The sequence below is a fragment of the Periophthalmus magnuspinnatus genome, chromosome 4 (assembly GCF_009829125.3).
Source record: "Periophthalmus magnuspinnatus isolate fPerMag1 chromosome 4, fPerMag1.2.pri, whole genome shotgun sequence".
Lineage (NCBI taxonomy): Eukaryota > Metazoa > Chordata > Actinopteri > Gobiiformes > Gobiidae > Periophthalmus > Periophthalmus magnuspinnatus.
The window spans coordinates 25,945,600-27,084,479 of record NC_047129.1 but is presented as its reverse complement, the minus strand read 5'-3'; the positions used below and the strand labels follow the sequence as shown (position 1 = coordinate 27,084,479).

The 1,138,880-nt window shown below is 39.1% G+C and overlaps 5 protein-coding genes across 12 annotated transcripts; 3 read left to right on the top strand and 2 right to left on the bottom strand.

Moving 5' to 3' along the window:
* The first annotated feature begins 33,403 nt into the window (after positions 1-33,403).
* Positions 33,404-137,357, top strand: mcf2l2 (MCF.2 cell line derived transforming sequence-like 2). Its single transcript, XM_055221591.1, has 34 exons — positions 33,404-33,429; positions 43,525-43,608; positions 49,260-49,374; positions 49,905-49,995; positions 50,112-50,225; positions 50,589-50,705; positions 51,693-51,842; positions 52,388-52,512; positions 55,088-55,202; positions 55,709-55,828; positions 56,412-56,603; positions 57,257-57,448; positions 57,921-58,104; positions 59,208-59,314; positions 62,904-62,992; positions 83,632-83,698; positions 85,726-85,841; positions 89,361-89,430; positions 90,885-90,977; positions 91,297-91,389; positions 92,519-92,641; positions 98,555-98,635; positions 99,188-99,328; positions 102,844-102,936; positions 105,452-105,530; positions 110,969-111,017; positions 111,573-111,670; positions 118,811-118,897; positions 121,017-121,115; positions 124,016-124,087; positions 125,799-125,903; positions 126,578-126,687; positions 129,054-129,169; positions 136,906-137,357. Coding segments are annotated over exons 1-34 (3,513 nt in total). The 5' UTR covers position 33,404; the 3' UTR covers positions 136,907-137,357.
* b3gnt5a (UDP-GlcNAc:betaGal beta-1,3-N-acetylglucosaminyltransferase 5a) lies at positions 65,124-75,914 on the bottom strand. Its single transcript, XM_033965422.2, has 2 exons — positions 75,764-75,914; positions 65,124-66,589 (listed from the first exon to the last, which is right to left on the bottom strand). The coding sequence occupies exon 2, from the start codon at positions 66,354-66,356 to the stop codon at positions 65,211-65,213; it is 1,146 nt and encodes a 381-aa protein (XP_033821313.1). The 5' UTR covers positions 66,357-66,589; positions 75,764-75,914; the 3' UTR covers positions 65,124-65,210.
* A 13,202-nt stretch (positions 137,358-150,559) lies between the features above and the next one.
* ect2 (epithelial cell transforming 2) lies at positions 150,560-217,047 on the top strand. 4 transcript variants are annotated; one of them, XM_055221590.1, is made up of 25 exons: positions 150,560-150,910; positions 152,735-152,901; positions 153,493-153,575; positions 163,991-164,083; positions 167,308-167,490; positions 169,111-169,200; positions 169,404-169,511; positions 171,795-171,868; positions 172,114-172,244; positions 173,608-173,723; positions 175,045-175,107; positions 177,138-177,363; positions 180,143-180,267; positions 184,434-184,553; positions 184,629-184,697; positions 185,250-185,360; positions 186,557-186,653; positions 186,801-186,882; positions 187,953-188,031; positions 188,107-188,226; positions 190,194-190,332; positions 192,930-193,084; positions 203,619-203,726; positions 206,405-206,539; positions 215,692-217,047. In XM_055221590.1, the coding sequence occupies exons 2-25, from the start codon at positions 152,769-152,771 to the stop codon at positions 215,782-215,784; spliced, it is 2,733 nt and encodes a 910-aa protein (XP_055077565.1). In that variant the 5' UTR covers positions 150,560-150,910; positions 152,735-152,768; the 3' UTR covers positions 215,785-217,047. The 4 variants fall into 4 exon arrangements, with proteins under 4 accessions (XP_055077565.1, XP_055077563.1, XP_055077564.1 ...); XM_055221588.1 differs by lacking the exon at positions 150,560-150,910 and adding an exon at positions 207,925-208,438 and having other exon boundaries at positions 152,739-152,901; positions 215,692-215,772; XM_055221589.1 differs by lacking the exons at positions 150,560-150,910; positions 163,991-164,083 and adding an exon at positions 207,925-208,438 and having other exon boundaries at positions 152,739-152,901; positions 215,692-215,772.
* Positions 217,048-443,624: 226,577 nt separating this feature from the next.
* On the bottom strand, positions 443,625-444,626 carry arl11 (ADP-ribosylation factor-like 11). The gene is made up of 2 exons (XM_033965436.2): positions 444,601-444,626; positions 443,625-444,270 (listed from the first exon to the last, which is right to left on the bottom strand). Exon 2 carries the CDS (start codon positions 444,193-444,195, stop codon positions 443,674-443,676), a length of 522 nt encoding a protein of 173 aa, XP_033821327.1. The 5' UTR covers positions 444,196-444,270; positions 444,601-444,626; the 3' UTR covers positions 443,625-443,673.
* Positions 444,627-525,619: 80,993 nt separating this feature from the next.
* nlgn1 (neuroligin 1) lies at positions 525,620-1,006,677 on the top strand. 5 transcript variants are annotated; one of them, XM_055221276.1, is made up of 12 exons: positions 527,581-527,911; positions 654,834-654,849; positions 673,143-673,172; positions 682,969-682,982; positions 686,565-686,717; positions 984,088-984,273; positions 987,687-987,953; positions 990,959-991,320; positions 994,030-994,190; positions 1,001,692-1,001,848; positions 1,004,435-1,004,512; positions 1,006,081-1,006,677. In XM_055221276.1, exons 1-12 carry the CDS (start codon positions 527,806-527,808, stop codon positions 1,006,675-1,006,677), a joined length of 2,127 nt encoding a protein of 708 aa, XP_055077251.1. In that variant the 5' UTR covers positions 527,581-527,805. The 5 variants fall into 5 exon arrangements, with proteins under 5 accessions (XP_055077248.1, XP_055077250.1, XP_055077251.1 ...); XM_055221278.1 differs by lacking the exons at positions 654,834-654,849; positions 673,143-673,172; positions 682,969-682,982 and adding exons at positions 547,961-547,975; positions 561,272-561,301; positions 592,809-592,823 and having other exon boundaries at positions 527,587-527,911; XM_055221273.1 differs by lacking the exons at positions 654,834-654,849; positions 673,143-673,172; positions 682,969-682,982 and adding an exon at positions 525,620-525,688 and having other exon boundaries at positions 527,560-527,911.
* Positions 1,006,678-1,138,880: the final 132,203 nt, after the last annotated feature.

Sequence of the window (1,138,880 nt, the reverse complement as noted above, 5' to 3'; positions counted from 1 at the left end):
GTAAAACATTTTAAATATGTCTGAAACAATACCTGATTTGCAAGATATATCTAGTACCAATATGTAATTTATTTTATCTTATCGACACATAGCAAAAGAAAAAAAAAACATACAATATGGACTTGATGGGCTGTAAAATGAATCACATTTAAATCAAAATAGTGCTTATAATGGGTGAAATAATTGGTAACTCATAAAGCATTTCATTATTTATCCAAAGCAAACCCCAAACTCATCAATCTCATCTTTTCACAACCTACTAACTGTGTATTTTCTGTAACACATGTGATTGTTGTATTAGTTTAGCAGTTCTTGTTTCAATTTTCTCTAATTGTGACTTCAAATATTGCTCTGTTCAGTTACAGATGTTATAATTGCAAAAACAATGAATTTACTGAGGAAATAGAGGAGATTTATATGGAAAAAGAGAAGGATGCTGGTTGGAAACATGGTGGCTAGTGATGCGGTGGTCCCATTGAGTGATTGGATTGAACGCATTTTATACAAAACCCTCCAAAATATTGTCCTTAAAACATCACTATCATATTACATCATATTAGGTTGATAATGTCTCTACAGGCCAAGTGATTGTGATTCTAATTTTTGCTATAATCAAGCAGTCGTCGTCGTCTTCTCTCAATCATTGAACTGAATCCTGACATTAAAACAAAAAAACCCGCAGTATTTAACCAGGTGAACTAGATATTTGTCACCCCTTTAATAAAATCCCTCCATATTAGTAAAACCCAAAATGGTGACGCAGTCTCCATCTTCCTCGTGCATTTCCTCTTTCTCTCCTTCCTTTTCCTGGAAGTGGGTTAATGTGCCACGCTAGAGACGAGAGCGCCGCGTCTTTATACAGCGAGACTAGAGGGGGGTGTGTCGCCATGGAAACTGAGCTCATCTTTAACCAATCAGAACCCGGATAATTGATTTATCGGCAGCAGGAAGGGTGTCTGCAGCATCAGCAACTATGCAGTGTGTGTGGAGGTGAAACAGAGGCTTGTAAGGAGTGCAGAATGTCGTAGCAATCTGTTTTGATATTATGATGTAGGTAGGATGACACGTTTATAGTTGGAGTAACCACATAAAGGTCCCATATTATTGTCATATTTGTGAGATTTAAGCCATGTTATAATGGTGTTCCCTCCTAAATACAGACCTAGAGCTGTGTTTTGTTTCGTTCACACATGTTTGAGTAACCCTTTATTATTAGTTTGTCTACATCCCCAAAGCTTAAAATGCTCTGTTCCACCTTGTGATGTCATGTACCAGTAATTTTCAAGTTAACGTCTACATTTTAGCTTTTGTTCAGTAGCGATTGGCAATTTCAGGGCTGATTTTGTAAGAATGACTCAAAACAGGTATGTTTTTGATGAGGAAACAACATTATAAAAGATCAGAAAATAGCGTCATATAGGCCCTTTAAGGTTTATTTTCAGTGTGAAAACATATAAAGGCAGGGTTGACTTGATCAACATTGATACAAATTATTAATGGAGAGAAGTACTTGTTTGCCCTGTCATTTAGAGCAGTGGTCCCCAACCACCGGGCCGTGGACCGGTACCGGTCCGTGGATCAATTGGTACCGGGCCACCGGCCGTCCAAGAAATAATTAATTATTTCCGTTGTATTTATTATCTGAGTCTGAACAATCGTTTATTTTTGAAAAATCTTTTATTTTGAAAAATGACCGGATTCTCTCGGTTACATTTCCGTCACTTGAGCGCCGACAACTTAACCACTTAGAGTTCCGACGGCCCGCGCGCGTATTGCGTAATTTTACGCAGCAGTTTTGCGTTTTAAACATGACGAAACGGACAAAACAAAGGAAGTACGCGACCGAGGACACTGTGGATGTTTGTACAAGTTAAACTAGAGGCATCTTGGACCTGGAGCGGTTCATGGAACCGAGTGAAGATCTCATGGTGGACTGAGGAGCAGAGGACCTTATGTTTTGATGGACTGGATGCTGTTCCTGATCGGTAAGCGTGGTTTATTCTGCTATTGTGGGTCAAATGTGTATCATGTGTAATCATTAGCATTAGCTAATGCCAATCTGCGCCCCAAAGTGTATAAATGCTCAGCAGACAAACTTAAAGTGATTCTGACACCTGTGGGTAAAACTATAGGGTGTTACCTTTACAAAGACCCCAAACTTGTGCATTTAGTGGTGATTATTTTAATTTGGAGAGGTCAGAACAAAGGCAATTTCACCAAAATGACCCGGAATGCTAAGGGGTTTTTAACCCACAAATTAGCAAAATGAGTAAACCCCCCCCCCGGTCCACGGTAAAATTTTCAAGCGTTGGCCGGTCCGCGGTGATAAAAAGGTTGGGGACCACTGATTTAGAGTACACAAATGACACAAAAAGAACATGAAAACACAACACAGACCTTACCTTCTTGATGTGAGGCGAGTGTGCTATCCACTTAAACACTATGCTACTATTTGTCTGTACCATAGAGTATCAGTAAAGGTCATTCATCTTATACTTATCATGAAATATGGGAAATACGGTTTGGGTTTGACATGTAACAAGGCTGGCTGACATGTACTTTGCTCATTAATTCTTCAGAATTTTGCAAGGTTTTTCAGCCCCGAGTGATTTTTTCCTTTATTTTCTCCAATACAGACGGACCATGCGTGTCCCTGTTCACCGGTGACCAGACTCACATCTTTGTAAAGTAGTGAAGAAGTGTATATTCTGGATCCCTGGCAACCTTTCCCCTGCAATTTGTATTTAAATATATTTTTTGCTTCAGGAAGTTGTATCCATATATATATATATATATATATATATATATATATATCCCCAGTGCCCGGTATGTAGAACTGTCACGATAATTACAATATCGACTTGTCGTTCTATATATTAAAGCTGGAACAATATGTTTTTTGTGGGTCAGTATCTATTGTGTGTACATTTTCTTTGTACTACTGAGAAATTTGTGGTTATTTTGTGGCTTTATGATTAGATTTAAGCTGTAAAATGTTGAATAAATAACTTCTATGACTCATTAAAGATGCAAACTAAGTACTAAATGAAGTGTTTTATTCAGCTGTTTATTTATTGCAGCTCATTATTTTTAAGAAAATTGCACATTAAGAATAGCTTTTATGGTTTAAATCCGCTCTTTGGTTATTGTGTCAGTGGTATAAATTATCATCAATATTATCGTTTATCGTGTATATTTATGTCAGCAATATATCGAACTTTGAAATCGAAATTTGTTAGCATGACAGGCCTGCAAGTATCGAAAATGCTGTGTTTATTTACTGTCATTTATGTTTATTTATTTTGACTACTACACATCAGTTGCAAAGTGTTTCTTAAAACTAAATTCTACCAGTTTAAATAATGAGGGCAATTGAAATGTACAGTAATTGGTTAAGATTTTTGTACTGTAATGTGTAGATACAAGAATGCTGAATTGTTTTGTGGCTGTGAACTATCGATCGAACTTGAAACTGATCTTCCACGCTTGGTATCTTTTTGGTATTGTGTAGCATTTGTATTGAAAGGGAAGTCTGGAAGTCCCTGCTTAGACTGCTGCCCCTCTGACCCAGTCCCAGCCCCAGATAAGCAGAAGAAAATGGATGGATGGATGTACTGCAGATCACATATTGCAGTAGTCGTCCAGCAGGGAGCTCACTTGTTCACACATTTTTGACATTATAGCCAAAGAGCCTTTCAAACAACTACTGAATGCTTGGTTCCCTCTTCAAAAATGTATGCAGGTCATGGCCTTAGTCAGTGGCAGAATTGATCCTTATCGAAAATCCTTGAACATTGACTGATGATGATTCTTCCTGTGTTTGTGCATAATTGTAGCAAAGCTTTGACTGGCACATAGACGTTAAGTGTCCTCAGATCTGACCTTGGATCTGTGTGGTTTATATAGACATCTCCCAGAATCTTAATGCACATGAACTACTAAAAAAAATGCAGTATTGTTTAATTCAGCCCCTTGCAAATCATGTTCAGTGAAAATAGCAAGATGTCAGAGAAAGTCCTAAATAGTAGTACTGTGGTGATGTCATCCTGTGTCATCCTCTTATCCTCCAGGCTTAGTGGCTTAGTGACACTGTCTAAATACATATTTCATAAGTAGAGCTGAACGATATGATGCTAAAAAAAATAGAATCGTGATCTCATCCCTGTGACAATCTGCTTTTTTTGGTTAAATTGTCATATTGTGAGTCACTATTTCTCTATTTAATGAAGCTGTACGCTCAAACAAACACTTTTTCCCGCCCACTTCTCCTATTGGTGGGGCTCTGTAAGGCTCGGAGTGAGTGACAGGTGGATGTAACCAATCACAGTGAAGCGTAAAGTGTCATAAAATTGTGATATTCATTTTTTTTCATAAGCACTGAAAGATTTTTACATTTTATATGATGCGAGTTATTTTTACATTTTGAGATTTGGTTCACGAGTTGTCTGTGTGCTCCTCTTTAACCGTGTGAGTTGTCATATCCCACACCTAAAACCACTTTGTAATAAACCCTTAAGAGCTTTATGCAATGTAACGTAATGATGTGTTCTCAGTATTTGACAGTCAGGGTCATATTGCAGTTTGTAGACCAGTTGATGCACATGTTCCAACTCAAGGGGACATATTATGCAAAATAGACCTTCATCACTTTTTTTTTTACCATATTATAATGCTTTTTAATACATTTTATATTGATGGATTCATGTATGAGTTGTAGTATTTCCTGCATTTGAGCCTTGAGGTAAAAAAAAAGTAATAATTGCGTATTTGAGGGGCGAGATGTGTCGTATTAGATGTATGTACCATATGTTTACGGGTCTTTCATCCACCTACACCAAACTGTTACTCTTACTTAAACATCAGCCTGTCCAGGGACGATAGGTGGAAATGAGTATTTTTGCTATAACCTGGCATCAAACATCTTTCCTGTTTTTTTTTTTTTTGAGGTCAGTGTATTGTTGTGCACTGCCCCCGTCCAAATAAAAGCATAGCATACCATACCATGTTATAGTTTAATACTAAATACCTGGAAAATGTATGAAAACATGTCTTATTTAACTTGGATGGGGTATTAACAGCTAACACATGACATTTAGGTCGCTATTACCTTTTTAAAAAAATTACCTCACCTTTGTTTGGAAAAAAAATATTCCGCAAAAAAGCATATTAACATTTATAATAAGATTCATTTTAGTTTTTGTCGCTTTGCTCCCCTTGCTAAGTCTCTCCCCCTTCAAAGCGCTATCGCAACACGTTCGTTAATGAAACTCCTGCACATTACATCAGATTTGTGGAGTTGTAGTGTATTGTTTTGCATCATACTTTTGTTTATTTCTGGAAAATTGTCATGCGGGAGCATGGGTGACGTCGGCTTTTCGGCTGAACTTTGTGTAGGATTGTACTGCTATTCATAAGGAGGGTTTGAATAGGGCACAGGAGAGATTTCTAAGCATGGAGGACATTTAAAACCTCTTCAAGCATATTTTTGATGAGGGAACAAATAGCGATTGCATTTACTAGTTTGCTGTTTGTTGCTGGAGGTCATTCGAGCACTGAAATGACTGCGGTGATGTCATCCCGTGTCACTCTTCATCCTCTTACGGGTTACACAGAAGTTGCGTCCGCAGCGTTTTCCCACTCTACTGTAAAATTGTCCATATTTCTATAAAACCCTATCATAGTATGACCTTGAGCCACCTATCCTGTCCTCTTTGTGTTTCTATAGGAAGTGCGTTGGCCTACTCCACTGTCATATAACCTTTATTCAAAAGTAGGTCAAAGTTCAAACGTACGGTAGCGTAGCTTTGATAAAAAGGCCAAAACCTGAAGAATAAAAGGCGTTTGAATGTTATCTGCGTGTATGTAGTCATCATCCGGACGGACACTGCAGCGAAGGGGCAGGGGGCAACCATTTTGAAGTGGTAAGGTCCAATGCATTATAGATGTGAGGAAGAGAGGGATGGAAAGAGAAGGGATGCAGAGGGAGAGAGAGAGGGCGCAGGGAGAGAGAGAGAAAGAAGGATAGAGGATAGAGGGAGCGACAGGGAAAGAGATGGGGGAGAGAGACAGGGTTACGGTAAATTACACAGAAGCCGCCGCTCTGATGTCACCGCCTCCAAAGGGGAACCTGCGTGAGTCATGAGCAGAAGGGGATTATGGGTAATAAGAAACAACAGGGATTCCAGAAAGGTGTGAGAGAGAGCATGAACTAGAGTCTAAGTATTGTCACGTATAACAATTTATATTAGTTGTCCAGTAATCCACTAGATACACTGCAAGGTGCTTATACTTGCATACAGTGTTTTCCAAAAGGGCCAAAAGTCTGATACTTGGAGTCTTGGAGAGGTTTTCACACCAGTTTGCTCTTCATCTCATTACACAGTGTGCTTCATCACCGTGGAAGCAGGTGTAAATGCAGTGCTATTTATAAATGTAGTCGTGAACATGAAGTCTTTTTCTTTCTGACCCTTTTCTTCATCTGAACAACTTTATTTTTCATATACTGCTGTGATCAAAGTTTTATCAATATCACTTTTGTTTTCTTTTTTTAGATTGTTTTAAAATAGACCTGTGTTGTTGTTCTCACTCAGTTTGGGGCTTTGGTAGCACAGCTAGTTAGTTAGAAGATCTATTGTGCTTGTCTCTGTGCTATAGCTATAATCTATGACACTCGTGGATCATGATGTTATAAATGTACAATTTAAGTTGCAATATTAATCTAAAACAATTTAAGAAAAGAATCAAAAGCTGACCTCTTTGTTAGAAATCTGCTTTACCCAATGGGAGCTGACATCACCGTAAACGTCATCACAACAAAGAGTCGACATCTCCCATGAATAGCACCAGATTATTCTAGCGAGCAGTCGATTTTTTTTTTCATTTGTACCAAAATGACTACACAATGCAGCTGAATACTTCACATATCACAGATTAAGAAAATAAAATTGGAAAAAAAAGTAATTACAGAGCAGTGGGTGTATTCCGGTAGTGGTGAAAACAGGGATTAAATATGGTAATTGCGTCTTGAAAATAAGCAATTAAACATTACCAAAATATGCACAAATCACTCCAAAAAACACCTTTGATGATGTAAATGAGAAAGGGAAACAACTATAACACGGTTCAAAGTTCTGAAAAGTCGATTTTTGCATAAAAAGTCTGCTTTAAAGTGCATTGAAAAAAAATATTGGGGATTATTGCACATAGTTGAAAGGTATTGAGCTAATTAAAATGGATAAAAAGTAAAGCTCCCTTAATACATTCGTAATACGTTAGCGGCTTGAATCCTGTTCCCGGCATTAACAAATATGTTCAGATCCACTGACACGTAGGTTGGAGGTTCTGTCTTAGCTCCCACAGGTAAATACTGTTGTTGTGACACTTGATAGACACCTGCTTTGTCCCCAGTATTTGCGTACATTAGTGTATGACTGTGTGAATGGGTGAGTGGTTCCATCATGTAAAATGCTTTGAGTGCCCATAGAGCTAGAAAAGTGATCAATCTTTTGTCATTTTCAAATATACCTATGCACATAGTTATATTAATAGCTGTAATTAAGACCAAATTATCTGTAGTCTTGCCCAAACAAGTTTTGTATAAATATATTAGATTTTTGGGAAAATTTGTGATAAACCAGATATCTTTCTGACAAATGCAAGCTGGGCATTGAATGTATTAGGTCAGCTTTACTTTTTATCCATTTTAATCAACTTAGCATGTACCTTTCAAATAACTGCAATAAATAAATAAAAGAAAGAAATACATAATAATCACTTGCAATAGAAACAGCTTTTTCCATGTGCTCTACCATATCCATTCTAACAGAGGTATCAGGTGCAGTGTAAGCTAATTTCCCTGTCCCTCGCTGGTTAACTGTTCCCAGGCCAGTGCTGGGTAAAAAAAAAAAATCGATGAATGGAGCGTGGAGAGCCTTCGTCATCTGTAATGCGGTTAAGAGGATTAGCACAGAGCGCCCTGACAATCCACACAATTATACACAGACAAATGTGCTCAAGGTTTTTTTTTCTTCTAACTCTGAGCTGTGAACCGGTGGAGAACAAGAGTGGGATCTTGGCATGTAGCTAATAGCTCCAACATGGACACATCACAGGCCGGCATATTTCCCACAAATGTGCTCAAGATGTTCAATATAAAGAATGCATTTGTTGGTGGTACAATGAGGAGAGTGTAGAAAAACATGTTATTTTAAAGTATTTATGGTCTTGTTTAGACTTGTAAGTGATGTGGTGGTGATGGTGGTTTGGACTCAGTCAGCACATATGAAAACCTGTGGTGGTTGAACAGGTGGAGACTATTAGGAATTTAAAATATTTGTTAGTAATAATGTTATTTTAACAGCCACATCGAATCAATGACATCTGCAGCTTTTTACCCCCTAAAAAATAGTTTAAAAAAATCAAAGGTACACTGTCTAAATCAGACTTAGAGAGACTTGTCCATGCATTTGTCTCCAGGAGGTTAAACTACTGTAACCTCCTGCTCACTGGCCTCTCCAAACGAGGGTTAAGACAGCTGTAGTACATCCAGAACACTGCTGCTCGGAGCCTGACTAGAACCAGGAAGTACGAGCACATAAGTCCAGTGCTCAGGTCTGTGCACTGGCTCCTGTGGCTCAGAGACTTTAAAGCAGCTCTGGTTGTGAACAAGTCTCTACATGGGCCAGCACCAAAGTACATCTCCCACATGTTAGTCCCACATGCACCATCTCACACTCTGAGGACTTCAGGGACTGGCCTCCTGCTGGTCCCAGAGTCAGGACTAAACATGGGGAATCAGTGTTTCAGTTTTATGGAGCTAAAACCTGGAACAGTCTTCCTGAAGATGTGAGACAGGCCTCTACTTTGACAACATTTAAATCCAGGCTCAAAACTATTCTGTTTAGCTGTGCATACGACTGAAAGGTTTTTATTCTTTTAATGTTAATTCCATGATGATTATTTATGTTTTTTAATTTGTTTGTATTGTTTTAATGCTTTTCTTATTCTGTAAAGCACTTTGAATTACTGTGTGTAATACTGATCACATATTAAGATGAATATCTCATGATCTTTGCAAAAATGTAACTTTGATCTGCGAGAAGTTTGTTTTGGTATCAGATGAAATATGATACTGATATTCAAAGCCCAAGTACAACTATTAGGTCTGTAAAAGCTGAATTGATGCATTTTTACTGTAATTTCTATTTAAATATTCAGATTCAAAGTAAAGTTGATCTACTGTAGATTAGACGTCGATGTTGGTCATATTTATGGCAAAATGTCTCCATTAGTGATACCGATTATACCAATAACCCATAATCTGAAAATGTGCTTCATCAATAACTGATAAAGTAAATCCGATAATACATACATAATGAAAGTGATTTTTGAAACGTGAAACTTTTTAATAACTTAATTGTTTTTGTTATTAGGCCTAAATGTGACTAAAGCAGACCATATAATACATATAAAAACTTAAAAAATATGACCTTTATAAATAATAATAACACATAATAATAGTAACAGTAACTTCCTATGTCCTGGTGATGTTTCATATAGGCCTGTATTAAGTCTTCTTGCAACTTTGTAAATGCTGTTTTATGTTTTTATAGTATTATTAACCATATGCTTCAGATAAATCATATTCTGTCTGTGGGTTTCTGTGCGATTTATGCAACAGAGAGAGAAAGGGGCGGGTCGGCAGTGCTGTGACTGCTCCTTTAACATGAGATAGATTCTGAGTGACACAAGCTCAAAGCAGCCACTGTGTATTACGAATATAAACGGTGAGTAAAAATTTAGCGGACAGAAGCAGATATAGACAGTCCTGTACAAAGTCTGTCTACACTCACCTGTTAGTGAAACGTGTCTGCATGACCCACGTGTTTGTCTGAGGGATAAAACTTTGGAAAAAATGACTGAATCAGTGAATTCTGAGCTTGTAATAATTGGATCAGATTATGAGTGGAAATGTTAATTATTGGAATGATCGGTGCGACGTCATACTTGCCTTTATTGCCCGATAATTATCTACGACTGTTATTATCCTTAGTCTCCATGATGACCCATAGATTCTTATGTAAGTGACAAACAGCAGAAGAATATGAGACCTGGAGGTGCCCTGTTCTAAAGGTGTATTCCGTTCTAATAATAGGAGCTCCAGGCCCTGCTCCTGAACACAGACCGATGACAGATGTTTTCCTTCGAGCTACAGTTACATCACACTCACAGAACACTCAGAGGATCAAACAGGAGCTACCCCCAAAGACACGTCTGCACCACCAGACACTGTTAGGATCTGAGAGGTTTATGAAAAGGTAACAAGAATAGATAGAATATCAAGTCAATTTTATGGTAAATAATTGTAAACTATCAATCAAGTGTATAAAATATTGTAGTGTGAGCTTTTGTGGTTAATTTAAAAATGGACATAAAATGCATCCAGTTTGCCTATACTGACTTTTAATTGTGCTTTTGGTGAACTTGCCATTTGTTAGACACTTTAAAGCAAGGGTCAGTTAACTTTAGAGTTCATCAATTGCCATAAACCCTAAAAAAATCTTTTTAGGTGCCTACGGATGACTGAGGGATTATACAGGCATATTGTATGTTCATAGAGTACTCAATCTGAGTTGTGGAAATGGTCAGAATTGAGTTCTTTGATATGGGCTTAAAACTGTGGACACTGATCTTTCAAAGTGGTTAAGGTGTTCTGTGTAGTTGAACAAGATTTGTCTTATCCAGGTTAGGGATGGTTATTTGCGATTTCGGTGAGGATTTTCACAGAGATCAGTATAAATGTTTTGCAGATATTTGACACCAATATCTTTGCCCATGTATCATTCCCAGTTTGTTCTCCGTGCTTCTGTAAAGGATTTTATATTTGATAATGCTTATTTTACTATTTTATCAAAGTATATTTCAGTGTATTCTTACTGTGCAAACTGTAATTTTCAAATGTTCTTCTTTCTGTCATGTAAAAATGCACCCATCCGTTTCCAGTGACGACAGGTGCGAGACACGTTTCTCAGAAATGATGCTTGTTTAACTGTATGTAACCTCCCATTTGTACATGTGAGAGTCAAAGTCAATCAAAGAAAGTTTAGGGAAGTGGCTCTTCGGTAGTCTGGGACGAGCTGTAACGAGCGCCACTAACCCTTGCTGCAAGTTAAACTAGTATCTAACTTCTGTGTTTTATTCTCTTGTCTAGATGAATAGTTAGAGGAAGTTCTGACAAAGTGCCCATCGATTATTAATAATAACTGTGATTTTCTGACAGCTTCCCCTTTTTTTTTTTTTGAGCAGACTTGTAAGTGAAAATATTAATTTATATCCCAGATAAATACATTTTGTACATCGGCCACAACAGCAAGATGTTTATCTAATATTGGTATCTGCTCAAAAAATCCATATGAAACCCCAGCAGATATATTGTATAAGCAGCTCTTAATGTAAGAATGAGAACACTGTGTGCACTGTCTGCATCTAATTCTAAAGTGTTTTGTCCTCTGATAATCAGGACGTGCACAGGCATTATCATGCTAGTGGTGTTAGCAAAACTTTGATCCTTTGTGAAATAAATGTAAACAGCGGTAAGTGGTTCACATTTTGAAGACAGGAAATATCAGATACAGTTCAGTCTGGAGAAGATTGCAAGTGATTTCTGGGCGTAAACAGGATTAACTTAACCCTCTGGTAGCCTTTGTGTTTGATTAGGTAAAAAGCAAAAAAAAAAAAGCATAATATGTCCTCTTTAAAACAATTTTCCTTTTTGTTCAGCTTCACCTAAACCCCTTAGACCTATTATGCAAAATCAACTTTCTATCATGTTATAGTTCTTTTCCATTCTCATTTAGCCTCTCAAAGTTTTTTTTGGAGTGATTTGAGCAAGTTTGAGCAATCTTTAATCGCTTTTTTTCAAGACACCATATTACCAATCAACCCCATCACCGCCACCGGCATACAGCCAGTGCTCGTTACTTTCTTCAATTTAATTTTCTTAATTGATAATGCGTGTAGATTTTGGCAGCATCGTGTAGTCATTTTTAGTACAAATGACAAAAATATCCCATACTCACTAGTGTGATCTGCATCTGTCCATAGGAGGTGCCGATAGCTGCACAGGCCTCTGTAGTTTTTCTAAAGTTTTGCAGTTTGCTAAAGCGGAAATCAGTGGACTTGTTTCTTTTATTAAGTTGTTATAATTTGCACATTTTAAATCACAATATTCATCTATAGCATAATGATTGGGTTTCATAGATTATGTTTATATAGCAGACACAAGCACAATATGTCTTCCTTAAACTAAACCCTGCAAACCCCTGAAAAATTGACTTCATTTATAATGTGTTTAACCGCTATAGCTGATGCCTCCTGTAGCCTCTGTGGTGGAACATTCCTGTCTCCTGCAGTAAATCTGTGTTGTGATGTCCGCCGCTGCTGTATTCGGAATAAACTGCTCTTTGTTGTGATGACGTCCGAGCTCCATTCTCCACACTTCCTCTTCCTGTCCCAAACCGCACTGAAGGGAGGAGGAGGGGGGTAGGTACTGCATGGGAGGGGTAGGGGGTGGAAAGAGTTTGTCTTTTTGGTGTCACCTGGGCACAAGTCCAACTGAGTCCAACAAAACAACAACAGAACAATGGACGCTGCTGGTTCAATGCCATGGGTGAACTCTTGTCTGACCTCTTTCTAGTGTAATACTCAGAGCTCAGAACGATCAGAAGTCTGGGTCAAGTGTGGCTCTGCAGCGGGTATGAAAATAGTTGAGTTTCAAGATTAACATTAAAGGCCCTGTACTGTCTTTCCCCAGTACAGATATAATGTATCAGCAGCTCTTGAGGTCAAAATTAGAGAAGTGTCTAATTAGAAAGTGTTTTATTGTCCGTGAATCAGGAAGTGCTGCTTGTTGTGACAGTAAACTCCACTCTGGGCTCTGAAAGTGGTGAAAAGCGCTTATAACCTCATCGTGGTGAATAATTATGATGTAAGGAATGGGCTCGGAAGATGAGAAATACGTATGAACCAGTTATTTTTCACTTTTTTTTTAGTTTAATTACTTTTATGACAGTGAGTTTTTAGCATGCACAATATGGGGGAAGTGTAATGTCCACAACTTACCAGTGGGCGGCAGCGGCTTCTTCACCAACCCAAATGTCTGTGGTTCGAACTCTTCTCTGATGGGTCTTTAAGCAACCACGCACCTTGCTTAGAGTAAGTGTGGTGTGTTCGAGAGGCCGATGGCGTAGATCGTCAGCCTCGCTTTGGTCCACGTAGGCCAGGGCAGCTGTGGCTACTTCGATGACCTGCACCTGTAGCTTTCTTCTATTTACCAAACATGATGCTGTTGATCTCTTTTCAAGTTGAATGAGTCTGTCACACTAAATCCTGTAAGTTCGCCACTTTCAGGTGGTTTCAGGTCTGTCTTTCCTCAGTATTTTACACGTTTATGGAGTTGTTGCGCATGACTGAAAGTTAGGCCTGTTACGATATATTGACACAGAGAAATACTGCGATAAATGATAATATTGAAACTACTTTATGCCATGTCACTGATACATTAACAATAATGCAAGATAAACCATTTTTTTTAATAGGCGGTATCATTAAAAGGCCTGACCTGCAACATATTATGTACGATTATTGGTCAGTAAGTAGCCATAGAAGTCACTTATTCAGCTTTTTACAGCTCAAAAGTAATTGTATTGCAACAAAAATACCTCAAATCTCCCAACTTTTACAAAGAAAATATAGTATTTATCGTGAATAAACTGTTAGCCCCGCCTACTTAGTCCCTTTTCATACTCTGATGTTGAACCATGACAGAAAAACAACTGTCAAGGATCACATGGTTCTCATCTGGTTGGATACTTTTGTCTGTGTTTGACAATTATCTGGCCCTGACGATTCCTTTATGTTTTATATAAATAGCTGTTTTTACAAATACTATATGAAGTCAAGCCATTTTCCTTGTATAAATGTAGAAAAATTCAAATCTCTCAATTGGACAAAAAGTTGTAAGAGGGAAGACGTTTCGCTGCTCATCCAGGGGGACACTTTTTGTCCAGTTGACAGGTTTGATTTTTTCTTTTACTATGGATCATACCTACGACTGAGGGATTACACAGACCGTTCCAAATATTAGAATTTTCAGAACTGACAATAACGTTGAGCTGAAATGTTTTAAGCTTGAAAACAAAGTCTTAAGTACATAAAGTATTTGTTGTTCATATCAGCTGTCTTCCATCTAAAATGTTCCGATTCATATTCACAAAAACGTGGCTATACAGTACTGTGTTTCCCTACAGCGAGTACTCTGTCGAAGGATATCCTAGAATGGTAAACCTCATTAGTGAAGACGACAGCTGTTCCTTCAGTTGTGGCTTTATTATCATTAATTATTCAGACAGCACAGACAGACCAGATATCACAGCGTTCACCCCCCTCCTTTCTTTCACTCTTTCTGTTTCCCATTCCCTTTTTTCTCTCCATCTTTCTCCCCTCTTTCTTCTCTTTGTCTCACACTGTAATGTTGTTGATGTTAATGCAAAAGGGAAACTCGGTGACGCAGCCAGACCCCAGTGACTTAAACACATGATGCAACAGGACCCCTCCCAGCAGCTGAAAACACTACATCAGTACTGACCAAGAGTTAGTTATTCATTTCATAAAATCTTTTTTGGCATAAGATATAATTTATTTTATAATTTATGTCACAGAAAAAACAAATAAGTACACTGTTGTAGCGACTGACAGGGGGACCAAAGAGACAGAACTCGGGGAATAGTTTAACAATGTTTATTTTACAGTTTTTAAATGTGTGAATGAAGGTAGATTGATCAGGGAGTTGAGAGCGGGTTTATTTGCAGTAGTCCAGGAGTAGATCAGAGATGAGGTGAGCTGGGTCAGAAAGTGTGAGGTTTGTACCGATCGTGGAGAGCTGGGTCGGAGACAGAGGAGCTGAGCGGGTCCAGGGAGCGGGATCTGAGGAGGAGCAAAAATATCCAACTTAGAAATGACTGGAAAAATGCAAAAACAAGAGACTGAGCTGAGCAAAGCTGTACCACTGTGGATACGAGGGTGATCTGGCGCTGAGTGTCAGGTCCTGGCTCCCTTTGTCCTCCCCAGGTGCAGCTTGATTAGCAATTAAACAGCACAAAACACAAGGCAGACTGGGATCTCGACATGTGCACAAATCGAAAAGGAAATCATTTTTTGGACTTGGTGTCTTTGTGATCCCTCAGTCATCCAGGTGTGATTCATAGTAACTGAAGAACTAAAGACACGACTAGGATTGACAGCAAGATGTCTTCCCTCAAAAAAAACGTTTGTCCAGTTCATATAAATTTCTTTTACTATAACTATTGTTGGAGTTAACACGTAATAATATAGAGGCCATTGCAACAGTCTTAGAAGTAGTAGCAGTAATAGGCCTAGGTTAGAAATTCTATAGGCATAAAATAAATATGGCAAGACGAGATTTCAACAATATTTTACATAGTTTTTTAAAAAGTTCTTACAGCAAACTTCAGTTATGTAATACTGAGGACCTACACCCTGTTGTCTGAAACTCCACCTAAATAGTTATATGTTTTACTGCGTTAGTCTGACGTTTATGTGTAGGCCTGTCACAGTAATTACTATATCAACTTAGCGTTCAATAGTAAAAGATGAAGTATGGATCAGACCTGGACGACTGAGGGATTGCACAGACATCTTAGCGTTCAATATATTATGAATGGAACAATCATTTTTTGAGAGTCAGTTTTTATTGTGGGTACTTTTTTTTTGTAGTATTGGGACATTTTTGGTTATTTTCTTTTTTTTATGATAAGATTTGAGCTGTAGAAGGTTGAATTATGAACTAAAATTACACAAAATAATCGTTTATCGTCTATATTGACTTCAGCAATATATCACATTTCAAAATTTGTTGCCGTGACAGGCCTACATGTATGTGGTGAATCCGTCTACTGAATCTGCACAGGGAAATGTATGGAAGTGTAGACTCTGATGCCAGTGTTCATATCTCTATACAGAAAATACTATTGGACAATGTATTAGAGACTCGTTTATCAATCACGGTGTGTGGATGTTTTCAAAGAAGCTTAAAGTAATAGAGAAAGTTGTGTGTATATGTTATTAGACGAATTGTATTATACGATTACTAAACACAAACCCTGCATACTTAGGCTGAGTTGTTCTCTTAAACAGAAAACACTCTGTTCCACCTTGTGATGTCATGTGGTAAAACAGGCTCCACTGTGTTTTTAAACTCCATACACCTTCACTAGAATCACTTCAGTAATTTCAGCCCTGGAACTGCCAATCTCTACGGAACAAAGGGTAAAAAGCATCTGTTAACTTGAAAACTACCACTACATGACATCACAAGGTGGAACAGAGCATTTTGAGCTTTGGAGATGTAGACAGACTAATAATGTTTGAGGGCGTAACAGCATTATGACATACCTTAAAGCTCACAGGGGTTAATTTTGTGTAATATAGGACCTTTAATATGATATACATGTTAATTTCTTATAGTGCTAACTTGCTGTAAATTGTTAATGTGTAATTCCGCAAACAAAATTTTCTCTTAATAATTGTTTAAATAGAATATATAAAATAAATATCCAAATAAAAGATAATTTTGAGGGAATATAGAAAGGTAGGTAAACACCAACCTTAAGTAGGCTGCAGTAGTGGCCACTTTATTAGGTACAAGGCCGGTCTTTTTCATGTATGTTTGTATATTGGTTGTTATTGATTCAAACCAGACTCTATTGTGTTGCATTTAGTGTCGAAAAAGTGTGTGGTTAATTATAGTTCTTGACTGTAAATAGCCGAGTAAGAGGATTTAGTGGAGACAATGAAAACAGACAGGAGCAGACAGAGTCCTGCTGCGTTTCCTCATTTACTTTATTATAATAATCTGTGTACACGTGAGCGGCGGGTGTACTATGGGTCAAGGCTTCTGAATAGATTGTAGTACAGGGGCTAGTGAATTGGAAGACTTTTACGTCAGCTGCCCTTCTTGTTGCAAAAAAAAAAACACTTTATCGTGACTTTTTGCATTAGTGAGAGTGTGTGATATGACACTCTGGATCATATTAACAGAATTCAAGAATACTCCAGAAAAGCATAGTGACTCAGATGGTAGAGAAGTAGTCGCTAACCAGATGTTTGGCAGTTTTGAAACAGCATCCCAGCTGCTATCAGAGAGTCTCACATTAAACACATTACAAATAAAGTTTTGAGTTGTTTTTTTTTACTCTAATGTCGTAATGTGTTTGTTATTTTGTTTGTAACTGAATGTGGATGGAAGTGGAAGTGGAAAGTAGGCAATGGGCTAATTTTGGCGTAATTACATTTTATATTCATTCTTCCTTTAAATAAATCCGATTGTCCAGTAATTAGGAAGTGCACTGTTAGCACGTTAGTATTACTGCGATGGCAAAACTCTGCTCTGGTTTCTAAAAGTTGTGAAAAGCACTTATAAACTCATTTCAGGGAATCATTTGGATGTTCTGAAGTGAGGAATAAGTTTGGACCACCGTAAACCGTCTAAAATAAACCAGTTTTTCATGTTTTTAGGAGAGTACAAAATCAGATACAGCGTCTTGTCTTTAATACTGCTGTTGGCGTTATAATTGTTTTCCCTTCTCTTTTACCCACTTGAAGTTGTTTTCAGAGTAATTCAATGTTCAATAGCCTCTTAAGTACTATTTTTAGTATTTGCAAGTACAAGATTTAAAATTCTTTGGCATTTGGGTAGATTCCTGGGAGTTTTCAAAGGGCCTCTCACGTGCCTCTCTTTTCATTTCTCCAAGCTACAGTTATAAGGTTATTTTGGAGGCGGAGTCACGGGAAGGCAGTGGTCTAAGGAGGGGAGGATGCAGAGGAAGTGCCCAGCCAGAAGGAGCTTGGTGTGGGGCAGGATAGGGCACGCAGAGGACCCTCCTCTCCAGACGGGGAGTACTGTAAAGGGACAGCAGCGGCGGGGTTATGGTGCCCGGGACAAAACTTTAGAGAGAGGATATTGGACCGCATACGAGCATGGGGTCTGTTATATGTAAGTCATGTCAGATTTGTATACTTTTTTATGGTTTTATTTGTTTTTCATTTGAGAGCTTGTGCAATAACGAAAAATAAAGATTGTTTTCTAACTGTCAGTGATCAGCTTGGGTCTTTTTGATGGAAAGGTCTATAGCCAATCCTCTGTCAGGGAAAGTGTGTGGTTTGGAGCAGAGTTTTTAAAGAATTTGGAGGAAGAAATTTGAAATGTTTTTGTTTTAAATGGCAATTATTAGAGGTCTGTCTTCTGTATATAAAATAGAATAAAACAGCAATCAGTATGAGGAAAATATTGGCATTATTCATATTCAGCTCAGCTCTATAACTGTGATTTGCTTAGGATATATTTTGCTTTTTGGGTTTATTGCAAAATGGTTTTATTCTTAGGCTCTGGTAACTCAACGTGAGGAGCTTATCAAAAAATATAAACATAAACAAGATAAAAAGAATAAATAGCCTTGTTGTTAATAAATTAAAACATTAGATGCACTATAAATTAAATTGCAGGTATTTTTTGTATTGGTATATATCTTCAAAAACATGCATTCCTATTGTGAGTTTACTTGCCTCTCTACAGATCTGACTTGTAACTTGATTTGGTGACGTCACCTGCACGTCTCCATGGAGATGTTAAATGCTTTATTGTTGAATATTCCAGACAAAGCAATAATGAGAAAACTTGCATAGTACATCTTCAAAATGGATAACTATGATCTTAAAGGTTAGTTTTATTTATGTCTCATTTAGAAACACAGTTAGTGCAGAACATTTGTTGAACATATTTTCATTTTACAAACAGATGAGAGGTTGAGGAGTGTCAGAACATTTTGCAAACTTGTTCAGTTTACACATAAACAACAAGTTCTTTCCGATGATGACAACATTTAGGAAAAAAAGCATGTAATTCCCACTTTGCTCTCAGCTTTTTTTTAACAGCCTATAACTGTTAGGTACATGGGCAAAACAAAAAAAAACAAAAACATTTACCTTGCTGTGACATTAGCGTGTTGTACTGGCTGATTTAATGATAGGCTGAACAGTATTGGCTCTGCTCCAGAAGTGTTTCAAATGAGAGGGTTCAGCACTGAAAGAATTCCACTTTAAATGTCATTCAGTGTTAGAGTGAGATCACTGGGTCTGGCCTGGTTGGAAACAGGAAGTATGTCAAACGCATGTTAAATATAATATAGTACACAAAGGGATGAGCAAAGTTATAATTGAAATGTGCTTGTGAGTGTATTGAGGTTCAATTATCACTTATGGATAGTGAAATGAAAGGAAACATTGCAAAAATATCAGCCTATGTATTAAGAAAACAAAAAAGTCAATACTAAAACTAGATTTGAGCAGGTATTGATACTGACAAAAATCACAGAAATAAAAAGGAAGAAATTGGACCATTCCTGAGCAGTTAGACTGGTCTTGATCTACAGTATAACTAAGACCACATGGTAATATTAGATGCTTTTATTTTGTTTTGAAAATGACTTTGCTATTGTACTGCTGTCACTCCAAATCATTGATGTGGTGATAAAATCAAAACTGGGAACTAAGCCTTTCTTGAATTTTGATATTGTAACTATATATAGCTCTTAAACAAAATTCCGTTCCCTTTGTATGGTCGTCTTTATAGATGTTTTATATATGTACTAATTCTGCATACTTACAAAGCAATGATTTTAATATTATCTTAGACAATGGATATCGCTCTTCTCTACGAACCTCTTTAAGTGTAAAACATTAAAATGAAGCTAATCAGACTTTTTTAAACTATTTTCTCACATGTCCAGAGAACAGCTCCAGGATTAAGCTGTATACAAAACATTGTATTTGCAATCCTCAGCGAAATATGTCTTCTGCATTTGACCCATCCTTAATAAGCCGTGTTTGCACTGTTGTTATGATGTTGTATATATCTACCTCTAAGTATTTTATTTTTAAACATATCTTTTTTAACTTTATGCATGCCCTTATTTGTACTTATTCAGTGTTTTTATGTTGCACTTTATCACCAAAGAGAGTTCCTAGTTAGTGAGCTGTGTTCATTGACAATGGCAATAAAAAGTCTTCTAATTCTGATTCTGATTCCATCCTTCAATCCCTAAATTCCCTAATTCCGTCCCCAAATCCCTAAATTCATAGTTAGGATTACATATCCTACTGTGTACATGAGTAAATTAATATAGACACAGGGAAAACAGGCAAACTCCACTTAGAAAAGAAGCACTAGGCAGGTCTGGGAATTGAACACAATGCCTTCTTGCTTTTGTGCTATTATGCTACCTATGCCACTACGGTGCAGTTTCTTATCTTGTTTACTTCCTGTTGTTAAGTCAAAGATTACCTTGCTGTTATCCAACCAACCTAGACACAGAGAGAACATGCAGACTTCAGATAGAAAAGCACCAGGCAGATGTGGGAATCGAACCGAATACCTTCTTGCTTTGTGCTGTTATGCTCTCTATGTCACTTCTATCTTGTTAAATTCCTGTTGTTAAGCCACAGTTTACCTAACTGTTAGCCTACTGTGCCAACGCCACATGAAAGTCTGGGAATAAAACCCATTACCCTCTCGCTTTGTGCCACAACACTCACTATACCACTGTACTACAATTTCTCTTTCATCTTGTTTACTTCCTGTTGTTAAGTCAAAGATTACCTTGCTGTTATCCAACCAACATAGACACAGAGAGAACATGCAGACTATAGATAGAAAAACACCAGGCAGATCTGGGAATTGAACCCAATACCTTCTTGCTTTGTGCTATTACGCTCCCTATGCCACTACGCTGCTATTTCTTATCTTGCTCGTATTAAATTCCTGTTGTTAAGTCAAAATTAACCTAACTGTTATCCTACTGTGCAAACTTCACATGAAAGTCTGGGAATCAAACCCGTTACCCTCTCGCTTTGTGCCACAACACTCACTATACCACTGTAATACAATTCCTCTTTCATCATGTTTACTTCCTGCTGTTAGCTCACATGCAGAGTGAGAGTTGCCGTATGCTAACGTGTGCTAATTGGCTTAACCGCTAACTCCAGATTATGACGCTGCAGTGAAAGCTCGTGTCTGCGCTGCCTCGTTTATCTCTCAGGTTGTCGTTAGCGTCTGAGTAAGGAAATATCATGGACGCTATCCGCCGTTTGACGTTACCCAGCCGCTGTCCCCGCTGCGGGCAATACATTCGGGCCTATAACACCGTCCGTATCTCCACCAGCGAAATGGAATCGTATTACCACCTGCTGGGAGCGTGTCAGCTGACGACAAATCCAATAAGTAGGTGGATGACATGAACATCAACTCGGCCTTAAAGTCGGAAATATCTGACCTTAAAGCAGAAATATATGTGTTATACTAGTTTTATAAGTGTTTAGTTTTTAGTTCGTTCATTCATTTTTATTTTAATGTACTGAGATCAGTGGACAAAGGCACAGTTGGTGTTTGGTCTGAAGGTTGGGGGTTCGAATCCCGCTCTCGACATAAACATCATTGGTTGAACTTTCAGATCCACTGACCCACAAGTTGGCGGTGCGATTCTAGCTCCTACAGATGAACGCTGTCGTTGTGTCCTTTGGCAAGACACTTAACCTGTCTTCACACACCTGTACACTGTTGTATGAATGTGTTTGCGAATGGTGGGAGTGGTTCTTTGATGTAAAGTGCTTTGACTGCCTAGAAAATGGAAAAACGCTATATAAAAACGTGAATGTTTACTATTTAAATCGCCGTATAATTGGTTTGCAGGTGTTATCGCTTTACCTGAATTGTTCCACAGTACGGCATTAATCGTATCTATCTTGCTTTTATTCAACTACGGCTTATTACTACATAAAAACATACTGAAATCACACATTGTTACTGTGAGCGGACATGCTTCTTCCTTGATCAGACATGTAAATCTCCATTCTGTAACTTTCTAGACAGCGTATTTACCTCCAAATTCTCCATGGAGACAAGCAGGAATATTACAGTTTAAATTATCTGAATGAAAGTGGTGGTGAAGAACTTTTTTATAATGGGGTTTGAGATGTGGTTTGAGGATGATTAGGTCAAACATTGTGGCTTTTATAAACATATATATTGTACAGTTGATTAACAATAGGAAAAATGGCTGCTTCTTCCACCTGTACATGTCATATCCTAATATCTAAAAACGAAAAAGCTAAAAAAATATACCAATATTCCACAGTAGACATTACATTGTTGCTATGGGTGTTGTCTCAGTGAGAATAAGGAACATAACATCGTATTTCCGGATAATATGTCTAGGAAGGGAGGTGCAGTAAACGAAAACGACCTGTCAGTGGAGCCGTGGGCAGTACCAGTGATACATGACATACATACATTGATTTTTATCTTGGCTTCGCATGGACTAACGTCTTCAGTGTAAACACATCCAGAAGCATTGCCATTTGAGAGAGGTCGACACTAATCCCATGCATTTCACAACATGTTTGAATAAAGCTTTACTGGGATAGCTTAGCAAATTTTATACACAATAAAAGTTGATATTTTTAATTCACAAATGACTTGCTGCGTTTCCGATTTGATTATCATGATGCATTTTGAAATCATGGGTTTCAGCCTCTGGTTATTTGAAACATTTTATATAATTACTTTCATCATTCATTGCCATTAAAGTGGATCTATTATGCAAAATTTACTTTCTAGAACCATGTTACAGTTGTTTCACCATCTAATTTTCCTTCTTGAAGTATTTAAAGATTACTCAAACATGCCTGAATCACTTTATCCTCCTGTGTTCAAAACATCATTGCTCCAATCAACCCCCATGTTAACTGCTACCGGTGTACACCCACTGGTCTGTACTTAAATTTGTTCTCCAATTTTATTTTCTTAATCTGTGATACGCATAGGGCTCAGCAGCGCCGCATCATTTTGGTACAAATACTTGCTAACGTGACGTGCAGCTATCCATAGGAGGGCGGCTCGTCGTTGTGATGACTTTTGCGGCGATGTCAGTTCCCATTGGTCAGCGGACTTGTTTCTTTTATTACGTTGTTTGTGATAGAAAATGTGCAAATAGATCATAGATTATAACTGTGCAGCAGACACAAACACAGCAGATCTTCTTTAACGTCGCAGTCCTGCAGAATCAATATAGTTCCCATTTGCAGAGGTAACCACGGTCATTCTGTTTTGTCACTGACCGCCCCAGAAATCTTTTTAAAGTCCTTGCGTTGGAGAAGGGGTATTCCCAGTCCCTAAACCAATACTTAGGTGTCATTTAAACTTTGACGTTTTACATTTGTAACAGTGCGAAGTGTTGACTTGAAGACTCGACTACATGTGTCTAACGGCTATTATGTGCAGGCTGTGTCATTAGACATCCTCTGATTGTCTTCGGTCTCTGGCGCCTGTTTCCTGGACACTTCACCCCCCCCCCCACCCCCACCCTTTCTCTCTCTCTCTCTCCCCTCTCCGGCGTCCTCCCCTCCTTCACACCCCTCCTCCGCTCCGGTCCGGTCCTTGAGGAATGACCAAAAATAACTACCTTTGTACAGTGTTATAGTATAGTTTCCTCCATGCATGTATTGAATGTATTGGGACTGACTTGATAATTGTTACCAAGGGGCTGGTCAATGTTATGTAATGTACACAGGAGGGATGCACGATAATATCTGTCATGATAATTATCGGACAGTATGGGCAATTATGATGTCGATAATAACATTTTTCACCGATAATTTATTCTGATAATTAAAAGCCGGAAATACATTGATTCAGCCGCTTTTCCTCTGAGATTTTCTCCCTCAGAATGCTGGTATACAGTATGTAGTTCATTAATTGCAAGGAGAAAATGTCATGTTTTTTTTAGATTGTTGACCTGAAAGGCACTGTACCTGATTTTTACCTCCTTAAAAAGACAGAACTATGATTTTAAAGAGTCAGCAGTGGTCCAAAGTTATTCATCGATCCATCTATTTTCTTCCACTTATCCGGGGCCGGGTCACGGGGGCAGCAGTCTAAGCAGGGACTCCCAGACTTCCCGCACCCTAGACACGTCCTCCAGCTCCTCCGGTGGGACCCCAAGGCGTTCCCAGGCCAGCCGAGAGACATAATCCCTATAGCGTGTCCTGGGTCTGGGTGGGACATGCCTGGAACACCTCCTAAGTTGTTCATCACTTTCCGTATACGTTCTAAGCATCTGAAATATTCACCACAATGAGTTTATAAGTGTTTTTCACAACTTTCAGAGGCTAGAGCATAGTTCTGCTGTCAAACAACTACTAGCATGCAGCGTGGTTCTCGGACGATAAAAACACTTTATAATTAGATACAAACCATCTACACCAACCTCATTTTGACCCTTAAATTATACTAGTCTAACGTTTTACTATTTTAATTAAGTTATAATATTGTATTTGCATTTATTAAAGTAAACCAGCACGTTCAGGTCATGTTAAGGTCTTTTGAAAACTCGGCATACTCTATCCCACTTTGTGATGTCGTCAGGTGGTAATACTGAAGTGCTTATTTGTACCACACTCAAAGATTATTTAAGCACTTTTTTCTTTGTGAAGGAAAAGTTAATATTTTGTTTGCGCTAAAAATGTGATGGTTGAACGGACTTAAATTACAAGCCTCTGCAGATTTTGGTTATTTTTACGCATCTTCAAGGTGATTTGGCAGTCGGTCGATGGCACGGTTTACCACAGGAATGAGAAGAATGCGCCAATATCCTGTTTGGCCGGTGTTCCTCCCTCATACTGTCTGCCCCTCTGATCCAGGTCCGCTCCGGGGTTGCCAGATTTTCAGAGAGCAACAAGTGACCAAGCCTTGAGAAAAAAACCCAAAAAAACAAGCAAGACCCGAGCTCTATAAAAAGAAGCACCAAACAGAAGCAACGAGTTAAACGAGTGCTAATGAGATGCGCATATTTAACATCAATAAGCGATTTAAAACACATAAAACACATAACATATTTAGACTAACATGTTACCCTTTGTTTTGAAAATGCTACATTCACCAAAAGCAACGTATTCATATGTTTAATTATTTTTGTTTTTGACAACCTGCTTGCTTTCCCTGCTAACTCACACCCCCTTCTGAGCTCTATTACATTACAATTGGCTAATGAAACTACTGCATCAGGTTTGTGAAGTTGTAGTGTATCGTTTTGTCGCATGTTTTTGCATATTTATGGGGAATTATTGTGTTGGAGCATGGGTGACGTAAGCTTGTGGACTAAATGTAAAGAGGGTTTGAATAGGGCCCAGGAGAGAGCAGTAAAATACTCAAACATGCATGCATTTAAAACCTTTTCAGGCAGGTTTTTGATGAGAGAACAACTTTATACCATGGTAGAAATCTGACTGTAGTCTGTGTTTGTCTGTATTTCCGTCACCATAGGCTGTATAGGGTTATTTCTGTGTCTTTTATCATGAAACAGAACAGAAAAAGGATCCAAATTTCATGTTGTGAAAGTGTCAATCAGCAGCAAAACCCAACAAACTGCAACTCTCAAAATTTCCAAGCGCAAAAACAGCCCAATCCCAAAGTCGCTATAAAGACCCAGACTTGGCAACTATGGTCCGCTCCGGGTCTGGGAGGGTCTGGACTCCGGGCTGTAGGAGGCTGTTTACAGGAGCTGTGCCCAGATGTTACCAGTCACTATGTCAGGCATGTCCTGGGGAATCCCTGTGTGGGAGGGTGAGAGATTAGCCACTGTTTGTGACACTGAGATGAAAAAATGTAATTCTGTATGCTGCAAAATGTATGTGTTTGTTTTTTCTTTTACATGTTATATTTTTACTAATCAAAAACATACTGGGTTTTGTGTCATTTGAGATGGTTTGAGTAAAGAGTAAAGGAAAGGATGGATGTTTGCAGAGGAATTTGTGGTAAATAATTACATTCTTTGGAATTTGCTTATTGTGATAGTTAATATTCCCATTAATTTTGCTGTCATTTTGTGGTTTGATACGCAAGTCGGGACTCGAACAAGCAACTCTAGGATCCGAAGGCTTTTCCACTGTACTACTGCTTACTTGAAACATCCTGGACTGTTGGAGCTGTTGGTTTCAAGTTGGCTTCTCTGCTCACCGTCAGCTGTGAAGAACATGGCAAGCTCAGTATGCCGTTTGCATGCTAGTAGTTGTTAACATATCCTTCCTGAGCAGGATTCAGACCCCAGTCTTCATTGTGTAGACTCAATGCAATGCCCATTATACCACCAGAGCAAAGGAATGACTTACCTTTAACAGAATGAACATTTAAACCAAGATAAACCTTTAGTTGTCACACAAAGGAGAAATTACAGTGTTGCAATGCAAAGTTCAAGAATAGTAGTAAAATAAGAGCATAGTATGTGTGGTGTCAAAATGTGCTCTATGAATGTTATGAAAAGTTCTGGTTAAAATATTTGAAAGCAGTGAATTATAGGGAACGTTTTAAAGGATTTGAAAAAGTTTAAAGGTCCCATACTACAGCTTTAAGCCATGTTAGAATGTTGTCACCTCCTCAAAAAACATACCTGGAGTTGTGTTTTGTTTCATTCACACATGTTTGAGTAACACTGCATTATTAGTCTGTTTACATCTCCAAATCTCAAAATGCTCCACTTTCTGATGTCATGAAGCTCCTTTTACCTTTTGTTCAGATCCAGGCTGATTTCTGTTTGAGAGAAGAACTCAGTCTAAATATGCTGAGTTAAACATGTGTGAATGAAACAAAACACGACTCCAGGTCTGTTTTTGATGAGGAAACAACATTATAACATAGATCAGAAAACAGTGTAATATGGCCCTTTAAATAAGAGTTAAAGCTTTAAATAATCATATTTATACAGATATGACCCTAAGCAATCTTATAATATGCCTATGAATTAATGACTGGCCCTTTCATTTCCTGTGTAGTTCATCTGTATCCTTCTTTTCCGTGCTCTGTCTATTCTCAGGTATTTCGCTCCATCACGCTTAAAGGGAAGCGATTTACTCATTGGAGTGTGTTTAATCCCTTGTGTAACATTATGCTCTGGTATTCCATACATTTCTATTCTCTGAAGCCATAAATCTCTATATTTTTGTTTGCTCTGCAGTCAATCAGTGGTTTAGGGAGGAGACTTGTTCAGGTCATACCAGGTTGCTATCTTGAGTTCATTCTTGTTATGGATCCAAATTTTGTTCCTACTCATTTTTGCATAGTCAGTTTGTTTGAGAAAACCTGGACTTTTATTCTGGAATCTATCAAGTAAACATGAAAAAGAACAAAACATTTAATGGTATAGTTTGATTCATTTGAAAGGAGAACGTAATTATTTTCCATTTGGCTCTGGCTCTTGGGTTTGCGTTCAGTAAAAGTAGGTAGTGTCAGGGTATGTTGCCTGCATTCTTACAGTTTTATAAGAGGTACTACACTCAACTGAACCTGTGGAGTCTCAGTTCCTGCATATAGAGGACAGACACAGTATTTCTCATTCTCATTATATGCACAGGTGATTCACTCACTGAGCTGCAGAGGCCGCACTGACACTGATTCATGATTGGCTGCCGGTGCTGGAGGTTTGTTGGTGAGTCCTATTGTTTCTATCCAAACATCATAGGCGTGGGAGAAAGCTGAAGGTTACACTCCTATTATTATTATTAGAACCAAAACACAAAATGAATATTGTTTTTTTTGTTTTTTATCAGGAAGTCAAATTGAGATTGCATCTCATTTACAAGGGAGTCCTAAGTATACACTTAAACAATACAACAATTAAATGCATAGTAACAGGTACTTTAAAATATTTACTGAACCTGTGGTCCACAGGCTTCAGTTAAAACACTTGGCTCTCCTTAGTAAATCAAAACTACAATTGTTATCAGTAAAAGCAGTATTTGATATTCAAATGCCTTGATAAATGTTGAATGAAGTATAAGTAGTGAAGTACTGTACTTAAGTAGAATTTTTAGGTATCTGTACTTTATGTAAGTCAATTTTACAGTGGGTACTTTTTACTTTTACTTTACTACATATGAGAGTAGGTATCTGTACTTTCTACTTTCTACTATTTTTTTAACTGAACTGAAAAGTAAAAAGTACTTTTCATATGATTTGAGGGTTTATTTTTACCATTTCGTGGTAACATTCTGACTAAAGTTTTCAAGGTTAGTCTTCAGCTTTGAACAAACAAAATAAATACACAAAAATCATATGAAAAATGAAGAAATGGATTTGTGTTGCTACTGTTCTGTTACACAAATTAACAACACTTGTGTGAAATACTTTTACTCTTAAAATACATTTGTAAATGGGCACATACATACTTTTACTTATGTAAAAATAAAAGTATCACATGAAAACATCTGCTTGAGTAACTTTTTACCTTTTTACATTACCTGTAGTTTTATGTAAGTAACATGTTAACATGTCTACCTCATGTCTGGGAACACACATAGGTCATGTTTTGAAATTAAAAATACAAATTCGACATAAAAGAATAAGATAAAAGATAAAATGTTGACAAAGATAAAAGGCTCACTGTAGCTTTAAGACTTGATATTACTGAAAAGGCACTTTACGCACAGGGTTTGTGTGGGTCCTGTGTTCAGTCACATGGGAGGCCTCCTCTGTGTGTGTGACCTCAGATGACCTGGATTTGGGCTCAGTCACCTGCTGTTCCTCAGGCTGCACTCCTCACTGTGAACATTGACTTCTACAGGCTGGATTTAAACACATAAGATGGCACTTATAAACAGCAAAGTCATCTCAACGTTTCCAAATTTCTATTGAAACTACACAGTTTATCCTTATTGAGTTAAATATGTCATGTTTTTATGCACTGAGTCATTGGTTTTACATGATTTGTTAAGCCATTCTACTGTCCAGCTAGGTTTCACAGGAAAATTACTTAGCATTAATATTGAGTTTTGCAGACGGAACTCATTTATTTTATTTACTATTAATGCATAATGGTGCACTAGTAGTTTTTGAGCTGCTATATTCTGTTTAAGTTCTGACTCCATGTTTTTCCCATGACAGCGCCGTGGAGTTTGTACCTGAACATATTTTGCAGTTTTAGTTAGTACTGTTATATTAATCCTGATAATGTCTGTATTCGACCTATCTTCAGCTGTAAATGACCACTCTAGAGTCTTTGTTACAGTGTGTTGGACTAAGCCTGTGAGTTATGTAAGAGTGTGTTGTGAGTGGGAGTTCTGTGCAACCTCTTCGATCCCACGCACATTAACACTTGTGGACTTGGTCTTATTAAGCCTTATTACATGTAATTTCCTCCAGTAACACTCTCACTGAAGTACCTTTTTTATAGTAACATGTGTTTGGACTAGATGGGTTTGACTTTTTGCTGGGGGTGAATTAATCTTCAGAACACAGCTCTGTGGAAATCCTGTATTTTTATGAAAAATCTTAAACTTTAAAACTCCAACAAACAACAAAAACTCCAATAAACAAAAAAAATCCCCTATTATTTTAGTTGCACTGGTGCGCCATTAGCATGCTAGTTGTTGTTAGCATAACGATGACAATGAAACTCCCCTTTGCCTCCAAAAGTTGGGAAAAGCATTTAGAAACTTATCACTGTGATGAATTTTAAATGCTAATGTGTTACGAAAGCGAGGAATGATTTTGGACTGCGTTTAATCTCCTGACAATAAATGTGTAATTGTTGTCATCTTTTAGACAATGTGCAGTGCTTGGGAAAAGTTTGAAGTTACATTTTCTTATATCTAGGGCAGAACAATTTGGGAAACAAAGTGAACTGCATTTTTTTCTAACAAGCATTGTGATTACCGGTAGATCTTTTTTTAAATGTTTTTATAATATTATTCTTCTCAAAGTTCACATTTTAAATGCTTCAAGAGGAAGAGGAAAAGGACAAACTAATACAAGAATCACATTTCAGAGCATGTTTCTGCAGATTTAAACTACACGGTTAGTAGTTTTTACGCAGAATAAGACAGGATATATGCTTATGGAGGAAATTATGGTACTTCAAAAACTTTCCAATTTGCTCGTTGTGTCGTTTTCAAATTACCACTTCAGTCCAATTGTGATTAAAGGCGGTGTACCTGATTTTACCTGATTATCTGACAGTAAAACGCTTTAAAAGTATATGACTTATTCTGACCTTAAGAGCTGCTTATACAACATATCTGTAATGCGACAAATTTTGCTCAAATACATGGAAAAAAATCTGGTATAGGACCTTTTAATCTTAGATCTATTGAACAGTTCCCACACTGTTACTTTTCCATTGTGTTTGATGACAGAAATGTGACCTTATTGTACTTACTTGATCCCAATCCCTACTTTTGCCTTTCTTCACATTGTGGCCTATGTTTTCATACAGAGCCGTACAATGGACCCAACAATAACACACCCATGGGAACGCCGCACTGTTTACACACTTGTAGGAAATCGCTCGCAAATGCAGGCGGCCATCTTGATATAGTCTTTGTGGTTAAAACAATATGTGGGGATGTGCACGTGAATGCTGTGTACATAGAGCCATGTGTTTCCATGTTTGTCTGGGCAAGTGCACACGTGTGGGATTGCTGTGTTTGCATTGTTCTTAGTGTAAATCTAAAAGGGAGGCGTTGGGGTATAACTTGGCGAGGTTCACAAGGACGTTTTTTGCTTGTTTTTCAGATTTAGGAGTTAGAATTACGGTGTAAACTAGTGAACCTCAATCATTCTTAGTAAACTATATGTAAGTTACTATGTAAGTCTTTGTTCATGATGTATTAAAGTTGGACTAAACACCTAAACTCCGCCCACAACCACAATAGAGCTGCTAATTTGGGCAGTACCTGGAGGAATAAAGAAGAGAGTAGCCGTGTCCTAATTCGACAAATGCAGCCGAAAATGTGCCCTGCGTTTCCATGGAGATCGAAGCAGGCATCTGAGCACACTTTGCACACTTATATATCCCATCATGCACCATGCGTTACTTCTTCTATGGGAGAAACAAGGTATATTTTCTTTAAATTATATAATACTAGCTACAATTGGGAAAAAGTCACCTAGAACACTATCTTTGCCTATTGTTATTCAAAGAGAAAGATTAATTCCTTACTTCATTCAGTCTAAACCGATATAAACAGCTGTAACGACAACACCTTGACTCTTTTTCAATAAAGTAATAAAGAATTAAAAATAAAACTGTAATTTTTTCAGTGTCCATTTTACACCTTTAGGTCATTAGTCAACAGCTTTCACGGTTGCTAGGCGACGTAACGTAAGCACACAGACAGCAGTTGAAGTATGCTCCGCAGCGTAAGACTGTCCCATTTCGGCACAATGACGGCTGCACGGAGGAGTACCCTTCGTCGGCCGGTTACTTCGAACGGTACTTCGCAGTGTGCATTTGTCGAATTGGGACACGGCCAAAGAGGGGAAAGGAGGGGCGGGCTCTAGGGGTATAAGGAACAGTGTGATTGGTCTAACAGGTTTCCGCACTTCAGACTGCAGCCAGGTGTTTGTAATCAGACACACCTGGCTGTAATCAGGACAGTCTTTTGTGATGTCACTAACTACTAGAGAGTGCAGAGGCCACGAAAGCAGCACAAACATGTTTAGTTTTTGACCAGAAAGCTGCAAATTGACCAAGTTTGCGCTAAAGTTACCAACAAATGACTAGGAACAGTAGATAATAATATTGTGCGTGATAAAGTAGTACCGCTAATTCAAAAGCTAACACCGTGACACAGGTTAATCAGCTACTCAAAATAACTAAAATCTGAAACTTTGGTGATTGAATCCATCTACCCCAATTACAATATCAATGTCATAATATTTTTCAGTTTTTCCCAAAGTATGTGATTTTTTTTTAAAGCTGTTGGTCAATTTGTATAGATATTCACCCACTGACGAAAGGGTTAGTAGTTTGATCCCAGAGAAGGTTTGTGGAGATGCAAGCCCGCAAATGTAGCCCTACAAACATGTCAGAGTTTCCCATGTTGAACTGTGTGTGCCCACTTTGCATCTGGACTCGTAGAATCTTGGTTTAAATCACTGCCAGACAGAACACACATCTGTGTCCAGTCACTTCTGCCCACTCTGCCTACGCCTGCAGTGTGTCTGTGAGCTCTCTCTCTTCTCCTCCTATCTCTCTTTCTCTTTCCCTCTCTCCCTATTTCTCAGTTTTTCCCTTTATCTCGCCCTCTATGTCTCTGCCTCTCTTTTTAACACCCTTTCTTTCTCCATCTCTCTCCCTCTTCCTGTCTCCTCTCCTTTCACCCCTCTCTTTTTTCCAACCTTCTTTGCTTCTTCTATCCTTCTGTCTTTCTCACCCCTCTCTCTCACCCTTACTGCCTTGCTACTATCCCTTCTCCCTCCCATTTTCTCTCCCCTTTTATCCTTCCCCCTCATTCCCTCTCTCTGTTCTCTCTCTCTACCCTTACCTATCTCTCCTTTTGTCTCTCTTGCCCCCTTACTCTTTCTCTGTCCCTACTCCTCCTCCTCCTCTCTTTCCCTCCCACTTTTACCCCGCCCCTCTTTCTCTCTCTCCCTCTCCCTGCTCTTCCCTCTCTGTCTTTCCCTTTCTTTCACTCCCTCTAATGTCTGCCTCTCTTCTTCTCTTCCCCCTCTATCTCCTTCTCTCTCCTCCTCTCCTTTCACTCCCCTCTCCCTTTCCCAACCTTTTTTGCCACTCCCCCTCTCTCTCACCCTTCTCTCTCTTTTTCTCTACTGCCCCCTGTGTCTTGCTCTCTCCCTCTCTACTCCCCCTCCTCTCTTTTCCTCCCCCTTTTACCCCATCCTCTCTTGTGTCTCTCTCCCCCCTCTCTACTCCGCACCTATCCCTCCCTCTCTCCGCTGTTCCCTCTCTGTCTTTCCCTCTTTCTTTCAGTCCGTCCTCTCTCTTTTGCACCCTCTCCTTTTCTTACCCCCTCTCTCCACCTCTCTACCTTCTTTTCCCCACCTTTTTCACCACTCCCGCTCTCTGTCACCCTTCTTCCTCCCATTTCCTTTCCTCTTATCCTCCCCTCTTATTCCCTCTCTCTACCTTTACCCCTCTCTTTCTGCTCTCTCCGTCTTTCCCTCCCTCCACTTCTCTCTACCTCCCACTCTCCCTCTCTCCGTTTGTGGGCTGTGTGCACAACAGAGCAGCTCTTCACCAGCCTCTGGAAGGAAAACGTTACCACAACAGTCTCAAAGCTGTGGTCTCTCTCACGACAGACGCACAGACTGAGCAGCGGTGAGAGGGACGGCTTGTTTTGGGTTTGTCGTTTACGGGATGGCTCGTTTCAGCGCGGACTCTTATCGCTCCTGTTCTCTGTTATTGGATGTAGCAGACTTGTCGCTCTTCCGGATTGGTTGCACATATGTCAGGACTTTGTGAGCGGCGCCGGACCTAGCAGTGATGAAGAGCGTCAAGCATGTTATAGGTACGCTGTTGACAATAAAGCTAGCAAGTTTTAACCATGTACTTAAAGCGACAGTATGTAATTTTTTAGCCAACAATAGACTGTTTCTTCATTTTGGCTGTGTCATTGCAGTGAAAAACATAGAAAAAGCATGTGTTCTTACTGTGAACAGGCTTGCATCTCCACAAACCTGACTTGTATATGCTCTGGAGGCTACTTCATTTGCTCTTTTGGATCTTAAGTTAAGAAAAATAAGTTAAGAAGAAGAAAAATAAGTTAAGAAAAATATTTGTTAGCTATAGAAACAGTTTGTGTATTGTTAATATCTGCATGGGATCAAACCATGAAGCCTTTGGTCAGTGGGTGAACATCTATTCAAAACCGATACTGAACTGCTTTAGAATTTCACATAGTTTTGAAAAAATGGAAAAGTATTATGTTTATAGTACATGTTCAAACAAGTGCCATATTGCAATTGACCATTAACTGACCAAGTTTTTATTTAAAATATATAAAAAACAAAAAAAACAAAACATGCGTCCTTACTTTGAGCGGGCTTGCATCTCCACAAACCTGACTTGTATTTACACTGGAGGCTACTTCATTTGCTCTTTTGGATTTTGAATAAGTTTAGAAAAATATTTGTAAGCTATAGAAACAGTTTGTGTATTGTCAGTATCTGCATGGGATCAAACCATGAACCCTTTGGTCAGTGGGTGAACGTCTCTGCAAATTGATAAAGTGCTTTACAATTTCACATAATAAAAAAAAAAAAAAAAGTTTTACGTATATAAGATGTTTTCAAACAAGTACTGTATTGGAAATGGGAGTGTAAGCAAGTTTTTATTTAAAACATTGAAAAACATGCGTCTTTACTTTGAGCGGGCTTGCATCTCCACAGACCTGACTCTTCTTTAGCCTGGAGGATGGCCCCCTTTTGCTTATTTCCGTAGAATTTTTCCTTTGGCTTTAATATTCCACACTACAGCATAAAACCTTTCTATTTCGATGGCAAATGTTTTCCAGAGTGTGGTTTTAACTTTATTTCCATAGCAACGTGCAGGTGATGGGCCACCTCCAGAAAGTTACACACTGAACATTTAAAGCTAATTGCTAAATGATAGATCAATTGCTAAAATAATTAAGATACATTAAGGTGCTTTTCTAGTGGGAAGTTCCGTTTAATGTTATCAATCTCCATGGAAACAAGAAAGTGCCTGGTCAGATCTGTGGAGAGACGACCCCGCTCACACAACAAATGTATTTTGAGCAATAAAGACATTCACAATGAAGCAAAACAGATACATTTAATGCCATACTGAAGTGAGACACTGAAGACAAACAGGCCACAGACTCCACCAGAAAGTTCCACAGTGCACCTTTTAAACGGGTTGTTAAGTTAATAGATATAGCGTTCCTTTCTGCGTATGTGAGTAATACAGCAGTGGAATAATACCCAGTGTAGTTGAATGCCTCTTCTAGCTTAATGAATCACTCCCATTAAGAGAAGTTTATACAGACATCCAATTAGAGTTTAAAGAATATTATTTGAATTATACGGAACAAATGTATTTACCAGATTTTGTGAAATTACCTTACAGATGTTGCATTGTGCGTAGGCCTGTCTCGATAATTACAATATCGACTTATCGTTCAATGTATGACAAATGGAACAATTATTTTTAAGTGTCAATATTTAGCATGGATACTTTTTGCTACTACTGTACTATTATTTTTTTGTACTTTTCTGACAATTTCAGCTGGACAGGGTTGAATTAAAAACTTGTATGACTCACTGAGTGTTTCATTGATAGATTTCAGTTCGTGTTCATAACAATACTGCACATGTAGGGTCATTTTTGGGGTGAAATCCTGCTTTAGGGTGATCGTGTCAATGGCATATTATCATTTATTGTCTATATTTTCTTCACTAATATATGTTCTTCAAAATATATTATGTTATATGACAATTCTTGCTTCTTACTAAGTAGAAGTTTGATCTTATGCTTACAAAGAGATATAGTTAATCTTTACTATTTACCAGTCTTATTAAAAACATGCAGTCTCTTCTCATTTAGGAATTATTAGCAACAAATAAATGAACTATCACAGCCAAACTGCTTGTTCTGGTCTCACGTTAGTATTGTATTGACTTAGCACTACTAAATAATGCATCGCTTGAAAATTGTGCGTTAACAAAAAGGCTCAAGTGTCAGTCAGCGAGACAAAAACAACATTTGTCGTACATTTTTAAAATCATTTATAGACTGCTTATCTTAAAGGTGCACTATGTAACTTTAATGGAGTGTCAGTTACAGTGATATTGCTTTACCTGGAATGTTCCAATCTATGGTATTAAAACTGTGTATCTTGCATTTAGTGTTTCTATAGCTACTGTACATTCATTTTGTCCTGTTACCGGGTTCGTTTCATCGCAGATCTGACCTGTAACTTGTCCTCATGGTGTGACCCGCTTGTTTTCACGGAGATAGATAAATTCAATGCCATACTTCCAGGTAAAACATCTCCATAGTAACAAGCAAGTGGCAGAAAAGTTACATAGTGTACGTACGTAGTGTAGTAGTAGTTTAAAGTCCTATATTACGCAAAATTGACTCTTGTGAGCTGTAAGCCATGTTAGAATGTTGTTACGTCATCAAAAAAATGTGTTTTGTTTCATTCACACATGTTTGAGTAACACACATTATTAGTCAAAGCTCAAAATGCTCTGTTCCACCTTGTGATGTCATAACGCAGTACTTTTCAACAGTTAGATTTTGCTTTTTGTTCAGTAGAGATTGGAAATTCCTGTGCAGAAATGATCCAAATGATTTTAGTGAAGATGTATAGAGTTTTAAAACACAATGGAGCACTTCCTGTATTACCACATGATGACATCACAAGGTGGAACAGAGTGTTTTCTGTTTGAGGGAAGAACTCAGCCTAAATACGAAGAGTTTGTGTATTAAACATGTGTGAATGAAACAAAACACAACTCCAGGTATGTTTTTGATGAGGAAACATTATAACGTAGATCAGAAAATAGTGTAATATGAGCCCTTTAAATTTCAGGGGTGTCAAACTCAATTTCACCGAGGGCCACATCAGCAAAATGCCCTCAAATTTGCATAGATGAAAAAAATATAACTGTGTAACTGCGTATCTCCTGATAAACTGACATTTTAAGACAGTAACACATTGTAATTTACCTTGTCATGGGCCACATAAAATGACGTAGCGGGCAACATTTGGTCCCCGGGCCTTGAGTGTGACACATGTGCCTTTTAATAGTTCATAGCATTATTGGATCAAGTGCAGTGTAAAATTGTGGTTTTAGTCTTAAAGCTTACTCCAAAACAAAGAAATCGGGGTCAAATATGCAGTTAATCCAGGCCTGACGATAGCGAATGTATTTTGTATAAATATTATTGTTAAAGATCCTATCGTGTTTTCAAAGCACTGGCCAAAGTTTTAGCTATAAACCACATCATACGCTGCTTTTATTTGCAATTTAACTTGTAATATGTTATCTTTGTTTCTAATAAAAGCCAAAGTTAGATGTTTCGCTGCTCGTCCAAGCCGCTTCTTCAGTTCGTTGTGTTTATAGTTAGGCCAGTGTAGGAATGTGAATTAATCAAATCGTTATTGAAGTTTGAGATTAGATAATTTGTAAAATGCTTTTTAATGGAGTGGTTTACAGCCAAAGCTCTGTCAGTAAAAGCATATGGTTTGGAGCAGAGTTCAGACGTGCGTGTTTGTGTGTGAAATGGCAGGGATTCGAAGTCTATTGGGGAGGGGAACTGAAGCTAGCTAGATGCACTGCTCCGTCTGAAGCTCTGTTACTCAAGTTAGAGCTTTAATCTTTTGTTTTAACACAATCTGACAAACTGGAACCACAAAAGTTGATCTGATTTTGTACTTTTAAACAGGTCGCCAATGGTTTTTCAGTTACTTCGACCTTTTTCTGTATAAGCCAGTGAGTACTACCTTACCCCACAAACTTTCCAAGCGTCACCGTCTAACACTTTTGATCTAGGATTAAATTGGGATTATATAAAGTCAAGAGCACGCTAACCTAAATCATAAATGAAGTCTTGTCCAAATGAAATGGACGTGCATATGATATTTATTTTTTACTAATTATTCATTTGTTTGATGGGTTACTATTGTGGTAAATATTTGTTGTAGTTTTCGTCTATTATTGTGTATTATTATGTACATTAGGGAAGTTTTGGCCCTTGTTTTGTTTGCAGTTATGGAATTACCTCTTATGCCGATGTTTAACCAGTAAGTAATATTATTAAAAAATATGTTTTATATTTCTTTGCAAAAAAGTTTTTAAAGGAACTGTAAGATTTTTGTATTAAAATCCAGAAACATGACCTAACATTGTACCGAGATACGAGGTAGACATTCAGAACAAATTGCATTTACTGATGATAATTGTAGTGCTGATTTTATCTAAATTATAAAAAAAAAAACTACATTGGACTTGATTGTTTATGTAATAATTTAGTGTTTTGGGTTACACTCATCTATCCAATCAGAAAAGCCTCACAAGAGTCTCTCATTTGGGTTGCCAGATTTGATACTGAAATCCAGCTGGTTTAAAATGACTCTCCATGCTCTGAATCGTCTCTACTTAAACCCCAGCAGCTGCAGCCAATCATTAATCAGTGCTAGTGCGGCCTCTGCAGCTCAGTGAGTAAATTCTTGAGGTTCTGAACTCTCACATGAGGCTTGTTCATAAACAGAAAATGAGAAAAACGTATATGTGTCCTCTGTCTGCAGGTTAAGACACTGGCAACCCAGGGTCAGTTGTGATTGTAGTATTTTAAAATAACTGTACTGCTGCATAACACCATCCTTTTAAATCTAGTATGTTAACTACAATTTTGTGAAATGTGTAGTATAACTTAAAATAAACAAAATACAATAGAGCTAGTACTACCAATACTGGATTTTATGGCTTTATTTACAGTCTGATGTGGTTTAATGTCATTTCCCTGTGAATTAACCAGCTGACACTCAACTTCTCACAAGACTCCATATAAGTTTTATGTCAGTCACTTGGCTTAGACACTGTTTTGAATGTGTTCCTTGAGCGTAAAGGCCTTGTACATTGAGTTCTTTGTTGCTTTTCTATGAAGCAGTATTTCCAGCCTCAGGGACAGGAGCTCATAAAAGAGTCCATTGGATGAGATTTCAGTCATGACGAGCTAAAGCCCAAAACAGTCATACAGCATGCGTTTTTGACAATACGGCATTAGGTGTATTTGAGTTGCATTGTATATTCAATTATAGGCATTTTCTTGGTGCAAATAATGCCTTGTAAAACTTGTAACTCCACAGATCTGACCTGTAACTTGGCCTGGTTCTATCACCTGCTTGCCTCCATGGATGTTTAATGCTTGCTTTGCCAGTCAGAGCCACGCGCTTTGATAAAATTACAAAGCTGAGGGTTTGAAACAGTATCCTGTCTTCCTGATTTCAGAGGGCGTGATTGACAGGTGGATTAACCAATCAGAGAGATGCATGCTCCATTTAGGTCAAAATAAACATGGCGGTTTAGGGGGGAAAAACACAGATGAAAAGATCAACAATCAATTAAGGAAACTGTTATTTATCTCAGGCAAAATAAGTTACATATTTTATTTTATTTTGAATTATACAAGAATTTTCAAGATGATAAAGGTCTGTCTATCTAATCTGTGTTTTACATTTGAGCGACACGTGCTACAAATTAGCGGCTGCGGTTGGATCGTCCCAAGTTACGACATTGGTTTATTACGCTCTATGATCCGATTTCAGACCCGGAATGTAAAAGAGACTTGCTGGTCAGGCAAGTTTAATGCCATACTGTGCAACATTCCAGGCAAAAGTAATAACATCTGCATGGAGACAAGCATGTAACAGGGAAAGTTGCATAACGCAGCTTTAAGAAGTGATGTTTCTGTGTTTATATGTTGTTCATTTGTGCAAAAAAGTGTATGAAACTGAATTGGTCTTTAAACTACCAGAGAAGGAGACAAAGGCGAATTTAAAAGCTGGTGTAAATACTCAAACAAAATAATTCAAATTAGTCAAAATCAAACAGAACGTGATAAAAAACACATCTTTTTTATAGCATTTTTTCCCTTTGCTTGTTCTTTGCTGTAATTCCAACTGAACTATTTTCACCGCTTATGTTTTTAAGTGCTAATGGCTTTTCCATATGTTGCTGGCGGTCTCCTGTTCCACCTCCCTCTGCGCTGAACTGGGTCTGACCACTACTACCTGAATATTTTCCTGTGTGATTTATGGATGTGTTTAGAGACTTTGAAAATCACACGTTCATTTGGTTTTGTAATATTATAATCTGACCATAAACACATTTGCAAAGACTGAATGTTTACTGTTTACACATAACGCGGTGTCAAGATTTCAGTGTTTGCATATCGTGCTGTGACAGAGATAAGAGGTTTGGGTTGTCCTGTTACTATGGCGTTGGTTGACCTTGTTTTTATAATGAAAGCCGAAATTGTGGGTGGTTTCATATAAAAACAGTCAAGCTTTGTGCAGTTATGTTGCAGGAAAATGTGACTATATATTTGTATCTTATTGTTGGTTTTATTGGTTTTAAGAAGTTCAAGCTGATTCAATAAATTATCACATTTTAGGTTCTTCATAACTTGACTCGTTTAATCTTTAGCTGATGTTCTTTTTATGTGAAGTTTTGTCTAATTACAGTGGTTTCCAAAGTTTTTCTAGTGGTCTACCCCCTGAGACTTACTTACTACCGCAACACGCTTGAAGAAAATGTCTTTTGACTCTGAACACGTTCTTTTAGTTAAAATATTGAGCTATATATAGAATTATGTCAAAACTGTTGCATCACGTTTACGCCTGGGGGATCCAAAAATCAAAAGATCTAATGAAGACAAGATGGGATTTTCTTTTTTCCCAAAACTATCCTCACGTACCCTGCAGTTTGGGAGCCACTAGTCTAAAACATTCTGCTTAATACTTACTTTTGTGGAGAATTGTAACAGGCAAACGGAGGAACAACTTTTATAAAATGAATAGCTTCTTTCATAGTCTGTGTTTGGTATGAAATTTAAGAAAATGTAAAAGCACAATTAATTAAAGGGGCGCTTCCTTGTCGTTATAATGGATTTACTAAAATTATTTGCAATCATGATTTTAAGGGGCCCTGTTACACTATTTTCTGATCTATGTCATGTTGTTTCCTCATCAAAACAGTATCTGGAGTTGTGTTATACTCCACACGTTTAACACACAATCGCAAATTTAGACTGAGTTCTTCTCTCAAACATAAAACCCTCTGTTCCACCTTGTGATGTCACTCCACTGGGTTTTTAAACTCACTTTCGCTAGAATAATTTGGATGATTTCAACCCTGAAATTGCCAGTCTCTACTGAACTAAATGTAAAAGGTAGCTGTTAACTACCACTCTGTGACATCACAAGGTGGAACTGAGCATTTTGAGCTTTGGAGATGTAGACAGACTAATAATAAAGATTTACTCGAACATGTGTGAATGAAAAAAAACACAAATCTGGGTGTCTTTTGAGGGGGTAACAACATTATAACATGGCTCAACCTCTTGAGACCGGGTGTCCTCATCTGTGAGCAACACATTTTGGGTTGTTTAGGCCACAGTGCAAATCTTTAGAAGAACAGCAACAAGAACATGTTCAATTTTGAATATTTCTAAGAGTTTAAAATATTTTTTTTTTATTTGTATGTTGTTTTTTATTTTATTTTTTATTGTATTTTCATTAATTATTATTTATTATTTTTTATTATTATTTTTTTATTTTTTTATTTAAAGGCATATGTCTTCCTGCACCTGTCAGCAGCACAAATGAGACACATTGATCCTAGAGGCACAATTGTTTCTCATTTTGTTTTTTACACAAAATGTATGTGTTCAAGCACTTAATAGTTTTTGCAAATAAAGTCCTGCAAGAGCTCGGGTCTCAGGAGGTTAAAGCTCACAACTGTCTATTTTGCATAATAACGAACCTTTAAACAGTGATCATTCAGGACATAATAAGAACTAAAAATGGCAATCATGAGAATTTTTTTATGCAAAATTGAATCTATCCATCTATCTAATTCTATCCATACCAGATACATTTGAGATCTGTTGGAGCTTAGAATAAAAGTAAATAAAGGATTGAACATTTTTGACAGTTTTTATCAATAATGGTTCATCGCAATCTAAGAGTTACATGCACTAATATCTCCAGTGTGTCTTGAGTGGTTAGTCAGCAGACTCCACTCCGAAGACAGACTGTATTGTTCCCGTGTTCAGGCCCTGTGAACCTTAACCTTTGACCCCTGCAGCATCAGCATAATTTAGCCTGTCTGTCCTGCTTCTTCCCCTGCACAGAGGGAGACTTGTTCCTTGTAAAATGAAGCGGAGGAAGGTCAGAGCCTCTAGGCCTAAACTTACCCCTACCCATATATGAACCACTATGCAGTCTATTGAGGCTTGTATTGTATGGGCACGTACATTCAATCATATAAAAGGCATGTGTTGTGAAAAGGGATAGTTTCCGAGTGGGAATTCCCATAGAAACATATGTTATGGTCAAAACAGTGCATATAATGAAACGTATTATACAGAAGTGGGTCAGAAATGGACCACATAATACAAAACATACACAAAACCCATTTATTATTTACGACAGCTGGACATTTAACAGCGCAGTTTACAAGCTGAATACAAGTAAGCGTGGGCCGTATGGATACTTTGGGTTTTAGAATAAAGTAGCGCACGTTTCTGACAACACGCTCTTAAAATGTTTTGAAAGGCTGGTCCAGGGCTGTAATAGGACTATTTCAGGTCCAAATTGTGACTAAACCAGCTAATAACATAGGATTACAACGTCGCTGCACTAGTACTAAATAATAATGATAATAATAATAATGCATTAGATTTATGCACTGCTCTTTTGGACACTCAGAGACATTTTAAACTGCCTTATTAATTAGCTCCATATTTGATGGGGGTAAGGTGCTATCCCAGTCTACCCCAGGGCAGCTGTGTGACAGAAGTGATGCTACCAATCGGCTACTGAGGTCTTTCAAACTCGATTTTGATCCTAAGGAATAGACTCGATACTCAATACCAATTCTGATAACATGATGATAATGAAAAATGCTCGTATTTACACAGTAGAATGTGATTTTCAGCATTAAGTCGCAGTATTTTCTACTTTCTTCGATTAACCATGTGGCCTTATATCTGCGTAATCTCTCAGTTGTCCATACATGTTCCATAGTGGTACAGGAGCGTAAAAGACTTTATGTCTGTGTCTAATTTAGTATCAATTAATACCTGATTTTTGATACTTTTGGCAACCCTACAATCTGCACCATCCAACCACCACAAACGCTCATGCACATATCACATTTATACACGTCCCACTGTGCTGGTGGTTGAATTTAAGCCTAGAGATGTCCGCGAGAAAAATCTACAGATGCCAATCACTGTCTGGACTCCTGGATTAGTTTAATGCCGTACTATGGAATATTCCAGTCAAAGCAGTATATTACCATAGAGACAATCAGGTGGCCATCATAAAAATGTAAACACTGCACCTTTTAGTAAGATTTTCAGTCATTTCTTACCATTTGACATGCCTTTAAAATTTCAGCTGTTTAGACTGAATTAGTGGAAGAATTTCCTGTGGAAACAGAACAGCTGGTGTTTCACTGGTGAAAGTTTGGTTCAGGCCAAATGGAAAAGTTTATTGTAGAGACATTGTCAGTTACATCATGGTTGGTGGTAGAGTTTGGTAAGGGAGACAACATGTGTTTTGTATTTGGAAGTAGGACTGAGCAATATGAAAAATAAATCCTTATAATATTATGACTTATTATTTAAAATTGATTATTATTATTTGTTTTTGTCCAACAAATCCTTAGTTATGTTGTGTCATTTTACACTTCATGCAACTTGAATTATGAATTATGCATGAATTAGATGTGAATGGTTTGGTTGTGGCCACAGAGTTCAGATCAGCACTTGACTTCATTATCTAAGTATATTTGGTATATGTCGATATCTACACACTGACCCGTGTGTGTTTCCTGTTTTGCAGACGAGATCATGCAGCAGGAGATCCGGCCGCTGTTGGCTGTGGACATCATCGAGCAGCTCCATCGACAGTTCGCCGTCCTCTCAGGTAAATACACACGGTAATGTTTTTATACATAAGATATTAATAAGCAGTAGTTACATGTTTCTAAGCGTATCTAAAATGTTACTAATAAATCAATAACAGTATCCACATGTGTGTAGTGGGAATAATGTTTCTCAAACTATGGCAAATACATGAAATAAATAAATGAATAGATTGCACATAGTTATTTATACGCTGTCCACAAATGTCTACAAAAACGACCAACAAACACAATACTTTAGTAAATTATTTAAAAGCCATTAATAAGATAAAGGACCCTTATTAAAGTGATACTAAACACTACGGCTTCCTGTCCCGTCGCCATTTTGAAATCAGTCGTAAACATAAATCTGTTTTGTTGTCTATACCTTTAACCGCTCAAGCTGAAATTGAATTGCTTTTCTTTAGCTACTGTGCATTATTAATGTTGTTGTTATTCTGTTTATGTCCTGTAAAGTGATCTTAGGCCCTTATAAATAAAACAAATTATTATTATTAGGCCCAAGCGTCACAACTGCTGCAGCATCCTTTTTTAACACCAACCAACAACAAACTGTACATGTTTTCTGTTCACAGTTTAGTAAAACACTAGCAAAAAGTCTATTTTAGAATGTTAAAATTACTTATTAGTTCTTTAAAAAGGAGGTATTTCACTTCTATGGGGTATTAACTGCAAGACGTAACATATTGAGATCACCAAGTTACCTTTTATTGTTTTAAAAATGCTACATTACACTGTATATTACACCAAGTTCTCACACTATACTTGTTGAAGACTTGACACGATTTCATCAAATTATTTAAAGGAGATTATTAAATTGAGAATTAGGTCTCATTAGCTGGCTTGCCAAGTGTTAACAGCATTATTACTGGATTAATCTACACTTAGTAAGAGGAGAAATTATGCTAAACACTGGAATTGTTGTGCATCATCGTTGTGTGAAATACTTTTTGACATATAGCCAAAAAAAGCTACATTTTAAAGGTCCTATATTACGTAAAATTGACTCATGTGAGCATTTAGCCATGTCAGAATGTTACCTCCTCAAAAATATACCTGCATTATTGAGCTGTCTACATCTCCAAAGCTCAAAATGATCTGTTCCACCTTGTGATGTCATGAAGCTCCTTTTTACCTTTTGTTTTGTAGAAATCATCATCAAATCCATTCCCACTCTGAAATAATCCAATTGATTCTAGTGAAGATGTGTGGAGTTTAAAAAACACAATGGAGCACTTCCTGTATTACCACATGACATCACAAGGTGGAACAGATCATTTTCTGCTTGAAGAAAGAGCCTAAATGGGCAGGGTTTGTGTGTTTTATACATGTGTGAATGAAACAAAACACAACTCCGGGTAAGTTTGTTATGAGGAAACATAATTATCACATAGATCAGAAAATAGTGTAACATGGGCCATTTTTAAAGCTGTATTAAAACTTGTGGTTGACCAGACAATACAATTCGCAGTTTAACTAAAATTAGCAGAAAGCCATGCACAGTCACGAGCTTTTGCCCACATTTCTCCCTTTGGCGAGTTTACAGTTTTAGTAGCACTCTCTGAGGAGCTCTACAAACACAACTCAGCGAGACTCTAACTGCATCACAACATCTGCTGCATTCATTATTCAAGAAGGAAGTGAGTCACAGTGGTACAGTCAAGGTGAATTGGTTAAAGGTGTACTGTGCAACTTTTCTGGTGGAGTGCACTTTTAACTAAACGATTTAACAGTTACACACAGAAATGTAGCTGTGTTAACTGGCATGAACATCGTATTTACCACTAACTAACAGCAAACCTTTCATGATTTTTGTTCGCAATTTAGTAAAACAGTGGCAAATAGTCGATTTAAAAAAGTTAAAATGACTTGTTAGTTCCTTAAAGAGGAATTATTTTACTTCTGCTTTTACTTTTGGGGTTTTTTAACCGCTAACACATAACATATTTAGATCACCATGTTGTCTTTTATTGTTTTGAAAAGGCTATATTCCCCAAAAACGTATTCATATATTTCCCTCTCCCTTTGCTCTCGGTGTTAAGTCACTCCCCCTTCAGAGCACTGTCCCATTACAAATGAATCTACTGTAGATCGCATCAGGTTTGTGAAGTTGTTGTGTACAGTTTTGTATCATGTTTTTGTATATTTATAGAGAATTGTCACATTGGAGCGTGGATGACGTAGGGTTGTGGGTTGAGCATTGGACTGAATCTTACAGCTAAATGTAAGGAGGGTTTGAATAGTGCAGGGAGAGATCGCTAAATTACTCAAACATGCATGGATGACGTCTAAAACCTCTTCTTTTTGATGAGAGAATGACTTTATAACATGGCAGAAAGCTGAAAAAAAAACCTAGGAAGTATAGTGGCAGCTTGTCTGCTTTAAATAGGGATCTTTTCCTTCTGGAGCAAAAAATACTCCAATAAAAGTAAAAGTACCACATGAAAAAATTTACTGAAATCAAGGTTTTCAAGTACCCGTTTAAAAATGTACTTAAAGAGTAAAATGTAAAAGTATTTCACGCATATTTTGAGATCTAATAAAGCTTCAAATGTAGTGATTATGATAAAGATTTGTGCTCAGAAACGATTAAATCAGTCGTTTTTTCCCGTTTTTATTTGTATACAGTATTTTTGTTTGCTCAAATTATAAACATGTTAAAAATAAACCTCTCAGCCTTTTCAGCAAGTCTCAAACAACAATGAAAAGTAATGTTACTTTTCAGTAGAACGTACAGATACCTGCTCTTAAATGTCGTGAAGTAAAAGTAAAAAGTCTCCACTTTAAATCTACTTAAGAGTCATCCCCCGCTGTACTTACAGTCATCAGGCCTCTCACAGTCTCCAGCGGTGCCCTCAGACTTTCCACATGTGCGCTGGGTGTCAGGAGCTCTGTGGTTCGTCTGGCATGTTTCTCATTCTTCTCTGACACACAAATAACAACTCTCTCCAAAATCTCTTCCTCAGCATTACTTTGGCGCTGTTATGTAAGTTATTAAGTGCCAACTCCAGGGTATTTATAGACTATCAGCAAACGTCTGACATCAAGCAGTAAATGGTGGCACAGTGGTTGACTTTTACCACACAACAAGAAGGTCCCAGGTTCTAGTCCTGACTGGGTTTTACTGGGAGGAGTTTGTGTATTATCCTTCAGGGTTCCTACTAAACTAAAACATTCACAAACTACAACTTTTTAGGTCAAACCGAACTCAAGATGTGTGTATGGGTCACTGAGTCCTGCACAGTTTGCCCCAGCAGGGTTGATGATTGATGGATGGGTCAAATGCAGACGACAACATTTCCTACAATAAAATCTTCCTTGTCTTATCTAATAGGAGTCAGGATTAAACCACTTTTAAACACTTAATTCATGGACTAAACCAGGTCTTTAAAACATTTCTGTTGGTAGGTTCACTTTCTCCATGGAGATGTTACACTTCACTGCAGATGTTTTATTTGCTAAACATATATTCATGACTAAAATATCTTGATAAAAATGCATTCTTACCATCAGCTCGCTCACCTTTTCACAGATCTAACATGTAACTCGTCATACTGTGGAATAGGGGCGACAGTGGCTCAGTTTGTAGACCGTTCGTCCACTGATCTGAAAGGTTGGCGGTTTGAATCCCACTCTCGACTGAAAAACATCATTGGTAGAGCGGTCAGATTGGCGCTGCGATTCAACACAGATGATAACTGTTATTCTGTCCTTGGGCAAGACTCTTAACTCTCTCCGCCTCCAGAGTCTACATGTGAATTGTTCCTTGATGTAAAGCGCTTTGAGTGTCGTGAAGGTGGAAAAGCGCTATAAATGTGACCATTTACCATCTTCCAGGCAAAGCAATAACATTAATTTGGACTAAAATAGGTCTATAAAGTGACAAAAACCATAACTAAACCAGGTCTAAATCACTATTATACACTGTCCATTCGTTTTACAAGTTTGGTTTTATATTTCCCTGCATTCCTTTGTGGCTGTGGCTAATGCAGCAGTCTTGTAGGAGTCCTGTTCTGCGCTGTGTCGGGCAAATACATTCCATAGTTTTTGACCTTTGTGGGACACGTGTAGGTTAATCTGATTGTGAAGCTATTTATGTACGTCAGCGCTTTTACACATTTAAAAAGGTCATTATAGGCCAATATATGAGGACAGGTTAATGCAGTTTGTAAAGGATTCATGTCAGTTTGTGTATTCTGTTATATCTGACTTATAATATCGAGTGTCTAGAGTGTCTTTAGTCTTTTGATGCAACCACTACTACTGCATGTTTGCTTCTGTTTTAACAAAATTAAATCTTCATTGGTATGTGCACTGTGGACATGAAACGATCAAAAGGCGTCCCCTGTGTGAGAGCTGCTGTTGTGGTTCACTGCTGCCATCTTGTGACGCTTTTGTGTAAGCTGTTTTCATATTATAGGAGAGGTAATTACAGTTAGTTACAGTTAAATGAATGAAAGGCTTTTACTGTTATTTGGTCATTGTGTCAGTAGTAATAATGAATATTCCAACTGCAAGATCCATTCAATTCTGTCAACTGGGCAAAAGTTTTAGAGTGAAAACGGTTTGCTGCTCACTGTCTCCCTCTATCTGAAAGGAGGAGATAACTACACTGAGACCAACACATTTTTGTTTACAGTTTCTGCTTGTAAACTGTGCCTGAGTCATATTTTGCATAATCGTTCAAGCCCCTAATGGGTTCTGTCACATATTAGTTGTTCCTCTTGTTTTCCTTGTTTTGATTCAGGTCTTAAAGGAGTTAAATTAAACCTAAATCAAAACAAGAAAAACAGCCAACAGTAGCGAGAGCCAGAATTGATAGTTGACACTCTGTATTCTAATCTTTACTGCGGAAACTTGACCTCCGTCACAACCACCTGTATCTCTTGTGTTGTCAGCTCTTGATTAGCTCTTGTTGATTAGAGACGGACCGTTTAGGGCCCAAAGCCTCAATCTTATGCGTTGAGATATGCCCAGTGGCCTTGTGCTACTTTGACTAGTCCAAACTGGTTTTCCTGTTACGATTGTTCTAATGGTATAAATATCCTGTATGTATGTTTACTTGACAGCTGCGGGTTAGAGTTACGTTGCTTCAATAAACTAGACTCTTTGATTCAACACAACTTCTTAGTTTATTTTATATTTTACATGTTTTTGCTCTTAGAAAATTCCACAGCAGGGTTAATGTGGCTTAGTTACACCTTTTGAGAAGCAGTAATTCCCAAAAGAAGCGCTAACAACGAAGTACAATGACAGCAAAAATAGTAAATAAAAATATGAGACCAACATAAAGAACTGAGCGACATCATAAATTATGTCAAAATCTCTTCTTATCTCATTCACGTGGACAGAATCTCGTATCTCATATCTCGTGTCGTCTTGTAGAAGTCACGTCCAACCTCTGTTAAACTCAAACATGTGATATTGTGACATCCTATATAAAAGTATAAACAAAACAAGCGTACATTTAAGCTCAAATAAAGAAATAAAAGAAAATCACTAGCAATACATGTTTTTCAAATGTATATTCCCACTCTAACTAGTATATTTTTACTTTTTTGCAATTATTTTAATATGTTTGCCATACAGTTAAATGAGAGAAGTACCACATATAAAAATATAAAGTTTTGTTTAACATCAAATTGTGTTGCAGGAGGAAGAGGGAAGGACGGCGCTCCGATCATCACCTTCCCGGAGTACTCAGGCTTCAGCGAGGTCCCGGACGAAGACTTCCTCAATGTGGTCACCTACCTGACCAGCATACCCAGGTGACCTAACCACAGCGACTGAAGCAACATTTCATCTAAGGGACAAACTAAAACACAATCACTCATTTCATTACTTGACATGTTGTTTCTATGAGCGAATAGCATTCCCTCTATGTTCTGCTCATAATCCTAAAAGCAAAATGTGTCTCGTCCCAGTACAGATGAGTTGTATAAGCAGATCTTGTGGTTAAAGTATGTGTAGTGTCTGCATCTAATTATAAACCGGTTTATTGTCCAATAATCAGGAAGTGTGCATTACCACGCTTAGTTGTTTTTAGCATTACCGTTACAGCAAGACTCAAGGCTCTTGTCTCTGAAAGTTGTGAAAAGCACTTATGAACTCATCACAGTGAAACATTAGGGTGCACAGAATACATAAGGTAAGTGAGGAATAACTTTGGACCATATAGCTGCTCTTGTGACGTATACGAGTACATAAGTTTAATTGATGTGGTTTTAACATAAATGTGTCTACTGTATTTGAAGCTCCCTGTCAGCCTCATAATCTGTCCTGTCTCTTCTCGGTTCAGTCTGGATGCTGCGAGTATCGGCTTCATCATCATCATCGACCGCAGGAAGGACAAATGGAGCGCGGTCAAGGCCTCTCTCAACAGGATTGCTGTGAGTTTCCTCTATACTCACCAAATTTACTTTCATATTTAATCAAAGTACATGTCATAACTGAATACTGACCACTTAATGCTTGCTCAGTACATTTCTCTTTTTTCTTTTTCCAGGGAGCGTTCCCAGGAAATCTGCAGCTGGTGTTGGTGCTCAGACCCTCCAGGTTTTTCCAAAGAGCCATCGCCGACATCGGAATCAAACTGCACAAAGATGATTTTAAGATGAAGGTAATGCTGAAGGACAGATTCAGTTTGCAGTGCATTTGAAAATCTGAAGACTTTCTGCACCGTTAATGCAAGAATCAGTAAAATTTCAAAACATGTTTGTAAAGGTCCACTCCAAACTATGTTATAATTTAATAATCAATTGTTTAAAATTGACCCATATCACTTAAAACTGTAATTATACATGCATCACAAGACGAGGACAACACGCAGATATACTTTTTTTAATCATAAAATGGTCCTAAAGTCTTATTCAAAAAATATTATTTCGTTGTTGATATGTTGTATCTAAAGTCAGAGTATGAAAATATATTTTAAAAGTTCCACTTTATTGTACCATTTTATATATTTGTGTTATGTTTTCAGATTGTAATGCTGAACTCAGTGTCGGACCTGCATAACTATGTGGACAGAACACAGCTGACCCGAGAGCTGGGAGGGCATCTGGACTACTGCCACAGCCAATGGATACACCACAGGACGGTGAGGAACACACAACATTTTTTATTACATTTTACTGTAACCAACCAAACTGGAGAGCACTTTACCCCTCCAAGCCTCTTCCACTTAAAGTTTAAGTTAAAGGTTAGTTAGTTGTTCATCTATTTTATTTAGTGGAACTTTGTTGAATATGTTACATTGCATATTGTTTTTGGGTAATACTTGCTAATGTTTTTAAGGGAGTTATATTTTGCAACATCACTTCACTTTTATGAGCTTTTTAAGAGCCCACACTACACTATTTTCTGATCTATGTTATGTTGTTTCCTCCTCAAAAATAGACCTGGAGTTGTGTTTTGTTTCTTTCACACATGTTTAACACACAAACCTGCATATTTAAACTGAGTTTCTCTCTCAAACAGAAGACACTCCGTTCCACCTTGTGATGTCATGTCGTAAAACAAGAAATGCTCCTCTGTGTTTTTAAATTCTTTAAATTCTAAACAACTTCACTGGAATTATTTGGATGATTTCAGCCCTGAAATTGCCAATCTCTGAACAAAAGGTAAAACTAACAGACTAATAATAAAGAGTTACTCAAACATGTGTGAATGAAACAAAACATAGCTCCAGGTCTGTTTTTGGGAAGGTAACAACATCATCATTAGATTACACACAATTATATTTGAGCAATTCATGCATATTTCTTAATGTAATAACCTACTGATACACGGCTAGCAACAGAGAATCAGCGGTGGCATTTTGAACAGGAAGTGAACTGGTCCGTTTCAGTTGTTGTGGTTTGTGGTTTCAGATCGATACAGCATTTTACAATGAAGAAGAAAATAATATAATAATCAACTCTGTATGTTATCATTTATCACATTAAAAACAGTCTGTATGCTTTAACGAGGAATGGAACTTGTGATTATGCTTTTCTATCAACTATGCTGCACTTCATGTGGTCTGGTCTTACACTGATCTCACGCCAATGTCATATTCCGCTGTGTTGTGCTTGTTTCTGTCCAGGCCATAGAGAATTTTGCAGTGACGGTGAAAAGCACGGCCCAGATGCTGCAGAGTTTTGGCACAAATCTGGCAGAAACAGAGCTGCCCAACGACGTCCAATGCACCAAAGACATGCTGCTGTCTCACACTGACAAGCACAACAATCTCAAGGTATTCACCTACTGACGATACGCCAACAATATGAGATACTTTGAGGGACGGGCATTCTTGATATCCAGCAATATATTCACAGAAGTTCAAATGACAATAGAAGAGCAATGAAGCTAAAGAACATACGAATAAAAACATTAAGAATACACCAAATGATACTATATTCCAGTTAAAGACAACATGTAATTTTTTAACTTTATGATTTTTAGCCTTGCATTAGCTTTTAAAAATACTGATATCTTGTTGTTTTGTTTATTAAATGGGATATACATGACAAAAGAGCAGAAATCTTGGACTGCCTCAAATGTCTTCTGAGACTAAAACAGACAATGGAAAGCTACTATCAATAACAAGTTAGTTACTTATTAGACTTAGGGGATTCCCAGACTTTCCTCAATCCAGGCGCTTCCTCCAGCTCCTCCAGTGGGACCCCAAGGCGAGAGACATAGCCCCTCCAGCGTGTCCTGAGTCTACCCTGGGGCCTTAATTGTATTTTCTAATTCTTTCATTGTATAGCAATCAGACATTTCCTCTGTGTTTTCCAGGATGAGCTGAAGCTGGCTCTGAAGCAGGGCACCACACTGTTGGGCTGTATAAAAGAACAAGCCGGGAAGTCCGAGTGCCGCAAACTCAACCCAGACGAGATGGAGAACCAGACTACGGTGGAGAGGTAACAGTGAACTTAAAGTCATAAAAGAAAGCATTTTATAGAGTTTTGATAGGAAAGAAACTATGACTGAGTTTGAAACATATTAAGTAAGACAGCAGGTACAGCTTGTTTATCGAAAAAGTTTTCTAAAGGTTTTCAATTTCACACCACTTTTTTCATAACAAAATATGTTGAGCTGAAAATTGTCAAATTTAGGTGAGAAATGTAGTTCTAGAATTCTTACGTTACTAGTGAAGCACAGATCTTTCCACTGGTCATTTAACAGAGACACTTGAGCGAAATCGCCACACACAGAGAGAGCAGAAGCAAAATGCCAAAAGCTACCAGAAAAACCCTTCCAGCAAAGGCCGAAACAAGAGGGTTTCCAGTGCCCTCAGCCTCTCCAGATAAGGACATGGACCACTACAAGATCCAGCTGAAGAAGTTGGAAGATGAGAATACTGCACTGAAAAGGGACGTCACTGCTGAGATACAACTACGCAAATCCGTGGAGGATGAGCGAGATGTTCTCAAACTTAAGGTGGCCGCTCTAGAGAAAGATCTGGAGAAGGTGAAAGAAATCCAAGTGGCAGAGAGAAACGCCTTCAGTGTGGTCATCAAGAAGACTAAACTGGCATATGACAAGGTTGTCCATGAGAGGGACGAGTTCTCTCAAAGTCTTCAAGTCGTCCCCAAGCTTGAAGTGTCTCTGCAAAAGTCTGAGCGAGAAAAGCAGCGACTCCAACAAGAGATGGAAGACCTGAGAAGGTTCCATCATGAGGAACTGCAAAAGATTAAACAACAGACACTTGGTTTGGTGGAGATATCAGAGAACCTGGAACCTGAAATGAGACTGAAGGATGAACGTGAGCAAGCCTTAATGCAGCAAGTTGCTCAGCTGAAGTTTGAAATTCAGCAAATGACTGAACAAGAAGCCTGCAAAGAGACAGAGACCAAAAAATCTACTCTGAAAGAATCCATCAAGGATCTCAAGGACGTCATGCAGGAGATGGACTTCCAGTTACAAGCCTCCACGGAGAAGGTGGAGCAGAAGGTGCAGGAGACAAGAGCACTGGAAAATAAAGCTGCAGATCTGGAGGTGATGATGGACCAGATGAAGACTGAAGAAATCCAGAGGTCCACTGTCTGGGAGCAGGAGATGTGTGTTTTGAAAAAAGAGAACGTTGCATTGGTGGAGAAGGTCCATGTTTTGGACCAGATGAGACGTGAAGAAGCTGAGAGGTCCACAGCTTTGGGGCAGGACATGGATGTTCTTTTGGAGGAGCTCAGAGCAGAGCGTGAGGCTAACATACTGCTTTCAGAGAAGATTCAACTCCTGGAGCAGAAGAAAAAGAACAAGTGGTACAGGAGGCTGTTTTCATGCTCCACATAGACCTCCACCACCCATCGCTTTCATTAGCATTTCATCCATCCATCCATCCATTTTCTTCGGCTTATCCGGGGCCGGGTCGCGGGGGCAGCAGTCTAAGCAGGGACTCCCAGACTTCCCTCACCCCAGACATGTCCTCCAACTCCTCCGGTGGAACCCCAAGGCGTTCCCAGGCCAGCCGAGAGACATAGTCCCTCCAGCGTGTCCTGGGTCTTCCCCGGGGCCTCCTCCCGGTGGGACATGCCCAGAACACCTCCCTAGGGAGGCGTCCAGGAGGCATCCTGAGCAGATGCCCGAGCCACCTCAGCTGGCAGCGGCTCTACTCCGAGCTCCTCCCGTGTGACTGAGCTCCTCACCCTATCCCTAAGGGTGCGCCCGGCCACCCTGCGGAGGAAACACATTTCGGCCGCTTATATCCGCGATCTTGTCCTTTCGGTCATTACCCAGAGCTCATGACCATAGGTGAGGGTAGGAACGTAGATTGACCGGTAAATCGAGAGCTTCGCCTTTCGGCTCAGCTCCTTCTTCACCACAACGGACCAATACAGCAACCGCATCACTGCAGACGCTGCACCGATCTGCCTGTCAATCTCACGCTCCATCCTTCCCTCACTCGTGAACAAGACCCCGAGATACTTGAACTCCTCCACTTGAGGCAGAGACTCTCCACCCACCCGGAGAGAGCAAACCACCTTTTTCCGGTCGAGAACCATGGCCTCAGATTTGGAGGAGCTGATTCTCATCCCAGCCGCTTCACACTCGGCTGCAAACCGGCCCAAACTGAAGAAGCCATCAGGACCACATCATCTGCAAACAGCAGAGATGAGATCCTGTGTTTCCCGAACCAGGGACAGGTCAGCCAGTTTAATTACAGATGACGGCTTTAAAGGTGCATATCATGTAACTTTTTTAGTGGAGGGTATAACACCTGTTTATCTCCAGAGAAGTAGGTTGGCCTTGAATGTTCCACAGTATTGCTCTTACCCATCTCCATGGAGACAGATATGTTGTGGAATACAATAAACCACTCTTGTCTAGATGGAAAAAGTATTTGGATCGATTCTCCAGATGACAATAATATTTTACAACATGTATCCAACTGGAATTGAAATATCACTTTTTTTTAAACTTCATATTTCAATTGTGTGTATCTTCAAAAACACCTCTCCTCATGTGTGTGACTGAGTTGCGGTTTGGTTGTTGCAGACTGCTGGCTCAGTTGGATGAGACGGAGAATGCCTTTGAACAGTTTTGGTGCAAACATCATCTGAAATTGGAGCAATGTCTGCAGCTCCGGCACTTTGAGCAGGACTTCAGAGAGGTACCACTCAACTTAACATGTGCCAGGGGTCATTTTGACAAGACATTTCAATTTAGTCTCATGATTTTTAGTTTTAGTCTAAATTTATAAAAAAAAAAAAAAAAAAGGTTTAGTCTAGTTTTAACTAGTGTGAATTTCAACTATGATAAACTATACGGCATTATTTCATACAACATATTCAGACGTGTTCTTGGACATTGAGTTTGTTTGGTTTGAGAATTGAATAGAATTGAAAAGTGAATCTATCAGTACTTTTAGTCGATGAAAATATGTACTTTTTGTCACAGCTTTAGCAGATAAAATTGCACACAACTTTAGTAATAGTTTTAGTCATTAGGAGTACTATTTGTAAAGTCTCTTTTTAGTGTTAGTAAGCAAAAACATTGACAAAACTGTGACAATGTATTTTAGTCAATGAAATGAACACTGCTATAGACCCTCCTGTCATTGAGAGGGGCCATACATTTGTTTTTAGTGTGGTTTCAAACCCTGCTCTCCTCTTACAGGTGAAAGTGTCTCTGGACAGTCTGCTGGTGAGCCTGAGTGAGCTGCCGGACACTGGGGACTGTGTGGCCCGAGTGGAGCAGCTACTCAAGGAGCTCAAGGCTCTGGAGGAGAAGGCTCAGGTCAGTCGCACACAAGAGAAACACTGCAGCTGTGTCACCAACAATTTAACTCACAAAGTTAAACACATTGCGGAAAATGTGGAGGAATTAATATTTTTTTTATATTGTTATTCATAGTCCCTAATCCACAAATAAGAGTAGATTATGTCATTGTACTTAACAAAAGTTTACAATACTTCATCAGCTATGATAAAGACATGTGAATGACAAGTAATATATTCTTACTTGGATTAAAACATATTCTTTTCATTACAGTAGATTTGACTTGTCAAGTAAAATTATCTACCATACTCAGAAGACTTAAATCAAGTACTCAAAATAATATTCAGATCACCTGAATTTGGTTTTGAGTATCTTTTATGCCTTGATAAGTGAAAAGTTTCTACAGTACATAATTCAAGTCATTTTAACCCAGGTAGATATTATTACACACATGCCTTTAAAACCTCATGTGTCAAAATGAAACTAATTTTACCAGTATCGGTTGGCCCTCTAAATCTCTTTTTCCACAACAGACCCAAACTATATAATTCCCCCCCTTTGTAATAAACTTGACCCTGACCATTGACCTTCTCCTTCCCAGGTGTCTCTGGAGAAGGCCCAGCTCCACGCGCAGCATGGGGACCAGCTCATCCAAAGCGACCACTACGCCGTAGACTCCATCAGGCCCAAATGTGTGGAGCTGAGGAGGGTCTGCGACGACTTCAGCAACGAGAACCAGAGGAAACAGGAAGTGCTCACCAAGTCCCTCCAGATACTGCAGGGCATAGATAAGGTCAGTGCGCTTGTTATTCCAGGGATTTAGCTTATACCATTTTAATTACGTTTTATTTTACACATCACAACTGAAGCTGGGATGCTATTTAACGTCATATACTGTCATATATTGAAGACACGTTAAATTGTAGAGAACCTTTCTGCTATAAAACTAATCCTGTTCTGCTTTCTAAATAGATAATAGTTTCAAGAACCAAATAAAAAATGTAAACCAGCAATTGTTATCACTAAAATCAGTATTGCATTATATGGCCCAAGCCTGTCTGTGTGGAGTTTGCGTCTATCTCCCTATGTCTGGATTTGTGTCCTCCGGGTACTCCAGTTTCCCCAACAACCCAAAACATGCCAGTAGGTCAAATCCTCCAGCTAAGATTGGTAGAGCGTTTGTTCACTGATCCGAACGTTGGTGTTTCTTGACATAAACATCACTGGTTGAGAGGTCCTTATGTCCTTGAACATGGCACTTAACCCACCTCGCCCCATGTGTGTCTGAATGGGTGAGTGATTCCTTGATGTAAAGTACTTTGAGTGCCTCGAAGGTGGAAAAGCGCTATATAAAATGTGACCATGTGTCACCAAGATCTGGAGATGGGTTGCACTGCTCTTTACAGGTTACCCCCAAAATGTACCATGCTGTTTGTTGTTGTCCAGGTTAACCAATGGTGTGAGTCGGGGATCTACCTGCTGGCCTCTCAGGCTGTGGACAAGTGCCAGTCTCAGGAGGGAGCAGAGTCTGCGCTCAGTGACATCGAGAACTTTCTGGATTCAGCTCAGAAGAACCAACTGACAGAACTGAGGAACCTGCACAACCAGAATGAGCTGGTGCTGTCCGAGGACCTTAAGGTGGGACTGTGTTTGTGTGATCGTGGAGAGAGTCCTATAGCGCTGTCTCTGGCATTATAATGTGGTATTGAAGAGAAATGTTTTTAATGTGCTTTTTTTTAGAAGTAGTACCTAGATGTAAACAAAAAAGGAAGACAATTCTAAAGAAACTTGTCTCCATTGATTCCTGGTTTGAGCCCAGTTTAATCCAGATGGTAGATTTGGTTTGGTCTTGTTCTAGTCCTAGTTTAGTCTATAATTAATCCTAGTTTAGTCCCAGTTTTCACATTAAGTAAGTGTGAAGACATCCTAAACTGGAACTAAATCTGGAACCTAGACAAGGATAAACCAAAGCTAGAACAAGACCAAGCAAAGTATGACAATCAGGACTAAACTGGGTTAAAACCTAGACAAAACAAACACATGTGCCTAGAAAAGCACTAAAGGATCATTTTTCTGTGCTGTGTTTAACTTCTATTTGTGCCCCCTATAGGTCAGTGTGCTGAAGGCTCTGAAGCGCCTGGAGGACGTGCAGGAGATGTTTGAGAAGAGGAACGTGAGTTTGAAGAGACTATCTGCCAAACAGACCAGACCAGTGCAGCCCGTAGCCCCCAGACCAGAGTCCTCCCCCAAGAGACCCTCCCTCAAGAACACACGCAGCACTGGAGGGCAGCAGCGTATGTGCAACTCACTCCTTTTATGGAAAAAAACACACACGCATTCAATAGTACGCATAAGTGAATAAAATAACATTCATGAAGTATGTAAACAAATACAAATACTACTGTGAAGAGGACAGTTTAGTATCTGTTGTGTGGCAACCATTTTAGTGCAGATTTAGTTATTCTTTAAAGATACATCAAATTAACATGTCTATAATAATATTTTTAACACTTTAGTTTTGGGACCACATATTAATCGTATCATAAAGCACTTTGTCTGTGCTTTATAATACGATGTTTATCCAGATATGATCCATAGTAAAAGAAAAATTAAATGGGACAAAAATAAAGTCCATCTTTGAACAGGAATAGGGGCCTTAGACATCATTTATCTCCTATTTATAACTCCATCCTCAGACTTTAATCAAAACAAGGAAAACAACAGTGCTAGTCAGTATGATAATAGGAGCAGCAAAATGTCTACACTCACAAACTTTTGTCCGGTTGACGGAATTAAAATTTTCTTTTACTATATTACAATTTGCTTATTAAGATCATAGTGTAACAAGAATCGAATAAAGTACTTGCTGCTAGTTAGACATTAATATGTGGTATAATAAAATCTATATACACTACCAGTCAAAAGTTTGGACACACCCCCTCATTCATTGTTGTTTTTCCTTGTGTTTACTACTTTCTACATTGCATTTACATATGGAAGACATCAGTTATATGAAGCAGGATTTATGGAAGTATGTTGCAAAAAAAGAAACTGACCCTTGGCCTTCTCTCAATTAACTTATTGAAGTCACCTGAACTGGTTTAATTTCACAGCTGTGCCTTGTCAGAGTCAAGAAATGCCAAAAGTATAAACCAGGGTCCAAAGCAAAGAGTGTCTATTTTTACATATTTTATATCTAAAACAAGGTTTGAGCTATTTTGAGTTAATTTTTGTTTATGACCATGTGTGTCTATTTATAATTTTGATGCTTTCAGTGAGAATCTACAGTGTAAATAATGGAAATAAAGAAGAAAAATACATGATAAAGTGTGTCCAAACTTTTGACTGGTATTATAAGGCGTTTGTTTTTAGCATAAATCTTTTGTTTTCATTGCAGCTCTTGCCCGCCGTTTGTCTGATAACTCCAATAATGGCAAACCCCCAGTAGACAATGATCCCAACAAGAAGAAGAACATACGCAAAGCTGCCAAAGGAGGCATCAAGGTACATATTCTGATCTATGTTTGCAGACTTGCTCATAGACGGGTGTGTTACAGCAAATTGGTTCCCTTATATTATACGTTTAGGTTTATGCCTTGATCTATTAAGGCAAAGAGGGGAAAAAATCTATACATTCACAAATTCATAAATGAGAGATAGTAGAGTATTTACAAGTAGTAGTTTTAATAGAGATGCAGGCCTGACTGAGGATGCATCTGAGTTTTAAAGGGTGCAAAGACAATGATTTTCTATTAAATGTCTTTATTTTACCTGCCTCCAATGAGGGTGCAAACACTTTTAAGTGACGTTGCAATGAACTCTCTTGCACCTCTGTAAACCCAGACCTTTGTCTTGCTAATCAAATCATGTGATTTGTGAGATACACTGAAGCAACAGTAGTAAAAGGTTTAATAGTGGTGGTAGTAGTTCTAGACACAATGATAGGAGAAGAAATTTGCTACTTCTTTTTCACATATTGGATAGAAAAGCCCTAATATTGATGGAGCTTGGACCCAGTAGGGGGCTTATTTTAACGTGATTGAACAAGTGAGTTACATTATTCCAGTCAGGTTTATTCCCAACTTTTTTTAGCATCTAATTTAGTATCTGGCAACCCCAAAAGTAAGGAGCTCATTCTACTTTCTGATTGTATAATGATTTTGAGAACCAAATCAAAAACTGGAAACAACTTTAGGATTATCTTTTGTTTTTTCTATAATTGGAAATCATGATAAATAAAAACCTAACCTAAACCTAATAAATCAATATTTAAACTCAAGATGTTTACTTTATATCCCATGGCACACGTAGGCAATAGTTATAAAATATTAAGATTCACCTTACATATACTAGGCCTATCTTTGAACCTGAGCAGTGATACTATTATGTGCTAGTCAGTGTGTGAGCTTCATAGGTTGACAGGGTGGCCTCATATTTCACTGTCCCAGGACAAAAGACCAGAGCGGCCCTCTCACCTTTCACTGTGTCGGGTTTCTACTCTCACTTCAACTAAACAGTCGCTCCAAAACCAAAGCATTCTGTGTTTGGTTAAAGTAAAACGGTGCAGTGCCCCATGACAAAATACAACATCAATCATTTCATACACACAATAACTACTCTTTCAAGCCCTGTGCCCAGTTTTCCCCATGTATTTCAACTATATTTGTCTTGTCACAGTACAGATATATTGTATAAACAGCTCTTAGGGTCAGTGCAAGCCTGCTTTGTACTGCCTGCATCTAATTATAAAGCGCTTTATAATAATAATCAGGTAGTCTGCGGTTAGTATGCTATTTGTTGTTAATATTACTGTGGAACAAAAAGCTGCTCTGGTCTCTGACAGTTGTAAAAAGCGCTTATAAATTCATCACAGTGAATAATTAGGATGTTCGTAATGCATACTAAGTGAGGAATGACTTTGGACCAATGCAAACTGTTTAAAACTAACGAGTTTGGGGTTTTTTTGTTTTATTTTTTCCATGTAAAAATCAAGTATAGCGTCTTTAAATGTGTTATATGTTTTTTCAAGAAAAGCATTCAATCTGAAGACAGAACAAGCTCCTCACTTTGGGTTTCCAGATCCTATAATTAAATCCAGTTTGCAATAACCTAAAAGGGCTCTCAGTATATGACACATTTTGCATTTAAAGCCCCACTGCGTAACATTTCCAAATAAAAAATACTGTCAGGATTTTGCATAGCACCACATCTTTAAGTCAGAGGTACAATTTCTTAAAAAGTTTACTGTTATCACTACTACCCACATTTTTACTTAAATGAATAGATTATGTTTATTTTGACGTTTTCACAGTATAAATATTAGTAGTAATAGTAATAACTGGCGTCAGTCCAACATCCTGTTATTGGACACAGACAATTGTTATCAGCAAACATCATTGAGTGAACAGTGCAAACAGATCCATTGTAAACCTGCACAGTTTATAGTGTTGTCTTATTAACTATTAACCTATGGCAGACTGATATGCAAAAAAATTAGTTCATTGTCATGGTTCCCAGAGCAATAAAATCCCTTTCTGTGAAAAAGCTGTCCAAGGTCCATTTTTTAAATTTTTCCATTATGCAAATAAGTAGATGATCATGCCTATACTACGCACGCAACCATCTGTCGTCTAATTAAACTGGCCTCACATTTGTACTTACTACCACATTTAGTGTTGTGCTGTGTAAATATTGTTTTTAAATATCCTACTGGTATAACCCTCAGATGATATAAATGAGAATATAAGCACTATGAATCGAAAAACCCATACTGAATCAGGACTAAACCAGGACTAAACCAGGACTAAACCAGGACTAAACCAGGACTAAACCAGGACTAAACCAGGACTAAACCAGGACTAAACCAGGACTAAATAAGTAAATCAGGACTAAATTCAATGTGTCTAAATTCAATGTGTATCACGATTAGACGGTTAAACGGCTATTGTGTTTTTTCAGGTCACAATTTAATAGACTAAAAACGAATAATTTTGTCACAATTTTAAAATAATTTAATGAAGTAATTTCCATTTAATCTACTCTCCAGAAAAGTAAACCTAAATGTGTAGTGCTTTTGTAATCGAACAGTTTGTTACATTTACTTTACAATGTACCGAGCAACATGAATAAAATTATTTGTCGGTTATTTGATGATGGTGTCGATAATTATGAATAATCACAAAATTATGTTGTTTCTTCTCACAATAATTTTAACACTAAAATTTGATATTATAACCCAATGCACAAAGGACTAACAATCTGGACCAATACCTGGTCCAAAACAGAAAAAGACCAGACCTAACCAGGTTTAAACTAGAACCAGGACTACGCCAGGGACTGATTAGAGTATCAGCCGACTGGACGTTGGTTGTCAAAGTGTCTGTGGACAGGTGCACTATGTAACTTTTCTTGTTGGGTGTACTGTCCATGGAAATATATTATTATATATTATTATTGTCTGGCCTAGAATGTATGGCACTGTCCTTATCTATGTTGCATTTATTCAATTACTGGTGTTTTTAGTGCTCAGAAATATATTGGAACTGTATTGAACTGTGAATGCGGACTCCTCTCCACAGATCTGACCTTTGGCTTGATATGTCAGGTGATATATGCCACCAGCTCATCTCCATGGCGATAGTAAATTTAATGCCAGATTGTGTAATACTCTAGGCAACGCAGCAGTATACCCGTGGAGACAAGGTGGTGGATCTTAAATGAGGAAAGCGTACATTTAGGACATCTGCAACTGTAATAGTAAAATTGAAATCGCAGTTTGAATGGACGTAACTAGCAAATCACAAAAGATGCAATTTTTGAACAAAAATGTATCCTGTATCCTTATTCTGCATAAAAACTGCTAACCCTGTAGTTTAGATCTGTACAAACATGTTCTGAAAAGTGATTGTACTAGTTCCTCAGTTCATATTTCAGTTTTTGTCAATTATTTTTGACAAACATGAACTGTTATTCAAACATTAATCATAAATCTAATCGCAGTACTTGACAGAAAAATTGCAATTTGATATTTTTCCCTAATCCCTGGTAAAAATCCATTCAACCTGTCTTCCCTTTTCTTTTCTGTGCGTTGTAGATTGAGGTGATGCACGAGGGCAGCCAGGGCGGATCCACCCAACTGGTCCTGACCAATGAGACGGAGGAGAGTCTGTCCAACCGACGCAGGTGAGGTCAAAGGTCAAACTCCTGGGGTGTATTTAGGCTGGGGTTCTTTGAAAGTGCTGTCGAGTGAATTGCTGGGTTTCAGATGACAACAGAGAATGTTCTGTAGTGTTGAAAGGCGACGTTACAACATGGCTTAAAGCTCCAGTGAGACAATTTTGTGGAATATAAGACCTTTAAACCTACAAAAAAAAAATGAATCCACTCCATATGCACTCTATTAATTTATTAATTAATTCTACTGCAGTATTATCCCACCCATTTAGGCTCACAGTTTAATCTTTAAATAAACCTCCTAATGCTAATATTTGCTTTTGGAACGTCAATTGAAAACAGGCTTTTATGACTCTACAGTGAATGACTCAACTATTCTGTCATCAGTTCCACAATATTTACTGTCTACATGACGTCAAAATGAGTGTTATGTGCTGAGCATATGAAAAATATGATGAGCGTGAGACATGTGTTAGCAGAAAAAAAGACAGGGGATGTTTTATCATTTTAACAAGAATTAGATTACACTAGATGATTTTTTTTGCCATATAATAAAGGCTATCATTCCCAAAGGTCTATTACAATAAGTTATTTTGAGGAGTTGATTAGAAAATACCAGTAATATAGCACTTCCTTTACAGTTATGTGACCACACCCCATCCCAACAACGCATTTAACCTCGGAAGGACAGGTTTGGGAATGATTCACAATATCTAGGATCTGTGCAGTAATTTAACCTTTTTTGGACTATTATGTTGGTTAATCTTTGTTACAGTACTGCCCGAGTTACAGGTCAGATCTATGGAGAGGTCTCGCTCAGATTGCATGTTTGTTTTGTTTGTTTTTTCTTTGGAATAAACACCTGCAGTTAAGTAAATGCAAGACAGATTCCTTTCACACCGGCATCTCAAGTTCCTGTCATTTAAATAAGAAGCCATACCAACTTGAGAATGCCTGATCTCGTCTGATTTCAGAAGTCTGCTTATCTTCTGAAATCAGACGAGATCAGGCATTCTAGGCCTCATTAGTACGTGACAGTGGGGCAGCTGTGGATCTAGTCTAGTGTATACTGCCCTTGCATCCTTGGGCAAGACACTTGTACACTGATGTATGAATGAAAGTGGGTTTATGAGAGAAAATGCTGGACGACTCGTGTACATCATGAATGCGTATTAGCTTTTTTTTCTGATCTGCCTCAAAAAAAAAAACAAGCCGACCCACCCGGCCCAAAGAAATGGGTTCAAATGTTGGAACCCGACCTTAACCCATTAAAACGAACGTGTTGCGTGCCACTGCAGCTGGTATCGTATCAGCAGTGAAGCACCTTGCAAAGTTTTTTTCATGCATAATGTGTTAAAAATCCCAGTTTGTTTTAGAGTTTACATTCAATTGGACTATGTAGGACCCATTTAAAACAGCTTATGCGCTCACTGGATATACTGTAGATCGAAGCTTTAGGACAGTTTGGAACTAAAGCAGCCTGGACCATGGAGCGAGGAGCTTACCTGACGTCTCCATCCAGGTGAAGAGCTTTGTCTTTATGATCCGTAACTTACCTTGTTCACGCTGGAGCATCATTTGTGTAGTTTCAATGTGCAGAGGACACCGTGCCATTTCGTCTCTCACTCTTTTCATTTGGCATTAATTGCAAAAGAATAAAGTTTCCTTGTTTGTTAATCAGAGCTACAGAATATGCTTTAGGTGAGGTTTATTGTGGTGGCCCAACCCACCCGCACCCTTTTTATTTCTCATTGAATTATCTGACCCGTCCGAACCTGAGTATTATTAATTACTTCCACCAAATAAGTAAATAATAATTGTTTTGGGCAATATAATGTTCCCTTGCTTACTGTGAAGTAGCCTTCTAAAAATGCATTCTTGAAATTGTGTGGTCTGATGCACAATGCAGGACCAATAACTAGAGGCAAAAAGAATAAATCATTCCTATTTAGGTGAGAATCAAATTTCAACATTTGAACATTTTGAGCCAAAAACAAATACTACAATTTTACCTTGAAGATTTGATTTTGATCTGATATAAAACGTACAACTACATTTTTGTCTTAAAATGGTAATAATTTTTCCATTGTTGCTGCAAAACGTAATTTCCTGCGATCAATGAAAAACAAACAGTCTGCTTAAATGTCATGTTCATTTTATTCCAAAACTTGCATGTTATATTTACACTGAGGACACCGCATGACGCTTTAGCTAGCCCCCTTGCTTCTTATGTAAACGTAAATGCCCCCATGCAACCGTATGTATTTTGTAAATGTGGTACACACAGCAGAGCTATCTTCACAGCCGTACAGTACAAGTTCATTAGAAAACCTTCAGACATTTTATCCACATTCGGATCCGTCGCCTCTTTCCAAAGCACCCTCACGTCGTCTGCGTGTCCATGTGAAGTTATCATATTCGCGTAAATGCACGGATGATACCTCGTCGTACCCTCACCCGAAAAGTACACGTAATCCTGGGGGGTAACTCCAATAGCTTGCGCGCACATCCCCATGAAAACGTCGTCGATGTGCATGGAAGAGTTTAAGAGCTGCGAAACTTGGTGAATTTTTGCCGCAACATCTCCAGAAACTACATAACCCGCCCCGGCTGTGTAGTCCGGATACGAGGGCCACGGATACATCTCCACCGGGACGTGATATTTGCTCACCTTGCGTCTGACTGGAGGAGCACCCCTGTGTACATGCCCCACCCAAAAGTTTGTCACCTGCTTTTGCTCCAACTTCCTCAAATACCGGACCATATTCGGCATGTGGACGAAAATATCGTCATCGGCGGACATGACAAACTTGGCTTTCGGGCAGTGCTTGACCGCCCAATGGAACTGCATGATCAACTTGATGGTTAAGTTATGAAATGTGTCCATAAAGTTCTGTTGAATGATGTCTTTGTAGATCTGATTTTCATTTTCGATTTGCTTTTGGCTCGTCTTTCTTTGAGATTTATCTGGATGCACTCCGAGAACAAACATAATTTTTACATTCGCATTCAATTTCTTTCCAACACTGTCCATGTTGCCCCAAGTTTCCCTGATGTCGCGCCGCCGATCGACATTCTGCGGAGGCGATTTCACGAACAAAAGCAATAGGATATCATCACTGCCGCTACATTTTTCCAATTGGTTTATAATGTACGGATGAAAAGGTGGATTTATGGAATTTCCTTTGAGCGTGTTCGAAGAGTTGAGGAAGTTGTAACTGTTGACCAGGTAGCGGTAAGAATAGGAGCGGACATGGCTCACGACGTGATGGTCCAACTCCTCCCAGTAGAGCATGACGACGCAGAAAACCAAACCAGTGGTCAGCAAGCGAGCGAACTGGATTTTATGAATGCGTCGAAGATTCATGTACATGGTGGGAACAAATATGAACAATAATTAATAAAGTTGTCAAGTCCAGTCCGCTTCTGTTGGTCTCCTAAATAATCCAGGTGTGGTGCAAGGGATGGATAAGAATGGTAGGTCCCTCATAGTGGGAAAAACTGCACACGAATGGGATTATTGCAAGCGGATGTTAGCAGTGTCCCTCGTCCATCTTGGTAGTAAAGTAGTGGTTGGTGAGTCTATGAACTTGTGTGGTCAGACGCCTGAAAAAGACAGAAAAAAGAAAAAATATTAAAGGAATTGTACGTAAGATTTTGATTCTAAATTCCATAAAAATGAGACATGTTCAAATCGTTTAGCTTTTACTGATAATAATTGTAATGTGGATTTATTCTTAAACACAAAAAACATGATGACCAAGCTTTTTGCCTGAATAATAAGAATAATTTTGTATTTTGGTTTTCACGATGAGTATCCATTCAGAAAGCAGAAAATGCTGAAATTCAAAAACCTAAAAGGACTCTCTCTGATCTGAATCTTCTTTACCTAAACCTTGTACCCTACTAAATTATAAGGATGGAGTGAAATTTGATCCACGAGAACAAAACTAAACTTTGGAATAGTGTATAAAATTAATCAGTAATAGGGCATTAGAAGTCTTGTGCCTGATCTTGAAAGTTATGTTCTTTATTATATTATCACCACAAATAATTAGAGTTCAGAAATATTGTTTTCATATTTGGTATATTTGACTATACAAACAAAAGATAGCAACAGCATATTGAAATAAAAAAGCTCTATAAGGTCACCTGCTGTTTGCTTAATGTCAACAAGCTAAATATTTGTATAAATGAAAAGTGATTCCAAGTTCCAAGAAATGTGAATGCTTTCAATTTCTAGAAAATTGCAATAGATTCAGCTAAAACAATGCAAAACTGACAGTGAAATATTCCTAAGTAATCGTATAATATGCAGCAATTTTATATAATACTTTTACATTCAGAAATGAGATATAAGTCCTGACAGCTGGTTATTTGTAGTCGCTAAAAACAGGTACAAAAAGTAAACATTTGAGATTTTAAATGGCTTCCTTGTGTTGGCCTTTCTAAGTTTGCTTTGCGACATATCAAACAAAAAGACTTTACTTTTATTTATATCTCTAAAATCAGCTCTTAACCTCTACTTAATGGCCCGAATATTTTCATTTGTTTTCAGGGTTTGACTTGAAAAACATACAACTGAAACCACAAGTCAACATAGACTATATAAAAAGACATAGACTTTTCCCCCACTGTCTGACATGAAATCAGACTAAACTTTTACTGTTTTAGGTCAATTAAGATTACCAAAATTATTTCTATTTGCTAAATGCCAGAATAATGAGAGGAGGATTTTTTTTAATTTTTTTTTACATTTTTGTGTTAATTTTTTCGAAGTCAGAAGTTTTCATACATTTTATTAGTATTTTGTACTGTTGCCTGTGTGTATTCTAAACTGTATGACTTGGGTCAAACATTTTGGATTTCCTTCTACAAGCTTCTCACAATAGTTGGCAGGAGTTTTGGCCCATTCCTCCTGACAGAACTGGTGTAACTGAGCCAAGTTTGTAGGTTGCCTTGCTCACACATGCCTTTTCAGGTCGTCCCATGCATTTTCAATAGGACTGAGATCAGGGCTTTGTGATGGCCACTCCAAAACAATGGCTTTGTTATCCTTAAGCCACTTTGTAACCATTTTGGCTGTATGCTTCAGGTCTTTGTCCATTTGGAAGACCCATTTGTGCCCAAGCTTTAACGTTCTGGCTGATGTCTTGAGATTTTACGTCAGTATTTTCACATAAAGTCCTGTCCTCATGATCCCATCTATTTTGTGAAGTGCACCAGTCCCTCCTGCAACAAAACAACCCCACAACATGATGCCGCCACCCCTGTATTTCTAAGTTGGGATGGTGTTCTCAGCCTCGCAAGCTCTCCACTTTTTCCTCCAAATGTTATGATGCTCATTATGGCCAAACAGTTCAGTTTTAGTTTCGTCCGACCACAGGACATGTCTCCATAAATGAAGGTCTTCGTCGTCCCCTTGTGCCTCCTGTTTTCCCTCACTGATCATAATTTTGTATATATCAGGAGTGTTTTGCTTATAGCCAAATACTTTACATGCTAACTTTGCACTTTCATTTTAATTAGATGAGAACGTTTATTGTGGTTGCCTAAATATGGCACTAGAACTCCTACTAATGGTCAAATAACTGCACGATATCCCAGATCAAACTTAAAAAGCACAGTTCTGTATAGAGCAATATCCATTTGGAATTGTGTTCCTATTGAAATTCACTCAAAGAACTTTATATCAAGGGACCACTCACCCATTCACACACACATTCATAAACCAATAAATGTCTTGCCTAAGGACACAACAACAGCATTGATCTGTGGGAGCAGGAATTGCAACGCCAACCTGTAGACCAGTGGATCTGACCGCTTTACCAATGATGTTTATGTCGAGAGCAGGATTTGAATCTACCTTCTACCAACTGAGCTCCATAATGGATTTATAGTTACTCGCATGTTTGAAAACTGTCATTATGATCACCTATTCATAAAATATCCCTGGATGTTTTTTTAAAATTAGAAAAGTGCAGTTCTTCTGGTGGTTCTGGTTTACAAATCGATCCCTAGCCCAGTAGTTGATCAGAAACCAAACAGCTCATTACAAACTAAAGGTTCAATATTTGCACAAGAGCCACATCTGAACTTTCCTTCCGCTATTTAATCAAACACAACTCGAACTTTGAAATGACGCTAAGCCAACATTTTATCCGTCACCAAAAGTGCGATACGAGCGCACAATTAAATCCTATTGTTTTTTGCTCTGCCCGAAGAAGAGATTACGGTTGATATAGCCAAAGCAAAGCACGTTAGAGTTGTCAAAAGTATCGAAATCAGATATTAATCGATGCTAAAACTATATTGAAACTAGATACTCTTTTGAGCAATAAAAAGTCACATCCACCAGACAGAAATGAACCTTTCTGAGTAGCTTTAGAATGATCTTGTGCTGTATCAGAACAAGTATCAGACCACATAGACCAGTCGATCGAGTTTGAAATTTTAGTATCATGGCAACACTTGAGAAAATATCTTCAGTACCGATTTTGGACCAAGACGCACAGTCAAAAAACAACCTCTCCCACGGGACCAGAGCCTAAGCTATTCACAAAAGTTTACTACTGTTGTAAATGTCCATAAAAGGAAAGGACATGTCACAGTTATGGAGTGGAAAGAGGAACAGATTGTATTTGTTTAACAGATAAGATTAATAGTCAAATTTTCCAATTGGGGAAAAAGTGTTCAATAGGTCACATTGATACTGTTAAAAAATGGATGTAAGATTTAAAATTCCATAAAAATGACCTGTCTGTTTCCCCAGTTACGAGGTAAACGTTCAAATGTTCAAATCAAATATAGCTTTTAGTGGTAACAATTCTAATGCTGATTTATTCTGAATTACAAAAAACGTGAAGTCCCATTTATTTATGTTATAATTAGTTTTGGTGTTTTTTGGTTCTCAAGACAATTATCCAATCAGAAAGCAGAATGAGCCTCACACGAGTCTCTCATTTAGGTTGAGAGTCTCAATGTTGAAATCTAGTTGGTTTAACCCTAAAAAGACTCTCTGACCTGAATCGTCACTACCTAAACCCCGGCACATGCATCCAATCACTACTTGGCTTGTACATGTATTTGTCTTTTATTTGTAGGTTAAGACACTGGGAACCCATGTTTAGTTTTGAGAGTAGTACCTTTTTTTAAAACAGTAAAAGTACAGGGCTATATATAGTTCCTACATCGGATACAACTAATCTGCTGTGTTTTAGAGATAAAGTCAATTTTGTCCAGATATAGGTAGAAGTTATCTGTCTTAGAACTCACTGCTACTTTCTGTATTTTTGTACTTTTCTTCTCAACCTTTTTCTGCAGACTCCTCCCTAACTAACGTCAAACTCTGATAAATATTTACCACATATGCTATCAAACCAAAGGCATAATTAGGAAATCATTAAACCTCCGTAAGTGTTAGGGTTCTACAATAAAATGCTGCTTCACCCCAAAAATGTGGAATGGTTTTAAATTTACTTTTAGATTTCCAAACTGATTTGTTACAAAATTGCATCTGTAGATCGTGTTGACTATCCAAAGCCTGCTTCCTGTGTCACTGTGTTTGCTTACAGCTTTAGTTGTGAAGTGAATGCTGTTGTCCACTCAGCACAATGACTCACAATGACATGGCTTTAGAGCGACACAGATGCAGCTGATCTGCACTGCCGACAAAGACACAGCTAATGCCATGGCGTACCGAAAAACAGGGATGGACAAGCTATCCATTGGGGCTGTAGTCAACTAAAGAAATTCTTGGAAAAAGCTCTCAAAACTATTATGTATCTCTATGTTATGGGGTTTTAGGTCTTTTAGCCTGCACTGTGCACTGTTGTCACTTTTCAAGATGAAGATGTGTATATGTGTGAATGAATGAGCTCACTGCCAAACAAAATGTATCTGTTGGTACCAATAAATTAACCTTGAACCTTGTAGTTGACCCAAACTGTATTCACAAGACTACAACTGCATGAGACTCCATGCAAAAACAACTATTTATGCAAAGTTTCAGCTAGCTCGGTCACTCTCAGTCACTCTCGGTCACTTTTTGCTGTTGTCTCATGTAAATCCTTATAATCTAAATAAAAGCGTTTAGTTGACACCATCAAACGATTACGACAACCCTGCTGGCCATGGATTTGAACATCTCAATATTGATAAACGCTTGGTTATTGGCCCAAACTACGATATAAAACAGTGTATCCTGCTGGCTGAAAAAATTACGTATGGGACAGTCAATAAAACAAATAATTTTCTTTATTTTTGTCTTTATTTTATTTAATGTAATTTTGTTTTATTATTATTATTATTATTATTATTATTATTATTATTATTACCATTATTATTTTTTATTAAATTATTTTAATTATTTATTTATTTTTACAATAATCACAGTTAAATTTTAACACCAACATTCAGTTCACGGCACACATTTGTGAGAGACTAACTATGACTAAGACAAAGACTAACACAAAGACCACAAACATTTGACTAACCGTGTGAAACGACAAAGGACACATAACCAGTGACGTGTTTTAGACTTCACTTTTGAGTTGGTAGATTATTTTTAGACACTGTTTCACTTGTGGCCACCTCTTCCACCTTTGTGCTAAAATATGTGTTGCATGTGGCATTTCACAAGAGTCAGCAAAGGCCCACCTCACATCTCATCTGTCAATATGCGTACATGCACATTTTAAGCAAAACTATGTAACTACACTAGTGGAGAATATGCCAGCTTCATGTCTCCACGGAGATGTTATTGCTTTGTCTAAAATATTCCACAGTATGGCATTAGGTTTAAAAGGGCTCTTAGGTTTAATTTCTGGATTTCAGCATTGAAACTGGCAACCCAAAAGAGACACTCATGCGAGGCTCATTCTGCTTTCTGATTGGATAATTGTCTTGAGAACCAAAACGGCAAATTATGAATAAATTATAAACAACAATTTGAACGTCATGTCCAATAAAATCAGCATTACAAAAGCTAAAAGTAAAAGCTGTATTTGATCTGAACATGTTTACCTTGTATCTGGGGACACATATAGGCCATATTTATGAATTTAAAGTCTAAATGTTATGGTTCTTTTATGCCATACTGTAGTAGTCGTAGAGAAGTTACATAGTGCACCTTTAAATTACCATATTCTCTTGTCTCATTTATGCTATGATGACATTTTGGTCAAGCATTGTGAAACCCCATTTTGTCTTTCACAGTGCATTTTGCCGTATATGTTTTTATGCAATGGACAGCTTGAATAATTAACATTAATGTGGTGAATAGTCGACATTAATGGAGTCCAAATACCTGGACCTTTGGATCACGAGCTCAGTTTATGCCATAGCTAAACACTGACTAATGCTGGAGCAGCTTAACACAATAGGTTATACTTACAACATAAAATTTGGTGTCATAATTTGAGATGGAAGGGGTGTATTTGTGGGTTTTAGTTACATTAGCTATTTTATGTTATGGACGCCATTTTGAAGACTTTTGGACATTCAGAAGATAGAAATTTAGTTAATTGCATCGTTAATGTGTATTTTTTCATAATTTAGAAATAATTTTTGAAAGAAATAACTAAACATGAACAATATTTAAAGATTGGGTCCAAAAACTCGCCATAATAAAGGTCCTGTATTCGATTTTTTCCCCCGTGTTTATTGTTTAAGCAGCTCTTGAGGTCAAAATAAGTCTGCAGCGTGTTGTCTGTGTCTTTTGTTAAAGCTTTTTTATGAAGAATCAGTAAGTACGCGGTTAGGATGCTAGTTATCGTTAACTTTTGTGTTTGTTTTGTGCTTATAAACTCATCACGGTGAATAATTAAGATGCTCTGAATGGTTAAATTAACTGAGGGACACGTTTGAACCACTGCAAACCATTTAAAATGAACTAGATCTGTTTTTCAAGTTTTAAGATCATAAAAAGTACTGAATAATTGCTAATATTAAGCAACAATTTTATTTAAAAACTTGATTGTGTATTGTGTGTATAGATTTTATTTAGTTACTTCTCTTTTTTTATCTGCAAAACTAGAGAAGTGGTTATTATAATTTTGTTGCTTGTGAAATACAGTTTTGCTCATTTCAGAAAAAACTGACGTTTGACTAATGCTTCCTTTCTAAATTTACTACTGAGTATTCTTTTTTCACATTGGCATAACATTTTCCCCATCTATTTGACTAAAGTGTGTCTAGGACTATGCAAACATGTGTGAATGAAACCATGGAACATTTCTGGCAAAGCAACAACATCTTTATGTCTTTGCCTCTTCAATTGATAGTTTAAGCTATTATTGGTTTGCATCCCTCTGTATTTCATGAAACAACAACTTATTATTTTGTTCGGCCGTTGAAACATATTGAGAAAAAACTATAAAATATAACAAAATATGAAAAGTTGATAAAACACATGGGAGCCTAATTGACTACATGGTAGGGTTGACAAAAGTATTTAAAATCAGATACTAATTGATTCTAAAACTAGTACTGAAGCTATCTACTCATTTGAGCAAGTATCAGAACAAGTATAAGACACATAGACTAGTACACGCCCATGGACCACTATGGAACCTACTGCACGACTGAGGGAGTACACAGATATAAAACCACATGGTAATGGAAAAGAAAGTACCTTAGTATAGAAGTTCCTTAGTATGGAAATCAAGTTTGAAAGTGTATCATTTTGACAACACTACTACATGTTCCTACATACAATTATTTTTAAATTGAAAATTCACCTGACATTGCAATGTCAGCGGGTTGTGTTATGTTTTGCAAAGGGTAGTATTTTGACATAAATATTTCAGTTGAGCTTCATAGTCTGTAGTCATTCTGTGTACACTGGAAACAGTCAGTGTTTCCCCTGGGCTCACTGGTTTACCGGGGGTGTGGCCGTGGCCGTGTACATGCAGGAGGAAGATATATGCCCGTAGATTTAGCATTATTGGAAATATTATTTAATGATCATTTAAGGGGCTGAAATTTGGGCCTTTTAATTCAGTGAACTTCTAGTTGTTTGTGCTGTGTTTCTGAATTAAACTAAAGTCACACTGGAGGAGCTGCTCCACCTGACCTCCACTCACTGTTTTACACAGCCTGACCATCCACGAGCCTAATTCATGCACAGCTCGATTTATGTGTCAAATAAATCATGCTAACAGCTTTATCTAAACTGCTTTGGCTTTCATTTTGCCTACTTTAAGTGCCAATAAGCATTAATATGCATTTTATTATCATCTACAAACTCTAGTGTAACTTACTCCTGAGTTGGGGCAGGTTCTGTATCTCTCTGTTGAGTTTGCTGTGGAAACAGTCTTTCCTGAGCAGACGCCCAAAACATGTTGCAAGAGCATCTTTGAGCGGAACAGTAAGTGAAGTACCCCATGCACAAAGTCCTCAGGCTCGTCTCACTTGTGCGTTTAAACTTTCAGATTGGAGTGTGCATACATCGCGCCAAAGCACCACGCAGCCACACACAGGGGTCACAGCCGAAGCTCCTCGTCAACCCAATATATGCTCCAAGTGTATTTTTCCTACAAGAGGCTCATGTAGTGAGGCGGTTTTCAGTCAAAATACATATAGCTTTTATTGACTGAGTGTGATTCGGGCATGAGTGAAGCCGACTTTGGCACAGCATACAACCCGGGCCAGATCACTTTAAATGACGGGCAGGATTAGGCCGGCAAAGCATGGGGTAAAATCCTGAGTGGAATTCTATCAATATAATAGTTTCTTAATGAGTAGTGGAACTCTCATTTTGATTCTAGGCAATTAGCGCCACATAATTTGATTGGCAGGGCACTGTTGTCCATATAATAGTAGGAGAAAAACTGGTAGTGATAGTTTCTTTGTTTATAAGCAAATGGAAGCTCCAACTAAGTACCTAATTTACTTTGAAATTATATGGCTTTTTGCTCCCATAATGCAATCTGGGTTTAGAGGTGAACATTACTGATAGAGGACAGTGTTCCTCATTAAGGGCGTGTTGGAGCTAGCGCTGCCACTAATGATTATTTTAGTAGTCAATTAGCAAGCAATTATTTTGTAGTGCCTGTGAGATATGCCTTAAGAGTCATAATCTGTTGTCTGAAGATTTTTAGATACAATATTATATTTATAAATAACAAGTATTTTTAATGAAAATCTCACATTGGAAATTCTTGTAGTCTTTTTGATAAAACATCTGCAGAATCCAGATCATGAATATCTAATTAGTAACGGGCTGAATGGACACAAGTGAGTTTGCTTGTCTTGATTTAAATAGATAAAGACTTGAGAATAGTTTAACTTGTTATCTGCAAATTGACACGTGTATGTTTTTATTTCATGTTTCAACTGTAACAAGACAGCATACATAACTCTATTTGTTCATTTATAAAAGCTGGAGTTTGGCAAATTGAGCTTAACAAGTGAAATTATTGTATTCAAAGTGATAAACAAATAATAAAATGTACTTTCTATACAGCTACAACTTGGAAACAACTTTTACTGTGTGTTAAGAGGTGGTCTTAGTCCTAGCCCGGTCCATCTTGGTCCATCTTTTAATCCCGATTTGGTCTTTCCATGGTTCAGTGCAAGTTTAAAATTAGAGCAATACATTTCTTCTATATCCCTCTGAGTTCCTTATTTGGTAATACTGTGCTGCTTGTGCTTTAAACTTTTGTAAATACTTATCCAGACAAATCACAACGCTACAATCCAACGTTTTAGAAAATTAATAGGTCTTAGTAGTAACCTGACCCCCTTTTACCCCAAATTAAAGTTTAAAATAAGTCTTACCTTTATATTCACATGGTTCGCCTTTCCACGTGTACGCTATGCCGTTGTGTTTACTCCGAAATGTTGGGTTACACTGGCGCTCTTGTGTTTCATAGAAGCTCTTAGGGGAAAAAACTGTTGCTGCGTCGATGCCTGTTAAGCTGTGACTGTCAGTGAGTGAGCGAGTGAAATGAGAGTGATACACCAGAGCGAAGTGGAGGGGGGGCGTTAACCACGGGGGCGGGACAGAGATGGAGGGGGGAGGGGTGTAAGACTGGCTCCTCCTGCCCTTCACTGAGGATAAGAGTTTACACATGTGATTGGAAGTAGTAGCTGTAGTAGTAGTGGAATAGTAGGAGTAGTAGTAGCTGTAGTTGTTGTTGCTTTTGTATAAGAGATAAATAAACGAGTAGTTGTACTTGTAGTGTGTAATTGTGAAGGAACAGATTGCAGACCAGGTATAAAGTTAAATGAAGTTTATCTGATGTATGAATGAAGTTACAGACAGCAGACACATGCAGTACATTCAAGGGACTTTTTCCAGTACTTATAGCCTGAGAAAGATACTATATATATCTATAGAAGGACTTAACTCATTTTACATACTGTCCGTACAAGGTCGTACATGGATACACCGTTAGCTGTTCGCAGGAAGTTTGAATACGTCGCTAAAAGATGCTTCCCGTCACTGAAAAGATGTAGTACAATGGCTTCTTGTCAACCTGAAGAGCTCTGTCATGTGACCAAAGTAGCAGGTTCCAGTGTAAACATCTTAAAGTATCTGTCACGTTTTTACTGAGAAACAAGTTTACTTCAATGTTTGTAACACACAGTATTTAACACAAAGTTGAAAAGGAAAACAAATACAACAAAAATCATGTAGCAGTAGTAGTAGTAGTAGCAGTAGTAGTAGTAGATAGTAGTAGTAATACTTGTAGGTTGGCCTCTTTCATTATCTGATGAGGTACAAATTTATAGTATAGTACAAAAGAAGTAAAAGTACCGTAATACAAGTAGGAACTGTAGTAGTAAAAGTAGAAAATATAACCACTAATATTTACACAGAATAACAGAGATGGAAGTAGTTGGTTTCAAAAAAATAAACTCACCCTGCTTAGTAGTAGTAGTAGCAGTAGTTGTAGTAGCAGTAGTAGTAGAAGTAGTAGATAATAGTAGATAGAACAACAGAGATTGGACTAGTTGGTTTAAAAAAATACTCACCGTGGTTAGTAGTAGTTTTAGTAGTAGTGGTAGTAGTAGTAATAGTAGTTGTTGTTGTAGTACCATTTTTATTTAGTTGCGAGCTGCATTTTGCCCGTACATATATTTTGTAACACTGTATTGTCCATCTCTATATTCTTATACTGAAAAACTCACATCTCTCCATCTCCACACAGCCCACGATTTTCTTCTTTTTCCAGGAAAATGTGAGCGTGTCCACATGTTGGTCAGGTTTTCCTTTAGAATGAGTCACGACTCTACACATGGTATGAGAAAGTCAAAGGCAAAAGTTATGGGATGCTTTATACGTGCAGCTACCGGAAAAGTATTTAGTTCAATAATTAAACCTCTGAATACATTCCCTGAGAAAATATACTTCTACACTTGTTTGTTACTTATGTTTGTGTGTAAAGGTTTAAAGTGATTAAATGCTTTTGGGGGTAAATACACGTCCTTTTTTTGTCTGAGTACTACTTTAAAAAGGGAGTATTTTGCTTCTTTGGGGTATTAACTGCAAACACATAACATATTTAGATCACCATGTTACTTTTTGTTGTTTTGAAAATGCTATATTAACCAAAAACAACATATTACCGTATATAAGTTTTAGTTTTGGTGTTGACGCTCTGAATGCACCCTCTCTTTGCTCCCCACGCTAAATCACTCCCCCTTCAGAGCACAACACAATCGACATCAGAATCAGAAGACTTTTATTGCCATTGTCAGTATTTATATAGCTATTATAAATACAAATAAGGGCATGCATAAAGTTAAAAAAGATATGCTTAAAAATAAAAGTCATAGTCAAGTAGATATATACAATACATGCATTTTGCTAATGAAACTACGGGACGTCGCAACTACTTGACATCGCATTTGTTTGTCAAGTTGTTGTGTAAAGTGTTTGTGTCACACTTTTATATATTTACGCAGGATTGTTGTGTGGGAGGACGGGTGACGTAGGCTTGTGCTCTGAGCATTTCTAACCTATTAAAGTGTGCACAGATGACATCTAAGACCTCTCCAGACACGTTTTTGATGAGGGAACTATGATATAACATGACAGAAGGTTACACAAATCAGATTTTGCATATTGTCTCCTCTTTAATGGCAAAAAACACCAAAATGCTGTTTTATGAAGGTTATGCCATCAATGGGAAGAAATTGTTCTTGAGTTCTTCCCTGATAAGGTATGGATGGAATGTGAGACGTGCGCATGGCAATTATTTCTTACTAAAATTTAATTAAAAGTGCACCGTGCAACTTTTCTCATGGGAAGTCTGCTAAGATTTCATTGCCATGTCTGGATTGTACGGCATAAAAAATTTATATATATCATTTATATTTATTCAGTTATTGCAAAAAAATAAAAATAAAAAATAAAATAAAAAGGAAAACATGAGCGTCTCCTTTCCATAGACCTGACCTATTTAATGCCATACTTTGAAACAATCTGGTTAAGCAATGTCATCTTCATGGAGACAAGAAAAGGTACATAGTGCACCTTTAAATAAATACTATATTTTAGATATGGTTTTGTATTAGTCTTTTTCTCCATAGTTTAAAAGAAACCAAGCCCCCCAAAGTGCTTCACAGTGCATAAATCATTCACTCTGTGTCACTGCTGGTTGGCTACTGTAGGTGAAGTGTCTTGCCTAAGGACACAACAGCAGTTTTTCCATTTAAATTTAACATAAAATATGCTCTTCAACTGTGTAACGGTAAGAAAACTACTACTGAATGTAAATCAGACTAGTTTTTCCAGTGCTTACAGCCAAACTGTCTAACTCAATTACATCTCCCCACAAGAATAGAGACGGTGTGAAGCGCAGAGGAAAGAGGACCTCCTCTTTCAGACATGCGCATGTGTGGCATGGACACTCCACACCACTCCTTAATGAGGAGACACAAGTCAGCCTGTGCTAAACACTCCCAGCTTTAATCACATTAAGAGAAATGCTTTTACTCTTAGTCACCAACTCTTGTGGTCTGGTCCTCGCAGCAGCATATTTATAACATTTAAATTGCTTCCACGGGTGCAATTTTTTCTGCTAAACAAGGTGTAGTTGTTGCTGGTTAGCTTCGCCATCAGTAACTTGTGAAGGATTTTGTTGACATACCCACTCCAGCCACAAGAGGTCAGAAAAATTGTTACAGATTATAGCTGTAAAGCTGACATCTGCATGTTTATTTCATTTATTTTTTATTACCAGGACATGGCAAACTTGAAACCTGTCCCCCGTCCCTCCTCACTTCAGCCTCATCCCTTCACCCTCCTCCCTTCTTCTCCCTCCTCCCTTCTTCACCCTCCTCCCTTCACACTCCTCCCTTCACCTAGACTCACTTGTGCTTCTGTCAGACCATGGAACATTCTCAGACGCAGTGATGTAGATAGAATCTTGTGGTGAGACGAAAAGCAGAGCTGGGTCGACCAATATAATCACAAACGATAACTTTAATGAAGCGTAAAGAAACACCTAATTAATAATGAAGAAGATCATTAAAGGACACATATGAAAATTAGCCTTTTTTTTTTAGCTTTTATCCATGTTTTATCCATGCTGCGTCCTCATAAAAAAAACATACATTTAACTGTATTGTGCTTAATTTACACTTGTTTGATTAATCTGGTTGTTTTTTGTGAGAACTCAAAACGCTCCATTTCCATTTTGCTTGGATTGTTGCGTCACTGGTAAAAATCTAGACTTCTCTTCTTGTAAGGTTTAAAAAATCAGTCACGGTCTACATGAAAATAATGTAGTGAAAGAAAATCATAATCTTATCTCTTTTTTTTCCCACCTTTTTTGCCAACCATAAACTTCATACAACTGAGTATTTTTGAATCTACTCCTGAAATGACTTCCCGTACCTCATCCATTGTGAAAAGCTGTACTGATTCTGGATAGTGGCAGATCTGTGCTGCTTTTGTCAAATTATAGAAACCTGTAGATTTGCCCGTTTTTTTTATGGGATCATAAAAATGCGTGTTCAGTATCATTTAACCATTCTGGTTCTCTATATGGAGGCGCAATAAAGATAAGAGGGTGGGCATTTTCTGTAAATGTACTTTCCAGACACAAGGAAGTATTGTAGAATTACTTCCTGAATTTACCCAGTCCCCCATATACTTTGCTTACTTTGTAATCAGTGACATATGAAAGATTCTGCTGCTGTTCGTTAAAATAACCTGTAGCTGTCCATACAAGGGGGAAGTGGGGACGGAGCTGGAAACAGAAAAGAACAAAAAGACCGTTTCAGATCAGTTTTGGGATTTAAAACGGCCAAAACGTCAAATAATGATTGATGGATGTCCTAGATTATAAACTATATAGCAGATAAAACATAATACGTGTTTGTTTGAAGTATATTTGACCAGTGGTGGAAGAAGTACTAGTTTTGTTTCTTAAGTAAAAGTACAGATACTGGCGCAAACAAATACTCAAGTAAAAGTAAAAGTATCACATGAAAAAAATCAAATTACGTAAAAGTGTTGAAGTACCCATTTAAAAATATACTTAAAGTAAAAAGTAAAAGTATTCTGTGCTGATTTTGAGGTCTATAATAAAGTTTCAAATGTAGTGATTTTCTTAAAGATTTGTGCTGATTTTGGTTTGGTTTTTTTTCTGGCTGTTTTTTGTTTTTTTGGTTTTTTTTGTACATTTTTGTTTGCTCAAATTATGAAGTTAATCAACTTTTCAGCAGGTTTTAAACAGTAATAAAAAATACCTTTACTTTTCAGTCCTGTTCAAAATGTAATGGAGTAGAAAGTACAGATACTTGCTCTCAAATACCTACAAATTTTACTTCAGTACAGTACTTTACGACATTTACGTCATTACGTTCCATCACTGCATTTGACAAATTCATATATATTTATAATTATGACTTGGTTTGGTGGGACAGTACCTGAAGTAAGAAGTTGTAAAATACAGGAAGTAGCACTGATCAGGAAGGAAATATATACACAAGGAAGGTGTTTTTCTGACAGTTTAAACACTGATTTAACAAAAAAAGTATTGTGCAATTTAGAGCTTCGAATTAATGGTTTGGTCCTTGCTATGTAATATACCTCTGCGTCGTATCTGCTGCCCGTGTCACACCATGAAGCAAAATTATAAATGTTTCCAGAATTGCAAAACAAAAAAATAGGCTCGTCAAAATGAGTAAAAGTTTTAATCTAATGATATTAACTGTTGTAGAGAAATGAGTATTCTAACCTGTCATATACACTTTAAGTAGTATTTAACTTCTCTTTTGGCTTTGAAGTGGTGAAGTTTAGAAAAAGGGATATGATTAAAGAAGAGGAAAGGTTTTTGTTTGAGATTGTGGTTGCGAAAGTGGTCACGTCTATGGTTTTGTTAAGTTCAGGATTTTGGAGTTGGATACTAATTTAGGAAGGAAGCGTTAATGAAATGTCAGCTATTCTGAAATGAGCAAAACACCGTTTAAAACACTGCAAATTTAGGCTGAGTTCTTCTCTCAAACAGGAAACACTCTGCTCCACTTTGTGATGTCATGCAGTAACACAGGAAGTGCTCCATTGTGTTTTTCAACTCCACACACCTTCATTAGAATCATTTGGATAATTTCAGCGCTGGAATTGCCCATCTCTACTGAACTAAAGGTAGAAAGTCCCTGTTAAGTTGAAAAATACCACTTCATGACATCACAAGTTGGAACAGAGCTTTGGAGATGTAGACAGACTAGTAGTAAAGAGTTATTTAAACATGTGTGACTGAAAAAAAAACACAACTCCTGGTATGTTTTTGATGAGGTAACAGCGTTATAACATGGCTTAAAGCTCACAAGAGTTAATTTTGCGTAATATAGGACCTTTCCAAAAGCACTACTTGCATTTTCCTGCACAAACAGGATTGAGACGAGACGCGGTGATGTAAACATGCACTTTCACATTCAGGGCATTCTAACGCTACAGCAGACGCACAGGAAGCAAACCGGAGACGGGACAGAGTTTATGTAAATGAGGCGTGAGTGACAGGTGGAATTACCCAATCAGAGAGAGGTGTTAAGTTTCAGGAGGAGATATGAGGCTATGTGCGCACAGATCAATACACAATCTAGTATATAGGATTTTTTGAGCCAATATGATATCTGTTAATCGTCTTGCCGCTTTGTCTTGCCACTAAAGTTGTCACAAAAAATTTCTAACTCGATTTCGATGCTACGAAATTCACTCAATACTCAATACTGATTATGATACCTGAGTAGTATCTTAGTAATAGAATGTTTCAAATGCAAATAGTCCTGTCCCTATAATTACTACATCGACTTATCATTCAGTATGAAAGCTGAAACAATATATTTTGGGCCTCAATATTTATCGTGAGTACTTTTCTGTGCAAAAGTGTGGAGATTTGGGGTATTTTAGATGCAATACGATAAGATTTCAGATGTGGACGGGTGAATAAGTCCTTTTATGGCTAAGTATTGGTACATTCTGATATTTTTTTGTTGCAGCTCATGTTTTTTTAATGAAATTGTTTATTTAAAATGGTTCACTGGGATTATTTACATCTTAATTAGTGTCATAACGTAGTTTCAATATTATCGTTTATTTCTCTGTGGTGATATATCGTGCTTCAGAATTTGTTATCGTGACAGGTCCATATACAAAATAATAGTACTTTCTTTATCTGAGCATGAGGTTTTATATTCATCTGATAAAACTCAAAATTATACTGTTCAGGAAAGATAAAAATGTGTCCACTTAATGTGATTTTTTTGGAGTATCGATACTAGTTTTGATATTAGTTTTAGTATCGATTCGTATCTGATTTTCCATATTTTTGACAACCCTAAGGCCCACAAATTGATGTAAAGTTGTAATACTACTATACTAAACTATAACAACACTAATTATATTTCTATTGTATAAAATAATTAGTTGCATGTTTGTGTAAACTCCAGACATACTATAAGTCTAATATCTTTTTACATTTGAGGCCTACTTCAAAAGAATTAAGTACTTCAAGGTCAAACAATTCATAGATGTATCCAAAAGATTCACAGTTACTATTTAGTTGTGGAGTGTGTTCATGTCACAAATCTTTTCATTTTGTCTTTAAACTAATAGTAAGCCACAACAATAGAAATCACTTTATTTTCAAGAATCAGATAGCAAAAAAAAAAAAGAACTTTTGTATTTTTAGATAAAATGTAGCACCAAAATCACATTGTTCCTCCTTTATTTCCTTTTTTACTCTTTAGTCGATGCAGCTTAGGAAAAAAAATCAGCGAGGTCATTGATATAGTATGATCTGGATTTCTGGGAAAGCTCTCAGATATTACTACTACTACTACTACTACTACTACACCCGCGTATGGACTATCCTCACAATCTACGCTCTTAGAAAACAATACTATTATTTTCGTTGCCACAGCCCACTATCGATGTTGTGGTCATTATACTGCATATGGTCCATTTAGAAGCTTTTCCCAGTGAAATCTAATGACAGTGTTTTTGTTGACATTTATGTGAAGTACTTTGGTCAGCTGAAGATGTTTAAATCTGCTACATAAGTGAATATATGACTCCACTTCCTGCACAAGTCCAAAGCTGTTATGGTTTATGAGGGTTTGAGCAGATCCTTTCATTATCAAATCATTGAAAATTATAAATATTTAATCGTCGTAATGTTGTTTTTCAGACACATCATGACGGAGCTGATAGAGACGGAGAGGCTGTATGTGGAGGAGCTTCAGAGCATCATGGAGGTAAAGGCACAACAATCCTGCTCCCGTTTTTCTGTTTTCTTGGCTTATGTCCTGGATAGATTGTAATAATATAACGTCACAACATTTTAGAATCAATTTTTTTTTTTTTTTTTTTTTTTATTGAGCTGCAGGTTAGAATTCTCTGGTAGAATTTGCATTTCATTCAAAATACACATTATGTTCTGTTTTATGGTTGAAATGTCTGTAAATACTGAGCCTATTCACATGAAACAAAAACTGGCTCAAAGGTGAATGTTTGGTCTGATTTGAATAGACAGAACTGAACTTATTTTTTCCACATAACGTGAAAGTTTCTCAGAAAGTGGTGCCATTATTCGACTCCAAAGATGCAGTCGTTTTCAACTAAAGTAACTTCAGTTTATGGAGCAAATCCTAAATGATAACATTCAGCATTTATAGATCATATATATTTATACTTTCATATACATATACTTTCAAAAACAGTAAATATCCCATAGTTATATCGATACTTTGCAGCTGATGTCATCAACATTCCCTGGGAGTGTGATGCTAACTGTATGCACTGCTCAGTCTGAAGTTCTGTTCAAGTTTAGCTTTATTTTAGCACAATCTGACCAGAAGGAGCTCACTTGGCTGGAACTACACCAGGTGAGATGATTTGTGCTGTTAAACATGCCTCTTTCATATTACATTAAGGTCAGGAGCTAGCTAGCATTAGCCAACTGTTTGTCAGGTCGTCACTCTCACCTTTTTGTTGAAAATTAAACTTCTAAATAGGACCACCAACGCTCATTTTAACCACAGGCTTCTTCATTTTGTATATTTTAATCTTAAAACGTTTTTGACAGTGTTTGCTAATGTTTGCACTGTGTCACCATAGTAACTGCTGAACATTCTACCACAGACATACATATAGAACACCGCCAGCGTGATGTTGTAAGTTTTGTCTAGTTGAAGCTGCTATTATCTCACCATAAGGAGGAAGTATGCATTTGAATTTATCTAACTATATCCTAGCTCTCATAGACAATCTGACGTAGCGTTAATATTCACTTCACTAAATGTTCAGCTTTTTTTAGATGGAGAAGTGAAAGACGAGCAGACAGTCAACGCTCAAGGCAATTCTAATGCTGCTTACAACCTGTGCTGCTGCTTATAACTTCCGTGTTGGCAATTGATAAAATACTTATTATTAGATCTGATGCAGCGGAGGAAATTAATTTACAAGAATGACGTTGGCTATCCCAGCTATGACATAATAATTCTACACTGTCAACTTAACCTTTTAAACACCTCCTTAAACACCATATTTTCACCCATCCTCATCTAGCGTCTTTTAATTGTATTTTTTCCAAACCAAAACATTTACTCAAAAGTATACTTTATCCAAAATACTTATTTGAAAGGTTAGAAAATATGCAAGTTGAGCATAGACGTCTGTGTAATCCCTCAGTCGTCCAGTCCATGTCTGATCCATAGTAAAAAACAAAGTTAAATCTGTCAACTGGACAAAACGTTGTAGGAGTGAAGAACTTTTCTGAGGTTTTTCCCAGTTCACCAGTTGTGTAAGGAATAGTTACACTTTTCCTTCTAGGTTCAGATTCCCTGTTGTCCTGTTTTTTAGCTCTCTTAGATCTATTGAAGGCCCATTGTGGAGTACAGATAACTCCAATTTACCTTTGTGTTTTGTTTTTTTAATTATAAAGTTAAGAACAGACAATGCTACTGCTGTTATAAAATATTTTCTATAATCAAATGGTCAAATTCAAATTGCATTAGCTGAGACATACTCCATTGTAAACACTTCAGATTCACTACAGTTGATTGACTGGACTTAACTGATACTGATAACTGAATATATTTTATCATTTAAAAAGGGAGGATCTATCTACTTTAAGTCTCTGCACCAATATCAAGAAATGAAATAATAAATAAAAACAACATAAATCTGTGCCTGTGCGTCTCTAGATAAAGCTACTCCTTCAGTTCATTGTAAACACATTCAACTTTTTAGGTTTAATAGCTCACCATGTTTTTGTGTTCAGGGTTACTACTCAGAACTGGACAACTCGGAGCTGAGCCACCTCATCCCCCCATCGCTGGAGAACAAGAGAGACGTGCTGTTTGGAAACCTGCCCGAGATCTATGAATTTCACAACAAGTACGTTTTTTTGCAGTTTATATAAGGGATCGCAGAGTTCCTTACAATTTCATACAATAAGCAGATGACAAAAACAATTCCTATTATACAAAACAGTACTGAGATAATGTGTTTATTACAGGTTAAAGGTGCAGTATGTCACTTTTCTAAACGGGGTTGTGCCTCTTGCTTGCCTCCATGCTTGATGATGTTGTTTTTGCCTCCAAATTACACGTGTTTGAGATAATGACGGGCTCACCTCTTTACAGATCTGACCTGTAACTTGCCTGCTGCTTTCCATGGAGATAGATAAGTTAAATGCCTTACTGTGGAACATTCCAGGCAATAACAATCTCCATGGCATTCTCCACCAGAAAAGTTACATATATTCTCTTGAGTCACAAAAAGTTTAAGGTTTAAATTCATGCTGGAAATTTAACTTTGTTTGATTTTTTTTTTTTTTTTGTGTGTAGTTCTGTTTGTGATAAAAACTGGAGATGTACCAGAAGTTTACATGCACGATATAAAAAGACACATATGTTTGTTTTGTTTTTTTTTTCTCACTGTCGAACATGAACTCAGACTAAACCTTTCCTGTTTTAGGTCAATTGGGATTACCAAAATTATTTCTATTTGCTAAATGCCAGAATAATGAGAGAAGGATTTTTAAGACAATTTTTCATTACTTTTTTCCAAGTCAGAAGTTATATACATTAGATTACTATGGCTTACTATGGCTTTCAACCATTTGGGAAACCCCAGACGATGAAGTCATGTCTTTGGAAGCTTCTGAAGGCACCCCAGAACCACACTGCTTCTTCGTGTAACATCATGGGAAAATCAAATGATCAACCAAGCTTTTAGGAAGAGAACTGTGGAGAAGTACAGAAGTCTGGATTTATCCTTGGGACAGTTTCGAGATGCCTGAATGGGAATGTTGTCGACTTCTGACTTGGAAGAAAGTAATAAAAGATTGTCTAAAAAATCCTTCTCTCATTTTTCTGGCATTTCGCAAATAGAAATAAATTTGGTAATCCTAATTGACCTAAAACAGGAAAAGTTGAGTCTCAGTCTTGTGCGCATGTGTCAAACTCAAGTCCCACGGGCAAAATGTGGCCCGCCATGTCACTTTATGTGGCCCGTGACAAGGTAAATTAAAAGGTATGACTGTCTTAAAATATGAGTTTATCAGGAGATACACAGATACAGACATTTTTTCATATCCATGCAAATTCATATGCAATATTTGTAACTTGAATAAATAATATATATAGAAATGGTTAATTAACAAGATAAAAAAATAGTTATATTTACTTTACATTACATTTGGTTATATTTAGTTACATTTATACTGTCTTACATTCACCCCTGGCCCTTTGAGACCAACCATTTTGCTGATGTGGCCCTCTGTGAAAATGAGTCTGACACCCCTGATCTAGTGTATGTAAACATAGTTTCAGCTGTTTTAACCTATTGTTTAACAAATTCTAAAGTTGGCCATAGGGCAACAGGACATACATTGGTTTCTTGTACAGTAAATATTATGATCTGTACTGGTAATAGTAGTAAAACTGGTTTCTCCTCCGACTCTCTTTCACTTTACCTGTATGATGTTACATGTCACTGAGGCAACTCCAGTATTAACGTAGTTCAAGAGAATATTATGACTGGGTTTTAAATGGCATCACACTGTTCTATCGGCCAATAACATCAAATACAGATGGGGGCTGTTAAAATGAATATTGTTGAAATACAGATTTTTGTTACAATACAAATTAAAGAAGTATTGTGCTTGTGGCTGCTATATATAAACTGACAGCTGTGCATCATTATGTTGTAATTTGTACATTTTTAAATCGCCATATTCCGGGAGATGACAACGCCCTAAATGTCATCACAGCAGAGTTCGCAGCTGTAATTTTTGTGGTGAATCAGGGCAGTGACCCTCAAATCTCCAAACTAGAGAAGTGGCTACAGCTGTTCCCAGGATGGATACATGCTCTGCTCTGAACAGGACACTTTTATAGCACATTACATAATAGTACCTTAAGTACCACTCCTGCCGTCATATAACAGTAAACTTCCTCATATTTACAAAGCCAAGATAAGCTGTAACATTTATTATGAAATCGGAATGTACTTACTGTATCTCCAGTGTCCAAATAAAATTATAAACTCCTCCAGAATTGCACATTTTGGGAAAGATTAGAAAGATTTTGATCAAAATCTTAAAGGGCCTATATCAAACTATTTTAAGATCTACGTTATAATGCTATTTCCTCATCACAAACATGCCTGGAGTTGCCACTACATGACATCACAAGGTGGAACAGAGCATTTAGAGCTATCCAGATATACACAGACTAATGATAAATATGTCTGATTAAAACACAAAAAAGATGTGTTTGAGGAGGTAACAACATTATAACATGGCTTAACGCTGAGTGACATTTTGCTTAGGGTAGGGCCTTGGAATACAATCCACAAATTATAAATGAAAAGAATAGATAAGGATAGATAAAAATAGGACAGCTTTATAGCATATGACATAATACTATTTACAAAGCCATAAAGATTAGGTCAGATTGGTTTGTTATCAGAAACATGCTGGTCTGTAGTGATTACACTTTCATTAAATTTCAATTTCATTAAAACTTCTTGATTTGTGAAACATTTTTTAAAATAAATTTTCGAAGTTTCAGCTTTTTGCAGAGAGAGATATCCATTATAATGCCATTTTTTTAACAAGATATGTCAAGTTGTGAATAAAATTTGAGAATTACAGTAAGAGCTCTAAAAAGGAATACCTCAATATATGTTAAATGTACACAAGGATGTTTGTTTAAGAATATAGGGGTGAACTTATGTCCGATGTCCAACCAGGAAGTGAAGTTATAAACCTCAAAAAAAATGTATGTTTTAGGGAAAAAGAATCATAAAGGGACTATATTACGCTATTTTCTGATCTGTTATAATGTTGTTTCCTCATCACAAACAGACCTGGAGTTATGTTTTGTTTCATTCACACATGTTTAACACACAAACTCTGCATATTTAGGCATATAAGTTCTTCTCTCAAACATGCTGTTCCACCTTGTGATGTCACGTGGCAATACAGGAAGTGCTTCACAGTGTTTTTAAACTCCATACACTTTCACTCGAATCATTTGGATGATTTCAGCTCTCGAATGGCTGATTACTATTTAACAAAAGGTAAAGGCTGTGAAAATTAAAATAAGAGAACAAACCACAACTGCAGGTGTGTTTTTGACAAGCCGACAGAATTAAGACATGGCTTAAAACTCACAAGAATTAATTTTGTATAATACGGGACCTTTTAAATACATTTGTTTTAACTATACATTTTTAAACAAATCTAACCTGTCATATCCACTTTGAATATTGCAAAAATATCCTCTCATATTATGACACTGACATCTTTGTAAATGCTGAACCATTCAAAACAAACTGAATTCTCCATTAGGAAATAAATCTTGTAAATTTGTTTTGAGTTGTTTGTTGTTTTGCTTTGACCTACAGGACGTTTCGAGGGGAGCTGGAGAACTGTGCCGAGAAACCTGAGCTTGTGGGAACCTGTTTTCTCAAAAGAGTAAGTAACAGAGAGATCCAGCACACAAAAACTACTCCTGGTAATTATATACTGCACCAGGAATATGGGGACTAGCTGCAAAAATAACAAAAGTGTATTGCCTTTTCAGACTTGATGATATGTATTTGTGATGGGTTGTCCTGTCTTTTATAAATTGCTGCCATTGTCTTGTGTTTTGTGCTGGGATAGGGATAGGTTTCAAAAGAACTGAGGTTAAAAGAACTGTGTGTGGCCTGCACTGTTTTTAAGGTATTACAATCACTATTGAACCTGGGTTGCCAGTGCCTTAACCTGCAAATAAAGGACACATACATGTTTTTCTCATTGTCAGTACAACTACAGGCCTCATGTGAATCTCAGAACCTCCAGAATTCACTCACTGAGCTGCAGAGGCGGCACTAGCACTGATTAATGATTGGCTGCAGGTGTTGAGGTTTAGGTAGTGACTATTCATCCGAGAGAGTCCTTTTAGGTTTAAACCAACTGTATTTCAGCATCGGAAGCGACCCAAATGAGAGGCTTGTGTGGTGCTCATTCTGCCTTCTGATTAGATCATTTTCACCAAATAATAACATAAACAACTTGGCCACCATGTCCAGTGTTTTTGAAGGTGTTTATTTGCTACAGTTGTATAATTTAAAATTCCATATTTGTGACGAGTCTGGAACATTATTTAATCAAAAAGAACACATTCCCAGTCCATATACAGAAGTATAGTTTAAATGTCTTGTATATCACAGATTACCTCTGTCACTGTTGTGGATGTGTGTTTTCAGATTTGGTTTGCAAGTTTGGATTTTGCATTGTCCAGATCTGAAGAGATCTGGACAACCTCTTAGACAACCTCTTAGATTATTTTGTCGTTTCTATATAGGAAATAATAGTGGACATTCCTATTATTTGCAAATGGAATTACTACTATTATGAATCATCATCCATGCATGTTTGAGTATTTTAGAGTTTTCTTTCTTATACGGACCCTCCTTACGGTGTAAGATTCTGTCCAGTGCTCATACCACAAGTTTATGCCATCGATTCTCCCACACAATAATTCTCCATAAATATACAAAAACATGATATAAAACTGTACACATCAACTTTACAAACCTGATGCAATGTGCAGCTTGATTAGCAGTATGTACGGCGAATGTAATGTGATAGCGCTCTGAAGGGGAAGTGACTTAGCACATAGACCAAAGTTAGGACAGACTCAGAGCCTCAAAAATGAGAGTGAAACTTACAAAATATGTAATATATTTTTTTCACAGCAATAAAAGGTAACGCGTTGATCTAAATATGTTGTTCGTTTGCCGTTAATACCCCATAGAAATACCCCAATCTTTAAGCAAATGCGGGAAACTTGTCTTATAGTTTTTGAATTTTAGCTAGCATAAATAAACAATGATATTGTTAAGTTTTCTGATTGTATAAGTAACTTTTGTTTATTTTCACAGAAAGAGGAGTTGAAAGTGTATGAGAAATACTGTCAGAACAAACCACGGTCTGAGGTGCTCTGGAGACAGTGTGGAGATTCACTCTTCTTCCAGGTAATAAATTCAAGTTTGATCTTTTGGTTTATTTAAATATTCTATTTGGGATGTAGAAAAAGCACTTTTGTTCACCATATCCTTGGTATTGAATGTACATTATTCCAGTGATTCTCAAACTTTTCACACGAAATGCCACGAAAGAAAAAAGATCTAAACCAGAAGTTATCCAAAGGAGGACAGAAAAGTGGATAAAATGAACTCTAAATTAGGCAAACCCACAAAGTGCAGAGCTGCTTAAGTGCCACCTGAAGGAGCTCATGTCCCACATTTTCATAAACACTACATAATCCTAAAATATTTTGTCTCTGTATTTCAGGAATGCCAGAAGAAACTGGACCACAAACTGTCTCTAGACGCCTACCTCCTGAAGCCTGTGCAGAGGATCACCAAGTACCAACTCATGCTCAAGGCAAGAACAGGGCCTTTTACATTTTGAATAGGTTTTTTAAGGTGCTGTACCTGGTTTTACTGTCTTAAAAACGGAGTGTGTTCATTTTAAACAGTTTTCAGTGGTCCAAAGTTATCTCTCACCTAATTTTCTCTGTGGTTTTCTCAACTTGCAGAGATGAACTTTCCAGGGTGGCATTCGTGTGTCATGGTAATGCTAACAACAACTAGCATGCTAACAAAAGCAGACTTTCTAGTTTGGGGAGGATAAAAAGCTGTATAAATATATGCACACAGCTCACAGTGGTCTCATTTTGACCCTAAGAACTGCTTTTATAATATATTTGTACTGGTGCAAAACAAATTTTTGAAAAAGGTTGTTTATCTCCTTTACTATATTTTATTTTATTTTATTTTATTTTTTTATTTTTATTTCTATTCTATTCTATTCTATTTATTTTTAATTTTAATTTTATTTATTAATTTTATTAATAAATTATTTTTTATTTTTTTTATTAATCTTATTAATTAATTTATTTTTTGTTAACCTTTATCTCTCACACCTGTTTATATCATATCAATCCTCTGAGTTACCATAAATTTACTTTTTAATTTTAAATCCTACTTACTTTTCTTGCATTCACTTAACTTCAATCCTTCTGTCTTTTTCACTTCAATACTTGTGTCCTTTTTTATTTTATATTCTTTTATTTAAAGTGGCTGTACCGAGTTGTTTTCTAGTCAAGAAAATGCAATTTATTTTTATCTTTATTCAGATTTATTGTAAAAGCAGCTCTGTACTGTCTGCATCTAAGTATAATTAAGAGTGTTATCCTCTGAGAATCAGTAAGTGTGCTGTTAGCATGCTAATGCTTTTTAGCTCCGTTCTGGCCTTTAAAAGTTGTGCAAAGTGCTAATACATTTATGGCGGTGTGTAATTAGAATGCTAGGAATGCGTTACTTGGACTGGCTGTCAGGAAAAGGAATGTGTTAGGAATATGAGGAATAACTTGGGACCTCTGCAAACTGTTTAAAATGAACTTGCTCTGTTTGTCGTTTTTAGCACAGTAAGCATTTGGTTGAGTCCATAACCTAGTGCACTGACTAATCTTGTGTTGTTTTTGCTTTTGTCCCTGGGTATTGTCTTGCAGGAGATGCTGAAATGCAGTAAAGGAGAGGGCTGTGCTGAGCTGGAGGAGGCTCTGGCCACAGTGTTGGACATCATCAAGTCTGTCAATGATTCAATGCATCAGATCGCCATCACTGGATATGAGGTCCGTGTAAATGTGATACTAGCTTGGTATATATTGTACTGAGTTATTTGCAGATCTCAGAGTGTGCCTGTGACATAGACTGTATATGTAAATAGACATAGCTAACCTGCTAGCCCCGCATTACAAATAGGAAGTGATCATGGGCGCGCTTCTGGCTCCATCAACTCTGGCTCCAATTCTGTTTGTATTGAAAAACTGGTGCCTTCTCTCTTAAATTCTTGCTGTCAGGCTCATCATTTTGGTCTTAAATTGATATTATTAACCTGCTCTACATGATCCTGGCATTTATATTTCACTATTGTATCCGTAAATCAAGATATGAACATTAATAACATGGAACTCTGCTCCATATTTGTCCCTGTAACCAGCCTCGAAGAGCTTCAGTTGATTGGATCCGAATGCTAAGGGTGACATCACACAGTTTATGGCCTGTGCGTACACAAACATGGTCAGTAAAAACTAGATGGCTAGAATAATCAGATATCCCAAAAATGAGATCAGATTTTTGTTATGTGTTTACATCATAAGAGAAACCTGATTATCAAAAACACCTGGTGACATGGGTCAGATAATCAATGGATTTTTAGAGCAACTGCTGTTTTTGAAGAAAAAGTGCAATTAATTTAAAATAACTCTTTTGATCTTTCTCATTTTTGCTTTCATTTTTGTTAGTTTTCCCTTTTTTGCATAATTTCTCTTGCCAAACCCAGCACATGCCAATTAGAGAAAAAAACTATTACCCACATCAGATGTAGCTGTTTGCATTTACGTGTCTATGTTCACATTTACACCAAATCTGATTATTATCTGAATTTTGGATATTTGAGATTATTTAAATGACATGCAAACCATGAAGTCTGGTCTTGGTAATCAGAGGACCCATGAACAAAAAGACATTAGATTTTGCTGTTAAGATTTCATTATAACAATTTGATAATATTGTGATTCCAATTAGATTTGCAAAATTCTGATTTAAAACAAAAAAGTACAGATTTTAATCACCCAAAAAAATGCATCCTCTGCAATTTAGTAACCACAGAAATTGAAATTGAAATTATAAACTGGTGAACCATAGAGAACAACTGGTTTTGAAATGATTCCAGTCAAATAAGGAACAATATTTAAAAAGGAAATGTTATATGATATATTAAAAAGGATTATACATATTAATAATATATTATATGATTTAAAAGGATTATACAGGATGTGGCTAATAGTACACATAGTCCTAGTCAAATATTCTCCATGCTCCAAATACAAACAGGACAGTTGAGGTCGGTGCTACTGTTTGATGTTCAGTCGTTGCATGCAGTGTAGATAATGTTTGTTTTTGTTTTTTTAATTGTGGTTTGAGGTTTAAGGTTTCTTAACAGACTAATTGAACCATGACATCGGCACAGCAACCAAAAGTCACATACAAAAGCAGTCAAGCCTTAATAACAGCGCATTATCAAGTTATCAAATGCACAGTTACAAGATCAATAAAAGGTATCAACTCTTAACTAAACAAAAAATATCAGATAATTACACTACATCTCCTTATCAAAGTCCCTCATCCACAAGGAGCACACAAACGTCGCATTCTCAAAAAATTGGGGGATTTATGGAAACTCCTCGACCACGGCCTCTAAAGGGACAGAGAAGGTGATGGGACCCAAGCAGGGGAACTTACAGTGTCAAAGGGGGGGCAACAGTGTAACTATTGGACCTGCAGGTGTTTAGGTGGGGTAGGGTCAGAGACAGTTGGCAAGGACTGTCCTTTTGAGGTTCTCACACTCTTAACTACCCAGTCCATCACATTGCATCCCCACTTTGCATCCTCTAAATGGCAAATGTACCTCTCCTATTCTCTCAAAGATTCTTGAAGGTCCAACCCAGGTACTGTCCAGTTTTTAGTATCTGCGCTGTGTCAGCTTTTCCCGGAGGCACACCGCAAATAAAAATCCAGTAGACTCAAGTAGATCCATAAACCAGGTTCTTTATTTCGACACAGGCATCATTCAAACTGATTCGACACAATCTCCTAATTTTACATCTCCAGAATGGGCTCTATATACTAGTAGCACACGTCACATTCTCTTAATAATTAGCTTGGAATATACAGACATGTACATGTTATCTGGGTTCACTGAAGACAAAGTCAGCATGCTGATCTGGTCTTTCTTAAGAAACACACGTCTTGCACGTCTTGGTCCAAAATGCACATAGCATAGCACTTCCACGTCCATGTATGTTCAAAGTACATTATGACATAATCGTGTCACACTGGCTCCCACAAAAACATACAGGTCAAAGTATAATATATCAAGTATAATAATATCATGTTACATGAAACATTAATCCCACTGCTGCTTCTGCTGAGAGCTATACACCCAGACCTGGTCCCCCACTTCAAAAAGGGCATCTTTTGGAGTGAACATTATAATTCCTCTTTTGTCTGGCTCCTGCACTTGCAAGCTGGTTCCTGGCAAACTCATGGGCAAATTCCAGTTGATATTTAAGTTTCTGAGCTTCCTCGGTACTGGAGGAACAGCTGCAGCGTCTGGTGGTCTCCCCATCATCATCTCAGCTGGAGTCTGGATCTCCCTTCCAAGCCGGAGGAGAGCAAGGGAACAGGCGGTAGAGCTGTAAGTCATGAGGACAAATGGCCGATGTGTGGCCCAGTCTCGCTGATGTTTGGTTGTGACAATAGCAAAACTGTTGAGCCAGGGTACGGTTGAATCTTTTGCCATCACTTTGTAGGTGTAGAGGGGTTGTGTGGGCCTTCTTGAACCCTAGCTTTTCATACATAGCTGCAAAAATGCGTGACTCAAAATTTTACCCTTGGTTCGTGGGTATTGTTTCTGGGACCGCAAACCTACTGAACATCACTTCAGGCCACAGTGAAGTTGTCCATCACAGTGAGGACGTAGCAGTTACTGTTCTCTGTCAAAAGGAAAGGACTAAGATCAATCCCTACTTTTTCCATGGGGCAGCCAGTTGGACACTGCTGGAGCCCCTTGTGAGATCTGCATTGTTTACCGAGGTGGCAGTAGTCCTTCACATCCCTCCGCTGTTGGCCGCAGTAGAAGCCTTGCCGCATATGGAGGAGTGTCATTGTCATCTCAAAATGTTCTGTGTCCACAGCTCCATGACAGGCAGCGAGAACAGTCTCTCGTAGTGACCGTGGAACTACAATCTGTCGTGCTGTGTCCCTGGTTTATGTACCAACGTGAAGTCATAGGCCTGCAGGTCCTTGATCCAGCGTGACAGCTCCTTAAAAGGCATGAGCCACTGTAGGCCTGAGTCGTCTGTTCTGACTGTGAAATGGGAGGTCCCTCAGATAACACTTGAAATTGCACCAGGAGCTCTGGTCTAGTGACATAGTAAACTTCTCCGCTTCCCCAATTGTGACTGTAGTTCCTTCTTGAAACAAGCAAGAGTGCAGACAAGGGCCCAGACTGAGCTCACACTAAACTCACATTGATGCCAGAGAGAGATAACATTCTTAAGCCTAATACCAGACTTCAATTAGTCAACTCTTTAGTGACTTATTAACTGCTTTAGGTTCAGCATACAAGCTACAGCAGGTTAATAACTAACATCTCACCACAATGTATGTTTTAGTAAAACGCTTATTTTTTCACAAAGCCAGAAAAAAAATCCATCCATGGTACAATGTCATTATTCAGGCTTTTTAACGAAGACATATTATGCATTTGTTCTGGTACTTACTGAACTTTAGTAGATCATGATTTTACACTTCATGTAAATCAAGTCATGTGTGTTGATTGTAAACTGCACCATTGTTCTAAAATGACCTCCTGTTCCTGTTTAAAAGAGCAGAACTGATTCACCGTATCAAGAAGTACATGGTCATTTACATATTTTTATTTTTAAAAACGGTTAAGTGACATTATACAACTCTACATGTATCACTTTTTGAATGCAACTAAATACAGAGCTGTGGGTGGAGATAGGGGGTAGGTGAAAATGGGAATTTACACTCAAGCCTCAAACATGTATGAGTGAATTAAAATACTTCTCTGCATGTTAATGATAAGGGAGTACTGTTATGACATGGTTAAAAGTTGATGTAGCATAATATGTCTCCTTTAAACTATTTTCTGCATTTAATTCTTTTTTTTACTTTATTTTTATTAGGGCTTTTATAAGTATTTTAGAACAGAAAGAACAGCAGAGCACAAAAACAATACAGAGCATCCAGGACAGGGTACAGAAACAATGCACAGTTATTCCATTAATATGATCATATATCTAGTTTTTCAATATAACAAGTCCATTTCTCCCAATATCTTTTACATCTGTCAGCAGAAAGTCTCAGTGAAAAGGTCAGTCTCTCCATGTCATAGATCTCGGTGACAACTTGAATCCAGTCAGTGAGTGTAGGTGCGTCCTTCTTCGCTCCAGCTAGTAGTATTGACAAAAGATATTTATCGGATCTTAGCGTCCCATGTGGAAGGTTACTCAAGTAGACTTCAGTGAATCCCCATGTCAAGCCAGGCCCAAACATATCCTGGATTACTCTTTTCACCGATGACCAGTAGTGGGCGATCTTGTCACAGTTCCAAAAGATATGGAAATGTCCAGCCCTGTCATTGCCACAGTCTCTCCAACATTGTGCTTTGTCTGGGTCATTACAATGTTTGCTCCTAATATAAGGTGTTACAAAAAAACGCACCGTATTTTTCCACATAGATTCCCTCCAAAGACCTGAACTTGAGGTAGTCATAGTAGTTTTGCAGATATTTGACCAGTCATCCTCTGATATTTTAACCCCAGCTTCCTTTTCTGATGCCTCTTTGGCCATCTTCTCTTTCATTTACTCACATACAAACGTGAAAATGCCTCTACCATGTAGCGTGAGTGTCAACTATCAGAAATAAAAATACGGAATGCAAATGAAAGACTTTGCACCGGGATGTTCATTCATACGTCCAGATGCCCTCCCATGCACGTATTCCCTGCAGCAGAGCACAACCCACCCCTCGCCCTCTCCCTATATCAGTCCAGCCTGATGCTACTCTACAGTTTGGTTTGATGTAAATTTGTAGCTGTGGAGTCTTAATGGATTTCCTCACATTCTTGTCTGTCCTTTCTGTCATGAACTCCATTTCATTTCTTAACAAACATTATCTATTTGTGCCGCTTTGGTTAGGTAATCGAGTTAGTTGCCAGTACTATCAGACCTCTCACTCAGCATGGAGCCAGATGGCAGGAGAGGGGGACAGTGGCATTGGATCAAGCCCACTCTTTGATTGGCAGATCGGGTTTGTGATAGAGCAGAGGAGACACATGCTTCACATGTTTGGACCTGTTCTCTTGGCAGCAGCAGTCAGAGGAACTTTGTATTAATTTAGAAATAGGAAGAAGGAGCAAAAAAAGACTTCAATTCAAATCAATTTACATTTTTTTTGCGAAGTCAGTTTCATTGACTTCTCAAAAAATACAGTTCTGCTTTCCAACTACGGAACTCTTGCCTGTTTTACATGACGGTTGGCAGCCCTCATCTATCCGTAAACATAGACTTTATCACACTGAGGTGGAGCCTGATATTTTCTTAAACAAACTTTCATCATAGCCACAACTGATCATGGGCACCATCGCACAGCATGTTTGTGTGTTTTAATGATATCTATATGATTTAAATTCCCCACATCATGTAAATGTGACACCCCACAATCTTGGACAAAAATCATGCAGTGGTCACCAGGCCGTAGACTAACATAGTGTGCAAGAACTCCACCTGCTGGGTTTTTGAGGAATGACATACTGATGTTGGTTAACTGCCCAGTAAATGCAATTTGAGCAAAATGAAAAATGGTAAATTATTATTAAACTAAGTAATTCAATGTAATTATGAATACCAGGGTTAAATATGTGTGTGCGTGTGTGTATTGTTGTGTTTGACAGGGAAACCTGAGTGAGCTGGGGAAGCTGCTAATGCAAGGATCCTTCAACGTGTGGACGGACCACAAGAAGGGACACAGCAAGGTAACATCTACTTTACTCGATGTTATATGGACTATTTTTCATGTGTCTGCTATTTGAAAAAACAGGTCTGGCATGTTACCAGCATGCTCCATGGAAACAGACATTTAAACCCACACTTACGGACCTCTCTCCATGGACACAGATTAGTTGTATGCCCTATTGTGGAAGATTATAGTCAAAGGAACAACATTTTCATGGAAACAGGCCAAACAAGAGTCAGTTTTGTGGAAATGCAAGCTCGCTCAGAGTGAGAATGTATTTTTATGTGTTTTTGAGTGCAATAAAAACAAGTCTATTTTTTAGTTAGTTAGTAAAAATGTTACATACGAGGCTTTAAGTGAGCATTGGCAAGGTTTTTTTTTTTTTTTTTTTTTTGCAAAATCTTAAATATAATTACATGAACTATACTACACTAAAATATGTAGTCTAACCTGCCAGTAGGTAAATTCCCCAGCTCTATAGGGACAATAAAGTTTGCCTTATATGCACTTTAAGTAATGATTTTGAAAGCCGTATCCAATTCAAACTAAAGAGTGTTTTGTGGATTTGCAGGTGAAGGACTTGGCACGGTTCAAGCCCATGCAGAGGCACCTGTTCCTGTACGACAAGACTCTGCTGTTCTGTAAGAAGAGAGAGGAGACCAGCGAGGGCCACGAGAAGAGCCCCTCCTACAGCTTCAAACACTCACTCAAGGTCAGGACTAAACACACTGGAATATAGGGTTGTCAAAAGTATAGAAAATCAGATACTTATCAATAGTATAAAGAGTAACGAAACTAGATACTCATTTGAGCAGATATGGATACAAAAAAGTCACATTCACAGGACACAAATGAACCTTTCCTGAATAGCTTTAGAATGATCTTGAGCTGTATCTGAAAAAGTATAAGAAAAAATAGACTATTATACGCCCCTGGACCACTATGGGACCTACCTGGACGACTGAGGGATTACACCGATATAAATGGTAATATGAAAGAAAGTACTATGATTTAATATTGAAAGTCACATTCTATTGTCTAAAGAAAGAGTGTTTTTTATTATTATCGTGGTATCGGAACTGGCTTTGAGTATCGAGTCTACTCCTTAGTATCAAAGTCGAATTTGAAATCTTTGTATCATGACGACACTACTGCAGTCTCACTTAGGCTGTTGTTGTTGTGACCACTGACAAAACAGACTTAGCTATAGGTCTGTCGTGATGAAGAACCTTTGTGAATCGTGATACATTGCTAAAAAAAAAAGTTGCTTGTTGCGGTTTATTTATTTACTTTTACTTCTTAATAATAATCTCTGTGGATGTGTGATCTGTCAGTTGTCCAGCTAAGTTCCATTGCAAAAAGAAATTGTCTTTCTACTGGACAAATGTTTTTTGGAGGGAGGGGAAAAAAGTTTCGTCTAGTTGATATAATTAAATTTTCTTCTTTTCAATTCTTATCATATTATATATTTTTTTTTTACACAAGGTTGTGACTGGAGGCCCAAACATAAAATACAGGAACAAAGACTAAAACCAGTATCCAAACTAGATATTCAAAAACTAATTTTAACTGAAAAAAAAAATGTTATACCAGGGACAACAAACTACACAAGTATGATATAGTAGTGTACTATTGAAGAAATTATGATTACTATTAAATTAAAACATATCCGTGTTATATAAAACAAGTTTAGCAGCAATGTTTCTGTCAGTCGACCCCGGGGCAGAGGTAGCTCCAGAAACAGCAAACCAACTGTGTGAAGAGTGAATGAATACTGGACTAAGACTAACTAAATACAACTAATGCCTCATTGCCATATGAATTAAAGGCATTGGTTTAGCCGTTGTAGCGTGTGCTCAAACTGAACCTGCTGTCAAAGAGCAGTACACTGACAGAGAAAAACAAGGGGAAGTTAAGATGACAAATTTTGATGGACATACGTTTCCTCTTACCGTAAACAAAGCGTTTTCAGTAAAAGCATGTTTAAAGGAACTATGTCTAGCCTGTGCTCTAATTCTCATTCTCAGTATATGGTCAGGCCATGTCTTATGTGAAAGCTCAAAACCTCCAGAATTCACTCACTGAGCTGCAAAGGCTGCACTAGCACTGATTAATGATTGGCTGCAGATGTTGCGGTCTAGATAGTAATGATTCAGATCAGAGAGAGCCCTTTTACGTTTAAACTGACTAGATTTCAGCATTGAAATTGGCAATCGAAATGAGATCATGTAAAGCTCATTCTGGTTTCTGATTGGATCATTTTTTAAGAACCAAAACACCAAATTATAACATAAACAACTTGGCCACTATGTCCAATTTTTATTTTATTTTTTTAAAATTAAATCTATATTTGATTTTTCTATCAGGAGACACAGGTCATATTTATGGAATTTAAAATCAAAACCTCACATATGCTACACGTTCCTCTGTGCAGTATGTAACATTTACTCTGTTAAAGTGACAAACACAATCTAAATGGCAGTTTTTACTAAGGCAGATAATCTTCTCATAATGCAAAATCTTAAACACTTTAAAATCTAAAATCTTTTTTCAATCTATTGGCCCAGAGTAGCTGAAACGCGCTTTAATAAACATTTAGTGTGCCTCATCTAATCGCAGAGCCACAAATGGGAGAAGATTTGGTCTCCTTTTGTCTCTCTCCCTCTGCCTATCGTCTCTGTATTTGAGTATTTCATTTCTATTTCTGGACTAGAACATGAGCTGCTTTTCAATTTGTGCCAAAAGCACGTTTGTGTGGTACATGTCTCTGCACATGCTCTTTGAATGTGTGTGTTACACCTGTAATGCACAAATTTACACATATTAGAGTGAAATCTGGCATTGCTCTCTGGTCTATTTTTGAATGGTTATATATTTTACATAAAACAATTTCTTTATAAATCTCAAAATGTGTGAACGGAATCAGGACAACATGCTTTCCTACATCAAAGTACTGAATCAGGTTAGTAATTACTTAATTAAAGGTGCACTATGTAACTTTTCTGGTGGAGGATCCGCCACCTTCTTGCCTCCATGAAGTTATAACTTTGCTCTGAGTTTTCAACAAAATTACAAAAACTTGTTTCCAATTTCCAATGTAAATAGTAAAATAGATACAATTAGTTTAATAGAAGTTTAATGCCATACTTTGGAAATTTAATGGCAAACTGTGGACCATACCAGGCAAGAAACAGTACCATCTCCATGGAGACAAGTAGGTTGTAGAAGTTCCACCATAAAAGTTAAACAGTGCACTTTTAATAAACATTGTTCTAGTTCTAAGCCTGAATCATTCTTAATAAACTATTATTTGTGTTTTTATAAATATGCTTCATGCTTTATTAAGCCTTTATTAAGCCTTTATTAGGCCTTTACTAAGCCTTTATTAAGGGTTAGTCATCATAAAGTGGTACTAAGTATTTTGAGTAAACTTATATCATAGGCTCATTGTTGGAGTAAAGTTATAATTTAAACCAATCAAGCTTGTACAGAAGTATTACAAACAAGTTTTAGTTCCTTCATATTTTGTTACTTCCTTTTTTGCATATATATTATAAAATAGTGGGTGTAGTGAAAGCGAGTCCAAATGGTGACCTGAACATGACCTGAGAACAAAAGTGTGCACATAGGTGATATTATTGTGAACGTTAAACTTAACAGTAAAACGGCACTCTATTGCCTCCTAGTGGTTTGGTGGATGTATTAATTTGTGAAGGTATTGTATTTGTTGATCTAATACTACAGTCAATAAGCTCTCATCCCAAAGCCATTTATTAAAGGTTTTGCAGGCAGTGCACAGTGCTCTGATTTACTCACAAAATACTTCTTTTTACTGTACACTGGGGAGAAAAACAACATTTTACATGTAATTTACACTTGAAAAATAAGATGGAGTCTCCTGGAAACAAGTGTGTACCCTCCACCTGAAAAGTTGCACAGTGACTTTTATTAAAATTGGAAAACATAAAATAAAGAACATAATTAAAACAAAATTAAAATTAATTAAAATAAAGCCTATCCAATTATTTTTATATGTAGAATATTTCTTTGTGGCAGTGTTTTAATATATATTATACCTCAAAATCTGCATTAGCGTGAGCATTCAGACACAAATATCCCTCTTTCTAAACTATATTTGTAACTATCTTTTGTTTTGCGATAACAAGATTATTGCAATATTTGAACATATGCACAATAAGATCTGTGTGTATGTGTGTACTTGTGCAGATGAGCTCTGTGGGCATCACCGAGAACGTCAAAGGAGACATGAAGAAGTTTGAGGTCTGGTTCAACGGTCGAGAAGAAGTCTACATCATCCAGGTATTTTCTGCACAACTGGACACTGAATATTTAAAAAACACATGACAGGTTTTCATGTTTTTATAATTATAACTTGGTTTGGTGGGAAAGTACATGTAGTAAATATTTATCATAGTTTTACATCAGTTAAGTACAGTGGTGGATGAAGTACTCAGTTTTGTTAATTAAGTAAAAGTACAGATACAGAGGTAAAAAGTTGCTCTGGTAAAAGTATCACATTAAAAAATATAATTAAGTAAAAATATTTAGGTACTCATTTAAAAATGTACTTTAAGAGTAAAAAGTAAAAGTATTTCATTCTAGTGTTAATTTGTTCAATGTAATGCTATGTATTAAAAATTATAGATATTTTTGTCAACAGCAATGCAAATCAATTTCTCATTGTCTCTTTTTTTTTTTTTTTTTTTTGCTTAAATTCGAGTCTTGAACTTGAAAACTTTAGTCAGGATGTTACCATGAATATGATAAAAATAACCCCTCAAATCATATGAAAAGTACTTTTTACTTTTACAGTTAAAAAATGTAGTGAAGTAGAAAGTACAGATACGGCTCTAACATGTAATGAAGTAAAAATAAAAAGTCTACACTGTAAAATGTACTTAAGTAAAATACAGATACCTAAATATTCTGGTAACTGCAGTACTTTACAACTTTTTTGGGAAGAAGTTCTGAAGAAAAGCACAAAAATACAGGAAGTAGCAGTGAGTGTCATCAACATAGAAAATGACATCCAAAAATGAATGTGAGCACTTTGGTCAGCTGAAGTTGTTTTAATTGTGCTATATATATATATAACAAAAATACAATTTAAATACAATTTAAAACAAATGTAACTTTGTATACAATATAAGCCTCTACATGAAAAAAAAAACATTTCTATTAGACACCATTTCTATAATTTCATTAACCTGTCTTTATGGACCTATTGGGGAGCGATTAAACCATCATCAGTGTGTTATGTGAATAGCTTTTCCAACCATTGGAGCAACAAAATCATGTTGTGTGTCACGTGTGCAATTTATGGCTTTTTTTTTCAAAGGTTTTTTTTTTTTCTGAACTGTTTCATCCACTGCAGCTTAATTTCTCCCGGTTGTCTACAGTGTTTTATCTGTCCACATGATGGCAGTGTTGCACCATGCTTTTCTGTTTAAACCACTTTCTATTTGTAAAAGCAATAGTTCTCCTCTCTCTCTTTCTCTCTCACTCTGTCTCCGTCCCTCTTTCTCTCTCTCTCTCTGTTTTTTTCACCTTCCCCATGTTCTTCCCTTTTATCTCGATCTTACCTTCTCTCTCTCCTCTGTTTGTCCATCTCCATCCTATCTTCCTATCTACCTCTCTCCCATCCCTTCTGGCTTGGTCATTCAGTCCCTTTTGTGTTGCTCTCTTCTTCTTTCCCTCCTTTATTTATTTTCTCTCTGTCTTTCACTCCCGCTACTTTCTCGCTCTCTTTTTCCCTCCCCCCCTCTCTCTATCTATCTCACTCACTCTGTGTCTTTCACTGTCTCTCTCCTGTCTCAGCCCACGTATGTCCCTCTTACCTTCTTTCTTCCTCTCTCTCTCCCGCTCTGTTCTTTCTTCAGTTTACCTCTCCAACCCTCTCCCTCTCTTTCTCTTGCTCTCTTACTCTCTCTTTCTGTCGCTCTCTCTCTTCTGCTTGCACTGGCTGAAGTCTACGCTTTTAGGCTGTGTCATCCCTCTGTTTTTTTCCCTCTTCTTGCTTTCACTGTCTCTCTTTCTGTGTTTATTGCATTCACCCCACTTCCCTCTTTCTTTCCCTCCTCTCTCTCTCTTTCTTTTTCTCTCCCCCGTCTTTCGTTCAGTATGCATTCACTCTAGTATGTATTTTCGGGCGATCTCGAAGGATTGTCTTTTCCTCTCTCTATATATATTTTCTTCTCTTTCCCCCATGCCTCTTCTCCTTCTGTCTCTTTCCTTCCTTCCCTCTCTCCTCCCCTCTCTTCTCCTCCTCTCTCATTCTATATGCTCTTACTGCATTGCTTTGTGTGTGTGTGTGTGTCTGCATAGAAGTATCTTCCCTCTCTCTCTCTCTTCCCTCATCTCTCTCTCTTTCCCTCCTTCCTTCTCTCTCTCCCTCCCTGTGTATCTCTCTACCTTGTTCTCCCTCCTTCTCTCTCTCCTTCCCTTTATCTCTCTCCTTCCCTTTATCTCTCTCTTTCACCCTTCCGTTCTATACAGTGTATGTCTTTAAGCTGTGCCAACCCTGTCTCTTTCTCTTTTCCTCTTTCTCTCTCGCCCTATCCCTCTCTCCTCTCTCTTTCCTTTCACTCTCTCACTCTCCCTCGCTCTCTTCATCCCTCTCTTCTATCCGTCTTTCCTTCTATATGCCCTGATTGTATTGTATTGTGTATATATTGTGTATGTCTGTAGTTTCCCACCATGGACGTGACCCACCTCTCTCCTTCTCTCTCATTCTCTTTCTCCTTCTCTCCCTCCCTCTCCTCCCCTCTTTCCTTCTACATCCCCTGATCGTATTGTATTCTGCATATGCCCGTAGGCTCCCTCCATGGACGTGAAGAACATGTGGGTGTCAGAAATACGCAAAGTCCTTCAGGGCCAACTCGAGGCATGCCGAGGTAAACAGCACCTATATATGTTGTGTATCCATTACATAAGCACAACTATTGCACAATAACTGCAAACCTCACAATGCATTTTAATATTTAATACGAGCACATGAAGTTTTCTGGAGACAACTGCAGAATATCGTAAACTTGTACACGGAATGTTAATTACAACTACCTGTATTATCTGCGGATTAGCTCTGTGTGTGTGGAAATATTTGAGAAACATGTAGCTTGAAACGTAATATACTAAGGCGATTATTCATATTTGAAAGACAAAATCATGATCCTTTTGTTTTTTTCATTATTTGAGAGAAATTGCATGTAAGATTTTGATTTGAAATTTTGTAAACCTGACTTATCTGTGTTCCTAAATACAAAGTAAACATTTTAAAATCAAATCGCTTTTACACGGACAATTCTAATGGTGATTCTAATGTTATTTACAAAAACATTTGACATGATGGACAAGTTTTTGTTTTTATGTTACAATTTGGTGTTTTGCTTCTCAAGACGATTACAAAATCAAAAGCAAAATGAGCCTCACATGTGTCTCTCATTTGTGTTGCCAGTTTCAATGCAAAAAATCCAGTTGTTTTAAACCTAAAATGCCTCTCTCTGATCTGAATCGTCACTACCTAAACCCCAGCCCCTGCAGTGAAAGCATGATTTTTACTTTACTCTTAAACCTTGTGTTGAATACTTTGTGTCTTAAGCATTGAGGTGAACTTGTTTCTCTGTAAGAATGCGACACGTAGTTATTTTAAGACATCTTCACTAGAACCAGCTGCTTCGATCGCATGATACTGGTATTCCTTTTAAAGTTGAGAGGTCTTATAATACATCTTTTTAGTGACTATAAGAATCTGTTAGTGACATATTCTACCTCTCTGTGAACAGCTAACTATACATAGCTTTGTGACCTTGTACGGACAGTATGTAAAATGAGTTAAGTCCTCCTGTCTTCTATAGATAGTACCTTTATGGAGCTTTAAGTACTGGAAAACTCCCCTGAAATACAACGCATGTGCCTGCTGTCCGTAACTTCATTCATCTGATCAGATAAACTTGTTTCAACTCTCTACCTGGTCTGCAATCTCTTCCATCACGATTACATGCAGCCAATCTTTAAACAGTGCTAGTGCAGCCTTTGCACTTCAGTGAGATCCTTTAATCGGTAACAGTAGCATTTGCATTGCATAAAAACAATATCACATTTAACATGCTAAGCAATTTCATTATTTTCCTCAATCACAAATTCACGTTTTGTTTTATGGATTTGAGTTTTGGGAGCCAGAAAGTCTTTGAAAAAGTCATCCTACCATTTATATTTAGTCTTGAATCTCCCAGAATGCATTGTTTTGTAAATCTAGTACCTGTTTTGCCTTCTGACGTGGTATAATCTTGATTTAATAGTCTTTAATTTAGCTGTTCTCCTTAATTTTTCCAATTTCTGTCCTCAATCATACCACACTTTCTTCTCAATCTTCCCAGAATGCTTTGCTCTGTTCTCTTTCGACTCGACTCTTTGTTCATTCTGCAGTGGTCTGGGTGGGTGGGCCAGGGCGCTGCGGTGGTCGTGGCTGGCTGCTCCTCTGACAGAGTGAGGGAGTAAGGGGGAGTAGGGAGAGAGTACTGGGGCTCTTGTCAGCTCTCCTCTGCACTGTACTGAACTAACAAGGCTCAGACAGACAGGTAAATTGGACTGGGACAATGGAGAGGGGAGAAACTAGAAGTGATGGAGGGGGAGAGGCAGGTTAAACTCAGCTAACACCGGGGCATGTCAGATTGACTTCCTTAAAGCCGTCAGAAAGTACAGGTGAATGGGAAGGAACATAGTACAAAGTCAAATCAAAAATACAAACTGAACAGAATAAAGAACAGTGTCGAGTTTGTTTGATAAATTTGATGGAGTAAAAACGTCACTTTTTGACCCTGAACTTCACGAAACATGCGATTTGAAATAGATAGAAACCCTGCACAGTTTTAAAGTCGATAAATCGTTGCTCGTTTTAGGTATTTCTGCTGTTAAATTGCATTCATTACTGCTGTGTGCTTACATTAACGTCATCTGGGCTTGTTCCTCATTACCTAATTTAATTATTTTCACGCTACCAGTAGATGACGAGCTTCACCAGATGAGAATATGAAGAGCACTGACGCTGTGAAATGATGTCTGTTTTTAGTTAAGCTAAGCTAAATCATGCAATTCCATAGCAAAGTTATTCAATATATTTAAAGTCAATAAAGACACAAAAAATAATGCATAGTTTATGTTCTTTAAATTGCACTATGTAACTTTTTGGTGGATTTTTTTTCCACAATATGGCATGAAATGTGCACTAATACATTTTTGGGATGTGTTTGTCTGTTTGGGGAGAACAGGGGGGTGGGTCTGCCTCTGTGGCGATGTTATTGCTGTGACACCACCACAAACTCAAGGCAGGTCTGGGAGTTCATCAGGGTCATCACAAACTATAAGAGGAAGTCACCACCTCCCTCAGCCGACTGTGTCACCTAAGCTGAGGACCTAAACATCTTATGCGCGCTTTGACAGGGAGAACACCAACCCTGTCCTACCCTCCTTCCCTCTACTGCCTCTACCTCAGTCCTGAGCGCACGTGAGGTGAGATGTGCCGGCGCAACATCAGGAAAGCAGCCGGATCAGACAGAGTAGTGGGTCGGGTGCTTGAAACACTGTGCAATGGAGCTGGCGGACATCCTTGCCTCCATTTCCATACTTGGCTGCCCGAGTCATGGGTCCTCATCTGCAACAAAGTGACCACAATAGTCCCCGTCCCTAAGCAGTCCAGCGTCACATGCCTACACGACTACAGAGCTGTGGCACTCATCTCCATCTCTGCCAAAGAGAGGCGGGTCATCAAACATATCAAAGCTGCAATACCACCATCACTTGACCAATGCCAGTTTGCAGATAAGGAGAACAGGTTACTGGAGCACCTGGAGGATAAGAACACCTATACACGGCTCCTCTTTGTGGACGAAAATTTGGCTTTAAACACCATCCGGCCATACAAACTCCAGTCCATGTTACACCCTCTAGTACTAAACACCACACTGTAATTGGATTGTGGAGTTTTTAACTGCAGACAGAGTGTCACAGACTGTTTATACATGACTGCTTTGCCTCTTTCTCCTCTAATTTCATTGTCAAATTCATCACCACAGTGCTTGAGTCACAGCAATAACCTGGTCCTAAACATTAAGAAGACGAAGGAGAGTATTGTGGACAGCTACCAGCCTCTCTCTATCTGCACTGAGGTGGTAAAGAGGGTGACCAACTTTAAATTCCTGGCGGTGACCATGGCTGAGGACCTGTCCTGGGGCATTCACGCTGCCTCAGCTACTATCTGAGGAAACTGAGAAGCACCAACATCCCCAGACCACTGACAGTGAACTTCTACAACTGTGCCATCAGTAGAGTTCTGACATCTGGACTGAGTGTGGTTCTCCAGCTGCACTAAGGCCGACCAGCAGGCACTCCAGCGGGTGGTGAAAACTGCAGGAAAAATCATTGGAACAACTTTCCCAGAGATAAGCACCATCTGCAACATTGTCTGAGGAGAATGCACAAATTCCTGCGCAACCGGTACCACCCTGCTCATCACCTTTTCCACCTGCTGCCTCTCCTGGTGTCCAGGAGGCTCCTCTTGATGTGAAGAGAAAGCTCATGACCGGAGGTGAAAGTAGGAACATATAAATTTTGCTCCATCCTTCTCTCACTCATGAACAAGCCCCCGAGATACTCTTCCACTTGAGGCAGGGACTCGGAGAGGGCAAGCCACTGTTTTTCAAACCATGGCCTTGGATTTGGAGGAGGTGATTCTCATCCTGCAAAGTGCAGTGGACAATAACCACATCCCCCATATACAATAAAACTGAACTGGAGTTTGCATTATTGAATAATGATATAAAATACTCCACATATGTGACTGTCCCTGCTCATGCCCTTTATGCTAATGCTAATGCACTGTTACTGTTTTACATATGTTCTGCACTGATGTCATTATTTTGCTGCTCTTTACTCTGGGGTTATTTATGGGTGTATTGGATGAGCTCTTGCAGCTTTTGTATTGCACTTTACATCAAAACTATACAGTGTTGCTCTTTATGTAATTTTGTTGTTTTCTATGACGATGACAGTAAAATTTTGAATCTTAGGAAACACATGTTTTCTGAGTTGTACAGTTCAAGCCAAGTAAGTCATCAGTATATAAGCTGTAGCATGCAATTTATAGTTGCACTAAAACCACTCATACTGTTGGTGATACATCGACAAACCTTTTCTTGTATCAACAAATATTTTGTACAGCAAAGTACACGCAAAGTGGGTAAAATGTTATACCCAGGGACACAATGGCAGTATTTGTGAGATTTGAATTTGGTTGATAGGTAAATACTTATATATTTGGCTTTTCTATTCAAAGTAAATACACATGTCTGATACTGTATAATGCATATAATCATTGGCAAAATTGTGCATCTGAATTATTTTCCATATTTTAATAAAAAAAAAAAACATCTCTACGCATCTAATTCACTACACCAATAATAATGACACAATGTTTATTTTATACCAGCCTGCTCTCCTCACCGTGCAGAAAGTAGCATTATACAGCATTATAAAAACCCATTATTTAGATACAGTCTGGTGTGTATAGTGCTCTACCTCCACTGCTTCCCATTCAAATGTGTCTTATTTCATTTTATAGAGCAACAAAGTGCTTTTTATCCGACTAATAAAAGACGTTTACAGAGCAGACGCAGCAGTTTGGGGGAGTTTGGGAGAAATCAAACAGAGATGGAGTGGGCTGGGAACCTGCTGTGGAAAAATGGACCAGAGCTTAAAGAATGGTGTAAAGATGGAAAGGAAAAAAGCAGAGTTTGTAAACTGACACAATATTATGGCAAATAAACAAGTCTGTGCAAATATATTCACCATATCACAGTATTTGTGCGTAACAAAGACAAAGGAGTTGTATTTTGTTTCATTCAGACTTGTTTCATTAATCCACCAGTCCAAAATGGTTTTCTCTAAGCGCACAAAAATGCTCCGCTTGCATATGGCCAGTTTTGTTGCATCATAGATAAACTCTGGACTGAAACCATCCTGACTTATTCAAATTGTGTTCACAGTGGATAAGGATTTCAATAGTTTAGTTTCTAAATGTTAATTCCTGTTACTGACAGCAGAGGGAGCTCCAGTGCTTAAAAGCCTTGTGGGAAAGAGCGATGATGTTTATAAAGTAAATCATAATTTTTCATCAAACTCATGTATAGTTGGATAATATCAAGTTACTTTTACTTGAATAACATTTTGAATAAACTGTACTAGGGCTAGTGAACACCAGCTTTGCAACAGATTTGGTTGTTTCCTGAATGTTAAATGAAATAGCATTTTTTTTTAAATATATGTTGTATTTTCACAGAGGCAAATCACCAAAAATTCTCAGACAACATCTACGGAGGCCCCATCAGGTAGGAATCCCTCAGTCCATGCCCATCACTGACACTTAGTGATTGACTATTTACAACAGGGATGTCAAACTCATTTTCATAGAGGGCCACATCAACAAAATGGTCAATGGCTCAAAGGGCCAGATGTAACTGTAAAATAAATGTAACCAAATGTAATGTAAAATAAAAGCAAGGACTTTTTAATCTTGTTAATTAACCGTTTCTATATTCAAGTTCCACATTTGGCCCACAGACCTTGAGTTTGACACATGTGATTTACAAGATAATATCAAAAAAGAACATCTGTCTATTGAGAAACAACTGCAAAAAGTATTGAAAAAGGCCTACAGACATATTTAAGCACCTTTTAATACAATGCAACAATATTATCTGATTAATTTCGCTTTGTCTTTGTTCATATTTTTAAGGATAATTAAAGGTAGTTATTATAAAGTGCTACCAATTATTGTTGCCCGGGGAAACAAAACAAAAGAGTCAGATATTGATTTTTGTCATCATCATTGTCTCTGCTTACACTCTATACATTTAAATATCTCACTGCTGTTGTTTTTACAGAAATGTGAAGAAGATGGCTCTGAGGCAGTCCGATTCGTCCAGTCCAGAGAGCGGCTTTAGGAGGACCAACCCCAGTCCCAACACCAGGCAAAAGAGAGGTACGTCAACATGTGTTTCTAATTTGCAGAGGTCGAAGTTAAAAGAAGGTGGTGCTCTTGTGTAGCGAAAACTCCAGAAGAATTTATAGACAAAAACAAGCAAACTTACTATTTTACTTACAGTTATATCAGTTCTGTATTCAAAAAATTGTGATGACTAGAGCTAAAACGGTGCACAAAACCACAAATCCTGAACCAGTACAGTTTTTACTTCTTATACTTCAGTGAAAAACTCCAAGCATGAAATCACTGGTGTTAGGGCTGGTTCCAAAAGTGCAAAAATATGCACTTAACTTATATTATTTAAAATGTGTGTGTCAGCTGGGATTGTTTTTGCTGGACTAGACAGTAAATAAAATCAAAGATAGCCCTTGTGTGCGTGAGTTGTGCGTTTGTGTGGTGTTAAAGGTGTTACTATTGCTAAAAGAGGTCAGAGTGGAAAAGTATATGCATCAAATTTTAAGCACAATTTTGCTATTTCAGTTACTTTTTCGCTTTTTGACCTGGTTTTGATGTGGTGTGTCGTAGCACGGTGCGTTTTATTTGACCATTTTAATAAAGCGTAGTTCAATAGTTAAAGTGAAATACCTGTATAGAAATTTATATTTTGTATACTTAAAATTGCAAAATTGATCTAAAAAGTGACGCATTTCTGGACCATCTTGTCTTGACGGTATTGAGCTGTGGATTTATTTATTTATTTTTCAAAAGGCTGTTGAATCCCATTTGTTTCACCATAAAAAATAATTTAAAAAAGAAGCAGTGAGCATGTATGGAGTGTCTGTAAAAATAGCGATTATGGGAGTAATGACGTCTTGAGTGCAGGAGAATAACAATTACTCAAACATGCATAAATCACTCTAACTACAACTTCAAGAGGGGAAATGAGAAGCGGAAACAAGTATAACACGGTTGAAAGCTCTTCATCGTCCATTTTGATTATGTTTCCTTTAGGGCCGTAGACCTTTAGCCGTTTAGCCAAAAAACTAGTTGATGGTGTCCTACTTCACCAAAATTTGTATTAGGCGATTAATCTTTTTATTTAGATCATAAGGATTTATACGGGGCAACAGCAGAAAGAATAAGTTAGCGTGTGAGTTAGCTGAAGATTTGGTATTTCTTTGGTATTTATATGTAAAAATGCAGATTAAACTCATGATTCACAAATTGAATCTATCTTTATGTAATTACGTTGTTTCCTAGGGCTTTTTTCTGGATAAATAGCTGTTTTTGCATGAACGTCCGTGCAGGTGTAGTCTTGTGAATGCAGTTTGGGTCAGATACACAGAGATACGTAATAGTTTTGAGAGGTTTTGCCACGTGCCCTTTTTAGTCGAGGTAATGATTGGCAGGATATGTCACAGGTTCCCCCAGCGACCTTAAAGAATAAGTCAAATGCAGATGTCACTTTCTCTACCTTATTCAGGACAGCTGAAGTAGCCGCTGGCCCAAAGATTGTCGCCAAGTACACTATGTTCCTCTGTACCTTTTCTTTCTTTCTTTCTCTGCATCGATTCCTCTCATCCGCCCGTCTTTCTCTCCCTGTTCGATTTGTTGTGATGGTCTAAGCTGCTCTAATGAACGGTTTGGGGGCGGCCAGTGAAGACAGAGGAACAATTGAGCAGGTTCAGTTACAGCTCTGTACTAAGAGGAGGGCTTTTATCTCTTTCTGTCTGGACTACAGTGAGGAGGAAAGGAGGGGGCTGTTTTTCCTCTGCATAGAAGACAGTATGGGTTCAATTCAGTTACCATTTATTTAACATGTTTTGCTGAGTATCATAGCAACCAAAGAGCCAATCCGGAGCGAGGATGTTGAAGGTAACGCCCCTTTCTTCAGGCCTAAATGACAGGCAGTTATGGAGAGAGGGGCGACGTTTTTTCAATAGAAAGTGAATTGGAACCAAAGTCGATGAAAGCCGGAAGCTCGCCCATCCTCACTTCCTGTTTGGAACGCCACGGCTAGTAGGTTAGCTATGTTCATTTATATATATATATACTCTTTCTTTCTATCTCTCTATCTATATATTTATCCAGCAACCCCCATTTTTTTCTGTTTTTTTTCTCTCTCGCTCTTCTTCTCTCTTCTATCTTTGTGTCCTTGCTCCCTCTCGTTCCTCATTTTACTCTCACCCTCTCTCTTCACACTTTCTCTCTCCCTCGTCTTTCATTCTGTCTTCTCTCTCTCATCCCTTTCTCTCTCCTGGTCTGTTTTTCTCCCTCCCCCTCTCTTCACACACTCTCATCTCCCCTTACTCTTTCTCTCTGTTTGTCTCCTCTCATCTTTCTTTCTCTCCATTGCTTCTCTCTCTCCCTCTCTATTCTATCATTCCATCCTCACTTTCATCTCATTACCTCCCTTACTTCCTCCTATCTGTCTAAATACAGGATCACTCTCTCTTTCTCTCTGTCTTTCTCCTCTTTTTATCCACTTCTACTTGACTCTACACCTACTGCCTCTCTTTTATTCCTCTCTTCTCATCACCTCCTTTACTTCTATCTGTCTACAGTATCTCTCTCTTTCTTTCTCTCTGTCTTTCTCCTCTTTTTATCCACTTTTACTTCACTCCACACCTACTACCTGCTCTTTCTCTCCTCTCTCTTCTCATCACCTCTATTCTATCTGTTTACAGTATTTCTCTCTCTTTCTATCTGTCTTCTGTTTATCCACTTCTACTTGACTCTACACCTCCTGCCTCTCTCTTTCTCTCTTCTCTCATCTCATCACCTCCCTTACTTCTATCTGTCTACAGTATTTATCTCTCTTTCTCCACTTTTTTATCAATTTTTACTTCACTCTACTCTCTCTAGCCTCTCTCTTTCTCTCCTCTCTCATCTCATCACCTCCCTTTCTTACTCCTCTCTATATATCTTTCTAACTGTACATATCTCTCCTCCTTCCCCTTCCTCTCCCCTCCCTTTTCCTCCCTAAACTCTCCCTTTCTCTCTTTCTTTTCTCTCTTTCTCACCTCATCACGCCCCTTTCTGCCTCTTATCTATATATCTGTTTGGCTACGGTATGTCTCTCTGTCTTTCTGTGCTCTTTATCCATCTCCTCATCCCTCTTTCCCCTCTCTGTCTAAATCCCCATTGATCCCTCTCTGACCACTCTGTCTGAGCTGAGTCCTACAGTGTATCACAGATGTAGCGTTCACAGATATGACGTTTATTGATTGAGTTAGCGTACGCGGTCGGCTCCTGTCACTGTCCGTTAGCGCTGTCCCTGCGACTGCTGCTGTACGAGGGCTGATTAGCACGTTCAAAAGTGTCAGTTTCACACCCGCGAGACGTGCTCATATCCACCTGTCATGTATAAAACTGCATTCAGCTGGTTATTTACACTTAAGACATGAAAAATTATACATATGAAATAGCCCTACATGTCATTTTACTGTCTTAAAAAACACAAATAGTTCATTTTAAACGGTTGGCAGTGGTGAAAAGTTATTCCTCAGTTTACTAACGTATAGCAGGCATCCCAATGATACGCTGCAGTTAGTTTATAAGTGCTTTTTGCAACTTTCACAGGCCAGAGTGGAGTTTTGCTGTCGCGGTAATGCTGACAATAGCTGGCATGCTAACAGCGCACATCCTGGTTCGCAGACGATAACATTTTATAATTAGGTGCAGACAGTACACAGTAGTCTCATTTTCACCCTAAGGTAGGACATTTTTTGTTTTATTAGATGAAACTTTAGATACAGCCTCTATAAGTAAGTGTTTTAACAACAACTAGCATGCTAACAGTGCACCTCCTGGTTCGTAGACGATAAAATACTTCATAATTAGTTGCAGGCAGTACACAGTGATCTCATTTTCACCCTAAGACCTGATTTTAAAATATATCTGTACAGGGGGAGGACATTTTTCTGTTTTATTAGATGAAACTTTGGATACAGCCTCTTTAAATAAGTGTTTTAACAACAGCTAGCATGCTAACTGTGCACATCCTGGTTCGCAGACGATAACACTTCATAAGTAGATGCAGGCAGTACACAGTGGTCTCATTTTCACCGTAAGGTAGGAAATTTTTTTCTTTTATTAGATGAAACTTCAGGTACAGCTTCTACAAATAAGTGTTTTGACAGAAGCTAGCATGCTAACAGCGCACGTCCTGGTTCGCAAATGATAAAATATTTTAGAATTAAGTGCAGGCAGTAAACAGTGGTCTCATTTTCACCCTAAGAGCTGATTTTACAATTTATCTGTACTGAGGTAGGACTGTTTTTTTGTTTTATTAGATGATACTTTGGATACAGCCTCTTTAAATAAGTGTTTTAACAGTAGCTAGCATGCTAACAGCACACTTCCTGGTTCGCCGACGATAAAACACTTCATAACTAGATGTAGGCAGTACACAGTGGTTTTATTTCAATCCTGAGAGCTGCTTTTACAATATATCTGTATTGGGGCAGGACATTCTTTGTTTTATTAGATGATACTTTGGGTACGGTCTCTTTTAATTAATGTTTTAACGACAGCTAGCATGCAAACAGTGCACATCCTGGTTCACAGATGATAAAACACTTCATAATTAGATGCAGGCAGTACACAGTGGTCTCATTTCACCCCTGACAGCTATTACAATATATCTGTACTAAGGCAGGACATTTTTTTTCTTTTATTACATGAAACTTCGTATACAGCCGCTTTAAATAAATGTTTTAATAAGTTGTATTCAGATGGAGGGCCAATATAAATAGAGAAGAAAATAATTTTGAATATTCACACCCAGAAATCCAGTTTATTTAAGATTGTGTCCATAAATTTGCCAACATAATTGTGTGGCTTAAAGTACTTTCGACTGACAGATTTATTTAGGCAGTGTTGGGCATGAAAATAATATTATTGAAGTAGAAGTACAATGTTGTGGCTCCTGAAATTTGTTAAAAAATATATTTGGGGAAACTACTGCACAACTAAGATTATATTATAAGTGTAACTGTCAGAAAGTAACATTTGATTTATAGTTTGAAGTTGATGTAATTGAAATAATTTAATATATTCAGCATAAATCTTTTGTGATCTGTAGTTATAAATTTACTCACAGTACGAAAAGGCTTTACTTAAGCAAGAGTAGTACTGTTACACTGTAAAATGCAGTACTTAAATAGGAGCAGTGGTGGAACATAAGGAAGGAAAAGTAGTAAATTAAAGTACTGTACTTAAGTAAAAACTGTAGGTATCTATACTTTACTTAAGTGCATTTTAAAGTGGATACGTTTTACTTTAAAATGCACTTAAGTAAAGTAAATTCACTACATTTCAGAGCAGGTATCTGTACTTTCTACTCCACTACATTTTTAGAACTGAAAAGTAAAAGTATACTCATGGTTGTATGAGACCTGCTAAAAAGTCTGAGGGGTTTATTTTTATCCAGGTCATAGTTTGAGCAAATAAAAATGTACAAATAAAAAATTGAATTGTTTCTGTTGAAGTATATACAGCACAAATCTTTAGACAGATCAGTGAAGCCTTATAAGACCTCAAACTCTACGCAAAAATACTTTTACTTTTTACTCTTTAAGTACATTTTTAAACAGTTACTTGAATACTTTTACTTAAGCATTTTATTTTTGCTCTGTTGTTTGTCCTTCTACTTAAGAAACAAAATTGAACACACCACTGTACAGGAGTAAACATATTGGGTCTGGAAACCACTCACTGAAGTACAGTTTTATAAAAGTACTACCCATCTCTGTATTTAAGTCAACTCCTCACAAGCGGCTGAGCATTCGTCCTCATGAGTTGTATAAAACCTGCTCACCCTGCAGTTTACACCTCTACACAAACATATTCTGAAGTGCACGTGAATGTTGTATTATTTAAAGCTTCATTTCTATCTTCTCTCAAATGTTTACGCCGGTGGACGTGTTAAAATGTCTACTATGCAAACTCAATCTTGAGAATTTTCGAGAAAACTGCAAGCAGATCCAAAATCTTTCTGACTATAAAAGTAGACTAGCATTTCTCTGTGTTTGTACATCTTCCTTGAACGTGCTGTCAGAAGAGATTGTATTCCAGCTGAGAGCACATAGTTTGACTCTGGGTCTCTAACCTACAGCCAGAGGAAGTGCTATTTTTAGATCGAAAGGTGACATCACTGTTGCCATAGTGACATAGTCTAAACCTGAAATGTAAAGTAAAGGTGTGGCATTTGACTTTGCAGTTTTACAAAATGAGCTGAAGCCGTAAGTTGCATCTAAACTGCTTTTTCAATAACTACATAAATATACTTCAGCGTTAATGTGTACTTTCTCGATGGAAAATAGCATTAAACACATCCGTACATCGTATAAATAACAAATACTTTATCTAGTACTTGCTTAGCGTTAGATGACACTGGACTGCGTTTTGTAGTACCATAAGTTAAAGGTGTGCGTGATGTTAGAATGTTGTTACCTCCTCAAAAACATGGAGTTGTGTTTTGTTTCATTCACATGTTTGAGTAACACTTTGTCTACATCTCCAAAGTTCAAAATGCTCTGTTCCACCTTGTGATGTCATGAAGTGGTAGTTTTCATGTTAACAGCTACTTTTTACTTTTTCTTCTGTAGAAATTGGCCATTCCAGGGTTGAAATTATCCAAAAGGTTCTACTGAAGGTGCGTGGAGTTTAAAAACATCTGGAGCACTTCCTGTTTTACCACATGACATCACAAGGTGGAACAGAGTGTATTCATTTTGAAAGAAGGACTCTAAGCCTAAATATGCAGGGTTTGTGTTAAACATGTGTGAATGAAACAAAACACAACTCCAGGTATGTTTTTAGGTGGTAACAACATTCTAACATTATTATTTATTTATTTATTTATTTATTTATTCGGTCATTACATTCAAATCAAACATTATTCAACTTGTATAAGGTTGTACATAATATTTCTATCATGACTTAAAGGGTTTAGGCTGAAGTAAAAAAAAGAAAAACTTATAATGCCTAACCCATTTTAATAATAACGCACAAGAATTCAAAGAAAACAAAAGCAGCAACATGAATTAGAAAATAGTGTAATATAGTCCTTTAAATATTTTTGCATTAAATTCGTCTTATCTTTAAAGGAACGCTACACCTCCTTCATTTCTAGCTGCTCGTGTCTCTACTGAACTCTTTGTACTAACTGTGGCTCGTCTCACTTCCTGTCAGCTGACCCCTCTGTGAGCCAATCAGCTGCTAACGCTCGGAAACGCTTCAGCTTACAGGGGCTGTCCAATCGGAGGTCGCTCCCTGCAGGTAACGGCTAAACCCCCCCCATTCAAATCAGTGTGGCCCATCCTCGCTCTCTCTGTGTCATTGTCAAGTCTCCATGTTACGTCTTTGTTTATGTTTCATTGTTCAAGGTCATTTTATACAGCAGTGTTTGTCCCTAATGTTTGTCTTGTTTTCTAGGAATTTAATCATGCAATAATAGCATAACAAGGTGGATTTACGGATTATTTTTGGTAAAGCAATGAGTCGGTTACCTGGTGCAGAAAGATTCTCAGAAAAGCAAACCAGAGCTAGCATTAGCCACCAAACTATGACAAAACCAGGGCTGTTTTGGCGACTTATAACCGCTCGACCACACGTGAGTAACGCCAGAGTCTTATAAGAAAACATGACCACACGCTGAAATTAGCACACATGCTAGTGATCGATAATAAACATTTCTTAAATCTGGACAAATCACATCCATCAAAAAATATAGTGACCTACAATAGTCTGGCAATGATTTTTATTTTTATTTTTATTTCATTAAGCTCTACAAATTTGACTGAATGCTACAGTATGTAACATTTTACCAAAAAAAAAGACTACATAAAAGCAGGATTTTTCATTTTGGTTGTGTTTATTCTCCTCATTCCGTCCCGTCCTCTTTTACCGTAAATGCTCCTAAACCATGCTGTCTTTGTGGTGGGACTTTACCTTGTAATCCCATTCATTTCAATTGAGAATTCAGAAAAAGTTTTGCCGCTGAAAAATGATATAAAGTAGATTGATTTGTGTAAAAGGTTCTATGTTGTTCATGTGACCAACAAGTCAACACTGCACCGACTCTCTTGGAAGCTTTAAAACGTATTTCTAGTCTATATAGAACTTATTTACTGCCAAGAACCAAGGCAAAATAATACAACTTGAATAGCGATGCTACATAATAACTTGAGTTGCACTGAACAATTTTTCCTTGACGGCTTTTAAGAGGAGGAGGTCCGTTTAAACCTGACTGTTATTTGGCCTAGAGGAGGAGGAAATGATGTTCCTTTGGCTCTAATATTCCCCAAATGGCATAAAACATATTTATCACCATGGACAATGTTCTGAAGTAAAGTTTTAATTCGATTTCCACGGAATCATGAAGGTGATGTGCCTCCAGATAGTTACATACTGTGCATTTAAATTAATGGACTTTTTATAGTGGAGCTTCAAATGTATAAACAACTATTTGTCTTCACACCCTTAACATCAAATTTGATCTTTTTATTTTGCTGCTCTATTAAAATGAATGGGATAGAACTCTTGGGCGAATGTTCCACCTTTGTTCCACCTCTCCGTCCCATCTGTCCGTTATATCTACTGAGAGACGATAGCGAATTGCAAATATCTCCTCTCCTCTGTGATCCTTCTCATCATCTTACAATCTGAAGAAACTGAGGAAACAAGGAGACGAGGAAACAGGACTAGAACTCTGTCAGGGAAAGGCGAGCTGTCGAGACTTCCACTCCTCGCTCTTCTCCGGTCACTAGATGGCAGTGTTGCGGGTTGCTTGGCTGCCCCCTGGCTCGCGTCCCCGGTGTTGCGGTGAGTTGCGTCAGTGCTTTTGTCTTAGTGGCGCCCGGCTGAGTGACGGCTGACAGTCTGACATCGCTCTGAAGGCACTGCTCCGCACGGCTCAGAAACAGCGACTTCAAACATATCCCCAGACACGGGCGGAGAGGACACATGGGCGCGCGCCAGGCATAGGAAGCGGAGTTAGGAATATAAAGGGGCACTATGTAACTTTTCTGGTGGAGTAACTGCCACCTGCTTGTATCAGTGTTAAGTATCTCCATAAAAGATACAAAGGTCAAGTTAGTGGTTAGATCTTTGAAGAAGCATCCCGAGACTGTGTAGTTTACTTTATTCAATCAAATCCATGTCATTTGTCAGTGTCATTTACTGTGTTTTTTTGTCATTTTTGTTTTATCCATTGAAAAACAATTAATGTTATGCAACTATCGCTCCATCTCCGTTTCATGTTCTCTTGTAAAATACATATTAATGCTTCTTGTGTACCTTTCTACTAATCACTGCCATGATTTTTCTACCTGCCTCCTCCACCTTCAATGCCCCGTCCCTCCCTTCTCTTCTCCTGGCTCTCCCTTCTGTCCCGTAGAGCCCACAGTTAAAGAGACAGAGGTCCCACGTCGTTTCTCCCTCACCTCCTCTTTAGCCACTTCCACTTCCTCCACTTTCGCCGCTCGACGAAACAAAGGTATCTCTTCAGTTATTTACTTTGAAATAACTACACTCAAAAAATTACTTAAGATTTATAGTAGCTCACTTTGGACAATTAGAACAGGACCAAAGCAAAATAATCAAAATAATGGGTATTAAACCAGTAGTGAGGATTATTTTTAGTAGCATCTATCCATGTTTGCTGATGTTTTCAAGCGTCTTGTCTCAAAAGTTACAGTTAAACTTGAACTTTAACGGTACTTCTTGTGTACTTCACGATTTCAAACAATACTAGCAACAGCACATAATAACGCAATACATATTTTGTAAAACCACTACATGCACAATTGATACTTTTCAGCTGATCTCATCAACATTCCCTAAAGGGGGGTTAAGCTAACTAGAGGCACTGCTCTGTCTGAAGCTCTGTTACCCAAAATTAGACTTTAATCATTTTTTTAATTTTTATTTTTTTAATCAAGAACAGATAAGTAATCAAAACCGTGAATACTGTGCTAGTTCACTTTTTCCAAATTCACTAGCCAAACTAATCTATACTCATTTGTAGTAAGTATTGATATTGTACAAGTAGGTATAAGCAAAAAATAAATACTGATGCTGCAATTTTGTTTCGTGAAAAAATTATATTCATTGCAATATATTTATTTATCCATATTTTGTCATAAAGTAACTTAGAGCTTCGAAGCAAGTAGCCACATATTAAATTGGTCAGATCTGGTGTAAAGAAACGCACCGGATTTCTTCTGGTTGTTTATTTTCTGAACACAAGGTCTACTGTAGCTCGTCACCCACTTCAAAACAAGAGCAAAACAGCAGTAGTCTCAACTCACTAGAACCAGTCTCCAAAAACCAGACCAGGAACTGACGATTAGAACTTTCATGTCAACTTGCCGGCAAAGCAAAACAAAAGCAGTAAAAACAGAACGACTTCATTTTAAACAGTTTGCAGTGGTCCAAAGTTACTCCTCACTTACCTTATGCACTCAGAGCATCCTAATTATTCACCACGATGAGTTTATAACCGCTTTTCGCAACTTTCAGAGACCTGCAGTGACGTAAAGCTAACAAGAACTAGCATGCTACAACACGCACTTCTTCATTACCGGACCATAAAATGTCCGTGTAATCCCTCAGTTGTCCAGGTGTGATCCATAGTAAAAGCTAAAAGTTAAATCTGTCAATCGAAACAAAAAGTTATCAGAGTGAAGACGTTTCGCCGCTCATCAAATCTGACCAGAATCTAAGCAGCGTCTTGGATGAGCAGCGAAACGTCCTCACTCTTACGACTTTTTGCCTGATTGACAGATTTAACTTTTAGCTTTTACTACAGACAATAAAATGTTTTCTAACTAGACACAGACAGCACGCATCTGACTTATTTTGACAGGACAAACTTTTCCAGGACAAAATGGGCGCAGGACTTTTAAAAAATCGAGACGTATATGTTATTAACCAGTTGTCTATCACTTTGCAGCAGAAACGGTGTATGTAGCTATTTCGCCTTCACGCACATTTAGCCTGTGTTGAAATGTATGAGATGCATAGAGAAAGCCAAGTCGTCTCTGCGAATCAAAAGCGTGTTAAGGCTACAAAGTGCACATACGCTCTTTCATAACGGAAGGATGAGGTAATAATAGTTTGTGAAAAGATGACATTTGGGGTGACATTCAGGGAGCAGTACAAAAGCAGTTTAGCTCATGAATACAGATGTGCAGTGTTAAGAGCCACGCAGGGCCACGGCGTGATTAAAACCACCGCTCTCCAACTCTTATTTCGTTTATTTACAATCTTCAAAAGGAAAACCACAGCTCTGTATCTATACATGCGATCAAATGCTAAAGAACTTTGGCACTTGTCAGCCTGTCTGGTGAAAAGTTTTGAAAGTTAGATAAAACTTTAGTGGAAAAATAAACTTCTAGCCTGGCAAAAATTCTGCAGTTTATAGACAGCAAATCTAACATGTTTTAACAACTTTCTATAGCTCTGTGTACAACTCGCTGAAATGTTGAAAATGTTCTTAAAGGTGGGGAGTTCAGAACCTCTTTGTCTCCTTGGAAATGTTATCGCTTTGCTGAAATATTCCACAGTATGGCATTAGACGGGTCCTTTTTGCGTGTGAATGGGGTCACCTGTCCAGAGAGCTGACCTGTAACTCGGCTTAGGTTGTGCATCCGCTTTTCTTCATGGAGATAGATTGTAGGTTTAATACCGCACTACGGGACATTACAGGCAAAGCAATTACATCTCCATGGAGACAGACCAGAAATGAAGAAGCGGCTTGGATGAGCAGCGAAACGTCTTCACTCCTACGTTTTGTCCATTTTATTTAATTTTTTTGTGACTTAATGCAACGTTAATTACTCCATTATATCATCAAACATAATAAATGGTTTAAGTAGATACGTTTTTAATTAAAAAAAACATAATTTCCTTTGTGTTTTCATGTTCTACAAGTGATATCTAGAAGGAAATACTTTGTTTTTGCATTTAAATAGATTTGGCTTTGAAAAAAGTGCTGTTTTGTCAAGCCTCGACGAACCTCTTCATATATTTTTATATTTTTTTGCAGATTAATTATTCAAACAAACCATAGTACTGAATAGAGTCCTTTGTCTGCTACATATACAAATCACTGTATACAAATTAAATCTTATTATCACAGCGTACAATAGACCAAACCATACAATACAATCAACATATTCAACTTCTCGGCTAATATCTTTCCCCAACCCACTCATTATCATCAGAAGTTGAATCACGTCTCCGTTTTTCTAACTTTAGCCACAGTTTGAATAAGTCGCTGAGCAAAGGTCGCTATGAACACAGGAGCTGACATTTGCCTAGTATTTCTCCTCCAAGTCCTTTTTCATTTGCATTAAACTGATGATAAAAAAACACTGCACTGTCCTTGGTCAGGTCCGCTCTCCGCCAGTGTAAAGAGCAAGAGGCACGAGATTAAGAGCGACCCCACACCTTTCGGTTACGAAGGTATAGCCATCGGACGCATGCTAATTGTGATGCTAATTGTGAACTGGCTTGACAGTATTTGTTTTGGTACTTAGCTGTCAATTAGATGTGTGATTTATGCATGCATGTATGTATATTTATTCACATATATCAAACTATGAATGGAATTTATCAAACAATTAGCATGTTCATTTAGCGTGGGTGTAAATTAGCATCCAAGCTATAACCTGGAACTAGCATCTCTCTCTGTAAATGTTGTTTTTGTGCATAGATGTCTTCACCATACAGATGATTTTGCTGTTGTGCCGAGTCCCCGCCCATTTTTAGGTGAAAACATCCCGCTTCATTAGAATGGCGGTAAATATTGTATAAATGGTCAAATCTTTTCTACTTTTTGGCGTAAAATATCAAGAACCGACCATCGGAACCATGGGAAAACAGCCGCTCTTGAAATCACTGCCCATGAACGATAAACTGGATGTTTTAGAGAAAATAGGCTAACAGCTGATTAGTGGAATACAAACTCGTTCATCCATTTAATCACTAGTTTCTTAATGTCTAATAAGCGACGTAAATATGCGACTGTGTGTTTGATTATTGGATCCTAAATAAAGACCCACCTGGCCCAAGTTAACTGTAGCTTATGATAAACGAACCCACAGAAACTAACAGAAATCACTAAACTGTACAATGTAGACTGCAAATATTTCATTTAACTGTAAGAAATCAACAATATAAATACAAAATAAATACAGGACCTTAAGTTACATCCAAAAATAACACAATACAAACAAAATGTTCCTGGTGCAAATAGACTGGCTGTTTATTTTATGAGAAAAACCAATAAAACTTAGCACATAGCACTCTTAAGAATATACAAATCATAATCATTTAATGTATTTATATTTTGATTGCCAGGTCATTTATTCTAAAACATGAGAATAAGCAAGTGTTATGTAATGAAATATGATTAGCATTGGGGTCCGGTCGGTCGTTTAAAATGTTTACCGTACTTTGCGGGTCCTTTGTGTCCCTTCTATCATTGACTACACTATATAAATCAAAATTGTAGTTTTTGGGCGATAATTTGAAGTTGTCATTTCAGCGTACAGTAAACGTTTTTTGTTTTCACCCAAAAAAGGGCCTTTTCACAGCACAGGAAGTGACACATGGCTGAAGACATCTATTATCCCTGTAGCCCTGCATATAAAACCATACCATATCCTGTCATTTGTGAAAAAATATACAGTATACAACATATACAGATAAACTATATAGTAGCATAAATCACGGGTGGGACGACTGCAAGATTCCAGTGGCGAAAGTGACAAAAGTCCTAGCTTAATTGTATTTTTTTTAATATTTTTTTCTCGTGTTTGGCATGCTACAGAGTGGGCATGGTGGTGTTTTTAGTCTGCTCTGTTTCGTGTTGTGTAGCATGGATTTGTTTTCTTGCATGATGATTTGCTCAGTTGGTTCAATCTCACGCTAATATATTGCTGCTATTGCCACCTTAATTGAGTAAGACATTTCACGGCCCATGAATGTGTGAGTGTCATTCTCATAAGTGGTCGTCAGAGAGAACTATATGTTTCATTTGTTTGTTCACATCATAATTTCTTTGATTGTTTTTGGCTTGGTTGTGGCATGATCTTGTGTTGTCTTGTGCATTTTGGATGTGACATAAGCTGTAAATAGACGCTTAAACGGGAGGTTGGTTGGTTTTGTTCAGACACGCTGCGCGGTGCTATGGCTTCAGTGAGGAAAAGGCAAAGCATCATCAGTGATACAGGGGCAGGAGCTCCGAATACTGTCCCCAGATCTACCTCCCAACCAGGTAATGCAGGTTTCAATGGTTTTACAGGTCTCTGCAGTGTTGTTTATTTCTTTATTTATTGTGATAAAACATTTTTTCTTCAGTAAAAAGACCAAAACTATCACTTTTACAACCTCATTTTTAAAAGATGTTTCATTCTCTTCCTATAGAACGCTTTGTTGAGGTGCACATCATCTGCATAATCTATAGAAATATAAAGTTAAAACCATACTTTGGAACATTCTCCATGAACGTAGATGGATTTTATACTATACTGTAATATGATTTTATTTATTTATCTTTATTTATACATGGAGAGCCCAATGAGAGCACTCAGACGCTCCTTTTCATAGACGCCCTGTTCAATTACAGAAAAAATCCAAACAAAACAAGTAAGTACATAAGACCTTAAGTTATAGGCAGAAACAACATTTCCATGGAAACAGGCAGGTGCAGACCTCCTACAGGCGAAGTAAGAGCCAGGATTGTTGAGATACAAGCCCACTCACAGGATGAATATGTTTTTAAGAGAAAAAAACAAACAACAAAAGCAACATGATATAATTTTACTCTTTTTTTGGGGGGGGGTGGTACGTTTACGGCTTTGTGACCTTTCAACCATTTTGGGACATTTTAGATTGCTTGATACTTTATAAAATCCTATTAAACTTCCCATATTCTCTGTGTCTCTCCAGGCTGGACGCAGCGTCGTCTCCCCTCCATGGACACAGAGGACTTTGAGACCATCCCGTCCAGCGCAGAGGAATCGTCCAACTCTTCAGAGGAGGATGGCAACAACAAGAACGTGAGGCCATATATCCTACAACATGTGCTTTATTCAGGCATTAGTTATTACAAATATGTTAGTTATCGACAAAATCGAAAATATCTAAACGTTCAAACATCAAATATGAATTGTGACACAAAAAGTGTCTTGACTCTAACACAAAAGAGCAGAAAAATCACATATTTTTTTTAAATAAAGTACATATCTTGCATAGATCCTCCACCTCTGTCTATAACTTAAAATAATATTTGGATTGGAAAAAAGATTATTCAGCCCAGATTTTTCTATAAATACGCCTTACATGAGGACAAAGCAGTTTAAATAACCTTAAAAACAGTAGGTGCATGATTGCTTGTTAGCATTGTAAATGGTAAATGTGTATAAACTTTAAAAACGCAGAAATATTTGGTAGGAATCATGCAAACATCAGGTATATTAAACGATAGCACTTTTATTTAGCAAGTTAGTGGCAACTAGTCCACAATTCTTTCACGTTTTAGTCCCTTATCACAAGCAATATCCCTAAAACAAAATAAAAACACACTTATTTCTTGCACTACTCTTTTGTTCTTTCCGCTGAATAGGGCAGTACCACAACCCAACCTGCATGTCCTACATACAACTCCACTTTACACCTATAGTTAACGGCGTATATGATATTAATACATTCATTACTGACATTCGGGAAGTTCACATTGTCATAGTTAGAAATGCAATCCGACCTGACCCGTTCCACTGGAGTTAGCTCGCCCCATTAATCATCACATCCTCGCATCAGTCAGTGTCCGGAGGCTCTAAGTGTCTACGCACGTCCACTCGCTCCCATTGTCCCTCAACGGCTCCCCCTACCCCACGGACGAGCCCTCTGCTGGTTAATTACTTCCCACGGACGCACATCTCATTAGCGGTCCGCACTGACGACTTGACATTTAAGAAGCGAGGGATGAGAGAGGAGATGAGGGGGAGAAAGAAGGAGAGCGCGGGGTCTTTCTGCGGCTATTAAGATACGTGTCATGTAGCAGCCACTGGAACGCGGAAGAGAGCGAATCAAAGTCGTTTTGTTTTGTATCGGTATTAGAGATATTAATTGTTTGTGAAGGGGGCATATGCGGTTGTTGCAATGTCAGAAAAACAAGATGCTAAGGGAGAGTTTTGCTTGGGCATAGACAGGAAAACGTAGGAATACTTGGTAGATTTGCAGTTTACGGAGCAGTGTGTGAAAAGGTGAGGTGAAATAGCTTCGTAACTAATGGTTGTAATAAATGTGGATCGAGAAACATTCAAATTGGGAACTCGGTGACTCAGATTGTAGAGCGGGCACTAGTTAATAATAAAATCCAAACTAATCATGTATTGAAAGTAATTTAGTCATCAATAAAAAGAGGTTGCTTTAACAATTTGATTTTAAAACATTGTGTTAGCTGTAAGAATATGTTTTATGACCCTGAGAGAGCGTCGTTTAAAAAGACACAGGGAGCATGTAAATATGTTTTTTGTAATGATGAAGCTTTTTTATCTGGCCTCGAGTGACTTATTTTTTTCTTTATCTCGGGCGACAGTAGCTCAGTTGGTAGAGTGTTTGTCCACTGATCCGAAGGTTGGCGGTTCGCTCTCCAGCTCTCGGTATAAATATCATTGGTAGAGGTCTGTGTAATCTCTCAGTCGTCCAGATCTGGTCCATCGTAAAAGCCGAAGTTAAATCTGTCAACCGGACAAAAAGTTGCAGGAGTGAAGACGTTTCGCTTCTCGTTCTTCACTTCTGGTCAGATTGGTGGTGGACACTGCCTTCATCATCATTGGTAAAGCTGTCAGACCCATTGACTCACAGGTTGGCGGTGCGATTCCAGCTCCCACAGATGAATACTGTCGTTGTGTCCTTGATTCAACCTACCTTAAGTGTCTGCGTACACTGATGTATAAATGTGTGTGTGAACTGGTGAGCGACTCCTTGACGTAAAGCGATTTGAGTGTCTAGAAGGTGGAAAAGCGCTTTATATTCACAGGCCTTTCACAATCCAAATGACTGACCCATTCATTTAAAAAAAAGTAATTCTGTAAAATAATTGATTAGCAAAATAATTGTAAATTGCAGCTCAGTCAACCCATTGGCAGCTGTAACTTCAGAAGTATCTTACCACCATTACTTAATCAGCAGCCTAGTAGAACGTTTTAAGAATTACTACAGATTTCCTCAAATTCACCAGTAATTGACGAATAGGACCTTCAAATCAACTCGTCGGTGTAGCAAACAAGTGTCACATACAAAAGCAGTGACGTTAATAATAAAACATAAACAGTTACAAGAACAACAAAAGGTGTCAACTCTGAACTGAACTGAATACTGTGCCGTTCTGATATGTGTCCGTTGTGCGTCCACTCCTCAGGGGGACAGCAGTCGTTATCGCGTCCAGCTGACCTACGAGTCCCGTGACCCCCGCGACCTCTCTCTGGAGTCTGGGGAGATGGTGCAGTTCCTGGAGGAGGCTGAGAACGGACAGTGGTCAGTTACATTTTAGTGTCACTTCTGGCTACACTTTACGTTACAATTATGCCTTTTTTTCTGCCATCTTTCAAAAATCCCAAACTATATTAATTCTAGTTTAAATTACAGACTTTAAACCCAATTTTCTGTATATAGATTTTGTATTTTCTGTATATTGTTTTCCAATCTCTTCCTCTTCTTAGTCACGTTTACCGGTACTTTTTCATCATAGCTTCACGCAGGTCAACATAAAGTGCGTCGCTTTTACTAATTTGTCATTAAAGCTGCACAGTGACACTTTTCTTGTGAAGAGTCTCCCATCTGCCCGTCTTCATGTAGATGTAATTGCTTTGCCTGGAATGATCCACAGCACGGCATTAACGCATTATTAGAGCATTTTTTTTTCATATCAGCCGTTTTATTGCTTAAAAATACCTTGAAAAAAACATGTATTCTTACTGTTTTTTCATGGAGACGAGTTTAATACTTTGGTGTGAATCGTTCTAGGTTGATTAAAAATGGCTCCATAGAGACAAGTAAATGCTCTCTACCAGAAAAGTTACACGGTGCAGCATTAACACCACTTCATAAACTTTTCTAGGTCCATTTCAAAGTATTGTTCTCCTTCACTTTCTTCACAGTTAAATCAAACAACTAGTACAACTGAATACGCCAAATACATCCATTAATTTAGATGTTAAAATAAGCTTGTATCCCAAAACTACGGTGTCCAGCAGGGTCACAAAACAGACTTGAAAGCAGGCCCCAATGAAAGCATGTGAGTTCAATGACATTAGAACCGATATTCTTCCACACACAGCCCTTTTAGTTAAATTGTTTATGACCAAATAAAGCACTTCCCTGTATTCATAAACAACATCAAACATCACATCTCTCTCTCTCTCTTTGACCAGAGACGGAAATACGAACTCCGCGATCGCTTTCCCCCCGAGATTAAAGCCCAAATTTGAATAAAAATTTAATCCTCCCCACCACTACAAAACGTGCCACTAATAGTCCATTCTCAAATCAAGGTCGGCACTTTGAAAATACGCTCTCTTTAGATGAATAATGAATACCTTTTATTTTACTCTACACATCTAATCATTTAAAGTGTTTTTTTGGGTGTTTTTTTTAATGTAAGGCGGAATACAATGTTTTTTGAGGTCGCTGAATTTCGGCAGTCGCTAATGCCGTCTTGGATAAAAGCGCTTTGAATATTCTCATTTTTCATCTGCTCATGCATTTTTCAAAGCTAAAGAAACATCTCCTGTCTCTAGCTTCTATGGGTTTTTTGCAGCTAAAAGGCCCGTCTCCCTCCACGCTTGAACAAAATGAAGAATTTATAAACCCCCGTCCCTTTTTTGTAGGATCAAAGTTATCTCGCAACTTTTGGAACTTTCCGGGCTCGATGGCGAAGGTTGCGACGGGATTTTGGGCATGTCCAAAATGATTTTACTGCTTGGTTTGGTTGTGTATGCGTGTATTTACAAGTTGTTGTTTTTTTTTCCAGAAACAGCTGCCTGGACTAGGCAAAGAAAGTATATATAACTCATTTAACATGCTACGAAAAGGGCTCATTGCCAACAATAGATCACAAAACAATGCATTTCTATAATATAAAATGTGCTGTAAAAACATAAAAAAAATTGTTTGTGATCCAAAGTTATTCCTCACGTTCCAAACATCTTCATAATTCACCACAATGAGTTTATAAGCACTTTTCACAACCTTCAGAGGCCAAAGCGGATTTTGGTAAAGCTTTTAATAACTAGCGTGATAACATGCACTTGCTGAATATTGAATAGTAAAAAAAAACAATTTTATAATTAGATGCAGGCAGAACACATTTTATTTTGATGTCAAGAGCTACTTATACAATATATTTGTAATGGGGCAAGACAAATTTTGATCAAATACGTGGGAAAAACTGCCTTTAACACATGGTCATACTAGTTCTATAATTCAAGACCATATTATATATATTATTCTTAATTTATACAGTATTGATACATGTTCTAGTCTAATAATCTAGTTTCAGTACTCGTTTTATTATCACCAATTTTTGCTGGTAAAAGGCCTATCCCCATCCACACTTGAACAAAAACTCTGTCCCTTTTTGTCGGATCAAAGTTATCTCACAACTTTTAGAACTTTCCAGGGCAGACAGCGAAGGTTGCGACGCCATTTTTGGCATGTCCGAATCGATTTTACCGCCCGGTTTGGTTCTGTATGGATGTATTTACAAGTCTTTTTTTTTTTCTCGTAAACGAGCACGTCCCCCAGAGAAGCTGCCAGGACCAGATTTAGATTTCCATTTCACACTCGTCTCTCAGCGCGCGCTCTCTTCTCGTGTAGTGTATTGGTAATGATAGCACACCCAGACACTAACAGCCAGCGCAAAGTCACAAGATGGCAGAAATGTGGTATAAAAGGGGATTATAAAGCAATGTACTTGTGAAGTTGTTAAAAAAGTACCCAAAAGCCTGGACCCACGTGTCTGCTGGTGCTTTTTTTTTTTTTTTTTTTTTTTATAATTTGTAGTTCTTAAAAGGGGAAGCTGAAACGTGGTCTATTGGAACAAAGAATACATATAAGCGTTAAAGGTGTATGTAACTTTTCTGGTGCAGGGTCTTGTCTCCATGGAGTGCTAATTGTTTGTCTGGAGTGTTATACAGTGTGGAATTAAACATTATCCATCTTGCATGAAATTACACTACAAAACATGCATCCTTGCCAAGAGCAGGATTGCCTCTCCATAGATCAAACCTTTGGAACATTCTGTAGTAGGTGACAGACCCTCCTCCAGAAAAGTTACACAGTGCCCCTTTTAAAAACATTAGAAAAAGAAAGTTACTATAGACAGTTAAGTGTGCACATTTTGGGTAAACAAACTCATATTTTTCCATACAATTTAGTAGTTAACAGCCTAAAATTTATACTAAGCTAGCTGTAAAAAGCATATATTTAAAAACACATAAATATATATACAGATAACACAATGCGTAGGAAAAGAACAATAAAACACCAACATATCCTGTTTAGTTGCTATTAAATGCCAGGGAGAAGAGGTGGGTTTTTAGTCTAGTCTAAAACTGCTTTAAGTATCATTAAAACACAATATTTGCACACATTATTTACTAGTGTTAACCTTTAAACCTCTGGGTGGGTTTTCTACAGTCATTCCCATTGCAAAACAGTAGCAAGCTTATCCTCCAGCTTGGTACTCTTGGGTTAAGATCCTGGCTCGGAGCAGGGTATTCAGGCCATAGTCATATAGTAAAAATACTCTGTTGTTTCTTTACTTGAAAATCTTTTTTGATAGGTGGTGTTGGAGTTAGGACATCCGAGACATGCATGTGCAGGTACCTCGATATAGATCAGACAAATCCCCAAACTGTTACCCCACCAACTATTTTGCCCTATAGTTACCATAGTAGTTGTCCTCTTGCAACCTATAGTCCCTAAAGATTTCAGATACCCTTTTACAAACAGGCATGATTATTATCCCAGACGCTTATATTGTAGTAGAAATAGAAGGTGATACTGTCTTTCAATATAAAATGTTTCTCTGTACGTTTCATCCCATATTTTGTTTATTTTTCCAGCGGTATTGTACAGAATGAAATGAATTGAATGGGTCCTGGGGCTTTTCTCTTGCAGTTCTCTTAGAAAAGTCTGTTTGTGTTTGTCGTATTGTGCTTTTTAGGCATATAAATATAATATTGTGATAATAATAATAATAATAATAATAATAATAATAATAATAATAATAATAATAATAATAATAAAAAAAACTGTAAAAAAAATACAATACACACCCAGAAGATAAAATACAAAACAGAAATACAAAGAAAAAAATGCACACATAAAAATAGAAGACAATTTATAAAAAGACATGACGATAAAAGTGAGTTTAAGACGTGATTTAAAAGATGATACTGATGGTGCAAGCCTCATCTCCTCAGGCAGGTCATTTCAAATCCAAGATGCCCGGACCAAGAAGGTTCCATCACCCTTCGTCCGGAGCCTCGACTTTGGAACAGCCAACACGGGCCTGCCTGAGGATCTAAGTCTGCAGGAGGGCTCGAATGGGGTTAAAAGTTCTGAAATGTAATTTGGTGCAAGACCTAAACAAGCCTTAAAAGCGATCAGTAAAATGTAAAATGCACAGGCGGCCATCTTGTATGCCAGTTCATCACGTGTACTGTGCATCCAGTGAAGAATGTGTTTGATGTTCTAGGCTAGTGAAGAGTCTTAGGACAGAGGAAACAGGACTGGTGCCGTCTAGTATCCTCCAAACAGCATCTGAAGGAGGTCACTCTCTTTCTCTCTCCCCTCTCCCGTCTGTACAGCTCGCCCTAACCACTGCAGTGCGCGCTCTGCTCTGCCACTAACTTACCCTTTCACAAACGTATTCCTCCTCCCTCTTTCTACACACTTCTACTACAATCTGTTGAATCCCAGTTCATTTTTTCGCAGCGCAGAGAGCATCGGTTTGTCAGAAGCACTTCCTTTGCCCAGATGGAAGAGACTTAAACCACATCTGTAGCCATTATCAACGTTATATTAACAGACACATATTATGCAAACTTTTTGAGCCTTTAACAATGTCCTTAACGTAGTATTTTTCTTTCATTAATAAAAGGTCTTGCTCTGAGCCCCAGGAATCACTTTGTTACAGAACACATGTAGAGACCCTGTGTTCGGAGTTGCATATGTGGCTAGTTGTGTGTGTGTGTGTGTGTTTTTTTTTTTTTTTCGTGGTCCATTCCCACTGCTGCCAGATGACAATATAAGGCGCCGATCTGATGGAACATGATTTGAGTTTTCTATGCATAGCCATCATTTAAAGGTAGAAAACATGAGATTCCAAAGCAAAGGTACTCAAGAGCATGTTTAAAGGCCAAAAACTGTATAGACAATGCATAATATGTGTCCATTTAATTTTTATTTTTAGATTCTTGTTAATTATAGGAATCTACAAAATATGTTAGTGTTTAGGAGGAATCTACTAAAATATATTAGTGTTTAGGAGGAGGGAGTAGGAAGCAGTTTTGCAAAGGGCCACATTCTCATCCCTCTGCGTTTCACACACTGCCCCCTAGGGACTGGGAGGGAGGGTTTGTGCATAAAAGTTGGAGCAGAACTTCACAGTTTTGCTTGTGAACTCAAACGTTACTGCACGAGTTTATCACTATGGGGAATGTTTCTTATTACCCATGATCCTCTTGGATTTAAAAGTGGTTATTATTTTCTAATACATTTCAAGCCACGCCTACTTTTGATAAACGTCTAAGTCTTTTTCTGTTTCACAAAATGACTGATGAATAATTGCTCCCATTTAGTGTTAGTAGTGTCTTTCTTACAAGTATGAAAGTATAAGGGTAATTTCACTCTACAATTGTACTCCCGGATGTAGGCCCGGATAATGGAAATAATAGAGATGGAATGGCTGCAACGAGCAAATCTCAAAGGCTGAACTTAATCGAAAATAGAAAATGCTTTGTAGAGAACCCTATGCAATCTCTAAAAACCTGCTAACCCTGTATTTTAGTCCTTAATAGAGATAGACTGATACAGGCCGATATTTGCACTTTTTAACAAATCGGCTGTCGACCTTAAATCTCTCATAGAGGCCGATATGTATAACCAGGTGCCTTTAAGAGCTTTATTTGAACACTCTGTAGTAAAACAGTTTTGTGGATGAGTTTGTCGTCATTTCAAACACGTAATTTAGGGAAAAACCAGCCGTGCATATCGGCCCAAAAATATCAGACTTTTATCAGCCATTGGTTTCTCTGGATTCTAAACAATCGATATTAGCATCAGCCATGAAAAAAAACAAATTGGTCGATCTCTAATACTTTTCAGAAATGTTCTCAAATGCATGTGATTCTCGCTTCTATACGCACTGAGTTGATGCTATGCTTGGGTCCACCCCCTTTAAACCAGTTGCTTTTGAAACACATAAGGAATGAAACATATATTATGGTCTTGCCCACACGATAAACCACTTAATTTTCTCTGATACTTCTGCATTAAGCATTGATACATTTAGCATTTGGTTTGCCCCCATAGTCAGATCCTTCTCCAGTCTATATGCGCACTGATTGCCCGTATGTCTCCACCTCCTCATACCCCTCCTCCCCCTCCTCCCCCTCCCCAGGCCTGCTCTTTAAGGCTGTGTTATTGGCATGCACTCCTGGCTGTACATGCCCCGTCAAAGCCACTGTATTTAAGCCACTGACAGTCAAAAGGAGTGTTACATCATAATTATAGCATGGAGATTACAAAACTAACTAACTAATCTAACTACAAAACTTACACCAAAAGCAGATTATATTGAAAACAACCTTATGTTTTGGGTCTGTTATGTAAAAAGTGTTTACTGATTGCAGGACTTAATAGCATAATCAAAGCATCGTAATAGCTTAGAAATAGCATAGCAACAAAATATTAGTTTTTATGGAAATTACACGCATCTGTCGACTATATGTCATGGCAATACGACTGATTCTAACTCGGTAATGTTGGTAATCGTTTGGAAACAAGGTGTCAGAATGCATTTAAAGGTGCACTACGTAACTTTCGATTGGAGGGAATGCCGCAGGACACGTCTTTCCCTGGAATTTTCCTCAATATGGCATAAAACTTTACAGAAGGTCTTATTGCTCACAAATATCTTGAAAAATAGTAACATTTTTGTAAGCTGGGTCACCATTCCACAGATCATACCTGTATCTTGGGTTATTTGGACCCTCCTCCAGGGAAGTTACATAGTGTGCATTTAAACCTATCCAAGTTTCATCAGTTAGATTATTTCACTTATTCCAGATGATTCTACTCTTCATCAATTGTGTTAAGCCCTTTGTAAGTAATTATGTAAAATTGTCAATAACATTTTAGTTTCTAGCCTTGCTCACCCCCAGTTTTACAACAAAGCAATAACAGCGCAGCAGCGAGGCGTACGTGAAGGACTCGACTCGCATTTTAACCAGTCGGGACGATCTACACCAGCAATGTCATACACTCATCCAATAAGCGTAATTATGTGTCGCTCAAATTAGGTTGGAGTTCAAATTTTGCAGCATCAATGGAGCATCTCCAGGCTGTTCACCGCGGGAAGGACGGGAAATAAGCATGTGGTGTCAAAATAAAGTTCTGATGCCCTTTCAAAATATGGTCTCTAAAACCGCTATAGTCGTGTAAACACCGTGTGTCGCATCCAGGACCTCGGGGAATGACTCGCGATGCTCTACGAGAAGTTTATAGCCACGAGGGATGAATATAATACACTTAACAATGTCAAACGGGAGCTTTACAAGGACGACTTATGAAGGAAAAGGCGCATGGCGTGCAGACAAGTAGCCTAATTAATGCAAGCACCGCAGCCACGGCTTGTTATTGTCATGCAAAGCACCGTTCCTCCTATCAAATTTTATATAGTTTTAAAACATAATTCATCAGATCAACAATGAATATGAAAGCAATATAAAACAGCTGATGTTTAAATGTGAGAATATACAGAGGCTAGGATTGCAGAAGCAGCTCTGATTCCTCTGGTATAAATTTTACGCTTTAAAAATATGCAAGTTTGCCGCTTTACTCACCTTACATTTCCCTGAGTCTATTAAAATTCCAGGTTACTCCACTCCATTTGACTATCAGTGGTTTAAATGTAGCTTTTTGCACTAAACCCCACCATAACCATCTTATTTTAACTAAGTCATGATTGTTTATGTATTTTCCAGATATCTTCAGTGACCTGTGCACGGCCGCGCTCTCGGACTCAGACGAGAATGAAGCAAGCACATGGGGAGACATTTCTGAGGGACGCTGAGAAACCTCCATGTTTGTAGTTTGTTTGTTTTTTCTATTGGACTACAAGACACTGATGTAGCATTATAAAGACTTAGCCACAACCCCAAAAGGCTGGATTTTACACACTGAAACTTAACTATTGAGTAACCTGCACTTGAAAACAATTACCACCTGTTAATATTAAGGACTATTTGGGAATTTTTTTCTTCCTGAAAACCAAGCTGGAATGTCTGCTGCCTGAAAGACCTTTTGCATCGTCTTTCCTCACAAGATTAGTCTTCACTTTCTACTTTTTATCTGCCTGTTTTTGTGGATTAAAAATGGAGAACTTGGCAGAAGCTTTGACACAAAATAATATTCTTTCTCACTGATGTTATTTAAAATCTATAATCCCTTCAAACTTCACTGCGAATATCATGATTGAACAGAATCACGCAACAGAAAATGCAAAGTCTTGGTTGAATTGTTAATGTAGTTAAGGAGAAGTAAGTCAGTTATATATTAAGAATTACCTACTACTTCCGACGTTAGCCAAGTTTGTATTGTAGTGGTTTGGCAGAGACCCGGTCAGGATGGATTAATTAATAATTTTGAGAACATTTTACTATATTTTTTATTCAAAAGATAGAATATTTGCATTGAAATGGTTAACTGCCACAATTTATTTATTACTCTGAATCATGTGTAAAGAGAATTCACGCTGAAAAATTTAAAGGTTTGTCAGACTCATAGATAAATAATTAAACAAAACAAGTTATTTTGTCAAAATAGTTAACCATTTCAGAAAGATCGTTCAAATATTTTTCACCTTTTCAAACAATTATACCAATGTGCACCAAACTACAGTCTGAAAAACTGTGTTACTTTTGCAAAAATCTTGTTCATATCATATCCAAATATCACATGTACTTAGTCTTAACTACAATGTCAAAAAAACTATGTTCATTCATTGTTATGTTACTATACTACATTAACAAATATCCCTTGTTGTTTGGATTAGCTTAGCCTCGTTTCCAAAGGGGCAGCCTGGGCCGATTGTAATGGAAACGCTCCCCTAACCCCAACTGTCCCGTGCCAAAGCGACCCCAAGTGAACCGTGCCAGTGGAAAAGAGCCTCTTGTCTCATTCGTCTATTTCTATAAATGGGATACAGTTGGGCATAGCTACCACAAATGCTGGATTTTAAAGGGACTTATACAAATCTTTTTTTTCAGAGGATACCATTTTTTTATTTTTGCAACCTCTTCCCACTGCTCTACTCTCCCTCTGTATTTCCTTTTACTCCAGATAAATCTTTTTTTCTCCCACACACGTCTCAATTTCAGATAATGCTGCGCTGCTCCTGTGAAGTGGCTCTAATTGCTGGGTTTGCACCAAGCTCTGAGCCCAATATCTGGCCGAGCAGATAGTGTTTATCAGCTTCATCTGTACAAGGAGGATCGGAGCGAGATAGGAAACATGAGAGGAACCGCGGAGATGAGGAAATACAAGGGAGATAAGGTGAGAAGTGAGCTACGAAAACTGCATTACTTACATGTAGTAGAGATATAGTGGAATCTATTTATATTTGTGCCCTTGACAAATATTAACAAAAAGCCTGTGTACAAAATATACACATTAAAGGTACAGTAAGTGACTTCCTGGAGGTGCCACCTTTATGATTGTATGGAAATAGTAAGTTAAAACCATACCTCGGAACATTCTCGTTGCAGATAGATATGTTTATGCCATATTGTTTAAGATTATAGCCTAAGGAATGTTTCAATGGCCAAATAAGAGTCAGGTTTCTGGAGATGCAAGCCCGCTCACTGTAAGGACGTATGTTTTTTAGTGCAATAAACACAACCAAGGAGTTTTAAATGACCAAATAATGTACCTTTGTCAGTAAAAAGGAGTGGACTGGAGTAACTGAAGTAGTAAAAAAAAGTAAACCTATATTTTTTCTGTACAATGTTCAACAATACACAATTTTTATTCTTCCACCAAGAGGCTAAACCCTCGCCGTAGCTGTTATAATAGGAACACTATCATACTCACAGTGATAAATGGTACGTTCCCTTTCTCAGATCTCTGCCCAAATAGATTTTTCTCTTGTTCCTCGGCCAATTACTGACTCAACACACCTACAGGAAATACAACAAAAGCAAACTCTTTGTTTTAACATTGCCCACTCAACAAAGCAACTTGAACATTGCCCACTTCAACTGAGCATAATGTTAAATAATGAGTGCATGAAGAGAGATTACAAATACATCGTCTTGACTGAAGAATCTCTTTTGACCAATGGACCACATATTTGAATAAAAATGTAATGTATGGCTTAGTGTTGTGAGCGCAGACTGTATAAAGAAGTGGACTAAGTGAGTGTGACGTCACCCATAGCACTCGGCTACAGTCAAATACAACGTTATATGAGCGAATTTGGGGCCAAGTTTCATATTTGGAATTCCGACCACGAGTATCATAGCAACCGAAGAGCCAATCAGGAGCGAGGCTGTTGGTTTAGCAGAGAACGGACGCCTAGCAACGCTGTCAATTAGTGTGAATGACCTCCAGGAAAGAAGGCTCCTGATTTGTCTGTTATTAATGTTCATATCTATGATTTATGGACACTACAGCAAAATAAAAACACCAAGATCGTGTAGAGCGACGAACATTTTAAGATCAAAATGACAGCAGCAGTTACAGAGAGAGTCGAGTCCAATTAAATTTTAGGATGGTGAAAATAGTGAGATTCAAAAAGGCATAAATGTTTCATGGAAGAATAAAATTTACTGAATTTTATCCAAGAAATTATCAGACTTAACAGCCATAGCCCCAAATTAAAATCATTCAAAAATTGCAAGCAAAATTGTTGAGTTTATATGCGCATTTGATTTATTTATATCAAAATCAGCTAATGTTCGATGGCATCATTTTGAAAAATATGATGTCACAGTTCAATTCACAAAACAAGAGCTGGGACAAGACAAATTGTGCTTAAATACAAGAGAAGAAAACCAGATCCAGAGCCTTTAAAATCATCCAACATGTATAAAGTAAGATTAACAGAAAATGCTACAATCTTTCTCATATTTGACCCCATAATCTGATGCACACTCACTAATTCCATATTCAACTGGACACACAATCAGATTACAACACAACACAACAAAACCCATTCCAATTCCTCCATTATTTCGCTTCACTCTCACATTACAAACAACCATGCATGCGTTTTTATTTAAGACCTGACAGCGTATGAGGCTCTCTGCATGATTTGTGTCACTGACGCCACATTTGCTAACATTCTTTTAAGCTAATGACTTCTAAATGAGCTTCCGGCAGAACAGACACGCGCCGCTATCAATCACCAGCGATGTCTTTTGGGGGCGATACGCTTTTTGTATACGAGAAGAGAGAGAAAAAGAAAAGGAAAGAAGGAGCGAGAGAAGCGGGCATAAAATGACTTGGGATGTAAATTAGGAACATTGCTTGGATGAATTGAATGCCCAAGATGTAAATCACGTTGCGACATGCTATGTTATACTAGCCGCATTCTGTTTTTCTAATAGGATTGCCTCGCTTTGTGCTAGCATTTCACAGTCTTTTTTTGATTTGCTAGCGTAAACTACAAACCGTGCAGGCTCGATCATAAAGACAGCGGAGATGCATTCAAGTGCACGCCAAGATTATTGAGTATAACTGCGGTATTGGTGGTTTTCAGATTCTAGGATGTGTCGTGTGATGATATCAGACGTCCAGATGGGGGGTAAGAGCCAGTTTTGCCTATTGATTATATTGTACTTTGCCATGAAATATCCCATAGACGTTGAATTTGATCATTTCTATTTGTGAGGAGACCCAAGAACTCACTGTGTTACAACAAAAATCGACATTTTAACACAATTCATTTGAGCATTTTAGCCCCCATCTGTATTAAATATGACAGGCTTATAGAAAGTTGTGATGACCCCTGAAACCCAGCAGTTGGTTGACAAAAAGTTATGTCTTGAAAGAAGAAACTATATAAGGAGCTAGCAACTACTATCTAGCTTAACATTCTATGATAAATACAGCTATAACTTTTATGTCAACAATTATTATTTTTCTTTTACCCATTGAGATTTTAAAGACATGTATGTCAGAAATAGAAATCCACCCGCCCACTACCACATTTCAAACAGAGCTGCTAACTTGGGTGTAAATGGAGGACAAAAGTTAGCAAAGTAATGAGGGAGGAGGTGGAGGTGCGGGGTCTGGAGGTATAAGAAACAGTGTGATTGGTTTAACAGGTGTCCACACTTCAAACTCCGCCCCTGCAGCTAGGTATTTGTAATCAGAAACACCTCGCTTTGATCGAGGAAGTCCTGTGTGATGTCACCAGCTACGTGAAATTGCAGAGACAAACTTAGATTTAGGTGTTTTTGACCAGAACGCTGCAAATTTACGTCGTTTGCCTCTAAAATTGACAAAACATGACTAGGAACAGTAGACAATGCTATGAAAAACACCATATACGTAGTTTAGTATCGAAAAAAAAGATGATTTAGTTTAGTTCCACTTTAATAATGCCAGTTTTTTTGTGATGAAACGTCTTTTTGGCATCAGAGTCTGTACAATCCAGATAACAATTATTCAAATTAGTCACAATTATTCTGCTTAATTGCTGCAGCTCTATTGCTAAACGTCTTTTTTTCTAATAGGATTGTCTGGCTTTGTGCTGGCATTTCACAGTCTTTTTTTTATTATTTGCTCGCGTAAACTACACATCATGCAGACTCTATCTTAAAGACAGCGGCGGCGCATTCAAGTGCACGCCAGGACTGTAATGCGTGGAACGGACACAATATCAGATGCCATCCACGTTTATGCCAAATGACTCAGCGAGCTAGCGACGGAAAGGGAGAGCGGCGCAGATCTTATCCCAGCTCACTGCGTCGGATTTGGGTGCCCTGATGGTGTATTCATTCATGCACAGCTACGGATTGTATTATGTGGAAATAGGGCCTTTACTTTGGTTCCACTACATTGACAAGAGTATGTTTGATTCATATGGTTTTACACTTACATCTGCTTTTTAAATACTAGCTGTCAATCTCTATTTGAGAAACAGAAGTAACACAATATTTCTTTTTAAATAATGTTGAAAATGTAGTTTGTTTGTTTTTCTGGGGCACTGAATGCATTTTTTGGTGAAGGGCACACTACCGTTTGTCTCCATGGAGGTTTTTATTACTATGACTTGAATGTTCCACACTAGTACTATTATTACAGGTTTGTTTTTGCACAGGAATGTATTGAAAAGCATACGTTCTTACTTTGGGTGGGGTCGCCTCAGCACAGATCTGGTTTTTAACTTGTCGTGGCAGCACCATAAGTAAGCAACAAAGTGATCTATTCGAAAAGGTTAAACTTAATGATGTCTACATGGAGGCATTGTTCCAAAAACTCATCTAAACTTAGCCAAGACTAAAATAAACTTATACTTCTCTCTCTTAAAAGTCCACTCTTTTTTTACTGACAATGGTTCCACTTCATATTTCTTTCTTTTACCACAAAAATGCAAAGTTGGGGGGAAAAATTGACATACTAGATTTGTTTAATAGTTTTGTGTTTCAAAGCAAATATTTAGATTTTAAGTTAATCCGCACAAAATATTTCATAGAACACAGGTAACACATTTAGTTAACATCAATGTTTTTTCCCAGTGATATTTGGGATCATTTAAAACATTCATTAAGTTTTTCTTTCAGAAGCACAGTTTGTAATGTTCCTTTGTTCTTTCGTGACTTCTTTGTGGTGGCAAATGTCCGAAGCCCTTTTTTTTTGTGATTTTTCAGGGAAACACTAACACTAACCTAACTCTCACCATCTTGTAACACAAAATAACTGAAGTTTGAACTGTTCTTATATGTGTAAATATGTTCCTCACAGTATTATCATTATTGACATATTTGTATTTTTATTGTACATATATGATTGTGTAACTGCTGTATTGGTTGTGTACATTTCTACTGACAATGGGTATGTCTTGAAAGAGGAGATTACACAAGGGGCTGGCAACTATTGACTTAAGACTGAATCCATCTGGAAAATGAACTGCAAATAGGGCTGCAACATTTTTATTATTATTATTTTTTTTTTTAAATTCGTTTAGGAAAGCAATTGTATTTTAAAAACATATTTATAACAAGACAAAATATTCTGACTGAAGAATTGTTACAGAAAATATCTCAAATCAAGGTTATTATTGGTTTAAAAATAAAATAAAAAAGACTAATCCTAATTTCTTAGTCATTTTGTTCTAATAACGTTGCTGTTTTTGTTATGAAACATCTTTTCCTCTCTCATTTTTTGATTAAAATTGAGATTCGGTATTGATTATTCTGAATAACTGTTGCAACCCTAATGCTAAACAACAAGAAATATATGGAAACTATTCAAATTTACTTTGGGATATGGTTCAAATATGCAATATATATACTTAGAAGTAACCATGCAGTCAGTATTTAACAACCAAGAACTGAAAAATGTATTGTGCTTCTTTGGTCATAAAATTTTAAAGTCGGCCATTTTAATCTCAAAACAGTGAATCGTCTCTTTAATAAGACAGTTGCCGGTCTTACTCATTCAGCTCCTGTGTATAAAAACTATATAACACAACATTGTACATAATATTGTTGCAGGCAAACAATGAGATTAACAAGATGGCCGTATGACATTGAAATGAACGTTTTTGTATGAATGGTAAAGGGATGTAAAAGTGAATGGAATTAGAAACTTGCAGAAGGTTGTCAAGTTTATCATGTTGGCTAAGGAACCATAGAAAATAAACTTGGTATTAAACGTGCACTTAAATTGTGTAAATAGTGCATGGGTTTCCACGATTTTTAGGCTCTGACCTCTGATGACCTTTGAGTGCCTTTTGCTAGTTTATTTCCCCCGTAATATAATATATGACTGAACACACTCCCAAAAACACCATGTTGACTTTAAACGAATATGTAATCTGTTTCTACTTAATAATTCCATGTTAATCAAAGCAAATACGTTGAACTTAAAGGTGCTGTACCTGATTTTTGCCGTCTTAGAGCTGGTTCATTTTTAACGGTTTGCACTGGTCCAAAGTTATTCCTCACGTACCTTATGAATTCTGAGGATCCTAATTATTAATTACAATGAGTTTATAAGAGCTTTTCACAACTTTCAGAGGCCAAAGCTGAGTTTTGCCTTCACGGTAATGCCAAAAACAACTAGCATGCTAACCGTGCACTTGGTTATCGGACAGTCAACTGCTATAAGTACACAGCGTAATTATTTTGACCTCAAGAGCTGCTAATGTGATATATCTGTACTGGGGTAAGACAAATTTTGCTCTGATACATTGAAAAAATCAGGTGCAGCTCTTTTAATCTACTTAAAATCTAAATGTTAAATTAACTAAAAAAAACACATAATAAATAAGTTAAGTTACATAATGCATTTATTTAGAGTCAACAAATCTTTTTTCAGTGTAAAATGCTATAGATTAGCAGTTAGCCTCAGGGCCATCTACACTAATTATCCATGTCAAACGTTGCTATCCTTCCCACATATATTGTACAGTTGTCTCTTGTATCTGAAGTCCTAATATTGTATGTTTGTAAAGACATATTTCTATTGCGCCGCTCCTGCTGCAATCAAATTGCCATTTAAAGAGAATGTATGAAGTTTGTATAAAGTCCATGTTTTATTGTTATGTACATTTATGAATTGTGATAATATGCTCTGACAATATCTGCTTTGGCTCCTGTGTTTTATTACAAATTCTTATTATATGTAGTTTAAAGGGCCTATATTATGCTAATTATATCTATGTTATAATGTTGTTTTCTCATCAAAAACAGACCTGGAGTTGTGTTTTGTTTTATTTAGACGTTTAACACACAAGTCCTGCATATTTAGTTATTTTCTCTCACGGAAAACCCTCAGTTCCTCCTTGTGATCTCATTAAGTAGTGATACAGGAAGTGTTTTTAAACTCCATGCACCTTCACTAGAATCATTTGGATAATTTCAACCCTGGAAGTGCCTATTTTATACTGAACCAAAGGTAAAAGGTCATTGTTAATTTTAAAACTAACCCTAATCTGGTGCACAAGATACAAACACAATAAATAGCAAAAAGGAAGATAATTAGTTTATTACTCACCTTAAAGAGATGATGTTTAATCCATTCATGTCGCATTTATCCATGTCCTTCCAGTTGCCAGTATTTTCTCCATGTCATCCAGTCCACAAAGCATTGATAATAATCCAGTTTGAAGAATCGTTTTATAAAAAAAAAAAAAAAAAAAGGTGAGAGTAGTTCCTGTCATGTGTTATGGTTGCATAAATCCAGGCAGCGTGGACCGGAGGGTGAAGCTGCTGCAGATTTGCGATAGTAGACAAAATACTACTTCCTGTGTGTCTGCAGCTTTCTGTCTGTGCAAAACATTAAGCTACATTTTAAGAAATAGCAAACATTTAACTTACATCTAATTTATAAGTGCAATGCTCTGATCGCTTTGAACAGACAAAATAAGTCACTTTACTCTAGACAGGAAACAGCTGATGTAAGTGTGCTAGCTTTGATAGCTCACAACCTTTAGCTTGTAGTGTGCGGTCTCTTTGCTGCAGTCTTTGCACTTGGAGGATCTGAAGATTTTAAGTCTTATACCATTCTCCTCATGTCTGTGGTGTGAGCTTCGTTTCAGACTCAAAAATCTTGTAGTGTGTGACAGGCTCTAGGTTCTGTTTAGTCCTGGTTGTGGTTTAGTTCTACAGTGGCTTTGGATCTTGCTAACTCTCCACGCGTACTTGTCATAAGCATAAGTCATAAGCATTTTGAGTTTTCCTTATATTACTGTTTGTCTCCTGGAAGCATTCACCATTCTATAGAGCTACTACAACACAAATAAAATATATGTATCCCTGGTCTGCTGCCCATTTACTGATCCTCAGGCCACATAAATGAAGAATGAAGAATGTGTCTCTCACGCAATGCTCAGAGGTGGTGACGAATGAAAAGATGCGGTAAGTAAGATTCTTGTTGACACTGACACAACACTACAGGGGGAAGCTGAAAAACTGCCAGTAGAGGCTATAATCTATAGCACGGGTGCCTAAAGTGTGGCCAGTGGGTAAACTGTCTTGCCCAAGGACACAAACAGGAGCATCCAAGAGGGAATCAATCCACCAATCTGCAGGTTCTATAGATCTATTGCAAGATTTAACAAGATTTAAAAGTGACCAATCAGATCGCTTATGTTTTCTTATTACCACTTCTGTTTACCAAGGTGATATTCACAGTTGCAATATCTCATAACTGAAAAATAACTGCCTTCTGGCTACACATTTGTTCAAGAAAGAGTTAAGTCTAGCTGTCCAGGTCAATGTTACAAACTCTGAAACTGTCAAGAGTCAAGAATGTGGCTCAGGTACAAAGTATTTTTCAAACGTCAGAGCAGAGCAGCATTTTTCAAACGTCAGAGCAGAGTCTGTTTCAGTTTCTGTGTATCCCCCCTGAGCGTGCATGTGAAGTCTCTTTCTGTGACCGTGCACATGAACTCCCTGTGAGCGTGCATGTGAACTCTCTATGAGCATGCACGTGAACTCTCTTTCTTTGACCGTGTGTGTGCATTGTCTATGGGCACACATGAACTCCCTTCTGTGTGAGCATGCACGTGAACTCTCTCCCTGTGAGTGTGCACGTGAACTCCCTCCCTGTGAATGTGCACGTGAACTCTCTACCTGTAAGCGTGCACGTGAACCCCCTGAAAGCATGCACGTGAACTCCCTCCTTGTGAATGTGCATGTGAACTCTCTCCCTGTGAGCGTGCACGTGAACCCTGTCCCTGTGAGTGTGCATGTGAACCCCCTGAAAGCATGCACGTGAACTCCTTGTGAGCGTGCACGTTAACTCCCTCCCTGTGAGCGTGCACATGAACTCTGTCCCCGTAAACGTGCACATAAACCCCCTGTGAGCGTGCATGTGAACTCTCTCCCTTTGACCGTGCGTGTGTCTATGGGCCCACACGTGAACTCCCCTTGAGCACGCCCATGAACTCCCTGTGAGCGCGGACGTGAACTCCCTCCCTTTGAGCGTGCACGTTTACAAAGGTGACTCTTTTGTTGTTGGGAGAAACATCAGTGGAGTCGGTTGCATCATGGTCTTCAAAGTAACATAAGTGTAAAATGAGAATGAGAATTAGCCCCAATGACGTCTCAAAGTCAAATGTAAGCAGTTTAAATGGACTTTAATAGAGACGGGATTAAACAGCTGTATTTGCATAAAGCTACGACAAATCCACAAGACAACTTTTCACAAACTTCACATGTAACAACCTTTTTCTGCTGGATGTGGCGCAACAAATAGTCTGATTCATTCAAGAACAAACCTGTTTTAAATTAGCACCTTTCAAATTCATAATCTAAGGGCAAACGTAGGTCACTGATTGCTAATATCTAGATTTTATTTCAATTTGGTTGCACACACACATCACATGCAACCTGCTTGACTACATGAAAATCTTACATCTTTGTCCAAAATGTTCCATAGTATGACATTTAATTTATATATCAAGCAGGTCATGCCAAGTTACAGGTCACATTTGTGGAAAGGGCACTGAGTTTACAATAGAAATCCATGTTTTTCAAAGTATTTTTGACAGAAAAACACTTGAAATTGGGTAAGTTCAGACTAATGGGAACATTCCAAGAAAAGCACAAATACATCCATGAAACAAACAAACCCTTCTCCAGAACAACAAACAACCTCTTTCAACTCTAGTTCCATTTAAAGCACTAACATTTTACCATACTAAACATCTTTTTTTAAGTCCTTGTGATGGTTAAAGACATTTTCGGGATGTTTGAAGTGTTTGTCCTGTGTCTCTGTTGCCTCTGGGCGGAGAACCAGCTTTGCGGTATGACGGACACAACCCAAAGACAGTTCCCCGGGGAGACCTATATGTTTTTGTGAAGAGAAAAAAACAAAAGGAAAGAAAAACTGCTTTTGAGTCTATTCCCTGACAGTGTATTCTCATAAGGGACCTGCAGGGGGAGCTCTATCGCTGAAAGTTACTTAGTTCTGCAATACAAAAATGCTGATTTATTTCTCCAAACTCTGCTTCAAATCACATGCTTTTACTGCCACACTGACTGCAGACCTGTCCATTAAAAACCCATAGCTTATCATGGAAAATTTAAAACGAATTAATCACAAATCTATTAAAACTTAATATATTACTCCACTTGACTGTACAGAACTAGATTTTAGGATAACACTCATTGTCTCTGTAGATCATAACACACTCTCTAAAGACCCCTCCTCCTCACTGTGGCTTGTTAAACTCACAGATCCTCCAGTAGAAAGAGAGAGGCTGGTGTCTGGCCCCGAGCGGCTGCCGTTGAGTGCATGATGTTTGGGGGAAAACAGTCACTTCCCTCCCCGTTCTCGGAGCCCTCTTTGGTCTTTCGCGCACGAGCCGCTGGAAAACACGTTCAAAGCGCCTTTATAGTGAGAGATCCACCAGCCTGCTGTATTATTCATGCTCACATACAGGTCTATAACAGCTAAATTACAGGCTTGCAGCAGAGGGAGGGCGCAGGTATGGACACTATGAATATACGATAATGCGAAACAATTATAGTCTTATATAAAAGTCTTTGAAGAGGAAGTATTACAGTTATATTATGTATATATAGATCACAGCGTTACCTTTTATTGTTTTGAAAACCCTATATTCGCCGAAAACAACATACTCCTATCAGTGTGCATCCAGCTAATGAAACTTCTGCACATCGCATCAGGTTTGTGAAGTTGTAGTGTATTGTTTTGCATCATGTTTTTGTATGTTTATGGAGAATTGTCATGCAGGAGAATGGGTGATGTCGTCTTGTGGGTTGAGGATTAGACAGAATCATCCTGCTGACCGATACTTAAACATGCATGGATGACATCTTAAACCTCTTCAGGCATGTTTTTGATGAGGGAGCAACGTTAAAACATGGTAGAATGCTCTAAAAGGTTGATTTTGCGTAATACTCCCTCTTTAAGGAAAATGTGATATACAAAAACAGGCATAGATCATTATTTTGCTTTGTTCACTGTAAACCACAATATTAATCTAAACTGGTTTAAAACTGGCTTAGCGTTAGACATTTTTGAATTCTACATGGAAGACCTGGAGTCTGAATTTGTTTATCATAAGAAAGAACAGATCAGTGGGCAGTGTAGGTGAAAACACACATTTTCTGAGCACTAAAGCCTCAAATACAGGACAATACAGGATGCAGGATTATTCAAACATGCATTAATCAATCTAAATACAAGTAAGCAAATGATGAGAGAACACTGTTATAACATGGTTCAAAAGTTTAATGTAAAACATATTTTCTACTTCTCCATAATCCCATGGTTCTTCATGTGGACAGTATTTGTCAAAGTCCTGAAATCAGTCCCACTTTTCAAGATAAATTCTGGATTAGGGTTAAAAGTACAGCTGAGCAGTTTAACAAAACAAAAAAAAAAGTAATTAAAATTTTTTTCCCCTGATATGATTCTTTCAAAAAGAAAATACAAATACTGTTAAGTATTGATTTAATTAACATAAACAAGACATTTGAGACATTTAACACAAACAATACATACACATCAATACACAAATATATTGTAATACAGTACAATACTTAGATTAGACGATGTAACAGAATATCAAAATACATTTTAATGCAGGTAGTCAGCATTCATACTGTATACACTGCAAACCGTAATTGTAATCATTACAAGAGAAATGTTAGTAAATTTACTAAAAATTCAGTAAAACAGGTTGGCTACACGTTGTGGAGTCATATCATAGTTTTTGAAAAAAGAAGATATTTAAATGAGCATATGTAAGAACAAAAATAACTTAATTTTCATTCAGTGTTACTCTAACTTATTATAGGCATCCATGAGGACCAGATCAGGACTAGACCAGGACTAAACCATGGATAAACTAGGACTAAACCAGGATTAAACTAGAACTAGACTAGGACTAAACCCAGACTGAACCAAAACTAGACCAGAACTAAATAGACAAAGACTAAACAAGGACTGAACCCGGATTATAGACTAAAGGACTAAACCAGGACTAGAATTAGACCAGGGCTAGACCAGGACTAAACCCAGACTGAACCAAGACTATACCAAGGATTAAACCAGGACTAGGACTAGACCTGGATTAAACCAGATCTAAACCAATACTAAACCAGAAATAGACCAGGACTAAACTGGGGTTAAACTAGGATACAATGTATTCTTCCCATCACTGCCTATTACTGAACAAAAATACCCTAATTTCCATTTGCCCTCTACGTTCCCACGTTTTGTCAGCACTGACGATATATTTATTGCCTCCTCACAAAATAAATCAAACACTACTTGCATTATTCTCATTCTGCAAAAGTCACACACACACACCCACTTCAGACACACACACGGCGCTGCATTGTGATTTGAATGAACGGACCAATGAGAGCGCACGTCGGGCTCGCGCTGAACGTCTCCTTTGACGTTGACCAATCAGCGCGCAGGGCTCTTGTTTGCCTTGCTTTTTGAATTGAGTCGCCGCAGCACTGCATTGACATCTCCGCGGAGCAAATATCTGTCAACAAAGTTACCAAGATCCGCTTTTTTGGCTTTCGATCGGGGTTTAACTTTAGCGATGCTGTCACACGGGACCGCGGATTAATCGGAGCGGAGATGGCGGTAGATTTTTGAGGGATTTTGCAACGAAAATCTTGCTCGCGTTGGGAATTTACCTGTTAAGTGTTAGCTTAGCCGAGTTAGCCCCAGTGCTAGTTTACGTTGACTGGGGAGGAGACACATTTTTCTTCGTTAAATATCTCCGTTTTTTTCTCTATAAAGGGGGGATAACCTGTATACGTTTGGGTAAGTTGGTATTTTGTGTTTTCTTATATTGTATGCATACATAATAATCTTCAACTTTTGAGTGTAAAAAGCTTAAACTCATGACGTTTTCTAAAGGGAATGTAGCTTGACTGTCTAAAATAACATCCAACTAAACCCGTGGATAACTTGAAATTGCATTGTAGGCAATCTAAATTAACAATCTGATGTGATGGAAAAGGAGTTTTAGAAATAGTACTCCAGATTCCTTCTTTCTTGCAACATAAAAGTGGGTCAAAATGTTATTTGCTCACGTGTGCTATCTTTGTGCAACAGTCTGCATTCCAGTGGTGAAACTATTTTGTAGCCAGCCCTCTAACTTGGATACCTCAACGCACACATCATTTTACACTGTCAGAGTTATTGCTTGCATATTCTAATTGGCTAATTTTGTGCTGTTTCTATTTAACAACTCATTTGACCTAAAAGCTCTTTCAAACACAATATTGTTCAAGTAAGAGTTTTAGTCAGATGAAGGAATCATAAGATACATTAAGTTGAAATGCAGATAAACATTACCACTATGTAACTTTTCTGGTCAGCCATCTGCTTGTCTCCTTGGAAATGTGTTGCTTTAGTGGGAATGTATCGCTTGTCCATCTCCATGGAGACAAACAGTAAACAACACCAGGCCTAGTTTCGGGGCATATCTGTGGAGAGACAGGCCTGCTCTGAGTAAGAATTATGTTTTTAATTGTATTTTTTTGGACAGCTAAACAACTTGTAATTGAATAAAAGCAAGATGGATCAGTTTAATGCCATATTGTACAGCATTCCAGGCAAAGCTTTAACATTATTCTGTAGATCATTGAGCATGTGCCAGATCCCCAACAGGAAAGTTACATAATCCACCTTTTAAGTTAATGGTGGTATAGTTTATTCATTGTACTATTACACTTGGAGTTAATGCCTTTATCTGCCTTATCTTAAATCAGGAAAATCATTTAATTTGTTGTACAATAAATGGTACACAAACAAATTTTAAAGTGCTTTACAGAACAAGAAAATAATAAAATCACAATACAAAAAAATGCAAACAAAAATAATTATTTTAAAATGAAGAGAAGAGTGGAGATAAAATATTTTCAGTCATATACACGGCTAAGTAAGTACTGGTAAAAGCTGATAGCAATTTGTATGTATGTTGTGTGGGTATTTATTTCAAAACAGACGTTGCAACATGTGAATGTCCCCAAGTTCAGATTTTTATTGGTAGTCCCCTTGCCAGACTTGAGATTTGTGATTTCTGTTTTGATAATAAGACTCAGTTCTAAATTCACATTTTAAACACACCAGAAGAATGGATAAAAATACTAAATATGAACTGACAAACTAATTAAAAAAATCACATTTCAGAACATGTCTAAACTACAGAGTTAGCGGTTTTATGCAGAATGAAACAGGATATTTTGATGTTTGTGGGGAAATTATGGTACAAAAATTTCAGCCTTTGCAATTTGCTAGTTGTGCCCATTCGAATAGCATTTTCAATTCCATAACGATTAATCTTGCAGCCCTATTGCCAGATGTGAAAATGGCATCTTAATAGTCAATACGATACAAAGCAAAGCATATATACTGCATTCTAAAGCAAGCACATTAGTTGTGCTGTTGCATGGACTTCTTTTCTCCCTTCTCAAACTTTCTCCGTCGACTCAGGGTTGTCTGGGTTCACATACAGGTGTATTGTCAACCCGCTGCAGTGCTTGTATTTGAAGTGCTCTGACAGATGTCGCCCTTCTTCTCTCCCTCTCCTCTGTCTCCTCTGCGCGGTGTGCTGTGTCTCTCCCCTGTAACTTTTGATAGCTTGGACAGTTGGGAGCAGGCCGGGGTTGGAGCCATGGCTGACAGCAGTATCGTGACGTTGGGGATGGCCCGCAGTCTGCTGGTGGATTCTTCTGTGTATGACTCGCGAATCGCTGAAACCACCAGGGATCATGCCTTTCTGGGCATGGCCTGTGAAGACGCGGAAGGTCAGTTTGAGAATTCAGTAGATGATCTGCAACCAGTATTATTATTATTATTATTATTATTATTTTTTTTTAGAGTTAAATGGTCAACCCACGTTTACTGCGTCAGTATTGTACTTAATTCGGTTTGTTGTATAAATCTATACAAACGCACTAATTGATACTAAAATCCCAGTTTTTAATCATTCTAAAGTAGATATCTTGTTTGTAGTTGTCAAAAGTATCAGATACTAATTGAAACTCATTGAATACTCATTTGAGCAGGTGTTGATACTTAAGTCACATTGACAGGGCAGAAATGAACCTTTCCTGAATAGCTTTAAAATGATCTTGAGCTGTATCAGAACAAGTATAAGACACATAGACTAGTGTATGACCATGGACCACTATGAAATCTATAATATAAAAGAAAGTACTATGATTTAATGTTGAGAATTCCTTTTTTTTTTTTTTTTTTTATCAGTATTGAATATCCCTTAGTCTATCCCTTAGTATTTAAATCAAGTTTGAAATTTTGGTATCGTGACAATACTAATCTGACTCATAGGCCCACATTTCCTCTCTCACCCTGTACTCCTTTTGTGTGGTTTTCAGAGATGCTTCTTCCTAAAGTGGAGACCAGGGTAGTTCTGGTGGGAGAAGCTGGGAGGAACGCAGTGCTGGTCAAAGCCGTGCAGGTAAAGCCCTCTCTATTGCTCTGCTCCGCTCTGTAGTGCTCCGCTGTGCTCTGCTGTGATCTGCTGTGCTCTGCTGCTTCCCATTACCAAGACCTGTGTGTGCCCCGGGCCTCTGAGTGATGTGGCCGAAATACTGACACTGATACTGGGCACGCACTGAGATGAAACGATCCGGGTTTTCTACAAATGTCTGGTCTGAACGTGTACAACAAGGCTGAACAAATAATATAAACCTTTACAAATACTTGCTTATTGGATTTTATAGTTACATTTGTGCATGAACATAAAGCCTTTTTTTAACTAGGGAATAATGTAAGCTGCCAGCAGTCGACAACAAAACTGCCATCTAACCATCAACAAATAAAAAATTACACTTACATTTAGGGTTAGTAGGTACAATTTCTTTAATAGTAAGAGTTGGTAGACATGTCACAAGCATAAATAACATAACGGCACAGTGATTGAATTGTGAGCACCTCACAGCAACAAGGTCCTGAGTAAAACTTATTTAGCTGGGGGGTGGGTTTCCTCTGAGTACTCTGGGTTCGCAGTGCAACCTAAATCAAGGCATAACAGGACAACCGATCAAATTTCAAATATTATATTAAGAACAGACCCTTGAGATGCATCATCTCTTTTTCGAGTTGTAGAGATGGGTCCCCTGGTGCGCCACTGCACTACAAATAAAGTATACATTAGCATAGAATTGCAAAATATTGCAAACTTGTCATCAATAGTGGGCCTGTTGGGGATGTCACAATATCAGAGTTTAGGCAAGGCAAGTTTATTTGTATAGCACAACTCTTACACAAAATAATTCACAGTACTTTATAGAATAAAAACTACATTAAAATCGCAATACAAACAAATAAAAACATAAATAATTGTCATAAAAATAATGTTAAAGAGAAGAGTGTAGAATAAAAACCTTTCAGTCATTTAGTCTTTTAATAAGAATAATCTTCTTTGGAGTGTCATTTGAAATAATACAAATTTTGTATTCTAAAATGATCTTATGATTATATTGTGGCGTATATAATCACAGTTGCAATTAATTATTATTTTTTGTTTCCTACATAATGAGCAATCCTTTTACAACAAAGCCTAACCCCAACTAATAATCCCTTATTTTTATGTCTAAAACCCTCTGATTTACATTCAAAGTTGCTATGTTTCTTGTTATGTTCTCCTGGCTTCTGTCAGAAAAAGCCATCTATTTATTTACATGGGGCCCCGGTAACGCCGGTCCGGGCGACGTAGCTTGCCTTGATTGAACACTCGTCATAAGGGGCTTCTGGGTGGGTGGTGAGTCTCTGCCCCAAGTGGAGGAGTTCAAGTATCTCAGGGTCTTGTTCACGAGTGAGGGAAGGATGAGATTGACAGGCGGATCGGTGCAGCGTCTGCAGTGATGCGGTCCCTGTATCGGTCCGTTGTGGTGAAGAAGGAGCTGAGCCGGAAGGCGAAGCTCTCAATTTACCGGTCAATCTACGTTCCTACCCTCACCTATGGTCATGAGCTCTGGGTAATGACCGAAAGGACAAGATCGCGGATACAAGCGGCCGAAATGGGTTTCCTCCACAGAGTGGCCGGGCACACCCTTAGGGATAGGGTGAGGAGCTCGGTCACATGGGAGGAGCTCGGAGTAGAGCCACTGCTCCTACATGTCGAGAGGAGCCAGCTGAGGTGGCTCGGGCATCTGGTCAGGATGCCTCCTGGACGCCTCCCTAGGGAGGTGTTCTGGGCATGTCCCACTGGGAGGAGGCCCCGGGGAAGACCCAGGACACACTGGAGGGACTATGTCTCTCGGCTGGCCTGGGAACGCCTTGTGATCCCACCGGAGGAGCTGGAGGACGTGTCTGGGGTGAGGGAAGTCTGGGAGTCCCTGCTTAGACTGCTGCCCCTGCGACCCGGCTCTGGATAAGCGGAAGAAAATGAATGGATGGATAGGGCATTTTCAATTCTCATACCTACGTGCTTTGAACTATTCAATTAGTGTAACTTTGATTGCATTTCTAATTGTGGAGACAGCTTGCCAATCTGAAAATGTGTGTGGTAATTAATATGTTGTGATTGGAAGAGAGAGTTTCTTTCTATCTTCTAATACACACCTGTGGTTGGCTGTGCAGATAAAGCAGGCTAAGAAATGTACCAGCAGCCACATTGCTATATTTAGCTTTAAGCTCACCCTTCACAACATGGAGCATATAGTGTAGTTTTTGTATCGGAGCGAGTGAGTTTTCTTAAAGGATGTCTTGGGGATTGTCAGTTGTACAGAACCCACGCAGAGCACAGGTTTCACCTTGGAAAAGATGTGCAGAAATCTAGTAATGTTATTCTTGTAAACTTTAATGTTCCTGCATAAATGTGTTGCTTTAGTTGCGACTAGAGCAGTGGTTATCAAACTGCAATAGGAGTTAGATAAATTCAGAGCCTGTTTTGGTCTGGTAGCTAAAGCCCACCACATACTACAAGATAATTTCCCCGAGCCCTGATTTTCTTCTTCCTGACTTTCGGAAGGTGTGACCCAACCTTGGATCTTCGTATTTGATTTTTAATCCGCTGCGTGGTGTGCAATTCTGAGCTACCCTTTCATATCGTAACAACAGAACCTTATTTGTAACATCCAATAAAACAAAGGGTCAGGGGCAGATGAAGTGTCGAACACAGAGGCACAAAATACAAACTTAAGAAGTGGCTAAAATGATTAGGGGACTTTATTACTCATCTCTCCTGAAGTTGTGAAGCGAACCTTCAGCATTCTCATAAATATTAGCCATTAGAATTTGTCCACTGTTTGTCGTAAATAATGACAAACAGTCCACAAAACTGTGCTATTAATACAATTTGATACATTGTTCAAAAGTGAAAAGGCAAGAGTAGATCCCCACACAGCGAGGATCAGGGTGAAATTGTTGCAGATTAGCAACCGTAAACACGAGTCTACTTCCAGTTTAGTTTATCGCCAGCCTTCTGTGCATTAAAAGCTTTTATCTGAACTATTGCTCTATATTTCACAAATAATAATAATACAGTTTTTATTTCCATCTAAAGTGCAGTGCTCTGATATTTGGAACACTTAAGCGAGTTGTTTTACTGTAGACAGGAAACAGCTAATGCAAGGTGCGCTATAGTTTTGATGGCTCACAACTTTTAGTTTGTGGTTGTGGTGGACTGTTTGAGGCAGTGTTGCGCTTGGGAGATTGTAAGATTTAATGTCATACGATTTTTCTCATGTTTGCGGTGTGCGTTTTTTGTTGCACATTTGAAAAACGTTTAAGGTTGAAACATTCTGTAGTGCAGGGGGCTTTAGTTATGTGCGCTTATGGACAGAGTTTGTCGTGCTTTATTTCATTACTAAGGAACACACTTGAAAATGACACTCTATTGTAGTATTGTTGAGTATCAACATGCTTTTTTCTTTTATATTACCAGTGTTGGGAATAGGTGTGTCATGATAATTACCATGTTGACGCATCGTTCAACATATGAAAGCTGGAACAGTATGTTTTGTGGATCACTATGTATCATATGTACATTTTCTTTGTAAAAGATACAATACATACAATAAGATTTGAGCTGTAGAGGGTTGAATAACTAACTTCTATGGTTAATTGTGTTCATTCTGCCATTTATTTGCTGCAGCTCAGGCCTTTTGAATGACAGTGTCTGTTAAAAAATGGTTTACTGGGATTATCTTGTTTTGTCAGTGGCATAAAGTTATTTCAATATTATCACTTATCACAGTATATCTCTGTTGCTATTTAATGCGCTTCAAAATTTGTTATCGTGACAGGCCTAGTCAAAAAGCAACTGAATGCGCTGAGAGAAATTAATGAAAGAAATTGATGAAAGAACAAAGAATTTTGACCATTTTATTTTTTTTGATTTAAAACAAACAGGAAATTAATTAAAAAGTTTTTTTTGTTTTTTTTCTATTATTAATTTGCAATTTTTCTGACAAGCATTGCCATTACAAATTAAATTTGTGATTTTGTGAAATAAGACTGCATATTTAGTTATTTTTGGAGTAAATTATGGTACTTAAAACTGCAGCCTTTGCGATTTGGTCATTGCATCCATTCTGATTTAAATGAATTGCAGCCCTACATTTATCATATAAAATAGTCAAATCCTGAAAGTCTGAACTCTGCTCCAAACCACATGCTTTTACTGACAGATGATTGGCTGTGGACCTCTTGATCAAAAACACCCAAAGCTGATCACTGACGATTACAAATCACTGAATCTTCATCTTTATTAAAATTCGAATAAGTGTGTGGAACTGTTTTTGGTTTTTTTGAGGTGGTAGTTTGAAAGCCAAATATGTTCTGAGGCGGTGCTTGGGTAGAAGATTTTGCGAATGGGATATACTTTGATTTCGAGCCTCATTACACCTGTTCCATTCGCTTTTGGCATTTCTGACTTTGCAAAAAGAACCCTTTGTTTGCTTTGTTTGTTTTTGAGAGAGGAAATCATTCTGAATTTTTCCATCATTGCTTCAAATCTAGTGTACTTGGGACGCATTATTTAACTATCTATTTGTAAACAAAACATTAATTCAGCTGCTAATGTGACAATTACCATTTGCTCCATTGGCTGTTAGACTCTGATGCATTTTTTTATTCATTTTTTTTACCCCAGTACATTTTGTCAATTGTAAATATTCACTTCACAGTCCAGTAAACACTGAGAGGGCACAGATGTTGAGCATAATCATGGGTGTGTGTTACAAATGACTCCAATCAATGTTTAAAGGAAACCTCTTAAACCGTATTTTTAAAGGTCAACTTCAACATCAAACAATCTGGTCTGATATGATTTTTCCTCTGCTGACACAGACGTCTGATATTTGTCTCGCTCCTATGGCAGATTACTGATATTTTTATATTGATTTTATAGCAAGGTCTACAAATTGTTGAAAAGTGATTATTTAATTTGTGAACTTTACATCAAAGTCGTTTGTGTAAAGATACAGCCACATCTTAAGCTTCATCTCTCTTCTTTTACCATTTGAACCTGCTGAGAAGATATATCTGATGTACTGACACCTAATAATCTAGGAACACCCTCCAATCACTCATACCGATATATCGACCATCTCTAGTCTTATACCAATCCTGAAATAGCTCAAACCTATTCAAAAACTCACAAGGAAAGATCTAATTCTACCTATTTATGTATTTTTTCAGTAGTAATGGTGTATCTAGTCTCAGTACTAGCTTTAGGATTGATTATTATCTGGATATTAGCGGCTTATTTCTTTCATGGAACGACTTGAGGCTTTAACTGGAATTAGTTTCCGCTTGAGCCACGTTCATGGAATATCCCCATCAATGCTGTCCCTGAAATACGTTTATGAGCGAGGGAGGAGGGAGGGGTCGAGGGCAGTGTGGCGTATTGTACGAACACATTTAACCAAGCAAAGTGATATTTACGCTGAGAAGCAAACCAGGGCCCTGTTTTGTCATAACTACATGTAGATTGACAGAAAGACATGATAAAACGTTTGGGACTCAGGAGGCGGGGCTCTTCACAGCTGGGCCCTACACAACTTGAGTAGTGATCCTTATACTCACAACCATAAAAGGAAGACACATTATTTAGGAATATATTTGTATCTGGTTGGTAAGTACATTGATTCCAAGATTGGATTCAAGATGAGGTCATGCTACTTTCTCATGCAGGAGAGTAAACTGTCAACTCGCTCTTGCCAAGTTTCAAGTCTGGTCTGCTCTTAAAACAACATCTGTTTGGCTGTCTACATCATCTCCTGTGTGAAACTGGCATCAAGACTGGCAGTTCAGTAAGAAGAAGAGCAAGCTGCGTTTTCAATTAATTTTTTTATAGCCTAAAATCACAATAGCAGTCACCTCGCAGTCTGTTGTGTCTGTAGGATTCCCCAAAGTCTTGATAATCAGATACTAATCAATATTAAAACTAGTATCGAAACTAGATACTCCACTGAGCGTGTATGAGTACTAATAAAGTCACATTCACAGGATAGAAATCAACCTTTTCTGAACAGCTTTAGAATTCAAATGAGTATAAGATGACTATAATATCACAGTTGTCCAGGTATAATCCATAGCAAGAGAAAAATTCAATTCTGTCAACTGGACAAAAGTTTAGAGTGAAGAAGTTTTGCCGCTCCACAAAGCTGCTTCTTCAGTTTTGGTCAGATTGCTGGTGGACACTGCCTTAGATCTATCTGAAGGAAGGAGCTAACCTGTTGAACCTGAGTCATATTCTGCATCACCAGGCCCCTAATGGTTAAGCTCACACCTATTAGCATACTACCTGTCACTATGGTTTTCCTTGTTTTGAGTTAAGTCTGAAGATGGAGTTGTAAATAGAAGATAAATGAATATCTAAGGCCCCCGTTCCTGTTCAAAGATGGATTGTCTTTCCTAACAAAATTGCCTCTTTAACCACTCTCAAACCACTTTTCTTTGGCTAAGATCTGTACCTCACTATCTTCAAAGGAGTGGTTAGTGGCTTTGAGATGGAAGTGTACGGCAGACTCTTAATCCCTCTCTGCTAGCTGTGTAACCATTCCCTACACAGCTGGTGTGTATGAAAAGCTTCAGAGGATTTTCAGACAGCATGAAATCCCGGTCTATTTCAAACCTACAAACACTTTAAGACAGAAACTGGTTCACCCAAAGGACAAAACCCTGAGCCACAAACGAAGCAATGTGGTCTATTCAGTGTAGTGAAGAGTGCAGTGAGTTATATTGGAGAAACAAAACAGCCACTCTAAGAGACTGTACAAACACGCCGTTGTAAGAGCAGCTCGGGACCCCAATCTGCTGTACATCTCCATTTCAAAGCTACTAACCACTCCTTTGAAGATGGTGAGCTACAGGTCTTAGCCAAAGAAAAGAGATGGTTTGAGAGGCGAGTTAAAGACCATCCATCTTTGAACCGGAATGGGGAGCTTATACATCATTTATCTCCTATTTATAACTCCATTCTCAGACCTAAATCAAAACAAGGAAAACAGTAGTGATTGTTAGTATGCTAATAGGTGAGCATCCTAATTAATCACAGCAATCAGTTTATAAGCGCTTTTCACAACTTTCAGACCAGAGCAGAGTAAAAGCTAACAACAACTAGCATGCTAACTGTGCACTTCCTTGCTATTGTACTATAAAATTCTTTCCAACTGAATACAGACGACACATGGCAGAGCTATTTTGACCGCAAGAACTGCTTATACAATATATATGTGCAGCGATACTACACATTTTGCTCAAATACATGGGGAAAAATTGGGTACAAATCCTTTTTAAACAGTTTGCAGTGGTCTAAAGTTTTTCCTCACTTACCATAGCCATCCCTACAATCCTAATTATTCAGTATGATCACTTTATAAGCACTTTTCACAACTCTCTGAGACCATTGCAGACTTTTACCGTGACAGTAAAGCTAACAGCTAGTATGATAATGTTCACATCCTGCTTATCTGGCAATCAAATGCTTTCTAATTAGATGCACATCCCTTTGAAGATGTGTGTTGTTTTCACTGCTTGATCTGAGAAAAATACTGCTAAGGCCTTTAAAATAGCTATTCCTACCAAAATCACACTTAATAGCGTCCAGAAATATTTTAATTTGAGTTCCTTGTTTTTTATTCTACCATTAGTACAAGCATCGCAAAATTAGCATGGGCGATCTCCATTTCACTACACAGCATTTTTGTTTAATTGGCTTATACATTTTTAATCAGGTACATTCTTAGCTGCGACTTACTGAATATCATTTGGATTATTTTTGTTTCAAACTAGTCTATTTCGCTTTGCTATAATGTGCACTTACAGGCCAAGAACATGACTGGCTTAAAGAAGACATGCTTTTTCAGGTAATTCGTCTTAAACTATAAGATATTTAGAACATTTTTTGAATTTTTGTCATTATAGACCCCAATATTAATCAAAATTGACTTAACACGAAACATGCCCTTTGACTTCCATAACCCATAGTCCAGATTTTTTGAATATTGACAAGTACAGAGCTGTGGGAAGAGATAGGGGGTAGGTGAAAACATAAATTATCCGAGCACGCCAGCCTCAAATGTAGAAACAATACAGGATTACTCAAAACTGCATGAATCAATCGAAATACAACTTTGAATAAATTCATGATGGAGATCCAAAAACTCATAATTGTTGATTTTACAGTATTTCCCATTTTAATAAGCTTATTGTAAGTCAAATTTCAATTCTGATTATAATGTCTGTATAATTAAAGTTTTTTTTAAAAATTGCTCCTAAAGAAAAATTGTCCCCTGCATTTGACCCATCCTTCAATGCTGTGCTGTGGCAACCCGTCAGGAGCATTGGACCCGCCTCTATATATTGAGTTAGACTTGGTCAGGATTACATTACTGGAAAATTAGCATAGTATTGTTGGGTGACTACTAGGAGGAAACTCAACCAAACACGGAAAGGCCAGACCTTGGAATTGAACCCCAGACCTTTTTGATCTTGTGAGAAGTTGCCTGATATTCGCTCACTGTGCCATTTAAAAAGCAACAATCTTTATGGACAATCTGCCATATTACAATTCAATTTTATGCTGCTCTGTTGTCCACGCCTGCTGTGTTTTTGGTATTGCATTGGCTCTAGCAATATACTCTGCAGTGACCTCATGCTGGGGGTGTTCTGCATGTATGTCTGACGGAATATTTAGCAGTCTCCATGGCAACACAGTGCGCACACACATTAGCAAACAGCCAAAAAGGTTTTGAGATGGTATGAAAATAGGGGAAAAAATAGAAAATTTATTTAAACATCATATTTTCAGGAGCCTGCGATCAATATGAGTGTTCATTATCCTGTTTAGGTGTTTGATTTTCGACAAAAAAGTGATTAACTGAACTGTTGGCTAACGCTAGCTTGTGACTAACTTTATGTGAGAGAGACTTGTTTAATGCAACAAATCAGCTCCCCTGCTGTAGTTCTAACTATAAGTCAGCTTTTTATGGTCAGATTGTGTTAAAACAAAGCTCAGATTAAAGTCTAACTTGAGTAACAGAACTTCAGACAGAGCAGAGCCTCAAGTTAGCATCACATCCCCAAGGAATATTGATGACATCAGCTGCAAAGTATCAATTTTAAATGCGGAGTGCTTGCTTGTACAGTCCTGTTAAAACTATGGACGTTGAGAAACTGTAAGGCAAGCTACATAAAGGCCTTAAACAAATGAGACGTCTGCTTCCACACACAGGTGTTGACAGCTTGTCGGAGTGCACATATTTGTTTTGTATATTTATGCACCTGACAGCGTGATCTGCCTCCTCGCTCAGCACAGCTTCGAGTGTGTGCATGATGTGCGGATGGAGCCCTGTGAAGGTGATTTGGGGGCGTTGCTCTCCTTTCCCTAAGTGCGGTTACTCTTCCTCCCCCCCGTGTCGACCATGGGCCCTGCCACTCTGAAAGCATCCTGCTAAAATATCTGTCTGTGCATGTCAATCTGTCGGCCTGGTATAGCAGAGGATCATATATATGAATAACAATAATGCCACCGAATATAACAAAACCGCTAGTTCTGTTTATGTTTTAATAAGTACTAGTAAATACGTCAACTGTTGTATTACAAAACCAGCTACAGAATGAGAAGACGTCTCATGATCAAACTTTAATGTTACGATTATTGTCACAATTATTGTCAAAAACTATTGCAGTTATTTACAAGAATTGGCGCAGAGACCAAACAGTGAAAAAAAGAAAATCGATTTATATTGCTGCAGTAGGAGCTCGTCCCGGAAAATTTTCATCGTAAACAAATGAAACTTAGCCTTAAAAAACAGATCATGTCAGGATAGGTAAAAATGTTTTTATGGCCCCGCCCTAACCCCTACAGGAAGTCGGCCATATTGGATCAAACCCGGCATTGATAAAATCACACATCGTAATTTTTTGACATCTCCAACAGTTTTTAATAAAAAACATTTCAAACTTCACCAAAAGACACACGACCCATGTGCAATAAAAGATTATCAATTGATTTTAAATAGAAAGTTGAGCATGTTAAGGGTGATTGTACATTGAACTTTGTGAGTGAAGATATAAAAAGCTGGTGCTTGATGTAGGCAATTTGAACATTTAAGGTTAAGATGTTTTAAAATGTGAAGTAGCACATGCCATGTAATGACATCATGAGGTGGATCAGTGTTTTAAGCTTTGAAGAAAAAGACAAAATACGTATTGCTCAAGTAAGTGGAACAAAACAAATGCAGTATGTTTTTAATGAGTCCTTTTTAAAGAGAAAACATCAGGATGATACAGACATTTTTGATGCTGACAGCTTTCTTTTACAGGTCTTTCTAAACTTTGCCATCTGCAGCCTGGATCCTGATGCCATTCTTTGATTACACTGTGTGACATTGACTTGTTGCTGGTTGCTTTTTCCAGGCCGTCCGAATTATGGAGGTACCAGTGGTAAAGATAAGAGATGTGGACACGGGGGCAGACGAGAAAATGATGATAAAATCTATTGTCAATATGGTACAGTAGAACGTGTGTGTCTAAATGTGTCTGGGGTTATAATTCACTTGTCCTGTCCGCTCGAGCACTGTGCATGGCCCATCTGTAGTGATTTGTGTTGTGATTTCAATGTAATTAATCAAACTTAATATGGGGAGCACACTAGGGCTGAACGATTTTCTGAAATATGGCAAAGTTGAAATTGTCAGACAAATTTTGTGATAGGTTTTTGATTTGTGATTGAGACGCAGTTCTTAGTGCAGATTTTGCTAGACTAATTCAAAAATCGCATGCTTTTTGGGCAGGATTGTAGAGATCTAGCAGGGTTAGCAGGTTATAGAGACTTGTCATCTGCTTTCACAAAGGTTATTATCAAACACAAAAACAGAACTGAAATTGAATAAATGAAAGGGATTGTTACAAGGATGGTCAAAAGTATCGATCAGATGCTAACCTATATTATATTCGAACTAGTATTGAAACTGGATACTCATTTGAACAAGTATCAATACTAAAAATGTCTCCTCACAATCACATTCTGTTGTCTAAATTAAGTGTTTGTTTTGTTTTTTTAATTATAGTGGTATCGGAATCAGTATAGAGTATTAAGTCTATTCTTTAGTATCGATATCCAGTTTGAAATTGTTGTTTTGTGACAGCACTGATAGGCTTACATCTGGTATTATACTAATTTTAATATCAATCAAGACAATTCTAAAACAAGGAAATGACCAAATTTGGCCTATTATGTTTTTTTCCAGTATCAACCCTTGATACTAATAGATACTTGACATTTGAGAACAATGTATTGCCACATTAAATAATTGCTGCTTTTGGGATTTGCTAATTACGACAAATTGATTTAAATTTCGATTTTCGTTCAGCCCTAGTCCACACTAACGGACTTGCCTTCAAATGTCACTGTGTTGGACAGATTTTCTATAAATTTTTATGGTCCTTTTAAAATGGTGTACTACTTTAAGTGCCAGTTAAATACAGCAGAGTTCATCTTCTTGGCAATGGAATGAAAAGGTTCTGGATTATAAGAGGATTCTGCAATTTGAAAGCCACATTATGGTACATTATGGGAGGATTATGTATCTGATGAAAAGCTTATGGCTGTTAATGGGATCATAAACTTAATGCATACCAATTGCAGTTGCATTGAAATAATATAAGTGATTAAAGATTATTATTGCACAAGTGAATAAGCATTAATCAATGTAACGATAATTTGTGTCTTTTTATACTGATCCACTATTAAAGGCGCTGTACCTAATTTTTACTCACTCAAAAACGTAAAAAACAAAACTAGTTAATAGTTTAATGGTTTGCTGTGGTCAAAAGTTATTCCTCTCTTACCTTATGCATTTCAAACGTCCCAATTATTTACCACAAATGTTCACAACTTTCAGAGAACACAGAGGAGTTTTGCCATCATTGCCAAAACTAAGAACAACCAGCATGCTAACGCGCACTTCCCAATTGTCAGTATTGAAAAACAAAATGCTTTCTAATTAGATGCAGACAGTACCCAGCAGACTCATTTTGACCTCAAGAGCTGCTTATACAATATGACGATAAATTTTGCTTAAATACATGGGGGAAAAATCAGGTACAGGCCTTTTTAACATTTTGGAAACATGCAAGTACTCTTACAGATGACCATGAGAATGTTTAGTGCGGTTTAGTGGTTAATTTCGGATGATTATCGCACAGGAAATGGGAGAACGGTCTCATCTTCTCAAATTGGCAAAAAGTATATAACAATACTAAAAGGGCATGAATCATAAATGGTTTAAACCCTAAAAACATGAGTGTACCTGTTTCCAAAATGTAGTAAGCAGTGTGTGTTTTATAACAGATGGCATGCTAAAATGTACTGACGCACTGTTTTTTTCAGTTCTAGGATTTCTGTTTATTTTCTTTGATGAGCAACAAAATGCAGCCAAGTACCCTTTTAACCCTTTTAAGAGTCCGTTTGAGTCTGTTATCTCGAAATGTTACTGAGTTGCAACAAGCTCATAGTCCATTTCCTTCTGTACAATGCAGACATTTGTATACAGACAACAGGAAGTGGGTATACACACTTCTGTACTACAGTTACAGTTTGCACTTTTTAAAATTCAAAACGTGCATTTTCATGAACTAGCCACACCCCTAAATAAATGTGACGTCAACTTAGGGATCCAATGCCAGAATGGACTTTACTATAACAAAACAAAATATGAATTTCTATTGGCTCAGAAGGGAGTTAATATGCAGACATTGTCCTAAAATGAATAACTAAAAACTAAATTGAACTATTCACACAGCTAATGTGCTCTCTATTCTTAATGCAAAAAGTCAAATTCCAGGTAGTATTTATTTGTTCATCCTAATTTCCTATGCTATTGAGGTTCTTTGAAATAAGTTAATATGCAGACATTGTACGAGTGCAATAAACACCTCACTGTCCTAACCTGAATAATAATTTGCTCTAAAAATGAAATGGAAATATTCTCAGGACTAGTATACGCTCTGTGATTCACTGAAAAATATTTGTAATACCGAAAATGTATTTATTTAATTAAAATTTCTGTTCCATTGATGTTATTTGAAAACAGTTAATGGTACACTGTGTAACTTTTCTGGTGGAGGATGTTACGCCATCTGTTTAGCTCCATGAAAAAAAAGTTTAAAAAGTCCCATTTGACAGGGTTATAAGTCAGATCTGTGGTGAGGCAACCCTGCTTACAGTAAGATTGCATGTTTTTCGAGATATTTTTAAGCGACAAAAACTTTTATTAAACACATGCTAGACAATATGTTTAAAACTCTACTGTGGAACATGGCATTTTATAAACTGTTTCTAAAGTGCTACACTGACAGAAAACGACAAATCACAAAAGGTGTAAATAACTGATCCTACTAGTCCTAAAACAGTAAACCAGTGGAAAAAAAAGTTTAGTTTTTTTAGTTCACTTATTTATTGCAAACACTGAACCACTCCGCTCAAGGAAAAAGTCAAAAGCCAATAAGTAATCTCCATGGAGACAAGTAGGTAGCAAACCCTTTATCAGAAAAGTTATGTAGTTCCTGTTTATTTATATTCACCACCTTGTGCTAACATGAATAATAAAGTTGACTAAAAATGAGTTATCCTACCCTAACACACTGGTACTTCTCCTCTCTGTACTGTTGTTGTTTTGCACATTAGTCGTCCGTGCCCTGCTGGATAACTCCTCTTCATTTCTTTGTTGCAGGACATCAATGCCCCCTGCATAATGACCGACAGCGTCCAGGAGTTCGGGGACGGCGAGAACGCGGACTTCGAGACAGTTTTCGTCTTGTCGCACTTTGATTCCCCAGACTACACGTACCTCTACAAACAGGACAACCGCATCGTGGGCCCCCCCGTGGTGATGCATTGTGCCGCCAAAGACGAAGTATGTTATTTATTCACAGCAGGGTCCAGCCAGACTCAATTTACAAAACAAATAATACCAGCGAGACCACACAACTATTTGATTATGCATAGGAAAAGTTGTAACGAGTAGGAAGGTGTAGCTTTGGTTTAGTGTAAACATGAGAACTAAAATACAGAAGCAGTCACAAGGCTGCATTTGATAAAAGCCAAGTTTGTGTTTTTGAAACTTATCAGCATTGGAAAATAGGCGTGACATGATGATTACAATATCGATTTATCGTTCAAAATATGAAAGCTGGAACTATATATTTTGGGGCTCTATATTTATTGTCTGCAGACATTTTGGCCATTTTTATGTAATACAATAAGATTTGAGCTTTAGAGGGAGTGTGTTGGTGTAAATAACTTCTATGGCTAATTATTGGTTCATTCTGCCATTTATTTGTTGCAGCTTATGTCTTTTATATTTAAAATATATTTACTGGGATTATCTTCCTTTGTGTCAGTGGCATAAAGTAGTTTCAATATTATCGTTTATCGCAATATTTCCATGTACCAATATATCGTACTTCAAAATTAGCTTTTGTGACAGGACTGCTGCAAAGCTTCATGTCATGGAAAATCCTGAACATTGATATCAGATACTGATATCAGATACATCGATCCAGAAAAAATTTTCTAGATTGGGTAGATCGGTTGCATGATTTCAGTTTGATATCTTGGTTGAGCCTTTAATTGAATGCAGTAAGACTATTTACTCAATTTCTCTAATTTCTAATGAAGTCTCTCTTAAGTACTCTTAACCCTATAGTGGAGGATGCTGTCGTCGCTGATAGAGCGCGGTTGTGGACTTTCCGTTACCGTAACTCCGCAACCAATTTGCTCTCGTGTAAATTCAAACTGCGTCTCAAAGCAGAGGCAAGGGGCTCTGTAATCTGCCTCCGTTGTCCCTCGAAGGTGACCAATCAGAGCGCAGATGTCGCAGGGATTTTCCCAGTCACTTATCCGATGCATCAAAGAAAAAATACAGATGGATGTAAAATAGAGGTAGCTGTGTGTAAAAATGCAGTACATTCTGATACTTCCTTTAACATGATTTTTATGGCTAAAAAAAGAATAAAAGTGTAGGCGAGCTACACTGGTCTATAGTGTGCTCAGTCCTTAAAGGGTTAACCTGATGGAGTTTGTTCACTGAATGAGATGAACGTTCTGTATTATATTTGTCCATTGCTGCTAATTTGGAACGTCAGGTTTGAGCTAAAGTCTGGTAATCACAAATCGCAAAAAAAATCACTAATTATGGATAATTAAGAGGGCGTCAGTTGGTACCAACCCATGGACCCCATTTAGACAACACAGCAAACTAACAGCTGAGATTTCTGAACTTATGTGCATCTGGAGTTCTTATTTTATTTTAGTTTTCATGAAATAAATGGTTTTTTTTTCCATATCGGTTTATATAGCTGTATTTGATCAGTATTGGAACTGAAAAGGCTGGCTCGGAGCATCCCTAATTTAAATTATGACCAGAATATTGTGGCAAACAAATAGTGCGTTTTTTTACAGAACTAATGCAAGAACTTGAAATGTTTAGTAGATGAATGATACTACTTAAATCTTTTTCCTCTTCTTCCCTCAGCCTCTGCCTTTTTCGTGCCGCCCGCTCTACTCCACCACGATGCTCAACCTGTCGCTGTGTTTCACCGGCTTCAGGAACAAGGAGGAAATGGTCAGTGCACTCAAGCATCAGGTCTCTAATAACATTGGAAAAGAGCCCAGACCCAAAGCCGCCGTAATGGGAAAATGATGTTCTTTAGAAAATAAGTTATCCCCACATTGCCTTTAAAATTGGATGACAAAAGACTTTGATAATGCAGAATGTTGTTAGATTCGATCCAAAAAAATGAACAGTTTCTGTTATATTTCTCGCAGAAAAACTTGGTGAATCTGGTGCATCACATGGGAGGAACTATCCGGAAGGACTTCAGCACCAAGGTCACCCATCTGATTGCCTACTCCACACATGGGGAGAAGTACAGGGTGAGCAGGATATTTTTTATTATATTTTTTTTATACATGGTTTGGTATACTAAAATAATTTAAGAGACCACCAAGCAATGCAATAATTTAAAATGGCAGTCATTTTATATCATCTTATAGTCATTTTATATCATCTTAGTCATTTGAGGTTAATTAGGTCTTAATTAGGTCTGCGTTGATTATAATTTAGATTTTTATGTACAAAAGTGGTATAGAATTTGTTTTGTGCTTTGACAGTTTCAGCTACACTCTATTATAATCTGCAAACATTTATTTCAATTCAAATTACAACAATTATTAATAATGCAACCACTTTTTTGCTCATACTTTATAATTTCACCTTCTCTTGTGCCATTTTTCTGTACGCACATAATTAGATTTGACGTTTTTAATCCTTTTGATGCTGTTGTTTACTCTCAGCACCCCACACAATACAAAACAAACCCTCCCATAGATCTCCTTAGCCTAGCATCACCATACCAAATGCCAAGCCCTGATTCAGTTCACAGCGTTGCGTCATCCCGTTCATTTCCCATCAGACTTGTCATCGGCGTTCCCTCCCCTCCACCTGGCCTTTTTACTGCTCAAAGCCTTCTCTCCTGTCACGGTTTTGTTCTGCTGAGGAAGTACAAGTGAGGAAAGTTTGTCACAGGCGGAGAGCTCTGTTTTCCATTTGAAAGCAGCACGCTAAACTAAAAAAAAAAAACAGACAGAAGCTATTCTCCAACCAAGCCCCACACGCTTGGTTTTAAATTGCGCCTAGAGTAGAAACTGTTTGTACCTCGGCGGCAAAGTACAAAATAAGGCAGAATTATTTGTGAAAAAATATCCAATTGCAATTTTTTCTGACAAGCATTGTGATTGGATTTATGATTTGTTTTAATAGAAGGAATCTGTTCAAAGTTCACATTTTACACGCAAAAGAATTGACAAAAAAGCCAGAAATATGACCTGACAAATTAAAGGCGGTGTACCGGGAAACGTGAAAATGGAGCTGGTTTGCAGTGCTCCCAAGTTTTTCCTTGGTTACGTTATTCATTCTGGACACGCTAATTATCCACAGCCATGAGTTTATAAGCGGTGGAGTTATACTGTGATGGTTAAGCTAACTACAACTAGCATGCTAACCACACTTCCTGATTAACAGACAATAAAATGGCTTCTTATTAGATGCAGATGTATTTCGATCTTAAGAGCTGCTTATACGATATATTACTGGGGAAAAGATATAGAGGAAAAAACCTGCTACAAGATCTTTTAACTCAAGATTTGCATTTCAGAACATGTTTGTGCAGATGTAAACTACTGGGTTGGCAGTTTTTTATGCAGAATAATTTTTTGGGAGGAAAAATGTATGGACATTTATGGTTCTTCAAAAAAAAAATACTGTCTTTGGAGTTTGATTTTGTACTAGAGATGCCTCATTAATCACCTACAAATCAAAATCGTAATTTAAAGAACGCAATTAGCAACTCGCAGCTTTGCACTGCCTGAACAAAATATGCAAGAAAAAAAAAAATCATTATTACATCTTGATAATTGTTGTTAATTGATCTATTTTGGGCTAGTGGATTTCTATTGACTTGTATTATGACACGTCTGGGGCTTTTTGGATTAAAAGACTTGGGCAGACTGCCATTATCTAATTTGCCCACACTGCTAGAGATAAACAAGTAGCTTTTTAGTGGGAAAATCCTTCTGGTGCTTTGGTGTTCGTTTTTGAAGACCTATAAAATATCAATTTTGTTTACTAAACTAACTAATGGCAACTGTTTCAGAATTAAGGCTTGATGATATCCGAAAAATCTATTAATCCTCACAAATATGTTTTTAGGATGAATTTGCTGAACATAAAGTTGAAATTTTTCTGATAATTGGCAAATATGTAAAGTCTTTAGTCAGTATTTGTAAGAAAGCATGTGGTTTGGAGCAGAGTTCAGACCTGACAGGATTGGCTGTGGACTTCTCTATTAAAAAGACCCAAGATGATCATTGGCAGAAATTACTGAATCAAATCTCAATTAAACTTTGATTGATTGCACAGCCCTATTCAGAATTGTATTGTTTGTTTGGCCATCTCTGTAATGCAAAACATCCCAAACTAAAACTGTATAAAATATAACTCTTTCAGAAGAGAAGTCCGAAATTGAGGCATATTGTTTGTTAGCCAGAAATTGGTTTAAAAAGTAGTTAAGACAGCTGCATGATAAAATTAGAAAAAAAAGGTTGATCAGGCTACATAATTGATCATTTATTTCACATTTGTCTGGTGCTCTGTTACAGCTGGCAGTTTGCATGGGGACGCCTATCCTCACACCAAACTGGATTCTCAAGGCCTGGGAGAGAAGAGATGACGTGTAAGTAAAATCATCATTGACAATTGTCATTGACAATCAGACTGTATTAACAAAGAACTTACAAACCAGATGACAACTTTTGGAAACACTCAAATAAATTGTTTCCCATTGTTTTATTTTTTATGTATTTTTATTTTATACTTTTGTTTATACTTCGGTTTTATTTTAATTTAATCTTGAATGCATACATTTTTATTTTTTTTTGCAATAACTATTGATCGATTGTCTGGTCTTTGGGTGCCCAGGACCTTCCACGCTGGAGACGAGGAGTTCCGGACTGAGTACAAAGTCCCTCCGTTTCAGGACTGTATTCTGAGTTTTCTGGGTTTCTCAGATGAAGAAAAGGCCAACATGGAGGAGCGCACACTGAAACACGGTCTGTAATTTAACTTGTTTTACAACATCCAATGCAGTTTTAAGGTTTATTACATTATTACAGCCCACAAAAAATTGATTGAATAATATGAACCTTAAACATAAAGCAAACATATTGCATTAGTGAGGGGGAAAAAACACTAGATAGTTTTGAGCAAAGAACATCAAATGATTAATAATAAGGGAAATCATGATTTATTTAAAGCACAGTTGTCGATAATTTGCCTTGAGAGAAGGTCGGGCATCAGCGTATCTAAATGAAGAAAACAAACATGAAATGAAAGTAGACGACGTATCTCACAGTAGAGTACGTTTAGACAACTGCTGCTCTCTGCTGTACTCGGGTACAATCGATGAGCAACTTTTCCACTCACGGAAACTTGGACACATTTAAGAGTTACTGTTATTTAGGGATGCAACAGTTATTTGGAATATTCATGGCTAGTCGACTATTAAAATAATCGTAATTGTTCTCTGATCTCTACAGACTCTAAAACAGGGGTCTCCAACCTGTAGCTTGGGAGCTACTAATAACTTTCCATCACCTCCCAAGTAGCTCACTAAGGGATTTCTGAACTACCTGTACTTAATTTTTTGCGACCGCTAAAATTATTAGCTCTCTAGCATATTGTTTTGTAAAAGTAGCTCACCGGAGAAAAAAACACCCCTTCTCTAAAACATATATGAAAATACAGCAGCATTATTCAATCAAAATTGCAAATGTATATAAAAAATACAGATTTTATCAATAATACAGTTTAAGTGTAGGTGTTCTATATCTAGAAGCCTTCAGTCACAGTATTTCAGCCTTTTTTGTTTAAAAGTGTATCAAGTGTCAACTACTAAAATAATTGTTAGTTGTTGCAGCCATAATGATCTACATTACTCTATTACAGATTTTGTAATTGTCTAGAGCAATAATTGTAATTGTAAATGAAATTTAAATAATTACATAGTGATAACTTATTGTATACACTAGAGCTTGGTACATAGTAAATTAAGAGCTTAATGTGACTTGTTATCAAACCAAAAGTAGTCATTTGGTTGACACTCTGTGATACCAAATCACATAGCGTATTATCCGGCTGATGTACCTAAGAACTTGCCTGTGATGACCTTATCCTCATCAAAGTGAAAAATACCCCGATGTAGACATAAGAGCACGCATTATCCCCTCTAGATTACCGTGGGTCCTTGTCTCCATCACCGTGGGATTAAGCCTGATTATGAATCTCACATAAAAGCCTACCCTGGGAGCCAAATTAAACCTGTACATGTCAAGCAGAGATAACCACCTCCCTGTGTGCCAGATAAAGGTTATTCTGTAAATATATGTAGGTGTGTAATGTGTCTATGTCACTTAGGTGGCACCTACCTGGAGGTGGGGAGCGAGCGCTGTACTCACATGGTGGTGGAGGAGAACTCTGTGAAAGAACTGCCCTTTGCTCCAAACAAAAAGCTATATGTCGTCAAGCAAGAGGTGGGTTAGCAGCACCGCAGTGTATTTTTAAAACTACTCTTGAGTTATGTATGTTCAATTAACTGTGCAATGAAGTGTGATGAAGCTGGTTTTGGCACAATTGCTGGGTTTCGGATAACATCACAACACTTTATAGGCAAATAATTTATACAGATCATTTTTATAGTGCTGATAAAAACACTATGACTATATATGACCATGAGTCACATTTTGTCAATTCACCTTTTAGATATTTCAGGGCAAAGTAATGTGGTATCAGTGGGAAAAACTGGCTGTTGTCCCCATCTGGGAGTATATTGTCATCGTATTCTAGAAAAAAAATTATGCCCAATGTTTCAGAAAAATAGCACAGATAGCCGTAGGGTTGAAAGAGGTGCTCTGAATCCATCTTAAAAATGTAGGAAAAAAAGTACCCGTTTATTTGCAACAGCTTTCAGTCGTTCAAAGTTTTACCTGTACATTTGTGTTGAAAATAGTACAATATGTAAAGTTATACTACAAACAGTGCCCGTGTGTTTACAGCAGCCTAAATATCCCTTTATAAAGATTATATTTGTTTTTTTATATATAGTAGCAAAATATCTGCTGCCTACAATTGTTTTATCTACGTGTTTAGACCCCTGAGGTGCGCTGAGGTACTTTTAAATATTTTAATCTGACTTGTAAAACAGCCCTTCAAGTCTCTTTTACAAACACAAATGGACAAGGTGTTGAGAGCGTGTTCATAATGCTGTCAAATGCGAGTCACCAATAGCTGAGCACAAAACACAACAACAAAAAACTAATGGGGTCACTTCTTCACAGAACTGACCTGTAACATGACCCGGCGGCATGACAGTTGTGTTTAATCTGTCATACTGTGGAACATTTAAGGCAAAGGAATAACATCCTTGGAGACAAGAAGGTGACGGACCCTCCACCAGAAACGTACATAGAGCACCTTTAATGATAACATGCACAACGCGCCAGGTCATCAGAATCCTACTCCAAATAATGAATGTTTTGTGCTACCCCAAATGGCCCTGGATTTCTGGATCAATGCTTTCTCCCATGCTCTAGCTCTTGTCAGCGCGCGGTCGATATAAGATTTCCTCCTCCACCGGATGAATAATTTGAACCTAGCTGTCGGAGTGGTTTAGCTGTGCTCATAACCCCGCAATCAATAAGCCCCCTTTCTTTATTCTGCCAAGTTTAGTTGATTTTCAAAGAGCGACGACGCCGTTATTCTACCGGGAAGCGTTTTCTCTCATTTCGTCCTAATCCAGTTTGTGTGTAAAATAAATCCAAAATGTGTTTTTTTTTTTTTCTCTTTCTGTGGCAGTGGTTCTGGGGCAGTATACAGATGGATGCCCGAGCTGGAGAGTCCATGTATCTCTATGAGAAGGTGAGTGTGGGTTAGGCCTGCTTAATATATCACAAACTGCTATTTGATTTGCTGCAATTATCACAAGCTGCAGTTATTTAGCAAGTACAGTGCCATTTGTAAAGATATCCTGTCTTTTTATCGTGGAAGTTTAGATCTCTCCAAACTTGTCCTGAAATGTATGGGATTCTTTTATTAGTTTCAGTTATTTTTCAGTTTTATCTCAAATATTAATACTCTTGGAGTTGTTTACCATGTGCACTCTGGGTTTGTAAAAAGTAGGATTCTGTTTAGTCTAATCTCAGTTGGCTGTGCGCAGAACACAGCTCAGTAACCTCACAGTTAGCTACTTCTTCCTGTCTAATTGTATCTCTGTGGGGCTTTGGCCGAGTCGTGCTAAAACGAATACATAATTAATGATCAGGCGGTGGACAGTAAGTTGTTGGTGGATATCAGTGACAACATTAAATACTAAACGAATGAGGTGAAAACGTCTTTGGAGGACACTTCTGTGTTTTAGAAAAGGAGATGTTTGTCTAAATGCTAACGCTAATTTTGAGGCATAATAAAACGGGCACAAACTGATGTAATCTACCAATAAAAACAGATAGTCTTCACTTAAATTTTTATTTTAATAGGTTATTTTATATTTTATGCTTTTAATAAAAGTTAGCATTATCGTTGAAGCACAGTGAGCTAGCTAGCATTCTGCTGTGCACAAAACCTATTAGTTTTTTTTTCCAGCCCTAGTGCAGCTATGTTCAACAGAGTAATGTAATCTCATGCAATCAACTAGTTCAACTAAATAAGATTCAAATGGCTAATGACCATAACCCACATTATTTGTTAATAGTACATGGTTACCAATAGGGCTGTCACAGTAACCACAATATTGCGGTACTGTGGTATGATCAATCATGCCGCACAAGGGCTCAAGTAACCACGCTAACTGCATTTTGCATTTTAATGAGACTCCACGCACCTGCACACAGGTAATTTTACCATTCAGCTAAGAACCAATTTATATTTACGTGGCTCTAGGCTCTGGAGACGATGCAAATATGTATCAGAGGACAGTGGTTAGAGAGGAAAAGGTGCCTTTTTTTAAAGAAAAGCTAAACTCTAGCCCTTAAATCAGAGGGCTCGAATCTCGAGAAACGGGTTTACCATGAGTGTATGGGCTCTGCATGTTTCTTGCTGACGAAGCGGCAGACTTGAATGCAAATTCACTCATCGGGCAGCACTAAAACCATAGACTGTATAAAACCACATGAAGTTTGGCTCAGTACTTGATAATCTGCGCTCAGCCCGCAGAGCTGATAAGTGTCCACAAGCACTTTGTCCCACATGAGTTTACCACAGGGCAATGTTATAACATAATGATATATCCTCGTAATTGTTTTCTAAAAGTACATTTAATGAACAGAAGTGGCTGTGTATGACGCATGCATACGTGCACGTATGTCACTCATGCCTGGCTGTTTTATATTGCTATTTTCAAATACAACGCCAAATTTAGTTGTTTTAATATGTGCTATATCACATACACCGTGGTGCTGAGGCATGTAAGTTACTGCAAGGGAAATTCTTTAACTGCTTAGTTACCAAAGTATTTACCTTGATTTTTGTTTCTCTCATAAAATTATAAAGGATATAAGATGAAGGTGAACTTGATTCCTATCACAAATCTGATTCAGCCTGACTGAATACATTTTCATCTGCAGATCTATACTTTAAGTGAAATTATAAAAACAGTGTTTCCCTCAGGGTTATGGTGAGACTATGATTGCACAGGCAATCCAAATATGCCCGACTATTCAAGCACTTTTTGCTTCTACTATACAAAAAATGAGTGATTAAAGATGAAATGAAGTTATTTCTATGCTATAGCCTACTATATATTTATACAACAAACAAAGTATTTCCTTAACACTAGTTTATTTTGGCCCCCTATGAATTCAAATTAATTCAAGAGTTTACGTTTTTGGGGTATGCGCCTAAAAACTACTGCTCTAAAGTATTACCATTATTTTCTATGACTTTTCCATCAGAACGACAGCCCCGCCATGAAGAAGGCAGTGTCTCTCCTCTCCCTCACCACACCCACCAGTAACAGGAAGCGGCGGCGGCTCAAAGACACTCTGGCCCAGCTGACCAAAGAGACGGAGATCTCGCCCTTCCCTCCTCCCCGAAAGCGGGCATCTGCAGAGCACTCGCTGTCAATGGGCTCCCTGCTCGACATCTCCAACACCCCTGACACCTGCAAGAACCTGGCAGGTAACAGCAGACGCGGAGAAACTAGGGCTGCACAACAATGTAAAAGAAAACCTTTTTTTCAAAATCGAGCTTTTTACAAAAATCATCTTTTTTATTTTTACATTTATGAAGGACATTCCAAATGATTTGAAGGTGTCAAACTCTCCCATTCTTTAAAATCCCCTTGGAAAAAAATTGACAAAAGTGGCATTTATTCTGAAAGAAGAAAAAAAACTATTTGTGTTGAAACTCTACTTTAGCATCTAAAATTACCTAGTTTCTTCTCTCACTCTGATGTTGCACCATGACAAAGAAACTGATTTTCATGAATAATACATTTTATTCAGGGGCTTGACAAAAATCTATTTGTTTGAAAAAAGAAATTTAAAGTTTAACTAGAAGAAAATCTTGCCTTTTAAAATGTATTCATGGGTTCCACCTTCCTGAAGCCAATTTTTTTACTCATTTTTTTTCCCCATTTAAAAGATGTATGCTGTCTTAAATTTTTTATTGCTATGGCAACATTCCTAATTCCAAAACACATTTAGATTATTTATCTAAATAATATCAGTATTTTATTTGGTGATGATAGTTGAAGAGTATTTCTGTAAAACAAAGGTTTCTAATATTGTGCAGCCCTAATAAAGTCACACATCTTCTTCAAACGGAGATTAAATGACTGAAATGTTGGTTGCAGAAAGCAGAGTCAGGGTAAGATCAGACAGCACAGGAGATGGGGCAGTGACCAGGAGAAAGGTGAGGGGGTGCTCTACCAACCACAGGAAGAGGAGTAGGACAGAAAGGGAGCAGAGGAGAGCCAGGTCTTGCCTCAGTACCTTCCAACAAACAGCCAACGAGGAGGAGCCCACAGCCAATGAAGGTCAGGGAGTGAAAGGCAAACTACTCTGAAATAATAGTTTAAATAAGGTAAGAACAAATAGATCTGAGAAACAAATCAACATAATCATTACAGTTGTGGTGGGAGCACCAAATCGCAAAAGCTGCAATTATCTTTTAGTCTGAGTCTGAATTTTCATTACAAGCCTGTCCCATTATTGCCCCAATAGTATATATTTGTACATTATTTGGGAACTTAAAGTGCATTTGACAGTTTAATATATTTTTTCAATGATTCTTTTGTTTGGTGGGATAGTACCTGAGGAAAATATTTATCATAATGCTGCATCAGTTTAGTTGCAGTTTGTGAAGAAAAGCAGAAAATGAAAAGTTGGATAATACAGGAACTAGAAGTCAACTGTCACCAACTCTGTTATATCCAGGCATTTTTCTGACATTTTAAACATTCATATAACAAAATAAATAGTCATTTGTTTTTATTGAAATCGTCAATGAAATCATAACTATTGTGTAATTTAGACACATTTTGGTCCTTGTTAACATTATGGTTGCTAGGTAACATACCTCTACATATGTCATATCTGCTGCACATGTTCAGCTTCACCAAAAATTGCAAAACTAGAAAAGACTAGGCAAATCTAGGCATCTTTAAAAAATAAAAATTAAAAAAAGATTTATGACAAAAACTTTTCTGAAGGAATGGCAGGCGGAAGTTGTTATGAATTATGCAATCTCTGTAAAGTGTGTTATGTGCTTATGTGGTTCAGAGAAATCTACTTGAGTCTCTTACTTTTCATATGGCTAATAGATATTTGCAAAGAATAATATTTATGTTTTAAGAACTTCAGAACTGAGTGAACAGGAAATTGGTCTGTAAGATTTACTTTAAATTAAGACTAATCCTACAAAAGTTTTACTATATTTAAATAAAGCAGGAAATAAAACTCATTTGGAACGATGGGATTTTATGTAAAGGAAAAAACAAAAAACAAAACAAATGTTGGAGCCATTATGTTGGCTGAATAATAATAAGTAAACCAAAATAAAGAATGTGACTTTATTTAAGTTGCGTGTTTAGTTGGCTTGAAATATGAATTTACTTATAAAATTTTAGAATGCTAATGAAACCTATTAAAATGTCTGTCATAATTTTAGATGCAGCATAAGGGCCAATGTAATTCTAGTAACTCTTAAGAAATATCCAAATGTATGAACTCTGACCTGTCCTCTCCTCTCCATTTTAAACTATAAGAATTCTAGTATGTCTTGATGTCACCTGAATGCAGCCTACTCCAAAAGGTTTACTTAAACTCACATGGAAAGTTACTACATTGACTGACATTAATTTAAACTGACTTATTGGAACCAGTTCTTTTTGTTCTGTTATGTTAAACGGGGTATTACCATGTTATATCATTGTTCCCTCTTCAAAAATGTCGCTGAAGAGGTTTTATAAGCCATCCATGCATGTTTGACTAATTTTGTGATCTCTCCCTTTCCTGTCTCCTATTCAAATCGGTTACGGTTAGCATACTTTTTTTTTTGCGCATTTTTTTTTTTTAATCATACATTTGTACAGTTTTATTAGTGAAATGCATGCCAATTGTGTTCCGAAGGGGGTGTGAGTTAGCATGGAGAACAAAGAGAGGGGGAGCTCAGAGCATCAGAACCAAAAGTGATGTGTTGTTTTCGGTGAATATAGCATTTACAAAGCAATAAAAGGTAACATGGTGATCCTAAATGTGTTGTCAGCTAATACACAATAGAAGTGTAATACCCCCTCTTAAACTGAACACAGTTAGAGACTTATAAAACTGAAAATTGTATTAAATTGCTTTAATTTACTCCAAATCCTTTTTATCTAGGATTAAGACGACAGCGGAGGAATCTACTCTCGTGTCTGCTAACGCTTGTTTTTCCCCTGTCGGTCTGGCTCCTATAGAGAGTTCAAAGCCTTCGAAGAGCTCCACTCCTCTGGTGTCGAAGCAGTCAGCGCGGTGGCAGGTCTCCAAAGAGCTGTACCAGACGGAGAGCAACTACGTGGACATCCTCAGCACCATCCTCCAGGTACCAGTCATCTCTGCCCCATTCCTCCCTCTGTCTTTGCCCCTGACAACCACCCCGCTCATTAAAACTAACTATTTACCCTGGATACGACTCATGGGACGTTTAGTTACAACAGGAAAGGCATAAAGCAAGTGTTAAAGGCGCTGTACCAGGTTTTTACTGTCTTAACAATGTGAAAAATAGAACTAGTTCATTTACCTTATGCATTGCAATCATCCTAATGATTCCATGGGACATTATGAGCGTGCTTCACATTTTTCAGACGACGAGAGTGGAGTTTACAGTGACAGTAAAGTTGGCAAAATGCACTTCCTGATTATCGGACAGTAAAACGCGTTATAATTGGATTCAGACAGAAGACAAGAGCTGCTTATACAATATATCTGCACTGGGGTGAGATGAATTTTGCTCATTAACATGGAAAAAGAATTTGGTAGAGGAAAGTTTAGTGGTTGGTGATAATGAGGAAACAATATCTATGTTTAGTTGTTTTTTTGGAATGGATTGTAGTTTCACTGTCTGCCCAGAATGTGCTAAAACGTCCCTGTATATGTTATGGCGCTCACGTTAAATGAAACCCAAAAGTGCAGGTATATATGGTTGTTTATAAGATTACACCGCAAGTTTTGTTCTTATTGGTTCTTATAGACTGTACACTGCAGCAACAAATAAACTAATAACTATTGTTTTTGTGTTATCTCAGTGATAATCCTCAGGCGTTATGTGGATTGCATCAGAAATTGTTCTTTTACATACCATGGTTGAGGTTCAACTATTGCACAAAATAAAAAACAAACTTACAGCCAGGAAAGAACTAGATTGCAATTCTGTTGTCGCGGCTAAGACAGTGAACTGATCAGCCATAACATCAATACAACGTTTAAATTATTCGTCACCAAACGAACCTGTTGGAACCAGTTCTTTTAGTTTCAAGGCCTTTTGTAAATTATTCAAAGTGTTAAAGGTGCAGAATAGTGAAATGCTACTTGCTACCAGTTTCTGTGCACACTTTGTACAGAAATGAACATTGAAATTGCAAATAATACTGTCAATCTGTTCTTTGTTGAATACATGCACAAAGATGTAGAGGGAGCAGACCCATAATTCCTATTTAAATAAACTTGTACCAGTGGCTTACCCTGGGAGTGTCCAGAGGTGCACAGGTGACACACTCCTCGTTACCAGTGACCCGTCCAAGGTTCAAATTTTAAATATGTCATACTCTGATTGGGAAAATGGTATATGTCAAGTTTGTTTTATTTATTTTTGAAGTACAACCACCTTTTTATCTCACTTTTTAAAAATATGCACTATGTAACTTTTCTGATGGAGTGTCTGTTCCTTGTCTGACTCCTGCATGGAATACTTGAAATGTTCCATAGTATAGCATTATCAGGTAGTTTATATGCATTTATTCAAATACAGGTGTTTTATTGCCTTGAAAAACATGCCTTTTTAAAACAAGCACCTTTTCACAGATCTGAGCTGTAACCTCTTTTTTCACCACGCTGTTAGATAGTTTTAAAGCATTAATGTGGAAAAATCCAGACAAACCAATAGCATCTCCATGGAAACAGTTGAAAAGTTACTTTTTTAATAATTTACTTTTTAAAATGATGCGATCAATGGTCCAATTTCTATCCAGAGTAACTTTTTTTCAATTTGATCTTGTAACCTATACAAAAAACATCTTGCAGTATTTGAAAGCCCTCATCAAAGGAAGTACCTCTATCACTGGCACTTTTCTACAGGTAGCTAGCCGCCTCCGCTTGTAGCTAACACAGTCTTCCTCCTCCTCTTCACGCTCTCTCGTTGCCCCTGACAGCGCTGTAGTCATTAAAAGTGTGCACGCTTATCACCCGGTCCCAGCACAGAGTCGGACAGCGAACCAGCCAGGGAGAAAATGACCTGCCTGACCGTTTTCACCGCCCTCCAAAAATATAACTTCTCTCTTCTCTGCTATCTGCTTTTTTTCCCTTCTGATTTCTCCATTTTATCTGGCTACTTTTTTATACTAGCCTCTGCTGTTTTTGTGAGCTCAAGATTTTCACATAGTTTTTTAGGGATGATCATAGCTACCCACCAGTCGACAGCCAACCCTACCCTCTGCATGTTTTTGTGCCGTATCATCTGACACTATGTACTACTCCGCTACATCCATAAACTGCACTATTCTGGACGTCCTCTAGGTCTCCCGTCTGGTAGCTCTAACCTTAGCGTAATAGCATCCTTCTGCCCATAAATTCACAATGGACTTGGGCTGTCATCGACTAAAGAAATTCATGGTTGACCAATGGCCTGTCTCGCCGATCGATTGGCCAACTAAAAAGGGGGCGTGGCAAAAGCTCTCAAGCTACTCATGAGCTTTTGCAAAACAGCTATTTATACAGAAAAGTACTTGAGACTAATAAACCACACTCTCGGCATACGCGGTGCCACAGTGGGGCAACAGTGGCTCTAGTGGAAATTGTTGTTGTGTCCTTGGGCAAGACACTTAACCCACCTTCTTGTAAGAATAAGGTGTGTGTGTTTAGTAGCTTATCACCGAGTGTGGAGTGAATGAATAATAACATTAGACCTGACATGATAATTACTATATCAGTTTATCATTCAGTACATGATATACGGAAGAATAAGAATACATTTTAGGGGTCAATATTTATCCTGGGTACTTTTTCTTTGTACAAGTAAGGAACTTTTTGGTGTATTTCTGTTCTATAATCAGACTTGAGATGTAGAGGGTTGAATAAATAACTTGACTCGTATATAAACTGACTAGAAAAGTATTTTTTCTATTAATTTATTGCAGCTAATTTTTTCAAGAATAGTTTTTAGGTATAATGCTGTCTATATTGTCGTATCGCTTTTCAAAATTTCATATCGTGACAGGCCTAAATTACATGTTATTTTCTTTGATCATTCTAAAAAAGAACTATATAATCCAATGCAATACTATTGGCCCAAGCTAGTAATTAACATGCACTTCAGTCCGATCTAAACTCCTCCCCTCTTTAACATTTTATTGATTGACTACAGCAACAATAATAACTGTAATTGTAATTTGAATTAGCTGTCAACTGTTCAAAGAATGAATCTCGATTACATGTACAAATTGAATGCACTTGTACCTTTCCACTTGTATCACATCTCTGATAAATAGACAAAACATACTCCACATTTCATCAGTTTCTCTGCATTTTAGTCACACTGATGCACCTTCTCTCTAAGCAAATAAGAAAATAATTCAGTGCGGTGCAGCCTTGCTTTGAATCCAGATGAGAGTTTTTGAAACCTTTCTGCGAAGTGGCTAGGTGTATGCCACAAGATGCAGTAATATTATCCCGCACTCAAAGATTATGTTGTTGGAGGACCGAACTTGTTATTATATTGCAACAACAGCTGGGCAAGTACTATTTTTCCTCAAGAGTACTGGAAAAATGTTTATTCTAGGCAGATGGTCCACATACATAAAGCTCTCCTATATTTTTAGTGTTCTCACAATACTAAAATTCCAAACTCCATTTCGATACTAAGGAAAAGGCTCTATACTCAATACTGATTTTGATACCACAATGAAGATAAAATGGCTTCTTTTGACATAAAATAAATGTTACCACCTGATCTTATACTAATACTAACCTCTCGAAATATTTTAAGAAAAGGTCCAGTTTTGTTCTGTGTATATTTTTAGTATACTTCTTCAAATGAGTATCTAGTTTCCATTTCACTCAGTATTGTTAAGCCATAAGGTTGTCAAAAATTTCGATACCCAGATACTTTTTAGTGAAGTGAATTTCAGTTTCTTCCATGTAAGTTAAAGGCGTGAAAGCTGTGAAAAACTACTCAATTTTAAGCATTTTGCAGTGGTCAAAGTGCAAAGTTATTCCTCACTTACCTTATGGATTCTGAGCATTCTAATTATTCACAGCGATGAGTTTATAAGGGCGTTTCACAACTTTCAGAGGCCAGAGCGGAGAGGCAGTCACGGTAGTGCTAACAACTGGCATGCTAACAATGCGCTTCCTTATTATCGGTCAGTTAAATGCTTTATAATTAGATGCAGACTTATTTTGACCTCAAGACTGTACTGGGGCAAGACATATTTTACTCAAATACATGAAAAAATCTGATGCAGGGCTTTTAATATATTTTCTTTTCCACTTCAGCTCTTCAAGATTCCACTGGAAAAGGAGGGGCAAGTAGGAGGGCCCATCCTGGCACAAGAGGAACTCAAGACCATATTTGGTAGCATCCCGGATATATATGAAGTTCATAAGAGGATAAAGGTATGTGTAATATCTGTTCATATTAATTTCACATAAGGACAATCTTCTGAAATATAATTGACTGATGTTTTACAGAGTGACTTGGAGGACCTCCTGACAGATTGGTCGGAGGACAACAGTGTGGGAGATATTATTCTCAAATATGTGAGTTCAAGTTCAATGCATTTGTTAACAATAGTGTATTTATTTAAGAGGACAGAGAACATTAACAAGGGGGTATTTAGGGATGCACTGATCCAATACTGGCATCTGGTGATTCAGCCATTACTCTGGTTGGACCTGTAAGTTGATGTAATATGGTCATAGTTGGCCCAGAAAGTTTATACAAAGTTATTCTGTAGTTACTTGAGAGATAAACATAACCTAAATGCTGCATTTAGATCAGTTTTGTCAGAAGATTTTTCCTTTAAACAAAAAATAAAGTTTCAGTCTCTCCTCCCATATTGGGTGATATCGGGTGTCGGCAGATACTTAAAGGTACAGTACTGGAATCTGTATTGGAACTGAAAAAACTGGATTGGTGCATCTCTAGGGGTACTACTCTTCTGCGGGTTATTAATTGCCAACACACAACACCAAGACCATGCACCTTTGAACTGTTACAGCACTTAATCCCATGTTCCACTTTGTATTATGGTATTATACACATTACGGTTTATAATGTGTTGTGACGAGTACATTTGCTCTTGTTTTCAGTCCAAAGACCTGGTGAGGACCTATCCACCTTTTGTCAACTTCTTTGAAATGAGCAAAGAAACTATCGTGCGGTGTGAGAAACAGAAGCCACGTTTCCACGCTTTTCTCAAGGTATGTTCCATCTGCCATGTGGTGCTGTAACCTTTTGTAACCACAGAGCTGATTCTTCCTCCATATGACCAGACCAGAACTGGACCAGGATGTCAAATAAAACTTAACCCAGACTAAGGACTAAATCAGGTTTAGACCAGGAGTTTAACCGAGATGAGGAGTAAATCATTTTCAAATGAAAACTAAATCAGGACTTTACAACTGCAACTGTACCCAAACAGCAGCAAGAGATTAAAAAAAAAAAAAAAAGTCACTGTTCTGGCAAATAGCAGATAAATTAAACTAGGAAACAAGTTTCCCAAAGTACCTCTGTGAAACTATAGCTTCTCTTATCCATTATTTAAATCTAAACAACATTTTTATGAGTATAACTTTGTAGGCCTATTACAAGCTACAAAGTATTTTACAATGGCATGAAACTGCTTTTTATTAGAAGAAACTACAATAAATGTAAAGTTCAACTGAATTCAAAATAAGTAAGATATGCATGTTCAGTGGGAAAAGTTATGAATCAGCGTCATTATAATTGATGTTTAGCGAATTATATTGATGTTTACCTCGCATCTGGGGATTGGTTTATGAAATTTTAAATCAAAATCTTCCATACAGTTCCTTTAACATTTGAGAAAAAAAATCGAAATATAAACTGGTAAAGTAAGAATCTCATGCATTTCAGAATGTTTGCAGATGTTTAAAAACAAAAGGGGTAGCAGTTTAAAAAAAATTAAAAATAAGGACAGGATATGTTATTGTTTACAGCGGACATTCTAATACCCAAATACGTGCGATTTGACTTGATTTTGACCTAATTTTTGCTATAATCTGCAGCCCTACATTAGAGAATTTGAGATTGAATAAATTATGTACGAATTGTGCGATACAAATAAACCTTGCTATGGTACAAAGTAATTCAAAGTGCTTTACAGAATAGGAAAGACATTAAAATCACAATACAAATCAAATTAAACATAAATAATAATAATCTGATAATAAACTCAACACTAAAAGAGAAGAGTGCAGAATAAAAGCCTTTCGGTCATATGCACAGCTAAACAGAACAGTTTGAGCCCAGATTGTCACTTTCATTGTCACAGACGAGGCCTGTCTCACATCTTCAGGAAGACATCCAGATTTTAGTTGCATAAAACTAAAACGCTGAGTCCCCTCGTTTCATCGTGTTTTCATTTTCTTGACAGATAAACCAGGCCAAACCAGAGTGTGGCAGACAGACATTAGTCGAGCTTCTCATTCGACCTGTGCAGAGGCTGCCCAGTGTTGCTCTGCTCCTGAACGGTAACACTTATTTCTTTTTCAATAGCTCAGACAAATTAATCTCTTGTCTTAATTACATTGCCTCTTGCATTCCTCCTATCTCTCTTGTTTCATAATTTGTCAGAATAAAAGTTTTATTCAATCTCGGTGTCCTTCCAAACTTTGCAGACATAAAGAAGCACACGTCCGATGACAACCCTGACAAGATAACATTGGAGAAGGCCATCGAGTCTCTGAAAGAAGTCATGACGTGAGTGGATTTGACCTACACGTTTGTTATTCCTGACCTTAAAATTGCGATAGTAGCCTATTCTTTTTATAGTAATGTATCATTTTCAAAAGTTGACAATGGAGTTTTGAATGGATGGGCACTATATAAATTGCAGTTGTTTTTAATACACCGATCTGATACTGGTTTCGATCAGTTCAGCCGATAACAGCCAGAAAACATTTATTTATACAAAGCTATCCTGTAGATGCTTGTGGGATAAATAACAGCTACATAATATTTGAATCAGTTTTGTCTGATACTTAGGGTTATGGTATAGAATCGAAATCGGTATCGGAACTAAAAAAGCTGGATTAGTGCGTCCCTAGACATATTATGCAAAATAGGAAAATAATCTTGCTTTGCTTTTGGTGTGCTCTGAAAATCTGTTTTTCTACTGATTCTTTGGAGAATTCAGACTTCAGGTCATTACACAAATGTTCAAAAATGTCGCCAAGACTTTTTTCAAAACTAAAGACACTGTAAATGAATATCAACTGCTTGCTAAGGTGAAATGACACTATGAAGAAATATGGCCACCAGCAGAGAATTAGTTCCACAGTTTTGAAAAGCAAGTCAGTTTGTTCTATTTGTTTCGTTTCTCCATCACTGTACCATAATGTGGTCCTTATAGATCCTTTTTTATGTATTCTTATTAGTAAATAGGCAGAAAAAAAGAAAATAATAATGCCTTAGGCTTAAATAGTGCTTTTCCAGTTGCTCAAAGTCGTTTTACAGTTATGTGCATTATTCTTTCACTGCACATGGTGGTGAGTTACTGTTGTAGCCGCAGCTGCCCTGGGGTCGAGTGCCAGAGTGTCTCCAACCACCTCCAACATTCACACACCCCACATTCATAGTAGGCAAGTTGGATGAAGTGTCTTGACATACTACACAACAACGTTTTTTTGGGTTTTTTTTGCTAGGCACAGCCCTGCTTAGCTTCTGATGAGATAAAAAAAAAAATTTGATTCTTAATGATGGTAACTATCAATACTGCTCTATCTGTCCACTTACATGGATTTCAAAAAGCTGCATTTTGTTTCTTTTAGACACATTAACGAGGACAAGAGAAAAACTGAAGGCCAAAAGCAAATCTTTGATGTGGTGTATGAAGTTGACGGGTGCCCTGTAAGTACCACGTAATGGCTTTTTACGCAACCTTTGAATCAGACATAAGTATAACATTTTATTGTCCTTTTTTAGGCCAATTTGCTGTCCTCGCATCGCAGTCTGGTCTATAGGGTTGAGACTATTGCTCTGGGAGACCAGCCATGTGACCGCGGGGAAAACGTCACGCTGTTCCTCTTCAATGACTGCTTGGAGGTGAGGACACAAAATGGAACAATTTGCACACATGTGGGAAACTGCAAAAAAGCTGTAATTTAAAGGTGCATTTTGTAAGGTCTGCCACCTGATTGTCTCCATGGAGATGTTATTGCTTTGCATGGAATTGTCCTTAGTATAGCATTAAACTTATCCAACTTACTTTGATTCAATTATGGGTAATTTTATGAGTGGCTTTTTTCCATATTCAAAATGTAATGCCATTCTGTGGGACATTGCAGGCAAAGCAATATCAACTAGCAGTGCACCGTTTTTAAGCAATAGATTAAAAAAATTATTATCATGTAGTACCCAGTGAAAAAAACCATTGTTTAATCTATGCAATGAAAGTCTTAGTTTCTTCTCTTGACAATGAATAGTACTGTGGCCTATACTAAAATTACATGTACTGTACTATAATACAATTACTCCCTCTGAAAACACATTCTGAAATGATTGCCATTCTTGTCTATTAGTTCATATATTTGTCTTGAATCTTAAAGAAACTGAATGTAAGATTGTGATTTTAAATCCCATAAACATAACCTATACAAGGTAGACGTGTTCAAATCAAATGTAGCTTTTACTGGTAAGAATTCTAATGTCAGAGTCCATCATCTCATTTTTAGATGAGCTTCTTGTGTGTTGGGTCCACTGTTGCTGACACAGGCAGAGAAAGCATTTAACAGAGCGGAATGAAAGATCCGAGCATTTATCAGGAAAGAGCGCGTGGGTGGGTGGTCCTGCTGAATCAGACGTGTCAAAGCACCCCTAATGAGAGCCAGTCACACACACACACATCTCCACTATCCACGTGTGTGCTTCTAATTGTACACACAGTCCATGTTAATGTGCATTGTTAATAGAACATGGCCTTGTTTAATATCGATCGGCTCGTACAACAACGCTGAATATAATCACTCGCACCGGCCTTTGACTTATTGTGCAGCATCTTAGTGTGCAGTATGGCTTTATTAGGAAGCTATGAGAAAGTATGATGTGCTATTGCAATACAGTCGATATTTGAATTAATTGTTACATTAAATGTTTCTGTGGGCTATATATTTAAACACTTGGTGAAACTGCTTTAACTATATACAACATCTTTATTTAGTTGTTAGAGATGCAAAACTTAAGACACAAATTTGCCATTGTATTGTGAAGTCTGGACATACAAGGGACAGTGTGATTGGTCGAACAAATATCCACACTTGTAAGTCCTGTGTGATGTCACCACATACTTGAAATCAGCAGCCACTAATGGCAGCACACACGTTTTTGACAGTTTTTTTAACACAAAGTTGCAAAATGACCTGCAATTAAAACACCATATACAGAGTTGAGTAGCTACAATTTGATTTTAGTTTTTAGTTCCACTTAAACAATTGAAAAAGCTAAATTGCAGGATACGAAAAGACGAGACCTTTTTACATTGTGAGACATTTGAAAACTTGCTGATCTAGTATCAAATGAATGTTTCAGGATTAATATTTATACTAAACCCACAATTTGAGCCAAAAATTGAGTAAAATAAAAGGGGTCTCTATAAATATGCAGATGATTTGCCACCTGGAGAAAGTTACATGTTCAAAAATGACTACAGTTTTGCTTCTTAACAAAATGTTCTTATTAAATTCTTGCATGAAAACATTATCAGGGTCAGTAAACTATAGAAATAATCATGTTAAATGTTCACGTTAAAGATTACATGACTATTAACCCCGTAAGCACTTGAGCTTTAAGCAGAGGTCGCAAAATATTTAAGTCACTTTCTGTCCAGTTCTAAAAACACTATCCCTGCGTCTGCTCTTTCCCTCTTCTCCTAATTAGCCTTCATTAATGAGCTGCTCCATTGACGAATTGCCAGGTTAACTAATGACGTCCCCGGTCCCACAGCTAAACCGCGCGTCCCGTCTGCTCACAAAGCCTCACGCACTCTGCCTCTCTCTCCGTGTCTGTATTTATAGATCGCACGGAAGCGCCACAAAGTCATCAATACGTTCAAGAGTCCTCTGGGACAGACCCGACCCCCGCCTCCGCTAAAGCACATCGCCCTCATGCCCCTGTCCCAGATCAGGAGAGTGCTGGACCTGCAGGACACAGAGGGTAAGACGCACGGACTCAAAAATGGTGGATGGGAGGGTGAAGGTGACTGTTGAGTTGGGTTGGTTTAGAAAATGTACGTTTGTTTAGGCCTGTTACCCCTGGAACAATATTTTTTTGGGGGGGGCAGTATATTGTGTGTACATTTTCTTTGCGATATTGAGAAGTTGTTGGTATATTTTGGGCATTACGATAAGATTTAAGCCATGAAACGTTGACTTAATAAGTTCTATGACTCATTACAGATGCGGACTAAGTACTAAAGTGTTTCATTCTGTTATTTGTTTATTGCAACTCATGATTTTTTTTTATAATATTGTACATATTATAAAAAATCTGTACAAATCTGCTCTTTGGTTATTGCGTCATTGGTATAAATTAGTTTCAGTGTTATCAGTTTAGCTATATTATCGTGACAGGCCTACACTTGTTATTTTTATTTTATTACATGTTCTAATCAGTAGCTTCAACAGTATTGCGTTCTACTTGGGATGTGCAATTTTACCTGAAAATAAATGTGATGAATGCCCCCTACCCAGACCTACTCTTACATAGAACTCTTAACTGTCAACTTTTACATCTTAACTTTTCATTTGAAGTTGATGATTTCAAACAAGTGCAATGGAACCTCGGGGAAATAAAACCTCTTCTAAAAAAATGTCTTCTACACCAGTCAATCCACTTTAAACTTGTTTTTTTAGCTAAAGATGTTTTGTCCCAGTTGCACTTCTCTACTGAAAACCCTATCAACCAATACCAATGCAGAAATAAGTGGGTGGTTTTTTAGGTTTTTTTTTTACTTTTCCTGTAATTATGGAAGTTTGTTGTATCTATTTAAAAGTTCCAGAGTTTATTTAGCTTTAAACATTTAATTAACAAATAAGGCTAGTTAATAAGCCTAACCTTGAAGTTTAATACATACACAAACAAACATATCCACATTCCTAGTACCAGACAATGGAGAGAACAAAGGGCCTTCAAAATCTGTAGCATTTGACTGAAGAAAATTTTGATTGTACTGCAGCTTTCACAAAGTCAAACTAAAATTTGTGAAACTACAAACTGATGCTATTTTTTTTTTATCCTTACTGAACAGTTGCACTAACTAAATAAAACAAATTTCATCCAATCTGAGAATTTACTGAACCATTCCACGTTTTTCTGGACTGGATTTTAAGTTATAATTTCTCTAGTTAGCAGTTTTGTAATACCCGTAATAGTTTCTTTACTGCTGATACTTTATTGTAAAGCACCCCGAAAATCTCCACTCTCCGTTGCAGCATCTCGCAGTGTTTAAAACTATTTATCTGTGTAGCCGGTGGTATTTCTGATGACCGCACAGAGGAATAAAAGTCCACGTTCTTCCTGTTTTTCTTTTGTGCGATTGGAGAGGGGACAATGGCCTGATAAATGCTTGCATCTGCTGCTCTGGGAACGTCTGTGATAAATGTTCCTTAAACGCACCACCAAAGTATATTTGTCTCCCATGTTTTTTCTCTGCACCGCCTCTGTCCTCCGCGATCGCCCATCTGTTTCTTTTCTTCCGTGCGCTTTGTCCCACCTCACATCCGCGCCGTAATGTGTTCATGCTTTTATCGTTTCTCAGACGTGTAGTTGTGCCTCCATCAGTTTAAACCAGTTGCTTTAATATTGTCTCTCTCCTTTCTTTTTCTGGCCTGTCTATCTGCTCCTCTCATTCTTTCTCACTTCTCCCTGTCCTTCTCTCCATCTTCCTTTCTTGATCTTTGTCTTCCTTTATTTTGGTCTCTCAATCTATCCATCTATCTTCTCCCCTCCTTTTTCTTGATCTACCTTTTTCTGTTCTCTCCCTCAAACTCCCTTCCTCCTCTATGTATATGTCTCTCTGCCCTTCTCTTTCTTTCTCTCAAACTCCCTTCCTTCCTCCTCTGTCTGTATATGTCTCTCTGCCCTTCTTTCTCAAACTCTCTCCCTTTCTCCTCTCTGTCTGTATATCTCTCTACCCTTCTCTTTCTCTCTCTCAAACTCTCTTCCTTTCTCCTCTCTGTATATCTCTCTACCCTTCTTTCTTTCTCTCAAACTCCCTTCCTTCCTCCTCTGTCTGTGTATGTCTCTCTGCCCTTCTTTCTCAAACTCTCTTCCTTCCTCCTCTCTGTATATGTCTCTCTGCCCTTTTCTTTCTCTTTCTCAAACTATATTCCTTCCTCCTCTCTGTATATGTCTCTCTGCCCTTTTCTTACTCTCTCTCAAACTCTCGTCCTCCCTCCTCTGTCTGTATGTCTCTCTGCCCTTCTCTTTCTCAAACTCTTTCTTCCTCCTCTCTGTATATCTCTCTGCCCTTCTCTTTCTCAAACTCTCTTCCTCCCTCCGCCATCTGTATATCTCTCTGCCCTTCTCTTTTTCAAACTCTCTTCCTTCCTCCTCTGTCTGTATATCTCTCTGCCCTTCTCTTTTTCAAACTCTCTTCCTTCCTCCTCTCTGTATATCTCTCTGCCCTTCTCTTTTTCAAACTCTCTTCCTTCCTCCTCTGTCTGTATATCTCTCTGCCCTTCTCTTTCTGTCTCTCAAACTCTCTTCCTCCTTGCTTCTGTCCCTCTCTCTCTGTATGTCTCCGTTTGCAGACTGTGTGAGCGCCTTCGCCCTGGTGGTGCGCCCTCCCACAGAACAGGAGAACTTGTTGTTTAGTTTCCAGCTGACCGGGGAGGACACGGTTAAAAGTGCCTGGCTGAGGACGCTCTGCCGCCAAGTCGCCAACACCATCTGCAAGACTGATGCGGTGAGAACACACGCGTTTATGGATACGTTATGAAAATGGTAAATTAAATCAAATCTGTTCTGTTTGCCTTTTATAATTGTGTTGGGAAAACATTACAAAATCAGATAAAGTCCATTGGAATAGTACAATCGTATATAGTAGAGCGGAGGTGGCCAAATGCAGCCCTCTGGAAAGAAAACTGTTGGGCTTAAGCCTTCCACAGAATTGTCTTAAATCTTGACTACATACTCATTTGAGCAAGTATCGATGCTAAAAAAAAAAAAGTCATATTCATAGGACAGAAATAAACCTTTCCTGAATAGCTTTAGAGTGATCTTGATCTGTGTGAGAACAAGTATATGACCACATAGACTAATATACAGCCATGGACCACTATGGAACCTACCTGGACGACTGAGGGTCACCCAGAGATAAGACCGAATTCCTATTACATACTGTGGCTTTAAATTCGCAGTAAGAAAGTATTATCTATGCACTGATCCAGCTTTAGTTTTGATATTGATACCAACATTGATACACTGTTCATTTCAACTATCTGCAAATACTTAAAGTCAGATACCATGTAGGAATGGAAAATGGTGCTTATTTTCTTAAAACACCTTATTATACAAGAGATGCAACTGCATTATGAAACTGCTGTTTAGTCTTCACTGAACAGCTTCTTATGAATATAAATGTTCAAACATCATGAGATGTTCTAGGCCAAAAACAGCCTGTAAATGGTTTTATTACATCCAATTAAAGGCCCAACATGGAACCAATACCTAATCCAGCTAAGTTTTCAGTATTAGCACCAATATTTGATACCTGTATCAGTGCATCCCTATTATGTAACTTTTGAGCCACAAAATAGACTAAGTTTTTTTGGTTGTGTTTCTTATCCTAAAAACATAGAAAAAGCGCTTTAGATGCGTCCGACTCTGAGTGGACTTGCATCTCAACAAACCTGACTCTTGTTTGTCCTGGAAGAAGGTTCTGTTCTTGCTTATTCCCATGGAGAATTTTCCGAAGTACGGTTTTAACTTTCTATTTCCATGGAATCATGTGGGTGACCTGCTAACCCCAGAAAGTTACATAGCGTACCTTAAAGCAGTGCTTCCCAACAGGGTACGGGGACCCCTGGGGCTCTGTGAGCACTTGCCGGGGGATATTGGATGAGTTTAAATTTAAACGGAAGAAGGAATTTAATGCTATTTGAATGTAAAATCTTTGATGTACATTTACCATGTGAGTTTACCATCCATGTTAAGAATAATTTTTGTAAGTTAATTTTATTAAAAAATAAAAATATAATTGGCAATGTACTAGTAAACAGATTTATAATTAATTTATAGGGAGCACTCAGATTGTGAAACAACAGTTAGAGGGTTCTCGACAGAAAAGGTTGGGAGCCATTGCCTTAAAGTACTAGGATCATAACCTCAATAATAAACATTACACTGTGATACAGACCTAGAATTAGTGCACCAGCTCCCAAGCCTTATTCATGGTCAAGCGGCTTTGTTGTGTGTCATGTGCAATGCATCTGAATCATTTTGTGCATTGACCACCGTCTATGGCCCTCTGCTTCAAATATGTGTCATTATATGGCTGAAAATCTGTGGTTCAAATCCTGCTTCCAGCAAATGCACAGGCAGATTTAAGTACAGATGCTGTTGTAGTGTCCTTGGGCACCCACCAGCACTTATGTTCTCTAACCCATTTCCTGTGTCATTTTGATGTAATAAATGCTTTGTTTTAGTCTTTCACCTCATGGCATGTTTGGAGCCTGTATATAGACCAGTTAGTGATTATTCGATTACTAAATTAGTTGACAGTTACTCCAATAATCGATTAATAGCGATTAATCATTTAACTTGATGCAGCCCTAAAGCAAAGCATTCTAACCAAATGGGCCTTTCAGTGCCACAAAATCATCCTCAACAAAATCCAGCAAATGGATTTAAGTTCAACAATGGCTTACTCAAGTACTCAAGTGTAGTACTTAAAAATCATTATGTAAATGATTGCACCATAATTGTACATCCTCCTTGGTAATAGCCATGTTATTATTACAATGTTCTGGAAAAGATTAAAATTAGCTGTTAACACTAAATTGTACCGGATGAACTCGATACAAAGGAATGGAACATGATGATCAAAAACACTTTCTTTAGACAATAGAATTTAACTTTCAACATAAAATCGTAGTACTTTCTCTTATTTTACCATGTGGTCTTATATCTGTGTGTCTCTCAGTTGCCCAGGTAGGTTCCATAGTGGTCCATGGGCGTATACTACTATGATTTTTGATACTTTTGACAACCCTGGTACGATTATATTATATCTTTGTACTATTATTCCATCCATACTCTAGGTCAGTATAATAGTTTTTCACTTTTCATTAATATTTATATATATATATAGAGAGAGAATGTTGTTGTTTTTTAACACAAATCTCTTACCAGCACACTTTGTTCCAGTGGTAAAAAAGCATGACAGATTGCATATTCTCTCCAACCTGTCATTCTAAGCTGTTGAACATTTAGGCAAGAATATTCTTTTGCTGTGCATATGGTGTCTGACAACCATGCAAAGCTTTAGAGCCATATCTTACTGCTTTTGTTGGCAGCATTTGTAGCACAGTGTTTAAACAAATAATGGCATTTCTGTATACTATCTGAGGATGACAAAATATAGAGAGCAGTGTGCATTTTTAAAGGTACGCTTTTTTTACCCCCCAACTTTCACAAACATAACCTGCATCCCCAGATACAAGGTAGACCTGCTCATTTATTTTTTATTACAAAAAACATTAGGCATAGTGGCTGATTTTCATTTCATGTTTTAGAGGCAGCCTTGAAGTTTTTTGGGGTTTTTTTGGGTTGCCATTTTCAATGTCTTAATCCTGTTGGTTTAAACCTAAAAGGACTCTGATCTACCGGTAAATCGTCTCTACTTAAACACTTTAATCAGTGCTAGTACAGCCTCTGCCTGTCCATATACTGAGAATGAGAAAAACATTACAATACTTTTACCAATTTCACAATAATATGTATCATAACAATATATTAGTCATCTTGAATATCGCTGTATTACTCCATCGTTTGTGTTCCTGTAGTACTCTTGATAAACACTTTATACAGGTTGAATGGGACAACACTGTCATTTAATAAGTCACAGACATTTGTTTACTATTCACATTTCTTTAGCCTTGGGGTTAGCATTAGCTATTTGTTTACATATGAATATGAGTTAATTCAGCTGGAACACTGAGATCGGAACTCGTACTGGGACTGGGAAATATCCGACCTCCCAGTTGCCTGAAACGCACCATTAGCTTTCAATACCTTTTGAATCCTAGTAAGAAGATAGAACAGTCCTTCACTTGACAGTTACATTATATAAACCAACCCATCTTTAAACCCTCCTCTTCTTCACATGTTAAAAATGAAATTCACAAAATGAACCCAAAAAAAAGCAATTATATACTATTAATTAAACATGGTGACATACAATAAAATATTAAAACGTGAAAAATGAATCAAAATATTTTAAAAAGACATTATAAAACAAATAAATACAAAGGATTTTTTAATATACACATGAAGGACAACTTAAACGTGACATAGGGTACACCATTCATAATACAACTTTACTATCATTGTTCATCCTTGGTACTGAACAAATCTGTATGGCAAAATCTATACGTAACAAAGGGTGAACAGGTCTCATTTATCTCGGGCCTGGTCTTGTATGAGTCACTTGTTGTGTTTGGTGTTGTGACATAGCGTACAGAGGCTGACAGCCGAGAGTGAGAAAGAGGAGGAGGGAGAGCGTGGTCCTCTGTCACCTCTCAGCTGTTACCTCCTGATCACAAACAGACAAGTGAAAAGCAGCTCTAGAGAGAGTCTTGTATCTATGTTTGAACTTAAGTTTTGTATGACAGAGTTAAACTTATAGAAATATATTTTTTGGGGGATATGAAAAATAGATGGAAAAAGCCAAGCGTATGAGCTGTCCTGAGCGTATTGGCCTCAGCATTTCGCACTTGCTTTAGCGGTCTGCTCAGAGGTGAGACTAGAGAGCGACTGAGTTTTTCTTTTTCTTTTAGTTGTCAATTAAAACAGATGAAAGAATACTGAAGTCACTTAAATTACTGTGTTAATAATGAGAAGAGAGAACACATTAGAGGGGATCATAGACTGTATACAGGAGTGGACTAAGTGACGTCACCCTTAGCGTTCAGCTCCTCCAAATGAAGCTCATCGAGGCTAAAGGTCAAAGGGGCAAATTTGGAGCCACGTTTCGAGTGTCATAGCAACCAAAAAGCCAATCCGGAGCAAGGCTGTTCAAGATAACGTCCCTTGCCATCTGCATTCTCAGGGAGCAGCAGCAGCGCTGTCAATCAAACTTTTTGCTAACGCTAGCAGGAGCAACCTTGGGGAAAGAAGGCGCCCGATTTGTGTCTAATTAACGTTCATATCTTTATTAACGGAGAAGTAGTGAAATAAAAACGCCGAGATCATGTAGAGCGGGATACTACGAACATTTTAAGGTCTGAATGACGAGCCTGACAGCAGCAGTTATGGAGAAAGGGCCAACAGTTTTTCAGCGTAAAGTGAATTGAAGCCAGTCGATGGAGCTTCCTACTTGGAAAACAGAGGCTAGCAGGTTAGCTATGTCCATTTATATATATATACAGTTTATGGAGGGGGTGCAAAGAGGATCTGTCGGGTGCACCGCCACACCCAAGAAAAGTTTTAAGCCTCACTGGACAAAATTTTAGGCGTCGTGTTGGTCGCACTCTGGAGCCCTGTTAACCTTATGTACAGTTGGTGTTTCAGACCATCCTTTCCCCTGGAGACTTTACATTAAATGCCTGTGATATTGGAAAGCATTACTCCAGCCCACACAGACATCTAATTATGTGTGCACCGTTTGTGAAATCAGTTTGCTCCAGCATAGATTATTTCAGAGTTTTACTGAGTGTGTCACGTACCAAAGGCCATTCCTGCAGAAAACTATTTATTTCACACAACCTTATGTAAATGCATGAAAGTCAAGTTTTGCAGCATTTTGTAACTTTTTTATATATACGTTAAGTTTCAAATGTATGTTATGCTGAAAGGCCCATATGATGCTATTTTGTGATCTATGTGGTAATGTAGTTTCCTCATCAAAAACATACACGAGTTGCTTTTTGTTTCATTCACACATGTTTAACACATAAACCCTGCATATTTAGGCTGAGTTCTTCTCTCAAGCTGAAAACACTTCTTGTGATGTCATGTGGTAATACAGGAAGTGCTCCACTGTGTTTTTAAACTCCATACACCTTCAATAGAATCATTTTGATTATTTCAACCTGGGAATTGCCAATCTCTACTGAATAAAATGTAGCAGTAGTTTTCAAGATAACAGCTACGTTTTACATCATAAGGTGGAACAGAGCATTTTCAGCTTTGGAGATGTGGACAGCCTAATAATGCAACATATTTAACAGACAATGCACTGTTCTTGACAATTGTATCTCAAAGTTGCCTTGAACTGCATTATTCATCATTCACTTCCCATAGTAGGTGGTGATAAACTACCACTGATGCCACAAGCCTGCCAGAGTCAGTCAGTCAGTCTCTCAGTCCACCAATAATCACACAGCTCATTGTTTTATCTTGATCTTTGAGTGGTGTTGGATAAAGAGTCTTGTTACCAGTAATGTACAAACATCAGCATAGTAACAAAAGATATTTACCCATTTATCCTTAGTTCAACACTACTTCCCTACAGGAATTTCTAATCTAAAACTTCATCTGATATTTCAAGAGAAAAATATTCACTGGAATAAATTACTTTAACTACATACACTTTAAAAACGCTATAAAAAAGTAAAACTCCACTTTATACTCAAGCAGTGGTGTCATAGTTGACCAAAATTTGTCTTAGTCAATTAATTATTTTAATTAGATTATATAAGGATTTATATGGGACACAGCTGAAGCTTTTTTTTTTTACGTTTAATCTGTATTTATATGTATACATTGTTACTAAGTACGTTTTTCTGCATCAGTAGTTGATTTTGCATGAACCTTACATTCAGTTGTCTTCTGTGCACAATTTTAGATTGGATACATAATAATTTTGAGAGCTTTTGCCACGCCCCTTTTTTAGTTGCATAATTGATCAGCAGGACGTATCTTCAGTCAACTCCAGCCCTAAAGTGAATGAATAATGACTACAGTGCAGCACATTGAGAGCCTTTGACAAGCCTGTAAAGTGCATTACAAGAGCAAGGCATTATTTTCAGTGAATGAGTATTTTTTTTTGTCAAACAAGTAGAAGACAATAAGACTAAATGGAGGCAGATGGTTCCCTCTCGCAACTACACAAAAGCTGATCGGAAAAAAAATCACAATCACTGATCACACAATCCTAGATGCAAATGCACTGGCACATTTAGTATGTCCCAGAGCAGCTGGCCGCATGCAGCAGGGGGCGCTGTTGGCCTCTCTTCTCCTGGCGCCACAGCTGCATGGCTAATGGCGTTTTTCAGTGGGTCAGCGCTGCGGTGTGAATACCAAGCACCACGCAGACAGGAGCGCTTGTTAAAGAGAGGAGAGGAGAGGAGAGGGGGAGATAAAGATAGGGAAAGAGATGTATAAGGAGGGGAGGAGGAGTGAAAGATGAACGAAGGAGGGAGAGCTGAGAAAGAGGGACACACAAGGAGAGAAAGGGACTGATAATAAGATAGATGTAGCTATAAGGATATGGAGGGGTGAAACAGGGGGAGGAGAGGGGGGAGATAAAGAAGGAAAAATGGAGGGAAGGAGGAAAAATTGAGGGGCATACAAAGGCAGAGGAAGGGAAAGGGACAGAAAAATTGTATATAAAGATGTAGGGAGATAGAAAGGGGAAGAGAAAATGAGGGAGATTGAAGGGTGAGAGACCGTGAAAGATGGCAGGGAGAGAGGGAGAGAGAAAAGAATACAGGTAGATGGACGTATAGAAGGGAGGAGCTAAGAAGGCGAGAGGAAGGGAAGAGAAAAATGTTAGATGAGCATATGGGGAGACTGAAGAGAAAACCTTAAAGACATAAAATGGAGAGAAGGAAAAAGTAAGGAGGAGAGAACAAGAGTGAAAAATGGAGGAAGGAGGGAGAAAAAGTAATGGAAAATATCAGATATAAGGATGGATGGGGAGGAAAGAAGGAGGATGGAAGGGTGAGAAAGCCTGAAAGAAAGACTGAGGGGAGAGAAAGAAAAGGCATGAAGGATGGAAGAAGAGAGAATTAAGAGGGGCACAAAATGTTAGATATAAGGATGAAAGAAAGACTGAAGAGGGAGAGAAACAGAAGGTAAGGAGAGAACAACAGGAGTGAAAGAAGGAAGAAGGGACAGAAAATGTTAAATATAAAGCAGTAGGGAAAGATAGAGAGGAGATCGAAGGGCAAGAGAGTCTGAGAGGACAAGAGGAGTGAACGATAGAGGAAGAGGGAAGGATTGAGACGAACACCAAATGAGAGAAAGGAACAGGAAATGTTAGATATAAGCATCTAAATGGATGGAAAGAGAGAGGTTTTGGACGGGTGAGAGAGCCTGAATAAAAGAGTTATGGGGAGAGAAAGAAAAGGCAAGGAAGGGAGAACAAGAGAAAGACAGGAAGATGGAGGAAAGAGGGAGAAGTGAGAAGGAAAGAAACAAAATGTTGGAGATAAGCATATAAGGGGGTTGAAAAGAGGGAAAGAAAAAAATGGAGGGCCCTGAAAGACAGACTGAAGGGGGCAGAGAAAGAAAATGTTAGGAGAGAGAATTGAGGGAAACACTGAGGGAGAGGAAGATGTAAAGATGTGGCGGGGGTGAAAAGAGGGAAACGAGAGAAAGGAGGAAGATGGAGCCTGAAATAAAGACTGAGAGAGGGAGAGACTAAAAGGGAGACTGCAAAACTAAAGGGAGGTAGTGAACAGACTAGACCAAATGAGCGAAGAGGAGCCGACAAATGAAGAGTTCTCCTACCGCCCCTGCTGCTCCTTGACAGGTGCACACCACACACGGCTGTGGGATCTCATTACAGCAGGTTACGTACCATTCATGTCAGGCTCGTGATGCAAGCGCTCGGCCCACACAATGTAGCTCTGCCAATTCGGACAAGGTTTTTACATTTGTTAGGGCTTTATTCCACCTGCTATTTCTGGGCATGTTATAGAGAGATGATACGGATGGGGTTGCCATGGTTTTTGAGGGTTACTTGGCCTTAATGGCGTCTAGTTTGGAGTTAATGGTGCGCTGGGGAACTTTTTTCGGGTGGAGGGTCTGCCTGCTGCTTGTGTCTTGCCTGATCAGCCGGTGCCTTTTACATTGTTTAAATTCAGAAAGGTCTGGAATCGGACCATGGAGCGTCATTAACCATTGTTCTAACTTTAAAGGTCCTTTATTACCTAAAATTAACTCTTCTGAGCTTTAAGCCATGTCCGAATGCTGTTATCTCATCAAAACATACCTGGAGTTGTCTTTTATTATTAGTCTGTCTTCATCTCCAAAGCTCAAAACGCTCTGCTCCATCTTGTGAAGTCATGTAGTGGTAGTTTTCAACAGCTTCCTTTTACCTTTAGTTCAGTAGATATTGGTAATTCCAGGGCTTGAAATTATCCAAATGATTCTAGTGAAGGTGCATGTAGTTTAAAAACACAGTGGAGCACTTCCTGTATTATCACATGACATCACAAGGTGGAACAGAGTGTTTTCAGTTGAACAGTAGAACTCAATCTAAATAATAAATGTGTGATTGAAACAAAACACAACTCCAGGTTTGTTTGTGATGAGGAAACAACATTATTACATAGATCAGAAAATAGCGTAATATGCGTCCTTAAAATGGTCCAATCACAATCTGCTAATTTATGTCTCCTGTCTCTCAAATTTCCTCCAGAAAATTGTCATATCTTTGTAAAGTTTGTTAAAGACTGTGGTTATTGCTTTACCTGGAAATATCCACATTATGAGAATTAAGTCTACATCTTTCTTTTCATGGTTTAAAAATGTACTTGGCCCTGTGGTGTCACCTGCTTGACGCCGTTGAGCTGGATACATTTAATGCCATACTGTGGAACGTTTCAGACAATCACATCGCTATGGAGACAAGCAGGTGGTGTACCATTTACCAGGAATGCTACACAGGGCACCTGTAAATAATGGTAATCTTAAATTGTTAGCATTTTATCGTATTTTTTTATTTTTTGCTGTCCAAAATAAGAGATACTTTTTTGCTTGTTGCGTAAAACCATAGCATGAATTTAAATTGCAGTTTGGACTTAAGTACAATTCGTCTTTGTATCATTATATTGCCTTTAAGAGGGAGCTTCAGCATGTGCTTCTTTTGAGAGTCCATGCATCACTGTGATTGGTTAATACCCCCTGTCACTAACTCAGAGCAATACATAAGCTGACCAATAGGAGGAGCAGGTGTAGAAAAGTGTCAGTGTTTGAACATAGAACAACATCTAACAGAAGCCCTTGAGTATATGCTTTGTTGTTAGAGATCAATTGTTGTGAAGTGAGTCACTGTATAATACTTCATTGATGGGCTGAACAATACTATAAACTTAAACCATTCAATTGAACAAAACCTTGTATAAAACCCACCAGAGGATGAGAGGTTAGATGGAAAACTAAACTAAATGGCAGCGTAGACTATTCATTTCAATAAAATATAGTCTAACATAATTCCTTTCACCAAAAAATTGTTGGGTTTTTTTTGTTTTTTTTTTTGTGAGATTGATAATGTTACTTCCTGACGTGGTTGGTGCTAGATAGCCTGGCAACCACAGCTACGAGATCAATTCCGTCCCTTAGGACCACAGTAACTCGTTAGCTTGTGTTGCTATGAACAGGCCTAAAATGTTCCTCACCTTAACATAATTCTGCTACTGAACCAAACTCTGCCTAACCATAACCTTAACCCTCACCAGTTTCCCACAAAAAGAAATGTCCCATGTTCCTAAACGTCATCACCTTGAGATCGCCCCTCTTTCCCTAGCATTAGCCATATGACGTACATAGAGGTACTTCCATGTTACCTAGCAAACATAACGCTAACAAGGGCCAAAACTTGTCAAAATTACACAGTCGTTATGATTTCACTATTTAAATGGATAGCACAATTTTTAGTTTGTTAAATCAATGTTTAATCTGCCAGAAAAATGTGTTCCTTGGTCATAAATTGTCCCTCCATTTTGGATGGAATTTTCACTTTTCTTGACATACGTAGAGGTATTCAGTTTTCAAATTGACCGTTACTGCTACTTCCTGTATTTTTGTACTTTTTAACTTTTGTTCCCTCCACAAACTGCCTCGAGAAACTATGATAAAAATGTACCAGATACTATCCCACCAAAACCAAGTAGTGGATATGAAAACAAAAAAAAAAACTAAAAAATACACTCTTTTAAAATAGCCAGGTCCAGTGGTTTGTGCTTTGAAACCTGTAGCAGTGTATTTATAAATGCATATCTCATCTTGATGTTTATCGCTTATTGGAGTCCCTAATTTGTGCTAACCAGGAGGACCTGATTCAGAGCACAGATCCCGACTCTCTCCAGGTCAGCACCAAGGACATGGACAGCACTCTGAGTAAAGCCTCCCGGGCCATCAAGAAGACCTCCAAGAAGGTAACAGCAGGGCACCCGCATTTCAAAACACTCCAAATGTTTACCCGGCTACATGCTTAACTGCACTAACTTTTCACCAACAAATTTCTGAAATCAAACCTAAACTGCTCTACTTTTTACATCTTAAATAAATTAGGTGCTGTACCTGAGTTTTACTGTTTTAAAAATGTGAAAATCTGAACTATATTACTTTAAATATGGTAGCGGTTGAAAGGTATTCCTCACTTCCATGTACTTCACACAACTTTCAGACCCCAGAGCAGTAATGCTAACAAATATTAATATGCTAACAGTGCACATCCTGATTCTTAGAGGATACATTTCTTTATAATAAAATGTAGTCTGCAAACACCAGTCTCATTTCTATCCTAAGATCTACTCAACTACAGCTATGTGGAAAAAATTGGGTACAGCCTCTTAAATGTGTTTTTTTTAATTTTTTTTTATTTAACTTGTGTGTGGGGCTGTTTGCAAAATATATTGGTTTGTGTATTAAATGCATTAAACAAGCACAAAACTCCACACTGAGGTGAAGCAATTAGTGCTGCTTTGGTACACCTTCATTGCCAATATTTATCCAGGTGTTATTTCGCTGTATAAGCAAATGTAACGGCCGTGTGGGACGCTTTTGGCAGGTTGTGCTAAATGCACAGTAGTGATTCTGTAGTAAGCTGCTCAGTCAAACATCTATTCAATCACACATTACTATGATGTCTTATTTTATCAAAAGTCATGCTAAAAGACATTTTAAAAAACTTAAATCAGTCCCCTGCTAAGTGCTTGAGTACCCTTGGAAAACTCAGGTGTAGACTAAAAGAATGGCTACTCCAGTAAAAATTGAAAGGTACCCAACCCTATTGAATAGTACTGCAGTACTTGAATGATACCTGGTTTTCGGTACCAGTATCTGAATTTCATTTCAGTACCTTTTTATTGTCATCCTTATCTATAATAGTAAAACAAAAATAACTGTAAAGTCCAAATTTCACTTGAATATAAACTATATCTGGTCAAACTCTTTTCATTATTCTTTTGTGGTGACTCTTTTTAGTGCCAGTTTTACCTTTTTTTTCTTCTTACATCGTAAATAAAAAACAGGCACATTTCAACTATCACAAATGCTCTTGACATTTTGAACACACTAAAAACATGTGTGATTGTGAATAAGATGCAGATCACGCCTGAAGTTATTGGGTGGTACAATCAGTGTGGTAGCATCAACATCAAATGGTCATATAATATTTTTATTGAATGTATATTTAATAAATGTGAGCTCATTTCTCATTCTTTCACTTGCAAACAGCTCTTTGAACACTATGAATCTCTTTGATTTTTTTTTTTATCTCATGCAATACCCTCAAGTGCTCAATATGTCTGTCTCTGATTCTTTAGTTATACATTTTTTCTTTTCATTTTTATTACAAAATGGTGTATTGTGTATTCTACTTACCTTAAAGGTGCTGTACCTGAGTCTTAAAAAACGTGAAAAACAAAAACTAATTCATTTCAGATAGTTTGCAGTGGTCCAAAGTTATTCCTCACTTAACTTATGCATCCTGAACATCCCAATTATTCACCGCGATGACTTTATAAGCACTTTTCATAACTGTCAGAGTCTAGAGCGGCTTTTTGCTGTCACGGTAATGCTAACTAGCATGCTAATGGTACACTTGCTGATTATCAGACAGTTAAAAGACAATTTGATGCAGACACCATACAATAGCAAAATTTGTCTTGCCCCAATAAATTTATAAACTAAATGGGGTGAAGTCTGGTACAAGCTCTTTAATTAACCATAGCGGCCCTTGTGCATTCTACTTACCATTAAAGGTGCACTATGTAACTTGATGGAGGGTCTGCCACCTGCTTGTCTCCATGAAGATGTTATTTTCTTGCCTGAAATGTTCGACAGCATGATATTAAACTTATCTATCTCCATGGAGACAAACAGGAGATGCCACCGGGCCAAGTTACAGGTCAGACTGTAAGAAGAATGTACAGGCAGTAAAGCCGTTGTAAATGAATAAACGCATGATATATGTTGGATGTCATACTGTGGATTGGATCGATATTATCTCCATGGAGACAAGCATTTGGTGTACTCTCCACAGTTACTTAATGCACATTTTTAAAGATGGGGTATTTTACTTCTATGGGGATTAACTGCTAACACATATTTATATCACCATTTTACCTTTTATTGTTTTGAAAGTGCTTTATTTGCCTAAAATCACACATTGAGCTTTAAAAATTAAACTTGTAAGATAAGTTAGAGTCTTCCCTCCCTTTGCTCTCCCTGTTAAGTCACTCCCCCTTCAGAGCTCTATCACAACACTATCAGTGCGCATCCTGCTCATGAAAGCGCCAGGTTTGTCAAGTTGCTGTGTACAGTTTTGTATCCTGCTTTTGTGTACTTGTGGAGAATTGTTGTGGAGCATGGGTGACTTAGGCATTGCACAGAATCTTACAATTAACTGTAAGGAGGTGTTTCAAATAGAGCCCAAGAGCGATCGCTAATACTCAACCATCCATTGATGACGTCTAAAACCTCTTCAGGGATGTTTTTGATGTGGGAGTAACGTTGGAATATGGTAGAAAGCTAAAAAAAAAATAGATTCTGCATAATACCCCCTCTTTAATGTATGTTTCATTCCGTACATATACTCTCTCTCTCGTAGGTAACGCGAGCTTTCTCATTCACCAAGACTCCGAAACGCGTGATCCAGAGAGCTTTTATGGCCAACAATACTCCTGATGAGAAGGGCCATAGGCTGAGCTGTGAGAACCGCATCGGCAGCAGCGCCACGCTCGCTGTAAGTACTCCACTCCCTGCTACCAGAAGGTTACATGAGGACACAAGCACTCGATAGCAATCAGACAGGAGATGTATAGGGGTTGCACAATGCATAACAACTATATAATATTGCTGTTGTAGCTATGGGTTTCAGATTCCTGTTATATTTCTCATTCAAAAGATAGCTGAATAGAGTAGAATATAGTATTTAGTTTTAAATTGTTTATGACTCTGGTAACAATTTGAATTTTTCATCAGTGTGAAAACCATGGATATGTAGAAATGAGGAGATTCAATAATGTGGCTAATTGCTAAATACTAGATCTCATTGGCTGTTGTTTTTAATTAAATTCGTCCGTACAAAATCCCTTTTAAGCCAATTTCAGTATTGCATAATGTAGATTTGATGTTTAGTGAAGAATAAGTAACTTAAATGTGAGAAAGCTGTACATCTGCTTTTTTTGTAGAATGAAATAGCTTATTAAATACACAGCTTCAGTCATATAGATCAGTGTTTCCCAACCAGGGGTACTAGGACCACTTCTGATGATTTACAATTTTAAAACATGAAAAAGAATTGCATTTTATGTATTTATTTTTTTACAGAGACTCTACAAGCAAAACAAAAATCCCTTCTATTTTTTAGTATCTATTATGACAAAATGAAGCAAGAAATTTAAACCTGGCTCCATCTATTTTTGAGATTCAAACGTCCCAAATTTTACACATAAAATTACTTATTTTTAGATGAAAAGTTTTCAAGATGAAGACCTTGTAATATTTAGTTCCTTACATTTATGCAAATAAGCTACAGCAGAAGCAAATAGATATCAGTACATTTTATATTTTCTCCTGTGCACCTATTCATCTTTAACAAAAAATTTAAGGTGTCATTAAAACAAGACAATATATTTGGCAATAAATGACAATATGCTACTGCGGTGAACAGATTAATTTCCCTAATACGCGAGTTAGGAGGTACTTGAGACAAAAAAAAGTTTGGGAATCACTGATGTGTGACAGCTGCAATGCTCTGAACATTCCTAACCTTCTTGATCCTAAAATATAAAATTATACAACTCATTTGTCTTTAGTTAATGCCACTTTTGATGAAGATTCATGATTTTACAGATCTACAAAACAGCTCGTGTGTGTAAAATGACTATATAAAATGTAATGTCCAATAACATGTAGTGAACAATTAATCAATGCATCTCTAGTTACATTACAGGACTTTACTGTAGCTGTGGCGTGTCTCCTATGTGATCCTTAATTTCCCCTTTTCCTACTAAAAATGCAAATCCTACTTCATTGTTATAAATCACATGTCCAGGCTAAGCAGTGTGTGTCCTGTGTGTCCTGTGTGTGTGCGTGTGTGTATGTGTGTTTTATCCTGTGCTCCAGATGTCCCGCTCCACCTCTACGTTCAGTCTGAGCAGCGACTCCTCTAAGGGCGGTGCCGTGGTGCAACGTTCCAACTCCCTGGACCACCCCCCCCTCCGAGCGCGCGTCTATGTGCGCACGCCATGCAGCCCCAACCCCAACCAGGTGTCCCAAAGTCCCCGAGCCGATAAAGCCCCCCTCAGTCCGGGCTTCTACCCCCGAACCATGTCCCACAATAACTCAACATCCATCCTGCACGCACCGCTATCCGCCCTGTCTCCCTCTGGTCCCGTTTCCGCTTCCACTCCTTCTGCCAGAAATCCCAACCAGGTCCAAGCCAAACCGGGCCAGGCAAAACCGGCAAAGTATCCGTGCTGGCAAATCCCGTCCGCGGGGTTTAAAGCTACAAATGACGCTAACAACTCCCAAGCTAGTTCTGCCGTGTCGTGCGGGGAGGTGCCGGTGGAGCAGCGCAGGTCTGTGCTCCCCAGTCCTCGTAAGGAGACCCTCCTCTAGACCGGCCCGGGACCCTGATGTGAGCAAAGCTTTAGTCTGTCCACTAAGGGTGCACTGCTGTCGTTCACGTTAATCCCACTAGTTTTCTTTGTGTTGTCTCTGTGAAGTCTTTTTAACTTACTTTAAAATCAACTCATCTTTTGTCATGTTTAACGTTGTTCTCATTGCGGGGAGCTAGTTTGAGTAAGAGATCTAGATATAAAAAAGTATACATTTAATTTTATACACTTATGATGTCCAATATAATGGGTAAAAATGTAAATTGGTATTAAATACAACAGTGTGGGTTTTCTGAAACAAGAATATACGTCAGAATACCACGATAAAGCAGCATTTTAATATTTTGACACAGCAAGATCAAGACCAAAACAAAGCTTAATTATTATAACAAAAAAACGTACTACTTCACTGAAATACAACGTTGGCAATTGTATTTACTTTCCAGGAATATGGCTGTATGATTCTAAATGATATTGCCAATTTTGCAGCCATACTGTTCTTTTTTTATTTTCTTAAGCTTACTCAGACTCGCTCTCCACACAGGGACCACTAATCATGTAGCAGGTTGTGACAATATAAAACAAAAGGTTAGAGCACAGACCTGGAATATCAAAAGACCCCCAGAGTCACTGATCCTCTCGGGGTGATACGAGGACCTTGAATATTGTCACATCCCTACAACTGCTCGACTAATCAAAACAACCATGAATAATCCTCAGATATTCAGTGGTTTAGATGTGATGTAACTAGGACCTGATGGTAGCGGGAGTTGAAGGGAAATCTTTGGGTCATAATTGTGAGTGTTTGATGGTGGCCGGACACTTGGTGATGATTTAAACACTGGAGTTTGACTGGTGCAAATGGGGACGATGGAGTTTATCTTAAAAAGTGACTGATTTGTTAAAATCTCACATGACTGAATTGTTCCCACACTTTATGAAACGCTGATATTTGACAATTGAATTACTTCTCAAAAAAAATCAGAACGAGATGGGGATAAATAGATGGAGAGATAGATAGAGAGATGCAGAGATAGATAGAGTGATGGAGAGATAGATAGAGAGATGGAGAGATAGAGAGATGGAGAGATAGAGAGATAGAGAGATGGAGAGATAGAGAGAGAGATGGAGAGATAGATAGAGAGATGGAGAGATAGAGAGATGGAGAGATAGAGAGATGGAGATATATAGATAGATATAGATGGAGAGATAGAGAGGGATAGATAGAGATATAGATATAGATAGAGAGATGGATAGAGATAGATGGAGAGATATATAGATGGAGAGAGATAGATAGTCACACAGATATCGATAGAGAGAGAGAGATAGATGGCGAGATATAGAGAGATCGATAGATAGAGAGATATAGATAGATAAAGAGATATAGAGAGAAAGATCATCTCAAAAAAATAACAAAAATTGTATTTTTATTTTATTTTATTTCTGGTTGAGTGTCTACTGCGTGCTTGTATCCATGGAGATGTTCTTGTTTTGCCTTGCATACACAAGTAGGCGACTCAGCCAGTGCGAGTTACAGGTCAGATCTGTGGAGAGGTGACAGTTTCCCATCGTTTCCAAAAATTAAATAAATGCATACACTATTGGTGAATGTAAAGTTGTACTGTGAAGAATGTCAGGCAAGAGCTTCATTTCTTGGCAGACTCTCTGTGAGAAAAGTTTAATAGTGTGGTACCATTTTTTTTTTTTTTTATTTAAAGGCAAAGTGTGTGGTTCCATTGTGTTCATGTTACGGTGCAGGTTTAACTAATGCTACGGCAAGTCAAAGGGAGAATGAAATACCTGTGCTAAATGTGAAGTCGTAGTCCGCTGTGAGCGTGGGCTGGTTTACACTGGCACAACCCCGTCCAATGGAAATGTCAATGTATTCACACAGGAGCGGGCAAACTCTGACGCTCTTATGCGAGGTGGCAGGTCGACCCGAGCCACACAGAACAGAGCAGAATGACCCACCTCCCATCAGCCATTTAACCGCAGCTCATCAGGCTGTCCACGATAGAGCAAAGAGGTTAGGGCTACGCTATGGATTTGGAGTCTGTCAGAAAAGTACGCAACAGCTGCTCAATTATTTTAAAATATTGTGATTATTTGAGTTATGTTATTATTATTTTTTTCTATAGTGAATCAGCTGTTCAAAATTTAAAAAGGTGTTGATTAGACCTCGCTTTGTTAATGGCTTTTTTCCAGGTTTTGAGAGGCACAACGAGCGTCTATTCATAATACATTAACAGAATTGAATAGTTTTTGTCTCTATTACACACAAAAACGCATTTGAGTAATTGTAAGTAGGAGTGAAATTGGATTTATTACACAGCCCAAGATCACATGTAGTGCCCGTGCTATGCTAAAACATTCAGCAACCGATCTGTCATGTCCGCCAAAATGATAGGATTTCTAGAGTTGTCAGATTATTGAAATGACATGTGAATAATTTAAAAAAAAGATTTGATTTGATTTTCCATACTCATGCAAGGGATTACACCAAAAAAGGCAAACAAGCAAAGCCAAAATGTTAATACGACAATTATATTTGATTATTGGCATGTGTCAAAATGTTTTTCAATTATCTGATTACTCCAGTTTCAGATTTTTCCAGTCGTTCACGCACGTCAAAAACATACCTTTAGTAGAAACTGTCATAATGTACTTTATAATAGCTCACACATCAGAAATACATCTTAACTTTTTTATACCTTTGCGTTTGACAGCAGCACGTCCGTGTCACGCCTGGTCTAAAAGCCAATCTCGGTTGCGCCCTCTGGTGAAGAAAATGACTAACAAGCCGCCTACTCCCCATTATGTGTGAGCGGGTAAACACACGAATGCTGTGACAGGCCCTAACCCAACCACGCACCAGCTAAACACCCCGACATGATTGGAGTATGTGCCATAGTTGGGCTCTCAGTTAAGAGAGATTTCTGTGGAGTAGGAGATGTTGATGGAAAAATTATGTAATCACTGTTTTGCATTTGCAACAGAAAGTAAAAGCAATATGCAAATGTGCAGCATTAACATGAGGTGTGAAGTACTTGAGCAGCTAGCTACAGCTCAAATGAAGCTCAGTATGTCTCCATGGATTTAAGTGCAGATTTGTCAAGTAGTAACAGAGGTTTTAAAGGTGGTTATCTGGATTTGGTTTAAGGTCAAAGTTGTCAAATGTTTCAAGTTGTTACTGCGAAGGAGTATTGGTTTGTTGACTTAAGATCTATGAAGAGAGAAAAAAAAAACTTGAGTTGAGCTCCTCCTACTTGGATTTGGTGGAAAAACAAACAAAAAAACAACATCTTGGCAAGTCTTGTTTTGCAAGTTGGTCAACAGCGCCAAGAGAGAGAGAGAGAGAGAGATACCTTTAGAGAACAATGGAGCAGAGCAGGCACGTTTAATGGGTTAAACTCCTCCCATGAGTGTAGCATAGACCAGCTTTGCCTTCACAATTACATCTCTGAATTGCCATCACGCCATGTTGATCTTTCACTATGCAACTTTGTACGGTGGGGGGCCGCTACTTGTTTCCATGGAGATGTTATTGCTTTACTTGGAATGTTCCAATAGTTTAACATATCTGTCTTACATATATTAAATTACATGTGTTTTTATTGGTGGGGTCACTTCTCTGTAGACCTGAAATGAAACTTAACCTGATGGCATCACCTGCTTGTCTCCATGGAGATAACTTCAATGCCATGCTGCGGGAACATTACAGTCAAACCAATCACTTCTCCATGGAGACAAGTTGATTGAAGACCTTCCACCAGAAAAGCTATATAATGGTCTTTTTAAACCCTGTCCAGATGAGTACTTTTGGGACTTGTTACTTTGCACGTCTCCCGGATGGATGAAGGAGTACATTGGCAAATTTAGCGACGTAGCGTTAGCATGTGTATGATCGCAGACTTGTACAGTGTAGCATTAGCGTGTGTGAGTGCAGACTTGTACAATGTAGTGTTAGCATGTGAGTGCAGACTTGTACAACGTAGCATTAGCGTGTGTGAGTGCAGACTTGTACAGTGTAGCATTAGCGTGTGTGAGTGCAGACTTGTACAGTGTAGCATTAGCGTGTGTGAGTGCAGACTTGTACAGTGTTGTGTTAGCATGTGAGTGCAGACTTGTACAACGTAGTGTTAGCATGTGTGTGATTGCAGACTTGTACAGTGTAGCATTAGCGTGTGTGAGTGCAGACTTGTACAATGTAGTGTTAGCATGTGAGTGCAGACTTGTACAACGTAGTGTTAGCATGTGTGTGAGTGCAGACTTGTACAGTGTAGCATTAGCGTGTGTGAGTGCAGACTTGTACAGTGTTGTGTTAGCATGTGAGTGCAGACTTGTACAACGTAGTGTTAGCATGTGTGTGATTGCAGACTTGTACAGTGTAGCATTAGCGTGTGTGAGTGCAGACTTGTACAATGTAGTGTTAGCATGTGAGTGCAGACTTGTACAACGTAGTGTTAGCATGTGTGTGATTGCAGACTTGTACAGTGTAGCCTTAGAATGTGTTTGAGCGCAGACTTGTACAGTGCATAGTTAGCATACATCTGTCACAGCCTGTTAGCCGCGGCGTCTCCTTAGGTTTGATATAAGGCTGAAGCAGGAACAGAGCGGCTGTCACGGCGCAGTGATCAGACCCTCTTTATCTCCTCCAATAAAACCACATCTGGGTAAAGTTTAGTGTAGGCAAGCATTAAATCAGTATAATGTGGTATGTCTCTGTTGGACCTGTGCCGGGAAGACAAATATAGAAGCAGGATTTTATTACATTTGCATAAATATTATAATACTTTACCACTATTTCTTTTATATTCCTTTCTTTTATATTCTCTAAGATGCTTTTCTAAGTAAATGTATTAGCTTAATTTGAGCACAAGGACCCATCCCCCAATTGTGAGCGCCGATCTTAGTCAGGAGTTGAGAATTTTTGAGTGTAACGAATTCTGCCTTTTTTGTATGATTTTTGAGGACCATAGGTTTTATTGGACAGGACTAAAGTTAGTGTGAAAGGGCGTAAAGAGTGGGCTGAGACATACGGATACCGGTAATTGTCAGAACCTGAAATTGATCTCACAAGGCTGAGACAGTATATGTGCTGCAGCCACGGTCATTAGGTTATTCAGCTGTAGCACCTAACATTTTTCTGATGGAAGGTCTGCTCGTCTCCATGGAGATGTTTTTTTGCTTTGCTTGAAATGTCTCACAGCTTGGCATCAAAGGGCACATATTACATTTGAGCTTCTAACCATGTTATATTGTTGTCCCCTCATAAAAAAAACATGCGTACCTGGAGTTGTATTCTGCTGCACTCCATTTTCCTTGACCACTCAAAATTCTCTGTTTGCATTTTACCCATATTGTTGCAGCATAGCTAAAAATCTGTACCTCTCCTGCAGTTAAGTCCATAAACTGTCACTGGACTTGTGGACTCGTTTACAACAAACTCCTTACTCTACTGGCAGAGTCACATTGCCTACTGGCTTCATCTGTTTTTTTTTTTGTTTTTTTTTGTTTTTTTTCCTTCATTCCAAAGACGAGCCCTTTTAGAATGTATGTTTATCAAGGCTTTTCCCCCCCTATAATCATGCATCATACTGTGGAACATTCCAGCAATAACATCTCCATGGAGACGAGATGGAGGCAAAATACAGCACCAGAAAAGTTTCTTTTTTTAAACTCACGCCAACTACCCTTGAAAAGTGCAGGACTTAAGCTGTGTGAGTAAACCTCCAGTGCAGGTTTTGTGTGTCTGGCAGAGGTGTGCTGTCTCCATTAGCTCACTGCACTGTTTGGCTAGGCCGGCACCGCTAACAGCCTTTGTCTTTGTGTAATTAAACTGAGGCTGAGCGAGTGGACTGACCTTTTGTCCTCGCCTTCAAACTCCTCGCAGGAGAAGAGCACTAGCGTGACACCGACGTAGCACGCACCGGAACACAGGAGCCGCCAGTGTGGAACAGAGTTAAGCGGCTGAGAGGAGATGCTTAATGCTTGGTTCATTATTCACCATTGAACTTTTGATGCTCACTGTGTCAAAACGTCCACATTACAATAGGCAAAAACAATCGCATTTACATAGATTTATATGCAGTTTAGGTCAAGCCCTGTTTGTATGCAGTACTACTGTAGTATTTTTGCTAAATAGTGGCTAGTTTTTAGTTTTGTGGTTAGTCTAAATGGAAATTATAAAGTGGTCAGGCTGGTAAATTGTCAACCAAATCTCAATCAAGATTGAGATTCAGTCATGTTGATTATCAGCTTCAACCAATAGAGTTCAGACTTAAGGGGAAGAAATTTGACTATATGCTGTTAAATTGTTAAATTGCAATGATTGAAACTATTTGTGAAATCAATTATAAAAGTTATTTTTGTCTTTTGAAAAAATCTATATGATATTTGCACTTTTTAACATATCTGTTTTGTTTTGGCCGACCTGCTGCTTAGAGTACACAAAAACTTAACACTTTATTGTGAAGAGATAACTGTGCAAAACATGACTACACAGCTTTTTTAAATGTTTGCTGTTAAAAAGGACTATGGTTAAGTTTTTGGTACATTTAAATTACACAATTTGAGGAAAATAATCAATATTGGCCCAAATATATCGGCAGATCTTATTGACCATCGGTTTCTCTGGATTCTAAACAATCGGCATCAGTCATGGAAAAAAAACATAATGGTTGATCTCTGTCCATGTCCCTCAGCCCGATCAAGGGGCAAATTGTTAATTGTTGGCCAAAATGATAATCCAACATTTTGCCAGGTTGTTTGTGTTTCTGTGAAGTCCTAACAAACCTCATATTTGATTGGCGCCGCCACACTGATGAAGTTATAGTTTTTTTGTTTTGTTTTGGGGTTTTTTGTTTGTTTTTTTTGTGGTGTGGGTACATCAGGTAATGACTTTTGTGAAAGTCCCAAAGTATATTTGAAAGGTAGAAAGCTGCTCTGAAAATATAAAATATTACAGTTTGTGTCAAAATGATCTTTGTATCATTTATAAAAAGTAACTCCATTGTGAATAAATAATTCAATGTTTTTAAAAGCCAGTCAAAAATCAAATTCATGTTTAAATTCTGACCTCAATCATATTAACTTTTACAATTTTATTTTGCGTTTAAAATTTTCAAATGCAATTCAGTGTGGGAACTTTGAATCTCTATTCCTTTTTCTCTCTCTCCTTTGAAACAGATTTTGGACAAAGCATAATTCATACTTTTTGTGTAGTTATTTTATATTAAATTTGATCTTTTTCTTCTCATTGTTTTTGTTTTAGGCTCGTCACCATTCCCCGTCTATGGTCCATCTACCTTCTATGTTCGAGAGGAGGTACCACACATTTAGCCGATCCAGCACGCACTTGATCTGAACCAATAAAAAACTTGGAGGACTTGACAAACTTATCCAAAATGCAACATAAGGACTACAGAAAACTTCGCTTCTGCACAGGCGAACAACACACTGAAATATCGCTGTATATGGAGTTGAACTATGTGCCACACAGGGACGTTTGTACAGGTGGGCCTATGCGACTGGAATGGTACGGCATCAAGTTATCACGCCCCGTATGTGTAAATATTACTTCTTATTTTTGAAAATGAAGGATATTTGTTAAAGCACTACGTACATTTTTTTTAGGTAGACTGTCCGAAATCACCTTTTCTTCGTAGAGATGTTGTTTTACCTGGAATGTTCCACAAAATGGCAAAAAAAACCTTGTCAGTCTCTATGGAAGAAGGAGGTGATTATAGAGTTAAGTCTGATGCCACTTCCGGGTCCATCAGCTGATTAAAAACAATGAACATCTCACTTTAAAGAGAGACTGCAGTCGACTAAAACTAACGAGGTTATAAGTATGGATGTAAACCTAACGCCTAAGGACTGTTACAGAAACATTGCCATTTTCCATAACTCTTATTTGGGCAATTCTGAATTACTGTTATTGAGGTTCCTTCAAAAAAAGTTCATCTTTGTCTGGATGCTATGGGAACTAATCTCTGGGTGACTTTTTTGGAACTAGTCAGTAGTTACAGATCTGTATTGTTTTGGTAAAAAGGCCACAAACGTTTTGGAAGATCTGGAGTTGCGTATGGCCTTTTCACATTGGCTTTCTCGTTTTTATGTAGCCTGGTGAGAGAGAGCTCCGTATATTATAACTGACATTTATACTTGTTTTAATGTAGGTCTAGTCTTTATATATTATTCATAATATGTTTATTGTGATTAACCCACTGTCTTAAAGTAGTGTCCAGCTTTTATAAAGCTCATATTTAAAGTGATGGTCCAAGTATCTTTATGGTAGAGGTGAATAGTTTTACTGTGGCTTTAGTCTGGAGAGTGCAGTAGCCAACTGTGTGTGTGCGCTGTCGTTAGAAACATAAAAACACATTTATGGTAACGCACAGTCAGATCGTTTTCTATTTTGTAATTGTGAAATAAATCTGTCAATACATATATACTGTACATTCAAAATGGTCACTGCTGTATTTGTGCAATGCAACTTTTGTCTGTCAGACCTTAAACTCCTGTGTGTGTAACATCACTGTAGGGCAGTATTTAAAGGTAATGTTACTGGTCAGATCTGTGGGGAGGCAAGCATCCGCACTGAATTTTTTTTTAATCAAACACGAAATGTAAGATAAACAAGTGCCATAATGTGGAAACTTCAAAACCAGCCATTAGCCTCTCCATGGAAACAAAGAAGTGGCACACCCCCTACCAGAAAAGTTACGCAGTGCACCATTAATAATCATTTTTCATCACTGATTACAAAACTTGTCACATAAAACACAATTATTACAATAAGCAAGATATTAGCTATTGTTTAATATTGATGATATGACAAAAATGATGATCTGGTCCTTGTGACAATCTTGTGTTTTGATCATATCTCTCCTGTTATTGGTCAGCCTCCCTTATGCTCTGAATGACTGACAGGCGGAGTTAACCTATCACAGTGAAGTGTGAACTCCCAGTAGAAGAATACACTTGTAGTTACCTCCTTACACACAGTATTAAGCTACATTGTGATAATATTGAAATCTATGCTTTGATACCACAATAAGCAAAAAGTAAAGAGTTTTTATTCCAAATATTATGAATAAAATGACTGAAGATAAGGATTACCTGTGCTAAACACTTAAATACCTAATGTTGTCTAACTTGCAACTAGCATCACAATTGTTAACATGCGATTGCCCATTTCGTGTTTAGCTTTAACATATCTGGTCTGCTGCTTAAAGGGCCCATATTACACTTTTTTTTTTTTAAATCAAAAACATTCCTGGAGTTTTGTTTTGTTTCATTCACTCATGTTTAACACACAAGTCCTGCAAATTTAGGCTGAGTTCTTCTCTCAAACGAAAAATACTCTTCCTGTTCCGCCTTGTGATGTCATGTCCACTGTGTTTTTAAACTCCACACACCTTTACGAGAATCATTTGGATAATTTCAGATCTGGAATTGCCAATCTCTACTGTTTCAAAAGGTAAAAACTAGCTGTTAACTTGAAAACTACAGCTACTTGACATCACAAGTTGGAACAGAGCGTTTTGAGGTTTGGAGATGTAGACAGACTAATAATAAACACCACTCCGGGTTTGTTTTTGATGAGGTAACAACATTCTAACATGACTTAAAGCTCAAGAGTAAATTTTGTGTAATATCAGACCTTTAAAAATGATCAAATGTGCCTTTTACGGACTATAGCCACACTTGAAACTTTACTGTTAACAAATACAATTGAATTTGTTTTGGTTCTAGCATCTCTCCGTCCACGTCACTCTCTTTGCCATCTTTTAAAAGGGATCCTGCTTATCTTTTCAATTCTTAATGTTGTTTTTCCTTTGCTATTTATGTATTTCCATTTTTACGTCTGCTTTCCTCCTCTGTATGTTGTTTTTATGTTATTAAATGCACTTAAAACATGTATGATTTTTTTTTTTTTTTTTTATCACAAAAAATGTCAGACGTAGGTGTAGGCGAAACAACTTTTGTGTGAAAATAAAAGGTTTTGTTTCAAATTTTCAGAGGTTTTTTCGCTTCATTCGCTCCGGTTAGTTCAAGTGGAGAATGAGCGTGGACCTGCTATTACTATAAAAGTTACACTCAAGGTTGTCAGTTATGGTTTGAAAAGAATGTGGATAAAGCCGACACGTCACGTATACCTCCATTATTTGAATAGAACTTTTCTATTAGTGCTACGGGGGATCATAAAACCATGGTGACTGACTAATGTAAAAGTGACGCCTGAATATTTTTAATTGTCTTCAAATGTGAAATAACGGTGAACTCTAACATTTGTAGTGATCCGCCACCTGCTTGTCTCCATGGAGATTATATTGCTTTGCCTGGAATCTTCTGCAGTATGGCTATAATAATAATAATAATAATAATAATAATAATAATAATAATGATGATGCATTTTATTTATAAGTGCCTTTCAAAACACCCAAGGACACTGGACCAGATAAAATTAGATAAAAAACGTACAAATATAATAAAACATGACAAAAAACTGATTAACATGTCTGTCTCCATGAAAACAAGCATCTGTGTAGAGGCGACCTCACTCACAGCAAAAATGTTTTATCTATTTAAAAAACACTAATTGAAATAATGCAAAAATAGATAAAGTGGAACATTCCCAGCAAAGCGATATCTCCATAGACGAGCAGGTGGCAGACACTCTAGAAGTTTTAAGGATTACTAGTCATTTAATCACATCTACTAATTAAAATTTGATTTCTTGTGTTGTGATGACACCTAAAATGACATCGACCTTAAGGACAAATGAGAATCAATTCTGTGGTTTGGGGATGGAGTCTATAAGTGCATTTCCACCCATATATTCATCCAATGTTCGCATCAGAAAAGCACATAATAAATGCAACTTTACCCTCGTTTCTATCAAAGCATTGGAGCATATACGGTGCCGCACTGATGGAACGAGTTATGAAGCCATCCACAGAATAGATTATAGAATATCCTGAGTGAAGCTGTGAGTGTTGCCTATGTGTGCGTGGCATAATGTGTTGCGTTCTACACATTAATCTGGAAAAGCTCTCACTGAAGGCAAAAGAAAAGCAGACATCTTCCGGTCTACAAAAGCACTTCCCTCTGTGTATTTTTCACAAACATAATGGACTGTATTTTCTAACGTAGGCCCAAGTCGCCATGTTTTTTCTGGTTTTCTCGGTACTTCACCTTCTGCCCAAACTGCAAAGCTGCTCCGTAATTCGTCTGTGTCACTGGTGAGTCGGCAAAGCAAAGCAATTACCCAAATACATTTAAAAGTATGTCATGTACTGTATGTAAATGTTTTCAGGCAAGTTGAACATAAATTAATATGAAAAAGCTATGACAATCTAAGAAATCGTAGTAATATAATGAATGGGCAGTGTTCAATGTTAACGCTCTAGTTTGGCTAAATGAACAACTTCGGTCAGTTCTTCTAACCTCCACATAAACAAACTTTGCCTGAGAGAAAGTCCTGCCATGTATTGATAATTCATCCATTAGCCGTCCTCAGCTGCGTGTGATTGGTGCATATTCTGAGCGCCGGAGTGGAGCGTGGGACTTGTGAAACGTCATTAGCATAGCACTTTGAAGACAACTCCTCTGTACTTTATTTGATCAGAGTTGGTTCAGAATTTCTCCGATATTTTCCCACTAACCCCTTTGCATAGCCCCCATTTTGAATTCACTTTTGCGGGCTAGTCTGTTAGATCTGAGGTGACCAAACTAAAATCAAGAAACCAGCGGGTGTTTATTTAGTAAGAGTGTTGGGATTTGATAAAGTAAGACAGCTTTTTAAAAGGCCTGTATCTGATTTTTTTACACATGTATTTGTGCAAAATATGTCAAAATACATCAGTTTACTGTCTGCATTCAATTAATAAAGCGTTTTTTATTGTCGCAGGAATCAGAAAGTGCGCAGATAGCATGCTAGATGTTGTTAGCATTACCGTGACACAAACTCTGCTCTTGCCTCTGAAAGTCGTGCTTAGAAACTCATCATGGTAAATAACTAGGATGCTCAAAGTGCGTAACCAAATCATTTTAGGTGAACTAGTTCTGTTTTTCCACATTTATAAAAGAATACAAATCTGGTACAGTGAATTTAATGTGAAAATGTAAAAAGTTCTATCAACATGTAATTACAAAATTCCTCGTTGTCATGAGTTCAGTGGTATTTTGTGTGGGTAAAATGTCTTCTCAAGGAACAACAACTGCCTGTGTCCATATTCTTCTGGACTAGAGCCTGCAAATTTGAGGGTTCATGAGTAGAGGCCAGAAGTGGGAAGAGTAGCCTAAAATACCAAACTTCATGTATTAAGTTATTGAAGCTGATTTGATGTTGACAACAAATTTCAGTTTTGTTTATTGTCTTAAGAAGATGGGTTCCCCCCCCTCTGTATAAAAAGGGGGACCGGAGGGTGTGTTCCAATTACAGGGGAATCACACTCCTCAGCCTTCCCGGTAAGGTCTATTCCAGGGTGCTGGAGAGGAGAATCCGACCGATAGTCGAACCTCGGATTCAGGAAGAGCAGTGTGGTTTTCGTCCTGGTCGTGGAACACTGGACCAGCTCTATACTCTCCATCGGGTCCTCGAGGGCTCATGGGAGTATGCCCAACCAGTCCACATGTGTTTTGTGGATCTGGAGAAGGCATTCGACCGTGTCCCTCGTGGTGTCCTTTGGGGGGTGCTCTGGGAGTATGGGGTCCGGGGCTCTTTGCTAAGGGCTGTCCGGTCCCTGTATGACCGGAGCAGGAGCTGTGTTCGCATTGCCGGCAGTAAGTCAGACCTGTTCCCAGTGCATGTTGGACTCCGCCAGGGCTGCCCTTTGTCACCGGTTCTGTTCATTATATTTATGGACAGAATTTCTAGGCGCAGTCAGGGGCCGGAGGGGGCCTGGTTTGGGAACCACAGGATTTCATCTCTGCTGTTTGCAGATGATGTTGTCCTGATGGCTTCTTCGAGCCAGGACCTGCAGCAGGCACTGGGGCGGTTTGCAGCCGAGTGTGAAGCGGCTGGGATGAGAATCAGCTCCTCCAAATCCGAGGCCATGGTTCTCGACCGGAAAAAGGTGGTTTGCTCTCTCCGGGTGGGTGGTGAGTCTCTGCCCCAAGTGGAGGAGTTCAAGTACAAGGACAAGATCGCGGATACAAGCGGCTGAAATGGGCTTCCTCCGCAGAGTGGCCGGGCGCACCCTTAGGGATAGGGTGAGGAGCTCGGTCACACGGGAGGAGCTCGGAGTAGAGCCGCTGCTCCTACACGTTGAGAGGAACCAGCTGAGGTGGCTCGGGCATCTGCTCAGGATGCCTCCTGGACGCCTCCCTAGGGAGGTGTTCTGGGCATGTCCCACCGGGAGGAGGCCCCGGGGAAGACCCAGGACACGCTGGAGGGACTATGTCTCTCGGCTGGCCTGGGAACGCCTTGGGGTCCCACCGGAGGAGCTGGAGGACGTGTCCGGGGTGAGGGAAGTCTGGGAGTCCCTGCTTAGACTGCTGCCCCCGCGACCCGGCCCCGGATAAGCGGAAGAAAATGGATGGAAATGGATGGATTATTGTCTTAAGTCATTTTAGTTGGTTAAAAAAGGAGGTATTATGCAAAATTGTCTTATTAAAGCTTACGCTACCTGGCCAAAAAAGTCGCCACCAAAAAAAAAGGTCAAAAAGGCATTAATTTTTCCCCCAAGATGTTGGATGATGTTGATGATGGTCGAGTCTGACGCTGCACAAAGCTTCTCCAGCACATCCCAAAGATTCTCAATCTAAGGTCTGGACTCTGTGGTGGACAATCCATGTGTGAAAATGATGTCTCATGCTCCTGAACCACTCTGTCACAATTTGAGCCCGATGAATCCTGGCATTGTCATCTTGGAATATACCCGTGTCATCAGGGAAGAAAAAATCTATTGATGGAATAACCTGGTCATTCAGTATATTCAGGTGTCAGCTGATCTCATTCTTTGAGCACAGACTGTTGCTGAACCTAGACCTGACCAACTGCAGGAAGCTCGTACCTATTTGCTTAGTTAAATCCAGGTGGTGTCTTTTTTTTTTTTTGCCAGTCTATAACATTGTTTCCTTATCAAAAACATGCCTCACGAGGTTTAAGAGGTTTAATCATCCATGCATGTTTCAGTAATTTAGCGATCTCTCCTGAGCTCTATTTTAGCTGCAATTCCGTCCAACGCTCACCCTACGAGCCTTTTCTATAAATATACAAAAGCAGGACACAAAACTATACACCGCAACTCCACAAACCTGACGCGAAGTTGCAGTAGATTCATTAACTGAATCCAGGCTGATTTTGTTGCGATAGTGCTCTGAAGGCGTTAGTGACTTAGCACAGCGAGCAAAGGAGGGGAGACTTTGTTGTTTTCTGCAAATACAGCATTTTCAAACCAATAATAGCTAACATGGTGATCTAAATATGTTACGTGTTAGCAGTTAATACCCCGTAGAATGTAAATCCGTCTATTATATTGTATAGTTTTGTTTTTCCGTGTTTTTAAGACGGATAAAATCAGGTACAGCGCCTTTTAAACGTCCCTTCCATTTTCCGCATCGCCCGTAGCTGTTACAAATGCCACATATTATCCAAATGAGATGAAAATAAAACACAGGTGGGCCTACCTCGTGCAACAGTTTGCTCACCTTTGACCTATCTGAAAGCATTTAGCTGTAATTTGAATCCACAAGTACTTCAACACCTGTCTATTTGGCCTCGTCAGCATCGCCCTAACCCTACCGCCCCGCGCAAGCTATATCCATTAGTATTGCTGTGATGACCGCCCTGCTTTGTGCTTGTCCTCTCCGGCTCTTCAAAGCTAGGGGACCCTCCTGTGTGTTGCGTATGAAGCGTGGAGAGACGAAGCGGAGGAAGAAGGGGAGGAGGAGGAGAGGAGCCTAGGGCAAAGCCGGTCTGGGGAATAGCCACAATAAAGATGTTCCTTTTTACTGAGCGGCGGTGTGCTTTCATAGTTGCCTTTGTGAAGACTTCAAAGTTGGCTGTGACGGGTCTTTAGCTGTGTAGCCAAAGAGAGGTTGAAAGGAGAGAAAGAGGGATGGAGGGAGGGAGAGGTGGACAGCAGGTGCAGAGGACAAGCTAAATGGGCAGTATGGAGACTAGAGGGCACTGGAGGAACATCAGTGTAATTTACTAACAGATGTCTTTGTGTTGTGAGATGTGAAGGAGTAGCCAAAAAAAAAAACGGTACTTGAGTAAGAGCGCGGTTACGTGAGATACCGGCTCGTCGATGTCTGATCTCGTCTCATCTTAAAAGTTAAGCAAGGTCGAGGCTGGTTAATAATGCGATGGGAGACTGCTGGGAGGACGAGAGCCACACAGGGGCAGCAGTGGCTCTAGTGGAAACTTTTGTCGTGTTTTTAGGAAAGACACTTCACCCCCATTTCGTGTTACGAGTGTAGTTAGTGATTGGTGGTCAGCGGGGCAGATTGGCAACCTCGCTTCTGTTAGTCTGACCCAGGACAGCTGTGGCTACACTTCCGCCGAGTATTGAGTGAATGAATGAGTCGTAAAGTGTCTAAAAAGTGCTACGTACGACATTGGACGATTGGCACAACCTGGGAAACTCAAAATATTTGTCATGGAACGGATTACCACGTACAACAGACTCCAAAAGGACAAATTTGACAAGATATGGGAGAAATGGAAATCTTTTATTCTGCTTAGACGACCAGAATTCGTCTGATCCTGTGACTGTTGGTTATGTGACGTAATCGTACACCCACTTTGTCTTTTTGTTTCTTTTGTTTATCGATTGAATGTTATGTGTCGGTCATTTTTTTATGTTTCTCAAGTAAAACTCTAGAAAAAATGTATATTATTATTGATTGCATTATTTTTTATTATTAAGTAGAAGTAAAAAGACATAATCGGATCACATTTACTTGCAAAAAGAAAGTGTCCACCTGCTTTTAAAGGTGCACTATGTAACTTTTCTACTGGACGTTATGCCACCTGCTCATCTCTGGAAATGTTTTTGCACGGTATTGCGTCGCATATTTATCTCCCTAAAGACAAGCAGGTGATGCGTCCAGGTCAGTTTACAGATCAGATTTGTGGAGAGGGGTCACTTTATTAACGCTTGCAATTGAATATAAGCACAGTATAAGTGTAATGCCATATTAAGGAACATTCCAATCCAATCCAAAAGCAGTAACATCTTCATGGAGACAAGCAGGTGGCGGAAAAGTTACGTAGGCAAGGAATCATCTGGTCTAATTACTGTCAGGTCTAGTTTATAGAAACGCAGGATGCAGTGTGCCGCTGTGGTCGCCGCTGAGTGGACGGGGGGACAGCGGTGGAGGGGAGTGGACTCGGAGCAGAGATACGCAAACAGACGCAAAAAGTGCTGACGGCAAGTTCAAGGTCGAGTTTATTTATAAAGCACATTTACAAACAGCCATCATTGCCCCAAAGTGCTGCACAAGATCAGTAATGGCACATCTATTTCATAATAAATACGAAAATAATAAAACTATTGCTAACTTGTGGTAAAAAAAAAGTGCATCTTTAACAAATATTTGAAGTCGTCTACACAAGTTGCCCTTCTAATAGTGAGAAAATTCCAGAGTTTGGGACCTGCAATGGACAACGCTCTGTCTCCAAACTCTGAATAGTGTGTGCAAAAACAGCATTTCTGAAAATTTGTATTGCCGTCACATCCCGCTGAGGGTGTTCTACATTCATATTTATTTATTAGCAAACACTGCCAAAAAAGTTTAAAGATGGTCTGAAAAATCACAAAAAGATACTAAATGTATTTAACTACACATTTTTAGGACCATGTGATTAATAAAAGTGTTCATCGTCCTGTTTAAGTGTTTGATTTTCAGGTGAGAGAGACTAAAAGACAAATAACAGACTGTAATTTTATGTGTGGGAGACTTGTTAAATCATCTTATCTGTTGTAGTTCCAGTGAAATCGGCTCTTTCTGGTCAGACTGCGTTAAAGTAAAGCTTCGATTAAAGTCTAACTAAGCCACAGACAGAGCAGAGCCTACAGTTAGCATCACATCCCCAGGGAGTGTTGATGGCTTCATTTGACAAAGTTCATATTTGTTACTTTGCAGCTGATGCCATGTTCCTCTTTCCGGAAACAGTACGGAAAAATCCAACTCGACACACTGCGCCAACGCCTCGCAAAGGTGTCATTACAAACGCTGTGACATCCAGGAGCTCGACACAATGTGCTGTAATCAAAGGTAAAGATGGTTATTCTCAGACATTTTTAGTCATTCTGAATCATATGGAGTTTTCAAATGTTTTCAAATCACAGACTGTATATATAAATGGACATAGCTAACCGCTTTACAATGGAAAACTGTCGCCTCTCTCTCCATAATCGCTTGTCAGACTTGTCATTTTGATCATAACATGTTCGTATTGTCCTGCTCTACATGATCCTGCTATTTTTATTTCGCCATTATGTCCGTAAGTCAAGATATAAACATGAATAACAGACAAATCAGGCGCCTTCTTTCCTTGAGGTCGGTCCCGCTAGAATTAGCAACAGGTTTGCTAAGCCCCCGCTCCCTGCTAAACCAACATCCTCTCTTCAGATTGGCTCTTTGGTTGCTATGATACCTTATAACTATCGCTATGGGTGACCTCACACTCACTTAGTCCACTTCTGTATACAGTTGTCTCTCCGTATATCGCGGCTCACCTTTTGCAGTCTTATGATTTGTTTTAGTGCAATTTTACATGCTTTTTTTACAGTGTATGAACATGCATTGTGTCCTGCTTCCTGATTGGCTAAGGGACTGTAGACCATTGTCCATCAGTCTTCTCCGTGCCGTGGCTCTGGATCGCAGTGTGACTCTGAAGTGCTGTACGTTTGCAAGTTTTCTCCCCGACAAAACCCACAATGTCGATGAAACGTTCTGCACCGACAAAGACGCCTACGAAGGTTTGAACTTTGAGAGTGTTTAAACGAGAGAGAAATGTGAGAAAATGTTAACGGCTGTGTGAGAAAAGTGTATAAAGTGTGTGGTGAGGGGTTTTACATCCAAAAACATATAGAATAATCGTAAAAGATAAAACTGACTACTTTGCGGATTTCGCCTATTGCGGGTTATTTTTAGACCGTAAACGAGGGACTAACTTTTCTTCACAAACAGCCGTCTGACTTTATAACATGAAAATCTATCGTACGCCTTTGCACTGAACTTAACGAGAGAAAGACATATTTATCTATCCATCCCTGTATACAGTACAGCGTCATCAAGGTAAACATGTATATATCCATGTTTAGGTCTCTTCCTGTTCCTGTGAGCCAGCTAGACTATGGATGACCTTCTGAGCGTCAATACCGGGCTCTGACGCAGCTCGCAGATATCGACCGCTCTGATTGGCTCTCGCTCTCTTTCAAGCCCCCTCAAACGCTTGGATTTTTAATTGGTTCAATGCACTGTTCTTTCACATGTACATGCTACCGGTGGAAGGAAAAAAAAAAAAAAGATATTCATGCGTTTCACCTTCTTCCGCTTTTTTCCCGACTCAATAGGTATAATCAAGTTTTAAGTTGTTAGTCGCTGTGGTAACAGTTGCTATGGATTCATGTGACGACGTTCTATAAGGGCTGTTATACTGTGTTAATCACATGTGCACATTACATTCTGGAGGGATTTTTAGGAAAGCCTTAAAGAACATTCCCTCATCAAAAACACGCCTGAAGTGGTTTTATATTTCATTCATGCATGTTTGAGTAATATAGCGATCTCTCCTGGGCCCTAATCGAACCCTGCATTGCAATTTTCCATCAATATACAAAAGCATGGTACAAAGCAATACACTACAACTTCACAAACCTGGTGCGACGTGTAGTAGTTTCATTAGCGGAATTGTGGTAGTGCTCTAAAGGGGGGATCACTTGGCGTAGAGAGCAAAGGTAGGGGTGACTTAGACCATCAAAAACAAAAGCAATAAACATGTTAATATGTTATTTTTGGTGAATATAGCATTTTCAAACAATAAAAGGTAACACAGTGATCTAAATATGTAATGTGTTAGCAGCTAATACCCCAGTAGAAATGTAAAACCCCCGCTTTAAGGTGTAGTTGTTATAAAGTGTAATAAAAAAAATACCTCATTTCCAGATATATATGCACATCATTGTAAACTACAAAACAAATATATCCGTTCTAAGATGTCTCAATTAATTTCAACTTGTTACCTACAAATCTTTTTACCCCTCCTCTTCCCCCTCCTCTGCATCTGCCCCTTCTGTCCCTTTAATTGCCTCTTCAGTCACACACCCCCATTACTCACCTGTCCACTGTCCCTCATCACTACATTAAATGGATTATTCGCTCCCCCTGCTGGCAAACATACATTTTACATCCTCAGAAAAATACAGTACTTTATAAAAACTACCTTAATTAATCTAAAAGCATAAACAAAGAATGGATGGTTAGATGTTTTAGTATTAATTAAGTAGTTACTAAGCATGAATAATTAATAAACTATTGGTTCATAATGAATTAAGTCTTTTTTCATGCTTTTATAAAACTATTGCCAAAAATACCTCATTACTTGATGTTGTTTCCATATTGATACTTTGCAGTGACACCACACTGGGGTTGCCCTGCATGTATGTCTATTGTGGAATGTTCAGCAGTTTCCATGGTAACAAAAAGTTTGAAAAAAATACAAAGCTCAGATTAAAGTCTAATTTGAGCTTCAGACAGAGCAGTGCTTCCAGTTAGCTCCACATCCTTAGTGAATTTTGATGATATCAGCTGCAGTACAGTACATGCACATTATTTTAAAGGCACATTGTGTAACTTTCCGGAGGCGTCACGTGCATGATTCCAAATAGAAAATTAAAACCATACTTAGGAACATTCTCAAGTTTTATGTCATGCTGTGGGAGATTATAGCCAAAGAAACAACATTTTAATGGAGATAAGCAGGTGGAGAACCCCCTTCAGGCCGAATTAGAGTCAGGTTTGTGGAGAGGCAAGCCCACTCCCAGTGAAGATGCATGTTTATGTTTTTCAGTTCAATAAAAACTTCCAAAATCCCCCAAAAACGTGGCTAAAAGGTTACATACTGTGGCTTTACCTCGCTTTATGACGCATGAACAAGATTATACCCAAAGAAACTACATTTTAATGGAGATAAGCAGGTGGAGAATCCCCTTCAGGCCGAATTAGAGTCAGGTTTGTGGAGAGGCAAGCCCACTCCCAGTGAAGATGCATGTTTATGTTTTTCAGTTCAATAAAAACTTCCAAAATCCCCCAAAAAACGTGGCTAAAAGGTTACATACTGTGGCTTTACCTCGCTTTATGACGCATGAACAAGATTATACCCAAAGAAACTACATTTTAATGGAGATAAGCAGGTGGAGAATCCCCTTCAGGCCGAATTAGAGTCAGGTTTGTGGAGAGGCAAGCCCACTCCCAGTGAAGATGCATGTTTATGTTTTTCAGTTCAATAAAAACTTCCAAAATCCCCCAAAAAACGTGGCTAAAAGGTTACATACTGTGGCTTTACCTCGCTTTATGACGCATGAACAAGATTATACCCAAAGAAACAATATTTTAATGGAGACAAGCAGGTGGAGAATCCCCTTCAGGCCGAATTAGAGTCAGGTTTGTGGAGAGGCAAGCCCACTCCCAGTGAAGATGCATGTTTATGCTTTTCAGTTCAATAAAAACTTCCAAAATAAAAAAAAAACGTGGCTAAAAGGTTACATACTGTGACTTTACCTCGCTTTATGATGCATGAACAAAGACTCAATTCATTTTGAACAAACAAATTCAGTAACTACTTGATTAGAGTCAGTAGTAACGGTCATAATTACTAAGCCTGAATCGTTCTTAAAACTATTCGTCCATTAAGAATTAAGTCTTTGTTCATGCTTTATTAAGACTAATTAAGGTGAAAAATGTGACCTATACATCTTTGGTACAACCCCCCCTCCTCCGTCCCTCTCTCCCTCCTCTACATCTGCCCCTTCTGTCCCTTTAATTGCCTCTTCTGTCCACACACCCACCATTACTCACCTGTCTACTGGCCCGGTGGCATTTCCATTGTCTCCTCGTACACTGTCACCGGCACAGCGAGCACTACCCGGATCAATGCTCGCACTCCCGACAACTGCAGTCTCTCAAACCCTTTCAGATAACACTTCATTACAAAGAGCTATTTCTCCAACATCTTTAAACTTTAAACAAGCCTTGAACGACAATATTGAGGGGGTCGAGGAGTGAGTGAAGGAATGCCGATCAATGTCCCAAATGAAGAAAAATGGCGGCTGGGACTCGGAGTGCTTATGAAGACTTAAGCAGAGGAGAACGCCATCGACTTTTCGCTAAGCACAAGGTTTGTTTACAGCGCGGGAAGATAAAGGGGGGTGCGCGTACATGAATTGGGTGACGTGGTGTGACGTGTGGGTCATATGGTTCGTTGGTATATCGGTGTCAAAAGCAATTCAGTGGATTTTTTTTTCCACATTATGTTGATATCTTAAAAAATCCATGCATCCATCCATTTTTTTCCGCTTATCTGGGGCTGGGTCGCAAGGGCAGCAGTCTAAACAGGGACTCTCAGACTTCCCTCACCCCGGACACGTCCTCCAGCTCCACCGTTGGGACCTCAAGGCGCTCCCAGGCCAGCCAAGAGATATAGTCCCTCCAGCAACCTAAAAAAAGTCTCAGGAAAAATTTAAATTTTTTTTCTTTTTTCAATTTGACAACAGTAACTTTACTTAAACTTCTGGATCTTGCGACTGATTAACAAAAATACTTAGACATCTGCAGCCCACCGACCTCGCAAAGGGGTGTGGTTTTGCGTACCATGTGACCACTCTGACCAATCAGAGCGAAAGTAGCTAGAGCAGAGCAGAGCGAGCCGAAGTTAAAGATTAAAAAGCTGTTTTTAAGACAAGTTTATGATCTAAAAACGGTAAAAGCTTATGAAATTGTGAATACTTTAGGTCCCTGTGAGCCAAACACGAGGAGTTTGTTTTAATGTGCAAAATGTTTTCTGGACTAGAGAGGATTTTTCCGCTGCAATAAGAACAGATTGGCCACTAAACCAAACTCGCAAAAGGTCTAGGCTAAATCTAGTTATTATAATAGATCCATGGATGGCAGTGACTCAATGCATGTAACTTTTTATGCAGGGTCCTCCAACTGTTCTGGATTGTTACATCGTATGACATTAAACTCAACTATCCCCATGGAAACAGCAAGAAAATGGTTCCTCGTACATGAATAGGGAGTGATTTAAGAAGCCCCTGCATTTACCTGTGCCCATCTGTTGAATGTTGAAAGCTATACCTCTGTTAGGCTAAACATCAACAGGCCAGATCTGCGGAGAGGCGACCCCGCTCACAGCTTTTCAAAGTACTTCTGAAAATAAAACTCTTGTAATTGAATGAATGCAAGATGGTTAGATTTGACACATACATATGACAGCAAGTTGAAACAAAACAGCTTTTTTTTAATAACAAAAAACATGTCAGAATCAGCTTCCTCTCACCATTTCTTTTGAGCGTGCCATAGAAAAAAAACAAGATGGAGGCTGCCAGACGCGGAGGAGAGTGTGAGGAAACATAGTTGTTAGAGCGTTCCTCTCTATAGCTCTCAGTCCGACAGCTCCATTCAAGTGCACTTCCTCCGAGCGTGACCTTTTCGCACCTGCACACGAGCTAAAAGCAAGCGCCCGATGGAGGGTGGGGTGGAGAGGGGGAGAGGTAATGGTGTGGAGTGCTCTGTGATTTTAGGGAGAAGTAGTCGAGAGTGCGGTGCTGGTGACCCCTAAAAAGCATGTGTTTTTAGTAGTCCATATGTGATGTAAGGTGAGCGTATGTCCTGTTTGTGATGGACTGGAATAGGCTTGTCAAAAGTAGCAAAAATCTGATACTAATCGATGCTAAAACGAGTATCGAGACATATATTTTTTGAGCGGGCATCGATAAAAAAAAATAACCTTTCCTGAATTGCTTTAGATCACATGTCAAACTCAAGGCCCCCGGGCTAAACGTGGCCCCCCATGTCATTTTATGTGGCCCACAACAAGATAAATGAAAAGGTTTAGCTGTCTTAAAATGTCATTTTATCAGGAGATAGTTATACAGCCGTATTTTTACATCTATGGAAATGTATATGTAATATTTGTAACTTGAATAAAAAATAAATACAGACAGTTATTGAACAAGTTTAAAAAGTAGTTGCATTTATTTTACATGTGGCCCTTTGAGAGAGATCATTTTGCTGATGCTCTCGGTAAAAATGTGTTTGACACCCTTGCTTTAGATTGATCTTGAGCTGTATCAGAACAAGTATAAGACACAGACAAATATACCTAATATACCTACCTGGACGACTGATACGACACAGATATATGACCGTACGGTAATAAAACATAAAAAAGTACTACCATTTAATGTTGAAAGTCACATTCTATTGTCTAAATACAGAGAGTTCTTCATTATCATTGTGGTATCAGAATCAGTATTGAGTATCGAGTCTATTCCTTAGTATCGAAATCAAGCTTAAAATCTTAGTATCATGATAACCCTACTCCATGGAGACGAGCAGGTTACATACTGCACTTTTTAGAGAGGTATTTGCTGTGTCCTCCAGACTTTGTTACTGTCTGAACGTTGTTTGTGCATTAGGCCTCTTAGCATTGCGTTTTGAATGTTTTTTTCAAGCAACTATGATAAAATATATAATAAAATTGTAGTTGCACTTCATTTCTTGGTGCTTTACTGTTCTTTTCCTATGTATTGTATTATCTGTGTATTTGTTTTTTGTTTAGTTTTATGTGAAGCACTTCTGACATCTGAAGCTGTCTTTAAATGTGCTATATAAATAAACTTGAAATGTGTACTTAACTTTATTTTGTGGGCCTTGCCAATATCTGCCACAACTGCAAGACAAGAATTGTATATCAATATTGACTGAGAACAATCCATATTAGAACATCCCAAATTCTTTCCATTTAGATAAGCCTCGTTTCCATATGGCTGGTATGGGGTACAAAGCAGACCGCTGGAGGTACTACTTTCGAAAGGGGTCTGCTGTGGTGCTAGTTACACCCATACAGAGTCATTGGAGGACCAGCAGCACTGCGGTTTCCTCCAGCTGAGTTGTGTTTCCATGCTCCAGCTATGTCAATCGATCCATGCTCTAGGTCCAAGGCTCTGCTACGTGAACAACCGACGTCACCTCAGTAGAACTAATAATAACGACTGTTGATCTGTGTTGATGCTCCTGTAGCACTCATCTTTTTATATCTGTCCAGTGCCTCATGGTGGTGCAAGTCTGTGGGCGTGTCTTGCTAAACTCTGTGTCACGCCCAAAAGTGGCCTGGGCCGTTTGTAAGGCTGAGGGTGGTCCCCAACTTTTCCATGCTAAGGCGTCCCCAAGAGAACCATGCCAGTGGAAATGAGGCTGTATTATCTATTATATGACGAAAAGATTCACTATGAAACTTTTCTGGAGCAGGTAACTCCACTTATTTGTCACTATGGAGATGTTATCGCTTTGCCTAGAGTGTTTGACAAAACCCCTTTCACAGTAAGAATGCGTGTTATTGTTAGCCATAATAAAAACACCGCAAGTTCAATGACATTTCTGGAAAAATGATGGCAAGCAGGTGGCAGAAAAGTTACATAGTGCACTTTTAAATAATTCCAGTCTACACTATTTATAAATTGGGACCATCCAAATTCTGATTCCACCAGCACAGGGAGGACTGCATTCACATAGCAACAACAACAACAACAACAATAGCACAGTACGCGTCTTAACTTCCTTTGTCCCAGTCCGGAGCCGGCTGGTCATGTGACACAAACAGGAAGTGACAGGGCCTGGTTTGTGTAAATACAATCTGTCAGGACGCGAATTACCGCAGGACACCTTTTGTACCTGGACAACGCGTCTCTACAGTCCCAAATATTCAGTTCTTTTTACCATTCCGCTCACATCTCCCCTGCTCCAATCTCCTTTTGGGTAATTGCCTGGTCCTAAACTTACCCGGGCGAGAGAGGAGGGCTGGTGAGTCTTTTGTGTTGAGGAGAGAGAGGGAGAGAGAGAGTTGATTGTTCACAAATAAGACTGCATCCAGAGAGCGGAGATAAGGAGCTATGTCCAAGGCTGAGAGGAGGAGAGAGGGGGAACGAGGGAGGGAGGGGGGAAGGAAGAAGGAGAAAATGAGAGAGGGGAAGGATTGTAGAGAGAGAAGTATGTTGTGTTGTAAATTTGAATACAACGATACTTACAAAATAAGATATGCTGAATAGACTCTTCAATTTGGGTTGCCGGATATTACAACTAAAACTAGTTAACCTGCAATAAAGAGTTGTGCAGTTCGGTGGGACAAAACAATGTGAAGTTGATGTATAAATGAGACAAAAACAGTTAGAGTTTATAGAACATTTGAATGTGTTTTCTTTTTCTTCCAAGCTAGACTTAAAAACACACATTTTACGCACAGATTCGTGTTCATGGTTGGATGGGACGAGACACAATTCGCACAAGACGAGATTGGGTCCACGAGAACGAGACACGAAGAGATTTTGACAATTTAAACTTAACATATTTGAGCTATGCAGTTTATAATTTTGGCCTTTCAATGTTTGATGTATTTTATATTTTTCTGTCTATGATGCGCTGCTTTTTGGATTCACAGTTTCTTAAGAGATTAACACTTCAGCATGAGTCATTTTTGTCCAATCCAAATGTAAACACATGGATAAAGTCTCAAGAGATCATTTTTCTCATAATCTTGTGTTATGAGATCTTATAACTAATCATCCTTATTTCTTATTATCACTGTCAGCAAACAATTTATTGACTCGTGACTCAAATCAGACTCTTCCTACTCAGATGTGGATTTGAACCTGACAAGTTATTTTGAAGTGGCTGAACACAGCAAGAAGGTTTGGTTCGATCCCCGGGTCGCCCAGGCCTTTCTGTGTGGAGTTTTGCATGTTTCTCCCCGTGTCTGGATGGGTTTCCTCCGGGTACTCCGGTTTCCCCCATCAACCAAAACATGAACGCCCTTCGAGACAACTGTTGTTGTGATTTTGGGCGTTACAAAAATAAATGAATTGAATTGAAGTCACACCTTTCAAGTCTTTACACTGTCAGCCTCTGTTTACAAGTTCTTCTTAAATGGACTGTGACACAAACTCGGGTTGAGATCAAGTGTGTCCAAACCTTTTTCACCGTGGGCCACATTAAAACAGATTGGAAATAGAGGGACACAGACTTGTGGTCAGTACAGTGGGTATTTCGTAAGAATGCAGTTTATATAGAGTATAGCCATAGTTTATCATACCTGTAATAAGGCTTAGACCATATACATTTTAGGTCTGGTACCACAATGTTGTTTGTTATTGAAGCTTTAGTGATGGAATTCCAGACAACTTCTTGTAAAAAGTACTGCCTATGGTCATTTGGGCCAATTCAGACAGCAGTGGGAGGAGAGACTCAGTTAAAAAATTTATGTGAAACTTATAAAACATGTTAATATGTTGTTTTCAGCGAATATAGCATTTTAAACCTTTTTAAGCACTCGTACTTGCGCCGAGAGCCCTGGGGACTTGACACAGAGTCGACTTAGACTAATCCTAAGTGATTTGGACTCAAACATTGAACACAGGAGCGTGACTTGGACTTGACTTTAACACTGGATTTGTAGTGCATGTTTACACCAGCAGGAGCACAGGTTCAGTCCCATAGGCCTCTCCTGTACCTGCTGTGTGTTGCCTCAGCACGGGAAGATCCGGAGCCTTGCATCAGCCTTTTAATCCGCTCATTAATGAAACATGAAGCTCGCGGAATTATAATCATTGTTTAGCTACTGGAAAGCACTGCGGGCACAATTCATCTTTTTCACATGCCAATAGAGCACTAGTGCCAGCCGGGGCCGCCTCGCTCCGTCTCAACACTCAATAAAGGCTAATGCAAATTTATGCAGCGCTCAGACGAATGCGCGAGCGTTCTGCTGACCCAATCTGCACCGGACAGTCCCATGGGAGGAGCCAGAGTAAGCAGACAGGAGTCGATGCACCTGACAGTCCCACAGGAGGAGCCAGAGACCTGAAGACAGGAGCAGATCCACCTGACAGTCCTACAGGAAGAGCCAGAGTCTGAAGACAGGAGCCGATACACCTGACAGTCCAAGTATTAATCAAGTAGCAATAAACGTATGGTGCCTGAAATCTACTCTGAGAATAATAATTGTACTATTTCTTTTGTCTATGTCTTTTTCCTTTAAAGCAATCTTCAAGACAGCTTGTAATTCTTTACAATTGTTTTGTGAAAAGCTCGAGTGAAACTGGAAAAACAAACCGAAATAAATGTACATTCGCTTTGTAATATAAAAATAAATGCATCAGAAAAGCTAAGCTAACTCCGCAAACTGATACTTTAATGAGTCACACTACGTTTTTGTGATTTTTCATCTGCTAATTAGGTCATTAATACTTAGAAAATTTATTTTAAGTCTCCAAATACACATGAAAATTACAGCTATTGCTTTTGTAGGTGTAGTTTTGGACATCAACAAGCAGCCTTATTCTAACAGGCTTTATCTGACTGAATTCTGCTTCTGTTACCCATAATGCATTGTGATCACTTCCTGGGGCCTTCAAAATAAAACTCAATTAAAGCAAAATTAGAGTGCATAGTGATTATTTTTAACAACATGGCTGTCTTTAGCATGAAATAGTAACAAATGAATTATGATGTATCTATTACTAAATTATTACGAACCTTTACTGAAACTGACTTTTTACTCAACAATAATCGTATTAAAAAGTTGCTTAAAAGTACCCAACCTCAGCTTAGAAGTGAATTATTAAACACTGGGAGTTATTTTTTGGCAAGGAGCTGTTAGGATTGCATCACACCAAAGGCCAGTAGTGTTACATTTATATGAGTGCAAGGAAAATACTGGAAATTCGCAGGCTTTGTGGTGTTTATTGGAGTTTTGTTTTTTTTTAATCTCAAGTAAAAGTACAGTTACTTGACTAATCATACTCTCATTTTCCACCAAAACAGTCAAAGAACCACTAACCCATTCACACATATATTCATACACTAATGTACATGGACTACGCATACAGTGGGGGCGAGGAAGGGGGGTTAAGTGTCTTGCCCAAGGACACAACAACAGCATTCATCTTTGGGAGCAGCCAACATTCGGATCAGAAGACAAACGCTCTACCAACTGAGCTACTGTCCCTCGAAATGAATGTACTGCTGCCGAAACTGTACGTGAGTAAAAATAAAAAGTACACATGAAAAATACTACTCAGAGCACTGGTTGCAAGCGACTTTTTAATGCAAGATCAAGGTTTTATACAAGATTTTACCAATAAACTTGTACAGTACTCAGTAACTTATGATTACAATCACGTGGTCAGTATTATACTCAATTACAAGTACAAGTGTAGGTTTAATAATCCACTCAAAAAGTACTAAATCTACTCAATTACAGTAAGTAGTGAGTATTTGTTGTTAGTTATTTCCCACCCCTGGTTTTGATGCATATAAGCTGAATTGTGTATTTCAGCCAATTAAACTGTTTTACCCCTTATACTGCTGCATTAAAATAATTAGCATTTAACCATTCTACACGTAAACACTATTCATCAAGGCTTCTTCAATGAACACTTTGTATAACAGATGACTGTACTGTGCCATTAACATATTCTTGGTATGTTGTACTAAAGAGTCTCATTTAAAGCACATTATCCCTGAGTGCTCCTGCCTTTTCCCATAATGGTTTCCTATAGGATTATTATGTGGAACAGGAGTGATTAACAGTCACAGTTAATTAATATTTCTCTCTCTTTTTTTATTCTGTTGATAAAAAGCAGGAATTGTTGTCAGGTGGGAATCTGATTGGATGAAGATCTGGACCAGGAAGTGAATAGGTGTCTTCTAAATGGTCAGATTAAGGGAATAGTTCTCTGTAGACTTTGGGTTTACGCCAGGAGTCTCAAACTCGTGGCCCCGGGACCAATTGCAGCCCACGAGACAATATTTTGTGGCCCTCAGGACAAAATTTAATGTTAGTGTGGCGTTACCAAGTTGCGTGTAGAAGGTTCCACCAAATTGGTAAAACCCAAACACACATATCACTCGCGCTGTGTACTCCTGTCACAAAAGATTCAACAAATAACAATGTATATCCATAAAATCCACAAGAATTGGCATATTTCCTCATGTACGTTGAAAACAGCTTCACCCAGACTCTGCCTCCTGCGGCTCCCTGGTAATTTGAGTTTGAAGGCCCTGGTTTACATCTCATCGATAACACAAAACAGTCAAAAAACTTTTTAATTATTAAGCTTATTTTTAGTTTATTGTTACTTGTCACTGTGGGTTTTATTGCTTTGCCTGAAATGTTCCACAGTATGGCATTAAACATGTCTATTTTGCATATATTCAATTACACATGTAGTTATTGCACAAAAATACATTAAAAGCATTCATTCACCTCTCCACAGACCTGACTGTTCATGCGCAAAACACAAAGGACACACATTTCCACGGAGACTAGCAGATAGCTCTCCACCAGAAAGTTACATAATGCAGCTTTAAAACACAACAAAAATGTGAATGTTAAGGTGCTGCACCTGATTTTTTTACTGTCTTAAAAATGTGAAAAACACAAATTTTAAACGGTTTGCAGTGGTCCAAAGTTATTCCCCGCTTATTAATGCATTCTGATCACCTTGATGAGTTTATAAGCTCTTTTCTCAACTCTTAAAGACTAGAGTGGAGTTTTTCGCTGATGGTAAAGCTAACAACAACTAGCATGCTAACTTTGCGCCCTTCCTGATTACACAAAGGACTTATTTTGACATCAAGACCTGCTTATACAATATATCTGTACTGGGGAAAGACAAATTTTGCTCAAATACTTAAGAAAAATACACCTTTACACCTAAAAGTCAAACAGTGTGATGAGTACAAACAAAATTGAGGACATTTTTACAAATTACAATTTAAAAAAACTACAAATCTCTGCCAAATAAAGACCCTATTATTTTGCTGACATCTTTATATATTTTACACAAGGGAATAGTGTCAAAATGTGTAACAAAATGCTATTAACAAAAGTCATCCATCCTCTGTTTGCACTATTTTTGTTTTATAAATATTCAAACGTACAAAGCGCCCAGGTCAACATCACAACACTACGTCATGTCAACTGCTGGTCAAAAGAATTCATAAATATGTAATACGCAAATAAAGACAGGATGATAAATATTCAGTGGGTTTTCAAATGTCTTGGACGATAGAGCTGCAAAGGCACAAAGAACAGCTCGGAAAACACAAAGTTAAATTAACATAAAAATAACAACTGTTGAAAATAGCTGTAATGTTTTAAACTGGAATTATTTTATATTTGATTTTGGCAAGGGCAAGGTAAGGCAAGTTTATTTGCTTAGCACAATTCGTACACAAAGTAATTCAAAGTGCTTTACAGAACAAGAAAGACATTAAAAGCACAACACGACAAATCAAAAGATAAATAATCATTATAAAATTAACATTAAAACAGAAGTGTGCAGAATAAAAACCTTTCAGTCGCATGCACAGCTAAACAGAAATGTTTTGAGACTGGATTTAAACATTGTCAAAGTAGAGGCCTGTCTCACATCTCCAGGTTTTAGCTGCATAAAACTGAAACGCTGATTTCTCATGTTTAGTCCTGACTGTGGGAGCAGCAGGAGGCCGGTCCCTGCTTGTTGCTGCGTATGAACTGGCCTAACGGCAGCATGTAGAGATTGAACAACAGGGGTCCCAGGATTGACCCCTGGGGCACCCCACAGTTCAGGGACATTTTATCTAAGACACATTTTCCAATTTCAATTTTGAATGTATTATTTTCAGTAGTTATTTTTCTTGTTTCAAACCAAATGATCTTTCCAATATTATTTTACTCTTTTTAAAGGCCCTATTACTTTGCTGACATCTTTATGTATTTACGCAAGGGAATCTGTCAAAATATGTAACAAAATCCAGTTTAAATTGTTCCAAGATTGTTGCATCACAGGTACAAACAATTTTCCACAAATCAATACCAGACCCTTAACTTGTCAGGACATGTTTGTGATTAACTAAGATTAGTTTTTCCACATGGTAATTCTCTCTGATGCCTGTAGATGGAGCTCAATACCAGATTCCAATTGGGGGAGAGTCCAAGATTGAAAATACCACTTCTTAAACATGGTAATTATTTTAAGTTCTAAAACATGAGATGCTAAAACAAAGGTATAAAGCGTTTAAAAAATTGAGTCCCACAAATTTATAAATGTAATTCATCCAAACTACTTAAATCATCATCATTCCACATTTCCAGTCATTTTAACATTTTTTCATACAGAGATAATAACTAAAATCAAGTAATAGCATAAAGTTAAGTGTATTAAAGGCTCTGTACCTGATTTTTAATGTCTTCAAAATGTGACAACTAGTTCATTTTAAACAGTTTGCAGTGATCCAAAGTTATTCCTCACTCACCATATTCATTCCTACCATCCACCCCCAGCATCCTAACTGCTCATTTCCTGATTTTCTGAGAATAAAACTATTTTTTTTAGATGCAGACAGAACACAGCTGTCTCATTTTGACCTAAAAGGGTAAAACTAATTTTGCTCAACTACAACAGAGCAGAAACGACATCAGGTGCAGCCCCTTTAATGTAATAAATATTTTTCATTACCACCTGACTCTCCTGCGGTTGTAGTACGTCTCACCCACGACACACAAACCATATCAACCATGAATATGATACTGGAAGAATGGTTTTGCTGGGACTAGATTTATTTAAAGAGGAGTTATTCTACTTCTGTGGGGTATTAACTGCACAACTAACACACAACCTATTTAAACCACCATGTTACCTTTTAATGTTTTGAAAATATCTCAATTCTCTTTGCTCCCCATGCTAAGAATGCAAGAAAATGAAGTTCATTTTGGCAAAAGACAAAAAAACATATCACCACAATCTTATGTTTCATTTTAAAAGAGTTCAACTTGGGATGAACAATTCTGGACAAATATCAAATAGCAATTTTACATATTTACGCTTACGACAAGATGTGCAATTTATGTTTCCGTTCCAAGCTTCAGTTCAGAAAGCGCACATTAAAAAATCCATTTGAGAGAGAGTGAAATATAAACCGCTAATTAAATGCAACAAAACAGAACAAAACATGCATTAAAGAACATTTTGTGATTTTATAGAAACCACAATATTAAAAGGTTTGTTTCTCAATAAAATGAGATAGAGTTTCACTGTTTGCAGAGAACAATATGCTGCTTAAAAGTACGCTAGAACTTTTCAGAGAGTCGACCACCTGCTTGTCTCCATGGAGATGATATTAGTTTGCCTGGGCTGTTCAATAACGTTACTTGGCCTGGTGGCATTACCTGCTTGCCTCTGTCGAAATTACAATGTGGAATTTTCCAAGCAGAGCATCTCTATGGGAAAAAACATAGACTTTATGTATAAATGGATGTAGCTAACCTGCTAGCCGCCACGTTCCAAATAGGAAGTGATCATGGGCGCATTTCTGGCTTCATTCACTCTGGCGCCAATTCATTTTGCATTGAAAAATTGTCACCTCTCCCTCTGTAACTGCTGCAGTGAGCCTCGACATTTTGGGCTTAAAATGTTCGTGATTGAAAGTGTTGCTAAGTGCCCGCTCTGTGCTAAACGGGCGGGAAGGGGCGTTACCTTCATCAGCCTCACTCTGGATTGGCTTTTTGGTTGCTATGATACTCCAAATATTGAACTCTGCTCCAAATTTTCCTCTATAATCTCTAGCCTCGATGAGCTTCTTTTGACTGGAGCCAAACACTATGGTTGACATCACACTCCCTCCAGTCCACTTCTTTATACAGTCTATGGTGATGTCACTTCCGGGTCCATCAGCCAAGTGAAAACTATGAACGTTCTTACAATTTGCTCAGTTTTTAGCAACAACACATCACATCACGCTAAAAAGATATTGCAGTTGTTTAAAGCGAACAAGGTTAAATGCATGGATCTATTGTTATAACTGTGACGGAAAGTGCGCTAGGAAGGTTGAGGTAAGAATCTAGGCTAGGCTAAGCTAGCATTAGCGGTGGCCGGCATTTAGTGACATATACACACTGGTAATCCTATGTTATGCTAGAATTTTACTACATTATTTACATTTTTGATACAATCTGTGGTTAAACATACAGTTTATAAAGATAATTGTCTCTGACTTGATGAATAAGGAACAAAATAAAGGTTAAAAAATAAAAATAAAAAAAATGGACCCGGAAGTGACATCATCTATAGTTAAATGAACAACATTTCCATGGCAACAAGTAGAGAGAGACCCTCCTCCAGACCAAATACGAGTTAGGTTTGTGAAGATGCAATCTTGCTTATACTAAGGATGCATGATTTTTTTTTTTTTTTTCAGTGCAAAAAACACAACCAAATTAAAAAAGAAAAAAAGCAACAAAAAAACCCATGCAACTTGCGACTAAAAAGTTATATACTATCTCTTAAATTGGGACATTTTTTTGCCGTATTTATTTGCAATGAACCCTGCTACCTTATATACACCTGGTTATTCATCTGACACCCAGGCACTTTCACACAACGTTAGCTTAACGCACGTAGCTCCCCTCGCGCCGCTTTAGCCATAGCCGTTAGCCGCGATGTTAGCCTGCTCCTCTGGTTCACACTGTACCGTCCTGACAGCACCGTGCCACATGTAGCCTACATTATAGACTTCCACAGCACAGAGAAGGCTGAGCTAGCAGTGCTAATTAGCTCGTACAGCACCACGCTAACTCCACGCCGGTTTGACAGGGGCCCAATGGGAATCAATGAACTAAGACTGAAAATAGTTACTTGCACTTTTGTTCTAGTTCGTTAGGAAAGTGTGAAAATATATCCAGTGTGATTTGATTATTCTGTTTTTATGGATACAAGGCAAGTTTTTTGTCAGTACTTTAGATATTTGGACTAGTTTGGTGCTATATTTATGACTGAATTATTTTTGTCTAATTTTGGGGTTAAAAAAATAGGCTGGACAAAGATGGAAACCAATATACAGTATGTTAAAGGTGCACTGTGTAGCTTTTCTGCTGGCTAGTCTTGTCTCCATGGAGACGTACTTGCTTTGCTTGAAAGTAGAGAGAGAGGTAAAGGCAGGATGGACAGAATGAGTGTGAAAGGAGGAAAGACGAGGAGAGAGGATGAGAGAAAGGGAGGAGAGAGAAGGAGAGAGGGGTAGAGAGTAGGAGAGAAAATACTGTATATAGGGAGGAGAAAGAAAGAGAAAGAGGAAAGAGTGTAAGAGGAAGAGAAGAATGGAGCAAGAAGAGAGAGAAGACATGCAGAGAAAGAAAGGAAAGAATAGACAAGCCCCTTCGTCTCACAGCTACAAGACCGCTGGAGTTTGCATGTTCAGTTCTTGTAAAAACATGAGCACGTTCCATAGGTCAAATCCTCCAGCTGACACAGTCCTGACCAAGGCTGTACTGTCCAAAGCGTGTACCACATATGTACTGCATGTGTACCGCATATGTACTGCATGTGTACCGCATATGTACTGCGTATACAAAGGGGTTGGACACGTGTACAAAGACACGTGTACACTGCTCATACATGACAGTTTGACATTACATTTATATGAGGTTAATTGCTCCGATGTTCAGAGAAGTGTGAACTGTCAGAGACGACAGAGTAATAAGACCATTAGGATGAAGGAGGACACAGATGGAACACTACTATTACAACTACTTCTACTACTGCTTTTACAACTACTGCGACTGTTACTACTGCTTTTACTACTACTGCAAGTGCTACTGTTTACTATTACTGGTGGTGCTGCTGCTACTACTTACTATGAATACTTGCTACATCTGCTGCTACTACTACAACAACTCTTAATACTACTACTACTACTACTACAACAACTCTTAATACTACTACTACTACTACTACAACAACTCTTAATACTACTACTACTACTACAACAACTCTTAATACTACTACTACTACAACAACAACAACTCTTAATACTACTACTACTACAACAACTCTTAATACTACTACTACTACTACTACTACTACTACTACTACTACAACAACAACAACAACTCTTAATACTACTACAACTCTTATTACTAATACTACTACTTCTACTACTCTTACTACTACTGCTGCTACTGCCACTACTACTAGTAGTACAACTACTAATCTTACTAGTACTTCTACTACTGCTACTGCTCCTACTACTACTACTGCTACTATTTCTATTGCTGATACTATTATTATATTTCCTATTAATGCAAAGTCTTTCATTCTTACTGTGAGCGGGATCGTCCCTCCTCAAATACTCAAGTTAAATGCCATATTGTGGAACATTCCAGGCAACGCAACAACATCTCCATGGCAACACGCTAGTACTTCCAGCACCAGAAAAGTGATTATTTCCTATTGTAGAACTGAGTGTTGAGTATTTTCATTCTTGTGTTGAGTTTCAGTAAGTTGACTTTTTCCCCGCTCATCCTAATGAGTAATGAGTCTGACAAACGGCCCCAGACCACACGGCGCTTTCAGTTCCTGTTCCTCGTGTTTCTGAGCAAAAATACAACAATAGTGCAGCAGAGTTCATCGCAGACTGGATCAATAATAGAAGGAACAAATACTAGAAAGTCCTCTCACATCTGCTCTACGGAGAACAAAATATCACCTTTATAGCACCTTTGTTTTGTTAGATGGTGTAAAAGTTTAATCTGCTACAAAAATTGGATGTAATTTTCAGTGTTAATGACATAGAGGTATTCCACTTTAGAACTTGACACTACTTTGTGTTTCAACTTTTTCCCCACAAACTGCCACTTAACTGATGTAAAACTATGATAAATATTTACCATAAGTACTATCCCACCAAGCCAAGTCATAATTAGACATGAAAACCGGGCTTTATCATACCCTCTTTTGGTTTGTGTAATCACTAGCAATACTCCAAGCTCAAACTGAACCTGCAGCCCCTCAGTAAGTAAAAATATTCCATGTATCTCAAGGTATTTCTTTAGCAGTAAATCACCTGCTATTGATAAAGGCATTTGAAGATATACTGTGGTACATTTACACAGAAGCAGTCAGGTAGAAGTACAAAGTAGTGGTCCCAGAAATTAGTCAAGTACGAGTAAAAAAGTATCTGGGGAAAAAATACTACTCAAGTAACAGTAACTTTTGGGGTGGAACATATGATTTATAATTTAAAGTGAAAGTAATTTGAAGGACAAAACAAAACTAAATAATCTACCGAAAAAGGAAATACAAAAAGAAGAAAAATTAAATAATATCTGAAGAAGCAGAGACAGAAACACAAATGTTCAAATGATTTCAACATAAACATAAAACATAAAGCTCATAAAGTCACTAGCGGAGTTATTTAGAGTAGGAAGAGTAATCAAAACGTTTACTCAAGTCACAGTATTGTTACATCAATGAAAATATATTACTCAAATAGGAGTAAAAGTATGCTGCTAGAAAAGCACTCTATTTCTTGAAAAAGTTAATGTATCTGACTGCTCCACATCTCTGAGCCTAGTGCATCTTTAATGTGTAATGTGAACAAATGATATGTGTGTTACCTGGAGTACTGCAGTACTCTGTCTGACTCACTCTGCTCCAGTCTCTGTCCCGGACAGTTCATTCAGGAGGTCGGCCTGGAGCCCCTGCAGCTGAACACACAAACTCATGGTTCATTTAAACTTAGGCTGCGTTATCACCTTTACACAAACCAGCCCTGGTTAATGTTTAAAGTACTACTGCTACTGAAAGGAACTGCTAACGCTTGCAGTGAAATATGAATACTTTAAGACCAAAATGGCAAGCCTTACAAACACAATAGCAAAATAAAAACACCTGGAGAATGTAGAGTGGGTTAATACAATCACTGACCAAACAACAAACACCAAAAAGACGAGTCTGACAGCAGCAGTTACTGAGAGAGGGGCAACGGTTTTTCAATAGAAAGTCAATTGGAACCAGAGTCGATGGAGCCGGAAACGCGCATATGATCACTTCCTATTTGAAACACGACGCTAGCAGGTTAGCTATGTCCATTTATATATACAGTCTATGGACTAGACCCCAACCAAACAAACAAGGCAACACTGACAAGTTAAGGAGACATAAATCTGACATATAAACAGTGTAGTCATTCTGCTTCGATAGTAAGAGGAGACACTCAATAAAATCCGCTCGTTTGAAGATTGAACCCCAAACCCCCACACTATATGGCAGAAGCACTAACTCACTCCACCATCCTTTGTGACCAGTTGATTTGGACGCTGTGTATTTGTCTCAAACGCAGAAAACGCACTGAAAACAAGCCTTTAGGTTTCCTCCCTGCCTCTCTTCTTGCTATTTAATAATTCACCACGTTCAGAATCCAAAAAGACTTAAATGTCCCAGAGAAATGTCAAACTGAGGGGAGAAAATAGCCAAAGCCCAGTGTCAGTGTGGGCCGGTACACCTGTCAATTCATTATACTACGCTCCGTCAGACTGACCACTGCGCGGGTCAGGTACTGCAGAGGGACACTGCTGTTTGTTCAGTGTCACGCCGACATTTTCAGCATCGGAATAGACTCAACGTGCTCCAAACAGTGATGGAAGAAGTACTCTATATTGACACTTAAGTAAAAGTACAGATACGAGAGCAAAAAAGAAAAAAATAACAGTCACGTAAAAGTATCACATGCAAAAATCTAGTATCAAGTATTAAAGTATTTAAAAATATACGTAAAGAGTAAAAAGTAAAAGTATTTTGCACATATTTGGAGATCTAATAAAGCTTCAAATGTAGTTGTTTTGATAAAGATTTGAGCTGTATTTTGTTAACAGAAACTACTGAATAAGTTGTTTTTTTCTGCCTGTGTTTATTTGTATATTTGTTTGCTCAGATTATGAACGCGTTAAAATTAAACCTCTCAGACTTTTCAGCAGATCAAACTATAATAAAAAAATACTTTCATTTTTCAGTTCAGTTAAAAAATATAGTAGAGTAAAAAGTTCAAATACCTTCGCTCAAATGTAATGAAATAAAAGTTAAAAAAAATAAAAAATTTACTTAAAATACACTTAAGTATAAATTTTAGGTATCTGTACTTTACTTAATTACAGCACTTTATGATGTCTGTGTAATCCCTCAGTCGTCCAGGTCTGAGATTATGACATAATCTCTCACAGGTCAATGATTCTATCCTCAAACCCAAAGCAAACAAAAAGAAACAAAGAGAACAATAGGAGGACCATTACAGGTTGAATAGGGTCGTGTGTTTGTGTATGAATGTTAATATTGGTATATCTATGCTGGCCAAAATACACGTTCAGGACATAAACATCATTTTAATCAGGGGCAAATCTAGATTTTATTTTGTATTTTTTTCCCACTGGTGAAGCCCAAGAGTCGTGAGGTGATCATTATGGAATTTAACATTTAAATGTCATATTTTTGTGAATGAATATTTTTAAACACTATTTTTTCCACTATTTTGTCATAACTCAGCGCAATATTATAAGTAAAATTGAACATAAGTTATTAAAGCACTTAAAGGATGATTTCAGCCCAGGAATTACCAAGCTCTTCTGAACAAAAGGTAAAAAGGAGCTGTTAACTTGAAAACCAGTACTAGATGACATCACAAGGTGGAACAGAGCATTTTGAGCTTTGGAGATCGAGACAGACTGATAATACAGGAATACTCAAAGTCCAGGTGTGGTTTTGATGAGGTAACAATGTTCTAAACTACCTTAAAACTCACGTCAAGAGTTAATTTTGTGTAATATAGGACCTTTGAAAATACTTCAAGCCACTGTACCTGTTTTTTACAGTCTTATAAAAGGTAAAAAAAACCCAGAACTTATCCAAACTTTCCTTATGCATTCCTCGCATCCAGAGCCAGAGCAAAGTTTTACCATCATGACGCTGCTAACAACAACAACTAGCATGCTAACAGTGCATCAGCCTTAGTTCCAGAGTCACGGTAGATAAAATGGTTTAGAATGAGACGCAGGCAACACACCTTAAAGCAGACCTATTATGCAAACTGTTATGACTTTTAGAGAGCTTTTAACCACGTTGTAGTTTTTCCCATTCGCATTTACTGAAGTTGAAGCTGTATCTGGAGTGAGTTGTGCAAGTTTGAGCAATTTTCAGTCTATTTTTCCCGTTTTCACCGCCACCGACGTACGCCCACTGCTCTGTACTTACTTCATTCTTCAGTTTTTTTTAAGCGATAATACGCGCAGGATTCGACAGAGTTGCGTAGCTTTTTTGGTCCAAATGAAAAAAAAAATCAACAGCTTGCCAGTGTAATCTGTAGCTGTCCATAGGGGGCGCCAAACCTTTGTCGTGATGATGTTTATGTCGAGGTCCGCTGCCTTTGGACACTGCAGTTTTCAGCGTTCTTGTTCCTGTCTTTCTTTTTTCTTTTTGAGTCGTTTAAGATGAAAATTGCTATTTAAAACGTGCAAATTGTAACATAATGATCCACGGGTGTCGTAGATTATAACTATAAAAAGAAATACTAAGCTCAAATGAGATAATATCGACGTGAACACAAACGAGGTTCCTAAGATAAATCTAAAAAGTCAAAACAACTTGATTTACTATTTGAAATTCAACAAATTTTGACATTTTTTGTGCTTGTTCTCCACTAATTCAGCCCATATTTAATAACCCAAAAGGACTGAGCCGAGCTGTTTTTCTGCCACCTGTAATCTCGCAAAATTGAGTTGATTTGAAACAAAGAGCAGACCAGAGGCAGGCGAGGTGACACAAACTTCTTACTTTGTTTGAAAATGTTATTGAAATTCAACAAAAAAAGGTGTTCAGAGACTTTTTACATAAATGAAAAAGCAGGCGCTGATAAATACTTCAGTGAGGGGAAAAAAAAACAGCATAAAACACAGAGGCAACCTACTGTTTCCTGAAAGACTGATGGTTAAATTGCAAGCGTCTTTAGCTTTTTCTATATAATAATGTTTGCTCCACTTTGCTTCCATTTGATCAACTATATGTAAGATTTTGAGTCAAACGTAAGAAGAAACTGAAGAAACATAAATCATTATTTGACAAAAATCTTAATCAAAAACCCCCCAAAAAACGTTCCATCTTAAATCTGGTAATGGTTTTCCACTAGATTAATGTGCAGACACAATGAGCTTACATGTATTTTTCAGCTGGGAATTGAACCCCTGACTATACACACTGAAACATTTATGATAAGAAGGTGCAGAGGTGTATTAAAGGTGACCTATGTAACTTTTCGGGTAGATGGTCCACTACTTTCTTGGCTCTATGCAGATGTTATGGCTTTGCTTGGAATTTTAAACTCTATTACATTAAACTCGTCTATCTCCACGGAGACAAGCAGAAGATTTCACAATAAAAGCCTGTGATTTAATAAATACTTGACAGATACAGTATGTTTAATGTCATACTGTGGAACATTCCAGGAAAAAGACAGAACATCTTCAAGCGGCCGAAATATGTTTCCTCCGTAGGGTGGCTGGACGCTCCCTTAGAGATACAGTGAGGAGCACGGTCACACGGGAGGAGCTCGGAGTAGAGACGCTGCTCCTCCATGTTGAGAGGAGTCAGCTGAGGTGGCTCGGGCATTTGTTCAGGATGCATTCTGGATGTCTAGGGAGGTGTTCTGGGCACATCCCATCCACCAAGAGGAGGCCCTGGGGAAGACCTAAGACATCCTAAACGGGACTATGTCTCTCGGTTGGCCTGGGAACACCTTGGGGTCCCACTGGAGGAGCTGGAGGACGTGTCTGGGGTGAGGGAAGTGTGGGAGTCCCTGCTCTCTGCAGACTGCTGCCCCCACAACCTGGCTCTCAATAGACGGGAGAAAATGGAAGGATGCTCATGGAGACAAGATCCTATATTACGCAAAATTGACTCTTGTGAGCTTTAAGTCATTGTGTAATATTGTTAACTTTTCAAACGCATACCCAGAGTTGTGTTTTGTTTCATTCACACATGTTTGAGTAACGTCTATCTACATCTTCAAAGCTCAAAAGCGTAATATGGGCTGTTTAAAACACGCATTCGAGCAAGGCCGTAGTTGAGTGGGTATTGAACCAACAACCTTCGCATTGAGCACTTAACCTACTGAGCCACCACTACTACCGTCATAAACCTACATTTCACCTTCTTTTCAAAAAGCCAGCAGTCGTGTGAATAAAAGTGTAAATGACTTTCTATCTCACTCCTTCGCTGTTGCATGTTTGGCTCAGAGTTGCCCCAGTGCATTTTGGGTAAACTTGTGCTGACGGAAAAAACAAGATGGCGGCCGGATGGAGTGTATTTGGCTCTCGTCTGGTTTGCTGCTTCAGTGGAGGGTGTCATTAAGGGTGGCCGTGGACACCCATCTGAACCAGGTCTGTTCACTTGTCTCTCTCTCCTCTTTTCGCTCTCTCTTCCATTCTTCCCTTTCTCTCTTTCATTCTTCACTTTCTTTCTCTCCACCTCTCTTTCCCTCCACTGTCTCTTTTTCTCTGACTCTTCCACCCCTCTCTCCATATATATATATATACTATGTTTTTCTCTCTCTGTCTCTCTTTGTCTCCCTCCCTCTCTCCCACCCCTCGCTCTGTCTCCTCTCTCCCTCCTACTCTTCTCTCTCTCTTCCAATTCACAGCTATTTCTCTCTCTTTTGTGAACCTGATCCTTGGTTCTATCCTCCTTTTGCACAGAAGAGGAGGTGTTACCCGGACGAGTGGAGCAAAAACCAGGTCGGCTTTTTCACAATTACCAGTTTAAAAGTTTAGGGATGAATTCTAAATCGAGGTTTCAACCAACTCAAAATGTTTAATATAGGCCTATCCATGGATTTCAGAATAAAAAAATAAAAAAATAGTACCATTGCCATAGCGATTAACAGATTAAAACAAAATACACCTCAAAATGTTGCCTATAACTGGAAGCTTATCAACTTATACTGAATGTCTCCATGAAGATCCATCCATCCGTCCATCCATTTTCTTCCGCTTATCCGGGGCCGGGTCGCGGGGGCAGCAGTCTAAGCAGGGACTCCCAGACTTCCTTCACCCCAGACATGTCCTCCAACTCCTCCGGTGGGACCCCAAGGCGTTCCCAGGCCAGCTGAGAGACATAGTCCCTCTTGGGTGTGTACAGATGCCCGAGCCACCTGAGCTGGCTCCTCTCGACGTGTAAGAGCAGCGACTCTACTCCGAGCTCCTCATCCCATCCTTAAGGGTGCGCCGCCCGGGCCACCCTGCGGAGTAAACCCCACTGAAAGGCAAAGCTCTCGATTTACCGGTCAGTCTACCTACCCCTCACCTCTGGTCATGAGCTTTGGATAATGACGGAAAGAACAAGATCTCGGACACAAGTGGATGAAAATTATTTGTTAAAGTAAATATTTAAAAAGTACATACATGTTCTAATTGTGTAATAGTGAAAAATGTCTTCACATAGCTTTGGCTTTGCTGCTAATTATCTATTTCAACATGCTTTGTTACCAACTATTGCCAGCAGGGGGCAACGGACATGAAACCAGATGTTCTTGTGGAAGTGCTGCAAATTTTTATTTTATTTTAGTTTATTTTAATTTATTTTATTTTATTTTAGTTCATTTTAGTTCAGTTTAGTGTAGTTTAGTTGTTTTAGTTTATTTTAGTTTATTTTATATATTTTATTTAAGTATTTATTTATTTATTTTTTTAATTATTATTATTTTTTTTTTACATAAACCATGCCAAAAATTAAAATAAAAGATGTCCACAATTATTTGAAAAAGCCTAAAAAGTGCAGACTTAACAGTGTGCCAGCTTGGTGAAATTACAAAAAGAACAGTTCCATTATTACATTTGGCAAGTTTGTAAGTTTGTTTTTTTTAACTTAATATAATATGCAAAATACCTTGTTTCCATAAGTCCATAACATGAGCATCTGTATTGTTTTGCCCACACTGTTGACTCCACAGCTGTCGTCTGTACCAGAGGAACAACACGGATTTGAATAGAGTTAGTGAAAGGTGATCAGAGGCGATGGAACTGCACGCTCTTATGTTTCCATACAAACTTTCTCTACACTAATAAACCAAACCATATGTCATCTGTCACATTCACTTTACATTTACAAGAATAATCTGCATGATAAAGGAATAATGTAGCCTGCGTGCTTAAAGTTGAAAGATTTATTGTGCCCTTAATGTAAAAAAGTAACATTCCGTATTTGAAAATGAACACAGTGGGAGCAGAAATGGACTGTAGAAGTTGAACAAAAATAAATGTACCATAATGGCTTACAAGTTTTTTTGTCAAAGTCATCTAAAAATTGTCAGGATTGTCACTTTGACTGACTCATCCTCGGCGTATCTCACTGTAGTTTTACTGTTCTAATGCACAAACTTTCTGTATCTTCACTTTTGCAGAGAAGTTGGATCTTTTTTATTTTTACAAAACTTTCAAAAAGGAGCCTCACTCTTGTATATATTCACGTACCATTTCTTATAGTTGTGTTATTGTAATGGTGCGTTAGTCTCTCAGTCTGTCGCGTGTGAGCATGTGCGTGCCCATGTTTGTATGTGTAGTGTCTCATCCGTACACACACGACTGATACTGTGCAGTGCCATCACACTGGAGGGGGGGGGGTTTCCATGCATGTCTATAGCAGAATTTAATTACAATGGTGACACACATTTGCAAACACAGGCAAAAAAGCTGAAAAACTTGGGTTTAAATGAAGAGCCTGTGATCATTATAAGTGCTCATGGGCCAGTTTAGGTGTTTGACGTTCAGGTGAGAGTAACTAACTGAAAAACTGGTTAATGCTAGTGTATGACTGTAATTTTATGTGAGAGGGACTTTGTTATCAGGACAAATCACATCACCTGTTGTGGTTCCAGCAGTGCAGATTGTGGTTTTATTAGGTTATTATTAAGGTTATTGTGATTATTCAGATCACAATATTATTATGAGAGCTAATAAAATATAATCATGACAATATTAGAAACATTATTAATAATTTTCATTTCATTATATTAATTTCAAAAAAGTCCAATTAATGTAAAGTGCTTTGTTATCTGGCTGTTTATGTCACCTCAGAAAGTTTGATTTAATTAAACAGGTCACATACCGTAACAACAGAACTGAAATTATGAACTTCATTGTTGTTCGGTCATGGTGTCAATAATCATCAAATCGTGTTTTGTTTTTTTCTCTCAATAATCGTGATGCTAAAAATGATATTGTGACTTCACATTAAAACAAAGCTCACATTAAAGCTCTGGTGGAGGGTACGTCACCTGCTCGTCTCATAAAACATTTCTTATCCTGGAATGTCCCACTGTATGGTTTATTTAATTAAATTATTCAATGAAAACCATTTTAAAATACAAAAAAAAATAAAAAAAAATAAATAAAAAAATAATAATAATAAAAAAAAAAAAACAAAACAAACAATCTACTCAATAAAGGAAAGATTTGGCCCCTTAAACATGTTTTTTTTTTAATTTATTATTGTTTTTTTTTTTTCTTTTTTGTTATAGCTTCACACTGTAGCACTTTGAGATTTGCTTTCAAATATATACAGTGCATTATGAATAAAATGTATTATTATTATTATAAGATGCATTTAAACTTTATTGTTTTTTACTCATTTTAATTCAAGAAAAGCTGAGCAATGGTTTAACTTTACACTTATCTACCACATCCAAGCTTCTGTATCAAAGCATAAATTCACAGCCCATGTGTGTGTCTGTGGAGGTAACCTCACCATTTCCCTGTCCCGCAGTGGACTGCTGCTGCTGTTTGTGCTGGGGCGTAGGGGGCGTTGCTGAGTTGGGCCTGGCGGTGCAAAAGGATCTGAGCCTGTTCCATTCTGAGTCCCATTTGATCCAACAGAGAGGAATACTGCAGCCGCTCCATCAGCCCAAAGCCAGGGGTCAACCCTGACTGTGACACAACATGGAGAAGGTTAAGAGCAAAGTTTAAAATGCCAGAGTTTCATGTTGTTCTGTGCTTGGTGTGTGTATGTTTGGTGGGATAATGTCTGTGGTGTATCCTCGTTTTACACCAATCAAGTGGCTGTAAATAAAGTCATGACAATGTAGAAGCCCACTCTTGCAGAATTATATTGCATTTCATCCTATAGCAAGTGGAGGTGGGAAAAATAATTGCCTTTTAGATGCATTCTGATAAAACAATTCTGAATCAGTGCAGACCTGCCAGCAGTGCTATGGCAGACTGCTGCTGCTTCCCTCATCCCTGTCGCCAGAGCTCCATTGTGCTCAGTGACCCACGGGGATATCGCTCTGTTCAGGATTTGTCTGAAGCTTTGTTTTTCATTCACATTTGAGTTTTCAGCAAAAGACGCTCAAACGCAACACCGCGAGCTGCAGCATTCTGTTGTTTGTAGTGTAAACGTTTTTCTGCGTCCGAGATGGAGACAGCTTGATGTTACCCACTCGAAAAGCAGCTTCAGAGCAAAATGTGCAGATAAACTGTTCTAAACTAACTTCACACTCTGTTCCTGTAGAGGACAGAGGTGTGTGGGCTGATGTTTCTCTTATAAGTCTGCAGAGAAACTAAATAGATAGCATTATGCGCTGCTAACGGCTACTATGTGGTCGATGTGCTGTTACAACACTGCTACACTAATCCCTGTCACAGAAAACAATGCAATTAGTCATTTAAAGAAATTGTGTTAAAGTCATCCTGCAGTTGTGCACAAAAGTATCCACTAATTTGATATGAATGGTAAAAAGTAAAGTCAAACAAGATGTATTGATGCATCATTTCTGCATCGGCTCATGAGCCACAGAATCATAATCAAATGGAATCGTGAGACACCCATAGATTCCCACCCCTAACAGCAAGCAGTGATTTTATTTTCCAAGAGGTGGTATTACACTTCTATGTGGTATTAACTGCTAAAACATAACATATTTAGATCTCCATGTTTAGATCACATCACTTTTTGTTGATTTATAAATGCTATATCTGCCAAAAACAACATATTAAAAAGTTTCAAGATGTCATTGCTTCGATCTACCCCTTTTTTCATCTCCAGTGGTCCACACCCACTGCTCTGTTCTCTAATTTTATTTTCTTAATCAGTGATACATGTAGGATTCAGCAGCAGTGTGTAGTCACTTTGGTAGAAATGAAAAAAAAAAAATCCACTACTAGTTAGCGTGATGTGCAACTATCCGTAAGATAGAATGACAGCTGCACGGCAGTTTGTTGTGATGACGTTTCCAGTTTTCCGCAGTCCCCAGACGCCATAAGAATCACAAACTCTTATGGATAACTGTACATATACATAGTTAGCAGCACATCTTTTTTCATTTGGACCAAAATAACTACGTGGTGCTACCAAATCCTACATGTATTAAAAAAAACAAAACAGAGCTGTGGACGTGTACTAGAGAAAATGGGGATAAAATTAACTGTATTCAAGACGTCATTGCTTCAATCTGCTATATTCCAAAAATCAACATCGTAAAATGTTTAATGAGTTTCATTTTTGACGCCCCACTTGAGATTAAGCCCAATAGCCGACGCGCTAAAACGTGCAGATACCATCCCGATAGCTTTCTCTAATATTGTTGTTATGTAATAATCTTTTTCGCAGTGTTGGCACCACCTCAAACTTCAAAACTGTTAATTCAGATTTGGCCCTGTACCTGTGAACATAAGAAAAATCTGTTTGTGGATGGCACTACTTTCTGTCAGAAGAGAGAGAGTGTGAAGTGCGTGTGTGATGGCTCTATTGCACTTGCTAGTTGTTTTGGTGAGCGAGGCCAATGGAGACGCGGGCTTTTAAATCCCACTTGGTTTCACTGAGAGGCGGTGACACATACTCACAGCCTGACTCATGCAATAAGAAGCACTGTGCAGGCTGTTGGGAGCGCTTAAATGGACAGAAAAGCTTATGTAATGCGGCACATTAGCGGTGAAATGAGTGAGACAAAAGAGTGTAGCTGTAAGTTTTGCGTATCATGGATTGTGGGTGGTTGATTAAGTAAGAATACTGGTCTTAGATTGTAAAAGAAAAAGTACAGACGCAGTTGGATCAAGTTTGCAACAGCTGCATAGTACAAAAAAACAGTTAAGGCACAAAAAAGTCGCCACCTGGATTTAACGAAGCAAATAGGTTGTGGTTGCTGCAGTTGGTCAGGTCTAGGTTAAGCAGACTACCTGAATATACTGAATGACCAGGTTATTCCATCAATGGATTTTTTCTTCCCTGATGACACGGGTATATTCCAAGATGACAATGCCAGGATTCATCAGGCTCAAATTGTGAAAGAGTGGTTCAGGAGCATGAGACATCATTTTCACACATGGATTGTCCACCACAGAGTCCAGACCTTAACCCCATTGAGAATCTTTGGGATGTGCTGGAGAAGCTTTGTGCAGCGGTCAGACTCGACCATCATCAATGCAACATCTTAGTGAAAAATTAACGCAACACTGGATGGAAATGGTTGTACTGATGCTGCTATTGTATATATTTTCTACATCTAAGTATTTTATTTTTAAGCATATCTTTTTTAACTTTGTGCATGCCCTTATTTGTATTTGTTCAGTGTGTTTTTATGTTGCACTTTATCACCGCAGTAAGTTCCTAGTTTGTGAGCTGTGTTCACTGACGATGGCAATAAAAGTCTTCTGATTCTGATTCTGAAATAAATCTTGTGACATTGCAGAAGCTTATCAAAACAATGCCACAGCGAATATGTGACGTAATCAAAGCTAAAGGCGGTCCAATGAGATATTAGCACGTCACCTTTTTTTTTGGTAGCGACGTTTTTTCTTCGGCGAGGCAGTGTATTTCCTGTACTCGATTCCTTTCCATACACTTGAGAAGCATCTGTCTTGCTCCAGTACAGATATATTGTTATTGTTATGTGATATATTGTTGTCCAATATTCAGGAATTGCGTGGTTAGCATGTTGTTATCATTACCGTGATGGAAAAACTTTGCTCCGTCTTCTGAAAGTTGCGAAAAGCTGGCGTAAACTCAGCTGGTGATTAATTAGGATGCTCAGAGTGCTCGGAATTTGGACCTCTGCAAACCAATTGAAATGAATAAGCAGTTTTTTCACTTTTTAGACAATAAAAATCCGCTTCAGCGCCTTTAACTACTGATAATCTGTAATGCTATTCATGCACTATTTCCCACTAGGATGCTATCTCCGCGTTCTGTATTTAAAATCAACAGAACAATTTGTTTTCTTTCATAAATTTGCTGCAAACATACCACCACCAGGAAACAGAAGTATTATTGTTGAAAAAGTATTGTTCCCCCATTGCAAAAAACAAAAAGCTACAAAACTGTGACGCACTTCTGAATGTGTCTAGTAGAATTTGCCTTTTAACTGTGTATTTCAGTGTTTTACCCAGGTTGAATGACTGGTCGTATCCACATGAAACAAAAGCTGGCACAGAGTTCAAAGTGTTTTCTGTTAGCACAAATTAACAAAGACATACCTTTTATTCACAAAAGATTCAAACATTCAGGCACAATTGCTTTCACTTCAAAGGGCTTTAAACTGCAAGGTTAATACGGTAATTTTGAAAACTCAATCGTTATGCAAGATCGAATTTTTGGAGCGTTCTACCGTGTTATAACCTTCATTTATCAAAAACATGTGTGGAGTGGTTTTAAATGTCATCCGTGTATGTTTGAATCATCTAGCAATCTCTCCCAGGCACTATTCAAACCCAAATATACAAAAGCATGATACAAAAAATACACTACAACTTCACAATCCTGATGTGATCGGACGCTCATTGTGTCATTGCGATATTTAACTTAGCGCAGGGAGCGAGAAAAGGAGGAACTCATAGCATCAAAAAGCCAAACTGAAACTTATAAAACATATGAATCTGTTGTTTTTGGCAAATATAGCATTTTCAAAACAATAAACGCGGTGATTTAAATGTTATGTATTAGCAGTTAACATTTGTGCCATTTCTGTGTGTTACCCGTCATTTGTTTGTTCATAAATGAAACCTATAACAAAACCACACGATTCAAATCTTCCCAACTTCGCTGTATGCTCTAGGGGGCGCTGCTCTGCTCGTCCCCGCCCGGTTTGAGAGAATGGAGCGCAGTTTGAGCCTTGTGTTGTTCTTTTTTGGGGCTGTAAAGACAAGACTGTGGCAAGAGCTGTGGAAACCATGGACTTCAGAGCCAGTTAAATGGTAGAAAACTGTCTGGCAGCGGGAGGCGGACAGATGGAGACTGCAGGAGAACACGCTAACAAGACTAGAATTATACACTGGGTTAGGGCGAGCAGTGCATCGTGCAAAACTGTGAGGTGTAAATACAAGAAGATTACACAGAGAACAGCAAACACAATCGTCTTTACTACAGTTAAAGACGACCTGTTGGGCTTGTGTCTGCTATACAGTTATAAGCCATGACACCCGTGGATCATTATGTTGTAATTTGCACATTTTAAATCGCAACATTCATCAAAATCTACTCAATAAAAGAAAGAAGTCCGCTTAGTTCTGTGTTAGAAAGTTGTGGTGCCCAATGGGACATGACATCGTCGTAAACATCATCACGACAAAGTGCCGCGTGCTGTCGGTCTCTTATCGATAGCTGCAGATTTTTTTTCATTCGTACCAAAATGACCATGCGACGCTGCTGAACCCTGTATGTATCACCGTGTAAGAAGTACGAGGATAACGAAGTAAGTACAGGGCATGTCGGTGGCTGGGAAAACAGGTGTTGATTGGCAATGGCGTCTTGGAAATAAGTGATTAAAGATTGCTAAAACATGCACGAATCATCCCAAATACAACTTCGGGTGAATAAATGGTGAGGGAAAACAACTGTAACATAATTAAAAGATCAAAAAAGTAAATTTTACGTTATAGGTCTCCTTTAAAGGACAATAATAAACAACAGCGACCTCTTAGATCACATTTGTCAAACTTAAGGCCCACAGGCTAAATGAGGCCCTCCACATCATTTTATGTGGACCTCGACAGGGTAAATTAAAAGGTATGATGGTCTTAAAATGTCATTTTATCAGGAGATACGTAGATATTTTTACATCTAGGCAAATACATATACAATATTTGTAACTTGAATAAATAATAAATATAGAAACAGTTAATTAACAAGTTAAAAAGGTAGTTTGATTTATTTTACATCTTGCCATTTGAGGTCAGCCATTTTGCTGATGTGGCCCTTGGTGAAAATGTGACACGCCTGTCTTAGATGTTCGGCATTTTGTTACGGGGCAGGACTAGTGCCCCATTTCCCAAAGCCCTAAATTTAACCAACTTAACTGTTCCTAAACCTAACTCTAATTCTAATCCTAACTTTTTTCTTTTGTTTGTGTACTTAGAGTAATATCCTTGGACATTATGAGTGTTTTATGGTGTCAGTCTGCCCGAAGACAGGCTGCAATAAAATAGCTAACGATCCATGGGTTTCAGAATTATGACAAATTAGGATAACTTCCATAGCGATTAACTATTTAAAACTAAACATTATGTCTTTTGAATGGGCAAAAGTCCTCAAAATGTTGCATATAACTGGAAGCTAAAACTCATGAATAGTTATTGAAAGAATAAATGCAAATCGACCTTGAGAAAGCGCAGGCAAAATATATACGTACGCTCTTCCATTACAGTTAATATCTGAATAATGTATTGCTAATATTTACCCCATTTTAGATACGACACGTGTTGGAATTACATGTTGACCCAGAGCCAACCGGAGCGCTTCACACAAACAAACTTCTGATAGCACAACAAATTATTATTTATGAATTTAACTCAGCGTTTCAAAAATGACAAGTACAATATGTCGCCTCGAACTTTCGGTGTCAAATTACGGAATAGCAATTAACGTCACAGAGGGTGGTCACCGCGGATCAAACGACTTTTCCAACGCTTTACGCAAACTTATAAGGAAAAAAAAACAGTTACATTAAAGCAGTAAAAGCCCCAAATCACCTACAAACCCATTTAGTACAGCAATATGACTAAACACAGAAACTTTGAAACACGTACAAGACATGTTTTAGTTGTTAGAACATTTCTTATATTTACTCTGGATGCTAATGACACATTTTAATCATTTATTGCAACAACAACTGGCAGTAAAGATTGGAACTTCTAACATTTATGATTTTTGAGCAGTTAATTTATATTTATATTAGTAACGAGATACAATATGAGGGCAGGTGGCGGTAGAAAATGTGAAAAATAATGTTTCTTGAAGGTCGGAACTCAGATCTCAGAATAACGTAAAAGTAAAAAATTGGATGCCCGTTTCAGTTTTGAAGTTGGAAAAACAATGACCAGTATAGTATATTACAGTAAAGACTCAATAAAGTAGATTCGGAAAGTGTGCAAATCGGCCAAAAAGAGAATCTAATGAAGTGAATTTAATGACCTGGACATTGTTACGACATAACAGTAAATAAAGCAACGTTTGAGAGTGAATCAGGGTTTTGTTGACATTAGCTCCGTCCATAAGTTTGGAACGTAAAGCAGCAAAACAGCATTTTTATAAACTGCAGCGGCACAAAGGTTGTACAGAACCAGGTTGACATAAGCAGGTGGACAGGAGGGAGCAACTAAAGGCAAAATAACACAAGTGCCATTAATATTTTAACTGTCAGGTTACATTGGACCACCGTGTTGGATTTTCTAACATGGGTTTTGAAATGTTCTCTGACTTTCCAAGTAGAAATTACGAGATTGCACCGCGTTCCCATCGTCATGTACATATTGGAACTCGGAAAAGACAAACTTCCAGGACCGCTGAATGCACCGTTACAGCCAAAAGAACAGCATTTCCATGAAAACAGACAAAAGGGAGTCAAATTAGAGTCAGGTTTGTGGAGAAGCCCGCTCACAGTAAGGATGCAGGCTTTTTTTTTTGTTTTTTAATACAATAAACACAACCAATATTAATAAACATGTTTTTATTTTAGTCTATTTTTGGCTAAATACTGCTATATACTTAGGTTTCACATCTGCCATCTACTGGTTAAAAAAAAATCTATCTACCTACCTTCGAGCGGACATAGAGCGTAACCAAAGCTTTTTTTTAAGACGACAGATGTATTTTGAGCTCAGAAAAAGTTTATGATTTGAAAACAGGTAAAAATCAACTAAAAATTCGACCTTTGCGAAAGCTGTAGGTGCACTGTCAGCCAAACACGAGCAGTTCTTTAAGCTAGCAATACTCTATCTGGTTATTTTAATAGATCCTTGTTTCAAACTCACCTGTGTTCTCTGCTCTTCTTCTGTCAGACCAAAGCTGGCGCACTATCAGACTGCAGTAACATAGACAGCATCTTGTGGTGATATGTGAGAATACAACACAGTCGGCTAATTACAGGTAACTTTAATTGCAGCAAATGAATTACCCCCTTGTCCCATTTCTCAGACCACAAGTCCTTGGTTACAAATTCAGCACTTTACCTTCACCTTCAAACCCCATTTTGACAGAATTCCTGCGTGGTCAACCCTCAACCCTCGCACGACTGTCCCATAGCAGTAATTACAGGACAACCAGCCTCCTCTGTGGGATACCTGTCTGCCCCACACAAGCTCTCTATTTGGGTTTGTAGGACGCCCCATCCCCCTGTTCCGTGGTGCCACCTGACTCTGGGCTGTGGAGGTCAAATAGAGTCTAAATGACACTCACCGAGAGGGGGGTCCCAGGGGTCTCAGAATGTGGTGCGATACCGAGGGGGTGTGATGAGAGAAGGAGGACAATGGGGATGGTCATTAAAGAATCGTAGCCATAACCTTCAGATATTAAACAACCGACTAATGCGTTTGTACTAAAGGCGCTGTACCTGTTAATGTCTTAAAGAAAAAAACAAAAAAAACATGGCTAGTTCATTTTAAAAGGTTTGCAAGTTTTTCCTCACTTATTTTGGTCATTCTTACCATTGTAATTATTCACGGTGATGAGTTTACAAGCGCTTTTCACCAGAGTGGATTTTTACTGTCGAACAATGAACAACAACAAGCATGCTAATGTGCACTTCCTGATTGTCGTACACCAACATGATAGATGCAGACAGTACACAACACTTATTTTGACCTCAAGAGCTGCTTATGTAATATATCTGTATTAGAACAAGATCATTTTTGCTAAAACACTTTTACTGTTACCTTGAATAATTATATGAATAAATTGTTCTTCCAAAAGAGGATTTACCACACTATTAATTCCTTTTTAAATTTTTTTTTTTCTGTTCCACTACAAATGTCAAAAGCTTAGTTTTATAATTGAGTATTCTTTAGAAATATTACAATCTGAAAAAAATTGTGTTTGCTGAAATTTTGTCCCCTTAAAACAGACGTATTATGCAAAATCTAGTTTTATATTTATTTCTCAAAGTTGTATTTTGAGTAATCCATGTATGCATGAGTAATCTGGTAATGCCTGAGTAATCTGAGTTATTAGAGTAAAGTCTTTGTTGTGATGACGTTTACGCCGACGTTGGATCCCACTGAACACCGTAGTTTTCCAGCACAGTCAGTGGTCAAGTCAGTGCTCTTGTTTCTTTTATTAAGTCGTTTTAGATCAATATTGTCCATTGCCCTTTCTTTTCACCCTTTACACTGCAGACTTCAGACACAACACGGACAGTTGCGTCCTGCAGAAGTTCTCTGATGACTCTGCCATCATTGGTCTAATCAAGGATGATGACGATGTACAGAGTACAGAGGGTACAGAGGACTAACACAGGACTTTGTGGACTGGTGTCAGCAGAACCACCTCATCATCAATGCAGAGAAGACCAAGGAGATGGTGGTGGACTTCCGCAGACGCCACTCTACTGCCCCCTCAGTGAACATCCAGGGAAGGGACATTGAGAGAGTGGACTCATACAAGTCCCTGGGTGTTCATCTGAACAACAAACTGGACTGGACTCACAACACAGATGCACTGTACAGGAAGGGCCAGAGCAGGCTCTATCTCCTGAGAAGACTCAGGTCTTTTGGAATGAGAGGACCACTCCTGAAGACCTTCTATGACCCTGTGGTGGCATCAGCCATCCTGTACGGTGTGGTCTGCTGGAACAGCAGCATCACAGAGAGGGAGAGGAAGAAGCTGGACAAGGTCATCAATAAGTCCAGCTCTGTCCTGGGCTGTTCTCTGGACTCAGTGTAGGAGGTGGGGGACAGGAGGCTCCTGGCTAAGGTCATTTCTATGCTGGGCCATGAGTCTCACCCCCTGCAGGACGCTCTGTCTGCCCTGGAGAGCAGCTTCAGTGACAGACTGATTCACCCTCGCTGTGTGAAGGAGAGGTTTCACAGGTCTTTCCTTCCTGCTGCTTTCAGACTGTACAATGAACACTGTTAACACTGAACATGTGTCATTCAACCACACCTATGTCACAAGTCACTTTACGGAGATGTTACATTAGAGTCTATTTTTAGTTTATTTTTTAAGTCTAGTTTTTTAATTATTTAATTATCTATTGTCTTGTTTTATTGCATGTACCACTTTCCTTCTGTTCTCTAACTGTGCGGTGCAATATTGGAACTTCCCCACTGTGGGACTAATAAAGACATATCTTAATCTTAATCTTGTGATTTTAAATGTCAAAATTACAACATAATGATCCACGGGTGTCATAGATTATAAGTATAGCAGACACAAGCAGAACAGGTCTTCTTCTTTAGGTTTAAAGTTCAAACCAATCCTACAAAATCTTGATAAAAGTGTACAGACTATATTAAGGAACAAGAATATTATGATTAACTCCAACAAAAAACATCCAGTATAACCTTATAACTCTATCCTTATAATTACATTTTACTCCTACTAATATTTTTGTTCCTCTTTTTGGCTTAGTTAGGTAGTATATTTTCATTAGTCCTATAACCCCCCCGTCTCTCTGGCCATTCAATCCTTATACGAAGTGTTAACTACGGCTTCACATTGGCTAAAATTAAATATACGAGCGCTGATTGAAAATGATGTGGGTCATTTAGAGCTATTAGCGACCACAGGCTAACGGCAGAACGCAGTGATGACAATACTGCAGATCCCCATTAGCGACTGTGCTAAGTGTCCCATCCACTAAAAACAATCTACCACAGAGCCCTAATGCTAATGCTAACTGGCTTTATTCAAATGGACTATTCGTTTAACACACTGTATAATGGATTTAAAGCATTTACAGCAAAGAAGGTAATATCTACTTGGATTGAGCGTTCATTTTGATGAGTTTTTATCGACATAAACTAAACACAAGAGTAATTAGTGATACCTATAGTAGGGCTGGGCGATATGGACAAAAATGTATATCTAGATTTCATTTTTTCATAGCTCTGTATATACCATCCTTTCCATAATGGCTGATGATTAAAATATTTAAAAAAAAGTAAATGTGAGACTTGTTTTGGTGATACCTATTCTTGATTTAAAAAATGCAACATAAAATAATGATTATGCACAACAACAGTTGCCCTCAGTTATGGCCTATTAGAGCTGGACATAATCATTTTAATTTGTTTACAACAGCAAATACGTCTAATTGGTCAGCTTCTCATTCTCTCAGGTTTTTATTCTGCACTCTTCTCTTTTAATGTTAATTTTATGATAATTATTTGTGATTATTTTTGTTTTGATTTGTTGTAGGCAAGGCAAGTTTATTTGTATAGCACAATTCGTACACAAGGTAATTCAAAGTGCTTTACAGAATAAGAAAGACATTAAAATCACACAGATCAAAACATAAATAATCACAAATAATCATCATAAAATTGCCATTAAAAGAGAAGAGTGCAGAATAAAAACCTTTCAGTCGTATGCACAGCTGAACAGAACTGTTTTGAGTCTGGAATTTAAACATTGTCAAAGTAGAGGCCTGTCTCACATCTTCAGTAAGACTGTTGCCGGTTTTAGCTGCATAAAACTTAAACGCTGATTCCCCATGTTTAGCCCTGACTCTTGTATTGTGATTTGTAAAGCACTTTGAATTACTTATACAAATAAACTCACCTTGCCTTACCTTATGACTTTTATTTTTAACTGTGGCAAAAGGCAAACCTTGTCTCCATGGAGATGTTATTACTCTGCCAGGTATGTTTTACCTTTACCTTTGTTGCATTTATTTGACAGATGCTCAAAAATACATAAAAAACCTGCATTCTTAGTGTAAGCGGGCTCGCCTCTCCACAGATCTGGTCTGGGGTCGTCACCTGCATTTCTTCAGGGAGATAACGTTTATACCATACTATTGTACATTAAACAAAGCAATATCATCTCCATGGAGACAAGCAGGTATAAAAAAATAAAATAAAATATGTACAACAAGCTAGAAAAATAAAGCTAATAAAAATGATAAAATAAAAATTGATCATAAATATTCTATGTAAAAATACATTTCACTGCACTGCCTAAAGGTGCTATATTCATGGGACTGTTGCCATAGCGATTAAAACAATATCACACTGACTCCTTAAAATGTAAGGCAGAAACCCATCGAGGCATAAGAGATCGATATTTATAAAAGGCTGGAATTATGCATGACTGAGCTGTGAAAGGCATTTAGAAGAACGCAATCAATTTTTACAGGCCTATAGGTTTATTGACTGAGTCGCATATAACTTATAGAATATATCCATTAAACTATTTTCACATAAATAAACAGACGCACAAAAAGCCATTAGATTACAGCCCACACCCCTGTAATAAAGAAATACATGAAATATCAGAATCTATAATGACTCTATATTAACCTTATTCCGCCCCGCCCACTTTTTCTTTTAACTGCTCCAAATCGTGCTCTTTGTAGCTGCACTTTGGGTTTATTGAGAATGCTAATCATTTAAATGGAGAATCAGGGAACAGTTTCACCTCACAAATCTGATATAAAGTAGATTGATTTGTGTAAAATGTTCAGTCTTCATGTGCAATAACACTGTCAACACTGCACCGATTCTCTGGGAGGCTTTAAAACTGCTCTGAAGTCCATAAAGAACTTACTTGCTGTTAAGTTGAGCAGCTCCATGCAAAATAATACAACCCAAATGACGATGGCGGCGCCCACAGCAACTTCCGTAATAAAGGGAGTAGGTGAATGCAGTTAAAGAGGCCGTTTTCAGCCGGAGCTCTCCAAGGTGCTGAAATAGCCACGATCCCCATGGAATCTGGGAAAAAGTTTTCACTTGGTGTTGCAAATGTGTGAAGTAAACAGGGATATTTTTTTTTCAAAGTGTCTGCGTTTGGATCAGGAGTCACGTCAAATTGAGATTATTGTTATACATTTGACCCTAACACTGCTCTCAGTCTCAGCCGTCAGTGAAATGAGTTAAGTTCAATTACATAGCTACTATAATTAACTTGTATTTATGACTAACTAACTAACTAACAAACAAATAACATACATACACACATACATACATACACACACACACATACATACACACACATACACCCACCCACACACGCACACACACGAACACACACATTGTTTTACTATCTCAATAATATAAAATTTGCCTGCAATTGTTGTGGTTAATAATCCAGAAAAATGCAGAAATATCAGTCCAATGAGGTTCATCTGTTCTTCTGTTACTACACCTACTACCCACTACTACTCCTACTACTCTTACAACTATACTTACTAAGTCCTACTACATGTACTGCTACTACACGTACTACTACACCTACTACATGTACTACTTAAAAAAATAAAAATCTGCAACATCCACCCTTCCCATCATCCTGAACACTCACACAATCACAGAACCACCACATTCAAACCAGGGAATGATGTGGGCTCAGTGTCTTGCCTAAAGACACAATGGCAGAACTTGGTCCGAGCTAAAATAAAACCTCTGAGTCATAAAGGTTAAATCAGTTTACGCAGGGATGGAAGTAAAATTCTTATTCTATCTGTTCCAATGTATTTTCATAAACATATTGGGACTGGTGTTGGATCAATATTACAACATTTACTGCAGTACTTTGGTATCGGATGAAAAAAAAAAAAAATCAGTGGTATTCTCATTCATTAGCTTGTAACAGCATAAGAACAAACCTCAGTACTCGAGCTTGTCCTATTAGCCTCTCAGACCTCTACAATAACCCGGGCCTATTCAATATTTCATTCCCCATTTGTTCCTGCTACTTTTTAATGAGACTACTTATTGAAATTCATGTAAAAGGTCCGGCGCCGCGGCTCTAATTGACTGAAATATTTGGGCGTGCTCTTGTTCGCGCCACGTATGCATTTGGAGATGATTGAGATTCTGAGAGCGTCGCCGGGGGCAACCGAAAAAAGCGAGCGCGCACTTGTATTGTTAACCCCGGTGTGCTAAGGGACATGTAAGCGGAGCACGGGCTAGCATACCACACGCCGGGAACCAAAGGGATAGCTAAACGTATTCTGAGTCATGCACAAGGATTACGACGATATTTATTTTGTTTGATGTGGGTGGACAAAGTAAAGGTAAAAGGTAAAAGTACAGAAGTATTTGGTCAACATACTGCTGAAGTAAATGAGTTTTGTCAGTTATAGACTTACTCCTGGGAAGATTTATCTAGAATTACAAAATACACACTTCTTCAATACTTTAGAAAGATGTGAGTCTGGTCACCGGTCTCCCCAAGTGATTGACAGGTGGATTAGCAAATCAGGGACAAGCATGGTCCATCTACATCAAAACAAATATGGATGCTTATGGGAAAATATATAACAAACGACTGAAAAACATCACGGATTTGAGGTGAGAGAAATGTGATTTTGGTTAAAATTATGTGTGACCAATGAGGTGCTTGGTTTCAGATGCATCACTGAAATAAACAAATCTGATTGGACGAACATGTTTTAGGTTCTAGCTTGAGACGCGATAGAAGATGTGGTGAAAATATGACTGAAAAATATTTAAAAATGCAGAGAGATATCAGTCTGGATTTACTAAAAAGTGCACAATGTAACTTTCAATCAATCAGCTTTATTTATCCTCTAGAGCACATGTGTCAAACTCAAGGCCCGGGGACAAAATGTGTCCCGCCTGGTCATTTTATGTGGCCCATGACCAGGTAAATTAAAATGTACGACTGTATCTCCTGATAAACTGACATTTTAAGACACAGTTACAGTCATATTTTTTACATCTACATCATTTTGCTGATGTGGCCCTCGGTGAAATTGAGTTTGACACCTCTTCTTTAGAGACACTATTTCAATTAAGGGTCTGCGGGTGCTTGTCTCCGTGGAGATGTTATTGCTTTGCCTGGAATGTTTCACATAATGGCAATAAACCAAGCATTTATTCAATTACAGGTGCTTTTATGAACATGCATTGTCACTGTGCAGGGCTGTCTCTACACAGATCTGAACGGTAACTTTTCCAGGTAGCTTCGCCTGCATTTTATTTCCAAAGTAAGGACATCTCTATAGAAACAAGCAGGTGACAGATACTACACCATAAAAGTTACATAGAGCAAATATTAGTGAAAAGGACTCAAAAAGAACTCAGGAGGTAACTACACTGTCTGGCCCAAAAAAAAAAGGTCACCTGCCCAAAAAAACCAAACATTTGGAACAACACTCTAATATTTTGTTGTTCCGCCTTTAGCTTTGATTATGTCACACATTCGCTATTGCATTGTTTCGATTTCGCTTCTACAATGTCACAAGATTTATTTCCATCCAGCGTTGCATTAATTTTACTTATATACGCTACACCTGGTGATGTTTTCTAGGGAGGCTCTGGTGTTACTCGTGTGTAGTCGAATGGTTCACAGTTACCAAAAGAGCCCTGGTTTTTCATAGTTTGTGTTGTTTGGAGGCTAACGCTAAGTCCCCCCCATTAAAAATGCATTGGAGCTAATGTCTCTGTAGACCCTCAGTCGTCCAGATCTGATCCATAGCAATTGTCCATTATCCGTTTGACAAATTTGAACTTCGTCTTTTACCATTGGAGCTAATGTATACACGTGTACCAGCCTATGGAATGTTGGACAGTCTAAGTATATTTTCTTCTAAAAGTTGCTGAGGTACATTTACCCGTTACTCCTCCAGGCAGACCCCCGCCAGTTCACACATCGTCACAGTGGTGTCGTAAGCTTCCATTCAGCGACACATTTGCCCTGTGAGGAGCGGGTCAGGGCGACTCCTTCCATTGTACCAGGCGGAGAGAATTAGCCTTAAGTGCAGCGTACCACGGGGCCGCCTGCGATGTGAGCGCAATGGCTGACAATATCACAAATGGTTTGACTCGTGAGTTCAGGTTTGTCTATTATTCGCACAAAAGCACATTTGACACAATACCTACTTTTGTAAAATATGGCAATTTCCTTAAATATAACAAGAAAAAAAGGTTAAGCTGGAGTTGGGTGATATATATAGTCTGCAACTGCTATTCTCTGAGCCAGGTTTGCAAAAAATGTGATAATCTAATACCTAAAACTTGAATTACGCTCTACATTGAAGTCATTTTTCATTATCATTGTAGCCACAGCTGTCCTGGGGTAGACGGACGAAAGCGAGGCTGCTAATCGTCACCAATGGCCACTACAAAGCAACACTCACGCACACACCAAAATCACGTTGGACGAGCTGAGTGAAGTGTCTTGCCCTGGGACGCAACAACAGCACGCAGCGTTAATCACAGTGGGATTTAAATTGCCAGCTGAGCCACTCTTTCAGACTCCATGGTAACGTTTAGATGATGAAGCTCCAAAAGAGAAACCAAAGCCCATTTCACACATGCAACCTGACCCGAGAATTTACCTGCATTTTGCCAGAACCATGTCAAGTGTGGACAAAGCCAGAACTAATTACTCTGCGTTTTTGATCTGGCAATTTCCCAGGTAAATTTCTGAGAATATGCAAAGAAGACTTATGTATGAATAAAGTCCTTCCTTGGTCATGAGCCTAGTTTCTTTGGTTACGAGTTTAGTTTCCGGGTAACACTAAGTAACAGGATGAATACATATTTGGAGTCGACACACACCTGCAAGAGTAGGCCACAAGGGGGAGCCATGTTTCTCAGCGAACTCTTCTTTCTGCTTGGTCTTGAATCTGGCACTGATGCAGTACTTCTGCACATCACTAGGGGGACTAGAGAGCCAGTCTGTGGTCTGGGGCAAGATATGGAGGATCTGGAGAAGAAGACAGGACAAGTATGTAATTTATTAAGTTTATTTTATTGTAGTGCTTGGAATAGTTGTCAGATATCATACTTTTACTCCTACTTGAGTTATATATTTGACAGTACTCTTAATATTTAGTTACTTCCCGCTCTGAGTAAGTCTACAAGTGACAAAAGCTTCATGTAAACATTAGTTTCTTGGATCGCTGCTTCAAAAACTAACATATTTTTTCTCATTTTTGTGGTGCATATTTATTCTAAACTTGTGCATTTTACTGTCTTAAAACTGAACTAATTCATTTTAAACATTTTGCAGTGGTCCACAGTTACCCCCCCCCCCCCCCCACACACACACACACTTACCTTATGCATTCTGAACATCCTAATTATTCACGCCGATGAGTTTATAAGCATTTTTCACAACTCTCAGACTGTTTTATTAACTGTTTTGTTTCTACTCAATTCATTTTGGACCAATTTCTACTTCTACTTGAGCATTTAGAGGCAATGGAATAATGACTTCATTGTAGTTTTTGGTGACTCTGCCGACCACACTGCCAATTAGGCTAAAATGTCTAAGCGCACAAGGCCAATATGAAATGAATGGATAAAAAAAACTTGCCCAAATTTTCACAGTATACTTAAATTCAAGCTGTTTATTGCAGAACTAGTAAAAACCACAGCCATGAAAACAACATTTATTAAAAGCTGAAAAGTTAGGGTCCCCAAAGTAAAGCATGTTTATTCGGGTCTAATCGCATCACAAACCCTTAGTACTGCACTAACAAGAACCAAAATCTATTTAAAGTTAGACACAAGCTAAAGTTTTCTACAATTTGGATTAGTTCAAAAACTGATTTTTCCCCATGTTTTTGAGCAAAAATTTGTCACGACCCTGTAAAGATATATTGTATAAGCAGCTGTACAGTATGTAATTAGAAAGAGCTTTATTCTCTGGTAATCAGGAAGTGCACGTTAGCATGCTAGTTATTGTTAGCTTTACGGTCATAGTCCTGTTTCATTACTTATCCATTTGTTGTCTCTCATTCGCCGACTGATGGAGCAAGAGGAGGTTGTTTGACACAGGATATGCTCCGGGTCTGTCCGAGGGTCAAAATGCTCACCGACAGTTTGGTAGTTCTATCCCCGCCTCTCACATTGCATATTGCTGTTGTTAGGCAAGACACGTCAGGGACAAAAACAAAAAACCTAAACAAACTTGTGCTTAACTTGTGCTATATGGAAAAAAATAATATTTGATACCATGCAACACCATTTTGGAGAGTCTAGACAAAGAGCACAGAGGGGTCCTGCTCCCTCAGCGTCTGGGCAGTTTGGAAACGTTCTTCTGGTGTTGGTTCTGCAGTGAAGGAAGTGTACAGCAAGACCAAACATGGATTCCTGTGTGAGCTTTAAGCCACGTTAGACAGTTGTTACCTCATACAACAAATACATACCCGGAGTTGTGTTTTGTTTCATTCACACGTGTTGAGTTCAGTTATTACTCTCTCTGTATCTCCAAAGCGACCTTTTACCTAAAATTCAGTATAGATCAGCAATTCCAGGTATTAAATTATCCAAATGATTCCAATGAAGGTGAATGGAGTTTAAAAACACAGTGGAGCACTTCCTGTATTACCACATGACATCACAAGGTGGAACAGTGAGAAAAGAACACAGGATGAATATGTAGGATTTGTGTGTTAAACGTGTGAATGAAACAAAACACAATTTCAGGTATGTTACACTGAAGACTGTTGAAGCTGTGGCCCAGTATGTAGTAATGAGCTAATGTTCTCTTTTAAAGGAGCACTGTGTAATCAATCTTGCTACACAGAATAATGGGCTCTTTTTAAATTAGTTTGTTTAGTAGGATAGAACCTGCAGTAAATATTGATCAAAATACAGGTTAAGATGCACTTGATGGTCTCTATAAGAAAGTTTGTCCTCTGCATTTGAGCCATCCTTCAAATCCACTGGGACAACCTGTCAGGAGCAGTGGGCCACAGTGCAGCTCTTAGGGATCTTCACACATCATGAGCGAGGCCTGGTCAGGACCATAGACTGTATAAAGAAGTGGACTAAGTGACTGTGATGTCACCCATAGTGCTCAGCTCCAGTCACATGAAGCTCATTGAGGCTAGAGCAGTTATGTGGCGAATTCAGAGCCAAGTTCCATATTCGGAATTCCAACCGCAAGTATTATAGCAACCAAAGAGCTAATTGGAGTGAAACCGTTGAAGGTAACGCCCCTTCCCATCGGCCCTGCTGGTTTAACAGGGAGCAGGCAGCAACCCTGTCAATCAAACCTGTAGCTGACGTTAGCCTCGGGGAAAGAAGGTGCCTGATGCATGAGCTAGCGCGTTAGCCATGTCCATTTATATATACAGATGGTCAGGACTAATTTTGCTGGAGGATTTTACCTATTCTGCATGTTTTGGGTTGAGAAAGGTCCCATGCCGCCTATGAGTCTAACCCAGAACATTCTTGCTGCGGGGCACGACACGGTTATAAAAGGTGTTGCATATATTTGTATTTATAAAATTATAAGTATTATGTAAATAAGACATGCTTTGACCCTGTTTATGGTTGCTATAGGCGTATACTATCAGTCAAAAGTTTGGACACACCATATTTTTTCTTTATGTTTATTACTTTCTGCATTTTAGAAACATACGGAAGACATCAAATATACGAAACAAGATATATGGAATTATGTACCAAACAAAAAAGTGAAATAACTCTACTAAATATTTTTGGATATTTTATATTTGCTACTGCTCATGTCCAACTAGGAAGTAAAATTATACACTTCAGCAAATTTTGTTTATAGTTTATAATTTTACTTCCTGGTTGGACATGGGCAGCAGATATGATATACTGTATTTTACTGTAATTTCATTCCTGTTACCTAGCAACCATAACATGAAGAAGGACCAATACTTTTACAATAGTTATGATTAGCCACATAAAAATGAAGGACAAGGACAAGAAATGTTTAAACTATGAGAAAAATGCGCTCCTTCACTCTGCACTTTGGATGAAATTTGCCGTGTTGATGACATACTGTAGGTAGAGTTTTTATGTTGTAAAACTCACTGCTACTTCCTGTATTTTTGTACTTTTCTTCTTAACTTTTCTTCCACTAAATGCCACGTAACTGACATAAGACTATGATGCACATTTACCACATGTACTATCATCCCACCAAACCACGTCATAATTAGAAAAACATGAAAACCTGAAATCATATGGGTTTGGTCCTTACATCTCTGATCTGCAGTGTTTAAGCGTCTGTAGGAGATTTTCTAACAATAGGCCCACAGTGCTGGCTCTTCTCACTGTAGTCTTCTCTAATTAGCACACATCTCCTTCCTGTGAGCAGATGAAAGCCCTGATAATGTCTTCAACACCGTACCCACAGAGAATACAAACTTTACAACAAGACTGTCCAAGAAGTAATGGAGTTTGAACTTTGTGAGAACTTTAATGTCAACGCTTTTATTTGTACTATAGAGTCTGTTTAGCGTAGCAGCTTCACAAATAAACTCCACGTAGACCTTGGGAAGGAAGTTATGTTGTCATTATACTACATTTTCAAGTCGATTTCCATACTAAGGAACAGACTTGATATTTGATAACGATTCTAATACTCTTAATTTAAGCAATACAATGTCATTTTCAACATTAAATCATAATGATCTGGTGCAGCTTGCTATCTACTGGCTGCAGAGGGGCATGCTACAACAAAAACAATTAAACTACATAATGAGTTACATGTAATTAGCACACAGCAGTGATGAATGCAATTTGGAGGCAGAAATGCTTAAACTATGGTTGTGGACTTCAAAAATTGTGCAGGGTCTCTACCTATGACATCACAATCCCAGAAATTTCAAATGTAGTGTTTTGTGAGGCTCAGAGACAAAGGAAAAAAAGGTAACATGTTTATTTTTTTCAAAGTTCATTTTGAATAATAAAGTGTTCTTTAACAAAATAAAGGTGGTGCTGTCCATTTTTATTTGTCAGCTAATTACAATCCTTTGTATGTTTTTGCGTGCAGTCTAACCTTTCATATGCACTTTAAGCACAGGAAAAGCAAAGTACTTGAAAGGCAGTTGTTTCTTTACAGTAGTGCACTTGAGAGTTAAAAATACCTTCCTCAGTGGCGTGTGTTTAGACGTAAGCACATGTTTGTCGTGTTTCTAAAGGACTTGTTCAATGCTAATGGGAAGTAAGAAGAGTTTTACTGCAGATAGAATAAAAACAGGTTTCGTTTGCACCACATTTGGAAGTTTCTTTAAAGGTGCACTGTGAGGGTTTGCATATATTCTTTTTGATTGACAGCTGCCGTAGTGAGTTGAGTGCAGCTCTCATGACAAAATGTCCAGCCCTCAAGTAAACAAAGTGGTAAAATATGAAATGTGAGCGGAGAAGGAGCATGACTGAAAGTATGTGGCTCATACACGGAGTGAGGAGCAGAGGAGCAGAGGAGAAAAACACGAATGTCCTCCCTGAAAGAGGCAGAGGTGATACTTTATATCAACTATAAAAGTGCATTTTTTTGTTTTGTGTAGTTTTATTTTATTTTGTTTTTTGTTTGTTTTTTATGAAAAAAAGAGCATTCCAGTTCATTACTGTTCATTCATTTCATTTCATTTTCATCATTAAATATTATACCTCAAAATTATATTTTTCAAAGTTCTTTTAAACACTTGAAATAAAAAAAATAAAAAAAGTATTTCCCCAAAACCTAGGGAAATACAATTGAATAATTAAACACACAAACTTACTATATCATAACTGTAACAATTTGATCCATTTTAAGTTCATTTATAAAAATGTGTTAGTCAATCTGACCTAGATGTAAAATACATTTATATTAATGGTTAAATATATTGATATAATAATATAAATAAACATGGACAACAATCAAAAAGTTCCCATTGCGGTAATGAAATACATATTATGGTGATGAACATCAACGTCTTAGTAATGAACTCATAAAATGTATTCATACAAGTACTATTTTCATCATCCACAGATCATTTTTAAATTATGCAATAGTTTTAAACTATTAAACTAGCTTTACCCTCTTCAGTGCAGCAGTGGCCGACCAAATAAATTTACTTCAAAATAAATAAAAAGTCATGAGCATTAGACATAAGGGATAATGTTATTATGGGTCTCACAACAATTGTGCACCTTTTTCCACAGCGTCAATATGGTCTGAAGGCTTCTAAATCCAGTTTTTATTATCTTGATCCAAGTGTTCATCCTTATATCTTAATCAATGCAAAGGGGTTGTACCTGATAATGAGGCAAAAGCCCTCTGCTCATCTTTATGCTAAAATTATGTGGAGACCATAGAGCACAGTGGTGGTAATTGAAACTATTTGCTGTATACAGATTTCCAGTAGATGGGGCAGCTTGGTCCTATAAAGCAGTGTTATATCCTCCAGCAGTGTCTTTCTCATCATTGTCAATGCTTTGAAGATACAGTTTTGCTTAAAAATAGATTCCTTCACTCCCGTCTTAAACATCACTGCTGGTTTAAAGTCTGTTCCACACTATATTCAACCAAATGACTTGTAGCTTTAAGGTCTGTGCATTGCAGGTATCACTGGTTCCATTCATTCCTGGATAGCATAATTCTTCTAATGTTTGGCCATCGTACTCATAGAGAAACACTTGTGGATTCTTGTGTCCCACAGGGAACCGTACTCGGGCCGTTACTGTTTTAAATTTTTTATAAATGATCTTCCTTTACACAGCCCAGGCACTACTGTCTGCCTATTTGCTGATGATTGTTTGTCTGGTTTACAAACAGATTCTTTCCAGCACATAACACGACCTCCATGCCTTGCAGATGTGGTCCCATAAATGATGTCTGCGTTTTAATTCAGCGAAATGTACGATAATACGCTCTCTTCACCAAGTAAGTGCCTGTACACATTAGGAGTGATTTACTTTGGGAGACACAAGTTAATGCAGAGTCACAAAGGAAAGCAGCACCCTGAACTTTATCGGCAAGAATCTGAAGCACCGTCCCCCAGAGGCCAAGAGCATCGCCTATAACTCGCTAGAACACAGCACCCTCAAATACAGCACTACCATTTGAGATCCTCATCTATCAAAGGAGTATCCGACTATCAGAGTTAACTTGAAAGAGTTCAAAGAAGGGCAGCATGCTTTGTAACTTCCGACTATGAACCAAAAAGCAGTGTAACATCTATGCGCCAACATTTTTGATGGAAAACTCTCGAAAACATCAACAACTTGTCTTGACACATGGAATTACCAGCCAACTTGTATCAGGGCCGTCCACCTCACTCCAGATTTGATTATGCATACAAGTAAAGTACCTTAAAGAAGATATATTGTGCTTTTGTCTGGTATATTGTTAACCTAAGACACCAGACAGTATTGATCTAAAACAATTGAATAAAACAAAGAAGTGCAATGATTTCCTGGTTGAAAAATGACAGTGCTCAATCAGGCATTACGTTCTCCTGTGGATAGCTGCAGATCATGTTAGCAAGCAGCAATTTTTTAATAAATTGTGCCAAAATGGCTACGCAATGCTGCTGAATCCTACATGGATCACCGATTAAGGAAATAAAACTGGACAAGGGAGTAACTACAGAGCAGTGGTGCTGAAAACGAGGGTAGATTGGAGCAAATGCAGGAGGATAAAGATTACTCAAACATGCACGAATCACTCTAAATGCAACTTTGAGCAGGTAAATGAGAAGGAGAAACAACATGGTTAAAAGCTCTGAAAAGTCGATTTTGCAGAATATGTCTCAATGTGACCCAATATCATTATGTCCCAATACGACCCAGTATAAAAACTCTTTTTCCAGCATTGTCCCATAATGGAATCAACTACCAACAGAAGTAGTTTTAAGTTTAAATGTCACACACTCTCTTCTTTCATTGATATATCCATTTAGAGTTTGCTGTTTAAGCACTCAGAAGTAGAACCAGATGGTAGCGGAAACATCTGAAAAACATTGTCCAGAATGATGACCGTTGCCAATGTCCTGACTCAACAACACCAGTCCTGTTTCAGTCCCCTCCCCTTCTCACTGCAGTATAAATTCAGTATTCAAGTCTTCAAAATTGATAAAACCGCTTTGATAAGAGTAAAAATATATGCATGCTTTCAAATCCTTGTGTTGCATTTATATGGAATTCTGGGTAATGGGTAAAAAATAGTGATAATCATCCATTTTTACTGTCTTTTATAGGAAATACTATCACTTCTCATTACCAAAACATCCAATATCATTGCCGTAACACACTTCTCTTTCGTCTGGCAATGAAGATTTTGTGTTAAATGGCATAAAAAACTAACATGAAAAGGCTTATAAAACAGTAACTCGGACATTTCTTGTACTGTCCTTAGAAGACACTCTTTTAAAGTTCATCAATGACGGCAAGAAGGTTAGTTATATCCATCACATATACAGTCTATGATCAAAACTACAGCGCACCTCGCCTCAGCTGTTTCCTGTCTAAAGTAAAACGACTCGCTTTAAGCTCTAAAGTGTTCCAAAGTCAGAACTGTGATTGTTATTTGTGAAATATGGAGCGATACACAGGAAGTAGCGTCGTGTTTAGCACCGTTTTGTGGACTGGGTGTCGTTATTTGCAGAGGACTCATTCTAATGGACAATATGGATGAGAATGAAGCAGTTTCACTTTACAGCTTTACGAAAGGTGAGTAATAAAATCCCATAATTATTTTCGTTTCTTCCGGAGCGGCTCTGTGTCTGTCTGCCTGTGTTGCTCTGGTCATATTTAGTGGTTACGATCTGACATATAAGTCGCTCTGACACCACACATGAGGAATGCAGCGGATTAAAAACTGCACACAAAGATCCAAAGTCACGCCTCTTTGTCAGAGAGAAGCAAATCAGGACCTAAACTGGGCAAATTATCCTGTAGAGTGTTGGGGGCTTTACAGTAATGACTCTCAAATGTGGGAAAAGTAAGATGTGCAGAACAGAATATTAGTTAGAAATGTTATGTACAACCTTATACAAGTTGAATAATGTTTGATTTGAATGTAATGTCCGAATAAATAAAAAATAAAGTTAAAAATAAATAAATAAATAAATAAATAACTTTCCTTCATTTATGATTAAAAAAAAAAAAAATTATTTAGATTTTTTTATTTTTTTATTTAACTATTATTATTGTATATGTCTGAACAGTTTTTGTAATAAATTTTAACAATATATTTAAAGCTAGAGTGGGGTAAATTTATTATGTGTTTGTCTCCAGCAGGGGTGTCAAACTATTTTTCTCCGAGGGCCACATCAACAAAATAATTGCTCTCAAAGGGACAGATTTAACTGTAAGATAAATGTCACTACATTTTAATCTCGTTAATTAACCGTTTCTATATTTTTTGCTTATTCAAGTTACAAATATTGCATATGGATTTGCATAGATATGAAAAAATGGCTGTGTAACTGTGTATTTAATGATAAACTGACATTTTAAGACAGTCATACCTTTTAATTTACTTTATCGTGGGCCACATAAAATGACATGGCGAGCCGCATTTGGCCCACGGGCCTTGAGTTTGACACATGTGGTCTACAGTGTTGAAATGTCATAATTATTTTATTTTATAAGAAAAATAGTGAAATACAGTATCCTGACGTGTTACGGTAATGACATTTCAAAGTCATGTGGAAAAAAAAAATGTGAAAAAAAAGTATTCAAAATTAGTTTTGACCATTATTTTTGACACTGTGTAAAGATTAGAAAATGTTGTAAAATCATGTGTATTTTGTGTAGCATTTCCAGTATATTATAGTGAGAATGAGACACGCAGGTAGACGACTAACTCCCCTGTAAACACAAAACTAAAACTCCACATGGGACGTTAAACCGAGGTTACATGAGGTAACTTTGGTTTTATGAGCACACGGGCTCAGGTCGGGTCAGGCTGGATTTTTTTTGGGCCCAATGTCAACCACCTCAGTCAGACTGTACCCGTCCCAGCTGCGACTCCTGTGAATGTGACATTTACGGTCACCGCCTCTAAAGCCACGTGTTCATGCGATAACTATTCATTTATTAAGAGGAAAGTCTGCGGTCGGCTCCGGCGTCCGGCAAAAATAGACTCCCAACGGACAGGGACAAGAGCGCCTCCACCGGCACCACCCGACTCTAGGAACAAGGGGCGAAAGAGAGAAAGAGGGAGAGTAAGAGGCGAAGAACATGAAAGAGGGAGAAAGGAATTGAAAGTAAGACAGAGATAGACAGAGAAAGGAAAAGAGAGTGAGGAGGGAGTGAAAGAGAAGAGAGGAAGTGAAGGGAAAGAGGCATTGAGTGGGGAGAAAGAAATAGGGAGAAGAGAAAGGAAGAGAGGGAGAGAGAGTAAACGATGAATAGAAGAATGGAGCATAAGAGGGAGGAAGAGAAGATGGGGAGAGGATGGAGAGAGAAAGGGAGGAGGGAAGGGAGGAAGACAGGGAGGGAAAGAGAGAAAAAGAGAATTGCGAGAAGGGAGATTGAGAGTCGGGAAAAAGGGGAAAAAGAGACAAAGGAGAGTGTAAGAGACAAAGAATGTGAAAGAGGGAGAAAGAAATTAAAAGTAAGAGAGGGATAGACAGAGAAAGGAAAAGAGAGTGAGAGCGGTGGGGAGAGTGAAAAAGAATAGACTGAAAGAGAAACGAAGTGAAAGGAAAGAGGGATTGAGCGGGGAGGGAGAAGGAAAAGGAAGAGAGTAAAACATGGATAGAAGAATGGAGGATAAGAGGAAGGGAGAGAAGACGGGGAGAGGGGGAGGAAGAAGAGAGAGTAGGGTTGAGGGAAGGGAGGAAGAGAGCGAGGGACAGAAACACGAGCGCTGCATCTAGTTCCAACTAAGTCATTTCTTTGTGGTCAGATTGTGTTAAAATAAAGCTCAGATTAAAGTCTAACTCGAGAAAAGTGCAGTGTCTTCCGTTCGCTTCGCCCCCACAGGGAACGCCGACTTGAGCTGAGAGGTATCAATTCCTCTTTTCTATTGGATATGAAACCCGCGCTCTGTAAATATATTGACCGCGTCCTTTATGTCCCGTCCGCAGTCCTCCACATGTCCCATTCTGCAGCGTGGGCAAACCCGGCCTGCCCTCGCGGCTTCATTATAAAGCCTTTAGCGGAGCATATGCCAGCGCCGGAGGTCACTAAACGCCCGTGATTGATTGGACGAGGAGGTGTCCAGATGAACCAATAGTCACTCAGGGCTCGCAGCGGTCCGCCCCGCGCCATCTGTCCACTCACCTGCCAATAGAGCCGGAGCCCAGACGTGATCCTGTGCTCGGGACAGGGCCGGAGACGGTACAGCCAGAGCACACCTGGAAAAAGAGAGTGAGAGAGTGAGGGGGGTGGAGAAGAGAAGAGAAGAGACTGAAAGAGAGAGGGAGTGAAGGGAAGAGGGATTGAGCGGGGAGGGAGAAAGAGGGAGAAGCGAAAGGAAGAGAAGGAGAGAGAGAGACTGAGTAAAACATGGATAGAAGAATGGAGGGTAAGAGGGAAGGAGAGAAGACAGGGGGAGAAAGAGGGTAGACTAGCATCAAGGGAATGGAGGAAGAAAGTGAGGGAAAGAGAGAATAGCAAGAAAGTAGGTTTGAGAATTGTGAAAAACGGGCGAAAGAGAGAGAGTAAGAGACAAAGAATATGAAAGACAGAGAGGGATAGACAGAGAAAGGAAAAGAGAGTGAGAGAGTGAAGGTAAGAGGGGTGAGAGGGGTGAAAAAGAGACTGAAAGAGAGAGGAAGTGAAGGGAAAGAGGGATTGAGTGGGGAGAGAGAAAGAGGGAGAAGCGAAAGGAAGAGAAGGAGAGAGAGACTGAGTAAAAGATGGGTAGAAGAATGGAGGGTAAGAGGGAGGGAGAGAAGACAGGGGAGAGAGAGAGAAAGAGGGGAGAGTAGCATCAAGGGAAGGGAGGAAGAAAGTGAGGGAAAGAGAATTGAAAGAAAATAGGTTTGAAAATTGTGAAAAACGGGCAAGAGAGAGAAAGAGACAAAGAATATGAACGACAGAGAAAGGAAAGACAGGAATAGGCAGAGAAAGAAAAAGAGAGTGAGGGTAAGGGGGGGTGAGAGGAGTGAAAAAGAGACTGAAAAGGAGAGGAAATGAAGGGAAAGAGGGTTTGAGTGGAGGAGGGAAAGGAAGAGAGGGAGAGAGAGAGAGTAAAAGATGGATAGAAGAATGGAGGGTAAGAGGGAGGGAGAGAAGACAGTGGAGAGGGTGGAGAGAGAAAGGGGGAGAAAGAGGGGAGAGTAGGATCGAGGGAAGGGAGGAAGGAGAGAGCGGGAAAGGGAGAGAATTGGGAGAAAGTAGGGTTGAGAGTCAGGAAAAGGGGACGGAAGTAAGAGGCAAAGAATGTGAAAGAGGGAGAAAGGAATTGAAAGTAGGAGAGAGAGATAGACAGAGAGAGGGAGGGGGGGTGAGAGAAAGAGAGTGGAATGCAGAGTAGGAGGAATAGGGATAAACAGGGTGAGAGAGAAAGGGAGAGAAGAAGGGAGAAAGAGAGGGAGAGAGAGGAAAGGGGAGCGAAGCGAGAAGGGGGTGTGATAAAGAGATAGATAGCAGGAAGGGGTAATGAGAAAGAGAGAGAAAGAGGGAGTAGAAGGTGGGTGAAGGAAATAGAGGGATAGAGAGAGAGAGGGAGGGAGGAGTCACAATGGGTGGTCAGTTCATTGGGAATAAGGTGTGTTTTGTAAAGCGCTTTTTGGAAAAACTACAAAACCAAATTTGTAGCACCTTATGTTGTCAAAGTACTTCAATTTATCAATCTGAGGCTTGTATATGTGGATGCTACTACTACTAATACTGCAAAGAACCTGAATACAAAGGATCTGGACATATAGTACATCATGGAGTTCTTTTCTTCAGTATTTTTTAGCTCATGACTGATCAAGGGGCCGTGCACTCCTCGCCACCTGGGCTTTGCCTCGCTGTTCACTCAACATAAGTGCACACATAGGGCAGGATTAGAAAGGCCACAGATGCCGATAATGCAGATCGACCACTTAATCCTTCTGGTCCTCACGGGGGCTCGGATCGAAGCTTTGTTCCCAAATAGGGGCAGGGGGTGGGGGAATATGAAGGGAGGAGGGAAAGACAAGTGAATGTAAGATAATGAAGGTAGAAGATGAAAACATAGACTGTATAAAGAAGTGGACGAAGGGAGTGAGACGTCACCCATAGCGTTCGGCTCCAGTCAAATGAAGCGAATTTGGAGTTCCATATTTGGATTTCCGACTGCGAGTATCATAGCAACCAAAGAGCCAATCAGGAATGACGCTGTTAAAGGTAACGCCCTCTTTCTCCTAGCAACGGTGTCAATCAAACCTCTTACTAACGCTAGCGGGAGTGATCTCGGGGAAAGAACACACCTGATTTGTCTGTTATTAATGTTCATATCTTGACTCATGGACACAAAAGCAGAAAAAAAGACCAGGATCATGTTAAAGCGGGTTAATACGAACATTTTAAGACCAAAATGACGAGTCTGACAGCAGCAGTTATGGAGAGAGGGGCGAGATGTTATAATAATAAGGATTCTGGTCAAAGTTCACATTTTAAACTCATAAAGAATTGATAAAAAGGAGTGAGACAGCAATTTTTGAAGTAACATACAGTAATTTCCTCCACAAACGAAATATCCTAATTGCGTCTATGCAAATTGTGATTTTCGTTCAATTGCGTTTACCCATTTCGCTGAAGAAGTAGTTAAGTAGTTCGGCTGCATAAGTTATAGGGAAGTATGAATAAAAACAAAGGAGTGAGAGACAAGTAAATATTTAAAAGTGCAAATGAAACGTACGACTACTCATTTCACTAAGAAGTAGTTTAAAGTCATTATGTATGATTTTGCTAAATATCTTGCTTAACTTTCCATAATTGGGCACTTTTTGTGATTTTTATAATTTCACTTCCTGGTAGGACATGAGTTGCAGATGTTTTTTTTTTTTTTTTTTCACGAGCTGCAGATGTGACATACACTATCCGTCAAAAGTTTTAACACACTTTTTTATGTATTTTTCTTACAGCAAACAAAAAATAAACTCAAAATGTAAAAAAATATATTCCCAACTGTGAAGTGAAAACCATTTAATGTGAATTCCTCATAAATATAAGTGAGAGAAGGCCAAGGGTTTGCAGCACTGTCCACAAAGCAAAGGGTGGCTACTTTGAGGATTTGAATATAAAATACAAAAAAAAAAAAAAAAAGGGTTATTTAACTTTTGTTCTTCGCTACATAATTCCATATATCCTGCATCTTATATTTGATGTCTTCCGTGTGTATAGACAATGTAGAAAGTATTAAACAAAGGAAAAAAAAAAAAAATCTGTTAATGTACGTCATAAAGGGAACGATAGAACTTTGAGCGGTAATGAAACCTCCGACCTTGGTTAATGGACAAGTGCATTTTGAAAAGCATTTCAATAATGTATTTCGTTATCAACCTTTAGTAAACACTGGCAAATTGGAAAAAGAATTTAACCTTGGACCTTCTAGTTGTGAGGCAGCTAAGCAACTGAGGGATTAAACAGACGTCATAGGGGAATATTAATACAACTGGAGGACGGAGAAAAGCTCAAAAATGCATATGACAGACAAGATGGACAAGGCTGTTTCAGAAAAAAGTAGTTTACGGAATGATATGTGATTTTGCAAAACGGCTTTCCTAGTTTTAAATTTGGCTTTATGGACTGCAGACGTGAGATATGTAAAGGTAATAACATTTGCTAACTGCCCGTGACCTGTGTTGGTGCCATTTTGTTTTGTTTTTTAAACCTGCAGATATTTTCATCCCGTGTTGATGACGTACAGACGATTTTCATGCACAGTTTGAAAAAAAGAGCGCCTTAAATTAAAACTCCAAAAACCTCCGTGTACCATCTTTCTGAGTAAATATCTAATTTTCCAACATGAAAACCTGCGACTTATATTCAAGTACGGCTTATATATGTACAAAATGTATTTTCTTTTCAAATTGAGTTTGTCCGGCTTATATTAAGGTGCGCGCAAGAGTCCGAAATTTACGGTACTATCATTTAAAGTTGAAAATTACACTCTATTGTGTAAAGAAAGAGTGTTTTTTTTGTTATCATCGTGGAATATTAAGTAGCTATTGTGGTGTTTCAAATGACGTCACATTATATTGACCAATTATGTTTAATATAGACGAGGGCAGCTAAAATTAATATGGTCCAAATGCAGATTTTCGTTATAATACAGTGAGTTCTTGGGTCTAGTCACTAATAGAAATGATCAGGTTCAACATTTGTGCCTTTGCCTTTTGAATACTTCATGACAAAGTACAATGTTGTCAATAGGAAAATCTGGCTCTAACGTCCATCTGAGAGTAAGACGTCATCATGGTCCAGAATGTAAAAACCCCCATTAAAGTCTGTTCATTAGTATTGAAATAGAGTTTGAAATTTCAGTATCATAACAGCACTATTCTCCCACACAGCAACGGCTGATACGACTTTGGTCAGAATTAGTATTTTAAACCAACCCATTTTCAGAAAAAGGATTTTGAAATTTTCTGGTGTCAAATGCTGACGGAGATAAAAATGTACCTCTGGCTACACTCTTTGACTTGCATTAGCATTTCACAGGATTTGTTTGACTTTTTTTCCAAAAGGAGAAACACACAATGGGAGGATAAATAGTTGTAGATAAAAGCAGCTGACAGATAAAGCAGACAATGAAGCAGCCTTCTTCACAAAACTCACAAAACTATTTTTATATTGTGGAAAAACGTTCCAAAAGTTTTCACAGTTCTTATGTGTCGAAAGAAAATGTGCCTATTGTGTTCATAAACAAAAGGGAAATGGATTGCAGTATATGAAAACTATCACATTATTTAGTTTAGTATTTAGTCCGTGTTGTTTTCAAAGAGCCATTTTTTCCCATGTATTTCAGCAAAATTTGTCTTGGTCTATTGCATAAGCAGCTCATGACGTCAAAATAAGTCTGCTGTGTACTGTCAGCATCTAATTATAAAGCTTTTTGTTGTCTGAGAATCAGGAAGTGTGCAGTTAGCATGCTAGTTGTTAGCATTACAGTGATTGCAAACTCCGCTCCGTCCTCCCAAAGTTGTGAAGAGCAATTCTAACGTCATCGCAGTGAATAATTAGGATGCTCAGGATGCAAAGTAATAGTAGGGATGAACTGCTTATATTTTTCAAGGTTTTAGACAATAAAAATCAGATACAATGTCGTTAAGGTCAAAGGTCATGTTTTTGGACAAATAACAACATCACAGCTTATCACAAATTATTTTATGACCTAAAATTGTTCAGAACAGTTCCCATAATACAAAATTAAAAGAAAATGGCTACAGAAGCTCAGTGCTGGAACATTAAACATAAACTGTTTCTCAGTTTTGCTTCTTGGAGATTGTGTACTTTAAAGGGCTCATATTACACCATTTTCTGATTTGTTATAATGTTTCCTCATCAAAAACATACCTGGAGTTTTTTTTTGTTTCATTCACACATTTTTGACTTACAAGCCATATTAAGTCTGAGTTCTTCTCTCAAACGGAAAACACTCTGTTCCACCTTGTGATGTCATGTGGTGATAAAGGAAGTGCTCCACTGTGTTTTTAAAATGAGAGACGTCACTTTACTAGAATCATTTGGATGATTTCAGCACACAATTACCAATCTCTACTGAACTAAACGTAAAAAGTAGCTGTTAACTACCACTGCATGACATCACAAGGTGGAACAGAGCATTTTGAGCTTTGGAGACGCAGACAAACTGATAATAAAGGATTAGTCAGACGTGTGAATGAAACAAAACCCAACCTCGGGTATGTTTTTCATGAGGTAAGACACAATCCTTTTTGTGTAATGTAGGACCTTTAAATCCCTAGATATGAACTTGCTCTGTGTGTTTTATCAGGAATGCATAGGAGGCAATATTTAATTTACAGCCTTAAAATTAGGACTGGGAACGTCAATATTTAAGCTATTATGTGACACTAATTCCACCTTTAGTTAATTTGTACTGATAGAAAAGATCCAGTCCAGAAAAGATAAAAAAAAAAATCCAAAAGGTCCAGTCTCCATCCTGATGTTAGCTGGACCCTATAAAGTTGTTACGTGTGTTGTCACTTCTGGCAGCTTTTTAGCAAAAAAGGAAGAAAAAAACAAAACAAAACTAAGCTAGAAATCAGCCGTGAAGTCTCAGTTGAACCTGGAATCTGTGAACTCAGAAATATCTCAATAATTCTTCTCACTTCGAAAAGAAATGTATATCCTACCATAGAACTGTGAGCTGCCTTTCATCTCTATATTCTTTCTTCCAAAGGTCTTTTTATTCGGCAGTAAGAAATCAATTAAGTGTATTATACTTAAATTGTATAACTTTTTTCAAATAACATGACAAAATTAACAAAATTACCTCACCCACACACATAAAACAACAAACTACAGACCAGCTGCACAAAACAGAAATGAGACATACATATACTAGTGATGTTAATAATAATAATAAAAAATAAAATAAAATAAATAAATAAATAATAATAGTGAAAAAGGGGAAATAATGTAAATAATAATAATTAATAATAGTAGAATATATTTTTAAAAACTGTGTAATAATCTCAGATAATAATCTCTACAGCAACAGTTGAAGGTTTCTCAAAAAAAATCTAAGAAAGGGCGTCATAGTTTAAAAAATTTGGTTCCTCATCTGCGAACAGTGTATCAAATTTTTTCCAAATCCGTATAAGACATTATATTTGTTATCCATTGTCATTGTGCATGTGAGGGAGATGCAGAGTCTTTCCACTTAAATAAAACAGCTTGTTTAGCAATAAAAAGTGCAAAGGTTTAGTTTAGTTTAGTTTGGAGTTTGGTAACTTTCATCTCTATATTAAAAATAAACAATCTCAAGCACAAGCAGGTGACACCGAGAAGAGTTACAGGTCAGATCTGTGGATAAATCTCCAACAAGTGGCCGACCCCCCAACAGAAAAGTTACTCTGTGCATCTTTAACAATTTCTTTCCAGCGCTGTACCCTTTTACCCACCTTTACCTCGCCACGACCTCAGCAGCCCCTCCCCTCGCTGCCTGCCACTCCACAGCTGCTTCAGGGAGGCACATTCACGACGCTCCTCAATATTGTTTGGCTAAAAAGATATTTCCGTTGGGACAGGATTGAGCCGGTCTCGGATTCGGGACACGGGAGGAGGGAGGAAAAGCGTGCAACATTATGGAAATGTAAGCTCGCAATAATGGTGTTCTCTCGTCAGAAAAAGCCCAGCAGCGAAGGCCGTAAATCCACAACAAAAGCTTTCCTCCTCTCTCTTTATCAACTCACGACTCACAGGCAGAACGCTGTGAAGTGGCGCTCTCCAAAAGTGACTGCTACAGGGCACAGGCACCACCAAAAAAAAAAAAAAAGCAGACGCAGCAGAAATAGTGAGTCTCATATTTACTTCAATGCGGTGATTTAAGGGAGCTGGTCTGAACAGTTAAATTTGAATGGGAGTTTATTTATAATGGTCTTTATTGTGGAATGGGGCTGTAAATCAAAAAATTGAGGAAAGTCTTGAGCTAAAGTGCTATTTTTCTGAGCTTTTAAAGTGGGTCTAAACGCCTAAAATCCTCCCACAACCACATTTCAAATAGTGCTGCTAACTGAGGCAGTACTTGGCGGACTAAAGGGGACAGTGAGGGGAAAGGAGAGGTTGTTTTTGGAGGTATGAGGACCACTGTGATTGATCTAACAGGTATCTACGTGTCAAACTCTGCCCCTTTAGCCAGGTGTTTGTAATCAGAAACACCTGTCTGTACTCAGGGCAGTCATGCGTAATGTCACATAGTACTCGAAATAGCAGTTTTTGACTGTTTTTGACCAAAAAGCTGCAAATTTACCTAGTATGCACTAAAATTTACCCCAAAAGAGGGAGTAGGACCTGGAGATATACCATTAAAACACCATATACACAGTGTAGTAGCAAAAAAAAAGTTGATTTCCACTTTAAGGTAATTTTAAAGATGCACTGTGTAACCTTACGCCACCTGTTTGAGATGCAGAGGTGATATTGCCCAGAATGTTCATCAGTATTGAACTAATTTATCTTACATTACATGTGTTTAGTTTAGTTTTTTTTGCTCAAAACAATGCGATTAATCCAATGACAACAATAAAAAACTAAACGTTCTCCATGGAGCTTGTTTTTTTGGGCGTCAGAAGCTCAGTTGGTAGAGCGTTTGTCCACTGATCAGAAGATTGGCGGTTCAAATCCCGCTCTCAACATCATAAACACCATTAGTAGAGCGTCTGCGTACACTGGCGTCTGAATGCGTGTGTGAATCGGTGGCTAGTTCGTTGATGTAAAGCGTTTTGAGTGCCTTGAAGGTAGAAAACCGCTATATAAAACTGTGACCATTTTTCATTTCTGTGCCATATTGTGGCAGTTCCAGACAAAGCAATAATATCTCTTTGGAGAGACGCAAGTATATTAGGGAAATTTGTTCTGTGCATTAAATTGTTCAATGCTGCTGGGGCAACATGTCAGTAGCAGTCAAGTGTATAAACAAATATTTGTGTAGAGAAATACTGTCATTGTAAATCTGCTCAGGAAAGGTCCAATTTTGTCCTGTTTTGTTCAGTATTGATACGTGCTGAAATTAGTCTCAACCCTACATTGAAAAATTGTCACCTCTCTCTGTAACCCGCTCTACATGACCCCGGTATTTTTATTTTGCTATTCTGTCCGTAAACGAGGACACGAACATTAATAACAGACGAATCAGGCGCCTTCTTTCCCTGACGTCACTCCCGCTAGCGTTAGCAACAGGTTTGATTGACAGCGTTGCTAAGCCCCTGCTCCGTGGTAAATGAGCAGTGCGGGCGGGAAGGGGCGTTATCGTCATCAACCTCGCTCTGGATTGGCTCTTTGGTTGCTATGATACTCACGGTTGGAATATATATGCTGCAAACTCGCCCCTGTAACTGCTAGCCTCACAGTTTATGATTAAAACACAGTACTTTTTTAGATTACTATCGGATCTTATATCTGTGTAATCACTCAGTTGGCATAGTAGTCAGGTATAGTGATCCATGGGCGTATACTAGTCTATGTTGTCTTATACTTGTGTGGTATTACGAGTGGGTGACAAAGTAAATAAACCAGCAACTCCACCAGGTTTAACCCAGAACATAAATAAGCTAAATAACTTAACATTTATTTAAAATAGTGAAACGCTTCTGATTGTTATAATTTCATTGGCTATAAAAGGCGTTCAGTTTTAAGACAAGACAGCAGGACGCACTGCGGGGTGTTGCTGACTCAAACCCCATAACTGCTTCAAAACTGGCGATCGTGCTCAGTCAGTGATATCAGCTCGGCCAGGCCATGACACACCGTGACGTGTCTAAATTCGATAGTTGCGCCCATGTCAAAACGGGACAGGCCTGTGCCACGGAGCGTACGTCAACCGCTGTGCTTACGTTGCATCGCTTACGTTACGTCGCCTAGCAACTGTGATGGCTGCTGACTTTTGACTAATGAAATAATTACAGTTTTACTTTTAATTATTTGTTGTTCAGTTGAAGAAGAGTCAAGGTGTCATCGTCGCAGGCATTTAATTCTGTTTAGATTGAATGAATTAAGGAATTAATCTTCCCCTTTGAATATCAATAGACAAATATAACAATATAGGTGATCTCTTCCCAATTGTATCTAGTATTACATAACTTTAAGAAAATATATACCTTGTTTCTCCCGTAGAAGAAGTCACGTGCGGCGCGTGATGGGATACAGAAGTGCGTGAAGTCTGCTCGGACGCACGGATTCACATTTGTTGGCCGCGTTCATCGGGTGCATGAAATGGGACAGTCCTTGTCGCACCGGAAGTGACGTAAGTGTCCTTCAAATGCAGCCGATTAAGCGTGCATTTGTCGGCTGAAGAACAAAGACAGGCCCTCAGCTTCACCTCTGGACTTCCATCATGGAGGACAACACAGCAAGAGACCAAAGACTGCTGGGAAACCTTTATAGTTTTTGCTCCACTGCCACCTGCTGGTTACTCCACAAAGTCCACCCTGCTACACTTGTTCTGACAGAGCTCAAGATCATTCCAAAAAATGCATTTCGGCTCAAATGAGTATCTAGTTCTCAATACTAATTTCAGTATCAATATCTGATTTTTGATACTTTTGGCAACCCTACCATTTATATAAATTATTCTGTATATGCTCCAGAACTTAGAATTCATCCAGTGCTGTCTTTGTGGCACGGGCATATTGAATATTTTATATATTTCAATAGCTTTGTGCGTTTTGCCTAGTGTAAGAAAAACAATAGAGGCAGCAAACAAAGACAAGCAGATAGACTTGCACCATTATACATCCGGTCATTCAATTTCCCTCACCTTTTACAACCATTTCCATCCTCAAATATAGCCAGGAACCATATAAGCCATGTAATATAATGCAATAAGTACTATTTCAATTTCAGACAGCTATGCGTGGTCTAAAAAAACAATGACTATAGTAAAGACTGAATCTACAAATTACAAATCATTAAATAGCTTACCTTCGAACCTTGAAAATATGTTCAATACCTTCAATACTGCCTATACTTACACTGCCCCATATAAATAAAACAACAGGATGTAAAGATGGACTGTTTCCATGGAGATGAGTGTTATTGCTTTGTTGAGAATGTTCCTCATAAATGCATTAAACACATCTATCTCGCATCTTTTCAATTACAGCTGTTTGTACTGGTAAAAGATTATAATGATGTTGAAATGTGATGTTATATTAAGGAGGATGTACTACAGAAAATGGAGCTTTATAAAATTTGACATTGTTATAACATCAAAAACAGGCCTGAAGAGGTTTTAAATGTGCATGTTTCTGTATATTAGCGTTTTCTCTCAGACTGTTTTTGAACCCTCCTTACAGTAAGCTCTTTGTAAGATTCGGTCCAATGCTCATCCCACAAGCTTACGTCAACAACAATTCTCCATAAATATACAAAAACATTAGATATAAGGCAGTGTCCAACAGCAATCTAACCAGAACTGAAGAAGAGCAGCGAAACATCTTCACTCCTACAACTTTTTGCCCAGTTAACAGAATTACCTTCAGCTTTTACATATAAAAACATAATACAAAACTGTACACAGCAACTTCACAAACCCGCTGATTGTGTAGCGATAGCGCTCTGAAGGGGGAGTGACTTGTGCAGAAAGTAAACGGAGGACGTCCCCAAACAAAAGCTTATAAAATATGTTGTTTTCGGCAAATATAGCACTTTCAAAACAATAAACGGCAACATGGTGATCCTAAATATGCTATGTGTTAGCAGTTAAAACCGCTGTAAAGTAAAAGTATTGATCAGTAGTTTGTCCGTGCTCTCCTGTCTAATGCCGTAAAGCAGGGTTGTCAAACTCAAATTCAGGGAGGGCCAAAATTAAAAACTGGAACTAAGTCGTGGGCCAAAGTAAGTATTAATTTAAACATTTCAACACATCTGCATGTTTTTTTGAGAAGGAGTGTATTAAATTTGATTGAGGTGACAGGTACCAGATGCTAATGAGTATCAACAGAAGTGGTGGGGGGGCGATGCCAACACATTTGCAAAGCATTCTGGGATTTGTAGTATTAGAGGTGCATGCTCTATACTGACGTGGCAGCCGGTGGGTCAGCTCTGATATATATTTGATATGATCTTGCGGGCCAAATATAATTATGTCAAGGGCCTGAGTTTGACGTGTCTGCCGTAAAGCGATCGTTAGGTCTGATCTGAAAGCGCATTTGTTTTGTTAAATGTTTCTTCTTCAAAAACAACCAAAAAGCACTTCTTATTTTTTGAGCACTGGACTTTAATCTGAGGTGAGAGAAATGTTATTTAATTGAAAATAATGGGTGTCCAATGAGCTCCTGTGACTCACATCCGTCGCTGTTTGACGCTTGAGACCTTTTTGTACTTCAACCATGATGTGTAACCAAATTCTTATCTAGAGTACAGTTGTCTCCATACTGAAGAATAACTAAGGAACGCGTACTTAATACTAATTTCAACACTGCAATAAAAAAATCAAACATCTTCTTTCTTTAGACAATAAACAATAGAATTTCAGCACAAACTTCCAGTAGCACCGGTCTGTAAACTTGAAAAAGCCCAAATCACTGGAAACTTCTAAAACTCACTCCCCAAAATAATTGATTAATAATTTAGACGCTCTTTCATTGCTGTTGGAGACGAGTAGAACTAAGCTATCAAATTTGCTTTATCTCACCACCCACTAAAAGAAATCCATACCAGATTTTAAAAATGCCTGGGTCATAAGTGCACGAGCTCAAGGAGGCCCGGGATTGGGGCTGTGCCAGAAATCAAAAGATCGATAAATCGTCAATCTCGATAATAAGGCAGACGCATTTTAATCAACAGGTCTACAGTCAGTCGTGTGCCAGTGAGAGCCTGTGGTACTGAAGGCCACGCTCGTGTTCAGGAGAATGTAAATCTACACAATTTGTCTAAAAGTCCAGTGCTTTTTCCATCCTGCCTCTGTGTGTGTGCCGTGCCATCCGCCCTCGTTCCCTCTCTCTTTCTCCTCTCTTACTCTCCTCTGGTGCTTCATTATAATCCAAGTTACGGAAAGCCAACGACTATTCTCACCATTTATGAGTGAAACTTAACACCTAATTTAGCGCACAGACATGGCACGTGTGTGTAGTGATCCTGACATCCTGCTCTCTGTACCCGAAGTCCACCAATAAGATGGAAGAAAATCAAATGGACAAGCTTACTGGCCGACACCGGAAAAAAAATCCTGGTGGTAGGTTCTGAGTTAGCACATTTCAGGTTTCAGACCAATGATTTCTTCCTGATTTGTAGGATTTTTGTAATTTTTTTGGTTTTCAATGTTCATGCTATCAATCATTAATCAACTCTGGAGACATTCCCTGGTGTTTTTTCCAATAGCTGTTAGCATTAGCCTTGTTGTGTCATTGTTGAGAACCTTTTATTGTAGGAGATTGGCTTCACTATTTATTTGTGTATCATAAAATGTTCAATTTGATGTAACTCTGAGTAGCGTGGGCTCGCCAAGTGTTCGAGTTGTAGAAATTTGGGAAGAGAAACATGGATCAAAACATTGGGAATTGGGACACCCTGCACAGTTGCACATGTATTGGGACAGGGCCATAGAAGTTTGCGTCTATGAATATCTATAATCTTTACCCATTCAAAACATATACTATTTTGATTTGAACTGCATTATTGCTATAACAGAAAGCCCATATCTGAAATCATGAATAAAAACAAGTAGAAATGGGATTTAAGATAATTCATGAGCATTATTATTCTGTTTAGATTCGAAATTATCCTTAATACTGGGGAATATACAGTGAAAAGTACCATTGGAAAGGTACACAGCCCAAAATGGAAGTGTAATTACGCACAAGTGTATACAAATGTAGACAAACACTTATATCTGATACCCAGCACTTCCTTGGCTACTGTTTTTGTGACTGTACAGAGTGTTTTCTGTTTGAGAGAAGAATTCTGGGTATGTTTTTGATGAGGGAATTTATAACTTAGCGCAATATGGGCCCTTTAACAGTCCATAAAGACATTTTAAGACAATTTATTTGCAATACGCTTTCACTAAAAGCTTAAGTCTTTCATAAACAGCAAAATCTCCAGCTGTCAGTCATAACTTATGTCATTTGAATCATGTTTGTTTGTATTCACCTTATCCCGGAAGTTACCGTGGGCAGTGCCATCGTCATTTGGGTTGTATTATTTTGTATGGAGCTGCCGATCATGACAGAAAATAAGTTCTATAGGGACTACAGAGCTGTTTTAAAGCTTCCCAGAGAATGGGTGCAGTGTTGACTTGTTGTTGCACATAATCATTAAACATCTGATATAAACCAACCAACTTTATGTAATATTTTAGCGCCAAAAATTCCCCAAATTCTCCATTGAAAGGAACAGGATTTTCATTTAACCAGAAGTGCTGCTACAAAGAAAGCGTGGTTTCGTTGCTTTTAGGGAAAAATTGGATGGGACGGTATAGGGTCAATAGTATTTGTCTGACCTGTGTGTGTGCTGCAAAGCATTGTGGGTCTTCTTGCTCCTGAAAAAGGCCTCCATCAGACGGCTGTGGATGTAAACCAGCACCAGGTTCAGCTCTGGTTCTGGTTTTGTCAGTTACAGTTGGACTTTAGATGTTATATCCCAATCTGTGTATCCATTTCACCATCCTCCAACTATTTTAACAATATAACGCTATGAAATGTTGTATTAAGTGTATTAAGCCCAGTCTCAGTTGTATAATTATCTAAAATGCACACAAATCAGACTGAAAAACACATTGTCTAATTAGAAAACCATGTGTTATCTTGTCATTCTTCCTCCTGGCTCCTATAACTCTGTACATGTTTTGAGTATCACTTGATGTTCAAAACAGAATAAAAAAAAACAAAAGAAATGTGTGAAATAAATGTTTCAATCTGTTAATTGGGTTAAATTTTAAACAGCAGGACTTACTCAGTTGTATAATGAGATAAAAGGCACATGAATCACTTTGAAAAACACATGCTCTAATTACACAGGGAGTTATAAATCAGTGCTACTCACCTGCAGAGCGTTGAGCAGACATCTGACCGTCACTGCATATTTCTTTGACCTGCAGTACCTCTGAGCGTCCTGTAGGAGAAAAAAATCAACCGGCAGTCCAAAGGCGGCAGGAAGTCCAGGCCTGGTTCTGGTTTAGATCTGGGTTTGGCCTTACCCGGAGAGCTTTTACTTTGAACCGGCAGCATTTCCAAGCTGAACACATGGCTAGTCTCCACTCTGACGAGCTCCAGGGCAGAGACGCGCTGGTTGGATTTGCGTTGAGGAGGTGGAGGTTTGGTACGTGGTTGCTGTGGTTGAACAGAAGCAGGTCTCTTCCAAAGTCGACTGGTGAGGCAGTCCTTCTCTGGGGGGTAGATGGTGACCCGGGACAATGTTGACTTTGGCACATACTGTTCATACTGGACCTAGGAACAGGAAAGTTAGATTAAGAGTAGAACCATTTTGGAAATTAAAGGAACTGTCTGCAGCCTGCTCTCTTACTGTTTTAAAATCTTACTACAGTCACAACTATCCCACATGTGAAAGGTCAGAACCTCCAGAAATCACTCACTGAGCTGCAGATGCTGGGGTTTAGGTAGTGGTGATTCAGATCAGAGGCATTTTAGGTTCAAACCAAAATGGATTTTAGCATTGTTATCAGTAAAAGCTTTTGGGGACGAACATATTTGGGGACAGGCATAGGTCAAGTTTATGAAATTTTAAATCAAAATTTTGCTGTTCTTTTATATACATTTTCTGACATATAGGGATTACTAGATGTGTAGTAGTACTCAGTTACATTTACTTGTGTAACCTTGTGTAACCTTTAAAAGAAATTGTACTTCTTTAGACGTCATACTTTTACTCTACCTCCAGACAGTTACTCTTAGTTGAGTAGCAGTTTCCACAACACTTAACTCTTACTTATTTACCACCTTGGATGAAAAATATTCTTGTCAACTGCAAACAGCTCAAAAAAGAAATAAAGAAAGAAAGTTTACACATAACATAAATAAAGTAAGGCATTAGCTGCTTTTCCGTCCGTATAAAATGTGTATATTTCCAAAATTCACATCAGAAAAACGTATAACAAAATGTGTCTTTGTCCCTGTTTCCATCCAAGCGTTTGGACACATAACTGGGTGTTGGTTACCTGGTTATGAAAGCTGCTGTCTTCTGAGTCATGACACAGGTAATCCAACAGAGGGCGCACTGTGCACATTCTGATTGGTTTGCCCTTTCCATTTTACATTGGAAAACTGTTGCCCCTCTCTCCGTAAATACTGCTGCCAGGCTCGTCATTTTTGCCTTAAAATGTTCAGATTGACCTGCTCTACATGATCCTGGTATTTTTATTTCACTATTGTGTCCCTCCCGCTAGCATTAGCAACAGGTTTGATTGACAGAGACACAATTTCTCTGCTATTTAGCCGTTAGCTGTAACTGTTATAATGTTATGGATATGTTTTACCACTAAGCCAAAGTTTCCTGCCTCAATCTTTACCAAAGTACTGCAGTAAAGTTGAAAAAGAACGATCGCTGAAGTCCTACTACACTTTTAATCCTAGACAACCATAAACTTTCCCCGAGTTACTCTACTAATGAAGATTAGACAGCGCTTAGACTCTCTGGGCAAGTTATTAGTTAGCCAACATCTTTTGTTTTTTAGCCTGAACTTAAAGCGTTGTGCAATGAAGTTTGTTTAGCTGTGTTTCTCTGGAGGATTTTGGGCAAACAACAACCAGCATGATGGGATTATTTTGGCTTTGTTCAACACCTGTGTGCACAACGGTCCAGTGCAGGTATGTAGTCCGACAGTCCGACGGTCAGATGGGTTTTTATATTCGCTACGTGAGTTTATGCAGCTAAATGCCTTTCCACTTTCCAAAATCTGCTTTAACTGTTACGCGCTTAAATCAAAGTCCACCTGAAGCGAGTGAATAAACTTTTATGAGAAATATGGATTCTAAAGGGCGTCAAACAGGGTCTAATTTTGCGTTTTCACCTCCCGTTACTTACGCAAACCTTCAAAATGCGCATTAAAAATAACATGATGGAAATGCAACTATTAACTCATGGATTAACAAGTTTATCCATGAGTTCCCGAATGATAAAGACTTAGCATCCTTGCCATAGTGATTGATTATTTAGAAAAGAAAACCCTTTTGAATGGAAAAAAGACTTCAGCATATTGTAAATAACTTGGATAAGTATTCTGTGTATGAAACTATATATTCAATTACTTGAATAATTACAATGCATACATGGAGCGTAAATAAATAAAAACAATCTTCCAACAACACTCTCCTTTGACTCTTGTTCTAAGTGTTTGTTGAGAAAAATTCAAACCACTCCACTGCGGCTTTAACGTAAACATTCTTTTTGAGCCGTGGTGTATTTAAGGACCGTTTCTTTGTCCTTTTATTGAAATTTCATCAGAGACGAAGGTGAAATATGTCGAATTTTATATCAATGTATTTTCCTGTAGTGTGTACTTAAATCTCTTTTGTGTTGATGTAAAATATACATTCAGAACATGCAGCCTACGGGTTAAAGGAGGTCTATCAAATCACATAACCAAGGTTATAATTTAGTGTGGTTCATCCATGTTTAAGTCATCTTTATACTCCTGTATTTCAAGGCGTCATTGCTCCAATCTACCCCCGTTTTCACCACCATCAGTACACGGCCACTGCTCTGTACATACTTTAGCACATGGCTAAAATGGATCTACTAAAATAACTGGATAGAGTATTGCTCGCTTAAAGCTGTCTCAAGTTGGATTAGTGGTCACTCATTGGTACTACAACTAAAAAATCCCTCCTGCCTGTGGTGATTTTTACCTATTTTTAGATCATAAACTTCTTCTGATCTCAAAATACGTTTGTCTTAAAATGCTTTTTAATCCTACGCTCTATGTCTGCTCTAGCTAAGCTCAAGTGCTGATTGGTTAGAGCAGTCATGTGGTACAACATGGACGAGCATGTGAGTAATGCAAATGCGTCCAACTGTTGTGAATGAGCCACAGGTTTAGAACATGTCCCTGAAGCGCCCCAGAAGCATAAACCTTATAATTTGTAATTTATTTAATATTCCCTTGCCTCCTTCGTGGCCGCTCCGCTCACTCTTGTCACGCAAAGTCTCATGGGGTGTAGCTCAACTGCTCATGGTCCTTGGGCAGTGCAAGACCGGATGTGACTCACCGCTGAAGGCCAAACTCAGGACATGCTCCATTGAGCGCGACCCATTGACCCCAATGGTCGGCCATGTTTAGACCCCCGGGCTGAGCTGACTGCGTGGTCCGGCCCAGTGTGGCTCTTTGTTGTGATGATGTCAGCTCTTATTGGGCACCACAATTTTCCAACTCAACTTGTTTCTCTTAAGTTGTTTTAGATCAATATTGTGATTTAAATGTCCAAAAGATTCATAGATTTTAACTATAGCAGAAAAACCACAGTTTTAACAGCTCTCCACAGAATAATTTGACCATTTTTGGACTAAAGCAATATTTAGCAAATTTTGAAAGTAAAAATAGAAACAATTAACAATTACGTTAAGAACTTTTTACATTACGTTAAGAACTTTTTATGACTCTCATATTAGTTATAATTGTATTTTGATGCATTTGCTCATGTTAAGTCGTGAGGATTCAGATGAGAGAGAGTCCCTTTAGGTTTACGCTAAATGGATTTCAGCAATGAAACTGGCAACACAAATGAGAGACTCAGGTGAGGCTCATTTTGCTTTATGATTGGATAATCATCTTGAGAACTAACCATCAAATAAAAACTAAAAAAAAACAACATATATATAATTCAGTACAGTAATCAGTAAATATGAACAGAACATATTTACCTCGTATCTGGGGACAAAAAATAAACATAACGTTGATGAAATTTTAAATACAAATGCTACCTATGCTTCCTTTAATGTCTATATTTTACACTTTTCTTCAAACTTGAATTATGCCCTTACTTGTGGATAAATCTGTTGAACATTACAGTTGGATCAATATTTAATAAAGTTTATGTTTTTACAATCCCTTCTCTTTTATCCCTATAGCATCAGGATCATTGTTCTTGGTGTTGTGTAGTATCAATTTCATCACTCTGAACCCAATAAATACTATAAAACACAAGGAAGTACAATTATGTGTGTGTGATGTAAAGCGAACAGGACAGATACGATCAGTTTTGAAGAGAGACTTGGTAAGAGGCTTTGTGCGGTAGCCCGGATGGTCAAATTTCAGCAGTGTGTGTGAAACAAGCATCTCTCGCGTCACATTAGCGTGTTGGACGTGTTATTTAGAGTCAGCGTGGTTGACTCTGGCGTTTACCGGACAGTAGGGACGGACGGGACGGGGGGGAGGACAGGGGCAGCTGGACGGTTACGCACAGGACTGAGAAAAACAACACTCAAATAGGACACCTCCACAACAGCTGTGCACAGATGTTCAACTCCACAGGCAGCGGAGGTGGAGAGCGAGAGAAAGAGGAGGAGTGAAGAGGAGGAGAGAGAGAAGACAGAGGGAAGGAGATGACGGAGAGAGAGGACAAGTGAGACAAACCCGTGTTAGTTTTGTTAAAGGTCCCGTATTACGCCAAACTGACTCTCATGAGGTTTAAGCTGTGTTATAATGTTGTTATTTCCTCAAAAGCACAGCTGGAGTTATGTTTTGTTTCATTCACACATGTTTGAGTAATCTTTTATTATTAGTCCACAGCTCGAAATGCTCCGTTCCACCTTGTGATGTCACGAAGCGGTAGTTTTCAAGTTAACCTTTTACCTTTTGGTCAGAATAGATGGGGAATTTCAGGGCTGAAAGTATCCAAATGATTCTAGTGAAGGTGTGTGGAGTTTAAAAACACAATTGAGCACTTCCTGTATTACCACATGATGACATCACAAGGTGGAATAGAGTTGAGAGAAAGACACAGCCAGGGTTTGTGTGTTAAACGTGTGAATAAATGAAGTCGAAACGTGTCCAGGTCGTACATCTTCTCTTAGCTATATTGCCTGGTATAGCTAAACAATTAAATGTGTAATACAATGAACTTTTTATCAAACAATCAAACAACTTTATTTATCTCTTAAGGTCAGGTTTTCAGACACACCAATGCAGATTTGGTTACTGAAGCTTGCGGGATTGCTTCGCTCAATAACTGCGTTTCCATCCATATAAAATGTGCACAGTATTTTCTGAACTATAAGTTGCGCTTTTTTCATAGTTTGGTCGAGGGTCAGATGCGATTTATATGTGAAATATATGTTTTTTTCTACATTATTATGCATTTTTGGCTGGTGTGACTTATATTCTGGAAAATACGGCATATTTCCAAAATTCACATCAGAAAAATCTTACTTTGAACCTGTTTCCATCGAAAACTGGGTGTTGGTTACCTGGTTATGGCAACTACGGTCTTCTGAGTCATGAGTCTGAGATAATCCAACAGAGGGCGCACCATGTACATTCTGATTACCCGTTTGCTGTACATGTTTTTGTCGTGTCTAAGCATTAGCTGTTACTTTAAACTATAATAAGGAACGCTGTACATGTTTCAAGCTAAAGCTAAAACCTGCTGCCTCAATCTTCGCCAAAGTACTGCCCTGAAGTTGAAAAAGAACCATCGCTGAAGTCCTGCTACACTTTTAATCCTGGACAACCATAAACTTTTCCCTGAGTTACTCTACTAATGAAGATTAGACAGCGCTTAGGCTATGTGTCTCTGGGCAAGTTATTAGTTAGCCAACATTTTTTTGTTTCTAGCCTGAACTTAAAGCATTGTGAGGTGCAATGAAGTTTGTTCAGTTGTGTTTCTCTGGAGGATTTTGGGCAAACAACAACAACCAGCATGATGGGATTATTTTGGCTTTGTTCAACACCTGTACGCACAACGGTCCAGTGCAGGTATGTAGTCCGACAGTCCGACGGTCACATGGGTTTTTATATTCGCTACGTGAGTTTATGCGGCTAAATTAATGTCCACCTGAAGCGAGCAAATAAACTCCTTTTACTTACACGAATCTTCAAAATGTACATTCAAAATAACGCCACTATTGATTCTGCAGAAATCCGCAGTCTTTTTCAGTCCCTTGTGATATTTTTCTTTTCGTTTTTTTCCTCGTAAGCTGCCATATTGGTTAGATATGGACGACCGTGTGTGTCTGTGATTGGCTAATCCTCCCGTCAGTCACGCCCATCATCTGAACTCTGAGAGATTCACTAAAAGTATTGGAGAAGTGTGTATTCTGGATCCCAGGCAAATGAAGACAATAAAACCTGTAACAATGCCACACCATGGACCAATCCAGGCGAAACAAAAACATCTCCATCAGAAAAGTTACATGGTGAACCTTTATGGTAAGACAAACCTTTCTGTACCCAAGTGTCCTATACATGTTTTTGGATATTATAAACTTCTCTACACATGGTAACGCCTTGAGATGTTATCCAACGATTGTCTGATTACTTTAGATAACTTTCCAATTAGCTCAGACTGCACTTAAAATAAGATAAGCTGTCTGGTGTTTTTAATATCCCACCGTGTCCCAAATAAAAAATAAAAATAAAAAGTTCTTCCACACAAACGCCTCTTTCTTCAGGCCTTGCATTACTTCCCTCCTCATTCATCTGCTCATATCGTCCTCTTATCGCAGACACAACAGCTCCATGGCCGTTCGCTCATAACCCCAGGCCCGTATTGAGATGACACTGTTGGTAAATGGCCTGTTCCCCCTGCAGCAGACACTGGGATGGCTGCGGGACAGTAGCTAATGTGGATCTTAAAAGCTTTAGCTGGAGTATAGATCACTGTAAAGCCCTGTTCTCCTGACGTATGCCTCCCCGAACGGCACTTATTTTGGAGCCGAAATATCTGTCTCGACGTGCACGCTCCATGGACCGCAGACTGGCAGCATGTTTAGGACAATAAAAGGACGATACGATTATAAGTGGGAAACAAAATGGAGGGCTGTGCTTCAGATATTGGGCTAATATCTTGTGTATTGGAATTGTTTCGGTGATGAGAGACGTCTGTGTTATGTCTCAGTCGTCGAGGTATGCTTGATCTTGAAAACTGAATTGTCTAAATTGGAACAAGCTATTTTTTTAAGAGAAGTCTATTAAACTCTCCTAAGGTGTGAACAGTTTTCTGAGTCATACTTCGTCCATGCCCCTAATTGGTCATCTAAAGCAAAACAAATAATAGGGCTAATCAGACTATGCGAATAGGAGTTGATTAAATGATCCAACTAGGGTGTGTTAGTTTCAGTGCACGGCTAATCAGAGTATGCTAATAGGAGTTGATTAAATGATCCAACTAGGGTGTGTTAGTTTCAGTGTACGGTTAATCAAAGTTTGCGAATAGGAGTTGATTAAATGATCCAACTAGGGTGTGTTCATTTCAGTGTACGGCTAATTAGAGTTTGCGAATAGGAGTTGATTAAATGATCCAACTAGGGTGTGTTCATTTCAGTGTACAGCTAATCAGAGTTTGCTAATAGGAGTTAATTAAATGATATGTTTGGTAATGAAGGTGTAAAGCTAACTAGATGCACTGCTCTGTGTGAAGCTCTGTGACTTAATCTGACAAGAAAGTACAGATTTAGCTGTTAAAAAGTCTCTGAAATAACATTACTGTCACAAGCTAGCATTAGCCAACAGTCACACTCTTTTTTGTTGAAAATCAAACAGCCAAAGAACAAATGTTGTATTGATCACAGACTTCAATACATTAAAATGATCATGTCATTACTGTTATCATAGTTTTGTTAAGTTTTTGTGTTTTAACCAGATTTGAAATTGTCAACAACAAGAGGTTTGACAGAAAGACATTCATTGTAAGTTTTAGGTGTATAGAAATGAAATGCCGATTCCTCATGTTTAGTCCTGACTCTGAGCCCCAGCAGTAGGCCAGTCCCTGAGGTCCTCAATGTGACAGATGGTTCATATGAAGGAGAATTTCTCTGGTGCCAAGGCAAAGAGAGACTCGGCCTCATCTGCTAGTTAGTCCCAGGGCAGCTGCGGCCAAAGGTTAAAGGTAGGGGTTAGCAATATGGCGATAAAGATGTAAATGTGATCTCACGATGATCTGCTTTTTATGTTATTATGCTTTTTTTTGATTGTTCAATGCAGCTCTTGGTCTCCATCATGCTCTGATCTGAATGGCAGGTGGTTATAGCCAGTGATCAGTGAAGAATAAACTTTCAGAAACAGCAGATAGCTCTATAACCTCTTACAGTATATATATATCGCTCCCTCCTAGTTAAAGTTGAAACTCATCCAGCTGAAGTGATATAATAACATTCACCGCAAGAACAATTACTGGCATCTCCGAGACATTATAACAACAGTTTTTAGACAAACAAGAAGCAAGTGTAATCTGTTGTTTTGTGTTTACTAAATTAACATTAGCACCTCATCCTCCACTGAAAAGGTCTCTGACTGTGCCTCTCTTTTGTATTAAAAATATCACTTGGAATTCAAAACAAACCCAACTGCCTTTCCAAAACACCTACATGCAAATCTCCAAAATGCATTTTAATGAATTACTTTAGGCTACTTCATATCAACACGCCAACACCCTTTTGATAATTAGTGGAAATAACATTTAAACAGTATAGAAGTGGGTGTACAAAAGTGTTCCGCGCAAAGTTGTAAATAGCTACGACTACGTGGACCTCAACAGCATTAGAAAGATCATTCGCACTCCCACAGTCGTTCTCTATGGGCAGTTTGGATTCACCGGTTCAAATTAAGCACATTAAAGGGCATATACCAGGTTAGATTACTCATTTCAGTAAAGCGAAGTAACAGTTACATTTTTTTCCATGTATTTCAGCAAAGTTTGTCTTGCATTAGTACAGATAGATTGTATAAGCAGCTCTTGACGTCAAAATATGTCAGCTGTGTCTGTTTTACTGTCATGAAGTGCACGGTTAGCATGCTAGTTGCTTTACTGCGGTGGTAAAACTCTGTGGTAAAGCTCTGTCCTCTGAAAGTTGTGAATAGTGCTTATAATCTCGCAATGAATAATCAGGGTACTTGGAATGCATAAGGCAAGTGAGGGATAACTGGACCCCTGCAAAGTGTTTAAGACAGTAAAATCAGGTACAGCACCTTTAACATAATTATCTTTAGATTAAAAAATAAATAAATAAATCTTGTGTAGTGTTTTTCTAATTACATTTTTTTCCCCCCTTGTATTTTTTCCTATAGCGCACAAAAATCTAATGAATAATCAAGGGGATGTCATCTGGGGTCAAAGCCTCGTTAAAAGTCATTGTTGAGTGTATAAACCTTTTGGAGTTTTATTTTACATAATAATTAGTGTTTAAAAGTGGCATCTGAGTTCAACGGTTATCCAGTTTTCATTTGAGATTTCTGAACTTGTGCGCATAAACGTCTAAAAACATCCCCTGTTACGTGTGACTAGTGAGGAGACCAGATAAATGACTTAAATATCTTGAAATAAACATTTTACATTCTTATATGGGGATTTGCTTCACCATTCAGTTGTGATCGAGTCATAACAGCGGACAGAGACAGAGAATTTTGCGTCTATGAATCTATGGGCAGCAGATATGACATGCATAGAGTTAAGTCCATATCTGTTACCTAGCAACAAGAGTACAAACAAGTCTAAATGACACAATATATTACAAAATCTTTATCGTTATTTATTTATACAGAGGGACAAAATGAGAACACTTGGGCTCTCTTTGTCATGGGCGCCCTGTTTCAAATACAATACAAACTGAAAAAAAAAACAACAATCTAAAACAAATAAGTCCATATAAAACATCAAAAACAACTGCAGGTGTGAGTATAAAAGTTTGTTATCAGATTATTAAATTGCAACTGTGTCACCAACGTGTCCAGTTTTGCTTTTCCTTGGAGTGTATTCCATTTTTCTGAAGCAAAACGACTAAAACCCTCTTTCTCGTCTCAGTTCTGGTGCGGCTCGTCCTTAACCTTATGCGGTCATGTGATCTGGTGTTAAATGTTCAGGTATCAATGTTTAAAAAGCAGGTGAGGTATTCTGGCAGTTTTTGAAGTAATCTCGTATAGATAAACTTCATACAGTGCTGTTCTCTTCTAACAAACACTGATTACCAACCTACTTTTTCATAGAGAAACAGTGATGAGTTACAAATCCATCACCTGTAATAAAACGAAGGATCTAAGTCTGCACGTATAGTACCACATCCCCATAATCCAACATGGAGAGGAAGGCTGCTTGTACTATTTCTTTTCTGTAACTCACTGGGATACAGCATTTGTTTCTGTAATAAAATGATAATGTAGATTTTAAACTGTTACATAATTCTGAGGTATGTTTTTTTTTTTTTTTATAATACGTTTTCATCAAGCCAAAATCCAAGATATTTATAAGTGCTGACTCTTTCAATGCATGTACTATTTAGTGTATAAAGATTTGTAGCTTATTTATTAAAAAAACAAATGACAACACCTTTATTTTGTTAAATGAATGTTTCGACTTCCTTGTGCGTACTTATCCCTGTATTTCGGATGTAATTTTTGGTTTTTATGACGTACATAGAGGTGTTTAATTTTAGAACTAACCACTACTTCCTGTATATTTTTGTACTTTTCTTCTCACCCACAGGTACTATCCCACTAAATGTAGTAATCATTACAAAAACATGAAACCCACATGGACTTTAATACATGCGCTTTTGATTATATTACTAATGCTTCCATGGGATTTGACTGGAAATGTATATTGTGTGTACCATGTTTTCTCATTTCCTCTGTACATTTAGATAATTATTCAAACATACATAATTACAAACAGTGTAATGGCACTGGGGTGTGAATCTGCATTTCAAAGCCCATAGGAGCAGGTTCAGCAGAAAGTGGCATGGATGAAGTACTGGTAATGGTAGTACTGGTCACTAGTTCAGGTGAGTGATTACATAGAGGGAAATGAGCTACCTAGGGACCAGCGTGTTGCAATTGGAATGGTGAAAACTGTCTCTAGGGGGCAGTATTTCAAATGGTTGATACACAAAAAGTAATTATATCATACATTATAGACCCTTCCGGTGTTCGTAAACAGGACATGTGCGTTCCATCGGTTGGTACTGGTCCATACATCAGCTCCAATGCATTTTTAGTAGAGTTTTTTTTTACCATAAACCACCAGACATCGCAAACTATAATGAACCCGGGCTGTTTTAGCGACTGACGACCACTCGCCCACACGTGAGTAACACCGGAGCCGGATTAGAAAACACTCCCATGTCTAGCACTGTTTTGCGTAGCTTGTTAATGTTAGCGATTAGTGCGGAAATTAGCATGCATACTAACGATCGCATAGTAAAGAACGTTATGGTGGACAATAAAACGCCAAAAAATATAGCAGGGGACAACCGTTTGACAATGGAATTTTTGTTTTATTTCATCAAACATCACAAATTGGTAGAGTGCGCATCTTCTCTATCTGTAGGTCAGTGGTATGAATCCCTGCTCCTGACATAACCTGGCTGCCCCTTTAGCCAGGTGTTTGTAATCAGAAACAGCTCAGAGCAGTCATGTGTAATGTCACATAGTACTTGAAATGACAGTTTTTGACCAAAAAGCTGCAAATTACCTAGTATGCACTAAAATTGACCAAAAAAACAGGAGTAGAACCCATAGATGTACCATTAAAACACCATATACACAGTTTAGTAGCCAAAAAAAGTTGATTTTAACTTTAAGGTAATTTTAAAGATGCACTGTGTAACCTTATGCCACCTGTTTAAGAGGCAGAGGTGAGATTACCTGGAATGTTCATCAGTATAGAACTAATTTATCTTGCATTTATTGAATTAAATGTGCTTAGTTTAGTTTTTTTGCTCAAAACAATGCGATTAATCCAATGACAACAGTAAAAAAAACTAAACTTTCTCCATGGAGCTTGTTTTTTGGGCGACAGAAGCTCAGTTGGTAGAGCGTTTGTCCACTGATCAGAAGATTGGCAGTTCGAATCCCACTCTCGACATAAACTTCATTGGTGGAGCGGTCAGATCCAGTGATCCACAGGTTGGTGGTGCAATTCTAGGTCCCACAGATGAATATTATTGTCGTGTACTTGGGCAAGACACTTAACTCACCTGTCCCCAGTGTGTCTGTGTACACTGATGTATGAATGTGTGTGTTAACGGGTGAGTGGTCCCTTGAAAAGTGGTTCCCTGCATACATTAATGAACTTTAGACACGAGCTGGAAGTTATATATTGGCTGTCCTCGTTGGCAAATGTAACAAACATATAAACAACAATAATTTGTCTGTGCTGTCTACAAACGCCAATATGCATGTTTTTATTTTGCTGCCTCATTAAAATGAATGGGACAGAATGTTACTATCAGTGCCAAGGATCTATACATTATTGGATAGATTTTTATTCTCAAGAAAACACAGTAATCAATCAGGGGTGTCAGTAACAATGAAATGGAACAAAGCGTATTGTTATCTCACTGCTGGTTAGAACAACAGCACAGCCATCAGCATTCTGGCCTCACAACGAGAAGGTCTTAGGTTTGACACTCAGGTCAGGTGCGGATTTTCTGTGCAGAGTTTAGACTTCAGATCAGATCTAAAAAATATCCAACGCACGTACTGTCCAAATCTGACCTGGGCCCAGTCATTCCCTGTATGTCACGGTTGCCGCAATGTAACGGACTTTCTACACCAAATATGGCAGAAGACGTTCCAGAGGAAACACTTCGAAGGAATGTCTCGTCTCATCACCAACCGAAACAACAGAGCGGAGAGAGAGGCTTAGAAGAGGCTTTCCTGTCATGTCTCTACAATTCACCTTGCTCCCCCTGGAGGCTGGTGTGATGCTGCAGTACACAGAGGACACAGAGGAGAGACACTTTTGTCCTGAGGTCTGTTATACCCCTCAAACTGCCCTGACATTGGATCTAATGACTATAATTGTTGAGCTGCACTGAGCCTTTTGTTTGAACTTTTCTGTTATTGTTTTTACTCCCTGCACAGACATAGACCTGGAGATACATTATTTACATTTTTTTTTATGTTACGTGTGGAGTTTTAGTGACAGAATAAGCACGCCCGATGGAGCTCCATGCGACCACGTGTTAGTGTTCAACCTGTGTGTCTCCGGTACCAGAAGCACTTGTCCCCACTCGTTGGCCCACATTATCTCTCCCCCTCACCTCGTCTTTTCGCTCTTTCAGGGAGGGCATCCATGTCTCTCTCCTCTTCTCCTCTGCTTTGTGTAACAGCCTGCACTTTCATTCATGCTCCTTCCCTCACGTTGCATCATTGACCACTTTTTTTTTTACTTGGGAGCTTGACATTTTGTCTTGAGAGAAAAATATAACACTGTGGTGGCTGCGCTCATCGTGCTGGGGCAGCTGTCACTCATGCTCGGAGAGTGTAGCCTACCTGATAGCAGAGGAACACATGTAGCTCTGCGCCCTAGACTCAAGCTGGGCCCGTGCCAATCTAAACTCTAATGGAGGTGCCATGTTTTATTAAATTTTTCTACGTTGGTAGGAACGGCTCAGTCTTGAACAGGATCCCAACACAATGACTTACTGTATAATGTTGCAGAGTCGCAGGTGCAAGTGAATGGTGTCCGCCATATTTTGACGTACAACGTTTGAAATGTTCTGGCCACTCCTCCCCCGGGTGGTGCAGAGTAGGCGGTTGGTCACCTAAGAAGTATATAGGAGGAGGAAGAACAGATGTAAAGAGACAGCATGAGAACCAGCTCCCACCTACAGTTTTCCCCGCTTTACCATAACATACACAAATGGTCTGAAAGGGTCTATATAATACTCACATTTAACTGAGCAACTTTTTATAGAAATTGTACTTTTCGGAGTACTTTTCTAGCAGCATACTTTTACTTGTAATATTTTAATTGAAGTAACAGTACTCTTTCTTTAGTAAAGGTTTTAGTTATCGTATTTTCAGGACTATACGCTGCTCCGGAGTATAAGTCACACCAGCGAAAAAAGGCGAAGAAAAACATATATAAGTCGCACTGGACTATGGGAAATTTATTTTACAAAATCCGAAACCAAAAACCGTCATTTTATCTTTAAAGGCAAATTATAATAAGAACATTAAAATAGAAAACAACAGGCTGAATAGTAGTACAGCACGCTAACATAACACATTAATATTTATTCAGCTACATGAAGCATAGACAGAACTGAATACATGTCTGGTATGTTTACATAATCTATTAACAGTTAATCAGATAATATGTAACGTGCTGGCTTGCAGGTACACAAGCCTAGAGTGCCCTCGCACAGGAGTCAGTGTGACAATAACAAAGATATGAAATTATATATTTTAATCATTTCGCATATAAGTTGCATCTGAGTATAAGTCACACCCCCGGACAACTATGAAAAAAGTGTGACTTCCAGTCCAGAAAATACTCTTTCCAACAAGTGACCAAAGCTTTATTCTGACACTATTACATTTCAACATTTGTGTTTCTTGCACCGCTCCTGGAATAATTTTAAAAACGCTAGATTTTGTTGTGTTTTGTTGCATTTAAATTGCATTAACTTCACATTATAAATCACATGTTGTGTCCAGGTAGTTACTCTTTAAGTTACTCACACTCGATTAGTAGTTTTTCCAAGTACTTTCTTACTCTTGCTTAAAGATTTCTTGGACAACTACTTGAGTACTTGAGTAATATTAACTTGAAGTAACGGTATTCATACTTAAGAATAATTCATGGCTACTCTACCCATCTAGCATAAACCTTACAAAGCTGTGAAAGGTAGTGAATGTATCTTGGCTTATTTTCACACAATGGGAGGTTTGTTTTACAGAGACTTAACTGCAGAAGGACCTGTAGCCCCTGGTGTGGTAAAACTACTGCAGAGGAGTGATGAATGGTACATCTCAGACAAAGGTGGGTGGCCTCTGTTTAGTTTGTGTTATGTAACTGCACTAAGGATTTGCCTCTAAATACACTACTACTGCTGAATAAACTCACTAAATGAACACGTCAGCTGTATAAATAATAATGCAACACAAGACCTGGTTTAGTCCAAATTTAATCCCAGATTAGTCCTGGTTTAGTTCTGTTTAAGAACTGGTTTAGTCCTGGTTTACCCCTAATTAATTTGTGTTTAACTAGTGGTTTAGTCCTGGTTTATTTCTGTTTAAGTACTGGTTTAGTCCTGTTTTAGTTCTATTTAAATACTGATTTAGTCCTTGTTTAATCCTGGTTTAGTTGTATTTAAGCACTGTTTTAGTCCTGGTTTAGTCCTTGTTTAGTTCTACTTAAGTACTGGTTTAGTCCTGGTTTAGTCCTAGTTTATTTTTGTTTAAGTACTAGTTTAGCACTGGTTTAGCCCTGGTTTAGTTCTATTTAAGTACTGGTTCAGTCCTTTTCAAGTACTGGTTTAGTTCTATTTAAGAACTGGTTTAGTCCTTGTTTAGTTCTGTTCAAGTACTAGTTTAGTCCTGGTTTAGTTCTATTCAAGTACTAGTTTAGTCCTGGTTTAGTCTTGGTTTAGTTCTATTCAAGTACTGGTTTAGTCCTGGTTTAGTTCTATTCAAGTACTGGTTTAGTCCTGGTTTAGTTCTATTCATGTACTGGTTTAGCCCTGGTTTAGTTCTATTCAAGTACTGGTTTAGTCCTGGTTTAGTTCTATTCAAGTACTGGTTTAGTCCTGGTTTAGTTCTATTCAAGTACTGGTTTAGTCCTGGTTTAGTTCTATTCAAGTAATGGTTTAGTCCTGGTTTAGTTCTATTCAAGTACTGGTTTAGTCCTGGTTTAGTCCTGGTTTAGTCCTGGTTTAGTTCTATTCATGTACTGGTTTAGCCCTGGTTTAGTTCTATTCAAGTACTGGTTTAGTCCTGGTTTAGTTCTATTCAAGTACTGGTTTAGTCCTGGTTTAGTTCTATTCAAGTACTGGTTTAGTCCTGGTTTAGTTCTATTCAAGTACTGGTTTAGTCCTGGTTTAGTCCTGGTTTAGTTCTATTTAAGTATTGGTTTAGTCCTGGTTTAGTCCTGGTTTAGTTCTATTTAAGTATTGGTTTAGTCCTGGTTTAGTTCTGGTTTAGTCATGGTTTAGTCCTGGTTTAGTTCTATTTAAGTATTGGTTTAGTCCTGGTTTAGTCCTGGTTTAGTTCTATTCAAGTAATGGTTTAGTCCTGGTTTAGTTCTATTTAAGTATTGGTTTAGTCCTGGTTTAGTTCTATTTAAGTATTGGTTTAGTCCTGGTTTAGTCCTGGTTTAGTTCTATTTAAGTATTGGTTAAGTCCTTCTATGGCATTGTTTTAACTTCTTGTTGTGAAACACTTTGTGACTACCTCGTCTGGGAAAGGTGCTGTATAAATAAACTTGCTAAATAAACTGCTTGCTGCATTAAACTTAACTGTCTCCATCAAGAGAAGCAGGTGGCACATCCAGGTCAGTGACAGGTCAGATCTGTGGAGAGGATCCTCCATGAGAAATGTTATACAGTGCACTAAAGCAGACCTAAGTCATATTTGTACCTTATTAAATATCCTTGTAAGTCCCTGTGATGGTTAAATGTATTTTGGGGTGACTGTTCGATCCACATGTCGTCTCTGTGTGGAAAACCAGTCCTGCAATATGGCCGACGTGACCAAAAGGTAGTTCTTCTGGGAAACTCTTACTGTTTTAATATTTGGCAATGTTAAATATTATACTGCCTTATTTCAATATAAAATAAAAAGCACTTTTGAGTCTGTTCCCTGGGAGTGTATTCTCATAAAGGAGCTACAGGGGGAGCTCTATCATTCAAAGTGACTTTGTTCTGCCTTAAATTAAGTCCTGCCATTGTCCCAGGCTAATCTAAAACATATTTGAGTTTTATTTTGGTATTATGAATAGAATTTACAACAACAACAACAACAACTACTACTATTACCTCTACTACTACTGTTACCACGGCTAATAAAAAAAAATAAAAAAATAAAAAAATAAATAAATTAATAATAATAATAATAATAATAATAATAATAATAATAATAATAATAATGACTTGAATCCAGTATAGTTGTGTTTCACTCAAAAAAAAAAAAAAAAAAAAAAAAAAGATTTAAGACAGTATTACAGCTTGGAACTATAACTAAGCTCATATTAGTACCATGGACAGCTCCTGTGGAAATGCTTGTTTTATCCTGGCCAGGGCATGTCTTCAGTCACCTTTTACACTCTGCCTGCAGATGTACCAGCTGCTAAGTCATGCGAACAGTTCAACATGGTAAGACATAACATACTTCACCCACTCACCCATGAACTATTACATACAGCGACATCTTTGAGAGAAACTGGACTGGATCACATAGATGAGCTAACCTAAACCTGTGTATTTAAGTCATTATTGAAGGGGAAATGTTAGGCAGAGACAACTTTAATTAACTCTGTGACCAACAGTGAATGGCTTGGCTGTACACACACTTGTCTTAGACTGGAATGTTCCACAATATGGCATTTATCCCTGTAAAACCCATCACTGTACACTCTATGAAAAAGCAGGTTGTCCATGTACATGTTTTTATTTTTTCTTATTTGTATTTTTCTGTAATTGAATAAGGGGGCCATAAACACAGATAAATGAAATGATAAATGAAAATCTGCTTCTTGCAACAGTGATATGACACAGTAGATTCCTATACGTTCTGCAGTTAATGACCCTGTTTATAATATGAAGTAGTTTTAAATCAGTATTGGAGTTAACAACGAACAAAATGTAAAACTGAAATCTATGTTTGTTATGGTTCAATACTAACTGCCTCAAAGATATCATAATGTGCCTCCTGGTCTGTACCATAGACTGTATAAAGAAGTGGACTAAGTGAATGTGACGTCACGAATGAAGCTCATCGAGGCTAACGGCTATAGGGGCCAATTTGGAGGCAACTTCCATATTAGGAATTCCAACCGTGAGTATCATAGCAACCAAAGAGCCAATCCAGATCCAGAGTGAGGCTGATAGAGGTAAGACTCCTCCCTGCTCTCCGCTTAGCAACGCTGTCAATCAAACCTGTTGCTAACGCTAGCGGGAAAGAAGCTGCCTCATTTGTCTGTAATTAATGTTCATATCTTGATTTACAGATACAATAGTGAAATAAAAACACCAGGAGTATGGACCATGTAGAGTGGGTTAATGCAAACACTTTAAGACCAAAATATCAAGGCTCACTGCAGAAGGTACAGAGAGAGAAGTGACACTTTTTCAATGTAAAGTGAATTGCAGCCAGAGTTGATGGATTGCCCCAGTACAGACATATTGTACACGCAGCTCTTGGGCTCAGAAAAAAGTCTGCCGAGTGCTGCAGCTGATTAGAAAGAATTTTATTATCAGATGATCAAGAAGTACATGTTGGCATGACAGTTATTTTTAGCTTTACCACTACAAAACAAAAGTTACATAGCGCAACTTTAAATGATGAAGTTTTTAAATCAATTGTAATACTCCTTATGTTTTGTACTGTATATTTATGTGTTGCTGGGCAGGAATGAATGTATTTCTTGGTCAAGTGTATAGCAGATTATATTCAGTGGTGGAATATAACAAAGTAAAAGTAGTAAATAGTGTACAAAAAAAAAAAAAAATAGGTATCTGTACTTTACTTTTTACTTTTACTTCACTACATTTGAGAGAAGGTATCTGTACTTTCTACTTCACTACACTTTCACGTTTTACTCTTTAAGTACATTTCAAAACAGGTGCTTACGTAAAAGTATTAAGGTAAATTCTTTCATACAATAGTGTTTTTGCTCCGGTATTTATACTTTTACTTAATTAACCAAATCGAGTACTTCTTCCACCCCTGATTACAGTATATAATTTTACATAGACAAAATAAAAATTCCAAATGAAGGCTAATTCTACTGCATGTTGCTATGACACATCTCTTCTAAATTCGTCTATTCACTGCAGAACACAATTAAACCAATCATTCCTCTGTCTCGTAATTACTACCAATTTAAATCAATAATCCCACCGTGATTCAGCATATTCCAGTAATGCCCCCAGTTCCTCCCAGCCAGTGTTTCTTTCAGTGCTGCGCTGGAGCCGTAAGAACTTATTTGCTCAAACATGTGTATAAATAACCTTGATAATTGCTGAGGTGAAATTCTCAGCTAACAAACAGTCTGAGTCACTGTGTCTTTTGTTATCCCTGAGTTTGCGTAAGCAGTGAATAATGTGCGGGGAGGGTTGTATTCTCAAACAAAGACCTCAGAATGGAGTGTGAAATGCACGTGTTGAATGAATATAACTCAAGACAATATCAGAGGTAGCCTGTTTTAATTTAGAGCAGGCCTAATATCACTTAATATATTGACTTTTCAGAACTTTTGAATGTGTTATAGTTGTTTCCTCTTCTCATTTAACCTCCCGAAGTTGTTTTTGGAGTGATTTGTGCATGTTTGAGCTGTCTCTAATGGCTTATTTTTTGAAGACGTCCCATTGCCGATCAATCCCTGTACTTACTCTGTTCTTCAGTTTGACTTTCTTAATTAGAGATACACGTAGGATTCGACAGGGAGGCATAGTCATTTTGGTACAAATGAAGAAAAATCTGCTACACAGCTCTCTGCTGTGATGACGTTAGCAGTGATGTCAGCTCCCATTGGACACCGTAGTCTTCATCGTGGAAGTCAAGTCGTTTTAGATGAATTTTGAGATTTAAAATGTGCAAATTATAACGATCCACAGGTATCATAGTTTAAACCTCTATAGCAGAATATGTTCTTTAAATGTGGTCAATGCTGGACTGTATCAAACAATTAAATAAAAAGCAACAAAAACAACAACTAAAAAGAGAAATACAGATTAATTTAAGATGATAAAACCTTTCTTTGTCGTACAATGAGGGAAAGTAAAGTACAAAAACAATAATAGGGCTGCGATGAACTATTATTTTGGTAATCACGTTTATTCGTTCAATTAATTGATTAGTGGTTTACAAAACAGAATTACTAAATTTGACCTAGACGCCGTGTGAGGAAATCCTGCTGGGAGTTTCTTTTCAGATGAATCAAAAATACTACATTTGATCATTCATTTTGATGTAAGAAATGCTCCGTTTTGGTTCTAAAACCTCTTCTCTTCTCTGATTATTCATACTAAATTGACTGGCGATTACTCCAATAATAATCGTAGTCTGATAATAATAATAGTTTGATAATAGTTTGATTTGATTAATTGATTATCTTATTGCAGCTCTAAACAGCGGTAAAAGAAAGGATCCAAAATGGCAAGAATAAGAATTAAGATTGTGAATAGAATAACATTTTCAACATACCAAAATGACATTACAGATCTGCCATGTGGACAAAAGTGAACTATTCAAGTGTAAAGCAGAAAATGTGAGCAAATATAACATCCTGAAAGTTTAGTTTGCTGGTCTTATCTGACACATCATGAAAACGGCAGGTGACTAGCAGCAAAAACGGGTCACAGTACATACATCTCACTATAATGAAACTGTCTAACAAAAAATATCTACAGATTAATAATGTAAATGAAGACAAAATGAACGCTACTAAAGTAAAGGTGGAAAATCCTGGTTTATGAGTGTATGTCTCTATGGAAAAATGTGTAGTTTATATTTTTTATGTAATGCACTGACAAATGTAAATAACACATGTTCCTGGTGACAGACTCATTTTTATGGGCGACAGTAGCTCAGTTGGTAGAGTGATTGTCCACTGATGCACAATTTGACGGTGCGATTCCAGCTCCCACGCATAAATGTTGTTGTTGTGTCCTTGGGCAAGACACTTAACCCCACCTCACCCCCAGTGTCTGTGTAGTATGTGAATGGATGAGTGTTTCCTTGATATAAAGCCTTGAAGGTGGAATAGCGCTTATATAGAAATGTGACCAATTACCATATGTTTATTCACTTTGTCACATTAAGAAATTTGATTCTTGTGAGTTTTAAACCATGTTATAATGTTACCTCATCAAAAACATACATAAAGTTGTGTTTTGTTTCATTCATGTTTGAGCAACCCTTTATTATTAGTCTGCCTACTTCTCCACAGCTCAAAATGCTCTGTTCCACCTTGTGATGTCATGAAGTGGTAGTTTTCATGTTAAGAGCTACCTTTTGTTCAGTAGAGATTGGCAATTCCAGCGCTGAAATGATCCAAATGATTCTAGTGAAGGTGTGTGGAGTTTAAAAACACAGCGGAGCACTTCCTGTATTACCATATGACATCACAAGGTGGAACAGAGTGTTTTCTATTTGAGAGAAAAACTCTAAACATTATAACATGGAGCAGAAAATAGCGTAACATGGGGCCTTTAAAAATACAATCACAATGAAAAGTGTTTAGCTAAAGTTAAAATATGATTCAATATTTAAACGAAGTGAACGAAAACAACTGAATGAAACCAAACAAAAGAACAGTTTTGTGGCTTTGTCGAGAAAAGATAACCAGAAATCCACATGTCACCTTGATACACAATGAACTACAGACAGTGACAAAAAACAAAAATGTGCTTGTAATTAAGAATCAAGTTGGCGTTTATCAAAAAGCTGATAAAATACAAAACTAGTGCTGGTCGGAGTTGTCTCTTGTTTGTTCTATCATTAGCAGCTCCTCACAGTAGGTCTCGCATGTCTGATTATTAATATACTTTAGCACTGCTCCTGTCTGTTCACACCGCGCCTCACCAGCTCCCCCCGTGCGAGAGCCGGGAACGCACACTCATTCACACTCCCTTCACACATCACTTCCACTCAGACGCTAACTTTACACGACCTTATCTCACCTACGCATTGGCGGCTGATTGACTTTGCATCATCTCTACTACTTTAAAGCGGGGGTGTTAGGCAAAATTGACTTTTTGGAAGTTTCTAGCTTTCTTCTTGTTTGCGTAATGGCTCAGTCGTCCAGGTTTGATCGATAGTAAAAGCAAATTCAACACAGCCACTCCGTAAGAGAATGTACCTTCACAAGAGCAGTTCAGGACCACAATCAGCTGTTAATCTCCATCTGAAAGACACTAACCACTCCTTTGAAGATAGTGGGGTACAGATATTAACCAAAGAAAATAAATAGTTTGAGAGGGAAGTTAAAGAGCAAACAGAAACTGCAAACAAATAGGTGTGTTAGTATCAGTTTAAAAGTCCTATATTGCGCAAAATTGACTCCTGCGAGTGTTTAGTTATGTTATAATGTTGTTACCTGCTTAAAAACATACCTGGTGTTGTGTTTTATTTCATTCACACACATCTCCAAAACTCAAAATGCTCTGTTCCACCTTGTGATGTCACGAAGCAGTAGTTTTCAAGTTAACAGCTCCTTTAACTTTAGTTCAGCAGATTGGCAATTGCAGAGCAGAAATTATCCAAATGACTCTAGTGAAGGTGAAGTGTTTTCTGTTTGAGAGAAGAACACAGCATAAATATGCAGAGTTTGTGTGTTAAACATCTATAAATGAAACAAAACACAACTCCAGGTAAGTTTTTGATGAGGAAACAACATTATAATTACATCAGAAAAGACCTTAATATGGGGCCTAATTATGTTGTCAAGTATTTTCAGTCGTAAAATCATAACAGCTGTGTAAATTAGATGAGGTTTGGCATTACAGTTGCTAGGTAACAGTTATGGAATTACCTCTACTTACTGTATGTCACATCTGCTACCGACGCCCAACCAGGCAGACATAAGCAAAGACATAAGAGTCATAAAAATGCTACAACCAAGGAAAATTAGATAAACCCATTAGCAAAATCCAAAATATATTTACGTTAACTATTTCAAATCATCAAATCAATAACATCTGCAGCTTTTTGCCATATAAAAAACATCAAAAATCAAAAGTATACTGTCAAAACCAGACTTAGAGAGACTTATCCATGCATTTGTCCCCTGTAGGTTAGACAACTGTAACGTCCTGCTCACTGGCCCCTACAAACGAGCGTTAAAACAGCTGCAGTACATCCAGAACACTGCTGCTCGGGTCCTGACTAGAACCAGGAAGTACTTCACACATGCGTCCTGTGCTCAGGTCTCTGCACTGGCTCCTGTGGCTCAGAGAATAGACTTTAAAGCAGCTCTGGTTGTGAACAAGTTTCTCCATGGACCAGCACCAAAGTACATCTCCCACATGTTAGTCCCACATGAACCATCTCACACACTGACGACTTCAGGGACCGGCCTCCTGCTGGTGCCCAGAGTCAGGACTAAACATGAGGAATCAGCGTTTCAATTTTATGCAGCTAAAACCTGGAACAGTTTCCTGAAGATGTGAGACAGACCTCTACTTTGACAATGTTTAAATCCAGGCTCAAAACAGTTCAGTTTAGCTGTGCATACGACTGAAACACAGTGATTATTTATGTTTTGATTTGTTGCATTGTGATTTTAATGTATTTCTTATTCTGTAAAGCACTTTGAATTAGCTTTTCGTGACACATAAACCTGCCGTGCTTATATTACAGTGCAGACCGACACAGTCCTGCGTTGGATGATGCTACAAACTCAAACAGAATTTTTATGCCCACTGCCTTTTTTTTTCCAGTGAAAACAGCAACACAAAACTGGTCAAACATAGACTCCCCAGAAGAAGATAGTGAGTGGGAGTTTTGCAGCAACACTAAGCTCTTGTCCATGTAATTAAACTCTAAGTGAACCAGTGCGGATATCGCCTATGATAGTTCTGGCTTCAAAACAATTTTTAAAAGTAAGTCCGTTTGGAATTATACTGCGTTCCAATTTCGACCTCAGATTGTTCCAGTGAATATAACTCATTATGTAAACATTATGGTGACTACGCTCACTTTTCTCATAGAATTTACGAAAAAATTTTGCATTAAAAGTTCAAAAGCTTGCTCGGGGATAGGCGGCTACGTGGTTATTAACGACTGCAACTTTTTCTGAAACTTTATAAACGGCAAAATTATGAACATTTTGCAGAATCTTGTTTGAAATGTGTTTTTTGGACTTTAAACAATGGCGTTATGGATGTTAGTTAGCATGTAGCTGATTAGCCTCTGAGTTCTTAGTCTTATACCATCATGTGATCTTGTATTAAATGTTTCCATATCACTGATTAATAAATGGGATATTCAGACAGTCTATGAAGTAATCCCTTATAAATACATTTCATACAGTGATGTTCTCTTCTCACAGATAGTGATGGCCAACCTACTTTTTCATAGAGTGTACAGTCATGGGTTTTAAATTCATCACCTGAAAGAGTGAAAGAGTTTATCTAAAGCACATGTGTCAAACTCAAGGCCTGTGGGCCAAATGCAGCCCGACACATAATTTTATGTGGCCCGCGGCAAAGAAAATTAAAAGGTTTTATCGGGAGACACAGTTACACAGACATTTTTTCATATCTATGCAAATCCATATGCAGTATTTGTAACTTGAACAAGTAATAAATATAGAAATGGTTAATTAACAAGATTAAAAAGTAGTTGCATTTATTTTACATTACATTTGATTACATTTAGTTACATTTATTTTACAGTTACATCCGGTCCTTTGAGAGCAGCCATTTTGTTGATGTGGCCCGTCTGTGAAAATGACTTTGACACCACTGATCTAAAGGTTTCAAAGTAGAGGCTGAAGTCTGCAGGTATATTATGTCGTCATAGTCCAGTACAGACAGAAAGGTTGCTTGAACAATTAGAATTTCTCTTCTTATCAGCATAATACACACATATGAAATAACAGCATGTAGTTGTGACTTTAAAAAAACAATGCCACGATTGTAAAATGCCACAATCATCCATCTCAGAGTTCACAACTAGGAATTACCAGTACAATCTGCATTACGGGTGTAATGAGCTTCTCAAAGTAAAGAGCATTCCCAGTTTGGTAATGGTCACATGGTTTCATTTAATTGTTTTCCCATTATGAAATTCTAAATAAAATGTCGCACTACGATAATAATTGTTTAAAAAATGTTATTGAGATTAATTTCGCGCTCTTACTTGTGTCGCCTGCTCTGCTTCTGTGCTGAGTCTTATATGAGTTTGCCGTTAATCAGAGTATAACTGCATCAAAATTGAAGAGAAAAAGATTTGGTTCTTTAAAAAAAAAAAGAGATGCGAAATAACCACTCAAAAGAGATGACTTGTTCGCAAACGTCAGATCACTCCGCGGTGGTACAGTGACCCAGAAGTACATGAGTGTGTCTCCTCACCTCATTCACCGCAGTGTTTTTTATGAAGCGACTGGTTGCTTCAGTGATATTGAAACGCAAAAGGACAAACTTCCCTATGGAGCTAAAAACATATACTTTAACTTAATTAAAAAGATGTTTGTGTAATCCCTCAATCGTCCAGGTATGATCCATAGTGAAAGAAAAAATGTAACCTCTTCTTCAGTTCTGAGAAGCAGCTTGGATGAGCAGACAGCTGTATTTATTTATTTACTTATTTGATAGTTTGATGTACATTAGACGTGTAACATAAAACAACATTGATATCCAAGGCTCATTTGCGATGTCCGTCCCTAGAAGAGCTTTTATGAAAGGCAAAAAAAAAAAAAACCCACACAGGATTCACTTTATGACTTAATTATATACAAAGGCAAATGCTGATGATGACATGTCTGAGTATTCTTAAAGACACATTTAAGTTTATGTTTAAAATCAGCCCAGTCAAGGTCCAGTTTCAGCTCAGGAAAGAAGAATCCCAGAGTTTAGCGCCCTGGATGGATCAGTTTTAAATGATAAAACCTAATAATATTTTCAAAGTTAAGAAAGTGTGATGTCTGCGATATCTAACAACAGTGTGTTCTAACAGGTTTCTTGTTTAATATTTTGATGGCACTACTGTAAATCATTCTCAGTGGCTTAATTATAGACGGTGTTTCCTGTGACCAGTGACCAATAACTGATTTAGGAATTGCGATGTGACTTTCAGTGCCCAGAAGCAGTATTACACATTATTACTACAGCTCTATTTCTTTTTTTTTTTTGACAATACTTATCGAGATTGTGGTGATTTATGGCCAGGTTATAAATCCAAAATTGTGCAGAGAAGCGGTGGACAGTGGTACAAGTGCGGTGCAGGAGAGGTCCGGATCATTGCAGCGGGGTCATGTGAGTGCAGCCTGTGTGACGCTAAGCTCCAGGCTCATTTCATCATTAGTGCAGTGGGCACCAGAGGGGCACTGAGGGGGATTACTGCCCCATGCACTGGCCAGTGGGCTTTGTCTGTGTCTGAGGGAGAGAGGGAGCGTGAGGGGGAAGGGTAGACAAAGGAAGAGAGAGAGATTTTAGATGTTTAGACCTGTGACGTTGGTTCCAAAATTTGATTGTACAGAATAGACTTGATACTCAATATCATAGACTATAAAAAGAAGTGAACTAAGGTTTTGCGATGTCACCCATTGTGTTAAGCTCCAGTCAAATGAAGCTCATCAAGGCTAGCAGTTATGAGAGCGAATTGGGAGCTGGAAAGAGCCAATCCAGAGCGAGGTTGCCCCATCCCACCCATACCTCTGATTTAGCAGGGAGCGGGTGCTGTCAATCAAACCTGTTGCTGTTGTTGCGCAAAGAAGGCGCCGGATTTGTTTGTTATTAAGGTTCATATATTGATTTACAGACACAAGCAATAATAGAATAAGAATAAAAATACCAGGATCATGTAGAGCGACTTAATATGAACATTTTAAGACCAAAATGACGAGACTGACAGCAGCAGTTACAGAGAGAGGGGCCACAGTTTTTCAATAGAAAGTGAATTGGAGCCAGTTAATGGAGCTGAAGCCACTTCCTATTTGGAAAGGGGCAGCTACCAGGTTAGTTATGTCCATTTATGTATATACAGTATACGCTCAATAGCAATTTTGATACCACTAGTCCTGTCTCTATAATTACAATATGGACTTATCGTTCATTATATAAAAGCTGGAGCAATATGTTTTGGGGCTCAGTATTTATAGTGTGAACAATTTCTTTTTGATAGTGAGAGATTTTTGCCATGTTTATGTAATACGATAAGAAATAAGTAACTTCTATCGGTAATTAATAGTTGGTTCTGCTATTTATCTGTTGCAGCCTACACCGTTTAATGATACAGTACATTTAAAATGGTTTCCTGGGATGATCCAGCTTTGTGTCAGTGGCATAAAGTAGCTTCAGTGTTATCATTTATGGCAAGATTTCTCTGGAGCAATATATCGTGCTTCAAAACACTCTTTAGACAATAGAATGTGATTTTCAACATTAAATCACATTTGTAATCGCTCAGTCGTCCAGGTAAGTAGTAGTATATCTGGTCTTATACACATACACAGCCCAAAATCATTCTAAAGCTACTCAGAGAAGGTTTGTTTCCGTCCTTTGAATGTGACTTTTAGCATCAATACTTGCTCAAAAGAGTATCTAGTAGTTTCAATACTGATTTTCAATATTTTTGACACCTCTAGCTCGTACATTGTAATGAATTCGTAGCATGTCTTTGCGTGCCAACTTATATTTATTAATAAAAGGGAAAGTTACTGTGTGAATGAATTGGGCTGAGTTTGACTGAGATCAGAAGATTGGGATTCGACTGCTGGAGCTGGTGTAGTAAGTAAGAGGCAGGAATTATGTTGGGTACTGGCACCGTATATTGAAGTGAATAGTACAACATAATATTTACAGAAACAAAAATAACAAACCACAAAATAGTAATATAATAATAATGAAACAATAATGAAACCCCCGAATATTTACAGTCTGCAGATTTGATAGGTAAGTGCACTTTAAGTTCTAGTTGGTTGAGATGAGTTAGTAGCGACAGAAGGAAGAAAATGAAAAGAAGTACTCCATACGGGTGACGTCCACTTATTACTGACTTTCCAATGTTTGAGTGTATGAGTTCTTTGCGTAGTATCCGTTTGTATTGTTCATTGGAATAGTGTCCATTGGCTTTGATCACAGTTACAAAGTCAGCAAAAGATTGAAAGAGTGGGGGGGCAGGCTGTGTCAGCCTCCTACCAGACCCGTAGGGTGAGATGATGAAGATGTACGTTCCGGTCTTAGCTCGCCATCCTAATCAAGAACACCTGGCCTGCATTTGAATAAACATGATTACTTAAGTGACTTGAATAAAATCAAATGTCTAAAGTAATTAACCTGAGCTAGGTTACATTGCTCAATTCCATTGTGTACACGGATTCATTTACCATTCAAAATACAATTGCAATTAAATAATCTCCAAACAAGGTGCAGTGTTAACCTTGCAGGTTTTCACATGAATACATTTAAAACCATTTAGCAATAATTGAGTCTTAAATTACTGGCATAATATTGAATAATCAATTGACAAGAAAGTGCTAAATGCTCCAAAAAGGCATTACATATGGTTTACAATAAGCACAAACAAGAAACCAGCGTTAGCCCGAGCATGCTAATGCTAAGCTAGTTAGCTTAGCGTCGGATGCTAACAGCGCGTTACATTCATTCAAAACTCACCAATTCCTCAGTTTAACATCGCATGATGGCGGCAACGGACTCCCCACAGACCGGAGGTTAGCTCTACAATATTAAAAGTGGACTACTTAGTTTGTTGAAGCTTACAAAACACAGAAAGAGCGAATGTTGTTAATTGTTTGAGACTAACCTTTTCACAGCTGCCTCGGTAGCTTCCCCCACAGCTCTGACTGGGAAGCTGCCGGCACAGATTGAAAAAGGTGCTCTGTGTGCTGTGATTGGCCGACGCGGGTCACGTAATTAGGGGTGCGGTTACGTAAGGCACGTATGAGACACGGAGGGCAGGAATAAATATATAAATGCAGCCTTTATATAAACAAGATTTAACGGCAGATCAAAGCAGGAGTTTAATAAAACTTTTTTAATAAGACAGAATTTCAACCTGGGTTACAAATTCATCCGTCTTTAAGGAATGATTATGGTAAAAAACCTTGAGGAAAAACCACATTGAAGTATCGCTCCTGTGTCATGGACAAACTGGTCCACTTCCAGGGCTATAGATGTGTCCAGTATTGAATAGCTGCATCTAACCTGCTCAACTGAAAGCTCTTTTACGTTGACCTGAATGACCCTTATTTACATTTTGGTTGCTAGATAAAAGCATAATAATAGAGCACAGTGTGAAATAAAAACCCCAGGATCATGTAGAGCGGGTTAATATGAACATTTTAAGACCAAAATGACGACGCTCACTGCAACAGAGATGTCCATTTATACATACAGTCTGTGGTTAATGCGTTGTTTTCGGCGAATATATCATTTTCAAAACAACAAAAGGTAACACGATGATCTAAATATGTAAATATGCATCAGCAGTTAATACCCCATAGGTGAAAAATCCCCCCTTTTTAAACAAAACACATTTTAGCTAACATTTCCCAAACTAGCATCGTATTATCCAGTCTTCTATGTATCCTCCTCAAATGGAAGCCGCGTCTCCAAATTGCAAAAGTCAAACCCAAACAAAACAAATAAAAGTGTCCCCGACTGTAGCAAACATTCATTAATTCCGAGATAAGGCCCCACGTTGCAAAAGTTACAATCAGCCCGGCAAATGTGCACCAAATAAATGCGTTCTCTCAGGTCCCATAAATCATGCTGCCTCTCCCTTTAAATGAAGTGAGGAGATTGAACAAACAACAGTAATCTCCCACCAAATTCATTATAATGGATGTAATTTGGGCTCTGTGTATTGATATGATTATGATAACAAATTGAGAGCTTATTTTCACATTTTTCAATATAACAGCTCATAAAGGATCATTTCCGGTTACATTCACCTTAAAGCGACGAGTTGTCTTTCCCAGAGCAGTTTCATTATGGTCAAAACTGGAATGTAACTTAAGCTGTCTTTTGTTTATTTCTGTAGATGGATGAAAAGGGTCTATAGCGAGTAGGTTATTTGCAGGATTGGAATGTAACAAAGTGAAAGTAAGGAAGTACTACAGTATATACAGTGGTCCGTCATTTATTGTGGGGGTTATGTTCTAAAAATAACCAGCAATAGGCGAAATCGAAGTAGTCAGCTTTATTTTTTTTACCATTATTCTATATGTTTTAAGGCTGTTGAACCCCTCACCACACACTTTATACACTTTTCTCACACAGGCATTAACGTTTTCTCACATTTCGCTCTCGTTTAAACACTCTCAAAGTTCAAACCTTCGTCGGTGCCTTTGTCGGTGCAGAACGTTTCATCGACATTGTGGGTTTTGTCCGGGAGAAAACACATTGCAAACGTACAGCACTTCAGAGTCACACTGCGATCCATTTATGTGAATTAGGCTGAACACATTCTGTACTGTACAGGAGACACGGCACGGAGGAGACTGATGGACAATGGTCTACAGTCCCTTAACCAATCAGGACGCAGAACACAATGCACGTTCATACGAAGTAAAAAAAAAATAAAAAATTGCACACAAAAAAATCCGCAAAACAGCGAGACCACGAAAGGTGAACCGCGATATAGTGAGGAAGAACTGTATATTATAAATTTTAGGTATTTGTACTTCAATTAGGTACAGGCGCAGGTATTTATACTTTCTATTCCACTAAATTTTTGAACAGTACCGAAAAGTAAATGTCTCTTTTAAATGTTTTTTTTTAGTATTGTTTGAGACCTGCTGAAAAAACTGAGTGGTTTATTTTTAACATTTTTATATACAGAAATAAAAACAGCTAGGAAAAAACTTCAAGTAAATTTTTTAATGGATACCTTAATAGTTTTACTTAAGTACATGTTTTCATGTTCAATTTTTACTTGAGTATTTTTTGCTCTGGTATCTGTACTTTTACTGAAGTAACACAATTGAGTGGAAGAATATGAATGTCTATATGAATTTAACATCTAACACTGTACAATATGACAAAGAGATGCACTAATCCATAACCATGTTTTGTATTCCAAAAATGATATTATTGTGATATTTAGATTTTTTTTTTTTGGCACAGTAATTTTAATATACTTTTTTTTTTGGCACAATGGATATAACAATAACAAAACAAGAACAACTCATGTCTTACCTAATACGGAAAATCATGAATAAAATCTGTCGTTTTGTCCATTTTACTTTCCAAAAACAGTACATTTCCTTAAAATGAAGAACTTTGTTGTTGCAATTTTTCTTTTTCTTACAATGTTGTTTATTGTTTCAGCCAATATTCTTATATTGATATTTACGTGATGTATACTTTGCAGCCCTAGCTATATCCATATGGTTTTTGGGATAAAAAAAAACAAAAAACCCTCTACCAACATTTCTTTATTGTGTGTAGAGTTGAAGAGAATCAGGTGAATTAAATTTAAAAAAGAGGGCATGAGGGAGGGCTGTTCACAATTTAAAAGGGCATCATGAAACTTTTCTAATGGATCTGCCATTTTCTTCTCTCCAGAGTTGTTATCACTTTGCTTGGATCGTTCTTCTGTGTATTGTTCTATTTATGTATATCTGCTATGTCTGCTAACTTTGGGCGGCTTGTATTTTAAATGTGCCATATAAATAAAATTGAAAACTGAAAACTGTATGGCATTAAAAACTATAAATCTCCATGGCGACAAAGTGATGCCGCTAGACCAAGTTCCAGGTCAGATCTGTGGAGAAATTTTGAGCAATAAAAACACATTCACCCCATTGAGAATCTTTGGGATGTGCTGGAGAAGCTTTGAGCAGCGGCCAGACTCGACCATCATCAATGCAACATCTTGGTGAAAAATTAATGCAAAACTGGATGGAAATAAATCTTGTGACATTGCAGAAACTTATGGAAACAATACCACAGCGAATACGTGCCATAATCAAAGCTAAAGGCAGTCCAATAAAATATTAGAGTGTGTGAACATTGGTGGAGACTTTTTTTTGGTCATATACAGTCTATACTCTACCCTTAAAGTAAAGTTGAACTGGTTAACAAAGGCCTGGTCACATGTTTGACAGATAATGACTGTAGATGCAACAAGGACAGGGCTTATTCTGCAAACAATCTTCCAAAATACTCAACACGTTTGTTATCAGTTGGAGCTCGTTTTCGGTCATACAACAAAGTTAATCTTTGTCCCTGTCTCACTGTGAGACCTACGACCCACGGATTTGAACCAATTTCCTCACAATAAGAAATATTTCATTGCAGACAGACAAAATCATGCAGTGGACACGCAGCTTGAGGACAGTGTTTGTTATTTTTTTGGCTGTATAATGTTTGAAGGTCCCATATTACATTATTTTCTGATCTATGTTATAATAATAATAATAATAATAATAATAATAATAATAATGCATTTTATTTATAAGTGCCTTTCAAAACACCCAAGGACACTGAACAAGATAAAAATTAGATAAAAACATACAAATACAATAAAACATGACAAAAAACTGATTGATAAAAGATGTGTGAGATAGGACAGTCTGAACAGGTGAGTTTTGAGTCTGGATTTGAAGAGTGGAAGAGAGTCTAAGTTGCGGAGATCAGGAGGGAGATGCTGTTTCCTCATGAAAGATATACTTGCAATGTTGTTGGTTTTTTCATTCACATAACTCCAGGTATGTTTTGAGGTGGTAGCAGTATTATAACATTGCTTAAAGCTCAAAATAATCAAATTTTGTGTAATATAGGACCTTAAAGAGGACATTATACGCTCTTTTCTGTGTGAAATTTAACTTAAGGACAATACTCAAACGCATGAATCACTCAAAATATATCTCTGAATAAACATATGACACGAGAATAAAAGTGACAAATCATTAACATTCATAAACATGTTAAAAGTTTACAAAAAGTCGCCCTATATGAGAACTGCAAACCATTCTAGTACCAATATACAAAAGGACACGTATTCTTTTACCATAAATCTTTGCTCTATAAAGCCAACAGCAGACCCCATGCATGTGTTTCCCTAATTACCACGGAGACAGACCATCGTCAACCACCACTTGTCCCTGCGTCCCTCCATCTGAATGCACTCATTAGACAGCGCCGCATGTTGAAGAAAAATTACTACATTTTAGGTTCCCCTTTCCTGATTATATAACTGTGCCTTTAGTCAATCAGGAACTCATTATAGAGACAGTGAGGTGCTTCTTCTGCTCCCTAATCAGACGAGAACAAGCTTAACTGAGCCGCAACCCAAATATAAGCAGCGGGATCTGTGCTTACGGTTCACTTTTACAGTCAACAAAAGTCAAGTTTGGGCTAAAGTTTGGTTTTGATGAGCTTAGCAGTTACGGCGTTTAAACATGTTATTTAGCTCTCTCATCAAATCCAGGTCAGGAGTGGTGTTTTGTTTCACAGTGAAGCTCAAATTTCTGCAGAATCGCTCAAATTTGTTCATAAGTGACAGGTGACCAATGAGCTCCTTAGTTTCACATGTGTCACTAAAATCAACAAATCTGATTGGACGATCATGTTTGGTTCTGACTCAAGACGTGATGCCCAGACCGACATCCTTCGGTATTAAACATATACAGAGATATCATTTAGGAAGGATAGTGTGGATAGAAAGAATAGAGCTGTAGAGGTTTGAATTGATCATTTCTACGACTCATTAAAGATATAAACTAACTATTATATCTGCTGGTGGTTTTCAGAATCTAAAATGTGAGGAGATGAGTCTAAAGCAACAGTTTTTGTTAGGAACAGGACATCTTTGAACAGGAATGGATTATCTCCTATTCATTACTCCATCTTCAGACCTAAATCTAAACAAGGAAAACAACAGGGTTAGCCAGAATGCTAACAGGCGTGAGAGCACCCATTAAGGACCTGAATGATTATGCTAAATATGACCCAGGCACAGTTCACAGTGTAGCTCATTAGACCTGACCACCAAACAGAAACTATAAACAATAGGTGTGTTAGTTTCAGTGCAGTTAGCTCCTCCCTTCAGACAGATATAAGGCAGTGTCCACCAGTAATCTGACCAGAACTGAAGGAGCAGCTTAGATGAGCCGCAAAACGTCTTCACTCTTACAATGATTTGTCCAGTTGACAGATTTAAACTTGGTCTTTTGCTGTGGATTAGACCTGGACGACAGAGGGATTACACAGACATCTTCACTCAAATAACTTTTTGTCCAGTTGACAGATTGGAATCTTTCTTTTTGTATAGTTTCAATATTACCATTTTTATTGTTTACATTTCTTCAGCCATATGTATCTCACATTAAAATGTGCTACTGTAACGTCTACACAATAATGTAATAACTTTATGAGCCCATAACATCTTGCTGATAATGTTAAGTCTTAATGAGAGGTTATTACATTATTGGCCATTATCACATTATTGGTTTCTAGTCTCAGTGTAAATTGTGTGAACTGGCCAAAAGGCAGACTCGTGTCAAATGTGGTGGAGTTGAATAGTACTTCTGTTGCCACAGCTGCCCTGTGACTGTTATTGCCATTGGCTTATTGGCTTTGTGTTTTAGTGCTAAATGTGCTTTTTGTGTGAAGTCTCCCTCTCTCCAGTAATCAGGCCTCCTCCGTCTGTACAAACAACAGCAGCAATAATGAGCTCTGCTTTAGTTTCAAAAGTGAGAGCTCCTGCCTGTGAGAGAAGACTGAGCGCAGCAAGCTCCCAACACTAACATTACATAACCTCTGCTGTTCAAGGGAATAATAGAACTTTTTTTCTGTGGGACGCCAAGGGCTGGTGTGAGCTTTATGTGAATCCCATGCAAAAGGCTTATATTCTCAAAGTATTTGGGTTTGAGATGTCATCACATAAAAAGTTAAATAATAATAATGCCATACTCAGGCTGCACCCGGCTCAGCTGCGACTCCAGTGTTGGAGTGGTTTTGTGGTAATGTGACAATCAGAGTGCTGCTCCATGTGCTCATGCCATAACTATTTATTTATTTATTTATTATTAAGGGAAAAGACTTGCGGTCGGCTCTGTCGTCTGGCACATATAGACCCCTAACGAAAGAATACCACTGGCAAAACTGCACTGAGCTCCTCTTGTTACTTTGAATCATTTGGAATACTTGTGGCCACAAGACCGGAGCTGCACCGTCTGAGCCTGGTTTAAGTCATTCTATCCACACAGACGGTGCTAACCTGCTTCTATAGTGACAGCCTGCCTGTTTGCACTGACCATCAACAATCACTCACATCCCACACATCACATCCAACATAGAAGCTTGAAATGTTTTACCCAAGGACACAGCAATGGACCAGCGATGTCTCTGAACCTGTGGCGTTTCGGTTAGAGGGCGGATGCTCTACCCATTAAGCCATCACTGCAAAGTATGCACAGTCTAGTATGAACTAAAGACGCCAGAGAAATAGAAGACCATATGAAAAAAAACTACACGGTTTAGTAGCAAAAAAGCTTGATTTAGTGTTTAGTTCCATGTTAAAGCCTAATCCTGCTGAGTATCTGTGGCACTTTTGTCACTGTTCCCTTTTAAGTCACACGGTTTATTTAACAGAACAGATGCAGGCGTGAAAGGGGTTTAAGAGTGGTGAGAGACATACTGCCTGAAATAAATCTCTCTTTCTGGTGTTGTTTGTCCTTGCCATTACCCTTGCGATTTTAACAGTTATCAGAGCTGTATTTTGCCTCATATTTGATTAGCCTACCTCGCTGCAGTTTGCACGTAGCGGAGGCAGCAGGCTGTGTTGACGCTCTCATCTTTCAGCAGTCACAGATAAAACCACCAGTGAGACTAATTCCTTTAGAACAGAATGATTACACTGTGAAGGTGCCAAGTCGCAAATATACTGAAGCACTATATCTCACATACAGTTTACGAATTTATCAAGCTGACAATCACAACATAATGTCCCAAGATATACAAGAAGCAGAGCTGATTTAGATTTTAAATAAGCGTTAAAGGACACATAACATGCATTTATTTATTTTTTGAGGATTCAGCCTTGTTATATTCTTGTTATTTGTTGTGTTTTGCTTCATTCACTCGTTTTATTAATCCGTTAATTTAAAGTCGTCTTCCCTGAGCACTCAAAAATGCTCAGTTTGTATTTTGCCTGGATTGTTACGTCACAGGGAAAAATCCGGACTTCTTCGGTGCAGTTTTTAAGCCCATAAATCATCACCAAACTCTAGTCTAGTCACGTCTAAGTCAAATTGTGGTAATAACAAACGCATGGTTATATTAGCATAGTATTCACGTTTCCGAAGAACTTCATTTGTTTATTTTTCCATTCTTCATTCCCGTCGCTGACACCAGAGGAGCTCTAATGCCAAAATGCCTGATTAGAAATGGAGCTGTAGTTTATTAAGTGTTTTTTTTTTTTTCAAATTAATACTTTTTTTTATTTTAAAGACCCTATACCCACCCTTTTTTCCCCTTGTATTTGTGCAAAATCTGTCTTACCCTAGTACAGATGCATTGTATTAGCAGCTCTTGAGGTTAAAATAAGTCGACTACTTGCTGTCTGCATCTTATAAGAAAGCATTTTATTGTCAGATAATCACAAAGTACGCGTTAGCATGCCAGTTGTTGTTAGTTTAAGCATCATGGCAAAACCCTGCACTGGTAAAAAGTGCTTATAAACTCATTGCGGTAGATAATTGGATGCTCAGAATGCATAAGGTAAGCGAGGAATAACTTTGGACCACTGCAAAACGTTTAAATTGAACTAGTTTTTCACATTTTAAAGACAGACCTTTTGCTGGGCTAATGACAATACATTCTGTAAACACATTTGGTATTTTATTGCACACTGCTTCAAAATCGTGGGTCAAGTTGTTTGCTCTTATAAAATCAATAACCTTGTACAAAAATACATTAAAGCTTTCCTCAAACTGTCTGACCACGCCATACTAAATAATATTTGATAGCAGCACCTGGTCTGAGCAGAGGCTTGTAAAGTAGCACTAGTCTAGAATGAAAATCTTCTCCGGGGAAATAAAATTCTTAGTAGGAGCCGAGACGTGTCCTTGTATTTAACAGACATGGACCATACAATTTCAATACGCTTTTGTGTCCGAAAATGATGTTAATTCCCATTTCGACAAGACACGTTCTAGTCTAATTTAAAAGGAAATGAGAGTCATTTATCCAAAAGTATGGACTTTTATGGATTTTAAAGAAAAAATAATGTCCAAGGGTGACATTCTACAGTGTGATTAGACATGGTAAGTTTAATTGTAGAGCTCCATTTCTGCACAAAGTAATTCAACATGATTTACAGAATAAGAAATATGCACCTAAGCAGCATAATGTTATAATAATCATAAATAACATCAAAATTAAAAGTTACAGTAAGAAAAGTGCATTCCTCCGCACGATGGAAGGATGATGTTAAAAAATAGACCTTTGCACCAGCATTCGTTAGCATCCAAAAAGCGTTATCATCCAAACAACACAAACTGAAAAACCAGAGCTGTTTTGGTGACTGACAACCACTCGACCGCACTTGAGTAACACCCATAGACTGTATAAAAAAGTGGACTAAATGAGTGTGACGTCACCCACAGCGTTCAGCTCCAGTCAAATGAAGCTCGTCGAGGCCAGTAGTTATCGGGGGTGAATTTGGAGCCGAGTTTCATATTTGGAAATCCGATCGCAAGTATCATAGCAACCAAAGAACCAATCCAGAGCGAGGTTGTTGCAGGTAACGCGCCTTCCCGTCTGCACCACTGGCTGTCAATCAAACCTGTTTCTGCAGCGGTGTGCCCTTGAGGAAAGAAAGTGCCTGATTTCTCTGTTATTAATCTTCATATCTTGATTCACAGACACAATAGTGAAATAATGTTAACACCAGGGCCTCGTTAGGAAACATTTTGGGGTTGTGCCTTCAAATATTCACGTTGCTTGCAAGACGCTTAATACTGTTTAAGCTGGAAGAAAGCAGCTTCACGATGTTTTAAACGTTGGGTGGAAGAAGTCATGTCTTATTTAAAGCTTAAACACTTGAGATGTACTGTAAACGGATCAGTTCAAAACTATCAAAAAGACCTGGCAGCGATTACTCCTTTATTTTGCATCTGAACTAAGCGCATAGCCCACTTATTTCACCTTATAATTTTCTCTTAAATTCCCCATTATTTATATATATATTGTATTATTAGTTGTACTAGTATTAGTTTTTTATTGATTTATTGTCTTCTATTTATACCTGTACTTATGGTACTGTATTCATTATTTTGTATCTGATCTTGATATTGATTTATATTTATCTTCCTTTTTTTTTAAAGTGCCTGCTGTCCTGTTGTGCTTTTGTGTAATGTTTATATATGTTCAAAATTAATAAAAAGTAAAAGAATTGAATAATACAAACAGTCATAAGGAACAAGCAACATTCATACCTAAGACACGAAATGAAGATTTGGTCCAATGTCATATTTTTTGTGTGACTTGTCTTGAATTCACACTGAAGGAATTTGGCTGCTCCTTGTGTCTCATCACTGAAGATTATGGGGCCTTGGATGTGAAGGCTCGGGCGCTGTAGATCTTCTTGTAAAGACTGGAGGGATTTTATTTCACTTTAGTGTTCTGATCACCAGCTCGTTTGTTGTGCTGGACTTGAACAGTTTGGACTATAACCCCCGGAGCGTGCGAGGAATAAACCTGCCAAACATGAACCTGGAGGTTTCTCTTCTGAAATCTGCGCTTCAGAAACATGTTCCTCCTCGAACAGATTCTGGATGTCTACTAACATTTCACGATAGTCTGACGGCACTTCCTCCTTCACCTGTTCCTCAACCGCTGTGATCTAAAGATTATTGTCCTCCTTATGTTGCTTACTATTCGTCTCAGCTTCCGAGGCTTTTCCTTCCAGGTGAATGGTCTGAGTGCTTCCTCTACATTGGCTGCAGTGGGAGGAGCTTCGCACGTTCAACAAAAACGTGCACAATAGGCTTCTCTTAATCCCAGCAGGACTATCTGAGAGGAATCTGCAGACCTCCACCCAGAGAACTCAACCCACAGACCTCCAGATGGACCCTCACGTGACTTACTTCCATCCACAGGTCCCTAAAAGCAAACAAACTGTGTCCACGTCAAAACACCGCCAAAGTCCACTGTTTCCTTCCCTCTGTTTCACACTAAAGACAAGCCCAAACCCTTTTCCTAACTTTTGCCATTACAGATTTGTGCCTAATCTCAACCAGACACAGCCTACGGCAACACATGCTATTTATGGCCTTATATGTAAGCCCCTATTGACAGTTAAATATCATTTTTTTGCTTGTGACAACATGTATTAAACTGCAAAATTTCCTCACACAAGCAGAGTGGAGCAGAGACAACAGAAGATAGTTAATTTCAAACTAGAAATGAAATCCATTGGTGATTAAAAGGCTTTGAAATGCTTCGCTCTAAACTATTTGAAAAGAGCTTTATCGCGTTTAAACCTTTAATAGACAATGGACTGAGGCAACAACTGATAGAAAGTGTAACTAAGTCGTTTATAAACTAAACTCATGAAAAATGGGGAGGGACATTGTCGGTGGAGGTGCGTCCTGGTAGAAACCGGGATAGGGTCGTCTGGGTGGAGGTCTGCAGCTAGACTCTGTACTATTTTGGTTAAAACAGATCATTAAAAATATATATGACTCCTGATGGACCCAGAGCACTAGGTCCAGTTAATATGTGAGATGGACCTTCACCGTGTTCAGCAGAGTTTCTAAGTCTGCTTCTTTATAGCGACTTTGGCCTTCTTTTTTTGGAAAGTCACTTGCAAATTTTCACAGTTGCAGATTCCATTTTTTGGGCTTTTTCCTGAGCAGCAGTTTCACGTCATAAAATAATTTTTTTTTTGCTCCTTTTCAGGTCTATTTCACGATAATAGACCTAGTAAAGAGTGAAATATAGGCTGTAAAGCAGATTTTTTTTTTTTTTTTTTACCTATATTTCTGGGGCTGGTGTCGTTTGCTCTTGGTGTTTTTTTTTTTGCAAAGGCTTGTGTTTTTCAGACAAACATTTGAATTTCATCTCATGGATCGCATCATTTTGGTCTTTGGTTGAGCCACAAGATCAATTTAAATCGCAATTGGAATAACCACAATTGACAGATCACTGCTCTTTATTACGTCTTTTTTTCCAGGCTCATAACGGTTCTGTTTAGCTGTGCATACGACTGAAAGGTTTTTATTCTCCACTCTTCTCTTTTAATACTAATTTTATGATGCTTAGTTGTGGTTATTTATGTTTTAATTTGTTGTATTGTGATTTTAATGCCATTCTTATTATGTAAAGCACTTTCAATTACTTTATGTACAAATTGTGCTATACAAATAAACTTTCCTTGCCGTGCGTGTAATTTAGATCTGTAAAAATAAGTCTAAACTCCTCCTGTACAGTTTTTTTAAGTCCATAATAATAATAATAAAACATTTAACCAATCATTTTTAATTATGCTACTCCTCTAAAATATTTTTTCTTTTTTTTCTTTTTATTTTTTTAATTTTGCTGGATTGTTACATCATAGGTAAAAGTATAGATGCCTTATATACAGTTTAAGTCCATAAGTCAAGAATAAAACATTGAATCGGTCATTTTTAATTATGCAACTCCTCTAAAATAAAAATGTATATATATTTTTAGTTGTGGTTATTTATGTTTTAATTTGTTGTATTATGTAAAGCACTTTCAATTACTTTATGTACAAATTGTGCTATACAAATAAACTTTCCTTGCCGTGCGTGTAGTTTAGATCTGTAAAAATGCGTCCTGAAATGTGATTCTTGTTTTCTTTATGCAAACCTAATCACGATCACAATGCTTGTCAGAAAAAAATCACAATTAGATATTTTCAAATCGTTCAGCCCTAGTCTTTGATATGAACCACTTCCGTCATGTCCCCGCGGAAAAACCAAAGTCACAATCGGAATGGCTGCAAAACTTCCAATAGGCAAATCTCAAAGGCTGTAATTACTGGTGTTGCTTTATTTCCTCTGCGAACAACAAAATACCCCGTCTCTATGGAGTCTTAAAACGAGCTAACCCTGCTTTTTTATATACAAACTGTGTCAACTATTTCCACGCTTTTTCCTGTATTTGGACTCTGATAGTCTCCCCCGTTTATGACCGGGATTCAGAGGTTATACACCATTACGAATTCACGGAGTAGACACATCCACACGCGCCAAGTTAATGGTTCGTGCATAACGTCGGAAAAGTTGTAAATTCAATATAGATACGACATAAAAGCCGCTCCACCTGCGCATCACTCTCTTTGAAAAGTATACATTTCAGACCATTTCTCCGCCTCTCAACCTAATCCGAACCTAATCACATTTAGACATTATGGAGGCGAGTTCAACACAGGTTTTTCTCTGTAAGTTTAGAAATGTGAAGGGAAAACATGATAAGAAATGTGATCCGTTGGTGCTAAAAGCTTGGATTATAGAGTTATTGAGCAGAGAGAGGGAGACAGGGGGAAAAAAAGAGAAGTGAGAGAAGAGAGAGAAAGTAATGGGCCAGACTGAGGCCTCACCACTTCCATTAGACAATGATCTAATAGAGGACAACTATACATGTTTATTACAGAAAGTACTGATGCAGGACGCCAGACTGTGAGGAAATACGCGCATTTTGTTGCTATTTTGCAGCTGTGTGTATTTATTGAAGCCCATTTTTTTCCAGATTTTTTTGTTTTTTTGATAAGAAAGCACAATTTCAACAAGTTAAATGCTCAGTATTTGCATTAAACGTATTTATTTGAGCAAAAACTTAACGCCGCTCTCTCCTCTCCTCTTGTTTCAGCTCTGCTTCGCCTCAGCTCCCACAGCAGTGGCAGAAACAGGATAGTGAGGCTGAGCAGACGCTTCGGAAACCCCCATCCCACAAACTTAAAGCACATAAGCAAAATGCACTTTTATGAGTTTTTTAACCATGTTATACTTTGTTTCTTCATCAAGATCATCCCTCGACTTGTATTTTGCTTCATTCACGCTTGCTTGGTGAATCCCGTTTAGTAAGTCTGCTCCGTCTTAGCACACTTTCTTTTTTTTTTTTTCTCTCGCAGGATTGTTACTTCATAGGTAAAAGTCTAGAGGACTCCTGTACAGGTTTTTAAGTCCATAAGTCAAGAATAAAACATTTAACCAATCATTTTTAATTATGCCACTGCTCTAAAATAAAAAATTATGTATTTTTAATTTTATTTTCCTGGATTGTTACATCACAGGTAAAAGTCTAAACACCTCCTGTACAGTTTTTTTAAGTCCATAAGTCAAGAATAAAACATTTAACCAATCATTTTTAATTATGTCACTCCTCTAAAATAAAAATAAAAAATATATATATTTTGCTGGATTGTTATGTCATAGGTAAAAGTATAGCTGCCTCCTTTACAGTTTTTTAAGTCCATAAGTCAAGAATAAAACATTTAACCAATCATTTTTAATTATGCCACTTCTCTAAAATAAAAATGTATATATTTTTATTTTATTTTGCTGGATTGTTACGTCATAGGTAAAAGTCTAAACGCATTCTGTACAGTTTTTTCAGTCATAAGTCAAGAATAAAACATTTAACCAATAATTTTTAATTATGCCACTCCTCTAAAAGACCACCGTCCTGGCATTAAATTAGATCGTCTTGTCTAACATTTCACTGCCATAATTTGCTCGATAATTCAGGAGCTAGCAGCTACCCTGTCTAACCAGAGACAATGACGCGCAATCCAATAAGAGGTGGGTGGGTGGAGGTGAGTAGATTGATAGGTCCAAGAACATAGAGCAAGCCCGTAACTCTTGGGTGTTAATTGGCAGCGCGGATACGGCAGGGAGAGGAGAGGGTATTTCGTGGGATCATAAACAGTTTACGGTCGCTAGGACACGAGTCACCATTGATCTGTATGAGGAGGCATGGTGCAGAGGGATACAGGAGCATGTGGTAGCAGTAGCATCGCTCCAGGACTATAAATATGAGTATACATATGTACGGCCATATGCAGGGAGGGTATGTGCGTCGTCAACTTATACATTTTATTATTGTATATTTTATGATGCTTTTACAACTGGAGCCTTGTTAAAGTTATGCTACTCCTGATTGGGGCAGGGCAAAACGGTGAGGCAGCTGGGAGAGCAGTAGGTGAGAGTGCTGCATTTAAAATTCAAGGTAAGAATCTAAATATTAAAGCAATGACGTGTAACTTTCTAGAGGTGGCAAGTCAAGGAGATAGATATGTTTCAGGCCAAATAAGTGTCAGATTTGTGGAGATGCAAGCCCGCTACCATAAAGATGCATGTTTTTATAGGTTTTTCAGTGCAATAATTACATCAGAAATAAAAATGTAAACATGAAAAATTACACAGTGGGGCTTTAAATGTGCATTCACTGATAAATCAAGGTGCTGTTTTTCATGCCACTGCAATATATTAGTTGAATTGAATCGAAAACAGAACATCGAAAAAGTGAAAACCACCAAAACATCTAATGCTTATGTAGTCTATATGTGAAACACGATAAAACGCCTGTAGCTGGATTGGTGGACGCTCCCGTATACAGCAGGTGAACAGTGTAATCATAGGAAGACCTCAGTATTGCAGTGCTTGTGGTCCAGGCTTCATCTGGTCACTGTTGTGTGGATATGCTCTGTTTTCCATCAGTCTTGGTAAAAATGGAGGGATCCAACAACATAAAAACTTAATACCTCTACAAAGAATACACTGTACTTTACTGTGCAGTTTTTTCTTCATCTGTCTTTAGCATTATTGTACCATTCAAAGTAACATTTTAGATGTCTGTTTTTTAAAGTTCTAAATGGGCTTACCTTTCCACCCTTAATGGAAACTGAAAAAACAAGTTTCCATTAGGACAACAAATGAAATTGAGTGATTATGTATAATTCTTTGTTGCTTCTGTTTGCTCACAGTTCACAGAGTGAAATTTCTGCCAAAAAATACATTACAATAAAGGCATTTATTTTATTAGGCCTGAGCACCAGAAGCTGGCAAAGGGCCTGTTAGTATCGTAAGGCACTGACGGGAAGTGAAGTGCCCGTCAGTGAACAGGGACCACCATGATGTAGGAATGTGCAGGTGCTTTCTGAAAATGTATAGTATATTATATAAAATTTAAAAAAAACGGGAACATTGTTTTTGCATCAGAATATTATTAGGCCTGAACCCCTACAGGATCCAGGGCCTGCTTTGCCTGTGCACTCGTCACTGTCATCTGTCTTGTCACCCCCAGCATTAAAAGCAATGTCCAAGCTCCACAGCCATGAGACATGCATGTTTGTCATTGCTAATATGTAATAGTCAGCATTCAATCTTGCACCTCACAATTGGCAGTGGGTGTAATATAAAGATGTAAATTCCCCTGCAGGGGGCGAAGTAGGTTCAGGTAAGAGCCAATCTATATGTAAAGTTGTTTTTATATTGTTTAAATTTTGTCTAACGTGGATTCTTACTATTAACAGGCTTACCTGCTGACCTGTAACATGGCCATGTGGAGGGTACACCACCTGTTGTCTCTGAAACAATAAATGATAAACAAATAAAAAATAGATTTGAAAAACATGAAAAATGTTTGGATATTTTTAGATTTTTTTTTTTTTTTAACGTAAATTATAACCACTTGAAACACAAATGAGATCTTGTTGAGCTGATCCTGTCTGGTTATGACACCTGCTCAAAAGTCTGGGCTGGTAAACAAAATACCAAGCAGCCATGATATTGAAAAAAAAAGTACACCTTGGTAAGTGCATCGATCAAGTCTAGAAATCTGATAATTTGAATATTTGTAGTATATGATGTTCCTTATTCCCTTATTCCTTATAGAAAAAGCTAAACTTACTGCAACCTGCTGAAAACCGATGCTGGTGTCACATCCGAACACGAACTGTGACCACCACTGCAATAACCTATCTTTATATTAATCCAACCATAATCCTGGTTTACCTGCACAAATCCCCCTCCATATGTGAGAGATTAGGGTGAACTTTAAGGATAGGGTCAAGGCAGTGGCTTTGGATACGGTCCTTGATTTCAGATTATAAAACGACCCCTTTTGCTTTCACTGCAGAAAATTGAATTTGGATTAAGATTAGAATCAGTCAGTTTCGTTGTCAGACGTGGGGTCTCATAAACATATAATCTTTTTGAGTCTGTGGTTCAATTTGTGGTGAAGAGTAGAGTTAGTAGAAATTAAGTGCGTAGCTGTAGCCTTGAAGCAAAATGTATTAAGCAGGAAGGTCAAAAACAAAGTACAATACAATAATACAAAAACATCACTCTTTCTTTTTGCTCTTCAGTGCTTGAGGACTCATTTCTTTCACAGAGGAGGGTGGAGTAGACAAAAATTGTACTTAAGAGTAATGTTACTTCGAAATAATATTACTTAAGTAGAAGTAAAAAGTAGTAATCCAAGTAATTACTCAATAAGATAAGTATTTGGGAAATGTACAGCTCAAGTAAGAGTAACTTAAAGCATCTGATTTATAATTTCAAGACATTGTAATTGGAAGGACAAAACATTACATAAAGTGCAAAATCACTTTTTTTTTCAAAGGATAGACACAAAAATGTGAAAAAAATAAACCATATCTTAAGGAACGGTGTAAGAATCACAAATGTCCAACCATTTCATATCATCAACATGAAGCTTTTGTCACTTGTAGATTTACTCACAGTGGGAAGAGTAACTAAAACTTTTACTCAAGAAAAAGTACTGTTACTTCAATGTAAATATTACTCAAGTAGAAGTAAAAGCATGTTGCTAGAAAAGTACTCTGTAAAGTACATTTTCTCAAAAAATTTACTCAAGTCCACATTTCTTTTACGCTATGAAGGATCTACTCTTGTGCGTGATGGTCACCTGTAGATCTCACAGTAAGGCAGGGACAACATTTAAACTTAAAACTTTATCTCTCAATTTTCCTTCTATGTATTAACTTTTAAAACTAACATATTAAACTAATTATGATGACTTTACCTCATAAAACCTAGAGCCAGAGAAGCCATTTCTGACCATGTGAACCACCGCAAATTGTACATGTGTGGTGTTTTATCATTTTAAACTCCTAATGTCTTGTAGTATGACATCAGATTTTTTAATAAGATGAGTTTATTTGATGCCCAACAAATACACACACTTTTGATCCACAATTTAGACGTTTTTGTCCAGATAGGGAAAGGTTCTTTGCATTTGACCCATCCTTCAGTATTGATGGATTGCAGAGCACTTCAGCAGGATGGCACAGCAGTTAGCTTCACAGAAAAAAAGGCCCCGGTTTTGACTCTGAGTTGGGAGTTGTGGAGCATTTCTGTGTGGAGTTTGCATGTTCTCCCTGTGTCTGCTCCAGTTTCTTTAATAAACATGCACAATAGGATCACCTGGAAATGCAAAATTCCAAATCTTAGTGGGACTTTCCTAGTTTTCCTGCTCTTGAATGCTAACTCCATCCTTCTGATTTTGGTCAGGAGTAGTTAGCTGGAGGATTAGTGATAGTTCTCCAAGAAACCACATAAATGCTTCACATGGACTAAGGCAACAATGACAGCTTCTACATTATTTGAAAGAAATCTGCCATGAACTTCACCGAATATCACCCCTGGGATTGGTTCTTTCTAGTTAGCAATGATGATTGTTTTGTTTCTCAAATGACTCTGAAGGTGCTCAGGACACTCAGGGCTAAAACAAATAAATAAAAAAATGCATATGTGAATTAATTTAACTGAAAATTGGTTTGTATAGGGCACATCTGGCAATACTTCAAGGCTGGTTAGAGGTCCTATATTACACAAAATGGATTCTTGCAAGCTTTAAGCCATGTTAGAAAGTTATTACCTCTTCAAAAACATACCTGGAGTTGTGTTTTGTTTCCTTTGCACATGTTTGAATAAAGCACTTCCTGTATTACCACACAACACCGCAGGTGCTTTCCGTTTCAGAGAAGAACACAGCCTAAATATGCAAAGGCCATCATTGTAACATAGATCACAAAATATCGTAATATGGGCCATTTTTTAAAAAGTTGATCGTTTTGTCAATTAAATGTACAGCTATTTTTGTCGAATCATAAAAGCTAAACAAACGGAAGAAACTAGAAGAGGGGACTAGATCAAGCGCTAACTCAAACACACGAGACTGAACGGTAGACCTGTGATCCCGGAGAGTTTCTGGACAAGTATTTGATTATAAAAACGCATGCGGCACTGTTGATTAATGGGTTGGCATTTGGGCGAAGCAAAACTGAGCGGCACAAATGAGTTGTTGCATTGGCAATTAGCTCTCGATGAAAGGCGCGGCGCTTTGATATGGCACTGTTTGTCTGTATGACCCAGATCTGGAACGCACTTGTAAATTTCAAAGTCCAATCTGTGTAGACTGAGTGAAATGCCAGGGCAGACGGGAGACTCCTCGGAGCCATTTTGTTTGCGTTGTTAATCAGTTACGGGCTGATGCTTTTAATTAATATCGCGTGCACACATTCACAATCTCCTCTTCCCACTCCTGCTCGTCTGCCTCTGTGCCAAACATGTCTAATTCAAGCAGAAAGTTGAAACTAGCCAGGAAACTACAGAGCTCCTATAGAGAGAACAGTTGGAGTTGTACTAATGAGTGTAAAAGTAGGAGCAAGTCGTATACATGGTACCATAGCAACACTTCATAATAACTACAAATAATTAGCCTAAATAAACATGAAGACTTGATTCATAATGGAAAAATAGTTTATTGAGAATGATTCAGGCTTCATTCATGCCCTAACTCCTTAATTAAAGACATAGATTTTTACTGTCTTATAAGTGTAAGAAACGGAACTAGTTCATTTTAAATGGTTTGCAGTGGTCCAAAGTTATTTCTCACTTACCTAATGTATTCTGAGCATTCTAATTATTAACACACAAAACTTTTTACAACTTTCAGAGGCCAGAGTAGTAATGCTAAAAATGGGCATGCAAACAGCTCCTGATTCTTGGAGGATAAATAGCTTTAGAATCACACAGTGGTCTCATTTTGACCCTAAGAGCTGCTTTTACAATATATCTGCACTGAGGAAAACACAAAGAAATTGAAAAAACAAACAAACAAAAAAACAACTTCCTATTTGGAACCTGGAGGTAACAGGTTAGTTATTACTGTTTATATATACAGTTTATTATACATGAGATTTTATGTCCAGTTTCAGTTTTACTGTTACTGAACTTCTACTGTATTTATTTATTTTTCATTTTCTTCCGCTTTATCAGGGACCCGGATGTGGAGGCATCTGTCTGAGTAGGCACCAGAGACCTTGTGACCACAGCTATGAGCAGCCACATAGATAGAGGGCTCCCCCAGATGTTCTCAACAGACTCTCAGGGTCTTGGGTTTGCCAGGTGTGTCTGGCTTCCTCCTCTGCCAGTGGAGAGGACCAGGTGCTGATCAGTTGACAGCTCAGCCCCTCTTTTCATCCAAGTATCAAAAACATGTGGCCAAAGGTCAGATGACACAACGACAAAGTTAATAATTTATCTCTGGCCTAGGGTGTCCTGCTGCACCGATGGCGCAGGGATGCAACCCTCTTGTTCACTGGGTTGAACTCCAGCACTTGGCGGCTGAGCTATGGGGCAATAAGTGAACCCACACCAGCTCACCACCTCTCCTGACAGACAATACCAGAGAAGTGGAGAGTCCAACCCATCTCGAGCTGTTGGGAACCAGATCCGAAGCTATGCATGTAGGTGAGCCCGACTATATCTAGCCGGTACCTCTCAACCTCCTGCACGAGCTACTTTTGTAATATCAAATATTATTTAAAAATAACTACTACATCTGGAGTTCAATTTCATTTTATATATTGTAATTAAGCTGTAGAATAATTGCTCTGGCGGTGCTGCACTGCACCTTTCACTTGTCTTTGATTTGTTCAAATTAGCCCATATTTAATTGACTGTAAAACGTTTTCCTAATTAAACAGGCTAATTTCTGTTGACTTTAGATTATATTTAAACATTTTTCCAAGCTAAACACCAGTGATTGATAGCCTATTTGACATTTGAGCAGATGCAGTAGTTTGAGTGGTGCAGGCAGCAGGTGAAAGTAGAGTGAATGAGAGCTGACAGGATAATTATGCCAAATGATACTTTAAGATGTTAACTTCTCACTTATGGCTGAGCTTGTGTGCACAGCTGCCACCTCATTCCCCAGCACACCTGAGCCCTGGCACCGAGCAGAGAACAGCTACTGGAAGTGCTGTACGGAGGGAAGCTAACAATCTTAACAAATCTGTTTGATATCTATCAATATGTAAATAAATCAAACAAGCAGGGTTTATTTTGTCAACTAAAATATTTCCGTATATTGAAACATATTTTACTTTAATAATAAAAGCTAAATATACATTAATGAAAGGAGATAAGATCAAACCTACTTCTTCAATACTTTACGAAGATGTGAGTCTGGTCATCTGATCTTCCCGAGTTCAGATGGGCATGATTGACAGGTGGATTAACCGATCAACGACATGCATGAAAAAGAAAAAGAGCTGGTTATGAGCCATGCAAATGGAAGGCAAAAACCATCACAGAGGACTGAAAAACAATGCGCTTTTCTGCAAAATCAGTGAGCTAAGCACATAAATCTAATTTAATCTGAGGAGAGATAAATGCTCTTTTATTCAAAATTATGGGTGACCAATGAGATCCTTCATTTCACATGCTTCACTGAAAAAAACAAACAAATCAAATTTAAAAATACAGAGAGACATCATTCCGGCAACCACATCTGACCATAAACAAACTCAATGTCCAAGGAAGACGACTACATGTCCCAGGAAGCAACGCAAAACAAGTTTTCATACCTAAAAATCAAAGTTATATGGATTTAGTTGACCAAATTCCCATAATTTTTTGTCAAAACCACCTAAACTGTATTTTAAAAGACTTTAAACGATTAAAACTAAACTAATAAAAGGTTAAAACTAAGCTAAACTAACTAGTTAAAATGTCTAACTGCTGTCTGCGTTGTCAGTTTGAATAACAGTAAAAAAAACAACAACAAAAACAAACCACTTAGCCTAGATGTGTCACTTGTTTGTCTTGGCGCTAGGTGCGTTTAAAGACATACTGTTCATTCCAGACAAAGCAATAACATCTCACTGGACAGACACATCCTTCACCAGAAAAGTTACACAATGCATCTTTAATCATCAGCCAGTTGCTTGTTACTCGTCCATATTATGAACCATGCAGTAGATTCATCCTATACGACACAGCGAATTCTTGAGCAAGACACGACCTGACTAAAGTGCTCATTTTAACTCGTTATGTGTGTTCGTCCATTGACCACAGAACAGAACAAGATGCATTTTAGTGGGTGGTCCTTAGGGAAAGCTGCTGAGCTTGACTTGTTCCGGCTGACAACGTGATCCCGTGTGCGCGTGGGTGGCACTGTACGAGGGGTCAGACAAATAGCTCCGCGCGTATGTATCCAGCGTAGCTATACCGCGGATATGTGCATACTTAATGTGATTGGTAATATACTATAATAAGCCATGAGCAGGCGAGCGAAACCGAGCGGGCTCCGAGGCATTGATCACTGCCAAGGATTCCCACGTGGATTCAACACCGACCAGAGATTGTGTGTATATATATATATGGTTAGTATGTGTGAGAGCGCATGGGGCATAGGGGACACGAGGCTAAAGTTAATTATCAGAGAGCTTTCTGCGAATGCGAGTGGGTGCTGGGGTGGGGGCGGTGGGTGTGATCGGAGTAAATGGAGCTCGGTAACGTTGCAGTTTATTTCAATGTACTCACCTGCCTGTCTCCTCGGTGATAGATGCGTTTAACGTGACAGGTTGCGCTGCTAATTTAATTAAAACATACTTAGTGTCATTTTATTTAAATAACAGATATATCATTTAACTGTCCGATAATGAGGAAGTGTATTTTTTAGCATGTTAGTCGTTTACTGTGATTGGTCTGTTGAAGTTGTGAAAAGAGCTTATAAACTCATCGCAGTGAATAATTAGGATGCTCGGTATGAATAAAGTAAGTGAGGATTAATGTTCAGATGGGTGTGACTGACAGGTGGATTACCCAGTCAAGGATACACATGGTTCACCTTTATCGCAACAAATATGGCTGCTTACGAAGAAAAAAGAGAGGAATTTAATGCCACAGGTGACGGAAAAACATTGCATATCACTACAGTATCAATGAGTGAATAACTAAAGTCTAATTTAATCTGAGGTGAGAGAAATGCTATTTTATTCAAAATGACAGGTGACCAATGAGCTCCTTTGTTTCACATACGTCACTGAAAAACCTTATTGCATGATTTACTGTTACGTTTAAGCTGCGATGAAGGGCATGGGGACCAGATTCATGTCCTACTGTATACAAAATATAAAGAAGTATCATTCTGGACCAGCTCATCTACTTTAAAGAAACTATATTACGCAAAATTATAATGTTGTTACCTCATAAAAAACACACCTGGAGTTGTGTTTTGTTTAATCACACATGTTTGAGTAATTCTGCATTATTAGTCTGTCTACATCACCAAAGCTCAAAATGCTCTGTTCCACCTTGTGATGTCACGAAGCGGTAGTTTAAGTTAACCACTACCTTTTACCTTCAGTTCAGTAGCAAATGGTAATTCCAGGGCTGAAATGATCCAAATGATTCTAGTGAAGGTGTATGGAGTTTAAAAACACAGTGGAGCACCTCCTGTATCACCACATGACATCACAAGGTGGGACGGAACTCAGCCTAAATGTGCAGGATTTGTGTGTTAAACCTGTGTGAATGAAACAAAACACAACTCCAGGTCTGTTTGTGATGAGGAAACATTATAACATAGATTAGAAAATAGTGTAATATGGCCCTTTAATGTCATAATCATTAACGTTCAAGACAAAGTAGTAACATCTCCCCAAATAGACAGTTGAATGAACCTGTATTAGAAAAGTTACATAGTGCAGCTTTTGTCATCACCAAACTGCTAAACGGTGTGGGTGGAGGGTCTTATATGAGCGCAGTACAGGCTGTGCTTATTTATATTCCTGGCCTGTACACTCACGCTCTTTCTCTCTGTTTCTCATTTACACACAAATGTAGCGGCACATACGCGCTTATGCAAACTCTAGTCTTACTTGTGCAAATGAGTGGGCCCTAATTGAATTCGGGTGCTCCCACCTGAGGGGACGGTTAAGGCGCTTTGATTTTGTTTATTACTGCCTGAATCTGACACGTGTCCATATGGCACGTGCAGTGTATGCCAAGTGGTGTGGATAGGCTTATTTAACCAGTTCCTCACAGTTTTTTCCCCCCAAATTTAGCAAGTAAAGAATGTTTAAGGTATAGACTGTATAAAGACGTGGATGAAGGTAGTATGACACCACCCATAGGATTCGGCTTCAGCCAAAGCTTGTTGAGGCTAGCGGGTACAAGTGTGAATTTGGAGCTGATTTCCATATTTGGAATTCCGATCACGAGTACCATAGCAACCAAAGAGCCAATCCAAAGTGAGGCTGTTGAAGGTACTGCCCGCTCCGCTAGTTTAGCAGGGAGAGGGCACTTAGCAACGCTGTCAATCAAACCTGTTGCTAACGAAATTGGGAGTGACCTTAGAGAAAGAAGATGCCTGATTTGTCTGTTATTTATGTTCATATCTTAATTTACAGACACAATAGTATAATAAAAATACCAGGATCATGGAGAGCGGGTTAATAAAAACATTTTAAGACCAAAATGACGAGCCTGACAGCAGCAGTTACACATAGAGGGGCAACAGTATTTCAATAGAAAGTGAATTGGAGCCAGAGTCGATGGAGCAGGAAGTGCGCCCACGATCACTTTCTATTTGGAACGTAGCGGCTAGCAGGTTAGCAATGTCCATTTATATATACAGCCTATGTTTTAAGGAAATACACATCACAAATGACTGATTACTGATCTATGAACCACGTTTTAAGTTGTACATAATCATAATAACAAGTAGAAGTTGCCTAGTGTCAGTATTTCTAAAATTGTTAGAGTTGACAAATGGTTAAAAACATTTCACTAAAGTTTTTTTTGTATTTCATAGTCACATTTAGCAAGTAAGTTCGTTCAAGGGAGTGCAGCTTACAACAGACAGACTGCAGGTCTCTAGCGTAGTATTAGTATTTCTAAAATTGTATCATTGGATTTGCCATAGAGCTTAAAGGAACCATATGTAAGATTTAGGTTTTAAATTTCATAATCTCTCACTCTTGCTCTTCTCCTTCCCTACTCTTTCTTTCCATTCTCTATTTCTGTCATGTTCTCTTCCCTCTCTCTTTCCCCTTGCATACTTCCCTCTTTCTCTCCTTTCTCTTAGACTCCTCACCCTTCTCTCCTCCCTCTATTCTATCCCTCCTCTGATTTCTGGTCTCTAGCTTGGTATTAGTATTTCTAAAATTGTATCATTGGGGGTGTCAAATGGCTTAAAGGAACCATACGGGCCATAAGTACAGTGGTCCCTCTTTTATCGTGGGAGTTACGTTCTAAAAATAACCCACAATAAGCGAAATCCGCAGTCGTCAGCTTTATTTTTTACAATTATTCTATATGTTTTGCAGCTGTAAAACCCCTCACCAGACACTTTATACACTTTTCTCACACAGGCATTTGAGAACACATTCCATACTGTACAGGAGACACGGCACGGAGGAGACTGATTGACAATGGTCTACAGTCCTTTAGCCAATCAGGACACAGAACACAATGCACGATCATAAACTGCAAAAAAAGCACGCAGAATTGGACAAAAAAAATCCACGAAACAGTGAGAACACGAAAGGTGAACTGTGATATAGTGAGGAACAACTGTATTCCTCTTCCTGGCAACAACTGTAATGCTGATGTACATTATGGCCAAGTTGTTTATGTCATAATTTGGTGAGAAAGTGAAAAACTTGTATGTCCTACATGCAGGTTAAAGCAATAGCAACCCAGGTTCAGTTGTGATTGTAGTACCTTTTAAAAAAATCCTTAAAATGACAGGAGGCAACAGTAGCTCAGTTGGGAGTGTTTGTCCAATGATGCGAAGATTGGCGGTTCGAATCCTGCTCTCGACATAAACATCATTAGTTGATCCACTCACCCACAGGTTGGCAGTGCAATTCCAGCTCCCACAGATGAATGCTGTCGTTGGGTCTGTGTACACTGGTGTATGAACGTGTGTGTGAATGGGTGAGTGGTTCCTTGATGTAAAGCGCTTTGAACGTGGAAGAGCGCCATACAAAAATGTGACCATATTTACCATAGATATGCATAAAGAAAATATGAGAGTAAAACAACATGCAAAAGTCACGGGACATTTAAGTATAAAAATAAATACAGCATTTGATTTGACACTTAGATACGGTTCATTTATTTACCTTTATTTAAACAGGGAGATCCGATGAGAGCACTCAATATACAGAAAAAATACAAACAAAAAACAAATAAATATATAAGTCCATTTAAAGGAATTCATTTATACATAAACGAGTTGGGCGAAGGGTCCAAGGACACGCTGATAGACAAGCACAGGTCAGAGCGTGGACTGAACCAACGATGTGCGGAATGGAGGATGAATGCCCTAACCACTATAACACACATCAGATATTTCAATATTCTCAAGAATGCTTAACTCTGCTGTGTAAAAGACTTCACGGAGTATAAAAAACACACGCACACATCCACCCACACAGCTGATAACATGAATGAATAATACTGAGCCTTCCAGTACCAGTTAAAACAGATTTTTAGTGCTGCAAGATTAAACGCAATCGAATCGAAATTGCGATTAGAATGAATGCAATTAGTAAATCTCACAGCCTGCTATTTATGAAGTTCCATAATTTCCTTGACAAATTTTTGACAAACAAAATATTTGGTGTTATTCTGCATTAAAAAAACGCTAATACTGTAGTTTCGATGTATACAAGCATGTTCTGAAATGTGATTCTTGTATTCAGTTGATATTTCAGTCTACAGACTTGGGAAACAGTTCAAGGGTTTATTTGCAGATACAGGAATGTGAATGAAGGTAGAGCAGACATTTTGGAGCGGTGTTGTGTGTCGCAGGGTCAGAGGCTGGGGTGCTCGTACCGGACATGGAGAGCTGGGTCGGAGACGGAGGTGCAGAGTGGCTCCAAGGAGTGGGATCACAGCGGATACACGGATGAAGAAACTGGAACATGGCATGAAGGACGACCCGTGGAAATACCAGGAGATGACAAGAAAATACTGGAAGATTAGATCTGGCTCTGACTGTCGGTTCTCGGTCCTTTTATTGTCATGTGCAGCTTGATTGCTTGATCCGAAGCAGGTCTGCGGAGGTGGTGCCAGAGTCTCCGCCCAGCTCCAGGCACAGACATGGAAGGGAGGAAGGGAAGACAGCACAGAAAAAAAAAACAACCCAAATCCTGGCAATGTGTTTAAAATGTGAACTTTGAACAGAATACTATAACTAGTCTAGTCACATTTGTTTTGCCAAATCGTTCAATTCTATCCCTAGATTCCAGTGCTTTACCAGTGCAAACTCTCCCTTCACTCTCTCTCTCACGTGCACTAGTGTTGTCACGATACATAAATTTCAAACGCAATCATGATACTAAGATACTAAGATGCTCAATGATACTAAAAAACCTCTTTATTCAGGCAATAGAATACCATTTTCAACATTAAATTGTAGTACTTTGATGACGCTGTGTTTATTTTGAGCACTGGTCTAGGATACTTTTTCATATTTGTACAAGAAAGAAAAAAAAGAAGTTATGAACACACTTTTAATGTATCGTACATACACAAAATGTCTTTAAACTAAAGTCTCTTTGCCCGAAAGTGAGTGGGATGAAGTGATACTTATTTATTCCCACCCCCGTGTTATGCATGAAAAATAGTATGCTTCCTGTACGTGTATTATAAAGTCACACAAATTAATATTCACAAAGATTTAAATGTACATATCTAAGACAAAGCAGTTATAAATACAGCGTAAAAAACGTTCTTTTCTATTCCCTCGTGGTCTTATATCTGTGTAATCCCTCAGTCGGTCCCATAGTGGTCCACGGGCGTGTACTGGTTTATGTGGTCTTATACTTGTTCAGCTCAAGATCATTCAAAAACTATTCAGGAAAAGTTGATTTCTGCCCTGTGAATGTGACTTTTTCAGTATTGATACCTGCTCAAATGAGTATCTAGTTTCAATACTAGTTTTAACATCAATTAATATGAGATTTTCATTACTTTTGACAACCCAACAGTCTAACAAACCCTTGCAAACTCTCTCGATCGCCTGGGAAGTTGCTTCACACCTCCTCTCTCTCTCTCTCTCACTTGGCTGCACTGATATGACTCGTAAAAATAGTTCCTCTCTGGACTCTCGTTGGGCCCCCTGCGGTCGGCCCCTCTCCCCTCTTCACAAAGGCGTCTGATGGAGAGCTGGCATTCCTCCGTAGGGCCGTGCTGGCTGTACTCCTCTTCTCCGCCGTCTTGTGCTGAGCGGTCGAGACTCGCTCTGCAACTTTAATGGAGCTTTGACGAGTGACGCCAGCCAGTCCGAGTGACGGCCCCCTCTCCTCACGCAACCCTCGTTTTAGTCCCTCTCTTCCCTCTGTGTGCTCTCTCTTCTAAGTCCCCGTGTTCCCTTCTCTCTCCTCTTTTTCTCTCCAGTCTCTACCCTCCTCTTCTTCCTTTCACTCTCTCTTTCCCCTTCTGGTCTTCCCTCTTTCTCTCTTATCCCTCTCTCCTCTCTCTCTCTACTCCCTCTCCTCTTCCTCCCTCCTTCTTCTCTCTTAATCTCTCTCCTCTTCCTCCCTCTCTCTCCCACTGTCCCTCACTCACTCCTCTCCTCTCTTTTCTGTCCCCCCTCTCCTCACTCCTCTTAGACCCCATCTTTTTCTCCTCTCCTCCTCCCTCTCTTCTCTTCAATCTCCCCATCCCTCCTCTTACTCACTCCTCCTCTTTCTCTCTCTTCTCCCTCTCGCTCGCTCCTATCCCTCCTCACTTTCTCCCCTCTCTTCTTTCTCTCTCCTCTTTCTCCTCTCCCTTACTTACTCCTTATCTCCTCTTCCTCCCTCTCACTCACTCTGGTCTCTCTCCAATTCTCTCTCTCACACACTCACTCCTTCTCTCCTCACCCCCCATCTTTTTCTCCCCTCCTCTCCTCATCCTCCCTCTCTCCTCTTACTCACTCATTCTCTTTCTTTCTCACTCCTCACTCTCTCCCTTTCTCCCTATCTCCTACTCTTTCCCTCCCTTTCTCACTCCTTCTCTCCTTTTCCTCCTCATTCCTCTTAGCCCCCTCATCTTTCTCTCTTCTCCATCTCTCTCCATCTCATCTTCCTCCCTCTCTATCCCTCTCTCACTCCTTCTCTCCTCTCTTTTCTGCCTCGTCGAGGAGAGAGAAGGGGAGAGAGTGAGGAGGGATAAGAGAGACAGAAGGAAGGAGTGAGTAAGAGGAGGGGAGAGTGGAGAGAATAGACAGAGGAGGGGAGGAGAAAAAGATGGAGTGGTGAGGAAAACCACTCCATCTTTTTCTCCTCCCCTCCTCTGTCTATCCTCTCCCCTCTTAGCCTCCTTAGCTTTTTCTCCTCTCCTCCTCCCTCCTCTCCATCCCCCTTCTCCCTCCATCTCTCCACTCCCCCTCTTCTTCCTCCTTCTTACTCGCTCCTTCACTTTCTCTCTCCTCTTTCTCACTCATCCTCTCCCCTCTCTCCTCTTCCTCCTCACTCCTCTTAGCCCCCTCATCTTTTCCTCCTCCCCTCCTCCCTCCTGTCCATCCTCCTCCTCATCCATCCTCCCTCTTACTCACTCCCCCTTCTCTTTCTCTCTCCTCTCCCTCCTCACTCTCTCCCCTCTCTCCTACTCTCTCCTCTTTCTTACTCATCCTCTCCCCTCTCTCCTCTTAGCCCCCTCATCTTTTCCTCCTCCCCTCCTTCCCTCCTCTCCATCCTCCTCCTCCATCCTCCCTCTTACTCACTCCCCCTTCTCTTTCTCTCTCTTCTCCCTCCTCACTCTCTCCCCTCTCTCCTACTGTCTCTTTCTCTCTCCTCTTTCTTACTCATCCTCTCCCCTCTCTCCTCTTGGCCCCCTCATCTTTTCCTCCTCCCCTCCTCCCTCCTGTCCATCCTCCTCCTCATCCTCCTCATCCATCCTCCCTCTTACTCACTCCCCCTTCTCTTTCTCTCTCCTCTCCCTCCTCACTCTCTCCCCTCTCTCCTCTTTCTTACTCATCCTCTCCCCTCTCTCCTCTTGGCCCCCTCATCTTTTCCTCCTCCCCTCCTCCCTCCTGTCCATCCTCCTCCTCATCCTCCTCATCCATCCTCCCTCTTACTCACTCCCCCTTCTCTTTCTCTCTCCTCTCCCTCCTCACTCTCTCCCCTCTCTCCTCTTTCTTACTCATCCTCTCCCCTCTCTCCTCTTGGCCCCCTCATCTTTTCCTCATCCCCTCCTCCCTCCTGTCCATCCACCTCCTCATCCTCCTCATCCATCCTCCCTCTTACTCACTCCCCCTTCTCTTTCTCTCTCCTCTCCCTCCTCACTCTCTCCCCTCTCTCCTCTTTCTTAATCATCCTCTCCCCTCTCTCCTCATCTTTCCTCCTCCTCCCTCCTCTCCATCCTCCTCCTCCTCCCTCCGTCTCTCCTCTGTGGTGCTGCTGACAGCTGATAAATGTTGCATGGCTCTTGCTCAACAGAATCTGCTCCTAATCCTGTGGTCTGGTCGGACACTGTTGGTTCAGAGGCTGTTCCTGTGTCACCTGCAGAGGCCCAGACTCAGACAGAACACAGTTTTATACTTGTGTCTGTAACAGGGTTTATATTATTATAGTTTATCCTTGTCACAACTTACATCTGTGTATTGACCTTATAGTCTGGGATATATAGACCCTTCCAGTGTTTGTATTTCATAAAAACCAGGACTGACGACATCATGTGAGTAACACCAGAGCCTCGCTAGAAAAAATTACCATGTGCGTCACTGTTTAACGTAGTTTATCTGGTTCCTATAGCTCTCATAAACCCCTCGATAGACTGCCAATATTCACATGTTATGACTCACTGTTTCACATTATTGAGAAGGTGTTCTCGATTGACTTGACCTGGTAAAATATTTAATGAATAAATAAATAAATATGCATGAATTTTCAAAAGCTTGCACAGCTCATGGATCTATTAAAATAACTGGATAGGACATTGCTAGATTTGACCTGTCTTAGTGGCCACAGAGGTTGGGTTTTGTGTCATAAACATTTTCTCTGCTTAAAAATCCTTCAGTTGTCTTAAAAACAGCTCTGCTTCCGTTGTAAGTTCTCTCTAGGTACTCTCGCCCTGACGAATCACGTGGTCCGTTTCTTTGTGTGGTCAAAGAGGACTACTGCGCATGATTGGTGGACAGGACAGCCACCGGACCAGCCTGTATAAAGAAGTGGACTAAGAGAGTGTAAGTGTGAGAGACAATCCGGAGTCAGACTGCAACGCTGTCCATCAAACCTGTTGCTAACTCACGTGGCAGCGACCTCGGGGAAAGAAGGCACCTGATTTGTCTTTTTTTTGGTCATATCTTGAGTTATAAACACAATAGCGAAATAAAAATACCAGGATCATGTAGAGCGGGTCAATACGAACATTTTAAGATCAAAATGACAAGCCTGACAGCAGCAGTTACAGAGACAGTTTTCTGATGTAAAGTGAATTGGAGCCAAAGTTGATGAAGCCGGAAGTGCACCCATGCTCACTTCCTGTCTGGAACGCAGCGGCTAGCAGGTTAGCTATGTCCATTTATACATAAAGTCTATGGACGCACCTAGCCGCAGCTTTTAACGCCAATGCCTCTTATTTCTCAGTGCCGCTTTTATAATATTTTGCTCACTTCGAATAAAGTAGAGTACCGAATATTTTAAACACATATAAAAACATAACAACAAAAAAGACTTAAATAAATAAAGGATTCCATTATTGAAACATACCAGCCTATTTTTTACTTACGTTTTATTTTAGAATATCATCCAACAAAATTCTCATCGTTAATACACAAGAACTGTTGAGAGCAGGTTTTTCTCAACTATTTACCAGACAACACATTCACACACTGTTTGTCTAGTTGCCTTTGTGTCCTCTACAGAAAAAAACCCCGAAGTTATATATTTATACTGTCAACAAGCCAAGCTACAGAATTTAAACCCAACACGACAACCTTATAATCAAAAGAGCCAGTCAGTTTCTCAACACACACACACACAAAAAGGCTAAAATAAACTCAGGTAAGTGCAGAGAGGAAATAAGTAGATTTGGTACAAGCATCACTTCTCAGTTACACAAAAAGTTGCTCATAATTTCTGTTTTAGTTCTCAAGCTAATTATCTAATCCAAAAACATGATGAGCTTCTGCGATCTTGTCAGATCAAGGCCCTGCTAAGCAACGAAGGGCCTTGTTAGTACTTGGATGGGAAACCGCGGGGAAAAATCAGGTGCCACAGTGGTGTTGTTGTTGTTGTTGTTGCGTTCTTAGGCACACACACCACTTTCATACTAAGCAATGTGGGCGAAGTGTCTTGCCTGAGTGTTGGTAGTGGTCGGAGGGGCTGATGGTGCAGATCGGTTGCCTTGCTTCCGTCAGTCTACGCTACGGCAGCTGTGGCTAGAATATTACCGTACCACCACAGAGTATGGAGTGAGTTCATGAGTGGTGGTGTCACTGAGGAGGCTGTTCACGTTAACCTCGCAATCAGCTGAGTTCAGGATCACGGTGAATCTCCCTCCTGCAGCACAAACTCAGAGTTATCCGTACCCTACAACACAGAGCTCAAATGGTTCCCACAAACACAGAGGGAAAAGTGAAGGAGGAGCAACACCTGGACAAAGCCCTCTCTGCTTGGGGCTATCCAAAATGGGCCGTCAATAGATCTAAGAGAGCTAAAAAACAGGATAATATGGAATCTGAACCGAGAAGGAGAAGCGTAACTATTCCTTACACAGCGGGTGTGTCTGAAAAACAGAACATTTTCAGACAGTTTAAGATTCCAGTCTGTTTCAAGCATAAACACACTTTAAGACAGAAACTGGTTCACCCAAAGGACAAAACCCTGAGCCATAAACAACGTAATGTATCTACTCCATTCAGTGTAGTGAAGAGTGCAATGGGCATTACATTGGAGAAATAAACAGCCACTCCATAAGAGGATGTACCAACACCGGCGTACATGCTGTACATCTACATCTCAAAGCCACTAACCACTCCTTTGAAGATAGTGAAGTTCAGATCTTAGCCAGAGAAAAGAAAGGGTTTGAGAGTTGAGTTAAAGAAGCTATTTTTGTTAGGAAAGACAATCCTTTCTTGAACAGGAATGGGAGCCTTAGACATAATCTCTCCCCCATCTATAGCTCCATCCTCAGACCCAAAGCAAACAAAGGAAACAAAGAGAACGAGCCAGTAGGACCATTAAAGGTTGAATGGAGACCATTAAGGCTGAAGCTGGAGATAATAGCTGTTTACAGTTGCAGTCTAGTTAGCCCCTCCCCTCTGGCCAGAACTGAAGAAGCGGCTTAAATGAGCAACAAAACATCTTCAGTCCTACAGTGTTTTGTCCAGCTGACGGATTTGACTTTGGCTTTTACTACTTGATGGTGTCTAATTTTACTTAAGTCCATATTATGTGTAATTATTTCGAAAATGTATTCTTAGTCTGTATGGGTGGCCTTTGAGAAGACAATGTATATCAATTCTTGACATTTATTTGCTAATTTAATTCACTGAGTAATTTAGGCAACGTTCAAAGGTTAAATATTAAAAAATAAAATGAATAATGAGGCACTATGTAACTGTTTTTACTGCTGAAAAATAGACTAAATTAGCTTTAAAAATAAGCAAAAATTATAGACCAAATGAAACATAAGAATTTAAAACAAGCTATTCCAATCGTTTTAAAAGTGATATGTAGGATCGTTCTTAAAGGTATAGTATGTAACTTTCTGGAGCTGACACGTTCCTGCACTGCCATGAAAATAGAAAGTTAAAACCACATGGAGACAAATACGTTTTATACCATACTGTGGAAGATTATAGCCAAAGGACCATTTCCATGGAAACAAGGAGGAGGAGGCCGTCCTCCAGGCCAAATAAAATTGTTGGACACATTAACGCAGAGAAGATGCACGACACTTGAGGGCTGCGGCTCGCGGTGAATAAGTTTTACACGTGCTGCTGTGTCGCCGCTCCCATTACACACATTGTCACTGCTCTCTCCACAGAGTGTTGAGACGCACACAGACAACACATTTTAAACTGAAACACCAGGGGCATAGTTGGGAGCACTCTACATACGTGCTCTACCACCTTGATTACTTGAGTACTTGATTGCTACACTTTCTTTGACTGACCAGCCCGTCCCTTCTGCATGCTGTTCAAATCCACGTCTTTGTAAAGTTTCATCAAAGCATGTGGTTCTGGCTGACCAGGTAAACATTTTATATGACTAGCTTAAAGCAATTTATGTAACAAAATCACTTAGCTTTTAGCCCCTCTCTATCCCTTAGTCTTGAGTGGGTCCTGGTCCTACAAACTTGAACTCTATCAGTGAATGGATGCGCCTTCATCCTGGACTGTGATTCTCCTCAAGGTTTCTCTTTTCCCACCTTTTTTTTTGTTTTGTTTTTTTGCTTTTTTCCTTGCAGAGAATGAGGGTCTAAGGACAGGGGATGATCTGGGACAGTTATCCATTTGCTTGTTTTCTGTTATTGACCAATGTCTGTTTCACTGTTGATTTTCTAACTTTCAAAGGTTAAATAAATTCTCATAAATTAAATTCTCAATAAATTCTTCAGCCCTAAGAGGCAACCGCTGTGTGATTTTGAGCTTTACAATAATAAACTGAATTAAATAAACTCAATGGGAAGTGTTGCAAACTTGTTTACAGCATTTTAACCCTTGTGTGTTCCTCCCAGTAGTGTTACGTAAGTTCCTCTGGGCTTTTTTTTTTTTTTTTTTTTTTTTTTTTTTTTAATAATTTGGGGTTTATTTTCAGCCTGACTTCAGACTAATGTACTGATACCAAATGTATATTTTTATTTTAATTACTTTTGGCTAATAGGCCTTTTTAGTAAACTCTTGCAACTCTTAATTTCCATCACTGTACTGTGTTTGTCAAGTACAGTGGTGAAAATTAAGTTGATCTGAGTTATAAGAGAAACAAATTGGGGTCAATTTGAACTTCAGCGTAACTTTTTTTCAGACAATTCTTATTATACAATCAACATTTGTTTTTTGTTTTTTTTAATAGAAATCATCAAAATGAACAAGTGGCCTAATTTTCAACCCATTTGATGAAGAAATGACCGAGTTTTGCTGTGACAGAGTTGCTTTAGGGGTCATAAATTACCCCAGGACAACACAAGGGCTTTAAAAGACCTATTTTGTATTTTCCCATTAGATTTTCAACATAAAATGTCTTCAAATTTTTATCATTTGGATGGACTGTCCTCTCACACTAAAGAGCCTGCTGTGAAAGCTTTTTTCGATGTGCGCTGCATGCATGTCAACGGGCCATACGACCTACGCCCCAAACCCATTTCGCCGCTGCACCTCGTCTACCGCGGCTGAACCCATGTGCAACAAAAAAAAAACAACCTAAAACATCAAAATCTCCCATTGGTATAATTGAAAGAGTCTACCGAACGTTCAACACACAAAACAGGAAGGAAAACCAAACAAAAAAAGAGGTTAAAATAAACTTCACAGGCGAGTCAGAGGAGACAGGTAAGCGCAGAGAGGAAATGGGAAGATGCGATACAAGCAACACTTTGAATACGAATGTGTGAGTGGAAGAATGGAGTGACTGCGCAGCGTAGGTAGATCAAAAGTGCTTCACCTGCAGCGCCTGGCCAATTAAATCTGAAATTGTGACTCCAGAAAAATCCCGGGGTCCGATTTAATTTGAACTTTTGAACCAATTTGGACCGGAGTTTTTGCGCAGCCGCGGGGTTCCTAATCATTCACGCTGGTCTTCTAATTATATGTCTCGGCAGGATCTAGTCTCGGCTGTTACAGAGTCGAAGGGAGGTTGGGGAAATTGCTTGTATGTGTGACGCAAGGTACAAATGTAATACTGCGTTTCTTGTGTTGTTTTGGGGATAAAATGGAAAACGGATGCACAGTTTGACCCGAAATCTTAGCTAAAAGCGACTTGACGGTGTCGAATTTTTCATGCGTCCGTATTATGTGCATTTTTTATTTTTTTAATTATGTTTTCTTAGTCTGTATGGGTAGTGCTTCAGGAGGCAATGTGCATTAATTCTTGACAATGATTTGCTAATTTAATTCATCAGTAACCACTTGTAACCACTTGTACTGCTCAAAATGCACTAAAATGGCTTTAAAAATAACCCAAAAATTTGAGACGTAACGAAACATAACAAGAATTAAAAACAAGTTATTCCTGTCATTTTAAAAGTGGTATGTAGGATCGTTCTTAAAGGTGCATTATGTCACTTTTTGGAGCTAGCACGTCTCCTGCACCGCCGTGAAAATAGAAAGCTAAAACCCCATGGGGATAGATACGTTTTATGCCATATGCCATACTGTGGAAGATTATAGCCGAAGAACCATTTCCATGGAAACAAGCAGGAGGAGGCCGTCCTCCAGGCCAAATAAAATTGAAGTGAAGATACGAGCCCGTTCACAGTAAGGCCGCAAGTTTATCTAGGTTTTTCAGAGTAATAGAATCAACCATGCTTTTAATTTAATCGATTCTTTGGTTAAAAAGTTCCATGCTTTGGCTTTAACATATGCTGTCTACCTATCTAGATCTTCAGATATAAGGCAATGTTCAAATAAAGTGTTATGTTTTGTGTTTTAGTTCTCATTATACAATCGGAAATCAGAATGAGCTGCTCACTTTGGGTTGCCAGATGAAACAAACAAAACACAAAAAAAGCAGAAAAAACTGTAATAATAACACAAAATGACTCTCTATATGATGAGTATAGTACAGTAGATGAAAGCTACTGGTGCCTAAGGTTCAGCTGTGATTGTGTTGACATTTTTAAACCAGTGTGAGAGCATGTTATGTATCACTTTTTAAAGGTGCTGCATTCACCTCTATGATTATAAGCGTTTTCCACACCTCTCCAAGATCACTGTGGAGTTTTGTTATGATGGGAAAGCTAACAACAACTTGGACTTATTTTGGCCTCAAGAGCAAGACAACAAGACAAATTTTGCTCAAATACATGGGAAAAATTGGATACATGAGGCGTAAAGCAAAAACTCTAGAAAGAATAAATAGAATGTGATTTTCAACATTAAATAATAGTACTTTCTTTTATATTACCATGTGGTTACCTGGCCAGTCAGAACCACACGCTTGGAGAAAACTCTACAAAGATGAGTGGGTCTGGAACTGTATCCCGTCTCGCTGATTTCAGACAGCGTGATTGACAGGCGGATTAAGAGAGACGCATGGTCCGTTTGTGTCAAAAACTAACTTTGCTGCTCAAACAGAAAAATCCAAAAACAAACATAAACAGAGATATGGCGCAGCTTTTTGCAGAATCAAAAATCGGAGCATCAAACTCTTTTTTCACGCAGGTAAAGTAAGGTACATATTTTGTTTTGAATGATACGTTTCGCATTTGAGAAACATGTGATACAAATGAGCGACTGTGGTTGGACCGTCTCAAGTTAAGACAGAGGATTTTCACCCTCTGTTGTCCATTTCCAGGCTGGTCCGGCAAACCATGTGGTGTTACATCTGTGTAATCCCTCGGTCGTCCAGGTAGGTTCCATAGCGGTCCATGGGTGTACTTGTCTATGTGGTCTTGTACTTGTTCTGATACAGCTCAAGATCATTCTAAAGTTATTGTCGTATTGACTGACAGGGGGACCAAAGATTCAGAACTCGGGTGAAAAGTTCAACAAAGTTTATTTACAGAGAATATAATGCAAATAAAGGTAGATGGATCAGACAGTTGAGAGCAGGGTTGTTTGCAATAGTTTTTGAGCAGGTCGCGGGCAGCGGGGTCAGAGACGAGGAAGTCCGTACCGGTCGAGGTGAACTGGGTCGGAAGGTGTGAGGTTTGTGCCAGTCGTGGAAAGCTGGGTCGGAGTCAGAGGAGCTGAGCGGGTCCAGGGAGCGGGATCTGGCGAGGAACAAAAAACATCCAACTGAGTGTTGAGTAAAAAACGTGAGCTGTACCACTGTGGATATGCAGGCGATCTGGCGCTGAGTGTCAGGTCCATGGTCCCTTTGTCCACCCCAGGATCAGTTGCAGGGGTACATGGGAGGAGCCAGAATCTCCGCCCAGCTCCAGGCTCTGATACAGAAGGGAGGGGGAGAACAGCACAAGAAAGACAGGACAGACTGGGATCTTGACAGTTATTCAGGAAAGGTTCATTTCTATCCTGCGAATGTGACTTTTTTAGTATTGATACTTACTCAACTACTCAGATTTTCGATCCTTTTGAGAAACCTACTTCCAAAAACGCCTACTGACAGAATAATCCCATCAGTGAGAAGCAGTGGCTATTGTATCCGCGGAACACTCTTGTCTAATTCTTTACTCACTCATTTGGAGAAGAAATGTGCGCTCCGTAAGTGTCTTCACTGAAGAGTCTCAGCAGGCTCCAGTCAAGCAGCAGACTCGTTAGATTCGAGTCATAACTTGTGCAAAGTGGATGGCTAAATGAATAAAACAACATGTGGCAGATAGGAGCGAGCTGTTAACGCGCTGCGGCGGCCATCACAGCGCCATTATCCTGGACGCTTCCTCGCTCGCCCGCCTCTTTACGACCGGGACACCTCACTAGAGCCCATACTGGTTTGTACAGCAACCAAAGAGCCAGAGAAGACACCCCTCATTAACCCTCAACAAATCAGACCGCAGAGGAGGATCCAACGGTTAGTTTAGTTTATTAGATTACGAAAACAAGTTGATATCACTGTATGCCTTAACTATATTTTCATTCAGGTAGATTAGACTTTCATTTCAACGACTGCAGTCCTTGGATTAAAAATGCATTATGGTGCTGACTGCAAAGACAAATTTACTGAAGCCCAATTGAAGAGAATTTCATCAAGGTCAGGAAGATCAGTGTCTCGTCTGTCAGTTTGTGCCAAAAGCTGTAATGATATCTCTCCTTCGCGCCAAATACAACGGTGCAATCAGGTTTGTTTATTTCAGTGACACATGTCAAATGAAGGAGGTCATTGGTCACCCATTATTTAGAACAAAACGTCACCTCAGATCAACAGAGAACAGTGCGTTTCTCATTGATTCTGCTGATATTTTCCTTTCTGTTTTCCTTGACGAGACTTACATCTTTGCAAAGTTTTGGAGAAGTTTGTATTAGGAATCAGAGGCAATAGTCATACAGTCAGTTTTGCCCATTTATGTGATATCCATAGATTGTATAATGCAAGTTTATTGAAGATTAATAGCGGCTAATCTGCAACCAGGGACCATATTTGGAAATCCAAGTGCGAAACCAAAGAGCCAATCAGGAGCAAGGCTGTTGAAGAGACCCACCTCCTGCCAAACCATCGGTGCAGACGCTTAGCAACACGGCTGGCAATCAACCTGTTGCTAGCGCTAGTGGGATAAGGAATGGGAGCAGACACCGGATTAATCTGTTATTAATGTTCATATGTTAATTTAGAGACAAACTACCAAAATAAAACAACAAGATCATGTAGAGCAGGTTAATACGAACATGTTAAGGTTGGAATGACAAGTCTGATAGCAGCAGTTACAGACAGAGAAGCGACGATTTTCAATAAAAGGTTGAAGGAACTACTTGGCAACCTGGCGGCTAGCTCGTTAGCTATTTATGTTAAATAATTACATCATGTACGTTTATTTACAAAAGCCTCCTTGCACAGTTTAACCACCAGTGCCACCTGTTGTTAAAAAATGGTGTTGCATTGTTGGAACATTTTAGTAGCTTATAGGGCAAATGCAAGGACACACTGGGACATAGAGACTCGCCGTTACCTTTACGTGACTGGGGAGTTGAATCGTTGAGAATGAGCCTTTAGGGGGATGAGAGACAATGCTCCATATTTATGCAAACCTGTTTTTAGAGACCTGAGTTCTGGACTGGTGACATGATGCTGTGGAAATAAAGACTTAGACGCGGAAAATGACTGAAAACACACTGAGGACGTTGGGGCAGGTCCATAGTGGCGAGAACTAGGGATGCACCGATTCAGCTTTTTTGGTTCCGATACCAATTCCAATACTATAGCTTTAAATATCTGCCAATCCCTGATTAACCGATACCAGTGCAGGGATTGAAAACAGCATTTACTTCTACAAATAATATAAGACAAGACAGATCCAAGTGTGGTATGTAGCTGTTTTTTTCACAAGTAACTACTGAACAACTTTGTATAAATAAAAGATCTAACATAATGACACTTTCTGAGCCTTCCAGTGTCAGATTGGTACATCCCTATCTACAGCTGTTTACGCTTTTACTTGTTACTTTAAAGATTCAACTTTTTACCGATCGCTGTTCCTTTTTGACGGCTGCTATGTTATTTTATGTTTTGTTATGTTCTGTAAAAATTTTGTGCAGCTAATAGAACTGATAATGGTTTTGGTGAATACACTAAACTAGAAAATGGAGCCGCACCGTAGTGTTCATCATAATTATCAGGTACCATTTTCACCGACGTGTTGTGGTAAACAATGCACTTTACACTTTCACACAAAGAGCCCTGGGGCCTCGCGGCTACACTCATGGGACATCAGAAATGGTCTAAAAATAACACTGCAAATAGGGACCTGGCTGTCACAGTACTGGCCATAATGGAGCAGATTTGTATTGCACTTCATACACTTCTCAAAGTAGTGTTGGATTTAGTCAGTCTCACATTGGTAAGGCTGTGGATGACACATACCTGTAAATGTGAGCCTATATGGACTCGGATGGAAAGCTGCTCATGACACTAACAAACCGAAACCGAGGATTTTTTTGTTTTTTTGTACCAAATTAACTACGGCACGCTGACAAAACCTGCATGCATCAACAATTAAGAAAATAAAATTGGAGAACAAAGTAAATACAATCCAGTGAGGCGTGTACCGGTGGCGTCGAAACCGAGGGTAGATTGGAGCGGATGATGTCGTGAATACAGGAGAATAAAGATTACTCAAACACACAGTATATGAATCACTCAAAATTACACTTCACGAGGGGAGATGAGAAGGGGAACCGACTATAACATGATTAAAAGCGATTAAGAGTCGATTGCATAATAGGTCTCCTTCAGTACAAATTACAACCAAGACCGTTTGAAGTGTTGGAGGAAATTGCAAAAGATTATGATTTGATCCAATATGGCCGACTTCCTGTAAGGTTTAGGTTGGGGTCATACTATATTTTTCAACCTGCCCTGACCTGACTTATAGTTTAATTTCTTTACGTTGAAAGTTTTCCAGGCTGAGCTCCTATTTTAGCAATGTAAATCGATTTTTGAGGAGGCGCTACTAAGCTGTCTGTCAGTATTTTTTATCTTGGGGTCTTCACTCAAAATTAGAGCTCACTGAACTCTAAATTTTACAAGTACAATCGGGCTCTTGCACATTCATGCTCAGGCCCTAATTAATGCTATAATTACCAAAATACCCAGGCGACCTCTTCTCTTTTTAATAACGGCACACCATAAATCAGTGGTGGCAGTTTCTTTGTAGACATACCATCGTGCATGCATTATTATGTCTTTACCATATGTTGGAGCAGTCTGTAGGCGGCCTCATAAATCACAGCACATTTAGCTAGCGTCTGTCAGCGCAATTGACTCCGCTAGTGCTCCCATAATGCACTTGTGTGTGGAGCTGGCGTGGATCAGAAAAGGTGTCGACATAGGAGCAGATGACAGTAACCGCGGCGAGAGTGATGTCTTCTTCAGGAAAGCAATAAGAAGTCTCATCATACGTGTGATTCTGACTTTTAATGCTGTTTTTTTCTTGATCTGTGTTGTAGTTTTATAAATAGAACCTGCATGGAGTTTGATGGCTTGGGATTCAGATTGGTTCTTTCTAGGGCTGAATAATTTGATGAAAACTATTGAGTGATAAATATTGCGATGTTGTGACTGCGATTAGATTTGCAATTTATATTTTAATAAGATTGTGTTTAAAGTTCACATTTTAAGCACATTCAGAACTGATAAAAAGCCTGAACTGAAAAACTAATACAAGAATCACATTTAAGGACATGTTTGTACAGATCTAAACTACAGATTTAAAGTTTTTTTTGCAGAATAACACAGGATATTTTGTTGTTTGTGGAGGAAATTATGTTACTTAAACCTAAAATTGCAGCCTTTTTGACTAGCGTTTTCATTCAAATTGCAATTTTCGAATTTCGAGTCGATTTTAATTAATTCTGTAGTCATAATCTGTGTCAAACTCAGAGCCGTCCAATCAGGTTTGTTTATTTCAGTGATGCGTGCGAAACAGGTAAGCTCATTCGTCATTTCTTATTCAAAACATTAACAACTTAAGTGCCACAACGTCTGGGGGTTCAAAGATACGGACTCGGAGTAAAGGTTTAACAGAGTTTATTATGTGAATGCTGGTCGGAGGTGCAGGTGCAAGGTGGGTCCAAGAAATGGGATCTGGCGAAAAATGAGAAAAACAAACTAAGTACTTCAAACATAACCAAAAACAGACTGAGCCTAGCAAAACTGTACCACGGAGGATACACCGACGATCTGGCAGCGTGTGCGGAAATCCTCAGTCCCTTTGTACTGCAGAGGTTGCATCTTGATTGCTGATCGGCTGCAGGTGTGTAGAGGGTGGTGCCAGAATCTCTGCCCAGCTCCAGGCACAGATACAGACGGGACGGGGGAGATAGCACAGAAACACAGGGAAAACTCAAATCCAGACAGACACTAAGTTTTTTATGGTTGAAATGTCACTGGACAAATGGCAGAATCACAAAGTTAAAATACATAGTTGCAGTGTTATTTTTAAACAATGACTAAAAAAAACTCAGCTCAGCATTCGCTCACCAACACAAAAGTTGATGACAGCAAATACTGCCTTTGTGTCCTTGGGCAAGACACTTCACCAACCTCATCTTTGTGTGAATGGAGCGTGTGTGAGAGAGGCAGCTTCCTTCAGTGTACCTCAGGGCAGCTGTGGGACAGCTTACCATCTCCAGGTTTGTATGTCATCATCATCATGCTCATTATACTCACAATCAGGACATTTATACCATACTGTTTTGGAAAGGTACATTTCCATGGAAACAAACCAAATCAGGTTTGTGGAAACGCAAGCTCGCTCACAGTAATGACCAGAAGCAATTCTAAGCCTCCAAGTTCAGGGGTGCTTTCTTATCCTTCTCGCTCCATTTATATGAGTCCATGTCTTTAGATCAGTTGTTCTCAAACTATGAGGTGTTTGAGTCAGGTTATTCTTTGTAGTCTATGGCCTATGGTTTGGTCCTCTTCAGTCCTTCCTATAGGTTAAACGTTACTAATACCACTCCAATTCTACTGCGTTAAACTATATTCTAAACTAAAAATAAACTCTCCTTTTCTCTCTCTCTCTCTGTCACTGTTCTATAGTTGTTTTTCCTGTGGCTGAACTTGCTTGAATGAAAATGTGTGAATAGACTGGTGTTACTATCATCTGCCTTGGGTTTTCATTATGGCATTTGTGTCTTAACTGGATTCTCACTTTTCCCTTAATCACTATGTTTTGATGTTAAGTCATTTTCTTTGCCTCTTTATGCTGTGAATAGGCAGTAGGTTTAATACGTTATCTTATTGAAATATACCTAAAATATAAGGCAGGATATTAGCATCACATTTCACTTTGCTTATTCTTTACAATAGAATACAAATTTATACATTGTCTATGTAGCCTATATTTTCCAATATATTATATTGTTTTCTGTGACAGGCATAAACGACTAATAGCAGTTGACGGCAGAACACTTGACATTCTTAGTAAAGTGACTTACATTGCCTGTAGATCTGGCTGTGAATCCCATTTTTCTCCTTGGTCTAATCCAGACTGTAGTCTGTCATGAGTCACACTTTTGTGCCAAAAGCCTGATTTCATAATTTAACGGGGTAATAAACTATTCAAATGTTTTCTGTTGCAGGAGCAGATCCAAAAGGCTGTTTACAAAAGCTAGTACGTTCCCTGCTGGTGCATGTGCGCAACATGATTCTGACCAATCAGGGAGAAAGGCGGGTCTTAGAGAAAGAGCTGCAAAACACGTGTTTCAACACAAATACTGAAGTTTGACTCCTCTCAGACTAAGAAAACAGGCAGATTAATAAAACCTCTTAATTTGACAGCCATAATTTCAGGGATGCTGCAAAGGGTCTAGACTCGTCCCTGGTAATGACACATGTTTTTCCATAATTTTCACTGCAATAAAAAAAAAAAAAAACATACTTATTTTTTAGTCTATTTTTTGGCTAAAGGTTACACTGTGGCACATTAGAGTAAGAAAGTTAGGTTAGAAGGTCATAATCTTTTGGAGTTTACAGCGCCTTTTGTGAAGCTGCACTTGCACTTGGGCTTTCTCAGAATCCATGGACAAAGTTAAAAGGCTAACCACGACTAGTGTCCTCACAATACAAACGTTTCAAACTCAATTTTGACACTAAGGAGTTGACTCAATACCAATTATGATATGACAATGAAGATAAAAACTGAACTGAATGTAATTTTCAACACAAAATAATAATAGTGCTATCTTTATGTTACCACCTTATACTAGTTCTGATAAAGCTCAAACAAATACTAAAACTGTTTAGCTTTTGACTTGATTTGCAGTATCAATTTTTGGTCAACCCTAATCCAGACTCAACAAAATTCACAAAAAAGCCTCTCTCAAAACTCTGAGTCTTTCCCTGAGATGTTATGTGGGCTGTGTGCAGTGGCGTGCATCTCCTCTTGGTACATAACATAGTGTTCACCAGGCACTTTACCTGCACAGGTCGGTCAAATGACTCATAAATAAAAGCATCAGAGGGAAGATGACCAAGAACGCTGGCACAGAATGACCTCGGGTAAGTGCTCAAAATGTGAAACTGAGTCAAATCAGACACTATCAATGAAATGAGAGTGAAATGAGAGGACAGAAATGTAAGCTCCAAATACGCCGTCAATGTTCCATCACGATATACAAGATTGGTTTCCATTTTTAGGGGAGTGGGTGAATTAAAATGTTGTATTGGCTGAAAACAAGATATTAAAAAGTTTCAGAAGTTTCAGTTTTGTTTTTGATACTCTGAGTCCCTCCTTTCCTGCCCTTCAGAGTGCAATCACAGCGCAATCAGTGTGTAACTACTGCACATCACGCCAGGTTTGTGAAGTTGTATTGTTTTGTATCCTACTCTTGTATGTTTATGAAAAATGGGTGTGCAGAAACATGAGTGGCATAAGCTTGTGGGCTGAGTCTCGGACAGGATCGTACTGCTAACTGTTCAAATAGCGTCATAGAAAAGCTCCAAAAAGCCAATTTTGAATAATACGACCTGTTACGACCTTGCCCTGCGCTCCCTGGTGTATACTTATCCGTGTGCTTTTGTTGCATACGCAAAAACGCTGCCGGTGATCATTTCTCCTGAGTGGTGGACCAGTTCTGCGCTCCTCCTGGGTTGTCTCTGGTTCCTCATCTGGTGTTTGGCGTATCGCTCTCCCAAGCCACCAATCCGCGGTGTCTACCTGCCAGCGCCACCCGTGATAAAAGTGGCGTATACCTGCACATCGACACGGCTGGATCATAGTGAACAGCTCGGCTTCGCGTGATGTGTCTCTGTGCTAACGTTAACCTTTGTAATTTAGTCTGATTTTAGTTTTTGAACTTGTCGAGCCTCCTTTTGTTGTTATTTTGTTTACAGTGTTCAGCCACATTTACATAAATATTCGATCGCAGTGTGACTCTGAAGTGCTGTATGTTTGCAAGTTTTCTCCCCGACAAAACCCACAATGTCGATGAAACGTTCTGCACCGACAAAGACACCGATGAAGGTTTGAACTCTGAGAGTGTTTAAACGAGAGAGAAATGTGAGAAAATGTTAACGCCTGTGTGAGAAAAGTGTATAAATTGTGTGGTGAGGCGTTTTACAGCTTCAAAACATATAGAATAACTGTAAAAAATAAAGCTGACTACTTTGCGGATTTCGCCTATTGCGGGTTATTTTTAAACATAAGCCCCATGATCAACGAGGGACCACTGTATTGTACATTTATCACTTTATGTCAGATGTATAACTTGTATGAGCTACTTATTATTCACCCGTTTACCATCTGGATTGTGTGTTACTTCCTTTCATCCCTAGGCACAGTTTGTAACACCCTCTTTATATGCTTTTTTTCTCGTAAAATTAACTTATTTTGTTTGATTTAGGAGTAAGGGCAGTGCGACACACAATGGTTCCTCAGTATATCGATACAGAGGTTAGTTTCATGCACTAGGGGCTTTACAGATTTACTATGTGCACTCGGCACTGAAGAGTTCGGACACGGTGAAAAGTTTGGACACACTTTTTCAATTCATTTTTCTTTGTTCTGTCCATGATTATTTACATTGTAGATTCTCACTGAAGGCGTCAAAACCTCTGAGTATGGAGTCGACGAATAATGAGCGATTTGAGAGGCTTCGACAAGTCTGTAAAGCACATCACCTTACGGGACCCCAGCAAACCCCCTTGACCTTCTGCATGGGCATGACCGGAACCAATAACCAGTTGATTCATGGGCGAACACTCAACTCACTACACCACCATGACGCCATACAAAATGACTAATTACTCCATCGTTACCACTATCAGCTCCCGATTTCCTCTTCGTAAAGTTAATCCCGATATGAAAGCCAGGTTACGTGTTTCATATCAGCGGGCAGCAGCGGAGACAAAGACGGGAAACCGGAGTGATCTTTGTTGCATAATTCAACAATGCGATGTGAACTATGAAGGCACACGTTTGAAGCGCTTGCCTCTCCTGGAGCTGCAGGTCGAGAGATGGGCCCTGATTAGAGCCGTGTCCTCAGGCGTCGAAGCGTCCTCTGAACAAGTGCCCCCCCTGCTGCTGCGCCACGTCTCTGACACGGGCTGATGTATGCTTTATGTAACCCAGAGTTCACATGCACGGGTAAGAAATGACAGTTTGAGGAATCTGGGTCAAAGTTTTGAGGAAAGTCAGACGAGTTCAAAGTCAGTTGCTATTACGATATTAAAAGAAAACATTATAACGTCATATGATCAGGAAAAAAACGGGCATATTGATCAAAAGATTGCGGTCTGGCATGAGGTTTGGCATGAACAGTTTCAATTCCCTAGGGACTGATGGAAGAAAGGTCGGACTAGAGAAAGAAAACTACTCGCCAGTGGTGTAGTAGTTTAAGGCTTTGGACGTAATGTGCGGTTCGTGGTTCGCCATGACCATTTAGTGAATGTCTCTCTCTCTCTCTCTCCCCCATTTCACACTACAGCTGTTCTGTTTAATTAAAAATACATGGGAGATAACAAGTTAACAAAGATAAGTTAATGGATTAATTGCAACTAATCGCTTATTGACATAATCATCTAGTTTAGTAATCGAATAATTGCCAATTGGTCTTTAAATAGACTCCAAACATGACATGAGCTGAGAGAAGAAGTTTTATGACTCAAACCGAGCAGTATTTACATGAAAATTACATGACAAATCAATATATTTTGTCTGTGTAATACCTCAATCGACCAATAGTAGAAAAGGTAAAAAAGGAGTGTTTTGAACCATCTGAAAGTCATTTGAATCTGTCTGCAAATAAACTCCATCTGGATGTCCTCAAGCAGCCTCCCTTCCCCTTTATCTATGTAAAATTTTGTTAAAAAAAACATATTCATGGTGAGCCTTTCACATTCTCAACCACTAATTGAGTAAATGAAAGAATAATTGCTAGATGAATTGATTACCAAAATAATCATGAGTTGCAGCCCTAATTAGAGACTCTCGATGCATTTAGTGTAATTAGGCGTAGACAACTGAGCGAGGCAAACTTCAAAAGACTTGTAGATTATTATTTTATGTTGTTCATTATTGTCACTAAGCAACATTCTTCAGGCCTATGTGCGTGACCCGGAGTGAGTCTCTATTTTAAAAGAGCCGTGACCTGGGATAGGGGGTAGATAATAGGAGCACAGGGTGAATTCTCTGAGCTCTCAAGCCTCAAATGTAGACAAGTTATATTTTGCAGCTGATGTCATCAACTTTTTATGAGGGGGTGAAGCTAACGTAAGGCACTGCTCTGTCTGAAGCTGTTACTCAAATTAGACTTTAATCAGAGCGTTGTTTTAAAACAGTTGAACTAAATAACTGACTTAGGAACTACAACAGCTGATCTGATTTTGCACTGTTAAACAAGTCCCTCTCAAAACACTAGCTAGCATTAGCCAACAGTTGTTCAGTTACTCACTCGCACCGTTTTTGTTGGAAATCAAACACCTAAACAAGACCATTGTCAAGATCCCAGTCTGCCCTGTGTTTTGTGCTGTTTTCCCCCTCCCTTTTGTGTCAGAGCCTGGAGCTGGGCGGAGATTCAGGCTCCTCCCATCCACACCTGCAACTAATCCATAATCAAGCTGCACCTGGGGAGGACAAAGGAACCGAGGACCTGACACTCAGCGGGAGATTGTCCAAGTATCCTCAGTGGTACCGCTCTCATTCATGCCTTTTGTACTGAGTTGGATATCTTTGTTCCTCACCAGATCCCGCTCCCTGAACCTGCACCGCTCCTCCGTCTCCGACCCAGCTCTCCACGACTGGCACGAACCTCTCGCCCTCCGTTTCAGTTCACCTCGACTACTGCCGAAGACGACTGCACACGACCCCACCCTCAACTGTCTTCTCCATCAACCTTCATTTGCATAAGATTATCTGTAAAAGAACATTGTTAAACTGTTCACCTGTGTTCTGAGTAGTATTGTTAGTGTTTTTTGGTATTTTTTCTTGATTTTTCAGAATGCGTTTGCCTGAAAAAGTTCGCATTGTCTCACTAATGCCAACTGCTGAGACATACACGCAAACCCCCACAGCGTGACGTCAATGCGAAGTACCAATAGGTTTACGGAAACATAAGAATCAATGGAAATATTAGCAACTCTCACTAAGCTAATAATGATGAAAAAAAACAAAACAATAAAAAAGCCAGTTAAAACTCTATTATACACCATATGCCTACTTGTTTAGCATCTCTGCACCAACGCTTTGTGCACTCTCGGATTCCGCTCGCAAGCTTTTGATGGATGACTTCGATCTGCCGGGGAGCACACAGTATCCCAGTCATTTCACGTGTATCAGAACATCTAACAGCGAAACACAACTACCCACAATGCATTTGCTTCACACAAAATCGCCGGCTATTATAATCCTGTACTTGCTAACACTCCTCCGTTCTCATTTTGCGTGTAGGAGGGACAAGAGTGTTGGCATAAACGCATTTTCTCTTAGTTTAATCGCTCCCCGAGAGGAAGTAAGTACATCGGAGCTGGTAATGCGCGGCCAGTGGAGCGGTGTTAAAGCCTGGGTATATGCATTGTAAATGGGTGAGAAGAGAGCGCATTATGGTAAACATTATGGTGACAGTAGTTTTGAGTGGTTACTGTAAGTGCTGTAATGTGATTGGGGGGGTTAACGGGCGTACATAATAGATGCGTATGGATTGGATGAATAAAAGAAATGGTTGGGTGTCATCAAAATGGTGGCGGTTTGTAGCAGGGCACTTTGCATAATGCGTAGTAGGGTTGGGACTGCTGATATAACAAGTATGTGAATGTCTTTTTATATTTTTTACGTTTTAAACTAGCACCAAAGTACATCTCTGACATGTTAGTGCCGCGTGGACCATCTCGCAGTTTGAGGACTTCAGGGACCGGCCTCCTGCTGGTGCCCAGAGTCAGGACTAAACATGAGGAATCAGCGTTTCAGTTTTATGCAGCTAAAACCTGGAACAGTTAACTGAACTTGTGAGACAGGCCTCTACTTTGACAATGTTTAAATCCAGGCTCAAAATGGTTCTGTTTAGCTGTGAATATGACTAAAAAGTTTTTATTCTGCACTCTTCTCGTTTAACGCTAATTGTATGATGATTATTTATGTTTTGATTTGTTGTATTGTGATTTTAATGTCTTTCTTATTCTGTAAAGCACTTTGAATTACTTGCCTTGTCTGGAAGTCTGGTGAGTGAAGTAATTTATTTACAGTTAATGTTACTCAGAAAAGTACAGGTGGCACAAGGAATGGTTACAAGTCCGTGTAGTGTAGATGTTTGGACATGACATTCAGGTTAATGCATTTGGAAGGACAAAACATTAGACTACCAAAGATACTAAATTATTTCTAAAGAGTGATGCAAGAAAAACAAATGTTCAAATAATTTAAAGCAACACTGCAACACTTTCTAGAGGTTGCACGTCAGCTGCTTGATTCCATGTAAAATAGAATGTTAAAGCAGACCTATTATGCAAAACTGACTTTTGAGAGCTTTTAACCATGTTATACTTGTTTCCCTTCATGATTTTCTCACCTGAAGTTGTTTTTACAGGTGATTCATGCATTTTTGAGCAATCTTTAATCGCTAAGTAAAGACGCCATATTGCCGATCAATCTATGTTTTCGCTGGAATGGTACACTCCCGCTGTTCTGTAGTTACTTCGGTCTTCAATTTTATTTTCGTAATCGTGATTTGTGTCAGATTCGGCAGCATTGCGTCGTCATTTTGGTACAAATGGAAAAAAAAAATTCTGCTAGTCGCTTGTGTGATCTGTAGCTATCCATAGGAGGAGCCGACAGCTGCACGGCGCTTTGTTGTGATGACATTTACGGCGTTGTCAGAACTCTGCTTGTTTCTTTTATTATGTTGTTTTAGATAAATATTGCAATTTAAAACATCCAAATTATAACATAATGATCCACGGGTGTCAGAGATTATAACTATACAGCAGAAACAAACACAATAGATCTTTTTTAAAACCATACTTCAGGACATTCTCCATGGAGATACATATACATTTTATGTCGTACTGTGGAATATTATAGAAAAAGGAACAACATTTTCCATTGAAACAGGAGTAGGCTCTTCTCCAGGCCAGATACTAGTCAGTTTTGTGGAGATGCAAGCGCGTTAACAGTATGAACATGATTTTGTATGTTTTCACTGCAATTAAACATCCAAAATGAAACGCAAAAACCACACACACTTTTATTTTTATGAATTTTGGGCTAAAAAGTTACATAGTTGGGCTTTAATATTGCCAGCATAACGCTTTTGCCACTTGTAGATTTCGAGTGGAAGCGTAATCAAAACTTTTATTCAAGTAAGAGTACTGATACACTGTAAATTGGAGCAAAAGTATGGAATGGATGGATGGATGTTTTTTCATTGTTTGCTTCGCCACTGAAAATAAATAATAATTATAACACGGGAATTCTTCTGACAAACAAGAGTCTACTGACCAACAAGCATTCCCATATTAGCAAGCTCATTCCACTTTCATTTTGGACTTGTCACTCCACATTCACACGAAATCAGTTGGGAGACCGCAGGGAATAAGACATCTTGCTACCTGCTGTTAGCTTTGAAGCAAAACTGTCAAACCATCTTTTCAGCATAACGCCCCTAAAAAAGGACACTTGACAAGCTTGACAATATCTGTGCTTGAAATTTCAACAGAAAGTCCTCTTCATCAGTTCTGAGCCTGGCCTGTTGCGTTTGGTGTACTCGGGGGGATTGTGGACAAAGTCTGTTTACTTTGACTCCGTGGAAGTTTCAGGGTCAGCCATTAATATGCCTAAAAGTAGTTTAGCCGCGGGTGAGGAATATTGAAGTGAGATGCAACAAAAGCGAGCCCAGATAAGCTCACGCCAAGGACAAGCAGAATGCGGCGCGTATGGTGCACCTGCCCCACCGTAAACCGCTAGATTATCTGTAAATGCCACATTGACAAAACGCTCATAACCGATCCATATTTCGCTGTAGGGACACTGCGATGGACACGCCATTAAAAGGACATGTACCTGTCATGATGTCAGTTTTCCCTGTCCTCCCGTGCTCTCTCCCCCTCCCCTACCTGTGTGTCTGGAGCTGGGTGGAGTGCCTGACTCCTCCCGTGCACACCTGGGGTGCATCAGCCTAATCACCACCACCTGCTGCTGAGTACAAGAAGGCTTGGCAGTCTACACTCGGTGCCAGACCGTCCGCGTGTAAAACATTCCTGCCTCTACTCGCCCAGCTCCTGCCGCCACGTTCCAGTCCCGGTATCGCTTCCAGCTCGTCTTGTCTCCTGCTCGTCTCGTCTCCTGCTCGTCTCGTCTCCAGCTCGTCTCGTCTCCTGCTCGTCTCGTCTCCTGCTCGTCTCGTCTCCTGCTCGTCTCGTCTCCTGTCCGGTCCTGGTCTCTGGTTTGTCACCCGCTCCCCGCTCTGGTCTTCGTCTGCTCCGCCCGCCCTGGTACCGCACCTGCTTCTATCCCCGTCCTGGTCCTGTCCTGCCCGCCTCTACCTGCACCGCACCCGCCTGACCCGTCTCCCGCTCCCCGGTTCCTGTACCTGCTCTTGTGACCTGTTTAAGACTGCATTTTCACCGCTGTAAATAAACACTGTTAAAACTGCTCTGGTCTGCATCCTTTGGTCCTATCCGCACCGTTACGACAGAACGGTCTGGCCACTATGGACCAAGCAGGCTCAGATCCGGACCAGACGCGCCGCCTCACGCACTCTCACCCCGAGGCGGTGCTGGGTCAGCACGAACAATCCATTCGAACTCTATTGGAGCTAAATCAGACATTGTCCCAGCAGGTGGCACAGCTTAACCACCAGGTGGCCGCGCTCCTCGTCACCCCGCCTGCTGCAGCTGGAGCGCCACCATGCCTCCCGGAGCCGAGAGGCACGGATCCGGAGCCGTATGCTGGACAACCTCACCTCTGTCGCGGATTCCTGTTCCAGTGCGAGTTCATGTTCCAGCAATGCCCTTCTCGTTTCAGCTCGGGGGCCACCAAGATCCGATATATATGTGGATTACTCCGGGGCAGAGCTCTCCAGTGGGCAGAGGCGCGCCTAATGAAGACGTCTGTGGATAGCCTGGATTTTAATGAATTTGTGTCCACGTTTAAGCTGGTGTTTGACCACCCGCACTACCAGGACAATGCTGCCTCCCGGTTATTGACTCTCAGCCAGGGCTCCAGGACGGTAGCGGATTATTCCATTGAATTCTGGACACATGCGGCGGAGCTGGACTGGACGGACAGCGCGCTGCGGGCTGTGTTTGTGCGGGGCCTGAACGAGACTTTGAAAGATGAATTGGTTTCCCGGGACGAACCCCCCGACCTGCGGACCCTCATCTCCCTCACTCACCGTATAGACAACCGCCTACAGGCTCGTCGCCGAGAGAGACGCCGGTCACCGGCCCCGCCGGAGCCACGCGCTGCCCCGCCCCCGCCGGATGAGCCCATGCAACTCAACAGGACCCTTGTGTCGGCCGAGGAGCGTCAACGGAGGCGTCGTCTGGCCGGGGCTTGCCTCTACTGCGGTGAGCGCGGACATTATGTGGTCACTTGCCCAGTTCGGCCAAAAGGGGGGGCCCACCAGTAGCGCTGGGAGTACTGGTGGGCGAGCAACACATCCTGGACTCTTCTAATAGACTGCGGCTCAGCGCCACCCTGTGCGTTCGCACAGAGACCTTATGCGTTTCCGCCCTTATCGACTCCGGGGCTGAGAGGGACTTTATTGATGCCCAAGTCGCGGAGCAGCTCGGGGTCTACCTGGAGCCCCTCGAACGCCCCTTAAATGCCCAGGGGCTCAATGGACGTTTTCTGGGGCACATCACTCACATCACAGAACCTGTCACCGTGATTCTGTCCGGCAACCACCAAGAGAACCGTCAGTTTCATGTCCTGTCCTCCTCCGCTTCTCCTCTGGTCCTTGGTTACCCCTGGCTACGCGCCCACAACCCTGTTTTCGATTGGGCCAGGGGCGGAGTTTCGGGCTGGAGTCCCGATTGCCACGCCAAGTGCCTTCGGTCCGCCCTCCCTCCGGCCGGGAGGTCCGTTCCTGTCGCTGATCCGTCCCCAGACACCCCCAATCTGTCCTCGGTGCCTGCTGAATATCACGACCTGGGGGAGGTTTTTAGCAAGAGCAAGGCCCTCTCTTTACCGCCCCACCGCCCATATGACTGCGCCATTGACCTCCTGCCGGGTGCCCCACTACCATCTAGCAGGCTATATAACCTGTCTAAACCTGAACGCGAGTCAATGGAGGACTATATCCGTGGGTCCCTGGCTGCCGGAATCATCCGCCCGTCCACTTCACCCGTGGGAGCGGGGTTCTTCTTTGTGGCTAAGAAGGACAAATCCCTGCGGCCTTGCATTGATTACCGGGGTCTGAACAATATAACTGTAAAGAATAAATACCCGCTTCCCTTACTGGACTCGGCATTTACGCCCCTCCACGGTGCGACCATCTTCTCCAAGTTGGATTTGCGGAATGCGTACCACCTGGTGCGCATCAGGGAGGGAGACGAATGGAAGACGGCCTTCAAGACACCCCTGGGACATTTCGAATACTTGGTTATGCCCTTCGGTCTCACCAACGCCCCTGCCGTATTCCAAGCCCTCATCAACGATGTGCTCCGTGATTTCCTTAACCGATTCGTCTTTGTTTACTTGGATGACATCTTGATTTTCTCGCGGTCCCCCCAGGAGCATCACCAGCACGTTCGCCAGGTTCTCCAGCGCCTCCTCGAGAATAAACTGTTCGTGAAAGCTGAGAAATGCGAGTTTCACGCAGAGGAGGTCAGCTTTTTGGGCTTCATTGTGGGGCGGGGCCAAGTAAGAGCTGATCCTGAAAAGATCCAGGCTGTCACTGAGTGGCCCGTTCCTACCAGCCGGAGACAGCTCCAGAGATTTATCGGCTTTGCCAATTTTTATAGACGTTTCATCCGGGATTTTAGTAGGGTTATCTCGCCCTTAACTAAACTCACCTCTCCTGCTTTGCAGTTTGCCTGGTCTCCTGAGGCGCAGACAGCCTTCGAGAAGCTTAAGAGACTATTTACCTCCGCTCCCATCCTGCACCAGCCCGACCCTTCACGGCAATTCATCGTGGAGGTCGACGCCTCCGACTCGGGAGTGGGGGCCGTGCTTTCGCAGAGGTTCGACCCCCACAACCGCCTCTGTCCCTGCGCCTTCTTTTCCCGGCGATTGTCCTCGGCCGAGGTCAATTATGACGTGGGGGATCGGGAGCTCCTTGCCGTAAAGCTGGCCTTGGAGGAGTGGCGCCACTGGCTCGAAGGGGCGGAGCAACCATTCATCGTCTGGACCGACCATAAAAACTTGGAGTACATCCAGTCCGCCAGGCGCCTCAATCCCCGTCAAGCTCGTTGGTCCCTCTTCTTCAGCCGCTTCAACTTTCTCCTCACCTACCGCCCCGGATCTCGGAACATCAAACCAGATGCCCTCTCCCGCCAGTTCGCCCTGGAGGATAGCCCGGTCACCGCAGAAACAATTATCCCCTCCTCGTGTGTGGTGGCCGCGGTCCATTGGGATATCGAGGACACCGTCCGAGAGGCCCAGACCAACGACCCCGACCCAGGTAACGGCCCTCCAGATAAACTGTTTGTTCCCGATTCTGTCCGGTCTCAGGTGCTCCAGTGGGTCCATGCCTCCCGTTTCGCCTGCCATCCTGGTGCCGGTCGCTCTCTCTCCCTCCTCAGGAGACGCTTCTGGTGGCCCACGATGGACACAGACACCCGGGCTTATGTCGCCGCCTGCCAGGTATGTGCTCGGGCCAAGGCCTCCCACTCACCCCCTTCTGGTCTCTTGCATCCTCTCCCAGTTCCTCGTCGCCCTTGGTCCCACATCGCCTTGGACTTCGTGACGGGCCTTCCCCCTTCCCAGGGGAACACGGTGGTTCTCACCATTGTGGACCGCTTCTCCAAGGCCGCCCATTTCGTTGCCCTGCCTAAGCTCCCCACAGCCAAAGAAACTGCCGACCAGCTGACCAGTCATGTCTTCCGACTCCACGGCATCCCGGTGGACATCGTGTCCGACAGAGGGACCCAATTCACCTCTCAGGTATGGCGGTCTTTCTGCAACAGTTTGGGGGCCACGGTTAGCCTCACGTCCGGGTTCCATCCACAATCTAATGGGCAGACGGAGCGGGCCAACCAAGACCTGGAGTCGGCCCTACGGTGCACAGCCTCCGCCAACCCCGCGACCTGGAGTACTCACCTGCCCTGGATAGAGTACGCTCACAACTCCCTCGTGAGTTCCGCCACTGGTATGTCTCCCTTCGAGGCATCGCTGGGATATCAACCCCCTCTCTTTCCCACGGAGGAGAGGGACCTCGCCGTCCCGTCTGTTCAGCGCCATCTCCAGCGCTGTCGCCGGATCTGGAAGAAGGCCAGGGCGGCCCTTCTTCGGGCTGGAGCGCGCACTAAGGCGACGGCCGATCGCCACCGTGTCCCGGCGCCCGTATACCAACCTGGCCAGATGGTTTGGCTCTCCGCCAAGACGGTCCCGCTGAAGACGGACTCCCGTAAGCTGTCCCCCCGATTCCTGGGACCGTTTAAGATCATGAGGATCATAAATCCATCGGCGGTGCGCCTCCAGTTACCCCCGTCTCTCCGGATTCATCCGACCTTTCACGTCTCCCAGGTTAAACCAGTCCGGACCAGCGACCTGTGCCCTCCGGCCGATCCCCCACCGCCCGCCCGAGTCATTGACGGCCACCCGGCGTTCACCGTCCGCCGCCTGATTGACGTTCGTCGCCGTGGTAGGGGCCTCCAGTACCTCGTCGATTGGGAGGGTTACGGTCCGGAGGAGCGATCCTGGGTGCCCAGGGCACGCATTCTGGATCCCGACATGGTGAGAGACTTCCACCGCGCTCATCCTGACAAGCCTGGGGGTCCACCAGGAGGTGGACCTTAGGGGGGGGGTACTGTCATGATGTCAGTTTTCCCTGTCCTCCCGTGCTCTCTCCCCCTCCCCTACCTGTGTGTCTGGAGCTGGGTGGAGTGCCTGACTCCTCCCGTGCACACCTGGGGTGCATCAGCCTAATCACCACCACCTGCTGCTGAGTACAAGAAGGCTTGGCAGTCTACACTCGGTGCCAGACCGTCCGCGTGTAAAACATTCCTGCCTCTACTCGCCCAGCTCCTGCCGCCACGTTCCAGTCCCGGTATCGCTTCCAGCTCGTCTTGTCTCCTGCTCGTCTCGTCTCCTGCTCGTCTCGTCTCCAGCTCGTCTCGTCTCCTGCTCGTCTCGTCTCCTGCTCGTCTCGTCTCCTGCTCGTCTCGTCTCCTGTCCGGTCCTGGTCTCTGGTTTGTCACCCGCTCCCCGCTCTGGTCTTCGTCTGCTCCGCCCGCCCTGGTACCGCACCTGCTTCTATCCCCGTCCTGGTCCTGTCCTGCCCGCCTCTACCTGCACCGCACCCGCCTGACCCGTCTCCCGCTCCCCGGTTCCTGTACCTGCTCTTGTGACCTGTTTAAGACTGCATTTTCACCGCTGTAAATAAACACTGTTAAAACTGCTCTGGTCTGCATCCTTTGGTCCTATCCGCACCGTTACGACAGTACCTGATTTTTTTTTCCCCATGTCTTGACCCAGCACAGATATAGTGTATGAGCAGCTCTTGAGGTCAAAATAAGTCAGCTTTGTACAGTCTGTATCTAATTATATAGTGTTTTTTTGAACGATAATCAGGGAAAGTTGTGAGAAGTGCTTATAAACTCATTGTGGTGAATTATTGGTTGCTCTGAATGCGTAAGGTAAGTGAGGAATAACTTTGGAATACTGCAAACTTTAAAATAAACTAGTTCTCTTTTTCATGTTTTTAAGACTCAGGTGGAGCAGCTTTAAATGTATGCAAAATTGTAGCCTTGATATTCTGCTGGAAGAGGATGGCATACCGTGTTATAGGGTGAATCTAAAGCAGGGGTGTCCATACAACGGACCGGGGGACAAATACAGCCCTCAGGCCTCCTTCTGGACTGGCCCAAATAATCATAAGCAGTACTTTCTACCGCAGATTTAAGTCATTCTATAATCTTAACCTCAATAACATTCCATTGTGATACGGACCTAAAATGTGTGCTCCAACTCTTATTAAATACTTCCATCTGATCAGCTGTCTGTACTGACCATTGCTCTTTAGCCATCCACTTTGATGTTTCAATAAGCAGTCCTCCATGAAAAAAGTTTGGCCTGATTTAAAGGTAGCAGCGTAGAGATTCAGCAGAGGTTATTAGCAGGGTCAGTCTGGAAAATCAGAGGCCTGACACTTCAAGGTTTCATTTTTCGGCTTCTTGATTTTTTTGATAGCACCGTCTGGCTGATTTGATGATTTTTTATTTTTTTTCTATAAGGAGAATCAATATACTGAGTGCAAGGCAATCGTCCATTTTTGTTGAATTGAAGGGCCTATACCTGTCTGGGGCAAAGGTTTCAGAAAGGACTGTTAGCCCTGCCCACTTAAAGCTTCCATCACTACATTTATACTTTCAACCTTTTCTAATGTCATATCTGTTTTCTGTTAAATAACCAGCAAAGGGCACGCAAGTTAGAGTCTTCTACCAAAAAGTTTTTAAATGACATTTGTTGGAAAAGAGTCAAGTCCATGACTGTGTAATGGCCCATATTACGCATTATTGGGGCTTTTGAAGGGAGACTGTATTCAACTGACTTTTATGAGCTATTAATCATGTTAAAATGGTTTCCACTCATTAGCTCAAGTGATTCATGCCTGTTTGAGTAATCCTGTATTGCATAGAAAAGTTATATTTTCACCTACCCCCCCCCAACATCCCGGTACTTATGACCACTGCCTTTTTGGAAAAATAAAGTACTTGCTACATGAAATGCCAGTATGACGAGGCAGACCAGCAGGGAATCAGCTCTTCAGTTTAGAACAGTAAGTCAATGTTTCTTTTATTTAGTATTTTTAACTCTTCGGTCAAGTATAGGATATATTCCCTTGCCTGGGATCTAGAATACACACATCTTCAATACTTTACGAAGATGTGAGTCTGGGCACCAGTGAATCTCTCTGGTTTCAAATGGGTGTGATTGACAGGTGGATTAGCCAATCAGGGACAAGCATGGTCTGACTATATCTATAAAAAATATCACAGGGGGCTGAAAAACATCATGGATTTCTGCAGAATCAATGAGCGAAGCACTAAACTCTGTTAATCTGAGTTTCTTTGATTCACATGTGTCACGTTTGACCAGACTTGAGATGCAATGGAGGGTTTGGGGACCAGACTGATATCAATCTGTATAAAAAAAAAAAAAAACACAGACAGATATCATTCTTTTTTTATTTTATCAACCACACATCCTTGTGCACTTAAGCACCCCATCCACTTCCTGATGCACACTCCAGTGAAGTGTGTAGAGACTAGGGGTCACACTGAAGAATGAAATGATCAGAAGAAGTCTAGTGAAGTTAAATGACCTTGCATAACACGGACATGACACCAAGCTGACATGAACGGGAGGGAGACGGATTAAACATGCAAGATGAGTGAAACATGAAAGAAACAAATCACAACCTCCAGTTTGTTTAATGGGAAAACAGTATAAACCCCCATTTAAAGCAAAAAAAAAAAAAAAAAAGTAACTTCAATCAAAGAGCAGTAAATAAATGCTCTAAAACGCCAAAACTTCCTCACAGTTAAACCAGCCATGTCTAACTTTATAGTCAAAAACTAGACTCAAGTAAAAGCGTGTTTTTTGTTTATTTTGGATATTTTTTATTGCACTAAAAAAGAAAAAAAACTGCATGCTTCCTGTGAGTGTACTTGCAAACCTGACTCTCATTTGTCCTAGAAACAAGCATAATCTTTCACAGTATGGCATAAAAAGTAACATATCTCTGTGGAGAATACTCAGAAGTATGATGTAGCAAAGGTTTCCGAGGTAGTCCATCTGTTTTTTGTAATCATAGATGACTACCTCTGAAACCTTCGCTACACTGAACGAATGAGGAATTTCACACTAAAATCAGAAGTATGGTTACAACTTTCTATTTCTATTTAAGCAGGTGATGTGCCCACTCCAAAAAGTTACACAGTGTTACAAAAAAAAAAAAAACGATGCTGTAAAGAGGATGTGTAAATGCGTAGTGTGGCAGCTCATGAAAATAAATGAACATATTGTAAATGGAGATTTTGCTGACATCTTTCCTAACACAGGGATGTGTACTTGACCTGCTCAGCTGCACTCTCTTGTTCATGCATGTTTCCTGTATGAATATGTGTGTGCGAGAGAGAAAGGTTAAATGAATCTATGCATTTGGTAGATCAACTGATGTTTTTTTATTTATTTTTTTTTTTTTCATGGTCAGTGCTGATACCAATTGTGTAGAATCCAGAGCAACATAAGCTGTGTGGATATATTTGGTCCCATATGTGGTGCCGATTTTGATCATCTTCCCCAAATTATGTAAATTACCTTTACTACAAACTCAGTCACAAACCTGGTTTACTACAAACTGGGTAAGAGCTGTGTAGTCACATTTTGTACGGTGTCCAAATTTTGATTTACAAGTCGACACCTCCAATTTATACTTAAAGGGCCCATATTACACTATTTTGTAATCTGTTGTAATGTTGTTTCCTCATCACAAACAGACCTGGAGTTGTGTTTTGTTTCATTCACGCATGTTTAACACAAAAATCCGGCATATTTAAACTGAGTTCTTCTCTCAAACTGAAAACACTCTGTTCCACCTTGTGATGTCATCTTGTGGTAATACAGGAAGTGCTCCACTGTGTTTATAAAATCTTGGCTGATTTCAGCACTGGAAATGCCAATCTCTACTGAACCAAATGTAAAACGTAGCTGGCGTACTTAAAACTCCCACTTCATGACATCACAAGGTGGCACGGAGCATTTTGAGCTTTGGAGATGTAGACAGGCTGATAATAAAGAGTTACTCAAACATGTGTGAATGAAACAAAACACAACTCCAGGCATGGGTTTGAGGAGGTAACAGCGTTATAACCTCGCTAAAACCAATTTTACATATAAGACCTTTAAGGTAAAATCACTACTGTTAAATTTTATGTTTCAGATTATTATCAACAAGCTCAGATTCAGCCCTCACTTATAACTTTCCTGGAGCAATTTGTTTATTGTAAATCGGATAAAACAGTCACCTCTCCAAATTCTCTCGCTCTGTCTGAACTTTTTCTTGAAGGAGGGAATGGTGAATATTCGTTAATTTACTTTGATGTAATTACAACAGAAAACCTGTTTGGTCCTGCAAATCTAATGGAGCCTAATGTGTCTCATGACCTAAACAGGATTTGTGCTCCAGTAGCTCTGTGTGTGTGTGTGTGTGTGTGTGTGTGTGTGTGTGTGTGTGTGTGTGTGTGTGGGGGTGGGGGTGTGTGTGTGTGTGTGTGTGTGTGTGGGGGTGTGTGTGTGTGTGTGTGTGTGTGTGTGGGGGTGTGTGTGTGTGTGTGTGTGTGTGTGATTTAGTTGTACCTGCTACATTTAATTCCATTACACACTTTATTACATCCCCAGCAGCGACATTTGTCATATTGAATCAAATTAGACGTGCCTCTTAGCCTTGTTTAGCCCAATCGTAATACAATACAAAATAGTTCTCATTTATCAGCCTTGCGGTGGGAGGAGAGCGTATTTGGGGGCGCAGAAAAGAAAAGTTAAATCAAAATGGTGATTTGAGACAACACAAATATCAAAAAAACTCTACGAGCATGTTATGAAATTTATGAGATCAGTTCAGTTTATCAGTTCATGTTTCAGTCTTTTCTGAAATGTTAATGTCCCTGGGGTTGTTTACAATGAGCACAAAATCCTTTAAAAAAATATTGCAAACAACTTTTTTTCATGTAGCTCTGGCCAGGAATAGGATGAAAGAGTAGAGTGTCATCTAAAAAAAAAAAAATAATAATAATAATACATACATACATACATACAATTACAAGTCAGTCAGTCAAACTTCTGAAAACTTTGTTCACTCACAAAACAAGTTAATGCATCACAATATAGTAACTCTCGAAATAGTGCAAAGCAATAACAATAACTCAACGTTGTTCAAACGTTAATGTCCAGATTCACAATATCTCCCAGCCTTGTTTAGTTGTAAACACGTGAAAGAAACACGTAAAGCCTCACTTTTTTAGTTCATTCCTCATTCACGAATCTGTCGAATTCTTCCTCTTCAGTGTCTGAGCTGAACAGTTGGTCGAGCTCATTCAAAGTGCACGATTCTGTCTCGTCAAAATCGCCATTATCCGTGTCGCTGCTGTTGTCTTAACAGTTCAGTGACAATTCCTGCCTTCGTGAGCTCGGACCACAGTTGAGACTGATATATCAGCCCAGGCATCCACAATCCATTGGCAGATTGTGGCGTATGTCGCCCGGCGCTGTCTCCCCGTTATCCCTATAGCGTCGGATCCTATCGTTGCCGTTAGACTTGCGGTTGCGGACTTTCCAGCAGCGTAACTCCACGCTCAATCGTGCTCTCATGTAAATTCAAACGGCGTTTCAAAGCGGAGGCATTACGGTAATCTACCTGTTGTCCTGAAGGTGACGAATGAGAGCGCGGGGCTGCGGGGATTTTCCCAGTCATTTATTCGATGCGTAAAAGAAAAAATACGGATGGATGTGTAGAATAGAAGTAGTTGTGTGAAAAAATGCACTAAATTCTGATACATCGTTTAACATGATTTTTGTGGCTAAAAAAGAATAAAAGTGTAGGTCTAGGTAATACTAGGCTATACTGGCCCATAGTGTGCTCAGTCCTTAAAGGGTTATTACCGCTATTACTTCGGAGACGCCTCCTGACTACGGGTGTCATAATTGACCAATATTGATCCATATATAAGGCGCATCGGATTATAAGGAGCACTGTGGGTTTTAGAGAAAATTAAAGGCTTTTAGGTGCGCCTTATAGTGCGGAAAATACGGTATTATGCAAAAACATACCTGAAGTTGTATTTTGTTTCATTCACACTTGTATTGATGAAACAAGTGTGAATGAAACACATGTTTCATCAATACAAGTGTGAATGAAACAAGTGTGAATGAAACAAGTGTTTCATTCACACTTGTTTCATCAATACATTAATCCAAAGTTTTCTTCTCTGAGCACTCAAAAATGTTCCATATGCACTTTGACCAAATTGTTATGTCACAGGTAAAAATCAAGTTTTTAGAAACAGGTAAAAATCAGTCCAACCCCTCTCAAGAAGTTGGGTTCCAGAGCCCAAGCTGTGCGTGGAGGTGAGGCCGACTATATCTAGCCGGTAACGCTCAACCTCCCGCACAAGCTCTGGCTCTTTCCCCCCCAGCGAGGTGACATTCCATGTCCCCAGAGCTAGTCTCCATGTCCGGAGAGCTGGTCGTCGAGGTCCCCGCCTTCGACTGCTGCCCAGATCTCTCTGCACCCGCCCCTCATGGCTCCTCTTGCAGGTGGTGGGTCCACGGGAGGACGGCCCCATGTTGTTTCTTCGGGCTGGGCCCGGCCGGGCCCCGTGGGGAAAGGCCCGGCCACCAGGCGCTCGCTGCCGAGCACCCACCCCAGGCCTGGCTCCAGGGTGGGGCCCCGGTAACACCAGTCCGGGCGACGTAAACGGCCTTGTTGTTTTTTTCTTCATGATGGGCTTCTGAACCGTTCTTAGTCAGACCCGTCTCCCAGGACCTGTTTGCCATGGGTGACCCTACCAGGGGCATGAAGCCCCCGACAACATAGCTCCCAGGATCATTCGGGTGCTCAAACCCCTCCACCATGTTAAGGTGGCGGTTCGGGGAGTTGAGTTGAGGTGGCTCGGGCATCTGCTCAGGATGCCTCCTGGACGCCTCCCTAGGGAGGTGTTCTGGGCATGTCCCACCGGGACGAGGCCCCGGGGAAGACCCAGGACACGCTGGAGGGACTATGTCTCTCGGCTGGCCTGGGAACGCCTTGGGGTCCCACCGGAGGAGCTAGAGGACGTGTCCGGGGTGAGGGAAGTCTGGGAGTCCCTGCTTAGACTGTTGCCCCCGCAACCCGGCCCCGGATAAGCGGAGGAAAATGGATGGATGGTAAAAATCAGTTTTTTTAAGCCATTAATTAAGGCAAGTTCTATCTATCTATCTATCTATCTATCTATCCTTCTTTTCTAACCTGAGCTAACCTTGTAGCTACTGATAGTTGAATGTAGATTGTCGTAACGGCTAGAGCGGGTGCGGACCAAGGAATGCAGACTCGGTGTTTGACAGTGTTTATTTACAGTTTGTGCTAAAACAGTTTTCAATAGTTCGTTTAACACACGGGCAAATTCAAAGCCACTTAAATTTGTATGACACCATTTATAAACAAAAGAGTTTCCAAAGTTCTGCAGACAAAAAAAAAACAAATAAATTAATTTTTTTTAAAATACAAAAACAAAACAGGTATACATCCTCAGTTTGACCTTAATGGTCTTGAAACAACTCCCTGACAAATCCAGACTGATATCACTGTATGTTTTATACTGAGGGTCTGGTCCCCACTCCCTTCATCATGCTTCGACTTCACCTAAACATGATCGTCCAATCAGATTCGTTTATGACACTTGAAACAAAGGAGCTCATTGGTTACCTGTCATTTACAAACCAAATGGCATTTATCTCACCTCAGAGGTTAGTCCTTCGCTCACTGATTCTGCAGGAATTATTAATGATTTTCAGTCCTTTGTGATATTTTTTCCATTGTTTTTTCCTCGTAAGCTGCCATATTTGTTTTGATATTTGCAGACCATATGAGTCCCTGATTGGCTAATTCACCTGTCAATCACGCCCATCTGAATTCGGGGAGATTCATGGGTGTCCAGACTCACATTTTTGTAAAGTATTGGAGACGTGTGTATTCTGGATTCATCGTATGTCAAATCTACTGCTCATGTCCAACTAGAAAAAGTTAAATTAAAATAAATCTGAAGAGAAAACTGGGCTTTTTTCAGCAAATTCTTAAATATAATCATGTTAACAATGGTAAGTGGTGTTTTTCCTCCTGCAAGATGCTCAACACGTTTCCATCAAGGAACAACTCATTCACACACACACTCTTGCACCAGTGTATGCAAAAACTGGGGGCGAGGTGGGTTAAGTGTCTTGCCCAAGGACACACAACAGCATTCATCTGTGGGCGCGTACACCAAGAGTGAGATTTGAACCGCAAACCTTCTGATCAGTGGACAAACTATTCGAGGCTTTCTATCTATGGATTCATGCAGGTGGCTACATCGCGCTATAGGTTGAACCACACTGTTGAATTTAAAACACAGCAGCACAAACTCGATACAGCTAAAGTTTCAGGCGGCAGCGGGATGGAAGTTTAATATGAGACGCACCACATCTTGTAATGGAGTAGAGCGCAGAATGTGAACATCTCCGAGCTGAGCCATTTCCTTGGCTGTTATTAGAGTTCGCACACTCTGTAATAGAAAGGATCGCTCGTGACAGCTACTAATCTGTCAGAGCTCCTCCAGCCTACAACCAACAGAGCGCTCCAATACCAAAGATAACTCCACTTTCTCTGTGCTGTGGTCGATGCGCATGTTGTATAGATACATTAGCTAGAATATAAACAAAATAATGCGTTTGTAGGTAACTCTATGTAGCCTGCGCCCTTTCTGTTTTAAAAAATGGGGTTGCCAATGATTTATCCTACATATAGTGTAGTATGTGGAAAGGCCATACCTTCAGAACCTCCAGAACTCACTCATTAATGTTTGGCTGCAGGTGCTGGGGTTTAGACAGTGACGATTCAGATCAGAGAGAGTCCTTTTATCCATGCATTCGTCTCCAGTAGGTTAGACAACTGTAACGTCCTGCTGACTGGCCTCTCCAAACGAGCCTTAACACAGCTGCAGTACATCCAGAACACTGCTGCTCGGGTCCTGACTAGAATCAGGAAGTACTTCACACATGCGTCCTGTGCTCAGGTCTCTGCACTGGCTCCTGTGGCTCAGAGAATAGACTTTAAAGCAGCTCTGGTTGTGAACAAGTCTCTCCATGGACCAGCACCAAAGTACATCTCCCACATGTTAGTCCCACATGAACCATCTCACACTCTGAGGACTTCAGGGACCGGCCTTCTGCTGGTGCCCAGAGTCAGGACTAAACATGGAGAATCCGTTTTTTTCAGTTTTATGCAGCTAAAACCTAAAACAATCTTCCTGAAGATGTGAGACAGGCCTTGACTTTGACAATGTTTAAATCCAGGCTCAAAACAGTTCTGTTTCACTGTGCATATGAATGAAAAGTTTTTATTCTGCACTTTTCTCTTTTAATGTTAATTTCATGATGATTATTTATGTTTTGATTTGTGTGATTTCAATGTCCTTCTTATTCCAAACAACTTTTTATTTAAACCAACTGAATTTCACCATTGAAACTGGCAACCCAAACGTGAGACTCATTCTGCTTTTGATTGAATATTCATCTTGGAAAAACAAAACACCAAATTATAACATGAATAAATGGTACAGAACGTCCAGTGATTCTGTATGAATAATTCAGCATCAAAATCATTATTATTATCAGGAAAATCTCACATCTAGGGACACAGATCCATAGCTATTTTTTACCATTTAGTTAGTTCCATGTTGCTTTTTATTATCGTCAGCGAATTAGTAACTACACTGTTAGCATGCTAGTTTTTTTTAGCGTTATTGTGGCGGCAAAACTCTGCTCTAGTCCCTGAAAACTAAAAAAAAAGAGGTTTTAACATCACTCATCGCAGCGAATAGGAGGATAGATGGATGCATTAGCAAAGAGAGGTATAACTTTGGACTTCTACGTATCGTTTAAAATTAATCAAAATCAAGCACAGTGTCTTTAATATAGTGCTTTACTGTATTGTTGAATCACTGTGTCACAAGAAGAAGTTGTTAAAGCCAATTTGTTTTAACCCAGTTTAGATTTAAAAATATTGCCGTCACCACAGTCATGATTATATTTATGGAAAATGGATTTTTTACTAAAACCATGGTACCTTTACACACTTCTACCTTTAGATTAACAGTGAAAAAGTGAAATCCCAGAGACAGAAATGTTGAAATGGAAGCAAACTCTTAAGAACTCTTCAGAAAAGCCAGTTTCATCGACGACCACTTTTTTCTGAAGACCTTGATCTAATAATACATCTGGTGCATTGGGTTATTGTAGAGCAGCGTTTGACACGTTGATCTTTGTCTGGAGTTTTTTAAGAACATGATTTGATTGTGGATGTTGTAGCAAGATACTTTCTTTTGTGTTGCCTCACTATTCTCCTCATTTGCTTTATACACAGAATGAAGCTTTATAACACTCCGGGAACGTTAGTCTCATGTTGAAAACCGAAAATGTTTTGAGACTCCACGCTGCTAGAGCCCCTTTTTTATGTTTGTCAATAAAGGCACTTCACCTGATTTTTACCGTCTAAAAACCTGTGAAAAACCAAACTAGTTCATTATAAACAGTTCACAGTGGTTCTGAACATCGTAATTAGTCACGAGAGATCAGTGCGGAGTTTTGCTGTGATGGTAAAGCTACAACAGTTAGCATACGAGCACGCACTTCCTGATTACAGTACAATAAAATGCTTTCTAGTTAGATGCAGACAGTAGCAGATTTATTTGAACCTCAAGTGCTGTTTACAGATTATATCTGTACTGAGATGGGGGTTGTGCGTTGTGAAGACCCTGAACGTACGAGTTATTTCATTCATTACAGAGAGATTGCACTGTAGTACCAAGGAAACCTCCCTCACAGCCCTTAAATCATCGAAGGTTATAATACTCCCTACAATGGAAGCAGGGTCAGACATGGATAATACTACACCAGTGCGTTGAGTCAGAAGCAGTGAGTGACTGTAATGCAGCAGATACACGTCGTGAGCTGGGTTTGGTCAGGACTGACTTTGATGGAGGATTTTACCTGTGGAAAAACATGTCATGGAGATGCATAGAGCTACTATCGGTAGGTAGATAATACTAAGGAATAGACGCGATACTTGATACTGATTCCAATACCATGATAGACAGAGAGATAGATAGATAGTATTATCTATCTACCTATCTATCTAAGGAATAGACTTGATACTTGATACTGATCATTACTACGATAGATGGCTGGATGGCTGGATGATAGATAGAAAGATAGACAGATAGACAATACTAACGGATAGACTCGATACTTGATACCAATTCCAATACCATTATAGATAGACAGATTGATAGGTAGATAGATAATACTAAGGCATAGACTCAATACTTGATACTGATTCCATTACTACGATAGATGGATGGATGGATGGATGGATGGATGATAGATAGATGGACAATACTAACGAATAGCCTCGATACTTGATACCGGTTCCAATACCACGACGATGAAACACCATTCACTTACACCAGGGGTGTCAAACACATTTTCACCGAGCACCACATCAGCAAAATGGCTGCTTTCAAAGGGCCAGAAAATAAATGTAACTACTTTTTAAAAATGTGAATTAATTGTTTCTGTATTCATTACTTATTCAAGTTACAAATAGTACATATACATTTGCAAAGATGTAAAAAATGTGGTTGTGTAACTGCATGTTTCCTGATAAAATGACAATATAAGACCATTATACTTTTTAATTTACCCTGTCGGGGGCCACATAAAATGATGTGGAGGGCCACATTTAGCCCACAGGCCTTGAGTTTGACACATGTGACTTACACTACTTATTTAGACAACAGAATGTCTTTTCCGCATTAAATCATAGATAGATAGATGGGATGGATGGTAGATAGACAATACTAAGGAATAGACTCCATACTTGATCCCGATTCCAATACCACGATGATGAAACACTATTTACTTACACTGTTTATTTAGACAACAGAATGTCGTTCCCACATTAAATCGTGGTACTTTCTTTTATCTTCCCATGTGGCCTCATATCTGTGTAATCCCTCAGTCGTCCAGTAGGGTCCATAGAGGTCCTTGGTCCATGGGCGTGTACAAGTCTATGAGGTCTGTACTTGATACAGCTCAAGATCATTCAAAACTATTCAGGAAAGGTTCATTTCTCCTGTGAATATGGCTTTTTTTTTATTTATTTTTTTTTTAGCATCGATAGTATTGATTAGTGTCTATTTTTGATGACTAGCTTCTATGAATAATACTTGCCCAAGACACTCAAGACCAAGACTACATGCTTTTACACAGACATAAAGTTTGTGTATTATAGATAGACAGACAGACAGATAGATAGATAAATGGACGGACAGACAGACGGATGGATAGATAGATGGATGATAGATAGACATACAGACAGACAGGTAGATAGATGGATGATTGATATGTAGATAGATAGACGGATGGACGGACAGACAGACAGAGACAGATGAATGATAGATAGATAGACAGATAGACAGACAGGTAGATAGATGGATGATTGATATATAGATAGATGGACGGACGGACGGACAGAGACAGATGAATGATAGACAGATAGACAGACAGACATATAGATGGATGATTGACAGATGGATGCATGGATGATAGACAGAGACAGATAGATAGATAGATAGATGGATAGATAGATAGATAGATATGGGTAAAAAATGCATATTACAGAAGTATGAGCAAGTAAAGGTAACATGGTAAAAGACGTTTTATATTTCATTCCCATCGTTTCATAACAGATGATGAATTTAAAACCCATCACTGTGCACTCTATGAAAAAGTAGGTTGGACGTTGCTGTCTGTCAGAAGAAAACAACACTGTATGTATTTATAAGGGACTGCGACGATAGACTTTAATCCAAGAACTTTTAATACATGATTGTCTACATCTAATAACTGGCTGCACCAGAACTGAAATGGGGAGAAAAAAAGCTTCACAAAAATGGAATATATTTCAAGGACATGCAATAGTGGATACATTGATGCTGTAAATGCAGTTTCTGGTGATCAACAATTACACTCACACCTGCTCCTGTTTTTAATGTTTTAAATGTACTTTTGCCGTTATTTGCTTTGTTGTTTTTTTGTATTTTTCTGTCTTTGACTAGGACGCCCATGAAAAGGAGCGTCAGAGCATTGTCATTGGACTCTTCCTGTATGAATAAAGATATATGAAATGAAAAATGCTGAATATATTCGAGAGGTGATATCTATGACACTGCATTTGCGAGACAGGTGCAGTAAATGATCGTCTGTGATTGGACCTGTTAGATAAACATTTAATCTGGTCTTATCAGTTCACCGATATTGACTTTCAGTATTTGCTAACAGAAGCTGCTATTTATTCCATCCATTTTTCATAAGCGCGAAACATCTTGCTCATTTATAACTTTCAAAAGTAGCGCGGCACTGGTTCTGTTTTCATTTGAACTTAACATTATACCCTTACCTTTTGTATTTCCATTTTCTAAGGGGTTGACATTTGGCTTTCGGTTTCATTTGACACTGAGACTGAATGGGAGCGTTCGGTGTCATATGCCGCTATAATCCACGCATATCAAAAGCCCTTTCGCTGTGTTATTATTGTTGCGCACTGAGCAATATTCTCCTTGTGACCCCGGCATTTCCTACACAGCAAAGGCTTTGAACTGTCCACGCAACCGGCCCAGCGAATGATCACAAAACAGGCTTTCAAGAGGCGCCACGGAGCGATTCTTTTCAAAAAAAATAAAAGCTGCACTGTGCACATTGTGAGATAGCTGGGTTCAATCATAGCTACAGAAATGAGACCAGAGGAGGTAACTGGAAAGTAACTTGGATAATTAGGTGAAAATGGGCCAAAAAAGCACATAAACCAGAACCTGCGCGTGCCTACTGAGCGTGAAAGAGATAAGACTATAAAATGTGATCTTTGGGTGTTGTGCAAAAGTGCTACACAAATGTTAGGAATTACTAAAGGTTCCACATTACTGTTATTATTTTCTGATCTGTGTTATAATGTTTTCTCAGCACAAACAGACCTGGAGTTGTGTTTTATTTCATTCACTTACACATGTTTAACACACAAACCCTGCATATTTAGGCTGAGTTCTTCTCTCAAATCATAACAAAATAGAATTATTTGGATCATTTCAGCCTTGGAATTGACCATTTCTAGTGAATAAAAGGTGAAAGGTAGCTGTTAACTACCACTTAATGACATCATAATGTGGAACAGAGCATTTTGAGCTTTGGAGATGTAGACAGACTAATAATAAATGGTTACTCAAACATAGTAAATGACCAAATTCAAACCTGTCAACTGGACAAAAAGTTGTTGACAGCTGACAGATTTGAAATTTTCTTTTACTATGGATCATACCTGGACGACTGAGGGATTACACAGACGTTACTCCGGGTATGGTTTCGACTTAACATCATTATAACATGGCTTAAAGCTCACAGAAGTCAAGTTTGTTTAATGTAGGACTATTTAAGTTTAGAAAAAAAAGTGCACTACACGTGGCGCTATAATGTCAAAAAATGGACCTGTGACTTTGTATTGAATGAATGAGCGCCCTTTGTTTTCAGTCTATGATGCTGCTTCACACTTAAAGAGTTGAATGCGTTTCATGCTAAATCAGGTTGTTTGGATCTTTCTACCATGTTGTTTTCTCATTTAAAACATGCCTGAAGTGCAATCATTAGCAGTAGGATTCTGTCCAACGCTCAGCCCTTAAGCCGCGTCATCCATGCTCACAGTCATTTTCCATAAATATACAAAGGCAGGATGCAAATAATACTGTACAACTTCACAAACCTGACAAGATGTGCTGTAGTTTCATTAGCGAAATTCATGCTGAGTGTAATGCGATAGCACTCAGAAGGGGGAGTGACTTTACCACGTGGAGCAAAGACTCAAGAGAATCAAAAATGAAACAAACAAATTTTAAAACACAATATATTGTTTTAAGGTTGTTTTAGGTAACGATTTAAATATGTTGTGTTTGGAATTAATACGCCAGAGAAGTGTAATGCCCTTTAAGATTTCATTCAAGCTTTAGTCTGCTGTACTTTTTTCTATACAGTGCAGTGGCAAAATTCTTGTACATAGCGCACTGCCGCCTCCTGGTGAATGGTGGTACTGTACCCTTAGCTAGTTCAGTTTGTTTGACAGTACTGTACTCAAATGTGCGCTCAAACCAGACCGATAACATCATGAGCACTGAGGACAGGGGGCGCTCTGGGACAGTCTTCTATTTGCTTCTTTCCTGTGATTGTTGTTTCATGGTTTGATTTTCTAACTTTAAGAGGGGGGTACTTCTATGGGGTATTAACTGCTAACAAAACATATTTAGATCACCAAGTTTCCTTTTACCGTTTCAGAAATGCTATACTGTATTTGGACTTTCCCCCTTCCTTTGCTCCCCTTGCAAAGTCACTCCCCCTTCAGAGCGCTTTCACAACACAATCAACGTTTATCTGCTAATGAAGCTACTGCGCCAGGTTTGTCAAGTTGCTGTGTACAGTTTTGTATCATGTTTTTGTGTATTTATGGAGAATTATTGTGTGGGGAGCATGGGTGACGTAGGGTTGTGAGCTGAACACTGCACAGAGTCTTACAGCTGATCAAAAGGAGGGTTCGAATAGGGTCTGGAGGAGATCGATAAATAATTGAAACATGCATGGATGACATCTAAAACCTCTTAAGGCATTTTGATGAGGGAACAATATTTTAGCATGATAAAAAGCTAAAAAAAAAAATCGATTTTGCAATACCCTGCGATGCCATTACAAAAATAAATTGGACTAACTTAAACTTCATATCTATCATATGCACTTTAAAGATGGACTGTGCAACTTTTCTGTTGGAGGATCCACCATGAGACGACTTCTATTTACCTGGAATATTCCTCAGTTAAGGTGTTAAACTTATCTCCATGGAGACGAGCAGGTGACTCCTCCCCCAGGCCCATTTACAGATCACACCTGTGCAGACGTGACCCCACTCACAGTCACAACACCTGGTTTAAAATGTATTTCTTTGCAATAAAAACACCAGTAATTAAAGCACCAGTACGTACGTTTTAGCCAAAATATAGACATGCATTTTCATTTAGTTTTTTATTTGTTTTATTTTTTACTGCACTGAGCTCTGAAACTGTGAAAACCTCAAAAGTTACATAATGCAGACTACATGATTACACAATAATTACGTTTCATTTCACCCAAGGAGCATTTGACAGCGACGCCGGCCTCTTGGTGATGATTGGATATTGGACAGTTATAATTGATTGATTGGTTGTAATCATGCGAGGCTGTAGATTTGATGAAGTAGCACTTATAGAATTGGCCAGCTGGTTAAATACAACACTCACAATAATCATTTACCTGTAGGGAGCTGATATTGTTTGCATTGAGCTGTGTATTTTTACTTTTGAGCTGTATATTTGTACTTTAGTGGATTTTTAATATTAAGAAGAGGTTCTATATTGCACTTTTATGGGGTATTAACTGCTAACACATCAACGAAAACAACCTATTAATGATGATGATTTATAAGTTTCAGTTTTGTTTTTGAGTCCTCCCTTCGCTCTCTACGCTAATTCACTCCCCCTTCAGAGCGCTATCACAACACAATTGGCATGCATTTCGCTTATGAAACTTATGAAACATCAGGTTTGTGAAGTTGTAGTGTATTGTTTTGTATCATGTACCTGGGAGAGATCACTAGATTATCTCAAACCGTTCATGGACGACATATATTCAGGCGTTTTTTTTGATGAAGGAACATTATAACATCGTCTAGGCCTACCTCCACTTTAAATAAAAAGGGCATGCCACTTTCAAATGAGTTATTTCTTTATGTTTTGTAATCTTTTAAAAACAGAGTTCAACAAGCGCCATTGTTTAGCCAAAATGGTACTTCAATATGCGTAAAGGAGACGTTCTTTTTCTTTGTCTTTTTGTTAGTACTCACAGACACCTTTGCCTGGCTGTGTCACACTTTCCTTTTTATAACTGAAAATGTAAACGAAAAAACATCCTAGAGCAAGTGCATTTCTGAAGAATTAATAAAGCCTTGGATTTATAGTTTATTGACTCATTTCTTAGCCACTCTTTGAGGTAACGTTGGTGGGTGCTTCTGTTGCCATGATTGCCCCGGGGCTGGCTGATGGAAATGTGGCTGCCCATATAAACTAAACAGGATTCATCAAAGGAGCGTCAATGTTTAGTTTATTCTTTGTTGTTTATCTTAATATCCTATTTATCTTTATAGCTGCTGCTTCTTTCCATCTGTTGTCCTTGAGCAGGTGAACACACACTGACAATACACTTTATATTATTATGACATTACAATACTAACTTAGCTCATCTTAATTTTAGTAAAATGCAATAAAATGCCACTACTACAAAAACATAATGGTGTCCTACAAATATTAAAAATGGTTTTGTTTCAGTTTTTACAATGAATTTTATAAAAGTACAAATTGACTGAGAGGAAGCATGAATGAAGCTAAATACAACTTCAAGTGTGTTTTTGAGGAGGGAGCGATATTAGCGAAGTCACTGACAGTTGAAAAAATTCATAACTCTTTTGTCTGTAAATATTTTTCTTTTATTTTTTCAGAGCATTTAGAGCGACCCTTCTGACATTAACATGAGCAAATATATCACAGAGGAACGAGCCCTCATTGTACAGTGGTACTTTGAGTCACATGGGTCAGATTCACAAACCCAGCGGTGTCACGTCAACATTTTAATACCAGAGATGCCCCGAGCGTAAACGCCATTAAAGGAATAATAAGTGGTTTTCAAAGACAGGGGGCAATATGTGATCTCCACAGACCTGACTAGTCCTGATTTCTTCCTGTGGGGCGATCTTAAAAAGAAAAGGTGTTTGTGAATAAACATAAGACAATGAACGACTTAAAACGTAATATCGAGGATCAAATAAGAGCCATAAGAGCAGAAATGCTTTCAAATGTTATGTAAAGTGTGTTGGATCGGGCGATTCAGTGAGATTAGGTCATTTTTACTTCCCCTAGTTTAAGTAGTGATAAGTTCAAGTGTAAGTGAACAATTATAACCGTATGTATTACCAAAACTCTTGGAAGGTTCAGTTTACCTACTGCTAAAATTTGGTGAGTTTAACTTAAGAATTATAGGAGCTACTGAAGTTTTGAAAGTGTCAGTGACTTTTGGACCACCCTGTATAATGTGGTTAATGGATGAAACTACAGGCAAAACTCTTTTTTTTTCTCTCTTTGGTCAATTTGGTCTCTTAGCAAACAAGTGTTCACGTGTAAACAACACAATTGTCCACTCTGGCCCGTACGATGTTAAAGTAGCACTTACTGTACATACACCAAACATTCTAAACTTATACTTAATATGATTTTGACAGAAGGATTTTTTGATATCTAATTCCAAGTCCGATTTAGTCACGTTTTAATTATAATTTTTAGGCAATTTTTCAGTCAAATTTTGTTTACTCAAATATTAAATTAGACATCCAACCTCCCCTCTGTACATTTTTTTGTATCAAATATGACAACAAAAAAATGCAAGCAGTTTAAACCTGGCTCTTTCCATGTTTTCAAAGTCTGAATAAGGTTATATTTGGTCATTTTTACACATAAAATGCCTTATTTATTCATGAAAACCTTACACGATGAAACACTTGTAGTAAATTTTTTCTTTTCTTCTGTAGCTTATATAAGTAAGCTACAGAAGAAGTTTCAAATTGATATCTCTAACTTAAGACTTTTTCCTTTCCCCTGCGGTAAAAGCTTTTAAATTGTTCATCGCTATGGCAACGGTCTTAGATTCTCATCATTCTCAAACCCATGGATATGTAAAATGTCATATTGTAACTCCTACTCTGTGTGATTTTCTCCACGAGCTGCTTACATCTCCTCTCAAATATCCTCCCAGTAGTTTAGAATCGAATCTACAACTTCTTTCACCTCGCAGAGTTCGGCGGTTGAGTCTGCAGAAGGCAACATTCTCAGTTTCTCAGTTTTTGTCTTCTGTTTTTGTGGGGGTTTTTTTCCTCAGATATCAACATGTTTGTTTTGACATGAATCTGAAAACCACCAATTGGTTTGTTTGCCATTCATGTCGAACTCGCACTGATTTAAAATGCAGTCCCAGACGACAACTGTCTTTGTTGGAAAACCATCTTGGCTATTAATGTATGTCAGTATCACACAAATATTAAAGTTAAAGATAAAAGATACTGTCATAAGATTGTAATTTTAATGTAAATCTCAAAACTAAACATTCTATCTCCCTATTAAGTCATTAAAGGCCCTGTATCCAATTTTTTCCATCTATTTAAAGGTCCTAAATTACGCAAAATTGACTCTTGTGAGCTTTAAGTCACGTTGTAATGTTGTTATCATAAAAAACACACCTGGAGTTGTTTTTTTTCATTCACACATGCTTCAGTAGTCCTAAATTATTAGTCTGTCCACATCTCCAAACCTCAAAATGCTCTGTTCCACCTTGTGATGTCATGAAGTGGTATTTTCATAACAGATATCTTTTTTTTTACCTTTTGTTCAGTAGAGATGTCAATTCCAGGGCTGAAATCATCCAAATTATTCTAGTGGAGATGTATGGAGTTAAAAAAAAAAAAAACAGTGGAGGACTTCCTGCATTACCACATGATGACATCACAAGGTGGCACAGAGTGTTTTCAGCTTGAGAGAAGACCTCAGACTAAATATGCAGGGTTTGTGTGTTAAAAATGTGAATGAAACAAAACACAACTCGACGTATGTTTATGATGGGGAAACAGCATTATAACATAGATCAGAAAATGGCACAATATGGGCCCTTTAAATAATTCTTGGAGCAGTAGCACGGGATCCCCCCTCCATTCAGCGCACTAAGCCCTCTTATTATACCTTTAATGATGGCTAACCGGGTCACTATACCGCTATTCCCAAAGGATTTATTTAAACCCCCTTCTACGATACACAATGCGTCTGGATTGGGGCAGCGCTGGATATTTTCCGCCGCAGTATTATATCACAGGAGCTTAGCCTTTCCGTTTGGCACCCGAACACAATTGGCAGGATTTCGTATTTGTCTGCTTTAGAACAATGAGTCTTGTCAACAAACGCGCGCTCTCTTCAGCCAATTGCCCCTGTTTTAAGGATAAGACGTCTTTCTATCGCTCAAACGGGCAGAAGCAGAAGCGGCGTCTCCTGGCCCACTTCCTGGTCGGAACATCACAGGCAGACATGATGGAGTGAACATTAACAAATGAGTGTTGCGAGGTGGCTGTAATGGGATTTGAGGATCAGACTTGGATGAAGTGCGGGCGACGGAAGAACACCTTGAAATATGTAGTGGAGAAATGTGCCTGTGTTATTTGGGTACGTGTGTATTCTGTCAAAAAATGTGGTCGATTGTGTTTTTCTTTCTCTAATCCCTATTGCAACTGTGCTTTTAGGGTTATGTACATGGGATATCACAACACTCTAGTGCAAAACCTGGCAAATCCAAAATGATATCTCACTAAACCGTGCCTTTTTTTTGAGGTATATGTAATAAAGTAGGTTGATTTGTGTAAAAAACAACAGGTCAACACTGTACTGATTCTCTGGGAGGCTTTAAAATGGCTTTTCTAGTCCGTGTAGAACTTATTTACTGTCAAGATCAGCAGCTTCATGCAAAACTTCAGGAATAAACAGTGGTCCCTTGTTTATCGTGGGGGTTACGTTCTAAAAATAACTCTCAAGAGGCGAAATCCGCGAAGTAGAAAGCTATTTTTAAACCCCTCACCACACAGTTTATACACTTTTCTCACACAGGCATTAACATTTTCTCACATTTCTCTCTTGTTTAAACACTCTCAAAGTTCAAACCTTCGTAGATAAAAAACAAATAAGCACAGTATTATAGAATGATACCAAATACTAATACTGTACTATAACAAATTCAATCTTAAAGACCAACCTACGAGTTTGGACACATAAGAAATTATTAATAGTGACTCACGCTTATTTCACTGTTCCTCTGACTGCGCCTCTTCGTCCTGGTGCTGCTCTGCCGAAATGTCTCGTAATGTTCTTTTTCCTGCAGTCACTGATCCTCAAAGCTAAAGCAGACTCCATCCGCACGATGGTCTTGCTGCGGGCAGTTACACCCCTTTTTGCCCCTTGTTAAAACTTATTGCTGCGGTCGTCTTTATGTTATTTTCCTTCTTCTTTATGTGACAAACCGAAGATTAAATTATTGCGTAATTGCGCCCTACAGCCGTGTAACTTCTACCTTCCCTTAGAATGTCTAGAAGTCCAACTTTTTCTGCGAATATTAAGTGAACTGTGATAAAGCGAGAGACCACTGTACACAGCGATAGCAGTCTCCAAACATGATCGTGCAATCAGATTTGTTTCTTTTTAGTGACACGTGTGACAGAAAGGAGCGCATTGGTCACTCATCATTTTGAATAAAACAACATTTCTCTCAGCTCAGATTAACAGTTTAATGCTTTTCTCAGTAATTTTGCAGAAATCTGAGATGTTTTTTAACTTCCTTGGGACTTTTTTTTCCCTTTCTTTGCGCTCATAAGCAGTCATATTTGTTTTGGATCACATCCATCTGAACTCGGGGAGATTCACAGATGACCAGAAGCAAAAAGTCGTAAAATATTGAAGAAGTTTGTGTTCTGGATCTCAGGCAAAAACTGAGCTGGAGGACAGGCCAGAATTCTTTGATCAAATTTGTTGTTAAATGATGAAAATGTAGAAATAATTACAATGCCTACCTACAAACAAAAACTGGCACAAAGGTCAATAAATTTGGCTTTTTTTTTTTTTTTTTTTTTTTTTTACTATTTTCAGTTATTATTTTTTAAAAACAAGTGACTCATTCAGTTCTACCTGAGCCACTTGCACTCAACGCATTATTCACCATTAGTCCACCTTAATGCACAGTTTATAATGTAGTCCTCTTACTCCTAATGGATCAAGTCCCCTTTAAAGAAATACACAATAGCTCCCACTGAAGTATTCTTATGTGTGACTCAGATTACTTCTATCTACTCTAATATGTCATCAAATAATATGTGAAATACAGCACAGTGCTTTGTGATCTGACTATAGTGTTATAAGGCTAATGTATCATCCTTTCTGGGTCACTTGTGTAATAAAAGGAGAGAAAAATGAGATGATGATATTAAACTACGTGACCCTGGCTATACATGAAGAAATGTTTTGAAATGTTTTGTAGTTTTCAGTGGTGGAAATTAACAAAAGTACAGGAATAAAAATACTGTACTTAAGTATGATTTCCTGTACTTTACTCACTAAAATTTAAAGTGGAAACCTTTTACGTTTACTTTTACATTTGAGAGCAGGTATCTGTGCTTTCTACTCCACTGTATTTTTTAACGAGAGAAAAGCAAAAGTATTTTCTTAACAGTCTGACACATGCTGAAATGGCTGAGCGATTATTTAGCACATTCATAGTTTGAGCAAACAAAAATCTACAAATAAAAAGAGCTAGAAAAAAAACAAAACAAGAAATCTTTTCAGTTGTCAGTTTCAACAAAATGTATCACAATTCTTAATCAACATCACTGCATTTGACACTTCAAGTCTGTCAGACATACATTGACTTTTTACTCTTAAACTTCATTTTTGACTAACAGCAGTGGCCAGCGGTAGTTTCATTGTCCAGGGCGGATCACGTGTCTCACATACATTGAAAAGCGGAATGCGTAAAGTTTCACAAGGTTTTTGCATAAATTTACATAAATATAGTCACTAACTCACAACCAAAGAAAAAGACGACCCTGGGACTAAAAGGCAGAAGGTTCCTTTGACATATCCCTGCTGTCTTTCTTGAAAAATACAATAAAGTGTGAGAAATTGGACACTGCATGTATCACTTTTCCCCCTAGGTTGATTTTGTACTGGACGTTGTTCTCATGTCAGCTCATTTCGCTGTTAAAGAAACTCTCATTGGCTGTAGCGTTGGCATTTTTACTCACTCGCAGTCTTCCTCAGAGACATGATGTTGCTGTGACGTGTCTGCTCATCTGATTTAAACAGGTTTTGGCTCTGTCTTCCTACCAGACAACAGCCAGCTCTGCAGTCTAATGCTGTCTCAGGTGTGTGAGAGTAAAAAGGCCCCATCGTCTTGGTTTATTGTCCCGTGGGGCTGTTTCCACATTTTGATTGCCTCCTTAATCCAGTCATGATGTTTGTTGTCTTCTGTCCCAGTCCATAATGTGGTTCTCTGATTTACAATGGTCAGAAATAGTAAAGGTATTCAATTTTTTTAACTGCTACTTCCAGTGTTTTTGTACTTTTCTTCTCAGCGTTTTTTCCAATTAACTGCCACTTGACTGATCTAACACTACGATAAATATTTACCCCACGTACTATCCCACCAAACAAAGTCATAATCAGAGGAACATGGAAACACACTGTAAAGGAATAATAAGAAAAATGCACACACGTGTATCTTGGGGGTACGATTGAGACCTCTGTGCGGCAGTATGTCCGGTCTTCTGCAGTCTGCTCCACAGTGTCTCCTCTCTGCAGACTGCTCCTGTGGGCACATGTAGGAGTGTTTAACCCGCCAAAGGGCAGCCCTGCAGCCAAACACAGACAGACTCTGTGCCAGCAGCAACAGCCTGTCCAACTGACTTTCACAATATAGCTGTTACATAAAGCTGCTGCACCTGTCTTAAAAATGTGAAAAACAAACCTAGTTCATTTTAAACTGTTTGCAGTGGTCCAGAGTTATTCCTCAGTTACTTTATGGATTCTGACATACGAATTAGACCAGAGAGGAGTTTCGCCATCCCGGTGAAGCTAACTAGAAAGCTACGGCACACTTCCTGATCATCAAATAATAACCCTTTATCGATAGATCATTAGATGCAGAGGGCATATTTTGATGTAAAGAGCTGCTTATGTAATATATCTGTAGTAAGACAAGACACATGGGAAAAAATGTGGGGATCATTACTTTATAAAACACATCTGCAGCATTTGTTTTCCCCATGTATCACATTAAGGGGCTGTATCTGCTTTTCTCTTGAAGTAGAGTAAAATATATTTTTCAAAGTGAGAAAGTAAGGACTATTGGACTATTGACAGTTAAACTTTTAGTCATTCACAATTGAAAACTGTAAAAGGCTCTTCAACAAATAAAGGTTAGCAGGTCAAGATGAACATTTTAAAACCAAAAATGATGAGCATTACAGCAGCATTTACGGAGAGAGGGGTTTTCTAATGTAAAGTGAATTGGAGCCAGAGTCGATGGAGCCGGATGGAGCTTCCAGCAGGTTAGATATGTCCATTTTATATACAGTCTATGTATTTGACAAGTCCTTCAGTAGCGCTTTGGTAACGTGTCAGGAGCAGTGGGACCCATCTCCAGATCTTGAGCTAAGCTTGGTCAGAGTTAGGGTTGGGGTTACTAACTAAGTCAAGTCAAATTTCTTTACAAAGCACATTTAAAAACAACCACAGCTGCTCAAAATGCTGCACAAAGGCAAAATAAAGTGCAATCTTGTAAAACAAAACATGCAAAAACACAATAAAACAATACAAATACAATACAATACAATACCATAGCTGGAAGGATGTTACCTACTGTGTATGTTTAAGTTAATGGTTTGAAGAGGAAACCCACCTACTTTCAAACTCACTGAAAGCCCCAATCTGACCAAGAACTGAACTCAGTACCTTCTTTCTGTGAGGAGTGAGTGTTCGCTGCTCAGCCACAGTGCAGCTCAGCCAGCGTGTAAAATATGCATTTATGAAATTGATGGATTATGTTTTGTTTCATGCTGTTAATCCATTGCTGACCATGATGGCATGTTGGGTTATTATAATTATTTCAGGGGTCATTTCATGCTGTTAGCTTAACCTGAGAGCCCTGGAATGATCTTTACAAATATGAACATACAGTATACATAGGTGACTGGACATTGTACTAATACTTACCAACATTACTCATATTACTTAAAAATCAGCAATACATCCTTAAAAACGGAGGTATTACACATCTACTTGTACGTTACATATTAAAATCACCTTGTTACCTTAAAAAGTTGAATAAGTTTCAGTTTGTTTTTGTCCATCCTCCCTTTGCTCTCCATGCTAAGTCACTCCACCTTCAGAGCGCTATCACAACACAATCAGCTTGCGTCCGACTAATGAAACTACTGCACATTGCATCAGGTTTGAGAAGCTGTAGTGCATTTTTTTGCATCCCGCTCTTGTATATTTACGAAAAATGGCCATGTGGGACTATGTGGGACGTAGGTTGTGGAATGAGCATTGGACAAAAATGTTTCGCTAACCGTAAGAAGGGTTTGAATAATGCACGGGAGGCATCGCTTTATTACTCAAACATGAATGAATGACATATAAAAGCTATTCAAGCACGTTTTTGATGAGGGAACAACGTTTTAGAATGGTAGAAAGCTCCCAAAGTAGTTTTATCATAATAAGCCCCCTCTTTAAGATACCTAATATGATAGATTTGAGTAAGTCTGCTGCATCTGCTGTGCAAGGTAAACTCTACCTCTAGGTCCCTCGACGCAGAGTAGATTATGCCAATAGGATTTCTGTGATATGTGTATTAATCTAGAGGAATATTCATTTATCCAGGCTGCATTCTTCACTGCTAATGTACTCCCAGCTGTAAATACCTGGAGGATAGCAGTGGATAAATAATGTAGTAGTGATAGATGCATCTTGCTTCGGCCCTCCTCCTCCTCCTCTCCTCTTCTTCCTCCTCTCCGTGCTGTGCTTTTGTCACGTTATGATGAACTCACAGCATATGTTTCGGCATGTATACTGGCTGGGTGACGCGCCGACTCTTGTAAGGTGCTCTCCCTGGGCAGAACAGCTGTATAGCAATTACGCGCTGCACTCGGGTCAAGCGCTAAGTCTCCGCTCGGCAGCCGTACGACTCGCTCTGATTAAAAATACATCACCAAGCAGAGTTTAGATAGAGATATATGAAGGGAACGCTTCTATATGGGCCTTACAAAGTGCTCTTGGACAAGCAGGAGTTTGTAAGGCAAAGAAGATAAATGTACTGTTGTGGGCTGTGGGTTGGGTAATGCAATGTTAATGTTTTATACAGACTGGGGTGGTAGTAAGAAGTAAGTGTACTACAGTATATAGTAGTGAACGGTCTTTTGTTTCTATGCAAGAGGAAAGAGAATTGCATCAAGGCACAGGCCACTCTTTTAAAACAAGGTTGGGTTAATGGTCCACTATGTAACTTTTCTAGTGGTGTGTCTGTCACCAGGGAGATGTCACAGTATGGTATTAGAACTATCTACCTTGCGTTTATTCAGTTACAAGTGGTTTTATTGCTCAGTTCACACCTGTAACTTGACCTGAGGGTGAAACCTGCTCTTCTCAATGGAGACAGATCAGTTTAATGTCATACTGTGGAACTTTCCAGGCAAAGCAATAATGTTACACAGTGCAACCTTACTGCTTTGCCTGGAATGTTCCACAGTATGGTATTAAACTTCTCTACCTTGCGTTTGTTCGGTTACAGGTGGTTTTATTGCTCAAAAATGCCTCGGAAAGCATGTATTCTTGCTGTAAGTTGGATTGCCTCTCCACAGTTCAGACCTGTAACTTGACCTGAGGGTGAAACCTGTGCTTCACAGTGGAGACAGATCAGTTTAATGTCATGCTGTGGAACTTTCCAGGCGAAGCAACAATGTTACACAATGCAACTTTAGCAGCTTTAACAGAGCGCAATCCACCAATGACATGATGATTTTGATCCATGTTATAATGTTGTTTCCTCATCAAAACCACATCTGGAGTTGTTTTTTGTTTCATTCATACTTTTTAGTATCAACACCTGTTCAAATAAGTATCTAGTCTTGTTACTAGTTTTGGTATTGATTTCCGATGCTTTTGAGAACTGTACTGCAAACTTTACTGACATGTTTGTAGCGCAAGAGCAGGAGAGGAACCGGGACAGCACCCAGAGACCACCAGGGGGCGCTGTTTGTAAAAGGCTATTGTGTCTGAACACTAGACACTTCCCCCAGTGTGTGTCAATGTGCTCCATATTTAAGGTGAGTTCTTCTCTCAAACAGAAAACACTCTGTTCCACCTTGTGATGTCATGTTTTAATACAGGAAGTGCTCCACTGCGTTTTACACCTTCACTGGAATTGTTTCATTTTTATGATTTCAGCCCTGGAATTGCCCATCTCTACTGAACTAAAGGTAAAAGGTAAAAACTGAAACTTCACTTTGGGTCATATAGTTGGGTCATAATTGTGAAGAGCTATCATAGTGGTATACATGTATTACCTGTTTTATACACGTACATGGCACATTCCACTCCTGAGATCTCCCTATAATGTATATTTATGTGTACTTGTATTATTTTAACTTACCTTGTGTCTCATTTCTCTTCACTTCCTCGTCCATGTCTGTTTCCCATCCTGTGTGCTTGCTAGCCCTGCCCAACGCGTCTTAAAATAATCATCTGAACGGATATTTCTGAGAGATAATTTCCCCCAAAAACGGCAATTTTATTTTTTATCAACATCACCCATGCCAACTCTGCAAACTCTGAAGCTGACAATTCTCTTCTTCTAAGGTTTGCAGAGAGAGTCCGGGTCGTAGCACGGTTGACTCCATCTGACCCCATCCACAAACTCTACTCTCATAAGGGCTGAGTGAAGCTTGAAAAAGTCTTCAAAGCAACACAAGAAGATGCAATACTTTGAACCAAAACACAGCGTCTGATAGTTATTTTCCACTACATTTAGCGTCTGCCACGGTTCAGAGAATGACCTTTACTTTTACATTTTGTTCAGTTTGTGACTAATGATGTTTTTATAAGTGTTTTTATTGTTTTATTCCAGGAGATCTTGTTTGGTCAAATTCTTTGCAAGGTCATGTAGGCTGGGCATCGGTTTTTACTCTATGAGCGTGATCGACAGGTGGATTAGCCAATCAGAGACGTGCATTGTCTATCTGTATCAAAACCAATATGGCTGCTTCCGAGGAAAAACTAAACGACTCTGCAGACTGAAAAATATCAAGGATTTCTGCAGAATCAATGAGTGCAGCATTAAACTGAGAGAACTTTGTTGATGGATGACCCGTGAGCGCCTTCGTTTTGCATGTGGCACTGACACAAAATAATAATAATTTAAAAGTATCTCTGAGTTCAGCCTGAAACGCCAAAGAGGAGGTGATGATTGATTTCTCAGAATTTGATTTCTCACTATAAGCTGTTAATGAAAGACCAGTCTTTTTTGCATCCTCTCCGCTGATGCTGCCTGTGAACGGAGCGTCTTCCTGTCCCCACACAAATAAGCCTAGAAGCACTCACAAATCACACACATAAATCCACTTGCACAAACCCAAAAAACCCATAATAATTGCTGGGCTACTGTTTACAGACATGCTTCCCGCACACAGACTCACTCCTCTTATGTTCAAGTACCGTGGACAAGTTTTGTCACAATACAAAATATCAATGCTAAGAAATTGGCTTCTTACTCTTCTTTCTTCTCATCTTTTTAAAATAAAAATTACCATGTGGTCTTACTAGTTTTTATAAAGTTAGACAAAACTAAGACTGTCCAATTTTAGTCAGTAGAAGTATCAGTACCTGTTTGAATGAGTGTCTAGTGTTGTTACTAGTTTTGCTATTGATTTTCGATGCTTTTGAGAACTGTACTGTGGACTTTGCTGACAAGTTTGTAGCGCAAGAGCAGGAAAAGAACCGGAACAGCACCTAGAGCCCACCCGGGGGCGCTGTTTGTAAAAGGCCATTGTGTCTGAAGACCAGATACTGAAGACCACCTGTGTGTGAGTGTGACTGCCGATTTAACCGTGCGCCAGTGCATTAGGAACATTTGTTTGCTTTACAACGGCTTTGAATGGCTTTTGTCAAAAAGAATCCCCCAGAACATGTGTAGTACGGAAAATGTGTTAAGTGTTTCAAAAATGGATGTAACAAGGAGCGATTACATGATACTTGTAGATTTTGGGTGAACTGGTTTGTCCACGGAGGAATAGTGTTTTAGATTAAGCTAAGGCAGTGTTTTTTTCTTGTCAAAGAGTAAATCTGAGATCATCGGAAACCCCGGCTTTATGTTTTGTGGGTCCTCAGACATCTACATTTGTCTGATATTCTAACTAGAAAAGCACAGCCAAGTGTTATGTTTATTTTCAGATTTTTTTTTTTTCCTACCTGAACCACTCCTGTTGCATGATTTCACTGGATTGTATTTACCTTTTATCATTTTAAAACACATGCCAAAAAATGATTTATAACAAAATGGTGGCATTATTAGCTAAAGATGACATAAGAAAGGCAATTTGTGATTTGAATAAAAAATACTCTTTAAAGTAAAATACTCTTCTATCATGATCCCAGCCTGTCCCTGTGTTTCTGTGCTGTCTCTCCTCCTCCCCTGTGTTCTTGTCCGGACACTACACTACACTGCACACCTGCAGCCCATGAGCAATCAAGCCTGCATCTTGGAAGTACAAAGGGACTGAGGATCCTACACATGCCGCCAGATCGTCCCTGTATCCTTTGTGGTACAGTTCCACTTGGTTCAGACTAGTTTTTGTGCTTAAGTTCTCAGTACTCAGCTGTTTTTTTCTCTTTTTTTTGCCAGATCCTTGGAATTACCCTGCACCTCCGCCTCTGATCCAGCTCTCCACAACCGGTACAAACACCTCAGCCTCCGACCGAGCTCTCCACAACCGGTACAAACACCTCAGCCTCCGACCCAGCTTCCTACGACTGGTTCGAAGACGTCAGCTCACTATCTGCTCTGTCAACCTACATTCACATTTTCCTTGTTTGCAATAAACTCTGTCAAACTTTTCCCTCGTGTCTGAATCTTTGATCCCCCAGACATTGCCACTGCTTCATTGGTCCTTTAAGGGAAATTTGTCCTCTGCTTTTGACCTGCAACCTGTCAGGAACAATGGACCCATCTCCAGATCTTGAGCTAGTCTTGCTCAGGACTAACTTAGCCTGTAGGAAAGCAGATGCAGAGAAACATGCAACTCTGCTAACATAAAGGTTTTGGCGGCATAAGAGTCAAACCTAAAACCTTCTTGCTGTGAGGCAAAAGTGCCATCCACTGAGCCACTGTTCCACCTGTATTCTCCATCCAGAAGCCTTTAGTGATCATATTATCTTTAGCTGAATTATTAAAAAATCATTATACAACAGAAATAATCATCTGACAAGCCAACCAACAGAAAAATTAGGTGGAACTTAATTAAGTGGAATTAAGTATTGAGTGGAACTAAACGCTGAATCCACTTTCTTTTTTTGCTACGAAACTACTAATAGCATTATCTACTGTTCCTAGTCATATTTTTTGGGCAATTTTAGCGTGAACTAAGCAAATCTCAAAAACATCTAAGTCTAAGTGCACGCTGCCTCCAGTGGCCTCTGCGATTTCCAGTAGTTGGTGACATCACACAGCACTGCCCAGGTGTTTCTGATGACAAACACCTTCCTGCAGGGGCGGCGTTTGAAGTGTGGATAATTGTTAGACCAATCACACTGTTCCTTATACCTCCAAACCCCGCCCCTCCTCCACTCTCGCTCTTTTCTTCAGTCCACAGACACGACCCAGTTTAGCATCTCTATTTGAAATGTGGTTGCGGGAGGAGTTTAGGCGTTTAGTCCCACTTTAATCTGACCAGAACAATTAGTTGCAGGCTTAGTAGTAACAGTGGTGCAGTAAACAGGGCTTGAACAGCAGCCCGGGGCATTCGGCTCCTTACCTACTATTGAATCACAAATGCCTGGTCCATTTGATTTGCTCTGTCACTTTCCATTGCGTCTCTGAGAGTTCAGTCGTGCTTTCTGCCCATCTCAATACACCGCTCACTTTCTCTGTTCTTTACTGTTCCAGAGAGTCATTGTTGCTATAGAGATTATCTGTAATGACATTTGCAGTGTATTTTATTATAAGAAGAAATAAAATATGGGTTAGAGAGAAGTATTTTTTTTTCTGGATCTTTTTTTCACAGAACATATTGTATGTTTTGGATCAAATAAATCCTTTTAATTAAGATAAAGGAGTAAATAAAGGCATTATCAGACGAGTAAGTGTGAGTCTTCATGTACAAGAGAAGAGAAATCAGACATGCAACGGCAGCTTTTCTGATGGAGGACGTGTCACCTGCTGTCATGGAAACTAGATAGATAGATCTGGGCCAAGATACAGGTCAGATCTGTGGAGAGTCAGAATAGATGAACCCCAAATAGGTTGAATTCAGGTGGGATCACATTTAAGAAACCCAAAACATACACAATAATAAGGTCATTCTTTCGTTCTTTCTTTCTTTGTCGGGAACCTTGTACAAATTCATTAATCTAACAAAAGAAGAGGTGATTTGTACCAGATTTAGCTACTGCTACTTTCCATGCTCGGTCCCTGTGCAGGTGAACACACATTAAAATACATTTCATTACAATTACATTATAAGACAAACAGTTCATCATTGACATTAGCAGTAAAATACAATAAATGTCCCCATGTCCAATACAGTATGTTTCCTACAGTCCAACCAGGTTTTTACAGTGAGACAGAACAGTACAAATTAACTAAACTGGTGTGGACACGTTCAAATTTCTAGTAAAATTATTCAAATCTACAGACAATTTCAGACTGTCTGGAGCTGATTCCACTGTCTGATGGTTTGAAATGAAAAGGCGACTGAAATCTATGGTGGAATTTGCTGTTTAACTGTCAGATTGCAGATGTTTGTCCTTGTTTATGTTAATATCTCTGTAATTACTGTCCATGTGAAACAAAAACCGAAACAAAACCTTGGAAACAAAGGCTGTCGACGTGAAACAAAACTAGCATCAAGTTCTACGTCTTCTCTGTCAGCGGCGTGGTGCCATTGCCAACTCACTGCTTGGCTGACGTCATTTCCGGGTGAGGTCATTCTGTTTTGCGAGTTGTATATCTAGCGTATCTAGCGTCTCTCTCCTGAAATTGTTAATCCACGAATCTTTACAATTTTAAAAAGCAGTTTCTAACATCTACACTAGTGCCTGAATACTTCGCTAAACCACCGAAGTTTCATTCAGCATCTATTGCTCCGCACTTCGTGGATTAATCCCCTCTATCTCTCGGTTCAGCCTGAACTAGCCTAGCCGACTAGCATCATGGCTAAACCTTCCCCCTCTTCTCTCGCTTTTCCCTGCCCTGGTTGCCATATGTGGAGTGATGACCCTGGCTTATTTGATGATGATAGGGACAGTTGCGTTAAGTGTAGTGTAGTGGCAGTCCTGCAGGCCAGGGTCTCAGAGTTAGAAACGCGGATCCGCTCATTGGAGGCTCTGACCCCGAGTTACAGTCAGGTAGCAGCAGTAGGGACCGCGGACCGCAGTAGCTTTAGCGTAACTAGTGAGACTAGCCCCCCAGCGCAACCCGTGCAGCCGGGATCAGACCAGGACAGGTTTGTGACGGTTAGAAGAAAGCGTAGGACAGGCCAGGGACACAGGGCTGAGAATAGGACTGTAGCAGACCAGGGACACAGGGTTGAGAGTAGAGAGCTCCCCGTCCAGAACAGGTTTGCTCCCCTGAACTGGACCCGGGACACTTTAGTCATAGGGAGCTCCATAGTCAGGGACGTGGAACTGCCTGCAGCTTCCACGCGGTGTTACCCTGGAGCCAGACTGGGTGACATCGAGGGGAATCTTAGGCTTTTAAAGAAAAGTAAGAATAGGTACCGCCGGATCGTTATACACGCGGGGGGTAACGATACTCGCCGCGGTCAGTCAGAGGTGGTTAAGTTACAGATAGCTGCAGTCTGTCAATTGGCTAAGTCGATGTCGGAGTCCGTGTACTTCTCTGGCCCCCTCCCAACCTATACCAATTGTGAAATGTACAGCCGCTTTTCAGCAGTCAACCAGTGGTTGACCAATTGGTGCCCGCAGAATGGTGTCGTCTTCATAGATAATTGGAGGGCATTTGAGGGGAAGCCTAGGCTTATACGTAGAGACGGCATCCATCCCACGCAGGCTGGCTCCGCCCTGTTAGCTCAGAATATGATTGCTAGTCTAGATTGACCAGGTAAGACTAGCACGCAGAATAGCTCAGGGAAGCACAGTGACAGTGATAGTGACGTTAGGGAGCAGTTTAGACCAGTGAAGCACAACTCAGTCAGAGGGAACAGCTCCAAACAGACAGAGACTGTGTGTGCCCCACGTACAAAAAGCACAAATAAAACACCCCTAAACTCTGACAAGGAAGCTGTCAGATCTCATAACTTAACAAAAATAAATAAATGTGCCGCGAATAAACAAAATGATAAGTGTGTAAAATGTGGACTGCTAAACATCAGGTCTCTTTCCTCCAAATCTCTTTTAATAAATGAACTAATTGGCAACCTTAATATTGATCTGTTAGCCCTAACTGAAACATGGCTTCAGGAAAATGATTATGTTAGACTAAACGAATCTACACCATCAAGTCACATGAACTTTCAGAGTGCCCGGAGCACAGGTCGAGGTGGTGGTGTGGCCGTCATCTCTCATTCTAGTCTAATTCTCAGCCCCAAACCCAACTATACTTACCTCTCCTTTGAAAGCCTCGCACTCTCCATTACGTGCCCCAATTGGAAAAACCAAAAAGCTGTTATATTTATAATAATTTATCGACCTCCTGGTCCATATGCCGACTTCCTGACAGAGTTTTCTGATTTCATCTCAAGTTTAGTCTTGAACTGGGAAAGGATTGTTATAGTCGGAGATTTTAACATTCATGTAGATAACGGCAGTGATTGCCTCAGTAATGCTTTTGGTGCACTCCTGGATGGGATCGGTTTCACCCAGAGTGTGAATAAGCCGACTCACTGTCACAATCACACTCTAGATCTCGTTCTAACCTATGGTATTGAGATTAATGATCTAATTGTCCTTCCTCAAAACCCTATACTCTCTGACCATTTCTTAATTACCTTTCAATTTATACTAAAAGACTATCCAGCCCCACAGAAAAAAACTATAATGAAAAGAACATTATCAGATAAATCGGTTACAGAGTTTAAAGAAATTATTGAGCCATTACTGAAAGATATGTCATGTGACAATGGCAATAATTTTAATCCAATTGTCACTGATCGATTGGTTGACAGAACAATGCTCACCTTAAAATCTGCTCTCGATGTTGTAGCTCCGCTAAAACAGAAAAGCATTAAACCAAGACCTCCGGCTCCATGGTACACGTTACAGCTCAGGACACTCAAACAACATGTAAGACGCACAGAGAAGCTTTGGCGCCGCTCGCGCTCTGAGCAGTCTCTGAAGGCATGGAAGCTCTGCCTGCTCACTTATAAGGCCGCTCTGCGGAAAGCCCGAACTAGATACTATTCAAATCTAATAGAAGTAAACAAAAATAACCCCAGATTTTTGTTCAGCACTGTAGCCAGGCTGACAAACTCCCACACTGCTAATGAGTCTCTTATCCCCTCGAACATTAGTTGTGATGACTTTCTTCACTTCTTTGATTACAAAATCACAACCATTAGAGACAAAATTAACAAAGCTACTCCAAAAATCAGCTCTGAGCAAATCCAGTCTGTAATGCCAATATCCCATATGGACCCTCTAATAATATTAGATAAATTTACTCCTGTTGATGAGGTGGAGATTACCTCAGTCATCATGTCGTCAAAACCATCAACCTGTTTGCTCGACCCTATTCCAATCAGACTCCTCAAAGAAGCCCTCCCCCTAATAATAGATTCCATCCATAACATATTAAATATGTCGTTAGAAAATGGCTACGTTCCTCAGTCCTTTAAGTATGCTGTGATTAAACCCCTTTTGAAAAAACCTAACCTAAATCCTGATGAATTAGTCAACTATAGACCTATCTCTAATCTTCCCTTCCTCTCAAAAATTCTAGAACGAGTTGTGGTGAAACAGCTCTGCCGCCACCTGCAGGACAATAATATATTTGAAAAATTTCAATCTGGATTCAGAGCTCACCACAGCACAGAGACTGCACTGCTTAAAGTAACAAATGATTTACTACTAGCTGCTGATAACGGGCTGGCTTCAGTCCTGGTCCTACTGGACCTCAGTGCAGCGTTTGACACCATTGATCACAACATTCTACTGCAGAGGTTAGAATGTGACATTGGAATCAGAGGGACCGCCCTCAAATGGTTTAAATCCTATCTATCAGATAGGTACCAGTTTGTTAGTATAAACCAGAGCACCTCTCCCTGTTCTAAAGTAGCCTGTGGTGTTCCACAAGGATCTGTGCTTGGTCCAATCCTATTTACTCTGTATATGTTGCCATTGGGTAACATTATCAGAAAACATGGCATTAATTTTCACTGCTACGCTGATGACACTCAGCTGTACTTATCAATGAAACCAAATCAGACTGATCAAATAGATAAACTCAGTGCCTGTGTGAAGGACATCAAAACCTGGATGACCTTGAATTACCTGCTCTTAAATCCTGAAAAAACAGAGGTCATTGTCGTTGGTCCCAAAGGTCAAAGAGATTCTCTGTCAGACCAGATATTCTCACTCGACAATGTGAATATAGCTTCTAGCCCTACTGTAAAAAATCTTGGAGTCCTATTTGATCAAAATCTCTCATTCACAGCCCATATAAACCTAGCTTGTAAAACCGCATACTTTCACCTGCGAAATATAACTAAAATTAGAAATATTTTACCTAAAAACGATGCTGAAAAACTCATCCATGCATTTGTTACTTCCAGACTTGATTACTGTAATTCCCTGCTTGCCGCCTGCCCCAAAAGTACTATAAGGAGCCTCCAGTTGGTCCAAAATGCAGCGGCCAGAGTCCTAACAGGAACTAAAAGAAGAGACCACATCAGTCCTGTACTAAAATATCTGCACTGGCTTCCTGTCGAGCTTAGAATCAAATTCAAAGTCCTCCTCCTGACATACAAAGCCCTAAACGGTATGGCCCCATCCTATCTGCAAGATGCTATTGTCCCGTACCAGCCAAACAGAGCACTCCGCTCTCAGAATGCAGGACTATTAGTGGTTCCTAGAGTGTCCAAAAGTACAGTGGGAGGGAGAGCATTCAGTTACCAAGCTCCTGTGCTATGGAATCAACTCCCTGCTGATGTTAAACAGGCCCCCACAGTCTCTGTATTTAAGACTAGGCTTAAAACCTTCCTCTTCGGTATAGCGTATGACCAGGTTACTTAGTGAGGGAGTTAGGGTTATTAAAACCCGGGATAAGATAAGCTGCAGTAGGAGTAACTAGCTGGGGGAAGTATGGCAACCTGAGCACTATCCTCTACTTTGCCCTATTTTCTCATCAGCAATGCTATTCACATGTTGTCCCCTGTCCCACTCCCCCTGTGGAGTGTATCTCTTTCAGATGCCCCGATGACAGTTGGACCTCCTCCTTGCCTGGCTCTCCTCCTCCTCGCCCGGCTCTCCTCCTCCTCGTCTGGTCTCCTGGCCGATTTCTTATGTTGTCTGATTTTTCCTGTTGTGTCTGATTTTTCCTGTTGTGTCTGATTTTTCTTGTTGTGTCTGATTCTTCCTGTTGTTTTGTTTTTTGTGTCTTGGCGGCACGGTGACTGAGTGCCATCACTCATGTCTCACAGCAAGAAGGTTGGTTCGATCCCCGGGTCACCAGGCCTTTCTGTGTGGAGTTTTTCATGTTTCTCCCCGTGTCTGGATGGGTTTCCTCCGGGTACTCCGGTTTCCCCCATCAACCAAAACATGAACGCCCTTCGAGACAACTGTTGTTGTGATTTTGGGCGTTACAAAAATAAATGAATTGAATTGAATTGAATTGAATTGCTCAAAAACATCAATAACCAGCGTGACGGAGATCGGATTAGTCTGCGTTCTGCCAGGTTAATTATTCAACCCCAAAGATGCGATTGTGGATCGTAACTTTGAATCTTTCTTTCACAAACATTACATTTCCTATAGAGTTATGCAGAATTTCGACAATATGACTGTGACCTACTCTATGGAGCTCGGGGTAGCACGTCAAAAACTGCATTGTTTATTAAATATTAAATTATGAAAAGCTGTCATCCCTCAGTGTCATGAACTTTAGCGCTGGCAGCTGGATGATGTGGTGTAAATGGCAGGGGGCACTATTATTCTGTCTGACTCAGCTCAATATTACAGTCAAATGAGTATGTGCCAGCAGCGTGTATATGTAAATGTATATGGTGGAACATGAGGGGTGGGCACCTGCTGCACTGTCACACTGTTATAAGAGCAGGTTTTCATTAATGGGCAGGGAACTTAAATGAAATTACAAGATTCTTAAAAAAAGGTCCTTATTATGTTGCAAAATATACATACTTTGAAAATATATTAACTCAACCATTGAGATTGTGTTTTACTTTTTTTTAAATTCAGTTTCGCTGCAACTTTCCTTTTAGCAGCTTAATAAAATTATCATAAACTTTAATTAACTGACATCTGCATGATTAGTAAACTAAAGACGCAAATAAACATCGGTACTTTGCATTATGAGTTGGGCCAATTTAATCCGTTTTCCCGTGTAATATAAAGGTCCACCATTTTTCCCTGGATATGTTGCTGCTTTACCTGGAATGTTCAACTGTAATAAATTAAACTTGTCCATCAACATGGAGACAATCAATAAATCAATCAATCAAACTTTATTTGTATAGCACTTTACAACAGCAAAAACTGAACCAAAGTGCTTTTCAAGTGCATTAAAATGTAAAAACAACAACAAAAATTATATATACAAATCAACAAACAATAAAAACAGTCATTAGGAGACAAGCAAGTTTATTAGTAAGATCTATGAAGAGGTGACCCCGCTCACAGTAAAAATGTATGTTTTAAGGAATATTTTTAGCCACAAAAAATGTATGCTATGTGTTTAATGTCATACTGTGTTAAATATTTGAGGCATAGTGGACTTTTTGGAGCTTTCTACCATGTCATAATGTTCCCTCTTAAAAAAAAAAAAATCCCTCCTTACAGATAGTAGTATGATTCTGCACAATAATTCTCCACAAATATACAAAAGCATGATACAAAACAATACACTACAACTTCACAAACCTGATGCGATGTGCAGTAGTTTCATTAGCAAAATGTGACAGCGCTCTGAAACAAAAAAAAGTTAAGTTTAATACATTGTTTTTGGTGAATATAGCATTTTCAAAACAAAAAGAGGTAACATGGTCTTCTATGTAATGTGTTTGTGTAATTAATACCCCATAGAAGTGGAATACTCCCTCTTTAACATCCTCAGATAAAGTGAAATGGAAGGTGATCATGTTCTGTATGTACAGAACATGACTAGGACTAAGGCAATTACTTTACTTTCCATTAGCATTAGCCCTTTCATTACTCTTTCCAAATCCGTCTCTGTGTTTTTTTTCCCTTTTTTAATCAAAGCCAGTCTTCAGGTTGTCTCCACATTAGGCTCACGACACAAATGAGTTGTTCCGGGTGACAAATGACATGATTGCGTCACCTTTAGTGATTGTTGTCCATGAAAATCACCTCAACTCTGACGGCTTGGATTCAAATTACGCCACGCTCCGGGCGTCAGCGCTCTGAAGGAGACTGATTATCCTTCATGGACTATGTTTGTCTGCTCCAATTAGCCATGCCATTATTCCCGCACTCAGCCGGATAGAGAAACGCGGTGCAGATGCTAACTCAGGTATGCTAGCTTTAGCGCCCCCAGCTCCATAATTACGCTCTAATTGGGCCGCAGAAGAAAAGCAGCACGGGCACTGTTCCTGGCTCTGCTCTTTCAAGTGCTAATGGATTATTTATCTCGAGTTCGGACCAAATCCTAGCTCTGAGCGGAGTAACCAGCTGGGACCTGCGAATTCAAGTCGTTGCTAATTCAGATGGATTTAATACCACTATTAAAGGTTGCTCACCGGGCAGAGCTTTTTCTCTTTATAATTGTCCTCAGTTTATTACAAAAGAGTCAGGTAATTTGATATGAATTCAAAGGTGCTGCTCAGAGAGAGCTGTCATGTAGGACCAAAGCCCACTGCAAAATGGTATTAGATTATTCCTATAAAACATATTTTCCTTTTCTTTATTCAGATTTTGGGAAAAAAAAAAACAATTATATTTTATTATAATTATTATTATATTATTTTAGTCAATGTATTTAACTAAATAAATCAATTTACTCATTTGGCTTGTTCTGTAATAAAGCTTGTTATATGTTGCAAAAACTGGAGTAGCCCTAAAATTACAGTATGTAACTTTCTGGAGGTGTTGTGTGTCCATGGAGACAGCTTTTCCATGGAAACGAGCATGAGGCTCTCCTCCAAGTCAAATCAGTCAGGTCTGTAGAGATGCCAGTCCGCTCACAGTAAGTAAAGTATTGCAAACAAAAAAAAAAAAACCTTTTATTTTAGTACTTCTTTTTTTGGCAAAATTGTAATGGAGTACTCTACATGGTAAAGACAAAACAACATTAAACAAAATGTTTAATGCTGCTTATGAATGCATGTGAGGTCTGTGTGGTTTTTGTTATGATGCTGAGAAGCCTCTGTATTTCTTAGTGACTCAGTATTTTGAGAAGAAAACTATTTCAGAAGTTGCTTACAGTAGTTAAAAAACTTAAGCTTAATGTTCACTTGGCAAAAATGACAGCAATGTATCTCTTTTGTTGTGAACGTTTCTTTCATTTCCACCAATCAAACACTCCTGACAACTCGGACAGTTCACGCTGCTTCCAGAAATCTCATTTCTCCAATTTGAGCGATCGTCTTGATGCAGTAACACAGTGTTCATGTGAATTTTTTACTCAGAAAGCTGTTTATGTGGTTTACCCAATACCACATAAAAGTGTTATTGGTACTGCAGCATGTCTGTTTAAGGAGGATGTTCAGTAGTTACACACTGATGACGACACAATGCACACATCATTTCCAAGAACCTGTGATCAATATGAGCATCTGTGGCCACCTTCAACAAATGGTGAGTGTGACAGAAAAACATTTGTTTAGCTTGTGTGTTACTTGAAAGAAATTTTCCTTAACAGTTTAAAATGTTGTACCTTCAACTAAATCATTTCTTTATGGTCTGAGTTTCAGTGTCATACAGAGCAGTTCCTCCTGCTAGCTTAACCTCCATAGAGAATGTTGATAACATCAGCTATCAAGTATCAATTACTTCTGGCTCTTTTAAAGTTCTTTTTGATAAATCACTTTAACATTTCCAGACTGACACTTTAATAAAGGCTCCATGTGTATCCAGGGCTACCCTGAGGCAGAGTGGAGTGTGATCAGTGATCACCAAACACACATTCACTAAAGTGATGATTGTTCTGCTCAATGACACAACAACAAACTGTTTCAGGATGAGTGAAAAATTTTCCCTGGCAAATCCAAAATGACATCTCTCTGTATTTTTTATACAGACTGATATCAGTCTGGTCCCCATGTCCTCTGTTGTGTCTCAAGTCCGCTCAAACAGGATCATGCAATCAGATTTGTTTTTTTGTTTTTCTTTTCAGTGACAGATGTGAAACGAAGGCACTCATTGATCACCTATGATTTACAAATAAAATCAAGTGTATCTCACCTCAGATTAACATAGTTCTGATTCTGCAGAAAACATTTTTCAGCCCCCTGTGATATTTTCTTCCTTTATTTTTTCCGATACGGCAGACCATGCATGTCTCCGATTGACTAATCCACCTGTCAATCACTCCCATGAAAGCAGGAATTCACCGGTGACCAGACTCACATCTTTATAAAGTATTGAAGAAGTGTGTATTATGGATCCCAGGCAATGAAAAACTAAGACCATTACCGTAAAAATTTCCATCTTTTGAACTGTGAATAGTCCTGAGAACGTTGCCGATAACAGGAAGTTGAAACCCATGAATTACACTGCCATCCCAGTTTTAGGTTCATGTGAAACCAGTGCCCCTTTGGACTCACCCCTTTAAACTTAAGTACTATGGTTTTATATGACACGCATTCACAGCCCTGTATTTCTCTTCAGGTCTTTATTCTCAGTCCACTGCCTTCACTAAGCCCGGGCATATTCCTGTGTGAATGTATAGAGCACGTACCTGAGGACAGCACGCCGCAAACGGAGCAACTTTAAACCACAGCGCAAGGTCAACAAGTGGAAGCGCCTCAGGGCTTACAAGAGTCCCGGCTTATTACTGCGGAGGAGAGCCGAAGAGGGGCTGGAGATAAGAACAAACGAGTGCGGAGTGAGGAACGGAATACTGCAGCGGAGAAGAAGAGAGAGAGGGAGGAGAAATCAGGACAGAGCACCCCGCACGCCTCCAAAAGCGAACAGACAATTTATCAGTTTGGATAAAGCTGCTTCAATTAAGTACAAATGACAAGGAAAAAGAGTGGAAAGTCTAGAGGGAGGAGGAAGGTGAGTGTTGCGTCGCTAATCGGGAACAATTCGTCATTTGGTAGCAAGGTCAAGACGCGGGAGCCGGCGAGTCGCGTAAAATCCGCTGAGCTTTCGGCAGCTAACGTCTTTTTCGGCTCGCCATCAAACTCTATCTCCAAACAAAAGGACGCGGAGAGCACATTTGTTGTCCTTGCAAGGCCCAGAGTAAACAGCCAGCGCCTTCAGGGCTGATTTAAATTCACACCTTCGCACAGCTCTGTCTCTGCGGCCGGGGAGGAGAAAACACAATCTGTTACTGCGCTTTTTGGCACAAGATTAAAACCGGACCACGCCAGCCTCCACAAATACCAAGGTTCGCCTCGAGTGTAAAAGGAGGTTTTATCGTAACAGAGGCAGTAGTAAATGTTGCTTTGTCAGCCAAACTGAACAACAAAGCCAAGTAACCAGTAATATTTATAGTGCGTTTAGCCCATATAGCGCTTTGCCAGACGTTTTACTATTTCATATATTATTCATTCACTCCTTTTTGAGACTAAAACTACTATCAAAAGTACACAGTCAAACAAGTATCTTTACTGAATAAAATCATACAAATCTAGGACAAAATTTGAACTTTCTGGAATAGTTTTAGCGTGCTCTTGATCTTTATCAGAAGTACAACATGAGGGCCACATGATAACCTCAAGGTAGGTACTTTAACATTTTATTCAAATTCATGGTTTTATCAAGACTTTTCATAAGTTGCAAGAGAAAATGTAATTTTGTAAACTGGACAAAAGTTTGAAGAGTGAATATACATTTTGCCACGCATCCAAGTAGCTTCTTCAGTTCTGACAGGATTTCTCAGTATCAAAAACGAGTTCAAAATTTTAGTATCATGACAATACTCCTAACACATTAATAAGTATTCATAAATAGGCGGAGAGAGAGAAGAAGTGTCTTGCTCAAGGACACATTGTCAGGTTGTACTGGTCAGAGCTACTGGGACTTGAGCCACATTTCATCTCTCTCTCAGCTTGGTAACAAACGTGAAAACTTTTGTACACTACAGTCAATTAGCAAGAGCAATGAGCTGACATGAGAATTTACACAGTCCAATACCATTTCAGAATGAAGGAAAAAAAATAACAATTGCTGTGTCTGATTTCCTACTCTAACTAATACTAATCTACTAATTTTGTGGGATCTATAAAAGAATGACTCTGGGTCAACTTTTTCTTAATACATTTCCGTCAGTTTATGCAGAACCTTTTGACACTTTACACATGCAGCTTTTCATTCTTGAAATGCATTAAAATACTAAAAATACTTTTGAAACCTCATAATTTCCTCAAATTTCCCGGCCAGTCAAAAGTGTTGGAAACACACATTTGACACCATATTGACAGTGGTGAAATAGCGGTAATGACACTGAGTTAAATTATATCATATACAATGTTTTATCATAAAACTAATCAGATTAATAATGAGTGGCCTTTACCTGGCACAGGTGTCAGCCACAAACTGTGCACGTTCTCCCACTTAAAAAGATGAGAGAGACTGTAGAACTGTAGATTGCAGTTGAATTGAAAGATATTGTGGTGAATAAAATATTTTTCATATAAAATGAGAAAAAATATGCCTTTTCCAAAGTTTTGATTCCCACACCACATAAATCTTATGTGGTGTGGGAAGAACAGTTTTCAATTTCACACCAGTTTTTGAACAAAATATGTTGAACTGAAAATTGTCAAATTTAGGTGAAAAATCACAAATATTTCTGCCAAGCAGAGTACAGCCGTCGCCTAGCAACCCCATCCCTTTTTCAGACAGTTACATTCCAAGATCAGTAGCTCATGATGCCTACGTTCACCATGGTAACTGTACGCATCATGTAGGCACGTAGTTCTAGAATTCTTACGTTACTAGTGAAGCACAGATCTTTCCACGGGTCATTTAACAGAGACACTTGAGCGAAATCGCCACACACAGAGAGAGCAGAAGCAAAATGCTGAAAGCTACCAGAAAAACCCATCCAGCAAAGGCCGAAAACGCCAGAAAGGAGGAAACCAATGTACCTGTCAAAAGTGATGAGAAGTACCACTGGTACAGTAAAGAGTACAGCCGCACAAGAGGGTTTCCAGTGCCCTCAGCTTCTCCAGATAAGGACATGGACCACTACAAGATCCAGCTGAAGAAGTTGGAAGATGAGAATACTGCACTGAAAAGGGAAGTCACTGCTGAGATACAACTACGCAAATCCGTGGAGGATGAGCGAGATGTTCTCAAACTTAAGGTGGCCGCTCTAGAGAAAGATCTGGAGAAGGTGAAAGAAATCCAAGTGGCAGAGAGAAACGCCTTCAGTGTGGTCATCGAGAAGACTAAACTGGCGTATGACAAGGTTGTCCATGAGAGGGACGAGTTCTCTCAAAGTCTTCAAGTCGTCCCCAAGCTTGAAGTGTCTCTGCAAAAGTCTGAGCGAGAAAAGCAGCGACTCCAACAAGAGATGGAAGACCTGAGAAGGTTCCATCATGAGGAACTGCAAAAGATTAAACAACAGACACTTGGTTTGGTGGAGATATCAGAGAACCTGGAACCTGAAATGAGACTGAAGGATGAACGTGAGCAAGCCTTAATGCAGCAAGTTGCTCAGCTGAAGTTTGAAATTCAGCAAATGACTGAACAAGAGGCCTACAAAAATATGGAGTGGGAGACCGAAAAATCTACTCTGAAAGAATCCATCAAGGATCTCAAGGACGTCATGCAAGAGATGGACTTCCAGTTACAAGCCTCCATGGAGAAGGTGGAGCAGAAGGTGCAGGAGACAAGAGCACTGGAAAATAAAGCTGCAGATCTGGAGGTGATGATGGACCAGATGAAGACTGAAGAAATCCACTGGTCCACTGTCTGGGAGCAGGAGATGTGTGCTTTGAAAAAAGAGAACGTTGCATTGCATTGGTGGAGAAGGTCCATGTTTTGGGCCAGATGAGACGTGAAGAAGCTGAGAGGTCCACAGCTTTGGGGCAGGACATGGATGTTCTTTTGGAGGAGCTCAGAGCAGAGCGTGAGGCTAACATACTGCTTTCAGAGAAGGTTCAACTCCTGGAGCAGAAGAAAAAGAACAAGTGGTACAGGAGGCTGTTTTCACGCTCCACATAGACCTCCACCACCCATCGCTTTCATTAGCATTTCAATAAAGCAAAAATAAAAAGAACTAAGTGTTTATGACTTTTTTGTATAATATATTTAATAAACGGGTATTGACTTAAAGCTACCATCTGCAAGTTGGTACAATATCAGTCAGAAGTAATGTAGATAGCATCTAGTGGTGATATGTGAGAATACAGGGACAGGTCAGACAGTCTAATTACAGATGGTGACTTTAAAGGTGAACTATGTAACTTTTTTAGTGGAGGGTATAACACCTGTTTATCTCTAGAGAAGTAGGTTGGCCTTGAATGTTCCACAGTATTGCCCTTGCCCATCTCCATTGAGACAAATATATTGTGGAATACAATAAACCATTCTTATCTAGAAAAAAGTATTTATAATGATTCTCCAGATACCAATAATATTTTACAATCCAACTGGAATTGAAATATTGTGTTCTGCGTCCTGATTGGCTGAGGGACTGTAGACCATTGTCCATCAGTCTCCTCTGTGCCGTGTCCCCTGTACTGTACAGAATGTGTTCAGCCATATTGACATAAATGTTGGACCACAGTGTGACTCTGAAGTGCTGTATGTTTGCAAGTTTTCTCCCCGACAAAATCCACAGTGTCGATGAAACGTTCTGCACCGACAAAGGCGCCTACGAAGGTTAGAACTTTGAGAGTGTTTAAACAAAAGGGAAATGTGAGAAAATGCCTGTTTGAGAAAAGTGTATAAAGTGTGTGGTGAGGCCTTAAAACATATGTAATAATTGTAAAAAAAAAATAAATAAATAAATAAATAAAGCTGACTACTTTGCGGATTTCACCTATTGCAGGTTATTTTTAGAACCTTATCAATGTAGCTGCTAGCCGTTTAGCTGCAGAAATCCACTTCTCTTGTCAGCCTGGAGTTTTCTAAATCTGGTAAAAGGCTTAGGCTTTTCCTATTCTTGATAATGTGTACATCTTGGTGCACAACAACAATCCACAATCTCTGAAACTACAATGAAGTTTGTTAAATACAGCCAACATGGTTCATTTCTATGGGAATTGCAGCTGCCAGTGTGGAGGTGCATGCTGGGATTGCACGACGACAACTGCAGGAGTTTGACCCTGTGTTACATTTTTAACCTGATGCGATGGGTGACGCTGATCTGTCAGATGCCGCCCCCCATCTGTCAAGCCCATTATAAAAAATGGTGCATTGCAATGTTTTAGATGGACTTCCTTCCCTCTTTTCAGAATAAAACAAAAGTTAAGTTTGTATCTATAGTTCTATAAATCCCAGGTGACTGCCACTGTAATGTTCTAGCGAGCAGAAGAGATGAAACAGGTTAGCGAATATCATAGTTGCGGATGCTGGAAGCCAAAAAGTCAAAGCGTACCGACAGCCTCCTTTTGTAGTAACACCACACGCGCTCCCTGTAATGATTCAAAGATGACCTTTGTGATTTGGTAGTATGTGGTGGCCTCTGGGTCCTGTTCTGGCTGGGTGCTCTGCTTTGCTCTGTGCTGCTGTTTGTTTCTGCTCCAGTGCTCTGCCTTATGCCACGCTCCATTACCTCCACACACTCTATTCTCACAAAACTTCCAAATCTGACGGACTCTTGTTTCAGGCCCGGTCTGATCAGTCTCCTGTACTCACTTCCCGGTCACTGTCGCCATTACATTGTGCTGAGGGATGATAGAGGAGCTGGTGGTGTCGACTGTTGGGTGGGTCCAAAACAAAACATGATGTCACTTTACAAATGCAGGGAAAACTTCATCCAAGGCTTTTAGAGAGGTGTGTTTGTATGTCGGTGCTAATTTATTGCTAATATTGGAGTCTAATGAATATTGAAATAATGCCACAAGATGAAATAATCTACATCTACAAATAATCGGGTTGTCTTTACTGCAAATTTAATAAAAGTTGGCAAGTTTGATACTAAGGAATAGACTCGATACTCAATACCAATGAAAACAACTCTTTCTTTAGACAATAGAATGTGATTTTCGGCGTTATAGTACTTTTTTAATATTCCCATGTGGTCTTCTATCTGTGTAATCCCTCAGTGGTCCAGGTCGGTTCCGTAATGGTCCATGGGCGTATACTAGTCCATGTGGTTTTATACTTTTTCTGATACAGCTCAAAATCAAGCTATTCATCAAAGATTAATTTCTGACCTATGAGTGTGACTTTTTGGTTTTGTTTTGGTTGCTGCTCAAATGAGTATCTAGTTTTGATACTAGTTTTAGAAACGATTAGCATCCGATTTTTGATATTTTGACAAGCTACGACACACAAAGACGTACTTTTGTAAAAGCAGAAGTGTCCTCCGGTAAAGTTTTCCTGCATTTGTGTAGTGTTTAACATATTTATTGATTTTAATGCAACCCGAGAAAAAACTCAGACATTACACGTTAGAGCGGAAATGGTCGTGCTGACTGTCCCTCTGACCAGAACTAACTGGGTACCATTATGCACAAAGCCAATTGTGTCACTGTTCATTTTTACACATAGGCTTGTCCGGATAACACATTTTTAAAGCACGATATATTGCTGCAGAGAAATATTGCGATAAACGATGATATTGAAACTACTACTTTTGTGCCACTGATTCAATAACACAAGATAGTCCTAATAGAGTTGTTCCTCACTCACTTTTGCGGCCTCGCTTTTTCTCAGATTTCTTTTTGTGCAATTATTTATGCTTTATTTATGAACGTGCATTGTGTTCTGCATCTTTATTGGCTAAGGGACTGTAGACCATTGTCCATCAGTCTCCTCTGTGCCGTGTCTCCATGTACATTACAGAATGTGTTCAGCCAAATTTACAGAAATGTTCGATCGCAGTGTGACTCTGAAATGTTGTACGTTTGCAAGTTTTCTCCGTGACAAAACCCACAATGTCGATGAAACGTTCCTCCACCGACAAAGGCATCTATGAAGGTTTGAACTTTGAGAGTGTTTAAACAAGAGATGCCTGTGTGAGAAAAGTGTATAAAGTGTGTGGTGAGGGGGTTTACGGCCTTAAAACATGTATAATAATTGTAAAAAATAAAGCTGACTACAACAAGAGACCACTGTAAAGCAATTTTTAAATAAATAGCATCATTAAAAGGCCTGAGTTGTAACAAATAAATAGCAGAATGAACCAATAATCAGCCACAAAAGTTACGTATTCAACCTAATGCAGCTCAAACGACAAAAATCTCCCCAGTGCTGCAAAGAAAATGTACACAAGATAGATACTAAGTCCCAGCTTTTATGTATTGAACGATAACTCAATATAGTAATTATCATGACGGACATATTTACACGCTTATTGCTATTGGCTATGACTTCTGATTCCACATTGTTTTATTAATATTGACAATCCTCCATGCATCAATAAAGTCTACTTCGTCCTCTTCCTTGCTGGGGAAACTGGAGCACTGTCTTCCTCTGCGTTTTTGCTTTTCCGTGTGTTGTTTTATTGTGTTGCACCTCTGCTGGTGACGCAGGGTCATGACACTGGGGATGTACATTTTGTTTCATGCGGTTATAAATCAAATGAGATCCAGAGCGTAGTGAAAATTGTTGAGAAAACCACTGCTTATCAGATGACAACACTGCTGCGGGATGGATTTAGAGAGAGAATAAGCAGCGATGAGTAATACACCAAAGTAAAGGTTATGTGGTATTAAAGTGAGTGGGGTTTAACCTAGTTTCAATTCTTTTGGCTTCCACTTTTATTGAATTGTACCGTGACTCAGCTCGCTAACACCTGGATCCTGTCAACTCAATTAAAGGGGTTGTGTTCTGTATAATGGGTTTTAATGAGTTATTAACCCTGTTATCACGGTGTCCACTCATCATTAGTTTACTCAGAGTTGTACTTCGATTGATTCTTGTCTGTGTGAGGAATCCTGTATTGTCCTGCTCAGAAAATCAGTTTTCACCACTCCTTATCTCCACCTACTTCTTTATACTTACTTTGTCTTCTTTATGTCTTTTCAAAAAGATTAAAAAGTTCAGTTTTGCCAATGTTGACGATGTATTGACCTTTTCAGACAATGGTTAAGACAATGTACGTGACTTTTATTGTCTTAAAAACGTGAAAACAGAACTACTTCATACTTCAACGTGATTCCTTCAATTCAGTTTATTTCTGTAAAGCCCAAACACAAGAGCAGTGACCTCTTAAGGCTGAACATGATCATTGATTTAACCAAAAGAAAGTCAGAAAATCCAACAGTAAAACAGACATTGGTCAATAACACACAGACAGACTTACCTCATACATTCTGAGCTTCCCAATTATTCACAGCGTTTCGTAGGTCAGAGCCGACTCGAAGCGGAGTTCAAGGTCAAAATATATCTACTGTGTTCATCCTCAGACCCAAAGCAAACAAAGGAAACAAAGAGTACAATAGAGCTAGCCAAGGTACCAATAGGCATAGTCCCTTCAGATCGAAATAAGGCAGTGTCCACTAGTAATCGCACCAGAACTGAAGAAGCAGCTTGGATGAGCAGCGAAACGTCTTCACTCCTTCAACTTTTTGTCCAGTTGACAGATTTAACTTTGGCTTTTACTATTTACAGTGGTTACTTTTTACTTTTACTTCACTACAATTGAGAGCAGGTGTCTGTACTTTCTACTCTACTACATTTTTGACCTGGTCTGAAGAGTTAAAGTAAAGTACAAAGTAAAGTAAAAAGTACTTTTCATCTGATTTGAGGGGTTATTTTTACCGTGTTTCTCTGGACCAGAGTAAAGTTTCGAGTTCAACCTTCAGCTTTGAGCAAGAAAAAATAAATACACAAAATTAGTATGAAAAAGTAAGAAATTGATTTGTATTACTACTGTTGATCAAAATATGTATCATTTTAAAATCAAAATCACTACATTTACCACTGTGTGAAATACGTTACTTTTTATTCTTAAAGTACATTTTCAAACAGACGCTTATATACTTTTACTTAAGTAGATTTTTTCATGTGATACTTTTACCAGAGTAACTTTTTGCCTCTGTATCTGTACTTCTACTTAAGTACTTCATCCACCACTGGCATCTAATTATAAAGCACTTTATTCTCCGATATTAAGAAAGTGTGCCGTTGCATGCTAGTTGTTGTTAGCTTTACTGTGATGGCAAAACTCTCAATGAAAATTTGTGAAAAGCATTTATAATCCCATTGCTGCGAATAATTAGGATGCTCGGAATAACTGAACCACTGAAAACTGCTCAGACATGGAGGTGTGCGCAGTTGTAGATCAGCATTTCTACACTGTTCTTCTTTCTTTGTCCTTGAAAACCTCTTTTTATCTGATACCAGAATAGACCACTTTTAGTCTTATTCGCTTGAGTTCCGACAGGCAGTAGGTGTGTCCGTACCTAGACCGGATAACGCCGCGAGGAACCACGGAGTTGTCTTCATAAATAGAAAACGAACGTTACAAGCACTTTTCTCTTTGAAGTACCAACTCTTTTTCCAATTCGTTTTGCAGAGCGTAATGTAAAAAGTGACTTACTTTTCGGCCGAATCAAATGTATTATTTTCTTGATGAGGCAAGCCACTTCTGCAGATGACTTTCTATTCCTACACATGTGCGTACCTTTATTGTAGTCCACCGTGCATAACTAATTGTTGCCGTCAGCACACGCAGAAATACAGGGCTTCAATCACAAATGGAAGCGTTTTCATTTCTTTTCATTTGGTGCTGGATTAAAGCTGACCTATTTTGGGCTAATGGAGCGGTGTTGAACAAGAGAACGAGGACACGCTGGAGGTACGGCCATCGAACATCTATAGGACTTCTACAGGCCGCTGCTGGTAAGAACGTCAACATTAACTGATTAAGCAATATGCAATTAACTGAATAATCTTGAACCGGTCATAATCTAATCATACAAAATAGAGAAGTGAATCTTTTTTCTGGCTGTCACGTTGACTTTTTCATTCCAAAAGTTTGATTTCATAACGCTGTTGACATGATAAGTGAAAGCTTTTGTCATTTTTGGTCGTAAATGTTGGTGTTTTTTTCTTCTTGCAATAATTGGATATTGCAAAATCCCATTTGGTCAGCTGAGAATAAAAAGGTTTTGTTTGCTTTGCTAAGGTGGACTGCCTTAAAGCTACCATTTGTAATTAGATTGGGCAACCTGGCCTTGTTGTATTGTCACACTTCATTACTATCGTATCTACGTCGCTGCAGTCTGATAATGTGTCGGCTTTGGTCTGACAGAAGAAGACCACAGAGCACAGGTGAGTTTGAACAACGGCCAGGTGAGGGGACGGGGAACAGGTTTCACATCTACTGGTAACAAAAAAAAAAACAAATCAATGTCAATGTCAACATTCCTGTAAAAAAGAACACTAAGAGAGGTAGGAACAGATTAAAGTTGTGGGTTTAACTTTATTTGAGCTTTACCATGTTATAATGTTCCCTCATCAAAAACATGCCTGAATAGGTTTTACATGTCATCAGTGCATTTTTGAGTAATTTAGCGATCTCTCCCGCCCTATTCGGACCCTCCATATGGTTCGCTGTAAGATTCTGTCCAAAGCTCTCATGTGGCAGTTCTCCTTTAATATACAAAGGAGTGACACAAAACAATACACCACAACTTCACAAACCTGACGCGATGTACAGTAGTTTCATTAGCAGAATGCTCACTAAATGTCATGTGTAACGTGTAAATATCTACTTCCTCCTTTCTCGTTTTAAAAATGAAATACAATCGTTTCCACTGTAATGATGAAGTTAACTGCACCAAGAAATCATTGCATTCAAATATCTGCTTAAAACCCAGATGAAAAATGGTTTATTTCGTTTTCGTCTGAAGGGGATTTATTTAATGAATAATAAAAAAAATAAATAAATAAATAAAAAACTAAATGAATTTCTGGACTGATTTATAAAAGTCTATTGACAGTTTCCAATCCTGAAGTTACTATGTCCAAATATTTGCTTAAAATTGAGCTAAGAGGAATTTCTGTGTTGTATGAAACAAGAGGATTTAGTTTCAACAACAAAAAATATATTACATTTTGGATTGATTTAGAGGTCGTGTATGGATTCTTGTGAACTTTAAGCCATGTTATAATGCTGGTAACTCAATTCAAAAACATACCTGGAGTTGTGTTTTGTTTCATTCACATCTCCAAAGCTCAAAATGTTCTGTTCCACCTTGTGATGTCATAGTAGTTTTCAAGTTAACCGCTACTTTTCAGCTTGTGTTCAGTAGAGATTGTCAATTCCACGGCTAAAATGATCCAAATGATTCTCGTGAAGGTGTATAGCATTTAAAAACACATCACATCACAAAGTATTTTCCGTTTAAGAGAAAAATTCAGCCTAAATATGTAGGATTTGTGTGTTAAACATGTGTCAATGAAACAAAAACACAACTCCAGGTCTGTTTGTGATGAGGAAACAACATTATAACATAGATCAGAAAGTAGCGTAATATGAGCGCTTTAATGAGTGGTAATTTTCTGCGTTTGACGTCACGAGAACAACACGTGCATTCCAAATATCGTACGCACACATGGAACATTAATCTTTCAATAAACTGAATACTAGATCAAATGTCACCTGCTCCGTAGAGTCGGCGTCTCGGTTTTGTGACTTTAGGCTTTGTGCTCTACCTCCCACTCGGGAACTTTTCAAGCGCATCTTGTAGAGGCACTTTTTTCAAACAAAACTTTCTTTGAGTCAAAAATAGAACTCAAACATTACTATGTGAACTTAAAAAACGGCGAGATGTATGCCGCTTGTGCTGCTCTTCTGCTACAAACCCATGAATCCCAATGAAAGCCACTTCCTCTGTCATATGCAAATGCAACGAGGTGGAATCTGGAGTTGGAGAGCACCCTGATGTTTACTGCATTTGAAAGTATAATGTAAATATGTATTCCACAGACAGACACTGCATGGGCTGTGGCGGGTAATCAGTTATATTTAGTACGTTGAATTTAAATCTTAAGAAACAGTACTCTTACTTGAGTAGATGCTTTGGTCACTCATGATGTCATAAGTAATCAACATTTGTGGTTATTTATGTCACAATATGAGAAGTCCTAAAAGATAATCGTGAATGTTTTAAAAGTAATAATTAGTGGGTTTATTTTGATCCCATGTCCAGAGTGCTGTCAAGAAAAAAATATGTTTCTATGTATGTGGCCATCTTTGCTCGTCCAGAAGACTTCCCTCTGTATTCAACATTACAGCTACAGGTTTTGGCGTTTACCTCTTTTGTTGCAAGATGCCGTCTCCTCTTACATTGGAAATCAAAAAATTCCCCATCCAGCACTCAGTGAATTAATAAGGTTATGTCCTTTTTGAAAGTGGAGAAGATTAGATATTCCAAGAAGGATATTGTAAACAAATTCTATAGAAAGTGGCAACCATTTATTGACTTTTTTTAAACTGTCTAAGCCAACCTTCACCCCCCCCTTTTTTTTTCATTGTTATTATTATTATTCACATTTTATTTATGATTTCTTTTTTTATTATTCATTGTGTGATGTTCTTCTTATTTATCTATTTACTCAAGATTTGTGTGATTAACTTACTTACTTTTGTATTATTATTTCCTTTTTTTTTTTTTTACATTTTAGTTCTTGTGTTATATATATATATATATAAGGTGTGTATGCACTTGTTGTCTAGATGACAGTATAATATTTATCTGCACATCAATAAAAATATGAAACAGAAAAGTAATAATTAGTTTACATAATCAAAGTTAAACTGAAGTTGAATTTTCGCCTGTTTGCATCATGTTATGTGTATGTGTTAATGTTATCTTTTTATTTAGAATGGTTGATTTCATACAGAATATTGCACATTGTTATAAAACATTTTCAAAAGTTAAAAGTGCACCAATTAAAAATTTTGGTCGGAGGGAAAGTTCCGCAGGACATTACACCCAACATGCGTCTGATTACAGGGGTTTTGAGCTAACATCATAAACATGCATACTGTCAGTGGGCTGGGCTCTCCGCAGATCTGACCAGTACTTGGCAAGGTGGCACTGTCTCCATGAAGGAAGTAAATAAGAAGAAAGAAGCTTTTGTATTTTAACCTCTCATTTCAAGTAAAACAAAAACCTTTTCTTTCTTATTTATGTCCATTGGCATTTAAATGTATTCTAATGAAGACGATAAAAACAACAACTCAATTTAAAGAAAGCATATTATGTAAAATCAACTTTTTAGAGCTTTCTACCGTGTTATAGCGTTTCTCATCAAACACATGCCTGAAGAGGTATGAGGTGTCATTTATGCATGTTTGGGTAATATTTGGCACTTCTTATGGCAACACCTAATTAATTATTATTATAAAAGCCAAAGCTAAATCTGTCAACTGGATCAGACCTGGACAACTGAGGGATTAAAAAGACATTATTATTATTATTATTATTATTATTATTATTATTATTATTACTACTACTAATAATGTATTTATTTATTTTTTCCCCCATTTACATCCTATATACCTTCTTTTCTCACTTACAGATAACTTGTACTAGCATTCTCCTCTGCTGTTCTCACCTTACCTGCTTCAAAATCACATAAATATCACACACACACAACACAAACTTGTGACATACAACTGTAAATAGATCTGTAAATCTACAAACCATGGCATGGCATGTTATAACTTGATATGTCTTGGTTTGTCTTATCACCACTTGTCACAACTATATATTCCACTCTGGTCACTATGTTTGTCTGTCTTGCAATAGATAATAAAAAAAAAAACTCCTTATGGCACTTTTTTCAACTGCAATCCCACATGACACAAATTAGGCCTGTGTCTCACATTTCACTATCAGCAGCAAAAACTTCATTTCCATCAGCAGACGTTTAGAGCACTCAGTCACTGTCTTCTTCTGCTCTTTTAAGTGTCTGTCGCTGTGTTGGGGCATGTGTCAATAGTATGTGTTTTGATACAGGAGAAAGGCGAGAAGGCCCTGTATAGATTATAACACGACTGCTCAGACTCACCTCCGCTCTGAGCTTGTACAGCCATCAACTCCTCTCTTTATTCTGAAGTGATCCTGAAGCTTAGACAAATTCCCATGACGTTTATTCATATTAAGGATCCGCTTATATGACGACGTAAAACATCCCATGATTGTCAAAATAAACCTGCTTCATTTAGACAAGGCAAGGCACAATTCGTACACAAAGTAATCCAAAATCATAATACAAACAAATCAAAACATGAATAGTTATTGTACAACATTAAAAAAGAAGAGTGCAGGATAAAAACCTTTCAGTCATATGCAAAGCTAAACAGAACCGTTTTGAGAATGGATTTAAACATTGTCAAATACCCACTGCAGAATGAAAAAACTCACAATGCACGTGCTCAAACTGCGCAAACGGCAATCTGTCCAGTCCAGTGTTATATTTATTGCTTTGGTTCCCAGATTTGAGCAAAACATTGGCCAAAATGCTGCAGAATACAGGAATTAAGTTGTCTTGTTCAAACAGGGAGCGGAGCAATGTAAGAGAAAGAAAAAGCTACATATTTTTCCAAAAAGATGTACCTCATTTTCACACTTTGTTCCACTTAAACTGAGCTGCTGTCCCATGTTTGGTTGATGTCCATCTGGTCATCTTAGTAGAAGCTTGTCCAGGACTCAACCCACAAGCGTACAGTACATCACCCATGCTCCCACCGTGCAATTTTCCATAAATATACAAAAGAATGATTCAAAAAATTACACTACAACTTCACAAACCTGATGCGATGCGGGACTGAAGACATTTTAATAGGTTGTTTTCAGCAAATATAGTATTTTCAAAACAAAACAAAGGCATAACGGCGATTTAAATACAGTATGTCAAGTGTTAGCTGTTAATACCACATAGAAGTGTAATACCCCGCTTTAAACTTACTTAAGATAATGAGTTTTGCGTCATATCCTTACCTGAGTAGACCTTTAGCGTCCCCTGCCCCCTCTGTACATGCATATTCCACTATGCACAGACGGGCAGACAGGGCTTGTTACATCTGCTGCTCTGGACAGCTGTGGCGGGGCACCTGGTTGGATTTGGCCGGTGCAGAGGTACTGACCTAGATAGTGCTGCGCTGAAGAGGCTGCTCACATCTGGCCCTGGTTTATCCTCAATCTGAGCGGCTCTAGTCACTTTGACGGACAGGAGGAAAAAAAACGTGTACAAATACTGCGGTATGAGTAGAAAGTACAAGGTCGCGGATGGGTGAAACTGGTCACAGCATGTTAAGATGTGGAGACTGCGGGATATAATGCATCTATGGAATACTAATTTGGAATCTCAGTGTTCCCATACAGTATTACTACACTATAAGGAAAAGGATTGACTGGGATTTTTTGTTTTTGTATCATCTCCCAGCACAAATGTTCTGTATTAAGACGAAAATATAACGATTATGATCCGTATTTAATGTTAAAGCTACACTAAGTAACGTTTCTAGCGGAGAGTCTGTCACCTGCTTGTCTCCATGGCAATATTACTGTATTGCTTGGAATGTCTCAAAGTATATTTCACAGTATTATTTTGTCTTTTGCTATGGATCAGACCTGGACAACTGAGGGATCACACAGATGTCCCACAGTATAGCATTAAAGTAATCTACTGTATCTTGTATTTATTTAATAACAGGCTTACAAAAATACATAGAAAACATGCATTATTACTGTGCGTGGGGGTGTCTCTCCGCAAATCTGACTTTTAATTTGAGCTGGTTGCGTTTCCTGCTCGTGTCCGTGGAGATAGATAGGTTTAATGCCGTGCTATGTAACATTCTAAGCAAATAAATAACATTGCTATGAAGACGAGCAGGTAGCAGAAAAATGATATGGTGCACTTTTAATATTTTGTTTGCGTGTGTGTGAGTTGTTAAAAATATACTTTAAAATCACATTACATTTTTTTTTAATGGCATTTTATATGTATTTGATTTGATATGCGTCTTCAAAATGGATTACATGATAGAAACAGTTTTTTTGTCTCTATTCCAAACAACAGCTGTTCAGAATAGGGACTTTCTATCCTCTGGCTCGGCTCCTACTGTACTTTTAATGCAAAAGTATTTAAAGGTCCCATGTTACGCTGTTTTCTGATCTATGTTATAATGTTTCCTAATCAAAAACAGACCTGGAGTTGTGTTTTGTTTCATTCACACATGTTTAACACACAAATCCTGCATATTTAGGCTGAGTTCTTCTCTAAAACTCCCACTTCATGACATCACAAGGTGGAACAGAGCAGTTTGAGCTTTGGAGATGTGCAAACTAATAATAAAGTTACTCAAACATGTGTGAATGAAACAAAACACAACTCCAGGTATGTTTTTGAGGAGGTAACGGCATTTTAACATGGCGTAAAGCTCAAAAGAGTCAATTTTGTGTAATATAGATCCTTTAAAATCACATTATACTTACACTTTGTATCTTATACTTTGAGGTATTTTGTATGTATTTCATTTTACATGTGCTTTCAAATGAATTACATGATAGAAACAGTACAACAGCTGTTCAGAATAGGGACTTTCCATCCTCTGGCTCTGCACCTTTAATGTAAAAGTATTTAAGCCACATTGAATCGCTCGATCCATGGCCCTTTAAACAAACCATCTTTATTCCCCTTGTTTACAGATGCTCTCGCTTCCACTCCGCCAGTCAGTCGCAGCTCGCTCAGTGTGGCGTCGCGGTCAATACGTTTCCCGTCCGTGGCCCGGCTGCTGATTGATTGATCAATTGTAGTTAAGGACAGTTTGGTTGCAATGGCGCTGACAAATAACTGCTATTATCACATCGGCGACGCACGGGTCCTCTCCTTCGCTGACTGGATCTCATCAAACAGACGCATCAGTTACCTTCCTCCTCCTCTCTTCTTTTTTTCTATGAGTACATGTTGCATACACTACCAGTCAAAAATGTCATTCAGTGTGTTTTTCTTGTTTACCACTTTCTACATTTTATATACAGACATAAAGATGCATGGATTTAGCAAAGAAAAAGGGTTAAATAACTCAACTATATAAGTATTTTTTATATTTTCTGTGCAAATCCTCAAAGTACTCCCCCTTTGCTTTGTTGACGGTGCTGCAAACCCCTTGGCCTTCTCCCACTGAGCTTTAGGATGAAGTCTTCTGTAATGATTAAAAAAACAGGAAGTACGAGCGCACAAGTCCTGTCCTCAGGTCTCTGCACTGGCTTCCTGTGGTTCTCCCTGGTCTAGCACCAAAGTACATCTCTGACATGTTAGTGCCACATGAACCATCTCACACTCTGAGGACTTCAGGGACCGGCCTCCTGCTGGTGCCCAGAGTCAAGTCTAAACATGGAGAATCGGCGTTTCAGTTTTATGCAGCTAAAAACTGAAACTGTCTTCTTTAACGTGTGAGACAGTCCTCTACTTCGATAATGTTTAAATCCAGGCTCAAAACGGTTCTGTTTAGCTGTGCATACGACTGAAAGGTTTTTACTCTGCACTCTTCTCTTTTAATGTATATTTTATGATGTTTATTTATGTTTTGATTTGTTGTATTGTGATTTTAATGTCTTTCTTATTCTGTAAAGCACTTTGGATTACTTTGTGTACGAATTGTGCTATACAAATAAACTTTGCCTTGCCTAAAAGAAAATTTTAATTCTGTCAAGTTTTTATTTATTTCTTTAATCCAGTTGACAGAATTGAATTTATCTTTTACTCTGGATCATACCTGGATGACTGAAGTATTACACAGCTGTCTCCTGTAATGGTTTTCACTTCACAGCTGTGTCTTGTCAGTGTCAAGAAATGTAAAAAGTGCAAAGCAGGATTCAAAACAAAGTGTTGTCATTTGCAAAAAAGTGTAATCTAAGTTATGTTGAGTTTACTTTTTGTTTACTATACTATTACTATTAGTACTACACACTATTCCATATGTGTTCATTCATAGTTTTGATGCCTTCAGTTAAAATCTAAAATGGAAATAATCATGGAAATAAAGAAGAAATATAAATGAAAAAAGTGTGTCCAACCTTTTGACTGGTAGTGTACATGCGGTCAGATTTATAGTATTCAGTCAAATACTATTAAAAGGGACTGTTTTTCTGCCTGAACAGTTGAGAAGAAGGAAATGAGAAATTGAGATAGTGATTTCCGTTAATCTATTTGCAGAAATGTAGGAAGACTGTAACAGGAATTGTGCACACAGAGTTTTAATGACATGGGTTAAACCACACAAGGCTGAGACAGTGGGTTTGTTTACATGCACGCTAAACATCTGATCTCACCATTATCTGATTTCAATAACATCTGATGTGCCCACGCTATATGTACTGCGGTTGCCTGTTGCTCCTATACGTTGTCCTTGTAGCATTGTAGGATGGGTCAAATGCAGAGGACAAATAACCTCGATTTAATAATAATAATAATAATAATACATTGGTGTTTTGTAATGCTTATTCAGAGTCACTTTACAATTTTGTGCATTATTCATTCACTCTGCACTGGGGGCGGTAAGCTAACGTTAAGGTAGGTTCATAGACTGTATATATAAATGGACATAGCTAACGCACTAGCCGCTACGTTCCACATAGGAAGTGATCATGGGTGAACTTACATTACATTTACATTAGAAAACTGTCACTCCTTTATCTGAAACTATTGCAGAGAGCCTCATCATTTTGGTTTTAAAATGTTTGTATTAACCCGCTCTAAACGATCCTGGTATTTTTATTTCGCTATCGTGTCTGTAAATGACAATATGAACATTAATAACAGACAAATCATGTGCTTTCTTTTCTTTCGTTAGTATTAGCTAGAAGTTTAAATGACAGTGTTGCTATGGCTGACATCATACTCACTTAAACTACTTCTTTACACAGTCTATGGGTACGTTAAAGTTTATTCTGCTGATCCCTCGTAAGAGAAATTCATTCTCTGCTTTTGAGTCATGCTTCAACCAAGTGCTTACGGGCAACCATTCAAGAGCGATGAGTTAATGCCACACAGCGCTCGGGGTCGTATCTCTATGATCTTGATCTAGTTTTGGTCAAGGCTACCGTAGCTGGAGGATTTTACATGATGTGCATGCTTTGGTTGTTATTGTAGCCACAGCTGAACAAGAACAGACTGACAACTTCCGCGTTTGACCCTTCCCACCACCAACATTCACACACACACACACACACACACCAACATTTATACCAGGCAATGTGAGTGAAGTGTCTTGCCTAAGGATACAGTAAAAGTTTTGCCTCTGGTGCCTGACTGTAGCACCTTCCCAGCGATCTCCCATCCAAGTACTAATGTGGCCGCGCTTTGCTTAGCTTCTGAGATCTTACAAGATTCGTCCACAAACTTGCACGGCTAACGATTGTGTGTTAGAAACTGCTTTAGAATTGAAAACATACAAAAGTTCAACTGGTTCATCTATATTTGCGTGTTCACCCATCATCTCCACATTTTTATTTCACAACAGCAGCTGCAACATCCCAGGTCCTAAAAAAACAAAACAAGCCAGTCCCTTTCCTCATAATCCCAATGTGTTTTTGTCCATTTTTGTCCTGCTCAATTCCCCGTGATGCGCTAACAGAATTCGGAGGTTAGATCAGTTCCTAGCCCCATTTTGCCACAGCCAGAGCCCTCAGACGACAGAGATGAATGGGAGTATATGAGCCCACACTGGTCCTCTCTGCTGGAGTCCCCCCAAACCACCACAGGCTACACCCAGACAGGGAGCTGATGCAAGCGGCAGAGTGGTTATCATTAAGGGTAGTGTCATTTCCCGGCTCCCAAGGTCAGACGGGGACAAACAGACATGAGCGCTTGTGACTAATGGCCTCACAGCGGTGGCTTGAGACTAAATGGTGTCACTTCTAATGTAACACAGTTAATGGGAGCAAAGCAAGAGATACTTTGACAACATAATCACACTCAAAGCAGGCTGTGCAAATGCATTACCATTACTAATAAAAGTTTCTCTGATTGGCTAATCTGCATGTCAATCACGTCCATTAGAAGACCCAGCTGGCATCTAAGTCAGTGTAGAAATGGAAAAAAAAGGCGTTAGGAACCAAGAAAAGTAAATGTTTATTAGTATACATTTATTGGGTTCCCTGATATAATGAATCATACAATAAGACAGCTGTGTTATGCTTTGAAAAGAGGTCAAAGGAGAGGCTGAGGTGGCTGATTGTCTTGCTGCTGTGGTTGTGGTGGACAAGAAGCGGAGAATGGGTGGTTAGAAACAGCAGTAGGACGGTAAAGAGGAGAGAGAGTGCATCTATTGCTGGGTTTCAGACGTCATCACAACGTTCTATTGGCCGTTTATATTTAAAACAGGTGAAGGCAGCTAAAATTAATATTGTTAAAATGCGTAATACAATGGAATCAGTCGTGGATTTCAGGTTTCTGCAACGTTTTAAGGAATTTCCCAATCCAAAAGTTATCCAAAGACTACATATTTTGTTTTAAAATTGGTAATAATTATGCCCACCGTCCTAATTCCTCATCATTCTGAAACCCATGGGCCCAAACTAGGCCTTGCACCCAATCTGAGAGTGTGACATCATCACACCACCAACATAAGTGGTTTTAGAGGTGATTTGCTGAGAGGCAAAGGTGGAGCAGTGACATTGGCTGACAGGAAGTGTAAATCATACAGACAGACCCAGACAGATCAAAACATACAGTATTTAAGAAAGGGCCACAGGAGCACTGAGGTAAAGGTTCAAAGCTGTTTATTATTTTCTTACCTTCTGGTGTTAAGTTGTTAAGTTTGAAAGCTGTTGGAAGAAAAACCCTTATCAAACCCTGTGCCCAAAAAAACAAAACAAAAAACAAAGTAACAAAGGAAAAAGACCATGGTGAGCCGGCCAACGTAAAATAAAGATGGTGCACGGGGCAGGCCAACCCTGTACAGCACACCGCTGTCCCTAAACTTGTAAACTGATCCATCTCAATCGAGACAAGCAACTGACACCACCAGCCCAAGTTACAGGTCAGATCTATGGAGAAATGACTCTGCTGGCAGTGTTTTGAACAATAAAAACTAACTATAATTGGATAAGTGCAAGATAAGCTTAATGCCGCAGTGTGGAACATTCTAGAAAAAAGAATAATATCTCTAAGACGAGCAAGTGGTGGACACCCCATTTGAAAAGTTGCATATAGTGGCGAGGTCATTCATTACCTGGCCTTACAATCAATATGTAAGAATGTTTGTTTCTGGTGTAAGTGTCAAAGACCAAGAGACTGAAACATGAAGTCAGAAGGGTTTTAATGAGTTCCACACAGGTAAAGTGAACAATGAAGCGACGGACTCTCCGGAAAGGATAGGCGGAGAGTCCTGAGATGTGCCTCCTGACAGCTTTTATAGGATCCCCCAATGTGTGTGTGTGTCAGTGTGGGTCGGTGTGAGGAGGGTCCTTCTTCTAATCCGCACGGCGTCTTCACAAGGCTTACGTTGGTCTGCACAACATCTTCATGAGTTCCCAGGCATTCCATAGGTCTACACCCCCCTGTTGTGCACATGTCATTTACCTTAGCGTTAGTAAATCAAGATACCAGTTTGATGTAGTGCTGCACTGCTAGAAAATACCTTACAAATACAACACAACACCATACAACCACAAAACTTTACAAAGACGAGTGGGTCTGGAAATGTATTCTGTCCCAGGGGGTGTGACTGACAGGTGGATAAACCAATCGAAGAGACGCTTGGTCCATTTGTGTAAAAAAAAACAAACAAAAAAAACAACAACACAAGGTAAACACAGAGTACTAAGAAACAACATGGATTTCTGCCACTTTAACATTCACAGCACAAAACAGTTTATTTATCTCAAGTAAAATAAGTGATATTTAAGACCAAGCTCCGAACCTGGGGAGACAGAGCCTTCTCCATCGCTGCCCCCACCCTCTGGAACACTCTACCACAACAACTCCGACACTGCACTGACCTCACCACCTTCAAAAAACACCTAAAGACTCACCTGTTTAAAGCTGCTTTTAATATTTAATTATTATGAGTATTGATTTTAAATGTTTGTATCTTTGTACTTTTTTAAATTGTTTTTCTATGTAAAGTGTCTTTGAGTGTTTTGAAAAGCGCTATATAAATAAAATGTATTGTTATTATTATTATATTTTGTTCTGAATGATGACATGTCTTCTGCATTTGAAAGACAAGTGCTGCAAATTAGCTAGGACGGAGATTTGTCACGCTCTATGGACCAGAACGCAGAAGGGACTGGCTGATCAGGCGAGCGAGGTCAGGGTTGGATTGAGTGGGCAACGCATATTATTATTACGATATTTTTACACAGTGCAGTCTCCGAACTTGGGCCATGTTAAAGTTTCATAAAAATAATAAATGGCCACACAGGGTTCAAGTTTCCCTCCCACACTTACCCACACCGTATACTGCCTTATGTGCGGATTACCAGAAAATATTTACTCAAGTGTGTTTTTTGGACATTGCAGTTGAACCAAATAAAGTCGATATGTTATAGGCTTTCCACTATTATCTGGAGGCTACGGCTTACATCTGTGGAGTCGGAACATTTCCCAAAGGCCCCGTGAACCACAGCCAGTCTGCAGATAGTCATCTTGACTCAGGAGCGGCCCGCCAGCACAACATGTATTATTCATTCATATGTGAGTTACAGAGTGTGTGCCTGTGGTCCGATCCGTAGAGCAAAGCAACACAGATTTAATCTATCTACGTGTGATGGGTAAAGTCCTCCAAACTCTGAGAGATAGTGCTGCATTCAAAAAGTGTGGAAAATGTAGGTTAAACGGAGCATGGTTTGGAGTATAAAACTACTGTTGCGATTTATTGATACTCTGCAGCTGATGCCATCAACATTTCCTAAGGGGTGAAGCTAACTAGAGGTACTGTTCTGTCTGAAGATGCGTTACTCAAGTTAGACTTTAATCTGAGCTTTGTTTTAACGCAAACTGACAATAATGAAATCATGCTGTACTGCTAAACAAGTCTCTATCAAATTCATGAATCTATTAAAATAATGGGGTATTGCGAGCTCAGACCTGTCTCGAATTGGATTAGTGGCCACTCTTGGGTACTGCAGCAAAAGAAATACCCCCGAACCCACAAAGCGTTTTTCCCATAGAGCACAATGTAAACACAGGGAGCTACAGCTTTTTTGCTTTGCTTTTTTATGTATTTAAATATGTGCATGGTGGATATGTTGAATGCCAGACTGTGGAATATTTAGGCAACTCAAAAACATCTCCTTGAAATGAGAACTTCCACCAAAAAGTTACACAGTGTACCTTTAATTATCTTAAGGGACCTATATTACATGATTTTCTGATTTATGTTATAATGTTTCCTCATCACAAACAGACATGGAGCTGTGTTTCGTTTCATTCGCACATGTTTAACACACAAACCCGGCATATTTAGGCTGAGTTTTTCCTCTGAAAACAGAAAAAAAACACTCTGTTCCACCTTGTGATGTCATCATGTGGTGATACAGGAAGTGCTCCACTGTGTTTGTAAACTCCATACACCTTCACTAGTACAATTTGGATGATTTCAGGCCAATCTTTACTGAACTAAAGGTTAAAAGGCAGCTGTTAACTTGAAAACTACCACTTTATGACATCACAAGGTGGAACAGAGCATTTTGAGCTTTTGGAGATGTAGACAGACTGATAATACAGAGTTTCTCAAACATGTGTGAATGAAACAAAACACAACTTCAGGTATGTTTTTGATGAGATAACAACATTCTAACAAGGCTTAAAGCTCACAAGAGTCAGTTTTGAATAATATAGCACCTTTAATCTTAAATGATTGAACAAATATAAAGATGATATAGATTTGACAACAAGTATTTTATTACAGAAATAAAACCAGATATGACAACGTTTATATTGTTTGACATTACTACGCAAGCTGTCAACTGGGAAATTATATGGACAGTTTTAATAATGTCAACGCAGGCCACACTGAGCACTGAGCACACTTTTAGCAATTTAAGGAAAAAAAAAAATCTTACTTTACAGACTGAAAATTTCTTGTTTAGAATTAGAAAAAACACACACACACACACACACAACAAACTAATCACAAACATCTATCAACAAATTAAAACAAATTACAAGAAACAAAATAGGTCTACCTTTTCAAAACTCTAGAAACACTTTATTTTAACTCAAGTTTTTTTATTTTTTTGTTTGCTTTTTTTGTAGTCCAGTGATGTCCTTATCTATCCTCAGTTCTTCTTGATCATTTTGTTGACCGAGGTAAAGGCCTGGCTTAGCCCGAGCCCCTTCTCCGCAGAACAGGCTTGGATCTGCCAGTCTCGGTCTTCCAGTTTGGGCAAGTTGAGCTGGTCCGAAATCTCCCTTATACTCATCGAATTCGGCTTGTCTTTTTTATTAGCCAAAACCATAAGCGGCAATCCTTCGACTTTATCTTCACTCAAAAAACGCTTAAGAGCCTTGGCGGCTTCTGGTAACCTCTCCTTATCCGTACTGTCCACCACGAAAACCAACGCCTGGACATCATCAATGTAGTACTTCCAGTTTTTCCTCAACGTCCTCTGTCCGCCAACGTCCCATAAGGTGAGACTGTTCTTCTTGTCCAAATCTATCGATCCCACATTAAATCCAATAGTAGGGGAGGTCGCCATTGGGTGTCCGGTGAGGAGATAGGACAGTAGAGTGGTCTTTCCTGCAGAATCCAACCCCAGGATGAGGACTTGTGGGGTTCGATGGCTGTTTCTTGCTCCCATAGTGACTTGTAGTTTTTGCCCGGCGGTGTCAGAAGCAGGAATGAAAAAGCGTCATGTGACTAAAGCAGGGAGGAGCTGTCCAATAGGGAGGCAGCGGCAGTACAGGTTAGACAAGTCAGCATGCATTCCACTCTCGCTAAACATTAACAAATACATGTAGAGACACACACACTTATCTACAGGTGCTGAGTTTCAGTTGGTTGGGTTCATGTTAAAGGATTTGTAACGTAGCTAGTCCATTACACAGGCCTAAGCTTAACACTTACAGGTAAAAAGGACAAAAAGAAGTTTAAAATATTTATTGATTGAAGTGTGAGCAGTTAAAAATTGGCCTGTAACAAAAGACATAAGTATAAATGTGTCGGCTAATTGATTTTAAATTGAATTGTTTGCATTTTGACTTACCCATGCTGTCTGCCATCTTAGGTGTTCCGCCCAAATGAGTCCCCAGGGAGCAGGACCATCTTAAGAAGGTTCCAGGGCAGACAACTGTGTGCTGAGGAAAAGGAGTGTCAAAATATTTTAGCTTATTGTATCTTGTTTGCTCTATTTTATAACAGATTGCATTGAATAAAGATTTACACAGTTTTGCTAAAGATAAGTTTTAACAATATTATTAGATTTGCTGAAACTTACCTGTGGTGCAGTGTGGCCACAACCAATTAAGGGACGTGTTCTATAAAAGAAGCCAAACTCAGTCTACTCAACGAGGATGTTACTGCCACACTGCCACACTGATTTTAAATTTTGCTGTTACTTTTTTGTGCATATTTTTCAAGTTGAAAATAAATGCACTGGGCAAATCGTCTCAGCTCTGCTCTGTTCCTCGTCAAAACCGCTAAAGGTGCTATACAGGCGATTGCAGGAATGTATGTAAGATTATGATTTAAAATGTAATAAACTTGACTTATCTGTGTTCCCAGATAAGAAGTAAATATATTCAAATCAAATATAGCATTAACTGATAAAAATGTTAATAATGATTTATTCTTGATTGCAAAAACTATGAATATAATATGGAATATCTCATTAATTTGTTATAATTTGGCGTTTTGGCTCTGCTTTTTGGTTGGATAATCTCACGAGTCTCTCGTTTGTGTTGACAGTTTCAATTAGACTGTATAAAGAAGTGAACTAAGGGAGTGGGTTAGGGTTAGTCAAATAAATGTCATGGAGGCTAGGAGTTATAGAGGTGAATATGGAGTCTACTTCCATATTTGGAATTCCGACCACGAGTATCATAGCAACCAAAGAGCCAATCCAGGGAGAAGCTGTTGGGCTGATTTAGCAGGGAGTGGAGGTTTAGCAATGCTGTCAATCAAACTTGTTACTAGAGCTAGCGGGATTAATTTAGGGGAGAGAAGGTGCCTGATTTGTCCGTTATTTATGTTCATATCTTGATTTATGAACACAATAGTGAAATTTAAAAAAAATACCAGGATCACATAGCGCAGGGGTGTCAAACTCAATTTCACCGAGGGCCACATCAGCAAAATGGTTGCCCTCAAATTTGCATAGATGTAAAAAATATGACTGTAACTGCACATCTCCTGATAAACTGACATTTTAAGACAGTCATACATTTTAATTTACCTCGTCGCCACATTAAATAAAATAACGGGCCATATATGGACCCGGGGCCTTGAGTTTGACGGATGTGATGTAGCGGGTTAATACCGACATTTTAAGACCAAAAAGACAACTCTGAGACCAGCAGTTAAGAGGGCAACAGTTTCACAATACAAAGTGAACTGAAGCCAGAGCTGATCACTTCCTATTTCGAATGCTGTGACTAGCAGGTTAGCTATGTCCATTTATATATACAGACTACGGTTTCATCGCTGAAGTCTAGTTGGTTCAAACCTAAAATGCCTCTCTCTGAACTGAATCATCACTTCCTAAACCCCAGCACCTGCAGCCAATCGTTAATCAGTGCTAGTGCGGCCTCTGCAGCTCAGTGAGTGGATTCTGGAGGTTCTGAGCTTTATGAGGTGTGTGTCCTCTATCTGCAGGTTAAGGTACTGACGACTCAGATTCAGTTGTTAGTATTTTCAGAAAACTGATGGAACAGGAGGCAAGATTTCCACTTATACACACTTATAATAACTACACTTGAATTAACCTTAAGAAAAAGCTTTAATTAACACCCTAAAACAAACTTATGACTCTATCCACTCAGTTTATAGACGATGTGTTTATGAATTAAGTCTTCCAGCTCCATTTCCAAAACCAACACGAACATTTTTGTTATCAGCGGAGAACGTCACTGCTCTGCACTTTCCACCTTGTCACGTCAGATTCAGATTCCCATGCGGGTTCAATTCCTGCTCTGTCCAACATTTACTACTGCTGTGTTCTTGGGCAAAAACACTTCAACCACATTCCCTTTGTTAACGCGGTGAGTAAGTGATTGGCGGGCTGTCAGTTGGCTTCAGGGCAGCTAAAGCCATAATATGTTACCTCCTCCCCGTGTGAATGAATAATGACTTAATGCTTTGAGGAACTTGTCAGTCTCGTTAAGTGCAATTACATTCCTATTATTACAACACACTTATAATGTACAGCTTGAAGTGGTTAAGAACAGTATGGAATTGATGTAGTTTGCCTGCACATTTCTGTTATTTTATTAAAGCAGTACAGTGTAACTTTCTGGTGGTGGGTATGCATGACTTTATTGAGACAGAAACAGCATGCAAAGTTTAGGCAAAGTTAACAATCAGGTTTGTGGAGAGGCAAGCCCACTCACCCTAAGAAGGTTTGTTTTTCGAGGTAGTTTAGAGACATTCGTAATGAAGTAAATTGGTTTCTTTTAGTCCTCCTTGGTCTGTGATTGAATAATGGCACTACTTTTTAGTTTCAATTGTAAAAGAACAAAAAACAAACAAAAAAACTAACCAACTAGATTTTAGTTTTGGAACTGGCAACCCAAATGAAAGACTCATTCTGTTTTTTGATTGGATAAATGTCTTGAGAATCAAAACGCCAAATTATAACAAAACGAACTTGTCCGTCGTGTATAATTCTTAACAATTAACAATAAAGCAGCATTAGAATTGTTATCCGTAAAAGCTTTATTTGATTTGAACTTGTTATGCTTATGGAATTTAAAATCTAAATCTGTCGTAACAACTGACAGGGGGACCAAAGATTCAGAACTCTTAGAACAGTTTAACAATGTTTATTTACAGATTGTAATGTGCAAATGAAGGTAGATGGATCAGACAGTTGAGAGTGGGGGTGTTTGCAGTAGTCCTTGAGCGGGTCGTGGGCAGCGTGGTCAGAGACGAGGTGATCCGTAGCGGTCGAAGTGAACTGGGTCGTAGGGTGTGAGGTTTGTACCGGTCGTGGAGAGCTGGGTCGGAGGCAGAGGAGCTGAGCGTGATCTGACGAGGAGCAAAAAACATCCAAGTTAGAGAAAAGTAACAAATGCAAAACATGAGACTGAGCCAAGCAGAGATGTAGCACTGTGTATACGCGGACGATCTGGCGTTGAGTGTCTGGTCCTTGGTCGCTTTGTCCTCCTCAGGTGCAGCTTCATTAGAAATTAGTTGCAGGTGTGGATGGGGAGGAGCCTGAATCTCCACCCAGCTCCAAGCTCTGACACAGAAGGGAAGGGGAAAACAGCACAAAACACAAAGCAGACTGGGATCTTAACAAAATCTTACTCAAGCTTTCTTAGATAAACAACAACTTCCAACTGTATTTCCAAAATCCACAGTTAAGCATTTTCGTTATCAGTGGAGAACATCACAGCTTTGCACTTTCCACCCTGTCACATCAGATTCACATGTAACACTGGGCTTCCCGTCAGCGCGCTAATGTCATGCTAATAGTCTGCCAGTGCGTTAACACCGTCACGATGTTAACACTGTTAGTTTAGGATTAGCGGATTTGTTTATACTCTTCACATCATTACATTATCTTTGGCAAACACTTTCTGTTACCTCATCCTAAACAGACTAAGCCCTCAGGAAACTAGTTCTTTAAAATCGTAAATGTCATGATAAAAGTTACATTCTGTACATATACCAGGGCTTAACAGAGGCGCACACATCAAACACAGATAGATTTCAATTAAAGGTGTACTATTTAACTTTTCTGGTGGGATTTCTGGTTTTCACTTTCACTTTCGCTCGTTTCCATGGAGAGGTTATTGCTTTGTGTGGGATCTTCCATAATATGATATCAAACTTATCTCAATTTTGTTCAATTACATGTAGTGCCACTAAAAATACCTTGGAAAAAAACATGCATTCTTACTGTCAACGCTAGCATTGAAGTTGGTTAGCTAAAAGACAATAAAGCACTGAAATAATCCAGATGTACTGACTTCAGAAACACGGAGGAGCACTTCCTGGATTGACACCCAATTACATCATGACATAAGCGAAACTAAGTGTTTTAAGCTCTGGAGAAGAATATGCAAGATTACCTTTCTGTGCGGAGTTTGGATGTTTCTCCCTGTAACTGGTGGGTGCTCCGTTTTTGTAGCATCAACCCAAAAATGCACAAAATCCTCCAGCTAAGGTCCTGACCGAGGCTAGCTCAAGATCTGGAAATGGATCCTTAAGTAATGTACGGCAGCCGCTTATTGCTCCTGACAGGTTGCCCCAGCGGCACTTGTTTAAAGGCTGGATCAAATGCAGAGAATTAATTTTCCTTCCTTGAGGGGACTAATAGAGGATACCTTACTGTTACTTTCAAACACTGGCTAATACATAGTTCCTCAATCTGTTAAGTATCATTTTTTGTGTGTAGGCAGCACGGTGGCTGAGTGGCAACGCTCATGCCTCACAGCAAGAAGGTTTGGTTCGATCCCCGGGTCGCCCAGGCCTTTCTGTGTGGAGTTTTGCATGTTTCTCCCCGTGTCTGGATGGGTTTCCTCCGGGTACTCCGGTTTCCCCCATCAACCAAAACATGAACGCCCTTCGAGACAACTGTTGTTGTGATTTTGGGCGTTACAAAAATAAAATGAATTGAATTGAATTGAAGTGAATGTGAATGTGAGTGATGTTTTTGCACATAACTAGAAATTTGGGGTTTAGGTCTTTAGTCGTTTAGTCGAGTAAATGGTCGACAGTGTCTTGTTTGACCAAAATTTGTATTGATCCTATTCAACCACGCCCACTTTTACCTATAAATGCTCCGAACTGCAACTTTCAACGGCGAATTCGGGAAAAGTTTCACAAAAATATAAAATAAAGTTGTGTTGATTTGTGTAAAATGTTCTATGTTCATGCTCTACAACAAGTCAACACCTCACTGATTCTCTGGGAGGCTTTGCTGTCAAAATCGCCAGCCCGATACAAAATAATACAACCCAAATGCGCGCACGGCAACTCCCAGAATAAGGTGAATAAGTCGACTAATCAGTTTTTTTAGATTACAAGGACTTATATGCCCCGAGATTCTTGTTCACGAGTGAGGGAAGGATGGAGCGTGAGATTGACAGGCGGATCGGTGCAGCGTCTGCAGTGATGCGGTCGCTGTATCGGTCCGTTGTGGTAAAGAAGGAGCTGAGCCGGAAGGCGAAGCTCTCGATTTACCGGTCAATCTACGATCCTACCCTCACCTATGGTCATGAGCTTTGGGTAATGACCGAAAGGACAAAATTGCGGATACAAGCGGCTGAAATGGGCTTCCTCCGCAGAGTGGCCGGGCGCACCCTTAGGGATAGGGTGAGGAGCTCGGTCACACGGGAGGAGCTCGGAGTAGAGCCGCTGCTCCTACACGTTGAGAGGAACCAGCTGAGGTGGCTCGGGCATCTGCTCAGGATGCCTCCTGGACGCCTCCCTAGGGAGGTGTTCTGGGCATGTCCCACCGGGAGGAGGCCCCGGGGAAGACCCAGGACACGCTGGAGGGACTATGTCTCTCGGCTGGCCTGGGAACGCCTTGGGGTCCCACCGGAGGAGCTGGAGGACGTGTCCGGGGTGAGGGAAGTCTGGGAGTCCCTGCTTAGACTGCTGCCCCCGCGACCCGGCCCCGGATAAGCGGAAGAAAATGGATGGATGGATGGATGGACTTATATGCAGATAGGTGAAGTTCGTGAGTGAGTTAGCTGAAGATTTGGCATTTATAACATTAGTTTTTTGGTATTTACATGTAAAAAGGCAGATTTTCATGATTCACAAACCCATGATTCACAAGTCTTTATATAGATACATAGTGTCCTAGTACTTTTTTCTGCATAAATAGTCATTTTTTGCATGAACTTCGGTGCAGATATAGTCTTGTGAGCGCAGTTTGGTCAGAGCTATAGAGGAATAGTTTTGAGACCTTTTTAGTCCATGGACATGTCTTAAATCAACCACGAATTTCTTTAGTCGGCTACAGCCCTACTACAAACTAGAAACTTGGAACAGAAATCACACTTCCTTCTCCCAACCCGTCTGCCCATTCTGTCTTTGGTAAACCATTGAACTCGTTACTCTCCACCTCTTTGAATATACACAATTAACATGATTGAAGTGGTCAAAAAATCAAGTCCACTTACTCCTCAAGTACCACGTAATAGCTACTGTATAATGCACATAATCTAGCGTAAATCTAATTGCCTACATGTGTCCATCTAATGCCGCTGAGAGCTGTGTGAACAATGATCGCTCTTGGCTTGGAGTAAGGGGGATTTAGTTTCCAGACAGACAGGAGGTTAATCCACAGGGCATTGCGCAAATCAAATTATTCAATCGAGTTATTTTTTTTCTTCCCCCCTTGTGTAAACGTCACAGTAGCTTGGTTGGAGTGGAGCGGGAGGGCTAGTTAGCCGCGAGATTAGCCTGCTCCTCTCTGCAGACGTGCTCTCCAGGGCGGTTGGGGGGCGGGGGGGTTGGAGTCTAAGGGGGTGTCCGGTCCCTGGGTGATTGGCACAAGAAAGTTGAATATTTCAGCAGTGTGTTCAAAGGCCACGGTCATGTTTTAGTCATGCTGAACAGTGTTGCACATTTGGGAGTGTATGTGGCCTTGGAAGAAACGAGGGAGGGAGTGCATTGGTGAAAACAAAATAAAACTGAACGCTGTTGATTGTGTAAAGGTTTTTGAGCGTGAATATTGGGCTGTTAGATTAAAGGCAATGGAATCGAAATTGCAATTTGAATGGACAAAATTAGCAAAGATGCAATTTTTTTAGTACAATAACTTTAGCAAACAACATAATATTCTATCTTATTCTGTACAAAAACTGCTAACCCTGTAGTTGATATTTGTACAAACATGTTCTGTACAAAAATGCAATTATTTTATTAGTTTGTCAGTTCATATTTCAGTATTTTGACATTTGTGTTTAAAATTGGAACTTTAAACAGAATCCTATGACTAAAACTAAAATTACAAATCAAGTCACGATCGCAATGCCTGTCAGAAAAACCACAATCAGATATTTTCCCTAAATCGTTCAGTTCTAAATGAATCTTTCAGCACTCATCCGAATAGATTCTTCAGTTCTGACAGGGTTCTGGCAAATCACTGCCTTATATCTGTTTGAAGGGAAGAGCGAACCACACTGAAACTAACACACCCTAGTAGTTTACAGTGAGGAGTGTCTGTTATTTTCCATTGAACAACCCTAAGGTGTGAACAGACACCTGAGTCTCATATTTTACATAATTGTTCATGTATGACTCATGTGACAGTTCACACTTTAGTACTGCATTAAACTTAACTTTCTAAATGTAGATGTGGAGGTTGTGCTGCCAAGCCAAAGTACAAATCAGATCTGTGGAAAGGTGACCAGGTTTGACGGGCCAGATTAACCCCTGCACACACTAACCCCGGGATATAGTTTGATCAAGACTAGAGTATACCCAAGGATAAAATGTCTTAGGCCAAACTATATCCCTCTATTTGTATCATGCCTTGTTAATCAACCCTAATGAAGTCTAAATGTTTGTATTTATTCAATGTTTTTCTAATGAGGACGTAAAAAACACTAAAATGCAACACTAAAACATTTGAGATTAAGTTATACTTGTTCACTGATGTTATGAAGAGAGGTACAAATTTAAAATGAGTCTGTTATGTCTAGAAGCATTTCGGCGTAAATACTAAAATAATAAAATGACTATTAAAATCATTATTTGTTTAACCTTAACATACTCTAATGCATTTTTTTGCTGAGTGGGAGAACATACACACCCTAGTTGTTTACAGTAAGTAGTATCTGTTATTTGTCCAGTCCGTTAACTACCTGTCATGATGTGTGTATTTCTGTTCCTGTTTTGCCTCCCTGTGTGCTCTCCCCCCTCCCTCACCTGCCTGAACCTGGAGCAGGGCGGAACTTTCGGCTCCTCCCGTGCGCACCTGTGCCCCATCAGGGTAATCACCACCACCTGGATAAGAGAAGCGGGGAGAAGACACTCGGTGCCAGATCGTCCGCGTGTTCAACATTCCTGCTCTTCTGCTTGTTCCAGCTCCGGTACTGTCCACCCTTTGCCGTCGCCTCCTGTCCTGTCTGGGTTTCCGGCTTGCTTCCCGTCTCCTGCCCTGGCTCCCACTCTCTGGATTACTCCTGCTCGGCCCTCCGCGGTCCCGTGCCTGGTCCTGTCATGCTCCGGCCCTGGCTTTCCCGCTCTGCACCGCGCCGCCTGGTCTGCCTCCCGTTCCCTGCTTCCCGAGTGTGTTAAATGAACTATTAAAACCTGAGTTTCACCTCTTTGTAAATAAACACTGTAAATCTGCCCCGAGTCTGCACGTCTTTGGTCCTCCTAACCCCATCCGTTACGACACTACCCTAAGGTGTGAACTGACACCTGAGTCATACTTTGCATAATTGTTCATGTATGACTCAGGTGAGTTCACACCTTAGTAGGGCATTAAACTTAACCGTCTAAATGTAGAGTTGCAGGTTGTGCTGTCAAAGGGACTGTGCTGTGGAAAGGTGACCAGGTTTAATGGGCCAGATAAACCCCAGGTATAGTTTGACCTAGGCTAGAGTATATTTGTTTAACCCTAGTGTGCCCTAATGCATTTTGGCCATAACTATTGTGTAGCATGAGCTTTGTTGTTGCAATACTTTCATGCTTGCTTTTGTTGCTTTTGTCATTAAATTCCATTGATTGCTTTGCTGAGGTTTGCTGTGAATGTTATGACACTTATTTTTTACACACACACACACAAATCAAGCAACACACACTAATGGAGTGAGAAAACATGTCCATATCAAATATTACCTTTACTCATCAAAATTGTGATGTTGATTTATTCAAATAAACATTATCATGCAAAAGTAGTTCATGTTTTGTGTCACCTAATCCTAGGCCTAAAACCAGTTTGCAGTTGCTATGATGTGTCCTCAGGATGTCAGTTTATATCCCAGGTTCAGTTTTAACTTCATTGCCATTTTAAACTACTAGGAGCCTGAATTTGAACCATTTTACTTCCAGAAAAAAAGTTACCTGGGTGTATAGTCTGAATTGGGGGGCTATGATTTGGCCTAGATCATAATGTAATAAAGCCAAGGTAGACATGTTTAATGCCATACTGTGCAACATTCCAGGCAAAGCGCTAACATCTCCAAGGAGACATACACGTGAAACCCCCACTCGAAAAGTTACATAGAGCACTCTTAAATCAGTTTGGCGATGAACTTGGGGAATGAGCGATACAGGCCAAAAATAATTAATAGTTTCGGACTACTTTTTTTTCCATACGAGAAGCGTGAGATTGATTGCGCAGGTCATTTGCTACGATAACAGAGGTTTATGAACACAGTTATCTGGTCTGATCGTTCTAAGCCTCGTAAATATGAACACACAGATTTAATTACACTGATAATTGCTGCTGGTCCAACAAGAGCAAGGCGAGTGATTAGAATGGAAATGTGAGACAGGCAAACAGGAGACAGAGCTGGAGAGAGTCTGTGAAATGCTATCAGTATGAAGTAACACAATTTGCGCTCCACATTACAACCAGTGTAGACAATATGCTACTGTTTACTTCTAAGTGGACATATTAGTGGTGGACTAGTGGTAGAATCACTGTGTTTAACTGTCAACGGGCAGATGTTTTGCCCTGGATAATGACTTTTTTGTGTGGAGTTTGCATGTTCTCCTTGTTTCCTTTGGGCACTTTGGTTTCATCCATCAATCCAAAACGTGTACAAAAGGTCAAATCCTCCAGCTAAGGTACTCCTGATCAAGACTACCTCAAGATCTGGATATACGTAGGTCCGACTACTTCTGACAGGTTGCTCCAGTGGCGTTGAAGAGTCAAATTTTTACTTTTGGGGGACAATAAAGGCTATGAACTCAAGATGAGCAGCGAAACGTCTTCACTCCTACAACGATTTGTCCAGTTGACAGATTTAAACTTCGTCTATTGCAATAAAGGCTACGCTTAACCTTAATATCTTCGTAATGACTTTGGCGGACAACAAGAACATCCACGCCAACATCTCTAGTTGAACAAACGAACTAAGCAAACATTATTATTATTACCATGTCATACATTAGCCCCAATGCGTTTTTAATGGGGGAGTTAGCGTTAGCCGGCAAACGTCACAAGTTATGGAAAACCAGGGCTGTTTAGGCGACTGACGACAACTCGACCACACGTGAGTAACATCAGAGCGTTATTAGAAATCCTTACCACGTGTTGCACTTTTTGCATATTTTATTGACATAGTGATTACCGCAGAAGTTTCGATGATAGCGGTTATAGTTAATGTCTAACTTCCAGCTCCATTTTCTAAAAAAACATTCATTAGCCAAATGCTTGTTGCGTTTTTCAATCAGCATTCATCTCAACAATGGCTCAGTGGTTAGAGCGAAGGTCCCCCAGCAGGTCATTGTGTCCTTAGGCAAGACACTTCACCCACGTCGCCAAGTTGTGACTGCAAAAGTAGCTTACCACCAACGAATGTGGAGTGAATGAACAATACAATATAACGCACTTCTGATGTTTTGAAATGCATCTCCTTTGTAAATATCTCTTAACAAGTGACAACTTTTGAATAAGAGTGCATTTTTTCAGTGGCAGTTGCATAAATTTCACTAATTGGAGTAATATTTATGGAGCTTGAAGATGCAAATTTCATTGTCAAAACTGTTGTGACCCGCTATATTTCTGGTGCGATTCGTTGAAATGTTTATTACGCGGTTGTTAGTATTCATGTCAGTGGCAAATGTGACAAACAATCAACCATTAGTCTGTGTTGTCTACAAGCTACAAAATAATAGTTTTTATTTGGCTTCCTCATTAAAATGAATGGGACAGAACATTTACATTGGTCCCAATCTGTAGTGTTGCCGTGATACTACGTTTTCAAACTCGATTTTGACACTAAGGAATAGACTCGATACTTGATACTGATGTTCCAATACCACAATGACAATTAAAAACACTCTTTCTTTAGACAATAAAATGTGATTTACAACATTAAATACTAGTACTTTCTTTAATATTACCATGCGGCCTTCTAAAAACTCTAAAGCTATTCAAAAAAAGTTAATTTCTGTCCTGTGAATATGACTTTTTAAATGTAGTACCTGCTCAAATGAGTATCTAGCTTCGATATTAGTTTTAGTATCGATCACTATCTGAGTTTTGGTACTTTTTTCTATGCGTGCGACTATTCTAAACGTATCTCTATGGTCTATACTATTCTCCCCTTTACATTTCTTTACAGACAGCTGCACCTAAGTTTAAAAAGTGTTTTCGAGTTGCTTTGTTCTGTTCCTTTTACCGTGCTGCCGCGAAGAACCAGAGTCTAGACAAGATTAAATATGTGTGCAGACTTTTGCTTTGACTCATAACTCACGTCTGATAAAGCATTAGTACAAAGAGTTCACAACCTCATTAAAAGCATTTAAATGAGTGTCCTCTCCTGCCCTACGTGTCTCAAGACAGTCTCACACAGAAAAACACTATGTGTAAGTAGATAGCGCATTTGGATTAGTTGAACCGTAATATTGTTGTAATGAGCAGTCCAAATGAACGAGAATACAAACGCAACTGAATCTGGGATGCCATTGTTGTTTCAGATGACATCACAACATCTATAGGCCATTAATAACAACACAGACGGAAGCAGAGTTTTGTGGTAATATACTGTAGAGAGTTCTGGGGTCTAGTCATTAAAAGAATGAATCAGTTTAGCCATTTGTGAATATACCTTGGAGATATTACTTCTGAGAATACAATGTAATTAGGGGTGTTACTGTCTTATAAGGTTTGAAGAACAGAACTGGTTCGTTTTAAATGGTTTGCAGTGGTCCAAAGTTATTCCTCCTTATCTTATGCATTCAGAACATCCTAATTATTCACCACAATGAGTTTATAAGTGCATTGTCACAAACTATACAACTAGCACAGTCTGAAATGCATCGGCATCATTTAAATCGTAATTTCGCTCCCTTCAGAAAGACAGGCAGTGTGGTAATAAAGGCTTTTGAAATATTGTACGTTTTGAGTGCCTCAGTTTTTTTTCTTTTCTTTTCAACTATGCAACTAGCATGCTAACGACACTTTCTTTATTTTAATGGTGTAATGTGCTTTGTTGACCTATTTGTATGATGTTTATTGTTTTTTATCTTGTTTTTAATGTTGTACAGCTTTGGTCATCTTTGGTTGTTGGAAGGTGCTATAGAAGTAAAGTCTGATTGATTGATTGATTATCGAACAATGAAACGCTTTATAATTAGATGCAGTCATACACAGTGGACATATTTTGACCTCAAGAGCTGCTTATACATCATATCTGTACTAAGGAAAGACAAATTTTGCTCAAATACATGAGAAAATATCAGGTATTCAAGGCAATTTAACATCTTATCTGTATTACTTTTAAATGCAATGTGTCATGATGCATGCATTTCTACCTCCTGTGTTGTTTCCCTGTGTGCTTTCCCCCTCCCTCACCTGCCTGAACCTGGAGCTGGGCAGAGTTCCTGGCTCCTCCCATGCGCACCTGCATCCTATCAGCGCAATCAACACCACCTGCCGTGGATAAGAGGAGCCAGGACCAGACACTCGGTGCCAGATCATCCGTGTGTCAAACGTGACCATTCCTGCTCTGTTTTTGTACTCTCTTGTTACCTTTTTGATGCTGACTGGATTTTTACTTCACTCAGATTCCTGCTCCCTGGACCGTCCCAGCTCCTCTGCCTCTGGCTCTGCTCCTGACCCCGTGTTCCTGCTCCGGTATTGTCTGTTTTGTCTCCACCACTTTGTCTCGTCCTGGACCCCGGCTTGCACCCCGCTTCCCGCTCTGGTTCCCACTCCCTGCCTCCATTGCCCCTGGCTCCGTCCCGGTACTGGTTACTCCCTGTTCCTGTCCCTGCTCTCCGTGACGCATTCCCGGACTCTGGCTCGCACCCGGCTCCTCGCCCCTCGCCGGTCTAATCAATACTTGTCTGTTAATTCACAAACTGTAAATAAACACTGTAAACTTGCTCAGAGTTCTGCACCTTTTTGGTCCCACCTGCACCAGCATACGACACAATGCTATGTAGACTGCATGTAAACCGGATGCCCTTCCAATCCCAACATTGCTACTTTACTGAAATGGTAATACTGCTTCACTTCTACATTTGCTACTTTGTCGACCTTCCAATATTTAAGTTTTACCTATATTCCCCAAAAGCACAGAATGCAAAACTTTTCAATTCTCCAACATTATCGCTGTGTTTCAAGACTCCTGAGGTACGCGCCATCGTTTTAACAATGTTTGTGTAGCAAACAAATAACGCTGTCCTTCAACTAAAAGGCTCCGTGCTTTGTCTAAACTGTCACATGCATGTCTACAGCAGCTGCGGACACTTTTCAGCACTTAGGCATGGATTCTGAGAAGTAACTATGACTCATACGACGAGGCCAAAAATGAAAATATCAAAAACAAATTGTGTATGTCCAAAGTGTTAACAGTGTTTGCAATTGTGTCGAATAAAATGCATGTAATAGACAGTGATTATGTTTACATCCGCACCAAAAATCTAATCGTTTTCTGATGCAACCTGTAATTTGGCCTGGCGAAGTCCCGTGCTGGTCTCCATGAACACAGATAATGCCATATTGTGGAACATTACCAGCAAAACAAGAACATCTCCATGGATCAGGTGGCTGTTGGGTTTCCATATCAGAAGTTACATAGCGTACCTTGAGCAAAATAGTTATTGTTAAGCTCCAAGTGGATTGTTTATTCGTCTACCTGCCTATATAGTTATTAAAATGCACTACAGGAGAAATGTCCAAAGTTCGGTGACATATGGGTCTTTTTATGGCCGGGATTGAGAGCCGGGCTACTGGGGTCGTTCCGCTTCACACCACATACATATTTCCTATGGTCTGCATATCAATTCTATCTGACCTATTTCTGATGTCTGAACGCAAAGCTCAAGTTTGACAAAAATATCAAGGAATTTTCCACTACAGAAATACCCACCAAAATTTGATATATGCTTTGAATATTTTAGTTTCCTGCAGTTTTCTGTGTCAGCAGTAGATATAGGAGGAGCCAGTAGATTCGACTAGCTGTATTTTCCACACTATTCCTCACGAACCCGTCAAGACCTGGTAACCTGTCAGGAGCAGTGAGCCGCACATCTGCAGATCTTAAGCTATATTCAAAATCAGGGGAATCAAGGTTAGGTTTTAAACTGGTGTAAGATATTTGCCCATTTTAAAGTCTGATTTCTCGTTCCATGAGCTTAAGAGGCATGGACTAAGTAGCATTTCTTGCAAATGATGTGTGGGATCAGATTCTGTTTGGTCATTGCTCCAAATTCTCAAATTGAAAGAATTAAACATGTTCGATATCAACTATTTATAACCTGTTGCCTGTTTATGGGTTTCAACTTATTGTTATATGCAACATTTGAGAGCTTTTTGCAATTAAGTCATGGTTTGTTTTACGTTGCTATTTGCTAATGCGCTGGCTCTGTCTTCTAGGGGTTGAGCTCCAGGTTGTTGCCACTGTACCAGGTCACCAGCCGGACCGCCTACCTTCTGTACGCAGACTCACCGCCGTCTGAGATGAGCCCGAAGAGACTCGTGTTGTCCGCAAACGTGATCATCTTTAAGGAGTCGTGTCCCGACATGCAGCAGTTTGTGTACAGTGACAAGAGCAGAGGGGAAAGTACACAGCCCTGTGCAAATCCTGTGCTTGTAGTGTCTGAGTGTCTGAAACATTCTTCCTCAGCTGCATGCACTATCTCCAGTCCGTCAGGAAGCCTGTGCTCCCCCTGCAGGTGGAGTTGGGCACATTGAACAGAGAGAGAGCTTGTCCTGGAGCAGAGGAGGGAGGATGCTGTTGAACACAAAGCTGAAGTCCACAAACAGGATCCTGGCGTAAGTTCCCAGGGAGTCCAGGTGCTGCCAAATTAAATGGAGGGCCAGGTTGATGGCGTCGTCGACAGGCAGATACATTTGGTGTAAACTGAGAGATACATAAAAATACCTAACAATTCAATCCATGCACTCGACAGGTTGTCCCAGCAATGAACGCTATTATGTCTAGTGTTCATCAATTCATTGTGGAAAAGGGAGAAAGAAATTATCATCATCACCGCTCAGGCATATTTTCCATTTCTAAAATATACAATAATTTGTTTGAACATAACCATCTTGATTTGTGATTTATGATTCCCAGTTGGATCATTCAGATTAAGTGCTGAAGTTCATAAAATTGCCATTGTGGTTTTTTTTTTTACACAAATAACCTTTTTAATTTTCCCACTTCCCAAAATACATAATCTACCCATAATTTTGATCTTTTGACCTTCAATAAATGACATAAAAACACACATGACAGCAATTAAAGGTCTTTTCTGCTTTTGCCTACAGCGCTGTAATTGACAGACGCGCTGAAGCCCCCGCACGTGAACAATGAAACAGCTAAAACGAACGGTTGAACGATTGTTGAACAATTGCCAAAGAGCAGACGTAAGGGCAGAGGTAAAGTGCTTCCTGAGAGAAACAGAGCTACATGTTCTTGCACCCAGAATACGAGATAAGAAGATTATGTGAACTTTGACCCCTGACCTTTTTAAGAGATGTTGCATATATACAGCAGTTGACTGACTGATGGACACAGTCTGACCGGTGAAAGTGCTCAGGTGAGTTTGAAGACTTGCTTGTATCTAAATACAAAAGATCTTGACCTCTGCAAAACAATAAAAAACTACTCTTTCAAATGTTTTTCCTTTCATATGGCAAAAAAATTGAAAAATCTAAGATGTGAGTCTTCTCATCTGTGAACCTCCTAGAGTTCTGACGTCCATGACTCAGAGATTGGTTCGCCAATCCATAGACATTCATAGACGCCTTAGCTAATGTACACAGAGTAGTCAAATCAAATGCTTCATCACAAACTTATGGTCAAGCCAACCCCCATGGTTAAGTATACAAAATGTTTATTTCATGACATTTATGTCATTTATCTGGTCTCTTCACCAGTGACATGTGAGAGGATGTTTGCTGGTCACCAGATGTGCTCACAAGTTCTGAAATTTGACCAGAAAGTTGGTTAGCCATTAGCTCAGATATCAGTTTCACATACTAATTATTACTTAAAATATGACACTGTCGTAACGGGTGTGTGTAGCGGACCAAGGGATGCAGACTCGGGGAATATTTACAGGATTTATTGTTGAAATGGGACAAGTACAAACAGAGGGTGATCCGGAGGTGAGCAGGTGAGCAGGAACACAGGAACCGAGGACATGAAGGGACCACAGGACGACAGGCAGACCAGACGGGCGTAGGGCAGAGCGGGCAGGAGACATCCAGGGCCGGAACGTTCTGTCGTAACCAGCGTGGCGTAAGGACCAAAGGTGCAGACTCACGATGTTTAACAATGTCTTTATTCACACACGTGATAACAAAGGTAAGAGTTCAAAAGCTTGGTTCAAAGTCTAGTAAATCATAAGTCGTAATCCATAGGTGCAGGGGAGCGTAGGTGCGGGTCCGTGAACGTGGAGAGACAGGGGTGTACGACGAGACAGGGAGACACAAGACCGTACCAGAACAGAGGTGCAGGGGCAGGGGAGATCCGGAGCTGGTTCCCGGCGGATACCTGGAGTAGAGCATAAGGGTTCCAATAAAACACCGGAATACAAAGATCAAAGTGTTAAGCCAAAAGTATATTCACGTAGAGCACGCGGACATTCCGGCGCCGAGTGTCTGGTCCAGACCCATCTTATCCACGGCAGGTGGTGTTGATTGCGTTGATGGAAAGCAGGTGCGCGCGGGAGGAGTCCGGACTCCGCCCAGCTCCGGCGACAGGCAGGTGAGGGAGGAGGGATACGGGGGTGCAGGGAGAGCAAGACAGGGATCATGACAGACACCAAACTGTTTACACACTCAACAATGACTTTTAACGAGACTGTGACCTCACATAAATGTGGTCAATGGGACCTGATTATTCATAGTCTGTTATGGGGCTAAAGGAAAAATAATACAGGAACTGGCTTCCGGTGCAAAATCTTCCCAGACTAGGTGAGTGTCTTAGTGAATGACCATCATTTATCCAATGCATGAACATCAAACTCTATGAGCCAATCAGGGACACACATGGCCCATCTGTATCAAAACAAATATGGCCGCTTACCAGGAAAAAAGAAAGTAAAAATATCACAAGGGACTGATAAACACTGCAGATTTCTGCAGAATCCATGAGCCAAGCACTTAAACTAAATCTGAGGTGAGAGAAATGTGATATTGTTCAAAATGATGAGCTCTTTTGTTTCACATGCTTTACTGAAATAAACACATCTGATTGCGTGGTACTGTCTGAATTTGGCTCATATTTGAATACGTGATGTAATATTGCCTTGTGAGTTTCAATGATGATTAAAGTCTTTGTTGTAAGTGAAAACTAGTCCTGTAGCTTTGTATTGCATATTATGATTGTAAAATATTGTTTAGGCAGAACAGCCTCATCAAAATAGTATTATACACATATTATACACACAGGTCTTTTTTTAAAGTGTCTCTTAAACATGAACAACTCAAACTCTCATTTTAGTGAAAACAGATGAATCTTTATCTTCCAGTCTGTAAACAAACAATTCACCGACCAGAGAAACAGAAGCAGATTTCACTTATTTTTAAACGCCAGTCCCATGTTTTGATTATTTTAATACAATTTTAGCCTTGGTTATTCCTCCATGTCCTTTTGAATGTAAAATGAGAGTGAATGGCTCTTTAAAATGAATGGATCCCAAATATTCGAAGGTCTCCACAAAAACAGTCACTGTGTAGGCAGCAAGAGCGGATATGTTTTATAATGGCTGTGCATGAAAATAGTTTTTGTAGGTACGTAGTTTTATTGTGTATAAAATAACCTTGTGGCAAAATAAAACTGTGCAGTCCTTTTTAAATAAATAGGATAATAAATAAATACAGTTGTTGGTTGGGGAAAATATCTATCTTGAATCATGAAGGATAGATCAAGTTACTTTTTTTCCACCTGTAATCCTCCTGCACGTTGTCCCCACGTCTCCACAGTCTGCTCTCACGTTTGCGCATGGACCACTGCTGTTTACCGCCGCGCGTCGTACCTTTTCCGTCCGCTAGGCGCGTCTCTGCTCCACGCAAACGTCTTACATCCCCCCCTCCCATTCTCAGAGCGAGGGAGGGAGGGAAGGAGGGAAGGAAGGAGGGAGGAAGGGAGGGAGGGAGCGAGCGTCGGGCACTGTGCAGGCTGGATGCGAGCAGAGGAGAGGAGGAGAGGCGCACTCACACACTCTCACAGGCGCTTTACCAGCCAGCCCGGATCGTGAGGACGCTACACGGACGATATACGGACGTAACGTTATTCCATTTCTCCCGGATCCCACTTGTCACTCGCAAAAAAACACTGTGGATTATTAACCTTGGACTTGAGAAAAGAAAAAAGCACGTCTTTCCATCGTTCCTCGGAGTGCAAAAGTCAGCCTGCATGGTTTTTATTCACCCATTCCTTGCGTTTTCATGGATTTTTGGAATGAGTGCACCTGCTTATAACGGAACCTAACCCCCTGGGGAATAATTTGGACACGTTTTTTTAGGGGTGGCACGCAGCTAGGGGACACTGTTGGATGCGTCTCTCACGGTAAGGGGAAAAAACCTCACTTTTTCTTAAAACTGAAGATGGCATTGCACACTCGCACCGCGCTTGGGAGCTTATGACGCATAGCTCTGGATTGGTAGATGGATACATTAGGGAAGTTGCACTGGCATTACGCGTTTTTGGGGGAGATGTGGAAGTCAATGGGGACGGATGAGAGGCTTTTCCAAACGTGCCTCTCTCTTATTCCTTCTCTCTTTGCATATACATCTCTCTTTTCCCCTTCCTTCTCTCTCCAAAGACGCACAGACAAGACGCACTGATGAGTAGTTGTGCAAAATAGCTACTTCAGGTCAGGAGAGCCAAAAAATGTGCAGTGCTTCGAGGTAAATCCAAACACTATGCAAATCCAATGTGATTTCACGTGCATTAATTCATTCCCAGTTGTTAGTTTTTCTTACCATGATGTTTCCACTGTAGCTGTAGTTTTGGATAAGATGCACAAATGGTTGGAATTTCAAATCAGGTCTGGCTTGTGGGTGATATCTTATTCTGCTGGCAGTTTTAAGTACCTAAAATAGCTTTTCCAGATCCATAGACATTGGAATCCTCCTGTGCAAACGAATCATTGGAATCATTTTGGTTTTTCAAGACAGTGAGGTATAAAATGGAGGTCTATGCCACTTTTGGTTGGAGGTGGTCTAAATTTAAGTATCTCCCCAAAATAGCTGATTTAGGTCAAGGTTTTAAATGTCTTAGTAGTGAAATATGACAGTGGAGTGTTATATAGAGGCATGTTTTTGACTTTAAGCACTGTATTGCATTGATTCGTATGGAAATGCAGCAATGTAGTTCTATTTTTCCCCATTTTTTTGCCTTTGAAAAGAATAACTTCCAATGGTATTTACATGCAAGTTACAAGTGTAAGATTTCTGCATGTGTTTGTTATGTAAGAGGCATTTCCGTAGTCCAACATCGCTTGAGTATTCATGTTTTCCAATGTTAATGATCATTTATAAGACTTATTTTAACAATGTGCTCATGGAGTTACAGTTATGCATAAAAACAATTCAAGAAAAAGGTTTGATGTAACAGAATAAGCCCTATAGTAAAACCCACGGGGAACTGCACTCACGTGTCTTTACCTAACGTTGTCCACAGTTGCTCACGGCTATACTTTGACTCCAAGGTCAATATTATGGGGGAGTTTATTCAAATCAAATCTGCTGATCTCTTGTGTGGATAAATATTTCATTAACCTTACCTATCTGCATCCTCAAATTAAGTAACATATTCACACCAAATAGCCTATTGATTTTAATGTCATAAAGAGAAACATAACCTATAATAAAAAGGTTGTTAATGGTACGATTTACGATGGTTTTTAAGGCAGTTATCCAATCAGAAAGCACAATGAGCTGCTCGCTTTGGGTTGCCAGATCCTAATGGTGCATCCCAGTTGTCCTCGTCTTGGAAATTCAACTTCCAAATCAGGAATGGGTAACGTTTTGAAGAAATCCAACATGGCTGCTCCCTGCGTTTGGTGAACATTTTAAACCTGAGAGTTAAAATGTTGATCATAATTTATACGATTAGTGTTAGATTGATTGTGTTTTCGTCCCTTAACTTTCTCTTCACTGTTCATTTGCTGTCTGTGTGAGTGCTCCTACACTTTTCAGTTATAAATGTGCTGTTATGCTAATGTTGCTAATGTATACACAATGCTAATGCCAACAAAAGCCAAAAATGACTCTCAAACATTGCTTTATCAACTTTACAGCTTCATTGAATCTGCATTTTGGCTAATTTAAGCGCTGTCCCAGGTTTTATTACTTGATTGAGTCGACAGGTCTATATGTTCATCAAGTTAAAACCATATTTTGGAACATTCTCCATGAAAATAGACAGGTTTTATGACATACTGGGGACAATTATAGCCAAAGGAACAATCTTTCCATGGAGACAAGCAAGAGGTGCTCTTCCAGGCCAAATAAGAGTCAGGTTTTTTATGTTTTATGGTGCTATAAACACAAAAAAATGTAGAAAAGACCAATATCTGACCTCAAAAGCGCCCTCTATGATATAACATCTTCACAGCATTTAACAGCTAGTAGCACAACTGGTGTAGCTGTGATTGTAATGACATTTTTAAACCAGTAGGAGCATATGTTATTAAGAAATCAAACTGATTCACATCTCTATAATCTTGAAAGAGTGAATACGTTTTGACAGTCATCCAAATAGCTTCATCATTTCTGACAAACTTCTGAAAATCACTGACTTATATTTGTCTGAAGGGAAGAGCTAACTACACTGAAACTAACACACCCTAGTTGTCCGAATCCATTGAACTTCCCTAAGGTGTGAACAGTAACCCGAGTCCTGGCTCTTTTTTGAATGCCGTGCTCGTAGTGTATGTCCCTTCACGTACCCAGTGGATTTCCCCTCCAGCTTTTGTACGTTCCATATTTCATCACGCCGGTCTTTATGCTGGTAAAGCCAAATTTAGCCTGTGCGAGCTAGTGCTATAAACTACACTAATGTCTCCTATGAAGACGTTAAGAGCAGCTAAAGAGCCATGTTTAATTCATCCAATAGGGAAGTTTGATGCTGAGGAAGAGGAGGAGGAAGCAGCTCCGTGGACATGTTTCATATTTCATTTCTGCTTTGTATACTGCGTACAGCCCTGGAGTTCGCTTTTCATTTCCTCTGCTCTTTTTGTTGTGTTGGTATAGTAACCGTAAGGCTTTCACAGAGGGTTTGATGACTTAGTCTATGGATATGATATTATAAAGACAAAGTTAGGGGCTGGGTGATATAAAAGAAAAAAGAAAAAAGAAAAAAAAGAGAATTATTACTATCACAAACTGCATGTTTTTTTTGTACTGAAAAAATGACAAAAACATGTGTCCTTACAGTGGGAGGACATGCATCTCCACAAACCTGACTCTTATTTTATCTGGAGGAGGAAGTTCTCTGCTCGTTTCCATGGAAATGTTGTTTCTTTGGCTGTAATATTCCATAATATGACATAAAGCATATCTATGTCCATGGAAAATTAGTGTTTTTTTTGTTTTGTTTTTGTCTGTTTCTGTTGACTTTGCACATCTAGAAAGTTACATACTGTCACTTTAAGAAGCAAATAAAATGGGGTTGAATATTCATTTTTTAAACATAATACTAATTTATAATCTGTGCCATTTATAAACAAAATAATAAACAAAAAATCAGCTCAGCTCCAAACCACATGCTTTCATTGACAATATGAAAAAAATAAATAAATAAATAAACTGCTAAATTCTTGACCAGCATGACCCAAAAAACACAAATTTCTTGTTTGATTATTCCATCCTAATGTTGTTCCAATACTACAAATTCAAACTCAATTTTGATACTAAGGAATAGACTCGATACTCAATACCGATTCCGATACCACAATGACAATAGAATGTGATTTTTAACGTTAAATAAAAGTACTTTCTTTTATATTAGCATGTGGTCCATTGGCGTGTACTAGTCTACGTGTCTTATTCTTGTTCTGATACAGCTCCAGATCATTCTAAATCTATTCAGGAAAGGCTAATTTCTGTCCTGTGAATGTGACTTTTTTCGATACTTGCTCAAAAAATTATCTCGTTTTTATACTAGTACTACTTTTAGTATCGATTACCCGACACTTTTCTGTTGGCATAACAACAGCCAACTTCTACGCTCTGATGCATTTATGTGTTTTGTTTGGGGTTTTTTTTTCTCAATTTTATTATTTTACTGTGGATTGGATTTGAATCACCTTGACTGTCCAGAACTCTTAAAATGTGATACTATATAGTTTTACCAATACTGCTAACTAACGGTCAAGACATTTAAAGGTACACTACATAACTTTTTTCATTGGTTGGTCCACCACCTGCTTGTTTCCATGGAGATTTCATTGCTTTGCTGAGAATGTGCCACACTATGGAACTTATCTATCTTGCATTTATTCAACAACATGGGACTATTTTCTATCAGTATTCTTCCTCCGCTCCATTAAATATTCACTTTATTTGTTGCGAAAATGTAGAATAAATTTGAATGTTGAGTTAGTCCTGCTGGATTAATTTAGAAAACAACTTCTTTATTTATTTAGCGAAAGGTTTCAGTTTGAGATTTTGGGTCCTTGGGTAAAATGTCTTCAATACTAATCCCGTAACAGCGCCCCCTTCTGTTTACTTTGGTACTGCATTTCAAATACAAGTCAGTTTGTTTCAATTCTGACTTTATCGGTACATTCTGGAGTTGTCAAAAGTGTCGAAAATCAGATATTAATCAATACTTGAACTTGTATCGAAACTAGATACTCATTTGAGCAAGTATTGATACTGAAAATTTCATATTAACAGGACAGAAATGAACCTTGAGCTGCATCAGAACAAGTATAAGACCAAATACAATTATGATTTAATGTTAAAAATCACATTCTGTGGTCTAAATAAAGTGTGTTATTATTATCATTGTGGTATCGGAATCAGAGTATCGAGTTATATTATTCCGTAATATCAAAATCAAGTTTGAAATTTCGGTATCGTGACAACACTACTTCACTGAAGTGTGTAAAATCTCCTGGAGCTTCTCTTAAATTCACAAAAGCTTTACTACTGTGCTTTTCAAACTCCAGCGCTGCCAGAGCTGAGTGAAACTGGGTCAAATGAGCGTAGGTCTGCAAAAACAAAGGTTATGAAATGTTTATTCTTTCTCATTTATGTCATCATGCCGAGTTGTGTGGTAGCTTCCTGTGTAGTTTTTTCATGCAGAGTTTAAAGTATTCTGTTAAATCTACTTTTTGGGGGTTTTCTACCGTGTTTTAATGTTGTTCCCTCCTCAAAACACGCCTAAAGCGGTTTTAAATGTCATATTTGTCATATTTGTGTTATTTTTAGAATTTTAGTCTAGATTTTCTCGAAGTACTTTGCTTGCTACTGTGTAAGTATAAAAGCAGTAACAGAAACTCAATACTTTACATAGGCAAACATTTTAATATTAAACTAAATGTCATTAAGTTTTATTTTTTTATAGAAATATTTTTGTAAATATATGGCTTACATATGTCCATTTACATATACAGTCTATGATGTAGAGGTATGTTACTTAGCAAAAAGTTGTATATATTTCAAAATAATTATTCTTTGTTAAATTAAAGTTTAAACTGTTAGAAAAAAATGCCCGCCTTGTGCGTATATATCGATGCCAGTTGATGACACAGATAGACGTGTTCTGTTTTAGAGCGCTACTTCCTGCATTTTCCTCCTTTTTGTTTTCTACTTTTCTTCACAAACTGCAACTTGACTGATTAAAAACTACATTGGATATTTACCCGGGCTACTATTCCTCCAAACCAAGTCATAATTAGAAAAAAAACATGTTAATATGTCAAATGCGCTTTAAATTATGTAGTTAGACAGGATATCTTGGTGTTTTTTTGTATTTTTTTTGCACATTTGTTTAGACCTATATGGTCCATAGACTTCTCCATATACTGAGAAAAACTTGCATGTGTCTTCTATCTGCATCTAATATGGCACAACACTTCCAACATTATCTTGCAGACACCATTATCTCCCACCTCTTGTCCAATGCTATTAACTCTATGTTTGCCCCATATACACCCACACACACAGTATACCCCCGTGTGCCCCAGCCCCCTCAAACAAAGCCCTTATGTGAGTGCGACTGTGGAGGGGTCTTTGGTTATACACACTCCACACTCTTTCCCCTGGGCTCTGATCTACATACAGTCCTCCTCTGCCTCCTGGATACATGTGTGTTCTGTCTGTTCCCCAGTACACCTCTCTTTCTCTCTCTCTCTCTCTCTTTCTCTCTCTTTCCACTGCACCCTCGTACCGTCCCTCATCTCTTCCCTCCTCCCTCGTTTGTCCGCTCGCTCCCGCTCGTGCCTCTGTCCTCTACCTCTTCCCTTCCTCTCGCCCCCTCTCTTCTCTGCCTTCTCCTTCTTCATCTCACCTCTCTCTTTCCTCCTTCTCTCCTCCCCCTCTCCCCCCCTCATAAGGTGTAGGCAGCAGGCTAAATTATACATGTCTGGGTGGGTGACTCATGCGCACTGCCACTATTTCAGGAGACTGTCTACGGCACAATTGTCTTACCTGTTCACTATTGTACCGTAGACACTGTAACCGGGGGCAACGCCGAGGTGTTTTTCCGATGCTACGATGTGATGAAGTTTGGTATCAATAAAAAAATCTAGACTTTAACAAGTGCTGGCCCCCATCTGATTAAATTCAATTGATCTAGAATGAAACCCAGCTGTTATGTGTGCATGGTAATAGGATATTGCTGTGAAGACTAGGTGCCACAGTGAGGCGCCAGTGAGAAAAGCTGCCATTGTGTCCTTAGGCAAGACACTTCCCCCACATTGCCTGGTATAAATGTGGAGTGTGTTAGATATTGACTGATATGGGTTTTTTCATGTCCGACGCTGATACTGATTGTTTAGAGCAGGGGTCACCAATGTTGGGCCCGTGGGCACGAGGTCGCCCCCAAGGACTGCATGAGTTGCCCGCAGGCCGGTTCTAAAAATAGCACAACACACTAATGAGCTGAATCTAACATTTGATTTTATTCTTTTGCTTTTTTTTTTTTTTTTAATCACCCTTGCAGTTATATAGATTTGAAAATGACAATATCTTAAAAATATGTTCATTATACGTGAAGTTTAGATAAGTTAAGGTGAACTCTGACCTACTCGGTTCAAAGGTTAATATTGTGCGCATGACAAAACCAGTGCTCCACTAGTAATCGCTGTGAAAATGTGCGATGGATGCAGTTTCTTACGCCTAAAACATAGCAGAAAATAAAATGATCACTCTCACAACGAACTTTAGGAAACCTGCGTGTGTCTCATCTGCGGAGCGACTTTGGCGACGGCAAAGCGGCGCAATGTGGAGAGACACTTGCCCCCCCTATGGGCAGAAAAGGCACGTGAGCTAAAGGCAGCTTTGGGTAACAGTCTTTTTTCACGAGACCAGCGAAAAAAATCACAAAAAACAACTGAGATTTATTTAAAAATATGCAAGTTGATTTTTCTTTAACATTACATAATTGATAACTTCTTGAAACATGGTGCAACATAGTTTATGTTTTGTTAAAAAGGTTTGTCAGTATGAGATGTAGTGATGTAAGTGATCACCTGTAAATTGAACAATTACTAAGATTAATAAAGTTAAAGTGCTGAATACTAATATCTGTTTCCCACCTTGCTGTCATTGTTGATAATTGTGAGAAATTATTATCATTATTAATATATAACTAAAGGCAAACTGAGCAAATGTGTTATTTCAAACTGGTCGCCCTTCGTATGACTCAGTCCCCATGAAGTAGCTCTCAGTGGTTTCAAAAAGGTCGGTGACCCCTGGTTTAGAGCAACCGATTGCCAATAAGCTCTGGCAATGTTTTTGTCCGATATATAGGTCCGATTTCTCACCCGCAGCCCTTTTGACCGTAAATCTATGAGTATGAGAGTTGTGTCGTCTCATTTTGTGCAGTCATCTCTTCACATTTAAGTGTTCAAATAAAGATTTAAGCAGAGCGTGCAGGCAGCTCGTCAGCACAAACTAAATATCAGACGTTCTTGGAGATTGAACGCCGATAGCTGAAACGCTAAAAACACCAGATTTCGGCCAAACAGTATATATCGCCTAAATGATATTGGTTTATCTCTAGTGCGTGTGAGAAATGGTGGCGGTCCGAGGAGCTGAGGACGCAGATTGGCAGTCTTGCTTCCATCAGTCTGGCCCAGGGCAGCTCTGACTACAGTATTAGCGTAGCACCACATACTACGGTCTGAATGAATAATGCACAAAATCGTAACGCAACTTTGAGTGTCTAGAAAAGCACTATATAAGACGATTGCATCATATTATTAATGTATAACTGCTGTTCTTGTTTAAGCCGCAATACGTAACTTTCCTAGTGCAGAGTCTTTCACCGGCTTGTCTCCGTGTGTCGCCGCTTCGCCTGTAATGTTCCGCAGTACGTCATCAAACCAATCTATGCTGCTTTGTTCAGTTGCACGTGTTTCTATTGCTCAAAACCTCCTCCAAAAACATGCATTGTGACTCCGCATGTGTCCGCCTCTCCACAGATCCCCGCGGCGGCACCTGCTTGTCTTCATGGAGTTAGATAAAAGCTCAACGCCATATTGTGGAACATTCCAGGCGAAGCAATAACATCTCCATGGAGACAAGCAGGTGGCAGATCCTTCAACAGAAAAGAAGAATGAGAAATGTGTCATAGTTAAAGCAAGAACAAAGCGGTAATTTCAAGCAATTTACACCTGACAAACCTGACTATGCTTTACAGTAGTTTTAATTGCTTTTGTAACAGGTGGTATTTGCTTTTGACAACCCATCACGGTTCATTTGTTGCCATAGATACAACACTTCCATCTTTAGTATTCATTGTTCAGTGCAGTTATATGTAAGTTAAATACAAAATATGTGTAGGTGACATTTATTTTTTACAGCTCATATTGTTTAAATTCTGCTTTATGGTTTGGTTTTACTATTACTTTTCATCATCTATATTTACGTCAGCAATATATCACAGTTTAAAATGTGTTATTGTGATCGATAGTTTTATTTAGATTTACAAAGATAAAGATTTACATTAGACAAAAGCAGAAGTTAGTGAATGAGTGAATTAGCTGAAGATTAAATTTTTTTGTTCATTTATATGTAAAAAGGCAGATTAAACTCATGATTCACAAGTTTACTCTGTCTTTCTGAAAAATACATTGATTTCAAGTAATTTACTGCATAAATCAGGCACGCAAAACTGTGGCCCGAGGACCAAATGCGGCCCTCAGACCAATTTTTCTCGGCCCTCAAGCTTCCAGGTGAATTGGCCCATGTCACTTTAAATGGTACTTTTTACTGTATATTTCTGAAAATCTTCTTTAACAAGCCCATATCAAATATTTAATGTGTCCCACTGAGGATGTAAACATGAATAAAGGTCTAGTGGTTCAGTCTAATTTGTAATAATAACACAGATTTGAAGCATTCACTGTATTGGCGACCAGACTGTGGCCCTCAATCGGCCCTCAGCTTCGTCTGTGCTTTATATGTGGCCCTTAATCAGAAAAGTTTGGACACCCCTGGCATAAATAGTTGTTTGTGCATAAACTCCCCCGGCAGGTGGAGTCTTGTGAGTGCAGTTTGGGTCAGATACACGAAGATAAGCAATCGTTTTCAGAGCTTTTGCCACGCCCTCTTTTTAGTCAACCAATCGCTCTGCAGTACATGTCTTCAGTCGACTCCACCCCAGTAACATGTAATTGGGCAACGGTAGCTGAGTTGGTTCACTGATCCAAAGGTTGGCAGTTCGAAACCCACCATTATTGCTTGAGCGGTCAGATCCACTGAGTCACAGGTTGGCGGTGCGATTCCAGCTCCCTTGGGCAAGACACTTAACCCACCTCGCCCCAGTGTTTGCGTACACTGGTGAATGAATGTGTGTGTGAATGGATGAGTGCTTCCTTGATGTAAAGCACTTTGACTTCTAGGTAAACTACATTAGTTTGGCTGATTTTAAAATAGTTTGAATTTCTTTTTTGGAGTTTCATTTTTAACCAGAAGTATGAACATTAAAAAATAAATAAATAAATAAATGAATTCAAAATCTTTGGCAGATATGTCTTTACACTTATTGACACCAGAAAATGCATACAAGTGTACAGCTATAAACTAAATTAATCTAAACTTTTGAAAACCTCTCAGTACAAGATGAATATTCTGCCAGTAATGCAAGTAAACGAATGCCTCGCTGACTGTAATCCAATGGTGGAAAAAGTATTCAGTTTGTTAATTAGGTAAATGTACAGATATCAGAGCAAAAAATACCCAAGTAAAAGTAAAAATATCATATGAAAAAATCTACTTAAGTAAAATGTTAAAGTACCTGTTTAAAAATGTACTTAAAGAGTAAAAAGTAAAAGTATTTTGCACAGATTTTGAGGTCTTAGAAGGCTTCAAATGTAGTGATTCTGATTAACATTTGTGCTGAGGTTTGTTCAACAGAAACAACTGAAGAGATCTTTTTTATCAGCTGTTTTTCTTCATATTTTTGCTCAAATTATGAATGTGTTAAAAATAAACCCCTTAGACTTTTCAGCAGGTCTCAATCAGTAATAAAAAATAATTATACTTGTCAAGCAGTTAAAAATCTAGTGGAGTAGAAAGTACAGATACTGCTCTCAAATGTAGTAAAGCAAAAGTAAAAAGTATCCACTGCAAAATGTACTTAAGTAGATACCTAAAGTGTTTTTACTTAAGCACAGTACTTTATTACTTTTACTTCGTTATGTTCCACTACTGCTGTAATAACAGGAATGTAATGTGAGGTTGGTTCAAGGACAAGCATCTGAAGTAGTTTAAAACATTCAAAAACTTGGAAAATAACTAAAAAAAACTGAATTGCACATTTGAAAACTTTACCCTTGAATAGAGATTTAAACACAAAGCTAACTAATGTGCAAAGATGAAGAAATGAATAGATTTTGGGAAGCAAAAAGTATAAAAATTAGGCAAAAAGTAACTGACGACTTCCAAAAGGAGCATAAGATTTTCGACTAAACAACCAAGGCAGGGGTTTGTTATTTAATTAAAGCTGCACTCTGTAACTTTTCTGGTGTAGGGTTTCTTACTTAAATGGTGAACCACTCCACTCACCCATTCACACATTCATTCATACACCAGTGTACGCAGAAACTGGTGCTAAGCTGGGTTAAGTGTCTTGCCCAAGGACACATTGACACCATTCATCTGTGAAAATGTTATTGCTTTTCCTGGAATGTTCCACACTATTGTATACATGTATCTATTTTTATTTATTCAATTACATGTTTTTAGAGCCAAAAACAAAAAAAAAGCGCTTCTGGCTGCTTGTCTCCATGGAGATTGATTAATTTTATGCCAAACTGGGACATTCTAGGCAAAACAACAACATCTCTATTTATGGGTTTCCAGTTATATGCAACATTTTAAGGACTTTTTTGCATTCAGAAGATATATTTTGTGTTCAATTGAAGGTGTCGAACCCAAAGTACTACCAAAGTACTTTTACCACCATCAAGTCTGGAGAGTGAATGAACAATGCACCAAAGAGTATAGTGACATTGAGCCTATGATTATCATTTAAAAATATATGCTTATGGTAATTCTGAATGAACACAGTACAGTACAGGCCTTTGATTTGAGCTTCAAGGAGCGAGGATTAGAGATGTTCTTTTATCAGAGCATCTAAGGACACTGTGTTATAATGACTGGGTAATGTGAGGTTAATTAAGCCTGGTTCCACTTTCTACTTTTGTCGAGAAGGTTCTGGCTGCAGCCAATGGAGATGGACATCCACAACCTTAGTACTCAATTTTTTAACTTTAACCCCTCCCCAAGGCCCAAACTAAACCAATTTAAAGTTTGACTCTCTAGATCAACTTTTTTGCTACTAAAACATATACGTCACGTTTAAGTGGCATTTTATATGTATTTTTTTGCCATTGTAGTTCAAATTAAGTGAATTTATGGTCTAGGGCCTAATCTAAAGCTGTGTGCTGCCCCCTATGGCCACTCACCCCTTTATTCCTTTAGAAGCCCTCTTCCCCAGTTTCCCTTTTAGACCTTAAGACCCCTCCTTTCGTCGCACTCTCCTCTTTGGTCCTCCCAACCCCATCCCTCCTCACCCCTCACTCTCCCCTTTAGTCTTTTAAAACCCAGCCCTTGTCCTATCACTCTTCCCTTTAGTCCTCCAGACCCCGTACCTCCTGCCCCCTCACTCTCCCCTTTAGTCCTCCAGACCTTGCCCCTCCTGCCCCCTCACTCTTCCCCTTTAGTCCTCCAGACCTTGCCCCTCCTCCCTCTACACTCTACTCTTTAGTCCTCCTCACCCTCCCCTCCTCATTCTCCCTTTTAATCCTCCAGACCCTTACTTTCCCCTTTTCGTCCCCCAGATACTGTCTCCTCTCTCTCACTCTCCCCTTTAGTCCTCCAGACCTCTGCCCTCCTGCGCCCTCACCCCCCTCTTTAGTCCTCCAGACCACTCCTCCTCTGCCTTTTAGTCCTCCTCATTCTCCCCTTTAATCCTCCAGATACTGTCTCCACTCATCACTGTCCTCTTTAGTCTTCGAGACCCCGCCCCTCCTCTCTCCTCCTTCTCCCCTTTAGTCCTCCAGACTTCTCCCCTCCTCCCTCCACCCTCTACCCTTTAATCCTCCACACCCCGCCCCTCCTCTCTCCTCATTCTCCCCTTTAATCCTCCAGACACTGTCTCCACTCATCACTGTCCTCTTTAGTCTTTGAGACCCCCCCTCCTCTCTCCTCCTTCTCCCCTTTAGTCCTCCAGACCACCGTCCCCTTTAGTCCTTCAACCCTGCCCCTCCTCCCTCCTTTCAGCCTCCAATTTAACAGCTTGTTTGGACTGTGGGTGGAGTTTAGATGTTTAGTCCCACTTTAGCATTTTAAAATAAATGTTTAATGCTTTTAGCTTTTTAAAAACGATTTTGCATTTGCTACCAGATGTCGCGCAGTTGAGTTAGCCGATGGTGCTGCACTGAACTCCAGTCCTCCAGCAGCTGCAGCCAGACCCTCCTGCTTTCAGCCAGCTCTGCTATTTGAACTATTATTGTTTAAAATGGTTCGACGCCTGAAAGATGAAAAGTGCCCATCGAGTATCTGTCTAGTACACTGTATAGGACAGAACGCTCTCCACTGTGAGTCAAGCACCACTCACTAAGTTGCATTTTAAGGTCTTTTGTTATGCGCTCACAATTTGATTTCAGTGATTTTTTTGGGAGACCGGACTCTTGGCTCAAGGGCACAGTTATTCTGACGTTTGACTCATTGTTACGAGAGCTCTCCAAACTTCAGACAGTGACAGCGATAAAAAGTATTAAAGCAGACGTATTGTTCTTGCGTCTGGTATACGGTTATAATCTATGACACCCGTGGATCGTTATGTTATGATTTGCACGTTTTAAATCGCAATACTCATCTAAAACGACTTTATAAATGGAACAAGTTAGGAAACGGTGGCGTCCCGTGGAAGCTGACGTCGCCGTAAACGTCATCACAACAAAGAGCCACGCAGCTGTCAGCACCTCCGATGAATAGCTGCACATTGTCACGTACTAGCAAGTAGCAAATTTTTTTTTCATGTGTACTAAAATAACTTTGAGACACTGCTGAATCCTACGTGTTTCACTGTTAAGAGAATAAAATTGGAGAACAAAGTAAGTATAGAGGAGTGGGCTGTACTGGTGGAAGGGAAAATAGGGGTTATTTGGAGCAATGACGCCTTGAATCAGGACAATAAAGATGACCCCAACATGCATGAAATACGATAAATACAACTTCCAGAGGGTGAATGATAAAACACCTTTAATTATGATATAGTATAGTAAAGGTGTTTTAATAAATTCCCTGCACTGCATGCTCCAAAGTTCATTTAAATAAAAACTAAAAAAGTAATCAGACTGACATGACATATTTTTGTTGACTAAAAGTACATAATTTGGTCTGTAAATGTCCCATGACGCAACGAAATACACTGTGTCATAGCTAAAGGATACGCACACAAACTGACTTAAACACGTTATAACAATATTCCCTCATCAAAAATACAGATGAAGTTGTATTTTGCTTCATCCACGCTTGTTTCATTAATCCATTAAACCAAAGTTGTCAAAAAATTCTTAACTTGCATTTTGTCAGGATTGTTGCATCATAGGCAGAAATCTGAACTTGCACTGTGCTCAGTTTTAAGTCCAGAAACCATCACCGGACTTATTCTGCGATAAAATGTTCGCAATTTACACCCGAGTCTTTTAGCATAGCATGCACATTTCCTAAGGCCTTCAGTTGTTTATTTTCTCATTGTTCAAACCTGTTGCTGACAGCAGAGGGAGCTCCAATGTCTAAATGCGTCATGGGAAATGGAGGTGTAGTTTATAAAGCAATTGCAGACGTTATTTTAAGTTAGAAAATGTGAAATACTTATCCCAAGGTGAAACCATGATTGAAAGGGAATGAAAGTTAGATTGTAGTTAGATTGGCTTCACATCTGACATGGTACACTGTGGTAACCCAGGTCTAAACTACACTAACCTGCCGTCAAATATAAAAAAAACCATCTTTACGTGTCAGTGAAAGCACCACATGATTACATTTCGTTGTTTTTTTTTCGTTTTTGCTATTAAATAATGCCATCCATGTCCTAAAACGTGGCTACATGTCCTAAACTTGTAGGAGCCATTTTAACCATCATATATAGGTATTGTTGTGACCGATATAAACAGGGGATACGTAGAGTCTCAAAATATCAAATAAACATATGTAAGGTAGCTTTAAAACCGCAAGAACGCTTTTTTTTTTTTTTATTGATACATTTTTAAAACATTCTTGTCAAAAGGCTTGTTCATATTAACACAGCTAACAATTTAATATGGCTTTTAATGTTTTTGATGAAAGGAAAAATACAGAATTCTAATCATTGCTGCAGAAAAAAAAAATCTCATAAAGTCTGAATTTTTTACATTTTTTTTACTGACAGACAATTTACTCTAAACTTCTCGATTAAAAAGCTGATAAATGACGATTAGAAATGGACTGAATCTGGACTACTGCACAACTCTACTTCACATACAATAACCTATTTTATATGCTGGAATGATAAGTCTGGTGTGGCTCAGCATGCTTTGACCTGCCTGTGTTTGACAGACAGCACAGGCCGCTCCACATGGCGACAGCATTAGTGTGTGTGTGTGTGTGTGTGTGTGTGCGCCTCATTTCCTCTCTGCACACGGCACCTCTCTGGCAGAGCTCAATGCAGATTTTCACCTCCATCGCAACACCAATGATTATTCTATCACAGGACACTCTGGTACTTGCCTTTGGGGCTGTCAAAATAAACAAAATGAAATGATGGATGAGAAAAGCGAGAACTGAAATGCAACGGGTAATTTGAGATAGGTATAAATGGGTATGTCACTAGCTAATTTTATTAAGGTGAAGCGATGGCTGGTGTCGGTGGGTTTCAGATCCTAGAGCGAGGTGATGTCATAATCCCAGGTGGTAATAAGAGACAGTTTTTCCTATTGATTTCATTGTATTTCCCATTAAAATAACTCAAAAGTAAATTAACAAATGTTGACCCCGATCATTTCTATTAGTGACTAGACCTAAAATCTTGCTGTATTACAACCATAGACTATATAAAGAAGTGGACTAAGTGAGTGTGACGTCACCCACAGCGTCCGGCTCCAGCCAAATGAAGCTCGTTGACGCTAACAGTTACAGAAGCGAATTTGGAGGTGAGTTCCATATTTGGAATTTCGACCGCGAGTATCATAGCAACCAAAGAGCCAATCCAGAGTGAGGCTGTTGAAGGTAACGCCCCTTCCCGCCCACACCGCTTGTTTACCCGGGGGCGGGCGCTTAGCAATGTTGTCAATCAAACCTGTTGCTAACGCTAGTGGGAGGGACCTCGGGTAAAGAAGGCGCGTCATTGGTCTGTTATTTATGTTTATGTTATGTTAAATAGTCAAATAAATCACCAGGATCATGTAGACCGGGTTGATGCAGACGTTTTAAGCTCAAAATGACAGGCTTGACAGCAGTAGCGGTAGAGGGGCGACTGATTTTCAATAAAAAGTGAATTGGAGCCAGAGTCGATGGAGCCGGAAGTGCACCCATGTTCAGTTCCTATTTAGAATGCGGTGGCTTGCAGGTTAGCTATGTCCATTTATATATACAGTTTACGATTACAACAGAAATGTACATTTTAACAATATTCTTTTTAGCTGCCCCTGATCTTTATTACATATTATTGGTCCATAGAATTTTATGATGTCATCTGAAACCCTGCAAAAGCTTGATTAAGTGAAGATGTAAAGAAGACTGTAATATGTATTTGCATATAGGGTATTGTTCTAGTGTTGTGCTTGAGTTATGAAGGTCAAACTGTATATTTCAAGTTGATGGTTCAATTGTTCTCCCTAATTCATTCTGCAATTCACATACTATATACTATACTCAATACTGATTCCGATACCACAATAGTAAAATAAATAAATAAATAAATAAATAACGGCAAAATAACTCTTTCTTGAGACAATGGAACAGAAGTACCCAAACTTTTTTTTAAATTTTTTTTAAATTTTTTACATTTTTATTTTTTTATCAGGGGCCACATCTCAAAAAATCAAAGCAGAGGGCGACAGACCAGTGATCAGTGCAGTGCGGTGTTAGGTCTTGGTTGAGGTTATAGTGGTAGAAAAAGTTTAATTTGCTGTTAAAAGTGCTGCTTATGATCAATTGTGCCAGTTCAGCAGGAGGTTTGAGGGCCAATAAAAACTGGTCTGAGGGCCGCATTTGGCACACGGGCCATAGTTTGGACACCCCTGCAATAGAATGTGATTTTCAACATAAAATCAAAGTACTTATATCTGTGTAATCCCTCAGTCATAGTGGTCCATGGGCATCTATATGGTCTTATAGTTGTTCTGATACAGCTCAAGATCATTCTATACTAGTTTTAGTATCAGTTAGTATCTGATTTTTGATACTTTTGATCACCCTAGTCCTTGAGCAAGACACTTATTGCCAAAGTTGCATGTCTCTTAAATTTGGAAGTCATCTCTCCAGTATCATTGTAACATTCTATAACTTTCTCTGATTGATCGGGAACCAAGATATCGTTCCAGATACTATGTCTTTGTGGAGCGTGAGGTCTTGAATAGCCTGGCAAGTAAGACACGTTACCTCCTTCCCTGTGAAAATGTGAAAATAACAACTGTATCTTTTCCAATTAATTATTAGTAATATTCTATAGAAGTTGCTATACGTTTCATGGTAATCGTAAAGCGACCTCGAGCCTTTGAAAGAGTACTACAAATGATTGAGCTCATCATTTAAACATATATGCTCATGATAATTCTGAACAAATACAAACCAGTACAGTACAAGCCTTTGAATAGAGCTTCAAGGAGAGAGGATTAGAGATGTTCTTTTATCAGAGCATCTAAGGACACTGTGTTATAATGAATGGGTAACGTGAGGTTAATTAAGCCTGGATTATTAGTAATTAGGTATATTCTGATAGAAGTTGCTATGTATTTTAGCCTTAAATTAATTTATTCCAACCTCCAGGCCTAACTCACTCTCTGTACACAGATGTATTAATTGTTTTCTTGTTTGTTCAAAAGCACATTTACATATTTTAGTGCTCAGTCCTCTTGAACGTTGAGAAGTTGGGAACAATAAGAGCTTTTCTGTGTGTGGGAGGAGAGTTTAATTGTGGAATTGTGGGTCATTTTACAGTTGCGAAATTAGCTTATGTTATAATCAAGCAATGTTTTGGTTATCATGAGTGTAAGAGTTACAAAATTCTTACAATTTTTTATTATTATGCATATGAATAATACCAAATTGCCACATGCTCAAAAATGTCTGTAGCTGAGGTTTAAGTTATATTAATCTCACTCCCCACCCACGAACATTATAGAGTTTTTAAAGGCTAAATGATCCATTACCAGTGTTAATACTTGTCTTTAAGTATAATTTGAATTAAATCTCAAACCCAGCAAAAACATGATGAGTGAAGATTCAAAGATTGAGCCAATGGAACCTTTTTTTTGGTAATAGATATTTACATATATGGTATTGCACTAGTGTTGTGCTTGAGTTATGAAGGTCAAACAGTACAGTTCAATTTGATGGTTCAACAGACTTCCCTCACCCCAGACACGTCCTCCAGCTCCTCCGGTGGGATCCCAAGGCGTTCCCAGGCCAGCCGAGAGACATAGTCCCTCTAGCGTGTCCTGGGTCTTCCGCGGGGCCTCCTCTCGGTGGGACATGCCCAGAACACCTCCCCAGACATAGATTGACCAGTAAATCGAGAGCTTTGTCTTTCGACTCAGCTCCTTCTTTACCGCAACAGTCCGATACAGCGACCTCATCACCGATCCAACTGTCAATCTCACGTTCTATTCTTCAGCCGGTGCAGAGAAATCTGGGCAGCAATCGAAGGAAGGCACCTCGATGACCTGATCTCCAGATACTCTATACCGATTCCGAGATCATAATAATAATAATAATAATAATAATAATAATAATAATAATAATAGAATGTGATTTTCAACATAGGTAGATTCCATAGTGGTCCATGGGTGTATACTAGTCTATGTGTGTTATACTTGTTCAGATACAGCTCAAAATCATTCTAAACTTATTCAGAAAAGGTTCATTTCTGTCCTGTGAATGTGACTTTTTTAGTATCGATACCTGCTCAAATGAGTATCTAGTTTCGATACTAGTTTTAGTATCTGATTTTGATCCTTTTGACAAACCTAGTCCTTTGGCAAAACACTTACTGCCAAAGTTTCATATGTCTCTTGAACGTGGAAGTCATCTCTCCTGTATCGCTGTAACAGTCTACTACTATTACTGCTACTACTACTACTACTGCTGCTACTTCACCATCTGTGTAACCACGTTGTGAATAAAAATACATACATTCCACTCAAAAATACTCTCCGTAGACACCTTAATCGTATTAACCTCGCTCTGCGCTCACTGCCTATTTGACCTCTTAATCTTTCCTATAACAAGACATAATTGAGTTGTGACACTGCTATTGCCACATAAACCAGATGGTAAAGAGCCCCGGTTTTGACGAGTGAATTACCGAAACACAACAAAGTGCGCCCTCAAACTAAAGCTACCACTGCTATGTAAATCTAATCTGTTTTCTATCTCTCCGCAGAGCTTATCCTGATTTCCCATGGGGGCTCCTCGCCGTTGCTGTGGGTAGCAGATACTCAAATATATCCGCGCATATGACGCAAACCTCACTGAAAAGATTTGTATTGGTGATGAGTCAGTCTGATGTATTTTGTAATTCCTTTAAGTGACAATTTACCAACGGCGGTGCCTTAAATGGCGGCTGTGGAGAAGACAGATGCCTGCAAACACGGGTATCCATTGGAACAGTAGTAGAGCAGTTCTGTGGTGAATAAGCTGTAAATATAATCAGTCAAAGAGGTGGTATTACACGTCTGTGGGGTATTAGCAGTGGGGGACGATAACGAAATATAAGTAGTGAAGTACTGTACTTAAGATAAAGAAAAAAAAAACTTAAAATTTTACAGTGGGTACTTTTTAATTTTACTTCACTACTTTCTACTCCACTACATTTTTGAACTAGACTGAAGGTATAAAGTACTTTTCTTATGATTTGAGGGGTTAATTTTTACCATGTTTGTGGTAACATCTTGATTAAAGTTTTCAAGTTCAAGATTCAGCTTTGAGTAAACAAAATAAACTCATTTTACTTGAATAACTGTATCTGTTATTCAAGCAACAAAACTGAGTACTTCATCCACAGCAGGGTATTAGTTGCTAAAACACAACATATTTAGATCAGCATTTTACATTTTATTGTTTTCTAAATCCTATATTTGATGAAAACAACTTTCTTTTGTTTGTTTTTGACACTCTGAGTCGCCTCACATTCACTCTCTATGTGGGAGGAGAGTTTAATTGTGGAATTGTGGGTTTTTACATTTTACAGGTGCAAAATTAACTTATATTATAATCAAGCAATGAGTTGGTATGGTATGGTACGCTTTTATTTGAACAGGGACAGTGCACAACAACACACTGACCTTAAAAAAAAAACAAAACAGGAAAGATGTTTGGTGCCAGGTTGTAGCAAAAGTACAAATTTCCACCTGTCGTCCCTGGACAGGCTGATGTTTAAGTAAAAGTAACAGTTTGGTGTAGGTGGATGAAAGACCCGTAAACATATTGTACATTCATCTGATACAACACATCTCATCTCTCTAATGTGGCATTTCTAAAAACATTCAGTTCACACACAATCACTCAGTTTCAGATATACAAATACCCTTTCATACACATTCACTGATGGGTGCAAACGTGCCTTGATATTAGTCATTTCTTTGTCACATGTGCAAACTTTTGAAAACTTGTGCATGTTATAATCTCATTTGGCTTCAACTATTCCACTGACTCATGTTTGGTTACCATGACTATAGCAGTTACAAAATTCTTCCAATTTTATAAGATACTGATAGTAGTGGTTATTTTGATAGAGAGGACAATGCAAGATGTTCAATTTTAGGCGTGGATTATATGGATCATAATGGTGTGGTTGTGTAGTTAATGTTGAACCACTTTTCCATCAGTCTTCCCTGGGTCAGATGTGTCACAAATTGTCGCGATACTAAAATTTCAAACTTAAATTTGATCTGAAAGGTTAAGAAAACTCCCGCATACTGTCTCACTCTGGGTTCACTTTTATTCACACGAATTTTCTTAAACTTTCAGATCATGTGCTTCTCCTCTGACGAGTCGAGTGTGCAGAGTCTACACAGACATTTTATACCACGGAAATACTCGAAACTGATTCCAATATCCCTACAACAACAACAACAATCTTTTTTAAACAATAAGTTATATTTTTTTATACTGTAATCTTATGGTCATATACTGTCACAATCAGAACCGTTGTAAAACTATTCTGGAAAGCTCTAAATTTGTTCTATTTGTCATTATGTATATGAATAAATAAAATGTTTAATAAAATGTTCCTCTCTAGTTTAATATGACTTAAACATCATATTAATCTCACCCCCCACTCACTTTTTAACCAATATTATAGCATTTTAAAGACTAATTGATCCATTACCAGTATTGATAACTGCATAATACCCCCTCTTTAATACTTCTTGGAGTATTCTCAGGTATATTGGTGTCTGGAGTTGCACCAGTACATATGGTCCACCGTGCACTGCTTTCAATAACTGGTAAAAATGTCTGAAAAGATTCATTCAGAAGTACAAGATATTCCTTTTGTCTAGGTCATGACAACTTAAAGCAAAGGTTGGTGTGACAAAAGTAGGGACGTGGGGCGAAAATGAAAAAAAATAAAATAAAATAAATATCAGGATATATTTTCAAGTTCATTTGCAAAAAAACAGTTAAACCTGTGTTAAATCCACGATTTGACTCCCTGAATCAACACTGGCCTGTGGCCCTCAGCTTCAAATATGTTTCAGAATGCGGCCCTCTGTGAAAAACGTTTGGAAACCCCCGCACTAGACATCATTCGCAGTGAAGTGATATCTGTAGAAGATGTTAAGAAAAAGAAAATTACTAACGGAGACATGTGTTTTACATTTGTTTATTTATATAGAGTAGCTTAGAATATTACACAGCATGGCATTAAGCTTAACTATCTACATGGAGACAACAAGATGACCCCATCAGACAAAGTTACAGGTCAGATCTGTGATGAGGCAGTCCTTCAATCCCTCTTAAAATAATCATGTATATTTTTGCAAGGTGTTGTTGATCAATAAAAATACACTCAACAGGAGATACTTTTAATGCCATACTGTGCAATATACCAAACGACGCACTAACATCTCCATGGAGACAAGCAGCTCGTAACCATCCACCAGAAAAATGGCATTATGCTTCTGAAGTATTATACAGTAAATATATACAGGCATTTCTATTGGTAAAAAGTATTCTAAACTATATAATATATACTTGCGCGTATGATCCAGAATATTTTACGTAGATATGATCCCTGGGTTCAGACATGTGACGCGTGATTGACAGGTGGATTAGCCAATCAGGGACACGCAAGGTTCGCACGTATCAAAACAAATATGGCTGCTCATGAGGAAAAAATATCACAGTGGACTGAAAAACAAAACTGATATCCCTCTGTATAAATAATCCACTTACCAAGAAAATATTGATAATCCTGCAGAATGGCAAAACAACCATCTCAATGACATTAAGTTTGCTAATAGTTGTTTTTTCATCCAGTTATTGCAAGGAGCTCCAGTTTTGTCCTTGTACTTGTAAAACAGCCCAAAACCACTGTGTACAAGGCAGCGGGCCACCTCTATTGCAATACAAACAGTACAGTGGGAGATGAGTCTGAAATCACCTAGCCAACAGAGCGCCTTGTACCAAAGATGTTCCACTGTTTCCCGATCGTTCTTCAGATGCGATGCTTGTTTATAGTGGCTGCTGTGCCCAGGGCTCCTAATGGACCTCCAACAGCTCCTAAAGCCTTCTCCAAGACTCCAGCATATTGTGTTTTGAAGATCGGAGTGTGTTTAAGATCAACAGTGAACAGTGTGATGTCCTTTTGCTGTAAATAGATGATAATGAGTTGTAGAGCAGCGGTATCCAAATTGCTTTATTGGCAGCCGTACACTGGAAAAGATATGTTTGATGAAGGAGAGATGGTTTGATTTGCGAGGAGGCTTGTCTTTCCACAGATTTGACCTGTAACCTGACCTGCTGACACCACCTGCTTCTAGGAGGTACATCGGTTTAACGCCGTAGGTCCGTGCTTGCCGTGGTTGTCTGCTCTTGTGGCTGACCAGCTGGCACACATACTGAGCAGTTTGTCTGTTTTTTTGGGGGGGTTTTGTACATTTTTAACTTAATATTTGAGCATTTTGACCAACCAAGAATCACAGCTTGTGCAGTTCAAGGGATGGAAGGACTATTAACTGCTATTGGATTGTGTGTTTGTTTTTCCTGTATCCATGGCGACCCTGCTGGAGGTAGTTATGCTAACCAGCTAGCTCCGAAATGCTACAGACTTTCTACAACTGTGCAAAGGGCTTTCTACACCAAATATGGCAGAAGAGGAAACATTCACAAACAAAAAAGCAAAATCAAAACACATAATTTAGAGTGGGTTAATACAAAAAGAAATTAAGATCAAAATGAGGCTCACAGCAGTTCACACAGTTGATGGAACCGGAAACGCGTCCATGCTCATAAGGCGTCCAAAACCCACTTTTTTTGGCTTGAACTGACCAACGTTGACGATACAGAAAAATCACAAAACCCCAAATTACCGTGAAAACACAACAAAATGATGACATATTTGAAGCACCAGCGTAAACAGCCTGGTCGCTAATGTTTGCTAATGTGATTTTTTCCTCTGTAATTCTGGCACAGGGTCGAACAAAATGGCTGCACCCTCCCATCACCGGACATCTCCAGAATTCGCACGTACCGAATCGCTTTTTTAGTATCCTCCCTCTCCTTTTATTTCTGCCTTTTTGGAAGCTAAACGTTTGTGTTTTTCAGTCCAGCTGCGATGCCGGGAACAAGCACAACATTTGGTTTTCTGCATCACAGGCTTCAGTTCATGCAAATGCACAGAATATGGGGAGTTTGGGGGCGGGCCTAGCTCAGCTCACTCAGCAGACCAAAGACTTTCAATTACGGAAGTTCACTTGGAGTCAGCAGATGTCCACCAGTGCATACGGAGCAGGGAGGAGCTTCAAAACGGTTAACATCCCTGTCTCTGTTACTGATATTGTTTGGTTGTAAAGTGAATGAGATGGAAATACAGGTCCATGGCAAAAATAATCTAGATTTATTATAGATTTATTAAAGCCGCACTATGCAACTATACTTTTCTAGTGGAGCATCTACTATGTGTTTATCCTTGGAGATACTTTACCATATTGGTTCAACTGTATGGGATTAAACCATCTATGTGTGTGTTTTTTTTGTTGTTGTTGTTACTTAAAATTATAGCAAAAAACATGGCTTCTTACGCCCAAAACACATTCCAAGCATCAACAAAAGCAGCACGCATTCGGTGGTTGAGTTGCCTTACGGAGAACAAAGTGATGTCACACAGGGAGCAAGCGGAGAGAAGCGGCTGCAGCTGCCGTCTCTGTGTGTGGAATATGTTTGTCTTCGCTGCCTCTGTGGGCTGGTTAGGTCAGACGCCAGACTTTCTGAAAGGAGAAAAACAACAAGTCTACAATCGCTGTAATTCAGAGAAAGTCCTACACACCAATTTGTGATGGCCATGTGGTGCTGACCTACTCATCAAAATGCATTATGTATTTTGGTGGAAAACAGCTTCACTCAGCGCAAGCCTCAGGTGTAAAAAAAAAAAAAAAAAATTTGGATTGACACGTCCGTCCTCGACTGCACATTCCAATCTGCTAAAGTTCATCCACAGGGCATTTCACTTAACATTTCACTTGCATTCGCTTGTTTAGTGCTTCAGGCGTTACTGTGGGTGGGGTCTCCTCTCCATAGATCTGACCTGTAACTTCTAGTCTGGTCTAGTCACATAACCTATTTCTCTATTTCCACAAAAAAGTTAAATAGAGCAGCATTAATTGTAGAAAATGATGTTTTTTGTATTATTTGTATAGTAACAAAATCAAGATAAGAAAAAAAAATAAAAATAAATAAATAAAATAAATAAATATAAGTAAATAAATAAATACAAAAAATAATAACAATAAATTAAAGAAAACCCAATCTTGGTAATTTTATTTATTTATTTATTTTTTATTATTATTATTATTATTATTATTATTTATTTTATTTATTTTTTTGTATTCACATTTGAAGCACAATTATTTGGGAGTGAAATACAGTTTTTGTTTTGTCATTGCACAGGTGTAGTTGATGTTTTTAGTTGTTGTTTTTAGGCATTGTATGTTTTGTATGTCTTAGACAAATTTCCTCTCAGGCGCAATACATTTCCAATTCTAATTCTTATAACTTGGCTGATAGAACATTTAGTCTGCTAAACAAAAACATTTATTTCCTCTCTGCCATCATTGGAGAAACAGCCAATTTTGCATATTCATTTTGTCCCGGGAGGAAAAAATGCAACACTTGATAAATAGATCCCTATGTGGTTACCAGTTGAATGTTTTTAGATGAGATAAACCCTCTCTCTCTCTACCTCCTGATGTTTTCTTGAGCTTTACCGATTTTGCCATGTTTTCAAACTGCAGCTAATGGCTAAAGCTAGCTTAATGGCTGTCGAGTGAATGAGTAATGCAGAAAATGTAAAGCTCTGGCAACAGAAATTCAATTGCTTAGGATAGTCATTATTCTTTGCTCCGTTCCATCACCCCGAACCTTCAACAACTCCTCCAACCATATAAAAAGTTTGCCAAAGTTTCACTGAATTGTGTTTTAGCGAGATGAAATTAGCTTGGTGTCCATTTATTACAAACCCTAAAAGGTAATGCTTTGGGGAGAGGTGCTTGATGAACTATATTGTTTTTTTGTTTAGGCCCGGACTATTTGGGGTTTTACCTTTTTTGTTTATAGATGCCATTTTGGACACTTTTACCATTCAAACGATAAAATATATTGTTTTGAATTGTTAGTTGTCCTGGTAATGGTACTTTTTTCGCTTAACTTCAACCTCAACCAATACATATAAAGCAGACCTATTATGTAAAATTGAGTTTTCAAAGCTTTTACCCATAGTTATAGTTGTTTCCCTTCTTTTTTCCCCCCTTTTAAAGCTGTATTTAAAGTGATTTATGCATGTTTCAGTAATCTTTATACTATGGTGACTAGATTGGGGTTATCAAAAAGAAGAATGCCTGGTTCGGATCCACAAAAAAAGCCAATGTCTGTACTTTGTAACTGGTGATTTCTGTTGCAGTTGAATATAGTGAATTTGTGCTAATATGTCTATGTCTAAAATTTCCTCTCCCAGGAAATTTTGGACACATTGTACGACATTGACTGTATTCCAGCGCATTTTCGAGCCTCTTCACAATACCGTGCATGCCTTCGCGATACGCTTAATAGCTCTAGGTGCATTTTCTGATCAAAAGGAGCACTCTGTCCTCTCGCTCTGTCAGATGTGAGAGCGCACAGGAGCGACGAGGGGAAAGGCGGAGTCTAGGTCCATGCTGCTGGGGAGGTGTTCTTGGTTATATATGATCAGATGACCCAAGATGGTCGCCAAAACTATGAAAAGAGGCACACGCAAAACGAGTATGGAGTAAAAATCCTGGACTTTTTCTGGGGTACTTTACAAACTCCTCCCAGGTGTTTTTTTGGGTCATGAAAGGAGGACAGAGAATATTTAGTCACTGTATTTATACTCCTGTATTCAAGACGTGAAGGGTGAGTAGGTCCAACATCTGGTCATCTTCATGCAGATGTTATTCCTTATTGCACTGACAAGGAATATTCCCACAAAGTACCACTATTAGTTATACAGTATATATTAGTAAGTATCTGTATAAGTACCAGCCAAAGTACTACACAAGGACCAATACAGCGACCGCATCACTGCAGACGCTGCACCGATCTGCCTGTCAATCTCACGCTCCATCCTTCCCTCACTCGTGAAACAAGACCCCGAGATACTTGAACTCCTCCACTTGAGGCAAGTGAAGGAGTTCCCAAAATATATCATTTTTTTGGTTTTGTTTTTGTTTTTTCAATGGCATCCACCCCTAGCTAGTTCGTCGTTGGACTTGTTCACTCCAGTTGTGTCCTTTTTGTGTTGTTAGCATGTTTCCGTTAGCGTGTCCTAGTGTTAGTTTGCTCCTAGCTTGTCTGTGTGTGTTAGCGTGCTCCTACTTTGTTAACGTATTCATAGCTTTTCCGTCTGTGTTAGCGTGCTCCTAGCTTTCCTGTGTGTGTTACTGTGCTCTTGGCCTGTTGGTGTGTGTCAGGGCGTCGTTGCTAGCGTGTGGACCCCAGGCTGTTAGCACACTTGGCTCCTCTCTGTCCTCAGGTGAGCTCTGGTGCAATCGTGTGAAAGGATCTGAAGAGGTCTAAAGTGGTCGCCTCAGGGACAGACTCTCGACTCACAAACCAACAGCATCACCTAGACTTTAGTGTCTGCCGTGAACAAGTGCTGGGAGACAATACAAATAGTACTAATGCAGTAGTAGGAAATAGTAGTAATGTGTTTTAGAGTTTTAGGTGAATTATTAGTGAAAAAATATCTAAATTTGAATTAGTACAACAATTACCACAACTATACAACCATTACCACAACTATTTTATACTCTAGGGTTGACAAATGTATTAAAAGCAAAAATACTAACTGTACTAACTACTTACGACGGAGTATAAGGGTCACTTAAATAAATAAAAAATTATGCGGGCACTATGAGAATTAAGTCGTAGCATTTCGACATTAAAGTCATAATATTACGAGAATAAAGTCGTATTTTTATGAGTATAGGCTGCTGTGCGTGAATGAGCGACCAGTGCGTTATGAAGAATTTGGAGCATTTTGTTCAGATATAGCAATTTCTTCCAAATCTGTCTGGTTCCTCCAACTAAACAAACTCAAATGCTTGCAGTGTCCCTTCAAAGTACTTGATAGTGTGGTGACGGTGGGCTAAAAGACACAGTATTTCATCATGCATAAAAACCAGCTGAAAGTTTATCTGAACAAAATGCTCCAAATTCTCCATAACGCATAACGCACTGGTCACTCATTCATGCACAGCAGCCTATACGCTCATAAAAATACGACTTTATTCTCCCAATATTACGACTTTTTTCTCATAATATTACGATTTTTTTCTCGTAGCGCATTTTTTCATTTTTTTTATTTAAGTGTCCCTTATACTCCGTCATAGATACTAAAATTAGCATCAAAACTATATACTCATTTGGGCAATTATCAACTGCCTACAAAAAAAAAATTAAAATAAATAAATAAATACATAAATTGAAAAAATTGGGAAAAAAAAACACAGAATTTGATGGTTTTTTATTCCCGTATAATTTGTGCTTATTTGGTCAAATTGAAAGAGAATGTGCCATTAAACCTTTTACTATTCAAAATACTATATCAATATTTTGTAATGTAAACTGTAGGATTATATTGTGTGAACAAGATAATATAACTGCTTTAATAGTAGGCTAGTTGTAGTAGCAGTAGTAGTAGTGGTAGGATTAGTAGTTGTTAGTAGTAGGATTAGTTGTTGTTGTTAGCTAGTAGTAGGCTAGTAGTAGTAGTAGTAGTGTTAGTTCTAGTATTTGCATATTCCTGCTAGTTTTAATCTCTGTCGATGTTTTTATGGTTGTTGTTCTTGTACTGTAGCTCTTTCAGATTTGCCTTCAAATATGTAAATCAAATTCATTATTATGATTAGTAGTATTAGTAGTATTAGTACTATTTGTAGTATTAATAGTATTAGTAGTTGTAGTATTGCCTGGCAAATCCAGAATGATATCTCTGTATTTTTTATACAGTTTGATATCAGTCTGGTCCCCACTCCCTCTGTCTCGTTTCGATCCCGGTCAAACATGATTGTCCAAACAGATTTGTTTTTTTCAGTGGTGCATGTGAAACGAAGGAGCTCATCAGTCACCCATCATTTACAAATAAAAACCAACAGCTCAGTGCTTCACTCACTGATTCTGCAGAAATCCACCATGTTTTTCAGTCCCCCTGTGATATTTATTTACTTTATTTTTCCCGATACACTTGGACCATGCCTGTCTCTGATTGGCTAATACACATGTCAATCACGCCTATTTGAACTCGGGGAAATTCAGCAGTGACCAGACTCTCATCTTTGTAAAGTATTGAAGAAGTGACTATCCCAGGCAAGTAGTAGTATACATTTATCTTATTTTATTTTCCACAAATAAAGAATAGCATACCCAAAACACATAGATAAGATCCATCACATAGATAAGCCTATACGATCAACATTTCTTCCATGTTTGTATTATTGTATTATCCTTGTTTTTCAGATGACACTGTTCACTCTCACCTCCCCGTAGTCCCACCTGTAGCATGGCGAATTGTCTTTCTATTACATTTGGGCCAAAACATCCTTTCGTTTTGTTATAGGCCAGTGGATTCAAAAGAGATAGGCCTAAAATGCACAAACCTGCAAGCATTTTTTCAATTTTTTTCTTTTTTTTTTACTGTTAGAGGATTATGCAAATGCGGTTAAAATCTGGGGCTCACCTTAAGCAAATCTTCTTAATCCATTGTGACGGCAACAAAAGTGTCGTAACGGTGCGGATAGGACCAAAAGATGCAGACCAGAGCAGTTTTAACAGTGTTTATTTACAGCGGTGAAAATGCAGTCTTTAAACAGGTCACAAGAGCAGGTACAGGAACCGGGGAGCGGGAGACGGGTCAGGCGGGTGCGGTGCAGGTAGAGGCGGGCAGGACAGGACCAGGACGGGGATAGAAGCAGGTGCGGTACCAGGGCAGGCGGAGCAGACGAAGACCAGAGCGGGGAGTGGGTGACAAACCAGAGACCAGGACCGGACAGGAGACGAGACGAGCAGGAGACGAGACGAGCAGGAGACGAGACGAGCAGGAGACGAGACGAGCCGGAGACGAGACGAGCCGGAGACGAGACGAGCCGGAGACGAGACGAGCCGGAGACGAGACGAGCCGGAGACGAGACGAGCAGGAGACGAGACGAGCAGGAGACGAGACGAGCTGGAGGCGATACCGGGACTGGAACGTGGCGGCAGGAGCTGGGCGAGTAGAGGCAGGAATCTGGAGGGTGCATAAATCCAAATGAGCATTTGCAGGAAAGTACCATATAACAAAGCTTAGCTAGAAACATTCACGTTTTACACGCGGACGGTCTGGCACCGAGTGTAGACTGCCAAGCCTTCTTGTACTCAGCAGCAGGTGGTGGTGATTAGGCTGATGCACCCCAGGTGTGCACGGGAGGAGTCAGGCACTCCACCCAGCTCCAGACACACAGGTAGGGGAGGGGGAGAGAGCACGGGAGGACAGGGAAAACTGACATCATGACAGTACCCCCCCCCTAAGGTCCACCTCCTGGTGGACCCCCAGGCTTGTCAGGATGAGCGCGGTGGAAGTCTCTCACCATGTCGGGGTCCAGAATGCGTGCCCTGGGCACCCAGGATCGCTCCTCCGGACCGTAACCCTCCCAATCGACGAGGTACTGGAGGCCCCTACCACGGCGACGAACGTCAATCAGGCGGCGGACGGTGAACGCCGGGTGGCCGTCAATGACTCGGGCGGGCGGTGGGGGATCGGCCGGAGGGCACAGGTCGCTGGTCCGGACTGGTTTAACCTGGGAGACGTGAAAGGTCGGATGAATCCGGAGAGACGGGGGTAACTGGAGGCGCACCGCCGATGGATTTATGATCCTCATGATCTTAAACGGTCCCAGGAATCGGGGGGACAGCTTACGGGAGTCCGTCTTCAGCGGGACCGTCTTGGCGGAGAGCCAAACCATCTGGCCAGGTTGGTATACGGGCGCCGGGACACGGTGGCGATCGGCCGTCGCCTTAGTGCGCGCTCCAGCCCGAAGAAGGGCCGCCCTGGCCTTCTTCCAGATCCGGCGACAGCGCTGGAGATGGCGCTGAACAGACGGGACGGCGAGGTCCCTCTCCTCCGTGGGAAAGAGAGGGGGTTGATATCCCAGCGATGCCTCGAAGGGGGACATACCAGTGGCGGAACTCACGAGGGAGTTGTGAGCGTACTCTATCCAGGGCAGGTGAGTACTCCAGGTCGCGGGGTTGGCGGAGGCTGTGCACCGTAGGGCCGACTCCAGGTCTTGGTTGGCCCGCTCCGTCTGCCCATTAGATTGTGGATGGAACCCGGACGTGAGGCTAACCGTGGCCCCCAAACTGTCGCAGAAAGACCGCCATACCTGAGAGGTGAATTGGGTCCCTCTGTCGGACACGATGTCCACCGGGATGCCGTGGAGTCGGAAGACATGACTGGTCAGCTGGTCGGCAGTTTCTTTGGCTGTGGGGAGCTTAGGCAGGGCAACGAAATGGGCGGCCTTGGAGAAGCGGTCCACAATGGTGAGAACCACCGTGTTCCCCTGGGAAGGGGGAAGGCCCGTCACGAAGTCCAAGGCGATGTGGGACCAAGGGCGACGAGGAACTGGGAGAGGATGCAAGAGACCAGAAGGGGGTGAGTGGGAGGCCTTGGCCCGAGCACATACCTGGCAGGCGGCGACATAAGCCCGGGTGTCTGTGTCCATCGTGGGCCACCAGAAGCGTCTCCTGAGGAGGGAGAGAGAGCGACCGGCACCAGGATGGCAGGCGAAACGGGAGGCATGGACCCACTGGAGCACCTGAGACCGGACAGAATCGGGAACAAACAGTTTATCTGGAGGGCCGTTACCTGGGTCGGGGTCGTTGGTCTGGGCCTCTCGGACGGTGTCCTCGATATCCCAATGGACCGCGGCCACCACACACGAGGAGGGGATAATTGTTTCTGCGGTGACCGGGCTATCCTCCAGGGCGAACTGGCGGGAGAGGGCATCTGGTTTGACGTTCCGAGATCCGGGGCGGTAGGTGAGGAGAAAGTTGAAGCGGCTGAAGAAGAGGGACCAACGAGCTTGACGGGGATTGAGGCGCCTGGCGGACTGGATGTACTCCAAGTTTTTATGGTCGGTCCAGACGATGAATGGTTGCTCCGCCCCTTCGAGCCAGTGGCGCCACTCCTCCAAGGCCAGCTTTACGGCAAGGAGCTCCCGATCCCCCACGTCATAATTGACCTCGGCCGAGGACAATCGCCGGGAAAAGAAGGCGCAGGGACAGAGGCGGTTGTGGGGGTCGAACCTCTGCGAAAGCACGGCCCCCACTCCCGAGTCGGAGGCGTCGACCTCCACGATGAATTGCCGTGAAGGGTCGGGCTGGTGCAGGATGGGAGCGGAGGTAAATAGTTTCTTAAGCTTCTCGAAGGCTGTCTGCGCCTCAGGAGACCAGGCAAACTGCAAAGCAGGAGAGGTGAGTTTAGTTAAGGGCGAGATAACCCTACTAAAATCCCGGATGAAACGTCTATAAAAATTGGCAAAGCCGATAAATCTCTGGAGCTGTCTCCGGCTGGTAGGAACGGGCCACTCAGTGACAGCCTGGATCTTTTCAGGGTCAGCTCTTACTTGGCCCCGCCCCACAATGAAGCCCAAAAAGCTGACCTCCTCTGCGTGAAACTCGCATTTCTCAGCTTTCACGAACAGTTTATTCTCGAGGAGGCGCTGGAGAACCTGGCGAACGTGCTGATGATGCTCCTGGGGGGACCGCGAGAAAATCAAGATGTCATCCAAGTAAACAAAGACGAATCGGTTAAGGAAATCACGGAGCACATCGTTGATGAGGGCTTGGAATACGGCAGGGGCGTTGGTGAGACCGAAGGGCATAACCAAGTATTCGAAATGTCCCAGGGGTGTCTTGAAGGCCGTCTTCCATTCGTCTCCCTCCCTGATGCGCACCAGGTGGTACGCATTCCGCAAATCCAACTTGGAGAAGATGGTCGCACCGTGGAGGGGCGTAAATGCCGAGTCCAGTAAGGGAAGCGGGTATTTATTCTTTACAGTTATATTGTTCAGACCCCGGTAATCAATGCAAGGCCGCAGGGATTTGTCCTTCTTAGCCACAAAGAAGAACCCCGCTCCCACGGGTGAAGTGGACGGGCGGATGATTCCGGCAGCCAGGGACCCACGGATATAGTCCTCCATTGACTCGCGTTCAGGTTTAGACAGGTTATATAGCCTGCTAGATGGTAGTGGGGCACCCGGCAGGAGGTCAATGGCGCAGTCATATGGGCGGTGGGGCGGTAAAGAGAGGGCCTTGCTCTTGCTAAAAACCTCCCCCAGGTCGTGATATTCAGCAGGCACCGAGGACAGATTGGGGGTGTCTGGGGACGGATCAGCGACAGGAACGGACCTCCCGGCCGGAGGGAGGGCGGACCGAAGGCACTTGGCGTGGCAATCGGGACTCCAGCCCGAAACTCCGCCCCTGGCCCAATCGAAAACAGGGTTGTGGGCGCGTAGCCAGGGGTAACCAAGGACCAGAGGAGAAGCGGAGGAGGACAGGACATGAAACTGACGGTTCTCTTGGTGGTTGCCGGACAGAATCACGGTGACAGGTTCTGTGATGTGAGTGATGTGCCCCAGAAAACGTCCATTGAGCCCCTGGGCATTTAAGGGGCGTTCGAGGGGCTCCAGGTAGACCCCGAGCTGCTCCGCGACTTGGGCATCAATAAAGTCCCTCTCAGCCCCGGAGTCGATAAGGGCGGAAACGCATAAGGTCTCTGTGCGAACGCACAGGGTGGCGCTGAGCCGCAGTCTATTAGAAGAGTCCAGGATGTGTTGCTCGCCCACCAGTACTCCCAGTGCTACTGGTGGGCCCCCCCTTTTGGCCGAACTGGGCAAGTGACCACATAATGTCCGCGCTCACCGCAGTAGAGGCAAGCCCCGGCCAGACGACGCCTCCGTTGACGCTCCTCGGCCGACACAAGGGTCCTGTCGAGTTGCATGGGCTCATCCGGCGGGGGCGGGGCAGCGCGTGGCTCCGGCGGGACCGGTGACCGGCGTCTCTCTCGGCGACGAGCCCGTAGGCGGTTGTCTATACGGTGAGTGAGGGAGATGAGGGTCCGCAGGTCGGGGGGTTCGTCCCGGGAAACCAATTCATCTTTCAAAGTCTCGTTCAGGCCCCGCACAAACACAGCCCGCAGCGCGCTGTCCGTCCAGTCCAGCTCCGCCGCATGTGTCCAGAATTCAATGGAATAATCCGCTACCGTCCTGGAGCCCTGGCTGAGAGTCAATAACCGGGAGGCAGCATTGTCCTGGTAGTGCGGGTGGTCAAACACCAGCTTAAACGTGGACACAAATTCATTAAAATCCAGGCTATCCACAGACGTCTTCATTAGGCGCGCCTCTGCCCACTGGAGAGCTCTGCCCCGGAGTAATCCACATATATATCGGATCTTGGTGGCCCCCGAGCTGAAACGAGAAGGGCATTGCTGGAACATGAACTCGCACTGGAACAGGAATCCGCGACAGAGGTGAGGTTGTCCAGCATACGGCTCCGGATCCGTGCCTCTCGGCTCCGGGAGGCGTGGCGGCGCTCCAGCTGCAGCAGGCGGGGTGACGAGGAGCGCGGCCACCTGGTGGTTAAGCTGTGCCACCTGCTGGGACAATGTCTGATTTAGCTCCAATAGAGTTCGAATGGATTGTTCATGCTGACCCAGCACCGCCTCGGGGTGAGAGTGCGTGAGGCGGCGCGTCTGGTCCGGATCTGAGCCTGCTTGGTCCATAGTGGCCAGACCGTTCTGTCGTAACGGTGCGGATAGGACCAAAAGATGCAGACCAGAGCAGTTTTAACAGTGTTTATTTACAGCGGTGAAAATGCAGTCTTTAAACAGGTCACAAGAGCAGGTACAGGAACCGGGGAGCGGGAGACGGGTCAGGCGGGTGCGGTGCAGGTAGAGGCGGGCAGGACAGGACCAGGACGGGGATAGAAGCAGGTGCGGTACCAGGGCAGGCGGAGCAGACGAAGACCAGAGCGGGGAGTGGGTGACAAACCAGAGACCAGGACCGGACAGGAGACGAGACGAGCAGGAGACGAGACGAGCAGGAGACGAGACGAGCAGGAGACGAGACGAGCCGGAGACGAGACGAGCCGGAGACGAGACGAGCCGGAGACGAGACGAGCCGGAGACGAGACGAGCCGGAGACGAGACGAGCAGGAGACGAGACGAGCAGGAGACGAGACGAGCTGGAGGCGATACCGGGACTGGAACGTGGCGGCAGGAGCTGGGCGAGTAGAGGCAGGAATCTGGAGGGTGCATAAATCCAAATGAGCATTTGCAGGAAAGTACCATATAACAAAGCTTAGCTAGAAACATTCACGTTTTACACGCGGACGGTCTGGCACCGAGTGTAGACTGCCAAGCCTTCTTGTACTCAGCAGCAGGTGGTGGTGATTAGGCTGATGCACCCCAGGTGTGCACGGGAGGAGTCAGGCACTCCACCCAGCTCCAGACACACAGGTAGGGGAGGGGGAGAGAGCACGGGAGGACAGGGAAAACTGACATCATGACAAAAAGAAAGAAATGCCTTTTTTGTATTGCTATAACTACAATATACGCATCTGTTTAAATGATTTAGACTAGAGGATAATTATAGAAGAAGGCGTTAATGTTTCAAAGAGCTATGCAATTTAAATAATTGGCCAAAATGTATAATCTAATTGAGTTTTGCCGCTGGCACTGAGGCATTGTGGGAATTGTGGTGTATTGCCAGAGGGAGGAGTTGCTAATGTATTTCCGTGCTGTTCTTAGGCTTGTGTTAGAGAGTAAAATTGTGTCACTAGATTAGGGGTGGGCTGGATTCTAGTGGAAAAGAAGTGATAATCCCATACAGATTAAACTCTCAAAAATATCCAACAATGGTATTAGCGGGCATGCTTTAGGGTACATGTGTAGTTTACGTGATTTTATTGAAATACAAAATATTAATCCAATGAAAAAAGTCTTTTTTTTAATGTTGTTTTTAAATAGATTTTTTAATTATTTATTACTCATTATTATATTGTTCTTAGTACTTAGTATTTAGCATAATAAAAAGTTGTAAAAATATTTCTGCTGGGAATTGGTAATTCATGAAAAAATAAATAAAAAATAGATCAAAACAAGCATTTTTATTTTTTTTTTCATTATGGATGTTTTTTTTTTCTTCTAAAACCATTTCTATATCCATATTCCAAAGTATGGCTTTAATTTATTTCCATGAGTTCAATTCCAACCATGCATTCATTTGTCATCTCTGAAAATTGGTTTTAAAAATCTGTGAAATCAATATTGCCATATGTTTCCCCAGCACAGTGTGATGTAATTGTACACCTAAAGCCACAGTATGTAACCTTTCAGCCAAAAAAATATACTAAGATAAAAGCTTTTTTCATTTTGATTGTTTAAAAATGCACTATGAGCGGGCTTGCATCTCCACAAACCTGACTCTTACTTGGCCTCCTCCTGCTTGTCTCCATGGAAATGTTGTTCTTTTGGCTATAATGTTCCACAGAATGGCATAAAACGTATCTATGTCTGTGGAGAATGTTCCGAAGTATGATTTTAACTGTCACCTGCATATAATCACATCACCTGGTACATATTGTAAGTTGCAACCTTGATAAAAAAATACTACATAATTTTTACTAATTTGCCTACTCTCATCACAGGTAAAAATAAATAAATACAAAATATAATAATAATAATAATAATAATAATAATAATACAAAATAAATAGATAAATAAATAAAGTCTTTTTTCTTTCACAAAATTATAATTACTATTTATAATTTATAATAATAATATATTTATAATAACTATTTTCCCCACCTAAAAAAAACCCTGGATTAACCCACATACTAAGTTGAGACATTTTTCAAAGTGGACAAATTGCCAGCCCCATTTGGTCAGTGTACAGGCTGACCTCTGACCCCTCGTCTCTCTGAGCTCATCTGGACATAACTCCTCCGTCTCTCCACGGACCGGCCCTTTGAGCACGGAATCCACACATAAAACGCTCGGACATCCTTTGAGAGCCAATTTATAGCCGTACACTCCGTCTAGGCCCAGAGAAAACCAGAACAAAGTTAGGGTGAAATATTCAGGGATAGATTTGAGACTGAAGGGGTCAATGCTGTCAGGACCTCTGCTGCCAAAGGGGGAACTCTGCTGTGAAGATGGCAAAGACGAGCACTGGGAATCACAGGGAGGCTCACAGATTGATGTAGGGGTGGCCAATGTGGGGGAAAAAGTAGGCTGGCAGTAGCAGAAATTGTAGTTGGTGTTAGCTAGAAGTAGTAGTGGTAGTCATAATTGTAGTGGTAGTAGTATTAGTAGTAGGATTCGTAATTGTTGTTAGTCTTACAAGTTGATGTAGGAGTAGCCAATATAGGACACAAATTAGACCGGCAGTAGTAGCAGAAGTAGTAGTTGTTAGCTAGTAGTAGTAGAAGTAGTAGTGGTAGTCATAACTGTTGTAGTACTAGGCTAGTAGTGGTAGTAGTATTAATAATAATAGTAGCATTCGTAGTTGTTTTTAGTAGTAGGATTAGTAGTTGCAGTTACAGTTTGATGAAGGGGTGGTCAATATGGGATACAAAGTAGACTAGTAGCAGTAGCAGAAGTAGCAGTTGTTGTTTGGTAGTGCTAGTAGTAGTGGTAGTTGTTGTAGTAGTAGTAGTAGGCTAATAGTAGCAGTAGTAGTAAGAGTAGTAGTAGTAGGATTAGTAGTTGCCTTACAATTTGATGTAAGGGTGGCCCATATGGGGGAAAAAAGTAAGCTAGGTAAGCTAGCACTAGCAGTTGATGTTAGCCGGTAGTAATAGAAGTAGTAGTGGTAGTCATAATTGTTGTAGTAGTAGTAGGAGGAGGAGGATTCATAGATAATGTTAGTAGTAGAAGTAGTAGTTGTCTTACAATTTGATGTAGGGGTGGCTAATATAGGCTAGCAGTAGTTGCAGAAGTAGTAGTTGTTGCCAGCTAGTAGTAGTAGAAGTAGTAATGGTAGTCATAGTTGTTGTAATAGTAAGCTAGTAGTAGTAGTAGTAGTAGTAGTAATAGTATGGATAGTAGTTGTTGTTAGTAGTAGGATTAGTAGTTGTTTTACAATTTGATGTAGTGGTGGCCAATATGGGGGAAAAGGTATGCTAGCAGCAGCAGAAATAGTAGCTGTTGTTAGCTAGTAGTAGTAGTAGTAGAAGTAGTAGTTGTTGTTCGCTAGTAGTTGCAGGAGGAAGAGGAGGATTCATAGTTGTTGTTAGTAGTAGGATTAGTAGTTGTTTTAGTTTGATGTAGGGGTGGCCAATATGGGATACAAAGTAGGCTAGTAGTAGCAGAAGGAGTAGTTGTTGTTAGCTAGTAGTAGCAGTAGCAGTAGTAGTGGTGGTCATAATTGTAATAGTAGTAGTAGTAGTCGTAGGATCCGTAGTGGTTGTTAGTAGTAGGATTAGTAGTTATCTTACCCTAATTTGATGCATGATATCATTAATATCACAGTAATAATCCAGCTACATCACACATCACAATAAGAATGTATATTTTATGTACTGAAGAGTATTTTGCGTTGTCCTTTCAGAAATACAATATAATCCAGCCCATCTGAATTTTCACGCCCATCTGAACTCAGGAACATGCAGCGGTGTGTAGGCCTGTCCTGATAATTACTATATCAACTTATCATTCAGTATATGATGGATGGAACTATATTTATTGGGGGTCAATATTTATTGTGTGTACATTTTCTCTGCACTATTGGGAAATTTTACCAAAAAAGTATTGTTCAGAGCCGTCAGAGTGAAAGAGTCAAAACATAATATGCCATAGTATTATTACACAAAGGAGTGACAGCAAAAATCTGGGCAGAACGATGTTGAAATAGTGTCAGGAGGTCAGAGCAAAGACCTCAGAGGCGATCCTTCAATGTTCTACGAGAGCATTTAGAAGCATGACATGAAATAAAACACGGACACTCCTTGTTTACTCATATGACTGTGCAAGTTTGTGTTTTTAAATGTCACGTACTTAGCCACGCTTGCACAAATCCCAAAGTCTTGCGTAAGAATAGCAGTAGTGGGAGCAGCTGCAGACTTTCACAGTTCTGATTGTGCACCAGCTAAACCGTCGTCTACGAACACTGAGCTCCTTTGTCAAACTTTAGCTTTCCATCTCATCGCTCCATCTTTACACTGCTTTTCACGCCAACGTCCCAGCTGACCTCTAATGGTAACTCGTGCACAAAATGTCTGCCAGGTGTAAAGGTAAAATAAAATAAAATAGAAAAGAGAGTATCTCCGATTTTCCCTTTCCACCCACAAGAATTCGTTCACCCACATACGAATAAAATACAGGTAGTTTTACACTCCACAGACCCCACTGCAATATAAATGGGTCTGTGTGAGTTGAAATGTTTTGAATTTGGATTTTTTTTTTCTTTATTTGGACAAAAATAAACTAAAATCTAAAAAAAAAACTTGGAAAAACGTGGAAATTTAGAATGATTCAGGCTTAATAACTACTGTACGTAATTAATACACTGTTTCCTCACCCCTTAATTGTATAATCATCATATTTGTTCGTTATAATCTAAGTCTGATTTCAGATTTTGTGATTTATGAAACTAGTGAAATGCACTTGTTATGGAAATCGTTACGTTCAGTGTTTTCCCTAATGTGTACTTTGTCATATAGACTGGATACTGGTATGCAGACATCTTAGTCCCGGTTTCTTACCTCTTAGTTCAATTACACACTGTCTGGCCAAAAAAAACAGTCATCACCTGGATTTAACTAAGCAAATAGGTTGGGGTTGCTGCAGTTGGTCAGGTCTAGGTTCAGCTGACACCTGAATATACTGAATGACCAGGTTATTCCATCAATGGATTTTGGACAATCAATGGACAATGCCAGGATTCCTTGGACTCAAATTGTGAAAGAGTGGTTCAGGAGCATGAGACATCATTTTCACACATGGATTGTCCACCACAGAGTCCAGACCTTAACCCCATTGAGAATCTTTGGGATGTGCTGGAGAAGGCTTTGTGCAGCGTCAGACTCGACCATCATCAATGCAACATCTTGGGGGAAAATGAATGCAACACTGGATGGAAATAAATCTTGTGACACTGCAGAAGCGAAATCGAAACAATGCCACGGCGAATGTGTGACGTAATCAAAACTAAAGGCGGAATAACGAAATATTAGCGTGTCTGACCTTTTTTTTTTTGGCTAGGCAGTGTATCTTATCCAATTGACCTCAAGATCCAGTACACCGTGCTCTTTTAACGGGTCTAAACTGGTTTTCTGGTTCATCTATTTCTCATCTGTGTGGTATAAATATGCTGTATGTACTGACACTGACAACTTAAAGGAAGACGACGCTTTGTCAGGAACAGGCAGCTCTTTACATTCGTGTGCACAATTGCTTTAATGAGTCAGACTTTTCAATTCAACTCTCTCTCAGTTCATTTTATTCTTTAGTTGTTTGCTTGTAGAAATTCCGCAACAAACCTAAACTGATTTCTGATTTAGTGATTTCTGAGACTAGTGAAATACGCCAAAACTGATCTGTGATTTTCTGATTTCTGAAACTAATCAAATACACAAACTGATTTCAGAAACGAGTCAAAAACAACTAAACTGATTTATGATTTTCTGATTTCTGAAACTAGCCAAATCCGCTACAATTCAAATGTAACAGAAACATTAAAGAAGAAACATTAACTGGCTCGTGGCTGTGACGGAGCGCAGAATGGTGATCATCGATTGCACACGCTCCATGTGATGTAAGGCCATGCACCAGAGCGGACAGCAGCTTAATGTACTCCCAGCACCTGTGTAGGGGTTATTATACTGCCACTTTTCAAACCTGTTTCCATAATGTCAAAGTGCTGACATAAGCCCATACAGTTCACACTCTTTATCCACCCGTGACACTGCTAGTCAACAGTTTTATGCTTTTTTTTTTTGTCTGTGGTACCTGAGACATGGTTTAGTCCTGGTTTAATCCTGATTTAGTCCTAGTTTACTTCTGGTTTAGTACAGCTTGAGTCCAGGTTCTGTCCTGGTCTACTCCTGGTTTAGTCCTGGTTTATTACTGCTTGAGCCCAGGTTCAGACCAGGTTCAGACCAGGTTCAGTCCAGGTTCAATACTGGTTTACTCCTGATTTAGTGCTGCTTAAGTCCTGTTTCAGTCCATGTTCAGTACTGGTTTCCTTCTGGATTCCTCTTGGTTTAGTATTGCTTGAGTCCGAGTACAGTCCAGGTTTCATCCTCGTTTACTTCTAGTTTAATACTGCTTGAGTCCGGGTTGAGTTCTGGTTCAGTCCAGGTTCAGTACTGGTTTACTTCTGGTTTACTCCAGATTTAGAACAGCATGAATCCTGGTTCAGTCCATGTTCAGTCCTGGTTTCCTGCTGGATTCCTCCTGGTTTAGTACTGCTTGAGTCCAGGTTCAGTCTGGGTTCAGTCCTGGATTACTCCTGGTTTACTCCCGAAACAGCTTGAATCCGGGTTCAGTCTTTCACTTTTACTTGAGTAACTTTTTACCTCTGTATCTGTACTTGTACTTAAGTAACAAAATTGAGTACTTTATGCTCCACTGGTCAAGCCTAGGGTAAATACTACATACATGGGTGTTTAGCTGCAGAATCCTGACTCTGGTGGGGATTATAATCACATTTAAATGAGGTAAAAGCGGGCTCTGTGCAGCGGTGACCACAGTGCGGTTACATAAGGCCCTGTCTCTTTGTGCTGTGTGACGTGTCGGAGGTGAGAGGAGGCCAAGCGCTAGGAACCGAGCTGTCTGCACTGCAAAAAATGAATAGTAAAATTAAAACTAAAAAAAAAATATGAACACTAGTGAAAAATAATTACCTTTTTTTTTCATTTTTTATTATACTCATATTTTACATAAAAGAATAGCTGATTTTTTGTTCTTTATATGGGGGTCAATATGTTGTTTTTATATTATTTAGAAATTTGTTTTACTCCATTTTTTGGCTGAATTTGAATCTTGGTTTATTTATTTTCCCACTCTCTGGTTGTAACCACAGACTGTATAAAGAAGTGGACTAAGTGAGTGTGACGTCACCCACAGCGTTCAGCTCCAGTCAAATGAAGCTCATTGATGCTCGCAGTTATAAGGATGAATTTAGAGCCGAGTTCCATATTTGGTACGAGTATCATAGCAACCAAAGAGCCAATCCGGAGCGAGGCTGTTAAAGGTAACGCCCCTTCCAATGGGTGCCTAGCAACGCTGTCAATCAAACCTGTTGCTAATGCCAGCTGGAGCGACCTCAGGGAAAGATGGCGTCTGATTTGTCTGTTATTAATGTTCATATCTTGAGTTACAGACACAGTAATGAAATAAAAATACCAGGATCATGTAGGGCGGGTTAATGCAAACATTTTAAGACCAAAATTACAACCCAGTAGCAGCCGTTACAGAGGGAGCTGGAAGTGCACCCAAGCTCACTTCTTAATATAGATACGGTTTATTGTTGTAACACAAGTCAAATATGTATACAGTCCATAGCATCAACAATACAAAGCATTAAACGATATCCTGCTGTAAGCCTAATAAGTATATCTAAAATCATAAAAAAACACATTTGGATTCATACTGTGAATTCAAGATATTTGCAGTCTGGTGTGTTTTCTTGTTTTTGCAGTGTCCTCCTCAGTGTGCCGTTCTTGTACCTCTTGGCTGTGGTGCGCTGGACACTGGAGTTTGCATGGTCTGATGTACAGTGACAGACCCCCTCTCGCCTCCCCCCTGTTTCTCTCTCTTCCTCTCTTTCTCCCTGTTTCTCTCTCTTCCTCTCTCTCTCTGCATCCTCAGGCCTCACAGGGAAAAAAACACACAAATAAACACCAAGCAGAGGACAGTCACAGGCGCCTATTTTAACACTGGAGCGGGACACATCATACATCTTATACGTGACTGCGCGGCTGCTGGTGTGAGCGAGGGGATGGAGTTAAAGCCAGAGAGAACTTTATGTATAATTAAAGATCATGTAAAAATGAAAAGATAAACATATTGTACAGAGCTAAAGCATGTTTTTCCTTTCCCCACTTAGACTTGGTTCTGTGCCAGAACTGAGGCTGACTGGTTTTAATGTTTAGTTGTTGTGATGTGAAAATTAAAAGCAACAAGAAAGAATCATAGAATCTATTTGAAGACAAAAAAAACAACAAAAACTTTGGTTGTATGAGGAATACATTAATTAAAGGGCCAATATTATTATGCTATTTTCTGTTCTATTTTATAATATTTCCTCATCGAAAACATACCCAGAGTTGTGTTTTGTTTCATTCACACATATTTAACACACAAACCCTCCACATTTAGGCTGAGTTCTTCTCTCAAACGTAAAACACTCTGTTCCACCTTGTGATGTCATCAGGTGGTGATACAGGAAGTGCTCCATTGTGTTTTAAAACTCCACACACTAGAATCATTTGGATGAGTTCAGTCGTGGAATTGCCAATCTCTGCCAAACAAAAATGAAAAGGTCGCTGTTAAGTTGAAAACTACCACTCCATGACATCACAAAGTGGAACAGAGAATTTTGAGCTTTGGAGATGTCGACAGATTAATGACAAAAGATTACTCAAACATGTGTGAATGAAACAAAACACAACTTCTGGTATGTTTTTGATGCCATAACAACATTATAACGTGGCCTAAAGCTCACAAGAATCCATTTTGTGTAATACAGGACCTTTAAATAAATGAATAGTAACTACCACTTGCTATCGACAGACAATTTTCTTGAGGTTATTTTGATTTAAAAAATAAATAGGCCTAAATAAATTCTTGGGTCATATAGTACTTATAATTATAATTGTAGCAAATACAACACTTGGCAGTCTATATTTTTATGTCACAAATAAAAACATAATACAGGTTATGGTATTACTTTAAAAGGGCCATAATCTTTGACAGCCATTTTGGAGATTTAAAGTCTACTTACCTTATAGAGCTCCATTAACATCCTGTTTTTATGCCCCTTTTACATTTTTGACCCGCGTCCGTAAAGTAGCTCCGATGACCAGCCAAATAACTTCACTGGGAAACGCATAAGAAACGATACTGGGGAATTACAAAGTCAACATTCTGTATCAGCGTTTATGAATTTGGTGATATTGATACTTTGCAGCTGATGTCGTCAACTTTACCTGGGGGTTGAAGCTAACTAGAGGCACTGCTCTGTCTGATGTTGTGTTCGTCAAGCTAGACTTTAATCTGAGGTTTATTTTTATTCACGTATTTTCCGGAGTATAAGCCGCACCAGCCAAAAAAATGCATAATAATTAAGAAAAAAAAAGTTTGAGTTATCCTGCATTATTAACCTATCTACATCTCTAAAGCTCACAGTGCGCTGTTCCACCTTGTGATGTCATGCAGTGGTAGTTTTCAACAGCTCCTTTTACCTTTTGTTTTAGTAGAGATTGGCAGTTTTGGGGCTGAAATGATCCAAATGACTTTAAAAACACCCCGTATTCCCATATTTCCCGTATTACCACATGACTTCACAAGATGGACCAGAGTGTTTTATAGTAGCTAACTAGAGGCACTGCTCTGTTTGATGCTCTGTTACTCAAATTAGACGTTAATCTGAGGTTTATTTTAACACAATCTGATCATAAAGAACTTACTTAGATGGAACTACACAGGGAAACTGATTTGTGCTGTTAAACAAATCCCTCTCAGATAACATAACAAGCTAGCTAGCATTAGCCGACTGTTTGCCAGTTAGTCACTCTGTAAACACTTAAGCTATATTGATCACTGGCTCACGAAAATGTGTTGTTTTAATCTATCTTGTTTGCTTTTTTCTTGAGTTTTCAAACAAGCTAAAAACGTGTCAGGCTGTGTTTGTGTGACCATGGTAACTGCTGAACATTCCACCATAGACATACATGCAGCTCCGACCCACTCAAATATCAATTGAACGGGAGGCATATGCTAGAGAGACACATGCTTACGTAACTGCAACATGTGAAAAATCCGGTGCCAGGCTCAATTCTGTGAAAATGGGACTTGGATAAGAGCTGCATTATTAATGGCAGGTGTGTCGAATAAAAATTAATTCTTTTGGCAACAATCGTAATGTGAAGAACTGGTGTTGTGCCCAGAAATGCACCCCAGCGACAGATGCAACCCTCTGCGGAAAATATGGACGTCCAAGCTGTTACCAAGGTTAAACACAATGTAGGTTTTTGATTACACTCTCAAATCAGCAATAAAAAACAAGAAACAAACAAACAAACAAAACATAAGGGTTTGTCTAGATTCAAACTGTTATTTTAAGTTATAGCTTTAAAAAATTTTTTAAATACTAATAGTCAACTACTTCTACTACCACTTCAACTACTCCTACTACTGCTACTACTACTATTACTTCCACTACTATTATGACTACTACTACTACTGCTACAACGACTAGTACTATTACTTCAACTGCTACTATTACAACTACCATTACTACTTCAAGACTACTACTATTACTTCCAAGACTACTACTACTATTACTTTCACTACACCTATTACTACTACTACTACAACTATTACTTCCACTACTATTACTACTACTACATCTACAACCACTACTACTGTTACTTCAACTACTACTATTACTACTTCCAAGACTACTACTATTACTTCCACTCTTACTACTATTACTTTCACTATGCCTATTACTACAACTACTACTACTACAATTACGACTACTGCTACTATCACTTCCACTACTACTGCAACTACTGCTATATCTACTACTAGTATTACTACAGTTACAGCTACTACTGTTACTATTAATACTGCTACTACAAGTACTACTATAGTACTGCTGTTACTACACTACTAAAACTATTCTTTACCTTTATTTACACAGAGGAACCCAATGGGAGCACTTGGACTCTCTGTTTCATGGGCGCCCTGTTTAAAATATAATACAGACAGGAAAACAAAACAAATATAGTCCATATAAAACTTTAAAAACAGGTGCAGGTGTGTGTGTAAAAGTTTGTTACCAGATTATTAAAATGCGATTGTGTCACCAAAGTATCCAGTTTTGCGTTTCCTTGGAGTGTGTTCCAGTTTTGGGAGCAGCAAAACAGCTAAAAGTTACATCTCAGTTTAGCTGTGGCTAGACCTTAACCTTATGCAGTCATGTGATCTGATTTTCCTCCTATTATAAACAAATACTATAACTATCATTACTAATACTACTATAAACAGATCTTAAAGTCAGGTTATGACCTACTATTACTATTGCTGTTTATACGCCTACCTCTGAAATGCAGAAAACATTCCCTTGTATCATTCAGAACTAAAAATATAACTTAACCAAGAGCTGATTCTGAAGAAAAACGTGCTGTTTCTCAGTCCTCTGTGTATTATTTATCTCATTATTTTATTCTTTTTTACTTGAAAGCCACCACGCGTTTCTCTGATGGTTTAAAAGTCCTATATTATACAAATTTGAGTCTTGTGAGATTTTTGCTATGTTAAAATGCAGTTTATTCCTCAAAAACATGCATCTCCTAAGCTGAAAACGCTCTGTTCCACCTTGTGATGTCATGAAGCAGTAGTTTTCAAGCTAACATCTACGTTTTACCATTTGTTTAGCAGAGATTAGCAATTCCACAGCTGAAAAGATGATCCAAATGACTCTAGCGAAGGTGTACGACATTTAAAAACACAGCGGAGCACTTCCTGGATCACCGCATGACATCACAAGGTGGAACAGTGTGTTTTATATTGCTCCTAAATATGCAGAATTTGTGCGTTAAACATGTGAATGAAACAAAACACAACTCAGCGCGTTTTTTAATGAGTAAACAACATTATAACATAGATCTGAAAATGGGCCCTTTAATGTCTGTCAGTCTAGCTCATTGAAAATCGCGGAAATTGATAAGATTCTGGCTTTATTGATGCAACAATTACAGTTACAGCTACTACTCTTACTACAACAACTGCAATTTCTACCGTACTAGTACTATAAACAGATCTTCAGGTTAGATTTTGTGCATTTTGACAGCTACTATTACTCCAGCTAAAATCACTCCTTCCTTGTCTTGATACATTGTCTTGATATTTTCATTTCCGCTTCCAATCCTTTGTATTTTTTGCCTGAGTCACCTCCCCTCCCTCCTTTCGTTCCTCGCCCCGCTCTCCCCTCCTGAACCCTCTCTGTATCTACCGCTGGCTGGGACCTGCAAGCTAAGCACAAGCCTTAAATAAGTACGAGGACCTCTTCAATAAATCCCCCTATACCACCGGCTCCACAGCGGGATGAGCCGCTTAAAAATAGGACGGACGCGACGGAAGCTCTGGAAAGTCGAAAATAAATAAATAAATAACTAAACGAAGCCGCGCGATGTCTTGAGGATTTACAACGGGCGGATGGATGGATGGATGGATGAAGAGGAAGAGGAGGAGGAGGAGGATATGATGAGGGGCGACTCCAGCGCTGCCTGATGGACTGTTCCTACCTCTAAACCATAAGTCTTTCCGAAGCTATCTCTCCCTCCGCTGTATAGGGGTGAAATAACACTACGTTATGCGCTCTGACAACCGGGATGAAATGATTGGGTCTTATTCTCTACCTCCCCAGCCTCTCGAGTGTAAAGATATGGTGGTGTTAAAGGCGTACCGTGTAACTTCTGTGGCGGAGGGACACCTGGCCGCTCGGTTTTCTCCATGGACGTGTTACGGAAAGTTTCACAGTATGGCGTTACGGTCCTACAAACGTGAAAAACAGAACTAGTTTCGTCCATACGTTTTCTTTTCTTGGGGAGGCAGTCTTAACCTGGGACTTGCAGACTTCCCTCACACCAGACACTTCCTCTAGGTTCTCCGGTGGGACCCCAAGGCATTCCCAGGCCAGTCCGTGCCACAAAACTAGTTCATTTTAACTAATTACCCTGAATGCATTCCAATCATCCTAGTTATTCATGAGTTTATAAGTTTGTTTCACAACTTTCCCTGATGAGAGTGGAGTTAGCAACAATTAGCATGCTAGCAGCACACTTCCTGGATATCGGATAAAAAAACAAAACGCTTTATAATTAGAGGCAGACAGAACACAGCTTGCATTTTTGCCTCAAGAGCTGCTTAGACGATACATTTGTACTGGGGCAAGACAAACTTTGCTCAAATACATCTGAAAACTGTGGAGAGGTGACGCCGTTCACAGTTAGAATGCAAGTTTTTCAATGTTTTTTTTGATTAATAAAAACAGTATACAGTGGTCCTTCGTTTATTGCGGTGGTTACATTCTAAAAGTAACCTGCAATAGGTGAATCCGTGAAGTAGTCAGCTTTATTTTTTACAATTATTACATATGTTTTAAGGCTGTAAAACCCCTCACCACACACTTTATACACTTTTCTCGCACAGGCATTAACTTTTTTCTTTCACATTTCTCTCTTGTTTAATTAATCAATAGTGACTAACGTGCATTTCACAGTTCGTCTGACCGTGCCTCTTCGTCCTGGCGCTGCTTCCATAAAGTGTCAATTGAACATATTGTGTAAATTCGCGCATTGTGTTCAAATTTGGTAAATTTGAACACAATGTGCGTTCAGACACTGTAAAAAAGCACGTAGAAATGCACTAATAAAATCCACGAAAAACAGGCCCCGAAAGGTGAACCTCGATATAGAGAGGGACAACTGTAATGCCATATTATGAAACTTTTGAGCCCATCCATTAACATATTCATTGAAACGGAAACAAGCAGGTGTCAATTTTGAGCAACATCACCTATGCAGTATTGATTATATTGAGTATTGATTTAGCTGAGAATTTAGAGAAGAATATGTGTAATGTTGGTTTATTTACTAATACCAACACATTTCTGATTATGTAAAAGTTTGTACCGTATTTTCCTGAGTATAAGTCGCACTGGAGTATAAGTCACACCAACCAAAAAATGCATAATAATGAAGAAAAAGCACATATTTCACATATAAATCACATCTGAGTATAAGTCGCACCCCCGATCAAACTATGAAAAAAAGTAAGACTTGTTGTCCAGAAAATACAGTAATTTTTATATTTCGCTTTTGATCTCTCTTTACAGATTTCAGTGGAGGAAAGTACTTGTTAACGCAAATCTTGATACGAGGAAAAATACACGAGAAAAATTCAATTCTGTCAACTGGACAAAGTTAGAGTAAAGACGTTTCGCTGCTCATCCAAGACACTTTAATTCTTCAGTTCTACTCTGAATTTTTCTTTTGTTATGGATCATACCTGGACGACTGAAGGATCACACGGACAGTACTCAATATAGCAACGTTAAAATGTGCAATTTATACGAGAAACAGAAATGATTAACCTCAAAATGACACAGGTCCATAACGTAGCGCAGATAAAATCCAGCTAAATAATTACACAACAATGGAATGAAACGAGCGGTCTTTAGTTTCCTCCCTGGCCTCGCAGACAATCAGCACGCCTCCTGGCTAGCTCGCCAACTCCGCGCGCTGACTCTCCACTTTATTAAACCAATCTCCGAGAGCAACCCAGCGCCGCGGTTAAGTCCCTGCCCTGACTGGAACGGCTCCGGAAATGCACAATGGAGTTATGTAACTTTTGTTCAGTGGATTGTTCCTGTGCATGGCATTGTCTCGCTGATTCTCAAAGGGGGAATTAATCTGGAAGCTCTCAAAGGGAAAAGATGATGAATGACGTTTTTACAATCCATTCGGCTAATTTGGGAAAACGACACAAAACAGACAGTAAAGCGGTTGACTGCAGACTGGCCCCGGATTGTGTTTGGTATTATCGAGCTGAAGGGTATTCGGTGAACTGGGCTAACCCTATAAGCTGCCAGGGTTTTGTTGATAAAGCAACACTGTTTTTGTTTCAAACAGACTACGGGCAGACAATAACTGTGGGGATGTCTCGAGTATTTTTAGCGTTGGTAACCCCGATGTTGAATTTCTTTGTATAGTTTCATGGTGGAACAAAAACATGAGGGACAAATGCTTTTTTAGAATGTACGATAGATGGTTAAAGGTAAATATTTAAGTGCGTTACATGGTGAAGATTACATGGTCACATTTTTATTCAGCGCTTTTCCACCTTCAAAGAATTTTACGTCATACACCGATGTACGCAGACGCTGGGGACGAGTTGGGTTAAGTGTCTTCCCCAAGGTCACAACCACAGAATTCATCTGTGGGAGCCAGAATCGTGGCACCAACCTGTGGCCTCAACCATTGATGTTTACCCCTAGAGTTGGATTCGAAACTGCCAACCTTTGAACGCTCTACCAACTGTCCAACCATCATCCCGTACATATGCGGCCCTCAGACCAATTTTTCTTGGCCCTCAAGCTTCCAGGTGAATTGGCCCATATTACCTTAAACCGAACTTTTTACTGTACATTTCTGAAAATCTACTTTAACAAACCCACCTCAAATATTTAATGTGTTCCATTGAGGATGTAAGCGTGAGTAAAGGTCTAGTCGTCCAGTCTAACTTGTAATAATAACGCAGATTTGAAGTATTCACTGTATTTGCGATCAGTCTATGGCCCTCAATCGGCCCTCAGCTTTGTCTGTGTTTTTATATGTGACCCTTAATGAGAAAAGTTTGGACGTCCTTGCCGTACATCAAATGAACATACGATATCAAGTCTATCCATCCATTTTCTTCCGCTTATCCAGGGCTGGGTTACGGGGGCAGCAGTCCAAGCAGGGACTCCTAGACTTCCCACACCCCAGACACGTCCTCCAGCTCCTCCAGTGGGACTCCAAGGCGTTCCCAGGCCAGCCGAGAGACATAGTCCCTCTTGGCCGTATCCTGGTCATGATATCAATTCATATATTTAGTTTAGTCTTTGTCAAACTATAGAGATTCAGAATGTTTTTGAATCTCCATGGTGAATGTTCGGAAGTATGGTTTGACTTTGTTTTTCAATGGGATCACACAGGTAACGTGACACCTCCCGGAAGTTACATACCACACCTTTAAGATGTGGTAACGCTGAAAGACCGCTCGAACCTCTTTGGGATTACTGCTGCATTGTGATTGCGGGTTTTGCATATTAAAACGGTTACAATTTGGATTTTTAAAAATGCAGTTCAGTGTTTATATATACGCCATGCCAACTGATAGGAGAAAACTTAGTTAGTACAGTTATCGACCTACCCTGAAGTACTATTAATATTCATGCATTTTTTCAATTCTAATGTAAATAGCATTAGTTTCAATTACCTGGTGCCCATTTAAGAATCCAGCTGACTGCACCCCACACCTGCTGTAAACAGTAGAGGTTCAAACTCTCTTTCTAACAGCATTTGTGCAGAGACTAGCTTTCCGCACATCCTGTTTTGCAGATATCCCTCCCAGGTACTTCCTGCTCTGTGGTAATTGCCTTCTTTGATGCATCTCATTGAATTCAGGCATAATTTAAAACCACTTCAGGGTGAATTCCTTTGCATGCAATAGCAAACATTTACTGTCAACTGTATTGCTGCTCGTTGGAATTAACCACAAATTGTATGTATAATTGAGAAAAATGTGTACGTTTTAAGAGGGTAGAGGCTTATATAACGACGGGTAGTTTGCAGGTTTTGAATTCAATTAAACCAAATAAAGTAAAAAAACAACAACAATTATTTTATTTTATTTTATTTGATATACAATGTTATAGATGTCACAAAAATCCATTCAGGGCAATCTTAAGTGCTTTTAAGAGTCCCACTGCACTATTTTAGACAGAAAAAAATCTAATTGTATTTCTGAGAAGTATTCCGATTTGATTTGTGATGTTTAAAAAAAAAAAAGTGTATCCTGGTTGAACTGAAATATAGCCTGATGAAATAATACAATAATCCTATGCATTTCAGAACATGATTTTAGAGGTTTAAACTACAAGTACAAGATATTTTGTAGAGGACCTTCTGTTATATGTTGCCCATCTTTAATTGCAACTTCAATTTGATTTCAATATATTGTGCAGCGTTACTATAGAGTGAGCGATTTAGCTGTTAAACGCCTTTGGTAACAGCAAATCAATGCAGTCCTGGTGTCCGCTCTGTTGTATGAAATATTAGCACTTGTTAAATGGTGACAATGATTGGAAAGAGCATTTCACATCAGTGGCATTTTTCTCTCCGTCAGCACACAGCCGGTCCTGGATCCGATAATAGGCTGCGTCTGGCCTGTCAAATCCGACTTGGATACAAATCTAAAAGAATAAGGGTGACATATAATCTGCCAGAGAAATGAAGGCTTTTTATAGTGTCGCTATTGTAGAATGAGAATTAAAGGTTCAATGTGTGAACTTTTATGGTGGGGTGAGGTCTGCCAGCTGCTTGTCTTCATAATGCTGCTTTGCCTGGAATGTTCCACAGTATAGCATTAAACTTACATATCCTGAATTAATTAAAGTACACATTTTCTTATAGCAAATATTTATATAGCACTTTTCCACCTTTATGGGACTCAAAGCGCTTTACAACAAAGAACCACTCACCCATTCACACACACATTCACACACCAGTGGAAACAGACACTAAGGGGTGAGGTGGGTTAAGTGTCTTGCCCAAGGACACAATGACATCACTCATCTGTAGGAACTGGAATCGCACACGCCAACCTGAGGGTCAGTGGATCTCACCACTTCACCAATAACGTTTATGTTGAGAGCGGGATTTGAACCTCCAACATTTGGATCAGTGGATAAATGCAGCTGAGCTACTGTTCTTGCTCAAAAAGTACATTCTTACTGTTAGTCGGGTCTCCGCTCCACAGATCTGATCTTTTAACTCGGCTTAGTGGCATCACCTGCTTGACTTAAAGGGTATAAGTTGGTTTAATGCCATACTGTGGAACATTTCATGCAAAACAAAATCTGTTTTGGTCATAAGTTACATTTTGTGCTGGTTCTAACACTAAGCAAAGTTCTGCAGTTGTAAGTATTAGTATTAATTGTAAGTGTAGTATCAATACAACAATTTCCTCTATTATTTTTAAGCTGATTGTCAATAAACAACATTTTTTTTCATTAACACTATCTCTTCTGTGTTCAGATGTAGGCCTTTCTGGAGCTGTTTTCTTTAATATCTGTGTCCTCAGTACCGTGAAGTTAATAACCTTATTTCAGTGTTACTCAAATTTGGACTGAGTTCTATATTTGGAATTCTGACTGCGTGTATCATAGCAACCAAAGAGCCAATCAGGAGCCAGGTTGTTGAAGATAGAAGCAGCAGCAGTTACAGAGGGAGGGGCAACAGTTTTTCAATAGAAAATGTATAAATGGACATCATAGTATATATAAATGGCCATACATACCATAGTTTCACATATCATCAAGAGCCTTTATTGCAGACAGGTTTTGAATCTGGCAACGAAAAGTAAGGAGCACATTCTGCTTTGTGATTGGATAATCGACTTAAATAAAAATACAAAACATAAACAAGTTCTGGTGGATGGAGTGAATATGGCATTGGTACAGTATGTCAGTCGCGCTTTTCGTCAGTCCGCCTCAGGCAACTGCAACGACAAACAACAACAGCTATTCTATTGGATTATGCAAATGTAAAAATAACAGTAATAAAAAGTAGTTCAGGCAGACCATAAGGTGTGAATATATTAATCCGCCAACAGGTTGTGAAAAGGCCGCTTATGCATATGTAAAAATGTCATGGTGAGAAATGTGCTGGGATCTATATTAACAGGTCCGTGCGGGTCAGCAAATCAAACGCACCCGACAAAATGATTCCGGATGAGACAGGAGGGATGGAAGAAAGTAAAGGTGTGAAAGAGGAGGAGAGAGGACAGAGGGAGGAGAGAGAGGAGCGGAGGTGAAGATTGGAGAGGGATTTTCCACTTGGCTAGACGCTCCTCGCCACGTGTGAAAATCTGCTCCGAACACAGCTCCGAGAGAGGCATAGGGCGAATTAACATGGAGAGGGGGAAGAAGGGATGACGGGAGAAGGCGAGGTGGAGAGGAAGAGGCGGGATGAGGAGCGGGAAGAGTGAGGAGAGGAGGGAGGATTGAGAAGAAAGGGAAGGGAGGAGAGGAGGAGGCAAAAGGGATGATGAGAGACGGAGAGGTGGAGCGGAAGAGGTGAGAAGTGCAAAGAGTGAGAAGAGGAAGAAAGGATGAGAAGGGTGGGAAGGAGGAAGAAGGGATGAGAGAGAGATGGGAGGTGATGAGGAGTGGGGGAAGAGGGAGGAGAGAATATGAAGAAGGGATGATGGAGAAGAGAGGAGGAAATGATGAGAAGAGAGGGAAGAGTGGAGTGGAGGAGGAAGAAGGGATGACGAGAGAGAAGAGTGGGGGAAGAGGGATGGACAGGAAAGGGAGAGAGGGAGGAGAGAGGAGGAAAAAGAGGGTAGTAGGGATAAGTTCTCTGGAGGAGCGTGAAGAGAGGAGATGAGGAAAGGATGAGGAGAGGGCAGGGATGAGAGGAGGAAGAATGGATGAGGAGAGAGGAGGAAGGTGATGAGGATTGGGGGAAGAGGGGTGGACAGGAAAGGTGAGGGGGAGGAGAGAAGATGAAGAAGGGATGAGGAGGGAAAAGAGGGAAGTGGGGATAAGGGGTGTAGAGGAGCGGGAAGACGTGAGGAGAGGAGGAAAGGAAGAGAAAAGAGGGAAGTGAGGGAAAAGAGGGAAGTAAGGGGTGTAGAGGAGCGGGATGAGAGGAGGAGAGAGGAAGAGGAAAGGACGAAACAGGGATGAGGAGAGGAAAGAGGAAGAAGAGTGTGTGACAGAGAGAAGAAAGAATGTTACCAGATAATTTTGAGAGCCCAAGTCATACATGTTCAAATAAGATGAGGAGAGGCGAGAAAGAGAAAGAAACGCGAGGGGAAGAAGAGGAGATGAAGGAGAGAGGAAGTCAAAGTCAAATATATTCAAATAAGATAAGATTTCTATATTTAATAAACACTGATTGATCCTTTTCATTATGTTATTGGACGGTAATATCTCTCAATCATTTAACCATCATGCTGACATTGTGTCCTTGGGCATGACACTTCACACACCCTACCCACGCGCTGTCCGCCATATTTGTTTTGACACAAACGGTCCATGCACGTACAGATAAAGAGTTCATCCAATCACTGTTACAAGTACCTTTTGTTTTTACTAGACCATCTCTTCTTACTCGTCTTTGTAGCGCTCAGTCGAACAGGTGCTCAGCTGCCGGTGGTCCCTGACAGCTGCTGGTTCAATTCCCATCTCTCCATCTCTCTCTCCTCCTCTCTTTCTCTCTCTCCGCAGTTTAGGTTCAGCCTGTGTTCTCTGCTGAGCCTGTAAAAGCATCCTGTCTCATTGATGACCACTTAATCTCGTCTCTACCTCCCCCTCCTCTCTCTCCTTTGTCTGCTCCTCCTCTCATTTCGCTCTATTGTTTTTCCTCCTTCACTTCTCTTTTCTCTACCTCCTCCCGCTCTCCCTCCTCTCTCTTCTACCATCTCTCTTTCCTTTTTCTCCTTTCTCTCCCAAAACTCTCCTCTTTTTCCCCTACCATCATTCCTATTCCCTCCTGTCTTCTTTTCTTTTTCTCACTTTCTCTCCCCTGTCAATCTTTCTACCTCTTCTCCCTGCTCTCTCTCTTTCTCTCCCCTTTGTGTCTCTGTCTTTTTTCCTCACCTCTCTCTCTCTCGCCTTAGCCTCCACCTCGCTCCACTTCTTCCTCCTTTTCTCTCACCCTCCATCCTCCCTCCCTTCTTTCTCGCGCTTTCCCTCGACTCCCCCTCCCTCTATCACCACTCACCCTTCGCTTTCCTTCTCTTCTTCAAACCCCCCTTGCTTTCCTCTTTCTTTCTCTCCGTCCCAGCCTTTCTCATCCCCCTCTCCTCTTTTTCACCCCTTCTCTCTAGCCTCCACCTCGCTCTACTTCCTCCTTTTTCTCTGACCCTCCATCCTCTCTTCCTTCTCTCTCGCTCGACCCCCTCCTTCTATCCCGCTTACCCCTCACTTCTTCAACCCCCTCTCCCCCTTGCTTTTACTTTCTCCTCTTTCTTTCCCTCCCTCCCAGCCTTTCTCATCCCCCCTCTCTAATCTCTTTCCTCCGCAGTTTCTCCCTTCCCTCTCTCTCTCACTCTCTCTCCAATCTGTTTCCCTTGTCTTTTTCAATCCCCCTCTCTCTCTTTTGCCCTCCTCCCCCTCTCCCTCTTCTATCTACACCTCCGTCTCCTCCCTCCGTTCTCTCCATCCTGCCGTAAAAACACTCACAGTCTCTTTTATGAGCTCATTAACCAAATAGTGGCAGAGTCAATGGAATCGTCTTGAGTTTGTGCTTCTCCTCTCTGGTCTGGCCTGTCACTCACTCAGAGCAGCTCTTGTTGCATTAGGTACAGACATAATTAATATGCGTGTGAAGAAATGGAGGGAACGCTTCTATTACTGCAGAGAAAAGTCCATATTTAGGGAAGAGAGTGCTTTATCGCTGAGGGTTTTATAAATGCCACTACAAAATGTCTGCTTCTTAAGAGCGTTGCCGGATTTGTTTTTCAGGTAATAAAGTAAAAAAAAAAAAGAGTAAAGTCTCACTCACGGTAGAGATATATGTAAAGATGTACAGGTAGATGCTGCTTGCGTCTAATTATAAAGCATTTTTTATCGTACACGAGCTAAGAGGTGCACCGTTAGCATGCTAGTTGTTGTTAGCATTAACTGTGGAAATTGTGAAAACGCTTAAAAGATGATCACAGTGAATAATTAGGATACTAGGAATGAGTGAGTGAAGTTGGAAAGTATGTTTTTCGACCTAGTGAACTAAAACGACTCACTTTTTCCGGTCTCGCTGATTTTTTTGGTGCAATTTTACATTCTTTTTTTTACACCGTATGAACGTACATTGTGTTCTGTGTCCTGATTGGCTAAAGGACTGTAGACTCCGTGCCGTGTCTCCTGTAAAGTACGGAATGTGTTCAACCAAATTTAAATAAATGTTCGATCGAGATTCATGGTCAGATTAACTGTGAAATACGCGTGAGTCACTATTAATAAATCAAACAAGAGAAATGTGAGAAAATGTTAATGCCTGTGTGAGAAAAGTGTATAAAGTGTGTGGTGAGGGGTTTTACAGCTGCAAAACATATAGAATAATTGCAAAAAATAAAGCGGATTTCGCCTATTGCGGGTTATTTTCAAAACGTAACCTCCGCGATAAATGAGGGATGACTGTATTTCTGTTTTTAACTTGCATAACCTGCACTAAACGACTTCTGTTTTCAGGGCTCATACTGACTTACTGTTCTAATTGGCTCTTTGCACAACAGTAGCCGGCTCGTTCCGCTCAGAGGGACAGTCAGCGAACATTTTCCGTGGAATGTAATGTCTGTGAGGTTTTTACCAAGTTGTACTAAAATAAATAAACCTGACAGATCAGGTAGTGGACAGGGAGCTGTGGGTGGACATGGTCGCGCTGACTGTCCCTTTGATTGGAACTCGCCGGCTACAGTTGAGCACAGATTTTAAGTTTTGTGCTGTGATTTTGAAGTTGGATTTTAAATTACGTGATTATTAAACTGGTATAAGACGACGCTTAAGCTGTATCAGGGTCTTAAAAAATTCCAGAGTTTGAAATTTTTGTTTCGCCTTGTAAAAACGTGACTTGACTACAACACAGCACAGCGGCCAATGTGGTGCATTGCTGCCTGCTATAATGTGATATTTCAAGGTAGTTTTGTATTCCAAACATCTGGTTTCATTTCTGTTTACTTGGTTTCTTTTCGTTTACACAGTTTATCATTTCTGGACTACGGGGAGATTTGATTTTTCCATCGAACAAAACAACGGCTTGTTTCTTGGTTTGACACGATCCGCCGGGACCGTTTAGCATGGTTCATTTTGCTAAAAGTAAAAGAGGTTTAGTCGGCAATTCTACTGTGTCCCTGAACAAATAAGAGAAAGTGCTGAGTTTGAAAAAGCCGTCCACGCAGCACTTTATCCTCTGGCATCAACATGGCAGCTACATGATGGTAAATATAGATCGGGAAGGGCTCACCCCGTTAGACCGGCAGATTTGTGCGTATTTGTGAACTGTAGGGTGGCGAAATTTTGGGGGAAAATCTAGTGTAGACATAATTTTTTGACTATTGGAATTGCACTTTAAAAAAATATATAAATATGAAATAAAAATGGCTGAAATAGCACAAACTCACATGCATTTCAAGAGGTGTAAACAGTTAGCGTGTTCAGTTAGCGTTGCCAGGTAAGTTCAGAATGATACCTCTGTTTTTTTAATACAGAGCAATATCAGTCTCACCACCACGCCCTCCGTCGTGTCTCGAGTTTAGCGCATTGCCCTTTGATTCTGCAGAAATATGAGGTGTTTTTCAGTCCTCTGTAATATTTATTTACTTTCTTTCATCCTCGTGAGCAGCCATATTTATTTTGATACCGATGGACCATGCATGTCCCTGATTGGCTAATCCACCTGTCAATCACGCCCATCTGAGCTCAGGTTCACGGATCTTTGTAAAATGGTGGAGAAATGTGTGTTCTGAAACCCAGGCAAACGTCAGCAGTTTTAAATGAATCATATCTGAAGGCAAGGTCGAAGAAAAAAAAGGAATATTTTGAAACGTGTAACATTCAACATGAAGGTTTAGCATCTAAAACCTGAAAATATACTTAGGTAAGCTGAATGCATGGAAACTCTATTGCATTCTGTCCTATCCGTGCTATAATCTCCTCTCCATGACTGCATAACGACGCTTGGAGGTGACCCCGAGGAGTGCGTTCACATTTTGATCAACCCCAAACCTCTCTAATCCCCGTTTTGGCAGCTCCGCGGAGACATGGCACTCTTTAAAAAGGTTTTAGCCAGTAACCTCTGCCTTGGGCGCAGGTGCAACTCTCTCTCTCTTTACCCCTCCTCTCCTCTCGTTCTCTCTGAAGATATGCGACCATTTTAGACTTTTCCGCCAATGTCAAATGACTTCTCCCTAATACCGCGTACTTACATCTCCTCTTTATAGCCCGGACGTCAAACAAAAGAGCTCCGCGTATCGACCTTGGGGGACATTTTTACATGAGCAAACATTTTGGGTACGCAGAGGGGAGGCAAAGTGTTAGCTAACCTTGTAATTCAAACTTGGGGCTTGTCGGGGGATAAATGAAGCGTTTAATTCGAGATCTTACCTCAATGTGAAATGAACACTTTGAGTTGTGCCGCAATGTGGGTTGTTCAAGGGCATTCGAGCTTCTACTTTCCATCCAAAAAGGCGTACGTGAGAATCAAAGGAAGAGAATATAGTTTGCGGTCTCACTGTTACTGGGTCGCCTGATTTTTTTCCCCATGTATTTGAGAAAAATTTGTCTTGCCCCAGTATAGATCTATTGTATAAGCAGCTTGAGGTCAAAATATGTCTGCTGTGTACTGTATATATGTCATTATAAAGTTATTTACTGTCCAATAATAAGGAAGTGCTCTGTTAGCCTCTCTAATTCCCGTTAGCATGCTAGTTGTTGATAATAATGATTGTTGGCAGGTGTTGGGGTTTAGGTAGTGATGATTCAGATCAGACAGAAGCATTTTAGGTTTAAACCAACTGGATTTCAGCGTTGAAACTGGCAACCCAAATGAGAGACGTCTTAACAACCAAAACACAAAACAATTATAACACGAACAACTTGAGGATCGTGTCCAGTGTTTTTGTATTCAAGAATAAAATCAGCATTGCAGTTGTTACCAGCAAGAGTTATGTTTGATTTGAACATCCGGGGACACAGATAGGTCGTCTTTATGGAATTAGAAATTAAAATCTGACATACGTTCGCGCTTAGTATAAAATTATTTGTGCTTATTTAGAAGTGTATTGCAATTTTTTGAGTATTTTTGCGTAGGTTGTAGAGGTGGCCATATCTCGTTTGCATGATTTATTTCGCAGAATTTATGCCAGATGCCTTTTCTGGCTTCATTCTCCTTTCTCATTAATCTGAGCTCCAGATCAGCACAAAGGTAAACTGGCTTGTGACCTTTTGTGGCTGGCGCTTTGGCTCTGAATCTCCAGTCTTTTGCATTCACTAAAATGCTGTCTATAATCTATTACACTCTTCACCTCGCAGCCGTTTCAGAATGAATGCCTTCCAACTCTATGCCGGTAGCGTACATACACGCCAGAGGAAGCCAGATGGATGATGCTTCTAAGTGCAAATCATTTTATGGGATTCATGCTATCAATAGTTGGTCTCCCGTTGAACTTTCCACGCATTCACTGCTGATATCTCTGGAGAGCAGTACGGTCATCCAAAGACCATGTCCAGTTGAGAAAGACTAGCGGGGACAGATACCCAAACAAGGGCTCCATAAAGTCGTACAATTATGCAGCATATTACATTAAGTATTAAAACAAGCCTTGAGTTGTTTCATGCTTTTTTACCATGTTCCACAAACTCCTGCTTTTCCAAATTCCCATTTATTTACCTTTACAAACTGAAAATCTGTTCTCATTTTTGTCTCAATGTTGTCCTTGGGGAAAACACTTCAGCTGACTTTCCCATATGTGAATCAGAGCAGTAGATGGTGCAGGAAACGTTGCTTTCTGCAGCTATCAGCTTACAATGACTAGTGGAGTCGATAGGAGGGCACAAAGGGGTCTGTTGTCCCGGGCATCATCTTAGGGGCCCATAATTGCACGCTATTCCTATTAATTTATATGAGATGGGGGCCCATGTGAGGCTTCTTGCCCTGGGTCCCCAAATTTCTGACAATAACGTACCATATAAAGGCAAGGCAAGTGTATTTTTATAGCACAATTCGTACGCAAAGTAATTCAAAGTGCTTTACAGAATAAGAAAGACATTCCAGAAGTTAGCAGACGTGTTAATTTCTATAAATATTCCCCTTTAAAATGTGCAAAATATAAAATATGCTGTGCACTGATGTCTTGTTTATGGCTTTCTTTATTCAATCACCCTCCAGGGAAATTTACACTTGTGAAATCCCTGAATGAAAGTCCATTAAAAGTTAACCCATTCTTTTCCAGCTCTGAGAAACATAGCCTTTGTACATAAGTGAATCTCCCCTCCCTTTGATCAATAAAGTTCTATCTTTCATGTTATACTACAACTGTAAGCGATTCACTCCAGACAAGCTGCTGCGAAAGTGGATTTGAGTGAAGCGTGCGTTTGTTGTTATCACATTGCTCTTGTTCGGCTCCTCCAGCGATTGTAAAAGCGCTTGTTTCCTCCCTCTCACCTGCCACTCTCTCCCCGCTGAGCCCTGCGCGTTCACAATGTTAGCTGTCTGCTTTGACTCTCCTTGCGCGTTAGCCTAAAGCGCGCGCGTAGCTTCCGAGCTTATCGCCCTGCGCTACCTCTACACGCCTTCAGATTTTGGCGAGGCTGCCGACACCTTGTCATGTCACTGCCGCGTGCAAAGCTAAATGGGATTTCCGCTGCGGTTTATGAGCTGTGGAAGTCAGATCATCCAGGTGGAACGCAGTGTGAAAAAATACAAAAACAGGCGGCGGCCATGACAGCTTGTATGTTCCACATGACATGCGCACACCAGATCGGATAGAAATGTATGCCACTGGTTGTTTGAGGGGAGATACATATATGTGCAGTAGCCGTCAGGATATATGCTAATGCTGTGAGCTGCCTTGCTGATCTTTTTTTGTTTCATTCTTTCTCTATAGATTCTTGTCTCATGGTGTAAAATGCTATAAAGGTGCACTATGTAACTTTTCTCTTCGGGGTTCACCAATATTCTGTAACCTATTAATGTAAAAGTCATACAGTTGAACAAAAGCAAAGCAATAACATCTCCATAGTGACAAACATGTGGTCTTGTCTCTACTTTTTTGCCATGTACTTTGGATCAAGTTTGACATATTATTGTCTCTGCGCTTTCAGTTCACTTCAGTTTTTTACAGAAACGAGGCTCCACCTTGTTTCTGCTCCACCACAAATCACTCACATATCACATCCACATGTAGGAAAGATGGAAGAAGTGTCTTGCCCAAGAACATAACAACAGAAACTAGTCCAAGCGGGGTTTGAACTGTTGACCTTTTAGTTGGTGGATGAATGTTCTAACCACTGAGTCACTGACTGAACTGATAGCTTTTTTAATTTTTTAATAAATATTACAGTCTACACAGATGGACAAACCCAGGAAAACAAATTTGATCATGTGACATAACGTGATTTTTATGCCTGATTTCTTTCCTTGAAGATGTATGGCCTTATATTTTTTTGAATTTATTTCAATTTATTGCTCAAAAATACCTTTCAAAACCTGCATTCTCACAATGAGCAGGGTTGCCTCTCCACAAATTTGAGCCCACTTCGTCCCCATGGAGATAGAAACGCCATACTTTGAAACATTCCAGGCAAAGTGATTACAACTTTGGCGATAAAGCATTAGGCAAATCATCCACCAGAAAAGTTACATCGTGCACCTTTAAAGGTCCAGAGTTAAGCTGTGTTATGTTCTCAAAATCGTACTTGGAGTTGTGTTTTGTTTCATTCACACATGTTTGAGTAACCCCTTATTATCTGTCTGAACCTCTAAAGTTCAAAATGCTCTTTTCCACCTTGTGATGTCATAAAGTGGTTGTTTTTAAGTTAACAGCTGCTTTATACCTTTAGTTCAGTAACGATCGGAAATTCCAGGGCTGAAATAATCAAAACACAGTGGAGCACTTCCTGTATCACCACATGACATCACAAGGTGGAACAGAGAATTTTCTGTTTGACTGAAGAACTCAGCCTAAATATGTAGGGTTTGTGTGTTAAACATGAGTGAATGAAACAGAACACAACTCCAGGTATAGTTTTGATAAGGACACAACATTATAACATACGGTCGATCAAAAAAAAAAGCACAATATTCACCCTTTAGCAACAACCACAACCACCAAAAACATACAATCACATTATGACCTTGATAACATTCCATCTCCAAATATTCTAATAATCACTCCCAAATAACAGTCAAGATTCAAATAATTGCACAGTTAAAAATTTGTCTTTCTACTCAAACTATTTTGTGCTTTTTGTTTAAATTGCCATTGTCCCTGTCCTTGTACTAAAACAATTCTTACTGTTGTCATACAAAAGCATTCAATTGTCTGACCTGGAAAATTAGCCGACCCTTAAGTCCCGAACTTGTCTGGAAGTGCTGTCAAACTTTATCCAGACAATCGGGGCTATTATTTATGATCATTGACAGAGAACTGGAGTGCCATTGTGTTAATCAGACTTGTATTCCGTCGGTGTAGAGGCAGACAATAGGCATGATCAGCGCACATGCTTTTGAACTGAGCCATTGAAAATCACTGGGGTCGGAGCTGTGCTTGATTAGGTTGATTGTACTTCTGTATACTTTCTGAGTGGATAGCGCTAGACGTGCTTAACGATGGAAATGAAAGGGTTTAAATTTTGAGATTTTTTCAGATAATATTGGAGCAATTTTCAGCAGAGGATGTGCACTTTTACGATTATTACCGTGTGCAAACCAAGTGCTTGATTGTGAACAGGTTGTTGCTGTTTTTTTTCCAAGTAATCGTAACAAAAAGTTGAGGAGTTGAGCCTTAAAGAGGTGAAAAACTGAAGTACATCATTTTAAACGTTTTAAAAAGGTGGTCCGAAGTTATTTTACACTTACCTTATGTGCTGTGAACACCCTGATTACTCACCATGATGAGTTTCCAAGCACGTTTCACACGATTCACCCTCAAAGGCCAGTGTGAAGTTTAGACATGGCTTTGAAATAAGGGTCAACGTTGTAATTCTGTGTTGCAATGATATAAAAAGTTTAAATTATTTAGGTGACAAAATGTTTTCTGCAAACATTTTCATATATTGTGCTTTTGAGGAGATACCTGCAATTTTGTAGTCTTAAAATCTATGGGATTATTGTATTAAACAGGTTATATTTCAGTGTTCTGTCAAATGTTAAAGGACAAAATTTGCATTGTGAACAGTGATTTGAAAAGAAATTGTAAATCCAACTGCGCACACAACAGGAAAAGTACCATTATAACTATTTTTTTCATGCAGGCCTACTTTGCAAAGAGACCACATCTTATGAATATGCTTTACTGTCTAGACAATTCAACTCAAGTTTCTACAGACACCATTATTTCGTTTTTATGTTTAGTTTGAATACTGTCTGCTGAAGGCTTGTGGTAAATCCTCAGAATATAAGATGTTTGTTAACTTTGTTTTGTAATTTTATTGCTGATGAAATGATGAGCTGACAAAACTCGTACTTGTACTTACATTTTAAACCATTGATTTTGGATGTTTTTGAATATATATTTGTCAGACATGTCAACGTTTTTCTTGCTTATCCAGACAGATTTATTTGGTCTGCTTAAAAATGATGTAGCTCATATAATTTCTACATGCACTGATGGAAAAATGAAAAGTTGAGTTTCACAATGTTGAAAAATGAAGACAGTTGCCATAGCGATTTGCAAATGAAATCACAAACGGAAATGTGTATTAATGACCATATATTGAATTGGAAAAAGTCTTCAAAATTGGAACGCTGAAACCGATGATGATGATGACACGCTCGAACATTTCCTGTCTGCTATTCTTGCAAACAATATGACAATGTGTTTTTCCTTTTCTTCCAGGAGGAGCACTACTTCTGACCGCACCTCACCCCTCCACCATCGGCCACCCTTGCATGGCTCCCCCTCCTCCGCTGCTGCCCGTGGCCCTCACCCAAACCGCGGGATCCCTGCTCGCTGACTGATTTGTCACCGTGATGAACTGTGGCACTTGAAGATGAAGTCATCCCTGTCGACTGCTTCATCTGTTCTGGCAGGGCCTTTGTAAGGAATAATTTGCTGCTCATCTATTGCCAAGCAGGACGGAAACTAATGGCCGCTACACTTCTACCGTATGGTTTGGATTTTAAAAGGGATCATTAGCCACGGTGACTGTCCCTCTCGCCGACTGTGGAGTATGTGCTAGCTCTGGCGCGTGTGAGTGTGTTTTCTAGTGTGCTTGCGCTGTTGGATGGCATGAGAGGGTGAATTTGAAACTTGGCTAGCGACAAACGTAAACAATTGGATTAGCGGCGATGGCTTGGTGGAGGTTTGACCCGCGGAGAGGGTTGCGACTACTTCCGACGACCCCCAACGGTAGCAGTATGACCGGATACGTCGATTTCGGGGGATGCTTAAACCTTGGATGGCGGTTGTCTTTACTTTGGCTGGGTCTTCTGCTTTTGCACACGTGCCCTGTTAACGTTTTGGCCGAAAAGCTCGACGAAAGTGATCCGGTAGTTACCACGACGTATGGCAGACTCCGCGGCGTCAAGAAAGAACTCAACAACGAGATTCTAGGTCCCGTGGTGCAATTTTTGGGAGTTCCTTACGCGGCACCCCCTACTGGTGAACGCAGATTCCAACCACCGGAACCTCCTATATCTTGGCCGGAGATTCGCAACGCCACCCACTTCGCTCCGGTGTGCCCGCAGAGTATCGTGGAAGGCCGACTACCGGACGTGATGCTGCCTGTGTGGTTCACCAATAGCATGGACGTCGTGTCCAGCTACGTGCAAGATCAGAGCGAGGATTGCCTATATTTGAACATCTACGTACCCACGGAAGATGGTGAGTACCCTTGCCGGTTTAGGGTCTAGCTTAGAGGTAAAGGTATTAACAGGGGGAGTGAGTTCCTATAGATCTTAGCGTACTTAGCTAGTGTGCATTCTTGTCCGTCTTAACGTCTGTCTCAAGCATGTCCCTGTGCATGTGGTAAAATGCATGACAACTGCTTAGAGATAGGAATAACTATATGGTTGAAAGATGGTTTGGGTGAGTGTGCGCATACATTTAAAGCAATTACAATCCACTTCCTTCATCTCACTGCCCCTCTGATTTTCCCAAGCAGATCATTTATTATACACGATACTGCACAAAATACACTATTTCAAGGATAGCATGTATTAAGCAAAGCAAAGATGTTTTGTTTTAGCTTAGATATAAAATTAAAACTACAACGTCTATGCAAATGTTACTTACGCACTTTGAAATAGGAATTACAATCCGTCTTTGGCAAGAGAATATAAGCTTTCCCAATATGGCTCCTCTACGTGCAGATGGCTTTAGCTTTCAAATACGGTAAAGACGATTTTTGGAAGTGCATCTAAGACTTTATGAGATCAGTCAATATTGTAGATAAATATTTCGACTTCTCAGATCTGCATGAAACGTACTCGCTGCTCAGAAGATGGAAGACCTTTTTGATGCAATGGTTTCAAGGGAGTTTCAACACATGAGACTAGATATTAGCTTCTTTAAAAGTCGTTGTAGCTTGCTATAGTCAAATGATGCAGACCACAGTGTATTTGTAAAGATGCACTGTGTCATTTTTCTGGAAGGCACACCACTTATTTATCTCCAGGGATGTTATTGCTTTGCCTTGCTCTTGAATGTTCCACAGTATTGTATTAAACTTAATTCAAGTTTGTATTCCCTTGAAAAACGACCTCACCTGTGACTAGGCGGAAGATTGGAAGATTCCAGGCAAAGCAATTCCATCTCTGTCCACCAGAAAAGAAAAGTTACATAATTCCCCTTTAAGTAGCCTGTTTGGTCACAACTTGTACTTATTATATTTGTAGAAACTAGACTACTACTACACTAGAGTACAATTCAAACACCAGCATTTGAGCAGTAGTATCAACGTTTTGAAAAAAAATGGCTGACGTGTTGGCTCAGTTAGGATACATTTCAAAACAGAAAATCGTGTACTCAGCAAATGTCCTTGTCGTTTCAATTCTGTATTCAATTTTAAACTTTTTTAATATAATGCTTCAGGCTTGTGTAAGGATTTACTGTGGTAGTACAGTCTGCCCCACTTGTCAAACTTTAATTGTGATGTCAGTGTCACCCAAACAGTTAAGAGCTGTCATTCACAAGTAGCTTCGTCGACAGGAGCAGTGTGATATGTGCCACTTTATTTCATTTCGGTGGCAGTTTTCAATAAAAGTTTTGCGTTTCTCGTGTTTGTCTTGACCTTACTGGAAAGTCTATTCAAGTCTGCACCATTTCAATTTAATAAAAAAATCACACAGTGTAAGTCTAGTGTTCATAAAACCCGTTAGTCGTTGCCTGCTAGAGCTAAAATCCATCAAATTACAGCTGATATAAAAAACAATACCCAGGTTTCAATACTTTATGCTGCATTTTTGAATACATTTTAACAACATAATGAAATAAAGAAGCATCAGTAGTGCAGTAAACTTATCAAAAGAATGGAATAACCACTTTGACGTTATTATTTGCAGATAATTATAAAGTGTATAGTGATGTAGTGACTTGCGGCCTAGTAATAGTAGTGCAGACGAGCAATTAGCGGTTTAGAAGTTGTTAGCATGACGTGTGGTTTTCTAGTGATGTGGGATACCAGCGACTTTTGTTTCGATCCAATGCCAAGTAATATTATGGCAGGTATTGTGATATTGATATGACAGTGATATCAATGAGTTTTATATTAAAATGCAATGAAAGTCTAAGCTATAAAAATATCTTGGCAAATAGAGGCTGATTATTTTTGCTCAACTCCGGCTATAACTGATTAAATATTGTAGGCGTACATTAAAAGTAATGCACTTCAAACACTGATATGGCAAAAAGCTTTCTAAATTCTAAATCTTGTGTACTTTTGATAAGGTATGTCCCCTAGCTCCGACATGCTAACAAAACACACATTGGTTTGCTAATATTACAGCCTGTTTGGTTATATAACCACTCACCTGCACTGTTTCCCTCTCTTCCTCCATAACCACCATCTTCCTCATACGCTCTCTTCTGCGACGCCCTCCCTCGCCCCGCACCCTCATCACCGTCTATTGTACTCCACCAAAAAGCACACACCTCATTTAACAAGACTGCGCCGTGTCACGATCCCGACCGGACCAGGGTATGTCCGGACCGACGGATCCACTGAATGCAACCCTGACTGAGGCTAGCAACATTACCTCTTCCCCTTACTGTCTCCATGTAGCATTCACGCAATCACGGCTTTGCGCGAGTGTATGTGTGTGAGCGCGCGTGCATGCTAGCTAGCTCCTGTGTGCGGTACATCCAGGGGCTCTATGTTATTCTTTAGTCTTCTATTCATTTTACAGTCAAAAGAATATCCAAGGAATGTGCGAGGAAACCGGGCAAGAAAATATGTAGACAAGGAGGTATGTATGATTTGTACCTACACAATGCAACAGAGGTTGTAATAGCGCTGCTGGGGTCAATGAGTGTCGGCCATCTTGGAGGCTAACAAAAAGTATGGTTGTTTTTCAATGCTGGCTTATGTACAAATATGTCCTTACATTATTTACATAGTTATTCACTGGTTGTGTAATGTTTATATTGTTGGTTAAGTTTTTATTTAATGTTATGCTGAGTGTTACATAAGAAAAGAGCTAATTTACTAGCCTGATCTAGGACAGTACGTTGAGAATGTGGGATAGCAGCATATAAGAAGGTCAACGTGTCATTTCAGATCAATGTAGCCTATATGTGCATTAGCTAGCGTATGTGTTATTGCTAATGCTAATTGGTGAGTAGCTAGCTAGCACGTTAAGCTAAGTATTAGATCTTTTTGACAGTGATTCTGGCCTGGGATGGTCTGTTGAAAATGGGTCCTTTTTTAGCTTTTTAGCTCAGTATACTCTATTTGCAATATAACTATTATGAATTTTGATTCTTATATTATTTGTTAAAATTTTGGCAACAGCCCAGGGCCACAGTATCCCTAGTGTGCGTGTGTATCCTATCCTCGTCTATACTTTTCAGCTCAGTTTTTTAGTTCTGCTACTTTGAACAATATTTTTTCTTTCCTCATCTCAACTATGCATACAAAATCTATCAATAACAAGACAGGAGCTACTTTTAGATTTTTTTTTTTTTTTGCAAACACTTATGTTACAAGTTTTGTTTTTCAATCGCTCTGAGACATTTTCTGAAACTTTGCCTAAATCCGGCTTTTGCACAAATTACTAAACCCTAGTCACCCAAAAATTCAGAATGTTTGAGGAGATAGCAACACTTTAAGCCCTGCTCTGTTCCGCGTTTAAACCAATGTCTGGGGCATTGCACTGCAAAAAGTTTTGATATGAGACTTGAAAATGGAAATACACTTCTGCCAGCTTTAGAATTTGTGCCAAATTTGAGACCTTTGTGTTGAAGTGATTGAAAAAAAAGGCCATTTAGGTCATTTCTGGTCAGTATTACTATAGTGAAATACTGTATATCTCTACCACTTATCCCACTATTATAAATATTCACCTTAAAGCCACAGTATGTAACTTTTAGGGTTGTGTTTATTGCGCTGAAAAACATGAAAAAACATGCATCCTTACCGTGAGCGGGCTTGCATCTCCACAAACCTGACTCCTATTTGGCCCAGAGGAAGGCCCCCACCTGCTTGTTTCCATGGAAATGTTGTTCATTTAGCTGGAATATTTCATAAAATCTCCATGGAGTATGGTTTTAATGTTAAATTTCCACGGAATCATGCAACTGACGGGCCACCTCCAGAAAGTTACATACTGTACGTTTAATTATCATGAGCGATACATCTGATTTTGCTCACCGAACCTGTCCTTGTCAAGTTTTGGTGCAGAAAAAAAAGATACTATTCCTTCTTTTGAGTTTAGGTTGGGTTGTAAATACATTCTTGTCCCGCCTTACAAAACAACTCCTTTGTACAAATCCTTCTATCCAAGGACATCGCAAGCTAGCGCAGAAAACCAAAAGCCCGCTTGTACTTGTACGTGTGTGGTACAGTAGAGAGCAACACGAGGGGGATCAATGTCTACAAATTATTCCAGCCGTGACTCAGGGCATCTGCGGCTTTCTGGAATGCTAAATCCGCGAAGACAGGTGCTTTTAACGTTACCTGCAAGTAAATCTAAGACCAATTTTGGGGAGGCAAAGTAAGAAATCTCGGCTGTCAGAAGCAGTCTGCCTCTCACCGAGCACACCTAATGCGATTCAGGGGATGGTGCGGGCGAGTGGGGGAGACCTGGGCAGATTTGTCAGGCTGTGTAAGTACCCTTAAAATGTAAGCACAAACTAGCACTGACATATTTGCTACTAAAGCCATGATTCAGCAGAGTAGTAACTTTTACGATTGGGAAATGGGAGGAATGGGATGCGGGACTGAGTTTCGATAATAGGGATTTGGTCGTCTGTCAGGTTGAGGAGCCCGTATGATGCTATTTTCTGATCTGTGTTGTATTGTTTCCTTTGTTTCCTCATCACAAACATACCTTGCATATTTAAGATGAGTTTTTCTCTCAACCGGAAAACACTCAGTTCCACCTTGTGATGTCATCATGTGGTAATACAGAAAGTGCTCCATTGTGTTTTTAAATTCTAAACACCTTCACTAGAATCATTTGGATGATTTCAGCCCTGGAATTAGCAATCTTTACTGAACAAAAGGTAAAAGATCGCTGTTAACTTGAAAACTACCACTTCATGACTTCATAAGTTGGAACAGAACATTTTAAGATTTGGAGCTGTAAACAGACTAATAAAAAGTTATTACTTAAACATGTGAATGAAAAAAAAAAAAAAACCCAGGTAAGTTTTTTGAGGAGGTAACAACATTATTGCTTAAAGCTCATAAGAGTCAATTATACCTAACATAAACATTTTAAAACAAATTTAATATTCCTTTTAACTGGTGTTGCTTTACCTAGATGTTTCACAGTATGGCATTGTCTAATCCAGGGGCGTCAAACACATTTTCACCGAGGACCACATTCGCAAAAATGGCTGCCATCAAAGGGCCAGATGTAAATTAAATAAAACTACTTTTTAAAAAGGTTAATTAACCGTTTCTGTATTCAATACTTGTTCAAGTTACAAATAGTACATATGCATTTGCAAAGATGTAAAAATATGGCTGTGTAACTGTGTGTCTGCTGATAAAATTACATTTTAAGTCCATCATACCTTTTAATTTACCCTGTCGAGGGCCACATAAAATGATGTGGAGGGCCACATTTGGTCCACGGGCCTTGAGTTTGACAAATGTGGTCTAATCTGTTCTATATTTATGCAGGTGATTTGTAAAAAAGGGTTGCCCCTCCATAGATGTGACCTGAAACTTGTCCTGGTGACGTTAAGTTTAATGCAATACTGTGGAACATTTTATATAGTTAAAGAACCATTCAATTCTGTCAACCGGACAAACGTTTTACAGTGAAGACTCATCTTTTCTTCAGTTCTGGTCAGATTGCTGGTGGACACTGCCTTATCTAACTACACTGAAACTAACACACCCATTCATTTACAAGTTGTTTATTATCAGTTTCTGTTTGTTGGCTTGGTCTGTTGAACTACATTAAGTTTGAACTGTGTCTGAGTCATATTTTGCATAATCGTTCGGGCCCCTAATGGGTGCGCTCACACCTATTAGCATACTGGCTAGCCCTGTTGTTTTCATTGTTTAGATTTAGGTCTGAGGATGGAGTTATAAATAGGATATAAATGATGTCTTAGCCTCCTTATTCCTGCTCAAAGATGGATTGTCTTTCCTTACATAGTGTTACGTCGTGCATCTTTGAAGATCTAATTTTCATGATATCATCGTGAGCGGTGTTTATAACTTAGCTGATGGCACATGTTAAGTTGTTTGCGTCAGAACTGAGCTGCAGTCTATCTCTTACACTTTGATAGAACACTGTCTGCCATATTGAATCCCCACATTGCCTCTACACAAACTACACCCCCATATTTACTACCGACTCCAAACAGCCTTGTAACTCCGCAGACCTTACCTTGTACGCGCTGCACTTTGATGGCTGCGATTTGATTGGCTGCCAGACCTGGGGTGAGGACGCGGCGGATGGTATGTACACGGATAGAGCAGTATTCCACGTGTTAACAAGATGATCCCTGGAGCTTGGACCTTGGCTTTCTAATCTCCATTAAAGGGGGTAGAGTGGTGTCGGAGGTTGGCCCGCGTCACTGTATCATACGCAGTTTCATCAAGCTAATGTTCTGGCCCCGTATACTACCCTGTATATGAGAGGCCGCCCCCGCGATCGGCCAACCCCAGAACGGAGGGGCGAGGAGGGTGTGAAGCAGAGCAACGCTGCCCTTGATGAGGTCCGGTTGTTAATACAATCATTTCAACAGCTCCATCGGTGCAGGATAAGTGCTGCCACTCAGGGCAGCTGTCAGGGCGAGATGGGAGGTGTAATAACAAGTATGACCACTAGGTGACTGGTGTATATGACGTATTAGCATTAACATTTATATCACGATGATTATTAAAGTTGCTGATAGTTTAAAATGTTATGGATATGAATAATTATACTTTTAATCTTATAAGTTTCATGTTTAAAGAACTATTATAGTATTGTACTTTGTCATCAGTGAAAACAACTACGATCTAGCGGAGAATATTCTGTATGAGCAAGGCCGTCGACTGAAATTTGGGGGCCCAGGGCAAGAAGTCTCACATGGGCCCCCCTCTAATACAAATTAACAGGAAGAGAGTCCATTTCTGGGCCCCTAAACCTCAGAACAACCGATCTCCTTTGACTCCCTTGTGGATGAGTAGTTGTTTTTTTCTGCACATTCTGATGATACAATGGCGATTACCTTTGTTACCGATTATTACGATTATATAAAATCTCCCATGAATGATTATTGACGAGCCGTTTTATCACAATAAACGTTTATTTGTTTATTGTCCCATCTCTAATTAGCAGGGACGAGCGCTGCGAGATTAATTGAAATCAAATAAAAATCGCGATATGAATGGATGCAGTTAGCCATTCGCACAGGCATAAAGTACTAATTTACAAGTACTTTCCTCAACAAACAACAAAATATCACATTACACAATTACAGTAGATAAGATCCGTACAAACCTGCTCTGAAATGTGATTCTTGTATTAGTTTGTCAGTTCAGATTTCAGTCTTTTTGTCAGTTCTTCTAGACACGTTTAAAATGTAAACTTTGAACAGAATTCTATATTATTAAAGTTTTAACATTTTTTATATTTTTCTCCAACAGAAAGAAACAGATCACAAACTTGATATTTATAAAATGTTATGTATTTTTTGTTAGAGTTTTCTTAATGGTGTTTTGCCCCAGTACAGATATATTGTATACGCAGCTCTTGAGGTCAAAATAAGAACGCTACGTGCATGTAATTATAACGTGTTTTATTGTCAGGTAATCAGGATCCGCAAATTAGCATGCTAGTTATTGTTAGCTTTATCATGACGGCAAAACTCCGCACTGGTCTCTGAGTGTTTGAATCTTTTATAAACTCATAGGAAGCTCAGAATGTTTAAGGTAAGTGAGGAATAACTTTGGACCACTGCAAACTTTTTAAAAATCATCATGGTTTTTCACGTAGACAAATCAGATTCAGCGCCTTTAACACACTCTTCCCACCAAAAAACGAATAATAATTATGAGGCAGGAGCAGCCATTTTCCCCTCGAGCACACTTAGACCTTTTTACATCTACATACACTTGATGCACACGCCGCTTTTCGTTTTTTATTACATTGCGACAAAAGAAACTACTATGTCATTAGATGTAAATGCAATTTCAACCGTGATTTTGTTGGGTTTTTTTTTCTTTCTAATATTATTAACCACTTTGTTTTCCATCCAATTCCCATTATGTTTGACAGTGACATTAGATAGACTGCTCTGCTTTGTTTGCACGGCAAGCGCTTTTCAAAGTTTAGCCCTGCAGTCAGCAAGTTCCACAATGGCTCCGAACAACGTCTATGCGTCTAATATGAAGTATACAACCACAATGAGAAGTATCAGTGTAGCGGCAGCCGTTTTGTTCATTATACCCGCTGAATGACACTCTAAAAAGTAAACATTTATCTTTGTTAGCATGACGCACGTATCCCAGTTGCTATTTCTGCCTTGAGACTACAGATTAGCATTAGCTTTATTCACGTGGAATTACAGAGCTAATATCAGAATGTACCGTCGCAATGCATTTTTCCCATTTCGCTGCGGAGAATGATTACATCGACAAACAATACTTCATTTACAGAAAAGGAGAGTGGGAAAATGGGATTGCAGCCTCAGCGGTTCACTTGTTTGATTTGGTTGGATTCTTGCTAGCGGTGCAAAGTGCTACGTTTAATTTGTTCCCCGCCGAAGCCAGGAGGACTCTGTATCGTTGATTGGCCACAGACACAATCATGAGTAATTAAAGGCAGCAGCGGATTAAGATTTTGTAAAAAGTTGCACCGGTTCAGTTCAGGGGAATAATTATTTGTCACATACAGTTAAAATGTCCGCGTTTGAAAATCTAAAAAGTTTGGAAAAACAGCTTGAATTTCTTGGCAGTTCTGTTTGTTGTTTGTTACAATAGGTGGTTTCCAGATGATAGAAGGTAATGATATCGTACGGTCAGATGGGGGCAAGACAGTTTTTCATATTGATTACGTTGTGCTTTGCCATGAAATATCTAAAAGTATATTCGCTAAATTTCAACGTGATCATTTCTACCATTGTCTAGACCCTAGAGCTCACTGTAATGTACAACCATAAACATAGAAACATAGAAATCAATAGTGTGGGCGGGAGGGGGTGTTACCTTCTTCACCCTCGCTCTGGATTGGCTCTTTGGTTGCTATGATACTTGCGAGGGGAATTCCAAATATGGAACTTGGCTTCAAATTCGCCCGTATAAATACTAGCCTTGACACAGCCTAGTCTACGATTACAAAGGTATTTACGATTTAAAAGTATACATTTTAGCTGTCCCCATCTGTAGTAAATAATACTGGCCTATAGAATGTTGTATCTAGTAACATAGATATTGCAAAAGAAAAGTTCTATTCTGTCAACTGGACGAAAGGTTTTTTGAGTGAAGATGTTTCGCTACTCATGCAAGCTGCTTCTTCAGTTCTGGTGGACACTGCCTTATATCTATCTGAAGCGAGGAGCTAACTACACTGAAACTGACACACTTATTGTTTACAGTTTTTGTTTGTTTGGCCCATAATAGCTGATCTGTTAGCATACTGGCTAGCCCTATTGTTTCTCTGTTTAGGTTTAGGTCTGAGGATGGAGTTATAAATAAGAGATAAATGATGTCTAAGGCCCATTCCTGTTCAAAGATGGTTTGTCTTTACACTCTATGGATCATACCTGGACGACTGAGGGATTACACAGGTGACATAGCTGTTCTGTATCCGCTGTGCATTGTAAACGTATGTTCTACTGACATATTGTGCATCATTAGTGAACTTTTCTAGGCTGCCCTCTTGTTGTCTCCAGGCAGATGTTATTGGATAGCCTGGAATGTTCTAGTCTGGCATTAAAATTATTCATCTTGCTTTTTTTTTTTATCACAGGTGTTATAATGTAAAATAAAACCTTTAAAAACATGCTTTTTTAATGTGAGCAAGCTTGCCTCTCCATAGACTTGACCTTTTAACTTTACCCTATGGTGTCACCAGCTTGTCTAGACGGATACATAGAAGTTTATTACTGCGGAACATGCCGGGCAAAGCTAAAGGATCTGCACTGAAACAAGAAGGTGACAGGTACTTCACCAGAAAAGTTACACAATGCGCCTTTAATTCAAATAAGATAGTTAATAAGATAACAGTTTCCTTAATATAGTAGAGAAATGTTCTCTATTAGATCTGATGTAGGCCTAGATGAAGACTTAAAATCATAGGCTGAGTGCAGAGGCAACACGCTAGCTAGCTCACTGTGTCCCAAAGCTAACAGTCACTTTAATTAAACTCATAAAACATAAAATAAACAACCTATTGAAATTCAAATTAACAAAAATAAAGGCTACCCAATTATTTTTATATGTAGAATAATTCAGTTTATGCCGATTTAATATTTATTATGCCTCAACATTAGCATTAGCGTTAGCATTGAGGCACAAACATGTCCCTTTCTAAACATAGAAGCGTCCTCCGGTGATGTATTCATTTTGTTTGTGTAATTTTGTGTAGTCTTCTGCCTTATCTTTAAATATTTATTAATTTTAGCGTGACCTGGCAAAAACCTCATAGAGATACAACTGGACAGGAAGTAGTGACGCTAACAGCGAGGATTCCGGGCGCTATCGTGCACAGAGCCTATTCTATTTTTGATACTGTTGCATTTACCTTATTGTCCAATTTTAGCTAATACAACATAACATAGTGCACATTATTTCCAGGGCAACTCCATCTAATAATCAAGGATCTACAAGAACCGTTGAAAAAGCGTGAAAAGCTCGAGATCCACTGAAATCAACCTTTACGTTTTCAAATCATTATCAAGAATTCCACTGTTTGCTGTTTTGCTACATTTTCTGTAACGTCACAATAAACCCACACAGTCCTCTTTTTCCAGAGCTAAGCCACTGTCCATTCCAATGTCCAATGTGGTTATTACCAGCGAGACTGCAGCTCCTCATAGCAGAGTGGAGATGGGGATGGAAACTCGCTCTGATTGGACAAAATGGATCATCAATAACTCCTCTAGTGTCTGCATTATAGCCCCTGTGATTGACTTCAGAGAAAGAGAGAGTGACAGACACAGCCGAGCAGAGCAGGGCTGGTTTGGTACAGCTATACACTCTGAAAATACCACAGAAATACATCAAATAAGAGCAAAAAGTATCTGAATATAAGCTGCAATACTGAGCTTTGTATCAGGTCTTTTGTTATTTAAATAGTCTCATAGAAAAAATATTTGCGCGACTGTCAGATGTTCTGTTGTTTCGGTCTTTCGTAATGCATTTTATGAGAATAAAGAGTATACTTTTTATGTTCACAGTGTATAAAATTACTATAAAAATTGTGCAGTATAGTTTGATGTCTTACGTAAAGGTGCATTATGTAACTTGCGTGTTTGAGTAAGCCTTTATCATTAGTCTGTCTGCATCTCCAAAGCTCAAAACGCTCTGTTCCACCGTGTGTTGTCATGAAGCACTAGTTTTCAAGTTAACAGCTCGTTTTTACCTCTAGTTCAGCAGAGATTGGTGATTCCAGGGCTGAAATTATCCAGGAGTTTCAAAACACAGTGGAGCACTTCCTGTATTACCACATGACATCACTAAGTGGAGCAGAGTTTTCAGGTTGAGAGAAGAACTTGCTCTAAATATGCAGGGTTTGTGTGTTAAATGTGTGAATGAAACAAAACACAACTCCACGTTTGTATTTGATGAGGAAACATTATAACATAGATCATAAAGCAGCGTAATATGGGCCCTTTAGTATCATTGCTTTGCCTTGCCACAGTCTGCTGTTAAATAACATGAAAACAGACATACTGGAAGTAGGGTTAACCTGGCTCAACCCACATTGATGTAACACTCTGAACTGAGTTAGCTACACATTAATCAGTCTGTGAGAACTCCTTCTAAAAGCGATCGTTTAAACAAATACTCCAAACTTTTGTTAAATCCAATGGAGAAAAGCACATTGTCCACAAATGCACTAAGCACTTCCCTTGTGTACAAAGTATTTCTGCTCAAATAGGCAGAAGTACGTCTGTCTCTGGCCCGGGCCCTATCTCACCAGCGGGAGCCTGCCAAGATGGTGTCTCTCCATAGATCTGACTTGTAACTTGGCCTGGCGCATTATCTGCTTGTCCAAATGGAGACAGATAAGTTTATTACCGTAATGGAAGTTTCAAGACAAAGTAAAAGCATCTCCATGGAGACGAGAACGTTACATAGCAGGGTTTGTAGTTTTGCTGCAACATGTCATTTTAAAACCTAAAAGATATTTCATGGATTGTTTGAATGCGACATTCAGAAAACCAAAGGACACAGCACAATAGGCTACAATAAGTAACAGTTTTATTGCTTTCATCACCAACACTGGGTGACAAATCCCCAATTTAAATATTCTCTTTGAATTCTCATTGTTTTATTGTGGCCTAGCATATTTATTTAAATATTAGTATATGGCCTAACATAACATGAAATTTTAAAAATACTTATTAAAATACTTGTTAGCTTGCTTTATGTTACTGAAGTAGGCAGAATGAGTATGTTTTTTAACCAGGCTCTGATATTGTTAGGTCGTTACTGCTATGTGTTAATGTGTTAATGTCTCAGTTCAAGGTGGGCTTTGCTTTATTTTTTATCTTTTTATTTTTTATTTATTTATTTATTTTTTACTTTACTATTTTTTACTCTTTTTACTAAGCATTTTATTTTGGATTTATTTATTTTTTTTGCCTTTTTTGCTAATTCCAATAATTGAGTTTAGTCAGTTTCATTTCAATTTAAAATTTGATTAAATAAAAACATATTTTCATAGCGCAGCCCGAGAGAAGAATAATCCAAAAGCCTTAGTTTAGACTGATAAGTTAGAAACACTGGACACATTTATTAGAATTGACAACAAGAGTGGATTTGTAGAGACAATAAGGACAGGCCAAAGTCAGACTGGAGAACAGAGACACATAACGGTCAGTGGACGCTTGTATTTGTCCTCTGTCTCTGTCCCGTGTCCCTGAGCTCCGTGTATAGTCTGTGATAAAAGCATATAGGGCTTGTGGATGTGTGGGGGACAGGCCTCCTACTGGGACACTGCTCTCTGGAACCAGATCAGAGCCAGTGAAACCATGTCTGCTCTGCCAGTGCACGGAAAATCTGTTATTTACCCCCAAATATGAAACTAAAGCACCAATGAGGTATCTATCTCCATGGAAACAAGCAGGCGATGCCACCAGACCAAGTTAAAGGTCAGATCTGTGGGGAGATGACACCCACTCACAGTAAAAATGGATGTTTGTCAAGGCATCTTATCAATAAAAACATCTGCAATTCAAAACATGCAATATGGGTAAGTTTAATGCCGTACTGTGGGGTATTCTGGGAAACCTTTCGAGAGCAGTTGGCAACCGCAGTTTAGTTCTTGGAGACACATTTCCAGATTTTGAGCTTGGTTTGGTCAGGAGAATTCTGCTGGAGGTGCGTATGTGTTTAAGACCATGGCATATATGATTGTTTTGTGCCTCCATTAAAATAAATGTAGTGAAATTTTGGCTTTCAATAAATATCTTAGGTACTTTTTCCATTTTAGGGCACTGTACCCGATTTTTACTGTCATGAAAAACATAACTAGTTCATTTTAAACAGTTTGCAGTGATCCAAAGATATTTCTAACTCACCTTACGCATTCAGAGCATCCTAATTATTCACCAGGATGAGTTTATAAGCACTTTTCACAACTTCCAGAGGCCAGAGCAGAGTTTGGAGTTGCAGTAAAGCTAACAACAGCTGATTACCGTGCAAGAAAACACAAAACACAAAATTAGATGCAGATAGTACTGTGGCAAGACACATTTTGTCCAAATACATGGGATCAAACTGGGTACAGGGCCTTTGATAATTTTATGTTGATCCAAAGCAAAAAAGTAGGTTTCAGGATAATCTCTTTAAAATGTATTCCCTTTGTTTATTTAACATAGAATATCTAAATACATAAAGTTGACAGTTAACGTTTATTTAAAGTCTCTGTTCATATTTTACCTCTGGAGCGTGTTTTTGTCCCTCTTCGCCTCCACTACAAACTGTACCCAGCCTCCGCACACCCTGGGCTCACATACATACAGGCCCTGGCACTGCAGCTGTCACAAAGGATTATGGGTAATCAACAAGAAAGGGCTAATGTGTTCGAGCATGTGTGGAGTTGAAAGGAAGTTCAAGAACCAAACCCCAGCCAAGGCCCTAATTCAAGTATCATTTCAATTTAATGTGATTATAGTGATTTTATTGCAAGAAATGAAGCATGGCCAGGAAGCAACAAGCAGTTTATACAATTTAAAGTATATGCAAAGTTTTGTTTCGTGAAATGTATGCCTTTTCTTTTCAGTTTAAAGTGTTGAGTGAATGTGTTGATTGTGTTGGAATGATTACAACAGCAGCTCTTGGTTAGCAGGGCAGTTAAAACAAAAATGTGCTTGCGTATATGACTCAAAAACGCATATTTTGTACGATTTTTATTTAAATGCAATGTTATTTTTGCAGTGTACAAGGCAATTCAATGCAACAAATGTTTTTCATCAGACCAAAGCATAATTTCCTTCACAAACTAGCTCAAAGTCTGGACATAACCAAGGCTTGTTTCAAAGACTCAGACAGATGCGAAAGAAAACTATTCGTAAGTTTTATTGAATAAGTTCTCTGTGGCGATCAGAGGGAAGAGCTTGCGATGAAGGGCGTGGCCAGTTAGATGATGTTTTAGGAGATGTCTTCCTCCCTGGGGCCTGGACACTGGAGGTGGTAGAGGTCAGGCTGAGGTGAGTGAAGGAACGGTGAGATTATGGGAATCTGACAGAGTGCTGGGGAGAAGGTGGAGAGCGGGACAAACTGAAATGGCGTACGGAGGTTTAAATAGAGCAGACAGGGCACTGGTTGGATGTAGAGAAGGTGTGAAGAGCAGTGGGGAGGAGTAATGGAAAGAGGTGATGAAGGCTGAGGAACAGGTCAACTCTGGGAGCGCAGTTAGGTCTTCCAGGTTGAATTCACGCTAGCTCCATTTGTTAAGGCTAGGTTAACAGCTTTACTGTTTGATCCATACTGAACAGTTGCACTGTCTTACACTGCCTGGCCACAAAAAAAAAAAACAAAAAAAAAAAAGTTGCCACCTGGATTTAACTAAGCAAATAGGTTGGGGTCACTGCAGTTGTTCAGGTCTAGGTTCAGCAACAGTCTGCGCTCAAAGAATGAGGTCAGCTGACACCTGAATATACTGAATGACCAGGTTATTCCATCAATTGATTTTTTCTTCCCTGATGACACGGGCATATTCCAAGATGACAATGCCAGGATTCAGGCTTAGATTGTGAAAGAGTGATTCAGGAGCATGAGACATCATTTTCACACATGGATTGTCCACCACAGAGTCCAGACCTTAACCCCATTGAGAATCTTTGGGATGAGCTGGAGAAGCTTTGTGCAGCGTCAGACTCGACCATCATCAATGCAACATCTTGGGGGAAAATGAATGCAACACTGGATGGAAATAAATCTTGTGACATTGCAGAAACTTATGGAAACAATGCCACCACAACCATCCAACGAAATATTGGAGTGTGTGACCTTTTTTTTTTTTTTTTTTTTTTTTTTTTTGGCCAGGCAGTGTATGTCCATGCAGTTTTAATAATGTTGAAAAAATGTCCATGCTTGTAGTATTACAAAAGTGAAAAGCTGTCAAAAAGCCACTCTGAGGCTGAGACACTCGTGGTAAATGTCCTTTATTACATGTAACGAGCGAATGCATTTTTACACAGTTCTATCTTGCCAGGGCAGTTAAAAAAAAATACTCCCTACAATCTGATTTAAACAAGCTACAAATGGAATACCAACCTGTTTTTATCTACCTCACTGCACCATTGATTTTAAAGATCCTGTACCTGATTTTTACAGTGAAAAAATAACCTTGAAAAGTAGAAGTTCATTTTAAACGGTTTGCAGAGCTCCAAAGTTATTCCTCACCGAGCTTATGCATTCTGAGCATCTTAATTATTCACTGCAATGAGTTTATAAGCTCTTTTCACAACTTTCAGAGTTCAGAGCTGAGTTTTGCCATCACGGTAATGCTCACAACAATAAAACAATGAGTTAGATGCACACAGAACAGAGTGGTCTATCTATCTACCTTTCAGAGCGGAGTTTTGCCACAACAACAAGCCTGCTAACAGCGCACTTCCTGATTCTATGACAATAAAATGCTTTATAATTAGATGCAGACAGTACAGAGTCGTTCAAAGCTGCTTATAATCGGTACAAGGGTAAAACACATTTTGCTTAACTACACAAGCAAAAAAAAAAAAAAAAATGGATACTGCTGCGTCTCGATAGTCCCCAAAATGGCACCTTCTTTTCTTATAAACCCCTATGGAACTAAACAGCCAACAATGCCACCCACAACACTGCAACACATCAAAATCTCGTTCAAAACCTTTGACAACGTGAATGTGCGCTGGGGACAGACTTGTTTGCTGTCTAAATGTGCTGTTTTTTTGTTGTTGTTTTTTTAATACACCTGTGTGAGCCAGTATAGAAAACTCAGCACTCATTGGAGACACGTTTTAAAAGGGATGTTGCATTCAAGGAGAAGAAAAGAGTGGGAAAGCAGAGCGCTGAGTAGTTTGGGAGGCGTTTTATTGTGTGTTGTTGTTGTTGAATGCTTGTCCCCAAAGCAAATATTTATACAGAAAATGTGGTTTTGTGAATTCTAAATCAAATGCTCTGGATGTTAAATTGAAATTATGATTTATTTTTGGGTTGTTTGCTTAAAGTGGAATTAAATACTAAATCAACTTTGCTACTAATGTGTTTATTTATGGTGTTATTGGCAATTTTAGTGCAATGTTACTCGGTAATTTTGCAGTTTCCTGGTCAAAAATAGTCATAAACTGAGTGTGAGCTGCCTCCAGTGATCACTGCACTTTCAAGTACTATGTGACATCACTTAGGACTTTCCTAATTACAGACAGGTGTTTCCGGACACGAACACCTGGCTGCAGGGACGGAGTTTGGAATGAGGATAACTGTTAAACCAATCACAAAGTGCCTCATATGTCCAGACTCCTCCCCTCAGTTTAGCAGCTGTATTTGAAATGTGGTTGTGGGTGGAGTTTAGGTCTTTAGTACAACTTTAAGGTATATACTTTACTCTCTCAAATCAAGAACTTGTCCACTGCATTTGATCCATCCTTCAATGCCACTGAATCAAGTAATTTGTCTGAACTTGTCTGTTTTTATATGTGGCGTTAAGTTATAATGCCTCAGAATTATCATCAGCAGAGATAAAATCACAGATAGAATCGGACAGGAAGTAGTGATGCTAACACTGAGCTAGCCGTTCGCCATTGTGCACAGTCATTTTAGTTGTTGTACTTTTAGACATGCCCATTCTAACCCTAGTCCTAAATAGAAGTGGCTATAAAGGTCAAGTTCAGACACATTTTTCACATAGACGAAATATTAAGAGTTTATTGTTTAGCATTTAACTTATCTATCTTCACACAAACCACTCACTCCACCAGGCTAAGTTACATGTCAGATCTGTGGAGAGGTAAGTCCTCCAAGTACGAATTTATGTTTTTAAAGTGGACCTAAATGCTAAATCAACTTCTTTTTTTTTCTAATAAACCTTGCCTATGGTGTTTTGATAGCATTCTCTACTGCTCCTACAATTTTAGTACAAATTAGGACCATTTGCTGTAAAAACTGACTTCCTTCGGTGGCCACTCCAATGTCAAGTACTACGTGACATCACATAGGACTTTCATGATTACAGCCCGGTGTTTCTGATTACAAGCACCTGGTAGTTGAAGTGTAGATACCTGTTACACTGTTCTTATGCCTGTAGACTCCGCCCCTCCCCTAACCCCGCAAGGCACTTGAGTTTAGCAGCTCTATTTGAAATGTTGTGGGAGGAGTTTAGAGGTTTAGTACAACTTTCAAGGAATTCTATTATATTTATTTAATATAAAAAAGTCATTTACCATATTTTCTGGACTATAAGCCGCATTTTTTTCATAGTTTTTGGGGGTGCGACTTATACTCAGATGCGATTTATATGTGAAATATATGTTGTTGTTGTTTTTGTTTTTTTTTCATTATTATGCATTTTTTGGCTGGTGCGACTTCAGAAAATACAGTAATAAATATAAGAGTCATAGCTTAATCCCAGACAATCTAGAAAATTCCATGGAGACAAGCTGGTGCTGTATAACCCCACCAGAAATGTTTCATAGTGCACTTTTAATGTACATATAATTTGAAAATGTTCCCCCAATGTCCTTAACTGTATACACATATTCAAAGTGCAGTATAATTACAGCCTTCTGATTGGCTCTCACAATACTTTCCTAATTACGAATAGCTGCTGTGTCTTGATTACGTGCTCTTTATGCGTTACATTTCAGCTAGCACTAGCACTGAGCCAATGCCCTGTGGAGCTTTTACGCAGCTCAGGATCCTAACGTATCACACGCACGGAGCAAGGACTGGACACGGGAGCAGAAGAAGCGTGGTTGTAGTACACAGCTCCAGAGACCAGGGCATCAGGTATAGCTGCGATCCACATTCATCATTAACACAATATGCACAGACCCCAGAGGTGAATGCCCTGCGGTGTTCTCCAATGTAAGAAAACCTGCAGCCACGGTTACAACAGGTTTTCCTATGCAAGGTGAATTATGTTGATATATCTGGGCATGTATTTATTTTTCCCATTTTATAAGTGTCTCATAAGAGAAATAGTTTATTTAAAACAGTTTGGGGTCATCCAAAGTTATTCCTCACTTACCTGATGCATCCTGACCAGCCCAATTATTCACCAGGATGAGTTTATAAGCGTTTGTCACGGTAATACTAACAAAAATGTGCATGTTAACTCTGCACTTCCTGGTTTGTAGATGATAAAAATGCTTTATTGTGAAAAATAATACATGACAAACTTGGATTCTTAGTGTGAGCAGTGTCAGCTTTCCACAGACCTCTATTGCCTCTATCGCGATGGATATGTAAAACAGTTTTGGAAAAGCAGTAACATCTCCATGGAGACAGCTGGTAGTGGACCCTTCATCAGAAAAGTTAGGTAAGGCAAGTTTATTTGTACAGTGGTCCCTCGTTTTTCGCGGGGTTATGTTCTAAAAATAACCTGCAATAGGCGAAATCTGCAAAGTAGTCAGCTTTATTTTTTTACAATTATTAGATATGTTTTATGGATGTAAAACCCCTCACCACACACTTTATACACTTTTCTCACACAGCCATTAACATTTTCTCACATTTCTCTCTTGTTTAAACTCTCTCAAAGTTCAAACCTTCGTCGGTGTCTTTGTCGGTGCAGAACGTTTCATCGATATTGTGGGTTTTGTCGGGAGAAAACTTGCAAACATACAGCACTTCAGAGTCACACTGCGATCCAACATTTATGTAAATTTGTCTGAACACATTCTGTACTGTACAGGAGACACGGCACGGAGGAGACTGATGGACAATGGTCTACAGTCCCTTAGCCAATCAGGACGCAGAACACAATGCATGTGCATATGCTGTAAAAAAAAACATGTAAAATTGCACACAAAAAAATCCACAAAACAGCGAGACCGTGCAAGTTGATATAGTGAGGGACAACTGTAAAGCAGAATTTGTACACAAAGTAATTCAAAGTGCTTTACAGAATAAGAAAGACATTAAAATAACAATGCAACAAGTGACAACATAAATAATAACAAATATTCATCATAAAATTTACATTAAAAGAGAAGAGCACAGAATAAAAACCTTTAATAATACACTTTGAACCAGTCACAAAGGAAAAATATCATATTTAAAACACACAGACAGACCCAACTACATGTGAAAGGCCTATGGGATGTAAGGAAGTAATGTAAACCATAGCCTTATAGTACAGTAATATTTTGAATGTTTATAACCATAATGTTCACACTTAAAGGTTCATTTTACTTTTCTAGTGGGGGTCTGGTCTCCATAGCGACATCAGACGTTCAGTAACATGTGTTTTATTGCTCAAAAATAAACCTTGAAAAACTGTGAGTGAGGGTCCCATCTCCACAGATCTGACCTGTTACTCGTCCTGGTATAGCCTCACCTGCTTGTCTCCATGGAGATAGATAAATTTAATCCCATACTGTGGACCATTCCAGGCAATTACCACAAAAGTTACATATTGCACCTTTAATAGAGTGGGATGACCTTGAGTGCTTTTGTAAACAGTTTTCCTGTATTTTTCTTATGTATTTAGATTTTATTTTTATCTCCCTTCAAACAAATGAACAGACAAACCGTTGCTCAAGGTGACAGCGCTGATATCCGCTCATGCATATTCATCGCATTTTGCATTACAATAAATAAATAAGCTGCTTATATTTGACGTTGCCAGAATTGAGAATGTGTCGTAGAAAGTCAGTAACACAGTAGTTCTACAAATTGTACCAGGTTGTAGTGGATGTATTTACATAGCTAGTCAAAATCAGATAACTAAAATTGTCAGATAATCCAATAATTAGATCTGATTTCTTGTTTCCTCCACTCATTTACCCTCTAAAGCTGTATTTAGGGTGATTCATGCATGTTTGAGTAATCTTTACACTCCTGTATTCAAGCTGTTTGTTCTCCAATTTTATTTTCTTAAGCAGTGGTACACATAGAATTTGGCAGCATCGCGTAGCCATTTCGGCACTTTTTTTTGTTTTTAATCTGCAGCTAGCTAACGTGACGTGCAGCTATACATAGGAGGAGCCGATAACATGTGGGACTTTGTTGCGATGATGTTTATGCTGCTGTGTCATAAAGGGGTAGATGGGAATTGGCTCCTGTTGGGGTCAGCGGACTTGTTTCTTTTATTAAGTGTCCATGGAGACAAGCTGGTGCTGTACAACCCCTCCAGAAACGTTTCATAGTGCACTTTTAATGTACATGTAATTTCAAAATGTTCCCATAATGTCCTTAACTGTATACACATATTCAAAGTGCAGTATAATTACAGCTTTCTGATTGGTTCTCACAATAGTCTCCTATATGGCTAATAGACAATATCACTTTCAATTGTTAACATCGTTCATTTGTTCATTTTTGTCTTTGCCACATTAGGTTTTGGAATAATTTAGGCATAATAAACATCCACAGGTATGAAGAGGCGGAAAGAAATCAGATAATGATCAGTTTTGGTGTGCATGCAAATGGAAAAATGGTAAAGGGTCACATTTTTATATGACGCTTTTCAACCTTCAAGGCATTTAAAGCTCTTTCAAGGAACCACCCACACATTCACACACACATTCAAACCCCAGTGTACGCAGACACTGGGGACAAGGTGGATCACAGGAATGTAAATTTGTACTGATTAAATGCATTTTAGACATTTCTAGGTTAAAAATACATCCAAAATACTTTTCGATCAAGGCAAGGCACTGCAGGCGAGTAGGTAAAAATCTTAGCACTGAGCATTCACATAAAAATCGAATTTAATCTAATTTTTGGAGGTAATGCTAAAATCAATGCTTCTTCTGTGCGATCCATTAAAATTACAGGTGGTACAGGTGGTCTTGCCCAAGGACACAACAACAGTATTCATGCGTGGGAGCTGGAATCGCACCGCCAAACTGTGGGTCTGAGAATCTCACTGCTCAACCAACGATGCTTACGTCGAGAGTGGGATTCGAACCGCCAACCTTCAGACCAGTGGACAAACACTGAGCTACTGTCGCCCGTGTAAACATAGACCTGCTATTTGGATCTGATTTTGTCTTATTTTGAAGGTTTCGTTTCATCCCCTGTGTATACTAGGTTAGTTAGCTTCGATTAGTGAGCGAGTGGATTGAAAGCCTGACAAACGCTGACTCTAAATTGTCCGTCTAGTGAATCCACGTGGGAGTGAATAGCTGTCTATCCGTAAATAGGGATCAATTCTGCAGCGATGACCCAATCTAAGGTTCACAGTGGGTGGTATGGGCCCAATCAATGCAAACAGTTTTGATGCCAAAGGACATTTTTGTATGTTATATAAGATACACTGTGTAACTTTTCTGGTAGAGTATCCAAAACTTTGTCTCCATGGGGATTGACTTGGTATGAGTTCTCTATGGACACAAGTAGTTTTTTTTTTTAGCAATACAAACACCAACACCTCCAACTGAATAAATGCCCTCTCAAAGTTATATTTAGGTTGATTTAATGTCTTACTTTGGAGCATTTCAGGTGCAGTGATAACATCCACGAGACAAGCAGCGAAGTTACACAGGGCAACTTTGACTTTTTTTTATTTTAGAGTTTGCAGTTTGGTTGGATTTGTTTAATAAAATCAAATTTATGATAATGCTTTATATGTGTATTGCATTTAACAAGCTCTGTATAAGCTTCAAAGCACCAAACTGAATTCATTATTCATTCACTCCCCACGCTCAGTCGAAGTAAGAAGAAAAGCTACAACTACATTCACACATAGGCAAGGTGGGCGCAGTGTCTTCCCAAGGACACAGCAACAGGGCCGCTCATATTATCCCTAGGCAACTGCACTGCTATGTTGGGCTAGATCTTGCTGGATTGTTAGCCCACTGTACTGAGTTTAAAGAAGAAATATTATGTTTTTTTAAGGTGTTGAGTTCATTATTAATCGCAATATTGTTCTAAAAAGGTGCAATAGTACAAATAGGTCTGTTGACTGCTCAAAACTGCATTTAAACATGATTTTACTGCTGAAAAACATGTGATATTTTGTAATCCTACATAAAACCGAAGTCTGAATTTTGTGTATAATCAATCACAAGTACAGATCAGTGGGCAGAGATAGGGGGTAGGTGAAAATGGGACTTTTCTGAGGATGCAAGGCAATACAGGACTTATTAAACATACAGGTTTGAATAATTGTTTGAGTCCTGTACTGTCGTATCAATTGAAATACATTTTTTAGTAGACAAAAGTTATAACACTGTAACACAGAGGTGTCAAACTCATTTTCACTGAGGGCCACATCTACAAAAGGGCCAGATGTTGCTGTGCGGCAGGATAAATGTCACTAAATGTAAACAAATGTCATGTAAAATAAATGTAACTACTTTTAATCTTGTGAAATAACTGTTTCTGTATTTATTACTTATTCAAGTTGCAAATATTACGTGTCTGTGAAACTCCGTGTAACTGTGTATTTCCTGAAAAACTAAGATTTTAAAAAGTGTGTATCTGGTCAGAACCTTCAGCGCTGCTTCAAAAACAGCCTTTTTTAGACTTTTAATTATTGGACAGTTTATTGTTTTCCTTGCAGACTAACTTTTGCATATTTAGCTCCGTGTTTGGTGTCAAAATGTCGTCGTACTTACCGCGCCTCATAACACAAAAAACATACAGATTTTCTCCTTAAAGCACAAACTTGTATTCACCTTTAGCACCTTGAAACTGCCTTCCACGCCGACAATTTTTTTCTTCCTGAACAATTTGGGATGATTATTTGCAAATATTTCTCAGTGTCACTTGTTGGGAAAATCTCATTAGTTTATTGTCAATGCAAACATTAAAGCAGCACAGACTTATTTTAAAATGAGAGTCAAGCCTTAATTTACCTTCACGCGGGCCACATAAAATGACATGGCGGGCCGCATTTGGCCCCCGGGCCTTGAGTTTGACACATGTGCTGTAACATGTTTTATCTAAGCTTTTATAATATGACTTTAATGTGTACTTTCCAAATGTATCGGCGAATGTCACTAATACAGCAGTACCTCACGTTAAACCCAGTTATTATGAAAAGTACCAGTGTGTTGTCCCATTTCGAAGACTCCGAATCCTTCCTTACAGCTGCGACACATTTGCGCCTCATGCATATTTCAGCCGCGGCACATTGTGAACAACGCGCGGCGTGCAAACTAACAGCTTTTCACATAGTTTCCATTTCACTCGCAGTCATTATTTATGGCCCCCATGCTCCAAAAAGCCCGTGCAAGTATGTAATGCATGCAGCCATTTTGTCCGATGATGATGGAGAGGCAAGCTGTGAACCAACTGTAAGCAATAACGCGAGCTCCCCCCGTAGCAGAGCGAGGTAGTGGTCGTGAAGTAGTACTCAAGATCGGAGATGGGGTCGTTTGGTGTTGTTTGTTTACATAATAATGGGGAGCTTCGTCATGGCAACGATAGGTGAGGTCGCGTTGAGAGCTACGAAGGTCAAAGCAGAGAGGGAAAACTGTAAATGTACGCTAGCTGGGCTGGTAATGCCAATCACCTTTGAAAGAAAATTGTACCTATGGGTTTGAATAATATAATTTGTAACCATTTGCACCTTTAGGTCAACCACTGCAACCTCGTATGAAGTAAACAACTCAAGAAAGCACTCATGTATAATAAGGTGAAAATACATGGTACGTGGAGCGCTGTGCTATTAGACTAATCAAATTATAAACCCACCGAGATACAGTCATTTCTAGTTCAATGAGGTCTATTTGAGGTGAGACGGGGAAAAAAATAAATGAAATATAACAGTTTGGTCAGTTTGCTCTTTTAATGTGTAACCTTCAATCTGGACACAAAGATGTTTTATTATTTTATTTAAACAACGTGTAAATGTATATTATGTATATGTAGTTTATGGTTACTTCACTGATCCAAGGGTTGGCGTTGCGATTCCATCTCCCATAGATGAATGCTGTTGTTGTGTCCTTGGGCAAGACACTTAATCCACCTGTAATTTTGATGAATCGTACCGAAGAAGCATTTATTTTAGTGTTAACTCCAAAAAATGTATTAAATTAGATTTTTATGCGATTGTTCAGTGCTAAGATTTTTACCTACTCGCCTGCAGTGCCTTAATTTATTTTTAATGTAAAATGTCTAAATCTTTACTGATTAAATGTATTTTATATTAGAATAGTAATATTTATTTATAGACCAGGGGTTGTCAAACTCATTTTCACTGAGGGCCACATCAGCAAAATGGCAGCCATCAATGGCCAAATTTAACTGTAAGGCAGTATAAATGTCACTAAATGTAACCAATTGTCATGTAAAATTAATGTAATTACTTTTTAATTTGTTAAATAACTGTTTCTGTATTTATTACTTATTCAAGTTGCAAATATTACATGTCTGTTTAACTGCGTATCCTTTGATAAACTGAGATTTTTTAAAGTGTGCATCTGGTCAGGGCACCTCTGCTCATAGACTTGCACTGCTCCATAACAGCCTTTTTATTATTGGACAATTTGTTGTTTTTCTTGAAGGCTCACTTTTGCATACTTAGCTCCATGTTTGGTGTCAAAATGCCGACGTAGATTGTACTCTTTCACAACTGCCCCCGCCTCATAGCACAAAAAACACACAGGTTTTTCTCCTTGAAGCACAAACTTGTATTCACCTTCCTTGAAACTGCCTTCCATTTCCTCTTCCTGAACATTTTGGGATCATTATTTGCAAATATTTCTCAGTTACACCATTAGTTTATGGTCAATGCACACATTAAAGCAGTATAGAGTTTTTAAATTTTAAAATGACAGTCATGCCTTTTAATTTCCCTTCTTATGGGCCATATAAAATGACGTGGCGGGCCACATTTGGCCCCCGGGCCTTGAGTTTGACACGTGTTATAGACATTATAATCCAATCAGACGTATTATCTGATGGTGTTGAATGAGAACCTACTGGAAACAACTGCCTGTGACTATCCCAGACAGTTGTTTCTGATTATACTTACACATTTCTTTGATTCAGGTACATTTCTGTCCTGTGAATATGACTTTTTAATATCAATACCTGCTCAAACACAATCTAGTTTCGTTACTAGTTTTAGTATCGATTAGCATCTATTTTGCGATACTTCTGACAGCCCTAGTATTTCCAAAGCAATCTCACATCATCCTGCTAAAATCTTAAAACCGCCAGTATTCTAACCCTGTCATTTCCCTCAATATTAGCCACAAATATTAGCTAAACACTCTTCACTTAATTACTATTTACCACCTCCCAAATGCTAACGGTCCAGTTTCCTTTTACCAAACGCACTTTAGCCTTTAACAACATAAAAGTGCAAGCAGCGACCCTGGTCTAGCTAAGGCACGTTAAGTCAAGCTAAGAGCTAATTGAAAAGACATTCCTTTCCTCTTATGATTTCTACGCCTGGATATCTTCAAGGCAACTGCAAACACAAGCCATAATGTACACTGATGCAACACAGCGCTTCTTGCATAATTGCTAGCCGCGCACAGTTGGTGGTAAGTTGAATTTGCTCTAGATATGCATCATAAAAGCTAAAAGCCGTAGCATCTCACGCACTAGCTGTACTCTGTGTGACTTACATAGGATCCGGGTAGCGTGATGCTGGTTGGGATGTAAGAAATATGAAATTTGCTGTTAAGTTAGTGCCAAGTGCCTTTAATTATGCTGTGATGTTGGGTTGAGGACCAGAGCAGGGAGACTGGCCCCGTGCCGAGCTTTAGAGAAGAGACGACTGTCGCTAGGTGAATGGTGCAGTTAATTGAATAGTAATGGCATAGTGATCAAATACTTTCTAATCATCGCTAATTATAATCTCGCACATTGAATTTACACGCGGGTTCCAGTTGTCTGTGCGTTATCTGTTCACTTCTTATGTATGGATAAGTTTAGGGCTAATATAATGAAGTAAAAGTAGTAACGTACTGTGCTTAAGTATAATACAGATATCTAAATTTGTACTTGAGTAAATTCTGAAGTGGATACATTTTAATTTTAGTTTAATTTGAGAGCAGGTATCTGTACTTTCTAGTCTACTACATTTTTGAACATGACTGAAAAGTAAAAGTATTTCCTATTACTGTTTGAGACCTGCTGAAAAGGCTGTGTTTTTTGAGTAAATATAAATATACTAATAATAAAAACAGCTAGAAAAAACTGCAAATTCAATTGTTTTTATTGAACAAAATTCAGCACAATTTTTTAGCGAAATCTATACATTTGAAGCTTTATTAAATCTCTAAATCTGCGTGAAATACTTTTACTTTTTACTCTTTAAGTACATTTTTTAACAGGTTTACTAATACTTTTTTTCATGTGATACTTTTACTTGAGTTTTTTTTAATTTTTGTTTTTTGGGTTTTTTTTGGCTCTGGTATTTGTACTTTAAGTGACAAAATTGAGTACTTCTTCCACTACTGCTTACAGCCAATCCTATAGTAGTAAAAGTATACTGCTTGGAGTAGACATAGTTTAAAATTTGAAGGATTATATTGTGACTTTTGTGTGTGTTAAAATTACAACTCTATCTTGGCAAAGGTCATGAAGCGTATTATTAAAAGCCACATCTGTGTGTTAAAAAAAGGAATTACTCATTAACCAGAGGGTTGCTGGTTCAATCCACACGTAGTTAGTTGTTACCTCATCAAAAACTTGCCTGGAGTTGTGTTTTGTTTCATTTCCACATGTTTGAGTAACACTTTATTATTTGTCTGTCTACATCTCAGGAGCTTATAATGCTCTGTTCCACCTTGTGATGTCATGAAGTCTTTTGTTTCAGTAGAGATTGACACTTCCAGGGCCAAAATCGTCCAAATGATTCCAGTGAAGTGAAGTTTAAAAACACAGTTCAGCACTTCCTGTATTACCACATGACATCACAGTCTAAATATGCAGGGTTTGTGTGTTAAACGTGTGAATGAACAGCAAAATGTGATATTTAAATCTAAAACTCGACACATCGTTGTAGGAGTGAAGACGTTTTACCGCTTCTTCAGTTCTGGTTAGATTGCTGCCCTATTCAACCTTTAATGGCCCTCCTATTGTTCTCTTTTGATTCTTTTTGTTCGTCCATCCTCAGCCCTGAAGCAAACAAAAGTAGTATGTAGTTAGCCCCTCCCTTCAGACAGATATAAGGAAGTGTCCACCAGAACTGAAGAAGCAAAACGACTTCACTCCTACAACGATTTGTCCAGTTGACAGTTTTAAACGTCTTTAAACGCCGTCTTTTGCTAGAGATCAGACCTGGATGACTGAGGGAATACACAGACAAGTGTGAATGAAACAAAGCAACTCTGGGTATGTTTGTGATGAAGAAACAACATTATAACATAGATCAGAAAATAGAGTAATATGGGCCCTTTAAACTGGAAAATAGTCTATATTCAGTCTCTGCTCTCGTGTCAGTTTATTTGGCTGGAACATAAAGCGAAAGTGTGAATTTTGGTATCGGAACTGAACGAGTTTGATTGTTGCATCTCTAACCAAACGCCCATTATAAGTCTGATTCGCTATTGTAATCCTCACTAAACAAAGTCATTGGACAGACTGCGCTCCGTAAAGTGGCCATGACTTCATCCATTCTCCCCCCTTAGCGGCGTGGTCATCTGGCTCTTGTTTGTTTGTGCTGTGTGAGTGAGTGGACAAGGTGAGGAGCAGCAGATGGGACCGGGACAGACGCTGTACGCACAAGTCAAAGAGTCACCTTGGTCTGGCATCAGGACAGAGAGGAAGAGGAGGGAGAGGAGGAGGAGGGAGAGGAGGAGGAGGGAGAGGAGGAGGGGAGAGGAGGAGGGGAGCAGGGAGAGAGAGGAAGAGGAGGGAGAGGAGGAGGAGGGAGAGGAGGAGGAGGGAGAGGAGGAGGGGAACAATAAGGGGAAGAGGAAAGAGAGGGGAGGACAGAGAGGGAGGGGAGGGAGAGGAGGAGGGGAGAGGAGGGCAGCGGGGAGAGAGAGGAAGAGGAGAGAGAGAGAGAGAGGAAGAGGGGAATAATAAGGGGAAGAGGAGAGAGAGGGGAGGACAGAGAGGGAGGGGAGATGCAAGAGAGACAGAGAGGAGAGAGATGGGAGGAAAGAGAGAGGGAAGATAAGAGAGAGGAGACAGAAAGGAAGGAGAGAGAGGGAGGAGGAGAGAGGAAAAATAGGAGAAGAGAAAGAGGGAGGAGAGAGAGAAGGAGGGAAGATGAGAGAGGAGAACAAGAGAGAGAAGAGAGAAAGGAAGGAGAGAGAGGGGATAAGACGGGATGAGAGAAAGGACAAGAGGGGAATAATAAAGGGAAGAGGAGAGAGAGGGGAGGACAGAAAAGGAGGGGAGATGCAAGAGAGAGAGAGGAGGAGGAGGAGGAGAGAGAAAGGGGAGATGAGAGAGGAAAACAAGATAGGGAAGATGGAAAGGAAGGAGGATGGCAAGAGATGGAGGGGGAGAGAGAAAAAACTGGAGAAGAGAAAAAACTGGAGAAGAGAAATAGGGAAGGAAGATGATAGAGAGAAAAACGAAATGGAAGACAGAAAGGAAGGAGAGGGCTGATGGCAGAAGGAGGGGAGAGAAAAGGGAAGAAGAAAAAGAGGGAGGACAGAAAGGAAAGAGAGAGGAGAGGGAGGAGGAGAGAAAAAAAGGGAAGTGGACATGGAGAGAGGAAGAAGAAAGAGGGATAAAGGGAGGAAAGAGAGAGAGAGAAGGAGAGAAGATGAGAGAAGGGCGTGACAGGGAAGAGAAGAGAAACATTAAGGAAGAGGAGAGAAGGAGGCAAGACAGGGAGGAGAGAGGGATGAAGAGAAAGGAAGGAGAAGGGAGGAGAGGGGGGAAAGTGAGAGAGGGAGAGTCGGATTTCTTCCAAACGTGAGCCCAGATATAGAAAGGACCTCCACCAAGGCACTGACAATCTCATATTTTTTTTAAGTGCCAAAACCTTTACTCAAATATAATGCAAGATGAGATAATATGCAAATTATTATCAACGAAACACTTAACCTCATCTGTTTCATTATGGGGAAATCACTAAAACGTAGCCTGTATGAACCAAAATTGGAAATCTAACATCATATTGACAGGGCAGATAAAAGGTGCTTCTCCGAGCCTCAAATCGCCGGTCTGTATCTGTTGTGAAATAATAACCCATCCCATACCCATCCAGAGGAACGCAGTGCGACAATGAGAAGTAATGAGGTGTAATTTACAAACGCGAACGCACATAAATCAGCGTGAGGTCGCGTCACACTCGCGCTGTAAAGGTGCAACCCTCAGACCATATACACAGCACTACAGAATACGTACGACTATAACGAGGTTTTCATATGAGTTAGCTACGGTAAAGAGGGAGTATTACACATCTATGAAGTATTAATGCTAACACGTGACATATTTAGATCACCATGTTCACTTTTATTGTTTTGAAAATGCTATAGGCTAACTTATTAATATGTTTACTATGTTTCACTTACGTTCTTGATGCGCTGAGTCTCCTTTGCCTTTGCTCTCCATGCTAAGTTACTCCCCCTTCAGAACGCTATTACATTACAATCAGACTGTATCCTGCTAATGAAACTACTGCACATCGTGTCAGGTTTGTGAAGTTTGCACAAATGTCAAACTCAGGCCCGGGGGCGAAATCTGGCCCACGGTTTAAGTATATTTGGCCTGTGAGATCATGTCAAATGTGTATTAGAGCTGGCTGCTGGTATCAGTTTTTCAATAAATATTAAGTTTAGCCCGTGAATTTGTCTGTTTTTGATTTTGGCCCACATTATATTTGAGTTTGACACCCTTGTTAGAGTATTGTTTTGCATCGTGCTTTTGTACATTTGGGGAATATTGCCGTGTGGGAACGTGGGTTATTGTACATAGACTTGTGAGTGAGACTAAATCTTACAGCTAACCATAAGGAGGGTTCGAATAGGGCCTGGAGAGATCGCTAAATTACTCAAACATGCATGGATGACATCTAATACATCTTAAGACATGTTTTTAATGAGGGAACATTGTTATAACATGGAAGAAAGCTCCAGTAGCTCCTTGCTGCTGGCTGGAGACGCTATTGTTTTGCCTGTTCATAACTTTAGCATTGTGCATATTTATTTTACATTTACACAAAGGCGCTGTACTTAATTTTTGTATTGTGAAAAAAGTTCATTTTAAACAGTTTGCAGTGGTCCAAAGTTACTCTTCACTGACTTCATGTACTCTGTGGTGAGTTCATAAGCGCGGTTCACAACTTTCAGAGACTAGAGTGCAGTTTTACAGTAATCCTAAGAACAACTAGCAAGCTAACAGTGCACCAGTGTTACTTTCTAGTTCGCAAATATTTAAACATTTCGTAATTAGATACAGGCAGCTCACATCAGTCTTATTTTGACCCTTAGAGCTGCTTTTACAATATATTTGTACTTGGCAAAACAAATGTTACATTTTACATGGAAAAAATAGGTACAGCTCTGGAGTAAGTATTTTTATTGCTCAGAAATACCTTGTCTCCATAGAAATTCCATTGCTTTGCCAGGAATGTTCCACAATATGGCATTTAACATAGAGGTTCAAATATAAGTGTTGTTATTGCTGAAAACATGTATTGTTGTTGTAAATGAGGTTGCCTTTTCACAGACCTGACCTGTTCCCTGGCCTGGACTCATCACCTGCTTGTCTTTAATGCGATATCTTCATGGAGACAAACAGTTGAAATTCCATAGTGTGCCTTTAAACATCCTGTATTATGCATCTCCTAAGCTCAATATGCTCTGTTCCACCTTGTGATGTCATGAAGTGGTAGTTTTCAAGTTAACATCTACCTTTTACGTTTTGTTCACTAGAAATTGGGAATCCCAGGGCTGAAATTATCCAAATAATTCTAGTGAAGATGTATAGAGTTTACAACACAGTGGAGCACTTCCTGTATTACCACATGACATCACAAGGTGGAACAGAGTGTTTTCTGTTTGAGAGAAGAGCTCACTTTAAATATTCAGGATTTGTGTGTTAAACATGTGCGAATGAAACAAAACACAACTCCAGTTATGTTTTTCATGAGGAAACAACATTATAACAGGTCAGAAAATAGCGTAATACGGGCCCTTTAAGTACGTTATAAAAATTCTTGTGGACACGTTGTACACAGGCTTGACTTAGTTATCAAAACGTGTATCATTGATTAGTGACGCTTTTGCTTTTACACAAATTAAACAAGCTAGCTTACTTTAATCACTGTTTTTGGCTATAGCCCTGTGTGCTTCTGTTGCGCTTGTGTTGCATCACCACCGAACACAAGTCTCGCAAATAAACACCAAACTTTCTGTAGAAAAAAAAAAGCTAGCACCATCAGGATTAGCGCTTTGGAAATTGGCTATTTTTGCATTTTTTTTCCTTGATTAAGCATGCAATCGCGCGCATGGATATTACACAGAGGCAGCGTGAAATGAAAGCCCGTAAGTGAGCTTTGATGCTAATTCTGAAGCTAATTAGGCCTGCATTCATCACCGAGTTGACACCGCACACATGTGTAACCTACATTTGAGGTACAGACTGCAATAGGCTGAAATATCTGCATTGGGGTTAACGAACAAACCGTACACAGCGAAGAGCTAGAGTTTAATCTAGATGCAAATTAGAGACAGTGTTAGCTCCTGCATGGGACTTGATCTCTCCAGTTTCATATTAAAAGGTGTACTGTGTAACTTTTCTGTTGAGGACCCAATAATTTAGACTTGTAAATGGTAAATAGTCACATTTTTATATAGCGCTTTTCCATCTTTAAGGCATTCCAAGCGCTTTACGTCAAGGAATCACTCACCCATTCACACACACATTCATATAGCAGTGTATGCAGACACTGGGGGGTGAGGTGGGTTAAGTGTCTTGCCCAAGGACACAACAACAACAGCATTCATCTGTGAGAGCTGGAAATGCACCGCCAACCTGTGGGTCTGACTCTACCATTCAAATGTACGTTGAGAGTGGGATTCAAACCGCCAATCCTTGAATCAAACACTCTTTTTCCATTTTGGTTGTGTTTATTGCTCTGAAAAACAAGCCCTGAGGCGGCTCGCATCTCCACAAACCTGACTCTTACTTGACCTTGATCTGACTCTTGTCTATCTCCATGGAGGATGTTCTGAAGTATAGTTTTAACTTTCTATGTCCATGAAATCAGACAGGTGATCTCCAGAAAGTCACATACTGTAGCTAAATAAATAAAATATTGCCACTTGTAATATTTTATAAATCAGTCAGAAATATGCAAAAATGTAGTTGTTTCATGTCATGGATAATTTTCAATAATAGCATAAATGCACTGTACAATAATAAATAAATTAAATAAATGCAAAAATATCAAATTACACTGCATGTTTTTGGTCAACATATATATATATATATATATATATATATATATATATATATATATATATATATATATTTTAATTAAAGCCAATATACTTGATAATTTAGCATACCTTTTTCTGTATAAAGAAGTGGACTAAGAGAGTATGATGTCACACATTGTATTCCAGGCAAATGAAGCTCATCGAAGCTAGCAAAATTTCAGGCCAATTTGGAGCCAAGTATCATAGCGACCAAACAGCCAGGAGCAAAACTGCAATCAAACCTGTTGATAACGCTAGCGGGAGGGACCTCTGAGAAAAAAAGGCGCGTGATTTGTCTGTTATTAATGTTCATATCTTGATTTACGGACAAAATAGTGAAATAATCATGTAGAGCGGGTTAATACGGACATTCTAAGGCCAAAATTACGAACCTGACAGTTGCAGTTACAGAGAAAGGGGCAACGTTTTTTGCAATAGAAAGTGAACTGGAGCCAGAGTAGCTCACTTCCTATTTGGAACGTGGCGGCTAGCAGGTTAGTTATGTCCATGTATATAAACAGTCTTTGGTCATCCCCCCACTTCAGTTACCCCCTTAAAGTGCCTCCTCTTGTCAGACTTAAACACGCCGATGCATTTCCGTATCGGTCTATCAGAAATACTTTCCTTTTGTGCAAATGCAGCTCCTAAATGTGAGGAGTGTGTGAATGTGGTAATGACTTCTGTATCCCAGGCTCACTGCTCACCGGAGACTCCACATGATCAGATCAATAAGGCATCACTGGGAATAATCCCCCCAGCATGCATGTGCTCGGAGTGAAGAGGGGAAGAGAGGAAGAGGTGGGAAAGGAGGAGAGAAGGAGAGGGAAAAGATAGAGAGGAGTGTGTGAGAGAGTAATCCTCGGTATATAGTGGAGGAAAGGAAGAATGAGAGGAGGGAGTAAGAGAGAGAGAAATACCGAGAGGAAGAGTCAGGGGTACAGAGGAAAGGGATAGATGGAGAAGAGTGAAAGAGAAGAAAGGAAGGAGGAGTGTGAAAGGGGAAGAGAGGAAGAGGTGGGAAAGGAGGAGAGAAGGAGAGGGAAAAGATAGAGAGGAGTGTGTGAGAGAGTAATCCTCGGTATATAGTGGAGGAAAGGAAGAATGAGAGGAGGGAGTAAGAGAGAGAAATAGTGAGAGGAAGAGTCAGGGGTACAGAGGAAAGGGATAGATGGAGAAGAGTGAAAGAGAAGAAAGGAAGGAGGAGTGTGAAAGGGGAAGAGAGAATGCTTAGAGAGAGAAAGGTTTGTGTGAGAAGGAGGGATGACAGAGGGTGTGGAAGGTAAGGTAATAAGTATGAGTGCGAGAGAGGGGGTTAGAGAAAGAGAGAGAAAAGAAAAGAGGTGAAGAAGTCGTGAAGGGGAGAGAGGAAGAAGAGAGACAGGGCTGAGAGAGAGAAAGAGGTTTGTGGGGGAAGGAGGGAAGAGAGAGTGCATGGAGATGGAAGGAGAGTGGGGAGGGAGGTGCACAAGAGTAAAAATGTGTGTACAGAGGAAGGCAAAGATACAGAACAGTGAAAGAGAAGAAAGGAAGGAGGAGTGAGAAAGGGGTGATGAAGAAAGAGAGTGCTTAGAGAGAGAAAGGTTTGTGTGAGAAGGAGGGATGACAGAAGGGTGTGAAATGGTGGGGAAGGTGGGACAGAGGGAGGGTTAGAATAAGTAAGAGTGTGAGAGAGCGGGGTTGGAGAAAGAGAGAAAAAAGGAAAGAGGTGAAGAAGATGTGATGGGGAGAGAAGAAGAACAGAGAGAAAGGGTTGAGAGAGGAGGGGGATAAATACAGAACAGCGAAAGACAAGAAAGGAAGGAGGAGTGAGAAGAGATGATGGAGAAAGGGGGGAAGAGAGACAGCTGAGAGAGAGAAATACTATATTTGTGTGAGAAGGAGGGATGGCAGAGGGTGTGAAATGGATGGGAGGTGGTAGAGAGGGAGGGGTAGAGTGTGAGGAGGGGGGTTATAGAAAGAGAGAGAAAAGAAAGAAGTGAGGGAGACAAAGGGGTGAGGGAAGGAGCGAGAAGAAGAAGAGAGAGACAGGCCCAAGAAAAAGAGAAAGAAGTTTGTGGGAAAAGAGAATGCATAGAGATGGAGGGAGAGTGAGGAGGGAGAAGAAGGAGGTGGACAAGAGAAAGGGGTGTGAAAGAGAAAGGGATGAGAAAGTATCTTCCACCTCTCCCTCCATTTCAATAGAGAGAATGGAGAGAGAAAGAAGGGTGAGGAACAAAAAAGGGGCGTGAGAGAGAAAGGTATGAGAGAAAGTATTGAAAAGGTGGGCGCAGTGGAAGGTAGAGAGAGTGGGGGGAGAGAGTAGGGTGAGGAAGAGATAGAGAGAGGGGAGAAAAAGGGGTGAGAGAGAGAAGGGATTGAGGAAAATTTTGGGAGGGAGAGAGAGTGGGACGCGCAGAGGAAGAGTGCCAAAAGTAGAGAGAGTTTTAAGACAAACTGAAAGACAGAAGGAGAGAGATAAGCGATGAAAGCGGGCATGTATGAGAGAACGAGAGAAAGAGGGGGATGAGGAGAAGAGGGAGGATGTGTGTGGGCGATGGGGTCAGCACATTGCAGACAGGGACACCTCAGCACTAGTCGCGTGGATACAGGACTTGTCAATACCTCATCAAGGCTTTCATTAGAGCGATCAGCAGACGGCATGTTTGGCTCTGCTCTTTCTCTTCTAACGGGGGAGCGAGGGAGCGAGGGAGAGCCCGGCGCTTCATTCAAGGCCCATTTCCCCAATAATGTACTCTACACAAGTGTTTTAGTCAAACCTCACCGAGCGAGGAGAGCCAAGGCCGACCACAGCCACAAGATTTATGTGAGGAAGTCAGGGTTAGCAGAAGTTGGGGTTTACAGTAGTGGAACAAGGATAAATAAATAAGCTACATTGTGATTTGTTTTGTTGACAAGATGATAAAGTAGGGAGACATTTTGCAAGTTATATTAAGAAATAATGCAGCAGCGTAGTCTCACAGCGAAAAAGTTGGGTTCCCGTGGTAGAAAGTGATGATGTCATAATTTCAGATGGAGGGCAGGGGCATGTAAGTCTATGGGAGATTTACTATTTTTGAAAGAAATATCCAAATTTATGATCCACAAATGTTGAAGCTTATTAACAGAGATAGACCGATAGACATTCTTAGATTTATAATGAATCGTATGGCATTAAACCTATAGCGTCAGATGCTGTCGTCGCCGATAGATTCGCGGTTGCGGACTTTCCATTACCGTAACTCTGCAACCGATTGTGCTTCATGTAAATTCAAATGGCATCTCAAAGCAGAGACATGTGGCTCTTTAAATATGTTACTGTCATTACGGTAATGTGCTTACGTTGTCTCTCAAAGATGATGAATCGGAGCGCAGGTGTCGCCAGAATTCTCCTTGTTAGTTATTTGCGTCAAAGGAAAAATAAGGGTGGATATGTAAAATAGAGGTAGTTTTGTGAAAAAAGGCAAAAGTTCATGCTGATTCTTTCTTTAACATGATTTTTATGGCTGAAAAAAGAAACAAAAAGTCTAGGCGAGCTATAATGGGCTATAATATGCTCAGTCCTTAAAGGGTTAAACTCCTTTCAACTAATAAAGATCATGTCTTTGATTTTGATTGAACTGTTGTCAAAAAAAAAAAAAAAGACGCTTGTTTATTTGTGGTGATAGAGAAGACGTTGAACTTTGTGCCAGTCTTTGTTTCATGTGTATAGGCCCAGGAATTACAAAGATATTAACCACAAACCAGGTCAACACATCTGCAAACAGCTAATTCCACCATAGAATTCTGACCTGTCCTCCTGACCAGTTTCTAGAACATATTGTGCATGTTTCAGGAAGATGGGGGAAACCGGAGCGCCTGGAAGAACCCCACTGAGACACGGAGAGAACATGCAAACATCACCACCGCACATCAAAGTTAAAACATGCACAACTGGCTGATTCTTAAGCTACTAGTTAGATGTTTCTCTTTGGCAAACAGTTCAAATCATAGACCACACATATAACAATAAATTATTTACCTACAACCCATGGATTTTATGTCAAATTTGTACATATTGATTAATCTATTGATCAAATGTATTAAATCAGTCATAAAAAGTCTTAAAGTTACATTAAAATCTTAAAGGGTTAGTTTAATGTAATGTAACTTTGCCATGAAATCACCCATTCACAAATTTAACAGTGGATTAATGGGAGGGTCTGTCGCCTGCTTGTCTCTATGGCGATATCATTTCTTTGCCTGGAATGTCCCACAGTATGGCATTAAAGTGTATTCAATTGTTTCAGTGTTTTAATTGCTAAAAGATATATTGACCTCGAGATCCCCTTTCCACAGACTTGACCTGTAACTTGGCCCGGTGACGTCATCTGCTCGTCAGGTGATATTAATGCCATACTGTGGAACATAACACGCAAAGAAATCACATCTAAATTAACGCAAGCAGAGATCAACAGAAAGTTACACCTGTATCGTCACAAATCCACCATTTTGACACCTCACTACTTTACATGTCCTTATGGTGTTATTTTTATTCTCTCTTCCCTGTGTCCTCTTGCTGGTGCGGCGCTTCTATCCTCATGAGCCCAAACGGATGTATTCTGTCTAAATCGGCAGGTCCGGTTCTTTCATCTCCACAAAGCTGACACTCTCCCCCGCCTCAAGGTTCCTCTCCCAAGCCCAAATGTGTTGACGCCGCTGGGGAGACGCGGTGGAAGGACAAAGCGGCGTGGCTGTCATTGAAACAAATAGAGAGAAAAGGCGGAGAACAAGGGAAGTTTTCACATTAAAGGTGCTATATTACGCAAAAATTGACTCTTGTGAGCTTTAAGTCATGTTAAAATGTTGTTACCTCCTCAAAAACTCACCTGGAGAGTTGTGTTTTGTTTCATTCGCACATGTTTGAGCACTCCTTTATTACTAGTCTGTCTACATCTCCAAAGCTCAAAACGCTCTGTGCCACCTTATGATGTCATGAAGCAGTCATTTTCAAGTCAACAGCTACTTTTTACCTTTTGTTCAGTAGAAATTATCAATTCCAAAGTTGAAATTCTCCAAATAATTCAGTGATTCAGTTGTATATTGTTTCATTAACTGATTAATCCAATTTCATCTTTTCTGAACACCCAAAGTGCTCCTTTTGCATATTGCCAGTTTGGTTGTGTCATACGTAAAACTCCAGACTTTTTTCAAGCCCATGAACCATTATTGGACAAATTCTATGGTCAAATTATGTTCACAGCAAATGACTCCATTTGCATAGAATTCAGGGGGATATGGACTTAATTTTTTTTACTTTCTAAATGTTAATTTCCGTTGCTGACAGCAGGGGGAGCTCAAGAGGCCATTAAAGCCAGGAGAACACAAAATACGTGGATGGGATTTTTCATGATGATGGCATAGGTAAAGATTTTGTATTCCTTTTCAGAACTCAACACTACTTTTGTACTTTTCTATCTTTTTTCCCCACATGCATCCACTTTAACTGAAAACATGTCCTATCCCACCAAACCAAGTAATAATTAGAAAACCACAGAAACCCATCATATGTACCAATATATAGCTGCACTGGGGGTTTCTTGTGCACAGCCCTGGATAAATATGGTGTGATAGTTACCCGCCGCCTACATAAGACCTCATGATTCCTGCTCCCGGCCTGTTCTCTGCATGTGCTGGTGAGGTTGGAGTGTTGTGATGCGTGGGGAGAACTACTTTCTCTCAGATCCGGTGAACATTGCACGGTGCTAGCTCCCCCAGGGCCTCGATACAAGCTAACTCCAGGTTAAAAGGCTTCGAATACATACCTACACAATGCATTTACATAGACATACGTGCCAGATAAGTACCTGCTGTATAGTGCATGTGTACTTGTAATAAAATTGCTGTTTCTGTGCCTGTTGATGGCTTATAGGTTGAAAAGTATTTGTCAGAAAATATATGCATTGTTTAAAGTGGGGCTAAACACTTAAACTCGTAACGCAATCGCATTTCAAATAGAGCTGCCTACCTTGGGTACTACCTGGAGGATTAAATAAGAGAGTGGATGTGGTGGGGGAAAGGAGTACTTGAAATCGCCACTAGAGGCAGCGCACACTCAGTTTTTTACTGGAAAGCAGTTTTTTACCGAATTTGCACAAAGATAGCCAAAAATGACTAGGAACAGTAGATAGTACTATTAAAACACCATATACACAGTTTAGTAGCAAAAAAAGAGGGAGATTTTGTGTTTACTGTAACTTTTCTTATGGAGGGTCGGCCATCTGCTTGTTTCCATGGAGATGTGAATAATATGAATGTTCCACAGTATGGCACTAAGCTTAATTTAGCCCAGGTAACTTGGCCAAGTTACTCATCAGTACTGTGGAGAGGCGCTGAAAGGAGCTCTAATTGAATAAATGCAAGATAGAAACAATGTACAGTACTTAACTTTTAGGTCCAAAAAGTGAGTATATATCAAATTTCCCAAGTATGTGCAATTTTGACAATTTTTGCACATGATTTTTGCACCTTTTTTATTTTTTTTTTATTAAAAACTTATCCTTACATCTATATAAATAATCTGCAGATGTTTCAAATTGATACCTCCATTTTTAAGATTTTCTCATATCCACCTGCAGTGTCTCACCTTTACTACGGGGCAAGCCATACCAGAAAAGTTACACATTTCACCTTAATATTTTCTTGATTATCAATGAATAGTACAATACAGAATAAAACCTAATTTACTAAAGCAATAATGAACAGTAGTGTCTCGTTTAGCTCATCAATTTGAATCATTCCCCGACGACAAAGCTAACCCAGTGAGCTAACAAACATCCATATGGCTTGAAGTGCAGTATTCCCATCAGTAGTTAAGTGTCAGATGGAGTCAGTTAGAAGCATTAGGCACAATGCAATGACGGGTCTGTTTTCATTAAATATATGCCCTTCAAAAACACTGATTACAATAAGAGTGAATCTTTAATTGCGATCCATACATATTCATAGCTGGCAATAAAAACGTCTGTAAAGTAATAAAGACAATGTAGATAAGTTTAATGCCGTACTGTGGAACATCCCAGGCAAAGTAGCAGCATCTCCGTGGAGACGACAAGTTGGCAAGCGCTCTACCTTGAACCTAATTTGTTTTTTTATTTATGTGTACACGTAGGCCTGTCATGATAACATATTTTGAAGTTTGATGTATTGCTGAAGTAAATATAGAAGATAAACGATACTATTGAAAGTAATACTATTATATACTATACTACTATACTACTAAATGATACTATTGAAAGTAATTATTACCACGGACACAATGAGCCAAGAGCAGACTTAAACCACAAAAAATATTCAAAATCTACAATATTGCTAACAAATCTTGAGCTGCAATAAATAACAGAATGAAATACTTTTGTACTTTGTTTGTATTTGTAATGAGTCACACAAATTCAAACTTCTATGGCTCAAATCTTCCCAAAAAAACTCCCCAAAAAATATTATTCCAACTTGCGATAAGTCAATATAGTAATTATTGTGATAGGCTTATGTACACATCTTTACCACTTCACATAAACACCCCAAAACTATCTGTAAAACTTCATAATAACTACCTTAATTAGTCCTACATCCAGGGTTAGCAACATTTTCTGACATAGCACGTGCAGTGTAGTTGCAATGAATGTGATTTCATAGTAAATTTGTTTTTATGGACTTGAAAACAGCGGACTTTTACCTCCGAACTTTTACCTGTGATGTAACAATCCTGGAAAATTCAAAAGTTTTTTTTGTTTGTTTGTTTTTGTGCTCAGGATTTATCAAACAGATGTGAACACAGCAAAATACAACTCCAGATATGCTTTAAGTCTTTGTCCATGCTTTGTAAAGGCTATTATAAAGCATTTTCGAACTACTATCTTGAGAACTGTACTATAAAATAAAGATACCGTTTCCTTAGAGCTGCATATAAAACAAAAATACATAGATTTCCCATATTTTTCCTTTGCATTTGTTTCTGATATGTTATGCAGTTGCGTATGGAAAGCGTGATCTGATTTGTATTCATGTCTTTTATGTTGGAAGCTCTTCTCTCTCAGGGATGCGTCTGATGTGCGTACACGCGTGGTCCTATAGGAGGCGTATGTATGTATATGTATATGTATGTATGGAGCATGGGGAGTGGGAACTGTGACAGACACGGTGCAGTCATTTACACCTCTCTTCAATGACAAATGTCTTTTGTAGATTCAAGAAGGTGCTTTGCTTTTATGTGTTCAATAAGTCAACAGGTCAAGTCAACAAAGGAGGACTGGGAAATATAAGTGGGTTAGGATCATGTTGTGTTGTTTTTTTCTGTCAACACAACATGATCCTGTATTTTAGTAGAAGAGGCATGCGACTTAATGCAATGGGAACAGTTTCATCTGATGGAGCAGCAGAAATAAAATAATAATAATACAAAATATACAAAAGATTTACAGAAAGTACAGAACATTACTAGATTTAATGAAAAAAACAAAAAAACAAAAACAAACAAAAAACATGCCTTGACCCCATCCCTTTTGTAGTAGTAGAAGTACTATTCAGTCTTTAGAAAAAAAATCACAAAAATGTATTCGGATTCATGATTTGACATAGATTTAAAGCTTTTATCTACAAGTTGTTTGTTTTTTTTTTGTTTTTTTTTACCATTAAAGGGCAGAAGTGAAACCTGCCCCCCCTCCCCTCACCTTGCCTTTGTTCCGTCTCACCTGTGCTCTCTGCTCTTCTTGCGTCAGACCAAAGCTTTCCCACTATCAGACTGCAGTAACGTAGACAGCATCTAGTGGTGATATGTGAGAATACAACATGGCTGGGTTGGTTAATCTAAGTACCGTATTTTCTGGACTATAAGTTGTACTTTTTTTCAAAGTCAGGGGTGCGACTTATACTCAGATGCGACTTATATGTGAAATGATTAAAGTATATAATTTCACATGTTTGTTATTGTCCCACTGACACCTGCATGAGGGCACTCTAGGCTTGTGTACCCTTATAGCAGCCATCTTCTTCTGGAGTAGGCGGAGTTGTTCAGAAGCGACACCGAGGATGAAGAATTCCATGGATGTGGAGTGAGACTGAGAGTAAACTTGTTAGCTTGTTTTTTATGCTTTAGTTATCTGATTAACTGTTAATATCTTACGTTACCAGACCAGACACATATTCAGTTTGTTATCTATGTGTTACGCTAGCGTGCTGTACTGCTATTCAGCCTGTTGTTCTCTTTTATTGTTATTATTAAAAAACCTTGCCTTTAAAGATAAAATGCGACTTATTGTCCAGTGCGACTTATATATGTTTCTGTTTCATTATTATGCATTTTTTCACTGGTGCGACTTATACTCCAAAGCGACTTATAGTCCGGAAAATGTGGTACTACGAATGTTAGTTTTTGTGTCTCTATATCTACAACGTTTCCTAGCCTGTGCTGAAATTTGTTTAATTGCATAAGCTCATCCACTTGTAAATAACCCAACTGTAAACTATTGCAAACATGAAGAGTACAGACCATAATATCCCAGAATCCCAGGGCACATGTTTGGGTCGCGGTGCGTGTTTCCGGTGGTGACAGCTGGAGGGGCACTCTGAGATGTTGGATAAAAGCAGAGCGCTGGTGTTTTGACATGAGCTGGTGAGAAGCTACTTTTCACAGCACAGGCAGCAGCAGACAAGCCGGGCCGCCACATGGGACCCCGCTCAAAATCCTCTATTCTGATTCTAGTCTGTGCCAAAAACCTCCAAATATATAGGCCACGTCCAGCTCCACAGATATAGAGCGAGACCGTTTCACAGCTCGCGTTCAAAGCTCGGCGATCAGGTCCAAATTCCGCAGTGAATAATTAAGTTGTGTGCTTCATGTGGTTAGCTTTTTGAAATAGCTCAACAGCTACAACATGTCATTTGAAAAGAAGGGAATAGTTTCGTACATTAGCTTTTCACTTTGATTAAAAAAAAGGAACTTAAAAGCACCACTGAGTAACTTTGTAGACATACATACATACTGTAAAAGCAGTTTAATTTCATTTTGGATGTTTTTACTGCACTTGTGTCCTTACTATGAGTGGGCTTGCTTATGCATAAACCTCACTCTTATTTGACAAAGGCCCCCACCTGCTTGTCTCCACTGAAATTGTTCCTTTAACTATAATATTCCGCAGTATCGTATTAAATTTATCTGAAGAATGCTCTGAAGTATGGTTTTAACTTTCTGTTTCCATATAATCATGAAGGTGACATGGAAAGTTATGTGCTGTTGCTTTAACTTTTCAACATTTAATAATAATAGTTTCTTTAAATTAGCTCAAATTATTATTCAGTTTTGATACTAGTTTGTTTATCGATTCGTATCTGATATATTATTATTTATTATATATTTCTGACAACTCAATCATCACCAAAAACCATATATGTGCCGTGTGCAAACGGTAGCATTAAGTGAGTGACGAGGGCCTTTAATGCCGCTTGCAGATTTAATAATATTTTTTGTGTCGAAAAGTATATAAAAGACTAAATTATGTAGCACCTTAAACTCCTCAAATTATTTCTCATTTTAACCTTGTTCCACTATAAAATCAATTCTTCTTTGAACTTTTTTCCCGGTTTACCTTTATGTATGTTTTAAACCATAGGAGACGCTGGAGATCTGAACAGAAGTGAATGGAGACTGGCAGTGGCGTCACACACACTTAAGCCCCAGCTGTTTGAATGTGCCTGTGCTATCAGTGAGACGACTATCAAACCCTCACCCCATCAGCTGCCTCTGCGCTGCTCAAAGGCACGCAGTCACATGAAAGAGACAGACTTTACAGTTAACAGTGTGTGAAGTGCGAGTTCAAACCTAGAGCTCATCTGTGCCAAACTAAATGGTCTCACTTTGAACTCAATGTACTCATGTAAAACTGGATTTTTCTGATGCTATAATTGCCATGCATACAGTGCAGTTCAGCTTGTCCCTCGGAGAAGTTTTTCATTTACTCGGCGGCTGCCTCTCCACAGATCTGAACGGCAACTTGGTCTGATGACACCACTGACTAGTCGAAATGGAAAGATGTAAGTTTAAAAAGGCAGTGCAATAACAGTAACTTAAAGAGGTGGCATCAGGCAAATTATGCAAGTTCATGAACAAATACATGCGCGAAGAGGTTCTACGTGTCATCTATGCATGTTTGAGTAATCTAGTGATCTTTCCCGGGCCGTATTTGACCCCTTGTGTCAATTAGCAGTATGATTCTGTCCAATACTCAGCCATTAACAACAACAAGAACAAGTACATTTCGTTTTTTAGGAGTTATAATTGATGAACAGCTGACGTGGAAGTCCCACATAGAGCAAGTAAGATCAAAAGTATCACAAACCATTTCTGTGTACAAGATGAAAGAGTCTCTCAACAAAGATGCATTGTTCTTATTGTATAACACATTGATTGTTCTATATTTGACATATTGCACTGAAGTGTGGGGAAGTGCTTGTAAAACATACATTGAACCGTTTTTTCTTTTACAGAAGCGTGCTATTAGAATTATCAATGGAAGTGGTTATAGAGAACATACAAATCCAATTTTTATTCAGTTAGAAATGTTGAAATTGAACAAATTGGTGGAATATAGCATTCTCAAAACCATGTACAAAGCTAATCAAAAAGTATTACCAGAGAAGTTGCAAAATAGATTTCTGAAGAGAGAAAGTAGATATCAATTAAGAGGAACTGATTTATTTTCAAAACCAAAGTTTAGAACAAAACCAAAGGAGATGTATTTCAAGAAGGGGTGTCAGTCTTTGGAACAGTCTTGAAAGTAATATTAAAGAATCCAAGTCCATTTATATGTTTAAGAAAAGCTTGAAATTATCGTTATTAAGAAAGTATATAACAGCTATGTGACAGGATGATTTTGTGTTTTGTTTTTTTTGTAAAGTAGCTGTACATCTATGTTTGATTTTGTATAATATAACAGTTCAATACACTGGAAGTGAATAAGAGTCAGAGTTGATAAGGGGCAGATATTATAAGCTTTTGCTTCTTTCATTCATCTATCATAATTGTACAAAAGCTGTAATACTGTATGCAGATATGCTGCATTGATTTGTTTTGTTTTAATGAATGAAATAAATATTGAATTGAATCATTCAAAAATATACTAAAGTAAGACACAAAACTATTCGCTACAGTTTCACAAACCTGATGCAATGTGCAGTCGTTTGTTGTGTGCTGTGATAGCGCTAGACAAGAATCTTTCTGGTTGCATAATTGGCTTAAAACAACTCTTTCACTGTGTAAAGGTTTTTTTTGAGGTTCTGAAGAGTGCAACATATCAACCTATTACTGCTTTTGATTGGCAGGGTTTAATGCAAAAAAAAAAAAAAAAATCAAATAAAAATCCATGTCGACTTAAACTTGAAGGCCTAATGATTTGGGCTGTCATATTTCCTGGACACGCCCGCCCTGACCACTGCCTCAGCAATAAAAAATGTGTGCATCACCTTTGAATAATTATCCCAAGGTGAGGTGCCTGGAGTGAGTGATGAGAGGCGCGCTTGGATCCCTGAAGACCGCCGCTCTGATTAATGATGGGGCAGGCCTTGGGCTGGACAGGGGCCGATGGGGGGGCCGGAAGGGGGCGGACACAGGGCCCCGGGGCCAAAATCGCCGTCTAAACACTGTCTAATATAGTGACATATACTGTAAGAGGTGTTTGATTTACATGAGGCCCATATCTCCATGTGCCATTGATTAATGAAGGGTTTAATGAGTTGGAATTATGATGCGATGGACAGAGGCAAGCGGCCATTTTGAAATAAAAGACGTATCTAGTCAGTATTGATCTAAAACATCTTAAAATAGAAATAGGTTGATTAATTTTCTATTCAAAACTGCAGAATTGATAGGCACGGTTGCATTTTACCATAGCAAGCAGTGGATTTTCATTTATGCCATTCTATTACATTACATTTTGCTAGGTGAGTTTTTTTGTTTTTGTTTTTTTTAACTCTGTATGCATGTGACACATAGACAGTACATATAGACCAGGGATGTCAAACACATTTTCACCTAGGGCTGATGTAAAATAAATCTAACTACTTTTTTTTTACTTGTTAATTAATTATTTATGTATTTATTACTTATTCAAGTTACAAATATTGCATATGTGTTTGCCTAGATGTAAAAATATGTCTGTGTAACTGCGTATCTCCTGATAAAATGACATTTTAAGACCATTATACCTTTTAATTTACCCTGTCGAAGGCCACATAAAATGATGTGGGGTCCGCATTTAGCCCGTGGGCCTTGAGTTTGACACATGTGATATAGATGGACACAGTTAGTCTGCTAGCCGTCGCAGTGTTCCACATCCGAAGTGAGCATGGGTGTGATTGGGTTACAATGACTCCATTAATATTTACATTAAAAACAGACCAATCAGGTGTCTTCTTTCCCCGAGGTCTGTTCCCATTTTAGCAACAGGTTTGAATGACAGCGCCCTCCCCTGGCCAACCGGATTAGCTCGGAATTCCAAGTTTGGGTCTCGGCACCAAATAAGCCGCTAATACTGCTAGTCTCAGTTGATTTACCGGTTTGGCTGGACTTCTATATAATTGCAACTAAGTACAGAGAAGTGGGTGTGGATAGGGGGTAGGTGAAACCAGGATTACTCAAACATGCCTGAATCAAACTACAACACTGTTATAACATGGTCAAACTAAAAGCTCATAAAAGCTGATTTCATATATATCTCCTTTATCGCTTTTACAATACCTATAGAGTTTTAAAATATTAATAGATTTATTTATTGTGGTGTTGTTTGCAACTCACCAATGATTTTGTCTGAAATTAGAAATGAAGTTTAATGATAAAAGCTTGACTAAGAACAGATCTTTGACGATGAAGCTGCTGAGCGCAAAGTGAAATTTTTACATTTTGGACTTAGTTTTGAGATTTTTGTCCAGAAAACTGTTCCAACAAGTAATTTATAAAGCTGGACTACATTTCCATAGTTAATAACGCAGAGTAATATGGTCCACTCACATCTTCAGAGTTCTGGTGCGGTGAAGGTCTTTTCAGGAATCAAATAGAACGTCATTCAACTTTGCACTATCATGCTCTTAATGTAAAAATATAAATATACATCAGCAGTCATCACTGTCAGTCTGGAGTGGGACTGTGGACAAAGTGTGTCCTCATACGCCCAAAGTTCACTTTTAGATTAGCCCTTGGTTAAATGTGCACTATATATCTTTCCTAATGGAGGATACGCCATCTACTAGTCTCCAAGGAGATGTTATTTTTTGTGTGCAATGTTGAACGCATCTATCTCATGGGGACAAGCAGACGACACGCCACCAGGCCAGGTTAAAGTAAAGACGGATCTGTGGAGAGGCGACCCAGCTCACAGTACGAATACATGTTTTTTAGCAACAGAAACACATAAAAACTAAATTATGAATTGAGAATAACGTGCAAATATGTGTATGGTTCGTTCTTTGGTGTTTTAATTTTGATTCTGAAACCAAAAAAGAGAGAAACAACCTGTTATTTTTTATTACATTTATTTGTGTTTATGTAATGTTTTGATATTTTGAACAATTGCCAAAAAAAAAAAATCATGTAGAAGTTGTCAAGAAACACTCTAATCCGAAGGCAAAATAAGCTCCTCAGACTCGATTACCAGGTCCTTGTTCAAAAAACAGCTTGTAGTCGACCTAAAATGGCACTCTCGGTGATATTCTGTGTCCTCAGTATATTGCAGCTGAATTGACATATGCTAACGGTGCATTTCCTGATGCTTGGACAGTAAAAAAACGTTATAATTTGTCGCAGACGGCACACTGAAGTCTTATTTTGACCTCAAGAGCTGCTTATACAATATATCTGTAATAGGGCAAGACAAATTTCGCTCAAATACACGGAAAAAAAATCAGCTACAGCTTTAACCCATTGAAATACCATCCTCACATTTGAATTTTCCCCTGCCCCTGTTCCTACTGTAGCTACATAAAGCTCGCCAGACCATCAGCATGTGTCCCTGTGTACCCTTATGTGCGAATAGGCGTGAGATGAAGGCTAGCGGTAAGGTGTCATAGCTCCACTCTGGCATTCTACAATCCCATAATCCATTTGTTCCAGTCTTTCAAAGCGCGAGGCGGAAGAATGGCCCTAGCACTGCGGGGACCGGCACAACCACGGCTAACGCTCCTCTCCTCACCCCGGCGAAGGCCCTCTCACGCTGGGTATTCTCGTCCGGAGGGGCAGCCTGGTGCGTGAAAGCTCCGGAGCGAATTGGCCTCCAGGAATCAATGGGATGGTACAGTGTATTGAGTCTGCTGGCTCGGTGGTGTCTTGTGGTTATGTACACAGAGCGGTTCTGCTTGGCTTTTGTGCGAAGAGGGAGTGAGGTGGAGCGCGGAGGACATTTTGGGAAGTGACTCTAGCTGTTTTTGTGTTGCTAATGCAGGTGCTGTGTTTACGTGGAACTCCGGGGGTGCTTTCGATCGGACCACTCTTGTTCCGGTCTAGATGCTTCTTTAGATGGTATCATAAACGGTATACTAAACTGTATTTAGCGACAGTGGCTCAATTGGTAGCGCGTTTGTCCACTGATCTGAAGGTTGGTGGTTCGAATCCCGCTCTCTCCATAGACATCATAGTTTGAGCAGTCAATCAAATTTGTAAAACGATGGACAACTCAAGTGATTTTGGTTTTGAGTGATAGCTAGTAATATTCTAAGTCGTGCAAGTCAATGCCAAATTGCATCGATCTCTCCTCTCCGTCTTACTTTGGCAGATAACGAGTATCCTTTGCAGAGTACACACTTCTTCAATACTTTATGAAGACGTGAGGCTGGTTACTATTGAATCTCCCCGTTTTCAGATGGGCGTGACTGACAGGTGGATTATTCGATCACGTTTGAGCGAGTTCGAGATGCAATGGAGGATGTGGGAACCAGACGAATATCAATCTGTATAAAAAAATATAGAGGCGTATCGCTCTGGATTTGCAAACAAAGGCTACCATTATCTTCACTTTCTCCAAGCTGATTTAACAATGAAATATATGTGCAAATAAACTAATAAAAATCAAATGTTTTAATAAAAGAAAAAAAAGAAAATTGGAGAAATTGTAAGTATTTTTTGGTTGGGAATTAAATACTTTTCGATACCTCAGTCAGTATCCATATATTATTGACATATAGACATTTTTTTGGACAATACTTTATCGCCAATTATAGAAAATGTCCCAAGTAGTTTTGCAGAACAAGTTGAGGCTTCTACTTTCCGTTGGCATAGTCTGGTTGATAGTTCTTGTATTGTGGGAGAGAGTGTCCGGGGAGAGGCCAGTCTGAACAGCCCAAAATCTACCCCATTATGTGAGGCTGACCAGTTGTTCTGCAATTCTGACAAAAGGGAGTGTGAACACCTCCAAACGCTTCATCTACTTACAGCCCAGCACCTAAAACTTAATGGCACAATTCACTACCAATTATAACTATAGCAACGTTACCCCCTAAAAACCTTATGACCTTACCTGACTTTTTTCTATGTATTTTGCCAAAATGTCGCGCCTCAGTGCAGATATATTATATAAGCAGCTGTTGAGGTCAAAATAAGTCCACTGTGTATTGTCTGCATATATTTATAAAGTGTTTTATTTTCCAAGAAGCAGGAAGTGCGTGGCTAACAAGTTGTTAGTTTGGCTTTAATGTGAAAGTAAACTCAACATTTAGCTATATCAGAATGATTTTTTTTTTCTGATTACTCTTATGTCTGATTATTGCAATATTGCCATGAAATGTTTTATATGAAAATGACACACTGTATCTGCAAAATGCGCCAAAGTGCATGCATTTGGGGACATAAAGCTGGATCAAATTTAAGTGTAACATCATTTTTGTTTGTTTGCTATATTGGATACAACAAAATACTACTTAGAGATTTTTTGACGACTTATTTAGCATTTGAGTAAACTATATTCAGGGGCTCTAGTGGTCTGAGCAGTGGTCCCCCAACCTGAAGGTCAGAGGATCAATTCTCACTCGGGCCAAGATTTGTTGTGTCACTTTACCCACCTTGTCTAGGAAGAATGCAGTTCGAGATTGGTGGTGGTCGGAGGGGCCGATAGCACAGTCAGTTTGCCCCAGATCAGCTGTGGCTACAGTAGCAGTTTACCACCCCCGAGTATTAAGTGAATGAATAATGAGTACTGTGTAGCATTTTGAAAGGCTCCGACAAGCTTGTAAAGTGCATTAAAGTCATTATTATTATGTTGGTAAATGATGCGCTTTTCCATCTTCAAGGCAGTCAAAGTTTTACATCAAGGAACCACTCACACATTCACACACACATTCATACACCAGTGTGCACAGACTTTGGAGGTGAGGTGGGTTATGTGTACCACCACACACACTCTACCAACTGAGCTTCTGTCACTACTGTAGAATATAAACGTTTTTGGGAGCTAAACCCTCAAACAAATAAGGCAATGATTTTAATATTAACAAAAACTTCTTTATAAACCATCTTGAAAATATTGTGAGTGAGTGAAAAAAAAAAAAATGCTGCCTTTAAATACAACTTTAACTGAAGATTTTGTACTTTTTTAAACCATCAGTATTACAATTCCTCATTTATATCTACAAATGAAAGTCCCCCCCCCCCCAAAAAAAATATATATATATGAACGACCCAAAACCTAAAAGTCATATATTGCTTGTAGTGTCTCTTTGCCTTTACATCTCCACATACTGTACTCACGTTTCACAGTTAAAGCTTTAAAAGATCCTACCGCCATTTGTCATCGCGCAGTGCCGGCCCGCAGCAGTCGACGAACAGCTGAGAGGATGAAAGAGGGTATAATTGAATCAGTGGAAGCCATATCATTACCGTGCTCTGACTGACTGCTGTATATGTGCGCCCGACCCAACCTCACCGAACACGTCTCCTCTTTCCATCTCACCGCAAAATCAACTGCCAATCAAACCCCGCCGTCGAATCGAAAATGCGTTCCTCCGCGTCCTTTTTGCGGCTAAAGAATTTCATTAGAATTGTAATCAGCGCACGCTTATCTTCGGGTGTTTGGAGGCGGTAAGTCAAGATAATTTATTTGGATGTCTGGGTTTTGACAATGAGTTTTTTGTGCGCGAATAAAGCTAGCATCATTGCGGTAACGTGTTATGCAAGAGGTGTAGTTAACAAAGAACCGAATTAGAAGCTGCGCTGTGAAGTATTAGTATCGTAATTTGTCTGTGTTAAGTTAAAATGATCTATTGAAATGTTCGGACAATGGTTTTGCGTTTTGGCGTGTCCATCAATCTCGTTTTTTTTGTGATGGAAATGTCTTGAAAAGCTATTTGAATTTAGAATGAAGTGAGCTATCATCATTCATACTGCAACCTGATGTTGGTTGCGGCAAAAGTTTTCAAGTGACAGAGTGACTTCACAGATTTGGCAGATGCTAATTAGCTTGACTATTTGACAAAAATTGTATTACAAATAAACTTGCATGTCTTGAAAAAGTGCTGCTCGTATTTGTGGTTTCTAAAACACGCTAATAAGGTGACATAAAAGTTAAAATGTTAATATTCCAACCGTTTTTGATGCCTAAATGTCCATATTAATGCTACTTGTGGTGGTGAGTTGCAAAAATCCTCGTCGATCACCAGGGCCCGCTCAGCTCATAAGCAGACTGAGCAGCTGCTTAGGGCCCCATGGCCACCAGAGGGCCCCCAAGAGCCCATACACTTTATTGAAAATAATATAATAAGTAAAGTTATACTAGAAACAGTGATCAGGTGTTTGTAGCAGCCTAAATATTTCTCTATAAAGATTACATTTGTTTTTTTTGTTTTTTTTTATATAGTAGTAAAATATCTGCTGCCTACATTTGTTTTATCTATGTGTTTAGACCCCTGTGGTGCGCTGAGGCCCCTGAGGTACTTTTGAATGGCTGTTTTACAAGTTAGATTCAAATATTTCAGTCTTTTGGTCATATAAACAGAAGCACAATTGGACAAAGTGATGAGAGCGTGGTCATAATGTCGTCAAATGCGAGTCACCAATAGCTGAGCCCAGGTATATCCACTGCCGAGGGCCCCAGAGACACATTCTGCTAAGGGCCCCCTGAAAGCTAGGATCAATCATACAGTCTAACTAATGTCAAAAAAGACAAGAAGGGTTTGGTTAATACAACTAAAACATCCTTTTGTGCATGAAGTGTATAAGACAGGTTGTACTACACATTTCACTAAAACATATGCAATAAGCTCAGTGCGCAGGAGCATGCTAGTTAGCTCACTGTGTCTCAAAGCTAATGCTAACATTTATTAAAAACTTAAAATATAAAATAAACAACCCATTAAAATTAAAATTGATTAATGTAAAGACTATTGAGTTGTTTTTATATATAGATTATTTCAGTTTGTGGTGTTATTTTAATAGTTTTTATGCCTCAAATTTAGCATGAGCACTCACACACAAACACCTGCGTTTCTAAACATAAAGGTCAAGTTTTCACCTCATTTCTTTGTCAGGGACGTGCGCTCTCACGTCACTGTCCACTGACTTATCTTTAAATATATATTAATTTTATCGCGACGTGGCAAAAACCTCATAGAGACTTGGACAGGAAGTAGTGACGCTAACACTGAGGCTGCCAGGCGCTGTTGTGCACAAAGCGAGTTATATTCAAGACTTCAAAACTGTATTCCTATTTCAACATTTTAGTAAAGTAATTTTTTCTTCAACAAATGCAATCAAATCCTAAATTAAAATACACACAGCTGTCTCATTTTGACCCTAAGAGCTGCTTTTCCAATATATCTTTATTCGGGCGAGACACATTTTGCTCAATTACATGAAAAAAATGGGTACAAGGCGATTTAATTAGCTTAGAATCAACTAGTTAAATGCATTTAAACGAGAGAAGGGAATTATTTAAAACCCACACTAGCTACCGTCACACTGATTGGTCAAAACATATCACATGATCACATTTCTATTGTCACACAGTTAACAACTGGATCAATAAAACAATAAATAAATACATAAAAAAGTAAGTAAATGCGCCGTCTTTTATCATTATCTTCAGGTTCTTATTATATATTGTATAAACAGATGTAACCTTGCAACATTGTCAATTTTTATATGTAAAACTGCTCTTTACATCACTCCAGGACGTCCCACTAAACTCGGTAACAAGTACAAAACCCCCAAAAACCCGTCATGCGCATCCTAATTACTTTCGACTCCAGCGATTTAAAACCTCTCCTTTTGTGATCAAGTATTTTCCCCAAAACTCTGTCTTGTTCCTAATCTGCCGTCCTTCTCGGGAGCGGTGCCAGGTTTCGCAGTAGCCCCCGTGTAATTAATACTTGTCAAGGCGCTCCACATGCTAAGCTCCCCATGCACGCTAACGCATTAAACACCTCCATGTACGGCAGAAGTAGCCACATCGCATACCGCTAGGCTAATTGAGATCGCAGAGTGAGAAGGCTCTAATTACCCGAGCTTGTCACATGGGCTCCCACTTTGCCTCCAGGGGGCGCCGTGTCGGACAGGTCGAATGGGACATGCGACATTGAGGCAAACAGGAAATAGTTGGGTAAACAGTTGCCAGTGTTGTTTAGCTTAAGGATCGTTAAAGGCAGTGCTGGAACGTAGCAAGTAAAAGTAGTAAGTAGTAGTAGTATACTTAAGTACAACTTTTAGGTATCTGTACTTTACGTAATAAATTTGTGGATACTTTTTACTTCACAAAGCACAAATCTTGATCAAAATCACTACATTTGAAGCCTTAGAAAACCCCAAAATCTGAATGAAATACTTTTACTTTTTACTCTTTAAGTATATTTTAAACAGGTACTTTAATACTTGTTGTTGATTTTTTGTGATACTTTTACTTGAGTATTTTTTGCTCCAGTATCTGTACTTTTACTCAACTAAAAAAATTGTTCCACTACTGGTAAAAGGTGCACTATGTAACTTTTTTTGGTATAAAGACTCCCACCTACTCATCTCCATGGAGTTGTTATTGTTTTTGCCTGGAATGCTCCACAGTATGGCATTATCGATCTGGAATTTATTTCATTATTGGTGTTTTTTTTATTACTGAAGCATCCTAATTACTCACCCTGATGAGTTCACAAGCGCTTTTCAGAAATTTCAGCGATCAGAGCGGCGTTTTTTCGTTACGTTAGTGCTAATTACAACTAGCATGCTAATCGTGCACTTCCTCATCCTTGGATAATGAAACACTTTATGAGCAGAGAGTGCAAAGAGTACACCGCAAACTTATTTTGACTTCAATAGCTGCTTATACGACATGTCTGTACAGGGGCAGGACAATACGTAGCTGGAAAAATGGGTACAGGCCGATTTAATTCATAATTTCAGTCATACAATTAGTAAAATGTTTGGATTTAAATGATATATTTAATACATCCGCAAGAATTTGCTAATCATTGCTAGCCATAGTGTAAAGTAGCCATGACTTATATACATCCACTGCATATTAACACTTCGGGGTCATAATTATTCCTAGCATTGACGTAGCATGGTTTTAATTCAAATGCTTCTCACAAAGATGAAATTAAATGTATTAAATGTTTGTCAAATTAACCTTAATCTTCGGGTCAAGAGCAGTACTCCGCTGCCGCAAACAAATGACTCTAATACCAGTAAGACAGTGTTAGCATGCAAAATATTAACGCAGGCTCTGATGAGTGGGAGTGTCTATAAAAACAGATAGCAATGTGCAATTTGAACAGGTTAATTACGTTTGACTGGGTCTCTCATGTGGATATGTTCACCTTGGCGTTCAGTCATTTGGAACGCGGTCTCTGATTTTAGATCGACACGTCATTCAGTTGCTAGTTTTGACATTTTTGACTTAAACGGAATACATATTTAACATTCAGAAGTCAGTCTTATGCCTTTTTGCGTCGTTTTGGACCATAGTGTTCTGATAGTGTTTGAGTTAGTATATTGAGTACGTTTTAATCTCCAAATGTGATAATTCTAATTTCAGTGTGACTCTGAAGTGCTGTTTGCTTGCAAGTTTTCTCCCAGACAAAACCCACAATGTCGATGAAACGTTCTGCGTGTTTCGGTGGATAACAAATTTAAAGCGATCATGGAGGAAGAATGATATAATCTACGAGGTTTGAACTTTGAGAGTGTTTAAACTAGAGAGAAATGTGAGAAAATGCTAATGCCTGTCTGATAAAAGTGTATAAAGTGTGTGGTGAGGGGTTTTACAGCTGCAAAACATTACAAAGTAAAGCTGACTACATCACGGATTTTGCATACTGTTATTTTTAGAACGTAACCCCCGCGATAAACGAGGGACCACTGTATACGTCGCTCTGGAGTATAAGTCCCACAAACAAAAAAATGCATAATAATGCATAATAATAAATAATAATATAAGTCACGTTTTTTGGGAAAATTGATATTACAAAAGCCGAGATATTTTATCTTTAAAGGTAATAAGCTATAATAATAACAACAATAAAACAGAGAACAACACGCTGAGTAGCAGTATAGCATGCTAACGTAACACATTTATATTTATTAAGCTACATGAAGCAAAGACCGCGACTGAATACATGTCTGGTGTATATTAACGTAAGATATTAACAGTTAATCAGATAACTAAACGATAAAAAACAAGCTTACTCTCGATCTCACTGCAAATCTGAGTATAAGTCGCACCCACGGACAAACTATGAAAAAAAAGTGCGACTTATAGACCGGAAAACACTGTATTTGCCATTTTATTGTCAAAATCGGGACCTTCTCGACTTTGACTTTGTATTTCACTGTTTTATTATGAGTTTAACTATGTTTGAAGAAGCTGAACGGGTTTAGGTTTGTAAATGTCTAGTAACGCTTTCCATACACAAGCTAATCCGGTAAAAGTTGTTGAGAAATGTCTTTTGCACTCTTGACTATTTGGCGTTTACATGTTATTTTTGTGTGGGTGCTCCATTGTCACCCATCAACTTCAAAACAGGAGAGTAGTAAATCCTCCAGCTTGGTACTCCAGGCGATATATAAAGACATCATTGGTTGAGCGATCACATCCACTAGCAGTGCGATTCCAGCAAAACAACAGAAATATTACACAGTGCACCTTTTATTGATCAAAACAGTAAATCCAGCTGAAATACATTAACAAGATTAACTAAATTCCTCTTCCTGACTCAGCAACAAAATTGTAGCATTTGCTGAACTTTTGTATCACCATATAAATGCTGATTTCTTTTCCAATATTTTCTTACACCTGTACTGTACATTTTGCACTTTTTAGTTTAGTTTCTACCTTTTAGTTGATATAAAACCCATCCCGCAGTTACCCATCTCTAACTGTGTCATCTACTGTTCTTTCCAGCGCTGTTACGGATCAGGTAGGGACATTACAAAAGCCACCATTTTTAATAAATCCGCACAGTTCTTCCTGTTCCTGTCTTATTCCCCGTCGGATGTTTCGTGCGGGCTCTCTCCTCTCGAGGTGTTCATAATAGCCTGCTTCAGAGCTCATTGCCCCCTCATTACTGCACAGCCTGCTGGGTTAGCATGACACGGCGGGCTTTAGCGTCCATGAGCTAACCTGCCCGCCGCTGGACTTTGTGCGCTCTTCTCCAGCCATGACTCACGGCTAAATGGACTATTGTATTGTACGGAACTAACCATTCTATTGATGGGTTCTCAAGCTGTAACAAGCTTCCTCTGTGGTCTTAGCAATTAAGCAATTCAAATCAAAATATAATATCTTTTGAATGGGGACAGGTCCTCTACGGGTCCTCAAAAAGTCCTTCAAATCAGGAACGAATTGTTTGTCTGAGGCCCATGAATAGCGAAATGTGGGATCTAATTAAACGGAGCTGTCAGCGGTGTGGGCATTACCTGTAAAGAGATTTTCTTTTATAGTATTTTGAATTAGCGCCTTGATTGTTTAAATGCAAGGGTCAGATACTGTTGAATGTTAGCGAGGATGCTAGCACTGAAGAGATGCTCGCTTCTTGAGTAGCTATATCTATATTTAGAGAGAGGAAAAGATGACTATAAAGATGGATGGATGGATGGATAGTTATGAATCAATATGAGTGCGATCAAGAGAGGCTGGAAACTGGAAATGTTATTGATTTAATTAGATTTTTGTCATCTTGAAAACATGAAAAAATACACTTTTTGCAGTGGTCAGAAAGAGTTCCTCAGTTTGTTTATATCGAGTTTATAAGCGCTTTGCACAACATTCAGAGGCCAGTCACGGTGATGCTAACCTTTACTAGCATGCTAACAGTGCACTTCCTGGTTCGCTGACAGTAAAATGTTTTATAATTAAGAGGAGGACAGCACACAGCGGTCTCATTTTGACCCTAAGAGCTGCTATTACAATAATCTGTACTGAAGCGAGACAAATTCTACTTTTTTACTGTATAAAAAAAATGGTACAGTCCCTTTAAACATGTTTGGATTTATTTATTTTATCATTAAGTCAACACATGTGGAAAATGCCCCCTGTGAAACAAGAAATCCATAGTAAAATAGATCATTACTGTGGAATAGATGGTTGACCGACTGAAATATAACCAGAAGGATGTTAGTTCAACTCCTACGAGGTCAACATTTATAATTCCTTTCAAAAATGCTAAATTACACACCACATGAAAACAATTTACTTAAGTAAAAGTATTAAAGTACCAGTTTAAAAATGTACTTAAAGATTAAAAAGTCTTTCACACAAGTGTTAATCCGTTTAAGTGTTAAATGTAGTGATATTGATTAAAAAAATAATAATAATAAAGATACAGATTTGCAATAAGAATCAATTCTTATTTTTTCTCATGAATTGTGTGTATTTATTTATGTTTGCTCAAAGCCGAAGCTTGAACTCAACAACTTTAGTTCAATAAAAGTCTTCTGTTACCACAAACATGGTAAAAATAACCCATCAAATCATTTAAAAAGTACTTCTTACTTTTCAGTCCAGTTCAAATACGTAGTGGAGTAGAAAGTGCAGATACCTGCTCTGAAACACAGTGAAATAAAAAGTAAAAAGTATCCATTGTAAAATGTACTTAAGTAAAGTAGAGATACCTACAAATTCTACTAAGTACAGTACTTTACTTCTTTTACTTCATTACCTTCCACCACTGCATATCCCTCAGTCATCCAGGTAGGGCAAGGCAAAACTGAATTCTGTTTACTTAGAAAAACTAAAAAAATAAATAAATAAATGTACCATATAAATTCCCCAGTTATAAATATTAAAATTTCAAGTTTACTACACGCCCATATTCCTTTTTATGGCACTGTTACTGTTCTTATATGGAGACGCTATGCCCCACTTCACTGCAGTACTAAAATTGCAGTTATAAAATACATATTCAGCTTTTTCATATTTCTCTGCGAACAGACTGTGTCCATTAAGGACCACTTCAGTCAAGTGGAGTTTTCATTAACGTCTCCCGACAAAGTTTGCAGGAAATGGTTTGAAAAAGCTCACAGCCATGTTGAATATCCCATTAGCATCCAGAGAAAACTTACTACAAATCTCAAAGTGTAGCATAAATCGTGTGCAGTGATGGAGCGTACAGACAGATAGGCGCCTTCTCCAAGGGAACATTTAAGTGATTTAGTGCGTCGTGAGTTGTATAGTAAGTGTCAGAGTACTAATGTGTAAAGAATGCAGTTTGGTAGGGAGCAAAAAAGGCAGGGATTTTGACAAGCGAGGGTGTTTTTTGTGTTCTGATACATTATGTCTTTCTTGACCCTTATGGAGGTAAACAGTGACGACATTTTCCCATGAACTTTCCAAAAAAAAGTGTAAAAAAATGTTAAAAGTTAGAAAGCTTGTTCGGGGTTAATCAGCTCTGTGAAGTCAAATGTATTTCTGAAGCTTCATAAACAGTAACTTTTTAAAACATTTAGCTGAATTCAATGGATATTAGTTCCCACATAACTGGTCAGACTCTGCTGTGCTTTGAACTCTTAATATTAGATTTTTTGGAAAAGTCTATGGGAAAAATATTGTGGACCAGAGTGGACTTCGAAGTGAGCAGGACTGTTTATCGCTGCATCATAATAATAATCCAAAAGTTCCAAAAATATGTCATTGAATTATGTAATCAAAACTGTATGTTAAAAATTATGTGCGTTTCAAACTAAATGTGGGCAATTTTCCACCTCAACAACATGTTTGATATAATTACAGCAAAAGATGAAGTTCAAATCCGTCAACTCGACAAATCGTTGTAGGAGTGAAGACGTTTCGCTGCTCATCCATTCTTCAGTTCTGGTCAGATTATCCAGACCTGGACGACGAGGGTCTACACAGACATTTGTTCAAAGTTTGTCTGTGAGTCTGAATCTTTCTCAAACTCAAACTCAAATCTGACAACTGGACAAAAGTTGAAGGGAGGAGCTAACTACTCTGAAACTATCACACCTATTGTTTACACTCAGATATAAGGCAGTGTCCACCTGTAATCTGACCTGAACTGAAGAAGCGGCTTGGAAGCGAAACGTCTTCACTCCTACAACGATTTGTCCAGTTAACAGATTTGAACTTCGTCTTTTGTTATGGATCAGACCTGGACGACTGAGGGTTTACACAGACATCTGATATAATTACAGTTGATATGTGATTACAGACAAAAGTTTTATGTGATTCAGTGATAGACCTTTACATTTTGGATGATTACATAATGTGGTTGTTCAACTCTTACAGTTTGAATTAGACTATGTTGACTTGGCAGGTATTTGGAAAAGTGTACTCAAATCTACTTTTTTTGGTTGAACTAGAAATGGAGCAGAAGGTTTGTTGTGTCCTTGGGCAAGACACTACACCCACCTCGCCTATCAAAAAATAAAAACATCAAAATTGCACCAAAACCCTGTGATATAAAGTAACACTTCTATGTATTAAGTCGCTTAAACTTGGCATTCAACCATCTAATTGCAAAGAAAACACCGTGCTTACAAAACCAAATTAGAAATTCCTGGCAGTATGGAGCTCATTTGCCAAAAAAAAAAAGTTGCAGTTACAATTTATACTTGGTCTCAGACTGTATTTCTCTCTGGCTGGCACCCTGTGAAGCATGGCACCCGCTCTGTTTAAATTTAGCCACCCCACATTTTATCTGGGCCTCTCTCATTAGCCCAACCCGAGACTAATTGTTACTGGTTAAGTCTTTATTACCGCTCTAGCCTCACTTTTTCCTCCTCTTTTTCAAATGGGACAATAGAGAGGATTGAAGGGCCGGCTTCTTTCCTCGGCCGCTAATTACCTTTTTATGCGGTTGCTGCGAGCGGGATCTTTTCACTCAAGCCATTTCGGTCATTTATAGCCACCGCGCCATGCTCCGGGCCCAATTAGCCTCCCACCAGCCCACCCCCTCCACCCCCCTCCCCACCCGTCTCAGCATGGCCACCAAGAGCTTCCATGCTAGCTAGCCAGACAGACACTATTTAAATGAGGTAATAATTGCCTAATAGTGATGAATAAAAATAAACAATACAAATTTAAAGGTCATGTACCTAATTTTCCCAGAATAAGGAAGTGTCTGTTAGCATGCTAATTGTTGTTAGCTTTACTGTCTCGGCAAAACTAGTCACTAGTCATGTTATAACTTTGGACGACTGCAAATAGTTTAAAATTAATTAATTGTTTCTCACGTTTTTTAGACAGTAAATATCATACTTAAACATAGTAAACGATTTTACAAAAATGCTTGCGTTTCTTTTCAAAAATGTGTTTTTTTTTATTATTTTGGTGAAGTTTATCGTTTTAATTACTGGTTGGACACTTGCTGCAGATAGAGCGAACGCCATAACTGTTACCTAGCAACTATAACATTAATAAGGGTCAAAACGTCTCTAAATAGTTATACTTAGACTAATTAAAAAATAAATTACACCTATATGTTGTTAATGAACATTTAAACTTCCAGAAAAATGCTTCCGTTGCTTATAAATTGAAAACTTGGCTTATGCACTTTAAATTGATAATGATTTAGTTCGACATCTCAAATCCAACCAGTGCATAATGCGGTTGTGTCATTGGGCAAGACACTTATCCCTCCTTGCTTGTATTTGAGCGATTCAGAGGGGCCAGTGGTGCAGATTGGCAGCCTCGTCTCTCCGACACCTTACCCCAGGGCAGCTGTGGCTACAGATATAAGTACAGTAATGCAGGATAAGCAACAACTTACTGGAAAAGTTCTACAGTATAAAAGTTTCCACCCAACTGTTTTTATCCTTTCCAGTCTAAAAGCTCGTTTATAGGGAGAAGTGATTTGCTGCATAGTTACATTTACTCAGACCTAACTGAGGCCTGATTGAGTCTGCTGAAGTTGTATTTCCAAGAATAGTCACCACGTTTATGCATTTTAATTTGGCTACACTTAGCGCAAGGATCAATCCGGAAATAACAATAGATTTTTGTTGACATAGTGGGGCGTTCTAGTTTATATTTCAATGCATCTAACCAAGATTTCAAGATTTTAGAGTAGGCCTTGTTAAGAAATGGATTTGCGGATTATAAATGAGTTGGCACTGCGGCGGAGTGGTTAGCTCTCTCGGATCACAGCAAGACGGTTACGGAATTTCAGCGGATTTCCTCTGACCACGCCCCCATCAACTCAAAACATGCACAATAGGTAAAATCCTCCAGTTAAAGTAGTCCTGACTGAGACTAGCTCAAGATCTAGATCCCACTGCTCCTGACAGCTTCCCCCGGCGTCATTGAAGGATGGTTCAAATGCAGAGGACAAATTTCTCTATAGGCGCATTAAAGTCTATCAACCTGAGTATTGCACTTCTACAGGGTATAAACCATCCAGTGTTGCATTCATTTTTCACCAAGATGTTGCATTGATGATGGTCGAGTCTGACGCTGCACAAACCTTCTCCAGCACATCCCAAAGATTCTCAATGGGGTTAAGGTCTGGACTCTGTGGTGGACAATCCATGTGTGAAAATGATGTCTCATGCTCCTGAACCACTCTGTCACAATTTGAGCCCGATGAATCCTGGCATTGTCATCTTGGAATATGCCCGTGTCATCAGGGAAGAAAAAATCCATTGATGGAATAAAACCTGGTCATTCAGTATATTCAGGTGTCAGCTGACCTCATTCTTTGAGCGCAGACTGTTGCTGAACCTAGACCGGACCAACTGCAGCAACACTAACCTATTATTTGAGCTAATTGAAACGAGGGTTCAAATAGCGCCTGGGAGAGATCACTAGATTGCTCAAACATGCATGAATGATTCGGAAAACCAGGAATGTTTTTGATAAGGAAATGTTATAGCATGGCAGAAGAAAAAGTTGGTTTAATATAATACAACTTTTTTTATTTAAACCCTTAAACTCGAGTAACTGTTTGTATCCAATCAGTTACTTGAGTAGTTCCGCAACAACTTTCTATAGTCTTTGATACTTCGAAATCTCTTACTTTAATTTGTCCACTTTTCTTTGCTGCCAAGACCTTTAGCGTTAGCCAACCACATCCGTCGTGCTTAGCTTTAGCGAGACACTCGGTTTGAATGCGAATCAGCTAGCGACACAAAGAGCGCATTCTGCTTGGCCTCTGCCCCTGTCTCCAACCTGGATTTTTCCAATAAGCTCTTGGAAGTTATTCGCGGGGAGGCTACTATGAATGGGATAATTGTTGGCGCTCACAAAAAACAGGAATTAATGGCGTTCCGCGCGTGTCGGACAAGAACGCAATTGTTATTTGATTTCTTTGTGCGCTTGAAATTATAGCTGGAGTTTGCACAATGTCCTCCCCTCTCTTCCCTCGTGGGGGGGTAATTTGTGTACTATACGGCCCACGCGATGCGACTGTTATTCCCATTTAGATCTATAGCACTGCAGAGATAAGTGGAGGGAGGTAATTTGTCCAGCTAGGAGGCAAGAAAGCTGTTTATCTGCGGTGCGTATTAAGTCGCGGAAAATAGCGGCACTTTATTTGAGTTTGTAAAATTGGTAAAACTTCTGTGGTAATTTTTGAAGTCATTAGGCAGGGACTGGCGCAGGCTAACAAGTAAAAAGTATACAACCTTTCATTTATATTACCTAGCGCGTTATATTTGAAGACTTTTTTGAAGATTCAATGTTTTTAAGCTCTTAATCGTTATAGCAATTATAATTTTGCATCATTCTGAAAACCATAGGTAGCTTTATGATCACGTCTTGAGGATTTTTTTCATGTAAAAGATAGAATATTTGGTTTAAAGTGGTTCATCGCTATAGTAACGATCATAATTTTCCATCATTCAGAAACCCATGGATAGATTTATGGTCTGGATCCATGGGTTGGACAGAAAATTGCCATGGTAACGTAGCGAAGGCTCTACAAACTGCATTGCTCACGGTGTCTGTACATCTTGAGGACTTTTTTTCATATAAAAGATATAATGTTTGGTTTTAAGTGACTAATCGCTATGGCAACAGTCCTAATTTCCATCATTTAGAAAACCATGGATAAATTCATGATCTGGATCCCATAGGTTGGACAGAAAAGTTGTTTGAGTAACTGGTTCAGGCTGAGAAGTAGAAACTCAACAAACTGCATAGCTTAGCGTGTCAGTATGTTGTACTTTGATGTTTTTCATTTAAAAGATACAATATTTAGTTTTAATTTATTATGACAATGGTCCTAATCATTCTGAAACCCATGGACAGATTTGGTCTAGGTCCCATGGCTTGGATAGAAATTCCTTGGTGGAGGTCTCTTCTGTTTTATTTACTGTCAGGGTGAAATTACATCATTTTTTTCCAACTTTTCCAAAAACAATGATGAAAAACAGAACTAGTTCACTCAGTTTGCAGTGGTCCAAACTTATTTTTCACTTTCCTAACACGCAATGCAGCTGTTATTCCCAAGCAGCCTAATTTTTGATGTTTTTCACAATGTAATGCTAACACCAACTAGTATGCTAACAGAGCACTGATCTTACTTCCTGGTTTGTGGACAATAAAAATGTGTCACCTGCTTGTCTCCATAGAGTTGTTATTGTGTTGCCTGGAATCTAAGGTATTAAACATATTTATCGCCATGGAGACAAACAGGTGATGCCATCAAGCCAGCAAGTTACAGGTCAGCTCTATGGAGAGGCAAGCTCACTCACAGTAATAACAAAAACAATATCTGCAACTGAACGAACGCAAGATGGATAACTTTACTGCCAAAGTGTGGAATATTCACTGAAAAGTAATAACACACTGTAACGTAGGCTGGCCTTGAGCGGTAGGATGTGGGACAGAAGACAGCAGCACGGGTGTGGTCCACAATTTTTATTTTAATTTTTTTTTCCAACAAAGTGTATTGTGCAATGGAGGTTTGATGAGCTGGAATATGTTGGTATCAGGTGCCTTTTATACTGTCCCACAAACTGGATAAAACTAGTGTTACTAAAAAGGGGTGGTTAAAAATAACATTTGCTCTTTAAAACTCTATAAAACCAAATAAACCCATAAATCAAATTAACTTTATACATATATTACACACATAAACCTTCAAAACAAACACCAGATATAGTCAAAACCCATAAACCCTTTAAAATGTCCAACATGCCTCCCCCTACACATTCCCCGCCTTGGTCCTGCCCCCGGAACCTTCTTAAGGCAGCTTGTTTCCCTGGGGACCTCTTTGACACCTGGACACAAGGACACAGGGGGTAAGTTAAGCATTCTGAAAACACAATTCATTAAAAACACAACTAATTACACAACAAACACATTTAAAAACATTCCTAAATAAGCATTGTGCTAATATTGCACATGTCCAATTTAATTATTAGCAGTTGAATTTGTTTTCTTTCAACTCCAGGACACGCAGCTTCAGTGAAAATGTTACTCGAGATCCAAAATTGAGTAAAAGCAGACAAAATTTTAAATTCCTTTCGTGCAATTGTCTTTTTTTTAAGTGCAAATAATGTCCAAAGTGCAATTTAAAGTGCATATAGTGAAAGGTGCTGTTACTTTGGTTTGTTACACACACCCTTAACCAGAAAAGTTACATAATACACCTTTAGCTAGTCCATTTAATACCAGCGATAACAAGGTAGTAGTCTCTTGAAATGCATTGCTTTGGTACTATAACTTGCATAAATCCATTTGGTTCACTTTGCCTTCTGCTCTGTCTCATATGTATTTCTTCATTATTTGTTCCCATAGACCCTTGTGTCGTCTTTGTTATGAAAATGAGTTCCTCCTGAAGACTCTAATCAAATAATTGCGTTTACAGCGAGGTGTTTTTTATTTGAAGTGAGCCCTGTTTGAATTGTAGCAGTAGAAGTTTAAAAGTAACAGCACAGTTGGACTTAGTGGGACTTTGATATGGGAATTCCCGAGAGGATTGGGATTTGGTTTAAAATGCAGTGCTTATAGTGCAGTGTTTGTAATTTCAACCCAGTGTGACATCTGTCTGTACTCGTAAATGTGTTAGAATATCAGAGACCACCTGCTGGGAGAGGGCGACTGTTGTTTAGGGCGTAGTGCAGTGGACGTTTTATCCAGTAATGTTGTTTTGGGTTGTGAGACGAGCAATACGCGTAATATACAGTATTTGTAGAGGCGCAAAGACAAGGAACAGCAACACAAAACTGCATAGCGCACTCTAGTGGCAGATGTCCATTTTAATTTAATTTAATTTCTGTTAGAGTTGTATAGATGTAGTTTCAATATCATTCTAAACAAGTCAGTAAAGTTAGTAACAAAATGAATAAAACTGGAAGTAAAAAGTATGTAGTAGCAGTAGTAGTAGTAAACGCTCACATTTTTAAATAGCGCTTTTCCAAATTCAATGAACCACTCACCCATTCACACAGACACTGGGGGCGAGGTGGGTTACGTGTCTTGCCCAAGGACACAACGACAACATTCATCTGTGGGAGCTGGAATCGCACCGCTAACCTCTGGGGCAGTGGATCTCACCGCTCAACCAATGATGTTTTTATGTCGAGAGCGGGATTCGAACCGGCAACCTTCGGATCAGTGAACTCTTTACCAGTTTAGTAGTAGTCGTCCAATATTTAACCAATGGAGACTTTAAGATGTTAAATATGCATTATGTAAATTTGGGTGCTGCATTTGTTGTTTGTCTCCTCGGAAACGTCATTGCCTTGCCAGGAATGTTCCACAATATGGCATTAAACATGTCTATCTCCTTACAGATTAACATGTGATGCTCAGAGGCGACCCCACTTTCAGAAAGAATATACGTTTTTGAGTGTATTTTGGTGCAATACAAAAAAAGTGTGAATAAATGCAATAAAGAAAAGCAATGCATCTCCATGGAAACAAGCAGAAGGTATATCTCCCACCAGGAAAATTACATAGCACAGCTTTAAATACCCGAGTAGTTGTGCATTCAGCAGTATTCTGGGTGTGTTCTATTGTGTTGAGTGTATTTACCAGTCGTGACCCAGCAGTTGTTCAAAATTGCAAATTATATGACCAATTTTGGACATTGTACCTTGCTACAAAGGAGGTGCATTTTACTAATAACATTCAATTTACGTCATAACAATAAGCATTTTATAATTTGGTTTGCTTTGGTTTGCTATGACCAATCTGGTTGAAGTCAATTTTGAAAACTGGCTACACATTTGTTCATCTGGAGAGTTATGAAAATTTAAACATAGTAAAACGTTTATAGCTGTCTATTTTCGTCCTGCAGCCCAGTAAATAGTACAGATGGGAGGACATCATTTCTATTTTACATGACTTTGTTTTCCATTTCTTCATTTTTTAGGCCAGGCTGCAATAAATCCCAAAATTTCCTTACTCCATAAACCGATCGCTACCACATTAATTAAGCCGACCGCCAAAGAGCTAATATTCAAATCATATTTATAATGATGAAATTGCTCTGGGTTTATCTTTGGCCCTCACCACTTTAGTCAAATATCAATGTTACAGGGCTATTATGAAGCGTGGTTATGTGATTTATTATGTTGTGTTCCTGTAGTTCACAGCAGGGCGTCTGTGTAATCCACTAATGAGTCTTTTGCCTTGGTGGACTTTTCAATCAGTTCATGTGCGGTTTGTCAAAATGCACAGGGAGAAGTTGGGATTTTAGGTAATAGCTGTTAAAATGTAAACTTATCTCATGCGGAACTAGCCGAATATGTGATAATAAGTATTGTGCAAAATCGACTTTTAAGAGTTTAAAAAAATCGCATTATTAACGGCCTCTAAAATGTCACAACAGACTAATTAAGCTAATCAGTGACATTGCACCAACAACCTCGAACTAACAAATAGTTACTTTAGAGGAGCTCAAATAATAGATAAGCAACTAAAATATGACTCCAGTAAAGTACAAATCATCAAAAATTGTACTTTTTTTCTTCATTTTGGATGTGTTTGTTGCACTGAATAACATGCATCCTTACAGTGAGTGGGCTTGCATCTCCACAAACCTGACTCTTTGGCGTGGAGTAGGGCAGGGGTGTCCAAATTTTTCTCCTTAAGGGCCACATATAAAAACATAGACAAAGCTGAGGGCCGATTGAGGGCCATAGACGGGTCGCGAATACAGTGAATACTTCAAATCTGTGTTATTATTACAACTTAGACTGAACCACTAGACCTTTACTCATGTTTACATCCTCAGTGGACATTAAATATTTGATATGGGCTTGTTAAAGTAGATTTTCATAAATTAACTGTAAAAAGTTCTGTTTAAGGTGATATGGGCCAATCACCTGGAAGCCTGAGGACCAAGAAAAACTGGTCTGAGGGCCGCATTTGGTCCCTGGGCCACAGTTTGGGCATGACTCCTGCTTGTTTCCATGGTCGTGCTGTTCATTTGGCTATAATCTTCCACAGTGTGACATCAAATTTACCAATCTCTATGGAGAATGTTCCAAAATATGGCTTGAACTTTCCATTTCTGCGGAATAATACAGGTGAACCGCCACATCCAGAAGGTTACGTAGTGTTGCTTTAAGTAGTAAGTAAATTTACTGACCAACAACCGTCAACATTGAACATCGAGGAGCTTCTATTCATGGGTTTCAGTTTTCTGTTGCTTTTCTCCATTTGAACATATAATATTTTGTTTCAAATTGTTAATCGCTATGGCAACGATCCCAATTTTTCATCATTCCGACACCCGCGGTTTCACGTCACTTTTTTTTTTTTTTACCACCGACGCCTTGAAACTATTAGAGCCACTTTATGACCTCTTCTCCCTCTAATCGTTTTCCAGTGATCGCGTTGTTCAAGTCCAAACTGAAAGACAGGCGTTAAACTCCAGGGACCTATCACCTCGCTCTTTACTCTGCGTCTGCTTCTCCTGCGCCGCCGTATCGATTCGCCGCTCAAGCAATTAGTCCCCCTCACCCCACCCACGTCTTCCTCTGTTCCTCGCTCCCGTTTAAAGAGCTACGAAAAAAACACCAACCCACCCAGCGTCGCCCCCCGCTGTCCACACGCGCCAATTTACCTGCGTCGTCTCCGGGTTTATCCGATCTACCGTTTGGCGAGGACGGGAAGGGGGAGGGGGAGGGGGGGTGTTGATACAGTTCAATCAGGGGACTCAATGTGGGGTCACAGTGAAAATGGGTGGATTTAGAGAAAGATGAAGAGGAAGAAAGGAAGAATGAATGAAGGAGCAATAGACGAAGATGTATCGTGGGTTTATGTGAGATTGAGTTTACGTGGGCTTTGTTGTTGCACGGTGGAATAATGGTATTGACTTACACAAAAGCAGAAGAAAAAAACATAAAAAAGAAAAGGAAAGGAGAGAAATATTTACTTTACTAAAAATAAATGCAAACCTGATAATGTCAAACCTGATAATTTGGTTAAATCTGTTTAAAATATGCACATTAATTAACATAATAACAAAATATTTAAATGGAAAAAGGTGACATAACATTTAAATCAACATGTATTTTTGTGTGTCTGTGCATTAGCATGTTCGCAGTGCAGTTGGTTGAGGCATTTACCCACTAATGACATGGTTGGTAGTTTGATCCTGACATCTTTGTGCAATATAGTACGTACTTTTTGTGTTTTTTCTTCCGTTTGTGCTTTGAGGTAAAAGATTAAGAGCAAAATACTTAACAAACTACAACAGAATGTCATTTTTAGACAGCGTTTTGGTCACAGCTGTCCAGATGTATAAGAGTTCCTACCTATTTCCCAATATCACACGGCATTAAGCGATGATCTGTGTTGTGTAATACCCCAAAGCATTGACTTCTCTACACCGTATACTTGCTGCTTTCCTTTTCCAGTTTCGATTCCCTCTTTCATCGCCTGTCCGCTCAGCCTTACTCTGCTCCTTTGTAACATGTGACAATTATTTAATCAATTTGAAGACACAAACACTGGAGGGACCGCACTAATTTAATCAGCCCAAGTCGATGTATTGCGGGAGCTATTACATGTTGAACGCTACTTTATGTGTTCCAAACTTGATCATCAGTGGGATTTTTTTAAAGAAAGAAGCATGTAATGATGCCATAATCCCAGATGGGGGGGACAAGAGCCAAATTTTTCTATTGATAACATTGTATTTGCTATGAAATATCCAAAAGTTAAATGCACAAATGTTGAAACAGATCATCTCTGTTATTCTCACTATGTTACAACAAAAATCTCCATGTATTTGAGCAAAATTTGTCTTGCCCCTGTATAGATATATCGTATAAGCAGCTCTGGAGGTCTAAAATACGTCCACTATGTACTGTCTGCATCTAATTATAAAGCGTTTTATTGTTTTGACAATCAGGAAGTGCGTGATTAATAGCATGCTAGTTGTTGTTAGCATTACTTTGACAGCAGAATTCCGCTCTGGCCTCTTAACGGTTGAGAAACGTGCTTATAAACTCATCACGGTAAGTAATTAGGATGCTCTGAATGCATAATGTAAGTGAGGAACAACTTTGGACCATTGCAAACTGTTTAAAATGAACTAGCCGTCTTTTTCACGCTGTTAAGTCGGTAAAAATCAGGTACAGCGCCGTTAACAATATTCATTTTAGCTGCCCTCTAAATGTATTAAATAACATAAGCCTATAGAATGTTATGTCATCTAAAACCCAGCAATACCTCGCCTCTCTGTGCAAACAACATGCTCCATAACTGTAGCGTGCTTTCATTTTTCCTCATTATCATTGGCGTAATTAATTTAGCTATTGACAAACTCGTTACATGCACATTTAATATCCCCCGACTTAAACAACGTCTACAGAAACGCACATTTTGAGACGGCTAATAAAGCTCTGGCAGCGATGATTGCGTTCCGACTTGGAGGAGCGTTTGTGAGGAGTTAATGGGCGCTCCGTTTTAATGAATTGATCGGGGTCCACCTGAATGAGCAGCGTTTTTATACGAAGTGACAGTCCTAGTGTACTCTAGAAAAAAACATCTGCTTTTGAACTAAATGATAAGGAGTAGACAAGTCTTTGAAGCGAGTCTGTTGTGTATGCATTATGTATCTCAGTTCTCCCATGGCGACGGAGCGGCTACCTGGCTGACACGCCGAGCTGTTTCTGAAAGTTTTTGTTTTGCGAGTTCAGTTTTTAGCATCATATCATAAGATTTCAACCAACTTATAAATGCAGCATGTGCAGTTCGAGGGATACAAGTTCAAGGGACCGTTAGATTGTGTGAAATGAGCTTGTTTGTTTTTTTTCCAAATGTGGTGGCAGCAACAATTCAAGCTTTTCAAACATAACCAGTGATATCACCTGTATAAGGCTTTAAAGTGCACTATAACTTTTCTGGAAGATACCGATGTCTGCGTGTCTTTGTGAAGCTTGAAATGTTCCATAGTAAGGCATTAAACTTGCATTTACATATCTTTCTTGCATTTATTCAATTACAGGTGTTACATTGGCCCCTCGTTTATCGCGGGGGGTAATAGGGGAAATTCGCGAAGTATCACCTTTATTTTTTACAATTATTCTATATGTTTTAAGGCTGTAAACCCCCACACCACACAGTTTATACAATTATCTCACACAGGCATTAACATTTTCTCACATTTCTCTCTTGTTTAAACACTCTCATAGTTCAAATCTTCGTAGGCGCCTTTGTCGGTGCAGAATGTTTCATCGACGTTGTGGGTTTTTTCTGGGAGAAAACTTGCAAACATACAGCACTTCAGAGTCACACTGCGATCGAACATTTATGTAAAATTTGGCTGAACACATTTTGTACTGTACAGGAGACACGGTACGGAGGAGACTGATGGACAATGGTCTACAGTCCCTTAGCCAATCAGGACGCAGAACACAATGCATGCTCATACACTGTAAAAAAAAACAAAAAACAAAAAAAAACCATGTAAAATTGCACAAAAAAAAGGTGAAAGGTGAACCGCGATAGTGAGGGTCAACTGTACAGCTAAAAAAATACCTCCAACACTGAATTTTGCTGTGGACAAGGTTGCTCTGCACAGATCTTTCCATGAAGATAACCCTGTTTAACACCATGCTGTGGAATATTTGCACCAAAATAATATCTACGTGACAAACAGATATACTTCCTCTGCATTTGACCCATCCTTTAATGCCGCTGGGGCAAACTGTCAGGTCTATCTCCAGATCTTGAGCTAGGCTTGGTCAGGACAATCTTAACTGGAGGATTTTTGCCTATGGTCCATGTTTTGGGTTGATTGGGGAAACCAGAGCACCCATAGGTAACCCACACAGACACAAGAAGAAACATGCAAACTCCACATGACCTGAGAATTAAACCCAGGACCTTCTTGCTGCGAGTCACAAGTACTCTATGTTGTGTGTACATATGTTGCAGCTATTTACTCTCATAGCGGATTTTTTATTTTTTTTACCACTTTATTAAAGATGTGATTTATTACCATATTTTGTACAAGCCTTAGCTTTTGATGTCGTCTTCAAATTAAGTAAATGATGACATTTTACAATACGTCCCACGAGGATAGAGAAATTGGCACATCTCCCTCGCACTAAATCAAAGGTTTAAACGTGAAGCCATATTTCTTTTTTACTTGCGATTTTCTTGTAAACGCACAAAGCCTTAGATTCAGCCCGGATTTTATTGAAATGTTTCTTAATACTGGTCGGTGAGATCTTTTTGGTCGTAATGACGGTTTTAGTTTTGTATGTAATTGGACAGATTCTGGTTATCACAAAAATATAGTGGCTTCATGCTCACACTAGCACCTTATAAAAACAGAGATTTAACCCGAAACCAGAACTAAACCAGGCCCAAAACAGGATCAACCCAAGTCTAGACCACGACCAAACCAGACCCAAACCACTACCAGTCCTCTCCCCAGTCTTATTCCCTTCACTAATCCATATTTTCCACATGCTTAAGATACGATTGATCGCTGTTCCCCCGTGGAGAAATGTTCATGTATTACACGTGTACTCGGAGACCCTGAAGGCAGTGAGTGATTCTAGTGTTTATGAATACATATTTTGCATCTGAGGCAGAGCGAAAAGGTTGTCCGTGTCAGTCAGGAACACGGCGAACACAGCATCGTATAAACGCATGTTATAAGTTAACTCAAAATTGATTTCATTTACAATGCCGTTTACAAATGCCAATCATAAACTGTACGGTCAGAGCTAAACCGCTGGCCGTCGTGTGAGCGTGGGTGGGATTCGGCTCCATCGACATTACCGTGCACCTCGTCTGTTTGGGCTTAAAATATTTGTTATAACGCAATGTCGCAATTTTGTCCTTAAATGATGATATGAACATTAATAACAAACCAATCAGGTCCAAAGGGGCATGTACCTTCAACAGCCTCGCTCCTGATTGGCTCTTTGGTTGCTAGGATACACAAATATGGATCTTGGCTTCAAATTAGCCGCTGGAGCTGAACGCTATGGGTGACGTCACACTCCCTCATCCACTTCTTTATACTGTCTATGGTATAAATGAAGGCACCTGATCAACCAATGTGAACATACGACATTAAGTGAAAGAAGTGGACTTTATAAATGCTGCACACAAGATTTGGTTTAGAGTCTTCCAGGCTGTGAAAGCTTCTCAAGAAAATAAATTGTAAGAATAAAGTATACCTTGATCTTAAAAATGCACTATGTTACATTTCTGGAAAGGGTTCACCGCCTGTTTTTCTCCATAGAGTTATTAGCACTTTGCCTGAAATGCTTGCATCTCTACAGATCTGAACTGTAACTTTGTCTGGTACGCCACGAGACTTGCTTGTCTCCATGGAGATAGGTTAGTTTAACCCTATAGCGTCGGATGCTATCGCCGCCGACAGACTTGCGGTTGCAGACTTTCCATTACCGTAACTATGCAACCAATTGTGCTTCATGTAAATTCAAACTGCATCTCAAAGCAGAGGCAGGGGGCTCTTTAAATATGTTACTGTCATTACGGTAATCTGCTTACGTTGTCGCTCAAAGATGACGAATCAGAGCCGTCAGGATTTTTTCGGTCAGTTATTCGATGCGTCAAAGGAAAAATACAGATGGATATGTAAAATAGAGGTAGTTTTGTGAAAAATGCAGTACATTCTGATACTTCCTTTAACATGATTTTTATAAAAGAATAAAAGTCTAGGCGAGCTACACTGGTCTATAACGTGCTCAGTCCTTAAAAAAAGAGTTAATGCCATATTGTGGAACACTCCAGGCAGCACAATAACATCTCCATGGAGACGAGGAGTTAGCAGATCATGCGCAGTGCCATTCCAAAGCCTAGATAAATGGAAATGTTTGGCTTGAAAGGGCATCTGGTATAACGCATATTTACAAAAACTAACTGTATATTTCATTCAACACAAAGATGTTTCGTGAGGTTTATTTTAAATCTGTGTCTTTATGTCATGTATTCTTGCCAAACACCTCTACGTCTTTGAGATTGTGAGCAGGGTGGGTCCCATAGGCCTCTCTGGGCTATTTTTATCAACTGTTACAACTGTTGGTAGCGGCAGAGTGGTTATCGAGGTACTTTGGGGATTAAGGAGAAAAGAGCGCTTCCCTCCATCACATACCAATAAAGTCTGCTGGGACCGGTGAACATTGCTTAACGGTTTAATATGTGACTTTCTGTTGGGAGCTCGTCGCCTGCGTAATTCCATGGAAACAGAAATGTAAAAATACTGTATACTTTGGAACATTCTCCATAGAGATACTGTAGATATGGTTTTTTTGGCATACTGTGGAATATTATAGCCAAAGAAACAACATTTTTATGGAAAGAAGGCGAAATAAGAGTCGAATTTGTGGAAATGCAAGCCACCCAGCCACTCAGAGTAACAAATATTTGGCAAAAAAGTTACATATTTTAGTTTTTAGTACATAGAATACATAGAATTACTTTATTTTTGTTGTTTTGTTTTACAGACACACAAATTAATAAGTGACATTACAACATTTAAATAGCTATAGTTTAAAATTGAGCTCGAGGACAGGTCAGAATTCTTTGGTGATCCATCCACATGAAGCAAAGTCAGTAAATCTCCCATAACGTTCTGGGCTCCACTGGAAACCTGTGACACGCAACCTATTCTTGTGTTGCCAGATCTGCTGTACCATGCATTTTTTATCTGATTTTACATGACCTTTAATCCAGATCTAGTGAGAGCAGAGGATGACCTTTGGCATCTTTGCTCTGTGTTTTATTCTCTTGTAGCTGGATTTGATAAATAATCCAACATCTTTACATATTGTAGTGGATCCACCAGAGAAGCTCCTATATTATAGAGATGCTTTTGTTCAAGGTGAGGCTCTGCAGAGGAATGTGGAGAAAATGTTAAGTGCACACACTCATGCACAAAAGTTTCTCATGAAAATGGGAAAAATTTCTGCGCAAGAATGACAAAAATTGCAATATATTAGGATATATGATTCTGAAAATGGTTAGAGTCTTGGTTCATTTTCTTTTTATATTTTTATGTACACAATATTTTTTTTAATATAGTTTAATTTGGGATTTTTAAAGGAGCTGTATGTAAGACTGTCTTTTTACATTTCATTTATTGTGATCAAATTTTTTGTTTGTATAATAACAAATAGGACAAAAAAAAAAAAAAAAAAAAAGAATAAACCCCAGTCCTGAGCTCATGGCGATTATCCTACCCCCCCTCCCTGGGCTCCACATGTACAAGATCAAAACACAAACATATACAAACAATTACAAAATACAAAACTCACATGCATACATACATACATACATATACACACACCTATACCATAAAACATACATATACACCTTTATTCTTGCACACTATGTATGTATTCATGTACACACTGTACATATATATGCACACACTTTTTTTTTTTTTTTTTTTTTTTTCTTTTTTTTTTTTTAGGTTTCTTGGTTCATTTTCTTTATATATTTTTACATGCACAGTATTTTTTATCTATTTTAATTTGGGATTTTTAAAGGAACTGTATGTTTGCCTTTTTACATTTGATAAACATGACCCCAGATATGAGGCACACATGTCCAGTATAAGTCATATATAACCTTTACTGATTTTAATGCTGATTATTCTTAATTACAAAAGAACATTGTTCATGATGTCCCATTATAATTTACTGTTTCGATTCTCAAGACAATTATCCAATTACAAAGATTGGTTTTAAATAGAAAGCTTAAACAAAACATTTAAATTTAAATTTATGTCTTAAATGAAGACAGGGGTGGGATTTAATAAGTTTTCTTCCCACTCCTTTTTGTGCTTATATAAGAATGAATTTGTGAAATGTACTTTATTTATTTTGAGCACATGAATCGGGTACACTTAAATTTAAAAAATAAATAAAAGCAGAATGAGCCTCACACGAGTCTTCTCTTTGAGTTGCCAGTTTCGCTGAATTCCAGTTGCTTTAAGCCTAAATGTCTCTCTCTGATCTGAATCATCACTACCTTAAACCCCAGCACCTGCAGCCAATCATAATCAGTGCTAGTGCGGCCTCTGCAGCTCAGTGAGTGAATTCTGGAGGTTTTGAGCTTTCACCTGAGGCACGTCCTGTCCTTATGCTGACAAAAACGTTTGTGTCCTCTATATCCAAGATAAGTCACTGGCAGCTCAGGTGTAGTTGTGATTGCAATACCGTTTTTAATCCAGTTTCTTTAATTAGTTATTAACCCTGAATCATTCTTAATAAACTATTTGTCATTATGAATTAAGTCTTTCTTCATGCTGTGTTGATATTAAGTGCTAACAAACTGTTTCATTCTATTCTGTTCTAAACAATATCTATAAACTTTCAAGTCTCAATATAGCAAAACGGTGCGCTCCTCACGAATACAGTACACTATGTAAGACGAACTTTTTTCTCCAGTAAATCTACTTTGCAGTTCGCTGTTGTGTTCTGGCCACTTCCGAGCTCTGCGTAGGCGTTTTACCATCCAACTCTTATATAAACTCTATAGGCACATTCAGTATTATGGAAACATTTAGCTGGATTCTTCTGCAGACGCTAACACGCTGCTTTAGCATATAGAGGTTTACTTTGATAACAAATACATGATCTTTATGTGTTAGCGTGACACAAATACTGGCTCCCACCCACCTGTTAGACCCACCTTGAGGATTTTCACGACTGTGTATGAGTTTATTATACATGGATTACTTCAGAACTGTATTCAAAACAACTGAAAAATCAATAATAGGAAAGCAACAGAGGCTACATACAAACTGCAGTATAAATACATACAAAAATACACTGGAATGACAAATAGGGAACTGACCTATGTCGAGTGTAAACTGTATCATGTTTATTTTGTGGCTTATGTAACATGGGCTTGAAATAATGAGAATACTGTCCAAGCAGTCGCAGTAGCAATAATACATTTGTACTTTGAGATAGTTATGAAAGTATCTGGAGAAGTAGAAGTAGGTGCAGTATAGAATTAGTTGGAGTAGGTGTAGAAATTGCTGTTATACTGTTACTGTTGTCATAGCAGCAGTTGTGGTTGCAGTAGAAGTAGTAATAGTATAGTAGTAGTAGTAGTTCTTGAGAAGATGTCTGTGTAAACCCTCAGTCGTCCAGGTCTGATCCATAGCAAAGGATGAAGTTTAGTAGTAGTAGTAATAGCGGTTATAGTACTAGTATTTAGCGGGTTACACTGGGCTAGGATCTCAAAACAGTAGTACCAGTAATAGTAGCAGCAGTAGTAGTATAGAAGTAGCAGTAGTACCGTATTTTCCAGACTGTACGTCGCTCTGGAGTATAAGTCACACCAGCGAAGAAAATGCGTAATATGAAGAAAAAAAAAACATAAATCGCACTGGACTATAAGTCACATGTTTTATGGAAATTTATTTTACAAAATCTAAGACCAAGAACAGACATTTTATCTTTAAAGGCAAATTATAATTAAAACAATAAAACAGAGAGAGGAGTAAAGACTAAAATTAGAGACTAGAAACTAAAATAAAAGAGGCTGAATATCAGTACAGCGCGCTAACATAACACATTTATATTTATTCAGCGACATGAAGCATAGACAACAAACTGAATATGTGTCTGGTGTTAACTTAATATATTAACAGTTAATCAGATAACTAAAGCATGAAAAAACAAGCTAACAAGTTTAATCTTGATGCCACTCTAAATCACTAAATCCATTGAATTCTTATACAAGTCGCATCCGAGGCCAAACTATGAAAAAAAAGTGCGACTTATAGTTTGGAAAATATGGTAGTAGTTGTGTTAGAAGCAATTGCAGTGTTATGGTGGTGGTGGTAGTAATAGCAGTAGCATCAGTACCAGTAATAGTAGTATAGTGGCATTAGCAGCAGTAGCAGTAGTAGCAATATCTTAGTAGTAGTAGTAGTAAAGTGCGACTTATAGTTTGGAAAATATTGTAGTAGTTGTGGCAGAAGCAATTGCAGTAGTAGCAGTAGTAGTAGCAGTAGTGCCAGCAGGAGTGGTATAGTGGCATTAGCAGCAGTAGTAGAAGTTGTTGTTGTAGCAGAAGCAATTGTGTTGTGGTGGTAGAAGTAGCTGCAGTAGTAGTAGTAGTAGTAGTAGTAGCAGTACAAGCAGTAGTAGTATAGTGGAATTAGCAGTAATAGTAGTAGTAGTAGTTTATTAGTAGTAGTAAAGTGCGACTTATAGTTTGGAAAATATGGTAGTATCTTAGTAGTAGTAGTAATAAAGTGCGACTTATAGTTTGGAAAATATTGTAGTAGTTGTGGCAGAAGCAATTGTAGTGTAGTAGTAGTAGTAGTAGCAGTAGTGCCAGCAGGAGTAGTATAGTGACATAAGCAGCAGTAGTAGCAGTATCTTAGTAGTAGTGGTAGTAGTAAAGCCACTTATAGTTTGGAAAATATAGTAGTAGTAGTAGTAGCAGTAGCAGTAGTGCCAGCAGGAGTAGTATAGTGGCATTAGCAGCAGTAGTAGAAGTTGTTGTTGTTGTAGCAGAAGCAATTGTGTTGTGGTGGTAGTAGAAGTAGCAGAGCTTGTTCTATATCTATACATGGTTATATACTGTAGTATACATTTTGATATACTTAATTAATGTTTCTGCTATAAGGCAATTCACAGCCATGTTTTTTTTTTTTTTTGTTTTTTAATAATCTGTTAATTCAAACAATAGAATCGCTGCTAACCAAGGACATAATTAACTGTCATATTTGGAGTACACATACTATCATAGAGACAAAGAGAAAAGACGAATATATATCTTTTTAAGGACCCAAATATGGAAAAGGGACGGAGCCAAGTGAGTTGTGAGTCACTGCAGATCTTTGTAATGACTGTGAAGAGAACTGAGGACACAGAGGAGTGGGGACGGAAAGTGCCAGAAGATGTTCTACCAGGCGACCGGGGAAAAGAAGGAGGAAGGGAGGGACGGAGGGGGGGTGGGGGGTACAGGAAAGAGAGAGATAGGGGTGAGAGGAGGAGAGAGAGGGAAGAGAGGAGACGAGATGGACCTGGTTGGAGAGAAAGGATGAGAGGAGGGCAGGAAACAGATATGGAGAGAGGGTTATGGAGTAGGAAGGAAGGGAAAGAGAATAGGGAAGAGAGAGGTGGGAGGAGGAAGAGAGTGAAAGAGTAGAAACAAAAGAGAAGAAAGAAAATGGGAGAGGAAGTAAGTTGAAAGGGGAATGGAGGCCGAGAGAAGAGAGTGACAGAACTGAAGGGAGAAAAGCAGAAAGAGGCGGAGAAGAGAGTTAAAGGATGAGAGAGGGAGAAAGAGAGAGGGGAGAGAGAAGAAACTGGGCAGTAACATGAGAAAGGAGAGGGGGGAGAGGAGAAAAAGAGGTAAAGAGTAGAAACAAAGGACAGAGAGAACTAGGGGGAAAGGAGGAGAGAGAGATGGGAGAAAGAGAGGAGGTAGAGAAAGAGAAGGGGTACTGGGGGCTCAAATCAATATATTTTTTATATGCACAAAAAAATATTGATTTTTTTTATACAGTCTTTTTCAGTTCGTCAACAATTCATTCTGTAATAGCAACTTGCACCAAAAATAAATAAATAAATACATATTAATTTAAATATTGTTGCATAGTATATGTTCAATTCAAATGTGACTTTTGCTGACAACAGTTTTAATGCTCATTTGTTCTTAATTACCCAAAAAACAAAACAAAAGAGTGTACAAGATGTTCCTTTTATGATTTAGTGTTTTTGTTCTCAAGACCATTATCCAATCAGAAAAAAGAAGGAGCCTCAGTGAGTCTCATGTGAGTTGCCAGTTTCAATTCTGAAATCCAGTTGGTTTAAACCTAAGAGGACTCAATTATTCAGTATTAGCAACTTGCACAAATAAATTTAGGGGCGTTAAGTGTCTTCGCATTTACACAACAACAGCATGCATCTGTGGGAGCTGGAATCGCACCACCAACCTGTGAACAAGTGGACCTGACCGCTCTACCGATGATGTTTATGTCGAGAGCGGGATTTGAACCACCAACCTTCAGCTCAGTGGACAAACGCTCCAACTACCAACAGAGCTACTGTCGCCCATGAGCCATAATACAGTTTAAAGTCCCACATTGCTGCGTAGTGCTTCTAATTCATTTGGAAACTTCGTGCTCTCAGCTTCAGCTACCAATCGTGTACTGAAAGAAACATTTTTCGTGTATCTTTCACTTTGAACACTACACAGTTGAATGCACTGAAATGTGGTTTCGTTAGTGTACAAACATTATCTCAAAGGATATCACAGATGGAGTCAGATTACGTTGTCAAATGTACTCAATGTGAAGTTTGTTGTAACTGTTGTAATTGTTATTAGATGAGATTTGGTTGTTGTTTACAGTATGGTTGCTATGGGTTACAGTTATTAAACTATAATTCTGGTTATGTCACATCTGCTGCCCATGTCCAACCATCAAACGGGCCTATTCACTACCCCAACGTTGTGAAAAAAGGGAAGACGAACTACTTCTTTAAGCAAAATCCCTATAGAAATAATTATACATATTAGTGAAATTAGTGTCCGATCTTTAAACCTTTAAGCATCTAGCGAATACGTTTGACATCTTCAGGCTTCTGTTTGTTTATCCCATCTTAAACTCTCCATAATTACCTTACACGTGTCGACGTTTAGCCTTGAGACGGTCCAAGAATCGTCTGCGGTGTTCAGAGCAGCAGTTGTAGTGAGTTAAACTGTGCGTATTTCTGTGGCCACGCCGGTCGTGCCCTGTCGCTGCGGGCACACGATGATGATGTCACAACACGGAGACGGTGAGTGAGTTTGACACATCCCTGTGCTTCGGAGGGACGTGTACGTTTGAACCCTGAGTCAAGAGAGTGTGCGTGTGTGAGGATGGGTATCTTTGACGTTATGGGGACTTTACTCTGTGTACGCAGTCACATGTCATGGGGATTTGCTACAGTTGTTGGGAAAAAGTTTGGTTCCCATGGTGTAAATCCTTTAGTAGTTCAGATAAGGGTTGAAATAATAGGTTAAGGTTTAGGTTAAGGCAAGTAGTGACTATGGTTAAGGTTAGGATCAGTCTCCAGGAAATGAATTTAAGTCAATGTAATGTCCCCAAAAGTATGGAAACCGAACATGTGTGGGTGGAAAATGTACTTAGTGGAATTGTGGGTCTGGTGAACTAGGAAATGTGAATGTATATAAGGTATAAAGTAAGCAAAATATGTTCTGTAGAAATAAATCAAAAGTACAAAATACTGTATCCATAATTGGTAAGAATGGCTTAATTTCAGAATATTGAGTTTGACTGAATTAATTATATGACCTACATTATACTATTTACTTTTATCTACTGATACTATTTAAGCTGCTTCGGACAGGTTTAAATTGAGTTTAGTTTGAAATTATAACTTTTTTTTTTTTCACTTAAGTAAGCTTGGATCAGTTTACCCTCACCTATGGTCATGAGCTTTGGGTAATGACTGAAAGGACAAGATCGCAGATACCAGTGGTTGAAATGGGTTTCCTCCACAGGGTGGCCGGGCGCTCCCTTAGAGATAGGGTGAGGAGCTCGGTCACACAGAAGGAGCTCAGAGTAGAGCTGCTGCTACTTTACGTCGAGAGGAGCCAGGTGAGGTGGCTTGGGCATCTGTTCAGAATGCCTCCTGGACGCCTCCCTCGGGAGTCCCACGTGTCCCACCGGAAGGAGGCCCTGAAGAAGACCCAGGACACACTGGAGGGACTAAGATAAGATAAGATATGCCTTTAGTAGTCCCACAGTGGGGAAATTCCAATATTGCACCCCACAGTTAAGGAAAATGGTACATGCAATAAAACAAGATAATAGATAAATAGCTTTAAATAATTTAAAAAATATACTTAAAAAATAAACTAAAAATATGTCTCTCGGCTGGCCTGGGAACTCCTTGGGGTTCCACCAGAGGAACTGGAGGACGTGTCTGGGAGTCCCTGCTTAGACTGCTGCCCCCACGACCCAGCCCCGGATAAGCGGAAGAAAATGGAAGGATAGAAGTAAACTTGGGGAAATAAAAGTGTATAATATTCTATGTAGTACGTGCATCAAGCTAGTCCAAGCAACTAACTCACTAATTAACTAAATAAATAAGTCAATTGATACAAATACATTTTAAAATCTGAATTCATGTCATCATATAGATAGATACTTTAATTTACATTGTATAATTTGAACAGGATTTTAACAATGTAACAATATTTTCTCACAATTTCAGTTTGAGTAGGACAGAATATTTGGGTAATTTGGTTCAGTTGTTCTATTTTAATTGTGACACGGACACTGGACAAACAACAACTCATATAAAATTATTTCCAAATTCTTCAGGATGACAACTTTCAGTAAAAAAACCAAAAAAAACCAAAACTCAAATTACCAAGCTATGCTACTGTGATTGACATGTATTTTTTTATTGTTTTAAATAGTGTAAGCCGCCATTGTGTGCGCTCATCCTGTGTGTGGTTAGTGAGACATCAGGTTTGATTGTACAACCGGAGATGTCAGTCCAAGTCAGTCCAATTAGTGTTACCATTTATACATACCACGACAGCTCTTCAGAACAGGAAATCACATTGTCAACACTGTTTTGCAATAATCATGGTTAATTAGTGAATCTGGCAAACTACCAAATATTGAATACAGCTTCTGAATTGTGTTCTTTCTCTTTCTGCTGCTGAAGAAGCACATTAAAATTAGAATTTAAATTTAAAAAAACAAGTAAAAATACTATTATACAAAATGAAATTGAAATTACAACTCTTTGTTTTCTCACAAAGGTATTTAAAGATGCACTATGTAACTTTTGTGGTGTAAGGAAATAGAATAATCCACACTATAGTATTAAAATTTATTTCTGTACGTAGGTGGTTATGTTTTTGCTGCTCAAAATACCTTGGAAAACATGCATTCGTACTGTAAGCAGGTCGCCTCTCCACAGATCTGACCTGTAACTTGGTCTTTCGGCGTTATCTACTTATTAACGGCATAGTGTGGGACATCGTTGGCAAGGCGATAACATCTCCACGGCAACGGGTACTACAAAAGTTACGTAGAGCATCTTTGAAAGTTTAATAACGAGGCATAAAGAGGTGGGCATGTCACGTCCTTGTCGCCATGGAGATGTTGCCTTGATGTCTTCGCCTGGAAAGTTTTAAGTCAGGTCAGTGGAGAGGCGAGGCAACTCACCGTTAAGTTAATAAAACTGCTTATTTTAAATACTTTTATGGCTTTTGACTGAAAAGTTATGCAGTGGGATTTTCACTGACTATTGTTTCATCAACCCCTCCAATGAATGAAGTGTGTTGACCAAGGACAGAACAAGAACAAGAACAAGAACAAGAACAACAACAAGAACGGTTAGAATGATGCTATTACGAAATCACTGTTGCCACTTCCAGCTTTCACCAGACGTAGAGAATATTAAGATAATTACCGCATGCATTTTAGTTACTCGCTGTCAGAGTAGCTCCACAAAGTGCCACAGGTAATGCTGCTGTTGCCGTGGAAACGCTCGCAGTAGGCCCACGCTCGCTTTGGTCTGCCTGTTATAGCGCTACATTATAATCCATCTCTGTTCCTACGATGGCTCTTGTTTCTGCATGATTGGAGGACAGACCAAGTAACTATAAGAAATGACGATACTTTTATTGTAACGTTGAGTGGAAGTCTAATACGCAATTTTTAGTGCGAACCCAAAACCCAACGTTGTATCAGTTACTAGCAAAGTAGCCATTTTTTTCAGGATACAGATGCAATAATTTATTTTGACATTGATGTTTTTCAGTATCAATCTTCATTCAAATAAAAATTCAGCTTCAGTACTTGATTACAGTCTTAAGTATCGATATTTTTTGTTTACTTTATGACCTAAGAACAGCTTCAGGGCGCTGTACTAGCTTTTTATTGTCTTAAAAATGTGAAAAACAGCACAAAGTTCAATTTAAACGGTTTGAACTGGTCCAAAGTTATTCCTCAATTACCTTAACATCTTAATTTTGCACTTTGATGAGCTTATAAGCACTTTCACAACTTTCAGAGACCAGAGTGGAGTTTTACTGTGGCGGTAAAGCAAACAACAACTAGCATGCTAACGCTGAATACCTCATTATCAGACTCTAAAATTAAAACACTTTCTAATTAGATGCAGAAAGATGTATTTTACTTACAATGGGACCTTTGAGACGAACATTTTTGACGGTAGATGATACGCGGTGCACGACACGGCTAATTACTTACGACAAGAACTACCATTTCCATAAAGTTTACGTATACAGTCATTTGTTTATTTGCATATCCCATTCCCTTGGCGTTCTAACCCTGTGTAGTCACTCAGGACTCTCTCACAAACTGCAGCTCCCATCAATCACATCATAGCTCCGCAGTCCGAACACCGCGACGCGCATCGGTCAACGATTTCCTGCCCACGTTTTAATGTATCTATAGTCCAAGTCGATGAACTCGCCGGGAAGAATTCTATATTTCTACCTCATGAACTACTTAATCATCTCAGGGATAGGCGTCCGAGCACGGAAAAAATCCATACCCGTTTTACCTTTTGTCTTTCAATGGTCCAACGACTTGCGGGTCATCAAAAACAGCACAGGGATCGGGAGTTACAATAGGTCGGACTGTTGCGTGGTAGTGCGTTTCGTTCAGTGTGATCTGTGGAGAGAAGAGGGACAGAAGAAACAATGGGAGATTCAACTCAATGCGATCTATACAATGCTTTGTTCTGGAGAGGCAGACAATGTTGTAACAGGGCCATTCGAATGAGTAAAAGTGAAGCAAAGAAGATCCTTTGTGGGGAAATAGTCTTTCAATATTTATGAACTTGTACTACTCCGAGGCGGCTCTTGGCTGCAAAGGGGTTAGAATTGTAGAAATCATTGTAATTTATTTTAGTGGGCAATATAACAGGTGCAATATGACACTTTTCTGATGGGGTTTGCATCCGTTTGTCTCCGTGGATATGTGTTGCTTTGAGTAAAGTGTTCAAAAGTACGGCGGTAAACATGTCTATTCATGGGTTTCAGCTTCATGTTATAGGTTAACCTGGCTCACAGACACAGACTGTATATATAAATGGACATGGCTAACCTGCTAGCTGCCACATTCCAAATAGGAAGTGATCATTGACTCACTTTACATTAGACAACTGTCGGCCCTTTCTCCTACATGCTGCTGTCAGGCTGATCATTTTGGTCTTAAAACGTTCATATTAACCCGCTCTATGTGATTGTGGTATTGTTATTTCGCTATTGTGTCCCTAATTCAAGATATAAACATCAATAAGAAACAAATCAGCTGCCTTCTTTCCCTGAGGTTGCTCCCGTTAACGTTAGCAACAGGTTTGATTGACAACACCCGCCCCATGCTAAATCAGCGGTGCGGGCGGGAAGGGGCGTTACCTTCCACAGCTTTGGTTGGCTCTTTGGTTGCTATGATACTCATGGTCGAGATTCCAAATATGGCTCATAAGTGATAGCCTCACTGACCTTCATTTAGCTGGAGCCAAACGCTATGACTGACACACTCACTTAGTCCACTACAGTCTATGCTCTCAGCAGATTAATATGTGTAGATCTCTAAATTGAACCAATGATTGAAACGTTCAAATGAATACTCCAAGCTGACTGGTCAAGTGCCACAAATGTCACGCTGATCTGACCTGTAACTTGGCCTGGTGGTCTGGTTGGTCTCCATGCATATAGATACATTTGATACGATACTGTGGGAAATTCTATAGACAAAGCAATAATGGACTCTCCACCAGCACAACACTACTTCCAGAATCTGACTCGACTGTCATGAAGCATTTACTCATTTAACCAACATTTACCTCAGTCAATAGCAAGTATATACATACATTTATTTGCATTGATTAAACAAAAAAAAAAACAACATGGACTTTTTTTTTCTTTTTTTTTTTTTTGCTTATCCCTGTTCACCATGACCTAACTTGCTGTAATTGTGTTACGGACGATTCACCATCACGTCAATAACTAATTACTTCAAACTTTTACTAAACAACCGTGCTACAAGTGCTCCTTTACATAAGTATTTCATGTGCATTGACTGGCACTGGGGACACATTGATTTCTGCATACAGTCCTATTGATCTGACAGGTCGGTGTTCCCAGCCGTGGTATTGATATGTGACACAACTCATTAAGTGTTTGTGAATGTTCATCCCATTTAAAAGCAGAGCATCTCACAAGGTAAAGAGCAGCTTATGGTTTAATTAAGATTTCCATATTTTTGCAAACTTACAACAACATTTCAGTCACATTTAAATTTTTTTTATGTGGAACTATGAGATTGTTCTACAGTTAGACCAAGTGCATCATTGTTGACAGGACAGTAGACATTGTAATAATACTAAATACTACTTTGCAATTTTGTTTTGAAATGCAATTTAAAGTTAATTTTTCACTCTAAAACCTGTCTTAATTATTGGTATGATAGTTGATGTTAGAATGATAAAAATACAGAAAAGTTCATAGGTACCATGACTGACCCCCCCCCCCCCCCCACACACACACACTTAAATCAGTTAATCTATTATTTGTTGTACTATAAACAAATTACTATATTATCCAAACCTTACAAAATAATTTTACAATATCATTTAAACATCTATTTTCCACCCTAAAACCTATCAAGTGTAATTTAGTTTTTTTTATATATATTTATTTTATTTTTTTTGTGCTTCAATCCTGATCAAGTAGATAATAACAATGAAATCACATCTAATTCTAATTTATGGTACAAGAAATAAACAACAGCTTCAGAGGGTGAAGGTGGATTTTATTTTGCTTATTATGTTTTTTTAACCTTTATATAACAATTGTCCACTTATCTCTCACAATTCAAACAATACAGACAGTAGAGACACAATTACATAGCATTTAGCAACAATTACTAATGGCATTGCCAGTTAAGCGTGGCCCTGTCTATTTCCTGAAATGTCAGTGGCCCTCACACAGATGCCCTGTCAGCTGTGAAGTGGTCATTACATTGCATTAAATGGGAGTGACATTATGATGAAACAGTAATGGCTGAAAATCATTACACTTCACTTGTATTGACTTCCATGACTACATAATGTATGAGATGTAACACACCTCCGCTCAAAAGGATGGAGAGACTCATCCATCAGAGGTATGAGGTTTAAAGAAATGGCCAACTGTTTAACGTGAGAGCTTGCAGTATTTTCCACAATATTATCAGGTACATACATAAATAAATTATAATAATGTGCTACCGGTGTCAGAGCAGTGGGGACGGCTGTCTACAGATATCTCAATGTAAATCTGTCGTACCGCGCAGTTTCTTTTCTGGCTGTACTACTACTACCACTACTTTTAAAATATGTTGTGGTCCTGCTTTAGTCCTGGTCTAGTCCATGTTTAGACCCAGTTTTGATTTAGTTTGTGTGAAATTACTGTAAATATGTAGTGTCAGTATTGGATTTCTACAAATGTTTTACTTATTAGGTGCATATGAGCATGGCCGGCCCAGACTATCAGCAGACTGAGCAGCTGCTTAGGGCCCCGAGGCCACCAGAGGGCCCCCAAGAGCCCATACATTTATATTGAAACAAAATATATCAAGTTTTAATGGACACAGGACTTGTGTGTTTACAGCAGCCTAAATATCCCTCTAAAACAATTACATTTGTTTTATAGTAGCAAAATATCTGCTGCTGCTACATTTGTTTTTGAGCCGGGCAGAGGTGAGGGCAGCTAAGTGTTTAAACTGGTGCAAAGACCCTTTATAATGTTAATTTAAGCCCACTGTCGCCAACTGGCACACATTAAAATCCACCAGAAACGAAGAAAAAATCTCAAGAATTGAAAAAATCCTAACCCCCCCTTAATATATTTGTCACAACTCTGGTAGTTGTGACATTCTGGATGTTTTCAGTCTGATGTTGTTCATATAAACACAAATACAATTGGTCAAGGTGATGAGAGCAGAGTCATAATGTTGTCAAATGTGAATCACCAATAGCTGAGCCACCACTGCCGGGGGCCCCAGAGACAAATTCAGCTTAGGGCCCCCTGAAAGCTAGGACCGGCCCTGCATATGACACATTTCAGTAAACATACAAATCCTACTCTGATCACTTTACAAACAATCCTGTCTATTTTTTTTTTACTTTCAATGTTAATTCCTAGTTGGACATGGGCTGCAAATATAGGTCATTCCATAGACGTATAATTTAGTAAACGTGGTATTCAATGCTCAGGCTTTGCTTTCCATTTTGCTACGTGGCTAGCCCTGGAAGATTTTGAATAGGGTGACCAGACATCCCTATTTACCCACAACAGTCCCAGTTTTGATCCTTGTGTCCCATGTCCCAGCAGATTTATCCAAAACCATTGATTTGTCCCAGTTTTGTACAATACATGTCCCCATTTTTGACCAATTTGAGACCCACCAATGGTAAAGAAGGGGAATATACTGTCATTTGTTAAGCTGAAATACAAAAAAACGTGCTTGAAAATGAACAAAAGGCAAAAAAAAAAAAAGCACCAACAGAACTCCCTCAGATTATGACTGGCACAAGTGAGTCGAAAATGGACAACGTTACGGGCTCTTTTCACGGGTTTATTTATACCAACCATTCCAACCAGGTTATGTCCCAGTTTAGAATCGAAAATCTGGTCGAAATACCGGTGCCAGTCCTCAGAAATCATTACGAACAATCAAGAGAGTGTCATCTGGTTTTCGTGAGGTCAAACCCTCGTTAAAAGCCATTGTTGAGTGTATAAACCTTTTTGGAGTTTTATTTTAGATAATAATTGCCGCATAAACGTGGCATCTGAGCTAACTTTTATCCAGTATTTGAGATTTCTGAAGTTGTGCGTGCATTTTTTGTTGCACGTTACAAGTGAGGAGACCAGATAAATGGCATAAATATCTTGAAATAAACATTTTATATACATTAAAATGAGGATTTGTATGTAAGGCAACGTTCAAATCGACAAAACTTCGGGTAGCAGCGGTTGTAGCAGCGGGAAGTTACAGAATTACGTGTCTATGAAAGTCTATGGATAATGCCACTGTTACCTAGCAACCGTAATACTAACAAAGGCCAAATCTTCTTATTTTTTGTACTGGGAACTATAATAAATATTTGCAGGCACAGGTACGATCCCACCCAAAGTAATAACTAGAAAAACACAAAAAACCTAAAATCTATTTCTGTTGTATTCTTGCACGTTGACAACCTGTGAGGCTTATACCGCCACAGATATGACAAGTACCTATAAACACATGCACAATTTAAGTCCATTACTCTAACCACGGCTATTGTCTACTCGGGAATGTAGTTTTGACATTTGAAAGCCGTACACAGCTCTTCACATTGCGTTTTTTTTTATTATTATTTTTTCTTTCTGTAGCGCGCCGTGTTGTTTTCCTGCTAGCCACTCCACTTTATTATGGCGTTTTGTCTCTGTCACTCTCGCAGACTGGCAAACCTCTCACTCCTACTTTTCTCAAGCAAATGGCCTTTATCGGAGCCTGCAGAGTGGCCCACCGCGCAGAGCTGGAATGTAAATGTGTTTTCTTGTTTGGCTGTGATAAGTAGTGGGTGCTAAAAGTTCACATTTAGAGTATATCATCGTTTTAAGAGCTATAGGCTAGTCTAGTATACTTGAAACATCTATGTGTAGTGTAATGGGGATACCTGTCCCCAGATATGAGGTAAAGATGTTCAAATCAAATCTTTTACTGGTAATAATTGTAATGCTGATTTATTCTTAATCGCAAATAAACAATGGACATTATTCTCAAATTGTTTATGCTATAATTTGGTGTTTTGGTCGTCAAGATTATCCAGTGAGAACGCAGAATGAGCGTCACATGTCAATCATTTGGGTTGCCAGTTTCAATGCTAAAATCCAGCTGGTTCAAACCTAAAACGGCTCTCTCCAGCACCTGCAGTCAATCATTAATCAGTGCTAGTGCAGCCTCTGTAGCTCAGTGAGTGAATTCTGGATGTTCTGAGCTTTCACACGAGGCCTGACCTGTCCATGTACTGCGAATATGTCCCCTATCTGCAGGGTAAGGTTTAATCCTGAAGCAAATTGCAATTCTAGATGAAAAGTAATACATTTATGAAGCCTGGTGAGTTTGAAATACAGCAGATACAGACGGGACAAGGCTAAGATCTGCCCTAGACACAGACAGGTACCCTTTCAGCGTCCCGAGTCCTTCCTAGAGCATGTCTCCCACTGGTCCTCAGTCTCCCCTACTCCACCCCCTGAGTATTTATACGAGAATGACAAAGCTACATACATTTCAAAGCAGAGTGACTTTCAGACCCATAAGATAATGAACTTTTACACTTAAACAGGTAGAACAACATAGTTTTCTGGAGTAGTGGTCCCCAACCTTTTTTGCACCACGGACTGCAATAATATAGGTTTTATTTTCATGGACCGGCCTTCTACGCGTGGCAGATAAATATGGCAAAAATAAGTTAAGTGCATAAAAAATACAACTCACCACATGCTGCATCAATGGGAGCCCTGCACTTGTGTCTTCTTTCCTTCTTGCTCACGTTTGTTTCTTTCAAAAAACTCTAAATCTTATCTTTTAATCCCAGGTGCTTAGTCTCCATGTGCCAAAGGAGTTTTGAAGGTTTCATTGCCTCATTTGCTTTTCCCGCATATTACACAGAGCGGACTCGGCGCGTGAGACTCACCTGTAGCGACAGACACATATTTTAAGTAGGACTCCTGGTGTTGTCTGTTAAATTTAGCATTATTTTTCTTGGAGGTCATAGTCTCCTCTTCTGGCTCCTCAGTTGTCCTTTTCCCCTTTGTTAAAAAACTCTCCAAAGACTTTTGTTTTGGCTCATTTTCACTCGCTTGTGGCTCTACTTTTGAACGACGTGTCTGATGTGTTACATGTGATACGTCATCGCGGAGACAAGAGCAGATAATAAACTTGCCATCAAATAGATTTCTGTGGCGATTTCCTCTCAGGATTTTCATAATACATCTACGAACAAGCTTATTAGCGCGTCATGAGGGACGGGTGAAAGTTACGTCGGAGAAGATGCGGTCGCCGATAAATTATTTACTGTTTTTGTGCGGCCCGGTAGCAAATGCGTAACGGACTGGTACCGGTCATCGGCCCGGTGGGGTTGGGGACCACTGTTCTGGAGGATGGAGACAGAGCCTTCACACATGTTCATCTCTGGTCTGGGTCTGACAGACTGACACAGATCAAACGCCTTTAAAGACATACAATAAGAATACTGTCTTCACAACATGGATATACTTACATTTCACAACAGTCAATGGTTTGCTCTTGTTTCAGCTTTAGTCCTAGTTTAGTTATAATTTTCATGTTGCATATTTTATATTCATATGTGACCTCATCATAAACTGTACGAGTGCAGGCTACCTACAGCTCTTTCAAGGAGACACGTTATGCAAAATTGACTTAAGAGCTTTTAACCGTGTTATAATTATGTTCTCTTCTCATTTATCCACTTGAAGTTGCACTAAGAGTGAGTCATGCATACTTGAGTAGTTTTTTTATTCACAGATTTAGCCGTGGTGGGAAGATATTTTAGGTTGAATAAAAAATAAATAAATAAAAAATCCACTGGTCGCTACTGTGAACTACAACTTCGCACAGACAAGACACAGAAATAAACTTTGTACATTCATTGGATTATACTAATTCACCACAATGAATAGGGATGTTCAGTTAACCATAGTGTGTAGAGGGAGGGGTAATGAAGCCACAGCAACCCAAGGGCATTCGTGTTTGACTGAACGAAATCAATTACCTACCGCAATGTGTCACTAATTGCTGCACATCTGTATAGAAACGTCTCATTCACATCCTGTACCTTCACGACTAAACGGTTCTGCACAGCGTCCTTTATGCAGTCGAATGATTTAAAATGGCAGTTCCTATTAATTTAAGTCATACCATTGGCTTTTCATTCCATTCATTCATTAATATCAGGGCATCTCCTCATGTTGCTTTATTTCATAGATGCTTAGAACCTGAGAGGCGTGAGTAGTTATCCAATCCTCAGACTTTAGAAGAGCCACGCGCTGATGTTGTTGTTCAAACACAGAAAACCAGGACTGAAAAAAGGAAAAGGAGTGAACCTGACTTTTGAAATTGTCCTTAAATAACATCTGAAACAGCACTGCATTTCATTTAGTATAAAGACTTATAAGGTTCTGGCTGCGTGTCTTTAAAAACGCTTCAAGAAATAGACTCAGTACCATTTATGATACCACTATGATGATGAAAAAGGGGTGTGTACTGGTCTATGTGGGGTTGTGCTACGTCTGATACAGCCCATTATCGTTCTAAAGATGTTCAGGAAAGGTTCATTTCTTTCTGTTGATACCTGCTCAAATGAGTATCTAGTTTTGATACTAGTTTTATTATTGATTAGTATCAGATGTTCAATACTTTTAACAAGTCTACTGCTGGAGTAGGCTGCTCCTGGACAGAGTAGGGTACATTTTTACACATTACAGTGCACTACAGGAGAGAGAGATGCAGAGAGAGAGAAGAAAAGAGAGATACAGAGAGAGAAAAAAGAGAGAGATACAGAAATAGAGAAGAAAAGAGAGATACAGAGAGAGAAAAAAGAGAGATACAGTGATAGAGAGATACAGAAATAGAGAAGAAAAGAGAGAGATACAGAGAGAAAAAAGAGAGATACAGAGATAGAGAGATACAGAAATAGAGAAGAAAAGAGAGAGATACAGAGATAGAGAAGAAAAGGGAGATGCAGAGAGAAGAAAAGGGAGATGCAGAGAGAAGAAAAGGGAGATGCAGAGAGAAGAAAAGGGAGATACAGAGAGAGAATCCGAGACATAGAGAGAGAGAGAGAGATACACACAGAGAGAAGAGAGAGAGATGCAGAGAGAAGAGAGAGATATAGATACAGATTTAGAGAGAGATACAGAGAGAGAAGAAAAGATATATATATAGATAGAGAGATAGAGAAAAGGCATACAGAGAGGGATACAGAGCTAGAAAGAGAGAGATACAGAGATAGAAAGAGAGAGCTAGAGATACACAGAGAGAGAGATACAGAGAGAGCAAGAGAGAGATACAGAAAGAGAGCGAGAGAGAGATACAGAAAGAGAGCAAGAGAGAGAAAAGAGAAAGCTACACAGAGAGAGAGAAATACAGAAGAAGACGGAGAGCGAAGAGAAATACTGATATATAAAGAGAGATACAGAAAGAGAGCGAGATACAAAGAGAGACAGGGACATACAGAGACAGAGAGAGATACTTTATTGATCCAGATGGAAACTGAAGTTTAGCTGCAGAAACATACTGCGCTTTTCAGACGTCTTTGTGTCTCAGTCAAAGGTCTCCTGCAGTTTAACAGGAGACTGGAGCCTCCAGACAAAAATGTCCCTCCTCTGTGTCCTGCAACATCACAGCCAGAGTCCAGGGACGAAATACATGTACCCAAAATACTTATTCAGTGCAAGTACAATGCAAATACAGTTCAATGCAAGTATTGTGTATTGGCTCATGGCTCATTTTTATGTCAGTCGTAGCAGTACCATTTACAAACGTCATATTGCTTCATTCATTCCAACCAAACCCTTCAATAAACATTTAAAATCCTAGTGATTCTCATAGTTCAGTGCTTATCTCCAGACGACCTGATATTTTGATTGCGTTATCTGACTGATGCGGGGCTGTTGCTTTAAACGTTCGCGTTGATCGAGCCCTGGACCGTTTTTTAAAGCAGATTCAGATCGATGCATTGGATCCACCGCTCCCTCTATCGACTTATATGCAAACAGAACCATCGACCGCCGCCCCCTACTTCTCCTTTAGCCGCTGTGTCCGTGGCGCCTGAAATGGCCTAGCTAGCTCATTAGTTACACAGTGTGAATCGGAGCAGGGGAGCGAGGACCAGGAGGAGAGCCCGGTCCAGACTGATTTATCATTTGGCTCAAATTGTGCTTGGATTAACAGATCAGGGCAGTTAATGCGCCCCACCTTTGATCCGGTGAGCAGCAGAAGCGATTCGAAACCAGCTATTTGGGATAGGGTCATGTTTGAAAAGTCAACTCATTTTGTTTTCTTGTTAAAATCCCTGTATTACAATTTTTAAATCTGTGTTATAATGTTGTTTGACCATAAAAAAAACATACCTAGATTTTTGATGATGTTTAACTCATTAATCCTTAATAAATATTTAGGTTGTGGCCTTCTTCTCTCAAACTAAAAACACTCCACGTTGAATGCTCCACTGTGTTTTTAAACTCCATACACCAATTCTAAGGCTGAAATCATCCAATAATTTGCTAATCTTTACTGAACTAAAGGTAAAACGTGGCTGATAACTTGAAAACATGACATCACAAGGTGGAGCAGAGCATTTTGAGCTTTGGAAATGTACAGACTAATAATAATAAAGTGCTACTCAAACATGTGAATGAAACAAAACACAACTCCAGGTATGTTTTTGATGAGATAACAACATTACAACATGGCTCAAAGCTCACAAGAACTCATTTTGTGTAGTATAGTGTCTACCACTCGCTCGTCTCCATGGAGATGCCATCGTTTTGACAGGAATGTTCTACAGTGTGGCATTAAAGTTCTTCATCTTAAATTTACAAAGTTATAGTTGTCCGTTGCTCAAATATACCAGCACGCCTCTCCACAGATCTGACCTATAACTTGGTCGGATGGTGTTACCAGCTTGTCTGGATGTAGATAGATATGTTTAATGCTATACTGTGGAGCATTCCTGGTAGAGAAATGAATGACATCTTAATAGAGACACAGAGACATGGTATAGCTTTAAATTTAGAACAAACAAACACAAAAAAAATCTAAAGTATCTGAGTAAAAATAACTCTTGGTATTATTATTATTATTCCAATTTTATAAGATAACTGGAAAACAAACTAAAGCGGGTCTAAACCAGGACTATACCGGTGTAAACCAGGACTAAAGAGGACTAAGCCAGATCAAGACAACACTGTATATGAATTCTGATTCTTTGATTCTGATTTTGATTCTTTGATATGATTCTTTCACTTTAAATGTCTCTCAGTCATTGTCAGAGCAACAAAATTAAATAAAAAAAAACAAACAACTGTCCTAAAAACGTAGAGTACGAATAAAAAGACATGCTTATTGTATAAAAGTTTGTGAGAAGACTGTGTAGCGCCCCCTGATGGTGACACAGCTGTATTGCGTAGTGCTGAGAGGTAACTGAGCTGTAGCTTATCCTGGTGGTGTGGGCAGAGTTGTGTTTTAGTTTTAGTTTTTCCTCGAGTGATGCAGAAAAGAGGGAGCCACTGTCTTTGTGATTTTGGTGAGTTTAGAGTGCGTTAACCAGAATTCGAACTGAAAGATCTATAAAATTATGTTATCAAACACCCTTACGCATCCGAAATGGGCATTTTTGAATCTCATATCCCATTTGAAGTCCTAAAATAGAAGTGACACATGCAGGATTTCTCCATCTTGCTAAACGCTCCATGTGATGCACCAGGGTAATGTAGCGTAACACATCGAGCTGAATCTGAAGAATGACATTAGTTCCTGGTCATTAAAGTGGTTATAATTATTCTACTGGGCTGTCTACGGATTCAAAAGAGGCCTACAGAGAAGGTATGACTGTGCTATTATAATTCGGTATGAAATTATTTAAAAAAATGTTTGTTATTGGCTTGAGGTCAGTTGGAAAAAGGTTTACAGTTTACAAAGCAATTAGGGCATATGGTTGGTGAGTTGGACTGCTAATTATTACTAAAAGAAATGTAACAATATATTTCAGATCGCACAAAAAATCCTGACAATGTTGACGTGTTTATAATAACTTACTTCCTGGTTGAAGATGAGAGTGTAATTTCATGACATTTATCGAGTAGCTACTTTGTAAATAAGGGTCAAAATGTGTTTCATTTACACAACAATTATAATTTTAAGAATGGTTCCATCGACCGTGGCTTCAATTCACTTTACATAAAAAAACTGTCACCCCTCTCTCTGTATCTGCTGCTGTCAGGCTCATCATTTGGGTCTTAAAATGTTCGTATTGACCCGCTCTATGATCCTGATGTTTTTATTTTGCTATTGTGTCCTTAGCTTGTGACATGAACCTTAATAAGAGACACGTCAGCTGCCTTCTTTCCCCAACTTCTCTAATTTACAATGGCGTTTAAACCTGAATAACAAATCATTAGCTACTAATAAACGTCACTAAGTCTGTTAATTATGTAAAGGTTAGCTTTTTACAGGAGATGAGTAATGGGTTTCATCATGATTTCAATTATGGTCTAACTAGCTCATTGTGATTAGCGTTATTTTTAACCTTTTTTTCACCGAAGCGCAGTCAACTTTGACTGAACAAGCTTGTTATTGCAATATTATGGGCTACACCTGTTCAAAGAAAGGCTTTTTATGGGTGTTTTTTAGTTGCCCAACCAGCCAGGACCTTCTACATTCAGATCAAATCCAGAAGCGTCTGGAACCAGGGTGAAAATCTTCCATCCTAACCTGAAACGGTCCAATCACAGCAGCTAATTTGTATCACGTTTTTCTCAAATGCAGAAGACATCTCCTCTCAAAAGTTCTCGAAGCATTCAGAACAAAATCTATAACTTATTTTACCTGAGAAAAATCTATGATGTTTCTCAGTACTGTTGTTTTTTTGTTATTACGTGGAAGCGGCCATGTTTTTTTTATACAAAACGTCTCTCTGATTGGCTAATCCACCTGTCAATCACACGTTCTGAAATCAAGAAGACAGGATACGACTCTAGATTCACTCGTCTTTGTAAAGTTCTGTAAAAGCGTGTGGTTGTGGTTGACCAGGTAAGGTTTTTAGATCCTTTTTTAAGACGCTCGATGTTGTGATTGTGCGACTCCAGCTCCCACAGATGGATACTATCATTGGGTCATTGGGCAAGACACTTAACCCCCCCCCCCCCCCGGTGTCTGCGTAACCCCGGTGTATAAATGTGCGAGTGAACGGGTGAGTGGTTCCTTGATGTAAACCGATTTGAGTGCCTCGAAGGTGGAAAAGCGCTATATAAAAACGTGACCATTTACCACGTTGACATTATGACATCATCAAATCCTAGAATTCCACGGGATCACGGCAAAAACGAGGGCCAGCGAACGCTACCGGAACCGCGTAAAGGGGCTGGAGAATAGGCAAACTTTTTCACAAATGTCTATATCAATGTGTGCACCCAGAGGTGAACGGAAAATAACAGAATCTCACGTCGAATTGAGAGTAACCATGGCAACACCAGTACACTCCACTTCCGAAAGCTTCGCCGTTCGTTACCGAGTGAAACGTGCGTCTTCTAAGAGCTGTGAGTCGCTCCTTGAAAGATTTGAAGATAGTGAGAGAACATGCTGAAGGACAGGGTAAGGACACAGAGGAAGGGACAGGCTAATTGCTGGAAAATTACACTGGATATACGGTACTTTGAGGTAACAAATGTGCCAGAGCAGGAGCGGTGTACTTTTTATACTATAGATTTCATTATAGATGGAGGCAAAGGTGTTAAGACTCTGGCCTTGCAGGAAGAAGCTTGTGAGTTTGATTTCCGGACCATGCTGGCTTTTTCTAGGTCTAAGCATAATCGTTATTTTTACTTCTTTCATTGAGTTATTTACTTTGGCATTAAAAAAAAAAAAGTTAAAGAAGGTGGCGTCAACTACTTGTTTCTATAGACATAAAGAAAGCTGATTTTTCTTGTGTTTGAGCAAAATTCGCTTTACTGTCTGAGAGTCAGGAAGTGCACAGTTAGCATGATTGTAGTTGTTGGCTTGGAATGCATAAAGTAAGTGAGGAATAACTTTGGACAACTGCAAACTGTTTAAAATGAGCAAGAGAAAAAGGAAGAGAAGGAGGGAAGAAAGAAAGAAAAGAGAAAAGGAGAAGAGATAAAAAGGAAAGGGAGGAAAATAAAAAGAAAAAGGAAAAATAAAAAAATAAGAGAATGGAGACCCAACCCCGAAACTGAATGTCAAAACTAGTTTTAACTTCATAACTTTACTCACTCATTCATTAATTTTACCTGCTCAATAAAAAAACATTAGCTCATTGTAAAATAAAAAAATATATAAATACAAATAAAAAATAAAAAATAATAAAAATACAGAATAAATAAATTTAAAAAAATAAATACTTGTCTTTTTCCTTTAAATACTATATCACGTAACAGTCCAGGCAAAGCGGTAGCATCTCCACGGCAACGAAACAGTTGGCCGACTCTCCACCTGAAAAGTTACATAGTGCGCCTATAAAACTGGACTTATTTTCTTTATGTTTACAGATGCTTCACTTGACAACATCCCTACGCTCTTCTTTCAGCTCGAATATTTTTAAGCACAATACAAATTTCCTCTACTCTTCTGGATTCTTCTTGTGTCCTGGTCCGTTACATAACTGCTGTTTTTATGGCTTAGTGACTGTGTTAGCTTGAGCTCCTGCAGAGAGGAGACCAAAGTGACACGGCATGCTGCTCGGACAAAAACACCTCCATGGGGCATTCACGCTGGCCTTGTACAGCCTCCTGCAAAATCATGTCCGCTTTCCCATGGAGCACGGGTTCGGCTGGGGAAAAGCGGACATAGAAGTGGACGAAAAAATTAAATAAAAATAAATACATGTGTGCACTTTGTCGCTAACTTTGTACTACTTTATAACTTCATCTTAACTGGCCTTGATAAAACATAAACAAAGACTTAATTCATAATGAACAAACTATTTTAAAGTCGCTGTTCATTTTAAAACATTTTGCAGTGGTCCAAAGTTCTTCCTCACTTACCTAATGCATTCAGACCATCCTAATTACTCACCGTGATGAGTTTATAAGCTCTATGCACCACTTTCAGAGGCAAGAGTGGAGTTTTGCAGTGGCGGTACAGCGATCAACAATTAGCTTGCTAATGCACACTTCCTGTTTGTCAGACAATAAAAAGCGTTATAATTAAATGCAGACAACACGCAACAGACTTATTTTTACTTCAAGAGCTGCATATACAATAGATCTGTACTAAGGAAGGACACATTTTGCTAAAATACATGGGAAAAAACATCTGGTACATGACTTTTAGGAATGAGTCCATCGCTGTAGCTACTATTACTTAAAGGGTTAGGAGTTAGGATATTAATGAAATGGTTGAATTATTCTTTAAACTATTTGTTCATTATGGACTAGATCTTTGTTCATGCTTTATTCAAGGTCCTATACCCAATTTTCCCATGTATTTGAGCAAAATGTGTCTTCCCTCTGTGCAGATATATTGTATAAGCAGCTCTTTAGGTCAAAATATGTTTGCTGTGTACTGTTGACGTCTGATTATAAAGCGTTTAACTGTCCTCGGTTTCACTGTGCTCCGTTAGCATGCTGGTTGTTGCTAGCATTAGTTTGGGTGCAAAAAGAAGCTCTTATGTGTGAAAGTTGTGAAAAGCACTTAAAAACTGTCGTGGATAATTAGCCTCTTAAGATAATTACCAGTACCGCTATGACAGGGCTTTGTAACTGTTTATACAGAAAGTGCCAGTAACAACCCACACACATCACACATCGTTTAAATCAGGGAAAAATAAATAAATAAATAAATAAATCAGCTACAAAGCCAGCTAAACCAATTCCAGATTAAATGAATATTTTTCCAAATATTTCCAAATGCCAAAACTAAACCATTTTGTGATAGTAGTTCTTTGCCCCAAACAAAGGCAAATGCAGCCCCAGCTACAAAATCTATTCTTCATTTGAAAGCTAACAACCAGCTCACTTTTATAATAACCAAGCAAGCAGTAAAACAGTGCAGAAAAACAGTCACGAAATGAAAAATGTTATTTCCGAAAATAATTTACTTTAGCCCACAAAGCTCAGTGGGTTTTTTGTTAGTTTTTTTGTTTTGTTTTGGGTTTTTTTTAAGGAAATTTGTCTTATCAATTAAAAAAAACAAAACTTTTTGAGACATTGTTGAGACAAATGTTCTCCGCATGTCGGTTTTCCATGTTTTTAAGACAGTAAAAATCAGGTACAGCCCCTTGTGGTTGTTAAAAGTGTAGTTATTATAAAGACCGCCACTCAGACAAATTAGAATAGTAGAAAATATCCATCTTTTTTTGAGTATAGAGCTTCATTAAAAACAATTACATAATGATCATATTGCAATTGTTACAAATTTGCTAAACTGTAGCTCTGAACTTCGCAAATATTGAATCCATCTTAAAACACAAAGAAAAGCAGATTTTTTTTTATCTGGCAATAAAACCTCTTATTTGCCCATACTTTGCCAATTCTTTTATTATTGCAGTAAAAACCATTAGCTGCTACGCTAGTGTCCATTTTCGAATGTACAAGGCCTGATTGAGTTAAAAACGTAAAAATCTAATGCATTTTGGACCACTTTAAACTTTTTCAATCAACTTTGCCATATCTCAAAAATTAGACGTTTCCCAAAGACGTTTTATCACAGCCAAAACTTTATTGACAAAAGGGCCTCTATCACACACTCAATTAGCTTTTGGTTAAGAGCGAAGCACCTGTGAAATGGATGCGAACGTTAGCGATTCTGATTATTATTCAGTCAGTCATTTTAGCCGAGCTATAATTCTTGGGTGTAATTACAACGGCGCAGGCTGAATGACAAATCTCCCTCATCCATCTGCAGACACGCGCTGCTAGCTAGCTCCATCTCTGCTACCATCCATATACAGATAGCACGAGGTATTACAGGTTGTGTATAGGGTGACCAAACGTCGCTATTTACCCGAGACGGTGCCAGTTTTGAGCCCCGTATCCCCTGTCCCAGAAAATTTAGCCCAAACCATTGATTTGACCCAGTTTTATACAAGACATGTCCCAGATGTCCATATTTTTGACCAATTTGATCCCGCCCAAACGTAAAGGGGCCAATATACTGTCCTTTGTTTTGCCAAAATCATAGAGTGTATAAAAAGTGGGCTAAGGGAGTGTGACGTTACTGATAGCTCCAATCAAATGAAGCTCATCGAAACTAGGAGTTATAGGAGCAAATTTGGAATAAAAGTCTTTCACGCCCGCACCTCTGGTTTAGCAGGGAGCATGCGCTTAGCAACACTGTCAATCAAACCTGTTGCTAACGCCAGCGGGAGCGACCTCAGGGAAAGAAGTTGTCTGATTTGTCTGTTATCAATGTTCATATCTTGATTTACGAACGCAATATCAAAATGAAAACACCATGATCATCTAGAGCGAGTTAATACAAACATTTTAAGACCGAAATGATGAGCCTGACAGCAACAAGAGAGGGGTGACAGGTTTTCAATAGAAAGTGAATTGGAGCCAGAGTCGATGGAGCTGAATGCGCGCTCAATGCTCACTTCCTATTTTGGTAAAGTTTATATCTATAAAGAGACAAGTTTTGTTTTTTGTTTTTTAATGCACTTAATCCGGTAAGATAATACTTATCACTGTTTTGCACAAGCCCAGTTGCAGTTTGTGAAGAAAAGTTGGAAAAGAGATACAAATAAATAAATAAAAAAACAAGGAAACACTATTCCTGGGTTTCAAGCTGTGGCAACAGTCCTCTGTGGTGGATTCAAATCAAAATATTACATGGTTTGAATGGGGAAAGGTCCTGTCAAACTCCTTCATATCAGGAAGGAAGTACAGTTACTAATAAAAACCTTTGTGAATTTACCTTTTGGGTATTTCACCATAAAGTACAGTGTTATCAATAGGAAAAAGTGGCTCTTGCCCCTCGTATGGGAGTATAACGTCACATTCGAGAATCTGAAAACTGCCATTTGGTGTTTCTCTTTGCGCACAGAATATTATTATATCAAGTTGGTTTGTTCAAATTAAATGCAAAAAGAAAATGCATAAAGCAATTTTTTAATAAACAACAACAATGTGATGATTTTGACTCCTTCGCCACGTTGACATACCTGGAGTTAATGAATCCTAAAACACAAAAAGTGCTTAGATGTTTGAATATTTATGCAGTTATTTTCAATTGAAAGAAATCGCTTTTTTTTTTTTTTTTTTAGAAATAGCACAAGGTAAATCAGTCCATCCTACTACTTTTTGATTCATTTGAACTTCATGATTCATGTTTTATATATACTGTTGAATAGCTTGTTAGACCAAAATACAAGTGCAAAGTGCCAACTCTACAAAATCCACTGACCCTGGCAACCGAGCAGGAGAAATAATTAGACACCAAACTTTATGTTAAATCTATTTTCTTTAATGAGGGACACGCTTATAGATTCCCTCGCCTCTGTATAATTGCGATCCGCCTTGTAATCTCTATGGGCTAGTAAAACTGCAACACAATGTCTTGCAGACTGAAGAAGCAACTATATCTTTCCTTTTTTTTTTTTTTTTGTTTATCTCCAGCTGTAACTGAAAAATCAAAGCTTGAAGGATAAGCCAAACATATTTTTTAAAAGCATTTGACACAGAACAGTAAATCAACATCCAATCCCCCAAACTGTGGCAGCAGATAATACAACACAGGCAAAATTGAAAGCATCAAGTTGTTTTGCTTGGCCCTTTATGCTTGTCGTCTGGATCTCTCGGAAAATTGTCATCCCGACTCATTTATTCCTAGAGCGGAGAAGGAAGAACAAGAGGGAGGGGGAAACGTTCCTTGGGGGCAATCCCGGCTTTGCTTTGGTAATGTTCCGGGATCCTGCTGTCAGTACGCCACTTGATGCATTTAGCCTAAAACTAGCGCCGCGAGGGCAAAGCGATTCCTGGGGAAAACTAGCTAGCTGCTGGAGTTGCATTATAATGTATTCTTTTTGGAAATGGATGTATAGATAATAAGACATAAGAAACAACAAATTATGAATTGACGAGCTAATTAAGTGTCCAGTTTTCTAGTAGAGCATATACTACCTTCTTGCCTCTATGGAGACGCTATTGCTTTGCTGGGAATGTTCCACTGTATCTGATCTTTATCCTCTTCTTCATCACTAGGCTATGTTAAAGATGAGGGAGGGGTTTCTTTGAGAGAGAGATCCCGTTTTTTCTCCGGTAATGTTCCGGGATCCTGCTGTCGCTACACCACTTGATGCACTTAGCCTAAAACTAGCGTAGCGAGGGCAAAGCAATTCCAAGAAAAGTAACTAGCTAGGAGAAAATGCCTGAGTCGTATGCTAATGTATTCTCTATGGAAATGGTTGTATAGATTATATGACATAAGAGGGCATTCAAGATGTCCGTCATAGCTGTTGCAATATTGAAGTAAACCTACGCCGAGAAACAAATTATGGCTTGATTACCTGACTCACTGACTAAATAAGTGTCCGTTCTATCTTGTGTATTGGTAAAACGGCCATGGAGGTGCTCTTTCTTTGCTTAGAATGTCCCACAGTATGGCATTCATCTTACTTACCTTGTATTTCTTCCATTACAGTGGATTTTATTGCTAAAACATGCCTTAAAAACACGCATTCTTACTGTAAACTCTCCGCCAATCTGACCTGCGGTGTCGCCAGCTTATCGCCATGGAGACAGACGTTTAATGCCACACTGTGAATCGTTCCAAACCAAACAATAACATGTCCAACCCACTTAAAAGTTACACAGTACACTTTTAAGGCGAGAGTAGCAACGGTTAGAGACGTTAGAAATAAAAGTATAGTGATAGTTTGATCATGATTTCAACCAGTGCGTACTGTTGTTGTGTCCTTGGGCAAGACACTTCAGCTAACTTTCTTATGTGTGTTTGCGGCGTGCGGGTGAGCCATTGGTGGTCGGCAAGGACAGTATGGAGAGTGAAGGAAGGATACATAACATTTGATTGCGGAAAAGTGGTACGCAAGACCAATGCAATATTAGAATTAAAATACAAATACAGTTGAAAATGACGGAAGGATATGCAGTTTAGGTGTATTGCCCAAGGACAAGGCAGTTACCCAATATATAGTCACTTTATTATAATGCAAGTAGCTTATTTAATGACCTGTGGGTGATGTTAGTATTTGTCGGTCTCTCATCGATGCATCAAATCCAAAATATGTACCACAAGATGATGATGGTACTTCAATGGCTAAACTACTACCACAGCTACATGGTATTTGAGTTTGTTAGTATTGGCATGAAAATTTCAAACAATAGGATGTGATGTTCAGCATTAAATCGTAGTACTTTCTTTTATATTACCGTGTGGCCTTATATCTGTGGAACCCTTCAGTCGCTCAAAATGATTCTAAAGCTATTCAGGAAATGTCATTTTTGTTCTGTTAATGTGACTTTTTAGCATCAATACCTGCTCAAATGTGTATCTGAGATTTCTGGACACCCTAGCGTTAGGTAGTTGCTCTAATTTTGGACTAAAAAATGTTCAGGTATATCTACTGCAAAATTAAAATACAACATAGACAACCATTTCAATCGCACAAATATCGTAATCACCAAATATCCATTCATTTATCATGTCACTCTCCAAACTCTCTCAAAATACACATAAAAAGCATTCGCGTGGAGATAAACCGCAGATGACGATGCTAGAAATCAAACCTAGCGTGAGTAAAATGTCGTCCCTACACAGTCTGGTGGCTTTATTTCTGCTGGACTATTTTTAGCAGCGTAATAATTTTTTCATGTACTGGTGCGTATTTGGGGGTTCGCTCTTTGGGACACCGGTGACATATTCCATTTCACTACGCCCGGGTGACTTCCTCCTCACCAGTTCAAAGACTAAAGGCTTTTAAACGTGCAATTATTTATAGTATTAGCTTTTAGGATCATGTATGTTTCGCCTGGATACCACCCCCAGGTCTTACCACAACCAGGGTGCATGTTCTTGCCCCCATCTCGGTCTCTTTTGCCGGGCAAATTACTTCCAAAGTCGGCCGTGCTCCCCGCGCAGCTCGTGCTGATTTAGAGCGCAAGAAAGAGTCGGGCCTGGGATGGATAGATGAAATATTGATGAAAAGCTAAATGTGTGATTTGTAGCATGGCATCAAAGGCATCTGCCTCACTGCGGCTGCAACGGGGAGGCGAGGGAGGGAGGAGGAGAGGGAGAACAGGGAGAGAGGGAGAGCAAGGATGAACCATAAATGTGTGGAGTGAGGAGAGAGATAGTGTATTGAAATGGTGTTTATGTTAGATACAATTGAGGGAGCTACTAAACAGGGAAGTCGTGTAAATGAGGCGTAAAACAATAGCTGCTGCCTTCAAAGTTGTGAATACAGATTATTTGTAGCACTTCCTGTGTTAATGATGTCACAATGTGGACCATTTAGACCAATGAGGTTCATCTGGTTTAATTTAATAGATTGTTTTTCCAGACCAAGGTTTAGTTTGTTTTCCTGCCTGACAGTTTGGACTCCTCACTAGCGCCCTTCCTCAGAGTGGTCACGTGATCTTACTGTTCAGTCAGCTGATTTAAACAGGTTTTGGTGCCGTCTTCCTACTTTTACTCTCAAACACCTGGGATACTGTCCTGAAGAACACGGACTGCAGATGGCGCTATCGTTCTGCCTCCACCGGTAGGAAAACAGCGGCAAAACCGGTTTAAATCAGCTGACTGGACACGTCACAACAACATCACGTGACCACTCTGAGGAAGAGTCCAAACTGTCAGGTATGGAAAAACCTTGGTCTGGAAAAATAATCTGTTAAAATAAAAAAAATAAAAAAAAGACAATTGATTTTTTTTGTTTATTATTATTATTATTATTATTATTAATATATATATTTTTTTTTTTTACAAATGTGATGTTTTGTTGTTTGTTTGTTTTTTGTTTTGTTTTTTTTACTCAAACAGTCCTGCTTTCTGAGCATGCAAAACACCATTCAAAAGTCAAACCTTGTAAATTGGGTGTAAAGCAATCGCTGCTAGCTTCAAAGTTGTGAATGCAGATAAGTTGTAGCACTTCCTGCATTAATGGTGTCATAATGTAGAGCCGACATGTTTTAACTCATGATTTCTGAACATGCAAAACGGTACTTAATTGTGAAGCAAGTTTAAATAGGTGCGAAAAACAATATCTGCTATTCTCATTTCAAATTAATTTCATTCCAAAAACTGTGGTGAAGGTGTAAACTGTTGCATTTTCTGTATCAGTGACGTCACAATGTGCAACCAGTCGCTTTGAGCTTCCTACATACTGTACATTTTGCAGCCTTATGACTACACTTATACAGTATAAGGCCCACTGGTAGCTATTGTGTCACCGTCAAATATAACCTTAACATCAAAAGGACGAATTTTCAACTTTCCAACAAAAAAAAAATCTAAATTTCAAATAATCTACCCTGAATCTCATATCATTTTCTTTAAAACCTTTTCTTCAATTCACTTTCATGAACAAAAATAACTGACTCTTTGGCATGGACAGCAATTTCTTTTTATTGAATGCTCTTAAATTCGTCCTCAGATTTCAGCAGGGATGTTTTTGTTCTTTAAACTCAAAGAAGATCGCCATGTTCCGTGAGAATAAACAGATTTCTTCAAAAAGCACTTGACATCTCATCACAGGCAGTTCTTTCAGTTTCAATAGCTTTCAATAAGTCATTCTGTTTTATAAGACAACAATGGTTTAATGTCTCGAAGAAGCTCACCGGAGAATGCTTTTACTCACAAGATCAAAATGTACTGCAAGTTAGAAAGATTCTCAATTTAAATGCCACCTGTTACGTTTGAAAATATATTATTGGTCATATTAGTTACAAATGTCATGGAGTCAGGGGCTAACATTCGTGGACAAGCTGGAAAAGATGTCTAAAGTGACAAACAACAGGTTAATTGGTTCACCTTTATGAGTTTGCATGTCTTTTTTTCCAATTAAACAAAAACAGATCTCTCTCCAGGCCCAGTTACAGGTCAGATCTCTGGAAAAGAGTCCCCGCTCACTGTAAAATGTATGTTCTTCCATGCATTTTGATCTGAAAACCGTCACCAACTTTCAGAGGCCAGATTTGCATTTTGCTGTCGTGGTAATGCCAACAACAACTAGCAAGTTAACGGTGCACTTTCTAATCATCGAACAATGTAATGGTCTTATTTTGACCTCAAGAGCTGCTTATACAGTACTTATATTCTGGAGTAGGAATTTTGCTCAAATACATGGAATAATTCGAGTAGAGGCCCCGTGTGCTTTATGCATCTTAATCATAACTCATTTTATTCTCCCAGAATTAGTAAGTGCACTGTTAGCATGCTGGTTGTTGTTGTTGCATTATCATGACACCAAAGCCTCTGGAAGGTGTGAAAAGAGCTTATACTCTCATCTTGGTGAATAATTCAGATGCTTGGAATGCATAAGTTAAGCAAGGAATGACTTTGGAAACTGCAAACTATTTAAAATGAACTAGTCGTGTTTGTCATGTTTTGAAGACAGTATAAATCACATTAGGTGCCTTCGAGTATGGATGTTTTTGTATGAGAATTGCTACTTTTTGATAACAGCATCATATGTCAGCATCATTATATTTGGTATTGATCCACTTGTCTCTAATCCAAGTCCAAAACATTCTTTCGTTCCACCATTTTCTCCATTAGTCTCTTCACACTAGACTTGAGAATCATATAACAGCTTTCAATGCATCCCAAGCGCTGTAATGACTTCTGAGGAGAACCAGAAGTTTGAATCAAATCAATGAACAATAATGGACCTTGAATGAGCGAGGTATTACACACACGAACTGGTCCCTAATTTTAGCAAACCTCTAAAAAATCCACCGCCGTAGCAGAGGTTCAAGAACGCACTGATTGCTCTCATCTCCCCGTCCTCCGCCCTGCGACGCTTTTATCCAAATCAAATGCTAATGCTGCCAGAAGGCCCTTTGAAATTGAAATGATGTGAAAATAGAATCGTGGTGCCAAATGAGCTGTGTTTGCTGGTCCCGTCGGGCCAGAGCCGGCTTTTGAACGTGCCTCTCCCCAAGCTCGGAGCTCTGTTTTGGGCTTGGGTCTCTCCGGTCTCCCCCCTCTGTTTCCTTGTCAGTCGGCGGTCCGGAGGGATTGTGTTCGGAGTTGAGGCTGATTGGCATGGATGGTTCTTGGGGAGAGCATACGATTCACAGCAACACGCATCCAATAGGTTGTGTTCGTTTGACATTATAACATGCTATAAAGCCTAGCCACCTTTTTCCAGAATTCCACCATCCTCATTTTGGGGTTTTGCATGTGGCTGCTGATCTTGGCAGCAAATAAATTCTATACGGACCACAAAGCTGTTTTAAAGCCTCCCAGAGAACCTGCTCCGTGTTGACTTGTTGGTGCACATGGACATTGAACATTTTACACAAATTATCCTACTTTATTTCATATTTTAGCGAAACTTTTCATTGAAATTAATGGAATTCCCGGTGTGATTTAGTAGCAATTAGAGGCAAAAATGGGTGGGGAAGGTCAGGGGAGTTCAGGGGGGTGATCTACATGTATTTCTTTGGCAGAATGTTCATCAGTTACCATGGTGATACAATGGACATATTAGCAAACACTGCCAAAAAGCTGTAAGATTGTTTGAAACTCAAGAAAAACTGCAAAATGGAGTTAAACGACACATTTTCAGGACCTTGTGTTGTCCGGTTTAGGTGTTTCGGATTTGATTTTCAAAAAAAAAAAGGTGAGTGACTAACTGTTGGCTAATGCTACCTAGCTCGTGACGGTAATTTTATTCATGAGAGTTGTTTAACAGCACAAATGAGCTCACCTGTTGTAGTTCTACCTAAGCCAGCTCTTTCTGGTCAGATTGTGTTCAAATAAAGATCAGATTAAAGTCTAAAAAGAGCTTCTGACAGAGTAGTACCTTTAGTTAGCATCACACTCCCAGGAGATTTTTATGACATCAGCTGCAAAGTATTAATATTTGGATCAACGTTTGAGGATTTTCTGAATTATTAATCACCCGTAGAGTAGCATACCCTTGCGTCATGTCTGATTTAAATATTTTAATCTGATTTAACTACGTCCTTTACTATAGAAATGATACAGTAAAACCTCATTTGTCTAGGAGCGGTTTGAGGAAGAAGTCTCAAACCAGTACCATCAGATCAAAATTGGTTTCTACATAGAGGCTGTTGAAGCATCTTGATTTCAATGACCACCCCTGAAACCTTTTTTACTTTAGAAAGAGTTTATATTTAGGCCATATTACGAGAAAAGTCCAATTGATGCATGCTAGTTTTACGCTACCATTTTGTGTCGACGACCACCGATCACTCCTGTAGCATATTCTCGACATTTCGCCAATCTCGTACGATCTCAGAAGATAATCAGGATTGGACCTGGTTAGCACTTGGATAGGAGCCCGCCGGGAATATCACGTTTTCCGATTCACATTTTTGTCTTTTTTGCTTTTCGTTTGATGTAATGCTATTCTGCGGGTACTGAGATTGTCGTGGGTAGCAGCCGTTCCGTGTCAGAGCAGAGTGAGCAGAGTGCACCATGGGAATTGGAGTCTAGATCGCTGTCATCCATAACATTGACATTTGAACATGGCTTGTTTGTTTGCAGCCTCTGACTCAGCTGCAGATGCACTACGGCCTCTGTCACTTGTCTGCCAGGGAAAATCATTTTTACAGAATACATATTTGCAGATGCCCCTCATTTCTTGGAATAATGTTGACTGTTGGATGTTTAAAGTATAACGGCATGGAATTAACAAAACAAAACATTAAAAGTCCTGGACCCAATTTGAGCAAAATCTATCTCGCTTCTGTACAGATCCATTGTATAAGCAGCTCTTGAAGTCAAAATAAGTCAGCTGTGTACTGTCTACGTCTAATTATAAAACATTTGACTCTCCAATAATCAGGAAGTTCGACTTAGCATGCTAGCTGTAGTAAGTGACGGCAAAACTGGGAGTTCTGAGAGTTGTGAAAAGCTCTTTTAAAGTCATTGTGATGAATAATTATGTTTGGAATGTTTAAGTCAAGTGAGGAATAATTTTGGACCACTGCAAACCGTTTAAAATGAATTATTTCTGTTTTTCGCGTAAATTTAAAGTAGGAAAAATCAGGCACAGCACCTTTTATAGTTATGTTTGCTGGTAGAAACAAAGTAATTGTTATCAATGTTGTTTTTTAATGAGATAAGGTCACATTTGTCCTGTTTTAGTCATTATCTTAATTCTGGGTTTAGTTCTAATTAAGTCAAAATAATGAATGTAGCGGTACCAGAATCAATTGTTGAAAAGTAATAGATGGTTTAACATTTATTGTTCAAAAGTTTAATTGGAAAACAACCCAGGTTTGGCATTGCAAATTGTAAAAAATAATTGAAAATATAGCAATTGAACAGTTTATTTTGACTTACTTGTATATATTATTATTATTATTATTATTATTATTATTATTATTATTATTGGTAATATATATTTTTTACACTAAAATACACATATCAAACATATCAGCCTTGCCATTTTTAGTGCTTGTATCTAACACATAATTTATTTTCTAATGTATTTATTTATTCATTCATTCTATAGATAAAACTTTACCATTGCATCCAATCAAGCACAAGCATGAGTCCAAATCAGGTCAACAAGAAATGAAAACATCTGGACTTTCTTGTTTACCCAACTACTACTACTACCACGACTACTACTATTACTATTGCTGTTACTGCTACTGCTGCTTCTGCTGCTGTACTTGTACTGTAAACCTGGCCCTGTGCCCAGTATGGAAATGCTCTTCGCCCTAATGGACATTTCATTTAATAATCGGTGATTGATGGCTGCTGCTAATGATGTATAAGCAGCAGGATTCGGGCATGGACAGATTTTCACAGTCGATAATTGAAAGGGGCGGAGTGCGTGCAGACAGACGGGCCAATGGCATCGCTCGGCCTTAACTATTCACTTGTCAATATGGCGTCTCACTATTTGCCAACAGCAATTAGCAAAGCAGCTAGCGCACGGTCGGCGACGGTCGGCAACACTAGCAGTGTTGGCGAGCCCCTGCCGAGCTAATTATATACGTTTGACCTTTACAGCAGGAGGCTAGTTCAGAAGTGAGGCGATATATCAAAGAAATATAACAAAATATACTGTATATTTAAAGATTCACTCTGTAACTTTTCTGGTGGCAGTCTCCATGTAGATGCTATTGCTTTGCCTGGAATGTTTCAAATATGGCATGTTTATCTTGCATCTTGGGTGAAAAAATTGAGCTGGGGACAGGTCAGAATTCTTTAGTAGAATTTGTTGTTTAATTGTCAGATTGCAGATTTGTTGACCTTCATAACAGGTTCGGAAAGTGGTGCCATGACTCAACCCCATTATTCTACTCCATTTAATGTAGTGAAAACTGCAGTGAGTGTTATATTGGGGAAACAAAACAGTCACTCTGTAAGAAAATGTGTGAACGCTGTCACAAGAGCAGCTCAGGACCCCAGTCTGCTGTCCATCTCCTTCTCAAAGCCACTAACCACTCCTTTGACCATAGTGAGGTACAGATCTTAGGCGAAGAAAAGGAATGGTTTGAAAGGAAATTAAAAAGGCTTTTTTTTTTTTTTTGTCAGGAAAGACAATCCATCTTTGAACAGGAATGGGGGCCTTAGACATCATCTATCTCCTATTTATAACTCCATCCTCAGATCTATATGTAAATAAATAAAACAATAGCGATAGCCAGTATGCTAACAGGTGCATCGATTAGGGGCCTGAATGATTATGCTAAATATGACTCAGGCGCGGTTCAGTTAATGTAGCTCATTAGACCAAGCCAACAAACAGAAGCTGTAAACAATAGGTGTGTTCGTTTCAGTGTACCTAGCTCCTCCCTTCAGATAGACGTAAGGCAATGTCCACCAATAGTATCTGACCAGAACTGAAGAAGTGGCTTGGATGAGCACCAAAAAGTCTTCACTCCACTTTTTCCAGTTGACAGATTTGATTTTTTTTTTTACTATGGATCGCACCTGGAAGACTGAAAGATTACTCAGACGACCCCAAAACCTGATTCTTGCCAGTTGAAAGGACTTTCAGTCATAAGATTAATATGCCAAGTTTGTGTAGCCAATCCCTAACAAGTAATTATAATATTCAACATCTGAGGATTAAAAAAAATTAAAAGTTTGGTTATTTCTTCAGATAAAAGTGAATCTCTCATATACTTATACAGGCCCCTGTCCTCCATTTTAAATTATGACATTAAATTCTACAATGTCAGGGCAACCTCTTCAATTACTGGTGTTTTTATTTCTAAAAAATACTTGGCTTAGCTTCTCTCCATGGAGATATACAAGTTTAATCACATACTGCAGAACATTTCAGGAAAACCAATGATCTCTCCATTAAGACGAGTACCACGGGACACTTTTAATGGATCTTTTGACGAACACTGCTTTGTTCTTAGTTGTGAAATTATTTTGGGGATCAAAGATTACACATGAAGCAGTTACGGCAATGCACATTTAGTAGAATGGCCAGAGTAGCTTGGCATTTTGACAATAAAAAATGTAATGTCAATCCAATCCCTGTGACAATATGGTATTTTAGTGATATCACTCAAACACATCGGCCACACTATGCCATACTTAGGGCACTTTTTAGGGGTCTTGCCATTTTTAATGATGTCTGAATGTCCAGTTGGTGAAAAACTAGTGCACTCAAATTTCCCACAATGCACCTCGGAAATTAGCAGGCATTCGTGGTCACTAGAGGTTTCAATATAGACTACAATACATTGCGAGAATTGGAAAAACAACAACGGACAAACAGGTCTTTATCTGGACATAACACGACAGAATGAAAGCAGATAGAAGCACTGGATTATCAAACTACTCATCGCTGATTATGAATAAAACACTATTAAATAAACGGTTGCTGTGTAAAGTTACTAGTGTTAGCTGCTTACCATAGCTTGAGCTGTTAAAAGAGTGATAATTTACACATCTCAGACAAAACTTTTGAAGTCTTATCCGTTTACATGACATCCAGCTTGACAAAAATGTGTACGTTTTTTTATCAGTCCATACATACTGTACTTGTGTGCCAGTCCAATTTGATCTTTATTTATGACAGAAATCAAGTTTTATCGGAGTTAAATACACTTTTTTCCAACCCTGATGTCAGAGTCATGTGACCCAAAAGTCGTGAGCTGTGGGTCCGAGTCGCTCTGTGAATGAGATTAGGGTCTAGGGGCGACATTCAGACTCAGCCATACTGTTTTCTCCACCCACTCCTTTCTATTCCTTAGCTTCAGTTGTGCTCTGAGTGAGTGGCAGCCGGTTTTAACCAATCACAGTGAAGTGTTTAGTTACCCTTAAAGGCAATATACATGATATGAATCGGACAAGATTAAAATCATGATCTAGAATGTAACGAAATTGTGCTAATTTTTCTTTTTTTGTCATATCGCACCCTCTCCACAAAGTCATGCAAAATCTTAAAATTAATTTGTAATACAAGGCTGTCTTTATTGTAAAATCTGGCTCCTTCACATTTGAATGAATACGATCCAATTTTAAAGGTTGAGCGACTCTAATAAGGAAGATACAATTTTTAGAGCCAACTGGAATTACATTTTGGTAATTTTGCCTTCTTTCATAGCTACATCAAAAGTACAGAGATGTAGGGTTATTTTTAGGACTTTTAGGACAATATGGCTCAAATTTGGTCACAGTTTTTCCATTTTTGAAAAGCTCTCGGGTTGCCTGTTACCATTATTGGAAGCCTTGGGGCCAAAAATAGTTTGGAGCTGAGCAGTTACGATGTTGTACCTGACCTGAACATGAAAAACCAAACTAGTTCAGTTTAAACAGTTTGCCGTCGTCCAACGTTATTTCTCACTTACATTATGCAATCCGAACATCGTAACCATCACCGCGAGGAGTTTATAGGAGCCTTTCGCAACTTTCAGAGCGCCATTTTTCCAACAACTAAAATGCTAACGGCTCACTTCCTGAGTATCAGACTATAAAAGGCTTTATAATTAGATGCAGACAGTACGCAGTGGACTTATTTGGCCTCAAGAAATCATTACAATTACAATATATCTGTACTGGGGCTCTATTCAGATAACAAAAGACGAAGTTTAAATCTGTGAACTGGACAGATTGTTGTAAGAGTGAAGACGTTTCGCTGCTCATCCAAGCCGCTTCTTCAGTTCAGGTCAGATTGCTGGTGGACACTGTCTTTCATCTATCTGAAGGGAGGGGCTAACTACACTGAAACTGTAAACAGCTACTGTCTCCAGTTTCAGCCTTAATGACCTTACTCTTCACAAGAAAAGTGCAGTGAATGCTACATTGGAGAAACTAAACAGCCACTCCATAAAAGAATGTACCACCATCATCGAGAGAGCTCCTCGGGACCCCAGTCTGCTGTACATCTCCATCTCAAAGCCACTAACCACTCCTTTGAAGACAGTGAGGTTCAGAACTGAGCCAGAGAAAAGAAAGGGTTTGAGAGTTGAGTTAAAGAAGCTACTTTTGTTAGGAAAGAAAATCCTTCCTTAAACTGGAATGGGGGCCTGAGGCATAATCTCTCACAGATCTATGATTCCATCGTCAGACCCAAAGCAAACAAAAAGAAACAGAGATAACAATAGGAAGACTATTACAGGTTGAATAGGGTTGTTAAGGCTGAAACTGGAGACAATGGCTGTTTACAGTTTCAGTGTAGTTAGTTCCTCTCTTCAGATAGATATAAGGCAATGTTCACCAGCAATCTAACCAATCTAAACGTCTTCACTCACGTTTTGTCCAGTCCACAGATTTAAACTTAGTCTTTTGATATGGATCAGACCTGGACAACTGATGGATTGCACAGACATTTACTAAAATAAAATAAAAACAAATATTTTCTACAACCTCTAGAGTGAGAGCGAGCGAGTGGAAGGAGGATTTGAAAATGAATAATTTTACTTAAAAGCCTAGCAACATACATTCTTATTAACCTCTTATTAACACACCATTTCTGATCTCCCGCCTTTGCTGTCAGCCCCTGTTACCTTAAAGGATGATCCATACTGTAAGTGCGGTTTGAAGTCGGGTTCAGCTATGGCCACTACTCACACTTCGTTTGAGTAAATAATTCAATCATATGTGTGCTTCTTCATGAGAGATAATGAGGTTTTATAGTGGACTGTAAATAGATGGCGTTCTTGTAATATAGTATTCTGAAGTCAGGGTTGCCAGATTATCAGGGAGCAACAAGCCTTTGAAAAATAAAATAAAATAAAACAAAATAAGCTCAAAACCACAGCCCCACAGAAATAACCCCAAACCGAAGCAGCTGGACTAAAAGCGTATGTTGAAAGCTAATGAGAACTGCCTATTTTTAAGCAAATATTTAACATAATTAACGCATTTAAAATCTAGTCTGGTCTTTTATGTTGTGAAGAAGTAAGAACAAAACACTTACAACTTACAAACTTGCCACAAAATTTGCAAGTGACTTTCCCAAAATCAAGCTTAAAGTCGCTATAAAGAAGCAGACTTGGCAACTCTGTTTAAAATAGTTGGTATTTTGTAATAAAATTGGCGTTTCAGTGTCCCAAACTGGGTATTAACGGGCTTCTATCCGATTTTCAACTATGAGTGAAGAACAATTAGCTCCTCCCATGCAACAAATGGAACAAAACACCTTTGAAAATGTACAGGCAATATCCTTCAGTCTCATTTTATTTTTTTATTTTTTTACATATATGGAGTAAAATGGATTGATGTTGCTGGGGTCTCTTTAGGTACCGCTTAGCCCCGCCCACTTGCACAGATCTCGTCCAATCCTGTCGCGCTGGCCTTTACCGGGGGAGTTGTGTAAAAGTCAAGCGCATTAGTGACATTTTAAATTAATGCAAGGCGCCGCGCTGCCATATTTGTGCCGCGGCTGCGCTAAATTGAATTTGCAGCCGCCCACGCGTTAGCTAACATGTGTGTCGCGTTGAATGCTATCACTGTAATGCCATCACTACATCTGTAAGCGAAGAATGATGTTTTTGTTAGACTTGGCTAGACTTTTAACAGTAAACTAACCCGCTATATATAAAAGCTCTGATACTCATACACAGTCCATGTGGTTGTGAATAAGGTACGTAAGCTCATATGGTGTCAAAGTATTTTTATTCAATCTTCATGCAGTAAACATGTTTCAGGAATTGCATATTGGTATTAAAGTTGCACGTATGTAACCTTTCTTTAGGGGGTCCGTCTGAGGATCCGTTACCATGGAGATGTTATTGGATTGCATAGAATGTTCAAGAGTATGGCAAAGTTAGCGGTCAGATCAATTTTCCCAGGTATTTCTTAGCAAGTAGTAAAAACACCAATGTTATACTGCTATATTAATGCTATACTTAAAGGGATTTGACGTAAATGTTCGAATCAGTAGACAAACACTCAAGCTACTTCCTCCACTTGTATCTGATTATCTTTAATATACAATCGAGTAATCACAGTCTTAATACAAACTAGGCTATGTGTTCATCTTGTTCTATTATGTAATCTACAGTATAACTTTAGTGCTTTTTTGATTAAAGGTAAAATATGTGGTTGGTTCTGCCGCTTGCCTGTCTCGTCCCTGTGATGGTCCACATATGTATGGATATCTATCTCACATGTATTCATGTAATCAAGTCTAATTCCATATGGCATATGTGTCAAACTCGAGGCCCGTGTGCCAAATGTGGCCCACCATGTCATTTTGTGTGGCCCGTGACAAGGTAAATTAAAAGGTATGATTGTCTTAAAATATCAGTTTATCAGGAGATACAGTTACTCAGACATTTTTTCATATCTATGCAAATTCATATGCAATATTTGTAACTTGAATAGGTAATAAATATAGAAATGGTTAAATAACAAGATTTAAAAAAATAGTTACATTTATTTTACATTACGTTTGGTTACTTTTAGTTACATTTATACTGTTTTACATTTACATCTGGCCCTTTTAGAGCAACCATTTTGCTGATGTGGCCCTCTGTGAAAATGAGTCTGCCATATGGTGAAGAAATATCATCACTATGGAAACAAGCAGGTGCCAGACTCTATACCAGCGAAGTTACATAGTGCGCCTTTCAATGCATAATAATGAACTCATCGGGTTTGCATTAATCAGGCACATTTCAGCTTACAATTTTTTCTTTTTTTTTTTCTTCAAACTCTCTCAACCACATATTGTTATTAAACACACTCGACATTATCAATGACAGGCCTATTATATCCACCATTAAAATGTAAAGAGACAAGTTTGAAGTATTGTCACTGCAATTCTCACGGGCGCATTGTGTGGAGCCAAAGGTATCGGTACATCCGCTTTGATGTCACGTATCAGCTCGCACAGATAATCCGACGCAATAAATACCAACATGTGTCGCCACAGATAACATGAGACGCTAACACTTCACGATAACACCTTCTTTTGTTTCATTAACGCCAAAAGAAAGACTTAAATTATTTGCCTTAAAAACCTGAAAAACATAACTAGCTCATTTTAAACCATTCACAACGGCCCAAATTTATTCTTCATTTACCTTATGCATTCCGAGCATCCTAATTATTCACCACGATGAGCTTATAAGCGCTTTTCACAACTTTCAGAGATCGAGTTTTGCCATCACGGTTATGCTAACAACAGCTAGCATGCTAACAGCGTACGTCCTAACTATCTTACAGTAAAATTCTTTCTAATTAGATGCAAACAGCAGACCACAAGAGCTCAAATACATGGGAAAAAAATCAAATACAGGACTTTTTGTAGTATGGGCTGGTGATATGTCTGTTCCAGTATCGGTATTAGGCAATATTAATATTCAATACCGATATTTTTTGCGCTGTTTCTGTTCTCTAAGTGAGTCAAAACTGAAATAGAAGAGCGATATATGGCTGTATATTACATAAACATGTAGCACAATACTTTATATCCCAGATAAATACGTTTTTTTATTATTTTTATAGTCTTTACTTCAAATTAAGATACATTTGTGGGCCTTGCTTTGGATTTAAAAGTGAAATATCGGAATTGGCAAATATCGGATATCGGCTACAGCTGGAGGTCAAATATCAGCTATAGATATCGGATCAGAAAAATCAATATTGGTCCATCCCTTTTTTATACCCTTTTGTTAAGTAGTTACTCAGCCTAAATATATAATAAACTATTTGTTCATTATGAATTAAGGCTTTGTTCATGCTTTATAAAGGCTTTATTAATAGTGCAGTTATTATACAGTGTTACAGATAGACTCCTGTGGCAGTTGTGTGTCCCTGCCCTGTACACTAACTACTTTAGTCACTGCAAACACGGGCTGCCATGTGGAGCAGCAGGGGGGAGGCGAGGGAAGCCGGGAGGAGCGGGGGCAGGGGAGCGGGGGGGAGCGGGGGGGAGCGGGGGGGAGCGTGGGGGAGCCGCGGGGAGCTGACTGTTTAGAAGATGCTGAGTTTCGCTAATATGAGGCTCTGGGCGGCTCCCTGGTCCCACAGCGCAGCAGGACAGAGCTGGATTAAAACAGGCAGATTAAACTTGGATTTTAGCAAAAAATGACTTAATGGTGGTACAGCTTTGTGAAATAATGTTATGATGATCTTTTAACTTCAACTTTTTTTTTTTTTTTTTCCAAATTTTTCCTATTTGGATTATTTTGGAAAATGAGCATAAATGTAGCAGGAGAATTGGACCTCGGAATTGACATCTTGACATGGACCTTTTTTCACTTCACGCAAGAATCGTCGCCTGAAATGTGATACTAAAGTTGTAGTTCTAGCCACTGTTTGAATAATATTATGAGTAACATTGTGATATTTGTGTGTTTTATTACAAATATCTCTAACACTTTTAGTCGCAGCGTCTGTTTCAATCAAGGGAGAATGGATGTTTTCATTTGCAGAATTGTAGCTAGAATTATGATTTATTCAGCATAGTATTTTAGTTAATTTCAGATTTTATAACAGTTTATATCTTGACTTCCTGATTGGACACATGCAGCAGATGTGACATATGTAGAAGTAACCTAGCAACCATAATGTTAACAAGGGCCAAAACTTACAACACTTTTATACTCCTGGTTTACTCCTGTTTTAGTCCTACTTTAGTCCTGGTTTAGTCCACGTTTAGTCCTAATTTAGTCCTGGCTTAGTCCTGGTTTAGTCCTGGTTTAGTCCTGTTGTAGTCCTGGTTTAGACCTGGTTTAGTCCTGGTTTAGTCCACGTTTAGTCCTAATTTAGTCCTGGCTTAGTCCTGGCTTAGTCCTGGTTTAGTCCTGTTGTAGTCCTGGTTTAGTCCTGGTTGCGTTCTGATGTTGGCCTAGTTGAGTCCTGGTTCAGTCCTGGTGTAGGCCTGGTGTAGGCCTGGTGTAGTCCTGGTTCAGTCCTGGTTCAGTCCTGGTTCAGTCCTGGCTTAGTCCTGGCTTAGTCCTGGCTTAGTCCTGGCTTAGTCCTGGCTTAGTCCTGGCTTAGTCCTGGCTTAGTCCTGGCTTAGTCCTGGCTTAGTCCTGGCTTAGTCCTGTTTTTTTTAAATCAGTGTTTAAACTGTCAGAAAAATACCTTCTTTGTGCGTAAATGTGATGACATCGGTAGAGTGATTGTTTTAGAAATCACTGCTACTTCCTGTTATATATATATATATATATATATATATATATATATATATATATATATATATATATATATATATATATATATATATATATATATATATATATATATATATATATATATATATATATATATATACACTGTTCTCAACTTGTTTCCACAAACTGCAACTTAATATTTACTGCAGATACTATCCCATCAAACCAAGTAATAATTAGAAAAACATGAACACCTCTCATCTCTATTCGAAATTTACTTTGGTAGTGGGATTCAAACCGCCAACCTTCAGATCAGTGGACAAACGCTCAACTGAGCTTCTGCCGCCCGTTTAACACATTTTAACAAACCTCAAAGTTCTTCACGATGGACTGTTAAAAGTGAACATAATTATATAATCAAAAATGTCCCTGAAGTACTAAAAGATTCATGTTGAGTTGCATGTTTCTCTGCACATGTAAGATCCAGTATTGCTTGCAACACATTGTAAGCGTAATGTAGGTCTGAGTGGTCTAAATAATTTAAGTCACTATCTTTGGCTGTTTTTATGTAAATTGTGGAAACTACGTCTTTTTGAATGTTCGGATCTCCCTTTGGATATTGCGTCACTGCGCTCTATTCAAACACTCCGCTCTCTGATGGGCACAATGCATTTTACATGAAGCTGACTGACACACATATAATCTGTGGCATATTCTGCACAGATATTATCGAGCATATTTTTAGGGATGCACCGATATGGAAATTTTAGGTCGATATCGATATTTTGGGGAAAGGTTAGGGCGATATTATTTTTCTATATATTCTACAGTTGTCCCTCACTATAACTCGGTTCACCTGTTGCAGCCTCAGTGTTTCGTAGATATTTTTGTGTAATTTTGCATGCTTTTTTACAGTGTATGAACGTGCATTGTGTTCTGCGTCCTCATTGGCTAAGGGACTGTAGACCATTGTCCATCAGTCTCCTCCATGCCGTGTCTCCTGTCCAAATTTACATAAATGTTCGATCGCAGTGTGACTCTGAAGTGCTGTATGTTTGCAAGTTTTCTCCCCGACAAAATGCACAATGTCGATGAAACGCTCTGCACCGACAAAGGCACCTGCGGTCGCACCCAAAATGAGGAAGATGCTAACCATCGCAGAAAAAGTTGGACTTCTGGACATTACGTTGCTGTAGGGGGCGCCATTACCGAATAAATGAATCTTTAGTTTGTTATATAAAGGAGGGAAATAACACAAAGACGACAGCAGCAGTAAGTTTTAACGTACATAGTGTATAAAGTGTGTGGTGAGGGGTTTTACAGCCTTAAAACATACATAATAATTGTAAATAAAAAGCAGATTATTTTGCAGATTTCGTCTATTGTGGGTCATTTTTCTTGTTTTATTTAGATCTGAGAGGCACCACCCTCTTCTCCTCCATTTAACAACTACAACCAACTCAGAGGCAGCAAACATGTCTAAACTGAGCATTTAGCAGGAAAACAAGTCAAATGTCTGAAAAAAAAGAGTGGGAGGGAGAGGAAGAGACGCTATAGGGAGATGGAAGGAGAGAGGAGGGAGAGTTGTCCAGTGAGGGGAGAAGAAAGAAGAGAGGAAAGAGGAGGGAAAGAAGAGAAGGAAGGGAGGGAGAGAAGAGAGAGGAGCGACAGGAGGGAGAGAGGGAAAAAGTAATGGTAGGAAGAGGTAGGAAGGAAGGAAAGGGGATGGGGAAGAGAGGAGCGGGTGAAGGGAGAAGAGGCAAGAAATGAGAGATGGGAGGAAGGGATGCTATAGGGAGAGGGAGGGTGGAGAGAGGGAGGGGTGTAGAGAGAAGGGAAGGCAAAGAGGTGATAGGAGGAGATGGGATGAGAGAGGAGGGAGAGAGAAGGTGGAGAGTGAGGGAGTGAGAGGAGATGAGAGGGAGAGAAGGGGGGAGAGGGGAAAAAGAAAAGAGGAGAGAGGAGCGACAGGAGGGAGAGAGGAAAGAAGGAACGAGGAAGGAGAGAGGATGGAGAAGAGGCAGAAGGGGCGAGATGGGAGGGAGGGAGAGGAAGAGAGAGAGAGTGAAGGGAGACAGGTGATGGGAGGGAGGGAGAGGGGGGAGCAAGGGAGGGAGGAGAGATGAGATAGAGAGAAGGAAGGGAGGGAGAGGGAAGAGAAAGGAGAGGAGGGAGAGAGAAAAGAAGGGAGGAAGGAGAGGGGGTGGAGAAGAAGGGGGAATATGGGGAAAAGAAGCAAAAGAGGAGAGATGGAAGGGAGGGAGAGGAAGAGAGGCTATAAGTAAAAGTGGAAGGAGAGGAGGGAGAGAGGGAATGAGGGGAGATGAGAGGGAGAGAAGGGAAGGAGAGAGAAGAGAGAAGCAGCAGGATGGAAGAGAAGGAAGAAGAGTGGATAGAGAACAGGGGGGTAGAGGGAGAACAGGCAAGAGGTGAGAGAGGAGAGATGGGACGGAGAGGAAGCGAAGGTGGAGGGAAGGAGGGAGGGAAGGAGGGTAGAAAGGTGATGAGAGGAGAGAAAGAATAGGAGGAGAGCAGAGTGAGAGAGGGAGGGGATAAATGGAGTGGTCACTAGCCCATTAGAGCGGCAGAGAGCGAGAGAGTTGACAAAAGCACTTGTCACATTGGGAGCGGCTGCTTAGTCACTGCGGTTATGGGCTCCGGCTGCAGGGTCAGGCTGTGTCACAGAGATGGGTGTGGGGAGGTCACAACACTGTAAGGGACTGTGGCCGAGTATTTAGCACATTGTACGGACTGAAATATGTGTACGCAGTTACCTAAAGGGTCTATATCGTACTATTTTTGACCTACTTTATAATGTTGTTTCCTCATCAAAAACATGCCCGGAGTTGTTTCAGTAACTCTTTATTATTACTGTATTTTCTGGACTATAAGTTGCACTTTTTTTCATAGTTTGGTCGGGGGTGCGACTTATATGTGAAATATCTTCTTTTTTCTTCATTATTGTGCATTTTTTAGCTAGTGTGACTTATACTCCAGTGCGACTTATACTCCAGTGTGACTTGTACTCTAGAAAATTACGGTGGTCTATCTACATCTCCAAACCTCAAAAACGCTCTGTTCCACTTTGTGATGTCATGAAGTGGTAGTTTTCAAGTTAGCAGCGACCTTTTACCTTAAGTTCAGTACAGTTTGGCAATTCTGGAGATGAAATCAATCGCAACAAGTCTAGTGTAATAAGTGTATGGAGTTTAAAAACACAGTGGAGCACTTCCTGTATCACCGTGTGACATCACAAAGTGGGACAGAGTGTTTTTCTTTTGCGAGAAGTGAAACAAAACACAACTCCAGGTATGTTTTTGATGAGGAAACAACATTATAACAGATCACAAATTCTAAATAAAAAGTGATTGTTATTGTGGTATTGAAATCGTATCAACACTACTTCAATATTAGATCAGTTCTGAATGAAGTATTTCCACCGTAAAGGGTAGATCATAGTTAGTAATTTTGATCTTATTGGTAGTTTGCTGCAGTAGTGTTCAGCAAACTGCATCTTTGCTTCAGATGTTAAGCGTGCACGCGGTTTTAGTTGAATAATTGCATTTGCATTTGAGTACATTTCCTCCAGTCAAATGCAATCACCTCATGCATGGGTAACAGAACCACACACAGAAATTATTCACATTAATTTGTTTTAACGGCCAAACAAAGTAAACGCAAAACACAAAATCCTTCAGCAAATTGGAGTCAACCGTTGAATCAAGTGGATCAGAGCGTGTTTTTGAACCCACTGCATTCACCACCGCGGCTTTGATTCTGTTAATGTGTCATCGCTCACGGAAAAGTGGATATCTGATGAATGAAAGTATAGAAAGCTAGTGAGGAATTTGTTTAAAAATATTTACAAATTACATTTCATTAGCGACCTCACTGTCGGCTGAAGTACTTTAAATATAGAAAAATCACATGGAATTAAAAGCAGCGACGCAGGTTTAGCTGTAACTTGACGGTTTGCGGTTCGATCTATGCTAAGTACTTTTCATACTGTTGTGTCCATGAGCAAAACACTAGCCACAAAGACAATATAGTTGCACTTACATGGAACTAAAGCTACACAGTGCACCTTTAATTTAGTACAGTTGGTATCAAGAAAAAAAGGAGAACTTAAAATATTAAACTTAAAATATACTAACTGATACAGAGCTCAGCAGTACCAAAATCTGCTCTGGTTCTGGAAGTAAATTTCCCATTCATTTTTCTCAGACCTTTTGCAAAATTAAAATACTAAGAGTTTAATAAAGCACATTTAAAATGCAAGATTCTGTGAAAAGTTTTAATAACTTAGCGTTTTTTTAAGTTTCAGAAAAACATTTTAAATAAAATTAAAGCCGCAAGCGACATTAAAGGCCCTCGCCACAGTTTGTGACCGCGGGATATGTGCTAGTGTGAAGACCCTGCTTCTCATTCCCACACATGACCACCCTGCATCGAAACCGCCTCTGTATCGCTACCGCCCTGAATCGCTACCGCCCTACATCAAGACCACCTGCATCGCAACCGGCCCTGAATCGCAACCGGCCCTGTATCGCAACCGCTCCCGCACGCAGCCGCCCCTTTATCGCGACTGCCTGCATCACAACCACCCCTACATTTTTATGTTGCCATGGTAACACTGTTGTAGATAGAGGTCCTCATGTCCTCATTGGGTTTTTTGTTCAGTAAATGGCATGAAGGACATTTGATTTGATCCAATATGGCCGACTTCCTGTACGGTTTAGGGCGGGGCCATAATATCATTTTTTTGTATGTCCTGACACATTATAGTTTTTGTGCTGGTTTCAGATTTTTATGTGTTTTTTTTTTTTTTTTGTTTGTTGTTTTTTTTCAGGTTATAGTTTTTGTGCTGTTTTCAGATTTTTTTTTTTTTAGGTTTTTTTTTTAGGTTTTTTTTTGTTTTTGTTTTTGTTGGGTTAGGCTTGTAATAAGACAAAATAATAAAAATAAATAAATAAATATATATTGGGAAAAAAAGATACATATTTTTTGATACCACATTAATTTAATTTAATGCATTTAATTTAGCCTATTTGAGTTTGTTTATGGCTAATGTTCAAATACAAATAGATCACCGTGTACTATATAAAGTCAAACCTAAAGCAAAACCTTTAACCCACAGCTATAAAAGGCACAGCCGAGACTGAACACGACGTGCCCACGAATCCCAATATAAACGTTTTCCCATCACATTCTCCAGAAAAGACATCAGAGCAGGAGGAAGGGAGGAAGAAAAGTCCTCTGAGAGATTGATGGAGCGCCCCCGCGGGTGTGGAGCTGATTTGCAGTTGGGTCACACGTCTCTCTCATGTCCGCGCCGCCATTGACTTACTGACACTGCATGGGCTCTGTGTTTGGTCAGCAGAGGGAGAGGAGGGAGGAGAGAGGTGAGGGGGAGAGGGAGAGAAGGATGAGGGAGGAGATTAGCGAGAGGAGGGGGGGAAAGGAAGCAAAGGAGAAAGGGGAAGGTGAGAGAGTAGGAAGAAAGAGGAAGCAGAGGGAGATGTGGGAGATAAGGATAGAAGGGAGGGAGTAGACAGAGGAGCGATAGGGGTGTGTGGACAGGAAGAGGGAGAGGAGGGAAGGAGAGAGAGAACATAAAGAGGAGGGAGAAGAGGGGGGTGAGAGGGCAGAGGAATCAAAGCATTTGTTTAAAGGGAGGGAGAAAAGGAAGAAGACAGAGGAGGGAGAAGAGGAGTGATAGGGATGAGAGGGCAAGATGAGGAAGAGGAGGGAAGGAAGAGAGGGAGATGAGGGCGAGACGATAAAGAGGAGGGCGGAGAGGAATAAGAGGGCAGAGGAATCAAAGTATTTGTTTGAAGGGAGGGAGATGGGGAGAGAAGGAAGAAGGCATAGAGGAGGAAGGAGGAGAGGAGGGAAGACGAGGGAGAGAAGGAAGAAGACAGAAGGGAGAAGAGGATATGGTTGAGGGGGTAGGATGAGAGAGAAGGGAGATGAGGGAGAGGAGGAAGAAGACACAGAGGAGGGAGAGAAGGAGGAATAGGGGTGAGAAAGGGTAAGAGGAAAGAGGGAGATGAGGAAGAAAACAGAGGAGGGAGAGGAGGAAAAAGGAGGGCAGAGGAATCAAAGCACTAGTTTAAAGGGAGGGAGAGAAGGGAAGAGGGAGATGGAGAGATGTGAGGAGGACATTGAAGAGGTGTTTTTTATGTATGTGATACTGAAGTTGAAATTAATTGTTAAATTACTTGAACTTTTTTAAGTTGTGTCAATGTTAGTTGTGGATGAAGAGCACTTTGTTACACGAGCAGAGTGAACGGAGACATAAACGCTAAGACTGACTGATACTTTTGAAAACGTTGGAACAGTTTTGTATTTGAATCGATCCACGTACGTTCGAGTGATCCTGTATTGTCAGAAAATACAGTCTTCTCCTCTCCACTATGACATTAAACAGCTGATGTATTGCTTGGAAAAATAGAAAAATACATTGGGAAAACCTTATATATTACAACCAAACCACCAAAACATCTCCATGACGACGAGCGGAACACGACCAAACATAAAAGTCGTTCAGATGTGTCAAAGCAAAAATAATTAGCAATTTTAAAACTCCTTAATAAACTATTTTTTTATTCGTTTTGACCAACAAACTAGCGACGCTCTCTCCATAATTATTACATTATCTTGTTTTCGACATGAATCAACATTTTTCAATTTGCGCGACACACTGGAGCCATTTTAGCCGCTGCACGCTAACACGCGCCGCTGTAATAATGTGGACAAATGGAGGTGTTATCGAACGCGGCGGTGCGGTGTAGAAATGGGCCTTATATGATCCTTTCTGGTGTATTATTATGTGCTGCGGATCGGTGGGGGGAAAAATAAAAAAAGCTTGAAATTGAACAAACAGCTCTCAGGGTGGAGTGGGTGGAGTGTTCGTGGAGGATGCTGTTGTGAAGGACAGACAGGGAACTCCGGGCCATAGCCGAGCGAATACTGCGAGAGATAAACTACGACAGACAGAAGGATTTCGCTCCGTTTAAAGGCGCACTTTGTAACTTTTCTCCAGTTCGGTTCTCCATCTGCTTGTCTCTATAAAGATGTTATTGCTTTGTCTGGAAGGGTCCACCTCATAGCGTTAAAGTTATCGATTTCCATGGCGACAAGCGAGCGAGTCGGGTAACGGGTCAGGCATTTCACGTACAAAACTTTACATTGAATTTGTAAGTGAATGTATGGGCAAAATATAAACTTCCCCAAGATGCTCGTCTCTTGGAGCTTTAAAACGTCTTCTGGTTTTGTCTCTGAAAGTCTCCGCAGGTAGTTTTCAGTGTTTGTTGACCATACCGCGCATTTCTATGTAAAAGTTGTGTTTTTATTTGGGATGCACGATCGAGTAATGGTATAAATTAGCTGGATTTGATACCGGCTTCCAAATATTGGTTCAGCCGATATCCTGGTTGGGCATATAAAGTGAGGTAATAAGAGTATTCACTGATCGTATTTGGTCAAGAAAGTCTAATAATGTTTGAATTTTTATTTCTACAAAGTTGTTCTGTAGTTATAACAGCAACAACACGCATTTCTATCAGTTTTGTCTTCAAGGAAATAAATTTTTTTTTTCACTCTGCACTGGGATCTGTTGACCCTTAAAGCTACAGTATGGAAAGGCGGCCATAACAATGCGTGTTTTTCTACTTTTTTTCAGTACAAAAAAAACAAACAAAATGAAAGAAAGAAAAAACAACAACATGCTTTTGTTTTATTTGTGTCTTATTTTATTTTTTATGGTTTTATTTGAGTCTATTTTGGCAAAAAAAAAAAAAAAAAAGAAAGAAAGAAAAGTTACATAAAGCTTTAAACTCCAACTCATTCCATCCTCACATTAGCCACTTTCCATATATAACCTCATGTGTCCTGTGAACCCCACACGACCCTAAACACTACTCCCTCTATATCAGCCATGCCCAAACTGTGGCCCGGTGACAAAATACGGCCCTCAGACCAATTTTTCTTGGCCCTCGGGCTTCCAGGTGAATCGACCCATATCACCTTAAACGGCCCTTTTTACTCTACATTTCTGAAAAGCTACTTTAACAAACCCATCTCAGATATTTAATGTGTCCCACTGAGGATGTAAACATGAATAAGTGGTAGTGGTTCAGTTTAATTTGTAATAATAACGTAGATTTGAAGTATTCACTGTATCGGTGACCAGTTTATGACCGGCCCTCAGCTTTGTCTGTGTTTTTATATGTGGCTCGTAATGACAAAAGTTTGGACACCCCTGCTCTATACTAACACTAGCTCTACCCTAAACGCTACTCCCTGTATACTAACATTAGCTCTACCATAAGCGCTACTTCCATATATAACCTCCCGTGTCCCGCGTGTCCTAAGCACTACTCCGTCTATACTAACACTAGCTCTACCGTTAGCTCCCTCTGCTCTTCTAATACTCTCATCAGACAGTTGGGACTCCTCCGTGGTGGGTCGGCTTCTGTATTTATGCTTTCACAGCCCGTGGGGACTTCCTCCAAGGTCACCACTATATTACCTATTTGGGCCATTGAGCCGTGCACTCCGTTTAGAAGAGCCTGCTTTTAATGCGGAAGGGTGATTGATTAAGCCCGCTGTGTTTCTTAGCCCGCGCTCTCCCCTTGAATGATGTGATATGTATGTGTGGGGAACCGGCGTGCTGAATATGCGATCGATGCCTGGACTCCGCGCTCTATAATTACCTCATTGGGAAAGAGGAAGCCTGCGGGTGTGTGTACGTGCAGATATTTATCGCGCTGCGGGGACTGAAAATCTGTATTCGCAACATAGGGAACTGCCACTTTTACGGGGACAAAAATCGGGTCTTCGGGATGGGGGCGTGTGCGCAGATGTTTGTCCCCGCCACGCAATAGATATCCTACACACGCACGTTGGTTCTGCTTGCTTCTTGGGGACGTTATATCGCAATTATAGTTGTTTTTATTGCTCAAAAATGCCTTGAAAACATATAGCTGGGTTGCCTCTCCGTAGATCTGACCTTGCATCACATCGCTTGCTTTCCTCCATGGAGATAGATACATTTAATTCCATACTGTGGGACATTCTAAGCACACAATGCGAAATGTCTCACACACACCATTGTTGGTTGTACATGTTTCTTAGGGACTTTACATTGACTTTCATTCATTTCTGACCGAGCCTAACCTTAACCAAAATCACTCTTTGCCTAACCTTAACCTATTTTGATCGATATATGAATTTAAACCACATTGGTGATCTAATAATGAAGGAGTTACAATCACATTATGGTGGACTGTCTCTCTTATGGGGGCAAAAATCAGGTCTCCATGATGTAATACTTTGTTATTAGATTGGTTCAAGGGCAGGTTTTTCCAATTCTGACATGGTTTGGTGGGATAGATCCTGTGGTAAATATGTATCATAATTTTACATCAGTTAAGTGGAAAAGTATAAAATTTCAGGAGTAACTGAGTTTTAAGATTGAATACTTCTACCTATGTCACAAAATCCCTCTAAGTACTGTATGTCAAGAACAAGAACATTTTCTGGAAGTTTAAACCTTCATTTAACTATAAAAAAAAGTTAGTCTGATCAGAACTATTCTGCAATGTAGTTTTGGCCCTTGTTAGCAGTGTTAGCAATGTTTGCTATGTAACATTTGCAGAATTAAGTCTATATGTTATATTTGCTGCCCATGTCCAACCAGGAAGTAAAATGATAAACTTCACCAAAAAACTAAAACAAAAAAAAACAAAAAAAATCCTTCAATTTACATTAACCTTTTGTATGACATAAATAAACATGTCCAACTAGAGAAAATGTTATTTGAGCTTAGAGGGAAATTATTTTTATTTATTTAATTTTATTAAGTAATTTGTATTGTATTTGTCTGTTGTTTTATTTATGTATTTACTTTGTATATTGATGTTTTAATAATAATAATAATATTTTATTTTACAATTTTAAAAAGATCATAAAAAATAATAATAAAAAATGTACAAGATATAAATAAATTATTAATTGTTAATTATGCTTTAGTAAAATAACTTGTCTAACCTGTCATACGCACTTTAAGGTTAGGATCAATCTCCAGGAAATGTAAAGTCTATGTATCGTCCCCAAGAAGCATGGAAACCCAGCGTGTGCGCGCGTGTGTGTGCGTGTGTGTGTGTGCGTGTGTGTGCGTGTGTGTGCGTGTGTGTGCGTGTGTGTGTGCGCGTGTGTGTGTGTGCGCGTGTGTGTGTGCGCGTGTGTGTGCGCGTTGGTTACAGACAGTTGTGTAACAGAGTGCTCTGTCAGGCTCTTCATCAGAATCAGATCGATGTGGACAGAGAAGTGAAAAGTGGCGAGGGGAGGGGCTAGGGGAGCGGGTAGGGGAGGGGCTGGTCTGTGGAAGCCCGGTCCTGCTGAGTGAGGGGTATATGAGGAGACCATTGACTTTAAGCTTAACTGGTATTTACTTGGAGCTACAGCGACGCTAACCTGTGTACATTCTCACGTTTAAACACCAAACGGTTTTATTTTGCTGACATATTCATCGTTAGTTCAATGAAATAGACTATAAATACAAAATACAATACAAAAATTCCCCAGAGGGACGATACAGTGCCCTGCTGCTTGCATATTGATATTTTGGGGGTGTTGTACATATATCTCTACGGTGAAATATTCGGCACTTACCATGATGATGATCAATACGAGCGTTCATGGTCTCGTTTAAGGGCTTGATTTTGAACAAAAATGTTGAGAGTGGCTAACTGAAAAACTGTTGGCTAATGTTAGCTAACTTGTAACTAATTTTACATGTGAGAGACTTGTTTAATAGCAGAAATTATCTTACTTGTTATAGTAACTAAATCAGCTCTTTCTGGTAAGATGTGTTAAAATAAAGCTCAGGTTAAAGTCTAATAGAGCTTCTGACAGAGTAGTGCCTTCAGTTAGCGTCACACACCCAGAGAATGTTAATGGCATTAGCTACAAAGTATCAATTGCACGCAAGTCTTTCTTTCATATACTTAACAATATTTTGATGATTTGTTGGTCTAATGTCTAATCGTTGTTGGCTAGTTTTATATAAAAAGGCAAAATTTGACTTTTTTATTTTTATTATTCTTTTGTTATTCATCTTCTAGGTCCTATATTACACAATCTGGACTCTTGTGAGCTTTTAACCATGATATAATCCTCAAAAACATACCTGGAGCTGTGTTTTGTTTCATTCACATGTTTGAGTAGCACTTTATCATTAGTCTGTCTACATCTCCAATGCTCTGAATGCTCTGTTCCACCTTGTGATGTCATGAAGTGTTAGTTTTTTTCAAGTTAATAGCTCCTTTTACCTTTAGTTCAGTACAGATTGGCAATTCCAGGGCTGAAATAATCCAAATGATTCTAAGGAAGAAGTACGGAGTTTAAAAATGGAGGAGGAGTGGAGCACTTCCTGTTTTATCACATGACATCACAAGGTGGAACAGAGTGTTTTCAATTTGAGAGAAGAACTCACCCTAAATATGCAATTTCTGTTTTAAACACGTGTCAATGAAACAAAACACAACTCCGGGTATATGTGTGACGAGGAAACATTATAACAGATAATAGAAAATAGCACAATATGAGCTTTTTAACGAACGAATGAAGAAGAAGACACGACAATGAAACTTGTGATTTCATTTTGCAGACAGAACAAAATGGCCGCCCTCAGTGAGAAGAAGAGCTCCTCCTGTTCACGGCTCACTTCACTCAGTCTGGGAAAAACATGTGCTCAATGTTTTCGGTGTGTGCCTTGGGCTGGTTGTCTGCAAATTTAATGCGTGAATTTGTCTGTAATTCTACTCGAAATGTGTAAACAAGTTTCGGCCACAAAATAGCATAAGCAGACCAACTAAATATTAATGAACATGGGTAAGAAGATCATATTTTTTTACCGCTCTAGACCCATTTTTTCCCCGCATATAATTTAACGGGGCGCTGTGTAACTTTAGCCGCCTGCTGGTCTCCGCGGAGATGTCATTGCTTTGCCTGGGATGTTTCACAGTGTGGCATTAAACATGTTTATTTTGCATTTATTCAATTACGGGTGTTTTTATTGCTCAAAAATACCATGGCTTTCGTGCTGTGAGCGGGGTCGCCTCTCCACGGAGCTCAACTGTAACTTTACCTGATGACATTACCCGCTTGTCTCCATGGAAATAGATATGTTTAATGGAATACTGTGGGACATTCTAAGCATCTCAGTAGAAACAAGTAAAATCTGATATACACAAATGAATTGAAACCTGTTGCTGGTGAAGATAAAGTTATTTTTATATATTTTTTTTCAAGTATTTAATTTAAATTCAATCAAATATTTTCTGAGATATATGTAATCTGAAACTATGAGTTGGTGAACACATAAAGCCAGACCAGGTAGGATTTTGTTGCAGTTCTAATCAGCGCTCGGATCACAGCAGCTGGGCCCAATCGCACATATGCTCCTCGTGACAGGTGAGGGTCAAAGGTCACGGCGGCCGTTCGCTTGTCACCGACCGGTTTGCTCCTGACATCTGATGGCTCTATGATTTTTTTTTTGTTTTATAGTCTGTTCAAATCAGGTGTAGTTTTTTTTTTTTTTTTTTTTCTTTTTTTTGTAGCCCCATCGCACCTGTCAGGGCCCTGTCATGTCAGCTCTGATCCCGACTAACCCACAGTCAAACAACACGCCACGGTAATAACACGGGCCGTCAGCGGAGCAGCCAATCAAAAGCTGTCACTGGTTTTGATGTCTCTGACCAGGCTCAAAGGCAATGCAGTGGGTGAATTTGTCTTGTCGAGCATAAATATAATGATAGCGTGTGGTAAAGTGTCGCTTTGTAATGGTGTAAACCGGGTCAGTAAACAGTATGTGCAGGGAGGCATGGTATTTGGTAAAAATCTATTTGTGAATTATCTGACAGGTGTTTTTGATTGGGTCTGTGATTTAAAGGGCTGATGTTACGCTATTTTATGATGTTTTGGGGCGACAGTAGCTCGGTTGGAGGAGAGTTTGTCCACTGATCTGAAGGTTGCTGGTTTGAATCCCGCGTTATCAATATAAACATCATTGGTTGTGCGGTTACATCTACTGACCCACAAGTTGGCAGCGCGATTCCAGCTCCCACAGATGAATACTGTCGTTGTGTCCTTGGGCAAGACACTTAACCCACCTTTCCTCCAGTGTCTGTGTACACTGGTGTATGAATGTGTGTGACAATTTGACGACATGTGTCAAACTCAAGGCCCGCAAGCCAATTGTGGCCCGCCATGTCATTTTATGTGGCCCGTGACAAGGTAAATTAAAATGTATGACTGTCTTAAAATATCACTTTACCAGGAGATACAGTTACTCAGCCATTTTTTTTTCATACCTATGCAAATCCATATGCAATATTTGTAACTTAAATAAGTAATAAATATAGAAACAGTTAATTAACAAGATTAAAAAGTAGTGAGTTTGACACCCATGATCTATGTTATAATGTTTCCTTATCACAAACATATGCAGCGTTGTGTTTTGTTGCATGCATGTTTAACACACAAACACTGCAAATTTAGGCTGAATTCTTCCCTCAAATGCAAAACACTCTGTACCACCTTGTGATGTCACGTGGTAATACAGGAAGTGCTCTGACTGCGTTTTTAAACTCCATACAACAGCCATGGAATTGACCATTTCTCCTGAATAAAGGGTAAAATGTAGCTGTTAACTTGAAAACTACCACTATATGACATCACAGGGTGGACCAGAGCGTTCTGAACTTTGGAGATGTGGACAAAGGGTTATTGAAACATGTGTAAATGAAACAAAACGCAACTCCAGGTATGTTTTTGGGGTGGTAACAGCATTATAACATGACTTAAAGCTCACAAGAATCTATTTTGTGTAATATGAGACTTTAAAGTTCCCTCAAAACAATGCAAATTTGGCTATTTTCGGATAACCTTGGCGAGTCGATAAATGTGACAGTTCAAATTTATATGAGATCGCAATTAACCGCGCAGCCCTAATTATTGGAAAGAAAAATCCGTGTTATAACTTTGTATTTTTGAACAGAGTGACTCATTCTCAGCTTCAAGTGGGATTAAACACCTAAACTCCATCCACAAGCACATTTCAAATAGATCTGCTAAACCGAGCTGTGCCTGTGGGCTAAAGAAAAGAGTGAGAGCGGAGGTATAGGGAACAGTGTGATTGGTCTAATAGGTATCAACACTTCAAACTCCTCCAGCCAGGTGTTTTGTAATCAGAAACACAGTATTTCGTGATGGAAATTGCATCGGTCACTAAAGGTGGCGCAGACTTGGATTTAGGCGTTTTTTTGACCAGTGAGCTGCAGATTTTAGCTATTTTGCGCTTTATGTAGCAACAAAAGTGGATAGTGTTTCATTCTACTTTAACTTGTTGAAACTTTTTCTTTGGATCTGGGACAAACTGTCTACCAACGGAGGGAAGAGAAAGTGCATTTATTGTACTTGCAGGTCACCGATTGGTTGCAGATTTTGAGTCGCTGACGTTGAGTGACGGAGGATCCATTTTGCATTTTTTTCTTGAGTTTTCCGGACTATCTTAAAACTTTTTTGGGTGTTTGTTAATGTGTGCGTTGTGTCACCGTGAAAACTGCTAAACATGCCGCCATAGACACACATGCAGAACACCCCCAGCATGATGGTCACTGCAAATGATCAATGAATATAGCGCTGCAATAAGATGATTTTATTATAAGATGGTCGTGTGATACCATGAAGATGACAGTAAAGAGATTCTGAGGTGGCTGATGGTTCCGCTGCTGCGTATCCATCTATTTATAGAGAGAAAAGTGGACGGCGAATACGTTTTCACTTCACCTGGATTGATTTGAACCTGTCAGCGCATGTAAACGCATTAGCTTATACCCACTTCTCTTCCAAGCTAACATACGCTACGCTAAACCCATACATCTCTTTGTGTGCGATGTTGACAGTGATATCTTTGTCGAGCGTTCCCAGACGCTTCCCACCAACGGTTCCCCCCCATTTCCGCTCCGGAGATTCTCGCGTCTCGATGCTGAGTAAGCGCTCAAAAGGCCCGAGTCAGCTAAGGCTTATAAAATAGCCTGTCAAATTCACAAAAGAACGCCCAGGGACCTCTCTTGAACTGAATGATATGCTGTGTGCTGTATGCCGAAAAGGAAAAATCAGAATGAACCAACCGGGCAATCAGATAAGAAAGAACATGGAGAGCTTAGTCATCGTGATAAACCTAAGAATAGCAAAGCGGAAATCGTTTAAATGTCAGCGCTTACTAAAAGTCTTTGTCACACTTTTGGGACAGCTCAGTTCAAAATGCAGAAAACTATGTGCTGTCTGATCCAAATTGTTGAGCGTTTTACCCAGGAAGTGAGCTGTTAGCATGCTAGTTGTTATTAGCATTAACTAGCAACAACTAACACGTTCTGACCTTAGAAAATCGTGAAATGTGCTTACGAAATACTCGTTCTCATAGTACTCTAGTGAGACCTCTACTCAAAATACAATAGGCTGTGTGCTGTCTGATTCTAATTATAAAGAGTTTTACCCAGGAAGAGTGCTGTTAGCATGCTAGTTGTTGTTAGCATTACGACAACAACTAGCCCACTCTGACCTTAGAAAGTTGTGAAATGCACTCTCGTTCTTTGTCATAGTACTCTAGTGAGAGCTCTACTCAAAATACAATAGGATATGTTCTGTCTGATTATAATTATAAAGCTTTCGAAACCTCTGAGGACCAGGAAGTGTGCTGTTAGCATGTTGGTTGTCATTAGAATTACCTTAACACCAACACTCTGCTCAGACCTTTGAAAGTTGCGAAATACGCTTAAGGATAGTCTTTGTCGAAGTTTATCAAGAGCTCTACTCAAAATACTATAGACTGTGCACTATTTGTATCTAATAATTAAGAGCTTTATCCTCTGTGATTCAGGAAGTGCGCTGTTAGAATGCTGGTTATTGTTAGCATTAGCTTGGCGGCAAAACTCTCAAAAATGTTTATCTTGTAACTGTACGGTGACAATATTTAATATGTAATAAGTTTTGATATGATCCAATTTCTAGTTTGATAAAAAAGTTATATTTTGTTTCCCCAGATACTAAAGAAAATAATACCAAATCCTTTGAGCAAAATATTTGGTATTTCTTCAATTTTTGTTTTTATTTTTTTTATTTATTTTTATTTTTTTCAGCTAAAAGTCCCTGAAATATATAACTTTTTTTTTTTTTTTTTTTTGGTACAGTTTTTCGAAAATTTCAGAACGACTCATGGTTATGGTTTCAGTCTTTCATTCACTTATAACACAATGTCAGTTAATAAATACTTGACCACTGGATTTCAACTTTTTGAAAACATAAGAGACTGACTGCGAGATATCTGCCTGCATACGAAAAATAAAACACAAAAATGCAGCCGTTTTCCTGTGAAAGAGTAGTCCTTCGTCTATTCAGAAACGGAATTTAAATGTGTGTGTGATTTGAAATTCATTGAAGTTTTGCAAGTTACGAAGATTAAAACACTTGTTGCCAGATGCCAATGAAACACTCTGAAGTATTGAGAGATTGAAGGAATGCTAAGACGCTAAATGAAATCTTGTTTTTTTCCATTTTTCTCAAATCATTTTTCTCATTTATATTTTCAGAGTGACTCAAACGCTTGTAGCAAATTGTGTCTACTGACAATAGATACATAAGTCCCACTACTTCCATTTGAATTTTAGGAGTAACTATTGCATGGTTGAATTAAAAGTAAAAAAGCTCTGTATCCAATTTTTCCATGTCTTTGAGAAAATTTGACTCGCTCCTGTACAGATATATTGTATAAGCAGCTTTGGAGATCAGTTTATAAAGTCTTTCTTATTCAACCAGGAAGTATGTGGTTAAAACTGTGGTTGAAACTGACCAGCGCTTATAAACTCATCATGGTGAATAATTAAAATGCTAGAAATGCATTGAGGAATAACTTCGGACCAATATAACCCATTTAAAATGAATTATTTCTTTTTTCACATTTTGTTCCAGTTCAGATAAATTGTATAAGCTGCTTTTGAGGTCAGTTTATAAAGTGTTTCTTATTGTCTTATTGAGAAGCAGGAAGTATGTGGTTAGCATAGTAGTTAGCGTTACGATGACAGCATAACTCGCACCTTTGGTCTCTGAAAGTTGAAGTGAACTGCGCTTATAAACTCATTGTGGTGAGTAATTAGAATGCTAGAAGTATGTTAAAGTATGTTGAGGAATAATTTTGGACACTGCAAACTGGAGTATAAGTCGCATCTGAGTATAAGTCGCACCCCCGGCCAAACTATGAAAAAAAAGTGCGAGGTATAGTCAGGAAAATACGGACTATTTTCACATTTTTAAGACAGAAAAACAAGGTACGGCGTCTTTAATATGATTCATCTCAAGTGTTTAGCTCAAGTAGCATATATTTTTTCTGTATCACATATTAGAGGCATCGCTGAGTGACTGCTTGAACCTGAAGTAGAGTAGCACTTTACATGCATTAGCTCAATTACTTCGAGATTGCGATGCCATGTTGCTAAGTGACATAGTTTTGATAATCATCCTTTCAGTCAGAGCTTTGGTTCGGCTTATACAGTTAAAATGATTTTACCAGTACATTTGTGACATTTTTTGGTCCTATCTAATATTGCACTATGTACCTTATCTGGTGGTGCGCTCGCTAGCCGCTTGTTTCCATGGATATCGCCTTGCTTTGGCTTGAGATGTTCCACAGTATGTCATTAAACAACACAGATCTGACCTGTAACTCGACCTGCCGACTTGACCTGCCTGTCTAGATGGATACGTTTAAAGCAATACCGTGGAAACAAACAAAACGGTGACATCTCCATGGAGACTAGCAGGTGGTGACGGACCCTCCATCAGAACAGTTACGTAGTATAACTTTAAGATAACGGTGAACATTGTGATTTGTAGCAGCTTGTACAACACTCACGCATATGTACTGTATATGGCTTGGTGCTCGTTAAAACCATATTATATCTGCTGGAATCAATAGCTAATTATCCACAATAGAGATAAAAAATACTACATGCGTAACTGCGGGCTTTGGATGTGTTGGACTTGTATATAACTGCATGCTATACTGTTTTTCAAGGTATATGTATTGACGCATGTTTGATGTGTGGTAAGTCATTGTTTAGGTTATCAATAGGAAAGACACTCCCCCTGGTATGTTAGCCAGCATAGTCTACAGGCAATGTTGGTTTTTGCTAATAATGCTATGTTTAAATGCTATGAAAAAGGTTAAAATAGCATGTGTTTTTATGTGTTGGGATACAGAAGCCAACGACGACTCCCTCTGTGAAGCCGCTAAGCTAGTTTGCAAGTTCAAATGTATTAAAATAAATTCAAGAAAAGAATTTTGGTGTGATGTAAATGTAAAATGAAAAAATATGATTTTAGTTTGGAAAAATGTGGAAAAATAGACACGTTTGATGGAAAATTCCAAAAATACAAGTTATGTTTAATAAAAAAAAACAAAAACAAAAAAAAAACAAGAAAAAAGATGGCATACTTATTTCCACAAAAAATAAAATAAATTAATAATAATAATAATAATAATAATACACTTCCACACTGAGTGTCTTCACTGGCTTCTGTTCAATGCTTTTTTTGTATCTACAACAATGCTTTTCCCCCGTACAGCTTGCTCTTAACTGCTATCACCAACAATTATTCCCACTTGCTAAAACATACACATTTGACATGTATAATTGACCTCCCCAGTATCGGAACCCTGACCGAAATTTTCTACACAAATATTTTTCCCAATATTTTTTTTTACCAATCTTTTCTTGCTCTGAATTGTGGTGATTATGACATGTTTGAAATTTTTCTTTTCTTTTGGGGAAGCATCTTTTGAATTCTACTGAAAAACAAAAGGAAAAATGTCTTGTCTGTTCTTGATCACTGTTTTGCTTGGTTTTCTCCTTCTTGGTCCTTATAGGTCCCCTTACAAAGAAACACTCAGATGATAGTGATTCTAGTGACCGCACGGACGATGAAGGTATTATTTTTTTGATGCCAAACTGAATGCATGACAAAATGGCAACCAAACCTATTACTTCCACCCTTCTTTCCCTATATGCAAATTTTGAAATTTCTTCTTTGATTTTCTTAAATTTTGTCCTTTTTTTGAAAGTGATGGACATTTTGTTTTTGCGCTCTTTTTGGGCTGGATGTGTTTGTCCTTTCAGCTTGGTGTCTCTATTCAAGTTTACATGTCTTCTACCACACATTTCTTTGATATTAACTGTAACTGTTAACGATAGACTCCCTCTGCTTGGGTTTTGCCGTTTCATTTGAAGTTTTTCATTTGGTTTTCTATGTTGCATCCCACCGGCAGATCAACTGTGTAGATATTAACCCCAACTTAACACATTCTTGCATGAGTTATGATTTTTGTTCAAATTTGTCTTGTTTAAAAAATGCTTCGTTACTGGCTAACTGGCTTGTGAGGATACTAACATGACGTTTGGAGCGTCAAATCAAGCGTTCTATCAAGCATTCTAAAATATATATATATATAGATATATAAATCTTTGAAAACTGTGAAACTGGAGCTAGCTTGCGAGATGCAGTGGTTGTTATCTAGCACCGCATGGCTTCCACTCCCATAGAGCGGAGTCAAAGCTAATTTAGCGCACGCCGCTCCACTGGGTTAGCTTTGCTCGCGCTAGCATGGATGAACCAAACCGCGAATGACTTTTCCCGAAGCTAAAAATAGAAACAGATCTAACGCTAATGGGTTTAAATGAGTTGCTTTTTACAAGTCTTGAAATGACATGTGATTTTCACCCCCATCGAGATCACAATCCAACCCAAGATAAAATAGCTACACACCAAAACCTTTGCATAGATATAAGATAAACATATTTAAATACTGACACTGACTTCACAATGATAACTTACTTCCTTGACACTAAAACGGCTTATTATCTGAGTTGCTTAATGACTCAAATCCAACACGAAGAAAAGCCTTCAACTTTGCAAATTGCAGTTTAAAGATATGAGTGTGTTTCAGAATGATGAAAAATTAGGGTCATTGCCAAGCGATTAACAATTTAAAACAACATATTATATACTTCATATGGGAAAAAAAGTCCTCAAAGTGTTGTATATAACAGAAAGTTGAAACCCATGAATACCAATTGGTGTAAATATTGTCTCAAAAAATTGTGTCGTCTCACACTATTGCAGAAATTGTTGACTTTTGGTCCATCAGACAAACAGATAACGAGATAGCGTAATCCCTCATTCATCCAGGAGTGATTCAGTGTATTGGTTTGAGGCACTAGGATTTATTCTAATCTGAGTGAACTAAGTCCAGCCCCAAAGGGAGTTTCGCTCTAAAAGTCCTCCCTTTGGGGCTGGACTTAGTTCACTCAGATTAGTATTGACCTTATTCCTCCACACCCACTTTTGGCGTAAATGCGACTAAACCGAACTTTCTTTGTGGTGCTTTTCAATGGGGAATTTGGGAAACATTTCGTAGCTAAACTATGAGAAAGTAGGTTGATTAGTGTAAAATGTTAAATGTGCACCAACAAGTCAGGAATGTATCAATTTTTTAGGGCTTTAAAATGGCTTTTTCATCCATATAGAGCAGTTTTGCCATCAGCCACATGCAAAATAATCGAACCCAAACAATCCTGGTAGCTCAGGTGAATAAACCATAGTGCCCGAGCCTGTACAATAAAACTGAAAATGTCTTTTGGATGGTCTTGATTGCAAAAAGTGTCCACTTGACCATCACTGAAACCTTCTCTACAGTCAAACAGATACTTTGCAGTCTTGTAAGTATCCAATATTTGCAGAAAAATAGATTCTGTAGCTATTTCAGTGTAGATTACCCACTACTTGCCTTAATAAATAACATCAACAACCATCTAAAACCTGCACTAACACCCTCACCCCTTGACCCATTCCCATTATTATAGAAATGATAAATCAAGATGTCCAAAATGTCCGTCTCTGAACTTCACCCTGATACTAAGCACGCTCCTTTTCTCAAGCATGTTCACTGGAAAGGCCCACCCATGCGCTTGAAAATTGCCTTGCTGCACATAGTAATTTCAATTCCACACATTTGGCAGAGATGAGGTTCCCGCGGAGACCAGCGCAATCTGATTGGCCCAGAGAAATCACCTCACCGACGCCGCCTCTGCACCTGTGAAATTCACCAAAATAAAACCAATCAGATCTGAATCAAAATGAAAAATGAGTAAGCTAGATGTAATTGGTCCTAAAAAAAATCCATTTTTATCTAATTTAACCCTGCAAATATATCTTAAATAGTGAAGATTTCCGCACCAACCAAATCTAAATCTGGTTGAAACTACTTAAATACGACTTATGCCTGTGTCTGCTATATATTGCAGCTATAATCTAAGACACCTGTGGATCTTTGTTAGAATTTAGACATCTAAATCGCAATATTGATCTAAAACAACTTAATGAAATTACGCCACCGAATCCTACGCTTATCACTGATTAAGAAAATAAAACTGGAGAACGGAGTGAGTTCAAACGGAGGTTAGATCAGAGCAATGACGTCTTGAAGAATAAAAATGACTCAAGCGTGCATGAATCACTCTAAATACAACTTTGAGAGGGTAAGTGAGAAGGGATAATGATTGTAATATTGTTAAACGCTCTAAAAAAGTCAGTTTTTGCATAGTAGGTCTTCTTTAAAGGCCGTTTTGAACCATGAGTGAGGAACGTGAGTCACTTCTAACTGTTAGCTCCATCCAGTTAGCCCTTTTTTTCACTAAATGTTGCACCATGACAGAGGAACAACTGTGGGATTGTCCTCGCGAGCTGTTTCCGTATGGTACTCATCCAACTCAATTGTCATTTCTGGTTACGTTTTGGCTCTCATTTTATAAAACGCAAAGGCGGCATCGTTAGCTAAGCCTTTTGTCTTTTGGACAGACTAATTTTTGGAGATTTTCAGTAACTGTAAAAGGTCAAATGGTAAATGGTCGAATTTTTATATAACTCTTTTCCACCTTCAAGGCAATCAAAGCGTTTTACATCAAGGAACCACTCACCCGTTCACACGCACAATCATACACCAGCGTACGCAGACACTGGGACAAAGGTGAGTTAAGTGTCTTGCCTAAAGACGCAGCAACAGCATTCAAATGTGGGAGCTGGAATCGCACCGCCAACCTGTGGATCAGTGGGTGTGACCGCTCAACTGGTGTTTATGGCGAGAGCGGGATTCGAACCACCAACCTTCGGATCAGTGAACAAACACTCGACCAACTTAGGTGTCAAAAATACCTCTAGAACTTTAGTTTCACTCAAATTTGAACTCACAGCGAGCGCCAAAGATGCTAAGCTATTTAAAGATGGCTATTTTAGCACTTGTGAAAATGTATTAACTTTAAAAACACAAAGGAGCTCATTTCATTACAATTTACTGACATCAACCAATAGGGAGCAAGCATTTTCAGACTTGCTAAAAAAAAAAAAACACTATAACAACACTATCATTTATTTGTATCATGAAATGTATACACCAAGTGATGAGCTAAACTTTCCAAATTTGATTATTTTACATAATATAGTCCATCCTTTTTTTCCCCTCTCAGCCTAAAAAAATTTTTGCTATTTTAATTAAGCTAAGAGGGTTACATATTCACATATACAACTGTTCTTCTATAAATGGGGTCAAGCATAATGAAAAATTGATAGGATTAGCAATCTCGTTTCACACACTGGCCTAATACAATGCACTCAGAGCCCTGTGCATTTCCATATACGGCCTTATACATTATATATCCAACGTTCTGAGTTTTTCGAGGGAAAAACGGAATCTATTTAAAATGAAGTCTGTTTATAACAGTGGGTAAAGGTTAAAGCATGTTTAGTTTCATAGTGAATACATACATTTATTCTAAGAAGTAAACAGCAAACAACAAAACAAAATAAAGCAGTGGTACCTGATTTTCAAACTATTAAAAGAAGAGGTCATTAAGCTGTGACTCTAACTTGTTCCTAGCTCTTGTAAATCTATTGGCACTTTATACTAATGACATGGGCAAGTTTTTTTTTTTTTTTTTAATTCTTTGTACAGTATAAAAAAGTAAGGCCAGGTAAAATATTTTTCATAATGTATAAATATTTGATGTGTGCTATGGAATTATGGACCCAAATACTAATAAGTCATTTAATAATACATTTTTTAATGATGAAAATACTGTACAACTATACACCTCCTCATGTCCATGTATCTGGTAACATATAACACTATTATCAGAAAATTATCTGAAATCAAACAATGTCCTGCCAAAATAAAAGAAAAAAAGAGGGAAAAAATAAATAAATAGATAATATTATTAAATTAATGATAAAAAAATTAATAAAACACATACCAAAAATTCTAACAAAAGTGTGTTTTTGTTTTGGGTTTTTTTTTAACTTTTTTTTTTTTTTTTTTTAACTTTTTTTTTTTTTTGTTATTGTTCTGGTAACATAAAATATCTGAAAATTATCTGAAATCAACCAATGTCCCGCCAAAATAAAATAAAAAAAAAGAAAGAAAGAAAAATCTAATAAAATAGATAATACTATTAAATTAATGATTAAAAAAAATAAAACACACACCAAAAATCCAGAAATCTTGTGTTTGGACTGACAAAAGGCCATTTTTTTTAATATATATGTAAACTTATGAAGATCAAAATCAGGGAACAAAAAAAGTTTTCACAAAAGAAGAAGAAGAAGAAAATGTCTTTCACAAGAGCAAAAGTGCGCATGAGATATAACAAACATATATATGGCACTTGACGAATCCACACACAGCGCCACTAGCTTTGAACTATAATGAGCGCGGTAAATTGGCACACCATGACGGACATCCACGTGCACCGTCACAAAGCTTACTTACAGAATATGCATAGAGCCAAAAGTGTAGACACAGTTATTTCCCCGAAAAAACATCCCCGTGTAAAATTAGCATGTTTCAGCTTTGAGCGCAGTAAATATTTTCTATCAAAAAAACCTCTGGAGCGGAGATAAAAGGAGCACATATGTAAATGGGACTTCTCATTCATTCATGTATTCAGACTTTAACACTGGTACGCACAGAAATGCTCCAAAGTTAGCCCACAGGGAGCCTACGCCGCACCCATTCACGCTACAGCATCGAGTTTTAAATACCATCGGGTCGTGTCAGTCATTCTTAAAAGTTAATGTGCAATGAAATGTTAATGGAGATTTTATTTTTTACAGAAAATGAAAAGTTATTGGCAGATATATTACACTAACTCCTGATCTATATTATAATGTTGTGTTCTCATTGAAAAAATACCTGGAGTTTCATTGTTTTGTTTCATTTACAAACGTTATACGCATAAATCCTGCAAATTTAGGCTGTGTTCTTCTCTCAAAAACTCAAAACACTCGGTTCTACCTTGTGATGTCATGAAGTGGTAATACGTGAAGCGCTCCACTGTGTTTTTAAACTTCATGCACCTTCACTAGACTCATTCTTAATTTCTCTGTGTGCCAAGGGGATACGGTGGACTTTCTATGGCAATCTAAAATTTAAAAAACAGTTTTAAGAAGGCAACAACTGTAGAATATCGTAGTGCACTGTAAAGTAAAGTAGTTCAAAAGTACCAACTAATGACATCATAAGGCAGAGCAGAGCGTTTTGACCTTTGGAGCTGGTGTAGATAGCCCAAAACACAAGTCTGGGTATCTTTTTGAGGAGATAACAATGTTCAAACGTGACTAAAAAGCTCACACGAGGCAATTTTGCGTAATATAGGACCTCCAGAGAGCCTATACGCAAAGATAAACCATGACAGAAGAAGCAAAAGACGAAGTTTAAATCTGTCAACTGGACAAATCGTTGCAGGAGTGAAGACGTTTCGCTGCTCATCCAAGCCGTTTCTTCAGTTCTGGTCAGATTGCTGGTGGACGCAGCCTTATATCACGAGGGAAGAACACGTTTAAGACTCTTAAAAGTGTTAACTCCGCCCATCTAGTCCTTTTTATTACTCTGACGTTGAACCATGACTGAGAAAGTGTCTGAAAAAGTCACGGACAGTTGTTTCCACATGGTTCTCCTTCAACTACGTCTCTGATTGGACCATTTTTGTTCTTCCTGGCGGTTGCCTACTAACGAAAACGAAGAAGAAATCGCCCACGATGTTCAAAAACACAAATGTTATTCTGAACATCTTTCGCTTTCCGTGAGCCGTTCTGGACACATACGGTGGAAATTGCCTAGACGTTCCATCATTAACTTGATTTCTAAAGCTATATATTGAAACTTTCCACTTTACTAGCTTGATGAGTCAAAGTCAACACTCCAAAACTCCTTACGCTACAAAATTCAGTCATTTTAAAGTGCACACTACAAAGAGCCGTCCTTGATAAAACTCTAGATAGATACATTCCCTCACAGCTAGCTCCTCTCTTCAGTCTTAATAAGCCCTCTCTACTGTATAATGTGACAAAGTAAACAGCAATTACACCCAAATCAGGCGAAAGCTAACTCTGACGAACGCTTTGATGTGCAGCGGTTCTCACACTTGGCTGCGTCGGGATAGATCCGAATCCCTATACCCCGTGAAATCCTGCGGACGATACCAGATGTGGGGCAGACGGCTAATCCTGTTCAATTGTAACGCGCAGAGGAGATTATCATACAGGCGCTAATGCTACGCTACGCTCTTAACCTCTGACCTTTGGATGCCTGAGATGTAAACTGGAGGAGGGCATGGATCGGCCGGAGGGACAGGACACCGTGAGTGCGTGGAGGCGTGGAGGTAGCCGTAGCGCAGCGCGGGAGTATTTATAGGACTATCGCCACCCTGGTTCTGACTATGCCAACGTAGTGCTAAAGCCTAACGTTAACAGATTGTGGGCCGATGAGTTGCCAGAACTGTAAGAGGACAGTCTTCTGAAATGTGTTTTAATAAGTACACTATAATTAGCACACTTTTGGCTCTATGCTATCATTTGCAGGGCTAGTTAGCATTACATTAGCTTACCTGCACAGACGGATTCATCTTTTAGCAGCTGTTTGTTGCTGTCATTGTTGACCCTGCAACTAATTAGTACTTCTTAGCTTCTGCGCAGTTTTTTGGCTTTATTTTAGGTCAGATAAAACTACTGCAAACCAAATAGATAACATAATATTTGATAGATAACATTTTAAATTTGAGTCATGCTCAGAAAAAAAGAAAAAGAACAAAGAAAATCCAATTAGTTTTCCATATATTTGAGCAATGGTCGTGAACTTTGTATATAAGCAGTCAAAATGGGTTTTCTCCGTAGGGTGGCTGGGTGCTCGCTTAGAGACAGGGTAAAGAGCTCAGTCACATGGGAGGAGCCTGGAGTAGAGCTGCTGCTCCTCCACATCTGTTCAGGATTCCTCCTAGATGCCTCTCTAAGGAGGTGTTCCGGGCATGTGTCACCAGAAGGAGGACCCGGGGAAGACCCAGGACACGCTGGAGGGATTCTGTCTCTCGAATGGGAATGCTGGGAATGCCTTGAGGTCCCACCGGAGGAACTGGGGGACGTATCTGGGGTGAGAAAAGTCTGGGAGTCCCTGTTTACACTGCTGTCCCCGTGACCCGGCCTAAGATAAGAGGAAGAAAATGGATGGATATTTGAGCAATGTTTGTCCCACCCCAGTGTAGCTATACGGTATCAGCAGCTCTTCAGATCAAAATATGTCCGCTGTGTGCCATGTGCATTTAATTAGAAACCTTTTTTTTTTTTCAGATATTTAGGATGTGCGCGTTAGCATACTAGTTTTCGTTAGTTTTTTACCATCACGGCAAAGCTCTGCGCTGGTCTCTGAGAGTTATGAAAAGTGCTTATAAACTCATTGCGGCGAGTATTTAAGATGTTCAAAATGCATAAGGTAAATGAGGAATAACTTTGGACCACTGCAAACAGTTTAAAATTAACTAGTTAATTTTTTCTCGTTTTTAAGACAGTAAAAAATCAGCTGCTGTCTGCATTATAACTTGATTTGAATGACACAATATCTCACACGTCTGCCTTTTTCGTATTCCTTATTGGCATATAATTTACAGTAATAAATTGGTCGGATTGCACACTTTCTCCTCAGCTCCTTGTTATAAGTATATGGTATATATATATAGTACAGTAACCGCAGTAGCTTAGGTCAAAGGGCATCTCCATGGATACTATAGATATCTACATCACCTGGACGGCTTTGATCGTGCCAACACTCCGCTGTAACCCACCCACATACGCCAGCCGACCAATTAACTCTCAGTGTGTTCAAGCCCCATAAAAACGCTCTTTCATCTGGTTCAAACACGGAACATATACTAGGCCACTGGAAGCACTTTAAAGCTGCTATTTGTAACTTTTAGACATCAACTGGTGGCCACTAGGGGGAGTAGAGAGGAAAGTAGTTCAAAAGAAGTAGGAAGAAGATGTTAGCGTGTAAGTTTTTTAAGGTCTTGACTAAAAAAAAAAAACTAAAAAACCCCACAAAACTTGTATTTGATCATTATCAGTCAGTTTATAGTCCGGTGAGGATGTGTTAGGATCGGGAAGAGATAGAAACACTAAACTATATGGATGCAAACATTATAAAATTTAAATAATTACTAAATAAATAGATACATAAATCAATTAAATAACAAAAATTAGATGATAAAAATGCTAATATTTTTACCAAATTATAGCAATGTTGTAAGTCAGGAAAAAAAGAAACAGAATTGAAATACAAGTTAAAACAATACAATATGGTTAGTCATAAAGGTGCACTATGTAACTTTTCTGGTAGATCTTCTCCATGGAGATGTTATTGGCTTGCCTGGGATTTTCCACAGTGCGCAGTTAAGATTATTTTTCTCCACGGAAACAATCGGGTGAACTAGTCAGAGTTATAAGTCTGATCTGTGGAGAGACGACCCTGCTCACTGTAAGAATGCATGTTTTTTTAAGGAGGAGGTATTAAGCAAAATGCCATGTTATAATGTTGTTCCCTCATCAAAAACATGCCTGAAATGGTTTTAAATGTTATTATTGCACGTTTGAGTAGTCTAGCAATCTATTTGAACCATCCTTACAAAATTTGAATCCTCCTTATAAAAACATGATACAAAACTGTACACAACAACTGCAGTTTAGCAAAAGACAAAGTTTAAATCTGTCAACTGGACGACATTTCGCTGCTTCTTCAGTTCTGGTCGGATTGCTGGTTGACAGAACTGAAGAAGTGACTTGGATGAGCAGCGAAACGTCTTTACTCCTAGAACTTTTTGTCCAGTTGATAGATTTTAATTTCGTCTTTCACTATGGAGCAGACCTGGACGACTGAGGGATTACACAGACAACAACTGCAGCGGTTTCATTAGTGGGATGCACGCTGGTTTTGTTGCGATAGCGCTCCAAAGGGGAAAGGGGTAAAAATGAAAAATAAATCATGTTAATACGTTGTTTTTGGCGAATAAAGCATTTTTAAAACAATAAATGGTAACATGGTGATCTAAATATGTTATGTGTTAGCAGTTAATGCAGTAAAATATACACTCTTTAAGGTAATTTGGTGAAAAAAATACAAAACCGAACAAAAAAAACCTCCAAAAGCTATTTTATTTGGTTATTCCAGGCAAACCAAAAACATGGAGACAAGCAGGTAGCAGTACCAAGAAAAAGCTACATAGAGCAGCTTTTTTCCAATTCCAATCTTCCCACTAAAAGTTGGCGTTTATCTGGTCAGTTCCACCGAGTCATGTGGTTTGAAGTGGAAACATATTGCATTCCCCCCCCCCAAGAAACTAAAATAAAATGAAAATATAATTCTCTTGTCACATTTTTTACAAATTGAAAGTGAAAAAGTGGTCCAATTAGGGACTTGCACTGCCATTTGTGTGCGATGGGATTTTAATAATAACTCTAACTTGGATATTTTTAAATAAATATTCTGAGCACATTTTTAAAAATCCCCAAAAATTCCAATGATCTCTGTCTGTTCTCTCATCAAAAACGTGCTCATTAGACGCAATAACTACAAGTACAAAGAAACACTCGCACTTATGAACAAGTTGGATCATTTTGGAGAAATCTTGCTCTGTTTCCCAAATTGGCAAATAGTTTTAAATCTTTATTTATGAAGATCCAGCAGGTTCCTCCAATTATAAAAAGACACTCAGTTCATGAATGCAAATGAAAAAGAATGTCAAAATCCACTAATGGAAAAAAAAAAAAGAATGAAAAAGAAAAAAAGAAAGAAGAAAAAGAGAATTTAACACTTAAGCAATTTTTAGCTGGTTCTTGTTGGCTTTTAATTTTACCTTTTCACATTGTAATTAAAATGCATTACTATGGAAACAAAAAAATGTGAATTAATAAAAAAATATATATTATTGAATTACTTCCTCTATTGCAAACTGTCCTGCAATGAGGAAATTACAGTGTTGCAACAATAGGGCTGGACACGGAAACTGAAAAATACTGGCACCAAAAAGCCACTGTTTGTTTGGTGCCAACTTCTGTTTCCTTAGCTTTAAATGCTAGCAACAATTAGCCGATTATTTATTTATTTATTTTTTCATGTTTTTTATGCGTCACGACTTGGCCATGCACAAAGGAATAGCACATAAAGCACTCAGGTTTTAACATAGGCCTACGTGCGTCCAAACAGCACTCACATTTAACGTTTAACATAGGCCTACGTCTGTCCAGAAGAGCTGAAGAAAGAGAGTGCAAAGTTACATCGTATCCACTCAAATACATCAAGTCTCCAGTGTAGAACCTTTACACTGTCTCAAAGTCAAAGTGCGTAACTCTCTGCAGTGTCCTCGTAAAGTACCGTATTTTCGGGACTTTAAGTTGCACATTTTTTCATAGTTTGGGGGTGCGACTTATACTGCAGTGCGACTTGTACTCCAGAAAATACGGTAGAAGCCAAATCTCCCAAGTAAATATCGGTGTAGTAAATATCCAGTATGGAACGTGTGTGCGTAAAGATTTATCCAAACGCGTCCGCGCAAAGTTCGCCATCATCCTCCTCCACCTGCTCAGGTAACCACGTAGTAAAAGCATAAACACAAAGCACGTACTCCGCAGCCCTGTGCCGTACTTGAGTGAAAACCGGACAGAATATAGGCTAGTACTATGTTTTAAAGTAAAGTATTCACATAGCTATAACGTAATTTAAGGATTCAAAATAGTTTCTTAATGAAATTGTCCATTAATTTACGCTTACAAAAAAAATCCAGGCACCGAATAAAGAACCGTCAGGAACCGGTGTCAAAAAGCAGATATTGTTAAAGTACTTTTGAACACTTAGTCCGCAAAGTAAAACTATAAGGCTACAAAGTCCTTTACACAATAAGTGGCTCTGACTGTGGTTATGAACAATGCAGCATATGGACAAGCATAAATAGAAGTAAAAGTGACTTGAGTACATTATAGTATTTATACAATAAGTGTCTATAACTATGACTATCTATAGTACAGCATATGGACACATTAAATAGACAAAGAACAGGCAGTGACTTGAGTGAATTGTATCAGTAAAGACAAACATTATGTTACAATTCTGAACATAATTACTGCTCCATCTTACACAGTGACTAGAACAGTTTAAATAAGGCTAAAAACAAGAGCTGTTCAGTTAACTTCATAGTAAAAAAACACTATAATGATCAGTACAAATTTGTTAAAGGCTTATGAACTCGTAAAACACAGAGATTACCACCGTATGACATCATCAGCTGGGACCGACTTTCAGACTTTTGCCAGAGCGTATTGCTAACGGAAACTAGCATGCTAACTGCAGACTTCCTGGTGATCGGATGATAAAACGCTGTGTAATTAGGTGCAGACAGTACGCAGCAGACTTATTTTAACCTCAAGAGTTGCTTATGTAATATATCTGTACTAGGGCAAGACAAAAAAAAAAGCAAAAAACAAATGGTATGACTTAGAGTTAAAATGGTCTTTTTTAAGGCTCTCATATTCAGTAAGGATTGCTATTGGATTGAGCGAGAATAAATGACAAAATAACACAATGCAAATAGGCAAATAGGTTAATTAAAAGTTGATTGAACTGTTTGAACAAATGACTCATGGTTTTCAACAATTATATTCCTATATATTGGAAAAAAACAAAAAAACACAATGCAACAAAAGAAAAGTATTCTATCTAAAAATCTGCATGCACTGGATTAAATGTGAGTGAGTGCTAATGGATAGTATCTGTTCAAAGTCAGTAAATCTAGTGTGGTTTCGGGTGGGTTTGTGCAGAGGCAGACAGGAAGCAGAGCAGGGAGCAAAGGCACAGGACGTTCTGTAATGAGAACAGTGAAAAAGACTGAAAATATAGACAGGCTGCCGACGTGCTTCTATTCTGTGAAATACTGCATAAAATAAAATGTATAAAATTAATAAAATCTGTAAAAAATAAAATAAATAAGAAAATAAATAAAATAAAATAAAATAAATAAAAATAATAATAATTAAAATAAAATGAAAATAAAATGCATCATCTCCGTTTGTTTCGTTTTTGAAGCATCATCGGAAAGGTGGTTTAAATTCTGCTCTCAACATAAACATCATTCGAGCCAGATCTACTGACCCACAGCTTGGAGGTGCGATTCCAGCTCCCACAAATGAAAGCTGTTATTGTGTCCTTGGGCAAGACACTTAACCCACCTCGCGTACACTGGTGTATGAATGTGTGTGTGTGTTCCTTGATGTAAAGCGTTTTGAGTACCTACAACCACAAGTCTTCAGTCAATACCTAAATGTGAAAAAAATGTGTAAAAAGTTCCACATTATGACATTAAACATGTCTTTATCGCACAAAAAACAACATAAAACTAACTTGAAAACCACATTCTTACTGTAAGCGATGCCGCCTCTCCATTGATCTGACTTTTAACTTGCCGTGGTGGCGTCATTTGCATGGAGACAAGCCAGAAAAGTGACACAGTGAACCTTTAGAGTGTGCTTTAAACATCACTATAATGCCTCCCCAGTCGATTCTATACCTTGAGCGTGTGATGCTATTGTTGTTATTATTATTATTATTATTATAGATGCACAGACACAGCCTTGTCAACATGATGGATTGAAACGCCTCTCAACGTTTCCAAAAATAAGATGAAATTGTCAGATGCAACACAATTTCATAAACATTATATCTAAATGTTTTGACATCAATCGTCCTTCATAAGCAGTAGATTGCCTGGCATAATTCAGGCTGTTTCGAACAATAGCTCAAGGCCACAGCAGACAACTCTGTACTAGCATTACAAAAATATGAAAACTTGTCAATTTGTAACAAGAATATATCGGTTTTGTCTGTTTAGTCTCGTATAAATCCATCAAATATGTTTCAATCTCTCAGCTCCCGTTTTATAAAGTTACAACAAGTTGGATTAAAGGTGTGCTGTGTAACTTTTCTGGCTGGGAGTCTGTCACCAGATCTGTGGAGAGGCGAACTCGCTTAAATTAAGAACGCAGGATTTTTAAGGTATCTTAGAATAATAATGACACAAAAACAGCGCGTTGAGTTCAGACCATCTAAAAAACTTATTAGGCTGTGTTTGCTAATTGGGTCGCCATGGTAACTGCTGAAAGATCCTCCACAGACATACATACTGTCCCCCCAGTGTGATGTTACTACATAATCAAATTGCAAGAATCTCATACAGTTTAGACAGATTGAATAGGTCTGATCTACAGTTAGTGAGTTTAGATATTTTGTTAAATAGCTTAAGTACAACTATTCAAATTAATTTTGATTTAATTGTGATGGATTGTAACTCAAACATTGTTTAAAGTGCATATGACAGTTTAGGCTATTATTTTCTCTAAAACACAGTTCATATAAGAATATAAGATTTGACATAAGAAAAAAAAAATCTTACATAGTTTTAAAATGTCGGTAAAGTTTATAATTTTACTTTTTGGTTGGACATGGGCAGAAATATAACATGTGTAGAGGCAATTGTATGACTGTTACCTAGCAACCACAATGTTAACTGTGCAGCTTTTCTTCTCCTCTCAGGTGGTGCTTGTTCAGAGTGCAGCACCACCTTCTTTTAAAAGTTAATTCATAAAATGTTCTTTGAGAGTGTTTTGTAATAAAAAAGATGCAAAAATGAGAAAAACTACACCTGTCATAGGCATTTTAAACCCTTTTAATCCTTATCTTATAGTAAAAATCTTACTTTTAGTACTAAAGGGTTGTCAAAAGTATTAAAAATCAGATAATAATCAATACTAAAACTGGTATCGAAACTAGATACTCATTTGAGCAGGTATCGATATTAAAAAAGTCACAATCACAGGACAGAAATGAACCTTTTCTGAATGTCTTATAATGATATTTAGCTGTATCAGAACAAGTACAACAAGTGGTCCCTCGTTTATCGCGGGGGTTACGTTCTAAAAATAACCCTCAATAGGCGAAATCCGCGAAGTAGTCTGTTATTCTATATGTTTTGCAGCTGTAAAACCCCTCACCACACACTTTATACACTTTTCTCAGACAGGCATTAACATTTTCTTAGATTTTTCTCTTGTTTAATTAATTAATAGTAACTCGCGCGTATTTCACAGTTCCTCTGATCGTACTGGCGTAGTGTCCATTAAACATTTATGTAAATTTGGCTGTACACATACGCCCATGAACCACTATGGAACCTATGGGCAACTGAGGGATTACACAGATATAAGGCTGCAGAATATAAAAAAGTACTAGGATTTAATGTTGAAAACCACATTCTATTGTCTAAAGAAAAACTTTGGTATCAGAAATTGGTATCTAGTATCCAGACTATTCTTTAGTATCACGACAACCCTACCTGGAAATAAAAAATCTAAAATGATAAATCACCTCACATATTGGCGTAGTATGTGTAGATGTAATGATCTTCAGATAGCTCCTATACACTCCGGCCATATTCCAATTTCCGGCTGGATATTTGGTTTCTCTTTTGGCCGTTTGAGCTCTGTGCAGGTGCTGTTTTATATTCGCCGCACTACAGGTCTTCATATTTAGGTCCACCCACGTCTTCCCGCCTTTTATGATGTGACTCAGACCGACCATTCAAACAGCCTTACAAAGCACTCAGCCTATGCAGGAGATGGAGAGAATGCATTAGCAGGGTTTCAGACAGCGGCTAGCAGACATCTGAATTTGGTAGATGAGAGAAAAGGGACAGTGTAAAGAAATACAGGCTACGCGCTGTGTTAGGAAGGCTTCGGAACGGCATTATGCAAAATTTATTTAAAAGCTTTTGTCCATGTTATAATTGGGTTCCGTTTCTCAGTTACCCGCTCGAAGTTGTATTTAGAGTGATTTATAGATATTTAAAGTGCGCACAACAGGCTTTCATGTTTTTCTAATTATTACTTGGTTCGGCGGGATAGTATTTTTTGTGGGGGAAGAAAAAAAAGTTGAAAAGAAAAGCACCAAAATCCTAGACTGTATATATAAATAGATGTAGCTAACCTGGTAGGCGTCGCTGTCTCCATATAGGAAGTGAGCATGGACACGCTTCTGGATCCATCAACTCCGGCTACAATTCACTTTACATTGGAAAAACAGAATTAGTAATATGCAACTTGACTCCAAATTAACTGCTAGCCTCGATGAGCTTCATTTGACTGGAGACGAATGCTATTGGTGACGTCTCGCTCGCTTAGTCCGCTTCTGTATACAATCTATGACCAAAATACAAGAAAAAGCAATACAAGCAGAGTTCTGAACTGGAATACTTCTACTTATGTCATCAACACGGAATATTCCATCTAAATATTAGTCCAATCATAACTATTGTGTAATTTAGGCCCTTGGTAACATTATGGTTGCTAGGTAGCAGTTACGGAAATGCCTCTACGTACGTCATACCTGCTGCGAACGTCCAACCAGGAAGTAAAGTATAAAGAGCACTAAAATTAAAGAATAAAAAACAAAACTATCTGCATCTGTCCTGGGTTCCTCTTGGACACATCTTGGACGTGCTTGAGGGACGATGTCTCTCGGCTGGCCTGGGAACACCTTGGGGTCCCACCGGAGGAGCTGGAGGACATGTCTGGGGTGAGGGAAGCGTGGGAATCCTTGGTTAAAGGGCCCCCATGACTCAGGCCCAGATAAGCGGAAAAAATGTATGGACGGATAGAGAAAAACAAGGCTATATCTTCAGTAAAATCTAATATAATGTATGAAATATAATGATGTTAATTGTGTTTTAGTGAAATGAGAAGTCTAGGCTGTCATATGCACTTTAAGGGAGACATATTGCACAACATGAACACAAGAGCTTTTAAAGATGTTCTAACTGTGCTCCATTACTCCATTACTCGCTCAAAGTTGCGTTTAGAGCGATTCATAGATGTTTAAGTAGCCTGATCTTTATTCTTCTGCATTCAAGGAGTCATTGCTCTGAAAAGTCCAGTTTTAACCAGCATAACTTTTATTAAAATTAGAAAAAAAAAAGAAATAAACAACCTATTAAATTCAAATAAAGACTCCCCAATTATTTGTATATTTAGAATACTTCAATTTATTTAATTTGTGTCTAAATGTGGATGCTAATTTTGAGACATTAAAACAACACCACAAACAAAAAGTGTCCTCCAGGGAAGTATTCATTTGATTTGTGCAGTTTTTAACATGTTGTGAGAGATGTCCACTGCCTTATCTTTAAATATTTATTCATTTTAGTGTGACTTGGAAAAAACCTAATAGAATTACAATTGAACAGGAAGTAGTGATGCTAACAGTAGGTTGTCGGGTGTTCTCTGTGCTCAGAGCATATTGTAATACACGTAGGATTTAGCACCATCATGTAGCTATTTTGGCACCAATCCATAAAATAAATAAATAAATAAAACTCTGCGAGCCCCAAGCATGAATGAAAGTAACTGGGAAAGTCAGGAAGGGCATCCACAGTTAAATGCACAGACTTAAGAATAATACTCCTTTAATCTAAGTCCAAGAAATGATCCAAGCAGATTTATTTCAATGTAAAAACATGATCAAAAGCATTCTTCAGAGTGTCATCCTCTTAATTCCCATACGTCTTTCCTTTTTCTCGACTTCAGTCATTTTGAATTCACCAGAGAGTTGGCGACCTGTCAGCAAACCAAAGTTTTCTAACTGCTCTGTCATCATACTGATGAAAACAAAATGAAACACTTTATCTCAAGGAGAGCAACATGAAAGTATATCCACTGTCCTTCACAAATATGCACTTTCAATTGACAAAATTTGATTAAATGATCTGGAAACTACTACTAAGTCAAAAGTAGTAAAAAAAAAGTAAAGTTTAAAAAAAAGTAAGTTAATTTAACTTACTCTTAGCAGTGTTTCCAATTGACATAGATATTAGACTGTATTGAAATGTGATGTAATTCCAAATACGCTAAAAAGTATTTTCATTGATGTTATTTGTTGAAAGTGCTGTTGTAAAAATAAAATAAAATAAATAAATAAAATAAATAAATACAATAAAAAATTAGTTTGCAGATTGACTCATCATATATCTAAAAAGCAAAACCCACATATATTAAATTGAATATATTTATTGACAGTGCACAACCTAAAACTCATCTTAACCTACATACCGGTGGAGGCAGGACAACAGCGCCATCTGCAGGACTTTAAACCGGGACAAGGGGGCTTTTTTACTCTCACACACCAGACCCATACTGTCCTGAAGAAGTCGGACTGCAGGTGGCGCTGTCGTGCTGCCTTCACCGGTAGGAAGACAAGGGCAAAACCTGTTAAAATCAGCTGAACGGACACGTCACAGCGACACCACGTGACCACTCTGAGGAAGAGCGATAGTGAGCAGTCCAAAGTGTCAGGTCTGAAAAAGAAAATCTATTAAAATAAATAGTCATTTTTTGTCTATTTGAATGTAATATTTCTTAAAAAAAAATACTTCCCACTCGTTTTAACATCAACAAACTATAAAACTTAACAAAACACTAAAACTACATATCCAACCTCCATCGCGCTTGCTACCTCTGGATCACTGCTATTCTGACCTTGCGAGAGCCGTTAAACTCGCTCGCAACATCATGAAAGGAACGCGGGATGAATTTTTAATGGTCCCTAGAGGCAATTTGCTTTAACACAAATAGATACAATCATAAACAAACAGCAGCCTATACCCAGCATCCACATCCAACAGTGTCACTGTGAATTATGAAGATCTGAGGAGCGCAAACAGAGCCGAGTCAGCGGGAGGCCACATGCTATTGTGCCATAGTAACTCACAATAAAAACACATTTGAATAAAAAAAAAAAAAGATAGAATATGTATATATACTGAGATAATGCATTTTGCAAAAAGTCCACATCTGATCACATTATAGAATTTATTATAAAGCGGAAAAAATAAGTCTGCTTTCAACATTTAAAGGGCCTATATTATGCAGTTTTCAGATCTATGTTGTAATGTTGATATATGTGACACTCTAAATCGAGCTGTACACTATCAATCTGTAACAGCTCTGACTGAAAAAACAGATAAACAAAAACATCAACAGTCATCGCACAACTTAGACTTTCAATATTGACCTTATTCTACCCACTTTTGCCTCTAAATGTGACTAAACCGCACTCTCTTTGTGGCGTCACTTCCGGTTAAGAGGGAATCCCATTCAGTTCAAAATGCAGAATTTGAGAAAAAAAATAGTTTCGCTGCTAAAATCTGATATAAAGTTGTGTTGATTTGTGTAAAATGTTCTATATTCATGTGCACCAACAACTCAACACCGCACTGATTCTCTGTGAGGCTTTAAAACATCTCTGTAGTCCCTGTAGAACTTATTTACCGTCAAGATCGACAGCATCATGCAAAATAACACAACCGCAATGACGATGGTGGCGCCCACGGCAACTTCAGGAATAAGGTGAACGCAAGGACGATAAATTATACCTTATCTGACCTCACCGAGAACCTGTTTCCTTTGTTACAGATACAGAACGCACCTCCATTCAATAATTTCTCAACATCTGTAGTTGTAAATTCAAAAACACTTTATGTAAACCAGAACAATGTCACCTTCATGTTATCTTAAAGCGGCCGTACGCGATAAAGTAAACAAAGTAAAAATAAAAACAGGTCTTAAAAGTCAAAATTAGACCACTGTGTGTTGTCTGCATCTAAATATTATTATTGTCTGAGAACTAAGAGTGCACAGTTAGCATGCTAGTTGTTGTTTGCATTACTGCGATGGCATAACGTCACTCTGGTCTCTGAAAGATGCGAAAAGGGCTTATAAACTCATCATGGTGAATCCGTGGAATGCTAGGAATACATTAGGAAAGTGAGGAATAACTTTGGACGACTGCAAACCTTCATTCACACATGTTTGAGTAACCCTTTATTTTTAGTCTGTCTATATCTCCAAAGTTCAAAATTTTCTGTTCCACCTTGTGACGTCATGTAGTGGTAGTTTTCAAGTTAACAGCTACCGATTTGTGTTTGTTTGCTGCAGACGTAGACAAATCCAGGGCTGAAATCATCCAAATGAGTCTAGTGAAGGCGTATGGAGTTTAAAAACGCAGCGGAGCACTTCCTGTATCACCATATGACATCACAAAGTGGAACAGAGTGTTTTCTGTTTGAGGAAAGACACAAAAAAAATAAAATAAATGCAGGGTTTGAGCGTTAAACATGTTCGAATGAAGGAAAACGAAACTCCGCGTAGGTTTTGATGAGGAAACATTATAACATAAATCAGAAAATTGCGTAATATGAAACGAATTAGTGTTTTTCACATTTTGAAAACGGTCAAAATCAAGTACGGGGCCTTTAATTTGCATTGTTATCCTTCATTCTATGCACCTTAGTTAATATTCCATCAAGCTAAACGCACAAAACCTCCTCATCTCACAGCAGTCTCAAACTTTCAATAATGTACTCCATTTTCATAAACACGTCAAGTCCAATGCGCTGTTTTTCATTAGATCCCGTTCCCATTTAATTGTACAGCCTCTGCATAATATGACAGCTCGGATTGCCACTCTTACAAGTTGACAGTCAATCGCCAGCCGGAAAATTAAAACCCTCCTCGTAGACTGCCCACTTTCATTAAAACCTGTGCATTATCGCGACCAAGAGACATCAACAAATAAATAAGATAGCAGCTCTCAATCACGGGGGAGGGAACGGTTTGACGCTCCGAATTAACAACTCGGAAATCTGAAAAAAAAAAAAACCTAACTAAAATAAATAAACAACAGCCAGTGTGCCAAGAGCATTTTTGTATTAAGATTGTTGAATTGGATCTTTCAGCTGTCGGTTCACGTCCACGGTCTAATTACGTTGCTCCTTCTTACCCCTTCGTAGACATCAGGGAGAGCGGGAGTCCCAAGCCCGTGATGGTGTTCATCCACGGGGGATCCTACATGGAGGGAACCGGGAACATGTTTGATGGAAGTATCCTGGCTAGCTACGGGAACGTCATCGTCATCACCGTCAACTACAGACTGGGCGTTCTAGGTAAGACGAAGAGATTTTTTTTCGTATGTTTTGCTGGTTGCTGGTTGGAAAGGCTGGGAAATGGTGTGTTAAAATGTTTGGTTAAAGTAGCAAAGTTGAAATGGGTTTTGGAAAGAAGATAATCAGGATGTTGTATGAGAATTTCAACAAAAAGTGTACTTAAAGGTCCTATTTTACGCTGATTTTTGTGAACTTTAAGTCATGTTATAATGTTGTTACCTCCTCAAAAACATACCTGGAGTTGTCTTTTGTTTCATTCGCACATGTTTGAGTAACACTTAATTATTAGTCTAACATCTCCAAAGCTCAAAACGCCCTGTTCCACCTTGTGATGTCATGAAGTAGCACAGTTTTCAAGTGAACAGCTACCTTTTACGTTTAGTCTTAATAGAGATTGGCAATTCCATGGCTAAAATAATAAAAATGATTCTAGTGATGGTGTATAGAGTTTCCTTTTTTTAATTTTAATTTTATTTATGAAAAAAAAAGAAACTGTACAGTACAAAACATAACAAGTAGATAAAACCATGCACATGAATGAGTGACTATAGTTATAAAGATAAAACTACTTTTGACTTTCAGTTTCAGGGTTGTCTACATTCTCTTTTATGTATTTTTTTCCTTTTTCCGTTCTTCCCTTAGAATTTTCCTTCTTTTCCTTTCTTCCTCTTCTCCTTTCTCCCCTTTCCTTCCTCTTCTTTTTTCTCTCTTCCCCTTCTTCTCTTCTTTTCCTTCCCTTTTCTTCTTTACCCTTTCTCTCTCTTTCTTTTCCCTTTTCTCTTTTCCCCTCTTCCTTTTTCCTTTTCCCTCGACTGAATAATTGGATAACCTTCCCCACATAATTTCTGCCCCAGTTTACAAATACAATGGAGCACTTCCTGTATTACCACATGACATCACAAGGTGGAACAGAGTGTTATCTGTTTGAGAGAAGAACTCAGCCTAAATCTGCAGGTTTTGTGCGTTAAACTTGTGTGAATGAAACAAAACACAACTCCAGGTCTGTTTGTGATGAGGAAACATTTATGTCCGTTAAACCTTGTAATTGTGGGTTTTTTGTTTCGCATGTTGAGCTGTACGGAGATGAAATCATTTCCAAAAATAATGGAAAGGACTAGAAGTTTAGAATTTGTTCAGAATATTGGCCAATTCTTTGCCGCTCAATATGTGAATGCATTGAAAAGATAGTTGTGTTGTTACAGTTCAATTTTTGGTTCTTTCTTCAACTTTTTCTATTGCCGTTTCACGCTTGCAATTGGATTTTGATAACAGGTTATATGTTTTGTGGTATTGGCGAGCCTTGACTATAATTTCATCTGTCGTATTTTTTGTTTTATGTGAGCTATTGCTTAGGGCAATGTCAGATATGCTCCTCGGTATTTCTGCGTACTCTGTGATACCTACAGACCTTATTTTGTACTTCTACGGCTTCTTGAATTATTAACTATACTTAGTACTTTAGCAACTTAAAGCTAGTGCTATTTATACTTGAGAAGCTAATGGCATTTCTACTTGTTATGCTATTTTAGTCTTGCTAGAAATTGTTAGTGAGTGGCTGCTAATATTGCTGACTATCTCTTTCTATATCTCTCAAAGGGTCAGAAGTAATGCAAAATAAATGTAACTACTTTTTAAACATGTTTGTACATTTTCTGTATTTATTACATACAATATGGCTGTATTACTGCGTATCTCCTGATAAACTGACATTTTAAGACATAACATACACAACATAGACATAACATTTAAGTCGTACCTTTTAGTTTACCTTGTTGTGGGCCACATAAAATGACACGACGGGCCACATTTGGTTACGTGGGCCTTGAGTTTGACACATGTGCTGTAAGCCATGGGTGACCACTAAACCTTACATTACGCTGACAATCTCAATGAAGTGCTATACAATGTTGAAAATGGGTTTATTTTTAAAATGTGCAGTAATACGTATCAGCGGGAAGCCTGAGGGTCCAGAAAAATTGGTCTGAGGGCTACATTCGTCTCCTAGTTTGGACAGACCCACTGCAGGGCTATACCGTCCCATAGAAAGGTATTTTATTATATCGGTGCTGCATTTGTGCTTATAAACTCATCATGGTGAATCATTTGAATGCTAGGAATACATTAGGAGAGTGAGGAATAAGTTTGGACCATTGCAAACTGTTTAAAGGTCTTGTATTACCAGAAACGACCTTAAACACCAATTGTTTTATATTGCGTATATATTCATTGTTGGCCTGTGCGTTACTTTTTAAAACTATACAAATTTGTCAAGTTGTGTTTTGTTTCATTCACACATGTTTGAGTAACCCTTTATTATTAGTCTGTTTACATCTGCAAAGCTCAAAATGCTCTGTGTGACATCATATCGTGGTAGTTTTCAAGTTAACAGTGACCGATACTGCTGTACAAAGTTTAAAAACACAGTGGAGCACTTCCTGTATTACTGCATGACATCACAAGGTGGAACAGAGCGTTTTCTGTTCGAGGAAAGAAACAAAATACGCAGAGTTTACCCGGAAGTTAACCGGACCTGTACGTTTAAACGACGCACCACCAAGTTTTATGTCGCTTATATACTCATTGTTGGTCATCTCCAAAGCTCAAAATGCTCAGTTCCACCTTGCGATGTCATGCAGTGGTAGTTTCCAAGTAGGCAAATCCAGGGCTGAAATCATCCGCCCGTTTGGACATATCCGCTACAGGCCGATATCCTCCCGTAGAGAGGTATAGTATTATGATTGTTCTTGAAATTAGCATCTCCGTAGCGCACATGCTGTATAGTTCTTCCTGTCCCTACGGTGCGTCGGTGCTGCGCCTGTCACGACCGCGCTTCCATTCATCAAACCACTGTCTACTCTCATTTTTCCTCTCCTTCCTCTCGGGCTTCTCTCCGTATCGTCTTCTTCATCGCGTCTTATCGCTCTAATTCCTATCTCCTGTCCCTAATGTTCAGATGTCACTCCACACCTACGGGGCACCTCAATATTGGAAACTAAACCCGCGTTCCTAAATTAGATCAGTGCTCGCAATGTTCGCTTCGACGGAGGCTGTACTTTTTGCATGTTAGCGCCAATGCTGCACAGTTTGGCCAGCGTTTTTTTGTGTTTTTTTTTTACTTTTTTGCGTTACATAAGAATTCAATATGAGTCATGTCTCAGCTAATATCATTTTTCTCATCTCAACATGTTTTTTTTTTCTGATTTGCACAGTGGAAATTTGATATTCTTAGCAGGTGCTCATAACCCCTTTTAGACAAATTGATTTGGAGAAATTGCAGGTATCGGTAGAAAGGTAGTTATTGGGTTGTAATGGAATATAAAAATGTATTGCGAGTCTTGAAAGCAAAGTGCCTTCCATTTTTAGACCTAAAATGTGATAATTTGTACACCTCTGCTTTTAACGTGGACTTTGTGTCCCGTGTGAAAACCGGCGTTACTAAGAGGCCATTACGTGTGACAGTGTGAAGGCTACTTACTGTGTTCTTCACGTGGTACTCAGATACATTTACAGGTACTTTTACTCCTACTTGAGTATTATTCAACAGCGTAACAGTCAGAGTAGTGAGTAGTGAGTAGTTATATTTACTTGAGTAACTTTTTTTTCTATAAAACTGTACTTTTTTTTTTAAATCTACGAAGGTTTGAACTTTGAAAGAGTTTAAACAAGAGAGAAATGTGAGAAAATGTTAATGCCTGTGTGAGAAAAGTGTATAAAGTGTGTGGTGAGGGGTTTTACAGCCAAAAACATATAGAATAATTGTAAAAAATAAAGTTGATACTTCGCAGATTTCGCCTTGCGGGTTATTTTTAGAACGTAACCCCCACGATAAATGAGGGACTACTGTAGTTACATTTACTTGAGTAACTTGAGCAAATAAATAAAAAGTCAAAGTACTTTTCTAGCAGTATACTTTTACTCCTACTTGAGCAATATATTTGACAGTGTAACATTCAGAGGTGAGTACTGAGTAGTTATATTTACTTGATTAACTAAAAAAACAAAACAAAAAAACCCAAACTTTTCTAGCAGCATACTTTTACTCCTACTTAAGTTTTTTTCTTTCTTTTAAATTTTTTTTTATTTGAGTAACAGTACTCTTACTTGAGTAAACTTTGTGGTTACTCGTCTACAAGTGACAAAAGCTTTATGTTGACAATATGAAATTAATTGAACATTTGTGTATTTGGCAATGCTCCCTCAGATAGGATTTAGTTAAGCCTTTTTGAAGTCTGTCCTTTATGAATCTGTTTGCAATGTTTTGTTGTTAAACTGTAAATTATAAACCACGTACTGTATTATATGCACAGTTACTCTTAATTGTAGTTTCCCCAAATCCTTTTATGCCCCTACTTAAAAGTACTATGCAACTTTTCCAGAGAGGAAATCTGGCACCTGCTTGTCTTTATGGAGAAGTTAATACTCTGCCTGGAATGTCCCACACTATGGACTTAAGTATATGTATAAAAGTATAGCATTCTGGCGCAAGGAAACACACCAAATTTCTTCTGGTTGTTTATTTTCTGAACACTACTGTAGGCCGTAACCCACGCCAAAATAAGAGCAAAACAACAGCAATCTCAGTCTCCAAAACAGACCAATAACTGACCAATAAAACCTTCACATCAACTCGTCGGCATAGCAACCACGTCACGTACAAAAGCAACACAAAATATCAGATCATTACTATAGCATTTGTTTCATTATGTGTGTTTTTTTGCACTAAAATATCCTGAAAAATTGCACGGATTCACCTCTCGACAGCTCTGACCTGTAACTCGGCTTAGTGGTGTGACCTTCTCGTCGCCATGGAGATAGAAACGTTTGATGCCGTACTGTGGAACATTCCAAAACGAAGCAATAACATCTCCTCAGAAAAAAAATAAAAATAAAAATGTAGCAGTAACTCTTTGGACCGCTACTTTCTACATCTACTTGAGTAATATTATTATGAGGCGCCGCTACGTTTATTGCAAGTACAAGTTTTGGCTACTCCACCGACATCGTGCAATTGGATCATTACAGAACAGATGCTAGGACCCACTAAATATAATAAGATTTCTGTGCCAACCTTATGACAGGTGTTAAAGGAGTGGACTTAGAAGAGTTTGAGTAAAAACAGTGGCACGGTCCATCTGTGTTTGCTTTTGATTGAGTTTGCAGTTGGAGCGACTTTGCAGTGAGTCATTTTTCTCAAGTTATTAGATATCACATAAGCAGATATTACGCGTTATGATAGAGGATTGTAATTCAGTTCAGTTTTATTTATATAGCGCGTTTAAAGCTGCCCAAAGTGCTTCATGTAAAAAGTCAACAAAAACAAATATACAGATAATACAATACGTAGGTAAATAACAATAAAACGCTAAGATATCCTGTTTAGCTAGTGTTAAATGCCAGGGAGGAGAGTCTAGTCTTAAACTGCTTTTGTGTAATAAATGGGGAGAATGACAAAGGACTGCAGAGGTTCAAAGGTCATCATTGTGTCCTTGAGCAACACACTTCCCCCACTTAAATGATAAATAAATGAGTTTCTTCTTTGTATTTCTGGTAATTTGTCAGCACTTTGCTAATTTCTCATTTCATTAGTGTATATTATTATAAATCTCTTTTGGGGAAAAAAGCTAAAAGCATGAAATATTCACTTGGAAAAAAAATTAATTGTGGCTAAATTTTAAAGTTGCAAATGTTCTCAGCGCGCAAGGAGAGAGTGGATAATACAATGTAAATACAGTTGCTTGACACCTTTGAAATGCCAGTAATGCATTTGTTGGCCCGTCAATCCTCTAGCTAAGTTGGCCCAAGTGATAGGTAGTACTTTTTTACTACACATTTAGCTAATTCTACATCAAAACTTCAGTAACAGCACAGTGCATTATGGCACCGACCTACACTTAATGTTCCAGCCCTTATTAAAGGTACAGAGCTGCCGTCAAAACTTTGTGAAACCGTCCATCCAGTTTCTTTACGCTTATCCGGGGCCGGGTCGCGGGGGCAGCAGTCTAAGCAAGGACTCCCAGACTTCCCGCACTCCAGACACTTCCTCCAGCTCCTCCGGTGGGACCCCAAGGCGTTCCCAGGCCAGCCGAGAGACATAGTCCCTCCAGCTTTTGTGAAACCATATACAGTATATAAAAACGGACATAGTTAACCTGCTTTCCGAAGAGGAAGTGGCCATGGGTGCACGTCCGGCTCCAATCGGGCTGTTTATGTGTTGTTATTATATGTGTCACGTGGTTGCTATGCCGACACGTTGATGTGAAGGCTCTATTCCTCAGAGTTACTGGTCTGTTTTGGAGACTGGCTCTAGTGAGTTGAGAGTGCTGTTGTTTTGCTCTTATTTTGGTACGGGTTACGGCCTACAGAAGTTCTTGTATTCAGAAAATAAACAGCCAAAAGATATTTGCCGTGTTTTCTTATACCAGAACGTTAAAATATATCGGCGAAAACCCCTGCGGACAGACAGAACATACCATGTAAATTAAGAGCAAAGTAATATGACCCTTATATACTGCAGAGGCAAGCAGTTGGAGGACTCTTCACCATAAACGTATATATGTAGGAGGGCTGCATGATTTTGAAAAAAAAATCTAAGTTTTAAAAAATTTTTGTAGACGTTTTGTGATTATGATACGATTTGCAATATGTTTTTCAACTTGAACAACACTCACATCTGAGAGAAATGAAATATGTTGATATATGAACAAGTTTGAAATATAAACTACAGAAACATGTTTCAGTAAAGAAAAATTGCTCTGTTATCTCTTATCTAAATAATTGCAGCCTTTGTGATTTTGATTACGATTAACTGCCCTAACAGGTAGGTAGTTAAGGCTATAAAATTAACACAAAAATCCTGAAAATGTATACTTTTTCACCTGTTTAATTTGGATTTAAAATGACTAAACCTCTTTGCACACAGCCTTTTCCCCAGAGTCATACTTTGGTGGCTACATTTCAGGATTGTGTCAGTGTCGTAGACCGGGGAGAGCGGTGACAGAACCTTCGTTAATTCCTCTGATAATGAGCTGATTAACGGGGCGCCTCAGAACAGATGAAGTCATTACCATCTCCATCAGATCACTGTTTACCCACAGAGCAGATGTTAAGTAACCAAAACTCTTCATTTTTTACTCCAAACAGCCAGGTCGGAAGGATTACTACCGCAAAAATTAATAGAGTGAATGCATTTTTATTGAGACTTTGCTTTCAAGGTTAGTATTTAGGAAAGACTTTTGAAACACATATATTTTTCTTTTTTGGAAATTTGGCATTAACATATTGTTTCATTAAAATTACAAGATTTGATCCAATTTTCCTTTTTTTAATTTTACCAAAAAACTCACTAGAATAAAAGCAGTTGTTTTTGTGTTTTTTTTGTTTTGTTTTGTTGTCTGAAAAACATTGAAAAACATGCATCTGTGCGCAGGTTTGCATCTCCATAATCCTGACTCCTATCTGACCTGGAATAGGGTTGTTAATAATAAATAAATAAATAAATAAATAAATAAATAAATACATAAATAAATAAATAAATAAATAAATAAATAAATAAATACATAAATAAATAAATAAATAAATAAATAAATACATAAAAAACAACAAAAAATATGTACTTACTCTGAGCAGGCTTGCATCTCCACAAACCTGACTCTTTGACCTGGTGGAGAGCCTTTCATGGAAATGTTGTTCCTTTGGCTCTAATCTTCCACAGTATGTCATAAAACGTATCTATATCCATGGAGAATGTTCCGAAGTATGGTTTTAACTTTTTATTTCCATGAATTCATGTAGGTGACATGCCACCTCCAGAAAGTTACGTTCTGTACCTTTAATTGCGTTATTTGATTTGAAATAAATTATGTACAGTGTCAATATAAATTTTTTTTGTTTGTTTGATTCAATTTTTTTTTTTAATGAGCAAAAACAAAACAAAGAAAATTTACACAAAAATCAATCACTTATTTTGTTGGTATCAGAATCTGAACTAGCCAGAATGTAGTTAATATTATTTATTCAGTCAATCAGCCAAAACCAACATATTTGTCCATATTCGATGAATATAAACAATACCAAAGTCAAATCCTATACTCCGCTCCAGTACTGTACGTCAGGTCGGCTCATCCCTCCGGCTGATCCGATATCCCTCCTCTCTCTCTGCTCTGTGATTGTAGCGTCCGTGTGTTTACCCCTCTGGCACAGCATATGCCAGTGTACCTCCCCACACACATAACACATGTCTGAATGAGTACAGGGCGTGTGTAGCGTCTGCAGGGCTCTCCTCTAGCATCTGTACATGAGGAGGGCAGGGCGCGCAACATACGAGGGACAGTGCGATTGGTCTAACAATTATCCACACTTGAAACTCCACCCCTGCAGCCATGTGTTTGTAATCAGAAACAACTGGCTTTAATCAGAGCAGCTATGTGTGATGTCACATAGTACTTGAAATCACAGGAAGCACACACTGGAGGAAGCACACACTCAGTTTTTGAGTGTTTTGGACCAGAAAGCTGCAAATGAACCTATAGTTTGTACTAAAATCACCAAAACGGACTAGTATCAGTACATAATGCTATTAAAACACCAGATACACTGTTTAGTATATAGAGCAAATAAAGTTGGTTTACTGTTTAGTTTCACTTTAAAGTAGCTCTTAGCATGCTATTGTCGAAAAGTTGTGTAACATGCTTTTAAACTCATCGCAGTGAAGAATTATCCTAGGAATTATGTACTGGGTAAAAATGGATGTACAACATTTAATCCAACAAGAGTTACTAAGAGTGTACTTAACAGGCTACGTACATTGAAAAAGTGTTAAAATGGTAGCAAAAAAGTACAATAGTTACAGCTGAAAATAGCTACTTCACCTTGGTGTTCTTGTGATAACATTTCAAACCCTTTTTTTAATAAATTTCGCTTTTAGTGACTCTATGATGTGAAATCAGCTTTTAAGAGCCATTACAAAAGTATATTGAGTAAAAACCTTGACATAACAGTAGCTTCTATAGCCCAAAGCCCCTTTCAAACCTTTCACCACACGGTTCACCTTGGATAGATGACAAAGTACAGAATGATTCAAGGGCTCTATTGTACTTGTCATGTTTAAAACTGATACCACTCCATTTAAATGTACCAAAGTTTAATTCCTTTTTTAAATTCTAACTTTGCGCTCATAATTATACTTGGGACAGTGGAGTAGACTCTAGTAGCATAATGGCGAGGTCCACAGCCAATCCTCTGTCATTTTGGAGTTTGGAGTTCAGACTTTGGAGTTTAACAGAAATTATGTTGATTAAAGAAACACTGCGTAAATTTCTGGACGTGACACCTGGTTGATTCCATGGAAACAGAAAGTTAAACCCATACTTAGTAACATTTTGCATGGATTTAGATATGTTTTACGCTGTACTGTGGAATATTATAGCCAAAGGAACATAATTTCCATTGAGACAAGCAAGAGAAGTCAAGTACGAGTCAGGTTTGAGGAGATGCAAGCTCGCCCACAGCAAAAACATGTTTAAGTTAATTAAAGAAACACCGTTTAACTTTCTGGATGTGACACTCGCTTGATTCCACGGAAATATAAAGTTAAAACCATACTTAGGAACATTTTGCATGGGGATAGATAAGGAAACAGGCAGGAGGAGTCAGGTTTGTGGAGATGCAAGCCCGCTCACAGCAAGAAGATGTTAGCAGCATCCAAAGTACGTAAATAAAGATCGTTCACGTCTTGCATAGGACTATCCAGCTGGGGGCGCAGGTTTCCCCGGCCTTTCCTGGCGTTTTATCGTATCTAAGGACTTCCTCTTGATCTCCTGACGAGACCTCTTGTATTCTTTGACGTGATCTTTGTCCAGCTGATTGGCCATTCTTCCACTCTTCTATTCGATTCTGGAGTGGCGCGACTTCAGGATCACGCCTCTGCAGGATTGGATTGTCCAGGATTGTTTATTTCTTTTTTTTTATTGTATATTTGAATAGAGGCAGATATAACAAACATAGATTAGCAATTCAGTATCACAGTGTTTACAGCCTAGGCTAATTCCCAGCACTGTCTTGGCTAAAAAAAGCTACACAGTGGGGCTTTAAATGGCCATGATAAAAAGGTCAGTATTGTTTATATTCTGGAAACTGGTATCTATGTTTATAACCAGCACAAAACTGACCAACTGACAACACTGACCACACGTGTCCCTCCTGCCTATACGAGCACACTATAGTCACTGTTTTTTGTTGAATGCATTAGACATCCTTAAATATGCAGAGATGCTGACTTCTAGCTGTATTTATGGTTCACGGAGGCTGGGAAAACAATGGATTTGGCCACGGGGCACGCATACAGTCAGCTAATGTGGGCGTTTGTCTGCTGGGGGAAGAGGAGGAGGAGGGGGGCGCTAATAGAATGTATAGTGCTGTCGACATGTCGCTATTAAATATAGGAGTGTTCGGGAGAGACGCTATAGGCTGCGTATGTTTTACTTAACATACGGGAGGACGATGGGGCGGATTCCGTGGTGTTTTAAGACAACAGGCGAGAGCGGTGTGATTGTGTTTTGTGGTAAAGGGCACAGTGCAAGTGGATGTGGATATATATATATTTATCACAATCAATTGCAGTGTGTTTATTGCATCATTGAGGCTATTGACAATATTGGGAAAGGTACAAATGCGCGGTTGCAAGCATTTGGGAGAAGATTGAAATATGAACTGCTTATATAATACAAGAATTCCATGCATTTCCGAAGATGTTTGAGGAAGTCTAAGGATTTGCAGGTTTCATGAACTGATAGGATGTGTGTTGATCTCGTAGCCCTAATGCAAAACCTAAAAAAACAAAAAAAGTAAAAAAATAAAATAAAATCTAAAAACAATCATATAAAGACATATTGATATTAAAGATGTTTCCCAAAAAATGCCTATTTTTTTGGTGTTTTTTTTTTTTAGTTTTTTTTTTTTTTAAGTTTTATATTTTACTTCCTGGTCCGTAGATATAATTCCACAACTGTTACCTATCAAACATGATGTTAACAAGTACCAAAAGATGCGTAATAGTTATGATTAGATGAATAAAATAAATAACAACCCCTTTATCTTATTAAATGAATGTTTAAACCTGCAAAAAATACCTTGCCTCTGCATTTTGGATGACATTTTACACGTTCATAACATACATAGAGGTACTGCGTTTCAGAACTCACTGCTACTTCCTGTATTTTCGTACTTTTCTTCACAAGATTTTGTTCCCACAAACTGACACTTGACTGACGTAAAACTATCCTAATATTTACCACAAGTACTATCCCACGAAAACCAAGTCATAATTAGGAAAAACATGAAAACCTGTCATGTACACTTTACATAACCATCTATTTCCAGAACGCATACTATTACTATCGCTGTTTCATCCACAGTCTCTCCTACGCTCCCAGTAGGGATGTCAAAAGTCTTGAAAATTTGATACTAATCGATACTAAAACTAGACACTGATTTGAACAAGCACTGATATTGAAAAGTCACATTCACAGAACAGAAATTAACATATATATAGACCACTTAGACTAGTACACGTCTATGGGCCACTATGGAACCTACTCGGACGACTGAGGGATTATGCAGAAATAAGGCCACATGGGAAGATATTATCATCGTGGTATCAGAATCGGTATTGAGTATTGAAATCTAGTTTGAAATTTTAGTATCCTGACAGCACTTTTCCCCCTAGTCCTTTGTAAAACTGTTGCTATGTGAGTGGCTGCAGTTGGACTATGCCTTTAAGGTCCGGCCCTGGCTGTGTGCAGTTTGTTTGGTCCGGGCCAGATCCTTTAATCACCCTGATTGATGGGGTGTATTTCCCTGACTCAAAGCTTCTGCGGATCCCCCTCCTATACAGCCATACATCAGCCGTCCAGCCAATTCATCAAGGCCCTGATTGTTTTAAGATATACCTGGCCAACAAAATATCCATTTCTGTGGACGGGGCGCTACTCTAACCCGGCGGGCTGTCAGCGAGCGCAGCGCAGATGGAGGAGGGAGGGGACGGAGGGAGAGTGGAGAAGTGGTGTACGAGATCTGACAGTGCAGTTTGGATGTAAGAGAATGACAAACTATATAAATGTGATGAGTTGGGTCTAGAGGTGTGTGAGGTTCCATTAGTTCTATTAATAAAGAAGAGTAGTGAAATAAAAATAAGCATACTCCAGCTAAGTACTCACAACAAAGATTTTGGCTCAGATCTGGAGACGGGTCATTGGGTGCTGCTATTACAGTTGCACTATTGGTAATACTTGTACTACTAATTACAATATTACATTTTATGTGTATAGCCGGCGCATTGTTCATTCAATTCACACCTGGGGATTGTGAGATACTTAGACTGCCAATCTGCACCATCGGCTCTAAACGGCAATCTCAAAATCTCAAACTCACTCACCGCATTCATACACAGGCAAGGACAGAGAAGTGTCTTGCCCAAGGACAGTACACACTGGTTGACGCAAAAATCTAACATCCAGACTTGGTGGGTTAGTTCTGAGCCACTGCCACCTCAGCTGTTATTTGAACTATGGTTTCCCACTACACTTAATCAAAAATCAAAGTACTAAATGACAAGTTGGTCAGTCATGTCAGGGAAGTTTGAGGAGAACTTCCCTCAGGACAAAAGTGTCCTTCCTCCATGTCCTCTGTATCCTGCAGCGAGAATCACAGCAGCCTCTAGGGGGAACCATGTGAACTCTAGAGATACAATAGAAAAACCTCTTCTAAACCTCACTCTTTCTCCGCTCTGCTGTTTCGGTCGGTGATGAGACGGGCCATTACCTCAAAGTACTTCATCAGTTCGGTCTTTTGCCTCAAGTGTGTTGCATCTCAGAGGACCAAATAGGGTCTCCGCACAGTCCAACAGTCCAGTTACTGCACAAGCTGCACGTTTTCCTTGGTTAAAATCCCCAAAATATTATGATTTGAACCACAAAACCTTTCGATCGGTGGACAAACACGCTACCAAATAAGCTAGTGCCCCCTGTATTCATAATATAGTTTGCTTGCATTAATGTCAAGGTACCAGGCAACGATTAAATTTTTATTAGCATTTTTATAATATCAAGGATTTTGGGGAAATACTTCAATGTTTTAGTTTTGTACATACCACCACTGCAGTGAATACAGTATATAGCATCATTTTCATGGGTCACACAGTTGCACCCAAACTAAAAGTCTGCATTTCCAGCTCTTATCCTCCGCGCTCCCTAAATCCGCTCTCCTCCGCTCCCCTCATACATCTTCCTCCTCTCCCCTCTCCCTGTAATAGCCCGCTCCCGTTCTCGTTAGCTTGGCGCTGCCGGCTAAATGTAGCGCGCTATTATTTTGTTCTTATTAATTTCTTTCTGCCTACGACAAATGCCCCGATGATTTGGTTTCATTACTCTTAGCCGTGGCTCTCGCTAGCTTTAGCCTCCTACACTCGCAGCCTAGCGTTTGACCCCTAAGTGTAGTCTGAGAATGTTTATTAGCAGTCTATGATTAGCTCTGCAGAAAACAATGATGACCGTAATAAATCTGTTTTACTTTTCACGCCAACTGCAGTTTTCTTGACTTGAATAATCTATGATCCTATTTTGGCTGTGCAGATAAATGAAGGAGGTTGTAGCATTGTGTTTACGGAGCAATAACTTTGTCCAGGATCTAGGCTAGTTTTATAGCCCACTGTTGTGATGTGGTTACCCAGCATGCATCACTAAAACGGTGGTTTATGAATGCAAGTCACTGATGAAGTTAAAGGTGCACTACGTAACTTTTCTGATGGGCAATAGTGACGTTATACCTTTTTGTTCTGTATGTTCTGCTGCGTGACATTAAACATATTTGGCATTAATGTATGAAATGTGCTACATAAATACAGTAAATGTATCATCACCAGCTAAAGTTACAGGTCAGATCTGTGGAGAGGCACTGATTGTGTTAAGATACCTGACCGACAAAATATTAATTTCAGTTGACGGGGCAGTACTCTAACACGATGTGGGCTGTCAGCGAGCGCACCGTAGACGGAGGAGGGAGGGGAGGCCAAAGAGGGGAAGTGGCGTACGAGATCTGACATTAAACATATTTGGCATTGTCTAATCACTATCCAAAGTTACAGGTCAGATCTGTGGAGAGTGTGAGGTATTTTCTAGCAGTGCAGCACTACATCAAACTCGTATGTTGATTTACTAATGCTAAAGTAAATAACATGTGCACACCAGTGGATATGGAATGCGTAGGGGATCACCAAGACGCCATACAGACCATTGTGGGCCTATAATAATAAGATAATAGCTTTGTTCTGGTCATTTTGGTTAAGGCCACTTCTCAGCTGTAGCCCCCTAACTAAGGAATACGTGACCCCCATTCTGAGAGGGTCATAAAACAGTCATCTTGTTTGACTTTGCGTAGTTTCTTAAATGTGTAAAGTTCCTTAAATGTGTAACGCCATGCAGATCAGAAGAGGACCAGCCTTACACACAAACATAGAGACACTATAAATGTCAGCGTGTACATCTCAGGACTCTATTCCATCTTTTCTGGAGAGTCCGTTCCTTCATTTTTCACTTGTACCTATGTGGAACTCATTAAAACCCTTCTGACTTTATGTTTCAGACTCTTGGTCCTCTTTGACGCTTGCACCAGAAACGAACATTCTTACAAGAGGCGAGCTCACGCACAGTTAGAATGCACGTTTATCCAATTGACAGAATCCTTTTTTTTTTTTTTTTTGCGATTTATTTAACTTACCTGCATGACTGAAGGATTATACTGACATTTCTGAGTAGACATAATTTTTATATTAGCAATATTTAATTTATTTTCACTTTTAAAATTTTAGAGCAATTTTGTAACATAATTTTTTCCCCCATTTTGGTCTATTCCATTGATTCTCAAACTGTTCAGACCAAGTACCATCTAAAAATATACTGGGCCTTCCAAGCAACACTACATCTAAACCAGGTCTTAAACAGGACTTTTCTAGAGCTAAACTTGGACATGTGTTCTTGCTTTTTTCTGAAATGTTCCACAGTATGGCATTAAACTTATCATTTTCCATTTGAAAAGCAAGCGAATGCACCAGGTCCATTCAAGTCAAGGAAACTCCTGTGGACCCACTCAAGTTTTTTTGTTTTTTTTAGAGCAATAAAAACTCCTTTAATTAGTAGATCCAAGATAGATACATTTAATGGAATACTGCGGAACATTCAAGGCAAGGAATAGCGTCTCCTCGGTGTCAAGCAATTTGCATACCGTCCTCCAGACAAGTTACAGAGCGTGACTTTAAACTGACTCTAACTAAAACAAATATTTGAAGTGCAGAGGAGTCCACATACCACCTTAAGTGCTGTAGTCCATAATCTCCTCTGTATTTGCTTGTGCACTTGCTGTGTCTCTGCTGGAGGCTTGTTGCATTCGTAAACAGCACCACGGGTCAGACAGCCATTTATTCAAGGCCGTGGGGATCAGCGGACAGGCTTCACCGCTCCCTACCATAAAGTTGGGTTAAAATAACTCTTCCCTTTTAGCTTTCAGAGTAGCGAGCCAGCCCCCTCTCCAGAATAAGTTCAAGTATATATTTTAACAATTGCACAAGGCGTCTACTTGGCGTCTGCGTCGGTATTCCCATAGCCTGGAGGTAAACAGAGCCAGACGGATGGGACAAACAGGGAGGCTCAGGCAGAAGAAGGCACTCTCCGCAAGAGTTGCCTAGTAACTAAAGTAGAGCGGTTTTCAGAATGCTCATTTACAAACAACTTTACTGTCCCATATTCAGGAGATGAGCAAATGGGAAATGGATACTCAGCGGTGGAGCGTAACAAAGTAAAAGTCGTGAAATACTGTACTTAAGCATACATTTTAGGTAACTGTTCTTTACATAAGTAGATTTTGAAGTGGATATGTTTAACTTTTGCTTTCCTATATTTGATAGAAGGTGTTTGCATGTTCTGCTCCACTACTTTTTGAACAGGACTGGAAAGTAAAAGTGTTTTTTACTGCAGAAAGAGCTGAGGGGGTTAATTTGAACATGTTTTAACAAAAGTATACAAAGAAAAACAGATAGGAAAAAAACATGTTCAACAAAATTCAGTACAAATCTTTATTCGAACATTTGAAGCTTTATTAGATCTCAAAATGTGCACAAAATTGTTTTACTTTTCCTCTTGTACATTTTTAGAAGAATACGTTAATACTTTTACTTAAGTAGATTTTTTCATGTGATACTTTTGAGTATTTTTCTGCTCCGGTATCTGTACTTTTACTTAAATAACAAAACCAAGTACTTCTTCCACTTAGAGCTGAACGATTTGGGAAAAAAAATATCCAATTTGTCTGACAAGCATTGAGATTATGATTAGATTTATGAATCATGTTTTAATAATGGGATTCTGTTCAGAGTTCACATTTTAAACGCATCTACAAGAACATATAAAAAGACTGAAATAGTTGTGTGGAAAATTATGATTCCAAAAATTGCAGCTTTTGTGACATAAATAAATAATTAAAGCCGCAAGCGGCGATAATGGCCCTCGCCCCCCATGCGACCGCCCCCCCATGCAACCGTCCGGGGCTGGCCACTGCCCCCACGCACCATTTTCCCCACCCGGCCACCCCACGGCTGCAATCCGCCCCCCTTCACACAGTTTCTATATAAATATGTGTGACCAACACATTATAATGGAGGTCCACGGCGTTGAACCGGCAACCTCGTGCACAATACAGGTATGGTGTAATGGACTTTTTTGCCCCTTTTGAGGTTCACAATTATCTCCCCAAGTTTCATGCCAATCGGACAAAGTTGTGTTTTTTACCAATACAGTAGGGGGCGCTATAGAGGTCACTGTCCATCTGCTCATTATGTTTCTCTATTCACAGTTTTATTCTGTATCAGTGATTAGAATTTGAGCTTTTTAGGCTGATCAATGTGTCTGTGAGAGGGAATCAATTATGCAGGAAAGCAGTCATATTTTGACAGTGTGCTGTGCATAAACCAGAAAGAATATCCCCAAAACGTGGTTGATTATTGACAATCGACATATGCACATACTGTATGTGGAGTTTGATGTAATTTGGATGAAAAACCTAGGAGTAGATATAATTCATAGACATGTAAGTCAAAGTGCCAAGTGCCAATTTCTTTTCAATTCATTGCGCCCCTGGTGGCCAACAGTGGAAAATAACCCATGGCCATAATGTAATTTTTTGTTTCTTCTGATGCCACCGATTTATTCCCCGAATTTCGCAGGAATCCGATAATGTTTGCGTTTCACCCCTATGGTAGGGGGCGCTATAGTGTTCATTTTGATTAAAATTAATATTGCATTCCACTCATGCCACAATCTCGCATATGTGATGTGAGTGTGAGCTCTGTAGGGCAATGCCTGTGGTCGTGAGAGGACATCGAAAAAACAGGAAACAAAGGCATATTTCGGTGGCGGCGTACGGGCGAACCGTGTGGAATTTGGAGAAAACGTGGATAACTTTTGAAAACCCATGTGTCTGGATGTGGCATGTGAAATCTGAGCTCATTTGGACCAAAAACCTGAGACTAGTAGCGTTTTGAAAACACGCTGCGAATGAAGTGGCAAATTTTTGATCCAAAATGGCCGACTTCCTGTCTGTCATAGAGCAGTACTTCAATTCATATTTATGCTTGTCCGATCCCATAGGGGTGAAATTTTAGGTGGCGCCGTCGAGTCAGGGGGGCATGGGACATTTTGCCGACACCAATTTTATGAAATTTTTCGCAGAGCCGGTCGATTCTATACCCCCATGTGAGACTTTTCGTGAATGTTCAGGGGGTGAAAAATGCGATTGTTTTGGCAGAAAAACGAAGAACAATGTTAATATGCAGTGTGGCCCTGAGCTGTGTGGCCCTGACTCTATATGAGAGGGGTCTGTGGCTTTGCACCGGCAACCACGTACATAATACAGGTATAGTGTAATTGACTTTTTTGACCCTTTTAATGCCCACAATTACCTCCCCAAGTTTCATGCCAATCGGACAAAGTTGTGTATTTTACCAATACTGTAGGGGGCGCTATAGTGTTCATTTAGATAACAATTAATAGTGCATTCTATTAATACCCTGATATCACATGTGTGATGAGAATTTCTGCTGTCTATAACCATGTATGTGCGTATAAGAAATTTTTTAATTTTTTTTTTTTTTTGTATTTGCGCCACTGGTGGCCAACCGTGGAAAATGGCTCATGGCCATAATGTAATTTTTTGTTTCTTCTGATGTCACTGATTTATTCCCCGAATTTCGTAGGAATCCGATAATGTTGGCGTTTCACCCCTATGGTAGGGGGCGCTATAGTGTTCATTTTTATTACAATTAATAATCCATTTTATTAATACCCTCATATCACATGGGTGATTTTAATTTGAGCTGTGTAGACCAATGCATGTGCGTGTCAGACATTTTTAAATGATTTTATTTGGAGTCTTTGCGCCCCCGGTGGCCAAGTGTGAAAAAAGACCTATGCCCATAATATTATTTTTTGGTCCACGTCATCAAATCAAATCAAATCAAACTTTATTTATATAGCACTTTTTCATACAAAAAAAAGTAACACAAAGTGCTTTACAAAGCATTAAAATCAGTCCCACCCACCAAACCCACCCAGCCACCCGACAGCCCAACAACCCAACCCCAACACATCAATAATCATAACCAAACAACCCCCCACCCCAACACACACTCCCACCCCCCACCTCAACACATGTTAAAATACCTCAGTTTCATTTAAAATATGTTTAAGTGGAACAGGCTGGATAAAGATGAACCAGATGAGAGAGAGAACCACCAGAGGAACCATCTGCACCAGGAACAGGGTCACCCACAGCCACAGGACACCAGCCCAGGGCCCAGAGAAGAGATGAGGTCAAGACCAAACCTCCAGGGCCCACGAGCCAGGGCCCAGCAGCCACAGCCAACCATGCCCCCAATTTATTTCCCGAATTTCGTAGGAATCCGATAATGTTGGCGTTTCACCCCTATGGTAGGGGGCGCTATAGTGTTCATTTTTATTACAATTAATAATCCATTTTATTAATACCCTCATATCACACGGGTGATTTTAATTTGAGCTGTGTAGACCAATGCATGTGCGTGTCAGACATTTTTCAATGATTTTATTTGGAGTCTTTGCGCCCCTGGTGGCCAAGTGTGAAAAATGACCTATGCCGTAATATTATTTTTTGGTCCACGTCATGCCCCCAATTTATTCCCCGAATTTCGTAGGAATCCGATAATGTTTGCGTTTCACCCCTATGGTAGGGGGCGCTATAGTGTTCATTTTGATTAAAATTAATATTGCATTCCACTCATGCCACAATCTCGCATATGTGATGTGAGTGTGAGCTCTGTAGGGCAATGCCTGTGGTCGTGAGAGGACATCGAAAAAACAGGAAACGAAGGCATATTTCGGTGGCGGCGTACGGGCGAACCGTGTGGAATTTGGAGAAAACGTGGATAACTTTTGAAAACCCATGTGTCTGGATGTGGCATGTGAAATCTGAGCTCATTTGGACCAAAAACCTGAGACTAGTAGCGTTTTGAAAACACGCTGCGAATGAAGTGGCAAATTTTTGATCCAAAATGGCCGACTTCCTGTCTGTCATAGAGCAGTGCTTCAATTCATATTTATGCTTGTCCCCCCATTCTCTATCACTGTTCTGCTTTTTGTGTGTGTTTTCCAAAATAAACCAGGCTCCTCTCCCATAGGGGTGAATTTTTAGGTGGCGCTGTCGAGTCAGGGGGCGTGGAACATTTTGCCGACACCAATTTTATGAAATTTTTCGCCGAGCCGGTCGATTCTATACCCCCATGTGAGACTTTTCGTGAATGTTCAGGGGGTGAAAAATGCGATTGTATTGGCGGAAAAACGAAGAACAATGTTAATATGCAGTGTGGCCCTGAGCTGTGTGGCCCTGACTCTATATGAGAGGGGTCTGTGGCTTTGCACCGGCAACCACGTACATAATACAGGTATAGTGTAATTGACTTTTTTGACCCTTTTAATGCCCACAATTATCTCCCCAAGTTTCATGCCAATCGGACAAAGTTGTGTATTTTACCAATACTGTAGGGGGCGCTATAGTGTTCATTTAGATAACAATTAATAGTGCATTCTATTAATACACTAATATCACACGTGTGATGTGAATTTGAGCTGTGTAGACCAATGCATGTGCGTGTCAGAAATTTTTTTATGATTTTTTTTTTAGTATTTGCGCCCCTGGTGGCCAACCGTGGAAAATTACTCATGGCCATAATGTAATTTTTTGTTTCTTCTGATGCCACTGATTTATTCCCTGAATTTCGTAGGAATCCGATAATATTCGCGTTTCACCCCTATGATAGGGGGCGCTATAGTGTTCATTTTTATTACAATTAATAATCCATTTTATTAATACCCTCATATCACACGTGTGATGTGAATTTGAGCTGTGTAGACCAATGCATGTGCGTGTCAGGCATTTTTAAATGATTTTTTTTGGAGTCTTTGCGCCCCTGGTGGCCAAGTGTGAAAAATGAGCTATGCCCGTAATATTATTTTTTGGTCCATGTCATGCCCCCAATTTATTTCCCGAATTTCGTAGGAATCCGATAATGTTTGCGTTTCACCCCTATGGTAGGGGGCGCTATAGTGTTCATTTTGATTAAAATTAATATTGCATTCCACTCATGCCACAATCTCGCATATGTGATGTGAATGTGAGCTCTGTAGGGCAATGCCTGTGGTCGTGAGAGGACATAGAAAAAACAGGAAACGAAGGCGTATTTCGGTGGCGGCGTACGGGCGAACCGTGTGGAATTTGGAGAAAACGTGGATAACTTTTGAAAACCCATGTGTCTGGATGTGGCATGTGAAATCTGAGCTCATTTGGACCAAAAACCTGAGACTAGTAGCGTTTTGAAAACACGCTGCGAAATATTTGGCGAATTTTCGATTCAATATAGCCGACTTCCTGTCCGTCCTAGGGCCACACTATGATTGGCTTTTTTGCTTGTCTCCATGAGCTCTATCACTGGTGTGAATTTCGTCGAGCTAGGGCGAAAAATGCGTGTCGGCTCCCAATTCATTTTAAAATTTTGAATTTTCTAGGTGGCGCTGTCGAGCCAGTGTGTGTGGGTCATTTTCGTGATGCATATTTTCTTGAATTTTTTGCCAAGCCGGTCGATTTGATACCCCCATGTGAGACTTTTCGTTGACGTTCAGGGGGTGAAAATTGCGATCCCAGGGGGAGAAAAAAAATAATAATAAGAAGAAGAAACCCAGGAAGAACAATGCCCCTCGCCATCACTTCGTGAGTGGCGAGGGCCAAATATGATTTCAAAACGGTGTGGAATGGGCACGGTTACATCATTACCTTCTTTGCGCTCGTGATGGCACCTTGAGGGTTAAGAGTCAAGGATAAAGGACATAATTGTCAACGTCTCTACAGGGACGCCTCCACTGTACTAAGGGACCTTGTAGAATGACCTTTGACCTGAGTGTAATATTTCACAGCACAACGTCTTGAAATACAAAACATCCAAATGTGTTTTCAAAGGTTTCAGATGACGTAATGGTTTACACCTCGCTGTGTACCGTTTAAAAAAAGTAAATAAATAAATGTAATAAATAAATAAATAAAATACAAATAATAATAATAATAATAATAATAATAATAATATTTTTTGATTGTTAAAAAAATCTAAAAATAACAAATAAATAAATAAATAAAAACATTTGCTTACTCTGAGCAGCCTTGCATCTCCACAAACCTGACTCTTATTTGTCCAGGTGGAGAGCCTTTCATGGAAATTTTGTTCCTTTGGCTATATTGTTCCCCAGGATGACATAAAAACATCTATCTCCATGCAGAATTTCCTGAAGTATGGTTTTAACTTTTTTCGTTCTATGGAATCATGCAGGTGACATGCCACCTCCAGAAAGTTACATGGTGTTCCTTTAACAATGTCAGATAACATTTATAAGTGCTAAAAATGTTATTGTTTTAAATGCAGTGTTAGAGAATAAAACATTAATACTTGGGCCTTCATTATAAACACTAACAAAGATATATTAAACTACTTTGATACCTACACTAGCTAGGCCTCTTTTGTATAAAAATATCTGCATATCAACATATTTTTTCATACCCCCAACTGAAATTTCATAGGCATTTAATGTTATCACCATCGGATACTCCATACAACACCACCCATTCCCAAATCCTATTGCTATCCGTACGGGTTAAGCAGCACTCATTATCCCTGAAGTAGCCTTGTTGTTAGCCAGTCCTGTTTATTTGCTCCAGCTGTTTCTGTAGTTGTGACCACTACCTTTAATGGGGCCTGTGGCTGCACTGATTGTATAATGATTGTTTGTGGAGGAGAGAAGATGGGAGCCGCGGTGAGCTGGCAGTGGCAGGTTGGCCCTGGACACTGCTCTGGTGAGGGGGGACACGGGGAGTAATGTGGCCCCCACGTTGGACCATCTGAGCGGGGATACAGAGCCAGGTGCCTGCTGGATACTGGAGAGCCATTCAATTGCACTGACGAGTAAAAAGGTAATCGGATTTACAATGGAAATACTAAAGGTCCCAGGTTATGTTTTATTCAAGATACTTTTGGGTGGACCTAAAAGAGCTGTTTTCATGTAATGTCTATCCATCCACCCATCCATCAATGTTCAGGAGCAGCTTTCTGAGCACCAGCCTGCCGCCTCTCCCCGCGGGCAATGCCAGGGAAGTGGAGGGTCCAACTCTTCTCGAGGAGTTGGGTACCAGAGCCCAAGCTGTGTGTGGAGGTAAGCCCGAGTATATCAAGCTGGTTCCTCTCAACCTCCTGCACAAGCTGCTTCCCAGTCCTCTTTGCACCATCGTAAATTATTATTATATATTGTTAAAGCAGTTCTAAGGGCCAAAATAAGTCTGGATATAACTATACAGTGTTTTTGGCATCTGTTAGCATGCTAGTTGTTGTTAGAATTGATGGCAAAACTCTGCTTTGGATGTCTAAGTGAGGAGTAACTTTGGATCACTGCAAACAAAAATGAAATAGTTCACTGTGTTATGGTGTGAGAACAGGTACAGGGTCTTTAAACTGGTTTCATGTTTGGAAAATGTATTGAATTTTGGCTAATTTCATGCAGTAAGACTATTTTATTTTTCAGTAAGACTATTTTATTTTTAAGCATGTATTTTTTAACTTACACTTACTCAGTGTTTTATGTTGCACTTTATCACCGAAGAAAGTTCCTAGTTTAGTTGTGTTCACTGATAATGGCAATACAAGTCTTCTGATCCTGATTCTAAAAGAAATAAAATCAATACTCAAATTTGCATGTGAACTATATATGTATTTGAGCTAGTAAAACCGGAGCTAAACCTGGACTAGACCAGGACTAAACCAGGACTTAAACAGAACCAAAGCAGGCCTACGTCAGGACTAAGCCAGGATCAAACCATGACCAAATCAGGACTGCAAATATTGGTTTTTAAAATTGCAAATATCTTGAGAATTCAGTATTTTCTTTACCATCAAGGCCAAGTGAAATATTGTGTCAACACTAGTTAGCAGCACAACTATCCGCATCATGTCGCTAACAGTGTACTCTGTAGTAGAGGCAGTTAATGAGCCGAGGTGAGTTAATTGCTGGAAGTAATACAGGAACACACACATTTTCAAACATAAAAAACTCCAAACAAACAAAAAAATGTATTTAACTTATTAAATAATAATAATAATAATAATAATATTTATTTATTTTTTCATTATTTTATTTTATTTTTTAACCAAGCACAATCCGGTAGCCGTACATTAAATCAAACCTTCCATTTGGTCATGCACATTTCCCAGTACTATTTTTGTATAGGTTTTACACTAACCTTCCCAGCGCAGCATTCATAAGATACATGCCTTACGACCCCATACCGATGTTAAAACGTTTATTTTTTTCCTCCTGCGTTTGTGAAGTCTTGAGTCTTGAGGCTACTATAAATAATGAAACCAGTCTCTCGTAGTATTTTATGTCACCAATACTTTCCCTCAGTTAGCGGCAGCGTCCCTATTTAGCTTAGTCAAAAATAGCTTGTGATCTGTCCCTGTACCAGATGAATGCAGTCTGTTCATACTATCAGGGGAGTAGCATCCTGTGCATGTAAGAAATGTAGTTGTATTTTGCATGCTGTTTACAAGTGGCACCTTAAATACTTCTATAATTGGTAACATTTTAACTACATTATTTGTAATTAAGCATGAAGAAAGGCTTAATTCATCATGAACAAATAGTTTATTCAGAATGATTCAGGCTTAGTAACTACTTAAATAAGGAGTTAACATTCAGGTAATAAGTAGTTACTGAAGCCCTAACGTGTAAATAAAAGCATTATTTTTATTTTTTTTTTCAGTTTGGACGGATTTATTGCACTGAAAAACATGTGTCCTTGCATTTCCATAAAACTGATTCTTATTTGACCTATACCTGTTTGTCTCCATGGAAACACTGTTACTTTGGATGTAATAATTCACAGTATGGCATAACACGTACTTTGCATTTTCTGATAATAATCCAAATAGTGTAAAAAGCTGTGACGTGTCCAGATTGACCACGCCTGCCGTCACGAGCTGGTGTCTGAAGAAGTGAGTCCCGTGTGTGAGCCAGGCTAAACGCCCCCTCGTCTCTGTTGATGATTCCTGTGCCCCAGATCTGTCCAATAGTTTTGTACAATAGTTATCTTATTAGAATAAACTGTGTTAGTAGAAGAAAAAGCAAAGTTTGTTATAAAAAAAGAGTAAATCAGTTTTCAGAGCATGACTTAAAACGTGTCTATCTCCATGGAGAATGTTTTGAAGTCTAGTTTTAACTTTAACATGCAAGCGGCACCTCAAAAAAAGTTGTAGTTGTGTTGCTTTAAGCTGAATCTCAATGAAACTCTTAATAAACAGTTTTTTGATTATGAATTAAGTCTTTCTCCATGCATTATTAAGGCTAATTCTTATAAAATGCTTGTAGTTCTAGTAACTGGTTGTGTTTTGCCCGATTTTCCGTGACATTGTGTTGAATGATATATTGCATGTCTTTGCATGTTCCTCTACTGAGTCTTCTCTGAACTGACAAAGTGTAAGACCTTCAGCTGTCCCTACTTTAATTAACAATGAATTAACCCTTTACTAAACTTACTAACAACTGACCAGGGCTTGATGTTAGCTGTTTGCAACTGTGGCTAATCTTTTACAAATGTCACACAAGTCGAAATCCGTGTGTAAATGTAGGTTGTAGTGTCATAAATGCTGTGTTTGGGTTGTTTTTCTTCACCCTCTGATTAAGATTTGGGAGAACTGAGGGGAAAAAGCAAAAAAAAAAACAGAAACAAAACCAAAAAAAACACCACTATATGTTTATGCATTTTTGATAGTAGAATTTTGTTGTGCTCAAATGTGTATTGAGGTTCAAGAATTGCACAAATATCTCTGATTATATACAGTTAAACATAAAGGAGCTTAAAGAAATATTACCTTGAATTTGAAAAAAAAAACAAAAACAAAACAACAACAACATAACAACAAAAACAAAACGTATATATTGTGTTTTAACCAGATTTTGTGAATTAACATTTTGTCCTAAAGATGAGGTATGAAACACCTTGGCAATTGTTAAGATCAAGCCCTGTTACTAACACAAATACTAACTGATGCGATGCTTATTACCAGAACTATGTGTGATCCACTAATTTTTCTAACAAACTAAAAACTATTAAAACCATAGACTGTATATACAAATGCATGTTCCAAACAGGAAGTGAGCATGGGCGCAATTCCGGCTCCATTAACTTACTTACTCCAGTTCACTTACTACTGTAGGGCTCGTCAAAGTCGTCAAAGCTGGTGTTTTTATTTCACTATTTTGTCCTTAAATCAAGATATGAACATTAATAACAGACAAATGAGGCGCCTTCTTTCCCTGAGGTTGCCCCTGCTAGCGTTAGCAACAGGTTTGATTGACAGCTTCAACAGTCTCGCTCCGGATTGGCTCTTTGGTTGCTATGATACTCGGGGTCAGAATTACAAATATGGAACTCGACTCCAAATTCGTTCCAATAACAGCCTCGTTGAGCTTCATTTGACTGGAGCTGAACGCTATGGGCGACGTCACACTCACTTTGTCCACTTATTTATACAGTATATGATTAAAACACTAAAAAACGACTGTAGGTAATACTTTAGAATAATATCAGCCTGCATGTACACTGTGGATATTAATATACATATACAGTAATATTTAACTAATTTTGTTGCACATAAGACTGTTTTTTTTTTTTTCATATTTTGACCATGTCTGAATTGTTACAGAGCAAAAAGCCATGTGAATAGCGAAACACAGCGAACCATTGATACATTAAAACTAAATAGGTTTTGAGATAGCTTAGCAGACACAGTGTAACATTTCAGCCAATAACAAATATTTGGCATTTTACTTGCTGTTGAGAAAAGCTACCCTGGGCAACGATCCAGATTTTGTCTGTTTTCTTTAATTAGACTTGCAAATCCAGTGGATCAAAAATAAACAAATTTTGAACACTTGTAGATAGCATGCCAACGATTTAGTAATTATGTCCAATGTAATGTTTTTTCATAGACGAATAAAACAAAATGACTGTCGTGTTGAATGGAATAATTTATTTAATTTGAAAAAATGTCACCAATTCACTAGACACCAGATTTATTTTCATTAAACATTCTGATTGGCTAGCTACTTCCTGTTTGTGTATCTCAAGTATTAAAACTTACAGTAACAGTAACATCCAGGCAGATAATGTTGGTAAAGTGTCTTGCCCAAGGACACAATGTCAGGTTCTTGGGAAAGATTTGAACAGATGACCCTGTGGTTAGTTGGAGCATGCTTTACTTCCTGTACATTTTCAAATATCAGCTAAAATAGTCATCATATTTTTGCCATTCTAGTGAGTTATCCCATGTATTAACCTTGACTGTTACAAGCAGTCACTTAATGTTGGTAAAGTGTCTTGCCCAAGGACACAATATCAGGTTCTTGGGAAAGATTTGAACTGCTGACCCTATGGTTGATGAGAGCACGCTTTACGTACTTTATATTTTGAAATACCAGCTGGTATTGCCACTGTAGTTTTTGAGTAATTTAAATATTCAATTTCATGAGCTTTTTGGCCATCGTTTGGTTTATCCTTTATTGAACCTACTTTAGTCATGATGCAGTATGTTTCAAATCTGGTGTAGTCCTCGTTTAGACACAGTGTATTTCTGTTATACAAATGGTTTTGAATTGGTGATATTTGGAGCATAAAATAGTTTCTTTGTAACTGTGGCAGAGATGTTTGATAGATCGTTCAATCAAGCTCTGAACAATGTCCCAATCATTGCGAACATGGTTTTAATGGCTCGAATTTTGCACTGCACAAGTACAACCGCGTCACAAATCCATTTCTTTCAGTTAGTGGTAGGAAAATTGACAAAAATTGATGCTTGGATATGTTTTTTTTTGAATAAGCAAATCAGACATCATGGTTTTACTCCTATTTGAATAATATATTTCACAGTACAATAGGATTTTTTGGCGCTTTTCCCACTGTGAGTAAGTCTGCAAGTGACCAAAGCTTTATGGGAATAATATTAAATGTTTTGTGTTTGTGTTTCTTGCAGCAATCCTTCATGTATGATTAAGTTTTTTTTCTAATTTTTGTGTCTAACCTTTGAAAATATGTTGGCTTTTTTTTTTGCGTCCTGATTGGCTAAGGGACTGTAGGCCATTGTCCATCAGTCTCCTCTGTGCCGTGTCTCCTGTACTGTACAGAATGCGTTCGTCCAAATTTACATAAATGTTCAATTGCAGTGTGACTCTGAAGTGCTGTACGTTTGCAAGTTTTCTCCCCGACAAAACCCACAATGTCGATGAAACGTTCTGCACCAACAAAGACGCCTACGAAGGTTTGAACTTTGAGAGAGTTTAAACGAGAGAGAAATGTGAGAAAACGTTAATACCTGTGTGAGAAAAGTGTATAAAGTGTGTGGTGAGGGGTTTTACAGCAAAAAAAAAATATAATAATTGCAAAAAATAAAGCTGACTACTTTGCCGATTTTGCCTATTGCGGGTTATTTCTAGAACATAACCCCCCGCGATAAACGAGGGACCACTGTAATTTAAAAATCGCATTGCATCTACACAATTCCTGTTCCTTCAGTTGTCCTTAAATACTTACATCTAGAGTAATTTCTTCGATGATTGCTTTGTACTTCTAATTTGGAGCGACAGTGGCTCAGAGATTAGTCTCGTATAAATGTGGTGTGTGTTGGTGGTGGGTGGAGGCGCCGATGGCACAGATTGGCAGCCTTGTTTCCGTCAGTCTGCCCCAGGACAGCTGTGGTTACACCTGTAGCTTACCACCACTGAGTATGGAGTGAATGAATAATGACCACAGTGTAGCACTTTGAGAGGCTTTGACAAGTCTGTAAAGAGCATTAAATAAAGATATTCTCACTTGACAGTTTATTTTTTTTTGCAACCCCACCCATTTCTGAGTTTCACACAGAAAGTGAATTAATTCTTAAATTAGTGCAGAAATATTTTACCTTAGTTTGGAGAATACATCGAAGTTTCTGTTTTGCAGCTTTTTGACAGTTTCATAATTATAGTCTAAGGCTGAACGATTTGGGAAAAATATGTAATTGGGATTGTTGCAATTTGTTTTAATAATACATTCTGTTTAAAGTTCACATTTTAAACACGTCAAGAGGAATTGACGGAAAGAAATATGAACTGACAAATCACATTTCAGAACATGTTTGTACAGAGATAAACTACAGGGTCCATCCATCTATTTTCTTCCACTTATCCGCTGCCCGGTTGCGGGGACAGCAGTCTAAGCAGGGACTCTCAGACTTCCCACACCCCAGACACTTCCCCCAGCTCCTCCAGTAAGACCCCAAGGCATTCCCAGGCCAGCCGAGAAACATAGTCCCTCCAGCTGCTCTTGGGTCTCCAGTAATATGTAAAAAAATAGCTGCTGACGTCCATTCAAATTGCATTTTTGATCTGATTAAATTTAATCTTGCAGCCTTTTTTTTAATAAACCACAAACATGTCTTCAAATTTCCAAAAATACTAAGGGATAGATTTGATACTCAATACCAATTCTTCCATGATGATAATTAAAAAGTTTCAAAATTTGCTCAAATAAGTATCTATTTACAATACTAGTTTTAGTATCTGTTTTTTGAAACTTTTGACAGCTCTAATACATATACCTCACTTCTCCTGTCAGATCACTATTTGAGATGTTTACAGTTCTGTTTTGTTACGATATATCTTACCTCTCCTATTACATCCGTAGTGTGGTGCCTCAGCGGACTCAGCAGGGGTCGGAGGGGCTGTCTGATTGGCTGATTGCGTTACCATGGCGAGCACGTTGGAGGCGGGGTGGAGAAACAAACAGATTACATGACTGGTCTCCGCGTGATTACAGACACCCTCCTGGGCCCACATGTGCAGCACGCGGCGGCCATGACAGTTATGTATTGAACCCGGTGTTGGCTCTGGCACATGGGGTTCTAGACCAAGGAGTGGGGAAATGGGTTAGGGCAAGAATACGGGTAGCAGCGAGTATGGAAATGTGAACAAAATCAACCAAAATGTTTCTGTTTAACTGTGTAAAAATCAAAAATAAGTAATTAAAAATCCACTTTGTTTGCCTGCGATCCAGAATACACATTTCTTCAATACTTTACGAAGATTTGAGTATAGTCATTGGTGAGTTCAGATGGGCATGACTGACAGGTAGATTAGCCAATCAGGGACACGCATGGTCTGTGCACATCAAAACAAATATGGCTGCTGATGAGGAAAAAAGAAAGGAAAATAAAATATCATAATGGACTTAAAAACATTGTGGATTTCAGCAGATTCAAAGTACTAAATTCTGTTAATATGAGGTGAAAGAAATGTAGTTTTGAGCTCCTTCGTTTCACGCGCATCACTGAAAAAACTAATCTGATTGTATGATCGTGTTTGTTCGGACTCAAGATGAGACGGAGAGCGTGGTGACCAGACTGATATTGATCTGTATAAAAAAAAATAATACAGAGATAGCATTCTGGATATCTTACTATATTTTGTTCGCTATAAAACAAAATATTGATCAAAGACAGATGTTAGGCCTGTCCAGTTTATTTTACAGTATTTAATGTCATTTTTAGGTGCATACCATCATTAGCTTTGGTCCTCGCATTCAATTTGGACCATCAAGGAAAAACATTTGGCGTAATTCTTGACTTCCTGTTTTAAACCCTACACAGGTGAACCAGAGTCATAGAATCTTTTAAATAATTGCAAGTACGTACAGAGAAAGTGGGCAGAAATAGGGGGCACTTGAAAGCTGAAACCTTCTGAGGACTCAAGCCTCAAATACAAGATAATACAGGATTAGTCAAACAAAAATACAACTTCAACGCCCGTAATGATGAAAGGAAACTATAGAAGTAAACGCTCATAAACATCAATTCTACATAATATTTCCGCATTAAAGAATGGGACACTACAGAGGACACATTCTTCTACAGGGTCACTCAAACACACCGTCAACTAGAGATTGACCGATATAATTTTTTTCATGGTCGATTCCGGTACCAATTATTTAGAATCCAGAGTAACCAGTGGCCTATAAGATCTGCTGATATTTTGGGCAGATTTTTATCTCTTTCCTCAAATTTTGTCATTTAAATTAACTACAAATTCATCCACAGCCCTTTTTTTTAAAACTACAAGCTTATAATAGAGCTGTGTAATCACATTTTGTACAGTTGGACGTATTCGTATTAAAGAGTTAATATAAAGCTTTGTGTGTATTTTTTAGGCAGCAAACTATGGAGATGTAATATTGATAGCCGATTTGCTAAAAAGAGCGAATATCAGGCCTCTCTATCTCTACCTTCTTTCTTTATCTTTATTTACACAGGGGAACCCAAAGGGAGCACTTGGACTCTCTATTTCATGGGCGTCCTGTTTAAAATATAATACAGACAGGGAAACAAAACAAACAAGTATACAAGTCCATATAAAACTTTAAAAACAGATGCAGGTGTGAGGATAAAAGCTCGTTACCAGATTATTAGATTGCAATTGTGCCACCAAAGTATCCGGTTTTGCTTTTCCTTGGAGTGTGTTCCGTTTTTGTGAAGCAAAACAGCTAAAATCCCAGTTTTCCCATCTCAGTTTTGGTGCGAATGTTCCGTTATCAATGATTAACAAACAGGTTTTTGAAGTAGTCCCTTACAGGTAACTGTCACCCAGTGCTGTTCTCTTCTACCTTCAACTTAACACAAACCCAAAACTTCGTCCAACCCTCTGCTTCTCGTTTTACCTCCCCTCTTTCATACCTCTCCCATACCCTTACCCTCTGCTTATATTGTGCCAGCTCTGCCCTGCCTGTGAGCGCGATGTACCCAAACCAAATAAAAGCGTTGCCAAGTGCTGTAAAGAAGAGTGAGGGCCGGAGTGACGCAGCACCCTTTGATTTAGGGCTCCGCGGGGGTCACGGCGCTGCACCAAACCGGGCCCTCTGATTGGTTATCGGGCCGGTCCCACAAATCTAGCCGGGCCGTATTTTTAGAGGTCAAATCGGAGCACACTGGGCGGTCATTACAGCTCTAGCCAGGCTGTGCGCGGGACAGTAAAATAGATGGATAGTGCTGTGGGCATAGGGGGGCAGACCCGTATCAGTTTGGCCAGTCTGTGGTTTTATTAAAAGGGAATTATTGGCCATTGGTGTCTGGGAGAAGACTTCTGCGTTATACAGCGGCCAGTGAAGTGCTTTGAAAGGACTCTAAGTGATGGTTAGGCTGATGTTAGCGAGCAAAATGTTACGCTTGGTCGAAGATATCCCGTCGGCTTTTTGAAACTTTAATTTTTCCCATGTCGGCTGTTGCCGTCGGTAGAAAGATGTAAATAAACTAAAGATAAGTGTCTGAGAATATTACAGCGCAACAGAGAGTCAGTTTTTTCAACAGTTAATTCTATTTGATGAGCAGTATTGCAAAACTTAAAAAGTTCATTTTAAAAGGTTTGCAGTGGTCCAAAGTTATTCCTCGCTTACCTTATGTATTCTGAGCATATTGTGTCTGGTATATAGTACATTCTATGACACCTGTGGATCATTATGTTATAATTTGGACATTTTAAATCACAGTATTGATCTAAAACAATTGAATGAAAGAAGCAAACGTAACCGTAAACGGCATTAGAACAAAGAGCTGTTGGCATCTCCAATGGATCGCTGGTGTTCGCTTGCAAGTCGTAGTCTTTTTTTAATACCAAAATGACTGCGCAACACCACAGAATCCTACATATGTCATGATTAACAAAGTAAAATTGGACAACAAAGCAAGTCTGCAGTGGGCGTCTACCAGTGGCAGTAAAAATGGGGTTTGATTGTTTTGAATACACGCATGAATCCCTCTAAAAACAACCTCAAAAGGGTAAATGGTGAAGAGAAACAGCTATAATATGGTTAAAGGCTCTAAAAAGCTGTTTTCGCATAATAGATCTGCTTTAATTACTCAAAGCGATGTCTTTATAAGCCTCTGAGGCCACGTTGCGGTTTACCGTGACAGTAAAGCTAGCAACAGTTGACAAGCTAACAGTGCACTTCCTGATTAACAGACAAATAAAATGTTTTATAGATGCAGACAGAATAGCTTTTCTGTTTTCTATTTGATTTAACCAAACAAAACTTGGTCTGGTCTAGACTATTTAGATTAAGACTTTGTTTAGATTATAAGGATTTATATGGGGCAACAGCAGAAAGGAGAAGTTAGTGAGCGATTTGGGATTTCTTTGGTATTTATATGTAAAAAGGCAGATTAAACTCGTGATTTACAAATTGAATCTATGTTTGCATTGTTTCCTTGTGCTTTTTTGCATAAATAGTTGTTTTTGCATGAATTCCTGTGCAGTTATAGTCTTGCGAGCGCAGTTTGGGTCAGATACATACAACTTTTGAGAGGTTTTCCCCACACTAATTTACTAATCAATCAGCAGGACATGTCTTTAATCAACCAAGAATTTCCTTAGTCGACTACAGCCCTAGTCTAGACCTAGCGCTCAAAGCTGTGGAAAAGCTGCTGCATTCAAAACTTACTCCACTGACTACACAGAATACACTTTCATTGTTATAATACAAAGGATTAAGTAAAGTAATTATAAGCATTCTCATTAAGCACTCACATTATTAAGAGATTTGGACTCGATTCTAATTAATTCCGGTCTGTCACCTGTAGCCAGCGCATGGGTAGCACAGTAATCAAAAGGCAGAAGTGGGTAGTATTTAGGTATATATTGTTGTGTCCTTAGGCAAAACACTTCAACCACACTGCCTAGTATGAATGTGGTGTGTGAGGGTTCGGTGGTCAGCTGTGGCTCGTCTACAAACATGAGTGAGGAGTGGATGTTACGTAATAATTGTCGGGAACGTGCAAGGAGGACGAGTCAGCGTCTTATCCAATGGACTCCAAACTGGTGCAGTATCATCAGGGAATATCTCAGATCAAAAGGTGTTAAAATCATTTGTATGAGTCCCGTTGTGTGGTCGTAATGAGGCCTTAACAAAGCAGCCATTTTGAAAGTATAAAAATCCCTGTAATTTTTGCAAAAGTGGTCGGATCTGGATGGAGTTTTGATGATCTGGACATAATGATCCAACGCCCCCTGCAAAGTTAAAATAGGATGGAAGATTTTAGTTTGTTGTAGATGAATCAAATTTGGTACACAGACCCTTTCTATCATTCTGAACAAAAATGCCGATGAAGACCATGCGCTATCTACATCCACATATGCATGACCACGCCTCAAAAAAGTCAATGCCAAGTGAAAAAAAACATTAAAAAAAAACAAAAAACTACTATCTCCAATGTGAATGTGGCCAGTTTGAATCAAAATATGCAGATGGCCAAAGTCTAGCCCTCGTACTTTCACAAACTTGTCCTAGGATTGGAATCGGAACTGGTATTCGAGTCTTTTCCTTAGTATCGAAATCGCGTTTGAAATTTTAATATTGCAACAACACTAGTCTTGATCAGTTTCTCAGACCACTGTTTCTACTTTTACTTTAATAATACGAATCGGTAGAACCAATTCTCTAAGTTCACTACAATTATTGGCTTCTCTACCCATCTCTGTCTAAGGCTCTGCAGTTGTGATTCGATGCCAGGTAAATCGCTTTTAGCAGGTCTTTTTATTTGACTCCCCTCTCATAAAGGGAAAGTGGAGCGGACGGCATCGTTTTAACCCAAAGCTTTTACTGAAAGGAAGATTTATCCTCGCTAAAAATACAATGCTTGCTAGCTCTTCCAAGACAAAAAAGACAAAAAAAAAAAAAGAGTTTCCTTCTGCTGCCAAACTACACCAAAAAGCTGCAGTTCCGACTCGTGCTGTCATGATAATTTCAAACTCAATTTTGATACTAAGGAATAGACTCAATACTGGATACGATACCACACTCTTTCTTTAGACAATAGAAAGGGATATTCAGCATTAAATAATAGTACTTTTTTTATATTACCATGTGGTCGTATATCTGTGTAATCCCAACACTTCTGACAACCCTAGTTTCGACCACAGTCCTCTTATTCCAGTCCTTCTCGTCCAAATTGGGTTGAACTTTTAGTGTGTTTTTAGTGACATTTACTGACTTCACGAAATCGCTTCTCCTCCTTTGTAACTTTGTTTGTCTCTATCCGAGTGCTATAACCCTCTCTGCACCACTTATCTCTCTGGCAAAGATTTTTTTTTCTTTTTTTTTTTTTTTTTACTCTTCATTTCCTGTCTGACAGTGTTGTGCACACCCGCGCTTTGGTCCAATTACTGTCAAAAGTCTTAGTGTAGTATAGTAGAGATGCCATTTTTCGGTTTAATTGAAGTTGCGTTGGGGAGATTGGGGGGAAAGCGGCTGAGTTCTGTCGTCGTAGCAACAAGTGTGACCTTCATTTGATGCCGATGTGCTCCGAGTTGTAAATGAAGCTATTGCGTGTCCCCCTCGATTTCTGTTGGGTGAATCGGTGCCTAAAATGTGTTGTATTGCAAATGTGGAGAACTAAAGATTGTTTTTATGTCACCAAGTCTTACAGTTAAGTTAAGGGTTGGCACGATTATTCAAAATTTAACCGCAATCACTATTAAAAAGTTGAAATTAGGGATAACACGATGTTAAGTGTCTTGATGTTGAGTGTCTTGCCCAAGGACACAACAGCAGCATTCATCTAGAGAGCTTGAATTTGATGCTTAACCAATTATATTTACGTCGAAAGTGGGATTCGAACCGCCAACCTTCAGATCAGTGGACTAGCTCTACCAACTTAGCTACAGTCGCCCAATTATCTACTTCGCTGATACTTAAACAAAATGTAAAAATACTATATAGACTATTGTTTCATAAATAAAACTTACACTTTTTCGAAAATGTACTTGAATCACACGTTAGAGACTTTTGGCTGCAACTTTACGACGAGTGGGTGCAACTCTCGGACTTCTGCTTTATTTTAGCAGTGGGTGACAGACTGGGCTCCGTGCGGGTACCCGTACTGTTGGGTTCTAAAACTCCATAAAAACCACGCCGTAAATATTTGCCGTAATTGAAAAACAGGTGAATCTTGACATCCCTGGAAGAAATGAGCAATAGCTGCAATTACGATGCAATATAATTTTATCTGCAAACAACAAAATACTTCCTCTCCACAGAAGGGGAAACCATCTTGGCGCCTAGTAAAGACTTCTGCAAACCTCTGGATATTTTTAAATGTGAATGCTATCTTTTTTTTTTTTTTTTTTTACATTAATGGCAAATCTATGTATTGCTAAAACTATCAAAAAGAAACTACAATTTTATAGTTTACACATTTTTTCACTCAGTATAATATTAGTTGAAGCGGAATTGTATTGTTGTTAGTAGTCGTAGTAGTAGTAGTAGTAGTACTAGGAACAAGAGCTGGGGAGCCGACCTTAAAGGGGCACTATGCAACTTTTTTGGTGGAGGGCTTGCCACCTGCTTGTCTCCATGGAAATGTTATTGTCGTGCCTGGAATACTGATTCTGATACCACAATGGGAATTTAAAACACTCTTTCTTTAGACAATATAAGGTTGCATTCAACATTACATAGTAGTATTTTCTTTTATATTACCATGTAGTGTTATATCCATTTAATCCCTCAGTCATCTAGGTAGGTTCCGTAGTGGTCCGTGGGCGTGTACTAGTCTGCGTGGTCTTATACTTGTTCTGATATAATTCAAGATCATAAAACTATTCAGGAAAGGTTCATTTCTGTCATGTGACTTTTTTAGTATTGATACTTAGTCAAGTGAGTATCTAGTTTCGATACAAGTTGTAGTATTGCTAAGTGTCTGATTTTTGTACTTCTATCAACACTGCAAACTAGCAAGTGATACCACTAGGTCAGATCTGTGTGGAGGCGAGCCCAATCACCGTAAAACTCCATATTTGTCAAGGCAATAGAAACTGTTATTGATCACATGCTTGATACAGTATATATGTTTAATGCTATGCTGTGGAACATTCCAGGCCATACAATAACATATCAATTGAGACAAGGTAGCGGTAGACCTTCCGCAAAAAAGTGACATAGTGCAGCTTTAACGTAGCAGTCTGAATAAAACATCGTGAAACAATAAACGTCAATTACCTCCTTTAACTTTCACCTTAATGTCATTCTGTTTGTACCTTACTTCTTCCTGTGAGTACCGCTGCTCTCAGGCTCGGACGGTTACCCCTCACACTTTTATATATGATTAATTTCATGCATTGTTGCTCCCGACCTGAATATTTATAACTGCGCTAGCTCTACCTATCACGCCCTGAGAGGTCTGGAACTACGCAGCCACTTCCCCAGAACATATATGCTTGCTTTCATTTGGAGAGCTCGTCTGGTGCTATTCTAAACTATGAGCGCATGACTGATGGCTCAATGAAGCTTGGGATGGTTGAGATGATAACCACTGTTGTATATTTAAAACAGGACGTATACACTGTCATAAAGTGTCATTCTTTCCAGACTGGATCATTAAGCCTGGGTCTCACTATAGGGAGACACTGCTGGAGATGTTGATCATGGCTGATGAAAGTCTAGCGCAGTTGATGTAGCAATTAGCAATTCCAAACACAATATGGTATAGTTTGAGTGGTCAAAAGTCCTCAAGATACACTGCCAGTCAAAAGTTTGGACACACTTCTCTTTCAAAATTTTCTTTCTTTATTTTTGCTACTTTCTACAGTTTATATACCGTATTTTCTGGAGTATAAGTCGCACTGGAGTATAAGTCGCACCAGCCAAAAATGCAGAATAATGAAGAAAAAAAGATATATTTCACACATAAATCACATCTGAGTATAAGTCGCACTGGAGTATAAGTCACACCAGCCAAAAAATGCATAATAATGAAGAAAAAAAAACATACATTTCACATAAATTGCATCTTGAGTATAAGTCGCACCCCCGGCCAAACTATGAAAAAAAGTGCGACGTATACTCCGGAAAATACAGTCCATACAGAAAACATGAAATATGTGAAGCAAGATATATGGAATTATGTAGTTAAATAACAAAGTAGCCACCCTTGCTTTGTCGAAAAATATATAATTATGTACTGTAGTTATGTACTTTTTTTCTTTACTACATAATTACATATATCTTACTAATGTTGTTAATTGTGATGTCAGTTCTGGGTTCATCAGCTGATTGAAAAAACGAACATGTTTTTGAGCAATTTTTAGCAAAGCACACCTCAGGTTTAAAAGAGGTTGCAGTCGTTTGAAGCTAAAAAGGTTATAAGTGGATCTATGGTTGTAACTGTGACAGAACGTGTACGAGGGAGGTTGAAGTTGGCATTTAGTGGGATATACACACTGGTAATCCTATGTCGTGCAAGATTAATACCACATTATTTACATATTTGATACAGTTTTTGATTGAACATGCACTTTTGAAAGGTAATTGTCTCTTGTCTTGATGAATAAGGAGCAAAAACAAAAGTGAAGTGACTTGTTGGACCCGGAAGTTACTCTATAGGAAGCTGAAACTGATGAACATTCTAGTCAACTGGTTTCAAAGCAGGTCTGCCAATAGCTATAATTATAGTGATTGCATTCCGTTTAATTCGAGCTGATTATATATTGGTTCATGTATGCTGGATGATTTTATGTAAGTGATGCCCAGTAATTCTTCTTCACGGTATATGAACCTGTAATAAAATAGTTTACAAGAATTCATGGAGGATTAATTTGGACTCGAGACCTATTAATACAGTTATAATTTTACATTTTCAGAAAGTACGTAGAAAATAGCATCCAGCTGATTATAAAAAATCTATAATGTTAATTAAAATCCCCTATCAATTTATATTACTTAGCTGTCTTATGTAACAGTAACCTTATTAATTTTGATTGCACCATTTATTGTATGTGCAGCCAGATGTTTCAAGTTGCAAAGCTGCAGCAATTAGTCCATTAGTTGTGACCATATACCTTCACTTTTGACTGGATTTTAAAGTATAGTTTCTGCCTTTTTTTTGTTTTTTAATCGCTTTTATTTTAATTGTATCGTAATTTTTTCTCCCTTCTCGCAATTTTTTTTCACTTGAGCTCACTTTTCTCACTTGTTCTTTCTATCTTCCCTTAAGCTTCAGCGTGCTACACACAAACACACACAAATGCAGACACGCACCCGCACACGCTACACGTAAACTCTCTAATGGTTTATTTTTATTTATTTTATTTTTTTGTCTTGTCCACAAACAGTCCCGTCACTTCTTCTGTCTTATTATTTGAATCAGTATGTATTAATATGTCCTATATGGGTCCTAATATACAATCGTGTTTTTAAAAATGCTCGTATGTTTGTCCGGTTTTTAATAAATAAATAAATACATAAATAAATAAATAAATAGATAAATAGATAAACAACTAAATTGATTAAATAAATAAATAACTACATAAAAAATAAAATATAGGTTATTTTTAAGGGCAAAGAACCAATCGTTTTTTGTTTTTGAGGAGAAGGCAGACTGCATAGGACTCGCAGGAATATTCAAACTTGTCGCCTCAGTTGTTGAGTGGCTTCGTTGTTTTTTTCCACTCTGATATCACACCACAGCCCACAAACAACCATTTGGGCTTGTCTAATGCAGTTGTTTCCACATAGTATATTGTATTTTGCTTTATTGGCACACGTGATAATGCTCCACCGTTCTTTCTATGAGCAGTGTCGCCTCTCCACTGATCTGATTTAATCCCGTATTATGAAACATTCAAAGCCAAGCCATACAATCCCCGTCTTCACCAGCATTTACCAGACCCTCCACCAAAAAAAGGTACATAACTCACCTTTAACGTACCATGCCCCCGTATAAAAATTCACATCTGCGAGCTGAAACCATCCTTCCCCATAATTTTCTTCCACGCGTCTCCATTATTTCCTTTGAGCTTTGCGCGTAAACACTTTCACCCTGTGCTCCTGACTCATTTCAATGACAAACAGCATGTAACCTGTTCACCGGGTCTCCCCTGGACTCCTACTCTTACATTAGTACTCCTCCATAACCCACTCCTCCACCACTCCACTCAGTGGCCATATTGCTTTCTCTCTTTGTTCCGCCATCTCAAATCCCATAATCCCGCTCTCAAAGGTCACGTTGCAGTGTTCTTTGCATTTGTTTCTTCCCCAATGGATTTAATGCAACAATATGTAATAGAAAATAATAGAACACAGAAAGGAGCATCCCTCAAGCACGGTTTCGCTCCCCTTCCCTTTTGTCTCAGTTCAGATGAATTATTTATGGCCATAAGAGGTCTTTTACAAAACAATCAGCGTCTTATGTTTTCTCACAATAACAAGGCTTAATACTTTTGTAGAAAAATAAATAAATAAATAAATAAAAGTATGTATTCACTTCAATATATTTTCATGAAGAAGGGACACAAGGGAAAGTGAATAATTTAAAACATGGTGGAGGGAATTAGTTCAGCGGAAGGAAACATTTGGTTTTGTTAGAAGTTCACTTGTTTTTTTTTGTAATAAAATAAATGATGAAAAAAAGGAAATGGTAATTTTTTTGATAATGACATTTTTTATTTAATATTTTCATGTTGATCGAAGGGAATTATTTTGAGTACTTTTTCAAATATATACCTTGCATTGACATAAAATATTCATAGATATACATAGATATTTTTTTCTTTTTTTTTCTTTATTGATTTATTTACTTCCAATGCACAGTAGCAGAGTGGTTAGCATCCCTACCTCACACCATCAAATGACATTACTCTCAAGCACAAAATTTGATACAGACAAAGTATAACTCAAAGTGCTTTACAGTACAAAAGGAGTGCATTTGAATTACCCCCAACTATAAAGTCATAGGACCGATTTCCGCTTGGACCAAGTTCTTTTGTTGGTAAATGGTAAATTGTCACATTTTTATATAGCGTTTTTCCACCTTCAAGGCAATCAAAGCACTTTACATCAAGAAACCACCCACCATTCATACAACAGTGTACGCAGACACTGGGGGCGAGGGAGGGTAAGTGTCTTGCTCAAGGGCACAACGACAGCATTCATCTTTGGGAACTAGAATCGAATTGGTACGATATTTATGTCAAGAGTGGGATTTGGACCGCCAACCTTCGGATTAGTGGACACTCTACAAACTAAGCTGCTGTCATTTGGCAAGACACTTCACACACCTTGCATAGTATGAAAGTGGAGTTTGAGTAAGTGATTGGTGTTGGTCGGATGAGGAAGATTGGCAGCCTCGCCTCCGTCTACCCCAAATTATGGAATGAATAATGACTGTAGTGACAAGCCTATAAATTGCATCGCATGTATAAACCATTATTAGTCGAGAGAGAAACTATTTATCTGTAGAAACAAACTGCTAGCCTTGGTATTTGCAGTATAACCAGCATTATGCATTCTCTCAACCTGGTGTCATGGTATAGTTCATATGATAAATAAACTGAATCGCTTGGTCACTAATTACGAGTGGCCGCAGTGTTGCCCCACAATTGGATTTGCATGTGTAAAATTAATCAACAGTGCATCCATGACAACGTTAATTAGAAAAGTAAGCATTAATATCAGCCACTTCATCAGCAATATTAATATGCATCATTAGGATTAATTCACTTTCTCTCTAACATGTCTCCTCTGTTTACTCCTCTCTCGGCATCGCACGCTCCCCCCCTCCCTCCTCGGCTCGCTGCCTCACGCACGCTCCTGCCTCTTCACGTGCACGCCCCTCGCTGTCATTCCAATCTGGAGTGTCTCTCTTGATTACTTTTAAGTATGCAAATGATCCTTCACTAGCTGTCTCCAATTTGGCGCTTTTTAATTAGCGCCGAACATTATGTCTTTAAATAGGACCCAAGCAAAAAGTACATTAATCATAGTCTTTTGGCTGCATTTGCAAGTGAATGGGGAGGAGACACTTTGGGCATGATTGCGCCCCAGTCACAGCTGAGATGGGGAAAACGTGTTGAGTGAGATCCCAAAACCGGCAAGATGTTTGGAATAAAAACGTAATTTTAAGCCTTACACTCAAAAAATGCAGGAATGAGCAATGATTAACCAGTTTATACACACTTTCATACAACGTATTGGAGGCAAAGTGGGTTAAGTGTATTGCCCAAAGTTATGAAACGCACCTCCTCGTGAAAATTCTTCCGATCATTGCGAAAAAAATATACACTGCCTGGTCAAAAAAAAAAAAAAAAGTCACCAACTGGATTTAACGAAGCAAATAGGTTGGGGTTGCTGCAGTTGGTCAGGTCTAGGTTCACCAACAGTCTGTGCTCAAAGAATGAGGTCAGCTGACACCTGAATATACTGAATGACCAGGTTTTATTCCATCAGTGGATTTTTTCTTCCCTTATGGCACGAGCATATTCCAAAATGACAATGCCAGGATTCATCGGGCTCAAATTGTGAAAGAGTGGTTCGGGAGCGTCATTTTTACGCATTGTCCACCACAGAGTCCAGACCTTAACCCCATTGAGAATCTTTGGGATGTGCTGGAGAAGGCTTTGTGCAGCGTCAGACTCGACCATCATCAATGCAACATCTTGGTGAAAAGTTAATGCAACACTGGATGGAAATAAATCTTGTGACATTGCAGAAGCGAAATCGGAACAATGCCGCGGCGAATGTGTGACGTAATCAAAGCTAAATGCGGAACAACGAAATATTAGAGTGTGTGACCTCTTTTTTGGTGGCGGCCAGGCAGTGTATAACTTTTGTAATTTCTCAGTCCTCTTTGTTTCCCCCTTTTTACTCATAAGCCTCCATGTTAACGGACCACGTGTTTCTCTGATTGGTTAATCTGCCTGCCAATCGTACCTATTTGAAAACGGGGAGACAGGCTAAATTACAGATCCCCTTGTTTTTGCAAAGTGTTGGCTGGCTAGGTGCCCTTTTCTCCTCACAGGTTAGCCTAATATTGAAGGATGGGTCAAATGCAGAGGACAAATATCTTTATCCAACATGTAACTGAACCCAAGTCTGAAAATGGCTTACTCCCTCATTTGTCCAGCAGTAGTTTAACGTAGAGAAGGTTTCAGCTGTGGTCATCTGGGCACCGTTTTTACGAGCAAGATGTTTTGGCTCCTGTCCAGAAGCTATTTTCAGTTTGATGGTACTGGCTTGAGACAGTAGGATTTAACTAAGTCCAGCCCCTAAGGACGGAGTTTTAGAGCGAAACTGCCCTGCCCTTGTTTACTAGCTAACATCATAATACGTCGTTATACTCCTAGATTTACTCCAGTATATTAAGATGATTGACACGGCTTCTGGATTGAAAACCACATTACCTCAAACAAACTTACAAATGGTTAACCGCTGTACAGAGACTAGCCCACACCTGTTATGTCATCCCCCGAACTGTCTGGATCTATAAACGCTGGCCTTGCACATTCTCAACTGGCCACATGGGAGCAGTGAAGTAGCGCCCCCTGTGCTGTGGAGTAGTGTGTACAGTGTTAGTGTTTGTGAGGAGGGGAGAAATGAAAAAGTAGGGCCCCATTTCATTTACGGGCCCTCTGAGACCTGTTCCACCTTCTCATACTCATTGGTGCTTGCTCTTTAACCCCTCCTCTGTCCTGTTGGATAAATGTCCACGTGAGACTGGGGTAGTTTATAAGCCTGGTTCTACTAGTCTTGTGGGATCTTATATGAGAAAAGGTGGTATTGGGACGATAGTAGCGAGTGTTTGTTCACTGATCCGAAGATTGGCGGTTCAAATCCCACTCTCGACATAAACATCATTGGTTGAGTGGCGAGATCCACTGATCCACAGATTGGCAGTGCGATTCTAGCTTCCACAGATTAGTCCTACAAAACGTTTTGAATTTGACAGTGCTATATAATCGTTGTTTTTTTTGTTTTTTTAAGATTCCAGTTAAAACATCAAGATTGGCAGCTTTGTTTCTGTCAATCTACCCCAAGGCAGCTGTGGCTACAAAAGTTTCTTACCACCAGCAAGTGTGGCGTGAATGAACAATGCACAAAGCGACTGAGCATCTGATAAAAGCGCTATATGAAGTTTAACTCATTAGCATCGTTATTAGAAGAAACTTGTATGTGACGATGACTTAAGTTGAACAAAAATATCAGTGGATGAAATTAAAAACTCCTTTGCCTAAATATATTCTTTTGTTGCAGCAGCACGCACAAAAAGCTGCGTTAAATACAGCGCTTGTAATTCTTTAGAAAATGTAATTATGCGTTTAAAAAAATATATAATACCTTTCCACGATAGCACATACCATTAACTGAATATTGTTACATCACTTTAACAAACCCAACATTTAATCGAACTGTATGGAGCCTGCACTCTTGCAATTTTTCAAAAAACGTATTATAATCACAAGTGAACCTAGGTTGCCAATGCTTTCACCTACTATTTACCAAGTAGATTTAGACATTGAATTTGGCAACGCAAATTATAGACTCATGTAAGGCTCATTCTGCTTTCTGATTGGATAATCGTCTTAATAACCATCCATCCATTGTACATCTAGTGTTTTTGCAATGAAAAATAAATGAACCTGCTTACTTTGTATCTGGGGACTTTATGGAATTTAAAATCTAAATCTTACATACAGTTCCTTTAAATCTACTGGCGGCCATTTTGGAGCTCAGTGCAAGAGCTGAAGATTTGAAAAGTCTCGGTACTGTGTGATTCTCTGCAACATCTGCTGTGCTCCGGGGCCAGACATAGCCTCAGCCAGGGGGCCCTCCCAGACATGCAGCCCCTCGTGCGTGCTCACATGCACTATTTCTGTCCCGTTTCACACCATGACTTTGTATTAGCATCATGTGCTAGCTTGCGCGCACTCCCTGTACCCCGGGACATCAAGCCAGTCCACTGTGCTCCCTCCGGTGGCTAAGTTTGGTCTCACATATGGCGTCGGCTGGTGTCGTGTGGAGCCCCTACGGCAAGCAAACTGTGACAAACCACCAGGGGAGCGGGTGGACTGGTGTGTGCGTGTGAGAGGGACTGGGACGTTTTAGCACCGCTGTCTCGTCACTAAGCCAGTAGAGACACAGGTGGGGATAAAGTATGTTTTGGTTTATTTGTAATATTAAGAATGATGCATATAGCAGTTTTCCAAATACTAAAAGTTGCTATATACTTTTGTACATTACTCATTCACTCCAAACTCCGTGGTATGCTAGTATTGTCGCCAAAGCTGTCCTGGGGTGGACTGATGCAAGCAAAGCTGCCAATCTGCACCATCTGACCACCACCAACACCACATTCATGCCAGCAGGGGAGTCAACAGGGGGGACAAAGGGGTCTGTTGTCCCGGGGCCTAGTATCTTTGGGACCTATTCATATTTATCTATAATAGAGGGGCCCATGTGAGGCTTCTTGCCCCAAATTTCTGTCAATGGGCCTGCGTACTAGACAATGTACTGCAGTTTTTACCACTGGCGGTCCACTGTGGCACCTGATTTATTGTATTTTCTTAATTTATAAACCAAAACACGACTTTAGAACAGTTATAGGCAAATTGGGTGTAGTGTCTTGCCCAAGAACACAACATTATGCACAGGTCGAAGCTGGGATTGAACTGTTAAATTTTAAGTGAGACAACGGTTTTAAAGTGAATATCACACATTTTCTTCATAGTTTGTACATTTATTCAACAAAATAAAGGTGTTGGCATATATTTCTGAAAAAAGTCTATTGTATAGCTAAGAGTGATGGAATTATTTCTTCATATGTCCAACCAGGAAGCCAAATCATAAAGGGGGCTGGACTTATTTAACTCAATGTAGTATAAACCCTAGTGTCTCAAACCAGTACCATGAAAGTGAAAATTGCTTCTGGATTGAGGCCAAAATATCTGATCATAAAACAGTGTCCACATGATCACCGCTGAAACCTTCTCAACATTGAACCAACTCTATAAACGTCACCAAGATTGTCAAACTATTGGTAATATAATATAATTGAAGATTTATTGCATTTGTGTCTGCTATATAGCTATAATCTATGACACCTGTGGATCATTATGTTGTAAATTGTACATTTTTAATCGCAATATTCATCTAAAACGACTTAATAAAAGAAACAAAAGCGCTGACTTCCTCGTTAGAAAGCTGCAGCGACCAATGGAAGCTGACGTCACCGAAAACATCATCACAACAAAGAGTAGACTCCTCCCAAAAAGAGTAGACTCCTCTGATGGATATCTGCAGAGGATTTTCGTACTAAAATGATTGTACAGCGCTGGTGAATCTTGCACGTATCACCGATTAAGAAAATAAAATTGGAGAACGAAGTGAGTACAGGGCTGTGGGCGTGTGCCGCTGACAGTGGAAATGGGGATTGATCGCCAATATGAAAATAAGTGATTAAACATTGCTCAAACATGCACGAATCACTCCAAATACAACTTCGGGTGAGTAAATGGTGAAGGGAAACAACTTTTTTGAGCTTTTAACCATATTCTAGTTGATTTTTCATAACAAAATGCTTTTCAAATCTGTTCTATGCATTTGAACTTCTCACTATGTGTTTATTTACTGGTGCATTGCTAATAAAAAGTGCATTTTGATTTTAACATTCCATCTCATTTGATTTATCCCTGTCCTTGTTAGATGCCTCGTCCGATACATCTGTCACATTTACCCTCTAACCAGCGCCCATCTCCCCCACGTACTTACTTACATTTGTTAATATTTAATGCGCCTGTCATATCGATAGCACAAGGACTTCCAAGGAGCCTATTGCTGGAAATCTTACGTGATTTATACCATGAACATTTGACAGCGCAAATCTGTGAATCATTTTGAGGCATGTTTTTCACAAGCACGCATAACTCCTGACTACTTCAAGGGCCTATATTACAGCGGGGGTATTTTACTTCTATGGCGTATTAACTGCTAACACATAACATATTTAGATCACTGTGACTTTTATTGTTTTGAAAATGCTATATTTTCCTAAAACAATGTATTCGCATGTTTTATAAGTTTCATTTTCGTTTTTAATGCTGTGTAGTGATGTGATGTTCATGGACGATTCGGCTCTTTTGAACGATTCCTTAACGTAAATGATTGAAACCGGATCCGATGTTTTAAAATAACGACCGTATTTTCTGGAGTATAAGTCGCACTTTTTTCATAGTTTGGCCGGTGGCGCGACTTATACTTCACATATAAATCGCACCAGAGTATGTTTTTTTTCTTCATTATTGTGCATTTTTTGGCTTGTGCGACTTATACTCCAGTGCGACCTATACTCCAGAAAATACAATAAATCTTTTTTTCATTTTTATGCATTTTTTATCTGATTAACACTGAACCCAACACAAGAATTAGAAGCAGTGTAGGCAACACTAGTGAGAGCTTTTTACACACAAAAAAAACATATCTGGCATCATAACAGTTAGTTTTTAAATTATTATTATTATAGTGCAACATTTTATCTAGATTATGCATCATTTCAAAAACTAAACAAAACTTCCACTTTCCCTCTGTGGTTGGTTAAAGAGCCAGTCTTTTGAACGGCTCTTTGAAATGAACCGATCTAAACGATTCAGATCCGATAAAAGCCGCAAGTCCCATCACTAACGCTCTGAGTCATCCCTCCCTTTTCTCTCCATGCTAAGTCACCCCTCCTTCAGAGCGCTGTCACAACACAATCGGCGTGCATGAAACTGCTTGACATTGCATCGGGTTTATCGAGTTGTTGCGTACAGTTTTGCATCATGTTTTTGTGCATTTATGGAGAATTGTCGTGTGGGAGCGTGGGTGACGTAGGCTTGTGAGCTGAGGAAGGTGCAAATATGACTGAAACGTGTTTGGATGATATCTAAAACCTCTTTCGGCATGTTTTTGATGAGAAAAAGTTATAACATGGTATAGAGCACATGTGTCAAACTTAAGGCCCGGGGGCAAAATGTGGTCCGCCGTTTTATGTAGCCCGCAACTAGGTAAATTAAAATGTATGACAGTTTATCAGATACGCAATTACACAGCCATATTTTTTACATCTATGCAAATTTTAGGGCAACCATTTTGCTGATGTGTCCCTCTGTGAAATTGAGTTTGACACCCCCGGTACAGAAAGATCTTTAAAACTACCACTACATGACATCACAAGGTGGAAAAGAGCACTTTGAACGCTGGAGGTGTAGACAGTCTTATAATGCCGCGTTACTCAAACATGCGTCAATCAAACAAAACGCAACTTTGGGTACGTTTTTGAAGAGGTAACAACATTCTAACATAGCTAAAGGCTCCCAAGAGCCAATTTTGCGTAATATAGGACCTTTAAAGCCATTACAATCAACTCCATATATTAATCATAGCCATCCTATTCTCTTTGTCTGGTGCAGTTACGAGGCGTTCGCTGACAACTTGTGCAGTTGAGATAAACCACTTCTCAACACATATCCTAGCATCTCACACTTGCAAAAATACAGATATCTTCTTTTTCAGTATTAATAAAACATATCCAAAACAAAGTGCGCTAGCAATCCAAACGCTCCCGGCTGTTTTTTAAGCGATGCTAGCTAACACTGCCAAAGATTTACACTCACGCCTAATCAGTTTTGCTTTTGGTGTCTACAGTTTTATCGAATGAAAACACATTTGAAGTTAAGAAAATAAAGTTGGGAAGTTAAATGCTGTTGTAGAGTTTACTGTACTTTCAAAAGCGGAGAGGAAAGTTCGTTAGCATTGAGTTGCTTTTTTAAGTATTCAAACAACTTAAGAATTGGGGTTGAGCTTTGTAATTTTAATTTTGGAGTTGATTGTAAGATGGAAAGTTTGTAGAATTTAAGGCCACGGTCATATTGATTTTTTATTTTTTATGTTTTTTGCTTTCTCATTGTTGGAACTTTATCAAAAGAGTTTCTTGGAAGAGAAGTGAAATATATTCAGTTCAAAACCTTGTCCAGATGACTACGCTTTGAAATATTTGTTATTTTTTCATTTTTTTCAGTTTTCCGTTGGATATTGTGGTTAGAAAAAGAAAAAAAAAAAATCAAAACTTAGCTGTAATATCCACTGACTGTTCATTCATTTTTAAAACCTACATTTTAACTCTAATTCACAATAAAATGAGAACACAAATGTCGTGTTTTCCCACCGATCTGCGCATTAAAGTTCAAACCCCACACTTTGGACTGGTGTGTGCTTCCGTTGTGTCCTTATGCAAGACACTTCACTCCATTTCTCTACGTATGAAAGGTCATGATAGTAGAGTGGAGTCCAATAAAACAATGAAAACTGAATTTGAACGTAATTTGAGTTAGTTTATGGCAGTTTATCATGTTATTTTGAGGAAACATTGTGCGTAAGTGATGTGTATATACCTCTGCCATCCTAACCAAACTTAAAACCACAGTAGGTAACTTTTTTTTTAGTATGGATGAGTTTATTGCGCTGAAAAACAAAGAAAAAAACATGTGTCCTTACTCTGAGCGGGCTTGCATCTCCACAAACCTGATGCTCATGCTTGTTTCCATGGAAATGTTGTTCCATTGGCTAAAATATTGGTGGTTTTCAGATACTAGAATGTGATGACATCTTACTTCCAAATGGAGCGCAAAAGAGACAGGTTTTCCTTTTTTATAACGTTGTACTTTGTCACGAAATATACAAAAGGTAAATTCACAATCCACATGTTGAACCTGATTGATTCTATAAGTAATTAGACCCCAAAACTCGCCATATTACAATAAAAATCTGCATTTCAACGATATTAATTTAAACTGACTCCATCCGTATTAAATTTGATTGACCTATAGAATATTTTGTCATTTTCAACCCTACAATTACATTTTATGGCATGAAATTACTATATCTTCATGGAGAAAGTATGGTTTTAGCTTTATATTTCTGTAAAATCATGCAATTGCCTTCCCAACTCCAGGAAGTTCCATACTGTCACTTTAAAAGCGCGTAAAATTATAATGAAAACATTCCAACCACATCTGTCACGACTCATCGGTCCACTCCAAACCTTCAACTCCCTCCCTCTCCGCCCCGCACGCACACCGGCACCCCTCCGCTTCCCCCTCCTCTTCCCCGATTGGCCGCTCGCCGATCACATGACCAGATTGAAATTCCACTTGCGCGATGTAGCTGCGAGGTGACAAAAGGTGCTTTGAAGCCGTGACTTGGAGTCGTCGGGACACATCAAACGCACGGCCCCAATCTCTCTGATAATTAGATCGGTCTCCACATATGCAACGGACAGCGTAATATCCGCAACAGGGGAGATATTAGCTAAACTCTGATACTACCTGACACTCTCCAAAGTAGTCGGCGAGATAAAATAAAGCCAAAAGTGCTGATCTCCGCGGAGGAGGTGTCATACATTATGGATCTGAATTTCAAAGAGTGAAGAGGAGATGGGCCAGGTTGTGTATGAAGGCAGAGTCAGCAATGGGGGCGGCATTAAGGGACAATTCAATTTAACTGTACAACATATAGTTTTATATTTAGAAAGTGCTGGTAGAAGAAGTATTCAATTTTGGAAATAAAAGTAGAGATACCGGAGCAAAAAAAACCAAAAAACTGAAGTAAAAGTATGACACAAAAATTGACTTAGGTGTTTGAAAATGTACTTAAAGAGTATTTCACACAGACTTTAATGTGTTATAAAGCTTCAAATGTTGTGATTTTGATCAAGATTTGTGCGTAATTTTGTTCAGTAGAAACAATTGAATCAGTTGGGGTTTTTCTTAGCTGTTTTATTTGTATGTTTTTGTTTGCTCAAATCATGAACTTGATCAAAATGAACCTCTCAGCCTTTTCAGCAAAAAAGAAACAAAAAAAATTTTTACTTTTACAAATGTAGTAGAGAAGAAAGTACAGTTACCTGCTTTCAAATGTAGAGAAGTAAAAGTAGAAAGTATCCTCTTAAAAACTCACTTAAGTAAAGTACAGATACCTAACATTTGTGCTGAAGTATAGAGCTTTACTACTTTTACTTCCACTATTGTTAGAACGTAAGATGTGAGTGAGAAGGTGATTGTTTTAGCTTTGGTGGAATAAATGTGGTTTGATGCTCCAACTACACGTCATTGTTTTCTTATGGTAAATGATGAAAAGTTCAGTTTACAAAATGGACAGGTAGAGTTTTGCTATGGAATTAACATGCTCTTTTAAAGTGATAATATGAAACTTTATGGAGGGTGAAAGTCAACTGCATGGAAATAGAAAGTTAAAACCACACTTTGGAATATTCTTCATGGATTTTATGCCATATTGTGGAATATTATAGCCAAAGGAACAACATTTCCATGGAAACAAGCAGGAAGATGCCCTCGTCCAGACCAAATAAGAGTCAGGTTTGTGAAGGTGCAAGCCTGCCTAGAGAAAGTATGCATGTTTCTATGTTTTTAGTGCTTTTATTTTAGTGTATTTTTGGTAAAAAGTTACAGACTGTGGCTTTAAACGAGGCTGTACCAGACGTTTTAAGCAAAATCTGACTTGTCCCAGTACAGATATATTGTAAAAGCCGCTCTTAGGGTCATAATCAGACCACTGTGTACTGTCTGCGTCTTATTAGAACGTGCTTTTATTGTCCGAGAACCACGAGGTAAGGCCAGTGCGCTGTTAGCATGCTAGTTGGTATTGTTGCAAGCATTACTGTACAGGCGAAAATGTATCTGATCTCTGAAAGTTGTGAAAAGCACTTATAAACTTAAAGCGGTGAATAGGGATAACCGAGGAATAACTTTGGACGACTGTAAACTTAAAATGAACTACTTCTGTTTTTCACATTTTTATGACAGTAGAAAATCTGGTACAGCTCCACTTATGTTATCAAGTATAAAAAGGGCATAAGTATGAAAGGGAAGGGTTTTTTTTTTTTTTTTTTTTTTTGTATAGCGCAGTTCATCCACAGAGTGCTTTACAGAATAAGAGCATTATAGTAATAGCATCATCTTTTTATTCAACAATGTTCATTTTACATTATGCAACTTTTCTACTTGTCTTTTGTTTCATAAGTTTAATGCCACACTACAGAAATTTCAGGCAAAGCAATAACACTTCCATGGAGACAAGCACGTGGTGGACCCTCCATCAGAAACGTTACCTTTAAATCATGATCTTTTTTGTGTGTAATTGTTACTTCCACATTCATGATCTTCTCAATCTATATGTGGGTGTTTAAAGGCCGTATATTATGTAAAATTGACTCTTATGAGCTTTTAGTCATGGAATAATGTTGTTACCTCATCAAAAACATACCTGGAGTTGTGTCCTGCATAATTAGGCTGTTTATATCTCTCTGTTTCTCTGATGTCATGAAGTTGTTTTCACGTTAACAGCTAGTTTTTTACCTTTAGTTCAGTAGAGATTGGCAATTCCAGGGCTGAAATTATCCAAATAATTCTAGTGAAGGTGTTTGACTGTATATATAAATGGACATATCTAAGTGTTTCAAATAGGAAATGAACATGGATGCGCTTCCGGCTCCATCATCTCTGGCTCCGATTCACTTTCTGTTGAAAAACTGCCGCCCCTCTCTCTGTAACTGCTGCTGTCAGGCTCGTCATTTTTGTCATTTTATGTTCGTATTTACCCGCTCTACATGATCCTGGTATTTTTATTTCACTATTGTGTCTGTAAATCAAGATATGAACATTAATAACAGACAAATTCATCCCTGAGCTCCATTTGACTGGAGCCGAACACTATAGGTGAATTCACACTCCCTTAATCCACTTCTTTATACAGTCTATGATTACCACGTGACATCACAAGGTGGATTAAAGTGTTTTCTGTTTGAGCGAAGAACTCAGCCTAAATATGCCGGGTTTGTGTGTTGATGTTTTTGATGAGGAAACAACATTAGATCATAAAACAGCCTAATAAGAGCCCTTTAAATAATTTCTGTATTTAATCGTTTGCTTTGTTTCCCTACCATGTTGGTTCACTTGGAATAATCATTTAGTTACTTTCCTCATGTTCCGCATTGTTCTATAACTACCGTAGCTCCCACTCGGCTGGTCTCCAGTGCAGGCTGCATACGCGGTGCATACAAATTTCATAAGGAAAGTGGAAAAGTGCCTTAAACAAGCATCTCTTCAACAGCATCCATTATCATAATTAATGTAGTTGAACGCGCCGGATTCATTAGGAGGCACCGCCGCATTATTTCTGCTCATCTCTGTGGAACTGCCGTACTTTGCTTTGGGGACTTTCTTCTCTGGGAAAGAAGAAAAAAAAAAAATCTTTAGTTTTTTTTTCATCACTGATCTTTATTAAAAATTGTTAATAATAGGAAGGTAAATCATAACGCAGGGTCAGCAGCAGGTTTTGTCACGTATAGATTAAGCGAGAAGAGTGTAAGAAAATGTCATCGTAAATAAAATCACAAGTAAAAACTACTCTTAAAAGTACTTTTTTCCAACTATCCCAATGATATTACTATACAATATGAAAAGTGCTAGAATGTACCTTGGTTTTGTTTCCAGTTTTGCTCAATTTCGTGCGGATTTTGTCGTCACAATAACCTTCAACGCGCAGTTTTGTCGTCAAAGTAATGCTAAAAACAACTAGAATGCTATCAGCGCACTTCCTGATCAAGTTGGGATAAAAAACGCTTGATAATTCGACACATGCAGCACGCAGCGGTCTCATTTTGTCCCTTTTATATACATGTTTAATGACCTATACTGGCATTAGCGTTCAAGTTAGCGTCCATATTTAACGTTTACGTCATGTAAAGTTAATGCTATTTCTACGTATGCTATGTTAGCCACGCTTCTACTTTTTCATTCTCCGCTATTTTTGACTCTATACCTCTACACTTAAACATATTGAGTAAATATAACTCAATTTCGACCTACTGTGGCTCTTCTGCGACCGCGACATTGATCCGGGGGCGGGGTACACGTTTGGCGGTGTGGTTTATGAGGTTTGATGCAGAGTGAGAGGTCGTGTCACATATAGGATCTCCGAGCAAACACGACGGCCCGGATCGATACAGCCGGATAGCGTACGAGTGATAGTGCATGGGCGGGCTGTTTGGACTGCAAATCTCTGAGGGGGTATCGTATGGCGGCAGAGTCACTTGGCAGAGAACGCTCGGTTAGAGTGGCCATCCCCTGCGGACCCTTTGAGACCTGGTTAAACCGACGAATCGATGAGCGTTGGATCAATTTGTGTGGAAGTACAAATAGAGGTGGGCGATGTAGACGAAAACATTTTGGTTTTGGAGTTGTCGGATAATGATAATCGGGTGATATTTTGGCAATCGAGAAACAGAATTGTGTTTTTAAAGGTGAACTATGTGACTTTTCGAGTTTTAGAGGGTCGGGTAAATGGTTGTGTCCATGGAGGTGTTACGGTGTTGCCGAAAAATGTACCACAGAATGACATTAAACGCTTATCTCCGTGGAATCTATAGCCAGTGACACCATCAGGCCAAGTTACAGGTCAGATCTGTGGTGAGACGACCCTGCTCACAGTGAAGATAACAGGTTTTCAAGTGATTTTTGAGCAAAAAAAGCAACAAAAATTGGATAATGCAATACAGAAATGCCATACTGTTGACCATTCCAGGCAAAGAAATAACGTCTATATGAAGTAGGTAGACGAAACCTTGCTCAACAACATCAATTCTTGCATGTGTTGTTGTTTCTGAGTTCACAAACATGCGAGGATCCATCTGGCCCGGCTCCCCCTGGTGTGCTATTGGGCCCGGCCACCAGTGGGCTGGAGACTGGACCAATCACAGAGCAGTGCTGTAGTTTGGGTGGACGCCAAAGATGAAGTGCCCAAATGAACCAAAACAAAAATGGCGACGCCAACTGACCTACTTGAGCGTATTTGAGCAGAAACACAAACTATTTCATGCTGTGCTGTGTGCGTTTGTGGACATGAACGACAGTATTTGATGTTTTTCGCTCAAGTAGATTTGACCAAAGTTCTTCTAGCGTTGTCACGATACTAAAATGTCAAAGTCGAATATGATACTACAGAAAAGACTCGATACGCGATACCAACGCCGACACTATGATGATAATAACTCTTTCTTAAACACTTTCTTTAGACAATAGAATGTGATTTCCAATATTAACTACTACTACTTTCTTTTAGATTACCACGTAGTGTTACAGTGGGGCAAAAAAGTACTTTAGTTTGGAGTCTGACTGTTTGATGTTGTGGACAGGTGTCTTTTATACTGACGATAAGTTCAAACAGGTGCCATTAATAGAGGTAACGAGTGGAGGACAGAGGAGCCTCTTAAAGAAGAAGTTACACGTCTGTGAGAGCCAGAAATGTTTCTTGTTTGTAGGTGATCAAATACTTTCCCTCCATTTTGTCTCTCGTAGTTGAAGTGTTCCTATGATGAGAATGATGAAAGTGGGAGAACCTTAAGCCTGACGATTGGTTTGAACATCCGGATCGCTTTGAGAAAAACTGGACAATAACGAAGATGACGTATATGAGACTTTTCTTAACCAGGTCAGGCGGAAAATACCCCTTCCAGAAAACTATACTTTCTATACTTCTATACTACACTTTCTCACCTAACTGCACGTTGTAAACACTTTTCATTCTGCCCACCTGCATTTTTCATCAACCCTATACACAAAATCACACTTTTTATTAGTGCAAAGATGAAATTCCTCGGCACCGCACGCCTTTTCAATTTGTAGTTAAACCAATCGCACCCGGGTCACATTGGACGGGAGATAAAAACCTCCTCGGCCCGCAGCGACTTGGCATTTTGTTCAGGAATAAATAAAAACCAAAAAATAGTTCTTTGTTACCATAGCGACAGGTGGAAATGCAATGACTCTTTCCGGCCCCGTTGCTATCTCGCCGTCGCCGCACATTCGTCAGGGTCCCGCGGTTTATGCGGTTTTAAATGCATTTGGGCCCCATTCATTTTTAACACTGAGAGATTGTTTTCATTAGACAATGGATGGGATATTTAAACAGCTGACTGGCTTTTCAATTTCACATCTCGGGCATCGGCGGATTCATGGGGGCCGGTCGTTAGGAGAGGGGGAGAGGGGGAGAGGGGGATGGGAGGGAAGGGGGGTGGAGTGAGAGATAGAAAGAGGGAGGAGTGGAGAGGGAGACAGTAGGAGTGAGAAACAGAGACAGAAAGATGGGAAGGAGCGAGCAAGACGAGGCCAGTTTATAGGATGGGAAGAGAGTGAAAGAGTAAGGAGGAAGGGGAGAGGAACAATAGAGAGAGAGAAAGGAGGGAGAATGACAGAGGAAGAAAGAAAGAGTGAGCGAGAGAGGGGGAAAGGGTAGGGAGGATAGGGAGGGAGAAAAGAGCAAGAGAGAGAGAGAGAGACAGAAAGGAGGGAGATGACAGAGGAAGAGAAAGAGGGAGGCAGAGAGGGTGAAGTGGGCTGGAAGAGAGATAGAAAGATGGAGGATTAGAGAGGGAGACAGTAGGAGCGAGAAAGTGAGGCAGAAAGATGGGAAGGAGTGAGCGAGGCAATGATAGGATGAGGAGAGAAAGGGAAAGGGTAGGGAGGAAGGAGAGAGAGGAGCAACAGAGAGAGAGAGAAAGGAGGGAGAATGACAGAGGAGGAGAGGGAGGGGTGCAGAGAGAGCGAGGGAGAGGGGGAAGTGGGCAAGAGGAGAGATAGAGAAGGAGGGAGGAAGAAGGGGGAGCACAGAGAGGGAGGATGACAGAGAGAGAGAGAGAGAGAGGGAGGGAGGGGCGGAAGAGGGCAGGAAAGAAAGATAGAAAGAGGGAGGAATAGAGAGGGAGACAGTAGGAGTGAGAGAGAGAGCCAGGAAGATGGGAAGATGGGAAGACGTGAGCGAGATGAGGTCAGTTTATAGGATGGGGAGAGAAAGGGAAAGGGTAGGGAGGAAGGAGAGAGAGGAGCAAGAGACACAGAGAGAGGGAAAGGAGGGAGGCAGAGAGAGCGAGGGAAGTGGGCAGAAAGAGAGATAGAGAAAGGCACAGTTGTTGGGAGCGAGAGAGGGAAAGGGGAGAGGAAAGAGCAAGAGAGAGAGAGGGAGAGGAAGGTAGGGTCAGTTGTTAAAACAGTGAGACTGGGGGTTGTAAAGGAGCAAGAGAGATGGAAAGGAGGAAGAGGTAATGAAAGAGACGGGGGTAATGAGAGATTGAAAGAGAGATGCAAGGGGAAGAGAGGAAGAGCAAGAGTCAGAGGAAGAAGAATGGTGCATATAGTGAGCAATGGAAGGGAGGGGGAGAGAGATGGACAGCCAGTTGTTAGGAGCGAGAGGGAAGGATAGAGAGACAGAATGAGAGAGAAGGATCCACTGTTATCAGCTAATGCAATTGAATTGAAGAGAGGGTGAAATTGAAACATTTGAATTGGCTGAAGTGCGGCTGAAGCATCTTATTTGAAGAGCCGGGAGAGAGATAGAAAGAGAGAGGGAGAGGTGTCCTTGGAAAACCCGTTCTCCACACCACCTTTCACACCCGTGTCTTCAGTCACTTCTTTAGCCAGACAATTGCGGCCGATTCTATACACCGTTCAAGATTACAAACCACAGGGATACTGCTTGGTTCCACTGAGCACATGTTCTGTTATCGCCACAGTGAAATCGCTAGACTCATATATTGCGGTGTCTGTCCCATCAACGTAAAATATGCGCAATTGCAGAATCCTCCAGCGACCCACGGCTTTCAAAATGATGGAAATGTAGCATCGTTTCCATAGCAAATAACAATTGAAAACTAAATATTATATCTTTTGAATGGGCAAAAGTCCTCAATAATCACCTATTCGTGGGTTTTGATATGCAACGTTTTGAGGACTTTTGCGAATGTATATATATATATTTTTTTTAATCGCTATGGCAACGGTCCTAATTAAGGTGACTCTAATTATGTGTGAGAGACTTTAAGAGCAAAAATCTGTTCTAGTTCCAGCTAAACCAGCTCTTCTGGTCAGATTGTGTTAAAATACAGTGGTCCCTCGTTTATCGCGGGGTTATGTTCTAAAAATAACCCGCAATAGGCAAAATCCGTGAAGTAGTCAGCTTTATTTTTTACTGTTATTATATATGTTTAAGGCCGTAAAACCCCTCACCACACACTTTATACACTTTTCTCACACAGGCATTATATTTTCTTACATTTCTCTCTTGTTTAAACACTCTCAAAGTTCAAACCTTCGTAGATTATATCCCTTTTCCCGATGATCGATTTAAAATGTGTTGTTTACATGTCTCTGCTCCAGTGGTATCCGCACACTTTTAACTCCAAAGCATTTCTGAAATTTGTCATTGTTTTATTGACATTGTGGGTTTTGTTGAGGAGAAAACTTGCAAACATACAGCACTTCAGAGTCACACTGCGATCCAACATTTATGTAAATTTGGCTGAACACATTCTGTACTGTACAGGAGACACGGCACAGAGGAGACTGATGGACAATGATCTACAGTCCCTTAGCCAATCAGGACGCAGAACACAATGCACGCTCATACACTGTAAAAAAGCATGCAAAATTGTACAAAAAAAATAAAATCCACGAAACAGCGAGACGTTGTTATAGTGAAGGACAACTGTAAAGATCAGATTTAAGTCTAACAAGCCCTCAGATAGAGCAGTGCTTACAGTTAGCATCACACTTCAAGAGCATTTTGATGACATCAGCTGCAAAGTATCAATATTATATTTCGAATCAAGATTAAAAGTTACAGAGCGTATTTTAAACTTTTGATAGAAGACTGGAATATGAACTGCTAAAGTAAGAATCGCTTACATGGAAAATACAGAATAATATACCAGTCTGGTCATTACTCCCTCCATCGCATCTCGAAACAGAACCAAACACGATCGTCCAATCAGATTTGTTTATTTCAGTGACGCATGTGAAACGAAGAAGCTAATTTGCCATCCATTATTTTGAACAAAACGGCATTTCTCTCACCTTAGTTTAGTGCTTTGTCCATCGACTCTGCAGAATTCCACAGCGTTTTTCAGTCTCTTGAGATATCTTTTTCCTTTCCGTTTTCCTCGTAAGCAGACATTTGTTTTGATACGGGGAGATTCACCAGTGACCAGACTAACATCTTCATTAAGTGTGTATTCAGGATTCCCGGCAGAATAATCACACGCATTTGTAAATGTGTAAAATACATCAATAACAGTTTGAATATTACGTTGTTTGCAGCTGCCATTAAAACTTTTTTGCAGAACTTTGTCATTTGCATCTATAATTCATCTAATTTTGATTCAAATATCTTACTCCAGTGTGCGTTTGAGTTTTGCCCCTCTTTATTCCTTTGCTGGGAGGTCTGCTGGTTTTTAATTTGAGAGAGTTGGACTTCTCACCTCTTGTGAAAACATTGCCCTCGCCGAGTCCCTAATCTCCATTTATAGAACACAGAGCTCAGTGGATCATTGTGAGGAAGTCCGCCAGAATAATATTGATGCGGTGCTGAATTTGACCATATTTAGAAAAGCTCCTCCAGATGCATTAAACAAAAGGCTAATTAGGCAACTTTTGGCAAATCCAGGGAACGGAGAATCTCATAGAAAGCCTTTATATCATCATCATAATAATAGTAGTAGTAATGGTTGTTGCAGTTCTATTTTAGTTTTTAATCCGTCCACTTAAAGACAGGACTAAAGTACCGTACTTAGAAAGGGAGAGCGAGACACTAGGTTTTGGGAGGGAGGGGAGAGAGAGGAGCTAGTCAGAAATAAAGAGGGAGGGTTAGAGGAGAGAAGGGAGGGGGGAAAAGAGCGAAGGAGCAAAGAGAGAGAGGCAAATCCAGGCACGGTTAGCTGTTAGGAGAGTGAAGGGAGTAGGAGCAAGAGAGACATAAAGAGAGAAGGAGGGACAGAGAGAAAAACGGGGAAAAAGTAGGAAACCAAGGCAGGTAAAAAGAGGGTAAATAGTCACATTTTTATATAGTGCTTTTCCACCTTCAAGGCTTTACATCAGGGGACCACTTACCCATTCACACACATTTATACACCAGTGTTTGCAGAAACTGAGGGTGATGTGGGTTAAGTGTCTTGCCCATGGACACAACAACACCATTCATCTATCTGTGGGAGCTGGGATCGAACCGCCAACCTGTGAGTCAATGACCACTCAACCGATGATGTTTATGTCGAGAGCGGGATTCAAACACTCTACCAACTGAGCTACTGTCGCCCCAATCACAAAGCAAAGTTCTGTCAAATTGGCTGCTCTAATCTTTATAGTAAAAAGTTCACAAACTCCTAAGAATCCATCTTGGCAGCTTCCCGCTTGTGCAGTAGGGCCTGGCCAAAAGTGGGATGAAAATTGGACCAATCAGAGAGCAGTATGGTGGTTTGGGGTGGAAGCCAAAGTTGGAAGCTCCCAAGCGAACCAAAACAAACATGTTGACACCGACAGACTATATGATGCCGGCAGACTATTGTAGCGTCAAAACGGACTATTTTGTTTATGAAAAATATGCAGAGGGATTCGCTTTGTGCATTTATGGACAGGGAATGGAAATGTTGGTGTTTTTTTCTCAACTGGATGCAACTAAAGTGATTTTACAGCGTGAATAGGTGCTGATCACTTTCGACGAGAGCCGTTCCAGGTTGATAATGTGTAAAATTCAATGAACAGACGTGCACATATCAATCTAGTGTTAGCCAGGTTGAGATTCGAACCCCAGGCTGCAAAATGCCCACGTCTGGCTAATACAAGAATCCCATGCATTTCAGAACGGAGCACTTGCTGTTAAGGGAGCAGTATACTTTTATAGGTGGATAAACTGATAATGGCATAAAGTTGTAGAAACAAAAGCAAAGCAATTACATTTTCATGAGACAAAGAGAGGACAGACCTTCCATCAGAAAAGTAGCATAGTACCCCTTTAAAGCAGACCTATTATGCAGAATCAACTTTTTTCAAGCATATTATAGTTGTTTCCTTTCTTATTTTACCTGGTGTGAAGCAACTTGGGCAGCTTAAGTTGTATTTTCAATGTGCTATATGAATAAAAGTGTATTGAATTGATTTACAACTCCTTTACTCAAGATGTCATAGCGGTGATCAACTCCCGTTTTCACCACCATCGATAGACACCCACTGTTCAGTACTTGCTTCTCCAATTTCATTAATCGATGATACACGTAGGATTCGGCAAGATAGTGTGGCCATTTTGATACAAAAGGAGAAAAAAAATCCATAGGAGGTGTTTACAGCATGCGTTACTTTGTTGTGATTACATTTACGGTGACGTCAGCTCCTATCGGGCTTCGCAATTTCTTTTTTTTAGACTATTGCAATTTAAAATGTCCAAAATATAACCTAATGATCCACAGGTGTCATCAATTATAACTATCTATTCAAATACAAAATATGTCATCCTAATCCCTAGTAAATTGTCATCAAATTAATCATTGGCTCCTTCCTCCTTCATTCTATAGCGGGGTTCTTTGGCACACTGAAAGGAAGCCATATTGTTGTATTCTACACAAATGCCGCATGTTTTATTCCGCCTTGCATTACCTGGCAGCTGTTGGCAGACATTAGCACCAGTTCCAGGAAGCAGAAGACGAAAGCAGTGCATTGTGGGGGCAGTCCATCACTTTGATAGCTGTGGCGGAGTACTGATATCCGCCCAGCACCCAGCACTGACAGGTCTGTGGAGGGAGGGGAGAGGGAGGGGAGAGGGAGGGCCGTGCCAGCAGAGAGCCAAGCCGGAGGGAGGGTGGGACTGGTATGGGTACAGTGTCAGGAGAGTTATTTCATATTTGTTGTAGTGAAGTAAAAGTATTGGTACTTCAAACTCAGGCAGCAACAAGTTCAGCGATTAACTGCAACTAATCCAATGTTGGAGTAATCATCAACTAATTTTGTAATCGAATAATCATCTACTGGTTTATACACAGGGTTTAAAACATGTCTTGACCTGAGAGATGAGGTTTTAGGGGTCAAAACAAAGCATTATTACATCAAAATGACTAAGGAAAAGTTTAAATGTAATGTTTGTGATGAAAATACTCTTTTGTCTGTAAAATACTCAGGATAGCCTCAAGTAGCTTCACTGAAAGCTTTATCTGGGTCAAATTTATAAAAAAAAAATCTCACATTCACAGTCCTTTCAGGTTGTAAACAACTAGCTGATTAATTGAAAGAATCATCGCAAGATTAATCAGCTACCAAAATAAATAATTGTTAGTTGCAGCCCTACTTCAAACAGGGATTAGTTTTAGTTTTCTGCAGTATTGAAACGTAACTAAGTAAGTTTTAAAGTCGATACATTTTACTTTTACTTCATTACAGATGAGAGCAGATATCTGTACGTTCTACTCCACTACATTTTTGAATTGGACTGAAAAGTAAAAGCATTTTTTTATTATTGTGTGAGACCTGCTGAAAAGGCGGAGGGTTTATTTTTAACATGTTCATAATTTGAGCAAACAAAAGCCAATAAAAAAAAGCTAGAATAAAAGAAACGTATTGATTCAGTTGTTTGTACTGAACAGAATTCAGCACAATTCTTTAACATTTGAAGTTTTATTAGATCTCAAAACCAGCGCAAAATACTTTTACTTTTTACTCTTAAAGTACATTTTTAAACAGGCACTTAAATACTTAAGTAGATTTCTCCATGTGATGCTTTTGCTTTTTACTTAAGGTTTTTTTTTTTTGCTCTGGTATCTGTACTTTTACTGCAGCTACAAAATTGAGTACTTCTCTCACCACTGTTTTTCTGTTTTTCACTGGGACTATATTTGCAAGTCAAATATCTTTTTGTCATCTAAGTCTGTATTTTTTTTAAATTTTTTTTTATACTTAATTTAATTCAATTTTTTGTAACTTTTTAAAGCTGTAACTTTTTTTTTTTACTAAATTTTTTGCCCCTTTAGAGCACTGCAATGTTATTTTGAAAGATTTCTAAAACACCATGAAACTAGTCTATATCTGTATCTAGTAAATATATCGTAACAAGTACAGCATTTTAATAAACACAGATTTTCATGTAGAATAAAAACTGAACATTGCAAAAAAAAAAAAAAAAAAAAATTAAAATTCTCTATCCCACTGTTACCATAGCAACAATCTTCCTCAAACACAAAAATCTTGCAAACTCCATCTTTTGAGCAGAAGGCCTCCCTGAGTGTTAGAATGAGAAGACAAATGAGTTGTTTAGTGGTGGAAACATTTGCTCTAATGCGTCCCATCATGTATGACACCGCAGCTGACGGAGACGCCACTGACACCGCACAATTTATGGAACCGAAGAGCCACCCAATGATTCTCCATCGCTCCCAGCAACATAAACAATCTGTGCTCACATTAATCACCGCTGCCTCTGCCTCACAAGTCGATGTATACGCTGGAGGAGTGGTTTAGTTCTGGTTTAGACTCGCTATACGGTATAGTCTGTCTGTCTCCTCTTTCAGAACTGGTTAAAGCTGCACTGTGTACCTTTTTAGTGGAGTGTTCAACCACAGACTGTATAAAGAAGTGAAATAAGTGAGTGCGATGTCACCTGTAGCGTTCAGCTCCAGTCAAATGAAGCTCAGTGAGGCTAGTGGTTATAGGGTCGGATTTTGAGCCGAGTTCCATATGGGGAATTTTGACCGTGAGTATCATGGCAACAAAAGAGCCAATCCGGAGTGAGGCTATTGAAGGTAACGCCCCTTTCTGCCTGCACCGCTGGTTTGGCAGGGAGCGGGCGCATCGCAACATGTCAATCAAACCTGTTGCTAACACTAGTGCGAGCAACCTCAGGAAAAGACGGTGTTTGATTTGTCTGTTATTAATGTTCATATCTTTATTTACAGACATAATAGCGAAATAAAAACACCAGGATCATGTAGAGCGGGTTAATGCAACCATTTTAAAACCAAAATGACACACCTGACAGCAGCAGGGTCGTCTGGTTTTCAATAAAAAGTAAATTGGAGCCAGAGTTGTGGAAGCCAGAAGTGCGCCGATGCTCACTTCCTATGTAGAGCGCGGCGGCTAGCAGGTTAGCTATGTCCATTTATATATAAAATCTATGGGTTCAACTCTAGCCTGTTTCCATGCTTCCTCTCCCTCACAAGTCACTGTATCAGAAGAAGAGCGGTTCTCAAACATCTTTAGCGTTAGTCCAAAGATATAGTCCTGTTTCTGTGCTCTTTTAGAAACGGTTAACTGTGCACTATGTAACTTTTTGGTGGGGAGGGGTCTTGCACTTGGTTGTCCCATGCCATCATGCTCATTTACGAAAGATTAGAAAGATGAGTGGGTGGATTTTGTGTCAGCTCAAATGCTTTTCAGAATCTCAGTAAAAACAAAACCAAAGAGAAGTCCAAGGAAAAGTCCTTTATTGGAAAAAATGGTATTTCTTTGTCTGTGTAATCCCTCAATCGTCCAGGTATAATCCATAGTAAACTGAAGAAGAAACTGCAAAACAGCAAAACATCTTCACTCCAACCACTTTTTATCCAGTTGACAGTTTTGAATTTTTCTTCTTTCGAGTATAGAAAACACAGTAAATTGATCTATCTCCATGGAAACCAGTCAACCACCCAATGTACAGATCATTTCCGCGAAGACGTAACCTGCCAACAATAAGAATGCATGTTTTGAAGGTGCATTTGAGCAATAAAAAACAAAAATTAAATACATTTTGCCATATACTGTGGAATGTAAAGTGATAATATCTCCACGGAGACAAGGATAGCAAAAATATGATCTGATAATAAACATGTGGATTAACGGCACACATTTTACAGCATAATTCCTCTCAGTATCGCCTTCTTTTTGTTGAGATGGCCAAAAACATCTTGAACCCGCACGCTGGAACATCCCTCTTTCTTCTGAACGATTCTCTCCTCAACACATGGTCCAAGACAACACCCGAGGTACACTGCGTATCACGGTACTACCAGATGTTTAAGGCCTCATTTGAACCCATCTAGCTGCCCCCGTGGTGTCATTTTGGGACCACTTCTCTTCACCCTCCCCCTGCAAATACCGCGCTTGTCCCGGTAGTTACGTAAGCCAAACTTTTGGGTTGTTTTGTCGCGCTGTGTTCTCGTGTCCCTGCCTCTTTGCTAGCTCTTGTGATGCATTAGAGCCTAGCGTGTTTGATAAAGTCGTGACAGTTTCCGAGCGCCTTGTGAACGCGCGCGCCTATTGACAGCTGCAGATTGCTGTGAAACGCATTGAGAGAAGAGTCTATTCCCCCTCTGTCTGCGGCACAGGCTACATCCATCATGGCTGACAGGAGCGGGGAGGGAGGAGAGGAGGAAGAGGGAGGGGAGGAAGCTGACAGGTGAGCACGAAACACGATTCTGGAGGGATTTTTGTTTAAAGGAGACGCGTATGCAAAATTGACTTCACGAGCTTTGAACGATGATGTAACCACGTACTCAGAGTTGCGTTTTGATAGATTCACGTGTGTTTGAGTTTGTATTTGAGGCACGAGTGTGAAGAAAACGTGTTTAAATCGACTGAACGGATGCGTCATAGCAACGTCGTATGACCACTCTGAGGAAGACCGCAAGTGAGCAGTCGAATGAAAACAAACTAAACCTCGATCTGAAAAAATAACCTATTGAACTAAATTAGCAGAAGAGCAGATGAACCTCATTGGACTATGAGTGTGTAGAAAATGTCTGTTTGCACCTATCACCTGTCCCCGCCCACTACCTTGTACTCGTTGGTGATTCTTTAAAAAAAAAAAATTATGTAGTAAATGCTTAAACCTGCTGCTTGTTACAGTGAAATGCCAGTATGGAGAGACAATTTCTTAGTTTTGCAATTTTGAACAGCAAGTTAAATGACCTGATTCTTTTATAAAAAAATAAATAAATAAAAAAAAAATAAAAGAAATAAACAAACAAAACCAAAACAAACAAATAAAAAAACAAATGACAAATAAAAAACAAACCCAAAAAACCAAAAGACAAACAAATAAAAAACAAATGACAAAAAAAGACAAGCAAATAAAAAAACGCAAAAGACAAACAAACAAAACAAAACACAAAACAAAAGACCAAAAAAAAAATATAAATAAATAAAAATTGTAGGCAAAATTGTCTTTTGAGCTTCTAACCATGAAAATTGTCCCATCATCAAAAACATTATGTATTTTGCTTCATTCACATTTGTTGGATGAATTCTTGTTTCGTTACTCAGCTCCCGCTATAAAGCCGATAGATGCGATTTTGAAATTCCCAGTTTTGTGGCATCACAGGTAAAAGTCCGTCAGTCTCATTTGCTGTTTTTAAATCCATAAATTTAAAACTGAGTAGTTCTGCTATCAAATCACATTTTCCAACATGCTACGAGAAACATGCAGCTGCAATGAACACATTTTGTTGAAAGAAATACTCCGGACTTTTACTTATGACTTCACAAAACTGGGAATTTTAAAATGGCATTGGTGTATGGGTCTTCGAGTGAGTGGGATTAATAAACAAGGATTCATTAAACAAGCGTGAATAAAGTAAAATACAAGTACAGGTCACAACATGTTACCAAAAGCTCAAAAATGATGCGTTCTTTAAGCTTTGTTCTTAGTAACGTCAAACGCATTTCAAGGAAAGCCAGAACAAATAGCATGTTGTTTACTCCAAAATGTCCCTGCTTTTCATTTACGCTTAAAGTCACTGATAAAACAAAGCCTTTTGATGTACACAAACAGCTAACACAATTTGAACATGCAGATCGGCAGTTTGTCCTTGTTCACCGTGTCACAACAGCTGAGTGCTTTTCAAATCAATGTTTACAAGTGGAAGTTTTTAATGAGTTTAGCCCAAAATGTCAGACTTCGTCAAACCAATGGAGAAATGGCTCTTCAAATGTGCTTTCTGACATTCAGTCTTGTCCCGGAACTGGAGGTGGCCTCACAAAACACGTGCAATCAGTCAGAGTGAGGGCGCCATGGCATTTCTAATTCAAAGGTCAATGGTCCGCCAAGACTGGAATTTCTAATTGGGGCGACTTTGACCGGGGTTTACAAGTTTAACAGCTCATGACCTGGACATCGCCTACTGCGGAAATGATTTTTAGATTGCGCTTTGTTTACGCGTTTGCAGTAGGTTTGTCAGAAGTATCGAAAATCTGATACTAATCGACACTAAAACTAGTATAGAAAGTAGATACTCATTTGAGCAGGTATCGATAGTAAAATAGCCACATAAATGAACCTTTCTTGAATACCTTTGGAATGATCTTGAGCTGTATCAGAGCAAGTATAAGATCACATAAACCAGGATACGCCCATGGACCAGTACGGAACCTACCTGGACGACTGAGGGATTACACAGATATAAGGGCGCATGGTAATACAAAAGAAAATGCTACAATTTAATGTTGAAAATCACATCCTATTGTCTAAAGAAAGTGTTTTTTTATTGTCATTGTAGCATCAGAATTGGTATTAAGTCTATTCCTTCTAGTTACAGTGGTACATTGCAAACAAATGATCTATATTTACTATAGTTAAACACATATTGAGCTTATATAGTTATACATCGGGGTTGCATACCGGATCATACCGAGAACCCCGATAGACACAGATGACAGTAGTGAGCAGTGGATCCTTTTTATATCAAAATTGTGTGTATGAGAGTACGGGAAAATGGGAATTTTCAGAGCAATGGTGCCTTGCATGCATCATTAAGCTATTCAAAGTTGCATTTCACCTATCCCCGCCCACATGCCTGCACTTACTTCCGGCACACATACATATAATAACATACATTAACCACAATGTTCTTTTTTACATTATAGACTCATTTAGAGCATCTAAACCATGGAATGTAGCCAACAAAAATAAACTAAACTCAAAAAATAGCCACTGTTTGCTTGGAACTCTGGTTTGAACTTTTAGCATTTCTTATCCCTGAGTTATTGCACTTTTTTTCTTCGCTACATCTTGTTTCATATATTTAATGTTGTCTGTATGTGTATAAAATGTGTGAAAAACACGTTTGACTTGTATTGTAAGTAAAAGCTTAGGTTAAAACCTGCTTTCAAAAGTTATAATACATACTTACTGTTTGGAAAAATTGGACTGACTTCCTTCAAAAAGCCTGATACATTTTGGCCACCTCTGCACTTGTGTTTACTCTGCTCCGCTTGAGTCCGCCCACATTTGGATGGCGCCGTCTTAATGACTGGTGCCTTTGAAGTGAGTTTGTTGCTTCCTCATTATTTATATTCTAATGTTTGTGAACGCCGCTCTAGCTCCAGGACTGGGGGGAAGTTGCTCGGGGCCATCTCCACTGCACCGCTGAGGCTGCAGACTTCTCAAGACTAGGGTTGTAATATGTACCAGATTCTTAAAGTGGAACTAAACACCCAAACTCCGCCCAAAACCACATTTCAAATAGAGCTGCTGAACTTATAAATTGCAATACTGAACTAAAATAACTTAATAAAAGAATAGAAACAACTGCAGATGGAAAGTAGCAGCAGCCAAATCTGGTACAAATCATCTTTTCTCTTGTAAGATTAATGAGTTCGTACGTGGAAGAAATATTTGGTGAGATCATAGAGATACTTTAGTCAACTACAGCCCTGCTTGGACCAAAATTATGTCATTACACTATAATTTTGTGCCTCGAGTTGGAGAAAACGGTTGCGTAGTTATTGCCGGACCTTTCCTCTCGGTAATTCTATCTTTATGAAATGTGATAATGTTATATGCTGTGCTTATACTTGGTTACTTCCAAGTTCACACTTCCAGACATTTATGAGACCTTCCCCGATTGTGCAAGAAGAAGTAGAGGCGCTTTACACCAATGTGAGTGGAATGAGTGACATACACTTGGTAGGGTGTAGAAGGTGGAGTCGCAGTGAGGTCAATGTGGTTTCAAAGTACAACAACTTATTCTTGAGCAAAAAAATAATAAAACTAAAGCAATTTATTTCATGTAATAACGTTATATTTGTGCAGATATTAAAGCAGATCGCAGGCTTAAAATGACACTGTTGTGCGGCGTCTGCATCTATGTAATTATAAGGCTGAAGGTGCTGTTAGCATGCTAGTTGTTGGCAAAATGCTCTCCCCGCTACTCTGTCCCCTCTACGCTGTCCTCTCTACGCTGTCCCCCGATTTGCTGTTTCCTCTACGCTGTCCTCTCTACATTGTCTCCTCGACCCTGCTATACTGCCCCCTCTACGTTCTCTCCTCTACTCTGTTCCCTCTACGCTCTCGCCTCTACGCTATCTCCTCTATACTGTCCCCTGTACGCTGTCCCCCTATAGTGTCCCCTCTATAGTGTCTCCTCTACGCTGTCCCCTCTACACTCTCTCCTCTATGCCCTCCCCTATACGCTGTCCCCTCTTCACTGTCCCTTATATTCTGTCTCCTATACGCTGTCCCCTCTACACTGTCCCTTATATTCTGTCTCCTCTACACTGCCTCCTGCATGCTGTCTCCTCTACGCTGTCTCCTCCACGCTGTCCCCTCTCCACTGTCCCCTCTACGCTGACCCCCCCATACTGTCTCCTCTATGCTCTCTTCTCTACGCCGTCCCCTATACACTGTCCCCTCTACGCTGTCTCCCCTACGCCGTCTCCTCTACGTCGTCTCCCCTATGCCGTCTCCTCTACGCCGTCCCCTCTATGCCGTCCCCTATACGCTGTCTCCTCTACCCTGCCTCCTCTACCCTGTCTCCTCTCCCAGTTTGACCGAGCGTGCATAGACTCTCCCATTACGCCGTGTAATTGTGCGTGCTAATTATTTGCCCATTATGCTTTCACACTGTGTTGCTGCTTATCAGTAATGTGTCTGTTTTGCCAACTATATGGGCGGGAAACATCTCTACCACCAAAACAACCAGTGATGTTCAGGTAGGGAGTATTATCCACGTACAAATCGGTTACAGGTGTATATTTTAGCAACTGGTATTGGCTAATGGATTTTCAAGTCAGTTATTTAAAATACACGTATAAGGACCAATAGCAAAGTAATTGGTAAAGTGGTTATAACAGGTTTAATGCAATAGAAATGAAAATGATCCACGAATGCAGATAAAACTAAGTATCTGAGTATTTATGTGAGATCTTTATACACTAAATCGCACATTGTTTGAAAGAGTCACCACCTATAAATATCTTGGGTTTTTGCTTGATTTATTCTTTAAAGTACAATCTTGAAATTATGTAACAGTCTAAAATCAAAATTATCATTTTATTATAGAAACAAATCTTATCCCCCAATAAATTAAAGAAAATAAATTGTTCAAGCTACTTCTCTTTTCTTTCTGTACTGGATTATAGAGATATAATATACCTGCAGACTTCAGCCGCTACTTTGAAAACTTAAGATTCAGTCTTTCACTCAGCGCTTCGTTTCATAACAGGTAATGAATTTAAAACCCATCACCGTACTCTTTATGAAAAAAGTAGGTTGCCCATCACTATCTGTCAGAAGAGAACAATGTATAAAATATAGTTATAAGGTACTACTTGACAGACTGCCTGAATATCTTTTACATTGCTAAAACTGGCAATTTTTTAGATATATACAAAAATATACAAGTTTACTTCCCAATTGGAGATCATGACATCACACTTGAAAGTTCCATAACGGTACTTTTCCAATAAAAATGTATGAAAACACCTTTATTTCGTTGAAAGGGTTGAAAAAATGTGTTCCTTGCATGTAAATTGTGCCTAGCGTGATGTTATCAATATGTTTTAGAACTTTTCTCTACTTACTTCCTGTAAATTTTAGCGTCATTGACTGTGTCTGAATGTCCACACTAATCTATACTGAGGGTTTTTTTTTAGTCGTGTTCGAATGTCCAGCAGGTGAAAATGTACTGCACATAAAATTTCCCACAATGCACCTTAAAAAATAAAGTCCGGCACTGGTCAGTAAAGAGTACATGGTCAATATAGACCACAATGCATTGCGATAGCTGGAAAAACAACAGCAGACAGCAACAAGTCTTTAACTGGACACAACACGACTGAATGAAGCAGATCGAAGCGCTGGTTTATCTCACTGTTGATCCTGATTATGAATAAAACACTATTGAATAAACCCTTCTGGTGTAAAGTTACCTTAGCTTGAGCTGTTAAAAGAGCGATAATTTCCACATCTCAGACAAAACACAAAACTAACATTTATATTTAGAACAGGTATTATTCTACCAAATTAATCAAAATGAGGAAATAATAAAAACCTGCTGTTCGCACTTTAAAGTCCTTTGATTTGATTTATTTTCTCAAAGTACACAGAAAAAAGACCTTGTTTGCTGCACGTTGCATAACATATTTGAGGTGTAAGTCTTTTTTCGGTCACATTGCAGCCTGACATTTGGTTAAGTACGTTTGGATGAAAAATCTGCACCATTTTAACGTTTTATGTAACTTTTATTATCAGTTTCGAGTTTTTTATGCTCCTTGTGTAACTATATGCCACTTCGAAGCAAGTCCTTGAGCTGTGGTATGAACACTCAGCAGTTGATGGTGATGGCCGCTTATTTTTTCAATCAGATACTTTTTATACACTGGAGGCGATTTTAATGTGCATTATGTAACTTTTCTAATTGCCACATGCTTATCTCCATGGCGATTTTGCTGCTTTTGCTTGGAATGTTCCACAGATTGACATTAAATGGTAAATGGTCACATTTTTATATAGCGTTTTACAAGGAAGAGGAACTGCTCACCGATTTACACGCACATTCATACACCAGTGTACGCAGATACCAGAGGGCGCGGTGGGTTAAGCGTCTTGTCCAAGGACACAACAACAGCATGCATTTGTGGGAGATGGAATCGCATCGCCAACCTGTGGGTCAGTGGATCGGACTGCTCTACCGATGGTGCGTACGTCGGGAGCAGTGTTACCAGGGCCGAGTTACAGGTCAGATCTGTGGAGAGATGACTCTGCTCAAAGAAGGGTGTAGGTTTTGCAAGGTATTTTTTAGCAGTGCAAACTCCTATAATTGAAGATAGAGAAGTTTGAAGGGGCTATACCACTTTTTTTATTAATTAATTAATTAATTAATTTATTTATTTTTATTTTATTTTTTATTATTTTATTTTATTTTTTTTATTTTTTTACCTTTTTATTTTATTTTTATTTATTTTATTTATTTTATTTTTTTATTTTAGTATTAGTTACAATTTGTATTACCGAAGTACAGATATATTGTAAAAGGAGCTCTTGCGATCTACCTGTATTTCTAAAGCATTTTTATTGTCCGAAAACCAGGAAGTAAGGCTGGTTTTTAGTAGTGCAAACTCCTATAATTGAATAAATGTAAGATAGAGATGTTTGAAGGGGCTATACCATTTTTATTTATTTATTTATATTGTTTTGGTATTAATTACAATTTGTATTACCCAAGTACAGATATATTGTAAAAGGAGCTGTGCAAACTCCTATAATTGAATAAATGTAAGATAGAGATGTTTGAAGGGGCTATACCATTTTTATTTATTTATTTATATTGTTTTGGTATTAATTACAATTTGTATTACCCAAGTACAGATATATTGTAAAAGCAGCTCTTAAGATTAAAATGAGACTTGCCTGAAAACCAGGAAGTAAAGCTGGTCCGCTGTTGGCATGCTAGTTGTTTTAGCTATACAGTGACGGTAACTCTGCTCTGGCCTGTGAAAATTGTAAAAAGCGCTTCTAAACTCATCACTGTGAATAAGTAGGATGTTTGGAACACCTTACGACCACTGCAAATAGTTGAAGATTAACTACTTCTGCTTTTCACATTTACCGCACATTTAATGCCAAATTGTGGAACATTCTTGTCAACGCACCAACATAACAAGCCAACTCCTGACCAAAAAAAAAGTTCCAGATTGCACCTTCACATCTTTAGATCCAGTTCCAAAACTTTCGCACCTCTAGCCATTTCTGACCCTTTCACTTTCATACACCCCCCGCCGCCTGCCTTCCCCTCTCTCACTTTGTACACTGCCTCCTGCTGGCTCTCCGTGTGTGTTGCGTTCACTGATATATGTGTCCCGTCCACGCAGGCTCTGGGAGGTCAGTGGTGCCTGGTGCATTACCGTGATTGAAGCTGATAATGCCCCCACAGAGCGCGCAGTGTGGCCCCCTAACCCAATCAGAGCAGGCCTGGACCATCTGGGCGGCCCGCGATTGGACGGACCGGTGATTGATGAACACTTGAACATAATCCGCTGAGTTATGGAGCTCTGCGCTAGTCTTTAAGATAACCCCGGGCGGCCATTTTTCAACCGCGACGCCACATTGTCTACTACCCTGCATGCACTCGTTAACGGTGTCCAAGTGGCTGTGGGCTTCCTGTGATACTGTGGCATAGCGGTTAGCCTGTGTCGTGCCTCCGCGTGAGTGTGGGCGTCCTGAGTTACTGCGGCAGAGTGGTTAGCTTATGTGGTGCTTAAGGAGATTGCGGGTTAGACTATGGATCCATCTGTGCATGTCCTCCTTGTGTTGCTGTGGCAGAGTGGTTAGCATGTGTCGTGTCTCTGGGTGAGTGTGGGCTGAGTGGTTAATTTATGTCACGTTTAAGGACGTTGTGGGTTAGACTATGGATCCCTCTACGCATGTCTTCCTTGTGTTACTGTAGCAGAGTGGTTCTCCTATCTCCTGCCTCTCAATAAGCAGGTTGCGCGTTAGACTTCTGATGTCACAGAGTGGAATTTTTACAATTATTACATATGTTTTTTGCTGTAAAACCCCTCACCACACACTTTATACACTTTTCTCAGACTCAGACATTAACATTTTCTCACACTTCTCTCTTGTTTAAACTCTCTCAAAGTTCAAACCTTCGTAGGTGCCTTTGTCGGTGCAGAACGTTTCATCGACATTGTGGATTTTGTCGGGAGAAAACGTGCAAACATACAGCACTTCAGAGTCACACTGCAATTGAACGCTTATGTAAATTTGGTTGAACACATTCTGTACTGTACAGGAGACACGGCACGGAGGAGACTGATGGACAATGATCTACAGTCCCTTAGCCAATCAGAACACAGAACACAATGCACGTTTATACGCTGTAAAAAAAATAAAATAAAATAAAAAAGGCAAAATTGGACTAAAAAAATCCATGAAACATCGAGGCCACGAAAGGTGAACCACATTATACTGAGGGAGAACTGTGCAACAATATTGTGTAGGTGGAGGGCAAGTCTTGAATTACTATATGTCAATGTATTTTTAGAGGTAGGTTAAATTGCAGCCTGGAAGAAATCTTTGCACAGGAAGAACGTGCAAATGCCAAACAAACTAACTAAATATGAAACCATTGCTCTTAAAAGTCCCTCACAGATATGACATGTGCTGTACAGTGTGGGCTATGTTGCTTGCCTGATGACGTATGGAGGCTTGTATTAAAATCATAAACTGTATAAAGAAGTGGATTAAGAATGTGACGTCAACTCATCGAGGCTAGCAGCTATAGTTCCATATTTTGAATTACGACCACGAGTATCATAGCTACCAAAGAGCCAATCCGGAGCGAGGCTGTTGAAGGTAACGCCCCTTCCTGCCCACACTGCTTGAGCGGGTACTTAGCAACACTGTCAATCAAACCTGTTGCTAACGCTAGTGGGAGCAACCTCGGGGAAAGGAGACGCCTGATTTGTTTGTTATTAATGTTCATGTGTTGATTTACGGACATAACAGCGGAATGAGAAATGCCAGGATCATGTAGAGCAGGTTAATACGGACGTTTTAAGACCAAAATGACGAGTCTGATAGGGGCAAAAGTTTGTCAGTACAAAGAGAATTGGAGGTACAATCGATGGAGCAGGAAGCGCACACATGCTCACTTCGTATTTGGAACGTGACAGCTAGCAGGTTAGCTATGTCCATTCATATATACAGTCTATGATTGAGATCGAACTGCCAAACTTTGGATTAGTGGATACACATTGTTACCATCTACCACTGATGCTGACAGTGAGGCCGTTTGTGTTGTCTTATATGGATCCTCAAAACTTCCCTATATATGTCAGTGTGCAGTGGAGAACACTAAACCCATCACTCAGTTGACTCCCTCTTACAGCGTGAACCCCAGGGAAGGCTCAACCAGGGCCTCCACTCTGCTTCTCCACATTTGAAAAGGCTGAAATATAGAACAGTACAAAGGAAAAATCCTCTCTCGTTCTGAGTCAGTGTGCCCCAATGACTAGACCGGATACACAGCGGAAAATCAAACCAATGGGAGGGCGGCTGGGAGTTTGAGTTAGAGCAGTGAGGACGGTGCACAGAGGAGACAGAGGCGGCTCCCATGGCTGCTTTAGATACACAGAGATATAAAGAAAAGATGTACTTTATTTCCAAGTATTCCCCACATTCAAGTAATCTCATTTGTGTTGGCAGTAGAATGTTGGATTAATAGCAGGTTTCATTAACGGTTCATTCAAACGCAAAATTGACTCTTGTGAGCTTCAAGCCATGTTAAAATGTTGTTTCCTCATTAAAACACATGCCTGAGTTTGTTTTTTGTCTCATTCACACATATTTGAGTAACTCTTTATTATTACTATGTCTACATCTCAAAGCTCAAAATGATCTGTTGCACCTTGTGATGTCATGAAGTGGTAATTTTCAAGTTAACAGTGACCATTTGCCTTTAATTCAGTAGAAATGGACAGTTCCAGGGCTGAAATTATCCAAATGACTCGAGTGAAGGTGTATGGAGTTTAAAAATACAGTGGAGCACTTCCTGTATTGCCACATGACATCACAAAGTGGAACAGAGTGTTTTCTCATTGGTCATCTGTCATTTACAAACAAAATGACATTCCTCTCATGTCAGATTAACAGTTTTGTGTTTAGTGCTTTGCTCATTGATTCTGCAGAAATGGTTTTCAGTCTCCTGTGATATAAGCAGCCATATTTGTTTTGGTAAAGACGGACCATGTGTGTCCCTGATTGGCTAATCCACCTGTCAATCACACCCATCTCAAAACAGGGAGATTCAGCAGTGACCAGATTCATCTTCGTAAGGTTTTGAAGACGTGTGTATTCTGGATCCCAGTGAACATTTGAACTACTGATACAAGATACATACATAAGTCTCAGGCATAGGACAAATCTTTCCTGAATAGTTGTGTATGACCTTGATTCATATCAGCTGTACTGTACTGTACTGTACTGTACTTGAGTTTGATATATAGTTAAAATGATCTGCGGGTGTCATAAATTATAAGTATCAACACTGATCTAAAATTACTTAATAAAAGAAACAGGTCCACTGAGTTCTGCGTTAGAAAACTGCAGTGCCCAGTGGGAGCTGACGTCGCTCTAAATATCATCACAACAAGGAGCCTCTAAGTTGACGGCACCTCCGATGGATAACTGCACATCACGTTAGCGAGTAGTAGGCTATGCGACGTTACTGATTCCTACGTGTATCACCGATCAAGAAAATAAAATTTGAGTGAACATTTGAACTACTGATACAAGATACATACATGAAAGTCTCAGGCATAGGACATGTCTTTCCTGAATATCTGTGTATGACCTTGACTCATATCACAGCTACTGTACTTGAGTGTGGTATATAGTTATAATTTATGACACACGGACATTATTTTAAGTATGATTCATGCATGTTTAAAGAAAGAGTAATCTTTAAACATGCATGAATCACGCCAAATACAACTTCAGGAGGGGAAATGAGGAAGGGAAATAACTATAACAGCTCCAAAAAGCCAATTTTGCATAATTGATCTGCTTTAATATTACAAATTACAGAGTTTAGTTTGAATGAGAGGGTTGTTAATGTGGAAATAATTCTTGACCAAGGCTTTTTCTTTGCACAAAAGTCCAGTTTGACATGCTAGTATTGTGAGAACACTACACAGGACCCTGTTTTATTGTAATTTGTGAATTATAATAGGTCTGAATGTTCCAGTCTTGACAAATGTTTCCCATTTGAAAATGACACAGCTTGACTGCAATAAATTACAGCTCTGTGGTCACATGTCTCTGGTATTAATGTGAAAGGGACATTTTAGACTTTTAGAACTTCTTTATTCCTTGGATAAACTGAAAAATGGAGGCAATTTGGATCTTTCACAATACTCTGGGTGTTTCCTAGCAACAGTGACCACTAGACTCATAGCCTGGAATCAGTGTTGGAAAACTTTAGAATAAATCAATCAAAATGAATGTTAGTGGCATCAGGTAGAAATAATACTGACTTATATTAGTAATGTAAAATAATAATAGTAATAAAGTAAAAGAGCAGACAGACAATGGCTCTGTGCACAACAGCAGCTGGATACTTCTGGTCAGGGAGGGTCAGTCTGGGCATTTCCGCTCTAATGCAGTCCCTGTGAGGTTTTCATCGAATCGTGCTAAAAACAATGAATCCTGTCAGATCAGGCAGTGGACAGGGAGCTGTGGATGGATGTCACTGACAACATCTTAAACACTTTACAAATGCAGGGAAAACTTCAGCGGAGGACACTGCTTAAAAAGGTATGTCTTTGTGTGTCTGTGCTAATGCTAATTCTGATTTTGGCGTATAATACATATTTAAATATTCACATTTGCATTTTGTACCTGATTTATTCATTTATCCAATGAGTTGACCTAAATTTTATTTCTTATGCAAATCCTCAGTAAGACATAGTTTACTCAAAAAAAATTTATACAAAAAAATTGTCTTCAAAAACATGTACTTCACATTTATTTATTTATTCTTTTTTTTTTCTTTTTTTTTCTAAATAAACTACAGAAGATGTTTAAAATGTATCTCTAAAAAATGTTTGATTTTTCTTATTCACTTGCAGTGTCTAACTTTAACATGATACTCCTCAGTAGACCTTATTTTAACCTGGATGTTGAAATGGCTCCACTGAAAACAGATACAGTTTTGACCTTGACTTCCCTTTACCTCCTCCACTTGAATAGAGTAATTAGATCATTGTCAAGTCACAATGCATTACGCTGAAATTCTGTACAGATGTGTCCTTTTCCTCAGTATTAGTTCAAAGGTCATGAACTCTAACCTGCTAATCCAATCTGAAAATTTGAAACACATGTCAAAAACCACTTCATTCTCATTTAGTTTTTTTAGTTTTCCAATTCAAAATGTAAGGCCATTTTCAAGTATTTTAACCACATGGGGGAATAAAGATAAAACATAAATAAACTCCTAGCATCCTGTTTATTCCTTCTAATGACCTCAATATCTGCTTATACTATTTATTTGTACATGGCCAAGGCAAATTTAGCTTAAATACATATAAAAAAAAATCAAGTACGGACCCTTTAATTACTTTTTTACACGGCAAAGACCGGTTTTGTCCATCAAATTTCCACTCGACGTAAGGTCATCTGAGGCCACATCACATCCATTCTCTGTACGGCCTTTGTCTACATCAGCCCACACACGCACACAGCTTAGAAGATCTACGGCACTAATCCTTCCAGGGTCAAAGTTCATCCGGGTGTATATGTCTCTCTCCGTGCGTGTGGGTATAGCTCGCACATATGAGGAGTCGCAGATGAAAGGTTAAAGGTCCCGGGGCCGAAGCGGGCGGTTGTCACGGCGATGACGCGGATTATGACCCCTTATGTCACCGGACCATTTGGGAACATATTGCAGCGTAAGAGGATTGGACTTTTATGGAGATGGATTTGAGCGCCTTCGCAGCGGTCTCGATCCATCTTTATCCAGTATTAGATGAGGAATGAGAGGTTTTTGTCGGCTGCTAAAGGGGGATTGAGATAAATAAACCGCATATACCCATAATTGGCCTGTGCAGTCACCAGTTTATAGTATTATCTTCCATGGTACAGTGTTAATAGATTTATTTATCAGAGATGGTACAATGTGAGTGTTTTTGGAGCGATCCGTTGCGTTAAAGCTGCACTGTGTACATTTTCAGGTGGGGAGGGTCTGACACTGACTTGTCTTCACTGAAATGTCTTTAATTTAGACAATAAACGTGGTATTATCATTATATAGACCTCTACTCTAGCATTGTCCGCTGTTCCTAGCAGTTTTTTAGGCGGTTTTAGTGTAAAACTCCAACGGCCAATGCATTTTCAAGTACTATGTGACATAACGTAAAGCTGTCCTGATTACAACCAGGTATTTCTGATTACAAACACCTGGCTGCAGGGGCGGAGTTTGATGTGTGGATACCTGTTAGACCAATCACACTGTTCTTATACCTCCAGATCCTGCCTCTCCTCTTCCCTCACTGGACTCGGCCGAGAATTTTTCACAAATACACAAAAGCAAAACACAAAACAATACACTACAACTTCACAAAACTGATGCGATGTGCTGAAGTTTCGTTATCAGGATACACGTTGATTATAATGTGCTCTGAATGGGGACTTAGCATGAGGAGTAAGGGAAGCATTTTTTTTTTTGCAGACAACAACAAAACTGAACATAATTAAATATAGCATTCTCAGAACAATAAATGCTAACACGGCGATCTACACAAATGCGATACTCCCTCTTTAACTCTTCCTGACCCCCATCTGCTGCCCGCGCGATCCCCAAACCACATTATTCCATTTCCCTTTCCCACTCCCGTGTAGTGCTGTCCATAGATTTGATTGGAGATGACGTTTATGATGTTGCTGAGGAGAGAAGATCAGTGACCCTGAAAACCTATGGAGACCCCCGCACTGCATTATGGTTTATAAGGACGGGCCAAAACATGACTCAGCAGTATTGGACTCCGCCTGCTCTGGATATTCACTGTTCTCAGATAACTCCAAGGATACATTTGAATGAGAAGATCTGAGGTTGCAGTTTTGACTTTTCATGTATTTACTTACTAATTATACATGGTAACAAGCAGCCGAGGGGGATATCACATTTTTTGGGGTGAGTATAAGGAGAACAGATGCAGGTGTGAGGTATGGACTCATAGATGTTAGAGTGGGCATGTGTTGACTTTTCACAATTCGCTTTTCAACGATGAAGCCTAAAATACAAAATAAAGTGCTGCACAAAAGCAATATAAAGTACAACCTTGAAAACATGCAAAAACACAATAGGACAATACAAATCCAAGACAATACACGTGTCCCTGCTCAGCTTGTGTTAAAAGCCAATGCAAACAAATGAGTTTCCAACAAAGATTTAAAAGTATTCAAAGATTGGTCACAGCAGAAGATTGTTTCAGAGTCTGGGACCAGCTACAGCAAAAGCCCTGTCCTCTTCAGTTTTTAGCCAGGACCTTGGAACATCCAAAATCATCTGGTCTGCTGATCTCTAAGCTCTACTGGGAACATGGACAGACAGAAGCTCAGAGAGATAGAGAAGGGCCAACCCATGGAGACAATTAAAAAACATCAACAGAATCTTAAAATTAATCTCGAAGCTGACAGGAAGCCAGAGCAGAGAGGCTAACACAGGAGAAATGTGAAAAAGTAAGAAAAAATTGTTGATTTGACTGAAAATAAGTGGGTCCCTTTGTGTTTTACATGGCCAGAAGGTTCTTTCATCGAAGGGCGGTCAAAAAAAGGAATGCAATTTAGGGCTTTTTAACAATAATATTATGCAGCTTTATGGAGGTGACCTTTATGATTCCATGGAAATAGAAAATTAAAACCATACTTTGGAACATTCTCCATGCATGTAGATATGTTTTACGTTGGAATATCGTAAGTTTGTCCTCTGATCCGAAGGTTGGCGGTTCAAATCCCGCTCTCGACATAAGCATCATTGGTTGAGCGGGTCAGATCCACTGATCCATAGGTTGGTGGTGCGATTCTAACTCACACAGATGAATGCTGCCTTTGTGTCCTTGGGCAAGACACTTAACCCACCTTGCCCTCAGTGTCTGCGTACACTGGTGTGTGAATGTGTGTGTGAATGGGTGAGTGGTTCCTTGTTGTAAAGCGCTTTGAGTGCCTTGAAGGTAGAAAAGCGCTATAGAAAAATGTGACCATTTACCATTTACAAAGAAGAAGAACCTCCTCCAGGCCATGTAAGAGTCAGTGGCTCAGTTGGTAGAGCGTGTGTCCACTGATCTGAAGGTTGGTGGTGTCAGCTTTTCCCGGAGGCACACCGCAAACAAAAGTCCAGTAGGCTCAAGTAGATCCATAAACCAGGTTCTTTATTTCGGCACAGGCATCATTCAAACTGATTCAACATCATGATCTCTTCATCTCCTAATTTTACATCTCCAGAGTGGGCTCTATATACTAGTAGCACACGTCACATTCTCTTAATGATTAGCTTAGAATATACAGACATGTACATGTTATCTGGGTTCAATGAAGACAAAGTCAGCATGCTGATCTGGTCTTTCTTAAGAAACACGTCTTGCACGTTTTGGTACAAAAATGCACATAGCACTTCCACGTCCATGTATGTTCCAAGTACATTATGACATCATCGTGCCACACTGGCACCCACAAAAACATACAGGTCAAAGTATAATATATCAAGTATAATAATATCATGTTACATGAAACATTAATCTCACAATCCCCCCTTTTGATCACATTAAAAACATGTGATCACACCAAAATTAAAAACAAAACACTACTTTCACATAATAATGCATTCAACTTAAAGTTCCCCTAATGAGTAAAATATTAGCATTAGCTTTAGTCACTGCATTATAACACATCCCAGCCCTTAGGCTAACATAACACATAAATTAACACATGACTCTCGGACAGCAAATAAGAAACAAGGAGCACTTACTAGGATTCAGAATTTGGATTTTATATCTTTTAAAACAAATGATCAATCTACATAGTTTTGACCAAACTTAGTCAATTGGTTCAGGACATGAGAATTGAGACCTTACGGAGAATAACGAAATTTGTGACGAGGGAGCTTCTTCATTAGGACAGTGGCCCTGCACATGTCTTCGACCTCTACCAGCAATCTAAGACATGGCATGACACAACATCCAATTATGACTAAGATAACAAACATTTTGTAGAGCCAATTTGACCAAGTGTTTTCAGATGCGCCAGGATTTTAGCAAATTCCATGGACAAAGACTTAAGGTGGTTCAGATCCTTAGTAAAACTCCCATCAGGAGAGGTATTATTTAGTATATAAGTACAGCATTCTGCTTCAAACTTGATACATATTTATTATTCTTTGGCAAGTAACATATCTAAGGCAATCCTTTGGGTTTGGGTTTAGATTGATAAGACAACGACCTCTTAAATGCATGATTATTTCTTGAGTTAACTCTGTATGACAATTTAATTTGTTTTAAATTTAGTGAATTTGCTACACCTTATAGTGAATAGAATAATTAACATAATTGATGCACAAACACCTGACCATGTTTTTGATAGAATGGCATACAAACGTAAATTTGCACATTGCAACCACCAAATATCTGCACGAGTGGTAGTGTGTTCAGTTAAAAGCAAATTCTCCATAATTATCAGAAGATAAAGTCTAATAACAGAAATCGTTAGTAAAACTTTCCATTTCATTTTTATCATTACTTCTTGTGTCTATATGTATAACTGCATCTTTAAGGACACAAGTAGCCATTCTCATAGTCCAAGATGGTACATCTTTTAAAGCTACTACTGGTAATTTATTATGTAAGTGATAGCATTCAGTTTTATCAAATTATTTTTAGTGAAGAGGTTAAGTATACAGGTCAGGTCTTTTTCATTAGAATATGGTATTGATGTAGTATATTTGAGCAGTATACTGTACCCATTTTAGCCAAGTATTTTCATTCATTACATATTTCAGTTTTGTTTGTTTCAATTTGTTTCAATTTTATTTCTCTGGTTAAATCATTTTCTGGAACAGGTTTATTAGGTTCAAAATTGTTGTTTAGATGTAGCCTTCAAAATTTAACTTTATTTTTCTATTGCAGGTACAGTATCAAATCTGGAACACTGGAATCCCATGGATTATTCCAGAGTCATAAAATGTAGGATTTTTGATAGATAATATTAAAGGATTGCATCGTTGAGTAATTGATTTGCGCCCTCTACAATGTTTTAGGTTCGTTTGATAAGAAGCATAATTTTCCTATTTTTTTTTAAAGTAATTCTCTGTTGTAAGTCAGTTTCAAAATTATCTTTCTCTTTATTATATTGTCCATTGGTGCTGGTTATAACTCTGGCGATCTCTATAACTTTATCATCGTAAACATTATTTTTGTCAGACATGTGTCCTTACAGACAACTTGTACATTTATTGCATGATCTATAGCGGGTACATCTCGCACACAGTCTAGCACTTCACATACTGTAGATTGAATAGTATGTTGCAAGTTTGTCCCTTATAACAATATTTTACAAGTTTTGGTGTCCCTCTCTTTACTCTTTTCAGTGCCCATTGTCTCTTACCTGTATTATTGGTTTGCCAACTTGGTTTAATCGAGGCTTGTCATTTTGATTGTTGGCTGTCCGAGGCCATTCTCAACACTTCAATGAATAAGGGGAACGTACAACACTAGAACAACAGAAATGAGCATAATTAGCATAATCAAGAATACACATGGAAAATTTTCAAAACATTTTTCAAAAAATATGGCCTATACTCTCCTTTTCCTTCGTCTTCTTCTCTTTTCCTTCGTCTTCTTCTCCCCCTTTTCTCCTCCTTCTCTGGAGCCCTAGTGGTAGCAGGTAGTCGGGGTTGCTCCTCAGAGTCACCGTGTCCAGTGATGTCCGGATTTGGTCGACTTTCTTCATCCTTCACAAGTGTTCTCTTGACAGTGGCATTTATTCGTTCACAACTCCTTGACTTATGCCTTGTGGAATTCCAAATTGTGGAAAAACATCAGCAGTTAGGTGTTTGACTGCTTTCTTCTTTAAGTTCAGTTTGGTATTTCTGCAATTGCAACTTCACAGTAGTTAGTCCCCACTTTTTCTGTTCTTCAGTCTCCTTCTTTGTGTGAGTTGGTGGTAATGTTTGTTTAGGCTCCTCACTGAAGCAAGGGAGGGGCAGCTCAATCTCCAGGCAGCCAGTGCTGGCTTTCACATATCTCTGAGCCTCCTCAGACACTTGTTGCACAGTGCTGTGCACAGTCACATTGAACTGGTCGATGACGTAAATAAACATATCTACAACAGACTCAAAGACAGGGTTCAGCTGTTCCATATCCAGGGTGGACACTCGGTCTGCAATGTCCTTCACAGCAGTCACAACTCATCTGTATGCTGTGTTCACATTGGCCAAAAGACCATCCAGATAGTCAGAGTTGATGGAAACGACAAACTCTTGAGTTTTGTTTACAACCGCTTTCAGGGTCTCGCTGATCTTGACCAGCGTAGTATCCAGGCTCTCCATGTTGTTCACGAAGTCCACATTTGGTCAGAGATGCCTTTGCCAGTTATTTCGACATTGTCGATGATTTGACCAAAGGTCATCACATCTCCGATTGGCATGCGCAGCTCCATAGTGTTAAAGGTGTTCACAAAAGCATTTGTAGTAGTACTCCATGTTGTCATAGACAACTTGGATGGTGGTGCGAAGAACAGTAGCAATGCTGGTGGTCATATCCTTCAGAACAACAGGCAGGGTGGTCATCTCCTCAGAGCCAGGAAGACAGAACTGGGTCTCCCTGAGCACTTTGATGGCAGCATCCAGGAAAGCTTGGACATTTTCTGGAACTCAACAATGAAGTTGCGGAAAAAGATTAAGAGCTGGCTGAGCTGGACGTCGTAGTTAATGTCAGTGTTGTAGGCCTCATTGATTCTGGCCACAATAGTGTCTCTCCACTCCAGCACATTGCTTATCAGTAGGTTGTTATCAGTGAAGCTTTACAGAGAGGACAGGACAGCGGGGTACTTGAACTCAAACAGCATAGCTTTGGGGCCTCCATGTTGTAGGCCACCTGAAGAGTCATCCTATCACTGTCTTTGGGAGTGGAACACAGTACCAGGATGTCAACATCAGCATCTGTGTTGTCTTCATTCCAGCTTCGTGACCTTTGCTTTTCTTTGATGTTTTACTGCTAGTTATTTCTTCAAGAGTTGGATATATTCCCACAGCAGGTTCTCTCAGAAGTTCTTCCTTTAAGATTACCCCTTCTCCTTGTAGTAGTAATCACTTCTTGATTATGTCTTGAATGATGGACTGGTTTTCTCGAGCCTTCTTTGGATTCTGTTTCTTCGTGAAGTGCCTTATTTTTCCAGAACTCTATTAATTGGTTTAACGTGATTTAATTGGGACATTGTGATATTTTAGTATTTTGTTAAATTACCTTCTCAGCTGCTGTATAACAATTTGGATATTGCTTTGATTGAATTCAAGACGTAGAGTCTATGATTTTTATAGAATAAGTCACTATTTAATAAACGGTTTACTTAGATAGCGTGCGAAATCTATCTAGGAGCCAGCATTGCCTTATTATAGTTCTTAATTGAGATTATTTATTTTATTTATTTAATTTTTTATTATTATTATTATTTTTTTAACAATCTTAATATTTTCTTAATTTTATTTATGCATTATTATTTATTTTATAAATTTAACAAGCTTAGTATTTTCTTAATAACAGTTTTATTTCACATTTATTAAGCATTTATCTATATCTTCTAATAACATCCAATGATATCAACTGTTTTCTAAATTCTTATTTATTTAGTCAATTTATTTATATGAATAACACTTTATAAGAACTATACCCCATCTGGCCACAACAAGATACAGTCACTAATAAATGCCATCCAATTTTATCCTAATTTAATCATTTCAACTGTCTTCTCTATTTTGTGTTTCAACATCCCAACTCGAGGTAGAGGCTGAAACAGGAGGATTTAAGGTCATGACCTTAGCGTTCCCTGCCAAACGCAAACACAACAATATAGCCATGACCAATATGGATCCTAAAGTTTAAAAGATAGCAATAAATGCAGCCAAAGTGTAAATAACACTTCCTTTCTTCTTTTAGATCTTTTAATATTTTAGTGATATTTGCTAAATTTGACGGACACTGTTTTAATTTTACAGTGGCAAGATAATTCATGTCCATTCTGGGTGTAACTCATTTGGACAGGTTCGTTTCCTTGAGATCTTATCATGTTGATAAAAATTGCTGCTAGCGTTACATATAGTTTTTTGGGTACCACATTTTTATGTAAACTTGATTAAAAGTTTTGTTTTCTTTTTAGTGTAAAGTTTAACCACTAAGTGTATTTTTTATAAAACTTGCTTTTTTTCTCTCTTCGTGCTAAGCCATAAACACGGAAATGATTAACTTTTTTCTAATCACACTTTACCTGATCAAAGTCTAAACTTGCTACTTATTATTAATTCCAGTGCTTTTTTTCTCTCTTCGTGCTAAGCCATAAACACGGAAATGATTAAATTTGTTTCTAATTACACTTTACCTAATCTAAGTGTAAACTTGCTACTTATTATTAATTCTAGTGCTTTTTTTCTCTCTTCGTGCTAAGCCATAAACACGGAAATAATTACAAATTTTACATAGTATTAAAGTTATAACTTAATTAATTTCACACAACGTCCCAAAAAAAAACATCACATTAATTTAGCATTAAACCAATTGACAGAAATTCTATGAAAAAAGGCCTCTGTCGTACCGTCTTTCTGGAGAGCTCATTTTTGCGATGTCTTTCTCAGGCGTTCTGTGGAGGAGATGATTTGCCTGTGCCTCCAGGATTTCACAGTATCACGTCGGGGGTCACCAAACTGTCAGCTTTTCCCGGAGGCACACCGCAAACAAAAGTCCAGTAGGCTCAAGTAGATCCATAAACCAGGTTCTTTATTTCGGCACAGGCATCATTCAAACTGATTCAACATCATGATCTCTTCATCTCCTAATTTTACATCTCCAGAGTGGGCTCTATATACTAGTAGCACACGTCACATTCTCTTAATGATTAGCTTAGAATATACAGACATGTACATGTTATCTGGGTTCAATGAAGACAAAGTCAGCATGCTGATCTGGTCTTTCTTAAGAAACACGTCTTGCACGTTTTGGTACAAAAATGCACATAGCACTTCCACGTCCATGTATGTTCCAAGTACATTATGACATCATCGTGCCACACTGGCACCCACAAAAACATACAGGTCAAAGTATAATATATCAAGTATAATAATATCATGTTACATGAAACATTAATCTCACAGTGGTTCCAATCCCACTCTCAACATAAACATCATTGGAAGAGCTTTGTAGGGATTTTGCAAGTCCCTCACAGTTGAAACGCGCGATTTTCAAATTTTTCAGTGAAATAAACCAAAAAATATACACAAACACACACAATACAGCTATATTTGTAGAAAAAAGTAATACAAAACTACAATTCCATCTCTGGAGTGTCTGTTTCCTATACTCGCTGATAATACTGTGACATTCAAACAAATCCGTGCAGATAAAACCCTCTCCATTACATGCGCCGTGTCTCCTACATGACAACCAGAGCCCAGGAGAACAGACCTGAGAGTGGACCCCAAAATGAGCATCTGAGCTGGGCTTACACCAAACAGAGTGGCCTTTGGAAAATATCATAGGGCTCAAGACAAAGCGTGGAGAGGCCGGGAAAACACTTAGAAGGGATTTGGAGCAGTGTAAGAGTGTCCTTTTCATAAGACAGGCATGTGGGCGTGCATCTGTGATGGAGCTTGATTTTTGATATGTCAGATAGTAAATTATGGAATGACGAGGGTTTTGTCGATAAAAGTTGTGGGGGAAAAATGGAGAAGACATTGTAAGTAGATAACGTTTTTGTGGAAAGTAGAATTACATTGTGAGAGTGGCCACATGGGATGAAAATATAGCTGTTTTTTTCTTGTTTTTCCATTTTATTGATTTATTTATTTATGGGTTAAAGAAATTGGTAAATGTGTGTATTGAAATTATATTATTGGGTCTCTTGGTACTACACTTAAAACTCCATCATGTAACTTTGAAACCAAAAAAGTTGATTTATTAATTAATTAATAAATTTTTTACTGAAAAACATGTTATTTTTATGGACACCACAACAGAATGAAAGCAGATAGAAACGCTGATTATATAACTATTATATAACTATTGATCGCTGATTATGACTAAAACACCATTGAATAAACTATTGCTGTGTAAAGTTGCTAGCGTTGGCTGCTTACCTTAGTTTAAGCTGTTCAAAAAGTGATCATTTACATATCTCAGACAAAAGTTTTTAAAATATAGTCCATTTACAACTTGACAAAAATGTGTACGGTTATTATTAGTCCATTAATACTTGCGTGCCAGTCCAATTTCATTATAATTTATGAAGAAAATCAAGTTTTATTTGAGTTAAGCTGACTTTTTTCACCCAGACACTAGACTCACATCACCCGAAAGTAGCGAGCTGTGTGTCCGAGTCGCTCCGTGAATGGGGGGTTAGGGACTACGGTGGACATTTGGACACAGCCAGAGACTAAATAAAATTAATTATCACTCTCCTCTTCTTACCACCGAGCTGTTTGAGAGATTATTGATCCCATAGATATCACCACACTGTCTCCTCTTCATCGCGCTCACATTTAACTCCTCCGTCCTGGCGTTAATAGACCACATGTGACAAATGCGGCGGGCGGGAGGGTCGTGAGGCATTCTGGGTAATTAGAAGTGGCACCTGTCATCTCTCTCCCTGCCCTGGTTCACCTGTCAGGCTGAGGAGTGATTGGCCCCCAGGGAATCCACGGGAACAAATGGACTATTACTGTCCAATCAAATGTCAGGAAGAAGACAGGAGCGAGGGACGCACCTGACGGACGGAGGATTGGGGAATATAGTTGGAATAATGTTGGAATAATATTTGTGTCGCGGAAAACTACTTGGAAAAAAGAGCCGTATGGAAGATTTTGGTTTGAAATTCCGTAAACATGAGCTGACTGTGTCCTAGTGTCGTCACGATACTAAAAAACCAAAACTCGATTTCGATACTAAGGAATTGACTCGATACCGATAACGATACCACAATGAAAATAAAGCATGCTCCATTTTTAATAATATAGGGTAATTTTTATACGCAAAATAATAGTACTTTCTTTATCTTATGTGATTTTTTTTTTTTTTTTTTGCACCATCAATACATGCTCAAAGGAGTATCTAGTTTCGATATGTTTCAGTATCGATTAGTATCTGATTTTCGATACTTTTGACAACACTACTGTATCCCCAGATATGTCAAATCAAATACAGCTTTAACTGTTACAATTATAATGCTGATTTATTCTTAATTATGAAAAAAATTTAATAAAAATGAACATGATGGTCAAGTTGTTTATGTGTTTTGGTTGTCAAGACAATTATCCAACTAAAAAGCAGAATGAGCCTCACATGTGCTGAAATCCAGTTGATTTAAACCTAAAAGTCCTGCTTGTCTCCATGGAGATTTGTCTGAAATGTTCCACGATAAGGCATTACATTATCTTATATTTAAAAAAGCAACTACTTGACGCCCAATTTTTGTGCATTACTTGTGTGTGTGTGTGTAGGGGAGGTTTATTGATATTTCCTGCCGTCTCCCACTCGCCGCCCTGCACATGCTCTTTGGGGAGTTACCGCAGTGATGGAGGGGTCAAAGGTCACCGCTAAACACCGCTCCTCCTCTCGGTTCTGCCTCAGCTTAGTCTCGACCGGTTAAACATGAGTGTTCAATTATAGACCTAAGCAACACGGAGGGCTGCCTATGGACATCACAGTATATGGCAATGAAAATATGGTATATAAGATTAAAGTTAAAACTAATTATTCACCATGATGAGTTTGTAAGCACATTTGACAACTTCCAGAGAACTCACATGCAAACAGTCTACTTCCTGATTCATGGACAATAAGCCACTTTATAATTACGTGGAGCTTTGGTCAGATGCTTAGAAACATGCAATAGTTTTGAGAGCTTTGCCACGCCCCCTTTTAGTCGACTTGTCAATTGATCTTTGGCAGACCAAGAATTCAACTACACCCCTACAAAATATGATCCATTTTGGTTCCGAGCCATGACAGTACACTAAAAAAAGCGTTAAAATTCATATCCAAAAATGCATTCTTTCTATCTATTGGATCCTCGGTTGTCCACCCATGAAGATAATGGCCCCAGGTGGGATATTGGGTTCTATGTGTTTTTGAAGACAGCTGTGACTTTGCCATCGGGAGGGCACATAGATATGGCTGGGTGGGGGTAGGGGTGGGTGGGATTTCTGGTTTTGTGTGTGTGCGTGTGTTGAAGGGGGGCGGGGGGGTGAAGATTAATGATGTCGAGAGCTAGGGTCCTCCCTGCGTGTGTGGCCCCTACGGCGGATGACATTATGCAGGGGGAAGAGGCTGAAGGATGGGGCTCGATTATGGCTGTGCGGACATGGGACGAGGTTGGGGGGCGAGGAGGGTGGTGGCGGCGGTGGGGTGGGATGGACTGTGGCATGCAGAGGACATCAGGAGAGGGACGGTACGAGGTGTAATTATGAAGAGGTGTCTTAATCTGTAAGTATAGTATAGTGGTGACGTCGAGCGGCCATTTTGTGAGAAGACATAAAATACATTTGGCCAGGAAGGTTTTCATTTAAAAGTGCTTTATCTATGATGTGTGTCTCATTAAACTATCTCCAGCAAGCAGGTGGCGCTATCACCTGTATGCTGTTTATTATTTGATTCAGCAGGCCCTGGTGATTCAAGTAAATGTCTTAAGTCAGTAAGTGTAATACAAAACATCAGCATAAATGAAATTAAATCCATGAAAAAATAATAATAATAATGATGGTGATGATAGTAATAATAATGATGATGATGGTGATAATGGCAATAATAATATAAAATAATTATAGAATGTAGGAAATGTCATCCCTAGAAATCATATCTCTTTCTGTGCAGCTTCACTGACAAACCATATCAAACCTAAAACATACATCTGCATTTAAAGTCACACAATTTACAACGTTGCCATTTCCAGGTTGTCGTAATCTCATTCCACAGACATCACCTTTTAAACCGGAGCCGGATTTCTCCCTTAAAGGTCGTTTGGGTGTCAGTCACGCGTAGCTACATGCTAACCTGACAGGGGAACACACGCCAAATGTCAATCAATATTTAATTCATGTGCTTTGCTCCTGGTGCGTGGAGATTATCTGCACACCTGCTCCATCATACCTCCACCCTTATTACCCCCCCCCCCCCCCCATCCGTCCTCCCCTCTGTACCCCCCTAAGCGCCTCCCCCGCTTGGTTGTGTTCGCGCGGATGCTAGCTGGCTTACTGGCTTCCTGCCTGCATGTTTGCGCCATAGGGAAGTTGCACAGAGGCTGGGGTGCGGAGTGAGTGGGAGACTGGGTTAATATGTCACTTGGTAGGGGGCCCCTTGGGCGGGTAGGTGTGCGATGCCCCCCCATGGTCCCTAGTTCCTCTCAGTGTGGGATCCGTGTAAGGGATGGGTGTAGTGAGCTTGTGGAGTTTGCTTTTTTGGAGTGGCTGGGTTTCGGATAACATCATACCATCGTAACTAAGGTGGATTATGTAATTTTTCTTGGGTGGGTGATTCAAGATTCAAGTTTTTAGTGCAGAAAACAACAAAATTACAATGAAACACTGCATAGTATTGATGTAATGTGCAATACTAAAGGTGCAAGAGCCCATCCAATAACTCCAGTGCAAACAATAGCACACTAATGACATGTGAGCAAGGTCGCCACTCCACAGATCTGTCTTGTAACTTGGCCCGGTAGTGTTTTTCTTCAAGATGATAGATACGTTTAATGGAGCTTAACAGTAACCACTCACTCCCTGGTTCCAAAAGTAAATTTCTCATAAATTTTTCTCATAGATTTTCAAAAAATCCATAAACAAATGAGCACAAGACCTATAATTTTGTTTAAAATATATTTCTGAAAGGTTGTATACTGCTATGTTATTAAAGCATTTTGCCAAATCTTGCATTTTAAATGTGCTTCTTTGACTCAAAACATCTAAGTTATGGATAATGGCATGTAGCTGGTTAGCCTCCGCAATGTCTTTGAACTCTTATTATTTAAATTTTTCGAAAAGTCAATGGGAAAAATGAATAAACATTTTTTAAATAGGATCTTGCTTTGTCTTCTAATGCACTGTACAAAGTTAGCATTCATTTACAAAGTTATACAGGTACTTTCTTTTTGTTTATGCGCTTGAATTCTTTCCCAACAACAACCCTTATCTTTCATAACACTGGATTTTAAAATTCTTGGCGTATATCGCAGTATAATAAATCTTATTGGAGGGAGCATGCAGCTGAGTGAGATGTGGTTGTTAAAAGCAGTAGTATCCTTATGTGACTGTGGCACCGCAGCCAACAACCGGGCTCTCCAGGGAGCCCTGACCTCCTTTACTCCAGCCCCTCCCCTCCCTTAAATATTCCCAAAACTACACTCTGGCATAGTAATATTATCAGTTACAACTAGAGCTGATGCCAAATCACAACAAGACATAAAACAGCAAGTGAGAGGAATTAATTCTGCTTTGTTTGTGTGGGTTTTTCATTTCTTACATACTGTTGATTTCAAGATAATTAGGTTAAGATCCATCTATTCTGTTGCAGTACATATATATTGTATAGGCAGCTCTTGAGGTCAAAATAAGTCTACTGTGTGTTGTCTGCATCTAATCATAAAGCATTTTATTGTCCGAGAAGCAGGAAGTGCATGTAAGCAAGTGTTGATAGCTTTACCCTCAGAGCAAAACTGTGCACTGGTCTAGTAAAAAAAAAAAAATAAATAAATAAATAAATAAATAAATAGATAAATAGATAATTTCATGGGGACAAAAAAGTGTGGACCCTTATAAAATAATTACATGGAAATAAGGTGACATCATATTTTATTTTTTGTATATTTTGTAGGAGACAGATTGTTCCAGTTTGGTTGAGGATGCTAAGTATGAAGCAGCCATAATATGTTTTCAATGATTCACAGATAACTAAAGTAATCCAAATTTTACAGCAATTTTAAATTTTCACATGTTAAATAGTTTGCAAAATGAAATGTGCAAAAAAAAGCCAAAAAAAAGCCAAAAACAAAAACTGCAGTGGGGTCAACTCTAAAGTAAGTATTTGTCCAGTAAGACCTCAAAATCAATATTTGTCCTTCATCAGAAATGAGTCTATCATAATCCCCTATTAAATAAATGCATAAAGTAAAACACAATCATAAATGTATACAGTCCATAATACATAATCTGTGTGTGTGTGTGTGTGTGTGTGTGTGTGTGTGTGTGTGCGTGTGCGTGTGCGTGTGATTGTGTACATGTGTTGTGATTCTTACGAGCAGTGGGAGCCTATGGGAGATGCATGTAGCACAGGGCATCGAAGTGAACATGCTCGAGATGTTTACTCTGATGTAGCTGCTTAAAGATTTAGCAGTTTCTTAGCAACTGCTGTGTATACTGCATATGTAAAATCTTTGGAGAGGAGGTTAGATTTAAAGGGGCTATTTTTAGGTTTTTCCCTTCCCAAATCATGCTATCACCGTCACTTTTTTGGTTAAAAAGATTCCATAGCATACCATTTACAAAAATACCTCTGCACTACACCATTTAAGTGCACTGCGTCACTGTCCAAGTTTTTTTTTATTTTTTTTCTTCACAACAGCCCTTTCTGAAGATGGACACTGGAGCTTTTATTTTGAAAGCATCATGACTTTTTTTTTTTTTTTTTCACAAGACAGGACTTTAAACGCTACATAGACCACAATACACCAAAGTAGAAAGAAGGGACAGAAGAGTTCTCTGTACTGCTCAAAAGTACCTCAACTAAAGATCCTGTTTATTAAAAAGATTAGGTAATAAAAATGGATAATAATAAACAAATCTATATAAGAGAACACATGTTGCGCCCTCTTGTGGCTTTTAATCACTTTTAAACATGCTTTTGTCACCTTGAAGTATTTCTCTTAACTTAAATGGAAAACACACTTTATAAACTTCGCCTCTGTTTCCAATAAAGTATTTAGGCATTAGAGCTCCCTCTGCTGTCAGCAACTGAAACAAACAATCAGAAAGTAAACAAATTAATAGAGCCATGTCTTTGTTGTGAACATAATTTGAAGTAGAATGAGTCCGGTGACAGTTTACTGGCTTAAAAAATGCAGGAGAAGCCCAGATTTCTACCTATGACGTCACAATCTGGGCAAAATGCAAACAAAACACAAAAAATATAACATAAAACATTAAAAAAAGGTAAATTTTGGATAATATCTGTTGTTTAATACAAAAATCTAATTGAACATCAAATTGTAAACATTATGTACATAGTCAAACGCCCAATGTCTTCGCTGGTATTACTCATTAGAACTCACGTTTGCATATAGTCTCACGTGTTGTCCTCATGTGTCATCTGGTGCATAATGTAATTTCAGAAATTAAATTACCCACAATGCACAGTTCATGTAAATGCCTCATGCTTGTCCAATAAGATCCAATAGTCCCATTTGGCCTCTCTCCTCTCCCCTTTGATAAACCTGGTAAATTTAACTGCTTTTGTCTTTATTAATCAGAATGTTTATTTTAATTTATTTGATTTGTTGGTCTAGAATTTTCATTTCATTTTGTTTGACTTAAAGATGCTGTATCTGAATTTTACATTTTCAGAAAATGTGCAAAACAGAACTAATTATTTTAAACCAGTTATTATTCACTTACCTTATGCATTGTGAACATCCTAATTATTCACCATGATGAGTTTATAACTGTTTTTTCACAACTTTGAGAAACTAGAATTTCACTGACAGAGTAATTTTGACCTCAAGAGCTGCTTTTAGAATATATCTGTACTGGCGCTGGACAAATTTGGTCAAATACATGTGAAAAAAAATCAGGTAAAGGATTTTAAAAACTTTTTTTTAAGAGTAAATGTCTAAACAGAAGGACTGAGGCCAGCAGTAGCAACCGCACTTTTAAATAACCATTATATGCCATTATTGCGCGCTATTACCATAACAAAAAAAATCTTCAATTCACAAACTGCTGCAACCACATTATGCTAAATATTCATGCATTCAAATCAGGAATAACAAAAGCGTACACACCATTATGAAAACTATACTCATCAAATGCACTTGTTTATTGTTACCACGGCAATGAGTTGTATATTTATGTATATGTAAATACGGCGTGTGAATGTAAAGCTTATTGTGGGTGTATAAGACAAAGGAGAGCGCGTAGTGAGACAAAGGCAGGTTTGATGTGGTATTCACCGTGTTTTTGATGAGTAATGACTGTAAAAGATTAGTGCTTTGTTCAGCTAACTCATTCAACCCTCTTCACCCGCCAGGCCCTTATCCCCCGCGCTATACGTTTATATATATGCAGTTTATGCTTCAGGCTTGTTCTACTTTAGTGAAAATTTAAAGCTACTTTTCCTCCTCATCAAATTTGGGAAAGAATAAAGTTGTTACAGTAGTAGCATATTCAACCTGATGTTCAGTTTATACATTTAGTGTGCAGAATTCGTCAAAACTGAATGCGTTTAGGACCAAAACAGACTAGTGTGTTTCAGCTTCCTGTTATATGCAACATGTAAGATTATATCAACATTGTTCACTGGGGTATTAACTGCTAACACATAACGTATTTAGATCACCGTGTTACCTTTTATTGTTTTGAAAATGCGGTATTTTCGCTTTTTGCTTTTGACGAGTAACCTCTCTTTTTGATCTTCGAGCTAAGTCACTACCCCTGCAGAGCGCTATCACAATGCAATCAGCGTGCATGCCCCTAATGAAACTACTGCACATCGCATCAGACTTGTCGAGTTGCTGTTGTTTAGCTGTGTTATAATGTTGTTACCTCCTCAAAATCATACTCACAGTTGTCTTTTGTTTCATTCACACGTCTGTCTACATCTCCAAAGCTCAAAACCAACTTGTGATGTCATGAAGTGGTAGATTTTAAGTTTCAAGTTCAGTAGACGTAAGCAATTCCAGGACTGAAATCATCCCAATGATTCTAGTGAAGGTGTACGGAGTTTAAAGACACACTGGAGCACTTCCTGTATTACCACATGACATCACAAGGTGGACCAGTGTTCAGTTTGAGAGAAGAAACCAGCCTAAAAATGCAGGATCTGTGTGGTAAACATGTGTGAATGAAACAAAACACAACTCCAGGTATCTTTTTGATTAGGAAACAACAGAAAATAGTGTAATATGGACCCACACTGCATATATTTAAAAAAAAAAAAAAAGGCTAATGGCTTTAATAAAAAAATGGCTCCTCATGCTGCCATTGCAAATTCAAACATTTAAGCGATTTATTTGTCTTTAAACATCAAATTTGTCATTTTCTTTATGGCTAGAAATAGATTTTCATGCATTTTACACAGACATAAACCTCTTGCTGCAATAACGCCAATTCACTAACCCCATAGAACATCATAGAAAGTGATCAACTGTGCAATTTCCTCTAATGCTCCAATATAGTCCCACACAGCAGAAGAAAAGGGTCTCACATACAGAACCACTATATGAACGTGTCTACTATCTTTATCCAAACTGTCATATGAAATTAGAGACCAGCGGCTGCCATAGTAATTGCATAACGACTTTGTAATTGCACAATTACCAGGTGGAACAGAGACGAGGGGGAGGGGCCACGCGGTGCTAATTTTCTCCGGATGAAAATGAGACTATTGGATCTAATTTGAGATGCGTGCGGCATTTCCGTGAACTGTGCATTGTGGGTATTTTATGTCATCACATGAGGCTGTATGTATAATATGTGTGTTCTAATAAGAAATAACAAAGAAGACAGTGGAGGACACGGCGTTTGCATTTAAAGGAGATGTATGTAAACTGCGCATCTTATCATAGACTGTGTGAAGAAGTGGACTAAGAGTGTGATGTCACCTATAGCGTTCAGCTCCAGTTAAATGAAGCTTATCGAGGCTAGCAGTTATAAAGGGCAAATTTGGAGCTAAGTTTCATATTTGCAATTCCAACCGCAAGAATCATAGCAAACAAAGGGCCACTCTGGAGCGGGTTTAGCAGGGAACAACAGGTTTGATTGGCAGCATTTCTAACGTTAGCGGGAGTGATCACTGTGACGAAGGCGTCTCATTGGTCTGTTATTAATGTTCATATCTTGATTTACAGACAAAATAGTGAAATAAAAATACCAGGATCATGTACAGTGGGTTAATAACAATTTTTACCAAAATGACGAGTCTGACAGCAGCAGTTACAGAGTGAGGGGTGACAGTTTTTCGATAGAGAGTGAAGTGGACCAGAATTGATGGAGTATGGCGGCTAGCAGGTTAGTTGAGTCCATTTATATATATATAGTCTATGGGTCTTATTAAAAAAGGGTATTACAAAACAAAACAATGACAACAACTGAATCTGGGTTGCAAGTGTCTTAACCTGCAGATAGTGGACACAGGTTTTTTCTCATTTTCAATATAATGGACAGGTCATACCAAGCTCAAAACCTCCAGAATTTACTCTCTGAGCTGTAGAGGCTGCACTAGCGCTGGCTCATGATTGGCTGTCGGTGCTGGGGTTTGTGATGATTCAGATCAGAGGGAGTCATTTTAGGCTTGAAACAACTGGATTTCAGCATTGAAACTGGCAACACAAATGAGAGGCTCATATGCTCATTCTTCTTTCTATCAGTTATGAAAGAAAATGATAGGCTACTATACTTAACCCTACTAAATTATTAAGAGCAATGAAAAAAGCAAAAAGAAGTCTAGGATATATAAAATCATTAAAGATGGAAGTTGTTTAAATTACCAGGTGGAACAGAGAAGAGGGGGAGGAGCTACACAGCACTAATTGTCTCTGGATGAAAATGAGACTATTGGATCTAATTGGAGACGCGTGTGGCATTTCCATGAACTCTGCATTGTGGGAATTATATTTAAACACATGTATATAAAATATGTGTGTTCTCATGAGAAATAACAAAGACAGTGGAGGGAGGCTAGGCTAGATTTGATCATTAAATATTCATAAATACAAAGTTGTGTCACAAATGACTACAGACCTAATGGCGCTGTCCAAGGTGCTGAATCTGCAACGCGTTTGTCCCATCTGCCAATCTATTTCATGATAATTTGATTAAAGGTGCACTCTGTAACTTTTTTGGGCTTGAGTGCTGTTAGACAGACATGTTATTGATGTGCCTATAATGTTTCACAGGGTAGCATTAAACCTATCTCTCTCCATGGAGACGAGTACGTGATGGCAGCGGGTAAGAATCCATGTTTTTCAAGCAATAGAAACGTCTACATTTGATTTTTAAAGTAAAAGTGTGGAACATTCCAGGCAAAGCATTATAAAGCATTATAACCTCCATGGAGACGAACAAGTGGCTTACTCTATACCAGAAAAGTAACGCAGTGCACCTTTAGCTGTGAGTTTTTTCAGTGTATTAATTTTAGAAAGAACAAAAGTTAGTATTTGAAAGTTGTGTCATTATTCAATCGCCCACCAGTCTGTCATGGTCCATATGTGAGCGAGGGATCCGGGTTTATTTCAGTAGCCGAGTCCCGGCGGGCGTCTGCTGGAGTTCAGAGGTCAAGGGTCATGGGGGTGGAGCAGCAGACGGATGCACACACACTTCACAAGAAAGAACAGCAAGGTCAAATTGAAGAATAACTCATCTCACTATCATAGAGAAGATGTTTCATGTTGATGGACAATTTTAGTTTTAGTACTTTGTGACATTTGAATTTTATTTAAAGCAGACCTATTATTCAAAATCAACTTTTCAAAGCTTTAACTGTTCTGTACTTTCTTCGCTCCCCAAGTGATATGTGATTTCAAATGTCTAAATTATAACAGAATGATCCACAGGTGTCGTAGATTATAACTCTACAGCAGGCGCTTGCACAATATGTCTTCTGTAAAAGGGAGTATTTAACTTCTAAGGGGGATCAGCTGCTAACACATAACACATTTAGATCACCATGTTACCTTTATTGTTTTGAAAATGCTATGTTTAATAAGTTTCACTTCCTTAGCTCCCCCTTCAGAGCATTACAACCGGCGTGCGTTCTGCTAATTAAACTACAGAACATCGCATCAGCAAAATTAATACATTCACAAAAACATTACGCTATATATTGGGACAAGGGGGCCTTTTAACTATCACATACCTAGAATACTCTCCTGAAGAAGCCAGACTGCAGATGGCGCTGTCGTCCTTCCTCCACCAGTAGGAAAACAGTGCCAAAATAGTATAAATCAGTTGGACAGGAGGGTTCAAATAGGGTCCGAGTTGGTTTGCTCCAGCTCTAGTCCTGGTTTAGTCCGGATGTAGACTTGGTTTGGTCCAATTCTAGCCCTGGTTTAGTCCTGATGTAGACTTTGTTTTGCTCTAGTTCTAGTCCTGGTTTTGTCCTGATGTAGACTTGGTTTGGTTCAGTTCTCGTCCTGGTTTAGTCCTGATGTAGACTTGGTTTGGTCCAGTTCTAGCCCTGGTTTAGTCCTGATGTTGACTTGGTTTGGTCCAGTTCTAGCCCTGGTTTAGTCCTGATGTTGACTTGGTTTGGTCCAGTTCTAGCCCTGGTTTAGTCCTGATGTAGACTTGGTTTGGTCCAGTTCTAGCCCTGGTTTAGTCCTGGTGTTTACTTGGTTCAGTCCAGTTCTAGTCCTGGTTTAGTCCTGATGTAGACTTTGTTTTGCTCCAGTTCTAGTCCTGGTTTAGTCCTGGTGTTGACTTGGTTTGGTCCAGTTCTAGTCCTGGTTTAGTCTTGATGTAGACTTTGTTTGGTCCAGTTCTAGTCCTTTTTTAGTCCTGATGTAGACTTGGTTTGATCATATTCTAGTCCTTGGTTTAGTCCAGTACATTTTCCCCTTTGTAAACCTCAATGAGAAAACAACAATGCTAGAGATGGTGAGTGTATTGAATAGTTCATAATATCATTAGCATTAGCGTTCTCTGTACTTACTGAGTGTATAGGTCAGCTCACTTAGTCCACAAATAGAAATGGATTTCCAAGGTCGGCTCACGGACCTTGGGGCAAAGTGCTTATGAGTTATTTGACGAAATGCTAATTTATCAGGTCAAAGCCAGCCCTCAGCGCCACATGTACATAAAGCAGGATATTACTTCATTTAGCCTTTGGACTAAGTCTGATTTAATTAAGCTCAGATATGTTTAAGTATAACGCTCTTCAAGTGAAAATTTTCCCTGGTTCATTGAGTAGAATCAAGCTTTTTCAAGTTTATATTAAATCAAAGCTATGCAACACTGAGGTGGGAAGGTAGATAGTTCAGAATATTTTCAATTTTAATGCCATACTGTGGAAGATATTATAAGACAGTATTGTAATGGAAACAAGCAGAAATACGAGTCAGGTTTGTGGAAATGCATGCCTGTTCACTGTAATGATGCATGTTTTTCACTAAAAAACAAAACAAAACAAAAAAAAGATTAATAATGCAATACAATACTTAAGCAATGACATGTCAATTCAAGTTGTACTATGTAACTTTTCGGATAAAAGTTCTGCCATCTGCTTGTCGTCATGGCGATGTTATTGTTTTGCCTAGGGTTTTCGACAGTGTGCCTTCAATCATCTGTCTCCGTGGGGCCACTAGGTGAAGTTACAGGTCAGATCTGTGGAGGTGAGTCTCAAAGTATAAAGTATTTTTGGCAGCAAGATGAAAAAAAAAAATGTATTCCAGACAAAGCAATAACATTTCCATAGAGACAAGCTGGATCCCAGAAAAGTTGCATAGTTCAACTTCAATGAACATGTTCTCCATAGACTGTAGCTATAAATGGACGTAGCTAACCTGCTAGCCCCTGTGTTCTAAATAGGAAGTGATGATGGTCCCTGCTCTGGATTGGCTCTTTGGTTGCTATGATACTCACAGTCGGAATTCCAAAAATGGAAATCGGCTCCAAATTCACCCCCATAACCGCTAGCCTCGATGAGCTTCATTTGGCTATGGGCGACGTCACACTCACTTAGTCCATTTCTCTACACAGTCTGTAGTGTTCCCTCATAAACACAAAAGTTGGCAGTCCCACCCAGCACCACTTTTTGTAGTGCCCTTGGGCAAGACATTTCATTCACATTGCTTTTATGAATGTGAGTGATTAGTGACGGTAAGAATAGACAATGGCTATTTTTATTTTATTTTACGAGTGAGTCTGGACGTATTTCTTAGTCCTGTTTCATATTTTGATTTTGGCAAGAGTTCCATTCTCTAAATCTCATTTTATTAACACTGTGATTTGGGCCTCACATTTTAAACCCATCTCTCCTCTACTCTCTGTTTCTGTAGTAATATATTGGTAATAAAAATGCACCAGGCTTTCCGGACACTCCGAGTCGATTTTCATTTTCAGTCATTATTCATTCACTCCTTAGTCTAACTCGATTCTATTATACCACCAAAACTTCCAGTGGTGGCGGGTCGCCCAACAATACAATGGCAGTATTCATTCCTAGATGTGAGAATTGAACTGCCAACCTAGTATCTGTGCTACTGGAGAGAATGCAGCAGTATTTTACACGTCCCCCTTCACAATTTAAATTATTTCCGGTAGTTTAGCCAAATTTTTTGTGGTGGATTTGATTTATAATTAACAGAAATATCATAAAATCATATTGTTTGATTGGGAGCTTGGTCAGATCCAATGACACACTGGTTGATGGTGCAATTCCAGCTCTTTAGATTAATGCTGCTGTTGTGTCCTTGGCCAAGACACTTAAGATGGAAGGTGGAAAAGTGCTGTATAAAAATCTGACCATTTACGATATGTGTCTTCTGAATTAAATAAAATACGACTATGAACTATATTTTTCGACGATGACTCCAAAATGTCCATTCCAAATCACAGTTTAAAGTCAATTTTTCATAATGTAAACGCTTTTGAAAAACAATGTAAATATCCCACTTGTTGCCTGTTGTGTTCCACTCTGAACCTTGCTGTTGTCAGATCAATATTAATTACCCCATGAAAGGCCTTTTGCACTAATGATTTTACACTGTGGGGCCGTGTTATAGAGTCACAGCAATAAACACTGCTCTAATGTGTTTTTACGGGACAAAGGAGATAAAAACGCACAGCCCAACACAAGGCAAAGTGCTGGAGGCTCTCCAATAGCAATGCTTCATATTGTGTTAATGCGCACCTATCTGGACTGTGTGAAAGCAGCTATATGGAGAGAGTGGAGTTATACAGCGCGTTATATGGACTCCGAGTGGACTTCGATTAGGGCAGGTCCGCTAAAGAGTTGAATTATTGTTGTTTCAGAGGGGCGGTATGTAGCCTGTGTCCTTACTGTAAAAAAAAGAAGAAAAAGAAGAGACGAGACGTGTCCTACTGATTGATTGGTTGACTAAAAAGGGGGCGTGGCAAAGCTCATGTCTGACTCAAGACTGTTAATGCAAAAACAACTATTTATGCAGAAAACGTTCTACGAAACAATGTATTTATATAAAGACAGATCAAACTTGCAATTTAAACTTATGATTTGTGAGTTTGTTCTACCTTTTTACATATAAATACAAAAAGAAAAGTCAAATCCTCAACTAACTCACTCACTAACTTCTCCTTTCTGCTGTTGTCCCATGTCCCTTAAAATGATTAGCAGACAAATCCAAATTTTCGTCGGCTAAGATGACATCGACAGCCTTACTATAATCACAACTGAACTTGGGTTGCCGGTTGTTTTACTCATTCTCAGTATTTGGACAGGTCATCCCTCATGTTAAAGCTCAGAACCTCCAGAATTCACTTATTTAGCTGCAGAGGTCGCACTAGCACTGATTCATGATTGGCTGCAGGGGTGTGCCGGGGTTTACATAGTGAGGATTCAGATCAGAGAGAGTCTTTTTAAGTTTAAACCAACTGGATTTCAGCACTGATTTGGCAACAAAATGCGAGGCTCATTCTTCTTTCTGATTGGATAATTATCTTGAGAAACAAAACAACCGTCAGCTCAGCTCTATTAGAATTATTGTGCAGAAAATGATATGGTATTTTTTGATAAATATAATGTGATCAAGAATATATGGGTGCACATAACCATCATTTGTGGATTTGCCTTTTGGATATTTCTTATACAAATACCATGTCGTCATATCTGAATGCAAAACTATATAAAATGCACTCGTTGTTACTGTAGCAACAAGTGTCCTGCGTGTCTGTCCAGCCCAACGCTCCTGACCGTGTCTAACAGTGTAGAGTCCTTAGTCTCTGTGTTTGGTCTGCTGTGACCGAACAACCCTCTGCAGGTAAATCCTACCTCCAGGGCTGAGAGAGTGAGAGGGAGAGAGACAGGAGCAGAGAAAGGCAGAGGGTGGAGGGTAGAGGGTGGACGGAGTGAGAAAGAGACAGAAAAAAGTAGGAAGAGGAATCGAAAGAGGGAGAATGCGAGAGACATTAAAAGTCCTGTATTACGCTGTTGTGTTTCGGAGTTGGGCTTTGTTTCATTCTCACACGCTTGGGTAATCTTTCATTATTAGTCTGTCTACGTTTCCAAATGCCCCGTTCCACCTTGTGATGTCATGAAGTGGTTATTTTGAAGTTAACCGCTACGTTTTATTGTTTCTTCAGCAGAGATTAGCAATTCCTGTGCTGAAATTACCCAAATGATTAGCGTATAGGGCGTAAAAACATAGTGGAGCACGTCCTGTGTTACCACATGATGACATCACAAGGTGGAACAGAGTGATTTCTGTTTTTTGAGAAAAGAATTCAGCTTATATGTGCAGGGTTTGTGTGTTAAACGTGTGAATGAAACAAAACACAACTGCAGGTATGTTTGTGATGAGTAAACATTATAATAAGAGAGAAAAGGGAGAAAAAGAGAGAGAGGTAGAGGATGGGAGGTAGAGAGGGAGGGGTAAAAAAGATATACACACAAGACATAAGGAGAAGGAGAGGTAGAAAGGGTATAAATTGAAAATATAAGATATATAAGATGAAAGAGGGAAGGAAATGGGAGGAAAAGTCGGGAGAAAGAGAGAAAGGGATGAGTAAACGGAGGAAGAAAGAGAAAAAGAGAGAGGTAAAACGAGTGCGACCCTATCTGCCCATTGCAGGGGTATAGTTCAGTCTCTCCTCTGTGACAAATACAATAGTTTCAGTGGCTTATGGGTCTTCTCACTACGGCAGAGGAGAGCGCTCAGAGCAGCTTAGCACAAAAAAAAACATCTCCACCGCTCCCGTTCAGAGACGACCATCAGAATTTTAATAAAGACAGAGAGACAAAAGATGAAAAGAATACCCGGAGTGAAACAGAGACGAGGAGAAAGCCGTTAGAGACTGTGAATTGTGAATAGATGCTGCAGATGCTGTTATATTGATACTGATACAATGTCATTTGTCACTATAAATGCAGGGAAGGTACGCAGAAAGGTAGAGGTCTGTAGTTTACCCAGATAGTTCACAGTTAGCATCAATACTTCACAGAGGTGGGGACTTGCAAGGCGTGACTTGGACTCGACTTGATAAAATTAACTCAGACTTGGGACTCGACTTGGACTCAGACTTGATCCCTGAGACTTGTTTCCCCTGATACTTTCGTAATTTTACAAGAACCATCGTGAACATATCCCTCACCACTTTGCTGTTTATCACTAGAGATGTAACAGTCACTGAAATACTGTGATATCGTATCGTCAAATTGAGGATTGTCATTATAATTTGGATCCACTGCTTGTATGCATTGTTTTTTTGCAGCATCTGATAAATAAATAAAAATAATAATAATAAATAAAATAAAATAAAATAAAATAAAATAAAATAAAATAAAATAAAATAAAATAAAATAAAATAAAATAAAATAAAATAAAATAAAATAAAATAAAATAAAATAAAATAAAATAAAATAAAATAAAAATACATAAAAATAGAGAGAACTACCTAGATCATAACTATTACTAAATAAGTTTTAATCTTAATTCTTTGGATTATGACAATAATGATCCACACAGGCATTTAAAACAGAAAAAGTGGCTTATCTGCAATTCTCAAAATATCTTACAGTGAGAGTTGGATATTGTAATCCGTATTGGCCATGACATTTTAATATAGTACAATTTAGTTTAAAAATCATATGAATTGTAAAAATCAATGCTTCAGTTTAAAAACTAAAGAAATGACTTGAAGCTCAGAGGCCAAAGACTTGAGACGTACTTGAGACTTGAGACCCATCTCTGCTACTTCCTGTCCAATTGTGTCTCTATAGGTTGTTTTTTTTTTTTATCTCAAGCCTAATGCTAATTTTGAGGTGTAATAAACATTCAAATGACGCCACAAACAAAAGCTATTTGCAAAAACAATCAGGCAGTCTTTAATTTAAATTTGCTGTTTGCTAAATAGTTTACATTGTGGTAAATGTTAGCATTAGCTTTGAGACTCATAAATATGAGTTTATAATTGCATATAAGTTAGACACAAAGGCATAAGTCTGTAATTTACCCGGCTAGCATTACTATTTGCTGTAATTTTCAAATCTACTTTCTGCCTACCTAAATGTAGCAACGCAATTAAATGCGCTGTACCTTATTTTTATCCTCTTAAAACTGTAAAAAAAAAACTGAACTATTTCATTTTAAACAACTCACAACAATCCAAAGTTATTCCTCACTTACCTTATGCATTCTGAGCATCCTAATTATTCACCACACTGAGTTTATAAGCACTTTTCACAACTTTCAGAGACAAAAGCTACAAACAACTAGTATGCTAACAGTGCACTTCCTGATTCTCGGATGTGTTTTGACCTCAACAGCTGCTTATACAATATATCTGTACTGGGGCAAGACAAACTTTGCTCAAAAACATGGGAAAAAAAGTGTGTATAGGGCCGTTGTGTATGGGCATATGTAATTATTATGAATCAATCTTCTGTTAGCAATGTTTGTTATGTATTTCAGTTTTCACGCTACTTCTTCTTAGCATTTCTCAACACACAACACAATTTGAATGCCAATACCGCTTTCATTATTTGGATTCTAATTCATTGGCTAACCTTTATCTTCACTGGTTGTGGAGGCAGGGCTTCAACCTTGTCCACTGCCCTTTTTGGCCCATCCGAGACATGAATAATTCAGTGGCCGGTCATTATTTCAAAATGAGAGAAGGAAATGGACTTTATGGAGCTGTCCAAAAGGAGAGACCCGCTCCCACCTGGGACAGACAGGCCAATCAACTTGTTAAATCTCTGCTTCACATCTCGATAACTGTCCGAAGATCATTTTCATAATTCGGCGTGAGCTGTTCAATATTACATGAGTGGGTCTTTGGGCTAGCTACCTCTGCTCTTTCGCGAGTGTGGGAAACGCAAAACCAATGCTAATCGTGTCCTGTGCGGGATTTAAAGAAGCTGTACCTGAATTTTACTCTTAAACATGACACAAAAAACAAAAAAACACAGAATTAAAATGGTTGAGCAAAAACTATTGCTCACTTACTTGATTGGGATGCATTCCTCGCATCCCAATTAGCCACCGCGATGAGTTTATATGCGCTTTTCGCAACTTTCGGGGGGCCAGAGCGGAGTTTTGCGGTCAAAGCTAATAACAACCAGCATGCTAATGGAGCACTTCCTGATAATCGGAGAATAAAGTGCTTTATAATTAGATACAGACAGAACAAAGCAGACTTATTTTGGCCTCAGTTGCTACTTATACATTTTCTTTACAGCCTTCACTAGTCACATAGCAGTAGTAGTAGTTGTAGTAGTAGTAGTAGTAGTAGCAGTAGTAGTAGTGCCAGTGGTAGGAGACGTAGTAATAATATTTGATGTAGTTTTAGAAGAAATAGTATTATCCTCATTATTATTAAACATTTAGTTTTTTAATAGCATGTGTAATACTCATAGTAGCAAAAGCAGTAGTACAAGTAGTAGTTTTTGTAGTAGTACCATCATTATTACTCACCATTTGACCTCTTATTCAAGATAGCAGCACCCTTATCTTGTATTTTCACAAAAATTTATGAAGAAACCAACATTCCAGTAACTTATTCCTCCTTGTGCGTCATCTGAAGTGCGCTCGCGTACCTCTAAGGGTCCCGACACGTCTTATTGAGAAGCAATACCACACTCGACTCCCTTTGCGGTTTTCCATTTGAGCGTAGAGCTGTTTGGAGGCGAGTATTTCCCCGTGGCATTGATTGACTTGACTCTAGGGACCTGTCATTGATAAAGACGCTCCACACTCTGTCATGTGCTACTTACGTGAGACAGAACCACCAATTTGAGCCTGCTCTGAAGCCAGCCCTGCTAGCTAAATGAGGATTTTTGTTTCAGATTGCTACGTGGAGACATTATTGATATGTTTGGTCTGAAAAGGCGGTCACCGATAGCTGCATGGGTTTGTTTTGGTTGCCGTGGGTGAGGAGCGAATGCGATATTTGTGTTTCAGAGGACAAGATGGCACTCGTGAGGCGATGTGTTCGGTGTGAGGTGGGATAACTGCGGTTTAGAAGAAGCAGCGGAACCGTGGGCTTCATTATATATTGATAAAATTGAATCAAAATCACAATTTGAGTTGGCACAAGTCTCACATTGCAAAGGCTGCAGTTATTTAGATAATAGAATTGAGCTGTTCTGTCTTTTTATGGGAGAAAACCTTGTTGTAGCTTTACAAACATGTTCTGAAATGCATAATGTATCAGTTCATATCGCAAAAATATATATATAAGTTGATTTTGATCAGGCTTTATAGAGGCGCACTGAACATAACTCATAAATTGTACATAGTTTTTTTTCAAGAAACAGCAAAGAATGCAATGGAAAGCTATTACAGAGATACTTATGAAACGGTTAGCAGTACATTTTCCTTTTAAAAAAACAGGTTTGTTCTGATTTATTGAAAACGTTTGGGACAATTTGAATATGCTTTCCCAATCCTCTCAGTGATTTTGAACCAGACTTATTCATCGGGTTAAGTTTGGAAATAGAAAGGACAATGTACAGTCACACGATGCTCGAAGGCAGAGATGCTAGTACTGGATTCTATCTTAGGAAGCTAATTTCCATTTGGAGTCAAATTAGAGATTTTTACTCTTTTCAAATGTGAAAAACAGCACTAGTTCATCTGAAAAGGCTTGCACCAAATGGTCACATTTTTGCGTAGCTCTTTTCCACCTTCAAGGCACTCAAAGCACTCAAAGTACCAGTCACCTATTCACACACCAGGGTACGCAGACGAGGTATGTTTAAGGTTCACCGACAGCATTCATATGTATGTCAGTGGATTTGACGACTCAAGAGCGGGATTTGAACCGTCAACCTTCGGATCAGCGGACAAACACTCTACCGACTGAGCTTCTGTCACTCATAGCGGTCCAAAGTTATTCCTCACTTTCCTGACACATTTCTAGTATTCTGATTATTCACAGTGATGCGTTTATAAGCGCTTTTTCACAACTTTTAGAAACTAGAGCGCAGTTTTGCTGTCATCATAACACTAACAAATGCATTTCCTGGTTCTCGGACAATAAAACGCTTCATAATCAGATGCAGACGGCACACAGCCTTTCTCATTTTAACCCCAAGAGCTGATATCTGTACTGGGGCAAGACAACTTTTGCTCAGATACATGGACAAAAATTGGGTGCTGCCACTTTAACTCACCTGTGTTTTTACGACTTGATCAGTGATCAGATCCCATCACTGCTCGCAGCCCTTTGCTAACTGCACATTCAACATGGCAGTTTTTGTTTTCCTGTAAAATGAATAAACAGACAGATTTGGTCTTTATGGCGTGATGGTAATTACATGCATGGAAAAACACCGCTCGCTAGAAGGCAATCTCCATTTTGTGTCTATCCTTGCGTCATTGTACCACACTCCGGGCTTGATTGAAGCTATGGGATTTGGGGTCTAATAACTATTATGAAATTGATCACCGTGGCAACCAACTACTCGCACCTGCTACTGTTTTCAATAAAACACTTTTACGCAAGGCACGACATCAATCGCCAATGATGGCCCGCAAATGAACCCACTCCATTTGAACTAGACGTTTATGCGCTGTAGCGACAATAGCGTAGACGCAAAAGGGAGTAGCTAGGGCGTGCGGCTAGCAATTCGTTGAAGTGAATGGGCGGCTTAGATGGAATTGTTTGTCACTACGGGTAATAGGGACACACTGTACGGGGCGTACTGGCAGCGAAAGTGCTCACTCAAAACAATGAGGCAGGAGCGTGTTGACCTAGCAGGAAGGGCAGTGCTAGCTAACTGCACTTAGCTACAAGTTTATAATGGCGCCAAACTGTTCCCACTGTTTCCAAAGGCTATTAGTAGACAGGTTATTGCTCTTTGTTTATGTTGTTGCATGTTTTGAATAGAAAGGGCACTGGGAAGTCAATTAGCTTACTTATCTGCGTACAAGGACAGTACCGCGTTTAGAAGGTGCAATACTAAACCTGAATGAATCGTTAGTATGGCCAGCCTTGAAATGCAAGCTTACAATATTGGATCTTTATTTTATAGCAATAATGTTTTGTAAATTGAATAGAAAATCAACCATATTTAATAATAAAAAGTATATTCTGTAGTTTAAACAGTGAAAAGTCCTCATAATGGCGCCAATATACGGTAAACTATAAACAGTTTTCATTAGGTAAAATAGATGTGCCAAAGTTGAGTCAAGTTTGGCAACAGTATGACCTTGGAATGACCAACTTTACAAATTAATATTTCGTTTGCAATTTTGAAAATGTGTACTTTGTTCTGGTAGAAACTTCCAATATACATTATGGTAAATGGTCACATTTTTATATTGCGCTTTTCCACCTTCAGTGCACTCAAAGCACTTTAAATCAACTACTAACTACTACTACTCACCCATTTACGCACAGATTCATAGGGATCAAGGTGGGTTAAGTGCCTTGCCCAACAGCATTGATCTGTGGGAGCTGGAATTGCACTACCAACCTGTGGATCAGTGGATCTGACAGTTCAATCAATGATGTTTATGTCGGCATTGGAACCACCAACCTTCAGACCAGTAGACAAACACGCTGAGCTAATGTCGCCCATGATTTTGACGATGTCAAAATATAAAGTTTATACAAAATATGTCAAATGAACAAACCTATTATTAAAACATACTGAAAAAAGTGTTGTTCAGTTTTTCTTATAGTTATATTCTGTTAGCATCAGCTTTGTGCAGATGTTATCAGCATTTTAGTGGTACAGTCCTTTTTATGAGTACAACCGCAAACTTTGGAACTTAGACAACTATTGTATTACGTTATGTATGTTATTGTATTATTTATTATTGAACACCAAATGGATTTATCTCGCCTACATGCTTTAAGCACCTTACCATTCAAAGCACAAGTATTATATACAAGGCCATACAGGGCTATCATTTGGAACGTATATTGTCTGCTATTGTAATGTGAGTAGATGTCTTCAGTTGTATGTGGTAAATGTGAATCCTAGACATATTTTTCTTAGCAATAAACACTTAAAGTATGCCTCTCTCGCTCTCTTTCTAAAACCTTCAAATCAGGATAGAAATCTAGAGGTAATAATGGATTCAGACTTGAACTTTAACAGCCACATCAAATCAGTAACAGCTGTACCTTTTTACCATCTAAAAAGAACATTGCAAAAAACCAAAGGTATACTGTCTAAACCAGACGTCATGAGTAGGTTAGACTATTGTAACGGCCTGCTCACTGGCCTCTTCAAATGAGCGTGAAAACAGCTGCAGTACATCCAGAACACTGCTGCTCAGGTCCTGACTAGAACCAGGAAGTACGAGCACATGCGTCCTAACCTCAGGTCTCTGCACTGGCACCAAAGTACATCTCCAAAATGTTAGTTGCATGTGAACCATCTCTCACTCTGAGGACTTCAGGGACCGGCCTCCTGCTGGTCCCAGAGTAGAACATGGAGAATCAGCGTTTCAGTTTTATGCAGTTAAAACCTGGAGAAGTCTTGCTGAAGATGTGAGACAGGCCTCTACTTTGACAATGTTTAAATCCAGGCTCAAAACAATTGTGTTTAGCTGTACAATGGTTTTTATTCTGCAGTCTTCTCTTATATTAATTTTACGCTGATTATGTATGTTTTGATTCGTTTGTATTGTAATTTTAATGTCTTTCTTGTTCTGTAACACACTTTGAATAACTTCGCTTACAAATTGTGCTATACAAATAACCTTGCTTTGCCTTGCTTCAACACCTAGCATAAATCTTGAACATTAACCCTTCACAAACAACTGAAAACTGCATTAATAACACAATGGATCACAATATGTAAAGACTAAGTAAATGTAATGTGCTCAAAACACATTACATTATCCTGACCATTACAGTTCTTATATGCAGACATTTCCGGCAGGCGCTAAGTGGTTGTATGCTAACAGTTGAGCAGCATAGGACTCTTAATGGGGCTGTAAACGGAAAGCTATAATTAAATGTGTGATCGGCAGCAGACAGGGCGGAACACAGGGTCGACTTTGGTAAAAGATGTGCAGAGTGTTTCAGAGGCATCTCACTCATGGTTTTATGCTAATGCGGCTGACACAACATGGTGTCCTCAGCGCGGCAGTCGCACACGGATCTGGAGGTGAAGGAGGAAACTGGGGCACGCGATTACTTTGAAATCGGACTTGTTCAAAGTAGTGTTTTATTTTATTCTATTGTAAAGAGTGATTGTTGTGGTAAGTTTTTTTAATGGAATTGTGCTGTCATTGACCAGTAGGACGATAATAATTCGACATTATCAACTACAGCCTCATTGGGACCACAGCTAGTCCAGCTATTACGACTCTAATTATACATATTGGTTAAATGATAAGCGTGAAGGTTGCGAGTTTGATTCCCAGAACGTTCCCAGGACAGCGTGCATTAAGTTATACTCCACCCAGAGCCCTGTGGTCAGCTCAGTTCCTTCTGGCCGTGCCCAAAGCCAAACACAAGACCAGAGGTGACAGAGCCTTTTCTGTGGCAGCTCCCAGGCTATGGAACAGCGCCCTCTGCCTGTCAGATCCTCTCAATCTGTAACGCAGTTTAAGATTAGACTGAAAACTCACCTCTTCTCCCTGGCATTTAATACTAGTTGGATATCCTGGTGTTTTATTGCCCTTTTCCTATGTTTTGTATTATCTATATATATGTTTTTGTTCACTTTTTATGTGAAGCACTTTGGGTTTTTGAATATGCTATATAAATAAATAAATACATACATACATATTAATTTATTTATTTGTGTATTCATGTATTTATGATAAATAAATACACAAATAAATAAATAAATATTCATTTATTAATTTATTTATTTGTGTATTTATGTATTTATGATAAATAAATACACAAATAAATAAATTAATAAATGAATGAATAAATAAATAAATAAGTACATAAATAAATAAATAGGCAAGGCAAGGTTATTTGTATGGCACAATTCATACACAAGGTAATTCAAAGAGCTTTACAGAATAAGAAAGAAATTAAAATCACACAAATCAAAACATAAATCATCACAAATAATCATATATAAATAAATAACTTAACCGTATATGTCTGGTGCTTTTATATGATAACAGCAGTATGGCATTAAATGTATCACTTTCCATAGAGACAAGAAGGTGGCAGATCAAGTCTATGGAGATGCGAGCCCACTCACAAAATGATTTTGCATGATTTTTCCAGCATGATTTTGAACAATAAAAACACCTACCTGAACTGAGGCAAACTCAAGCATCCAGGCAAACAATGACCTTTTTTTATTGAGACAAGAAGATGGTGGACACAACCGGAAAAGTTACATAATGCACTTTTAACCATCTTTTTCTGTTATATTACCATGTGGTCTTATATCTGTGTAATCCCTCAGTCGTCCAGGTAGGTTCCATAGTGGTCCATGGGCGTATACTAGTCTGTGTGGTCTTAAACTTGTTCCGATCCAGCGCAAAATCACTTTAAAGCTATTCAGGAAAGGTTGACTTCTGTTCATCCTGTCCGTAGCTTGTCTCTGCACCGCGATGGGTCACCCCTCTGCATTACCCCTCTGCATTACCCCTGCCAGACCCCGGCCATGCATCACCATAGCTCCTAATCGTCCCTGTGCCCGGCTAACACTGGGAGCGCTGCTTTAATCCAATTAGCTGGAGCATTTACAAGTTGTGGAATCTGCTCCCCGGAATGCTATTACACTGCACTGTTTTTTTTTTTTTTTTTATTTCCCATAAACATGCGTACAGAGGCAGTCCAGGCTCACATCCAGTGGTTAATGTAATAATCCATATGTGCACTGGCTGCTGACGGAGAGTGAACAACTGTCATCACTGCAGTACTCACTTGTCAGGGCCTATTACAGGGCCATGGAAGAGAATGTAAACATTTTTATGACTTTCTTGCAATGCTTTGCCATGTATTTATTTTGGTCATTTTTAACAACAATGTCAATCAATGTCAACACATGCAGCAGACGAGATTGTTGTTTAAGTATTGCAGAATTTTTGTATGGCAAACGAAAAAGTCAAATCTGTCAACTGGGCCAGGAGCTGAAACTAACACCTATTGTTTACAGTTTCTGTTTGTTGGCTAGGTCTATTGAGCAATCCTAAGTGTGAACTGTGCCTGAGTCATATTAGCTATTAGGTGTGTTAGTTTCAGTGTAGTTAGCGCCTCCCTTCAGACAGATATAAGGCAGTGTCCATCAGTAATAGGACCAAAACTGATCAAGCAGCTTGGATGAGCAGCAAAATGTCTTCACTCCGACATCTTTTCGTCCAACTGACAGATTTGATTTGATTTTTTTTTACCAGGGATCAAACCTGGACAACTGAGGGATTACACAGACAGCTATTTTATTTGGTTTTGAAAGAAAAAGAAAGAAAAAGTCCAAAAGAACCAAACAGGGTCTTTGACTGAACTTCCAGATGAATTAAAGAGGAGGTATTAGACTTCTATGGGGTATTGATTGCAAACACATCGTATATTTAGATCGTGATGTTACCTTTTATTGTGAGTGGGATCTGGCTGCAGACCTCCACCCAGAGGACCCAAATGGCAGACCTCTCATATGACTCACCTCCACCTCCACACCTGAAAGTAAATAAACAATGACCATGCCAAAAGACCACCAAAGTCCGCTGTTTTCTGCCCACTGTTTTACACTAAAGACAAGCCAAAATAACTTTCCTAACCTTAATGATTAGAGATTTGAGCCTACACTTAACCAGACACAGGACCAACAGCAGCACATTCATTGACAAACTACATCTAATATTCTTATTTACACCCTTGTATATATAGGCCTATCTTGAGAGTTTAATAGCTTTGTGTGTGTGTGTGTGTATATATATGTGTGATAACGTAACTGCAGAGGCAACACAAAGCTAGTTAAGTTCAAACTAAAAATTAAATCTATTGATGATGAAATGTCTGTGAAATGTCTGTGAGCTTTATCGCCTCTAATGACCTTTAATAGGCAATGAACTAAGGAAACAGCTAGAAAGTGATAGAAAGTGTAACAAAGTCGTTTATAAAGTCAACTAATGGATGGGTGGAGGTCTGCAGCCAGTCTCTTGTTTATTGGTTTAAAAACGCTATAATTGCTCAAAATAACAATGATCAAATTTTTAAGTTCCAGCTTCGTTTTCATACTCCTGCACTCCCTGCTCCCCGTACTAAGTCACTTCCCCTTCAGACTGCTATCACAACATCAGTGTGCATTTCACAAATTAAACTACTGCTCATCGTATCAGGTTTGTGAAGTTGTAGCATATTGTTTTGTATCCTACCCTTGTATGTTAATGGAAAATGGCCGTGTCGCTAACTGTAAGGAGGGTTGAATAGGGCCTGGGAGAGATCGCTAGATTGCTCAAACGGGCAGCGGTGACATATTAAACTTCTTCAGGCATGTTTTTGATGAGGAAATGACAATATAGTAGAAAGCGCTTAATAATAGTGCCTCAATGTGAAGTATAGAAGTGTAATTGTTGTCATTAGCTTTGTGTATGTGTTAGCAACGCAGGTTACAGAGAGTGGACAGACTGGAGTTGATGCTAAAGAGTCACAAAAAATATATATAAAAAAGTAAATAAATAGATAAATAGCAAATGAATAATAAAAGCAACTTAGGCTGGGGGAAAAAAACAAACAAATGCATGACTTGTTGCTTTTTACACAACGTAACAGAAGTGCATTTCCCTCTCCTCATCCACACTGTGCAGTAATGACACAAGTATCACCACTGAGCCCAGAGAGAAGACAGCAGCAGCATGACGAGAAAGCTGGTGGAATGCTTTGCTGGTAACTGCTAATTTATCACTGTGCCGTCGCCATGGAAACACTCTCTTTCCGGGCCAAAAATCAAGGAATGTTTTTGTCTTCTTTTTTGACAAACTCTAGACTGTGGCGCCACAGGTATTAAAGTGCTCTAACCTACGAGAGCAGAGGATTGTGGGAAAGGAAATGTATTGAAGACATGAAGAAAAAGAGAATGTGTGAAGTTTGGAGGAATTTGCTGAGAATGTTCCACGCTATGGCATTAAACGGATCAGTTTTTCAAATCCAGGTGTTTTTTTTTTTTTGCTCAAAAATAACTTGGAAAAACATGCATTCTTATTGCGAGCGGTGTCACCTCTCCTCAGATCTGACTTGTAACTGGGTCTGGTAGAATCAAAGCATTGGCAGTATTTGCATATTTAGAGTTTTTCTCTCAAACTGAAAACATTGTTCCACTTTGTGATGTCATGTGGTAATACAGGAAGTGCTCCACTGTATCTTTAAACACCACTAGAACTACATTCACCAAGATCATTTGGATAATTTTGGGTCTGGAATTGCCAATCTCTACTGAACAAAAGCTAAAAGTTAACTTGAAAACTCACACTTCATGACATCACAAGGTGGAACAGAGCAGACTAATAATAGAGTTACTCAAACATGTGCGAATGAAACAAAACACAACTCCAGGTCTGTTTTTGATGAGGAAATGACATTCTAACTTGACTTAACGCTCACAAGGATCATTTCTGTGTAAAATTGAACCTTAAAATACTAGAATGAATGTGTGTTTTCCATCACTATGTTCTCACTCTGTTTTAAATGGCAAATTCAAGGCCCTTTTTTTGGACAAACTTGAGACGGTTGCACCACTATGGTATTAAAGTACTTTGACCTACAAGAGCAGAGGATTATGGGAAAGAAAATGCATGCACTCCAGAAAAAAGTGAATGCACTCAGTTTGGAGGGAGGTCATGTTAAGCATTTTATCCACAGTGAATAGTTTAGATGATGGACTCATGTGTTAACGTTTGTAGAATTTGAAAAATTAAAGGTCTTGAGATGTCATGAGAAAAATAATATCCTTGTTGAACATTGGCATTGGCAGTGTTATATTTCTTGTAAGTACTGATGTAAAAGTGCAAATGAAAATCTTTTATTTGGAATTTGGAGTAGAGCTTGGGTCTTGACATTGAATGAGTTCTACTGTATTTTATAAGTCTAGCCGTTCTACTGAGAAATCCTAGGTGCATTGTGGATGTTGTAACATTTTATTTAACAAAGTGAAGAAGAAAAAACATATTTAGTTTGCCTCAAATGAAAGGTAATGATGTAGCAGGTGTTGGATTTTAGGTAGTGACAATTCAAATCAGAGGGAGGCATTTTAGGTTTAAACCAGGCTTATTCTGCTTCCTGATTGGATAACATAACACAATAATATATAATAACATAACACAATAACATATAATAACATAACATAACACAACAACATATAATAACACAACACAACAACATAATAACACAACACAATAACATATAATAACATAACACAATAACATATAATAACACAACACAACAACATATAATAACATAACACAACAACATAATAACACAACACAATAACATATAATAACATAACACAACAACATATAATAACATATAATAACATAACACAATAACATATAATAACATAACACAACACAACAACATATAATAACATAACACAATAACATATAATAACATAACACAACAACATATAATAACATAACACAACAACATATAATAACATAACAATAACATATAATAACATAACACAATAACATATAATAACATAATAACATTACACAATAACACAGTAACATAACACAATAACATAACACAACACTACAACATATAATAACACAACACAATAACATATAATAACATAACACAATAACATATAATAACATAACATTTTATTTTGTAATTAAGAATAAATCATCATTACAGTTATTATATTTGATTTTTTTTTACCTATATATATATTTTTTTGTCTCACTGTCTGACATGAAATCAGACTCAACTTTTCCTGTTTTAGGTCAATTAGTTAAGCATAAAATAAATAAATAAATAAAAATGCTTCTCTCATTATTCTGGCATTTTGCAAATACAAATCATTTTGGTAATCGTAATTGACTTAAAGCAGAAAAGGTTTAGTCTGATTTCATGTCAGACAGTGAGATAAAAAAAAAATATGTGTGTTTTTATATAGTGTATGTAAACTGCATGACCCACTGTACTTATAGACAGAGATGAGTCATGCATATGCAATCTTACATACAGTTCTATTAATAATGATATAAAAAAACAACATATTTTCATTGCGCGTATTCTAATTTTATACATAGTTGTTAGCTAGCGTCTCATTTAACGTAATCTGTTCCTAGTACGCATCTCCATCAGTATAAACAAGAGTCTGACGTGCATAAATATTCTGTACTAACTCCCCGATCCCTCAAAAAACAGAAATGACATCACACCAGACAAACTTTCATCACCCCATTTCCATATATCCGGACGGGCCGTATTGTTTTGTATTTTTGCGACTCTATTGCACCATACCCTGCTCCCCTCATCTCAACTTTGGCTGTTATGAATTTCAATGAAGGCCGTGCTAAAACCAGCTGTGCCTTCTCATTCTTTCCTTTCTGAAATTACAGTGAATACCCATGTTTACTGTGCCCCCCGCCCGGCGCACACTGCTCTCTCTGCACTCCGTCATAAATCCGTCCCACCCCAAAGGAACCGCGACCCAAGGCTTTCGCAAATTGTCTTCTCTGTCACTACTGTCGGCTGCCTTCGAACGGGAAGCCGAGGGAATCGTTCAGGCTTTGTTTTAATGTGCCGCTGTAAGACGATAGAAGCTAATCGGAAAGGGAATTGTTTAAAGCGGTTGTAGTTGGCAAATCCAGACTGATATCTCTGTGTGTGTGTGTGTGTTTTATACAGAGGGATATCGGTTTGGTCACAACTCCCTCCTTCTCGAAACAGAACCAAACGTGTTTTTTTTCAGTGATGGATCTGAAACGAAGAGTTCATTGGTCTTCTGTGGCTTTAGCAGAGTTTAGCGTAACCGGTTCATATATATGTATAATTACACCAAATTCTGCTTTTGTTTATCACAGTTTTGGTCATACCTGGTGTTTAATTTTATGTGCAGCCTTGGTCCTCCAGCCGCTTCTTCTGTGTTTTACTTTCTTCTTTGTGTGTCCTTCGCGTTTCCCCTGGTATAAATTCAGGGTTCGATTCCTGCCTCTTCCCTTTGCGAATCAGTATTGGGAAGAGGTCAGTCATCTGTTGTGATCCTCTTTACTTTTGTTTACATCTGTGGTTATATTTTATTTGTGTTTAAGTTAATTTTGAGTTAATGTGTTTCGTTGTTTTCGTTTGTTCATGTGGCAAAGTGCGGGGAGATGTTGACTTTGTCCGTTGTCTTCTCTCGTGTACTGTGCGCTGGACCGACGTGTAGCAGCACACGTTCGTAAACTTTGGACTTTTGTGGAACAGATTAAAGGTGACTGTCTCCCGTTGTGTCTTGTGGCTCCTTGGCACCTCGCAACACAACGCAGAAGTCCACCGGTCACACTAGTTCTTTAGTTCACTGATTGATGTTTTTCGGTTTCTCTTGATATTTTTTCCATCGTAAGCAGCCATATTTGTTTTGATACATACAAACAAATACGTGTATCCCTGATTGGCTAATCCACCTGTCAATCACGCCCATCTGAACTCTGCGAGATTCACCACAAGTCCTGCGTAAAACTTTTTGGGTTTCAGAAAAGTTACCACGGGGATAACTCGATTGTGCGGCCAAATGTTCGTAGCGACGTCGCTTTTCGGTCCTTCGATGTCGGCTCTTCGTATCATCCTGAAGCAGAATTAATCGAGTTTTGGATCGTTCGCCTGCTAATATTCCTTTGTGAGACAGGTTAGTTTGGTTTACACACTTCTTCAATACTTTTATCTTCGTAAAGTATTGAAGAAGTGTGTATTTTGGACCGCAGGCAACTGTTGTAACCGATTTCCATCTAATAAAAGAATGTGTTTTTCCCCAGACAAAAATATTTGAAAGGTCAAAATGAGACCGCTGTGTGCTGTCTGCAGTGTTTTGTTTTTTGGGTTTTTTTTTAATTTATTTTTTATTTAATTATTTATTTTTTTGTATTTATTTTTTTGTTTTGTTTTGTTTTTATCACCCATGAACTAGGAAGTAACACTGTGTACTATCAGCATGCTAGTCCTTCTTATAAACTCATCACTGTGAATAATTAGGATGCAAGGAATATGACAAAAAGTAAGGAGTACTTTTGGACTACTGCACCCTGAAATGAACTCCTTTTTGACAGGTACAGCAACTTTAAAATAAAATATAGATAAAGCTGTTAACAAGTATAGACTTATAAACATACAGGAAGTACATACTGTTGACCCAGTTTTGTTCAGCGATGAGTACTGCAAATACATCATATTTTGCATTAACAGTGTTTCAAATACTTACATTCAAACGGTAAACTAGGCCATCTGGGTCTAAGCGAAAACATTTTTACATCTTTTGTGAATCTGTGACTCATTGTCCCCTATGGTTTGTGTGTTGGATTAAGCACTATTTCCTCAACTTTTTTTCCGTTCACACAGTATTTTCTCTGCGTTATTAAAATAAACAGTACTTGTACGAGCGGGACGTCCCTGATGGCACAGGTCAACTCCCATGTGCCCCGTCCAAATAACATTACATTTGTTGATTTGTCTGCTAGCGTACTCTAAACAATGGTACACTTTAGTTTCACTGCGCTCTACTTATCTCATTACTTATCTGAGGCGGGTAGAACAGACCAAAATTGTACTCAAGTAATAGTAATTTTACTTCAAAATAATATTACTCAAGTAGAAGTACAGAGTAGTGGTCCAAGCAATAATTCAAGTAAGAGTAACTGATTTATAATTTGAAGTTAATGTGATTGAAAGGACAAAAAATCTGGTGTTTTCAAAAATAGGCACAAAATTGAGTAGTATTAGTATAAGCAGTAGTAGTAACAGTAGTAACAGTAGTTGTAGTAGCCGTATTAGTAGTAATAGTAGTGGTAGTGGTATTAGTAGTAGTAGTAGTTGTAGTAGTAATAGTAGTTGTTGTAGTAGTAGTAATAGTGGCCATATTAGTAGTAATAGTAGTGGTAGTGGTATTAGTAGTTGTAGTAGTAATAGTAGTTGTTGTAGTAGTAGTGGTAATAGTAGCAATAGTAGTAGTAGTGGTAATAGTAGCAATAGTAGTTGTAGTAGTAATAGTAGCACTTGATACAAAACATTTCTCACTTTTTGTCACTTACAGTGGGAAAAGTAACAAAAACTTTTACTCCAATGAGAGTACTCTTAATTCAATGAAAATATTACTCAAGTAGGAGTAAAAGTACGCTGTTCAGAATCAGAAGACTTTTATTGCCATCGTCAGTGAACACAGCTCACAATCTAGGAACTTACTGCAGTGATAAAGTGCAACATAAAAACACAGTGAATAAATACAAATAAGGGCATGCACAAAGTTTAAAAAGATATGCTTAAAAATAAAATACTTAGAGGTAGAAAATATATACAACAGCAGTATCAGAACAACAGTGCAGATATTTAATAGTTATAAAAAAGTTACTCAGTTAAATGTCAGTGAGTAAGTGTAATGTACATGAGTAGTGCTGTGCGTCCTGTGCTTAGTACAGACACGTAGACATGTTGGATTTCTATTCTTTGCACACAGAGGCTGCCAGGAGACTCCCTGACGAGGTGCCTGGCCCAAGGGCACGCTGGTATCGCCTGTGGCACAGCTTTTAAGGGAAAATACTCCTCTGCCTCTGGGCTGCTCTAATGAATTGTTCGCTTTGTCTCACAGCATGCAATAAAAACGGGATAAATACTCGTTCAGGTAGATATTTTTGGTTCAAGTTTGCACACCTTTTACTTATTTATCTGTCTGTTTTATATTCATGTTACAATGTTGAAAGGAATGTATTCTAATTCATAATGTTAATAATGGTGCATATTTTTACTATAATAAATTCTACTGACATTCTACTACTGCTACTACTACTACTACTACTACTACTACACGCAGAATTACTATTATGACTAAAACTACTTCTACAACTGCCACCTCTACTACTATATTTGTTACTGCTAATGTTCTTTTAATAGAGCTACTTTGTTTCACTATAAGTTATTATGAAGTAAATGTAAAATCACTGTTAAGGACAATGATACTACTACTACTACTACTACTACTACTACTACTACTACTACTACTACCAAAGCTATGTCCACTACCATCGCCACAAGTAATCCTATTTCTACAGCCACTGCTACTAGATTATCTACTATCGCTACAATTACAAAGAATACTGCTACTACTAGTATTTCTGTTACTACTTCTACCACTACTAACTACACTAGCACTACTACTAACCACTGATTTACTACTTCTAAAACTACTTCTACTACCGCTGCTACAGCAAGTACTTTTGCCACCACTACAAAAGCAAAAATTACCATAACTACTGCTATTACTAGTACTTCTTTGTTCAGTACAAGTACACAGTAATCATTTTAGCAGTAGACTTGCTTGTAGGATATTTCATAAAATCATTTGATTGAGTATTGAATTAATTAGAGCTTAAATATGTCCTCTCTTGTTCAAACTCATTACACCAGAGAAGAGCCTTTGTTTGTTTGAACAATGAAAACGTACTCGTGTGAGATTCCACGCACAGATGTAATATCACTGGACAATGATTAGTACCACCACTACTACTACTACTACTACTACTACTACTACTACTACTACTACCATTACTGCTACTACATACAAAACTAATAAAACTGCTTCTACTACTGATACCACAACTACTACATGAACTACTACTACTATTACTGATACTACTTGCACTGTTACTTCTATTACTAGTACAACTACTGCAACTATTAGTTATACTACTTCTACTACCACTATGTCTACTACTGCTACAATTACTAAAACTGCTTGTACTGTTCCTGCTGCTAATACTGCTACTACAACTACTATTACTAAGACTACCTCTACTACTACTACTACTACTATTACTAATACAATTTGCACTATTACTTCTACTACTAGTAGTACTACCACTGCAATTATTAGTTATACTACTTCTACTACCACTATGTCTACTACAGCTACAATTATTAAAACTACTTCTACTGCTGCTGCTAATACTTCTACTACAACTATTACTACTATTTCAAAGATTACCTCTACTACTACTATTACTATTACTACTACAACTATCACTACTACTACCACCACAACTACTACTACTATTGTTATTACTAATACCACTTGCAGTAATACTTCAACTATTAGTAGTAATACCACTGCAATTATTAGTTATACTACTTCTACAACCACTATGTCTGCTACTGCTAAAATTACTAAAACTACTTCCACTACCATCCGCCACAACTAGTACTACTTTTACCACCACAACAGCAACAAAAATGACTAAAACTACAACTACTATCACACTACTATCATGTATCTAGTAATAGTAAGTAATAGTGAAGTAAAATATCGTAGAATATTTTGTCAAATAATTGAGTATTAAGTTAATTAGAGCTAAAATATGTCCTCTCTTGTTCAAACTCATTACGCCAGAGAAGAGCCTGCTCATTTGTTTGTTTGAGCAATTAAAATGTGCTCGTTATGAGATTCCTGGCACAGACGAAGGGGCTTAAGTGAGATCATCGACAAAATGAAAACACTTTCTGGATTCATTAAATATCAGCAGCGGCGGCGGCCATTGGGTACTCCGGGGACAAAAGTGGATTTAGTCAATTAGCTCTCAAATATCGGGAATTATATAGAATTTTGTGAAGGGAAATTGGTGAACACTAGGAAAAAAGGTATGAGAAGGTTGTTTTTGTGAAGTACTGGGATGTTCTTTTATAGTAAACTGTACACCTGGGTATGCATTAAAGGGCAGGTATTATGCTATTTTCTGATCTATGTTATAATGTTGTTTCCTCCTCAAAAACACACCTGGAGTTGTTTTTTTTGTTTCATTCACATGTGTTTGAGTAATCCTGCATTATTAGTCTGTCTACATCTCCAAAGCTCAAAACACTCTGTTCCACCTTGTGATGTCATGCGGTAATACAGGAAGTGCTTCATTCAGTGTGTTTTTAAACTCCATACGTTTTCACTTGAATCTTTGGTATAATTTCATGACATCACAAGGTGGAACAGAGCATTATGAGGTTTGGAGATGGAGACAAACTAATAATAAAGGGTTACTCAAACATGTATAAATGAAACAAAACACAACTCCAGGTCAGTTTTTGAGGAGGTAACAACATTATAACATAGCTAAAAGGTCACAAGAGTCAATTTTGTGTAATATAGGACCTTTAAAGGTGCTACGTGTACCATATTTCTTGGATCTATTTCTGTACTGATGAGTTGATTGACAGTTTTATGATCTGATTTTTATGATCAGATTTTCTGTGGCTATGACGTGACCGCTGAAGCAAACACGATGATTTTTTTTTAGAGTTAATCTTGATTAGCGCATTGCTTCCTGTCCAACCCTTTCACAATAAAACCCTTTTGTAGGTGGTAAAGCCTGGTGCTTTTATGTTGAAAACGTATAGTTGTTTATCACAGAAACTTGACATCGCCGTTGCGCTGAAGCTTTTGCAGAGTTTTTTTTTTTTTTCAAAGACAGGACTACTTGCTACATGGACCACGGTAAAACGAAGCAGAACGATGGGACAGGTTGGGACGGGATGGATCATAGCGAGTGAAACTTTCATCAAAGTTACAGTGCAACATAAAACAAAGAGTATAACATAAACTGATAAAATAAATATAATGGCACGCATTAAAATAACCATATATACCATAAACTAATACAGATGGTAGATTTAACATGCTAGTTGTTGTTAGCTTGGCAAAACTCCGCTTTGTCCTCTCCGAGTTGTGAAAAGTGCTTATAAACTCATCACGGTGAGTAATTAGAAAGCTCAGAATGCATAAGCTAAGTGAGGAATAACTTTGTACCACTGCAAATGAACTACATCTGTATTCTGCGTGTTTTTAGACAGTAAAAATCGCGCACATCTTCACAACGTTTTAGTCCGGGACACGTCTTTTTCACTTCCCCTCTGCACACGGCTATTTAACACTGGCTTTAGCCCCTGCTCCTTGACACGCCGCCCCCTACAGCTCAGGAGGGGCCTTACACGGAGCTTGTGGGTGTCATTAGAGACTTTGGAGAGGAGGAAAGTAGGCCAGCTATTTCTGATTCAGTTTCATTACCGCTAAAAGTCAGAGAAAGTGGAACACCCGAGTGGAGCCTGTGAGTTCAAACTGTGGACAAATGCTTTAGCGTGCATGTACTTTTATGTAGGGAGAAATACTCAAGACCTGTGTATATTAAAGTGCACTTGGAATTTATGCTGCATTGAAAAGGTGCGCCTATTCACGGGTTTCCGAGTGACGGGAATGCTGCACTGTTGCCGTGGCAATTAACAATTCAAAGCGGAATGATTATATCTTTTGAATGGCGAAGAGTACAAAATGGCTCCTATAAACAGAAGCTGAAACCCATGAATACATTATGAAAGGTGCTATGTGTGGTTTGATTACAATAAACCGGCTCATTCACGCTGTTTCACGTGTGCTCGTATGTGATCAGGTTTTTAATTAAAACATTATTTTCATTGTATTGTATTCATTCATTTTGTCAAATTTATTTCCAAATAATTATTTCTGAATTGAAAGAATGATCTTATTTTGACTACATGTCGATCCACTCGAAATTAAACTGAGCTGACTGGGTTAAAGGGGCAGTCATACTGGACATTACAGATGTTACAAAAAGGTTAAATAAGTAGAAATAACATGGCTTTTTTGGGTAAAAGCATAGCACATTTAACATATTATGGTATCGTTAAATTGGTCCCTGTTATTCTTCTCAAAACACATACTTTTGAATTTCCCAGGATTGTTACATCATAGGTAAAACATTAGGTGTCGAAGCGTGTAGGCTAGTCCATGTATCTACTACTTTTCTACACATTTTTTCTTTCAGGTTCACTAACACTTGCAAAAAGTCCGTAGTATGTGTTCATCTAGCGTACTCTGCTCTTCAGTTTCATTAGTTAGATATTAGAGAACAATACAGACAATAAAAGGTATTAGACATTTTGACTTGAGAGGAAAGGGAGTTCATACATCCAGGTTTGAAGGGAAGACGAGACAGTAAAAATGGTATCTGTTGTTCTTATATGGGAGTATAAGTGTGCTTGTTTATGTATGGGTAGGTAAGTAAGTAATAAAACAGCCCAAAAAGTAAAAAATGGGAGGGAAAGAGAAGAAAATTTAGAAAAAAAGAGAAAAAAAAATAAATAATTCAGTGAGGTTCTATTTTTTTTTCCCTTTCATTTCCTTTTTTTTTTTTTTTTAATTTCATTACTTCTAGTCCATCGCCATTCCGTCAGTGTGTATCTGTCAGTCCCACAGGACCTCGGCTCGGTCATTCTCCACTACCTTTAGAAGTATTTCCCACTTTGACCTTGGGGTCCTTTCCGTACTCAACACAAATGTTTCTGTTCACTACACCTCCACTTGGTCATGACGCTTTACGTATACTTTCACATGCTTATGAATTCCACGGACTCATTTTGAGCGCACTTCTTCACCGATTCACAAAGAGCCACTCCACACGCTACTTCACTACTTCACTGAGGACAATATACTCAAAATGCACCTACACTTCATTCTGTCCAATAACACACACAAACGCAGACATACACTCAACAGACCATGGGATTTTTACATTCATTTAATTTCTTTGGTTTGCAGTGATATTTGTGCAGTCGCCATAGAAACATGAGCTGTACAAAACAATAATAATCTCTGCAGTCGTGACCGGAGTGGACAGTAAAGACCTCGTATAAACCCCGTGTAGTGTACCAACTGCTCAGCCTTCTGCCCCAGTGCTGCTGTATCCAACTGGGAGCTCAAATACGAGTAAAAAACTTTGTAATATCGTCGACCTCTATGGCAGATTTATATCAGTGTTACAGATTTGAAAGTTACACCTACTCGCTGCAATAGTAAGATGAGACAGTACACAATTCAAAGTATTCACTATTAAGTACTGCAATTTTATTTAACTACTATAAAACATCCTGGTTGTGAGACAATTATCCCACTACTTCTACGACACTATACTACTACTACATATCACAAATACACAGTGCCCTATACTTCAGATCAGTTTGAAATGATGGTTGACAATGTACAACAAAAATCCAACTTATAAACGATTACTTGATATAATTTTCTACTACTACTACTACTACTGCTACTACTACTACTACAACAATTACAGGACATCCAGGTTGTGAGACAATGATCCCACTGCTACTGCTACTACACTGTACTACTACATTCCACAAATACACAATGGTCTATACTTCATATCAATTTGAAATGATGCTTGACAATATACAAAAAATAAAAAAATTTAAAAATCCAACTTTTATACGATTATTCAATATCTTCTACTACTACAGCAGCTCCTCCTCATCCTACTACTACTACTACTACTACTACTACTACTACTACTACTACTACTACTACTACTACTACTACTACTACTACTACTACAACACAACATCCTGGTTGTGAGACAATCATCCCACTACTACCACTACACTATACTACTACTACATACCACAAATACACAGTGCTCTATACTTCATATCAATTTCAAATAAAGGTTGAAAATATACAACAAAAATCCAACTTATATATGATTCCTCTATATCTTCTACTACTACAACTACTACTACTACTCATTTTCATTGCTCTTGCTACACCTCACTTGGACACATATTTAGATTTATATGCTGTAACAGATGAGAAGTTAATTTGCAAAATGAGATATATTCGTTCTAATTACTCTTTAACTGTATGAGCTGACAGCTTTCATAAGTTCTGAATAAATATAATAATAATAATGCATTTTATTTATAAGCTCCTTTCAAAAGACCCAAGGACACTGAACAAGATAATGATATATATGATATACACAGGTCTATGGCAAACAATGAAAGAAAAAGAGCTAGTAGTAACTATATCAAAGTGAATAGCTACATGAAGGCTTTGTATCTGTAGTCTAATTATGCAGACACATGTTCCATTAGAGCCACGCGTTTCTTCATTAATGAGACGAGAGAGACAAACGCAGGGGCAGAATAGTAAAGTACAGAGATGTACTGACATACCACAAATACACAGTGCTTAATACTTAATATCAATTTGAAATGATGGTTGATAATATATAACAATGCAATACACAACTACTACAACTACTATTATTATTACTACTACTACTACTACTACTACTACTACTACACAACATCCTGGTTGAGAAACAATTATCCCACCACTACTACTACACTATACTAGTATATACCACAAATACACAATGGTCTATATTTCATATCAATTTAAAATGATGGTTGAAAATATATAACAATACAAGATACAACTACTACTACTACTACTACTACAACTACTACACAACATCCTGATTGCGAAACAATTATCCCACTACTACTACACTATACTACGAAATACCACAAATACACAATGGTCCATCCCTCATATCAATTTAAAATGAAGGTTGAAAATATACAACAAAAATCCAACTTATACAATTACTCTATACCTTCTACTACTACAACTACTTTTACTATTATTACAACTACTACATAACAATATCCTTGTTGTGAGACAATTATCCCACTACTACTAGTACTGCACTATACTACTACTACATACCACAAATACACAGTGCTGTATATTTCATGAAAATATACTACAAAAATCCAACATATATATGATTACTCTATATCTTCTACTACTACAACTACTATCACTACTCCTATAACTACTCCAACTACTACTATTACTATAACAACTGCTACACAACATCTTGACACAGAATAGTAAAGTACAGGAGACGTATTGACACTTTGCAGCTGAGGTCATCAACATTCCCTGGGGATGTGATGCTAACTGGAGGCACTACGCTGTCTGAAGCTTTCCTGCTCGAGTTGGACCGTAAAAAGTGACTTGAAAAACTACAACAGGACGAGTTGATTTGCGCTTTTAAAAACAAGTTCCTCTCAAAAAACATTACAGCCACAAATTACACTGAGGGTTTTTGTTGAAAATCAAACAGGACTTGAGTTTTCAGACTTTTAGATTTTGTGTTTTCTTACAGCCAAAACAACACACAAAAGAGGGGAAGAAATAATAACTTTTTTTTGTTTCCCAATTTTTCCCCAGTGGCTCAGTGATTAGCATTCACCCACAAACCCAGAGGCGCTTTTGTGTCCTTGGGCAAAGCACTTTAGCCATATTTGAGCATCAGTAGTAGAATAAATAGTATTAGTAGTAGACAGTAGTAATTTTACGGTGATTATTTATGTTTTGTGATTTTAATGTATTTCTTATTCCGTAAAGAACTTTTGAATTACTTCGTGTACAAATTGTGCTCTACAAATAAACTTACCTTGCCTTGCCTAGTAGTAGAAACAGCAGTAGTAGTAGAAAAAGGTAGTAGCAACAGTACTGTACGTTACCTCTTGTTACTACAAAGAACTAAACATTTGCCACTAGCTAACCCCTTTGGTATGCCATTCTCCGGCTCCATTTTCCAAGTTACGCTTCCATATTGTCAGACAGTCGGATTAGTATGTGCGCGCGTCACCGTGTCCTCTCCCACCCCACCTTTTCAAAGCCGTAATGAGCACATCAGTGGTACTGGAAGAAAAGCGCCCCGAAATGTCAAGTTGTGAGGTGAGGAGCGGAGACAGGAAGCACAAGCAGTTTGACACCAAATTGGATCGTAGCGGGGGCATTTCGCCGTCTCTGCTACACTACATGCTTTCTGTTCATTTATCACATGGCGTGGCAGGGGTTAGATGTTTAAAATGTATTGTAAGGAGCGGTAAGGAAAAGGGGATAGTGGTATACGCTGGCACTACTATGATGGATGTAGTAGATTATCTGTATTAGGCAAAACTTGGGTACTTTTCAGTTTTAGTTGTAGTTTTTAATTGTATTTCTGTGTGATCAGTACTTAAAGAAGACCTACTGTGCTTGCGTCTGCTGTATAGTTCTAATCTAAAGCACCCGTCAATCATTGTGTTATAATTTGCACATTTTAAATCACAACATTCAGCTAAAACACATGTCAAACTCAAGGCCCGCGTGCCAAATGTGGCCCTCTACATCATTTTATGTGGCCCTCAACAGGGTAAATTAAAAGGCATGATGGACTTAAAATGTCATTTTTACCAGGAGATACGCAGTTACACAGACATACTTTTACATCTAGGCAAATGCATATTCAATATTTGTAACTTGAATAAGTAATAAATACAGAATTTTTTTTTATTTAGAGATTTATTTTACATATGGCCGTTTGAGAGTAGGCATTTCGCTCATGTGGCCCTCGGTGAAAATGTGTTTGACACGCCTGATCTAAAACGACTTAATAAAAGAAACAGGTTATGCTAACTTCGGCATTAGAAAACTGCGGCGCCCAATGTGAGCCAGCGACGCAGTAAAAAACGTCATTACAGTGAAGAGCCACGGAGCTGTCGGCGTCCTACGGATAGCTGCAGATCTCGCTAGCGAGTTGTGAAGCTGCCGAATCCTACGCATAACCGGATTGCTGTGGTGTCTTGAGAATATGTGATTAAAGATTGCACGAATGACTCCAAAAAACAACTTGAGAAGGGAAATGAGAAGGAGAAGCAACTGTAACATGGTTAAACATGGTCTGAAAAGTTGATTTTGAATCTTACATACGCTTTTAAAAAGTGTATGTAAGATTTTTAGTTGTATTTTTATAAACGTGACCCACATATTCTTAATTACAAAAACATTGGACATGATCGCCAAGTTGTTTATGTTATGACTTAAAGTTTTGGTTCTCAGCAGAATGAGCCTCACGTGAGTTTTTTCAGTTGTGTTGCCAGGTTCAATGCTGAAATCCAGTTGGTTTAAACCTAAAAGGACGCTCTCTGATCTGAATCCTCACTAAACCCACCTAAACCCCAGCACCTGCAGCCAATCATTAATAAGGGCCTGTGTTGTTGCTGTATATACTGACAATGAGAAAACCTCGTCCTTGATCTGCAGGTTAAGCCACTGGCAACTCAGGTTCATTTTTGAAAACAATACAAGTGCAAACTACATACAGTTCCTTTAAACTACCTATCGTGCTTGTGTCTGCTCTATAGCAATAATCTATGACTCCCCGTGGATCATTATCCTATAATTTGGACATTTTAAATCACAATATTTGTTTAAAATGACTTAATAAAAGAAACTAGTACTCTGATTCCTGCGTTAGAAAATCGCAGTGTCCAATATGAGCTGACGTCGCCGTAAACGTCATCACAACAAAGATTTGGCATCTCCGTCTTGAAAATAAGTGATTGAAGATTGTTCAAACGTGCACAAATTATTCCAAATACAACTGTGAGTGAGTAAATGGTGAAGGGAAACAACTATAATATGGTTGAAAGCTCTAAAAAGTTGATTTTGCGTAATAGGTTTGCTTTAAAATGTACCGTGAGATTTTGCTCAAATACACTGAAAACAATCAGGTACTGGCCATTTAATTGTGTTTTTTGGAATTTGGAGCTTTATAATCTGTACATTGTTAGCCATCTCTACCCATTATAAGTATATGTAAAGCCATGGAATAGACAGAAAGCCCAGATATCAGTGCTGACTGCCAACGCAAATTTCATTAAAGAAATCTAAGCTAAAACTAAGCTAAGATAAAACCGTTTTCCTGGGAGGTGACAAAGATCAAACCGTCCTAAATATCGTCTTATCTTGCTGTACTACTCCAGATGCTAGTGCTACAGGTTACCATCACTTTCAGGTTCCTGCTCAGCGTTTTCAGTCGTGATTTTGCTGGACTTGACAGTAGAACGAGCCTGTTGACCGCGCACGCCGCTGCGCAAACAGAGATGCTAACAGCGGGAAGCTACAGTGGCTAAGCACAGCAGCTGCTAATGACTGCACAGGTGTGAACTGCATGTTGACTGTACTGAGGAGATATGGGAGGAAATGTTAGTTAGTATACAGTTTCACTTATCAGACTTTTTTACTGCCAAGAGTGTTTTATTTATTTTGTATTTTATTTTGTTTATTGAGCTTTATGTATTTATTATTTGATTTGATGATTTATTTTAAAATTTATTCATAATGTATTTTGTATGTAATGTTTTTTTTTTGTTTTTTTTTTTTGTTTTTTTTTTTTTTAATATATAGTATAGTATAGTACAATATACAGTTTCAACAATCAGGCTTGTGACATTTTATTTATTTTGTATTTTAATTGTTTTAAATAGAGTTTAAAATGTATTTACTTTTTGTTTATTTTTTATTTTGTATATTATTTTTATTTTTTATTTTATTTTTTATTTTTTTATTTATTTTATTTATTTATTTTTTTTATTTGCTGTGAGATGTAGCCTCTGCAGTCATTTCCATTTGAATTGATCTTGGAGCTGCAAGAGAAAGTGGCTTACTGTCTTCCTGTATTTTATTGATATTTGGTTTATATATACACAGGAGCTTAAGCCCAATGATATTTCCACACAAGCCACTCCAGAGCTGGTCTAATGACAAAGATCTCATCTGCAGAAAGTGTAGATGGACACACATTGATACAAGCAATAAAGTGCAAATGGTAAATTTTAGAAAACTTACTTTGCACCAATCTAGTCACAGAGAGTAAAGAAGGGCATCTGATATTAAACTCATACTATGATGGAGCTGTATTTTTGTAGAGTGGTCATCTTCTAATCAGAAGGTTCTCATCTACATGATTCCATGGAACATGAAAGTTAACACCACACATAAAAATATTATTCTCCCTGCAGATAAATATTATGCCAGACTGTGGAAGATTATAGGATTGTTCAGTGTGATGTCACTTCCGGGTCAAAGGACATGTTTACAATTGACTTTTTTTAGTCATTTAATGCTTTATGATAAACATGTGTGATTATTTATGATTTGATTTGTTGTATTGTGATTTTAATGTCTTTCTTCTTCTGTAAAGTACTTTGAATTACTTTGTGTGCGAATTGTGCTGTTCAAATAACCTTGCCTTGCCTTGCTTTGCTAATGAGGTTATAAGTGTGACAGAAAGTGTACAAGGTTGAGGTAAGAAGCAAGGCTAAGATAGCATTAGCATTTTTATTACTACATTATTTACGTATTTGGCACAATTTCTGGTTAAACATTAGTTTTTGAAAAGTAATTGTCTCTTGTTTGATCAATAAGGAACACAGCACAAAACATAAAGATTTAAGGATACATGTTTATTTTACTCGGTTGACTAAAAAGTTACACGGTGGGTCTTTAAAGGTCCTATACAAAATTACACAAAAACTAACTAAACAATCATGAAACAAAAGTCCAAGTGTGTTTGTGATGAGTAAAAATTATGACATAGATCAGAAAATAGCGTAATATGGCCCCTTTAATCCATTAATATTAGCATTATTATGATTTTTGTTTTGAATAAATAAACATATCCCTGCTTTATTTCACCGCCACGACTGTAGTACACAACTGTAAAATGTCAATGCAAAACATGTAAACTGTTATATAACCAGAAGAAGGCCAATTTTACCATAGTCCCATTATATTATCATCACATCCCCTTTGCCGATGCCACACTCCCGGCACAGTGAATGCATTCTTTATGATACTCTGCTTATTTATCTCCCATTTTTATGTGTCCAAACATAAAATCTGAAGTGCATGTTCCGTAATACGACAGGTGCTATTAAATTATGTGCGTTATATTTACGATGAGCGCTCTATGGTGGTTCTGTTGTGTAGCTAATGATTCCACGCGCTGTGATGGCTATGCAAATTCTGCTCTTTTCAAAGGACTATATAAAAACACTGACCCCGTGTTTATTATGTATGTTGGCATTGTATGATTCAGCATAATTTTATCCAGAGGGGGGGTGTAAGGGATTACTAGTACTTATGTAGATGTAGATGTACTTCTTTAGTAGATTTTTAAACATGCACCTTAAGGTAATGTATTGTAATTGTGTACAGAATAAACCATGTACTTGCACTTCATTGTAGTGTTGGCAAAAGTATCGAAAATGAGATGCAAGTTGATACAAAAACTAATATTGGAAGTAGATACTCATTTGAGCGGGTATCAGTGCTAATGCTACCTGGACAATTGAAGGATTATTTTTTACATCTTATGAACGTGCATTATGTTCTGCGTCCTGATTGGCTGAGGGGCTGTAGACCATTGTCCATCAGTCTCCTCTGTGCCGTGTCTCCTGTACAGTACAGAATGTGTTCAGCCAAATTTACATAAATGTTGGATTGCAGTGTGACTCTGAAGTGCTGTATGTTTGCAAGTTTTATCCCGACAAAACCCACAATGTCAATGAAACGTTCTCTGACAAAGGCACCTGCGGTCGCGAGAGTCACTATTAATAATTTCTTATATGTCCAACCTCATAGGTTTGACACATAAGAGGTTAAAGTTGACATTGTATGATCCAGCATAATTATATTCACAAGAGGAAAGTAACAAACCAACAAATAATTTCTGTCATGTAGTTTTACTCTTCATTGGATAAGTCACTGGAGATACTGAGTACAGTACAAGTCCCAGTGCATGTCTGTCTCACGTCTGTCTCTGCTTCTTTCTAAATATGTGGATTACGGTTTACAACAAGATAATTCCACTTCACAGTTTAACTTGAGAGGTTTTTCCACGTATACTTTATACTTGTACTTGGGATGGGTATGCCACCTGCCTGTATCTATGGAGATCTCATGGCACAAATCCATATCTATGAAAACGAGCAGGTTAAAACCACAATGTTACATGTCAGAGCTATGAAGTGGCGTCCTCACTCACAGTAAGAATGCATTTTTTCAGAGCCATAAAAAAGACAAAATAGATGAGTTTAATGCCATACTGTGTAACATCCCAGGCAAAGCAATAACATTTCTTTGAAGACAAGCAGGTGTTCATGTTATCAGAAAGGTTTCATAAAGTGTACTAGATTTGTTTAATGCCATACTATGCAACATTCCAGGCAAATAACATCTCCATGGAGACGAGCATGTGGCAGATCCGCACCAGAAAAGTTACAATTTAGCTTTTTGTACCTTAACTTGTAACTTAATCATACTTTTACTTGTGTACTTGCATTATTTACTGTCCTGTACTCATACGACTTCCCTTTGAATGCGCAGCAGCAGTTTTCACCGTTTTTTTTTTCTTTTTTTTTTTTTCTTAGTGCTTTTATATGGGTCAGTCAGCGGTGATGAATTAAAACTCTGTACGTGCGTCGCGGTGCCAGAGACAAATGGCGTTGCCGCGGTTGCGTGTGGTATGCCTTTGATGTATGAAAAGAGTGCGCGTGCTGCATCCATCTTGCGGCGGCCATTTTGTGCCCGCCATAAATCAGAGCCATATCCAGTTTCACCGTCCAGGCTGCGTGGAGTTGTGTACTGCAGGATAGGTGGACGTGTGTTTAGAGGGAAAAGTTTAGCACGAGGGAAAAGCTGGAAGGAAAATGACTACGTATCTTGTCCTATCTGGTCTAACGATTAAAATCCAGATTTTTTTGTTGAAGTAAGTAAATATAAAGCACATTTGTAGACTGTATTTACAAATGGACATAGCTAACCTGCTAGCCACTGCATTTCAAATAGGAAGTGATCATGGGCACGCTTCCGGCTCCATCGACTCTGGCTCCAATTCACTTTCTATTGAAAAACTGTCGCCCTTTTCTTTGCAACTACTGCTGTGAAGCTCATCATTTTGGTCTTAAATGTTTCTATTAACCCACTATACATGATCCTGGTATTTTTATTTTGCTATTATGTCCGTAAATCAAGATATAAACATTAATAAAAGACAAATCTTCTTCTTCTTCTTTCCCCGAGGTTGCACCCAATGTCGTTAGCAACAGGTTTGATTGACAGCGTTGCTAAGCGTCCACTCCCTGTTTAACAATTGAAGTGGGCTGGAAGGAGTGTTACCTTCATCAGCCTCGCTCCGGATTGGCTCTTTGGTTGCTATGATACTTGCGGTCAGAATTCCAAATATGGAACTCGGCTCTAAATTCGCCTTCGATGAGCTTCATTTGACTGGAACGCTACGGGTGACTTTGCGGTCCCTTAGTCCACTTCATTATACAGTCTATGGTAAAAAATCAGATCACTACAATAATCATACTATGGAATATTTAGACGGTGACATTGTTATGTGTCCAGTTAGTCAATATGGTGGTACTTAAAAGACAAAGCACAATGATGTTTACTTTCTCTTAAGTTTTTATCTTTGCCATGTTTTTGCGTAATATTACTTTCAAAACTTGTGAGAAACGAGAAATGACAACAAGAAATAAATCAGATTACTCACATCAGATTTAACTGATTATATAACACATCTGAAAATCCAGAAATCAAGAGATGTGGCTGCAGACCTCCATCGAGAGAACCCAGCCCACAGACCTCCACCAAGAGGACCCTCCATCCACCAAAGTCCAGTGTTACCTGTCCATTGTTTTACACTAAAGACAAGCCTGTTCCTAACTTTTGCCATAACAGATTTGTGCCTAATCTCAACCAGACACAGGTCCTACGGCAACACATTCACCGACAAACTACATCTAATATCCTTCTGCTCTTTATACCCATGTAGGCCTACGCTGACAGTTTAATATCTATTGAATGACATCCATCGAAGATTAAATGACTTTGAAACGTTTCGCTCTAAACTATTTGAAATGAGATTTATCACCTTCAACGACCTTTAAGAGACAATGGACTGAGGCAACGACTGATTGAAAGTGTAATTAAACAAAGTAAACTCCTGAAAAAACCGCTGAGGGACATGTGGGTGGAGGTGCATCCTGGTGGAGGTCTGCGAGGTAAGGTCTGCGGCCAGAGACTCTTGGAGAAATCAGATAATGATGACGTTTTTGGGGTGAATGCACAGCCGATGTTGCAAATTTGAATTGAAGGCAGGTTCACGTCTCAAACAAAACAAACTCAACAGAATGTATTTGATTTATTCTGTGTTTGATAAGGGTACACATTTCTGGTGTTGCTCATCTCCAATCTGTCTCTTGCATTTATTCAACTGCAGGTGTTTTTTTTATTGCTCGGAAACCTTGAAAACACGCAGACTTTTGCATCTTTCAGTGTCAGAATGCAACGAAGTAAAGCTAGTAAATTTTAGGTGTAGTTTTTACTTTTACTACATTTGAGAGCAGGTATCTGTACTTTCTACTCCACTACATTTTTTGAACAGGACTGAAAAGCACAAGTATTTTTCATTATACTTTAAGACTGACTGAAATGGCTGAGGCGTTTAGTTTTAACACGTTCGTAGTTTGAGCAAAAAAAACCCCAACAACGTAAAAACAGCTAGAAAAGGAACGAAATTCAGCACAAATCTTTATCAAAATCATTACATTTGCAGCTTCATTATAAATACTTTTACTCTTTACGTACATTTTTAAACGTGCACTTTAATACTTTTACTTCGGTAGATTTTTCATGTGATTCTTCAACTTTTACTTGAGTATTTCTTTGCTCCAGTATCTGTATTTTTGACTGAAGTAACAACATTTAGTACCTCTTCCACAACTGACTCACTGTAAAAACCTGCACGTAATGACTCTTTATATTGGTACGAACTGTAGGAAACATCATGTACTGGACACGGGGACATTTTATTGTATTTAACTGTTAATTTTAATGATGAACTGATAGTCTTATAATGTAATTTGTAAGGAAATGTCCAGGGAGCTGCACAAGGACTCCAGATGGAAAGTAGCAGTAGCGAAATCTGGAACAAATCATCTTTTCTTTTGTAAGATTAATGAATTTGTACATGGTCCTTGACAAATAAAGAATAAATAAAGAAAGAAAGACCTGTAGCATGGCTTGAGCGTGCATGGAGACAAAAAAGTTTAAGTTTAATATCACACCGTGGAACTTTCGGGACGAATAAATTGTTTTTTTTTCCCTAACAGTAATAAGCAACGTACAGTACAAACATGTGAGTCTGAGTTCGCTTTAGTGCAAGTAGACTATGTATGTGATGAGCTTTTTTCACTATTTTAATTATTATTTTGAACTTTGAACTATCTCTGAATGTCCTCGTAGGCTTGCCGTAGGTCCATCCCTTTCTGTACACAGTGTTCTCATGGGAATCTCTGCTCAATCCCACCACTCTGACATAATTCTATCTATTTTAGCACTAAATTATGAGCCGGTGAAAATAATAATTATCAGATTGAGTTCTTTTAGGACTACCCCAGCTGTAATCTCCTCTTCAAACCCCAAATCCCTTTCAGAAACGCAGGGGAAAATTGTGCCGTGGTATATGAAAGCAACTTCAAAGAGCGTCTTTTGGAATTTGTTTGAATAAATGATGGTTTTTGGAATGTATTTTAAGCTTGAATTGAGAGAAAATGTCACTCATGAATCTTTTGCGAGTGCTATAACCAAAGCAGCTATGCATCGGCGTGTAAATTCCAGCGAGTATCGTGCAAAAACACGCCTGAAGAGGTTTTAGATGTCATCCGTGCATATTTGAGTAATCTAGCGATCTCTCCTGGGCGCCATCCAAACCCTCCTTTCGATAAATATGCAAAAGCAGGATACAAAACCGTACGCAACAACTTCACAAACCTGCTGATTGTGTTGTGATAGTGCTCTGAAGGGGCGAGCGGAGTGACTTAGCACAGAGAGCAGATTAAGAGGGGACTCAGTTGCAGTTATTTTTTTGGCACTCTAATTAAATGTTCAAAAGTAGTTCAGTTGGAGTGTTTGTCCACGGATCCGAAGGTCGTCGATTCGAATCCATCTCTTGACATAAACATCATTGGTGGATGGCAGGTTGTCGGTGCGATTCCAGCTCGCACAGATGAATACTGTCTGTCATTGTGTCCTTGGGCAAGACGTTTAACCCAGCTCACCCCCCAGTGTCTGCGTACACTGGAGCATGAGCGTGTGTCTGAATGGGTGAGTGGTTCCTTAATATAAAGCGCTTTGAGTGTCTTGAAGGTGGAAAAGCGTTATTGTTTTTACCATTTAAACATTTTTATTACATCGTTTCCAGCAAATATAGCATTTTCAAAACAATAAAAGGTAACACGGTGACCTAAATATGTTACGTGTTAGCAGTTAATACCCCGTAGAAGTGAAATACCCCCCTTTAAACAGAGTACCCTTCAAATATTACACACAAAAAAAGAGCCTGCAACTTGTATTGTAATCCGCGGATGGAATTTCAATCTACTAAAAGCCCTCCAATGTGAACAAGCACATGACCTACAAACCCTCAACACCTGGTGCATGCACACGCAAAAAAAACTACAACAAGATAAATAAATAAAAAGTGTGGGCGGGTCCCAGCTGTGCCCATCTGGCCTCCCCTTTAAGTGTGTTTGCGTGTGAGATCGAAAGAGAACAGAGGGAGACGGAGCCGAACCGACCTGGGACCGGGGGCGTTTAGCATGGAGACGCTGAGCAGACTTGAGACGGGAGAGGAGGGAAGGAGGGAAGGAGGGTGGATGGATGGTGGGGGTATGAGCGGAGGAGGTAGGAGAGAGAGAGAGAGAGAGAGAGGGGGCGACAGGAGGTAAGGAGGAGACAGGAAGAGGTGTGTATGGAAAGAGGATATGAGGACGTGAGAGGAGAGATAAGTGTGAGAAAACGAGAAAGAGAAAGATAGACTGGGATTTGGATGAGGAGAGGTTGCAAATATCAAACTGAAATAGTAAAGGTTCATTATATGTTGTGGGTTTTTTTTGTGTGTGTTTTTGTTTTTTTTAATTAAGGATTTTACTTGGTATATGACAGAAGGTAGTTAAGTAAAAGTACAAATAATGGAGCAAAAAAAGAAAAAAAAATCTCAAGTAAAAATACACTTATCTACCCGTTCACGTTTTCCCCTCCTCTTCCCGTCCTTGCCCCACCTCTCTTTTTCCCTCCTCTCTTTCTTTGTCTCCTCTCTTTCTTCCACTCTACCTCCCGTCCTTGTCCCCTCCTCCCTACTCTCTCCTTCTCTCTCTCCTATTTCTCTTTCTCCCCCTCTGCTTCCCCCTCTCTCCCACACTCCTCCCGTACTCTCTCTTTTTCTCCAGTTTTCTCCCTGTTTCTCTCTCCACCTCCCTCTCCCTCTTTCCCTACATCCCTCCTGTCAGTCAGCCCTTTCAGCCCTCCCTCTCCCTGTTTCTCTTTCTCTACCTCCCTCCCTTTTTCTCCTTCTCTCTCACACTTATTTCCGTTCTCACATCCTAACCTCTTCTCTCTTTCTCCCATTTTCTCAGTTTCTCTCTCCGCCTCTCCTCCGTCCCTCCCTCCCTTCTTTTCAGCCCTCCCTCTCTGTTTCTCTTTCTCTTTCTCTACCTCCCTCCCTTTTTCTCTTTCTCTCTCACACTTATTTCCGCTCTCACATCCCAACCTCCTCTCTCTTTTTCTCCCCTTCCTTCCCTGCTTCTCATTCTCTCTACCTCCCTCTCTCTCGCTCATTTCTCCATTCATGCCCCACCTTCTCCCATCCTTGCCTCCTCCCCCTCTCTCTTTTCCCCCCCGTCTCTCATCTGTCCATTCACACCCCTCCCTCCCATTTTTGCCTCCTCCTCTCTCTCTCTCCCTTTCTCTTCCCCCTCTCCCTCCCTCCCCTTCCCTTTCACTCTTTTCCTCTCTCTCACATCCTTCTCATCTCCTCCTCACGCCTTTACCCCGTCAGCCCCTCTTCCCTCCTCTCCCCTCCCCTCTTTAACCGAGCGGGTGGAAGGAGGAGAGCGAGGAGAGCGAGGAGAGCGAGGAGAGCGAGGAGAGCGAGGAGCGGACGGAGAGCCGGGCTGAGGGGACATTAGCTCGTTAGCGCGTTACGATAGCTGTCACAGAATGTACAGTGATAGGGAGGGTGCGTGGGAGACCTCCCCTGACCCCTCGGCCATGTGTTCTACCAGTGTGGGCTGAATACTGATGAGGAAGAGGCGCTGGTACGCAAATCGAACAGCCACGTGCTCACTCGGTCGAACGAGTGTCACAGCAGCTTGGAAAATATGAAATTAGGTGTATTTAAAGAAAGAAAGTGGTTTAAGTTTGTTGTTTTTAGATTCTGTATCGGTTTATGGAGATATAATAATACACACGCAGACTTCAGCTTCTACTTTGAAACCTTTAGATTCACTCTTTCCCTTCGTTTCAAAACAGGTGATGAATTTAAAACCCATTATTGTACATTCTATGAAAAAGTAGAATGGCCATTGCTATCTGTGGGAATAAAATGATTGATACAGGAACTTTTAATACGAGATCACGTGATTGGCCGCAACCAGAACTGAGATGGAAAAAAAGGGCGTTTGGATGTTTTACTTCCCAAAAATGGAATATATTTCAATGACATGCAAAACTGGATACTTTAGTGCCACAAATGTGATGTAATAATCTGTTAACACACTTTTACACTCACACCAGAACCTGTTTTTACTGTTTTAAATTGACTTGTACAGTGGTCCCTTGTTTATGTTCGAAAAATAACCCGCAATATTTGAAACCCGCTAGTATCAGCTTTATTTTTTACAATTATTCTATATGTTTTGCAGCTGTAAAACCCCTCACCACACACTTTATACACTTTTCTCACACAGGCGTTAACATTTTCTCACATTTCTCTCTCGTTTAAACATTCTCAAAGTTCAAACCTTCGTATATCGACATTGTGGGTTTTGTCGAGGAGGAAACTTGCAAACATACGTCACTTCAGTCAATCAGAAAGCATATACTGTTAAAAAAAACATGCAAAAAATCCGTGAAACAACAAGGCCGCGAAAGAAGAACCGCGTTATAGTGAGGGACAACTGTGTACTTATTTGTTTTGTTTGTTTGTTGTTGTTTTTTTGGGATATTTCTGTACTTGAACAGGGCACCCAACTCATCAGGCTCTCCCTGTATAAATAAAAAATACATAAATGTTTGCACCATATCAGTAATATACCACACCATGACCTGCTGTTGAGATATTATTGCGTTGCCCTGGAATGTCTTACAGTATGGCATTAAACTTCATCTTCACTGTGTGTAATTCTCAGTATTCAGACAAAAAAAAAAAAAAAGTTGTTCAGACAGCTGCAAAAATAATTGGAACCCACCTAATCCCACTCAGTTCAATACTTCAGTACTTTTACTTTTCAATCTTGTTAAAAAAAAAAAAAAAGTAGTGGAGTTGAAAGTACAGATACTTGCTCTCAAATCTAGTGAAGTAAAAGTAAAAAAGTATCCAAGTAAAATACTCATACGTAGGTCTTTTCGTACATTTCTGCAGCTCTCTCTTCTGATTCATTATTTCAATTCTTCTACCTCTTCATTTTCAAACTTTGTCCCCTCCCCTCATCCCGCCTGTGATCGGGGTATACTGACTTCACACGCACAATGATGAAAAAGATTTATTTTGGCTCATATTTGATAACCCGTTCTCCATCTCACCTTGTGAAGGCTCCGCGGCTCTGCAGATGCTGTGGGCCTATACTCCTTTTGCTCTCTCCGATTTCATCATTTCTTTTCAATCAGTTCCACCTGCCGTCTGCGATGGGCTGAGGATAAAATATTGGGGCCGCCGCGAGCCGCTAAATTGGTTTATTGCCATAGAGACGGAAAGAAGGATCAGAGCGAGAGTTGGAGCGCACTGTACAAAAGAATATGAAGGAATTAACCATGTAGAGACGGGTTCTACGTGCTTTTTCATGTACTAAAGCACAGATGTGTTATAAAAGCAGCACTTAGGGTCTAAATTAAACCTTTGTGTGATGTCTGCATATAATTGTAAAGCAGTTTTATAGTCTCTTAAGCAGGAAGTAAGGGTGTACTATTTGCGTACTAGTGTTTTTTAGCATTACTGGCAAACATTCAGTCTCTGGAAGTTGTGAAAAGAACTTTTAAACGGTGCTTGGATTGTGTTACGGTTATTTCTATAGCACATTTAATAACAAATTCAGATGCCCAAAGTGCTTCACATAAAAAGTCAACAAAAACAACACGATACATAGGCAAAAAAACAATAAAACACCAAGATATCCTGTCTCGTTAGTATTAAATGCCAGGGAGAAGAGGTGGGTTTTCAGTCTAATTTCAAACCGTTTTAAAGACTGAGAGGATCTGACAGGCAGAGGGCGCTGTCCCATAGTCTGGGCGGTGCCGCAGAAAAGGCTCTGTCACCTCTGGTCTTGAGCCTGACTTTGTGCACAACCAGAAGAAGCTCTGGGTGGAGTATAGTGCTGCAGTAACACGCTAAAATAAAGAAGACCCATAGAGCGCACACATTTACTTATGTCAGATAAACTTTCATACTCACCACGGTCAGCGGCAGACATTTTTGATTAGAGGAGCTGAGGTGGTGCTAAGGTCTCCAATGTGGGTGCTCACTTAACATGTTAATTTAGATCCTTTTAACAACTGAGCATAGCCCCCACCCCCTACCATGTTTCCCTTGCTGTTTTAAACGAGTAGTTGGCACCCTGTAGCGACTTGTAGTGACTTTTTTTAATTGAAGTCTCATTTTAAACATTTGTAGTCATGATTGGATGTGCTAGGAATGTGGGGCAAACATTTTTGGGGAGCTATGAGGGTGCGGTAACACTTTTAGGCTAGGCTAGTACCCTCTCAAACCCCCCCCGGCAGCGCCCCTATGCACTGAAAGCATCTAAAATAATCTGTATTGCTCCTAAATCCTGAATAAATCCATTTTAAAATCTATTTCCATGTGTCCAAATCACACAAATTCTACCACACGACCTGCTTTTATGTCGAAGGCAAAAGCTCTTTTAGTAACCGTCTTGAGTATGACCGAGGTTACAAAGCTGCCAAGGCTTTCTAGTTGTTTTGCTCAAAGCTTAAATACGTCTTCTTAGCTTTAGCCATATATTTTTGGTCCGGGCTCGCGTTCTCCCGTCTCCCAGAGCTCTTTGTTGAGCGCTAAGAGGGCTTATACAAGGTTTTCAAGCACATCGAGAGTCCATTTTTGTCACCGGTTGAATGTTTTTGGAGGATTGCGAGAGAGGGCGAAAAACTAAGGTGTGCTTCAAGTCAAATGCTTAAGGAGAATGAAAAGTCTCCATTTGTGTACAGCGTTTCCCAAATGGCTTTGCTGTGAGTGAGGTAGAGGAGGGGAGGATTGCAGATCACTCCAAAGTCAAGAGCACTCTCCATCAACAAAGCCCCGGTTCTGGTAAATTTTCATTTTCCAGTTTTTCTTCCCATGATTCAAGGACGGAAAAATAGAAACAGGTGGTAGCTCATATGAAGTCGAATGGCAAAATTTGGTAATATTCGTGATTTGATTTGATTTAAGCTAAAGAGAGGGTAGTTTATTTCTATGATTACTGCTAAAATGTGACATATTTAGATCACCATGTTGCCTTTTATTGTTTTGAAAATGCTAAATTTGCACCTGCCTTTGCTCTCCACGTTAAGTCACTCCCCCTTCAGAGCGCTATCACAACACTGTAAATCCTGCTAATGAAAGTACTGCACATCACATCAGGTTTGTCAAGTTGCAGTGTACAGTTTTGTTTCCCGGTTTTGGATTTTTATGGAGAATTGTCGTGTGGAAGCATGGATGACATAAACTTGTGGACTGAGCTGCAAGGAGGGATCAAATAGTGCCCAAGAGAGATCACTAAATTACTCAGACATGCATGATTGACATTTTAAACCTCTTTAGGTAAGTTTTTGATGAGGGAACATAACATATAAACATGGTTAAAAAAAAAAAAAAAAACATAAAAAAGCTATTTGCATATTACCCCTTTTTTAAGTTTAGTTTAGTTTAATGATTTATACTTTTGTAACTGCATTTTATTTGACCTGGAAAACCTCTTTGAGATGGAAAGTCAAACATATTCATTATTATTTGTTTATTATTTATTTATATGATAACCGTTTGGTAGCTGGGTAGTCATGACGATGGACCAACAGCTCTGGAATATCTGGAAATTGCTCCTATAAATTGACCCAGGGGTATTCCTGGACGGGTCAAATGCAAAAGAAACAGCTACCTACGAAGACAGTAAAAAGGATTTCTGACCATCACAATGTAAAAGTGGGTTGAGGTTTATTTAAAATGTGAACAGATTTAACACCAAAATTTAAAAAATGGTCATTATAAAGGGGCAAAGACAAATTTAGCATTTTTATTAACAAAAATAAATAAATAAATAAATAAAAATATCATGGAGTACTTCTTCCACCACTGCCTGGAGGATATTTTGGGGCTTAACCTTAAATGCCTGAATAATTTTTAATATTTTTGTACAGTTGCATTCAAATGTAAATATCAGTTCCACCCAGATATCACTGAGCCTGCTTCCTCGGCGCAGAAAACAGCAGCCGTGCTCATCTGCCCGTCCTCGCACCCTCCACCTCCGCTTGCTGTTTTAAGCTCACTGGTAAACAAACCGCCGGGAAAACAACAACACCAAAACAAAACCACCACAGCGACCGGGTCCTGCTGCGTTTCCATGGAGACGGCTAATAGCTCTCCTTCAAATCCAGATATATTTGCATCAGGGCCAGTGTCTGAATGCTGGAGTGACTGTGGCTGTCGGAGGCTGGAGGTTACGTTATGTGGAATAAAGTGTGTGTGGAATAAAGTGTGTGTGGAATAAAGTGTGTGTCAAATGTGTCCATAGAGCTGTAGTACTAAATCAAAGCATGGAAGATCTGTAGAAGTCAGGCATATGTACATAGATCAGGGGTCGCAACCTTTAAAACCTAAAGAGCCATTTGGGTTTTAAAGGTTGAGCCATTCTTTTCCAGGGAAAAGAAGATACAGGAGCCGCAGATCCTTTTTGACATCTAAACTGGAGATAACACTGTGTATATTGTTTTTGTTTTTTTGGTTTTTTTGTTTTTTTTTATTTACCTTTAAGCAAAATACCTGCATCAATATTCTGAACCTCTGCACACAGTGTCTGCAAATCGAGGATGTACGAAGTCACTTTTATCTTTAGGCAGGACTGTAAGCTGTGTCTGTGTTTGTTTTTAACATAGTTCATGCTGGAAAATAGCATCTCACATACGTTCTACGAGAAAAATAATAACATATATTTTAATTTTAATATTTCAAGATCACAATAATCTCCCAATTTAGAACTAAAATTTAAACAAAAAAGGACTAACACAAATAAAATACACTTAAATTAAATACTTATAATTTATTTTCCCACGGCACGAGGAGCCGCAGTGTAAGGATGAAAGAGTTGCTGACCCCTGACCTAGACTGTACGTATAAATGGACATACACATTTGCCATTATAACTGCGTCAATGAGGTTAATTTGACTGGAGCTGAACACATCACACTGACTTTGTCCATTTCTTTATACATATTTATGATTTGTCTATTCACATGGGATTAGTTTTACCGAAGAATGTCTGTAAAATTGAAATGACCCCACGACGTCTGTGTTTCTGTATGTGCATTTGTACAGGATAAGCCATGTCAGTAAACATTTATTCGTTTATGTCACAGTTCTGCCTGTTTTGGTTATCCCCAGTCCAGTTTCGTGTTCCAGTCCTTTGTTTGCTGCCTCCCTGTTTTCCCCGCACCTGAAGTTCATTGTTAATCAGGGGTGTGGCCTTTATGTTCTCCCTGTGTTCATTTCGAGTTGCTGGATTGTCTGTTCATTTGGTTGTTTGTTTATTTAGAAGACATGCAGGCTCTATAATTTTCAAATAAACTTTATGTATTCACCGGGACAAGGGGGTGGTGTTTTTCTTGTGTTGCACGTGAGTCCAGTTTTTCACCGGCGTGACAGTTTATTTTGGAAATGATGGACTTATAAACACAGAAACAAGACGAGGATCTTTTCATTTATTGTGATGGAAATGTATATATGTATCATAGGACCTATCTGTTAGTTTATCAGAGACCCACACCAGACTTCAGCAGGTGTGAAGTTTCTGTCCCATCTACCTGTCTTAACACATGACTGTGAACAGATGCGACCCAGATGTGAAGTATGATGTGTGTCTTTCTGGTATAAGTACTCAGAGCGGAGATTCTGAGGAGAGAAGAAGAAGGAGACTCTGGGAGAGACAGAGGAGAGACTTGCTTGGAACGCTGGAAGGCTGCCGGTCAAAGAATAAACCTTTTTTGCATTACATTACATAACTCACCAGGCTTCACACATGGATTATTATTCATGGTGATATTATTTTTCCCCAACATTCATCACGTCGCCAACATTGGTTTTATTTGAAGTTTGATTTTAGCAGAATGCACCTGCTCTGTAGCGTCAAATGCTGTTGTTTCTTACCATGTTGATGCGATCGTTCACGCTATACAAACTTACAAACTTTGCACCAAAAGCACCAAAACTTTTCCATAGAGGCTCCATGCTGCTTGTTCTCTGCTGACAACAGGTTTGTACTTTTGGGTCATGCTGTTACTGCAGTTTGTTTTATGTTTTCTACTTTTTAATTGTAGAGAAAAAAACAATAACTGGATTAGAGTATGGTTTGTGGCGAATAAATATAATTAATTTAGTTTGTATCTGGACTTAAATGGGGCAGTACAGACATTTCGAATCACTATTGGCTTTGATCGACAGATAAAAAGAATATAGCTGAGCAACAATGGGACTTCCTAAATGTTTGGCATTTTGTTACGAGGGCGAAGCTTAGTATTCAGTTTGTTTGTTTTTATCAAATGTTTATTTTTGACCGATTTGGGGCAATTTTTACAAGCATGAATACTTTAATTATTACAAGTTACCAGCAGACTCTAGGTAAAACTAATCCCATGCAAATAGGGCCATAGTCTAACTGTGTAATTAAGGCTTTTAGGAAACACTTGGAAGCATTAAAAAAACCAAACAAACATTAAAATCATAAATAAATGTAGTTAATTTAAATATTGTGTGTGATAATTTGTTGTAATGTAATAGTAGTGATATCAGTGTTACGATATAAAAATTTCAAACTCGATTTCGATACTAACAAATAGACTTGATACTCAATACTGATTCTGATACAAAAAAAAAAAACACTTTCTTCAGACAATAGAAGGTGATTTTCATTAAGTCATAGTACTCTCCATCAAAGTACTTATGTGTGGTCTTATATGTGTGTCATTCTAAAGCTGTTCAGGAAAAGTTCATTTCTGTCCTGCAAATATGACTTTTTTAGTATTGACACTTTCGATACTAGTTTTAGCATTGATTACTATCTGATTTTTGATTCTTTTGACAACCCTAAGTGGCAGTATTTGTAGTATCATGATTTATAATTACGCCTACAACAAGGAACGCTGTGAGTTACCGTGGCAATAATGTATAACCTGTCAATGTCTTTAACGTATTACCCTGAAAGGAAAAGGCCACTTCAATTTGATTCAATTCACTTTAAAACCAACTCCTGCTGAGCAGCACAAAATGCATTAGTTTTGATAGATTTGGTCTCATGCATTTGTCGTATCTTGGCAAAAATCAACACTTAAATGAACTGATGGATAAATAGAAACACACATGGACAGATAGATGTACAGAGAGAGATGAGAGGGGGATGTGAATGGAGAGATAAGTGTGAGAGAGGGAGGTAGAGAGGGTGAGGAACAGGGAAGAAGGGTTAGAAAGAAAAAGAAGGCCTAGAAAGAAAGGAAGAAAGAGGGTGTTATAGGAAGTCTATAACATAACTACAAAAACATTGGCCGTTTATTTATGTTATAATGTGGTGTTTTGGTTTTCAAGGTGATTATCCAGTCAGAAAGCAGAATCAGCCTCGCACGAGTCTTTAATTTGAGTTGCCAGGTTCAATTCTGAAATCCAGTTGGTTTAAACCTAAAATGATTCTCTCAGATCTGAATCCTCTCTACCTAAACCCCAGCACCTGCACCAATTATTAAATAGTGAAAGCATTTTTGTTTTATTACTTTACTCTTAAGCCTCATGCTGAATACTTTGTCTTAAACATTGAGGTATTGAGGTACCTTAAGCCCATTGAGAATCTTTGGGATGTGCAGCGGTCAGACTCTGCCATCATCAATGCAACATCGTGATGAAAAATTCATGCTCAGCCTAAATGAATCAAAACATCACATAATCCTATAGTCAAGTCATTCCAATCTATATTTAAGATCCTTTTTTTACACAGTGTTTCAAATGACCTGAGCAGCTACACGTTCTCGCCAACCAATTACCCAACGCAAGACACGAGACACCTCAGCACGAGAGCGGGAACAGACGAGAGGAGGCGAACGCATGACAGAAAAAAAAAAAAAATCATCCCTTATTCACAGCCTAACTCTCTCTCCTCTGCTTTGATCCGACTCCGATTGTTAAGTTAGATCATCACAAAACAAGCGCGTTCCTGTCCTCACGTCTCCCATGCTATCTTCAGCTGCCATCTCCAGTGTCCCAAATAGACTTCTTTCGCTGGGAGCAGAGGAGGAAAAATAAGAGATTGAGATCAGCTTTTATCTATGGAGAAAAAAAAAGTAGAATGTCAAAGTAGATGTTTGCACAGATGAGTTTTTTTTTTTTTTTTTTTTTTTGCTGTGGACAAGAGAGGATGTTTTAAAAAATAACTGTGATCTGATGTCATGCATATTAACGGTGAACAATAGGATATGTTGTAGGGTTGTCAAAGACGACCCTTGAACCCGTTTGAGTCAAATTCGTCTTGCCCCGGTACAGTTCTATTGCATAAGCAGCTCTTGAGGTCAGAGTAAGTTCACCGTGTACTGTCATGTACTGCATCTAATTGTAAAGCGTTTTATTTTTTGAAAAGCAGTTATCATGCTAGTTGATACCAGCTCAAATGAGTATCTATGCTAATGTTTTGATGCTAGTTTTAGTTTGTGATTTTTGATACTTTTGACAACCCCATGACATGCTAGTTGTTGTTTTTACTGAGGAAAAAAAAAACTGTTTCCTTAAATCTTTGGCATTTCATTACAAAGGCGGAGTTTAGCGTTCTGTTTTTTCTTTAGCAAATGTTTATTTTTTACCTATATATTATTGCACTGTCAGGTTAAATTATTATTATTATTATTATTATTATTATTATTAATTTGTTGATTTGGTTAAGTTTAGGACTTTGGCACATGGATCGCTAGTCCCACCTTGTAACGAAATGCTGAATATTTAAGGAGTCCCATGGCAAAACTCCACAAATCTCCAAAAATTTAAATCAGAAAATTGTGAAACTTACTTTGCAATGAATAATGAGGATGCTCCGAATGCATAAGTTAAGTGAAGAATAACTTTGGCCCAATGCAAACTGTTTAAAATTAACTCGTTCTGTTTTTCATGTTTTTTTTCTGTGTGTTATTTGGTAGTGTGGAAGACATCTGTACTATTCTCTCATCTGGATTTAGCCAAAGTGCTGCTTTTGTGACACGTCGACCAATCAGATTCACATATTCATCATGGCGTTCACACTTTTTCCCGTTCTCTTTGAGCGAGAGCCGTTTGAGATCGATAAATGTGTAAAACTCAGTTCAAAGTGCTACACATATAAACCTAGCGTTACCCAGGTTAGCTCAGAGCAAAATTTGTAAGCAGGATTAATGAAACTAGTGTGAACGAAGCAAAATACAACTCTGTGTATGTTTTTTTTTTAATGAGAGAACAATGGTTGAAAGCTTGCAAAACTTCAAAAATAGAGCTGGAGGACTAAAGAAGAGAGTGAGAGAAAAGGAGGGGCGGTCTGCGGGTATGAGGAACGCTGTGATTGGTCTACGAAGTATCTGCACGTCAAACTCCGCCCCTGCAGCCAGATGTTTGTAATCAGAAACACCAGGCTGTAATCAGGACAGTCATGAGCGATGTCACATAGCACTTGAAATCGCCATGGCCACCGGAGGCAGCGCAAACTCAAATTTTAATTATTTTTGAGGACACCACAAGGCCTCAAGTACATCTCATTTGTACTAACGTTGCCAGAAAATGACTGAGAACACTGGTCAAAGCTGTTAAAACGTCATGTACTCAGTTTAGTAGTGAGATGATTTAGTGCTTAGTTCTACTTTAAAGGAGTAATTTCAAAAGATTTTCTGTACCGATCACATTGTTTCCCATTTCTTAAATGTTTCTTGCTTCTGAGTTGTGTATTCATGTTCTTTTTGGACTGAAGAGGTGTGAACTATCAGCTCCTTTGAACCGATCAATGTCGTACAAAGCGTTGGATTTCTGCTAACATGTGTTACCTGCAGTTTCTGAGTATCGTGCAGGGTGGGAATCCATTTCAATGCCAACCACGCTAGAAGGTCAAATCATGGCTAAAGTATGTTTTTATATGTGAAAAAGCATTGAAAACAGCAAAGACTTGGGACTCCACTCTTACTAGAGTCTCGAGGGCAGTTATTAGTGATTTGACTTCAGGCAAGAGGTTTTCAGATCAAATTTGGATCTTTGGACCAAGGACTCAGACTTTTTTAGTCCTTGGCACCGCTGACCTTGTTTTTTTTGTTTTAAGGAGGGTTAAAGGTTAGTTTAAATCAAGGGAAATATAAAATAAAAGTCTTCAGTCACAAGCGCAAGTGAACTTTGCAACCCAAGTTCAGTTGTGCCTTAACCTGCAGATAGAGAACACGTACTGTACACGTTTTTTCTCGTTTTCAGTATATGGACAGGGTGTGCCTCATGTGAAAGCTCAGAACCTTCAGAAGTCAAATCAGAGAGAGTCCTTTTGGGTCTAAACGAACTGGATTTTAGTGTTAAAACTGGCAACCCAAATGAGACACTCAGTTGAGGATACTTTTTCTTTCTTATTGGATAATCGTCTTGAAAACCAAAATACACAGACAAGCAAATGGCAGCCCCTACTCCAAAAACATACATAGTGCACCTTTAAAATATTGTACACTGTCCCTTTAAATGTTCTGACTCGACTTGGGGTCAAACTCAAACTAAGAAGACTGTGAGTTTCACCGGGACAGCGAAGGCCTTCACTTGCAAATCCCAATTGCATTTTCTCCAAACTAGATTTCGTTGTTTATTTACTTCTGTTTCTGTTGTCGCCATCTACTGTTCACAAATGCTTTGCAAACATCCCACGACAACTGCTTATTGTGCTTTGATAGAGCCGGAATCCAAAAAGCACGATGACTTGCCTCACAAATCCATATCAAAGTGGAAGTTGAACACATCCCGCAGAATATCATCCGAAATCAATACGCGACCAAGGTCTGTGCGAACACTTTGTAAGCCGTGCACTGCCATATCTGTCTGCGCGCTATCTCTCCATCACTCGCTCACCCGCCCGCCACCGAAAGCCTGTTGCTAAGAAACCGAGAGAGGAGTCGTTCCGTGTATAAGATATGCTTTTTTTTTATTTTTTATTTTTTCCTCACCATCTTTCTCCAAGTCTGTGTGACAAGTTCGGAACTTTTTTTTCACATGGAAATGTCAGGGAAAATCAATGCCTTCCCCTCGGCTCGGTGTGGCCGTAGATCCGCTGCATAGGGCTAAATATATCCAGACCGGAGCGTATTTCGGAGGTGGTTGTTGTTGTTGTCGTCGTTGTTGGCTTGTTCATGTATGCTAGTGCTAACGTTGTATTGTATCATTGAGGCTATACGATACAGAGATGTGACTAATGAGGAGTTTTGACCTTTGTGAAAGTTGAAGAAAGTTTGATTCATGTAACTTTTCTGGGGATGTTTTTGTATTTCCAAGGATGTTCTGCAATATGGCATGAAATCTAATGCCTAATCCGATAAAATACTTAGCTTTAATGCCATAATGTGAAACATTCCAGGCAGAACTGCAACTCCATGGTGGACCTGTCACTGAAAAAAAAGTTACCTAGTGCACATAGTATAGCTTGTTTTTATCATTTTAGATTTGATTTGATCCATCCATCCATTTTCTTCAGTTTATCCGCTGCCAGGTCTCAAGGGCAGCAGTCCAAGCAGGGACTCCCAGACTTCCCTCACCCCAGGCACTTCTTCCAGCTCCTCCAGTGGGACCCCAAAGTGTTCCCAAACCAGCCGAGAGACATAATTTATCTGATTTGAATTTAAAATGTGATGATACACAAATTACTTGAATTGCAATTGTATCAACATAGGCAAGGACACAACACACATTAGAATGGAACCACTTACTTCTGGTTGGTAGTTGAAGGGTCTAACCACTAAGCCACTGTTGCCTCTTATGGTATTTCTACGTCTTATGTTCTTTCAGATTCCTAGATTCACTTTGTCCCTATGGTGAAGTAAAATAAACAAAATTAGACACTATTAACTGATATTTTTTTTCATTTACACACTTGTTGTTGCTCTGTGGAGAGGCGAGTCCGCTCATAGTAAGAATGCATACACCTTTAAATATTTACAATGGCGATGTAGAGAATAACCATCGAATTTAGATTCATGCTAATTGTTTACTATATATATACAGACTTACTTTACATCCTATTTTGTATTTTTTCCCGTATATTTGAGCAAAATTTGTCTTGCCCCAGTACAGACATGTTGTATAAGCAGATCTTGAGGTCAAAATAAGACCGCTGTGTGCTGTCTTCATCAAATTATAAAGCTTTTAATTGTCAAATAAGCATGCTAGTTGTTGTCTGTTAAATTTGTGAAAACTGCTTATAAACTCATCGCTGTGAATAATTACAGTACAGGTAAGAGAATAACTTTGGCCACTAAAACTAACTCAGAAAAAAAAAAAAAAAAAAATCAGGTACAGGGCCTTTAATGAATAACCACCCCCCGCTTTGACCCTCATTTGGTCCCGCCCACCCTCACCTGTAGTTCAAGGGCAGGAGCACCTTGAGTGAAATGAGGGGTGGCACAGCACATTGGTTCTGTCTGTAGAGGCTCCGACACTAATGGAGAATAGATTATGTCAATTAACAACAGCAGGGGAACCATTTATCAACTCGCCAAGGTTCACTGACACTGGCCAAGAACCACGTAAGTATCATCTATAGGTCCAGTTTTATGTGTAAGTTTAATGCCGTGCTGTGGAACATTCCCAGGCAAAACATAAACCTTTCCCATGTAAACAAGCAGGTGGTGGACCTTCCTCCAGAAATGCTACATAGTGCACCGTTAAGATCCTACATTATTGTTTAGCTTTTTTGTATATATTTCTGTATTTATTGTCTATTTTGAGTAATTTCAGAGCTCCATTTTGTGATGTCATTAGGTGGCAATCCATTAAAGGAGCACTATGTAACTTTTTCACAACGTACTTCTCTATGGGCATGTTATTGATTTGCCTAAAATGTCCCACAGTATGGCTTTATTATTATCTACATATCTTTATATTGCTCATAAATACAGTGAAAACATACATCTTTACCGGTAAGTGGACTCGCCTCTTCACAGATCGGACCTGTTACTTGGCCCGGTGCTCACCTGCCTGTTTCCATGCAGATAGATTAGAAACTGTGGAACATTCCAAACAAAGAAATAACATCCATATGGAGACAGGCAAGATATAACCCAGAAAAAGTGATGTATTTTTCATTTAATTGCATGTGTTAAGGTGTATTAGTACTTAACTCATGTCATTTAATGCTGTTTTATTATTTTTTAATATTCTTGACAAATATAAATTAGAAAACCGTGTAATGGTGGCCCTTTAAACATTTGCTCAATCCATTTTTTTTCTTTATATTATGGTTTCACGTCTCTCAAAGTAATAATTGTTTACCACATACACACTCTGAAATCAAATAAACCTATACAGTAGCACTATTTATTTCCATCCCTGTCATTATTAAACCAAATTGCTGGACATCCCTATATCTGAAAATGACAATAACGCCAAGACGTCGTTTGAAAGTCCAGGTCAAATTATCCCTAATGACCACAAAAGCCTGTCTAAATTGGAGCGGTCTGAACAGATCTGGCCTTTGGAGGAGTCAAAGAGCTCATTAGAATAGTACACGTCTGCAGAGGGGGGTAGACGACTGGCATTTTTACTACACTAGAAGTTTTATCATTTATAATTTCATACGTACTTTGCTCATTCTTTCATTTTGAATTTATAACCTTGAATAAATCAATCAATGTTATTATTATTATTATTATTTAAAAAAATATATTTTATTATTTATTTATTTTATTATTTATTTATTTATTTTTATTTTTTTTCTGTAAATACTTCTGTGCTGTGATGTTAACTCATCATTATGAAACTGTATAAAAAAGTACATATGTTCTGAGGATACTAAAGTTAAAGGTTAAAATGTAACTTTAGTTTAGTTTCACTTGAGGATTTGTTGATAAAGAGTTTTCTTTACGTTACTGGTATTTAAATATTTGTAACTTTATTTTTGATAACTCTTTTATTCTGCTGATGAGCTGTATGTCCAAGAAAGAGCTGTCCATGGTGCTGAATCTGAAAGCAGTCCTCTTATAGTAGTTCCGTGAGTATTATGTAACGATCATACTAATCAAATGTAAGGTTTTTCAAGTTTTGGGTAAGAAAGATGACCCGGCCTTGGATAAACAGAAAAAAAAATGGATGGATGGGATGGAGAAATAAGCTTACGTGATACTATGGGGACAAGTTGGTCGACCTTTTACTTTTAACTTTTGACCTCTTTTGACCTCCCAGATTTGTCAAGTTATTTTGGGGATTAGTTTCAGAAACATTTAGGCACCCAAGTTCAAAACCTAAAAAAAAATAAATAAATAAATAAATAAAATACCATTACCATATTTCTTTGCCTTAAGATCCACCACACTTTTCGGAATAGCTCTCTGCATTTTTTTTTTTTTTTTTTTTTTTTTTAAACATAGAGGGATATTAGTCTGGTCACCACTCCCTCCATTGTGTCTGAGGCCAGAACCAAACATAATCTTCCAATAAAATGTGTTTATTTCAATGATGCATGTGAAACGAATGAGCTCACTGGTCACCCATCACTTTTGAATAAAAATCACTTTTCTCTCACCTCAGATTAACCTCAGAGTTTAGTGCTTGATTGATGTTGATGATGTTGATTGATTCTGCATAAATCCGGAATGTTTCTTCAGTCCTACGTGATTTTCTTTATTTCCCCCTTTCTTTTATCCCCTTCAGAAGCCATATTTGTTTTCTCTGATTGGCTAATCCACATGCCAGTCACATTCATCTGGACTCGGGGAGATAAAACGATGACTAGGATCACGTTTTTGTTCTGGATCCCAGGCAATCTTTAAGATAGAAAAAAAAAAAAAAAAGTCAAAATTTAGAAAAATATGTTTGTCCGCTTTCTATTTAAACAATTCAAATGCATTTCAGTGTAGTACAGCAGCCCCAAACAGCCTCTAAACTCGTCATCTCTGCTCCAAATGACTCTGGTGTCTGAGGGAGCGTGGATATTGCCCAAATGAGCTCGCCTAAGTGGATTCCATTGTTTTGTGTATTGCTCTAAACCTATTCTGCTGATAGTTTTTTTTCCGTTTTGATGAAAAATTATTGCCACAAAATGAGTGTGTATCATATTTACGGATGTTATAGTTGTAACATGGGAGACATAAGGCGTGTTTATGCTTAATTTTAGACTTCTGCGACTCAAAGGGGAGTGTGGGCTTTGTGTATAAGCTTATTTATGATTTCATTTGCTGTAATAAATATAGCAGCATATCGTAACTGCCTTAGCTTAGCAGTTCAAGTATTCTAAGCACATTTAAAGGACAAAATGTGTTATTTGTATTGTTATTGGACTTTAAACGTGCTCTTGTGTATCTTCACCTTGGGATCTCATGTTTTAGAACTTAAAATAAAGACAGTCTACACATTTTTTCAACAGATGTGCAGCAGCTAGGGTTAGCAACATGCACCAGTATGTTAATGTAAGTGTGCAAGATTGATTTATGATCTTGAAATCAGCTCAGGAGACTCTGACTTTTAACTGTGACGTAACAATCCTGGTAAATACAAAATTGCATGCTTTTTGAGCGTTCAGAGAAAGCAAACTAACTAATCAGGAGTGTGAATGATGCAAAATACAACTCCAGATATGTTTTTGATGACGGAACAATACTATAACATGGTTAAAAGCTCAAGTAAGTCATTTTTGTATCCATAATTAATGCATAGCTCTATTAGCTTAGCATTCACAGGGTCAAAGGGCTGTTTATTTTCTGATTGTTCATTCCTGTTGCTGACAGCAGAGGGAGCTCCAACACCTAAAACACTGGAAATGGAGGTCTAGTTTAAGTATTTTTTTATATTTTAAGTATATTTTCCACATGCAGGCATGATTTTAAGTTAGAAAATGTGAAATACTTATCCCAAGGTGACCAAAGCAAGTTTAAAAGCAAGTCAAAGTCAGAATGCATATGTGTTCTTAGAAGCCGTACCAGATTTTGAAAATATAATTTGTTAATTTTAAATGGTTTGCAGCGGTCCAAAGATATTAGTCACTTAGCTTATACATTCTGAGCATCCTAATAGGCTCTGTGCACAGTAGCACACTATGCTAGCTCACTGTGTCTCAAAACACTCAAGTCACTTTTAGTAAAATCAAAAAGCACAAAATAAACAACCTCTGAAAATTCAAATTAATTAAAATAAAATCTACCCAATTATTTTTATACGTAAAATATTTCAATTTGTGGTGTTGTTTTAATATTTGTTTGCTTAAAAAATTAGCATTAGCGTTAGCCTTGAGACACAAACATCCTTCTTTCTAAACATAGATGCTTCCTCCGGTGATGTATTCATTTTATGTGTATAGTTTTTAACATGTTGTCAGTGACATCCACCCGCGGCCCCCTGTCGTCTGCCTTATCTTTAAATATTTACTCATTTTAGCGTGACCCGGCGAAAACCTCACAGAGATACAACTGGACAGGAAGTAGTGACGCTAACAGTGAGGTTGCCAGGCGCTATCGTGCACAGAACTAATTACTCAAGCTTTTCTCAACTTTCAGAGACTAGAGCGGAGTTTTATCGTCCGAGTAAAGAGAATGACAACTAGAATGCTAACTGTGCACTTCCTGATTACGCTTCTATGATGTATTTGTACTGGGGCAAGGCACGTTTTGCTGAAATACATGGGGGGAAAAAATCAGGTACAGCTAGGCCCTTTAAGCTAAGATACTCAGTCCCTAGTGGAATTTTTTCCTACTATTACTTTCAAAAGAATACCTCCTTACAAAAATGAAAGTGGGAAATATTGTGCGCTATTCTGTTCTTACGTTTAATTTAACCTCCTGCGGTTGTTGTGGTAAAAGTATATATAAAATAAAAATAGAAGTATAGGTCTCAAGGGGGTAATGCAGTGAAGAGCTCCACGTGAGCCCAAGTCCACAGGGAAGGGGCACAGTGAGGTGAGAGGAAGACACATTATATCAGCTCGGGTAAGTTAAAAAGACTTTGCAGTTGTCTGTCAGCCGGGATAAAAGAAAAGGAGATGAGAGAGACAGAGAAGAAAGGGAAAGAAGGAAGGGGAGAGAGGGAAAAGAGACAGAGACAGAAAGAGAAGAGTGAAATGGAGAAGGAAGAAAGTGAGGGAGAAAAAAGGGAGTGAGGAGAGAGAGGAGAGAGGGAGATGGGGTGAGTGAAAGAAAGGGAGAGGAGGGAGAGGAATGAGCAGAGAGAGAGTGTGAAAACAAACTCACTTAAAGCAGACCTGGGCGTTTTTTAGATTACAGTAGCTTAAATTTGACCAGAATTTGCTTATGAGCATCTGTTACACCATCGATCGTGTTGGTCCGGTGCTTTGACACGTGTCCACTCCTTGGCCATGACAGTGTGATTTGTCCTCTGTCCTCTTATTGTCGTCCTACTGTGAGGAATCTTGGGGTGATTGTGGACTCTATGTTCAAACTAGTCAAGCACATTAGCTCTGTCATAAAGTCCAGCTTCTGTAAGTTGAGGCTCCTCGCTAAAGCAAAGCCCTACTTTCACCTTCTACAAGCGGATTTTGAAAAAGCAGATCACACATTTGTAACGTTGCATCTGGATTATTGTAATTCTTATCGTAATTCTTTGGATGTGGGGCTCCCTGCAGCGCTTACAGAATGTCCAGAATACTGCAGCTCGTGTGCTGACAAAAACTAAGAGACGGGAGCACATTATGCCTCTGCACTGCATTGACTCATTTTTTCATATCAGTTCAATTCAAAATGTCATTGATTGTGTTTAAATGTGTGCACTCCATGGGTCCTCTTTATTTTAGGGAGTTACTGCAGCTCTATACTCCACTCAGAGCCCTGAGGTCAGAGGTCAGTTGTTCCCAAAGCCAAACTCAAGACCAGAGGTGACAGAGCGTTTTCCATGGCAGTTCCCAGACAATGAAACAGCGCCCTCTGTCTGTCAGATCCTCTCAGTCTTTGACACAGTTTAACACCAGACTGAAAACCCACCTCTTCTCCCTGGCATTTAATACTAGCGAGACAGGATATCTTGGCGTGTTATTGTACTTTCACTATGTATCGTGTTATCCGTATATTTGTGTTTTTTATGTGAAGCTTTTTGGTCAGCTGAAGATGTTTGAAATGTGCTACATAAATAATCTTGAGCTGAATTGCATTCCAATATGGCTCTTGGAGGAAAAAAGAGAGGAAGCGATGGTGTGAGGATGTACAGAGAGAGAAAGAGAGTGAGAAGGGATGACAAACAGAACACAACAATAGAAAGAATAAATATAATCATATGCTCACTATGCTCTGTTTTGAGTAAGTCGACATAAATCTTTACAGTTTTTTTCCATGTTTGGCAGCTGGCGTAACACTATCCTCTCCCTCCTCTCTCTCTCTTTCTCTCTTCTGCCTCTCCTCCTCCATGTTTCCAACCACTATCACATATGTTTTATTTATTTTCCATTTCCTCTCTCCCACTGCTCCTCTGCTCTGCCCCGGTCCGGTCCGGTCAGCCGTGTCTTTTAGCACAGAGCCAGTCCAATCGATCGCTCACTTCATACAACGGTGCACTCAATGTTTTCTTCAAGTTACTGTGATGAAAGTTCCAAGTATGTCTATGAAGTATTGAGCCGTGTGTATGTGTGAGGTGAAAAAGAGCCTCAATCTGATTTTTATTGGCTGAGCTGTAAGTACTGCAGAGGTGAGTAGAGTAGTCACAAATGTACTTAAAGGAACATGATGTAATGTTTCAGAAGGAGGGTCAGTCACCTGTCGGTCATGGAGATTCCGGGCAAAACAATAACGTCTCCATAGAAACAAGCAGGTGGCAGGCCATAAGTGCACCTTTAAATAAGTCTATTCTGTTTTTTGCCTATAAAATTTACACGTTGGGGCTTTAATTTATTAGTATTGCTGTTATTATTGATTTGTTTGGGGGTTTTGAACAATTAAACATTTTCACTAACATGGAGTAGTACTCAAGTCAGAGTAACGTTACCTCAAAGTAATATTACTCAAGTACAAAGTAGTGGTCCAAGACATAATATAAGAACGTTTGAAAGTAAAGAAGTATCTGGGGAACGACTACTACTACGATTTATTGTAAGAATTGTACGTAGTTAATGGAAATGGATGGAAAGACACTTAAACATCAATGGTAAAGCATCAGATCCACTGACCCGCAGGTTGTCAGTGTGATTCCAGCTCCCACAGATGAATGCTGTTGTGTCCTTGGGCAAGATACTTAACCCACCTCGTCTCCAGTGTCTGTGTACACTGTAGAAAGGGTTAGGTGGTGCTTTCAGAGCACTGAAGGTGGAAAATGTGACCGTTTATCATTTACTATAAAAGTCGAAACTGCACACAATGGTATTTTCAAAGGACAGACCACACACTAAACAAATACGTCAAATTAATTAAATAATACAAATAAATAAACACATTAAATACATTAAATAAATAAAATAAGTAAATAAATATTGTCACTTGTAGATTTCTTGACAGTGGTAAGAGTAGCCAAAGAGTACTGGTTTAAATAAATAAATAAATAAATAAATAAATAAATAAATAAATTGTAGTGAAGCTTGTACAGTGGCTTAGTAGGTAGAACTGTCACATCACTATGAGAAGGTTTAATTTCAGAAACCTTTTGTTCATGTTTTCCCAAATACAAATATAACAGGATAAAGAGCTTCAAAACCCTTTTATTTTAGCATTATTATAACAATTAAGTGAAAAATTATTGTGGAATGAATGACTGGTTGAACAATAATATAAATGAGTTGAATTAATTTAGTTCACAAACAAATCATTCGTCAGATGGGTGTAAAATAAATGTGTTTTTTGGAGATACTTGTGTCATGTGTCTGCCACGGTCTCTGGACAGAACCATTGATAATTCATGAACCCCAGAAAACACTGTATTTAAATGCACCAGCGCTAGAATCTGAAAACCAAACAACACAATTGATTATACATTCGCTTGAGATGGGAGCTGTCCATGGTGCTGATGTTAACAAGTCTCACTCCAAGTATGTATCTGTGAACGGAAGAGGACATACGCAGATGTGACCAAATGGTTGTAAATTCCCTCTATTGGTCTATACTGATCTGGGGCGTCCAAACTATTCACCCAAATGATCATAGGCAGTAGTTTTCGCTGCAAATTTAAGTACTTTTACAACAATACCTGAACACCACCACATTATGCTGTGGTACGGTGGAGCACGTTAGTTTATTTTATCTACAAATCATTTTCATTCCTCAATCCTGCCTGTGCTGAAAATGGCTTTTAACCTCACCTGCCTTTAGAGAAAATTCAAAATAATAATTATGGATCTTATGAATAAATAAAAATTAAAGTAAGAAAAAAAAGATTTGATAGTGTCATTGGAGTTACCTTTTCTTTCAGTTTCTTCAAAATATGAAGTAATGTATGAAGTGAAATATGAATAAATTATTTTTGCTGCAGAGGTTATGCAAGCACATCTTTGTTTGTAATTTGACAACAATTCGAGCTCCGACTCTGAATTTATATTCACCCTTAACTATAACATTTATCTGGGAAATTTAGACTGAAATCTCTTTGTAGTTTTTGGACAGAGGGATATCAGTCTGGCCCCACTCCCTCCGTAACATCTCAAGTCCAAAATTAACATGATCGTCTAATAATATTTGTTTATTTCAGTGACATGCGAAACGAAGGAACTCATTGGTCACTATCATTTTGAACAAAACCAAACTTTTCTCACCTCAGATTAACAGAGTTTAGTGTTTCGCCCATCGATTCTGCAGAAATCTGTGAAGTTTTTAAGTCGCCCTGTGATATAGCAAAAGAAAAATGTTTTTCTTTCAGCTGGACAAAAGTTTTAGAGTGAAGATCCAAGCGGTTTCGTCAGCTTTGGTCCGATTGCTGGTGAACACTGCCTTATATCTATCTGAAGACAGGAGCTAACTACACTGAAACTAACACAGGGATTTGTTTACAGTTTGTTAGCTAAGTCCTGCTAACTTCACTCTAAAACCTTTGTCCAGTTGACATAAATAAATGTTTCTTTACGTGGACAACTGAGGGATTACACAGACCTCCCCTGTGATATTTTATTCCTTCCTTTTCTTCTTATAAGCAGCCATACTTGTTTCGATACAGACAGACCCTGCATGTCCCTAATTGGCTAATCCACCTGTCAATCACACCCATCTGAAGGCTCGAGATTCAACGTTGACCAGACTCACATCTTCGTAAAGTATTGGCAAAGTGTGTATTCTGGATCCCAGGCAATTACAACCTCATTTCTTCCTTTTAACCGCAACAACTAAACCGAGCCATCCACCTGATTTGCCCACTGTATTTCTGAGTGACCGCGCCTCCCCTGGCAGCCCGCTCGATGTTTACGCCGCTCCATCCCCCTCCCCACCCCCAGCCCGGGACCTCGTTATTGGCTGTTGATTTTGCCGCGCTGCCAAGGTACCTAATCAGTCGTTTGGAGAAGCCCTTCAGTGATTTCTGCTTTGTCTATGTGTGTAAATACATACGAGAGGCCCTCATACCCCTCTAGGGACCAGCCACGTCGAAGTCCTTACCCGCTGAGGAGAGAGGGAGGTGGCCATGTTGGGGAAAGCTAAATCAGTATGCAAAAATATATTTAGGGAAACAGCTACTTAAAGTGCAGAAGTTGAAAGGTTTACAAGACAAAAATACCTCTACCTATGTCACCAACTCAGAAAACTGTATCCAAAATGCAGACTATTTACACGTAAGGAAGGTATGTTTCTACAGCATTCAGCAAAATAAAGGTGTTGCCGTCTATTTTTATTAGTCTAATCATAAATATTGTCTAATTTAAACAAGTTTTGGCCTTTGTAAACATGTTCGCTACGTTAAGAGGCGACACCAGCTCAGTTGATAGAGCATTTGTCAACTGATCCAAACGTTGGTGGTTCGAATCCCACCCTCAACATAATCTTCATTGATTGAGCAGTCAGACCCACATAAATGCTGTTGTTGTGTCCCTGGGCAAGACCCTTAACCCACCTTTGCATACACTGGTGTATGAATGTATGTGTAAATGGGTGAGTGGTGAGTGTCTTTAAGGTGAAAATGCGCTATAAAAATGCAACCATCTACCCCTGTGTATGTTATATCGGTTGCTCATGTCCAACCAAAAAAATAAAAAAATAAACTTCACCAACATGAAAGATTTTTAGTCAGATCTTTAATATAATGTTGATGTTTTAATGAAATGAGTACTCTAACATGCATATGCACTTTATCTTATGTATGGAAGGAAAAGACTGCAAAGATGTAGAGGGGGAAAAAAAGCATCCAAGTACTGGACAAAATGTGATTATATAAAGGGCAGACAAAAACTTATGCTTCAATGATTAATCAGGATTTAATAAGCCAGTGGTGGAAGGTAGTAAAAAGTACTTTTTATGTGATTTTAGGGGTTATTTTTTAGCATGTTCATGGTAAGATCCTCACTAATGTTTTCAAGTTCAAGATTTGGCTTTGAGAAAAAAAAAATAATACACAGAATTCATTTGAAAAATTAAGAAATTATTCGTATTGCAATTGTTGACCAAAATGTTTTGGTTTTTTTTAATTATTATTATTTTTTTAATTAATATTATTACATTTAACACTTTAACAAATTGATGTGATTTTTTTTTCTCTTTTTTTTTACTCTTCACATTTTTAATATGATTTTTTTTTTTTTTAACTTAAGTAACGTTTTAACTTTTAACTTTTAACTTTTAAGCAAAATTTTGTACTTCATCCAACACTGTCTGTCACTTGTAGACTTGGAGATGGAAGAAGGGCAAAACTATTACTCAAGTAAGGCTAATACAATACAATATAATTAAATTCATAAACTGTTTATCACTAACTATCTCTGAGGTACAATCAAAGTTTAAGCACTGGAGGCAGTATTGAGTGGCTTAGTCCTACCTCACAGCGAGAACATCTCAAGTTGGATTCCCAGACCGCATGAGGCCGTTTTTGAGCTCAGTCCTTACCCGCCGCAGAGACACCGGGGGAGGAGGCAGCGGCGGCCATGTTGGGGAATACAGAATGAAAAGGCGCATTGGCATTCACTGGGTACAGGCGCTGTCAGGGAAGAGGCTGCATATATATTACGCAGAGTGGGAATTTGAAATGGAAATAAGTAGTGTTCAAACAACCAGTGAAGCCAACAGAGCAAAGACAGTTGTAAGTGTTAGATGTTTGTTGCGTGAGTTGTTGTGAAGTCAAATGACAATAACTGGTTTGAAATGAGAAGAAAAATAATGTGTAGCTTTTTTCTATCGGTTGTCCATTTGTGGGTAAACAAATACATTTTAGTTTCCTGGCAACTGGAGGTGAACGTGAATCGGGACATTGAGCTGTTTCGATGGAGGAATTGGGATTAGGTTGCCAATCTGCACCACCGATTCCTCTGACCACTACCGTATATCGCTTTCATACTAGGCAAAACCAGTGGAGTGTCTTGCTTAGCGGCGCAACAACAGAATTTGGTCCGAGCGGGAATCGATCGGCGAACTGCTCTAACCTCTGAGCTACATAGAAAAAATGTTTTAGTCAACGACCACTCATTCACACATACTTGTACCTTTATGCATGAGGTTAGAAAACACTTAAAAATACATTTCACTTTTTGGCCACTTTTTACACTCTTGATTGGTAAAATGGTCACGTTTTTATATAGCGCTTTTCCACTTTCACGGCGCTGAAGAGCTTTACATCAAGGAACCACTCACCCGTTCACACACCAGTGTACGCAGACAATGGGATCGAGGTGGGTTAAGTACCTTGCCCAATAGCATTCATCTGTGGGAACTAGAATCGTACCGCCAACCTGTGGGTCAGTGGATCTGAAATTGGATGAATTCAAACTGGATTCAAACCACCAACCTTCAGATCAATGGACAAACGAATATTTATTAACATTTTGATCCCGCAATAGTCGTTCATCTACAAATTACAGTGGTCCCTTGCTATAAAGTGGTTCACCTTTCGTGGTCTTGCTGTTTCGCGGATTTTTTTTGTGTAATTTTGCGCATGAATGTGCATTGTGTTCTGCGTCCTGATTGGCTAAGGGACTGTAGACCATTGTCCATCAGTCTCCTCCGTGCCGTGTCTCCTGTACAGTACAGAATGTGTTCAGCCAAATTTACATAAATGTTCGATCGCAGTGTGACTCTGAAGTGCTGTATGTTTGCAAATTTTCTCCCCAACAAAACCAACAATGTCGATGAAACGTTCTGCACCGACAAAGGCGCCTATGAAGGTTTGAACTTTGAGAGTGTTTAAACAAGAGAGAAATGTGAGAAAATGTTAATGCCTGTGTGAGAAAAGTGTATAAAGTGTGTGGTGAGGGGTTTTACAGCAAAAAAACATATATAATGATTGTAAAAAATAAAGCTGACTACTTCGCGGATTTCACCGAGGGACCACTGTAACCAATACGAGTTTTTTCATGGCTGAATCACATGACCAATTGTGATTCACGATTAAGACACAGCGTAAACATGGCCGATTGACTCTAAGACTAGTTTGTTATTACTCAGAAGATCACAGAACACATTTAACACTACATCTTTACACCCCCTGTATTAAAACAACAGCGCACAAATAATCTCCATAAACATATGATTATGAAAACGTTATGACCCCAGCATTCCCTTAGGACCCTCAGAAGCTCACTCACCCATACATTTTTCCTTCTCTTCCTTCTCATCCTCCTCCTCCACTCCATCCCACGTAAACGCTGTCCCAGATTTTGCACTTGATTAAACCGGACCAGGACTAGCCGCGTTAAAGCTACAGTGTAAAAACGTTTGATTGTGTGTGTGCGTATGCTATAGGCCCAGAACAGTGAAGATGAGCGGAGGTTAGCGCGCTAGCCCTCAGAGGAGAGCCGTGTGAGGGGGGAGAGGGGGGAGAGGGGGACAGACGCAGATGGTGCATGTTCTTACTGCTACAAAGATCACACTAAACAAGAATGCAATGGGGAGATGGGATGTTTGCTTTGGGTAAATGATTTCAGTTTGGAATGTTGGTCATAGCAGTTTTGATGTAATGTAGTTTGAGTGTTACATCTCGTGTAGTGCTCTTCTGCAAATTCAAGGACACTTTACAGTTTTGTACATTATTATTCACTCCATACTTGATGCTAGTAGACTGACGGAACTGTATTGAAACTTTTTTTTTTTAAGCAGGTCACCTTCATGATTCCGTAGTTGGAAAGTTAAAACCATACTTGGGAATATTCTACGTAGAGATATATAAGTTGTACGTTGTGCTTTGGAAGATTATAGCCACAGGAACAACATTTCTATTGAGACAAGCAGGTTGGAAGGATTATTATTATTATTATTTTTTTTTTTAAGCAGGTCACCTTCATGATTCCATAGTTGGTAAGTTAAAACCATACTTTGGAACATTCTGCGTAGATATATATAAGTTGTACATTGTGCTTTGGAAGATTATAGCCACACGATAGCCACAGGAACAATATTTCTATTGAAACAAGCAGGTTGGAAGGATTTTTTCTTTTTCTTTTTTTTTTTTTTAAGCAGGTCAGCTTCATGATTCCATAATTGGAAAGTTAAAACCATACTTTGGAACATTCTGCATAGGGATATATACGTTGTACACTGTGCTTTGGAAGATTATAGCCACAGGAACAACATTTCTATTGAAACAAGCAGGTTGGAAGGAATTTTTTTTTTTTTTTTTTTTTTTTTAAGCAGGTCACCTTCATGATTCCACAGTTGGCAAGTTAAAACCATACTTTGGAACATTCTGCGTAGAGATATATAAGTTGTACGTTGTGCTTTGGAAGATTATAGCCACAAGAACAACATTTCTATTGAAACAAGCAGGTTGGAAGGATTTTTTTTTTTTTTTTTATCTAAGCGGGTCACCTTCATGATTCAGTAGATTGAAAGTTAAAACCATACTTGGGAACATTCTGCATACAGATATATATGTTGTACGCTGTGTTTTGGAAGATTATAGCCACAGGAACAACATTTCTATTGAGACAAACAGGATGAGGTCCAATAAGAGGCCAAATAATATTCAGGTTTGTGGAAGCCTGATAATGAAATAAGTGAAATAAAACATCTATTAGTCTATTTATATACCTTTTTGGTAAAAGGTTGTACGATGAGGCTTTGTTTACTAGTATTAATTGCTTTAAAAAGAACCAAAGCAAAACGTTGATGTTTTGTAGTGTAGTGTATTCCATGTTACTGTATTTCATCCAATAAACTAAATTTGAGAGACAACATCAATCTCCTTCGCTACTATAAGCTAATCCAACCCATAGCATTGTACATAACCATTCCCTTTACTGTGCCCTGCTGTTGAACTGTTACCCCGTGTCAATAACCCAAACAGGTGCTTTACCCGTGCTTTTATAACCCCCATAGAGCTGTTGGCTAATATCCCCCCTGCCGATCCCTCACAGCTAACGTGCCCATGCCCCTAATCGCACGCTAACACAATGAACGCATTTTGTCTGCGCTAATTTCATTCTCCTCCTCCCGTCCCTAGTCAATGTGCCCAAAGATAAAGAGCGCATCCTCTTACGGGACATAAACGTCAATCGCGGCACAGAACGGTCGGATAAGCTCTGATTTATGGTTAATGCGCTGTGGTGAATGGGAATGGGAATTAACGCAGCCAGGAGAGGTATTCCTGTAAGAGTATGGGGCTAGCTTCTTTTAGCATGAAAGGCTAAGTTCGGTGAGTTAGCATTGTGTTAGCGTCCTTTGGTCTGCTTGTATTTTTCTGGTAGTGATGGGATGGGTTTTGACATTTGTCTCCGTACAGATGTTATAATTTTGTCTGGAATATTTCACAGTATGGCATTTAACATATCTAAGTAAGTGGACTCGCCCCTACACAGATCTGAGCTGTAACTTTAAGCTATGCATTGTGTTAGCATCTTTTGATTTTATTGTAATTTATGAGTTTCATCTTCGGCTCTATGTCACATTTTGAGTCCTTTTTCACCTTTAAAAACATATAACATTTTTTCTACTTGTTAATTGCTATGGCAACGGTCCTAATATTTCAGACTTCTCATCCACAGATCTGACCTGTAACTTGGTGCCACCTGCTTGTCTTCATGGAGATAGATATGCTTTTAATGCTGTGGAACATTTCTTGCTAAATCAATAACATCTCTATGACACTGATAAAGCAATAACGTATCCATGGAAACCCTTCACCAGAAAAGTTACATAGTGCATATTTAATGAGGATATAAAGCATATTTAACGCACATGTTTTATATTTGGCTTTTAATATGTGCCAGTGATTTTATTCCGTAGATTTCATACACTTCTGAATAGATTGATCACATAAAGTATGACGCATTTTCAAATTCTTGGATTTTTTTTTTATTTTCGAGGAAATCTTGGTCATTTTGAAAGAGAACTGAGCAGATGAAGAGGCTGGTGAGAAATGCAAGGAACCCAGTGCCCCTCTGCATTTCAGGGACACATTTGAGTAGTTTGAGCTTTGGCGTCTGCTCTGTGGAATGTGCTCAAAGTATCATCGAACCAGTCCTTAGAATCTGTTTTATTTTTTTTTTGCAGCTATTAAAAAAAAAAAAAAAAAAACTCAACAGTGTAGTAGGTCTATATGTTTTGTAGAGATCAACCAGTATTTTCAAACAGTTTTTTTGGGTTTTTTTTCATGGCCGATGCCGATTGTTTCTAATACAGAGCAACCGATGGCTAATAAGCTCTGATGATATTTTTGGGGTTGATATGTTGGGCCGATTTACCATATATCCCTGAAAAGATACACAAAAAGTGTAGAACCTGTACCTGTTTTTACGTCATAAAATACATACATACACAGAAAAAAACCCCATTTTGGTTGAGTTCTATCTTACAGAAAAAACGATTCAGATCAGATAGAACCAACCACCAACCAACTGGATTTCAACATTTAAACATGGCAACCCAAGTGAAAGATTATGTAAGGCTTGTTTTCCTTTCTGATTAGCTCACTGTCCAGAGAACCAAAAACACAAATTGTTACATAAACCGCGTGGCCATCAAGTCTAATGTTTTTGTAACTAAGAATAAATCAGCATTATAATTCTTACAGTAAAAGGTATATTTGACCTTAACATGTCTGGGGACACAGTCAGTTCAGGTTTATGTATTTTTAAATTCAAACATTGTGCACTGCTTACTTAAAGCCACAGTATGTCACTTCTTAGCCAAAAAATAGACTTAGTAAAGACTTATTTATTTAATTTTGGTTGTGTTTATTGCACTGACAAAGACTGAAAAAGATGCAGCCTTACCATGAGCAGGCTTGCATCTCCGCGAACCCGACTTATTTGGCCTATTATTGGGTCTAATCCTGTTTGTTTCCATGCAAATGTTGTTCCTTTGAGCTTATATGTATCTACAGTACCTCCATGGAGAATGTTCCAAAGTATGATTTGAACTTTCTATTTCCATGAGATCATGCAGGTGACATCCCACCTCCAGAAGGTTACATACTGTTCCCTTTCTATTCCCCGGCTGTTCATGAACTTCGTATTGTAGCACTGGAATTCCCCCATTGCGAGACATATTCATGGTTTCCTATCTTAACCTAGCTGCTCTATCTTTATAATGACTCCCCCATGTCATTATTGTACGCTTAAAACCTCATTACTTCACTTTAGCTTAACCCGCCTGCTGTTTTTGTCCTTAGACACTTGTCAAAATGTTCCTTTCCGTTAAGTCAAAGAGATGTGCTTTTCACACCTACCTCTGCCCAGCTCTCAAGGTGCCATTAAAGAAATCCCCAATTACTCCTAATAATGATGTAATCAAGCATGGCCGACGTGCCAGCCAGCCTTAATTAAGATATTAATTAGCGGAATAATAGGGTTTTTATTCACTGGCATGCAGGTCTCCCACGGCAACGACCACGGTGTACTGCGTGTCCTGATGAGAGACAAGACAGGAGTAGGTTAGATCAGTTACTAATTTAAGCCGTTTTACTTAAAGCCACAGTAATTAGATTTTTTATGATGGTAATTACTAAATATATCGGGATCATTATACAAGAAGTAGCCTATGTTGAAGTGCTAGAGTCGATCTCATTAATATCCCATTAACTTAGCTATTTTAAAGGGTGTCTTATGTAGCTTTTCCGGTGGAGGGTGTGACACTGCTTGTCTCCATGGCGATATTAATGCTTTGCCTGTAATATTCCACGGTATGCCATTAAATGTAACTATTGCCATGGAGACAAACAAGGACTGGTGACCTCATTAACAGTAAGAACGCGTGTTTTTTTCAAAGCAGTAAAATACGCTGTAATTGAATATATGCAAATTTAATGCAATACCGTGGAACATTCCAGGCAAAGCAATGACATTTCCATGAGGACGCAGCTGTCGGACCCTAAACGGGGAAAGTTGCATAAAGCACTTTAACTATTGTACTTGTTATAACGTCTGGGTCAGGACTCATTACAAAAGAGGTTCTTAAACTCAAAATCAAATATGAAACTTATATTTTTGGACCGTCGTTGCCTTTTTTCATACAAATGTCATCAAGATACTAATTGTTTGCAGACTCACCGTTTTAATAAGGTACTACAAGCACAACTGAACTTGATCCTAATGACGGAGACGCCTTTTAGGTTTAAACCAACTGGATTTCAGCGTTGAAACTGGCAACACAAATGGAAGAGGCTCATTCTGCTTTCTGATTGGATACTCACTCAACTTGGCGATCCTGTCCAGTGTTTTTGTAATTAACAACAAATCAGCGTTACTGTTGTTGTCAGAAGAATCGATATTAGATTTGAACATGTTTTTCATATCTGTGGACATAGATAAGTCAAGTTTATGATGTTTAAATGTTGCACACAGTTCCTTTAAACTCAGTAGCTGGACAAACGTTTTATAGTGAAGACGTTTCGCTGCTCATCCAAGTTTTGTTCAGATTACTAGTGGACACTGCGTTATATCTATTTGAAGGGAGGACCTACTGTAACTACACTGAGCTAACACACCTATTTGTTTACAGCTTGTTCGTTAGCGACGTCTAATGAACTACATTAAGTTTGAACTGTGCCCGAGTCATATTTTGCATAATCGTTCAGTCCCCTAATGAGTGTTTTCACATCTATTAGCATACTGGCTATCGCTATTGTTTTCCCTGTTTTGATTTAGGTATTTAGGAGATAAATGAGGTCTAAGGCCCCGTATTCCTGTTCAAAGATGGATCGTCTTAACAAAAACTGCCTCTTTAACTCCCCTCTCAAACCATTTCTTCTTTTCTTTGGCTAAGATCTGTACTTCAGTATCTTCAAACGAGTGGTTAGCGGCTCACACATTTCCAAAGCGTTTATCTTTTGTGTTTGTTATAGAGGGGTCAAATGAATACTACAAAACAATGTTGACTTGTTGCAGCGCTATTGCTATTTCATATGAGTGAATTGGTATGCAGGTCTCCCGTCTCTCTGCTCACTACATTAGCGTATATTGAAATTACACAAATCAAACGGTGCTGGCCGACTCCCAGACTCACATATATTCATCAGTTTTATTGTTGTTGTCTTGCTGTCCCACTGAGACCTTTGCTAATTGTAACCTCATTTGAACTCTGCCATAAGAAAAAAATGATAATGATAATTTGAAAAACATGCACTCTTGCTGCGAGCGGATCCATCTCTCCGCAGATCTGAACGGTAACTCGGTCTGGAGAAATCTTTTTGTGTTCGTAGAGGCAGATACGTTTAATCTCGTACTGTGGGATATTGCAGGCAAAGTGATAAGATCTCCATGGCGACAAGGTGGCGTACCCTGGTCCAGAAAAGTTAAATATTGCACTTTTCCATTGTGAAAATTGTAATGTCTGAAACTACTGGATAAATTAAAAACTGGGCAGTGAAAAATGAATTGTTGACCTTATTCCTGTATAAAATGTAACCTTTTTTTCAATAAAATTATTTTATGTTGATGCAAAACAAATAATAATAAAAGGTACGAGACGAGTTGAGTGATAAGTCCTGGGAGAGTTGTGGTAAAATGCAAAAATCTGCATACATTTGATACAAAATATGGCTGCTACTACTACAAATACTACTACTACAATCAACAATCTACAATTTTTTAGGAGTTAGGGTTTTAATGAAGTACTAAGCCTGAATCTTTCTTAATAATCCATTTCTTCATTAGAGCTGTAGTTAAATGCAAAAATCTAAAAAAAAAAAAGATATTTTGATTCAAAATATGACTGCTACTACTACTACTACTACTATTATTACTATTACTACTACTACTGCTAATACTGCTACAGCTACTATTGCTGCAACAAATTCTACTAATCAAACTACCTCTGCACCGACAACTGCTCAATACATACCATCCACTACTTCTACTACTACTACTACTACTACTACTACTACTACGACTACATTCACAAATCCTACATTGAACCCCTATTTTGAAGGAGTTAGCATATTAATAATTAAATCTGCATACATTTGATAATTTGATTCAAAATATGACGACGACTACTACTACTACTACTAATACTACCACTACTACCACTACTGCTACTCCTGCTGCTGCTACTAGTACTTCAGCTACTTTTGCTACAACTAATTCTACTAATCAAGCTACATTTGCACCGAAAACTGCTGAGTACATACTATCCACTACTTCTACCACTGCTACTGCTACAACTACTACTACTACTACTACTACTACTACTACTACAACTACATTCACAAACCCTGCAGGCTTTTATTTTGTAGTAGTTAGCGTATTAATCAAGTACCAAACCTGAATCATTCTTAATAAACCATTTCTTCTTTATGAGTTACCTCTTTGTAAGTGCTACGTCTTAATGGGCCTGACTATGAACAAACTGTTACTGTTTGACTTTTTTCATACAACACCACAATATGTAAACTCTTTTTCTTTAGTCTTCTCTCATCCGATCTTAGTACACTGACCAAAAACACCCACGCGGACACCGTAATTACTGCACGGGCATATTCCGAGGTGGCCTGTGACTGCCAAGGTGCTGCGGTGCTCCATCCAATTAACTTCTAAGTGAGGGCCTGTATTTATCTGCAAATGTGTGCACCTCTGTCCTGTGAGGAAGAGGACGGGGGGGAAGAGGGACTGAGAATGTCAAACGGAGCATTTACAAATACTGTGCTCTTTCAATTTTTGTCTGTGGTCTATAAGATACGGGACAGGCTGCTGACCGGGAATGCCAATTTAGAGACGTCCAGTTAGGAAAGGGATACGTCCTGCGGGAGATGTAGTTAAATGTAAGTGTATGTTTGATATGTGATACTGTTGTTACTGAGGCTGCAGACTACTATCTACTACCACTACTATGATAATATTCACAAACACTGTCCGATCTATGGACTAAAGGATACGAGACGGGTTGATCGGGAACGCCAATTTAGGAATTTCGTCCAGTTATGAAAGTGATTACTCCTGGGAGAGTTGTAGTTAAATGAAAAACTACAACTCTCCCTCTCCCTGTCTGCATAAGTTTGATTAAAAAAAATATGGCTGCTAGTACTAGTACTGCTGCTACTACTACTACTGCTAACAAACAACCACTACTACTACTACTACTATTAACAAAACAACAACAGCTACTATTACTGACAATGCAGCCACTACTACTACTACTACTACTGCTACTAGTACTATTACTAACAAAACAACCACCACTACTACTACTACTACTACTACTAGTACTATTACTAACAAAACAACCACCACTACTACTACTACTAACAAAACAACAACTGCTACTACTCACAAAATAACCACTACTACTACTACTACTAACAAAGCTACCACTAATAATAATAAAACAACCACTACTATTATTACTTCTAACAACAAAACAACCAGTGCTACCACTACTACTACTACTACTACTACAACTACGACTAACAACAAAACAACCCCTACTACTACTATTACTACTACTACTACCTCTATCAACAACAACAACAAAACAACCACTACTACTACCACTGCTACTACTACCACTACCAATAAAACAACCACTATTATTACTACTACTACTATCACTACCAATAAAACCCAACCACTACTACTACTGCTACTACTACTACTACTACCACCAATACAACCTCTTTTTCCCACTGCTAGTCCTAATATTATGTTTGAGCATGTGAGAAATACTCTTCACATGTGAATACATCATGTGGTGCATAAGATCTGATGTAATCCTTGTGCATGTATATTTTCAATTACCCAGCATGCACCATATGGCCGTGTCTCATGCAGTGATTGTCCATATGAGTGCACTGCGTAAGGGTTTATTATGTGTGAAGAAATACGACCTTGTACATATGGCCCCAACACACTGAATATACTGAACCTTTCATATATGAGGCAAGTAGAAGTACTTTAAAGCAGACGCACAGTACACTGATTAATACTGTTATAAGGTTAATACTTTCCGTAGTACAAATGTGTCTGGTTGTGTCACTGTAATTTTTTGGTTCTTTAAATGAAAAATGCAGAAATATCATAATTACAGGAGAATATGCGTTATGTGTAATCCTTCAGTCGTCGAGGTATGATCCTAGCAAAATAAAAAATACATTCTGTCACTTGGACGTATAATGAAGTACACACTATATGAACTACATGAACATTATTGAACAACACATTTAAAGCGATCGTCGTGTAAGAGGGTTTTAATACACGAAGATTTGAACTTTGAGAGCGTTTAAACAACCACTGTATACGAAATCATGACACAAAATAATACACTACAACTTCACAAACTTGACGCGATGTGAAGTAGTTTCATTAGTGTGACTCACGTTGACTGACAGTTAGAGTACTTGTCATATTTCACCTTTAAAGTACATTGTCGCTCCAAATTTAACTTATTTTCCTCAATTTCAGACCAGTCCTCTGTCCCTGTCCCTGGTTTGTGTAGTAGCTCTGTGTATAGTAGCCATAGTACTGTTTGGCACCAGCTCCTAGCAGTGTCCTTGGGCGGACTAATAGAGAAGTGTGTACTGTGTCCACGCTCCAGCCCAGAGGAATGAAGCTGTTACAGGACTACACAGGAGGCTACAGCTACACTACAGTTAGCCTTGAGAAGTAACAGAGGAGGGATACATGGGCCGAGTGGTAATTTGGAATGTTTTGTGTGGCGTTAATTTCCCGGGGTAGATAAAAGTAATTTGTATTCTGAAAATACATCGGGCAAAGATGATTTACGGGACGTTTCTGCCATTACCACTACTACTAAAGTCACTACAACTGCTACTACTATTACTGCTACTATTACTGCTACTGCCCCTGCTACGATTGTTACTGCTACTACTCCTGGTACTACTACTACTACTTCTACTCCTGCTACTACTACTTTTACTACTTCTCCTGCTACTACTACTACTACTACTACTCTTTTTACTACTACTACTACTACTACTACTACTGCTATTACTCCTACTACTACTGCTACTGCTCCTGCTATTTCTGGTATTACTACTACGTGTATGTCATGTACTGCTGCCACTACTACTACAATGCAATAGTCATAAAACTCTTGTCCAGATACTCTAGCAACACTGTCTATCAAAACTGTTGCTAACGCTAGCGGGAACGACTTCAGGGAAAGCGAAATAAAAATATCAGGAGCGGGTTTAATATGAACATTTTAAGACCAAAATGACGAGTTTGATAGCAGCAGTTACGGAGAGACGACAGATTTCAATAGAAAGTGAATTGGAGCCGGAAGCGCGCCCATGCTCACTTCCTGTTTGGAACACGGCGGCTAGCAGGTTAGCTATGTCCATTTATATATGCAGTCTATGGATAAAACACGCCCAAAATACAATATAATGATCCACGGGTGTCATTAATTACACAAAACAGACAAAAATCATTATATATTCTGGAAAATCTCGGAAATTCCCTTTAAAACCCCACGTCACTATATTCTCCATGAGGTCAGTACACGGCTGTGACCTTGGCTCCCGGTCCGAGGTCAAACGCAGACTCAAATCTCTCTATCTTTATTACCACCCGTCCCTCTGCCTCCTATTAGCGCTCCACTCCCAGATAACCACCGGGTCTTTGTAAGCGGCTGTAGACACAAAACCTTCTTCGCAACAGCCGGAAATTTCATTTAAATGCATGAGGTTCAAATGTTATCAGCGGTCCGTGGAAAAAAAAAAAGGGGGGGGGGGGGGGTGGAATTACGCTGTAGCTTCAAATGACTGCATGAGAATTTGAGCTTTTTCAAGAGGCACTAAATCACACAGCTCATTTGAATGTTGTTTATGGGAGTGTGGTATTATGTGAGAGGTGACTGGTCAAAACTGTGGTAAAATGTTGATAAAGACCATGGAGCGGGTTAAAGGGAAGGTCATGTGTATATGTTAAAATACAAATACAAGGAGGCTGGAAATTGTGTTTTTCTAGTGTTAAGAAAAGAATATCATGTGTACAATATATTATGTTTTTATGTCGGTATGCATGTTTGTATGTATGTATGTATGTATTTGTATTTATTATTATTATTATTATTTTTTTTTTTTTTTTTTTTTTTTTTATGTATTTGTTTATTGAGTTGTGAAGAAGAAAAACTTTAAAGGTATGTATATATGTATTTTTTTAATTTATTATTATTATTTTAATTTATTTATTTATTGAATTGTAAAGAAAAAAAACTTTAAAGGTATATATGTATGTATTTTTTTATTTATTAATTTATTATTATTATTATTATTATTATTATTATTATTGTTGTTGTTTTTTATTATTTTAATTTATTTAGGTATTGAGTTGTAACGAAAAATACAACAACTTTAACGGTACAGTATGTAACTTTCTGGCGGAGGCATGTCAACTCGTTGACTCCATGCATGTTTTGGGAAGTTAAAACCATACAGATATAATTTTAATGTCTTTCTTATTCTGTAAAGCACTTTAAATGACTTTGTGTATGGATTGTGCTGTTCAAATAGTCTTCCCTTGTTTTACTGTGGGATATTATACCCAAAGGAACAAGATTTCCATGGCAACAAGCAGGCCAAATAAACACAACCAAAAGTAAAAAAAAAAAAAAAAAAAGCTTTTATCCTAGTACAGTTTTGGGCTAATAAGTCACATACTGTGGCTTAAATATAAATAGCAAAATTGTTTGAACACAGACTTTAACAATTACTTAGCATCAACATTGTGGTAAATTGATTTCTGATAAAATATGGGCAGATGTGTGGGATAATATAGATTTCTTTACCTAATGTGCTTGTGTCTGCTCTATAGTTATAATCTATGACAGCCGTGGATCAATATGTTACAACTTGCATATTTTAAATCACAATATTCATCTAAAACGACATAAGAAAAGAAAGAAATCTGCTGACTTCTATGTTAGAAAACTGCAGTGCCCAATGGGAGCTGACGACTCTGTAAACGTCATCACAAAGAGCCGTGGTGCCCTTACTGTGGATAGCTGCAGACAGGACACAGAGAGAGAGAAAGAGGGAGAGAGAAAGATAGATAGACAGACAGAGAGAGAGATAGAAAGATAGATAAATAGAAGGATAGATAAACACAGACAGAGGAGCGAGACAGCGACAGAGAAATAGAGAGATAGAGAGACATAGATGGACAAAGAGAGAGAGGGAGAACAAGATAAAGGGATAAAGAGATAGACAGATTGATACAGAGGGAGAGAGAGACAGATAGAGAGACATGTAGACAGATAGAGATAGGTATATACATAATGCAAGTAGTGGATTTTTTTTCCCATTTATACCTGAATGACTATACGACACTGCCTAATCCTATGCATTTCACTGATTAAGAAAATAAAATTAGAGAACAAAGTAAGTACAAAGTATAAAGTACACCCCCTGCTCAAAGTAAGAGAGTACGCATGGTTAAAAACTTGAAAAGTCGATTTTGCATAATAGGTCTGCTTTAAAATGTTTAGTATTTAGGTGTGACAACTGTACTTCCTTGTTTAGGAATTGTAACGATAAACACAGAGGTATAATTATTACTTATTTAACACATTGTATTGATAGGAAAACCGGAGCACCTATAGGAAGCCTTCACAGACACAGACAGAACATGCAAACTCCACACAGAAAGGTCCTAGGCTGCAAACCCATGACCCGCTCCACCGTCCCGCTATTATCACACATGTATCAGATAAGCTATGTTACTTGCTACGACCCCCACACTTTAAAATATGCCTTGATTACGCTCTAGGAATCAAACCCACAACCTCCTCGCTATCACAGTCTCCACGTTCCATTTAAACATCACCCTCTTTGCCGTTTTAAATGCCCAGCAGCTCCTCCCGTATCCACCTACTGGCCCTTATATTAAAGCTTGTGTCTGTCCATAGACTGTGAGTGGGCTCATATAAGACTGCACCGGCTCCATTGTCACTGTTTTTACAGCCAAGAAATAATTATACCGCCTCCGGAACAAATTGCATCTCCTCTGCATTGAATTATTGTGTTTGTCTGTGGGAACTTGGTCATGTGTCCATAGAAAACCACCTACTCTCTCTCCCGCCTCAGCTTTTATCTATCTATCTTTCTATCTACCTACCTACCTACTTCTATCTCTCTCTCCCTCTATATCGCTCCCACTCTGTCTCTCTATCGCTCTATCTATATGTATATACCTATCTCTATCAATTTCTCTCTCTCTCTCTCCCTGTCTGTCTTTATCTATCTATTTATCTATATGTATGTATATACCTGCCTCTATATGTCTATATAAATCTCTATCTTTCTCTCTCTCTATCCCTCCCTCTCTTTTTATCTATCTATATGTATTATTTATATAGTTATCTCTATCTGTCTATGTATCTCTCTATCTGTCTCTCTCCCTCTTTATCTATCTGTCTTGCTCTCCCTCTCTCTTTCTCTGTCTTTAACTATCTCTCTGTCTGTCTATCTCTCTATTTCTCTGTCACTTTCTCTCTCTTTCTTTCCTCTCTGCGTCTATCTATCCCTCTTTATCTATCTGTCTCTGTCTCTCTCCGCTATCTCTATCAATCTGTCTATCTATCTGTCTCTCTCTCTGTCTATCTGTCTCTCTCCCTCTTTATCTGTCTGTCTATCTGTCCCTCTATCGCATTCTCCCTCTCTATGTCTATCTCTCTGTCTGTCTATCGCTGTCTCTCTCTTTCTCATTGTATATCTATCTCTATATCTCCCTGTCTATCTGTGTCTCTCTCCCTCTTTATCTATCTGTATATCTCTCTATCCCTCTATTGCATTCTCCTCTCTCCATCTTTCTGTCTGTCTATCTCTCTATTTTTCAATCTATCGCTGTCTCTCTCTTCTGCCTATATGTTTATCTATCCCTATCTGTCTCTCTCCTCTCTCTCTATCTCTCTTTCTCTCCCTCTATCTGTCTACATATCTCTATCTATCTATCTATCTATCTATCTATCTATCTCTATCTGTCTACATATCTCTCTCCCTCTTTATCTGTCTTTCTATCTCTCTATCCCACTATCTCATTCTCCCTCTCTCTATGTCCATCTCTGTCTCTCTAACTGTCTATCTCTCTATTTCTCAGTCTATCGCTCTCTCTCTTCTGCCTACATGTTTATCTTTCAGAATCTGTCTCTCTCTTCTCTCTCTATGTCCATCTCTGTCTGTCTATCTCTCTATTTCTCAGTCTATCGCTGTCTCTCTGTTCTGCCTATATGTTTATCTATCCCTATCTATCTCTCTCTCTCTCTCTCTCTCTGTCAGTTCTATCTGTTTCCGTGCGTTCTAAATCCATCATTCTGTGCCGTAGCTCTGGGCTGGTGTTTAGACCTAAAGACTCATTTGCGCGGAGGACAATCAAAGCTAATTGCCAAATCCAGGCTTAGCGACTGGGCTGGAGAACAGTGCACACGCTATAATGAGTTAGCCTAGCGTGTGAAGATGGTGTGTACAATGCTAAAGGTCACGCTGGTGAGGCTTTACGCTGAAATGTATTATTGCATTACACTAATAAGATTGTGTTTAAAGATGAACTATGTGACTTTTCAGATGGACCGTGAGCTACTTCCTAAAGATATCCACCAAGGTGTTATTGCATTGTCTGAAATGTTCCACACTATGGCATTTATCTATTAATTAAGCAGTTATTAAGCCTGGATGATTTGTTTAGCATGTGTTAGGTCGTTATAAAAGCCATATCATGCAACTTTCTCCAAAAATTTGACTAGTTTTATATATATGGTTGTTGTTTTTTTTGTTGGGTTTTTTTTGCTCATTTGGGTGACTTTTATTATAGGGGACAAGCTACTTTAGGAAATTATATAAAGTTTGGGCGACAATAGCTCAGTTGGTACAGTGTTTGTCCGCTGATCTGAAAGTTGCTGGTTCAAATCCCGCTCTTGACGTAAACTGACCCACAGGTTGCCGGTGTGATTCCAGTGTCTGTGTATGAATGTGCGTGTAAATGGGTGAGCGGTTCCTTGATGTTAAATGCTTTGAGTGCCTCAAAAGTGGAAAAGCGGAAGGAAAAGGAAAAAGAAAGAGAGGGGAAGGAAAAGAAGAGAAGAAGAGGGAGAGAGAAGAAAGATGCAATGTCTGTAATATTTGTGAATATTTAATTAGTGGTATGTGCTCTAAATGTTGGGCTGAGATGGAGTGGGGATGTTCATTTCATTTTGTTTAGTTTTATTTTGTTTAGTTTTATTTATTTTATTTTTTTTCATTTCATTTCATTTTTTTATTTTATTTGATTTTGTTTTGGTAATTTGCTTTATGTTTTATTTTGTTTTGTTTTTTATTTTATTTATTGTATTTATTTATTTTATTTTATTTTTTCATTTCATTTCATTTTATTTATATATTTTTTTCTTTTTTTTTTTTGCACTTGTGGGTGATAGTTCTATACCTATGCGCTCGTACAGTTCTACCGCACTGTACTGTCTTTCTGTCGGTGTCCAAATAAAAACATTTGAGGAAAAAAGTAAACTGTATAAAGTACTCCCATTCTCTCTCTCACGTATCCCACATGTACCAGTGTGTATATCAGTCCTATATGGTTACACTTTAGATTCCTAAATAGTATAGAAATCTCATATTGCGTCATTCCACTTCCTGCCAATAGGGGGCACCACTCTCAGACTCCCTCACCTCCTGTGGTTGTTTGTGCAGCCCGCTCTGGTTGGCCTGGCTCTCTCCACTGTTGACAATAGATTAGTCAGGCCTGTGCTGTACAAGTGTGTGTGTGGGGCCTGGAGGCACTGATCTGATCTCCTCTTTTCTTTCTCCTCCTTCACTCCTCCCTTCTTTCTTCTCTCCTCTTTCCTCTCTCTTGCCTTGGGGTGTGGACCGTGTGTGGTTGGGTTATGTACGTCTCTTACCTTTCATCTCCTTCTCTCTCTCCTGTCCTTTCCCTCGCATTTGCTTTTCTAACCTCTCATCTCTCCCTTTCTTCCCTCTCTCTCCCCTCTGCCTGTGAGGTATGGAGTCTCGTTCTTTCTCCTCCTCTCTTTCCCGCTCTAATTTTATTTTCTTTTTCTTATCCCCCTTCTCTTTCCACCTCCTCCTTTTCTTTCATCCTTTCCATCACTCTCTCTACTCTTCTCTTGAGGTATAGAGATTGTGCTGTTGGGTTGCGTCCCCCCTCTCTCTGTCTTTCTCTCTCTGTCTCTCTCCTCCTTTCCTTCACTATCTCTAATTCTCCTCCCTCTCTTACGCTGTCCCTTTCCCTGTGTCTCCCTTTTTCTTTTTTCTTTCTTTCTTTCCTCCTTTTTTCTCTTCCTCCCTCTCTTCCTGTCTCTACTGCCCTCTTTCTCTCTCTATTTCTCTCTCCTCCTTTCCTTCACTATCTCCAATTTTCCCCCTCTCTTATGTTCTCTCTTTCCTTGTCTCTTTCTTTCTCTGCCTCTCTCTCTTTCTCTCCTCCTTTCCTTCACAATCTCCAATTTTCCTCCCTCTCCTACACTCTTTCTTTCTCTCCTCCTTTTCTTTCTCTTCCTCCCCTCCTACACTCTTTCTTTCGCTCCTTTTCTTTCTCTTCCTCCCTCTCTCCCTGTCTCTACCTCCCTCTTTCTTTTTCTCTCTCTATCTCGCTCTCCTCCTTTACTTCACTGTCTCCAATTTTCTTCAGTCTCTTACGCTCTTTCTTTCTTTCTCCTGTCACTCCCTTTCTTTCTCTCCTTATTTCCTCTCTCTTCCTTTTTCTGTCCTTGTCTCTACCTCTCTCTATGTCTCTCCTCTTCCTCTCTCTAACTCTCCTCTACCCCTATTTCATCATCTTTATTCCTCTCTTTCCATCTCTTAATGCCTGTACCTCCTTCTTTCTCTTCCACTTCCTCTCTCCCCCTCTTCCTTGTGGATACGTAGCACATGTGACTTGGCTCATTCTCTCCTCCTCTCTATGTTACTCATCCTGCCTTTTCCTTCATTTTTTTCCTCCTTTCCTTCCCTCTCTCCTCTCTACCCAGTGGATTTGGAACATCCAGCCCCCCACTCCCTCTCTTTCTTTCTTTCTTTCTTTCTACCTCCCCTTCTCCCCACCCGGTATAGAGCTTATGTCGTCGAGTCCAGTCCCGTTTCTCCATCTCCCCTCTTTCTCTTTCCCCCGTGTCCCCATCTTTTCTCCATTCCCTCCTCCTCTCCCTCACTCTCTCTCTTCCCAGTGGCTATGGAATGCGTCTGGATTCACTTGAGAGGGATGCACGGGCCCTGCTGGTGATGCGGTTTGTCTCTGTACTCGGAGCCTGTGGGACTGGAGCGTTGGATGAAAGCGTTTTTGTTTCCGCGGTTAGCCACATTAGCCCCATTCTCATCAATATCTTAGACGCCGTATGTAGCACTGTTAGCTTGTTTTGTTTTGTAAAATGGCGTTTGACACAGTTTTGTTCTATTGGAAGAGAAACGACCAGTATTTCAACATTATTTGGATATTTTATATTGTTGATAGAGAAACCGCATCGCCTTGTTATATTGTCCAACATAATCAGAGGTATAATACTCCCTACAACGGACGCATAGCCAGACTGGACTAGATTAGCGTCGTCAAAAGTATCCTTAGCAAAATACTAATCGATACTTGAGCTAGTATCGAAACTAGATTCATTTGAGCAAAAAAAAAAGTCACATTCACAGGACAGAAATTTACCGTTTTTAACATTGAACTTCTGTTTGTCGTCATGGAGATGTTATCGCTCGGACGAGAATGTTCCGCAATATGGTGTTAAATGCATCTGCCTCTGTTCAATTAGAAGTTTTGTCAGCGGGGATCGCCTCTCCGTAGATCTGTAACTTGGCCCGGTGCAGCTACTTGCTTGTCTCCGTAGAAACAGATAGCTTGATGCCATGCTGTGGAACATTTCAGTCAAAACGGTTGCATTTTCAGTGAGAAGTTCACTAAATTGAAACTCTTACTGGCAGAAAGATAGGGCAGAAAGATAGTTGATGTTTTTTTTATCTGTTAAACTGTTGGATTAGGGAGTGTTGGGAGTGTTTTGCAATAAATATACTGTAAATAACTTAAATAAACCATGCAGTACGACTTGTTCTCTTTTAAATCAATTGGTGTGTTACATAAACGGTTTTGTTTTGGTCGCTGTGTAACTTTCAAACAAAGCAAAAGATAAATGCTTAGTAGTGGAACAGCTGAACAGTCCCTCCCACACAGCAGTTAACAGCCAGCTCACAGCTCTGTATCTGCGCCCTCTCTTTCCACGCTGCTCATCCCAAAAATACCGCTCCTAAATGACCATTCACCTGCATACTTAAAAACACAGAAGATAACGTTAAAGGAACTGCGTGTAGGCTGCACTTTTACATTTAAAAAAGGTACTACAAGCTCAACTTAACCTGCAGATAGAGGACACATATGTTTTTTTTCATTCTCAGTACATGGATAAGCCATTTCTAACATCACCTTTTACCTTTATTTGAGTAGAACTTGGCAATTCCAGGTCTCCAGATGATTCTAGTGAAGGTGTATGAAGTTTAAGACACAGTGGAGCACTTCCTGTATTACCACATGACATCACAAGGTGGAACAGAGTGTTTTAAGCTTAAGAATATAGCCTAAATATGCAGGATTTGTGTATTAAACATGTGTAAATGAAACAAAAAACAAACTCCAGGTCTGTTTGTGATGAGGAAATAACATTTTAACATAGATTATGAGAAAACTGCATAATTCGAGCTCTTTAAATTGACACCCTGCATGGTATATAATGTATGTGATGGCCTGACTTCTTTCATTCCAATCCCCACTAAACGCGATGCTTATAAGTGATGCAACCGCATTAGTTACTCAGCCTATGTGCATTATTACATTACATCTCTCCCAATGGGGTATTTGGATAGATTTCATCATTAAAGAGAATGCGTTCTTAGAAATACCCCTTGACGGCTGTATTGAAACAGTTAATTACATCTTTTAATGAGTCAATAATCAGCTTATGGTCGTCTCTATTCAATATGCCGCGCTGTGTATTTGGCGTTTTTCAGCCGCGGTTCGTTCTCATACAAAACTTATTCTACCGAGACCCGCAGAGCTATTCACCGTTGTGTGCTTTCAAAAATGTGCTTATGAATTATTAAGTCTACCCCATAGTGCACGGCCGGGATTTGACTTCTGAAAATACTGGAGAAAAAGCTGGAGATGTCTGAGTAAAACTGTTTTGGGTGTGTTTTAGTTGTGTGTATTCTGCCCAATGAATACCGATTTGAATTATCAGAATTATCAAATGATACAACTGAGTATGTGTATAAAACCTGCACAGCCTGTTGATTAGACTAGGATAAGCCCAAATACTAGATACTCATTTGGGTATGTATGTGAGAATGTATCAATACTCAACTACGTACTAGAGACAAACGCATAGATAAGTCTCTCTGGTCTGATTGTGACAGTATACCTTAGATTTTTGCAGTGTTTTTAGGTGGTAAAAAGCTGCAGATGTTATTGATTTGATGTGGCTGTTAAAGTTCAAGTCTGAGTCCATTATTACCCCTAGATTTCTAGCCTGATTTGAAGGTTTTATAGAGAGTGACTGAAGGTGACTGCTAACACTTTCTCTATGTTTCTGTGGGTCAAAGACTATGACTTCAGTCTTGTCTGAGTTTAGCAGAAGAAAGTTGTTTTGGATCCACACACTGATCTTTTGGATGCAGTGGCAGAGTGAATCCACTGGTCGATATTCACCTGCTGCAGTGAGACATAGATCTGAGTGTCATCTGTATAGTTGTGGTAAGACACATTATTGCTGCGTATTAACTGGCCTAACGGCAGCATGTAGAGATTGAACAGCAGGGGTCCCAGGATTGACCCCTGGGGCACACCACAACTCAGGGACATGTGATTTCAGACACAGTTTCTAATTTCCTTCCTTCTAGATAGGACTTGAACCAGTTTAGTGCCGTACCGGAGATGCCCACCCAGTCCTCCAGTCTCTGTAAGAGGATCCCATGATCGACAGTGTCAAAAACAGCACTCAGATCTAACAGGATCAAGACTGAGACTTTGCCTGCATCAGTGTTCAGGCGGATGTCATTTGTCATCTTGATAAGAGCAGTCTCAGTGCTGTGGTGGGCTTTAAAACCTGACTGGGAAACATCAGAGGAGTCGTTCATTTGGAGAAAGTTAGTAAGCTGCTGGTAAACAACTTTTTCAAGGAAACGATGGTTGGTTCGTGGGAGCTAGAAGTTTTAAAACTCATGGTGTCCTACCCGTCTTGTAATGACTAGGGTGCATTTATACAATCTGTGTAGCCTTTCATTTTCACTCATTACGTCATTTTTACATTTCAGTATTAACATTTAAGTACACAGCAACTTTAGACATTACACTCCATGTATTTCTATGCATTTCCGCACATTTATCTATCTCATGTGTTTTTGCAAATGTTTCCTTATAATTTCTTAAAATCATACATACTCAGAGAATTCCACAATTTAACAGCACATGGAAATAGTAGGTTTAATGTTGTGCGTTTTTTCCTCACTTTGAAATTGCATAGCGCCCTTAAATTATATCCTCCTTCTCTTTTGGTGATCATGCACTATTGTCTTGGTCAAAGTTTAGTGCTTTGAACATAATCTGTGGGGTTTTAAATGACACTAGATCATCGAGTTTGAGGATTTTTGACAGCAGGAATAAGGGATGATGCTTGCATAATAACTGGTGTTGTGCATCATTCGGACGGCTCTTTTCTGTCGTATATGCAGTGGTTATAATGCAGTTTTATAAGTTTCCCCAGACCTCTAAACAATATGATAAATATGGTCAAATTCTATTAATGGTTAACAATTTCCACATTACATGGCAACCAGAGCTACGTCATGACTTCCTGTGCTTTCCGAAGCCGGTTAGCATTTTTAGCATTACGTCCACAGTTACGCTCAGGCTAAACAATACATAACCGTAATTTCTTTAAAGATGATTGGACAGAAATCAAAATGTAACATCCTAGTAGAAGTGATTTCACAATTTCCCCACACGTAAAAAGCAGAGGGTAGTTTTCAAAAAGCAATCTACAGCCGACCGCCGAGGCTGTGTGTGCGTAGTGACTTTAAAAGGGCCTAATCAAGTTGAAAATGAAGGTTGAGCGGAATCACGAATCAAGGGTTATCAATGGGAGGAGAGGAACGATAGAAGAGAGGGAGAGAGAGAGGGAGAGATGTAAGGCTTTGGGAGTGTGCAGTGAATTGTAACAATGCACAAAAGTGAAAGTACTGTAGTTAAAGAGGAGGTATTTTAGTTCTATGAGGTAAAAACAGAACTAGTTCATTTTAATTAGTTTGCAGTGGTTCAAAGTTATTCCTCACTTACCTTATGCATTCTGAGCTTCCTAATTATTCACCACGATGAGTTTATAAGCACTTTTCACAACTTTCAGAGATCAGAGTGGAGTTTTGCCATCATGGTAATGCTAACAACAACTAGCAGGCTATCCATGCACTTCTTGCTTTATACGCTTTAAAATTAGACGCAGACAGTACACAGCGGACTTCTTTTGACCACGCAAACTGTTCATACAATATATCTGTACAGAGACAGATTTTGCTCAAATACATGGAAAAGTAGGTACGGGCTTTTAAGTAACAAAATTGTGTACTTCTTCCGTCGCTGGGAGAATGGGAGCCTGCTTTTGTGTCGGGAGAGCCCATGGGGAAAGTTAATGGAGAAATGTTGTACTATTTGAAAGTACTCAAAAATAAAAGTATAAAAATATTGACTTTGGGACAATATGTGCTCGTCTTTCTAAAAATATCTCCCATACCAAGATTTGTCATGGTTAACATGGAACAAGGAAAAGGGCATTCAAAGTCAGGGGCCTTGTCAAACTTGAGATGTTGTGTGATGGTCAATACTTCAAAGAAACACTCTTTTAGACAAGAGAATGTGATTTTCAACATTAAATGGTAGAACTTTCTGTTATTTACCATGTGATCTTATATCTGTGTAATCTCTCAGTGGTCCAGGTAGTTTCCATAGTGCTCCATGGGCCTATACTGGTCTATGTCGTCTTATACTTGTTCTGATATAGCTTAAAACCATTCTAAAGCTATTCAGGAAAGGTTCATTTTTATCCTGTGAATGTGACTTTTTTAGTTCCGATACCTGCTCAAATGTTTATCTAGTTTCGATACTAGTTGTAGGATCGATTGGTGTCAGATTTTCGATTGGCCTGCGTCTGACAGCCCAACAACAACACTTTGAACTTAATTACTGCTGTATTCTCACATTTCACCACTAGATGCTATCTACGTTTCTAGAGTCTGATTGTGTGGCAACTTTGGCCTGACAGAAGAAGAGCAGAGAGTACAGTTGAGCCTAAACAAAGTCCAGGTGAAGGAAGGGGCAGCCAGGTTGTATATCTGACATATACTGGTAAAAAGTAGGGTAATTTGACCTCTGCATTTGACCCTTACTTCAATACCGCTGGAGCAAACTGTCAGAAGCAGTGTCACCATCACCACATCTTGTTGCTAGTCTTGATCAGGACTAATTTAGCTGGAGGATTTTACCCATGCATGTTTTAGGTTGATGGGGGCAACTGGAGCGCCCAGAGGAAACCCACCCAGACACGAGGATTAACGCAACCTGAACAAAAATGGATCAAACCTGGAACCTTCTTACTTTGAGGCACCTGGCCACAAAGTAACAATGTGACTTTCTATTATTGATCCAAAGAATCGTAGCAGTTTCTTTCTCAGCTCCAAGTTTATTCTGCCCTGCTCTGGTGTGTCAAAAAACAGTTAACACGTCTTCAACTGCTAACGACTGACCCAACGACTGAAACATAGCCACACTTTCGAACTCTCCTCTGCCAGTGTGTACTTGAAGGCAGCACATGTTGTACCAAATCCTTGAATCCCGCCCATATACTTGGCAACACGGATGCACTCAAAATAATCAAACATGGCCCACTTTGTTGGCACAACACACTTGCTCATAAAATGCTGTTTTATGCATTGGCAGGTCTGAACTTCCATCTTTATTTAGCATGCATTATTATGATTGGCAGTTAGCAGTTTACACATAGCAGAACGTGTTAAATTTCACAGTGCGCGTTAGACAGTACATAGTGTGCGTCAGTGTATTAGCGTAATGTTCATATAACGTGGAAATGTCAGTGGTCGTTTTTCATGCTTTTAAATGAGACGTATCATATAAAATCAACTTTTAGAGATTTTAACTATGTTGTAGTTGTTTTTCACCTCATTTACCGTCTCAAAGTTGTATTTACAGTGACTCATGCATGCTTTTCTTTATACTCCTGTATTTGAGACGTTATTGCGCCGATCTACCCCCATTTTCACACGGGGTTTCATTTTCATTTTCTTAATCGATGATACATGTAGCGTCTCGTAGTCATTTTGGTGCAAATGAGAAAAAACATAAAATAAAAATAAACAGGTGTTCGCTAGCATTATCTGCAGTTATCCATAGGAGGTGCCGACAGCGCTTTGTTGTGATGGCGTTTACAGCGACGTCGGCTCCCATTGGGCACCGCAGTTTTCCAACGCGGAAGTGAGCTGACTTGTTTCTATTATTAAGTCGTTTTCGATGAATATTACAAATTTAAACGTGCAAATTACAACATGATGATCCACGGGTGTCATAAATCATAACTATACAGTATATCAGGCACAATAAGTCTTCTTTAATGTCGTACGTACAATGCATTAGGGGAAACTTTAAAACAAAAGTGACGCCTATTACTCAGCAATGCAGTTACACAGTGTTTTGAGGTATAAACATTGCCACATGCGTAAAGAAGAAGTAAATCTGCCTTCAAACGTACATTAGATTTGGGATCCTGCCTCTGTATCCCAGCTCCTACTCACTCCCTGTTACCACGCAGACACTCCCCTCCCTCCCTCCCGCTGCTCATTTCTGCTAATTTATGACAAAGGACACGTTGCCATTTGTCTGAAAGCTTTGTGTGACTCCGCAGACCTTGTTATGGGAGCGCACCATCTATTCTGCGTTAGCTAGCTAGCGGGGGCCGCGTCAGTGTATCCAGGCTAGCCCATAATCGCTCCTCTATCCCCCTATATCTTATTCATGCTACTGGCAGCGTATACACAACACCGCTGACTCTCTCTATCTATCCCTCATTCATTACAGGAGTGGAGAGAAAGAAAATGCTAAGACACTAGCTTCCACACGGCGCACTTTTATTGTGATTGAGTCCGCAGTTCATGAGGAATGATGCAGCATGCTGGAGGTGGTGCGCAGACAGACAGATAGTTCAATTGGACGGCGCGGAGCTAACGGCGTGAGAAGGGAGAAGGAGAGCGAGGCATGCCCGGCTATTGAGTGTATGGTGATGAATGAGTTATAATTTGTTTGTATAATGCATAGTTTTGAAAGAAGAATAATCGTAGAATTGCATTGAAATGGAAAATAGTGGCTTGTGTCAGTTTTAAAAAAGGTATTGGGTTGATTTAACTCACATAACTTATTAGAGTAATCGGATTATCCAAAAGTAAGATCTGATTCCTGGATTTGATTTTTGAATTTGGACGACTAAGTACAATGGATTTTTGAAATATATCTTTTAATCTCTGACATTTTCTCTTTCATTTTTGTCTTTGCCTCATTACTTTGCACTTTTTGCATAATTCTCATATCAAAACATAAGCAAGTTTGAACTATCAGAAACTGTTCATATGGCATTTAAATACTCTGATAACTGCAGAAATCAGATTATGAGCAGGTTTTTGGTGTGCATGTAAACATAGCCATGCATTTAATAGTCGTTCTAGTTTAGTCCTGATGTAGACTCGGCTTGGTTCTGTTCTAGTCCTGGTTTGGGACAGGTCTGCTCCTCGTTTAGTCTTGCGTTTAATCTCAGTTAAGCCCTTTTGTGGTGTATGTATTTTTGGGATAAATCAGATGTGTTGAAACAGTTTTTGGTTGAGATCCAAGTGTCCTGAAATGGAAGTGGCATGTCACCTGTATGGTTGTATGAAAATAGAAAGTTAAAACTGTACGTTGTAGAACAGGGAGAAAGATGTCTTATGTCATACAGTGGAATATTATAGCCAAAGGAACAACATTTCCATGGACACAAGCATCAGGTCAAATAATAGTCCGGTTTGTGGATGCAAGACTGCGCACTTTTTGACAAGAAAGTTCTATTTAAAGTTTCATACTGTGGCTTTAACAAAAGTAACCCAATATACAACAATAGAATAAAATACTCCACTTGAGAATGCTAACAAAATGGCTGCCTTTGCTCGTAGACAGGACTGTACCTTGGATGCACTCTCCAGTGTCTATATATAAGATTTCTTGTTGTTTACTTCATGTGCTGAACGTAGTGAACTTGGCCTGAATAAGAGCAACACTTTGTTAGCAACACTGTACAATATTTGATCTGAGCCGTCCCAAAACACAAATGTTTAGAATCAATGTACCTGTACTATTGACCCAAAGTACTTCAAGTTTTGATGTTGAAGCTTATTTTTTAGATAAACAGGGACTTGGAAGGAGCACGGTTGTACATTGTAAAAAAAACTCAAAATTGTACAAAAGTGATGACTTACATGACTGAATGATATTGCTTTATTGCACTTTAAAGAGGGAGTATTATGCTAAATAGACTTTTTGGAGCTTTCTACCACGTTATAACATTGTTCCCTCATCAAAAAACATGGCTGAAGTTGTTTTATATGCCATCCATGAAAGTTTGAGTAATCTAGCGTTTACGATTCTGTCCCATGCTCAACTACGGCAATACACTACAACTTCACAAACCTGATGCGATGTACAGTTATTTCATCAGATGATGGCACACTGATGGTAACGTGATGTTGCTCTGAAGGGAGAGTGACTCAGCGCAGGGAGCAAAGGGAGAAGGGACTCAGGGCATCAAAAACTAAAGTATTAAACATATTAATTCATTGTTTTTTGGTGAATATAGCATTTATATACCCCTTTTTAGATAGATATTGGATTGGATGAGAACCTTATATTAACAAACAGTCCTCATCTATGTTGTGAGAACCATATGGAAGCAACTGTCTTTGACCACCCCAGACAGTTTTTTCTTTATCATGTTGGAATATCAAAGCAAGTATAGATTTGGAGTTATGGGCTCGATTGTTTGACATGGAAGGAGTATATTGTTTTCAGTGTGTTGTAAATATGCATTAATATGAGCTGTGAATACATTTTTCACTAACTGCATTTTCTTTCTCTCTCTTTTTTGTTGGCGCTCTCTTGTTCCTGTTCACCGTTCCAGGTAAGACACTTGTTTATATCTCTACCATTCCCATCCGAGCATTGGACACATTACCAAACTCATGACTATAAAAACTGATTCTTACAATGTGCACAGTGGCTTTTTGGTACTTTTAATGTCTAAACCCCAGTCAGTTTGAACTTGGAAGACAACATTTTCAACACTTTGTAAATAGGTACATTAATATAGCGGTTTTCTACCTTCAAAGCATCGAGGAAACACTTATACATTAACGCACACAGGTGTCTGGAGGTATACGAAGCAGTGTGATTGGTTTAACGGGTATCTACACTTCAATTTCCGCCATTGAAGGCAGCACAAACATAGATTGAGGTGTTTTTTGAACCGAAAGCTGCAAATTTACCTAGATTGCATTAAAATTACCCCCCAAACATTGACTAGAAACAGCAGACAATGTTATTAAAACGTTTAGTAGCCACTTTAATTTACATTATTCATGATGGGCCCATAGTTGTGCACATGTAAGATGACGTTTTTAAGTTCATTTCTGCGTGGTTGTGTCTCCGCGGTGGTGGTGAGGGGGCTGTCCTGTCCTCACTTGCTCTTTCCATCCTCCTGTCTCCTATCTCCTAACTCCTAGCTCTTATCTCCTCAGTCCTATCTCCTTCAATACGCGGACATTGGGGGAGTGATTGAACATTTACAACTATTGTGGAAATCTCATTGCTGGGTCCTTGTCACTGCTTTTATTGCTTTCCATCAGGTCCTCAGACGGAAGGGCTCACCTCATATCTCAAATACTCCCATACGCTTCAACTTATGCGGCGGTAGTGGAATTAATGTCTGCTGGTGGTAAACATTCGGTTACATGTTGACGGATTGCTGTATCGTTGATTCGTGTATTCGTGTGTGTTGTGGTTTTGATTGACAGCTCTTGATTGACAGGTGGGGGGATGATTGAAGGTAACTTGAGGCACTGCTCTGTCTGACGCTCTTACTCAAGTTAGACTTTAATCCGAGCTTTGTTTTGACGCAGTAAAGAACCGGCTGGACAGGAACTGGAACTATAATAGGATGTGCGCTGTTAAACAAGTCCATCTTACATAACATTACAGTCACAAGCTAGCCAGGATTAGCCAGCAGTTTTTCAGTTAGTCACTCTCACATTTTTGGTAAAAATCACACCTGAATGGGACCATGAACACTCATACTGGTCACAGGCTCTTGAAAATGTGCTGTTCAAATCCATTTAGTGTTTATTTTTGAACTTTTGGTCTATCCTAAAACTCCTAACAAAGAAAATCATAGAGGAATTATATTATTTTTTCACATCCAGCTCTGCAGACACAAAAGAGAAAGATAAGAATGTTTGTGAATGCCAAAATAGTCTGTAAGAGTCTGTAAGAAAGCCTTAAGTACACATTTGGGCATGTCTTACTATATATAGAAGTGGATTGGGGGAGTGTGACATCACCCATTGTGTTCGGCTCCAGCCAAATGAAGCCAGCTGAGACAAGCTGCTGCGGGACTTGGATACAGATTAGCTGCTATAATTGGAAATCCGATCGCGCAATCAAAGAGCCAATCGGAAGCAAGGTTGTTGAAGGTACTCTCCCCTTCCCGCTTGTACTGCTGGTTTGGTAGAGAGCTGTCAATCAAACCTGTTGATAACGCTATAGCAGGAGCAATCCCAGGGAAAGGGGGCACCTGATTGGTTTGGGTTTAATGTTATCTTGAAGGGAAAAATAGCTCTGCTTGTGATTTCTCAGTTACAAGAGGAAACTTGGAGGAGACAGAGCATTTTTCTGTTGTTGGGACCTAGATCCTACATAAGCTTTGAGTTCTTTTACTGTTTAATAAATGTTGAATGAATACATTTTTCACAATATTACACTTGTTTTATCTTTGTGGGCAGCACTTTTGGCAACTTAATAAACTGGATTTGGATTTTAAAGACAACAGGATCATGTAGGGTGCTTTAATACAAACATTTTAAGGTGAGAATAGCAAGCCTGACAGCAGCAGTTACAGAGAGGGTTTCCACAATTTTTCAACGGAAATCAATTGGTGAGTCGATGGAGCCAATTTGCGCCCATGCTTACATCTTATTTTACACGTGACGACTAGCGGAATAGCTATGTCCATCTATATATACACAGTCTATGGCCCAATGTCCACATGACTACCTCTGAAACCTTTTTCTCCCATGGACCAGGACAAATGAGGGATTACATCAACCCACTCACGGTTCAAGATCACTGCTTTTAAGAGTTGAAATTGGCACTTTCATTTCTTTATAAATCCCCCTCAGTAGCTTACACTCGTCTATTACTGTACTTAAAATCCCGAGCCAAAACAAGTACTCGAAGGAAGCCATTTCTGTGTCAAGTATTTTGGACTAAGTGGAGGCCGGGGGCTATGTTTTTAAGGTAATCCAATCTGCATTGGGCTAATATGCACTCAGAGTTCCCCCAGGTCACGGACAATCACACAATCATTTCAGCATGGTCGCATATCTAATAGAAGCCCGTGTGGCCCTGTGCGGCACTCAGGTAAACAAGACTGAGGAGGGAAAAAGCTCCAGCAAAATGAATGAATATCACGCTCTTAGTCACCAGAGTGCATTATGGGAAGAGGAAAAAAAATCCCTGCACTCATAAGTATGTGTTTCAGCAAAAATTGGTATTACATTTACTCAGCTTTATACTACAGTAAAATGGTACTTCCTGTTGTAGTTTTCAGATGTCATACAGTACTTTACTACTAATTGAGTTGTTTATTTGACAGTGTAACAGTACTTTTACTTGGCTAAAAGTTTTGGTTACTCCTCCCACTCACTGCGTTTACTGGCATAGAGAAACCTACATGCAGGTCAAAGTATAGAATAGGTACGAACAATAGACTGTATAAAGACGCGGACTAACAGAGTGTCACCTGCAGCTTTCGGCTCCAGTCAAATGAAGCTCATCGAGGCTAGCAGTTATAGCGGCTAATTTGGAGCCGAGTAACATATTTGGAAATGTGACCGCGAGTATCATCACAACCAAAGAGCCAATCCAGAGCGAGGCTGTTGAAGGTAAAACCCCTTCCCGCCCACGCCACTGGTTTAGCAGAAAGCAGGGCACTTAGCAACGCTGTCAATCAAACCTGTTGCTAACGCTAGCGGGAGTGACCTTGAAAAAAGAAGACGCCTGAGTTGTCTATTATTAATGTTCATATCTTGATTTACTGACACAATAGCGAAATAAAAAATACTAGAATCACGTAGAGCGGGAAAATGCGGACATTTTAAGACCAAAATGAGCCTGACAGCAGCAGTTACGGAGAGAGGGGGAAGTCGATGGAGCTGGAAGTGCGCCCACACTCACTTCCTATTAAGAACGTGGCGGCTAGCAGATTAGCTACAGTACGTCCATTTATATATACAGTGTGTCAGGTGTGTCTAGTAATTTTGCATATACACTAATAAGAAACAAGTATTGTATAACCACACTTTTGACAGTTAAATATAAGCAACATCTCATTTATGTTGATCATTTGATTTTTGCTGCTTATGCTAGTTACAGTATTTGCTCTCCACAGCACAAATAAACACACTGATGCTCCGGTGAGTTTCACTTTCACTTTGATGTAGTGGAGTGAGTACACGCCCAAACACATGTCTATTGTTTTCCTGGTTGTTTTTTACCCTGTACTTTTGAACACTTTTTGAACACCTCAACTAAATTACCTAATGCAACACTAGCTTGTTCAGTTACATGTAGTGAGTATCGGAGTAATGTGTTTCTGGAATCTGGGAGATCTGCGAAACATGGCTCCTCAATGGTAGTTCCAGGGTTTACGTGCATGTTGATAAAGCAGTTTAAATAGGACTAGTCTAGTTGGTTTTCTACTTGGTTTTCCTTGCATCCATGTAAAGCTTTGTTGAAATGATTTGAATATTTCTGTTTCCTGCACTGCTCCTTCAGATATAATTGGGGTCCTTCCTTTGAAAACCATATTTTGTGCATTATTTAAAGTTTTGTCCTTCCAGTTACATTGACTTTAAACTTTAAATCAGATGTTACGTCTAGACTTTCAGTAAAGCAGCATAAATTCTAGCTTCTCAAACCAGCACTTTCAGATTGAAGATGACTTCCTGGAATAGCTGTCGAAAAGTCTTGATTTCAGAAACATTATCCAGGTGACTACCTCTGAAACCTTTTCTACAATTGACCACTCCAGGATGACTGAGACGCTACTTACAGTTGTAGAGTTAATTTGCAAAAACAGGCAAGTGCCATTTGGAAAAAAAAAAACATGCTGGAGGTCCACTAGTCTAATGGCATTTTCAAATAACTTTTTGTGCAATAAAAATTTATCTTGCCCACAAATACCTTTTTACTCTCACTTGAGTATTTCATTGGATCAGAACTTTGTACTTCTACTTAATAATAATGTTCTACTTGAGTACCACCTGTAGCTTAAAGAACCTACCTATTTTTTTTCCCACGTATTTGAGCAAAACGTGTCTTGCCCCATTTTGTATAAACCGCTCTTGAGACCAAAATAAATCCGTTGTGTACTGTCTGCATCTAAAAATAGTCAGTTTTATTGTCCAATTATCAGGAAGTGTGTGTCAATGTGCTACTTATTGTTAGCATTACCGTGCCGGCAAACTCCTCTCTCGTCTCTGAAAGCTTCGAAAAGTGCGTATAAACGTGATGAATAAGTAGGATGCTTGAAATGCTTAAGAATGCAAGTAAGTAAGGGATAACTTTGGACCACTGCAAACCATTTAAAATAAACTAAATCTGTTTTTCACGTTTATAAGACAAAGTACAAATCACGTATGATGCTTTTCAGCAAGCAAAAAGCAATACCTTCCACCACCGCAATGCATTATGGGAAATAAACTCCAGTCCACTACATTCTTGAGTATATGCCTTTTAGCTGGCATGCTTGACTGTCGCGGTAAGTAATAGTTCTGTAGAAGTTCACCTGTTTGAATAAAAGTGCCGCGCTAGCACAATGGGGCTGGGGCAGTAATAGAATCGGTAAACAAATAGTTGAATGCATGGCGCGGCGCAGTCATGGAGATGCAGAAATCACTGAGCTATGGAGCGCTGTGCTTTATGGGCCCGCATAGAATGACTCCAGACGCTGCTTACGATTCATGGGTTCTCCGTCAGGCCTGGTTTACATACACTATATTACGCAGGGAGAGAGTCTTTGTATTCAAATGCATGGGGAGGGAGAAGTTGTACTAAAGATGGAATGGTGGAAAGTTTGGTGCAAAAGAAAAGACACTACTCACTGACTGCTTGCGTGCATGAAGTGTTGGGAATTATAAAACATATTCAGAATGCTAATTTTGAGCAATGTTAGGTATGTTTACATTTGACCTATCCTTTAACGCCGATGGGGCAACTATCAAGAGCAATAGGTGCCGCAGTGCAGTGCTTGGGGACCTGCCTCCAGATCTTGTTGCTAGGCTTGGTCAGGACTACCTTAACTTGACCTCTTGTACATGCTTTGGGTTGATGGGGGAAACTAAAGTGGAAACCCAGTCATACACAGGTGGCACCTTCTTCCTGTGTGGTAAGAAAGGCAAACTTCTAAGCCCCCATGGCACCTTTTAGGCTTTGAACTAAATCGTAGTACAAAAACACTATAACTATAAACCATACATCTCATCAAAACTCAGAATCTAAGCAAGACCCGGCCTGATTAGTACTTGACGGGAGACTGCGGGAATACCAGGTGCCACAGTGGAACGCCAGTGCCAAAAAGTGTTGTTGTGTCCTTAGGGAAGACACAAAAATGTACTGACTTTTGATCAAATCTGAAAACTCAAGTATCTTATAACCATGGACCATTTGGTATTTTTTTTCCATGGTTCCAAGTCACGATGTCGTCCTCCAGCGGAGATATTTTTACTTGTACACTTTGCATGCCTTTTTTCATTTTTTTTTTTTTTTTTTGGCATTCCTCCGAGCTAAATAGTAGACTGCCAGAAGAGATGAGTGCATTCCAGACCTGATAGATCTCCAGAGAGAAATGTAAGAAAGTGGTTGATTTGAAGAATGCTACCGGAGTGCTATACAGTTGACTAGGTTCACTTGACATTATGTTGCATTGTATTGAATATAGATCGACATTGAAGAGGAGAGTGGGCAGAATTCTGTGCTACAATGTCAATTTTAACTGTTGGAATGCAGTTTGAAGTTTTGTTCTGATTTATGGCGTGCATGAAGTTAGATTACACAGTTGGACATAGGCCGCAAATGTGACATATCGGTGGCACGGTGGCTGAGGAGCTAGAAACTTCTGGGTTCGACTCCTGGCCTTATGTGTTTCAATGTTTCTCTTTGTGTCTGGGTGGGTTTCCTCCGGAGACGCCTGTTTTCCTCATCAATCCAAAACGTACATAGGTAGCTGAGGTAGTCCTGATCAAGACTAGCTCAAAATCTGAAGGTGGGTCCCCGAGTGCGGCACTGTGGCACCCAATTCTCCTGATTGAAGAATGGGTCAAATGCCAAGGACAGATTTTTCTACCTGGACAGTAAAGCGTACCTTAACGTTACCTTTTTCATGGGTTTCAAGCTATGGCAACCATTCTCTCTGTTCATAGCAATCAAAATGTTATACCTTATGAATGGGGAATAGGTCCTCACGAAGTCCTTTAAATCTCGAAGAAATTGTTTGTCGGAAACCCATGAATACGTAGAGGTAATTCCAGTTCTGTTATCTTGCACCTATAATGTTAACAAGGGCTTGTCTATTTTATACATAAAAAAATTAAATAAAACCAAAAAGTGACATAGTGCACCTTTACGACATACAAAGATGGCAGATTTTTGGACCCACTACCTAAGAAATTGTGTTGAAATTTCGCTTGGATAAGTCTTTCAAAATACTGTGAATTTGCCGTAGAGTTATAAATAAACTCTCCTCTATTTTAAATTACAACATCAAATACAAGAACTTGAACGCAACCTACTCAACTCAGCTGGGATTTTTTTTTCTCTTTTTTTCTTTTTTGATGGACGTGAAGAGGTAATGAAGCAGAGAAACAGCGGAGGGAGAGGGCGCCAAGGTTAAAAGAGTGAAAAATACGAAAAGAACAGAGATGGAGGAGTAATAAAGAGGAGAACGAGAGGAGGCAGAGCAGACAGTAAATATCACAGCGGGGGGATATTGGTTTAACCCGGACCACCATCTAAACAAATGCTTTTAATAGATTTGGAAATGGTTTGTGAGGAGAGGGGGGTCTCTTGTTTTGGTTAGATTTTATTCTAATGAGACCAACTTTGAAAAGAGGAGAGGAGACAAGTTGAAATGCGCTCCATGCTTGCATTTCTTTTAGCAACTTTCACAGCCCAGTTAAGGTATTTCTGTTGAAATTTGGGTTTATTGTTTGGTAAATGTTGGCTCCAACTTACTGTTTTCCTTTTAAATAAGACATATGATCGCACATCATTAATTACAAATTCCAATACTAATCACCAAATATCACTAAAATTAGACTTAGGGACTAGCAATTAAAGCTAAATTACCCCAATTTACCCAACCTTGCTTATAATTAGTACATTTATGTTGAACCATAAAAGCCAAACTTTGTAACCACTGCATACTGTTTTTACCTACTTTTAAAGCATTTTATAAACCACTAACTTGTAAGAAAAAGCTTTGTGAGTCACTATACGTTGCTTTGGGATGAGAGCTGATTGGCTGTGCAAGGGCGGTCCACCCTGCTTCACTTTTGCATCTGTAAAAGCCGTTCTAAAGCTTCGCTAGTGACCAAAAATGCATGCACGTGAATACTAGTGAGTACCAAAGAGTTTGTGTGTTAAGGCGCCAGTAGCTCGTTTCATTGAGTGTTTGGTCCACAACAAAGTTTAGCGGTTCGAAACCCACTGTCGAGTTAAAATATCATTGGTAGCGCAGTTAGATCCACTGACCCACAGGTTGGCGGTGTTTGTATGTGTGTGTGTGAACGGGTGAGTGGTTCCTTGATATAAAGTGCTTTGAGTGCCTTGAAGGTGGAAAAGCGCTATATAAAAACGTGACCATTTAGCAACCAGTTAGACTCATACGTGCTCTCCTTCTCTTTTTGTGGTTTGAAAATCACATACCGCACCTTTAAGTAGAAAAAACAAAGAAAAAAAGGTCTAGGCGGAATGTATATAAGTCCTATAAAACTTTTGTTAAGTCTTTTTTATTAAAATTCTTAGAAGAAGCCTTATTAAAATTCAAACAAAGTGTTAAGGGGTTAAAAGAATGCTTACAAATTAGGAGATATATTCCGAGGTACGGCTTTAATAATGAACAATACTGATCTTCGACTTTGATCTCTATGCAGCAGTTCCATTTAAAAACAGTGATACACCATTTTGCTTCTTGGCGATCTTTCTTCGTCCACTGTCCCTTATCTTCCACACATAGTACCCCAGTTTGAACTCCTCTTTCCCCACACAAACGCTCACTTCCTCAGTCACTTTCCTCCGGAGGGCCCCTTTGAACCCGCACCACAGACTCCACTTCTCTCTGCGGTTCCTCCAAAGGTTCTCCTAATTACACTTGGCAGGGCACCCACACTGTCCAGTTTAGCTTTATTTTGTCTTCAAACCGCAGCCGACTTTGAAAATAAAAGGAAAGGCTTCACCTGGAGTCACCCGCAGTTTGTTTGTCCACTTCACCACCGCTCTGGCCCACTTCTGCACAAATATAACAACAACACATTAATAAAGATCTATTTTTATGTTTAAAGGGGTATTACACTTCTATGTGGGATTAATTGCTGACGGAACATATTTATATCACCATGTAAACTTTTTAAAAATGCTATATTTGCAAAAAACAACATATTAACATGTTGTATAAGTTTCAGTTTCATTCTTGATGCTCTGATGCTCCCACTCTCTCACTGTCCGCTAATGCAACTACTGCACATCGCGCCAGGTTTGTGAAGTTGTAGTGTTTTGTTTTGTATCATGCTATTGTATATTTATGGAAAATTGTCAGGTCAGAGTGTGGATGCGGGATGAACTCTAAATAGAATTGTACTCAGAACTGTAAGGACGGTTCAAACAGGGCCCGAGATCACTAGATTACTCAAACATGCATAGATGACATATAAAACCTCTTCAGACAGGTTTTTTGATGAGGGAACAACGTTATAACATGGTAGAAAACTCCAAAACGTTGATTTTGATGATACCAATTAACACTATGGCAAGTATTATGACACTGAGCCGGTATCGATGTGTTTATAACGAATTTTACCACGCCAATATTATCGTTATTTATTTATACATTGCAAAATACATTTATTTAGTACTTTTTTCTGACAATAACATGTGTCTCCTCTCCCTTTTTTGAGTGGCAATGTCCTGTGAGTCATGGATACTTGAAAATGCTGCTTAAAGAGGCACTCGTAGTGAGGGCCCATTTGCTCACATGACTTTGATAATAATAGTCCGGCTTAGAGCGCTAAGTGGAGAATCCAGAAGTGATTCACCAACGTCTAGTACTACTCAAGAAACTACCGTTCGACCATCATTGTCATGGTGGAAGGCTAATGGGTTTTTAGTAATAACAATCATGCTATCAGATTTTTTTAATGGTGAATGGTTGTGCTTTTATATAGCGCTTTTTCACCTTTAAGGCACTAAAAAATGCTTTTAAGTAGAAAAATGAATGGTTGGTGTTTCTGACTTACTTTTGGTTTGCACGACAGGTCGAAAGCTATTTTGTTGCGTATGTTAAGTTAAAAGTTTAGGGAACATTTTGCTTTCTCTGCTCATCCAATCAGTTAATCTCGTGTCAGCTGTGAAGCATGCTGGGTAATTAAATCAGTCAATCAATCAAACTTTATTATTTATATTATAACATTTTACTTTACTTTACTTTATTTAAATATTTTTTTCATACATTGCATTAAAAAACAATCCCTCAAATGTGTTCAGAAGTGAATTTTGCAAAAAAATTATAATCTGAATATTTGAAAGTTTAAAAATAAGAAAAAAAAGAAAAAAAAAACAAAATAATAATAATAATAATAAACTAGATGAAAAATCATGCTTTAAAGATCATTAGAAAGTGTAATTTTTAATGAGTAAATAATTAATTAAAAGCAAGTAATAAACATGTATTTGTATATACTGCAGAGTAAGGTATCTTGTTTTTTTAAGTTTTACATTGAAGTCTATGGAGAAAAAAAAAGTGTATTTTAATGAAGAATTGAAGAAAAAAAAAGAGAGTTGCAGATGTGAACAGGAACAATAATCATACCACAATTGAAATGTGAAAGAGATTAATTTACAGGTTTAGAGACTTGAAACTAGACAAAGTTTTGGCGTAGAGGAAACAATACAAGAGCAACTAGTCACTCATCACTAAAATGACATGTACATCATCCTTGCTATTCTCCATGTTTTTAAAGTCCACTAAAAACCCTGTCTTGCATACATACAGTATATTTGACACTCATTGTTTCCAGCAGAGGACAATTTGCAGCTTCTCTATGTAGTAATACCACAACTATTGTTACTTTCCCCTTTTATAAATTAGAATAGATACACAAAACGCATTGAAATGACCAAGGCCCTTCGTTATACAGCAGTGGGCAGCGGGTTATATCGCCTTGTCTATAGGTAAATCGAACATCGGCTTCTGCATCACCTCTGCCACCTTCAGATGAATGCAATATAGAACCACAGCATTAGTGAATCACATATAGAGTCTGTGTATTCAGTATGCAACAAAGGGCCTATTCATAACATGGTAAAATGGGTAACACAATGTGACAAGCGGTCTGAAAGGACATCTAAATTACAACAACTGAGGAAAACCGTTTTACTGGAATACTTGAAAGTGTTAGGCCAAATTAATTTAAATGTTTGAAAAAAGGCCGTAGGTGAAGAGAACAGGTTAGCAACTGCAACAAAACATCTCATATGGACAGTGTCAAGCAATTATATCTACAATTTCATTTTAAATGTAATAAATCTCAACCATCTGTGTTCCCAGATATGAGCTAGACATATTCGTATCAACTACAGTTTTTACTGATTTTATATTTGTAATTCTGGCTTATTATTAATTACAAAAAACATTGGTTCTTAAAATGATAATCCATAATCCAGTCAGAAAGCAGAATGAGCCTCACATTAGTCTTTCATTTGGGTTGCTAGCTTCAATTCTGATATCAAGTTTGAGTAAAAAATCAGGTTGTTGTACCTGATTTTTACTGTTAAAAACATGAAAACTATTTAACTACCAGAACAACCAGACCAGTGCAGAGTTTTGTTGCGACGGTAGTAATAACCAGCATGCTAATGTGCACGTCCTGATCTTTGGAAAATAAAATAATATTAGATGCAGACAGCACACAGTAGACTTATTTGACTTATTTTCGACGTCTTATACTTCTCTGTACTAGAGCAAGACAAATTATGCTCATTTAAAACATTAAATGCCTCTCTCTGTTCTGAATCGTCACTACCTAAACTCCAGCTCCTGCAGCCAATCATCAATCAGTGCCGCTAGTGCAGCCTCTGCAGCTCAGTGAGTGAATTCACAGACAGACAGTAATTACCTATATTGATCAATGGTACATTTAAGTAACCTTCAATAATCTTTTTTTTTTTCTTCCACTTATGTGCAGAAAAATGAAAAACATTTCCTCCTTACTTGGTGTTTCTCTAGGCAAGGCAAGTTTATTTGTATACCACAATTCATACACAAAGTAATTCAAAGTGCTTTACAGATTAAGACATTAAAATCACACAAATCAAAACATAAATAATCACAAATAATCATCATAAAATAACCATTAAAACAGAAGAATTTGACATTACGAATGTGTTTTTCTTTGCAATAAAAAACACTTGCAATCACATGAATAAACGTCTGCCAGATAAAACTAAGGCATATTGTCCACAGAGAGAAATTTGCCTTCTGCATTTGACCCATCCTTCAAAACCACTGGGGGAGCAGTCAGGAGCAGTGGGACCCAACCCCAGACCTCAAGCTACTATTGTTTAGGACTGCATTAGATTTGACCCATAGTGCAGGTTTTGGAGTGATGAAGTGCACAGGGAGAAACATGCAAACCTCACACATCTCCATGGAGACAAGCTGACAGCAGATCGGTACAGTCTTTAACTTACTTTCTCAAAGCTGCACCAATGACAAATCTATTGACTCATTTTCAATTTGAATTATATCCTTAAGACAGTTGTAATTAATTAATTCAAATAGTTTTCTGATGATTAATTTGCCCCAAAAAAATTAATCAGATAAGAACTAATAAAAAATAATGACTAAACAGACTTTCTCTCATTTCTTCTAATCATAGCAAACCAATTTATATTCTACCGTCTTGATAGAATTGGACTGAATTATTAAGCAAAAAGTTTCAGCTCGTCTTCTGTCTTTTCTCAGAAGATGGTCGAAAGCGTTGGCGCTGAAACGTGAACGCAGTGAAGCATCAGACTTTTATCCACCCATTTAAACCTACCTTTACTCCGACCGTTTACTCCAAGCTTGCAGAAGTAATGAGAACTTCTGAGCAAGCTAGTTAACGCCAGTGAACGCACCGCTGAACCCAAGCTAATTCTATGCCTGAACCACCTTTAGTGCCTGTTGATGTGGGAGGTACATGCAGGGCTGTGAAAGTGAGGCGTCTGATCCCAAGCGCTGATAAACCCTACTCTAATGTTTGCACCTGAACGCATCGCAAAGTCTTTTTTTTATTTTTTTTTATCTGAGAGCAATTGATGTCAGTCCAACTTGGGAATGTAAGCACCTAGAGGCTCCATAATTAAATACATTTACCAAAATTTTAACAAATTGTTTTCTGGTAAAAGTACTTTCATTTGGTAGTAAGAAAAGTAATGTGCGTATATAATATTTTCCCATGTATTTGAGCAAAATGTAACTTGCCCAGGGCCCCTAATTCGTGGACTAATACCCACAAAAGTAAAAAAATACCCAACATTTAGTGTATTTATTACAGCGGGTGAGGGCAGAGGGGCTGTCATCAGACAAATTTTGCTTAAATACACAAAAAACGGGTACAGGGTCTTTAAATTTAAGTATTCTAAGTATTCAGGTTACCGTACTTTGATTGTAACATGTATCAGAATACACTGAGTGGCAGGAACTCAGTTGGTAGAGTGTTTGCCCACTGAACCAAAAGATTGTTGGTTCAAATCCCACTCTCGACAAAAATATCAGTGGTAGAGCGGTGAGATCCACTGACCCACAGGTTGGCGGTGCGATTCCAGCTCCCACAGATGAATGCTGTCGTTGTGTCCTTGGGCAAAGCACTTAACCCACCTTGCCCACAGTGTCTGCGTACAAAAGTAAATGGGTTCCTTTCTGCGTAAAGCACTTTAAATGCCTCAAAGTTGGAAAAGCACGATATAAAAATGTGACCGTTTACCATTGCAAAGTACATTTCAGTGCAGGTATTCGCTATTCTGTAACTACATATATTTTTAAAGTGTACCTCCCCAGATGTGATGGGCTCAGAGTTGTCTGTTTGTACGATAGGCCAGCGTTCAACAGTTGTGCTCATTTTGGCAGACAGGGGGCACATCTGCACATGGACCTACACCAGAGCATCTGTGCAGCCGTAATGATCTCATTTTCACTGCATTTACAGCCTTCTGTCAGTTTTTCAGTTCATTTTTGTTCTTGTAAACAGCCAATGCACCATTTCAAATGTTGTTGTTTTTTTTGTAAAATTATTAAAAGGTGCTGTGAGTAACTTTGATGGTGGGGATTCAGCTACTGCCATGATTTAATTAGAGTGTTTAATTGCATTGGTTGGATCTCATTCAGTGTATCTATCTCCATGGAGACAAGCAGATGAAGCTAATGGGCTAAGTTACGAGTCAGATCTGGAGGGGTGTAAGCCCATTCAATGTAAGAAAGCCGTATTATTTTTGAGAAAAGAGAATAAACTCTTTTAAAATGCAATAAATACAAGATAGATAACTTCATAAACATGTTAAACAAAGTATTTTTAGAAGGTAATAGGTGCCAGAATGGTCTTAGTATGTGACATGAAACTTAAAGATCCAATTTTTTTCCATGTATTTGAGCTAAAATTCTCTCGCCCCAGTACAGATAGATATACATGCCGTCCATACAGTCTCTTTACAATTTTTAAATTTAATTACAAAGGCAATTGATAAGATATATTAATAAGATCCTTTCTATTGTACTCAGTGGTTATAAAACTTTTTAATCACACCTCTTCGTGAGTTCCTTAATCAAACATTTCCAGACCGTTGGATTGGAAGGAATGGACCAATTCTGTTGCAGCTCTTGAGGTCAAAATAATTCTGCTGTGTACAATCTGCATCTAATTACAAAGCGTTTTATTGTCCGATAATCAGGAAGTGTGTGTTGCATGCTGGTTGTTATTTGCTATAAACTCAGCTCTGGTCTCTGAAAGATGTGGAAAGCACCTGTGAACTCATTGTTGTGAATAATTAGGATGTTCGGAATGCATAAGGTAAGTGAGGAATAACTTTGGACCATTGCAAACTAGTTAAGTTTTTCAAGTTTTAAGACGGTAAAAATCAGGTCTAGCGCCTTTAAGGAACCTATAATTGCTGACGCTTCATATAATTGCTTAAATTGCTAGGTAGACTCGGATTAACTTGTGTGTCCGTATAAGATAGTGCACATAATCAATTTCTTCACGGTGGCCTCTGCAGATATGTCTTTCTTTAATCTGAACTGTTGGGATTAACCTTCATGTTTTTGACAGCAGATTTGGACTCTAATTTAACCAGATAATCCTAACACGATTAACTGTTAGCTTTCCACACACTGTATTTGGATAAAGGGTCACCTTGGACGCTATCAGCTAACTGTCCATCATTGGCACTTTGGCACAAATGCTTTGAGTTCAGTGTGACGTGGGTCGTTAGAAATGTCCTGGAGACTCTACCGTACAGGTACAAAGGCGGTTCTGAAAGATAGATGCTGAAATTGTGAATTTTGCCTCTAAATGTTGACTAGTTCCTTGATAGTTAGCAATACAAATAATTAGCAAAGTAAGAGTCATGAAAAAAAAAAAAAAAAACATTAGCCATTTGTTTAGTGTTTCTTACTTTCTCATGTTTCCCAAACTTAATCGGAAAAATGTTAAAGGAACTATGCAACCTGTGCTCTGACTGGAAGACCAAACACTGCATTTGAATAGGAAAAAATCTGAGATTTAAAGAGATCAATTTGAAACTTCTTCTGTGGTTTACTCGCAAAAATGTAACAAAAACATGTATTGCAAGCTTTTTGATCATGTAGAATTTTCATATATAAGGCATTTTATGTGTGAAAGGGACTGAAGTTGATAATTTTTCGGGACTTTCAAAACAGAAACGTGAAAAGAGCCAGGTTTAAATTTCTTGCTTCTTTTTGTTGTCATATTTTGGATCTTATTTAAAATTTGACTAAACCACACCTCACTGAAAAATTGCAAATTGACAAATTTCGCCTAATTTTTTGGAGTTAAAACTTAAAAAAAAAAAATCCTTCAGTATGTTTCACTGACTCCTTACACTCCTATGTTTCGGTAACTCCTACGCTTACATCCAGGATTGGAAAGTTTGGTGTATGTTGGTGCTACTTTAAGGGGTGACCCTTATGTCTCTATGAGGGGAAATGCATTTTGAGGAAAACGTCCTTTGAAGTTACAATGTCCCATACAACAATATGGATGCAAGTAGATTAAAATAAATATTAAAACATCTTTCGGTGCAGAGTGGACACTTGCGTTGTTTATACATGAAAGCTTGTTTGCTAAGAGACCAAACTGAACAAAAAACACCAAAAAACTGAGTAAAAAGAGATTTGCCTGTACTGCCTCGCCTTAAAAAGATACTTTAATCACAACTGAGCCTGTGTTGCCAGTGCATTAACCTGCAGACAGAGAACACCTACAAGTTTTTCTCATTTCCAGTAAACAAACAGATCATACCTCATGTAAAATCTCAGAACCTCCAGAATTCACTAATTGAGCTGCAGAGGCTGCACTAGCACTGCGTAATGATAGGGGAGGCATTTTAGGTTTAAAACAACTGGATTTCCGTGTTCAAATAAGAGAACCACGTGAGGCTAATTCTACTTTCTGACTGGATAATTGTCTTGAGAACCAAAACATGAAATTTTAACAAACAGCTTAACCATCACGTCCAGTGTTTTGTAATCTTGCATACTGTCCCTTTAGTCAAAAACTTTTTATATTCTACATTTCTAAATTGCAGTTTGGTTTGCCCAGTTTCCATCTATAACTCTCGAGGGACATACAGCGAGTCTCTTTCCAATTTCTGCAAATAATTATAAGTTTGTGGAGAGCCATTTTGGACATGTCAGTGAAATTCTGGGAGTGCCAAGGTTTTTCAGTGAAATAACCATAACAAAAACTCCACAAAATTTTGAACATGATTATTTTTGGTAGAGATTGGATCCACAAACGCAACATACTAATTTTGTGGTTTAAAGTCCTTTCAACTGACGACATTTGTCCGCCCAAAAAAACTTTTTTGTGAAGTTGTGAAGTTGGTGCCAGTTTTTGGTTTTAATGCTCAGTAATTGCATATATAATCATAAACCAGGACAAAATATGCTGTCTGAGCTTTGACTGTAAATCTGTAATCATAAAACTCTGATCTGCCCTCCAAATTAGTATTACAGGATGGGTAATATTTAGTAGCTGTAACATTTTTTGGTGTTTGGCCCACCACCTGCGTGTGTCCATGGAGATTTTGACTTTTTGCTTTGCCTATAGTTTGTAAATGTTCCGCAGTATAGCACTAAACTTATCTATCTCCATGGAAACAAGCAGTATACACCTCCAGGCCAAGTAACAGGTCAGATCTGTGGATAGGCAACCCGGGGTAAACCAAGAAGGCATGTTTTTTATGGTATTTTTGATAAATACATTGTTAAAAAGTAATTTATCCATCCATCCATTTTCATCCATTTATCCGGCGCCGGGTCACAGGGACAGCAGTCTAAGCAGGGACCCCCAGACTTCACTCCAGACCTCACCCCAGACACGTCCTCCAGCTCCTCCGTTGGAACCCCGAGGCGTTCCCAGGCCAGCCGAGAGACATAGTCCCTCCACCGTGTCCTGGGTCTTCCCCGGGGCCTCCTCCCATTGGGACATGCCCAGAACACCTCCCTAAAGTAATTTAATAAAAGCAATAACCTGGAGATAAGATAGTAGCAGACCGCAGACTAGAAAAGTAACCTACGTTTATTGATTTCTGATATCATCTGGATTTAGATATGATTCTTACAACATTTTCAGTGTAGGCTGGAGCTACTTAGACTTCAACTCATTTTTTATTGCATATTTTATCCCAAGATATTTATTAAACGGGGGTATTACACTTCTACGAGATGTTAAGTGTTTGCGCATAACATATTTAGATCACCGTGTTGCCTTTTATTGTTTTGAAAATGCTATATTCATCAGAAACAATGTAAAAATCCATAGCTTCAGATTCGTTTTTGACACATTGAATCCCCCTCTTTTTGCTCCCCATGCTAAGTCACTCCCCCTTCAGAGCCGGTGTATCGTTGATGCTTTTGTATATCTATGGAAAATGGTTGTCCGGGAGCATGGGTGCCGTAGGTTTGTGGGCTGAATCGTGTACAAGACGGAGAGATTACTGAAACATGTATGGATGACATATAAAACATCTTCAGGCATGTTTTTGATGATGGATCATAATAACATGGAAGAAAGTCGTTCAAAAAGTACTTTTGCACTAAACCTCGTCTTTTAAAATCGTATCCAGAATCCTTTTTTTAGTGCTGTACTTGTTGAAAAACTTCTCCATCATTTCCAACCATTTCCCTCCAAAGTGTCGTTTTCATGCTCTCCATCTCCACCTCCTCCTCCTTCCACATCAACATGCACCCCTCTTAGCCTGCGTTGCTATCAGAACGCCTTTTTCCTCTCCGATATGGGTGGGCTGGTTGTCTAATAGCAGCCGTGCCCTCCCTACACGCTTCTACCACTACATCACAAGGCTGAGAAAGCAATAACCTCCGCTGGCATCGCCCAAATGATCCGCCACCGAAACAGCGTGAAAATATGGACTTGCGCCGCGTTTTATCTTCTGTCGTCAAAACATGGAAGCACTGTCCGCCGGACTCTCATTTCCCCTGCAAAGATACTCAGACTGCAATCGAACACAGTAATCACAAAGGGCTTATACACGAATTGAGTTGGAAGATGCGGAGGCGGCATCGATAAGCAATTAAGTAGTGTTGCTGTGTAATAGAAAGTGAAATTGTATAGATAATATACTTACCTTCCAATGAGTTGTGTGCCCCGTTTATTATTTTCAGCGGTGAGAGATTAAACCGATTTAACAATAAAAAATAGCACATTGAAAATTAGAAAACTTATAGATGTACAGGTTAGGCGGATAGGTTGAGGAGGCTGATGGTTCTGCTGCTGCGACGTCAATGGATTTGATTGGTTGAGAGGTAAAGGTTAAAGTGGGATTAAAGACAAATTAAAGTGGGATGAAAGACCGGAACAATTTCACATACGAGCTGCTAAATTCGACAGTTTTTTTGTTTTTTTTGCTAAACTGGACAGTACCTGCAATCTCAAGTAGTTGGTGACATCACAAAATACTGCCTTGATTACAGCCAGGTGTTTGTATTCAGTAACATAGTCTTTTGTGATGTCACCAACTTCTTGAGATTGCAGAGGTCACTGAAGACAACACAAACTTAAATTTAAGCGTTTTTGACCAGAAACATATTTTGGCTAAGGACGCAAAAATATGCAATGACCTTAACCATAACATAGATTCCAATTCAAATGTATTCATGAAGCGCTTAAAGAAAGTTGTACAAAATACTGTTCACGTCAATTTGCAAAATAAAACAGAGATTCAACCTTTCAAATCAAATCTCTACCAATAGTAACCAATCTATAAAGCACAGACGGCATGGTTAAAGACTGACTTGCTCATTTCCACTCCACTAGGGGATTGTCTGAGCAGATTTTGCGTTTATTTCGCACAATATAGGTCAAATACTCCAGTAAACATAGTCTCGACTAGGCCTACCTCAAGATCTGGAGATGGGTTCTCACTGCTCCTGACAGGTTGCCCAAGAGGAACTGAAAAATAGGTTAAATGTGTATCTTAATAATGTGTACTTTAACATCAACTTATGCTATACCCATTTATAGAATTATGTAAACAGTTGGCATGAGCGATAAACACTTACGGCTGAAATATGTACTGGAGTCAGGTAAAAAAGGTAACTTGAATGTCTGTTTTGAATGTATGGCAAAAGGTTAGATTCTTATTGCTCCTGGACAATACTGAAATCATAATTTTTTTAAAGATTTCATTCCATTTCTGTGTCTATGAGAGTCAAAATTATCAAAAAAATGTAATTATTATTAACCAGATGTGGGTAGTACTCAGTTATATTTACTCAGAGTACTTTTCTAGCAGCATACTAATACTCGTAGTGTTGATTACTCTTCCCATTGTAAGTCTTCAAGTGACAAAAGCTTTATGTTGAGAATATGAAATTATATGAAATTATTTGAACATTTGTGTTTGTGCATTTATTTAAGGTTTTGTCCTTCCAATTACATTAACTTTAAATTATAAATGGTGTTACATTTTGACAGTTACTCTTCAACAGTAGTACTTTTCCCAAATACGTTTTTTTTTACTTACTCATACTTACCGGAGTACATTTTTGGCTACTCTACCCCCAACTACTAGTAACAAATAAAATACTATCTTTTGAATGGGAAAAAGTTTTTTCTAGTGATACATATTTGTGTGTAGCAGTACCAAAATCCAACTGTTCTTTTTATTCTAGTGGATATTTTGGCTGTCCCCACGAGCACCGTGCAGGTATTTCTTGCTCCACTGCTTCTTGGCACCGCATCAGGCACATTTTGCGCTACCTGCCCACACCACGGCTCCTAAAACTCCCCACTGGTCCTTCTCCTCTCTGCCCAACACGATAGCCCCCGCCTGGGCTTTAGAACCGCGAGTCGAGCCCTGCCAAGGTCAACTCCATCTGCAGTAACAGAGAGCAATGCGTCACGTATGCCTGACTAAATCATGCTAATATCCCCCCCTCTCGCCGGATGCTAGCTGTACAAAGAGCATGAAATAGTCAAGAGTGTATTAACTTTGTAAACGGAAGAGCAAGCAGGGCGTATTATTGATGCTCGCTTAATGTTTGATATCCGCATAGGCTCCTGACAAGCAGCATAAAATAGTTCCCTCTACTCTTCTATTTCCGAAGTCTTTGAAGAAAAGTTCACTTGGTTGGTTTTTCATCCCAACGCCGTGTGAAATTTGCCAGTCTCCAGTGGGTGGCCATTACAGCATGCAATGTCGACTCGAACTCGAGCGTATTTAATGCACATTTTGTAAAGATGTATTCTGGAACATGCCGGATGATTTTGCATGAGTTTAGCCACGCGCTCAGTCTTGTCAGTTTGTGTGGCGCAACGGAAGAGGAAGAAACTCTGAAATTATTTATTATATTCTTCGGAAGGCACTGCGGGGAGTCACGGAGGGTGGGTGCGCGCAACATCCAAGTGCTTGTTTCCAATCAGCATTTTGAAATAGTGCGGACTGTAAGCGGAATATAAATAAAACATACCGTACACGGCTTAAAATGTGAAGCACGTTCGGAACATACATGGTATCTACACTGCAGGCTCTCAAGTCTCAAACTGTGAACCATGCAATTAGTTCCGCACAGCTGACTGGAGAGATTTTTGACAATCTTTCCCAGCCAAGTTCAATTAAATATTTTGCTATAGTCCAGAAAAAGTCCCTCGAATCGACCTTGGGTGGAGAGGGATAATACTCAAAGAATGGAAATAGAAAAAGTTGGTGCTTTGATTTGAAATGGTTCTATTAAGTTTTGGAAGTCGTTGCAGTGTGGAAATTTGGCTTTGCTCATTGGTGTCGATGAAAAAATAGCGATTGTTAGATGGAACAATGGCAAGAGAATATGAAAGATAATTGAAATGGGATTGATCGTTTGTGTGGCAACGTTGATTTGTCAAAGCCAGATCTCAGAAGTTAAGCTAGGATGGGTCTGGTTTGTGGTTGGATGGGAGAACAGTGGGTGCGTTGCGTTATTGTTGTGTTCTTAGGCATGACACGTTGCCCAGGATGAATGTGGTGTGTGTGTGTGTGAATGTTGGTGGTGGTACGAGGGGCTGATGGCACAGACTGGTAGCCTCACTTCCGTCAATCTGCTGTTTACCGCCTACCACCAACGACTGTGGAGTGAATGAATAATGCTTTGGAAAGGTGCTATATAAATCCAATGCTTGTTAATAATGAATGAATTATTAATCACTTAGTACATTGCTGGGTTTCAGATGATTTCACAACATTCTATAAGCCAATAATATTTAATACTGATGGGGGCAGCTAAAATGGATGTAGTTAAAATGGAGATTTTTGTTCCAATACAGTGAGATCTTGGGTCTTTTTACTAATAAAAGGATCAGGTTCAAAATGTGTGAATTATGTGAAATACCAAATAATGGCACTACTTTCTGAAGCCATTGTGAAAAGATCGTTCACTTGGTTTATTTATCGTGACAGTACGGAAGATTTGAGTGGCAAGCAAAAAAAAGGGAGCATGATTTGAGCTCAATTTTTTTTATTTTTTTATTTCATTTTATTGATTTTATATAATATATTTTAAAAAATTATTATTATTATTTTGTATTAATTAATTTATTTTTATTTTTTTTCTCTGAAGTGTAGAGATTAGTTACAGTTACCCATTACTTTCCCCCAGAGTAATTGTGTTAGTAACTGCATAACTGGGTAACTAATTATCAGATAAAGACAAAACAAAATCCTCAAAAAATACACCCCAGCTGCTTTTTCCAAGTAAAAACAAGTTAAATGCAGCCTTATTTGGCCTGAAAATCATCAAATATACCCAGAGGCAGCGGTGTAAGCTGTTTTCATTTACAGAGCTCAAAAACATCGAAACAGACAAACAACTGTACAGTCACAACAACGCAGGGTAAACAACTGTCCCCGTCACATCGACTAAAACAATGAAATGTCAAGAAAGTCTTCTGGTTGGCTAAAAAAAGAGATTGACTTTAAAGATGACCAATCCCTCATGGTCGGTCTTGTTTACTTCCCAATACAAAGGAAAAAAACGTAACTTTGCATCTCCTCTGAATGGGACAAGAGAGTGAACACGTAATGTCAAGATAGTATTGCATCATTTCAAGATATATATCATGTAATTTTGTGAAAAGATGCTCCTGCTCATTTTATTTAAGTACAGATTTGGCAGTTATACGCCGCCGTACACAGCCTGAAAGATTCGCCTTTTTCCCCACTCGTACGACTGAGAAGACATTGAATTCTGTGCCATCAAATTCTCACCTCTTCTCCAGCCGAATTTTAAGCTACAAAGATTCTACAATGTTACGTAAACCCAACCTATTGATGCTTCCCACTCCGTACATCACACTAGGACGGGGTCACAGTTACCATAGTGACATAATGCACATATTAGGCAGAGTATTAGTTAATAAATAGGGCTTCTGATAAACATTATTTGTAACTTTGATAGAACTCTAAAGGCTTATAATTTACAAAAGAGATGGAGCGTTAAAATTGTGCTTTCATATGCAGATTTAGTTGTGTATCTGTATAGCTGGGATAATGGACCTTGCCACCATCAGGGTCAACTTTGATGAATGCCTCTATTGGATTTATTGAAGACCATTTCATTAACTATTATTCTATAAAAACTACTTAGTGCTTATTTAGGTAATTCATTGTCAGCACCTGTCCAAATTCATTACTCACTGAACAAACACATTCCTAACAACTCAATTTTTCAGTTATAAGTTTTTAAAAACGTTTCACAACTTTCAAAAGGGTTAGTAGAGTTTTGGTGCTAACTGCTAAAGACAACTAGTCTGCGAACAGTGCACCAGCTCTACTTACAGAGTCACGGTCAATAAAATACTACTGATACTTTATAACAATACTACTACCATAAAAGAATCAGAGAAATGGAAATACGATGACTGTAAGTACTCTTAAATTTTGCCGATTTGTCCATGTTTCTCGCAGAAAAAGGACAAGACTGCAAATCTGGAGCTAAACCACGACTACAAGGATCAAAACCAGGAATAAACCAGTCCAGGACAAGTATGAACACAGCCAAATAACCCTACCCATTAAATAACTTTCATTTTAAGGTTAAAGGAGCCATTCGCAGCCCGCCATGTTAAAAAGTGTTAACAATCACAACTGGACATGGGTTGCTAGTTCCTTGTTTTTCTCATTCCCAGTACATGGACGGTCCATGCCTCTGGTGAAACCTCAGAACCTCCAGAGTTCACTCACCGTTGGAGGCTGCACTAGCACTGATTAATGATTGGCTGCAGGTGCTGGGTTTAGGTAGCGACGATTCAGATCAGAGAGAGCCCTTTTAGGTTTAAACCACGGGAGTCTGGGTGACGCTGGGCCGCATCAAGTATTCCACAAAAAAAGCTTTGTTAAAATCTTCTCAAACGGCATCGCTGTTTTCAACACACCTGAAAAAATATGCCAATTCTTGTGGATTTTATGGATATACACCATTATTTGTTGAATCTTTTGTGACGGGAGTGCACAGCATGAGTGTGTTTGGGGTTTACCCATTTGACGGAACCTTGTACATGCAACATGGTAATGCCACACTAATATTAAACTTTCATGTTGTTCTGCGGGCCACAAAATATCATCTTGCGGGCCACAATTGGACCCCGGGCCGTGAGTTTGAGACTCCTGATTTAAACCAACTGGAGCCAACTCATGTGAGGCTCAGTCCGCTTTCTGATTGGATTATGGATTGTTGTTTTCAGAGCCAATGTCCTATGTTTTGTTTTAGTTTTAGTTTTTTGTTTTTTGTAATTAAGAAAGTCAGCATTACAGTTGTTACTAATAAAAGCTACATTTGATATGAACATATTTACCTTGTATCTATCTGGGAGGATATATTTAAAATGAAAATCATATACGGTTCCTTTAAGATCACTTTATTGTCCCCATAGGGAAATTTGTCCTCTGCATTTGACCCATCCTTCAATGCTGCTGTGTGGGCTTTGTCAGGCCCACTTTAGCTGGCGGATTTTAACTATTGTGTACGTTTTGTTTCTTTTTCTCCATTATATACAGATAACTGCTCCCGTCAAGGACACTGTCTCTCGACCACCCAATCTTTCACTCCAGGCCGAGGGGAGCCATTTCTGCGGCTCCACTCTTCATCTCACTGTCCGGGCTGCGATCTGTTAGCGGGACGTCATACTGTGGTGTAGTGTTAGCTTAAGCCCCGGAGCTAGCGTCTGTTGCTGCTACTACTGTTGCTGCTGCTGCTGTTGTTGATGCGGCTCTCAGTAACATGAGCAGTTCTAATCCTTCACTCGCAGCCTAATCCCACCGCACTCACTCCATCTCCGCTAAGCTAACGGCTAACCTCCTGCTGTAGCCGTCTGTTTCAGCGGGCTAGTCTACACGTGGGGTGAAATACAAAGAGGCTGATGGGAGACTGTTGATTTAGATGGAGATGTACCGCGCCGGTGTGTGAATGGGTATTTTAAATCAATGCAGGATATTCACTGAGTTTTTATGAATGTTTTTATGAATTGTATTTTTTTCTTTAATTTCATGACTAATTCAATAAATGTAAGTATAATGTCGGCTTCAATTTCCAACCTTAAAGTTTCCGTATAGAAGTTTTTGGAGATGGCTTGTCACCTGCATGATACTATGGACAGTTAAAACCATACTTCGGAACATTCTGCACAGAGATAAATGAGTTTCGTGACACACTGTGGAAGATTATAGTCAAAGGAACAATATTTCCATGAAAACAAGTAGCGAGTGGTTTGTTTTTGTCGTTTCTTTCTTTTTTAAGAGGTTACATACTGTGGCATTAAGTCTAAAACAGAAGTTGTGGCTGAGTGATAATCATTGGAATTGTTAGATATTTTACAATTGGATTACAGATGTATTTTGTGTTATTTTTGATACTTGATTTTACTATGCATGCCGTTAACATAAATATCATTGTTGGAAGTGGAAGTGTCCGTAGAAGTAGTACTATTTGTAGTTATCCACCCCAACGCTAAAGATCATTCCTGCTTTGGGAGTTTTGTTGATTGACAAATGCAATAAAGCTTATTCTTACATTACTGTAATACTGTTGGTATTTTTTAAAGCAGAGACCATAGACCAGGGGTATCACACACATTTTCACCAAAGGCCACATCAGCAAAATGGTTTTAAAGGGCCAGATGTAATGTAAAATAAATGTAACTACATTTTTAACTTGTTCATTAACTGTTTCTGTATTTGTTGCTTATTCAAGTTACATTTATTGCTTATGCATTTCCATAGATGTAAAAAAAAAAAAAAAAAAAAAAGAATATGGCTGTATAACTGAGTATCTCCTGATAAACTGACATTTTAAGACAGTCATACCTTTAAACTTACCTCGTTGTGGGCCACAAAAAATGACATGGGGGGCTACATTTGGCCCGTGGGCCTTGAGTTTGACACACGTGCCATAGATTGTATATATAAATGGACATAGCTAATATAATTGTCCCTGCATTGAGCTTGGGCTCCGTCGACTCTGTTCGTATTAATCTGCTCTACATGATCCTGATATTTTTATTTTTCTATTGTTTCCGTAAATCAAGATATGAACATTAATAACAGACAAACGTTAGCAACAAGTTTGATTGACAGCGTTGCTAAGTGTCTGCTCCCTGCTAAACCAGCGGGGCGGGTGGGAAGGGGCGTTACTTTCAACAGCCTCACGCTTTTGGTTCTTTGGCTGTTATTGGGATGATACTCGTGGTCGGAATTCCAAATATGGGACTCGGCTCCAAATTCGCCCCTATAACCGCTAGCCTCGATGAGCTACATGGATGGAGCTTCACGTTATGGATGACGTCACACTCCCTTAGTTCACTTCTTTATACAGTTTATGGCAGAGACTAACAAAAAGCTGTGGATATATTATGAAAACCTGGCAGACTCCAAGACACAAAAGTACATTTATGACAGGTACGCAGGCACTGTCTTAACTTGTGTGCCATTTCACTGAAAAAAACACAATTTCCACAGCACTGAATGTTGAGTTTTGACATCACATTTACCTTCACAAACGCAACATTTTGTGGAGCTGGAGAAAATATAACTGCGTTTCCGAGAACACAAACTTCCCTGACAAAAGCTCATATTTGTTCTATCTCTCCAAGTTCAGCTCAACATCTGGCTCCTCTAATTCCTGTAAGCTCTATATTTGTCTACCCTCTTTTCAACTCGGAAAATTAAAAAGGCTTTTAGCTCTCCAAAGTGACCAGCTGTCTGCTTTTGTATTAAAGTGCATATGACAGGTTAGACTACTAATTTCACTAAAACATTCTTAGCATAATACAAAAAGTACTTTTTTTTTTTACTATGTTTTGGTGAAATTTATCATTTTACTTATGCACAGGCAGCATATGCAAACGTAGAGGTAAGTCCATAACTGGCTACCTAGCAAGGGCCAAATCTTGTCTAAATTGCACAATAGTTATAATTTGACAAATTTAAAAATATACACATCACAAAAAATAAATAAAAATAAAAAAAAAAGATAAAATAAGTAAGTAAAAAATAAAGTAAATAAAATAAAATAATAATAATAATAATAAAATAAAATAGGCGAAGATTTTTTGTCAAACCTTAAAAACACTGTACTTAATTTTTAAATGTTAAAAATGTAAAAAACAGAACTAGTTAATTATAAAACGTTTGCAGTGGTCCCAAGTTATTTCTTCTTCTTATCTCATACATTCTGAACATCCTAATTATTCACCACAATGAGTTTTTAAGCACTTTTCACAACTTGTAGGGGCCAGAGTGGAGTTTGCCGTCATGCTCCTGCTAACCAAGCACTTTGTGATCATCAGACACTCTCACACTTTATAATTAGATACAGACAGCATTCAGCAGACGTACTTTGACCTTAATAGCGGCTTGTACTAGGTCAGAAGGATTGGTACAGCTTTGATAATGATGTATAAAATAAGTCATTTTGTATCTGCTTTAAGTACGGTGCTGCACAAGATGGTTCTTGCTTTTCCTAGAATGTAAAGTATAGTATTTAGTGATGAGACTTTCAGCTCCTTTGTGAGATCCGAATCTTTTGGATCTGTTCTCTTCAAAAGTTTTTCAAAAGACAAGCTCTTTTACTACTTATCTATATGAAAGAAGCCAACGTGAAAACTCATTTAACCTACAAAACTAATCACAGAAAGAAATGACAAAGGTTCCCATCTGTTTAAAATGGTTCAAACTGAGAGTGGGAGTGTGTTTACCCTTCAAACTTATAAAAATCTAAATAAAATTCTGCACGTCAATAATAATAACAATAAGAACTTTTAAAAACTAACTGTTATTATGTTGCCAAATATGTTTTTTTCTGCACAAACCTGTCACCCGTGTTGCCTGCTCTGCTTCTGTACTCATTGTTGTGTTGATTCAGTGTAAAAATTCATGAAAAATCAAAACAAAAAGATTCGATTCCAACCGTTCATATTAGGAAACTGTTCAAAAGAGCCGACTCTTCACAAACGTCACATCACTATTAGCATTACACATACCCGCTCATTTAGTGATGTTAGCCAAATAAAAAGCATGTTTAGCTTTTTCTTTTTTTTTTGTAAGATGAAGTGCAGTGTATTATTTTGTTCCAAATGGATGATTTTACCCATTTTGAAGAAGAAACACATTTTTCCTTTAGTCAATTGTTTTGTAAAAAGAGGTTCAATGTAGAAAAGGAAAAAAAAACAAAATAACATAAAATCCCAAATCAAATCACCACTTTTGTCTGAACAGCTTGGAAAATAAACCATTTTTGTTGGTGGTTCGAGTTGACAGTAACTGACAGTAACAAAGATTTAAAACCTAGCATTTTCAGCGACACACTTAGTTCTGAAATGAAATGCGAGCGTAAATAGTTTGTAATGTTGGAGGGTGCTTGATAAGATTCCCCCCTCTTCACGGTGATTTGTTTACGCGGCGGCGCAGTGTACGAGATGCACTCATTGTTTCGTGCTCAGGGTCGGGTACGTGAGGAATGGAAAAGGGAAATGCCACTTTAACATGTCAGCAGGGAGCGGCGGGTGAACAAATGAAACACAACAGTAATGCTGGTGATTACAGAGCACAGAAGAAGAGGAGGAGAGTATATACCATAGGGGATAGGGTGAAGAGGCATTCTTACACAAGGTTATTTTAAAGGTCCTGTATTATGGAAAATTGACTCTTGTGAGCTTTAATATATGTTATAATGTTGTTACCTCCTCAAACACTTACCTAGAGTTGTGTTTTGTTTCATTCACACATGATTGAATAACCTTTATTGTTATTCTGTCTGCATTTTCAAAGGTCAGAATGCTCTGTTCCACCTTGTGATCTCATAAAGTGATAGTTTTCAAGTTAACAGCAACCTTTTACCTTTTGTTCAGTAGTAATAAGCAATTCCAGGGCGGAAATTATCCAAATGATTCTAGTGAAGGTGTGTGGAGTTGAAGCACTTCCTTTATTAGCACATGACATCACAAGGTTGAACAGGGTGTTTTATGTTTGAGAGAAGAAGACCACCAAAATATGCAGGACTTCTGTGTTAAACATTTGTGAATGAAACAAAACAGAACTTCAGGTATGTTTTTGTTTTTTCATGAGGAAACAACAATATAACATAGATCAGAAAATATTGTAACAAGGGCCCTTTAAATGTGTTGTTATTGCTCTTATAATCATTAGTATTTGCTTGTCTGGTGCCTCAATGATACAGACATACTTTTTTTTACTATCCAGGGGCCTGTACTTTGAAGCTGACTGAAGTTTTGCTGGAGACCAAAGTGTAGTTTGAACAACAGCACTATCTGCAGCCCAGGACAGGACAGTATCCAGGTGTGTGGGAGTAAAAAGGCCCCTTTGTGCCGGTGTATGGTCCTGCGGTGCACACTTCCTTATTTCAATTGCATCCTTAATCCAGTGACCATGTTTGTTATGTTCCGTTCCCATGATAGCTGCAGATGGCGCTGTCTTCCTGCTGCCACCAGTAGAAAAACAGTGCCAAAACCAATGTAAATCAGTTAACCAGACACGTCACAGCAGCATCACATCTCTGAGGAAGACGAGTGAGCAGTTCAAACTGTCAGGTATGAAGACAGACAGACTAAATTATCGGACCAAACGAACCTCATTATCTTGGAAATGTTTCTCTTACTTGGATAGACCCAGACATGTGCAACTCTGGGTAAGAGTACTACAATACTACAATAAGTAGTACAAAGTGGGTTCACAACTTCCTCTGTCAATCATAATCACTAATAAGTATACGAGGAACTTTAAAAATAAGATATAAACCGAGGGAAGCGCAGAGAGTCGGCACATAGCAGCCAATCACGCCCACACAAGTTACCCCATGGAGAAAGTTCATCTGACTATCATCAGTAAAGCACATTAAAGCACAAATGTGTCGAAATTATGAATAGCAAAGTATGCAGTGTCATGGACTGAATGAACAGCACATGCCAAACAGTGTGTAAAGCGTTTGAATTATATATGCATACAGTAATAATGTATTTAGTGCAATAAAGCATGATTGAACAATGTGTATAGCATAGGGTATAGAATATAGGCATAACCCACCCTCTCTCTCTTAAAGGGCCCGTATTACGTTATTTTTTGATCAATGTTACAATGTTGTTTACTCATTCGCACATTTTTAACACACAAATCCTGCATATTTAGGCTTGAGTTCATAAAACCCTCTGCTCCACCTCGTGATGTTATGAGGTAATAAAGGAAGTGTGCTGTGTTTTAAAATTCTATACATCTTCACTAGAATCATTCAGATGATTTCAGCCCTGAATTTGCCCATCTCTACTGAACTAAAGCTAAAAGTCTGCTGTTAACTTGGAAAATACAGCTTCATGACGTCACAAGGTGGAACATTGCATCTTGAGTTTTGGAGATGCAGACAGATAAATAATAAAGGGATACTCCAATGAAATAAAACACAACTCCAGGTATGTTTTTGAGGAGGTAACAGCTTTATAACATTGCTTAAAGCTCACAAGAATCAATTGTGTTTAATATAGGACCTTTAAGTTCTTTAAGTGGCTGGATTCTCGTTTGTGACTGGTCAAAGAGTCGTCTTCTTATCTTATTCAGTAATGTATTTGGTCCATAGAAGTTTATGCGTTCAGAGTTTCCACAGAGATCTATTCTGAAAGTGACCCAGCGTCATAGTTTTGTAAACCAGGGTTACTGAAGTTACCTTGCTTATCCAGCTTTGTAGTACAGGGGCCAGGTTGTTAGTATTGCAAGTCATGTCTTGTTTGTTATAACTATTCCAAATACTAAATGAACTCAGAACTATTTCACTGCGAGGTAATTACCACGGAGCTTATTTGCCATAGCATCAAGAATTTGTGTTAATACATGTAACTTATAAAAACTCAAATCAATTAGCATCACTGTTGTAAGAGTAGCCTCAGCCAGTGGAAGCAGTGGGTAAAGTGCTTTGTCCAAGGACACAACACTAGCAGGACTAATGCAAAATAATATGATATATAATGTGTGTTTTAATGTTTTCTCTATGTCCTATTTCTCAATGTTATTTCAATGTCATGCACAATTGGCAGTTCAGTGCTTGTGTATGTGCCATGTAACGTCCAGTAGAGCTTGGGATGGAATGTCAAAAAACAACCATTACCATGGAAATCTACCATTTTGAAGCAGCGGTGCATAATGGCTATAGAGATGCATTAGCAAAAGTAATGTCTTGTCCCAGTATAGATTGTATAAGCAGCTCTTAAAGTCAAAATAAGTGTTGTATTATTCGATAATCAGGAAGTGTGCATTAGCATTGTTTTTAGCCTCACGATGACGGCAAAACTCGCTTTACAGCACAGTACTGTGTTCCTTATTTTTCACAAAGGAACAGATAAGAACAGAAATACATTCGAACAGGACAGAGACAGAGCTTCACTGTAATATTTTTAAAGTTGATTTCTGTGGGATAACAATAAAAGGAAAAAGTGGCTTGAAATGATAAAGCAGGTTAACATTAGGTCAACAGCTGTTTTGTCTATGGTAACAGTAAAACACTATTTTCTAAAGTAATGAAACAACCTTGATAGTGTTAAAGGACCGCAATCCCCTTTTAACACGAAATGGGTCATAAAAATAAATGAATAAATAAAAGGAGATAGTAAACATGTCCACTGCTGCCATTGTTTTCAGTCGGCTAGAGGATGCACCTTGTACCTGAAAGCTAGAAACGCTTTATGATACAGTGGTCCCTCGTTTATCGCGGGAGTTACGTTCTAAAAATAACCCGCAACAGGCGAAATCCGCGAAATAGTCAGCTTTTACAATTAGTTTATATGTTTTAAAGCTGTAAAACCCCTCACCACACACTTTAAACACTTTTCTCAGACAGGCATTAACATTTTCTCACATTTCTCTCTTGTTTAAACACTCTCAAAGTTCAAACCTTCGTAGGCGTCTTTGTCGGTGCAGAACGTTTCATCAACATTGTGGGTTTTGTCGGGGAGGAAACTTGCAAACATATAGAACTCAAGAGTCAAGAGTCAATCGAACATTTATGTCAGTATGGCTGAACACATTCTGTACTGTACAGGAGACATGGTACAGGAGACTGATGGACAATGGTCAACAGTCCCTTAGCCAATCAGGACGCAGAACACAATGCACATTCATACGGTGTAAAAAAGCATGCAAAATTCCACAAAAAAAATACATGAAACAGCGAGGCCACGAAAGGTGAACCACATTATAGTGAGGGACAACTGTATATATATATTAATACTTTTGAATTAACACCAAGATTAGTAGCTTATTTAGCATCTTAAAATTAGCATTAGGCTAATTTTATGAACGGTGATGGCACAATCCTAAACTTTCCTTAACTAGATTTTCTTTTTCTGTCAAGCAAAACCTTTACCCCAGATATATTGTGTAAGCAGCTCTTGAGGTAGAAATGAGACCACTGTGTGCATTGTATCCTCAGAAAATCAGAAAGTGCACTGTCAGCATGCTAATTATTGCATGTGTAACAGGTATATGCAGTAAAGACCCGAGTAATAGTGCTAATACCTTGGGCTAGGATCAGAAGACCAGGGATTCGGCTCAGGGAGAGAGTGACAGAGACAGTATGCTGCAGTTGGTACCATGTATTTAAAAACATGTAACACAATAGACAAACAATGGCCATACACAAATAACAAATTAATCAGTGAAATCCAATGATAAAGTTCATCCAGTAATAGTTCAAATGCCCACAACCCCCCTCAGTTCAAACAGTCAGTTTATAAAATGTTGGAGGTAGATTGTGGCCGGGTCAATTTGACCTGATGATGAGAGGTAGAGTAGGGGCGGAGTGGAGGTAGAGTAGGGGTGAAGCAGAGTTGTGAGGCAAAAAGGACTGGCTATAAGCCTCCTACCGGCCCGACTAGAGCAGGTGCAGTTCACTTGTTGCACAAGTCTCCCGATCTAGGTTCGTGGGTTAGTCTGTAGCTCGCCATCTGGGAATGAGAACCTGGCCTGTGTAAACATAGGACCATGACCTCAGTCAATACAGTTCAATTCAGTGTGTACACAATCATCTGAATTTCAGTGAAAATAAGTAGCAATTTCTAAAGTCTCAATAATCTGTCACAATACTTAACTGTATCAGTCAATAATCCTAATAAATACAATGTACAATATGAGGCAACATTAATCATGTGCATAGAAAGTGTGCATGCGCATTTGAGCATTCGGACAATTAGTGTTAATTTATACAAATCAAAAACATGATATTCATTACAACTGTGACTATGACATGATATAAACTGGCAAAAGATGTGATGTAAGTTTCATAATATTTGCTTAAAACCATCGGAGTAAACAGGGGTTAAAACCCAATGCTAACCGCTCATTAGAATTGAATGGAGCGTGTTAGGCTACCGCTAGCAAACAAATGGACTCACCAATTCCCCTTTATATTATGAAATCGAATCTCATCCCTGACGTGGCATTTCCTCGATGGTTGGTACCAATGGTTGAAGAGTAAGTTTGACGAAGTTGGAGAATTGTTATGACAAAATGAACGTAAATGGCAACTTTAAACCTACCGGCGTCGCATACTCCTCGCGCTAGCCTCGCACCTGCCGGGTGTGTGGAGTTTCCGGTTAATATGGGCGCTGATTGGCCGCAACGAGTCACGTGAGCGGGCATGTGAAATTTGCGCAGCGGAGGGGAATGAGAGAGAGGGAGAGAGGGAACTGATATATCAGGAAATCCGCAATTTTCACCCGGGTTACACATGGCATGATGGCAAAAGTCTAATAATCTCTAATAATGTTGTTTATTGCTGTCAACATAATGGTATGAACTGGAGTAGAGGTCAAACTGGTTATGCCCACCTCAGGAATCACTGAATATCTAGAATAAGTTGAAACTGTCTCCTTAACTCGTCTAGTGAGCGTATATTTTACCACTGACTACTCCATCTCTGTTGTATTCCTCTGTCTAAGCCTGGACAGTGGGATAGTGAGTCGTCATTGTGAGCTCCCGCAGCCGCAGAAATACAAAAGTGTCACTCGGCTCCAGGCTCATTACAAACGCTAAGTGACAGAAAGTGACAGAAGCACAGGACTCCTCACTTTAAATGTACTATGTGGTGCTTTTCAAAATGGAGTCTGGCTCAGTCCTGGAGCTGACAGCTGGACAACTGGATTCCTGTCCCACTATTGTAGTATTTAAGGAAGTAGCAGTCACTCTGATAGGACTTACCTGAACTCGTGTTTGCTGTCTTAATCTAGCCGTGCTTTCTGGAAGGATTGTTGCACTGTGTTTGAGCTATATGCATGTAAAAAAAATAAATAAATAAATAAAAAAGTGAAATTATTTTTGTGAAAAGTTTCAAAGGTTTGCTAAAATTATATACAGATTTTTTTGGAGAAATTTCTTTTATACTAGTTCCTATAGTATTTGAAAACTGCAATAGAAACAGATTCAAAATTTCATCTAGTTTTTGTGTTTTTTTTTCCACTTCACTAATTTGGTTTAAAAATCATACATAACAACTTTCAGATTTTATTTTTATTTTTTTAATTGAATAAGATTATTTTTGAATTTTGAATTACAATTTCAGGTCCAGGAAATATATATTTATTTTCTCCAAAATTCATAGAACCATAGTTACATCTGTAGTTAACTCTTGTTTCTAGGTGATACTTTTCTGTGTAACTTTTCTGATTAGCACCTGATTGTATCCACGGAGGTGTTATTGTTTGGCTGTAACGTTTCATAGTATGGTATTAAACATCCCTATCTCCATGGAGACAAGCAGAGAACACCACCAGGCCAAGTTACAAGTCAGATCTGTGATTTGCAGTAAGAATGCATGTTTTTCAAGATATTTTTTTTTAGCAATTGCAAACACTTGTAACTAAATAAATGCAAGCTTGTTAAATTAGGCTGAGATAAATGCCGTATTGTGGAATATTCTAGACAAAACAATAACATAGCATACATAATGGACCGTTAAGATTAATACAATTTTTTACACCTAAATAGCGATTTCAGTTATGCAACGTGCCGCCCTCCAACCCTATGTTTCAACCTAGCATGCTCTACTTGCCTGGATGGATTATGTAATAGTGATCTGCAGAGGAGATCATCGCAGGACAGCTGTGCTCTTATTACAATGTGCCCTCACCACTTTAGTTTCATATTTGCAGAATGAGAGTGCGGCGTAGCCTGAGAGGAGTTAAGGACTGTACTTTGACCTCTGTGATGGTGTACCCTGAGTTTACAGTGCACAGCCATAATGGACAGCTAATATCACGTCCAGGTGAGCAGATGGAAAATCAATAGCCTATTAGTGAGGACAGGGCACGGAGGACGTGGGGGCACACAAGGGAGGGGTGGAGGGGGCATAGAGAGGGCGACTTGGGGGAGGGGGGGGTAGTGTGGGTGAGCGCTGACTATGTTGTGGTTATGAAGTTCAAATTTTGGTTGTGTAGTACATGCCAATATATTTATCCTCTTGAATTTACAGAGACGGGAGACAAGGCGAGAACAAGTTGTCCAGTATTGACAACCAGTGTCTGCAATGAACTGCACACACATCAGCATGCACAGTAAGATATACACTAGATAGTATTGGACAATTTTGAGGGGTCGCGGGCGCCTATGTGCTACGTTTGTCATATGAACCATCTCACACTCTCAGGACTTCAGGGACCGGCCTCCTGCTGGTGCCCAGAGTCAGGACTAAACATGAGGAATCAGCGTTTGAGTTTTATGCAGCTAAAACCTTCCTGAAGATGTGAGACAGGCCTCTACTTTGACAATGTTTAAATCCAGGCTCAAAATGGTTCTGTTTAGCTGTGCATACGACTGAAAGGCTTTTATTCTGCACTCTTCTGTTTTAATGTTAATTTTATGATTATTTATGTTTTGATTTGTGTCATTTTAATGTTTTCCTTATTCTGTAAAGCACTTTGAATTACTTTCTGTACAAATTGTGCTATACAAATAAACTTACCTTACCTTACATACAAGTACATCTAAATAGAGCTGAAGCCATCGTGAGTGATTTCAAGGGTCAGGACTTGAACCAGTGACCCGATGGTTCAAAAGTGTGTGATCTATCCACTACACTGCCGCTGACACAATTTTCTAGAGTGTTGTTGGAGGTGTTGGTTTCAAGTTGGCATCTTTGTTCAACCAATCAAATTTATCTTGCATACAGGATATTTTTTGTTTTCTTGTGTGTGTGTGTGTGTGTTAACAACTGAATATTGAAAAAAAATGTGCTCTAACATTTGAAAGGAGTAAAACGTAGCAAAGGTTTTAAAAATATGTTTAAATATGGCAGATTCAAAATAGTGCAATATAATCCCTTTAAAAAGTGTAGTAGTGAATTAAAACTGTAAATAAGAGGCACCATCTGCTGGTTATTTGCATATACCATAGAATATTTTATCCTATACAGAGAGCTAATACATTGAAGTCTATGGTCAAATTTTCAGCTCATAGTAGCCAGTGGCTATGAAGCTGGCTACGCAGTCACTTCTTGAAATGACATAAATTCGATGAAGGGTTAGTCCTGAATTGCAGTTACTGTGCTCAACAACACTCCAAACTGATTTATATGTTTTAGAGGTTGGGGAAATAGAAGAACTTCAATGAAAGCTAGACAACGACAAGTTCAAACTGCTTACTTATTATTGTTTTATCAACTTTTCCACTTGAGAACCCCTAATTCCACAACAGCATTTCCTTGAACCTTCATCAGCGCTCTTTTATCTCCATCTCAGCCTTTACTTTAACTCATCTCATTATTTGTTAAACCACATTGAGTTGAATCATTCTCGCCCGTGTGTGATGGTCTGGTCTGGAGCAGGACTGTAGGCAACCCGCTGTAATGAGACCTCCATAGCTCAGTCTAGCCTAGCGCGCTACGTCCGCTAGCCTCTGTCTTTACCCCCTAGCCGACCATTAACGTCCACAGAACTAGCATAAGACGGCATGACAGTCAATTAAACCTCTTTATCTAGCAATGCCCCGACTACTGTCTTCCTTATGTTTTTTTTCCAAGTCAGAGAAAAACTACAAAATGACCGCGCAAGAGAAAATGGGGAAGAGACTAAAGGCGATGAAATGTTTACAGGAAAAAAACGGATAAATGCGTCCATGCTTGGTTCAGATCTTCTCTAGAGGCGATTGTCAAAGCCAAACCGAGTGCGCTGTTGCTGTGGGTGATTGGTGAGTGGACTTACAAAGAAGAGGGTGAGAGAACAAAGTCGTAGCATTAGAGCTATTTAATTAAAGGGCCATTGTGTTAATAATAGAAATGTAATGGGCAAGGAGAAGCCCCCCCCCCCCAGTGGGTATTAGCCACCGAAGAGCACACTAGACTCCAAGTGCCCATGCTATTAAAATGAATTGTTTAAAGGATGCGGGAAGCCACATGCTACTACAATGAATTACCGATTAAGTTGAAGTCATTTTAAGTTTATTTTCATCGAAGATATTGGACAAAATAGTAAGTAGAAAAAATATGGAGGTATTATTTCACTTATTTCAGACAAAGTTGGGGGGCTGTAAAGAACTGATACAAAATGCCAAATGTCAAATGATCCTTCTGACTTTTTGGGTTTTAAGAAAGAAAAGTTACCACAGGGATAACTGGACTGTGGCGGCCAAGCGTTCATAGCGATGTCACTTTTTGATCTTTCGATGTCGCCTCTTCCTGTCAATGTGAAGCAGAATTCACCAAGCGTTGGATTGTTCACCCACTAATAGGGAACGTGAGCTGGGTTAGACCATCGTGAGACAGGTTAGTTTTACCCTACTGATGACGTGTTGTTGCAATATTAATCCTGCTCAGTACGAGAGGAACCATGTGCTTGGCTGAGGAACCAATGGGGCGACGCTACCATCTGTGGGATTATGACTGAACGCCTCTAAATCAGAATCCCCCCTAAGCGTGATGATACCTTAGCGCTGTGGATCTTTGAGTGGTCAAGGATACCCGGGCCACGGGGGTCGGTGAGCAGAACCATTCGTGCCAGGGCTGGGACGTGGCCAACATGGGTCACCCCTCTCCTATCTCACTCCTCATGTTTGTGGAGAACCTGGTGCTAAATCACTTGCCATATACTGGGAATTGAACCATCAGATTTTTGTAACAGCCATTTTTTTTTTTTTTTTTTTTTTTAAGGTAGTGTCAGTTTCATTTTTTTTGTTCTGGGTACCCCCTCCTTTTGCTCCTCCTGCTAAGTCACACCCTTTCAGAGAGCATTGTGCATTCCACTAATGAAACTACTGCACATCGCTTCAGGTTTATGAAGTTGTAGTGTATGTTTTTCATCATGCTTTTGTATATTTATGGTAAATTGCCTCATAAGAGCATAGGTGACGTAGGATTTTGGGCAGAGCTTTGGACAAGATCATACAGCTCACCGCAAGGAGATTTCAAATAGAGCCTGAAAGAGATCAAAAGATTGCTCAAACATAAATGCATGACATATAAAACCTGTTCTGGCATGTTTTTTGATGAGAACAACAATGTTATAACATGGTAAAAAGCTCCAAAAAGTCAGTTTTGTATAACACCCCCACTTTAACTTAATGCAATAATCAACTTTTTCCATCTCTAACCACATGAAACCATTGAAAAACAATGCCAGCGTTAATTAGTTGTGAGTTGTGTTTAATGGCGGCGAACTGATGTATGCTGCGAGGACATGAGTGAGCGGTGGTTAGCAGGACGTCTCGGGCCCATATGCTGAGTGCAGGCAGAGCATCTGTGACAGGAGAAGAATGGACCGCTATCACTACGGAGAGACCCAGTGCGGAGTAAACAAGCTCCACAAGCACAGAACACAGAATAGAGAGGGCTGAGAGGACGGGAGGTCTCACTCTGATGAGGGATTACAACTGTGACAAAAGATGGAGAAACTTAGATATGTGATCAGAACATATGTATTTAACGGCTGGGGTGCGCTGGTGAAATTGTTAAAACATATGGGAGTGCTGTGTCGCGTTTGGTGGTGACTGTTAGGGAGTTTTGTAATAATGGAAGAAAAGCTTATGTTTTATTATCTTGTTTTAATTATTAACAAGTTAGGCTACATTTAGAAATAAGAGCGAAATATATTGCGCCAAATGATACAGATACAGAGACGTGGAGGAGAATGCCATGGTCCAGTGGTTCAAACATATAATTATCCTAGAATGCTCACTGTAGATGTGCGCTACATGCTACTGCGATGCTAGCACTCTCTGCATTTTTTTAACATTAACAGCAAAATTTGTTTATCTTTCTTGGGTAGGCCTAACAATATGCCAACATTGGACTTTTCCTCCCACTAGACCACATCCCCACAGTGATACTTTCATCATTAACTCCCTCAGAGCTGTATTTAGCTGCAAAGAGACATATGTTCTCATTGGCTTTTTTATTCAGTATGACAAGCCAGATGTCCATGCCAAATTTCAAATGTTTATGACAAAGTAATTTTTTTGGGTCCCATTCAAAAGTTCAAGGGGGCGCTGTGGAGCAATGTAATGTCTGACCTGTGTAAATTGTATATCATTGCGTTCAGATTTTGAACAAAACATTTATTAATGCTGGGAAATGTACTCATGTTTGTTTGAGTATTGTTCATTTTCCTGCATTTCAGAAAATTCCCACTCTCCCCTAAACCCTATACATGCCCACTGCTCTTTACTTTACTTTAGTTTTTAGACATTTATTCAAATCAAAAACTTTGATACACATAGGATCCAGCAGGGTCAGGTATCCATTTTTATCACAAATCCACTGCATTTCTATAATGATAGTTTACGTTTCAGAGTACTTTTTAGCAGCATACTCTTACTCCTATTTGAGTAATATCAAGTATATAGTATTTTTTAATTTTTATTGAAGTAACAGTACTCTCACTTCAGTAAAAGTTTTCGTTGCGTAAGTAGAAGTGACTTTATGTTGACAATATTAAATGATTTGAACATTTGTGTTTCATTTGTGTTTCTTGCACTGCTCCTTCAGATATGTTTTTCAAATGTGTGCGTAAATCCTTAGAAAACACCAGATTTTTTTTGCAGTATTTTATGTTTTCAAATTATTTTTCATTCATTTGATTTCACTGATTTATTTATTTTGAGCACAGGTACATCTAAAGCACATCTCACAATCTGTTCATGTACAAGCTCGAAAAGGAGTGGGAAGAAGAAAACTTGTCAAGTCCCACCTCTATCTTCCATCACGACACAAATCAAAGGCTTTGTTTATGCTTCCTATTCAATTTAAGGAACAAAGAAAGGAAAAGAGAAAAAAAAAAGAATACATATATACCTGTACACGTTCATACACATACAAATACACATTCGATCTCATTCAATTCATGACAATAAGACTGTCCTCGCTCTGTATTCAGACCAGACCATGTCTTTATATAAAAAACTTAAATTTACGAATACTTTGGCATTGCTTTTGTACAAATCCAGGGCATTCCACAGTTTCACCCCTCATACAGTCACACAAAAACTTTTTTAAGTGGTTCAAACATTAGCTAGAATAAAATTTCTATCGCCTCTCAAATTGTAAGATTATCAATAAGATGTTACGTCCTGACAGTTACTCTTTAAGATACTTTCATTTCTTGGACCACTACTTTGTCTTTCTACTTAAGTAACATTATTTTGAGGTAACGTTACTCTTACTTGAGCACAGTTTTTGTCTACTCTACCCTCCTCTGCTCATTACCGACTCTTAAATCCACATTCCCCATCAACACCTCTTTTTTTAATTCCTCATTCTCTACATTCACCATCAGTCTGAATATCTATGGCGCTTTACTACACCATAGAATATAATGGACTCTGCCTATATCACTCTCTCTTTTTACAAGATAGCAGATGGCCCACTACTGTTTCAAAACCATGTTCACCCATAGAGAAAACCATATCTGCATTATTATACTGCTCCGTATTATTGCATGAAAACAATTACGATTAAATACAGGCCCCAAGCATCAACAGGTGTCCACGTTCATTATCTCGGCATCTGTTGTTGTGGTACATTCAAACGCAGAAACATGGAGGCATTTGAGCTAAGGCGAGATGGACCAGGCTGCATATAAAACGATTATGTGTTTTTATGGTGTTTATTGTCATTAAATTTGTGGAATAAAAGTACTGCCAAAATACTGCGGCTTAAGGGCACGCGCAGTTGCTTTTGGTCGTGTTGCCGTTTGGTGAATAGTGTTGAGCTACTGGAAACTTGAATTAGTTATGCCTGTTTTGCGTTACGAAACTTAAAACTGATTATCATATACTTTGCAGCTGATGTCATCAACATTCAACAGGCGTGAAGCTAGAGGCACTGCTCTGTCTGAAGAGCTTAGCCGAGAGTTTTTCATACGGTTCCTCTAAGGTTACGATTATTCTCAGATTTTCATGGAAGTCAGACTTTAATATGAAGAAGCATGACGATGAGGAGGAAGAGGAGGGTGGTGGATTAAGGGGCAGGGGCGCTGACCTGGAAGGCCCCCCCCCCACGTGGCTGCTCTCTGCTGGAGGCCTCAGCTTCATCATGTCGTCTGGAGATAACACCATCGCAGCATCTAATAAACACTGAACTATCTTTAATCCTCTAGGTTCTGTTGGGTTTTAGCATTGGCTTTACTCTGTTTGGGGTCATGATTTAGACAAAAAAAAAAGAATTACAAACAATTATGAATGTCTGTGTAATCCCTCAGTCATCCAGGTCTGATGTATAGCAAAAAAGAAATTTAAATCTGTCAACTGTCAACAAATCGTCGTCTTCACTTCTACAACGATTTGTCCAGTTGACAGATTTTAATTTCATCTTTTGGTACAATTATGAACATGCATCTATATTTTCATAGTAATAATAAATAGAGCTTTTATTGCATCACTCACTCACCGCATTCATATAGTGGGTGAAGTGTCTTGCATGAAGGCACAATAACAGTTTGTACTTGTTCTGAGCAGTTCCTTTGATCTTCAGGTTGTTTAGTGGGTGCTTTTGCCATTGACCCACTTGTGCGCCAATATTTTCAGGCAACAATGTAGAACAAAAATGTGCTGTGGATTTTGGAACGTTGTCTGTATTGGCTGCCATCCATCATCAATCAGATTTTTTTTTTCTAGATTTATAATAGATTGAAATATCTTGGTTGAGAAAATATTGTTAAGATAACTTGCCTTTAATATATTTTCTACAACTGAATAATAGACCTAAAATGTTGAGGTTAACATTTAGTATCCTAATACTTGTGATGTGATCTTAGTTTGGTAATACAAATCTAACTTGGAGCATAACACATTTAAAGACTCAGATATTCATTAGTAAAACTGTTTTTTGTTTGTTAACATCATGAAAAACCAATGTGTTACCTGGAATTTACACCTGGAGCTGCAGAGACATGAAACATGAGCAAAGCTGCATGTAATTTTAAATTGTCGATCAGATGAATTACGTTTTAAAACTATACAAAAGTTGACAAGTGGACGATGCTTTGCAGTAATAACAAGCCATGGCTGAGGTGCTCGCATTCATTTGGCTACGTAACATCTAAATTTTGGTCTGCACACCATTGGCTTAATCCTTCATAAATTATTCTTGTAAAATGTATGTTTGATGTTGTAAAGTGTATTATGTTTAGTCCATCACGAGTCATTCCCCGAGCCCCTGAATGCAACACACTGTGTTTACACGACTTTAGTGTTTTTAGAGAATGTATTTTGAAAAGGCATCAGACGTTTATTTTGACACCACGTTCCTGTTGTTCCTGTGCTGAAAAGCCTCGAGATGCTCTGTTGATCCAGAAAAAATAGAACTTTAAACTAATTTGAGCGACTCATAACATAAATACACCCGTTGGAAGCACGTATTGGTGGAGACTGTTCGACCAGTTAAAATGAAAAGCGATTCCTATGCGTATACTATACATATATGTTGTAACTGGTTTGCTGTAAATTTCTCTTCTGCTGTATCCCAGTCCTTACCTATAGTTCATAATTTTCTTGTCCTTGTCCTAAAGGGCCTGTACCCAATTTTCTTCTATGTATTTATTTGCCCCAGTAAAGATATAATGTATAAGCAGCCCCAGAGGTCAAAATACGTCCACTGTGTGTGCTACAATTTATAAAGCGGTTTATTTTCCGATAATCAGGAGGCGTGAGCCAGTTGTTATTGCAGTGACTCTTCTCTGGTCTCTGAAAGTTGTGAAAAGCACTTACAAACTCAATGTGATATAACTTAGCACCACTGCAAACCATGTAAAATTAACTATTTCTGTTTTTTCACATTTTGTTTTTCTTTTGTACCAGTAGATGGCAGATGTGAAACCTGTTCCCCCCTCCCCTCACGTGGCCTCATCTGTCCTCCCTCCTCTTCATCTGTCAGACCAAAGCTGGCACACTATCAGAGAAAAGTAACGAAGATAGCATCTCGTGTGTTGACCAAACTAATTACAGATGGTAGCTATAAATACGGCGTAAAAATCCGATCCTAGTTCATTTTCGCTTTATCTTTGATCGCATTCGCAGACACCATTGTTCCACTTGAAATCGCCTCCTTTTCAACTGCTCATAATGTACAACAGCTTTCACAATACTCCACAACACCTGATTACGCCATCCCACTCACTCCATATACATTTGCTGAGACGCGTTTTCACGGCACAATTATTGTCAGAACGCAACAAAATAACCCATATCTCTCTCTCGCGTAACCACAACAAATGCAAAACGCTTACAAATGATCAGAGTGCAGAGTGGGGAACGTAAATGAGAAATGAAAATGGCGATTTGGCTGACAATAAAATGACATTATCAATCCTGGCTCTCCTCGGCAGGCTTTGTAACTGTTTGTCACACGCGATGGCTGCTTCTCCAAAACAAAATGGTCCTGAGATGTAATTGTCTTATACTTTGATTGGACAAGCGTATTGTGTTTCCGCGACAATCCAGAAGTGTCCTCCATATTACATTCAAATGCAAATTACGCCCACACATCATATTTGCATATCCTTCCCGTGCAGCCGCGCAGTACAAATAGGTTAGGCTAGACGATTACGCTTTATCAGCCTGGAGAAAAATATAACGATGGAGATGGGGAGAAATTGTAGAGGGGAGGGTTGCGTGTATGGATTGGTTGGGTTCCTGTGATGTCATGGTTGTTTAAATTTGGTGGTGGAGGGAAGGTCAGAATTCCATAGTAGAAATTGTCTTTTAACTGTCAGATTATGTTTGCATGAAACAAAAAGTGGCACAATTTTGTCTGGGGGACCGGGAAGAGGCCCCGGGGAGGACCCAGGACACGCAAGAGGGACTATGTCTCTCGGCTGGTCTCAGAACGCCTTGGGGTCCCACCGGAGGAGCTGGAGGACGTGTCTGGGAGTCCCTGCTTAGACTGCTGTCCCCGCGACCCAGCCCCGATAAGCGGAAGAAAATGGATGGAAATGGATGGATGAATTTTGTCTGTCAGCACAAATTTGACCCAATTCCTGACTATTAATAATGCTAAATATTTGTTGGGAATACTGCATTCAAAAACAAATTTCCCTAAATTCATCCATGGGTTTCAGAGTTACCACACTAACAAAAATAATGTCGCTTTTGAATGATGAAAAGACTTCTATAACAGGAAAAAAACAGAAATGTCATGTGACTGAAACCAACAAATGGCCACAGCCCTTAATAAAGCTCCCATCTGTATGTATGTGGTGCACTGTCAGAGAGCAGTAGTGTAGATAGTCTCTAGTGATGTTATGTGAGAATACAACATATTGGAACTTAGGTACCCACTTTTTTTGAAAATGAGAACATTCAGTGTTTTTTTTTCCAAAGACTACAGTTGTCCCTCATTTATCTCGGGGTTACGTTCTAAAATTAACCCGCAATAGGCAAAATCCACGAAGTAGTCAGCTTTATTTTTTACAGTTATTATGTATGTTTTAATGTTGTAAAACCCTTCACCACACACTTTATACACTTGCTGACAATATTTTCTCACATTTCTCTCTTGTTTAAACACTCTCAAAGTTCAAACCTTCGTATATTATATCCCTCTTCCTCGATGATCGCTTTGAATGTGTTGTTCATGTGCTTTTGCTCGAGCGGTATCCACAGAGGCGCCTCTCCGTGCACAGAAACACTTAAGTCCAAAGCGTTTCTGAAATTTGTCGGTGCAGAACGTTTAATTGACATTGTGGGTTTTGTCGAGGAAAAACTTGCAAACGTACAGCACTTCAGAGTCACACTGTGATCCAACATTTATGTAAATTTGGCTGAACACATTCTGTACTGTACAGGAGACACGGCACAGAGGAGACTGACGGACAATGGTCTACAGTCCCTTAGCCAATCAGGACGCAGAACACGATGCATACTCATACGCTGTAAAAAAAAAACACGCAAAATTGCACTTAAAAATGCGTAAAACAGCGAGGCAACGGGCCACTGTAAATTATAAAAGCAGCATTGCGCACTGTCTGCAGCAAATAATAGTCTTTTTTTTTTTCTTGTCAACCAGGAAGTAAGGGCTGAAACCAGTGTCCTGATTGGCTGTGGTTGGGCGCTCCACCCCCATTTCACTTCTGTCTGAATAAAGCTGTTCTGTAGCCGTGCATGTGTCCAAAAGTGCATGCATGTGGATTAACAATATTGTGTTAAAGGGTTTGTGAGAGCTACGGATGAGTTTGACAGATTCAAAGACCTAATTCCACTGTGGGAACATCAGGTACCCCAGGTTTAATCTGAAATGATGTCATCAATTTGAGCTTCAGAATGGGGCAAATTATGGGCCATCACCATAGCAATTAACTAAACCAATATTGTTTCCTCTGAATAGTCAAAAGGTCTCAAAATGGCACTTATAAACAGGAAACCAAAACTTTTGTATTGGCTTGTATTGTACAAAACAAGAGCTAATAGTTTCACCTGGTGTAGCCTATATTATTGCACATAGTTGTACAGAACATTGGGTCTGTGCTAAGTGATTTGAAAAGGATTGTGGGTAATTAGCAGAGGTATAGAGCACAAAGTGAGTCGATAGCTCTTTTTGAAAAGGCATATGTTTGGAGAGTGTTGAACAGACCCCAGGGACGTTATGTCATAAAAATCAATGTGCTGTATTACACACGGCAGAGGTTGTTACGGAGCTGGTTCGAACATTTAGCTCAAGATGTTAAGATCCATTTCTAAATAGGGTGAAATATGTCTGTTTGTTCCCCGACATGTTAATTAGCTCTAATCAAAGAGTAAACTTAAAGCTACAGTAGGTGACTTTCTGCATGATTCAAAGGAAATACAAAGTTAAACCGTACTTCAGAGCATTCCCCATGGAGATATAAATATGTGTTGAGCCGTACTGCGGATTATTATAGCCAAACAGATATTTCCATGGAGACATGCAGGTGGAGACCCTCCTCCAGCCGAAATAAGAGTAGGGTTTGTGGAGATGCAAGCCAACTCTGAGTAAGGACGCATGTTTTTCTTTTCAGTTTTTCAGTGCAATAAACACAATCTCAATAAAAAAAACCAGATAAATAAATTTTAAAAAATCCTAAAAAGGTGTATTTACTTATTGCTCATTCGATTTAATTTTGTTGGCATCATTATAAAGAGTCAAAAACTAAATAATGAGACAATTAACACAAATCCAACTGTTATGTGCCTTGTCACTATTGGCATGAACAAAAGCAACAGGGAGAAGATGAATCTTATAAACCCTGCCCATTTCACAGATCATTAAAATAAACATTTCTTTAATAATCGTTCCCCACCCCACCCAAGTCAATGAGCCACATGCATGTTTACACTATCCTCTTGTGCTTTACATTTCATTAACTTCAGTATTTTCCTCAGTCACATAGTCCGTAGTCCATCATTATTTTGTCATTGTACTTTTTTTTTTTTTAATATAGAAACACTAGTGCAATATTTGAAATCATGATTTAACAAGTTCCATAGCTTGACTTGTTATACAGAGACATATTTGTTGAAATGTTGTCCTTGAGAATACAGTTGTCTGCTCTGGTCACAGTCCTCCAAAACAAACGTTCTCCACATAACTCATAAAATCAACTAATTCTTACATACTACCATCAGTTGTATTCTCATATATCACCACTGGATGCTATCTACGCTACTGCAGTCTGATTGTGTGCCAACTTTAGCCTGACAGAAGACCAGAGAGCACAGGTGAGCCAGAACAAAGACCAGGTGAGCGGAGGGGGAACAGTTTTTCACATCTTTCTGGCTAAATCATATTCAGGTGCAGATTGGACAAGGTTGTGGTTTCAAGGTGGAATTGTTTATTCCGAGAGAGCAAAGTGACCAAAATTACAAAATACACTGCCTGGTCAAAAGAAAGTCACCACCAAAAAAAAGGTCACACGCTCTAATATTTTGTTGGACCGTCTTCAGCTTTGATTACGTCACACATTCACTGTGGCATTGTTTCGATTTCGCTTCTGCAGTGTCACAAGATTTATTTCCATCCAGTGTTGCATTAATTTTTCACCAAGATGTTGCATTGATGATGGTCGAGTCTGACGCTGCACAAAGCTTCTCCAGCACATCCCAAAGATTCTCAATGGGGTTAAGGTCTGGACTCTGTGGTGGACAATCCATGTGTGAAAATGATGTCTCATGCCCCCGTCTATGGAACAGCCTGCCGGAGGACCTCAGGGCCGCAGAGAACATTCAGGTTTTTAAAAGCAGGCTCAAGACCCATCTTTTTAGCATAGCTTTTGATTAGTATTTATCATTTTAAGTTTACTTCTCTATTTATTTAGTCTTATTTAGGCTGGCTAGTGTGTTTATGTTTTACTTATGTTTTATTTACTTGTTTAGTTTTGACTTATTTTATTATTTATTGATTATTTTATTATTTATTGGTTATTTATTTTATTATTTATTGACTTATTTATTAGTTTTGACTTATTTTATTATTTTTAATCATTTTAGATTTGCCAGTGTTTCCTCTGAGGAGCCCTCTGCACCGGGAGCTGTGGTTGGCTGTGGCTGCTGGGCCCTGGCTCGTGGGCCCTGGAGGTTTGGTCTTGACCTCATCTCTTCTCGGGGCCCTGGGCTGGTGTCCTGTGGCTGTGGGTGACCCTGCTCCTGGTGCAGATGGTTCCTCTGGTGGTGCTTTCTCATCTGGTTCATCTTTATCCAGCCTGTTCCACTTAAACATATTTTAAATGAAACTGAGGTATTTTAACATGTGTTGAGGTGGGGGGTGGGAGTGTGTGTTGGGGTGGGGGGTGGGAGTGTGTGTTGGGGTGGGGGGTTGTTTGGTTATGATTATTGATGTGTTGGGGTTGGGTTGTTGGGCTGTCGGGTGGCTGGGTGGGTTTGGTGGGTGGGACTGATTTTAATGCTTTGTAAAGCACTTTGTGTTACTTTTTTTTTTGTATGAAAAGTGCTATATAAATAAAGTTTGATTTGATTTGATTTGATTTGATGCTCCTGAACCACTCTTTCGCAATTTGAGCCCGATGAATCCTGGCATTGTCATCTTGGAATATGCTCGTGCCATCAGGGAAGAAAAAATCTATTGATGGACTAACCTGGTCATTCAGTATATTCAGGTGTCAGCTGACCTCATTCTTTGAGCACAGACTGTTCTTGAACCTAGACCGGACCAACTGCAGCAACCCCAACCTATTTGCTTAGTTAAATCCAGGTGGCAACTTCTTTTTTTTTTACATCCAGAAAGTGTAGGCTTGCCTGTGGTTTCTTGACGTTTGGTTATAAATCGATAGATAGATAGATAGGTAGATAGATAAAAATAAAAAAAATCCAACCAAATGCTTCGCTCATTGAGATATGCATTAGGTTAGCATTGAGAGTCGTCTAAATCAGTGTTACCTTTAATTAACCAGAACAGTTAAAATAAAAAATTTGACAATTCTGTTTTGTGTTGTGAGTAAGGACATTCCCATGAGAATTCAGTCCTTTAAATTAAGAAGCAGTCGCTATAACTTAAGCGGTTTTCTTTGGTTTGAATCTAGTAAAATAAGAACTAATGTGAGGCAAAGATGTGTCTGTTTTAGGAATAAGACTTTGAATGATCTTGCCGATGAATTTAAGTTAATTAAAACTCTAAAACATACATCATACATATACATTGGTGTAGGTTATATGAGCCAAGACATCTGTGTTTAAGATATTGATTAAAGTAAATGGATTTTGTTATGTTACTGTATTGTGGAGTTATGGGTTGGTCAGGATGGTCTTACATAAGCACGCTTCAGCCCAATCCTTTTTTGGTTGTAACTAATGAAGAAAATGTTTTGTCTTTTTCGGAGAGAATGTAAGCAACCAAATTAAAATTCATTCATTCATTCAACACTGTAACTATAGAGTGAAGAGCCAAACGAACTTGTACCTCAACTTCTGATTCCTTCACTCATACTATTACTTCAACTTCTAACCCAACGTCGCAATGACACGTTGGGATTATCTCAAGCAAAACCGCTGGTGTTCCCCTTCTCTACCAAGGTCAAACTGTTCAAATTCATTTTACAGCTAAAACCAGTTTCTAAACCTGAAACCTAAATCTGAACCTGCCTTACAAATGTGGACGGTTACCAAGCTGTATTTTCAGATGACCACTCTCAAATGTGCCCTCTCATTTTGGTGGATCACACTCTTCTTTTCACGATAGCCGGGCTCCTGTCCTCTCCTACCCCCTTCGCCCCCCCTCTCGTCTCCCTCTCCTCTCCCTCTCTCCTGACCGCAGTGATAAAAGCTTCTATCAGCTCACATTTTCTCAGGCCCCATCATTATTGGATGAGCCGGGATGCGTAGTGGCTGGAAGCACAGTGCTGTCTGTTTGCAACATTCATACATGAGGAGCGTGCGGGTTATTGCAGGGAATGTGTGTGACAAACAGAGAGAGGGATGGAGGGAGGGATGGACGGGGGAGGAAGGGACGGAGGGAGGGAGGGAGAGAAAGAGGAGTGAAGTGATGACTGTTGACACCTGCACTGGCATCACCTGAGCCCGGGGAGACATGTGAAGAAGGCTGTGTTACTCACCTCAATAAAAAAAAAAGGAAAAAAAAGTAAGTATTCAAAAGTAACCCTAGCTCACGTATAGTTTAGTGCAGAATTCAACTTTTGTAGTGGGGTCTGCCATGGACTTGTGTCCATGGAGATATTGGTTTGTCTGGAATGTACCACTGTGTTACATTAACCCTATAGCGTCGAAGGCTATCGTCGCCGTTAGACTTGCGGTTGCGGACTTTCCAGCAGCGTAACTCCGCAACCAGTCGTGCTCTCATGTAAATTCAAACGGCGTCTCAAAGCGGAGGCATGGGGCTATCTAAATATTTTACCATCATTACAAAGGTGACGAATGAGAGCGCGGGTGCTGCGGGGATTTTCCCAGTCATTTATTCGATGAGTAAAAGAAAAAATATGGATGGATATGTAAAATAGAGGTAGTTGTGTGAAAAAATGCAGTAAATTCTGATACTTCCTTTAATATGATTTTAATGGCTAAAAAAAGAATAAAAGTCTAGGTGAGCTATACTGGCCCATAGTGTGCTCAGTCCTTAAAGGGTTAAACGTATATGTCCTATTCAATTATAGCATTTTATTGGGGAAAAAAAAAAAGAAAAGAAAGACATGCATTCTTACTAGACCTCTGTCTGACCTGAACCCCACATAATCCCTGTATTTTTTAAACTGGGAGTTCTTGCAGTTGAGGGCCCTCTCTGTCTAAATAAAGGACACTAGAATGTCTGTGCCGGTCCCGACCCAGGCCTGTTCATTCAAAGAGGTAAGCTGAGTTTTGTTCTTCCACATGGAGTTTTATTAGAACAATAACAGCGCCTGCGTTTACATGCTACATTTGTGTTCTACCTCCACTTGTCCCATGGCCACTGATCCCCATGTCCCTCTCTCGCTCCTTTTGCTCCCTCATGTTTAGGTAAATCTCACTCACAAGCCATTTTGCGTGACGTTTTCCTGGTGAATTAGACGTGTGGTGAGGGCGTGACTCGACGTGGGTTCATATGTGCAGATTTCAGTTTGTTTGGTGCACACCCCCCGCGGCCACTAGGAGTACTTGCATAAGAGAACTCCCAGGCAATTGTCTATAAATATGGTTATTTACATTTAAATATATAATACAATACAATGGAGTATGTCAGGGAACATCTCCATGGAAACGAACAGGCAACACATTGTCTTTTTGAGAAAATGATCATGGCATGTCTGTTGACCCAATTTCTAACAAATAATAATCTGGTTCAACATTTCACAAAATTAAATCAAATACTATCAATAGCAATTTTGTTCCAGTTATAAAACGTTACAGCACGTAATAAAACACAAAAATACATTATGCAAAAAAAAGAAATTCTTATCCTGTAGTTCACCATCAAGCCAAATAAATGTTCAAAACTGACTTTTTTTTAACCTTTTAACCATTTTATACTGTTGTCCCCTTGTCAAAAACACACCTGAACTTGTATTTAGTTGAATTCACGCTTGTTTCATGAATCTATGCCCAGATTGTTGCATCATAGACAAAACTCCAGACTTCTGTGCACTTTTTAAGCCATCTGAACACTCATTCTTTTCAAATTTTGTTTACAATGAACATATGGCTCTAATAGCATCACATTCACAAGGGATAAGGACTTTATTTGTTTAAATTTTTAAATGTTCATTCCTGTTGCTGACAGCAGAGGGAGCTCCAGTGCAAAAATGCTAATTGGAAATGAAGGTGAAGTTTTAAAAGTACATTTCCTATTGCAGACATTATTTGAAATTAGAAAATGGGAAATACTTATCTTGATGTAACCAAAAGCATGTTTAAAAGAGAATTGAAGCCACAGGTGACACAAAGAAAACGACCCTAGAAAAATGATATTAAAATTTCAAAGTCAGGTTCAATACTAATGAATAGACTCGATACTCAATACTGACTTCAATACTGCAAAGGTAAATTAAAAACACTCTTTGTTTAGACAATGCAATATCATTTTCAACATTAAATCATAAAACTTTCATTTGTATTACCACGTGGTGTTTCATCGTGGGCGTGGTCTATGTGGTCTAGTCTAGTCCTGTGAATGTGACTTTTTTAGCATCCGTACTTAAAATGAGTTTCTAGTTTCTATAGTAATTTTAGTATCACTAGTATCTGTTTTCGACACATTTGAAAACTCGACTTGTGACTTGTTTTTCCTACATAAGATTAGCCAGTGTTTGCCATAGGCCTGAGCGCAGACAGACACATACTTCCACCCACGCGTCTCTCCGCTCACATTCACACCATCTCCAGGAGAGAAGGGTCCCAGCAGTCGGGAATGTAGCAGCTATTACCAATGCTGTGGTCTCCGAACGGGGCCCCAACCTCAGCCAGCCAATTAACCTCTGTGACTCCAGGCTCACGTACACATACACCATACAAACCATATCAAATCGCACATACCAACAGTCCCTTATGTGAAACCATGGCACTGCTACTGGTGTTTTTCATTATACGGTAAATGTGCAGGCTGAAAAAAAAAAAAAAAGAATAAAACTACTACAATTACTACTACAAGTACTAATACAACTATTGGATTGTAGGTTGATATTTTTGGACATGTACTATATATGTATGTACAAACTGTGTATTTATTTATTTAGCGAGAAATTTCTTTTAGGACAATTAACCCAAAAATCATTCTCTATGGACAGATTTTTTTTTTTTTTTTTCAAATGGCAAAATCATAAATTACTCAAAGCTCAGAATTACTCAAAGATAAATATACAAGTACACAAAACCTATTTTATGTTAGTAAAATGTACATATTTTGAAAACAGATAATTGTAAAAAAATAAATAAATAAATAAAAATAAAGTAAAAAAAATACATATGCATTTAATTATTTAGTTATTATTTTATTTGTATCAACAAAAATACTTACATGAGCATGGATTATAGTCAATTTAGTTTTATTATTTATTCATTTATTACCAGTCATTATTTTAATGATTTATTTATGGTTTAGTTTATTTTACTTTTTTTTTTTTTCTTTCTTCACAATTTGACTGAACAGGTTGTTACATTAGCACATTTATTTCCATTAACGTCATGTTCTACTTTATAGAGAAAGAGACTTGGTCATTTCCGCCGGACTTGGCAGGTGAAATTAACGTCTGACTGATGAAAGGTGTTAATTGCAGGTGTATATAATTGTTCTTTCTTACTTTCTTACTGTTCAGGCGTCATGGTGAATCTTTTTTTATGTAATTCTCTTAAAAAAACAACTTTTTTCTCCTACATTCATAAAACTGTCTTCTCCGCTTCTGGCAGCTCTAACCTCAAACCTTCTACCCAAATATTCTCAGTCCAAAACCATCTCAATCTGGCAACAACACAGTTAATGTAAATTTGAATCAGTCAATCCAATCAATCAACTGAATCTATCAAAGTGTCTTGCCCAAAGATGCAATGGCAGAATGTGCTGCCTGTAAAGGAAATTGAACTGCCAATCTTGTTTTTTGATGTCCATAATACAATACCTCAACAATGAAAGGTTGATCTGAGGACAAGTTCTACATTTTGTACAATATTTGAGATGTTTCTAATAGTTGCTGCAGTTCAAGGAAAGAAAAAAGTCTATAAACTTGACGAAAACAATGTTGAATTTCGAAATTTTGACCGAAATTGTAAAATGTTTTGGTAGAAAATAATATAATGCATGTCATAACAGTAATAGTTTAAACCTGAACATCGTAGGTGCACAATGGAATTTTTCTGGTGTTGTTCGCCCATCTGCTTGTCTCCATAGCAATGTCTTTCCTTTGCCTGGAATGTTCCACAGCATAGCATTAAACACATCTTTCACTGATTCAATTCCAGGTGACTTTAATGCCAAAAAAAAAAAAAAAAAAAAAAAGTTGCATTATTTCTCTGAGTGCTGTTGCTTATCCGCAGAACTAACCTAAAACTTGTCTTTGTTACCCTCATGGAGATAGATATGCTTGTCATGCTATACTGTGGAACATTCCTAACAAAGCAAAATCTCCATGGAGACAAGCAGGCTTCTTCTTTTCTTCCTCTTCTTGCATTCTGAGCATCCTAATTATTCAGTTCAGTCGGTTTATAAACACTTTTCACAACTCTCAGACACAAGAGCTGCTTATACGCTTTATTTGTACTGAAATTTGATCAAATTCATGGGAAAAAAATCAAATACATGTGAAAAAAATCCGGTAATGACCCTTTAAGTGGACATAAAAATGTATATTTTGTATTGCTGTTTGAGACAAAAACATTGCATAATCCCATCACAATTGATATAAAAAGTCAATCTTGTTTTCGAGATGGTAAAGCTAACAACAACTAGCATGCTAATTTACACTTCAAATCAAACGCTTTATAGTTAGACGCCGACAGCAGACAGTTTTGACCTCAAGAGCTGCTTATACACTGTATTTGTACTGGGGCCAGACAAAATTTGATCAAATACATGAGAAAAAATCAGGTACTGGCCATGTAATAAGTGGACATACCGTATTTTCCGGGCTATAAGTTGCACTTTTTTTCACAGTTTGTCCGCGGGTGTGGCTTATACTCAGATGCGACTTATATGTGAAATTATTAAAATATATACTTTCACATCTTTGTACTGTCACATTGACCTCACTGATCTACAACTCCTGTACCATTGAACATTTAAAACTTCAACATTACAGTAATTTAAAAGACATCTGAGAAAGACTGAACAAAAATGCACCCTAAAAGAAAATCATATTCTGCTGAGTCTGATCACAGCACGTAGAAGGATGAAAAATACAATGGATTTACTTATTTGGAGTGAGATCGAGAGTAAACTTGTTAGCTTGTTTTTTATGCTTTAATTAAATATCTTATGTTAACATACCAGACGCGTATTCAGTTCTGTCTATACTTCATGTAGCTGTTAAATATAAATGTGTTATTGTAGCGTGCTGTACTGCTATTCAGCCCGTTCTTGGTCTCGGATTTGTAAAATAAATTTCTCCAAAAATGCGACTTATAGTCCAGTGCGACTTATATTTGTTTTTTCTTCATTATTACGCCTCTTTTGGCTGAAGCGACTTATACTCCGGAGCGACTTATAGTCCAGAAAATACAGTAATAATGTATCTTTTGCTGTTGCTGTTGCTGTTTGCGATGGCGAAAAAAACATTGCACATTCCCATTACAATAAATATAAAAAAGTCAATATTGTTTTCGATAGCACACACACACACATCCTGCTCAGCCTGTAGCTTTCATGTGCTGTGTAGATGTGTAGATGTAAACAGCCTCCCTTCTCCTCTGGGACGGTCCCGCTGTGATGCTGTGTGTCGTATACCACCCATCGCCACCGATCACGCTCCATACATTTTACATCACAGCCATAGTTTATTGCGGTGCTTTCGGATTTCCCTTGTCTGCTGACATTCCCTGTTTCACACGTCGGCTGTCAAAAAGTGTTACATCTGCAGCGCACAGGCTTGTTTCAATGCTGTGACGTCTTTTCTCACGCTAAAGCAGTGTCGAATGGTAATGAGTGTTAGATTTGAGGATGTGTTTGTCCATTTTGTAATATTTTCGATGTTTTGTAAGAAGTAACATCTGGCCGTGCCAATCAGAGCATCTTTTGTCTTACCCGAGGAGACAATGGCAGAATGTACTGGCAGTAGAGGAAATTGTGCTGGCAACCTCTATTTTGGGCAGTCAGAATACTCCCCTCAATAAAAATTAGATTTAAGGACAAGTTCATTCATTTTCTATACAGTTTTTGGATGTTGTGGTAAAAGTAACATCAGCCCGTGACAATCAAAGTGTCTTGCCCAAGGATACAACAGCAGAGTCCGTTAGCATTAGAGAGATTTAACTACCAAATTTTTCATAAACATTTACAATACCTCAAAAAAAATGTAGCTTTAAGGACAAGTTCATTCACTTTATATACATTTTGTTGATGTTTTGTAAAAAGTAACATCAGGCCCAAGGATACAATGGCAGAATGCATTGACAGTACAGGAAATTGAACCACCAACCTTTATTTTAGACATTCATAATACTCTCCTCAATAAAAGTTAGATTTAAGAACAAGTTCATTCACTTTATGTACAATTTATTTATTTTTATAATGTATCTATAATGTATTTATTTGAATTTACGGTGACAGTAGCTAAGCTGGTACAGTGTCAGATCCACTTATCCAAAGGTTAGCGGTGTGATTCCAGCCCCCACAGATGAAAGCTGCAATGGTGTCCTTGAGCAAGACACTTAACCCACATCAGCCCATGTGTCTGTGTACACTGGAGTATGAATGTGTGTGAATGGGTGAGTGGTTCCTTGATGTAAAGAGCTTTGAGTGCCTTGAATGTGGAAAAACGACCATTTACTATGTTTTATTTTGATTTCTTTATCATTTTTCACTCTATTTTCTTGAAATGACTCAGAAATTCCATTAAACAAGCTGAATAGTGTAGGTTATATCAGCAAATCATATTCAAACTAAGCAAATTGCCCCTATTTAATTATATTGTGTAACTCCTTTTCATGTAAATCCGTTAAGTTAAATGAACATACACATTTTAAACTGATCATCTTAAAATCTAAATTATTTCTTTTAGATCAACACAAGACAATTCAACAGAAAACAGCTTAGATTTTCTCGTGTACATTTTTCTTCATAACCTCTACTTACTCTCACGCCAGTGTATTTCCCCTCTCTGCGGTTGCTCCCTCTCGGCAGTTGGCTGTCACTCGTGTTACATCTCACCCTCCTCCTCACCCCCTTCCTCCTCTTCCTCCCCTTTGGTTCTCGTCCCATCAGCGCGATTGCTTTTTGCCTCTCGTCAGCGGGGCGGCTCGGCTAACTGTGGGTGTCATCTTGGCTGTCGTGTCCGTGGTTTCCGCTCCATGGACGGCCTAAGCTCGTGTGTAAATGAGGGGGGGAGGGGGAGAGTGAGTGTGTGTGTGTGTGTGTGCGTGCAGGGGGGAGACCAATCAGCAGCGCGTACATCACCTTTATGGGACAGAGGCAAGGGCCTACACAGATGGACTAGTCAAGGAGATCATCATAGGGACAGTATAAGTGTAGAAATGGGATTTGAGTAAGCGCAAGTGATTTTGACAGTGTTTGTAGTGTATTTTGAAAGATAGAGGTTGAAGAAAGAAAGCAGGGGACATAGAGTAGCCCTAAAAATGCATTATGAAACCTTTTTTGTCACTATGGAGATGTTATTTCTTTTCTTGGAATGCTCTACACTGCAGTATGACATTAAATTATATCTGTATATGAGGCACGCCAGGACAAAGGTTGTTTTTTTTTTTTTTTTCTTGTATGTGTATGAGCTTTTTTTATTTATTCATTTATTGGTCTTTTTTCAATGTGGTTGCGCTGTTTACTCTGAAGAAACTTTGAAAACCATGAGCGGGCTTGCATCTCCACAAAGCTGACTGTGTGGAGGAGGGCCTTCTCCAGCTTGTTTCCATGGAAATGTTGTTCTTTTGGCTATAATCGTCCTTTAATCATCACAAAATCGCTACTTGTTAGCTTTTAAGTCATGTTATAATGTTGTTGCTTCCTCAAAAACATACCTGGAGTTGTGTTTTGTTTCATTTACACATGTTTGAGTCACAGTCTGTCTAATCTCCAAACCTCAAAATGCTCTGTTCCACCTTGTGATGTCATGAAGTGGTAGTTTTCAAGTTGACAGCAACCTTTTAACCTTTAGCTCAGTAGAGATTGGCAATCCCAGGACTAAAACCTTCCAGATGATTCTAGTTAAGGGAGTATGGCGTTTAAAAACACAGTGGAGCACTTCCTGTATTACCACATGATGACATCACAAGGTGGAGCAGAGTGTTTTCAGTTTGAGAAACAAACTTAGCCTAAATATGCAGGATTTGTTTGTGTGTTAAACGTGTGAATGAAAGTGAGTGTTCCAAAGTATGGTTTTAACTTTTTATTTCCATGCGATCACCGCTTCCAGAAATTGATGTACTGTACCTTTAAAAAATGCAAAAAAAAACACAAAAATGTTCATATCAAATCAAACTGCTCTGCTGCTTTCACACCCGTCCAAACAAAAGCACAACAAAAAGGTAATTTGCATCTGTTTATAAATGTACTTGAGAGCGGATTGTCCAAAAAATTAACAGAACTAAAAATATGCCTTGATAAAAACACCGATGTTACTGATGGTCCATTACTCAGCGGTCTCCTCCTGCCCTCTGGTCCTACCCCTCTTGTGCTCTTCTGTCTGGACCAGGTTGGAGTTTATGGACTGTCAGTGGTTTGGAGATGCAGAGTAAAAGCTAATATGCAGAAAATGAGTGCACAGTGCTCTCAGGGCCGCCCTTAACATTTGAGAAACATAAAATCTCGCTCATATTACAGGCCCAAGCAGCCGGCTGTGACAGGGACGCCCCATTGACTCAATACTTAGGCAAGGATCATGGGTCTGATGGCAGAATGTGACAAGAGTATACGGCGTGGGTTTGTGGACATTTAGGACAAGAATAGGAATGGAATATTGTCATGTTTTTTTTGGTTTTAAAATGAATTTGAGATGATTTTTGAAGTGTTTTTAGTTTGAGTGTAGTTAGCTCCTCCCTTCAGACAGATATAAGGCAGTGTCCACCAGTAATCTGACCAGAACTGAAGAAGCGGAAGAAACGTTTTGTCCATTTGACAGATTTTTATATATATATTTTTTTACTCTAGATCATATCTGGATGACTGAGGGATCACACAGACATGGGCTTGATGGCAGAATGTGAGTGTACAGTGTGTGTTTGTGGACATTTAGGACAAAAAAAAGTACATCTAGCAGGAGAAATTACTAGTACTGTATTTTCTGGAGTGTAAGTCGCACTGGAGTATAAGTCGCACCAGCCAAAAATTGCATAATAATGAAGAAAAAAATATATACTTCACATATAAATCACATCTGAGTATAAGTCACATCCCCGGCCAAACTATAAAAAAAAGTACGACTTATAATCTGGAAAATACAGTAGTTTTTTGGGTTTTTTTTCCATATTAAAATTTGAAGTATAATGATTTCCTAGACATATTAAAGAAGCTGACATTATTTGAGTAAAAGTAAATAGACATGTAATAAACTTAAATTTGTTTTGCCCAGTACACATATATTGTAAAAGCAGCTACTAGGGTCAAAATGAGACAATTGTGATTATAACATCCCGCGAATCAGGAAGAAAGGCTGGTGCGCTGTTAGCATGCTAGTTGTTGTTAGTATTACCCGTACGGCGAAACTTCACTTTGGCCTCTAACGGTTTTGAAAAGTGCTCATAAATTCATCGTGGTGAGTGATTAGGATGCTTGGAATGTGTTTGGAATTTGAGGAATAATTTGCAAAAAGTTTAAATTAAATGTTAAAATGTTTAAGTCCATAAACATCAGCCAATCAAATGAGTTATGTGTATATGGAAAAGACACATACAGTCAGGAGGGGAAAAAAGAAAAAGAGATTAATAGTAAAAACTGATATCTCTGTTTTGAAAAATTGCCAGAACTTTTTTTTTTTCTTTTTTCTTTCTGTTACCTTCTAAAGATATTTTCAGTGACAATAATGTAGTGGATTTTGTCAAGAAGGAATGGAATAATATTTTGATTAGGTAAAATACATCTGGCTTTTGAAAATATTACTATACTAAGAGTAAACTACAATGCTTTGATAATGAAAACGTTTTTGCTAATTAACTCAACTATTCAATTATGCACAGCTACACAATTACAATTAATAATAAAAACATATTATAAAAAAACAAAGAGTGTCACAGAAATGCATTTTATTTCTTTAAATTGCGTGGCAAATCCAGAATGATATCGCTCTGTACTTTTGTTTTTCAACCCCCGTATGTATGACACGTAGTCTGGTCTGCAACAACATGGACGACAACATGTTAAATTCGTAGTTTTAGTGCTGCAATTGACAGAATGTAAAGCTTTTTCGTAGCCGGTTGTTAACGCTAACCATCTCTGCGTTGCCATCATGCAATCACTTGATATTTGCTTAAAACTGTAACTTTTTCAGCCATAAAATATTCACAATTTGTTGCTTTTTCGCTTCATCTCATTAGCTATAATTTATTTCTCCTCTTTTCTAAATGCCAAACCTGCCTGATTTTTACAGTGATTTTGTTAGCTCGCTGCGATCAAAATCAAACCACGCTACTCTCAGTTATTTCAGTTTTTTTTTTTTAGCAGACTTAAAAAGACTGTGACGTAAATAGCAGAAGACAAAAAGAAACGCGACTTAATTGGACAAAATGAGGATGCAGTTTGCAAAATGTGCAACTTTCTCAAGACGTGATCGACACCTAGTAAAAATAGCTTGGATCTTATAACGTGTTTTGCATAATCTTTCAATTCTGGTTTCCTATTGGTTGTTTGTATAGTGGTTTTCATGACACGCAAAGACGCTTCACTCAGTTCAAGAAATAAAAACAAACAACAGATAAAAAGATGCAGGTATTTGACGGCAATTTTGAGCAGGTAAGTTTTCTTGGGTTTTTTGACGATGGCGAATGTGGTTGAGTCGCTGATGCGTTTGGGCAGGGAGTCCGAGAGGGAGAAGGCTCTGTTCTTCCACGTCTTATGTTTAGTCCTGATGCGGGGAGACAGGAGGTTGACATCAGGTGATCGGAGAGAGACCCAGAGAGACCCAAAGAAGTTGGTGGAGGAGCGAGGTTGTGGAGCAGCTTGTACACAACGTTGAAGAACCTGAATTGGATGCGCTCGGGGATTGGGAGCCAGATCTCAGGACAGGGTCGATGTGCTCACGGGAGGAGGGCGGCAGCAGAGTTCGGAATGCCCTGGAGTCTATTGAGGAGTTTGGAAAGTGAACCGTGAAGCAGGCTGTTGGAGTAGTCTGGGTGAGAGGTGACAAAAGCGAGAGGTGGATGAGGGTTTCGGCAGACTGCAGGAAGAGCGATGTTTCCGGAGGTGATATAAGGCGGTTTTGGTGATGTTTTTATGTGGTGTTCGTGGGAGAGGGTCTGATCAAAGATGATGCCAAGGTTGCGGAGGTGGGAAGAGGAGGGGACGGAGGATGTACAAATGTCTCCTTTTTGGCAGGATCAGTATTTCTGTATAAATTAAGTTTGGAGCCACAATAGAACCACTAGTAGTTCATTTTCTGATAGAGGATCCGCTACCTGATTGTCTCCATGGGTTCAGGTAGATAGGTTAAATGAGATTATGTGAAATATTTCAGGAAAAGCTCTCCATGAAAGTGTGAAGGTATATATATTCGTCTTGACACACTAATTAATCGCTTTGGTCGGCAAAAAACACTTAAAGTTTTAAAGTTATATTACACCAAATCGTTTCTTGTTAGCTTTAAGCCATGTTGTAATTGCTGTTATCTCAACATACTTAGAGCTGTGTTTTGTTTCATTCACACATTTGACTAATCCTTTATCAGCTCAAACCTCTGTTCCACCTTGTGATGTCATGTAGTGGTGGTTTTCCAAGTTACCAGCTACTTTTTTACCTTTCGTTGAGTAAAGATTGGCAATTCCAGGGTTGAAATCATCCACATGATTCTAGTGGAAGTGTATGGAGTTTAAAAACACAGTGGAGCACTTCCTGTATTACCACATGACATCACAAGGTGGTACAGAGTGTGCGAAGAACTCATTAAACTAGAGAATTAAACTAAACAAAAATGCTGTTTTTGGATGAGGAAACAGCATTAAAACGTAGATCAGAAAATAGTGCAATATGGTCTTTGAAATGTTAAAAGGTGGCATTAGTATTTCTGCAGTTTTTTAGGTAAATTTCCGACAAAATAGTCATTTTGTCTACCTTTATAAATTGCGTACATTGTTGTGACGCCATTTGAAATCACTTTGGAAGAACTATCCGAGCACACAAGAACAGTTTGAGATCCAACCACCAACCTTGACTGCCGCTCGAATACAAAAAAAACGCAGTAAAATCGTGAAGCTGTTGCGGGTAAGAGTATTGTGAGGACTCTCTAGCCTCGCTGTATACGTTTGCCGGTTCCTTAGTGCCACTGGGAGGACTATAACAGATCCGGGGCCAGATGCATGAGTAAACTGTGGACAAGTGTAGCCAAACACACTGCAGATATATGAGCGCTGAGAGGAGAGGGCATAGGGGCCGCTGATCTATGGAGCAGGGGCCGCCAATACATCTGCTGCATACAAGAGACGGGGCCCGGGAGAGGAGTCGAGCATTCTCACACGAAGACTACTGCTACAAGTTTCAGGCAGTTTTCAATTTATAATACTAAGCTTGTGTGAAGGTAGTCTAGCGGTGTGTACTTAAGAATGACAAATGCACATCTGATTTGCAACTGCTTTGTTGTAGTAAATTCAGTACTGTCAGTAAGTCGGTATGTGGAGTTACCTGTTCTTCCAAATGGAGGTATTATTGGTTTGCCTGGGATGTTCCGCAGTATGGCATTAGCCGCATTATCACCTGCTGGTCTCCATATTGTCCTTATTGTGTCCATTTTTGTCTCTAAATGATACGAAACCCCACTTTTTTGTTGTGGCGCTTCGGATTAAGCATGAATCCCGTTCATTTCAGTGGAGAATTTGAGAAGAGAGAGCTCCATGCAAAATAATACAACCAGTTTGATGATGGCAGCGCCCACAGCAACTTCTGACACTTAATGCCCAGGTAAAGAAATAATACCTCAGTGGAAATGACAATATGCAGCACATATTGAATGGCAGCTCCAGGTTTTGTGCACACTCTTACCAGTCAATACAGCTGTTGTCCATGTACAAGACCCTGCCTGTGTGCATTAAATGTTCCCATAAATGTATTTGATGCGATTCTATACAATTTCCCTCATTACTGTAAGGTAGTTGTGTTTAATTTTGTGTTGTGACAAATTATTTGGTCATGGTGGGCTGTAAAGATCAGGGTTGTGTCTCTCTAGTTATTTTTCGGTTAACCCAATGTTTAACCAATGGAGATTTTATGCTAAATGCTAACCTAACCTTTGCAGTCATTCAAAAGTGTTTAGACTAGTGTGATATTTGTATTAACCAGTAGCACCTCAGCAGGTTATAGGGTTGTCACGATACCGCATGGCATCTTATTTCTTCTTCTTCTTTATTTATTTGTACAGGGACAGTACATATTAATTCCTTTTAATGCACTTTTGCCTCTAAACGCTCCAAACCGCGCTTTCTTTGTGGCGACACTTCCGGGTTAAGGGGTAATTCCATTCTTTTCAATGACAAATTTGGGAAAAGTTTCACCTCAAAAATATGATATAAAGTAGTGTTGATTTGTGTAAAATGTTCTTTGTGAGTTCGGGGAGGCCATCGAGGAGTATGTGACCAACACCTGAACACCTCACCAATTCGCTGGGAGGCTTTAAAATGGTTTTGTAGTCCTTATAGAACTTATTTGCCGTCAAAATCGCTAGCCACATGCAAGATAACACCACCAAAAGGACAAAAAGCTGATTTCCATCTTCAGTCCCTCAGCAGGTTGATGTCAAACAGCCAAAAGTAAATGTAACACACCTCACCCGCACATGCAACACACTCACACTCACTAACAACAAATGCAATTAAAGAACAGTGCATTTGAAGTTAGAAGCTAAAACTTAACTGAACAATCCCTCAATATAAAATGTCATTTTATTATACACGGTGACATATTTGACACTCGACCTGCAGATTTAAAGCTTTCAAAAATGCTGCCAAAAGCACTTTTCCTAAACGGCACTGAACCACCTTTTTAGCTGTTGCGCGGATGTCCTCTATATCCCTAATAATGTATAGTGAAATGCTATTAAAACGTGTCGATATATCTTTTTTAATGTGTTTTTATTTTTTTATGGGCTTTTTTTCTCAGCGTGACACTTATATTCTTAATTACCCTATAATGTCTGCGCTCACATGCTCTCTGTCTCCCCCGTCTGACCCTGTACTTGACCAAAGCTGTTCCGAGTGCTTGTTGAGCGTGTTTAGTCACTGGCTGATACTGCTGCAGTGTAGGAGCAGTGTGGCGGTGAAGAGCAGCCCCCAGGCGAGCCATCTGCAGGAGCCCACATCAACCAGTGACAATCCACTCTGTCCACACACTTCACACTTCCCTCTCTCTCACTCTGACACCGCTGCTGGGCATGGGGCACTTGGACAGGAACGGGACTTATTTACTTATTTTTATATACACAAAAATATGATAATACAAGCTACAGCATGATATCGTCATGGTAACTTATTTTAATACATTTTAAGAGATTTTTTGACATTGTGAGTTCATGATGTTGATGTTCATTTCTATTTTTTTTTATTTTTTTTACCCATTTTTATTTATTCATTCCTAACACTCGAAAACAGTACAATGCAAAGATTAATTTTGCAAGCCCATTCGCAAACAAACTCTTCAAGTGAATTCAAATGAGCTACAACGCTTTCGATTAGTTTAGCGTTGTTTAATCACCTAGCAACATGTCATACATAAAACAAATGAGCTGGCTTTATGTAAATACCATAGAATATATCTAAATATTTTGTTTTAGTTGGATTTTTGGTACATTTTGAGCAGCAGTTTGAGGTCGATGTCGCTCAAAGAGATCCTCGAATATGATCATACGAGCGCCTGTCTTGACCTGTCTTGATGGCGTTGTGTCTCGGGCGGATGATCGGGGTTTAGGTTCCGTCCAAATATGTGTTTCGCATCTACGAGCAAGAAGACCATGGAAGCCCATCTTGTATGAGGTCTGTGTAATCCTTCAGTCGTCCAGGTCTGATCCATAGTACACTGCCTGCCCAAAACAAAAAACAAAAATGCTACCTGGATTTAACTTAACTAAGAAAATAGGTTGGGGTTGCTGCAGTTGGTCAGGTCTAGGTTCAGCAACAGTCTGTGCTCAAAGAATGAGGTCAGCTGACTCGACCATCATCAATGCAACATCTTGATGAAAAATTAATGCAACACTGGATGGAAATAAATTTTGTGACATTGCAGAAGTGAAATCGAAACAAGGCCACAACGAATGTGTGACGTAATCAAAGCTAAAGGCGGAACAACCAAATATCGGAGTGCGTGACCTTTTTTGTTTTTGGTAGTGACTTTTTTTTGGCCAGGCAGTGTAAAAGTCAAATGTGAAATCTGTCAACTGGACAAAAAGTTGTAGGAGTGAAGACTTTTCGCTGCTCGTCCAAGCCGCTTCTTCAGTTTTTGTCAGATTACCGTGGAGTCTGCCTTATATCTATCTGAAGGGAGGTGATAACTACACTCAAACTGAAAACAGCCATTGTTTAGAGTTTCTGTTTGTAGGCTAGGTCTATGTCCAGTTGACAGATTTTATATTTGGCGTTTACCATCTTGTATGAGGATTTAAGACTTCAGAACTGATGGAAATATGAAGTTATACTCACTCAAAAGACAAAGACCCTAATGAAACCAGTGCCACAAAGTGACTCAGAAAGGCCTAAAAAAGAAGTCAAGAAGAACATTTATGGAGATACATGGGAAGAATGGATGTTTTGGACTGCTTACTGACATCACTGTTGCAACTGAGAAAGCCAAGGTTATGATCTCTTCCCATTATGTAAATGACTGAATAGGACATCTGACATAATATATTTATTTGAAGGAAATGTTTTTATGTGTTTGCTGTAGACAATCTGGTGTCTGGACAGCAGAGTTTTCTTTTTGTCTTGTCCACATCACAATTAGTTTGAATTAGACTAGTGGAGAAAACAACAAACTTAACATTTTCCCACAGAAAAGACAGAGGTTTAGTCCTTTGGGACCATCTGTCAAGCAGCTCCAGCTCTGTGTGAGGAAAACCAAAATGGCTCTGGTAAAAACAGACATGAGAGAATAATGCATGTTTTTGTGTTTTAGGCCAGTAAATATTCATAATGTAACAGAACATTTAGACAGATATGCTTAATGTCACACTGTGGGACATTTCAGGCAAAGCAGCATCCACTCAGACCAGAAAAATGATGCAGTTCACATTTATTTTTACTGTCCTTAACGTGAAAACAGAACTAGTTAATTTTAAACGTGGAGTGGTCCAAAGTTATTCCTCACTTACCTTATGCATTTAGTTATTTACCTTGATGAGCGTTATAAGCATTATTCACAGCTCTCAGAGTTTTGTGACACTAAAGCTAACAGCAACTAGCATGCAAACACGCATTTCATGATTATCGGACAAGAAAACGCTTTATAATTAGATGCAGACACACACAGCGGATTAAATTGACCCTGAAAATGGCTTATATAATATATCTGCTTTGGAGTGAGACAAATTTACCTCATATACATTTTATGTGTAGGTTTTTCCTGCCAAAAAATACTGTTGTTGTGTTCATGAGCAAGGCACTTCCCATGTCTGTTTTTCTATAATCACACATTGCAATATAGTAGGAGTCATAGCTGTAACTTTTGAAATACCATAATTTCCTATATAAAAGGTATTTTTTTATTTATTTTATTTTATTTGTTTTAATTGTTTAAAATATGAACTTTGAACATCCTATTAAATTATCAATTGCAAAAATATTTTAACCAAATCGTCCAGCCCTACATTACAGGCAGTTTGGACGATGTGTCTGCCCAAGTACACAACAACATTGGACAGGTTAGTACTGATATTCAACTACCCGCACAATCCCATCGAGCATTAGACCCGTTAGACTGACGCTTTGAGAACTCTGCACAAATACCACTAAGCTGTATACTCCCAAGGGCCCAGACAAGTGAGGAACGCCAATAATAACACCGTGATGAGAGACGAAAACTGGAAAAACATATCAAAACACGTGTCCATGCGGGCTAAAAGCAGTCGTAAGGGCTTTGAAGGAGATACAGGATCGAAGTATAGAGCTTTTGAGAGCAAGATAGTGAGAAAGAAATCAATAGTGGTGGAAAAGGACTAGATTTTGTATCGGCAACTTTCATTAGAGCGTGATGCGGTCAGTGGATGGATACAAGATGATCGCGAGTAAAGGTAAAAGGTGAAATGGTGCATGACTAAGCCTTCATACATGGTGGTTGTATGTTAGATTGTATTAGATAGAAATGATGGAGCCAAGTAGTAGTAGTAGTAGTAGTAGTAGTAGTAGTAGTGAAAGGAGTAGTGAAAGGAGTAGTGAAAGGAGTAGTAATAAAAACAACTTGCTGGAGTCAACTGTATGAGGCACCATTTTTTTTTATTATTATTTTTTTGTTCTTACTGGGTTACTCTGGGCTAGGATCTCAGAAAAGTAGTAGAAGTAGCCGTATTAGTAGTAGTAATACTTGCAGTTTAAATCTTGCATTGAATTCATTATTTATTTTTATTTTTTTTACATTTTCCATGACTTAACAAAACACAACACAACAAATTAACATATACTTGCACTTTTTGTTGATTTCCCTTTGATAATGTCTGTTTTTATTCTTTATTTATCTAACAGGAGTTGTACAAATATTGCAAAAATGATCTCTTATTCACATTTACCCTGTAACATCTGGGGTGCCTCAGAGGTCAATCCTAGGTCCGCTCTGGTTTCCTTCTACATGCTGCAAATTGAGCCTATGATTGCCGTACATAACCTTTCCTTTTCATATGTATCAATTGAATTACTCATTGCCCTTGGTTGAACTTTTGTATTTTCACATCTGCGGGACTGTTGAACTTTTCATAGACTAGACTTCTCTCACTTAACCTTTTAGTAGAACGGCATTTTCTCTTAACAAAACAAAACGTAAAAAGATTATCTCAACATGAAAGCTTCTGTGTTGCTACATTTCAAGCTAAATGTGTTGTCTTTTTGTTGTAATCTAGGTATGTGACTAGTTAGGTCAACATCCATATAGTGCATAATTGTTTAAGTAGTGACTTTTTCAATGTAACTGTGAATTGTTGTTGCTATGTTGCTACAAAATGAATATTATAGCTGCTACTTCAAACCAATCGATTAAGACGATGAAATTGTGCTTCTAGTTTAATTTATAGTCAATGAGTATCTTGTTATATAATTATAAAACTTGCCTTTTGTTTGGCACAGCAGTTAGAGCCCTGCCTCACAGCAAGAAGGTCCTGGGTTCTATTCTGGAGTGGCGTGTTTTTTCTCTGTGTGAGGTTTGCATGTTCTTCTTATACCTGCGTAGTGCTGCAGGTTCCTACCACTAAATGTACAATAGGGTCTCCTCTGAGGTCAGGGCTTCCCTAAAAATAGACTTATTCACAACGGTTAACTAAAGGTTAGACAATAAATACATAAAATTGTATTTGGCTGTGAATTTTATCACAAAATCACAATTTATCAGATGAGCAAATCACAAAGACTTCATTATTTAGGTAATATGTTGTTGAAATAAATGTAATAATTGATATTGGATCATCTATAAAACCTGCTGAACCCATGAAATGCTTGTATAAATTTAATATTTCTTTTTTTTTAATTCCATGAAAATTAAAAGTTAAAACTATACTTCAGAACATGAGGATAGACATGTTTCTCGTCATATTGTGGAATTTTTTAGCTGAAGGAATAACATTTCAATGGAAACAAGCAGGAAGAGGCCCTTCTCTAGGCCAAATACAAGTCAGGAGTGTGCAAGCCAGCTGACAGTAAGGATTATTTTTAGTGCAACATACATGCTTTTGTTTTAGTCTATTTTGGGGCAAAAAGTTTTGTGGTGAACCTTTAAATATCGTAAATCTATAATCGCATACATTCGATTTTGTTTTTCAGCCCCAACTTCTTCACAGATTTTCCACATTTTTTAAACCCGCAAATCCCAGCCACATCCCAAATGACTTTCCCAACTCTTTTTCCTTTGCTTTGAGGGAAAGTACGGAATGATCAGGAGTGACAGGATGATCGATCGAGTAGATAAGGCACAGAGGAAGTCGGTGACGCTGCCTTGAGTATTTCTTCCTCGCTTATGACATTTTAATATGAGCTGGCTGCACTTCCATAGGCTTCATTACAAAGACATTACAGGCCCCTCCTTCCTGCTCAGCTCCCACACTCCTGCACATATCCACATATCGACTGGTTCCTCCTGATCACACCATTGCTCCGTGAATAACATACTTTATTATTCCGCCTACAAACACACAATGTAGATAGGAGCATGCAGGCTTTGACTATTTTTTTCTTATTTAAAGCTCCTATAACCGATTTTTCTCATGCATTTGGGCTAAATTTGTCTTGTCCCAGTGCAAATATATTGTATAAGCAGCTTTTGAGGTCAAAATATGTCAGTTTCTTGCTGCTTTTTATAGTCTGATAAGCAGGAAGTGCGCGTCAGCATGCTATCATGGTGAATAATAACTTTGGACCACTGAAAACAGTTTAAAATTGTTCTGTTTTTCACATTGTTAAGACAGTAAAAGTCAGGTGCAGTGCCTTTAAAAGGTGGAAACAGAAAGTCAAAACTATACTTTGGAACATTTTGCATGGATAGACATGCCGTACTGGGAAAGATTATTGCTAACAAAACATTTCCATGGAAACAAGCAGTAAAAGACCAAATGTTTATGGCATTGCAAGCCAACGCGCAGTAAGGACTATTATTTGTTTAAAAATTCACGTACTGGGGCTTTAAATAAATACTTGGTTTAAATGCAAGATTCTTTCAGCATCATTCAGAGGTTTAGTGACATTTTACTTTATTAAAAATACAATGCTGCACTTGAAATACTTTTCAAAATGGATTATGTAGTGCAAAGTGAGTAACCTTGTTGTGCCAAAGGACATTTTTAAAGCTTCCATTTAAAATAAATAAAATGATTCACTTCAGAAACATTGGTATGAAAAAAAAAACAATAAAAGGTTTTAAATAGCATCTCTATCACAATTATATTTTGGTGCACACACTGAAAAGGTTTGTTCATTTGGTCTCCTTTTGTAGTACTATGACTACTACAAGGACTATTACTACTATGAGTACTAGTACCAATACCATACCATGGCCAGACCAGCTTGTCAAACCCTGATCTCTGAGTGAGCGTGCTTAGTACTTGATGGGACACCGCTGGGAATATCAGGTGCCACAGTGGGGCGCCATCAGCAAAAACTGTTGTCCTTAGGTAAAGCACTTCACCCACATTGCCTACGGTGAAAGTGGTGTGTGCTGGTGGTGGTTGGAGAGGACCTTGGCAACGGCAGCTTCTCTTCCATCAGTCTGCCCCAGGTTTATGGTGATTCAAGACGACTCACAGAAAGGACTATTTTTTGGCTAAAAACTTAAATAATGGGGTTTAAATAAATAACAAACATGCATTCTTAGGGTGAGCAGACTCGCCTCTCTGCAGATCTGACCTGTAATCTAGCCTTTTGGTGTCCCCTGCTTGTCACCATGGGCATATTAAATTTAATGTTTTACTCCATGACAGCAAGAAGGTGACAGGTTGGTTAGTGCTTGTTTAGATAATGTAGTCATGTGTAGTCCTACTTACCTGGTTTAGTCCTAGTTTAGACTTCAGTCCTTTTGTAGACCTGGTTTAGTCTTAGTTTAGACCTTCAATAGTCCTTTGTAGACCTGGTTTGGTCCTAGTTTAGACCTTAGTCCTTTTGTAGACCTGGTTTAGTCCTACTTTAGACCTTAGTTCTTTTGTAGACCTGGTTTAGTCCTAGTTTAGACCTCAGCCCTTTCGTAGACCTGGTTTAGTCCTAGTTTAGACCTTAGTCCTTTCGTAGACCTGGTTTAGTCCTACTTTAGACCTGGAACAGTCTTGTTGTAGTAGTTAGATGTAAGATTCTTTCAGCATCATTCAGAGATTTAGTGACATTTTACTTCATTCAAAAATACAATCCTGAACTTGAAATCCTTTTCAAAATGGATTATGTAGTGCAAAGTGAATAACCTTGCGGTGCCAAAGGCCGTTTTTAAATTTTCCATTTAAAAGAAATAAAGTGATTCATTTCAGAAACATTTGTAAGAAAAACAACAAAAGGTTTTAGATAGCATCTCTGTCAGGAATGGAATTCATCCGGTCTTCTCTATACTTTTCTAGTACTATGACTACTACTATGACTACAACTACCATACTGTGGCCATACCGGCATGTCAAAGCCTGATCAGATCATAGACGCTAAGTAAGGCTGGCTACTACTACTACTACTACTACTATTACGCCTACTATTACTATTTATACCACTACTATTTCTACTACTAGTACTACTGCTACACATTTTTATTACCTAAAGATTTATATTATAAGCCATACTTTTAATATCCATCCGTCCATACAGCCATTTTCTTCCTCTTATCCGGGGTCAGGTTGTGGGAGCAGCAGTCTAAGCAGGGACTCCCACACTTCCCTCACCCCAGACATGTCCTCCAACTCCTCCAGTGGGACCCCAAGGCGTTCCCAGGCCAGCCGAGAGACATAGTCCCTCTAGCGTGTCCTGGGTCCTGCCGGGGCCTCCTCCCGGTGAGAAATTCTTGTTATTAATGTAACAATGTAAAAAAAAAATACTAAAATAAAATAGTAATTTATGCAGCATTTTAATTACATACAGAGTGAATAGGTTTATAATAGTACTTACTTTCAAATAGTGTATAGCACAAGTGGGACTCCATTATGACTTACAGTAATTAGGTATAAAACAATAACTATTAAAAAACCTCATTGAATAACATTGAATCAAGGAATTTAAATATTAACTTGTACGTTTGTTCTGCCTGTGCATATAAATGTGAGTTTTAGCAGAGAAGAGTCACTTATGGTGCAGTATATATATATTTATATGTATGCATTGAAGTACAAAGCGTATATGATGAGTGGATGAGAAATGGCAGTAGCTTTGTAGTTAGACTTGAAAGTGTTAGGAAGCACGCACTTATTTATGATGACTACAGAGGATGTGTACAATTACTGTGACTGTGTACAGCGAGGGTACTCAAAACTGCTGAAGGAAAGTAACAGAATGAGTTAAAATAATGCGATAATCTAAGATGCGCTAATTGAATTGTGTTTTGCAAAATATATATTTCCTCTCAGTGGCGCAAAGAATGTCTAATAACATCACAGACTGTATAAAGAAGTAAATTCATATATATATAGTCTATCTGTGATATAATTGTTATTTAGCGTAACTGCAAAGGATTTAGTTTTGATGAGTCTCAGCAACTAACTACTAAAGCATTCCCAGCAACCTAATTATTCGACACAGTGAGTTTTATAACCACTTTTCAGTTTTGCCGTTATGATAAAGGCAAAATATACTAAAAACAACTAACTAACAACTTATTTTGACCTCAAGAGCTGCTTATACAATATATCTGAGCTGGTGCAAGACACATTTTGCTCAAATACATGAAAAAAACAAATCTGGTGCAGCCACTTTAACTCAATTTAAACACTGTAATTTCAGCTTTATCTATACTTTATATCCCCCCTGACATTTACAGTCTATTGTGTGACAACATATCAATAATTACTGGGTTCACAGCTGTCTCCTAACTTCACTTAGAACAAAAGTGTCTGTCTGAAATCCAAGCAATCCTTCTTCATCTCAGCTCTGATCTGTGCTTCAGCCTAACACAAACGTATGCACACATTAAATACGCATAGGCCATCTCTCCATCAAAGCTATCTTTTATTCATGTGTCGTATGGCGGACACGTCTGCAGACAGCTGGGCTAAACAAAATGCAGCACAGAGGAGTAAGCATTTTAAACATAAACGCCAAAATACAGTTTCAAGTGTCGAGAATAAGTATTAAAGCTATGGTACCAGACTTTTTGTTTTTGTAAATGAGGATATTTTGTATGTTTTTCCCAAGAGAATGTATAAAAGAGGTACTTTGTGATAAATTGTTGCTCTCTGTGTGAATGTAATAATGTAATGTATTTTTGTTTCTTCAACCTGGGATAAAGCAAAGTAAAAGCCAAAGTTAAATCTTTCAACTGGACGAAAAAGTGTGGGAGTGAAGACGTTTTGCTGCCGATCCAAGCCGCTTCTTCACTTCTGGTCAGATTGCTGGTGGACACTGCCTTTAATCCAGGGCCAGTCCAGACTATAAGAAGACTAAGCAGCTGCTTGGGGCCCCGAGGCCACCAGAGGGCCCCCGAGAGCCCATACATTTATATAGAAAATAATATAATATGTAAAGTTTTATTGTGCATTTAAAGCCTAACTATCCCTCTAAAACAATTACATTTGTTTTATATCTATAGTAGCAAAATATTTACTGCTGCTACATTTGTTTTTGAGTCGGGCAGAGGTGAGGGCAGCTATGTGTTTACACCTGTGCAAGGACACTTTATAATCTAAATCTAACCCTAAGCCACTGTCATCAACTGGAACACATTAAAATCCACCAGAAACTTGTCAAGAATTTCAAAAATCCTGACCTCCTTATATGTTTGTCTGCTCTTCTTGTGACTATGGTATGGTAGTCCGTCTGATGTTGGTCATAGAAATACAAATAAAGTTGGTCAAGGTGATGAGAGCAGAGTCATAATGTTATCAAATGTGAATCACCAATAGCTGAGCCAGGAGGCATCTGCTGTCAGGGGCCCCAGAGACAAATTCAGCTTAGGGCCCCCTGAAAGCTAGGGACGGCCCTGCTCATATCTATCTGAAGAGAGGAGCTAACTACACTGAAACTATTTACAGCTTAGGTGGTGCATCCTAGTTTCATTTTGCCACCTGAAACGGTAATTTTTGACCATTTTCATCTCTAAATTTAAGATTTATTAACCTGCAGTGTTTTGCATTAAATGATAAATCATTATTTTCATGTGTCACATAATGGGACAGATTTATTGTGTATTGAAAATTAGCCGAGTCGTGTTACAATAAATCAATATTTAAATACCAGGGAGCAAGTTATGGATAGATAATCACAGACAGCACGTCAAGATTTTTACTACGATATAAATACTTAAGGTAGTGTCTGTGTTTATAAAAGTAGGTATTTGTGTCTTGAAGCTGATGCAAACTGAACTGAAATTAAAGTTAATCAGCGATGTTAAAATAGAGCTACAATCTGAATGATTTTGCACAGAAAACAATGGACTTCATAAAGTTGTTTTGTGTTCTATTTATATTAGCTTAGCATTAGCATTGAGACACAAATACCTACTTTTATAAACACACTAGTCTCCTCTGGTTAAGCGTTTACATCGCCGTAAAGATCTTAACATTCGTCTCTGATCATGCATCTGTAACTTGTTGTTTGCCGTTTCATACTTAAATATTGATTTAGCAAAAGCCTCCAGTGAAAAGGCTCTGTTCTTATTTCTTATAATACATTTTGACCACTTTACAGCTCTGGTTGTGTATTATTGTCGTAGAACATCACTAACATGTTTTATAGAACCGTAAGCCTCCTCTCTGGTCTCTTTGACAGATCCTGTGTTTTGTTCACCGTGTGTCCTCAGTCCCCTTTGAGTCGATAGGATCTTGTTCTGTCTGTCTGCTGTGAATCTTCCCATTAGGGCCTTTGATTTGGGGAGTCTCACCTCAAACCAGTGACAATGACGCCGCCCGCTGTGTGAAGTGTGTAGCTCTGCCTCTGTGCAGCCCCATACGCCTGAGGAAAGGAACCCAACATGTCACGGCAATGATTTTTTTTTTTTTTTTTTACTGTCTAAAATACACTCAGATTTTTTTTTTTTTTTTTAATTTTATTTTTTTTAGTGGGGAGGTTGAAATCCGAAAAAAGAAAGAAAGAGAAACATTTAGAACTTTACCTTAACATAATTTCTGATTTGTATAAATGTTAGGCAGGGGTGGCCGCTGTACCAAAAAATGTATAGTGCAATTTTTTTGGAGCCAGATCACCATTTTGAGTTCTCGATTCATGTAAACTTATATCTTTCTTATTTCTTTACTTATTTATCCATCCATCCATTTTCTTCCGCTTATCCACAATATATACTTATTTATTCACTTATTTATATCTTTCTTATTTTCATGTAAACTTATATCTTTCTTATAACTTCTATCTATATTTCTTAGAGCCAGATCACCATTTTGATTCATGTAAACTTTTATCTTTCGTTGCTTAGAGAAGAGATAAACAAAGTAATCTGCATCTTCTAAAACTTCACACTTTATTTCATTAGAATAAAGGCACCTTCAGATTATTCAGATAGAAGGATTGGCTGGGAAAAAGTGTATTTGTTTGAGTATAAAGCTGCGTTCAAGAAATTTCTGTATCATGATATTATGATTTTTACCAAAAAAGCTGATTATGACAGGAATTAGTTCACAGTTTGATTTTTATCACCATATCCTCCTGTCATAACTACCTGGGGGACCAAAATTTCAGATTTGGGGTAAAACATTAGAACAAAGTTTATTTAGAGACACGGAAATGTAAATGAAGGTTGACAGTTGAGAGCGGTGTCGTATCCTGTAGTCGTGGATTGCGAGGTCAGGGGCTCGACATACCAGTCGAGATGAGCTGGGTCGGAGGTGGAGGTGTTTGTATCGGTCGTGGAAAGCTGGGTCAGAGGCGGAGGTGCAGACTGGTTCCAAGGAGCGGGAGCTGGTGAAGAATGAGAAACAACAAGCTGAGTATTGAGATAATAAACGCAAAAACTAGACTGAGCCAAGCGGAACAGGACCACGGCGGATACACGGACGATCTGGCACCGAGTGTGGGCTCCTCAGTCCCTTTGTACTCCACAGGTGCAGCTTGATTGTTGATGAGGAACTGGAATCTCCGCCCAGCTCCAGACTCAGATACAGAACGGAGGGGGAAAGACAGCACAAAAAACACAGGGCGGACTGGGATCTTGACACTCCCTTTCCTAATGTTAAGTGTGAAGCGAGATTGTAATTTGTATATTTGAAGGTGAAGCCTGGCAGCCAGAAGGTCAAATGATTCTCTCTACCAACAGAAACTGTGGTCTAACACTTAATTAACATCTTTTTGCAACAGTATACTCTGACGCAAAACCTCTCTGATGAAAGTAAAAAGAGCTTCAACTTAAAGAAAACTTACTATAGCTATAATAGGGGCGAATTTGGAGGCAGTTTGTATATTAGGAATTCTGATCACGAGTATCATAGCAACCAAAGAACCAATCAGGAGCGAGGCTGTTGAAGGTAACGTCCCTTCCCGCTCTTGCCGATGGTTAATCTTAGCAACACTGTCAATTAAACCTGTTGCTAATGCTAGTGGGAGCGAACTCGGGGAAAGAAGGCTTTGAGATTTGTCTGTTATTAATGTTCATATCTTGATTTACGGACACAATAGTGAAATAAGAATACCAGAAACATGTAGAGCAGGTCAATACAAACTTTTTAAGACCAAAATGATGAGCCTGACAGCAGTTTATACAGTCTATGCTTGGGATAAATCAAAATTCTCGACTCTTTAGAACCTAGTCATGTTCGCTTTTTGAAACCTTTGTTACACATTGGAAAGGTTAATACTTCCTCAAAACATGTTCGTTCAAACCTCCCTCTTCCTGTAGCAAAAACACACACAATTCCATTTCCTCCCCACCAAAAGGAACAGCGTGTGATCTAAGGACACCACCATCACAGCCAGCGATCGATATATGTGAAATGTGTGAAAAACGTTTCTTATTGCACCTCCAATATCTCCACGGACCGCTGCACTTTTATGTAGTTTAGCATTGGCTCCTAGCACCCGAACCCCTCCAAGACTCTCCCCCGTACTCCGAACTGCGGGTCCTGGCCCTCTGCTATAAAATAATAACGGCGTATTGATGCGCCAATGCGGCTTATGTGCGCTTTGTGATTCAAGGCCAGTGTGGTAGATCTATGGAGGGGGGATAAGTCAAAGAGATGTAAGATATGGAAGACTTCATGGGCTGGTTCCAAGAAATATCGTGGGATAGGTTAGGTTAGGTTATTTGCCATTTGTAGTGAAAAAATATGTCCAAGAAGCATAAAGAGGGGGTATTTTACTTCTATGGGGTTTTAACTGCTAACACATGACATATTTAGATCACCATATTACCTTTTTATTGTTTTAGAAATGCTATATTCACCTAAAACAAAGTATTAAAATGTCCTTCCCCCTCCCTTTGCTCTCCACGCTACGTCACTCCCCCTTCAGAGTGCTATTACAACACAATCATTCCGCTAATGAACCTACTGCACCAGGTTTGTCAAGTTGTGTTCACAGTTTGTATCATGTTATTGTTTATTTATGGAGGATTGTCGTGTAGGAGCATGGATGAAGTAGACTTCTGAGCTGAGCATTGTACAGAATCTTACAGCTAACCGCTAAAATAATCAAACATGCATGGATGACATCTAAAACCTCTTCAGGCATGTTTTTGATGAGGGAACAACATAGTGGAAAGCGTTTAGCCTTTAGCGATTTCGCAAAATACACCCTCTTTAACGTGCACTTTGGGACAAAAGAAGAACCACATAAACAAACAATAGATCATATGTAGTAGGGATATTAATAGTGGGGGGGGGGACATATATAATACAATTTGTAATGGTAATTAAACTTGTCTAGATGGCACCAATTAAACCGTACGTATCATGCTTCTTTTCTTTTTTTTTTAGCTTTTCTACCATGTTATAACGTTGTTCCCTCATCAAAAAACATACCTGAACTCATCCTTACATTATTCATGTTCCCACTCAACAGCTTTCCATAAATATACAAAAGCATGATACAAAAATCTACACAACTTGACAAACTTGATGTGATGTGCCGAAGATTCATTAATGCGATGCCAATATCACATTTTTAAAGCAACAAAATGTTAAATGGTTATCTAAATTTGTTATGTTAGCAGTTAATATCCCATAGAAGTACAATACCCCCTTTTTAAACATATTTGTACTGTAATAAAAATACATCCTTCTTACCAGCTCGTTTCCACGGTAAAAAAAAAAGCAATTACATGGAGTCTATAATTTGCAAACTGCACTATTCAGCTTGTTAGTCTATTGATATTGGCGTCAGCAAGTATAGGATGAGGAGTGAGAAATCTGCATTAGGCCATCACTAGACAAGCGTTCTTGGATCTAATTGGTTGAGAGGCAGAGAAAGCACGTTGTCATTGGCTGAAATACAATCTGTAGTTAAAATGCAAAATCATAATTTCAAAACTCAGTGTCACAGTTGTTGGATTATAAGTTTAAGTTTATTTTATTATGTATCCGGTTTATTACATTTAAATTGGATACCTTTGATTTAAAGCATTTCATCGTCGTCCTTCTCAAATGTGTGTATGGCGCTAGGGGGTGCTCCGTTTTGACACTACACAGGCAGAGATGAGCAGGCGTTGGCACACTCCCATTGCATGCTGGGAAAGGGAAATTGGACTTGCACCAACAAACAATGTGATCATCTCAGTTGTTGCAGAGTTCTCCAGCCTAGAGAGAGAAAGGAAGCCATCTTTGTTTGAATACATGACACAGCATATTTAGAAGACTATTTGATTATGTAAGCATTACCGGTATTGCGTATATTCCTTGTGCTCTTGGGCAAAACACTTCACCCATGTTTCTCATGTGTTGGTGTGACATTTTCTGTCGGTCTATGGCACTTTTAAACAAGAGAGAAATGTGAGAAAATGTTAATGCCTGTCTGAGAAAAGTGTATAAACTGTGTGGTGAGGGGTTTTAGAGCTGCAAAACACATCTGATAATTGTAAAAAATAAACCTGACTACTTTGCGGATTTAATTTTTAGAACGTAACCCTGCGATAAACGAGGGACTACTGTACTTGGAGAAAAAAATCAGGTGCAAGGCCTTTAATTGTCTTCTCCGTCCCATGCCTGTTTTATAAAGACGGACATTTTGGGACTGACAGATTTCATTAGCAAAAAGCCTTGTAAAAGCACTATTTTACGTGTCAGTCTGCCTGGTTTGTCCTGCACACAGAGGGAAAATCAAATGGAGAATGAAAGCGTGGTGTGTGGTAGACATCAGTGGTGACACTATCTGACAATGCGCTCTATCTGCTCCACAACATCAGACCTAATCCCGCTCTTATCGTCTGTCAGGACAATTCTGCTGCACAAATCTATTACTGTGGCTTTTTAGTGGGCTTTTTTAAGACTTTTTATCTTTGCGGACGGAAGCCAGTGTCAGAAATGTTCAAATACAAAGAGTTGACAGAAGTGGGTAGGAGCCAAGAGTGTGACTTTAAATCATATTACTCAGTAGAATCACAAAGTCGTGATGCAAGTGATTAGTGATTGAGTACTTGGAAATGGTCCTATCTTTACAAATTTGCTAATTGAATCTCACTGAAATACAATCATTTATCAGGGTAGCACTTCTCAAATAATTACATAAAAATTGAAACTCACTATTGCCTACTATTCAAATGTCTAACCTGATTAAGATCAATGTGAATCAAGCTTAGAAAGTAACAATGCAATGTGTGCCAATAAGGTTAAGATGGTTGCCTGGCAAATCCAGAATATCTGTCTGTATTTTTTATACAGGTTGACATCAGTCTGGGCCCCACACCCTCTGTTATGTCTCAAGCTCGGTCAAACGTAATCGTGCAATCAGATTTGTATTTTTTGTCAGTGCCACATGTGGAACGAAGGAGCTCATTGGTCACCTTTGATTTACCAATAAAATCATATTTATCTCACTTCACATTAAGAGTTTAGTGCTTCGCTCATTGATTCTGTAGAAATACGCAATGTTTTTCCGCCCCCCTGTTATATTTTTTTCATGCGTGTCTCTCACTGTCCCCGATTGGCTAATCCACCTGTCAATCACGGCCATTTGAAAAAGGGGAGATTTATCAGTGTCCAGACTCACATTTTTGTAAAGTATTGAAGAAGTGTGTAATATGGATCCCAGGCAATTATGAAGGTAGAATTTGCAGGAAAAAAGTACTAAGATCATTTGGGTCACTTCAGTTGAAGCCTGAGGATCAACACAAATTGGTCTGAGGGCTGCATTTATTGAAATATTTAGCTTTAAATTAATAACCATATGGCAAATTTATATTTCTATAGCGTCAGCCTAATCAACAATGGTGATTTAAACATTTTTAAAGTTGGCATTCTTTAAAAAGTATTGTAGGATAAATGTTTTTTTGTTTTGCTTTTTGTAAATATGGATCCGGTTGAGTTCATTTCCATCCATTAATCCATTATCCAAATTTAAATTTTTGACAAATAACAGAGGCTGAGGGGTTGGAACAATCGCCCAAAACGTAGGTCAGCAGTTCAATCCCCCACTTCACATCCAGTGCATATTTTGTGTCCTTGTGCAAGACACTTCACCCACCTTGTCCATGTATGAATCAATTAGATATCTCCATTTAATCCATTTATTTCAATGCATTACTCCACCAAGATTCTTGATTGGAGCCACTAGGGATCATATTTAAAGTGCCTAGTGTCTTTTCTACTACACAATAATTTCAGCTAAACCTCATACAGATCTTAGGGGTGCACGCCTTTAGTCATTCCGTTGATATTTATACATAAAAGCACAGATTAAACTCATGATTCACAAATTTGATTGGCCTTTATTTACATACGTTTTTCCTGGTACGTTTTCTGCATAACTAGTTGATTTTGCATGAACTACTGTGTTGTTGTAGTTTTGTGAGTAAATTTGTGTCAGAAACTGGACTACAGCCTTGATAGCTCTCATAACGCTTTCTTTCTCACGCATCTCCATTGATATGATACCGGCTCATGTATTTGTACCACTACTTTTCCCATTTCCCTGTATATGTGACGCTGCATTCATATCGTAGACTCTAACCCATGAGGATGAAGTTTTGGCACAGCCCTGTAGACACATGATCCTGAGCTGCATGGAGGATTTCACATCACATCTGACCTCTGCAGTGTACAGTTGGCACCACTAGTGTGTCCACAAACAGACCGTAGATTACAGCATCATATTTGTGATTAGGGGCTTTCTGAACAAACACTGGCTAAAGCATGGGACTCATATGTGTCTGTAATAATGCCATAGTAGCACTGTTCAAATGGTGGGATGGTTTTGGATGTGTATTGATTGAGTTACTTGTTTAAAGTCATAGACTGTATAAGTAAGTGGACTAAGGGAGTGTGACGTCACTCTTAGCGTTTGGCTCCAGTCAAATGAAGCTCATTGAGGATGGCAGTCAAAAGAGCCAATTTGGAGCCCAGATCCATATTTGGAATTCTGGCCACGAATATCATAACAACCAAACAGCCAATCAGGATCGAGGCTGTTGAAGGTGATGCCCCCTCCCTCCCATATTACTGTAAATCAAACCTCAAACCTGTACATTTTCAAAAGAATTAAGATCAGGGCTTTGTGATGGCCACTCCAAAACGTTGACTTTGTTATCTTTAAGCCACTTTGTAACCAGTTCGGCAGTATGCTTCAGGCCATTGTCTATTTGGAAGACACATTTGCCCAAGCTTTAACTTTCTGGCTGATGTCTTGAGACATTGCTTCAGTATTTCCACATAATGTTCTTTCCTCATGATGCCATCTATTTTGTGAAGTGCACCAGTCCCTCCTGCAGCAAAACAACCCCACAACATGATGCTTATGATGCCATATTTCACAGATTTGTCAGAGCAGAGGACATGTCTCCAAAAATGAAGGTCTTTGTCCCTGTGTGTACTTGCAAACTGTAATCTGGCTTTTTTATGTTTCTTTTGGACTAATGACTTCTTCTTGGCAGAATGGCCTTCCAGCCCATGTCTGTGCAGTATTCGTTTTGCTGTGGATAATGACACACTCTTACCAGCTTCAGCAGCATCTTCACAAGGTCTTTTGCTTTTGTGCTTGGCTTGATATGCACATTTTGGACCAAAGCATGTTCTTTGGGACACAGAACCCGTCTCCTTCCTGAGCAGTATGGTGGCTGGACATTCCCATGGTGTTTATACTTGCAAATAATAGTTTGAATAGATGAACGTGGCACCTTCAGGCATCTAGAAATTGCACCCAAGGATGAACGAGACTTGTGCAAGTCCACAATTCTCTTTCTGATGTCTTGGCTGATTTCTTTTGACTTTCCCATGATGTAACACAAAGAAGCAGTGTGTTTGAGGTGTGACTGCATTACATTAAACTATGCACAAAATCTGCAACTAAATCATCATCTGATGAAGCGATGCAAGAAACACAAATGTTCAAATCATGGTATGTTGTCAAAATAAAAGTTTTGTCACTTGCAGATTTACTTACAGTGGAAAGAGTAACTAAAGCTTTTACTCGAGTAAGAGTACTGTTACTTCAATAAAAGTACTCAAGTAGGAGTAAAAGTTTGCTGCTATAAAAGTACTGTGAAAAGTACTTTTTTTTTTTAAATTGACTCTAGTAAATATAACTGAGGAAATGAACTACAGCAGATTTGTGCAAATAAATAAGTTCTTCTGAATTAACATTACAAAAAACTGTTGTTTTTTTCTGTTTGTTTTGTCTTCAGTTAATCACTTTCACCTTTTATGTTGAAAATCAAACACCTAAATTGGAGTCTGAAAGTTCATAATGATCACAGGCTCCTCAAAATGTGTTATTTAAATGCATTTAGTATTTTTTTCAGACAATCTAAAATGCCTGCACTCTGTCACCATGGTAACTGCTGAACATTCTTCCATAAACATACATGCAGTCCCCCCAGCGTGATGTCACTAGAAAGTATTAGTAGTAGTTCACTGCCACCGAGTATGGAATAAATGAATAATGCAGGAAATTGTTAAGTAACTTTCAGTGTTTCCTGTTCATAGATGACATTCATAGGTGACATTTTGAGGACTTTCAAAAACATTTAGTTTTCAGTTTCTCACATCTAACCCTGGCAGCGGCTACAGTTGGTGCCGTTAGTGTGTACACAAACAGACGATAGATTACTGCATCATATTTGTAATTATGGGCCTTCTGGACAAACACTGGCTAAAGCACGGGACTCATATGTGACTATAACAAAACTCTATCACAGCACTGTTCAAATGGTGGGATGGCTTTGGATGTGTGTTTACTCAGTTATTCATTTAAGCCAAGTCAGCCGTACTGTAAGATGTCATAAATACGCAATGATGAGATATGGTTTACAAAGGACTGCGAGAGATAGAACAGGAATTACACGTATTAGACACTAAAGACTCAGATGGTTTAAGTTACACTACGATGACAAGATTATATAATATAGGCTATGTAGGAGTTTCAGCTTAGTGTACTGGGTTAAATTATTTAAATATAAAATCTATCTAAATATAAAAATATATCAGTATTAAAATCAAAATATAATACTGCAGGGGTGTTCAAAGCGGGGGGCGTGGGCCAGACTCAGCCCATCAGGGGGTCTAATTTGGGCCGCGAGGGGGGTTTGCGATTTTAATTTTTAAAGATTTTGTAATGAAAAGACTGTCAGGAGGTGGGAAGGAGGCCAAATCTGTCTATTTTGTAATATTTAACGTCTTTTTAATTATACATTTCTCTGCAGAAGAACGTTTTTATGTGCAAACTGTCATTAAGTTTGGCTCTCGACCCGCTAATGCGCATTCATTTTGGACCACTGATGAAAAAACTTTGGGCACCCCTGGCCTACAGAGTTTGACTAATCTTAAACTAATGGAGATTTAAAGGCACTGTACCTGATTTTTTAACTGTCTTAAAGACGTGACAACGGTTTGCAGTGGTCCAAAGTTATCCCTCACTGCATTCCAAGCCTAATTATTCACTATGAGTTTATAGGCGCTTTTCACAACAGAGTAGAGTGAAACGAATTTTGCCGTGACTGTAAAACTAACAACAACTAGCATGCTAACGTGCACCTTCTCATTATCGGACGATTAAATGCTTTCTTTTAGATCCCTTTCAGACAGATTTTAACCATCAAGAGCTGCTTATACTGCTAGATGGTAAATACTAAACTTAGCTCTCATGTATTCATAGTTTCTTGTATGTTTCAAGTATTTTCTGAAAATGCTCATCCAACTGAGTGAATTTAATAACACTGGATATTGGGATTACATTTATAGTTTATTCACAACACTTGACATACAATTTAGTTTTTGTTGACAGCTCTATGTAGACGCTAGCAACATTAGCATAACTCAGCATAATGGCATATTTATACCTGTTTGGAAAATACACTTTAGAGTTTATGTTCACCTCTGTCTCCAAGGTATTTGGACGCTGGAGCTCCCTCTGCTGTCAGAAACAGGAATGAACGGTCATGAAGCTCTCATTCCCCTGTGACTGCTATGCTAATAAAGCCAATGTGTCCGGTGATGGTTTATGGGCTTAAAAGACAGCGTAGGATAAGTTTGAAGTTTTACGTATGACGCAACAACACTGGCCTAATTCGAATGGAGCATTTTTGAGTGCTCAGAAAAGACAGCTTCAGATGAATTCATGAAATAAGCATGAATGAAACAAAATGCAACACCATTTTTTTTTTTTTTTTTTTTTTTTTTTTTTTGTCAATGGTAAATTATAACATGGTCAAAAGGTAAAAAAGTAAAATAAATAAATAAATAAATAAATAAATAAAATAAAAGGTTAAAAAAAAGTTAAAAAGGTTAAAAAGGGTGTAAAAAAAAAAAAAAAAAAAAAGCCAACCCCATGTGCTCCTAAAGTGCTTTGCTTTCAATGGCAAATTCTATTCAAGATAAATACTTCACTCAAGCAGTTATATACACTCTTTTACCCGTGCCCCTGCTCCTTTTGTAGAGAGAAGGATAGAGGCTAAACTGTGCGACCGTAGCAGCTTGTAGCGTCCGGCTGTAATCAGGTCTAATTGTGCGCAGAGCCGTATGGGGTCAGGTGCCATAGAAACCACTCCTCTCTAGATGCTCTTAATTGCAGAGGTTAAGCAGGGGAAGGAGGGAGAAAAAAAAACAGAAAAAAACACATCCATTTGCAGCAAGTTTCTCATGAGAAGAGAAAGTATAGAGAAGGTCAGTCTAATGATGCGGTGGCTAAACAGAGCAGGCTGAAGAATGTAATCTCAAATATAATTAAAAATGACTCAAATGGAAAATACAGCTGTTTTGAACTGCTTGTTTAATAAGGGGATATTTGCAATTTCTTCAGTTTTTTTCAATTTCTGGAGGGTTCTACCATGTTATAACTTTGTTCCTTCATCAAAAAATGCCTAAAGTGGTTTTATATCCATGCATATTTCAGTAATATATTGATCTCTCCCGGGCCCCAGCAGGATACAAAACAATATATTACAACTTGACAAATCTGATGCGATGTGCAGTATTTTCAGTATCAAAATGCATGCTGTTGACTTGAGTGACTTAGCATGGGGAGCAAAGGGGGAATACGTTGTTTTCTGCGAATATAGCATTTTCAAAACAATAAAAGGTAACATGGCGATCTAAATATGTGTTGTGTTTGCATTTAATACCCCACAGAAGTGTAATACTTAAAGAGTAAAGTGAAACTACTGCACATCGCATCAGGTTTGTGAAGTTGTAGTGTATTGTTTAGTACCATGCTCTTGTGTATTTATGCAAAATGGCTGTGCAGGGGCATGGGTGACGTACACTTATGGGCTGAGTCTTGGACGGAATCAAACTTCTGACTAAGGAGGGTTTGAATAGTGCCCTGGAGAGATCGCTAGATTACTCAAACATGCGTGGATGACATCTAAAACCTTTTCAGGTATTTTTTTGCTGAGAGAACAACGTTATAACATGGTATAAGATATATATTCTCGGCAAAAGGGAAAATCAAATGAATGCAGTCATGTGGTGTTATTTTTCACTCTAGATTTAAAATAACACTTTGATTCTCCTAATGAGTCTTCCTCTCCATTCTAAGGGTTCTTATGTGAGATTACAAGTGTCTGTAATTAACCCACATCTCCTCTCACTTCCTCCTCTCTGCATTAACTTCAATCAGGACGTATGGAGATCTCAAGCTAACTGTATATCAAGCAATTATAGGCCAGGCTAACAGCAATTTCCAGCTCTGCAGTTAAATATAGGAGAATTTAATGCAACTTCAATATGCTAAACTATGACCTTTAAAGTGCTTATGACTTCTGGTTAGACTACCATTTCACAAAACATTATATTTAAGATTTTACAAAAAAAAAAAAAAAAGAAAAAAAGAAAAAGACTTCTATTTTATTTATTTATCTAATTATTATTATTATTATTATTATTATTATTATTATTATTATTATTATTATTATTATTATTATTTATGTATTTTTTTTATTTAGTAATTTGTTTTGTAAATTTTATCATTTTAGTTTCCGGTTGAACATATGTGACATACAAAGAGGTAATTCCGTGACTGTTACCTAGCAACCATAATATAAAAAAAAAAAAAACAGGGTAATATGGAACCTTTGAGTTCAAGGTACACTTTATTGTCTCCGTAGGTGCAGTAGTGTAGCATTTGGGACCCATCTCCAGATCTTGAGCTTGGTCGGGACTACCTCAGCTGTAGAATTCGACCTATTGTGCATGTTTTAGGGCAGATAATAAACTTGATTCTTCCATTAATAACTAGTTACAGAACAGTGTCAACAGTTTAGACAATGGTATACTAGAGCTGTGTCATTCTGGGCGCTATTGTAAAGTGTAAGCTTGTGTTATTCTTGTGGCTGGTGGTTCAGAGTTCAAACAGGTGAAAGAATCATATTAAAGTCAGTGGAGCAGGGAAGGCCAAGAAGAGGCAGATCCACAATAACCTTAACTCCACTTCACACAACCAGAGATAATTACTCTTTTCTACTGACACTTACCCATAGACTACATAAAGAAGTGGACTAAGTGAGTGTGACATCATCCGTAGCGTTTGTCTCTAGGCAAATTAAGCTCATCGAGGCTAGCGGTTATACGGGCGAATTTGGAGCTGAGTGCCACATTTGGAATTCCGACTACCAGTATCATAGCAACCAAAGAGCCAATCGGGAGTGAGGCTGTTGAAGGAAACGCCAGGGTTGATTATCAGGGAATGGGCACTTAGCAACGCTGTCAATCAAACCTGTTGCTAACGCTAGCGGGTGCGACCTCAGGGAAAGGAGGTGCCTGATTTGTCTGTTATTAATGTTCTTAGCTTGATTCACGGACAAAATAGCAAAATAAAAATACCAGGGTCATGTAAAGTGGGTTAATATGAACATTTTAAGATCAAAACGGCAAGGCTCAGTACAGCAATTACAGAGGGAAAGGTGACATGTTTTTCAGTATAAAGTGAGCCAAATCGAGCCGGAAGCACACCCATGACCACTTTCTTTTTGGAAAATGGCGGCTAGCACGTTAGCTATGTCTGTTTATATATACAGTCCATGCACATACCGCAAAAACTCAAGAAAGGTCTGAAAACTCAACATTTTCAACAGCACATTTTGTGGTCAATACGAGGATCCATGGTCTTGTTTGTGTGTTTGATTTTCAACAAAAAGGCGAGAGTGCTTAACTGAAAAACTAATAATGCTCGCAAGCTTGTGACTGTAATGTTTTTCGAGAGGGACGTTTAACAGCATGAATCAGCCCACATGTTGTAGTAGCGTTAAAACAAAACTCTAAATTCAGTTACAGAGCTTCAAACAGAGAAGTGCATCCAGTTAGTTACATTTTGACAAGAGGTTACCGGTTCCAGTCAATTTGTATATTTTTTTTAACCAGATTTTGTCGCTCATTTTCTATTTTCAAATGCCTGCAGCAAGTCAACGTAATATAACAAATGCAAATAGGACTGAATATGCAAAGGAAATGCTAAAACTACTTAACTTTGGGATAATTACAGGCAAAGCAACTTGTCATCGCGAACCAACTTTTTGTCAGTTTTTCAAATTATAATTACTTTCTTCTAATAAGTATTCAGTGTTATTTGCACTGCAGTAACTCGGCTGCCACAATACTGACTTACTTAAAACTACTGTCTATTTGATGTGCTGCTAATATCCATTTATTTACATGTGCTTTTACATGTGCTTACCACACAATAACATGAGCTTATTTCATTTAAACGAGTGTCGAATGCTGCATTATTTTCCATATAACTGAGTATTATGCGCAGAAAGCTAAAGGTCAAAGCGAGACTTTGACCTTTAGCTTTAGCTTAACGACTTTATGTGTTAGCATGTGAGCAAAATTTGTCTCTCCCCAGTACAGATAAATTGTATTAGCAGCTGTTGAGGTCAGAATAAAGTGATTTATTGTGTAAGAATTAGGAAGTGCGTGGTTAGCATGACCATAACGGCAAATTGGTCTCTGAAAGATGTGAAAAGCGCTCATTGTGGTGAATATTTATGATGCTCGGAATGCATAAGATGAGTGAGAGATAACTTTGGACCATTGCAAACTGTATAAAATAAACTACTTCTGTTTTTCATGTTTTTAAGAGGTACAGAGATAAAGGTACACTGTGTAACTTTCTGGAGGAGGCACGTAACCTCGTAACCAAGCTAAAACAATACTTTGGAACGTTTTCCATGGAGATAGGTATGTTTTATATCATACTGTGGACAAATATAACTAAAGAAACAACATTTGCGTAGAAATAAGCAGAAAGATGTCTTCCTCCAGGCCAAATAAGAGTCAGGTTTGTGGACATGCAAGCTCGCTCACAGTAAGGACACATTTATTTAAGCTTTTTTGGAGCAATAACCACAAAATATGCATTGGTTTTATTCAATTTTTAGCTTTAAAGAATTATGTTATGATATCTGGCAACCCGCAAATTGTATTAATTTTCCTGTGAAACTGACAGATGCACCTCTATTAGCGCATTTGTGGTTTTCGACAAAATGTGGAAGGGATTAAAATAGTCCTAGGGGAAGCCGATCCACAATATGTCTAAGTCTTTTTTTTTTTTTTTTGCTTTGGGTATTTTAATGTGCAAATATAGTCAGATAACAAGGATATGATAATGCCGAGTGTGTCAGATATGCAGGTGTGATCCAATATAGTGCCTTTAGAAATATTTATAAAAAAAAACAAAAATACAAGTAAAATGGCTAAGCAGCTTATGGAGCGATATAAAAGACTTGTATCTGAAAGCCACCTTGCCACTTGGAGACGTTTGAGGTCAGAGGATAGAGGCTGGTTTTGAAGAGGGGCCGTAATAGAGATAGACAGGGATTAGGCGTAACAATAGCAGTGAGCTGGAGATTTGCAGATGCAGGGGGGAAGCAGAGGAATGCAGATTAGCTGCTAGCTGCTGTACCTGAGTATTTCCCCATGTATTGGAGCAAAACTTGTCCCAGGACAGATATATTGTATAAACAGCTCTTACTGTAGAAATGAGTCTGCTGCGTGCTGTTTGCATTTAATTACAGATCATTTTATCCTCCGAGAATCAGGAAGTGCACTGTTAGCATGTCAGTTGTTGTTAGCTTTACCAATTAGGGATCGAGGAATGTATTAGGAAAGTGAGGAATCTGTTTATACTGCTGCAAACTATTTAAACTCATTTGGTTTTCATGTTTTGAAGACTGTCTAGTACAGTGCCTTCAGGATATTTTGACAAGATTTGAGCATTAACATAGTCTTATAGAGGGATATACTCCTAAATATATGTAAAGGTGCACTGTGTAACTTTTTAGATGGGGATTGGTCGCTGTATGTCTCCATGAAGATGTTATATTTTTACTGGGAATGTGCCGCAGTAATATATTAAACATATCTATCTAGAATATCAATAATGATTAACAATAATACCAGGTGACGTGTGTTAGTTAATCGATGGATTTTTAGTAACTGTTGTATGTAGAAAGGGGACAAAGGTGTAAAAAAATAAGTTTAAGTTTATAGTAAAGGCTCAAAATGATTCAAATAATATTAGCAAAAAGCAGAACCCAACTGGCATCAACTTAACCGGAACATAACCAAAACTAACCCACCACACAAAGGCCCAGTGGCTCTTCCACGTCCTTAAAAGGGCCTCCCTCCTCCTGCCCAGGTTTTTTGTCTTGCAACTCAAAAAAAGCAAGTGTAAGTAAATGTTTTTAGACGGTTTCAGACAAAAAAAATATGTCTAAGTAAAGGAATTAAATTAAACTATGTGTACTGTTAATGTAACTTAATGAAATGGTAAATGGTCACATATTTATATAGCACTTTTCCACCTTCAAGCCACTCAAAGAACTTTACATCAAGGAGCCACTCACCCATTCACACACACATTCATGCACTAGTGTACACAGACACTGGGGGCGAGATGGATTAAGAGGCCCAAGGACACAACGACAGCATTTATCTGTTGGAGCTGCAATCGCACCTCCAACCTGTGGGTCAGTGGATCTAACTTCTCTATCAATGATGTTTATTTCAACAGTGGGATTCGAACCGCCAACCTTCAAATCAGTGGACAAACACTGTCGCCCAAATGAGCTACTGTGCAATTTAAAATACAATGAAGAAAAATACTAACTCTGTGGAGTGGTGGCAGAAGTATCCACCACGAGAAGACAAATGGATTTAAAAATAACTCTTTCAATCTTTGCATCGTCGTTGCCACATTAATTTGTTCTTTTTTTGTATAATTTTCCTGGTCAAAACCTGCACAGGTGTGAACAGGCCGAGAAATCAGATTAAACTGTTAACATTGAATTTCTATAATTGGATAGCTCCGTAAAGCAGATAACGATCAGATTTCTGTATGTAAACATATTCTTATAGCTTATTCCTAAAGTGCTCTCTCTTTGCGGCTATATTTCCAGTTACACAGGAATCCCATTCATTTCAATGGAGAATTTGGGAAAAGTTTTGCCGCAAAAATATGAGATAAAGTAGGCTGATTTGTGTAAAATGTTCTATGTTCATGTGACCAACAAGTCAACACTGCACGATTCTCTGGGAGGCTTTAAAGCGGCTCTGTAGTCCGTAAAACAACACAACCCAAATGGTAATGGCGGCGCCCTCGTCACCAATTTACTGACCAACACAAAACATACGATTTCAAATGACCTTAAATTGCAGATGAAAACAAAAGTCATTCTTCTTCTCTTATCTCAAACCCCACAAAAAGAAGAGGATAGCTTTGTGCTGCCTGTACCACTCCCGTATTCTTGTGTTTTGATTTGTGTGTTTTTGTGTCTCCCTGTGACAGCGTTGTCTCCCTAATGAGGCCCTGGCACCCAGGAAGTGATGTCGCTGCTCCCCGTGTCTCTGCCCCCCCCACCGCTCCTCCTCATCTGCTCTCCCTCTTTCTCTCCATATCTCTCTCCTCGCTCAAATAAACACACACATGAAAAAATGTCCCTCCGAATTCAACACGCGTGCAAAATGAGGAGTATCAAGTCACGAGACATCACTTACAGACAGGAACTATGCAGTGTACTTCTGTGTAATAGGGTCGTCAAAGGTATCGGGAATCAGATACTACTTGATACTAAAACTAGTATTGAAACTAGATCCTCATTTGAGCAGATATTGATACTAAAAAAGTTACATTCACAGGACAGAAGTGAACCTTTCCTGAATAGTTTTTTTGAGCTGTATCAGAACAAGTATAAGACACACAGACTAGTACACGCCCATGGACCACTATGAAACCTACCTGGACGACTGAGGGATTACACAGATATAAGGCCACAGGGTAATATAACACAAAACACTATGATTTAATACTGAAAATCACATTTTATCGTCTTAAGAAAGATCATCATTGTGGTATCTGAATCAGTATTTTAGCTGAAATACTAGACATTTATTCTTGTATTGAACTGTGGACAGTGCTGGTAAAAGGTGTGTTTCTAGCTCCGTTACCTTTATGTATGGTGTGTGTGTGTTGAAGTGCCATAAAGCAATTTGTCTCTCGCGAGAACAAGAGCAGACTCTCGATAGTTAAACTCGGGTCAGTGGCAACCAACTTGCATGTCTGTTTTTTCTGCTCAGAGACAGCTGGGGGGAGCCACCGGACCCTTCAAACACCCCCAAATCCCCTTTGTAAGCAGAGGGACTTTGAAGGATATTAAATAAGTTAAAAATGTTACTAAGTTCTGGTTTAAAGACAGTATGTGAGATTTTGACTTCAAATTTGATAAACATGACGTTTCTATGTCCCCAGGTGTGAGGTAGACGTGTTCAAATCAAATATCTTTTACTGGTAACAGATTTTTCGTGATAACAAAAAACATTGGACGTGATGTGAAGTTGTGAAGGTTATAATTAGTTTTTTTTGGTTCTCAAGACAATTATCCAGTCAGAAAGGAGAATCGTCACTCGAAAATCCAGTTGGTTTAAACCTAAAATGCCTCTCTCTGATCTGAATCGTCTCTACTTAAACCCCAGCACCCACAGCCAGTCATGAATCAGTGCCAGTGCAGCCTCTGTATCTCAGTGAGTGAATTCTGGAGGTTCTAAGCTTCAACATGAGGCCTGTTCATGTACTGTGAATGACAAAAACTTGTATTTGTTCTTTATCTGCAGCTTAAGGCACTGGCAACCCAGGTTTAGTTGTGATTGTTGTACCTTTAGTTAAACAATAAGAACACAGGCTACAAACAGTTCTTTTAACATAAACATTTATTCTCCGTGTCCTCAGATAATACAATACAGTACAGAATCAATATTGTCCAATGTGCATCCCTGTTTTAATTTTATATCTCTTCCGGGACCTTTCATATTTGGGTCTATATTTTGCTGCGTAATCTTAAATATTCAGAGTGCTGTCATAGGGTTTAGTGGCTTTTATTTTGCCTGTGGTTGACGATGCAGTGGCAGCATTACTCTTTCATTGTGCTCTGTCCATAATTATGTGATTCCATTTCTCCTGACAGGAAGGCCACGGCTATATTTAACTGCACTTCTGTACGGAGCTCATGTTTTTCTTAAATGCCCCTGTCTCCGTCGGGGCGTGCACACTTTTCACACATTGTCAGCACCTCTCTTCTCTCCATCCTCTTCTCCTCCTCCCTCCCTTGTCTTCTCCCTTTTTCTCCTTCCTCTTTTAGCAACAAAATGCAAATCGCCAGAAAGGGAGTGTCCATTTGCTCATCATTTGACACAGATATGGTATTATTATAGTTATTTTGAGAAAATTGCACCTGGTTAGAGCATGCAACTCAAATCTTTCACGCCCTCTGTATGATAAGAATTATAATGGCAGCACAATACCATGGTGTGTATGGAAACGTTATAATATTACAATACTTACGTATACTTTTCAAATGCAATGCAGTTTAATTCTCCAGACCCCGCCTCTCCTCCTCTCTTGCTCAGCCCTTTAGTCCTCCACACCCCGCCCCTCATACCTCCTCACTCTCCGCTTCAGTCCTCCAGACCCCACCCCTTCTACCTCCTCACTAACCCATTTAGTCCCCCTCTTACCCCTTCACTCTTCCCTTTAGTCCTCCAAACGCCCACACCCTGCCTCTCCTAGCCCCTCAGTCTTGCCTTTAATTCTACAGACCCCATCCCTCTTACCTCCTCACTCTCCTCTTTAGTCCTCCAGACCCCACCTCTCCTCCCCTGTTGCTCACCCCTTAAGTTCTCCAGATCCCACCCCTCCTCCTCTCTTTCTCACCTATTTAGTCATCCACACCCTGCCCCTCCTACCCCCTCACTTTTCCCATTTAGTCCTGTAGGTACTGCCCAGTTTAAAGGACACATACTATGCAAAATTTTACTTTTTTGAGCTTTTAACCATGTTAAAATATTGAGCTCTCATCTAAAACATACTTCTACTCTGTTAAAAGTATTCTGCCTCTGAATTCCAAAGACTACGCAATTTTCCCAGGATTGTTGCGTCAAAGGTGAAACCCTGCATAGTTCATAGTCCATAAATCATCATTATCAGCCTCAGCAATCTGCAAACTGAGCATTTTCAACTGACTTTGTGGTTAATGGATTAATGAAACAAGTGTGAATGAAACAAAATACAACTCCAGGTATGTTTTTGATGAGGGGACAACAGTAAATCATGGATGAAATGTCCAACAGGAAAAACAAACGTACATCTGTGTTGACTGAGGAGCATATTTGTCTCACGAAAACTGCAGGTAAATTGTTCCTTTAAAAACCCATATTGATTCGTTGTTTTAAAAATGTGTCTCTTATTTCCATGTGCCGCGCTTTGACTGTTTTGTCTTCCTCTGTTTTCTCATATCGATTGAATCCAGAGCTACAAACCACGTGCATTATTATCATGTAATCACTACTGCTGGTACTACCGTTGTCATGTTTTTTTGTTTAGTTGAAAGAGAGACAGAAATATATTCGGCATCTCTGAAAATAATTTGTTGTGGTGTGTTTGTAGAAATGCGCAAACATGAATGGTAATAGCTAAGTTTAAATTCAGTCGCGTACGCACCGTGCTCCCGATGTTATTATTAAAACTGGGGTTGATGCTTCTAATAGAAATGGGGCAAATGAAGAGTCTGACTTGAGCTGCAAATGTATTACTGAAGTGCGTTCTTTGCCGTGTATTGTTTTGTGTTGTAGTACATGTAAATATGTATTTGGGAATGGAAAAGTGGTTGTATTATTTATGAATAAAAAGTAGGGTGTAGTTGTCAGAAAATGGTACCGGCAATGCTTTAACGGTGAACTTTATGTAACTTTTGTAGATGAGTGATTGTAACATGGAGATGCTTTGCCTGGAATGTTCCACGGTATTGAATTAAACATATATATATCTTGCATTTATTCAGTTACGGTTACATTCTTTTAGTTTTAATTCCCTTTTGCCTTTGGTCACACTGGGATAAGTATTTAACATTTTTCTAACTTATAATAATCCTTTTCTAAACTTCACGTCTGTTTGCAATGAGGCATTTAAGTGCTGGAGCTCCCTCTGTTGTCAGCAACCGGAATGAACAATGTGAAAGTAAACAAATTAAGTCCTTTCCTCCCGTGAATGCTATGCTAGTAGAGCCATGCATTGGTTGTGAGCACAGTTTGACCGCAGAATGAGTCCGGTGATGGTTTACGGGCTTAAAAACTGTATAAGAGAAGTCCTGACTTTTATCTATGACGCAACTAAACAGTCAAATTTCTGAAGTCAACTGTGGATTAATGCATAAATTAAACAAACTTGAGTAAAACAAAATAAAACTCCAGGTATATTTGTGTGAGTTTGATCGTTGTTTTTGTTTTTATTCTCTGTATTGTGTAGTCTGTTTAAACTAAATTCCACCGTTCACCTACTTGCGAGGGACTTTTCTGATTGTTCCTGTCAAATAGATTGTAAGTACAAATTCTACATGTTAAAGCAGTACGTCTCATATTACTTCTTTCTGACACTGAACATGTACTAGCTCTTGTTTTATTAAGGACTGGATCATTTGATTTACATGGGCCAGGGGCTGAGGGGCAGGGGAAATGAAGATGTTTGATAGACAGTACAGCGCTGGCCAGAGGTGATGGATGGGTGAGCGATTGAATGAGTGAGATGGAGGGGAGAGAGAGGCGTGCGTAGAGACCGAAGACGCTGCAGATTGGAGTTTGAAATATTAGCCAGTGTCACGCAAGGTGCATGAATTTAACATGGAATATTTACGGTAGTGTCACTGGTAAAAGCCACCTGCGTGCTGAGATACAATGTTAAACCATCTACTCAGCATGTGCGGAGGAAGTTAAAGTGCTTATGGCAGGTTTTCGTGTTTTTTCGTGTCTCGTGGGATCGTACCTGTGGTAAATATTTAGCGTTGTTTTACATCAGTTAGCTTGTAGACTAAAAAAGTTGAGAGGAAAAGTTCAACGATACCAGAAGTACGTTGAGTTGTAAAACAGAACGCCTCGACCTATGTCATCAACGCTGAAAATTCTTTCCAAACACAATTTACAAACCTGCAATTAACAAAATCAAAGTGTTGCCTGTTTTAGATGTTCATAAATTAAGCAAATATGTAATTTTTTAGCAAGTAGTATTGGTAATAGTGGTGGTAGTAGTAGTAGTAGTTGTAAAGGTAGCATTAAAACATATCAGAGCTGGAGACAAAGCCATGTCCAGACCTGCAAACTCAGGCATAGTGAAAAAAGTGACAGTCTAACCCACTTCCCCCTGCAGGAGATGTTGTACAAAATTTATCTTACTTCCTGCATTCTACTGCATTTCAGAAGGTAAATTAACCCAAGCTCTTACATGACATGTTTTATTAATTTCTCTTTGTTATTTGGGCTGATTGGGACCCAATGAGTGTAAAAACAAGGATTTATCTTTTTACATTTTGTGGTTTCTGAGAAAAATGATGTGCACATATGAAGACATTCGTTCTACATTTTACTCATTTTGATAATGAATAATGATTTGCAAAAACTATTTATTAAGTACCTGAACTCAGCAACATTTGTCCTGAACGTAAAAAACGAAATGAGAAACAACAATTGTGCCTCTTTGAACAATGTGTCTCATGTGAAGAGCTGCTGACAGGAGCAGGAAGACATATATACATAGAAGACATAAATTAAAAATAAATAAATAAAAATATTCTAAACATTCTAAACTCTTAAAAAATATTTCAAATTTAACATTTTTGCATTGTTGCTGTTCTTATTGCTGTTGTTCTTCTTTTAAAAATTTGCATTGTGGCCTAGACAACCCAAAATGTGTTCACATATGAGGACACCAAGAGCAAATATGGTTATGATTTTACTTCCCAGCAAAACACAAATATTGTTTTAATTGCCAATTCCCAATTCTGATCAACTCCCTGAATCTGAACGGTAGACAAACAAAGCGAACATGTTGAATATCCAGCTCTTAAACTTCCACTTGGCCGGTTCCTGCGTCCATGCGTCAGCGCGGTGTTGTCTGCTGACTGGGTCCTACAGATGCACGTGCCCCTCGCTGTAATGAGGGAACACTGATCCGATGAGCTGTTTATACGGAGAACTCATTGTGCGGCCTGAAGGTGTGCTTGTCAAAAGATGTCAGAGAAAATGCTGTTCATATGAAACGGTCAAATAAAGACAATATCGTACTTGTAGTAGTAGTAGAAAACCCCCATCTACATCTGGACACTTTTCTCTCCAGATCAGTATTATTTTTATTTTTTTTCCCTCACTCTGACAGTCCATAGATAACATAATGACAGCAGTGCATTGTGGGAGTTGCGGTTATATAAATACTTCCTGTGTGCTAGCCTTATCTGTCCATTCTATAATTGTCTTATTTAAACAGACATTGACTTCAGTGGTGTGGCGTTATACCTGTGACAGATAAGCACTGCTTTTCAAATGCAAATCCGCAGCACCGCAAACAGCACGCGGCTCTTCTTTGAATCACAATTAGTCCTGTTAACTCCGCGTGTGCCGCTGTGGGACCACTCACCGCTGCATGGCGAGTTTCACAGCCTTTTATTTATAGAAAGAACGGAGATGGAGAGGGAGCAGTGTCGAAAGATGTGTTGGAGTTATAGAGATGTGCTGTCCAAGAGGAAAGTAAAGACAATATATACTATTATTTGTGGTAGTAGTAGCAGAAGACTGGAGAATAATGTAGCAAAAGATGTGTTGGAGCTAGAAATGTGTTGTCCAATAGTAGAATAATGTAGTAGTGGTAGGAGTAGGGGTAATACACTGCCTGGCCAAAAAAAAAAAAAGTCACCACCTAGATTTAACCAAGCAAATAGGTTGGGGTTGCTGCAGTTGGTCTGGTCTAGGTTCAGCTGACACCTGAATATACTGAATGACCAGGTTATTCCATCAATGGATTTTTTCTTCCCTTATGGCACGGGCATATTCGAAGATGACAATGCCAGGATTCATCGGGCTCAAATTGTGACAGAGTGGTTCAGGAGCATGAAACATCATTTTCACACATGAATTGTCCACCACAGAGTCCAGACCTTAACCCCATTGAGAATCTTTGGGATGTTCTGGAGAAGCTTTGTGCAGCGTCAGACTCGACCATCATCAATGCAACATCTTGGTGAAAAATGAATGCAACACTGGATGGAAATAAATCTTGTGACATTGCAGAAGCAAAATCGAAACAATGCCACGGTGAATGTGTGATGGAATCAAAGCTAAAAGCGGAACAACGAAATATTAGCGTGTGTGACCTTTGTTTTTGGTGGTGACTTTTTCTTTGGCCAGACAGTGTATTAATGAACACTTTTGCCTCTAAGCACTCCAAGCCATGTTTTCTTTGTGATGGTACTTCCGGGTTTAGAGGTAATTCCATTATTTTCAGTGACAAATTTGGGAAAAGTTGTGTAGTATAAGGATTAGTATTTTAAGTAGGATTAATAGTAGGAAGACTTGAACTAGACACAAAAGTGTGTCAAAATAAGCTGAACAGTAGTAGCAGTAGTAGTAGTAGTACTGCTTGCCGATCTTAAAAGCTCATTGCACTACTCAGATGGGAGCTGCAGTGGCTGTAGTGCATACTGTTGTTGTGTACTTAGGCAAGACACATCACCCACATTGCCTAGTGTGACTGCGACGTGTATTATTGTTGATCGTAGAGGCTGACGGCACAGATTGACAGCCTCAGTTCCGTCAGTTTGTCCCGGGGCAGCTATTGATACGATAATAGCTTAGCCGTAGTAGCGCAGTGAGTGAATAATGCTCTGTAAAGCACCTTTGAGTGTACGAAAAAGCGCTATATAAATCGTAGACATTTTTATTGTAGTAGTAGTAGTAGTAGTAGCATAGCATTAGCATAGCAGTGAGAGGGCTCAGTAGCAGTAGTTGTAGTAGTCACCATTAAATTATTCAGATGTCTTTCTCTAACACTACAATTCCTGTCTCATTACACAAACAGCTTCGTATTTGAACACTTGTATATTTTCCACTGTCTCCCTGGTGACAGCTGTGACGCTAGTGGCGCCCCCTTATGTCAACACCTGCATTCAATTTAATACCACAACCTTGCAATTCCCCATCCACACCCCCTCACCGTATCACCCGCATCCCGATCCTCCGTATGCTAATCCGGTCCGTGCCGTATGCTAAAGGCGTGCTAGCTTGTTTTGTTTTTTTTCATAAGTGTCAGCAGGCAAACGGAGCACACCTGAACGCACCGGTCCCTGGCGCCGTCTAAATAAAGGAGCCAAGATGGAGGACGGCGTGTTCATTATTTCCACAGAGCAGTGCTTTGTGCCTCATCAGCATACTCCCCAGTCGACTAACCCTAGCGCGCTGTCATCTCCGGGCTATCCATGCTATATGAGGGATACTAGCACTGATGTCAGAATATTTGGTTTTGTTATCACAGTGTAGTAGGAGTAGAAAAGGCAGTAGTAGCAGTAGGAGTAGTAGTAGTAGAAAAGGCAGCAGGAGTAGAAGGACTAGTGCTGGTAGTTGTAGAAGTAGTAGCGCTAGTAGTTGGCCTAATAGTACTAGTAGCAGTAGTAGTAGTAGCAGTGGTAGTAGTAGTGGTAGTAGTAGTAGTAGTAGTAATAATAGAAAAAGCAGGTAGTTGTAGAAGCAATAGTGCTAGTAGTAGCAGCAGTAGTAGTAGTAGCAGTAGCAGTAGTAGTAGCAGTAGTAGTAGTAGTAGTAATAGCAGAAAAGGCAGGTAGTTGTAGAAGCAGTAGCGCTAATAATAGAAGTGGTAGTAATTGGCCTAATTGGAGTAGTAGTAGTAGTTGTAGCAGTAGCAGTAGTAGTGGTAGTAGTAGTAGTAATACTGGAAAAGGCAGGTAGTTGTAGAAGCAGTAGCAGTAGTAGTAGTAGCAGCAGTAAAGAAAAGGCAGGTAGTTGTAGAAGCAGTAGCGCTAATAGTAGTAGCAGTTGGCCTAATAGTAGTAGTAGTAGTAGCAGCAGCAGTAGTAGTAGCAGTAGTAATAGTAGAAAAGGCAGGTAGTTGTAGAAGCAGTAGCGCTAGTAACAGAAGTGGTAGTCGTTGGCTTAATAGCAATAGTAGTAGTAGTAGAAAAAGCAGCAGTACTTGAAGGATTAGTGCTTGTAGTTGTAGAAGCCATAGCACTCGTGGTGGAAGTGGTAGTAGTTGGCCTAATAGTAGTAGTAGAAGTGACAACTGGCTGTAGTTGTACAATTAGTTTTTGTGTAGAAATTCTGAAGTGGTAGTAGTAGGCTTAATAGCAGTAGTAGTAGTCTAGTAGTAGAAATAGCAGTAGATTGAGAGCAAGCAGTATTGGTAATCGAAGTGAAAGTAGTAGAAGTAGTAGGCTTACTAGTACGTGAAAGTGGTAGTAAAAGCAGTAGAAGTCAGGCTGTTATTTTTTTTACATAGTAGTAATATTAGCTGTATGAGATTATGGGCTATATGAGAGATGCATTGATGTCAAACTATTGTGTGTGGAAAACTCTCATTCCGTTGTTCTCATCACAGTCACTTCCTGTTTGTAGTAATAGTAGTCGTAGCAGTCCTTTGTGCCTCATCGGCGTACTCCCCTGTGTGACAGCCCTAGCATGCTGTCATCTCCGAGCCGTCTGTGCTATAAGAGGGAGCCAAATACTGATGTCAGAATGATTTGGGTTTGTGTGGAATTCTCATTCAGTTGTCCAGTAGTAGTAGAAGTAATAGTAGTAGTAGCTCTATGAGGTTATAGCTTTATATGAGGGAACCACTAATGCCAAACTACTCTGTGATCAGAATAAAAACCAGAATGAGAGTTTTCCCACACGATCTGTCCCTGTCACATGATCTAATAGTAGTAGGAGGACAAGTAGGAGTAGTAGAAAAGGGAGCCGTAGTAGAAGGATTAGTAGTAGTAATAGTATTGGTGGTAGTAGTAGTAATAGTAGTGGTAGTAGAAATATTAGTAGTAGTAGTAGTAGTAATAGTAGTACTTTCTGTGCTATGTGGAAGATCCAGTTATGTCAGGATATTTGGTGTAGTGTGTAATCGTGCTCATTCAGATGTTGCTGTGATCAAAGTGTTGTAGTAGTAGTAGTAGTAGTATGTAGTATGGTATATTAGTCATAATGATCATCTCCAGGCTATGATGCAATATGGGGATCTATGTACTTGTGCCACTATTTTTAGTATAATGGTACCAGTAGTAGTAGTAGTAGTAGTAGTAGTAGTAGTAGTAGTAGTAGAAAAGGCAGCAGTAATACACAGATAATACTAGTAGTTGTAGAAGAAGCAGGCGTATAGTAGTAGAAGTCGTAGTAGTAGTAGTAGTAGTAGTAGGTAGATTAGTGATAATGATCATCTCCACGCTATGACACAATATGGTGATCTATATAATGGTGCCACTATTTTTAGTATAGTAATAGTACTAGTAGTAGTAGTAGTAGTAGTAGTAGTAGTAGTAGTAGTAGTAGTAGTAGTAGTAGTGACAACACTCTTAGTATAGTTGCTGGCCCTACTGAGATACAAGATAACTCCAGTGTTGTCTTATAGCTGACTAGGGTTATAGTTGTACAGTTTGTTTTTGTGCAGTAATTGTGTCATTTTGTATTTTTTGATCACAGAGTGGAGATTAGGTTTACAAACGAGGAACATGTCAGGTCACACAGAGCGGATGACTACAAGATTTGTGATTCTTAATTCAGATCATTGTGGTACCATACACTACCATGTATATACTATAAAATGAGCAGTAGTATTTTTCACCACAAGAAACCTATAGATAATTCCCCAAAATGAAATCCTAAAGTTGCATCTACTTGTCTCTATTACATGTTACTGCTGTCTCAAATGTTCCACAGTATGGCTTTACATGTACGTATCTCCATGGAGACAAGCAGCTCATAGGACAAATGCATGTATTTCAGTGCGTTTTTGTCAGCTATAGTTGTGATAAAAGCGAGATAGAGAAGTTTGATGTGTTACTATGGGACAACCCAACCATTTTAATAACAATTTAATGATCTCCATGGACACAGACAGGAGAAAAGTGGCAGTGTGGCTTTAAATACATGCATTTTCGTGGGAAAGTTAATACAAATTAAACTGTTTGGATTAATTGCTGACACATAACATATATATATATTTTTTTTTTATTGTTTTGAAAATGCTATATTCGCCGATAACAGCATTTTAACAATAAGTTTCAGTTTCGTTTGTGGTAAGTCTTCCCCTCCCACGCTCTCCATGCTAAGTCACTCACCCTTCAGAGTGCTATCACAACACAATCTGCTCACCTTAAACTACCAGGTTTGTGAAGTCGTAGTGTATCATACTTTTGCGTATTTATGAAAATTGCCTGTGATCTTAAACCTCTTCAGGCGTGTTGATTGATGAGGGAGCGATGTTATAACACGGCAGAAAGCTCCAAAAAACAGATTTAGCAAATATTCCCCTCTTTAATTTTTGCATATTTGTCAGTAGATATTGTGATTCATGCGCCTATCGTTAATTACAGCTGAGGAAAAAAATGTGACTTGTTATTTTACTCAAATTAGATAAATTGCAATAGAAATTCATCAATATTTTTATACACAACAGCAGGGGATGTCATTAGAACACAGTGAAAAAGATTTGTCAAATTGATCGGGAATACAAAACAGCTGTGTTTAGCAATTAAGCTTTTTTTTTTATGTCAACGGAATGAACTATTTAGTTTTATGTGTGTTTCAATTAACATCATATTTAGATTTTATCTTTAAATTATCGCATACTGTTTAAATTAAATAAATAAATAAATAAATAAATAAATAAATAATATATAAAAAAAATAAACAACACATTTAAAGATGCTATACCTGATTGTCTTAAATATGTGAAAAACAGAGCTCTGCCCCCGGACCCGGAGCAATTCCCAGAGCATAGAAACGCAACTTGGCCAGCCAGTGTGTCAATGTCCCAAGCAAACTCTGACAATGAAAAGCAGTCTTATTTGTCCCATAAAATTGCAGAAAATAAGTACAGGTCAATTAAAGGCGACTATTTTATGCAAAAAAAAAAAAAAAAGGAACCCTGTGAGTTTTAAGTCATGTTATAATGTTGTTACCTCATCAAAAACATACCTGCAGTTGTGTTTTGTTTCATTCACACGTTTGAGTATCCCTTCATTATTAGTCTGTCTACATCTCTAAAGCTTAAAATGCTCTGTTCCACCTTGTGATGTCATGAAGTGGTAGTTTTTAAGTTAATAGCTACTTTTTTACCTTTTGTTCAGTAGAGATCGGCAAAGCCAGGGCTGAAATTATCCAAATGTTTCTAGTGGAGATGTATAGAGTTTAAAAACACAGTGGAGCACTTACTTCCTGTATTACCACATGACATCACAAGGTGGAACGGAGTGTTTTCCATTTGAGAGTTTAGCCTAAATATGTAGGGTTTGTGTGTTAAACATGTGTGAATGAAACAAAACACAACTCCAGGTCTGTTTGTGATGAGGAAATCACTCAATCATTATAACATAGATCAAAAAATAACATAATATGGGCCCTTTAATATTTGCATCATATTACTACAAGTGATCAGAAATATCAGCACCTTTTTCCATTACATTTTATAAAGCTTTATAAGACAATACCAGCAACAATGTGATCAGCACCATGGACAGCTCCTCTTGTGTGGCTGTGTGTATGCATTCATAATACCAAATGAATATTAGCTGTATATTTATTTTATTTATGCATGTGTGTATCATTGTAAACTTAATCAACATCGTGACAAACAATAATTTTAAACTGAAATATTTTTATTGAATAATGGCTTTACATTAACACTACTCCTTGAATAAAAGACAAAGCATTACCTACCTTCTCTGGAGCCCACAGTGGTAAAGTCTCATGTCTATCCCGGGCAGTAATAGTCAGTTTGCACCAGGGACACTTCTCACCGCTTCCATTGCTCCATATAAGATTCCATGGTGACTTCCCAGTGGACAGGGGGGTGGCGGGGGTAAGTGAGCCCAGATAGGGTAGAGTAGTCTGGATGGGTTTTGTGTGGAGGGTCCCCGGTGCCCTCGGAGCCTAATAGAGCTTTTAACATGGAAATGTGCAGCGGAGATGACGGCACAGATATGAAATAGTTGTAAAGACCGAAGCTCTCCTGTGGAAAGTCTCGAGTGGTTCTATTGGAAATCTATATTGAAATCAGACCAGGAATTTATTTATTTATTTTGTAAAAGGCCTGTATTTGATTTTCCGATAAATGCTCTTTACATTATGCATTGTATGGTAAAAGCTGTTTAATAAGGAGACTGAGTCTTTTAATTATAATCTATTCAATTTACATCACATTTTCTCACAGACTGTATAAAGAAGTGGACGAAGGATCATGTAGAGTAGGTTAATATGAACATTTTATGAAGAGAAATGCAACAGTTTTTCAATAGAAAGTGAATTGGAGCCATAGTTAACAGACCCAGTAGCGCGTTTATGCTCATTTCCTATTTGTAATGTTAGCTATGTCCATTTATATATACCGTACAGTTTATGGCGATAACTAACACAGAAGCTACTGACAAAGCAGCTCAGGCACATAGTTACTAAGACTCATGGGAAACCAATTGTCTGACAGTAAACCTGACACTTCATTCTCTGTCACAGTGCATTTTCAAAAGTGACAAAAAAACAGTAAATAAGCAAACAACTGCATGACACTATCCCAGCAGAAGCATGGAGGCAGAAAGAACGAAGTGGGTGGGGCTAACTAAAACATGCTTTGAAATCAGTTATCGGCTCTTTAAGGAAATTGTATGAAGTAACAGTGCGTGTGTGTAGTATTATGTTTTAATACAACCATTGGGATAATGAATGAGCTGGCCATTAGAACCGTAAAATAGTTCGATCCCTTTTGTTCAAGTGTATTCTGATGTTGTGTACTTGGGCAAAACACCTCAGATAAATTTTTCACCCTTTATTCACAAGATCGACAGTGTATACGTTGCTCTTCTTCCAGAGTCACCCTTTATTCCAATGCATTGCTACAGTAAATACAATATAATTAGTTGTATATGTTGTTTTCATTGCTAGAAAAACATGTATCTTTACTATGAGCAGAGTCAAAGTCACCTCTCCACAGGTCTGACTTGTAACTTGGCCTGGCGGTGTCACCTACTTGTTTCCATGGATAAGAAAGCATTTAAATTAAGCATCATCCAATGGGAAGTAATGTTATACTTTGCTTGGTAGTACACAAGTTAAAAGGTCAGTTTGCGGTTTACACATTCCAAAAATCCTAATTATTTGCCACATAGAGTTTATAAGCACTTTTCACAGTTCCTCACATTGATAAAACTAACAACAACTAGCATGCTAACATGCACCTCCTGCTTATCTGATAATAAAATGCTTTAGAATTAGGAGCAGACTGTCCGCAGTGGACTTATTTTGACCCCAAGAGCTGTTTATACCAGATATCTGTTCCAGGGGCAGGACAAATTTTGTGTAAATGGGGTACGGAGCCTTTAACGAAGACTTATTGTGCTTGTGTCTGCTCTATAGTTATAATTTATGACACCAGTGGATCATTATGTTATAATTCGCACATTTAAAATCACAATATTTGTTAAAAATGACTTAATAAATGAAACAAGCCCACTGACTTCCATGTTAGAAAACTGCAGTGCCCAATGGGACCTGATGACGCCGTAAATGTCATCACAACAAAGAATAGGAGATTTTTTTTTTATAAATTTGTACCTAAATGACTACGCAACGCTGCTGAATCCTACATGTATCATTGATTAAGAAATTAAAATGAAAGAACGTAGTAGAGAGCAGTGGGTGCATTCTCGTGACGGCAAAAGCGGGGATCTATTAACAATATCGCGTCTTAAAAATAAGCTGTAAAGATCACTCAAACATGCACGAATCACTCTAAAAAACAACATCGAGAGGGTAAATCAGAAGGGGATACAACTATAACATGGTTAAAAGCTCTGAAAAGTCCATTTTCCATAATAGGTCTGCTTTAAAACAAAAGCTAAATTCTTGTTGACAGTAAACATCTGAAGAATAGTTAGTTCAAATGATACATTATAATAATAAAATACTAACTTCCGCACAGTTTTCCCTGCTCTGATCCTGTCTCGGTACAAGTTGTTGGTAGAATCAGGGCAGGGTCACAGATTTGCATGTGTTTGTCTAAAAGAAGCTCTCCTCCTCTGTTATATTTAGCGTCCACACATTTAAATGCATCCACAGGGTAATAACTCTTGTTTCTTTTCAGCCAATTATTAAACAGCTGCTGTGCTCGGGCTCCTCTGAACAGACATAGATATGCATATGTAAGGACACAGTTCAACCTGCCAGTGTGTGCTCTTAGATGCTCACGCTAATCATGTTTTTATCTTTAAAAAATAGTGTTAGGCTGTTTCAGTTTGTGGCTATTTCAAACTTAGCCATGGGTCAGAGAATATAGTCCAGTATGTTTGGGGTAGTTATAATTTTGAAGGCTACTTATATCAATTTTTGCATTATTTTTTTGATTTTTTTTTTTTTTTTTTTTGTATTTTTAACTTTACTTTAAAGACACTGTAGCTGAATTGTACTTGTTTTAAACGATTTGTTGTGGTCCAAAATCATTTCTCACTGACTTATTCACCCAAAGAATTTATAAGCGCCAACTTTCAGAGGTCAGAGCGGGAACATCTAGCATGCTAACGTGCACTTCCAGATTATCAGACAATAAAATGCTGTACAGGGAGATGCAGTGGACCAATTTTGACCTCAAGAGCTGCTTATATATCTGTACTGGGGCAATACGGGTACAAAAAAGGAAACATTGTTATGAACACAGGCGGCACCATTATCTTCCCGGTTGTGTGCTTTTGCATAAGGCTAAAATAAGTTGTATAAAGTTTACAAAGCTGTTCTCTAGCTTCACAGAGAGTTGGTACATTGCTGACTTGTTGGAACACATGGACATAGTGCATTTTACATAAATCAACCTACTTTTTATTTATTTTATTTTATTTTTTTTATTTAAAGGGCCCAAATTATGCCATTTTCTTATCTATGTTGTATCTATGTATGTCATAATGTGGTTTCCTCATCAAAAACAGACCTGAAGTAGTGTTTTGTTTCATTCACACATGTTTAAACTCTCCATATTTAAGTTCTTAAGCTATATAGTTCGTTTCTCCAACTGTAAGCACTCTGTGGGGAATTGAACCTGAGTGGACAATCACTTCAATTTTTCATTCAAAATTAATCACTGCATTTCAAAACCTCCCATAAAACATTTAAAGTTCAGTCCACTCATACCCGCTCCTCCTCTTCTGTGCAGGGTTCCTGAGCACCGGGGACCAGTCGGCCAAAGGGAACTACGGGCTCCTGGACCTGATCCAGGCTCTGCGCTGGACCAGTGAGAACATCGCAGCGTTCGGAGGAGACCCACTCAGGATCACTGTGTTCGGGTCGGGAGCGGGGGCGTCCTGTGTCAACCTGCTCACCCTGTCCCACTACTCTGAGGGCAACCGCTGGAGCAACTCGACTAAAGGTAAAGACTCGGCTTGTCAAAAGTATCGGAAACTAAACTAAAACTGGCATTGAGACAGGATCCTCATTGAGCAAATAAAGATACTAGTGTTGTTGCTATACTAACATTTTAAACTTGATTTTGAGACTCAATACTCAATAGTGATTTTCAATATTGAATCATAGTGCTTTCTGTTATATTCCCATGTGGTCTTATATCTGTGTAATCCCTCAGTCGTCCAGGTAGGTTCCATAGTGGTCCATGTAGTCTGTGTATATATTCAGGAAAGGTTCATATCTGTCCTGTGAATGTGATGTTTTTGTACTGATACTTGCTGAAATGAGTATCCTCTTTCAGTATTGGTTTACTAACTCATAGTATCTGATGTTCATTTTTTCCTGAATAGCTTTAGAATGATCTTGAGCTGTATCAGATCACATAGTTCAGTACACGCCAATGAACCTCTATGGAACCTACCTGTACGACTGAGGGATAACACCACATGCTAGTACTAAAATTTAATGCTGAAAATGACATTTTATGGTCTAGAAAGATTGTTTTTAATTCTCATCATGGTATTAGAATCTATTCCTTAATATTGATGTCAAGTTTGACATTTTAGTATTGCGACAACATTAGTAAAGTCAAGCGTTTAGAAATAATACCTGATTTATTTGCTAAAACATACACGTGTTAAACAATGGTCCAAAGTTATTCCTCACTTTCCTTACACATTTGTAGCATCCTCATTATTCACCACGTTGAGTTTATAAGCACGTTTCTTGACTTTCAGAGATCAAAGAAGAGTTTTGCCATCACCGTGCGTAATGCGTAACAACAACTAGCAAGCTAACAGTGCATCAACCTTCATACGTCCTGATTCTCGAACAGTAAAAATGCTTTATAATTAGATGCTAGTCTCATTTTGACCCTAAGAGCTGCTTTTACCACTGACTACTTTCAGAGACCAGAGCATGACTGTAACGCTAACTGCAAGTAGCAGGCTAACAATGCACTTCCTGATTCTTGGATGATAAATGTGTTTTGAAATAAATGAAATCAAAATCATATTAAAACCCTCCTCTACACTTACGAACACTCTATTGTATCAAATAAATTAATTTTCCTTGAATATTCCATTAGACAATAAACTAGGGCTGTAACAACATTTGAAAATACAGCAGTGAGTGTCAATAGCAAGTAATTACATTTGCTCAAAACAAAAATGTGAGAGCTGCTACAGTCTAACACAAATAAATGACTTCTCTGCTTAATATTTAATTGCCTCCTGATATCTACAAAAACAAAAGTGAGTAAAAACAGTTGTCGAAAAAACATTTTTCACTGATACAGACTTTGGGATCATACATGGTTGAACTCATTATCCTTCCCTCCTTAAATAAGACATTTCTGGGTCCATGCACTGAGGAAATCAATCGTTGTTAGCTAAGAGTGAATAAGGATAGATAAAGGATGCTTTCATCCTTTATCTATCCCTATTCACCTTGTTTCGGAAGTTGCCGTGGGCGCCGCCATCGTCATTCGGGTTGGATTATTTTGCATGGGGCTGCCGATCTTAACAGCAACTTAGCCATTTTAAAGCCTCGCAGAGATTCGATGCATTGTTGACAGGTTGGTGTGAATGTTTTACACAAACCAACCTTTTATATATATATATATATATATATATATATATATATATATATATATATATATAAACAGAAGTTCCACCACAAAAAAAGCATTGTTTAGTACCATTTAGAGCACATGTGTCAAACTCAAGGCACCCGGGCTAAATGTTGCCCCCCACACATTTTATGCGGCCCACAACAAGATAAATTAAAAGGTCTGACTGTCTTAAAATGTCAGTTTATCAGGAGATACAGTTATACAGCCATATTTTTACATCTATGGAAATGTATGTGTAATATTTGTAACTCGAATAAGAGATAAATACAGAGGTAGTTAATGAACAAGTGATAAAAAAGTAGTTTATTTAAATTACATGTGGCCCTTTGAGAGTGACCGTTTTGCTAATGTGACCCTCGGTGAAAATGTGTTTGATGCCCATGGTTTAGAGGCAAAAGTGGAATAAGGTCAATGTACCGGCTAATGGACATAGTATATATAAATGGACATAGCTAACCCATTAGCCGCCATGTTCCAAGTAGGAAGTCATCATGGGCGCGCTTCTGGCTCCACTGACTCTGGCTCCAATTCACTTTACACCTTTCTCTCCGTGAATGCTGCTGTCAGGCTCGTCATTTTTACCTTAAAATGTTCATATTAACCTGCTCTACATGATCCTGGTATTTTTATTTCGCTATTGTGTGCATAACTCAACATATGAACATTAATAACAGACAAAACAGGCGCCTTCTTCCTTCTCGCAACAGGTCCGATCGACAACTCCTAAGTTCCTGTTCCGTGCTAAACCAATCCAAATTCGCCCCTGTAACTGTTAGCCTCGATGAGTTTCAGTTGACTGGAGCTGAACACTATGGGTGACGTCACACTCCCTTAGTTCACTTCTTTATACAGACTATGCTAATGAAGACAACAAGGAAAACATTTAAATCTATTCTTTGAACATCTAGATTTTGTGACTATAGCACTTTGAGATGGTCTGATCTTGAAACTAAGCAGGTTTAGGCTTGGATTGGGATTATTTGGAATACCAGGTGTAACAGTGGCCCAGCAGTGGCTCCAGTAACTGCTGTTGTGTCCTTAGGCAAGACACTTCACATACCTTGCCTCTGTATGAATGTGTTGAGTGAGTGATTTGGTGAAGGTTAGAAGCAGCCTTGCTATCTATTATTGTTATATACCTACCTTCTTAACTTCATAGAATGTACATATTATTGTAAAATAGCCTTTATGATTCTCTTAAAGGAGCACTATGCAACTTTTCTGGTGGAGGTTCTCTCATGTGTTCGTTTTCATGGAGAACTTTTTTTTTTTTTACCTTGCTTGCAAAGTTCCACAAAAACACCTTAAAAACATGCATTCTCTTGAGGAGTGGTGCCTCTATACAGATCTGATATGTAAACTGGCGTGGCGGCGTCAACTGCCTGTCTCCATGTCGTTAGATAAATTTAAAGCCAAACTATGGAACATGCCAGGCACAACAACAACATAGTAGAAAGCAGGTGATGGATGCTCCATTGGAAAAGTGACAAAGTGTACCTTTAAAACAAAAAGGTCACATTTTTATATAACGTTTTTCCATCTTCAAGGCACTCAAAGCACTTTACATCCAGGAACCGTGGGTCTGACCGCTCAACCAATGATGTTTATGTCGAGAGCGGGATTTGAACCTGCTAACCTTTGGATCAGTGGATACTCTACCAACTGAGCTACTGTCGCCCCATATCCCAACATTAACCTCTTCACTCTATCTCTACTAGGTCTGTTCCAGCGCGCCATCGCTCAGAGTGGCACAGCTCTCTCCAGTTGGGCGGTGAGCTTCCAGCCGGCTAAGTACGCACGTATGCTAGCCCGGAAGGTGGGCTGTAATCTGGAGGACACGCTGGAGCTAGTGTCCTGTCTGCAGAAGAAGCACTACAAAGAGCTCGTGGACCAGGACATCCAGCCCGCGCGTTACCACATCGCCTTCGGACCCGTCATCGATGGAGACGTGATCCCAGACGACCCGCAGATACTCATGGAACAAGGTAAGAAGAGATACTGCAATGTTTGTTATTGGCCTTTAAACATGCTCTCGAGTACCTTTGCTTTGACAGTTTCAGAACATAAAGGTCCTATATTATACAAAATAAATTCTCATGAACTTCTGAGCTTTATTATTAGTCTGTCTGCATCTGAAAAGCTCAAAATGCTCTGTTCCACCTTGTGATAACTTGAAAAGTACCACTTCATGACAACAGCTACCTTTTACCTTTTGTTCTGTAGAGATTAGCAATTCCAGGGCTGAAATCATCCAACTGACTCTAGTGAAGGTGTATGCTTTTTTTTTTTTTTTTAAATGAAACAACAAAACTCAGGTACAAAAACAGGTACTTTTTAGGGAGGGAACACAGTATAATATGGGTCCTTTAACCTGCATATAGAAGACACTATTGGGCACATCATGCTTCTTGTTTAAGCTCAAAACCTCCAGTATTCAGTCACTGAGCTGCAGAGGCTGCACTAGCACAGCATTAAGAGTTGTTGGAAATAACTGAAGAGGGAGATTAGAGAAAAGTTGCAATGTTCCTCTTGAAGAAGGATCAAACAGTTACTATAGAGAGTTAGGTTGTAAAAAAGAGACCCAGGCAGTTTCTTACATACTGATATTTAAAGGTCCTATATTACACAAAATGGAGTATTGTGAGTGTTATGCCGTGCTAAAATGTGTTGTCTCATCAAAAACATACCCGGAGTTGTGTTTTGTTTAATTCACACATGTTTAAACCTTTATTATTATATTAGCCTGTTTACATTTCCAAAGCTAATGAAGGTGTATGGAGGTTAAAAACACAGTGGAGCACTTCCTGTATTACAACATGACATCACAAGGTGGAACAGAGTGTTTTCAGTCTGAGAGAAGAAATCAGCCTAAAAATGCAGGGTCTGAATGAAACAAAACAAAATTTCAGGTATCTTTTTGATGACGAAACGACATTATAACATGGATCAGAAAACAGAGTAATATGAGCCCTTTAACAGGATAATATGTTACATCATAAGAAGCAGCCATTGAAAAGCAAACTGATAGACTTTAGAATGAGCAAGAGCACTAATCAGGTGATAACAAGACAGTCCTGTCCCAGCTGTAAGTGGATTGGGGAAATAGGTGCAACAGATTAATGGCAGACGGGGGTGGAGTGGGGTTCTGGGACCGTTTGCAATGCAATGGCCTATTACCAATCCGTCAGCCCTCTTTTCAGCACGGTTGTTTAAAAAAATAAAAATAATGAAAGATAAAATAGCCTACACAAATTTCCCCCCAAGGAGAATTTAGAAGAAAAAAAAGATAAAACACCCTACATAAAAGAGAATTTAAAAAAAAAAAAACATAAATTCCTGTGTTCTGCTGCATTTTAGTTGTTACTTTTTCAACAACAATGAGCTTATAACAATAACTTGGTGAGATCTCATCTGCATCAAACTACAGGCCTATACTACTCTTTTACATATATTCTATCATTTATTTCAAATCAAATCTTCAATTCAACCTGTCATTTAGGCCTAAAAATTTGCTGAACTCACTGTTGCTCTGGACAAGGCCAGTTTTTTATGTTTTACGCAAAGTTGGTGCATTGTCATTTCAAAACCTTGTCACAATAAGGCCCATTCTGCAGTTTAGCAATGCAGAAGGTTTTATTTTGAAAGGTAAAGGGAAGTGTTTAGTTGATGTTAGCGGCACATTGACATCGCAGTAGGTTTTGAGTTACATGGGAATTAACGTACAACTTGACGGCACTTTGCGGCCCGGGATGAAACAAAGCAGAATGTCAGCGGCCGATTCTTCCAAGGCACGGGAAGAATCGGCCGCTGACAGCTCCTCAAAGAGCCGCAGTCTCAATCGCTCCGCACCTCTGTTGATAGACCATAAGCAACGCTAGACAAGACAAGCATATCCATTCTGTACAAAAGCTATAGCATCTTGTAGTTCCTCTTTATTTGAGACCTTTAGGCTATATGTCTTTTCCACAGAAGGGTTGTGTCATGGTTTCGGAAATATTTTCTTTAGAAGCAAAATAGTTCCTAGTTGCTTTTACAGCCCTTTGCCTGAGTTGCTTTGAGACTGAGCACTTGTTAGGTTGACATGGCTCCCTCACCTTAATGGAAGCACACAGTGGTTGACTTGCACCTTCACCCTCTCCAAACAAACTTAATGTTGTGAGGAAAGAGGCTTGAGTTACAGTGAAGTCGACCAAACACCGCTCCAGGGAATTCACCCCAAATTCCACTGCCTCGTTCAGACAGATTCTATTATAGTACACAGCCATTTTAGGATGAAAACACAATAAACTATGACAGATAAGCATAATGGGTTATATCTGTGTCAGAGAAGAGTTTCCTCACCGTTAAAGAGCCCATATTACTCTATTTTTGATCTACAGTGGAAATGAGAAGTTTACGTACACTATATAAAAAGACACATGCACTTTTTTTTTTTTTTTTTTTGGCTTACTGTGACAAAAAATCAAACTCAACCTTTACTGTTTTAGGTCAATTAGGATTACCAAAATTATTTCTATTTCCTAAATGCCAGAATAATGATAGAAGGATTTTCTTAGATAATTTTTTATTATTTCTTTCAAGAGTTTATGAGCATTTTTCACAACTTTCAGAGGCCAGAGTCACAGTCACAGTAAAGCTAACAGCTACTAGCATGCTAAGGCGCAGTTCCTGAATCTCTGACGACAAAACGCTTTATAATTAGATGCAGACAGCTCACAGTGGACTTGATCTCAAAGGCTGCTGATAAAATACACTGGGGCAAGACAAATTTTGCTCAAATATTTGGAAAAATTGGCCACAAAATTAAAGAGGACATAGGCCGATAATGTGTTGTCACCTTGGTAATTCAAATGTTCTAACTTAAAATACTGTCTACTTTTAAAAACACACATTATATACTACTCCAATGAAGTATGGGAATGAACAAAGAGAAAATGAACAAACAGCCATGTGAACGCTCTGTAATAAAGCTCCTGTCTCTTTCTTCCAGGTGAATTCCTAAACTACGACATCATGCTGGGGGTGAACCAGGGCGAGGGCCTGAAGTTCGTGGAGCTCATCGTGGACAACGAGAACGGCGTCCAGGCCAACGACTTCGACTATGCTGTGTCCAGTTTTGTGGACGACCTGTACGGGTATCCGGAGGGCAAAGACATCCTCCGCGAGACCATAAAGTTCATGTACACGGACTGGGCGGACAGACACAACCCAGAGACCAGACGAAAGACCCTCCTGGCCCTGTTCACCGACCATCAGTGGGTGGCCCCCGCTGTGGCCACCGCGGACCTGCACTCCAGCTTCGGATCACCCACATATTTCTACGCCTTCTATCACCACTGTCAGACTGAGCAGGTGAGATACACAAGGAGAAACAAAAAATAAAATGTTAAAATGTTCTTATTCATATATGTGCTATCGGACTAATAATGTAGGGCAGGGGTGTCCAAACTTTTCTCATTAAGGGCCACATATGAAAACAAAGACAAAGCTGAGGGCCACAGACTGGTCGCTAATACAGTGAATACTTCAAATCTACGTGTTTTTTTACAAGTTGGACTGAACCACTAGACCTTTATTCATGTTTACATCCTCAGTGGGACACATTAAATATTTGATATGGGCTTGTTAAAGTAGATTTTCAGAAATATACAGTAAAAAGTACTGTTTAAGGTAATATGGGCCAATTCACCTGGAAGCCCGAGGGCCAAGAAAAATTGGTCTGAGGGCCACATTTTGCCACCGGGCCACAGTTTGGGCATGCCCGATGTAGGGTTTGCCAATGTTGATAGGTCAGTGTTTTGTTTTGGGTTTTTTTTTGTTTGTTTTTTTCAGATTTGGGAAATGATTATCCTTAGACAGAGATATTTTCCACGTAAAATCTGTTAATTTTGGTATAATCCTTCATTTTAGTGGTAAATCTTCATATTCAAAGCAGTTAGAAAGAAGAGGGTGTCATCGGAGGAAATTATTTTGACAAATACAGGGTCATTTCTATGTTCCCGCATTTGTTGGGCTGTAGAAATAATCGGGAGCACCACAGCACCTCCATTGGCACCAGCAGACTGCACAGCATGTGGTCTGAGCTCCTCTTGTTACTTTGAATTATTTGGAATACTTGCAGCCACTGGAGCACCGCTTATGGATCCTATTATAGATCCATGAGTTTTACTAACACCAGATATACTTTCACTGTAAATACGGGGCCAAACCGTGCCACTTGGGTGAACTCTCCACCAGAAAAGGTACACAGCGCCTTTAAGTGTGTAATGTAGCAGTATTTTATCAAAGCGAGATGTGGTACGCCTTTTTCACTCAATAATGTAACGTGAATGATTTAGGTGTTTTTTAGACTTAAATCATTCACAGCAGCTGTTTTAGTGCTCATTTTGCACAGATTACTGAGATGGGCACTTTTGAGATGAGAAAAACACATTTTCGATTCCACTAGTTTTGAGAGAAAGACGTACAAATGGGCAGCTGTGAGTGAAATATCTTTTCTATTTCAAGTTTGACTGAAGAGGTAAAAGCACTCGGTCAAGTGTTGAAACTAGCAACTGATAATTTTATTGTTAGTGCTGATTTGATTTTAAAAACCTTCTGAATGACTAAAAACTACATTTTATTTTCAAGTTTGACCGTGTATTTTTTCCATTAAACTTAACCTCTTGCAAAAATCAACTTTGCATGTAAATTTACAAGTAAAATGTTCATAGAAACTTGAAAGAGCTGATTTTAATTGGCTGCAGTTTTAAAGCAGAATATGTCGGAGGTGACAGAAAAAATACTCTTTAACCCAAAACAGGGCAGTTTATTCAGATGACATTTTCCAGACGAGTGCGCTGGAACACAGAGTTTCTAAATATTTGTTTCTCTTTTTGTAATATATTTTGGCTTATCAGCAAAGGAGTGGAAAAAAACAAAATAAATGCAGTGTTTTGTGGCGTATCGGTAGCTAGAAAGTGAATTAGAATATTTGAAACTGAAATTCTGCTTACGTTAAAGCTGTTATATTGCGCTATTTTCTGATGTTTCCTCATCAAAAACATACCCAGAGTTGTGTTTTGTTTCATTCTTCTCTCAAATAGGAAAACACTCTGCTCCACCTTGTGATGTCATGTGGTAATACAGGAAGTACTTCTGTGAATGAAACAAAACACGTTGCTTAAAGCTCCGATGACTCAACTTTGTGTAATATAGGACTTTCAGTTAATTAAATGATCATAATCTTATCTCTTGCTTCATTTTATTGTGATGTGGTCAAGGTGCACTATATAATCCTTCAAACTGGTAGGCCCCCACCTGCTTGTTGCCATGGAGCTGTGATAGCTTTGCCCCCAGAATGTTCCACAGTAGTTCATTCGACTTCATGTATACTACTTTATTTTTACAATTACAGGCGTTTTTATTGCTCAGATCATTCTTCACCTCTCCGAAAACCTGACCTGTAACTGGGCCTGCTGCTGGCGTCATCCACTTGTCTCCATGGAGATAGATGATTGATGCCATACTGTGGAACATTCCAAGCAAGGCCATAATAACGTCTCAGAAATGCTGCAAAGTGCACCTTGAAATAAAATAAATAATTGAGTTGTACAATAATTTGTGGCCAGGGGATTTTAAACAGATAGTACTTCAGTCATACCAACAGATGTACAGATATTTGAAAAGTACTGTACCAAATTATTACTTAACGTGGAACACAGAGTCTGCAGTGGCCCAGATTTACTCCTCACTTACCTAATGCATTCCTAACATCACCAATTATTCACCACGATGACTTTATGAGCGCTTTCCACAACTCTCTGAGACCACAGCTAGCATGCTAACGTGCACTTCCTGATTATCAGTACACAGCAACACTTATTTTGACCTTACGAGCCGCTTAAACAATGGATCTGTACTGGGGCAAGACATATTTTGCATACATGGGGAAAAAATCAGAGCCTTTATAATAAATTTGAAAATATATACATTAAAAATCTGCCATAAAATACATGAATAGGGCACTGCTATGATACGTACAAATACAATATGCAATAATAATACTTTGTGTGTGTTCAGGTTCCTCCGTGGGCCGATGCAGCGCACGGAGATGAGATCCCCTATGTGTTCGGGCTGCCCATGATCGGACCCACAGAACTTTTCCCCTGTAACTTCTCCAAGAACGACGTCATGCTCAGCGCAGTCGTCATGACCTACTGGACCAACTTCGCCAAGACTGGGTAATATATTCTGTACATGTCTGTAAGGGTGAGCGGTATGCCAAAATAAGATTGAAATTTTTCCTCAAAGCCAGATCATGATTTCGATTTTATTGCGATTCATGTAGACTTATCACTAGATCACTCACTCAGAACATGAAAGACGCTGACCAATAGGACGAGTAGGTCAGCAAAAATAGTCTGTTTTTCAGCTGCTTCAAAAAGAGAATGACCGAATCACGATTGCGCGATATCAACAAAGCTGCAAATTGTCAAAAGGATGAGATCACAATTCGATTTAAGTCAAAATGAAATAGTAATAATCCCACAATTTTAAAGAACACAATTTATGCTGTTCCTCTGGTGTTAAGTATTAAATTATAACATATTTTATTCCTTTCTTTCTGTGATATATAATATACTACATGGAGATTTCAGTCTCTACTTTGAAACCTTTAGATTCACTCTTTCACTCAGCCCTTCGTTTCATAACAGGTGATGCATTTAAAACCCATCACTGTTCGCTCTATGAAAAAGTAGGTTGGCCGTTTATATCTGTCCGAAGAGATACTTAAAATGTATTTGTAATGGACTACTTGATAGACTGTTGAATACTGAAACGGGAACTTTTAATACAAGATCTCACAATTGTCTAAGTCTAAAAACTGGCCACACTAGAACTGAAATGGTTGGGGGAAAAAAGCACTTTTGATTATGTTGCTTCCCAAAAAAGGCCTGCAAAACTGGATCCTTTGGTGTTTGTAATGTTCAAATGGACTCATGTAGCTTTTGTTTTGTTTGTATTTTAAACAGGGCACTCGTGAAAAGGAGAGTCTAAGTGCTCTCATTGGCTTCTCTGTATAAATAAAGCCACATCATCAACCACAATATTGGTCTAAAACTGCTTTATAACGGAAACAGGTCCAACGACGACCTCTTCAAAACTGCAGAACTGTGAAATCCTGCTTCTTCCCAGTGGTATTTCAGCTGTGGATTTTTTTTACTTGCTGAAAAATGGCTTTGCAACATTTTTAAACCCTGCATGTGTTATTGCAAGTAAGTACGGAGCAGTAGGCAGGGATAGGGGATAGGTGAAAACTGAAATTTTCCGAACAGTCAAGCGTCAAATGAGGCACAATGCAGGATTAATAAAAACAATACTCAAATATTAAAATCAGAAACAAGTAACTACACATCATATGAATAAATCAACATTACAACTTCTATCGGTAAATTTGATATTACTTTTGAAAACCATATCTGAAGACACAGCTAAGTAACGTTTATGAGATGTAACCAAAAGTCCTGCGTGCAAATACTTTTACTCTCCTCTCATTTTGCAGTAATTGTTTTAGAGGGACAGTCGCTACTCAGAGCAGTGGCCACATTTATTGGCCTGGAGGGAAGACAGAAAAGCACTAATGATCTACATATATAACCGCAAATTGACACAAAATGGCGGGCACCTGGGAGATTAATGCCACCAATTTGAATGGTTAAGCATGTCCGTGATGAGATCTGGCTGGCTGTGAGCGTGGCTGCGAGACAATGGGGCGCTCCGTGGATCAGAATGGCTCCCACGTCATTGGCTAAGATTAGAGGCTTGTTTGAATAGATATACTGCGGCTGATATAGAAAGAGTTAGCTTAGTGACCTAATCCGGTTCAGACAGGTGGAACATTGACTTGATTCACTGCGGCGAGGAGATAGGCGATGCTATAAAATGCTAGGCTAATGTGGTGCTACTCATTAGCTGTAATTGTTTTAGTCGTGCGGTATGGTTAAAGAAATAAGAATGCATGAGAAACACTTTTTACTGTTATTATTTATATATTTGTTATACTATTTTAAAATTGAGACTATGGTGACATCAGAAACTCTTCATAAATCGTTATGCTAGCTGTTATAGGGGCGAATTTAGAGCCGAGTTCCATATTTAAAATTGCAACCGCGAGCATTGAAGCAACCAAAGAGCAACGCCACTAGTGGGAGCGACTTCGAGGAAAGAATTAGCCTGATTTGTCTGTTATTAATGTCCATATCTTGATTTATGGACAAAATAGCTACATTAAAATACCAGGATCATGTAAAGTGAGTGAATATGAACATTTTAAGACCAAAATAACGAGTCTGACAGGAGCTGTTTTTCCATAAAACGTGAACTGGAGTCAGAAGCGATGGAGCCCATGCTCATTTTCTATTTGGATCATGGTGGCTAGCAGGTTAGCTATGTCCATTTATATATACAGTCTACACCAATGGATGAGTATGGAACCTACCTGGACGATGATATAAAAGAAAGTACTACTATTTAGTGTTAAAAATGACATTCTATTGTCTAAAGAAATAGGGTTTTTTTTGGAATCAGCATTGAATCCATCCTTTAGTATCAAAGTTGAGTTTGAAATTTTAGTGCATTTTTTTCAAAATGCTGTATTCTTTTTACACTGTTAAAAAAAGCAAAAAAACAAAAAGGCTAACCATTGATTCTGCTTACATTTACACTAGAGATAATAGATGTATGTATCAGGCCGATATTGGTAGTTTTCAACATAATGGCTCAGTCTTAAAGGAGCGACAGAGATTTGATTTGTTTGGGCCAATCTCCTGACTAAAATAAATACTTGACCCTTGGAGGCACTGTACCTTTTTACTGTTTTTAAAACATAACTAGTTCATTTTAAACAGTTTGTAGTTGTCCAAAGTTATTCCTCACTTACCTTATGCATTCTGACCATCCTAATTACTCACAGCGTGGAGTTTATAAGCTAACCCGTCTCTTATGGGTTTGTAGTGAATCAGTAACTGAGTTCATTGCCAATATCATCTGGAGGGAAATTATCAAAATTGTCTCTATATATCGGTTTCAAAATATCAGCAGAGGTAATTGGCTGCTCTGGATTCTTAAAAAAATGTGCAGAGATAAGCCAGGAAAAAAACACTGTATGGATCTCTCTTTAATTTACAATTAGAGTAGAGATTGGTGCATTTTTCCATTACAAAATCAGTAATCCTAGTTTGGCCGTCTTAGAACAAGTGCTTGGATATAATAGAGAAGACTTACAGAGTGGATAGGTTGGCGGTCTAATACAGTTCAGCCAGGTGGAACAATGACTTGATTCCACTGTTTGCATTAAGCAGATAGGACTCATAATGTATAGCTAATCCAATTTAAAAGCAGTCCAGTTTCTGTCCTTAGATCATGGGGTCATGGTTTACTTGGATTAGCTTGTACTTAACCATGAGTCTAACCTTTTTATTGCAGCAGTGACAGGCAGCTGAAAAGAATACAAAATGAAACAAACACAATACATAGGTAATTTGTATTAATTTGAACTAAACCAGTCCCAAAATATTCACTGTAAAAGATAAATAAAATAAGTGAATATATTTTTTTTTTCAATTTCTGCTCTTAAAAATCCAATATCAGTCAGTCCCCAGACTAAGCATTAGTGCTACACAAAAAGAAAATGCCTTATTTGAGATAAAACTGGACTTCATCAACTTAAGGTTATCGATTAAGGTAAAAGTGGAAGTCCTGCCCCTCCCTCCACTCACTCTCCCCTTTAGTCCTACAGTCCCTGGTCCTCCTACCTTCTCTCTCCCTTTTAGTCCTCCAGACCCTAGCTTCCTCCCCCTCACTCTCCCCTTTAGACCTTCAGACATACCCTGACTTTCCTCTTTACTCCTCCAGACCCCTCTCCCCACAGTCTCCCCTTTAGTCCTCCAGACCCTGGCCCTGCTACCTTCTCTCTCCCCTTTAATCCTCCAGACCCTATCTTCCTCCCCCTCACTCTCCCCTTTAGACTTTCCTCTTTAGTCCTCCAGAGTGGGGTCTGGAGGACTAAAGAGGAAAGTGAGACCTCCCCTCAATTTCCTCTTTAGTCCTCCAGACCCCACTCCCCACAGTCTCCTCTTTAGTCCTCCAGACCCTAGCTTCCTTCCCCTTACTCTCCCCTTTAGACCTTCAGATCTCCCCTCACTTTGCAATTTAGTCCTCCAGACCCGACCTCCCACCGCCTCCCCTTTAGTCCTCGAGACCCTGTTCCCCTCCTACACTCTCCCCTTTAGTTCTCCAGACCCCCCTCTCATTCTTCCTTTAGTTCTCCTGAGCGCGCCCACCTCTCCTCCTTACTCTCTCCTTTTGCCCTGCAGACCCTGCTCCTCCACCTTCCTCACTCATCCTTCTAGTCCCCCAGACTCCCCTCTTCTCATGCTACCCTTTAGTCCTCCAGAACCCCATCCCTCCCCCCTTTTGACTCTACCCTTTAGTCCTCCAGACTCCACCCTTCCTCTCCCTTTTAGTTTCCAGACCACATCCCTTCTCCAACTCACTTCCCATTTTAGTCCTCTACACCTTCCTCCGTCCTCCCGTCTTACTCTACATTTTAGTCCTCTAGACCCCACTCCCCATAGTCTCCCCTTTAGTCCTCTATTCCCTGTCCCCCTCCTACACTCTCCCGTTTAGTTCTCCAGACCCCGCCCACCTCTCCTCCTCACTCTGTCCGCAGACCCTGCCCTCCCCCCTTCTTATGCTACCCTTTAGTCCTCCAGAACCCCATCCCTCCCCCCTTTTCACTCTACGCTTTAGTCCTCCACAGTTCACACCTCCTCTCCCTTTTAGTCTCCAGACTACATCCCTCCTCCAACTCACTTTCCCTTTTAGTTTTCCAGACCCCACCTCTCCTACCACCTCATTCTCCCCTTTAGTCCTCCAAGACCACGCCTCTCTACCCTTTAGTCCTCCAGTTTAACAGCTCTTTTGGACTGTGAGTAAAATTTTGGTGTTTAGTCCCATTTTAAAGCAGGCTCCGCATTTATTGTTCCTGTAGGGAAGTCAGTTCTCTGCATTTGACCCATCCTTCAAAGTCACTTAGGCAACCTGTGAGAAGACGAAGAACCAAGTTATCAACCTTGGCAGTCGGATAGGCCGATATTCATCCCCATATTAGATAAAATTGTAATATTATTCATTATTGCTTGACTGGCAACTGTAAACAGGCCTACAGTCCCCATAAGACGATTGGGTCTTCCATCATTGGCACCTAATTTGCACCTGCACCTCCGCGCTCAGTTCTACTTGTGCTTGAGTCACCTTGGGGTGCTGCGGGACGGTAAAACTAAGGGCTGACTCCGTGTAGTGCCGCTCTCCCGGGACGTGACTGTCTGCTTATTACAATTTTAATTTTGACCTAAGTGTAGCATCTCCCCGCGGCTAATCAGTGTAATTATGAAAATACAGGGATGTGCTTTAGAGACGCAGCCCCGAGCTTTCATCAAATTTTAATCAACTATGTCTGCCGCATCACATCTGATAAAAATCCCAAAAAGGTCAAACGCGCTGTTATTGCTCAAAAATGATTGGTTTTCTAAAGACACTGATTGAGTGAAAAGGTCTTATGATAGCTAATAATCTCCGAAGTTGCCCAAGTGAAGCGCTTTTATGCCAAATATTAAACAGCCAATTACAGGCATCTAATCAGGTCTTCAACTTTGGTTAGTCATACAAGGAAATAAGCTGCAACTTGAGAAAAGAGAGATACTGGGCGATAATGAATTTAGCCGTTGAAATCAAAGGTGGACTGTGTAAGAAAAGTCGGAGGGTTTTCCACTGTCTTGTCTCCATGGAGATATTGCTTTGCCTTGAGTGTTCCACAGTATGGTATTAAACTTACCCGTCAAGTTATGGTCGAAAGCAATAGGGCTGCAATGAGTTAATTGATTAATCTCAACTAATTGGTTATTGAAATCATCCATTTTATTTAGTAATTGATTAATTGGTCATGTTTTTATATAGCTCTTTTCCACCGTCAAGGTACACAAAGAGTCTTACATCAAGGAACCACTCACTCAATCATATAACAGTGTACACAGACACTCAGGGCGAGGAAGAGGGTTAAGTGTCTTGCCCAAGGACACACCAAAAGCATTGTCAGTGGATCAGACCCGCTCCACAGATGATGTTTATGTTAAGAGTGGGATTCGATCGCCAACGAATCAAATCAGTGGACAAACTCTCAACTAACTGAGCTACTGTCGCCCCAGACTCAAAACATGTCCCGAGCTGAGAGAATAGCTTTGTTACTCAGACAGAGCAGTAATGAAAATGAGTAAGACATTGGTACATTTTGTGTTTTTGATTAAATTGTCTGGTTTCAAAGGTAGCCATCTATGCAATGTTGTGAAATCGATTGCCATCCGGAAGTCATTTTGGGTCTGTCTGTAAATGCTCTCCATCAGATGTCCTCAAGTGGCTCCACTTCAGATTAGTTAGGTGCAGTCTAAGATAGCAATAACCTGCCTTTAAAAATATCTAATACCAAAGACTTACTGTGAAACATTCCAGGCAAAGCATAACTTGCTACATGGAGTGAAGCAGGGAGCTGACCATCCTGACATGGTGTGGTGCTGGGAAAAGCTCTCAAAATGATTGGGATCTTCCACAAAAGCTAGTATCCATCCATCCATTTTCTTTCGCTTATCCGGGGCCGGGTCACGGGGGCAGCAGTCTAAACAGGGACTCCCAGACTTCCCTCACCCCAGACACATCCTCCACCTTCTCCAGTGGGACCCTAAGGCATTCCCAGGCCAGCCGAAAGACATAGTCCGTCCGGCGTGTCCTGGGTCTTCCTGGTGCCAAAACTACTGACAAAAAATACTAAGTACTAGTAAACTTGCTTGACCAGCCAGTTGATCCTACATTCTTTTTGAATGCAGAAAGGTCTGAAACTGGACCATAAAGTGCACCAAACAACTCCAATGTGGAAGAATGTATCACATGTATCATCCAACAAAATCTCTAACTTCTTCATAAGGGGTTAGCGCTGTTTTGTTTTTTCTCGAAAGCTACCATGTTTGTTTTGACACAAATGGACCATGACTTTCCCTGATTGGTTTATCCGCCTGTCAGTCACTCCCAAAGGAAAAAAAAACAAAACAAAAAAACAGCAAGACAGGACATAGTTCCAGATCCAGAAGTCTTACCGTCAATTACCAGTAATCAAATTGTGTAGTTCTGGCCGGCCAGGGAATTAGTAAACACTTTCTGCTGTGGTCCATATAAATTAATAATAATAACATAAATTAATTGGTCCCTGGAGTCTTAGTTGACCTTTTGTGTGAGAGAGTTATTTCATGATTTGGTATTTTTTTGGTATTATAATGATCTGATATTTTGTGTTTAGTTCAGAGGTGACACCTTTTGTTGTTCTAATGTAACCGATTTATAAACAACCAGAAGAAATTTGAGGTGCTTCCTTACACCAGAACGCGACCGTATTTATATGTAAAAAGGCAGAATAAAATCTTCATTCAGAAATGTAATCTGTCACTTTGTTTTCATGTACTTTTTCTGCATAAATAGTTGTTTTTGCATGACCTCTCGTGCATTTTGGCTCAGATACATAGAGATACATAATTTTAAGAGATTTTGCCACACCCCCTTTTTACTCTAATCGGCAGGTCATGTCTTTAGTCGACTAACACATTTTTGTCCTCGCTTTGTCTTTGATGTGTATTGCAGTGACCCAAACCAGCCCGTGCCCCAGGACACCAAGTTCATCCACACCAAACCCAACCGCTTTGAGGAGGTGGCTTGGACCCGCTACAACCAGAAGGACCAGCTGTACCTGCACATCGGACTTAAGCCCCGCGTCAAGGAGCACTACAGGGCAAATAAGGTACGCTCGCATATGTCCTCATTCAGACTGGAAAAAAAGTATAAATAAAAGCATTGTTAAAGGAGATGTATAATGCAAGTTTGACTTTTAGGAGTTTTGAACCTGTTTGAAGTTGTGTTTAGAGTTGTTAATGCATTTTTAAAAGTTTTTTATTCTCCTGTGTTCAAGATTTAGGTCAATATTCGGATTTAAAAGTGTCCAAAATATAACATAATGATCCATGGGTTTAAAATGGCCTACAATAACAACTAAACCTGGGATGTCAGCTGTCATATGTTGAGGACACATAGCATAGAGGAACTTAAGGTTTAAGAAGCTGGTTTTAGTCTTAAGATGTGGCAACCCAAACTGAAGAGCTCATTGTGCATTTTGATGGGATATTTATTTCAGAAGTACAGCACTGCAGCAGAAAATGTAAGCATAACCATTTCACATCATGCAGCTGTAAAGAAAAAAGCACATTGTCATAACATGTTGAAGAATACTCCGAGATATACCTTTAAAGAAGACGTATTCCGCCTGTGTCTGCTGTATAGTTCTAATCTATGACACCTGTGGATCATTCTGTTATAATTTGCACATTTGAAATCACAATATTTTACTCAAATAACTTAATAAAAGAAACAAGTACACTGATTTCCGCGTCACAAAACTGCAGTGCCCAATGGGAGCTGACGTCACCGTGAACGTCATCACAACAGTCTGTTCCTCTGATGCATGGCTGCACGTGACACTAGCGAGTAGCAGATTTTATTTTTTTTTCATTTATACCAAAATGACTACACAACACTGTCAAATCCTGCATCTACGACCAATTACGAAAATAAAACTGGAGAAAGAAGTAAGTACAGAGCAGTGGGCGTACAGTATGTCGACGGTTGTGAAAACAGGGGTTAATCGGCAATATTGTGTCTTATTAAAGCGATTAAAGATTCCTCAAACAGGTATGAATCACTCCTAATACAACTTCAACAGGGTAAATGAGAAGAGGAAACTTCTCTCTGCTCTTAAAAGTCGATTTTGCATAATAAGTCTGCTTTAAGACCTTATTATTCCTCCCATTCTAATGCATTTCCATTCCTCTTTATTTCTAAATATTTAAGTGTAAATGCTTTTATCTGCATGTTGTCCTGGATTAAACAAGTGTGGCCCTCTCCTAAGAAGTGTTTTTATTTTTTATTTTTTGGTAAATATATTAAGGGAAAGGCCACTAGTGCATGGAGCCACTATAGACTTGTAAAAATACGTTACCTCACAGATGCCCTCACACGGTGACAGAGGATGTCCTTGTTGGACCTCAGATGAGATTCAGATGACTCCATTTAACCTTTTGTCTCCTGCTGTCATGTCTGTCCCTGTCTGCCCTCTCTCTCTCTGTTTCTATTCTGCTCTCTCGCGCTCACTCCATCCTTGACCCTTTTCCGCCATCTATCTTTCTTTCTTTTCTCCTTCCCTCTCTTGTTTTTTTTCTCTAACTGTAACCTTTATCTTCTATACATCTCTCTCTGCTCTCCTCTCTCTCCTACCCTTCCCTTCCATCTGTCTTCCACTCTGCTGCTTTCTTTCTTTCCTCTCTCACGGTTTCTCTCTTTCTTTTCCCCCTCCCCTCTGCACCTCTCCCTATCTTTCTCAATCTCTCCGGCCTCCTCCCTTCCCTCTTCTTCTCTGCTTCTCTCTCCCACTCTGTTCTGCTGTTTCTCGCCCCTTTTCTTTCTCATTCTCTTCCCCTCTCTCTGTCTTAATCTTTTCTTCCTTCTTTCATCTCCCCATCTTTCTCCTTCCCTCCACTCCTCTTGCACTCCCTCCCTCCTTGCATCTCTTCCCTCTCTCTGTCTCCCTCTTTGCTTCACTCTCCCTCACTCTCCTTCAAATCTGCACCCCTGCCCCTCTCTCTCTCTCTCTCCATCCTCCTCCTCTCTTCTCCATCACCCCTCTCCATCCTCCTTTCCCTCTCTACCCTCCATCTCTTCTTTACTCTTCCTCTCACCTCCCTCTCTTGCTCTCTTCCTCCTTCTCTCTCTGCATTCTTTCCCTCATCTCGCTCTGCTCTCCCACTTCCTCCTTCTCTCTGCCTCTTCCTCCCCCTTTGCTTCACTCTCCCCTCCTTTGATTCTGGACCCCCCACACCGCCTCTTTCTCGCTCTCTCTCTTCTCTTCCGTCATCTCGCTCTGTTCTCCCGCTTCCTCCCTTTTGCATCACTCTCCCCTCCTTCAAATCTGCACCCCTGCCCCTCTCTCTCTCCTCCTCTCTTCTCTCTGCCCTCCTCTCTCTCCCTCTATCTCTTCTTTAATCTTCCTCTCACCTCCCCCTCCTCCTTCCCTCTCTTTTACATTCTCACTCACACATGCCCACCTCTCTCCCTCTCTGCTCTCTTCCTCCTTCTCTCTCTCTGCACTCTTTCCCTCATCTCGCTCTGCTCTCCCACTTCCTCCTTCTCTCTGCCTCTTCCTCCCTCTTTGCTTCACTCTCCCCTCCTTTGATTCTGGACCCCCCACCCCCACACTGCCTCTCTCTCTCTCTTCTCCATCACCCCTCCCTTCCTCTCTCCTCTCCTCTGTCCCTTCCCCTCCTCCCTCTCTCCTCAGGTGAACCTGTGGCTGGAGCTGGTCCCACATCTGCACAGTCTGAACGAGGTCACGCAGCTCATCCCCACCACCACCAAGGTCTGCCGCAAATCAAATATTCTGCATTCAGAGGCGCTCGGCAGCTCAACTCCCAAATGTCACACTGCCTGTTCATATTTACTCTTATAATGCTGTTATGTGATGTAGAGCACTTTGTAGTGTTAGCAACCACTCTAAATATATTTACAGTAACACTATAATAACTTGCACTTAGTCAATGAACAAAGACTTAATTCGTAATCAACAAATCGTTTATAAGAATGATTCAGACTTAATAACTACTTAAAGGGCCGATCTTACACTATTTTTATCTGTTATAATATTGTTTTCTCGTCAAAAACATACCTGGAGTTGTGTTTTGTTTCATTCACACATGTTTAACACGTAAATCCTGAATATTTATGCTGAGTCCTTCTTTCAATCGGCTCAAAACACTCTGTTCCACCTTGTGATGTCATGTGGTAATACAGGAAGTGCTTCATTGTGTTTTTAAACTTCATACATCTTTACTAGAATCAGGTGGATACTTTCAGCCCTGGAATAATAATGGCTTACACTTGTAATGCACTTTACAGGCTTGTCAAAGCCTCTCAAAGCTCTACACTATAGTCATTATTCATTCATTTCCACACTTGATGATAAGCTACTATTGTAGCCACAGCTGCCCTGGGGCAGACTGACGGAAGCGAGGCCAATCAGTGCCATTGACCCCTCCGACCACCACCTATCATTCGCACACACACCACTTTCATACTAGGCAATATGGGTGAAGTGTCTTGCCTAAGGACACAACGACAGAACTTGGTCTGAGCGGGACTCGATCCTCTGACCTTCAGGTTGGGGGACCAACACTGTGAGCCACTGTCGCCCCTGGAATTGCCAATTGCTATTGAACTAAAAGGAAAAAGGTAGCTGGTAACTTGAAAACTACCACTGCATGACATCACAAGGTGGAACAGAACATTTTGAGGTTTGGAGATGTGGACAGACTAATAATAAAGGATTACTTAAATATGTGTGAATGAAACAAAACACAACTCCAGGTATGTTTTTGAGGAGTTAAAAACATTATAACATGGTTTAAAGCTCATTAAAATCCATTTTGTGTAATCAATACCCCAACTCCTAACCCTAACCCCTTAATTAAAATCACAGTATGAAACTTTTACTGTAGGATATATATCTCGACTAACTTCTAATAAAGTTCTAATATTTTCTTTTTTATGCATTTCATTTTTTTGCTCAAAATGATTCTGAGGGTACACACACTCCGATTAAAACTGGGTCCGAACTAAAATGGACTTGATCTTGAAAAAAACAGGACTATAGAACAACTGGGATCAAACAGATCCTAACTAATTGCCAAAATGATTAAAAAAAAAAAAAAACTTTTGCACACAAACCTCAAAATTGACTAAATTTTGAGGTATGTGTGCAAGAAAACAACTTAACCCAGACTAGAACAAGACAGAACAACATCAGAACTTAACTGGGCTCAACTGGACCATACCTTGTGAAGTGTGAATGCATTTAGATGTTTCTTCAGTATTTTTGACAAAATTTTCCAGTATTTTAACATGTTCTTACTCTAGATATCCTCTCTCCAGGTCCCACCACCCGAGACCACCAACCGCAGCCCGAAGCCGAAGCTGCCGGCCCCCAAGCGCTCCAGCCCGACGCCCTTCCCCACGGAGACCCAGGGCAGCCACAACCAGCCCCACCTGGTCGATCAGCGCGACTACTCCACCGAGCTGTCCGTCACCATCGCAGTGGGCGCCTCCCTCCTCTTCCTCAACATCCTCGCCTTCGCCGCTCTCTACTACAAGAAGGACAAGAGGAGGCACGACGTCCACCGGCGCTGCAGCCCCCAGAGGAGCGCGGCTAACGACCTAGCGCACACCCAGGAAGAGGAGATAATGTCCCTGCAGATGAAGCAACACTCGGAGCTGGAGCGGGATTGCCGGGGCGACTCCCTGCACCCTCACGACGTGGTGTTGAGAACTGCCTGCCCACCGGACTACACCCTGGCCATGAGGAGGTCCCCGGACGACATCCCGTTAATGACGCCCAACACCATCACCATGATCCCGAGTAGCATGGGCGGGCTGACGTCGCTCCATTCCTACAACACCTACCCAAGCAGCGGGCAGAACAACACACTGCCCCACGCGCACCCGCACTCACACTCCACCACCCGGGTATAGCCCTTCAGCCGCCGGGACCCTAACCAGGAAGCTAACAGGGCTAACAAAGCTAACGAGGCTAACGCTGCAGAGACAATGGGCCTGTACCGACACGGATACGTTTGCAGCCTGGAGTTATACCATTCTGGATTATACCACTCATTATATGTTCATATGAAGGAATATAAAAAGGGGATTTATCGGGGCTTAAAACGGACTACGAATATTTCTTTTTGTAAAAAACGAGAAAGTTTAAAAAGAAGTTAAAGAATTTAAAAACATCCTCACAAGCTTAAAACAAATGAAGCTTTTTTTTAAGTATTTTTGTTCCAGAGCAAAAAAAATAAAAAATAAAAATAAAACTACACTCAACTTCCTTTCTAGTGACAGATACGGCCTTTGGGATCTTTTGACGAACAACTGCTTGACAGAATTACTTCGGAGAGGCGCGGAGTTTTCAGACACGCCTGGGAGGTGACAATTGGGAACACTTTGTAACCCGAAAAGCAGACATATTGTTTTCCCACGGAAGATTACGTGCTGCATAAACTCAATTAGGCATGTGTTAACTTTATGTAAGATAACGCCGGACACTGGGGACGCGAGGACAAAACCAAGCAAACAAACGAAAACCCAGCCCCTGTATGCACAAATCCGAGGAGATAACTTTCCATTTGTTTATTTTTGAGACGTTTTATTGTATAGAACCTATTTACATATCTAGATCTGTACATTAAGCACCAAGGTCGTTTTCGGCCTTCTATCGAAACGCGAGAGGGGCGACTACTGCAAATATGCCAGCGCTACTAAACCAGTACAACCAGTGCGGAGCGTAGAACCTTTCTTTGGGTTCGACTTTGATGATAGAAAGAGCTGGGGGACAGACGGGAAGAAAATCGGATATTTTAAGCACGATGCGCATGACAATTTATCTGCTTGATGGCTGCTCTGCTGATTAAGTCATTAAATAAGAGTAATTTTTTCAAAACCCTCCCTTCGCATTGGAGCAACTACACACAGATTTCCTCGATTGGATTTTTACAACAGGAAAAACCCCGTAAAAAAGGATCATGGGATATGCGGTTCCGAGGAGGCGGAGTCGATGCAGGGGGCTTGATTAAAGGGGAGGGCTCGCGGGAAAGACTGTCTGGCATAAAAATATTATTAGCTTGAGGTGCAGGGGGCATATAAGGACTAGTTTTGTACTATGTGTGTTGGTACTACTTTTTGATAGTGGGTTATTCACATGACACTGTTTCAATCAAAGGCGTTGTTTCTTTCAGTTGGCATCTATGTTCTTTGCTACCTGTTGCGCCACCTAGAGGAGGCATTTTCTGCACTGTTTAACCCATTTTCCATGTTTTGTTTTGAGTGGCAGGTGCGCTGACTGAATACACAGGGTGCCCTCTTTTCATTTTAGAAGTCTTTAAGGGCGAATTGGTGAAGAGTATACGGCGGATCAGTAAAGCTGTTTAAATGCTTCACAATGTCATAATAGTTTGAAAACATGTGCTAGGCCAAAGTTGAGTTTTTTGTATTATAATGTGACAAGTGTGATATGAAAGCTGTAATGTCCAGATTCCATTTAAACTGATAATTCATAAGCATGCAAGATTTTATTTTCACGAGGTTTTCATTTTGGTTTACTACAAATAACCTAGCTGCCATCGACTTTTGGGAAACTACAGAATAATCAGAAAACATATGACCTGAAAATAGAAATTGGGTTATCAGCGTAAAAAATTATAATCCAGACATCTAAGTTTAAAAGTACTTTGGATTACTTGGCAATTTTAAAAGCAGTTTGCTCTTGAAAGAGGCCTGTCTTCTAATGTAAAACAAATGTCATTCAAATCTGCACACAGACGCACAGTACAGTTTCAGCCGACACTAACCCAAACCCTAAGCCTCCATTTACAACAGTCAAAAATGTTACAAAAGTCTAGATCAGCGGTGTCCAAATTCTCATTAAGGGCCACGTATAAAACACAGACAACGCTGAGGGCCGATTGAGGGCCATAGACTGGTCTCCAATATAACGAACACTTCAAATCTGCGTTATTATTACAAGTTAAACTGAACCACTAGACCTTTATTCATGCTTACATCCTCAGTGGGACACATTAAATATTTCATATGGGCTTGTTAAAGTAGATTTTCAGAAATGTACAGTAAAAAGTTCTGTTTAAGGTGATATGGGAAGCTTGAGGGCCAAGAAAAATTGCTCTGAGGGCCCCATTTGGTCCCCGGGCCACAGTTTGGGGGTGCCTGGTCTAGATGATTATATCAAATCTATTGAACACTAACTTTTCCCCTTACCTATTTTTGAGGAGAAATGGTGGTTTAAGCCAGGAACAACGTGCTGGCTTTTTACAGGCGTATCCACAAATAGAGTTTGATTGCAACCAAATGAAGCCAATCGAGGCTAGCAGTTATAGCGGCTAATCTGCCACCAAGACACATAATTAGAATCCAGGTGCGCAACCAGAAAGTGAGGTTGCTCTCGCTCGCTGGGAAGGGCAGGTGGCGGGCGCTTAGCAAAGAGGCTCTGATAGCTGTCAGTCAAACCTGTTGCTAACGAAAGCGACCTTGGGGAAAGACTGCGTTTGATTGGTCTGCTATTAATGGTCATATCTTGACTAAAACAACAGGATCATGTAGAGATTTTACAGGTCAGGAGTTACAGAGAGAGGTGACCATTTTACAACAGAAATCAGCTGCAACCACACTTCAAAGGAACCACTTAGCGCCCACACTTGCTTCTTATTTGGAACGCAGTGGCTAGCAGGTTAGCTATGTCCATTTATATGTAGAGTCGTCAAGTGTGAGATTAAGCCATTAAAATGTTCAAAAATGTGCCTCAAGGGGTTGTAGATGTCATTCATGCATGTTTAACTATTTGAACCCTCCTTACGGTTAGCTGTAAGATTCGCTGCAACGCTCAATCCACAAGCTTACGTCATCCACACCCCCACATGACAATTCTCCACAAATATACGAAAAAACATGATCCAAAACTGTACACAACAACTTGAAAAACCTGATATGATGTGCTGTAGTATTATCAGAGGGATGCACAATGTTTGTGTTGTGATAGCGCTCTGAAGGGGGGGGTGACTTAACGCTGAGAGCAAAGGGAGGGAAGACCCAGAGCAAAATGAAAATGAAACTTTTAATATGTTGTTTTTCGGTGAATATAGCATTTTCAAAACAATAAAAGGTAACACGGTGATCTAAATATGTTAGCATTTAATACCCCTTAGAAGTAAAATACCTTTAATACCAATAATATCTTCTATATTTTTATATTCTTTTACTTAATTATACGTAAAGTAACCTTCAAACCAACTGAGCCCAAATGTTTATATGGCCTATTTTCCTCAACAACACCTATTCCCTTTTGTTTTACATTGACTTTAACACTATATGCCATCTCCACTGTCTTTAGGTCAACACAGCCACTGCAAATAACAACATAAGCTGCCACAGTTCAAATGCGTAACAGTGCGAAACAGACAGCAGTTTATGTGCATCCCGCCACACTACAGGGGCCAAAGTGGTGATCTTTACAGAACAGACACTCAAATACCCAGCCTGGCAAACCCTATTGTAGTCAAATCTCCCAAATGTAAACACTATAGCTGCGTTGGCAAGCAGCGGCGTCCGTCTACCGGCTTTATTTCTCGTCTTTACTAAAGTGAGGAGGATTGTCTACTACGAGGATGCAGCTACAGGCTCCGGGCGCGGCGCAGTCATTCGAAATAAAGAGAGGAGACTGTTACCCCGTATAACACCGAGCCGTGCTATTAGCAAGGCGGGGGGGCTAGAATGCTAGAGGATGCTATGCTAATTGGAGGTTTTAAAGGTGATCTATGTGACTTTTCTGGGGAAGAGTCAGCTACTAGCTTTTCTCCATGGCGATGTTATTGCTTTGCTTGGAATGATCCACAGCATAGAGTCGTTAAGTGATGATGCCACTTCCAGGTCTAGCTAGAAACGTCACAGCTGATTTCTGGCTTTGTTTTTGATCCTTATCCATCAAAGAAGAGACAATTATCTTTCAAAAGCCTATTAACCACAAATTGTATCAAATATGTATGTAAAAAATCTAGAATAACATATGTTTACCAGTGTGTATATATCACTAACTGCTGGTCACCGCTAATGCTAACTTGGCCTAGCCTAGCTTCTTACCTTAGCATCGCTTGTACACTTTCTGTCACAGTTATAACCCCAGTACCATGCTTATAAGCTTAATATCTTTAAACGACTGCAATCTCTTTTTAAAGTGTTGTAGCAAAAAAATAAATAAAAAGGGAAATTGTTTTCAATCAGCTGTTGGACCCGGAAGTGACATCACACTTAAAAACACTGAACTACTGCACTGAACTTCTATATCTCCATGGAGAGAAGCGGGTGATGCCATTATGCAAAGTTACAGGTCGGATTTGAGAGGCGACCCCACTTGCAGTAAGAAAACCACTCTTGGGCAAACGAGATATTACATCAACAAGTATCAATCCATTTAAGGTGTTTTGGAGCAATAAAACCACCCATAATTGGTTAAATGCTACATAGATAGCTTATATTTAATGTTCATACTATGGAACATTCCAGACAAAGTAACTACATGTATACCTCACCCTAAAAGTTACATTGTGCGCTTTTAAACTGCTGGAAATAAGTTTAAAGGTTTCTACTCATGCGTTCATAATATTCTGAGGTTTTATTCAGTATTAATTTACATTTGTTTTGAATTTAGCAAATATATGCCAGATGCCCTTCCACAAACCTTGTATTCCAACCTGTGATCTACTGAGCGGCAAGACAAATTAAGCGATTTTAAATACGTTTTCGTCTATGTCATTGTAGAAAGCGGAATTTTACGCTAGGTGCGCTCTGTCTTCTTTCAAAAACTGTTTGAAAAGCTATTATCCTGTTTGAAGACAAATATCCAGCACTATTATTGCAGTTCGCCCTCATGAATCCAACTTTTATTCTGTCAAAACAAACTCCAAAGTATCTGCCGTAGTTTGGAGAAAAATCCATCTTGTTTTCCATTGTTATCTGGGCTAACTCTCCGCTAGCTAACAATCGCATGCTAATGAGGAGACGTGGCTGGCAATGCTAACACGGAATGATTGGGCTCTCGGAGTGCGGCGCTATCGAGAGTTATAGTGTAAAAATCATAGCACGTATACCCTGTACTCATTGCTAGCTCTTGATTTATTAGACACACATAAAAAGCAACTCGACCTTGTTTTGGTGACCTCCAAAACACAAAATATGGGAGAGGAACTTGGCAGAAAACAAAATGCTAATGGCCTTGGCAGCACGTGTACATTTGTTTAGTTTGGTATCAGTGCTATAGTCATTATAATGGAGACCTAGAGACCTAAGAGTGAAAAAATATACTTTGTCCAAGGTTCCATCTTACTGGTGCCAGGTCTCTCAAACATGGCTTCCTTTCAGTATTTAAGAGCAATTATTTTCAGTAAATGCATTTCCATCTGCTATTAGCAACAGTAAAAGACATAAACGAAGTGTGTACGTGATCAAATGTTTATATACGTTGAACATGGCGGTAAAAAACACATTTTTACTCTCTTAAAACTAGAAAAACACAGCTTGTTAATTTGAAATGGTTGGGTCCAATGTTTTCCTCACTTTGCTAACACATTCCAAGCGTCCTCATTATTCACCACGATGAGTTTATAAGCACTTTTCACAACTTTCAGAGACCAGAGTTGTGCCATCACGGTGATGCTAACAATGCTCACTTCCTGGTTCACGGACAATAAAAGAGGCTTTTAAAATTAGATGCACCTAACGGCTGTTTTTACAATGTATCTGTGCTCAGGCAAAACTCATTTAACTTTATTGCGGAAGAAATTGGGTACAGCCTCTTTAAAGGAGACATATTATGCAAAAAATGAAGCATTTCTGCAGTTTTGGATAGTAAATCAGTAGTCCTTTTTTTTTTTCTTTTATTATCAAGTCAGATCAATATTGCAGTTTACAGTGAACACATTTTTTAGGCTATTAAATACTAGAAAATACCAGACTTCTCATGTAAATACCTATCTAATCTCAGATACTTCTCAACAAGATGCTAATGTAAAATAGTTTATCATTTGCCTCCACAAAGATACAATTCTCTACTCTATACAGAGATTCGCAGAACACAGAATAATGGAATTAACAATTAGCAAAGACGGATCATAAAGGTCCTATATTACACAAAGCTGACTTACGTGAGCTTTGAGCTGTTATAATGCTGTTTCCTCCTCAAAAACATACCTGAAGTAGAGTTTGGTTTCATTCACACATTTGAGTAGCCCTGGATTATTCAGCTGATTGCATGTCCAAAGCTCAAAATGCTCTGTTCCACCTTGTGATGTCACTTAGTGGTAGTATTAAGGGCTATTTTTAACTTCAATTTATCTAATTTACTATATGATGCACTACAATAACCTTAAGTTGCTGCTTTACTATTGAATACTTTTGTTTTACCATTTGAAAAGTTGCGATTGTCAGTAGAAAGTCTTTCAAATCTGCTGGTGCATTAAGGAGTGAAGCAGTTTCAATGAGGCTAAAACAATAGCTTTAGCTTCAAAGTTAAGCAAATCCAGGGCTGAAACGATCAAAATGATTCTAGTGAATGAACACAGTGGAGCATTTCCTGTATTACCACTTCCTGTCATCACAAGGAGTGTTTTCACATCTTAAATATGCAGGGTTTGTGTGTTGAACATGCACGAATGAAACAAACACAACTCCATGTACGTTGGTAATGAAAAAACAACAATATAACATAGATAAAAAGCATAATATAGCCTAGTTAATATAGTGCGACACTTCAGCTTGGCCTCGTGCTTACACATTACCAAGCTACATACAGTACACGGTCAGTTAGAGCATAGAGCAGATGGCTGAGTGTAGAGACGATGTTATATTTGTGCTACAGAGATGGCAGAGGATGCTGGCAATAGTGTGGGACGGGAAAGTTGTCAAACGTTTAAATTGAATAGATAAGTTTGCCATCTGCCCTGTGGATCTGCTTCAGAGGAGATGTGGGCTCTTTAAAAACATGCCGAAGAAGAAAACCACAACAAACTTTAGGAAGATTTTATGTAACGCACAGAATTTGACTTGGCGCCGTCTCTGCACAAGTTTTACAGCGGCGTCTATGGATTCTTTTTTCGATCCAGGTTTAGTTTGTTTTCATGCCTGACATTTTCGACTGCTCACTAGCGTTTTTTTCCTCAGAGTGGTCATGTGATGTTGCTGTGGTGTGTTCGGTCACCTGATTTTAACAGGTTTTGGTGCCGTTTTCCTTCAGGTGGAGGTAGGATGACTATGAAGAGCGCTAGTGAGCAATCGAAAACTGTCAGGTATGAAAATAAATGACATACTGGTCTGAAAAAAGGAGCGGACAAACGGACATTGGACTCCTAATTTAGTCATTTACGATATATCTGCAGACATTACATCATGTTAGTCAAAAACGGTCAAAGTCTTCCTTGTATTTAACTTAAAGTAAGGAAGATTTTGCTGAACTTTTGCTCTTTGACTACATTTGATCCAACAACCTGCACATTTAACCTGATAACTAGGTACTCAAGAGTGCCTAGGAGCAGGAGGAGTTGTTGAAATTGGACTTTATGGAGTAGTTTTCAGTCTGCATACTTTTACCTCTACTTGAGTAATCAGTACTCTTCCCACTGTGAGTCTTCAAGTGACAAAAGTGACCAAGGTCTTTTCAAGGCACTTAAAAAGTAAAAAGTATATCAAAATAGCGCACCGTGACATTTGGATATTGTTACAACGTACATCCCGATTTTTATCATGACTTTTTAAAGTAGTACAATTTAGGTAAAAAAAAACAAAAAACATATAAACTGCAAAATATGAGCTTTATTCTGTACTTTGGTTTTAAGACTTGAAACTTGTTGGCCACTGACTCGGGACTTGACTCAGACTTTAGACCAAAGACTTGAGACTTACTTGAAACTTACAAAGCAACGACTTGGTCCCACCTCTGATTGTTAATGTTTAGTCCTTCCAATACATTTAGTAGGCCTACGATTAGGTCTATGTGCCCTTCCATTCATTTAAAAGTTCAACTCAGAAGTCTTCTGGTGTGGCCAGTCCTTACACAATCATGAGATCTTGTATTAAAAGTTCCCGTAACAAATTTCAACAAACAAGTGCGACATTCAGGCCGTCAATGAAGTCATCCCTTACAAATACATTTTATACAGTTAAGTCGATATAGTAATCATCATGACAGGCCTATCGTTCAATATATGAAAGCAGGAACGTGTTATTTGCGAGTCAATATTTATCATGTGTACTTTTTCTTTGCACTACTGGGAGCTTTTTGGTTATTTTTTGCCTATACGGTAAGATTTAAGCCGTAAAAGTTGAATTAATAACTTCTGTGACTCATTACAGATGCAAACTAACAACTAAAGTGTTTCATTCTGCTGTTTATGTATAGCAGCTCATAGTTTTAGAATAGTTTTGTGGTTTTAAATCTGCATCAGTGGCATAAATTAGTTTCAATATTATCATTTATCATCTATATTTACTTTGATATAGACCATTTAGTTTGGCCATTTAGTGACGGCCAACCTACGTTTTTGACCACCTGTGCCCCTGTTCAGATACATGTTTGAATCAAATAATCAAACCAAGCCAAATTTTAAAAAATTAGCGAAAACGTTTGAAAAGACCTGGAGTACCTTGAGCCGTTCATTATCACAAGATTTGAACTTTCAAACAGGAATCCTTTCATAGCCCAAAGCTAGCAAGCCAGGTCGCACTTCGCTGTGAAAGACTAGAAATAAAAACGTCCACTTGTTCAACTTGACCTTCATTTTTGAACAAATCCCGAGCTCTAATTGCGGCGCTTTTGTGAAAATAAATAAATAAAATGTATTAAAATACGCTCTCATCTCTGGTAAAAAAACTGATTGCATCTAGAGCTAGCTGCACAAATTGGACGCACCCCCGGTTGACGTGTACATGACTGATTAAAGCATTAACGGGGGCTGCACGGTTGGTGATGGAGCTGATATGTCAAAACCACGTCACTCCAGACACAATGTATCCTTCCACCGAAACATGTGAGCAGAAAGGTGCTACGGTTTGCATTATGTCATATACGGTTCATAGACGGGCTGTGAAATAGCTTCTTGACACTTTAATCTTATCACGGGACCTAGTTTATTGTTAGATGAGCTGGTGGTTGGCGACTTTGCGGTATGAATTAGGCATGATTTAAAAACACACTAAAATTTTCCATTGACAAAACATATGAAAGACGTTCTATCGATTTTTAGCGTCTTAAAAATGTGGAAAAACAACTAGTTAATTTCAACGGTTTGCAGTGGTCCAAAGTTATTCCTCACTTACCTCATGCATTCTGAGCGTTCGATGAATTTATAAGTGCGTGTCACAACTTTCAGAGCCCTTAGCGGAGTTTTGTAGTGACGGTTAACTAGCATGCTAACGCACTTCCTGATTATTGGTCAATAAAACACTTCATAATAAGATACAGACAGCACACAGCGGACATATTTTGACCTCAAGAGCTGCTTATATAATATATCTGGACTGGGGCAAGACACTTTTCTCAACAACAACACAATACTTTTTACTCTTAAAGTACATTTTTTAACTTAATACTTTTACATAAATAGCTTTTTCATACTTTTACTTTTACTGGAATACCTTTTTACCTCTGTATCTGTACTTTTACTTAAGTAGGCAAGGCAAGTTTATTTGTATACCACAGTTCGTACAAAGTAATTCAAAGTACTTTATAGAACAGGAAGGACATTAAAATCACACAAATCAAAACATAAAAAATCATAAATAATCATCATAAAATGTACATTAAAACCGAACAGTGCAGAATAAAAAACAAATCGTATGCACAACAAAACTGAGTACTGTATTTTCCGGATTATTATTATACTTTTTTTCATAGTTTGGCCGAGGGTGCGACTTCTACTCAGATGCGATTTCTTCATTATTATGCTTTTTTTTTGGCTGGCGCGACTTATACTCCGGTGTGACTTATACTGTGGGGCGACTTATACTCTGGGGCGACTTATACTCTGGAAAATACTGTACTTCATCCACCGTTGGCCAACCTCTCAGGACCAGTAACGACCCATGTGCAGATCTTGAGCTAGTCTTGCTCAGAACTACCTTAGCTGGAGGATTTTACCTTTTGTGCATGTTTTGGGTTGCCTGGAGGAAATTACTCAGCCAACTAAGTACCGGTCCTACATAAGATAGGTGCAAAAAAAAACAAAAAAACACTGAGCACTGACGGATTGAATGACAGACAATAGGATTGCACAAACATGAATGAATCCCTCTTAGTACGCTTCAGGGGAACCAATACAACTTTCAAAGCTTATAAAAACAGATTTGCATAATATGTCTCCTTTAAGACCAACACGTTAATATGATTTTTTTAGTGTGCGTTTGTATGGACAATATAAAACCACAATGGCTACCTCCCTATAAAACGCATATCAGCGAGGCAGGAGACACTGGCCCTTTAAAACCCTAAAAACAAGAAGACATGGCCGAATAGTAAAATGAGCAAATAAAAGGTGAAAGGAGGCTAAAAGTTAATGGCAGCTTTTATACTGTTTATGCAGCTGGTTTAAATCACCACTTTCCCCGTGAGAGGGCTGTGGGCTGGTCTAGTGTCCCGGGCTCCTCAAACATAGTCATTCAAATCATTTCGGGCAAAAAACGGATTATCTTTTTTGTAATTTTGCATTCCATGGTTTAGATTTACACTACCAGAAAGTCAAAAGTTTAGACACAGCTTCTAATTCAGTGTGTTTTATGTTGTTTTACTACTTTCTACACTTTATATACATACAGAAGACATCAAACATATGGACCAAGATATGTGGAATTATGTAGCAAAGGGAAAAAAAGTGAAATAACTCTAAATATTTTATTGTATTTTGGATTCATATTGCTCAGAGTAGCCCTTTGCTTTGTCGACAGCGCTGCAAACCCTTGACCTTCTTTCACTGGCCTTTATGATGAAGTCTCCTGTAATGGTTTCACTTCAAGGTGCGCCACGTCAGGATCAAGAAATGACACGAGTGCAAAGCAGCGATCAAAGCAAAAGTGGCGAGTGCTGAGTTATTTTGAGGTCTCTTTTTTTTTTTTTTGCTACGTTCCATATGTGTCCGTTCATAGGGTTTGAGAATCTACAATGTAAATAGCCATGAAAGTAAATTAAATACAATAATGAAAAAGCGTGTCTAAACTTTTGACTGGTAGCGTATGTCAGATTTTTGTGTGAATTTGGGTACGATATTTACTCTACCTTCATCATGCAGCCAGGTCATTTCATATCAATAAAACAGTAAACATTTTGAATTAAATATATGGTAATTTTTGCTGCATTCTATGGTACCAATGGACAAAAACATGGCTTTTTCAGTCAACAGTACCTTGGGTGGTCATGAAACGCAACATTACGTACTATAACACTACGTAACATTTCTAGTGGGGGTTTGTCGCCTTGACTCCATGGAGATGTAAGGTGTTTCACAGTATGACATTAAATCAATCTTGCATTTATTCAATTACGTGTGTTCATATTGCTTCAAAAAAATGGAAAAAACATGGATTCTTACTGTGAGCGCGGACACCTCTCCACAGATCTGATCTATAATTAAGCTGGTACCATATGCAGAGACAGGAAAATATATACTATTGAACATTCTAGACAAAGGAATAACATCTCCATGAAGACAAGCAGGTAGCTGACCTTAAAATGTTCCACAGTATGCCATTAAAAAAGTTCTTGCATTTATTCAATTGGAAAAACATGTATTTTTACTGTGAGTGGGGACACCTCTCCACAGATCTGATCTTTAATTGACCTTGAAGCTTGCATGGAGACAGATAAATATATACTATAGAACATTCTTGACAAAAGAATAACATCTCCATGGAGACAAGCTGGTGGCTGACCATTGAACGGCTTGGCTTAAAATGTCCCCACAGTATGGCATTAAACCCATCTTGCATTTATTCCATTACATGTGGTTTTATTGCTTTAAAAAAAATTGTAAAAACATACATTCTTACTGTGAACGGGGACTTCTCTCTACGGATCTGATCTATAATTGACCTGGTAGCGTGCATGGAAACAAATAAACGTATACTGTGGAACATTCTAAACACAGGAAAAACATCTCTATGGAGACAAGCAGGTGGCTGACCATCCACTGGAAAAGTTACATTGTGGACTTTTAAGTTATAAAATCTAATCATGCACTACGTTATGGGCGATATCGACAAACACATCTTGGTTTTCTGTTATTTTCCTTACGACCAATTTTCCGACAACAGCACCGCAAACCATCAGAAATGTGTTTAAATATTAAAAAATAACTGTGTTTTATTTTGTGTAATTTTCAGATGCCATTATCTGAGCGAAACTACAGTGTCAGCTTTACCTGCTAATGTTTCTTGCTTCATTTCCATTTGCTAATTGTGAGCGACACCTGCTTTATTGTCTTATTCAGTGCTAATTTTTGTTCCACTATGGTTTAACTTCTGCGGTGTGTTGAATTTGTGTGGCATATTCATTTGATTTGATAACCTCTCTAGCTTCTGTCTTATTACACCTGTTCCTGAATTACACTAACAGTTGGGTTTATAATCATCAAGATCTAAAGCTAACCGATGCTACGGTGCGTTCATATCATTGGCAGTACACAGAAGTGGACATAGGTGGCGCTATCGAGAAGTAAGCGGCTACGTAACGCTTTGTTAATATTAGTTTTGTGTGGAAAAACATACTTAGAAATGCAGATTGTTCCCATTTCTACTTTGGTTAATGGTTACATGGTGTTTTAGTACCTCCACTGGGTACTCATAACGCATCTAAACATCCAATAAAACATCTGCTGGTCTTCTGATTGGTAACTGAGGGACCACTTAGAAATATCCTTGGTCGTCTTCGGAAGCGATGTCCCTGTTTTCTTAATAGGTTTAAATAGCTGTGCTCAGTCCTAATGATAAGACTGGATAGACCACAGTAGCTAAAATACCATAGTAAAACATATGTATTGTTTAAAATGTTATTGTTACATTATTATTTCATATTTACCATCACTGATTATTGATAATTCCTCTCACAAAATCAATTAACAGGCCTGCTTCACCTTTTTTTTCTACTTTATGTAAGCGCTTATATTATAAAATACTGAAAAAAACATTGTAAACGCATTTTAAAGACATGATTTGATTGAGAACCAAAAGGAAACAACTGCCATAAACAGCCATTTTTACCAAATCAAATATACGTGTTTCTTTGTCGTGGTTCAACATCAAAATGTAAGGATAAATGACCTGGTGGGCGGGGCTAACAGTTCCTTCTGAAATGTTCTTCACTCATGGTTCAAAATCAGGTACGTGCCCTTTGACATTAGCAGTGTTGTTGGCGTAGACTGCATACGTAAATGGCCATAGCTAACATGCTAGCCGCCACGTTCAAACAGGAAGTGAGCATGGACGCGCTTCCAGCTCCAACGACTCTGGCCCCAATTCAGTCGCCCCTCTCTTTATAACTGCTCGCCATTTTGGTCTTCAAATGTTTCTATTAACCCGCTCGAGATGATCCCGCTATCAACAGCCTCGCTTCTGATTGGCTCTTTGGTTGCTATGATACTCACTGTCAGAATTCCAAACATGGGACTGGGCTCCAAATTCACAGCTTTAACCACTAGCATTGACGTGCTTCATTTGACTGGGGCCGAACGGTGTAAGTGACGTCACACTCACTTAGTCCACTTCTCTATACAGTCGATGGTTGTTGCCTATAACCAGACTTTAAAATTACTTCTTATGGCAATTTTATATAATTACGTACAGCCTCAGTCCAATCAGTGAGAAACATTGACAAAATTGGGTGCTATATCTGATTTTTACTGTCTTAAAAACGTAAAAAACAGTACATTTCCAGCCTAATCTTTCACGGCAATGAGTTTTTCAAAACTTTTAAAGGCCAGAGCAGAGTTTTGCTGTCTCAGTAATTCTAACAACTAGCTAACAGCGCACTAGCATTACTTCCTGATTTGCAGATGATAAAAATGCTTCATAATTAGCTGCAGACAGGACATACCGCTCTCATTTTTAAGCTAAGAGTTGCTTTTACAATATATATGTACTGGGACAAAACAAATTTGACTTTATTACATGACAAAAATCAGGTACAACCCCTTTAACTGTGCGATAAACAAACTGCAATAGAGTTAAACATGTCCACTCCTGGTTACTGCCAATACGAATTTAAAACGGATAACCAAACAAGTCTTTTCTACCCACATATTCATCCAGTTCGATCGTATCCGCCCATACTCATTTGGACTATAGCGACATTTAAAGAGCCTCACTTTATATCGAATAATAATATAATGAAACGTCGAAAGAACCAGAGGATATAGAGCTACAGGTGAATGTAACGTACCGTGCCACTTCTGACCTCACAACACCACAGCAGAACCAGTAAGAAAAATATGAGGTTTTGGGGACGAAATCATGGATCAATGCTGTGTGAAGCAGGGCACTTTTGTGGGCTGGTCTGGCATTTGTAATGTAGATTCTTTGTCACTTGTCTTTCTTTCTGGTTAAATAGTAATTACTCTTCTGGAGCACAATAAATGATTTTAATATGCTGATATGCGCTTTGGTGTTCCGAGTTTTCATTTCTTTCCCCATGCTCGGCCGGTCGGATGGAGGGTCAGTGTGTGAATTTGACGATAATTTAATTGGCGTGTCGCGCACATCGGCACTCGCATGTATTTACCGGGCTAATTTATTTGTGGCAAGATTGGATTTGTTTGCGAAGACGGGTAGCGAGAATGTGGCGGATGGCAGCGGCATGCATAAATAAAGAGAAGACAGAAGCCTGACAAATCAGCAACTATTCAGCAACGCTCCATCAACGGTATACTCCAGTGGAAATGCAGACGGTGACAAAATATCCTGCATTGTACAGAGAGTAACTGCATTCATTAACCCTCCTATGTTACACAAAATTGACTGTTGTGAGCTGTTACTTCATCCAAAACGTGCCCGGAGTTATTTTTGTTTCATTCACACATTTGAATAATCTTTAATTATTCGTCTGTCTACGTCTCCAAAGGTCAAAATGCTCTGTTCCACCTTGTGATGTCATGAACTGGTAGTTTTCAAGTCAACAGCTCCTTTTTACTTTTAGCTCAGTAGAGATGGGCAATTCCGGGGTTGAAGTCCAAATAATTTTAGTGAAGGTGAGAACTTCCTGTATTACCACGTGACATCACAAGGTGGTGAGTGTTTTCAGTGAGAAAAGAACACAGCCTGAATAGGAGGTTTTGTGCAGGTTTTGTGTTTTAAATATGTGGGAATGCAACACAACACACATTTTTGATGAGGAAACATTATACCATAGATCAGAAAATGCCATAATATAGGTCCTTTAAGTAAAAAAATAAATAAAAAGTGCATAAATATTATCCCAAGGTCAACAAAAACACGTTTAAAAGCCAATTAAAGCTTGCCTGCAATACTAGAATCCACACTTCTTCAATACTTTCCAAAGATGTGAGTCTGGGCACCGGTGAATCTCCCCGTTTTCGGATAAACGTGATTGACAGCTGGATTAGCCAATCGAGAACATACAGAGTCTGTCCGTATCATAAAACATAAAGGAAAAAAATATGAAAGCATTACGGTTTTCTGCAGATTCAATGGGCAAGCACTTTAATCTGAGAAGAGATAAATTAGAGTTTATCTGCAAATCATAGGTGACCAATGAGCTCCTTCGTTTCACATGTGTCACTGAAAAAAACAAATCTAATTGCACGATCACGATTAACCGGGTTTGAGATGTAACAGAGGACATGAGGACCGGACTGATATCAATCTGTATAAAAAAAAACAACAGAGCGATATCATTCTGGATTCACCAGGCAAAATGAACACCACAGGAATGCATGAATCTCTAAAATGGCCATTAGCAAGATGAAGCTGGCAGATACACTCCGCAGATGTGATCATTTTGACACTAAAATGATCAGTACTAGTCTGCTGGACACGCCGTACCTCTGGCTCTCTATGAAGACATCGCACATGTGAGCAAGCCACTGTTTGAAGCGTCGCCCGCTGACAGCGCAGCTAACTGACAGTGTGCCTCGCTAGCGCTCACTTTCCCCTCTCTCTCCGCACACAGACATACTGACATTTTGGTGCTTCTAATTGGAAATCAATAGAGATTCATCCTGCTTGTAAAGGCTGACATTTGAGCTCTCTTCACCGATGATTAGAAACAAATGATGCCCGCAGCTGAGTGGCATTTGGAGAGTGTGGTCTTTTTCAAAAGGAGGAATAAACAAGATGCTTATGTCCATGTGAGAGAGAGGGGGGAAGAGGGGGGTGTACAGGGGATGGAGAGGGAGATAAAGAATGAGAGGATAGAGAGAGAAGAGACAGGTGGAAGGTATACAGCGAGTGGGAGAGGGAAAAAGTAAAAGAGAAGGGGTAGAGAGAGTGGATAGAGAAAGAGGGGTAAAGAATAAAGACAGAGAGAAGATGAAGAAGAGGGGGCATAGAGAGGGGGAGAGATGCTACATTCCAAGCCGAGAGTCGTGACCTCCGAGTGTTCCAGGTGAGCTCATATGTAAACAATTTGGCTAATGCTAAACTGTAGGCTAAAAAACGTAACATTTATCGAATTAATATGTTAAATAATAGAATAGTTTTGAATAGTGTCAAGTTTACAATGTTTCCGTAACGGTTAAACACTCAGATCCAGTTTTTTGCTGTGATTAACATTGTTTTAATGCATCACAGATCATCTCGAATGTGAAACAGGAGTCCCAAGGTCATTTCCCAGTTCACACGTAGGAATTACCAGTTGGGGTAGCGTTCCATCCATTCATCCATCCATTTTTTTTTGCTTATCCGGGGCCAGGTCGCGGGAGCAGCAGTCTAAGCAGGGACTCCCAGACTTCCCTCACTCCAGACACGTCCTCCAGCTCCTCCAGTGGGACCCCAAGGCGTTCCCAGGCCAGCCGAAAGACATAGTCCCTCCAGCGTCTCTCCCGGTAATATCCACAGTTGCAGAACATTGATTAGTTACTATGGCAATCGATACACACAACCACAAGGAAACAGCCACATAGATACCTAAAATGCAAAATGGATGTTAAAAATTAATTTAATCAAGGCCATGATTCGTATCAGTGTCCATGGTCTCACTTATTTTTCAGACAGCAAAGAAAAAGAAAAAAAAAAAAAAGTTAAATTAATTTTATTTGAGAGGGACTTGAAAATCTGTTTGCAAAAATGTGAACACCAGCTAAGGACCTACATACTCCATGATGAACCACGCTCAAAATCTGGCGATGGGTAACAAAACACTGCACTTCAGCACTGAACTATGGGTCAAAAGCTGACTATTCATTTTCTTTTTGAGCTAAAATACATAGCAACCACATAGAAAAACCCAGAACGATCAAAGAATTTAACCCAATATCTTCTTGTTGTGGGGCGAGAAGACTAACCACTTTGGTATGATGACACCGTAGTGACCAGTCTGCTAAGAGCCAGAGCTTTATTTACACTACAATACATCTCTATCCACAGTGAAGTGAGGGAGACATTTTGTTTGATCTGCCAGCATTGTCCCTGAACCCGCATTGGCTTTTTCAGTGCAGCGTCGCGGTGATGGCTGCATTCTTGAGCTCAGTTTTAAAAATAGAAGAACTTATGTAACACTGGTGCACCTTGAAAGCAGATGAGGGGAGATGTGAGGACGGGGAGAGAGCAGAGCCTAAGAAGAGGAAATGAAATTAGGATTACTAGTATTACTCAAGATACGAGGAAAAAAGGTGCAAAAAGGTACAAGCTCCATGAATCAATTTTTAGTATTGGAACAGTTTTTAATTTAAAAAAATAGGTAATAAGAATAAACTTATATGTAGTGTCATAGCTCAGGGCAAAAAGAATGATATATTTTTATATTTATTTAACAAAATTACATGAATCAAATGATGTGTTTGTGCTAGCTAAACACTGATGATGAGCTGAACTTCTATGAAAATCTTTGGGCAAATTTTGGGACCCAATTTAGGATCTCCAAAGATTCTCAAAGGGGCCTCAAAGTATTTTATAATCATAAGTATTTGTTAACATCTTTATTTGCTTTATAAGACTGCTTGTAGCTAAGGATGTTACCACGAGTAAAACAGGGGTTGTGCGGACATTTAAAGAACAATAAGTTTGAAAATGAAAGTGAAACAGCCATTGGTCAATAACAGACCAGCAGATTAACCAATATTCACAGGAAACAAGCAATGGCTAACTGTCTCAGAGCGCCCCCCATCTTTAGCAAGGAAAAATCCCTCAAAAAACCCAGTGGCAAAAATAGAAACTTTGAGGAGAACCATAGTGAAGGAGACATCCACTCTGACAAAGTGTAGATGTGTCCAGGACTGATGTGCATCCATTTGCAGATAGAGTTCAAGGCTCTCAAGCTTTACAGCAAGAAGGTTCTGGGTCTGTGTACCATCTGGGTCCGGTCTGTGTCTGTTTGTGTTTCTCCTTGTGTCTGGGTGGGTTTCCTGTGGTCGCTCCGGTTTCCCTCATCAACCCAAAATATGCACCATGAGTAAAATCCTCCAGCAAAGGTACTCCTGACCAAGACTAGCTCAAGATCTTTAGATGGTTGTCACGGCCCCTGTTGTGTCTTTTTTTTTTAAATTAACAATAATAATAATGTGTTTTTGGAGGTGACCCAGATGCACTAGGGCCCAGCGCATCCACCTCCTTATAAAACAGACCCACCTCCCTCGCCAGGTGCTGCTCCTCTGGCTCGACTCCACCTGGTCATGCCATCAACCGATCGCCTCAACGGACTTTAGCACAATTTGCATATATTTATTGCAACTTACCGAATAAACGCTCCAGCAAAGAGCTTAAAACCTTTTCAGTCGACTCTGCCCCCTTCTTTCGTTGCGGTCACACGGGCCGGGTCATAACAATGGGTCCCTGAGCTCCTGACAGGTTGTCCCTGCATCAGCTGATTGAAAGATGCATCAAATTGTCATGACGACTGATGGGGGGGACCAAAGATTCAGAACTCGAGTGAAAAGTTTATTTACAGAGAATATTATGTAAATGAAGGTAGATGGATCAGACAGTTGAGAGCGGGGTTGTTTGCAGTAGTCTTTGAGCGGGTCGTGGGCAGCCGGGTCAGAGATGAGGTAGCCTGTACTGGTTGAGATGAACTGGGTCGGAAGGTGTGAGGTTTGTACCAGTCGTGGGAGAGCTGGGACGAAGGCAGATGAGCTGAGGGGTCCAAGGAGGGGGATCTGGCGAGGAACAAAAAACATCCAACTGAGTGCAGAGTAAAAAATGCGAAACATGAGACTGAGCCAAGCAGAGATGTACCACTGAGGTTACGTGGACGATCTAGCGCTGAGTGTCAGGTCCATGGTCCCTTTGTCCTCCCCAGGTGCAGCTTGATTATGGATTCGGATGTCAATGAGTTGCAGATGTGCATGGGAGGAGCCAGAAGGACAGACTGGGATCTTGACACAAATGCAGAGTGTATTCATGACGTATGCCTTAACCTTAATCAAACATCAAGAATACCATAGTCTATATTCTGTCTTTCCTTTATTTTTATACTTTTTGTTTGTTTGGTCTTGACTTAGGGTCAAATAGCCAGCTCCACACAGAAATCCCCCTCCGCACGGTTAGCGCATTGAACCTGAAACCATCTTGCTGTAAGGAGAGCGCGAGCAGCCCAGCCATTTATAGATACAGTAACAAAAAGGGTCTGTTTATATTTTCTTTCTAAAACTTTTCATTTGAGTCATAATCTAACTTTTTGCTCAACCGCCTTCTCTCACATCTTACTCAGCGTGCCTCCAAAGACAGAACACATCCCAGTTTGCACTCGTTATATTTTGCAAACCGAATCAGTCCTTTATTAAAACTCCCACAGCTGCTCCGCTTAAGTAAGCCTGCAAACCGCATTTAGAGTTAGCTACTTTCGGAACATTTCTGCTGAAGTGCGCTACATCACGGCAATGCAATCTCGCGGATATATTTTTGCCAAAGCAACAATGAAATGCTGAACCCCAATTCCCCGTCCGCTTATTAGATATCCAAAATTTGCTCTGCTTTGAGGTGCCTGCATCCCGTTCCCCTTAACAAGCGGTTTTAATCACTCCTTTGTTTCGCCCTGACAACACGCACCGCGAAAGCTTTGTTCGTCCTCTCTGTTGAATTTAATTGGGATTTTTGCTTTGTTTGAGTCAGCCGGCCGCATTCTACCCTCAGGTAAGGCAATTAGAATCCTCTTTTACGTTTTTTTTTACTCTCCTCCCTCCTCATCCCTTCTTCCTCTGTTCTTTTGGAAGCGCACAATGAACCTGATTGTGTCTGTGTTTACAACTCTGATGATCAAACGCGGCGGGAGTATAAATAACATCTGCTCCAAGAGGGGCTTTGAAAGTTAAAATGGAGTCTGTGATAACTGATCGTATCGGCGGAAGTTAAAAGCCGTGTTATGACTGAGGAGGTTTGAGATGTTAATAGATGCTAATGTGTGGTCAAAGTGCAACAGTCATGTAATATTACTCAGTTATCAGGAAAAGTCAGAGAACAATCTATGGTGTGATTTAATTTAATTTTTTTTTTAAATAAGGTGAATTTCAAGCTATGGGTGAGGTACATAGTTTAGCTTCACTTATTAGCCCTTTGAACTTCTCGTTATAATGCTGTGCTACGATCGCCTGGGATCTAGAATTCTCCAGTTTCATACAAAAACGTGGGTCTGATCACCGCTGAATCTCCCAGACTTCAGATGGTCATGATTGAAACAAATATGGCTGCTTACGGGGAAAAAATAATGAAAAAATACATTAAAAATCACAGGGGGGCTGACAAACATGGCGGATTTCTGCAGACTCAATGCACAAAAACCTAAACTATCAATCTAAGGCAGTGGTTCTCAAATGGTGGAGCTCTGGGAACATGCTTTTCTTCTGTCGTAGTAGAATAAAGTGTAATTGCACATTCACTACTGTAGGTGGCAGTTGCGCTCTCATTGTCAGAATGTGCGCAGGCCCTACACCATAGAACTAATACTATACCGTGTACGCACGCAAACCCAACACTGTAGGTAGTGCGTACGCAGCGTGCACACAGCAGAGCAGGAGAGAGCGGACAGATCGTGACACAGGACAGTGAACAAGAGACACTTTTGCTAAAGAGACACTATAGAAAAAAATTTAAACAGGGATGAAAAGAAAGGCAGAGATAGACTGAGGTAATGAGACGCACGAAAGTCACCCGAAAAGTAAGGTCCAGCTAAACATTGAGCAGGAGCTGAGAGTTGCAGTATCAGGCTTCAAACCCCAGTTCGAAAAGCTGTGCCCTGCAAAACGTGCTCATTGCAGCCATTAATCCTGACTTCTTAATTTTGATAAAGAAAAAAAAAAAAAAGAAAAAACAGGACAAATTGTTTTATTTATTCTTGTCTTGTTAATGTTGCTGATCAATTAATGTATTATTATTTATTGATTTTATTTAATTTTAATGTATTATTTTGATATTTATTTAATTTTTATTTATTCATTTGATGTTTATTTAATTATATATATATTTAGTTGATATTTAATTAAATTTCATTTTATTTGATTTTTTCAGTATCAAATGGTTCAATCAGTTGTTCAAAAATGTGCGTAGTTCAAATAAGGATAAAATATATATATATATATATGAATTTCAAGGAAATTTATGCATTTTACATTTTACAAATTTTTTTTTTTTTTTTATTGTAAGTTTCTCTATATTGCTTTCTTGTTTTTTTGTTTTGTTAAATTGTATTATATACTATGCGGCATAGGGGGGGATGACAGAAAATAATTGAGAAGCACTGATCACTGATCTAAGGTGAGTGAAATGTCATTTTTGTCCAAACTGATGGGTGACCAATGAGCTCCTTCGTCTCAAATGCGTCAACAAACATGCCAGACCAGACTGATATCCCTCTGTATGAAAAAATACAGAGACATATTCTGGATTTGCTTGGCCACAGCTATGTGTTTTGGATAGTCCCAGCCAGCTGCTTCCACACGGTTCATATTAAACACCATCACCTTATCACCCTGACACATTCATAGGATGTATTTTTTGCCCTTTACAAAGCTGGAGGTGAGGATCCAAACAGAAAACATTGTGATATAGCAGCTGTCTACAAATAAGCTCCTGCCACTCAAAGCAGGGCTGGGTACATTTATTGGTACCTGGTTTAACCTTGTGCTGCAAACTGGATTGCCACGAGAAGTTTTCAAACTCACCAGAATCCATCTTGTACGGCTCCCGGTAATCTGAGTTCAAACGAGTTTTGGTGCGGAGAAGGAACAATACTTCCAACAATAAAGCTTTATTACTAACAAGGCACCAAGCATAAGAAACGAAAGGCTGATTGATTCAGGCAAAAACGATATTGTTGGATGTAAAAGCGGGTCAGTTGGAGTGTCCCCCCATGAGAGCCATTTCAGACTGATACTGGGTGGAACACATATCAATCTGACATTAACTGTGTACACATGGTTACAGTACCAAGAAAAAAAAGTGTTACTTGTACTGCAGTATTACTGTAGGTCTAGAGCTAGTGAAAGCCTGGGCAAATATTGAAATTATTGATCCTCAGCGGTCCTCAACCTTTTTTATCATAAGGACCAGTAATAACTATACAATATTTTTCACTGATTGGTGGAGGGGGGCGTGGCCAGTACTAACAGCACAAAATGCATAAAACTCGTAGCCATAGATGGAAAAAAACGTCTAAATACTAACGTGAATGGAGTGTTATTTAATATTTTACTCTGGGCCCTGGTTCCAGATGCCCCATGGTCCAGTTTTGGTCCCTGGCCTTGCGGTTGGGGACCCCTGCTCTAAATAACTATTAGCATGCCAAACTTCATCCCTTTATTCTTAAAATAATAAGATTCTATCTGTGTTCTTGGTAGCTCTGACTTACTGAGGTTTAAAATTCCAACCCCTATAGAGCAAAATGGAATCAGGAAGTTGGATTTGCTCATTAAAACTTTAAAAAAAATGGACTAAACAAAACAAAATCTTAATACAGTACATAAGCTCTCAGGAACAACAACATATGGATAATGACTGATGGAACCTTACAATTCTAAGGAAACGCAGTGGCTAATTATACCATTTTCCAGTATGTGATGCCTCGGCCAATTTGCCAACTATTGAGTACAACTGACAAGCCAAAGTTTGATCTCTTTCTGCTGCAAATATCACACAATATCAACACCCGCTTTCACAATAAAAGCTATGATCCCTTTTTACTCTGAATTGCGTTAGTGTCAACTCGTTCTTCATGTTCGCATTCGTTCGTCCATGATTGAACCAAACAAATGAAATGAGAGGATGGGTAGCGTCTCCGCCTGTCCGTCTGAATCTCTGTCAGGATAACCAGATCCGGCACGCGGCCCTCTCCATGTCTCTTCAGAGCAGGAGAAAAAGTTAAAAGTGTCCAAAGGAAAACTCATTTAGCAGATCTGACAGCCAGCCTCTGCATTTGAGAATAAGAGCTTTGTTAAGAGATTGGCTACTGAGCATGTGCCAAATGTGAATGCAAGACAATTCAGTTAGATGTTAGCTGAGATGATGCAGATTTTTGGGTTTGCTTCTTACTTTGATTTGTAAAAGTTAAAAAGGGGATATTGTGCAAAATTGACTTTTTAGAGATTTCTATCATGTCATAACACCACTCTCTCATGAAAAAACATATCTGGAGAGGTTTTAGATGTCATCCGTGCATGTTTGAGTGATTTAGTGATCTGTCCTGGGCCTTATTTAAACGCTCCTTAGTTACCATGACGATTCTCTTCAAGACTATACATTACAACTTCACAAACCTGACGCGATGTGCAGTAGCATATTGAATGAATGCACGCTGATTGTGTTGTGATAGCGCTCCGAAAGGGGGAGTGACTTAGCACAGGGAGCAGATGAAGCTGAAAATTATTATGTTAATGTGTAATTTTTTGGCGAATATGGGATTTTCAAACTCTTTTTTGACTATTTTTCTATTTCTTTAAAGCAGCTTTGAGTGCCCTGAAAAGTGCTATATAAATAAAAAATGTAAAAAAGAGTAAAAATAAAAGGCTAAAAGGTAACATGGTGATATAAATATGTCATGAGTGCAATTAGTACCTCATTGAATCATAATACTCCCTCTTTAACGTTGGGTCTATCTGTTTCATATGTGTTGAGGAGTTTATTTATGTTCTTCACTTTAAAGATGTGTGTCTATATTATGATTTACATTGTGCAAAAATACATCAGTTAAAAAAGATTAAAAGTTTACAGGCAGCCCAACATCTGATTATTTTCAGATTTCTGAACCTTAAAATTATTTAAATGACATGCAAACCACAAAACCATGATTAGAAAAAGATCAAATGAGCTTGCTGTACATGTAATTTTAATAATCTTGTAAATCTGATATGAATCAAGCAAGCGTGCATGCAACCGTTAATTTCATTTTGTACACCCTTTTTTCGTTTTTAGACTCTATGACATCAGAATGTTCAGAATTCCCTAAATGAGGCAAAACTAAAGTAAACCATATTGCATCATCAATGTCAAGGTCGTGGTTGGCTGCTCTTGCGGTTGATTGGCTGGTGCACTGAGCAGATTTTCAACTTTTTTAAATATTTATGTTACATTTTTACATTTTTAACTTAATACTCTGTTCAGCTTGTACAATTCAAAAGACAGACGTGAAGGACTATTGGATTGTGTGATTTGAGCAGTTTGTTTTTCTTATATCCATGGCGGATTCGTTATCGTATCCATCTGAAATGCAACAGACTTTCTACACCAAATATGGCAGAAGACTTTCCAGGGGAAATGGCCCGTCTCATCACCAACCGAAACAATAGAGCGGAGAGAGAGGCTTAGAAGAAGTTTTCCTGTTATGTCTCCAGAGCTCACCTGGTTCCCTGTGGACACTGCTGTGATGCTGCAGGACATAGAAGGAAGCCACATTTTTGTCCTGAGGTCTGTTATACTCCTCACACTGGATTTGAATACCCTAGCTGTTGAGCTGCACTGAGACTTTTGTTTCTAATATTATTGTATTTTACTGCTCTATTTGCTTAAATTGCACCTTTTTTTTTTTCTTTCCAATGTAGACATGTCAGTTACTTTGCTTTTCTGATAAAGGCTTAGAATACTATTTTGTAGCCTGAAACATTTATTTGATTTTCACAAAAAGTAATCTGTGGTGAAGGATGTCTTTCTTAGGTCAGTGTTGTCCAGTTAATTAAGATTTTACTCACTTTTACTTATCTGTTCTCCACACAAACACACACTACGAGCTCTTCCATCAGTTTTCAGCAGGTCCATGCAGCTTTGGATCAGGTTCCCCTTCGTTCTGTGCCCATGAGAGGGCGATTTCTGAAGGCCGATGGCAGTGAGATGCGACTCCCATTCTTCTAGTAGCACTTTTTGTTGCTGACTGGTAGAAAGTATACAGCGCTGTATTCAGTATATACGTAGCAACCAAATTTTGCTGTTATCCAAAAGTAAAATGTGCATGCAGGTTTTACTAAGCGCCTATTAAATATATATGGTATCAGTCTCCTGGCAAACCTCAAGGCGCTGTACCTGATTTTTACTGTCTTAAAAAAAAAAAAAAAAAACAGAATAAGTTCATTTTAAACAGTTTGCAGTGATCCAAAGTTATTCCTCACTTACCTTATGCATTCCAACCATCCTAATTATTCACAGCGATGAGTTTATAAGTGCTTTTCACGACTCACAGACACCAGTGCTGAGTTTTGCTGTGACGGTAAAGTTAACAGGACCTAGCATGCTAACTGTGCACTTCCTGATTCTCTGACCATAAAATGTTGTTGTTGTTTTTTTGTTTTTTTATTGAGATGCAGACAATACACAGCAGACCTTTTTTGACCTCAAGAGCTGCTTATGCAATATCTATCTACTGGGGTAAGACAAATGACAGGATACTGGTAAGTTACTGCCTTAATATCCTGAATATCTGAATTTTGGAGCTAGCAAACTACACTGAAACTAAGGGCCAATCCCAATTCTCTCTTTTTTTTTTTTTTTGGACCCCTACCCTTCCCCTGCCCCTTCAAATTGAGAGCCAAGGGCAAGGGCTGAAAATACAGCACTTGGAAATGGGACAGCCCTCGTTTTGGCAGCCTCCGTGGCGTGGTGCTTTGACCTCCGAGAATCAGTTCACAACAGTAGTGATATCCGGCGTAAATGTGAAATAAAATACAACTCGGGGCTACTGCTCCGGTAAAGTTTATAAACTCCACAGCGGCGGAGCAGGTGGACTGGGACGTGCGCAGTGGCCAATGCGCGGTGGCAACAAGGCAAAACTAACAATTGTTCCACTTTGGGTAGATTACAGTGGTGCGAGGTGAACAAAAACACTACAGAACAATGCTATGATCTTATAAATGTCATTAAAGTGCTTATTGATGACATTTGAAGCCCAGTTCCTGCTTTCTTCAAACTCCTGCCACCCCTTGGTTTGAAGTGTGTATCTCAGTTTGCTTCATTTGAAAGGTTGTATAGACCTTCACTCTACCTCTTGCTGCTAAAGAGAATTGGGATAGCCCTTCGCCTTTTGTGACCGCGAAAAGTGAAGAGGAAGACCAAAGACAAAGGGCTAAGTGGTAGAATTGGGATTGGACCTAACACACCCTAGTTGTTTACAGTAAGCAGTATCTGTTATTAGTTACGCCCATTTAACTACCCTAAGGTGTGAACTGTCACCTGAGTCATATTTTGCAGAGTTGTTCATGGCATCTTACATCAAAAAGTTCAACGTGTAGTCTTTACAAATTGACTTTTTCAGCAAATTATATCACTACACGTCCTGGGAAATCTGTAATTGGTAGAATACGATTGTGACTCAATGTGTACTTAATGGAACGATGTTTTTCTTGACCCTCTTCGTGTCTTAATGGGCCCTGTGCATGTACTCACACAGGTTACACATGAACAGCTCTGCACTGCACCGCAAATGAAGTTTTGGCCCTACTCTGAAAGCTGCGGTGGAGTGAGCAAACGAGGCAGTCACAGTTGTGTAACATTACCTTACTGAACAGTGTCAAAACATCAAATATGCAGTTATCCTTAAACCCACTCTGCACCTGCTGTTATTGTTTTCCTCATTAGCATTTGTCGCGCGCGGCTAATTCCCTGAAACAACACGAGCATGTGTGAAGTGAGCAGAGGCAGTGGTTTAATCAATTTTCTGATTTAACTATAAAAGTAAAAAATCAGGATTTCAACATATCAGAGCTGAAGGTCGGGTTTAGAGCTCAGATATTTCAATCCTCAAGGGCCAGGACTGAGATCAGTGTCCCCCTACTGATGCCTTCAAGTACTGCAACAACAAAATCCTTTCAATACCTTATTTTAACCGGCTTTAAATATTATGTACAATGCAGCAATGTAAAAACGCGTACCTAGTTCTGTATTTAATTCTTAAAGGTCTTAGTTTTCCTATTTACTGAGTCATCAAGAGATCTGCGTAGTGTCGTTACAAAGCCTAGAAATCTCATTTACACAGCCTTTTTTGTTTACTTGTTGTTTTTGCTAATGCAGCTCTGTGGACTTTTGGCGCATGTTTCCATTTAAGAGGGTTTTACATTATTAACTGCTAAAACATTGCATATTTAGACCACCATGTTACCTTTTATTGGTTTGAAAATGCTATATTGGCAGAAAACACCGTATCAACATGTTTAATACGTTTTTTTTAACACTCTGAGCCTGATCTCCCTTGGCTCTCTGTGCTAAATCAATCCCCCTTTAGAGCTGAAACTACTACACATCACATCAGGTTTGTGAAGTTGTAGTGTGGTGTTTTGCATCTTTTTTTCACATTTATGTAACATTGCCGTGCGTGTCATGAAAAATACTATTTCGACGTATCGTTCAATAAGTGGAACGTTCATATTTGAGGGTCAATATTTATTTATACTATTATATATATTTGGAATTTTTCTTTGTACTATCAGAGGATATTTTTCTCATTTTCCTGTAATATGATCAGATTTAAGCTGTAGAAGGCTGAATGAATAACTTCTTTGACTCATTATAAATAGAAACTTATTACTTACGGAAAGTGTTCATTCTGCTGTTTATTTATTGCATTTTTATTTATTTATTTATTTTAGAATAGTTTTTATGGCTATAAATCTACTCTTGGGTTACTGAGAGAGTGGCATAAATTAGTTTCAATATTATTATCTATATTTACTTCAGAAATATATCATGCTTCAAAATGTGTTTTCATGACACGGCGAGCGGGAGCATGGATGGCGTTGGCTTGTGGGCTGAGCGTTGGACACAATAGTAAAGAGGGTTCAAAAAAGGCCTGGCAGAGATCGCTAGATTACTCAAACATGCGCGGATGACATATAAAACCTCTTCAGGCATGTTTTTGATGAGGGAATAACATTAAAATATTCATACATTCTGAAAAAAAAAGAGAGCGTAAAACATGCATCCTTACTGTGAGCAGGCTTGCTTCTCCACAGATCTGACCTGTAACATGTAGCCTGGTGGCAGATAGATATTTTGATGGACATATGCAAATTTAGCAATATGATTCAATTACGTTTTACAAATTTCAGAATATATTGAGCGTGATCCGATTCCCAAATGACACTCCATATCCCTTACCTAACAACACCTTGTTGAATTGACTCTCCGTATCCCAGACTACCCTGAGCGCCAGGGTGAAAATGAAAGTTCCCTGGCTCCTTCTCACATTTCTGATGGGATTTGCTGGTGTTTAATAAAAGTCCGACCGGTGGCTAATGCTAATAATCCTGGCGCTGACCTGCTGATTATGGGAGGACAAAAGCACTCACTCCAGCTGCTCCTGTTATGGGCTGGTCTAATAGTCTGACATTAACAATCACCACCACTCATTAGGCACGGCTATGAGAAGTGTTTTGGCCCAGAGCAGAGAGGAGCTTAAATTAAATAGTGAACTCTTATTTCAACTACATATTGAGATTTTTTTTTTCTTTTTTGTTCTCCCATAGCTTAAATGTCAAGATGCTCCTTATAGTACAGAGGATTAAAGTAACACTGTGTAACTTTCTGAAGGTGCCACGTTACTTGCATGATGTCATGGAATTTGCTGATACCACAACATTCTTCATCCATCCATCCACTTTTTCTTTCAGGGACTCCCAGACTTCCCTCACCCCAGACATGTCCTCCAGCTCCTCTGGTGGGAGCCCCAGGCCAGCTGAGAGATGTAGTCCTAACAGCGTGTCCTGGGTCTTCCCCAGGGCCTCCTCCCGGTGGGACATACCCGGAACACTTCCCTAGGGAGGTGTCCAGAGAGCATCCTGAACAGATGCCCGAGCCACCTCAGCTGGCTGCTCTCAATGTGGTGGAGCAGGGGCTCTACTCCGAGCTCCTCACCCTATCTCTAAGGGAATGTGGGGACACCCTGTGGAGGAAACACATTTTGCCCACTCGTATCCTCGACCTTGTCCTTTTGGTCATTACCCAAAGCTCATGATCATAGGTGAGGGTAGGAACGTAGACTGACCGGTAAATCAAGAGCTTTGCCTTTCTGCTCAGCTCCTTCTTTACCACAACGGACAGATACAGCGACCGCATCACTGCAGACGCCTGTCAACTGTGAACAAGACCCTGAGATACTTGAACTCCACCTGAGGCCCTTGGCTCAACATTCTTTAATAATATTTACTACTGTAGACTATATATACTGTGTATGATGTGACACTTAGTAAAGTTGAGGTGAAGATTCTGTTCATCAGTTACTGGTTTGTTTTGACTCTAGTGAGTTGAGACTGCTGTTGTTTTGTTCTTATTTTGGTGTGGGTTACGGCCTACAATAGCCCTTGTGTTCAGAAAGTAAACAACCAGAAGAAATTTGGCGTGTTTCCTCATTCCAGAATGTTACAAAGCCATTGGAATTGCTGATATCACAACAGTCTTCAGCTCAATAATATTTAATACAGAAACAGCTAAAATGTATATTGTTTAAATGTGGATTTTTGTTGGAATATAAATTCTAGAAATAATCAGGTTAAACATTTGTTATTACACAGATATCTCTCATGAAAACACAATCTAATCAATGGAGAAAGTGGTTCTTACCCCCATCTGAGAGTATAACATCATCACATTCTAAAATGTGGACACTCCCCTCTCTTGAGTTTGTTTGGTCAGGACAATTTGTCAGTAAACTAAATTAAGGTGAGAGTGTTGTTGCCAAGGACATGTTATTATTTCTCTGAGTAAAATGTCTAATCTAGAGCAATAAAAAAAAAACTTCTGACAAGATTTTCTTCAAAACAATATTGTTTTTGCAATACTACATTTATTTTATTAATTGATTTACTTTTTAGCTTTGAATCACATTGTAGATCAGATAAAATGACAGGAAAATTAGACAAAAACAGATACAGTACAGTTTTCACTTCGCCGTTGTGGCAAGGTTAAGAAATGCAAAAAGTGCAAACCAAGATTCCAAGGAAAGGATGACATTTTGAGTTATTTAGAGTTTATTTTTGGTTTACTACATTCAGGGCACACTACATACACTACATACATGGTTGTGATGCCTTCAATGAGATTCTACAATGTAAATAATTATGAAAAATAAAGAAGAAACATACACGATTGGTATAAAACATCATGATGTAGAACAAATTGCACAAACCAACTTTAATTATGCTTTTAATGTACTTTTGTTATATGCAAAAAAAACATATTTATCAACCAAAAAACACATAGTTTCCATTCCACATGATACAACATTTCTCAAAGATAAAATAAAGGAACAATTAGAGAGCGTGTTAGAGTTTGACTGGAGTTGGGACTGGTGCAGCGTGACTCCCAAACATCTGCTGGTGCCACAGTGGAGACTTTGGAACGCTGCCACACAATTATTTTCATGAGATAAACACAGATGAAACAGACAGACGCCACTTAGGGACCACATATTTGGCTATTTTGTCTTTCGCTTTGAACTCTTTGTTTCAGCGGCAAAGAATTCAACACTAACTTGAATCGATGGGCAAAATATATGAAGATAAAGACACAAAATGAATACAGTAAACTCAGCAGTAGAGTAAGGCGTTTAAGGTGTACTATGTAAGTTTTTTGGTAGAGGGTCGTAATTATTCACCGCATTTAGTTTATAAATGTTATTCACAATCATGCACTTACTGAGTATCGACAATAAAACTCTTTATGATTAGATGTGGACGGTACACAGCGGTGTTTTTTGACCTCAAGAGCTACTTATACAAAAATCTGTACTGGTGGAAGACTAATTTTGCTCGAATACATGGAAAAATATCCTATACCCCCCTGGAGGTACTAGGGAATGTCTCTTCTGCGGGCCTGGGAACGCCTTGGAGTGTCACTAGAGGAGCTGGAGGACTTGTCTGGGGTGAGGGAAGTCTGGGAGTCCCTGCTCAGACTGCTGACCCTGCAAGCCGGACCCGGATAAGCGAAAGAAAATGGATGGATGGATGGATGGAAAAATTTTGTTCAGGCTCTCTAATGCCATACTATGAAACATCCCAGGTTTAGCTATAACATTTAGCTTCATGGAGTCAAGCAAGTGGCTGACACTCCAGTAGAAAAGTGACACTGTGCACCTTTAGTTGTTTTATATATAAGTCAAATTTTTAAATAATCATCATTACTATGTTGTGGGCGACAGTAGCTCTGTGTTTGTCCTCTGATCCAAAGGTTGCCGGTTTGAATCCCGCTCTTCACTTAAACATCATTGGTCGAGCGGTCAGATCCACTAACCGACAGATTCCAAGGTGCGATTCCAGCTCAAACAAATGAATGATGTCGTGTGTCCTTGGGCAAGACACTTAACCCACCTCGCCCCAGTGTCAGTGTCTGAGCGGTCCCTTGCTGATCGTAAAACTGCACGTTTTTTATTTTCGCTGAGAATATCCTTATGCCACGTTTTCCCTGCAACATTCCATCAGTTCCTTCTCTCTCCCGTGTCCCCGACCTGCTCCCGTCACCCGTCACCTGTCACCTGTCACCATCCCCCCCTCTGCTTATTCATTCAGCTTCTTTTCTAGCTCCAGCCTTGGTTAAATTATGCATTCAACCTCTGCCGCGTTTACACAACTCAAAATCCAGTTGTCGGCCATGGACGTGTATGTGTAATGAGCGTGTTTCTGTGTTAAACTGTTGTTTCAGCGATCACTCATCAGGAGCTACGTATGGCGGTTTCCCAATGATGTCTTGCTGAATTACAGGGTAAGGAAACAAATGATGGTCTTTAGATGTATTATGCAACCGAGCAGAGCCACTTCCAGGCACTGTATTCTGCAGAGTACGGAGGAGAGAAAGTCATGTTAAAAAAAGACATATTGCGCTTCAGTTTTAAAAGGCTCATATTACGCGATTTTCTGATGTATAATTTAACGTTTCCTCATCACAAACAGACCTGGAGTTTTGTTTTGTTTCTTTCACACATGTTTAACGCACAAAACCTGCATATTTAGGCTCAGAAAACACTCAGGTGCACTTTGTGATGTCATGTGGTGATACAGGAAGTGCTCCAACTACACCTTCAACAGAATCATTTGGATGATTTTAGCTCTGGAATTGCCAATTTCTACTGAACTAAAGGTTAAAAGGTAGTTAACTTGAAAACTACCGCTTCATGACATCACAAGGTGGCACAGAGCGTTTTGAGCTTGGGAGATGTAGACAGACTAATAATAAAGTGTTACTCAAACATGTGTGAATGAAACAAAACATGGCACAACATTATAACGTGGTTAAAAGGTCAAAATAGTCAGTTTTGTATATACTGTTGATGCATTGTGCGTTTTACAGACACACAGGCGATTGCGTGTTTTAAAAAACAGTGGGAATTCTCACAGTTTTGACTTTATATGATAAAAAGAAAAAAGCACGTGCATGTTCGTTGGTGATTTTACTAATAATTACTGTTGTATGGTGTTACTTTTCAGGTGGATGTTTTCCTTTGCCTGGAATCTTCCCTATTGTGGCATTAAATATAACTCCATTGGATCTTCATGGAGACTGAGAGGTAGCAGATTGTGCCACTCCGTTGACTCAGGTGCTGGGGTTTAGGTAGTGACGGTTCAGATCAGAGAGAGTCCTTTTATGTTAAAACCTAAACTACACTTTAAACCGGATTCAGCATTAAAACTGGCAACCCAAATGACACAAATGATGCTTTCTGACCAGAGTCATCTTGAGAACCAAAACTCCAAATAACTTGTCCATCTTGTCCAATGTCTTTGTAAATAAGAATAAATAAGCATTACAATTGTTATCAGTAAAAGATATATATGATGTGAACATGTTTATCTTGTATATAAGGTCACGTTTATTAAATTTAAAATCAAAATCTTAAATATAGTTTCTTTTCTCACCTGAAATCACTATTATTATTATCACAATTATCTCAATGTTGCCATACTGTCATATCATTTGCATTGTTCCCATAGTGACTGTTTATTATAATTACCAAGGCCAACTTTCAATTTCTTGTCATTAACATGTGTTACCTTGACATATATATATATTAAAAAAACCTTTATTTATATATGTACTAACTACTACAAACTACATTTTTTTATGCAGTCAACAAGAAAACAGATAAAGCACAAAACTTAAATCTCAATCAAAGAAAAAAAAAAACATTGTAATTATTGTGCAAATCATTTAAAAAAACAACATAAAAATACACATATCTGATTATTTTATTTGGATTTTGAAACGTCCTAAGTTCCTATTGTTAACTGTGAGACTTCTCTGACCCAGTTTTACAAAAATATAGGATACGATGGCACCAAACTGAATTTACAAAGACACTGACCTGTTTTACTGTATGCATGGGTTTCACAATGATCAAAAACTAGGACTGTTGCCATAGCGATTGTTGCCTGGAACCCAGAATATAAACTTTTTCAATACTTTACGAACATGTGAATCTTGTCGCCGGTGAATGTAGTCTGTATCGAAACAAATCTGGCTGTTTACAAGGAAAAAATAAAGGAGAAAAGTAGCACATGACTGAAAAACACGACGGAAGTACTAAAGTTAATCCTGATCTGGCTTGAGGCGCATTGGAGCGAATAATGATCAGACTGATATCCCTCTGTATAAAAAATACATCTGATATCATTCTGGATTTAAGAATTTAAGAGAAAATATTATATCTTTTGAATAGGAAGCCGAAATCCTTGTTTTTTTGTCAGTGCATGGAGAAATAACTAATATATTTACATGAACAAGATACTTTATCAACACTTATCCCGATTCCAATTATCATTACATATTCATATCGTTGTCTTGTATTATTAATGATAAAATGTAACTTTTTTGTGTGTTTTTTAAAGAAGGCGTATTACGATTTCCATGGTGTACTAACTGCTAACACAACATATTTAGGTCACCATGTTACCTTTCTTATATTTGCACTAAACAGCTTGTTAACATTTTTTTTAGCTTCAGTTTAATTTCTGATGCTGCATTTTTGAGTCTTCCCTCCCTTTGCTTTCCACGATAAGTCACTCTCCCTTCAGAGCACAATCACAACACAATCGGCGTGCATCCTGCTAATGAAACTACTGCACATCGCATAAGGTTTGTGAAGTTGTAGTGCACACATGTCAAACTCAAGGCCCGTGGGCCAAATGTGACCCGCCACGTCATTTTATGTGGCCCGTGACAAAGTAAATTAAAAGGTATGACTGTCTTAAAATATCAGTTTATCAAGAGATACACACTTACACAGCCATTTTTTCGTATCTATGCAAATCCATATGCAATATTTGTAACTTGAATACATATGTAATAAATATAGAAACGGTTAATTAACAAGATTAAAAAGTATTTGCATTTACTTTGCATTACATTTAGTTACATTTATCTTACAGTTACATATGGCTCTTTAACAGCAACCATTTTGTTGATGTGGCCCACTGTGAAAATGAGTTTGACACCCCTGTTGTAGTGTATTGTTATGTATCACCCCTTTGTATTTTGGCGTGGGTGATGTAGGCTTATGGGCTAAACATTGGACAGAATCGTAGCGCTAACCCAGGCCAACATTGCAAATAAGAAATTGTTCTTAATGTTTTGCCTGGTAAAATAAAGGTAAAATAAATAAATAAATAAATAAAGTAAGAAGGGTTTGAACAGATCACTAGATTACTCAAACATTACACATGGATGACGTAAAAACTCTTCAGGCATGTTTTTGATGAGGACACATTGTTATAACATGGTAGAAAGCTCCAAAAAGTCGATTTAGCATAATACCATCTCTTTAATGAACCTTGACCCATTTGTGTGTGTGTGTGTGTGTGTGTGTGATTTTTTGATAACCGCCCACATCCCAAACCAGCACCAAGGGTTAAATATGTAAACCTACTCCATATTTACATTCAGCTGTTAATAATTCCCTCACAGCTGTTTGAAACGGGGCAAAATAGACATGTACTGGAACATTTGACAGGAAAAGCACATAGCTTGGGTGTAGATTCTTTTAGAAGCACGGTATGAACGCACAGAAAATACGGATGCAAATATTCCCGATAAAAGAGTTATTGGGCGGAGATTGACGGATGAATGATGAAAACCCCAACATGGCGTGTCACGAGGCTGCAGCGTACAAAGGGAAGAGGATTCAAACGGGATACGAAGGGAGGGAGAAGACGAGGCTGCGATGAAAACGCTTCTGGAGATGTCAGTCAGGAAGAACAAGGACCGGAGCCTGAACGCCTTTGGAGCGAGAGACCTGAAAGATACAGTGGGAAGAAGGGGAATCATGAGTGTGGTTTTAGTCATTTAGAGACAACGTTGAAGGGAAATATTCAAATTCATGCAATGGTCAATGTTATATGCTGTTTTTAGTGATATGGACATGATGAAATAAATATGGCTGATCCTACATTCTGTTTTAAACGTGGGATCAGGAATACACACTTCTCCAATGGATTACGAAGACATGTGCAGTCAGTTTTTTGTGTTTTTAAAGCAATAAAAGGGATATTCATTTTGTATGGAGTATGAACAGCTAACACATAACACACTTAGATCACCACTTAGGTTACCTTTTATTGTTTTGAAAATGCTATATTCGCCAAAAAAAAAAACCCAAAATGTATCAACATGTTCGCCCCTTACTTTGCTCTCTACGTTAAGTCACTCCCCCTTCAGAGCAGCGTGCATCCCGCTAAAGAAACTACTACACATCGCAGGTTTGTCAAGTTGCTGTTTACAGTTTCGGGTCATGTTTTTGTAAGTTTATGGAGAATTGTCGTGCGGGAGCGTGGATGACGTAGACTTGTGAGCAGAGCATTTTACAGAATCGTACAGTTAACCGTAAACAGGGATCGAATAAGGCCCGGGAGAGATCGTTAAAATACTCAAACATGCACGGATGACATGTAAAACCTCTTCAGACATGTTTTTACATGAGAGAATAGTGTTATAACATGTTAGAACGCTAAAAAAATGGTGTAATACCAATCTACAATGACCTTTGCACATTACAGCACAGCGTCTGCATCGTAGACTGTATATATAAATGGACATAGCTAACTTGCTAGCCGCCTCGTTCAAATAAGGAAGTGATCTTGGCGCTCTTCTGGTTCCATCCACTCTGGCTCCAATTCACTTTACATTAGAAAACTGTCGCCCCTTTCTCTGTAACTGCTGCTGTCAGACTCGTCATTTTGTTCGTATTAACCCGCTCTACATGATCCTGGTATTTTATTTCACTATTGTGTTCGTAAATCAAAAAAATGAACTTCAATAAGAGACAAATCAGCTGCCTTTTTTGCCCAAGGTCACTCCCGCTAGCGTTAGCAACAGGTTTGATTGACAGTATTCTTAAGTGCCGTGTTCAACAGCCTCGTTTCTGATTGGCTCTTGGGTTGCTATGATACTCGTGGTCGGAATTCCAAATGTGGAACTCGGCTTCAAATTCGCCCGTATAACCGCCCACCTCGATGAGCTTCGTTTGACTGGAGCCGTGCACAATAGGTGACGTCACACTCCCTTAGTTCACTTCTTTATACAGTCTGCGGTCTGCATTTGATCCATCCTTCAATGCCGCTGTACAACTTTACAAAACGCTAATGCCTACACGCATTGTTTGACGCTTAATTTCTCCCCAAAATGTAGCTGTCGTCTCCGGCTCGTCGTCATCTCAATGTCCTTAAATGTCCTGGGAAATTTGCTCTTGAGTTTAACAGTGGATCCCTGCTTATTTTCCAACTCTTCTCTCTCTCTCTCTCTTTCTCTTTCTTTTCATTGTTCCGTAGTCTGAAAAAGGCAGGGAGTGGACGGAGGGTCTCGGGGGAGCGGGGGCTAAAGGCATACATGGGAGATGGGAAGACAAAGAGCATCAAACGCGCCCGGAGAAAGAGAGAAGGCAAGAAAGAGGAGTGAACATGACAGCGGCAGCGCACTCATCTCCAGGTGTCTCCCGGCTGTCAGTCAAAGAGGGGAACGGGCCGGGAGAGGACCTGCATCCCAATCAGGAGAGGGAGAGGAAGAAGAAGAGGAAGAGGAGAGGGAGGAAAAGAAGAGAGAGAGAGGAAGAAGGAGGAGGGAGAGGAAGAGGAAGAGGGAGGGAGGAAAAGAAGAGAGAGAGGAAGAAGGAGGAGGAAGAGGAAGAGGAGAGGGAGGAAAAGAAGAGAGAGAGAGGAAGAAGGAGGAGTGAGAGGAAAAGGACAGGGAGGGAGGAAAAGAAGAGAGAGAGGAAGAAGGAGGAGGGAGAGGGGAGGGCGTGAAAGAAAAGAAAAAAGAGAGGTAGAAGGAGGAGGGAGAGGAAGAGGAGAGGGGAGGAAAAGAAGAAAGAGAGAGGAAGAAGGAGGGAGAGGAGAGGGCGGGGAGGAAAAGGAAGAGAGAGCGGTAGAAGGAGGGAGAGAAAGAGGAGAGGGAGGGGAGGAAAAAGAAGAAAGTGAGAGAGGTAGAAGGAGGGAGAGGAACATAGGAAGAGGAGGAGGGAGGGAAGGAGGAGGAGGAGAAAGAGAGATATGAGCTAGAAAGAGAGGAAGAGAGACAAACATATCAAGTGAGGGAGGGAAGCAGGGAGGGGAGGAAAAAAGAAGAAAGGGGGTAGAAGAGGGAGAGGAACATAAGAAGAGGCAGAGGGAGGGAAGGAGGAGGATGAGAAAGAGTTTGAGATGTGGGCTAGAAAGAGAGGAAGAGAGAAACAGAAACACATGAAATGAGTGAGGGAGGAAAAAAGAAAGTGAGAGAGATAGAAGAATAGAGAGAGCTGTAAAAAGAGGGAGAGGAACATAGGAAGATGGGGAGGGAGAGAAGGAGGAGGATGAGAAAGACAGTTAGAGAGATGGGCTAGAAAAAGAGGAAGAGAGAGACCGAAGGGCATGAAGGGATGGAGGGCGGGAGGGAGAAGTGAGAGATAAAAGGAGGGAGAGGAATGTAGGTAGAGGGGGAAGGAGGGAAGGAGGAGGATGAGAAAGAGTTAGAGATATGGGCTAGAAAGAGGAAGAGAGAGACAGAAACACATGAATTGAGGGAGGGAAGGACGGAGGAAAAAAAGAAAGAGAGGAGGAGGAGAAAGACAGTTAGAAAAGCTAGAAAAAGAGGAAGAAAGAGACAGAAACATGAACTGAGGGAGGGAGGAAAAATGATAGTGAGAGCGATAGAAAGATCGAGAGAGAGGTAGAAGGAGGGAGAGGGGGAGGGAAGGAGAAACAGACATTTAGAGATGGGCTGGAAAGAGAGCAAGAGAGGAAGAAGAGCGACAGAGACACATGAAGTGAGGGAGGGAGGAGAAAAAATGTAAGGGGATGGAAAGGGGAAAAGATGGCAAGGGAGAGGGAAAGAGGGAGAGAAAGAAAAAGACGGAAAGTACTAGAGGGCTGTAGAAAGAGAGAGGGATAGTATAGTAGTAGCAGAATTGTAGTAAAGATAGTATGACAGAGAGAGTGGTACACAGCAAAAAGTAAAGTTAAAATCTTTTGATGTAAGAACATATCACAATTTCAGTAAATTTGACTTATTATCCTACAAACTTTTTATCCTAGCTGTTTTAATTTATTTATTCGTTGTTGTATTTTTGTTTGCTCAAATTATGAACCTGTTAAAAATAAACCCTCAGCCTTCTCTGCATGTCTCAAACAACAATAAAAAATACTTTTACTTTTCAGTCCAGTTTAAAATGTAGCAGAGTAGAAGTACAGATACAGTACCTGCTCTCAGATGTAGTACAAATACATAAAAAACTGTACTTACAAACGGTATTTTACTACATTTACTTCGTTACGTCCCACCACTGCCAAGGTGAAACTTTTTGCAGTGTAGAAAGGTTGGAAGAAAGAAAGGGAGAGTGGGGGGATGGAAAAAGAGAAGACAGAGAGAGAGGAGGAAAAGGGGTGGAGCAAGGAGAAAGATACAGAGATTGACAGCTGGGGATAGGGATAGAGAGAGAGAGAGAGAGAGAAGGGCAGACAGAAAAAGAGATGAGATAGAAAGAGAGTAAGACAAACAGAATAGAAAGGAAGATCAAGATTGAGAGAGACAGAGGGGGAAGGAAACGGCCAAAGAACGACTGAGAGAATGGGGGATGGTGGAGCAAGGAGGGGGCGAAAGGAAGAATACAGAGAAAGCGAGAGAGAGAAAGAGATGAGAGAAATGGGAAGACCAGATCAGACTTAGTTAACGATGTGACTATGAAAAGATGTTACCTTCCAGACAGAACACGGGGTTGCCAGAGAAGAAGGGAGAGAGGGTCATTAAGGTTTCAGACGGAGCGCCGACTTGGACACGCTGTCAGCCGTATGCTAATGTGCACCCACGCTAATGGCTAATTACTCCAAAAAATACAGTGCGCTCATTTGGCCTGTCAGAAAAAAAAAAGAGGTTTGGTCAGATCAGGTAGAGGAATTGTTGTGCTCAAAGGTTGTACAATTTGACACAAACTGACTAAGAATTACAGAAAAAGATTGTCTTGGGAGGTCAGTGGTATTCAGCTGAGAACTAAGGCTGGCCTAAAACGAAATATTTTTATTTTCAGTGGCTAAGCTATTAGTTAAAATAGCGTATTGCTCTTGGTTGTGTGAGCCCATGTTTCAATACAGGTGGTGGATTTGAAACCTATCATTGTATTCTGTATGGAAAACTGTGTTGGGCATCACACTGTATGAAATGTACTTATAATGGACTACTTCATACACAACCTGCATATCTCACTTGCTTGTTAATCACTGATACGGGTACATTTAATGCAAGATCACATGATTGTATAAGAGTAAGGACTGGCTGCACCAGAACTGACAAGGAGAAAAGGGCTTTTGGCTGTTTAGCTTCACAAAAATGGAATATATTTGAAGGACTTGCAAAATTTGATACTTCAGTTTAATCATCTGGTAACAAACTTCTATGTACCTATAACCTGCATCTGTTTTGTTCACTAATTGTTGCTATCTATCTGACTGCTTTATAGGCCTGCAGTTCATAGCCAATAATAGCCAATATAACCTTCCCAATTTAAAGCAACAGTTACTGTATTTTCTGCACTATAAGTTGCTCCGGAGTATAAGTCGCACCAGCCAAAAAATGCATAATAATGAAGAAAAAAACATATATAAGTCACTATAAGTCACATTTTTTTGGGAAATTTATTTTACAAAATCTGAGACCAAGAACAGACATTTTATCTTTAAAGGCAAGTTATAATAATAACAATAAAATAGAGAACAACAGGCTGAATAGCAGTACAGCACGCTAATGTAACATATTTATAATTATTCAGTGACATGAAGCAGAGACAGAACTGAATATGTGTCTGGTATGTTAACATAAGATATTAACATCAATCAGATAACTAAAGCATAAAAACAAGCTAAGAAGTTTACTCTCGATCTCACTCCAAATCACTAAATCCATTGAATTCTTCATCGTTTCTGAACAACTCCACCAACTCCAGAGGAAGTTCAGTTTTCCGCCTCCTCTTCTGCGTGGATGTCATCAGACTCAGCAGAATACCATTTTCTTTTATGGGGCAAGAACAAAAGTTCAGTCTTTCTCAGATGTCTTAAATTACCATAATGTTGAAATTTAAAATTTTCAGTGGTACAGGATTAGTAGATACTGGTACACAAGGCTAGAGTGCCCTCTCGTGGTTGTCAGTATAAGTCGCACCCCCAGCCAAACTGTGACTTATAGTCCGGAAAATACAGTGCAGTCATTCATTTACAGTCGTCCTGCCATCTCTGGCTCAAAACCAAACAGCTCTGAGTGTTACTGTGTATGTGTATGTGCTGCTATCTTGATATTTTGAGTGTCACATGTCAGTCAGCAAACAACAAGCTAGTAGCGGGTTAGGTAACTTGAGCATTAAGATCATCTGTTTTTACCAAATTTGCATCAATAGCACAGTCTACGTTGCCCTGAAAAGTAATAACATACACAGGCAAACTACATCTATAATTAGCATTCCGCAAATGAAACTCCTGCACATCGCATCTAATTTGTGAAGTTGTAGTATATTGTTTTGTATCCTGTTTTTGTATATTAATGAAAAATGCCCAGGCAGGAGCATGGGTGGACACACTGCAGAGAGCTTCCTGGTTACGAAAGCTTATAGTCTGAGTCATGAAGAAGCATGCGTTCATACAGCCAAACATAAGGAAGGTTTGAATAGTGCCCGGGAGAGATCTCAAGATTACTCAAACATGCATGGATGACATCTAAAACCTCTTCAGGCGTGTTTTTGATGAGAGAAAAATTCATTATAACATGGTAGCTTTAAAAGTTGACTAAGCGAATGTGACGTCACCCATAGTGTTCAGCTCCAGTCAAATGAAGCTAAGAGTTATAGGGGTGAATTTAAAGCAGAGTAACATATTTGGGATTATGTCCGTGAGTATCATAGCAACCAAGGAGCCAATCCGGAGCGAGGCTTTTGACGGTAACGCCCCTTCCTGCCCACACTGCTGATTTAGCAGGGAGCAGGTGCTTCAAATCAATCAATCAATCAAACCTGTGGCTAATGCTAGTGGGAGCAACCTCAGGGAAAAAAGCTGCCTCATTGGTCTTTTATCAATGTTCATATCTTAATTTTCAGATAAAATAGCCAAAAAAACCCAAAAAAACATCATTATCATGTAGTGCAGTTTAATATGAACATTTTAAGATCAAAATTACTAGAAAGGGGTGACAGTTTTTCAATAGAAAGTGAATTGGAGCCAGAGTCATTGGAGCCGGAAGCCTGCCCATCCCCACTTCCTATTTGGAACACGGCGTCTAGCAGGTTAGCTATTTTATATATACAGTCTATGATAATATTCCTTCTTTAAACCTAATCCTTTTTCGAAGCGTAATTGTTACCACGGTGATAGAAATTACCTCCATTGGAACATTGACATCTGGTCTGTGGCTGTAGGTAACAAGTATGAGTATGTCCAACGTGAGAGGTGCTTCCCGTCTGTGGCTAGGGGGGCCGGCAGCCAGACGCTCTTGATAAAATGTGAGCAAATGAAAATACAGTGTTGTCACGATACTAAAATTTCAAACTAGATTTCAATACTAAGGAACAGACGCAATAATAGAATATCATTTAATCATTAAATTCACCATTACTTTCAGTGCGTTATATCTACACAATCTTTCAGTCGTCCAGGTAGGTTCCATAAGTGGTCCATGGGCGTATACTAGTTTACATGTCTTATACTTGTTCTGATACAGCTAAAGATCATTCTAAAGCTATTCAGGAAATGTTCATTTATGTCCTGTGACTTTTTAGCAGTAATACAAGCTTAAATGAGTATCTAGTTTCGATACTACTGATTTTTAATACTTTAGACAACCCTAGTACAAAGCGAAATGACTTGGAGTAATACATTTGTTTGGTGATTAAAGTCCTTCTATAAATACACGTCGTGAGGCTTGCTTTGCTAACTCAATGTAAATTAAACTCATGTCAAAGTGTGGCTGCAACACATTAAAACGGCGTTAATATTGTAACTATAGTAAGCATGATTGACGCAAATTGGCGAAAATTGTGAAATCGGGCGCCAATAACAGAACAAAACACTCTCTATCTCGAAGTTATTCTCATTCATTTTAGCCGATCATTAAAGTGTTTTGCCATTTTAAAGAGCTATTGATGTCCATTAGTGAGAATATAACAGCGCAGTTGTGAAATCTTGACCTTTCTCTCGTTTATTGGCCCATGAGCTTTATCAATACCACCACAGGAGCCGAGCGCAGACTTTATCGGCGTGTTCGGTGCTCTACACAAGTCATTAGCCTCTTTATTTGCAAATGACTAAAGATTAAAAGTCACAGCATCATCACAGCGCCCGGCGTGTAACCACTGATCAAACAATACAATTGGATTTTCCCTGTTTAATGATAATAATTAGCTCCATTGAAAAGCAAATAATCAATTAGTGAAATCAAAGGAACTGTCTCTGCGTCTGTTCTGCGTGGCGACAGGGGCACATTTGGTTTATGTGCACAGAAGTTGCCGATACGAGCTGTGAAGGACAATGAGTCATCTTAACTACTATTGAACTAATTAAGAAACTGATACAATCAACCGCCTGTGTTTTGTTTTTTATTTAATTTTTAAAAATATATTTAACAGAAGCATTGCATAACATGTACGTACTCGCTGTTTACAGGAAAAAAAGAAAAAAAGAACTATACAAACCACAACATTTTTGCCACTTTTTGGTTTTAATAATGTTTTTTTGGGATTGAAAATAATCTTTTTCAATTCACATTTGATATTGGGCTTGTTAGCCTCTGTTCTATGTCAAAATGAATGGGAAATTTACATCTGGGACAGCTGTGGGCTTCAGAAAATACTATTACACCTGTTAACTGGACAAAAAGTCATAGGAGTGAATGTGTTGCTGTTCATTCAAGCCTCTTTTTCAGTTCTGGTCTGATTACTAGTGGACACTGTGTGTGTGGGTGTGTGTTAAATGTAAAAAATAATAAATACAATAAGTTCATTATTGAAATGCATAAGTTTAAAAATTTAAATAATTTCAGTGTGGTAGTAATGAAAAAGGTCATGTCTTTGTGAAAAGATATGTATGTAATTTGTTGTGAGTTAATGCACGGTTCATTTTGTGCACCAGTAAAACATACATGTGTCTTGAATAATGGGCGACAGTGGCTCAGTGGTTAGAGTGTTGTTCCCCCAACCCGAAGGTCGGAGGATTGAGTCCCGCTCGATCCGTCAGTCTGCCCCAGGGCAGCTGTGGCTTCAATAGTAGCTTATCATCATCAAGTGTGGAAATGAATGAATAATGACTATAGTGTAACACTTTGAGAGGCTTTGAAAAAGTGCATTACAAGTGTAAGCCATTATTATTATTAATTTAAAAAAATAATAATAATATTTTTCAATAAACAAGGGTTCGATGAATGTGCATATGAAACTGATGGGGTTCAGTACCTCCAACAAGGTTAAGAACCACTGCATTAGAGTCTTGTAATCGCCTGGATAGCAACTTTAGCGGTTAAAAGAGGAACAGGGCAGAGCTGAGACAGTTAGTCCAGTGCAGATCCAAGTGTGTTTATTATTCACCAAAAAATTTTACAAGGGTGCTGTATGCAGTACCTGCATACAGCACCCTCTCTCGTAGCCACTGAGATTTTCTCCTTTTATAGAGCCCCTCCCTAATTGGCTGAGCCCATTTCTGTATAACAGGTAAGTTTTTCCCAACTCCAATTCTTTTGTTAAAATTTAGCTCCAATCAACCAGTGAAATACTTTATTCGGTGAAGTTATTAATTAAAGTAGAGCTCTATGTTTTACTTTAATTGTTTTAACAGTGAAAACTAATCACGTTACCCAAAAAGCTAAAATATAAGACACCCCTCCTTGTTAACACCCAGTGGTCTGGCCCGGAACCTTCTTAAGGTGCTTCGGCTCCCCGGGGACTCATTTGGCCGAAACACCTAAGTCAGACAACATGGGTAAGTTAAAATTTGCACAATTCAGTTACAATCAATTCAGTGATACACATTTATCAATAAAACATTTTAAACGTTTGTGTATGTCCTTTCTTTCTGCTAGCCTCAAAGATGGTAATGGACTAGCTACATTACTAGTCTATTTTTAGTTTATTTTTTTAAGTCTATTTTTTAAATTATTTAAAGCTATTTATCTATTATCTTGTTTTATTGCATGTACCATTTTCCTTCTGTTCTTTAACTGTGCGGTGCAATATTAGAATTTCCCCACTGTGGGACTAATAAAGGCATATCTTATCTCAACTTATCTTGTAGAAATGGAACAGCCCTTGTCGCGCCGGAAGTGACGCAATTGCCCGTCGACGAAAACTGCCAACTGCGCATTTAGGCACTTGAGTGAATTGGGACACGGCTGAAGATGAGTGGAAGCAGAAGTCTGTGCATAATAGCGCATTCTACGCACTGTTGTTTTGCGTTTTAAACATGACTAAACGGACAAAACAAAGGAAGTACGGGATGGAGGACACTGTTGATGTTTGTACAAGTTAAACTACAGGCATCTTGGACCTGGAGCCGTTAGTAGCAAAGAGTGAAGACTCCACAGTGGACTCGGGAGTAGAGGACCTTATGTTTTGATGGATTGGATGCTGTTCCTGATCGGTAAGCGTGATTTATTCTGCTATTCACATAATTACAGGTAAAATATATCGTGTGTAATCGTTCGTATTGCTTCTGTGCACATAATTCACATTTGGACTATGCGCTCTGGCACGTTTGTGTTTGGCTGTATGAATTAGACTTCATTTGTTAACTGCTTGAAAGGTGTTGTTTTATTCTGCTGTTTGCATTATTGTAGGTAAAATATAAGATGTGCACACATTAGCATCTCATCTGTGCACGTGGGGGAGGCGCGCTCTGACACGTCTCTGTGGAGAGATACGATCAGACTTTGTTTATTGTTTATCTGGCAGAATATAGTTCAGACAGCGATAAATGTGCTACAATAGGCACAGAAGTATATATTTTTTGAGAAGTTCAGATGAATTAAAAAAAAAAAAACGGGACAACCAACCCCTGTATAATTTGTTTCTTTGATGGTCTATAATGTTCTATTAAAAAAAAAAAAAAAGACAGTGCAGTTGAATGCTTCTTCCAGCAATACTTTGATTAGGCCTACTAGTTGTTATACCCCAAATTTGAAGTGGGACTTTCATCACAAAATGGCCCAAAGCTCTATACAATAAACTGACTTGAATCTGCTGTCAGTGCCCTCTGATAGACTGTGTATTATCAGATTTAGTCCGGCCTCTTGCAGCCACAGAAACAAACTATATTTTCTGGAGAAGGTGATGGGTTTAAGAGCAGCAGATTTAGACTGACCTTGCTCCAAGCGCTCTGGACTTCAGACTGTGCAACATTCATCTAAGGAGATAAACTGACACTAAACCTCGGCTGCATTAGTGGACTGCTCGGCATAATATTAAATGGTATATAGGGTATTTCTAAATATAGTCAGCACTTTGGCAGTTTGTATGTTGTTGAGTGGGATGGAGTATTCACGATATATAATCTCTGGTAGCTCAACTGTCCAGCCAACTTTGAAGCCAGTAATATTTGCATTTTTTTTTTTTAATATAGAGCTTAAAGGCACGACATTTGTATTTTTTTTTTTATACAGATTGATATCAGTCTGGTCCCCACGTCCTTCGTTGTGTCTCAAACCCGGTCAAACGTGATTGCACAATCAGATGAGTTTTTTGTGAAACAGAAATGTTCACACATCTAAAATGAAGGAGTTCATCGGTCACCTATGGTTTACAAATAAAATATGTCTCTTACCTCAGATTAACAGAGTTCAGTGCTTCACTCACTGATTCTGCAGGAATCCGCAATGTTAATCCCCCCATATTATTTCTGATAAGGATATGGATAATCTGATTGGCTAATCAACCTGTCAATCACAGCCATCTGAAAGCGGGAAGATTCACCGGTGACCAGACTCACATCTACATAAAGTATTGAAGTATGGGATTTTGCTTATACCTAAATGTTCAGGTATAGTAATGATCTGATATTTTGTGTTTAGTCCAGTTGACAGTGTTTGTTCTTGTGACTGACTGTGTTTATTAACGTAAGTGCTTTTGTATGTGATACTTGGTTGCTATGCCGACAAGTTAATGGTCAAGGTTTTATTGGTCAGTTGCTGGTCTGTTTTGGAGACTGCCTCTAGTGAGTTGAGACTGCTCTTGTTTTGGCACAGGTTATGGCCTACAGTAGCCCAGAAGAAATTCGGCATGTTTCCTTAAACCAGAACGCTACAATATAATCTACATTCCCACATCGCGTACAGGTTTTGTGAATACAACTTTTGATACCTTAAATGAACCTATCAAAACTGTAAAACCTGTCCCTTCACCTATTACAGAAACTCTCCTTTCAGCTGGAGTTCTGATCTCTATTGTCAATTCTAGTGAAGTGTTAAAAAGCCCAAATGGCCCTTGAAACTGCACAATATAACGTTATTGACAGAACAAATTATCAAATTGACACTGATGGAGAAATTAGAAAATGAATGTTCACCACTTTCCCTCGCACACTGGAGCTATTAGTCAGAGCTTTGCCCCAAATCGACTTCACTCACTCCTGACAGTAATAAATGTGAACTTAGTCAAGCACGATGTTATTCCCCTCCTCGGGTGCCTACGCTCGCTAAAGCTATATGTTTTATTTGTGCCTGAGCATTATAGAGATTTAAAATGGATGAAGAGTGCGCATAAAATCGTATACGCATCCGGTTTGTAATCTGCAGCTCGGTGAAGGGGGAAGACGAATTACGAGCTGTCAGATACTACAGAAAGAAATGGAGGAATGGTGGACTTTGAGAACGATGTCTCTCTCCGGTTTAAGGTGGTCGCAAAAACATTGGCGTTGCTCCATTTAACACGGCCAAGGTCACTCTTCTTTAGTTAAACACAAGGAAAGCGGAACCTATATTTTCGCAGGATAAGGCGGTAAGGAAAGAATTTTAAGGAAGGCCGTAGCTACCTTTTGCGTGGGCTGCATAACGCACGCTTCACCAATACTTCATGAAGATGTGAGTCTGGATACTGCTGAATCTGCCCGAGTTCAGATGGGCGTGATTGACAGGTGAATTCACCAATCAGGAACATGCATGATTCGTCTGTATCGGAACAAATATGGCTGCTTACAAGCAAAAAAGAAAGAAAAAAATATCACATGGCACTGAAAAACATTGCCGATTTCAGCAGAATCAATGAGCAAAGCACTAAACTGTTAACCAAATTTCCCATTCCTCAGTTTTTGTTCAAAATGATAGATGACCAATGAGCTTCTAGTCACATTGTCACTGAAATAAACAAATGCAACGAAAACGCCTGTAACTGAATAAATGCAAGATGCTAGAGATGTTCCAAAGTGCATATTTATTTTTCCTAGTGTGGAACGTTTTGTAATTTTTCTGTGCTACGATATGATTACAGCTGCAGAAGTTTTGATTTAATTTCTATGACTCATTAAGTGTTTGTTTATTGCAACTCTATGCTATATATATATAAAGAATAATGCTGCTTTAGAGTTTTTGTGTCATTTGCTTAATGGCTTTTAATAGTATCATTTATCGTCTATATTTTCTTCAGCAATATATTGAAATATATCAGAATTTGTTATCCTGACAGGCCCAACAAGATATCAGACTTTCTTGAAGATTTCAGTATAAGAATGGAGACGTATTTAAATTTTCACCAATCCAAGCTATTTAAAGTATCTAATCTACGAAGGTTTGAACTTTAAGAGTGATTAAAAAAGAAAGAAATGTGAGAAAATGTTAATGGCTGTGTGAGAAAAGTGTATAAAGTGTGTGGTGAGGGTTTTACAGCCTTAAAACATATCATAATTGTAAAAACTAAAGCTGACTACTGTGGATTTTGCCTTTTGCGTGTTACTTTTAGAACATAACCCCTGAGATAAACGAGGGACCACTGTACTTAAAATTAAGCTCTCCACCAAGTCTGACATTAAAAAGGTTAGATATTTACCATGCTTTCCAAATGTACGTGGCACATTATGAACCTTATTGGCGCTATACGCATTATGCAGGCATTTTGACCTCAGAACTCAAGTATACAGAAAGGTTACAGACTGCTCAAGTTATGAAACCATTTCGCGCTAGTCTTTTGTGCATTAGTGTCTTTTTTTTTTTTTATAATGAAAGTGCATTTGGCAGTCTGTGAGCAGAGTGAGTCATATGGCCTTATATAAATGAAATGTGTTATACTTGCAATTCATCACATTCTAAGTGAAGTCAATTAAGACACATATTTAGTGAGGTGGCAGGTGACGAGCTTCTCTTGATAGCTTGATGTTTATTCATGCTACATTAGGTGAAAGTGGCATTTCAACTTTTTAATTGCAGTTTTGACCTGGTTAATGGTGAAATATCTGTGATTCTTGACATGAAGCTTAAAAGGTCCTATATTACACAAAATTTATTCTTGTGAGCTTTGAGCCTTGTTATAATGCTGTTGCCTCCTCAGAAGCGTACCTGGAGTTGTGTTTTGTTTCATTCACATGGTTTATTAGGCTGTCTGCATCTCCAAAGCTCAGAATACTTTGTTCTATTGTTTACCTTTTGTACAGTTGACATTATCAATAGAAAGTCTTTAGAATATCTGCTGGTGCACTAAGAGAAGCAATTTCAATGAGGCTAAAACAATAGCTATAATAGTAAGCTCTACTCTTAATAGGTTACTACAACAAATACTACTACTGCTGCTAAAATAAAGGAATAAAGGGAAAAAAAGAAACACTAAAAGCTTATGAGTTCATGTAATTCAGTAAATGAAAATTGGATACATTTAAAGACCCTGATTACGCTATTTTTGGATCTATGTCATAATTTTGCCTCATCACAAACAGACCTGGAGTTGTGTTTTGTTTCATTCACACATTTAACACACAAAACCTGCATATTTAGACTGAGTTCTTCTCTCAAACAGATAGTGTGTCCAAACTTTTGAATGGTGGTGTATATAGAAGTATAATTAACATTGGGAATGGAATTTTGAAGATATGCAAGACTTGAATATTAAAAGCACTCTCTTCCACCTTGTGATGTCATGTGTTGATACAGGAAGTGCTCCACTGTGTTTTTAAACTCCATACACCTTCACTAGAATCAATTTGGATAATTTCAGACCTGGAATTGCCAAACTCTCCTGAACTAAAGGGAAAAAGGAGCTGTTAACTTGAACACTACCACTTCATGACATCACAAGGGGGAACAGAGCATTTTGAGCTTTGGAGATGTAGACAGACTAATAATGCCAGGTTACTCAAACAGGTGTGAATGAAACAAAACACATTTCCAGGTCTGGTTTTGAGGAGGTAACAGCGTTATAACATGGCTGAAAGCTCACAAGAGTCAATTTTGTATAACATGTAAGTATAGCACCTTTAACGCCATACTTTGGAACATTCCAGGCAGAGCAATAACATCTCCATGTTGACAAGTGTGCAGCGTGTTCCTTATCGCAAAAAAGAAATGACATAGGCTGGTGCATGTTTAAAGCCAGCATGTCTTTCTCCAGCCCCTTGTAGCTGGGTGATTTTCTGTTATCATTCAGTCGTACAACACATTTTGAGCCCACACAGATACGAGCATGGTTCAAAACATTATTTCCCTCTTTTGATTAACAATTTTAGCACTGGTGCGTGATCCCAAATGCTGCTCATGGTATTAGATGATATTTGTGAACTAATGCATTTGCCGACTTTGCCAGTGAGCTGTGAAGAGGGAATAAAAACATATCCATTTAAAACTAAGCAGCTTATGTTAAATAAACTTTACACTTCGGTAGAGACCCAAAATAATTTAACACTATGGTCTCATTCGGTTAATCCTGTAGAGACTCTGGGATACATTTAATTACTCCAAGAAAATGATTAGGTCTTATACATTAAACTTATTTATCCTATATATAAGCTTACATATACTTGCAGTCGCGTTTTTATATTCACTCATGCATGTTTCAGTGAGTCGGAATACTTGGCTTGAAGCGCTTGCCCCTCCCTTATGGATATATCTGTACTAGAGTTGTCAAAAGTAACGAAAACGAAACTAGTATCATTTGAGCAGGTGTCGATGCTAAAAAAGTCACATTCACAGGACAAAAATTTACTTTTCCTGGATAGCTTTTGGATAATATGTAGCCTTACCACAGCAAGTATAAGGGACGAGTGTGGAACGTACCTGGACGACCGAGGTGTTACACAGAAACAGATAGCCTACATGGTAATATAAAGAAAGTAGTACGATTTAATGTTGAAAATGGCATTCTATTGTCTAAATAAAGAGCATTTTTAATTATCTTTGTGGTTTTATCCAGCCATCCATCCATTTTCTTCCGCTTATCCGGGGCCGGGTCGCGGGGCCGCAGTCTAAGCCGGGACTCCCAGACTTCCCCAAACCCAGACACGTCCTCCAATTCCTCCGGTGGGACCCCCAAGGCGTTCCCAGGCCAGCCGAGAGATGTAGTTCCTCCAGCTTGTCGGTTTTAAGTGTTGACTCTATTCCTTAGTAAAATCGAGTTTGAAATGTTTGTATTATGACAACACTAGTCTGTACGCTGTAATCTTTAAACTCTTCGGTGTGAAAAAAATAAAAAATCGGACCAATGCTCAAATGTCTCCACCGCGCACTTAAGCAACTTTGACGATAGCTACAATTGTTTTTCAGCTTTATCGACCCCACCATTGTTTGTAACGGAATGCCTGCATTATAAGCACTGGTGCCGTTTCATACAGTGGCTCTAATGCATTTTCAATTGGAGATTTAGCGTTGGCCTCCAAACGTTGCACATTAGGAAAAAACAAGGCTGTTTTTAACGACTGACGAGCGCTCAACCACCCGTGAATATTATCAGAGCATCGTTAGAAAACATTACGAATTGTTTAGCCATTGACAAGGATTTTTTTTTTTTATGTTTTAGTTCATAAAGCAGCAGACATCCTGTATAGTTTGAAGTTGAGCAAGTGGCGTTGGAAGATAATGCTACATAGTGATTTCATGCCAACTGGGGTATCTTCAAGGTTCTTTATTACACAAAATTGACTCTTGTGAGCTTTTAGTCATGTTATAATATGTGGTTTGTTTCATTCACACATGTTTGAGTAACCCTTTATTATTAGTCTGTTTACATCTCCAAAGCTCAAAATGCTCTGTTCCACCTTGTGATGTTATGGAGCGATATTTTTTTAAACTTTTTGTTTAGTAGAGATGGACAGTTCCAGAGCTGAAATCATCGAAATCATTCTAGTGAAGATGCATGGAGTTTGAACACCCCCCCCCCACACACACACACAGTACTTCCTGTTTTCAGTTTGAGAGAAGGACTCCACCTAAAAATATGCAGGGTTTGTGTGTTAAACATTTATGAATGGTACAAAACACAACTCCAGGTATGTTTGTGATGAAGAATCAACAGTATAACATGGATTAGAAACGGCGTAATATGGGTCATAATATGTCTTTCTCTGTGTTTACCTCCACCACTCTGCATCAGCAAGTAGTAATCCATGAAGCTCCTCTGTGTTTTTAAAGATCATTTCACAGCTCTCTTTGCCACTACTAGAACCTTCATACCGCGGTTCAGAGCACGTGTAGAAACGAGGTGGCGAGTGGTTGAATAAACTACCTCCACACTCGGAGAGCCAAGACCGGGACAAATAATGTGAAGTCATGATGCAATAGTTTTCAAGTTAACAGCTACCTTTTAACTTTAGTTCAGTAGAGATGGGCAATTCCAGGGCTGAAATGATCCAAATGATTGTAGTTAAGGTGTATGGAGTTTAAAAACACAATAGAGCACTCCCTGTATTACCACATGACATCACAAGGTGGAACAGTGTTTTTTTTTTCAGTTTAAGAGAAGAACTTAGCCTAAATATGCAGGGTTTGTGTGTTAAACATGTGTGAATGAAACAAAACACAACTCCAGGTATGTTTGTGATGAGTAAACAATATTATAACATAGATCAGAACATAGTGTAATTTGGGAACTTTGAATTATACCAAAGCAACCACAGCAGGAGAATCAAAAGCCACCTCAGGCACTCATTTCATACTATTCACCCTCGAGAGCATATTCTCGGAGCGAAAAATTCAAGTCTCTACCCATCATTGCAATTCCCTGTCAGTTCTTCTACAGTATCTACCTCATTTGCATACTTTATCATCAACAACCTACATTTTAGGCCCTCTCCAACTTTTATTATAGGTCAGAATGGGACACGTTACTCCGAATTCCAGATGGTATAGTTTGGGTTCGGGTCTCCGCAGGCTCTGAAGATGAATTATTGGGTGTCCAGGAGTCGACATAGTGATATCTTTGAGGGGAATGACTACATGCACAGTCCATAAGTCAGTGCCCACATGCTGCTTAGGATAGGACACTCCAGAGGGCAAGACACGCACTTGTGGAGGCTAATGCTTCATTTCTCTATCCTCTGGGACCTCTCCGCAGCCTGACCCACTTTGGGCGGAAATTATGGCTCGATCATGACTTTCAATGGCACTTCTGTCGCTGTAAGTCAAAGGGGATTTGCATAGTGTTAAAGTTGGCGGAAGTTAGACCGACCGACCCTATTTCTTGTTTGCAAGGATATGACAAAACCGATATAATCATAATTGGCCCCAAAAAACACTTCTAAATCCATCCAAAACTTTGAATTAAACTTGACTGCACCGTACTTTCTCCATCCCCATTTGTACCTATAGACTGTATAAAAAAAAAAATCCACTTTTTTAGGGAGTGCGACGTCATCCATGGCATTCAGCCTCAGTCAAATGAAATTCAAGACTAGCAGTTATGGGGTGAACATGGAGACGATTTCCATATTTGGATCGCTGTCAATCAAACCTGTTGCTAACGCTAGCGGGCGGGGGATCTCGGGGAAAGAAAGCGCCTGATTTTTTTGTTATTACTGTTCATATCTTGCTTTATGGGCACAATAGTGGAATAATACCAGGATCATGTACAGCGGGTTAATTACAAGCCTGATAGCAGCAGTTACGAAGAGAAAAGACAGTTTTTCAAGAGAAAGTGAATTGAAGCCAGATTCAATGAAACTGAAGCACGCCCATGCTCGCTTCCTATTTAGAAAGCGGCGGCTATCTGAAACCCTGATCCACGCTTTCATGATTTCCAGATTAGATTACAGCAATAGTATTCTGTAAGGCACATTCTCCAAAACGCTCAGTAAGTTACAATATATCCAAAACTCCGCTGTCCGCCTCCTCACACACACTCGGTCCCATGAATCACATCACCTCTGTCCTCCAGAACCTCCACTGGCTCCCCATTCCTCAGCGTATTCACTTTAAAGTCCTTCTTATCACCTTCAAAGCCTTCCACAACCTGGAGCCCTCCTACCTCTCAGACCTGCTGCACTCCCACACTCCATCCCACTCCCACACTCAGCTCCTCCGATACCAACCTCCAAATCAGAGGATCACCGTGTTATCTTTTGTTTTGAAAGTGCTACATTTGCCAAAAACAACATTAACATTAAAATATTTTAATTTTGTTTTGATGCCCTGCTTCCCCCCTGCCTTTGCTCTCTGCAGAGTCACTCCCCCTTCAGAGTGCTATCACATTCCAATCGGCATGCATCCTGCTAGTGAAACTACTGCACATCGCATCAGGTTTGTGAAGTTGTAGTCTATTGTTTTGTATCATGCTTTTTGTATACTTACTATACTAGAAAATTGCCATAAGGGAGCATGGGGGACATAGGCTTGTGGCCTGAGCTTTGGACAGAATCGTACTGTTACCCTTAAGGAGGGTTCAAATAGGGCCAGAGAGATTGCTAAATTACTCAAACATACAACAAACAAAAACCTTTGAATCCTGTCTTACAATGGAACTCTTATTATTACTTATGGACAAATAACAGATTTAGACACTTGCGTTCTACATCCAAAGGTTTGTTTTTTCTTTTCCACTAATTCCTCTGTTTTAGACCCAAGTCACGGTACTTTACTAATGTATTGTTAGTGATCTCAGTTTGACAGTGCTATGAAGAACGTAGCCTGTAATGTGATGTATAATCATGATTAATTACTTTAAAAGCTGACAAGATGACAAAAAATATGAGGACTAGTGCATAGTAGAGTAGTCTATTTTAAACTAGAAATTAAAATAGTATATAAGCCAACTGAGGTGGGACCCAGTTATTGTTTTGCAAGTCTCAAGTAAGAAAGTCATTTCAAGTCGGCGTCAAGTCCCAAGTCGAGTCCCGAGTCTCACAAGTCCAAGTCAAGACTGTCCTCTGGTTCAAAAACTTGAAATGACTTGAAGCTCAACGCAAAGTATCGAATACAGCTCCTATTTTTGCAATTTACATGGTTTTCAAACAAGATTTTACTACCTAAAAAGGTCATGGTAACAAATAGGGATATAATAATATCCAAATCTCACAGTACAATATTTATTAACATATTTTGGAGAGGCTAGCAGAATTGTAGATATGCTACTTTTTCCTTTTAAAGTGCCTTGAAAAGATCTTAGTGTGAATCATTACTGTCATAATCCAAAGAATTATAAGTGCTTAATAAGTTATTTTGTCAGGTAGTCTGCCCTAAAATGGAAGATCATGATCTATGTAGTTCCAGTTTTGTCCTTTTTAAAAAAGCTTTATGTGCAATCAAGTATGTGTATTGAATAGTAATAAATGGTCGGGCGGCTTAAACAATCCAAACATATCTTAAATACAATCTACTGGTTTAGGTAAGACTTTGAAGTTGCACTATGCAAAGTTCCACCTTGCAGCAACCAACTTTTCTCCATGATGTTATTGCTTTGCCTAGAATGTGCCATAGTAGGGCATTATGTTTTGTTTTGTTTTTTTCAAGCAAACAAACATCTGTTATTACATTGATATAAAATAGACATGTTTAATGCCACACTACTGGACATTCTAAGCAAAACAATAACATCTAAATGGAGATGAGCAGGTGGCGGACCTACCATCAGAAAAGTTACATAGTGCATCTGTCTTTGCAGTGTTCTTTTACGCTAAGCACCACTGGTCCTAAAATGTTCCGATTCAGATTCAAAACATACTACACCCAAAACAGGCTGATGCAAACCAACCAAAGCTTTTGTGCGCTCCATAATTTCTATCCCGTGTCCAAAAAACATATAAAAAAAGAATCAAAGACATTCTGTGCAGGTGCTGCTTATCAGACACCATTCCCACTCCCTCCCCTGAGCTCCAGACTTCCCCAAATCCTTTTCAACAATGGCATTTGCCGCTTCAAAGGCATCTCCGACAATATAATGGCACAAAGAATGTTTTATCGTCGCACCAAAGTGGGTTAGTGTAGTTTTATTCGGGACGGTCGGAGCTGTAGATTGGAAGTGAAGGGCGTGCTCCAAGGCGAGAGAGGGGCTGCGAGAGCGAGGATGAGCGCAGCGGCCCGATAATGCGGCATCTCATTACCAAAAAAAAAAAAAGAGAATTCCACCACGCCGTTCCACCACCACGGCAACACCAGCTCCCTGCACAATCTCCAGTGAGTAGCAGGCAGCCATTTACAAATAAATGAAAAGTGTCACATTTGATTTCGCTGGTACCCGGAGCGCGGCGTCTTAGCTTTGTCAGAGACTGTCTTCTCTTCCTGCAGGTTGGCGCTCTGTCCAGGCCGGGCCCGCAGCGTCGCTCTCAGGGTAAGCCCACTCGCACAATGACCTTCTTGAAACATGTTTTTTTTTTTTTCTTTCCTTCTTTTTCTTGGCTTGTCTGTTGTTCTCGTCAGAGCAGGAAGTAGAGCTGGGTGGAAATAAAGGCTCGGGCAATATGGCGCGTTGTGGTATTTTGGAGGTATTTGCCGTGGTTGGAGCGTTTAACCCTTGCATTTGCGGTTCGCCTCAGATGCCCTCGGTTTGAACATAGCAGCGGGTACAAAAGAATAACCAGTGTGAATGGCAGTGGTCTCGATTATAATGTTGACTTAGGTTTGTCATTTTTCTCAGAACGTTGCAGAAGTCATTTTTGCGCCATTGCAAAGTAGAATTTTACGATGTTATTTTCATGTAAGGTCTGAACAATTTCGAAGTAATCGCCGAAAAGTGATGTTTATTATTGAACTGTTTGTATCGATAAAATATAACCAAGATTCTTCACTACTGCGACATTCGATCGCTTTCTGCTTTTACACTGTCTCAAAATATTAACAATTTCTAGCTTTAAATTAACCGCTAAGGTTCAACATATTGATAATTTTTACGTCGAAAACATGAAGTGTTGTTACGTGTAGGAACATCCAAACTTCCCTAGATCCCCATTTCGATCAGATGACTGTTCTTGACGTGGAATACAGCAAGTTGCCGAAAATACGCAAATAATGTTTAGTGTTTTTTATTGCACGCATGCTAAGTTAATCATGAAGACAAACAGTGTCATAATTGAAGCTTGTGAAGCGTATTTGGAAAGAATAAATATTATATCGCCTTTGTTTCGGTTTGTGCTTTTTACTTTATAATTGCGCTCGTAGTTTGCTTGGTAATAATCATGCATGAGTGTGTTGGAGTTAACAGTCTATAAATATGCTAGTAAAACAACTGCATATCAGATTTGTGTTATTATATCACTGCACATCATACTGTCTCTTCATGCATGATTGCTAACAGCTAACACGCTTTTTAATTCTATCTGCTTCCTGCGCATTTTTTCCCCCGTTTTAACCGTTGCACATCTTTTGCACATCGTTTGCTTGGATCGCCATAAGAACATTGCTGGTGATTGATGATTGCGTTTTGTTTTTTTGGGCTACGCTAACCGAAATGCTAACAAAATCAAGCTAGTATCTGTGCATTATTGAAACCTGTAGCTAGATCACATGACGGTGACAACATCCTGCCTCCAGTTTCCTTTGTGTCGTAGCTATATACATGCATACATTTCCTTTATATAGAAACTGAATGAGCGTGTCTTTGGGTGCCATTGTTCGACGGAAAGCAGTTACCCGTACACACGCGTTTCACATTTGGCACGGTTTTGTCTGATGTTAGCTAGGTAGTGCTGATGGAGCAGGAGAATGGTCTTGATGTTGAATGTATAACACGATAAATGACAGTTCCAATATGGTCGACTTGTACCTGAGAACACATCTGCTTCAAAGGCACGCAATATTTCATCTCGCTCGGTACTGCTGCTGACAACGGCATATGCTAAACATGTTCAACACTTTGTAGCGAGAACAAGGGATTTGAACTGTAAGGGCATACGTGTAAGTTTAGAGCAATGCATATACAAGAGCTGTGCGTACATTTGACTTTTAGTAAGTTATTTCCATAGGTATATACTTTGCAAACGGACCAAAAATAGATTAAAGCGATACGCGGCTTCATATAGTCACGCGATAACTTGAGATTGTTTCTGTAGATTCTGCATAATGTGAATAACCACCCGGTACAAAACACTAGCGTTGCTTTATGTGCTATTTATTCTTGCATATACGATCCAATACAGTAGAAGCCGTTAGAAAGAGGTATAAAGCTGTATTTTTGAAAGCTTTAGAGCTCTGGAATAATCTGTGCATTCAGTTTTGTTTTGTTTTGTTTTTCTGTAATCTATAGTAAGTCCTATGTTGTGGAACTGCTGCTGTTCATACGCTTGCTTTTTCTGGAATTTCTTTGTTCTTATTTAATAGGATTAGGCATTATAAGTATTTTTTTTTACTTCAGCCTAAATTCTGGGGTTGTTGTGCTCTTGCTGCAAATGATCAAATAAACTACAACTACTACAACTACTACTATATCCCGTACTGCACATAAACATAGCCATAGCCATTTATTGTACATAAATGGCTTTGGCTATGTTGGCTAGGTTTGCAATGTTTTAGTTTTACTCTTGCACAGTGTTAAATATAGCTGTATTTTCTTTACACTTGTCTCCATGGGATATATTTTGAAATACTTCTTTAGCTTAAAATATAAATGCAAAATAATAATAAAACAAAAACAACAAATGTACCTTTTTTTTCTATTTTGCATATATTTTTGATTTGTCTGCTGTTCTTGTACTACTCCATTGTACTTCACACTGTATTAATCTGACTAAACAGGTTAAAATGATACGCAACTTCACAACTTGAGATACTTTCTGATGATAGGAAGCCACCTATTCTCTATAATAGTGTTGCTGCCTTTTACTTTTACTCTTGCACGGTGTTGAATTTTGTTGTATTTATTCTTTTTATGCTTATCTCCATTAAAAAAAAAAAAAAAATCCAAATAGTAATTCATCTTGATTTCCAATTCCAACACTGAAACTTACCAATTGTGGGACAAATAACGAGTGTCATATATTTTCTTATACATGGATTTTTTGCTGAGTCTAGTGGTTCTACTTGCAAATGTGTAAAACAGCCCGAACTCCATTATATCTCGTACTGTACATCAACCTGACAAAATGTTTTGACGTTCTAGACTTACTGTTAATACTGTGGCTGCAAGTTCGATTTGAGAAATTTAATTAGATCCTTAACAGTTGTTCTGGTTTGTAGATGGTGCAAAGATGGTATTCTGAAGTATTCTGTTAACACAACTACTATCTTTGCATATATTTACCATGATAATTTTAACATCTTAACTTAATTTTGGATGTAGTATTGAATTATATGTTTTCTGCCAAGATTGTTGTTGACTACTATGTTTGCTTATATCTGTGTAATCCCTCCATTATCCAGGTATGATTCATAGTAAAAGAAAAAAATAATTAATTCCAGTTGACAAAATTGGCATTTTCTTTTACTACTTATAATATACTTGGGGATTATATCATTTGACCTCCTAATACATGCATGTTTGGCACTTTTGGACCACTTTAACATGATACATTTAAAACAACTAAGTGCGACTACAACTATTTTATCGGAGTAACATTGACCACGCTTTTAAATTTTAGATTGGTTGTATGCCTTTTAATTTCTTGATGTCCGATATGTTCAGTGAAAATTTGACGACTGGAAAACGCTTTCACATTAGTTTGATTTCACCCAGTACAGATGGAAAGTAGCAGTAGCTAAATCAGGTACTAATCGTCTTTTCTTTTGTAAGAGAAATTACTTTGTACATGGTTCCTGACAGAGTAAACCAAAGTAAACTACAACGTAAAAGTTATCACTCACCCGCCGCCATTGACCCAGTCCCCAGAAGGACACTTGGTGCTTGTAGCTTGTAGCAGTTTATGTCGTACAATGGTTTGTCTCAGCTTGTGGGAATGGGCCGTGGAGGCGTTTTAGTAGCACTTGTGTCGTCTTATGGGTGTGTGTATGTGTGTGCATGGAGGATGAGGTGGGAGGGCACTGTGGTTCTGTAGCAGGCCGGTCCCTAGTTTAAAGCCTGTTAATGATGCATGTCGCACTGTGCTGATCAGTGGAGCGAGCAGGAGACAGCCTGGGACACCTCTTAAGCTGTACAGGCAAAGGCAAATTTCGGTCAGGCATAAAAGAAAAGAAGTAACATTTTTAGGTTTGCTGCTTTTAAAATGGAAATGTGCAACTATTATCTGGTTCAGTGTGTTTAATTTGCCCCAAAACTTTACTGACATTTAAACTTAACCAAAAAAAAATCAAGTTATAAGTTGTACTCATCTTAATAATGCACGTTATTTGAAGGGCCTGAACCTGATTTTGAACCGTGAGTGAAGCGAATGAACTGTTAGCCTGGCCACTTGGTTTCTTCTTATTCTTTCAAATGTGTTAAAGGGCAGCCAAAATTACCACTATTAATATGCCAGTTGTGTTTATTTTAAGAGCCAATAGTCACTATATTATAGATACGTCTGTATGTTCTGTTGCAATGCTGCTATTCCTCACAATTGTTTCATTCCATTTATCTTAAAGAGGGTTATTATGCAAATTCGACTTTTTGGAGCTTTCTATTATAAATCGTAAACGGACACATTTTTATATAGCACTTTTCCACCTTCAAGGCACTTAAAGCACTTTACATCAAGGAACCAGTCACCTATTCACACACACATACACACACATTCATACACCAGTGTAAACGGACACTGTGGGCAAGGTGAGTTAAGTGTCTTTCCAAGGATGCAGTGACAGTATTCATTTGTGTGAGCTGGAATTGCACCGCCAACCTGTGGGTCAGTGGATCCGATAGCTCTACCAATTATGTCAAGAGCGGGACTTGAACTGCCAACTTTCAGATGGACAAACACTCAACCAAATAAGCAACTGTTGCTACTTCGCTACTGTTGGGCCATACAGTTGCCCGTCATGTTATAGCTTTGAAGGGGAAGTGACTTAGCCTGGGGAGCGAGGGAAGGGGGGGGACTCAGAGCTTCAAAAACAAAACTGATACTGTTTTGGATGAATATAGCATTGCCAAAACAATTAAAGGTGACCTGGTGACCTAAATGTTCTGTTTAGCTGTGCATATGACTGACAGGTTTTTATTCTGCACTCTTCTCTTTTAATGTTAATTTTATGATTATTTGTGATTATTTATGTTTGATTTGTGTGATTTTAATGTCTTTCTTATTCTGTAAAGCACTTTGAATTACCTTGTGTACGAATTGTGCTATACAAATAAACTTGCCTTGCCTTAACAATTAATACCCTATAAAAGTGTGGTGGATATATAAGTATATTCATGTTATCAGACAGTATTCTTTATTGTATGACTTTAAATGCATTTGATCTGTGTCAGTCTGTCAAACCCAGACCAGATATTAAAATGTGTGAAGGCTCTATCTCCATCCCACAGGAAACTCCATGTTCTACCTGTCTAAGCGTAAAAGTTCATTATCTTACGGGTGTGAAACAAAAGTCACTCTGCTTTGAAATGTATGTAGCTTTGTCATTCTGGTATAAATACTCTGGAGGGAACAGACTAGGGAAGACAAGGGGACTGGGGAACAAAGAATAAACCTTTTTTCTGAATTTCAAAACTCACCCGGCTTCGCAAATGGATTACTTTTCATCTAGAATTGTAGTTTTTCCACAACAGAAGTGTAATACACCCCTTTTAATAAATTCTGATCACCCATTTCTAGCCAATGGCCACAAAGTCACTGTCGCTGTCTGTTTCCCCATCATGACAGGAACAGCCCGGCGGCATTATGGGGACTACACATATTCAACTACACACTACACATGGAGCTCGTCCTGCCTTTGAGCCTTTCACTGCTATGCTGCTGCACAGGGGAGGTTAAGGGTTAAACCTCCGCCTGAGGGGCACTGCAGCACTTAGTGTACAGGCGCAGAGGTTATATCGATTTACGGCCCATGCTCAGATTATGGGGTCAGAGATGAGACGCCCCAAACAGGAGGCGACCGCGCAACGGGCTAAATCATAGTGACACGCATCCGGGCTAATATGCTACTTTTTGGTCTCAGTGGAGCAAAAAAAAAAAGCCATAAACACAGCGAAAAAATAAGAAAAGCATACGTGTTGTAAACTTATGTCCTCCGGTGCTGTAGGTGTGGATATACTTTTATAGACTGCAATATGATCAGTAAGTCATTCGAGAATAGTAGCCGCCGGTGAATGCACTGTGTAACCTTTATGTAAGTCATTGAAATGGACAGCCAAAGTATCAGGACTAGCTGTACCTGCCCCGGAGTGAACGAAAATACAATAACCCAAAACAACGCGGATAAAGTGGAGGAGGCCACAGAGAGCGTTTATGGTCAGAGAGGGGATCAATAAAGTCGCACAGTTCTTTGGTGGATTCAATAATGTAAGATAGAGGTTATAATAAAGTTAGATTTTCAGACAGTGCAGGTGCCGTTATTGTGTTATAGAACTGCACGGACTACGATTGACTTACATTTATTCGCTTTATTTTAGATTCGCAAAATGTGTCTTTGGGCATTTGGGGATTGTTATGTTTCAGAAAGGTAGAGGAGTATAGATTGGATAAACACAATAGTCTGACATAATTATTTTGAATAACATTGAAAATTGGATGTGGTTATGAATACGGTACCAACACCACAGATTACGTGTTTATGCCACCGACGGTGCAATGTTTGAACTATCTTTCTTTTGGTTAACTCTTAGATTCACTGTAGCTATTATTTGTCTCATATTTCAGTCATTACAATCTCTATTTTAATTGCAATTTGTATTTGATAGTTTGGTATAAAGACTTGAAACTCAAAGCGTAGGACTTGGGACTTGCCTGACTTTGGGACTTGACTTGGACTTACCTGTCTTTGATTTTGGACTTTACTCGGATTTAAGGTCAAAGATGTAGCACTTACTTGAGACTTGCAAAACAAAGACCCACATCTGTATCATTCAGAACAAAATATATAACTTCTTTTACTTGAGATAAATAAGAGTTTGGTGCATTGATTGTTTTGTGCAAATTTGCGTTGTTTCCCAGCCCTCTGTCTTGCTTCAGTCCCTTTTTTAATGTAAACCGCCATGTTTTTTTTTTTTTACCTGTACAAATGATTGATTATTCTGCCCGTCTATCAGGTTGTCTGAAATCAGGGAGACAGGATATGGTTCCAGACTGGTCTCTGATTCACTGTAGCTATTTATATTGTATACCCTTCAGTCATTACAGTCACTATTTTGATTGCAATTTGTATTTGATAAATTGGTATAAAGGCTTGAAACTCAAGCATAGGACCTGGGATTTAATTCGGACTTGCCTGACGTTGAGACTTGACTCGTACTTGCTTGTATTTGACTTGGGACTTGACTCGAACGTGCCTGTCTTTGATTTTGGACTCCACTCGGACTTGAGGTCAAAGACTTAGGACTTACGTGAAACTTGCAAAACAAGGGCTCACTTCTGTATCAGGTTTAAGTCATTTTAGCTGTTCAAATTATAGCTACACTTGCGCTTACTACACCACTTGAAACAGTAGCAGGTTAGTTTGACTATTCCTCTCCTCCCTCTTGTATCTTCTACTTTATCCACTATCTCTCTCCCTGTACTCCTGCTGTTGAATATGTGAGCAGCGGTCATTCCTGAGTACTGTAACTACATCCAGGAGCATTCTGTCACTGTCAGCTGTGGCATTTGTGCTGTGAGCTACTCCCAGAGAATATCAAAGCCCACGCCGCATTAGGCCTGCTGTCCTCAGGCTGACGGAGGACCTTGGTCACCTCCCTAGATCTCTCTGAGTGTGTGTACGTGTTCGAGAGTCATTTGGGGACTTGGACACGATCGGACAGTCTGCTAATGCTGGGTTTCAGATGTCAACATTCTAAAGGCCTGTATTGTTTAACTGAGGATAAGAAAACTATCTACTTTATTAAGAAATATACAAAATTAAAAGGTATTGACCTCAGTCACTCCATGAAAAAATAAAGTACAATCAATACAGGAATACTGGCCCTATCTGAAGGAGGGACATCTGAGGAATCGGAATCAGTTGTGAAGTTTACTGAATCAACCATTATATTAAAGGGTCAAAGAGTATCTGTCAGATTAGATTAGATGGTTAATCTCCAGACAGTCTGTGTTATGTCCCTACAAGAGACATGAGCGCACTGTGTGTTTGCGTGCGTGTTCAAACAGTCATGTGCCAGGTCAGATCTTGTTATTGTATGTAAAAATTGTCTGTGTAATCCCTCAGTCGTCCAGGTCTAATCCATACTGAAAGCCAGAAGTAAAATCTGTCAACTGGACACAAAGTTGTAGGAGTGAAGATGTTTCTCTGCTCATCCAAGCCACTTCTTTAAGGCAAAGTAAGTTTATTTATATAGCACAGGTCATACACAAGGTAATTCAAAGTGCGTAACAGAATAAAAAAAAGACAAACATCACAATACAACAATTCAAAGCATAAGTAACCACAAATAATCATCATAAATTTAGCATTAAAGGAGAAAAGTACAGAATAAAAACCTTCAGTTCATACAGAAACGGTTTTCAGTTTCAGTGTAGTTAGCTCCTCCCTTTGCTTTGGATAGATCTAAGGCAGTGTCCACCACTGACCAGAACTGAAGAAACGGCTTAGATGAGCAAGGAAACGTCTTCATTCTCACAACTTTTTGTCCAGTTGACAGTAAAAAGTTACGCAAACGGGTTAAATCATAGTGACAAAACAGCTTACTTTCATCAACAAAATAAATGTAATTACTGATGGTTTGGAACATTACTCAAACACTGGACTTAGACAGGAAAACGTGCTGAACAAACATAATTAAAGTAACACCTTTCGAAACCAGGTACACTATGGAGTGTTACAGGAAAAAATTGAAAGGTCCCCAGCATTAATTATGGGGGGTTGAGGTTGCACACACAAATTAAATTATAAATATGATGTTGTCCATATTTGCCTTCCTTCAACTCATGTATTTATTTTTTAATGGGCCTATACCTGATTTCAACCCACGAGTCAAACATGTTTTGTCTTTTAGCCTCACCCACTTGGTCCTTTCTGCCTTTGTGATACTGCACCATGACACAGAAATAACTACCTTTATCTTGACAAGAATACTTGTCCATGTCCTTCATAGTTCAACTGTTCCAATTGCAATTTTACAGTAGCTAACAGCATTAACACATCTTTAAGAGCTTAGATTTTTTTTTTTTTTTTTTTTTAGATTAAGGTCAGAGACAGGACCATAAATCTAGTCAACCTCCCAAATTCTATACATCTACGCTACGTCCTCACAGCACATTTGCGCCAGGTCTTGTGTATACGTGTCTATGGGTGCTGGGTGAGTGATGAGGTGCGCTAGATCAAGGTGACTTTTGAGGAGTCATCCATTTGGCCAGTCATTGTCTCCATTAGCTGCTCCAGTGCACCATTTAGGCTCAGTACACACAAACCCCTACCGACCGCCCACACCACAGCCAGCACGGAATACATATGAGCAAGAGGGACTTTTCAATAGCCTCTGAATGGGAACATTGATAGATTTGCACTACTTTGACCTAAACGACTGTCTGTAGAAGGTCAGGTTGGACGCAACGTGAAGAGGTCATTTACGGCTTTGTCCACAATGTATGAGATGTAAGGTCACACGATTCACACGGTGCTTTACTGTATGGGCGTATTGTAAAGGGATTGTAGGACTTGCATTGCCTGAACAGCCAGTCCCTTTTATATTCTGTCTGAATCCAGAAAGGTCTGAGATCCAACCATAGAGCGTGACAAACCTCCGTCTTAACTTGAGACGATCCAACAACAGCCGCGAATTTGTAAAACTTGTCTCTCGATTGCAGAAATAATCTCCTCAAAAATTCTCGGGTCATCCAGAACAAAATATACAACTTTTACCTTTGGTGCATTGTTTGTTGAGTCTGTGCAAATTTGTTTTTTTTCCCAGTCATCTGTCTTATTTCAGTCCCTTTTTTAACGTAGACAGCCATGTTTTTTTTTTCCCCCCTGTACAAGTGATTGATTATTCTGCCTGTCTATCACGTCCTCTGAAATCGGGGAGACAGGATATGGTTCCAGACCCAAGATTCTCTGTAATGTTTTGTCAACGGGTATGATTCTGGCTGTCTGCGCAAGGAATTCCACATGTTAAAAAAACATGTATTATGCTGCAACTTCTTCAGCTTTTAACCACCTTTATAATGTTCACTCATCAAAAACATTCATTCATCTATCCGAAGTCATCTTCTCTGACCACTCAAAAATGCTCCATTGCATTGTGCCCAGATTGTTGCGTCATAGATAAAACTTCAGACTTTCCTTGTGTAGTTTTAAACCTATAAACTGGACTCATTCTACGGTCACATTGTGTTCAGTCAAACTAATTGATAATAAAATTAGTATCAAAACTGTATACTCATTTGAGCAAGCATTGATTTAAAAAAAAAAAAAAAAAATTGATTCATGGGGCAAAATTTTACATTTGCAGAACATTTTATTGAGTCATTTTGAGCTTTATCAGAACTAGAATAAGACCATATTAATCTGTGGTTGAATCATCAAGGTAAAATGTGATGGTTCTATAAGAGTTTTGTGATTCAATTGTTGATTCTGTCACTTTATACAGCTCACTTATCAAAAAATATACCTAGGGTTGTATTTTTGCTTCATTCACATTTATTTAATCTATTCATTAATCCAAAGTCACTTTCTCTGACCACTTAAAAATTCTCCGTTTGCATTTTGCCCAGATTGTTGCGTCACAGATGAAACTTCAGACTTCAAATTCATTTCACGGTCACATTGTATTCAGTCAGAAACAAAAAAGAAATTGATACTAAAATGAGTATTGAAACTAGATACTCATTTGAGCAGGTATCGTTATCCCATTAGAACCACATTAGCGTGACAAAATTGGATGTTTCCTCCAGTTTTACAATGATATTTATAAAAATGTAGTATGACTGCATGGTAACGATGAAAGTACTATTTTGTGTTGAAAACCAGAGTGTATTGTTTTATCATTGCGATATCAAAATCTATTCCAAGCATATTCCATAGTATTGAAATGGACTCAAAGGCTTTGGACACAAACATTGATGGAATTTCACTATACATAAGACTGTCTATAGAAGGTTGTATTGAATACATTTTTAAAAAGCCATTAATGGCTCTGTCCACAATGTATGTATGAAATGTAAGGTCATACGATTCACAATGCACTCTTCTGTATGTTAATGTTTTTGTCCATAGGTTATCTCTTTGAACATCTTTGAATGTGTCTTGGATTGAAGCATTTCAATAGAAGCGTACCTTTTTGCTTTTAGCTGTTTCAAGGCTTTGGTTGGGTTATTGGATAATAAAAGTGTATTTCACAACTTTCGGAGGCTTGAGCGGAGTTTACCATTGCAATAGAGCTGACAATTAGCATGCTGATAGTGCAATTCCTGATGATTGGACCAGTCAAGACAGAACACAGCGGTTTTATCTTATCTGTACTGGAGTAAAACAAACTTTTAAACGTATTAAGATTAGTTATATGGCCAAGTGAACATACATTTACACTAATGGGCTTTGTAATTGTTTGTTAATTGGTAGAAAAAATGCTTGTTATTGTCATGTTAATTTATAAAAAAGTATAGTTTCTGCTGGGTTTAGATAACAGTTCCATTCCAGTGGGTGTTATTAGGAACAGATACTTACTGCATGTATGTTGGTGTTTATGACTCCAGTAGGGGGTGCTCTAACAGTCTGGTTCATGAGTCTGTAGGACCAGGTGCCTCATATATAAAACTTTACATAGATTCTAACTAAAGTGTACGTAGGACCAAAACAAAACTTTCAGAAACTTCCTCAAACTTGCTAATTTCTCGCCTCTCTGAGCACAAGCTGGCTTCTGTCTCATCACAGTGTTTGGAGTTGACTGCGTATTTTCATGTAAAGTTGTCTTTTATACATTACAAAGTTAATGTAGAAAGTCATGTACGTAATATATTTCACATTAGATGACTTTGTATGGAGTGGATCTTATTAAAGGGCATATATTACACTATTTTCTGATCTGTTACACTGTTGTTTCTTCACCAAAAACATACCTGGAGTTGTGTTTTTCATTCACACGTTTAACACACAAATCCTGCATATTTAGGCTGAGTTTTTCTCTCAAACACACTGTTCAACCTTGTGATGTCATGTGGTAATACAGGAAGTGCCCCACTGCTTTTTTAAACTCCATACACCTTCAGTAGAATCATTTGGATGATTTCTAGCCTGGAATTTCCAAACACTGTTCCAAACTGAACAAAACGTGAAAGGTGCTGTTAACTTGAAAATTCATGACATCACAAGGTGGAACAGAGCATTTTGAGCTTTGAAGATGTAGACAAACAAATAATACAGGATTACCCAAACATGTATGAATGAAACACAACTCCAGGCATGTTTGAATGAGGTAACAGCATTATAACATGGCTTGAACCTCTCAGGAGTCAATTTTGCGTAATATTGGATCTTTAATATGTAAATATGGATGTGATGTTAAAACCACAGTATGTAACATTTTTGCCCAAAAAATAGATTTAATGAAAACATCTTTCATTATAGATTTATTGCATTTATTATTACTTTTTTGTGTACTTTCTTTGTATCAGTAAGTTTCATTTTTTTGTCCTATATTTCCTATATTTTTTTCCTATATTATAATAAATAATAATAAAATAATAATAATAACAAACACAAAAAACCTTAATACATAAACAGATTCAAGCAAAAAAATAAAATAAATGTAGTAATAATAATAATAATAAAGTTTTGAAATTAGGACTAAACTCAAACTTTTTCAAGATATGAGCAAATTCAAAATTACAGCTGTGCTTTTCGGTACAATTTCATCTTGACATTGGGACTGTAGACTGGTATTATTGTGTCATTTTAGTCTGTGACACCTCCATTAGTATCAGCCCAGATAATCACAAGATGGCAGCCAGAGCACTCTGTCCACCATGTTCTAATTCAACAACTAAGTGACAGCGGTACTGTCTTTTGTTTCATTACACGTGCAGGTGGAGCCGTGCAGTTAGCTATCCTCTTGTTAATTTCATTAGCGGTGGTGCTGTGTGTTAAATGTGGAGTGTCTAATTGAATGGCTTGGCTGGCGTCCATATAGTCCTGTTTATTGTGTAATGAGTGAGAACTGTGACGCACTCAGAGGGGGCTCGAGAAAGTGTGATTTCTCGCAAAAGATGTTTTCAAGATTTATTTGGCACTAACTCAAAGATTGGATGTTATAAATACTTGAATTGGTTTTGAAAAGCCTTCAGGGAGACTGCAGAATCCACTGTTTACAGATTCATGGACCCACGACACGGGGAACGATGAAGAGCGGCGACCTGTTCGAGGTAGATCACGAGTTTTTTACAGAGTTGATTGGCTGTGAAATTTAGGGAATTATGAGGTGAAAAGCTGCAAGTATGAAGCCAAGTGGATTTACAAGGTTTGTGCCTGAATAATTGACTGATTAATGTCAACTAGACCTGTCATGATAACAAATTTTGAAGTGTTGCTGTTGGGCGAAAGGTTAGAACAGGACCTAATCTTTTTCTTTCAAATTTTTACAGATTTTTATAGGCTACTAATTAAGCCTGAACAACACAAGGATCAGAACAGAAGCAGAGCAAGTGACAGTTTGAAAGTGAGAGTTTTGTGCACAAAAAAACGTATTTAGCATCATAACAACAGCTAGATTTTTTAATTATTATTGTAGTGCAACATTTTATTCCCACTCTCCGTTAGAACCATTTTAAACACTTTTGAGTCTTGGTTGTCTCTCTGTGATTATTTTGTACTTTAAATTAGTTCCTACATTGGCTTCTATCATAAATAAATAGAAAAAGAGCCAGTCTTTTGAACGACTCTTTGAAATGAACGGATCCAAAAGATTCGGATCCCCTAAAACAGCCAAAAGTCCCATCTCTAGAAGTTTTTTATTCAAACTTCTAGGGTCAAATCTTATATTACAAAAAAAGAAGAAAAAAAGAAAGCACCATGATAAATATTGACCCCCCCAAAAAAATATATTTCCATCCATCATTTATTGAACGATAAGTTGCTATAGTCTTCATCGTGACAGGCCTAATGTCAACGCTGCTTCACATCAAACGCAAAAGACGAGGCTGGGACAGAAAAGCAGCGACTTTCTTTAATATCGCCTCATTGTAGTTTTGTGAAAATTTTGGGGAAAATCAGACACAGTAAATTTTACCTTTCCTCCGTTTTGATTTTGGCAGGCTCATGTTAGCTCAGTGTGCTGTCAAAGAAACCCTCGCTGTTTGACGCTTGTGTTGGCGACAGTGACAAAATTGAACATTAACTTACTTATTCTACTTCTATGGCATATTAACTGTAACACATAACATATTTAGATCACCGTGTTGACTTTTACTGTTTTGAAAATGCTATATTTGCTGAAAACAATGTCTAAACATGTTTTTTTTTTTAATGCTGAGTCTGCCCTCCCTTTGCTCCCTGTGCTAAGTTACTCCCCCCTCAGAGCGCTATCACACCACAGTCAGCATGCATATACGCTAATGAAACTACTGCACATCGCGTCAGGTTTATCAAGTTATTGTGTACAGTTTAGTGTCATGGTTTTGTATATTTATGGAGCATTGTTTTGTGGGAGCATGGATGACGTAGGCTTGTGTGCTGGACAGGATCTTACAGCTAACCGTGAGGAAGGTTTGAATAAGACCCTGGAGAGATTGCTAAATTACTGAAACATGCATGAGTGACATCTCAAAAATCTCTTCAGGCATGTTTTTGATGAGGGAAAATGTTGTAACATGGTAGAAAGCAAAAAAAGGCACAAAAAAAACCTCATAATACCCCCTCTTTAAACAACTATTTCAATGGACATAAGCAAGCGATGCCATCAGACCAAGTTAAGTACCCATGTAAAATCTTGCTATTACCAACTGTAAAAATTTACCATTTTTATGTATTGATTGCTTTTAGGATAATTTTTTTCTTGCTTTCCACACTATTACTACATCACAAATCAGGTTAAACTGGGTCATTATTTATAGGGCCCATATTACGCTCTTTTCTAGTCTATGCTATAATGTTGTTTCATCACAAACATACCTGGAGTTGTGTTTCGTTCCATTCACACGTTTAACACACAAACAAACCTTCATATTTAGGCTGGGTTCTTCTCTCAAACAGAAAACGGTCTGTTCCACCTTGTGATGTCATGTGCGTACAGGAAGTGCTCCACTGTGTTTGTAAACTCCATACACCTTCACTAGAATCATTTGGATAATTTCAGCCCTGGAATTGCCAATCTCTACTAAACTAAAGGTAAAAGGTAGCTGTTAAATTGAAAACTACCTCATGACATCACAAGGTGGAACAGAGCATTTTGAGCTTTGGCGATACAGACTAATCATAAAGGGTTATTCAAATGTGTGAGAAAGAACAAAAAACAGCTTCAAGTTTGTTTTTTAATGATGTAACAACATAATAATAGGCTATAACATGGATAAAAGCTCACAAGAGTCCATTTTGCATAATACAGGACCTTTAAAATCACTTTCAGCTGAATTAAAAGACTGCTGTTTATACAACTACTCTCCCATGCGATTAAAAAAAAAAGATTTATGCATCTTGAATTGTTAGAACTAAAACCACACATTATATTTGTGTGTATATAATTTGATAAATAAAGCAGCAGGTGACACGGCTCCTTCGCAATCATATTAATTTAGAACAACAGTGAATACCACGCTATTATCTGGCATTTTCATATTTGGTCCGAGCGCTAATTAACATCCTTCAGAGTGAGTCATCAGACAGGTGAAACCAAAACATCATTTCAGTAGAATTATAAGGATCCAACAAAAGACAATGATAAGCGGCTGTAATTATGGCTTCTATTCTGAACGCTGACAATGTCTCCAGATGACTAACCGGTCTGAGCGGGCGAGTGTCATTTTGATCCTCTTCGTACTTCATTTCGTATTGTTCTAAAATCAATACGGCACTCAATTTGGATTCTAACCCTGAACAATTTCCCAGGCAAGTATTAGCTGTCAGGATTTTAGAAATATGGAACAATAAAGGCTATGTTATGATGATATAGGAATACAGTTGTCAAAAAGCATATTAAAGGGTTCACCGTCTGCTTGTCTCCATAGAGATGTTGAATGTTTCACAAAATGACATTACACAAAATCTCTTGGCTGAACCGTTGTCCTGCAACATGGTGCTGGTTTTGGAGCATTTAAATAGGGTTTGTATTATCTAATGGGTTTAATCTATGGAAATTAGACATAAATGGTATTTATTCATCATATATATTGTATGTTACAAAGCGTGGTTTCAGCTTCTTCGACATACAACCTCCAGAAACTTTAAATTAAGAAAAATGTGATCCTGACAGAAAACAATGAAAGACGGCTCAGTGCCGTGCCCATGCAGATTTGTGAGCAGGATGTTATGGTATACAAATTAAGGCTCTGCCTTTGGAGATGGCTCTCTAGCGCTACTTTCAAATTTGATCTTTATAAAATTCATAAAGCCCATCATGGAAAGTAAAAGATCAAGGCCAGTTACGTCGCCCGGACTGGCGTTACCGGGGCCCCACCCTGGAGCCAGGCCTGGGGTGGGTGCTCGGCAGCGAGCGCCTGGTGGCCGGGCCTTTCCCCACGGGGCCCGGTCGGGCCCAGCCCGAAGAAACGACGTGGGGCCGTCCTCCCGTGGACCCACCACCTGCGGGAGGAGCCATGAGGGGCGGGTGCGGAGAGATCCGGGTAGCAGTCGAAGGCGGGGACCTCGACGACCGGATCTCCGGACATGGAGACTAGCTCTAGGGACATGGAATGTCACCTCGCTGGGGGGGAAGGAGCCTGAGCTTGTGCGGGAGGTTGAGCGTTACCGGCTAGATATAGTCGGCCTCACCTCCACGCACAGCTTGGGCTCTGGAACCCATCTTCTTGAGAGGGGTTGGACTCTCCATTTCTCTGGCCTTGCCCGCGGGGAGCGGCGGCGAGCTGGTGTGGGCTTGCTCATTGCCCCACAGCTCAGCCGCTGCGTGTTGGGGTTCACTCCGGTGAACGAGAGGGTCGCGTCCCTGCGCCTTCGGGTCGGGGACAGGTCTCTCACTGTTGTGTCGGCCTACGGGCCAAACAGCAGTGCAGAGTACCCGGCCTTCTTGGAGTCCCTGGGAGGGGTACTAGACAGTGCACCAACCGGGGACTCCGTTGTTCTCCTGGGGGACTTCAACGCCCATGTGGGTAACGACAGTGACACTTGGAGGGGCGTGATTGGGAGGAACGGCCTCCCCGATCTGAACCCGAGCGGTGTTTTGTTATTGGACTTCTGTGCTAGTCACAGCTTGTCCATAACAAACACCATGTTCAAGCACAAGGGTGTCCATCGGTGCACATGGCACCAGGACACTCTAGGTCGGAGGTCGATGATCGACTTTGTTGTCGTGTCATCTGACCTCCGACCGCGTGTCTTGGACACTCGGGTGAAGAGAGGGGCTGAGCTGTCAACTGATCACCACCTGGTGGTGAGTTGGATCCGCTGGCGGAGGAGGAAGCCGGACAGACCTGGCAGGCCCAAGCGTATTGTGAGGGTCTGCTGGGAACGTCTGGCGGAGCCCTCTGTCAGGGGGGTCTTCAACTCCCACCTCCGGGAGAGCTTCTCCCTGATCCCGGGGGAGGTTGGAGACATGGACTCCGAGTGGGCCATGTTCTCCACCTCTATTGTTGATGCGGCTGCTCGTAGCTGTGGTCGTAAGGTCTGTGGTGCTTGTCGCGGCGGCAATCCCCGAACCCGGTGGTGGACACCGGAAGTAAGGGATGCCGTCAAGCTGAAGAAGGAGTCCTATCGAGCCTTGTTGGCTCGTGGGACTCCTGAGGCAGCTGATGAGTACCGGCAGGCCAAGCGTGCCGCGGCTCGGGCAGTCACAGAGGCAAAAACTCGGGGTTGGGAGGAGTTCGGGGAGGCCATGGAGGAGGACTATCGGACGGCCTCAAAGAGATTCTGGCAAACCGTCCGACGCCTCAGGAGGGGAAAGCAGTGCTTCACCAACACTGTTTACAGTGCGGGTGGAGAGCTGCTGACCTCGACTGGGGATGTTGTCGGGCGGTGGAAGGAATACTTTGAGGATCTCCTCAATCCCACTGTCACGTCTTCCGAGGAGGAAGCAGAAACTGGGGACCCAGAGGCGGACTCGTCCATCACCCTGGCTGAAGTCACTGAGGTGGTTGGCAAGCTCCTCGGTGGCAAGGCTCCGGGGGTGAATGAGATCCGTCCTGAGTACCTCAAGTCTCTGGATGTTGTGGGACTGTCTTGGCTGACACGTCTCTGCAACATCGCGTGGCGGTCGGGGACAGTACCTGTGGAATGGCAGACCGGGGTGGTGGTCCCTCTGTATAAAAAGGGGGACCGGAGGGTGTGTTCCAATTACAGGGGAATCACACTCCTCAGCCTTCCCGGTAAGGTCTATTCCAGGGTGCTGGAGAGGAGAATCCGACCGATAGTCGAACCTCGGATTCAGGAGGAGCAGTGTGGTTTTCGTCCTGGTCGTGGAACACTGGACCAGCTCTATACTCTCCATCGGGTCCTCGAGGGCTCATGGGAGTATGCCCAACCAGTCCACATGTGTTTTGTGGATCTGGAGAAGGCATTCGACCGTGTCCCTCGTGGTGTCCTTTGGGGGGTGCTCTGGGAGTATGGGGTCCGGGGCTCTTTGCTAAGGGCTGTCCGGTCCCTGTATGACCGGAGCAGGAGCTGTGTTCGCATTGCCGGCAGTAAGTCAGACCTGTTCCCAGTGCATGTTGGACTCCGCCAGGGCTGCCCTTTGTCACCGGTTCTGTTCATTATATTTATGGACAGAATTTCTAGGCGCAGTCAGGGGCCGGAGGGGGCCTGGTTTGGGAACCACAGGATTTCATCTCTGCTGTTTGCAGATGATGTTGTCCTGATGGCTTCTTCGAGCCAGGACCTGCAGCAGGCACTGGGGCGGTTTGCAGCCGAGTGTGAAGCGGCTGGGATGAGAATCAGCTCCTCCAAATCCGAGGCCATGGTTCTCGACCGGAAAAAGGTGGTTTGCTCTCTCCGGGTGGGTGGTGAGTCTCTGCCCCAAGTGGAGGAGTTCAAGTATCTTGGGGTCTTGTTCACGAGTGAGGGAAGGATGGAGCGTGAGATTGACAGGCGGATCGGTGCAGCGTCTGCAGTGATGCGGTCGCTGTATCGGTCCGTTGTGGTAAAGAAGGAGCTGAGCCGGAAGGCGAAGCTCTCGATTTACCGGTCAATCTACGTTCCTACCCTCACCTATGGTCATGAGCTTTGGGTAATGACTGAAAGGACAAGATCGCGGATACAAGCGGCTGAAATGGGCTTCCTCCGCAGAGTGGCCGGGCGCACCCTTAGGGATAGGGTGAGGAGCTCGGTCACACGGGAGGAGCTCGGAGTAGAGCCGCTGCTCCTACACGTTGAGAGGAACCAGCTGAGGTGGCTCGGGCATCTGCTCAGGATGCCTCCTGGACGCCTCCCTAGGGAGGTGTTCTGGGCATGTCCCACCGGGAGGAGGCCCCGGGGAAGACCCAGGACACGCTGGAGGGACTATGTCTCTCGGCTGGCCTGGGAACGCCTTGGGGTCCCACCGGAGGAGCTGGAGGACGTGTCCGGGGTGAGGGAAGTCTGGGAGTCCCTGCTTAGACTGCTGCCCCCGCGACCCGGCCCCGGATAAGCGGAAGAAAATGGATGGATGGATGGATAAAATTCATAAATTCCAATTTGTTAATTGTGAACTTGTGCAAGAATTTGCTGAAAGGCTTGTCATAATGGAAAAGTCTAAAAAAAATTATTAGAGGTTGGCTCAAATTTAATTTACATAATGTTGCCAAGAACCTACATTGCAAGGCTCAATGGCGCCTTCTGGAACTTAAAATGCATTATGAGACAGGAGTGGGCAAAAACTGTTTTTTTCATTGAACTCGTAAAACTAACCAGGTACATTGAGCACCTCAAGAGAGACAAAAATATTACGAACTTGTCCTAAGGTTTGGATTTGACGGAATCCAAATGGATGCATCCTCCTCAGGACATCTGGGGTCAAAAGTTGTTAAAAAAAATGAACATAAGTTTCAGGGTGTAGTCATAATGAAGTCTTAATGAGCACAAAAATCCCTTTAACTTTTGAAAAAATTATGGATCTGGACAGACCCGGTGTAGTGTTTGGGTATTTTAATGTCCTGGACATAATGATCTATGGATTAAAGTTCTATGTCTCTTCAACCGTCCCTACAAAGATAAAATGGGAAGGAAACATTGTTTGTTGTAGAAAAATGAAATGTGGGATACACACCCTTTTATATGATTCTGACCAAAAGAGCCAATGAAGACCACACACTATCTACATACACATTTACATGGCCTCAAAACAGTCAATGGGAAGTGAAAAAAATGTGTTGTCATGTGACTCCCCTCCATCCACAGTAAACAAAACTAAACAAACAGCGGCCACCCTAAAGACAAGCCCAAACCCTTTTCCTAACCATTACAGATTTGTGCCTAATCTTAACCAGACACAGGGCCAACAGCAACACATTCACAGACAAACTACATCTAATATCCTTCTGCAATTTATATCCCTGTATACGCAGGCCTGTGCTGACAGTTATGATTTTCTTTGTGATTGTGACATGTTTTAAACAGCTAATTATCCTACATAAGCAGAGTGGAGCGTATTGAAGAGTCACCTTCAATGACCTGTAATAGACTAATGGACTACGGCTACCACTGACAGACAGTGTCATTAAGTCGATTATAAAGTGGTCCCCTGGGTGGACGTCTGCAGCCAGACTCTTGTCCATGCTGGACTCCTTCGTTCTGCTCATTTACCCAGGATGCACCTGTAGCACTGCAAATTGCCCACAATGCACTGCAACTTTCATTTTCTACAAACTTTATTCAAGCTGTGAAATGCCACTCTAAGAACATAAGTCATTACACAATAAAAAGAAGTAAATATTTTTTACTGTTTTAGCCACATTGCTGCAGATAAACACTATCAGTTTGAATCAACTCAAATCAGAGCAACTGCAGCAAATTGAGCAAAATCAGAAGGGGACTGAGGATAAAGTGATTGGTTTTAGGCTGTGCTTTTATTTATTTTATTTACTGATCAGCCTAAATAACTTTTTTGATTATTCACTCCTCCTTCATTATTCACGTTTTAATGAAGTCCGACACCTAAAGACAGTTTCCATTTGTTGAAACATTGATGTGTAGCAAAACTGAGTTTTATAGTGCCATTTTGAAAGTAAAATAAAAAAAAGAAATAAAAATCCTTGTAACTTTGCAAAAACGTCAGATTCAAACTGCTCATTGTGTGTATTTTAATGACTTGGATAAAATGACATGCAACTGAAACTTCTTTAAAAAGAAGTCTCCAGCGCCCACTGCACAGCTGTAATGGGGCAGAAAATTTAGTCAAAATGATGTCTGAATTACGCTTTTATCTTTAAACGGGGCTCAGCAGCACTCCCTGCACAGAAACATTTATGTCCAACATGACTCTGGAAATATTGAATGAAATGTCAGGCTAAGGTTGATATGCAGCTCTCCCACTGTGACGTGCCCTTCTGCGTTCACAAGAGCTGCGAGAGCCCTTTATCACTGCTTGCAGCTTTAATTATTATTCTTATATTTATTTTTTCTTGTATATTTTCTTTTGATTATATTTTTTTACTGCACTTTCCCGAATTCCTCCCCTCGTACCCAGCCCTCCTCCGGTGGTCAGACATGTGGATGCCTCTGTGCACCCCAGCCCCCTCCTCTGCTCCTCTCCTGGTGTCCCCGTGACCTGAGCCTCTCTGATGGGACACATAACTCAGCGGTACACCTGTGATCCGTGACTGAGCCTGCAGGCCTGTCACTCTCACAGTTAAGTGCCCTCCCTAACCACCAGTGCTCCCACTCGCCCCATTAGGCTGCAGTCAGATGGGGGTGTCAAAGCGAGGGCTCCCCCTGTAGACCAGCTGGTTACCCCTGGCCTGGATGCGTGCTCAGGCCTGGGACCACAACTCTGCTACTAGAGTGGGACATTTACAGTGGAGAATTTTATTTGGTTTTGCTTCTGAGACTTTGGCTATCTACTGATTTTGGATTTGCTGGGTTTCAGATGACAGTAGTGCAGTTGGTGGAGCTTTTATCCACTGATCCCGCTCTTGACATAAACGTCATTGGTTGAGCGATCAGATCTACTGACCTACAGGTTGGCGGTTCAATTCCCGCTCCCACAGATGAATATTGTTGTTGTATCCTTGGGCAAGACACTTAACCCACCTTGTTCTCAGTGTCTGCGTACACTGATGTATGAATGTGTATGTGACTGAGGCTCTTAAAGTACTTTACAACAAGGAACCATTCACCCAAAGTTGGAAGAGCGCTATATAAAAATGTGACAATCTACAATTTATCAATACAGATACAGTTAAAATGCAGCTTTTGTTGTAATAAAACAGGTTCTTGGGCCTAGTCGCCAATAAAAATGATCAGGTTCAACATTTGTGAATTTACCTTTTTAGATATGTTACGGACCCAGGCCTTCAGCTCCTCCTTGATGTACATATAGGACATCAGGGACTGTCCTATATGATGTCCTATATACACCAGGGATGTCATATAGGACAGTCCCTGATGGTGATCCCTGTTTGTGTGTGCAAGCCTTGATCCGACAGACCTCTCCTGCGGTTGGTGACTTGTTTGCAAGCTAGCTCTTAATTGGCTCCTGGTCCAATAAGCTGATTGGTGTGACGCCCTAAAGCCTGCCCACTCCTGGTCCTTCACCTGCAGCTGTCACACCTTTAAAAGGACCCGCCCCCTGCCACTCCATGCTGCTGGGTTCTGTCAGTTTGTTTTATGTCTCTATGTGACTATTGTGACTTATTAAATTGAGGCATTCCTTCAACTAGTTCCAAGACTGCTAGATGTCGCTAACAACCTACCTTTTGTGTTGATTGTAATTGAATCCTTTGATTGGCTTTGTAAATTTATTTTGTACCGTTTTGAACTTGTTGAGCCTTTTGTTATTTAGTTCTGCATAATTCTAGTTTTATATCACTTGTATGCCTCACGTTTACTTATTATTATAGAGCCGCTTATTATCTTATTATCCGTTTTATCATCTGGGTTGTGTTACTTCCTTTCGTCCCTAGGAACAGTTTGTAACGAGATATTTCATGACAAGTAGGGAAATCTGGCATTTGTCCCCAATCTCATCTGGAATTATGATATCACAATCTAGTATCTGAACCACCAATATTTGAAAAATGTCCCTCAACCTTCGAACTGAGTAGCACTGAAGCAAAACTATGAGCAGCACAATGGACAACACGTGTTTCTTTACTTTTTGTGGTCTCATTTTTGTCCATGGCACTATTTTTCGCACCTCACAATAATTATTTCCTCAACCCATGGGCTCAGAAACGTGTTATTTAAGGAGAGAAAGGTTCACTTCACCTGTGTGATCCCAAAGTCTGTGTCAGTGATGTGTTTGTAGCCCTTGTAGTTTAACTGTTAACTGATTTTCTACCGTTGACTTGATTTTCTAGTTTTAGATGTCACTGGCAAATTATATATTTAGCAGAGTTGTAGACGTTTATATTTGTTATTAAACTGCAGCAGCTCGTTCACATTTTAGACGTGCTTTGAGCTTTACTTACTGCCTTTGACACTCATACTTTGCCACCGTAGACTGTTTATATAAATGGACATAGCTAATCTGCTAGCCACTGCGTTCCAAATAAAAAGTGAACATGGGCAAGCTTCTGACTCCATCGACTCTGGCTCCAATTCACTTTCTATTGAAAAACTGTCATCCCTCTCTCTGTAACTGTTGCTGTCAGGCTTCTCATTTTCATCCTAAAATGTTCGTATTAACCCGCTCTACATTCTACATGATCCTGGTATTTTTATTTTGCTATTGTGTCCGTAAATCAATATAACTTCAACATAATAAGAGACAAATCAGGCACCTTCTTTCCAGAGGTCGCTCCCACTAGCAACAACTTTGATTGACACCGTTGCTAGGCGCCCACTCTCTGCTAATCCAGTGATGCGGGTAGGAAAGGGCGCTACCTTCAACAGCCTCACTCCTGGTTGGCTCTTTGGTTGCTATGACACTCGTGGTCGGAGATCCAAATGTGGAACCAATCCAAATTCACCGCTACAACAGCTAACCTTGATGAGCTTCATTTGACTGGAGCTGAACGTTATGGGTGACGTCACACTCCCTTAGTCCACTTCTTTATACAGTCTGTTTGCCATCCACTAATAGTTCCAAAGTGATGTCTCCTGTATAACCTCTATTATAGGGTTTCAGAAGATTCAATAGATCAGTAATATTTAATACAAATGGGTGGCAGCTAAATGAATCCTGTTAAAATGAAGTTTTTTGCTAAAATATAGCAAGTTTAACGCTACACTGTGGAGTATTCGAGATTCCACTATAAAACCCCGGTTTTATGTGTATTATGTAACTTTTCTAGAGATTACTGCACTTTTAAAGGAGCTGTACCAGATTTTTACTGTCTAGACCTCTGCAAATGTTTTTTTTTTTCCTAGTCACATTTTTAAAGTTATTCCTCACTTACTTTATGCATTCCAAGCATCCTAATTATTCAGTTATGAGTTTATAAGTGCTTTTCACAACCCTCAGAGACCAGACTAGAGTTTCCCCGTGATGGTAAAGCTAACAACAATGCTAACTTGCACTTCCTGATTATTGGACAATAAAAGTTTTTTGTTTTTTTACTAGATGCAGAGAGTACTCAGCAGACTTATTTTCACCTCAAGAGCTGCTTATATGAGGTAGATATATATATATATATATATATATATATATATCTGTACTGGGGCCAGTGCTAGAAGTGCTCAGTTGTGTCACTTAAGTAAAGTGGAAAAATACACAAGTAAAAGTAAAACTACCAAGTGAAAAAATATACTTAAGCAAAAGTATTAAAATATGTGTTTAAAAATGTACTTTGCACAGATTTTGAGGTTTTATAAGACTTAAAATGTTGTGATTTTGATAGAGAATTTTGCTTAATTTTGTTCTATAGACCTGCTTTTATTTATTTTTTCATTTTTTTCAAACCGTGAACATTTTAAAAATAAATCCCTCTGCCTTTTCAACAGGCCTCAAACAATAATAAAAAATACTTTGTACTTTCTACTCCACTACATTGTTGAACTGGACTGAAAAGTAAGATACCTTCTCTCAAATGTAGTAAAGTAAAAATCCACTTTAAAATGTATATAAGTAAAGCACAGACACATACAAATTTTACTTACTTCACTACTTTTACTTTGTCACCTTCCTCCACCGACTGGGGTAAGCCAAATTTTGCTCAAATGCATGGAAAATAATTGGGTACATGGCCTGTTAGTGATAATAGGGCAATGACATGAGATGAAAAGTCAATATAATAATGGTATGATTATGCACAAAGCCTTTATATGGCATAGCCTGGGGAATAAGGAGCATATTGCCACTGCTGGCTCATACTATGTTCACAATGGATATCTATGGACTAAAGGGATTATGTCCACTCGGAGGATTAGCCTGTTAGATATATAGCATGGTACATCTCTCCCCCAAGAGACCCCATGGGCACTCACTCAGGCCTTAGGTATGTACTGTTTGCAGAAAGATTATAAAGATTAGCGGCAGTATCCTTCCCTGTCTACATCTGTGCAAAATAGGCTAGTTTCCTCAAGTCCCGCATAGTTTACGTTCATGTTCTAAAATCTGATGATGCCACAATTTCAGATGGAGGGGCTTATGGGAAATATACAGTTTTTTGCAAGAAATATCCAAACTTATTCTTCACAAACATTGAACCTTGACATTATTTGCTAGGGATTGGCTTCACTAACTTGCCGTAAATGACCTGTACCCAATTTTCTTCCCACGAATTTGAGCAAAATTTGTCTTGCCACAGTACAGATATATTGTAAAAGCAGCTCTTGAGGTCAGGAAGGGCACAGTTGGCATGCTAGTTGTTATCAGCATTACCGTGACAGCAAAATTCTCTGCTTGTTTATATAATTAAGGTGCATGGGATATTTATGTATGTAATAGATTTCTTTTTTCCAGGCCAGGTTTAGTTTGTTTTCATACGTGATAGTTTTGACTGCTCACTAGTGGTGTTCCTCAGAGCGGTCACGTGATGTCGCTATGACGTGTCAGCTAATTTAAATTAACTTTAATATGGCGCTGTCTTCCAACTACCATTTGCTGTCCGACTTCTTCAGGACCGTATCCCAGGTGTGTGAGAGTAAAGAGGCCCCCTTGTTCCGGTTTAATGTCCTGTCTTCTCAGAACTTTAGACAGGTATGATAAACTAAACCTTGGTCTGGAAAAAAAAAAAAAAAAATCAGTTAAAACGAATAAATGGAAGACCAGATAAACCTCATTGGACTAGGATTCTTGCAATGCTTAAGATAAGTGAGGAATAACTTTGGACTACGGCAAACCGTTTACAATGAACTAGTTCCTCTAAAATGGCAACAATCATGTGTTAGGGATTGAGTATTTGCACCTTTTTTGCAGCTGTTGTGAAATTTCTAATAGTAAAAACTTCAAAAAATATAAAATCGATAGAGAAGTTGTCTTGAATCAAAAAGTCAGATGTATTGAATCAATTGTGCACAGTTGTCAAAGAGCTGTTTCCCTATAGTGTCGTCTCACTCTCATCTGACAAATGAACATGTATACAGTGTATTTATACCATCAAAACAATCATACCAGTTTTAATCTAGTCCAAGTGACTCCAGGCTGTTGGACACATCGTCTTTTATGCAACAAATAAGAGATATCCCTGTGCGTAACAACAGATAGTATCACGAAAATTAGGTCAAAAAGATAGACGGCACATATCAATACAAGTAAATATTTAGGGCAAAGAATACCATAACACAGCTTTATATTTTTGTTTATTTGATCTGACACACAACACCAGTTTCTTGTTTCATGTGGATAGGCCCAGTAATTACAGAGATATTCACCAGATAGAACAATTATTATATATTAAAAAGTGCTGTGATGTCGCATGAACACAACCTTTTTCCCTGCTAGACTAGGAAAAAAATAGACAAGTTTGAAAGCAGTGTGGTAAATGTGGTAAATCATGTGCGGTAACTAGCCTCCTCTTAGGTATGAGCTCCCAAATCTCTCCAGTATTCTCTATATTTTACTCGCTATGTGATGTCTGTCTGAGCATTCACCTGAGGCAGCTGTTGATCTCCGTTCTACCTGACCCCCTTTAAGCTCGTATTTAGCCAGACTTAGCTCCCACAGAGGGGCTACAAATCCTGCCGAGCGTGCCTAAACCGGGAAGGAGATGGGCTCTGGGACAGCATCTAAAAATGATGTCTGAAGTCGGAACATCCAATTTAACAAAGCTGTTACAGTTCTCTGAAGAGGGCTGCAGATGTGGGGGGTAAAGTGTCACGTGCAGCTCGTGATTCAAAATGCTGTGCTGGGATGCTGGATTGGAATGTTACGGTCCAACCAGGGTGTATTTTAACTTTGAATGTAGCCACGTTGAAACAGGTTTTATTATCAATCAAAAAAAGCATAGAAAGTACGGTACAACAAATGGTAAACAAATATTTAGGATTCAACATAGGCCTATACAGTTATTAATTATTAAAATACATTTTAAATTGCCTGAGTTGTTCTCCACTTTCTTAACACATTCTAAGTTATTCACAGTGATGAGTTTATAAGTGCTTGTCACAACTTTCAGAAACCAGAGCAGAGTTTTTGTGTCATGGTAAAGCTAACAACCATAGCTAAACCACAACAGGTCTACTTCCTGGTTTGTAGGTGATTAAAAACACAACAATTAGATGCAGACAGCACACTATGGTCTCATTTTGACACTTTCTTCAAAAAATTTAAACACCCTCTCATTCAATGTTTTTTTTTTTATTTTTTTATTTTATTTTTTTATGGTTGTGTATGTATCTAAAATGTAGAAAGTAGTAAGACATCAAATATAGTAAGATGTATGGAATTATGTAGTACAGATAAAAAAGTTAAATAACCATTAAAAAAAATACATTTTAGATTCAAATCCTCAAAGTATCCACCCTTTGATTTGCTGAAAAATGTTAAGTAGTTATTTAACTTTACTTTTGACTGGTGTTTAAAGTTTGGACACACCCTCTCATTCAATGTTTTATTTATGTTTACTACTTTCTACATTTAAACACATACAGCTCTCACACATATGAGGTAAGATATGTGGAATTATGCTGCAGACAAAAAAATGTATCGATACTAAATATTTTTCAACAAAGCAAATGGAGCACTTCAAACTTTGAGCATTTGAATATAATATAATATTATATATTTTAGTGAAGTTATTTGACTTTTTTTCTTTGCTGCATACTAATTGCATATGTCTTACTTCACATACGTGAAATAAAATAAAGAAAATACAAATAAATTGAATGAGATGTGTGTTCAACCTTTTTACTGGTAGTGTATGTATGTGGGAAAAAGGAAACACTTTATCATTAAAACCAAACGGGGGTGCAGCTCATTGCAACTTTAACAAGGCGTCAAATCCAGTAGCAAATGTAGATTCCGATTTACTGGTTTCAGCACTAAATTCAGCACAAATCTATCAAAATCAAAATATTTGAAGCTTTATTAGATCTGAAAATCTGAGTGAAATACTTTTACTTTTTACTCTTTAAGTACATTTTTAATGTAGTACTCAAGTAGATTTTTTTTATTTTTTTTTATGGAAGGACCACACTTGTCCCTGATTGGATAACCCACCTGTCAATCACGCCCATCTGAACTGTGGGAGATTCACCGTTGACCACATCTTCGTAAAGTATTGAAGTGTGTTTTCTGGATCCCAGGCAACTGTTGGGGTACACCTCATCAGTTTTACATTTGCCCTCCGATATTTCACCACAGAGGCTGGCACTCCTCACACCATTAGGGAGAGGGAGGTCGTATTTATCCTGATGTGAAATAGCCTTCTCTCCATCAGGGTGCACATTTTTATGACAGCTCAGGCTTTGATCGTTTCTGCTCCGCTCAAATGTGTGGGCCTAATCAGACTTAAATTGTCATCTCACTTTGATTTAACCGGCCCATAATGAGAAATCTGCCTTTACAATGACAGCAGACATCCATTAAGGCTCTGCAGCTCTCCTCTGGATATTTTAAATTAGACCAATCAGAAAAAAAGTATACATTTGTGAAAGCTGCCCCTACTGTGAGCATGCAAAAGGCATTGATTAGTTGAAATGATAATTTGGGGATGTGGGAATGGAGAAGTAAGGTACATTAAAGTGGGTGTGTTTGGTGGCAAAATAGACAAGAATGTATTTGTTTAAAAATGTAAAGTTTTTTTGTGTGGAATTTACATTATGACAACAGTGATTTGGAATAGGATTTTGTTTAGACTCTATACCCTTAAAGGAACTGTGTGTGGTTTTGCGTATTTTTTCTTATAATGTAGTTTTGCCCCAATACAAGGCAATCAAAACAGCTCAAAATAAGACTAATGTGCACTGTCTGTGTCAAATTATTAAACCAAAGGAAAAAAAGGTACCATTTATTTACTCAAAATGGATTCTTGTGAGCTTTAACCCATGTTATAATGTTACCCCCTCAAATACATACCTGAAGTAGTGTTTTGTTTCATTCACGCATGTTTGAGTAACACTTTATTAGTCTGTCTACATTTCCAAAGCTCGAAATGCTCTGTTCCACCTTATGATGTCATACAGTGGCAGTTTTTAAGTTAACGGCTCCTTTTAGGTTTTTGTTCAGTACATATTGGAAACTCCAGGACCGTAATCCAAATGATTCCTGTGAAGGTGTATGGAGTTTAAAAACACAGTGGAGCACTTCCTGTATCACCACATGACATCACAATGTGGAACAGAGTGTTTTCTGTTTGAGAGAAGAACTCAGTCTAAATATGCAGGATTTGTGAATGTGAATGAAACGAAACACAACTGCAGGTATGTTTGTGATGAGGAAATGTCAAAGTTTTTGAGGACCACAAAACCTTGTTCACTGCAACAATATTTCAACTTTTAGTCCCGAATTGAACCAGTCAAACAGACAATTGACTCCTTTTTTCTAGTGCGCTTTAGCCCTACTTCGCTTAGGCGTGTTTACTTGGAGCAACAACTTTTTAGATCCATCTCTACCTTGTCAGATTCAGTCCAGCACGCTGATATTATAAACTATATAAAAAAACAAAAAAAACTCCTATACCTCCCCAACAATTCATCCATTTTATTCTGACGCAAACATATGAAAACAACCCCTAATATGGAATACAGCATTATGATTACACATAAATCTGTCTGAATACAACACATCAAACATCGAGACGGTAGTTTTGAAACGACGATAGATTTTCGATGGTGCGTCTCACCTCCATCGTTCACTCTCCATTTGGCTGACGTCTGCCGAACATTACGTGAGATTGAAAGTCAAATGGAATGAAGCCTGTTCCGTTTGACTGCGTTTACTTTGCGACGCCTTGGTTGTGGTTCGGTTTGTTCTAATGTGACTTTGCCGCTGTGCCGAGCTATAAAATAACACGTCTATTTGGCGCGATCAGAGAGCATTAAGCTTTACTTTGTCTTGCTTTGCCGTGACACTTGTCTGAGCGGCGTCTGAATGTCAATCATGAAGCGAGTGAGCGATTGTGAGCGCTGGTTGGTTTTGCATTTGTTTGTGTAGATTTGAGAGGAAGGTATTTGCATATTACACGCCGTGCGGTGCACAAACGTCTCCTTTAGGTGCTCCACTGACTGCAGCTGTACGTGTAAAGAGAAACAGAGCAGAGAGGTGGGAGATGTGTTGCCAACAGCTGAATAAATAGTAGAAATAAGCAGGGAAATTATTGTTTCAAGAAGTGGTCATTTACAGAAAGGGATAGGAAGACACTTAAAGCCACAGTATGCAGCACTGACATGCGTCCCAGGGCTTTCATCTTCACAAATATGACTCTTATTTGTCCAGCTTGTTTCCATGGACATGTTCTTTTGGCTATAATCTTAACAGCCACTTGGGGCGACAGCGGCTCAGTGGTTAGAGCAGTGGTTCCCTCCAACCCAAAGGTCGAAGGATTGATTCCCACTCGTACCGTGTTGTTGCATCCTTAGGCAAGACACTTCACCCACATTAAAAGTGGTGCCTGTGAATGACTGCTGGTGGTCAGAAGGAGCCAATGTAGCAGATTAGCACCTCACCTCCATCAGTCTGCCCTAGGGCAACTGTGGCTGCAGTAGTAGCTTACCATCACAAAGTGTAGAGTGAATGAATAATGACTACAGTGTAGCACTTTGAGAGGCTTTGGCAAACCTGTAAAGCACATTACAAGTGTAAGGCAACAGAATGACGTAATACATAACTCCATGGACGATGTTCTGAATTATGGTTTTAACTTTTTATTTCCATATAATCATGCAGGTCGCAGGTGATGCAACTATTCTGGAAAGTTGCATACTGTACCTACCTGTACTGTAATTTTTTTTGTTTTTTTTTGTTTCATGTTTCAGTTACCTGTGAGTCATTTTGTTGAGTGTCAAACAAGTTAAAAGCTTGAATGAAATATGTAAGTGGGAACAACACAATTTCGGGTTTATAGTGAAAATGCTTCTTACCCACGGCTCTGTGAAAGGAGTAGAGTACCAGTGGTACATTGTGATTATGTCTACATATTCAAAGTCTGATAATTTAGTCTCAGCACCAAAGAAAGTAGGTCCATGCCTGCACTGCAGATTTAAATGAAATTTAAAATGTGCTGACTTCTTGCTTTGTGATTCAAATGAAACTTCCACTTAACCACAAAAGTCATACTGATATTTTATTTGACAGAGGGGTCCTATTCGATGTTATTGTGGGACATCTGCACAGACACATGGAGTTACATTTCTATAAACAGATGTCACCCCTAGAAACAGTTTAATGTTCATTTTGTTACAGCATTCCACACAGGCAAATATCAGCAAGGCTAAACGGTATTTGAAAGAATATGATCAAGATAGAATGAGTTTTTTTGGGCACTCTGGTTTCCCCCATCAACCCAAAAACATGAACCACAGGTAAAATCTGGGTAAAACCCAGCAATATTGAAGGATGGGTCAAAAGCAGAAGACAAATTTATATGAACAATAAAGGGGAACATTCATCTTAACTTAAAGCAAATGTAACAAGCAGGGTGGTTAAAGGTTGGCGGTTTGAATCACTGGTGTATGAATGTGTGTGTGAATGGGTGAATGGTTTCTTGATATAAAGTGCTTTGAGTGCCTTAAAAGTGGAAAAACGCTGTATAAAAATGTGACCATTTACCATTACCAGCATAAACAGATGATATTACCAGCATAAGCATTAGAACCACCAGACAAAAGCAGGTGTAAAAAATAGCTTTGGCTTGTGGTCTTGTCATTACAGCAGGAATCACTCCAGTTCCGTCTTACCTTGAAGCTTTGCCATTTCCATTTTCACTCTCATCTGTCACTTTTCGAGTGGCTGCAGCTCTGTCACATGATTTCTTATTAAGGACTTGGATCATTGTTCCAAAGCCTCTATGCTATGTACTGTGGCTGTTAGCTTTAGCCAGGATCCCCAACTGTTCCCCTGGCATCGCCGCTCGCCCATTGTGCCATGTATTAGCGCTTTTGAGTTTGTGTTGTTGAGGCTTGTTTAGCAGTGGGACATTGGCAGAGGACGTTGTGATGATGTACATTTACTCAATTATGTTACCTGTGAATAAACTGGAGTAATCCGTGTTGGTTTTCTACTTCCATGGAGTCATGCCGGTGGTATGCTACCTCCTGAAAGTTACTTACTCTAACTGTAATATATTACTGTGTTAGGGTGATCAGACGTCCCTATTTACCTGGGACAGTCCTAGTTTGGAGCCCTGTGTCCCATGTCCCAGCAGACTTGTACAAAACCAGTAATTTGTCTGTTTTATACAAAAAAATGTCCCAGCAAACAGTAAAGAGGGGAATAAATTATCGTTTGTTCAGTTAAAAGACAGAAAAAAAGTGCTTGAAAATGACATAAGACAAAAAATGCACCAACATAAGTCCCTCCGATTGCTCACCTTATTCCAGAAGTTGCCGTGAGCGCCTCTATTGTCATTCGAGTTGTATTATCTTGCATGGGGCTGCCGATTTTGACAGCAAATAAAGCCTCCCAGAGAATTGATGCAGTGTTGACTTGGTGCACATAAACACTGAACATTTTACACAAATCAACTGGCATTACATCACATTTTAGCGGGAACACTTTTCTAAATTTTCCACTGAAATGAACAGGATTCCCATTTGACTGGAAGTGCCACCATAAAGAAAGCGAGGTTTAGTAGCATTTACGGCAAATAAGGTCAATATACGGACCAGCGAGTTGAGGGTGGAGGATGTTACGCGCTGTTTTCAGACTCGTATTTATACCAACCATCCCAACCTGGCTGTGTTTTGAAAGGTGAAAATCTGGTCACCTTAAACTGTGTAGGGATAGTTTATTGACAAAACCAGTAATATTGAGAATTTTCCACAGATATTGTATCGGTCTGATTTATTTATTTTTTTTCCCCTCCAGCGCTGCTTCAGTGTCTGTTTTCCCCTTTTGAACAGACTCATGAGTGAAAATTGTATTATATATCCAACATAGATCTACTTTGTTATTATTTCTGAAAAAAGTAGCCATGGATTTTAAAAGCTTAATATCAATATCATTCATTCATTCATTAGATTTCTTTCTTTCTGTGTTTCTTTATTTCTGTCTTTCTTTCTCTTTCTCTTCGTCTTTCTTTCTCTTTTTTTCTTTCCGTCTTTGTCTTTCTTTCTGTTCTGTCTTTCTTTCGTTCTTTCATTTTCTTTCATTCTTTCGTTCTGTCTTTCTTTCTGTCTTTTGTTCTTTCTTTCTGTCTTTCTTTCTTAAGCACATCTCACAAACTGTTCTTACACAAGCTCAAAAAGGAGTGGGAAGAAGAAAACTTGTCAGGTCCCATCCCTATCTTCCATCAGGACACAATTCAAATATCGGCGAATACTGAATACTGGCCACAACACCAAGACAAATATCGGTTATTGTATCGGCTCAAAAAAAAAAAAAATCCACACTGGACCATCACTACTTCTCTGTACTGTAATATTTACTAGGCTATATGAAATGCCAGTGTGCGCTACTAGTGCAGTTAGTCAGTGGCTATTCCAAAGTTAAGATTGATGGTTGTTGCATTGTTTTCCAAGGATGGAGCATCAGCGGTTACTCAGCGGTGGCTCAGTTAAAGATTCACTATAACTTTTCGGGTGCAGGACTCACCTGCTTGGAGATGCCAACAGGCCAAGTTATAGGTTTTTCAAGGTGAAATTGAACCAGTATCAATTAGATGAGTTTAATGTCTGAGTTTATCACTGGGGAACATCCAGGCAAAGCAACAACACCTCCAAACAATTATCCAACCCCCTCCAGAGAAGTAATGTGGCGTACATGTAAACGACTACTACAACTGTCTACTCAAACCCCCTTCCAGACACTGGCCTCCCCCTCCTCTCGTCCGCTCTCCCTGCTTTACTGATGGCTGGGTGATATGCCTGACAGTGCTGCTCTGGTGAATAACTCGTGTTTGTCCGATGCCTGTCACAGCAGTGTTAGCGGAGACGAGGGGAATGAGGGAGCACCCAAGCTGGGCCCTGACAACTGCTGCAACACTACGCTGTGACTGGAGTGAAGCTAAAGAGGTCAGACATAGATTATTCACCAAACACACTCTCCTCTTGTAGGTCCTGACCCAAAAGTGAGCTGTTTTGGAGGAGACGTGGTGCGGGTTCAAATGTTCTATAGAAAATGCTGTGTAGGATCGAAAAACTATTGGATTTTGTGTAGATGTGTTTGGAGGCGTTTCAGGTGCAGATTGGCGGCTATACTTTGGAGTTGGTCCATCCCAGGCGCATACTGTATAAAGAAGTGGACTAAGGGAGTGTGAGGTCACCCATGGTGTTTAAATGAAGCTCATCGAGGCTAGCGGTTATGTGGGTGAACTTGGAGCCGAGTATATATGGAGTATTTGGAATCATAGCAACTAAAGAGCCAATCCAGAGTGAAGCTGATGAAGGTAACGCCCCTTTTGTCAGCACCACAGGTTTAGCACGGAGCGGGTGCTTAGTAACACTGTCAATCAAACCTGTTGCTAACGCTAGCGGAAGCGACCTCAGGGAAAGAAGGCGCTGATTTGTCTGTAATAGTGAAATAAAAGTACAAGGATCATGTAGAGTGTTAATACGAACATTTAAAGACCAAAATAACGAGACTCACAGCAGCACTTGCAAAGAGGAGTCACAATTTTTCAATATAAAGTGAATTGGAGCCAGAGTTGATGGAGCTATTTAGAATGTGGTGGCTACCATTTACAGATAGTCTATGGTCCCAAGGCAACAGTGGCTGCAAAAGTACCATTGTGCTTATAAGAGTGAGGAGTAGGCCTAAATAAGCAATGGAGGAAGTGCATAACTTTGTTGTTTTTTTTTTTAAGAGAACCAGTACTTATTGCAGCTTGTTTTGACTGCTAGCTACAAGCCATATTCAGAGCTTCCCTGTGGAGATGACTCGCAGCCAGCAAATATGTTAACAGGGTAAGTACGTTCAGAAAGTAAAAGGCTGCAATATTTGACCACTGTATAAGGGAAAACCATGTCAAGGACTGGGACGGCAAAAATAGTAAGAGCAGAGGTGCACAAGTACAAAAGATCGATAAGCGAGGCTATTGAAATCAGCAAGCGGGGCACATGGGCCATCAACAGAGAAGTCTGATAGATCCGCCAGATCTGTCAAACTGACCGAGGCTGGGAACAACAGCTAAGAGACACGTCACAGCAGTCAACTGACACCTCGGACAAGATAGAAGTTCTACCATCCCAACAGGTCAGGTATTAAGGAATCGTCTTTTGCACGTTTTGTCTTATTAGAAGAAAATGCTAAAGAAAAAAGAGCACGAGGTAAATGCTATTTCCAGTTAGTGTCGTAAGAAGAGAACCAAAAGGTGCGAATGTAAAAAGACAAGATGGACCGCTTTTGGATTAATATCACAAGAAACTATAATAACATTGTAAGAACAGTTCATTCATGAGGCCCAAACATATTTCTGCTTAAAACCTTGCCCAATGATACAACAACATTGTGCTCTGAGTATTCAAACCACTGACCTTCATGTTGGCGGAAAATCAGTCTATCCACTGAGATACTGTCCAGACAGCACTATACGGCTGCCAAAATGAACACGAACACATTTCTCAAGCAAAACGGGCATCTGTGTTTGGGTGAGGTATAAACAGGAAACCGTCTGGTAGCTCGGCGAACACTTACCCAATGTTCCATTATTATTTTCAATCTTTGGATATCCCTGAGCTGTGAGACAAAATAAATAAATGAAATTAAATAAACTCATTAAGTCAAGGCCTGGCCTGTATGGTAGCACTGTGAGATGAATCAGTCTTCTCCTTCCAAAAGACTGGAGTTGGAGCTGACATGTGTTACATTAGTGTCTTGCACCTTGCCAAGGCAGAACAGAGCTGACTCAAAGCAATCTATTTTAATTAAGGTGACAGCGGCTCAGGAAAGGGAGCACATCGGACAAAAACGGAAGTCAAGCCTTTCTTTCTAAGCTTCAGAAGTGTACTTGGGCAAAATACTTACAACTAACCAAACTACTAGACTTATTCAACGAAAAATTTTACCCAAGTAAGGTTAAAGCAGACATAATACATAAAATCGACTGAACCATGCTCTCGAAGTTGTGTTTAGCATGATTCATACAGGTTCTTTATACTCCTGTCTTCAGCACCAAGGTATACGCCCATTGCTCTGTACTTACTTCATTCACCAATTTTATTTTCTTAATCGATAATACTCGTAGGATTCGGCAGCATCACGTACAAATGAAAAAAAAATCTGTTACTAGTGTGATGTGCATCTATCCATAGAAAGTGCTGACAGCTGCTTTGTTGTGATGACATTTACAGCGATGACAGCTCCCATTGGGCACCGCTGTTTTCTAACGTGGATGTCAGCGGCCCTGTTTTAAGTTGCTTTAGATCAATATTGCGATTTAAATTGTCCATAAAGATCCATGGCTGTTATAGATATAATATAATGACAATATATTACAGGCATAAGCTCAATGTCGTCTTTAAGTTAAACTATTATACCCGTAATCAAATTTGTCTTCTGTGTTTAACCGATCTTTCAACTCAAAACCTGGAGCAAACACATTTTTCTTATCTATATGGGTTTTTTAACAAAACTATCAAAAGACATTGCTAATAAAATTAATATTGGTCTACTTTTTGTAGAGATAAATTTGCAAAAAAGTGTTAACTTAAAAAGACTTACAAGTTACTCTTTGTCTTGTAGTTTTTTTCATAACCGCAATCTATATTAATGCTATAAACTTACTGCTGGTATCAAACAAGGGAAAAAAAAAAAAAAAAAACATACTCAAAGAACACATATTATGCATTTTTTTGTGGCTTTAATTCTCTTTTAAATAAGGTTTGGTGATAAGTATTTCACATTTTCTTACTTAAAAAAATGTCCACTTATGAAAAATATACTTCATACACAGTTTCCAATGAGGCGTTTAGGTGCGGGAGCTCCCTCTGCTGTGAGTAACGGGAATGAACAGATTAGGTAGTTTTCTTGTGAATGCTATGCTAATAAAGCCGTGCGTTTGTTATGAACACAATTTGACCATAGAATGAGTCTGGTGATGGTTTATGGGTTTAAAAACTGCACAGGAGAAGTCTGGAGTTTTATCTATGACATAACTAATTGGACAAAATTGAATGGAGAATGTTTGAGATCTCAGAAGACGATTTAGTGAATTAACAAAACAAGTGAAATGGTTAAAAGGTCAAAGTAAATTTTGCGTAATATGTGCTTTTTAAGTTTTCAAAAAAAATTAGCTCAGTTTCTGGAATTGACATCAAGGAATCATTTTAATTCATCTTGATTTAATTAATGATCCAAATAGCTTAATTGTGATGATAATTTGTTTGCCATAATCAACCAGTGCTACGTTAAAAGTGCACTATGTAACTTTTCTGGTAGTGGGTCCGCTACCTGCTTGTCTCTGTGGAGATGTGATGGCTTTGCCTGGAATATTCCGCAACAGAGCAATAAATCTGTCTATCTCTGTGGAAACAAGCGAGTGACGCCATCAGGCCAAGTTACGTGTCAGATCTGTGGAGAGTCGACCCTGCTAACAGTAAGAATGTATGATTCTAGAAATATTTTTGAAGATAAAAATACAATTACAAGATGGATAACTGTTAAACATCCCAGGCAAAGCAATGAAATCGCCATGGAGACGAGCAGGAAAAGTTAGAGTGCACCTTTGACGGGTCCATATTACACTATTTCCTGATCTATGTTATGTCGTTTTCTCACCAAAACATACCTGTTGCACTTTGTTTCACACATGTTTAACACACAAACCCTGCATATTTGGGCTGAGTTCTTCTCTCAAACACAAAACACTCCACCTTGTGATGTCATCATGTGGTGATACAGGAAGTGCACCACTGCGTTTTTAAACTCCATACACCTTCACTATAATCATACTGATAATTTCAGCCCTGGAATTGTCCATCTGTGCTGAACAAAAGGTAAAAGGAGCTGTTAACTTGAAAACTACCACTTCATGACATCACAAGGTGGAACAGAGCAATTTGAGCTTTGGAGATGTGGACAGACAATATAATAAAGTGTTACTCAAAGATGTGTGAATGAAACAAAACACAACCCCAGGTACGTTTCTGATGCGATAACAGCATTATAACACGACTTAAAGCTCACAAGAGTCAATTTTGTGTAATATAGGACCTGTAAAGTGCATTTTCTCCTCTACTAAAGTAACTACAAAGAGTAAATAAAACTAATTTCGATCCACTTTTATGTGGCTGCTGCATTCCAGAAACCCCATACTTTACATCTTTGTAGCTTGGATCTAATACATTCTCCTCCTTCATGCATTTCCCCTTCACCTTAACAGGTTTATTTTGGCAGTGCTGAGCGAGACGGCCTGTTTGAGCGACCACATATCGATTGTTGTGGGGAATTTGATGCTGTTCTGCTCGGCTCGCCTCTCCTCGCGGGGCCCCGGGGGACTTTTAAATGGAAACACATTACTATGAATCACGCAGCAGGGAGCTCGGGTGATTGATAGCATTGCTTACCATTTACTAGTCACTGTCTGGAGATAAGACCGTGAATTTATGGAGTATTGGAAATCCTTGCAGCCACGACACCGGTATTACAGTGAGGAATGGCCCCCCGATGCTGCCACTGGGAGCAACGTGGTTAACAGCTTAAGTGGAAGGCAAGGAGTTCCTTTTATTGTTTATTAAAAATCATATTTAAGCTTTTTTTCTCCCGAAGGTGTAACTGTAAATGGGATAGAGTGTTTTACGACGGGCCGCTAAGTCTAAGTGCTGTTCGCTAAAGCATTTGCTCACCTTAAAATGACTGTTGCAAATCAGCGGGTGTGAATGCGAGCAGGGTGCGTCCTGGGAGAATGTGTTGGAAGGAATCCAATGGCCAAGAGAGTGGTTACACAAGTGCATTAGCAGGTCTGTACTGTATAACACACTCAAGAGTAGGGACGAGCAGTTTTAAGGAGCAAGTAATGGTAAAAAGGGTGGAAGAGGATTTGAACGGAAATACACTGGCGCTTTAAGGTCACGTTTTGCTGTGGTCCACTTACCTCACTTTACCTTATGCATTTCTGAGTGTCCTAATTATTCACCGGCATGAGCTTCTAATCACTTTTCACAACTCCTACACCTACAACACATTTTAAAGCTTAGTTTCTTTTTACCTCTGTCTATTTGTAAAAACTCAATCCAGAGTGTTTTACAGGATCAATGCACATGCTTTTAAAACACTTGTTTCACATTATGATTGATGTGTGTGAGTGTCTTCTGTGCTGTGTTGTAAATAAGGTGTTCTCAATGAACTTAGTTGGTAAAATATTGAATAAAAAACAAATGAAACTCTCAAAGACCAGGGTGGAGTTTTACCATGCTGGTAACGCTAACAACAACTAGCATACTAACGCACACTTCCTGATTAACAGACACTAAAATGCTTTCTAATTAGATGCAGACAGTACCTAACAGACTTATTTTGACCTCAAGATCTGCTTATACAATAAATCTGTACCAGGGCAAGACTAATTTTGCTCAAATACCTACATGACCCTTTTGTTTTTGACTGACAACCCTTCGACCACATGTGAAAAACACTAGAGCCTCGTTAGAAAACGTGTTCACATGTAGCAGTGTTAATTTTATTCATTTTTTAACGCTAACAACTACATAATTCAACATTTCTTAAATCTAGTGTTCTGGACAAATTAAACTGAAAACATAACAAGCCACAGTAGTGTGACAAGGAAATGTTCGTTTTGTTTCACCAAGCGCAACAAATCTTATATTAATTAGTAAATTAAAAAAAATATCCTGATGGATATTGACTGTTAATACTGTGTAACTATATCATCCCCTCTTTTCCACACTCGGGTCTTCTACCAGCGACTTTAGGGTTCTGCGCTGTATCTTTGCTGTTCCTAGTACTGCGCTTTTCTGGACTGAGATGTCTGTTTTTCCTGGGATCTGCTGTAGCCACTCCTCCACTTTGGGGGTCACTCCAATGACCATGGTCACCACTGATGCCTTCTCCAGCTCTTCTTTGAGCCCCTGGTATTTCTCTAGTTTCTCATGTTCCTTTTTCCTGATGTTTCCATCACTTGGTACTGTGATGTCCACCACAACGGCTTTGCTCTGTTGTTTATCCACCATCACAATGTCTGTATCTGGAAGTCCCAAAGGATCTCGGTTCGATCATTCTTCACTACCTTTGGAGGTGTTTCCCACCTTGACCTCGGGGTCTCCAGTCCGTACTCTGCACAGATGTTTCTGTACACTATGCCCGCCACTTGGTTATACCACTCCATGTATGCTTTCCCTGCCAGCATCTTCTGTCCTGCTGGATTGTCTCAGGGGCCTCTTTGCACAGCCTACACCTTGGGTCTTGTCTGGTGTGATAGATCTGGACCTCTATCGCTCTGGTGCTCAAGGCCTGCTCCTGTGCAGCCAGGATAAGTGCCTCTGTGCTGTCCTTCAGACCAGCTCTCTTAAGCCATTGGTAGAATTTCTTGATATCAGCCACTTTAGTTATGTTCTGGTGGTACATCTCATGCAGGGGCTTGTCCTTCCATGATGGTTCCTCCAGCACCTCTTCCTCTGTGCTCCACTGTCTGAGACATTCGCTGAGCACATCATCTTTTGGGGTCTTGTCTTTGATGTACTTATGGATCTTGAATGTTTCATCCTGGACTCTGTGGCTCACACTCAGTAGTCCTGGGCTTCCTTCCTCACGGCTCTTAATACATTTGAAATAAAGAAATAAAATCAAATAACACATTTCTCCAAGTGTCTGGGTACTTTTGCTTTCTGGTAACCAATATGACAGACAAACATATAACAGTCATCATGCACTTGTGAAATCTCAAACACCCTGACGGCTCGAACACAAATCAAAACACAATGGCGTTAAAGTAAAATGAAAGGAAACATGAATCAGATCTACTTATTTTATTTTGATCTGTCAGGCGTTTCAAAGCAATATTTTCAAACTATGACGCATGTTTCCCCTGCTTTGACTGTCAGATGGAGCAACTCATCCATACTCTCGTCACAGCAGTCCTCATCAGTCGCAGCTGTTCGGGCCATGATATAAATGCATACAAAATCATCATCCTGAAGTGGTTCACCTGCAGAAGTCCATGGTATTTCATAAGCCTTTACGATTTGTCCTGTTGCAAACTTGGCAAATCCACAATGAAATCTCTCTATATTCTTTATAAAGAGGGAATATGGACGGACCCTGCGACTGACAGGCTAATCCACCTGTCAATCACGCCCATCTGAACCCTGGGAGATTCACCGATGACCAGACTCACATGTTCGTAAAGTACTGAAGTGTGTATTCTGCAAATGCAAATTCACAAACTAGGAACTTGCATAGAACTGCAGTACGGTATAACATAAAACTCTGAATAATAACAGAATATATATATATGTATAAACTATAACAAAATGAAAATGGAGCATGCATTAAAATAAGTCTGTAAAAGTAGGAATAAAACTGAATATCGTATAAGTTGCCATGTTATTGTTTAAATCTCACCCTCTGGAACTGTCCCACATAATTTCAGCTCCTTTTGAGGTGGACCTGACTTTCCATGTGACAAATTACAGATATATTGTGAAAATGGAACTTTTAAGGTCAAAATGAGACCACTGTGTGCCATTCGCCTCTAATTATAAAGCGCTGTTAGCATGCTAGTTGCTGTTAGCTTTACTGAACGCTAAAGCTCTCACTGCAATTTGATACTCAGAACGCATAAGGTAAATGAGGAAAACATTTGGACGACTGCAAACTGTTCAGATTCAAGATTCTGAAGTCTAAAATAAACTGGTTCTAACTTGAAAACTATCACTTCATGACATGAAAGCTCCAAATGCTCCGTTGCACCTTGTGGAGATGTAGACACGCTAATAATAAAGGGTTATTCAAACGTGTATGAATGAAACAAAACACAACTCCACGTATATAGTTTTGATAATGAAACTACATTCTCACAAGCGTCCATCCTCTGTAATATAGACGTTTAGGCAATAAATACACCCATAATTAAATGCTCATTAGATACAATTAATGCCATACTGTGAATATTCCAGGCAAAGCAATAGCATCTCCATGGAGACAAGAAGATAATGGACCTCCCACCAGAGCAGTTACTCCTCAGTGCATCTTTATTTGACATCTTTAACTTTAAAAACTTTAACTCCAGATTCAGACTTTGGTCTTGGTAAATGTATCATATAAATTATTTCTATAATTATTTCTATTTCTGTAAAAGTGAAGAGAAACAGATCATTTGGATTCAGGAGGAACAGAAGGTCAAAGTTACTCAAATGAATAATGATGTATTGCAAATATCTGTAGGCAAGTTTATACTGTTTAAGAAACTGCTACGTGTTCTGTTATTTTTGACAAAGTCCAGTCTGTTGTCTTTGTCTGGAATACTCCGCAGCACAGCATTAAACTTGTCTATTTCCATGAGAAGAAGCAGGTGATGCCATTGGGCCAAGTTACCAGTCAGATCTGTGGAGAGTTGACCCTGCTCACAATAATAATCCATGTTTTTAGAAGTATTTTTGAGTATAAACATACATGCAGTTACAAGATAGATGACTGTGGAACATCCTGGGCAAAGAAGCAATGAAGTCGCCCTGGAGACAAGCAGGAAAAGTTACATAGTGCACCTTTAAAGGGCCCATATTACGGTATTTTCTGAGCTATGTTGTAATGTTGTTTCCTCATCACAAATAGACCTGGAGTTGTTTTGTTTCATTCACACGTTTAACACACAAACTTTTCTATTTGAGAGAAGAACTCAACCTAAATATGCAAACACTCTGTTCCACCTTGTGATGTCACGTGGTAATACAGGAAGTGCTCCATCCACCTTCACTAGAACTGTATGGATAATTTATAAGAAACTACTACTTGTGTTCTCTTGCTTTTTGAGAAAGTTTAAGTCCAATCTATTGTCTTTTTACAGATTGTTTTCTTCAACTCCTAATGTGTGTGACTCCTGGCTGTTAATTACTCCATTTGAACTCGTCAATAATTCTGTCTGCTCTTTCAGTCTGAAGGACTCAGGCATTTGTGAGAACAGACAAATGAAATAGTCATGCTCAAGTGTTTTTCCAAGTTGCCTAAATTGTCCAAGCAATCTTTATAGGGCTTCTAATGCAAACTTTTTTTTTACCTCTGTATCATCAATTTTGAAAACGTATCTAGAGTTTTGCACATGTCAGTAATCCTGTATATTTAGCATGTCTCCCTCTTCAAATCGCAGAATTCCAGCCTGTGACTCCTAGCACATTTTAAAGCGGACCTATTCTGCAAAATCAACTTTTCAAAGCTTTTAACCATATTATAGTTGTTTCCCCTTCTCATTTACCCTCTCGAAGTTGTATTTGGAGTGAATTGTGTATGTTTGAACAATCTTTAATTGCTTATTTTCAAACTCCTGCCCACTGCTCTGTACTTACTTGGTTCTTCATTTTTATTTTCTTAATCAATGATATGTACAGGATTTGGCAGTTTTGCATTGTCATTTTGGTACAAATGAAGAAAAAACAAAAGAGCATCGTACTAGTGTGATCTGCAACTATCCATTAGATGAGCCCACAACTTCATGGCTCTTTGTTGTGATGGCGTTTATGGCGACATCAGCTCCCATTGGGCACCACTGTTTTCTAACGCGGAAGTCAGCTAGCTTGTTTCTTTTATTTAGCCATTTTTGATGAATATTGCAATTTAAAATGTGCACATTATAACATAATGATCCACAAGTGTCAGATTATAACTAGAGCAGACACAAGCACAGTACGTCTTTAATATATGGCAACTGTGCACGTTTTATCATTATGAAACCCATAGATTCTCATAGGAACTTGATTGTTGACTTGTACTAATTACAGACAGATAAATGCAAAATACATTTTCACAGTTTTCAATCAAATGACTTATTATGAAAAGTCAAAGTGCACACAGTTCTCATCTAACAGCTGTAGTCTGAGCAATGCAATACTGGAGATATGCTAATAGCCAAATTATGAAATTATATATTATGCATGCAGGACTTGTAAGTGTAATTGTGTATATGTAAATGGATTTAACATTTGCATTAGCGCCATCTTAATCACAGAGGTGTCAGGTTTTAAAAAGAGAGAAGAGAGATGGTGAGAGTTTGAGTCAGTGGAGCTTTGTCAGTCCTGCTGTCAGTCTGAGACAGAGGTGAGCTGGGGAGAATGTCTGGATATATGAAGGTTTTTCGCTATTGTTCATGGTCTTCTATCAAAACTGTGAGAGTACAGACTTCTGATGCCCTGTCCCCCGATGACTGTTAGGAGTTTTAGTTTTAGTTCAACTCTTAGAAAGTTCACAGAAAAATGAAAGTCAATTATCTGAAATGGGATGGGGCTATAATTTTCAAACCGTGAAATGAGGAAGTCAGTATTTTAACCTACTGAACATTTTATTTATTCATTTATTTTATTCATTAGATACAACGTAACTCGGCCGGAGCTCTTGCAAACTCGTTGACACATAGTTAACCTCCGCACATTTGTTTTTGGGTTTTTTTTCATATAGTGACGTGAAACTGGGGTAGACTGTGCACTGCTTTCGGTTCTTATTACTGAATTGATGAGAAATAATAATAATTACATAATAATTACATTTTCATGGTAACGCAAAGACACTTTACAATAGTTAAACATAAGACAAGGACAGGATGAACAAAAACAAATGAGGCGGTTGTGGAGGTTATTCACCTTATTCCAGAAGTTGCCATGGACGCACCCATCGTCATTCTGATTGTATACATGAGGCTGGTGATCTTGACAGCAAAAAAGTACTGTATATGGACGACAAAGCTGTTTTAAAGTGGTGCAGTGCTGACTTATTGGTGCACATGAACGTAGAATGTTTTCACAAATCAACACTACTTTTATATCAGATTTTAGCAGCAAAACTTTTTTTTTCAAATTCTCCATCGAAATGAATGGGATTACTGCTTAACCGGAAGTGCCACCACAAAGAACGTGCACTCAAGTGGCATTTAGACAGAATTTTGAGCTGCTTTCTGAAGTTGTCATGTGAGTCAGCGTTTTTGATGTGGAGGGAGTTTCAGATGGTTGGGGCAGTGAATGAAATACAACAAAAAAAAACCTTTTATTAGCAGGTTTGAGATTTCATGAAAAAGGCTTAATAGGAGAAAACATTACCATCATGGGACTGAAGTGACTCAATTGTGTTAGCAAACCAAAGGTCAGCAGTTCCCTTTTAGCCCAGATCATGGCATACTGTCATTGTGTCCTTGGGTCACCCACCAAGCCTTAAAGAGGGATTACACTTCTATTGAGTATTGTCAACACATAGTATATTTAGATCACACCTGGAGTGATCCAAGGTAGAAAAGGTTACAAAGGTAATGTCTTTTCTTGGCTCTTTAACTCTCCTTTCACACCATTTCTTTTCTCACTATTTTCAAAGGAGTGGCCAGTGGCTTTAAGATGAAGATGCACAGCGGATTGGGGTCTCGAGGAGCTCTCTAAACCCCAGCACCTGCAGCCAATCATTAATCAGTGCTAGTGCAGCTACTACATATCAGTGAGTGAATTCTGGAGGTTCTGAGAAATCTACTGCAAACGAGAAAAAGATTCAGTTGTCATCGTAGAACCTATTTTTAAAACCGTAAAAGCACGGGCTACATAGAGTCCCCTTTAAAGTTCTACAAACAACATTTTAAAAACTATTGCGACACTCCCAGTACACTCCTCCACCTCTGCTGATGCGTCTTGTTCATTACACCGCTGCTACACACCACGCTGTTTTATGTGTCGCGGGCCCATTTCGACACGCGACTTAATCCTCGCTGACACAAAACCAATGGAGAGCCGATTGTTTCCAGGTCCTCTTCCCCTGCCTTCCGCCCCATTGTGATTGCGATGCGGGGGGCGTTAGAGTCCAGAGCTAGAGCCACCAAGGGGGAGCGAGATAGCTGTCAGCCCCTCGTGAACATGCTAGGGACAGGCCATCACTCCTGCTCCCTCCGAGACTTATTACCCAAGCACAGGGAGCCCGGGCTGTTAATTAATTTGGAGAGCAGTGGTATTGGTTTTGATGCAGCGGAGGAAGACAGCGTGGAGCCGGTGGGAGGAGGAAGAGGAGGGAGGGAAGGAGGTAGCGCGAGATTGACACTCACGTATTAGCTTTGTCGTTCCGAGCTAGCTCAAAGAGTGCCCGCGGCGATGCATATTTATGTTGTCTCCAGGACTTGGCCTTCGCTGCTGCTCCTCGTGTCATTCAAGACTGTTCTGTTTTTATGAGTTATTGATATTGCAGTTAGAATAAAACACCATTGTGAGGTCTAAGGTCTGTTGATGTAGAGCTGGGTGGTAGCAAATGAATGGAGAAAGTTGGTCTGTTTAATAGTGCATTATTTTATCCCTTTGCTTAGAGTTAGGGCCTATATTACACAAAATGGACTCTTGCTTTTAGCCATATAACATTGTTGTCCTCAAACGTACCTGCAGTTGTGACGTGTTTCATTCACAGATGTTTGCGTAACCCTTTAATCAGCCTGTCTACATATCCAAATCTCAAAATGCTGCTGATAACTACTGATTGTCCAAAAATAACTGGCTAAAAGGTTAAGAGTGTGTAGAACATCTTTATGGACTCTAAACTGTTCCTACAGTCTTTGATTTGGTGCGATGGGCTGTTAAGGTTAAGACACATGCAAAGTCTGAAGCTGCAACAGGCAGACGTACATGAGCAAGAGGAGAGAGGAGAGTGAAGAGACAGTGACATTCTTTTATTGTTGAGTGTTTAAAACAACTTTTACACATCTGCTGTCCTCATGGGGCAAATATTAAACCTAAAAAAATATGTTGACCACGAGGCCGCTTAAGTCAAAATGCAGGTGCTTGAGCACCACCTGGGTCCTATCTGCATGTCCCTGCACCTGTGTACTCGTACAGCCTGAAGAAGGATGTGTTTTTATTTAACATTACTCTTTTCTCATCTTTGTTGTGGTGTTTCCTGATCAAAAACATTTTGTTTTGTTTCATTCACACATTAACACACAAATCTTGCATTTTTAGGCTGAGTTCTTCTCTCAAACAGAAAACACTCCGTTCCACCTTGTGATGTCATATGGTAATACAGGAAGTGCTCAACTGTGTTTTTAAATTCCATACACCTTCACTAGAATCATCTGGATGATTTCAGACCTGTAATTGCCAATCTCTACGGAGCTAAAGGTGAAAGGTAGCTGTTAACTACCACTTCATGACATCACAAGGTGGAATTAAGTATTTTGAGCTTTGGAGATTTAGCAGGACTAATAATACAAGATTACTCAAACATGTGTTTCAGGAATGTTTTTGAGGAGATAACAGCATTATAACCTGGCTAAAAGCTCACAAGAATCAATTTTGTGTTAATGTAATAAGCCATTGAATAAGCCATGTTTGCAACTCTGGCATTTGGAAGACAAAAAACAATACATTTAAAAATAATTGTTTTACCTTTTATTAAATTTTTTTGCCACATTAGTATCTCTTGTCAAAACCTACACAGGTGTGAACTACAATTGAAACCAGAAGTTTACAAACACTATATAAAAAGACAGACACTTTGTTTCTCACTGTCTGACAAGAAATCAGACTAAACCTTTTTAGTCAATTCTTCATTACTTTCTTAAGTCAGAAGTTTACAGACATTCCATTAGTATTTGGTACCATTGCCTTTAAACTGTATGACTTGGTGACTGGTGTAATTAAGCCAAGTTTGTAAGCCTTTTCAGTTCTGCCCATAAAGCTTCAGTAGGATAGAAATCGTTGACTTTGTTACCCTTAAGCCACTTTGTAACCAGTTTGGCAGTATGCTTCAGGTTACTGTCCATTTGGAAGACCTATTTGCGCCCAAGCTTTAACTTCCTGGCTGATGTCTTGATGTTGCTTCAGTATTTCCACATAATGTTCTTTCCGTGTGATTTCATGTCAGACAACACGGAAAAAAAAAGCATATGTGTCTTATTGTATAATGTAGTCAACTATACTAGAAAGACATCAGATTACTCCGTCAGATGTAACAAGTTTCAATAATCTGATAACTCCAAATAATGATCACTTTCTGTTTTGCATGTGAACATTGATGGCAAATAGCATCCACCTCAAGATATGATTTCAGCATTTGCCAAATTCTTTCTATTTAATTTAGAAAAGATTAACCACACAAGATTAATGAATACAATGTGTCAGCTTATCATAATTAGCTCTTTTAGCCACTATTTGTTGTTAAACTGAGCAGATGGTGAGAATTTAATTACAGTGAAATTATTGTTGACCTCCTAATCCCCCAAATGAATATTTTGGGCCCATTGCTATTATCTCTGACATAACTGCAGGTGTCGTGCTGCTCTGGGTCAGCCCACAAACACACAGAAATAAGAAGAGATCTGAGTTTGCCAAATTAAATGGGTTTCCTCTTTTCTCATGTCTTAATTATCAGTATTTGTTAGTGTCTCAAATGTTAATATAATTATTAATAATTATATAATAATATAATTATATAAAGATTCCCAGATAATATAATTATATAAAGATTCCCAGAGTCCCAATCAAATATTCCATAAATCCAATCAACCAGATTGACAAACGTTAGACTCTGTCAACATTGCGACTATGTTATACAAAATTAAAGGTCCTATTATAGATTTTATTTTGTTTTGTTTCATTCACACATGTGTGAGTAACCCTTTATTATTAGTCTGTCTACATTTACAAAGCTCATAATGCTCTGTTCTACATTGTGATGTCATGAAGTGGTAGTTTTCAAGTTAACAGCTCCTTTTACCTTTAGTTCATTAGAGACTCAAACATTTGGATAATTTCAGCCCTGAAAATGCCAAAGTGTATGGAGTTTAAAATCACAGTGGAGCACTTCCTGTATCACCACATGACATCACAAGGTGGAACAGGGTGTTTTCAATGTTGGAGAACTCAGCCTAAATATGCAGGATTTGTGTGTTAAGCATGTGTAAATGAAACAAAACACAACTTCAAGTATGTTTTTGATGAAGTAACAACATTATACCATAGATCAAAAAATAGTGTAAATGGGCCCTTCAAAGTTCCTCAAATACCAATTATTTTTAATTAGTCATAGGGTCCATAATTATATTGAATTGTATTTGATATTTTGTGTTTTTTGTAGGAGAATGTATTGATGTATATTAATACATGAGAAAAAAAAAGTCTATTTAACTCCTACCTCATTCTCTCCACAATAGCAGACATACAGACCTCATGTTTATGATTAAATTAAGAAAATAAATAATTAAAACAATTTTCTAGTAATTTTCCATTATTTTCTATATAATTTCTTATATTTTGCATTGTCCAGATTTTATACCAACAACTGAAATTTGTATAAAAAAAAAAAATAAAAAACAAACCATAAAAAATTGAAGATCTTAAACCATGAGTGAAGAACATGTTTCAGATGGACTGTTCCTCGCCCACTTAGCTCCTCACTCACTGTTGTTGAACCATGTCAGAGAAACAACTGTCTGCCGTAATTGTTTTGACATGGTTTTCATCAATGTCTCTGATTGGATAAAATGATTTGTTCCTGGCAGCTGCTTCCATATGGTTCCCATCCAACAAAGTGCATTTTAAACTATTCAGTCTCATTTCTTTCATAATGTATAGGTCAGGTACAGAGCTTTTAATCTTTTATTTTACATAGGTGAGACATACTTTATCTGTATCATATCACAGCTTGTATAGTGGACTAAAGTCGTTTTCACACCTAATAGTCCAGTTGACTCGGTTCGATTCGGGACCAAAATTGAAACATTGTTAACATTTTCAACTGGAGCGGTTTGCTTTCACACTGCTTTTTGTCAAACGAACCAAACCTTTTGAGAAGCTTGTCTAATCCTTCACATGTGGTGGCGCTGTACCAAAAACCATGGAAGGAAACGAGACAAAAAACCATGAAGAAGAAACACCGCTCGTCTATTGGTCAATACAACGCAACTTCTTTTCCGCAGGGAAATGTAAACAACACTGCGCTACAGTGCGGGGGAATCCTACTGCTTTCATTTTTTCACTTATTAATTTCTAAACCTCGTTGTTTTTGTGCGTGGTCACGAGTAACTGACATATATTTTCGTCAGACCATATTTCTATGAGGGCTTTTACCTCCTCTTCACTCCACGTCTGACCACGAGCCATTTCTCTGCTCCGCTAGCTTTGCACCCGTGTTTGTTTTGGTTTTATTTACCCAGAATGCTCTGCATGTAATCCTTCCTGTCTTTGGAGCGGCCTGTGGTCCACTTGGCGTTCACATATGCATTCGAACCGCACCAGAGTTCACTTCAACCGGACCGAGACCTAGGTTTTTTGGCGGACCAGAGTTCGCTTTTTTGGACCGTGTCAGAGTTCGATTGCGCATTCACACCTGACCAAACGAACCGGACTTTGTGGCCAAAAGAACTAGAGTTCGATTAAAGCGTACTAACCAGTGCTAGTGTGAATACGACCTAAGTGACTGTATAGTGGACTAAGTGACTGTATAGTGGACTAAGTGACTGTATAGTGGACTAAGTGAGTCACCCACAATTTTCGGCTCCAGTCAAATGAAGCTCTTCGAGGCTAGAGCAGTTATAGCGGTGAATTTGGAGCAGTGTTCCATATTTGGAATTCTGACAGTGAGTATCATAGCAACCAAAGAGCCAATCCAGAGCAAGGCTGTTGAAAGTAACACCCCTTCCTGCCTGCACCGCTGGTTTAGCAGGGAGCGGGAGCTTATCAACGCTGTCAATCAAACCTGTTGCTAACGCTAACAGGAGCAACTTTGGTGAAAGAAGCTGCCTGATTGGTGTGTTATTAATGTTTATATCTTGAATCAGGGACAAAATAGTGAAATAAAAACACCAGGATCACGTAGAGTGGGTTAATATGAACATTTTAATGACAAAACTCACTGCAGCTATTACAGATGGAGAGGTGTCTGTGTAATCCCTCAGTCATCGGTCTGATCCATAGCAAAAGATGAAATTAAATCTGTCAACTGAACAAATCATTGTAGGAGTGAAGATGTTTCACTGCTCATCCAATCTGCTTCAGATCATCCAAGCTGCTTCTTCAGTTCAGATCATCCAAGCCGCTTCTCAGAGCTGAAGAAGTGGCTTGGATAAGCAGCTTCACTCCTACAACGATTTGTCCAGTTGACAGATTTGATTTCATCTTTTGCTATAGAGGGAGGGACTCCTGAGTACCCAGAGGAAACCCAACCAGACACCGGGAGAACATGCAAACTCCACACAGAAAAACCTCAGTCAATACCAAAATACCAAAAACCTTTTACATTGAGATGAAAGTGCTATCCACCATTCAGTCATTATCTGACCTTTGGCAAATATTTAACAGTAAGTAATTTTATATCCATATGATCAAACTACAATGGGGAGTAAATTTCCAAATTGGGGCATTACACCTTCTTCTGCTCCTCCACCTAAAAATACGATGTTGGTTTAAAGGTCTTGTACTCAATTTTTTCTCGTGTATTTGATCAACATTTGTCTTGCCCCAGTACAGATATATTGTACAAGCAGCTCTTCTGGTCGAAATAAGTCCACTGCATGTTGTCTAAATCTAATTATAAAGCATTTCATCATCCGATAATCAGGAAGTGCACGTTAACATGCTAGTTGTTGTTGTTAGCTTTACCGTCACTGTGAAATTCCCTCTGGTCTCAGAGTTGTGATTTTTCCAGAGGTGGGTCATATTTACTTGAGTAACTTTTTAAAGACTTTGTACTTTTGAGAGTACCACATATTTTTATTCTTATTTGAGTAATATTTTATTGAAGTAACAGTACTCTTACTTGAGTAAAGGTTGTAGTTGCTCTTCCCACTGTAAGTCTATAAATGACAAAAGCTTTATGATGACAGTATGAAATTATTTGAACATTTCTTTCTTGCACCACTCCTTTGGGTATGAGTTAGATTTTTGTGTCTATCCCTTGAAAATACCAGATTATGTGCGTTGTTTAATGTTTTGTCCTTCCAATTACATTAACCTTAAATTATAACGTTCAGATGTTTAAACCTCTAACTTGAGTAATACTTTTCCCAAATAGTTGTTTTTATTGAGTCATTTCTTGGACCACTACTTTGTACTACTTCAGTAATGTCATTTTGAAGTAACATTACCTTTACTTGAGTACAGTTTTTGGCTACTCTACCCACCTCTGTGTTTATCCCGCAGATCGCGCAGCCACACCTTCCCCTCCCTCCATTGTATGACTGGCAGTTTCCCAGAATGCAAAGGGCATCACCATCTTTCTCCACTTTTTTTCCGATCTGTTTGAACTCCTGAACTTCTCTGACCCGATTTGGGTGACTTTTTAGTGACTCCATTCTTACTACTCTGTTCTTTTAAATCGCCTTTGAATTCCGCAAACTCTCCATTTCTCTCCTCTCTCTATCTCCTTCTGTCTTCTTTCGTTTCCTTTATAAATTGTGCATCAGACGCCGGGCCCTTGGTAGTGGTAAAATCTAGGTCCCGGGCTTCAAATAGCAGTTCGGTGCAGTGTCCCAAGGGTGCCCAGGCTGTGCGGAAAGGCCAAGAGAAACACTACAAGGAATCGCAGCCAGGGAGAGTGAAAGATACAGGCTACCGCAGTGTTTGATGGAAATTAATATTTGTCATTTGGTGTCCACAGACAAAGCCCTGTGGGTATGAGGTTTGAATTCAGTTTTTCTTTTTGGAGATATCACCTGTGTTATAAGAAGGGGGCGGTTGGGACTGAACAGAAGCACTGGGATAGACGCTGTGTTTTTTCATTTTCGTAGTTCTTGCTTTGTTATAACAGTGCGCAGGGCTAAGGTATGTAGGACGTATGAGCTAAATGACCTTGAAAAACACAGACTGTATAAAGAAGTGGACTGAGTGTGTTATCTGTAGAGCTCAACTCTAAATGAAGCTCAGGCTAGCCGTTATAGAGGCGAATTTGGAGACGAATTTGGATTGAGTATCATAGCAACCAAAGAGCCAATCCAGAGCGAGGCTGATGAAGGTAGCGCCCCTTCCTAAGTGCCCGTCAATCAGACCTGTGGCTAACTCTAGCGGGGGCAACCTCAGCGAACGACGGCGCCTGATTTGTCTGTTATTAATGTTCATATCTTCATTTACGGACAAAATGGCAAAATAAAAACACGAGCACCATGTAGAGAGGGTTAAAACAAAAACTTTAAGACCAAAATGACAAGTCTGACAGCAGTAGTTACAGCAGTGGTTCTTAACCTGGGTTCGATCAAACCCTAGGGGTTCGGTGAGTCAGTCTCAGGGGTTCGGCGGAGGTCAAGACACACACTCATATGATTCGTGGACTGTGAGCATCTCCAGACGCTGGCCGTGTCCCAAATGCACCCTTTGCTGTGCCTATCGAAGTATCCGCCCAACTTAAATGAGCCATTCGAATGGCATAAAAACATAAAACGACATAAAAACGAAGAAAAGGAACAGACTTTGCTGTAAAAATGACATGAGAGTGGCACTTGCCAAGGGAAAAGCCATGCATTTCTGAACTGGTCTCTCAAAGGCAACAGCAGAAGTCACACTGATTTGCAGTAAATATTCATTATTATTGTAGCCTGGTGGAAATTAGGTGATGGGTGTGTGTTAAAATGTTAAAAATAGCAATAAATAGCATAAATACAATAAGTTCATTATTGGAATACATATGACAATACAAAAATAATTTCAGTGTGGTAGTATTAAAAAAGGCCATATCTTTGTGAAAAGGTATGCATGTAATTTGTTGTGAGTTCATACATTGTATTGGTTTTATTCTTTGAACACAGTGATGTTAATGCACGATTTATTTTGTGCACCAGTAAAACATACATATGTCTTGAATTTGAAAAAAATAAAATAAAATTTTCAATAAAGAAGGGTTCGGTGAATGTGCATATAAAACTGGTGGGGCTCAGTACCTCCAACAAGGTTAAGAATCACTGAGTTACAGAGAGAGGGGTGACATTTTTGCAATAGAAAGTGAATTGGAGCCAGAGTGGATGGAGCATAAAGTGTGCCCATGCCCTATTTGGGGTGTGGCAACTAGCAGGTTAGCTATGTCCAATTATACATACAGTCAATGTTGAAAAGTAAGAAAGTATTCAGAGAAATTAAATGCGTTTTGTATTCAATTCTACTGAAATTGAATGTGTAAACTATTTAATTTTTCTTTGTTTCTGTTTCAAACCCCTGAAAAACCCCATCAACCAATCAGAAATACAGTTCTGAGTAAGGTAATGACTAGTGTAACCAAAAAGCAACATTTTTTATATATTATATCCCCTTTCATTATTTCAGCATTTTGACAAGGACATTCTTTTGGCAGTGTACTACAAGTGACCAAATTTTTGATTGCTCCTGAAATGTTAAAGTGTGTGGCATGGTCAGTAAGTGTTCTGGGTGGTATGTGCATGTCTGTTTGTGTCTGGATGAGTTCCCCTTTGGTACTTCATTTTTCTACTTAACCTAAAACAACTTTAATCTGTAGTTATATGTAATAAGTCCTCCAGCTAAGGTTACCCTGGCCAAATGTGTCAAGAAGTAGAGCTAACACTGCACTATGGTCACTAGGACTGCTTCATTTTGAGGGGAAAATTGCATTTAGAATTGAGATAAACATTTTCATATCATGATTCAGTTCACAAAGCAAATTTATGACCAGAAGCGTTAACATTTGAAATCTATTAATCATTAGATGTATATAGCACCTTTCATGACGCACATAGTGGTTTACAGCGCATTATTCATTCTCTTCACGCTAGGTGGTAAGCTACAGTGGTAGTCATAGCTGCTCTGGGGCAGACTGATAACAATCTGCACCATCGCCCCCTCTGACCACCACCAACATTCACGCTCACACCACTGTCATACTAGGCGACGTGGGTGAAGTGCCTTGCCTAGGACACAACAACAGATTTTGACACTGGCGCCCCACTGTAGCAGCTGGTATTAAAATCTGAACTCTGTAAAGGTCGATTTGATAATTGTAACACTTAAAATTGCTTTTCCAGTTCGAAATTAATACACTGTGCAGCCCTAGTGGCCGCTCACTGCTCCTGCCAGGTTGCCCCAGTAGCAATGAAGCGTGAGTCAACTGCAGAGGATGAACATCTCCAACTTAAATTAACTTAGATCGACAATTGACTATAACACCAGGACAAAGGACTTCATATAGATGTAACGCGTAACTTCATTCCACACCCGTCGAGTAAACCGTTCAAATTGACGCCAGCACGTCCCAGTCTCTAAACGCCATTCTTACTTTGCTTTGTAGATTACGAACAGAGGCGTCCAGCAGTCTGCATCTACCAGACAGTGATCCTGACATGTTTATTATCTCTGCTCACTGTGTCACCCTTTACATGACAAAAAGCTCATTTCCGACGCCATAAACAGCACGCTACACGTCGGCGGGCTGTCACTTCGGAGCTCAATCCACTCCGTCATCGCGTGAACTGACATCGGGTTGCGTTTTTTTTTCTCGTTTTTTTGTTAAGAAACTGCAGAGGAAGAGACGGCGACAGTACCGAAGTGAGGCATATCCAATTTGACACAGAATGGCTCCAGTGTCATGTTGAATGTGCGCTATTGTAAGTGGGGAAATGGCACGGACAGATAATAAAGTCTTCAGCAACAAGAGGCATTTATAGACGAGGACCAGTTGGAAATGGAAATGCATGTTGAATTCATTAGTGTCGTATTGTTCTGGCCACCGTTTACCTGCTGAGAACAAAATGATATCACTCTGTATTTTTATATAAAGGAATCTGGTCATCTCTCCCTGTGTCGCGCCTCGAGCCAATTTCAGACAATTCCAATCAGTGCAATCACGTTTGTTTATTTCAGCTCATTGATCTTGTTTTATTCTGAACAAAACGAAACTCTAGCCTCAGATGAACAAAGTTTAGTGGTTTGCTCATTGATTCAGATTTTTTTTTAAATTTATACCAATATGACTACGCAACGCTGCTGAATCGTTTGTGTGTCAGCTGTTAAGAAAATAAAATTGGAGAAAGACGCAAGTAAAGACGAATGGGTGTGTACTGGTGGTTTTGATAACGGGAGTTGATCAGCGTAATACAGAAATATGTAAGAATAAAGAGGGAACAAAATGAACTGAATAAGTGACTTGGATGAGCTGCGAAACATCTTTAGTCCTGCAACCTTTTGTCCAGTTGACAGATTTGGATATGGATCATACCTGGACGACTAAGGGATTACGCAGACATTGTGCAAAATCTACTTTTTATAGCTTTTCACTATAAGTCTTTTAAGGGCTTCAATCTGAACCGAATCTTGATACAGATACACGATCAGTACAAGAGGCTAAATGTGGTCCACCGGGCATATCCTTCCTCTTCACTTTCCTTTTGAAACTATCATAACAGCTCATTGTTTCCAATTATAACTCTCTATGTCTGACCAGGTCCTCATCAGCAACCTGACAGGTATATGTATATAAAAAAATCATTTTATTCTAAACTCCTCTCACGGATCTCGGGGGCAGCCGGGTCTCATTATTGGCAAAATATGTTCAAACGGACCAATACAATCTTTGCATCAAACACGTATCTAGGTGTTATTCTGGGATTAGCTTCAAAGTGTGGGAAAGCAGAAGGTGGATTGAATCAGCGCTGATCACACATCTTTCAGCGCGTTGTGATGGCTCTTCTGATGTAGCGTCCGTCAGATTGTTTTAGCGTTAGTGGACAATCGAGCACAATCACGCTTATTTTCCACTCCATTGCGGTGAGTTAGATGGGCTTCAGAGAGGTAACAACGAATAGAGGAATGAAGATGGGAAGCAAAGGTGATGAGGCAAATCACAAGGTTGGTTAAATGTTAGCATGGTCATAAGAGTTAATAAAGTAGACGTATGATGCATAATGGATTTCACTTAAAATTATGCCGGCATTTGGAAAATACTGGAAACTTCACCTCCATTTCCAATAAGGCATTTATGCACTGGAACTGAATGAAACTAAAAAAGCCACTAAGGCCACATGAATGCTATGCTAATAGAGCCATGCTTTTGTTGTAAACACAGTTTGAACACAGAATGAGTCTGGTGATGTTTTATGAACTTAAAAACTGCGCAAGAGAAATCTGGAGTTTTACCAATGACATCACATTTCAGGCAAAATGCAAATGAGGCATCTATGAGTACACAGAGAAGGCTTTGAATTAACATATTAATGAAACAAGAGTACATGATGCAAAATGCAATTCCAGGTATGTATTGTATAAATGGACAACAGTATAACATAGTTAAACATTCAAAGTTGTCCATTTTGCATTCTTTAAAGTCTCTCACAGTCCTCTGGGCTGCCAGGGCAAGTTATTGGCAAAATATGATCAAATGGGCCATAGCAATTTTTGCCTCAAACAGCTCATATCTAGCTGTTATTCGGTGATTAGCTTCAAAGTGTGCTATAGCAGAAGGAAAAGAGAATCAGAGCTGATCACACACTTTTCAGCACGCTGTCCGTTCAGCGTCTGTCACATTGTTTTAGTGTCAGTGGCCAATCGAGCACAGTCAGACTCATTTTCAGCTACAATGTGATGATTTAGATGGGCTTCAGAGAAGTTGTTGCATTGGTTGTGAATGAACGAGTCTGATGGTTTATGATGGTTTATGGGCTTAAAAGAAGTCCAGAGTTTTACTTATCACATTTGCATTTTGCCTGGATTGTGATGTCATGTGTGTTTTTGAGTGATCGGGCAAAACTATGTACTACTGGATAAATGGAACAAGTGTGAATTGAGCAAAATACATTCCAGGTGTGCATTTTATGAGGGGACAATTTTGCAAAGTGTGTGTCCTTTAAACCATGTTATAATATATAAATGTATAATGTTGTTAATAATCAGGTATTTCTTAAACAAGCTGTAAATTACATACTCTTAGTACTGTGGCATATTTAATTGAAACACTGCCTCGATAGTTCACCTCTCTACATGCTTTTGTTCATTCCACAAAGAAAATAAAAAAAATAAACTAGAAAATGTAATGGTGACTCATAATGGGAGAAAGGCTCAGACAGGGACAATGAAAAAGAAAATAGTTGGGGTTCTAACTATTCTGATTTGAGCTATTATTGATGGAATGTCCTAAATGTAGTTTTAAGCACACGTAAATCATGCTTTTCTATGCCACAGTTATACAAGGTCAAATATTACAAAAAAGGGTTATTATTTTTAATTGTTGGGTTAAAGGAAATGTATGCAGCCTGTGCTTTTTACTGTTTAAAACAATCACAACTGACCAGTGCCTTAACCTGCAGATAGAGGACACATGTTTTTTTTTTTTCTTCTTCATTCTGATATTGTCAGCTCAGAAACTCCAGAATTCACTCACTGAGCTTCAGAGGCTGCACTAGCACTGTTTAATGATTAGCTGCAGGTCCTGGGGTTTAGGTAGTGAGGATTTATATCAGAGAGGCCTTTTAGGTTTAAACCAACTGGATTGCAGTTTTGAAACTGGCAACCCAAATGGTATACTCTGGTTCTCAAGATGACTATCCAATCAGAAACTAACAAAACACCAAATTATAACATACATGTCTGTTTTGCTTCACAGAACTGGAGCACACACCAAGGAAAAAGCAAAACTGGATACTTTGGTGCCACAATCACAATTTAATAATCCAGTAACAAACTTTTATTCACACACCTGCACCTGTTTTAAAGTTTTGTATGGACTTATATAATTATTTGTTTTTGTTTATGTTGTATTTTAAACAGGGCACCCATGAAATAGAGAGTCCAAGTGCTCCCATTGGGTTCCCCTGTATAAATAAAGATAAGAAAATAAATGAGACACTGTCTCATGTCTAACGCAATTAAAAGTAAATCAGTATTAGAGCTGTTATAAGTAAAAGCTTTGATTTGAACAGGTTTACCTCGTATCTGGAGACAGGTTCATTTAATCACATTTAAAATGATACACAAAATGATACATACAGTTCCTGAAATAATAATTATACAGATGAAGAATTGAGGCATTTCTAGAGTTATATTTACATTTTTCATCTGTTCTCTGATCTCTGTACCCTCTGAGGAAACGTGCATGGTATCATTTCTGTCTAAAAGTGTGTGTGTCTGTGTGTGTGCCTGTGTTGTGTTGCTGTGACTCCTGAACAGATGGCCTTTTGTAGCTTAGCCGTTAGCTCTCCCTGCTCTGCTCTCTGTACTCTTCCTCTTTTCAGTCACACCCTCCCCTACTTGCTCTTTTTACCTCTCTCTCCTCATGTCTACTCCCTCCCTCCCTCTCTCCCTGTCTTCTCCCTTTCTCTTCCCCCTCTTGCCTAGTCCCTCCCTCTCTCCTTCTCCCTCTGTCCCTATGTCTTCTCCTTCTCTCTCTCTTTCTCCCTCTTTCTCTCCTCATGCCTAGTCCCTCCCTCTCGCGCTTTCGCCCTCTTTCTCTCCTCATGCCTAGTCCCTCCCTCTCTCCCTCCTCATGTCCTTCTCCCCCCTCTCTCTCTTTCTCCCTCTCTCTCCTCAGGTCTACTCCTCTCCCTCTCTTTCTCCTCATGTCTTCTTCCTACCTCTTTCTCGCTTTCTCTCTCCTCATGCTTACTCCCTCCCTCTCTCCTCATGTCTACTCCCTCCCTGTCTCTCCCTCTCTCTCTCCTCATGTCTACTCCCTCCCTCTCTCTTTCATCATACCTAGTCCCTCCCTCTCTCCTCATGTCTACTCCCTCTCTCTCCTCCCTTTCTCTCTCCTTATTTCTACTCCCTCCCTCTCTCTCTCTCCTTATGTCTACTCCCTCCCTCTCTCTCTTCTCATGTCTACACCCTTTCCTCTCTCCTTCTCCCACTCTCTCTTCCTCTCTCCCTCCTCACGTCTTCTCCCTCCCTGTCTCTCCCCCTCTCTCTCTCTGTTCCTCCCCTCCTGTCCTCCTCCTGTCTCTCCTCTGCTCTTGTAAGCCTTTAATGGTGATTATCCATGCCCCGCTCAGTGCTCCTCTGTGTCTCCAGTCTCTGAACCTGCTCTGTTCTGTTCACTCAGCCATTCATTCACAAACACTGCACATATGCACAGTCTGTCTGGGAACATGGCCCGCTGGATCCTCCTCACATGAACCACTTACAAATACTCTAAAAACTATGGAGAATTTTAGATATCTGTACTTTACTTTTCACTTTTACCTCACTAGATTCAAGAGCAGGTACCTGTACTTTCTTCTCCACTACATTTTGTAGCTGGACTGAAGAGTAAAAGTATTTATTTATTGCTGTTTGAGACCTGCTGAAAAGTCTGAGGGGTTTAGTTTAACATGCTTGTTTCCGTTGAACAAAATTCGACACAAATCTTTACAACTGAAAACTTATAAGACCTCAGAATGTGAGCTAAATACTTATTTTTTACTCTCTAAATACAGGGGCACTTTAATAATATTAGTAGATTAGTAGATTTTTTCATGTGGTACTTCTACTTGAGTTTTTTTTTTTTTTTTTTTTTTTTTTTAATTAAGTAATACAACTGAGTGCTTCTTCTACCGATGGCCAATATGTAAGGCAGATTTAGTAATTTTCCCTGAGTTATATCATTTTAATTTACTAATTTACCCACAACCCAGTTTTACTACAAACTGGATGAGAGAACAGTGTAATCAGTGTAGTCAAAGTACTTCAGAGCATGTTTAAAGGTCAATAACAATACAATTAATGCATATTTGTTCTTTCAAATTATAAATCAGATGTTATGTTCAGACAGTTGCTCTTACTTGAATACTAGTTTTCTGCAAATTACTTTTATTTGAGTAATTCTGTTGGACCGCGACTTTCCATTTCTACTTAGAGTAATATGGGGCCTTTAATATTATCCATTTTCTGATCTATGTTATAATGTTTCCTCATCACAAACATACAGACCCTGGATATTTAGGCTAAGTTCTTCTCTCAAATTGAAAACACTCTGTTCCACCTTGTGATGTCATCATGTGGTAATACAGGAAGTTCTCCACTGTGTTTTTAAACTTCATGCACCTTTGCTAAAATCATTTGGATGATTTCAGCCCTGGAATTGCCAATTTCTACTGAACAAAAGGTGAAAGGAGCTGTTGACTTGACCGCTTCATGACATCACAAGGTGGAACAGAGCGCTTTCAGAGAGCTTTTTAGACAGACTACAAATGCAGGGGTTACTCACTTAAACGAAACACAACTGCAGGTATGTTTTTGATGAGTTAACAACATTCAAACATAGCTTAAACCTCACAATATATAACACCTTTAAGTAACAGTTATTGACTACTCCACCTTCATCTTTGTTTAAAACTAACAAAGCACCTCTGGCGTTCCTTGGACATACCATTGTTCGTGCATTTCTGCCTTCACCGGCTCCTCCATTCTCTCATCCTCCGTGGGCTCCCTGTACACCTGGTGAACAAAGGCCTGTGTGTACAATGGTGCTGGTGCTTCGTGGAGCTGCAGACTCAAAGCCCACGGCCCCGCTTCACCTCTTCAACACCATTGTGCTGTAGATAACTCAGACAGTTTTTTTTATTCTTCTCATTGTAGTGCTCCTTCACCAGCTCAAATGCGCTCATGAAAAGAACAATACTGCGCTGACGGCTGGTGCTGTAAAGCTAAGAGGCGGAATCAACAGTGAGTGAAGAGCACGGTGTAGTTTACATGGTACTTCAAAGATTTGTGTGTTTTTTTTTTAAGGTAATAAGTATTGTGTCTGTATCTGTAGTATCTTTTAGCTAAGTCAAACTATGGGTCTGGGTATACATATACAAGTATTTGTACAAGTTGAAATTAAACTCCACCCAAAACTACATTAAAATACCTGCAGAATTGGGCAGTACTTGTAGGACTAAAGAAAAGTGAGGGGCAAAGAGTGACTTATGAGGAGCAGTGTGATTGGTCTAACAGATATCCACACTTTAAACTCCGCCTCTGTAACCAGGTGTTTGTAATCAGAAATATTTGGCTGTAATCAGGGCAGTCTTGTGTGATATCACCAAGTACCTGATACTGCAGTGTCCGCCTGGGCCAGAGCGCACTCATTTTGTACATTTTTTTGATCGGAAAGCTGCAAATTTAACTAAAATTGCCTACAAAAAGGACTAGGAACAGCAGACAATGTTATCCAAACACCATACAAAGATAAGTAGTGAAAAAAGTTCATTTTGTTGAGTACAAGTTATTGGATGTGCTGCTTTTTGATGAGTATTCATAGTTTAAACATCTTATACTTGTTTAATCTAACAGGTGTTACTGAAATTGTTAAATGAGAAAGAAGTTAGGCTTGAACCAGCTCCTTGCTTCTAGTTATTGCTTTTGAGCATTTTGCTGTCACTTTTTTCGTTATTTAAACTATTGTAAAGGAAAAAATTCACTTCTGTCAACTGGACAAAATGTTTTCTGAGAGATGATTTCGCTGCTCATCCAAGCCGCTTCTTCAGTTTTGGTCAGATTGCGGGTGGACACTGCCTTATAGCTTGTATTTGAAGGGAAGAGCTAACTACACTGAAAATTTGACACAAATCTTTACAACATCATAAAGTCTAATTGGGTTGAGTACAAGCCCGATAATGATTGTACTACTGACTCACATCTCCTCGAAGGTTTAAATAGCCAAGAAAATATGTGTTGTTTTTGTAAAAGACACTGTACCTGATTTTTACTGTCTTAAAAAGGTTAAAAACAGGACCATTGTTTAGTTTCTTTTTTTGGGTAGGTTGATTGAGCTAGACTAAGTGTGAACTGTGCCTAAGTCATATTTTAATAATGATTCAGGCCCCTAAAAACTATTTAAACTGTAAAACCAAAGTGCTTTTCAATCATATTCCTTTTTTTTTTCTTTTTAAATGCATTGTTTATGTATTATTTAACCCATGAAAACTTCTATTCTCCTTATTCTGGATGTTGCTCAGGGTGTTTCCGCCGTCATTCCGGTTGTATTATTTTGATCTTGACAGTAAATAAGTTCTGTACGAACCACGAAGCCGATTTAGTTTGTTATTTTAATACGATTTATCCTGCACCCTGACAGCCTTTTAGGGCACTTCGACCCGCTTTGAGATGAAAGTTCTTTGTTGACATTTGGCTTGTGTGGGATCAGACTGGAGCGCTGCCAAACTGGTCCGTCCCGGGCTGACTTCAGATGTACGTGATAATTAGAGTCCGTGTCATTGATGAGGAGCGTACTGCTTGTGTCAGAAGCGAAGGAGAGGTCGTAGTCTCCTGGATGTACCCTCCGAAAAAGCCATCATAAAGCCTAATTGGGTTGAGTACAAGTCTGATAATGTTTGTACTATTGACTCAAATCTCCTCAAAGGTTTGAATAGCCAAAAAAAAAAAGTGTTGTTTTTGTAAAAGACTTTGCACCTGATTTTCACTCTTAGGTGAAAAACAGGACTTGCTCTTTTTAAACAGTTTGTTGCTGTGGTCCAGAGTTATTCCTTACTTTCCTAACGCATTCCTACCATCCAACTTTTAGAGGTCAGACTGTAAATGGATAGAGCTAACCCGCTAGCCGCTGCGTTCCAAATAGGAAGTGAGCGTGGGTGAGAAGTGGTTCCTTCGAGGTCTGGCTCCAATTCACTTTCTAGTGAAAAATGGCAGCTCCACTCTCTTGTAACTGCTGCTGTCAGACTCGTCATTTTGACCTTAAAATGTCCGTACTAATGTGCTCTACATGATCCTTGTGCGTTTGTTTCACTATATTGTCTGTAAATCAAGTGTGCCTAATGAGCAATCGGGTGCCTTCTTTCCCCAAGGTCGCTCCCAGGTTTGATTGACAGCTATCGCAGCTCGAGCGCCCATTCCCCGCCAAATCACCAGTGCGAAAAGGAAGGCACTCCTGATTGGCTCATTGGTTGAGCATCCAGATTCCAAATAGGGGTCTTCGTTCCAGATTACCGGCTATAACTGCAAGCCTCGATTTGCTTTATTTGATTGCAACCAAACGCTATGGGGGACGTCACACTCCCTCAGTCCACTTCAGTATACGGTCTACGGGCCAGAGCAGAGTTAATAGCGCTCTTCCTGGTTCTTGGACAACAAAAAGTGCTTTATAATTAGATGCAGACTAAATATAGACAGGCCAGTAAGAATAGCATAACGTATTTTACCTTGTCAGAAAGCTATAGTGCCAACATTTATCATTTTTCTTCCTTGTATTGGGTCAAGAAGTCTTTCCTGCTCAAACTAGTTGTGATATCATAGTGCCATCATAAAGTCTAATTGGGTTGACTACATCCTCACACAAATAAGGATGCCACGTTATCTAATTTTAGTATGACAATTATTGTGAGAGGAAATTTCGAAATTTGATATGTTTTTCATTTTGGATGCTAAATGCTTTCAACTAAATTCTCTAAATGACTATTGGACCAGCTTTGTAAAATCAAACTTTCCGATAAAGTGACGTTAATGGGACATACACGGCCAAATAGAACAATTACTTGGATCATGGTTACTTTAATTAGACTATTATGTTGCACTAGATTTGAGTTTAACAGTTTGCAGTGGTCCAAAGTTATTCCTCACTTACCTTATTCATGCTGACCATGCTACTTACTCACCATAATGAGTTTATAAGCACTTTTCTCACAAACCAGAGCAGAGTTTTGCCGTCACGGAAACGCTAAGAACAACTAGCATGCTAACCTCGCACTTTCTTACTCTCTGACAATAAAACACTATAATTAGATGCAGACAGCAGCATTATTTTGACCTTAAGAGCTGCTTATATAATATATCTGTACTGGGGCAAGACACATTTTGCAGGTACAGTGCCATTAAGTTGATAGAAACCTAGCCAAACTATATTTGTATTTGCCATGTTTTCAATAATGACAAAGTACTTTCTTCAAACAAGTAAACATATCCATTAAGATCCATAAATTGTCCATAAGATGCATCACTCACTGTCATGACTTGGTGTTTAAAAGTATGAGTTTGACCACAACACTAATGCTCCACTGCTGGCCTCAGCTGCAGAGCCAGGTTCCAAGAGTTTATTGGCCTGGTTTATGCTGGGTCTCTCCACGCCGGTGCTGGCACATACACCATCACCCATTAGCAATCATGATCGCCCTCTCCGTGCTAAGTACCAGTGCCATCCCATAATAACTTTGGACTCAAATATTTGGTTAAATTTGGACACCCGCAGACATAGGAGCAGAGAGCTGTGTCTGTTTTTCTCTGTAGGTGCTATGTATGTCCTCTAGCACTACAAGAAAAAGCTGTGCCCGAGCATATGACACCACCAGCCACCAGGGGGAACACATGAGCTGTCATAAGCTGTCCATTACTGAAAACGTCTAATAAATGATTATAGTGGAATCAGTTTAATTTAGTTTATTGGTTTATTTTAACAGGGACCATGTGCAAACACATTAATCACATAAAAGAAGACACACTTTCCAACAGATTTAGCTAAAGTTAATTTCCATCTGCAGTCCCCGGGCAGGTTAACAAATAATTAAAATACATCCAAGTATCCATCCATTTACAATTAAACCAGGCAATAAATGGGATACGAGTATAGACTTGATTTTATTGTGCTCTATGTAACATTTTTGGTAGAGGGTTCGTGGGTCCTCCATCTAATTTAGATGCTTGCCGCGCTCGTGCTTGGCGTGGCACGTCTTATCGTTCTCGGGGCATGTTTGAACATTGGAGCCCGAGGCGCATCTGAACTCTTGCCAAAATTTGCCACGTGTAAACAAGACTCAAGCATGTGCCCTCCAATGCAAAGGCATCCAAACAGAGGCATTTGGCACATTTCTGATGCCAAGGTCTGAACTCGGTATTACTGTGAGCAGAGTGGCCTCGTGGAGTGTCCTGTCAGTCTCCATGCACATAGATAAGCTTAACGAGGGGGTATTATACTTTTTTTTTTAGCTTTCTGCCATGTTATAAAGTTGTTCCCTCATCAAAAACATGCGAGAAGAGGTTTTAGATGTCATTGATGCATTTGTTGACGTCCTTACGATTAGTACAAGACAACATCATCCATTCACCCACACGACAATTCCCCACGAATATGCAAAATGATACAAAACTGTACACAGCAATTTGACAAACGTGATGCAATGCTCAGTAGTTTCATTAACAAAAAGGCACGCTGAGTTGTGGTAGCACTCTGAAGGAGAGTGACCCAGCATGGAGAGCAAAGGGTGGGGAGACTCAGAGCTTCAAAAACAAAAGTGACATTTATGTTATCACGTTTTCGGCGAATATAACATTTTCAAAACAATAAAAGTAAGATGGTGAGCTGAGTCTGTTTTGTGTTAGCAGTAAAATACCCTTTATTTAACGCCATACTGTGGAACATTCCAGGGTTAGATGTCTGTGTAAACCCTCAGTCATCCAGGTCTGATCCATATCAAAACACGAAGTTTAAATCCATCAACTGGACAAATCGTAAGAGTGAAGACGTTTCGCTGCTCATCCAAGCTGCTTCTTCAGTTCATTACAAGGTAAGCAATACCCAATAACATCACCAATAAAACGCAACATTTTCAAACCCCAAATTGATCAAATATAGGTTTACTGCAACGCAATTAGCCGTAAATGTCATGAATTGGAGTCTATAGATGTGAATGGTTCGATGCCTTTTGTGTAGCGTCGCCTCAAAGCTTGAATCGGCCTTGTATCTGTGAGCTATTGACCGTAATTTGACACTATCCATTCTGTAGCCGGTAATTCCCTCATTTGTCCCTTGTTTAAGCTCATTAGACAGTACAGTGTATGGATCTGCCGTCAGGGTGGATCCAGTCACTATTCAAAACATGAGAAAGGCCAGTGGATCGTGTTGCATTAGTGCTGAGAAGACAATCCAGTCCTGGTACGTGTGTGTGGAAGTCTCAGCCACATTTTTTACCTCGACTTTAGCTGGAGGAAATAGAATCAACATAGTATATCTTAGTAGTATCCATAACCTATAAGTTGTTGAATTAAAGGGCACTTCTGTGTACTGTGGCATTGTTGTTATGGCAAAACTCTGCACTGATCTTGTGTAAAGAGCTTATAAAGTCATTGCGGTGAATAATTAGGATGCCAGTAATGCAAAAAAAGAGGAATAATTTGGAAGTTTTAAATGTACTTTTTATACAGACGGTAGGCCTACAGCATTTTAATACAGTATCATTATACAAGTATGGTTACCATTGCAAAAGGCTCCGACTTTGCATGCTGACGGCCTAGAGACTTCCTAGTACAAACTGTGCATACAAGTCAAGATAATTTGACAGTACCTATACTCCATTGCTCCTTTGGCCAGTTATATTGGATACATATTTTAATTAAGGTTCTGTAATTAAAGTGCCCATATTGCGCTGTTTTCTGATCTATGTTATGTTATGTTTCGTCATCACAAACACACCTGGAGTTTTCTTTCATTCACGTGTTTAACATGCAAACATTGGATATATAAGCTGAATTGTTCTCTTAATAGAAAACACTCTGTTCCACCTTGTGATGTCATATGGGAAAACAGGAAGTGCTCCTCTGTCTGTTTAAACTGCATACACCTTCACTAGAATCATTTGGATAATTTCAGCCCAGGAAATGCCCATCTCTAGTGAATAAAAGGTACAAAGTAGCTGTTCACTTAAACTACAGCTTCATGATGTCACAAGGTGGAACAGCATTTTGAACTTTGGAGATAGCGTAATACGTGTAAACAAAACAAAACTCCAGGTATATTTTTGTGGAGGTAACGGGTTTAAAGGTCACAATAATCAATTTTGTGTAATATAGGACTAGACTTATTATTTGCCGTCACGGTTATGCTAACAACTGCCATGCTAACAGTGCACCAGCAACTACTGACTGGATGCAGCCACTTTTAAACGATATATAATTAGATGCAAAAGACATACAACAATTTTAATATAGTTTTACTTATTCACATGAACAATCTTGACTGGGGACAAATAAATAAAGAAAAACAAAAAAAAAGACTAAGTTGTGTAATGACATAAACCAGTAAACCAATTTTTATTTTCTGTCTTGTTAAAACACTAATTGGCTTGCCACTGTGTGAAAATATTGAGTGACTAAGCAGGATACAAACTCAACCAACAAAACACAGTCCACTCCCAACTTTGAGACTAAAGTTTACAGCCATCTCTGGTGTGAGGAGGTGATTCATTTTGGATTTTCACTTTTACAGCGTTGTCTTGAAGGTGTCACTGGGAGCCAGGAGTGGGTTTGAGGAGGTCATTAAACGCAGCACAGGCTCATTAAAGGCATATACTGACATTCAAAGACTCGGAGCAGTGTTCGGCCTTTCTATGTGACATGGTTCAGTTCACTGCAGTTAAATGGGGAGGATATCAGGGCTGTATTAAGTTGGCCTTCCGTACTAAATGTATTCAGATTATTATTTCAGGAAATGTATATTCAACTGGTATATTTTAGTTGATTGAACATAGATCAACTTCAGGTTATCAGTGGAAAATACAAAACAAAATGGAAAGTCAGAAACGCCTTGCTGTTATGCGTAGAATCGTATAAAATAAGTGTTTGGTCACCTACTAACAAGCAAGATTTCTGGCTCTCACAGACCTGCAACTTCTTCAAGAGGCTCCTCTGTCCTCCACTCGTTACCTGTATTAATGGCACCTGTTTGAACTCGTTATCAGTTTAAAAGACACCTGTCCACAACCTCAAACAGTCAGACTCCAAACTCCACTATGGCCAAGACCAAAGAGCTGTCAAAGGACACTAGAAACAAAATTGTAGACCTGCACCAGGCTGGGAAGACTGAATCTGCAATAGAGGTAAGCAGCTTGGTGTGAAGAAAGGCAAGGCAAGTTTATTTGTATAGCACAATTTGTACACAAGGTAATTCAAAGTGCTTTACAGAATAAGAAAGACATTAAAATCACACAAATCAAAACATAAATAATCACCCAGTCTGCAACTCTCTCACCCACTCGTTTGCACCCTTTAAAAACTCTCTCGCACTCTTTAAACACTGTCTTGCTCAGTTTAAGAACTTTCCCATTACTTTACTATGTCTAATAAAAGTCCGTCAGTCCATGTTTCTTTTGTCTTCATAAAATTACCATTAAAGGAGAAGAGTGCAGACTAAAAACTTTTCAGTCGTATGCACAGCTAAACAGAACCGTTTTGAGCCTGGATTTAAATATTGTCAAAGTAGAGGCCTGTCTCACATCTTCAGGAAGACTTCCAAGTTTTAGCTGCATAAAACTGAAACGCCGATTCCCCATGTTTAGTCCTGACTCTGGGCACCAGCAGGAGGCCGGTCCCTGAAGTCCTCAAATTGCGAGATGGTTCATATGGCACTAACATGTCGGAGATATACTTTGGACCTAGGAAGAAATCAACTGTGGGAGCAAGAAGAAATATAAGACGAGTGATAATCTCCATCGATCTGGGGCTCCCCGCAATATCTCACCACGTGGGGTCAAAATGATCACAAGAACGGTGAGCAAAACTCCCACGACCACACGGGGCGACCTAGTGAATGACCTGCAGAGAGCTGGGACCAAAGTAACAAAGGCTACCGTCAGTAACACACTACGCCACCAGGGACTCAAATCCTGCAGTGCCAAATGTGTCCCCTGCTTAAGACAGTACATGTCCAGGCCCGTCTGAGGTTTGAGAGAGCATTTGGATGATCCACAAGAGGATTGGGAGAAAGGCATATGGTCAGATGAAACCAAAATAGAACTTTTTGGTAAAAACTCAACTTGTGTTTGAAGGAGAAAGAATGCTGAGTTGCATCCAAAGAACAACATCTTACTGTGAAGCATGGAGGTGGAAACATCATGCTTTGGGGTGGTTTTTCTGCAAAGGGACCAGAACAACTGATCCGTGTATAGGAAAGGATGAATGGGGCCATGTATCGTGAGATTTTGAGTGAAACTTATTTTATATACTTATTTATATACTTATAACATAATTTGCTAAGAAATTCTTTAAAAATCAGACAATGTGATTTTCTAGATTTTTTTTTTTTTCTAATTTTGTCTTTCATAATTGAATTGTACCTATGATGAAAATTACAGACTCATCTTTTTTAAGTGGAAGAACTTGCACAATTGGTGGCTGACTAAATACTTTTTTGCCCCACTGTATTTTGCATTTAGCAAACTTTAAACTGAGCCAGCAGGCCTTTACCGAGGCTTAGACCCTCAATAGGATGATACATTCACAACAGTGGCTGCATGGGATCCAGAATACACACTTTTTAAATACTTTTCAAAGATGTGTCTGGTGACTCTCCCTCAAGTTCAAACGGCGTGATTGGGCTGACCACGAAAAATTGTTCTGTCATGCTTGTTTTAGCTACAGCAAAACTACGTCTTATCTAATCTCCAAATCATCACATCTTTACCTTCTTACCATTTTGAATCTAGGAAACTATAGCGTCCAAACATGGGCACAAATGAGAACAGCTCTGTCTGCTGCTCATTTCATCTGTCTGCTTGTAAATGTGCGAGCCGCTGGTGCCGTGGTCTCTCCTGTGAAAGGGGCTTCAAGTGGCCGTCCTGAGCTGGAGCTTATCGATGAGCTGCTAATGAAAGGCCTATTAGAGCAGAGAGTATCGAGCAGGGCTGACGGCAGTATCAGTGACACAAGGACAGGGAGAGAGAGAAGTACAGACTGCTTTGCCTGTGTTCAGCTGTATGTTTGGGGTAGGTGCTATTGACAAAAATGAAAAATTTAATATATTTTTGCATGATCTTGATAATAATATTAAGATGATATTTTATGAATGCATTGTTTGGAGTTAGTAGACAGTGCAGACAAATTGTTCTTGGTTAAATGTTTGTCACATTTGGCAACACATCATACCAGTCAATATTTTGCTTCCAGCTCCAGTTTCTAAAGTTCAGGATTTGTGGTGCTTGATAAAATAAAAACGAAAATGTTATTGTCAAAATGTTGTTGCCTGCTATATTTTTGGTGCATTACAGTCCAGCATAATGATGTAAGAAATGTTTATTACATGGTCGTTAGTGCCAAATTTAGCATGATATGTGATGCTAATTGCTAAGGTTAATAATCTCATGATACATGTGGTAATGTTTTTTTAATGAGGCTCTGATGTTAGTCACATGTGGAGTGGTTTTCAGTCGTCAAAACAGCCCTGGTCTGTGATGTTTCGAGGCTAATGCAAACTCTCCCATTGAAAGTGCAATGGAGCTAACAGATTGGTGGTTTTCAGATTCTAAGATTTTATGATGATCTACTTCTAGATCTGGGGCGAGAGCCAGATTTCCCTGTTAATTACATTGTGCTTTGCCATGAAATATACAAAAGGTAAACGTACAAACGTCAAACCTGATCATTGCTATTAATAAGTAGATTCACTGTATCACAACATAAATCAGCATTTTGACTTAATATTAGCTGCCCCCATCTGTATTAAACATTATTGACCTATAGAATGGTGTGGCGTCATCTGCAGCCCAGCAATTGAGAGGTACCAGTCCTATTGGTTGAGATTCACTTGGGATCCAGAATAAACACCTGTGAGTCTGTTCACCGGTGAATCTCAGCGAGGTTAGATGTGTGTGATTGACAGGGACACACATGGTCCATTCGTATCAAAACAAATATGTGTGTTTACAAGGAAATAAAGAAAGGGGGAAAAAAGATACCACAAGGGACTGAAAAGCTTTGCGGATTTCTGCAGAATCAGTGAGCGAAGCATTAAAGTCTAAGATCTGAGGTGAGAGAAATTTTGTTTTGTTCCAAATGGTGGGTGACCAATGAGCTCCTTCATTTTGCATGTGCCACTGAAATAAACAAATCAGATGTTTGGTTCAGGTTCGAGATGCGCCGGGGTGAGTGGAGACCAGACCAATATCCCTCGGGGGAAAAAAAATACAGAGAAATATCAGTGTGGATTTATCGGGCAAAGGTCGAGTTTCAAGTATCATACAAAATGTGAATAGATCTCCCGCCCCTCCTCCAATAACAAGCGCTAACATCTCCATGGAGACAAGCAGGTGGCATACTCTCTACCGGAAAAGTTAGTCTGTTCAGTGAGAAATAAGGCACAAGAAATTGAGTTAGAGATGCACTGTGTGTCTTAGTTATCCTCAGTTCATTTATTTCATCGTACGAGGTGTTTTGTTGCTGGTTAAAGTGGTGCCTGGCTGTTGGGATGTTTTGACTGACTCACAGGTGTGAAAACAGCTGTGGAGGTTCAGGTTCTGTGTGTTTGCAGGTGCAGTTGTTTTCACTGAAGTGTTGTCAAACTGTTTCTTTCCGTGTCAGACCACGTGCCTAATGAACGTATTATCTTCAGCATTTTCTATTATTGTTTAGTGCAGTGACACCAGTACTTGGATCATTTGTCTTTTTAATGGCAAAGGGAAGCAGCAATTACCTAAATCAACTTTTCAGAGCTTTTAACCATGCTGTAGTCGTTTCCCTTCTCGTTTACCCTCTCGGAAGTTGTATTTAGAGTGATTCATGCATGTTTGAGTACTCTTTATACTGCTGATCAGCCTCTGCTTTCACCACCAAGGCTCTGTACAGTGTTCACGTGCTATATATCGCACATTGCGTTCTGCGTCCTGATTGGCTAAGGGACGCAGAGTCACACTGTTCGATGCTAGCAGTGTGACTCTGAAGTGCTGTATGTTTGCAAGTTTTCTCCCCGACAAAACCCACAATGTCGATGAAACGTTCTGCACTGACAAAGGCACCTGCGGTCGCACCCAAAGGCCAAGAAGATGCTAACCATCGCAGAAAAAGTTGGACTACTGGACATGCTGAGGGAAGGTAGAAGTTACGTGGCTGTATGGGGCGCCATTACGGAATAAATGAATCTTCGGTTTGTCACATAAAGGAGGAAAATAACAAACAACAGGACGACAGCAGCCATAAGTTTTAAGGATGCAAAAATGGTTGTCTGTTTTAGCTTTGTGGATCAGTGACTGCAGGAAAAAGAACATTACTACAGTGGAGTCGCACCAGGACGAAGAGGCGTGGTCAGAGGAACTGTGAAATAAGCGTGAGTCACTATTAATCATTTCTTATGTGTCCAACCTTGTAGGTTGATCATTAAAATTAAATTTGTTACAGTATTTCTAAAAGCTGTCATTTTCATTTACAGTACAGTATAGTATTTACTAGGTTTCGTTCTATAATACTGTGCTTTTTTTTTTTTTTTAATCTATGAAGGTTTGAACTTTTGAGCGTGTTTGAATGAGAGAAATGTGAGAAAATGTTTGTCTGTCTGAGAAAAGTGTATAAAGTGTGTGGTGAGGGGTTTTACAGCCTTAAAACGTATATAATAATTGTAAAAAAATAAATCTTTGTACTTCGTGGATTTAACCTATTGTGGGTTATTTTTAGAACGCAACTCCCGCCATAAACAAGGAACCGCTGTACTTAGCTTGTTCTCTTATTTTATTTAGTTGCTCTGTGATATGCTTTGGCTTCGACAGTGTTGCGGACTCATTTGGGTACAAATGCACAGCTCTTTGTTGTGATGCCATTTACAGCGACATCAGCTCCCATCGGACACTGCAGTACATTTTTCTAACACGGACGTTGGCAAATTTGTTCCTTTCATTAAGTCATTTTAGATAAATTTTGCAATGTAAAAGGTACAAATTATAACATAATGATCCATGGGTAAAACCTTCTTGTCCTAAATAAATCCGCAGTTAAAATTTCTAGTATGGCAACAACAAATGTTTAAGGATTTTCCCAATAATGAGCACTTATTTTGAATTAGCACTTGGCGTATTGATTCCAGTAACAGTAGTAGTAAAAGCTACATTAATATAGTAGACTTTGTAGTTGTAGTTTTAGTTGCAAGCAATATTAGTATTAAGAAGTATGTAGACTTGTGTATCTTTGAACAGTTCTTTTGAATTGGCACTAAATACACTGTTTGGCCAAAAAAAAAAAAAAAGGTCACACACTAATATTTTGTTGCTCCGCCTTTAGCTTTGATTACGTCACACAGTCACCTTGTCATTGTTTTGATTTCGCTTCTGCAATGTCACAAGATTTATTTCCATCCAGTGTTGCATTCATTTTCCCCCAAGATGTTGCATTGATGTTGGTCGAGTCTGACGCTGCACAAAGCCTTTTCCAGCACATCCCAAAGATTCTCAATGGGGTTAAGGTCTGGACTCTGTGGTGGACAATCCATGTGTGAAAATGATGTCTCATGCTCCTGAATCACTCTTTCACAATTTGAGCCCAATGAATCCTGGCATTGTCATCTTGGAATATGCCCGTGTCATCAGGGAAGAAAAAATCCATTGATGGAATAACCTGGTCATTCAGTATATTCAGGTGTCAGCTGACCTCATTCTTTGAGCACAGACTGTTGCTGAACCTAGACCTGCAGAAACCCCAACATATTTCCTTAGTTAAATCCAAATGGCGTTGTTTTTTGTTTTTTTGGGGGTTTTTTTGGCCAGGCAGTGTATATTCAGACTATTTTTCTATTCTACACATAACTTTCTCTCTAACTGCCATGTTAAAAGAACCTACTTTTTGACTCTACTGCTCCACTGTTATTTAAACCTCCTGTAAACCCCACCATGTTATCAGTATACCTCTTGTCTAGTGTTTTCTGGAGGTGCAACGCAGTAGTAGTAGGCTAGAAGTAGTAGTATTAGCAGTAGTAGTAAAGACTAAAATAATATAGTATACCATGTAGCTGTAGTTTTAGTTGCAAAGTAATAGAAACATCGCAAATAATGATTTAAGCCCAATTATCTTTGATTATAACAGTTATTTTGAAGTAGCACAAGGCCTACTGATGTCATACTTTAATGCTTGTACTTGTTCTATTTTGCACATAACCCTCATGTTAAAACACCCTCTTTTTTGACTCTAATACTCCACTCCTTTTAACC

What these genes read in the sequence shown, in the direction of transcription:
- ect2 (XM_055221588.1), top strand. Translation starts at nt 152,769, where the DNA reads ATGGCTGACAGCAGTATCGTGACGTTGGGGATGGCCCGCAGTCTGCTG. An exon ending in TGTTGCTCTGCTCCTGAACG is followed by an intron (nt 186,654 to 186,800) that starts GTAACACTTATT and finishes CAAACTTTGCAG; the next exon opens with ACATAAAGAAGCACACGTCC. An exon ending in TCTTCAATGACTGCTTGGAG is followed by an intron (nt 188,227 to 190,193) that starts GTGAGGACACAA and finishes CTGTATTTATAG; the next exon opens with ATCGCACGGAAGCGCCACAA.
- nlgn1 (XM_055221274.1), top strand. Translation starts at nt 527,806, where the DNA reads ATGCTGCCTGTGTGGTTCACCAATAGCATGGACGTCGTGTCCAGCTAC. An exon ending in TAAAGTGCACACTACAAAGA is followed by an intron (nt 672,614 to 686,564) that starts GCCGTCCTTGAT and finishes ACCCCTTCGTAG; the next exon opens with ACATCAGGGAGAGCGGGAGT. An exon ending in TCATCCCCACCACCACCAAG is followed by an intron (nt 1,004,513 to 1,006,080) that starts GTCTGCCGCAAA and finishes TCCTCTCTCCAG; the next exon opens with GTCCCACCACCCGAGACCAC.
- mcf2l2 (XM_055221591.1), top strand. Translation starts at nt 33,405, where the DNA reads ATGAAGAGCGTCAAGCATGTTATAG. An exon ending in CCTCTCTCAACAGGATTGCT is followed by an intron (nt 49,996 to 50,111) that starts GTGAGTTTCCTC and finishes TTCTTTTTCCAG; the next exon opens with GGAGCGTTCCCAGGAAATCT. An exon ending in TCGCCATCACTGGATATGAG is followed by an intron (nt 92,642 to 98,554) that starts GTCCGTGTAAAT and finishes TGTGTTTGACAG; the next exon opens with GGAAACCTGAGTGAGCTGGG.
- arl11 (XM_033965436.2), bottom strand. Translation starts at nt 444,195, where the DNA reads ATGGGAGCAAGAAACAGCCATCGAACCCCACAAGTCCTCATCCTGGGG.
- b3gnt5a (XM_033965422.2), bottom strand. Translation starts at nt 66,356, where the DNA reads ATGTACATGAATCTTCGACGCATTCATAAAATCCAGTTCGCTCGCTTG.